General features: G+C 45.0%; 2 protein-coding genes across 5 annotated transcripts; both read left to right on the forward strand.

Moving 5' to 3' along the window:
- The first annotated feature begins 41,787 nt into the window (after nt 1–41,787).
- Nucleotides 41,788–189,657, forward strand: CHCHD3 (coiled-coil-helix-coiled-coil-helix domain containing 3). Of its 2 annotated transcripts, none has more exons than XM_065655404.1 (8): nt 41,788–41,937; nt 44,204–44,291; nt 67,212–67,293; nt 87,236–87,380; nt 130,824–130,907; nt 161,841–161,911; nt 183,551–183,686; nt 188,932–189,657. In XM_065655404.1, exons 1-8 carry the CDS (start codon nt 41,857–41,859, stop codon nt 188,956–188,958), a joined length of 714 nt encoding a protein of 237 aa, XP_065511476.1. In that variant the 5' UTR covers nt 41,788–41,856; the 3' UTR covers nt 188,959–189,657. The 2 variants fall into 2 exon arrangements, with proteins under 2 accessions (XP_065511476.1, XP_065511483.1); XM_065655411.1 differs by having other exon boundaries at nt 188,935–189,657.
- A 111,716-nt stretch (nt 189,658–301,373) lies between these two features.
- PLXNA4 (plexin A4) lies at nt 301,374–799,824 on the forward strand. Of its 3 annotated transcripts, none has more exons than XM_065626967.1 (32): nt 301,374–301,607; nt 331,377–332,640; nt 353,564–353,746; nt 552,263–552,394; nt 633,425–633,525; nt 678,503–678,626; nt 682,231–682,384; nt 685,150–685,249; nt 687,893–688,007; nt 706,448–706,648; nt 715,846–715,942; nt 719,519–719,709; nt 726,464–726,615; nt 727,262–727,379; nt 732,785–732,921; nt 734,598–734,765; nt 739,923–740,016; nt 742,723–742,962; nt 743,792–743,938; nt 747,672–747,906; nt 748,340–748,482; nt 751,415–751,683; nt 755,438–755,504; nt 757,864–758,010; nt 765,697–765,856; nt 773,043–773,146; nt 774,885–774,984; nt 776,944–777,134; nt 781,541–781,710; nt 784,272–784,484; nt 796,336–796,486; nt 797,223–799,824. In XM_065626967.1, the coding sequence occupies exons 2-32, from the start codon at nt 331,462–331,464 to the stop codon at nt 797,316–797,318; spliced, it is 5,679 nt and encodes a 1,892-aa protein (XP_065483039.1). In that variant the 5' UTR covers nt 301,374–301,607; nt 331,377–331,461; the 3' UTR covers nt 797,319–799,824. The 3 variants fall into 3 exon arrangements, with proteins under 3 accessions (XP_065483039.1, XP_065483042.1, XP_065483041.1); XM_065626969.1 differs by lacking the exon at nt 301,374–301,607 and adding an exon at nt 302,697–302,819; XM_065626970.1 differs by lacking the exons at nt 678,503–678,626; nt 682,231–682,384; nt 685,150–685,249; ... (22 more) ...; nt 796,336–796,486; nt 797,223–799,824 and adding an exon at nt 639,353–639,397.
- Nucleotides 799,825–1,148,653: the final 348,829 nt, after the last annotated feature.

A 1,148,653-nucleotide genomic window follows, 5' to 3' on the forward strand; every position in this document is an offset into this window, starting at 1 on the left:
AGTACCTTCTTCTTAACCAGGACAATTCCCTCCAGAGAGAGAAATCTTCCATGCTCTTTGCTGGGATGGGGTCCACCTGGACTATTTCTTCAACGGCTCTGCTTCAACCTCTGCGCCACCGCACAACCAGCAAAGTTCTCTGGAGCTCCAGGAAGATAAAATTGCATTCGAATTAATTGCCTGTGGTTCTAAATGCAGAGCTTCCCAGCATTTTCTGCGTCAGATAACTCATCTCTGCATTCACTTGTTAATCTCATTTGTTTTGATTAAAATTTGGTGGGGGATTCTAAGACCTTCTACTGACCCATTCTGGTATATGCTGGAAATTTATTCAGGTCAATTAGACATCTGCCAGTTTTATATTCAAAGGCCATGACATATGTTTGCTCAACAGGGTCCTGCGACACAGAGAAACTGAATTTGCATCCTGAGCAAGGTGGCACAACGGTGTATCAATATCGTTTTTTAATGAGATTTGTTGGCTTTCGCAGACTTGAAAAAGTGTAAATTTATGCTAAAATGTCAACAAATGCCAGTCAAAGAAAGTTCTGTATCATGCCTGAATGCAAAAGACACAGAAGGATGCAGTGAGTCACTTCCATCAGCAACTTAACTCCAAGAATTACATTGACTTGGATTTGGCTGCACTTGTCTAAGCTCAAAGCCACTTTCTGCTACTCTGCCAATACTTTTTGCCCACATCGGAGGAAACTGTTCAAGCTTTAGGAGACCCATTTCCCCCATATGGGGAGAAATAACCCCAGGCACCAGTACAGGTTGGGGTGGACCTCCTGGAAAGCAGCTCTGCAGAGAAGGACTTGGGAGTTCTGGTCGACAACAGGGTGACCGTGAGCCAACAAGGTGCCCTTGTGGCCAAGAGGCCAATGGTCCCTGGGGTGCATTAGGAAAAGTGTGACCAGCAGGTGAGGGAGGTTGTTCCTCCCCCTCTGCTCTGCCCTGGTGAGGCCGCATCTGGAGTTCGGTGTCCAGGTCTGGGCTCCCCAGTTTAAGAAGGACAAGGAATTACTGGAGGGAGTCCAGTGGAGGGACACAAAGATGATGTGGGGTCTGGAGCATCTTTGTGATGAGGAGACACTGAGAGAGCTGGGGCTGTTCAGCTGGAGAAGAGAAGCTGAGAGGAGATCTCATCAATGCTGATAAATATCTCCAGGGTGGGTGTCAGAGGATGGAGCAGACTCTGTTCAGTGGTGCCCAACGACAGGATGAGGGGCAACGGGCACAGACTGAAGCACAGGAGGTTCCATCTGAATATGAGGAGAAACTTCTCTCCTTTGAGGTGCCAGAGCCCGGACCAGGCTGCCCAGAGAGGCTGTGGAGTCTCTTTCTCTGGAGACATTCAAACCCGCCTGTATGGGACCCTGTGTGATCTGCTCTGGTGACCCTGCGTTAGCAGGTGGGTTGGACTGGATGGTCTCCAGAGGTCCCTCCCAACCCCAACCGTTCTGTGATTCTGTGATATTTTGTGATATACAGTCCACATTTTTTGAAGATACGAGCTTAAAGTGAACCACTCAAAATCTGTAGGACATCAGTGAAATATGTGGGTCCCCAGAATATACTATGGTTTGTGTAACTGCAGTGCATTCGGATAAGATATAGATATCATTGCTGCTGGGTAAGATGCAGCTCTCTAAATGACATTGTGCAGGCAGGTAAGCATCACTTCCCTTTGAATAACCTTTCTTTGCAGAGCTAATTAGGGTTAATTAAGACTAACAGGGACTGTCCCGTTTACTTACATGTATAAAGTTAGCGCAAATGTATAAGCAATCTCTAATATGTATCTTAAAAATGTAAAAATATATAGCATATTAATTCAGCTCCCTCAAAAACATATGGCCATTTATTCATCGGGGTATTAGACAGAGGCCACTGCCCAATTGATTTGAATGTTTCCAGTATTTCTAATTCATTTAGTCCAAAATTTTGTTTCTTCACCAGTTTAGGTGAGTAGCCTTTCTTTGCCAGTTGTCCCACATGTAGAGTGTTGTACACATTTTACATAATTAGCTAATTTAACCAGCTAATTTAACATTAATAGCAAATCTGTGAGTTGAACGCCAGCAAATGAACTCATTAAAGAGAAAAGAACTAGTACTTTCTCCTTTTTTTTCCCCTTTAGTTCTGCACTCTTAGCAAGGTGCTCTGGGGAAATCAGAATTTCAGGGAAATTCAGATGATCAAATAAAGAGGGGTTTATTGATAAATTTAAAAGGATGCATCAGAATGTCAAAAAGCTTCTATCGAAAGATGCAAACCTCATCTGTCCTATTTAAGAAGGACCCAAGGCTAGAGGCCCCCACATGGGCTTTCTTCAATTTGTTCTCGTTTGTGCTATGAGAGTCTCACATTCTTCTCAATGATGAACACCCAAAGTTACTTCTTCAGCACTGAAGCAGGCTGTGAACACATTATTTGACAGATATATTTGAGGACATCAGCATGACAGCACTATCAGCCCTTTTATCTCATGGCTTTGGCCCGGTTTGCCCCTTTTTTATCAGCTGAACAACGCTCGGTGCTCAGACAGAGTGTGATTGTTGCCAGGAGGGAGCTCTGCTCCACCATCCTTCTTTCCAGCTCCAAGAAAAAGACCTTTCAGACGGTACTACAAATCTCCCTTTCTCACACCCCCTTCTCTCATGTCCCAGCTCACATCTTCCCACCTCTGTGCTCCACACCTCCCACCGCTTGAATAGAGTAAGATAGGAAGGGGGCACATAGAATCATAGGATCACAGTATGGTTTGGGTTGAAGGGACCTTCCAAGCCCATCCAGTGCCCCCCCTGCCATGAGCAGGGACATCTGCACCAGCTCAGGTTGCTCAGAGCCCCGTCCAGCCTGGCCTGGGATGTCTCCAGGGATGGTTCATCCACCACCTCTCTGGCCAACCTGGGCCAGGCTCTCACCACCCTTAGGGCCAACAATTTCTTCTTTATATCCAGCCTGAATCTCCCCTCCTTTAGTTTAAAACCATCACCCCTTGTCCTATCGCAACAGGCCCTGCTCCAAAGTCTGTCCCTGTCTTTCTTCTCGGCCCGTTTTAAGTCCAGAAAGGCTGCAATCAGGTCTCCCCGCGGCTTCTGTTCTCCAGCTGAACACCCAACTCTCCCAGCCTGTCCTCCCAGCAGAGCTGTTCCAGCCTCGGGTCATTGCTGGGGCTCCTCTGGCCCCTCTCCAGCAGGTCCATGTGTGTCCTGTGCTGAGGACCCCGAGCTGGCCCAGCACTGCAGGGGGGAAGCTGTCTGATGCGAATCATGCTTAATAACAGTATTGCAGGGAGAAAAAGGATGGAGAGCAAGAGTTCAGGGGCATAGGAAAGTGGGGACACTCCTTGGAGAGCCATGGGATAGGATGATGTGAACAACCTCCATTTTGTTCTCATAATTCATCACTAAGAAGCCACCTGTAAAATTAAATGTCATGCAACCCTGTAGAGGCTTTCACATTAGTGTGACTAAGGACATGGGGATGCAATCATCTACTCAGCCAAAGACTTCCCATAATATTTAATTACTTCAGATATTGGGTTAGGATCAGATGACCTGCAGAGGTCCCTTCCAACCTCAACCATTCTGTGATTCTGTGATTTCTTCTGTTTTGCTGGTGTCTGGTTGTAAAATGGAGGTAATAATACAAGAGACTATAACTAGATGGGTTAAACATTGAGATACTCAAGTAGACCAGCCATGGGGTGTGAAAAACTCTATTTTCTCTAGATACAAGCTCTGCACCTGAACTGTGTCTCGATGGACACACTGCAGGTGTGTTGGCGTGAAGATGTGTTTCTTCTATGGGACTAAGGCACTCCTGAAGGTGCCTTGGGTGAGAAAACACGCGAAAGGTTTAGGAATCTCAGGAGGACACATACACGTGGAGGGTTGGAAGGAGGGCCAGCTCACCGGCTCGCTCTGTCACAGGGATAACGAAGCACAGTCAGCACGCTCAAACCAAAGGCTTCTCGGAAAGACAGTCATAGAATCATAGAATCATTTTGGTTGGAAGAGACCCTTAAGATCATTGAGTCCAACTATAACCTAAATCTAGCACTAAACCATGTCCCTAAGAGCCTCATCTATGGCTCATCCCGTGAGTAGTGGTATCTGGTAGACACCACGTTTTGCTTCTCTCAAAAGCTGCCCCGAATCATACATACCCTATTACTTCAGCTGGCAATTCCTCTCTTGTTTAGAATACCATTGGAACACCCCTGCCCAACTTTGACGCTAAATTAATCCTTGGTTCAGAGCGTGTATGTGTATGAATAATAAATTTTCTGTGCTAAAACTATCAAAGGCTCCGGCAGGCAGCTGCTCGGCTCCCTTGGGCAAATACCATAGAAAGGAGCCGCAGCACCAGCGCACATTTGCATGTTTGATGCATTGCTGTGTCTCTGTTTAAAAGGAGGCAATCTGTTGGGTCTTAGTTCACCGCACGCCTGTTGAAGCCTCGGCACTGGACTGCAGCACAGTAGCAAGGGCGGATTATTCTTTCTTTTTGAGACATGGAGAAATTTTTTTCTCCCAGGAGTGCAATTTATATCTTGATTAATCTAAAAGTTTGGGGGGTTTTATGCTGAGGGGTGCAGGGGGGAATTTTTAAGAAGAGGAAAGGAAGGCATCTGCTGGAATCACTTTCATATCAGAATATCAGCGATGCTGTAGGCAAATGCTGTGCCTCAGCGGAGCAGACAATTTCAGGTAATTAATGTTCTTCCTTTAGCAGCACTGGGAAAATCACGGACTTTAGCAGGAGATTTATACAACTTCATGTCAAAGCTTGAAGCAGCTGTGGAAAGGGGGTGATTCATTCTGGAAAGTTCAGAATGTGCACGCAGGAGTTAAGCCCTGCGTCAAGGATGCTGAGTTGTAGCTGATGAGGTTTAAGCCATTTTCTTCCACAGGTAGTGAGGTGTTCCAGCCATTTTTCTTATTCTGACTCAGCCATCCTCCTAACAAACCTGTGTTTGGCAAATAGATGCACTAAATCCCTCACGTACCCAAATAGTAGGGAAGCAAACCCCGCTTTTCAGCTCCAAAACACATGCCTCCTCTGGCTGGCAGCAGTAGAAATAATTCACTTTTTGCCATTTCTACAGACAGCTTGATCAGCCAAGAAAGTTTCATCGTGGACGGCAGAAAGAACTGCCAAAAGTCAAGCCAAGAAAGATCCACCCATGGAAATGAAACCAAATATTAAAAAGTCCCTATGAAGTGGATTTGCCGTAGCGCAAGGATGCAGATTTAAACTGAAGATAAACAAGATTTCCCCACCTGGTCCAAACACACAGACTAAAGAAATAGTCTAAGTAAAGCAATTTGTCTGAGAAACACAATTTTGATCACAAAATCCTCTTTCAGCCAGCCTGCCCGAGGGATACTGTTCTTCCTCCATCTCGCTGCCAAAACTCTGGGTGTTTTCATCTGCTTTAATTTCAGACCAGCCTACCCAGCCCCTCTCCCAGGCACAAAACCACCAATCGACGGTGATGATTTGCCTCTGCTCAGGTACCCGATCGACTGGTCCTTGTACCTTTGCTATTGTCCTTTGTGCTGTCTCTTAATGCAAAGTCCTTGGTCTTGCAAGTCGTGCTCAATGGGGCAGAGTCTGGTTGGAGGCCTGTATCTAGTGGAGTGCCTCAAGGGTCAGTTCTGGGACCAATACTATTCAATATATTCATCAACGACTTGGATGAGGGAATTGAGTGTACTATCAGCAAGTTTGCTGATGACACCAAGCTGGGAGGAGTGGCTGACACGCCAGAAGGCTGTGCTGCCATCCAGCGAGATCTGGACAGGCTGGAGAGTTGGGCAGAGAAAAATTTAATGAAATATAACAAGGGCAAGTGTAGAGTCTTACATCTGGGCAGGAACAACCCCAGGTTCCAGTACAGGTTGGGGAATGACCTGTTAGAGAGCAGTGTAGGGGAAAGGGACCTGGGGGTCCTGGTGGACAGCAGGATGACCATGAGCCAGCACTGGGCCCTTGTGGCCAAGAAGGCCAATGGGACCTGGGGTGTATTAGAAGGGGGGTGGTTAGTAGGTCAAGAGAGGTTCTCCTGCCCCTCTGCTCTGCCCTGGTGAGACCTCATCTGGAATATTGTGTCCAGTTCTGGGCCCCTCAGTTCCAGCAGGACAGGGAACTGCTGGAGAGAGTCCAGCGCAGGGCCACAAAGATGATTAAGGGAGTGGAGCATCTCCCTTATGAGGAAAGGCTGAGGGAGCTGGGGCTCTTTAGCTTGGAGAAGAGGAGACTGAGGGGTGACCTCATTAATGTTTATAAATATATAAAGGGTGGGTGTCACGAGGATGGAGCCAGGCTCTTCTCGGTGACAACCAACAGTAAGACAAGGGGTAATGGGTTCAAGCTGGAACACAAGAGGTTCCACTTAAATGTGAGAAGAAACTTCTTCTCAGTGAGGGTGACGGAACACTGGAACAGGCTGCCCAGGGAGGTTGTGGATTCTCCTTCTCTGGAGACATTCAAAACCCGCCTGGATGCCTTCCTGTGTAACCTCACCTAGGTGTTCCTGCCCTGGCAGGCGGATTGGACTAGATGATCTTTCGAGGTCCCTTCCAATCCCTAACATTCTGTGATTCTGTGGTTCTGTGATTGCAAAGGATGTTCCAGTGGCGTCCTGCTAGAAGCGCAGAAGAAGACAATAAAAGTTAATATTGTGGTTTCTACAGCTTCCTAGATTCTAGTATAACGTAATTCCTGTCCTCCACCCTCTACTGTGTTGTCTGTCCTACATTTGATCCCGTGGGATTAGAGTGAGAAGAACTTTTAGGCTCTTTGAAGATGAAAAGTACATTGATGTCTTGAGTACATTTAGTAGCATCTGTCAACAAATTGTTCATCTCTGCTGTTACCAGATGAAACAACTAAGGAGACTTTGGCAACACCATCCCATGAGACCATCACTATCTATTTGCCTTTAACAGGTTCTGGGGATTCTTTCCAAACTCAGCAAACAATTTTGTTTCTGCCATGAGAAGCTTTCAACCTGAGACAGATAAACAGACAGAGGATGTGGCATGTAGTAAAACCCACTAATAAAATGTTTGGAGGTAAATCGTACCACATTTAAGGAAAGATTCTCTCTTATCTCTCTTTTTCTGTTCCCAGTTTTTTGTTAATTCAATGTTAGTAGATCTCTCGGGTTCTTTGTCCTCAACTAAATCACATTTCCTCCAGTGACAGCTCCATACAGTTGCTTCTGGTAATGGTCTTGGAGCTCAGGATTACAGTTCACTGTGCACTAAGCTGACACTGCTCAGTACTGAAGAAGATTTCTAAGTAAGGTCTAAATGCTCCCGGAAGCTCCTTCTGCACAGGGCCATCTTTCTGCCATTGCCTCAAGAGGGGACAATTTGCTTGCCAGAGGTATAGGATGGTAAAAGGATAAGACTGATGGAGGTGAGGCTGACACAAAATGGCTAACTTAGGATTTGGTTTTAGGACTCTCAACTTTTGCTTATTGCAAGGTCCACAAAAGGTGCATAAGCGAAGGCAGAAGGTAAAGGTGAGCCTACATGAGTGGAGATGGAAAAGTGAATTTTGTTTTCATCTCTATTTGTGCAAATCCATTGTTCTTGACAAGAACGTCGAGTATTAGATGAGCATCTCCAGAGTTTGCTCTGAAAACAGAAATCATCCTTTTATGGATTTTTTATACTGAGGCAAGAGGGGTGGCTGAGGAAAAGGTAAATCATAGAATCATAGAATCATTTCAGTTGGAAGAGATCCTCAAGATCATTGAATCCAACCATAACGTAACTCTAGTACTAAACCATGTCCCCAAGAACCTCATCTCCACATCTGTTCAACCCCTCCAGGGATGGTGACTCCAGCACTGCCCTGGGCAGCCTGTTCCACTGCTTCACAACCCTCATAGTGAAGAATTTTTTCCTAATATCCAACCTCAACCTCCCCTGGCGCAACTTGAGGCTGTTTCCTCTGGTCCTGGCGCTTGTTCCTGGGGAGCAGAGCCCGACCCCCCTGGCTCCAAGCTCCTTTCAGGCAGGTCAGAGATCAGAAGGTCTCCCCTCAGCTCCTGTTCTCCAGCTGAACCCCCAGCTCCCTCAGCCGCTCCCATCACACTTGTGCTCCAGCCCCTTCCCCAGCTCCTTTGCCCTCCCCTGAACTCTCTCTAGTACCTCAATGTTTTTCTCTACCTATTCTAGGACTAACCTGACAGTGTCATTGGTTATGATTGACATGCCTTCTGTTTTTCCAGATGTAAAGTTTACAATCAATTTTGCAAAAATATATCTGTGTTCGTCCTTAACAAGAAGAGAAAAGCAAAATATTTACTTTTGCAGCTCATACGATACCATCAGCTGGAAACGCTGTGAATGCGCCCATTGATATTCACAGATTACTTCCTCTACTATCAAAAGCATCGCTATTCTGCATGTGAGAAACCTCTTTCTCTGGACTGTAGCTCTGCTTCCAGCTTGTCTGACCTTTACATCTGCAGTTTGATGAGCTAAATCGGTGTCACAGCCCGTGAAGTTGCGAGGTTACTTTGACAGAAGCACGGAGATGCTGTCAGTTCTGGTTTTCATGCTTGAGGATCTCACCACTCCAATAAGATGCAATTTGCACTCTCTTCACTTGCAACACCTGGGAGCAGTGGAGAGAGCACCAGGGCGATTTGGGTCTCCAAGGGACGCAGGGGTTTGCTTTGTAGGGGCTCCAATCCTACAGGTGGCAGAAAGATGAACCAAACGACCACTGAGAGATGAACTAAGTGACCCTCTACCCCCTGTGATTTATAAAGCGATTGCTGGGGGCAGCTATTGAAACCCAAACAAAAAGGCTAATTTAATTTAAAATCAATTTGCGCTCTTGGTACCAGACACTTGATTCTGTAACTTTCAGCAGTCGCATAAAAATAAAAAGAGCATCTAACACTGATTGCCATCTGAGTCATGGATTGCTGGGGTATGTTACGCCAGCTGAATTTAGCTATTCAACTGGCACGGGAACTCTTCTACAATATTAAACTTTCCTGGCGTAATTTACCGCTCCTTCATTCATTTGTGCATATGCTGGGCACATGGTCCCAAAGCTTGCCTGATGATTTTGCCGTATATAAAAGGCACGCTGACTTTTCATCAATAAGATGCGCATTGTTATGTGACAAGAACAATGTGCTCAAAGAACAGGCTCACAATAGCTTCTATCAATCAAGCACTCTGTGGAAAATCAAAAATGACAATGAAACCTATGGCATTAAATAACCCACGGTGCTGGAAATTAATCAGGAATCTGGTGTGCTTGAAAAACAAATGTGTTTTTAATAAATTGGATTTGAGTATCACTTACAAGCCACGGATTACCACCTGAGCAGAGATTGTTTTGATTTGCACTGATAAACTCCAGGGGAGCTTGTCCATGTGTATATTCAAGCCATTGATGTCACTGTAAGCCTGTTGGGCTTGGTGACATTTAAGCGATGTGGACACTATGTTTTTTATTACATACAGAATACATTCTTATTTTTTTAAAAAAAAGTCTCTGATCCTGTTCCAAACTATCCCCAAACAATCTAAGGGTTAATAATAACCCCTGAAAATAAAATGCTTCCCAAGACATAACAGTTCACCCCTCGAGGAAAAGATGAAAGAATGAAGGGCGTGTGACACAAATTAGCGGTGTCATCGGCTGTCTGAGTGGAAATAGGACCCAAGGTAAATGACTCCACTATTTTTGAATGCTCACTATAAAGCTACTACTAACTCACTCCTTCGAGTAAGAGGGGGTTAAGTAACGACTGGTTAAGTAGCTTTTCCTTCTTGCTTCAAAATTTCCAAAGCTCAAAATGAGAAAAAAATTGTCTGTTCTATTACTTTTCATGAATTTTGCCATCTACCTGCAGCAGACCCTCTCCCCCGCTTTCCTCCATCCTTCCATTCCAATAAAACCAGAGTATTTTGGAGAGTCCCTTGGTGACCAGAATAAGGACTGAACCCCCTCTCACCAAACTCTAGCTTGAAGAAAACACTCGCTGAGGTCAGGAAAACGCTGAATATCATTCCTGGGATTGGGCTTTTGAAAGTAGCACCTGTGAGAAGAACTTCAGCTACAGAGGACTGGAGTTTGAAGAGCACAAAACATAGCAAGTTAGCCTGGTATTTGGGGAAATCCTGAGCTTTTTAGCTATTCCACTGAGTGACATCCCCTCTTAAGTGACTGAAAATGCAGAAGAAGAGTGTACATCAGATTTACTATCTATGTAATGATTACAGAAATATGCAGAAAACCAAAAAGCCTATGGAGAGCAGAGGGAGACTTCCAGTTGTTTCCCCTCCCATGAGAGCAGGGGGACAAAACTGAGAGGCGATAAATTCAAACTTGAGGGAAAAAGGCATTTTATCAAAGATTTCTTAGCTAATCTGCAAATCTCACTGCCACAGGGTAGTGCTGAAGCCTGGAGATTTGAAGGGCTCAACCCACATGTGCGGATACTATTTTGTTAAATTAAAATAGGCAGTTGGAATAAATGTGCACTTCCAAAAGAGCTCAGAGAAGAAGACTATATATCTTCAGGACTCAAGGTATAAACCACATCCTGGTGCTCAGAGGCCACGAACAAACTCGCCCCAAGACATATAACACCCGCCTGAGTCAAGCGGCACTGGCTGCCCTCAAAGACACCATCAGGAATTACACAGCCCACTGGTCTGGTCATCTCTGAACATCCCCATGTGTCTGTCAAAGGCTTCTGATTTGAATAAGAAGCTCATTCTTTCTCAGGGTGATCTCCTCCAGCATCATTAGATACAAAAGTAGGTTCATTATATAAGTCATAGAATCATTTTGGTTGGAAGAGACCCTCAAGATCATCGAGTCCAACCGTTCACAGAATCACAGAATCACAGAATGTTAGGGATTAGAAGGGACCTCGAAAGATCATCCAGTCCAATCCCCCTGCCAGAGCAGGAACACCTAGGTGAGGTTACACAGGAAGGCGTCCAGGCGGGTTTTGAATGTCTGCAGAGAAGGAGAATCCAGAACCTCCCTGGGCAGCCTGTTCCAGTGTTCTGTCACCCTCACTGAGAAGAAGTTTCTTCTCAAATTTAAGTGGAACCTCTTGTGTTCCAGCTTGAACCCATTACCCCTTGTCTTACTGTTGGTTGTCACCGAGAAGAGCCTGGCTCCATCCTCGTGACACCCACCCTTTATATATTTATAAACATTGATGAGGTCACCCCTCAGTCTCCTCCTCTCCAAGCTAAAGAGCCCCAGCTCCTCAGCCTTTCCTCATAAGGGAGATGCTCCACTCCCTTCAGCATCTTTGTGGCCCTGCGCTGGACTCTCTCCAGCAGTTCCCTGTCCTTCTGGAACTGAGGGGCCCAGAACTGGACACAATATTCCAGATGAGGTCTCACCAGGGCAGAGTAGAGGGGAAGGAGAACCTCTCTGGACCTACTAACCACCCCCCTTCTAATACACCCCAGGATGCCATTGGCCTTCTTGGCCACAAGGGCCCAGTGCTGGCTCATGGTCATCCTGCTGTCCCCAGGACCCCCAGGTCCCTTTCCCCTACACTGCTCTCTAATAGGTCATTCCCCAACCTGTACTGGAACCTGGGGTTGTTCCTGCCCAGATGTAAGACTCTACATTTTCCCTTGTTATATTTCGTTAAATTTTTCCCCGCCCAACTCTCTAGCCTGTCCAGATCTCGCTGGATGGCAGCACAGCCCTCTGGCGTGTCAGCCACTCCTCCCAGCTTGGTGTCATCAGTTAACCCAACCCTGGCACTAACCCATGTCCCTAAGAACCTCATCTATGCATCTTCTAAACCCCAGTTATCTCATCTATAACCAAGCTCCCATTGACTTCAACGGGAAATTATCACTCTAGCTCACATAGGATTAGCAAACTTCAAAAAAATGCCCAAACTTGTGCGTTTAAATCCCCCTGATCTCAGCCAGAGCTGTGAGCATGTCAAAAAGGAAAGAGCAGGGTCCCCAGTTTCAGTGGTTTCTTGTGCAGTACAGCCAGTCTCATACATCCTAGGCTCTGCTCTTCTCTACAATTAGACTGATAATTAAGAAATCACAGCATAATAAAAATGGATAGTTGCTGGCTAGCACCGTTAACATCAGGGATAAATTGGGCAGTAATCTGCAAAGGATGTTATTGCTATTATAAAAATAAAGATCTGTCTCCCCAGCCAATCAATTCAGCAGATATATACCAACAATCGAATTGTTAAAAATGACTTCTATAAATTACATGGTCTTCCATCTAATGGAGCTAGAAACAGCTGTGAGACAATTTAGAGCTGATATAACCATACGTTGGGAGCGCTTTTTCATCCTGATGCCTTTCCATTCTCTTCAGAGCTGTTGTACTGTAGCAGGCGTCTTTGTTTAATGCACCCATGTGAAAACAGACTGTATTTCACACCGTGGGTTAGCAAAGTAATTTTGGCAGAAATGCTCGAGAATATATGCATTTAATATGGGTGGAATAATTCAATTTCCTCCCTATTATTTCAGCTATGTAGTTACAATCTTCTTAATTCTTCATTAAACCCTCTGGGCTTGGGGGATGTTGCCGTGTTTTATGATCTGCCATAGTTCTTTCAAATGATCACGGAAAGAGACACAGAGGAGCAGTTATAATCATGTATTTTTTAGTCAGATATACCAGTGATTTCAGCTAAATCAGAGCAATTTAGCACTTTGCTTTGGTTATGGCGGCACTACCTGCATGGCGCGTTCCCACTGCTGATTATTGGCACTTGGGCTTAATCACGGAGCCTATAATGAGATTTACAGGTGGCACGTTCTTCCTTTTGCATCTTCATCCTGGCCATGCCCAGCCCAGGCTGCTCCAGCAGAGGTGGCACCTCTTTGCCTACAACTTACTACCAGTGTGTAAGTTTTTGGAAGGGACAGGGTAAAATGAATATTGTCCATGCTGGCTGTTGTATTGAGTCCTTCCTGAAACAAATAAGGAAAATCTTGGCTGGGGAGGTTCAAGACTTTGTTGTTGTTCATTACAGGGTCAGGGCTCATTTCTTGGGCAATCTGCTCCCGTGGTTTGCAGAAGAAAAGATCTGGTGGCCACTCAGTTGGGTTTTCCTGGTCCTTGGAAAGCACCTTGACCACTGTTGGCCAAGAAGCTGTCATTAAACTCTGCTCTCCATCACACATTAAATCCATCCCCTGCTGCTCAAGCCCTGCTGACATCGCTTCTCCCTGGATGTAAAACCACTGCTGCTTTTTGATTCATGCAGAAGCGGAGAGCTAAAGTTTCTCTCTGGGCACAATGTGCACTAATCTAGGCTCTCTAAACGAAATTTGCACTCCAATTTAAGTATAGAGGGACTTGGAAAGACCCAAACCTTCCAGCAAGCAGACGCTGCCATGATCAGCTTACTGCAGACCGGACCTTGGATGGGAATCAAGCTGAAAACAGTTTGGTCTAAAATTTCACCTGTGTGCAAATGGGGCTTTTCCTCATTTTTCAAATAGGATGTGTGCAAATGAGACCTGTAACTTTGAGTGAACCTCACTTCCAAATCTTAAAATCAGCTCCAACTTCCCTGGCTCTCTATAGTCTGCTCTACAAACATTTTCGTCTCCCTTGCCTACTTTGAGTCCACTTTCAAAACCACTCTTGCCTCCACAAAAAACACTCTCCAAGATTCACCTACATTTCCAGGCATTATCCCATCTTCCTTTCATCCATGTACCACTCCTGAATTCATTTTTTCCCTCCCCATTTGCTGACTTCCATCCAGCATCCTCTGTCTCCGTGGAAACCCCTCTGGAATGATTTGTACCTGAGCGAGTGGCCAAAACTTTGCTTCATTTTCAGCCCCATCATGTTCTTTCCCTTTGAGTTTCTGCTTTGTCTTGGCTTCTGTGACTTGGTGTCACTGTCACCTCTCTGGGTCCTCTCTGAGTATTTCTCTCTTTGCAGCTACCATCTTCTTCGTCCCACTTTTTCCTATATTTTGGAATCCTTTTTAATTTCTCTTTTTACCCATCAACTGGTAGTTTTGGTCCAAGGCAGATTTGAAACTGTCCTGTACATCAATGACTTGCAGGGACTTCTGTTCTCCAGCCCAAATCCTCTGATTTGCATCTTCTACCATTTTCTGAGATCTCAATTTACATATTATTTCATCTGGGGAGCACAAATTAGGTGACTTATTTATCTGCTTTGGCAGACCTCATTTCATAGTCAGGGCCATGTTTATTCCATTGTTCATTTTCACCTTCCACTCACCTGCAGTTGTTTACAACTTTATTTGAATTTCCACTGGGGCACTTCTGAAACCGTAGAATTCAGATCGAGCTTCCCAAAGGACTCACTTTCCTCTAAACTCTTTCTATTACCTGTGTTAACAAATGCACTTAATAACACCATTCTTTTTCTTGCATTCTGGCTGATTAAACTGAAGATCATGTTTGGCTTCCCCTTTCTCCCTTATTCCACTTAATACTGAAAAAATCCACCCCTCCCTTATTTGTCCTGACAGCTAAATTACCTTCCCACCTTTCCTACATCAATATGGACTGTCTATCTTTGCTTCATCAATCCCTAAAATTTTGCTGTCGCGGCACAAGGCAAAGTCTGTTGAGATAAGCGACCGATGCTGAGCGACCGATCAGTCGTAACCACCCTGAGCTGTGTCCCGCATTGCCCAGACCCTCTAGATACGCCGAGATGCTTCGCTTGCTCCTCCTGACTTCTGAGGAGCTCAAAGGCTATAGAGCAGGTTAAGACGTACTTAGTTTTCTGGTTTTGCCTGGTATTTTCAGCCAGGGAAAAGCAATTCTGTAATGGATTGCTGATTTCATTGGAAGTGTCCCAGGTGCATCTATTTTGGGCAAGGTACATCTCTTTTCTGCGAAACGCTCAGTAACTTGTTTGATGACTAGGAGAGTGACAAATAGTAGTAATAATTTCAAATGTCAACAGGCAGAAAGCAGGAGCTCCTACACGCACTCAATCCACGCACAGTCAGTTATCGCCGAGCGTAGGAGGTGTTTCAGACTTAATTCCACCTGGACCACGTTGTTCCTAGAACTGTATTTGCTGCTTCCACAAGTGGGTAGTTAAAGTAATAATGATGTAACCCAGACAATCTGCCTCACGACCATTTTAGTCTGTGTTTCTGCCTTTGCGTCCAACTTTTCTGACATGTCTACCCATTAAAGGCGGCGTTCTCGGCGGCGCGCCAGGAGCAGCTGGAGTGGATCAGAAGTGTCAGCGATGTCCTGTTGCCACTAGGCTGGCACAGCAGGTGGGATCTACATGGACACGCTTGATATATTCAGCAAAACAGCAGGTGCACCGTGCAGGAACACAACTGAAACTCCCAGTGGCAACCAAGCAGTTCCGATACTTGTAATTACAGCGGTATAGTAAATTAGAGGAAATGAGGAGAGGGAGGAGGAAGATCTACATTATTCCTGTTTGTTGTGTTGATACTGAGCCAGGGTAATATTGGTTTAGAGATCATATTTAATATTGTTTTATAATTATTAATAATATTGTTCTGTAATGTATGTCCAAATACGAAAAAGCCCACGGAGGGGAGTATTTACATAATCTGACGTGTCTCTACGGGCAGCGGGGAGGGACTGACTTTTCCGAGCGCATTTCTGAGCAGAAGCATAAATTAAATGCTTTTGAGCCACGCACTAGAGAAACTTCCTCACAGTACAAACCAAAGATTGGCTTCCCAGCTTGTCTGGTTTAATGTGGAGATGCTCAGAAGGAGCACCTGTTGATAGCACAACCACCGTAAGCGTCCTCTGGTCTAAATAGAGACGTGTCTGTGTGCAAAGTTAAGCGTTCCAGTGTATAATGAAGTGCTCTGTGTCATAACGTGTCATGTTAGATACCATTATGACCCAGGCAGATGCGATCCAACTCAACAGACTGTGTTACCCTAATGTTACATGCTGGCAACATGCAGAAATATGTCAATACACTTAGTCAGGCAAGGTAGTAAAATAAATGAAATAAAATGGAGCTCTTCTCTTAGCAGCGATTTATTTTTTTCCTCTTTGCAGTTGCAATTGGGGAGTAACTAATTTAGTCAGAACAAAGTGGACATCCCCAGAATGGATGCACAGCTGCTAAATTTCATGTCATGCTACCACCATTTGCTTTCAAAAGCCCAAATGAAAACACCAAGTAAAATCACCTTTGGGAGGAAAAAACAAATGAAGCATTTCCTAGACGGAGCAACACATTACATCAAGAACCTGAGGTCTGCATCAAATCTGCTACGACAATCCCCATTCAGAATACATCCCAGTGGTCCTGTTACTCCAGTTTATGCTGTGAATTGTGACTTTTGCTTCGATATGAAATGTATCTCAGTTGCCGGGTGTCTGTTTTAAAACAGCCACATAAAAATGGGGAAAATTGGGTCATTTCACTGCATAAAAACGATTGGGCTTGACCTCTTGTTACTCATTTAAGGACCTGAATTTTGCATGTGTGTAGACAGGAACATAACAAATATCTCAACTCAAACTAACGGTGGATCTTGTTCAATATCCTGCCTCTGAGAGACTTCCTTGGTATGCTCTCCCAGGCTCTGGAAATTTGCAGAGAATGAATTGTGTGAGTCTTGCACTACTGCAGAAAGATTGGCCACCCACTCACCAGATTTTAATATACATTTAATTGTATATAGTTTTGAGTGAAAAAAAGACAATGCAAAAAACCCCAAACCAAAACACAACAGGATCAAAACCTAGTTATCTGTTTGAGAACAAGAAGCGTTTGTACCTCAGGAATGGTTATTCCAGGGAGATGTTTCCAGCGGAGTTTCAGAGACAACTTTCTAGACTTGTCACTGTTCGGTCTCTTTATCAGGAATTGGGCAGAAGAAACAAAACAACTGATCACACTTGTAGGTGACTCCAAAATCGGAGAGGCCAATCGTGTCTGAGCTGATGTGAGCTGGTGAGATGAGCTGAGTCGAGCCTGAATGGAGTCACCACGAGGTCGAGCATGCAGTTCTGAAGAGCGTAGGACACGTTGATGGGCTGGGAGACAGAATCTGTGATGCAGCAACAACAGAGACTCACAATGTGATGTCACAGCTTGACGAGAAGACGCGATCCTTGAGTACACAAGCAGGGAGCAGGAATGGAAGAAAGGCGATGGTTCCTCTGCGTAGGGCATTTCCAAGACCATTACTGAACATCTGCACCCAGTTCTGACATCCACACTTTGCGAAGGGTGTTAGAAGATGATAAAGGTAAATAAAAGAGCAAGAGTGACGCAAAAATTTGCCTTACAGGGAGACGTTTGAGAAGCATCTTCTAATTCATGTCTGCGAACTGTGTCCTTGCATTGGACTTCCTTTGTAAATGTTGCGTTATGTTCTGTCTTCAAGAGATGGGTCCTGGGAACACCGCAGACTCTCTCCCCATCCTTCCCATTTCTGTGCTCCTTTTTGAATATTGACATCAACTTGATCGCGAGCCTTGAAATGCTTTTAGGAGCCTGATGCGTTAAAATTTGGAGTATATCTCCATGGCTCAGGGAAGAGCTCACAATGGAGAGCACAATAAATACTTGTGAAGCACAGCTCTGAAAAGCCACACTTCTGGTGCTTGATCTGCAAAGCCCACAACTTCTCCAAGATGCTGCTGTTTTACTGTATTGACAATAATCTAAGTCTGGAAAGTAGCGACAGCAAAATTATTCTCCTGCTTGGTTCTTGGCTTCACACATTTGAAGTATGTCAGAGTAAGAGACTCCCCTGCTATGGCTGATTTTATTATTTTTATTTACTCACTTTTGTTCACAAAGGGTGAAATCAGAAAAACAGCTGCTTTGGGTAGGTGCAGAGAACACAGAATTTTTTTTCTAGATATAGAGCTGGAGTTACTTTCTCCTCAGTAGCAAATGTCATTGCAGAGCTCACCCCCAAGCAGTCAATGGTCTTCCCAAAGCTGAAGATGGCCTCACTATTCAAGTCCTCTCCCAAGCTTTATTATATTAATATAGAGTTAAAGCTGTTTTCACATCAACGTTGATCAAAAAAGATTCTCCTGTTTTATGAATTATGTAGTCTCGGGACAGAAAGCGACACTGCAGATTCATATCCAACACTCCCAAAGTTTGAGAATATTTGTTTCTTGGTTTGAACCCGTCACCAACCACGACGAAACACTTGGACCTTACAGCAACTTCCATTCCTAAAGCATAAACCATCTGCAGGCAGAAGCTTCTGAGATATATCTTAGGCGTGTTGAGTTGCTGCGGCTGTCTAAGGATGTCAAGGAGGTCAAGGGAGAGGGAATGGTGACAAATTTATGGGGCAAACTGACAAAGTTGGAAGAAACAGGCAAGGTCTGGGGATCCTCAGCTCTCCTGGAGATGATGCAAAGTCATAAAGAAGCACCAATGTGTCCAAAAGTTCGTTTCCTACAGATGAATCAGTTGTTCTGATTGAGAACATCACCTCACTTTGCCACATACAGCTATTTAGTGTAAATTAGGATGTTTCTGGTGATATCGGTAGCAGCTGAGCATCCGTCTCATTCATTTGCAAAATGTTCAGGGATTACTAGAGGTTAAGCATGCTTTATAAATGTCAGGCGTCACGAGCGTTACATTCAGCGATAATACACTTCAGGTAGAAGAAAGTTCCCTTAAAATATCAGCCTTTCACCCAGCAGCGCTCATTTAAGAGTCTAAAAGATGCTGCACATTACTGGCCCATAAATAATAGTAATGAAAAGGTCAAGCAACCTGTTAGGAAAATCTTAGTGTTGGGTGAATGAGCTTGTTGAATCACAGCTAGTATGAAACCCCAGTATTAGAGCTCTGGTTAATTTTTGTGTCCAGTCCTCTCCAGTTCACGCTGCTAAACCCCGTCCTTGCTGACATCTGAAATAATCTTGAAACTACGGTGATTACACAACGTGTCAGAGTCAGGTCAGGCAAAACTTTCAAACTGTTTTTCCAATGTCTTCAATAAGAATGTTTTACTCTTTAAAAAAGTGCCCCATCTTTTTCTCTTTGGGAGATTTCAAAAAAACTTTTGAAACAAATAATTTATTTGGGAAAAAAAAAAGCAAAGAAAGGAAAAAAGCTACAATAGAGATGAGAATACAGAACTGCCCCCTCCAAATAAAACAAAAACCTTTTGGAAAATGTTGGCTTAAAATTTAAACAGGAGAGAACAGATTTTATTAATTTTTTTTTTCCTCACTAAAAGTAGCATTTTAAGGGTAGGTCTTTACAAAAGACAGTTTAAAAAACGCAGAATTAGGAGCAAGGCTTATAGGAGCTAAGGGGGATCCCCGAAGGTCAGAGATTTGTCCAGGAGTTCTGTGGTTGTCACAGTTTGCCCGCAACACAACCACTTGTTCATTGTAGGTGTTCAAACCCACGTCTCATCAACATTTATCTCCTCATTCCTCTCTTAAATCTCACACTTTGCCATAGATATTGTGATAATTATGGCTCCAAGTCTTTACTACCAGTGCAGTTCACTGTTGGATGAGGTTCTTCGATGAACGATATTTATTAGATGTCGGAGGTGTCTTTTACGTTGTTTGGTTTGGAACTGCTTTAAATAAAATAAGAAAATCCTTAAAAAATCCTTACAAAATCTTTAAAAAATCCTTAAAAATCTTCCACTGTGTGTTTAAAAGCAGAACTATAGGCAAAACATCCAAAAGTTGCCCGTGCACTAAAACTGGGAAACTCCTCAGTTTTGTTGCACCAAGAATATTTTTTAAAATTATTTTTATTCTCATTTTCTTTTTTCCAAAACCACACAATTTGGAAAAAAAAAATCAAGCTATATGAAATATTTTCTGACAGAAATTCTAAATATTTTGGAAGACTCAACAATACATTTATTTGGGCTGTTTCATTGAAACTATGATTATAAGATGTGGGTCAGATCCACAAACCCATTAAGGCACTTGGCCTTAGTGTGTTCACAAAGCTTTAGGTACGCGACATCCAGTTTTGTGTTTGAGCACACCAATTTGAAATTGAGGAAGGCAGATGCAGCACCTTTTCTCTGCTCTAGATCCCATCTGTAAATCCTGTGTCTCCTAGAGCTGGGAACAGAACACAAGACTCACATCTAATCCTTTTCTAACCATCAAACCACATTAATAAAAATATATTAGTTCATACAGATGATCCAATATATTTTTTCCAATACTGCCAGAAAGTATCATATATTTTTTTTTTCTATCTTTCTGTTGTTTTCAAAAGCTGAATATCTATGGGACATAAAAAGTGAGTAAGAATTTACAGCAGGTTTTGTATTCTCCCTGTTATATTGCAACACAGATTAGGCAGGTCAGTGCTGTGCTGTTCAAAAGTTTATTTACTTCACGCTGTGATTTCTCCTTGAAAGAGTAAGGGCAGAGTAACCTTTGGATCTTCAAAAGCTCTGGCACTGCTGCAATTTCTCCGAGAGAAATTTGTATATTGTTAGGTTGGCAGCGAGCCGCTCAGTCCCACAAGAGAGTCAACTAATAGCTCAGGTGTGCTGAGGAGAGCTATGGTTACTTGGATGTTTCTGTACAGCGTATCATTAATTAATCTACTACAGCGAGCTCTTCCGAACCATTGTATATTCCCTGCTTATATGATCTTATCGACCCGACCCTGGGGAAAATCAATTCCTGTAATCTATCTTATTACATTTAAATATATGTACAGAACTTGATAAAGTACAACAGCAGTGGGGCTTGAAAGAGGCAAGGAAAAATGGCCGGGAATGAGGTAAAAAGGGAGGAAAAGCAGATAACACGTTGATACATCGGGGTAAGCCCTGCAGTTCTGCCCTAATTTAGTTTTTCCAAATCCACACCATTACAAACTAAGAAGGTCATATGTATCTCATGTACAATGTGGTGCAAGCACAACCTGGAGACGTATGTACCCAGAAATCCGTGGCATATCTGACCCTCTTACAGCCTCATCTCAGGATCTTTAAGTCTTACAAAAGTCCTTGCAGTTCATGCTTTTAACTCTTGATGTCCCTGCTGTGTTGGCCAAAATATGTCTTTAAAAGCAAATCCATATTTATCAGTCTAATAAAAACTGCATCGTTATCCTGCTTTTGTTATATTAAGATCTGTTCTAATATTGAGAAAGAACTTGATAAGTTGACTTGGATTTCCACAAGATTAGACTGACAAAAGATATAAAAGGCCAAAAGGATGACCTGGGGACACACGGGATGGCCAGATTCACTTTGGTCCCTGGGAAAATCAAGGTGTGATTCTTCTTGCAACATATTTCTGAGATCAGGAAGAAGAAGAAATCAGGAGGGGTTAACATGGATTTACCAAGAATAAATCATGCCTGACCAATTTAACGAGGCTCTTCATGGTGATGCACTGTAGGAGGACCCGAGACGGCGGACACTAAAGCAGGACAGGTTCAGACTGGAAATAAGGAAAAACTTTGTCATGATGGGACCAGTCAGGCATTGGAAGAGGTTTCCCAGCGAGGCTGGGCAGGCTCCATCCTTGAAGACTTCCAAGGTGCAGGCGGACAAACCCTTCAGCAACTGACGCGAGGGTATGGACTTCACAACACGATCAATATGATCATCATGGGAGCCATTTATTGTTAGCCACACAGAAATCTTTACACTTCTTGAACATACTATTTTTAGACTACAGCATTTATACTTCTACAGCATACTATTTTTAGATTACAGCATTACTCAATTATTATTATTATTGTTAATTGCAAGAAAACAGAACCTTATCTATTTAGCAAAAGCAAGCAGTAGAAGTCTTATCCATCTGGCAAAAGCAAATGGTTCAGGAAGCAACTTGCAGTTACATTATTGCGGTCACACAGACCTGGGTGCTTTCCTCCCTGCATCTGCGTGAGGGAGTTTCTCTCCTCCTGCTGTTTTTCTACATTCCTGGCTTACAGCACACAATTACTATTTATGAGACACTGGGTTGTTCACATTAGGATGACCAAAGTCCTGTAAAACTCAGCAACAAGCAACCTGGTCTGATCTCAATGGCGACCCTGCCTTGCGCAGGAGGATGGAGTACAGAACTTCCAGCCTGAATGGTTCTGTGAATGAGCAGATCTACAAGATCGTAGGAGTGTCTAAGACACAGTCGCTGCCATTGGGAGGATGGCAGGAGCTCCATTTCTGCTTGGTGGACACACCAGATGTGAGCATCACGCTGCTCTGACTTGAAGAATGGGATGATACTAAACCCCAAAGAAAACTTGGTTTCATCATTGCTGCTAAACTTGCTCCTGTACAAAGGAATCATGTGTAGACAACTGAAACTTGGAATTATATTACATCCAAAAGGGAGATAATTGAGTCTTTAGTCATTATTTTTACTTTCATTAAGTGTGAGGAGTAACGAAACAGACCCACCAAGAGATTAGAAGTTGCTGTGCAGGCATCACAAAAAAATCTCTGCAGACAGGAGGCGGGTACAGAGAGGCTGATTTGTGGAACAGATGGAGTTGTTGATATGAGCTGGTTTTTTGTTTAAAAGCAGCGAATTCCTTAAAAGTGGCCAATAAAAGCCCTGGAGAGAAGCCATCTAGGTAAAGGCAGCACAGAGCTCTCATGTCTGGTGTTATCTCATATTCAGCTATGCCTTTGATTGAGGTGGGAAACAGCAAGCTGAACCCAGAAAAGCCTTCCTGCAACCCAGAACCACCTCGGGGTAGATTAAAGTGGGTGCCATTCCCCAGGATTAGGACAGTGTCCACCCAAATGACGTGAAAACAATTTTATAATGGGAACCTGCGCAGGCAATGAAGATGTGTCAGACGAGAGGCGCCTTTCAGCCTTCTCCTCTAACAGCTTTGCTCCTCTCTTTTGTTTTCTCTTCATGAGCCAACTTTAGAGAAAAAGGGACGGGAAGATCTAAAAGTTTTCCTTTGGCTTCCTTCCCTCCGACAATAGAGGCAATGACAAATCTGAGACGCTGCCAGCCCTCCTTCAAGGGCTGGATTGATGTCCCTGCCTCGTGCTTAGACCCAGCTGGGCGACGGGGAATTAGGCCTTGTCTTTCAATTACCGCTGTTTTGCTCAGGGCCCCACATTGAAGCCTCCCAGCGGAGAAGTCCTTCTTACCGCTTATAATCTCTTGAATTGTATTTGAAAATAAAGCTTTTAATTAAAACTGGCGTTTCTCAGCTTCCCACTGGCAGCCGACATCTGCCTGCGAAGAAATATCCTTTGCGACACTCGCGGCACAGAAGCCCAGCGTTGAGGAGAGTAAACTAATTCCCCGCTCTCCCGCCATCAGATGAGATGTGAAAGACAAGCTCCTCAACACTTACGTCCATTAAAGATCCCGCGGCATTTTGCAACAGCAAGAGGGTTAACCCCAGTGACCTGGCCGGATTCCAGCTCAAGTAATCTCCGTCTCAAATCCCCGCTCCTGCGGTTCCTTACGTGACGTGATCTCCTTTGCTCCCCACGCCCCCTCGTTACTGGGAGCCGTTGATGCAAAGAGTTAAACAGCTGCTCGAAGGTGACAGCGTTTCATAGGTGGGTCCTTCCACACGCACCCGAAAATAATTGCGGTGGCATCTTTTTCAAACCCCGACGTGTTGCCCCTGATTTGAAGACAAACCTTGCGAAAAATTTCGTGCCCAAAGCAATATCGAGGAAGAGTCTTCAGCAGCTGACAGGGACCGTTTCAAATGTTATAACCTAACTATTTCCATAATGCTGTCTGTATTATCTCACCTAATTAACATTCAAGGATGTAGAGAGTCTTAACAGTATTGGCAAAGTTCTTTAAGGACTTCAATCGCACAGCGATACAATTGAATCCTCTTATGACACCTTTGAAATCTGATGGGAGCCTTTTTGTGTTTTAAGTGAGGATCTTGACATGTAAATTAATTTTATTATGACTATTTCCCCAGGGGTCCTGAGGGCAAGGGTTTTTTTAACTCTGCTCACAGGCGTGTATTCTGACGTGGGCTTATCGTGTCTCGTCCTCCTCCCTGCGGCAGCCTCCACTTCAGGCATTTTATGTACCAAATCTGTCATGTGCAGCATAATCCTGCAGAGGGACAACGGGGAGAAGGCAGATTGGAACGACAACAGCGCCAAGAGACACGTTAGAGGTCTATGCCGTGAGTTTTACAAGTTTCAAGAAGTCCTGGAATTCCACCAGCCAAAACCCCCCCACAAACAGGTAACGAATGGCGAGGATTCAGCACCAGACGATAAAAATCAAAATCACTTATCCCCAGCACTGGCAATCTCAAAGTGTCATGAAAGTCAAAGAAAAACAATAAGTAGAAAACAAATGTGGCCTCAGGAGCTTGTTCATAAATTTATAAGGCAATAGCACTTCATGTTCTCAAAAATGAAGCAGCCTCAATAAGATATTAAAAACTCCGAATCATCTCTGCTAATGTAACGTTTCTATCTCATACAATTGAGATTACCCTGTAGATATTTTATGATTTCAGCAGCTTTTTTCCTCCCATCATTAAATATTTAATAGTTCTAATTTATCACTTTAATATTGAGTTGTTTGGGCTTAGATGCTTGGGCCATGAACTGAGTTGCGCAGACGAGAGGAAATCCTGTGCATGTTTGTCAGAGTTGCGCACTGAGGAAGGACACGGTCTCCTTACATCTGCAATGCCTTGTACCACACGTGATCACTTGTATCAAGGGAAAATGCATTTAATACCCTTCCTGTGAACAAGTACCACTGCCCATTAGTACTATTTATATTCCCCAAATACTAAAAATTGCTGTAAGAGATTGAGGCTTCAGAGTGGCAGCTGCCTCACAGACACAAGGAACGGATAGACCATCTCAAAATCACAGAATCACAAAATCACAGACTGGCTGGGGTTGGAAGGGACCTCTGGAGATCACCCATCCAGTCCAACCCACCTGCTAACGCAGGGTCACCAGAGCAGATCACACAGGAATGTGTCCAGGCGGGTTTGAATGTCTCCAGAGAAGGAGACTCCACAGCCTCTCTGGGCAGCCTGGTCCAGGCTCTGGCACCTCAAAGGAAAGAAGTTTCTCCTCATATTCAGATGGACCCTCCTGTGCTTCAGTCTGTGCCCGTTGCCCCTCATCCTGTCGTTGGGCACCACTGAACAGAGTCTGCTCCATCCTCTGACACCCACCCTGGAGATATTTATCAGCATTGATGAGATCCCCTCTCAGCTTCTCTTCTCCAGCTGAACAGCCCCAGCTCTCTCAGTCTCCCAAGAGAGATGCTCCAGACCCTTCAGCATCTTTGTAGCTCTTGCTGGACTCCCTCCAGCAATTCCTTATCCTTCTTAAATCATGGAGCCCAGAAAGGACAAGGGGTGATGGTTTAAACTAAAAAAGGGGAGATTCGGGTTTGACATGAGGAAGAAATTTTTTACACTGAGGGAGGTGAGAGCCTGGCCCAAGTTGGCCAGAGAGGTTGTGGATGAACCATCCCTGGAGACATCCCAAGCCAGGCTGGACGGGGCTCTGAGCAACCGGAGTTGGTGCAGATGTCCCTGCTCATGGCAGGGGCTGGGCTGGATGAGCTTGAAAGGTCCCTTCCAACCCAAATTACTCTATGATTCTATAAAATATGAACAGGCAGATGATGAAAACAGAGAAAGTGCCCCAGCATCTCAGGCCCTGGTCAGTGCCCCATGTGTTGCTGTGTTTTGGTTTGGTGCTCACATATAATAAAGGCAGCCAATGTTGCCCTGTGGCAGGATTTATCTGCCCTGACTTAGGTACCCAAATATTAGAGGTCCACACGGAAGCTTGTCACCCCAGGTTCCTCTTCTCATCGGTGGAAAGCACTGGGCCCATCCACAGGACAGCGTATCACATCTTAAAAGCAGATGTGTACAAGGGGTCAGATGAGTTTCTCTGTGCAGGCGTCTGTTTCCTCTGTTGTCTTTGCGGCAAAGCACGAAGACCCAGCGCTCGATCCTCTTCTGCATGTCTTTTTTGTTATCTGAGCAAAGATAACCCATCTGTCTCCTGAATCAGAACAGAGCCTCTGCCAGCGGCCAAGCTCTGTCTCTGCTGCATGACTCTATAAGCCAGAGAAAATTGTTACGAGTCATTTCTGCCTTAGTTTTATTGGCCACATTTGTGTAGAAAGCCCCATCATCTTGCTCAGCCTTCTCCCTTAAAATTTCTCTTAAGACACTTCAGTAAAGTGACGTCTTGGTGATGGTGGCTGTTTGACTGTGACTGATCGATGGCATTTTTAAACCAGCCAACTTTGCTGTCCTCAAAGAAAGAAGCCAGTGTAGCAGATCCATTCTGGACCTCACAGCAGACTGAGGAGCAACACGTATCCCAGAGCTGGGGATGTTAACTCATATAATAGTTGTTAATGGTCAGTATTAGCAGTACCAAGGAAGAAATGAAAGAATATCATCATCACCCCAGGAATACCTAAACCCCTGAAATCAGAGGTACTACGCGACACATCGAAAGGAACCACTTTGTGATGCTGTTTAGCAAACTGACCGAGACTAATGCTACTTTTACCTTCATCCTCGGAGCAGGTCATCATGAAAACATAGGGACTTCACCTGGCCATGAGTGCTGCTACTAAAAATTTCCTTAGTTATGGTCCTGGTGGCTCTCAGGGATTCAAACGAGAATCATTAATTGTGAAGTCAACTTCTGGAAGGTCAGCTGTGGGTCTGATGTGCCTGTTCAGATCCCAAACCACCACCTCCAAGTAGACCTTTATACCCAACTGTACCAACATTTCAGGAGTGAAGCAGTATCACATCTTCTTGCTGTCCTTCTTGGGTCTCTGCACACCGATCAATGCATAGAGGTAAAAGCAGTATAAACTGATATTATCCATGCAGAGGATCAAATATATAAAGAAAATCAGGCAATCCTGGAAAAGACTCGACCACCTCTTATGTCACCTCCAACTGAGTGAAGATATCTGCAAAAAGAAAATGTTCCTCCATATTCAACTGTAGCAAAATGTGGCCTGTGGCCTATTCTGGGTTAAAAAAAAAAATTCTGATTTGTGCACTTCCCAAAAGTAGTGAGAGAAAGAAGAATGATATTCTCTGCAGGCTCTTTGGAAAAATCCTACCCTTGAAGTGTTTTGAGGTCTCTGAACAGCAAATGTGATCCAAGTGGACATTTCCCCGTGGGATCGATGCTGCAGGCCTTGGCTTTCTTTCAGTGAGGGTCATTTAATTAATTCAGCTTTGTCTGCTACTGTCAGGATGTTCTGCATTCAGAACAGGGCTCTGACATGGCCACTCAATGCATATGCTAGACAACCATTAAAAGATAAGAACTGTAATCCAAATTTGTATAAAGATATCTGAACAGACAGGATCCAAGTTGAATGCAAGAAATAAAAGTGCAATCAGCATTTGTTCTACCAACCAAAATACAGTCTTAGGGTCTGAATCTTTCCAGAAGCTCAGTCATCTGTGGCTGTAGCACTTTTCACTTCTGCTCTGTGATTGCCCGACAGTGAAAATCAGAAATAAGGAGTGTCCTCAGACTGCTTTGTGAGATAGAAAATGAATGTTCCAGTACAAGTTGTCAAACACCTTGGTTGCAAGGGAGCAGGAACAAATCAGTTTATATTTCTTCCCATTTATATGTAGAAAATGTCTGCATAACTCACTGCAGAAAAAATGTCCTTACAAGACTAGACTGAAAAGGGAACTGAGACCTTAAGTGGATCTTAAATCTTCCTCAGACTTTACATTTTATATTTTAAACCCGAGCCTTCAGATCCAAACCTCCCAGTGCTCTAGAGCCTGGGCTGAAACTGTGACCTGGTAAATATGATTTTGGTCATCACTAGCAGAAGGCTTTGTGCTCTGCCACCAGTGCTGGGGACCAGGGGGAATGGACGAGGTGATGGAGAAATGGGGGATGAAGATACCCCTGGGGGAACCCAAAAGTGAGGAGGAAGAAATCCCACCATGGACATCACACTCCCACCAGGGAAGAGCTCCAGGTGGAGCTGACTTGTCACCTTCTCTCTGACTGTGCTTGAAGGAGACTGGTCCTGTCAGCCCTGGGATGCAGAGGGACACTGGCAGGGTGAGCATCACCAGAGATAAGGGGTAGAGTCTAGGAAGGGGTTTTTGTATAAAAAATTAAATGGCACTATTGATTAGACTTTTAAAATGCTAACTAGGAATTTCGGAATATTAGACTTTAAATATATTAATAGGACTAACAAATTCTTGGCTTTCAAAATATAATTGGAGTAGCAAATTCTTGGCTCCATTTATATTGTATATTTCTTTCCCCCCTACCCCGCATAACAATAGTTTGGATGGAGAATAAGGTATTGCAAATTTTTGTTATCTTAGGGCTGAGACCTCATGAAGCTATTTCCATTCTGCCTTGGACTGTAACTCTGAGTTGGCTTGGAATTTAGCCAGGTACAGGTCCAAGGATATCTTAAAGCGTCTCCCTTTGACTTGACTTAGTCAGTAATACCAGCCCCTCATCTTTCTGAGCAAAATTTTCTACTACAAGCAACACCATTATTAAGAAAATATTCACCACCTGGTTTTCCAAAGGGAATTAAGCACCTCTCTCACCCCTCTTACATCTAAGCAGCACTCGAGGCTGAATAGATGCAGGAATTTTCCTGCCCCTGGGAACAATCTTTCCATGAGAACAAAACCCCACAAACTATAATTTGGCTGCCAATGTCATCTCCAGCATAATCAAGTATTGACTTAATTAGAAATCCTTTTAAGTGATGCATGGGGAGAAAAGCACATTTTTTTTCAAAGTATTCCTCATTTGTAATTATTATTTCACTTGTGAATCTTCCACACTCCATTGAAAATGCCATATGGAAAACAAATTAGTTTGCTACAGTGACTAATGTTTACTGCCACTTCTGCTCTGAAGTTTTGGGCCGAGTTTTTAAATCATCAGTCCTTTCTCTGGCAAAACTGCCAAGGAAATTGGTCTGCATGATCAAAGTCTGGCTAAAAGAAGCACTACTGTAGGAAATGGCAGTATGTCCCACCTGGTCACTAAGAGTAATCCAGGAATTTAATAGCAAGCCGTTATTTATTTAAGCAGTAGCCTAAAAATGTTGCATATGCTAAATATGATAGAATTGCAATTATTCTGCTTTCATCAAGAGAGGGACAATATTTCCCAGCTGCATCGCATGGCTGATTGTGGGGAGCTTCACGATCCGTTATGAGCTTCACGCCCTTGCGAGTCATTTGCACCTTTCTTTAGTTCAGTCTCTCCACTTGGAATAATATAATACTTAGTCCTGAAATATGATTTGCTTAATTACACTCTCGTACTGCACCTGTCACTCCAGTCTCTCATATTTCCCCTTCACTTGGCTGTTCCCTGATCCTGCAAGATAACACCGAGTGCATGTTTTCCTCGCAGTATTCCTCCCCTTAATTTCACCGAGTGTAGGCATTACTTCTACACAATAGTGACTTCCAGGGTTATCCTCCTTCCTTTTTGGAAAGACTGGCCTTAAGTTGGATTCTCTCCCACCTTCTGCTGCTTTCTCAGTGTACTGTGTTCTGCTTCCAGTCAGTGGTACGAGAAATTCATCTGTTGTGAGCGACTGGCCTTACGCCGCGCACATTTGCTCAGGTCGAAGTCATTGGCTCACCCTCCGGCCGTGTCCAGAAGGTTATCGCCATAACCGTAAAAGCTGGGATTTTACTTTTCCTTTCAAATGAACACTTGAATTCTGTGGAATCGGAAAGAACCATCTGGATACGAGTCTGTAAAGTTGTCAGGAGTTTTTTTTTGCTCCTCTGCTCTGGGAATTTAATGGAAGTTTTGACTGAAGTTTCTACAGCTGAGTCCTGCATAAGCAACTTCTGTTTCTAATGGCCAGATGGAATTCCCATTGGTGAGAGCTCATCTGGAGATGCCAATAGGATCTGTACTAAAAAAATAGTTATTGGTAATGCAGAGCATTAGCTCGGTGCAGTAAAACACTTAAGTCATCCAAAGATACGAACACGAAGTATTGAAGAGTGTGGGAGTTGCTTAGGACTAAAGACCTCAGGGTGTGGACTGTTTGTATCATTATTAGGTATTATTTATTAATAATAATATAACCAATTACTGCTTGGAGGACAGGACAGTTGGCAAGAGTAACTCTACTAGGCAAAATTACGAGTGTTTCAAAACACCATCTGCTGATGGTTACCTCGAAGCAATGAAAATAGAAACTCAATTTACATACTGGTTGTCTGTGAGGCACCTCCAGGACTCTGACCGAGGACACGCTGCTGGGCACGGACTTCATGACTGAAAAGACAACTGCTTCTCATGGTTACTTTTCACTTCTGTACGGACCTCCTGGCGTCTTCTGCAGTGTCAAATAGACTCCAATACTCTCATCAGCTACTGCAGCTCTGTAGTGTGTAATCATTTATTCACTAACCTTAAATGGGACAGAAATTCTCCCAGTTATCACAGGCAACCACATCATATGGAGTGGAAAGTTCCCTGCTACTACTACTTGAGCAGTCTTTGAAATCAAAGGAGATATATACATTTAAGCCTTTCAGCCAGGACTCAAACCCTGCATCAAAAATATAGGACACAACACAAATCTTTTTAACAGAAAGGACTGTTAATGTTGCAAAGTAAAGCACTTGAAAATTAGGGAATGCCAGATTGATTGTTGCCATGGAGAAGTCCTTGAGGGCATTAATCACTGCCTTGAGAACTGGGTTTGAATAGTGTGCAGAAAATAAAGCGTGGGGCCACACAGGGAACCACAAAGTGAAAACAAAACGTCGCATAACCACTCATTAAATGAATGCCATTATCCCATGCACTGAAGGTAGGTGCCCTGCCAAAGGAAACAGCTCGGGACCATGTAATTAACATTCTACCATCATGAACATGCACAGCAATTGATCTGGGAGCTCGCCAACGTGTCTGAACTTCTGAGTGCTTGACTATGTAACATCCTTCTTTTATGCAACTGTGTATGAATCCAAACTTTGCATTTGTTCCTCCTACAGAAGAAGCAAGTTGACCCAAGGTCCATCACAGATCGTTCTACTTCATTTCAGTCCCAGGGTCCTCATTTACGGGGGAAGCCTGGAGATTCATGTCCCTGCCAACTGGCTTTCATTCATTGGCTTTTCATGTAGAGAAACATTTATTTTAAGTTGGTTTATTATATCTTAATAAGAACCTGATTAAGAAAACATTTTAAGCATATTGCTTTGCTTTAAGCATGTGGCTAGATCTGCCGATCATAGAATCACAGAATGTCCTGAGTTCAAAGGGACCTCCAAGGCTCATCAAGTCCCACTTCTCCTGATGTAGGAAATGGCATGGCCAGCAAATGCAAGTGGTCCTTTCCAAGGTTATACCAAAGGAAGGGACTATCAAAGTTCTTTTCCACTTTAGTTCTCATAATCTTTTTTTTAAATGCTCTTTTCCTATTTAGAGATCATCATGGAAGGGTCAATATGTGACCACTGTTCCCCTCTCTGAGTCGAACTCGACAATGAACTGGAGATCCTGTACTGGCGGCCACTCACGCTGAATGCTCTGGCCTCTGGTGGAAGGAATAATATTTGAAAGAAATTGGTGTGACAGGTGGCTTTGAGGCATCTGAGGCTCAGCCACTTGCATTTCTGGAAATCACAGTTTCAGCATAGACTGGCTGAGGTGTTTAATGCAATGTTCCTCTAATTACCCCCTGTTCTTTCCACAGGATGCCAAAAATCATATTTGAGCAGATACTTGACTTTTCAAAGCAGTATCAGAGTCTGTTCCTCGCCCTTATCTTCCATGTGCCTGTGATATGCAGATGAGTTGATGATTATGAAGTCCCAGGTAGCCCCAGGTACAGTTTTTTAAGACCAAGAGATATCATTAGATAATCTACTTTGACCTCCTGCCATGAAGTTTCATTCACTCACCAATAACTTCTGCCTGTCTGAAGGAAACCACGTGTTGGCACTCAGGTGGGAGACAGAGTATTTACCTGTTCCTGATCTGTCTTGTAAATTCAATTTCTCTTAACACCCATCCTCTGTTGTTACACCTTCTATTAGATCGATAAGCTCCAATATTTTCTCTTTGTGAAAGTGCTTAAGCACTATAATCAAATAACCCATCACTTGTCTTTTTGTCAAGACAGAAGCACTGAACTTTCTGACTCACCCTCAAGCTTTATTTTAACCACTGAATTATTCCCTGGACTCTTATCTGCACTGCACCTACCTCTAGAATACGTTTATATTTTTGGGGCAGAATGTCATTACTGGTGTCACTTATGCTATATTCAGAGGTAAATTCACCTCCTTAAATTAGTTGCTATTCTCCTGAATTGTTTAATCTCCTGTTTAATCATTTTGGCACTTCAGCAACTCAGTTGACAGTCTATTTGAAACATTACTATTGGAAAAGCAAACAGTGCAAATGGAATTCCCTGGATGGCAAATAGAGGACCTTTCCCCATTGATTCCCACAAACTATGTCTTGTTTAAAGCTACTATAATGAGATCAAAGAAATAAGGGGCACATTTCAATTAAAGAACTATGATCTATTAATACTTGGGGAAAAGTCTTCAAGAAAGTCATGTGAAGAAACAATCTGACTGCTACTCCATTTTGGTTTTGGATACACGAAATCGAGTTCTCTTGAAAAAAATGACGTATTTCTTTCCTTAGGCAATTTGTAGAAAAGTGATGTTGATCCCTTAGCCTCCAATAAAGCTTAGGCCATTGGATTTAACCAAAAGTTTCTTTTCTCCCAAAGATCAACCATAAGATTGAGGCTAGTTCACTTGGCATGAATTTCCCTGTGGAAATGACCGTAAGAAGGGTTGCAACTAAGTTAATACCCAGGGCTGCTACATATTGCTTTTTGTTTTGAATAGCAAACTACCAATAATGACTTTCCAACTCTGAAGAGTTTTGCATGCATCTTACACAATTTTTAAGTTGTGTCCTACATAATTTTTAAGTTTCTTACTCAGCTTATGAGAAGGCCGTTTCACACTATGTTGGACAAGATGTTGGACAAGCTGTGTTATAGGAAGAAAAAAAGTCCATTTTAGTGACACTGGAGGTGATGTCCCAACACATGATGACTCCTCTTGTGTCTGCTGAAGGACTATGGATGGGATTTAGGACAATTAACAGCGTGAAAGTAGAAGGATCTCCCCCTGGTACTAACATGTGAAGAAGCAGGGCACAGTGAAACTTTCATTATGGACGAGTGATGACAGTTAGCATTGGTATCCAAGCATCCTGAATTTTTTTTGACCCTCTTTTCTATCCTGCTGGGAGACAGTAAATGACTGTTCCATCCTGCACGACCTCTTGAGTTTGACTCTACATGCTCCCTCAAGTTGATCCCAGCTCATGTAGTAGAAAAGTAGTTTCTGTTCCAATCTTTCCTCTCTCTCCTTCCTCTCTTGTGCCTTTTTTCATGCTGGTCAGACCATCTCCAGGCTGAGGCTGAGCTCTTCAGCAACAAACAGTTTACATGTCACTTCGGATGTAGCCTTACAGCTCTACAGAGACGCAGTTGCTAGGTCCCCGTGGACAGTCTATCCCTCCAAGTCGATACTTTTGGGTGTTTCTACGAAGCTCACCACAACCTTGCTGTTGTTTCCCATTTCCCCACTCTCACCGCTGTGCAGACCATGACTGGTCTTCCCAGGCGCTCAGGAAGTGCAAATAATAAACAGAAGTATCAGATAACGGTTTTCCAGAGAGGAATTGTACATTTGAGCCACGAAAAGCTGAGGGAAAGAGGGAGGTGTCTAATGATGCAGTGGAAGAAAAAGCGAATATTAACTGACGTTACTTTGAATCTCCCTCTCTGTCTCCAGATAGAGCAGAGAGGATAGAAAATGATCAAAAAAACCTCCTTCTGAAAATGCAGCTCCCAGCCCTTGTGACTCAGGCACCAGAGGAGCGAGGTCAGAGAGACTATCAATGCGAAGTCCCCAAGTCTTTGATGATCTCTGCAGGAGGCACTTGAATGTGTCCAAGATGATGCTACAGCCCAGCCAAGTTTTCTGATGAATAACTCCATAGGGGGCAGAGGCCTGTTGAAGGTCATGAAACGTTTCAGCTGACATTGATGTTAAATACTAAATCCTCTTGCTTTTGTACTGAATCAGCTGGAACCCAGCGATGTGCTACAGTCCCCGCCGCTCATGTATTTACGAAGGCAACTGCAATGAAGCCGGGCGGAGAAGACCACCTCTGACGGGCAAGCTGACTCCGTGGATCTCTTCATGGCATCCAGCACAATCTGACGCCCTGTTGTGAACCTTTACTAAGCAATTCATTCTGCAGTCGCTTAGACCTTTCTGGGTATTACAGAGACGAGTTCTAGAAGAAAAATCAATAAACAAAGCGGAAACGAAAAGCTTCCTTTTTGCCCTGTCTTACCAGAAGCATCTCAATTTATTAAAACCAGATAAAACTGGACTTTCATTCTTTGTTTTCTGTAGGCTTTTAGAAACTGAAGTGAGGTGAGGTTCTGCCCTGTGCTGTGCCACATTTGAAGATTGCTCTGTATGTCCAAACATGTTTGTTTCTCCCAAGTATTTTTGCAGGTCTAATTTTTCACCCTGTGACCTTGTCACATTTATACTATAGCCTAGTAAAGATGACTTTTGCCATCAAGACCCTGGGCACTGCACCGACCTGACACTAGGGAGTATCAGGACATCCCTGGGCTTGCTGTGCCCTGAGCTGGGTGTTCCTGTGACCGCCCGTGTCCCACGGCCAAGGGCCTCATGCCCGACTAACAATTCTGAGCTCTACTCATGAGGTGTGTTCTGCTATTGCCCATACCACGAATTGCAGTGTAACAGTGTCCTGAGTCTGTCATTACCACCGTCAAGTTTTCCCTCAAACTTGTCTTCACAGAAAATATCAGGAATGCCGACTTGCTGAGAGCATTGCTGCAAGAACCCGAGCTGTCAGGAGGGACTGCGCTTCATTTCTTCAGCATAGACATTTGTTTGACTAACTACATCCACATTGCAAGGATGTAACACCACTTAATTTTAGGCACGTATCTGAGATGTCTTATTTAGCAATGCAGACGCCCTGGGTTGCTTCTGTAATTAATGACGACTCATCTCGAAAGGTAGTTCAGGTTTTGGGTGCCTGAATTCTTGCCAATATTCAACAATAGTCTCTTATAGAATCATTTGGTTGGAAAAGATCCTTAAGATCATCGAGTCCAACTGTTACCGTGTCACTAAGCAACGTCCCCGAGAACGTCATCTATGCATCTTTTAAACCCCTCCAGGGACGGTGACTCCACCACTGCCCTGGGCAGCCTGTTCCAATGCCCCACAGCCCTTTCCGGGAAGAAATTCTCCCAATATGCAACCTCAACCTTCCCTGGCGCAACTTGAGGCCGTTTCCTCTGCTCCTGGTGCTTGTTCCTGGGGAGCAGAGCCCGACCCCCCTGGCTCCAAGCTCCTTTCAGGCAGGTCAGAGATCAGAAGGTCTCCCCTCAGCTCCTGTTCTCCAGCTGAACCCCCAGCTCCCTCAGCCGCTCCCATCACACTTGTGCTCCAGCCCCTTCCCCAGCTCCGTCCCCTTCTCTCAACTCGCTCCAGCACCTCAAGGCCTTTCTTGGTGTGAGGGGCCCAGAACTGCCCCCAGGATTGGAGGTTTGGCCTCCCCAGTGCCCAGCACAGGGGACGGTCACTGCCCTGGCCCTGCTGGCCACATCAGTGCTGGTACTATTTCTTCACATGCATAAATGTTTTCAAGATAGAATCTGTACTGGAACCACTATTCCTGGTGTGGCTTGAAGACAAACCCTTTCCCTGGTCCGCAGGAGACTGTGTCCCTCCTCATTTTGGGACTTGACCCTTTTCTTTAGCTCTATCAGCACTGAGCACCACGACACTTCTGGTTTTCAGCTTCATCAATCAGTGTATACAGAATGCCAAGAAAATATTTTTGCTGTGCCTTTGTGCTTGCAGGCCTTTATGCAGTGCTTGGGAATTTCAGAATTATTTACACAGTCATTGCTTGGAATTGATCAAATCAGGTGCTTCTTTCTTTTATTAATTCAGTCATTAGGGACAGCTGAGTTCATCACTTAAACAGGCCACCCAGACAAGACAGGCTTGGGAAAGGTTATTTATTGTTCTGAAGATTTAGTATTTAGACATTACAGACTTGAGTAAATTCTAATTGTGTTTCTAACTCTACATTTAATAAATGGACCATGGAGAAGGAAAAAATAAAAAAAAGGGGCTGTGAGCAGTGGGAGGAAAAACAGGAAATGAGACCATGAATCAAATCTGGTCTTGGAGATGACAGTGAGGCCGGCTACAAATTCTGCAGCTCGCTTGTTACTGATGTGAACCACACCAGTCAGATAAAAATATATCAGCATAAATAATCACATATTAATATGACATAATATTAATATATTACGCTTTGAAGTCCATAGGCAGATCTGAGGGTCCTGAGCTGCATGATACGCATTAACTAAATATGATTTGCAACGGTTTGTGCCGCAAGGCTTGGAATCCAGGCTGTTCTCCACGGAAAGTGGGGTGATGGATGTGGTCATAATCCAATATACAGTGCACAGCAGGCAATAGAGAAATAAAGACTAATAAACTATCCCAAGCACTCTAGAAATGATCTGGAGGAAGCGGTACGGACAGCACACATCACATGGAGCCATCTCGGGCACCAGTTAGAAATCCAGCCTCACTCCTGCAATGAATATGATGAGTTCAACTCACTTTTTTTTTTTTCTATTTCTTTCTCAGAAAAAGAGCAATAATTCATCATTATTCATTGGTCAGGTTGTTAACCTTGATGAGTCAGGAATACAAACCACGCAGATATGAGTCTCTGTGTGGTATCAGGTGGTGACTGCTGCTGCTGAGGTGCCGCTGAGCATGTGGCAAAATTGAAGTACGCACTTGTGTTGAGCTACCGAGAATAAACACAGACTGTGCAAAGCGAAGCAATGATTGAAACCTCGATTCTGAGATGAGCCACGAACCTTCAGCCTCTGCAGGAGCCGCACTGGGATCGAAAGGGACGGTCTCCTGCCCGTTGCATAACCAGGCCTTCAAATATGTTTGAAAACCTCATTTAGCAGAATTTGCTGGTTTAGCTTAATTTGCCCTGCAGTTGTAACAGGTACTGAAACTTGTGCCAATAACATCAGCAGCAGCACGATGTGGGACACCAGGATTGCGCTGAAGATACATTTTTTCCTCATGAAATCTCATCTTAAGGCAGAAAGCACCGTGGGCTGTTGCACCCAACGAGAAAGAGCAATTTTCAGATTTTGAGAACTTGCAGACTTTGCCATCACGGTCATTGCTGATAAGGAGGAACCTCGGTACTATCAAAGCCCTTCCATGCCGAACATTTCCACGGAACAGACGACTATCAAGGGATAACCAGGGAAAAGTCATCCAGTACAACATGCTCACCGTGGCGGTGACCGAGCACGATGATCCTCCACAGAATAAAAACTCACAGCAGGTGTTAAATGAGCCTTTATATGTCAGCTCACCCATCAAGCGTTTTCATGGCATTTTTTAAGTCTTGAGACAAGGGTCTGAAATTTAATAGTAACTTGTTCCTGGGTTCATTAGGATTTATTTGTTTGTGAGTGTCTGGCAATGATGTCCTTCACTACTCTTTGGCTGTACTTAATAGCAAACAGTTTGAGTATTAAGTGGCGCAAGAAATATTTCTGCTACAAAGGAATATGTGCAGGACAAACGAAGACTGGACAACAACATTCCTTTTTAACAAAGGATCAAGTATTTATAATGTGGCTGCAAAAATTTGCGTGGTATTTGGAAAAGCACATAGCACCACAAGAAGTAAACGTTTTTAACCTAATAAGAAACTGCTTGTTTTTCCACCACACAATGAAATACCTGAAGTTTACCAGTTTGTGATGGATTTTCCGCTTACACGATTCAGAAACAGGTTGAGATCAAACAAGAACCAGAGGTAGATAACAGGTTTGCATTGATTGCTACATTTTTACTTGTCATTCCGCTCTTGCATTATCTTTTGTTCTTGATAGAAATGTATTCCTTAGTAATCACTGCAGAGAACTGATACAGAAGACCAATGTCCTGCTGCTTTGGCGCTGAATGACCTTGGGCAGGTCACTTCATTATCTGTATATTTGGAGAGTTTTGCTCTGACTGGAGCGGGACGCAGGTATTTGAGGTAACACACATATCAGAAACGCCTGGCACAGAACTCCCGCAGACTGATTAACGCTACCAAGTAGGAACAAATTATTCTGTGCAGATCTCCGTTTCGATCTTTTGATTACTGCTGCTGCCCGCACTAGTTAGTTTAAGCTAGGTTGTGTTTTTCCGTGCCACACAGCAGTCAAATCTGTGCACCACATGGACGGACACAACTCTTAAAATAAGCATATTATTAATGGGAACACACAAATGGTTTGAAGTTGTCTGCAAAACAACTACTTCTTCTATTTGCAAATTGGTTGTGAGAGTAGTGAACTAGATATGAGTTTATTTGCCAGCCACTGACGAATGATTTTTGGACTGCAAATTTGTTGCAGCCTTTTCTAACATTCATTTCTAATACTTTTTTCTTATAGCAATGTCCTTGAAAGAGCTCTCAAATATGTCTGGCAGTCCACAGGGAAACACTTCTGACATATTGAGTGTACTATCAGCAAGTTTGCTGATGACACCAAGCTGGGAGGAGTGGCTGACACGCCAGAAGGCTGTGCTGCCATCCAGCGAGATCTGGACAGGCTAGAGAGTTGGGCGGGGAAAAATTTAATGAAATATAACAAGGGGAAATGTAGAGTCTTGCATCTGGGCAGGAACAACCCCAGGTTCCAGTACAGGTTGGGGAATGACCTATTAGAGAGCAGTGTAGGGGAAAGGGACCTGGGGGTCCTGGTGGACAGCAGGATGACCATGAGCCAGCACTGTGCCCTTGTGGCCAAGAAGGCCAATGGCATCCTGGGGTGTATTAGAAGGGGGGTGGTTAGTAGGTCCAGAGAGGTTCTCCTTCCCCTCTACTCTGCCCTGGTGAGACCTCATCTGGAATATTGTGTCCAGTTCTGGGCCCCTCAGTTCAAGAAGGACAGGGAACTTCTGGAGAGAGTCCAGCGCAGGGCCACAAAGATGATTAAGGGAGTGGAGCATCTCCCTTATGAGGAAAGGCTGAGGGAGCTGGGTCTCTTTAGCTTGGAGAAGAGGAGACTGAGGGGTGACCTCATTAATGTTTATAAATATATAAAGGGTGGGTGTCACGAGGATGGAGCTAGGCTCTTCTCGGTGACAACCAACAGTAAGACAAGGGGTAATGGGTTCAAGCTGGAACACAAGAGGTTCCACTTAAATGTGAGAAGAAACTTCTTCTCAGTGAGGGTGACAGAACACTGGAACAGGCTGCCCAGGGGGGTTGTGGATTCTCCTTCTCTGGAGACATTCAAAACCCGCCTGGACGCCTTCCTGTGTAACCTCACCTAAGTTTTCCTGCTCTGGCAGGGGGATTGGACTAGATGATCTTTTGAGGTCCCTTCCAATCCCTAACATTCTGTGATTCTGTGATTCTGTGATATAGATAACTCTGGCCTGCAGCACAGTCTTTCATTTCCACCTATTACAGGGGAGCCATAAATTCTGGGGTACCTCAGTCCTACTCTTCCTACAGTGACTGAACCTCCTGGACACATCAAAATGACCCAAAGCAACCTTGAGATGTATTTCTGAACATTTGTTCCTTAAGAATGTTCTTTTTCCCCCTCCTGAAATCTATGCATATGTCACAGTGTTCTGTAATTTCACGTCATACAAAACAATCATAAAAAACCCCTGGCAGAAAATAGCTGTTGTTAAAACCTTAATTCCTAAATATAAATCTTTCTGTTCAGCAAGACAAGAGTATTTTCTCAGAACTCTCCCAACAGAGGACAAATATATTAGAAGAGCTGCTTGGAGATGGCCATTTCCACATTGGCCCCGTCACTAACTGGATAAATACACTTTGACTCCCTAAAAACATTCCTGGTGCAGAAAAAAAGAAAATTCAATACCCTCAGTTTGTTGGTGCTTACACCGTATCAAGACAGATAGGCACACAGTCCATTTATTCCCTTAAAAACACGCAGCTGAATTCCTAATAGTGCCCCCTCATAGAAACTGGTTTAACATCTATAAAAACAGGCATAAACATCACGTCATATACCTCAAGAGAATGGCTCATATGTCCTTGATATATTTTCCAGCAATTTTTATTTGGTAGTAAAGTGGCTATCAGCCGATGCTTCAGCAATATCTTAAGCCCCAAGGAAGGCAGATACTGCTGAAATGTTGCCTGACAGACACTTTACATCCAAATAAAAATGGCTCGAAAATATATCAAGGACACGTGAGCAGTTCTGTTGATGCAGCCGGCACGATGCTTGCATCGATTCCGAGAAATGAAATGCGTCAGTTGACGCAGGCTGCAATAATCTGTTCTGATCGTTGTGTAAACACTTTGGGACAAATTCCTTGCAAGAATTGTGGTCATAATCCAATATACAGTGCACAGCAGGCAACGGAGAAATAAAGACTAATAAACTATCCCAAGTACTCTAGAAATGATCTGGAGGAAGCGGTACGGACAGCACACATCACATGGAGCCATCTCGGGCTCCATGTGGAAGGATTCGGTGTCACTTCAGCACAAATAGCTTATCTTTTCTCAAGCCAAAAAGATGAAGGGCTTGGAAGGGGGAGAAAGAAAAGATCAAGTTTCCCTAATATTGTGGTTATTATTATTTGCACACTGCCAGTGTCAAAATGTCTCAGCAGGAGTTTGGAGCTTCATTGGGTAAAGCAAGTGAAGAGGTCAGATGGTATGAGAGACAAAACAATATATATTTGTATAGTCTGGCTATGTAAAGGTACTTCTTGCCTCCTACTTAGGCTGGGGAAGTTCAAAGATGTGGCTGACGCCACTGGCATCCAGAATGCAATACTTTTTCTTATATTATACACTAAATAATACCTTTTCTCCTTTCAGATGTCTTCCCAGCACACATCTCTGTGATTCTGGCCATCCAGACAGGCCGCGGGATCTACAGGGGGGATTTTCCTCACAGAACAGGCAGAAACTGATGCGGTTTATATTGTAGCCTGAAACGAAAACGTATTATGTGTCACTAACATTATTCGTCGCTCGGAAAGGCAATGTCATACCCAGAGGGGCTGTGCTAATGGTAATTTTATGCCGTTATGATGTGGAAAATGGGATGAAGGAGCAGCTCAGGCCCAGCAGAATCTCGGGGCTCCCACCTCACAGTGGGCCGGGTGAGGCACCATTAGCGCGGCCTCGCTCATGGAGGGCGGGAACCCACCCCCCGTTAGCCCCAGCGGGACGAGCAGAACCGGGAGGGATCCCGAAAGGCCCCTCAGAGCGGGGCCGTGTCCGGGGAGAGCCGTGAGGGACGAACGACACCTCCCCGCCCGCAGAGCGGCCCGGGGACGGCGGGAACTACATTACCCAGAGGGCACCGCGCGGAGCCGGCAGCTCCCGCCCCCTCCTCCTGGCGCTAAGCATCCTGGGACTTGTAGTCCGCGCCCCCGCTGAAGTTTGAACCGAAAAAGTTTCCGCACCCTTTCCGGGTAGCGCGCCGCTCTTCAGCAGGTGTGCGCGGTTTCCATGGCTACGGCCTCGCAGCCAATAGGGAGCGGGGTTCTACGCGCGGGGGGCGGGGCGAGGCGAGCGGCGCGCCAATGACAGGAGGCATTGTTGCGAGGCGCCCTGGCAGCTGGGGCAGCGAGTCTCCTTGGGGCTGTCCCTGGGCCGCGGCCTGGAGGCGCCGGGCGGAGATGGGCGGCGGGAGCAGCACCCGGCGCGTCACCTTCGAGGCGGATGAGAATGAGAACATCACGGTGGTCAAGGGCGTGCGGGTGAGAGCGGGGATCCCCCCCAGGGACTCGCCCGGGCTTCCCGCTGGGGACACGCGGGGTCTGGTTCGGCCCAGGCTGCCCCCAGCTGGGCCTGGGCCCCTTCTCGGCTTTTTCTGCACCTCCTGCCCCCGCCGCTCCGTCCCCTCACGGTCGCTCTCCTCCGTTTCCATCCCCTCTCCCGCAGTGACTTATGCCCCTTTCCTGCTCTGCTCCCTCCGTCGGGTCTTCCAGGGCACCGGTGAGAGCCGGGGTGCTCAGGGTGGGTCTGGAGGCCTCTGTCCGTGCAGGAATCACGCCCTGGATGAGGGGGCTCTTAGGACAAGCGGTTGAGGGTCCTGGGGGGTTCAGCCTGGAGAACAGAAGGCTGAGGGGAGACCTTTCTGCTCTCTGCAACTGTCTGAAAGGAGAGCATAGTGTGGAGGGTGTTGGTCTCTTCTCCCAAGTAACAAGTGACAGGATGAGAAGAAACGGTTTCAAGTTGTGCCGGGGCAAGTTGGGGTTGGATATTAGGAAAAATTTATTCCTGGAAAGGGCTGTCGGGCATTGGAACGGGCTGCCCAGGGCAGTGGTGGAGTCAGCATTCCTGGAGGGGTTTAAAAGGTGTTTAGATGAGGTTTTTAGGGACATGGGTTAGTGCCAGAGTTGGGTTATGGTCGGACTGGATGATCCTGAGGGTCTCTTCCAACTGGAATGAATCTGTGGTTCTATCCCCTGCCTGGATACCAGGGGCAGGTGGTAAAACGCTTGCAGGATGGATGTGTAACCAGAAGATTGTGTCTTGTCTTTCCCTGACCTCTACATGTTAGAGCTCCTCCCTTTCCCATGTTCTCCTCTGGCTTCCTATGTACTTGCAGAAACATTCCCATATTTTCGCAATTTACAACATGCTGTGGCCTGTTATATACCGGAAGGTAGTTTGTGGCACAAAACACTTTGAGAAACCTGCCAGCTTATAAATGTTTCAATGGAAGACACCATAGTTCATATTGGGATGGATAATAACTTTTCTTTGATTTTTTTTTTTTTTTTTTTTTTTTTTTTTTTTAATTACTCATCATAGGGAGGAGTGTTGCAGAATGAACCTTGATACTGACTGCTGCTGATTTCAGCATACTGATATTTTTCAGTTCTGGCAAATAGGTGACAGTAATGTAAGTGTTCACAGCAGAGTTTATCTGCTCTGAACTATGCTGAGATACTGAGAAGTGCTATTGAAGTGTCTAAAGTATCCTGTATCTTGAAATAACGGGAATAAAAACTGAATGATATACAGCCACTGGAAGGTGTAACTTCACTGAATAAATAATGTTGGTCAATAGGACATCCAAAAGCGGGTCTGTTTACATATGTGAAACTACCTGTGAAGTTAAGCTGGGAGTTTTAGTACTGGCTTAAGAAGTCTTATGCTGAAGGAATTTCACACTTTAAGTTGTGTTTTGGGTTACAAATTCTAGTAAAATGTAGGTAACAGATTTCTGCCAGTGCAAGACATCGTGCTGTGGGTTTAGTAAAGAATTTTCTAATTAAATTAATTTTCATGGGCAGTCAAAACAGTATTTTGATAAGAGTTGGTGTTTGAGGAAACCAATAGAAAGTTATACATTGGAAAACAGAAGCTTCCATGTTATAACTTCTTTACCTTCTGTTGATTTTTTTTTTTCTTTATTTTTTTTTTCCCCTGAGGGCTACAACAGATCTGCAGCTGGACACTTCTGTAATTGTTTGATTCTGCATGATTTGTGACAGTATTTCTATGTGTGCAGGTGTCGAGATTAGAATGAACGCAGTGGCTGACTGCCCTTGCTGTGACCACTGGTGTTGCACAAGTGTTTTGAGGGCTTGGTCAGGATGAGATTCCTCCTGGGTTAAGTGCTGTGCACCTACACTGTGCGATATTTGACTGTCAGCCAAACAAGTGAGAAAGGCAAAAAGGCTGATTAATTACAGGTCTTGTCTCAAAAGATATTTTTAATTTTACTGTTCCCTGTATCCTTTACGCGGTCATATCAGTTTCTTGTGTTCTGAGAGAGCCCAAATAATCTTGTTCAGTCTAATTGTTTGCAGAGATGAGTGTTCATCACATAAATAAGGGGAAAGCAAAAGTTTGGTTTGTGTCGTGGTTAGAATTTTAACAGTTGTTATACCTTATTTTGGGGATCTCTGCTGTTTAGGTGAAGTTTTACTACTTTTTGAGGGGGAAGAGAGGGGTAATGGGGCTAAAGCAGGAGATGCAGTCTGACTCTGGGTTGGCGTTTATATTTTTCAGCTCTCTGACAGTGTCATCGATCGTATGAAGGAACCTTCTTCACCCGGTGGAAGATCGCAGTCTCAGCACCGATCAGGATCTGGTGCAGGTACGCCCATGGTTTTCTGGTTTTTAATGTGACGAAGGAAATCAAATGTACTTTTAAGGGCATTTTAATGAACTCATTGCCACTTTGTAGAGGTGATTTTCTCTTCGACATGAACTTTTTGCATGTCCTCTTTTGAATAAGTAGTTTGTAGGCTTTTAGAGGAGTTAAATGACTTCATTTTCTTCAGACATTAAAGTGTAAAACACAAGTGTTTATTAGACCTGGTTTTCTGAGGTGTTATCCATTGTTGAAGACTCTAAAAAATAATCCAACAGAGAAAGCAAATATCCATTCCAAATATTCTTCCCTTCAGAATTTACATACTTAACTGACACTGAATTTTAGTATGGTGAACTTCTGTTGAAATATACTTAGCATATTTTTCTTACAATGTTTGCTTATTTACCTATAATGGAATAGCGGAAATAAGTCACATACAGTTTATACAGATCAATGGCTCAAAATGATGGCTTTCTTAATATTTTATTTTTCCTTATTGAGGCTTGTTCAAATGCATCCAACAAGCTTTGTGCCAGGCAGCATGGAGTCTAATTTAAAATATTTCAGCACAGTGAGCATGATGTAATTACTGAAAGAGGGAAAATGAATAGCCAAGGTTGGAGGATGTGATTTGTATTTGTTGTCTGTGTGGAACCTGTGGGGTTCAAGTAAGGCTTCTTATCAGTGCTCTAGAAATATTAAAGATATCAGTGTTCCCTCAGGAATTCCCTTTTACCTTGAGCCTTATAAAATATGCCACCCAAACTCAGCACTGATTAAAAACCAGTCTTGTGGCTGTAGTGGGCCCTGCAGTAAGACTTGAATGATTAGAACGTAGCATCTTTATTTCATCTGAAGCTTAGAATGTTAGTTTTCTGTTGCTTAATTGAAGGTGGTGTAGGTGTCTATATCTGAGCTGGGCTTCCTCTGTGGTCAGAGAAAAGATAAAGACAATTTAGTGGACAAATATTCTGGTTTATTTGAAAATTCTACTCCAGGATGAGATGAATTGCCGTCCAGCAATACTGGCATGAAAAGGTGCAGTGTGAGCATCTAATGATGTCAAGTAAATCCAACAGAAGGTGATTTACAAATATTGGGGCTCCCAAATGATGCTATTTTACAAGTTTGTTTTTCGATTTTATGATTAGGAAGACTGTGGCATAGTGCACGCAAGGAAAAGATCAGTGCTAAAAGGGACTTAAACTGTCACCTGGCTTGTAAAATGTAGTTTGCCCGATAAAATTGCTTCTATTTTAACAAATGGAGTAGGGCTGTAGTTTCTTGCATGTGCTGCCAGATTGTTCATCTTGTTTTCTTTTTTAGCAGTGGCCTTCTCATTATGTGCATGTGTTTTACTCTAGTGAAGAAATGATGCTAGGTTGAGAATTTATATGAAATAATAATTGCACATCTGAGTTACTTTCATGGTAGGGCTTGTTGCTTTTTCATCCTTCAACCTGAGTTACGGAAATGGTCTTGCGAATAAGCATCTGTGATTTTTGGGGTATGGTGACTAGAGATCAAGGCTGCAATACCGTGGCGATTCTTTGCTAATTCATGGTATGTATGTATCTTGACGCGTAGTTTCGTTTCTCTTTGTGTGTTGGAAATAGTAATTTTTTTATTAATGAATTGCTTGGCCCTTCGCAAGCTTGGGAAACCTCATGCCTATTTGTGCTTTAAGAACTAGTGAATTAGGTCAAGTGCTTATATTTCCCCAGGAAAGTATAATTGGTGTCATATCGCAGTCACTAATATGATTTGTACTGAAGACAATTATATTATACAGAAGTATCTGTTTCCATACCATCCATTCCTCTTTCACTGAGGGTTTTTTTTGACGAAGAACTACAAACTACAGAATTTCTTTGATGCTGTGGGTCAACCGATTTGTTTATTTTGCAGCAAAACTGAATTTGTCAAAGTCCACATTTGTCTGATAAGGTGTCGTTACAGGAAGGGTGCTCACTTTGAAGCTCTGATCATGTAATATTGAATTAATCCATGTCGGTGGCTGTGAGGGCTGGATCCCAGCTCTGAGGATCTTCCTTCCGTGGTCCAGCAGTACTGGGACTTCGTTTCTTGGTGCAGCTCCCTGCACTGTTAACGAGAGCCCTATTTCCTTCTGTTTGATGAATCTGGTGTTAATGACTTTGTTTTTCTGACGGTGGATCACCCGCTGCTTCTGAAGAGAGTTTTCCAAGAGCTGGTAGTGTTTAGAAGCTGGTTCTGGCTTTTGGGTTACCAGCTGGGCAACTTGAAAACTCAGCAGTTTGTTAGCCTGCACTTATATCTTTATATATCCCAGACAAATAGAACTTATCTACAAAAATAAAGATGTTTAGAGGGAATAACACTGGAGCTACTAAAACCAGCCCTTGCTTTAAGTCAAGCCTTTGATGGCTTTTGGCGGAGGAATGATGTATTAGATTACATAAAGAATGTGTATCCTATTGCTTGCCAATACAGGATGAATTTATTGACTTCAGTTTGGGATCGGAAAATGAAATTTCATACACTTAGAATGAAATCTGACATCTAAATACTACATCTTAGAGCATCCTAGTTTGCCAGGATCATTTTTTGACTTCTGAGTAATATTAAATGCACTGAAATGTTTAACAAGTGTAGAATCTTAAAAGTATGTCTGTAATTCCTCAAGCAATATTGATGAAAAGTAATTTGGTCAGACAACGAGATGGTTTTTTTTTCCTGAGTGTGCATTATACCTAAAGCTTTACTCATAACAGACAATGGGAATAGTTTAATTCATTTTAGCTTAGTGGATATCTAAAAAGCTAATAGTCTATTATAGAAAAAAAAGAACAAATGCTATATTAAGAGTCTCTGCATTTCAGACAGAGATTTTTTTTCCCTTCGCAGAAACAGATAACACTGAGGAAATGGGATTTTTCTCGTTATTAATATATTTTTAACTGTGTTATTTGTAACTATACTGTCCTCATGAGAACAAATTGGTTAAGGACCCATGACATAAAGTACTATGTATTGTGTAGTTGTGTAACAAAGTGAGTTCTGCTGATACCACCTCAGAAATTGGGTTAGACCTTGCGTGTTTCTGGTGGAGAAAAATATCTCTTAGCCTTGTTCATTTGTATGGAATGATGAGGACTTCTAATTGTGTATCGTCGTCTTTTGGCGTCCCTGTATTTTGATGGAGTTTCAGTGGCCCAGGGTATGTTGACGTAATCAGAAATGTGTTATCAAGTATTGTTGAGGTGTACAGCAATGAGTATTTGAAGGATTCAGTTCTAGCTGGAGGTGTAACCGGGATTTAACTGAATTTAAGGAGAACAAACTTCAGCTTATGAAGAGGGTTTGTGGGATCGCATGATGGCAGCTCTGAGGGATAAGTTCAGGAAAGCTGTAAGGTTCTTAAGGATAACCTGTTCTTAGTGCAATAATGGCCCATTCCAGTACTAAAGAAAGTTAATAGAGATTTTTGGAGGTCTGGTCTGGTTAAACAGGGAGCTCATGATAGAGCTTCAGTGTAAAAAATGAGGTCAGCGGGAGTTGGAAGCATAGACAGACTACAAAACGAGTGCATTTGTGGATGAGAGGAGGACAGTAGGCGTCATTTACTTCAACTTCAGCAAAGTGTTTGACACCACCTCTCCCAGTATCCTTACATCCAAGTTATAATGTTGCAGTGCGGATGACTAGACAACAGGTTGGTGTTAAAAGAAAAAAAAAAAAAGGTTGGATGGTCAGGGTCTGTGTTAATGAGGCTAACGAGTCATAGTCTACCTGGAGACTGGTATCATGTGGAGCTCTGCAGGAATTTGTCATGTTAAACAGCTTTATCAGTGTCCTGGAGGAGGAGAAGTGCATGCTCCTCAGTGCACTGCATCCCAAATGGAAGAGCTGCAGTCAGTATGTTTGAGCACAGAGCTGCTACCCAGAGGGACCTGGAGGAACGAGCCAACAGGAGCCTCATGAAAATCAAGAAGGTGAAATGAAAATCCTGCGCGGAGGAAGGAGCAGCCCCTGGCCTCGGGGCACGCTGGGATAGGGATTTGCTCTTCTGAAAATGGGCTGAGCACCCCAGTGGGCAACATGGTGTGTGAGCCAGCTGCGTGCACGGGTGGCAAATACATCTAAGAGCATCCTGGGCTGTATGAACAGGAACACATCTTGTAGATAGAGGGATGCGTTTCTCCTTGTCTGTTCAGCGCTTTACTTCAGCTTCAGCTCATTAGTGAGGTGGACTGCAAACTGGCTGAAGGAGAGAAGCCAGAGAGTCGTGATCAATGGGGCAGAGTCTGGTTGGAGGCCTGTATCTAGTGGAGTGCCTCAAGAGTCAATTCTGGGACCAGTATTATTCAATATATTCATCAACGACATGGATGAGGGAATTGAGTGTACTATCAGCAAGTTTGCTGATGACACCAAGCTGGGAGGAGTGGCTGACACGCCAGAGGGCTGTGCTGCCATCCAGCGAGATCTGGACAGGCTAGAGAGTTGGGCGGGGAAAAATTTAATGAAATATAACAAGGGAAAATGTAGAGTCTTGCATCTGGGCAGGAACAACCCCAGGGTCCAGTACAGGTTGGGGAATGAGCTGTTGGAGAGCAGTGTAGGGGAAAGGGACCTGGGGGTCCTGGGGACAGCAGGATGACCATGAGCCAGCACTGGGCCCTTGTGGCCAAGAAGGCCAATGGCATCCTGGGGTGTATTAGAAGGGGGGTGGTTAGTAGGTCCAGAGAGGTTCTCCTTCCCCTCTACTCTGCCCTGGTGAGACCTCATCTGGAATATTGTGTCCAGTTCTGGGCCCCTCAGTTCCAGAAGGACAGGGAACTGCTGGAGAGAGTCCAGCGCAGGGCCACAAAGATGCTGAAGGGAGTGGAGCATCTCCCTTATGAGGAAAGGCTGAGGGAGCTGGGTCTCTTTAGCTTGGAGAAGAGGAGACTGAGGGGTGACCTCATCAATGTTTATAAATATATAAAGGGTGGGTGTCACGAGGATGGAGCCAGGCTCTTCTCGGTGACAACCAACAGTAAGACAAGGGGTAATGGCTTCAAGCTGGAACACAAGAGGTTCCACTTAAATGTGAGAAGAAACTTCTCAGTGAGGGTGACGGAACACTGGAACAGGCTGCCCAGGGAGGTTGTGGATTCTCCTTCTCTGGAGACATTCAAAAACCGCCTGGACACCTTCCTGTGTAACCTCACCTAGGTGTTCCTGCTCTGGCAGGGGGATTGGACTAGATGATCTTTCGAGGTCCCTTCCAATCCCTAACATTCTGTGATTCTGTGATTCTCAAATATTGCGTCCGGTTTTAGGTCCCCTCTGCCATTGATCAACTGGAACAAGTTCAGCCAAGGTCAGGGGCTGGATTTCCTTCCTGTGAGGAGACGCTGAGGAAACTTGGCTTGTTCAAGGTTGAACAGAGAAGGTTTTGAGGAGGCCTGATAGCAGCCTTCTCCAGCCTATGGGGCTTGTTGAGAAGCTGCTAACAGACCTTCATGGTGATAAATCAGAGATGAATCAGGAGTTCAGAGGAGGGTGATGAAGCTGATGGGGGAGCTGGAGGACAAGTCTGAGGACAAGTTGAGGGACCTGGGGGGTTCAGCCTGGAGAACAGGAGCTGAGGGGAGACCTGATCTCTGAACTGCCTGAAAGGAGGTTGGAGCCGGGGGGGTCGGGCTCTGCTCCCCAGGAACAAGCACCAGGACCAGAGGAAACGGCCTCAAGTTGTGCCAGGGGAGGTTCAGATTGGATAACAGGAAAAAATTCTTCCTGGAAAGGCTTGTGGGGCATTGGAACAGGCTGCCCAGGGCAGTGGTGGAGTCACCATCCCTGGAGGGGTTTTAAAAGATGAATAGATGAGGTTCTCAGGGACATGGGTTAGTGCTAGAGTTGTTACGATTGGACTCGGTGATCTTGAGGGTCTCTTCCAGCTGGAATGATTCCATGGTTCTGTATGAAGGGAAGAGACAGTGGACATGGAAGCAGGAGAGATTGGGAGTAACATTAAGGAAAAATATCCTTTGTCATGATGGGACCAGTCAGGTGCTGGAAGAGGTTTCCTAGTGAGGCTGGGCAGGCTCTGTCCATGGAGGTTTTCAAGGTGTGAGTGGATGAACCCTCAAGCAGTCTGGTCTGATCTCAAGGCTGATCCTGCTGGGAGCAGAGGGTTTGAAATGAATTCCTGGAGGCCTCTTCCAACCTGAATGATCCTGTGATTTGATGGTGAGGTGTGAAAATAAGTTTAGTGCAACAGAGCTTTGTTTTTTAATCCTTATAATGTGAGCAGAGACCGATGTGACCACCCCGAGTGGTCTCTTTGCCATGTGCAGCCCAAGAGAACTTGGCTGAGATCTTAGAGTCATTGCCCTTGTTGCTTGTCTGCCTTTCAGAAAGGTAGTTTTTAACTTTATTTGAAGAATCGCAGCATGTACTGGTCATACTAGTAATTATGGATAGTCAGATGCTGCGTGAAAAAAATAGAACTAGTCTACTTAATGATAAACGTTGTGGGAGTTTCTGCTTTATTGCTTGTAGATTTTAATTGTTTTTTATTTTTAGTTTTTGAGTAGGTGAAAGTTTAGAGAGTTTGGCTGAATTTATGCCAATTAAACAAGAATAGTCTGCAAACAAATCCTGTTAGTTCTGTACTCTTTAATGTATTTATTTTCATCTACTTTGTTGCAACTACTTTGTCTGCACATGCTGAATGATGAAGCAAGCTGACATTTCTGTGTGGGTTTTTTTTTTTAATTTTATAGAATCCCTCTTATTTTTAGTAAAGGGAAAAAACAAGAGTTTTAGCAATGCTTAGGCTGATTCTCTGCTGTTCAGTTTGCTGTGAGACACCTGTAAATATCTCAAGCATTTCCATTCAGCCACTGATGTTGGTTTTCAACCTTCCTTCCTGTAGCAGCAACCAGGAGAACTTGCTCTCTCCATTCAGTATTGTTTATTTGCGCTCTTCTAGGTACAGCTCTAGATACTCTTTAGAAGGAGGTTTTACACTTAACTGGTACTGAAAACCTCTGTGGAATAAATCAAGTAGGAATCCTCGGTCATACTGAGCTTGCCCATGGACCACTGGTAGCCTGGAAGGCCAAGATTTGCATTTTTTAGAATAATACTGGGTTTGTTATCAATGCTATACTTGTGGTTTTGGTTTGATTTGCTTCTGACCTCTGGGATGGGGAATAAAAAAAAAATTCAAAGGGGTACAGAGAAACTTGTGAGAAATACTGGTGATTTTTTTATAAGCTTTTGGTCTGAAAGTCTTGGAAGCCTCTAATGCAGCTGTTGTGGCAAGAGTAAATTCCAAAGAATATTTGGCAGTTTGGTTGGGTGAGGTTCATCCTACTCCTCTTAATGAAGGACGCAGATAATAGGGTGTAATACATGGACATGTATGAAGGGCAGTTCCATCAGAATTTCATTGCTTCTGACACCCAGGCAGTGGTCTGTTCAGGGTTTATATTTTTTGCTCAGATTTAAAACATGCATCGAACTGTCTTGGGTATTTTTGCCTGTGTGGTGCTGCAGCGCTCGCTCCTGCTCTCTGTGGCTTCTTATATTGCCACTTGGTTGTCACTGAATTTCTTGCAGGTAAGTTGATTTTCAGTGATGTGTATTGATATTCTTTGGGTTAAAGGTTGGCTATTGATGGAAGTATTTTATTATCAAAAGGTGAAACGTCTTGTAACTCGCTAGACTGCTAAAGATGCCCAACTTTAATGCTGTCACTGGAACAGCAAATCTTAAGTTGAGCCTGACACTCGTGTCACTGGATTGCAGGAGTGTAGGGAGGATGGAATTATGCATGGGAGATGAAGCAAGTATTGCATAAATTCCAGTTTTTACTGTCTATGTGACAGGCAAGGTGTTCTGTGAACGCTTTCAGGTGGATGGGTTTGTCCTTGTAAAATGCTATTGAAATTAGAAGGAAAAAATATCAGATAAAGCAACTTATAGATCTGTTTCTTTTAGTTCTTAGTATTTTGGAGTTGAGGGCTGTGGAAGGGTTTAGTTCACTGTGTCACTAAAATACAATAATAATGTCATTGAAAAGATGGTGTGTAATTAATGGAGGGTTGGGTAGATGTGATGAGAGTATTAGCACAGGCAAAAAGTCTTTATTTCATTGTTTAACAGACTTGGATTGTTGAATGTGGAAAAGGTACATAGTTAGGTAAGAGGCACGTCCTGAACCTTACAAATGCTCATCATATGAACAGAAATTTTTCCAGGTATGAATGGAAAAGCCTGGGTGTACCTGGGGTGCTCACTTGTGTTATGTTCCCAACATTTGTCCAATTCCAAAGTGGTTTTTTGGTCCCTCGCTGTTGAGGTGTCCTCAATACTGCGCCTCGCCTGCCGCTTCAATTGCATTTTGAGTGCTGATGTATCCTGTGGAACAACAGACCTTTTCCCCCTAATACTGATAGAATATTTTATGCTTTTCAAGGAAAGCAACTTTTTTTCCAAACAAAGAACCTTTTACAAGTAAATTAGTAGTAACAATTAAAAAAGCCAACCCATCCAGCCCCCTGAAATACCTTATTAATATCTCAGCGTGGCAGTGGACTGCATGACATGCACATACTTTAATATGCTTCAAAATGGCATTTGTAGAAATGTTATCCCAGGGTGTGGCACAATATAAATTTGGCTGAAGTTTGTGCAGTTGGAAGGACAGGACAAACATGAAGAGAATTCTGTCTCTCCCTTCCTCTCTCCTTCTGTTTCCTCCTTTTATTGTAATGAAATGATAATTTAAAACTTTGTATGAAAAAGTGGTTCATGCGTGGGAGGCATTTAAGGCTAGAATTGCAATAATAGGTTCCAATCCCCCCTCTCCCGTGCTATTGTTTTATTTGTTGTTATTCAGTGTTGTAAAGGGAACTAAAGAAACAAATTTTGAGGCTTCCAAGGGTTCTGCAAATGGAGAAATTAAGTTTTTTGAGAGCTTGTGGGATTGAGTTGTGTGTGTGGTTCTTCTATTATTTTCCTTGTCTCCCTACTCGAGGGTCAGGGTAAGGAAGCCATGAATATTGTCAAATCTTAAGTGGAGATTTGATTGATTTATTTAGGGATTATCACTTTACAGCTGATGGAGAACTTTTGATATTCCAAGTGAAAAGTCAAGAAAAATCACCCTGTGTCAAGTCCAGTCCTACTCGTATGCATAAGTAACCAGGTCTTTAGCTGAGGTAGATTTATTGCCATGATAATCTGCTTCCTTTATAGCTTTTTTTGTTTTACAAATGGTTTTCTGTGTGTGCGGCTTTTTGCACACAGGCAGAATTTATCTTTCAGTGGGCATCCGTTTACAAGTGTCACTTTTGTTTCTCTGTATTCTTAGGAACAGGTAATTCTTACGTACCGCATCCTGTGCGCTTTTCGGTCTCAAGTGGGTTTGTCGAAATTAAATTTCATGCTATTCTGCTTAAGGCTGCATGTGCTCTATTAGGGTTTACTGAGTGCAGACGTTTTCTCTCTAAAAAAAAAAAAAAAATCAGAGTAGTTGTGCAGTACACATATAAAGCCATTTTTGTCGTAGCTGGTATAACAAGTACATCCAAAGTATTTGCTTAGAAATGGCTTTGAGTTAGAGGTTTGAACCACCTGCTTTTTGATGTGGAAGCACACAATTTGTGCTTGCTAAACCAGTGTCTTCCAGTGGGTAGCGGAAAATCATGTTGGAAAACAACATTGATGGCTGGCATGTGATAGTTACATTAATTTCTAGTGCTGCACTAAGCTTAATTAAGAAAGCCACGGTAACTGTCTCTAAACGCAGAGACAAAAATTAACCTGGGAGAAAGAGGTTGTGCACAGTTCACGGAGCCTTTTGCAAACCAGCGTGTAATAATGAGTTTTAAGCACTAAATGGTGAGGCATTTACGCATGGACTTGGTGCCATTGCCTTTTACTAGTTCCGAGTACTGAAATATTTTGTGGTTAAATCCTGGCCAAGTTTTAGACCTTTAAGCATAGACAAAGCCCTGGCTTAGGCTGAACTTCTTGAAAACGCAGCCAGAGCTTATCTAACATTTGAGGCAGACTTGTGCAAAGATAATTTTTTGAGTTTTTGGGGTTTTTATGTTAGAATTAAATAAAAAGCTGTCTGACAAGATGCTATTTTTTTTTCCCCCCTCCCTCTCTGCCTCTTTTTAATTTTTTTCTTAATCTCAGTGACATTATCCCGTAGAAATCAGAATTTGACAGAAGATCCCTGTCTGGGACCCATTTGTTGCAACCCCTGTTTGCAATCTCCCATGTATGTTCTTGCAGAAATGGGAGTTCACATGTGCTCAAGTTTTTGGATCATATTGGGAACTGAATGTGCTGAACGTTACCTCTGAACTATTCAATATTTCCATTGGAATTTCAGCCTTTAACTTGTCTAGTCCATGCTGTGTCTGGGCAGCAGAATAAACCCCAGTTATTTCTCCTTTGTCCTCCTCAGACCTTTTTGGGATTATAGGTCAAAAAGACCAGATAGCTGGCTAAGATAGAAGGGTATGTAATTTAAAGGATCGTTAGAATAGAAGTCATTTGGAGCAGTTGGAATGATTTTGTGTTACCTCAAAGAATAAAATCAAAAATAACGATAATGAAATAAAACCAATGACTGAATTAGAACTGTTTGCTTTCACCAATATCAGTCTTAATAACACTGTGCAAGAAAATTGTCTTTCTACTATACATCATCTGCTCTGGTTTTATAGCAAAATATATTCTTATGCAGATTATCTATCCATTGACTACAATTCTCAATAAAATGAGAAGTGAGGGGCTGCTATAAGGGGAGAATATATCAAAATATTCTAAACCAAGTCTTCAGTGAACTACTAAGAGTTTGTGCAGGACAAGGAGACCTTCAGGTAATAAAAACCTTGTGGTTTTAGTAGTAAATGCTACTTTTCTATTGCAATTTATTTACCCTGTTGATAATCTTCAGTGTGATGTTAAAGAATCCTTTCAATGTATGGTTTATCACATTATGATGAAAAGAAAAACTTTGTTTTATTCTTTCATGTTCAGGCTGCAGTGATGTGTTACTAAAACTCTTAATCGCTTGTCAGATCAGGCAGGTTAAGTGTGTTCTGCTGCTTCTTGAAAGCTTTGTACTAAGTTGTTTTTTAGTTAAACAGGAGGTAAGAAGACTTATTTTCTTCTCCCTCAGGGGAACACTGTGCACTTTCAGCTACTGCTGCAATTTATTGTTTTCTCGGATGAGTTTGCATGTGTGCTGAACTGCCTTTTTTTTTTTTTTTTTCTTTGAATCATCTCATGTTGAGGTATATCACTAAAGTTTTGGGTAATGCCAGACTGAAAACTACAGTTCTCGGATATTACTACCTGGTTCTTGAAATCTAAGTATAAGAAATAGAGGAAGGACATAGAATCATAGAATAGTTTGGGTTGGAAGGGACCTTCCCAGGTCCCCCAGTGCCCCCCCTGCCATGGGCAGGGACATCTGCACCAGCTCGTGTTGCTCAGAGCCCCGTCCAGCCTGGCCTGGGATGTCTCCAGGGATGGTTCATCCACCACCTCTCTGGCCAACCTGGGCCAGGCTCTCACCACCCTCAGAGGCAACAATTTCTTCCTCATGTCCAGCCTGAATCTCCCTCCTTTAGTTTAAAACCATCACCCCTTCTCCTATTGCAACAGGCCCTGCTCAAGAGTCTGTCCCCATCTTTCTCATTTGCCCCTTTTAAGCACAGAAAAGCTGCACTAAGGTTTCCCCGGACCTTCTCTTCTCCAGCTGAACAGCCCAGCTCTCCCAGCCTGTCCTCCCAGCAGAGCTGTTCCAGGCTCGGATCATTGCTGGGGCTCCTCTGGCCCCTCTCCAGCAGATCCAGGTCTGTTCTTGGAGAATCAGCACTTGGACATCCCATCACTTTGTCAATTAAGTTTTGCCGGAGGACCACTCTGCTGTGGCAGTCTGTCTGTCGAAGGAATTGCTGAACATGGTGGCTTCTTTTAATCTGTGTCAGTTGTGGAAGAGAAGAGAGAAAATTTTACTCCAAGTGACCCTCAAATATTTCTGTGTTAGCTGGAAGCATCTTCGACAGTCGCAAAAATCCAAAGGAGAAAGAGTTATCTGTCTGACCTCTTGCCTGCCAGAACAGTCTCTTGCTTTTTCTGTGCACCTTTTATTCAATTCCTAAATTCAGTTTCTAGTATTTGAAGTGCTACTGGCTCTTGCATTTGCTTTTACATGCTTGCTAACGTACTACTTGGTGGAGACTCAAGGCAGTTTATTCCTAGAATAGAATCGGATCTGCTTAGTTTTGGCAGTACTATTACTCACTATATCCTTGTGTTGTATCCTGGTTTTAGTACTGGTAATGACTAATAACACTAAAAAGCTGTTGGTGGGGATGCTGTAAGTATTACATCAGTTTACAGACCAGCCATTTGAAAAGCGTTTGTTGTTAGCAGATCTCATTACCTGTTATTAAAAATGTCGCTGTTGGTTTATTGTTGCAAGTATTTAATGTTTCAGCATTTTTTCTATAATTTCTGAATAATGAAAATAGCTGTAAACATTGTAGTTTCATATTGTTTACAGTCAGTTTCCAGTTATTAGAAGCAGTAGTACATTGCTAAATATTGGGCTGAAAACAGTTACCACATGTCAAAATTGACAAAACTGTAGCTGTCCGACAACTAAATATAAAGCTGGGTTGAAGGAAGACGCATTACAAAGCTTTTAAAATCACCTCCACTTTCCTTGACAGCAACGTATCCTTGCAAGGAGTGCAGATGCCCTTGGTACTTGTGTGGTGCATATATTCAAAATGTCTAATGAGACTTCTAGTGTCCTACCATTAATATTACATGATATAAATGTTCTGTCACTTGGTTACTAAAGCTCGCCTTGGAGGTTATTCTCTAAAATCAACATGCTGCTGTATGGGATGTAGGAAACTGAAAACATTATCCTCAAGACATAAGAAACTACTTAGATTCATCTGCGCTTCCCTATTTAAGTTAGTGATTCTCATTTACAGGACCTTGTTACAAATGCTGTTTAAATTCTTTTCCTTGTATCCTTCTCGAGTCAGCAGTGATGGGACTCAATGTGCTCTAAGTTGCATCTCAGCTGAATAAACAAATTCTGGAATTAGTTTTCTTTGCGCTGATACAAACCACCCATGTATCAGCCTGTTGTTGTAACTTGAATGAATGAACAGGTGATGAGATTTGGATACACAACAGCTGGTTTGTCTACTTGTTTATCAGTGCAAGCTTCCTTGTACCTAATTTGAGGTGAAGTGATTGCTTTCTGATTTTTGTGCATGGTTTCAGTGCCCATGTAATGGATAAATAAAATAATGGCTTGATATGGTGATGGTTCCACTTTTTTCCGAACAGTCAGCTTCCGCTGGAAAATTTTTACTCCATGTAAAATTTAGTGATAAGTTTTTTTTAAGTTGCTTTAAGCATATGAAGTAGAATTTTGGCATCTTGATTTACCTCTCCATGCAACTCCAACCTCAGAGAAACCTGGTTAATGGGATAAGCAGATGTATTAGAGTGATATCTTTAGATGAAACACTTTCCTCTAACCTTTACCTGTGAAGACATTTTTTACTGCTTGTTTTTTCACAGTATTCTTCCATTATGGCTTCTTATATAATTTGTTTTTATGTTCCATCTTTCTCAGAGTAATGTTGAAAATTGTTAACCAGTTTTGCACTAACTAGTCAGAGCAGTAGGTTTCTCAAAGGTAATTAATTTACTTACATGTTCTTGGAATATTTGTAAGTGGATTTGTGACAGTGCTACTATTGCAGTATTTCCTGATATGATTAATGACCATTGGTCCATATTATTTTCTCATAATTTTTGTCTTTTCCTAGTTTAATGGTGGATTTGTCTCTCTGAATCCCATATCCTTCCTTTCTACCTAATCTTTCAAATTTCTATATTAATCTTTCCATCTCCTTACTGGATTTCTTCCAGTCCCTCCCCTTCTAAAGGTCTGATCTCTTTGGCCAGGAAAGGAATAGTACCTCTTGATGTGTCTGCCTGTGTGTAATCCCATCTGGAAAAAATTCGGAGCATTACTGGTGAGGCAGGAAAGATGCTTTGACGGGGTGAGCTTGGAGGAGATAATGATCATGGAATGATTTTGGTTGGAGGAGACCCTCAAGATCATAGAGTCCAACCATTAACCTGAGTCTGCCAAGTCTACCTCTAACCCATGTCCCTGAGAACCTCATCTATGTGTCTTTTAAACCCCTCCAGGGATGGTGACTCTACCACTGCCCTGGGCAGCCTGTTCCAGTGCTCAACAGCCCTTTCCATGAAGATGTGGAGACTTGGAGCAGGAACTTCTACAGCCAAACCTGATGCATCTAGAAGCACAGAATCATTTAGGTTGGAGAAGACCCTTAAGATTGAGTCTAGCTGTAGAGAGGCAGAGCCAGGTGAATCCTGGAGATATACAAGACTATGGAAAACCCTTCACAATGATTGAGCCTGAGGGATCTGGGAGATCTTGGGTCACGATGAAGAGGGGAGATGCTTTGGGGCAATGCATACAGGTGGGCCAGACCAGGTTTTGGAAGGCCCTGGGGCTGGTGGTTGTGCTGTGGTTCTTAGCACAATTTCTGAGGCTGGGCTGTCACACACATTTGAAATTCAGTAGCTGAAGAGAGGGAACAGGGTGAAGAAAGATGCTGTTGTTTGGGAGCAGCAGTGGGACAGGACAAACAAGCAGTTATTCCACTCTTCAGTATAATTCAGAAATGATGACTTTTTAACTTTCTGTGACGTGATAGCTTTAAGTACCAGAGTAGCTGCAAGTTAGTGGTAGATGCAGGTTTTGATGTGTAGTGATATTTGTAGAATCACAGAATGGTTTGGGTTGGAAGGGACCTTCAAAGCTCATCGAGTCCCACCCCTGCCATGAGCAGGGACGTCTGCACCAGCTCAGGTTGCTCAGAGCCCCGTCCAGCCTGGCCTGGGATGTCTCCAGGGATGGTTCATCCACCACCTCTCTGGCCAACCTGGGCCAGGCTCTCACCACCCTCAGGGCCAACAATTTCTTCCTCATGTCTGGCCTGAATCTCCCTCCTTTACTTTAAAATCATCACCCCTTGTCCTGTCGCAACAGGTCCTGCTCAAGAGTCTGTCCCCATCTTTCTTACTGGCCCCTTTTAAGTACATAAAGGCCGCAATCAGGACTCCCCAGAGCCTTCTCTTCTCCAGGCTGAACAACCCAACTCTCTAAGCCTGTCGCAGGCTATTAGTTCTGTTATTAGTACAGGATGGTGATTTGAAACCACAGTTTTCCAGCATTACCTATTCCATAACCCCTTCAGAGTCTGGAAGAGCTGCGAGTTGTGCTTTACTATGGACAGGTCGGCAAAACTCTCCTATAGTATGTTGTGCTTCTGATCAGTCAATCCAAGCACGTGCTGTTGGGCAGTCACTATGTGCGGAACTCTGGGACGCCCCAAAAATTCACATTCCTTGGTTAAATAGTACCATGATATGAAAGAAAGCAGAGTTATTTTGTATGTAGGAGGAATAGAGTAAGAAGTCAGGTTGTCATTAGTTTAGTTGCTCATGGGAAGGAAAATACTGTTGTGTTTTAATTTTACAAAGCAGAGAGAGAACTTGTTTTGGCATTTGGAGTTGGGAATATGTAGCTGGTTTGGAAAGGGTGTAACCCAGGGGTGTCCAACACATTTTCACTGGGGGCCACGGCAGCCTTGCAGTTGCCTTCAAAGGGCCGAATGTAATTTTAGGACTGTATAAATGTAACTACTCTTACATGTAAGTGATAGCGAAGGGCTTGAATGTCAGAAGGCTGCTGAAATATCTTTGTCACAAAGCTGTATCCTCCAGCAAATAGCAGTCTTTAGTTATCTTTCTTTATTTGCTTGCCCTCTTTCTACTGGTGATTGTTTAGATTGGTTTGCTACAAAAAGACAGGCATGATCGTAGAGCATGATAAAGTCTTTTGAAGTTAGAAGTGGGTGTGAATGGAACTCGAAATTTAAAATCAGATGGAAAAGCGAGGTGAATAAAAATAGATATTCTGCAGTGTTTTTTTTTTTGTAAAAAAGGAAAAGGTGTTGGGGGAATGTTCTGGTTGTTCGCTCTGTGTATATAGAATGCACAATATCAGAAAATAACATTGTTCTTCACCCCGTTACCTATTCATGTGAACTCATCCCATTCAGTCGCTCGTTACAAGTCTCCATTGATCTCTTTTTGGTAGCAAGGACTGTTCCCTATATTTTCGAACCCCATTTGTGTGAAAGCTGAGCCCCTTGCCCTGCAAACGCTTGGCACAGGGACATTTGACAAGAAAATTCAATAGCCAGAGCTACTCCGAGCTTATGTTCCCACCAATGGGAAGGAATGTGAAAATAACCACAACAGAGACCTTTGTGATGAGCAGGTTTGTGAATCTTCTTATTCCTGTCCAAGGCGACTGCAATCTGGGGCCGTAATTGGGGAAAATGGACTTTTCAGTGCCACTGATAATGTGCAATCACAGCTGGAGAATCATCTTTAAAGATGATGGTAGATGAACTGAACATCAAAATTGGCTGTTTATGTAACCTTGAGAGTTCGGAGTCCCACTTGGGAGTGCTGGCCTGTGCAATAGCAGTTAGTAATTCTTTGCAATAAGTGGTGACTTCAAAATGTAAAACTAAAGAGAGTGTTTTAGTTTATAAACCCTCCTACTTGGCTATTATGTGTAGAAATACATGATTATTGCACTGTCTTGTATAGCGGTAGAAGGCGTTCATTGAAATACACGTGGTGGAAGAATTTAGAAATGATTGTGTCCAAGGGAATTAAAGGTATACCAGTAAATTTACCCGTGTTGTCGGATAAAATAGCTTTACGGTAAACTTATGAATCAGAAACCAGGCAATTCGAGTTGCCCTCAAAGAACTGTGTGTGCTTAATCCTCTTGAAAGCAGAAGCGTCAAGTCCTTCTCATCATTCCTTATAATAAGATTATATTTTTTACATGTTGGATTGTGCAATCCTGATGCTTTTATCCATTGTGTTCAGCAAGAAAAGCCTTACAGTGTATGTGCAGAAGGAATTAATAGCACAGAAAGCTGAAATAGCAACTTAGTTTCTATCTAAGGGTATTCTGCCAGTGATAGTATTTTAAAGGTTTGTGATACTTCCATTTCGTTATTACCTCTTAATGTTTTTTTTTTTTTTAAATGAACAGGACAGCAAAGTGACTTATGGCTAAATAGCTGCTGAAATAAGTTACTTCATATATATATATACACATATATATAGTTATATTATCGAGGTGGGTGAGGAGGATGCGTTATTAATATGATTTGGTTGTAATGATTCAAAACTTAACGGCATTGAGAACAATTTTAAAAGTTACAGTAAACTTCCCATAGTCCTGTAGCTGGCACAACAGGAATTCCTGGAGAAAATAAAAATTGCGTATATTTTTGTCTGTAACTCGATCAACTTACTGGTGGTCATTACTTATTTTAGTAGCTGTCACGTGTTTCAAGATAAACTGACCATATTTCATGGTTCTTCTCTTGCCGGGCTTCCCTGTATCTGTCACACATTATATCAAATTTAAATCCTCTAAGATGGGGTGTTTCTTCTGTGGTAGTTGTGCTTATTTCCTGTAATTAAGTTTCTGGAAGAAAATTCTGGAGATATTTTTGAGGATTTGCTGCACTGCATCGAATACCTGTAATTTTTTTTGAGTAATTGTAAAGTCTGGCGGAAGAATTTTACAAATAACTTGTTATTATTGTAAAACGCAGCTGTTAAGCCCAGGCAGAACCAAATTCAATGAATCACAGGGAAGAACCTTGTTATCCTGTTCGCTCCTGTATTTTCCAGCCCCTCTCATAAGCTTGTTGTTGGGATTTACTGCTAAAGTTACTACTGTAAGGGGATACTGAAAAGAGGATTTTCTGAATATAATTTGAACTAACTTGTTTTGTTATTTCTAGATCACGTACCGTCTTGTTTTTAATTTAAATTAGTATTAATTGATATCCACATTTACTTTGTAAAGTAGATAATGTAATATATGCAAGAGCGCCTTCAGAAAATAAAATATTGAATATTTTTAAATTATGCACACTTAATTGCATTGTTTTCATATTTAATTATCCTATGAGCTTGTTTAAGTATTGCTTCACATTACCAATATTTAACAGTTAATACAAATTTCTGTCCTTGGAGGCGCACTTTATATTTGGACTGAATCCGTGATTATAGGCAGTGCCTGTATTGTGAATTTAAATGGAAGAGTTGCTGTATGTCTTGATAATTAAATTTGTATGAGTCTGCAAATAGACTGTATTCTTATGCTATTCTTCAGAAATAATGATTAAACTTAAAATGAAAAACAACCAGTTTAAATGCTGCCCGTGCCCTGTTGGTAAGTACGTAAGCTCTTCAGTACCCTGAGCTCCTCTGTCCTCATCAGCCGTCCCCGCAATTCTTTGAAGCCTTTTGGAGTCTAGAAAACATGTAAAGTGTTTGTATTCTTATTAGTCTCATTTTGAAGCATAAGTGGACAAATTGGTACTAAGGGTGAAGCAAATGGCTTTGCATGTTCTCTTTGTGTAATTATTTTTTTAATAGCAATTAGGCGAGTCTTTAAGTGGAGTACAGAAAGCTGTATTGCATCTCTACAAGTGGCTCCCGAAACCATTTTCATACATCTTGTGGCCTTTTAATAAGGTGGCAGATGAAGCCTCCTTGAGATTTTCCAGAGGGTGCTGGATGGGTAGGAATATCAGTGTCTTCCTTGTCTGGAAAAGGCTGAATGGAAGAGTGTTGGAAGCCCACAATGAGAAGGATGCTCTTATATTTCCCTAACTGTGTCCTTTTCTAAATAAAACCTTGTGCAAGATACTTTAAAACCCTTTCCCTCCTGTTGTCTGCGCACGTGTCTGAAGGTGTGAAACCACTGGCAATGATTTGATTGAGAAAGAGTAAATGTGCTTTAACTTTGATTTTTGGAAATTGCTCTTCTTCTGGTTGTTGGGCCTAGTCACAGATTTTGGCCAATGAATAAGTATTGGATGTAATTTATCGTTTCTTCAGATCTCATCTTCGGCTGTCTTTTTTTTTTTTTTCATGCTCTTAGAGCTTTGTTTTAAATGTGAAAGAAGCTGAATTTACCTCTGTATGTATGTGGAGGGGAAGTCAACTGAACCAGATATAGAATCATGGAATTGTTTTGGTTGGAAGAGACCCTCAGGATCATCGAGTCCAACCATAACTTAACTCTGGCACTAACCCATGTCTCTGAGAACCTCATCTAAATGCCTTTTAAGCCCCTCCAGGGATGGTGACTCCACCACTGCCCTGGGCAGCCTGTTCTGATGCCCGACAGCCCTTTCCAGGAAGAATTGTTCCCAATATCTAATCCAAACCTTCCCTGGTGCAACTTGAAGCCGTTTCCTCTTGTATTATCCTGTATTGTAGTACAGGAAAGTGGTGTAAATAAGTGATTAATTTATCCATACTTTTAAAAGTGTGTATGTATAATGTGATGCATAAATTACTATGTCTTTTGAACTTTTCCAGAAGAGTAGGTGGACAAATAAGAAAGGTCAGATACTGTGATGTAGAGGCCATCAAAATGTCCTTGTCCCTGGACAGTCACCACTTGGTCTCCCGAGATGCAGGGACGAGCTTTGTGGTTTTAATCCAATACCGATATTCGGTGGTGGTGTCACGTGCAATGGTTTGGTCGGTCTTTTAAGCGTTGGGCAACCTGCTGCTCTCTGTCAGTGTTAATGAGCCCATTGGCGATACAGCTGGGGGTTCTGCTTTGCCATTATCCCCAAGAGAATACCCCTTATCAGACACCACTCAGCCTCCACCCTTCACATGCGAAGAGGACAGAGAAAAGTTATTTCTGGCTGTAGCACTCCGGCTTTTTGAGAATAGGTTTCATTACTGACCATCTGCCTAAATTGTCTTTTGATGTGAGCTCTGCATTAGCGCTTTTGGGGTCGGGAAATGGAGCTGCATTCATTTGATGCTCCTGTAGGAGAACAAGAAGGCACTGGGATAAGTGTGACCTTTCTGAATGTACTTGCCTGAGAATATTCCACATTTGCTCTAGGATGAACTTACTATGAAGCCGACACTGATTTTAGAACTTGAAATACTAAGCTGGGAAGGTGGTAGGAACGACTGCAGATTTTTTGGCAACTGTTGTATACTTATCTCGCGATTGTATGTATTCTATCAGTCTTGCACCCACCAGTTTGTGATATTCTCCAATATTTTAATGGTCAGCTGTATGGTTTTCATGCCCTATAATCTGAGCAGAGATTGCCATTAGAGAGAGGTGTTACTGCTTGTATTTAGAAACGGCTCTTTTTTTTTTTTTCCAACATTGTTTATAATAATTTTCTTTTCCCTTTTTAAATGCTTCTCCCCTTAGAACAAATTCCTCCTCCTTGTAGAACTGCAATTTTTTTACTGAAACATCATAAAATTCCCATTTGGGAGCCACCCAATTACATCTTACAATAATTCTATTGAATGATCTATAGCTGCACTTTTATTCCCTATTAGTATTTGGCTGATCGATGGGTAACCTAATTGATTGTTAAGGTCAAATATCTTTATTGGCTGCTGCCTGAATCTTTTCTCATTATGACTTAAAAATAACATTCTACGGTCTGCTGGAGTTCTCGTACTCATTTTTGCACACCAGAACAATAAATTTCATGATATAGATGCTGGTGAACAATACGCTTAAATCACATTTTGTGTATTCTCAGGTCCGATATTAGAAGGACATAGAGAGGATCCTCGTGTAGCTTCGGAGGAGAAAACAGCGGAGCGGTGTCGATAGTCAGAGATAGTCTCAATAAAATGGGGTTCTGCTTTTTCATCCTGGGTTTGTGATGTTCATTTGTTACAAGATTCATATTAATATAATTAAATTCAGAAGTAAATACATTTTTAGGACGAGGTCTCACTTGCCATTCATGAGCGTCCCCCCACTTTTCCCCAACCCACCTCTGGTTCTGTCATCTCAGCATTTGCTGCGTCTGTGGGATGGAAATCGATTCGTTCCGCTCTTCTTAAGATGCTCATAACTGAATTAGTTGGCCAAGACTCCCATAAAGTTGATGAAGCTGCTTTGTTCATTCATAAAATTGGCTATTTTAAGTCTGCTATAGGATGAGAAGAATTGCGCACTGGACACAGTTAACTATAATGAGAATGTGGGCTGTTGTTGGATAATATTTGCAGATAAATCCAACTCCTGTAGATGAGGTCACTGAGATACATGGCTTTTTGTCACTGGCTTTTTTTAGTATCTCCCTTTATTTTTTTCAATCTGATTGCATTTATCTCACAATCACTTTGTCTTATATTGCCTGAAAATGTAGTTCTGTGGTTTTTTAGCTACCTAAGCAAGTGGTTTGGTTACCTGAGGGTAGACAAGGGGGTTGTATCACCTTCTGGAGTTGAATTTCTATTGTGATAAGAATTTTGGAGTGAGATTGTGTGTCTCTTAGCTCTGTGGTTGCATGGAGTGGAATTCGAGCCAGATAGTTCTTATAAATAAGGGAATTACCAGTATGTACTGGAACAATAGAGTATTACAGAGGTACAGCTTAGCTAGTGGAGGTATTTATACCTTCATTCCAGACAGGCAGGTCTAAATTAAGATTTATATTGAAATAACCCTGGATGTGATGATGTGATTTTTAATCTCTTTCTGCACCTGAACTTTATAGTTGTTTTCTTTTCTTCCTCTAGGAAAACGCGCACACTGACTGTTACAAGTCAACATTTAATGCAAAGTCAACAGCTGCTCCACTGAAGTCGTCATAACTTTTGGTTACCGAGCTCCGACGTTTTCCCAAGTGGAAAATGTTACTCTGGATATTTAATTTTTATTTGGATAGGGATAGAACATACAAAGCTACCTCCGTAGTTGGGTTGGTCTTTTTTCTGTGTGTTTTTTGGGTTGGAACAACCTTTTTTAGTATGCCTTCTTCTGGAAGTCTATTGAAAGACATCTTATTGGCATGACTTCTATTAAAGGCAGTAACAACCAACTCCTGAGCTCCCGGAGTTGTGTTTTCCAGAAGAACGTGGTCACTTATAGGTGTGGAGATAGTTCATATTGATCGGGATCAGTGGAGGAGCTTGGGAATGGACCGATTTTTTGTGTTTCCAAACCTCACCGAATGGATTTTGCTAATCTTGTAGGTGTCTCTCGAGCTTGTAGGATTAGTGGCTCCCACACTTTTCTACCTTTGTGTGGAACGTTTGTTCATAGACCTGAAGCTGCTTCCCTGATTTTTCAGTTGTTAGCCAGACTTACAACTACTTCATTTGACATAACCTAAATGAAGAAGATTTTGTTTCCACGTCTCCTTGTTTTAACAAAATTGGCAGAAGTTGAGGCAAAATCTTATTCTAGCAATAGCGACCAGAATTTTCTGACAAAAACAACTAGAAGTATGGATACATAGGATGTTGTAAATGCTTTTTTGGGTAAAATGTGTTTGGCAATACTTGATTCATTTCACAGGAAGATGTTTCCCTTGGTTCCATATGAATAAAACCCATCATTTTATGGCTTCGCTATTTAGGTCTCAGTCATGTTTCCTTCCCCACCTCCCTAATTTTACTCTATAAAGGCATTTTTCATAGGAAAAATGTATTTAACATATACTGTAAACTTTAAAATTTTCGTGATTGTACTAATTGAAAAGTTGGTAGATGAGTAATGTAAGAACAATTTTTAGCATTGTATACTAAAATTTGAAAGGTGGTTAAACCAGAAGAAAGCGCTCCAATTGCTTTATAGAAAAAAGAAAATGGAGCACTGTATTATGCAGGTGTTTCTGTAATGAGGAATGTGTTTTGTTAACATTTCGCTTAATTTTCTTTTAATTGTAGTTGATGAAGAACTGAAGAAAAGAATAGCTGAAGAACTGGCATTAGAACGGGCCAGGAGAGACTCTGAAGCGCAGAAGAGAAGGTTGGTTTGTCAATAAAAATATTTAAAACAAACATGCATCTAATGCTTTTATTACTGTGATTTGTCTGCTTTCTATAAACAGGTAAATTCTGTGCCTCCCAAGACAAATTGGTAGGTAAGAATTTTAGATGATATAGCAATTTCTGTTATTAAACACATGTTAAGACCAACAATTTAACTGCAGTTTTCTTCTAAGAGCTGATATAAAATGTTGATCTAAAACTCTTTTGACCTTATAAGCCTGACTTTTTTTTTTTTCAGTCTTCTAAGCTCCATCTTGAATTATTCCTGAGTCCAAATATTGACTTTGTGGTATAGAGACAGAAATAGCTGGCGAGCGATGCAGCCGGGGTTACTCATAACCCCTCTGTTTGACCAAAAGGTGAATTTTAACAGCAGTAGAAATGGTGACTCCTAATACTTCCATGAATTCTAGATATTCTATGAGCTGCTGTTACATTTTGAGCTGCTTTAATAGTACAGCGTTGTGCTTTGAAGATACTAAGTCCTGTATTAAAACAGTTTACTAGAAGAGAACCCTTTTGATATCCTTTCTGTATATGGAAATATTATTTATGCATGTGTTACCAGAGATAGTAGTTACAGTGGAAGCCAGGGTAGAATCCTACAGAATGCAGTGGAAGATTTGGACACAGCTTTTTAAAATACTCTGCAATGTTGAATACTATGAGATTATTAGCATTTAAAAATTCCTGTTGGAATTGGAAATAATTTGGCTGCATGGTGAACTTGGTGGATTTGAGTTAATTTGTGCTTTCTTTCGGTGATTTTTCTTAAATAGACAAAACTTATATTCCGTGTGTCCTATTAACCTACACCTTGTCCTCCTTTCTGAGAATGGGAAGAAAGGCTCATTATGATGGATTTAAAAAAATTACAATGTAATTAGTACTATTTAACTGTCTGCATATATATCAGTTGTTTCCTACACATCATTATATTATTATTTAATTGAATTAGGCTGATGGAGTATAAAATTAGATAGCACTACATAAATGGCCCAGAAAAAAAATCAGGCCTTTTTTTGAATCAGCACTAAAGGAAATCCATATGTTACAGTGAAATCTCTTCTTTTGAACTGCGCTTTGACAGGAAAACTTGGATTACATTGGAGCTTAATGTTGACTGCGCAAGAGTTGAGCTCAATGTGATTACAATATGGAAATGTTTGGTTTTTTAGGTTCGGTGTTTTGTAATTTGACATTTTTCAGTAACTTTCTGTAATTTGGTATTCCTTCATTCATTTTCCATGGGTTGTGCATTGGTCTGTGAAAGGTAGGGAGCAGCTCGGCTTGTCATATACCTGATTTTATATTTTGTAGGGAATAATGCTGGCAGCCTTCCCTTTCTTTGGCTAAGGATCGGTGGGCAAGATGATGCATATTAAAAGGATTGTGTAAAATCTCTGTCTGACAATTAGGTTGAAGAATCTGGTTCTGAAATGTTTAACTATCAAAACAAATTAAGATGAAAATATAAAAAATAAAATGACAAATATCAAGTCTTTTTAGCAATGTCAGTCCTTTTCTAGTTTTGATTTATTTTTTTTTTTAGCAGTAAGGAAGGATTTCTATTTGTGCTTTCTACACAGTATGAAAAATATATTTTAACTGTATTGTAGAAGCTCTTTTCATGTTGGATGAAATAACTTTAAAAGACGTGGATGTTTACTCAGCTGTCACTTGAGGTTTTTCTGGGCTGAATGCTGGTTGAGGTTTGTGTTTTAAAAACATCCAAGCACTGAGCAAATGCGGAACCGTTCTCCACATCATGTTCTGAGAACAAGGTGAACGCTGCTCTGTTGATCACTTTAAAACCAGGTTTATATTGCTCAGGTTCAGCACACCTGCCCTTCCTTTTTTATTAGAATTATAGAGTCATTTTTGGTTGGCACAGACCCTCAGGATCATCCGGTCCAACCCTAACCCAACTCTGGCACTAAACCACGTCCTTAAGCACCTCGTCTAAATTCCTTTTAAACCCCTCCAGGGTTGATGAGTCCACCACTGCCCTGGGCAGCCTGTTCCAATGCCTGAAAACTCTTTCCAAGGAGAATTTTTTTCCAATATCCCATATTTTTGTAATATCCCATCTAAACCTCCCCTAATACAACTTGAAGGCCATTTGCTCTTGTCCTATCACTTGCTACTTGGGAAAGGAGACCAGCTAGTTGAGAAAACAATCTCTCTACAATGCATGGGCATGAGAAATGTTTGTGCAATGTTCTCTTTCATGTCAGGTTCCATATTTTCAGCTGAAAAAAAAAAAGTCTTTTCTACAAGCTCCTGTGCCCATCTGCTGGACATTCCTGCACTGGCAGAGCTGCTTGAATTCTTCTTCATGACTGGAATTCTATTTTCAAGCAAGTATGGACTTCAGAGCTAGATGGACATTGGTCAGCTGAAATATTTTGTCTTGTGCATAATGTTCTAGGTAATATGAACATGAAAACATTACTGTCAGTTTTGTTTGTAATAAACACACAAACACATGGATGCAGTGTTGGAAAACAGGATAAAGCCTGAGTTAGCAGCTGTACTGTCATTAAAACCTATAATGGAAGGAAACTGTTAGTTTATAGTGTTCAGCCTGGATAAGAGAAGGCTCTGGGGAGACTTTCTTGAGGTCTTTCAATATATAAGGTCGGCTTATAAATAAGACAGTGAGAGACTTTTTACCGAAGTCTGTAGTGACAGAGGGACAACAGTTGTAAACAGGGAGAGAAGGCTTAGACTGCACGTGAGGAAGAAATGTTTTAGACTGAGGGTATTGAGAGCCTGGCCCAGGTTGGCCAGAGAGGTGGTGGATGAACCATCCCTGGAGACATCCCAGGCCAGGCTGGACGGGGCTCTGAGCAACCTGAGCTGGTGCAGATGTCCCTGCTCATGGCAGGGGGGGCACTGGGGGAGCTGGGAAGGGCCCTTCCATCACAAACCCTTCCAAGATTCTACAAAGCCAACCTCAACCACTTTAACTCAACCTCCCCACTCAACCTCTTCAACCTCCTTGACCCAACTTCAACCTCACCTCAACTTCCTCAACCTGAGCTGGTGAAGATGTCCCTGCTCGTCGCAGGGGTGGCACTGGGTGAAATTTGGAGGTCCCATCCACCTCTAACCATTCTGTAATACTCTGGCTTTTGGTAACTCTAAAATTTTATGTCTTGACTCTCTAGTCTATACTGTCTGTGGTAACTTTTGTCTTGAAAAATGCTTTTCTTGAGTAATACAGATAATAGATTTTTTCCAACATGCTCCGGTAATGAGTTGCTCAAGTCTGTTCTACTCAGCTTGCTGGGCTCCATATGGTGTAACACTTTATCTGTCATTAGCAGAATAACTTATTGCAACCTCTGTATTTCTGAACATTCTCATCTGTTAAAAAAAGATTTCTAAACTCTAAATTAGCTTTTAAAAATACGTACGCTAGGATGCACAAAGGTGGATCTCGGTGGTAGGTTATTAGATTGCAGCCGTTAGCTTTATGGGTTTTTTTCTTGTGTTTTTTGTGCTTGAGGGAGGGTCTCTAAGTGCAATTCACTTTATGGTTTAATTGATCCTCTGATGCATCCGAGTCCTTCCCCCAACCTTGTTTTGTCATGTCTCAGCAGTATGTTGTGCATATGACAAGCTCTTAGTAAACTTCTTGGCATAGACAGTTTTTGCAGCAGAGAACAACAAATTGACCAGTGAGAATGTAAAGTAAAGAAGAATGAAGAACAGTATTAGAGGAGAACCCTTTGGGAAACTACACACCAAATATGTTACTTTAAAATCAATACTGGGGCTTGACCTTTTTGTACTACTGTGTATTTTAAAGCTTGATATTGATTTGTGTTTTAATAACATGTTTGTTCTAGTTTACTGGCATAGGTCTGGAGAACATAAGGAAAATTTAAAATGATTGATTTATTTACAGTTTTATTCTATATTTTAGAGAGGTAAATTTATGAAGAGCATGTTAATGCATCTTCAGTCTATGTGGGTAATACACCAAATGTAGTGAAAACTTTTTTGAAGTAGGTTTATTATCTTCATAAATTTTTATATTTTCCCAGGTAATTAACCATGGTAAATTGGGAGACTGGATTTTTCCTTTTTCTTCCATTATTCTTCTCATGTGGGACAAAAAAGTACTGTTTCAAAAGAGTTGTAATATAGTGTTCTGCCACAGGGATCTCCTGAATAGTGTTAAGATTAAGTTTGGAAACAGTCAGGAAAACTATATCATGTCTACTAATGACAGTAGGATTGAAAGCTGGAAATATGTCCATGAAGCAGTAAAAGTTGTTATAATTTAAAAGTGATAGTAATTATTTTGACTTCTGATAGATGAAGAATAAGAGTTGAATATTGTGTGGGATGACTTTACCATACTGTTTAAAAAAACCCAAAAAAACCCAACCCCCCAAAAAAACCGAACTCAAAACCAGGTAAAGGTATTTCCCAATTGATAATCCCATTTAGGAATGTAAGAATTGATACAACGGGCTTGCACCAAAGCCTGTCTCCTCTTCTTGTCTTTTCTCTGACCAGTAAGTATTGCAGAGAGAGATCCAAGTGCTGTTAAAAAACGTAATTGAGAGAAAAAAACTTGGATAATCTAGTGTGAAAAGGTCTACGTTTGAAGTAAAGCTCTGTCAGTACTGTCACGTCTATGTAGCCTATGGATAATTCTCTTTGTTTCTACATGTTTCTACAGCGTGATTTGTCTTCTACGTCTGCTGGGAAGCTTAACCTTTTTCTAGTATGACATTCAGTGTATCAGGAAAAAAACGACCTGGCTATTGATTTGAGAGAGTAAAACTTGGATATTTTATAGTGATAAACAGGACTTGGGAAGATAAGTCATCCACTGGAAGCTAAGTGATAAGTTGCACGTGAAGTGGAAAGAAAGGCTAGTGTGGCATCTAATAAGGGCCTCCTGTCTCTGAATGTGACCCGTACGTGTGTGTGATTCTTGTTCCACATCTGAAGAGGTAGAGTTGGTGAAGAGAGATTTAAGAGTAATTGGGTAAGATTGCAGAGTCGGCTTTTTTGGAGTGTAAAATCAGATAATGCTGGGCGGTGGTGAGGGCTGTTTACCAAAACAAAACACTCAAGTTTGTGTACAAGTGACTTTATAAAAATAAGGTCAACCATATTTCCTTTGAGAGTCTAAAAGGTCACTTGAGCCTCAGGGCTGGGAAGATGCATGGAGAAAGTGGCAAGTTTTGGTGTTGCTTCCAGAGCTCGACTTTGTCCTATTCCCCTTTCTCAGTAAAACATTTTACTTTTTCCTCTCTTCACTCATCTGAGCTCACAACCAGCAGATGATTTAGAAGTGATTTTACTCTTTAACAGCCATGGTATTACTGAGGTCTGGCAGATGGTGGGATAATACAGGAAAAGAGGGAACGGGGAGGATGAGGCTGGGCCAGGACTGTGCCTTTGCAGGCGAGGGAAGAAGCCGAGATGAACTGTGAAGACATGGTGAGATTGAGCCGAGATTTGCCTATAAAACAAGTTGTGGGATCAGGTGAGCGGTTGTAACTGGTGCCTTTTTGGAGAGGCAGCTGTTGGCCAAGATAATCCTGTTAGGGAAGCGTAAGTCACCTTCTGAATTGCGTTGTACCCTTTTTAAAACCGTAAAACTTTAGCACATGAGCTTTCCTGCAAAATGCCAAGGAAACATTAATATATTTGCAGCTGTGCTGCTTGTGAGGTTGAGGGTTTGGAAATGTCGAGTTATTTTAGAAACCTGTTACACTTGCCTTATTGTTTTCTAAGAAGAAAAAACAGTATTTGGCAATGGTAGAGTTATTTTCCAAGACATCTGTTACTAGCCTGATTCTCCATTAATGCAATTATGTCTAGTTCTTGGTATATATGGAGATAAATCGTGGCGACAGGATGCGGAAATTGGAGAAAGCGGTGCTGTAATTCACTCCTGCCTTTATAAATGCCACTTTTCAAGGGATTATTTTTCACTTGGATTTTAAAGCTTGGCATCTCAACTGACAAGTTGTATACCAAGCTTCCTCTTGATAAGTTTATTTCTAGGAGAGATGGGAAAATGACTTGAAGCCATTGAGTTTATTTGGAGAGAGCATCAACAAAAATAATACTGCTTGGTAGGTTTGGATTTAAATAGAGAGGAAGGAAACTATTCCCTCCTGGCAATTTTAAACAAACCTTTGCTTTCAAACCACTGAGCTCTTTCATTTTGAAAAGTAGCAAATGAGTAGACATAGCAGAGAAACACAACATTTTTTTATTCCTATTATTTTTGACTGTCACTTCATTTTAAGAGATAATTAATGTTGTTGTAGTTTCAAGACTGCCTTTGCAGATCCCAAGAGGAGTGATATTAAATTTGAAAGTAATTTCAAGTGGAGTTGTGTGGATATTGGGGAGAAGTCTTAGCTAAATACATATATAAATTATGTAAACCAGTTTTACTATTCAGACTTGGGGTCTCTGCATGCCTCTGGCAGAAAGGTAGAAATTGGTTCTTCTGTCTTCGTAGAATACTGATCGATATACACATATTTATGAAGTACAATTACAAAGTCCTCTTAACCAACCTTCTCAAAAATACCCCACAATCCCCCCCTAAAATACCCTATAATTCAGGTATCTTCGAGTCAACACAACCGTTTTCCATACGGTATGAGCAGCCCTCGTACTGACAAGAGTCAGTGTCCATATTGCAATGTGTATTAATAAGTTCGCCGTGGACATATTGTTGATAAATTGAAGAGCTGTGTATAATGAAGAGTTTTGAAATTAGTGTATTTGTTCTGTTGATCAAGGACTGGCGTATGAAATAACGTGGCCATTAGTGAGGATATTCCAATTTAGGGATGTTACGCTGAGGCTGGGAGGCAGCTGGAAAATGGAAACGGATGAACATGTTGGAATGGAATTACTGGGCTAATCCTTATGGGTGATTTGGGCAATGTCACATTTGAAATAAGGGGTAACAGGGAGAATGGAAAGAAATGGTGAAGTGGGGCAAGGTGGATCATAATCTTAATGAAGATAATTTGTATTTAGTTCAGTGTTTTTATTGGGTTGGATAACAGCCCTCAGCCTAAAGAGAGTAAAGCAAAGCACCTTGATACTTTGCTCTCCTTGTTATTGCGAATGCGTCCAAAACTAATGGAATTTTGTTATAATGTGGGACTGACCAAAGACAAGTGTGTAACGGGACATGTTGGATGGAGGAGTTAACATATGGGAGAAGTCAACTTGCTTGCTTAGGCATCAATTTCAGAATCACTATCACTTTATTATAAATATTACTGAAAATAAACGAAGCACTAATTTAGACATGTGCATGGCCAGCATTAAGGAGAAACAGGTTACTATAAGGAGGAAGTGGATATGGTCTACAGCAGTGGAGTTCTTGTTAAAATTAATAATATGAATTGCAAGCATGAGAAAGTAACAGTAGTTATATATAATAGAAGACCATAGGAAAACCTCACTTGTGTATGCCGTCTGAGGTAGAAGGACCAAAAATCCTCACGATTTTTCAGCTGTTGTTCATATTTATTGTCATTATATTGATCTGCAAGTTCCAGAGATGCTGGAGCTCACTGTAGAGGACAAAAAGACCTTCCCAACCCATATTCTGAGTGTGTATCTTGACTACTCTCTCATCTTCTTCCTCCTTCTCATATGTTTCTTTATGTTAACTTCACTTTGAGCTGTTGGAGGGTTCCTGGCTTCTATATTGGAGCTGTGGCAAGTGAGCTGGGGTGATTTAGTGGTACTGGCAAGTGCCTGGTTGCACTTGGCTTTGGCAGTAAAGAGGGAAACCAGTCACTGGGTCTGGAGGCAGCAGGTTGGGTTTGGAGGGATCCCTTTTGCAGCCCGTTTGTGTGGGTCAAATTGCGTTACTCAGGAACATTTGATGGGACAGTGAGGGTGCCAGAGCCTGGCCCAGGCTGCCCAGGGAGGTTGTGGAGTCTCCTTCTCTGCAGACATTCCAACCCGCCTGGACACCTTCCTGTGTAACCTCATCCAGGTGTTCCTGCTCCGGCGGGGGGATTGCACTGGATGAGCTTTCGAGGTCCCTTCCAATCCCTGATGTTCTGTGGCGATTCTGTGGCTGCAAATCTTATTGGTATGTTTGATCGCTTCTTTCTTCCTGTGTGCACTGTCATCGTGAGACCTCTCGGTGATTTGTAGTGAATTTGTCAAAGAATTTTGGTTGTGCTCTATAATTTGGACCTGTGTAGTCACCTGTGAATGGTTTTTGACTAAACACTCATGAAACGATTGCAATTCTGGGTTTGACCTACATGTTCCTGTTTTGATATGCCCACATTTTTGAAGCTTTGCCATTTTTGATTTGGCTTGCTTGTTTTGTTTTTCTATTTCACCAGTCCTGGTTATGTTGTACTTAATGAGATGTTCAGTATGCAGATGTCTCAAAAAACACTTGAATAAAATATAAGTTCAGGCAAGTTATATTCCAGTCTTAAACTTATAGTAGTTTTCTGCATTTCTGTAGATGTTTTTTAATAACGTTTTTGGTGGTTCTTCCAGCCCTCACCCAGAGCAATGCACCAGGGGACAGACCTTTGAGCAGGGCCTGTTGCGACAGGACAAGGGGTGATGGTTTTAAAGTAGAGGAGGGGAAATTTAGGTTAAATATAAGAAATTGTTGCCCCTGAGGGTGGTGAGAGCCTGGCCCAGATTGGCCAGAGAGGTGGTGGCTGAACCATCCCTGGAGACATCCCAGGCCAGGCTGGACGGGGCTCTGAGCAACCCGAGCTGGTGCAGATGTCCCTGCTCATGGCAGGGGTTGGGCTGGATGAGCTTGGAAGGTCCCTTCAACCCAAACTGTTCTGCAATCTTTTAAAAAACAATTCATGTAAGACTTTTCCAAAAGAGCAAAGTAAATTAGAGGAAAAAAAAAAAAAAGCGGATGCGGGAAATGTGGGCATTATGGGTGTATGGGAATGCAGCGGAAGATTTGGCGAGGAGGTTAGTTAAATGTAAATACGCTCAAGTGACTCGCACCTGTCTGTAGAAAAAGCACATACATCACACTAATTGTCTTAGTGACCTTGTGTGCTTGATGAGTAGAACCTCTGTGTTAGATAACGTAGGCCTGTGAGAAACTCTAAATGCCTTATCACTATGTCGGAGATTCCTGCTTTGTTGTGAGAGAGAGCGGGAGGCTGCGCCTGCCTGAAGCCTTGAGATCCAGGCGAGCTCAGCAGAACCAGGGATCTTCCGGCAGCTCGTGTCACCTCTGCCTGGGAGCTCAGGTACCACTTCGGAGATCCCCCGGTAGAGAGGTAACTAAAATCAAACTTGCTCTTTGCAATGCCTTCGTGGCCTCTGGCTCTCCTTGCGACGTGCCTGCGTATGTGTGCGCAATGGGTATTAAAAAAAGCAAACAAAAAAAGAAACTTGAAGGCAAAATGTGTCCTTTTTGCACCGTGACTACTTCACCGTTTGGGAGAAGGGTATTTTCTCTTAATGTGTTCATGATCTGAAATGTAGGTCTTAGAAATGGAATTTTGGGACAGAAGTTTAAATGAAGTGGTTGCTACTCATGTTAGGAATAGCCTCCTTCACCTGTAGTATGCAAAGAATTATGTGAATAGAAAATAATTTTAATTTTTTAAAAATTTTTAGATTTTTTTTAAAAAAATAATTTTTTTTTTACATGTGTAAATGATGCTAAGAAATCACTTCAATGTAGAAAAAGTTTGTATTGTCATTCTGAGACTTTTGTGAAGAAAAAGACATTACCTTTCAGATAATTGGTATGTATATCTCGGTCCGTAACTATCTTTTGCACAGGCAGCTGAACTTCAGATGATTTATCTGACTTTGCAGCCAGGTGAATAAGCCGTTACTAGAAACTGAGTAGGAGAAATATCTATTTCACACTTCTCAGGCCTCGATTCAGGTTAAAGTTGTTTTCCTGATGTCTCTTGCATCTTTTTCAGTTGCCTTGTCATCTCATTAAATATTGAAACTCGGCACTCCGAAAACATTATTCATTCATTAATATTACATCGTGGCCTAAACTGCATTGTTCGAAACATTTTGGGATCTTATGTAAGTCTGTCAGAATCCATTAACAAACTTGCTGGTGTCAAACTAAGCAAAAAACCTGATGAACAGTTTCTACTGTGAACACATTGTGCTCTTCTTTTTAGTCAGCGTAAACCTTTTGAATTGAAGGGATGTCGTATACAAATATACTGGATAAAATTAACTAAACCCTAATTGTGAGAAAGCATACAGACTCTTTTTTTATACTGAAATGTTTATGTGTATATATATATACACTTTCATTTTACGTCACCTTATATGGAACTAATATTTAAGGATCATTTCCAACACTAAAGGTTACTACCTCTTAATTTTTTTTCTATGTTTTATAGAGAAGAGGAGGGGATGATTCTCCTGATAGTAGACTTTGAAACAGGAAATATTTCAAGTTTGATTGATCGGAGGTAGTGGAAAAATGAGACAGTTCATGCTTTGGAGTTGACTGAGTTTATCTTGGATCACCACTGATCCTTCAGGTTGTGCACCTTGGAGATTCTAATAAAGGTGGAACAACTGGCAAGTCGTCATTTCCTTGGAAAGTAACAAAAAGAAAAGGTATAATCTATAATAGCGTAACAGATTTTCAATATCAGTAATAAGGGCTGAAAATAATATTGCTCTTTTTGCTTTTAATGTACTATTATTTACAAATTTTAGATTTCCTATGGATTCTGATGAATTTAGAATAAGATGTGTTGTGGCTGTTGAAGCACAATACTATTTTTTTTAACACTTCACAGTGTGTTGCTGTTGTCTTTGAATTAAAAGGTGCTTTTTTCCTTCATGATAATCTTTAATATCTGCAGGTATTTTTTAAAGAATGACAGAAATGGATATTTGTAAGTGAACAATAGAGTGAATTCTTTTGGTTTGAGAATTAAATTCTTCACCTTGATAGTGTGGCTCATATGTTTGGTGCTGTGCAGGAATAAACTACCATGTCAGCAATTCATGTGGTAAAATTAACAACTTTCTTCTCTAGAACTCAGTTAAGAAAATGGATTGGAAAAAGATGTGAGTCTTTTTTTTTTTTCAGAATGCAGCAAAGTTTTACAATGTAATTTTTTGGAGGTATATTTGTATTTCTTAAGAGATACCTCTGATGGGACAAGTCCTCTGTTTTCTGTATTTTTTGCTTCTTAAATTTCTAATTCTGCTGTGCAGTAATTGGAGACATGACCTACTTGTGTGTTTTGACCTCACTTATTTTATTGGATGTTATAGTTGCCTATTATTTTTTTAAGTCATTACATAATTGAGGAATTACTTTTGTTGCTACTATCTTGTTTAGTATTTTTATCTTGTTATTTAATATTGGTTTCATTTGAATATAAATAATTATTTTAAATTGATGTATACAGAAAATATAAAGTTCTGAAGACCTGAAGAGCAACTTTCCATATAACTTCTTAAATATAGATGTCTTCAGTTTATTCCTTAGCTTACAATAAGTTAGGCAAATTTATTTTTCCTCTGCTGTTAACTGCGATAAGTGGCCAAGGTGAATTAAGCAATTGAGATCATTCTATATTTTTTTCATGGTATTTGTGATGGTCAACCATGGTCTATGAGATTGTGTGCTGGTCGGGTGCTCTCGCCCGGTTTTTGGGTGACAATATATGGTGCAATGTCACTGTTGTGAGGTTCCAGCTGTTCTTACTGGGGCTAAATCAGTACCACTAGTTTGGGGAAAAGCCATAATGTGAATTTTTTTGGGCTTTTCCGTAGCTGCAGAGAAGGAGGTTTTCCTCTTAGGGATGTGGGGTGAATATTCAGGCTGATAATGCTCTGAAATACGTGGTGTATTCACATGGAGATTCTCTTCTTACTTCAGTCTGCATCAAGTACGTTCACAGCTAGTTCAAAAACTGTATAATTTCAAATGCCACCTAGAATCGCAGATTCAGTGCTTTTGTGAGGGGGGGAAAAAATAATGTAAGAGAAGAATGCAGAAGCAAAAAGGTTGTTGTGCTGAAATCAGAGATTTCCCCATGGGTTTTAGTCTCAGGATCGACTTCAGGAGGTGGTTGGAACAGATATTTGGATCACTTGTATCACTTACTTTAATTTTGCTTCTGTCCCTCCTGCCCACCCCTTAAAAATGGAGATCTAAGAGCAAAAGGGCTTATATGAGAGACCATCTTTTGGAATTGTTTTCGTTGTTCTGCTGATGTGAGAATTACACCTTGGGAATGAATGTGTTAGATTTTGGTGTTCAGCCTCAGCAGCATCTGAGTTAGGTGGCGTCTACTGCAAACATTATTTTGATTAAAGTGGATTCAGGAATAAAATGGTCTGAAATTTGTCTCGTAGAGGAACCTAAACACGATAATAAAAATATCTAAATTCTTATGATGACTCTGTTTCTTCAGAGATGCATAAATCTGTGGTCTATCAGGATTTACTGAGCTTCTTACAGTTTTTTCCAGTTCTTTTTCTTTCCACCCCCCCGCACCTGGTGACAGAAGTGTTCAGTCATACCTCTGATTGTTGGGGTTTTTTTTGAGGAAAATACAAACTTTGTATATTTAGGTCTGCTTCTTGTGTTCGGTAATGTTACTGTACGCAGTGGTGCTCTGCTCGGAGCGATCCCACAGGGCCGCTGCCTCCAATGCGATGGGGATTACTTGAATTTAGGGGTGGTTTTTTGAGAGGAATCTGGAGTCAAGTTGTTCATTCTAATAGGTAAGCTTCCTAACTGTCACAGCATTCATTGACAAGCAAAGCTCTTCAGTCCAGTCTTGAAAGGCAATAAGAGCCTCAGGCAGAGCATCTTGTTTCTGTTTTGAGATGAGCAGGATGTTTGCAGTGCTGCGGAGGCCATGGGTACCGAGATGTGTCAAGATTTTCCCCATGGAACTTCTTGTCTGCCAAAAGCTGTTTTCCCCAATGTTTTAATGCCCAAATATTGTCTTTATTTATAATATGTGTATTCAGGTGATGAGCCAATTTTCTACTTGGAAAGCATGCTTTTATTAAAACATACCAAGCCAATCTTTGCATCTTAGCACCAAAAAAAACCCCAAAACCCAGGAAGTCTTCTAGGTATTCCATGACCTGTATTTCAATTTTAATATTCACGAGTTTGTACGGAAAACAAAATTTCCAAACGAGGATGGGAGCTGATGGGAGTACGATGTTTTGAAGTCATAGTTCCAAGTGTGTGCAGTAGATGAATGATGTCAGTCATTAACTGCAAGGATGTACGCTTGCTTCCAAGTAAAAACAGGTTGAAGTACCACTAAACAAACTAAAAATTGAACTTTGTGTCCTAGATTGTTCAAAGAAAAATTTTTGGCAAGGTGTGCACACATTTTCATGTCTTTGGTCTGTAAACTTCGTGTTCACATAAATAGCAAAATTAAGGTATTTGTTAATTGGCCGTTGCTTTACTTAATGTAAATACTGAATTAGGTTTAGTTATCTATCAGCAGATATATCTATGGATAGATGGAGTTGTCTATTTAGATGCAAATACCAGAATATAGTGCTAAAAGCAACAGGAAAAGGAAGACTTAGGGAAAGTGTGGAGCCACTGAATGGAGCGGGGTCCCTGGGGACGTCAAAGGAGAGAAAGAAGGTGGAGATGTTCTAATGCCACTTTGACCTTCTCTTCTGTCTTGGCTGTTAAGATTTGGATTGGATGTAAGGAAACCTTTCTTCCTGGAAAGGATTGTTGAGCATTGGAACAGGCTGCCCAGGGCAGTGGTGGAGTCACCATCCCTGGAGGGGTTTAGTAGATGCGTACATGACGTTCTCAGGGACATGTGTCAGTGCGAGGTTTAGGTTGTGGTTGGAGTTGCTCTTAAGGGTCACTTCCAACAGAAATGATTCTATGCTAAGGCCAGCTTTGGGAATCCCAGGACCCTGAGACCAGACGGTCAGTCTGAAGAACAGGAGGCTTAAGCCGTAGTGAAGGAGGATCAAATTAGGAGCACTTAAATAGGACAAAGTTCCATGGGGAACGAGTAGCTCCCATGAGTGCTGAGGTAGCTCATGTCATTGTGAGGCCACTCTTGATTGTCTTTAGAAGGCCGTGGTGTTCAGAAGAGGTTCATGGAGATGCTTAGAAAGCAAACGTCATTCCCATCTACAACAAGGGCAATCGGGGAGATCTGGCGATTAGGACAGGAAGCAATGGCCACAAACTGAAACGCATGAAATTACAGCTGAACACGAGAAAATACTGTGGAGGTGGCCACACACTGGATCAGGTTGCCCAAAGAGGTGGTGAAGTTTCCATTTGTGGAGATAGTCAAAACCCAACTGGACATGGTCCTGGGCAACCTGCTTTGAGGGACCTGCTTGAGTGGATCATCACACAAGGTCCCTTCCAGCCTAAAGAACTGTGGGAATCTCAGAGGCGTAGACTCTTTTGAACTTATAAAGTAAGACACAATCATCAAGCACTTAAAGGATGGGTGAAAGAAGTTATAATGTAGAATTCAAAGGTGCCAGAAGCTTTAGGGGCAATAGAAAGATAAGTGACTTAATCATTGGGTGTTCGTTTACTACATTGCAAAAAGTATCAGTTTCATGCAAGAATAAATTTTCTTTGTAGTGTTAACTGTTAAAGTCCTCAAAGACGGTGCTGTAGATAAGCAGGAGTTTTTGCTTTTTGTGCACGATTGTGCTAGAAAATTGTTGAGAGCATGAAGAACTGTGAAGCGTTAATCCAAACTTGAGTATGTAGAGATTCTTCTTAATGCTCTCTGTGTTTTCAAATAGCGCTATAGACAGCATTGCGTACTGTAGTTCTTTAAATCAGCTGCTGTAACTAAATGGCCGTACACTTCTTGAAACAGTAATGCGTAATTATTTAAAGTATTTTATTCAAACTATCAAGTGTGTAGAAAAATGTATAGCTGGCAGCTTTCGCTGCTGTTTCAGCAGCTTTTTTAAAAACACTTCCTATGTAACGGATCAGTGTAAGGCGTAATGTCTCTCATTTAAGCTTTGTGCTTAAATGTGGGAATCATTATATCGAGTCTTTATATTTGTTGTAATTAAAAATGTCATTTTAAGTGGTCTGTTGGAGTGGAATTCTTGGAGTAGTGGACGGTACTGACAAGCTGTGGTATTTAACTCCTTATAAAATGCACACGTGCATCTATTTTTTTTTTTACTTTTGGCAAGATAACATAATTTATTACTGTAGATTTAGCTGATGTTTGCCTTTATTCCGCAGCAGTACATGCTGAATGCCAGCGAAATGAATTTGTAATGTCAAGGAAGAAAACTAGTGTAAGTTGATGCAAGCAAATGTTTGAGATCAGCACGGATCTGCCTTGTGTTTGTTTCATTAAGCTCCTACAAGCCACCCAATTATGGAACTCAAATAAATGAAAATTACTTCAAAATCCGACTACTTTTGTTAAAACTCTGGTGAATTTAAATCAGTTGAGATGGGTAGTTAGGACTTTTTCGGAGAATAGAAGTTGCCGTAAGTGAGGAGGTCTAGTGGGTGCTTCAGGAATTTAACTGGTTATATTTTGTTCTATAGGTAGGATGTGATATATTCCTGATAATGCAAATGAGCATTAGAGTAGATAGGAAAGACTTCAAATCTTTTCTTTAAGGTGCTGCTATGAGTAAGGCAGTCTTGGATGTTTTTGAGGAACATAAACCAAGTACCTTTATGGCCTAAGTTGTTTAATGTTTGACATTCGGGCGCTTAGTTACGTGAATTGAAATGAAGAGCTGCTCAACTCTTCATGGAGAGGAGAGGAGGAGGAACGTAGAGGAGAACTGGAAACTGAAAGACAAATTCCAAGAGTTGACACGACAAAACTGTGAAAGCTCTCTGGTATTTCCAAGCCAAATAAAAAGACAGTTCCTGTAGGTAAGAGCTCTGAATGGTGCTGGTTGAACAGCTGTCTTGATCCAAAGGTCCACAAGACGGATGGACATGGAGACAGAGGGATCAACCAAGAAAGGTTCGTGCCAAAAGTCAAGGAAAGGAAGCCTGGAAGTCAAAATAAAAAATGCCAGAAGAGAAGGTTTTAATTTTCTTGTTTCCGGTATATTTTAAACTAAATACATGTCTGGGTTTTTTTTGTGGGGGTATTTTTTTTCCTCAAAGAAGGACGTTTTGGGGAAAGTACAAGGCAATACAGACGACTCTGGAACAGTGCAAGTAAAATTAGTGGCAAAAACGTAACAAATCTTGAAGATCTGTTACTAATAGAGAAGGGAATGGGAAATAAGAGACAAAGTACATGTTTACCTAAGGGAAATAGCAGCAGAGAATAAGTAATTCCATTCCCCCCAGCATAAGAATGTATCTATTTTGAACGATACACTAGGCCTAATCTTGTCAGTGGCTGCTAAAACACTTGGCATCTTCAGAAAATTACTGGTTAAACTGGAGAAGCTGGAGATGTGTCGTGAATGACAAATGCAGATGATTAGTCTAGAAGGTGGTTAGTAACGGGATTTCTCAGAAAGCAGCCTTGGAAGTAATCCTAATATTTTTAGTTCTGAAAGATGCGTATGGTACAAAATATACTATTGCAAGACAAAGGTTCAGGTGTTACATGTGAAGAAATAAATGATTGATCTCAGTAGCTGAGTGGTAGGAAAGTACAAGGTACTTCTTCTAACAAACTTAAATATGTTTTGGCATTGTAAATATTCTATCTAGAAAGAGCTGGGAATTAAGAAACTGGGAAGTATTGGTTAATCAAAGTGAAATCCTCTGGAAATGGAACATGCATTTCTGCAACAGGGGCAGGGAAGAGCCGATGGGTTGGTCAGGGAAACATTTCTTATAAAAGGCTGAAAGTGGATTTTGTGTGGAACATGAAGATGGAAAAGCAGATGAGACTTGTCTTGAAATGATCTTTGGTAAAACACGGTGAACATGTTTAAATGGGGAAAGTATAAATGAGCTTGGAGATGACAAGAACGTTCTTAAATCTCCAAAATGTGGATTTCTGTCGCAGACGTGCAAGTAAGGGGCAGGGGGCTGGTGATGAGCTTTGGGGGTTTTTTGGTTCTTGTTTTGGATGAAGTTTATCAATTTACGCAAAGTATTACTGTGTAGCTGCAACACTGGTAACTGCCCGATGACCCAGGACGTGCTTAATTTTGTTTGGATATTCATGCTGACTTTTACAGCATTATAAGTACATTTTTAAAGATATCAAGAAATCTGACTTGAAGGAAGAAAGGTGGTTTGTAACAAAGAAAATTGCATTTGGATGCACTGTTATGAGTGGTGTAGGTAAGATCTTTCCATTTATGATGTAGACGCTTCACATAATCATTGGTATCCATGAGCGAGCTAGTATTAAGTATTTGTCACCTTCATGTGTAGGGAAAGAACACATCAGGCTGTTTAGAAATATTGTTTTACACATGGAGTAGGGGGGAAAGGAGGTGGGCGGAGGCAAATTGGTTAAAAACATAGTTTATTACTGAAGGTTGGAGTTGGAAGTGAGGGCATCTCCTCCACTCCCTGTCGCGATGGAAGTTCTTTGGGGATTGGTCTGGCAATGCCAGCGAGGTGGGACTTCCAACAAAGGATGGCATAGAATCCTTTTTTTGGGATTGTCACATGGTTTGCTTTGGAGGTCGTAACTTACAGGGTCAGGCATGGGGTCCTACAACTTCGGCAGGGATTTTCTAGGTGCCAATTTTGGGTGTCTTGTCCCCATCCTGTGGTAGGACACAGCTCTTCATGGCCAAGAAGATACTCGAAACTGGAGTGGCTATAAAAGGTAGTATCAAGATACATGAACTGATTTTAAAGGAGCGGGTTAAGGTCAAAATAACAAGTCTTGCCCTGAGTTCTCCACTTGTGGAAAACCAGCGTTATAAAGCTGTCCCTGTCAGTGGTGTGGCCGTACCCACAGCTTTGTCACTAATTCCATGGGATGTCAGAGCTGCTGACGAAAAAGCTTTAGAAGGGCTCGCTGTGGCGTGCGGAGTCAGATGAGTGAGTCTCGTATGTAGATGAGGTTCTGGGTCATTGTCTCGGAGCAAGTTTGCAGCAAAGAACACGCGGAGTTTTGGCAAAAGTAGAAAAGAGCATCTTGTCCCTCTGTAGGCACTTAGCAGGGAAGCTGAACGTAACAGCGGTTGGGTTAAGCCATCAAAGGCTTTATCCTGACATTAGGAGCCCGTTATTCTTAAGTGTTAGGAAAACTGATTTTATTTTTTTTTTTTTTTTTTTTTTGCAAGAGAGGTAGAGAGGAGACCTTCTGAAGGTTCATAATTCCAGGGGCAAAACGACGAGTTGAGAAGGACTGAGCTTGTGTCAAATACAGAAGCAATTTGCCAAGAATTAGATGTAAACATCTAAGGTTTGGTGGTTGGTTGGTTGTTTTTTGGGTTTTTTTGTTTTAATTTTGGAGAGTTTGTAATGTGGAAACCGCTGGCAGCCTTTCCCAGATATCGTCTGATACTCTATATTTTCTTTGCTAGGTACGGCGTGCATAATGAGATGTTTTTAGGGGAAAAACCACTTGTGGGTAGTAAAATCCAGCAAGGAAGGAGCATCTCTCAGTCTCTGGCAATGCTCAACGCCTTCGCTGCTGTATCTCACCAGAAAAGGCTGCTGAGGCTTCTATTTTGACACGTTTTTTTGCTTTTTAGACAAAACACAATTTCTCCAATCGAAAAGACAACCAGCATGTTTTGACTGCGCCATCGATTGTGTGAAGGATTTGTTCTATCAATGCTGCCGCAATAATTTGGGGGACCTTGGGAAATCACTTAATGGAACTTGGTCCGTGTCTGCATAATCTGACTTTTTTTTTTTCCTGGAGTAATTGAAGATGCTGCTTAATAAACTTCTCATAAAGATTCCCAGTTGGTTGCTGCATTTCAGAGGGTTGTGTCTGAGCACACAAGTAATGCATCTTGTAATTGACTTTTTTTTTTTTCCTCCCCACCTCACTTAAATATTTTCCCTGGGGGAGAATCTAATGCACTGTAATGCTGGTACCTTTTACAAAGTGACCCTACTCATTATGATTTGTTTTCTGAAACTCCCTTGACAACATATAAATGCACTGAGAATACTTAAGCTTCGTCTCCATCACTCTTGAAAAAATCTATTTGAAAAACCGGTGTTTCGTAGTGTCATTTCTCTTCTGAGTTCCCTAATGCTGACTCTGTGTTCAGTGTCACAACATACACGCAACAGATAAGTTTTATTAGCCAAGCAGGTTATATCTACGTATTTTCATGGAAATTACATGTGCTGCGCTTCTATCAAGCGCTACAGTGAATATTTCAAATATATTGATGGTTTGTGACACTTTAATGTTGAAAATATTCTGGGAGTGGAGCTGCCTTTGTGAACTCGGCAACAAGTTTAATAGTTGTTTTCATCTCATCTTTTCAAATTGCTGGGAGAGGTTTATTATGGTTTTTTGGTCATTTTGCAGCTTGGTAAATAGATGCAGTATTTAGCTTTATGGTATGTCCAGGGTTAGGCGAACATGGTCCCATTGCAGTAAAGGAGGATTTAGCTGGAAATTAGGTGTCCATGGCTGGTGGGAGAAGGATTTTCCTGGAAAAAATGCTCCTTAAAACCAGATCAAACCCAACCAACAAACAACTAGAGCTTCATGCGTATTTTTCTTACTTAACGGTATATATTCGTAAAGTGCTTCAATTGGTTGCCGTTGTGTCATTTAACGAATAGCGGTGCTAAGGTTTATAGTTGTTGCGTATTCCGATTTTAACGCTTAAATCTCAGGCTTCTTGCATTGTTAGGAAATACTTTTATTTAGGCATCTTAAGAAGCTGATAATAACGTATTAGTGACTGCCTTTAAAGTGTCTGCGTCCTTTAAAATATATTTAGAAAGCAGACTTTTAATCTAAATTTCTCTCCGCCTCCTGCAGACTGAAACAAGAACAAGCGTATGCGCGAGATGAATTTGGGAAACTCCTGGAACAAGAGCGGATTTCTTCCAACGAACACTTGACTCGAGCCATTCTCCGGGAAAGAGCCGCCACGGAGGAGGAACGCCAGAAGGCCCAACGTTTTGTAAGTTCACAAACTCTTATACAACTCTCTGATTGTTCGACCGACCGGCTCTTCACACTTGCTTCAAACTACTGGTAGAAGAGGGAAGCAGATGTCTTTTTGTTACGACTTAATATTGTGGCATTTTTGAGAAAGGGCCTAACCTTCGAAGGTTGTAAATATGCGTCATCTTTTGTATGTGGAAAATATTAAAAGCAATTTTTTTTCTGGAGGGTGGAAGAGTGATAGTCTTGGTCTATTTGCTCTATGTGCTTATTTCATGTTAAGAAGTTACAGAATAGAAGAGAATTTTTCCAGAAATTAATCACTTTGGATGTAAAGGAAATCAACGATATTTCTGGTGAACAATAAGAATTCAAGGAGTAAGGTTTTTGAAGTCTTTTATATGCCATAAAACACCAACGAAGTTTAACTTCGATTGGAACGAGTTTTGTGAAAAATTTTGCGTCAAAGCATCATATTTTATTAGAGCTGATGTCTAAAAACTTTCTGACAGGGAAGTTGTAAAATACGGCTGTTTTCCTCTGAAAACTGACAGTATATATTTCAGTCCAGTTCAAATGTCTGGCAGATTTATAACTACTTATATATTGTGGTTTCTTGCTATATTGAGCTTATATTGACTCTTCTTTTTAACAATCATCATTATTCTCTGAGGTATGAATATGCTGGTGGTTTTTTTTTAAACTACTTGAATAGAAATAGTAAACAAAGTGCTATTTTCAAAAAAAAGAAATTTTAAAATACTTATGTGAGCATTCCTGTTAAAATAGATGGCATTACTTGGGTCAGCATGCCTATAAATTTTGTTTAGCCCTCTGTAACTGAAATAAAATCAAAGCTTTCAAAGATTTATTGGTTAGTAACATAGTAAACCAATCACTTCAATAAGCAATAGCTTTATCTTGACTGTGTAACTAAAAATCTATCACCTCTGTGGTTTTTTTTCCCAAAATTTAAAACCAAACAACTTTTAACCAAGTGCACCTGAGTATAAGTATCTTCTGCAGACATTTCCTGATGCTTTTTCAGCTCTATGGTAATGTTGGCATTGAAGAAAAATTACAATATGCTAAACAAATATTTACTATTTCGTTATTTTAAAATATGGGAACAAAGGAAAATGGAGAGGAATGATGACCACGGTACAGCCTATGTCTTTTGCTTTAAGCCCTTGGATTCTTCATATTGTGCAAGAGACATAAGGGGTTTGTGGCTTCAGCCTAATGAGGAGCTGCAGATTTATTATGGGGAATGTTAATTTGCATAATTACCGGGGGGTTTGCGTCTTTCACTTACTACTGTACTGAGAAACACACGGTGTCTTTCTCATCAGCCACACACTTCAGAGATTTCTTATTACGGATATTTATCTGGTTTATTTAGCCATTATGTCAATTTTATTGTTAACTTTTACTGACTGTAGGATATTTTAAGTTAGCGCTGCCTACGGGAAGCAATAGGGAATTGCTGTTAACTAATTTTGAACTTTATCAACGTGGGGAGCATTGGCGCAAGGTGAGTTCTGTTGCTGTGCATTGAGTTGGAAGAACATTAATATATCCCAGTGTATCATTTTTGATCATCTTACTGTTTTGATCTGTGAAAATTTAAAATATCTTTGAAAATCACTGCACACGTTTGCTATTCCTACTGCAAATTCGTCATTTCCACTATAGCTTGTTGGTTCTTTGAAGTGCATCACAAGATGACAAAGTAGCAAGTAGGCTTTGTGTGTTTGTTTCCTTAAAATGGGTCTAAACATGAAAACATTGAGTAATTCTGCCTTTCTTTGCAAGTCCTTCTCTAAATTGCCTCCCTTATTTTCTTGCAACTGGCTGGTTTTTACTTCCTCGGCTTCATTTTTTTTCTGCTGGCTGTTTGTTTCATGCATCCAAGCTGAATTTATAAAATGTGTAACACAGAGGGATATATCAGTGTGTACCATTGTCAGGTAGAATGAGTAATTCCGCGTTCTAGTAGACCGCTATGGTAGGTTTATATTTTATGTAGGCTGGATTTGATCTAGCCTGTGAAATTCTTCTTTTGAGAGAGAAAGTGTGTTTCTGATGTGTCAGTAGCATTACCTGCAAAAGGAATTCCTCTGCTACTGATTCATTTTAAGTAGTGCACAGGAAAAGAAATGCTGGTTAGAAAGGGAGAATTTGATTTTTCTTTCTAAAGTTTGCTTATTTTAATAGACGCAAAATTGTTAGATTGGAGTACTGTTTCCCAATCTTACACAATTTTAATATCAACTGTTGCTTATAGTTCCAGAAAGGAAAAACTTGAGTGTTAACACCCCAAAAGTTACCATGAGCTCTTGGTACAAATGCGACAAGTGGATAAAATGAAGCTAAAACGAACAGTTAAATGGGTGAAAGCTTTGCAGGTGGCAAGAACTACAGGAAAATGTTATTGGTGTCTTTAAGTTAATCTTCTCAAATCAGTAAAAAGCCCAGACAAACACAAACTCCAAAACCAAAAACGTAGAAGTAGTCGGCAGAGCTTGAACAGCAAGGTAAGGTGAAGAAGGAAGGAATACTTTAAAATTATTACTTCTTGTTTTAAGTAAGCAGAATGAGGAAAATTGTGACACTTGTTAAGGGTGTTCATAAAATCTCCGAAATAAATTCAGAGCTGATAAACGAGTTAATGATGGTTGAACTGCTGAGGTTTACAAACCAGTTATTCTGATATTTGTATCAACCAAGGGAGAAGTTACAGTTGGTCCTGGAATTTCCAGACCCTACCCAAATCCTGAGCAGTCCCTCCTGGAGTCAGTGTGAGGATTTGTTCAACTGCTGGTGCTCAAATTCAGTAGAAATCAATCCAGCTGCTCTTGATTCCTTTAGTAATACCTTCAGATGTCATTGACTTCGAGAAGTGTATTTTTTTCCCTGTCCTGTCTAGCAAGTGATGTGAACTATCTCATTCTGAAGGGTCAGACGTACATCGGTGTTGGGTGTTAACAACTGCTTTGCTCCTGAAGAGTTTCTCTACCTTTTTTTTTCTACCTATTTCCATCGCTGCTCTGCAGTTCTCCTCCTTTTCTGTTGTGTCAGTGCGGATCTGGACTGAAGGTAACGCAACACAAATCAGTCTTGGAGGCTTTTTCAAATGTAGACGTGCCCACAATCTGCTTTCTAGCTCGGCTACAAAAATAACAGAGCTGAGGAGGTGAACTGTGCGTGGAAGGCAAGTTGCTGGGGAAAGAAAACGAGAACTTTTTGGTGCCAAGGCCGGTTCATTTAGTGGTTTTGTACCTTTAGCTTTACTTACAGTCCATTTTCAGGCGTGGTGTTTGCAAACCACCAGTATTTTCACCAAAGCACGGAACACACCACGTGCTTCAAGTCGTACGTGATAACTGTTTGTAGCAAGGTGACAAAAAAATTTCCTCCATACTCTTAGCATGTATATGGTACTTTTTCTGCCCATCCTTCTTGAAGGAGGATGTCATAATAAGTTAAGTCTTTTATTTCAGTCCAGCCATAAAGAATTTTGGTACTGGCGTGATCCTCGTTAGCAAATATGGGTGCAGTGGAAGGCCCCAGACTTCTGACCACCCCAAGAATATTCCTGTTACGTGGGCAGCAGCCTAATCCTCCTTTGCCTTATTTATTATTGGAGATCTTTGCACATCTAAAAATTGCGTATAGTGGAGTTGGGCATCGTCTTGTTGAGTGGCTTTAAATGCGGGAGCTTTGCCATGAATAGCGTATTGATGTTCCATCACTTGAGTTATTATGTGAGTCAGGGTGAGATGTAGAGAATATGGAGGGAAAAAAAATCAATAGTTATCCAAAGTGCAGAGGACCCGTTGTGTTTCCATCTCCTTATAATGAGCTGGAGTTTCTGGTTAACTTATTTGCTTCTCTGTCGGGACTGAAATGAACTGTCATTAAGACCCTGTATGTTAGAAAATGGTTTTATTGAGCTGCCAATGACATTAAAGTCTCATTTCCCTTTGAAGCGGCACAGAAATATTGTTTTGTTCATTTGCTGTAACCATAACATTAAAATTTGATTATCGCTATCATTAGTAATTTGTATTCATACTAATAAAATTGTATCTATTTCCCTGTGTATTGTTTAGACTTTCATTGAAGCACCTGTTAGAGAATGAACTCTCTTGTTGCTGAGGTATTTTTTGCTTTGTAAATTTATTTTCTATGCAAGGAGGTCTATTGATAAATTGTGTTCAAAAATCCATTTGACAGGAGTAGCCTTAAAATAAAAGGCCCTTTTTGTTCCTTAGGTCAATGTGGTAATCAGATTATTGAATATTTTTTCCTAGCAAAATCATAGGAGATGTATAATTCTTCTTTTAACTTTTCTGAGCACGGAAATCGATAGACCAAATGCATTCCTTGATATATTAGAGCCGAAGCGCGTTGACTCGTTAGGAATGAATTTGCCCTGTTGTCATAATTGAATACATATTGTTAAAGTAGCGTTTCACCCCTCTGTGCCTCAACTGTTTGGATATTTTCCTTGTCATCCTTGGCTGGCTGGTCCTACTCGCTCCCTACGTGCGCTACCAATGACCTTTGCTTCAGTGTTACATTTATTTTTCCTGTCCTCCATTGATTAATTTTGTCAAGAGCAGGTCCCCTATTTTCCGTAAACAGATTATTTTCTGACCCTTCCTGCTCTTTCCAAACAGTCCCGTCCTAACCGTATTTTAAGGCTGACTTCACCAGCAAATACCAGGAGGAAGAATTACTAAATGAGTTAAGGCATTAGTTCTCCCGAGAAAAGCAGCCTGTTTACAAACCTACAGTATTTATTACATACCTCATTTAGCTCATTCATCATTCTAATAGAAAAAAATGCATCTTTCTAGATGAATCTGAAACAATTTGAGGTAAGCTACATAGCCCGAGGCAAAACGTGATTGCTGACTGTAGCTTTTCTGAAAAGTACAGTACGTTTGGTGACTGAACTGACAATTTGCACGAGTAAAAATACTAAAGGCTCCTATTGGAAAGTTAGACTTGAGGTTTGGAAACTGCATGGTACAAAACGAATGATAGTGACAGTTGGTTTGTCTCTTGTTCTTCAATTTTAGAGTTTAGAAAGTAGTTATTTCTCATCGAAAGGAGACATTTTTGGAGATGTTCTCGTAAGATTTTATTCAGATTCTTTTTTTTTTTTTGCCGTACACTGGTGCTGCTGCTGTCCAGAAACAGCAGGTTTGTTGCAGCAGATAGTCTTTTTGTATTAGTACTATTGTGATACAGACAGAAGCAATTTGCCGGGTTTTGTTTTTCCTGTTGTAGAAGATGGGATAAAAGACAAAAAAAAGCAGAAGAAACAGTTACTTTTGAATATTGAGGATGTGATCTGTTGTGTTTTGAGGGAAAGCGGTTTGGTTGTGTGGTTTTTTTTTTTGTTAGAGAAGGATACAATAAAGTCATTTACATTTTCAAAATAGTCAACTATTGCAGTGCACGTGTTCATCTTCAAATAATCAGAATATCATAGATGTGGCTTTTCTTGTCTCACTGACTCTCCCCACCTCTTCCTAGCATGTCTACTGCAGCGGTGAGATGGTTGGGACAGAAATGAGACTTTATATTTTCTGGGACGTTAAAGAGATGATGTGAAACTTTTGTGTATGAAAAAGCAGCTGTTGCTGTGCAAATAGAGATCAAGAACATTTTTTTCCAGCAATGCAGCGTTGGGATTTCCTACCAGATATTTGCAAATCGTGATTTTTTTATTTTTAATCTGGAGAAATAAGTGTCCCTTGAAGAAATGGTGAAGGCTTATTTGCATGGGTAGAATTACTTGATTAACAAGAGTGAACCATTTTCCCCTCCTCTTGGTATAGTTAAACAGTAAAAATAATTTAAAATAGCCTGTGAGTGATAGTATCTTTATGCCGTAGGTTGTAATCCCGGTACGATCTGTCATGTGAACTGTTCAGCAAATGTTTTATTTTATCTTTGAAACTGCCATTAAGTGCCTGTGAACTAGAAAAAGTTCCTTCCCTGTGTGTCTCTTCTGTCCCTTTACAATGTACATTCTGTTGTTTAAAGTATTTGTTTCAAGGGAACAATACAAATACTTTCGTCCATCAGCTTTTCGCTTGGAACATGTTATAGACGTGTGTGTAGTTTTTAAAAAATATTTTTATATATAATGGTTATTTTTTTCTGTGTCGAAGTTTGACAGACAGGAGAAACACAGTAAAACTAGAAAATTTTGAAGGCAAATAAGGTACATATGGGGAAGACTTATTCTCTTTCAAATTTCTTTTTGAGAGTGCTGAGAAGAATGTTTTGATAGTCAAAAAGCATTTAAAAGTGTTATTTTTTTTAATTCTTACATAGCAAAACCCAAGATATCTGACAAGCAAAATTAATCACTGTGTTATCTCAGCATCCAGATGAAGATCTAGTGTTTTCCAAAGCCTGCTGCTCCATCAATTTGTTCTTCTGCTTGAATTCAAATTGAGTTCATTTTTATAGATTCCCTGCATAATGCTCTGCGCTCTCCTCCCTCATTCATTAACCAATTTGTTCTTGCTACTCCCATTTTATTGAACAGCGAACGAAATTGCCGTGCTAACTTCTCAAATGAATATCATCATTCCTTGTCATGCATGGGCAAAAAGTAAGTGTATTAATCCTTTTTACATATATTTTCCCTTCTTCCAGAGAATACCAAAATGTCTTGAGGAGAATGTTTTAAAATAATGTTCTCTTGAAGCTTTTAGCGCAATATTTGTATATAAATATTCCAATCCCACCTGTTTTTGGTGATTTTTGGGCCTTGGGAGCATGTACACTCTTCCAGTTGTATTGCCCAACGAAAGTCCAATCTAAGGGTTGTCAAGATACGTCCTTGTATTTGACGTGGTACGAATACACGCGACGGATTAAAACGTGGTCATTCGCCAAGTCTTGGAACATGATACAGTCGCCTCCATTTCAACAGAAGTTTGCTGGGTCCTGAAACTCCCCATTCGAACTTGAATTTCGTTTTTATTTGCTCTCAGGTTAGGTTAATTTTGGCGAGGTAAATATCGTGTCTCTGTTACTCTAGTTATTGGTCTTTCTTTGCGTTGAATTAGAAGATGTACAAAAATAAAGGGTGTTTTTTGGGGTACAGAGGGAAAGGAAACTAAGAACGGTTTGTTTTACTAATGACCACCTCAATAATTAATGAAAAGCCGTACTTCATAGTATCTATAACTTACTGAGAACTCTTCACTGTCGAACATGGGTAACACCAGCTGCAAGAGGACCAAGCCATTGAAACAGGACAGTTTGGGAAGGATTCGGCCATCTATCCACAACAAGGTCACTATTTACTAAAAGGTCACTATTCTGAGTAGTGGTCTTGATGTCGCTGTTCTATGATATTCAGTCTTTGTGCTGTTGTTGTATTCGCTACCAAAAATTCAAGTGATGACAGAAGACTCATGGTGATGTTTTCATGTACCTGCTATTTTGGTGCAAGAGAAAAGTCTCTAGAACATCAGATCTTCTTTCAATGCTTCCGAAGGTCGGCAAGAGGGATGTTGGTTCTGCCGTAGTAATGGGAGACTTGAAAAGTACTCAATTGAGTAGGTTACTTGGGTTTTTTGTTTTACTTTCTAGTAACTTGTGCAATATTGCAATTTTTTTCTTGTATCTGCCTGTTTGAAGTGTGTGTGGGGGGGGGAAAAATCATAGTTACTGCTTTTGAAAGTAATGATGTTATAAGAAGATACTGAACCTGAGAAAACAATTCTTTGAATGTGCTACCTGCAAGTGAGTTATTGCACAGCTGAAAAATAGTGCCTGGTTTTTCTCCCCAAGCTCTGACAAAAAATGATTAAATTATTGAGACTGAGCAGTGGGGGGTGTGTTATGACTTTTTTTTTTTTTGTTAGTTTTAGAGGCTTATGGATGTTTAGTTTGATTTTCCTGGAGGCAGGAGGGTGTGCATTGAAATTGGTGTGATAGGCACCGCTCTCCTGGCGGGTATCGGATACCTTGGAAACTCCATGAATGCTCCAACTTCTCAGCAGAACAAAAAGAAATATTTTTATTGTTAATGGAGGGTTTTCTCTCTCCTCTCTTTTTTTTTTTTTTTTTTTTTTTTATTTTCCCCTCAAGTGAATGAAATGAACTTGGCTTAAACCCTCTGAAAAGGTGGAGGTGAACCATGTAACATCTTGAACTCTCTCACTTCAGACACTGTAGCCTGAGCTCTGTGGAGTGGAAAATGAATGGAAAGTCATTTTGTGTTGTGGAGATGATGAGATAAGGCTTTTGTATAGATGGTGGAGACAACTACTTATTTTCTTGGTAGCTTTCAATGTAAGTCTGATCAATAAATCGGTGGAAAAATACAGGGGTTCGTTCACAATTACTCACAAAAGAAGTTTTACTACCTGTTCAGTTTTACTTTCGCATGTGTTACAGTTAATTATACAGAGGATCAACCTAAATAGAGTTGTCTTCAATCTGTACTGCCTTAAAAGCTTAGTATTGAGTTGTGTTTGTGTGTGTGTGGTTGTACTGTCCACTTTGATCTGAAGTATAAGTGCCCAGTTCATTGGCAAGCAGAGGTTACTGGTTTCAGCTGGTTACTGGTCTGCTCGGCTGTTCCAGAACTGAGGATCTCTTCATAATTGAAGGGAAATAGGGGCTTTTAGGATGCGATTCTGACTTGTTTTGCATGTCAACTTTATGAAGTGTCTGTTTTTTGGTATCTGATTGTCTGAGCCTTATGGGCTCCAGCTCAAGTGTCAATGTCTTCTCGTGTAGACGGTGTATTTGATTAAGGTGATTTGCACCCAAAAAGGATAAATATCACAATGGTGCCCACATCCACATCACACAAAACATGCTGATAATAAATTAGACAATGACTCACAATGAGAACTATTCCCATGCTGCATTTTTTTGTTATGAAGCGTCTCCCTTGTCCTTAATTTATTTTTGGAAGGCTTTACCTAATGCAAACAAAGAGTTGCACAACTTCATCCCGGAGAAGAGAAGGCGCCAAGGAGACCTTCTTGGGGCCTTTAAATGTATAAAGGGGGCTTAGAATGAAGATGGAGAGAGAATTTTCACCAAGGCCTGTAGTGACAGGACAAGAGGCGATGGTTTTAAACAGAAACAGGCTAAGTTTAGATTGGACATAAGGAAGAAATGTTTTACAGGGAGGGTATTGAGAGCCTGGCCCAGGTTGGCCAGAGAGGTGGTGGCTGAACCATCCCTGGAGACATCCCAGGCCAGGCTGGACGGGGCTCTGAGCAACCGGAGCTGGTGCAGATGTCCCTGCTCATGGCAGGGGGGGCACTGGGGGAGCTGGGAAGGGCCTTTCCACCCAAAACCATCCTGTGATCCTAAATCAGAACATGGTTATTCTTTTGTGAAGAATGATTCTTGATCATTTGTGAGGAACCGGTGGGACTGAGTGTTTCCGTACCATGGCTTCCTTGTCCGTATGTGATATACAGTACACTCTGTAATTCTGACTTTCCAAGGTTTTAACTGTTTGGTATTTAAAATCCCCTTGGTCCCATGGGTAATCACACATTTCTGCTCAGTCACCAAGTCTCTTTTCCCAAGTTACAAGACAGAGGACAAGAAGAAATGGCCTCAAGTTGCACCAGGGGAGGTTGAGGTTGGATCTGGGGAACAATTTCTTCCCCAAAGGGCTGTGGGGCATTGGAACAGGCTGCCCAGGGCAGTGCTGGAGTCACCATCCATGCAGGGTTGAACAGACGGAGATGAGGTTCTCAGGGACATGGGGTAGTGCCAGGGGTGGGTTAATGGTTGAACTTCATGATCTTGGAGAGCTTTTCCTACCAGAACCATTATATGATGTTACGATTCTAATTTCCCAAGATTGAAGCGTATTCTGCACGATTATGGAGGGATAGTGGCCACAGAGGGAGATGAAAGTTGGGCTCAGTGCACCCTCCCATAGCGGTGGTTTTGATGATGGTCTCACGCCGTACGCAGGTTTTGATACAAGAATTTTCCTAAAATTCTGGAGCAGGTGACACCCGTCCTGTAATTTACTTGAATTTCATGCAGTTCAACAGTTCTCTGCTATGATAGCACTTGAAGAAAATGATAAATAGGTGGTATAAGTAATTCCTTTAACTTAGCGTGTATAGAACAATTTTTAAAATTGTTGCATCTGTCATAATTGTTGAAGAGTAGAGAACGTTGCTGCGTGTGGAGGTGACAACAAAAAAACCTCAGAACTTGTACTACTAGTGAGAAGAAAAAAAAGCTATTTTATACTCCATTAAACTGTTACACATCATAAATAATTTATGCCCAGCTTGCTCTGTTCTGTGGCAATGATGATAAACTAGTCATTTTAGGAGCATTTTAATGAATATAATAGTTTTCCTGACTTTGTCTGTAACACAAACCCCGTTCCTCCAGTATTCCCCTGCTCGTTATATGTATGTAACTGGGTTAAATTATAACAATACCTTGAAGTGAATTCTTGAGTCTTACTCTATGAATTCCACAAGTATCTAGGAATGGATTGAAAATAGATGTAGTTTTGTTCATTTTGTTTACTAGAGTAAGTGTATATTGTGGTTTTATGTGTGTATTTTTTGTCATTACCAAAAGTCTGTGAGCATGTCTTGGAATATTATGAAGGTGTCTGAGATAAAACTCAATTTTTCCGGTTTAGTATAATATTTTATATAATTTTTATGTATTTGCAGTCAAATGTACAGGGAGGCTTTAGGCCTAGTGAGTTTTTTGTGGCTTTAAATATGTCCTGTGATACTGAAATCTTCTTTCCTTTCATTAGTTAAAAAGGAATCCACCCGAAGCCCAACAAAATAGCATTGTAAAAACGGAAACTGATAATAAAATTGTGTCTTCTTTATTACAGCATTTCTTAAATATAGAATTTAAAGTTGAATTTGACTCAGATTTCCAGGATTATAAATAATTAGCTGTATATTATGACATTTGTTTATTGTGTGTAGTGTTTGGTGCTTCTGAGCGTGCTGCTTGTGTCTCGTACTGAAACGTGTTGTGTGTTCTGAAAATCTAAATAGCTGGAATTGTACTTAGTTGTCTCATTTGCTTTTTATAATGGAAGTATAAAATGTGATATTCCGAACAGGTAACAGTCTGTTCATGCGAATAATTCAGTAGAAGTCTTGGACTCATATTTCATTTTCAGTAATGCTACTGGATTTAAACCTGAGTCCAGAGAGTCCTGGTACCAGAAACTGCTGTTCAGGTTCAAGTTTTGATAGCGTGAGTTCATCCTTAAACTTGTAGCTGAAATACCGTTAACTTTTCTTTGTATATATATCTTTTTTTATTTGCAACGAACTGAAATATTTTTGGAATGAAACTCTGACAATTTTTCTTGTTAGTACTACTCCACAAAATAAAATGCTCAATATTCACTGATACACTAATACTTCTGGTAATAGCGTTTTAGTGTATTTAGGTTTTAATTTAAAATTATGTCATAGATACATTTTTTTGTTCCAAATATGTCTGAGTTGGGATTTGTGCTATCAGCTGTAACTTACGTAACGTTGAAAGAACAATCAAATGGTTTAAGTCTCTTTGGGAGAGAAAGGGTGTGTTATTATCTCTTACATTTCTTTTTGTTATTACCTGCTCCTTTCAAACCTTTTCAACTTTTGCAGGCTGGATAAAATATTGCAGAAAATAGCTTCTGGAGAATTAAATTCATGGTGCTGTGCCAGGAGATGACTGGGAACTGTCCTCTGACAAATTAGCGACCGTTCCCTCTCTGTCGTACTTTGCAGAAACAGCAACCGCCATATTAAATCTTAATCAATAACGATGTCTCCCTAATTACTGGAGCGAGTTTATATATTGGATAAATTGCTGTTTGTAAATGTTGTATTATATTAACTAAAACAGCTAATTACCAGCAGCAGAATAAACATAAGGTTTGCTAAAAGCTTCCATCCGTAGCTCGGAGCAGTCGCTGCTGCCTAATATTTCAGTCAATGTGGAAAATAAGGTAATGACATTATAAATACATTTATAATGCAGGACAATTTCTTCTAAAATGCATGTAAGTATTATTGCTGTGCTATGAAATATGATTTATTTAATGCATTTCAGCCCCCATAATATTAAGATCTAATTGAGATGGGGGAAAAAAAATGGCATGTAGTCGGAGTCTGCATGAAAGTGAATCATAGTCTAAATTGCTTGTAATTTTAAAGGCACTTAGGGGAATCATGAAATTTATATAATGCAGTCTTTTGGTTTAAAAAATGTGAAGAAAGCAATCGGCCAGTCTTTCAAGTTTTATTTGACTTGAAATATTTTTTTCGTATGCTAATGGGTCTGGCTCAGAGTGAATCAACAGAAATCCTCAAGCTTTACACCCGCATCACAATGAAGAAGTGGATCCAGGTCTGTTGAGAGGTGGATGTTTATAGTGAATATTCAGTAAAACAGCCGACAGCGGGGTGTAATTTGGGTAAAGCCACTAATCCAGCCATGTGAAGGGAACGAATGATCACGCAAATGATGCTGGGGATCCCAGACAGGAGTAATTTAAATGGTGCTGGGAATTCTGGTGGTTATTGCTTTTGAAAGACTGAAAATCACAGGTCTGCGGCTTTATGGTTTAATTACCTGCTAAGCAATTGCTGCTGATTTTCCTAAATCACAAAGCTCCCAAACAAGTAACAGCAGCAACTGCAGCTCTGCCTGAGCCATCCCAATTGTTTCGATAGTGGCCACCACACCATGTTTAGCCAAACACCAACTTTTTGAAAGAAACTGGTATCTCCAAGCATGTTTTTTGGTCTAAAGATGAAATACAGAATTCTTAGTAACTCATACTTTTGTGGCAAGGTTCACTGTATTTAGTATATGATAAAATGAGTGCCTGTAAAATGAAGCTTTTTTATTTTTTTATGCAGTGTCATAATTCAACTTGTCGTGAAAAAATTGCTTCACGCTTTTAAGACATCTGTTATTTCTTGTGTCAAATATATTAATAATCCTGTGGAACATAAATGGTATACCGTTGCAAGTAATTTCACTTGGCAGCCACAACATCACAGGGCTGAAATGGGAATTCAGGCGACGTCTCATCCCCATCATTTACTGCCTGGCCAGACTCTGGTCGCTTTGGCCAACATCATCTCCTAGATCCAGTGATATCAGTAGAGAAATTTCAAGGTTTCGGCAGCTCCTGATCGTTTCCCCTTCCTAGAGGTGAGCGTCCCTCACCAACCGGTTGAATAGCAATTCAAGCGAGCGCTTTTCTAATTTGCTTTGGGCAAAATCCCTTTGGAGTAGTTGAAATGAACGGTGGGAGCCGAACCGATGCCCTCGCTGCCGGATTCACACCGACAATTCCGTGAGCGCATCAGTGGGATCAGGAACATTTTCAGCGGGAGCAGCTGTATCAGGAAGATGGTGTCGAATCTCATTTGACCCAAATTAATTTAAATCTCTGTGAATGATTAGTTACTTTGTTAGTATGGACTAGAGAATTCTATAAAGCCTTTCTAATATTAACTCCAGATTACTGGATGTAATCACTTTTTTAATAAGGGAGGACTTTGAATCTGGCAAACCACATCGGTTTTATTTTGTTTGATTAATTAAAAAGCATGGTAAGGATGAATAATAAACATAAAGAATTGGTAGCTCGACTGAAACGCAATGGCTCCACTGCCTCTGTGTAGTTCCTGTACGCTGCTGCCAAGAGATTTTGTGAGGATTGATTAAAATAGTTTGAACTCAGGCATTGTCTGTAGAAGTTCAAAGTAATTGGTATAAGTACTTTTATTAATAAAGAGAGCTTCCATAGAATGAATTCTGTCTTGGGGCCTCTCAAAGGGCTTTTACAAGTTAAATATATAAGTATATTATCTCACAGTATTCACAGAATTCTTTTTTCTGTTCTGGGATAGAACACAGTAGCACCTTATGGTGTGAAGGTCTATGTGAGTTTTTGCTGTTAAATGAGGTAACTACAGTAGTAGTACTGTTGAAATTCAGTGTGCTCAGATGACTCAGTGCTAGACAGAACAGAACGAGGCAGACTAATATAAGCTGAGCCTAAAGTCAATCAGCAGCATGAGTTTAGACAGGCAAATATTGGTTTCAGAATAGAGGATGTTTAATTAACATCCATTGTGGTCTGCAATTTTGTGTGGAGCTTTAATGGCTTCTAGTCGGGAACTTAACTATATCTAGAAGTCGTAATTGCAGGGCTATTGCTTTTTAACATCGTGCTGTGCCGAGTAGCCATATTTCTGTGTTATGTCTCATCTGGTTTAGCAGTTGAGTTGGATTGGGGACCAGCGCTTGTGTAGAAACCCTGAACTGTGCAGAGTCCTGTGTTGCTACTAAATTCTTAAATTTGAGTTAGTGGAAGCAGCAGCAACATACGATGGAGGACGAAATGGAAGCCGGGGCGGCTTTAGGCAGTGAACTGAGGCTTCATCAGGGGAGCTGCCGAGTGAAGTCCCCCTAACTAAATGGCCTCAAGTTGCACTAGGGGAGATGTAGATTGGATATTAGGAGCAATTTATTCCTGAAAAGGGCTGTGGGGCATTGGAACAGGCTGCCCAGGGCAGTGGTGGAGTCACCACCCCTGGAGGGTTGAACAGATGCGGAGGTGAGGTTCTTATGGACATAGTTTAGTGGTGGACTTGGCAGTGTTGGCTTAATGCTTGGTCTCAATCTTGAGGGTCTCTTCCAACCAAAATGATTCTATGAATCTACAATAATAGGGTTTTGAATAGACTGATTTGGTTTGTTTTCTCTAGTCCCTCTTTGCCTCTTGTATCGGTGGCTTTTCCCTCTTTCGTCCACCCTGGAGTTGCCGGATTCTTTGGTAAAAACCAGAATTAATGGCCGCTGCCCATCTCCTGGCCTTACTGGGACCTGTCAGTCCTGCCTTCAAGTCTTGACCTTTGTGATACACTTGATGACGTCATGATGCCCACCCGTCTCCTGGCCAATGGGGCTGCTGTAACAGAAGTGACATCACAGCTGATGTCACCTTTAGGTGCTGCTTCTCCCTCTTCCTCCCCACACGCTGCTGTGATGCCGGATGGGGACAGTCCCAGGTAAGGCAGCAGGAGGTTGGTCTCTCTGTAAGGAACGAATCCTCCAAGAAAAATACAGTTGCCTGATGCTGAACCCATTTTTCTTGGAAACCTTGACGTAACAAGCAAAGGTCTATTGAAAACAAAATTGAAGACATGATGCTTTTCTACAATGAAACAATTCCCCTGGAAATTATTTTCAAACCAAAACAATTTCCCTGGGATTTACTTCTAATCCTAAAGCTGCTTTATTTTCTTGTAGCACCGAGATTTCTGTGCTCTTCAAACCTCCAGCTGGTGGTTGTCGTGACTCCACGCGTAGTAGAAATGGGTTTATTTCCTCACCACACCCACTCGCTCAGTGTGAATCTTGTTTTGAAACGTGTGAACGTGGTTTCACGTGATGGGCCTTAGTGCGTAAGTGTCTATATTGGAGTTTCTCACTTTGCCGTCTGATTCAATACCCAAGTGCACTATGGAATGGGGGGAAAATACAAATTTCCCTTTAATGGGTGAATTATATTGTGCTGGATTAAATCGATTTCTAAAAACGTGAGGTAGTTCTTATGCTGTGTACCGAAGTGTTAGGTTGTTACTACAGATAATTTATTGTATTATGCTGAGGCTCAGATCTAAAATCCTGTTTGAAATAACTTAGAGAAATGCGATTTTTTTTTTTTTTTTTTTAATCAATTAGTGGCTCTGTGATGTATGAAGAACTGGCTGGAGGGCCGGTCCCAAAGAGGTGTGGTGAATGGAGCCAAATCCAGTTGGCGACCGGTCACGAATGGTGTCCCCAGGGCTCAGTATTGGGGCCAGTTCTGTTTAATCTCTTTATCAATGATGTGGATGAGGGGATCGAGGGCACCCTCAGTGAGTTTGCAGATGACACCAAGCTGGGTGGGAGTGCTGATCTGCTGAGGGCAGGAGGCTCCACAGAGGGACCTGGATCGATGGGCTGAGGCCAATTGTCTGAGGTTCACCAAGGCCAAGTGCCGGGTCCTGCACTTGGGTCACAACAACCCCATGAACGCTGCAGGATCGGGGAAGAGCGGCTGGAAAGTGCCCACGGAAAAGGACCCGGGGGTGTTGGTGCCAGCGGCTGAAAATGAGCCAGCGTGTGCCCAGGTGGCCAAGAGGCCACCAGCACCCTGGCTGGTACCAGCACTGGTGTGGCCAGCAGGCCCAGGGCAGTGACCGGCCTGTGCTGGGCTCTGGGGAGGCCAAACCTCCAGTCCTGGGGGCAGTTTGGGGCCCCGCAGCTCAGGGCTCAAAATGGCGGCCCCAGGGGTGGCGGGATCACCTCACACACAAAATGGCGGCCCCAGGGGTGGCGGGATCACCTCACACACAAAATGGCGGCACCAGGGCCACCAAAATCACCTGAGGGCTCAAGAAAGGCCTTGAGGTGCTGGAGCGAGTTGAGAGAAGGGAACGGAGCTGGGGAAGGGGCTGGAGCACAAGTGTGATGGGGGCGGCTGAGGGAGCTGGGGGTTCAGCTGGAGAACAAGAGCTGAGGGGAGACCTTCTGATCTCTGACCTGCCTGAAAGGAGCTTGGAGCCAGGGGGGGTCGGGCTCTGCTCCCCAGGAACAAGCGCCAGGAGCAGAGGAAACGGCCTCAAGTTGCGCCAGGGGAGGCTGAGGTTGGATCTTGGGACCAATTTCTTCCCCAAAGGGCTGTGGGGCATTGGAACAGGCTGCCCAGGGCAGTGCTGGAGTCACCATCCCTGGAGGGTTGAACAGACGGACATGAGGTTCTCAGGACATGGGGCAGTGCCAGGGGTGGGTTATGTTATGGTTGGACTTTATGATCCTGTGGGTTTTTTCCAACTGAAATGATTCTGTGATTCTATGATTCTATTTTATGATTTCAGTAAAATCCACTTCCATACTGTTAATATGGTAAGATAAATGGCAATTGATACATAGAGATGAAAAAACAGTAGTTTTACTGGTCTTCTATCACCTTGTACAATAAATGTTTTTAATGTTACCGTTTCATTAATTAGATGGGGCGGGGGGGGGGCTGCGTTATGAGAAGCTGACACCTGTATGTTGAGCACTGCTAAGTTGTAATGGAAGTTAAAGGAATTGAGAGGGCAAAAAGTACAAATTAGTACCCAGCTTATTGGCAAATTATGGAAAAGAACCTGTTTTTCCTTCTGTTCCCACAGTCCCTAGCAGTGGAGTGATGCCAAATTTCCTTCGCTTAAAGTATCAGATTTGTCAAATATAACTTAGTTTAGACCTCAGACTTACTGCAAAGTGTGAATAAATGTGAGTTCTTGGAATAATATTGAAAATAGGAAGAGATATGGATTTGAAATCCGTGCTAACCTGCATGCATACATTTGTGGGGGAGTGTATTTACATGTATTTAAATTTTTCTGGTTGACATCTCTGCAAAAGAGAAAATATTCAAACCCTGCAAAGAGAAAATTATTGGTTTTTATCTTTTTTTACTGCTAGAAGCAATATACAAATGTTCAGTTTCAGGGGGAAAACCAGTTTACTTTTCCAAAGCAGTAAGTTAGTGAGAAATATTTAAGACATCTGTATAAATGCAGGTAGTTTCAACTGTCATTTTATAAATCAATTTTCACTTTTCACCTTCTCTGTGTCATGATCTTGTGGCTTTTTCCTCCCCTGGAACTTTTTCAGTAATTCCCTTTGATTTGCAATCCCCCATGTGGCAAATCCCTGCAGTGCAGCGACTCGACTGCTGGAATTTCCAGAATTCGGTATTAATGTATTTTGTCAGAAATGGCAGCGAGAAGGGATTGAGGGGATGTAAACTGACAGGCTTTACTCGGAGAGAAAAATATTTCAGAAAGCAAATAGAGAACATGTTGTCTTTTGTCTATTAGTCGTTGGTTTCTATTTTTTTTTTTCCTGCTTAGGGAAGAGTATATTTTAAAGCTAGATGGTGTGATAACATGCAAAATACAACCCCCTGTATCTATCTATAATAAATATTTACAAATAGAAGTATTTTAACTATTCTTTGTTGTTTAAAATATATTTTTTTTTCCTTCAGAATTTCATTTTGAGTGTAATAAAGAGAATGGAGACGACTTATACTCTTTTGAATCAGATTAGTCCTTTTTTAACACTTAAAAGTAATTTTGGCTGGCACTATGGAGAACTAAGACACGTGCGTGACATTTGGTTTAACAATTTTAATCTTGCGCTAATAGAATCACCAATTTCCCCAGCATAGCTATTTTATTCCCTTATTTTTCCTATGCCAGTGACGAACTCCACGTGCATGGAGGTTCATTTTGTGTGTCGAAGTTTTATTTCTAACAGTGTTTCTCGTGTGATGCTTTGCAGAAACGAGCAGAATTACCTCGAACCAACTTTTTTCAGGCTCGTCGACTCGGTTGTTGGGGATGATGTTTAGTATGTAGAACTTCCATAATTTAATTTTAAGGGTTTTGGTTTGATCAGCTGTTTTCATGTATTTTTTTTATTAGCTCAGCAAGATTAATATTGAGGGCTACACTTAATAATAAAAATGTCTTTGAGGAAAGTGGACTGTAACCTTAAACTGGTAAGTGCAGCTGATAAGTCAGCGAGTGATTTCAGAGACTGAGCTTCAGCAAATTGAGCTTTCCTTCCATAATCACGTCTCCTGTGTTTAATTTCCGTTGACATGACCTTCCATTATCATTTGGATGTAATCCGTAGAACAGTTGCCTGTGTGGTAGATAATTATCTAACACTAACTTGTGTGTTTTGGAATAAAAAAAGAAATAAAATACCTTTTTTTTTTTTCCCCCACTGGTTTCTGCAGTATTTTCATGTACAGAAATGGCAAATCTAGTGAAGAGCTAGGAAGGTTTCATCAGTATTTGTTTAAATTTGGAGAGGAATCCAACGGACATGAGGATTTTCCCCGTTATTCTCAAGTCAAAACTTCTCTGGGCTGAGCTGAGAAATTGCCTATTTAAATCTGAATATTGGTGGGGGGAGAAAAGAGAGTGAACTAGTTCAGATTTTACTAGTAACTTGTGAAACTTGAAGTGTTCAGAGGCTTTCATATGTGGGAAGATATCAGTTAGGCCTGTACTAATATGTATTTTGTTCTCCCGTTGGTTGTTTCAGGCTCTTGGTATCTAAACGTGAATTTTGATAGTGGAGCTAAAGGAAGAACGTATGTTAAGAAACTGATAATTTTGGACCGAATGCTCATGTTTTGTGGTCAGTTATAGTTTGACTGACTTTCTTCAATAGTTGAATTGATTTGTAAACTTGTGCTTGGGCGTATGAGCCCATTTGTGATGTTTTCTGGTGTAGAAATGTTCTACAATTAGGCAATAGTGGCAATTCCACACCAAGATTTAGGCTTCCATAAATATTTTAAAGCAAAGCTTAGACTTATAAAAGCAAAAGAAAACTTGAACTCCTCCTGAAGATACTAATTTTTCCCAGACGTGACTAGAGGTCACGTCTCATGGTGTTTTGAGTTGCACTTGGGATTTTGGGGTTTGTTCTACTTGCAGGACTCAACCCAAATGCTTATGTGGCATTTTGGTGATGGAGAAGCAGCTGGTGATTTCAGTGCTTCAGCTTCTTGGATGTTCAGGGTAGAATAACTTTTTGAAGTCTCATACTTTTCCAGGGATGGCTGCTGAAGCAGTGAACCCCCAATTGCCAATTATTTTGTTTCTCAATAAATGAGCCGTGAACTTGAGGTTCAGGCTGTTTAGCACAGCTTGGTGCATTCAGCCTCCTCCTAAATGTTACTGGAGCAAACAGAAAAATTGAGAATTCTGCAGAGACTTCCCAATAAAATTTAAACAGGCCTTTTTTTTTCCTACATGTGCAGATATTAAGAATGAAATTATTATCTGCAGTTTGTCATGCGAGTTCTAAAATGTTCTCCTGTTAAAGCAGCAGCTGATAAATTGCTTTTCTCGAGAAATGGGTAGTTTGGCAGCTGGTGGTACCCAAAGCTGTGCTGGTATTTCCAAGGGGTCAATAGTTAAGAAAGCAATAGATACACGTTCAAATCTGCCAGAAATCAATAGAAATTTGAGTGGTAAGACTGCCAGCTTTTAGGGGTTAATAGTTTTTCAGAAAGAAAAGAAAACGTTTTCGTAGAATTGCAGAATAGCTGAGGTTGGATGGGACTGTTGGTGGTGATCTAGTCCAGCCTCCCTGCTAAAACCAGGCTCAGCTAGACCAGGTTGCTTTTTCTCAAAATTTATTTTTAGCAATGCTTGTAGAAAGATTAAAACAGTCAAAATCTCAGTGCAGAAAAAAACCCACCATCTTTCGAATTACAATCTTTTAATTGGCTTATGATGGAGATATTAACACAATTATCACTACTTGGAGCATAAATGGATAAAAGTGGCTTCTGAAAACAAACTCTGTAAGGTATCCTGAGGTTGAATTATCAATGTATTTTGATTTTTATGTATGTAAGTATGATTTTGCTTGTATGTAAGAGTTGAGAGTTGCTTTGCATTCGTAGCATCCTTTTGTAGCAGCCTGTCAAATGCCCTGTTAAATAGTTACATGTAATTTTGTCTTTCTAGAAATAGAGACAAATACGGAGGAATTGAAGTTCACCCTGCAGTACTCGTGGGTGGAAAAATGAAACTCTTGTCCTTGCAGTTTTTAATTTTACGACATAAAAGTTAATGCTGCTGTCTCCAGTTTGATGTACTTGTTTAATCACGGTTGCATTTGAGTTGGCTACAGAGTGACACATTCAGTACAACCTGTATGTTAATGTATATTCTTCTTTTCACTATGGTTTTCATATACGTAGTGATTAGAAGTAATTTTTTGAAGCAAGAGTTTGCATTTGACAAAAGCATCTGAGATGTGGGAAGAGTGCTGTAGGAATTAGTAATTTTTATTTATTTTTCACCCTCTGACTCTCCTAAACACATTTAATCCATGGAGTGCTCAGCCCTACTTTCATCTATTATAAATGATTTTCATTTGAACATGTCATTTTGCTTTTTCTGTTACAATGCAGATCAAAGTGACGCGGGTTCACCAGGAGCATTGAGCAGCTCCTTGTGGTCCTGGACCTTGAAGTAATAGGATTAAGTTAATTTGTTCCTGCCTTAGATCTCTCTCAAGGCGTGTTGCACTGGGATGGTTGGTTATTATTGCATGCGGAGTGCTTGGCTTTTTTGTTGTTTATTTATAAATAAAAATATACTCTGTAGTTCCAAAGAAAATATTTGTAATCTTTTTTAAAGCGCTTAAAAGCTACACAACAAGAATCGCTCAATACTCTTAAATGAGGAGCATAAGTAACTCAATTCTTTGACATGGTTTCTTCCTTCATGAAGAGTTTAGGGAGTTTTGGGTCCGCCACCAAAAATTTCAGAAAGGAGGATCCTGTCGTGAATTTGTCTTATTAAGCCACAGGTCTCCTGTTTGCAAATGCAAGCAATGGTGGCACGCTAGGTTATTTTTTTGGTTATGAGTTTATACATAGATTGTTTGGGGGAGAAAGTAGGAGGGCAGAGTTTTATGAGTTTTATTGATTCACTGCTGTAAGTTTATTGCAAAGATTGCTTGAATCAAGCCATGAGTACTAGTAGTGAGAACAGTTTAAAAATAAATGGAGAGGTAGCTTCACTCTCCACTGTATTTCTGATATAATGTTGTTAATGAGCAGATCATTAATTTTTAAAAAATTTAATATTTAGGACAGTGGGTGAGATTGTAGACATAATTTCTTTTAAATCTAAATTTCCTTGCTACTATGGTTTTATGACTGTATAAACTTTCATGATAATACAAATTATTTATCTATTCCATTTAATTTAATCTCTTACATGTTTTTATTCCTTTTTATCCAGAGTTGTTTTTAACACCAAGGCAATATTTGAATTGCTTACAAGACTAATTATGAATTCCTGAAAACTTCATATATCTTTTTTTTTTTTCCAGCTCTGATAATATTAGAAATAATTTTCCCTCAGACGACATGAGGAAAACAGCAGCATGGTTGTGTCTTTTACTTCATGTTGTGGGTGTGTCTTAATTTCAGAAAATCCATCAATATCCTAAAAAAAAGCCCAAAACCAAACCCCACAGCCGGGAGGCCCCACTGAGTTGCAGTTCAGGATTGGGCTTTGACAAATTGGCTTCTCAAACTATATTTTGTTCCCCATGTCCTTTGATGGTGACCAGGCCTCATCCAGTGCTGCCAGCCACCCTCAGACCCTCAGCAGAAACTTTTTTTTGGCACCGTCATAATTTCTGATCGATTTGCTCTTTTTTGACAGTTTTGGCTGGTGGTTCGTCATAAATCTCATTTGTAGAGCTCGTGTAGACTGAAGTTGTTTTTCTTGTCCTCCTGCATGTGGTCCTTGAGGAGGTTAGTTACTGGTGAGAAGTGGAAGAGGTCTTCTGACCTGCCTCCTTAACTTGTCACTTCATGAGCTGCATTACCATCCGCTATTTATTTAATTTCATAAAATTACACCCTGCTTTTTTCCACTTCCTTGCTGCCCGTGTTCAAAGTTTAGAGGGGAAGCTGTATGAGGAGCGGCTGAAGTCCCTGGGTTTGTTCAGCCTGGAGGAGACTGAGGGCAGAGCTCATGGGGCTGCAGCTTCCTCACAAGGGCAGCAGGAGGGGCAGGGCTGAGCTCTTCTCTTTAGTGACCAACAACAGAACCCGAGGGAATGGCAGGAAGATGTGCCAGGGGAGGTTTAGGTTGGACATGAGGAAAAGGTTCTTCCCCCAGAGGGTGCTGGACACTGGAACAGGCTCCCCAGGGAGGTGTCACGGCCCCAACCTGACAGTGTTCAAGAAGAGACTGGACAACGGCCTCAGACACACGGTGTGACCTGTGGGGTTGTCTGTGCAGGGACAGGAGTTGGACTCGATGGTCGTTGTGGGTCCCTTCCAACTCAGGACGTTCTGTGATTCGAAGTTGAATATTTAGATGTGGAGAAGTCTCTCACTCCACTGTACCACGGAGCTGCACAGCTCTGTGCTTTAGCTTGCAGGGTGCTTGGTCTCCTGGGAAGGCCGGGCTTAGGTTTTGTCCCTACAGAAATAGAAAAACCATCTTTTCCAGCACAAGTTTTGGTTCTCCCGGCAGCATGGGCCTTGGTGCTTTCTCTCACTTGCTTTGGAAGGAATGTCTTCCACCTCCTCACCGTGTTCCCAGCCATATCATGAAACCTTCAGATGATTTGTAGCCTTCAGGGGGAGGATTATACCAGCCCTCAACATGTTCTGCAGGATCTCTTTTTGTTTTTCCCCATTTTGCCCTTAAATGCTTAAACATTTCTGTGTCTTCATAATTTATGACAGTTTTGATCTGAGAATAGCATCTGTGGAGGTTCAGGTAGCCCAGAGCAGGAGATGAGCTGTGACAGCACTTGTACCTGAACCATCTCTGGTATTCAGCCTCACAAATGGCTTTTTGCTTCTGATGAACCTGCAAATGTCTCTGAGCACTCAGAGGAATAAAATATTTGTCAGAATTTTTCTTCCATAAATATCGGACAGAAAAGCTAAGTTATATGCAGGGAATATGATGATAAAAGCTCTTGCTCCCTGAGTGTACCCGTGCTTACATTTCTGATCTCTTAGTTTGTACCGTTTCTGTGAGCATTATCCTTTTGAACCTGTCACTTCTAGGGTAGTTCTTCTGTCTTCTGATGGTGGTTTTTTATTGTGCGAAAAAAAAAAAAAAAGCGTTTAAAATAGACACTGTTCCCACTTTTGGAAATCGTGTTAATGCTTTGAAAAATTTTTGGTAGCTCAACAAAGATCAGTCAAATATTCAGTGTGTTTGATACTCCCTGTTATAATAAAAACAAACAGAAAAAGCCCTGCAGAAATATCTAGGCCCTAGTCTTAGTCCCAGTAAATTCACCGGTAGGTTTGTAGTTAAGTGTTTTCACAAAAAGGCTGATCCTTTGAAAATGTTGTTATTTACATGCACCGTTCCCTCCCTACCAGTGCTCTTGCTGTATTTTGATTCAGATATAGTCCAGGTATCGTTTGGAAGCATGGAACATAATGGAAAAAGATTTAGGCTTCAAAAAGAAAACGCTTTTTAAGAAAGCACCTATTAAAATTTTTCACATATTTTGTGTAAACATTTTACATTTCTCTTAATGCTTTATTTTTTGACAATGAACATGGATGGTCTTCACTGTATGTTGTGACTTTTGATCTCAAGGTATGAATAAGAAGGGGTTTTATATATATATAAAAATATGTAGATATGCACACATATGCAAATATGTGTCAAGTAATACACTTGAGGGGAAAAAAACCCCTGTGTGCCTAAAGCAGGTCTGTTTGATTTCCAGCTGTAGCTTTTTGTGCAATTAAGTGCAAATCCCTGCCTGCATTTATGTTATTTAGCCACAGCTACACCATGAGCTCTGCTTAATTTGGGCATTCTGAATGTTAAGTACTTCTAACAGTCCCTGAAAATGTACTTGCTTGCTACTAGAATATTGATTTCTGGAGTACAATTATACTGTTTAGAAGATTTGCCTAAGATGACAAGATGACATCCAGCATGTTCATCTCATGAGATGATGGTTGGGAATGGTGACCACAAGTGCAGAGGACAAGACTAGTGATAGAACGACCTGGTGTTAACACAGAACTGCAGCTGAAGTTAAGGGAAAAAAAAAAAATCTGTTCTGAGTTAAGAGTATCCAATCTGATAATTACTCTTTATTTTATTTCATTTTGGTTTTTTTTTTTTTTTAGTCTTGATTGATGAAGCAGCTCTGTTTACGTGCAGGGTGGACTGTGTGCCTTTTGGTCTTTTTGTTACAGATTTCAAAAAATAAAAATCCAGGTTTTTCTTAAAATTAGGTTGGTGGGTTTTTTTTTTTTCTACCATAGTAAACCCTCACAGCATAAATTTCAGGGGAAACTCCTTGGTAATTTTTTTCTTTTTTTGGTATTGATTCCTGTTAAGATATGATGCTGTTTCTACATCATTGAAAAAAATTCTGCTCGCTATGTGTTCTAGATTAAGGTTCCATAAAAGCAAACGAGACTGTCTTTAATTTTAGTTCATAGGAGCAGAACTTATGCATCTGTGGCGATATTCTGCGTAATATAGATTCATGTCTCCATCTCTCCTTTGGAGTGTGTGAGCTGGGACTATATGTCACGGGTGGTAATAACACTTGTGCTTCCACCGCAGTTACCTTGTCAGGATTTCAGCGTCCGAACACATTTTAACTTCTGCATGTAAATATATTGCTTCCTCCACCGATAAATTGAGGCCGTGAAAGCAGAAAGTGGCAGAGGTCTAATAGTGCTCGATGGCATAAAGAAAGAAGTGAAAAATAGTCCTTGCTGGAGACTGCCTGTTGAATTTGGAAAGGTGGATTACAGGTAATAAAGCTGAAATTCCCTTCAGGCAATGGGGGAATCTGATTTTTGCAGATGTCTCCAGACATTTTGTTGACACTTGGTTAGGACACTGGTATTAAGTTCTATTTGAAAACAGTCTTGCGTTTTTTTTAGCACCGTGTTGAGGTGCTGATTCTGTATCTTAAACGAAACCATCCCAGTTGCTAAAGTGGTGAATGTGGATTTTGCTCTCTCACTCGATAACTAAACTCATCTCCTTAAGTCACTGAAATTTAGCAGGATCACACTACATGGTGATGAATATACCAGATGTCTGTGAGTATTTTCTCACATGGAAATAATTTGTATGTAATTTTGAGTGGTCAGAGATTGCACGATGAGGTCTGTTCTAAGAAAAATCTGATTTCTGTTGGAAATTCAGCTCGTCAGCTTTTCCATCCCTTGGCATGTCTACTGGTGTTAAAGGCAGAATATCAGGTAAGCTGGCACAGCTGTGTTACCTTGCGGATAGAGGTGATATCTTGCAGATAGTAGCAATAGAATTAAATTTATTTATATATGCAAAATACATAATTTAAGGAATTTTTTTTTTTTTGGTGGTGCAATTATTTTTTCTTTGGAAATTTTTCTGGAATCTTTTAAGCTATATAGTATGTCTTATTCCTCCAGACCCAAAATTATCATAAAGGAGAATCTCTTTAGAGTGGCTTTAGATACTTCCGCTCATGAGTGAAGAATTGCAAAAATATTTTAAGAGCAGCACATAAAGTCTATTATATTTTTTTCTGCTGTTTGTTTCGGAAATCTGGCTTACCTTGCGATATATAATGCAGTATAAAGGGAGGAAAGTGGATAAAACAAGAGTTCTGCCCTTTTCTGACACTTTCAGTCATTCTTCCAGTCAATCCGCCTCGATTGTGTCCCTGTGACTTGTGTTTTAATCTGACACCAGACCAAGGCACTTGGAAGACAAGAAAAGCCCTTCAGTCCCTAGTCCAGCTTTTCTTATTTCATTGCAGAGCCTTCTCTTGCTTAATAACCCGAAACCCCAACAGGGTGTCGTGTACTTTGTATTATGAGCGATGAATAAACATTTCATTAGGTCCTTTTGCCTATTTATGATTGGTCATGTTTTGTTCTGCGGAATGACTTTTTTTTCTTTAAGGACAGAGCAAAGTTGCTACTCTTCTATCATTTCAGAATTAATCTAATTTGAACTATTCTTCGCTCTTCTCAATTTCATGCAAATACCGGGGCCGTTACTTCTGCAAGTCCTTGGTATGTCTCTCCACGTTTAGAAAATAAGCGCTAATTCTCACCGTGGGCTGCAACAGTCTGTATTGCATGACAAATAAGGCTTGAGCGTGTGGTTTAAAAAAAAAAAGAGGCACTTCACAAATTCAGAGAAGAGCTTCACTTTCTAGCACTCTAAATGTCGGGCAGTACACAAGATTGTGTAAAATTGATATGTTTTAGCAACTCCCAAAATGTAAAAGTGTGCTTTGTTTTTTTTTCTCTGTTCTTTTGCCATTATTCTAAAAGTACTTGGTAGCTCATATTTTCCTGAAGCCGTCTATTGCCTGGGATGAAACTTCTTCTCTCAAATGCATTTTTAAGTGCTTGCTTTCACTCGCGGGCTTTCTCTCAACGTGAAATGGTCATGTTAAAATACTAGTAGTTCTGTATAAAATGTATGGCTTGTGGGTTCTCCAGGCACTCCGTACAGACTCCTTCCAAACATCACCGACAGCCTGAAAAAGGTAAAAATAAGCAGGAAAACTGTTCTGAGATTGCACAAACAGCTGGACTTACGGTTTGGCTCCTGCTCCCCGGGACTGGTTCTATTCCATTTTAGAGGCACTTCTCTTGAGATGCAGAAAGGACCTTGTGTTGATGGGGAATGTCCTTGAGCCAGAAGCCTTTTTCAGCCCTAATTCTCTTCTGCTTCAAACTGTGAACAAAAAGTAATGAGTATCGGGATAGTCCTGATGACTGATCAAATTTACAACTCGCTAAGTTGGTAGCCCAAGTTTATAGTATTTGTTGTGATGCCTTTTGCCCCTCACGTTCTCGAAGAATGAAAAAAATGTCCTGAGATAATTCGAGGAATGGCTTATTGGATGTTAATTTTTCTCTGTGATCTTTTTCTTACCTTTGTATCTCTTGCATATATATTACTTTAACTCTTGCAGGTGTTCTTTGTTCCCCTAATTGTCCGTATTGTGTTCGTGCAGCACTGAACGCAGCTGAATCCTCATCGATGTCTGAGGCTGAGCTGCTCTATTTGTGATACAGCAATAAACAATGAGGAAAAACCAACACGGTAATTAATAGTTTCTCTAGTGGTGGATCGTAGTGGGAAATTCTCCTCGGTTTCTGCCCAGCCCTTACAGTGGTAATATTTGATTTTCGAATGATGGACTTGTTAATATTTAGATTGAAATTGCAGTCCTAATTTAGACTCACCCTTGATAGTAATTTAAGCAGCTGCAGTATCAAAGCAGAGTGCGAGTTAAAGCTGTGACAATTTTACTGGTTTTTGTGGTCGTGAAGATGAAGAACAGAAATGCGAACAAGAGGCCGGAGGAGCCATCGGGGTTGGTTTGCTCTGGTGAACCCAAAACACGGATTCACTGTCCTTGTCTTGGTACTTCTCAGCACTTTTTCTCTTCTTCAGGCTGGAAGACTGTGCTTTGTGCCGCATGGATTTCTCTGTTTTAAGAACAATGGTAGGAAATGTGCTGAGCAGAGAAACTCTGCAGTCTGTGTTTCTGCGCAAGTCATTTGAAGCGGTTTGGCATTCTGGTTTCTGTCTCAGCACTATTTAATTTTACTCGTTAGCTATTTTTTTTTCCCTGCTTATTAGATATTTTGTTTCGGTTTATACCTTGAGTTTCGTTTAACACCGGCTCCTTACACTGTTTAGCTGTTACCAAGACACAAATTAGAGGCAGTTCTGCAGGAGAACTTGAAGCTTTCTGTCTGGATCCGTGTGATATCTATATAAATTGTCATCTCGATTGTGAAAGAAGAAAGTTGGCAAGGCTTTTTTAGGTCTTTTTTTCTTTCTTGGGTATGTAAATACAGCAGCCGACTCAAAGTGGCTGAAATTTTTCACTCTAACATTACTTTTGTCATATGCCACAAGCAACAGTAGTTCTCTGGAGGCACTTTGTAACATACAGATGGTACAGAAAGGTTGGGGAGTTTCCTTTTAATCTGTTTTAATTCATGCATGACACACTGAAATATTTTCAGTTGTTGTCAGATTGATGAGGGTTACAGTTCTCAAAGGAATCCAGAGCCTCAGCCACCTTATAGGTGTAACTGTGGATATTTTCAGAGTTAATACAAACATCTAAACTTTTTTGGATTTTGTTAAGCGATTGGCTTCACTGATAACTTGTGGCAATGAGTTCTGCAGGTTAATTATGCATTTAATTGGTTTCAAATCTGTTGCTTTTCAATTTCACTCTTCGCTGAATATCTCCTTGGTCTCGTATTATGAGAAGGAGTAAATAAGAGCCCGACTCACGTTCTCTGAACATTTAATTATTTCTGTATACCTCTATCATGTATCCTATGTACAGAAAGAACTTCTCATGGTTTTGGTGTTCATGTATCTCCAGCTTCTTCCTTTGAAGCTTTTGGCTGTAGTGACCAGACCTCTATGTCAAATAATGTGGTCGGCAGCAGCTCAGTAAAGAGTTGAGAGAAGGGAATGGAGCCGGGGAAGGGGCTGGAGCACAAGTGTGATGGGAGCGGCTGAGGGAGCTGGGGGTTCAGCTGGAGAACAGGAGCTGAGGGGAGACCTTCTGATCTCTGACCTGCCTGAAAGGAGCTTGGAGCCAGGGGGGGTCGGGCTCTGCTCCCCAGGAACAAGCGCCAGGAGCAGTGGAAACGGCCTCAAGTTGCGCCAGGGGAGGTTGAGGTTGGATCTGGGGAACAGTTTCTTCCCCAAAGGGCTGTGGGGCATTGGAACAGGCTGCCCAGGGCAGTGATGGAGTCACCATCCCTGGAGGGGTTGGACAGACGCGGAGATGAGGTTCTTAAGGACATGGTTTAGTGCTAGATTTAGGTTATGGTTGGACTCGATCTTAAGGGTCTCTTCTGACCAAAACGATTCTGTGATTCTAATAGGAGTGAGCAAGCGAGGGCAAACCCCATCGTGGGGTGCATCAACCACCATAGAACCAACCGGTCAAGAGAGGGGTTCATCTCGCTGTATTCAGCGTTGGGTAGCCTCACCTTGGATCCTATGTGCAGTGCTGGGCTCTCAGTTTTAGAATGATGTGAAGGGCCTTGCATGTGTCCAGAGGAGGACCTTAAGATCAGTCTCTCAGATTCATTGTGCCGAGCTCTTTTGCTTGTGCCGACCCTGCTGGGGCAACAGTGTGCTCTGTGGTGATCGAGATGGAAGGAGTAGAAAAGTCTTTTTTTGTCTGCTGACAGCAGAGAAAGTGTGAGACGGGAGCACCAACCTCCATCTGTGCTGGTGAACTAACGCGGGCCAGGGCTCGGGCTCACGGCACCAATGTGTAAGCTGCGAGCATGACTTTTTGAGCTTGTGGTCCAAGCCCACTAGTACAGTCCTGAAATGATGCTTTGTCAGGGTTTAGGGTGCACCAAGTGTCTGTCCCATCACCCCAAGTTCTCTGAGTATGTGCTTGTGTCAAGGTTGTCTTCTAATTAATTCCTTTTTTGTTCTTTACGTTTGCTGGTGAAAGGTTTGGATGGAGTGTCCTCGGAGGTGTGGCTGAGGACTCTGTGCTTGTCTACTTTGGAGAGAAGGAGGCCGAGGGGTGACCTTCTGGCTCTCTACAGCTTCCTGAGGAGGGGACACATGGAGAGGGAGGTGCTGAGCTCTTCTCCCTGGGATCCCCCGACAGGACGTGTGGGAATGGCTCAAAACTGCATCTGTGGAGGTTTAGACTTAACATCAGGAAGCATTTCTTTACTGGGAGAGTGGTGAAACACTGGAACAGGCTTCCTAGAGAGGCGGTCGATGCCCCAAACCTGCCAGTGTTTGGGTGGCATTTGGGCAGAGCCCTTAACAACACGCTGCAACTCTTGATCAGCCCTGAAGTGGTCAGGCAGTTGGGCTACAGATGAGCATCGTAGGTCCCTTCCAGTTGAAATAGTCTGTTCTGGTCTAGTCTAAGTTCTTGTGATGCTTTACGTGGTCTTCATGAACCAAGATGATCTTCAGTTGCTGTCATCTCAACGTTTCCCTCTTTCTAGATGGCTGAAGTTATCTCAGCTGTGAACTACCTGAAACATGGGACACTGACCGTGTCATCTTCTCTGGTTTGATTTGGTTTTGTATTTGTTGGTTTTTTTTTTTCGTGTGTGCGCCATTTCTATCAACAAGTTTTATTAAGCCTTTGAGCATTTCATTGGATGTTGTGATTATTTGCCTTTCTTTGTGTAAAATATCGAGTTATTTTTGCATATCCCATTACACAACTGTTTTATTCTTTCCTATGGTGTGGAAAATGTTTAGTAAAACACAGACACTTGTTTTTCTAACAGCCGGTCTCTGCCCTGCCATGTTAGTAACTCTAAATGTTTTGTCGACAAATTTGCATGACAAGGATGTCAGAGTGAGGAATAGAAATGGTACCGTCTAACTCTCTCTTAAATATATTTCCTGCTTGCAATTAGTAACTGGTATTTATAAGTCTGGGCTTGATCCCAGATTACTAGCACAGTCAGCCATGCACCATCTGAACTATTCTTTTCATTTGTTTTTCCAGCATGATCTTTACAAAAATGAAGTGTTTGTCTCCCGTGCTGTCTTGTATTAAGTCTGCTTTTTCCACCAATTTGATATGTATTTTCTGTGCTTAGAATATTATTCATTTTTGTTAGAGTAATACAAATGCCGGCAGAGCTTGAAGTATAATTACGTTAAACACTGCACAGATGTGTAGCAGGTTCCAGGCTCTGCCCTGGAGACTTTGCAATCAAATGAGAAGAGAAATAAAAGTGCAATGAATGGAAGTTGGACACAGAAATTCAATGACACGTGTTCTAGAATTAAACAAAAGGAAGATGCTCACCAATAATCAATATGTGGATCAATCCGCACTCATTTCAGAGGTACTCTGTTCAAGGCAGTCGGTCTCTTGTGGGCTTATTTCAGAATAAGTTGGTGAAACTTTAAAGAAAATTCTGAAAGACCAGCATTGTAATTTGCTAATTAAAATACAAAGAGCATTAAATCTTGCTGGATCCCCACAGACGCTTCCAGCCGTTTCCCTCCGCTTTCCCAGGGCTTTGCTTTCCACCTTTGATTGATCGTAGTTTGAATTTAAGAATTTAAACAGGTATGGTAACTTCTCTTATAACGTGGGATTTTCACAATTAGTTAAATGCTTTAGGGATGTGATGACAAGGACTGTGTAACTGTCTTATTATTGGCTGAAACTGAGTTTTCAAAGTGCTGTAAAGAATGAAACAGAAGAGCTAAAAAGCAATGACTTTTCATTGGGATAAATTTTGTATAGCCTTGATGTATATGGCATACCAATTAGCTATAAATATTTTATTCACCATATAATTTTTTCTGTATCTTGATGAGAAAAAGTCTTCTGTGAAATCTGTAGCGTTCCTAAAACTGACCCAAATGATACTCTCCTGGCAATGCTGAGGTTAAATACCTGAATGTTTCACTGTTAAGTCATACGCCTCATTTAAAAGATCAGCTTGTTTCTGAGTTACAGCTTCTGTCTTAAATTATCTGCTATTTGCAATTCTTTTGGTAGCAAACTGTTTAGAAAAACCTCTGTTTTGCAATAATGGTGAACAGTATTGCTGCATTATTTGAGAGTCAATGAGTTTTGACGGTTGGTTTGTTAAGAAAGAGAAGAGTTCAATTTAACAAGATCTGATTTAAAAAAAAAAAAAATAGAAATAATCTATTGTCTTAAAGATATTTTCAAGTAGTCCCTTCTTGAACACACAATAATGAAGGTGCTGCTTATATTGTATCTTTCCAATTGAGAAACACCTGGTGTAGTTATAAGTGATTCAATTTTGTCTCCTAAGCAGAAATCAATAACGTGAACAGCTGAGAAGAAATAAATGTACTCTTATTTTGTATTCAAAAGTGGATTTACCTACTCAGGCATCATTATTTTTTGCCTTTAGTGGAAATTGGTTACCGGGATGACGGATCCAGCAGCCAATTCCAACGATGTGACTTCCGTTGGAAGGAAATCCTATAAATTCATGTATAATTTTGATCATTTGATACAAGAAGTAGGATATTCGTAGATGGAAAATAACACTGGAGAACGTGTGGTCCCTGATGCTGCTGGACCTCTGAAAAACAGAGATTAGAGTAAGTTTTGTGTGGGATTTCAGACAAGATTGACTTCGAAGTGGGTTTCAATGAGACATTGAGTTTTCATTGCCTATATTAGTGCAGTGTCTATAGGAGTCATTTATCTGTTTACTTTCAGTCTACTGACTCTTCGGGTAATAAGGCAAAAGAAATAAGTTGTGGCTTTTAAATATATAATAATAATATAAATTCCAAGTGTTGACAAAAAATACTGCATTCCTGAAGCAAGAAGTCCCTAGATGGAAAGCTTAGAGGATTTCAAAACTTTTTCTAATCTGAATATTTAGATATTAAGCAATCGAAGTGCAAATTTTTTCTTAGTGATTCGTTATTGGACGTCACTGGGGATCTGGAGTGGGAGTTCCTTCTGGAAGGGTGGTGGTTCCTTATGTTTTCCTTTGTTTTACATGATGTGTTGTTTTAAAGCACATCAAATATTGGCTCACAGTGCTTACTAACACCTTTTCTTTATCTTTCTGTTGTTCATTTCACCCAGGAATTTCCAAGTATTTCCGTAAAATTGTTGTTAGATCAATTCTGAACACAGTAAAAAGGACACAAATTTCTATCATTTACTGCAACAGCAGTATAGCAACAAAGCTGGAAGTGGAACATAGTCCTAAATCTCCTTAGTGGCAGGGTGTTTTTCCTGAATTTTACAGCATAATAGTTCTCTTGCTCCATTTTTATATAGAGAAATCCACATACAGAGCAGTGTATGGCTGCTTCTTTAAGATTAGTAGGAAACTGTATATATTTGACATATGACTGAAACATCAGAAGCTGTCAGAAATGGTTATAGACATTATTTGAGTTGCTACAAACACCTGGCAGCAGTACAGAAAGTCTTTAAAATGTTTGATCCTTTTGGACTGCTTTAGTGAAGTGAAAAGCATGTATACAGCTTCAGAAATAAGTCATGTCTTTCTCTTATTCCTGTTGACATGCATATATGTAATACAGGTCTGTTTGTCTCTTTTTTTTTTTTTTCTCTGAATTATGATTGGATGGAAACATGAGGCTTTTCTGCATATTATTGATGTATATAATAGTCATGAATATATTTCAGCTTTATTTTCAAGGAAATCTGTTGATTTCAAACTGATGAAACCAGATGGTTCCCCCAGTGAGGAGCAGAGTTGAAGAGAGCAGCTTTTCTTGAGTGCTCATATTGCTCATTTGGTGCTGGCATTTTGCAGGACTCATAGAATCATTTCAGTTGGAAAAAGACCCTTAAGATCATTGATCATTTGAGACCGCATCTGGAATATTGTGTCCAGTCCTGGGCCCCTCAGTCCCAGCAGGACACGGAACTGCTGGAGAGAGTCCAGCGCAGCCACCGAGATGCTGAAGGGAGTGGAGCATCTCCCGGGTGAGGAAAGGCTGAGGAGCTGGGGCTCTGAGCTGGAGAAGAGGAGACTGAGGGGTGACCTCATTCATGGTTATAAATGTATAAAAGGTGAGTGTCAGGAGGATGGAGCCAGGCTCTTCTCGGTGACAACCAGTGATAGGATGAGGGGCAGTGGGTACAAACTGGAACACAGGAGGTTCCACTTAAATATGAGAAGAAACTTCTTCTCAGTGAGGGTGATGGAGCCTGGAGCAGGCTGCCCAGGGAGGTTGTGGAGTCTCCTTCTCTGCTGACATTCCAACCCGCCTGGACACCTTCCTGTGTAACCTCATCTGGGTGTTCCTGCTCCGGCGGGGGGATTGGACTGGATGAGCTTTTGAGGTCCCTTCCAATCCCTGACATCCTGGGATTCTGTGAGTCCAACCATTAACCAAACACTGCCAAGTCCATCGTTAACCCATGTCCCTGAGAACCTCATCTCTATCTGTTCAACCCCTCCAGGGATGGTGACTCCACCACTGCCCTGGGCAGCCTGTTCCAATGCCCCACAGCCCTTTCCAGGAAGAAATTATTCCCCAGATCCAACCTCAACCTCCCCTGGCGCAACTTGAGGCCGTTTCCTCTGCTCCTGGCGCTTGTTCCTGGGGAGCAGAGCCCGACCCCCCCTGGCTCCAAGCTCCTTTCAGGCAGTTCAGAGATCAGAAGGTCTCCCCTCAGCTCCTGTTCTCCAGCTGAACCCCCAGCTCCCTCAGCCGTTCCCATCACACTTGTGCTCCAGCCCCTTCCCCAGCTTCTGGTGAAATAGTTCAGGCTGGAAGGAACATGGAGGCCTCTCAAGTGCTTAGTGACTAAGTACTCAACTACTGCTGCTACTACCTCTCCTTGAACCCTGTGTCTCTGCAGACAGTCTGGGAGACCTTCCTGATGAAGACAACGTAGTAGAGGTTGGTCAGTCTCACACTTGGAGGCTTTCAAAACCCAGCTGCATACGGCCTTGAGGTACCAGGTCTGGCTTCTTGACCCTATTGAAAACAGTTGATCATGTTTTCAGCAGGAGCTACATATCCCCTGAGGTCCCTTTGAGAACGTCAGCTCTATGTGCGCTGTGTGTTGACTTTCCTTAAATCATTCACCTTGTTCAGCAGGTGTCCCACATCCTAGATGGATTAGATGATCTTTTCAGGTCCCTTCCAATCCCTAACATTCGGTGATTCTGTGATCTTCCATGTTCAGCTTTTTGACTTCTGGTCTCGTAGAAGCTCTTCTTGTTGGGACACGAAGATTAACAAACTTCTGTGTTGATGAATAACAACATGCCTCTGGATTTCAGTTGCATGTTTCTGTGGCTTACATTAGAAATTGGAATCCACTACTCTTTTGACACAGTGTACATTTGTTTTTTCTCCATTGGTCTATAACTAGATTTAGTAAATGAAGCTTAATGTTACATGTTCTGTACAGACTGGATCTAACTTGTTCATAAATTTATTTTTTTAATTTTCTCCATTAGCCTCCTCTCAATGTGATCTTTTTTATCTGCACTACTCTTTCTTTTAGGACTTCATTATTTTTAGAAAATGTACTGTAGCACATTTACTGGTAATTACAGAAGCTTGTTTTAATTACAGTTGTTGAAGAATATGTTTTATGCTGCATTATTGTTGCTGCTGTTTCTAATGCATAACTATTCCCTACACTTAGAAGTGGAAATTAACATAGTTTTTTCTAAGTGATGTGTCTGGATATTTTTTTTGTGGTGAGGAATGATCTTGTGAATAGCAATAGCTTCAAAAAGAAATAATTTGGGGGGGAAAGGGGAAGCGTATGTTCCTAAGAATATCCATAAGATATTTCTATTGCCCATTCAATATGGTATGTGTATACGTTTTGAAATAGAATGTTAAAATTGAAAAGTGCTATAATCCAACATACATTAAATGCAGAAATTGAGAATCATGTTTATTTGGACACTATTTGAGTGAACGAAGATCATAGTTTGGCTGACCACAGTAATTTATGAACATTTTCTTGTTTGATTTTGTCAACATGCCAAAGTGAATGCACAGGGCTCTACGTGACAGGTGAGTGTAGCTCGTTGCGGAAGAGTTTCTGGGCAGAGCAATGTAGTGGACGTTGAAAACTGAATAATTGTTCTACAACAAGAGAGTCATGGTCTGTACATGAGTGACATTAGTGTCGATGAGCTCATGAATCCCCACCTTGCTTGAAGCTACAGATACGTTCATCCAGCAAACCTCAAACTGTAAAACAAACAGAAAATCTCCAGCAACGTAGTGGTGAAAGATCTTTTTGAGATGTGCTCTCTGGTGGTGGTTGGTGCATCACATCAGTCCTGACCTGCCGGCAGTTCTCCTGCGAGATGTTGGAGGCCAGCCCTCTGCCACAGCTTCGCGTCATTAATTTGTGAATCTTCTCTTCAAAGCACATAGAATCATTTTGGCTGGAAAAAACCCTTAAGACCATCAAGTCCAACCATAACATAAATCTAGCACTAAACCATGTCCCTAAGAACCTCATCCGCCTGTCTTTTCAACACCTTCAGGGGTGGTGACTGCACCACTGCCCTGGGCAGCCTGTTCTACTGCTTCACAACCTCTTCTGGGAAAAAATGCTTCCTAATATCCAACCTCAACCTCCCCTGGCGCAACTTGAGGCCGTTTCCTCTGGTCCTGGCGCTTGTTCCTGGGGAGCAGAGCCTGACCCCCCCGGCTCCAAGCTCCTTCCAGGCAGTTCAGAGATCAGAAGGTCTCCCCTCAGCTCCTGTTCTCCAGCTGAACCCCTGTCATGGTTTGATTGCAGGGTGACAATAAACCGTGGCAGATCTACTGTTAACCCTCTCTCCCCCCTCTTCCCCCTTTAGCCCCTTCCTCTCCCCACTTCCCACTAAGGACAGGTGACTGGGAGGGAAAGGAGGACAGAGAAAAGAAAGAGTTGGAAAAATTAAAAATGTTTTACTAATGCTACCAATAAAAATAGAGAAAATCATACAAAATATACAAAACCAATCTTGAAAGTCCCGGCAGCTGCTCTGGCAGATGTGGGGCCGGCACCCGAAGTCCTGGATCCAGGATCCTGGATCCGCAGCCAACCGGAGCTGGATCCAGTCTGGCACTGGGCCTCAGTTCGCAGGGACAACTCGCAAGGTCCTCTCCCGGTGTCGGCCATAAGGAAAAGGGAACGAGATCCTCGTGATCCCCCACTTTTATATGAAGTATCACGTGAATGGGATGGAATATTTAGTTGGTCAGTTTTCAGTTCACCTCCTGCTTGCACATCTCGCGGGATGCATCCTTATCAATGACCTTGCATTCCATTGCTATGTCTACCAAAACACGTATCTAGCTTTCAGGAAAACTGCAGTTATTTAGAAGGCTTTAGCTGACAGGGGAATTCACTAAAAGAGAAACTTGTTTTTAACAAAACCAGGACAACCCCCCAGGTCCCTCAGCCGCTCCCATCACACTTGTGTTCCAGCCCCTTCCCCAGCTTTGTCACCCTCCTCTGAATTCTCTCCAACACCTCAAGGTCTTTCTTATATTGAGGGGCCCAAAACTGAACACAGGCCTGCCTGAAGGCCTGGAGATACTTCATGTGACCTTTCCCAGGAGAAAAGCCCTCATTGCTGTGATTAGCATTTTGGTGGGCAAATCCCCCTTGGTCTTGTCACCCTGCTGTGACAGGCTGCTCATCCAGGCCTTGGACCTGACGCCCGGTCTTGCTTACAGCCTTGAGTGTGGCTTGGGAGACCTGGTCTCTTGGTTGCCCACTTACCCTGTCCTCTGATGTTCTTGGTGGGGTGATTAGCAAATGTCCATGAAGCAGCTTGGGAAGACCTAGGCAGAGTGCTTATAAATTTAGTGTAAGACTGGACTTTTATTTTGAGGCAGGTTCTTCTTCTCAGCAGGAAAAATGCCAACTGAAGCCACCTCAACAATGTTCATCTATGAACTCTGTGGATGTTAGTGAATCTGGAGCTTGCAGTCTGCACTGAGGGGCAACGGTAAACCTGGGACTGCCGAGTGCTTCAAGAGCTGATTCTGAATATCTGCAAACTTCTAAACTACCTGATGATGGTTTATCCCCTGCAACTCCTTAATTAATAGCAACAGCTGTATAATAGCAGGCTACCAAGATGCTGAGGGGTCTGGAGCATCATTTTTGTGAGGAGACACTGAGAGAGCTGGGGCTGTTCAGCTGGAGAAGAGAAGCTGAGAGGGGATCTCATCAATGGTTATAAATATCTCCAGGGTGGGTGTCAGAGGATGGACCAGACTCTGTTCAGTGGAGCCCAACGACAGGATGAGGGGCAACGGGCACAGACTGAAGCACAGGAGGGTCCGTCTGAATATGAGGAGAAACTTCTTTCCTTTGAGGTGCCAGAGCCTGGACCAGGCTGCCCAGAGAGGCTGTGGAGTCTCCTTCTCTGGAGACATTCAAACCCGCCTGGACACATTCCTGTGTGATCTGCTCTGGCGACCCTGCGTTAGCAGGTGGGTTGGACTGGGTGATCTCCAGAGGTCCCTTCCAACCCCAACCAGTCTGTGATGTGCCTGGAACCTTCCTGTATCCAGCTGACTGGGGTCCTTTGCTTTTTAAAGATAATTATTTCACAGACTTTTCCAGTTGGCTGCTTATTTGCCCTCTTCTGCCCTAGAAAAGACCGAAGCTAACGTGTCTGTTGTATCCTGTGTGAGAAGGGTTCGACATTCCTCTGGGAATGGAACCTCAGACAAGTGCTCCGTGAAATTCAGGCACTACTTCGGAAAATAAAACTCAAGTTTATCTTTAAATCTTGGTCCAACTTCTGAGGGATTCTGAACAACATGCATTTAATATTAGTAACCTATTTTTGGATTTTAATTTTGGGTAGTCTTGGGAAGACGGGCTTTCTCTCAAAGGTGACCTTCCGAAGCTGATTTCCAAATAACACCCCAGCAAATGCTTTGTTTCTCAGAGTTACTTTGTGAAGACGCAGTGAACCTGCTCCCATATCTCATTTACAACTGAAGTGCAGCATTCAGCTAATTGAATACATGGCTACTCTTAATTATTTTGTTACAGCTAATTGGTATTCCCTGGGATTATGTTGCTGTGGCCCCATAAATACTCTAGTAGGTTTTTTTTATTTCTGCAGCGAGTTCTCTTCTTTTGGCATATTTATATTGTCTCTTGTATGATATTTTTTCAACTTCGCTGTATCTGTGTTACTGTACAAATGCCAGGGGTTGTAGTTATATGGAAGAAACATTTTGGTTTTTTCTCAGTTTCTTACTGGCCTACCAAATCTCCCAGTTACTTTCGCAGTATAGAGAACTAAACCTTTGGATAAATGTGTCATTGTGTTTTTATAATCTATTATTTTTTACTTTCTCAGTGGTATGAAAGCTTTGATAGCATCGGGACAATAAGCAGTGTGAATATAATTTGCTGCTTGACCCCCATATCTTTAGCGCATTAAAATCCAGCTGTTTTGATCACTAATTATCTTAGAGGACAGGGAATTAAACCTCCCCCGAAACCCCCCCAAAATAACAAACTTTCCAGGGCAAAAACTTGCATTTGGATGGATATCCTTGGAACAAATATTGTTTGTGTTCCTCTGCTCATATTGTCTTTTATAAATTTATTAATTTCATCATTTGATCCTGTTAATCAAATCAATTTCTCTTTTTTTGAGTGGCATTTTATCAGCGAGTGTGATGCAGATGAAAATAATTTAACTCGGGCATGTTCAGGTCTTTTGGAAAGTTTTATCAACGCAGAAGTGTCTCAAGATTAATTGTATCTGTGTGAGGTACAATTGCAGGTGAATAGACGTGACTCTCAAAAGCAGTATTTTCTAACAGAATTCTAGTTTTTAACTGTCTGTGCTTGATTTTTTTGAATAAATATCGATATTTTGTGGCAGTAATTCCATTTAATCCAAGATGGTGGCATTTCTTGCTTTATTTAGGCTGATCCATGTAAGGATAATACCAGGCATACGACTTGCAGATGCAGCATCTTAAACATATTTAATTTGTCTGCAGTGCGAGACCTGAAGCAAACACGTGGTAATTTGGTAAAAATCAACATTCAAGAAGTTTCGAAGTTATCATTTTTTTTATATTAATCTTTTCTGTGTTATAGAGATATTCTGAGCAATGTAATGCGTGATCTGGAAGCTTGTAGTTCTATTTGTTTGTCGTCCACGCTATATATATTTCTGGTTTACGAAAAATTTGAGCACCTTGTGATGTCCTACTAAAGTTTGGGGGGGGCAGTTTTTTAGGAATATTATTTTCCTAGACATTAATCATTAAAAGTTTATCTTGATCCATCTGAAATTCCCTGAATTCTCAGAGCTCACGTCTGTGCCAGCTTGAATTCACTTGTAAAGAGTTTTCATTTTAAAAAACTCCAGATGTCCACGTGTTATTTGTTTTAATTTTATCTAGACTAGATGCGAATGTGTGCCGGTCAATTTTTGAAATGAAAACCGATAGTAGCAACATTGGAATGTTAAAGTATTTGAAGTATTTGAACCTTCAACTGTGGTTAATGTGGACGGAGCTGATGGGACGAAGGTTTTTATGATGAGTGGGTCTTAAAATCTCTCAGCTCTGTAATGCGCAGAATATTGGTAACTGAGTTGAAAATAGACCTGGATAAAATGTAATTTTGTGGTTTAAAAGATACAAAAAACTATACAGAAGAGGAGCAAGTTGTTCCGCGAACTGAGCTGCAGTGTGGTGTGGTCGTCAGCTCTGCACGTTAAACAAAATCAGTGTTTTCAGCATCGTTAGGTGAGAAGTTTGGCGAGGGATTTTTGGGTCGAGCCTCAGGAGATTTGTCATCTGGTTGGCGGCAGTTTTGTGGATTGAATCTCCTTTTACCCCTCGTTTTTATCCAAGAGAGGAGGGATCAGTTTGTCTCCTGCTACTGTTGATTTCTGGGAGATGGAGAGAATTGATGCAGGACCTGGAGCGGAGGGTGGGTTTCATCTCCTCCATCATTACTGTGCCCTTGACCTGTTGTGTTTTTACGCCCTAAAAATTCCTGCCCTCGTGAATTGTCAGAAATGGGACAAGTGAATTAAGCAGTGATGCTCTTGCATGGGTTTTACTCTTACTGGCGTTTTATTATATCTTATTGGCTTTTCAAAGTCAGTTTTGCTGCTTGTTCCAGGTCATCGGTAAAATTGTGTGAAATACTCTTGAATTACACAGAATCACAGAATGTTCTAAGAACTAAGACTTAACCGAATTCTCACGAGCATTATGGAACATTAATTTTACGTTTTCTTTGTCACTGGCCTATTTAACTCACACAAAAGCAATGTCCTCGAGTTTGCAAATATTTCACGGATCCTGAGGCGGTTATACAGAAAACATTTGTGTGTGAGTAACTCTGATAATGCATTGAAATATTGTTTTGGGTATTTGGAAGAAGGTGGTTTGGGGAGGCACAACCTGCAGGGAATTCTCTTGCTGCGGTTCCAGAAACAGCTGAAGTGATCCAGGGATTATCTAGAAAAAGCAAACCCACGATCGATACAAAGCACAATGGTTAGGCCGTAGGATATCTAGTGTAATCGGCTTTGGAAAAACCTATAATTAGTTTTTGTGTAGTAAATAAAGGCCGATTTAAATGGTGGCGGGCAGGGTTGTAGCGTCAGCTCCGCGGCACTGTGCTGGTGATGAGGTGGTTGGCAGAGGGCGAGGTTTGTTTTGTCCAAGTGGAATTAAGATTTGGCCGTGGATTTTTGGGGAGAACAGGGAAATTTTTGGTGAAGTTTCATTTAAAAATAACAACAACAAAAAAAACCAACACCAAAAACCAAACCACTGCGAAGTAGTTTTCTGCCTTGTTCTAAATTACAGCTGTGCCTGACATGTGTACACTTTTCTGCATTCTTTCTATTTGACATTATCTAATTTAATTCGACTTTGGGGTTTTTTTTACATGCTTCAGGATATAGAAAAAAAGGTAAGTAGTTAAGTAAGAAACAACCAAAATTCCCAAGTTATTTTCTTCTTCATCTGTCTGCAAAAAAGTGCAAATCTTGACCAAAAGAATTAAGTTCTATATCTATAGAACCAATATAGCACAATATCATCTAAGTTTTCTTACATCTGTGAGCATGACCTGGTAAAGTACAAGAGTTTATCATTTTATATGGTCCTGTAGAATAGAACTTTTTGCTGTTGGCTTTGTAGTATCACTACCTGGGTGAAAATAACACATTAGAGGTAAATGATGTTGAGTGGGCAATTGTGGTAATGACCACTGGTTGTTAATTATTAGTCACTAAAGATATTTTATTATTAAAAGATTATGAGCCCAGAATGAATCTGTGCTGATAATTCAGGCATTAAATCCTCCGCAGCTTGTTAAAAATCACTTGCCTGGTATTTCCTCTGGAGGACTTGTAGCTTTGTATGTGTTTTGTGTGCTCTTTTAATGCATTTTAGAATTCTTTGAATCCCTTTAATACTATGTATTGGAACGTATTACAGATGAAAAGCCAAAAATATGTCAGCTTGCTCAGAAGAGCTGGAAGCAGCATCTCTTAAATGAATACTCAAGTCATATTAGTACTGAAAAGATAGATATTCAAAACTTTTCTATATTTTTTTGTGGTACTGGACATGGGAGGGATCCTGCAGGGAAGGGTTTCAGCTTAGTTGGATACCACAACCAATTTAGGAGGTTCTAGAAGAATAATTACTAATTGAACAGCGGGTTTAGATGTACATTTTAGGTCTGCTTTTGCAAATAGATAAGCTTTGGCTTCTTTCTTATCATTCACTTGTTTAGAATTAAGCACATGCTAAATACGTTCTTGAAAAGGGTTTTTTTTGAGGGAAAAAAAGCTACTTAAAAAAAAATTCTTTGTACCGCTCCCTACAAATCCACGGATGCAAGTTCAGCTCTTTTCATGTCAAAACGTCCACTTAATTAAGAAATAAAGTGAAATATTCAGGCTGTGTGTGTACTCAGTAGCTTGAGAAAGTTTCCTTAAGTTCAGAAGTGATTTGCAAAGTTAATTAAAAGAAATAATAATCTCAGCAGGATACACTTGGTTCTGTCTTCCCAATGTTTCCAAATACATTTGGACAAACGGTGGCACAGCTGTTGAGGAACAAACCCCGTACAATAGACAATCTCTTTCCATTTTCAATACCGCAATCACCATCTTATTAATGTTCCATTTGGCAAAAGCTAATAGACCGCAGTTCTCAATCGCTGCGTATTCCTTATGGGTACGATTTAGAGGGGATGTTTTGCGTTGCGAGGGAGGCTCGCTCTTGATCCAGTTCTATTTTTCTATTTCTTTTTTTAGGCCAAGCAGCTGGAAGAGAAAGACCGAGAACTGAAGAAGCATGATGCTTATTACAAAGAGCAGCTGGCTCGGCTGGAGGAAAGGGTGAGCCCTTTTTTTCCCCTTTTAATGAAGAGTTCTCTGTTCCTTTTTGCTCCGGACTTTCTGGTTATGTTTTGCTGTTAAACAAGGTGACTCTTCCAAAGGTATGAAGATTAAAACTGTGACCAAAGGGGTGTGGTTTTGGTATTAACCGCTCTATCTTCTGGCTTAACGTTGACAAGATGGTGGGGTTAGTGTTGAGAATATTGTTTTCTTCACTAAGTTCTCACATTTGCAATGAGATTTCATGTCATCATAATTACATACAGAGAAATAATTCCCGTGAGGTCACTTTTATACCAGCACTGACACAGTCGGTGTAAGTGAACAAGTATCACCAAGTATCCTTAAAATTGCGTGTGAAGTGTGCAGATATATACTGAATATATATAATATACTCAATTCCTGCTTTTGTTGGGTGAAGTTGGTGATTCCTCCAAAAGCCACCAGTAATGTGGGGAGTTGAATGTTAATTGCAAGTTGTTTGTGCTGTGTTCAAAAAGCACTTCTGTGTCTTTTTGTCACAGTAGACTTGAAACTAAACCGCACAGAACAGCTTGGTGAGCTGTGTGACGTGCTTACAATGTTTTAACATATCGCTGTTAACAGTCTTGGTCTTTATAGGCTATTATTTTATAGGATGTTAATTTCAAATAGTTACTGCTGTCATCATTTTCTAGATCCCAGGTTGGTTGTAACCTTCAGTCCCCCTCTGCCTTCTTCGTGAGCCTGCCTTTTGTTGATTAATTTGGATTTTTTTTTTAGTTAGCTTTGAAAATGATATTAACAAGTTACATATTCATTTATGCAACTTAGCAGGATAGAAGAAAACCCCTTGTTTTTATGGATTCGGAAGAAGAGCATGTTGCATGAATTATCAGTGTATATAATTGGTCTTAATGAATATTTTAAATAGAGGGCATATCAGATACTGTCTCAGTGTTTTGTCCTCCCTTTTTGAAGAGGATGTTAATGAAGCCGTGTTATTGGCAATGAAAAATAGTTTGAAAGGATGAGTGTGAATTAGTTTAATGATGGTAAAACTGCATTATTTAAACACTTAAAAATTAAGATCCTTCAGAAAAAAACAAAACAAAAACAAAACCCAAACCTCACAGAATACATTTCTTGTTTGCAAACAATGTTAGAGGACAAATCATCTGGAGTGTCTTACCCAAGCTGGCTTCTTATGGGGCGGTTGTACCTCTGCTCTTAGTTATCGTGTTCCATTTTGTTATTACAATGCAAGTAGTGCTGGAGAAATTAATGGCAAAGGATGTGTTCTAAACCATGATTCTTTCCTTAAAAGCTTGTGCTTTACCTTTTTAAGGTGCTATGCAGCTGTTGCAGGGGAGTAATTTAAGGTTCTGCTTACTGCAGAGCAATCTTTAGATTTTTTTTAAAGAGAAGCGTGACTTAAAAGAGTCAGTGGTGGGTTTACTCTTATTTATTGCGTGGGGGAAATATGCCAAGCCAAATGCTGCTGACCTTCTCTCCAGGTGCCCGTATCTGTTCACAAAGCGAACTTTCGGGGGAGGCCTGATAACCCTATGCAGAGCAGACTTTCAGGAGACTAAGTTCTTAGGAAAAAACAATTTAATGGAGTAGAATAGCAGGAAGCCCAGCTCAAGCTGGGTACCTGCGTGGAGGTCCAACCGAGCATAGAAAACTGCCAACTTTTCTATCTTTACAGGCCATTCACACCGTGATTCGGTCCAATAGCAATATTTCACTTTGAGGTGGTCTTGCTTCTCATTGGGTCTTTTTCTCTGATTCCATGTGGGCCTTTTTGTTCAGCTGTAGACATTGGTTATGGTCCATAGCCTTGCAGATACTGTTTTGTCTGAATAAATCCCTTTTTCTCAGCGAAGTGCAAAATGGGCCCCGTTTTGCCGATGTCTGTAATGTCTCTGCGTTAGCCTTGAATCATTGTTTTTCCCAGTCATTTCTATTTTTCCCAGCAAAGTTCAAACTAGACCTTCTCTTACGAGTGTTCAGTGTAGTTTGTAGTTGCTTCTGGTAAATATGAGCAGAACTTCACAGCTTCAAATATTAGCAAATCCGGCTTACCAAGTAACGTGATGCAACGCGTGTATTTAAAATCACACAGCCTTATATCTCTAAATAATTCATTACATTTAGTATCCATCTACTTAAGCTAAATGATTAATATTGAACTTGAATTGGGCTCGTCCACTGACCTGTGAGTGGTGAAACCATCGCCACACAGCTCGCTTATTTAGCAGGGAGAGCTCAAAGTGGGCTCATCCAGGCTGGCGTTTTCATGGAACGAAGCGGTCGACTCGTAGTCAAATTGCGTACGGTAGGACAAGTCTGCACGAGACTCCTTGTGCCCACAACTTATCGGTGTTTAATTGCTGCTCTGCTTCCCTGTGGGTCTCCTGGAGGGAGTTCTTGGCCTGGCTGCAGCTCAGACCTTCACCTACTCGGAGCCCTGGACCAAACTGCTGCTGGTTTGGCCGGGGGGCGTCGAGCGCATCCGCCACAGCAACAAATGACATTAACTAAGAAGAAAAACTTAGGTTGCTGATACAACGCGCTCACTTACTACTGTCAACTGAAGACTTGCAACGTGGAGTCGTGTTTTAATAGGCACGTGGAGTTATAATTCTCGTGTACAAATGAACTATAAGCAAGTGCATTAGAGTATTCAAGCGTCGTGCCCTGAGTGATTTCAAATAGGTGATTTTTACCATCTCTTGCTGCTTCTTCTTGGGCTTAGATATCTCCAGGACTACAGCAGGCAGTTCTGAATTGAGTGTCCTGTGCCATGGACGATGTTTGCACTGTCTTCGGAGTGGACCTCTTGTGATATTAAGGCTTGTCTTTTCGTTCCGACTTCTTATTTGTAAGCGAAGGAACCTTTGCTTTGCCAAGTTGTCATCCAGGTTGTTTTCAAAGCACACGTGCGTATCTCTTCCACACAAAAAAGAGTTGTTGGAGCTCTGAAAGCAGGTGAACTGCGTGCTCCACATCTGGCTTTGAACTTTGTCAGAGCTGTGGAGATTACAGAATGAAAACCTGCAGAAGCAGAGGGGTCGCGTTTCCTGCAATCCCAGCTTCGCCGTTATTAAGGTCATTTGTGAGATTCTGTATTGGTGATTTTTGAGGCAGGAAATAGAGCTTTACGTAAAAAGGGAAGGTCTGGACAGGCTCAATGTTTTGGAAATTACAGAGCGCAATAATAAGCTGCTTGTTTGTTCCTGAGCTTGTCCTGATTTCAGTCAAAGGTACATGAAGTCAGAATATGGGCTGTTCAGCAGAGAAAAATAGCAGAAAAAGGGGGGTGTGGAGCCAGTGGAGCTCAGAGAAGTTATGTCAATATGAAGAAATGTGCAATATGAGTCTGTCACCTGTGACAAAGAATGCTAATTACATTCTCAGATCATTCGTACATCAAATAAGCACACTTTAAAAATACTTCAGTTATGTGTATGTGGTATTTCTGTCTGTTGCATCATGGAGTGTCAGAGCTCATCTGTATGATTAATTGGCTTTTTGATTACTTCGCTTTTTCAATTAGAAGCCTCGTATTTGTGTTCTTCAGTGCTGCTGAAAAAACAATGGAGACATTGATAATAAAGGGAGATGACAACAGAACAGATTAGTGTCGGCACAGTGTGCTCCTTATGGAGAAAATTACTCTACATATTCAGTGCCAGATGAAGTCTGTCAATTATAAAATATTTCAGTGACTGAGTGAAGATGCTCAACCTTTTCAGAGGATTAATACGGGACAAAATAACTGTGCACCAGTGGCAGCTGTGATACTAAACCATAAACAATTCTATTCTCCAGGGCAATATCTGTTCATAAATTTGGTTTATGTGCTAAAAACCTTTTGATACTTTCCAAAATCCCAGCAATTCCCCAAACAGCTGCCAGCGTTTCTAGGTCAAAGATGGCACATAAGCGATGAGTTATTACATGCTCCACAGCAGCAAAGCCAAATGAGATAATTTAACAAAGGAGTTAAAGAATAACCTTCTCGTACTGTATATCTGACTGCGATGTAAAGCTGTTATTTAAGAGTTTGCACTTTGAGAAAAATTTATTGGTGTCTTTCATAGTCTGCTGACAGGCTAACGGTCCTTCTTGACTACAGCAAAAAACCCCGGAGATGGCAGTATTCAAATTGTTGACATACATGTACCCTACGTTGTCTTAATTTACTGTAAAGGTGGCATTGATGGGACTTCAAACCGTTTGGGTTTTTTTATTTTAAAATAGCAGAGCGAGAGAAAGGAAAACTAACAGACTGAGCAGCTGGAAGAACAATCCTACGGCCTCTTTATCCGACACAGTCTCGTACGCTTCTGTCCTCTTGTATCCATCATCATTCTGTTCAGCTCCTCCATGTCCATCATCCTTTCGTTGCACCGCTGGTTTCACTGTTAATTCCAACCCAGACTCCATAACCATCCTCACATCTCTAATGTCACTGCGATCCGTAGGTTCCAGCCAACGTCACCAGTTGCATTAATTTTGTCTGAAGAGCAGCCGACTCGCCGTGATTTCTTCCCCCAGTTGCTTTAGCTTCAGAATCTTTTTGCTGTGTAGGAAACGTGACTGGATCCTCTCTTGCTTCTGCTTGTGGTTTTGGCGTCACGCAGACACGACGAGATGTGTCTCTACCTGATTATGTCCCTTTGAGAATGATGCAAATCCCCCCAGTTCAAATTTTCTTCAGCAAACCCAACTATTTTCACATTACGCTGCTTCATAATGCTATTAACGCATCATTACAAGAATCATGCCTCTAGTCATGGGAGCAGAAGGAGATTAATTTTAATACGCTTCTGTATGACACAACTACTTAGTTTATCAGTGTGAATGAGCGAGATATGTATCCCAATATTAATCAGGATATTTCTCACTTGAGCTCAGTTTCTATGCTTGTAAGTTTCTTAGAAATACTTTGTGTTGAGTAATATGTGTACAGAGTAAGGCAACACAATTATTCTATTAGTATTTAGAGGTTTCAGCTTTGTTAGATATGCTACAGGTTTAGCGGCCAACAAGTTGCTGCCCCGGTAGTTTTTCTTGCCTATTCTGTAATTTCTGTGCGTGTCCTTGCTGACTTGAGTGGCCTTTCTGCATCGGAGCCTGAGAATATAGACCGAAGTTCTGGAAATGTGATCCTCTTATCTGCAGCCATTTTTTTCCCCGGCTTAAATTCCGAGGAAGGATTTGCAAATCGTAGGTTCGACACTTAATTTGGGGATTCTACTTACCATGTAGGCTGTCAAGGAGCATTAACCTTAAGGTAAGATGAGCACACAGAGCACAAAGCTGCGAGCTGGTGGCTCACACTATACCAGGTGTTAAATAGTATTATCCATCCTGCTCGCTACGGTAAATAGGATTTCGCTATTATGATGTGTCAGGATTTTCAGAGAAATCAAATTTACTAGACACTAAACTGCCATCCTCAGTACTGAGCGGCTTTATTCTGGGATCTTGCGTTGCCACTAATCCTGTTGGTAGGAAATGCTTATACCAATTGTGTGGGGAAATTATAATTTAATGATCTCTTCCTTTTTTCTGTTCGAGGCTTAGAATGGACCGACACACTTTGCAGTGATAGCCCCAGCGCTCAGAAAAGATGATTTACAGTTCAGCTTCACAGCCAAGTATTGGCTTTTTGTAGGTGTTTATAATGAACATAAGTGCTGAGATGCAAACAAAGCGAGTTCCACATTTGTTCAGATGCTTCAGAGTCTTGTTTACCTTTTTACATTTCAACAACTAAATAATCAGAACCTGTTTGCTGTGGTTTTTTGTAAACTGCAGTTTGCAAGATGTAGATAAGAGGGCGACTGTTATAAGGCAATATAATAACCACATTTTTATTCCCTACAATGTATTTTAGCAGTTCAAACGTTTTTGCTTCTAGTTGTTTTATCAGTCTGTTTACCTCCTTTGATTTTGCATGACTGTATCAGCAAGAATTTCATAACCAGAGGATGATTTTGCTCTTACCTCTTGTGTTTAGAAGTTTCTATTCGCTAGAGCAAACATGTTGATGCTTCACACATTGGTACTGCATTCTCTTATGGTTTTCAAAATCAAATAGCGGTGATGCAGGTATAGAGGTTTAAGGTTTCAAGCCGGATCCAGCAAAATAAGGAAAGGTTTTGGTTGATGATACGATTTACTTTTGGTCGATGGTACTATTTACTTTTGGTAGCAGCTTTGATTTATATGGCCAACGTATTTTTGGAGAACATGTTCTGTAAAGGAATCTCTTAGGACTTCCCCAACTTTCAGAGTTTCTCCAGTTTGTGTCTATGGAGATGTTTTGTAGTCCTCTGTCTGGAGAGGTGCGTTTGGTAAATGTGGTACAACTAAAAATACTTGGGTGTTGGTTGTTTGGTTTTTTTTTTGCTGTTTAAACTGATGCTTTCAATAATACCTTTGTCTTTGACCCAAGCAAACTCCTGTACTTGAGAAAAGACTGAAAGGCAGTTTGTAGACCTTCATTTTCTACAAATTTTAATTAAGTGGCAATGCCTATGTTGTATTACTTCACCATAATTTCGAATTTTACCCAGTCAGTATAGCAGCAGTTTCTGAATATCAATGGTTTGAAAGAAAACAGTTCCATCATTCTTACCCCCCTTCTGTATTTGAGACTTTCTCAGTGTGTTGTTATTGTTCCTATTTGTCTGGCTATCTATTTCTCTCCTTCCCCGTACCAAATACGTGTCTGTATATATATCCTTCTACCCTTACATATATATATGTATATATACACCGTTATATCAATACATAACCCTATTTTCTAACACTTTTCAAATAGAAGCAATAAAATACATTATGGCTTCCATTTGACAAATTCTACTCTATATCATATTATTAATGAATTGTATTATTTCCGTGAAGTTATTGGTGTCTTTTCTTTTTTAATTGCACTTGGAGCTGCACCAGCGGATTCTTGCAGTCTTCCTCAAATTGTTGCAGCACGAGACCTGTGTATAAAATCAAGATATATTAATTTCTCATTTTGTACTCGGGCCAGGAGACTTTCCTGTGTCTGAGCTCATATGCTGCACCAACGCGATAAAAGTCGGAGTTCATCAGAGTTTCCCATTGCTTTGTATTTCCAGGCTGCTCATGAAAACCACCCTTTTTAATACTGACCAGAGCGTAATGTTTTTGTCAGTTTAGCATAATAAAGCTGTCAACTCAACCTGTGATCTCGCTTCATGTTGCCAATATTAGAAAATTTCTCTCTTCCAATTTCATTATATTTTGGGGACGGCGCTTTTGTTGAACGCTCCTTGCCTGGCAGGTTGAGATTAGGAAACTTGCTCCCAATTATAATATCTGAAACCTCAACCTGATTGACGAAGACGGAACCTTCAGACTGGCACGTTGCATTAATGCGCTACCTCCATATCTTGCAAGCCACAATCGTTATTCCGAACTATTGTTTTTAAACCTTAAATATATTTTTTCTGCTCATTATAATTTACTTACCATTTTCTGAATAAAAACCTAATCTACTAGTTATTAAATACACATGTCACCCATATATATTTTTTTTTTTCCTAAGCCCACCAAAAGTACATGGAGTTTTCTTGAGGCATTTTTTCCCATTAAAAAAATACCTGTTTCAGTCTCATCTCTCACTATCACGTATCCAATCAATAGCAATGCTGAAATGCTGCTTAATAACAAAATAAGGAGTTGTTCCACACTGCACAGGAGGTATTGATGTTTCTCTAAACGTTTGTTTATAGATTATTTTTCCATGCTGTATGTGTGTCTTTTATATAAATGGAGACAATGCAATAAGGAATATTCCAGTTTTTTTTCCATGTGCAGTCAGACACTTGATAACTTTTAACATGTAACCTGTAGCTTTGTACACGTTGTTTGCAGTCTTTTTTTTTTCTTACTGAATACATGCAAATACATGGGTGGTTTTTGATTTTTGGTCATTTTAGTTTGGGGCTCAAGATGGGTAAATTCCGTGTAAGAATTTGCAGAAGACTGAGGGATAATTGTCAATTGGATGCAAACTCATAACTTTGCGTTACAGCAGCGGGGAGGTATCTATGCAATTTCTCCCGATTTTTCAAATATGCTGTGCTTTTTGTAATGCATTTCTGTGGGTTTTTTCCTTTATTTTATCTCCTGTAGTACATATCTCTAATCCGTCGTCATTCTTACATCTTGTTTTCCGCAGTAGCTTCTGGTTTACAACGTTTTTCTTGCGTCACTGAGCAGAACCGACTCTCTTTTCCCTCCGCTCATCCTGCTGTATTTTATTATGTTTTTTAGCCTAAAATGCTGGTTTAGACTCATGCTGAAGTCTCTTTTTTAGCCTCTAGTGTTGTTTCCTACAGAATTCCAGCGCTGACATTTCCTCAGGTAGGGGGGCCGGTGGTTTTTTGAGGTTGCACTGTCTGTGTTACGCAGAGATGCCCTTGGACTTTGATAAGAAGGATGCTCAAAACCTCTGAAATTCAAACTCTTCGAGATTTTGGTAGTTAATAAGGGATTTACTGACCCAAGAAACAGGGAATCGTATTTCTCAGGAATTGGCTATTTATATAATGCTTTGTGTTTCTCCAGCTCCCAAGGAGCTTTGTGAAGACGAGTTCTTCCATAAACCCATTTCTGTTGCTGCAGCTTTTAAGTCCTCACTGCTTGAACTGCTTTTTTTTTTTTTTTGTCTTTTTCTCGGTTATACAATTATCGCTGCTCTGGATCTCAGCATTTCCTGAGATCCTACTCTACTTTAGGAATTTATTTACGGTCCCATGATAACTGGTCATCACTAATCGTTGTTTTTTTTTTTTCTCTGCAAGTGTTTCAGTTTGTGTTCAAGTCACTTCAATCCCGGTGCTTGTCAAGTCTGAATGCATAGATATGTTTTTCTAGGAATGAAAAAATACAGATGAGGATAAACTGTGACGGGAATGGGAACGATATGGACAATACTGAAAAACAAAGCAGCTGAAAAGCAGCATGTTGGGTGGCTCCTTCAGTCTCTTCTTTACCCAGCACCACTTTTATGAATACAAATTAGTGGATACATACAGTTAAACTTAAATATGGCCACATTGCATAAGTCACCCTTTGTGATTGTGTCTGCACCTATTTTCATTTATAGTTTCAGCTGCGCTTTTCCCCTTCTCAAGGAGCAAAGACAAGTACCATGAGAATTATTCTTTTTAGGAGGCAAAGTGGAACAAGCTGAAGAAAACTCTTATTTGAATGTGAAAAGGCAGTTTTTATCGCATTTCGTAGGATATGGCAAAATGTTTTAACATATGGGTAGTTAATGAATAAGCAGCTTTCATTTCACCCAGGTCTGTTTTCTCCTCCCACCCTCTTTCCTTCACAGAAGTTGAAATCTGGGAACAAATACTGGTCTAAGTTAACACTATATTAAGGCAACACTCAGTGAGATAGTTTGCTTGGATTTCTTTGTGGAGGTAACATATTTAGAAAATACTGCAACTCTACATTGAACCACCTGAACAAGTAAAATACTGAATTTTTAGGATACCTTCTTAGCGATGTTAGTGGTTATATGATATTTGGAATAATTCCACAGGAATAATCCTTTAGTCTCTTTCAATTCCCTGAGACTGATAGAAATATTTTCCCTTAAACATATTTATTTTTTTAATATATTCATACTTTTTAAATTGCCCAGTAGTTTTACTCTTTGGGCAAGCTGAGCATTGGATGTAAAAAAGTGGAGTACAGACCAGTCCCTGTTATCAGTTGTTTTCTGTTCTCTGTCCTTTGTGCAATTGCATTTGCAACCAAGAAGTGCCCAATTTTGGGTGTGCTGGGTTGACCCTGGCTGGTCATTAGGATCCCACCAAAGCTGCTCTGTCAGTCCCTCCTCAGCTGGACGGGGGAGAGAAAATCAAATTAAATGCTCGTGGGGTGAGATAAGGGCAGGGAGATCACTCAGTAGTTACGGTCACAGGCAAAACAGATGTGACTTGGGGAAAAACATTAATTTACTACCAATCAAATCAGAGTAAGGTAATGAGAAATAAAACCAAATCTTAAAAACAGCTTCTCCTCACCCACCTCTTCTTCCTTTCCAGGCTTAACTTCGCTCTGATTTTTCTCTCTCTCTTCCCCCTGAGTGGCTCAGGGAGACAGGAATGGGGGTTGTGGTCGGTTTGTCACACATTGTCTCCGTCCTCCTCACACTCTTCCCCTGCTCCACCATGGGGTTCCTCCCAAGGAACACAGTTCTCCATGGACTTGTCCAACGTCCGTCCTTCCTATGGGCTGCGGTTCTTCATGAACTGCTCCAGCCTGGGTCATCTATGGGGTCACAAGTCCTGCCAGCAAAACTGCTCCAGCCTGGGCTCCTCTCCATGGGGCCACAGGTCCTGCCAGCAGCTTGCTCCACTACGGGCTCTCCATGGGGTCACAACCTCCTTTGGGCATCCCCCTGCTGTAGTTTGGGGTCTTCCATGAGCTGCAGGTGGGTATCTGTTCCACCATGGACCTTCATGAACTGCAGGTGGTTATGTGTTCCACTGTGGACCTCCATGGGCTGCAGGTGATTGTGTCTCACCATGGACCTCCATGGGCTGCAGGTGGATATCTGCTCCACCGTGGACCTCCATGGGCTGCAGGTGGGTATCTGCTCCACCGTGGACATCCATGGGCTGCAGGTGGATATCTGCTCCACCGTGGACATCCATGGGCTGCAGGTGGATATCCGCTCCACTGTGGACTTCAATGAGCTGCAGGTGGTATCTGTTCCTCCATGGAGCTCCATGGGCTGCAGGTGGCCATTTGCTCCACCATGGACCTCCATGGGCTGCAGGTGGCCATCTGCTTCACCATGGACCTCCATGAGCTGCAAGGGGGTATCTACTCCACCGTGGACCTCCATGGGCTGCAGGTTGGTATCTGTTCCACCGTGGACCTCCATGGGCTGCAGGTTGGTATCTGTTCCACCGTGGGCCTCCATGGGCTGCAGGGGGCAGCCGGCCCCACCATGGTCTTTTTCACCATGGGCTGCAGTGGAATCTCCGTTCCGGTGCCTGGAGCACCTCCTGACCCTCCTTCACTGCCCTTGGTGTCTGCAGGGCTGTTTCTTTCACAAATTCTTCACGTATTCCCATATTTTTCCCCTTTTGTAACTACGTTATCCCAGAGGTGCTACCACCATCGCTGGTGGACTCGGCCTTGGCCAGCGGTGGATCATCTTGGAGCCAACTGACATTGGTTCTATGGGACATGGGGGGACCTTCTAGCAGGCTTTGACAGAAACCAGCCTTGTAGCCCCCCTGCTACCAAAACCTTGCACACAAACCCAACACACAAGTGTATTTTCCATTTAAACAAGTATCAGTGATGTGCTTTAAAACCTTCTCTGAACACACTTTCTCTTTAAAACCATGACGTATCTGCCTAAGCAGTAGTTACTAATTTTTCTTATTATAAAGCAATAATGTTTATGTGAAATGTTGCCGTGCTTTTTTTTTTTCTTTTTGGAAATGGTCTCGTAAACCCGAAGGCTGAAATAGCCTTCCCAAGCACATACCGGCTTAATTTTCACTGCTGTCAGTCTGAGTGATATTTTAATTTTTTTCTACCCCTAAAAATACTCCAGTCCCGCAACCGATAGATAAATGAGAGAATCCCTGGGAAACGCTGCGGAATGTTTCCATTTGCCAGCACAATAAATGCAGAAGCTAATAAATGTCCCCTTCCATCAGGAGGAGGCGTATAATGAGTAAATGATGGGAAAAGGAATTTGGGAAATAAATGATCAATCCAATCTAAGTCGACAAACAATTTCTTAACAACTTGGCCTTTGGTGGGAGCGAGGGCTCCGCGCAGCCCGGAATCGCCGCTGAATTCTGGAGACGGGGCCGTTTGCGTCTGGCAGCCGGTGGATTTTTGCGAGGCCGTTTTAGGTTCGCTGAGCAATAAGCTGTGATTTCGATACGGCTTTTTTTTCCCTTGGGAAGTTTTGGTGGTTCACCGTGTGCCTATAGGGAAAAGGGACAGCGGAGTGAATGCCTGTTTATTTCTATAGGGTAAGTAGAGAGGACGCTGGTTTTTCGGAAGGTTTTGCGTCAAGGACTCGGTTCACGCCATGCCTGAGTAAATCCAGCCTCTGTATTATGTCCTGGTATAGGCATATCGTCTTTTAAATCTCTTTTTATTGTGCTTTTCATGTCCAAGACCTCAAGCCCAGGCCAGGAACATTTGCATCAAGTGGTGATATTGTTAACGTCAGGGCGAGTCTGGCCATGGTAAGAGTTAAACAAAATCTTTGGATGCGACCACATTTTAAACCAACTGCAGAGAGGGTGAGACGGATCTGCAGCTTTTGTATCGTGTTAATTGCGGCCCAGATCTCAGCTTTGGCCAGGCTTTGCTGCAGGAGGAGTGGGAGGTTCACTAAAGTTATTTTCAATATTGAGAATTGAATACAGAAATCCCAAATCCCCTCTTCTTCTGTATTCTGTGAAACCGGCCAGAAACTAAACTACCAGCTTTAAAGGTGGCAGAAGGAACTCGGATTCAACATGACCAGGAGGGTTGAAGGAAGAAAACTGGAGGAAATGGGAGGGGAAAAAATCAGAATAATGAACCTCATGACAAGCCTGGTGACAGCTTCTCTTGAGCCAAGTTTTTGCTTTGAATAGAGCAAAGCCAATTTCTCCTGGGCATTACCCGGATTCCTTTAAAATCCAGGACTCCCCGTTCCTTCTAAAGGGATGAAATAAGTGGCATTGACTTTGTGGGTTTGCGAGATCTTTCCTGGAAAAATGATGTATCATTTTTACACTAATATTTCCAATTTTCTAATATTTCTTCTATTCTGTTCTAATTGTTTTCCAGGCTATTAACGGGTTCTGTATCTGATAGCTCGCTCCGTATGGAATTAGTTCAGCTGCAGGAGGGATTCGTTGTTGCTTTTCTGGTTTTTAATTGGGATGTCGACACAGCAGAAGTGGTTGTGAACCATCAGTAGCCGGGAGAGGGGACAGAAACGATCATTCCGGGCTGGTGGTGCGTTCAACTCTCTGTAAATGTGTCAGAATTGAAAGTTTCCCCATCTTACGCCTTTGCGACTGAAAAGCATTTTACCTGAAAGCTGGGACTTTTCGCTGTGTTTCTATTCACATGCAGATTTCTGTGTCTCAAAAGGCCTTTCCTTTTGAAATATGGAAAGATAATCATGCGTTTGAAATCAGTAGATACTCTCCTGCCACTTTGGAAATCTTTATTTTTTTTATTTTTTTTCCCCGTGTCAGAGTTTAACTGTTTGTGTTGCCGTTGGGCCATAATCATGTAGGAATATGTATTTATGCTGACTAAACCACAGAAACATAGCTGTAGTAATTAGGAAGCCAATTCAAATGAACCATAGCAGAGAAGTTCAAACATATGTCTCATTCCCAGAGAAGAATTACAGTTTTTTAAAAATGTCTTAATAACATTTCAGTGTTTTCCATATTTGCTACTGCTATAATCTAGTGAAGGATTTTTTTTTTTCCTGCAACAAATTTTATTGCTTGTTTGTCTATATATTTATCAAACATGAAGCCTAAAGAAGCTATTCCTTGTTCCCAATAGACTGCGAAAATAATACAGGCTATTTTTTGGTGGTTGATGCCATATGTATTTTTGAAAGCATTGCAGATAATGTTGTTCCATGGCAGCTCAAATGTTTGTTCGTGCCAAATTTGCTCCTGATTTCAGTGGTTAATCCTCACTAGCTTACAGTTTCAAAACTGGAAACATATTCCTGCTTGACAGTGGTTAATGTGATTTAAACTATAATTACTGCTTTCTACATGTACAAGTACTTGGTTTTTGACCTAGACTATAGAAAGTGCCTCTATTTTTTGAATAAATGACAATTTTGCCTTTGAGTAACAAGTAAATGTTTGAGCAGAAAATCTGTTTGATAATCTGGTTTCTGCTTCGTACCTTGGAAAAATTGCCTTTTTTCATTGCTTCAGTTCTTCCAAGCAGGGGAAGAACAATGTAATCATCAAAATATCATGTTGAGAGTGAATTCTCTGGTAAATTCTTTCAAAAGAGATATTGCACAATTTATTGTCTAGAGAAGTAAGTGAATTAAAATAAGCAATCTTCTCTATTAACCAGTTTATTCAGCAAATGTGTAGACGTGATTTTAAGTTACTGCTTACTTATTTCTTGTTTAACTTGCCTAACAGGCTTTTAAAGTGTGCGTGGTAGTTGCATTTTTTGAACAGATTCTGTTTTTAAAATGACAAATTGTTATTTTTCGTATCAGGTGGTCGTGATGTTGCACGTGTACTGGTGTTTAATGCATTGAAGCAGTGTAATACGAGTTAGAAAAGCAAATTTTGAACATGTTTCTAGATGATAGTGCATGATATCTCATGCATTATTTTTCAGCAAACGCTACTTGGTGGGATTTGCAGTGGAGTTCGGTGCTGGGTGTGTGTGCGGCTTTTGTGATTACAATAATAGTAATACGGAGATTTTCATTTCTTTTTTATCCCCACCTCCCCCTGAGTTTGTGGTGCGAGGTTTGTATTCAGGTCATGTTAGAAGCGAAGACAACATCCCCAAATGATCTTTTTTAGAACCTGTGTATATAGTAAAGCTTAAGGAGAAAATACAAGGTGTTTTGGGATACAACAAGAGCCGCAGCCTTAAATCGGGACTCCAGGAGCCCCGTTTTCCAGGGGTCCAGATGCTCAGGAGCTCTATCTCTCCTTACCCAAGACACCTGGATATATTACATATATTATAATAGCTTTCTGTAGTTGAAGCTGTTCAATTTGGTGTTTTTATAGGAAAACCTGTTGCTCTCTTCGCTGTCTTGTCCCCTTTAATACCAGTTAACAGGTACATGGGTTTTTTTGACTTAACACTGCCAAATAATTCATTGCCAGCGTAACACGCTCCTTGGAATGAACACAGACTGTGTTCCTTACACGTTTCAAACAGCTTTCATGATCTTTCTTCCATCTTAAGAATTTACTGCTGCTGCTGTCGCTTAATTATTTGAAACTTTCTTTAAAATAACATGCAGGATGCTGAAGACTTGAGAATCTCTTCCAGCTGAGCATGTGCTAGTATTTCAGTAGGCTTTCAACGGAGCAAAACAAAATATTGCTGTCTATAGGCGAGATGAATTATCGGATAATGGGGGGTTGCACTTCCTTTTGTTAGAAAATTCAGAGAAGTTTTTAAAAAATGCTGTTTCAAAAGCAGAAAATGACCCTTTTGAATTCAGAATTCTTCAATAAATTTATTTCTTTGAATTGTGGCATCGCCTGACAAGAGATGATTTCTGACAAGAGATGGTTTCAGATACTTGTAAAATTAAAAGAACTTCACAAAAGACTGAAAAGTCCTTACGAGACCTGTGTTTTTATATTGAAAAACCAAGAGTGAAATGCTTTGTGTGTTTGTACCATGCTATGCATGGAATATTTTTGAAGTGGGAGTTTTACAGGTAGTTAACAGAACAAAGATTTCTGGACAATATTTGAGGGAGTATATGTATTTTTGAGTAGTTGATGTAATTAAAACAAGTTTTCACACACAGTAACCTATTTTCATGTGTCTCCATGTTTACTGGGAGTATTTTACTTGTTCAGGCTTTAAGAAATAGTATGAAAGTGGAGACAGAGTGAATAGAAATCTTCAGTGTGGAGGTACCATGAATACAATACCTGCTGGTGTGATCCTTCGGATACAGATTTAATACACGTGAGCAATCATGATCCATAGGACGCAGATTTAATACACGTGAGCAATCATGATCCATAGGACGCAGATTTAATACACGTGAGCAATCGTGATCCATAGGACGCAGATTTAATACACGTGAGCAATCATGATCCATAGGACACCGATTTAATACACGTGAGCAATCATGATCCATAGGACGCCGATTTAGTACATGTGAGGAATCATCCTTGGAGTTGTTGAAGACTCAACTGGACAAGGTCTTGAGCAACTTGGTCTAGTTGGTCCTGATTTGAGCTCAGACCTTGGAATAGTGACTTCTGAAGGTCCCTCTGATTACTCGAGGAGTTGGCATTAGAAAATGAAACTTGCAGATTCAGAGACTTTACCTTGTCACATCTGGTGAATGAATAAATAATTACAATGATACATGCGGTATTGAAAGAGCTGCTGTAGTATTCCGTAAGCTTACAATGATGTAGATCCTACACGGTATTTCCAGATCTTTTAAGAGCAAAATGGATGTTTTTCCCATGGTGGATTTCAGCTGATCAAATCAAAGACATGGGGGCTTTGGTTGAGTAGCTTCGGTACTGTGGAAGGAAAAAGGGGAGGAAAAATATTGAATGCATTCTGAATTCTCCCATACGTTATATAGATACGATGTGTGACGTAGATAACTGCAAAAGTCAGAACTCACAAATACTTCATTATTTATCAGGCAAATGTGTTGATTGATACAGGTATAATTTATCTAGCTAGACTTGTCGCTATAAGGAATGAAGGAGAATTACGAATGATTGTGGTTGGGTTTCTGGCATTTTGAAAAGAACTACTACGTGGAACTTTTCCCTCAGTTATTATTTATTATTTTGCTGTTATATTGGCATAATACAAGTGGATAACAGAGCATAGTTGGTCTAAATTACGGTGTCTTTGCATGTCCTCCTTGATGAGGTTCTTATATACACTGATGGGTTTGCTCTAATGTAGGTTCAAGTGGAAACATCCAGTCTGTATTAAATACCTGGGTTCACTCAGTAGCTGCTGGTGAGAGGGAGATGCCGCTGGTCGTGGATCAAACCATCTCATCAATTTAGCGAGGAAATGTTTTGCTGCTCGTTATTGAGGAAGCGGAATTTAATCATTTATCTGTGGGTAGCTCAGATGAGGCTCGATGGATCCCATCCTACGAGATAAATGCCAACACAGGCTTCAGAGTAACAATGGTGACCTACACAGACAAATTCCGAGTTCCCAGCATTTGCTGGAATAAATGGATGTGGTGTGGGGGGAATCTGTATGTAACACAGACTTTATTCTCGAGAAGCAACTAAAAATCTGTTCAGACTAATGAATAAGTGTCCGTGAAAGGCTGTGCATGTCTGGAGAAATACAGGTGTGTAACGCAAGTGATCGCTTGGAATGGAAAGGAAAAATAAAGATACCAGTGGGAGAATATACAGATGTAGGACAGAACATACACTCAATACCTGTGGGATGGTTGGAAGGCAGAACAACAGCTCCGGCTTGGAAAGATGCACCGAGCGCTGTGGGAGGCAGAACTGAAATGGGTAGTAGGAATAAACAGAACCTGTGAAGAACGCAGGAAAAAAGACGCCCAGTAAATAGTGCGTATCATCTTAAGAGGTCGCAAAATGTAGTTATGAATTATGATTTATTTTTTTGAGCTCTGCATTTGAATTATTTGACCTAGTGTATCATTCAGCTGTAGGGATTTTGTGGCATGTTGCCTTATTACTTAAGAGCAATAGAACCACGTTTTTAACTTCCGAAGGAATCTGTTTGGTGCTAATGATTACGCTGTGGCGTGCTGAGACACTTAATCGGTTTCTTTTTCCTAGGTCCTGGGTTTTTTATTGAGCAGGTTTTTGAGTGCGGCCACCTGCCTTAGTTCTGGCTGCATTTCTTTCAGAAGGTTGTTCTGACCAGAATGGGTCTGCTGGGACATGCTGGTTTAAGAACATTGAAAAACTCTCACGTTAGTTTGATTTAAACATGTTCGGAGCTTGTTTCCTTTCTTGCTTCACTAAATATGAGCATAGCTCTCAATCCAGACTGAGTATAAAATGTGGTTTTCTTGGATATAAGTACTTATCAGTCATCCAAACAACTACATCCATTTTTCACTGAGCAGTTGTTTCATATCCTCAGTGTTCTTGTCATACCCGTCCTGATATTTCCTCGCTGCTCGCACATGGTGTTCAGAGCAGCTGCAAAGGGCCCAACTTGAAGTACTTTAGTCACTTCATAATGACCAAAACCTTTTATTGATACGTAGTTTTTTACAGTTTGGCTCAGCTCTTGTACAGCATCAGCTGTCAGTTGATATTTTGCGATGCAAAGACTTCCTCTTGTGATACCTTGGCAGTAGTTTGACATATATCGTGAACTTTGTGTAATGACAGGATGGTCTCTGTGTTCCCATTCTCTGTAGGGACCTGCTGATCCTGGTATCATCAAAATCCTTTCACTGCACGGTGATTTAACAACCAGATATCAACATTTAGAGTATTTGTGCCACCAATATCCAAAAGAAGTTTGTTGGTCTGACCAAATGCAAATATTAACATCGTCCTGAATAATAAGCCCGTCCTCCTTGGGTACTGCAGCTCGTTAATTCTGTGATATCGGGGCTTTGGTTGTATCGATCAAACTAGTTCTTGAGTCTCGGTGTAGGATTGAAGTTGGTCGTGCTGGAACAGTTACCTGAGCAAGTTACCACAACCTGATATCAGTTCAGAAGAACAGAGACCAAACTTTTTGCAGCTGTGATACAGGGCCAGGAACAAGCGTGTGAGATGACACCATTGCCGGGGCTGCTGGCTTGAGAGAGACGGAATATTTGAGAATTTCTTTCAAGAACTTGATTCTTGATCTCTTGAGGGTTGGTGCATAAGTGTTATTTGTGGCAGCATTGTGCTTTTCAAAAAATGGTAATCTTGCTCTCATTATGCCCTCAGGCAACGAATCTCGCTGAGCAGGGATAGTGGTAGATCTAATAAACAAAGCTTAACCCAGCTATTTTCCATTTATTTCAAAGAATATGTAGCTAATCTGTGATTCTTTACGCTGGGCTCCTGCTACAAGATGAATTTCACATCCAGCTGCAGAGCAGATTGCACATCTACAAACCAAAATAGATTTTCATTCTGATATCAGATATATCGTTGAGTGTAAGCATACATATTCACAGAATTGTTTGGATGGGAAGGAGCCTTGAGAGGTCCTACCTTCTGCTCAAAGCAGGATCAACACTGACACAAATGAGGATGTTCAGAGCTTGGTCCGGTTGGATCTTGGACAACTTCCAAGACTGGAGATACCGCAGCCTCTGTGGATCCTTGTCCTCCTGCTTAATTATCCTTGGGGGGAAATATCTTTCCTTATCTATTTGGAACATCTGTTTTGATTTGCAACCGTTGGCTCTTGTTCTTCCACTGCACATGAGTAAAGAGCCTGTTTCCATCTTAATAACAGCAGCTTTAAAAGTCCTAAGAGAAGGTTAAGTTCCCCTGGATCTTCCTTTTCTCCAGGCTAAACAAGCAAGATTCCCTTGGCTTCTCCTCGTAGGGCACGTGCCCCCAGTTTGTCACCTGCAAGCCTGGTGAGCATGGAGTCCACCTCCGGGTCACTGATGAGGATGTTCAACAGGGAAGGCTGCGGTGTAGACCCCTGAGGAGCTCTACGTGTAACTGACCTCCAAATAGAGCCTTGATGATCCAGCCAAATTTTCACCCGCAATTCAAAGAAGCGATTTTTCTCTTATTCTTTCGACCGCTTTAATGGGATATGTCTGCCTCTGAAAGCTGCCCAAAATGAGCTTGAAACAGGTGGTGTTTCAAGCCATTTGCCCAGACCATTCCTCTGACTGCAGAGGATGAGCAACGCAATCTTAAAATTAGGGCTACTTTAGTCCACAGAAGAGCTACCTGGGACTTGGAGATGTCTCTATTACAGTTTTGCAGCAGCAGCTTTGTGGGGAAGCTCAAGTTGTCTCCCCTTGAGTCTCCAACACCACTGGACTTTGTAAGAGTTATTCATGGAGCAGACGAGCTGCAGCCACATGTGAATGTCATGGAAGACTTAAGCTAAGTTGACTTCGTGCTGCTGTAGCAAAAATACAGATTTTTTTTTTTTTTTCCTACTAGCTGGATATATACAGCTACATAGGTTGAAATAAAATATTGGAGTATCGTTGTAACCCATGGACAAGCATCCAAGGCTCATCCTGATCCTCGTGAGCTGATGTAGCTCCCCGTGGTGTGGCTTTTGTCACGTAGAAGCGGCCCATCGGATCTGTATTTAAGAATTTCGTAAAGGCAACCGACAACGGGAATTTTCAGTCCTTTACGAATGTGCTGTTCCTAGGGCTGCAGTCTGTACCCGATGCCACTGGGAGAAAGGATTCTTCAACGTAATATTTTTGGGGCATCACCTCTCCGGCAGCAATCCCCATTCCTACGTGCCTCAAGGAGAACACTTGACAATTTGACGTGTTCATATATGATTTTTGGGGGGCAAAAGTCAGAGAAATAATACCCATTGGTACCTTAGGGAGAATGTGGTTTTTAATATATAACAGTGAAAGGGATGAGACTGAGAAGCTGTAAATAAGAACCATTTAAGGTGATGCATCTTGTCAACAGCGGGAGATGTAAATATAGTTGTGCATTTACACATGCATCTCTAAGATTGAGAACATTTGTATTAAAGACTCGGCTACAATTACATGCAGATTAGATGCTTGGCTGAATAGCTGTAAGAACTTGGAATAGATTTGTCCTTTTCACCAAGGTTTTCATTTTCTTTGGCAGCTCTGAGCGTTAACAAATTAGAGATCAATGTTCTGCTGGGGCAGAGAAGTGAAGTGAAGCATATCTGGGGAGAAACTTCAGAGATGTTAATAGTTGGAGTTAAAAGTATTTGTTAGCGGCGCCTGAAAAACAGGACTGGAAATTCAAAAGAAAAGGTCAAAGAATTGGCTATTTTCCCCATTTTCTGCTGATAACTGAGTTAGGTACTTTGCTCCACTTGCTGTACGCTGGATATATAGTCTTGGACAAACACACACATCATAAAATCAAACAAACGATGTTGGGAAGTGAATTGTTTTCTTGCAGAACATTTGCCAAAATACAGCCTGTGTTTCTGTATCTCTTTCTCTGGCATCTCCAGCACTGGTTTGAGTACCCGTTTGCCTTTTCATCCTCTGGAGAAAAGGTGTGTGGTGGCACTGGGTGTCCCAAGTCCTCCCTTCAGCCCATAATAGTTCAGACATCTGTTCTGTCAGGGGGACACTCTGGTCCAGAGCCAATTTCTTCCAGGACATAAGAGGGAGATGAGATTTTACGAAGGTTTGGGAGTAAAGGACAGAAGAGAGGGAGCTGTACTTGAATTTGAGCCAACACAGGCAATATGTCGCTTTAGGCAAACTCCACCAAAATCCTCAAAATTAGTCTTAGCCTAAACTTCCTTAGTTTTAACTTGCTTACCACCTGGATATCCTCTGTAGGCTTAGTCCAGGATCCCAGGTCATTACCTTAACTTTTTTTTTTTTCTTTCTGGAGCTTCTCTTTCAGTTTATCTTCTCTCTCCCTGCCTTATAGCTACTTTTCCCTCTTTTTGCATATAAAAAAATTCTCCTCTGCTATGAAAGCACATCCCCGGATCTGTCCGTTCGTCTTTTATCTCTGTTTCTGGATTGTCCCTCGTTACGTGGTCAAAGTCTTTCACTGAGGGATCTCTTGGATGCCTTTGTGTAGGTTACCTTTGTGCAGCAGTTCTGAACTGGAAAACTGGTTTGCTTTGGGCAGCAGCCTTTCCTTTATGGAAAGATGCTCCATTTGAATAGATTTTCATAAAAGCTAAATTATTAATTTTTCTTATTTCATAAAAGCTTATTATTTTCAGCCCTATGACAGGTACAGAGGACTTTCTGGTCCATCCAGTGAGTTTCTATCTTGGGATGAAGGCAAAACAATACCGAAGGCAATTATTCAAAAAGGAGCACATAATAGCATGTAAAAACCCTAAAAGGGGCAGAAGTCCTAAGCTATATGTAGGTTCTCTGCATGAGGAGTTGAACATCCTTTATTTCATCTTTGCAAAATAGAACAATTGCTTGAATAGTGCAGCTGGACCAGATGTTAGAAGTCATAACTTGTATGAAAAATAACTTATCTAAAAATGTGAGCAAAGGCCTGATTTGATGACTTTTCAGAAGAAATTACTTCATTCATAGATCACTTTAATAGCATTTGAGGTAGAATAAAGATGTAGTGTTACTTGGGAAACTGTGCGATGTTATACCCTCTGTTTTCTATAGCATATTAAAATCAATTCAGACACGAATAGAGGGTTTTAATTCAAATAAAGATGCCATAAAAATGGTCATATATTTATGAAGCTGTAATTTAATTTCGAACTGAGACGTATACACGCTCCAGTAGGTAATCTGTTCTCTTTTCGTCATTTCCCCTTCCCCAGTTCCTCCTCTTGCTCCATTGTTGCTTTTAGTGGCAGCCTCGCAGATGAAGCGTGACTGGATGTTTTAAAGCTATTTCTTCTAATAGTTAATATTTCCTTTTTTTGTTGTAATCCACATGGTCTCCTTTATAGTTTATATAACAGTGGGGCTTGATGATGTGTTGCTGTCTACAGCTGCCTGAAAGGAGGTTGGAGCATGGAGGGTGTTGGTCTCTTCTCCTAAGGGACAAGCGATAGGACGAGAGGAAACGGCCTCAAGTTGCACCAGGGTAGGTTTAGATTGGATATTAGGGAAAATTTCTTCCTGGAAAGGGCTGTGGGGCATTGGAACAGGCTGCCCAGGGCAGTGGTGGAGTCACCATCCCTGGAGGGGCTGGACAGACGTGAAGGTTCTCAGGGACATGGGGCAGTACCAGCGCTGGGTTAACGGTTGGACTCAATGACCTTGAGGGTCTCTTCCAACCAAAGTGATTCTATGATTCTACACCTTCCATGGTCCCCAAAACACACTCCTGGATGGGTTTCCTTTCCACAAATGCTGTAGTAGTAGGTCACTTGGAACAGTGGTGGTCAATCTAGACTTCTTGTCCCTACTTCTGGATTCCAGTCTGTGAAGCAACTCTACAGGTTTAAGGCTTATTTGTTCTTTCTTGCTTTGGAAATCTTCTCTGTTAATGCCATCTCGATCTTGGGCTACATGTCAACAGAAACAAAATGCTTTGTATTATCCACAAATGGGTTTGTAAAAGATACCGAGATGAAACGGCCAGTAGTTCAATTAAGGGATGAAAGAAAGCTTAACTTCAGCAGAAATGGATTTAAAAGAGGCAAAGAAAATTTTCCAATTTGCCGTTCAGGGAACATGATAATCTTTGCCTGCTGATGCTTTGAGTCCTTCCTTGGGGGAGGATGACAAGGAAAAAGAAGTCTTTAAATTAAAAATTCTCCCCTGATTCTCAAAGGTGCCAAACAGCCCAAGCTCTTGGTTCCTTTGGTGGGTGGAGCAGGTGCTGAGCTGCTCTCAAGTCAAGCTGGGCTCATTTTTGTCTTTCACAGCACTAACTTGAAGCAAAGGCCAGATTTATCTCTTTTGTATGGAAGTCACACATCTTTTTCTTTGTCAGATAAACTGTTAACTACATCACTATTAAATGTAAAAAAAAAAAAATAGGTTGCATGAATCTTTATCTCATATTGAACCTATTCAGGGCCAAGGGGCTTAAAAGAAAAAATTCAATGCCAAGAAGTGCAGTAAAAACAGTTTCAGCACATTTGTAATAAAATAGTGCATATAAGTGATGTATCTTTAGTGAAATTAAATGAGGGCGCTCAAGTTCTCCTGGTTCTTTTGATAACCTTTTATCAGCTTGGATGACACGAGATCATTCAGAACTTTATCTGGCTGAAAATCTGAAGATTTTCAGCAGAGACTAAAACATGCACTTGTGCTTTGAGGTCCCACATGCAGACAAAACAGCTGACCTTCTGAGGTTCAGCAGGAATTTATTTTCTTCAACAGACCTTTGAAATCAGAGCTGTCTAGCAAAGTAATTCTTCTCCTATTCCTCCACAACATGTTCTTTAAGAAACTTCTGCTCTTACTTTTGTTCGGGGAAGATTATTTTGGGTGCAAACATGATGAAAAGGCTTCTGCCCGTGGTCACATCTCATTTTTATCTACCTGAATTTATACTTTATTTTTACTTGCTATTACTCTGTATTTATCAGGGGAAATTAGATGGATTTAAAAGGAAAATTCATGTCCTCTTTTCTTTGGCTTCTTTTACACAATGCCAGCCTACACTTCTCTCTTTTCTCTTTTTTTTAAATATAACTCTTAAAAGAAAAATAATAATTCTTCCCCAAGAATGACAAATCCTGATCTTTCCAAAGAAGTGAAAGGCATAGAAAATACTACTTGATTCGGTTGCGTCCTATGTGTTATCTTTGGGCCATAAACACTTAAGTAACGTAACATGTGGTCGTCTTGAGTCAATTAGGTTCAAGTCACACCTCAAATTAGTCACTTGACTAAACACTATGAGCTTTGCTAAGTTGGTTTTTTTTAACAGAACTCTTCTGGCATACTGCCTGTATGGTAACTAACATGAGGTTACAATAATTGAAAAAAAAAAAAAAACTGAATAGATAATTTTGGAACTGCATTTTAAGAATTTTCTTTAAGGAAGCTAAAATTGGGCAGAATTTGGATGCTTTGTGATTTTTGCCATTCCTGGGAAAATGTGCCTGAGCTTGTTGATATCAATATAAATATCAATTCACACATTTATTCAAACAGAAGTCTCTCTCCTCTGGTTCAGATTTTGCTTATCTTACCAAAACATTCCGCCGTGCAGATCCAGGTGGGTAAGCAGAGAAAAAATAGTGTTTCCTACAGTGTATTTATCTGTTTGATGCTATTGCCCAAGTGCTAGTGAAGGTTGAGGATCACTCACTCCTTGAGAACTTCATTCTCTGGAGACATTCAAACCCGCCTGGACACGTTCCTGTGTGATCTGCTCTGGTGACCCTGCGTTAGCAGGTGGGTTGGACTGGATGATCTCCAGAGGTCCCTTCCAACCCCAACCAGTCTGCGATTCTCTAACTGTCACTCTTGGGCTCTCAAAACACACGATGGCCAGTGCAAAGTCCAGATGGTCAGAAGAACAGCCCGAGTACAACGTTATTGTGCCAACATCAAGAGACTGAGAGGGACAGAACACTTCAGCTGAGGACATCAGAGGAGGAACGGGTACAAATAGTTAAAGAGGCTTTGAGAAGGGAGGAGTTGCTTATCAGGAGAGTCTCCTGTTTTGGAGATACAGGGAAGAATCTGATGAAGTTCAGCAAGGGCAAACGTAGGGTCCTGCACCTGGGGAAGAATAACCCCAGGCACCAGTACAGGTTGGGGTGGACCTGCTGGAAAGCAGCTCTGCAGAGAAGGACCTAGGAGACCTGGTCAACAACAGGGTGACCGTGAGCCAACAAGGTGCCCTTGTGGCCAAGAGGCCAATGGTCCCTGGGGTGCGTTAGGAAAAGTGCGACCAGCAGGTGAGGGAGGTTGTTCCTCCCCCTCTGCTCTGCCCTGGTGAGGCCACATCTGGAGTTCGGTGTCCAGCTCTGGGCTCCCCAGTTTGAGAAGGAAAATGAATTACTGGAGGGAGTCCAGCGGTGGGATATGAAGATGATGGGGAGAGACTGAGAGAGCTGGGGCTGTTCAGCTGGAGAAGAGAAGCTGAGAGGGGATCTCATCAGTGGTTATAAATATCTCCAGGGTGGGTGTCAGAGGACGGACCAGACTCTTTTCAGTGGTGCCCAACGACAGGATGAGGGGCAACGGGCACAGACTGAAGCACAGGAGGGTCCATCTGAATGTGAGGAGAAACTTCTTTCCTTTGAGATGCCAGAGCCTGGACCAGGCTGCCCAGAGAGGCTGTGGAGTCTCCTTCTCTGGAGACATTCAAACCCGCCTGGACACATTCCTGTGTGATCTGCTCTGGTGACCCTGCGTTAGCAGGTGGGTTGGACTGGGTGATCTCCAGAGATCCCTTCCAACCCCAACCAGTCTGTGGTTCTGTAGGAGTAGACTAATGGAAGAATGCGCTGTCTGGATTGAGGGAACAGGGCAGAGAGCTTGATGGCTGTTGGCAACATCAGAACCTGTAAGACAGCTGGGCCAGCAGAAGTCAATTCTACCTACTGCTGTGTTATTTGAGTTAAAACAGGACTGTATTGAAGATATTAAGTGTCATAAATTTCCAGGTGATGCAAGCTCAGTGTTATGATGTTACATCACAGCCTTTCTAGCATTTGGTGGATTTCTTCTTTGTCTTCCCCCAGCCTGCTCTTCACCAATTTTTTGTTTGGTTGGTTGGGTTGGTTTGTTGTTTGTTGTTTTAAGGTCTCTCTGCTGAAAGAGTAGCCAAGTGCTAAAATCAAATACTTTCAAGCTGGAAGATGTCAGCACAGAAGGCAGTGGGCTCCTTCAGATGACACAGACCTCTAAAATATCGCCCTACCTGCTGGTGTAGTTGTTGACGTTCCTCCATATGACTCAACGTAGTACTTAGCGTGCACGACATCCATTATTTATTTCACAGCATTGAAACTTTGAAAAATTCCTAGTTGCTAACAGATCTTTCTGTGTTACCTTTCCTATAATAGTCAAGAAATGAAAATAAATTCCATAATTCCTGTGGGAGGTAATTAAGGCTGAAGTTCTTTATGCATGGAGAAGGCGTGGTGAGTAATGATCGCGAGTACCTTTTGTGCTCACTAAGAGGTCGGTAAGACACGACACCTTGGAATCCTTAGCTTTTTCTGGTATTTTGTGTGTTGGACTCTCACTTATTGGTTGTGATCGGCTGTTCGAATCCGACATGCCGGGGTCACCCCCGCTGACAGTCACGGTGCAGTTTGGCCCATCCTCGTAGGACTGGATTTTAGTCCTTGTATGTGCTGGAGGATCAGCCAGCAAGGCTGAGAGGGTTGGGGTTGTTCGGCCTGGAGAAGAGAAGGCTCCAGGGAGACTTTATTGCGGCATTTTGGTACCTGAAGTGGACCTACAGGAAAGCTGGAGAGGGACTTTTAGTAGGGCCTGTAGTGATAGGACAAGGGGTGACGACTTTAAACTGGAAGACGGTAGATGTAGATCAAATATAAGGAAGAAATTGCTCTCCATGAGGGTGGTGAGACCCTGGCACAGGCTGCCCAGAGAAGCTGTGGATGCCCCATCCCTGGAAGTGTTCAAGGCCAGGCTGGACGGGGCTCTGAGCAACCTGGTCTGGGTGAAGATGTCCCTGCTCATGGCAGGGGCTTGGACTAAATGACCTTTAAGATCCCTTCCAACCCAAACCACTCTATGATTCTATGATCACTGTGTGCCTTTTCTGCTCTTTATCCTACACATGTACTGTTAATGCTTGCCAGAGTCGTGAGCTCGGTGAGTATTTTGTTTGATCCAGTCCCTTAGTTTTTATTTTCAAGGTGGACAGTGTTTCTTCAGTCAAGCAGATGAGAAATGAAGAACAGGCACACAGGTGGGTTCGTTTCCCCCAACTTTAGCAGCCTTAAAGTTCATAATAGGATCATAATCACTTATTAATCACCTAATTTCAGTTAATTATTGAGATGCCCTTTGTGTTGGTAGAGACAGATCCCTGGAGACATCCCAGGCCGGGCTGGACGGGGCTCTGAGCAACCTGAGCTGGTGCAGATGTCCCTGCTCGTGGCAGGGAGGGCACTGGGGGAGCTGGGAAGGGCCCTTCAACCCAAACTTTTCTGTGTATCTACAATTCATGTCATTCTGAACACTCTGAGGTGGTGGGATCTGCTCGGCAGCAACCTCTGTGATTCTGCAGCACATCTGAGTGATGAGTTTAGACCGGATACTTTGAAGAAGCAAAGGCTTTAGTCATCAAGAGCCAAATTTGCAGCTTTATTTTCATACTGAAGTTGAACAACATGCCCACATCATGCAAGAGCTCCCTAACAAATGTAGAAATAGCGTCTTCTGTGTAATCTGGGATCGTGATTAATTGCCAGACCCCCGACACTTCTGTCTTGGAAGTTCATAGCGTCTTTCATAACATACTTCGTGCAACAAAGGAGACTGTAAAGTTCTGCACAAAAGCAGCTTTTTTGTTATATAGCCACAGAGAAAAAAATTAAAGAGGGGAAGATGCTGTGTAACTATGCAAATGGAGACTATTTTTATAATGCATATACCTGAGGGACCCAAATCAAAGATCCAAGGGAACTTGTTTGTAGTATTTGCCACCGTGTTAGTGACTTGCTCAGTTGAAAGAATCCTATGAGTACATATAGAGTGTGTGGAATGTGATAAAAATAGCCGAGGTTTGTATGTTCATGCACACGATGCTTGATGCAGAACGGTGGGTGGTATCGCATTTCTGTTGCCTTGCTTCTTTCCTCCCACCCATGCAGACTTTGGGGAAAAAACAGCTGTATTTGGAATATTTGCTGGGAATTGTGAAGATGCACAGGCCTGATTCAGAGGTGATGGATCTGCCACTGCTACAAACCTGAGATTTGGATCATAAGTTGTTTTTTTTTTCCTCTACTTCGAGTTGAACAGTATGTGAATATGCAGATTATATAGACAATGTAAATACATATATGTATTTATCAAGAGGAAATTATTCAACAGTGCTGTGCTATAGCACCTTTTTTCTTGTATTTAGGGAAATTACCACTGCACTGTTACCTTGAGGATTAGGAAGGACTTCTAAAATTAAACTTCATCTCTGGATTAAAGAGCATGTATCTCTAAAAAAGAACCTGAATGAATTTCAAAGTAAGATGTGATCCAAGAAACACAGCCCACTTTTTATTTGAGATAACAAATTATTTCTTGATGGCTTGAGTCTACTGTAGGATTTAAACTTCTTGGCATATATAGCAGCTCAGTTGATTACTTGAGCTGCAATTAAAAAGTAGAACAAGTACACCTAGAATATTGTTTTTGTGTCAGAAATGCTCCTTCATGCTTGAAAATGATAAAAAATTGCGATCGATCCTTACAACTGTTGTGTTCATCTTTATTGATTGGGCCAAAGAAAGATAAATCGCAGCCCAAATAAGATTATAGTAAATGTTAGCATCGTCGGGGACTGCGGGATGATAGAGAGCGATTCATCATCTCAAACGGTGACCTGTCCGCGCTCCCACCCGCGTCCGTCTGTCGTCTCACCGCGTCCCCATTGATTTCAGCTCCGGCCGAGGACCCTGGACGTGCCTGTCTTTGGGCAGCTGAGATTGCGGAACGCGAGGGGGGCCGCTGGTGTGAGGAGGGTTTAATTTTCATTCTCTTACGGGCCGACGATGATTTATGAAAAAATAAATGACTCCCCCCGCCAAGTCGCGCGCATGGAAACCTTGATTCCAGTACAAATGAATTATTAGGTGTGAGTCTCAGAAGCAAGAGCGCAGGAGCCCCCTGTGCTCTTTGTGCTCCCTGCCTGACCTTTGACCATGTTGGATGTTACGCAATTTATTATAATTTGTGGTAAAATATTAGACTTGCAATACAATTTTACCCTTGTCTGGATTTGGGTTTTTTTCAGTGATTTCTATACATTTCAAGGTTATAATTCAAAGGAAGAACCTCAGATGATAAGATCCTTAAATGGAAAAGTAAATTTTATTTTCTTTTATTTTTGTAGATACTAATATGTTTTCTCTTTTGGAGTTTCCAGGTGTTTTTGCCATAGTGGGCTGTATAACCTGTATTCCTCATAACATAATTTGGCACAGATAAATGTTGCTCAGGACGTGTTTACTAACCCAATGATCAAGGACACTATGTCATCTTTGCCTTTTACAAATAAGTGATCTCTCCTGTTACAGGGGGGTTTAATTTTTGTTTTCCTTAACAATGTTTTAGACACACATGTTTTTCCATACATCAGTGTCTTAAATGAACAAAATTGCTTTCTTTACCCAAAAATAAAATTAGAATGGTGCTTTCTACGGATTGCATTGTGCCATTTGTGTGTTAACTGTTTTAAAGACGCAAAATCACGTTGTAAAATGAATTGACCTTAAACCGTCGTATTAACAGGTAGATGGTTAAAATAAGGATTCAAAATGGGTTTGATATATAATTACGCGGTGTGTGTGATTGTAAGAGTTTTGTTGCCATGTTAACGTGACTCCCTGGGATGCCAAATGACTCGAGAGCTGCAAAACCACAGAAAAGTCCTTGCAAGTGCCAGCAAAACCTTTCTACATCTCCACGGCCTGTTGGTTTGTCCCACCCTTCAGAGAAAAATGCTCTTAGAGAACTTCTGAACTGCTTTAACTTTGCTTTATTCCTCCAACTGTGAAGCCAGGTGCCTTGGTTATTACATCTCAAGTCCAACTGTGCCAAGGCTATAAAAACCTCTTTAAAATACCACGTATATATTATCTAGACATGAAACATCACAACATTATAGTGATTTGTGTTTGAATATCCTGTGTCCCACTGAGAAACTTGGCCGTTTTTAAGTATAGGAAAGTCCTATTGCTTGATGATTCAATCTCGTCTTGCCTGCGTTTTGGAAATTAATGATTTGGTGGAACCGAGCGAAAGCCATTCCTGGGTTTAGGGGAGATGCAACTATGTTCTGATTTTCAAAATTAAAATTAGCAACTGCTTGAGGCGACCTGGAAGTCTGGAATATTAAAATAACTTTCTGTGATAGGCCTTAGCAAGGCAAAGAGCAGAGGGGAAGGTCAAGCCGTAGTTAATTTATTGTGCAAATTTGAAGTTTGACTCAAATACCATCTGCAAACTGAATGGGGATATGTGTGTGAGTAACACATACAGGGGCGTGCTAACAAGTAAGGGGTCAGTATTTTGATTTCTCTTCTTTTTTTCCTCTTGTAATGGAGAAGCTTCAAAGGCTCCAACAGCAGCTTGTACTAAATATGTGATTCTTACCCCGTGTCTCTTTACAGTTTCCTTCTTAAGAGGCAAATCTCTTGCATAACCTTCCAGAACCTGGAGGACAGACATTTAAAAAAAACTTCTCACCTCTGGAACTTTGTAGAATATCTGATTTGAGAGCTATCATTTGGCTTATTTTTTTGAGCAACTCAAATTGACAAAGTATCTAAATTAGCATTGCTAGATATTAGCATGAATATAATTGATATATGAAACCTGAATTATTATTATTTTTTTTAATTTTCCAGAGTGCCCAGTTCTACAAAGTTACCACAGAGCAATACCAAAAAGCTGCCGATGAAGTGTCAGCTCGGTTCAAGTAAGTCGTTTCTACTCTTATTTTTGAGCCTGACCACTGGATGAGTTCTTATCCGTGTTAAAATGCACAATAATTCCCCTTTCTCCCAGTCGTACATCCTATCGTTCTGTGCTAGTTACTGAAATGAGACAATTTTCAAGAATTTGGAAACCGGTTCACGGTAACTGTAAGCTGTGCAGAAACTGGACGCGCAGTTGGTAGCGTACTAATAATTTATGTTTGACAAGATGCATGAAATATTCTAAAAATATATTCCTTAACTTTCTTTTTCCTAATGGAGAACCAAAAATCGTAGTTGAACTTCACGTTACAATAGTGTTCATTGCTTGCATGATGTGGAAGGATTTAAATTAGCAACGTCGCTTTGCCCTTAATGGTGAGGGTCAAATTAAATAATTGTTATTGGTCCCGAGGATGGCTAAATGAAGATACAGTAATTGATGGATCAAATTGACTCTGACCCCTGGCCTTGGACTCTTCCCTTTCTGCTGGTTCATCCATTAGGTAGAAGGTGCCATTTGTCATTTTAGTAAGGAGGCACAGAGAACTTTTTACAACCTTTTAGTATCGGTAATAACCAAGTAATGCTGCACAAAGTGAATTATTCTATGACGATTTTTAGATTCGTGGAGGGGTTTTTCTTTCATTTTACATTTTGGTTTGTATTTCAATGAGCACGAAGAGAAAAGGCCTTTTTGAGCTGGTAATCATACAAATAAAATTCTTAACCGTAAGATAAAAATAGTTTCGTTTCTTAATACCGTGAATTGTTAAATATTCTCTAGCGTATATATAAAGTCTTTGTACTGGTCAATGGTGCGGAGTATGTTGAGGACTCAATTCATCTGTCAGGAGGGACAAAGAGCCCATTGACTCACAGGCTGATGGAAGCAAAATTTGGAGGGTTTCCCAGTACGTATGGGAAACCTGAGATGTTATTATTCGTTGTAATTTTTTTTCATCTGTAACAAGACTCCCATCAAGGGGGTATCTCTCCTTCCTCTGTTCTACCGGAGTATTTTCATGTTTTAAAACCTAATTATTGCCTAATCTGACTTGCTTCCAAAACAAGCTTTTGTTGTGATTTGAAGTACTAGTTGAGAGCTCTCGGTGGTTATTGTGGCCAGAGGTGGGAAGTGGCTCTGCCTTTGCCTTTTTACATGATTTCCTAAATAAATCAAATGCTTTTGGCTTCCTTTTTGCACAAGTGGAGCTGGGAGGTAGAGCAGGGGCCAGTCCTTATGATCAGACAATACCAAAAAATGTAAGAAAACAATTTTTTTCGAAGGATGTTTCGGTCCATCTGCATAAACCAGAGAGTATTTACTGAAGAGGGATTTGGAGAGGGAATCAGAGGTTCCAAACACTTGATGAGATTGGTCTTTCCTTAATTTTCTGCAGACTAAAGGTATAAATAGAAATCACCTATGCAATTAATCGTCGCTGAAATCTTATTAGTGAAATTGCAGTGCTGCTTTTGCACTTCAAGCCAAATTTCCTGAAAAATTATTTGCAACTTTTTGACCAGTGGATCCAGTATTAAAAAAAAAAAAGGAAAACATTAATGAAAAGAAAAAGTTATCTGAAGTATGTGCATGAATTGCAGTAGATTTGATACAGTGCATGAAATATCAACATTGCTTCATAATTTAAAAGTTTTCCTTTTCTAAGATCCTTTTAAATGCCGTGTCTCTTTATTGACGGCTTAAATTTGGCAGGTGTTATTTTATCGCTGCCTTTTGTATGTAGCTTGATGGATAAATGATGTATGATTTAGCGAAAGCTGAAGATGATGCTCTTTTGGTGTCACCAGCCGCTTCTCATGTGCAATTTAATTGCGTGTGAGCGTTGAGGACAGGGTTTCAAGCAACGGTTTTTAAAGAGCCTGTTTAATTGGCTGTAAAAGAAGAATTAAATAAGGTTGAACTGCTAAATTTTGTTAATGCAGAAACCAATGTGCTGCGTGTCAGTGTGATTTCGGCTTCTAAGTGCGAGATTAATAGATCTAATTGTGGTATTATTAGGAAGTAGTCTTGCTGTATTTTAAACATGTCTGGAATTAGTTACTAAGTTTTACGGAGAACTTGCATTTCTTCAACTTTTTAAGCTACATTTCCTTCCAGAGCAAAGAGAAGTGGATAATTACTTAAATATTTCCTGGATTTTCCTTTTCCTTCCTCCATTTAGTCCCTGAAATTATATCAACTGTGGCTTCATCAGTCTTCAGAGATAATTTGCCCCATTAGAAGGGGAAAAAAATAAATATGCCATATAGACTTGTCTCCGAGAACTGGCAGATATTCTGTATTTTCTCTGCCGTCCTTATTGATGCCTCTTTATTATCTTCTCCAGCGCTGCCTGGGTTACACTGATATTCCAAATGTTCATGATAAATGTTTTATCTCGGCGAGGTCCTGATTCCCATTGATCAAATTCTGAATTATCAAATGGTTCATCTGCTGCGGACGCTAATTCCCATTGATCATCTCCTAAATGACCAGGTTCAGTCGGTTCCTGCAGTACACAAATTACATTAAAACAACATTACTGGGGCATGCTGCCTTTCCTAATGCAGGAGTTATGTTACCCGCAGTTACATTATAACCAGAATTATTATATTATGAAGATGTCTCTGCTCTAATGAGAAGTTTACACAAGAAGAAAAGAATGCGCTATTACAGGAAGAGCCGGGCTTTGGGCAAAGATTTGAACTTTAACTAATCAAATTGTACTTTCGTATTGTGTGTTTTTTCCCCTTAATTTGTAGGGCTGGGAGTGGGAAATTTGGCAGCTGCGGTGGTGACATTTTATTCCCCCGTGGTGTCTAGAGCCAAGTAACATCTCGATTATTCATTTAGGAATAGAGTGAGCAGATAGGGCAAATTCTGCCGAAAATACGTCTTTGCTTTTCTCTTCTGTGGGTTTTGATTCCGTGTGGTAGATAAGAGACTTCATAGCTGTGCACTAGTGCCTTTTCCAAAATATTTTGCTGTTCCGCTCCTGTTTCGCCGCTCTCAGACAACTTGGAATTGCTCCTTGCCGCTGGTTTCTTGGCAAAGATGTATTTTCCAGCCGGCCGGACTGATAGAAAACCCAAGTCATCGATGGGGATCGGCCGTTCATTTTGGTTTCTACTGCCCAGGTAGCGTTTGTGCAAAGCAAAGCAAGGGTGAGGTTTTCCCCCGTAACTCAATGTGTCACTTCTAAACTCCCGTGTCTCCAAAAAAAGCCAAATTCTGGATCTTGTCCATCACAGTGCAGGGTTTCGATGTGTCTGTGTGTTTCCTGGATGGAATTATCCATCACTAACCACTTTAATCACAGAGGATTCTTTGCATCGTTTGGAAGCTTGGGTGTTTATTCGGAATTACAGATTTCGATGGCTTTTTATGCCTTACTATGAGATTTTTGATCACGAAGCTTGCCATCAGGAGGAGGAATGTCTCTCAGGAGCTGGAGGAGCTCGTTTGATGAAACGCAGAAAGGTTTGGAGTTTGCTCAGGCTGCTTCATGCCTTGCGATCTTCACACATTTTGTGACGTTTTAATAACAGTTTTACAAACCAAGTCAATATGTTTCACATGATCCTTGATCATTTCCATTGCTCTGATCACTGATGGGTGATAACCGGGCAACAGGCTATTACAGCCTTGAAAAATATGTTCAGCAGGGGGTTTGATTCAGTTTAGAGTGAGTGGGAATAACTGACAAAACATCAATTTTGTGTCTTCCTTCAACTGGTGACTTCTGTATCATGAAGCCTGGTTTATTAATGCTTACTGAAAATAAAATTTAAAGCACGGTTGTGTTTGCTGCTTATCTGAAAGACATAGAAACATGAAGAGCGCTTCCTATGTTGTGTTTTTACTTCATGTTCTTCTGAACTGGGAAGTGAAGCCACGTTAAATGAATACCAGAGACGCTTCCATCTTGAAAAGCAGTGATGCCTTTTTTCTGGACGTGGAAAAAAATGCAGATGCAACTTTAACATAGAAATCCATGTTGGAGATATCCAGGCAAATGGTTTCTGCTTTGTCTCTGCTTGTGCAGATCCACTGGGGAGAAACTTTCTATTTTCTGGCAGTTCCATTTGCTGTCTAGATTAGCATTAGTTGGTTTGAAAAACTAAAGTTAAACGTACAATTATTTGGGAAATTACTACATAGTATTTTTTTCAGTAACAGAAAATAGAAAGCTAATTAGAAATCCTTGGACAGAACCTGCAGTCTTGTCTCCTTCTAGTTGAGCTCCCTTTGCTCAGCCAAAGACAATGGGCTCTAAATAGAAACATCCTGATTTAAGCTTTCCTCTCACAAACATAGCACATATATATAGTGCTTTGTCACGAAACAGTCATTTCAGTGTTGTTTGAATGTATGATACTGTTGTTTTGTTCTTGAATTCTTCAAGTGTTACGGCTGAGGACGATGGACTAGTTATCCACAACATCCCATAGATGAGCGTAGGATTGGTATGTTTGTAAGTTATAGGATTATTTTGGTTGAAATAGACCCTCAGGATCATTGAGCCCAACCATAACCCAACTCTGGCACTAAACCGTGTCCCTGAAGACCTCATCTCCACATGTTTTCAACCCCGCCAGGGATGGTGACTCCAGCACTGCCCTGGGCAGCCTGTTCCTATGCCCAACAGCCCTTTGGGGAAGAAATTGTTCTTAATATCCAATCTTCACAGTAGGGAGGAGCTTGAAGGAGCGTGCGATGTTAAATACCATAAACTCAGCTTAAACCAGGGAGCTTTTCTTAGTGGCAGAAGGTCCTTGAAGAGTCTTATTTCTCTTTCTTTCTATTCTTCCACCCCATCCCCTTGTTCCCCAAGGTCGTGTAGCTGCACCAGGTCGTGCTGACACCGTGCACAGCGGTAAGAGTCACTTACATTGGTTTAACCAGTGCTGTTGTCCAATATCTAATTGCTTGACACTTAACGAGCGAAGCGTAAATGGTGTTTTGCAGGGTGGATGTGTTATTGTCACCTCTCTTAGGTTTAAACCGAGTGGGATTCAGCACACGTAGAGCTGCTTCAGGTAGGAAGGGAAATTGATGAAGAGACTCCAAATCTTTTGAGTCTCTATTTGTCTTGTACATTGCAAATCCTGTTCCTTTTGAATGCTAAAGGAATAAAACAGGATCTGTTTGCTTTGCTCACTCCTTTCAGCCAGTGCTTGGTCCTGATAGACTTAGCCAAGGGCTGGCAGAGCTTGTTCAAGCAACGTGTTTGACTTTCTACTGCTGCTTTGTATAAGCGATTTTGCTTTGACACAGCGTTCGCTCAGCTGGCAAAACCTTTTACACCGTGCGTGCCTTATGCGTGCCGTTGAATCGGAGTAAAGAAGCAGGAATTATGTATTTCAGCCTTTGGGATGGAGTTGCCTATTGCTTCATCACTTTGGCTCGATGAAGGGACTTGGCCAGTCAGTACTTACCCGTCTCAGCTGCTCTCCAGCCTATAAACATATATAAAGGGTGTCCTTTGAACAGTTTTAGAATATAAAAATTCTATAAAACCCTTATTCAGTACATTTACCTATGAAATATGACAACTTCAGTTTTCCCTACAGCAACATAGATGTTTAACTTTCTTCCTTTGATCAATACACTCCATTAGGAATGAGAGTACTCAACAGAGCTGGATGAAATATTAATTGTGCACTTTTGAGGTGGATGCAGATTCATTCTGAACGAAGTGGGAGCAGGGGATTCCGGCATAATATCTGTGTGGTTTTATGTTAAGCCCAGAATCATGAGTCCGTTTGCATGGGGACATGTGTATTCATTGAAATATTTGAGCTGTGATGTGAAATTTAAATGCTCTTATGTGGTCAGGAGATAGGTTTGAAGCATTGAATGTGCTTTTTTGAGAGTTATATTAACTTTTACGATCCATTATTCAAAATTTAGGCAGCACATTAATTAAGAGGGCTAAGCCAATTCTTTCCATGTTCGCCATAATCCTTTTTCTTTATTTCCCTTCTAGAAATCATTGGTATATTCATTAAAGCTCCCCTCGGGCTATCACCAATTTTTCACACACAGATACTTTACGGTCTGGAATGGAGAAAACCATCTTAAAATTAATTTTAGCAAAGCACAAAGTCATGACTAAGAGTGTTGTTTTTTTTTTTTCTTAATATACGAATTAGTATTTAAAATAACAAAATATTTTCTGGAGGGTAGGGTAGTTATAGTAGGATATAGGTGTAGTTATGGTTGGATAACCAGGTGGGCAAACATACCTCTCGATCTGAACGTCCCTTCCCTCTCCAGGTGAGTCTGGTTGATATGTTTGAAGGGGAAAACACACCACAGATTCTCTCTATTTGCTTACATATTAAATAATTTTATAGGCTTCCTTATGAAAGCGAGTGAGCGAAACCCTTCGTGCATCACTGGCCAAGGGTTAGATTGGCGCATTCCCTTGTTTTGCGTGCTGGTGATCAACCGAGCCCCCTGAAAATTGCTGGATGCCCTCGGTAGGGGCAGCTCCCACTCGGGACCGACTCCTTGCGGCGTCGCCGACAGGTCAATCTCTACCGCGGCACATCTGGCTCCACATTCCCTTTCAAGGACTAAAGCCTCTTGTTTTAATACGTTAAGCATCCTTTGTTGGGATTTTGTGGAAACACAGGTAAATAATGTCCAAATTACAGCATTAAACCAAGGAAGGTTAAACCCTACAGTTTCTTTATTATTAATTTGTTCTGTATTCTGTAATCTTCTGTTGCTGAGGTTTAAAAATACCTTTTCTAAGGATGTTTTCTGCGGGTCCAAGCCATCTGTAGGATCAAAGCCTACAAATCTCACAGCCCCCACTCTGCAGCACGCAGCAGCAAGCCTCGCTTTCTGGAAAGGAGCATGTTTTGCAAAGTCAATGGTATGTTTTTTTTCAAGCAGCATACACCTGTTTCCGGTTACAGGCTGAAGAACAAATCACCAATTACCTGTACACGTTAGAACACAACACTTCATATTGCGGGAGCTCGTGCGATCTGTTTAGCGAAGGCCCCCGGCTATGGAACCATCCGTTCCGAAATCACGGGCTGGAAGGATGGCGATTCCCGACCGACCGCTGATATTCGTGCGTGCTTGAGCTGCGGGGAGGGAGGTCAGCGCCACCGACCTTCGTTTTCCCATCGGAGCTCCGGAAGGTGATGAAGCGATCAGAGCGGGATGCCGGGACATCGACACCAACTCGGTGCTTCACAAGCTGCTTCACAGATGCTGCTGGCGCTGCATCGGGCATCCCTGATTTACATTCACAACACCTTCATTACGGCTCATTTGCTGCTACTTCTAATTAACCACTTCTTTCTTTTTTTTTTTTTTTTTCTTTTTTCCCTTCCAGTAGCATTGGGCTAAATTAGGGGCAAAAAAAATTAGAATGCAGTTGTTCTGCTTAAACTCCATCCAAGTGAATTCACAGTTGCAAAGCCAAAGTGTACGTTAAACATTTTGGGAAATAATACCAAATAATATGCTGTGTTGCAAAGTGCTGTCATACTCAGAAAATGAGGTTTGTAAAAGTAGCGTTAAGATGCCTTATGACGTGATTATTTTGTCTTTTGTTGCCTCCTAGTTCACATGAGATTATTTCAGAAGGAAAACTTCTCTCTTTAGGTGCTGGTAGTAAAAGTTATTCCTGCACTTGAAAATCGTGGCATCTGATGGGTACATTGCACCTACCTTAGTCTGTAGCTCTGAAAGCCTAAGTGGTATAAAAATATATTTTATTTATTTTTCTTTTCTACTGCGGGAAGTTGCGAAAACATCGAGCATGCGGCGAACAGGCGTGTTCTAGTAGCTCCTCTGTGCAGAGCTGCACTTTTAGTTGCAGTTTATCTTCCCATATTGCTTTTTATCTGCCTGTTTGCTTAGGTCAGTCCAAATGGAGATGAATCTCAATCAGATTTGGACTTTGCTTAGCCGTCGGGGTTTCATAATGTGTCCATCAGGACTGGAGTGTTCAACAAGCTCCTCTGTATCTTCTGACGCTCACCCAGCAACCTGATGCTGGTTCGTTTTAACTTTTAAAAATGCCGTCTTCCTTCTCAAAACAGCAGAAATGCTGTTGGTAGCGGAAGCGAATTGCATTTATTGTATCCTGGTCCTCGTATTTGTGTCTCAGCATGTTGCAGATGTTGGCGATGCAGAGCCGCAGCTGGCAACATTTGGAGACGGGGCTGCTGCAGATGTTGGCATCTGGGAGGTGACAACAGCATCATCAAGTCGTGGCTATCGCTCCTCTGTTGTGATAAAGGTGCAAGTTCATTCCTTCGCTGTCCCTGTGCTGCTACCAGGCCCAAACAAATCAAACTGTGCCCGGTTTCACTTGATTAACTGATTTTTTTGCTGAATAGAGCAAAATTGTGCAGCAGGCAGCTGGCAACACGGATGCTCCGTGGATGTTGGATCATGGAGAAGCCTTTATAGGTCTGCTTAGGATTTATGCTTTTTCATGTACTAGAATGCCTGACAGATTGGCTGCCTGATGTAAATTTACCTTTAATTAGTCCATCTAGGTACTACTGTAGTAAAAATAATGAAAGGACCTGTGTAGATGTGACATGAGTGCATACAGTTATCCCTTAAGGTTAGGGGACTTGACTGAGGCCATCTTTTACACAAACTTTATAGACTATTCCTCCTAATACAGTTTATAATTTTTCAGGGACCTAATTGGTTTGGGTCTCGTTTACAGGTATGAAGTTATAAGAGTCCCCAAACTTTTGTTTTCCCTCTTAATTAGAATCAAGCAGTGATATTTTGGCTTTCTTTGTCGATCCTGTCAGTAGCGCTTCCAGTATAAGATAATTTTGTTTTTTAAAAATATATGCTTGTTTCTTAAGCAGTACCGTTCTCTACAAGTTGACCAGGGCACCAGAATGTACATTTTCCTATAGCTTTGAACAGAGGAGCAGCAAGAATCCTGCTCTCATGAGCATTACGTCTTCTTTCTACCCTCAAACTTACATAGTTTATCAATTATTCCCTTTTGATCAGGGAAAATTTGACATTTTGGTAGCTGAATTTTAGACAGCAGTTGCCTCATGTGAATATGGCCATTTTGAAATTATTTCCTGGAAGAGACGTCTGGAAAAAAAAAAAAATTTCTCTTTTTAGCTTGAAATTTCCAGCAAGCTTTCCCTGTGGGCACCTCTAAACGCAACTGGAAGTCAATTAATTGATCAGAAATTAGCTCGGCAGCTACTCGCAGCCCAACTGATGTGACCGTACACACACTTTACACAGAGTGTTACACCTGCCCTGTTGTAGGAGACAGAAGCTCTGACCCATAGACCGCAAAATCCAAATTACAACGTGGCTCTATATCTAATGGCTCGTAGGAAATGAGCCTTTAGATATTTAATAAGGTGTTATTGTGCATTTAACCACAGAGCTAAGGGTGAGTTGGAAGTACTTGGGTCCAACAAGATAGTCCATCTCCCTAGCAGAAAATTCAAGTTTTATTTATTTCTCTCAAAACACTATGCTGCTATTTAGTGCATGTCCTTTACCGATTTTTTTTTTTTTTCCTTATATTCTAGCTGTATTTTCTGTAATTTTGCCCTGTTGTTCTCGGTACTCCTCAATGCAAAATGCTAAATTATTTTCTGAACGTGCTTTTTGATTCTTTCAGTGGTTATCACTGCATTTTTAAAGCATGCGTCCTGACATTTATAGGAGAAAATACTTATATCGATCATGAGATATCCTAACCAATTTTTTAAAGCCTTTTACAGTATCTGATAAATGCGTTTTTGAATTTTCTTGAACATGAGCTTCATTCTTAAGCAAATCAAAACTCTTTTCCTGCTGAATTTGAAGACGGGATTTCCGAAATATTTTCGGCTTGCTTTTGGCGTTTTAAAACATTTTGGCTTGTGTAAATATGGCCTGATATTTATGTTCCATGCTGCACACTTAAAAGCATAAAAAGCCCAGCACGTTCTAACCCTAAAAGCACGACATGAAGCTGGTCAGGAGGAGAAATTTTTCCCCGTTTAATGGAGCAGCTGAGTGTTAGTTTTGTCAATTCAAGTGCTGTGTGCTGCTATAGAGGATCTCTACCCGAAATTAGAAAACTTGTCAATATTTTAAAAATAATAATAAAGACGTGTGCTCTCTATCACCACCCTTTGCCTTTCCATCCATCTGCCCGCAATCTAAAATCAAAGTATAGCCCTGAAACATTTAAAACCCACGTTTAAGCCTGGGGGAAAGGAACTGAACCAAATAGATAAAACTAATACGTGTATCTTTAAAGAAACCACTCGAGTGCCGTGTGTGGGGCTATAAAGTTTATAATGATGGACTCCCCTGTCAAGGGTGCGTTAAGACGGATAATATTCCGTAGCAAATGCTCTACTGTGCTGTCTGCATTACTGGAAGCAGGAGAATATCGAGATCGAAAGGTTTTGCGAGACAGGCTTTATAGATCTGTGTGTAATAGACCATTTCTCTGTCTACCCTGCTTTACCGTTAGTGAAATCTTGCTCTTGCGTGGCCTGATGGAACACAGTCCTTTTTTCTTCCATCACGTATATTCTTCTCCCTTTGCCTTGACTAGACACAGTACTTTGGTCAAAAAATTGGTATAACCCTCTCGATAAAAAGTTGCAGTCGACGCGGTCAATGTAGATTTTGAAAACAAGTTATTTATAGATGAATTCAGTATCAAATGAATCCAGGTCACTGACACTTCTCTACTAAATATTTTGGCTCCTTTAGGTAGGGAAATTGCAGATATTCCTCTAGACAATCTACAAAAGGGGGTTTTTGTGGTTTTTTTCAGGAGGGTTGGTTAAGGATGAAGCTGAGTAATGGCTCTATCCCAAGTTCTTTTCATTTTAAACCTGGAGACTTGTTACTCCTCTCTGGTTGCTCTTTGGATCCTGACAATATGGATGTGTGAAGGTCAAACTGCAGGATCAGCCTCTTCTTCTGGATCTGCACCGTAAACTAATTGTTTTCAGATATTATAATATCCAAATTAATACAGATCGAGCATTACCCCTTCTCCTTAATAAGATGCGTGTACTACTGAAATAATTTTGCAATTTCTGTCAGGCTTTTTGCTCTTAGTGACAGACTTTTTAACCGGGCCTGTTGCGACAGGACATGGGGTAGTGGTTTTAAATTAAAAGAAGGGAGATTCAGGCTGGACATGAGGAAGAAATTGTTGCCCTTGAGGGAGGTGAGAGCCTGGCCCAGGTTGGCCGGAGAGGTGGTGGCTGAACCATCCCTGGAGACATCCCAGGCCAGGCTGGACGGGGCTCTGAGCAACCGGAGCTGGTGCCTTCAACCCAAACCATTCTGGGATTCTAGGAATATAAAACATCCTTGGTCACAGAGATCTCTGCTAAAAGGAGCTACTGAAATACCGATAACTTGCGCTTCTTACCATAGTTTCTTGAACATTATATCCATTTTCCTGAGGTCTCTGTGCGTGAAAATTCCTGTTGTAGTACAATATACATTTCTTCAGCTAGACCAGCTATAAAGCGCAATCATTTTATTGCATATCGAAAGAAATGAGAAAGGCAGTTATTCCTTTAAAACTTTCCTTACCACTTAACGCAGGTCCCAGTTTCAAGCCATTTAGGAGATCCATTAAGCCATTGGGTCGCTCCTGTGCATGCATTAGTAACAGAGTCGCCGTAATATGGAACGGGCTTTGCCATATCATGGACACATTTATGAAGATTGATAACACCAAGGGTTCAGTGTTAACTTTTATTATCAAACAGGCTGCAGGAGAAACTGCCTCGTATTGCTTTTGCTTTGATTTATGAAAAGGTTGCTGCGTGAAGAAGACATCACATAAAATAGCTCTGCTGGCAGTGGTGTTATAAAATAGGGCATAAGTAGACCAAACAATAACTATAATTATGTTCATTATTGTCTCAGCTCTCAGTGCCTTTGGTAGGGTGTTTGTACTTGATTCCACATTAGCTTTAAAGTGGACTCACCTTTCCCACTAGGTGGGATGAACGTGATAAGATCCTGCCGGTTTTTATAGGCGGTACCCCTAAAGGAGACCTTTCTTGTTTGTGCCATGAAATGAAAAAGGTCATTTAGGTTTTACCTACTTGCAGAAGTGCTACTAGGAGGAAGAGAAGGGAAAGGTCTTTAGAAAAAAAATTGCTTTTCTGTTACAGTTTCCATCACTGAGGTATTTTGTCCTGAATTATTACTGCTCTCCTGTAAGGGTTATTTTAGACTGTGTCGTATTTAAACCCTTAAAAACGAAACAAAAAACCCCAGCGTGATGGTGAAAGATCACCAGTTTTCATCTGCAGATGGCAAGAAGAATTATTTTCTTTCTCTTAGCCTAGTACCGTCCTTTCTAACGAGATGTGCCGCAGCGGGAGCAAGTTGAATTCTTCAGTTAGCAGCAATTAGCAGTAAAACTTCAGTGAGAACCAGCTGAAATCAAGGGCCGTGACCCAACTGGGAAAAATTTCAGTGGTTGATCTAAAGTTTGTCAAACTCGAGATGCTTTAACTAAAAAGGATTCCACTACCAAACTATTTGAAGACATTGGCAAGAAAACCCTTCAGAATCATATGTGATAAGGTTATAAACCAGAATCACTTTATTGGATAAGGCTGAAGTTCATCAAATAACCCATTGTCTAATTAATGCTGCCGGCACACAACAGATGTGTAAGGAGAGACCTTTGGAAGATCTTTTTGAGCTGCCAATGATGTTTCCCTGCAATACCCTCCACCTTCTGGTGTTAAACTGCTTTCCAGGTACCATCGTGTCTTATAACAGTCCCACAGAAATATCTACCGCTTGGCAGTGAAAAGTAATGTAAAATCATGAAAAAATGATGAAAAGAATAAAAAAGTATGCCGTGCTTTACAACTCATCCCTCAAATTTCAGTTTGTGATTTGTTCGTGGTGAGAGGTGAATTTTCCCTACCAGGATGCTAAAAGGGATGTTGGGGGCATTATGTTTTAATATTTCTGTAACACACTGTAAAAGCACATTAAAACTAAGATATGTTACAGCAAGATCCAGTACTCATTATCAGCATGTTCAGAACATGATGATTATTCTTCGTGCGTGTTTGCTAATGCATTGTTTTTGCAGCCCAGCTGATTGTATTTTCTGAAGAAGTTGGCTCAGCACAGCCCCGTTCAAGACCTGGGGAAGTGCACGTAGCCTTTGTAGCTTATCAGAGTGAATCCAAGCCTTTTTTCTTAAATAACTTCATGCCCGGATGAAAAATTGACATTTATTCTACTATCTCTTAAGATTACAACCTTCAGTTCCCTGAAGTCATCGGCACCCACAGGAGCGGTGGTGCTTGAAGTGTTTAACTGCCGATTGCTTTTTCTGTTATGCTACTTCTGCTCATAATATCTCTTATTTTTGTGGTCAGCAACAGGCTTTCAGGCCTCTTATGGCTGAAGAAAATAGTTAAACATATATTGCTCTAGAGAGTAATACTTGGACAATAATGTGCTGGATAATAATAGTATCTTGTGGTGCTTTGCATTGAGTGCAGTAGTTGACCTTTGCTATAGATGAGAAACGTCGTCTCCTTATTAAAACACATTAAATAGCACCTATATAAAGGGAAAACTCTTTCCTTTTTAGTATAGCAGTGTAAGGTGCTGTGAAGATTTTATTACCACGATTTTGGGATGAGCGTGTTACTCCTGAGTTTACAAAGCTTGAAGTGAGTTGTGCAGCTCTTGGGAAATAAGCGGCGATAATAAATCTACAATGTGCGACACCGTCGTGTGTTGGGTTTATGCTGCTCATTTGGGTTTTTGGTCTTCGTTTAGGTCTATTTTCTTTTGTATGTGTGTGTGCCTTACGTAGTGGTGGAACATTACTGTAGAAAATTTAACATAGGGACAGGAATAAAATTCAAAGGGCATAAGTATCCATTGGAGTGGATAAAATTACAATGGGTTTTTTTGGCCACCTTTGTATAGATACAGGTTTCAAACTGTTGCAAAATTAGTTTTTCCTTTTAAAAATAGGAATGTTTTTTGTGTTTTTACATGGTATATAATGCTAGTTAATACAACACGAGTGGAATCTTGCCAGTCTTAAATAATTTTTGGGGGTGGAGTAATGAGACAGAGTTCAAGTGATGCCACGTGCAACCTCTAAAAATAATTTGAGACCTGAATTTACATGATGAAATGCAAACGTCGATGTGCCGATCACATATGCATGAAGATGGAGGGGGTTTTGCTCAATTCAGACCAAGCAGATTTGACTCTTGCGGTGGGATTAGTTTGGTTCTGGTTCTACTGAGCGGTTGAATGGATTTATCTGTGTCTGAAATGATCCTTCTTCCTCTCTTAACTTGCCAAAGATAGGAGCCGATTTTCATCAGTGCAACACCAAAAAGTTCTTTTTACAGCATATATAGCATATAGGTGCATTACATGGGTACGATACGTTCCATGTAGGTAAAACTCCTTCTTCCAGACTTTCTGCTGATTAAAGATTGTAGTTTCTATTTTATTCTACACTATAAGGCATGCACGCCCCTGTTAGAAGTCTGAAATTTGTATCATTATCATCCATGTGCTTGTTGATTTTAGTATCCTGGAAGTCAACAAAAACTATTCTTTAAGCTAAAAAAAAAAATGTGCATCCTGATTTTGGGTAATTCCAACATGTGGCTCCCTTTGCAGCTGCAGGGACCAGCTGTGCGTAAGGTGCATTTCTAGAATAATATGTTGATGTACTTTGTATTTTAAGGGGTTTTTTGTTCTTCTTTTCAGGAGGGGAATTTTATAAACAAGTAATGGTTTCCAATAATAAAAGTCAATTAATATCAATTTAAATAAAAGTATTCAATCTGATTTTGTCTGTTGGGGTTGATGGGAGTCTTGTATTCATTTGATGCCTTGCTTATCAAGCTGTTTGGAGTATCAGCAGCCACAGCAGGTCAGATCAGACGTTTCTCTGGGTTGTTGGGCAATAGCTGCGATTGAGATATTTGGGGAACGCTGTAAAAATCAGGGAAGTGTGCAGTGATACCATTTTACCTCCTAACACGTAGTGGAGCGGGGCTTTCCTGAGCCAAACATCGTATTTTTGCTTGTAATCTCGTGATGGACATCTCTTATTTTACTATATAATTATCTTTTGAACCCAAATGTGCTTCTGATAACCCCAGTATCCCCTAGCAGTACCAGCTTTTCATTGTGCGCTGTTTGGAAAAGGCTTGAATTCTTTTTTTTCATTGTAAAACTACTGCTGGAAAGCCTCATTGATGCCTCTCTTCCCTATGGTGATTTCACAGATCCATCTCATGTTCACTTGCGATAGTCTTTCTCTAGGCTGAAGAAATCCAGTCCTAATGTAATGTCCTAAGAGCCTGAAGACATCCCTTGGCAACTAGTTCGTCAGTCTAATTAGGATTCACAACCAGGACATCTTCTCTGATCCTTATCCTAATTTCTTCCTGTTGTAAGTTCCAGCCCAACAAGGGGTTTAAGGATGTGCATAACTTTGCACATGCAAATGTGGGATTACTCACTTCTTGAAGTTCTGCTCGTCTTTCTGCGCTTTGCCAGATTTGAGATCATCGTAGATTCTCTCCGTTAGTCTTAGAGGTGCTTTTTCCTCCCCGGCTGCAATAAATAAGTTGTTGCTATACAAGGAATGGTTTCTACGTATGCTAAAAGCTGACCCAGGTGTTTAACCAGGTGGGAAACATTCACTAGGTGGAAAAAAAGGCATCTGAAAAGGTCAATAGTGCTATCAGCTGGTCTTTGTTGTTAAGCCAGGTCTTTGTCAACATTTTGAACTTGACTTAGGACTCTCTAGATGTAATTAAATGTGAATGTGGGGATACGCTGGGATGTGCCTTCCCTCCTCATCTCCATCCCTAAATCTCAAAGGCTAGAATGTTTGAAATGGGTTTTTGTTTGGCTGGGCGAGAGTTGGAAATAAATGAGAGGGTGACAAACGTTTGCCTGCGTTTGTCAGCGCGGGGATTTTAGGCGAAAGAATCTAAAGATACCATGGGCAATATTGACACTGGAGCTGATCACTGGTAGCACAAAAGCCACGTATATTAGCAGGTGGAGTAAGTTGGATTCCAACTTCCGCGTAAGTCATTTATTTCGTAATATTACACCCATTTAGCATTCTCAATTGTAGAGCAGAAACGACTGCGCTTCCCTTCCACCATTTTATCATCGATTCGTCAGGCAAATTCGTTCTTTTACAGATTTTGCAGAAGTCACACTGTGTAGTCAAGTGTAAATAAAAGCAAGAATCAGCTCTGCTGCGCTTGATCTTTTGCTGGCAGCGCTTCCCACACGGTAATTTGGAGGGCTCTGTGTGGGCACGCTTGGATTATGGACCGCTTCATAGCATCACTTGCAGATATTCAGAAATCAGATCCGCCGTATTCCTTCCCAAACGGTTTTTAGAAGAACAGAACCATTTGGTTTGTGCTGCACATGTTTCATAATGCGCTTTCAAGTCATCACCTACTGAATGTGCGAAGACAATTTTTAAAAATAATTTAATATAAGGAGTAAATTAATTTAAAAACTAAAAATAATGGTGCAGCAGTAAGGACCTTCATTACCATTTGCCCTTTTGTCTTTTTTCCACTGTTATCTGTTTAGCAACTGTTTTCGATACTGTAAACAAGTCCTGCAAATTCACTCAGCAGAGATGCTGTTGGAAGTGGCTCTTTTTGGAGGAGGTAATCTTAAAAAAAAAAAAAAAAAAAAAAAAAAAAAAAAAAAAAAAAAAAAGAGAGAATAATCCCCTCTCCGCCACCTTTTTGTGTCGTGGTGGAAAATACCACTGTCCTGCTGCTGCTTTAGATTAATCGCTTACACTTTGTCTTTGAGCTGACCCTTCCCTCTAGGTTTTCTCAGCTAGGCTTATGTTTTGTTCTTGCTCACCCTATGCAAAGTGTCTCAAACGTTTATTTCATGTCCATCTGCTCAGCTAAATCCATAGCTCAGGCTACTAGTTACTGCTTCTCCATCAATTTTATCCCGTGCAAGTCACACATCTTCACTTTTGAAGCCCTTTATGTCCCATTTCTGCTTCTCTGCTCTTTCAAACTCCCTATTTATTTCTCTCCAAAACGCTCCTGATGCCACTTTCCACCCCTCACTCATCCAGGTTTCAAACAAGCACCGAGTTTCTCTGTTCCTTGTTCTTAGAAGGAATTTCTGCTAAATGTAGACAACATGAATTTATTAACTTCCCACCAATCCCTCTAAAAATCCTCTTGGCTGCTCATAAAGCACTTGAAAACCATTAGGCTGCTGTTATACTTAGCAGGCTGCCCGTCACGAGAGCACAGATTTACTCAGTTTCCTTTTGCTTTACCGTCAATTGGTTGGTTTTTATCTTTGTGAGCATTATAAGTACATGGAGGAAAGAAACATCCTGCTTTATTATTCCTTTTTTCCGCATGTTGTGTGGCACAGTTGGGGTCCGGTCACAGCGCGGCTCCTCTCTGACACCAGCAGGAGAAAATAAAACAGATCAGGGCATCATCTCCAGCGCTGGTACATCGGGTCTAATTAGTACCACGTTCGTTTACAGGGGTTTGTTCTGGAGCTAACGCTTCCCTGGACACCACCGGGCATGGCCTGGGGAAGAAAAGGTGCTGGAGACCATCCCTGGTTTGCAAGTTGGACGTGGATTTGCTGTTTGGAGAGGAGGGCAAGATTTGACACCGAGAGATGCCGCTCGTGCCGCTTGGCTTCAGAGCCAGGGGGTCATCTCTGGGCTGGTTTATTTACTAGTACGGAGGTAGAAGGGTTGCACAAATGAAAACAGATGCTTTTTGGTAGCTGTCAGCATTTTAATGAGGAATAAAACCAAGCCCTGGATACTTCTGGCCACCTAATGGCAATATTATTTTGTAATGCTCGCTCAGGTTTTTTTGTTGTTGTTGTTGCCATTTTTTCCCCCCGTATTTTATGACAATCGCCTCAAGTCCTGATCTGATGGGATTACGCCAGATACCGGCACAGTGGGAAACTCATCAGCGATTCAGATTCCTTCAGTCAGAATGTCAGTTTTATCACAAAAACTTGTAAGGCTTACCATGGCGATTTCAAATTTCCTCTTTAGTCGACATTTTGTTTGAATGCCATGAAGGGGCTCCTTTCTCGGAGCCCCCAGGAGTACAATAAGCGATGCTCTTTGAGGGAGGCTCGATGAATACCAAGTTACCTTCATTAAATTTTCCCTTCGTGCTTTAGCATGGAATATTTCTTTTTAAAACGCTCTCTCATTTTCTTTTGTGTCTTCATCCTATTACCTTGATGAGATCGCGGCGCATCAGCTTGATGGAAAAGGTGGGTGCGCGGCTCCCTCCGAGGTTTATTCCGGCGCTCAGAAATATTCTGCTGGCGTCTGAGGTGCTTGAGGAGCAGCTGGGAAAGCGAAAGCAGATCAAGTAATTGTAAACTTAATAAAAACACGGCGTTTCTGGCGTGCCATGTGGCGCACGGCGCAGATCAGGCTCTTGCTCATATTGACTTTTGCGCAGAAAAGGCGTTTTAGATTTCGCGCGTGTGTTGGTTCTGTAAAGTAGTTATTGAGTTGCGCCGAATCTGTCAGGGTTCCCTGGCACTCCTGGTTCGCTATTACGTTGTGTATTTTTATTTTTCCTTCAGTTTAGTTGTGAAATTGCGAAGCGATTAAAAAATATATATATAATAATAATGGGATATTTTCCCTGCCACGTGTCCCAAAACACAGATCTTGGGACGTGGGATAGTTCAGGGAAGGGACCTCCAGCTCGAAGCAGGATGAGCTCTGGTACCAAACCAGGTTGCTTTAACCATTCAGGTATTTAAAACCTCCATGTTTTTACTACAGACTCCCCATAATTACTGGTTTTGCACTATCCTGCTTTCCTTACAAGCTTTTTTTTTAAACAGTCAAGCCCCACAGACCCTTAAATGCTCTGTAAAATTACCCTTATTTATAGGAACATTAGAGAGTTCTCTTTTAGGGAGATATTTCATTCCCTCTCAAGGAGTTTCCTTGCTGTTGGCTGTTTCTGACCATCCATCCGAGAGCCGTGTCATCCATCACCAACCAGAAATCAATCGCAAACCCTTCGCCGGGGTTACCATAATGCACATCGCATCTTCTTTCCTGAACGGGCGATCCTGCAGCACGTGGTTTACGGCCATCTCACGTTAGGCAATAATCTCATTTAGCGTTTTCCCAAAAGCGCAAATAGTGCATTAGGGGAGCGCAACAAGCCCAGCGGATCAATACGGAGACGACGCTGTCCTTCAACAGATTAATCCAAGAAAATGGGCTTTGCTGACTTGAAGGAAGTGGCCCCGTTGGCATTGACCTGCATTGGGTCTGCGATGCCTGGAAGGACGGGCAGCGTTTTGAAAAATCACCAGCCAAAAGTCATAGTATGAAAAGAAGTAAGTGGGGCAGGAGGTGACGAGTCTTACAGGGCTCTGATATCGTCATCAACATAAAGAGGCCATGGAAGCATTCAAGATATAATACGTGGACTTTGAATGGTCACGAATCATTTTGGTCGGAAGAGACCCTCGGGATCATCGAGTCCAACTATAATGTAACGTAACAGCATGGCTCAAGGAGAAGAAGTAATCTAAAAAGCTCCTTAATGTGGGTTACAGTACATAATTTATTTATTTTATTTATTTACAGAATGTATGTAGCAAATGTACAGCAGCCCATTTCCTTTGCTCTTGACTTAGAAACTCTGTGGAGTCACTTTACAATCAGTTATGGATAAAGGCACAACTAGGCTCACTGTGCGTATTTTTTTTGTTAGCTCATCATTTATTGTATTGGTTTATCAACCCAGACCAGCGTTTCAGGCATTTAAAACCAGCTCTAGTTTAGTTGGGCCTAAATCATCGCCACTGTGAGTCTTGGGTCTACAAAGAGCGTACGTGGAGCTTCCTCTCGTATTCCGTCCCGACACACACCTTGCCGTGATCAGGCGGTGTGCAGCGGTTTATGGACATACATTTTGATGCCTAACAGGCTTTTGAAGCGCTTGCTGATATCAGCAGAGGGGGAATTAAGGGAAAATCCTCATCCGTAAGAATCTACAGAAGTTGGAAGTTTCACATCATACCGTGTGTAAGCACCTGGGACCGCACTGAAATTCTGTTTTAGGCATTTCACAGGTGTATGGTAGTGAATGAAAAGAGTAAGAGGGGTGTTTTACGTAAAAGTGTATACTGTAACATCACGGTAACTTAATTTTTTAATTTATTTTTTTGGTACTGCGTCTTGAGTGATTGCCAAGAAGTCAGTTCCCTTAAGGAACAGAATTGTGCTTCGCATTTCACGTTTTTACTGTAATAAAATAGAGATTTGCCTTGGACAATTGGCAAAAAAAAAAAGCAAGGAACAGAATATTCGTCTGAGGATGCTGTGGCTGATGAGTCTCATTTTTTTTTTTTTTTTACAACCTTATTTGAACTAAAAATAACGTGGGCTGGAATGGATGTTAGAGCAGCTGCTATTGGGCTTTCCTAGTGGGGTAAATGGGAAGGTGCATTAAGTATTTAGTTCACACACATAAAGCGAATGGTTGTCTCTGAATTTTCATGTGTTTTTCTGTTTTTTCTAGCATTGAAATATTTGATCTTTAGGCTGAAAGGTGCTTAACTGTGATTTGATTGTCTATCGTAGAAATGAGTACCTTAAAAAGTATTATAAAGTATATGTCCCGTTACCTTAAAATTGCAATGGTTATTTCATCTCTGAAACACTTTGCCAGCCCCCTTACTTTTGAAATAACAAAGTATTTTATTCCCGTTTTAATTCTGTGGCGCTATCAGTGTGGATAATGTTTTATAGATTAATGCAAATGACAAGATTTTTGTCCAAAAGAAGTTGGATTTTACAGGACGGACTGAAGAATCTTCCATTCCTTTGGCTTCCATCGAAGGCAAAATGTGTATTGCATTGGGCAAAAAGATGGCAAGAGTAATGAAGCCATACAGGAAATAAAATTTAAAAAAAAAAAAACAAAGCCAAAACTAAATAATTTGCACATCTGGTGTTCAGATTAGAATTGAGGTGATAGGAAAGAGGATGCAGCAAAAATAGAAGCTGTTATCAGATCCGCAGAAGTCGGTTGTGTAATTTGCTGATGTGTTTTTATATTCTCGAGGTCAGCCCAATGGGCGATTTCACTTGTATGCAGGAGCAATATTTAATATTATACGTAGCAAGATGATATGGTCATAGGACTGTAGAGCATGGAAGCTTCGCTGTGGTTCTGTGACTGGTTTTCTAACGTGGGTGAGGTCCGATGAGCTTTGTCATTGCTGGGATTTTCAATTAAAGATGTGTGCTCATATTACATTGGATATTAATTTTCTTTGTCCACTGGAACCAAGGTACTGGATCAGGAGGACACTTGTTGTCCTAATAGCCAAACTTCTGCAGCTCACCTTGATGTTTGTGTCTGATGCTACCCACTTTATAACCCAAATAGCTCTACGAACAGCATTTCTTTATAACTTTAAAGTGTTTTTCCTCACTTCTATTAGTTCACTTCTTAATAAAAATAAAGCAGTTGTGTCTTTCCTGAATCCTTTTTGAGAAGGAAACCAAAAAGTCCTTTTTCTCTTTCCCCAGGCGATACGAATCTCATCCCATCTGCGCAGATCTGCAGGATAAAATTCTCCAATGTTACCGGCAACACGCTCAGGAGACGCTGAGCTGCTCTGCCCTGGCCAGCCAGTACCTGCGCTGCGTCAACCACGCCAAACAGGTGAGGTGGAAACATCGCCACCCAATTCACAACGGAATGAAGAACACACTTGCATTAGCCAATTAGTCCTCCTTACGGCACCGTTCCCACTCTGCGTGTTCTCCCAAGCTCTGCGGAGTCCACTTTTGATTTATTTAAACGCTGGGTTTTCCATCTCTTCCCTTGGGAAGCTCTTGTTTCGTGTATTAGTTGTCGCTGTTCGCAGATGTTTCCTGGTATCTGCAGTTTTAGCGGTAAAACAAGGATTAAACTACGTGGTGCTGTTTGTCATAACGAATGAATGGATGTCTCAAACTAGATTGCTCATCAGTTGGAAGTCTCAATTTCTTTTACATTACGTATTCTCGCAGTCCGATACTGCCATTTACCTGGTCTTGCCCTCTTCTTATCCACTTTCTTAGGGTATGGGTTCTTAGCGTAAATTGAAACCTTTATACTTTATTAATGCAGCATATAAAAAAATGATAGTAGGACCCTGTTTCTCCAAAAATAAGACAGGGTCTTATATTAATTTTTGCTCCAAAAGATGCTTACTTTTTTACATGTATAGCTGCCTGGACACTATTTAAAATGACTTTTTTAAAATGAACTGTAACTAGGGCTTATTTTTGGAGTAGAGCTTATATTTTAAGCATCCCGAAAAATCATGCTAGGGCTTATTTTCGGGGTAAGTCCTATTTTCGGGGAACCAGGGTGTGTATATCTTCCAGTTAAAAGAAGCTCAGATGTCTAAATATTATTCTTTTTCACCAGCTTACGTCTTTCAAATATAGAGAGATTCATATGTTGACCTCAGTTGTGTTCTTAAAGAAGCCAGTTGGCAATGTGCTTATAGCGTATGCAAAAAATTGCTTAAATAAGTCTGTTGATCTTTATTTCTGCTCTAATCTGTGAGTTAATATTTGAACATGTGAAGATGCACGCTCCAATGTGTTAGCAGAAACCCGGCAAGCACATCTACTATTTGGTAATGATAATAACTTTCACTCAAGTTAGTTCTGCCCATAGAAAAATGTAAAAGACTTTGTCTGTGATCATTCTTGGTGACTTTTTTGCAGTTACACTGGTGCAGTCTTGCTCTGATATTACTGAAGGCAGCTCTAAATTCACTTTGTGCCATTAAACATTGTTATAATCAGTGAAAACTTAAAAGAAGATCCATGTGATGAAAAATCAAAGCCAGTGAGATCACCCTGTCCCTTTCAAAATCGTCTCCTTCGATTTATCCTTTGTCAATATATTAGTTAAAGGTTGGACTTCGCGGTCTAGAAAATTTTGCTCATCCCCTTCATCCCTAAACTGTACAGTTCCCCATGGCCTTCTGACCTGAATTTTTTAAAATTTAAATTGAATTTCAATTTTTTTCATTAATTCCTACTATGACAAACAATAATGAATGCCTATATTTTTTCTAAGTTTTCCTTAAGTGTGATTTTTGTATTCCAAAACCCAATCTGAAGTTACTGGACCATGGGTGGGTTTGAGACATTTTAGAAAAAAGACCAGTGAATAATATTAGGTTGTTATGTAGTCAACTAGATTTTCACTGTGGCTTGCATCATCTGGAACGCTAATTTGCTCTATTTATAATTTTATATTATTTTTAAAACTAACTAAGAAATTTGGATTAATTTCCTATCCATGTTTAAGCAATAACTAAAGTTTGTATCCGATAGGAATTGCTTCAGAAGACTGTGATGAGGGTGAATTAATTCATGTTCAAAAGGTGCAGGAAAAGGAAATTGCATAAATATGAGCATTAGGTTTTTGAACCCTTTTAAACACCTTTTTCGTTGAAGATCTTCAACCAAGCCTGTCAAGTAGTTAAAAGTGTTTCCTAAATGCTGCTTATTCTCTTTCGCACATGCTTTAAGACGAGAATTCAGAGAGGTTTCTCTCTTATGATAACAGAGAAAGCGAAGCCTTTTATGATGGAAATATTTGCAAGCAGGAGCAATTGTTTTTCATAATGAACATCAGTCCTGTGTAGCTCATCCTCCATGTGTTGCAGCATAATTGTAATTATTTGTTTTTACTCGCTGATTGCCCAGAAGTCCAGGCAAACAGTTACTTTGAAATAATTGCTAAATGCTGCTATAAAATACTGCAGAATTACCCACTGCGTTGTGCTTGTTTGGAAGACAGAGGAGCGGGATAAATAGCGGAATCAGAAATGAAAAAGTTAACTGATGCCGGCTACAAGAACCCAAGAAAGAAGGAAATTTGCTGGAGGGAATAGACCAAGATATTGAAAACCAAATAAGTGAACTAATCCGATTTCCTGGCAGTGAGTCTGGGCACTTGTGCTCAGGCTGAGCACACTCTGTGCTTTTCATAAATTGAATTTATTGACTCCTCTTTCTTCCCTATCTTGCTTATAATTATCTCACCCTCTCTTCTGTGTGCTCCTTATTTCTCATCCTGTCTGTAATCTCATGTCTCTATCTGTCCTTTTCTCCCCTTGTTAGAAAGGCCCAGAGAGCTGTTAATTCAAAGGACTTTGACACATTGTTGTATCTCCACTTTAAATCTTTTCCCAAAGTCATGAGAAGCTGCTGAGATAAATTAAACTCCATTATTAATGTTTGCATTTTATTCTAATAGCAGCAGAGAGAAAAAACCTACTTAATGGAGCCATTAAGGGGAAGATATTGGGATTGCATGTGTATTTGTGCTCCCACTGCTGAAATAACTCCAGCCAGACCAGTCACTAATATGGACCATCCAGGGGCCTTTTTATCACTTATCTCAGTCCACCATCCACTGATATGGGCACGGTGGCTGTTAAAATACCCTATAAAAATTTTATTTTTTTTTTTTCTTTCCCTTGGGCTACAGGGAGTCCCAATTCCTATAGGGGAGCACAACCAGACTGTAGCTTAATGAAGTCTGCGCAATAGTTTCCCACTAGACCATTGAATTTCAGAGGGATTCAAGTCTCCGCAGGCAGGTGAGATTTGAATGTGCTTCAAAGAATGATACCAACAGCTGCCGGTGTCTGGCAGCCTGGTTATAAAATGTTCTCTAACCATTATTTTAATTTGTAGGATGGAATGGTCCTTAATCACACTTCCTAGTCAGAATAAAACCATTATTTTAGTCCCATGCTTCAGTATTGTTACCAGAGACCATCTTCCAATCTAATAGAAAAATATGTAAAATTAATCTAGCTGGAAACACTGAACTGAAACGCAATAAAAAGATATTGTCTTTTATGGCCACCATTTAGCATTACCTTGGCTGAAAGAAATTTATTATGGAAGAGTCAAACCAGGTTCCCTTCACACCTATATTGGCGTAGTGACAAAAACACACAGAAAATATTTGAAATACGTTCATTTCTTAGGTGATGTTAAATGGCAGGGTCAGTAAAGGACAGTAAAAAACCCCCAAAATGTAGAAAACCAATGCAAGGCCTGGAACCCTCCCAGTTCTCTGCAGATGAAATTTTGTGGGCACAAATACACGTGTGCTGGCCGAATACCTGCAATTTCTTTCCTTAGGACACTAAATAAAAGTAACACGATTTTTCTCAGATCTTTGGGGAGTTTCCTGCATTAACTTATGCAGTATTAAATTTATGTAAAGTTAATATTCAGCCCAGCGATGGCTTCAAGCAAGTTTTGTAATACCAGTGAAAAAAATGAGTCTCCCAGTTCAAGCACCCCCCATCAGTTTTACAGAAATCTCCGTGGGGACGCTGTCAAACCAAGACTGGAGATTTTGTTAACTAAAAAAATTTTCCCTTATTTTTTTTTTTGGTTATAGCATCTAGGGACTCCTTTTATTATGTCAGTGTGTACTTGATTCTGGAGAATATCTGAGATCACAAGGACGTTTACCATCTTCTCCCGTGCACACGGTCCCGCCCCTTGGTGCATCTCTTAATCCTCGCAGAAACGCTGCTCGATCTAGTTGAACAGTTTACTGAGTTATTTTTAGAAATACCGTGAGAATTCGTTTGAAGACAAACATGACGACACCTTTTTAATTCCCTTTATTTTGAATTTTCCCAGCCCCTGCGGCTCTGACAGTGCAGTCTGGACTCAGAAGACAATGTGCCCTGTCTGGCCAGATACTCCTCAGATACTCGAATCAGCTGTTTGTAGGTGTCCTGTAAGATTTCAAGGTTTACATCTGGCCTTGCTCCTGATAGAAACCCCCAAAATTATCAAATCCCTTCCTACCATTTCTTAGCAGGAGACTCTTAATTACTGTCTTCCCCATTGGCTGCATTTTGAAGGCAAGAAGTTGGTCAATGTCTTCGTCCTCCAGTGAACGTAGGTGGCCTCTGATGTGCTTTTACTTCCTAGCCTGTCACTGTCCTATTAGATCCCTCTTTTCTGTTCTCCTTACTGATCTAGACAACCAGTATCCACACGTGTGCCCATTTCTACAGACGATTGATTTCCAGACGATGGCGGTAGGAAGCTCTTGGTAGAGCCGTACATAGTGTCCTTGCAAGTCTCTACTGTTGTGGTAGAGGCCAGGACCTCTCTGGTGGCAGAGCTCTGTGGTGTGGCAGGAGAAATAACTCTTGGACTGCTTGACAAATCAATACTTCTAGCTCTTGGTGGCCTGATCGCACAGGAAGTGATTCACAGAATCATAGAATCACAGAACAATTTGGGTTGAAGGGACCTTCCCAGCTCCCCCAGTGCCCCCCCTGCCATGAGCAGGGACATCTGCACCAGCTCAGGTTGCTCAGAGCCCCGTCCAGCCTGGCCTGGGATGTCTCCAGGGATGGTTCATCCACCACCTCTCTGGCCAACCATGAAGCGCAAGGTCAGTGCAACATGTTCAGACTTCTGAGATTTCGATGATGACTCAGAAGACAGGATGGAGGTCGGCTGGGGAGACACTTAGTGTTGTACGACTTCAGGATATATTTCCTCGAGTACGTAATTGCTGGAAACACGATTTATCTCTTTGGAAGGTCAGACATTTTAATTTCTTTAATAGCCACATCATGACTAGACCTGTGGCAGCACAAGGATGGATGAAAAGGAATCATACCTGCCACTCTCCAGGATTCCAAATGGCTCAAATACCTTCATTCTGCCTCTGTGTCTTGTCTCTGTGATGATGTGCATATTGGCAATGTTTCTTGTTCTATATTTTACCTTAAAAAAATTCAATTCCTAGGAAGGAATTGTAGCCTTGACTTTACTGGAATAACTCTGAGTTACTGAAATATGTGTTTTTTCCTCTCTCTTCCCTCTCCCCGACTATATTTTTTTTTTAGCAGAGCATGCTTGGGAGAGGAGGATAAAGGCATCGTCCAAATCAAGCACAAGACCATCAACTCTAATTTCAGCAGAAGAGCATTTTTTCCCCCAAGAATGATATGACAGCCCATTTACAGGGCAGACCAATAAGGAGAAGAACTGGAAGAGCCATTTCAAGAGCAGCAGCCATCACGGCTCAATCAGTGTGACCATTTGAAAAGCCAAGACCTGTATCTTATTTCATCAGAAATCGCACATCGGAAGATACTGTTCAGTCTTAGTAAAATCCACTTATTGGTGATTGAAGGAAGGAAAAGAAAAGAACCTTTCACTGACCTTAGAAAGAGGAAATATCCTTCAAATGCTGCTATTTCACCGTAGAATCTCCTCAAAAACTTGTCGCTGTCAAAGGCGCAGGTTTGTAACGCTTGGTGTGCCGGGACGCGGCGGCACTTTGTGAGTCAGGCAGCTGCTGCTCCTCACTCTACAGCCCGCGTTCCTTGCTTGTATTCAAGTTTTCCTTACAACGTATAATGACATAAATCGTACTTTAACTTATTTCACAAATTATGGAACTTAATGAAGTCTCTCTCCGGGCCTTCTGCTGGAATGATGTTAATGATCCAACACTTAAGTTGTAACATGGCCTTTATTTACATGAAATGATTCTGTTGTGCTCCTCCTATCAAGTACTGACGAATATGCCTCTCTCTCTACCAACAATAAATATATTTTATGCACAAGATCGATGTTTCAGTCTCTCTTTCCACCTCTCAGAGGCGGGCGATGTTCCCTCTGCTGTGTCAATCATGTTTTTCCAGCTGATGTTGTTGCTGCAGCTTTTAAGGCACAGACTTTTATGCATAACCAAGCTCGATTTCAGGAACGGTACTTACACGTAACTGTTTTCCATCACAGCAACCTAAAAGGATCCCACGTGACAGTGCCGTGATTCATGCACCACGAGATTTTCCTTTCTTGGAAAGTGCTCATGAATGAAAGGGCAAACTGCCCAAAGCTGCAAACTGTCCTTGCGCAAGTACCCGCTTCCATTTAGTTGTTTTTGCTCAAATAGCGACTGCAGCGTTTAGCTTACCAAGCGATCTTAGAAAAAAGGTTTTTTTACACAATAGCAAGTGTCAGATGAGCAATGTGTCTCGAGCCTTCTGCTGTTTATTTACCTGTTCTGTTTCTCTAATTGGCTACGTTTGAACTGCATCCTACTGTACAACTGCGAGCGCACCTGTGGATCTCATTCATATTCAAAATATTGCCAGCGACTCTCCTATTCTAATTATCAAGATGCTTTGCAAGTACTTTTTCATTAAGGAATTATTTTTTTTAGTGCTGCAAAAAGAAGCTGAGCTGTGAAGCAACTGTAATATCAGTAGGAGGGGAAGATCCTGGAGTTCAACATCAGGTGCCAGGTAAACTGCTTGACAGAAATAACAGGGACATAAGCGACATGTTTACATGGTGACTTGCTGTAGTGTTTACAAATCAGCTAACTCGCAAATTCTCCTTTATAATGTTCTCTTTTGTAACCCAGAGCCAAGAAGTTGGCAGATCCACCCTTGCCAGACTTCGAATTGGCAGCAAGACGCAGCGTAGAGGAAAAGCAGACGTTTTTAAGGCCAGATGATTCTGTAAAATCAGGAGAAGAGCTGTGTCGGGAAGGAAGGTCTCTGTTATTGCCAAATGTTTATTGGTTTCCCATCCTGACAGCCTTGAGCAATGGGACTCAGTCGTGCTTGCTTTGTTCCAACCGTGTTTCAGGCTTCATTCGAGATGTTGTGTTCTTTAAACATCTTCTGTATCATCAGCAGCGGCATCTCGAGCACGTGTTGCTGGTGCCTGGGGGATGCCGATGGCAGCAAACAGGGTGTAGGTTTTAAGTTGTCCAAACTCTGGACACCTTTTGCCTTTAAAATGGAGCGGCATGTTTTTGGAATGAGCTTCAGTTTGTCACCTTTTCTGCCTTTGCCACCCCTCCTTCTGTGTTCCTGCGTCCTGGTCCTCTTGTCGGTCTGTTGATTCTTCCTTCTTCCCACTTGCTGGTGCGGACGTCAAGCAGGACACGCTTCTTTTGAAAACAGAGTTAGCAGGTGATGTTGGACATCAGCAGTAGGTCTGCATAAAATAGAGACATTTGCTGTCTTTTGTTTTGAAATTGGACTAATGATATTTTAAAAAAATATAGAAAAAGCAAGGTTCGTAGGATCGGAAGAGCACAAACAGGAGGAGTGTTTGCAGCTTATGGTACTGGGGTGAAGGAGGAAAAGTGCTGGATCTAGTCGGTTTTGGACAATGTTCTCCCAGTCAAAACCTACCTTATAGCTGCATTTCAATATTTTTCTCTCTTTTTTTAGATTGTAAAACCTGCGGGGAGGTCTCCATCCTTCTCAGAAATAACCAGATCTCTCTAAGATTACTCACTGCCAAACTGAGGATTTAAACTCAGCTTAATGGATCCTGATCTCAGAAGGGATGATAGAGATTATATTCTCTAGGGATGATATATATATAGGTATAGCATCCTTTAGGTTGGAAAGGACTTTTAACATCACCGAGTCCACCTGTTAGCATGACACTCTCTACCCACAGTAGAGAATAATTTCAAATGTTCCCGTTGGTCATTCACAAGCTCCGATCAGCTATAACCGAAGGGCAATTTTACATAGGGTTTTAAATGAAAAAGCAGTATTTTAACAGCTAAATCAAAGCTTTTCATTGTTCTTTGCTCGGTGTCGGTAGGACAAATCACAAGTCTTTCAACGGTGTCAAAATAATCACCGCTATCCTGCTCTCTTGTAATTTAGCAGCGTTAGACTCTTTCAAATACTAGACTTTTCCTCAGGAGTTGTGCATGTCTGAGACAGATCACATAACCTTGCAGTGCTGGGTTTTTTTTCACCTATTAGGATGTTTCTGCATTACAGTTTTAAGCAGATATTTGGAATTAGCTTTAATATGGAAATGGCCGTAGGTTGGGATAGATTTTACAGCTCAGATGGCCACTGCTTTGTTCTCTTTCAGATCCTGTGCCCTTTTTTGAGAGAATCTAAAGAAGGGAATGGAGTTTCAGGTGGATTCCGTCTGACAGAGTTCCACGTCATCTCTCAAGCCGAGGAAGCGATAGGAAGGGGAGCCTTTCCCTTTTCTATCCTTTTTTATTTTCCTTTCCAAAGTTTCAGAAGTTCTAGACAATATTCTTCTCTGCAAACTGTTACACAAGGTCTTCCCTCCAGCTCCAAATACTGAACAGGTTGGGGTAGGGCAAACAGATTATTTCTAGTGTTTTCTTTATATTCGTCTTTCTATTCTATGACAGTCTGGGAGATGCTTAAGCAAAACCAGCTATTCACTGCGGTAGATCCCGCAGGGACAGAGCAAGGCAGCCTTGCTTCCCAAGTAGCAGAGACAGAGAAAACCGAAGGGTGACAAGTCATTTGCCCACTGTGCTTAATGTCATTTACAGGACCCTGAAATCACCAGGCATTTGTCCCATGCCAGTTAATGACACACTGCAGCCCATAGCATTTCATCAAGTGGTGGGTGTAAGTTGGCTGAAGACACGAGAGGGGGGATCGTGGAGGGAGGGAGAGAGGGCATGTGCAAGGTGGGCTTCCATCCTACAGCCATGAGGATGGTCCTTTTGTGTTCACAGAATCATTGAATCATTTTGGTTGGAAGAGATCCTCAAGATCATCAAGTCCAACCCACCCCTGGCACTACCCCACGTCCCTGAGAACCTCATCTCCATCTGTTCAACCCCTCCAGGGATGGTGACTCCAGCACTGCCCTGGGCAGCCTGTTCCAATGCCCCACAGCCCTTTGCGGAAGAAATTGTTCCCCAGATCCAACCTCAACCTCCCCTGGCGCAACTTGAGGCCGTTTGCTCTGGTCCTGGCGCTTGTTCCTGGGGAGCAGAGCCTGACCCCCCCTGGCTCCAAGCTCCTTTCAGGCAGGTCAGAGATCAGAAGGTCTCCCCTCAGCTCCTGTTCTCCAGCTGAACCCCCAGCTCCCTCAGCCGCTCCCATCACACTTGTGCTCCAGCCCCTTCCCCAGCTCCGTTCCCTTCTCTCAACTCGCTCCAGCACCTCAAGGCCTTTCTTGGTGTGAGGGGCCCCAAACTGACCCCAGGATTCAAGGTTCAGGTTCTAACATCTCTTCACACTAAATCCTCTACAGGTCACGATCAGCATTAATGAAACCATTTGTCCTCCTGCTTTAAGAACAACGATTTTTCTTTAAAGAGCTGGAGGCTGTTTCAGGGCTGAGGATCCAGTCACATGGAAGTTCAGGAGGGCGATGAGTGACTACCAGACCCTGGCTCTTGAGAGCCCAAGGCAAGATTCAAGTAGAGGTCTGGAAATGAAGAGGGAGTACATTTGGAGTGGGGACTTGACCTTGATGTTCACGTTGGGTTTTGCTGGCTGACCACTCTGCTGTTTTCAGCTCTGTGTTGGGGGGGAACATCTGTCATCTCAAGTCACCTTCCCGTTTGCTCTCAGCTGCCATTCTCATCGGAGGGAGCAGCATCAAACAGAGCCTGGAGGCAAGTGCATCTCTAGTTTGATCATCAGCATGGTGAGGATCTTCTCACCAGAGAAACCTCCGCATAGCAAAGGTACTTTGGTCTGCCTGGCAGAAAACGGTCACTGCAATGCAAAATTGCGTTCACTAGCCAGGATCAGCATCTGCCCCTCCGTGAGGAAGAGGGAAACATCCTGAACCTGGTGTGAGGAGAACCGTGGTGTGAAGAGGACCATGGTGTGAAGAGGACCTGAATCTTCAGGTCATTACAAAAGAGCCAGGCAGGTTCCCAGAGACCATGGGGCACTGAGCCAGTCAGCTCCGTGTGAACAAAGGAGCTGGGTAATTAGAGAGGTAATTAGTTTGGTAATTACTAAGGTAATTAGTTTGATTCTCTCTCAAGCCAATAACTGCTGGGGAGAGAACACTCAGCCTTCGTGCTGGAGGGAGCACCTTGAATTGCGGTGCTGCAGCCACCCCCCCTGGGTTAACCCTTCGCCCTCCTGTATGCGAGGTAACACCTGATATATTGCTGAGAATGGGATGGTTTGGAGGAAAAATAACCTGGAAAGGTTGGATATCAAGAGGATTAAGGTGGATGTCAAGAGAGTGGAACCAGATGAGGGGCAATGGGCACAGACTGAAGGTTCCATCTGAATATGAGGAGAAACTTCTTTCCTTTGAGGTGCCAGAGCCCGGACCAGGCTGCCCAGAGCGGTTGTGGAGTCTCCTTCTCTGGAGACATTCAAACCCGCCTGGCCACATTCCTGTGTGATCTGCTCTGGTGAACCTGCTTTATCAGGTGGGTTGGACTGGGTGATCTCCAGAGGTCCCTTCCGAGGTCTTGTGCCCAAAAACTTTTGATCCACCTTCTGGTAACATCCAGAAGTTCTTGTGCTGTAGTCAGGAGAGGACCTAAGGCAGCGGGAAGCCCAGTGGTGATGTGGTATTTGTTACAAAGACTTTATATATTGTTAAGAGAGCTGGGGGCACTTTTTGGGTGACCATTTTGAGGTGTCCCCATGTCATTGTTGCTCCTGAGAGATGAGGGTTGTTCCACCGCTCCTTGTATCAGATCCTCCACATCCCCTCACCATGGGTTGTCTTGCTGGTTTGATGGAGGCGTTTCTACCAGCTTGGGGTGCAAGTCGACAGCTGGAGGTGAGGGGTTTTTTTCTGTTGAGATGTCATATGAAACCACAGTTATTTTCTGACCACCCTGCCCAGGAAAACCGTCCCTCCTTCCTTTGCAGATGCCATGGGGGGACGGGGACAGCAGCTGTCCCTGGTGTCCCCAAGCGAGGGGGACTGCACAGATCAAACGACAAGTGCTCATTTGGGAAATGGCACTGGAGCTGCAAGAAGCAGATCAAATTCCCAAGTGAACTGCAAGCTAAGCAAACTCTTCTTCGCATTCATCTGGTGCTTATATAGAAATAGCAGAGCTGGAGGGGAATTGGCAAAGGTTGGAATCCACTTCTCCACTCCTGCATAAAACCAAATACCAAGAAATTGTTCTCACGTTCCTTAAACCAGGTCTTCTCCTTGCAAAGGTGTTCGGAGGTTTGTTTGATCGTGGCAGGTTTTAGGTCTGCGAAGGGTTTAGTGGGAGAAGTATAACGATAGGCAAGGAGATGAGGTGCTGAAGACCCATTAATGGAGAAGAACATTTTTGGCTGGACTTCACACAAGAATTTACTGGATCTCTCTCATTTCTTCTGTCAGGTAGTGAGGGTTTTTTTTTTCCCCTCTGTTTTAATATTATTAACACTTGGGCTGTTTTGAAAAGGTCAAAGTCAGCTTGAATGTCTTCTAATCTGACTCTTCTTAAAAAGAAAGCAAACAAGAAATCTATATTCTACTGTAGCTGCCTTTAAATATCAGAGCCTGATGTTTTATAAAGGAGATACTTGCAGAGGTGGGTAAGGTCTGAGAGCAAGCGACTGTTTGTGGGTAGGGAAAGGTCTCATCTCTTTATTTTTGCTTAAGGTTCTTGATTCTTGAGGACCTTGAGGTCATTTCCATGAGGAAATGGCTTCAAGTTGCACCAGGGGAGGTTTAGATTGGATATTAGGAAAAGTTTCTTCCCAGAAACAGTTGTCGGGCGTTGGAACAGGCTGCCCAGGGCAGTGGTGGAGTCACCATCCCTGGAGGGGTTTAAAAGACACGTAGATGAGGTTCTTTGGGACATGGTTTAGTGCCAGTGTTGGGTTAATGGTTGGACTCCGTGATCTTGAGAGTCTCTTCCATCCAAATTGTTCCTACGATTCTATAATCCTGGAAACAGGCAGACAAATTAACATCTCTGCTTTTGCCTGGAAAAATTAGCTTTGCAGGGAGGAGTTTGTGAACAGGATCCAAATACAGCTCCAGGAGCACAGAAAAGGCAAACGGAACAGAGCACATCTCTATTTGTGGTTTTACTCCTTAGAAGCTGATCCTGTTGCTGTTATTAGGACTAATGTGAAATGCTGGAGAAATGCTGAGCATGGGACACACGAGCGGAGGCCGGAGCAGATAGATGGTAACGTGGTGACTTAGTCAGCAAATTCCTTCTTTCTTTAGCACCCAAGAGGAAGGAAATCTCCCAGCTCCTGTTCTTTGGTCTCGACTTACCATCTCGGAGGCGCAGCGAGGGGATGCCGCAGCAAACCTGTGCCTGTGTGATTTGTTCTTGCAGGTTTTGGGGGAAAGCCGCAGACGAGAGGAAGCGGCGGAGAGGCAGAGTGTCAACAGTGAGAGAATATTAAATAGCCTCCAGTAAAGCGGGAGGTGGTTGCAGATCCACTTCAGGCGCTCAGGACGGGCAATATGCAGCTGCCGATGATTTTACCGTAAGCCGCGTGTGTTCTGGGATCTGCCCATTGACCTGAGCGTGCTGTTTTGTGGCACGGAGCCTTGCAAAATCATTCACTCAATGCACCGTAGTACATTTTCCTTGAATGGAGAGTGCGCGCATTAGGGAGACGGTAAAACAGCGTCATTATGAATCACTATCAAGTCTTGCCTTGTTGTTGTCGTGGTGTGTTTGTTTTGTTTTGTTTTGTTTTCTTTAAATGGAAGCTTTTTAATCTGACGTTGTGGCACTTCTGGGGGTTTAGAATGAAGCTGATTGCTGCCACTGCAGCTTGGTTTGCTGTTACCAAGGAACCAGACAGCAGAATAAATCCATGTGTATCGAGTGCTGGTGACTCAGGGTTCCCCGAAGAGGCAGCGGTTTTTGCTGTATTGTGCCTTCTGCTACCTGGGATCAGACTTTCAGACCTCATGGTCTTTTATGTCGTCTTCCTTATGCTGTCCAGTTGGCTTTGAGGTTCCTACAGGTCTCAAGCCAAGGGGTCCAGAAGGTGGTCTCACTTTGCTTCTCCAGGAGGAGAACAAGCCAGTTGAACCATTTTGATCCACACAAAGGATGCTAAGTGCTCTATGGGGGTCACGGAGGCACAGAATCATAGAACGGTTTGGATTGGAAGGGACCTTCCCAGCTCCCCCAGTGCCCCCCCTGCCATGAGCAGGGACATCTGCACCAGCTCAGGTTGCTCAGAGCCCCGTCCAGCCTGGCCTGGGATGTCTCCTGGGATGGTTCATCCACCACCTCTCTGGCCAACCTGGGCCAGGCTCTCACCACCCTCAGGGCCAACAATTTCTTCCTCATGTCCAGCCCGAATCTCCCTTCTTTAGTTTAAAACCATCACCCCTTGTCCTATTGCAACAGGCCCTGCTCAAAAGTCTGTCCCCGTCTTTCTTCTCGGTCCCTTTTAAGCACTGAAAGGCCACACTAAGGTCCCCCCGGAGCTTCTCTTCTCCAGCTGAACCCCCAGCTCTCTCAGCCTGTCCTCCCAGCAGAGCTGTTCCAGCCTCGGATCATTGCTGGGGCTCCTCTGGCCCCTCTCCAGCAGGTCCATGTCTTTCAGGCATCAGGGTATTTGGTTTCTATTTTAAGTATTACTGAGTTTTTCATACCCCTAATTCTGCAGCCAGCTGGAAATGGAAGGTGGTAAAAGACTGGCCACTTTCCCCAGCTTGATTTAAAAATATAAAAACTATGAAAGTATGCCGTGTCATTGCTGTCCCCAATGCCCAATGGAAGGTGTTTAAAAGATGCACAGATGAGATTCTTAGGGACATGGTTTAGAGGTGAACTTGGCCGTGTTGAGTTAACGGTTGGACTTGATGATCTTCGGGGTCTTTTCCAACCTAAACGATTCCATGAATGTCTGTGCTACTTACTTTGTTTCCGTAGATCTCAGCCTGTAATAACGTGATGCACCTACTCAAGACTACGAGGTGCTGAGGGCAGGCAAGGGGGTCCTCCAAAAGTCACCCGTGGGAAGCTAAAATCCATCAAGTGGAGCCAACATTTTATATTTAACACATAATGTATAAAAATAACGTAACGTAGTTGGGTTGAGATTTTTTATTTTTGGTACATCGTGTACAATGTGGCAAGTTTTGATGTCCGACAATTTAAGAACAAACAGCAGAAATGCCAGACCGATATTCTGCCCCTCTGCCCCTGCCACTGGATCACATCAGAGCACTTGATCGCTTGCAGTAAGTTCCCCATGAGGGTCCAATGTGTGACTTGCTATGGTCAGACCCAGATGATCGTGGTGGCTGCGGAATTTCTCCTCATGGCGCAGGTTATACATTCGGACAGGACATTTCAGAAACCTTTAACCATGTTAATGGCCTTACGTTGGTTTCAAGAGCTCATCAGTTGGTAATGGAGGGGTACAACTGGTGCCATGATCGGAATGTAGTAACAATTTTCAGTGCTCCAAACTATTGCTACCGTTGTGGCAACCAGGCTGCAATTATGGAACTCGATGATACTCTAAAATATTCCTTTTTGCAGTCTGATCCAGCACCGCGTAGAGGTGAACCGCATGTTACTCGTCGCACCCCAGACTACTTCCTGTAAAGAGATTTTAGACCTGTACAGTATTGCCATGAACCATACATTGACCTAAAGAAAATGGGAAGAGCAACAGGAACTCCAAAGTGCCAAAAAATATTTAACATTCAAACTTGTTTACACATGGACCAAAAGACGTGCTCCTCGAGTCACCTTCAGCCCCTCCGTGCTCTTCTGAATTCAGCCCCTTGACTCTGCCTCCGGTTCTTAAGCTATCCCTTCCCCCAGACAGAAGTTACTCACCGGTTGAGTTACGGGATTTCAGAGACGTTCATTTTGCAGAGGTCCATCTCGGCTGTCTCTGGGGGGGCTCATTTCCTCCCTGCCGCAGGAGAGGAGGGGGAAGGAGAAGGCTCTGGACTGTGAGGCAGACTCTAAGTGGGCTCCTTCATTTTTAAATCAGGTTTCTGCTCAGAGGTTAATAATTTCATCTCTGATTCTCCTTAAAAGTGATGATTAATCCCCTGCACATAGAATAGGCACATGTACAAAAAAACATGGCACTGGGCATTTTTTTCCCCCAGTAATGAGAGCTATTCATAATCTAGCATCCTTTAAAGATTCCAGTTACCGTGCAGAAGACAGCATTGTTCATGAAAAACAATTCCGAGGTGTTCTGTTCCCCAGTTTCTGGTGGGGAAAAAGTCTTCGGAGAAAAGTAATTGTTGGCTTAAAACTTCAGGCTGCATTCAGCAGCAATCCATCACCTCCATGTGTGTTTTGAAGCTTCAGTTACCCAATATTCAGGCTGGGAATACTCAGTAGGAACGAACGGACTAGGAGCAGCATGAAATATTGCCAGCGAAATTCTCTCTAACCTGCTTTCATTTCATGCTCTTCTCTTTGCTGAGGGACTCTGTGGAGGGAAAAGGAACAAAATCAAGATTCTTTTTCGTGTTCCCATCCTAGAAAAAGTAGGAATGCGGTGATGTGTGGACCTGCAGTCTCCAGCTCCTTGATGCCTCTCTGGGATGCTGAAGTGTCCCCCATCCCTGCAGAGAGTTTGTGATTCTGCAAAAAAGACCAAAACGGCCTCGATGTTACGGCAGGAAGCATCAGATGAGCAGTTTTTGAGGGGAAGGAGTTCTTCATTCTCAGCCTTCTCAGAAAATACCATTTTTTGTGCTCTGCCTTTAGAGCCACAGCCAAGGGATAACTCCAACACACTCAGGAGATCGAAGCTCGTTAGCTAAGTATGTAATTACAAGCTCTGCTGGTCTCAGCTGCCCTGTCCAAGGGCTCTCCCAGCCCTGTGTCCTCATTGCCCAGGACCTTTTGGTTTGTACTAAGGTTTCTGACACTCCTGAAGGCGTTTGCAAAAGCAGAGGTGGTGCCTGCATGGGAAGAGGCGTGTGGACATGAGGAGAAGGTCACATCCTAGAAATGTGTCCCTAAGCTTGACTTTTTTATTTTTTGCTTCATATCTTAAAAAAACCCCACTCTAAACCGTGATGTTTTCCCACCTTGCAACGCGCCACGCTTTCACTATGTGAAAGAATATGTGTGCGGCGTCTGGTCTGATCCCTTATCCAAGATGGGGACTCATCTTGGCAGTGTTGGATATCTAAGACTCCCATATCTACAAGTTTCTAGTTCAATAGAGTGTGCCTCTCTCTCTTTCTTGTTGATGAAAAAGGGTGTTTTTTCCTGAGGGTGCTTCAGCTACTGGATTTATATGAACTGCTTCTGAATGTGCTCCCTCTTCCCATTGATCTTGGAGGGAGCCTGGATGATCTTCTCTCATTCAGGGACCTGAGGTTTGGTGAATCCCACCCGATGGCAAAAGCTATTCCAGAAGAAGCAGTAACACCATTCTTGGAGGGCCAGAAGGGACAAGAAGTGTCTTTCTTGTCATGAGGGGCCCAAAACTGAGCACAAGATTCAAGGTGCGGCTTCACCAGTGCCAAGTACAGGGGGAATATCTTACCATGGGGGTTACAGCAAATGGAGATGGAGTAAGTCTAGAAAACCAGGGTTGGAGTCCTTATGCTTTCTCTGTCCGCATGTCGTCCTTCTGATGGGTGTGTTGTTTTAGCAAGGCCAAAAAAAAAGGATGTTTAGGAACCAAAAAGCCCATCAGACCCCATCGGGGTCATGCCACACACTCCCAACAGGGACCATGGTCCCCAGGCTGGGAAGTCGGAGCAGAAAGATTTCCAACCCAAACCCTGAACGCGCTCACCTCTGTTAAGACCTGTAAAGTCTAAAAACCTAAAAAGTCTGTAGTTTCAGATGACCGTCAGCATCCTCGGCAAGTGTAAATAGAAACGTGACCGACAGTGTCTTTGTCCCCATATATAGGAAATCTCCCATTAAAATAGACTCGGAAAGAAGCCAACCGAAAGTAAAACGCTAAAGAAGGAAACACAAAACTCACTGGTACCTCGTATAAATTTACATCATAAAGGCTGTTTCAGGCTCCAGTGTCTCGGAGTTGTGCCTTCATTTGGGGCCGGCTTTAGTTTCATGTTAATTTGCTGTAGTTACAGCTACCTAAGTGGATGAGCAATGCCAAGCCTTTCATTTCTTTGTGGTAATTTTTAAAAGCTATTATTGATCCATTTAGTTTGAAAGCTTGCTGTAGCTTGAAGAAGCTGGGGAGATGTCTGCTCTGCAGCACAGACAGGATATAAGTGGTTTCTAAACCAATTTTGATCTCCTTGCCATGGTAGGCGTGAGGATAATGGGCAAATCTCATGCCATTTTGCATCTGGAGCTTCATGGTGTCTGAAGGTTGAGGATGGCTGGTTTGCTCCTGGAGTTCATCAAAGCAACACATATGCATGAGCATGCACATATGTACCCATCTCTCCTTAAACCCTACCTCTTTCTTGTTTGCCATTTTCCATCCCATGCGGAAAAACAAACCAGGTCCTCATGAAGGGAAAAGGTATATTTCTTTATTTTTATGCAGAGAAAGTCTGAAATCTGTTGCTGTGCATCCTTACTTCTTTTTTTTTTTTTTCTGAGCTCAGGGTCTGGAGACACGTGGAGATAAATGACTTGCTGGCTGGAAGAGGAGTATTCAAACTCCTTCAAAGTGTGTGTTTAGGATGGAGGAGGAGTTGGAGAAAGAAGCAACATTGACTCAAGGGCTCCAAGCTGTAGGTAATAAGAGGGGGCGGTAAAACCATAAAATAAAGTTCTCCTGATGTTTTCATTTCCTGGATATGTCTCTGTGTGTCTGACATCTCTCAAAAGCCTGATGTGACCACAGCAGCTGAGTGATGGTGACGCCTTGGCATTACTGAACAATCTTTCCTCAAAACAAACAGGTTTATAATAACCATTGCAAGGATAAGCACCAAATAAGAGGGTTTCTCCTGGATAAAGAATCCTTTGAGTCTTCTGCCACACTAGTAGGACCAGGTTCAATGTGTCTCAAAGCAGGAAAGTTTCCAACTGTGGGACGATGGAGCAGGAATGGTCAGTGGCTGGACAGTGACCTCTCTCAGTTCATCGCACGCTTTTTGGGGGAAAAAGAGGCAGGAGAAAGGGAGAATTTGGTGAGCTTGTGTGTATTTTTGCAGTGACAGCCTTGTATGGCCATCTCCAAAGAAGGTCTGGTCACAATTGCTAGGAAGGGAGTGGTGAGGACTGTAACCAGCTCTTTAGCTCGCTGGTCTGTCAAGGCGAATGGACCCTCAGTAGCTCCTGAGGCCAGGAGAAGATGCCCACTTGAGGGAGCTTTCCAAACTCTGCTGTGTGAAGTGCTACCTGCATTTTATTCAGCCAGGCTTTGAGAAAAACAAATCCCATCTCTCCACCCCATGCAACAGGCAGACTTCAAACATCTTCGTGTTCAGTGTGACAAGGGAAAGAAGGGGAGGTACAAGCCACACAAGCTGAAGGGTCATATTGCCACAAGAGGGGAGATTCAGGCTGGACATGAGGAAGAAATTGTTGGCCCTGAGGGTGGTGAGAGCCTGGCCCAGGTTGGCCAGAGAGGTGGTGGATGAACCATCCCTGGAGACATCCCAGGCCAGGCTGGACGGGGCTCTGAGCAACCTGAGCTGGTGCAGATGTCCCTGCTCATGGCAGGGGGGGCACTGGGGGAGCTGGGAAGGGCCCTTCCATCCCTAACTATTCCATGATTCTCTGCGAGCATCCCAGGGACCGAATCCACAGCTTCCCCATGAGAACCACCTCTGATCCGCAGCTGCTGGGACAGGCACAGACCAGCAGATACGGGCACTGTGACCCTCCCCAGAGGAAGCTGGAGCCATTCTCCTCTTTTTGTTTCAAATGCAAGAAATGGCAAGTTTGACACATTTAATATGACTTGAATCACCATTTTGGCCCCAGTGTCCTGTTATACAGGTGATTGAAATGCCAACGGAGCCAACTCTGTTGCTCTGCTTTGCTCCTTCTCCAGACAGCTTGGGCTCCTCACTCTTCTCTCTGCTGGTAGATGCTGATGGGACTCCAACACTGTGACCCCTGGGAATCGCATACACCCACATATGGATCCGCAGGCTGTTCTGGAGGAGTCTGCTGGCTTCCCTTTTCTTGCCGACCGAGCAGGAATTGGCATCACGGGCTGCTGCAACCCGTGCCAGATAATCGATTGCTAATCTGTGGCATAAAGCTGACCTGTAAATCTGAGTTATAGGCTGGATCACAGCACAGAGTGATTGAACGGGTTGTCACTTGGGGCATTATAACGGTTTATGTCTGGTGATATCTTGCAGAATAAAAATAAAATCTGACATAACATCCTGAATTATCATCTGATGGAGATCAGGATTCTTGGCTGGATGCAGTCTAGTATGCAGTGATGTCCACATCGTTACTGTTGGCCATAATTAGCTCCCTTGTTGGCAGACTGAGAAAAGAGGCTGAGCATTGAATTTGCCTTTGGATACTCGACTACTCTTTTGCCTTAAGCAACAAGATCAAGACACGCAGATGAGGATGTTTCCAATGCAGGCAGACAATTACCTTTTGGTGCTGTTAATTCAAAATCTCTCGCCAGGATTAAATAGCAACAACAAAAGTTTTGCTCAGCTCTTTGTAATGGAAAAGAAGGAACAAAGCAGCATTTCTTACACCCCCACAAATTGTTTATTGGATTAGATTGATGCTTCTGGGAACAACCTGTTTGCATATGAGCGAAACTCAAGTCTTGCTAAACATCTTCATTAATTAACTCCATCTGGCTTGCCTGCTTTTAGATATAAAAGATATATTGCTTTGATCATTTGCTGTTTACATATTTCTTGCAGTTTGTTAAAACACAGCAGCAAACACACAATAAATACTCTGCAGAACAAAACAAACAAAAAAACCTGAAACGTTGGAAAGACAAACACCTACAAAATGTGAATCCTGCTCAAGTGTGGGCTCAGTTTCCCCTGAGGACTGCTGAGTATCAACCTAAAAACCATATGTGTAGTTTAAGGTAGGTTTTACCACCTCCAAGCGTTTCTTCAGCCCCTCCAAGAGACAATGGTGTTGCCCCAAGAGTCCCGTCCCTGTAGACCCCATCCTGCAAGGACTTCTATCAGCCATTTGAGATGGTGGAGATGGGATCTGGACCACAGGTCCATCCTTCCCCACGTTCCTGGGAGACAGAAGAAGGGGAGTTTTACTGCTCCCTCTGAACAGCCTTGGGGTTTGGGATTTTTTTCAGTGCTCAGGTCAGTGTTGGCTCAAGTGTTGGGTGTGCAGAAGAGACCAACTGCCCTCAGGAGGGCACCATGGTGGGCAGATGTATGACGGCAGCTGATGCGGATGTGTACGATTCACTGCTAAGCACGATACTTTATCTGGATATTTTAACCGTACTACTCACCTTATCCTCACCCCTTCTCTGACTGACCCGAGCCAGCAGGTCTCCTGGTTGTCTGTCTCCAGGAGGACATGCCCCATGATGGGTAAATCCAGGGTAAGTGACCAAAGGGATTTTTCTTCTGACCTTTTATCTGTTGGCAGCATCCCAGCTGACACTTTTCCACCACTTACCTCCCAAAATGCCCTTGTAGGCTCTTCAGAGGCTGCCCAGCCTTCCTGCTCAGTGCCAGGGCTAAGCAGGGATTGACTCACAGATGCGCATGGCTGAGGTGTGCGAAGCCTCATCCTGGTCTTGTCCTGTCTACACAGCCCTGAGGGCCAGGGCCACCCTTTCTCTGCTGCTTCTGCCCCACGCCCTCCCCAGGGGCTGGTCCTCTCCTGGGGCTCTATGGCCACCCCATCATGTGCAGAGCCATCCCCCGGGGCAGCTGAGATGCTGGGGAAGGGGTTTCCATGGCGACAGGCAGCGCATTGAAAATCTCTCAGCGCGTTCTTTTCCCAAGTCTGGCCAGTTCGAATGCCAGGAGGAGATACGAGAGCCAGGATATCCCCCACAGAAATGCTCCACCATCACATCTGCCCCATCCACCGTATGATGAGGGCTGTCACCCAGCTCTCCTCCCCAGGGACGTCCCATGGTCTCCTATCACCCTGCTTTCCTGGAAAAGATTGCATGAAAATCCCCTGCATGCCTGCTTGCTGCTTTGCTTTCCTTGAGCCGTCTTTTGCCACCCCCGGGCCACCTTCGTGCCCTTGCTTTCTGTCATAGAATCACAGAATCATTTTGGTTGGAAGAGACGCTCAAGATCACTGAGTCCAACTGTTACCCCGCTCCTGGCACTGCCCCATGTCCTGAGAACCTCATGTCCGTCTGTCCAACCCCTCCAGGGATGGTGACTCCAGCACTGCCCTGGGCAGCCTGTTCCAATGCCCCACAGCCCTTTCCATGAAGAAATTTGTCCAAATGTGCTCTCCCCATTGCTCCTTCTTGTGCTTTTGCATGTCGTGCATGTCTCACAGGCAAACGCAGCTCACGGGGGGTTTCTCAGTTCTGCGCTTGACAAAGATGCAACGAGGTGACCGTCAGAGGCAGGTATGAGGCTGTGTGTTGTATCACCCTTTGGTTCAGCAGGGTGTTTGGTGACATGAAGGACAGTCACCGATCACAGACACGTGTCACACTAAACTCTTCACATTGTGTGTTTACCTTTCTCCAACCTTTGCGTGTCCACATCCCACGCAACCCATCACAGCGGCAATGCTCTCCGCTACTCCAGTCCATGAAGAGACCTTGTCTTTCTTCCTAACACTACAAAGAGACTGTAAATTGTAAGTAAAAACACATCAGGCACTGAAGACAGCAAAGTGTTGGCTTGGTGTGCACAGGGATAGGTGAGAGGGATTTGTTACAGCTCTTCCAAAACACCATTACAGAACGTCCTGAGTTGGAAGGGACCCACAAGGATCATCGAGTCCAACTCCTGTCCCTGCACAGGACAACCCCAAAATTCACACCATGTGTCTGAGGGTGTTGACCTATTGCTTCTTGAACACTGTCAGGCTTGGGGCCGTGACACCTGCCTGGGGAGCCTGTTCCAGTGTCCAGCACCCTCTGGGGGAAGAACCTTTTCCTCATGTCCTGATGGTGAGCACGGCTTTGCCCTCAGCCGGGAGCTGTGCAGCCACCAGCCCATCTCTGGTCGGAGCAGTAGGACGGTACTCGAGAGGCCACGCTCTTAGCTTGATAGAGCTCATGGTGCACAGCCTGGGTGTCTGCTTTCTATGAAGAAGGCAGAATTCCTCTTTCAAACCTCTCTTCCACCTTTTCTTTTTGTTATAAATGCGGTTACATGACTTCCACCCTTGAGGATTCCTTGGTCCAAGCAAGGAAGGCATTTTCAAAGGAGAGATTGCAGAAGAGCCCAGGGCTGTTTGGCTCTGAGACACAGCGTGGCATAGTTGTGCCCACATGCTTAAATTTTCTTTTTCTGCAAAACAGGGTGACCAAACCCCATCTGTGTTCTGGGAAATGTCGTTTGGCCTACGTAGACCTCCAAGGTCTGGCCACTGTCTGGGAGGCTGCTCATCGTGGTCTGACTGTGACAGATAGCCCGCCAGTAGCTTAAAAGTATGTGTAATTGTGTGCTGGAGTTGGATCCTGTGCCCTGACCTTGTCTAGTTTGCTATAATAGATGTAACTTTGTACATCTGCTCCTGTCAGGGCGGCGGTGGGTCGCGGTGGTGAGTGTCAATAGGGTTTGGATTGACCTAAGGACACATTCGTTCACAGCCGCTGGGCTCTCCCCAGCAGTGAATCCTCCTGTGTGCTCTTATTAAAAAGGCAAATGCTTATTCTAGTCGTTTCCTGAGCATTCTGGAGGGGGTGAAAAGGATTTCAGAATTTAGGATAAATATACAAAATGTGATATTGGGGTCTCTTATACTGAAGGTGCAGAGCAAAGGAAGGGTGAGGTTATTGTGATTGGGGGGTTGGGACTTAGATTTTGGGGTGGGTGTGCAGCGTGGGGTGCTTAGGGAGAGTTTTATAGAATCACAGGATAGTTTGGGTTGGAAGGGACCTTCAAAGCTCCCCCAGTGCCCCCCCTGCCATGAGCAGGGACATCTGCACCAGCTCCGGTTGCTCAGAGCCCCGTCCAGCCTGGCCTGGGATGTCTCCAGGGATGGTTCAGCCACGACCTCTCTGGCCAACCTGGCCCAGTGTTTCACCACACTCAGTGTAAAAAATTTCTTCCTCATATCCAGACTGAATCTCCCCTCCTTTAGTTTAAAACCATCACCCCTGTCCTATTGCAACAGGTCGTGCTAAAAAGTCTGTCCCCATCTTTCTTATTGGCCACTTTTAAGCACCGAAAGGCCACAATAAGGTCTCCCCGGAGCTTCTCTTCTCCAGGCTGAACAACCCAAACTCTCTCAGCCTGTCCTCGTAGGAAAGCTGTTCCATCCCTGTGATCATCTTGGTGGCCTCCTCTGGCCCCTCTCCAACAGGTCCGCGAGTTTTGAGGCAGCAGACCCTGGTAACTGGTGTGCACTGGTTTCCATCTCTTTCCTAATTGTCTCTGTGTTGATGGAAAAGGAATATTAGCTGATAAGGGTGGGAGAGATGCTGCTTTGGCCGCATGTTTGTGTGAGAATGACATGGAATTAAAGGACCATTTTACATATTTCAATGCTTCCTGCAATTTCAAACAGTCTGGTAAATAACAAAATAGCTGCTTCTTTGCATCCAGAGCTGTCAGGTGTTAATTTATAGTGTTTGGGGCATGGGTGGATTTTCTGCAGAGGAAGAAGCACTGTCAGTCCAGGCTGGACATGGAGGTCCCTTGATTTGGGAGGCTGGTAAGCAAAAGGTTGCAGAAGAGGCTTTGGACTCTTTGGACAAGACTCTGTGTGCTTCTGGATAGGTCCAGAGGGGGTGTCATACCTTTTCCCAAGCTGGGGCCAGATGAGCTCCACCTCACCCTTTCCTGACAGATGTTTGGCCACAGCACAAACTCAAATTTTGCCCATTAAAGGGGAATTATTTGTGATCATTGAAGCATCTCTGGTCACGCCTTTGTGGTTAGCACCACATGGACTGGCACCAAACATGCTCCCTGTGTCCAAGAGTTTACAGTCCTAGAAATGTCCCTGAAGAATTAATCTTCCAAACTTTCTGTTTTCACATCAGCATTAGTTAAAAAATCCTGCACTAAGCCCCTCAGGTCTTGCCATAAAATGGATATAAAGGGGAATTGCTTGAATTGGTCCCAGCACAGATGGATTACCTCCCATCAGGACATGGGTCTCTGTGGTCTTGGAGAAGAAATCCAGAAGAAGAGCTGCAATCCCTGATAGAGATTCTGTTTCTGTCCTTGGCCCTTTTTAAGAAAACAACACGATTTATTCCTTTTGCTTGCAGGGGAAGGGAAATGAATACAACTCCTCCATGGTCAAGAACAAGCATCATCAAGAAGAGACTCACAACTTGTCAATGTGATTTCAAACCGATTTGTCTTCTCCTTTCCCCAAGTGCTCCGAACATTTCCAGCCTGGAGATGGGGGAGATAAGTCTCTCCTTCCTCATAGGGATTAATTAGTTAATGTTTACACAACACTTTGAACCTCTACCCTGTTGCCAAAGTGCTAAGTATTAATCGGTGGGTCCCAAAGCACCCTGGATAGACAGGTAGATGAGCGAGACAACCCATCTTCCTATGTCTTTTTACAGATGCTCTCCCTGACACCCACCATCCTGCTAAAAGAAACAACTTATACGGTCATTGATGCCACTTGATTGCTGCTGATCCAGGTCCTTGCAGTTGCTTGGAGTCTGAGGTGAATCAATGATGGGTTCCCCACCAAGCAGCAGAGGAGAGGGAGAGGGAGGACTTGAAATAATCTGGTCTTGGTTGTGACATGTGCTGAGTTATGACTTCAAACAGCTCTGACGTGCACAAACTGTTGATGGTGGTAACAGGTAACCAGTGCTCCCCATAAGGTGTGTCCTGGTCTTCATGAAGAACACGGGAGTGCCCATGGAGCTAAGTTCAGGTTTTGTCCTTTCACTGGATCTCGCAGGCATTTGAAGGGCTCCTGCTCCAGCCCCTCTGTTCCTCGTGAGCTTGGGAATGACCTGAAAGGGCTGTGGGATTAGAAGTGAGTTTGTGGGTTTAAATCTGAATTCAACTCCAGGCTCCTCCTGGTCTCCTCATGTGACCTTGGTGAGCCTTGAGGATGCTCAGGAGCCAGTTTCTTACTGATTTCAGTGGATCTTTGCTTTAGTGTTTCTGACCAAGATTCAAAGCAGCTAGACTGGGAGGTGGAGGCTGGTCCAGATGCCTTTCTCCCCAGCATCACCCAAATCCAAATGTGCACTTCTGCATTATTCCAGGCAAAGACAGGTTGAAACCATGACAAAAATATGAGTGACTCAAAATTAGCCACCGCAGTGTGCAGACAGCCCAAAACAAGTGCTCTTCGAGGTGTCTGCAAGGTGGGGAAGTCTCACTAGTGGACTCATGCATCAGTGCACAGGGAGATGTTTTGCAGGGTTAAGTACCTCCTCAAATCTATTTCTTATAAATTTAGTCTTTGTACTTAAGCTCTTTAAATTTCTTAGAGCTGTCTGATAGCCGTGGTCTTAATAAGCTTAATAAACTGGTGCACCAGTCGTTTCTTAGGATGGATTATTTGTGAATTTGCAGCAAGGAGAGGATGGCTAAGTGTGGATGAACTGGCGGACTGTAAAACACCCTTGTGTTTCAGACAACTAGGCTGAGGACAAGACAAATACCTCCCTCAGTATTGCAGAAGTGTCCGGTGTCAGGTAAAACTGAACACCAGCCTCTGTCGAATCCAGCTAATGCTTAATTTGTATGCTCAAAAAGAAAAAAAACCAAACGATGCTAATCACTGAACAGAAGGACTAGAAAAAGAATCAATGTTAAACAGAGCTTAATAAACCTTAGACTGTTGCCTTAATAGTCACACATGCACTTCAGTGCAGTCCAGCTCCTTAATAAAGCAGTGACACAGAGAGATGGACAGAAGGTCCCTGAGAGTCTCTTCTGTACCCCATCAGAGCTACAATGAAAGCAAGGATGCCTGGTTGTCTGTGGGCAGGCGTGGTCCCTGCTCTCCATCCCCATCTCTAAGGGAATATTTGGAGGCTGGGGATGCCTGACTGATCACGGTCCCAGAAATGCCCCATTTTTTCTCCAGCGTGACCAGTTTTGCCGGAGCTGGATCCCAGGGAACACACTGGGACAAGAACCCACGTAGAAGCTGAGAGCAGAGCTCTTGTCAGGCAAATTTTGGTGTAAACTTCTGCTTTTCATCTTCTTCTGTAGCGTTGTTTCCATTTCATTTTCTAGTTTTCCTCTTCAAAGTTCAGCCATGGGGTAGTACTTATCCCTTCAGCGTCCTTTCCTTAAAGCGGGACTAAATCCTTTCATTTAAAGTTCATTGGGAGACTCTGTGTGAGACCCAGTGACGATGCTGGAGGCAGCTGGGAAGTGTTTGCCTCTTAGAGAAGGGAGAGGAACCTCGTGTCCTGTTACACATACATCCCGATTTGTATTAGAATCATAGAATCATTTTTATTGGAAAAGAACCTCAGGATCGAGTCCAACAATAATACAAACACTAGCAAGTCCACCTCCAAACCATGTCCCTAAGAACCTCATCTACGTGTCTTTTAACTCCTCCAGGGATGGTGACTCCAGCACTGCCCTGGGCAGCCTGTTCCAATGCCCCACAGCCCTTTGGGGAAGAAATTGGTCCCCAGATCCAACCTCAACCTCCCCTGGCGCAACTTGAGGCCGTTTCCTCTGGTCCTGGCGCTTGTTCCTGGGGAGCAGAGCCCGACCCCCCCTGGCTCCAAGCTCCTTTCAGGCAGGTCAGAGATCAGAAGGTCTCCCCTCAGCTCCTGTTCTCCAGCTGAACCCCCAGCTCCCTCAGCCGCTCCCATCACACTTGTGCTCCAGCCCCTTCCCCAGCTCCGTTCCCTTCTCTCAACTCGCTCCAGCACCTCAAGGCCTTTCTTGGTGTGAGCGGCCCCAAACTGAACCCAGGATTCGAGGTGCAACCTCACCAGTGCCCAGTACAGGGGCAAATCCAGCTGCTGCCATTATAAAAAGTGCTGCCAGGCTTGGGACTCAAATGGACGTGTGTCTGAGTGTGACAGATGTGTTGATTTTTTTCTTTCTTTCTGGAGTTCAAACACTTTGCATTGATTTGTGTCTTTGTATATTGTCTGAGCGGCTCAGACTAGAAGGCAGCTCCGCTTGTCATCCATCAAAACCTCCAAGTGCTTTGTCTTCATTTCGACTTGGCTGCTTCTTCACCGGCTTGTGGCCGGGCTTCTGCCAGACGGTGGTGGGTCTAAATCTGCTGCTGGGAACACTTCTCCGCAGGCTCACAAAACAGAGGCGAAAACATGACACTAAAACAAACCCTTTGCTCACTGTGCTGTCTGCTGCGCACAGCTCATCGTCTGGGGTCCAGGAGTGCTTGTCTCTCATGGAAGGTTGTGGGTAAGCTTCTTTGGGTGTATGGATGGAGCATCTGTGTTCACATGAGTCCTTTGCAACCTGAATATGGAGAGATTTATCCCTTCCCTCTAAAGTTCTGCTGTGTTGCTAGAGGCTTGTGCTCTCTGTTTGTCCCCATCTCCATTAAACATGGAACAACAGCAGGGTGAGCATTGGTGTTTGTACCAGTAGTAATAATAATAATAATAATAATAATAATAATGATAATAACAACAACAACAACAACAACAATAATAATAATAATAATGATGATGATGATGATGATGATGATGATGATGATGATGATGATGATGATGATGATGTCCTGGAAGTACCAGCTACTGGGGTGGGAACTTGTTTGGGCAAATAAGCCTGTCCTCATCTTCCTCGCTGATACTGGTTTTTGATGAATGCAGCAGTTTTCTTCCATGAGACTTGTTTTATTTTTTTTCTCTTTTCACAATGAAGCTGGACAGGGAGAGCCTGGAGCACTTGGTGCTCACTGGGTGCTGGTGGTTTTTTCTGTCCCGGTGACTTTCTTGGTTAGGTGGGTATTTTAACATAAAAAAGCCCCAACTTTATTGGTCCAGAAACTGAAATTACTATCAATTCTCCCTTTTGTTAGAACGTGCACAGTGTCCATCATGTGTCCCACAACCTCTTCAGACCCTGTGCCCAGCTTAGGACATCCCTGCCCAATGCTGTCCTTAAGTGGGCTAAGGCCACTGTTGCCTTCTGCAGCTGTTGCACATAAAGCAGATGTCATATTCGGCCCTGACACATTTCTCAACAGCCCCCAGCAGCTGTTGTCTCTGTAATACAAGAAAGAGGCACAAAAATGTCATAGGCCAAGGTCTCCTGGGTAGTCCTCATAGCACCCATGACTGCTCCCAACGCAGACTGGCAGGAGCAGGTTTCACCCCACCCCAGGCCAGGGATGCTGTGTTGAAAAAACATATCGAGAAACAACACTTGCTGTGGCCACACTGGAGGGTGTGCGTGTGCTTGTGCTTGGACATCTCTCCACCACACAGCACGAGTTCTCATCAAACTCAGTAAGTGCTGTTCAGATACCACCGCTCATCTGTGCACAAAAGCCCGCAGACCTCTTGCTGGTGCTATTCACTCTGGATTTAGCTGAAAGAGGTTTGTGAAGAGGCATTAATTGCTCCCAGCATTGGTGGCCATGGCAGAAGAGCCAGGACCTGTGTTACCCAGGGAAGATGGTTCTCCTTCCCCCATGGTGATGCACCAAGGCTCTGTGTGATCTCTGCTAATGTAGTGGTGTTGCTCTGGAGACAGAAAACACTTGCTGTAAAAGCCTGAAACATGAAAAGGATCTCCAATGAGAAATACCCCCAAAAATCCCCTGTTTGGAGGCACTAGGAGAAACCTTCCCCAGTCAGGCTAACACGACACCTCTTGGTCACAGGCCAGTCCAAGCCCTGATCTTGCAGGCCCCTACCTAGAGATGGTGTGGCTTTGTGTAACGTTACCACCACCAGTTTCCAGGAAAACAGATGGCATGGGGCACGGGGGTGATGTAGGACCATCGCAAGCTGAAGCTGGCAACATCTTGGGGCTGTCTGCCTTGGCTTATGCTATAGTGCTTGGAAGGTGTCTGCAGGATGGGTGCTATGACCTGGTGAGACACACGTGTCCACGCTGGCAAGGCCATAACCAGCCTGAGCTAAACAAAAGGTCAGATTTGTGACCTGAAGTCCGAGGCTCTCGGAGCTGAGTTAGTGGAGGAAGTCAATCCTCCCATTATAGTGATAATTTTGAGCTGTCTCTCTCTTTCCTACCATCTAGGAAGCTCTATCACGAGTATTGATTAAGCTTTATCCATTACGTAGCAGTGGTGGAAAACTAAAAAGTCAAGAAGCTTGCAGGTAAAGCACCAAGGGGTCTGCCCAACATCGATGGGCACCGAGCCACAGCCACTGAGGAGACACCGGGGAGGGTGCGAGGTGAAGGGGCTGTAGTGCACATTGGCTCTTTTCAGGCTGTGGCTTTTATGTGCTTCACTTGAAATACTGATTTTTTTGTTGTAGCAGCTGTTGTTTGTTTCTTGCTGTGGATTTTTTTGTGTGTGTTTGTTTGTTTGGGTGTTTTTTTGTGGTTATGGGGTTTTTTTTGTTTGGTTGAGGTTTTTTTAAGGTGAAACACTTTGATGTTTGAGACATTTTCCAGAATAAATACTTTCCTTCTTTCCTTTTTTTGTTTTCTTCTTTTTTTTTTTTTTTTTTAATTCAAGGATTGTGCCTTGTTTAGCTTTAGAAGGGTTGGGCATTACATAACAGCATTTGATTTTGTTTTTGCAGCAAGGGGCTAAGCTCTTTAAAGCCCTCCTCATCTTAAAAGACACATCCTCAAGCCTCCTCCCCTGCTTTCTCATGCTGCCCATCCCCAGAGTAACTCTGTCTTTTAAGCCCCAGCGGTGTGATGCAGCACCAGGCATTTGCAACCTTGACCGTGCTGCCGGCAGCCTGTCCTGGGGCACCCCTCTTTTCTTACCCCATGGATTAGGGACCCCCCTTTCCTCACCCCATGGATTAGGGACCTGTGTTTCCCCACCCACAGATTAGGGACTCAAGACTGCACAACCCTGCATTTGCTGTGATGAGTCCCATGTAGCTTAGCAACAGTCAAATCCTTGTTTGCCAACATTTACCCTCCACAGAGGAGACAGGGATAGAATCTTAGAATCACTTTGGTTGGAAGAGACTCTCAAGATCACTGAGTTCAACTGTTAACGCAACCCTGGCACTACCCCATGTCCCTGAGAACCTCATCTCCGTCTGTCCAAGCCCTCCAGGGATGGTGACTCCAGCACTGCCCTGGGCAGCCTGTTCCAATGCCCCACAGCCCTTTGGGGAAGAAATTGTTCCCCAGATCCAACCTCAACCTCCCCTGGCGCAACTTGAGGCCGTTTCCTCTGCTCCTGGTGCTTGTTCCTGGGGAGCAGAGCCCGACCCCCCCTGGCTCCAAGCTCCTTTCAGGCAGGTCAGAGATCAGAAGGTCTCCCCTCAGCTCCTGTTCTCCAGCTGAACCCCCAGGTCCCTCAGCCGCTCCCATCACACTTGTGCTCCAGCCCCTTCCCCAGCTCCGTTCCCTGCTCTCAACTCTGATGGCTCAGCATCCCACTGACTCCAGTGAAGCTCCAGTGAATACCTGGATGCTGAGCTGCCCTGCCCACGGCCAGCCCCCCTGGAAATGCTGGGGTTTTTCTGGGTGGACTTTAAGCTGGCAAAACAAATTCCAGCCTGTCCATGCTAAGTGTTACAATTCTGGGGACAAGCAGCCCAGGTAAGCTGGCAGCCACAGGCAGGCGTGCCAGTGGATGCTCGTCCTGCAGTACATGCAGGGAAATCCCAGGTTCAGCTTCCAGGGATACGATAGAGGCATTTTTCAGCACAAAGAGAAAAAAATTAAAAAAAATCCCAGAACCCCGGGGGGAAAAAAGATCTGACCTATATTTTATCTCATGAACTGGCCACAGATGAATCCTTGATTCCCTAGAGAAAAGCAAGTTTTCCAGGCCAAATGTGACATGTCACATGGGGAAGGATGTGGTTTTCCACCCTGAGGTGTAAAACTTGCATATCCCCCTCGAACTGCATGCAGCTGACTTGATGGCTGCAAAGATATGAAGATATTTATCTTTAAAATTCAGACTCAGGGCCAAACTGAGTGGACATGGACTGTCTTAGTCTGGCTTTAAATCGTCCTGCGCTGCCTAATGTGATGAATATCTGGGTGGGCAAGCTCAGTGCATGGTGCCTGTATGCAGCACTGCACAGTGAGCTAATGGCCATAAATGAATATAAAATGAGGTTGAATACTATCGTAATGTAACGCAGTGCTGGCACAGAATAAGAAAGTAGAAAACGACTGTTAAAAGCATGTAGGTCATCTGGAGTAACATCAGGGTAATCAATGCTCATGCATCAGGATCTCATCTAATCACAGCGGCCAGGAGGAAATTGTACTTTCAGGCCATGCATTTCAGCCTTGGTTGATTTTTTTTCTTAGCCTTTTGAAGCACAACCAGCCCCAACCTTATCTGGGAGAGTGCTGCAGATGGAGGGGTTGATGCTCAGCTCCCTGACTTGCCTTGGTGTTGATGCATGTCCATTGTGCCCTCAGTGAGGTCCCAATTGTGTCCATCCTCATCACTTTGTCCAGGATCCTGATAGGGAGCTGGAGGATCAGAGCAGATCTCTTGTTCTGGGAGCAAACTCATCCTCTTGCCAACTGGAATGAGATCTGCTCTTGATAAGCCTTGAACTTGCATCTTTCTAATCCCACTTTAGCCAACATTTCTTCTCTTGGCCCTGAGGACATTTTGGGTGATGGCAGGTGTCTTTATTCCCCAATGTGGGCTGTGAGTGGTGGGTGAGCGAGCACTACTGGTGCGATATTTCCCATTATCACATCAATACATTGCATTATAAATCATAATCACGATGCCGTGACAGTGGCCATGATCATTTCTCATAGCTCAGCCTGCATTCAGGCCAAGGCTTGAAAAAACAAAAGGCTGCCTTTGGCTTTGCAGGGACCTGACATGCTAAAATTTTTCCTGGGTTTCCTTTAAGGTTGGAAAAATCAGCAAAACCGGTGCAGAGGCTGGAGTTCATCCCACCGCTGCTCTGCAGCTCAGCCTCTCCTTCTCTCCCATGCACCTGTAAGTCCACCCCGATGTCTGCTGCATCTCTGCATCTACAATAATTCAGCACTTCTGGGCACTTTCAGCAACAAGGGCTTGAGTGACTGCCTCAATCAGAGCTTTCTCTAGCCATAGACTTATTTTTTTGTGGGCTGTTTCATCATTGCAAGGACTGCACTCTGACCTCTAATGATGTGGGAGAAAAGGAAGGATGACGAGCTGCTGGGGCGTAGTCCATATTTTAGAGTTTTGGGGATTCCTGAGGAATAAGAGGCTGAGCCATGAAGAATGTGGATTTTCTTTGTTTTCTACTTTGTCAATTATAAAGCCTTTTTTTCTTTAAAAGCAAAAGAACGAGAAGTACTAGCACACATCTCAAGTACTGAAGTGCTCTACACAGGAAACAGCTAAAGATATTTATTTCTTGCCTGGGTACCCAAGTTTTTTAACCACACAGAGACTTCCCGGGCACATATCAAAGCAGAATAATGGAAAGGAGTGGTAGGAAGGGCAAAGACAAAGAGAAAAAGCAGGGAGGTCCATATGGATTTCTTTCATGCCTTTCATCTGGGTCTCACAAGGGTTCTTTGGTCAACGAGAAATCACCCTGTGTGGCTTGAATGTTCACCTTTCTTTAAAAAAGAGGTCCCCTGGTCAAGTCGACATGCATTTTGGGAGGATTTTCTGACACAGCAAACCCCTTTTGCAACCCACAGCGCTCCATTTGACCATCCACTTTAATGCACCACTGTTCAATGGACGAAATAAAATCCAGCCTCCTGCAGACCCCTGAGATTGTGCAGAAGCTCAGAATAAAAGGGCACAGCCAAAAAACATACATACAAACACAGGTCTTTGGAGGTAGCTTTTGTAACCATCACTTGTGGTGGGGGGACCACAGGTTTAATTTCGTGGAGGTTTTTGGGGTGGTTGGTGTACCTTAATATTTTTTCTGTTGTTCCATAAGGCACAGCCGAAGGTCCAAGGCCATTTCTTTAATCACTTTATTCTACTATGGGTGATGTATTTGCTGTTAATTCTTTATCCCATTCATGCCTCATTACACTCAGATTAACTCTTTGGTGGGTCATCAGGAAATCGCACAGCAAAGCAAGTGATCTGGAATGGGAGGGATCCTGACTGTGAGCATTTCCTGGCTAAAGTCTGGAGTCAGGAGATGAAGGCTTTGAAAGCTCATTTCTTGGCAGCACTTCCTAATGTGTGTTGCAGTTTGGCAGATGTAAACTCTAGGATTTGTAATCACTGTATATACAAAAACTGTATCATATTTATTTTATTTCAGGTTGTGGCCCAGGATTCTCGTGAATCATAGAATCATAGAATGGTTCGGGTTGGAAGGGACCATAAAGATCATCGAGTTCCAAGCCCCTGCCATGGGCAGGGACACCTTCCACTAGACCAGGTTTCTCAGAGCCCCATCCAACCTGACCTTGAACATTTCCAGGGATGGGGCATCCACAGCTTCTCTGGGCAGCCTGTGCCAGGGTCTCACCACCTTCATGGTGAGGAATTTCTTCCTTATATCTAATTTAAATCTACAGTTTTTCAGTTTAAAGCCATCACCCCTTGTCTTATCACCACACACCCTCATAAAAAGCCCCGCTCCAGCTCTCTTCTAGGTCCCCTTTAGGTACTGGAAGGCCACAATAAGGTATCTCTGGAGCCTTCTCTTCCCCAGGCTGAACAACCCCAATTCCCTCAGCCTGTCTTCATCAGAGAGAGGTTTCAGCCCTCTGATTGTCTTTGTGGCCTCCTCTGAACTTGCTCAAACAGGTCCATGTCCTTCTTAGGCTGCGGCCCCAGAGCTGAACGCAGTACTGTAGGCAGGGTGGAGAAGGTGGCTGGAGTTCAGGCTGGCAAAATAAACAGGTCAAGATGAGACAGCCTAAGTAGGTGGCAGAGATTAATTCTTCTGGGAACCACCTGTAGCCTGCACTTAAAAATGTGTGTGGGTGAAAATATATTACCATTACAGGTGTTCCCTCTGTGTTTGCTGCCTGATGTTTTATATCCATCCAGTGGCTTCAGGCGCCATAATGCTTCTGTGCTTTTTCAGATTTGGAAATCTAAACTCCAGTAGCTCAACTGAGAACTGAAGTTGCTCAAGGAAGATACCTGGTGCTCTTTGTCTACCACTGCTTTCATTTAATCCGTTAATTTAGTAAACTAGATCTGAGTATCTTGGGGCATATCACAAACATTTACAAGTTCTTTTTCATTAGACCAAAACAAAAGTCTTTAATTGCCTACTTTTTTTTTTCTTTTCTTTTTATAAATGGAATATCAGACTGTGACCATGAGCAAGATGAAAAGAAGAGAGCAGGAAGACGGGACCGGAAATAACTAATTGCCCTCCAGCTAAAGTATTCAGCAGGAATGTGCCCAGAAATGGATAATTGGCTATTCTTCAGTGAATATAGCTTTGGATGCTGAACACAAATATAAGAAAGTTCCTGCTGAAAGTTTCAATAAAACCTTCCTCTGAAAACTATTTGTTTTGAAATATTGGCATCCTGCAATGAATAACAATGTCACTGAAAAAGTCCTTTTGGAATATTTGCAATGAAGTCCCCTGAGTCTGTGTATTAATCCAGGTAGCATGTTCATTTTTATCAGGTTGATTCTTCCCTAGAGGCTGAGCCAAAGAGCCTCCAATTTACCCAGGTCATTAGTGATTTATATGATAATTGGATCTAAGTTGATTTTAACTATTTGCTTTAAATCTCTGGAGATTTGTATTCTTAGACATTTTAATGCCATTGGAAATTTTACTGATTAAGCAAAGCCAAGTATATGTACTTAATTAGTCCTGAAACCAATTAGTCCTTTGTCAGTCAAATTAATCTTGTATCTGGACCTTTAAATGAGTTCTAATAACATAGGCATTGACCTTTTTGGGTTTGAGAATGGAGTCAGACCATTGCCTACATCCAGCCTGGGGGACAGCACATCCACCGCAGCTGGGAATCATAGAATCATTTTGGTTGGAAAAGACATTTAAGATCATCGAGTCCAACAATTAACCCAACACTGTCACTAAACCATGTCCTAAAGAACCTCACCTACATGTCTTTCAAATTCCTCCAGGGGTGGTGACTCCACCACTGCCCTGGACAGCCTCTCCCAATGCCCAACAACCCTTTCTGGGAAGAATTTTTTCCTAATACCCAATCTAAACCTCCCCTGGTCTTCCTGCCCTAATGCTCAAGAGGCTCTGTCTAGTGCTAGGAGAGACTAATAGATCCATAGGTCCCCTGTCATTGTCTGACTGAAGCTTGGATGTATTGAATGTGACCTTCTTTTCATGTATAATGCAAGTTAATACCTTTTTCCAGTCTTTTACAGTAGGATTGGGTGAATCATAGAATCACAGAATGGTTTGGGTTGGAAGGGACCTCTAAAAGTCCAACCCCTCCTTGAATGAGCAGGGACATCTTCAACAGGTGTGCAGGATCAAAAAATGGAGGGACATCAGTAAGACTGATGTCCCAGAGAGGAGGAGGAAGGTGCAGATGTGGGGTATGGATTTAACCTGTGAGGAAGCACAGGAGGCTATGCTGTGGAGAGCTGTGGTGTGGAGGCAGGGAAGGTACGGCAATAAAACTGCACAATTCCTCAATTTCCTCCCAGTCGCTGGCCATCTGAGATGCTGGAAAGTCCAGAGTTGGATATTAGGCTCAAGCGCATCAATATAGGCTCCAGCCAAATTGCATCCTCCACCCTTTGATCCTCCTACTGCTACGGGCACTTCCAACAGATGCCCACCACAGCAGGGTATGACCCTGTGCAACCCAGGAATCGACAGAAAAAGTCATTTTGTCGAGGGCTGGGGAGGAAGTGTGTGATGGTCCCAAGAATAGACCCCTGCTTGGCTCAGCTCCCAGTTGCATGCTGCCTCCCCACTCCTCTTCTTCCTCCCGGCAAGCTGCAAGACAAGTAGCCGGACACATCAAATCCTATGAGATCAGGAGTCGAGTCAAAGGTCAGTGGCTGGGCACAAAGATGCTTCTGTTCACAAGGCGCTAATCTGGGCTGCTGCTGAGCATAAAAGTTGGTTTCGCCATGTAGATGAGGTCCAGGGTGGGAGGTCATGGCAGCATGATGATTAGCTGCTTTGGGGAAAAGAAACTTGGAGAGACAGGAGCATGAATGGATGAACGGGTAGAGATGGGGCAAGTTACGGCTCTATGGACCAGGCAGCATATCCCACAATGAGCCTCTCAAACCTCCCTTCCAACCCTGTCTGTCAGTATAGCCTTGCACTCCCTGGGCAATGTGGACATCCCGCTGGCCACACATCTCCACAACCTGAGCTTTCATCCGTGTAGATCTCTACACCATGATTCCCATCATTTTCAGGAGAGGGCTTAGAGGGCTTTGCTGTGTTGCAACCTCATGGAGGAACTCTGTGGTTTAATTGTCCTTGCTGGTCCAGCACAACCATCCACCCTCGATCTTCCTTGGTAACTGGGGGTCTTTGTGGAGATGCTCAGGATTGTCCTTCTGACCAGGAAAAGGTTTTAGTATACATATAGCAATTAGTATAATTGTTTTTGGTATATGAAAGGGACAGCAGCTCAATGTAGATCCTCCAGAGGGAAAGGTAGGGAGGGCAGACAGGGGAAGAAAGCAGAATCAACTACATTGGCTTTGAGGTTTAACTCACGTTCTCTCTCCGTGGCATCTCTTTAGTTAGCCCATGCGCTAGTGAAGCACTGCTTGCTGGCCTTCACAATGCCTTTTTCACCTTCTTGCTGTGCTACCTCCATAAAGGGCTTTGTGAGGTTCCTTGGAGACCAGATTTACCAGCCTGTGCTGAGGGACTGCCTGCAGCAGCGTGGCTTTTTGAGCCCCTCATCACCATTTGGAGCCCTTTACTCAGCGCAGAGAATGACCTGGATCTCCAAATCATGCCCTCAGACTTCAACATTTGTTGCCTGCGTGGGCTTAACTAGCTTTTAACCACTAAAGGGCCTTAAACCACATGTGTATTAGTGAATGGCCCTTCTTACTCCTCCCCTGATAACCATTACCTCTGTGCAGGACAGGAGAACAGGGACTCTGCCTTCCTTTCACTCCTGAAGCCTCATCTCCTTCCCTTACCTAATCCTACATCCTTCTGAATCGGTCGTTGTCTCGTCCTGTATGAGGCTGTGAACTACATGTTAGAGGGCAGAATCTGGCAGATTACTTTCTGATCAGGGATTTCTGTAACTAAACAGTGACAGCCCCACCCTTAGGATAAGCCTTTTTGCAGGGTTGGCACCAGCAGAGAAACAGAGGGTGGTAAAATACTGGGCCAGGTTGCCCAGAGAGGTGGTGGATGCCCCATCCCTGGAGACATCCCAGGCCAGGCTGGACGGGGCTCTGAGCAACCTGAGCTGGTGCAGATGTCCCTGCTCATGGCAGGGGTGGGACTAGAAGAGCTTTGAATGTCCCTTCCAAGCCAAACTGCTCCATGATTCTACACCAGCTCAGCTTGTTCGTAGACGCAGTGATGGAGAAGTGTGGACCAACTGGCCAAAGAGCCAGCTACTCCATCTACAACAGCTACAGGTGGAAGTGCGTGGTGGATGGACACTTGCAGGCTGTGCCTGTCATCAGGCAGGGTGCAAGGAGCCAAATTATGAAACGCAGCCTGCGAATGCGCTACCCAGCACGCAGCTTGTCCTCCGTCCAGCTGGAGAGGAGCCGGCTGCAGAGAGCTCGAGTTTAATTCATTCCCGAGTCTGGATGTATCATCTGCTCCCGCATGCCAGTTGCCATTAGAAGCCCTCTTCTAGGATGTCTGAGAGCTGTCGTTTATTATACATAGGAAACTATAAGATGAAATCTATAGCTGCAGCTTCAGTGAAGGATAATTCACAAGGGCTTGCCTGGTGGAGATGAGAGCTAATGCTGTTAAAATGTGACTCTTCCTGAAAAAAAAACCAACCCTTTAATGACTCTCAAATGCAGCTTATACAACAAACACACCACTTACATCCTCTCCAAAGATCCGGACTCTGCTAAATGGATTAACTGCTTAGTGAACTCCCCCAACGTGGTGTCCGAGCTCCGACCTCATAATGGACCAATTAAAAGGTCATCATTACTTATGCTTGCAGCTTCCTTACACGAGAGCTTCCACACTCCCATCTGGCACTGCACGCCTCCAAAGGCAAATATTGACATTTTAATGTGTTAATAATAGAGCAACAAATTAATCTTTTAGATTCCTCTCTTTGCTTTCCGGAAGGTACTAAAGAGTTAATTTGAGAGATGCTTGCAAAGCTGGGAAACACAGGCAGCAATAAAACCTTGTTGTCAAGGCTTTATCATTAATGAAACTCTTTCCGTGCCGGGGAGGTTCTTTGTCACCTGGTCTGGAACTGAGCAGAGCCGGGCTGGATTCACACCAGGCAGCTGCTGCACCCACCAAGCTGGTTCTATTCTCTGGCTTTTCAGCTAGAAAAGACATTTCATGTGGTCCCCAAGCAGCCTGAAGCAAAGAAGCCACCATCAAGCCTTACCCACGGAGGCTGTTACGCCCTGGTCCTGACCTGTCTGTCAACAGGAAGGTTCCAAAGGCCTTGGGCGTGTGGTGCTCCTCGATCCACAGTTAGATCTTCATGTCTACTGGCAGGAGAGCCCAAAGCATTTCTGCTGTGTTACAGCTCTTCATACCAAGCCACCCAGATGGTTGATTTCTGGGATGCCTGTTTTCCTCCAGGCTGTTTAAAGAAACCCTGCTGAGGATGAGAGATGAAACTTTCCCATCTTTAGAGGACTCTCCCATTCCCTTTTTTTTTTTTTTTTTGGCGAGCAACGAGGGGGCTAATTCCTAGCAAAAACACTGCCATTCTTCTGCTGTCACCTGCCTGTCCAGTCCCTAACCTTGAATGATGCACCCTGGTATCCCAAGGGGCCTCTTGTGATTGATTGATCCCTATCTGAGTTGGCGGATGAGGGAGGATATTTACTACGCAGCGGAGAGCCCTTCAGAAAGATGTTTTATTAAGGCTGCTCACAAAACAGGAAATGCAATAAAGCACCAAGAGACAAACGAAGAGAGGTAAATATACCATCCTGCCCATCGGTCCAGCCTAACAGCTATAATATACCGGCCTGCACACTCACATAGGTCATTCTTTGGCCATCGCCTGAAGAAAGGAATAGCTTCTGTTTTCCAGCTGATGTATTGACCCAATAAAAGGTATTATTACATTGCCTATCACCGCTGACTACAGGAGAGCATTTTTAAGACAGTGATGGCTCCCTTTGGAGAGTCACAGAGCAGGAATAAGCGTGTATGGATGCGAACATGTCAGTGAGAGAGATATTCCTTCGTCTGGAAGGAGCAGGGCTCTCCAAAGACATTTGGCTGGGTTGCTTTTACTGCAGGATAACGGGAACAGCTTCTCTTTTCTGGGATGGATTTTGGAGAAAGTGGAACGAGGCCTTTTGCCTTTTTAATTGAGGTGTAATCTGTTAACGGCAGGGCCAGTTTAGATCCCAAGGATGGATGTTCACCACTCCTGAGTGATTGTTTCAGTGAGGAAGATCCCAGTCTGTTTTTATCAGCAAGTTTACTCCTGCAGATGATACAGGGTGACCCACTGGGTCAGAAAGGTGCTTTTTGCCAACCGCAGACATGTATTCATGCACATTCACATACACATGCTCCCATTCACCTTTCCCCACACATGCTGTGCTTCTTTCATAGCAATGAGGAAATAGGGGATTTAAGAGCTGCTGAGACTGCTCCCAGGTTTTGCTTGTTTCTTTAATCCAGTGACTCTGTATGAGAAATACATGAGCAGACCAGACCCTCGCACAGCTCCTCTCCCTCCCCTCAGATACTATGAGCACAAGGCTACAGCCTCAACCATCCTGTTTTTCCTTCCCCCTGGTCCTACAACTCGCACTTCAAATCCTGGGGGCAGTTTTGGGCCCCTCATGCTAAGAAAGCCCTTGAGGTGCTGGAGCGAGTTGAGAGAAGGGAACGGAGCTGGGGAAGGGGCTGGAGCACAAGGGTGATGGGAGCGGCTGAGGGAGCTGGGGGTTCAGCTGGAGAACAGGAGCTGAGGGGAGACCTTCTGATCTCTGACCTGCCTGAAAGGAGCTTGGAGCCAGGGGGGGTCGGGCTCTGCTCCCCAGGAACAAGCGCCAGGAGCAGAGGAAACGGCCTCAAGTTGCGCCAGGGGAGGTTGAGGTTGGATCTGGGGAACAAATTCTTCCCCAAAGGGCTGTGGGGCATTGGAACAGGCTGCCCAGGGCAGTGCTGGAGTCACCATCCCTGGAGGGGTTGGACAGACGGAGATGAGGTTCTCAGGGACATGGGGTAGTGCCAGTGCTGGCTTAACAGCTGGACTCAGTGATCTTGAGGGTCTCTTCCAACCAAAATTGTTCTATGATTCTATGATTCTTAGTCTAGCAGCCTGGTACTATTTATGGATTGGAAAGTGATTTCCCTTCTGTCATGTTTAAGACCTTTTCTCAAGTGATGGAGGAGACGGCAGTCTCATGGGTGAGCTGTACCACCGATGCTGTCCCATCTGCAGGGCGCAGGGCAGAGGGTGCTTTCCCATGTGGTTTCTGCATTGCTGGTCAATAGGGTCACTGCTATCCCGTCAGCAGAGAGACCCAAGTGTGCCAAATGGCTCTTTGCTCTATGTTCTCACCCCTGGAGTTCATTACCTGGAATTATGCATAACAAGGTCCTGGTTGATGTAAGAGCTGCTCTTGACAGCATAATCCTTCCCGCTTCCTCTCCTGCCATAGGGCACATATGACACACTTCAAGGCATGACCCAAGAGGATTAGCTGGACGTAGCTTTGTTCCCTCCACTGGAGGTGGATGGATTACACGGAGGGGCACAGGGCCGATTAGTCATCACTGATTATCTCATTCATAAAAATGTTCCTTTTGGAACTTCAAATGGTGTTTCCGAGCTTTGTGATGCAAGAAGGAGTCACAGGGAGACAGAGAGGGATTCTAAGCAATTCAATTCAGAGCTTTTGTGGCCAAATGCACTGGAAATGCTATGGTAATTATAAAGCTTGCTGCACATTTCCAGCACTTTGTGCCTGCAAGGCTTGCAAACACCCCTCCCCCTCCCCTTTTTATTATGTTTTATTTTTTTGTAAGGGCTTATATTGTATATATATTTTATACACATGCAGACACATGCACACTGAAAAGAGCTAATAGCAGCTTTAAATTCAAAATGGATTTTCCCTCCCTATAAATCATGGAGTAAATTTTCTATAACAGGCTGAAACAACCTCTCCCTTCCCACTCCGTCACACTGCTGGCTGGGAGGAGAAGCAGACCAGGCTTTATGGCTCATGCTGATCAGCCAGGGCTCCACCACGAGCCACCGTGCCCCAAAAACATCTGCAGCACAGGTCGGAGCTGGTTCAGCAGCGGCCTGAGGTAATTCCAGCTGAGATGCTGGAGGTAAAATAAAGAAGCAAAGGAGAGGAACTGGCAGGGAGGGAGCGGTAATGGAAGAGTTTCCACTGTTTGAGTCGTGGATGAAGGCTCCTGGTGGTCCTTAGTTACCTCTAACAAGTCCCTGTGTTGCTGGGTATAAAAGCAAGTGCCAAGATTGCGTTACTAATGCATGGCCTGTGCTCAGGTCCTGATGCCCTCCCAACGCACGCTGAGTGCTCTCTTTTCCTCCTTTCTCCCTTTATTGTTCACTCTCATCTGTTTTCACCCCACAGGGTCTCTCCAACTCTGTTTTTCCTTTCTCCGTGGGAGAAGTCCAGTGCTGGTCCAGTGCATGGTGGTACCAGAGCTGGGGCACGAGACAAGCCAGAGAAGCGCCATCTCCTGCCAACCTCTTCATGCAAAAGTCCTGCGGTGAAACCAACCTCTCATTTCTCATGTCTCCACCATAGGAGCCAAGCTCTGCTTTACCAGTCTCCATCCAGGCTCCACTCCACCTGGGAGTTGTCCAGCTGTTTCCCTCTTAGAAGGCAGCGTGCAATGATCAATTAGAGGTTTTTTGGGTTTTGCTGCATTGGAACTCTGCCTTTCTCCTCCATGCATGAAATGTGGAAGGGTGGAAACTGGCTGGAACATCAGGATGTTCATCTTGCTTTTTTCTGACCATATTAGGGTGGGTTATATACCTTCAGGACATGGCCACATGATGGATGATGATACATCAGAGTTCAGAGGACGGCAACAAGGCTGGTGAGGGGTTTTCGAGCACAAGCCTTATGAGAAGCGGCTGAGGGAACTGGGGGGTTTTAACCTGGAGAAAAGGAAGCTGAGGGGAGACCTTCTTGCTCTCTGCAACTATCTGAAAGGAGGTTGCAGCATGGAGGGCATTGGTCTCTTCTCCCAAGTAGCAAGTGATATGATGAGAGAAAATGGCCTCAAGTTGTGCCAGGGAGGTTCAGATTGGATACCGGGAAAATTTTTTTCCTGGAAAGTGTTGTGAAGCAGCAGAACAGGTTGCCCAGGGCAGTGGTGGAGTCACTATCCCTGGAGGTGTTTGAAGACATATAGACGAGGCTCTTAGGGAAATGGTTTAGTGCTGATTTTAGGTTATGGTTGGACTTGATAATCTTAAGGGTTTCCTACAACAAAAATGATTCTATGATTCTGTGATTTAAGCTAATTTTCCAGGGTCCTCGGAGGCACGGGTTCATGCTCCCTTGCCAGATGGGCTGAGGACTGCTGAGCAATACATGCATCACAGTTTTGACATGGTGGACCATCAGAATGGACTCTCCTTTCATTCAAGCAGTCAGTGACTTTCCACAAGAGCAAAAAGATCTGAGGTCTGTTTCCATGCCCACAGCTTCATGAGCATTCATGAGGGCAGCTGGGCTCTTCTGGATAGCTATGGATTATCAACTAAAAATGGAGGATTCACATCCTTACGCCCGGACCCTGGTACAGTTCAGGCCTGAAGGTTTTCTCTCTGTTTTGCTTTTCTCGTCTTCTCTTTGCTTCTGAGCAGGCTGACTGGTCTGACTTTCTTAAGTGTACACAAATTTGTCTGACCCTGGGCCAACTGGCACTGAGCCCACAGCCGCAGCAGCAAGAGGTTGGAGTGGCTGGATGACAAAATCTGCTGCCGTGTCACCCGGAGCTAGCACAGTTTGCAGATGTTGGAGAAACGTGGGCAGGGAGCACCGAGAGGAGCCTTGCACTCTGCTCAGCTCATCCCATACCACCTCTCCTCCCTGCAAAATCCTCCCTCATGCAAATTCTCCTGTAGACAGAGAAGGCAAAGATGATATGACAGACAGAGCTGTGAACTAGTAAACCTATGAGAATAGGCTGAAGTTAATTTGGCATTTCAAGGGGTACAGCTGAGAAGCAAGCGGGATATCTCAGAAATTGCTGCCAGCGACTCCATGGTTGTTCTACAGAAAGAGCAAGACATTGATCAGCCCTGTGCAGGCATCAGGACTGTCTGTAAGAAAGGTACTGATTTAGGTGGGTTTTCTCCCAGTGAGGACCCACAGTGGAAATGACAGGGAAGAGTTGGGGGGATGCACTTGGCTGGAAATGAGTCACAAGTCAGTTGTGCTTGGAAGGGAGAGTTTGCCAAGTACCCCATCAAAGGTCCCAACAAAGGGGTGGATGTTGGGTGTCAGGAATTCAGAGCTACCTCTGTCCACCTCTGGCTCATGTTGCCAGAAGTGAGAACCATAATCATAGAATCATAGAATTGTTTCAGTTGGAAGAGACCCTCAGGATCAAATTGACCTGCTAAATAGACTATTGGACTGGGAGGAACAAAAGGGACTTGCGGAACTGCAGGTCAACTTTTTTATGTCACTTTGAGCAAGGGCTGCAGAACCAGGGGCTAGAATTATCATGGAAAACTCTTAGTATTTTAATGGCTACATGGAGTAGCAATTGGTAGAAACCAAAACGAAACACATCACTGAGCTGCAAAATGCTGGAACACCTTCATGAAGGAATGGAATGAGCATGCCACTAGTTTCAGACTGTTTTGTGAGCACTGGGGTTTACTGAAGGGTGACCTACTATATCTTCTGGGGTGATGTATGATGAGCAGTGCTGGCCACAGAGGCTGTGTGGCAGTGTTGGGTGTTATAGGAACTTCCAAGGCTTTGCTGTCATCCTGTGATGGTCCTGTTAGCCACTCTCTGCTCTCAGACTGCACTGAGCCAGTGTGTCATCATGGCGATACTGGACCGTGTTCACTTCTGGTCCTGTCACGACAAGAAAGCCCTTGAGGTGCTGGAGCGAGTTGGGAGAAGGGAACGGAGCTGGGGAAGGGTCTGGAGCACAAGTGTGATGGGAGCGGCTGAGGGAGCTGGGGGTTCAGCTGGAGAACAGGAGCTGAGGGGAGACCTTCTGATCTCTGACCTGCCTGAAAGGAGCTTGGAGCCAGGGGGGGTCGGGCTCTGCTCCCCAGGAACAAGCGCCAGGAGCAGGGGAAATGGCCTCAAGTTGCGCCAGGGGAGGTTTAGATTGAATATTAGGGAAAACTTCTTCCTGGAAAGGGTTGTCAGTCTTCCCAGGGCCGTGGTGGAGTCACCATACCTAGAGGTGTTTAAAAGACGTGTAGATGAGGTTCTTAGGGACATGGCTTAGTGCCAGTATTGGATTAATGGTTGGACTCAATGATCTTGAGGGTGTCTTCCAACCACAACGATTTTATGATTCTATGATTCTGTCTTTTTGACAGTGCAAGTTCCCAACAGTACCTGGCTATTAAAGATCCCACGCTTCTTTCAAAATGTAACTTTAAGCTTTGATCTTGGATCACTTTCCTTTCCAGATTTTTTTTTTTTCTTAGAGGAAATCCCCCTGTCTCTTCTAAAGTACCACTTGGATGTGGCATTTGCTCTTAAAGTTCTGCTATATCGTACCTCCAAGGAAGCCATTTCAATAATGACTTATCAGTGCCCATAAGTACTCTAAAGTGTTTTAAAAACCATCCCTAAGTGTTTGATTTACCTTAAGGCACCCCATGCATGCCCCAACAGATTAGAGTTTCTTGTCTTTCCCTTCTAGTTCCCCAACAATTAAAATTGTCCTCTACTTTTTGTCCATAATCCCAGCATGACTAAAAAGCCTTTTTTTTTTTTTTTTTTGTAGTGGCTTGATGATTTATAGACAATGAGATTTTTATCAGTAGAGTGCCACATTAAGAAAATGCTTGTTAATTATCTGCTGGTTAATATGATAATTTAGCAAAAAAACAACACCTATTAAGAGCTTCTCATTAGGTGGAATGCTTCTCATTTTTAACACACAAAGTGTCCAAGTTAATGAAGTTCACCTTCGATTTGTAGCTTACTCAGAGCTTAAAAGCTCCCTCCATTTATAACTCTTCACATCGCTCCATTTGTAAAAGCTGACACAAGCCAAGCTTGAATACCTGACTGCTGCACTGTCTCTTCAAAGACGAGATGACAAAAACCCATCTTCCTTCATGAAAGCCTTTCCAGCCCAACGCACCTCTCTGTCAGTCCCTTGCTGTTTCTATTTTTGCAGAGCTGGTGCTACTGAGGTGGAAGTTAGAACCAGATGCCCACGGTGTTAGGGACGATTTGAGGACTACTCTATCAGATCCATGTCACCAAGACCAATCTCTGATCTCACTAACATCAGTGCAAATCTGACTAAGTTCCCTGAAACTGGTGGAGTTTGTCACTTCCAGAAAAATCAAATTTTAGCTACATGGATTGCAATTCCTTCTTTTTTATTCTCTATTTGAGGCAAAACTACTTTGGAGGTTATGTCTGATATATGCAACAGTTTGAGGCAGTTTTGCCGTAGGGACTGTGGTGAGGTGGGTCCTACATTCTGGAAAACTGACCCTTTAATGAGGCATACCCTGTGAGCATTGTGTTTGCAAATCTCAAGCCCTGCAGAATCACAGAATAGAATCATAGAATCATGTTGGCTGGAAGAGACCCTCAAGATCACTGAGTCCAACTGTTAAGCCAGCACTGGCACTACCCCATGTCCCTGAGAACCTCATCTCCGTCTGTCCAACCCCTCCAGGGATGGTGACTCCAGCACTGCCCTGGGCAGCCTGTTCCAATGCCCCACAGCACTTTGGGGAAGAAATTGTTCCCCAGATACAACCTCAACCTCCCCTGGCGCAACTTGAGGCCGTTTCCTCTGCTCCTGGCGCTTGTTCCTGGGGAGCAGAGCCCGACCCCCCCTGGCTCCAAGCTCCTTTCAGGCAGGTCAGAGATCAGAAGGTCTCCCCTCAGCTCCTGTTCTCCAGCTGAACCCCCAGCTCCCTCAGCCGCTCCCATCACACTTGTGCTCCAGACTCCTCATCAGCTTTGCATCTTCATCGAATGTATTCAGATGCAACTTCACCATTTTCTCCTGTTTCTGGGCACCTTCTCCTGGATAATGCCTTGTGGGTGTGCTGATGCTTTTTTTCCCTAGAGGACCACATAGTTTTCATGGAGAGCCTGACCTTTACAGGTGGGAGTAGGAGGCAGCTACTGCTCTTCAGGAGTCATTTTGCAATTCAGAGATACCTCTTATCCCCCCTTTTCAGCTGGAGAATGTTCTAAACCTCCAGTAAACACTCTTAATTTCCACCTCTTTCTTCCTTTCTGATTTTGGAGCAGATAGCAAATTCCATCTGCAGACTAAAAGCAAGTACCATCCAGTGCTTGCATGTGAACAAACATTAGAAAGGTTTAGGGAAAATATTTGCAATTAGACTCTTCTTCCTCAAATTAAGACTTCCTGTTGCTGTGGTTTTTTTTCCCCTCACCATTTCTTCCAAACTTTGCCCCTCACAATGAATATTCAGGCTGACTTTGTATAAACCAAGCAATCAAAAGAAATTCCTTCATCTTCCCCTTTTACATCCTTCCTTTTCATCCTTCAGCTATTCAACCCTCGCCTCTACCCGAACAGATCAGCCAGTTTAGTTTCATAGTGGCCCATGGATTAAAGATTGTATCAAGCCCGTGAAACGACTGTGATAATCTGATTGCGAGGGCCCATGTTTATCTCACTTGGCAAGTAGCAGCTTAGATAAGCTCCACGCTCAAGAGAAGGGCTCTTTTTGTTTTGTTCTTTTTTTCTTTTTTTCTATCAGTCTTACAAACTCATCCTGAAATCCAAAACGCAAGTTGGGTCCTCTCTGTCTTACAACACGTCACTAGTAATAAAGGCTCAGCAGCCCAAATGAAGAACTTCTTGACAGCTCTGTAAAATATACTGTCTTCAAATTATACCTTTGGGGACCCGTCTCCCACCTCGCTGCTGTCAAGAGGCTGGTGAAGGTGTAGCTGCCTGGAAATGACTCAACAATTTGAGCGGGCAGCTGGAAGGAGTAAAACGCAGCGCACGCTGTATTTGATTAATGCCAAGGCAATGAGAAGGAAAAGAAAGAAGAATTTCCTTTTTGTCACTGCAGTTAACAAATCTGTCTCTGAACACAGACAGCAGCTGCGGCGTGCAGGAAGAGGGCACTTTGCGCATTGCCCTTTTTTAGGACAGATCGCTTTAAACACTTTAGTCACGCTGTTTTAATCATCTTCTGCAAAGCCTGAGTAATCTCAGTCTTCTCACGCAACCCTTGTAAGCAAGCCCCTCTAGGCTGCACGGTCATGTAAATAAATAATTACATCAAAAATTCTACATTAAAAGGACATTAAGGCTACAAAGACAAGCTCTGAAAAGTTGAGAAAGGGCAGGATGTTGGTTGCTGGTGCCCACGTGGGTACATGCATTAGGATAAAGTCTCTAATTGCACAACGGTAGGGGACAGGAGGGTATCATTTAGACTGCCTCTCATGAGATGCTCCCATGGCCCGGCAGATCACCTTGCTCATACATCCGGCTGGTTACATGCTCAGTACTTGTTTCTCTGGCATTACATTATATTGAACATACTAATGAATGGAATCAAGCATTTGCGTTTTAGACAGCGTCTGTGAAGTTCTTCAGAGAGAGTAGGAAACGTGGTTTGCAGTTATTCCATCTGTAGAGTAAAGCAGGTTTAGTAAGAGTTCATGAAGCTCTTACAAAGAAGATGGAGACTCCCTTTTTACAAGGAGTCACATGGAAAAGATGAGGGATGGTGGGTACAAGTTACTCCTGGGGAGATTCAGATGGGACCTTTTTTCGCAATGAGAATAATCAGCCATTGGAATAATCTTCCCAGGGAAGTGGTGGGTTCCCCAACACTGGACACTTTTAAGATTCAGCTGGACTGGCTACTGGGCCATCTTGTCTAGACTGGGCTTTTGCCAAGAAAGGTTGGACCAGATGATCCTTGTGGTCCCTTCCAACCCAGTATTCTGTGATTCTCCACAATTTTTGAGATAGGGCAATGGATTAAGACGTGCATGCCTTACAGATGAGGTGTGGACAAGGCAGTTTATCTTTCTGTTGCAATAGGGCATCCTTGCAGTCAGGAACCTCCTGAGAAGAGGCAGCAGACTCCCTGGAGATGTGTGTGCCCGTGGCTGTTGAGCCTTTCCAGGGAAATCCCTGGATTACTTCTCTGCTAAAGCCACAATTCAAGGAGATAGCCTTAAGCAACCTCAACTAAATTCAAAACTGGATCTAACTTTGGAGTTGTCCTTGCTTTGAGTGAAAAGCTGACCAGGGAACTCCAGAGCTCCCTTCCAACACCTGGTATTCTGTGATTCTGCACTTTTTTCTGTTGACTGTGTTGTATTTTCACCTAAAGCTTTAGGGTTTACCAAACCTCTAGTTTCTTTGACTTAAGAGAAACAAAACTCTCACAAAATCTCCATTTTCTCAAACAGGTTCTGTCTTTTTAACTGCAGAGGGGATGTGAAGGATACAGTTTGCCATAGGGGTCCACTGCACAGCAGTGGCACCAGATGGGAGCAATGAAGTGGGTGAGATACTGAAGAGGAGAAAAGCTGATGGCGAGATTTAGACTAGGAAATGTAGAGCTGGTTTGAAATTTTGTCCCAAAATGTTTTTCTGATGGAAAAGCGTGACTGAGCAGGAAGGCTTATGATGATTAGGATAGGGTTTTAAGTGGCATATAGCTAAATTTGAACACTCATTTCAAGATGAGAAAATCGAGAAGCTCAAATATGTGTGATTGTACTATCAGTCTCCCTGTTACTTTGTGAATATTTCAGTTATTTAAATTTTGCTAAAGCTTGGAACAATTTCAGAAGACCTTGATTCTTCTTGACTCACAGCAGGGACTAAAGCTAGGCCTAAGCTCATTCTAGAAGGACAACTTAACCACAACTCTACTTCTTGTTGCCCCCTTGTCCATTGCAGAACATCTCAGATTCATTGAAACATTTTAAAAACGAAATCTTGGTTATTCATTTCTCCTCATTCAAATAAGAATTTTTCTTTTGTGGCCAGCCCTATTTCAGCCCTGACTCTACCACAAAAGTCCCTTCATCACTCACACACAGAAAGCAATTTAGACTTAAATGTTCTTTGTTGATCATTCACTGAAACGAAGCAGGCTACTTTGTAAAAATGTTGGATAGTTAAAATTGCAACTAAAACGAATGGCACCTTAGATATCTAACAAAGAAAGCTCTAAAAATGGCTAACCTTTTGGAAAAAAACAGGTCACAGCAAGCTCAAATCAAATAGTCATAATGGATATACATTTTTTATCTCTGTGTCTCAGCTCCTAGCACTTACTGTGGGGCTCATACTACAGCTTCATCTCAGGAGGGTGGTTTGAAAGCAAATTTGTTCATACTAGCAGAACTGCTGGCATGGGGGATCAGCAGAGAAAAGAATTTGAAATTTGTAATACTGCCTTTTGAACAAGGTTCATATACTGTGTGGAAAAGTAAGAGTTATCTGCTGCATGACGAGGAGAAACTTGATGCCTGACTCAATAAGCATGTTGGACCCTGTGAGCCAAGTTCTGGAGACAAAACTCATGTAAACAAGTAATTAAGATTGTAAAATTATGACTATATATAAAATAGGTTGTATTAAAGTATGTACACTGGCAATTTTGGCATTTCCTATATTTGATTTTAAAAGTCAATTTTTTAATTTTTTTTTTTCCCTCAGGGTTATAAATAACTTCTTTTTTCTTTTCTCCCTTCTTTTCAAGGAAACAGGCTACATTTCCCTGAATTCCTCCTTCTTTCCCATGTTGTTGGTTGTCACTAGGATTCATCTCTCAGATTCATCCTGCAGAGCTCCTTTGCTTGTGCTGACCCTGCTGGGATGACAGTGTGCTCTGTGCTGATCAGCATGCGAGGAGTAGAAAAGTCTCATTTACGTCTGCTGACAGCAGAGAAGGTGTGAGACGGGAGCACCAACCTCCATCTGCGCTGGTGAACTAACATGGACCAGGGCTCAGGCTGGCAGCACCAACACGTGGTCACCCAATCTGTGAGCATGGTTCTTGGTGAGCTTGTGGTCCAAGCCCTCTAGTACAGTCCCAAAATGATGCTTTGTCATGGTTAGGGGTGCAGCGAATGTCTGTCCCATCACCCCAGGTCCACTCAACCAATATTTGCCTGTGTCAAGGTCGTCTTCTAACTCATTCCTTTTTTGCTCTTTACTCTTGCCGGTGAAAGGGCTGGAAGGAATGTCCTATGAGGACTCTGGATTTGTCTGCTTTGGAGAGAAGGAGGCCAAGGGGTGACCTCCTGGCTCTCTACAGCTTCCTGAGGAGGGGATGTGGAGAAGGAGGTGCTGAGCTCTTCTCCCTGGGATCCAGCAGTAGGACACAGGGGAATGGTTCAGAGCTGCACAGGGGAAGGTTTAAACTGGACATTAGGAAGCCTTTCTTTACTGAGAGGATGGTCAAACACTGGAACAGGCTTCCTAGAGAGGTGATCAGTGCCTAAAACCTGTCAGTGTTTGGGTGGCATTAGGACAATGCCCTTTAACATGATTTAACACTTGGTTAGCCTTGAAGTGGTCAGGCAGTTGGACTAGATGATCTTTGTAGGTCACTTCCAGATGAAATCCCTTCTTCTCTTCTCCTTCCTCTTCTCTCTTCTCTTCTCTTCTCTTCACTTCTTTTCCTCTCCTCTCCTCTCCTCTCCTCCTCTCCTCATTGCACAGGAAACCAAAAGGGACCCCAATGAGTTTATGGAGAAAAGTTTCCTTGCTCCAAGTTGTTGTCCTAAATAAGAGGGGACTGTTGCAAGGAAAGTCCTGAGTTGCTCTCAGTGTGGAAGGCTGGCAAACCTTCAAGGGTCCTTGGTTTGGCCAGCTGCTTTGCTGGATGGGTGAGGGTGAGGAGCGTGCAAGCAAGTGGCTCAGGGCATGTAGTCACCATGTACTAACAAACCTTTCTTGAGCAATTGGAAAGCTGTAGTTTTCAGAGGTTTTTAACTTAGCAAATACACAACCCCCAGGGAGTGGGAAAAGCCATTCCCCAGGCATCGGGATGGCTTCATCTCTTCTCTCATATAAAATCCCTATTCCAAAGCAGGGAAGAGGCAATGCTTCTCCCGCCCGAAAGCTGTAAGAATATTTTTTAACGGTTCGGTCAATTCATTTTGACTTGGAATGAGCTGCACTCAGTTCTTATTGAAACCCCAGTTTCCTCCCCTCCTCCCTGCTTCCACCTCCTCTGGCAAGTAAGAACACAACTAACTAACCAGCCTGCAGCAGACACCCAGCTCAAGAAGCATCAGCTGGGCCAATTAAACTTTGGCAAAGTAATAAAGATCAGAAAACAGGGTGTGAGCAGCCCCAGTTGCCTGACAGCTTTAAGTGGCAGCTGAAAATGATGCTTGGCATCAGGAAAAGCTGAAGCAAATGAGTCTCCCTCTAACTACCATAATGGTCATTATCTGAGCCCACTGTTGCCCTCACCTGCTTCTCCTGTTGACCTCCTGGAGAAGCCTGACCCTGAAACATTATCTTACATCACTGTACAATGACGATAAATGTTGATTCCCTCAGTTAAGTCTAGATCTTATTCCTTTGTGTTACTAATTCAGCACCATTTAAAATGCTCTCAGCTCAGAGACTGCTCTTACCCCCATGCATCACTTCACACTTAGCCACATTAAATTTCATATTCTACTTCTCTACCTATTCACCTCCTCTGTTAAGATCAGCCTGCAAATTGGTTACATCCTTCTGATTCTTAACCACTGTCCTTATTTCATTATCTCCAGCAAATTCAATGATCTCCCATGTCTGAATCATTAATAAAAACCACCACAGCATACCAGCTCAAATACAGATCCTTGTGCGATTTTATTCCTTTCCAGCTCTGCAGAACATACATGGTTCCAAATCACATTTCTACAAGACCAGATGCAAAAATATAAAAAAAAAAAAAAATACAGTCATGCCTGCATTAGTTTCTGTCTATATACGTGGAAAACACTGCACAAAAGCCTCTTCCCTTTCTGGCCAGAAGGATGGTCTTCTCATCACAGCATGTTGCTGCTATGGAGGATTATTCCAACCATGAGTTTTTATCTAGCAATGACACATAGTACTGGCCACAACTGTTCGCGGTGTTGGACTGGTATCAGGTGTTATGGTTTCTGTTTACAGGTCCCAAATGATGACACCAAGCTGGGAGGAGTGGCTGACACGCCAGAGGGCTGTGCTGCCATCCAGCGAGATCTGGACAGGCTAGAGACTTGGGTGGGGAAAAATGTAATGAAATATAACAAGGGAAAATGTAGAGTCTTACATCTGGGCAGGAACAACCCCAGGTCCCAGTACAGGTTGGGGAATGACCTATTAGAGAGCAGTGTAGGGGAAGGGGACCTGGGGGTCCTGGTGGACAGCAGGATGACCATGAGCCAGCACTGGGCCCTTGTGGCCAAGAAGGCCAATGGGACCTGGGGGGGATTAGAAGGGGGGTGGTCAGTAGGTCAGAGAGGTTCTCCTGCCCCTCTACTCTGCCCTGGTGAGACCTCATCTGGAATATTGTGTCCAGTTCTGGGCCCCTCAGTTCCAGAAGGACAGGGAACTGCTGGAGAGAGTCCAGCGCAGGGCCACAGAGATGGTTAAGGGAGTGGAGCATCTCCCTTATGAGGAAAGGCTGAGGAGCTGGGGCTCTTGAGCTTGGAGAAGAGGAGACTGAGGGGTGACCTCATCAATGTTTATAAATATATAAAAGGTGAGTGTCAGGAGGATGGAGCCAGGCTCTTCTCGGTGACAACCAACAGTGAGACAAGGGGTAACGGGTTCAAGCTGGAACACAAGAGGTTCCACTTAAATTTGAGAAGAAACTTCTTCTCAGTGAGGGTGACAGAACACTGGAACAGGCTGCCCAGGGGGGTTGTGGATTCTCCTTCTCTGGAGACATTCAAAACCCGCCTGGACGCCTTCCTGTGTAACCTCACCTAGGTGTTCCTGCCCTGGCAGGGGGATTGGACTAGATGATCTTTCGAGGTCCCTTCCAATCCCTAACATTCTGTGATTCTGTGATTCTGTGATTCAGAGCTATTGTTTGAGCCCCTGTGAATCCAGACTGAGTGATCATCTGTATCCCAAAGACAGGCACTGCTGGTCCTGCTGTATTTGACGAGAAGAAGCTGTCAGGCCAGTGCCTTGCTTTAAATTGACCCAACTTTGCCAAGTCTTGAGCTAAATGTGTGAGACGCTGGTGCTGTCTTGTCATGTATCTGCAAAGTGTCTGCATTGCAGGTCAGTAACCTGGTGGCTCACACTCTGTGTGGAAAGTGTTATTCTCTGTAATGATCCTCAAATAAGAATGATTTTCTCTTGTGCAGCTGCCTCCCAAGGACCAAGATGCCAGTATTGGTAATTTGGCATGGTATTAATCTGTATGATTTGGACAAACCAGAGTGAATTCAGGAAAAGGCAGCAAGACGGTCAAGGAGCAGATGTGCAGTTTTTCTAGGCAAAGACAGGAGCATATCCTAAGAGACTGAAGTTCTCTGGAGTGTGTAAAAAACAGAAAGAGAACTATATTGTGCAGTAAACTGGATTGTGACTAGGAGAGAACCATACTTCAGGCTAAATATCAGCAATATCAGTTCCTGATGATTAGGGTGCAAGGCAGTCTCTAAAAAAATGACAGACACTCCAGCACTTGAAGTATTTAAACCTATTACTAAAGTGACAGTCTCTTTGTGCTGTAGCAATCCTGCTTCTGACTGGAGGCCACGGTGGTATTCTCAGCTCTGAAACAAATTTCCAATATGATCTTGAAAAGTCAGCTCACCTCCTTAGGTCTCTTGTTCCCTTCACCCATTGTCTTGACTATTTGAATTTTAAGCTCTACAGAGCAGAGATGGTTTACTTAATTGTGTTGTTTCTAGCATAAAAAAGGCCTTGATTTTTGGCACTACTGAAACAAAAATTGTGTTTTTAAAGGTGCTCTGTGGAGAAGACCTGCCAGAGGGAGGCAGACTGCCTGGGAGGAGAGTTGATTTTACGAATACAATATAAAGTTTGCCCTTGGGATCCTTCTGTCTGTTGTTACTAATGATCGGTTATTTTCCTGTTCATCCGGTATCAAAAGCAACACAGAAAAGCAGTGAACAGCCCAGCTGCATTACAAATGAGACAGACATGCAGCTGGGATTGAGATGGGTTGCCCTGTGTCATCCTCTCTGCTTACCCACCCCGGGAAGTCGGATCGGTCACTGCTCCGGCGGCAGCCGTCCCTTCTTAACTAATTGGCTCTGTAGATATCGTAGCTGTTTGCTGGCTTGAATGCTGAATGTACAGACCCTGGGTCCTCCTCTGATGGCAGACCTTCCGGGAGGGGTGGTGAAGCGGGGCTGGAAGAAAGGCTGCCCATCATCAGAAGAAGCAAAGGCAGCCTCAAGGCTTGGTTTGACTGCAGGAAAAAGTGTATTTGTAGGAGGTTTGAAGCTTCATTATTGATCAGCACCTAAAAGGATGTAAGAAACAAAGGCTTCCTCCTCTTTAAAGTTCACTTGCGGAGAATGGTATCACTCGTTACTTGGGAGTCTGCTTCCCAGGGTAAGGTTGATGTGCTGCGTGTTCCCGCTTTGCACAGGCCATATGAGGGTGGGAACAACACTTTGTAGAGTGGAGGAGGAAGCACTTGAAAAGGAGAAAGACTCCACTCTTCAGACCCTTTCTCTGCCTGAATCGAGAGGGAGGGCCAAAGCTGGGCTGAGAGCAAGAGATTGTTTCTGTTTAATCAACTCCACTGAGTATCTGCCACAGAAATCCTCCACGGTGGTGAAGGCTTCCTTCACAGAGACTCTCTATGGGTAAGTCACTTGGCCGACTTACATTTAGTTTCTTTGATGGTAAACCATCATTCTTTTGCTGGGTTGCTATCAAATACTGTATTTGATGTAGAGGTAAGGTTGCAAATGCAAATACTGCAACAGAAAGAGGACACCCGGATTTTCTCTCTATTATGATGTGGGTTATTGGAAGCCAAGCTAGCTCTCCTCTAAACAAAAGAAGGTGTCAGAGGTTCCCAAATCATGAGTGTTGCTACTCAAGGGGCAAGCAGGACTGTGGTTGGAATTGGATGGAAGGTGACAAGGCTGTGGAGATAGCAAATGAAGGAACAGGGAATGGGCAGAAGTTACATCATGTTTCCATGTCAGGAAAAGGGTCTTAGAAAACAGCAGGCACAACTGGATGAGGTTCAAGTGACTGGTCAGGGATGGAGAGTAAGGAGCTGAAAAGGGTTGGATCAGCGAGCGAGAGATATGGACTGGAGTGGGTATAGGACAAGGATTCAAAGCTGACCCCTACATCACAGAGATGCTTTTCACAAGCACCTGCTTGGTGGCTGGCTGCTGAATACAAATCTGGCAGGGTCTGTTTTGGATTTAGCTTCCCGCAAAAGGACTTGTCCCCACAATAGAGTTGCTCATATTATTTAAGCACCAACCAAGCAGCCAGCGTTATATGAGACACATCCTGCCCCAGAAAGCTTTCTCTGCAGTTGTTTCTCTGCCATGCACCATAGCTGCTCACAGCTTTACAAAGACAAAATTCCCAACCCTTCTACCCCAAAATCTCTGCAGTTTGAGCTATAGGAAGGCTTGTTTGCTGGTTGCTATACAGGCTGCGATAAAGCTGTGTTGTTACACAGTTTGGATTCCATCTCCTAGTGGGGTTTTAGTGTGTATTTTTCAGAGCTACTTTGTTACAGTGCTATAGTAATTTCATTTTTAGAAGCTGTTGATAATTTTTCATAATTCACTGTGCCTCTGCTGAACCGCTCCCTGAGATTTCTGTGTGGTTTAAGAGGGGATTTTTATCCATAACAAACCCTTGTCCCCTTCTGCTGCTGATCCTGGGGTTTCCCTCAATGGATTTAATAAAAATGCTCTTCAGGCTTTTTATCAACTGAGAAAAACGAGCCTGCCTGCCTTGCTGTGGCTCCGCAAACTTTCCAGCTGATTTTGTGACACTGCAACCAATTCTGTTCTAACGCCCTGTGATGTTGGAAGCTCAACTTTGAATTTGTTACATGCTGAGAGCAAACGGGCGATGGAGAGAAACTACCCATGTAGATCCTCGTAATTGCACCGAGGACACACAAATAAAATGCAAGCGTGGCATTGCAACAAGCTGGCTGGAGCAGATGGAGTCCCCACCGGCTTCTGCTGGACTGAGCTCAAACTGCTCCAATGTGCACTGCATGCCCTAAACCAATGACTTCTGATGGATTTTTCCTTTAGCCTGGATAATAGGTCCATAATTCTATGGCTGACAGCTCGAGGGAAGGGTTTTGCCCTAAATGGATCATGTTGCAGAATTTGCCCTTGGAGTGCATAGGTTTCCTGATAACAATATTTTCTGGTTTGACAGGTTTTAGAAGGGGATTTGGTGATGTGGCTCCATTGTCTGAAGCCCAGTTGATGGTTTGGTCCCAGAAAGGGTTCTGGAGAAGGCAGTTACCTCATTGACCTTGTCCATTGTCATGGGGAGGAGTTTCTTGGATGGACAGAGATGGTCAGTTCCATGACCACCAACAGTCATGGCCTTTTGGGTGAGGTGGCTGCCTGGAGAGGGGATGGTTGATGTGCCCACCGTACCCCCACCTAGACACTTCCGAAATGTCATTTCTCTGCCAGTGTCCTGCTACTCCTCAGCTAGAGTGGTTTTGCTGCAGCTCAAGCTGCAGCATCCAGTATGTTGTCTCTGCCATGGTGTGTCAGTCAGGGTGATGATGCTTGGAGTTTCCTTGCCCCATTGGCCACCAGGGCTCTGTGGGATCTCAGGTAAGGCAGCAATACTAACAAACCTGGTGGTCCTTGCATTGGAATCAGCATGAAGGGAAGGACTCAGGACCGATCTGAGGAACTTTCAGCTCTTGAGACATAACTATAGAATCATAGAATGTCCTGAGTTGGAAGGGACCCACAAGGATCATCGAGTCCAGCTCCTGTCCCTGCACAGGACAACCCCACAGGTCACACCGTGTGTCTGAGGACGTTGTCCAGTCTCTTCTTGAACACTGTCAGGTTGGGGCCGTGACACCTCCCTGGGGAGCCTGTTCCAGTGTCCAGCACCCTCTGGGTGAAGAACCTTTTCCTCATGTCCAACCTAAACCTCCCCTGGCACATCTTCCTGCCATTCCCTCGGGTTCTGTCACTGGTCACTAAAGAGAAGAGCTCAGCCCTGTCCCTCCTGCTCCCCTTGTGAGGAAGCTGCAGCCCCATGAGCTCTGCCCTCAGTCTCCTCTTCTCCAGCCTGAACAAACCCAGGGACTTCAGCTGCTCCTCATACGGCTTCCCCTCCAAACCCTTCGCCAACTTCGTAGCCTCCTCTGGACACTCTCCAGTATCTTCATCTCCTTTTTCTCCTGTGTCCCCAGCCCTGCACACAGTGGATGCTCCAGGTGAGGCCGCCCCAGCGCAGAGCAGAGCGGGACCATCCCCTCCCTGCCCGGCTGGCCGTGCTGTGCTGGGTGCACCAGGACACGGGGCCCTCTTGGCTCCAGGGACACTGTTGGCTCATGTTCAACTTGCCATCGACCAGAACCCCCAGATCCCTCTCTGCAGAGCTGCTCTCCAGCACCTTGTCCCCCGGTCTGTATGTACAGCCAGGGCTGTCACATCTCAGATTCCAGGGCCCTGTAACTGCAGCAGTCTTGCAGGGTAGTTGCCAGGGGAGGAACGTGAAACACCCACTGAACAGCAGGTTACACTGAGATGGGAATGGGAGTGCTGGTGGAGCAAGGACTGCAAGAACCAGCTCTCCAGGCCCGTGCAGCTCCAGCTGTGACACTGACATGCCGCCATGACCACCGAATCCTCTCCGCTGATGACAGTCGCTCGTCAGTGCATCTCACCCTGAGCTGAACTGAGTTAACAATCTGTTCCCAGTGAGCCAAGATGTGCCTGCTTATTTACCAGACTTCAAGCCTCTGGCAAGCTACCCACTCAACATGTAGATGGGAGATATATTAACTCCATCATTGCCATCAACGGGGTGCACAAGTTGTGCTAGGAACTGCCCTTGGTCCTCCTGTCACGCTCCATGGCTACGGCTCTTCCTAAATGCCTGAGGTTTGTTCCGGAGGGTTGAAAAGTACTTTATGGCTGCAGAGTGGGGCAGCGAATTTTATTAGTCCAGGATTTCCTCAAGTGAAGGCCATATCCACATGATGATTTCCAAGAAGGACTTAGGTACCATCTGCAGGTGTACAGCAGGCTTCCCTGTAGTGATGGGCAGCTCAGATCATGTGTTGCATAGGACCACCACATCCGGATTCCTCAGAGCTGAAGGAGGGAGGTAGGCTTCATGTCTGGAATATGTGCGATAAGCGGATTGCTCAGACAGCCTGCCCACATCTCTACATTGACAGAAGGACATGAAGGTCTGGCAGCCTTGGATAGCAGAAAGTCAGAATCACTCCTCTCTTGAACTAATACACCATGGCACAGCCCTAAATTAAACCCACACGCCAGTTTAAATATACTCTGGCATGTCTGTCACCTAGTTGCCTGTCTTGTGGCTGAGTGGTCTCCACAACCAGGGATTTCTCTTCAGATCTACCAAGACAATGAATGTCAGGACCTCTGCACCTCCCAGATTAGAGGAACAAATTTATTTCATATTTTGCTTGTTTGACCTTCCAAGGTGTACCAATCCCTCCTGATTCACAATTTCCACTCTCCAAACTAGTTCTTCTACAAGGCAAAGAGGTTTTATTATTGCATCTGCAATGGATATATCTCAATAAACTACAGTAGGTCTTAGGTCATGAAACCGGGTGGCTCAGCACAGCTCCATCCACATACCTAAGCTCTCTTCTCCTGTAAAACAGAATAGCTCCATCCAAACAGTCTGCTGAAGACATCCTTTGGCATGAACTTTCCTCCAAAGCGAGCCTGGGTTTTGTCCTCACAAAAGGACACATTTCCTTCACTTGAAACTTGAGTCAGGTACATAAGTTTGAGGTTTCTGGAAGTACTGGACCAGTGCTAAAGGGCAGAGTCTTGGATTTCAGTCTTGTGCTCTTTGTATGGGAAGATTAGCCAGGATTTGAATTGCCTGATCATGCTTTGCTCCTGGGAAAGTCACTCAGGAAAATGCTCACTGCTGTCCCTTTTTTTTCTACAGCAACAGTGAGCTGAACCGCTTGTGAACAGCAACTTCTCCTGCCTCTCTGAGCTGGGAACTCAGGAGCAGCAGCAGCAGGGTGTTAAACCGCTTGCAAATAGCAATTCCTCCCTGAGAGCCCAAGCACCGAGTGAAATTGTAATTAATGCAGTTCCACATCGCTTGACTCCATGCTCTGCAACAGCATGTTGCAAACACTGATTCTTCTCCCCAGCATGGAGTTTCTTATTTGAAGATTTTATATATATATGAAAATTTTATATATATATGATCTCTTCTGCTCTTTAAGGCTATGAACCAATGTATAAATGTCTATTTTGTGGTTTCTGGTCATATGAAGGTTGTGGTAGAAGCTTGTAAGATTTTATCTTTCTCTTTCAAGGCTATACAGACAATGTCTTTTGTATATACTTTAGCACTTCCCTGGTCGAAAGTGAATATAGCAATCCTAATGTAAAAGTAAAGCCAAACATGGATCTTCTTTGATGGCTCAACCCTGACAAATCAAAGGAAGTGTACCTGGCACTCCTATTCTGTGTAAATCTTTCCTCATTTTTCTGCCCGTTTCTAAGAAATAAATGTATTATTATGTAAAACCCACTTGAGACCAATGGCAGACCCTCCTATGGTCTGTCTGATTACTTTCCAGAGGGGAGCAGGATTTTGTATGTGTATATCCACCAGATGAAGCTGGCTACTGCCCTTCTTCATTACGGGATCAAACTTGCTCCTCTCTGGCATGAGCTTCTTATTCCTCTGAGCACATTGAATTTGTCTTTCATCTCATCTGTGCTTTCAAGAACTAAGAATAATGCTATTCTTAGGCTTACGAGGCTCTGTCCATACTAGCTAAAAGAGCACGGATTTACTGTATGACATACTGCTGATAACATTGCATATGACTAAGACAATGACTGAAGTGTATTCATCCACAGAGGCAGAGCTCAGGGCAGGAAATGAAGAAATGTTGAATTAAATCTGAAATATGTATTTGGATGGTAGAATATTTTTTACAACGAGGGTGGTGAGAGCCTGGCCCAGGTTGGCCAGAGAGGTGGTGGATGCCCCATCCCTGGAGACATCCCAGGCCAGGCTGGACGGGGCTCTGAGCAACCTGAGCTGGTGCAGATGTCCCTGCTCATGGCAGGGGGGGCACTGGATGAGCTTCAAATGTCCCTTCCAAGCCAAACTATTCTATGATACTATGATTCTATGATTCTACAAATATGTAACAAAAGCTTGGATAGGAGTCTGTCCAGCCTGGGACCCCTACTTTTGCCATCCCCTTTTGTGATCATGAGTGAGTGTTGTCCAGCTGAAGGATGACCCTGTAGCAAACGGTTGGGGCAATGCCTGAGATCATCTGGATGCAGGTCCTAGATGGACAAGCCCAGAGTTGAGTGTCAGCAGGACTGAGCAAGTCTGTGCTAGATGGATACGGGCCAGTTCCCACAAGCTGGTGGCTATTGGGGCATCACTGTGCTGAGCTGGTATGACCTACCTTCCTCATACAGCTCTTATGGTGGTGGAACCAGAAAGGGTTTGTGTCTGGGGAGAGAAGAACTGGATCTCAGGTCTGTCTGCCTCCATCTGTGCCCCTGGAGACTGAACACTACCTATGGAAAGGCAATGCAAAGAGAGGAGGATGCTTCTTCTAACGGAAGCTCTTCTCCCCTCCCACTAGAAGAGCAACTATTTCCAGTAAGTGAGCAGGAAGACTAGCCCCTGCCACCAGAGAGTATTTAGAAGTAATTGAATCACTGGATTAGCTAATGCAGCATCCATTAGGAGTCCATGCCATTCCCAGAGGACTCTGCAGCCATAAAGGAGTGCAAGGAAGCCCTGCGTATTTCATGAATGCACATAAACCTCTTGCTTCCAGGCTGTAAGTTGCTTCCCAGGTGACATCGTGAAGGTTGGCCCTCCTCCACCTCCCTTAGCACATGGTCTGAGGTTGTCCAGATGGGCCCGAAAGGTAAAGAGAAGCCAAAGCAGTTGCTCGCTCCTGCTACAGCTGATGTGGGGGCAGGGGAAATGACAGCAGAGCTCCCAACTTGGCTCCTGGCTGCGTTGAGAAGAGCAGTTGGAGTGTGCAGAAGCACTTGGACATATCTGGGGCTGGGGGAGCTTGTGTGGGGAGAAGCAGCCGGCACCAGACTTGGCCGGGGGCATGGCGCGCCTGGCAGATGGCAGGAAGGAGTGGGTGTGCGATGCAATGAAAAATTTAAACACAGAAGGCCAAGTGCTCAGCCAGGGGAAATGTGGCTTGTCGAGGATCCACTGAGAGCTATTTCCATTCGGTGGCCGAAGATTGTGTTAGCCACAGTGTTATTTCAGCTGGTTTCTGGCACTAAATCTGTGGTGGAGATTTTCTGTGTTTTTTTGAGCTGGTTTTGTTCCTTACGGAGCAGCACCAGCCTCCAGATGCTACAAACTTAGTCTGTGCTTTGAGTTCTGGTGGAGGAAAAAGGAGGAGCCGGCTTGGGCGATGGGGCAGAGTTTTGAGTGCCGTAGGTGGGTCTGCGGCTTCACTTGCTTCCAGGTGGCTCTGCTGGGTTCAGAATGGGTAAAAATGGTTTAAATAATGTAGTTTTCCTGCTGAGGCTATGCTTTCCAAAAAGATCAGTGCAAAACCAGCTACGCGAGAGGCTTAAATCTCAGCAAAACAATACATAGGAGTGCTAATCCTAATTCACTTACACGCGATGCTCTATCCTTTCTTCCACTCGTAAGTGTCCTTATTGAACAAGTGAAATAGCTAAAAGTTTGCATCATTGAGTCTTTTCCAAACTGAGAGCTGGTGAGCCATTTCTGTGTCTCCCTCTCTCCCATGGTGACCAGTTCACACACGCAACGATGGGTCGCCTTGTGTTGCTGTGGGAAGGGGAGGCCCTATGGCAATCTAAATATAGATGCACATAAGGAAACAAATGCTACCCTTGTAAATTTTGCGATCAGCAGCTGTGGTGGGACATACTATTGCTTGGCAGGAGATTAGTTTTGTGGGCTCTGTGTGTCTAAAGGGAGAATCATCTATTGTTTGCCATTTAAGATTTATTGCATCTCCATTTAGACTGAATAATTTATCCTGAATGAGCCCTGAAACCCTTTCACCAGTTAAAGGGAGATAAACAGTCCCCAGAAAAGAGCTTCACCCTAATAGGAAAAAATCAGCAGGCGACAGACAGTGCGGAGGGGGTAGGTGATGGGTGGCGGCTGGTTGCACTGTTGGAAACCTCAATGGTTATGTATCTTTTGTCATTACTTTATAATGATGAACTCCGTCATTAGCAGCCATTCATTACCACTTAGCCTGTGTGATCTGATGCTGATTTGATAGGATCCAATTTAGCAGTTCACTCTGGGCGCCATTCCATGGCCATTTGGGTTTGGATGTAAAAGGCAGTTTGATGCCGCCTAGATAGTGTTTTAAACTGCCGTAAAAAATGCTGGCGCGGCAGTTCAATAGTCTTCTAACTAGGGGCAACATCGTGGGCTTGCACTTTGAGACAGCTGCTTTTCTTTGTCCTAAAACTTAGACAAAAGTGGGCGGGGGGTAGCTCGTGCCTATTTTTGGATCATCTACATGGTGAAGTACTTGGGTAGGCAGTGCAAGTAAGTGAATGACCCTACAACTCTCTATAATACCTGAAAGGAGGTTGTAGCATGGAGGGTGTTGGTCTCTTCTTCCCAGTAACAAACAATAAGATGAGAGGAAATGGCCTAAAGTTGCACCGGGGGAGGTTTAGATTGGATATTAGGAAAGATTTCTTCAGGGAAAGGGTTGTCGGGCATTGGAACAGGCTGCCCAGGGCAGTGGTTGTGTCACCATCCCTGGAGGGGTTGAACAGATGTGAAGATGAGGTTCTTAGGCACATGGTTTAGTGGCAGTGTTGGGTCAACAGTTGGACTCAATGATCTTGAGGGTGTCTTCCAACCAAAATAATTCTATGATTCTATACACTTCACCCTGGGGCTCATCCAAATGGAGGAAACTTCAGAGGCAAACCAACAGGAGACCGTTCTCCACCACTGAGAGGTGTGCATGGGCATGGCTTGTAGTTTCATCCCAGTTTAAGACAGGAGAAGTGTTCTGAAATTTCATATGTTTTTTGGGAGGGAAAATTACAGGTTCAAGACCTGTCTCAATTGTTTCCCATTTCTTGGTAACTCTCGAGATCAAGCTGCCTCCACTGCTGAATCACTGGGGCTGGGTGTATGGATTATGAATAGGGCAAGACGCCCTAAACCACATCATCAAACTGTTGTTTTTGTTTTATTTTGATTTGGTTTGGTTTTTTTTTCTCCTCCTCCCCCCCCGCCCCGCCCCACTTTGATTTCTCGCTTTAATGCTGCTTTAGGACTTCCTGGTCCTTGAATCAAATGCAGCAAAGCACTTCTGTTTCCATCCAAGTGGAACTGAGGATAGGAAAGATTCTTCTTTGAACTCAGAGTCATCAGACACATGGACCCAAACATTTGAGGACAGCTTTTCTCTAGATTACCCCTTGAATCTCTTCTGGATTACCTTCATCCGAATGATGTGTCTACAGACTATTCAGCTTTCTAAATAATGGGTCCCACCCCAGATACTCATTTTGAATAATTTTCACTTCTTCCACAATGGGCACTTAATTTCATCAAGCCAATGCCATCAGTCTCTTCCATATTTTCTAGGCTGATGTGGACCAGAGTTAGAATAAGATATTTGAACATATGCCCACCTTGAAGCTACCTAACCACCACGTGTGCCGCCTCATTGAAGAGGAATCAGAAATGTTTTGTGTAGAGCTATGGGTAACGATATACTTTCCCATCTCCTGCCAAATGCAGCATGCAAGTCCCATGAAGGGCATGATGGGTTTGTCAGCATCATGTACTGCAGACTGCAGATGAAGCTACTAGTTTGCTCTCTTCTTTCATGGTAAACGTAGTAAGCATCTGCTCTATAATGAAAGACATAACCGATTGGTAAGAATGAAAACTAATGAGAGCATCCTTGTTCTGTAGATTAAAGATGTGAGTCCACCTCAGATGGTGAATTAAAGCAATTGCACCAAAGGAAACAGATGGACAAGGGACTAAGGACATGAAATGAGAGACAGAAAGACCTATTAGATCACCTCATGGCCAGTACAAGACTTCTGTACTTGCAGAGAGCAACCCAGTTTCAAATAATTCTAGTGACCAGCATATTTACCCATCCTTTGGGGAGAATGCTCAATGGCAGCTACCAAGAAATACATCAGTATAAAGCTCCTCTTTTCCTTTGCTTAGTTTCATCCAAACACATTATCTCTAGAGCTAATCTCAATAGATTTAGTGGCTCCTTGATGTTCAGGACTCAAAATACTTGTGAATGTGCCCTAATATCCACTAATATTTTCCCTGTAACCATGTCCTATAGGTTCCTTTGGCCTGACCATGATTAGTAAGGGAATACCAAAGGCTTTCACCTCCAGGTCACTGGCTCAAAAATCAATCCAGACTACACCAATGGTCAACTGAAGGATGTTACTATTTGACAGCTCTTGGATGGCTTACATGACAGGGAGTGCTGTCCAGGTCTGACGGTGACTTGTCCAAGGCAGATTTCGTCTCTTTGCATCTTTTTGAGCAGAGAGAAGCAGAAATGACAGAACAGAAGAGAAATTGCATCACTGGAATCATTCAGTATGTTTTTTGTCATTCAAAGATGGGATTCCAAGTTCCTTTCATAAGAATTAACTTCAAAGAAAATGTGAAAGCCAGTAAGAACAAGATTTGGGTTTTTTTCATTTGTTTTGTTTTGTTTTGTTTTTTAGGGGAATACCATTGCAGTTATAGCCAGATGAAGATGTTTCTACCTCTATCTCCTTAGATGTTTCTGGGAGGAGTTCAGTGTAAATATCAATATGGGGAGAGAAAGGATCTCTGGTGCTTGAAGAGATTTGCTGTGTTTTTTCTAGACTTTCTGTTAGTCTGCATCTTCCTCTATCATCACAGTATCTCCGGAAAAAGAGTAAGTGGTTCATTATTAGAGATTTTTTCCAGACGGGGAATCTCACACTGTGGGAGAATGGGGCTAAAGGCAAGTGAGCAAGACTCCCATCCAAACATTTCAGGCTTGGGCCACTGAGGTGTTGGCTTTGGTTTTGAAGGTATTGTTGGAAAAACACTGTAGTTTGGGGAAAAAATATTATTGCTTTGAGAAAGAATTTGTGATAGAAAATTTTCTTTGATTGACTTATAATATCACATTTCCAAAGAATTCATATTTTCAGAAGTGCCTGGCCCTCGAGAGCTCCCAGGTTTCCAGTCCAGCTCAGTACCCAGACTGTTGAGCTGTCCTGAATGTTTGGTTCTGGAAAATCTAGTGATTCTCTTCCCAGACAGTTTGATTTGCTCTTATGTCAACAGTTTACCTAGGAAATGTGGTAGCACAAATTTAATCCGTAGCCAAGCACAAGAGAGCACAGCGGGAGGAACATGGTCCATGTAGTATGATGCTCTGCAGGCACAAAGGGGATACTCCACAGACATGGGCATGATGTCAACTGGAAGTTGATTCAGGAGTGAGTTTTTGCTAGGTTTTTGTTCCCACTTGAGGGTAGGTTTTGAATGAAACAGTGAGGATGTGGTTATGACATGTAGGAAGGTCCTTTTAACAAGTACATTGTGGATGAGCTCATGGCCAAGAACTGCCAGCCTCCAGCCATATCCTGCCTTCAAAACTACGCATTATTTGTTTTCCCAAACATCGTCTGCTTTGTTTACTTTGCAAATGTTTTGGGCATGTATGGCACCATGCACTACAGAGTCTGCATCAAAGAAAAACCCGTGTGAAGGTACATCTCCAGCTGAGGATAACAGGGTGTTGTGCTGGGGATGGAAAGAACAGTTGTGGTCTCTCGGAGGCCACACCACAGCTGTTTCAGTGTCAGACTGGCAACTTGTTGGAGCTCTTCAGAGTTGTAATGTCACTGTTCTAACCTGGGGAAACAGAAAGCATTTTGAAGGGCTTTGTAAGATGGGTATTTGTGGACTGCAATGGCAGTGAAAGCATCAAAGGTGTTGGAGAATACTGAAGATGATTTGGGCTTTTACGTATCAATTTTACTGAGGGTTAGTTTAACCACTTGAGAAAACCCTTTTCCCTCACAGCCCAGACTATCTCCCAGCTTCCACAGGCTCTGAGTCCTTGGGAGCATCAATGGAGGCGTGAGCCAAACCAGTGCATCCACTGCCAGAATTTGCCGAGGAGAGATTTGTCCAGCAAAATAGTTCTTTTCCAGCCCAGGCATACAACTGTATGGACAAAAACGAGGAAGAAAAATATTCTTTTTGTTTGTTCGGCAGGGAATTTCTGTTTAATCAGCAGTTGTTTTCAAAACCAAACACTGGCTGCCACGAGCCAAGGTCCAGGAATATAAATATCTGGGCCTTCTTCCAGGGCCGTGGCTGAGTTCCAACCTGTTCGTGAGGAGGGAGGAGGTGGGAAAGTGGCTCCTGAAGCTCTGCAGTTGGCAGGACTGGTGTCTGCAGCAGTACGGCAACAATATTAATCTTCTCTGGCCCATGGCGTAGGATTGGGGTTGCTTTGTAAAGCTCTTCAGTTATTCCTGTGTGATGGAGCCCATATACTGACCACCCAAAATCAGACCACAAGATCTTACATCCCAAGGAGAGGACCAAGTGCAAAGACTCCAACAAATCTTGTTTGAGTCCCTACAAAAAACCAGGAATGGTTTCTGATGGCTGTAGCTTTCCTGGTACCAATGGGAGTTCCTGGAGGCTGGGCACTTTGGGAAATCTGAAAATCTGATCTCCTCACTTGGATGCTTAGTAAGGACCCCTAGAGATTTTTCCATATGAAGTTCTTGGATTTGTTCACTTAATTCCTGCTGCTATTAAACAAACAAACAAACAAACAAACAAACAAACAAACCAGAACCAAAAAAAAGGGGTTTCTCTGAAAGGCATGTTTTTGATCAAAAGTCATTTGGAACAAAAAGAAAAGGTGAGATTGTCTTCAAAACTGAGAAATACACCTTTTCTAAGTGTATGTTTTTCCAGTAAGACCTCAGCATGTTTTACAGGAGCAACAGATAAACAAATAAAATTGTTTTACAGCTTGCTCAGGAGCTGGGTTCTTTGGGAAATCTAGCTGTAAGAAAATGGTCAGATTAAAAAAAAAAAGAGAGAGAAAAGCCATGATTGACATCTGTACTTTCTGAGCTGCTGACGAGTGTTGTAACCGAAAGACTTTCTCACCACTCATAGTTTTTCAGCTTTTGTTGTGCTCTGCATGCTTGTGTAACAGCAGAAATGAAGTAACTCCACCAAGGTATTATAAAGGCTCTGTATCTGGATATCTTCAGGGACTTACTCCATTCCACATCAAATACTACACCTTTTTCCTATCTATGTCGAGTCCAATAATCCAGGCATCATCTTTCTCTCTCTTTCCATGCAAGCTTAGCACAAGTGACTTGAGCATCCATCAATTTTGGCAGTCTGGTGTACCGCTGTTTCCTTTTCTGGGTCTTTTCATCGTAAGAAGAATACTTTTTGCCCACTGCTTATGCTCTGTTGTTGATCTTCTTGCTGTCTGCTGTCTCATACAGTACTTTTGTGCCTTTGTTCTATGCAGATGTTTTTGTTCTTCATTATAATAGCAATTTGGTGCTGTAGTTGAAATTAAAGGCCGGTTGAGATGGGGATAGCTGGGGACCCCAGTGATAGACTTTGGAGTATGTAAAGACTAGAAGAGAAGTGAGTTGCTTGGGTTTATACATAAGAGCTGAATGAGGCTGTGAGAGAATTATCTCCCATAGTATAGGGTGTTTCAAAAAGATGGACCAAATTTGAAATCATGAGTAGCTTGAATTGGGTCCATCTTTTTGAAACACCCTATACCTCTGGAAGATACCTCTGGAAAATACATGGCACTGGAAGGTCCTACACATCTAAACTGGTACCATATTTTTGCCTTTGCAAAATTCAAGCTGTAAAAAGGTCTGTCACAGTCAAGCCGACAAAACAACAGCACAAACACTGCAGCGCGTAGAGCAGATAGGACAAAAATGAGACTTGCCATCAGCAGCAAGAAGACTGATGATCCAGGAGGTGGTTGGGTTTTTTCTCCCTTTTATTGTTGTTGTTGTTGTTGTATTTTCTCTGGAATGCTTGGAAAATGTCAAGTTTCCATCAGTTTACAAAGGAGGAGACTTGATGTGGCAGATTCAGACCTGGATGCCATGGTAGCCATTGTTGCAGCAGACTCAAAAACGTGACTGTAAGAGATATAGGTTGACAAGCACATTTTAAATCTTACTGTATCTTTTCCCTATGAATAAATAAAAAAATAATCTTGAGAGTAGCACTGATGAGAGAAGGTAGTTTAAGAATAAGAAGATGTAAGATTTTTCTTTGTAGCATAGAGGCAAGGCCACTGGGTAGCGAGTGAGGGCATCTCAAGCCTACCCCAACCACTGGCATTCTGGATGACTTTGGTGGAATCTCAGTCCTTTTCTTCCCTTTACCATTCAGACCACACATTCTCCAAACCTGGAGATGCATCTTTCTGTCTGGTGTGCATCTCAGCTGCAAATCTGCTTCACGTTGGAAGAAAGTCCAGATTTTCCTCAGTCCTTCTCCAGCACCTCACCCTGGTCCTGGTGAGAAGAAGGTCTGGCTTTCTTGGCCACCAGACAGCAGTGATGAGGCCTGAGAGGTCCTTTGGTATCAATCCTAAAGGTGCAGGACCAGGATGGCTTTTTATCCCAGCTGTAGAAAGGCAACTGAGGCATCAAGTGTGTTGGCCTGCCCCTTCCAGTCCAATTACCTGCAGATTTTAACATGGACAATAGCAATGCAGTGAGCAGGCACATGTTTTTGGGAAAAAATAATTCTGCTGGCTTACCCGAAGTCACAAAAGAAAAATCAGTAGCAGAGGCAGTGATGAAACTAAGGTTCAGATAAGATCTTTTATGCCATGCTCACCTTGACCACACTTTGGGGCTGAATTTGTTCAGCCAGTCTGAGATTGCAAACAGGTGAGGAAGAAGGCAGGGAACCACCATAGACAGTGCTAATAAGGGGCCAGCTGGGCAAACTGCTGTGATGAAAACAATTTGTAGGGCAAATGAAGGTGGGAGAGAGTAGAAAAGTTGCACGTGTGTATTCTCTGTTTTCCCCTCTTTCATTTCTTTTCATCTCAGCTAGAAGGAGAGGAAAAAAGCCAAATAAATTTGCTTTGGATCGACTGACACTTTATTTAAATTAAAATAAAAAATCTGTTCTGTTTTGTTTTTCCTCCAGCTGAATATTAAAAGGTGGCATAACTGACAATGCAGCCCACTGCAACTTCGCCTCCTGTTTGGAGCTAAAATGGAACAAATATAAGTCATTTTCTTACTGTGGGCATAAAAGGGACTGTGGGCCTCTAATCAGCGCCTGTGGGTTTGACTCAGCCATCCATAAACTGCAATATCCACTCATTTATTCCTTTTCATTCAATTGCCTCCAAATTGCTTCAAACAAGCTCCATGGCTGCTGGGGAAGTAGAAACTCTGCCTGGTTCTCATTAGAGTGGACAGGAGAGAAATGGGAGCTCTCTGCCGTCTGTTTGTGTCCTTCCTTCCTTCCATCCATCCATCCATCTGCTGAGCAAGGGTGATTGAAGACACTTCCACCGAGCATGCAAAGCTGGTGATAACCCACTGTTTGCTGCTCTGGGCCTTGCACCACACATTAAACACGTCGCTGAGCAAGTCTGAGTGTTGTGTGAGGTGTAAAGCTGCTTTGTGTGCCTTTGGACGAGGAGTAGAGCAGGAGTAGGCACTGCTGCTCTGGGACAAAACTCTCTAGGTATGGCTGGAAGATGTGAGTGGTTGCAATGTGAGGGGTGGAGGCAAGTTCCTACATAAACACAGGAAACCACAGCACAGTTTGTGCATTTTTGTAATTCTTATGCACACACAAAACACTGTAGGACTGGGTTCCTGCCAGAAGTAGTTGCAAGAGCAATTAATGAGTATCTGTCCAACGGTTACCCAAGAGTTTTGGGGTTGCAGCCTCTCCCTAGAAAGTCAAAGGGATGTGTCTACACTGTCAGCCTACCTCCCTGGGTAGCTCCTACAGGCTGGTCCCGACACTGCTCATGGTGCATGTCTATTAGCTCTTTTATTATTTCATATTTCTTGTGCGCAAATCCTCTTGTGCCTTTGAGACAAAACCTGAACACTTTTTTTGGGAGATAGATTTTACATCTCAGGCATTTTGGAGAATAAAATACAACAGGACATTATTATGTCTTAGCACCATGGACAAGCATGGGTCCAGTGCTCTGTGACATAGATATGGCCAATCCACACTAAAGGAGCTATCCATGAGGCAGTGAATACAGGCCTGTCCCTACTGCTGGCCAGGAAAAATCTGAATTTACCTGGCTGTTTTTTCTCCATCCTAGATGTGACAAGCTATGCACTACTAGTATCTCCTCTAATCCCTCTCCACATAAGTTGAAACAAGGAGAAGCATCCTCAGATATCATGGTTGAAGTCGATGATCTTGAGGGTCTCTTCCAACCAAAATGATTTTATGATTCTATTCTTCTATGATTCCATGTTTTCTGAGTTGCAGGCTGGTGCTCTGGACAAAAAAAATCCCAGAAACTGGGCTCCCACATTGGACATCTTCACTGGTTCTTTCCCAGCCTTCGCTTTGCTAAGAGCAGGCAGTAGAACTGGGCTAGAAAATATCTTCATGCTCCTGCTTGGTCACTGGGGTAAGCATGGACCCAACGAAGATGGGAATGGCAGCTGCATGCAGGAAGGATTTACAAAGCAAACCCCTCGTTTTCTCCAGCACTTGCAGGGCTCCAGCGAGCAAAGCAGCTAGAGCAGAAAATACTGCATTGCACCAAAGGCACCGAGACAGGGAGAGAGAGAGAGAGAAATCCAACAGTCTGACAGGCAAAGGCTGTGACTGTCCCACTCCTGACAGGCTGCTGTGCGGTGCGGTGGAGGAATATGCGCCATGCTCAGAAGAGCGTCGCTCCAGCCCTGCGAGAGTTTGTTGTGGTGCATTTCGTGATGAGCTGCCCCAAAAGCTTCTGTCTCGACTCAGGCACTGCTGGCATCCGCAGACAGGGAAGGAGACATTGCCAGCTTGCTGCCTGGAAATGAAAACTGATATTGGCTTAGCAGAGGGACAGGGTCAGCGGAGACAATGACAGCCCATTTTCTACAAGCAGTTTCTCTGCTGAGCTTTCCCATTTCTGTCCTTTTGTCTCTACCGCGGCCATGAGACCCCTTTGCTCCCTGCCCTTGGCACCCTGAAATGAGCTGGGTGAGTCACGTCCCCTCCATCCACCACCACAGAAAGTTTCTTTAGACAGAGATAAGAGTAGCTGACCCAAAGTAGAAGCACAGAGTTGGTGGCAAACACCAGCAGCTGAGGCTGCTCACCATCAGCCTTACCCTCAGCTCCCTCCTCCCCAGCATCCTCAGACTGACTTTGGTGCTACATTCACATCGTCCCTACTGAAATCAGGGTGAGCTTCTGGCACAGCGACAGCTGAACGCTGAAAAGGGAGGAGAGCAGGTTCAGACCCATCCTAATGGTCACAGAATCATAGAATGGTTGGGGTTGGAAGCGACCTCTGGAGATCATCTAGTCCAGCCCACCTGCTAAAGCAGGTTCACCCAAAGCAGGTTGCACGTGAACCCAATATCTACGTCTGACCCAAAGAAACCTGCAAAGCCATAGGAGGAGTGCTTCCTCACTGCAGGAAAAAAAAAAAAAAAGGAGGTATAAAAAAGTGTAATACTCTGATATTATCAGTGATCAAGCTGATAACTGAGAGCTACAGCTTAAGTGTTGTTTCAAAATAAGCCACGCAGCCAATGATTTGATCTCCCAGCCTGGTCTCCTGGCACCGTGTCCCTTGTGCTGGTGCATGAACATGCATGAGACTCCCACTTCTCACACCTGTCACTACTACACAGTGAGGTCTCAACTGTACCTAGGAAGCTTTATCTTTCTCCAGGAAAAGCTGCTGTGATCTTGCTCTTTCATAGTTGGCAGAGTGGGGCGATAAATCTGACTTCCATTTTACACATTTGGAAAAACAGTAAAGGCACATCGGTGCCCGTGGAAATGAAGTCATGTATGAAGTTACTGTCAGGTCTTCTGTCTAGTGTCCAGGGCAGCTGGATATTCCCTCTCTGCCAGAAGACCATCCTGGTCTTATTAAAATAAATTACCACTGTCACTGGGAGACAAGTCAGGTCGCATATTCAGACAGGTGATTCAAATTGCAAATCATTAAATTTCAGGCTGGATCTTTTTCTCCCCTTGACCCCATGGGTTATAATTGAGGTGAGTCACTGAATAGCCCTTGGCTGGTGATGCTCCTTTGTTGTGGTACCAAAGCAAGGCACCTAGAGTAGGCTATCTCAACACGACCCATTTTCTTGCATACATGCTTAAATACTTGCACACATGCTTAAATCCTTGCACACATACTTAAGATCTTTGCACACTAAGGATAAGCAATAAGGTTTGTCTCAAAAGTAGTTTGAACATCCAGGTGCTCTCTAACTGGATAATGGAGGCAAGAGGGAAGGTTGGAGATGGAAAAAAGACAAACAAACAGAAAAAAAAAATCATGAATTTAAGCTGTGAGAGGCAGTAATATCTCCTGCAGAGACAGTAAACACAGATGAGCTGTTTCCAACGAGTACTCGGTAACAGATTCTTGAATCAGTGAAAACTCAGTGTAAGGAGGAGGAGGGAGGCAGGAGTACAAAATGTATCTTATTAACAGTGAAAATTAAGTGGATCTTTTTCTTCTTCATTGTCATTGCTCATCTGAAAATCAAAATCGCACAATATTGTGTGTCTCAGGAAAGACAAATCACAGTACCAGCAGAAAATAGGATGGGAGAAGCATTCGAAACCTTGTGGATGGATTCCTGAGGGAAGCAGCAAGGGTTCAATCCTGCACACGTATGGGATGGCACCAAATCCATGGTACTCTGGATCGGTGCTGGGTGTGTGTACAGCTGGGGGGCCTTGCCCAAAGTGCTCAGAACCCTGAGAGAGGTAGGAGTAGAGACAGCACAGTGTAATAAGGTGATAAGGAATGGTCACAACATACCAGGAAACCAAATCGTCTGTTGACTTTGGAAAACGCTGGAGAAGCCCAGACAAAGAGCAGGAAAGCTTCCCAGTTAAACCTGTAAGGTTGTGATGCAGGAGACTATTCTTGCTCTGTGTGAACTCTTCTGAGATATTCTCAGTCATTCTTTCTGTTTTCCTCCTGCTTTCCCTATGAAAACCAGAGAGTAATTCTAGCCCAATTTGTGTAAAGATCAGAGGCTTTAATCTGTTCCAGAACTTCCAGTTGTAATACAGTGGACAAACCTTGAAAAGAGTCAGGCCTTATACATGATGGTACATATGGAAAAACCAAATGAAGACTAGAGTAGAGAGACTGAAAATCAACTTTTGAGGGAATTCGGAGGCGTTAATATTTAGGCGGCCTGTAGGAAACACCTCAGAGGGATCTGACATCCATAGAGATAGGCTTGTGCTTCCTGAAGCTCCATCCCCTTTAAGGCATTTGAAATTAACCTGGTGAAAAGAAACCATCCAAAAATCTCTAGTTATTTTTGATAATTGGAGAACTTTTTGTCAAGAAATGGTCAAAGGCAGAAGATAGGATTCATTATACTTTCAAGCCTACCAGAGTAATGAATTCCTGCAACTCCTCCATCTGGGCGGAGATGTCACATTTCTGTTGGTCGCGAGCTTGTCCTTCAGCCCTGCTGGTACCTCTCTGCTTTATTGATCTTCATCATCTTGCTACCTCTATTCTACATTGTTTCTACAGTGGGATTTTCTGAGGTGTCATGGCTTAGGACTATCTTTTCATGAGACCTGACTCCAATATCATTTTTTAGTGTCTTACGGAGAGATGATGCAGATATTGCATCTGAGCTAATCAGCCTTGTTCCCTTTCTAGTCAATGGAGGACAAGCTTTTTCAGGGCTCAGGTTGACTGATCTGTTTACCGACTGGCTTTTAAGATGAGTTACACTTGTGGTTATTTGTCTTGAGGGAGCATCAGGTGATCAGTTTGGATGTGGCTGGTGGGATAGAAACCCACCCTTAACATCTATAGATTGAAGAGGAGCAACAAACAAAAGGTTGTACCAACGGTGCCTTTAAACTTGCTCAGCTATTGCAGGGGCCGATGTTGTGCGGGGAAACTCTCATTTTCTCTCAGGCTCATCCAAGGGCAGACAATGATAATGGGTTAATACGGAGATGCTCTCGTGTGTGCTTGTTGTTAATTGTGAATGTCTGGCTGAAGACTCAAGGTTCAAACCCTGCCGTTAGCAGAAGGAATGGGTCAGCAGTACAACGATGTCCTCGATCTTTCACACAGACCCTGGAGATTTGTGCTTCCAGCGTAGGAAGTGTCAGGTTCAAATCTCTCTATCAGCCAAACAAGGGGCAATTATATTTGAAAGGCAAGTATCAGGTACCAGTAGCTTCCTTACATTTTCTGTCGCCTTCCCTTATGGCTCATAAATATCTGTGCCATGTTATCCATCTTCCACAAACTTCCCCAGGCTGAGATCTTGCTTGTCGGTGTCAGTGTCTCTGGATAAATCAGCCGGGGGTGTCCAACTTTTCCAGCCCAAGGGCTTAGTACACTTTTTCACAAAGGCCACAGGGTCGTCGCCAATGCTGTAACTAAGCCAGGCTCAGCCAGCTGAGCTCCAGCCCTTTTCTCCCTGAGGCCTATGAGCCCTGCTGGGGGAGGTGACAGCCAAAGCTGCCCCCATCCTCATCATGTCACGGCAGGCTACCTGCACAGGACTGCTCCCAGGACACGTGAGGACAGGCTCTCCTTTCCCCCATCCCTGTGTGGGATGTGAAGGTTCAAGTCTGGGCTCTGACACCTGCAGTGCCCACAAGTCAGATCAACACCGTTAACTATGTGAGCAGAGATGACTTAGGGCAATGAAACTGGGGAAGGGGCTGGAGCACAAGTGTGATGGGAGCGGCTGAGGGAGCTGGGGGTTCAGCTGGAGAACAGGAGCTGAGGGGAGACCTTCTGATCTCTGAACCGCCTGAAAGGAGCTTGGAGCCAGGGGGGGTCGGGCTCTGCTCCCCAGGAACAAGCGCCAGGAGCAGAGGAAACGGCCTCAAGTTGCGCCAGGGGAAGTTCAGATGGGATATTAGGAAAAAATTCTTCCCAGAAAGGGTTGCCAGGCATTGGAACAGGCTGCCCGGGGCGGTGGTGGAGTCACCATCCCCGGAGGGGTTTAAAAGACGCATAGATGAGGTTCTCAGGGACATGGTTGGGTTAATGGTTGGACTTGATGATATTGAGGGTTTTTTCCAACCAAAATGATTCTGTGATTCTATGATGTGCATGTCTCACTTTTTGTTGTCAGATCCTCCGAGGCCACCTCTCCTTCCCCAGTTGTTCAGAGCAGCTGAGCCGAGGGAGAGAGGGGGAGAAGCTTGGAGTCAGATGTGACAAGGAAAACACCTGCCAGCATCCACAGTGCTGTTTGCTGAAGCTGAGTGTCTGAGCATCCCTCAGCATCTGAGCAGCGTATCCAATTCCCTGTGCACCAGAAGGATGGACCCGGTGCTGCATATTCAGTGGGTTGGTCTGTGTGGTCCTGGTGATCGATGGTGAGAGGTTTCCAGATGCCAATAAGTTTTCTTTGTATCTGCTGAACTGCTCTGGACTTGGCCACCATACATCTACTAGCGTGGTGTTGCTGTGCTTGCGGCTGTTTACAACCGCTCTGTGTGAGTTCACTGTTTTCCTGCAGGAACTAGTTGCCTTGGTAGTGAGTAAGGAAACTCAAAATGTTTTACAGAAAGATGAATGTGAATGTGTGATACAGTTACCATAATCTAGCCTTTAACTGACTCCCACTCAAATACATTCATTGAACAGGCCCTTTTCTCAGCTCCTTTTTTGCATATTTCTCCCTACCCCCAATTCCCCAGCACCCCTTAAATCCCATGTCTGCAGTTTTCCATGCAGGCAGAAGACAGATGTGTTTATTTGCCTGGTGCCAGACTGTGATTCCTGACTCTATTGCCGACTTTTTGAAGCACTGGGCAAGTCATTTGCCTGACACCCTGTATATCCAGTCGCAGTCTTATAAAACAAGCAGGGGATGATGCTGGCAAAATAAACATGGCACTAGCTGGCTGTACATAAAGCAGCAGTGGTGGTGGTGAAATTCAAGCACCAAGCTATGTGCTTGTTTTGCTAAGGACTTGCAACGAATTGGGCTTATTTCATTCAGATTCTGTGAAGTTTTGTGAGAAATCATCCTGGGGCTATCATCATCCATCCTGGCCTTTAGAAAGGTGTCAAGTTACCCTGGTTCATACTAGCAGAAGAAAAAATATTTTCTCTCTTTCACAAGCTACCCAGAACTAGGACAACACAGTGTATCACAGTCCTACAGATTGAGACTACTGTTAGCTGAAGTCTTTGCACATCATTAGTTCAAGAGCTGTAATTGCAATCACAGGTCCCCTCTCATCATGCCCTGCAGAAGAAACCCAGCTTTCATGTTTCTCTCCCAGTACAGTGAAAAACGAAGGGAGAAGGGGTGGAAAGTGCAGGAAGGATTGGCTTTAGGAGCTGAAATAGCCTTGAAAGCTGGGCAAGAAAAAAATCAGAGGTAGGCCTGCGGGGAGAAGGAGGGAGATGGCTGCAGCTGCCTTATGTCACCCCAATGCCTCTTGACGTTATTTAGGAGGCAACTGAGGTAGAGCCTCAAATGCATATGAATGCTATTGCATATATATGTGCTCCCCCGGCCTTGCTTCTGACCACCACTATAAACCAGATTTTCTCCCCATTCCTCCCTCTGGTATGAGCCAGACCTAAATCAAGGCTCTCTTGGGGGGCTTTAAGGGGATGTGGGTGCTTTCTCAGCAGGATGGGGATGGAAGGGATGCTCACCTGAGGGTTCGTCCTGACCTTATCAGCAACACTGCAGGCATTGCTCATAGGTTTTGGAAAAGGATATCACATAGTCAGGGCAGATCTCTTTTTCTTGCTGTCACCGTTAATTTTTTTAATTTTGGGACTGCAGGGGCTGATCTGGGAGTAAAAGAATAAGGGAGAGCAGCTGCCTCCATCTTAGGATGGAATGGCAGATATTGCTCCATCAAAAGCTTGATTTTTGGAGTAGGGAGGATTTTGAAAATCTGCTAAATAACCTTGGTTGAAAATAACCCTTAAATACCCACTGCCCCTTCCAAAAACACACCCACAATCTCCAGAAGGTTGTCTTTCGCCCAGATGTCTCAGTGACAGGGTTTTTGGCATGGTCCCACGAGCAGCTCTCCTGTCCCACTTTGTGGATGTGGAAAGAAGGAGCTGGACAGTGAGGCAGGGGTTTCCTGAGCCAACGTTGCAGCAGGAGATGAGATTTTGTGAAATTGCCCTGTAAGCAAGATGCGCAAATCAAGAACTGCCATCTTGAGTACAGGAAAGCCTTAGGAAGCCCTGGAAAACGGTAGTCTTGAAACTTTTAATTGCAAGGAAATGCTTCGCATGAAATATATCTTTGCCTTGTGCTTCAAAAGTATCCTCAAGATTTGTGCATGCCCAATATTTCTTATCATAAAATCTCAGAATAGTTTGGTTTGGAAGGGACCTTCCAAGCTCATCCATTACACTCCCTACCATGAGCAGGGCCATCTGCACCAGCTCAGGTTGCTCAGAGCCCCGTCCAGCCTGGCCTGGGATGTCTCCAGGGATGGTTCATCCACCACCCCTCTGGGCAACCTGGGCCAGTGTTTTGCCACTCTTGTAAAAAATTTCTTCTTCATGTTTGACCTGAATCTCCCCTCTTTTAGTTTAAAACCATCGCCCCTTGGCCTAGTGCAATAGGCCCTGCTAAAAAGTCTGTCCCCATCTTTCTTATCGTCCCCTTTTAAGTCCAGAAAGGCCACAATAAGGTCTCCCCAGAGCCTTCTCTTCTCCAGGATGAACAACCCCAACTGTCTCTTCAAGAAACTTAAAAAAAAAAAACGAGCCTCGTCCCAAAGTAAGATGCTCCTCTAGGATGTCCACAGACAACTGCACATCTGTTGGGCACCAAATATTGAGAAGAGGTGGCTGGTGTTGCCAAAACACTGCACTCATGGGACAGTCCCCTTCAGGGAACTAGGCCCATCTGTGGAACAGACATCATTTGGGATGGTGTCATTAGAGATCATAAATAAAAAGGGACATGTGGACCTCTAGGGAAATAAGCCCTGGTTCCGAGTGCAGTGCAAAAAGGCATATGCTTTCCTTTTGTTTATAACAATGCTGTGTGCCCATATGACCCCTGCTCACATGTGTATACACACGCTGATACATGTACACTATTTCAGGGCAGATTTTTACCTCAAGCAATAGGAATATACAGCAAGTTCAAAGCAGCAAGAACCAAATACAATTTTTTTTTCTTGAGAAGCCACTGACCTCAAGCCATTTCAGACCTTATAAAGCATATAGGGAAGTGTGGAACCAACCCTTTGCTCCAAAACTGGAGGTATAGGTATTATATCCAGGTATTTTTTGTAAGCAAAGCAGAATAACCCCCCTGGTTTGGATATTTCCTATAAGCAGCTCCTTCAGAGAACGCAGGTAATCTAATCTTCAGTCTGCCAAAATCTGCAGGCAGTTCAAGAGCAAATTCATCTCTTCTTGTTTTCTCACAATGAAATTTAGACTTTCATTCCCAGCACTGCCGAGGGTAGTTGCAGCAGCATCACTGTCTGTCTGTCTGTCTCAATCATTGCAGCCCCATTATTTCATATCCTCCCTCTGCTCTGCTTGTTTTGTGCCTTTAACATTTCAGTATTGATATTTCCTTTCCACTATAGCTGAAAACTGCCACCTTAACTGAGCTTACAGTCAATAGCGATAGATCCAGCAGGCTCCAGCTGTCAGTCTCGCTGCTGTCTGCTCTATTTAATTTTCCATATTTTTCATCTGCCAAAGAAGATTTCATTCCTCCTCTCCCTTCCTCCCAAGCCTCAGCCCAAGCAGGATGGTCAGCATTTCGTTTTGCACTTCACTAAAGCAGTTCCTAGATGACGAGCAAAATGCTGGGATAAACCATTCCCTGGTGTCAACGTCCCATCGTTGCAAGAGGTGAGGTCCAAAGTAAGAGCCCAAGTGTGATGGGAGCGGCTGAGGGAGCTGGGGGTTCAGCTGGAGAACAGGAGCTGAGGGGAGACCTTCTGATCTCTGACCTGCCTGAAAGGAGCTTGGAGCCAGGGGGGGTCGGGCTCTGCTCCCCAGGAACAAGCGCCAGGAGGAGATGAAATGGCCTCAAGCTGCATCAGAGAAAGTTCATATTGGACATTAAGAAACATTTCTTCATGGAAAGGGTTGTGAAGCAGTAGAACAGGATGCCCAGGGAAATGATAGAGTCACCATCCCCGGAGGGGTTTAAAAGACATATAGATGAGGCTCTCAGGGACATGATTTGGTGCTAGAGTTAGGTTATGGTAGCACTTGATGATCTTAAGGGTCTCTTTCAACCAAAATGATTCTGAGATTCTAAGATTCATCTCACCACTACACTGAGCTTTTCTTTAGCAATCAATGACAGAACCCGAGGGAATGGCAGGAAGATGTGCCAGGGGAGGGTCAGTTGGACATGAGGAAAAGGTTCTTCCCCCAGAGGGTGCTGGACACTGGAACAGGCTCCCCAGGGAGGCCCCAACCTGACAGTGTTCAAGAAGAGACTGGACAATGTCCTCAGACACACGGTGTGACCTGTGGGGTTGTCCTGTGCAGGGACAGGAGTTGGACTCGATGATCCTTGTGGGTCTCTTCCAACTCAGGACATTCTATGATTCTAAGAGTGCCTACTTCTGTCCCTGGGATGTGAAGGTAGCCAGGGAGGATTTGGTCAGCTAGAAATGCTTCTGTGGTTGATCCTTGAGTATATGTGGGATATTGCTTTCAGTGCCAGGTGGGAATGCATCTTTCTGTTGGGAAACTGTCCTGAGTAAGCTATGGGCCACAAGAAACTGCTTACTGCTGATGTCTGCCGTAGTCACTAGCCCTAGGTCTTTACACTGCCTGGCTGTAGAACCAAGGTCAGAAAGCTGTCATGTAGACGCCAGGTCAGTTACAGCATCAAAATTAGGCATTTCTACAAAGAGGTTTGATTGCAACGCTGCAACTCCTCATGAGACCTTGCTGCATAGAAAAACAGTGGTATTGATAACCACATCTCCTCCCTGCCATTGCCAAGGCAGCTCCTCTTGGGAGGACAGGATGGAAACAGAAGAGCTGGAATATGGAGCTGCAAAGACCCATCTGACAGGTGTCCACCTGGTCATTGCAGGACATCCTGGTCTCACTTGTCCCTCAACTTCCTTGGAAGTTCTTCAGGAATGCATTTCTCATGATCCCACCCAGCCTGCCATTGGTGACAGCAGGTGTCATGGGGGTGCAGTGTCCAGGAGTTTGGGGGCCACATGGACAGGCAGAGCAGCTGAGTTGGGAGTCTGCCTGAGACCACATACAAAACAAGTTCAAGAAGAGACTTGGAAGGATTCGTTTGGTCAAAACACCCACTTAAGGAGACAGATCGCTAGTTTTGGATATAAAAGTGCTGCAACCCAAGGAGTCAAGAGCATAAATATTGCCTCCATCACCAAATCAATCAATCAGTCAATCAATCAATCAATCACCCTTCCCTTCTGTTTAAACTGGAGCTATTTGTGAGAAAGCAAAAGAAAAATAGAGCACAGACATGTAACTCATCTCATCAAATGTAAGCCACCTAAAGGTTGGCTGTCCAGGCTAAGCAAACCTTAGGTCTCACTCCAGAAGAGTTTAATTCCAGCCTAAGGTTAGCATGTAGGATGAAACATCCCCTGGAGATGTCTCTGTCTTTCCATCATCTATCTGAGAAATGAATAGGAGTTTTTATTCAAATAAAACTGGGAGTTTCTGAGTTTAAAACCCCTTCAGTCTTTTTCTGGGAGATACATGTGAAGGTTGTCTCAAAGCCATGGCTGATTCAGAGTCCTGTGATGACTTCCAGTGTCAGGCAATATAAACCAGCTTAGATATCAGCCTAACCCCTGGGGACCTACCCAGCACCCAAGGAGGGTTCCCTCAGGATGTTGAGACACGGAGAACCGTTCGATTAAAATTTGATATTCCTTCCGGCACAGTTATGCTGGTGGGGAAAAGCATCCAGGAGGCTGAGGAAGCAGCATGCAGAAAAGCTTGATGAAAGAAAGTCTCAGGGCTCCTCGCTGAGAGAGGGTTTGTGCTCAGAGCAAGGGTAGTTTGGTAGTTTGATTACTTTTGTAATTAGCAAAATAGGTCGAAGGAATTGTATTTCTTTAGTGAAGAGAAGGCAAGTGGAGATAGAATAATAGTCTTCCAGGAGACTAAAGATATTTGGAAAAGAGATGAGACCAATTCTTCTAGTCCACTGGGAAAAAATAAGAAGAAATGAGCTTAATTTTCAGCAAAGAAGTTTTAATTTGGATACTAGGGGAGACTAGCAGTCATGTTCACAACAAAATGCTAAAATGGCTTGAGAAGGGAGGCTGTAGAATCTCCTTGATTAGGGGTTTTCATAGATAGTATGGATAAACTTCTGCTGAACGAGATCTAGGTGTCCCTGATTCAGCTTTGGTCCAAAAGACTCAATAGTATTTCTGTGATTCTGTGGCTTGATACATTCCTTGCAAAGAAAGATGATTACTTTAAAAAATTTCTGATTCCACAGTTAATTTCTCTTCTTAGTAGGAGCCTTGGGGTTTTGGACTATCTTCTTGCAAGGGTAACAATAAAATGCTTCATTCTGCCTTAGTGTAATTTATTATCTCTGCATATTCAGATTTTAGACTGAAACCCCCCAATCTAGGGCTATACACCAATTCTGCCTATGTCTTTCTATATGTTACCTCCTATAGGCAAACTCAGGATTCTTCTCTGCTCTTCTTCTTACTAGAGCTCCCTGAGTTGCTCTCAAAGGCACTACCAGTACCTGGTGGGATTGTCAGATTTAGAAGCACCACCTTAACAAGCCCTTAAGTGCAAATAGTCTCCAAAGGGTAAAACTGGACTAGTCCTGCATGACCTGACTCGATGACAAAAGGTTTTGGAGTCTGCTACCAACCCTGTGGCTCCCACTTCCATAATCATGTGTCTTTTTAATGACTTGGCTAGAGATGCTGCCTGCACGGCAGCTTTGGGAATTCTTCCCTTTTTGAAAAGCCAGGTTAGGAAGATAAAGTTATTCAATGATCAGTATATGCTAATGCTAAGCTATCAAGTTACTGACAATTGTCAAGTTACTTCCCTTTAGACTGGTTGTATCTGGTGTTTCTGTACAGTGTATTATAGGCTAATTAATGCTGTTAATGATAATGGTTCTACTGCAAGAAGCCTGGAGTATTATCTCTATCTATCTTCTTGTCACCTTGCTTTTATCAAACCATTAAAGGAAAGCAGGCTATCTAATGGGACTATCAGCCCCCAGCACACTAATTCACTTACATCCATATGGAAATAGAAAGCACTCTACAAATGCAGGATGGATGCTCACACTAATTGCAGAGACTACACATTGGTCTTCTGGCTTTCATTGTGTGCTGTCCCCTCGCACTTTGAGCCACAATCCAACTCTTCTCAAAGTTGGAGGGCAATTTATCATCCGCAGTGCACATCTTCAGTGGTTCAGATTTCAATCTGTCATCTTTAATATCAGTTGGAGACACATATATTGTACGTTCTTCTAAACCACAAATCAGCAAAGCTGCTCCTTCTTTTTTTCAATCTACCGCGAAGCAATTATAGTGGTCGGAGACCATTCATGTTACTGGCATTGCAAAGAAGAGGGTAAGTGATATTTCATTTGGAGAAACTAATACTCAATTGAGATGTTCTTTCCAGGTCAGTCACTACCCCCAAGTGAGAGAGCAGGAAATTCTCGACATTGGCTCCTTGACAAAAGGAAAAGGGGTCTTTTGTGTTTCTGTGGTGGTGGAAAGAGTCACAGAGACCTTTCCCAGGGGAGGAATGATCACAGCAACAGAAATCCATCGGACAGATAAAAGCAAACTAACCTTATGCTCAAAAGCAGCATAAATAGAACCTGAGGAGGTCTGAGGCACATGTGGCATAAAGAGCCCCTTTCTGATGTGTCTCTTCTCTGAGAAAACAGCTTAATATTTTTCTCAAATGCAGGGTTGAAAGCTGCCTTTGTAAAGGAAATGTTTAAATAGAAAGAGCTTGAAGAAGATGTAGGGATAATCTTCAGGGATCAGACATTATCGCAAGAAACTTCGGGGAACACAGGTACAATCCAGCCATTAATCTCACCGTTGCCAATCCTGAGCGCAAAAAGGAAACAGTTCACGGTTTGAAAAGCAGTGACATCTGGGGTCCTCTGGTTTCACACCCTTGAGGGTTCTCATTTCCAAGTTTGCTCCTTAACGACCACCACACAGCATTTGCTTTTTAACGTACAATCCTTTCACTGGTTCAAGACACCACCGGACATCGTGAGGCTGGCAGTAAAATCGCAAGTTCTGGAAGAGCAGCACTAGCATCTTCCACCAGTTCTCTGCAATCTGCCACCCTGTTATTTTCTTTTTCTTTTTATTTTTTTCTTTTTTCTTTTTTTTTTTTTTTCTTTTCTTTTTTTTTTTCATGCTTTTACACCTGGGGAGCTGTGATTCCTGCAGATTTCCTTCTGGCTGCCATGCCGGTGAGAGCCAAGTCTCATCTATATGCAACAGAGAGGACTCGCTTCATGCGACAGCAGTGAAAGACAGATGCACAACCCCGGTTCTCATCAGCTGAGGACAGGGAGTCAGGAACAGCAAAGTGCTGTGAGATGTGAATCAACAGTATAAAATAAAATAAAATTTAAAAATCCAATTAAAGTTAGCCACTGGGAAGACATGCAGTGCATCGAGACACCCTCTTTGGATGTAGTTTCCTGAGTTATGCACTGAGGATAGTTCCAACCCATCATGTGGAGGAGATATAAAAGTCTCAAAGCTTTCCTATGGCGTTGTGGAGGGATTGCAAAGTTTGAGAAAATTAAGAAGATGCTTCTGCTTTGGCAGCATGACTTCTTGACTTGCCTTTTACCTGCATCACCAGACTCAGCAGCAAATGAAATAGCTTATGGATTTGGCCTGAGCCACCAAATTCATAGGAAAGTAACGAGGTGGGTTTTTTTCCCTCATCCAGCCATCAGCTTGTGCACCATGGGGAAAAAAAAAAGGAATAAAGGAATTTCTCAAAGAGTCGCTTAGACCTGATCAAGAAAAATAACATCAAAACTCATCCAGGGATGAATGAACCAAAGAAAGTTCGCAGTATGTTCCTGCTACCTCTGAAATACCCAGCTGACACGGTGACCCAATCTGAATCCTTACCCTGGCACAAAACCCCCAGCCACTGATTATTTTTGGAAAATTCCGAGCGGGACATAACTGTGGTGATGTCTATCAAATCCCAAACTGACGTTCCTCTTCAAGTAGCAAAGTCCCGTTGAAATGTTGTGTCTTACCTAAAGCCCTGATACCTGCTGTAACTCAGAGACAGAAGAAAAATATGCTAAAAAACTACAGGTAGCCTGAAAAACTTGAATTGAGAGCTCAAGTTTTTCAAAGCTTGGCTATGTTTAGGTATGATTCAAGTCTAGTGCAAACAGCCTGGATGCCAAAGAGGAGGACACTTTGCAAACCTGAAGTTGCGGGTCTGATTCAGACTCTGGTTGCTCCCTCATTTACTCTGGACACACACAGATGTAAACGTGCTCATATCTAGCCCCATGATGGAAGGACTGTGATGCTGGTGTCCTACATACGCCAAGGACGTGAGGAATTGCTCTCATTAGTGACTGGTTATAAGACTATAGAAATAAAAAATATAAATCTGCACGGAACTTCCTGCCCCTGAGGCTCTGAATGTGCCAGACAAATGGTTCAGCTTCCTTCTAGATCTAGTTTTGGATGGCTGTAAATTGTCTTGAGTAACGTTTAATCTTCATTTCAGTCACAACACCCCTGATCTGGCCGCGACGTTTGATGCAAGCTGATTGAAGTGTGCCTGTGAAATGATATGAAACATAAACACTAGAGATGGCAAAAATCATCTGAACATGCCTAGCCATCTATTTACATCTGAAAACATCCCTGGAGATAATGTCTGATTTTGTTCCACAAATGAGGAATAATGAGAAAGAGAACATTGGCCAATGACTGCCATTTTTGCAAACAACATCCACAGTCTCAACATTTTTCCCGATTTATTTCATAGAAGTATTATTTTTTTTTTTTACAGATCTCACACAGCAAATCACTCTGTTAACTCTCTCTCTGCTTTTTCTCTTGCTGGCATTCTTGTCACAGCTCTGAAATGCAACAGGTTTTCCTTGTGGGTGAAATAGCCTCATCCAAAGGCTGTTGAAAACAACAGAAGCCTCTGATTCGAACTCTCCAGCAGACTTAGAGGTCATGCTGGTAGGAAAGGGACTGATGTCGATACTCAACATTTAATTAATATTTATAATAATAATAAAAATAATAACAATAACAGTCATAATGTCAAGTTATGACTACAGCTCCTTGCTGGACTACTGCATATACCCAGATATGCTCCTAGATAATCCATGCAATCTTCTCTCAATGCCTGCTATGTGTTTGTTACCCTGATCTCTCCTCCAACTATCTGCTTATTTGTTTTCCCTGCTGAGCATATTGTACATTTTGGGATATACTTGCATTGCATGCAAGAGACGTTATTGCGACATATATGGGAACACCAGAGCTGGCTTTCCACTTTGTTTTCTTGGTGTAACGTCACTGTCCTGGGCCTGGATGCAAGGAACAGAAAAGGGTCCTGTGTTCTGTGAACCATCAGTGCTCGTCACTCCTTTTTTTCCCCATCTTTATAACCATTTTATCTGTTAGATCCTGTGCAATCTTATGTCTCTGCTAATAGCTGTGCTGTTGTAAATCAGTGCCAGTTTGCTCCTGGACAAGTTAGGTGGTGTTATGATGTCCAAGCAAGTACACAAAGAAACCTTGATAAGTGACTTATGGCATAACCCTTGCTCACACCACCATCCAACAGTAGGACAATGTAGTCTTTAGCTCTCTCTGAAAATGTCCATACATACCATATGGATAGGAAATGTCTAGCACAACGGTGTTGTAAACTTGATGATGTATCTACCAACAACCCCGCACACAGGCCATAAAAATAAATAATAATTGCATATTTGTCCAGTGTTCTAAAAAATGCATAGAAACATGGGTTCTGTATCAAAGATCTTTAAATCAAGCCCTTAAGGCTTCTCAGAGAAACATCTTTAGTCTTTAAGGGCTGGAGAAGTCGGGCAAATGCATGACGTAGGATCAGGGGGGAGCAGAGGGCATCACATAAATTACTCAGTGAAAGAGCAAGGAAGGATTTGAGCAGAGGTGGGCCCACAGGAAAGACAAAAAGCTTGAAGAATCCTTTTTACTAAAAAAAGTTAAGCAGTGTTTTAAACATATTTTGAATCACGTTTTCACGTGAAACAAAATTAAGGAAGTTTCTTTGATGGTCTTACTTGTTTGTCTCTATGGATATGCTAGGTCTGGTTCTCATTTCTACCAAGGTCTCATACTATTCACCCTGAACAAAGTGGTTTTAGTGTGTGTTCACCTTCCCTTAAAATACCCCCTAAAAGGCTTTTGTGTAAGAATTGACTCAATCTCTCCAGTTTACCCACATTTTTAATTTCCCCTTTCACTCTCAAAAACTCCCCAAGTTAAATCATTGCGAAGAAAAATAAGAAAAAGAACTGTTTTAATGGAACATTAAATTATGATTTAAACCCACAAGAGCCAGAAAATGCAGACTTAAACTTTCAAAGTCCAGTGTTATATTCTCAAATAATGGAAGGCCCTATGTCTAAGCATAATGATTTGGAGAAGGGGTCAAAATTACAGGGGTCCAGGGAGCTTAAACTTTGAACCACAACCTGATCTTTCTGCTAATGTTCTTCTCGCTCACTTTCCAACACATTTCAAGCATTGTAAAGAGAAAACGATCCCAATCTCTAATATTCTAAATATATTCCGTGTGCTAAATGCTACTCTCTTTAATACCACACAATTTGCTAATGTCATATATTAGGTTTAATGGTCCAATTTGTAAAAAAATATCCCAGAAACACACTTTCAGTGGGCCTTCTGCATTCATCCGGAACTGACATAAACAGGTATATGAAGAAAGGGAGAGGAAGACAGACTTTAATAGAGGAGGTGGAAGGTAATTCTTGAACCATGTCTGCTTCTTCTTCCAGAAAGTTAGAGACATTTTATTTTAGAAGGAAAAAGAGATGAGTGAGTAGACACAGGACATAAACTGGGAACAGGATGAACAGACCACCGGCCTGTGGGTATTTAACTCTGTAAGATGTTTAGGGTATCGTTTAGGGTGATATGAGGTCCTTCCTCCCATCATTTGATGCATATTTTTCCCTTTCTTCTTCCAAGATGAGTCTCCATCACATCAAACCCTCTTTAGGTTTTCACTTCTGCCATTTCCCAGGGTCCCATCACACCTCAGAAAGCTCCAGAGATGCCCCGCAGATGCTGGCGGATTCTGCGAACTGGTGCGGGAACCAGCAGCACTGGTTGGTCATCAGGGCTGAACAGTAGTTATATGAAGGATTTTCATGTAAATCATAGAAGGGTCGAGCTGCTGGATGGAATCCTTGCTCTAGAGAAGGCAGTGGAGGTTCTGCCTGTTACTTTAGTGGGACCAGTTCCACCCCAGCCCTGTGTGCACACACACACTCATATACACACCATCCTTTCCCAAGATCTGTTTCCCAAATCTGCACCTGGTTCCATGCAGCCTGAGATAACTTATGTCTCTGCTGCCCTCATCTTTCTCTCCATGCATAATACAAAGAAAACAGTATTCCTCTGTCCTCCCTGATGTTCACCCCAACACCAAACTTCTGATCCTGTTTTCAGAGAGGTTCTGGCTCATATGGACTCTGGAGGCTTCAAATGTTGGATCCCATTGAGCTGAGCTTCCAAAGAACCTCAAAATCATGAGGTTTCCCTTTAGCCCCAGTAAAGTATCATAGAATCATAGGACAGTTTGGGTTGGAAGGGACCTTCAAAGCTCATCCAGTCTACTCCCTGCTCAGATTGCTCAGAGCCCCGTCCAGCCTGGCCTGAGATGTCTCCAGGGATGGGGCATCCACCACCTCTCTGGGCAACTTACTCCTGTATTTTACCACCCTCCTTATCTCCTGTAACTAGGTCCCTGTTCATGCGCATTTCATTGCAAAGACAAACACAATGTGTAAATGATGGTTTCCTGCTGAGATTCCTGAACTGGTGACCTTATGTCATTGGTGGCATTGCAGTGTTACTTGGCACCTTCTGGTCCATAACTGCATTGGTTGATGGAATGAGCCACTTGTGACCCTGCTGCTTTAGGTGCTGGACTGACATGAGGGATGCCTAGCTGCTTTGTGGACATAGAGCTTGTACAAGATGGATGACATGTGTTGTACAAGAGGAAGTGCAGGACAAACCACATGGTGAGGAGCTGGAGGAAACATGTCTCATGTCTGTCAGATGAAGGCTGAAGGCAACGATGTCATTTCTGGGGACATTGCCGACTGTGGTGGGTCCTCCCAATACAGCAACAGTAGAACAACCCTTGTGAAGAAGACAAAACATGGGCTGGAGGGATGCTGGGTGTGGGGAAACCCACATTGCGTTTTCCACAAATCACAACTGTACTGGGCCTCAGTCTTCTCCTCCAAGTAAAGGAAGGTGAAAATGTCATTTATTTTCCTGGTTTTGGCAGTGATGCTGTTATTAAACAGCCCTACACAGGGGGAGTGAAGTTTTCTGGCTTTCGTTTTAATGGAAGGGACTCCTCCAGTGCAAGAATAGTGATATTAGGGACATGGTTCAACGGTGGACTTGGCAGTGTTGGGTTAACGGTTGAACTTGATGATCTTAAGGGTCTTCTTCAACCTAATTGATTCTATGATTTTACGATTCTATGATTCTACAATTCTATGATTCCATATCTTTTCTGGGAAGGCACTGGTGCTACCTGTTGAGGGATAAAGGGCTTTGGAGTGATGTTTCTGGTGGACACCAGAAAGACACAGCGACAACCTGCAGCTTTCCTAGGGCATGAAGGAAAAAAACACTGTACAAACGCAAAAAGTAGAAGGACGTGGGGTAGTACCACAGTGTAAGCAGACTGTTGCATCCCAAATATAAGCTTTTCTGCTCTATCTTGACCCACAAAGCAGATGTGATTTATTGATTTAGGCCATTCTACACCTATCCAGCAAAAAAATCCCAGAGTGGACATTACATATACACAGTCCTCAGAGTTCCTGGAAGCCTTTTGGCCTATCAATATCTATGAAATCAGAATTAACCTATCTGGACTGCTCATTTAAAACCTTTGACCAATCTCATGCTGCACTATAATAGGTGTATTGACCTTCGGCCAAGCACAATCTTACATGCTGCTTCCGCATCCCACTGTGACACTTGTTGACAGGCCCCATGATGTGAAAATATCCGTGTGCCTGCCTCTCTTCCCTGTAAGAAAAGAGCTTGAATTACAGTACTGAGAAGGCAATGATCTTCATGAATTAATCCACCAACACATCACAGAAATTTAGCTGTGTCCATAAAATTGGATTTCCTGATAGCTGGGGGGATTTGCACTGTGCTCAGCCCTGAGTCAGGTATTACAGGCATTCGGCTGTGCACACAGCAAACATGATGCCACGCAGCTGCGGGCAGAAAAAGCTCAAAAAAGCCTTAAGTAGCGTGTATGTTCGGCACTGCTTAGTGACGCCGACCAGACCTGCAGCAAGAGAAAGGGTCACGGGCCAAAAGCACAGCAAAAAAACACACTGCAAAGAAGTTTGCATCTTCCTGATTTGTTTTGACTCACAAAAGAACATTAACAGGGCTAGCACTCCTTTCCACTTCTTTATGATTAAAAAATAACCTGAGAAGGTCTTTTTTTTGCTGTTTGTGGGGTTTTTTCTTTTCTTTTCCTTTCTTTTTCTTTCTTTTTTTTTTTTTTCTTTTCTTTTCTTTCTCCTGTTTGCTTTTTACGTATCAGTACTTAAAAGGGCCTCTAAGAAAGATGGGGACAGACTTTTGAGCAGGGCCCATAGCGATAGGACAAGGGGCGATGGTTTTAAACTAAAAGAAGGGAGATTCAGGCCAGACATGAGGAAGAAATCTTTAACAGTGAAGGTGGCAAAACACTGTCCCAGGTTGGCCAGAGAGGTGGTGGCTGAACCATCCCTGGAGACATCCCAGGCCAGGCTGGACGGGGCTCTGAGCAACCTGAGCTGGTGCAGATGTCCCTGCTCATGGCAGGGGGGGCACTGGATGGGCTTTGAAGGTCCCTTCCAACCCAAACTATTTTGTGATTCTACCTTAGAAGTAGTAGAACCATGAAGGAGGAGCAGTGTGAACACAGAAGAGGTCTCAGCTGTGCACTGCTGGGTTTCTTGCCCTTCATCGGAGAGCTTAGTAAATTAGTAGCAAAACTCTTTCCTCCTACCTTGTTCCTGAGCATTCAAGCCAAAGTGGAGCTAAGAATGAAAACAAAAGCCAACTGGAAGATTAATCAAAATTCCAATCTCCTCCTCAGTTATTCACTGTCCATCTCTTTTGACATCCTGGCCCTTCTAGCCACAGATTTGTCAAGTAGCTTGCCTTTAAAAAAAATAATGTGGAAGTACTTCCTGAGAATGGTGTTTCTGCAGTGTTATCCATCTTACCAGCACTTTGCAGCCATTAACTAACTGAGCTTCGAAACAATGACATGAGGTGGGGAAGGTGCCTGTGTTTGTACAGATGGACAAACAGTGGCATGTGAAGAGGGGGCTGAGTTTCCCACCCCTAACCCTACGGGTGGGATTCAGCCAGCTGAGATGTAGGTACCTCTGCAACAGCTGGTGACTGAAGTCCCTTGACAGTCTACAGAAGGATTTATCTTCCCCTAAAGCAGGTATCTGGGTTTGGCTTGCAAAATGTCTCAAATTTAGACAGAGTCAGGAGAGGTGAATCCAGCTTCAAGTGGTCTGCGTAAAGCAAGTTGCTGTCAGAGGCAAGGGTGGGCTGTAGCAAGTCAGGAGCATTGGCATCGCAAAGACAGTTTTTCCTATTTCCTTGCAAATCTTACTCGGTTTGTGGCTTTTAGCCAGAAACCAGGTCTGGATAACGCAACATAACTACTTTAAAGAAGAGATGGCTGAGAGCAGATGCAGTAGATGTCTGTAAAACAATAAGTGCCATTGAGGAATGAAGAGATAAAGCTCATTTTCCATCTCTTCTGATAAAAGAACAAGGAGTCATCAGCTCTGCCAGGCAGATGGGACTTTGCAGAAAGCAAGCTAAAAACCAACACAAGGACATCCTTCAGATGGCAAGTTGTTCTGCCAACTGCCTTCTCGTGGCAGACACTTATGCAGGTTCAAAAAGCCATTGGAGAAATTCCTAAAAGAAAAACAAAAATTCTGAATGCCTTCTAAATATAGAGGTCCCTTTCCCAGGAATCTATAGTGGGGCCCTGCCCGGTGGGACATTGTCATGGTAATTCTGGGGTTTAGTTAATGGCAAATGCTGGGTAACATCTCCATCCATCCATCCATCCATCCATCCACCCCTCCATCCATCCATCCATCCATCCACCCATCCATCCACCCATCCATCCACCCACCCGTCCAGGACTTATGGTGCTTTCAGATCCCATCTGAGGCTAGTGACCAGTTCTTAAACTCACTGTGAGAGACGTCACAGGCACCAGAGGACACATCTGAGCTGCAGTGGATGCTCTACTTACTAGCAGAGGGGAAGAGGATTGATCTGCAGGGGTGGGTTAACCTCACAGCCAGGATGTGGGCGCGCACGTGTGAGGGAAGACTGCAAAAAACATTCCCCAAAATGCACCTGCTATGCGACTAAATAAAGCTGCAATGGTCTGGCAGCTTTTGCAGATGCTAAACTTGCTCGTTATGTAGGTTTAATAGCAGAGGCAGAGCTGGGTATCAAACCACAGAGAATGGGTTTGGGCTCAGTTCCATCCATGAACCACGAAGTGTGACGATCCGCTGGCGAGCCAAGCCGTTAGACTTAAATGTTCTGGCTGGAGAGACCTGTCGTGGAAGGAGAGCAGAGAGAGCAGTATGGGAGCCACATCTGCCATCCAGATGCAGACTAAGCACTCTTTAAAGTGCCTCATTGATGCAGAGACAGGAATATACCAGGGTTTCTCTCTTTTGAATACATTGGGTTTTCTCCCTTTTGACTATATCAGGTTTTATCTCTTTTGCTATTGTAGATACTACATTAGCAAATGCAAATCACACCCTGCCAAACTTCAATGAAACGCTGTCTTCGTTTCTCAATGCGCAGCTTTACGCAGTGTCAGGCATCGATTTGCCAAAAGGATTAAAGCTGCTTCAGCCTCTACCCTGCATTAACAGCTTCTCCTGTGTCCCTTATTTGGACTCCCCCATCATGATGCTGGCAGCTCTTGAGCTTCAGTTGCTGAATTTTGCTGTCACGTCCCTGCAGCTGCTGCAAAGCCACAGAGAGAAGCTGCAGTGCAACGCTGCACTTGGGCATGTGTGTTTGCTGCCTTTCCTCTCCTCTTGTCTTTGCAGTCTCTTGCCAGAGGGCAGCCTGCATCCCATGGCTGAGATGGGAGACGAGAGGAGAAGGATGCAGCCTCAAAGTGGTCCTGGCTTGTTTTTTGGGGATTTTGTTTTGTTCGTTGGGCTGTTTTTTATTGGAAGTATTTCTAAATACCCTATTCCTTGGGTAATTACTCTGCACACTGTTAATTCCTACTACAGATTCCCTTTACTCCTTCCTGGGCATCACAGGGGACTAGAGGATTCCAACAACCCTCTAAGGAGAAAAAATGGTGCCTTTTATGCTCCATTTCCATGGGAGCAAACCCCATATGGTTCTTTTTTTTAAGTTCACATCAGGCAGCGGCTTTTCTTTTGCAGGTGGTCTGAGTTGCACCCCTCAGCCCAACACCCCGCCTTCTGCTGTCATGGGACACATCCCGGGACAGAAGGAGGCAGTAGGAATAGCGGGCCATGATTGCAGCTCGTGATGACACCAGGAACGACTCTCAGAGCAGAGCAGAGAGCTGGTTTGCTCCAGGCTTCCCTTTGAAATTATATTTGGGGGGAAACTATGGGTTTTGCAAAACTGAAACTGTCAGAGGTAATTTTCACTTTTAGTCTCGCCCACATTTCACTTTGTACCATCACACTGGGCATTGCCAGGATGAGGGCTGGCTGCTGTCATGTCCCAGGGGAATGTCTCCTGGGGCTGCTGGGAGGGAAGGATGCTTCACACCTCCCTTAGAATCATAGAATCATAGAATCATTTCAGCTGGAAGAGACCCTCAGGATCATCGAGTACAACCATAACCTAACCTTACTCTAGCACTAAACCATGTCCCTAAGAACCTCGTCTAAATGCCTTTTAAACCCTTCCAGGGATGGTGACTCCACCACTGCCCTGGGCAGCCTGTTCCAATGCCTGACAGCCCTTTCCGTGAAGAATTTTTTCCTAATATCCAATCTAAACCTCCCCTGGTGCAACTTGAGGCCATTTCCTCTCATCCTATCACTTGCTACTTGGGAGCAGAGACCAATACCCTCCTTGCTCCAACCTCCTTTGAGGTAGCCGTAGACAGCAATAAGGTCTCCCCTCAGCCTCCTGTTCTCCAGACTAAACAGCCCCAGCTCCCTCGGCCGCTCCTCATCACACTTGTGCTCCAGGCCCCTCACCACCTTCGTCACCTCCTCTGCACTCTCTCTAGTACTTCAGTGTCCTTCTCTGGGCTGGATGCTTTGCTCCATGAAAAGTCCAGTGGCATGACCACCTCCCATCTGCCCAGGCTTCTTGGGTCACGGCAGGAGCTCTCTGACTGCACAGCGACGTCTCCCAGCAGAGCTGGAAATGGGGCTGCAGAATATGCTCTCAGCCATGCGTGCCTCCAGCTATTCCAGGTGCTGAAGGAAAATTCCGAAGCTCCGACCTGACTAAAGAGCTGGAGCATTACATGAAATAAATAATAATAACAATAGCAGAGTTGCTCCTGCATGACATGCGCCCTTTTGTATCTGATTAATGTTTATCCAGGATGCACAGCCTGGGGAAGCTGCGTGTGAGGTTCCACACCCCTCCCCACACTCTGAGAGCAGAAAATCCACTCCAGCATCGCTCTCACGGTTACCATGATACTGTTATTGTTCCATGCTTCTTCCCTCTCTGTCCCCATTGACTTTAGGCAGATGAGAGCAGAGAGATGATGGATGGCTGGATTAGATGCTGCACACGTACTTCAGTCTTATAAAGCAATATTTTTCTGTCCTATTTAGATGCATCTCTCCCATTGTGAGCACAAAACAGAGAATAACAGGGATCTATTGTTGCAGGGCAGTGACTCTGGTTTACACATACGTGCAGCATGAATCCATTAATGGCATTTAAAAAAAAAAAAAGAAAGCTGACAAATGTAATCAATTACAGCAAGCCAGCTGCAAGGTGAAATGGAATAACCATGTGTTTCACCATTCAAGGTTCAGTGAAGGTCCCAGGCAGGGAAAAAGGAAAGATTACTGTTGGTCTTTAAGGAGAGTTACCTCTTCTCTGCTCAAAGGCTGAGTCCCACATAATCCAATTTCACATCCTACCTTTAAAATGTTATTTGATCTCCCTGGAACTGACAAATGTTGAAACTCCCAGAGGCGGAACACCATGAACTAGCCAGAAGCTCAAGTCTCCAATCTGTACTTACAGGGCTGGAGTAACACAGGTGAGCCCCTGAGCAAAGCTTGCAATTAAAACTGTCCCCTCCAGGGCTGGATCTGACAATGAGGGTCTATATTGTGCCACTGAGTTTCAAACAGAGCTGTTGGTTTCAGTATGGAGGTCTTCAGGAACCACTTGCAAGCCTGGTGGTGACCTATATGCTCATGGGAGTGCGATGGACCTTGTGGCTGCATTTGGGTCTCTGTGGTTGTGTGTGGGGTAACTGAGATGCTTTCGCTGCAGCTGTAACTGCAGCACTGGCTAAGAGCAGCCAAGACCTGGGGTCCCGTTCGCATGGCCAGGTGGCTTCAACAGAGGTAGCAGCCATGTTCTCACTCCCTAGCACAGTTGCCCCATTGAACTTCTGCTTTTTCTTCCTTCTCCTTCTCCATTAAGTGCTGGAGGAGGCACGTCCTTGGGGCAAAAACAGTGTGCATGCTTAAGGGCACAAGGTGGTGGAGTCTTGATGTGGTGCCGATGGCTTGTTCCTAAATTGGGAGGTTTACCCAAACATCCAAGGGGCCGTGAGATGATTCTGGGTCTCCCTTTCTTCTGTAGGTCTTTATTTGACTTATGTGGAAGTGTTACGGTTTAGTGTTGGTAACAATGTCTATAAATGGCCTTCAGGGATCCTCATTCCACACTACTAAGACTTTTAGGGGGTCTCACATTGCGATTGGGGGCAATGTTACTTCCAGGGCATGACCTGGGTGATATACAGAAAGCTGGAAGATAATATATACAGTGCAAATAATTGAGGGCTATGTTTAAACACAGAGCAATGATTTCTAGCGTCCGTGCATGTAATGAGGATAACATTTCCAGAGAAGGAGGAGGACAACTGGGTGACACACCAGAGTCACTTCTTACCGCTGTCCTCTAGCTCCATGTAGGAGCAGAGCTGGTGATCACAATCCACGTTGGAGCTGGGTCTAACGTCATCCTGAGATATAGAACCCAGAGGGAAAACACAAAATAGAAAGTAGTCCTCAACTGGCTCATATGATTCTGTGTTCTAGGGGACCAGTTTTGCACAGGAGGCATCAGCCATGCTGGAGCTTTTGAAGACTCTTGGTCAGGGCTGAAGCTGCAGGGAAGCAGCTGTGCCTTGTGTCTGGCCGCACCGTGGCATGCTCATCTTTCGGTCCAGCATGAATTATGGCACTTATAAACCTCTCATTTTATTGCTGAGGCTAATGAGCTCTGGGTCCTCTAGGTAGTCTTGTAATTACACGGCTCCTTGGGATGCTGATTTAGGGACTGCACCAAGTCTCTCCTCTCACCAGCCACTGCCTTAGTGCTTTTGTTGCCAAAAGTCGACCAAAACACCCAGGTGGGCTCTCAGTACCATCAGATCTTACCAATCCCTCCCCTCCACCCAAAAATAAAATAGAATCATAGAATCATTTGGTTGGAAGAGACTCTCAAGATCGAGTCCAACCATTAACCCAACACTCGCAGTAAACCATGTCCCTAAGAACCTCATCTACAAATCTTTTAAGCACTCCAGGGATGGTGACTCCACCACTTCCTAAATATCACAAGCGACCAGAAAGATCTATCTGAATCATCAGAGATGCGCTAGGAACCTGTTGGAGTAGCTGGTCTTTCCAGCACTGTTGTCACAGCAAAGAGAGGAGAGGGGACAAATATTTCTGAATTTCTGGTTGTTGTAGCAGCAGGATTTTAGTGGGTATCACTTATTTGAAAATCCTACAGTGCCTTCTTTCACAAATATAGGCCCAGAATTTCCAGGGAAGGAGCTGTCTTAGGAAAGATCTGGCACGCCCTAAATAATAATCATTATTATTAGTATAATTATATTAATTACTGTAATTACAAGGAGGGCAAGACACTGTGGGAAACACAGATGAGTAGGGTGCTATACAGATGCCAAGTGTTACTGGGTTTTCCCTTCTTCTCTGCAGTCTAAAAGCAGCTGCATTGCTTGCAAAAGAGGAGGAAACAGTTCCAGAAATACACACACACACACTCTCGCTTCTTCTGTACGTGTGTGTCAAGATCAAGAGTGTCAGCTAGAAAATGCTGCCAGAGCCTGGTAGGCAAAAAAAAAATTGACAAGGGAATCCAGTGTTATCTGGAACTGCTCTCTCCAGAGAGGCTGAAAATCTTTGATAGCTTCACTCCAGGGGAAATAACTTCGGAGGATAAGAGGCATTGATGTGCGCCGAGCAAAAGGCAACCCGTGCACATGCCAGCGCGGCAGCGGGGTTGGAGCTGACATGCATTCTTCTCTTTCTCTCTCTCTTTTTTTCCTCTGCTCCTTTTCCCTGTATTTTTTTTTTTTTTTTTTTTTTTTTTTTTTTTTTAGTTTTCAAAGCAGCCCCCGGTCTCCCAGCGATGGTGAATGTTATAAAGAATCGAGTCATGCCAGTGCCTCCGCGGAGTGGGGGAAGCGAAGAGCAGGAGACAGGGAAGAAGGGAGGGGGTATGTCAATAGGCAAATCTGAAAAGTAAACCTGGGGAATGACTGTGTATCTAGTATGTGTGTGTGTACGTGCTGGTGGAGCCTCCAATGGAGCAGAGGAAATATTTTTTTCAGAAATTTTCCTGTGTTTGACAAGGAGGAGAAGGTGGAGCTTCTTTTGTTAGGAAAATCTGCAGCAATATTCTAGTCCTTTTGTAATTCTGTGGTCTGTGCTTGCATCTCTGGGAGTCAGATGCTGTTCCTGGCATAGAATCATAGAATGTCCTGAGTTGGAAGGGACCCACAAGGATCATCGAGTCCGACTCCTGTTCCTGCATATGACAATACCACCGTTCACACCATGTGTCTGAGGGTGTCGTCCAGTCTCTTCTTGAACACTGTCAGGCTTGGGGCCGTGACACCTCCCTGGGGAGCCTGTTCCCCTGTCCAGCACCCTCTGGGTGAAGAACCTTTTCCTCATGTCCAACCTGACCCTCCTCTGCACATCTTCCTGCCATTCCCTTGGGTTCTATTGTTGGTGTCCAGAGAGAAGAGCTCAGCCCTGCCCCTCTTCCCCCGCTTGTGATGAAGCTGCAGCCACCACGAGCTCTGCCCTCAGTCTCCTCTTCTTCACGCTGAACAAACCAAATAACTTTAGCTGCTCCTCATACGGCTTCCACTGTAAACCCTTCACCAACTTGAGGGTTGGCACAGCACAGCCCACAGCACCCTGGGTGGTTTTGCATCCTCTTTTACACTGTTCAACTTCCCCACTGCTGCAAAACCCAAACCCAAGCGAGCGCAGTTCCTCTGCCATACCACAGCCCCAAATTCTGGTCCCAAATTCTGGCACTGTGCACTAAATTCAGGGTTTGGAGCAGGTCTTTCCCCAGGTTAGATAAATTCAGGACAAGAGGATATGGCCTCAGGTTGTGCCAGGGAAGATTCAGATTGGATAGTAGGAAAAATTTCTTCACAGAAAGGGTTGTGAAGCAGTGAAGCAGGCTGCCCAGTGAAGTGGTTGAGTCACCATCCCTGGAGGGATTGAAAAGACATGTAGATGAGGTTCTTGGGGACATGGTTTAGTGCCATTGTTGGGTTAATGGTTGGACTCGATGATCTTGAGGGTCTCTTCTAATCAAAATGATTCTATGATTCTGTGATAACTCGAGCATGGCTGAGGACTTGTGTTGGTTTGAGGTTGGTAGAAAACATGCTGCTGAGATGAGGTTCTCCCCTGGATGTTTTAATTCTGTTCCACCACAAGAGCTGTTTAGGGAATCTGGCAGTTGTTTGTGGGTTATTTTGAGCAGGACTTTTCTCAGCTAACTGCAGCTTGCAGAGGGGTAGGCGGTTATGTCTGAGCTGCTTTATCGCCACAACTTTGTTTTATGGTTGGGAAAGAGAGATGATTCCTTCTAGAGCACAATTCATCTCTCCCAGCTGGGCTGAATTGCACCCGGGAAGTTCTTCTTTCCCTCCATCAACTATAAAAGGTGTCTAGACAACTCGCTCAGATTTACGCATCCAAACTGATGACACATAAAGTTAGATGGATGAAACCTGGCCAGGCATCATTCTCTCCCTTTCATACTGCGAGTGGTTTTGATCCTGCTCTGGCTTTTTCTGCTCCTGCTGGGCAGAAAGTGCTGGAGAAAATGGTGCCCTGGGGATGCAAACACCGTGGGGAAATGGCAAAGCCTTTGGATGGAGAGGTGGAAGGTACAGCATGGTCTCCAGAGAAGCTCCATGAAGTGCCTTCAGGCCTTTCCTTTTTGTATGACACCACAGAACTCTGAACCCACAAATGGACAAACAAATAAAACGGGGGAAAAACAAAGCAACACTTGAATGTTGCCTTTATTTTCAAACTCTTTTGTAACGCCATGCCATAAGCAACTCCAGGAGGGAGTTATTAATATCTTTTCTTGATCCTTGATTAAAAAAGGTTGAGAAACACCTGCGTAGTTCTCTCTGACAGCCTGTTGTGGGGCAGCTGTGGATGGAGAGATGTAATCGCTGTGTTAATCTCTGTATCGAAGCTGTTGCGAAATGTTGGGAACTGCTCTTTGTTTGGGGACTTTTAGGCAATAATGGTTCACCTCATGGGAGTGTGTCCCATTGCTGCCGGTAGGTCAGGGTTGGTGTACATGGATGCTGGGTCTTGGTGAGAAGCACCAAAGCCCTTTGGGGACACTGATAACCCCTACTCTAATGATGGGGTTGCTGCTTGGGGACTCTTCCCCAGGTTGTAACAAGGTGATGGCAGCTGTGCTCGTGTTTTTTTCAGGCTAAGCCAGGTCAGATTTGCTCTGTGAGCAGGTAGGAGATGCCAAACAGTATTTGGACAACTTCTGCAGGAAATAGCCCTCCTCTCTCTGCATCATTTCTCAACCACCGTTCAAATCCCTGCTTTTACTCCAATTAACATGGACCATGGATGCTCACATACGATCTTTTTCTAACATCAAGTTGTGTGGCCTTACCTACCTGGGCATGTATGAATGCAAGGAGAGAGAATCACCCTTTGTCAGCCTTTCCTTTTCTTAAAGATATTGAGCAATGAAAGGGAAGAGTTTGTCGTGATCAATGTACACCAAGCTGATTTCAGTTATTTGCAGTTCTTGGAGAGTCTGAAAAGAATAAGTATTGGTGAAATCCACCCTAATAATATTTCTTTGCCTTTTTTTGTGTGTGTGTTTGTGTGTTTGTTTCAGTTATGGAGCTTAAAAAGGTCTGTTTTTTTTTCCTGGGAATCAGTCCTGACAGTATATCTGCAAAACCATTTGGGGAGTATTCCAAAAGGCTGTGAATTATTCCTGTCAAAGAGGACTCTGCAGGTGGACACCACCATCATGGTTAATGTGGTCAGCCTCAGGAGAACCAGCCTCGAGACACAAAGGTTCAGTCAGAGCAGAAACCTATGACCTGTCTGAAATAATAAATAGGTTACGACTGTCAAAAATCTGAAACAAACTATGGGAGTGGGTGGACATGATAAGAGATGGCATGCAGTAACCTGTACCAAGGCAAAGCCTCCTTCTTGGAGACACTGGGAAGATCACAGTCTAAATAAAGGTAATCTGGGCTGGCTTTTTTTTTTTTTTTTAAAATGTGTTTGCATAGTGTCATTAACATTATCTGGCATTCATGAATATGCATGTTCACTACAACACTTCACTACACCACTAGCTTGGGCAATGGAAAAGAGGATGAGATGGAGGGACGTAAAGACTTACAGATGTACAGACTTCCCTTGGATGTGATCCCTTCAGATGAGAGACATCGGGGGAATCCTTCCTGGTCATCTTTACCTCCCAGGGGGAGCTGAGAGAGATTGAGCCAGGTAGGAGCAGATGCAATTGTCACGAGGAGTGTGGTGTAGTAGAAGACAGGTACTTTGGTTCACAAGAGGTTGAAATACAGGAAAAAACAATTTCCAGGTCCAAGGGGCTCTACTTTTTTAGTTCTCTGTTTTCTTGCAGGCTCAATTCCCAGGCAGACAAAAGGGGCTGGAGCTTCATCTCTCTCACCTGTTCTCAACTCTACACAGCATCCACAGCCACAGCCTGGCTAAAGTGGTCTCCTGTAGTTTTCATATGTAAAACACCAGTTCTGCCAGAGATTTCCTGGTTTCACCAACCTCAGAAGGCTGAAGAAAGAAAATAATTGTGATTATTCATCATATTGCAGTAAATTTTACATGTGCCAAGGAGAATTACCATTCCATCCTTCTGGGAAGTGTGCAAACATGACTGGCCTCCCTGTTCTCCATAATCCAAACTCACAAAACCCCCTGTAATTTGACGATCAGAGAGACTGCAATAGAAGAATTGCTCTTCCAGTTGATGTAAACCAGTGTTTTAACCACAAAACCGTCTATCTTTTTTGTGTCACTTCCAGACTCCTAGGATCTAGCATGGTTAGTCAGTGTGGCTGATTGATCGCTCTGCGGCTCTCAAAAGGATAATGACCGCTGTATTTAAAGCCAACGGAATGACCACCGAGAACCTCTGCTAAATGTCCCATTAACATCTTTCCATCCTGGTTAAGTACAGTGAACATCTTGACTGGCATTATAAAGTGAATTATGAGTATTAACAACTTGGATGGGTATCTAAAATAGCTGCACGTTGTTTGAAATTACCATCCACGTCAGTTCTAGTGTAGCCTTGACTTTACCAGAGCAGGATCCCCTGTTCCTCCAAGTTGCTCTGTTACCGTTCATGAGATTTCCAGAAGGCAGAAGCCTTATTGCACGAATCTGTTGATTTGGCCAATCTGTCAGCAGCATCTCTCCAGGGACGGTGGTCTCCTCATGTCAGAGCTCTCCAGCAAGAGATAAGGGACATTTGTTCCATGGGTGAGTGGTGATACCAGCCCTGCAGTGTGTGCAGATATGTCCCAATTTCCTCAGCATGGCTAAATCGGTGGGATGTGAGTCTTCTTCACTGGGGTATGAGGAGCTCAAGCAGACCTGTGGTTCACAGGTAATACAGCTTCTTTTGGCAAAGCGCTTGCAGCCTCAAAATTTCCAGTGAAGTCACCTGGAAGTGCATGAAGCATAATTAAGAGCTGGCTTGGAAGTCACAATCCTGTCCCAGGAGACATTTTCCAGATTCAGGAAGAAAGAATAAAAATAAAAAATCTTGCCTTGCCTTTGAAAAACTATCAAAACCCCCAAATATCTTCCTGCGTGGACTCTTAAAAGAGTGTGGGTTGAGTTATGTGAAACATTTCCTCCAAGCTATTGTGGAAGGAGGCAGGCTGGAGCTGGAAATGCCTTTCCCGGTGTCACCCAGCAAACCTGTAGCTTCTGGCTTCTTCCAGTACGAAGAATATTACCGGTCCTGGATTCTAGTTTCATGTTCAGGAGGCCACATTTCTTCTCCGGATGAGGGAAAGAAGGCTACATGCAGGCAAGCTTTTAGCCTGATACCAGTTGCCACCTGGAAGATGTGGGATTTGATCCAGAAAAATAGTTGGGCAAGAGTTATTTACAATAAAATGCTTCCCAGTGAGGGTTTGCACTGACCTTATAAACCACGCGAGTGAATTTTTGGGCTCCTTCCCTCCCTCAGTGGGATTAGCTCCACGCAATGCTTTGCAGTCCATTTCCTGTGGTCTGCATTTATACATATTTTAGTACATAAACATACATTTAATGTCCCCCTTTGAAATTGTTTCCCACCCATACTTAAAATTCTGCATCATCCTAGGGCAGCGAGTGGACGAAAAATAATTGAAAACATTAAGATCAGCCTTTCTTTCAAAGAAAAAGAAAAAAAAAAAGTCATTGCTGGAATGTTTCTTTTTCGAATTACACAGTCCCCGGGATGCCTCTGCCACTGGTGGGTTTTAATGCTGTAACGAAATTACAACCCATTGAGGTTTTCCAATGAGTTCTAATATTACATTTCTGACCATGCGGGGCCACGGAGACCTGACAACACCTGACTTGCTGGTGCCGGCTCCGAGCAGGGACTTACATCCACAGACTGCTTTTGGACATCAATTATGCTCCTACGTTTCCCTTAGAATTGCAATTGGATCTGGGATTCTTTCTCTCCAGTTTTCATCTTACCCAAGTGTAGCAATTATAACCTCTTGCTGTTCCTGATTTAAGGTTAAAAAAGTAGCTTCAAGTTGGCACTGAATAGAGTGAGGGCTGTGTACTGATACTGAATAAATTTTGGTTACCTTATATGATTTCCCTTTTTAAACAATTTTATGAATCACCTGCCCAAGACTGCATGAGGTTTAACATGTTTGTAATGATATTTTCATTGGATGGAACTGGTGTGATCGAAGATGGGATTTTAAAAATAAATCAATAGCCCAGGTTGATCTCAGATGTGCACACTCCCAAATGTCATACTGTAATTACTAATTTTCTCTGCTGGGGAGGTGAATTCACCTGTGCTGGCATAGAATACTTTTATACTGGTGTAAATATCACATTTTTACAGAGAGTTAATGGGTGCAAGCATAGCTTTTTGCTGCTTCCTCACTTTTCCCCTGAAAAATAGTGGTAAAATACAATTGGAAAACTAAAGATGCTGTGCTTGGTGCTGGCTAGCAGTTTGGTTAAGCACACACATGGGATACTGAAGAAATCCCGGCTGTGGTATCGGTAGCAACTCTGGGACCTCCCATCCAGACCCATCCCTTGGGCAACACTTTGGAAAGGAGCGTGTGTCCCCATTCATGTGTGTTTCTAGGACTCCTAATCAGATTTTTATCCACAGTGAGAGACCTGGTGGTCATTTCCTATTGAATCCCTGGCTTCCAGCCATGCCAAAAATTCCCAGACTCTTCCTTATAGATGACACCCGGCGCTGCAGTTCGGTTTAATTACAGATGCTTCTGCTCTTCATGAGCACGGATCCTGATTAGATGTAAGCGGCAAAGAAAGAAAGCTTAAGAGCTGATGTGAGCTGCTGCTTGAGAAATATAGCCTGGAATAAAAGAAATTGGGGTCGTCACCTGACTATATTTCTTTAATGGGGGTAGTTGATTAGCTTGTGTTTACCTGCATGGCTACAGCTCCAGCCTCCATGGGAAGTTTGCAGCTTCTCATCAATGACAGGCAGCAACAAGTGCTGGGCAATGAGCATCTCCTGATGTACTTATCAATTCACAGATTTTAATCGTTTGGAGGAGCTTCAGGACTCTTGGTATTGGGAGACATCTTGATGATTATAACATTATTATTATTATATGGAGGGGTCTGGAGCACAAGTGTGATGGGAGCGGCTGAGGGAGCTGGGGGTTCAGCTGGAGAACAGGAGCTGAGGGGAGACCTTCTGATCTCTGACCTGCCTGAAAGGAGCTTGGAGCCAGGGGGGGTCGGGCTCTGCTCCCCAGGAACAAGCGCCAGGACCAGAGGAAACGGCCTCAAGTTGCGCCAGGGGAGGTTGAGGTTGGATCTGGGGAACAATTTCTTCCCCAAAGGGCTGTGGGGCATTGGAACAGGCTGCCCAGGGCAGTGCTGGAGTCACCATCCCTGGAGGGGTTGGACAGATGTGGAGATGAGGTTCTCAGGACATGGGGCAGTGCCAGGGCTGGGTTGTGGTTGGACTCGATGATCTTGAGAGACTCTTCCAAGCAAAATGATTCTATATGTCCATATTACTACAACCTTATGGGGGAAACTGAGGCATGGTCAGCTTGAAGCAGTAATAAGAGCAGAGCATTAATCAAGCAAATGTGTACTTTGGGTATTGTGCATTGTCTCCAGAATGATGGAGAGATGATTTTGATGCTCAGCTCAGCCTAATTCTTTCATAGGATGAGGCACTGCAGAAATTGTTGCCCAGCTTGAGTCTCCCCTCTTTTAGTTAATGGTTTTAAGAGGGGAGATTCAGGCTGGACACGAGGAAGAAATTGTTGTCCCTGAGGGTGGTGAGAGCCTGGCCCAGGTTGGCCAGAGAGGTGGTGGATGAACCATCCCTGGAGACATCCCAGGCCAGGCTGGACGGGGCTCTGAGCAACCTGAGCTGGTGCAGATGTCCCTGCTCATGGCAGGGGGGGCACTGGGGGAGCTGGGAAGGTCTCTTCAACCCAAACTGTTCTATGATTCTATGAAAGTCACTATCCAATGGTTCCTGCTGAACCAAGGCCTGGAGAAAAGGGTTTCAGTGATCATGACTTTCACCTAAGTCAACAAGCGCTCAGGGAAAGAAGAGTCCGCCTGAGAAGAACAGCTTGCAAGGGGAAAGCTTTGATTAGCAGTAGAGAATGAGCCAAGCTAACAAAGAATTAATTGCTACTAGCACAAGAAAATAAACTAAACAAACTCAAAAAGCCTGTTGATTCCTGTAGCTGTTTGTGAACTGCCACAGCACAAGATACGAATCACGGTTGCATACAGAAATGGACGTTGTGTGGGTTTCTATCTATGCAATAGTCATAAGTTTAAAAATTTATTGATTTTATAATTAAAGAACTCTGCAATACATAAAGTTAAAAGACATGCAAACATATACACGGAGACCACATAAAGACAAACAAACATTTAGATTTAACACAGCATAAATGTAATAATCACCCATAAATGTAGTAATCACCAACTGTTTAATATAGATCAGTAGCAAACAAAAGAATAGATGGAATTGAAATTATTATTTATACTAGAGGAGCTGTAGAGGCCACAATCAAGATCACATCTTCGTTATGCCAGGCAGCACCCACATACATAATGAGAGGCAGCCCTTGATGCAAACAGCTCCAAAACTAAGTCCAAACTTGAGAAAAGAAGTAGCAGGAGTAGAGATACGCTCCCATCTCAAGGTTACCAGCCTGCCAGGGCAACGCTGACGCCCAGATCCATCTCCACCACGTGGCAAACAAATCAGATTAAACTGGCAGATGGTTTTATTTCAGGCATATAACAAAATGATCAGGAAAAATAACACGATTTCTTCCTGGGTTGTTTTGGCAATGGTAGGAATACTTTTCAGCCTGCGAATGTGGGATACCTGAGCTCATGGACTGCCCACCCGCAAGGACGCTGGGGTGTGGGAAGAGCCTCTCCATCTCTCCTTTAATGCTTTTCTGCTCTTTAGAAGTCACAAAATATTCACCGAGCAGGATCTGTGAACAGGCATCCCAGCAAGAAGCTCACAGGGTTGTTTTGCTTCTACTACATCAGTCACAGGGTAGGATTATTCTCATTTAACCAGAGATGTTTATATTTAAGATACTCACCTCAGCAGCTCATTTGATGCTCAGCAGAATAAAGAAATAAGTAAATAAGTAAATAGATAAATAGATAAATAGATAAATAGATAAATAGATAAATAGATAAATAGATAAATAGATAAATAGATAAATAGAATTAGTCCTTCTTAGCGTTTTGGGGAATATTCAGAGATTTTATCCAAAGTGCTATCCTGAGTGTTGGCTGAGGGATATCTGCAGCAGGGTATCAGGGATGATCATCTTGTAGGTGAACAGCCCAAACCCAAATCCTCTCTCTCTTGAGCCCCAGCAGGGATTTGGTGAGAGCTTTCCCACCTTCCAGGGGAGCATCAAGAGAGGCTGCAGGAGGGATGGGGCCTGGGACAGACTTGGCCTCGGTCGCCGTCTTCTCCATTTGACCCTTCTTTCTGTTGCATGGTACACTTTCTCTGCAAGATGCTGCCTGTTGCACCTTTAGCATTATGCTCTGATGAATCTTTCATGGTTTCTCAAGCTCCTTGAAAACAATGGAGGTTAATTTATCACTTTAAATTACTGCAGGATCTTAAAGCCATAAGAAAAAAAAAAAAGTATTTTATTTCTCCTGTTTCCCACCCTCTCTGCCTGTGCTCTAGAGAGGGCTGTGATCCCAGGACATGCAGAATATATCGAGTTTCATGTGTCTAATTCCCCCCAACCATAGATAGATTTTTCAGAAACAAAAGACAACTCCTATAGTTTTTTAATTAAATGTTAAAACCCCTTGATTAAAGAGCCATAAATCACTGAGGGGGCTTTAAATTTCTGTAATGTCTTACGGCCTGGCATGTACCATTTGCAATCTCATGTTCATTTGGCTGAAGTGGTAAGAGACAGGTACCTCCAAATATTGGCCATCAGCCATTGACGTCCTACAAGGTAAAGGGTAAACAGGAAGGAGTGAAAGCAGCACTTAAATCAGGTTAATAAAAATGCACTGGCAGGAAAACCCTTGACAATTAGGGCTTGTGTCCTGGAGAAAATGGTATTTCTTTTGCTGTCATGGTACAGCAAATGCAGCGTGGGGGAAGCTATATAAATTAATATCTGTTTTTAGCACTGTGGCTCTACCATGGTCCGTTCTATGACTCCTGCGGTGGGTGAAGGCAGGGCTGTGGTATCCGCAGGGTTGATGATGCTGCCCACAGTCCTGCATGGTCTAAACCTGCCACCCTAGAGAAGATTGTAATAAAATTTGTTCTGTGTTGGTACAGGAGTGAGCTCCTGTACCAAAGTGCCTCCAGTCTCAGCAAGCACAGCTGACCCTGGGCTGGAGTAGCCCATAGATGCAGAGCATCCAGGGTAGGTCCATATTCAATGAGGCTCCCCATGGCTGTGCCTCTTTCAGCTAAGGCCTATTTGATGCTCTTTAACTTCTCCTGATGATTTAGCCTGCCATGAGTCTATTCCTGATGTTCTGGGCTCCATGTGGGAGATGGGCATATATGCACTCATGCTCTCTGGGCATGAAGACTTATATATCATAGAATCATAGAATGGTTTGGGTGGGAAGGGGCCTTCCCAGCTCCCCCCCTGCCATGAGCAGGGACATCTGCACCAGCTCAGGTTGCTCAGAGCCCCGTCCAGCCTGGCCTGGGATGTCTCCAGGGATGGTTCAGCCACCACCTCTCTGGCCAACCTGGGCCAGGCTCTCACCACCCTCAGAGGCAACAATTTCTTCCCCGTTTCCAGCCTGAATCTCCTCTCCTTTAGTTTAAAACCCTCACCCCTTGTCCTATTGCAACAGGCCCTGCTCAAAAGTCTGTCCCCATCTTTCTTCTTGGCCCCTTTTAAGCACTGAAAGGCCACACTAAGGTCTCCCCGGAGCTTCTGTTCTCCAGCCGAACAGCCCAGCTCTCCCAGCCTGTCCTCCCAGCAGAGCTGTTCCAGCCTCGGATCATTGCTGGGGCTCCTCTGGCCCCTCTCCAGCAGGTCCATGTGTGTCCTGTGCTGAGGACCCAGAGCTGGCCCAGCACCGCAGGGGGGTCTCACAGAGCGCAGCATTCAGGATTCGGTCCTGCCCAGTGCATGCAGCCTGTCCATCCTGTACAAGAACACTGAGTCAGACACATGCCAGGAAAACACTTGCAAAATAGAACCATTTTGGAACCCCCCCTCAAACCTCATGCTTAGTCCGTCAGAGAATTCAACACGACTCACCAGTCAAATCCATGGAGCAAGGCTCACCTGCTCTGCTGATCCTCTGCCGCAGGTGAATTTAATACAATGTCTTAAAATGTGGTAAGGAATTTAATTATTTGGAAATTATATGAAGGAAGGGAGGGTCAAACCTACTGGATAATTTATTCATTACTAATATTTCCAGCGGCTATAATTGAGGTGCTCTTTTAATTGTCCAAGCCACTCCAAAAACCAGCTTTTCTAATAATGGCTTGGAAAGTAACTGTCATTCAGCTGTATAAACCTCTATCAAAGTTGGCTTTTGACGGGCTGATGGTATCGCTCATCGCCTTGGCTTTATTTTAGCTTATTAAAATTGATCCTAAATAAACCTGATATGCCCCAAATTATTTTCCTTAAATTAATTTGGATGCAATTTGTTCTCAGCTAGATTTGCTGCCATGTTGAATCTCGCAGTGCAAACACAAGTTTGTTGGGTCACTCTAATTAATTTAATTTTGTATATCTCAGCCCTCCTACCCATCACCAGCACTAAATGGAATTATTTAGAAATAACAGAGATAAAACTGGCAAGATAACATGCTGTGACAGGACGAAGGTTTTCTTCTTTGGGAGAAAAAAAAAATAATACGCAACATGTTGAGGTGGTTTATTTTTGATTAAATGCTTCTGCTTTGCCTTGACATTTATCTTTCAAAGACAGCTCCAGATCAGACAAAATACATCACTCCATTAACATTATCTCTCTGCACATTTGAGTGGGGCTCCCCAGATAATAAAGGGTTACATGTGTGGCTGGTTTACACCTCTAGTGGCTTTTATTTCTTCGGTGGGGATTTGCACAAAAGGTGTTCGGAGGTGGAGAGGGAGGGAGGGGGCAGGGATGCTGCTGCCAAGTGAGAAGTCGAATGGCTTCAAAGAGATGACGTGGAGCTATTTAATTCAAAGGTCCTAATGGAGACATTGGTGCCGGGAGCTGTACAAAATGACACCGATTTGAAGAGATAATGTTGAGTCATTTTGTTCAAAGGCCTTGAGTGAAGTGCTGAGCAACTTCACAACATGAGGTAGCCCCTCCATCCGGAGAGCTTCGTCTGGGTGGAAATAGAAATGGGAGAGAAGTAGATGTTGCCAATGTTCAGAAAAATGGGAGGAATTTGGGATGAACAGACTCCTGAGAGGAGCACGTGATGGTTTGGGAGAGTGGTGGAAGATAACTGAAAAAATCAGGGCTGCAAGAAAGATCAGTCCTGGCCCTTTTTGATGTACCTGAATGAAGGAGATATTCCCATGAAGTAGAGAAAGTGGAGAAGTGGAGATCGTGGTGTGATTCGGAAAGAAAATAAACAGAATAGAATCATCCAATCATAGAATCATAGTATCATAGAATCATTTTGATTGGAAGAGAGCCTCAAGTTCATCGAGTCCAACTGTTAACCCGGCCCTGGCACTGCCCCATGTCCTGAGAACCTCATGTCCGTCTGTCCAACCCCTCCAGGGATGGTGACTCCAGCACTGCCCTGGGCAGCCTGTTCCAATGCCCCACAGCCCTTTGGGGAAGAAATTGTTCCCCAGATCCAACCTCGACCTCCCCTGGCGCAACTTGAGGCCGTTTCCTCTGCTCCTGGCGCTTGTTCCTGGGGAGCAGAGCCCGACCCCCCCTGGCTCCAAGCTCCTTTCAGGCAGGTCAGAGATCAGAAGGTCTCCCCTCAGCTCCTGTTCTCCAGCTGAACCCCCAGCTCCCTCAGCCGCTCCCATCACACTTGTGCTCCAAAATACTGGTCATGGGAACATCCATAGGAGTAACATGGAAAGTACAAGGATATTCCCCTAGAGAAGGGAAGTCCATTGTCCCAGATTTTGCTTATTTGAGTGTGGGTGGTGGCTCCAAATTTCAGTCTTTATAGACTATTATCCTGATCTACTTGGCAATTTGTATACACTCAGAGGTGAAAGGAGGTCAAAAAACTTAGTTTTAGAAGAAAAAAAGTGAGAATTTGCACTCTCGAGATGTTGCACCGTCAGTTTACAGCACTGCAAAAAGGTCAGAGTTCTTTGGAATTGGTCTCCAGCAGAGTCTGTTTTCAACACAGACAAATCCACCCTGCACAGGATAAGAAGAAAGCAAACCAATATTGTTTTGTATAGGTCCTACCAGTAAACAAAGCAGAGAAGGCAGCAGTCCTGTTTTTATACACGCATATGTGGGGTTTGGGTTTTTTTTTTTTTGGAAGCTTTTAGGAGGAACAGGTTGAATAAGCCCCATTTCAGCATTGTGGAGAGGACATACTCTTGTGAATACGAGATCATTTTAAGGGATGCTTTATAAAGGGCCTGGCAGCATCATTCTGTCTGTAAACCCAGGGTACCAGAGTGACCACACTGCAATGATTTAACAAGTCATATTGTTCACTGGGGAAATGGCTTTTGCTTCCCCATCCTGTTTCTCTTTCTTTAGTCACCCTGCTCCACTCCCCCCTGTTTTCTGTCATTTCTCCTTCTGTTCTTCCTTTCTGATACCATGGTGATGGAGCTGACATATAAGAATAGCTATTCTTCACCGGGGTTCCCACAGCATCCCTAGATGAGCTTATGCTTCTCCGCCTCTCTGTCTCCCACGTTCTCTAAGTGGGTAACTCCACGTGTGCTGCCAACCCCACATGTTAAAAAACACGGGCTAGCCTTCCCCCTTCTCCCTCCCTCCTATTTCCATGCAAATGGCATAAAAATCATGAGTTGCAACCAAAAAAAAAATCATGAATGTTTGGCTTGGTTTGATTCTTTTTCTGTTGTTTTTGTTTGTTTGTTTGTTTGTTTTTCTTTTCTTTTCTTTCTTTTAGCCTGGTGTTTTAACAAACCAAACCTTTTGCCATCGTGCTATCTACCAGTGCCCATCACTGATTTGGGGCAGTTTCAGGCACATTTGGCAGGCAGCGAGATGATCTTGTTTCTAAAAGTTTTGCAGAAGTAGGTGGCTGAGTAGATGTTCTCCGAGTGAGGAAAATGCCAAAGCTACGTAAGAAAGTGGCTTTATAAATATCCCCAATGCAGAAGTAGCCACTATTGACATCTGTAATTAACTATGAGATTTGGTAGGCTGTAAAGCATACTTTGCATTTCCTTTCCTTGCTATCTGAGGGAGTCAGACTTCCCAAAAAACCCTTCCAAATTTATCAATTGTGCGGGCTGGGCAGTTGTGAGTCTTCCTGAGAAAATTCCTGCAGGTCCAGCCTGGCTCCTGTCCTCACTCCTGCATTTGTGGTACCCACGGGAGCATCACCCAGGAGCTGCATCACAGCAGCGAGTCTAACCTGGACACTCAAATCCCAAATTGAAGCCCTGATCTCTGGATTAGGCTGTCCTAGTTTCCTTTGGATATTTTTTTTTCTCCTGATTTGAGCTCTGCTTCTCCCTGGCTGAATCCAGCAGCCCCTTTTTGACCTCATGTGCCCTGAGTGTCAGCATCCAGCATCCCCCTCTCTCCTTCCAGACAGTCTCCAGCTTCCCCAGTGTGTCCCTGGCCCATTTTCCTCTGCCTCTCTACCCATTTCTCCATCTCAACCCTCCACCTCTGAAACCTCCCTTGCTCCTTATCTCCTCCCAGTGCTCTCCAGCCCTCCAGAGCAGGGACTGATTGCTCGTCCTGCTTGCATTGTCCTCCGAAATGAAAAAACAATGAATTTGTCTGACTTTCTCTGGTTGTATCTTATCGCTCCACCTGCCTGCTCCTGTATTATTCCCTTTTTGCTCATGAAGTAGCCCCTCTCAGGCGTCCCCTCATTTAATTCGGCAGTCCCAGCCTGTGTTTTATATTCTCCTTATCATTATGGCCTGACTGCTCCCCTGGCTCTCATTTCACCCTGCCTCCGTCCATCTGCCCCTCTCCTGTGGCCGTTCCCCTTCTGTTTTGTTTGGACAAATGACAGCCTGGGTGTGACCGGCGGCGATAATGGTTGACAAATATTTGAAGGGAGAAGGAGAAAAATTGTTCATTAGGGAGTTTCAAGGGGGAAGGCAGGGGGTGAGTTGGCAGGGGGAGGCTGGGACGGGGAGAGGGCGGCTGGGTTGGGAAGATGTGCAGATGATGCTGTCGGCCTGAGTACATCATAAATCCCCTCTGGGTGGACAGGGGATGTGGAATGAGCATCTCTCTCATCCCTGGGTCTGCTTGGCAGGACAGGCTCCACCTGGCAGTGGCACCTCGCTGGCAAGGTAGAGAGGGATGAATTGGAGCAAGGGGAGAGAGGGAATGGGAAGGGAGGCGAGGGTACCGAAAATACAACAAAGAGGGGAAATTCGGGCTGAATACCTCTGGAAATCTTCCTGTAACTCAACTGGGGTTGGTGACCTGGTGTTTGAATCCAGATGCTGACATGGACTGGACTGATCGGAAGGAGCCCTGTGGATAAAGTCAAGGGAGGGAACAGTCAGAACCCACAGATTTGTGGCTCCTGCTGCATGAAAGGGGATTTTGTTTCCCTCAGAAAACATCCAAACAAGCGGTAAATAAAATGAAGACAAGCTTTACCTCTGGTTGACACTACATTACAGCTGCTAAAGGGCTAGGAGAAGGGGAAGACTTTAGATAAAGGATGTAAATGTTATTTAATAAATGTGCTACTAAGAAATCTGCTGGAAAAAGTACACATGCAAGGACTGGCGGGGAAGTCAAAGTTGCCAGAAGCTGTGCAGCAAATCAGTGGCAGAGCAGAAAGGGCACCTTGCACATTTTTGCTCCATGCAGGGACATCCAGAGTTTCCCAGATAAACCAGCGTGCAAACCTTTGGGACTCCAAAGACATACTGGATAAAGCACAAACAGCAGATTGTTTGGATGGACCCTCTCAAGGGCTTTTTCGTCACCTGTCATTAGAAACTGGTTGCAGGGAGGCTCTGACCAAAGGGGAAGATAGTGGCTGGTGACCAAATGCTCTTCCCTGCTTTTCCCTGCAAACAACTTCTTCTCTTGCACATTTTTTTGTAGCACTTTCATCTCATTTTCTATCAACATGACCCTTCCTGAAGCTGATAAAACTGTCAAAAAGCTGATAGCATGACATCTCTGTCAGCCAGCACCCAAACCGAAAACTGTCCTTGCGGGCAGAACTTGTCCCGTCCCCCTCCGGGGTGTCAGGATTGACAATGCAAATCCCCAGACCAGCTTTAAAACAGCTCACAATGATTTTTTCCGCCCTCCAAAAGCATGATGAAGACATCCTTTGTCAGCGGCGGGGACGGTGACAGCTACCCAGGAGACACCAATTTTCTTCCAGGTCTCAGCAGAGCGGGGCAAATTGTTTAAACCTCTAACACCTGAAAGACTGGAGGGAAGAAAAGGATGAAAAAGACACCTGGAGGAGCAAACTCATAAGCTGGCAGCCCTCTCCTCGGGCTTTTATTTTTGAGATTTTCCCCAGTTTTCGGGGTTTCCAGAGCTGCCACCAAGCGCGGTCGCTGCAGGTGGCGCTGCGATGTTGGTTTTGAGCGGTGCCGGCGCTCGGCACAAGCCCGGAGCTGTTAACAAGCAGCTCTGCTTTTTTGAGCAACTTGAATACCAGGTTGGCTTAACAAACTTGTAAAATGGCGGGGAAAAGGAAAGAAAAAAAGCCCACCTAACTTCATGGAGTTTTTGTTTGTTTGCTTGTTTAATTGTCTCCCTTGTTCTGTCACTGGGGGCAGTTGAGTCTTAAAGCGCTCTTGAAAAAAATAGGTGTTTTCTGTTCTCTAGGTGTTGTTGGAAGTGATACCTGTGTGTAGCTCAGATAACAAGGCATGAAATGAAAGGATGCCTGTGCTGTCAGCATCCAGGACTTTATAAGCAACGGGGACCAAAGTGGGTGTTTTGGGGCAGAAATCAGGCGCTGGAGGTTGGTTGGATGTAACCAACATGATTTTGCCTCTTCCCAAATGACGCTGAGAGCAGCTTTGGTGCTGTTTGGTGCTGAGCCCCAGTGGGTTTTCCCCCCGGGGTGGAGCAGTGGGGATGCCCAGCACCTCTCCAGAGTGACCCGTGATCTCTGCTGTCACCGCAGCCGGGGGCAAAATATCCACTTGATGACAACAGGGTGAGCCAGGGCCCTCCTTGTCCTTGGGCCCTTTTACTGCAGCTATTCACAGGTCAGGGGAGGTCACTTGGGTTTTTCAGCCCTAACCCTTTTCCGCCCCCGCTGCCTAGTTCACGAAAAGGCCTATAAATAAAGTCTCATTTGTCACTGACTCCTTTATGAACCCAAACAGCGCAGGGATATATTGACTCATGCCATTGTCTCAAGAAGCAGAAGGAATTCGGATTAATTTCTTCCTCCCCGCCAGATAGAGGGAAGTAATCTCGGTGTATCCAGATTATCCCTTTTTAGCAGAACAGTCCAGTTTTAAATGCAAGACCAAATTTCCCAGAGATTTTCATATATTTTATTAAATGGAGCTGCAAGCCGGACTGGACATTAAATAATACAGTACTGCTCACAACAGCAGTGATCTTTAGAGGTTACTAACCTGCCATTGTATCTCTCAGATTTCCGTCTCGCTCTTCCGTTGTCATTTTGCTGTGTTATTACTCTTCAGGCTTCACATAGTATTCATTTCTCTGAATGAAAACAAATGACTCCTTGCAAGACGCAGGAGATAAAGAATAATAAATACATTTTATGCACCACCTTAAGAAAGGGCTCCGAATCCCCATCCATCCATCAGGAAATGTAAACCAGAGCTCAGGCAAAACACACACGTGCACACAGGCACGCGCCGGGGAGATAAAACTTGTTTTAAGGAAAACATGATATTGTTTAAAAATAAATATCTTGGAGGATGCAAATAGACAGCCCCCGGCCCCCGTGTCTTGTGGCATAAATTTAAGATAATTAAAAATACAAAGCTTGGGATTAAGCCTGTTTTTCCTGTGAATGGTAGAGGCTGTGGGGAGGAGGGGGAGTCCTGCTGTGCTCGGTGCTGTACAACATCCCTCCCGAGAGGCAATCCCTGCCTCCGACTGTGGCTATTGCTCATTTTGAGCGGTGGGACCCCCGTTACCAGCCCCCCCTCTGCAGCCCTGCTGGATGCCTTCATCTTGTGTGGGGTAGGGAGAAGCTGCAGGATTACCCTCAGGGTTTTCCCCTCTCTGCCCTGATGTGAGGATCCCCAACACCCCTGGAAGCAAAGGTGTCCCCAGTTGCTTCCCCAGATGTCTATGAGGTGCCCATCCTCGCGGCATCAGGGCTCCCGCATCTCTAGAGGGAAGCAGCCCTGTTGCTACGTGCCGCTATGGACACCCCGAGAGTGTAGCTTGTTCCTTCCCACGCTCTGCTGCCTGCTCTGCTCGCCGCTCGAGGAGAGCCCAGATATTATCTGCAGAGTTCAGGTCTCTGCACGGGGAGAACCAAGTTCCACAGCAGCGTCTGCGCCGTGGGGCAACCCGGCCAGCCAGGCTGGCAACCTGCTGGACACAAAACTCAGGCCGTAAGCACTAATAGCTTAAAAAAAAAGAAAAAAATATAATACTATTATTCCCGTGGCCGCCAGGAATCAAAAGAAGACCCGGAGAGCAGAGCAGCTTGCAGCCGCTCTCTAGGATTACTGCTCACCCAAGCTGAGAGATTGATCTTCCTCCGAGCCTCCCCATGCCCGCTCTGATCTGCTCCCCTCCTCGTTTTGTCCCAGCCGGAGGAGAGTGGTGGGGCACACGCTGGAAAAGGAAAAGGGAGGCAGATGCCAGCTAGAGCTGCGATGTCGAGAAGTGCTTTCCTGGGGAGGTGATGGAGGGAGCCGGCAAGATGCGTTCGATTTCTTGATATTTTTTTGTGTGTGTTTTTTTTTTTTGTTGTTTTTTGTTTTTTTTGGGGGGGGAGAGGAGGGCAGCGACATTTCCCAATTAGCCCAATCAGGCTGGAGATCCTAGGTGTCAGTAGTGAGTAGGAGCGAGGTGCTGTACAAGAGGAGAAATCAAGGCAGCAGCCGGAGTTGCAGCCGTGGGAGAGCGGCTGCGGCGGCGCTCGCAGCCCCGGGCGCGCTCGGAGGCGGCGGCTCCGTCCCCATCCCCATCCCCGTCCCCATCCTCATCCCCATCCCCTGCAAACTTTGAGACGACGAAAAGCGGCTTGCGGGGGGTCCCACTCCAGACACAGCCATCGCCCCTCTCCCAGAGGTGCGTGGGCTGGTGAAAGGAGGAGCAACTGGGCACTTTCTCTGGAAAAAAAAAAAAAAAAAGAAGAAGAAAGAAAGATAAAAAGAACAGAGAGGGATTTTTACTATCTTTTTTTTTATTAGTAGTAGTAGTAGTATTGTGCCTCCCTGGCGTGCAGTGCTCGCGTTGCCACCGCGCTTCCACACCTCTCCGGCTTTTTTTTTTTTTTTTTAATTATTTTTTGGGAAGGTGGAGGGGGCGGTGTGTGTGTCTGTGTGTGTATTTGCAAAAGAGCCTGGGTGTCAAAGCCCCGCTCCTCAGCCACCATTGGAGAGAGGAAGGGCTGGGGAGGAAGGGCTGGCGAGACAGCCGCAGTGCGAGCCCTCCCCGGCGGGCGGGCAGCGGCGCAGCGGCCGCGGAACCGGGCGCGGAACGGGGCGCGGAGCCGGGCATGGCCCCGTAGAGCATCCCCTGCCTGCACCCCGCCTGCCAGCTCGCCTGCCTGTATCTTCCCCCCCCTCTTTCTGATTTAGAGGCGGGGGGGGGGGGGAGGGGAAGGGCTGGGAGAGGGAGGGAAAGGGTGATTGGGGGGGGGAGTGAAAACTGGAGCTGCGTTTCCCCCCCCCCCCTCCGCCCCCCCCGCCTTTTCCCCCCCCGCCGCTCTGGGCGAGCCAGACACGGTTTGCCCAGTGCAGAGAGAGGGGCTCCGTGTTCCGCCTCCGTGGAGTATTTGGGATTGGAGAGAGAGACACACGCACACACACACACACACACACACACAGAGACCATCTGCAGTGTCAATGCGGCGCCTGCTCTGAAGACTGAAGTAGGGGGAAAGGAGAGGAGAAAAATACTATATATATATACATATATATATACCAAAACCCACTCAAAGCAAGCGAGGAGCCTTCCCAGGTAAGGACCCCCCCCCGCCCCGCCCGGGCAGCGGGGGCTGGCGGGAGGATGCCCCGGAGGATGCCCCGGAGGATGCCCCGGAGGATGTCCCGGGAGGGCCGGCGGGGCTGCAGCGGTACCTGCCCTGCACACCTGGCAGGAGTGCAGGGGAGGGGGGGGACGACACCCTGAGAGCTGCCCCCCCCCCCCCGCCGCTTCTCCCCACCCCCGGGTGGTGGGGCGGGGGTCGGGGCTGGCGGGCAGGGACCCCCGCGGGCAGCGGGCTGAGCGGGGGGTGGCCGGGCACGGCCCCGCCGCCCCTCCCGGGCTGCCTTGGGAGGATGCCGCGGGGGTTCGCAGCGGGGACCTCCGGCGTTCCCTCCCCTCCTCCACATGCCCAGCGCGGAGGGGACGCGGTGCCCGGTGTCCACCCCCCCGCCCTGGGTCCTCGGTGGCTTTTTCCCCATGCACACGGCTCAACTTTTCTCCCCGGAGGTGGCGGCTCCAGCGTCGCAGCCTGTTCTTAACCACCCCCTGCCATCCCCGGCTGCGGATTTTCCTCCCCTCGGGGAGTATTTCCCCCCGGCTCCCGTTGCCCCAGAGCCTTCCCCGGGTGAGGGGCTGGAGGCATTTGCAAACTTTTCCTGCTTCCCATGAGGTTGCAACTGGATGGGGCTGGAGGTAGAGCCCTTTTCCCGGGGAGGATCCGCGCCTCCCGGGTGACCGATGGATGGGGACAGGGGCCACCCCCGGCGGGGAACACCTAGGAGGGAAGGGGAGACCTCCGTGTCTTTTCCTTCCCTGCAAGGTGCTGGAGAGTTTGACTGCCCAAATCCTGGCTGCAGAGTCAGCTCTGATCAACCTCCCTCCTTCCGTGCATGTGTGCGCTGCAGCCGAAACCTGCGTATTGATGCTCTTCATCTATCAGACATATGCCCTTAAATTATGTAGACAGGGAGAAGTGATCTAAACACCGAGCCGCACATGATTTTGGTGGAAATATAATACTCCGGCAGCAGATGAGTTCCTCCCAGATAAACAAACCCACTTGCTCAGCCCCAGCAGGGCTAAGTGTTGCTTGGGTTTGTAGCGGCTCTGCGTGTGGCTGCTACATACCCAGCCCAGGGGAAACCCTCCTCCTGGGGCCCCATCTGCTCCCCGTACTGGGAAGGGATGAAGCATTTGCCACGCCGGATCAGGGTGTAGGACCTGCAGGACTCGCCTTCATGGAAGGTACCAGGTGGAAATCGTGTGGCTGCGCTCCTCTTCCGCAAAACTTCCATCCTGCGTCTGCTCCGCTTCGCTTTCCAGCCCTGCTGCCGAGCAGCCGTGCCTGAGCCCTCGCTGGAAACGCACCTGATTTCTCATGGCTTCCCTCTGTCACTGGGATGTGAGGTTTTGGGGAAAGCAAAAGGGGTTTGAAGCTTCCCAGGTCACGGGAGTGAGCAGTGCAGAGAGGGGAGGTTTGGACGGGGACCCCCGGACTGCCGGGGGATGCTCGTATTCCAGGGGAACAATGACGGTGTCAGAGGATTTTTACAGGAGATGCAACTGCTCGCAGCCTTCTAGGGACTTATCTTGAGTGTGCACCAGCCTCGCACAAATATTTTGGAAGGCATGAAGCGTGCTAACTTCTTTTCTTTATCTGTCCTCTGTTTCACCCGTGTCTTGTTTATAGAAGCCAGTTAAATCTGTGAGCAGGTAGGACCAGTGGAGCGTGGGGTTGCTTTGCCTTCGCCGTCTCTGTAATTTTAATTACAGCGTGTGCCTCCCAGTGTGCGATTAGGTGCTTCCTCCCCCTGGCTAAGCCACTGTCTTAAGGTCTTGGGGATGAAAGCAGCATTTTGTTTGTGGTTTAATTGCCTCGGGTAGTGCGTGTTTGTTTGTTTGTGTGTGGGACCCTTCACCAGAGCCGGGCTTCAAGCAGTGCAACAGATGTGTGTCTGCTTTCTGTGTGCAGCCAGGTTTAAATATGCAACCCCAGCCCCATCACGAAAGCGTGGGATTTTCTTCCCTCCTCTACCCAAACCCATCCTCCATGGGGGTGTCTTCCTTTCCTAAAGCACCGGTCCAAGGCTTTTTCCTTTCTGTCCCATCCTAAATACGCGGCGCTCGGCGATATCAGTCAGATGCAAAATAAATGACAGCCGCATGGTCTAAGTGTTGTTTATGTCCAAGACGGGTGTTTTAAAATACAGGCTGATGATCAATCACAGTGCTGTTGGGAAGCTTTTTGCTTGATGATTGTAACTGCCTTGTAGGCACTGAAGACTGGTGTTAAATCTGTTCAGCCTGCAATCCGGCACCTGGCTAGCGGAGGGATGAGCGCTGTTGCAAATCCTAAGAGAGATGCTGAACTTCTCCACAGGGAGAGGAAATATTCGAGCCTTTCCTTGTGCATTCACCTGCCAGCATCCCTTCTCTGCACCCGCAGCGGAGCTTGGTGCTAGACAGCTTGGAGATGTGGCAAAGCAAAAGGCTCAGCACAGGCGTGACAGTGGCTGAGATCCACCGCCGAGGAGGCAGAAACCCTCTTTGGCAGCAGATCCCGGGGGGCAGTGGGTTGCCGGAGCTGGTTTTGTGTTGAATCCTCTGTTTTTGCAGGATGGGGAAGGGGAGGAGTGATGCTGGAGCCCCTTTTGTGTTGCATCGTTTTCCTTTTACTGAATTGCTTTGTCTCTGCCTCCCTATTTCCTCGATGTTGAGCGGTTGCAATAAAACCTACGTCTTTCCCGGAGTGCCGGGGTTTGATTTGCGTACCCGCACGCCCAGGGTGAAAAGCCTTGCAAGGTCTTACGATACTCAGGTGTGCTGAGGGTTAATGCTGTGTGGGAATTAATTCATTATTTGGAAAGGAACTCTGAAAAGCTTCCTAAAAAGCTGAGAACGATGCTGGCATGGTAGGCTCGTGCTCCACGTTGGGATCCTATGTGGGGAGGGTGTTAGAGGTAGAGCTTTTGAGTTTTGGAGTTAGTGATGTCAAAGTTTGTGGCTTGGCGTTGCCTACAGGTGTTTTCAAGCAGAATGGCATGTTGTTCTGGGAGTCACTTGGCTCTTCTTGATTTATTATTCACAATACTCCCTTAAAGTGAGGTCCCACATCTCTGAGGCTGAGACCCAAAGTCACCCCTTTGCAGCTGCAGTGCTGGGACTTGGAAGTCTCATGTCCTGCCCATGAATTCCCCTCCCCAGCTAGAGGTGCAATTTGGATTATGACTATTTCCCATAGCAAAGCCCTCAAACTGCTTGATGCTCAAATAAAAAGCCCTTTCTGGTCCCTACCAGTGTGACGAAAAGATTCAGAGGGCTCTTTCTTACTCCTTCCTTCTCGCTTGGAAGACTCAGTTAATGGACACCGACCGCTCCAAGCGCCCAAGGCAACGAGACTTCCCGTCTGTGCAGAGAGTCTGGGCAACCCATTGACTTACTGCGGGATATCAGTGATGAGCGTGCTTCCCTGCAGGACTGTCTTTGGGTGAAAAGCACTTTATACCCCTTATGTTTGAGCTCTCAAGGAGGCTGCACCAAAAAAACCAAACAACAAAAACCCCCCAGATTCTGAAGTGTTTTAAAACAGTGATAAAGTATTCTCATTCATCTGGTGCAGCTTGGGAAACTGAGGCACGGAGAGGCAAAAGGCTCAGTCTGCATTTATTGATGGGAATCCTCACTCATGTCCCCGAAATACAAATTGAACCCCAAGTGGCACTTGGAAGTGAGAGCGGTGAGCGGTCCCTGCCCTTGAGCCTGTGCTTCAACAGCCAAGAGCAGCGCTCGGGCAGAACAGGACCCTTTCAAGATTGAATTTTTTTCCAGTTAAAATGACAGATGAGTGCTTTAAAATAAGAAAATATCATCTTAGGTTAGTGCATTGGCCAGGGGGCAGCTGTGCTTTCATGAACCTCGGTTCCCATGTCTTTAAAATCGGCTACAAGATGCTTTTAATCACCTTAGGGAACGGAGAGATCATTGCAAAAATCAGGTGTGTTGTGATACCGACAGTTTGCGTGGCGATTTTCTGGGATTGGCTTTTTTTTTTTTTTTCTTTACTTATCTCACTGGAACTGTTTGGTTTTATTTGTTCTTCACTCACGTGTGCTCTGCTAAGTTTGCCTCATCCCTGCTTAGGTGCATCTCCTAAGGTGCTGAGCAGCCACTCAGGTCAGAGGTCCCTGCCTCCCCTGCAATGGGAGCCAGGGTAGCGTGGCATCCGTCCTGGGATCCTTCCCTTTGCAAAGTAAAACCTTAGAGATGCTCTGAAGGCTTTGAACGGGCACCCTCTTGTTTGGAAAGCCAATGGTCATTTCATTTTAGACACCTCTAATCCGTGCAGCTCAGCGCTCGATTTAAGGCGAACCTTTCCTGGGGACATACGCTCTTCAAGTGTGATTCCTGGACCCACGGAGGAAGCCAACTCTTTGCTGGAATATAATGTTCCCAGCTGTTTCTGCCTCAAATACTCATGTTTGTAGAAGATACCAAGTTCTCAGGGATGGAGGAGGGCCTGAAGATCTGAGTGGGAGCAGTGACTGGGTTGAAACCCTCATCCCCACTATGCTGCCTATCAGCAGGTGGCTCTGACCTTCCCTGGGTGGGGATTTCACCAGAAAAAAGAGAGGTCATTTGCGGACTCTGTGCCTTGCTTTTACTCCAGGCTTTGCTGCCAAGAAGGCTTCCCAGTGCTTTTTAAATACTGCATGCCATGAAACAGAAATCCAGACCCAAAAGTGAAGAGGCTGAGATTCACAGGTTTCTTTTGCACCGGAATAAATAAAAAAAACTGCTCCTGAGCATGGCTGGATTTGTACTGGTGACCCAGAAGGGAGACCTTGCATCACCATCTCTCTCACCTTTCATGCCCGATCTTGGACTTTCCTTCCAGCTATATTATCCATACATGAGTGTTCTGCCAGGTCTTTCCCACCAAGCCATTGGCAATAAATTTATGGGACCTGAATGGCACTTGAATTTCCCTTGTCCTTCTGACAGGACGAATGTGTGGCTCTGATGCACATAATATGGGATAGGTTTCCATTACAGGCATTTGCATGATATATACTCACACACTTCTCCCTCCTATGAGCTCGTGCAAGGGCCAGAGGAATAAATCTTGATGCTTGGTGAACCTTCGCAGCCAACACTGCACCAAATGCATGTAAATATTTGCAAAATGAACCACCCTGACCTGCATGTTTTTTCTCCTCGAGCATAAAACACTACATGGAGGAGGAAAGGTGAGGGTGGTGGAGGTTTTTTTAACCCCAGTGTTGTTTTCCTTTGGAATTGTGAAGTGATGCTGGACTTGGGGACAGTATGTAGATGGTTAATATTTATATACTTGTTGTTTTTCTGAAGTGAGGAACGTGCACTCGCCACCAGCAGCCCCCTGACACTCATTCACGAGGAGTCTCGCTGCTGGGTGTCTCGGCGTTAAACTGTTTGGTGACTCGAGTTTAGAGTTATAGGAGTCGGAGAGACGAATTAGCAGTAAATCAAAGCCCGGATGGCTTCGTACTCAACTGCAGCGAGATTTAAATTAAAAATATCTTGCCGAGATGAAGTACTCATAAGTCAAGCACTGGCGTTGTGTCAGTCTGGGCTTCGGCGGCGAGAGCTCAGCCCCTTTGAAACAGAAACCGCGAGGAGCCCATGTATTGATCCCCAGCTGAACTGGGAAATTGCCACTTCATTTCTTCTGTTAAATGTTCTTTCCTTCCTTTTTGCCTTTTTTTCTCCCCTCCCCAAAGGGAAGATGGTTGTGCTGGGAAGTTAGGAAGAGGTTTGCAGATCTACTGCACATGCATGTGGCTCTGTTTGACTTGGTGAGAGCATATTTGATTCTGAGAAGGGATTTATTCGTGTTTTTTTGTGAGCGAGGATTTGTCTATAATGTAGTGCTGGAAAGAAAACTCATTTAGAGACTGAGGAGGTGTATCCTGTTACAATTGCCTATTGATGGCAAGTGCTTGGTGTGCAACACAGCTTTATTTTACTTTAGGGAAACTTATTCTGGGCTGCCAAAGGGAGATTTTGATTTTCTGGAGAGTTGCCCCATGGCCCTGAGCAAGTCCCTCGGCTTCTTGTTTTCCCATCTACAAAATGAGGATAGTCTTGTAGAAGCGACTGCCCCTTTAGCCATCATCTAGTAGTCGTTTTGCTCTAATGATCTTTAAAAACAACTTCACTTTTTGCAAGTGAGATGATAAAACCAGGGAGGATCTGGTTGGGAACTCACCAGCTTGAGGAATAGCACCATGTACGTGGCTGATGGTCACTAACGGCCACTGTCCCAACTCTGGGTGGTGTCTCCAGCTTTCAGAGGTGACAAGGGACAGGAGGCTGTTCTACTTTGGGGGAAAAGGCTCTGTCAGCACCAACACATCGAAGAGCAGAGCGAGGAGCTGAGCAGGGAATACGACCATGCCAGTTGTGGAGCTAATCAAAGGCTTTTGCTTGGATTTTAATGGGCAATTTAGGGGAAAAAAAAAAATACCCCAAACCTCACGCCCAAATTAGGATGGGCGTATCTGCTTGACTTGCTAGCTTAAAAGAAGTGAGCTTCTGGGCTGTTCTGGGAAAGCCCCTTTATTTATCAGGGTTTTGGTGCAAATTCCTGGAGGATTTCTGGAGCAATGTGGAGTGTTTGAAGGTGTTACCGTGAGATGTGTATGTGTTGAGGGGGAGGTATTTGCACGGCTAATTTTAGATATTTTCTCTTTTTGGTTGTGTGTCACCCTTTGTACTCTCCCCTTTGTGGTGTCCTCTGGGCTGGATGGGGGTGGGTTGTCCCCTGCCAGAGTGCCCTTTCCTTCCAGCCACCCTGGAGCCCCAGGACTCTTTCGGAGGGTTGCGATGACCTTGATGCCTGGTGCTTTTGGGGCTGCATGTCCCCATCACCCCTTGGACCCCAGGTTTCATCCCTTCGGACCATCCAGCCACCCCCACAGACACCTCCCCTGGGGTGCGCAGTGTTTGGGGACAACCTGGAAGGTGACTTGTTGATGGAAGTCCCAGCTCTGCCGCCGCCGAAGCCACCTCCAGGAGGGCAATTGCCTCCTCACCCTGAAGACGGCAGGATCAGCTCTGAGTTTTCCTCCTGCGCTTTAGCTGCTATGGTGATGAGTTGCTATAGAAACACATAGTTAGCATTATTATTTATTATTGAAAGGTGCTTCTTTTCATCTCTTAAACGCGGGGTCGCGCCAGGAAGAGCCCGATGCTGGGTGTGGGGTACTGCCCACCCTGTCCGCACAGGCTGGTGGGTTTTGCTTCCCGCTGAGCTGGGCTTTAGCCATGCTGGAGGCAGGAGACCGTGCTGTGCTGGCCCAGCGGGCTGATCTGGTTAAACAAATCCCCCCAGTATGTTCCCGTCACAGGTTCCTTCCTTCGTCAGATCCATCCTTTTGGAGGGGGATTTTGAGTGAAGCGTTTCGTTATAATGAGCTTAGTTATTTCCAAACTAGTAATCGCATGTCACCATTCGGTGCAAAGGGTTTGCATTAAGTTCTGTAATAATATGTCTATTCATCCATCACAAATACTATATTCACAGGACCTTGTAGTGATTGCCTGGTAAATACCTTCTCTTATCTCTTTGCATGCGCTGCTCCTTGTTGTTTGCTCAAGTCCCCCCCTCTCTGCAAACCCATCCCTCCGCGCTGGGAGGCAGGGAAGCTCCTCAGATGCTCCAGTCCTGGGCTCCTGCTTGGCCTGAGCCCCCCTGGAGCTGGGGACCCAGCCAGGGGGGTCTGGGGGGCCCCCAGGGCTGGCCGCAGCACACAAGATGCCGAGCAGAACAAGTGGTGCTAAGGATATCGCTCTGCCTGCCCCAACGATCCCTTTCCATCTGCTGTGGGTGGGATAAAGCCTGTTTTGGGGGCTCTTCTTGCCCTCCAGGAGTGGGTGCCAGGGGTAGGATCGGCTATTTTTTATAGAGTTATAGAATCATTTTGTTTGGAAGAGACCCTCAAGATCACTGAGTCCAACCATTAACCTGACTCTGGCACTAAACCATGTCTCTAATAATCTCATCTGTGCGTCTTTTAAACCCCTCCAGGGATGGTGACTCCAGCACTGCCCTGGGCAGCCTGTCCCAATGCCCCACAGCCCTTTGGGGAAGAAATTGTTCCCCAGATCCAACCTCAACCTCCCCTGGTGCAACTTGAGGCCGTTTCCTCTGGTCCTGGCGCTTGTTCCTGGGGAGCAGAGCCCGACCCCCCCTGGCTCCAAGCTCCTTTCAGGCAGTTCAGAGATCAGAAGGTCTCCCCTCAGCTCCTGTTCTCCAGCTGAACCCCCAGCTCCCTCAGCCGCTCCCATCACACTTGTGCTCCAGCCCCTTCCCCAGCTCCGTTCCCTTCTCTCAACTCGCTCCAGCACCTCAAGGACTTTCTTGGCATGAGGGGCCCAAAACTGACCCCGGTATAAGCTGGATGCTGAGCAACGCTATGGCTGGGTTGCCGTAGGGAGTCCTGCAAGGAGCCCCATGTATACAACTGTCCGGACACTCCCATTGGTTTTAGGAATGCACAGCTGGGAGGTACAGCAGGGATGCAACACCTGGGTCTCCTGCCTGCAGGTACCAGGGTCACAACTTCCCCCCGAAGCTGGCAGCACCACAGAGGTGGCTGTGCAGGGAAAACTCCATCCTGCTGCCCTTCACACCCCGGCAGCCCTGAGGATGCTGCAGCCCCTGTGGTAGGGGAGGGCTCAGTGGGGCCGGGAGGGGTGTCTGGAGGCACTGGGAGGAGCGGACCTGCTTTTCCTCTCTGCCTGGGACAGGTGCAATGTAGCCTGGAGGTGCAGGGCTTGGCTTTGCTTGCAGCAGGGATTAGCTGTGCTGTTCATCCTTCTTCCCCTCCCCTCTCTAAAGGACCCCCTGGATAATGTCTGGTGGGAAACAAAACCAAAAAAGCAAACAATACAGCTTTTCTTGATGCGGAATTAACAACTCGGAGGTGAGGTTTCAGGGATGGTGGGTGTAGCTGCAGGGGGGATGCTCAGCCACCCCTCGCACAGTTGCTGCAGTTGCAGGGCTGGGCTCTTCGTGCAGCTGCTGCAGATGCTCCCCTGGGGGGACGAGCCCCTGTGGGGTGAGGAGGGATGCAGGAATGGCTGGACCAATGCAGGATGCTGGGTGTGGAGGGACTCAGGTGTGGGGAAATCTCTGCTGTTGCTTGCGGAGTGTGGCCCTTGACGTTCCCTGAATTCCCCCTGGTCTCTACCTTCCTCAGCCTGTCAGGCTGAGACTGGGAAACATCTTTCCCAGCCTTTGAGGAAACAAAAGGAGGCTCTTTAAAGCTCCCCCTCGAGCAGGAATAAAACACCTTCCTCTGCAGAGCCTGTTTCATTGCTTGAAGTCAATCCCTTTGGGCTTTGTGTTTGCCTTCTTGGAAGCTGTGTTCCCTGTGGAGAAGAGAAAAAAATAACACCCAGGGTGCAAGAGCAAGGCTGGGGGGGACCTTCCTGGGAAGTGTAGGTTGGAGGTGGAGGGGAAGATGGGGGGGTCCACTGTGGGGGTCTGAAGGGCTGAATTCTCACCCCTTCCTCTGCCAGAAACCCCTGCAACCCATCCCGCAGGTGCAGCGTTCAGTCGTTAGCGCGGGGTCGCACCCAGTCCGTCTCTGTGGTATCGATGGTTGGGAGAACCCAGCTGGGGTGGGAGATGCTCCTGCATGTCCTGCATGAGCCAGCCCCTCCACTACTTCTGCTGCAACGAAGCACTAAATGGGAGGGAAGCTGGCTGTGGCAAATGCAAGCTTGCTACGTTTTGGTAGGGTCACTCATGTTGTTGTGGGCCTGGAGGGGTCATGTTTGGCTTCTGTGCACCCCTTTTTCTCCACCCTGAGCTGCAGCCAGCTCCTTGGGTACTGGGTTGTGATGCTGATGCATTTGGAGACAAGTCACCCAAGGGGTGGTATGGACTTGGCACCGGTGTGAGATGTCCCCTTGGATCCCACCAGCCGTGAGACCTCGAAGTCTCAGGTTTCTGCCCAAATTCCCACTGGGAACAAAGTCATTTTGGCTGCTGGACTCAGAGCATCTTTGTAACCTCTGGCTTTCTCTGCCTGTTTGGCTCCAAGTGGCCAGGAGCTTCTTGCCTTGGTCCACAGAAGGCAGGAGACATGGGACAGCCTTGGAGCTGCAACCCTCTGACTGATGGAGAAGGGAGGGGAGAGAGGTAACCCACATGTAGCAGGAGCTGGATGCTAAAACCAACGCCTGTCAGAGCCATTCAGGAGGGGTTTTCTTCCTCCCTTATAATGGAGTCGCTGCTCTTGCCCGCCTTAGCACAGCAAACAGCTCAACGGGATGCCTCTGAATGAAAATAACAACTTTTAGGACAAATTTCTCTCTGCATAATGTCTTAAAGAAAGCAGAAAAAGGAAAAGGCAAGCAGGCATAATTACATGAGTATTACCCATTAGGAAGGGGAAGGAGCTATCAAGTTGGTTTTCATTTCCTACTTATTTTACACGTCTGATTTTTCCGCCTTTCCAGGAGGAGGTGTGTGAAGTAAGTCTCTCCTTAGCTTGGAGAAGTAAATAATCAGCACATGGTGCGCTCTGAAGCTCTTCCCTAAGCTTTCCAAATCTGGACTAAGCTGAAGATTTTTAGCATCTTCACAAGTCTGAGCTTTCCAGCATCCGTGAGACCTGGTAGGGGCTTATTTCCCACCTTCACACTGGGGAGCCAAGGTGCAGGAGGACAGCGGGGCTTGTGTCTTCTCGTTGTGACCTGCTACTCCGCACGTATTTGTCTCTGTTTAAGCTGTTCTGCATGGAAGTAATGATAACTCCTTTTCTCCCGGTTACTTCTCAGTATAAATCTGGATGTTCACAGCGTGACCCCACAGAGGTACCTCGTGCTGTTCTGGGAAGCACGATAGGGATGAGTCCCCCCCCAAACCACCACCTGGTCCACCCCTTCCTGACCCCAGCATGTCCCCAGTGTCTTCCTGGTGATGGCACGTCCCCTTTACTCCCGCGTACGTAAAGTTGTTCTCCCAGCTGTGCCCTCTGTTACCTCTTAGAATAACACGTCACGGCGTGGGCTGCAATTACGGAGCCACCAGCGGGTGCCTCGAACGCATTTTGGCAAGGACGCGGGATGGTTTGCGCACCAGCCTGCAGGAGAAGCGCTCGTCTCCCCCCTCACCTGCCCCCCTACCGCTCCAGGGTCTAAAATTGCTGTTATTAAAGGCTGTTGGGAACCGCTGTCATTGGCACAGTAAATGGCTGACACAAGGCGGCCCTCAGACTTTGACTCATCTGCAGCTCACAAACACACACACGCACTCTCTGTTATGCACGCAGAGCCAGAGAAAAGACAGTTTCTCATATGCATCACCCTTTTTCCCAGCTGTTTTGGGCCCTTTTTTGCTCTCATTTCAGAGAAAAAGTCTTGATTGTCCTACAGCGTAAGAAAGATTTGGGTTGCATCATACTGCCAGCACATGCCCAGCTCTGCCATTCATCTGTAGTCTCCTTAAATACAACTGCATGCATGCGTCCATATATATATATATTCAATATTTTACACATATACATAAAAATACATGTTAATATACACATTTCCACACATGGATGCAAAATCCCCATGGTTAGAAAATGCCGATCTGGTCACCCTGCACTATTCGGAGCTTGTTGCCGATTTTGCCCACAGTTCAGGAAAGGTCTTGCAGGTCCAGGGTGAGATTTCTGGAGAAGGAAGAGCAGCCTTGCTGCACAGCCAGGGTTAGGAGGGATTTAGAACAAACCTAGTTCTATTTCCTCCAACATCCCTTGATTGAGAGGTGGTGGGAGCGGGATTGTTCTAGATTGTAGGGAGGAGAGGGAAAGGAAGAAAAAGTCTGATGTTTTACACCACTGCAGAACTGGGAATAAATGGTGCAATTTTGGAAAAACCTTTGTTTCTGGGAATGTGGCTTCTTATGAGCTCGGTTGCTTTAATGCTTTTCAGGAGGTGCTGGTCCAGGCGCTGATGATTGCAAGGGGGGGTCACTCGGGGGCTGTCAGGGGTAGAGATGAAGGTTGTGCATCACTCCTCATCCCTCTGAGTGGTTCTTCTGGAGCCTGGCCATGAGCACCCACGTGGGGCCGCACAAGGTGCCATGAGCCTGAACGACATCCCAAGCAGATTGTGACTCGGTGACGATCCGCTTTCTCGGTCCTTGGTTGTGCACAGACTCATCCTCATGCAGACATCCCCATGTGTCCCACTGGTCGATGTACGGGGTGTGTTGAGCCACGAAGCTGGTGAAGCGGCTGAAACGGCCTGAAGTTGTGCCAGGGGAGGTTCAGATTAGATATCACGAAAATTTCTTCCTGGAAAGGATTGTCAGGTGTTGGAACAGGCTGCCCAGGGAACTGGTGGAGTCATCATCCCTGGAGATGTTGAAAAGATCCATAGATGAGGTTCTTAAGGACACGGGGTAGTGCCAGGGTTGGGTTAATGGTTGGACTCGATCTCGATGGTCTCTTCCCACCAAAATGATCCCGTGAGTCTATGATTTGGCCCCCAGCAGCAGCCTAGGTGGCCATGCAGGCTGCTTTCCTGCTCTGCCTCCCCTCCTTCTGGGTATGTATGTATGCGTGTATAGGATTTCTTTGAGGCTTCTCCATACGTGCACATGGATACGCAAAAATTACCGTCTGATGTTTGAAGATTGTGCTTCTTAGACTTGCAATAGTGAGCTGGAAGAGAAAACCACGGCCCTTTCCATGCAGCAGTTTCACTTGGTGCTTGTCCTTTCTCCTTCCCCGGTAATGCAGACAGCAGAAACAGCTTTATTTTATAATAAGCAAAAAGGTCTCCAAGTGCAGGTTTGTGCTCGCCTGTCTCTTCTTCACTGCTCTCTGCCAGTGGGTGACTTACTTCGTCACCCATAATTAGTCTCTTCCAAGGTCTCGTTGTTGCTGGGCTGAGGCAGAAGCTTTTCCAGCAACTGCCTGTTCTCCAACACGGAAAAAAAAAAATAATCCCTTCCTCAGCTCAGTGTTAAGAGGGAGAGGTTTTTAAACAGGTTGATGTTGCTGCTGAAGCGGGGGGGTTGGCAGAAGGGACCTAAAGCAGCCCCTGGCGATGCTGTTACGTGGTGGGGAAGGTGGACGGAGGGATGGAGGATGCGTGTGTCAACCTTCCCACGCAGAGGAAGGAATCAAATATCTGCCCTGTATCAAATACCATGCTCGATTCCCGCGGGACTGAGTTATTGGTGAGTAGGAAGCTGACCTTCTCCTGTATTTATGAACTGAATCTCTAGTTTGCTTTGGTTTTGATTTCCCCCCGCCGCCTCCTGTTACAGAGTGCAATACTTCATTTCACAGGAAATAACATTTTCTTCATTTTCTCCTTTGGTGTGATTTTTTTTTTTTAAATCCTTTTCAATATGACTTTCTTCCCTTTAGCTTTTCTTGCTTTATAGTTGGCTTGGCAGGCTGGATGTTGCTGCCCATGTCTGTGTGGGACCATTAGCTGTGCCGGAGCCTGATGATATTCCCCTATTACAGCTGCTGAGAGTGAACAAGTTCTCCTGGTGCTGGACAAGCACATTATTATTTTAGTAGTCACACCCCAGCAAGTTCGAGAATTAAAAGTAGCCCGCGTTTTGTTTGCTGCCACACAAATCTATCCTTCTTCCTCCTGGCTGTCTTATCTCCAGCCTTCCCCCCGATACAGCTTTTTTTCTGCAAATCCTTTCCCGCAAGAGCTGATCTTGAGCATCTTCAGAGCAGCAAGTCCTCAGGAGCTCCCCGTTTCCTTTTCCGTCCTCTTCTGCCCATGGAGAGCAGATTTTTGGAAGCTCAAGAGCTCTGTGTTTCCTACACAGAGGTCCCTTGGAGATATCTGAAGCTACTTTGCTGAAATTCACAGGCGACTTTTGAAAACCTTGGCCATTGCATTAATATATATATATATACATATATATATATAAAAATCTGTTCTCTCTTCCCTCCTATTTTCTTCCTCTGTCAGGGATCCAGCTGTGCAACATGTGGCACTTGTAGGACTTGGAAGGCAGGAAGATCAAGCAAACACAGAGCTTTCAGCAAGAAGAGATAAATTTCCAGAATCAATTCAAGTCACGTAGGCCCAGTCTGTTTTAGTTTTAAAGCCCCGCTGGTAGTGATGTGTGGGAGCTGTAGATATAAAGCCAGGGAGAGAAGAAGAGTTTATTTGTATTATTTCTGGCATCCTGGTAGAAAACCCTCTGTTCTGAGTTCATGGTGCTTGGCACAATGTTAGTCTGCATGGACTGTACCAGAGAAACTGCCTGTTGAGCGCTACCTTCGTGCATGATTTGAAAGCAATATAAAAGAAGGGAATTATCTGCACTGAACGAGAGAGAGAGTGTTGTAGCTGGGAGAGGAAAGTGCCGGATTTGTGGGGGTGGATGGGATGCAGATGGCCGCAGAGGAGAAATATCTTGTTATTAATAACCCATTGAATTGTGATTGCATTTTTACACCTGTGTATGCTGCTTACAATTTTTATCCCGGCTCTCCGGCGTCTGGCAGGACCACAGCTGTGGGCTCCCTTCTGCAGGCAGCTGATGGGGATTTCCTATTTGCTGCAGAAACAGAGGACCACTTGGAGTTTGACGGGCTCCACTGTATCGAGCCGTGGAGTTTGTGGAGCTTGGTTTGGTCCTCATGACAAGTTCTATGATTTGCCCAGGGCAGTGGTGGAGCCACCATCCCTGGAGGGGTTTAAAAGACACATCGATGAGGTTCTTAGGGACATGGTGTAGTGCCAGTGTTGGGTTAATGGTTGGACTCGATGATCTTGAGGGTCTTTTCCGACCAAAATGATTCCATGGTTCTATGATTTCTGAGTGTGTTTGCTGACACTGACTTAGCAAGGGTCAGTCTGGCAAAGGGAGTTGCTAGATGGGCTTGCCGCCTTCTTGGAGAAGTCCGTGTCTCTATTTAGCATTATGCTTTTGTTTTACTAAGTAAAACAATAAATAAATAAATAAGCCCAGAAGTGACACTTGGATGTGCACCTCAGGTCTGTCCCAGCAAGCTCAGCAGCGCCCAGTTCAAACCAATGCTGCGTTCAGCCAAATGCCACGGCCAACAACCCCAACTTCATTTCCCTTCCTCTCCCCCCTGCCTTTTTCTCTAGTCAAAGCAAAAAAAGAGATTTACAGCCTCTAACATTTGAAGCGAGGGCAAATTTCAGCCCAACCTCCCATCTGAGTGGGTGCCTCATGTCGTTACCATCCATCTGCAGCCACCCAGGTGTCCCCAGCTGTCCCCAGGCTGCGTGTCCCAGCCATGCAGGAGCCAGGGCAGGACACTGTGTGCTCCAGTCCCTTACCTGAGGTCCTCAGCATCTGGAGCACAGGCGATGCTCTCCACAAGCAGTGGAGATGCTCCTGCATCATGTTGATGCCGTTGTGACTGCATCCCCAAAGCGCGGTGGTGCACAGCCACAGGCTTGCCTGCTTTTTTACAGTATTTGAGAGTCGTACAGCACGCAAAGTGCAGCTGTGGGATCTTGTGGGATGAGGGAAGAGGTCGACAAGTCTTGGTGTGGAAAGAGGAACGAGTGGAGAGGTGGAGGCAGTGGGAAAATGGGGGCAGGCTTGCCCTCTGCGGTGCAGCTCAGGGGGGCGGATGGCACGTGGAAAACACTCCCCTGTGGGTCTTACTCTTTCAGCACCTGTGCATCTGTTTTGTAGTGTTTCTTCAGCTCTTACAGCCTGTGTTAGTGAGGTCTCAGTTTCTAATGAGCCAGATTTCATGAACAGAGATGACCTTCCCACGCCCCCACGTTAAAAATGCCCCTTGACTCAGACACAGGTGCCTTTAGACTGTGCGAGCAGAGATGAACAAAGCAGATGGTGTTTGGATCTGGATTGAATTAGAGTTTGGGGTGAGATTTTGCTTGCAGCTGGCTCTAAGCAAACCAGTAACTTTCTTCTGGGTAGTACAACCCCAATCTGAAACCGCTGGTAATTGCAAACCTATAAACTATCTTTTGCAGGCTGAACGGCTCATATGCATGTTTCTGGTACGGGGTCTTCTCTGTAACACCTATCCTAGCACAGCTAATCCTTTGCGATGATGGATCTGCAATTATGAGGCTGTGCAAACAGCTAAAACAATTGCATCACCCTCCTTGTGGCTGCTCTAGAGTGATTTGTTGATTGGTTGCTAGCACTAGGCACTTGCTCGTGCAAATGAAGGGTTAGACCCTGCAAAAGCGTAGAACACCTGCAGCTTCCATCCGTGTCTGGGTGTCTGGCCCAGGGAAGATATTTATGGAAGGATTTTGCATTTCACAGGTGTGCTTTGCAGCAGCAGCGAGCTGTCTACAAAGTGCCGTTGCGGATGGCAGCCTGACAGTGTCTCCTCTCGAAGTTTGTCAGTATGCTGAAGAGCACGTACAAATCGCAGAGATTTAGCAGCAGCAGCAGCCACCTCTTCCCTTCCTCCCCTGGGTTCTGCAGGCTGGGTGCCAGGACCCTGTGCTGTATCATTTCAGGATGCCCTGGGTGCACCCGTGCAGACTCGCAGCTGAACATGATGACCACTGAACTATTTAAAGTAGCTGTAACGACGACACTCGAGTGTGTAATGCACCTATTCTGCTGAGGCTGGAAAAGTGCTGGTGGAGTGGACGGGTTTAAGACCAATGGGAATTTACTGCTCCCGAGCCATTAGGATGTGTGTGTATTTTCCTAAAACGTGCACCAAAGGAGGTGATAATAGAGAAAATCAGCTATAAAGGAGGTTCCTCTGGTGCTGCATGTGTGGCTCTGCAGAACAATTGTCATTGTGGCACTGAGCTGGGGTTTAAACACATGGGCTGTAGTTGTCTCAACCACACTGACAGACTTTTTAGCAGGGCCTGTTGTGATAGGACAAGGGGTAAGAGTTTTAAACTGAAGGAGAGGAGATTCAGGCCAGACATGTGCAAGAAATTGTTGGCCCTGAGGGTGGTGAGAGCCTGGCCCAGGTTGGCCAGAGAGGTGGTGGATGAACCATCCCTGGAGACATCCCAGGCCAGGCTGGACGGGGCTCTGAGCAACCGGAGCTGGTGCAGATGGCCCTGCTCATGGACTGGATGAGCTCTGAAGGTCCCTTCTGACCCAAACAGTTCTATGATTCTGTGTGACCTTGGCCAAGTCTTCGCCTCCCTGGACGTCTGTCTCCCTGGGGTGTTTCTAGACTGAAACATCTGGAGGTGAGGACCTGCTCTTAGTAGGAACACATTGATTAGAGCTGCTGGTTGCCCTTGCAAGCAGCAATGTGTTCTTTTACTGGGAGGAGCTGGAAGGGCCCTTCAGGACAAGGTGTGACGTGCTGGTGTGAGCTACAGTGGGATGGCGAAGTAACAGCAGCCTCATGTCATCAGGCTCTGTGCCACCCATCCTCCCATGTCATTCATGTGGCTTTAACATATATAGGAATAGCCTGTAAAGAAGGGCTGCTGCTCCTGGTTCTGTTAAGTCTTGTAATTTAGTGACTCAGTCCAGGCTTCACATTAAATATCAGTGTTGAGAAGGAATTGGAATGGGGTAGTGTTGTTCTTTGCTCAGGAGGACCTTCTGCACCCTCTTAATGCACACAGGTGGGTTAGGGAATATGCTGGATATGTCTGAAATAGTTTGCAATAGTTTAGCAACAACTTTTTTTTTTTTTTTTTTAAATTCTTTTCCTTTCTGCAATTGCCTTTTTTATTTTGATATGCATTTTCTAAGCCCTTGAGCAAGGCAAAAATGGAAATTTCTCCCCAGGACTTTAACCCTGTGAAACTGATTTGACCTCCAGATTTGTCAGCAGCTGGAGGAAACTCATCTTAGGGGAATCGGGAGACTCAGGAGCCACGGGATCAATGCCCCATTCATAAGGAGGGGATGTTTCAATGGTTACAGAACTTACAAATCTGCAATCTGCTCACATTTCCCAGTCTCTGCTCCTATCCCTTTTCCTAAACTATCCCTGCCCAGTTTTCTCCCCCTCCTCTGCTTTCCAGCCTTCCCTTCCTTGTGTCAGAGCATCCTCCCCTTTTGCTTTCCGATCAGGTTAATTAAGCTGAGCTGCTGCGTTAAGCCCATGAGGGAGCACAGAAGAGTTTTCCTCGGCAGCACCACGAGAGCCTCCAACTGACACAGCGAGTAAGCGTGGGGAAAACCCTGATGTTGAGCACGTTTTACTCCTCCTGTGCTGATGGCCCAAGCGCTCTCTGATCCAGTGGAAAAGGCAAAACTTTTGCTTGCAATGCATTTCTTATTAAATGCTGTAATTTGGTCAAACTTACATAGACTTTCAGGCACGGCCAGAAGACCCCGATGACAGTAGGGGAGGACCTTCCCAATTTTTACTCCGAGGCAAGAAAGCTTTTCAGTGAGACAGTGGAAAGAATATAAACAAGGTCGGATACAGAAAAAAAAATAATCAATAACTTGCAAAAACTTTTCTCCTAATTTAGTTCTCAGAATTGCCCAAACTATTCCGAATGCAACTTTCTCCGGCGATGTTAGCCCGAGGCAGACACCGAGCTGAGGAAATTGTCCCCTGAGCAGTTCAGGTCTGTCAAAGTAATGAGGACCTTAAACCCAAGTCTTAGTACAGAACCTGTCAGCCAACCTGAGCTATAGGTGTTGCTGCTAATGCTCGGTGTAATTATGCACGCACGCACGGCCCTGCACCGGGAGTACAGGAATTGCATAATTTTGTGCAAAAATAAATACATTTGTATGCTGTACAGGATAGATTTGTGTGCTTCCTTGCAAATGCAGCCTCTGCGTGTGTATACAACATCAGCTGTCTTCTAATCTTTCTGTTACAACAACCAGAGCAGGTGATTATCTTTTTACCCATACTGGCACAATTCTGACTCTTGTCTGTGTCTGATCCTGGCCGTAGGTGTCCTGTCTAGCTCAGCACTATCTCAAGACTGCCAGGCATGATTTGGAGCTGGTTATCCTGCAGCAACAGCCGGCCAGGGCTCTAAGAATAACTTCCCATTGGCCTTTGTATGTGTTGGCAGCAGCTGGGCTTGTCCTCTGCCTTGTGGGGGCAAAAGTCACTGGAAGAGAAAATCAATAGCAAATTAGTAAGTTTATTCAGGTATTGTTTTGTAAGGGGGGTTGAGTTTTGCGGGCGCTTCTGTACTGAAAGAACATATTGTGGTCTTCCTGCACCGTCTGTAAAATGAGGAATCGCAGGATTGTGGTGGGATAGACGTCAGACCGCGCTTTTTTTGCCTTTTTTTTTGTTTTACCCCGTGCTTATCAGGGCTGTGTCCACACTGTCTCATCACAGCTATTGGCGAAATGAGCAGAGCCAATCCCCCGTGTTGCTGCTGGGTCTGAAATTGCGTCTCGGCTGGATGTCTCTGCTGGTGCAAGTATGGGACTCTCCATCAGAGCCCTGTCCCTTCTTTTGCCTTTTAGATTGGGGGTGTCATCTTAATTGTCCTTCATGCTGGCTGTAAAAAAAAAAATCTAAGTCAAGTGAGGACAGAAGGTTTTAACCAAAGCGTTCTGAAGTGGAAGTCTTCTGAAGAGGACATTTCTCATTTGGATTGATTTTGGGTGTTTTTTTTTCCTCAGGGGGAATCTTGATCTGAACACAGAAGCTGCAATGAGCCCTGCTTCATTTTGAACTTGACAAAAAGTACTTTTATGCCAGAATGCTTAGAAGTTATAAACCATTTCAATGCAGTTTTTATTATGTTTGGAAGGGAAAGCATGCAGGATATGAGTATTGTTCAGAAAATGTATCTTCGATGCATTTCATTTGTAAAGACAAAGTTGTGCTCTGTAGCAACCTCATCTCTGCAGAAGATGCCTGGAATTTAGGGCTGGAGAACTTTGGGGCAGAAGTATGGACTAGTCAGCCTTCTGATATCTTTTAAAGATCTCTTTTCAAGCCTGTGGAGTCACCAGAAATAGATTACTTCAGCTAACCGTGTAAGTTATGAACTAACTGAATTGGGACCTAAATCCTCTAGGTGCTACAGAAACATGGAAAAAGACTGTCCCTCGTCCGACCTGCTCAAGGGCTGAAAGACAGAGGCCAGATGCTGGAAGAACTGTCATGTAAAAGGCCGAGTGTTAAAATAAATGTCATATGTCTGCCCAGGAGGTTCATGGGTGCATAAAGACCCACCCAGAAGCATTCAGAATTAGTAAGTGCAGAGAAAATTAAACAAGGCGATGTCTAATATTTTTTTTTCCTGTAATCTCTGGTATAGATGCCGCTATAAAAATATTGCTAATGGTTGCAGTAAACTGAAGTTTTCCTGTAGGTTTGGGAAAGCAAATGCCAGTCGGCGCTCCTCCTTCCCACTAGTGATAGTGTGTGTGTTGGACTCGAGATCTGGCTAAATCTTGACGTGGTCCAGCCATCCCTGTTTCGTGAGGCTGTACTTGCTCATCTCTTCTCTTCGGTCACTCACGTGGGAAGCCAAACATGAAGAATTTGCTGCGCCAGATCTTTTCAGTGGCCGCTTCTATAGCTAGTGGTTGCTACTCCAGAATGTGTTGGATACCTGCCACAAACGAAAGGAGGAAATTTTATGCTGAATAAAGCAGAAAGGGAGACTCCATTCTCGCCTCTGCTGCAAACCTTGTGTCAGTGAAGAGAAATCATCACAGCTCTGTCTGACTCCTTCCTCCCAGTGCTATGGTATTGTCAGCAGCATTTTCTTTATGTTCCTACTCCTGCTGTGTGTTCAGCCTATGTCCAGCTGTAAGGTTTGGTATAATTGCAGGATTGATGGTCCTTAATCTAGAGGATCCCAGAACTCTATCAGTACAGAGGTGTGCTCTGCATTAATTACATTGTGCTGGTCAGTTATACACTCTTAGTTTGAGAGAACTTCCCATAGTCTCTGAACCATCAAGTACTGGTCACCAGTAAGTGAAGCTCTTCTGGTTTGCAGATAACCTGGTCCTATGCAGCATATCCACTAGCTCTACACCCCTCTGAAGCTTTCTTTCCAAACCTTATTCCCCATCCTGGTATCACCTCTGATTTTCCCAGTCCTGTTGTTTTTGCCCCGTGTCTCTCAGGCTGCTCTGTCTCAGCTGCATTTTGAATATGTAGCGAAATTTCAGCTTTGAAGATTAGGGATTGTCTCCTTGCAAATTCTATGCAAGTTGTTTCCCTGCCTTCATATATAGACCTTGGTGCCCCAAGAACCAGTAGATCATAGAATCATAGAATAGTTTGGGTTGAAGGGACCTTCCCAGGTCCCCCAGTGCCCCCCCTGCCATGAGCAGGGACATCTGCACCAGCTCAGGTTGCTCAGAGCCCCGTCCAGCCTGGCCTGGGATGTCTCCAGGGATGGTTCAGCCACCACCTCTCTGGGCAACCTGGGCCAGGCTCTCACCACCCTTATTGTGAAAAATTTCTTCCTCGTGTTCAGCCTGAATCTCCCCTCTTTTAGTTTAAAACCATCACCCCTTATCCTATTGCAACAGGCCCTGCTATAACGTCTGTCCCCATCTTTCTTATCAGCCCCTTTTAAGTCCGGGAAGGCTGCAATAAGGTCTCCCCGGAGCTTCTGTCCTCCAGGCAGAACAACCCCAACTCTCTCAGCCTGAACATCTAAAGGTTTTGTTTTTTCCTTGAAACTCACATTTTACCCTTGCTGATGTCTCATGGAGATCTAGAGAGTGAAATAGCCAGTGATCACAAAGTCGCCATGAATACAGAATTATCTCTGTGTCAGGCTTTTGGGACACACCTGAAATAGGGTCGCTATCTTACGAGATTTGGCTCTCTGTGGAGTCCTAATTACAAGACTTCTGCCTGTGAGACAGGACTTGTGTCTCACAGATCTTCCTAAGTTTGCAAAGCAGAGAGAAACATCCACCCCCTGGCATTCGGTGCAACATAAACTGTTTTATACATCCTCAGCCAACAAAAAAATAGCTGCCTGCTGACTCACAGAGAAACCTGGGGTCAGAGCCCTTTCCTTGCTCTTTAAAGGTTCAAAGTGGTGTTTTAGGGCTCTCATCTTGACCAGGTCCAGAAAATTTAAAGACTCCCCGAAGCCCTGAAGGGAATTTGCGAGCACAAGCTTGACTTCTGAGGAAGGAAACGCAGTTTTCCTCAAGGCTGTCCTAAAACGCTGCAATTGTTATACAAGCTGGGGAGCCCTGCTGGGATGAAACCAGTTAATTTTCTTTTCAATATTCATCTTTCCTTTAGGGGCAGCTGTTAAACGTCTTTTAATTTCTTGGCCAACTCGGCACTGCCAACCCCATAAGAGTTACACCTCAGTGAAATAGAGAAACATTTTTAAGTGAGGAGAACAGAGGCCCAGGAGTGTACAATGGCTCGCAGGGGACAAGAACGAGACACTGAAACAGAAGTCAACCTGATACTCCGGCTTTTGGCAATTCTTCACTTTTCTCAGTGCTTTGGACCTTTACGGTCTCATACACACATTCCCTAAGGTAGGATCAACAAAGTTAGACACTGTCGTGACACGGTTTGCTTAAAATCAGTGACCTTGTGTGCTCTTGCTACGGTAGTTTGTTTGTCTGGGGGTTTACATTTCCCCAGTTACCGTGATAAGGAATAATTTTAATAGATTTAACCTCAAAATACTTTCAGGCGAGTCTGCTCCAGAAAAGAGTTTAACCACGGTCTCTGGATTTGTAGGTTATTTCCATGACCTCAAAACTTCATTCTTGTTTCTGTGGCACTGAATATTTGTGTGGTGTTTTTTGTTTTTTTGTTTTGTTTTTTTTTTTTTCATTCAAGTCTCTGTGTAGCAAATTCCTGGAGGAACTGAGAAACCGTTGCAAAAACTCTCTGCTCTCCCTGCCAAGCACAAAGGAGCGCAGCTCTGACCTGCTTTTGCTTCTAGGAAACCAAGTCTGAAATGCAGGCAGAGACACCATCCCCATGCAGTTTTATCACATGGGGGAATCGGGAAGAAAAGAAGAAAGTCCCACTCGTGGCAAGTGTTACTCCCATCACTCAATTTGCTTCTGGCAGGTGCACGGGTAACAAGGTGATGGCCACATCTGAGTGCTTGAATATAATAGAATAATCCGTGTGACGAGGAAAAGACAGGAGGTCCTGCCTTAGCTTAAGTGCCCTTGCAAACAAACCACTCCTGAAATTAATCTCTTTATTTGGGACAAGCAGCAGCTTGAGCTGGGATCTCTTCATTGCAGTGAGCTCTAAAGAAAAGATGCTCTGGCGTGGGGTGCCCTGCAAGAGAAACTTGCCTTTAGTTTCTGTCAGGTGTTGGACAGGTTGTAAGTTCAGGGAGAAAAGATTTAGCTGAAGCTAGAATCCGGTCTTTGTTGGGGGAGCTGTCAACGTCTCCGTATGAGTTTTCTTGCTATGTCTGCTCCCAAAGAAAAGCTTCTATCCGTGGTAATCAGGGTTTATTAAAGGAAAACAGGAAAAAAAAAAAAAATCTTCAGCTGAGATTAAAGGGATTGTGTAGCTGCACTTGCTGCTGAATCGCCGTGTGCTGGGCGTCTGCCTCGTCAGCATCTGTGCACGGTCTCCCGCATCCCGGGAAATGAATAGCAGCGCCTGAATGGAGCAAAAGTAAACAGAGGAGCGTGCCGCCTGATTAACGCCAGGCTTCATTAACCACCCAGCCCGTGCCGTTGGCATTGCCTGGTGCCCCGTGAGCTGCTGGGCTCCTCCTAACTAGGTGCTGCCTGGTGGAGGACTCGCCGACACCGTCCCACCAGGGTGTCAGACCCGCTTTTCAGGAGGAGGTGGTGGATCACTCTTGGTACTTGTTACTCTCCCAAGTAAAAAGTGATAGGATGAGAGGAAACGGCCTCAAGTTGCACCAGGGGATGTTTAGATGGGATATTAGGAAAAATTTCTTCATGGAAGGAGTTGTCAAGCATTGGAATAGGCTGCCCAGGGAAGTGGTGGAGTCACCATCCCTGGAGGGGTGTAAAAGACACATAGATGACATTCTTAGGGGCATGGTTTAGCGACGCTATTGGGTTAACGGTTGGACTTGATCTTAAAGGTCTTTTCCAACCAAAATGGTTCAATGATTTCATGATTCGTTCCCTCTGCCAGTGCTGTTTTTCAGCACATTTTGGTCCTGTTCTAGATTTTAACATGTACTTTTGCTCTGAGACCCTGGCTGGAGTTGGACCTGGGGTGGGTTTCCCTCCACGACTCTTTGCGGCCGAGCTTTCATGCATACTCCTTCTTGAAGCTGACATTGCAATGTCCCTGCTGCCAACATGTGGCTGTGGCAGTGGACCTGGTGATGTGAATTGTACCACCTTTGACGACAGGAGGGTTGTGTGTGTGCGAGCCAAACGGCGAGATGCTGTTGTCTCCCGTGTTCACCCAGTGACCTGTTCCTTTCAGGAGCTGTCATTGCAGTGACATGGATTTGTGCCAGTCTCTAGTACAGGGAGGTGACCATGGATTTTGTGAGGTTGTCAAACAAACCCGAACATCCCATCTCTCTCTTTCCCCTCTCCCTGTGCACTTCCCAGGTCCTTCCCTCCGTCTCAGTTGACAGACCAGTCCTCTCTGTCCTCTTTATTCCTGATTTATTCCTACTTGCACAGCCGTAGCGCGTAGTGCATTCAGCATTCCCTGGTTTTCCCATCTAATAGCAGCCACCAGCTCAGTTAAAAGAAGTTAAGAGAGTTTCTTCCTTTTATGTTTTTTGCATCCAGACTTTTCTTGCCCAGGACCCCACTTATTTACCATGGGGTTGCATGTTGTAGAGTCTTGGGATCTTGGCCTGGAGAGCCCTGAGCAGAGCCAAGCTGCATCCTCTAACTCAGTGGTCTCTAACCTTTGCTGGAAATGGTCAATAACAGTAAAAATGTAACCACACTGTAGAGTAGCATCATAACTTGCTGTCCTTCAGGAGGAAACCAGTCCTTAAGTCAGACTCTGTGAATTCAAATGGTCTTACGAGGAATGTGTGATTTGCAAGCCATAGAGTTGAGATGCTTGCTCCATAGGCAAGAGAGTAGTGTGAGACCTTGTGTGGGAGCTGCCTCTGAGACCTTCCTCTGACCATGGATGGAACCCTGCCTGAAACAGCTGGATTTGTGAGAAGGCTTCCTCTGCTTCGATTTCATGTCCAGATTAGGTTCAAATCTGGTGTAGCTCCAGTGCCAAAACATAGATTGGTATCTTGTTTTGGGTTTGCTGCATGTCATAAAGAAATTTTTTACACTGAGGGTGGTGAGAGCCTGGCCCGGGTTGGCCAGAGAGGTGGTGGATGAACCATCCCTGGAGACATCCCAGGCCAGGCTGGACGGGGCTCTGAGCAACCTGAGCTCATGAAAATGTCCCTGCTCATGGCAGGGGGGTTGGACTAGATGACCTTGAAACGTCCCTTCCAAGCCAAACTATTCTATAAATCTATGATTCTTTGAAGATTATGTAGCACCACAGCCTAACCATGGTCAGAGAAGGAATTAGGCAGTGTCTTGCCTTTTTTTATGGTGTGCGGCGATGAAGAGACTCACCCGGGAGATTCAGTCTTGAGGAAAAGCTTTGTATTGTTAGGACCTGTGGCCCAGGGACCTTCAATGTGCTGGTGAAGAGGCTGTTGTGGCAGAGGCCACGTAGAGGGGCAGTCTGGTGTCACACAGGAGCCCTACGTGGTGGGTCATGGCATCACTGCTGGCCATGTCTTGGGGAAAAGACAAGTGAGCCTGGTCATTGTGGGGAGGCAGTTTGGGTTTAGTTTGGAAACATCCAGCTCAGAGCCTAAGCCCAGACCTCACTGACTGCTCGTTGTGACCTTCTGTTTATTTGCTTTTTTCTTATAATATAATTACTCTCTTGTAGACCTAGCAGTCAAAGAGATTGGGTATGTCTTATTTATATTATTTATCTTCCCAGCTGCTACAATTTCTGCTATCCACACATAAGTAATAAAAAGATATGCATAACCCCCTTCTCCTTGGTGCATCATCTAAGGGGTAGTAAAAACCCTGCTCTATTCTGCAAGCTGAACAACCAGTGCTCCTTGCCTTTGCCCTCTGCTGTTATTTATTAATTAAGCCAAAATTATAAATTATAGCCCTTAGAGGCTCAAGTAATGATTGGGACTCCAGGACAGAGGGTGCAGGGCAAACAACATGAGCAGATGGGGGAGAAGGAATGAGTGCCAGCAGCATACAGAGAGAAAATCCTGCTCCTAGGGTCACTGCGGTGGCTGATGGAAGATGGCAAGATAGCCCCAGGCTCCAGCTCTCTCTGCTTTGTCCAAAAAGTCTCCTCCTGTGCTTGCTTGGTGGCCATCGATGCTGGCAGATTGTTGAGGTTCTTTCCTCTGCAGTTGAGCATCTTCCCCCATGAGGTTCACTATTTTCAAAGTGCCTTCTGCAAAAGGGAACCCTCCTCCAGCCTTCCTGGAGTTTCTCATTGGGGTTTCCAGACCATATTTGCCGTCTTTGCCTGGAGAAAGGTTCCCTTTGCCATTCCCTCTCTCTACAAGCGACAGTCTCACCTTAATCATGATTCCTTCCTGCTTGGGCCTCAAAGATGTCACGTCTGGAGCGTATCTCGTCTTATGCTGTATTGACCGCTTTTAATGGGCAGATTTCCTCCTGTTGTTGCAATTCTTCTCCTAGGAGTTGTGATGACCTTTGGGCAGATGGATGCTGTTGCAGAATAGAATCATAGAATCATAGAATCATTTTGGTTGGAAGAGACCCTCAGGATCATCATGTCCAACCATAACCTAACTCTAGCACTAAACCATGTCCCTAAGAACCTTGTCTAAAAGCCTTTTAAACCCCTCCAGGGATGGTGACTCCACCACTGCCCTGGGCAGCCTGTTCCAATGCCTGACAACCCTTTCCGGGAAGAAATTTTTCCTAATATCCAATCTAAACCTCCCCTGGTGTAACTTGAGGCCATTTCCTCTCATCCTATCACTTGTTACTTGGGAGGAGAGACCAATACCCTACATGCTACAACCTCCTTTCAGGAGGCAGCAATAAGGTCTCCCCTCAGCCTCCTTTTCTCAAGAAGAGGGGCTATTTGTCACCTCTTTGCTCTCTGGGTCGTGGTAGTTTCCATTTCCCTGCCTTGCAGCTGTGCTGACTCTGCAGGGCTAAGAAGACCATAAATACAGCAAAATATAGGGGTAAAATAGATATCTTTTTAGCACTCAAAAAGAATAATTCCTTCCTAGATCTGTCTAGTGTGTGATCAAACCAGTGTCTGGTAGAAATATGGATCATAACTCATAAGTGACGGGAGCTGGTGTTCAGGGTCGCCACGTGATGTTTCTGAGCACAGGACTCAAACAGGGAGAGGTTCCTTCTGCTGCTGCTCTCTCAAGGATGGTCTCTGAAAGAGGAATTGTTGTGGAGGGAGAGCTCATCCCATCGCCGCTCCATCTATCACAATAAAGGTTATTAAAAGCCTACGTGACCAGCCTGCATATCCCTACGGAGCGAAAGCTCTCCTGCTCGCAAGACAGTCTTGCAAACTCTGCACTATAAGCTTGGTTTTATTAAATATTTGCTTGACCAGAAAGGCAAAGCAGAACAGGGTAAACACACCTAAAGTAAATGTGAAATGACCTTTGGTCATCATCTATCCAATGACTGTGGCTGCCGCGGTAGGGAGGGCAGTGGGAGGTGAAGGTGGTTATATTATACAAGGGCTTTGAAATGATGGCTGCTGTGAGAATTTTGAAATATTTGGAGTGGCATAAAAGTGGTGGAAGCTCTGCAAGTCCAGACTTACCCTTCTCACTATCAGATCTAATCAGCCTGCAGGTCTAAAAAACCAGGATTTATTCTCCTTATTATTTCTTGAAGTAAATTTTTTTCAGTTCCACTGGTAGTTGCACAGATTTAAAAAAAGCTGCGAATCCAGACCTGTGTCACCACCGCATCTTCCTCCCTGCTGGGATCTGCAAACAGTGATTTTCTCTTGCCTCCTGCTTGCTGGCTGTCATCACCTTTGCTCAGCTAGTTACACCCCTGATTTCAGCAAAGTCACTCTGTGAGAGAGGTGATAGGACACTGGCCTACGGGAGTGGAGCTGGAGTTTGGCTTGTGTCCTTTTTAAAATCAAGAATAGTTTTGTGAAATCCTGATCTGGGTGTTAAAGAGGGATGGATGGTGGAAAGACCTGTGTGCTTCAGCCTGGTGACCAGTAGCAAGGGTTGTGCAGTCAACGCTCCTCAAGGAGCTTGGCTGGTGAGACCTGAGCTGGTAGGACTCCATCTCCCATATGGCCTGTGGGGCCGTAAAGGGCCAAAGCCATTCCTGGGACAGAAGCAGCCATAAAAAAAGTGAAGAACCAGGGAGCAGATGGATGTTGTGAGTAGGAAGGTGCATTTCAATGGCACAAGGGTGGGGCTTGGTGATGTGCTTACCCAGTTACAGAAGCTGTTTGTTATAGAATCACAGAATCATAGAATGTCCTGAGTTGGAAGGGACCCGCAAGGATCATCGAGTCCGACTCCTGTTCCTGCATATGACAATACCACAGTTCACACCATGTGTCTGAGGACGTTGTCCAGTCTCTTCTTGAACACTGTCAGGTTGGGGCCGTGACACCTCCCTGGGGAGCCTGTTCCAGTGTCCAGCACCTCTGGGGGAAGAACCTTTTCCTAATGTCCAACATAAACCTCCCTGGCACATCTTCCTGCCATTCCCTGGGGTTCTGTCACTGGTCACCAGAGAGAAGAGCTCAGCCCTGTCCCTCCTGCTCCCCTTGTGAGGAAGCTGCAGCCCCATGAGCTCTGCCCTCAGTCTCCTCTTCTCCAGGCTGAACAAACGCAGGGACTTCAGCTGCTCCTCATACGGCTTCCTCTCCAAACCACAAAATGGTCCCACCACCCTGGTTAAAACCCGGAGATTTTAAGAGGCTGCGTGGTGCAAGAAAACCTCCTTCCCTCACTTTGGAAAGTCACCAGGCTGGTCCCTGGGGTGTTGGTTTTTCTACTTCATGGTCCTTTAGACTGTACTACTGCTAATAGTCAGGTAACCCCTTTCTCCTCAGTCCTCTGAGATGTCCATGGGAACAGTATCTCCCTGTTAGACAATGTTTTCTTGGCTGTGCGTTGGGTGGAGAGCAGACTCATGGTGAAGAGCCCAGTCCAGAGGATACTTGGTGCTCAGTTTGCACCATACTTGTCTGCACACCCTCTGTAGATGTGACCGTGGAGTCTGGCACACCACAGCTCCTACATCTGTACTCCAAGCTGGACTGGCACGAGGCAGCTTTGATCTGGAAGCCACAAAGAACATGATCAAACAGGCCCGTTCTGAACGGAGGTCTCCCTGAAACGATGTTAATGTCAGATCAGAGCTGACTTCTTCCTGGAGAACTTCAAGGGCTGTGAAAGAGCTCAGCATCCATCTGGGCCTGTCCCTGTAGGCAGGTCTCTGACCTTCTCAAGGCTTCAGTCCCTCATCCAGAAGAACAGAATAATAATCCTTCTCCTGTTCAGTCTTATACAGCAAATACACAATTGGGCGAAAACTGGCAGTGCAAACAGCAATACTGCTTGATGTTTTTACCATTAGCCTCCTGCACCGCTCTGGCTTCCAGTGAATTTTTGTGCTGCACCATGGGGCATGTGTATGTGTGTAATGGAGAGTAAAAGGGTGTTGATTTATTATTCTGCCATGTGATTTCTGCTTTTTCTACCAGCGTCTTTTCTTTCAGGAGGTCTCCCTTTGTGCCGGTTTTAAGTAGAGAGCTCAGAGTCGAGAAAGGGAGGATTAGCAATTAAATACGCTCTGATGATGGCACGGTTGTGCGGGAGGGAGAAGGAAGGAATACTCCATAGTAATGTGCTTTTGTTTTCTTTCCTCTTTGCTTGTAGGACAAAATCTGCCAGGGAATTGGTGTTTTGAAGACACTTCCAGCTTTTAATCTTCGTTCCCTTGGGAATACAAACCTTTCTAACCATGTCACCAGCCATGTGGAAATGGACTTGCCTGGTTTCTCACCTCCTGCTCTCTACAACAGTGTCGCCTCTTGGTAGGCAGCAGCCACTCCATCCAAAGAGGCCCTTCATCACTTTTACTGGAGACCAAGCAGAGGGGAACTTCAACCACTTGGTGGTTGATGAAAGAACTGGGCACATTTACTTGGGAGCTGTCAACAGGATCTACAAACTCTCCAGTGACCTGAAGGTCCTGGTGACCCATCAGACTGGTCCAGATGAAGATAATCCCAAGTGTTATCCTCCCAGGATAGTCCAAACCTGCAATGAACCCTTGACGCCCACTAACAACATAAACAAAATGCTCCTCATAGACTACAAGGAAAATCGATTGATAGCCTGTGGGAGTCTTTACCAGGGTATCTGCAAGCTTTTGAGGCTGGATGACCTCTTCAAGCTGGGAGAGCCCTTCCACAAGAAGGAGCATTATCTCTCTGGGGTGAATGAGAGTGGCTCTGTTTTTGGAGTCATTGTTTCTTACAGCAACATGGATGACAAGTTGTTCATTGCCACTGCCGTGGATGGCAAACCTGAGTATTTCCCCACTATCTCCAGCAGAAAGCTCACCAAGAACTCCGAGGCAGATGGGATGTTTGCCTATGTCTTTCATGATGAGTTTGTGGCATCTATGATCAAGATCCCCTCAGACACATTTACCATCATCCCTGACTTCGATATCTACTACATCTATGGCTTTAGCAGCGGTAACTTTGTCTATTTTCTAACTCTGCAGCCTGAGATGATCTCACCACCTGGTTCCACCACGAAAGAGCAGGTTTATACCTCCAAGCTGGTCCGGCTTTGCAAGGAGGACACAGCCTTTAACTCCTATGTGGAGGTGCCCATTGGCTGTGAGAAGAACGGAGTGGAGTACCGGTTGCTCCAGGCAGCCTATTTGTCTAAGGCTGGAGCCATCTTAGCGAGGTCTTTGGATGTTGGCCCTGAGGATGATATTCTCTTCACGGTCTTCTCCAAGGGGCAGAAAAGGAAGATGAAGTCATTGGATGAGTCCGCTCTTTGCATCTTTGTCCTGAAAGAGATCAACGATCGCATCAAGGACAGACTGCAGTCCTGCTACAGGGGAGAGGGGACGTTAGATCTGGCCTGGCTCAAAGTCAAGGACATTCCCTGTAGCAGCGCGGTAAGTGAAGCCCATAAGCACCCAACCTGAACCCCCTCACGTGTTCACGAATCTTAGAGCGTGGCTTAACGATTGGAGCAGGGACCAAGGAACCGAGACTGCCTCGTCCCAGTCCTGGCCCTGTCTCCAGCTCACACTACGTAATTTAACCAGTTCATACCTCAGTTTGCTCATGGATGAGCTGAGGAGAGTATCACTTTCTGACCTCCCCAGGCACGCTGTTTGCTGACGAAATAAGCCAAGGGGACTTGGAATCTTTGTGAGGAATTTGCCTTTTGTAGTTACTACACTGTGTCATTCGTTAGGGGTGAAATCACATTTCCTGGTGCAATCTTGGCTCAAACCTAAACCAAGGCAGTACTTAGATAATGTCAACGGCTTGTGCTGCTGGTGTAGTTTTATTTCCCTGGGCTGGAGTCAGAGAATGTTTTGTTCAGGGAGCTTTGTGAAGCCAGAGATTCATTTCTTCTAGGGCTGAGAAGCACTGGTCATTAACCATCAAAGTCCCTCATCTTCCGGTTTCCAGCCGGCTCTGTGTTGCCTCTGTGTTGAAAAGTTAAGGCCTGGCTACAGATCAAGGAATAAATGCTGCAAGATTTAAGGGCAGGACTGGGGAAGAGGCCGGTCTACCTGACCTACAAATGGTCTTAAGAAATTGTCTTAGTTTATTCCCTCAGTTCACTGAAGTGTCATCGCAGAAATTCTGCGTCAGCCCCGCCAGCGTACGGCTGGCTTTGATACCATGCACAGAAATCAGAATTACAGTCGGCACTGCACCCAGCCTGCTGTAATAGCTGCCTCTCTGGGCTTTGATATCCTTCCTTAATTAGCTCTTTCAAGTGAGAGACAAGTTCGAGTTTGAGCAAAGGGAATACGGAGAAAAACCAGAGCGCTTTCCTGCCCCATCATCTCAAGGCAGAGTCAGGACTTGGGATACGGGATTGCTCTGGCTTTCCTTTGTACTCAAGCCCCCTTTGCTGGGGGATTCCTGTTGTTGTTCCTTTGCAGAAGAAGGACAAATCAAGAGGAACGCAGACAGAAATTTAATTACAGGGAGACTGATCCTGCCTTAACTTGCCCTAACTCCCTGTTACACCAGTGCCCTCAGCATCTTTTTGTGACCTTACACCACTCTCACAGTCCCACACCGAGCATACGGAGGTACAAGCCCTTCATTTTAGTTGGGATCTCTTCTGCCTAGACCTGCAAAGCTCCCTGTGGACTATTGCAGAAGGAGAAAGGCTGTGCCCAACCTGGCTTTGATTTTTTTTTCTTTAGCCTCAAGGCCCCTGCACATTTAAAGAGCTGCCTTTAGATTTAAGCTGGGAGCTTCCCACTGGAGTTACTTTCCTGCGCTATTAAGCCTCTCGGTGCATTTGCAGATCTGCGCTGCTCGTGCTCCACTTGCAATACTGGCCCTGTCAAACCAGGAGGTTTGCAACCTGTCAGTCTCCTGGCTTCTGTGGCTTTAGACAGGAGCAAAAAGGACAACAGCTTTCTTGTGTCCCTTGGGGTGAGCCCTGGACCAAGACGACTGATATATCAGACTGAATTTGGAGAGACAGGACTACAGAGGTTGGGGAGAGGACAAGGAGCCAGGGAGTGGGTGACACAGCGGGAAAAACAGAGCATATTTGTGACTGCATTTATTCGCTGTGAATCAGAGATGCTAATGCTTCTCAGCTGGAGAAAGAGCCTGGAGATCCTTAAAGAAAATAACAGGAGTCTGAAAACTGGAACTAAGTGGGCTATCCTCTCCCTAAATGAGCCTACTTAGAGCTGCTGGCAAGCCCTGCCCGAGATCAGCCGTGCTGCCCGAGGGAAGGGGTATTAGTGACTTGGCTGCTGTAAGGGCTGCACAGTCCAGCTGCTAAGCTTGGAAAATATTTGATGGTTGGTGAAGTATTTTGGAGCCTGGCTATATGTCTGTGAGAACCTCGTCTCCTTTGCTGATGTCCTTCTTGTCAGGCATCCACCAGAACTGCTGCTCTACCTTTTAGCAAATATATTTGAAGCAGCTCTAAAACCAATTACAAAGCTATGAATGAGACTTTCTCTGGTTTGGTGTGAATGGCAAATATTTCTCTGGAAGTAGAGGCTTAGCCTGAATGCAGTCAAGGCTGGACCTGAACTTCAGCAACTGTAGGACTATGAATTATGGTGCTGGGCTCACCACATTGTCCTTGCATCTTGGTGTGTGGTCAGGTCTGGGTTTTGGTATAACAATTTTTATTTTCCAATAGGGCAATAGCTGACTCAAAGGGGATCCACATGTTAAAATGCTTCTTTTCCTGCCTTGGTGTAATGCTTTCTCAAGGCCGCTTCAAGGCAAGAGAATTCTCTTGGGGACTTTTTGCAGCACAGGTCTCCTAACCTGCAATGTGCACACAAATAATTACAGGGATGCGGGGTATGTCTCCCGGTCTGGTTTGCAAACTCAATGTGAAGGCAAAGGACTGAGACACAACTGCGTCATGAGCCTGTGCTTCCATCGTGCCAACCACGTGTGCATGCTGCAGATTTCAGCAGCTTGATAGAAGAATTCCCAGAATAGGAAATAGAAAAGATGGGAGATAATGGGAGATCCTCAGAGTTCATTCTTCTTCTGTCCCTGTGCTATAGCTGTCCTGCTATTAATCTTAAGCATAAATCAGGAAAAAATGATGGATTTTTACGTGTGGGCAGCTGATTTGCAAATTGGCGATGTTCACTCAGGTGATGAACAGTTCCAGGTAATATCTCTCTGGTTTTCCTCTCTGCAAGTACAGAGTAATAGCTTATATTTAAAAGTGCACTTGACCCCAAATGCTTAGAAATTCATATAATCAGAAAAATGAGCCTGGGGAAAAAAAAAAAAAAAAGAGTCTTACAAGGTCATCTGATTTGCCCTTCTGCCTTACTTATAACATTTTGACAGATGTTTGTCTCACCTGTTCTTGACCTCCAGAAATGGAGATTCCCCTCTCGCCCTACATGATCTATCTTTGCTGTTAGGAAGCTTTCCATCATGTCTAATGTAAATCTCCTTTCCTGATACCAGAGCCATTCCTACGTATATAGCCACAGAGAGGAACTTCATCCCCTTTGGCTACCTAGCAAGGGCATTGCGTGTCACCAAAACGTGACCACTTCTGTGTTGCATCAATGTATGGAGCAGAGGAAGTGAGGCTGTATGGACGTTCAGGGTGTTGGCAGAAGAAAGAACTGATCTGGAGGGAAAACATAAGCTTCTTAAACTGAAAACAATCTTCATATTAGATAAAGAAGACTGAGGTTTAAATACACTTTGCAAACTTCGTAATTAACTGTTGATACAGCTGGGAAATGCTGGATTATATTTTATTTTTTATTCTACTCTTTTAAAAGCAGTTTTGGAGAAGGATGGAGATGTAAATGGGCCATTTTGGTACAGGCCTTGATCGCTGAGGGATTTGTTGATTTTCAGTAATAGGGAATAGGTTAATAATATGTGCATTTTGAAGGCCAGTGACAATTTCACTACCCTCAGTAGCAGAGGCAGAGGAGCCTTCCCGTCTGCCTTGGGTAGCAGGCAAGTGAACCACTGTGTGGGGCATAGAATCATTTTGGTTGGAAGAGACCCTCAAGATCACCAAGTCCACTGGTTAACTCAACCCTGGCACGACCCCATACCCCTGAGAACCTCATCTCTGTGTCTCCACCACTTCCCTGGGCAGCCTGTTCCAATGCCCAATAGCCCTTTCCAGGAAGAAATTTTTCCTAATATCCAATCAAACCCTCCTCTGGTACAACTTGAGGCTGTTTCCTCTCTTCCTGTCACTTATTACTTGGGAGAAGAGACCAACACATGCAAACATGGATGAAGAAGAGGAGGGTGTTGGAGACTGACCCCAAAGCAGTGTGAGGGTGCCATGGCCTGCTGGGATTATGCGATAGGAACAATGATCCTTATGGGAGCCTTGGCTTGCAATGACTTGGATGAGGGAATAGAGTGACTATCAGCAAGTTCGCTGATGACACCAAGCTGGGAGGAGTGGCTGACACGCCAGAAGGCTGTGCTGCCATCCAGAGACCTGGACAGGCTAGAGAGTTGGGCGGGGAAAAATTTAATGAAATATAACAAGGGCAAGTGTAGAGTCTTGCATCTGGGCAGGAACAACCCCAGGTTCCAGTATAGGTTGGGGAATGACCTGTTAGAGAGCAGTGTAGGGGAAAGGGACCTGGGGGTCCTGGGGACAGCAGGGTGACCATGAGCCAGCACTGTGCCCTTGTGGCCAGGAAGGGCAATGGGACCTGGGGGGATTAGAAGGGGGGTGGTTAGTAGGTCAAGAGAAGTTCTGCTTCCCCTCTACTCTGCCCTAGTGAGACCACATCTGGAATATTATGTCCAGTTCTGGGCCCCTCAGTTCCAGAAGGACAGGGAACTGCTGGAGAGAGTCCAGCGCAGCCACGAAGATGCTGAAGGGAGTGGAGCATCTCCCGTGTGAGGAAAGGCTGAGGGAGCTGGGGCTCTTGAGCTTGGAGAAGAGGAGACTGAGGGGTGACCTCATCAATGTTTATAAATATATAAAGGGTGGGTGTCATGAGGATGGAGCCAGGCTCTTCTCAGTGACAACCAATGATAGGACAAAGGGTAATGGGTTCAAGCTGGAAGACAAGAAGTTCCACTTAAATTTGAGAAGAAACTTTTTCTCAGTGAGGGTGCCAGAGCCTGGCCCAGGCTGCCCAGGGAGGTTGTGGAGTCTCCTTCTCTGCAGACATTCCAACCCGCCTGGACACCTTCCTGTGTAACCTCACCTGGGTGTTCCTGCTCCGGCGGGGGGGATTGGACTGGATGAGCTTTTGAGGTCCCTTCCGATCCCTGACATTCTGGGATTCTGTGAAGTCCCAAACACAGTGTGTTGTTGGCACACGATCTTGGCTGTCAGCTTAGGAGCTGGTTGCGACCCAGGGCTGTTATCCTGGGAGATCTTGGTCTCCTCATCAGCCAGATCTGCCTCACGGCACCACCTGCTGCTCTGCAGCCTGACAGACTCCAGTCCCTGACATGAAAAGGTGTCGCCTCCATCACTGTAGCTTTTGCCGGATACACGGCACAAATATCTATCCAAGATAATCAAAGTGTCTGTCCCCAGCTATTGCCTGGCTTCTGCCTTTTGCTGGTATTTTCCTTTCCTTTTGGCAGGAAATGGAGTTTGACTGTTTAAATTACTGTATTCAGTCTCTTCCTGTTTTTCATGGCTGCGCTGTCACTTGGGGAAGAAAAGAAATGTTTTTGAAGTAGACCAGCCAACAAAAGGCCTTGTGTAAAGAGCTGGGCAATATTTTTCCAACACTTTGCTAACAGAGGGCAGGCAAGGTGGGTGTTTGGGACCTGAGTCATTGATGAGTGATTTGACTGTAAAGGCTTCCTGTGCTTCCGATTCTTCAAGGCACGTCTAAGTCAGCAGCTCCCCCAAACACCTTTGTAGTTCGCAGGATCATAGAATAGTTTGGCTTGGAAGAGACCTTTAAATCTCACCCAGTGCCACCCCTGCCATGAACAGGGACATCTTCACCAGCTCAGAGCCCCGTCCACCCTGTCTCCAGGGATGGGGCATCCACCACCTCTCTGGGCAACCTGTTCCACTGTTAACAGTGCCTAGATCCCTGCGAGTCCTACATCTCCTCCATACATCTGTTCTTCAAGTGGACTCTGCTCTCCTACTCCCTCTGCTTTCTCTCCATCCCCCCTGACCATCCTAGATGTTTGATGCCCACCAGGCAAGCACTGCTCTACTCATGGGGTTTAGCTGAATGCAGGAGGTTGTGGAGGGCATATTGCTGTTCGGTCCTTCCATGGATGCCTGTCGGGCATGTCTGGATGCCAGCTGGGTGCACAGGCATTTTGTCTTGGCAACATGAGCACCTCACCCCAGGACGAATGCTGCTTGGCCCTGGGGATGGATCCAAGGGCTCTCTTCTGCTCCAGGATATCAAGTGAGGAAGGACCATTTCTAGCACAGGTGGAGAAGGGCTTTGTGTATGGCCTGGGACAGTCAATTTGCATCACTGCTGGTGATGGAGTGGCCATGATTTTCCTCCAAACAGCCTATTTAATGATTTTCCTCTTCCTCCCCAGGCTTGCACTTGTCATCACTGGTGTTAACAGCCCACAGGTCTGACAGAGAACCTCTGAGACACCAAGGTGAGGAGCAGCATTTCTCCTGTTGTACAGAAGGGTCTGCTAGGACACAGTTAAACACGTCTTTCAGTGCAGTTTTGGCTCAGGGACTCCTCAATCTTAGCGCTGTGCCCAATATTCCTAGCTGTTGCAGGAAGAGGGAATATCATCCTTGCTGTTGTGCTGCTCTCGAGCATGGGAGACAGCAAAACACAGTCATTTAGAAAGAAGGACATGGGCTGGAGCTGCTGGAAAGAAGGCGCACTTCAAGGAGAAAAAATCACTTTATCAACTAAAAAAAGCAGGAATTGCCATCTCTGTCCTTTCCTCCATCATTTTACCTTAAAAGGGAAAGGTTGGGAAGAAAGAGAGTGTTAACTTTTGCTTATCTCTTGGGAAGAGGAATGTGTGGAAGGAGGTCCAGGCGGTGCTGCTGCTTTGACATTTTGCACATGCAGCCCCTGCCCGTTTCTCCCGGCTGGGCTGGCGGGTACGTGAACCTGCCGCTTTCCCAGGGGAATGACTCACGGTCACAGGGACGAGCTATCGGTTTCATTAGACCTCGTAGTGTCACTGCTTGCCATTTGAGCCATCTAAGTAAATCTCTGGGGAGGTCAATGCCCCTCGTGCTTGCACAATAGGGCTTTTTGTTCATCACCACTGGACTGACCACGCACAAGAGGTTTGCGTGCATGTCTTTGCTCCAAATTATACAGGCTCATGTTTCTGATGCAAAGGGCTCATGGTCAGTTGAGGTCACTTCTTGGTCAACTTTTAATAGTGCTTTCCTCTTCTTTCTCTGAAGATACAAGCAAGATCAGGAATAAAAAAAAAATAAATAAAAAGACATGGTGCAGTCTGTGCAATGGCAGCCTCAGAAATACGGCGATGTCTCTCTGGGAATGTTCACTGGAGACTCGGAGACGGAGCAAACAGGCTTATTGCTGCCAGATCTGTATTTGTATAATTGGTCACATCAGTTTGTGTTGGATGGGAGCGTGTGTGTGCAGAGCGTGTTGTCAGAGGGACTTGCTGAGCCCAGCAACTTTGATAAGAGGCAACAAGCATCCTCTTGTCGATGCTGGGAGCTCGAGTGGCTTGACTGGGGAGGCAACACGGACAAGGGGTAGGGCACTGACTTAGGAGTTCTGCACCTTCCCACTCCTCATTTCTCCATCTCCAGCAGGTCTGACCATCATCTCCCCTGCAAAGCTGGCTGTGCTCTGGGGTGAAAGACGCTTCATCCGAGAAAAATGTCATATTATCCTGCTTCATGAGGCAGCTCAAATGGAAGTAGAGCAGGGAGCTCTCTCCAGCTACGTGGCTGGTGTTTCTCATGATTATTGTCGGTGGTGGAAGTGACCAGAGGTGTCTGGGGCCGTGCTCCTCAGGCTAATGGAGAGCGGCTGAGTTCAAATCTCCACTGCTCCGAGCAAGGTCCTGGCCCCTCTGTAACTGGAATGAGGAAAGTGTTCCCACCTCGTCCTCTGTGAGGTGACCAGGCAGGTTCACTAACTAATTAGCATTAATTTATTGATTAGCGTGCCCAGCATCCACGCCAGGGACATGATGGTTGGTGTCTAATGGAGTTGCAGGAATGAGACCCTCCTGGCTTTTCCATCGATGTACGTGCCTATGGCTGAGCATGACAGGACTTGTCCAGCATCTTCATGAGCCCTTAATTCAGCCTGGGTACAGCTGCTGGCAACATCCCCGTCCTCTGGACATCCTCAAAAACCCACCACGTATTCAGGTGGTATATGCTAACCTGGTGAGAGCTCATTTGTGGGGGCTTCTCAGGCACCACATGGGTTCATCTGCACGTTTTCCTTGGTGATGGCCCTTCCTCCCATGTGCTACCTCTCTGTTTCAGCCAGCAGGGGTGAGGACACTTCCCTGCCTCTGTAAAGTGCTCTGCACTCCTGGCAGGAAAATAAAAAGTGGCTTTGGATACCCTGAAGGAGAGAAAAACAAAAACTCTTAAGCACCTACATTGACGGAAGCTTGCATTTAAGGGCTGTAAACCAGGGCCTAATTGCACAGAGAGGATGATTGCATTTGAGGTATTAAGTATGTTCCTCAGTATTAAACACCTGTCCTTGAAAGGATACTTCCAGATCAGTGTGCATGCAGAAATAATACTGGCTGTAATTAATTGCCTCCTTAGCACACCCCCACCCTGCAACCTCTCCTTCCCAAATCCTCACTCTTTGTCCTGAGGAAATAAAAAAAAAAGGCAAAAAGCAAGCAAGCTTTGGAAACAGCCTCCTGAAAAACCTTTATTTACTTCCCAAGTGTAAAGCAAGAGGAAACCCTCTGCCTTTAAGTGGCTGAGTGCCAAACCCATGTGCGGTGCTGTTCTCTCCCGGCTCCTCCAATCTGGGTGACCCCGCTCACACAAAATGTTCACTGAGGATGGAGCAGAGCCCAAGGCTGCTGAGTCGCTGTTGTGTCTGAGATATTTCGGGCACAGCTCCCTCCCCCACTACCAGCCCCGTCTCTGGACCACGTTGGCTCTGCCTGAGCAGCTCAGCATCTCTCAGCATCAGCCCCACGTCCTGGTGGTCCCCCAGTAGCTGCTTCTGCAGGTGAGTGAAGTACCAGCTTCTCCACCGCTGCTCGTGCCGTTTGCCTGTGCTTCTCGCCACGTGGACACTTAGATTTCTTTCTGGGAACTGATCTTTGCTGCTTCCCCTGCCAGTGACCCAGGCTGTTTCCATCTGTGATTGAGCCCTGCGGTCGCCCGTGGCTCAGCCTTGCGTTTTCAGAGGGCTCCATATGATCTCTTCACATTCACTTCCACGCCAGGAGATCAGCAACTTTGCAAACCTGACCTCAGATTGCCTCTCCAAGAGGTTGCCTTGCAGGCCGAGGGGAATTTTTGTGCAACGGCTTTTTTTTTTCTTAAAAAAAACCCAAAAAAAACCCTAGCAAGCAAAAGCCAGCCATCCTGGAAGAGCCAGAAGCAAAGTGACTCCAGCTCCCTTTGCAAGCCTGGTGCTATTTAAAGCACCTCTGGACTGGGGGCAGCCGAGGGCTGAAGTTGGTACAATAACCGTTCTGTCGAGGTGGGGTTGAGGGTATGCTGGATTCAGCATTGCTTTCTGGGCCAAATCCTGCACAGACCCTTTCTTGCAAGTGTAGTCGTTGGGGTGAAAAACAGGGCAGGGTCTATCTTAGTACTTGGAGACTCAGCTAAGATGTTTAGCCTCTGGGAATGATCCGATGTTCACACATCTGTATTTATTTTATTTTCCGGCACACACATAACACAGGACTTTTAAATTTTTTTATTTTTTCCCTGAGTTAAGCCTGTGTCTCTATGTACTCTAATTGCCTGAAAACACGGATCACCATTGTACTGGGTGGGATTTATAAAGATGCTGGAAGTGTCCACCCCAAAGACTGACCAGTGTGAAGATGGAGATGAGAAAGGCTGTTGTCTCTACAGAGAGATGTCCAAGTCTTACCCGACCATATTTCTGCCCCACACACTCCCAGCCTGGCATCTGCATGACTGTGCTAGTGTGGAGTATGGTTTTTGCTGTAAGTTTGCATGAGAGGCTATTTATTTAGTGCTGGCCCATTCTTTGGGTAACGTGACAACAGCTTTGGGACAAAACGAGGTGTTTGCAGAGCCAGTGTAGACCTGACTGGGCTGATATCCCTGATTTTAGGATGGAGACAGAACCTGGGTGTCCTACACACATTTACCTCCAAATCATCCTTCTCTTCAGCTCTGTTCCATTCAGATAAATGTCAGTAAGTGGATGAATGCGGCTTGCTGAAATGCCCACTTTTGTTGCATCTTTCTCCTGCAGATAACTACACAATAGGTAGGACCCGACATCTCCCCTGTGTCACCAGCACCCAGTTGCTTAAATTTAAGAGCCAGTAAACATTTCAGCCCCCAATGTTTTCTGCTTTATGGTGCAGATTTTAATAATATTTAAAATATTTAAAGAAACGCAGGAATGGCAAGACACCCAGATATATATGCAGCTAATTTGTAGCACCGCAGAAAGACAGAGATCTCTCTTTTCTCCATGCAGTATTGGAGCTGGCATCGCTGATAGAGCATGTGGGTGACATTAGATCCGTAGGAACAACATCGCATTTTCCCTGTTTCAATGTCATTACCCCGCCGTTGTCAGTGTTCCAATATATAATAGGATTTGTTCAGCTGATTTATCCTGTAAACAAGCGATATTAGCCAGGCGCGTATTAAGACGCAGAGGGAGAGTGGGAGAGGCAGAGCGAGGGAACGTGCAGAAGGGAATAATAAAAATGTGCTCGTCCTAATGAGGGAGTGACCCAGGACTTATCAATGGGTTGGGGCTATTGGTTGGGATCCCACTCCAAGAAACGCAGGGCTGTAATTCTAATTTTGTCCCTGTTTCTGAGGGCCGGCTGCAGCCTTTGCCTTGCACACTCCCGCTTTCAGATGCAGAAGGAGTTTGAGCTTAATGGCTTGAGTGAATTTATACCCAGCTGACACAAGTGCTCTGAATTCCTCAAGTACCTAGATCCGCACAGATAGAGGCAGCACGTGGGAGATTTTTCTTTTCAGGCCTCGAGTGCTTTAGTTCATTGTTTAAGCCGATAACCAGGCTTCTTTAAATTCATTTTCTATGATTCAAATAGGATGTGGCACAACTCGGTTCTCGGTTATTTGGTGAGCAAGCCAGGGCCTCTCGTACCCAGCCGAGCTTTCTCAGTTTCCCGATATGGAAGAGCAACAGCACATACATGTCACTCATTATAACACTTAGCTTACCTTTGCAGGACTGCGGTGAGGCTTAATTAATGCTTTTAAGCGTCTCTGGGGTCTCCAGGCAAAGGTGTCGCCTGCATGCAAAGCAGCGTTGTTGTTTAATTTGTATAGCGCTGCTGGTGCGTGTGGCACTTTGCAGCCCAAATGATAATTTTTGCCCGTGTAACAAAATAATAATTATAGTAATTGTGATTCAGTGGAGAATCTCTGGTGGTGCCGGCACAGGGGAGGCAGCTGGACTCTATCCGGCAAGGTGCTGGTGTGCGTCACCGGAATAAGAACGAGGGGTGCCGGGCAGCTGCCAGAAATGCTCCCAAAATGCTGGTTTAACCATTCTGCTGCCAACAAATATTAAAATCATAGAATCATTTTGGTTGGAAGAGACCCTCAAGATCACTGAGTCCAACCGTTAGCCCAACCCTGGCACTACCCCATGTCCCTGAGAACCTCATGTCCGTCTGTCCAACCCCTCCAGGATGGTGACTCCACCACTGCCCTGGGCAGCCTGTTCCAATGCCCGACAACCCTTTCCATGAAGAAATTTTTCATAATATCCAACCAGCCCCCACCCTGGTGCAACTTGAGGCCATTTCCTCTCATCCTATCGCTTGTTACTTGGGAGCAGAAACCAACCCCCCTTACTGCAACCTTCTTTCAGGTAGTTGTAGATATTGGGAGATAACTGGGAGATAATGGGCCAGGCACATTGTCTGTGAACAGGAGGACTGGTCGGCAAGAGAAGGATCCTGCACCTTGCATGCAATAGAGAGCAGTGATATTGCTGTGGAGACCTTAGAAGGGCCCTGAGGTTTGACTGTCCACTTGGGGAAGATGGACAGAATGGTTTGTAGTTTGGAGAAGGGAACATCTCTTTGTGAGGTGTCTCTATTGGATGGAGATGTGTGAGAGAAAGCCGTGTTACGGCAAGGATGCTCAGGATTATGGGGCACAGCTGACAGAGGACGGAGCTCCAGTCTCTTCTTACACCTCTTCCATCACTGCAATTGATGTTTCCAGGAATTTTTCTATAGACAACCTTTTGCCGATCATGGTAATGCGACGTCCTTTAGGATAGAACACAGCAGCTGACAAGCACTTCTCCTTCTCTCAAACGGGTCATTCTGTCTACACAGAAAACCCTTTTCACCTAAGATTTTGTCTCTCTGGGACTCTTATTCCCCATCTCAGCTACAGCGGCACCAGGGGAAGCCAGTGCTGCTGTGTTTCAGGTGCGTTAACAGCTTTGCTGCTGGAATATGTTTTACAGAAAAGCTCTAGCTGCTTATTTGATCAATACTTCACTTTCGAAAAATCCCTAAATGCTTATTGACGCAATAGACCATGGCGGTGTCAAAGGCAGAGTCTCCACGCTCAATAATCTCTTTTCTTTTGGGGGGGGTATGAAAAATTTTAAGTCAATTTTTTAAAGCTCAGGGAAAGCACTGAGCTGAGAGTCGCAGAGATCATATTCCTCTGTTTATCCTTCAGTGCCTCATCGCTATGATCCTCCAGCCTCTGAGCCAGCAAGGGGAAGTTTATGGGACGGCGGAAGAACTCAGCTTCCTTTTACAGTCGCGTTTGCTGCTCTTTGGGTCCCATCCATCCTTCTTGTTTGTAGGTAGAGTTGCCACCTGTGAGGGGATGAACCTCAGAGACCACACACCTGCGGGATCTGATTTTCACTCCAGCAGCACAGCGTGGTGTGCTAATGCTGAGATTTGGAATCGAAATGTCAGAATTTTTTGAAGAGGTGGAAATGGCTTCTGATAAAGGGATGTTTGGCTGACACGGTGCTGTTTGGTATATTTGTTCTATTGTGGTCTGACGCTTTGTGTTGCAATAGAGATACTGTCCCCCTTCCCTGCCTGTATCAGACCCTTGGACTCTAACCAAAGCACTTGAAATATCACTTAAATTACAATATCCAAACACAGAGAGTGTAAGTATCCCACTGAAAAATTTTCCCAGGTGTCTGAGTCTGTTCTGCACCTTGCCTTCTTTATTTTGACATAGTATGACTGCTTCTCCTGGCAGACACTTGGAGGTGAAGTTGATGTAGGAGCTGAAGAACATGGTGAAGCTGGTATTGGTAACACGGATTCATCGACCTGCTGGTGTTCCAGTCTGGTTCCTTAATTGCATCTTCATTTGTAATGGTAGGAGTGTCTTCTATGCAAATGGCCAAGAATCAAATGTGTTTTGCTGAGGACAGACTTGCACAGTTAATATCTATGATGTGCTTCTCTGGATAGTCAGTCTTGGACTTGCTTCATGGGGGCATGAACTGTTTCTCTCTGATACCTCGATGCTGCTTCCAGAGCAGAAATGCCACTGCTGACCAGTCCTGTGTAAGGCAACGTGTGTAGCAAAATTGGGAACAAGAGTTTGAGAACAAGTCCTGAAAAGCATTTGCAGGTGCTGCTCACTAACTCTGTGGCTGTGACATGGGGTCAGCAGCGATCTGTGATCTGCATCTTCATGGTCTGCAGTAAGGAATAAGAAAAGCAAACTTCATGCCAGTATTGCATAAATTTTGCAGTCTTGGGGTCTGGAAAATTTTAGGGGCTAACTAATCAATGTGTATTGTGTGCATCTTACGGCACACTAGTAATTGACAAAGTCAGGACTTAGAGGATGCTAAATTTACAGCAACAATTACTTCTTGCTAATAATCAGCCAGCTCTGCTGAGCAAAAGGCCTGAAGACTAAAGAAACCTGTTGCTCTCTGTAAGAAAGGCAGCCTCCTCTTCAGGAAATTGCAAATTTTACGACGTGGAGGTACATGCTATATACTGTTGGGAAGCCTTATGCTCACAGTACAGCAGGAACATAAATACAGACATAAAAAGTCTGTACTACATTAAGATTCTGCAGCACTCTGGAAACTTGACACCAGTCCTTGAACTGATGCTTAAACTAAAGACCTAAAACCCAAACGCCTGTACCAATTCTAGTCAATTTGAGTAACTTTCCCCTCTGTTCTTGCGTTCCTGAATTATGTTTGAATAAAAACCTCTTAGCATAGTTGGTCCAATTTCCCTCTAATTGGTAAAGTTACTGTAACTGCACTGTCATTTGTATATGGTGACATGTAATTGCACGGTAACCATTGCTGTGGTTGCACAAGTGAAAAGCAGCGTGCAATTATAATGTATTTCCAAATGCCAGTTCTTTATTCAGCTTCCATTATATCACAGAGCACCCTGGGGAAACAGTACTGGATATTTCTGTGTGTCATTAGACTGTAGGTTAACCACTGAAGAGTGGGTTGGTTGGTGATCTGTGCTATCTTGGGTTGGTGGCCCAGGGTTCCCATCTTTTTGTCCACAAAATTTCCCTGTGGTTTTGAATTGCAGATGACAAAGGTCTACAGCCACGGATGCTCACTGGGCAAGCCCGCAGCCTTTTCCTGACCCACTGTCAGGAATGTATGTGGTGGGGAGGGCAGAAACAGGCATCAAATTATAGGAATGATGTGGCACGAGGTGAAAGTCAGAGGGACTGTCTTCATCTTGCACTAGGACCTCATGGCTGAATACAGTCAATGGGCTGAAATGTGATGGTTCTGCTGATGTTCACAGCACAGATTGTGGGGAGAAGGTCAGATGAACCAAATTCCACTGGTCTCAAAGGAGTTAGAAGAGAGACTCAGAGGCAGCATGGCCAGAAGTAGAGACACTGCAGGAATCATAGAATCATAGCATAGTTTGGGTTGGAAGGGACCTTCAAAGCTCATCTAGTCTAACCCCTGCCATAAGCAGCGACATCTTCAACCAGATCAGGTTGCTCATAGCCCCGTCCAGCCTGGTCTGGGATGTCTCCAGGGATGGGGCAACCTCTTCCAGTATTTTACCACCTTCATTTATCCCTCAGAATGTCAGAGACAGGAGCCAATCCAGCTTAAGGCAGGCAAGGTATTAATGCCAGGGGTGGGGCAAATGAGCATCTAACCAGAAGTTCACTGAGCACTGAAGCCCATCATCAAGAGGACATGCACAGGCAAACAGGAGAAGCACAAGCCTTGGGCACCATACTGCTGCAGTTGAGTTTGAAGACCTGTGTTTGGCAAGGAGATGGTTTCCATCATTTGCAACTCTGTTAGATAGGTATTTAAGGTTTACCCCTGCATCAGGTGCTCTAGACCTTAAATTCCCTAGATCGTATCTCTTCAGGTACTGTGAAGTTCCTAGGGCTCCTGCCTCTAGATTTTTAAACATCCTTCTGAATAGGATACATGTCCGTGCTCACCAGGAAGCTCAGTCCTTGCAGTCAGGAGGGAAAGAAGATCTTACAGTCAAGTGATGGAAATGACCTTGCAAAGAGTCAAATGCATATTACTCTTGGTTTCTTATTGCCGTTGGCTCCCCGAGCTGCTAGCAGCACAGACATCTGTAATGTATGCGTTCCTTCCTTTGGGTGGTGTAGCCAAGCCTGAGATAACAAGAGTGGGAAGCCAAGTACCTGCCACCGTATGAAGACAGGGCTGTTAGGTATTAGCTGTAAATCAAAGGCGAGACTTGGCCATTGGGACAGACTTGGTCCCTAGGGAGTCTGTGGAATTGCTTTGGAGCCTGCTGAGATTATCTGGAAAAAGGCCCCGGTGCTTCGATTGGGGAGGAAGATTTCACTGGGGTGAAAGCAAGAAGGAACGAGGGGTGGCTAATCCTTTATTGAAGCTTTTCCCAAAATATGGATTAGGGTCTATTTGATTATCAGGGGCTGTTTCAGAAGCAAATTGCTAAAGCAGATGTCTAAGGGAAAATTGCAGTTTATTGTGAGTACTGTTTGCACTGGCCCCCTAATATCTGGTGCTTCAGCCCTTTGCGCAATGCCAAAGTACTCGCTTCTGCTGGGGAATCAGATGAGGATGAAGGAGGTGGTGTAATCAGAGCTCTAGCCCTTCTGCTGAGTTTGGGGGTTTTTGGGGCTCAGCAAATCCCTAAGGGACTGAGCCAGCACCAGCCTTGTAAAACCATCCTCTCCAGGAGGGCCTGGATGTGTTAACTATTTATTTGTTAGGCTTAATCCTGGAGAAGGCAGATGGCTGCCAGAATCCTCCTGTAAATCAGGCCCATTCTTTTACACATCCTTCCTATTTCGCTGGTGAGTGTGACACTTGGCCACGGTGTCACGGCTGCAGATGAACCCGCTGGGTGCCAATGCAGGGAGCGGTGGCAGGAGCAGACCAGGTCTCTCGCCACCTGGCTTCCCCCTGCACATCAGCCCAAGATGGAGAGGCAGCTGGTGGGACTTGGGAGGGCATTTATGCCTTGGGAGCTGCCAATCATTCTCACATGAAGATATTTCGGATATGTAAAGCACCTTATAAACCTGTGTTTAGCAGCTTCCCTGCGGTAGAGGAGTGGTGAGTAATATTCCCTCTTTTGCAGGGTTGATGAACTGATTGACTCCAGTCCAATGTCTCAACTGCAACGTTCCCCTTCCCTTCTGAGTGACCCACAGATTGTGCTGTGAATTTCTGGGCTAGATTTTAACTGCTTGGGGTGCGAGAATTGCTAATCCCATTCCTGCCTCTTTAGATCTTCCCTTTGCCTCCCCCTGATATCCCAGCTGGTGTGGCAGCGGCGTTGCAAGCAGAGTGAATTCATGTCCTCACCTCCGCTTTCATTCTGGAAAGTCATTAACGTGAAATTGCCAAGCAGAGAAGCTCCAGAGAGTTTAACGTGGCTACTTTATATTGCTGCGAGGAGTGTCTGGAATTGAAAATAAACCTGTGCTTGCAACTCCTGACCCTTTCATCATAAATCCCAACTTCCTTACGTGTTTCTCTTTGCTGAAGAAGATGACTGTATTTCTGTCTTTACAAAGGCGTGTGTGCAGCTGAGAGCCACAGCTGCACAGAAGCCGGGTGATGTTTATTTGTAGGATTTTGCTTGCTGGCATTTTTTTGCAGATGATCCCCAGAGGAAATAACCCAAATATCTTAAATGTGGTGTGCGGCTTGCTGGCCTTGTTCCTATTCTTGCGGGCTTGGCTGTCCACATTGCAAACCACAAGTCTGCGATTGCTTCTCCATTACCCACACAACAGCATGTGAGTGGCCATCACGGCCTTATCTACTGTGTTTCAGAGGCCAGAGTGTGCTGTGATGGTCCTTGATCTCATGTGTCATGTAAGAGAAAATGCTGATTCCACTCTTCAACTTCACCCTGGTGCTTGGATCATAGAATTGTTTGGGTTGGAAAGTACCTTCAAAGCTCCCCCAGTGCCCCCCTGCCATGAGCAGGGACATCTGCACCAGCTCAGGTTGCTCAGAGCCCCGTCCAGCCTGGCCTGGGATGTCTCCAGGGATGGTTCAGCCACCACCTCTCTGGCCAACCTGGCCCAGTGTTTCACCGTCCTCAGTGCAAAAAAATTCTTCACTATATCTAGTCTGAATCTCCCCTCTTTAAGTTTAAAACCATTCCACCTTGTGTTATCACCACAGACCCTACTAAAAATCTGTCCCTATCTTTCTTATAAGCCCTTCTTATAAGGATGTGCCCTTCTGTAAATAATCTCAGGGAAATAAAAATCAATAAATGGGCTTAAATTTAGGGTTTTGTTTGTTTGTTTGTTTTTCTTTTTCTTTTCTGTATGGGGGAAAACCATGATATCAGCCTCATTAAGTTCAGCTGGAGCTGGGCCCAGTCTGCTGGAGGAGGACGTAACCTGTGACAACTGGATTAATTAAGTCTCAACAGGTTGCAGCTGTGCGGTGGATCAGCTGCAGGTTATTGTGCTTGATGCTGGGATCTCTGGCTCTATTTCTGTGCAGGGTCTCACAGGAAGAAGGGAGCTTGTTCTGGCTTTGTAAGGTTTGATATGTATACCTACAGCAATCATATACTCCAGCTAATGCAACCTTGCTGTTGATAGAGTGTGTTGCATGGGTCCTTTCTGCTCAAGTGTTTCAGCTGGAGCAGTTGGACCGTGCTGCAGGGAGGAGAGTGTGTTGGAGGCATTTCTTGTTGTTTGAGATGGAGCTTCATACACTGGAACTTAGGTAAGACATCTGTTGGCACTATTGAGTTTTTCATCCTCTTGGGGGTGAAGAAAGCTGTTTCTGATTTTTTGTTTCCCTTTAAAACTGCGACAAAGCAGGGCTTTCTTTTGTGACTCTTTTTGCTATTTGTGGAAGACTCGGGAATTTCTTGCTCTCAGTCTGAAACAACTCTTCTCTCTGCCAGGCTGTCAGTTTGAGTGAGGCACGTACACAGTTTTATTATAGCCTTGATACACAGATCATGTTAATTTGAAAGCTTAAGAGTTTCTAACCAAAGTGGGCCTGACTTCAATACCTGGATTTTTCTCAGATCCTCCATCTATAATGTGATTCAGGTTGGAAGGGACCTCAAAATATCATACAGTCCAGCCTCCTGTTCAAAGCATGATACATCTTAATGTTAGATGCTTAGGCTAAGCGAATCATCTGGAGTCCTTTTGCAACCAACTGGCTGTACCAGAAGGTGACCCACTGCATTACAAGGTTGATTGGTTGGCTTGTTCTCTGACATACCTCCTTTCCTCCATTGATTATGGAGGTAGTTTAGATGACCACTGTAGGCTATTTGATTAGATTTCACATGGCTAAAGCTAGGTGAGATGGATCCCGCACCAGGGGTCCATTCACCAGGGATTCATCCACAGTGTGTTGGGTAATGAATTGGTGAACAGAAGGCTTGTCGTGCTTCATCAGACCAACACACTGCTCTTCTTGTTAGCTCATCTCTGACAGTCAGTATCTCACGTCTTGCAGGAAGATCTGAGTAACATCGCTGCTTCAAACACCTTTGTACTTCCTGAGTAATCAAGCTGCAGTTTTTCCATCCTGACCTGTGTAATGAAGCTGTATGTGTTCTCATTATCAACAGAAACACTGAGTTTTTACAAGTCGTGCTGTCTGTGGGGGTGTCCTGCCTCTCTGAAGTGTGGCCATCAGCACGGTGGTCCTATATCTCAGATGAATTTGGCCTTTGGAGCTGGGATGAAGATTTATCTTAGACTTTGTGCTGGCATTGTAGGCAAGAAACATCCTGTCTGCTGCTCATGGAGGCTGTTGATCTGATCTATAATTGCTCTTTGAGCTGATGTTTTAGCTCTGAAAGGGCAGTTCACAAACACTAATGACTCTTGCAGGCCAGAGCTCAGGCTAGCTGCTCCTTACTAATGGCTGTTTGAATCCCTCATAGGTTTTATGTGTTTATAAATACATTTAGGGCACATTATTTTTCCATTCAGTAAAATCATCCGTAATTATTCCCTGTAATTGCTGGGTGAGGATAAAATGAATCAACTGTCAGGTTTTTACTGCTGATGAACTCAAGCAAGAAGCAGTATGTATTTTAGCCATGCTTGCAGGAAGATGTGAGCTCAGACAAAGAAAAGTGTCATGGTCCTTTATTACTGATATATAAAAACTAGGCAACCTTCCTGTACAACTAATTGTTGCCTTTTTAGGCCTTAGTCCAGCAACACATTTTAAGCAGCTGCTTAACTTGTAATTTGTGAGTGGTCTCACTGAAGCTAATCAAGTCTAACTGCTTTGGCAATTGTGTACAGTGATATTTGGAGCTTCAGCTTTATTTGACTTATTCTGTGGAGATCTTCATACTGGCAACCTGTATTAGCCTTATCTACTGTCCAGGTGGTTGCTTAAGGTAGAAGAGTTGTCCATACTGTGCTGCTGCTGCACTTCTGTGACTCCCTGAAGACCAAAGAAATGCCCTCGGAGACAACATGAATTCATACGCAAAGATCCCAGTGGAACATCTGTGTGATGACAAGCCTGTTGAGTTCAAATGCAATAGGTGTTAGAATCATAGAATCATTTCGGTTGGAAGAGACCCTCAAGATCATTGAGTCCAACTATAACCCCAGCACTAAACCATGTCCCTAAGAACCTTGTCTATACACCTTTTAAACACCTCCAGGGATGGTGACTCCACCACTTCCCTGGGCAGCCTGTTCCACTGCTTCACAACCTTCTCCATGAAGAATTTTTTCCTGATATCCAACCTGTTAGAGCTTAGGCAGCAGCATTAATGAACAGAAACTTTTGTCTGCTAGAAGTTCATGGGTATCATCTCCAACAAATGCTGGAAAAATCCCAAAATAGCTGTGAGGCCTTCAATTCTCTCCAAAGAACTCCAGTGAGTTACAGTATCCCAGTAAGATGGATAAATGTGGATAATCTCCATTTCATGAGGAAGAGATGGAGACCCAGCAGGATGAAGTGCTCAGGTCAAACAGTTTGAGAAAAGGACCCTGGACTATATGGTCAAACTAACCCCAGGAATGGAAGTGTGTGCAAGCATCATCTGTAGTGTTTAATCCTTAGCCTGGTCCTTACTGCAGATTTGGCCTGGTCTGAGCAGGCCTTGCCCAGACGATCCCTGGACAGGCCTTGGGGGACTGTGGTTTTCAAGGTGTAGTGTGGGTGATGCTACAGGATTTGGTGGTGGGAAGGGAGTGATTATTTTTGTGTTTCATAGATGTGAGCCTTACTATTGAGTCTCAGGGCCAGAGGGCAGGCCACGGTCTGTTTTATTTGTCAGTTCAGTGGCTGTTATTCTGAATCCCATGGGAATGATGTGCATACTTTTTTGTTTGTTTGTTTGTTTTGGACAGAACTAGATGTGTCTAAGACATTTTCAGCAGGCTTTGTCTTTGATTGCTAGGTCTTGACTGGTAAAACTGACTGGTGAAACAGTAGGAAAAAGACTTAACGTAATGTATCCTGCTGGGCTGTCATTCAAGAGAAGCAAGTTTCCCGTTCTCCTTCTTGTCTGTAACTCATCACACAACTTTGGACAAATATTTTCCACCTCTGTATTTCTCCACTTCTGCCTCTGTCGTTGATTTATCTGAAGTGAATTATAAGCTGCATGCATTATAAAATGAAAATGTCATACAATGACGTCCCTGCTTGGATGGATACTTTCTAAATGGCTAAGGAGTCAGTGGCTTTGTTTTTTCACTACTTTTTTTTTTTTTTTTTTTAATAGCTGTTAACAATTGATGACAATTTCTGTGGCCTGGATATGAATGCCCCCTTGGGAGTATCGTCCATGGTGCGAGGACTCCCCATTTTCACCGAGGATGGAGACAGAATGACATCGGTGATTGCCTACGTCTACAAGAACCACTCCCTGGCTTTTGTGGGCACCAAGAGTGGGAAACTCAAGAAGGTAAGACCTAATGTGGTCCTCTAACTCAGATTTTCACGTTCTTACGGAGATTTGCAATGTTGTGTTGAGTGTGAGTGCAGTCCTTATGCTAAGGTTCATCACTTATTTCAAGGATAGCAAATGTTATTTTGGTTGGCAAAAAAAATGGTTTTCAGCCTTGAGGGATAGCGTTGACGTGAGAAAGGATAAAATCCTTTTTCCAAATTGTTGTTCATCAGCAAATGAATTTTTCTGAAGTCAAGCCACAGATGGACTTGATGCCGTTTACATCCAACAGAGTATTCTTGTGTTCGGACCATCTCTAAATTAAGTAGTTGATCACAGGGTATCTGTGCATGCTGGAGAAAAGCTGCCTGTGGCTGAAGTTTGTTAAGAAAGGGGATTCATGCTCTGGGGATCTTTCTTCAGAGCAACGTGACTAGACTGTGATTTTACCATGAGCCCAGCACAGGATTAACGGTTGCTCTGTTTAGGTCAGGCTGGGTGCTTGTACTGGAGGAAGAGTGTTTTTATCAAAAGAAAGCTGTGTCTTGAACGATAATGAGCATTATGTTTATGGTGGATACCACAGAAACCTAAATGTAATAAGGAATGTATTTATATTCCTCACTGCGTTCTCACTAAAAATATGTCTGTTGGATGGCTGTGGCTCTGTAGTTTGCCATGTAAGGCAATAGTAGAGATTCTTGAGAAGTGGAAACAGAATTATCTACCTACGGTTTTCTCAAGGCTACAAGAGGTATTAGAAGTGACCTTCTCATGCTAATGATGGGCATCATCTCCATTTCAACCGCACTGTGTGCCAGTTTGTCTGAATGACCCGGGAGTGTTGAAAAATATTATATGTGTGAGGAGACTGTGGCTTTGTCATAATGATCGAGATGGGTGAGAAGCTGGGAAAGGATGTTGGGCAGAGCCTTGAGGGTTGGATGTTGATTCCTTTCGCAAAGAAGAAACTTCCAGGTTGGGGAGAGGAAGGAGCTATGGAAAAGTGACTCATTATGGCTTGTGTATGGGGCGGGCAGAGATGGGAAGAAAGGGAGTAATTCACTTACCGATGGTCTTAAGGAAGGTCTGAGTGCTCTGATTTTGTTCCTCTACCTATTTCTTCACTTAAAAGGAAAATCAGGGTTGCAAATTCAGATGGCAATGCCCCCGTGCAGAGAGAGGTCTGCAAGGGGAACAGGATCCTGCTCACTGGCAAATGTCTCTGGCTTTGTTCAGCAGAGGGAAGGCTGCTGATACTTTGGAAAAGAGATTTTATTTTCTTTTTTAACAGACTATTCAAGCATGTGGAAAAGGAGCCAAATTGTTTTTTTTAAACAGTTGTAGTAAAAATAATCTCCTCCCTTGACTAATTAGGTTTTGCTTCCCTGTCATCTGTGATATCATAATAAACTGTTTCGTTCTCCAGTCAGTCTCTCGTGGGGGGGGAAAAATGAGGTAGCTGAGATCTGAGTGGTAAATATCCAAGAGACCTAAATGGTTAAGAGTGACTGCTGCCTCCCTGCACTCACAAGCTTTTGCTTTTAAATTTTGGCTTCAGGAGATGAAAACTCAGACACAGCTCTGTCTTTGCCTTTGCAGGTCACGCTGCAGAATCCATGATCTGAGCCCTTTTAATAGGGGAAAATAGGAGAGAAAGCGTTTAGTGCTCTACGGAATGTGGTAGAGAGCGGGGACAGCCTTATAGGGTAAAGAATGAGAAAAGGGGAGCTGGGCTGGCTGATGTAATTTGAGAAAGCTTTGTTTTATTCCCTTTTTTTCCTAGTGTGCTGAATATTCTGCCTGAGATAGATAGTGTGTTGGGTCCATGTGTCGGAGAAGAGCTGGAGTCTCGGGCTGAGATCTTTCTCGGATGAATAAGTCTCCACCAGAGGGGTAGAAAGCAGAGCAGAACGGGGCTCCCCACAACACGTGTGGTTGTTTTGGACCAGTTGATCCAGGCTGTTGGAAACCTTTAGCTCCTGCAGGTTCAGTTCCATCCTTGCTATGACTTCTGCGATCACTGGCTGTCCTCCTGGGGGTATCTGAGCCCAGGACACCACCCTGTTTTCCCCTCAGAGTGACACACAGGGCTTGTTTGGCACCCAGGATTTTCACTTGACACTCCTTGGTCCCTGCTAAGGCTTCATGGGCCTTTTGAAGTTGTGGGGTTTTTTTGTTTTTCCATCTTGGCTCATCAATCAGGTGCTTTTGAACAGGAAGCAAGGGGAATACTGAATTTGTATTGTGACTCCAGCGAAATCCATTACATTAGCATGAAGCTTGATTGATGTTTTTTAAAAAAAATGCCCATGGGTAAATTGGAATAAGTTTTGTAGGAGTAGACAAAACTCTGTGTACCAGTGGACAAAGCCCAGAAATTGTCCTTTTTTTTTTTTTTTCTGCTTGCTTAGTGTTACCATGCATGGTACGTGCTGCTCTTTCTCCTGGTGCAGTGCAGCTACTTGGTGAAATATCTTGGATAGCATGAAGAGAAGAGTTACTAGATTATCTTCAAGATACCAGGATCCACTCAGTCATTGCAAGACTCAGTGCAAGTAATTACCGGATGGTTTTGGAGAAACTTTCCGTATTTTTCCTGCGGTTTCAGTCTTTTTCTTTGTGTGCATTTTTATATATGAAAGATGCAAACTGTATATCAGATTTTGATGCATGCAATCCGTGAATATGTTGCAAAATACCCACAGTCATAGAGCAATATCTGTTAGTTGATAAACAAATGTCACATATGTCAAAGAAATTTATCCAGTGGCACACACAACTGAAGTAAAATATTGTGCTTTACAGGAACATATCATTAAAATGAAAACTAGCAGCATATCAGGAATCTACCCATGTAACCAAGACAACAAAGAGAGAAAGAAAAGGAAAAACTGAGATAGAGATAGGGTAGGAAAAGTGTGAGTGAAACAGAATGACAAGGTTAGGCCGAGCTATTTCACTGCCCCAGGCAAAATACATTTTTGCAACCCTCGCTCATTCACATGGCTACATGTGCAGAGCAATGGGAAGGCACTGAATAATGTGCTGTAGAAATACGCCCTCCAATTCTCCTGGCTTGTCCAGAGCACAGCCTGGCCCTGCAGAATGAAGATATAAATAGGATAAAAATGCAGAGCTACGAAGAAGAAAAATTCCCCCTGTCTGTATCTCGTGTATAGAAACCTTGGATTAAAGGCCTGGTGGGTGCTGGTGGCATCTTGGGGATGGAGAAGGGTGGCCCACGGATTAAAGACCTGAGGGTTCTGCTGGTATCTTGGGGTTGAATAAAGGTGGCCTAGGGATGGGTGAGTTGGGAGATATCCAGGTTCAGTTCTTTGCTCTACTAGAAACTCCTGGTGTACCTCCATACCTCATTTTCCCTTCTGCAAAAGCTGGGAAATATTTAGTTTACTCAAGGAGTTGTTGGGGAAGATTAATGCTCTAAAGACTGAGGTGTGATCATATCAAACAGCTAAACTAGACAAATCAGATGAGATGGAAAACCAGCTCCTGACCACTTGTAGGCATTAAAGATCTTGCGGTATTTTTTATTGAGAAATATTTCGTCTTTAAGTGCTTTAATCAGATCTAGGTATCTTCTGTATCACGTTGGCAAGTGTCGCCACAGATTTAATATACCCCAGGGTGCCTGGTGGGCCTCACGGGCAGAGTGAGTCAATCGGCACACTTGTGATTTTTTAGTGTTTGTGTTTTTTTTTTTTTTTTTTTTTTTTCCAGGAGGGAAAAAACACCTTGCTTGAGTTTAATGAAGGTCTGTTCCATCTCTCTGTGAACAGCAGAGCAGCCAGCCCTCGGGAATAGGAGTTATTCCTGGGTCTGTGCTTCCTACAAACCACTTTTTGCTGTAAAACAGCCAGGTGCCGAAATCCACTGACTTTCTTTTCCTTTGCAGACTCTCTCATTACATGCTTAGCTCTTCACTCTGGTGGCAGGAGAAAGCTTGAGATGTACCCACAGAGATGCTTTGCATGGTTTCATACGCTTGTTCTGGATTTTTTTTTTTCTGGTGTGTCTGGCCAAATTACATGGCCACTAATACCTGTCATCACTAAGGGAGCGTAGCAGTGTTCAGTATTCCTTGTAGCCCTTCCCTAGGCATTTAATTTATGGGTCATTGCTTTTGTGCAGATAGTTTCCAGTCAAAGAAATACAACTTACCTGCAATTATTCTGTGTGTAGATGCAGGTGTAAAGGGGGATTTGAGTTTACAAGAACAGCCCTAGGAATTGCACTTCTAACAAAACAAAGCTCTTTGTCCATTTTGAAATGTTTATTCGAAGACAGAGTAGTAGTAATTTACACTTATTTGAAACTTCCTCATGAGTATTTTTTTTTCCATCAGAATATTTCACTCGAAGCCTTTTTTATGCTAAATTCCTTGCAGAGAAAGAAATTTGGCTTAAAAACCAATTCTTTCACTCTGTGGCCTGTTTTTCATTTTACGTAAAATCCCATCAGTTTGAGGTCTTTGAAGGGCTTTTTAGATTTGGACTGCCATTCGGGCCAGAAGTTTTCATTCAGATCAGACAGCTCTGAAATCTGGCCATAGAATCTACTAAATTCTATTTAGTAGAAAATTCTCACTACCAACCAATTTCGTGAACCACCCTCCGGATTACCCTGAACCCTCAAGACCGTGCTCGCTTTGGATCCACAGACAAAACGCCATAGGGAGATTTATTTTTATTTTTTTTTTTCCCGATCTGAGAGCTCGGGTTTGCAATTGTCATTTTGGCCTGTCTCACGGTTGTGTTGAGGAAGGTTGGCTTTCTCAGATGGATAATTGGATTGGAAAGTACATGCGAGTCTGAACTCCTGCCCGTTTTTGGCTGCATAGTTGTGGCTACCCCATCCCCTCGGACGGCCGACAGCTCTTCCAGTTGGATGCTATGGTCTTGTTCACAGCCCTTCTGCCTTGAACAGGGAATGGGAACCGCTGACAGCTATGGGAAGAGTCCACCTGTGACTTGGAGAAGATGCACCTTGGTTTATGGTAGTGTCAGGACTGCTTCAGGAAGGTAACCCTGAAGGACGCCCAAACCTACAGCTCTGTTATCACAGAGTCATAAAGTGTCTGAGTTGGAATGGACCCACAAGGATTATCAAGTCCAACTCCTGTCCCTGCATAGGACAACCCCAAAATTCACACCATGTGTCTGAGGGCGTTGAATAGCTGATTGTTATGATGACTCCTCTTGCCACAGTCATTGCCCCTCACATGTGGGGTGAAATCCCTCCCAGAGTAGAGTTCATCCCGTTGAGCAAGGGAGAGCAGCTGAATGCTGGTGGGACTGGCAGCGTGTGAAGTATTTCCACAAAGCTGGGTTGCTCCCAAGTGCCACGAGTGGGCAACAGAGGAATGAAAAGGAGTTTTTCTTGAAAAAAAACTGAGCAAGGTAAAAGGGTGCAAGAGATGGACAAAGACCCACAGATGATGGAGCTCTGGGTGGGTTAGTGATATCATGGTGTACCCACATGGAGAGGAGTATCATCCTTTTCTCTGATACCTCACCTCCCATCCAAGGGGTTGGAGCTAATGACAGTACCTGGGGTTTGCCCTGCACAGGTTTGCAGTCTTGTGATAACTGCAGGTAAAGACAGGGATCCTCACAGTTTCTCTAGGCAGGAGGGTTTCTGAATATGCACAAGTTGAGAAACCCTGCTCAGTTTTGATATTCCCTGGAGGATATTCTGTTGCTGACAGCTCTGTGTGAATATGTCAGCAGGGAAACTCTGCTTCCTTCTCCTTCCCTCTGTTGCTTTGAAAGTCAGGTGTGGAGTGGTTTTTTTTTTTTAATTTTATTTTTTTTCTCCCAACTCTTTGGCAAGTGGACTTGACTGCTCTGAAAACATGCTCTTGAGGCTCTGGCTCCTGCTGGGAAGCAGGTTTCTGCAAGGGGTTCTTGTTCACCCTGGTCTCTCCTTACAGCTTCCGAAATCAGCGGGAGTCCGAGCGCTTCACTCACTTGTGATGGAGCAATGCTGCTTTCCATCTGTATTTGACGTCTGTGAAGGCTGCAGTTGTCCGTGTCCTACATTGATATACCGTCCTGCTTTGAGAAGTCCTTGCCAGCTTAGATGCCTGAAGATTAGTTCAGTTTTCTGGCCGTAGCATTTGGAAAGCTGTGATTTTTTTAATTTTTTTTTATTTTTTATTTTTTTTTTTTTGGGTAACTGTGGTGTCCTCTGTGCTTGATGCTCATGTTGGGTGTGTGAGCAGCCAGCCCTGAAAGGGGCGATGATGCGAATTTCTGTGGACATTGGGTAGTGACACTCGTTTGTACTGGGTCATGTAAAAGCCGTTGGCTGGTGATACTGGAGTCCAACATGACCTAAAAGTATTGGGTGACTGGGTGATCTCCATGGGTGAAATCGAAGATGCAGGACTTGCGTGTCCAGTTGTAGGCTGCTGTGCTGTCACTCTTCCCCTGCTGCTCTGAAGCCTTGAGGGTGGATGGGCATCTTAGAATCATAGAATGTCCTGAGTTGGAAGGGACCTACAAGGATCATTGAGTCCAACTCCTGTCCCTGCACAGACAACCCCACAGGTCACACCGTGTGTCTGAGGACGTTGTCCAGTCTCTTCTTGAACACTGTCAGGTTGGGGCCGTGACACCTCCCCGGGGAGCCTGTTCCAGCGTCCAGCACCCTCTGGGTGAAGAACCTTTTCCTCATGTCCAACTGACCCTCCCCTGGCACATCTTCCTGCCATTCCCTCAGGTTCTGTCACTGGTCACTAAAGAGAAGAGCTCAGCCCTGTCCCTCCTGCTCCCCTTGTGATGAAGCTGGAGCTGCCACGAGGTCTCCCCCCAGTCTCTTCTTCTCCAGGCTGAACAAACCAAGTGACTTTAGCTGCTCCTCATACTGCTTATGCTCCAAACCCTTCACTAGAATTACAACTTGCCATTATAGCACACTGCAGTTTCCTCATTCCAGTATCTAACCGCAGTGGGAAAACTCCTTCTATTTCTCCTTTTTTTTTTTTTTTTTTTTTTTTTTTCCTACCAGGAAGGTTTCTGTTCCCAGCAAGAGTTAGAGCCTGCTTTTTGGTAGAGAGCAATTAATTTTCTGTGTCTCTCTCTCTCAAGTATCCCTCTCTGCTTTCTGACTGCTCAGCAATCTCTGCTGTGCAGGGTTTGGCTGAGCTGTGCTTTTGCAGGGTGCCTCACTTACGTGTATTGAGTGCTGCCCTTTTTTCAGAGGTTCTGGTTTAACAGTGCCTCAGAGTTTTGTCAGAGATAGGAGATTTTGACCGTGCAATAAGATTTGCAAATGATTGTCTAATCCCTCCATATTCTGCATTGGTGGTGCTGCACTGTGCGTTTTTATATCCGATGCCAGGAGAAATAGTGGGTTCCAGTGGGTCCATTGCAGCAGGGAAGGCAGCAGGTTGTACCGTCATCTCTTCAAACTCATCCTTTAAGAGGCTGAAGCTTGAATTTGACAGGCTTCCAGTCCCAAAGCAGCTGAGCTGGGTTTCCCTACAGCGGGCTGAGGATGCGTGCTGTGCAGGCAGGGGGATGTTGGTGACAAAAGCAGATACAAAGGGACAGATAACAGTGTCCTGCTGCGGGTTGCCTTGCTGAAATCCATGGGCCCTGCAGCCTCCCAGGGGACAGCTTGCAGTGACGCTGGTTGTCACTTGTCATGGCAGGTGATTTCTGCCTGGTGTCAGCAGCTCTGTGCAAGACGTGGAATGTTCAGGCTGCGACACCTGGCGTGGCTGCGCTGCTGGTGGAAACCATGCAGGGGTGGGATACAAGATAAAGCAGATATGGAATGATAGAATTGTTTTGGTTGGAAAAGACCCTTGAGATTGAGTGCAACCATTAACCCAACCCTGACACTAAACCATGTCCCTAAGAACCTCATTTATGCGTCTTTTAAACCCCTCCAAGGATGGTGACTCCACCATTGCCCTGGGCAGCCTGTTCCAGTGCCCAACAGCCCTTTCTGGAAAGAAATTTTTCCTAATATCTGATCTAAACCTCCTCTGGCACAACTTGAGGATGTTTCCTCTTTTTCTATCGTGTTATGTCCCTGTTTCCCCCTGGTTTATCAACTGTTCTTTGAGCTTGTCCCTCTGGTCTCTGACAAGTGCTCTGGATGGGAAATTAGGTGATCAGCTTTGGTCTTCACCTGCTACTTCTGCTCTCCAGGGTGACAAAGAGAGGCTATTTAACTCCCCATACACTCCGTCTAATGCCCGGATGGATGCCCAGCCAAAATGTCTCTCATAATTCCTTCCTGCTCTCTATCCCTTTCCCTTTTGACTGGGAAAATGACTTTTCAGGGAGCCCTTGAAGTGCCTCTTGCATCTGCCTTTGATTTGAATGCCTTTTTCCTGCTGACCCTTCTAAAGGAAAGTCGGCTTAAGTGCGTTTCTCCTAATTAGTTTTGCTTTAATTTAATCTTTTGAAATAATTTTATCAAAAAGAGGAAACCTTCTACCCACTCCCTCACTTCATCAGCTTGTTTTCATGCATGGTCTCTGGGTTTATTTCTCTGTATCCCTTGTCTCTAGATAGGACATCATTTGCATATTTGATTAAGCTCCATATGTTATCAGGGAGCCAGTTGAAAGAACAGCAAGTCTCTGATAAGGCACTGTGCATCCATCTCTTCCTTTCACCATCCTCCACTCTATCCCCCTCACCATCCTGCAGCCGTATCTGTGCCCAAAATCGGCTCTGCCGTCTGTCTCGCCGCCTTCTTCTCCCTTTGGCCAGATGACTGATCTCTGGTTCAGAGATGCAGACATCACAATTTACAGCTTGTGCCTTTCGGAAGGAAGCAGAAAGGGCACAGAGGATGGGGACCGAGCGCTGGTGAAGATGCTAACCATGACAACAAGGTCCAGGTTCAGCTCCTTGCTCTCTCCTAAGCCCTTCACGGCATCCTGTTGTGCTTATGGGGTTTGCGTTCCATGAATGCTGCTTGTTCCCACTGCTCAGTCATTACGTTGTCTACAGCTTTGTTGAGAGTCTCAGCTGGACAATTTTCTGCACGTATTTGTTGTGTGTCTCTGGACTGACACCTTTGGCTCATCTCCCAGGTGCTAGAAACGACACAGACACAACAGACTAGGACCAGAAGGGCCAAAAACATTATAACCATGGATGAAGATCCATACTTTTTCCCTGAAATTTGAAATGCACTTTATAATGTGCATATATATGTTTGTATATGCAACAAATATTGCTTAAAAGTTTAAACTCGTGCCTTTCAGGCTTTGTTTTCTGGCTATTGCTCTGTGAAAACTAGTTGCCTTAAACAGTTCCCCCAGCCCACCTCTAGGAACCGTTTAGTTTGAAATAAGTTGTGGATACCCCTGTGGAAACATAGGGAAAATGCTTAGATTAACAGTAATTTTTTCCTCCCTCCCACTGTTGTTTAAGATGGGGGAGACTTTGCTCAGTTTGTGACCCATAGCTGGGCATTTCTGGGGGTGATCAGAGGACCAGTTCCTGGCTGGGTGCTACTGCAGTTGAAGAAGAGATCACAGCTTGGGTAAGGAGGCCTTGGTTATTCAAAAAGAGCCTTTCCCTCAACTGACATCCAAAGTATAGGAACAAGAGGTTTGATTTATGGGCCAACTCTCAATTAAAAGGCAAAAAGGAATGTGCCTCCCTTTGTTAGGATGAGCTACTTTGGGCTAGATGTAATTTGAAGAGCCCATCTCCACCTCTTCCCTGCTCACACCCAGAGTCTTCGGTGTGGGGCAGCCCCTCGACATCAGCGTGGTGGTTCACAGAATCACAGAATGGTTTGGGTTGGCAGGGACCTTCACATCTTATCTAGTGCCACCCCTGCCGTGAGCAGGGACATCTTCACCAGCTCAGGTTGCTCAGAGCCCCGTCCAGCCTGGCCTGGGGTGTCTCCAGGGATGGGGCATCCACCACCTCTCTGGCCGACCTATTCCAATATTTTACCACCCATATATGGTTGTGAACCCCTGCTAGAGGGCTTTAATGTCATCTGCATATCCACCACTTGTGAATGCTGCTGGTGGTGTTTGTGAAGCCAAGAGAAGGAAAGCAGAAATAAAATCCCTCCCTGTTCTTTTCCAACTTGATCTCTTCCCCTCGTGCTTCTTTCATTTTGGTTTTACGACTTTGGCTTGCTTTGCTTCATCATCTCTCTCTCATTTTGTCTCGGTGGCAGCCTGGCTTGAGAGCAATCAAGCTTTGATGGATTGCTGGTTGTTGGATTCATGTGAAACTTGGGGGGAAGCATGAGAAAGTTGTGCTGGTTTTTGTAGACCCCAACCCATATGGTGTCTGCGGGAGTGAAGACGTGTGTTGCTGTGGAAGATTCAGGGATCTGTTCCTGCTTTGTCTGACACTTGTCTTCTCTTTTTTTTTTTTTTTTCTCTCTCTCCAAAACCGTGTCAGTAGCCTTTCACCTCTCCTAAATGAAACCATATGGAAGAGCTGCAGGTTCCTGGCCCTTTCTGAAGTTAGAAAAGCTATTATTGCTGGATGAGGGATAGGAACATGAACTGAAGGCTAGACCAGGAAAGTTAATCAAAGCTGTGGTTCTGGCAAAGCCCCCCTGGGATGCTGTGCCCAGGATGACCAGAAAGCATCTTGCTAGCAGCATCTAACACTATAGATTTGACCGTAACCTGATGGTGTCAAATCTACATTAATGTCAATAATGTCCTTTTCATGAACTTGACTCTGTTATTGCTTGGCTTCTTCATACTGACCAGGGTTATACCAGTTATGAACCCAAGGAGGATAATTCATCTCCTGAATTAAAAGGGGTTGAGATGAAGTGGAGTTTCAATGCAAAATCCCAAAAGGAAATAGATGTGCTAGCTGGGTTGGGTTGGTATCTGTACTTGACTAGAGACAGCAGGACTGTGTTCATGGAGATATTCCTTCCTTGGGACATGTCCCACAGAAGATCAGTCCTGGTAAAAGTTGTTCTTATATATCAACATCATTGCATCAAGTACTGGCCCAGGTTGCCCAGAGAGGTGGTGGATGCCCCATCCCTGGAGACATCCCAGGCCAGGCTGGACGGGGCTCTGAGCAACCTGAGCTGGGTGGAGATGTCCCTGTTCATGGCAGGGGTGGCACTGGGGGAGCTTTGAAGGTCCCTTCCAACCCAAACTATTCTATGATAAGTATGCACCAGTGCCTCCAAGCTGGATCCCCCTTGGTGCCATGAGCCTGGAAGTGTGTGTTGGAAACAAGTTGAGCACTCCCAGACTCTACTGGGACATGGGTTGGGACCTTGGGGATGCCAAGAGAAGCAAAGACTAGAGAGGAAAGTTGGGAGCCAGTCATCTGTGGGTTTCAGCTCTGGTTACGCTGTCGCGCTGAACGTGTTCTGCTGATGATTCACAGGGCTGGGACACTCTGGATAACAAAATAGGAACTCTTGCGGGACTTTGGTGGCTTTTGGAAGCTTCGCTGATGGTTGTTTTTCCAGCTGATGTGGTATGTTGGCAAAGGACCCCAGGACACTGCTGTATCTATGGCATCCTGGAAATGCAAACCGCTGTTTCTACTGCCAGCCCGGCTGGTATCCCACCCTGCTGGGATGTTCATGGCTGTGGTCTGGAGTCATCTTTCCATTTGACTTCTTGTAAAATTTTTTTTTTTTTTCCTTTTGAACTGTGACTGGCAATAAATTCCAGCGATGTCAGGGAAAAGGTTATCACTGAGACTGACAGAGACCTCGTCGTATGAATTTTTCAGAACCGTTCCGATGAAATCTAATTAAACACAGTGACCAGCACTGTGCAAATCTCCCCATGTTTGCCTCCTTTGTCATATGGTTGTTTAAGGATGGCTTATCGAGAGGGAGTTTATGACTTGTGATATGTGCTGGAGTGGATGTGGTTTCGCACACTACAGGCGCTTTGATCTTTTTCCCCACTGCTTACAAGTTTCTGTGGGTTTCTCTTGTATTTCGTGCGCAATCGATTTATCTCCTTGGGGTCCAAGGGGACATATTGAGGATAGAGCTGACCTGAGCACTAAGGACACGTCGGGCATGCTGATGCATTTCTCCTGCCCTTCAGACAGCATCTCTGTGTTGGTAAGTGATAGGACCTTGGCATCCTCTTAGGTTTGAGTATTTGGCTGTCTCTTATGATGAGAATAACTCATTTTGTTATTTTCTTACGGAATGGAGAAAATTTTACAAAAAGAGTAAATAATAATTAAAACCCCAGATCTGTGCCAAATCAAAACTGGTTGCTTCTCCCTCCTCGTTTTCAACAAACCAAACAAACCTCCAGAGCTCTGAAAATTATATGGTCTATGAAACAACTACTTATGGTTATTTGAGCTTCCCACCTCCCCTTTTCTCCTCTTTTTTTTTTTTTTTTTTTTGGTTTAGTTAGCTCTCTTCTTACAGGTATTTCTACTGCGAGATGGAAAAGTCAATCTTTTGATGCTTTCAAGCCCCTTTCCTCCCTTGTGACAATGTAAATTAATTCCCCAAATCCCACCTAAATTCTGAATTTTTAGCTAATTTACTGTTCATGGAGAAAAAGAAAATGTTTCCAAATTTGTACCTCTGTTTTCCTTGCACATCTGTCTTAGCATGGAGAGGTGCAAGATCTTATGAGATTGCTGCATGTAGGCTCTTTGTTAAAGTTCTTCTGCTGGGTTAGCATTTTTGTTTGCAAGCTGGAGAATTGAAATTCTCACCTGGGAGCCCGAGTAGTAAAATAAATTATCATAATATAGTGGGAAAATAAAAGATTTTAGGATGGTGAATAGTGGGAGGCTACCCTGGTGTATTACATCTGTTCTTTTAGAGATGTAATATAGCTTTGGTTTTGGACTGCATGACTGAGATATTCTTATTTCGAGGGAAAGGGGCTGTGTGGGCTGGTGAAATCCAGGTGAGTGTAACACCTAGATGCTCAAAGTCCCAAATGCATCCTGACACTAACTTTCAATAATTATAGTAGCAAGCTAAAGCTGGGTATTGATGGTTAATTCATGAATTTTTTTGAGCGAGTCTCTCAATTTTAGGGGAATCTGAGGTTTTTTTAGGGGACGAGCAGTGCTGCTAAGCAGTGGTGAAGGGCAAGAGATTGAAAGGTCTGTTGCATTTAGTATCCTGATGCCCTGCATTTAACAAATTGTCAGCATAATGCATTTACGTGCAGATGCAAGACCATTCACCAAGCTGTTGTATGCCTTACTGTGCTAAAAAAATTGGTCTTTACCTTGAACCAGGGAAGCCTGATTGGGGGATTTGAGCTCTACCCCTCTTGCAAAGCTCTGAGGAGTTCCAGGTTATCATGGAGCAATGGTCAACAGGACCTGAACAACCACGAATTCGTTATACTAATATCTGCCAGCACTTAATATACCAGCACAGATATTATTTTGGTTTTTTTTTTTTCCCCCCTGAGTTTTCATCCCGATCATGCTTTGCAGCCCCTACCCGTCTCCTGCTCCGTGATATAGCCCAGGCTATTGCTGTGCTGCTTTCTTCCCTGTTAAGGAAATTTCAGGAACTTTTCTCTCAAAGCTCCCGCTGACATTGCGATGGAAGTGCTGCCCTTCTCCTCGCTGCAGAACGCAAGCCCTGCTAGGAAAGATGATATCACTACCACTAAATATACACTAGCCATCAGGCCCCTCGGCCGTGCCAGGGATGCTCTGGCAGACTCTGATGTGACTTATTTTCCATGTTTTGTCAATTCTGTCAGTGGCAGGTGATTTCATTAACCCCTTTTTAATTGCTTGCAGGGAGCCTTGCTATTGTTTGTTTTTCTCTCTCCTGCTGGAAACAAATGCTGGTGTTCTCCTTGCAGTTCCCTCCTCCGAGGTGCACAGATCAGCCTTGTCACCTGGTTTCCAAACCGACTTCTGTATTTTTATTATTTTTCTTGGATAGAACTGCAAGATTTGGAATTGGAGTTGAATTCTCAGAAAGTTCAGTTTCAGGGTTTCGGCCTAGGGAGCTATGGTGGGATCTACTCTCAGTTATGTTCCCTGTGTGTTCTCTGGATGGTCTTGGACTCATCTGTCTGCTCTGCCTGTTTCTCCTGCAGTTACTGAAATGAAGAAGAGGGGAGTGCGAAAAAGGTGTTCGTGAAGGGATTGAGTTCCTCCTTGAACACTGTCTAGACTGGCAACGATGTCTTAACAAGGTTTTCCCCATATATGTTCACTGGGATAGTCAGTGTAGGTTGCTCCTGGATCCTCCTTGCATCTGCTGCACCTTATGGACAGCATATGGCCCCATGTCCTCTGCTGTCTTGTCATCTGGCCCTTTCTTCCAACAGCTGCGTGTCCGACTGTCCTTTTAACTTGTTCGTTAGGTTATTCCAGTTTTCCCTCCTCCATCCCCTTTGTTCCTTTACCAATAAGTAGCTTCCTTCAAGCCTCCACAATTTTGTTACTGCTGGATGGCTCTCTGGCCTTGTTCATCTTGGATGTCCATCTACGGTTTGATCTGACCATCAGACATTAGAAGCCTGAGTTCAGTTCCTCCTCTCCTACTGACTTTTATGGAGAGTGGAGATTCACCCCATTATATGTAGAAATCTCCATCCATAGGAAGTATTGTCAACTCCCTTTCCAGTCCAGCAAGAGAAATCAGACCTTTTAGGACACCACTTACACTACAGGAGACTGAAATCACCCTAAAATACAGCAGATGAATTGTGTCCTAAAAATGTCTCTTTCTCTCTGTTAAAGATAAATGGAGCTGAGGGCAACTTGTTCAAATGTAAACACCCCTTATATTTCTGTTCCCTGTCTGTAAGTGACAGTAATGGTGTTTCTCTGCTTTGTCAGGGGTCTCGTGAACAATTAGTGGTTGCGAGGTCCTCCAACATTATGATAATAGAAAAGCTCAGTGCAGGGTTATCTTATGCATGATTTTCCTGCTGGAATTTGATTAACATGCTCAGATGGGGCTGCTTTTTTTTTTTTTTGGTACTATCCTGTATTTTCTTCATTGTAATGCAGATGACTTATCCAACCCCTACTGTGAAGCTCAGATGCTTTTACCTGGCCAGGTGGTGGGCCATAGACCTAAAGGTTGCAAAAAATATACAGAAGATGGCTTGAGAGTGGGGACATTGGGCTGCAAAACCAACTTGTGTGCTTTAGGAGACGAGGGGTTGCCAACAGACCCAGCACGCGTGCACACCAGGTGATGGTTTCTCTTTAATGTTGTTACAAATGCTCCTTAAACCGCTAAAAGCTTAGGAGAAAAAACTTTAGGTTCCTTCAAAAGAGAAAGGGAGCCTGTGGAATTTATGGCATCTGCAGTGACCAGAGGCACTGCCAGCAAATGCGGAGAGTTGCGAGTGGGATGAGCAGGCTGGTCTAATTGGGATTCCATATCTGACAGCGACAACCATTCCGAGCCTGGCTCTGATGTTATCCCGGTGAATTCTGCAGTTGCACACGGGCAGGGCTTTGCTCTCACATGGCTGGGCACCAGCCCCACGTGATGCTCTGGGTGATGGGGCACACTTCGACAATGTATTTTCAGAATGCCCAATAAACTTCCATGCGATCTGGAGACTCGAGTTAGTAGGATGGGATGGATTAAAGAAGAGAGGAAGTATGTAGGCAGGTAAATGAAATAAAAATATTTTCAAAAGTACTTAAGTGTATGATGTCAGTTGAAGGAGGTCTTTATATCCAGGAATTTGGTATCAGAAGGGCACAAGTAGCTGGAACGGGCAGGCACCAAAAGGTGTCTACAACTACCTGAAAGGAGGTTGGAGCATGGAGGGTGTTGGTCTCTTGTCCCAAGTAGCAAGTGATAGGACGAGAGGAAATGGCCTCAAGTTGTGCCAGGGGAGGTTTAGACTGGATATCAGGAAAAAATTCCTCCTAGAAAAGGTTGTCAGGCATTGGAACAGGCTGCCCAGGGCAGTGGTGGAGTCACCATCCCTGGAGGAGTTTAAAAGGTGTTTAGACGAGGTTCTTAAGGACATGGTTTAGTGCCAGAGTTAGGTTATGGTTGGACTCAATGATCCTGAGGGTCTCTTCCAGCTGAAATGATTCCATGATTCTGTAAGAAAGTGTGGAAAGGAGCAAGTTCCTGAATGAAGTGGAGCAGGTGGTTGATGGGGAAAGACCAGCTCAGACTGGGGGTGATATGGAGAACACGAAGAGTAGTCAGAAAATACCCAGCAGGACATAATGGTAGAGCAGGAACCCTTGATCTATTCCTGGCTCTGTTGCTGATCTCAGTGTGACCTCAGGTAAAACGCTTTCCTCTCTCCAGGCCTCCCATGCTCTTCTCTCCATGTCCTGCAAGTTCTTCAGAGGATGGGCCGTCACTTGCAAGGAGCACATCCCGCGCCAAGCACAGCGGCCCTTTGATTGCATTTTGAGGCTTCACAAGCAGCTGAACCCTCAGTTCAAAACTGGATGTGGTTGGGGTTCATCTGCTGAATTTCCACCCGCTGGCTCTTTCCACATCTTTGCACAAGGGGTTTGGCCGAGCTCTTTCAACACGCAACTTTTCTTAGACCCTCGAGCATCTCCGATTTCCCCCGCCGTGTGGTATGCAAGAATGCTCTGCTTTGGCCTCCCTGCATCCCCCCGCCTCCCAACAGGTTGATCGTAAATTAGGTTCTGATGTGGGTATTGAATTTCACTCCAGCTGCTGGAGCCGTGGCACATCTGTGGTCCTCCTGTGGTTAATGGCTTCACAAAAAAATGTAGCAATAAAGGTTATGATGGCTGCGTTTTAACCTCATGGCCCTCATTCTGTCCAACAGGGAACAGTTAAAAACCCGCTGCCTGCATTTTAAATATCTCCTAGTGATGTGCCACCTTTGAGTGAAGTGACTTTATTTTTGAAATTTAACAAAGCTGAAGCATCTTTTTATATATATTTTTTTTCAAGAAAAATTGACTCTCTTTAATATAAACAAACTCATCTCTAAATTATGCCATCATTTAACATATACATATGACAGAGAAGCTGCTGCAAAACAAAAAGGGGAAAAAAAAAAAGCCATTTAGCTTGAAGTCTTCCAGTGTAAGTCTGTAATGTTCTTCTAAGGGATGCAGGCATGCACATGGAGGGGACAATTTGTCTGGAAAGAACAGTTCACAGCTCTGCTCACCAATAAGCCCTTCAAGGGAGAGCGATTCCACTCCCTCACAAACCTACTGACTGTTGTGAAAAGCCACGATCATGAAAACTGAGATGTGACTTTAGGCACTGAGCTTTTACTGCGTGTGAAATGCTGGCATTTTTAGCATGTGTGCATCCTTAGAAATCGACCCCTTTCCAGGTGTGTTTCCCCAGTTCTCTTTCCCTGATGAATACCCGTTTCTTAAAAATCTTGGCTGGTTTTTAAAGGGAAGCGAAGTCTTGGTGCTCCAACCAAGTCTGTGGTCATCTCTCCTGGGTGTTGTGGATACTACTTAATGTGCTACTCAGAAATTCTCCAGCTGTAGGATTTGGCTGCCCAGTAGATTGAATCTATAATGTATTTATCCTCCCAGCTCTGCTGACAGGTGTGGAAGTCACACTGTCCATGAGCTGCAGAGAAAGCAAAACTATTCAAGCTATGGACTTGGATGTCTAAAGTGGATTTACCTGGAAATGAAGTAGAAGTTTAATTTTAGGAAAGTGGTCCAGATCACCTTCTAGCCAGAATATCCTTGTGTATATAGTCAATGGAGTTCAAAGCATCACTTACAGCACTCCCAGGAGATAGCTACCTATCTATTTTCTATACAAATAACTCAAATGCTTAAGGGGAGAGTCATGAAAAGCAGACATGGTGCAGGGTTAAGCGATTCCATGTGAGACATCAAAGTTTGAACTTGCACAAGCTACACGAGTTGTGGCACAGAACAGGAGTGAACTTCAGGGTCCCTAGGATGACAGCAAAATTATTCCTTTAATAGGTTATCCTGCTGCATTTGGGAAAGAAGGGCTTTTCTCTGACCCCGTTTCCACCCTGAATTGTGTTTTATTCCTGGCACCGTTGTACACAGATCCCATCATCCTCAAAATCTGCTGCTAGTGCTTGACGTGCCAAATTCTTGCAGAAAGGTGAGTAAGGCATACGAGCCACCGACTCGGAGAAGAGAAACTCGCTTTACTATTTAACTCGCTTACTATTAATTGCAAAGGATGACCCTTCGCTCATCTGTTATGAAGCATATTGACTTCTTTTCTACAGGTCTTCCAAGAGACTTGCTGCTTAAGTATTGCTCAGAATAAATCCTGAGAGGTGCCCTGGAACAGTTTTTGAGGAACATGGGGTCTGATGTTGGAGCTAATGAGCTTGTTATGAGACATCCTCTAGCCTCTCTAGTGGCTCTGTCCTTTGCCACTATGTCCAGTCTGTCTGCAATTAGGAACAAGGTCTGTGACATTGTGCTTTACACTCAATCTGCAACGAGACAAAAATGTCTGATTATTTTTTTTTTTTCCACTGAACGGAGCAGAAACTCATGATCCACAGAGTAAGAAAACATTTTTCTTCTTTATGACTTGAATTCTTTGGAAGACCCCAGGCGCTTTCTTTTTAAAATCGGCCTTTTTTTTTTAGAAAAAAACCCTTATTTTTTAAAGAGAGCTGCTGCCCTTATTTTCTGGGGATTTAGAAGTCAGAATGGTGTTAGCCCAGGTGGTTGAAGCTATAATTCTGGACAGAGTGCTTATGAGAATGTGTTAGGTAATTGATAGTGATATGTTGCTAAGGGTAGAAGGCAAAAGAAGAGTATCTGGATGGCTCTGGTAGATGGGGACACACAGATCTGGGCCCGTGTTGCCTGCTTGTCCAAGATAACTCTTGCACTGTATCTGTAAGAGGTCATTAGGGATGCAGGGTGCAAATCCAATGTATTCATACAAGACCACCCCTGCAAATATTTCCCTCTTCTTTGCTCACAATCAGTTACATCAGAGAATACAGGTATGGAAGTGACCTCAAGAAGACTTTTGATCCTCCTCTACCTCAAAGAAAAGCCACTAGTAGCTAAACCATTCATCTGGGATGTTCAGGTTAACTTGGCCATTGTAGTATCTCAAGGAAGACCCCCAGAGTCCAGTGGTGCCTGACTTGGATCATTCTTGACTGCTGGTTTTGCAGGTTTTGCCCTTATTTTATTTTAATGAATGTCGAAAGCCTGCAAGCTCTATCTTCTGTCTGGAGACTTGCCCTTTTGGGGGATTGTCCAGCCATTGTCAGACAATTCATCTGAATTACCCCATTCATTTCAGTCCTATTCACTCCCTACGATCCATTATCATCACCTTTCTTCCCTACCATTAATATCACCCAAGCTGCTCTTTCTTTTTTTGCACTGGAAGCTTTAAATGAATAGATATGTTAATTGGTATCATTACAACAAACGGTCCTAGTTATACTGCAATTCCAGTGAACATGTCAGGTTGCCATATAAATGATGAGGGTTTTTTTTTTTAATGCCACTGACAGCTACTTGTGTTTAATTCATTTTGATTTTGTTAGGAGGGGGAAGTTATCAGGATTGCATCATTAAAAATGCATGCTTGGGTTATTCATGCGTGTTTCATATATCCCTGTGTATGATCCATCATAATTCAACTTTAGCCAATGGGGATACCAAGTGGAAAGAGTCTGCTGAGCATACATATAATTTAATTACACCCATGACGTCACATTGATTGGATTCTTAATGACATCTCCAAGCTGCGCTGTGAACAGGACTGGGCAAAATGAAGGTTTCCACTGAGGCTTCCCCTGCCTGGGAACACGAGGTTTGTGCTACCGCTCCAGATTTGCAAAAGTTTGGATCTGATAGGAACTGGGCAGCTGCTTTGGAGCTGAAAGTCAGATGTGATCCAGCTTGGGCAGCATGGCATGAACCTGGACTGTCATAAGAGTTGTGCTGCTTGGGCTATAATAAGGAAGTAAGATGTTTTCCCTGCTGTTTTCTGGTGTTATTAAAAGGCTTTTACCACTACAGCAGTTCTTGTGGCAGAGGCTCAATGTGTCATCCTCCTAATCCCGTGTGAATCTGCTCACATTGGAGCACCGGTCTGGTTAAAACCCCTTTCTCATTGATGGGTGATTGTGGGGCAGTGCGTTCCCTGCAGCTGGAAATGGAGATAGGAGATGCAACGGGCGGCACCTTTATCCTTTCCTCTTGTTGCAGATCCTGACTTAGGATAAGTCGATAACTCCACCTTCCTTCCCCCTCACCTTCACTACATTCACCCCTTTAATGAAATGAATCTCTCCTTTCCAGAGCCTGCCCATGATATACACAAAGAGAAAGTGCCGTTCCTGGGGCCCAGGTGGCACAGGGCAGAGGTTGAATAATGTAGCAAGGTCCATTATTTTGACAGCAGAGGTGAGCTCCCTCCCAATGGATGTTCCTGATGCTCTGAGCACTGCGGGTTATGTCTCTGATGGCCATTCATGCTCCTCCTCCCTTTCTAGACCTTCAAGGTCACGCAACAACAAGAGGGAGCAGGAAAAGGGTGGAGAGAACAAGCTAAGAGGTTGAGATTTTCTTCTTGTTGGGTCAGAAGATCATAGAATCATTTTGGTTGGAAGAGACCCTTAAGATCATGCAGTCCAACCATTAACCCAACACTGGCACTAAACCATGTCCCTAAGAACTCAATTGATGTGTCTTTTAAACCCCTCCAGGGATGGTGACTCCACCACTGCCCTGGGCAGCCTGTTCCAATGCCTGATAACCCTTTCCCTGAAGACATTTTTCTTAATATATAATCTAAACCTCCCCTGGTGCAACTTGAGGCTATTTCCTCTCATCCTATCACTTGTTCCTTGGGAGAAGAGACCAACACCCTCCATGTTCCAAGCTCCTTTCAGGCAGGTCAGAGATCAGAAGGTCTCCCCTCAGCTCCTGTTCTCCAGCTGAACCCCCAGCTCCCTCAGCCGCTCCCATCACACTTGTGCTCCAGCCCCTTCCCCAGCTCCGTTCCCTTCTCTCAACTCGCTCCAGCACCTCAAGGTCTTTCTTGTTGCGAGGGGCCCAAAACTGAACATGGTCTTCAGATCCATCTTACTTATTGTATCTGGAGAGGGTGGGATACAGGCTGGAGAGGGGAGTGCTCACAACCCCTTGCGGTTGTCAGCAACATCTCTTGGAGAGCCAGCCTTATCCCCATGGGAATCATAAACTCTTTGTCGGTTGTTTGGACCATGTGTCTTGCACACACTGGGGTGCTGATCTCGGTTTGGGTGTCCTGGTGCTGCTGCTCCATAGTATCGGTCAAGTGGAGCAAGGACCACTGATGCGGAGTTTTACTTGATGCTCCCTTTAAAAAAGAGGCGTCTCTCACTTCAGCATGCTGAATAATAACACGCTCTCCGTGAGTGTGTCCTCATCTACCTCAGCACTTTTTAAACTGTTGAATTACAACCCAACAGTGGATTATCTCCATTTTATTGGTGCTGGATCACAAGCCCAGAGAACTCAACCAAAAAAAAAAAAAAAAAAAAATCTCTGTTTCAGATCAGGACCAGGAGAAGAAATCACTCCTGCTTCTGACTCCTCCACTTCTGCTTTAAGCACATTCAAACTACCGATCCTATTGATTTTCAATTACGGCTCAAATGGAAGTGGTTGTAGCTTTGTGTTAACCCTCGAGATTTTTGCCCTGTCATCTTTAGCGAGGAGCAGCGGCAGAAATCCTGCTTCGCTTGTGCTGACGTGGATCTGGGGTCGTGTGGCTGAAACTCACTCCTGAGCAGAAATGGGTTTCACCGCAGCTGGTTAAAATAACAAGTTCACTTTTCATGGGGATGGGCATTCTTGGGTCTGCTACTGGGGGCAATACGTGGGTGTGTGGCACGAAGAAATTGTAGCTATAAATACAGAGTTATTGTGGTGTGGTAGAAAGTTATTGTTGGCATGAGTATGGGGTATTTTTAAATTGTGCGAGGAGGCTTTATTTTAAATGCCAGCTATGCTAAACCTTGCTGGCATGCTTGGGGTAATCCTAGCAGAGCTGGGTTAGCAGAGAGAAGGCAGATGAGAAGGTTGAGGCTGAAGAATTCACACCCTTCCTTCTCTGATTTTTAGGTTGACCACTGTTGCAGGCGGGTGGCTGTGAGTGTGCACTTCATGCACACAAATGCTTCGCATTTCAAGGGTGCTTTCTTTGTCAGATCTCTCAGCTCTTTGCTAAAGCCAGAAAATCACCTGCCCATTCTCCTGGATGGAAATGTGAAGGAATTAAATAATTTGTAGAGCCAGGTTAAGATTGTGGCACACTCCGTGAGGAAAAAAAAAAAAAATAAATTCAAGGATGAGGAAGAAATTTTTTACAGTGAGGATGGTGAGAGCCTGGCCCAGGTTGGCCAGAGAGGTGGTGGCTGAACCATCCCTGGAGACATCCCAGGCCAGGCTGGACGGGGCTCTGAGCAACCTGAGCTGGTGCAGATGTCCCTGCTCATGGCAGGGGGGGCACTGGGTGAGTTCTGAAGGTCCCTTCCAAGATAAACTATTCTGTCATTCTAGGATAATTCCCAGCAGCCTGGCCGAGAGCTAGAATGATTTTCATGAGATTTGGATTCATCTTGGATCTGCCCTGAACCATATCTCTGTCCATGCATCCATCCCCTTCTTCCAGACCAATGTATGTTTGTTCCATCGTTTTTACATGAGAGCCACTGATGATGTTATTTATAACAGCCTGTCTGCAGCCGGGCAGCTGGAGCCAGTGTTGAGTTACCGTCACCTGCTCCCTGCCCCGTTCCCCTTTGCTGCATCGGAGGGTGCAGCAGGGCTGGATTTCACACTGGTGACCCTGAACCACTGCTGCTCTGGTCCCTGGGACACTGTCCTCATCCTCACCTTCTCCTTGGGGCAGAGCCTGCAGGGAACAAAATGCAGCAGGGACCTGAACTATATCCTGTAGGATGCTCTCTGCAAGGACTAAAGGCAATACTCTCCAAGGCAATTTTGCACCTCTACTGCTTTTGTGTCTACCTTAGGCAAAAAGTATTTATTTTTAATAATATTAAAAATACACAGCATGTCTGGGGAGGAGCAGGGTCTCTTTGGAGTGGGCACTGTGTTGCATTCTTGTAGATTGAGTAAATCTTTGAGGTGCTGCAAATAAGTGTTAAGCATCCCCAAATGGTAGGAGGAGAGGATTTCAGCTACATGGAAACAGGGTCCTCATGGTGAAGGTAGCAGCCTGCTCTGTGCTAGCAGTTTTATCTCACTTATTCTCCCTTGTGGGGAGCAAGCAGTCCTACGTGCTGCTTTTCCATCCCTTATCAGCAGCATCTGGCATTATCACATTTGTTATATCTCCTCCTCACGGTGCTGACATGAGAGGACATCTCCCAGGGCTGTCGACAGGATAAAAAGTAGGAAATTAGCAGAGCCCCAAAATGTGATTCTCCCTGACTCTTTCCAGTCGGAACATCAGCTCTGCTGTGTCCTGGAGCAGTGAGGACAGCAAAGATGACCACACTCCTCCCTGTTTGAATATCTACTCATCTGGAGGATGCAAACTCTAATCATCTACATTAGCATTGCTGGCAATAACGAGTAGCCAGATTAGTATGGAAAAATAGATGATTTTTTTTTTCTTTACAAGAGAGGCTGCTGGGAGCACATCTCTTTCTTTTCGGCGTGAGTGTGCATGCAGAGGGGGATGTGCAGGGGTAGCGGAGGTGGAAGAGCTGCAGCCTGATTACAGGAACCCTTTCTGTGCTTATTGAGTATCAATTGCAAACAGCTTCCCGTGGTGGCTCTGCTTCAAACCCTTCTGCTTGTAGCTGATTCTGCATCCCAGTGGGAGTCCCTGACTTCCCAGAAGAGGCAGCTCCAAGTCGGCCTGAGTTCACAACCTTCCTTCTGTGCCCCTCGCAGCTCCTGGAGATGTATCGCTCACTGGAAAAGCAATGAACTCCCTCCTCCTCCCTCCACCACACTGGTGAAACGCCCTTTGTAACGCTCCGAGCTTTTGTTTTTTGCATGAGCTGAGTTGGGGTGAACTTGGCAAGCCTGCCAGAACATCATGAATAAGTTAGGAGGAAAGCTGTACGCGTTGCTCAGAGCATACGCAGGCAGAGAAAGCAGACTTGGTGCTCAAACAGCCATTTGAGTGCCTGGGTAGTGGCATTTTGTACCCTCTTTATGTGCCAAATTGGTTGAGAATTGGACCTGTCTCATCTTCATGAGTCTTCACCGGTCCTGTGTTCCTGTAATGATGGCTGGCTTCAGAAATGTGGTCTGCAAATCTCTCTGGCATCACCCATGATCTTTTTGGTGGCTCATCCTGACAGTCCGATGTCTAAGAGATCTCTTGCCTCAAACACAACATCCTCAACCCAGAGAATTCATGACACAGTTTTGTGTCTCTTCAACACATCTGCCATCACTGCATCCCAGTGCCCAAGGCTCCTCCTGGAGCTTTCAGTTCTCCCACTACAAGCCAAACATTTTTAAAGGCCAGAGTGGACCGTGTGGTCATCTCACCTCCTGAACCGCCCAATGTGCACGACCCTCTGACTATTTCTCTTTCTTAACAGCAGTGGTTTTCCCAGGAGATGCAAAATCTGCAGGGTTGAGATTAAATTTCCCTCTTTGCTCTTTGTAAAATCACCTTTGCAAAAGAATTGCTCAAATGAGGAGCCACCTTTCTCTTTCTGGGAACATCTCTGCTCTCCTCCTATTCACCTACTTGTGCTTTTTGACTTTTGAAAATCAAGATTTCTCCATCTCAGAGCTGTCTCTGTACTGATGGACAGGCTCATTTCTTTCTGCTGTCAGCCACTGTTGTGTCAGTGGGATTTTTTTCATCCTTTTTGCAGTTTATCGCTTCTCGTGACTCCCCATATCCCATTCTTCTTGTATGGCTTTCAGAGTCCCTTGTCATCGTGATTTCATCCATGCCATCCCTGGAGGGTCATTGCCAGTCATCTCTCTGTGGTTATTTCTGCACAGCTGAGGTTTTGTAATGAAAACCAAAACTCACTATCTGCTTCATTTCCAGAGCTGCTGGATTAGTTCGTAGTTACTTTCTCGGCTTCATTTCAAATCAGAGCAGGCCAGGGAAGAAGGTACATGAGTGTCCTCTACAAAATGTGCCCTGCTCCGCATCAGAATCATAGAATCATCAAATGGGTTGGGTTAGAAGGGACCATTAAGGCTCCCCCAGTGCCCCCCTGCTATGAGCAGGGACATCTGCACCAGCTCAGGTTGCTCAGAGCCCCGTCCAGCCTGGCCTGGGATGTCTCCAGGGATGGTTCAGCCACCACCTCTCTGGCCAACCTGGGCCGGTGTTTTACCTCCCTCATTGTAAAAAATGTCTTCCTTATATCTAGAATGACTTTCTGACCTCACACTGCTACATCAACTTGTTGAAGGGCTGGATTGCAGAGCTCTGCTATGCTGCAAAGAGTTGTAGGGCTGGAAGGGATATCTTAGGTCAAATCCAGGCCCCTGCCATTGCTGGCATCACCCTGTGTGATTATTTTTGCAAACTTTGCAGGCTCCATCCTCACCTTCATTTGCTTCTCCTACTTGCCCAGCCTGCGGGTTTCTCACCGCTGGTGGGTTGGGCAGGCTGGTGGTCCCACAGGGCTATAGGTGGTGATGGGAGAAATTGGGACTGAGCTGGATTTTAAACTGAGGACAGGGTTATCCCAGCAACAACCCAGCTGAGCTAAGGTGCACTCAAAAACATGTCCCCTCTTGCAGTGAGGACACACGCACAGAGGTGACATCCTAGAAGTTGGGCCAGAAGGAGTTTTCTACTCTCTGTAGGGACAGCAGATCATCCCAAACAAACAAGCGGATGATATTGCATCTGTTTGTGCAAAGCTGGTGAGACCAGGTACTGGTAAGGCTGCATCTCGAATCCTGGGGTCAGTTTTGGGCCCCTCTTGACAAGAGAGACCTTGAGGCGCTGGAGTGAGTTGAGAGAAGGGAACGGAGCTGGGGAAGGGGCTGGAGCACAAGTGTGATGGGAGCGGCTGAGGGAGCTGGGGGTTCAGCTGGAGAACAGGAGCTGAGGGGAGACCTTCTGATCTCTGACCTGCCTGAAAGGAGCTTGGAGCCAGGGGGGGTCGGGCTCTGCTCCCCAGGAACAAGCGCCAGGACCAGAGGAAACGGCCTCAAGTTGCGCCAGGGAAGGTTGAGGTTGGATCTGGGGAACAATTTCTTCCCCAAAGGGCTGTGGGGCATTGGAACAGGCTGCCCAGGGCAGTGCTGGAGTCACCATCCCTGGAGGGGTTGGACAGACAGAGATGAGGTTCTCAGGGACATGGGGTAGTGCCAGGGCTGGGTTAATGGTTGGACTCAATGATCTTAAGGGTCTCTTCCAACCAAAATGATTCTATGACCAAAGGCTGTTTTTTTCAAGGTGTCTGGGGGATCCAGCTGCCTGTTTAACAGTGATACAACCCCAGAGGGGCTGCAAATACCAGCCCCAAAGCCCCCAGGTTTCCTGCAATGGGATGTGACTCCAGCCTTGGAGTGACGTGTGATGACAAAGCGTTCACAAAGCTGCATGTTGCTAATGACACTTAAAAATTGCCTCTCCTGTGGCTGCTTCACAAAAAACAGTGAAAAACGGGCATTAAGCCTGTTTGACCAGGACTATTTGATAGACGTGTGCTCACCTCGCACACACGCACAAACCAGACAAATTTGATGAAGGGATTTCTTAGCAGAGATGCTATGGTCCGTGCTGCTGCATCCTCTGATTTCATTCTGAAGGCAAGGGTTGGTTTATTTTTGATTTTATTTTTTAAATGCTTTTCTTATAGCTGCTTTACATTTTGCTCTGCATTACAGAGGAGCTGATTCAGCAGCTTAGCACCCAGGCACTGTTCAGAGGAATTTGCACTGGTCTTGTTTATTATTTAGGGCACAGTCAGTTCTGCTTTGCTATTAATTGGCAAGCAGGAAATGTTTCTTGGACTTCTTAGTTGAGTCCATTGCTGGGACCCTGCTGTCGAGGAGGGGAAGCTCATAGGAGACTTCCATTTGAGTGATTAGCAAACAAAATGTGATTTCAGTGCAAATGTATCTCTTGATACTTGAGATGTCAGATACTCTCAGTAATGATCATGGTTTAAATATAGTTTATAACTCTCTTCTCATGCGTATACCGCCTACTATATCTGCATTGTGGAATATACACACAGTGTGGCTGTGTATAAATGATGTAGCTGTATAATTACACCTACTGAGGAAGAGATGTGTCTGTATTTATTTTTATATATTATATGTATGTGTATTTTTAAAAAGGGTACTACACAGATGGAATCTCTTCTAGATCACATTTCAATAATAATCATCACAATTTAATTATGTTGTGGCAATTTTATTTTATTTTATCTTATTTTATTTTAGCTACCTCTAATAACTGCTAATTTTCCAACTAGAAAGGTCATGGGACAGATGTGAATAAACACATCGTAAACTGCATGTAATAAATAAGCCCACTCTCAGTAGCAGTGGTATTAAGCATGATAATGGTGCAAGGACTGTGAAAATAGTCTTATCACTAACGGTCTGATGATATAGATTAATGGCAGTTGTGTAATAAGAGGCTGAACTGCAGTAGTGGTATCAAAGTGTCTTTGTGGGGTTAAATTCCTACAGGACCCTTTTTATAAGGCATAACCCACTGTTATTCACTGATACCACCTCGACCAGCTCTGCTGGTGCCTTTAGCTTTGATTTGTTAGGTTCTGTCATCTATTGCCATCCTTGTTACTGTTGTGTTTGGGTGTTATGTGCCTGCTGAGATTTTCCTGAGCTTATTGCCTGGACCTGGGATGCACTGGAGAAAAAAATCAATCTGCACTTACCCAGCTCCTTGTGCCATAAAAACCCAGCTCTGATTGCTTTTGGAGACAGGAGACAAGCCTTGGATGGACTTAATATCACCAAAATCTTGCCCTAAAACTTGCAACTGAGACAACTGTTTCAATTTTTATTTAGAAACTTGTTTGAAGAAAATTTCATTTGCCACAGAGGGCTGGAGCTGAGCGGCTGTTTGTTGTAAGGAAATTCTGGAGAAGTCTTTGACAAATACTGCCAGGGATGGAGCTTGTGCTTGGGGAGGAGGGTGAGTTGATGGTTATGCCAAGGATTAACTGGAGAGGGAAGATAATCCCAAGGCAACAGGTGGGATGGCCTGAATTTACAGGATGGGGATTCCATCTCCAAGCGAGGACTTTAGCTGCTGAGCTGCCAATACCTTCACAACGGAGCAGTTTATTTTGAATGTGTGCCCGGGCTGCACGTAGCAGTTCTGTTTGTGTTAACTGGACAGGTAAAATCCTGGTCCTGCTGAAACTGGGGTCAGAATGAACAGCACCGGGGATATCTGCCCGTGCTGGGGGAGAGGTGGCTTGCAGGTTGTGGTTGGAGGAGTAAAGCGTCTTTTCTTGGGAGACTGTTTGTGGGAGGACGTGTATGGATCTTTCTTGCTCACCTGCTTCCATCGTGCTTTCTGCACCACTGCTCACATCTCAGTTATCTCCACTACGGCGGTGGGGTTTTTTTAATTTTTTTTTTCTCTTCGAACTCCTCCCCACCAGCTGTGCAAACTCCGGAGGAAATAAAGCATGGCCTGACACATTTGCGTCTGCAGCTCTCCTCCTGCATGGCCGGGCTTCTCGCACCTACCTGCTGGGAAGAGCAGACATGGGAACAGCTTTGCTCGCTGCTTGGCTTCTTGTGCTCCTACAACACGATGCCACTCCGAGCCCTCCGAGGTGACATGTGGATGTGAGATGGGGAAGATCTTTTGTCTCGAGACAGGGCGATGGGAGAGGAAGAACCTTGACTTAGTGTTTCAGGGGTTTCTGGTTGAACTGGCTGCTTGAACACTGTTTTTAGCTGCTGGTCCATCAAAGATTAGTGTTTCTGTAGATCAGATATAGGATGGAGTCGGGGAAGCTCTGACCTTGTCTTGCTCCATGCCTCTGTGATCAAACTCTTGACCATGCTTGGTCCTTCATTATCCTGTCACCTGGTTGGGGTCATGGGATGGGTTGGGGTGGTCAGATATCTCTTTGGACAACAGCAGCATCTTTCTGACTCGCGCATGGCTGGTCTTATTTCAGCTTTATACAAGCGATACCTTAACACACAGTCTTAAGGGACTTTTTGAATCGAAACAACCTCCTGGACCTGTCCTGGATGGTGCTGGGGGCTTCGAGCAGGTGAGATACAGCATAGCAAGAGTTCCTGAAGATCCCATCAGGGAAGCACTTGGGTCCTGGTCCTTCTCTCCCTCCTTTCACATATCATTGTTTGAAAACTTTTGTGAGCAGAGAGCAAACCACTGTGGCTAGCAGTGCTACCCAAACACCCTGTTCTTGCAGTACTGCTTTACATTGATAGTTCATCCCAAGATCAGCATTTAGAATTAATTCAATTAATGGGGCCTCATCATTCACTTATGAGGAAGGAAGACTTACAAAGAGCTGTACACGGGGAACATCTCTGTGTGCGCTGTGCTAAGGATGGAGTTCATTTCTATCACAGAATCATTTCAGTTGGAAGAGACCCTTAGGATCATCGAGTCCAGCCATAACATAATTCTAGCACTAAACTATGTCCCTAAGAACCTCGTCTAAATGCCTTTTAAACCCCTCCAGGGATGGTGACTCCACCACTGCCCTGGGCAGCCTGTTCCAATGCCCGGCAACCCTTTCCGGGAAGAATTTTTTCCTATTTCTAACTGAGTAGTGTCCCTGTGGTGTCTCCTGATCCTTTGTGGGGACCTGGGCATCTCTGGGGTGGGGAGGGCATCAGACTGGGGTGCTTCTTTAGTGGCAATGTCTGCAGAAGAGCCTGACCAACCACTCAGCTGTGCTCTTAGCCTGAGATGTGATGTTTCTGTATCAAATCTAAACCACATTTTTAGGGCAGTGCCATGTAAGGGTCCTTCATGGGGGTGCACAGGTGTATTTGGAATCACCAGTTCAGCCCCTCTTCTCACTTTCATGTGCTGGGTGAAGATAGCCCTAATTGCTTGGTTTGTTTAGCTGGAAATGATATGTTTAGGGGACACATCAGGTAAAGGATGGGATCTGGTCATACTCTCCAACCAAAGCTGGAGATGATCATCACAAGAGTTCTTCTCTCTCTTCTTCCATGTCCACACTGAGTCTGTAGCAGTCCTGTCTGTTCTCATCATCAGGAAGAGCCTTTTCTACCTGAGGATTTGGGATCACACCATTCCACTAGCTGGAACATGGATCTTTACTTTTCCAGACGTATAGTGAGGATTCTGGCTCAGAATCTTACACTTGGGGTGACCTGGGTAGGGAAGGAATTGCTCTATTTTTGTACTTAGGTGAGGTTGAATTTTCTGGGCCTTGGGAAACTTGCTTGGCCATGCAAGGGTGAGACTTCACCCCAATGCCCTCGAGAGCCAGGTAAATGTACTTGGTAAGTAAAAGTCCACCAAATGTCAACAGAGGATCACATAACCTCACAGGCAAAGCTACTTATGAAAAAGATTTCTGGTCAATTTTGCCTCAAATTCCCTTCCCCTGTTCTTTAGTGGCTGGTTCAGATTCTCCATTAACCTTCCTAGCTCCATGCCGTCTCCAGGATAAAGAGTTTGAAGCACTTTGCTGAGCCCAGCTCACGGTGGCAACTGCTGGCATTCCATGTTTCCTAGAACGGACTTGACAGGGAGCTCTTCTTGGGCTCTGTCCTTTTCCTTCCTTATATCTGAGTAGAAACGTATTTTGACAGACCAGTGATGCAGAAAATAACTTGATGCTCTCCAACTGTTGCACCCCTTGACCCCAATTAGAATGTGGTGCATGTAGAACTGTCAGCTTCTTGCTTTCTCTCCGCTCTCCATCCCTCTGACCAAAATTCCCATTACAAAGATGACACCTGAGTGCTCCACAGGATGGAAATCATCACTGACCAAATAAAGAATCAGAGCAGATCTGAAGTCCAGCTCATCTGATGTTTTTCTGGCCTTCATTTCTAAAGAAGGTGCAGGAAAGCTGTCAGAAATGAGTTATGAGATATTCTAACCTGTGGGAATATTTGCCCTTGACCTGTCTACATAGAGTTGGACCTATTTATATGGGGTTGGCTTATGCCTTGAAACATGAAGCTGTATGTCCCTTGCAGACCTCCAGGTTGGTGTTAGAGTATTTATTCTCAACAGTTAATGTCCTTATAGCTGAAGCTGTGGAGGATGTGTAAAGGGGTGAGGTGGTCCATGGAATGTTTCTATGGAATTCAGGACCATCCAAGACTACATGTGTTCCTCCACTGCCCCACATTCCTGCCCTTCATGTAGAGGACCCATTGGTAGTTCCTGTCGCTGGGAATGGCTGGGTTGCAATGTCCTGTTATCTTACAAGTGTGATATAAAAACTCACGGGCTAAACTTGTGCCATAGAGAGATCCGAATTTTCCTCCCATTGCTTTGAATGTTGAGTTTAAGGTACTGGACATCAGGCATGTTTCAAATCACAGCTGCCTTGTGCTTTCTGATGCACAACCCCTCATCGAGTTATCTGTGTGTGATTCAATGGGATGAGAGGAAGACGAAGTTCCAGACTCTGACTCATTCAGTCTTTTCCCAGTGCTGCTGTAATTCAAGTGGAAATCTCTGAAGATGGTAAAACCTTCAGGCATGTTAAAGATGCTGGGCTTTAAGTACATATGAATGAATCCAGAGCTCATTCTGAACTTGGAAAAACAGGGTAGGCTTGAGATATTATTGCCTCTGCCTGTTGCAGATTATCGGTCCCCCTGAAAAAAGTGGCTGCACGGTGGTGGTGGTATCCATGTGTATTTCTAAATCCCTTATATTGAAGGGGCTATTGCATAGAGAGCAATAAGAAAAGCATCAGGCCTTCTCCTAAAGGTAACCTTACATCCAGCAATTAATTAGCCCAAACAAGAGTGTCTGAAGAATTTGTCAGGGTGCTTCTATCTTCATTTGTTGCCATGGGATTCTGTCACCTGAATTATTTTGTAATTGTTAAACTCAGGACTAGCACATGGAAACAGAGCTGAGCATACACAGGACAACAGTTTGTAAATGCACCTGCCCTTGATGGGGGGTTTCCCTCCCCTCTGGCTACCTGGGGACCTTGTGTGATCACCGAGGAAGACACTGGGCTGTGACTTTCTCTCCCCATCAGACCATTAGGATTCATGGGCTCTGCACTCTCTGGCTTCCTCTGTGCTCCCCCCGACATTCCCCTTGGTCTTATTAGGCAGAACCTAGAATCACAGAATAGTTTGGGTGGAAGGGACCTTCCCAGCTCCCCCAGTGCCCCCCCTGCCATGAGCAGGGACATCTGCACCAGCTCAGGTTGCTCAGAGCCCCGTCCAGCCTGGCCTGGGATGTCTCCAGGGATGAGGCATCCACCACCTCTCTGGCCAACCTGGGCCAGGCTCTCACCACCCTCAGGGGCAAAAATTTCTCCATCATGTCTGGCCAGAATCTCCCTCCTTAAGTTTAAAACCATCACCCCTTGTCCTATTGCAACAGGCCCTGCTAAAAAGTCTGTCCCCATCTTTCTTACAGGCCCCTTTTAAGCACTGAAAGGCCACAATAAGATCTCCCCGGAGCTTCTCTTCTCCAGCTGAACCCCCAACTCTCCCAGCCTGTCCTCCCAGCAGAGCCGTTCCAGCCTCAGGTCATTTCTGGGGCTCCTCTGGCCCCTCTCCAGCAGGTCCATGTGTGTCCTGTGCTGAGGACCCAGAGCTGGCCCAGCACTGCAGGGGGTCTCACCAGAGCGGGGCAGAGGGGCAGGATCCCCTCCCGGACCTGCTGCCCATGCTCTTTTGATGCAGCCCAAGATATGATTTGCCTTCTAGGCTGCAAGCACTCATTGCCGGGTCATGTCCAATCTTTCATCCACCAGCACCCCCACGTCCTTCTCCGCAGTGACTTTCCTTAGGGGGATTGGACTAGATGATCTTTTGAGGTTCCTTCCAATCCCTAGCATTCTATGATAAATTCTGACATTCTACTAAGGCTGCTCATCTTGACCTTGTCTGCAGCGTAGGGCACGCGGATGTCCCTTCATCCAAGGCTGGCTGGTGTCTGTCCTACACAGGCACTTGTTTAGAGACAAGGGCAGAATGTCAGAAACCCTCCAGTGCCTCAGAACAGGAGATCCCACTAGAAACTCAATGAAGGAATTCCAAGCTGTGATTAGAAAGCTGTTACATCAGTATTTTGATTTTAAATAAGTAGAGGTATGACTCACGCAAAACCAAACCAAAACAAACCCCAAAACAACAAAAAACTCAACCAACAAACAACAATTTTTTTTTTTTTTTTTTTTTTGGTCCTGTAACAGCAACAAATCTTCTATCCACGACACACAGGCAATGACCACTGCTGTCATATAAAGCTTGCAAAACAACCAAATGAAACACAGCCCTCTCTCTTTCTTTTGTTATTTTTGGATGAGAAGCATATGATGCCAAGATGTTGTACAGTCTCAGATCTGAGTAGGTCTTAAATATGAATGAAGTGGGTAATAGGTGAGTGACAGGCGGCAGCGTGACACTGATTGAGCTGTGGTGGCTTCACGCAGAAAAGATTTTTGTCTCTGCAGTTGGAATGAGTGGCAGCTAAAGATCTGCTTAATAATTTGTGCTGTGAAAGATGGAAAAATAGTGTGATAGGGCAGAGGAGAGCGCTCTGAACAGATCAGTCTCTTCCTTTGTTGTGTTTTTTTTTTTTCTGCGCTCTCTATTGGGATGCTAAAGATTCTTCCTCTTGGAGGGACCATGGATGGCCAGCTGAGGAAGGATGCTGAAGGTACACAAACTCCCCCTTTTTCTTACCATCTTCCTCAGAGATCATAACCTGAAATAGAGAGAGGAAAGCCATTCTTACAAATGGTACAAAACCTTGCCTTTGCTCTCTGGCTGGAGGGCTTGGAACAGGGTGAAAAATCATAGCAACGTTGATTTTACAGAAGACAAGCTTTAAGCTGAATATACATATTTTTTTTGGCTGACAGTAATCAGGGTTTTTTTTTGCTTAAATAAGAAAGTAACCGCTCAATCTCCAGCTTCATTTAAACCTGAAAAATGTTGGTTGCTTGACAATCGTTTGAAAAAGGATTTCTGGATAAAAAACTAACGAATGGCTCAAAAGTTGATTAAGAAGGAGGGGAGATGTTAAGTCAAAGTTTTCTAGCTGGAAATGGTGATTTATTATTCAGCTATCTTTGAAAATGACAAAATAACTAATTAGATACAATTCATCATCAGAACTTGAAGCCGCCACTGGAATAGGTTAGAAGATTTTTATGAACAATTCACAGTTTCAGATTCTGATCAAAATGTAGTATAGTGTGTATTGAGAGTTAGTTAAATGTGTTGAGAGGCTGGGAAAGGCTTAATAAGGCTCTGAAATTCTGCCCCCCTGTAGATTTTTTTTTTTTTTTTCTAATGAAGGATTTGAAAAGGGCATTTTAGAATGATGTTTTATACGGTAGCAGTCTTTTTCCCATAAAACATCAGCTATAATAATTATTTTTATGCAGATCCTGAGGCACAGAGAGATTAAATGACTTTCTCAAGGTCAGGCAGTGAGTCAGAGGCAGAACCAGTGAATGAACATGAATCTTGATTCAGGGGCTACGGTGTAGACAAGTAGCCCTCGCTTCTTAAATCTCCAAGGTGAGATGCACTGAATCTTTCTGGGTCTGATGTCCCAGCATTTCCCAACCCAGTTGTTTTTGCAGGAGAGATGCAGCCCTGGGAGTGGGTAATGTGCTCCCAACCATCTCTGGTTGATACTTGAAATCATCATGACCTGCATGAAGCTACTGACGGGTCCGTTGTCCTCGATGGGTCAACTCCCAATAGATATTTGTGATGAACGGTTTCTAATTGGTTGTGTTGTCACTCGATATCTCAGGTGAAAGTGGTGGGAAGGAGTCATGCAGAGGTTTTCCTGCATGGCTTTCTACTGATAAAGATTGGTGCTTAATTTTAAATACCCACTGGATGATACTTAGTGCCTTCCTGGGGTCACCTGGAAGTGATCTAGTTGACGATGTCCCTGCTCATGGAAGAGGTTGGACTGGCTGAGCTTTGAAGGTCCTTTCCAACCCAAACTATTCTGTGATTCTTTGATTCTATGATTACAAGTCCTGCAGCCCTAAGTGCTGCAGCTTTTCTACCTCTAAGACCTTGTGCAGTGGTGAATCTTGGATTGCTGCTCCTTCTGGTGAGTAGTGGGTAGGGATCTGCATTCTGGCTATTTTGCAAATCTTTCTCATCAACCTAATTCAGTGGCACCAGGTCCCAGGGGACATTTAAACTGCAGCAGTTATACACTTATTCAGTGAAGTCAAGTAATTCAGCCGCATTCCTCTTTGGACATTGTTTGTGCCTCCTGATTTCTCCTCATGAATTATTAGCTATGGAAAAGATGTATTGCTAAGATCCTGTAGCTTGTTTAGTCTCCTGGTTATTGCAGGTTTGCTTCCAAATTTCTTTTGTTCTAAGTGGCTTGAATGCTGGTCCTCCAGACATTTCCCCTGGGTCTCCCTCCTGCAGTCTGATAGATCTTTCTGCCAGGAAGATATTCCTCCTACTCAGGCTACTTCTTATCAGTCTGTCACTTTTTCAACTCATTGGGCTAATAGTTTTCCCATTACAAGAGCTGTCTCTCTGTATCCTTTTGCCCCAGTCTCCCCAAGGGAACATCTTCTTGCACTAAAAGAGGGTCAGACTAGATGACTTTACAGGTCTTTTTCTCCCCTTCTGCTCTAACTTCTTGGCGGCTGCGATATTTTGGATCTGACCTATAAAGAACTCTGGCAGAGCATATAAAAGGTTTGATAAAATAAGCAATTAAGACATCAGCGTTCATAAATTCTACAGGTTTAGACTTTCTCATAAATTTGAGAATCATAACCAAGAAGGGGTAAAACAGGATCTTTTCTGTCCTGGATGTACACAGGGAAACACTGAGTTATTCTGATGCTGAGAAATACTTTTTCAGATTTGTAGCAGGGTTTTCTAAGGATGAAAAGAGACAAGAAAGAGAAGGCAGGAAAAACAAGAAAAGAAAGATCACGTCTGATGCTTATCTGAGGAACCAAGAAAAGATTGAAGGCCCTTTCTCCATGTAGAGTAAGTCTAAGGCTGGGACACCACTGAAATCTTCCAGACACATCCATTTAAGCCTCATAAAGGCAGCTGTTATAAAGGCATCGAGGCTCCAGATGTGCACAGATGTTGAGTGGAGTCGTGCCCTGCTGTGCACCAGCATTTGGCATCATCAGCACTGTCCTGCATTCCCAGTTTGCTCTCTGGGGGACACCTCAGCAGCCAAGCAGCTGGACTGGAGAGGAGACCACTAACGTTTGCTGCCGATTAAGCAATAATGAAATTAATAGCCTCTTAACATTCTTATATTAACAAGAACGTCTGTATGTCAGTAAGTATTTACAATACAAGTTACACAAATGTCATTTTGGTACACTGAGCACTTCATGTTTGCAATTCTTCGCTGCAGCAATAAAATCAATCAGCCAGTCAGGAAAGGAAACACACCCAGGAGATATTGTTATTAATGGCATTGGGCCAGGCTTTCGAAGATCTGTGTGGGAGGCAGATGAGCAGAGAAGGGCTCACATTCCTGCTCTGAGGTGCCCTCAGGTCTCTGCACGAGACGGCTTTGAATCCAGCTGAATGAAGACTCGGTTATCCAGTCGACACTTGGAAGGGTTTGAAGACAAGTCCATCATCTCCTCTTCAAGACCTCATGGTAAGCACCAAATCAATCTGCTTTCCAGGGCTTTGCACAGTTTGATTTTAAAGATCCAAGATCATTTTACATGTCTTGAAGAGACCCCTTCCTGCACTAAAAGATCTTTTCTTGTGTTTTCTGCGTGACGTCCTGAATCTTGGACATCCCAAGGCCCTTTCCCCCACTGTGGTCCTTCATTCCGCACTGGTAGTGAGTGCAGATGGCCTGGATGCTCTGGTGCTTTGTTTTAACGTCTTGGATGAGTAGCTGGATTTGATCTTGGCATCCCTAACTGGTCATTTGCAAGGAGAGTTGATCTCTGATATTATAGTCCAGATACGTAGGTGTGTGAAGGCACTTAACGACTGAACGTGCCAAAATCTTATTATTTTACACCAGAATACACTGAAACGTCTCTCGAACCTTACAGCAGGATGCAGCTCCCACTGAAGGCAGTGCAAAAATTCCTGCTGATTTTCATGGGAGCTGCAGAGATCCCAAATGGGCTTTTTATCCCATTTTCTTCTCTGAGAAGATATTTGGACTTTTGAAAGCGCCACATTTACATGGATCATTTTATTGGCATTGATCTCTGCAATCAGAGAGAACCCGCTATGCAGCAGTGTGGGCAAATTTATTGCTGCTGCCCCTCTGTTTTCCTCTGCAAGATCCTAAACCTTGCTATGCAAACCAAATATGTCAGGATCCAGGAATATTTGTCAAAGTGTGTGAGACCCGTTAATATGGGTCTCTGTGAGAGGAAAGAATATGACAGCATTTGAAAGCATTTTGTTGTGGTTTCAGATCTAACAGCAGCCGTGGCAAATACACATTTGTCTATTAAAATGACAGAAACACACAGGAAAAAGAGAATCCCGGTGCTTGGAGGATTAAATAGCACATCGACTGCCTACAGCATCAAGAGCCCTTTGAAGGTCTGGATGTGATAAAAAAGCACATGCCCATCTGACACACGGCAAGCATTGAAGTCCATAGAATTACATCAGGGATAGATTTGAATTTGGCCCTGTGCTCCTCACTTTCCACTGTCACCTCATGATTTCAAGGCAAAGCATTATAAATCATATATACAATAGGGAAATGTAGGGCATGTGTAAACTAATACAGGTGCCTGAGCTCCTGCAGGCTCTTGAGTCTGGGCAGAAAAAGTGATGAGCAGGAGTGGTTTCAGCGAGAAATCTTAAAGGGTTCAAATCAACCAGAAATGTCAGTCAAGTAGCCCGACAATGCTGGGAAATCAATGCTGAATTCTCAAAGAAGAGCGCGCAGGGAAAATGATACCATTTGTTTGCAATTCTAATACAACGAATCAACAGATCGCTTGCAAAATGCTCCTAATGAAAATGCGCATAATAGATGCGCGGAACCAAGAGGGAGAGAGAAAAGGTACCGGTGCTAAGAAGGAGAGGGGGGATCTGAATGTGGGTTTTGCTGCTGAAATTTGAAAGTGTTCTGGTATAGCCAGGGTGGATCTGTCATTTATGAAGTCCTGGGAGATCCCAGCAGTGAAATATGTGTATTTTTGCCAGGAGACAAGAGGTTTTGATAAAAAAGTAGTCTTTGTTATGGGGGTGGGTTCAACTGTTTTGTAAAAATAGCAAGCATAATATAAAGCTTGAATGGATTAAAGATGGCCTAAAAACTGAGACTCCTAATAGACAGCACCAGCATTATTCCTCTATTTTCTTTTCCTGGTGAGAAATCCAGTTTCTAGCACTGTTTGATTATTTTGTTGCTTTTGGTGGGTTGTTTTTGGGGGTAGAGGGGAGTAATTTCCATGAGAAGGGGATAGAGATCGATTGTTCATTGTCTTTTCCAATGTAAAGAACCAGGGACTTTCTCAGGGAACCAGCAGATGTCAAGTTCAAAACAAATGGAAACTTGTTCTGGAGGGGAAAAAAACCCCATCTCGCTGGTCACAAGAAGTAATTGACTGGTAGAACTTCCTGCTGCAGGACATATTCTGGGTTCAAAAAAGCAGCCAGACAAATCTGTAGCAAGTCATCAATGGAGGTCCATTAGCTGTAAAGTTTCTACATTTGGCTTGGGACATCCTCCAGCCTAAAACTTTTGGAAAGAGTGTGTTGGGCACATATTGCTGTCTCTTTACCCTTTTCCTCTGTTCTTTCCTTGGTATCTGCTCTTGACCATCACCAGAAATTGCTGTTTTCTGGCTGGATCTTTGACTAGACCCAGTAAGGCCATTTTTTACCGTCTAAAAATCCAGGGTTGTCTTCTCTCTCCTCAGTAAAGGTTGGGTAAGTAGACAGCTTGCAACTTCTACTCAAACGCAATGGGACCCTCCAAGCTCTGTGACTGGAAGATGTCTTTTTTGGGTTCAGGATGTATCTGAGCATGACTTCAAGAGCAAGTAGGGGATGCTGCATTCCTGCAAAATTAATCACCCCTTTTCTATAAAGTTAAGACCTGAACCAAAGCTGATGAAGTTATTCTATTTGTTAATCATCATGAAGGGCTGAATCTTAATTTTTCAGTCCCAAAAGATGCGGGTGGGCGGTTTTCCTCAGGCTGTTGGCTGGAAAGGAGACAGATTGTCACCTCTGGATGCAGAAGGCAGAATGGCAGGTTTTAATTACTTTCAAACCATTCGTCAGTAAGACCAAGAAGACATAAAACCCAGATCCTCCTCCAAGTCAGAACAAAGCAATTAAGGTGCTATAGGAGAAGAGGTGATGTAGGTGATGACCTGCTGGGGATCTGGATAAAATTTATGAGCCAGGTGACCCCAAGGATTACCAGTGATTTGTGCTGTTTCTCAGAAAAATGCTGTGCATGAGGAACAAGTTGGTTCCGAGCACTAAGGCTGTTGGTGATCAAACTTCTGCCCCTTTTGGAGTCTTGTCTATCTAAACCATGATAGAAGTTGTCCAAAAACTGCTGCAATATGACATACATCCTCAAGGAGGGATGCTCACATCCACAGTGATAGTCAGATTGGAAGTAGCAGTGTAATAGGACAGAAGTCCTGCTATGCAGTGTATTTATCCCACAAAATGTATGTAAAAAAAAAAAAAAATCCAGAATACAGGTCTGAAATGCTGGAATGACCATCACATGCCTACTCATTTTGACTCCAGGTCCAGAAGGATGGCCATCGCTTTCTTCTTGAAAGGAGCATTGAGTAATAGAATGCCAAACTCCTTGTAGAATTAGCCCTGAATACATGTAGTCTTCTCTTTCCTCCAACATACAAAAATGTGGTTTCTGTTATTAAATATAGGTTGTGTTGATGGGAAAACTTTGTGGATAAGTTTTTATTCAGCACCAGAGAAGGTGGCTCTCTCCTCTTCCCATATGAAAGCCAGTTAGATTTTCTTTCCAAGCAACTTCCATGGATTCCTGAATTTCTCCCAAGACTTCCATGCCTGCTCAGATAAAGAGAAAGAAGAGCAATGCCAGTTGCACTAAGCAGTTTTACCCACTTTTCCCAGGCAATACCGAACATGTAAGGCAGAAGTCAGTATTTAGGCTTATGTGGGCATTGTGAATCTCCAGAATTTAACTTACAGTCTGCTCCCTTGGCACTGGAAACCTCCACTGAAGGAGGCCAGGAAATTGGGTTCCCTGGTGCTTCTTCTCTCCCTGCCTAGAAGAACAGGACTAATCTGTGTCAGGATAGCTTTTGCTGATTATATTGCTTTTTTTTCCTCACACACAGCTGTCATTTTTTTTCTCTTTCCTCTTTATTCATACTTTTTTTTCCCTCTATCTCCTTTTCCCAGTGCTGTCAGCTTCTTCCGTTCTCTCTTTTCCCTGTTGCTTCCCTAAAAGCATAAAACAAAATGTGTGTTTCTAGCCTAAATGTATTGAATATTAGGTTCAAGAAGACAATAAAGACAGACTCCATGACAAAGAACATCTATGGAAACAACACAGGGGAAAAATGAAACAACTCAGGAAGACAAACTCTTGCATATCAAGGGAATCCTGATCTCCCATTTCACTAGACACTTGAGCTACGCTTTCTGTCCTGGGGATTTCCTCTGCTTCCACTCACTGGAACCAAGAAACTTGAGGAACAAGCCCTTTTATAAGGCCGAAGTAAGCTGAAATTCTGGTAAACTCTTAAGATGAGTGTAACCCACTCTGCTATGCAAACAGTGAGCAGAAGCCTGGGGAGGAGTATGGAGGAGTTGGACTTGATGATCCCTGTGGGTCCCTTCCAACTCAGGACACTCTATGACCGTGGGCCAGCTTCATTTTCCCAACTTCCAGTAGTGCGTCTCGTAAGGAAAAGTTTTGAAGTATTTTTAAACTTTGCTCTTCAAGTTGGGGACTGGTCTTAGATCATTAATTTCCACAGTGAATTTTTTATGTGGTCCACAGCAAAGGATTTGTTCCCTCTTCTAAAATGCTTTGTATTGTTTGGGATGAATTCCACCATCATGGGACTAGTCCAGGGTGTTTCAGGGGAGCTTCAGGCTGGACGTGAGGAAGAAATTGTTTACACCGAGGGTGGTGAAACACTGGCCCAGGTTGCCTAGAGTGGTGATGGATGCCCCATCCCTGGAGACATCCCAGACCAGGCTGGACGAGGCTCTGAGCAACCTGATCTGGGTGAAGATGTCCCTTCTCATGGCAGGGGTGGGACTGGATGAGATTTGAAGGTCCCTTCCCACCTAAACTATTCTATGATTAGTGCAATAAGGATGAAACCCTTCTTTGTGCAAAGTGCAGTGGCAGCTCTGCTTTTGGCAAAGCATCTTCAAAGAGTCAGTGTCTTAATTATGGTTCTCACTCAATGCAGTCTTGGGGTTTTGCCTCATTTTTTCATGAGAGGCAGCTGTGCCTCTCTGCATCCTTAGGTGCATGGAGCGGGGCTGCTGTCTCCTGGGAAAATGGAAGAGGCAACCACCCTCTTCCTTTCTTTTTGCCATGCTTCCTTGTATCATCCTGGGGACCAGAAAGGAGACCTGCTAGCCCAGAGAGGAGGAAAGCAGGGTGAACAACTTTGATAGGACAAGAGGAAATGGCCTCAAGTTGTGCCAGGATAGATTGGATATTAGGAAAAGTTTCTTCACTGGAAGGGTTGTTGGGCATGAGAACAGACTGCCTAGGGCAGTGGTGGAGTCACCATCCCTGGAGGGATTTAAAGGATGCGTAGATGAGGTTCTGAGGCACATGGTTTAGTGGCGGACTTGGCAGTGTTGGGTTAACGGTTGGACTCTCTGATCTTGAGGGTCTCTTCCAACCAAAATGATTCTAGGATTCCATGACTTGAGTAGGACTGTCCGGAGGAAAAATGGGAAGGCAGGAATTTGCTGATGGCAGTGAATTGTTTCCATCACTCAGGTTTTGGAAAACACCAGCAAAATAGATGGGCTGAAGCTGGATTCATTGCTGACTCTTTTCAAGATTAAAAAGACCTTGACTATTTCATGGGTTTATATGAAGGGTAAATACTACACTAAGCTACTTGACAGCAGGACATGGGTGTTGTTATCACCTCTTGTCCCCCTTCTACTTTAAATTTCCATTTTTATTTAAAGCTATTTTCTCTTCTCCCAGTAGATGAAAAACCTGGAGTTATCTCCAAGGTTATCACTATCTGCCTCCAAGGTCTGTAACACAGGTAATTGGGGAAAGCCAAGTAACACTAAGAATGTGAAGGAAGCTCAGAGCAGAGAACAAACAGTCTTGGATCCAAGTGGGAGGAGAATTTTGAGGCCTCCAATAACCATGAGATGGACCCTTGGAGACTTACGTGCAGGAGCAATATAAACAAGGTTCCTTCTCAAGTCAAGTGTCTCTTTTGCTCTTTCAGCAAAAGCAAAAACATATTCATAGGAGAAAAGGGACTGTGCAGGCTGTGATGTGAAGAGGACACGAAGAGAAGGAAGAGCTGAAGAGACCTTCTTTCCTATCAACACTTGGTGAAAATTCATTACTGGTGTCTCTGCTTGAATCTGGACTTATAGGGGTAAAGGCTGGTGTATCACAAACCTGCTGTGAGCCATCAGCTCCTTTCTGTGTGGGTTACATGGCAGGTGAATAATCTCTTTCAAATGTGTGCTTTTATTCTTGGCGATTGAAGCTTCCTTTTAAAGCATCAAATCCAACGATAGAATTATGGGTGGTGTGCACGGGAGAAATCGTCCTTTCTGTCGCTGCTGAATCGCTCAGAAGGGTTAAAAAACCAGCTCCCAGTTCAACTTTTGTGGAGGTTTGATAAAACCATCCCTGCTTCTTGGTGGTTTTTGTTTTCTTTCAAGGCTATTTAGCTGCTTCTGTAATGAAGAGAGAGGATTTCCACGGGCTGTTGCAAACTGGAGTTCTGCTGGGGATGGCTTTGTGCTCTGGATGCTGTTTCCCCCTCCCCTCTAGCATCCCACATGTGGCTCTTGCCTTCAAGCCGTCAGATTTTTTTCTTTTTCTTTTTTTCTTTTTTTTATAGGAAGAGTGTTTTCATCTACAGAGATAAACAAGATGACTTTTTCATGAGTGTAGAAAAACCGATAACTCAGAAGTACTTTAGAAGCCCAGCTCTTGTTTGATAGTTCTTTGCGCAAACAAGGGACAGTTAATAACTGTCCATGTGGGAGATATTTGATTGATTCCATGCATTGAAGGGAGGTGTGGAGGGTTTTTGTAATTTTTTTTTTTTTTTTAAGCAGAAGTATATAGGGGAGAATTCTATACTGCATTCTCCTGGTACTGTTATCGTATAAAACTTGTTATCCACAGGTGTAACTGTTTTCTGATTCAGTTGACGATCTCTCTTCTTTAAGTGAAATTATTATCCTCTGCTATAGTATAAATTACATGTCAGACTCTTTTTAGGCAGTTTCAGGCTGGTTAGTTCAGAGACAGCACTGTACAAAGAAGGCCAATTGGGTTTTATTGGGGGGCAACTTTATTTTTTTCCGGAGTTAGCCGTTGTGTATCGTAATTTCCTACGTGGAATCAAACTTACATGGCTTGACAGGCCCATACAAATGTAATATCGCACCAGGATCCAAGGCAGCTTTTCTGTAGTGGAATTCATTCTTATTTACTTATTTATTCAATTTTGAAGTGAAGGTGGCTCTTACTTAATAAAAAAACATACCGAGATCTCTGTGCTGTGTGATAGTGGAGGATTTATTCCTGTTGGGTATAGAAAGGAACACCAGGTAATAGCAACACACCAGTCATTCACGTGCTGCAATATGCATTTTCAGAAATCTTTCCCCCTTTCACTCTTTTCAGTAATTTTTTCCTTTGTGTGGGACTGGAAATAGCCCTGGGTAGAGGGTTTACTCTGGATCTGACTGTGCTCCTGCATTGTACACGAAGACAAACATCTGCTTGCTCCAGATGGCATGAGGATCACACGAAATCTCAGACTTCCACTTGGATAACACAGAGATAAGATCAAGACCTAGGTCTTGGCCATCACGAGGTGTGAAGAGCAGATGATGTTCTGGAGCCCTCAGCACAGGACAGACATGGACCAGAAGAACAGGGAGAAGAACGGACACAAGGAGTTACATCTGCACTGTGAGGTGAAGCAGGTTTGAGAGCAGCATGAAGCAAGGCAAGCCATGCAGCTTGCATGCTGTCGTGCTACCCTGATGGTTTTAGCTCGAGTGTGCTGTATTTATGCACAGATACACCAGGAACTCCCCAACCCCTTGTGACAGCCATCGGGAAGCTCTTTCTTTAGGGAGGGGATCCTGCCCCTCTGCCCCGCTCTGGTGAGACCCCCCTGCAGTGCTGGGCCAGCTCTGGGTCCTCAGCACAGGACACACATGGACCTGCTGGAGAGGGGCCAGAGGAGCCCCAGCAATGACCCGAGGCTGGAACAGCTCTGCTGGGAGGACAGGCTGGGAGAGCTGGGCTGTTCAGCTGGAGAACAGAAGCTCTGGGGACACCTTATTGTGGCCTTTCCATACTTAAAATGGGCTGATAAGAAAGATGGGGACAGACTTTTGAGCAGGGCCTGTTGCAATAAGACAAAGGTGATGGTTTGAAACTAAAGGAGGGCAGATTCAGTCTGGATATGAGGAAGAAATTTTTTACACTGAGTGTGGTGAAACACTGGCCCAGGTTGGCCAGAGAGGTGGTGGATGAACCATCCCTGGAGACATCCCAGGCCAGGCTGGACGGGGCTCTGAGCGACCGGAGCTGGTGCAGATGTCCCTGCTCATGGCAGGGGGGGCACTGGATGGGCTTTGAATGTCCCTTCCCACCCAAACTATTCTGTGATTCTCTGATTCTACGATGGTAAGAGAAGATAGGAGGTGGCAGAGCTGTGCTCATTCATCTTTTGCCAGTAGAGATTCAAGGTTGAGAGAGCAGATAAGGACTCACTTTTGTCATGAATGAATCTCTAACAGCACTTGGGAACAAAAGGGCTTGTGCATGGACTGGTATAAATGAGGCGGGTCTTACAAAGGTAAATGGAATGAAGAAATTCAGAGCACACCCTCTTGAGCTTTCGGACTGGTTCTGGGTAGGATGCAGGGTCTCTGCTTCGGTGCAAGTCTTTGGAGAAAGGCTGTGAGCTGCTTCTGGGGTGGATTCATGGATTCAGACAGAGAATATTCCTCTGCTCATTTTCACCAGGTGGTTTCCCTGAGGGGAAAAGCAGGATCAATCCTGAAATGTGATCTACCACATCTTCAGGTATCCAGATCTCTTTCTGCCCAATCTGAGTCCAGCTGAGAGGCTGTCTGGTTGGCAGCTTGCTTTTATGTTTCATTTTAACACTTCCCAATGCTGACAGTAGAGGTGTTCACGAAGACTTCAAAAGTCTGTTAGTTCTGCAATAGTGCTGAAAAGTGGGATATGGGCAGAGACCTTGATACCGGAGTTTAGATTTCAGCCCTTGGGCACAGACCTGAGCAAAGCCTCCAAATCAGATATTTTGGCATCATAGAATCACAGAATGTTAGGGATTGGAAGGCACCTCAAAAGATCATCCAGTCCAATCCCCCCGCCGGAGCAGGAACACCCAGATGAGGTTACACAGGAAAGTGTCCAGGTGGGTTGGAATGTCTGCAGAGAAGGAGACTCCACAAGCTCCCTGGGCAGCCTGGGCCAGGGCTCTGTTACCCTCACTGAGAAGAAGTTTCTTCTCATATTTAAGTGGAACCTCCTGTGTTCCAGTTTGTATCCATTGCCCCTTGTCCTATCACTGGTTGTCACAGAGAAGAGCCTGGCTCCATCCTCATGACACCCACCCTTTATATATTTGTAAACATTGATGAGGTCACCCCTCAGTCTCCTCTTCTCCAAGATCAAGAGTCCCAGCTCCTCAGCCTTTCCTCACACGGGAGATGTTCCACTCCCTTCATCTTCGTTGCTCTGCGCTGGACTCTCTCCAGCAGTTCCTTGTCTTTGTGGAACTGAGGGGCCCAGAACTGGACACAATATTCCAGATGAGGCCTCACCAGGGCAGAGTAGAGGAGAAGGAGAACCTCTCTTGACCTACTGACCACTCCCCTTCTAATCCACCCCAGGTCCCATTGGCCTTCCTGGCCACAAGGGCATATATGGAGCTTTCAACTTGCAGGGAGCCACATCTTTTAAATCATAATTTGTGCCTGTGTTCCTGATCCTGTGTTTTTCATCCTTTTATTTGTTGTTTTGCTCGCTCTAAAACAGCAATGTCTAACTGGGGATGGAATGATACCTGAATTCAAAGAGAAGCAAATAACTGGAGATCGCGTATTACTCAGCGCTGTAGTGCAACTGAATGAATTTGGGAATTCATCTATGTGTTTGCAGGCCATGTAATATTTCCTCTACTCTACCTGAGCATCTGAATCTCCATTTCTCACAGTGGACAAAAGTCGAGCGAGGGCTGTAATCTCCACCTGGGAGCCCAGCAGACTTCCATGGTACAAGGAGCTGAAGGATGTTTCATCTTCAAGAAATGCGTGTGAGATCTAGGCAAAACCACACCGGACAAACTGCTATGACTTCAGGGTTTTATTTGTGCACTTGTCACCAAATTGCTCTGAAACCTCAGTGAAATCACTTGACCTGGTGTTCAGGTTTCTCTCTTCAGAATATAGAGCTGTTTGTTATATTAACATGCACATCACGAAGGGGAAAGTTTGAACTCTTCAGGATGGGACAAGTAACCTATACTGAAGGCATGGCTTTCTAATACTAACAAAATTAGGGGCTTTTTTGCTACTCCTTTCCTTCTCCGTTCCCTTCCCTTATTTTATTTATTTTTTTGTTTCCTCATGAATATGCTACTCTAGCCTTGCAGGTACAGTCTAGCCCACTGACCAAAAACCTTGTACTTATGCATGTACCCTCTGCAATGGTAGAACGATTATGCATGAAAGTTAAACCCCAGCTGGTGGACAGCATGATCCACCACGGATCAGGGTGTTGGGGGACAGAGTTATTCTCTTCTACTGCTTACCTTGTGCGTGATACTATAGAAAAAAAATCACAGTGCTTCGATTTTTGTACATTTTCTTCCTTTGTTCCCAGAAATGCCTATTTAGATGGAGGTTTTCTCAGTCAGGGACCACTTCCAACAGTGTACAGTGCCTGGCACAATGGGATCCTGCTCTTGGTTATGACCTCTAAATGTTGCCATAATAATAATAGTAGTATGTGGCTTTTGGCACATCACCTATTAATCACAGCAGCTGTCAGGCAAAGCATTAAATGGGAATAGCTCCCTGCAAGAAAAAACAAATACAACAACACCCTGTGGCTTGTGGAGCATGAATCTACACTCTGGAGGGTGCCAGAGAAGGAAGGAAGGAAGGGCTAAGCTGTGACATTTCACTCAAATTTGTTAACCTTGGCTGGTGTTCAGATGCAGAGCATTCAGTTGAGGAGGGGGTCTCCAGAGAGAGCGAGCTTTGTTAAATATTTACGGAGAGCAGAAGCTGAAGCGAAGGTGCACAGAGGCGTTGGGGACAGAGTTTGCCAGTGGGGGAGAGGAATTTGTGAGAAGCGACTGGGATGATTTATATGCTGCTACTGTATTTAATGCCTGTGGTGGATTTTTCTTCCCCAAATCTGCCTGCATGCTTTTTCAAGCCGTGCAGACCTTGAGCATCCAGGATGGCCTGAGGCAGGGAGCAGCATAGTTTGACAGCAAGTTGTGCAAAGAAATAGCTCCTATCGCTTTAAGCCCCCCACCCATCATCTCCTTTGGGTGATCCCTGTTGTACAAAGCAGAGATCTTTGGCAGGGGTTTCATTGCAAGCCCGTGAAATTTGGGCTGTGGTGGTCCATTATGACGGATCATTTGTTTATAGAACCATAGAATCAGCTTGGTTGGAAGAGACCCTCAAGATCATAGAGTGCAACCATTAGCCCAACTGTGGCACTAATCCATGTCCCTAAGAACCTCATCTATGTGCCTTTTAAACCCCTCCAGGGATGGTGACTCCAGCACTGCCCTGGGCAGCCTGTTCCAATGCCCCACAGCCCTTTGGGGAAGAAATTGGTCCCCAGATCCAACCTCAACCTCCCCTGGCGCAATGTGAGGCCATTTCCTCTGTTCCTGGCGCTTGTTCCTGGGGAGCAGAGCCCGACCCCCCCTGGCTCCAAGCTCCTTTCAGGCAGGTCAGAGATCAGAAGGTCTCCCCTCAGCTCCTGTTCTCCAGCTGAACCCCCAGCTCCCTCAGCCGCTCCCATCACCCTTGTGCTCCAGCCCCTTCCCCAGCTCCGTTCCCTTCTCTCAACTCGCTCCGGCACCTCAAGGCCTTTCTTGGCATGAAGGGCCTAAAACTGACCCCGGTATGTCATAGATACTTCCTAGAAGCCAGATGAGTAATTGTGTTAAAACTGCACTCTCCAGAGACAATCCCTGAAAAATGCTCCGTGTTTATGCTTGCGAAATTCTCCGGTGCTAAACTGGTCCACCTGCAGAAACCAAACTGGTCCATTAGAACATCTGCAGAAAGCAAAGCCAAACAAAGTGAGATTACTGTCAATTTCTGTTTATTTGACTTACTGGAGAAGTCCTAGTCATGGATCAGGGCTAAACATGTACAAATAATTGATTTAGGTTCACTGGCTGGAAGTAAAAACACATTGAAAAATCTTTTGTTTGACCTAAAACATTTTCTTCCAGTTTTCTGTTGAAATAAAGACATTAAAAAAAGCAGCAAAAGAATGTTCTGCGTTAGCACAGAGCCCAGATAAATATTTGAATCTCAGTGAAATATTTATTTCCTCCTTTTGATATTTTATAATTTTTGTAATTTTAAAAATCAATTAAAAATCTTTCAAAAGTAAAATAACATCTTTGATTTTGAATTTTTACCAAGAAACTTTTCAAACTTTTCAAAACTGTGGAGTTTTTTTGCTGTGGGTAATGCTTACCCTGTGCTGACTGATGACAACTGTCTACAAGTCAAAATCTCTGTCCAATTTTAATCCAGATCCCAATGTTATAGATGCTGTATGAATAGTGAGCATGAAGATTTTTAACAAAGGTTTGTGACACTTTCTGCTTGAGGAATTTTTTTTTGCAGAGCTGCTTCAGATCTGCGGCCAAGGACATTAGGCAGTTTTGATTGCTTGGGTTACGCTATTTAAATTTACACTGTGAAATCCCAAGGGAGTTGAGGTGAACTTGAACTGGAAGCTGATTTAAGCCACCTAAGCTGGAGTTGAACCAGAATGGAATTCACGCATTTACTACTTGGAATCCTTAGAAATAATAACATTACAAACAACACGAAAACTGCCATGGGCCATCACCTTGTAATTTGGCACTTTGCAGGCTCCAGGTAGCAAAGAACAAAAGTGCACTTGAACTAAACCGGTGGAAATAACCTTCTTTTTTTTTTTTTTTGAAAAACGAGATCCTGTGTGTCTGCTGTCGAGGACTGAGCTATTCACCCCCTCTGTGTGTCACCTTTGCGCAGCCCCGATGACACCGTATGGTACCAACCACAGCAGCTGCTTCTGGGCCTTCCCACTGCTCCGACCTCCACCATGGTTTGATCATTGGCAGGTGATGGGTTTTGGGGCAGCTTTGCAAGCCACCAAGGGCTAAGCTTGCTAATAACAGGTCAAGGAGGCTGTGAAGCTGCTTTGATTGAGATTTTCTAGAAGGGGAAGCGAGTGTGAGGATTTGCAGAGGTGTGTTTGCCCAGATCACGGCCCTGCACCCCCTCCATGCCGTGGGGTGGGTATCACAGCAGCTTGGCTCTACTGAAGCCACGTGGAAAAAATAGTCAGTGTAATTTCCCAAAGGTGTCCCCTGGCTCTGGGGATGCATGGCCCCATCCATCCTGGTGCAGATACACAGGAAGGAGTGTGGACCCCAGCAGACTTTATTGGAAATGCTGCCACTGATTAAAACTGGCTTGAGCTGCTGTAGGAATGAGAGGTTGCCATGGAAACAGTCTCTTGATGTGTCTATGTTTTGAAACCATTTTTCCCTCCTCTCCTCCCTTCAATGCTTTTTTTTTTTTTTTTTTTTTGCTCTTGTTTTGTTGGAGATTTGCTCTCATGGGGTGATGCGGTGCAGATGGGCGCTTGGGACCAGGTAGGCACCGAGAGGAACTGCTCAGCCCAGGGAGGGTTGTTCAAGTGGGAACCCCTCCTTGATGGTCCAGCAACAAGGCAGAGATGGTAGAGATTGCAGCAGAATGGGGTCTGGATTGATCCTTGAGTGTCACAGTGCTGGTCACCAAGGGGAGCAGTGGAGAATATCCCAGGGAAATCCTCCTCCCAAAGGCACCCAACTGGGATGCTCTTTGCATCTGGAGGGCTCTGCACCAGGGCGATCCTTCCTGAGGTGTTCATCTAATTTAATGACTCTGTTTCCATCACCTCGCTAGACTTGGGAATGGTGGCAATGGTGGAAGGCCATCTTCTGAATAATGGGAAATCAAGCGAGTGCCAGAAAGACTTACAGAATGACAGAATGGCTGGGGTTGGAAGGGACCACTGGAGATCATCTAGTCCTTCTGAGAGTTAAAAATGGACCCCATCCTCCTTCCCCCACCTGTCCCTGGGCTCCCTACCTTGGGACAGGGGCTTTCATTTTGTTCAGGTGCATGCAGAAGAACCCTGCCCACATAATATTTGTTTCTGTGCAGCCGTGTTGAAGAGCCATTGATGACAGGTGCAAAACTTTGAGGAGCATTTTCTTTATAGATCATTCAGCCCATGATTCATACATCAACTTTTTGATTTTTGCCATCCTCCCAGTTTGTTTTGGCCCGTGTTTTCTTTTCAGTCACAGAGACATATTCATAAAACACAAGAGCCTTCCCTGTGTGAATATTTAATCTGCTTTTTCTTTTGTCTCCTCCCTGCGGGGGGACTTTCCCAGATCCATCCCAAGTGCTTCAAATTCTGCATGTGAAACCCCTCCTGTAAGATGTGGAGGATGTTACCACATCTGGAGTGGGTCTGGGGATCCCTAACCACAAGATATCCATTCCATCCTGTTCTAAAGATCATCTTATCAGCATCTCCAAACCTGTGTGGCTACTTGAGTTTGGTTTTGGATGGGAACATATTGTAGCAAAAGAGGCTGGTTAAGCTCATCATTTCAAAGCAGAGTGTCCAAACTGAGTTGTTGTTTAGGTCCCATCTGAAATCCAGGCTTGCCCTTCATGAATTATCTAAAAATCATGAAGACATGGATAATTTTACTCACTGAGTAATGTACCTTGTGCCCCAGTCCAGACTTCCTTTAGCCTTGAGAAAAGGAGCCTGAGGGGAGACCTTATCGCTGTCTTCAACTACCTGAAAGGAGGTTGGAGCATGGAGGGTGTCAATCTCTTGTCCCAAGTAGCAAGTGATAGGACAAGAGGAAATGGCCTCAAGTTGCACCAGGGGAGGTTTAGATTTGATATTAGGAAAAATTTCTTCCTGGAAAGGGTTGTCAGGCATTGGAACAGAGTGCCCAGGGCAGTGGTGGAGTCACCATCCCTGGAGGGGTTTAAAAGGCGTTTAGACGAGGTTCTTAGGGACATGGTTTAGTGCTAGAATTAGGTTAGGTTATGGTTAGACTCTGATCCTGAGTGTCTCTTCCAAGTGAAATGATTCTATGATTCTAGGAGGACTGGTCCTCTCCCAGTTAAGCATCCCTTTATATCGTATATTGTTCACTGCAATGGTTGAGACATACATTTTCAAGAATCATAGTCCCATGTACTTTAGATACCTAAGTGAGCTGCCTGGTCACCCTTGGGTGTCCACTGGCAATACAGAACCATTGTTATGTCTAGAGGTGGTCTCTCTCTATAGTAGATCTAAATTGATCTCCAAATGTGCCATCTTCATCTCATTGCCTGAGGCAGCTGCATGGAGTGACTGGTTCCCTAAGTTACCTTAAATGTCTGTGATATGAATCTAGGTCTGCATACTCACTGAGACGATGAATCTCAGATGATTTAATTTGGAAATGCCTCTGTCACTTATCTGTGTAATTCTCCAAGCTTGGGTTGCACTGTCTGATTTCTATTAAATGATAGCCTGGGTATTTTTGTACAAGAATGTCTTAATGCTTCACTTGCCCAGAAACACCCGATAAGTGAGGAGTACAGGACACCATCAGCCAACTGGAGAGGGAACCTCCAAGAAGTTGCTGCTCCAGCCCTTTTGCTCCTTTCTAAGATTTTATGAATGTGTTGTGTGTTACTTCACATGCCCGATTTTCAAATTTCAAGCTCTCCTGCAAAGCTGGGACAGTTTCTCACTTTCATTGCATCTTAGAAGGGAATAGAGAAGCCTCAGAGTCCTTCTGCAGGAACGTCACAATCAAAGGTGTCATGAAAGGGGTTTAATTTCAAAAGCTCTGAATTACACCTAGATCAGGAAGGACGTGGTAATGGTGGATTTGCTGAGCTCAGGAGGTTAAAGAAGAGAGGGGAATTCACAGTTAACACGTGACACAGTGAGTCAGGATGAGAGAGCATTCATAGTCAGAGCAAACATCAAAGGTATTTCCCACATCACATGCTTTTGGGAGATTTTTAATTACTCTGATGTTTGTTAAGAGTCGCTTACGGCCAAATAAGTGGAATCCTAAATTTGAAGATGCTTCTCTGCTCCCAGGAATAGCGGCTGAGCAGCAAATCAACCCCAGCATGTACAGCAAGGAAGATGTAGTGAGTTTAGAGCTTCTCTGAAACCAGATCAAATATCAGTTCACATAGTGGTCCCTGCCTCCAGTTGCATGAGGACGATGATTGGAAGATTTCAAAGCAATTCTCCTGAGAGAAGCTTTCTAAACAGTGCTCTCCTGGGTAAATGTCTCTTTTCCTGGCATTATATTCCCTGGTAGCTCTAATGCAAGAGGTGGCAGGTGCTGAACCTGTTGCACAGGAGGGATGGGGGAATTGGATAGGTGAAATGATGCAAATGGTGGAGGAGCCGACTAGGAGAGGTGCGCTGCTGGATCTCGTCCTCGCTAACAAGGAGGGTCTGGTCGAAGCAGTAAAGGTGGGGGGCTGCCTTGGTTGCAGTGACCATGAGATGGTGGAGTTCAGAATCTCCTGTGGTGGGAGCAGAATACCGAGCAGAATTGCAACCCTGGACTTCAGCAGGGCCGACTTTGGCCTTTTCAAACAGTTGCTGGAGGAAATCCCGTGGGCAAGGCTGCTTGAGGGTAAAGGCGCCCAAGATAGTTGGTTAACATTCAGGGACTGCTTCTACCAGGCTCAAGATCAGTGCATCCCGACGCGCAGGAAGTCAAGGAAGGGAGCCAGGAGACCTGCGTGGTTAAACAGGGAACTGCTGGGCAAACTCAAGTGGAAGAGGAGGGTTTACAAATCATGGAAGGAGGGGCTGGCCACTTGGGAAGAATATAAGGCTGTTGTCAGAGGATGTAGGGAGGCAACTAGGAAAGCTAAGGCCTCCTTAGAGTTAAACCTGGCGAGAGGGGTCAAGGACAACAGGAAGAGCTTCTTCAAATACATGGCAGATAAAACTAACACCAGAGGCAATGTAGGCCCACTGATGAACGGGGTGGGTGCCCTGGTGACAGAAGATACAGAGAAGGCAGAATTACTGAATGCCTTCTTTGTCTCTGTCTACTCTGCCGGAGGCTGTCCTGAGGAGCCCCGTACCCCTGAGGCCCCAGAGGAAGGCAGGGCAATGGAGGAGTCTGCCTCAGTTGATGAGGACTGGGTTAGGGAGCAATTAAGCAATCTGGACATCCATAAATCCATGGGTCCAGATGGGATGCACCCGAGGGTGCTGAGGGAGCTGGCTGAAGTCATTGCTGGACCGCTCTCCATCATCTTTGCCAAGTCTTGGGAAACGGGAGAGGTGCCTGAGGACTGGAGGAAAGCAAATATCACTCCGGTCTTCAAGAAGGGCAAGAAGGAGGACCCGGGCAACTATAGACCGGTCAGCCTCACCTCCATCCCTGGGAAAGTGATGGAACACCTTATCCTTGGTGCCATCTTAAGACATATCAAGGATAAGAGGGTCATCAGGGACAGTCAACATGGCTTCACCAAGGGGAAGTCGTGTTTGACCAACCTCATAGCCTTTTATGAAGACGTAACAAGGTGGATTGACGATGGCAGAGCAGTGGATGTGGTCTACCTTGACTTCAGCAAAGCATTTGACACCGTCTCCCACAGCATCCTCACGGCAAAACTGAGGAAGAGTGGACTGGATGATCGGGTAGTGAGGTGGACTGCAAACTGGCTGAAGGAGAGAAGCCAGAGAGTTGTGATCAATGGGGCGGAGTCTGGTTGGAGGCCTGTATCTAGTGGAGTGCCTCAAGGGTCAGTTCTGGGACCAATACTGTTCAATATATTCATCAATGACTTGGATGAGGGAATTGAGTGTACTATCAGCAAGTTTGCTGATGACACCAAGCTGGGAGGAGTGGCTGACACGCCAGAGGGCTGTGCTGCCATCCAGCGAGACCTGGACAGGCTAGAGAGTTGGGCGGGGAAAAATTTAATGAAATATAACAAGGGGAAATGTAGAGTCTTGCATCTGGGCAGGAACAACCCCAGGTTCCAGTACAGGTTGGGGAATGACCTATTAGAGAGCAGTGTAGGAGAAAGAGACCTGGGGGTCCTGGTGGACAGCAGGATGACCATGAGCCAGCACTGTGCCCTTGTGGCCAAGAAGGCCAATGGCATCCTGGGGTGTATTAGAAGGGGGGTGGTTAGTAGGTCCAGAGAGGTTCTCCTTCCCCTCTACTCTGCCCTGGTGAGACCTCATCTGGAATATTGTGTCCAGTTCTGGGCCCCTCAGTTCAAGAAGGACAGGGAACTGCTGGAGAGAGTCCAGCGCAGGGCCACAAAGATGATTAAGGGAGTGGAGCATCTCCCTTATGAGGAAAGGCTGAGGGAGCTGGGTCTCTTTAGCTTGCAGAAGAGGAGACTGAGGGGTGACCTCATTAATGTTTATAAATATATAAAGGGTGGGTGTCACGAGGATGGAGCTAGGCTCTTCTCGGTGACAACCAACAGTAAGACAAGGGGTAATGGGTCCAAGCTGGAACACAAGAGGTTCCACTTAAATGTGAGAAGAAACTTCTTCTCAGTGAGGGTGACAGAACACTGGAACAGGCTGCCCAGGGGGGTTGTGGATTCTCCTTCTCTGGAGACATTCAAAACCCGCCTGGACGCCTTCCTGTGTAACCTCACCTAAGTTTTCCTGCTCTGGCAGGGGGATTGGACTAGATGATCTTTTGAGGTCCCTTCCAATCCCTAACATTCTGTGATTCTGTGATTCTGTGATTCTGTGAAATTAGGCAGGTGTTTAGCAATGCAAACAGCAGCCGTTCGGTGCTGGGTTTCCTGGCTTTGCCTCCAAGTCACCTGGAGAAACCTGGACTCCGGTGTCACAGCAGAGCTGTGCAGATAATTAGGAAAAATCATAGATCATGTCCTGAGTTGGAAGGGACCCACAAGGATCATTGAGTCCAACTCCTGTCCCTGCACAGGACACCCCACAGGTCACACCGTGTGTCTGAGGACATTGTCCAGTCTCCTCTTGAACACTGTCAGGTTGGGGCCGTGACACCTCCCTGGGGAGCCCGTTCCAGTGTCCAGCACCTCTGGGGGAAGAACCTTTTCCTCATGTCCAACCTCAACCTCCCCTGGCACATCTTCCTGCCGTTCCCTCAGGTTCTGTCGTTGGTGTCCAAAGAAAGAGCTCAGCCCTGCCCCTCCCTTTGTGAGGAAGCTGGAGCTGCCATGAGCTCTGCCCTCAGAAAAAAATATTGAAATAAGAGGTGGCCTGGGCCACACAGGTGAAATATCAAGCAGGACTTTGACAGGAGGGGTAGAGAAGAGCTCAGGTGTATAACCTGGTTTAGCTACAGGTGTGTGCGCACAACCAGAACTGCAGCTCCTTTCACCAAGGAGGTCTGGTTGGAGGGACAGGGATTTTTGGTAGAGGAGTTCATATATCATGGGCACAGGTTTGTTCCAGTGTGCGGAGCCGTTCTCGGTGTCTTCATTCAGTTGTGGTTCCGTGATATCTTCTTGCTGGCACATCGGAGCCTCGACTAGCCAGGGACTATTGCATAAGCCTCACTGGGGACCTCGAAAGCAGATTAATTCCTTGAGCATCTTCCTTCTTGCCGCTGGTGAAGTCTGCTGCTCAGATGTGATCCAGGGAGACAGCTGGGCAGGGCTGAGTCTGAAACCTCCCCCAGACAGAAACAAAGATATTCCTCTCTTTCAAGCTCAGGACAGCGATTTTTTGGGGGCAAAACCCTTTCTTGTGGCACCTTGCACGGACCAGCTGCAGAAGGGACCTCTCTCCAAGTACCTCATGATGATGATGGTAAGATAGTCAAGTTAAGGCAGAGTGTGATTAAGTCCCCCTCCTTCCCGCAGGCAGAGCTCAGCCTGCGAAAATGCTTTGGATTCGGTGGCCTGTAATTATGTAATTCTTCCTCGTTATCTTTTCTAATTGTTCTCAGCGCTGTTTCCTAAACTGATGGGAAACAATGGCAGACGGGGATGAAGTGGGAGGCAGACGTGAGCATGGCGGGCTGCCAGCGTAGTACAACGCTTTCCAGAAAGAGAGAAGGGAAGGAAAAAGAAAGAAAAAAAAGAAGAAAAAAAAAAAAGTAACCACAGTGGGGACTTGGATGCCAGGACCTGAATGGAGGGGACACCTGAACCACTGCCAGGCTGGGATGTGCTGGCAGGGTATGTCTCATTCAGGCTCAGGCATATATGATTTGTATTACATTCAAGACATTTCAAGCCTTCCCCTCTCCCCGGCACACGTCTCCTCCCTGAGAGCTTTGCTGTTTTCCTCTTTTCCAGTACTTGAATGACGCAGGTTGAACCCTCACGGAGGGGTTTCACCCATCGCCGGGAGACACTGTGGTCTTCTCCCCTTGGCATTGAGTTGTTTGCTTGAGGAGGGGGAGAAATGCAAGAAAAAAGGGGGAAGTTTGACTTGTTGCATTTGGGACTGACTGCGCAGGGCAGAAGGAGGGGTGAGATATTGCAATGAGATTTCTTCATATTTGGCAGCTGCTTTCAGGGAAACCGCGGGGTGCAGCTCTCCAGAAGCCAGTTGTTGTTATGTTGGCTCTCGTTTTCTCTGCAAATGTCTGCTGCTCTTCACCCACTATACTCTCCCTGCATGCGCGAGGGTTTTTTGCAGTAATGCGCATCACTGAGTATTTGGGGATCCAGCAGAGACCTGGTGTAATAACCCTTTGCTCTTCTTTCACTGACATCCCCTCTTTTGCCAGCACAGTGGGAAGCGGGGAGCAGAGGACTGCTGCTTTTATTTTTGTCTAGAAAAGGCCAAAACAAGCACTGATCTTCCGGGCATAAGTTCTGAGCATTGGTTTCTCACGGCACGGGGAGAGAACAGATGTCTGTGGGGTGACGTGGCATCCCACAGAGTGGGACCCCCAAACAGCAGCATCAAGACAAGCAGCGATGGCTTGCAGGACAATAGGCACCCCTATAGAAAGCAGATCTATGTGGGATCAGCACCAGGCACTGGAGGAGGCTTTGGGTCACCCCTGGATGCTGGGACTGACTTGTCCTCCTCATCCAAGTCTCTGGGTGCTTAATCTCTATCTGGAGCCCCGTGTCCTGACAGCGCTGTCATCTGGGAGCTTGGCGAGTCGCTGACTGAGCAGGGGCAGTCGGGGGGGGAGGAGGAATTTATCAGAACTGTCCTGTTCTCCTCCAAACCCAGTGCCGTTCTGCTGTTTTTCCATCACCGCTGGCTTCTCTGCATGCCTGCAGGCGGCCGCTGCCAGCACCGTCCCAGCTGGCCAACCTCTCTGGCTGCTGTGAGTGGCTCCCCAGGATGGAGAGCAGAAATGCTGCCTGAGGCTTGCCCGTGGTATTGGATCGGAGGTTTCCTTTCTGCTGTGGGCTGAGCCAGCGTGTCCCCAGGTGGCCAAGAGGCCACCAGCATCCTGGCTGGTACCAGCACTGGTGTGGCCAGCAGGCCCAGGGCAGTGACTGGCCTGTGCTGGGCACTGGGGAGGCCAAACCTCCAATCCTGGGGGCAGTTTGGGGACCCTCGCAACAAGAAAGGCCTTGAGGTGCTGGAGCGAGTTGAGAGAAGGGAACGGAGCTGGGGAAGGGGCTGGAGCACAAGTGTGATGGGGGCGGCTGAGGGAGCTGGGGGTTCAGCTGGAGAACAGGAGCTGAGGGGAGACCTTCTGATCTCTGACCTGCCTGAAAGGAGCTTGGAGCCAGGGGGGGTCGGGCTCTGCTCCCCAGGAACAAGCGCCAGGAGCAGAGGAAACGGCCTCAAGTTGCACCAGGGGAGGTTGAGGTTGGATCTGGGGAACAATTTCTTCCCCAAAGGGCTGTGGGGCATTGGAACAGGCTGCCCAGGGCAGTGCTGGAGTCACCATCCCTGGAGGGCTTGGACAGACATGGAGATGAGGTTCTCAGGGATGTGGGTTAGTGTCCGTATTAGCTAATGGTTGGACTCAATGATCTTAAGGGTCTTTTCCAACCAAAATGATTCTGTGATTCTATGACCGAATGAATGTTAGGAGCAAGAGCTGGAGGCTGCAGACAGGGTGGTTCATCCCTGGCTTGTGTAGGAGTTTGAGGGTTTGGAGCTGTGGCAATCTCCAGCCACCTCTGGGCATGTGTGGATGAGACACAGCCAGAAGGAGTAGCTGGAAATCAGTGGAAGTTGAGAGATGAAAGTCACCTGCCTTTGTCCTTGGTTCCCCCTGATTCCTGGGAGAAATCATCCAGTCCGTGCCTGGAGGTAAATAGGGGCTGAGAGCAAAGAGTGAATTCCCGTGTTGACACTTTACAGGAGAGACAGGTTTTTCCAGATGGCAAAAGCAACCTGCCAGGATGGAGCTGGAAGGAAATATCTTGGAGTGGTGGTTTGGAACTCAGGTGTTTTGGACCTGTTGGTGCTGTTATCTCTTCCAGATCTGCCTGCTCTTGTCCTTTTCTACCAAAGGAGGCTGTATCCAGTATAACTAGGGGGGGAAAAAAACCCAAAAAACCCAAAAAAACCCCAGCTGTCACTGCATCAACCAATGGATAGATTAATGACAGCTGACTCTTCACTTGGGGGTGCACTGATCTCCATCCAAGGTTGCGGACCTTACCTTGTTGTAACCCTTCTTTTGCAGCACTGTGCAATTCATTATGTGCTTTCTGGCCTGTAATACCAGAAATTGCCGTCCCCACTGGCTCACAGAGCGAGATGGGCTTTTTTCTGCTGTGCTGAGAACACACTGGGAGTCTGGAGAAAGTTTGGGAAATGTCACGTACAGACGGTGATTTGGTCCCAACTGAGAGCTCTACCATGCGTTAGAGGATGGTTTGATGGATGGGTGATTTGCAGGATGGATGTAGCCCCTGGCACAGTCCTCTCTACCCTGATCTCCTATAATCTCTGCAGCTTTGGTTGCACCAGGGGTGAGGGAATGGCAAACAGATGGATCACAGCTCCTCTCAAATGCCCCCTTGCGTGCCACCCTACCAGATGTTTAGCACCATGAGCTGCTGCTGTGGGTCTGGGGGGAGGATTTACTTTTGCTTGAACCTGAAGAGAGCGACTCGCTTTTGTCAAAGGCTGAAGCAGCACCCTTTGCTATGTCCTGAACGTATTCTGGATTTTCTCAGTGCTGACAGGCGCAAAACTAGATGGCTGGCAGATGTTTTCATGTGGGTTGGTCTACTGACTATCGCCCTAGCAGTGGCTGTTGGTGTAGGCTGCATAAATACATCATCTTCTTCCTTTGACTTACTAGGCTTTTGGCCACAGAAGTTCCCACGATGATGCAACATGGGGTAAAAAAGTTCCCTTATAATACCCCACTTTTAATTCAAATTTTTTCTTGTGGAATTGTCCTTTTTCTTGTGTTATGAGGCAGAAAGAACAAAAGATCCCTCTGTCATTTTCTAATAAACCTTTATCATCCCTTCACATTCATCTCTTCTCTGATATGTACTGTCTCAGGGCCCTGGCTAATTCTTCTTCACGAGCAAATTTTTTACCATGACCTTGATCAGTCTTGTCATAGTTCTCTGGACTATCTTTAGGCAGAACACAGCCTTTTGGGGTAGGTGGCAATTCTGTACACAGTGGCATATCCATGGTGCTTCAGACACTGTCAGAAGGTCCCCTCTCTCAAAGAAACAGGGAAGACCGCCTTGGGACAAGACTCTTTTCAGTGGTGCCCAACGACAGAATAAGGGGCAATGGGCACAGACTGAAGCACAGGAGGGTCCATCTGAATATGAGGAGAAACTTCTTTCCTTTGAGGTGCCAGAGCCTGGACCAGGCTGCCCAGAGAGGCTGTGGAGTCTCCTTCTCTGGAGACATTCAAACCCGCCTGGACACATTCCTGTGTGATCTGCTCTGGTGACCCTGCGTTAGCAGGTGGGTTGGACTGGGTGATCTCCAGAGGTCCCTTCCAACCCCAACCAGTCGGTGGTTCTGTAAAACTGCAGAAGACCCTCCTCAAAGAGGTCATTGGTGGATGTTCTACTAGAAAATGTGATGCTAGGGGAGACGTTTTCACCTACACCACCCACTAAGCCAAGATTAAGCTAGGGCTGAGGGGAGACCTTCTGTCTGTCTACAACTACCTGAAAGGAGGTTGTATCATGGAGGGTGTTGGTCTCTTCTCCCAGGTAGCAAGTGACAGGACAAGAGGAAATGGCCTCAAGCTGTGTCAGGGGAGGTTTGGATTGGATATTAGGAAAAAAATTATTCCCAGAAAGGGTTGTCAGGCATTGGAGCAGGCTGCCCAGGGCAGTGGTGGAGTCACCATCCCTGGAGTGGTTTAAAAGGTGTTTAGACGAGGTTCTTAGGGACATGGTTTAGTGCTAGAGTTAGCTTAAGTTATGGTTGGACTCAGTGATCCTGAGGGTCTCTTCCAACTGAAACGATTTTATGATTCTGTGACCTCAACAACACTGACACTGGAACGCAGAAGCTGGTGGCAACATGAGGACGCTGGAACAATCCTCACCAGCCACAGCAGTGGAGGGAGCTGCTGTGAATGGGGAGGAAATCTCAGCTCCATCCCAGACACAAACGCTACCTCCAGGCATGTGTACCTCATGCAGAGACAAATTATTCTTCCTCCATTTCCAGGAATAATTATTTATTTATGGGGGGGGTTGGGGTGGTGAGGTGCATATTTGCTTTGCCTTCATTACATATTTGCATTATGTTCCTCTCTCTTCTGCAAAACGCAGTCCAAGCACTAGCTGCCGGGAAATAGAATCAGAGCAACTCATGTTATTTCAGTGTGTTTCACACAGTTGTTTTTCTTCTGCTATTAGTATTTTTTTTTTCCCTTTCTCCTCCTTTCTTTCTCAGACTAGAACAAACACAGTGCGACTGGCAGAAAATTGGCAGGCTTCAACGATCCAGAGGCAGTGATTTTTCTTCTAAGTAGCTTAATGGAGTCTATATTTTTTTATTGTTTTTTCAGCCTGCAGGTTGATAGAGTATTTAAAAAGAGAGAAAGAGAATTCAACAAGCTCTTTCCCTTCCTCCTCTAACCAGCCTGTTTTAGAAAGTCCGTGGACCTACAAGGACACTTCTGGGCCATCCACATTTCAGAAGAGTGCTGAATTGGTCACAGATGTTAATGAAGGAGGTTGAATTACACGCCAGGCTCAGCCTTGAATAACAATATTTAAACAGAAACCAGTTCTCTTGCATCAGCACCCATCTTCAGGCATCCTTGCACCTCTCTGCTGGTCTGCTGTTCCTCCATCCCTCTCCTTTGCTTTTTGGCTGGGATATTCTACATCTTTCACAGTTAAAGCTCCTCCATGTCCCTTGTTCCCCTGGGCCACTGCTCCCTGCAGACCTTCTTCAGAAGGCAGCAGCACCAAAGCTGATGTCTCGTCCTGGTCTTCTTTGAGGACCATTTGATGTTGAATACAAATAAAGAGATGGACAAATTGAAGCCCGCAGCTGGAGCAATGTAAATGATGTTCCCAAATACCTGTTTGGAGATGATGGCGGAGTCGCCATCCCTGGAGGTGTTTAAAAGGTGTATAGACGAGGTTCTTAGGGACACGGATTAGTGCTAGAGTTAGGTTATGGTTGGACTCGATGATCTTGAGGGTCTCTTCCAACCAAAATGATTCTATGATTCTGTGATGGCAGAGCTGCTGGTTACACTGCTTGGGGACAGCCTGGAACTCCTTCTGCATCTCCCCTGGTTCTGCTGGGGACCTTGAGGCCAGGAGGAAAGGTGGTCTCACAAAACATCGTCCTGCTTTCTCTTCTGTCCCAGGGCATCTGCACGATGACTCCTCAAAGGTTTTTTGTGCTTCGCCTTGGAAGTTTCTGGGGTTAGCTCTGGGTTTGCTTTGCTGCTCTCAGAGATACCGTCACTCTTCTTTTTGTCTCGATTCATTATCTATGAGGGAGTATCACTCTTGCTCTGCTGCTCAGGTGATGGAGCAGTCTCTGACCTGCAGCCATACCCTCTCCTGTCACGATCTCTCCAGGTTTCCTAAGCTGAGCAGTCAAAGGAGAAGTCCCCAGGAACTCGTGGGTGTTGCAAAAAGAAGGTGTTAATGAGCTGATACTTGTTCCTTCTCTGCTTCAGTGCAGCAAACGGAGGCAGTGGAGGATATGGGGGGAATGAGTCCTCTGTCGTGAGAATGATCAGTGTCTTGACTTCTGCTCATAAAAAAAATCCAGAGTAATTTTCTTCAGAGTTGGGAAATTCCAGCTCCTGTCTTCCAGCCAGGTTCCTAAGTAGGACCTTGCTTTTGTTCTGTTTATTTGCATCCCCTAGCTGGGGATTTGCGACTCATTTTACACAGTACAAACCCAAAGGTTTTTAGTACTTTTTTTTCAGGAACAATGTTTTTATTTGTTTGCTTGTTTTAATGCCTTTCTCTTTGGGGAGTCTAAGTCAATCCACTATTATTTTCGTGATGAATAAGCTTTGCTGGCTCACTTTGTCCTCATGAAAGATTCTAACAACCTGCCAAATAGCTTGCGCTTGGCTTCTGTGCCTCCAGTCTGATTGCTAAAGGTCCTGTAACCCTCATAGGTTACTCTCAGCTGCATCCTGCACATCTATATGGTGACTCCTTAGCCAGTAGTCACCCCTTATTCTATGTCTCTCCTTACCACGTCATTGAAACTGCTGGAAAAAATAGGTTGCAACCTTTAAAATGAACATTGAGAGCTGTCTGTAGGTGTAAGTTAATGCAATGATAAATTCGCTGGGGTTTTTCCTGTAGTCCTGCTCCTCATTGGGGTAGAGTTAATTTTTGCATGTGCTGATAAGAATCCTTGAGCCAACCCTGTGCTCGCTCGGTGATGCCATCCTCTGCGTCTGAAGGACACCAGGAGAACTTTGAGGAGGGTTCCTAACTCTGGAGGTTCCCAGATGGGGATGTTCCTTTCCTTCAGAGTCAAAAAGGATTTCCGCTGACATCATATAATCCTTGGGGTGCACAGTCTCTTGGCTCCTGACAGTCCAAAATCCAGGGCAGTGTAAGAGGATCTTCTGCAAATGCTGGCCTGATGCTCAGCTCTTGTCTCACAGAAGTGCCTGAAGGAGTAAGGACTATTAGGAACAACACAAAGCTCAAAAGGGAAATCCTTAATGTGACAAAGATGTATTGAACGACTAATTCAATTTAAAATGAAGCCTCAGAACGTTCTTCCAAGAGACTCTGTACCAGTATTTCCAAGGAACCTGAATTTTGCTGGTTATATCTAGTCTGCACAGGTCAATACTACCATGAGCACTACCTGAGAGGAGCTGAGCTGTATTTGTCCTCTCAGATTCTAAGTGCTAGCACAAAATAATAGATTATTCAAGACTGGTGTCAAACTGTCTGTGGCTAAGTGCTGCCTGCCATGCAGGGGTGCAGGGTTTCCATCTTCTTGGGTCTTGCTGGGAAAACATTCACTCCTGAATCACACCACTCAGTTGAGTATCTCCTGTGTCGCAGAAACACATCTCAAATGGGATAAGCTGGTAGTCACATCTCCAGAAGATGCTACTGGTGCTAGTGCAAGTGTGGCCAAGATCCATCACAACGCCCGTTCTTTCACTCATCGCCCGTTCACTCATCTCTGGTTGCTTAGGAAGCATTTGCAAGGCAGAAATGATGCAGAGAGAATGCCAACGTAAGGTTAATTCCTAGGATTTATTTTCAAAGTTTGAAAGTGGCAACTTGTTGGCCTTGGAAGATTTTTCACAGTGCCGGAATAATCCGGAGGGAAAGATTTTCTTCTTTTTACTCAGACCATGGGATAATTAGCAGATTTTAATGACTGCTTGAGAAAGCTATCTAGTCAGCTATTAAAAATACCCTTCACCCCTTCCCTCTTACCCAGTCTCTAAATGAAAGCCACAAAATAGCCGGTCATCTCTCCAGCCAGATGCGTCTTAGAGATATTTTTCTCTTCAAGCTAATTGTGTGTGTCTGGTATTTGCTGGGGAAAACTCTGTTTGGGAATGCAGTAGGATGAAAAATGATCTGTTCTTCTTTTACAGAAGTGTTAGGCACAGCCACAGCCTGTTGCATGAATCATAGAATCATACAATCATTCAGGTTGGAAAAGACCCATAAGATCATTGAGTCCAACCATTAACCTAACACTAGTACTGACTTGCTCATGAGCAATCCATGGCTGTCCCTGCGGGCCAGTGTCACAAGAAGGGACCTTGGCTCAAGTCCCAACGTGCCCTATGAGTCTGATCCGTGCTACATAGATGCTGTGACTGCACTCTAGAGCCAGGAGCATTTGCTGCCATGACCACTGTTTTTTAGAGCCATAGAATGATAGAATCATGTAATCATTTCAGTTGGAAAAGACTCACAAGATCATCTAGTCCAACTGTTAACCCAACATGGACACTAAACCGTGTCCCTAAGAACCTCATCTATACAACTTTTAAACCCCTCCAGGGATGGTGACTCCAGCACTGCCCTGGGCAGCCTGTTCCAATGCCCCACAGCCCTTTGGGGAAGAAATTGTTCCCCAGATCCAGCCTCAACCTCCCCTGGCGCAACTTGAGGCCGTTTCCTCTGCTCCTGGCGCTTGTTCCTGGGGAGCAGAGCCCGACCCTCCCTGGCTCCAAGCTCCTTTCAGGCAGGTCAGAGATCAGAAGGTCTCCCCTCAGCTCCTGTTCTCCAGCTGAACCCCCAGCTCCCTCAGCCGCTCCCATCACACTTGTGCTCCAGCCCCTTCCCAGCTCCGTTCCCTTCTCTCAACTCGCTCCAGCCCCTCAAGGCCTTTCTTGCTGTGAGGGACCCAAAACTCACCCCAGGATTTGAGGTGCAGCCACAGCAGTACAGGGGACACTTGGTTTAGTGACACCTTGTCGGCCAGGCTGCTCAGCCCGACCTGTCTGTCCTCAGGGTGTCCACTTTCTGTCCATGTTCAGTATTAAGGTGAAAAGGAGACGTAACCAACATGGCCTGTTCTTCCTGCGTGTGTCCATCCTGCGTGACTGCAGAAAAGTCAGGACGCGGCCCTCGGCGTCTGTCATCTCTTTGCATGTAGAGCCAGTGACAAGTGTTTCTGCTCGCTCTAGCGGAGGTGGACAGCTTTTCAGAACAAAATATCTCCCCTCCCTCTGGCTACCAACTCTGATGCTTTGTGGTTCAGCTCTTGGTCTGTTATCCTCTGTTCATTAGTGCTCCTTGCCACTTCCAGGGGCTGGTGATTGCTCTTGCCAGTATGTCTTCTCCTCTCTTCCCTTCTCCCCCAGTGGCAACGTAAAGTGATTTCAAAGCCTTGAACAGAAAGGGACAAAATGATAGTGGGAGAGAACTGAGGCAGCTTTCACTTTACAAGGTGACATCCTTTCCTGTACTTACCATTCCTTTAAAGAACAATGATACTCTTGAACTAGGGTGGACATGTAGCTCCAGTGACATTTCATGGGGTAGTTTAGGTGTTTCTTCTCCTGAGAAGTCCCATCCATCACACAAGAAACAAAGAATGAGGTTAAGACCATCTACCTGGTTGATTTGCTTTTCCAGCCCAGCATCTGCACTTCTCTGATCTCACAGTCTGTTGTTATGGAAATAATACAATTACAGTCATTGTGAATAAAGGAAATACAGTCTGCCAGAGGGAAGAAAATGAGACCAGTTTTCTGAGGTTTTCTTAAGTATTTGGTGAGAGGAATAGGAGGACGTGGAGCCAGGCAAATGCCACAGAGCACCAACTATGTTGGTTTGCAGCTGTATCCCCCTTTTTCCTAAAACATATAAATATCAGTTTTTGTTCTTCTGTAGACAGTGGTCAAACTTTGGTCAGTATATTCACTTGTGCTCTCCACTTGGCTAATTAAAACCCTTTAATCAAGCCAGCGGAGGTGGACAGCTTTTCAAAATAAAATACGTCTCCAGCCTACAGCTGTGGGCTCTGATGCTCTTTTACTTTGGTTCTTGACATATTTCTTCTTCATTAATGCTCTCTTGATCTTCAGGGGGCTGCTGCTATCTCCTGCCAGCATCCTTCCTTTCCACACCGCTGCTTCCAGCTCTGTTCTCATGGAGACCTGTTCTGCAGTTGGCTCATGTCATGCACTTTCCAACTATCCATTCTTGCGAACCTCTGAAGATTCTTCTCTTTCAGAACAGGACACCAAACAAGATCAGGTGATGAGGACAAGCCTGAGCTGCCGTGGTGGAGGAGGATTGGTGGCAGAGACTCCTCTGAACCCAAAAAACTGCTTTATCTTTAGGAGGGGAGCATGACCCGTTGTTCATGATGGGACCACATACGCTGATTTTATCTGAGCAGCAGCTCTAAGATCTGGCCAGTCAGGTGGATCCATCCAGCTGGCCAGATGGGATCCATGGGATCCCAGAGCAAAAGGAATCTGCACCTGATGCTGCAAATGCAGGACATACTGGTGTCACAGAGGAGCAATAATCCATATTTTTATAGGCTGCAGCATGCCACGGATAGCTGGAGAAGACAGAGGTATGTGCGTTGTTACTGGTCACTGTGTTGAAGTTAAGATTTGCATCCTTGCTTTTAGCAGAGTTTTTTGCCTTTCCTCTTCAAGGACAAGTGTAAAGAATATGTGAGACATGAGATTTGGAGCCATTGACCTTGGCAGTGCCAACACATCAAATGTTTAGCGTGATGTCGCCTTTATAAAGACGGTGTAAAAAGAGATGTGAAACAATGAGGGATGAGGCAGAGGGTAGGAGATGAGGGTTCCGTTTGAGTGTTGGTTACCGAGCCTGTGTGATTTAGCAGAAAATATTTTTATTTTCTGTGCCACGGTTCAAATCATCTTCAAACAGGGATGATGAAACTTTAATTTTAACTGTCCTAGGGACAGGGAGGATTGCTGTCACGGGAAGCATCAGACTTGGAGTTATCACTGATTTCTCCGAAGATGCAAATGTTCTTTTCTTTAAGCTATTTGTTGTCAAGCAAGGACTTGAATGCCTCTGGTCACTCAGGCCTTGGGTAGTGACCCATTCCTGAGGCCAGTTTGCAAATGACTGTGTACTGTTCGATCTGACAGCATCCCCTCCTCTCTCCTCCTTCCACCCAAAAGATGCTTCAGGGAGAGAAAGAGATGGAGAAACAGAGAGCTCTGAAAGGCTTGTCTCAGTTCCCAGCAGTCACATTGCGCTCATCAAAGCCAGCCAAGTGGAACTGGTGACACTCACCAGAAAAGCCTGCTCTAAATTAAGCAAAACTGCAGAAACTTCGTAAACAAGCTCCAAACGCTCCAGACCACAGGAGGGAGAGGTGACAAGTCTGATTTATTCTGGGGAGGAGATCAGCATGGAGAGCAGCATCCTAAAACGGTTTTGCTGAGACCTGCTCTCATGTGGGCACACCAAGGAAAAATCCGTCTGTCTCCCAGTCGTCAGTCTGTCCTCTGGGATGGCAGATGTCCTCTGGGCCAGGGTGAGGAACAAGGACCTCACTGAGTTAGTTGAACAGGACACTGAGGAGATGTATAGATACAAAACAAGAGAGGGTGAGACTTTTGCTCAGGGCATTATTCTTGGTTTTGAGTGCCCTGTGTCAACCCATCCTTTATTGTGCTGAGGCCACCTTGCCCTGTCCTGGATAACAGGACAGAGATTGACTGGGGTGGATGCTCATCATATTTACATCTTTTTTATATCTGTTTTAGAGTGCCGGGCAGACTAAGGAGGACATTTTGTGAGTCAGAGTCACTGTTTTCCCTGTCTGGCCTCATAGCTGTCCAAAATCAGGAGGTTTTGATATCCGTCTGGCTATGTTCCTAAAAATCTCTAGAGGTAGCAAGAGGTTAAATTTGCCAGGCAGGGTCCATTGCCTTCTGGGCAGGGGTACATTATGTCTACTTATAATGATTTGTCGTTGACTCTTAACACATTTGCTCAAAATACTGTGGATCTACCTGGTGATTTGATCCGTAGGCACTGAGAGCAGGGAAGGATAAGCCCAACTACAGTCTCTTTCTGCTTGTCCTGTTCCCTGCTTCTCCTCTTTCCAGCTAGAAAATAATCTGGTTTATGTGTCAGGTTTATCATGAATTTGCTACGAGGAGAAAACCACACGCCACTTGTGACTTGGGGATCTCTCAAGATAAAAGAGCCCTGTAAGAAAATACTTCTACTGTATAGCATTTCATTATAATTACAATTTTTCTTGAATCGGGTCCTACACCAAGGGTTTAATCTTATTTTGATTATCCAGAGGTTTTAAACCTCTTCAGCTGCTGTTTCAGCTTGCATGAATAATACTCCTATCTGCTTTCACTCATATTCCCCAGCAAACACTTCTGGCAGAAAAAAGGCTTCTCCATTGCACTCAATTTCTAGAGCTATTGGCGAGAAGGTTTAATACAGAGTGTTAGAGACCGAACACAGAAGTATGGCTGACTTTTTCTGCAAAGAAAAATCTCTCCGTGCCTTTTTTTATTTGGGAGAAGCACTGGCATCTTGCTGATATACTGTATTATTTAGAGTACTACCTTTAACCCCTGCAGGTTGTTTAAAGGAGGATCCTAAACTATGTCCATTCTTCCCTTAAGGGGCTCTTGCCAAGTTCAGTATAGTCCTAAGTATGAAGAAGGAGGATGAAAAAAGAGCATCAGGAAGGACCTCAGCCAGTTGCTGTTTTCCTTATTAACAATTAAAAATTGAGGCAGCATCAAAGAGGGATGTGGTTGTCTCTGTCTGAGTAGCTTCTGATGCATCCTGCCAGGCTTGGCCAAGGACAGGGCTGCTGTGGCTTATTTAGAAAATCCACTGCAGGCAGCACGAACCTCAATTGCATGAATGTCTGAGATACATCCTGCACCCAGACATTGAACGTGGGGCTGAGGGGTGAAGTTACGTGGCTGTCTTGACCTTCAGGGTTTGACTGTCTCACCGATAACCCTTCTGCCACAAGTGTTTGTGTTTGGTTTATTGGAAAATAACCTTGCTTCACCTATATTGCTAAAGAAATCCCCTTCGGTGTCCATCAGTGGCAAGTACTGTAAAATACCAAATGTAATAATGACAATTATGTGTCCGATTTTTTTATTTAGCTGTGTCCGCTTCCACTGTATGTAAAACAACCCAAAGACAGAAGTGGTGGGTACAATAACGATATATCTATATATAGATTATATCTATACATGATATTCTAAACGACTAATTTGGATTTAGCCGTGGTACTCTGTCTGTATCCAGATTGATGGAAAGATATGAGTGTGTCAGGTGTGCAAGAGGTAGAACTTCTTCTATTGAATCAACAGATAGAATTGAAAAGAAATGGGCACCCAGTTTTGTATAGAAATCTCCTCATGAGTACTCAAAAGAAACAGCAAAATCCCAGTTAAATACTAGTTAGACACAATTATTGTTCTTCATTTAATCTAATTAAGCCTTCAATTTAGTGAGAAAAGCAATTAGAATCTGAAAAGCCGAGAAGGGTGGTAGAAATAGTGGAGGAGGCAGGTCTGCAGACTTCGTGGGAGAGAGAGAAAAAGTGTTTTTAGTACCAGTGCAGAAGGGAGATGCCATCTGCATAGCTGTAGATGGCCATAAAACCAATGGCTCTGTGTAGTTCACGGTCTTTAATTTAAGTGGAACCTGGGATTTTTGTTCCCCAAATTGGCTTTGAAGATATTTCATAAATTTACGGTAAGGGTCTGGGAGGGAAAAAAACAGAGGAGGATTATTTTCTGTGAACAGCGTTACTCCCATCCATTCGATTTGTGATCTGTTTTAGTTCATTTTGTGGCAGAGTTGTGGTTTTGTGCTGGCTGTGCAGTTTCCACGAGTACATTTGGTTCTTTGGATAAAATGCGCTGCATTTTGGAATGATCATGCATAGGATCCAGGGCTTTGTATGGATATCTCGTCGAGCAGTTACAGCAGATTTTGAGTCTCTTCCCAGAGAAACAAGGCAAAATGGAAAGTGCCAAGGTCTGGTTTCATTTGTCATTTCTGGGTGTGCAGAAACTTTGATGGAAGAAGTGGTCGCTTTGGCCAGACTACTGGGCTGCGTTGAAGCTGCGGGCACAGATTGTGGGAACGTTGCTTTCAAGGCAAAATCTTCACTCAACACAGCTTTTAATTTTTTAATAGTCTCTGCATAAGTTCCAGCATGAGAGAACATTTGGTAGCAAAACGCGTAGAGATTGTAGGAGATTGTTTTTTTTAGTACTGTAGTGTGGCTGTTCAGAGAAAATACAATTGCAGGCTCAGAAACCTGTAAAAAGAATAAGCTGAGGAAAGAAAAAAATATGGGAGGGAGGGGTTAAAAGGCAGAATAACCACACCTGGGAATATTATTGCAAAGGTTCTAAAACAAGGACATGAATATAGTGATTCCAAAGGCATTTAGAGAAGATATCAGTGCATATGGATGCTTTTGAGATCTCTGATCCAAACCTAATTGAGCTGCATCTGCAGAAAAAATACAGAGTTATTCCAACAATAAGCATGTCCATGGGATGGCACTAAGGGATGTGGTGACCGAGCAGCAAAGAACTGCTGTACAAACCACGGAGATGTGAGCCCAGCTCTGCGATAAGAGGATACCAGCCTGAAAAATGGGCTGGGGTGGGACTATATCGAGTGCTTTCCACATACAAATGTATTTCAGAAAGTGCCACAGAAGTAATTGAAAAACATCAATAACCATTGATAAAAACACATAACTGGACACGCCTGGCGGAACCTCTGTCTGCGGGAAGCAATGAATGAAGATCCATAAAGAATTGAAATGAATTGTTAATCTCTTGCTGCTTAAATGAGATTCACAAGAAAGTTGCTGATTTTTGCATGAAAAGATGACCTTGTCCTGAAACCAGATAAATCTCTGGAGCCTTTGTGCCCATTGGAATTGCTTTCCTGGAGTTGTGCAAGGGATTTATTTGGTCCTCAGTCAAGCCGTTTTGCTGGAAGCAGTGTTCTCAGCTGAAGTTAGGGATCCCAAAGCATTAATTTTGCTGTAACCTCTAAGCTAAGAGTGTTTGGACTAGGTTGGTATTTAGACAGGAGCCTTAAAACCCTGAAGTGGAAGAAGTTGGAGTTGTGCAAGAACTGGGTGGGTGGGTTTTGATTCTGACTCTGGAGCGCAATGATGTTTTGGCATCGTGTTAAGCAAGAGCCATTGAAATATCAGTCCTGACATCTTTATGGTGGTTTTAAATCAATAATGCCCCACAGCACAGGATTATGAACCTCAGCATCCTGGCCAAATCTGGCTTAGGTTTTTAAAAAAACTTAGGTGGTATTAACTGTTCTGTAGGCATTTTCAAAGTTCTTGGATTTATGGACCCTGACCATTTTCTCATTAGGAATGTCATACAGAAATGTTTCGCTACTGTATCTATGTATCAGTTTACTTTTCTTTGTCATCTTTTTTTTTCTGTGGTTATAGAAGTTGCCCATGGACCAGAGACTGAAAAACGCTGAGGTATAATATTCTCCAGAGAGCTGTTGTATATGAAGAAGTGTTAATTGGAGCATTTAGAAATAATTTGAAGGGTTTTAAGACCATGCGTGGAAACCTCTTTGGGAGAATTTGGGTTTGTCCTCCTGTGAACTAGGGCTGAGATTCACTATACTTTCAGGAGATTTAGACTAGGATCTTCACCGTGGCCCCTTTTTTTCTGTCCCTGCACTTTAATATCCATCCCTGTGAAGGGAAGAGTTAGGACAAAGCTGCGGGAAGGGGAAGGAGAGATGTAAAGGGTGGAAGCAAGAGTACCGTGCACAGGTGAGTATAGTCCAGGTGTTCACTGTTTCCCGATAATCAAAATCTACTCTGAATCTTATTCTGTGGAGACTTGCATGGACTTCCGCAGGGTCTAGATCAGCGTGGTGGGGAAACTTGTGGTAATTGTCACACACAGTCCTGGATGGATCTCACCACGGGTGGAAAGCAGTTGGCAGGTGGATTAGCAGCAGTTTTAGAACAGACATTTGCAATGGCTGCACATAAAAAGCAAAAAATCTGTGTGTAAAACTTGCCAAGACATGATAGATACTCTCAGAGTCAGTTGGCTCTTTTGGGGACAGGATTCTGTGAGTGGCTTTTGGGCTTTCATTTCTTGAGGATCTAGCCCAGTGGTTGGCATCTGGCATCATCATTGTGATGGGCATATTAATGCCAGTGGCTCAAGATGGGATTTTAATAATTTAAGAGGAGATGCAGAACGACCTCTCTTTCCCAGGTGATACTGGAGGTTGCATGGATAGGCTGAAGATTGGGAAGGTGGTAAGACTTAAGGAATTCTGGATGAACAGAGCAGCTTAGAGAGAAAAAAAGCTGTATGTTAGCATCAGGAAAATAGCTGCAGATGTGTTATGGGATGGGAAACAAGGATATGGCTGTTGTACACTGGCATGTTGGAGGCAGAGGGATGGAAATGAGGAATTAAATTTTGGACAAAGCAAGCAAGAAGGGGAGTCACTTAGATCCCATGGGAATATGAGGTTGCATCCCTGGGTCAGGAGCTCTGGTAGGACCGGGCTTCCTTGTTTTCCCATGTAACAAAATATTTCAGCTGTCTGTGTTACCGTACTGCTGATTTCTGCCTGTCTGAAATCCCTTTCTGATCACTGAGCAGCATTTTAAACTCATGTTCCTGCCCTCAAGCTTCTCCTCACTGGTTTTGGATTGATTTATTCAGCCTCTGTCCCAACATGTCTAAACAGCTTTGGTGCCTGAGCGTTGGTGGTGGTGGCTGCTGGTCCCTCCCAGGTTTCTGATCTTTTCTGCTTGACCATTTCCATTTCCCATCCCTGGAATGGGTCCGTTGGGAGAGACAGGAGAAACCATGACATGTGATGGGTATCCCAGGCCAGGTCTGTGCTCCCCAGCTCCTTGTGAGCAGTTTAAAACAATGACTGGATGGTGACCAGTTGAAGGCCAACTAAAATTGAAGGAGGACCTTCCTCTGACTTTCCATGCCTTGGATCAAGTCTGTAGCAAAGGATTTCTTGCAGGAGTCAGCCTGTCTTTCAGTCATTAAAAGAGGCTGATTAGAAAGATGGGGACAGACTCTTTAGCAGGGCCTGTTGCAGTAGGAGAAGGGGTGATGGTTTGAAACTAAAAGAGGGGAGATTCATGCCAGACATGAGGAAGAAAATTTTTACAACAAGGGTGATGAGAGCCTGGCCCAGGTTGGCCAGAGAGGTGGTGGATGAACCATCCCTGGAGACATCCCAGGCCAGGCTGGACGGGGCTCTGAGCAACCTGAGCTGGTGCAGATGTCCCTGCTCATGGCAGGGGGGGCACTGGGGGAGCTGGGAACGTCCCTTCCAACCCAAACTATTCTATTATTCCACAATTTTATTCTATCTTTGCCTATGAGACAGGAACTCTGTTTTCACTCAGATGTCCTGTAGATTGGCCAATGGGACAATTGAGTGCTGTTTGCATATAGCGCTTCCTGAGATAGCTATTTTTAAATGTTTCTGTTTATTCCACCCTAGTCTCCCCAAATATTTCTGTTTTCTCCCAGGTCTATTTGATTAGAGACTGTTGTGTAGCTCTTAAGGAAAGACTTCCCTCACCAAAGCACCTCTCTTCTCAAAAGACTTTTTGAGAGAATTTGATGCAGAAGATCCCTTCATTGTGGCAGAGTCCTGGTGGTCTTAGGAAGGACCCTGGTTCTGCTGAGCAGTCTGCTCTTGCTTTCCCCTTTCAATGCCACTGCTGTACCTGGGAAGCCAAGGTAAAGCATTTGCCGCATTTAGAACAAGGACTACAGCTCAGGTCTATGTCCTTTTCCATGCAGCAAAGCAGCTCCTCAACAGTGTCTCTTGGTGCACCTTTGGGAGGGAGGAGGGTGCAAAACCAGCTGGTGAAGTAGCAGCTCTTTAAAAGGATCTTCAGTGCCCCGAATAATATAAATCAGCTGCTTCCCTGGGTGCTGGCAGTGAAGATCTAAGCCCCAGTGCGCTAGGGACTTTGGAGAACCTTTCTCTGGGGAGTTGGAGGACCTTTCTGTGACCTTCACAGGCCTCAGAGCTCCCTGCAGGAGGTGCAGGACAGCTGAATCTGCTGCCCGCTGCCAACAGGCAGGTGACTGCAGTCCCTACACTTTCCTGAGGACCACTGTCATGGGTGGCATTTCCAAATCCAGCAGAAAATCCCAGACTATGGGAGCAAGGAGAGCTAGACATGGGCCTAAAGAGGAAAGTCAGGTCTCTATTCATCTTACTCCAAGGAAATCTGGATGTGGATGAGGGTATAACTGCAAATTCCCCACTTAGCTCAGTTTGGGTTGTGGGTGATGGTCCTGCAGTATCTTAGCACTCAGAAAATGAGAAATGCGGGTGGAATAGGAGCTGGATCCCTTTGGTTTGCAAAAGTCATACCTTTGAGATGAAAAGGCAGCACAGACGTGTAAATCCTCAGTAACACTGATGTGGGTATTGCCAAAGACAACCTGTCCGTCCCTGACCAGCGTACCGTGAGCCGGCCTCGCGGAGGTGTAATGAGATCAGACTTTACCATGACCTGATGCTTGAGACAAACCCAGTTTATTTCAAGTCTGCCAAAGCTGTTGCGTCTCCGCTTCAGCTCCCCGATGGCAGATTCCTGCTGGTGCCATACGGAGGAGTCTCGCAGAATTAAATGGCAAACTTTTCATTTTAACCATCTTCTGGCCTGAGGAGTTTCATACCTACAGTAGAGGTCTCAGGGGGTGTTGAAAACCAACTAAATCTAGCAACTCTATGCAGAGGGGCTCATCCTCAGCTATCTCATGTCAGTGGCACTCGGATGTACGCATATAACCACCTGATTTTGTCTTTGCAAAAGGCCATAGGACGTTTCTGTGTTGAGCACTCTCATTGCTGCTTCAAAATCTGCTTTTTTTATCCTCTGAAGTTCCAGTTTGTCAAGTTGGCTTTTTTTTTTTTTTTTTTTTTTTTTGACATTGCGAAGCAATTCCAGAAAGCTAGAGCGATAAGGGGGCTAAAGCTGGTGGCTTGGGACTTGATAAATATTTTCCCTCTGGAAGATTTAGTGTTTGCAGAAGGTATGTGATTGATTTCACTGGTCACTTAATTGAAGGAAAATGAAAAGCGAATTTCCAATAAACCAAACCATTATTCATCCGAGATCACAAACCTGTACCCAGGGAGCCCTCAGCAAATCTCTGTCCCTATGTGCACTGTCAGTGTAAGGGATGAGAAGATCCCTCTTTTTCATTTGTATGCACTGGAGGTGAATGCAAGTGTTGATGGTGCATCACAGCACATAAGAGCTGTTAAGGATTTTCATTCAGCTTTGGCGTGAATGGCGGGGTGCTGTAAACACTCGGATATTGTAGTGACAGAAGATCAAATAAATATCTCAGTAGATGGATGGCCGGAGGGGAAAGTGGAGTTGTAGTCTACTCACTCTTCCTTCTGTTCCTTGACATTTTGGGTGAAGTTTTGCTTGAGCCTGGTCAGAGTTTCACTATTAACCTCACCAGGGCTGAGGTTTAACTGCTGGGTTTCCAGCTTAGTGAAATGAGATGGAAAAAAAAAAAAAGAGAAGCATGCCGCTTAATTGCAGCTCCTCCTGGGCAAGAATGCATCAACCTTTAAACAGTGACATGAAACCGTACAACACAATACAGATGCAGCCGTGATGGGTGTTATGTGCAGGTAGAAGCTGGGTTGCTTTTTATTTCCATTTGTGGCGAGGCTGGAGCCAGGGAAGGCAGCATCTCTGCCAGGTACCCAGTGCCAAGTCTACCTGGCCAGCACCCAGCACCTCTCCTCCTGAATTATACCATCAGAGAGGAGCCGATGATGAGAAAAGGTGGCAAGAGCTCACCAGAAATGTGTCAGGAGGTTTGTGCAGCCAGGTAAAATGTCACTGAAAGGTTAGTGTTAATAGAGGGGTATTCTTTCGGTGGGGAAATTTCGGACAGGGAAGGATGGGTTGGCTGTCCTCTTTTTTGTTTCATGTCAAAGCCCGGTGTATTTCTTTCAGAAGTTCTGCTGTGTTGCATGAGTGCGGGGTGGTGACTTGTTAGGAAAATGATAGGAGTTTGGGGACGAAAGTCAAATACATAACTCCTATAAAAATATAATCAATAACACCTATAAAAATATAATCAGTGTTGCCTCCACATGTGCAAGCCAAGCCCGACACATGGTTTGAATTAGTGTTGGGAGTGGGTGTAATGACCATCTCGGAGGAGCAGAGCACCTTCAGCACTTAAATCATGTTGCCTGAGCTGAAGATATGACCCCAGCAGCCCTAAAAACCAGGATATTCTTCTTAATGCAGCACAAGCACAAGTAAGAGATATAATCCTAAGGCCTGATGCTGAGATCACTGATGCAAAAGGGAAATCTTTGCACTGAATTTGGATCCCACCATTAAAATATCAACCTGATTGCAGTGTATTAGTGATGGTCTCTCTTATTGCAGCACATGGATTGTATAAAGAAATCAAAGCAAATGTAGAGCCTGAGTCACTTGCTCATGGAATGAAATGGCCTCAAGTTGCACCAGGGGAGGTTTAGATTGGATATTAGGAAAAATTTCTTCATGGAAGGGCTGTCGGGCATTGGAACAGGCTGCCCAGGGCAGTGGTGGAGTCACCATCCCTGAAGGGGTTTAAAAAACACATAGATGAGGTTCTTAGGGACATGGTTTAGTGCTAGATTTAGGTTATGGTTGGACTCGATGATCTTGAGGGTCTCTTCCAACCAAAATGATTCTGTGATTCTCTGACATCCCACCCCAGATGAGCAGACTGCTTTGCCCAGACTTGCACCACACCAACACCTTCTAACCAGAAGTCAGAGGAGCCCAAGAAGCCAAAGTGCCTCATCTTGGGCATGAGAACTCTGCAGCTAAAATTCAGCTGTAACTAAGGGCTGCGTGGCAGCAGTAATGAACAATTCTGGCTAATCCAATTAACTTCACTCTTCAGTCATCATGCTCATCAACTCCCCTCTATTATTAATGTACAAACACAGAACGGCAGGAGAACGTTGTGGTGTTTTTTTTTTTTTTTTTTTTTTTGAGGGGTGGGGGTGTGTGTTTCATTAAAATAAGCAGGATCTGCAGTGAAATGATTTCTGCTCTGAGCTAGTTCTGGTTGCACGAGTTTATCTTGCCAGTTCATCAAACAAGTGACCTGCCCGAATACTTTGCCAGCGATGACACTGGGGTTCTGTTCTAAACAGCACAGGTTTCTCACCTTGCTTCAAAGAGATGCTCTTTTTTAGGGTGTTAGAAACTCAAGAGAGGAGCATATGGAGAGTGGACACACAGGCAGAGCATCTCTGCTCGGTGCAATCAGATGGTACAGGTTGCACTATGTTGGTGTGTATATTTATATAAATATATGTTTTGTGACAACTATGTCTGTGCAGTGGCACACAGGTGGTTGTTCGAGCTGATCTGGCTTTGGAGGGGATTAATCCTTGCTGATGTGTGTTGTGGCTTGGAGCACCGATGTCTTTGGCAGCTTGGTGGGTGTGCCCTTGGCTAAAGAGGAGCTCAGGTCCGCCAGCCCAACCCTAGGCTGCTCCTAGGACAGAGCCTGTCCGTTCACCTGGCTCTGCTCATTTTTATTTTGTCCAGCAAGCCCCGAGCCTGCTGAGGAAGGAGGGGAGTGAGTGATGGGAAAGGTAGTTATATTTTCCAGTGGCTTTCCCTCGGCGCCGCTACCATCGACCCCGGCTGAACCTGCTGCACTCACAAAAATGAGAACCATTTCTCATCGCAAGCCTGGACCCTGGGACCTGTCATTTTTTTCAAGAGCAATGTTTTAATGCTGCCCAGTCTCTATATCCTGGGAAGGGCTGGGGAGCAGGTCCAGCAAGGTCCAGCTCCTGGGGTCTCTAGAATGAAGCAAGAAAGGAGCTGCCGTATGGAGAGCTGCCACCCTCAGCATGGCTAAACACTTTGTCCGTGCCTTCAAGATTTGCTCCAGTAGCCCACTGGATTTTTTTGCCTTACCCCAGCCAGCACTACGTTATAGATAAGGAAATAAAAAGCATGTATGTTTTTAACCAGGGCTGCCCGAGAGTGTGTGCAAGCAATGACCCAGGGATTAGACAGTGCTAGCTACATGCTACGCCATGTAATGATGCTGCTGCTCAGCTGCTGCGGCCAGGAGGGAGCAGCTGTGGCATCCAGGGTGTCCTGAAACACCATCAGCTGAAAACCCAACAGCTTTTCTTCTTTCAGCCGTGTTGGGTCTGACAACGTGGCCCATGTCCTCCAAAATACATCCAAACAAGGGATACTTGCTATCAAAAGAGCCTCATTCTGCTCCTGGCATGGCTTGTTTTGTGATTAGAATAATAGAATAGTTTGGGTTGGAAGGGCCCTTCCCAGGTCCCCCAGTGCCCCCCCTGCCATGAGCAGGGCCATCTGCACCAGCTCGGGTTGCTCAGAGCCCCGTCCAGCCTGGCCTGGGATGTCTCCAGGGATGGGGCATCCACCACCTCTCTGGCCAACCTAGGCCAGTGTTTTACTACCCTAACTGTGGTTGTATAGAGAGGTTATAAAACCTGGGAGTGTTAGAGCAGCGTCTGGTTGTTGTCTTAGGGCAGGCTGGTATTAGAAGGGTGTAAAATCATGACAAAGCCAAGTTTGCATCTCCCTCATGACCCTGGTCCCTGCCTCTCACAGTGGCAGGGATCTCTGAACTCCACTTAGTCCCCAGAATTCTCATCACAGCAAGGCAAGGCTTGTAGGGAGTGGTAATATAAGTCAACGCCAGGTCATTTCTTCACTGCAAGGCTATTTTGTCCAACCTGACTGTTCCTGCTGCGGGTAATGGAGTTCCCCCTCTTTCCTCCCAACCTTGGAGAGTGTTTCGGGGTTTAATAGGTGCTATTCTCAGTATATTTTCTGTAGATACCACTCAAGTTTCTTCCAGACACCCCCCATGATAGTCAGTCAATATCCTTTTTCGGAATCATTTCATTCCCCTGTTTTCCACCTTTGCTGCTTATCTGAGCAGGGGCTGGTAGCTGAGCCCTATTGAACTCCACACGCTCTTTTTGCCAGTCTGTAGAAAACTGGATTAGCTTTTCCAGTAGCCTGGGTCGTCTTGGAAGAAAAAAGGTATGTTAGAGGGCAACCAATTTATTTGCTTAACATTCTGAGAGCAGCAGCCTTTTCATTCCCTAGTTGCATGTGCCTGCGTATAATAACTCTTCTGGGAAGCAGGGGTGGATAGATTGGGAAGTATCTTTAAAACAAGCATACACTCTGCGCAGTGGATAGAGTAATTTGATTTGCTGTACGTACAGACTGCAGAAAAGTGCATGGAAAATTGCTCTTGCAGATCAAGAGGTCCACGTTTTTTGGCAGCAAGCGCTGCGGAGGGCAGAAATTTGCCCTGTTCCCCGTGCTGCAGGTGGGAGGAATCCTTCAAGGACTTTGCTCATAATATTCGGTTTGGTATGATATAGGCATCTATGTTTGCTGCACAGTTTGGTGTCACATCTCGAGATTCAGGCTGGGACCTGGATGCACGGAGCATCTTTCATCTTCAGTTAACAGGCTGAATTCTGCCTTTCCCTATGACTGACATGACAGCATATGATCCACGGTGTTCTGATCCACAGTTTTCCTGAAACAGTGGACGCTTTTTTTGAGCCTAGCAGTCTCCACTGTCTGTAAAGTACACTGCAAGCTCTTTAGCTTAATACCCAAAAGGATGCAGCCACACACCCCTCCAGTGGCACTAATAACATAATGTAAAATGAAATTATTCCATCTGCTAAACCTCAACATGTCATCTGATAATTATCAGCAACATACAATCTTCTCCAAGGAAGATCTATTAAAGAGAAATTGGCCTACACTTCAGCTGCAAGAATGACAGTGTGCTCTTTATACGAGATTTCAAGTCTTGGAGTTACAGCATACAGTGATTTTTGAAAAACAGCTTTTTGGCTGGAAAACTCCAATGTTTATTTTTAAATAACGTGACTATAAATACTTTCAATAACGATGGTTTTGCAAACTTCCATCTAGGTTTTAGATAGGGTTTGGTCTTGCACTGCTAAGAGTCCTTTAGAGTTTAGGCCTTTCTCCTCAGCACAACTATCAGAACTCATGGACTAACCACAGGGATGAGTCTCTGGACTAAGTCTGTTATGTCCCTACAAGAGGTAATTTGCAAATCCCACGTGGTCTGAGTAAAAGGAACCATATCATAGTCTCAGGGCATATGGACCCAGAGGCTGCAGTGGGTTGGTAGGAAGGACATCACCACCTAATGAATGAACACTGTCCTAGGGCAGTCCCCTGGTTTGTTTGGAGATGTTGGAAGGATCCTCCTTCTCTTTCTTTCCCCACTTTTGGTGATGAGGATCATTGTACTGTCCCTGTCTCCCAAGCACCGTGAGAGTTGGTGAGATCAAGTACATAATATGAGGTTTACTGTATTTATTGGTGTGTCGTTCACCACCCCACTGTACTCCTGGCAGCCGGTACTATCCTGTACTCTTTGCCATGCAAATCAGCTTCAACTGTGTCACATAAATGAAATAAGCAGTCATTTTTACCATACTCTGTTGTGTTGTCATTTGAGATTTAGGGGAGGAATGAAGCTTTTCACATCCCTTCTCCAACCCTGACCTGCCTCTGTTAATTAGTATTTGTGCCCTTTGTGCTTTCATGCTGCAGAAATAAGCCCTAGAGCCTCGTCTTGCAGTGTTTGTGGTCTCAGAACATGTGGTGTTGGTACCAAAGGGTGGATTTGATTCCACCTGATTTGGCATCTGCTTTGGTGCAATCAGTGTATCATGGAGGGTGTTGGTCTCTTCTCCAAGTACCAAGTGATAGGATGGGAGGAAATGGCCTCAAGTTGCACCAAGGGAGGTTTAGATTGGATATCAGGAAAAATTTCTTCCCAGAAAGGGTTGTCAGGCATTGGAACAGGCTGCTCAGGGCAGTGGTGGAGTGACCACCCCTGGAGGGGTTTAAAAGATGCGGAGACGAGGTTCTTAGGGACATGGGTTAGTGCCAGTGTTGGGTCGTGGTTGGACTCGATGATCTTGAGGGTCTCTTCCAACCAAAACGATTCTATGATTCTAATGGAAGATTGTTTTTTATAGCTGATGTTAAAGTTGTCCTTTTTCCTGGTGCTGTCGAAGACGAGAGAGTTTGGCCACCAGCAGAAACTGCTTTTCAGGCCTCACACTGAGACCTGACTCAGGACCCTCATGGTCTGTCTTCTCCTTGGATGACAAGTCTTTCCAGCCTCATCTGAAAGGCAGCTGAAATCTCACCCTCTCTTCCCTGCACAGAACAGATTGATTGTCCAGGTGTGGCATGTTTTGGCTGAGCGGCGTTTACCTAAATCTTCAGCCATAAGTTCTGCCAGAGGCATGCTATTAATATCTGTCTGGAAGAAGTCTTGGTCCACCCTGGCTTCCAGCATCTCCCACCCCTCTGCCAGCAAAGTTTCCAGTGACTGCAGTTAATGGACCAGCGGCTGCTCTTTGCATGAAGACACACTAGGAAATAATTTCTGTTTCAGCCAGGTCCGACAGGAGGAACGGGGCTCCAAGATTTTCAGTTCATGTGAGTTTTATGGAAGCAGGTGGCTGAGTACAGGAGAGAGAGTCAAATCGGTGCTGACACTTAGGGCAGAGCTCAGCGTGAGCACAAAACCACATTACAGGACATCGGAGACATTGCACGACGTGGGGCTGGAAGGAAAATGTGTGCTGAGTGAGTGGCACAAGGAATCAGGCTTTATAAGCTCAGCTGCGCACCGAGGTATTTGTTTAATATATGTGTGGCCAGCTGTTCATGCCTGGGAAGGCAGGGACCGAGAAATTCCCCTTGCGTGTGCAGCAGGAGGAGATGAGGTCTGCAAAGCCCTTGAATTACTGTGAGAGTTTATGAGTCCTTCTCTGGACACTCAGGAGAACCAATTTTAAATAGTTTTGTGTATTTTTTTTTTTTTAATGAAACTTCTGAGTGTGGGCACCCCCTGTTCTGTCCCAGCCCATGGATTTTGGCCAGCTAGGGAAGCATTCACAATGTATGGACATCAACAGCAGCTGAATCTGCCTCTCCAAGGATGGGATCACAGAATCACAGAATGTCAGGGGTTGGAAGGGACCTCGAAAGCTCATCCAGCCCAATCCCCCCGCCGGAGCAGGAACACCCAGATGAGGTTACACAGGAAGGTGTCCAGGCGGGTTGCAATGTCTGCAGAGAAGGAGACTCCACAACCTCCCTGGGCAGCCTGGGCCAGGCTCTGGCACCCTCACTGGGAAGAAGTTTCTTCTCATATTTAAGTGGATGACATGGGATGTTGCTTTTTCCTTTCTTCCAGCTGGCAGGGGTGATTCCTCTGGGATACCTACAGTTCTCTTGTCCTGCTGGATACAGCAGCGTTTGGGCTGGTTTTATAGGCAGAAAGAGAGGGGACTTGGAGGGACTCACAGTTTAATGGGATGTGCCAAGCAATGGTAAGGGGAGCAGAGTGTGGGCTGCAATGCAAATCACTAGAGCTGTGCCTCAGTTTCCCTATGCTGCATTTGGCACTGATGCTGCCTGCTGTTCATGGCGGGGCTCCATCCGCTCATGATTCTGCTCCACTTTGGGAGCATTTGAACCGAGCAACACAGGGTGTTGAATTCCAGTCTCTGCAGAGCTTTTACTTTGAAACTGGAGCTCATGGGCAGCCAGAGCCCTCCTGTCATGAAGAGGAGCTCTGCCTGAGCTGACCTACATATCTCTTCCCATGGCTGTCATGGTCCCAGCGTGCTGATGCAGCCTTGCAATGGTTCTTGGGATGCCAAGGCTGAAGCCAGCTCTGTTTTCCTGGAACGGATGGTAGGGAAGGGGCTACGAAGATGGTTAGGGGCTTAGAGCACCTTTCCTGGAAGGGGTTGTCAGGCATTGGAACAGGCTGCCCAGGGCAGTGGTGGAGTCGCCATCCCTGAAGGAGTTTAAAAGGATGGCAGTTACAGTAAACTGCAGCACAAGTAGCTCAGCTGAAGGCATGAGATGTGTCAGGTCTGGGTTGTCCTGAAGTTTCTTATCAATGTTCATAAATATCTTGAGGGTGGGTGTCAAGAGGATGGACCAGACTCCTTTCAGTGGTGCCCAACGACAGAATAAGGGGCAATGGGCACAGACTGAAGCACAGGAGGGTCCATCTGAATATGAGGAGAAACTTCTTTCCTTTGAGGTGCCAGAGCCTGGACCAGGCTGCCCAGAGCGGTTGTGGAGTCTCCTTCTCTGGAGACATTCAAACCCGCCTGGACACATTCCTGTGTGATCTGCTCTGGTGACCCTGCGTTAGCAGGTGGGTTGGACTGGGTGATCTCCAGAGGTCCCTTCCAACCCCAGCCAGTCTGTGATTCTGTGATGCGGAGATCAGGTTCTTGGAGACATGGGTTAGTGCCGATGTTAGGTTAATAGTTGGACTGGATAATCTTGAGGGTCTCTTCCAACCAAGATGATTCTATGGTTCTGTGATTCAAAGCAGGCAGAGAAGGAGCACTAAATTTATTTGCGAAGATCTCAGCACAGCAGATCAGGCTCTGGCCAGCTGTGCGCTGCAGCTAATCCTGTTCTGCAGCACATCTCACCTCTCTGCTCTCCTCCTCCCCTCTGCCTTGCTGTTTGGTGACTGATTTCCACACTCCCTTCTCCTTTCCCCTCTGCAAATTTCACGTCTTCTTTTAAGTTTGCCTGGCAATTTCTTCCGCAATGGCAAATCTGCCCTGTAATTCTTCAGATTTGCAAGTGACTTGTGCTGGGGGGACGAATCTTTCTTGGCCACTTGTATAATACAACTGTGAATTGCACAAGCCATGATCAGTAACCAGCCGCTCCCGAACAGCAGTGTAGATGGGGACAGATGTAGATGGGGACCTTTTGCCAGTCCCTAGAATCATAGGATAGTTTGGGATCATAGGATAGTTTGGGTGGAAAGGTGGTCCAACCCCTGCCATGAGCAGGGACATCTGCACCAGCTCAGGTTGCTCAGAGCCCCGTCCAGCCTGGCCTGGGATGTCTCCAGGGATGGTTCATCCACCAACTCTCTGGGCAACCTGGGTCAGTGTTTTACCCCCCTCATTGTAAAAAAATTGCTGATGAGCATTTTGATGCTGTGAATTTTTAGAGGATGAGGATTTATGTTCATATACTGGGAGTTCTAGAAATCACAGAAGACATGAGGTTTGAGGGGTCTCCGGTAGACCTTCAGATCCAACCACACGGAGTTTCTCATCTGAAAGAATCGTGGGGGTTTTTGTGTGTTGTTTTTTTTTTTTTTTTTCCGTGTTAGGAAAACAATAACACCCAACAGAAATGAGCATCCTACTTTTTCCTCCTCTCCTCCAAATAAAAGCATCATCTAAGGAGAGGGAGACACAAGTCTCCTATACATTTGCTGGGTTTCCAACAGGACGATAATGCTGGAGCAGAGAGCATCTGCTCTGTGGCATTTTCAAAACCTCCTTCTCGCCTTAGGCACAAGCTGGCACCATGTTTTTGAGCAGATCCATAATTTTCCAGCGGATTCTTTTTCAAAACAAGGCAACATGTTTCCATGTCAAAACTTTCTGTGAGAGCTTATTGATTTTGATGCAAGGCTTTCGTGTTCAAGAAGAGAAAGGTAACGGCTGCTTTGTCTTCAATCGGGATCTCGTAGTTTGACTTTTTTAAATGAGTTTTTGCCTTGCAAGAAGGTGTTTTTGTTTTTTTTTTTTTCTGCCATGCTCATTTAAAAGAAAATCAAAGCAAAGCTTCCCTGCTGACACTAAACAAGCCTCTCAGTCTCACTGGCAGGAAATTTCCCAAATGTGACATTTTATCCAGTTCAGCAAACACAAGCAGAAGCTCGAATCTGTGGGATTTGCTGTGAATCGGGGTCCCACATAGCTTTGATTTCCAGCTGCAGAGCGCAGCAGCTCAGGGTTTCAGACCTAAACTTTCCTGCAACTCGGGCAGGAGCTGAGATTTCAGATCCAGTCCCTCCTTGACAGGAGGATCCCGAGTTCTCAGGCAGCAACAAATCCAGTCCTGCTGGAGCCAATTTTCCTTGAAACCTCAACCCCTGTCAGCGATATTTCTTCTTTTTGATTTTCCAGCCTCTCTGCTCATTTTAGGCTGAAAAAAAAAAAACCCAAACCCAGAGGCCAGGCTTGAAGGCATACTTCAGGGAAGGATGTGAGTGTCTAAAACTCACTAATACATGAATATGGCTTTTGGTGTCTGATCCAAAACATCTCGTCATGTTGATAGAAGTCTTCCTATCGCCTTCAGTGTGTTTCTGCTCATGTTTGATCAGGGCTCCGCTAATTATTCTCTTTTATTAACTACTGGGTAACATTGCTGTACATCGTGTTGGGTGCGGAATTGTTAATCCAAGGATAGAGCCAACCGGTGCATCCTCTTGCCCTCCGTGTTTCTCCCTTGCCCTGCTCGCACAGGCTGTGAAGGGACATGGCAATCTGCTTGGTGGAAATGACACCGCTGGCCCCAGGCCCTCTGATCGCCTCTGTAATTAAACCGTAACGAAGGCCAGTCCTGGCTGGGCAGAAGATCAAGGCAGGTGCAGCAACTGGAGTCATTTTGGATGGATGCTTAAGTGCCTTGACCTTCAAATTTGAGGTTGCTGATGGTTTACTGAGGTCTCCCACCCATGCTGATGGCCGGATAGATGTCCCAGCCACCAGCTTGGGTCAGCTTTCCAGGCTATGTCAGGTACAAAAAGTGCACCAGGCACAAGCTCTGGCCCATGACTGTCTCCAGAATTGAATTCCCAGCTCTAACCTGATGCCTAGACCAGGCTTGGGGTAGTTTGGACTGGAGTCCATCCCCAGTCAGCAGTTTAGATGCAGCCCTTGTGCTGGTAGGAGAGAGGATATGAACCGATATAGGAGGCAAGGGAATAAGCTCTAATCTGCTTTATTTGCTTATCTGCAGATGTAACCACCCAGTCCTCCTGAAAACAGAGTGGCAGAAGGGACTAGACCCGCCCTTTTCCATGCCAGCAACTGCTCTTCAAAAACCTGCTGGGATCAGATGTAAAAAACACAGATTTGTGCAGTTTCTTCATCATCTCATTAGTGAATCAAGTGCCCTCTCCCTACATCAGTGTCTGAGGCTTAACTTGGACTTGGCCAGAGGTCTGCTGCACGAACATTTAAAATAAAGCTTGCGCTACTGAGCCTCCCAATAAAGCTTCTGTAATTATTTACAAGAGCAATAAAGAAACCTCAGAAGCTTCAGGAAGCCTGCGAGGTCATTGTATTGTCCAGAAAATAGCAGTCGCTTTCTATGGAAATTTTTCTCCTTTTATCCAAAGACTTAAGATGGTTTGGGGTTTTTTTTTGTTTGTTCATTTTACTGTCAAAATCAGATATATGGCACAAATTGGGCTTTTTGCTAATGGTTCGTTGAAAATCCCTGTTCCCCATCCTAATAACGCTTGATGGGAAATTTTCAATTAGCCCCGATCATTATCCACGTTTTGCAAATTAGGGAAACTCAGGCACAGAAGCGTAATCATTTGTTTATGGGCCTTCTGCATGTCAGAAAGCAGATTATGGCTGTTCCCTGGGCAATTCCTGATGGGCCTGGCCGGTCGCACTGGGGCCTCTGGGTTTGCTGGAGCTCCTGAGCTCCACATAGAATTATTCTGCATGTGAAGTGGCTGTTTGTTCGAGACCAGTTTTATTTTCTTGTGTCTTTAAAGTGGCAACCCTAAAATAGATCTGTGAGTCCAAACTGTTCTTGGGTGAGGATTCTCCGGACATTGAAGGTCTGGAGGTTCCTCCAGGACTGGCTGGTCTGGTCCCAAATCCAGGCAAAGTGGGAAGTGTAGGGTTTTTGACTTTGGCCTCACAATTACACCTTCCTGCTATGATCTAGAACCTGAGTATGGTCTAATCTTCTAAATTAAGCTTTGAAATTGGAAGAAAATGTGTAGTTATCCTTGCCAGCTCACTCGACCAGACTGGACACAGCAGATCTCTGGCCACATTGCTGTGGTCCTCTCCAGTTCGAGTGGCACCAGCGTTTTAGCCACATCCTCACCGCTAAAAAAACGTACCTTCTGTCCCCACGTTGGCACATTTCTATTCATAAAGCTGTATTTTGGTTTGAGTTTTGGGACTGAAAGGCATCACTCTTATTGCTGCTAATATGTTTTTGGGGATAAGTGAGTGGAAGGGGAGGTTGCCATTCTTGTGGATAAAATAGTTTTTCCTTGGGATGTCACTGCTGCTGTTGTTCCCCCTCTCCTTTTTTTGGGGGGATCCCTTTGCCACAGGTGCCTCTCTTGGCCCTGCAATTGTGCAATTTGCTTGATGAGGAAGACACCATCTCCTTGCATTGCAGTTGTTGTCCCAGCTGTTGTGTGTGATGCAATGACGGGGACTCATCCCATTTACATGTCCACACCCAGCAGCTGATGCCGGTGAATGCCGCTGCACATTTCTGTCTGCTTCACATCACTGATATGTATAAATAAGCGCTGATTGCTTTGCACGTGCTAATCACCGTGGATCTCCAAGTCTGCAGAAGGGGAACTCCCTCCAGCCAAGGATTTAAGCCCCTCATTCTGTCAGACTCTCTCTTATTTATCCATCTCACTGTTGCTTCCTTGCCCACTATTTTTCTGGCCATTCACAGCATAATGTCTGAGCAAGTGACTGTTTCCAAAGTAGAGGAAAAAAACCCAAACCGTGTATCTCCTTTATGGCTCATGCACAACTCCAGGGCAGCTTTGATTTAAACTGTAACATTTGGCAGGCGATCAGTCCATAAAATATCCTAATCACTGATAGACTTTTAAATTAAACATGTAATGAGATTTTTTTTTCCTTTTTCATCCTTTTTTCTTTTTTTTTTTGAGTACAGTTGCAGAAGGGATTTTTTTTAAAGTGAGTTTGGTAGGAAAGGGAAAACAAAGTACAGACAACTGTGTTGCAGTTGTAGAGCTGGATTCAGCATTGTTTAGTGCCTGCTCATGCTTTATTAATTGTAAAGCACTGCTACCACTCATAGGTGTCGAGCTGGCTCTGAGTCCCTGGGGAACCTCATCTGTTTGTGGTTGGAAGGAAAGACATGGCAGGGTTGTTTGGACAGATCCTGAGATGCGCTAATTAGAAGTTAAAGATCCACTTTCCGGCACGAGACGAGAATGCATTAGAGTGGCGAGCGCTTCCTAATGCTTTGACTTTTTAAAAGCACACGCAGCATTAAAGCCCGTGGTGTTTCTTTGATCCATGCCACCAAAATAATTCCAGGGACAAACACAAATGAGAGATAATAACTAATTTAACTGGAATTATTGGAGAGCGACTCTGCAGAAGATTAGGATTTCCAGAGCAGACTAATTGCTGGAAGATTGGGGTCTGATGCCTGTTTATTTATTCTATTCATCTTTCTCTGCATCTGTCCTTCTACTCGATCAGCTGCCCATTAGCCATCATTTAGCTACTGTTCCTGTCTCTTCTGCCTTCAGTGTCTCACCCTTTCTATCTGCTCGTTAGCTAGAACAGATGTAAGAAAAATTGCATTCTGCGCAGAAGGTAAATGTGAGCTCTAATGGGCCGGGTTTTTGGTTTTGCATCTTCTGGTGTAACTTTGGGGAAGTAAGAGAAACTCTTCTGGATTCAGAGTAGCATTGTGGGCAGCAAGATTGGTCCCTTACCACTGATGTACTGTTCGTTACCTGTTTAAACCTTCTCTACAGGACGTTGGTAGGTGATTGAGATCCCAGGACTGGATTTTAAGACATCAGGATCATGATGGGGATAATGTCCATTTTTTGGGAAAGCACCTTCACTATTGTGTTTCTTTGCTTCTTCTCCAGCCTCCTCTTGTGATCCTGATCTGGAGTTCAAGTTCCCTTTGTAGGGAAATGCCAAGGGATTAAGAGCCAGGACAAGTCTAGGTTGCACATAGGGCAATTGCCGTCAATGTCAGTTTTCCATCTGATGACGCATCCATCAATCATCCACCTGTTGTGCCAAGCTCTACTTTGCCTCTTTCTATTACTACATCTCTGGGTGAACTCCCGTCCCTCTATGTGGTATCTATCTGCTCTTTTCATCTATTCTGGACTGTTCATTTAGACTTAATTTACCTACTCACTGTTGATTTTGCATATTAAAATCCCTGCCCGTCTTTGCTTAGCTAATGGGGATATTCTTTGGATGTCATTTTGTAATAGGACATTAATTAGACTTTTATAATAGGATCCCTTTGGAATTGCACATTGCATCCACAAGAGGCCTTAGTACTTACATTTTATTCCTATGGAAATCAAAGGAATTAGACATGTTTTTACTCTTATCTTGAAGACTGACCATCAAGCTCATAAAACACAAGGTACACCTAATGAGTGGGGCACTGTATCTTCCCATCTGTCATAAAAAAATCTCCCTCAAGTCAATCTAGGGGGAACACACATACTATACAGAAGGAATAATGAAATGAAATTAAGGAGATATATTGATGTGCCTGTGTAAATTGAAGAAAACACGGGCCCTGGGGACCTCTGGGAATCTTGTGCTTGAGTATTCTTTAAGCTTCCATGGATTTTTGTCTGTGCGTTGAAAGTATTGTTAACCCCTGAGGAAATTTAGTGCCCAGGATCAATGAACATAACGCACAGATGCCTAATAATAGAAAATGGGATTGATGTGTTGCTCTGGCAGAACCACCCCAGCAGTTAATTTTGCTGCCACAACAAGCGTGTCGATAAGGTTCCCTGCTGATTCACGGAAGGATTTGGGGATGGAGCGTGGCATCTGGGAAGATGGCAGAGTTGGGTTTGCCTCGGCTGCGTAGTCCCAGGAGTGTTGGGAAAAGGTGGAAGTTTAATCCAGCATGGAATGTTCTGGGGTACCGTGTCCAGTTCTGGGCTCCCCAGTTTAAGATGGACAAGGAATTACTGGAGGGAGTCCAGCGGAGGGCTACAAAGATGCTGAGGGGTCTGGAGCATCTTTCTGATGAGGAGACACTGAGAGAGCTGGGGCTGTTCAGCTGGAGAAGAGAAGCTGAGAGGGGATCTCATCAATGGTTATAAATATCTCCAGGGTGGGTGTCAGAGGATGGACCAGACTCTGTTCGGTGGTGCCCAACGACAGGATGAGGGGCAACGGGCACAGACTGAAGCACAGGAGGGTCCATCTGAATATGAGGAGAAACTTCTTTCATTTGAGGTGCCAGAGCCTGGACCAGGCTGCCCAGAGAGGCTGTGGAGTCTCCTTCTCTGGAGACATTCAAACCCGCCTGGACACATTCCTGTGTGATCTGCTCTGGTGACCCTGCGTTAGCAGGTGGGTTGGACTGGGTGATCTCCAGAGGTCCCTTCCAACCCAAACCAGTCTTTGATTCTATGATTCAGGATAGATCTGGCCACTGAATCAGGGACAGCACCTGGCAGCACATTGACATCCCACTTCTGTTGTTCCCCAAGCGTCCCGTAGACCCAACTTCTCTCCCCCCTCTCAGCTATTCCTGGCTGCTTGAGGGTACATTGATGGATTTTCTGTTTGTTTCTGAGTTGGTAGTCAAAAAGAAAGATTTCACCAGATTTCCATTCCCTCTGGATCTGATCTTGCGCTGATTTTGGAAGATGAGCAAAGCAATCCCAGAGTGACGGGCCCTGAGAAGGAATAAAAAGTGTTTTTCTTTGCCTGGCCCATGTGTGGTGGTACCGAGACCATGTGTGAAAGGAAGAGAGATTAATTTTGTGGGAGACAGCATTTGAGAGGCTCTCTGTTCTGCAGATAAACATCCCAAAGGATGGGACCCTTGGAAGGTGAGCTGGTGCCCCATCCAGTCTCAGCATATCATGGCCATCTTATTCTTGCTTAGAGTTGATCAAGTTACTTGTGGGTTTCTTTTCAGGTGATGAAGTATTTCATACAGGTATTTGCTGCAGCATTGCAGATCTCCCCTGCTTCCCTGCCAGGCTCCAGCTCGTCGGTCTGAGCTGGGATTTACTTCTGGCAGAGGGAACAGGAGAGACAGCAGAATTGCATCGGGCTGGTGTAGCCCCTCTTTGGGTCTTATACTCAAGGGTTCCTTCTTCTTCATGCCACATGAGCAGGCAGTGGGGTTGGGATTGTTTTTGGAGAGAAAACGTTTGGCAATCTTGACTTAAAGATGCTGGTCCTGATTGTCTCTCCATCAGTGAGACCCCTGGTCCTTCCAGTTGCCTTGACTGAACTCCATCCAGTCGGGCAGCATCATGCCCAGTGATACTGTGGCTTTCAGTGCAGGCAATCCCATTACCCAAGTGCTTGTGTAAAGCCACGTCATCACCTCCCTGATATTCAATGGGAAGTTTCTCTGAATGCTGAATGCTTGCAATGATTCCACTTGCTCTGGATTGTACTATGCATTTACACACAGAGAAAAGCTGGGCATTCTAATCTGGGTCCAGAGCAAGGAAGCTTTACTTTTAATCTTGGGCTGCCAACCCATGCAGGAGCCTCAGGGCTGGTAACTCAAACCCAGAGAAGAAAGAAGTGCTGGAGTTTTCCAGGCGCTGCTCCCCTGACCAGAGAGATTTTGCACTGCTACATAGCATAAAATCATAGAATGATTTAAGTTGGAAGGGACCTTTAAAGGTCAACTTGTTAAACGCACCTGCCATGAGCAGGGACATCTTCACCAGCTCAGGTTGCTCAGAGCCCCGTCCAGCCTGGCCTGGGATGTCTCCAGGGACGGGACATCCACCACCTCTCTGGGCAACCTGGCCCAGTGTCTCACCACTCTCGTCATAAAAAAATTTCTTCCTTATATCTAGGTTTCATGTGTCTGAACTCTTAGATATTTGTTCAGTGTTTGTCCTTGTTTTGAAGTTCATCTTTTTCTTCCTTAAGCTTCGAGTGCGCTGAGGCAGGCAGCTGTTAGTTGCTAGGCTGCAGCAAGCCCTTCGTATGGGCACACAACGTGCTGATGGAGCCGGGCTGCATCTGAGAAATTTGTGTCTGGATCCAAATTTCAGATGCTCACAGATTTCAGAATGGTCTGGATCTGACTCTTCAGTTCTTTCCCTTCATGGGAGGTGAATCTCTAATCTCCTCTCTTCCTCAGCCCTTTCCAGACACAGGGATTTTGGGGTTGTGGATCAGACCCGTGCCTGTGTCTCTAAATAACAATAAGGGGATTATCCTGCTTGGGGAGGCGGGGAATGGAGGGAGGAGTGGGCTCTGCAGAAGACTCTCTGGGACCCATATGTTGGGTAGAGGGTTAATTTTTGCAGTTGGACGAAGCCCAGCAATCTGCCTCGTGCCGGGGCTACTAGGGTGCCGTCTCACCGGGTGCCCCAGATCCCATCCTGACCTTAGTTTATTAAAGATCAGGAAAGAAATTGCTGGTGGTGCCTGAGGAGGGGGGAGAGACGAGGGGTGTCTGTGCAAGTCTATTACATCTGGGCTTCTTTCCAGCCTGAATAAAAATGTTCTGTATGTCTGGATTTATCAACTTTTTTTTTTTTTTTATTCCTGTCAATTAATCTAATCTGAATGAGATGCTGCTGTTCTCAGAATAATAGCCTTGAATGTAAGGTCTTATTTCTCATCTGCTTTGTGGACTAGACTCCAATGTTGTTGGCCAGGGAATCATGCTGTTGATTCACTCTGAGCTGGATCAATCCCTCTTTGACCAATGCACTGGCGGCCTCGGTGAAGTAGCTCACTCGTGAGAGCAGGCAGTGTTGTTCCAGGACTAGGAAAGAGCATCGAACCCCCATCCTGATTCAGACGCTGGTTCTCCTGCCCATGTCCCTGCCTCTAACCCCATCCTGCCCCTTGGCACCTCTTGCCCTTCTCCCCGTACTGTTTATTTTTCCTTCCTGCAGATGAAAGGCAGAGAAGCAAACCGCACCAATGCTATATTGTTCATGGCTTATTGAACAATTAGTTTCAGCTCAGGGTCTAATCTTCCGGCATTTCTTTTCTTTCCTTTGTGTGCCATGCGTGTCTTGGAAACTTGTTGGCTGCAGGAATTGTGCCGCGCTGACGCTCGGGATTTGGCTCAGAGGGATGCTGTGCCCAGAGCAAAGTGGGTGTGAACTGTTCTGGCTGCTCAGAGAGGAGGATAATTGGGGACCGTAAACAAAACTAAAGGAAAAAAAGGCTACAAAACTCCATTGCACAGTAACGCCTCCTGCTCAGGGTTGGATATGCCCCTCTGGCATTCCTCTTCCCGAGGTCTCTCCATCAGCTGGCTGAGGTTTTAAACCTTTTAAACCCTTTTCAAGGTCTTCCACGGTTCCTTCAGCTGGTGACTGTGGCAGGAGTGCAGGCGACGGGGCTGGCGGGGGCGGCTGCCCCAGCACTTGGCTCCCTGCAAAGCCGGGAGGGTACAGAGAACCCAAAGGGTGCCAGGACTTTGCAGAGCGGGATGGTGCCAGCACTCACATCCTGGCACCAGCGCAGGACTGCACGTGCGCCTGGCAGCCTCTTGAATGAGGTTTGCTACTGTGCGCCAGGACCTGACGTGTTTGTGTGTCTGGGGAAGGAAGCATACAATCATAGAATAGAATCAGAATCACTTGGTTGGAAGAGATGCTCAAGGTCATTTGGTCCAACCGTTAACCCAACCCTGGCTCTAAACTATGTCCCTAAGAACCTCATCTCCGTCTGTTCAACCCCTCCAGGGATGGTGACTCCACCACTGCCCTGGGCAGCCTGTTCCAATGCCCCACAGCCCTTGCCCCTAGATCCAACCTCAACCTCCCCTGGTGCAACTTGAGGCTGTTTCCTCTGCTCCTGGCGCTTGTTCCTGGGGAGCAGAGCCCGACCCCCCCTGGCTCCAAGCTCCTTCTAGGCAGTTCAGAGATCAGAAGGTCTCCCCTCAGCTCCTGTTCTCCAGCTGAACCCCCAGCTCCCTCAGCCGCTCCCATCACACTTGTGCTCCAGCCCCTTCCCCAGCTCCGTTCCCTTCTCTCAACTCGCTCCAGCACCTCAAGGCCTTTCTTGTTGCGAGGGGCCCCAAACTGCCCCCAGGACTGGAGGTTTGGCCTCCCCAGAGCCCAGCACAGGACGGTCACTGCCCTGGGCCTGCTGGCCACACTATTCCTGACACAAGCCAGAATGCTGGTGGCCTCTTGGCCACCTGGGCACATGCTGGCTCATGTTCAGCTGCTGTCACCAACATCCCCAGGTCCTTTTCTGCCGGGCACTTTCCAGCCGCCCTTCCCCGAGCTTGCAGCGTTCATGGGGTTGTTGTGACTTAAGTGCAGGACTCAGAACTTCGCCTTGTTGAACACTGGTGATGGAACACTGGACCAGGCTGCCCAGGGAGGTTGTGGAGTCTCCTTCTCTGGAGACATTCAAAACCCACCTGGACGCCTTCCTGTGTAACCTCATCTGGGTGTTCCTGCTCCGGCAGGGGGATTGGACTGGATGATCTTTCGAGGTCTCTTCCAATCCCTGACATTCTGTGATTCTGTAACCTCGGACGATTGGCCTCAGCCCATCAATCCAGCAGTTGCACGTCATCTCTGTGCTGCGGTCCCAGGACCTTTTCAGGATTTAAGAGTGGTGGAGCAGCCCGGCTTTGCATGGGGTGACCCACAGCCATGAACCCTTGCTCACAGGGGCCGGAAAGGAGAGCTGTGCCTCCTCTCTTGCTTGACGTCTTGGTCATTTGTTCTCTGCTCCTATCTAACTCCAACCTGCCACATCTTCCATCCCCAGAGCTTGGGACCCTGGTGTTTGTTTGGGATTTTGCCAAGGGTTGTAGCAATTCCTGACCCCTCCTGACTCAGGCTTGCACATGGGTATATCAGACCTTCTCACACTCATTCATCCAGAGGTTTCACAACCCTGTGATTCACAGCAGAGCATTTCACATGCATTTTTTTTTCTCCATATTTGCCCTCATGGCTTCAATCCTGCTATCTTGATACTGTTCGCTATTCCATACGGAGGGTTCAGTTCATGTGACCACCCCATTAGCTCCTGTAACTAAAGCCTCAGGCAAATAGTCATTGAGGATTTATTTTTATTAAAAAAAAAAAAAAGACGGATTATGTATTCTGATGAACAAGAATAATATTAGCAGCTGTGCCTGCTCAGCCGACATGATCCCATCCCTTATATCATAAGCTGATTGCCTGTATGGGTCAGTAAGTTGTCCCGGCAGCCCCTCTCTGATAACGCTTTGCACATTGTTTTCATAGTACTGTTAGTTTGTGAGGTGTCTGGGGAGGGCCGGAATACCTGGAGAGGCTTCATGAGAGGAGAAATCCCTTCTTCAGATGCCTTTGAGTGTCAAGTTGAACACACCTTAGAGCTGTGATTGCAGGAGATTGCATTGCCAAGTGTCCCATGTGTGGCCAGTTTGTCATCCCCGCAGCGCAGAAATGCAGAAAAGGGAAAGGAGGAAAAAAAAAAGTAGAAAATAAATGTGATAAAATTTTGTTCCAGTAAAATGGACACATAGCGTGGGTGGTAAAATACTGGAGCAGATTGCCCAGAGAGGTGGTGGATGTCCCGTCCCTGGAGACATCCCAGGCCAGGCTGGACGGGGCTCTGAGCAACCCGAGCTGGTGAAGATGTCCCTGCTCATGGCAGGGGTTGGACTGGTTGAGCTGTGAAGGTCCCTTCCAACCCAAGCTCTTCTATGATTCTATGATCCTCAGCCTTGGTTGAAGTGCCTGGGTGTGGTGATGGAGAGACTGGGGAACTTCAGCTCAAGCTACGCTCGGTGGGAAGAGATGACATGGAATCACAGAATCACAGAATGTCAGGGGTTGGAAGGGACCTTGAAAGCTCATCCAGTGCAATCACCCTGCCGGAGCAGGAACACCCAGATGAGGTTACACAGGAAGGTGTCCAGGCGGGTTTGAACATCTGCAGAGAAGGAGACTCCACAACCTCCCTGGGCAGCCTAGTCTAGTGTTCTGTCACCCTGTGAAGAAGTTTCTTCTCATATTTAAGTGGAACCTCGTGTGTTCCAGTTTGTACCCATTGCCCCTTCTCCTATCATTGGTCGTCACTGAGAAGAGCCTGGCTCCATCCTCCTGACACTCACCCTTTATATATTTATAGACATTAATGAGGTCACCCCTCAGTCTCCTCTTCTCCAGCTCAAAAGCCCCAGCTCCTCAGCCTTTCCTCACACAGGAGATGCTCCACTCCCTTCAGCATCTTCGTTGCTCTGCACTGGACTCTCTCCAGCAGTTCCCTGTCCTTCTGGAACTGAGGGGCCCAGAACAGGACACAATATTCCAGATGCGGTCTCATGACCTGGGGCTTTCTGCTTGTAGAACGTGAAGCTGTCACCTGGGTGAGAGCCGGGCTGCGCACTCTGATGGCTGAAAGGAAGGCGAGGGAATGGTCAGTGGAGGGAACAGGGGGCAACAAAGCTGCTGTCACATACTGCAAGCAGGGGACAGGTGACCTCTGCCACCATCTGACATGAAGCCAATCAGTTTGCTTGGGTTACTATCATTACAAGGTGCTTGGTTATTACCTAAAGTGGTGCCAGCCTGGAGAGCAAATCCCTTCCTCTGCCTCCAAAATACCCACAATTAGGGCTGCTCCTTGCACGGGTTTCTCTCCTCTGGTGAGCAGTCTCCGGGCCCACGCTCTCCCTGCTGGCTGGCAGCCGGTGTTTGTGTTCTAACGTTTGTATTAATGATACCAACAGTCACCTTAAATCCCGCTAATGCTAAGCCCTGAGCTGGCAGCAGGCTGGTGACTAGCTTCTGCTTCACAGGGGCTTGCCAAAAGCTGTGGGATGCCCTTTGAAGATGGGGAAGCAAGCGCCATAAAATTATGCAGCCTTATTATTGGTATTATTATTTGTTCTCCACAAACATCTGAGACTCTTCTTCATTCCCCCCACCCTCCTGACTCCAAGGCTCAAACCTGCAATCAGAGGCACCATTCAGTGGCTCAGAACCGCAGGTGAGCATCCCAGGGGATGCATTCTTGTCACCTTCCAAGATGCGTCTCTCCAGGAGAGTGATGTGTGTATCAGAAGCTGCTGTGCCACAAAGCTCTGCTGCCAAGAGATAAATCACAGCGTGGGCACACAGGCTGGCAAAGGGTAATGGAAACCCTTGGGAGCCCATCGCTGGAGACAGAGGAGAAAGCCCAGTTTTCCAGGCCAACTGGAAAGTGATCCATACTTTGCATGTCCTGTCCGGAAATGTGGGGAGTGAGGATTTGCTGGCTTGCTGTGGTCCTTTGCTCTTCTTATTTCTGTTATTTAAGGACTGGGTTTGCTGGGGAGGACACTTACCTGCTGGAAGCAAACACTGCTGAGCTGCGCTTTTCTGCAAGGGGCTGGTACAATGTCTGTGTTTGGTGTCCAAAAGACAATTCCCACATCAGCATCCATTGCTGGCTGAGAATATATTTTTTTTTTAAATTTTGATTTTGGAGGATTTTGTTAGCAATCACTTCCAGTGTATAAAAACATGACAGTGACTTCCGTCCATCTGTCCGTCTGGGCCTTTCTTTGTGGCTTACCCCCAGGATATCTTGCATTATTTTAGGACCTCTGTTTTAGTGCTGCAGACTAAAAAAGATATTTTTTCTCTCTGAAATGTCCCAACCATTTCTAGTTGATGCAGGGCTTTCAGCTGTTCCATTGCCATGGGGAGGACACTGTCACAGGGATGAAGAGAAGACTATGTATCTTCAGATAGTAATGGATGCAGCAGAAAGTGCTGCATGAAGATGTTGCTCCCATGGCTCTTCAGGCAGAACCCTCTTTCTTCTGAATGGAGAGGAGCAGCTGCTCTTTCCCAACAAAGCAGCACGTCTCTGGGGCTTCAGGGAGATCCACAAACATCTCTTGGTCACTTGTGAACAGAGCACATGTAAGTGTCATGATCTGTGAGCCTGGAGTTGACTAGACTTTAACAGGCAAACAGAGTAAAAAGAGGGTCTCCCAGCTTGAGGCAAGTATCCCATATCCAACATAGAATCATAGAAATCATAGAACAGTTTGGGTTGGAAGAGGCCTTCATAGCTCCCCCAGTGCCCCCCCTGCCATGAGCAGGGCCATCTGCACCAGCTCAGGTTGCTCAGAGCCCCGTCCAGCCTGGCCTGGGATGTCTCCAGGGATGGTTCATCCACCACCTCTCTGGCCAACCTGGGCCAGTGTCCCACCACCCTCAGTGTAAAAAATTTCTTCCTCATGTCCTGCCTGAATCTCCCTCCTTTAGTTTCAAACCATCACCCCTTGTCCTATCGCAACAGGCCCTACTATAAAGTCTGTCCCCATCTTTCTTCTTGGCCCCTTTTAAGTACGGAAAGGCCGCAATAAGGTCCCCCCAGAGCTTCTCTTGTCCAGCCGAACAGCCCAGTTCTCCCAGCCTGTCCTCCCAGCAGAGCTGTTCCAGCCTCGGGTCATTGCTGGGGCTCCTCTGGCCCCTCTCCAGCAGGTCCATGTGTGTCCTGTGCTGAAGACTCCACAGTTGGATGCAGAACTCCAGGTGGGGCCTTGTGGTCAGCAGAAGATGCTCATGAGAAAGGAATATGACCAAAGAGTGGACCTGGTGCCTAGACCCTCAGCTTCCATCAAGAAGAAGATCATGCAAGAAGTTGTGCTGGGACTGTCATGTTGAATTGCTATGGATGATCTCCCCCCCGTGAATGTGTTTAATCCCTTTCTGAATCCCTCCGTTTCCTTGGCCCCTCCAGATCTGTGATACCTGCGCCCAAGCTGCACCTGGGCAACACCTGTGCCATATTCTAGTGCAGGAGAAAACTAGAAGGAAAAAAAAAATGCAGAAAAGGGAGCAGAAGTCCCACTTCTGACATGGGAGATTAAATAATTAGTAAATGTGGCAGGAAAGACGATGAAAAACAAGTGCAATGATTCATGTTTTATGTCTCCTACTGTACAGAACACTTTAAAGTGTCAGACAGCACGACAGTCACTCTTTAAAACCAATTAAAGTTTTATAATAAATAGAAGCTTTTTTTTTTTTTTTAATCTCTCTCTCCATGTGGTGGTGATGTAGTTCACTGCAGAGAGCCAGACGATGCATCTTCTAGAAATCCACAAAGAAATGCGTGCAGATGCCTGTTTTTCAAAAGCCTCTTTTATGCCAATTGTTTACCTTCCTTAAATTCTGCTCCGGTGGGGAAAGTAGCTGTAATAATATTGTGGTTTTTTTCATTGTGCTTTTCATTCAAGGAAATTACAGCCAATAACATGGAGAGGACAGGGAGAGGTGCTCCCTTTTAATGGTCCAGCAAGGTGATTTGAGAGCTTGGAGATCTGGAGCTGGGAGCAGATTTTGGAACCCCCATTGCCATGGAATTCTTTTAGAGAAGGCAGGTTGCTCTAAGCTCTGCAGGTTAAGGTGGGCTTGGAGTTTGGGAAATGGTCCAATTAAGTGAAGCGGGGTTATTTTGGGGTCCAGGAGAGCAAAGGCTGCAGGACGCAAGAAAGAATGAGCTGGAATCTATTTCCTTTGTGCACCATCTGCTGCGGGGAGACTGATGGTTATTGACCTCTTGGACTGGCAATACTAGAAGATGCTGTAAATTGGAACAGCTCTGCTGGAGGCCATGCTGAGGGAGCAATGGGGACTATGGTTATTGTGGCCCTTTTTCCTTCACCTCTAAGTTTCCCCGTAGATAGTGTGGACATGAGAAACGGAGCTGCTTGCACAGGACTCATTTCACCAAACTCCTCTTTGGCTGCTTCACTGCTCATTGCTGTTTTGTCTTTGTAATAATGGTTCTTCTTGACAAAGAAGAGGGATTTCCCACCACTCCAGACCCTGGGGTAAGATCGGAGTCACAGCTCTGAATAAAGACATCTTGCTTTCCCCAAGCCCAGAGAGGAAGCCATGGATGTGACGGTTCTTTCAGCCACCCTGGCCTCATCATCCTCCTCTTTTTCCATCTACTCTCCCATCAATGGCACTCATATTTATTCATCTTTATCTCACACATGCCAAAATACACCTCCAACCAATTGAAATTTTAATCTAATTAACATTAAAGGAAAATGAAAGGGCACTGAAATTGGAGGTCCCCCTTGCTGTAGCCACGAGTCCCCCTTGACTAAAATATCTCTATGAACCACATCAGACTGTAGCCCGTGACTCCCTGAACGGCATCATTTTTATGTTTTGGAGTCGGCATCTCAGATGCAGAAAAAAACCAGCTTCTTTGTCAGATAGCTCCTCAGCTTTATTTGGGAGGGTAATAAAATTATTCCACAGCCTTCCTGCCAGAGGGGAGTTGGAGGAGCCGTGTTGCCGCTATTAGGCAAAGATCTCTTTAATTGGACGGGGTGAATATTCACTCTTGATTAGTGATGGGGAGGGGGGCGGGGGGGGCTCTAATCCTTCCTTATGTGGCTGCAGTCCCCCTCCCGAATGGTTTTTAATGACCTATTGTCTAGATCATTAATATCACAAGTGCTGACACCGGTAGGAATCACAACAATCAAAGGGAGACCCTGAGAGGTCTGGGAGCAACAAGGGTTCCCATCTCCCTTTTGTTGTGGAAAACCCAGACACGGGTGCCCTGCGAAACCAAATTGGCGGCGAGGTTTCGGCCTCCTGTGGTGGGCGAGGGGAGGGTTAACTCTGGCAAATTGCAGAAGCTCAATTAGTTCAATTAGGAGCTTGAAAATTAAAGCGGCTCTTCCTGAAGGCCATGTCTAGGTCTGTAGGCTCTGCCTGCAGGCTCTGAGCGCTCCCGCACGGCTCCGTTCTCTGGGGTTTGCAGCTTTTGCGGGCAGCCTACGTTAAAGAGAGAAGGTCGGATTCCCACCGTCTTTACTCCATCTAGGGCTGGAAATATTCTATAAAAATTCATGCCGTTACTCCAGCGTGTTCTTAGATGAAGAATCTGATCTGGAGAGTCCCAACCGGGAGAGATTTCATAAATGGATCAGAAGGAAGATATTAAAATACCTTTTTTTTTTTTTTTCTTTTTTCTTGATTTTTCAGCCTCCTTTTGAGTGCCTTCTGTACAGTGCACGAACAGTAAGCACCAGTCACATCCATCCATCCCCAACTATAATTGTTTTGCTGTGTGACAGCAACTGCCTTTTGATAATCTCAGAAGGAGATGGGGGTGTTAACACAACAAATCTGCGGCTGTCGAGAGGGTACCATGTTGCTGGCATGTTGCAGAATGCGAACATTGAGTACTACTAAGTTCCCATCGCTCTAAAACCACTCTACGTATTAAGACCTAATGAATTACTACATGACAAATTAGCCGGCTGTTGCAAGGAGCTGGTGTTGGCAATGTCCTTCTCTCCCTTCTCCTGTGACGTTTTGTATTTTGCAGCTTTTAGCCTCACACTGTAGATCTTGGGAAATGCTTTGCAGTGACCATGTGTCATGGTGCGTGTAGTAGATGCTCTGCAAACCCCTTATATTAAAGGTGCCTGTGGTGATGGGGAGCTGGATGTGACCAACATAATATTTTCTGATGTTTTTTAGGATTAAAATTGGATTTTTTGTTCGTGGCAGTCCCTGGCTCTGCTGAATCTATACCTGCAGCATCCCTGCACTGTCGTGCTCTGGTTTTCTCTGTGGTCCAAGCAGTGTGACCCACTACAGAAAATAAAACTGACCCTAAATTTCCGGCCACTTGTTCTCACGTCGCTGCATCCCCCTTCTGCTGCTTGTGCAACCAGATCACCGATGGGTTTGGAAAAATGCAGGGGCTGAAATAATACGCGTATTTTTCGCTATATCAGTTTCCAGCTGGATCAGGTTCGCTGCGTGGCACTGTGGACACAGATTTGTGCTGCATGAGGGAAAGGTGACATGGGGACAAGCAAGGCTGGGAAAGGGCACAGTGTAGGGCTCTGGTCTATCATACTTTGCTGCACCTATGAGTGAAAAGCAGCTTTCCCTACAATGTGGTAACAGCCCAGTAGTGCTCCTGGCAGCTGTGGATGGGAAGAAGAAGTGACTCATCTCTCTGGGTTACATTAGATGAGTGAAAAGTGTTTGCCTAAGCTAGAATTTAATGAGAAAATAGGGGTTAAAAAACTCCAAGTCTTGGCTACTCTGGGAGTATTAGCTTCAATTTTTCTTCTGCTTTGCATCTAGTTTATACCAGGGTGGGTACCACTCACCGAGGTGCCCCAGCCACAGTCTGTCCCTGATGCAGCACAGGATTGGGCTCAGAGCTGTCATCCTCTTCCAGCAAGATACAAGATGCCACTGTAGGGAAAAAATAGGTTTACTCCCAAGCTTTCATTTTCTTTCTAAGCTTCCTCCTGCCAAATGATTAACTTCTCAGTCCCCTTGCACTGCGGACAGTGTTTGTGAAGCTTTTATTACCTGAGCTGCTCTGGGAGAGGAAGTTCTGCACCATCGGTGAACCACACGTCTCTCCAGAACATCTCAAGTGTCCACCCGTCTCTCCTTTGCTGTCCTCCAGGTTTCCTCCTCGAGATGCTGCAGGAAGAGAGGCAGACTCCTCTTGCAAACCACAGAAAGATACTTTTCTCTCCCACTGCTATCAGTTCTTTTCAGATCCACATGGCTGGCACCACCATGGTGCACATTGACATAACCCCTTCTATTGTCTTGGTGTCCGATGCTGTTGGATTAGATGCCGTCTGGAGACAGCCTGCTCCAGCCTGACAGTTTGATGGATGGTGTCATAGGTGATGAGATATTGACACCTCCTTATCTTTGTATGCCCAGTTGCCCCAACCTCGACATATTCATTAGATTGGCATCTGTTTGCCACATCTTCTCGGCATCTGCTCTTGGTTACCATGGCATGCGCTGAGGTGTGCGGACTGGCAAGGGTGGGGAAGCTGGGTTGTTGGAGGAATTTGGGCTTATGAGGTCTAAACTTGATGCTGGGTTAATTTGTAATTACATCAGTCTCCTTCCACATCCCTTCTGGCCTCGGAGAAGCTACTTGTATTAGTGCATCTATTTTCCTAGAAGGTATGAACCTCTAGGCTGGGGTTTTCTTCTGTTTTGTAAAATCAGGAATGCTTCAAGGTGAAATATGTTCCAGATAGTGAGGCCATGACACTACCCAGGGATAGCTCAGTGCTCAGGTACGCCAGCTTTCTGAGGTGCAGAAAACAGGCTATGCTGGTTGGGCTATTATATGTTATCAGGCTGCATTTGTCCTTGCACACATTGTATGAACATTATATTATTGAAAACAAACACACGGGTATTCACATATACCCTATTGTGGAGCCCAGAACAGAAAAAGAGACCTTCTCTGTACCAAGTTCAATGGGCTGTTGAGCAGCAACCTCTAATGACCAACTCTTTCCCAGGGCAGAAATATGTTAAGGCATCTGCATATAACTTTCATATACAGGGAACCTATGAAGGCATAGAATCATAGAATCATTTCAGCTGGAAGAGACCCTCAGGATCATCACGTCCAACCATAACCTAATTCTAGCACTAAACCATGTCTCTAAGAACCTCGTCTAAATGCCTTTTAAGCCCCTCCAGGGATGGTGACTCCACCACTGCCCTGGGCACCCTGTTCCAATGCCCAACAACTCATTCCATGAAGAATTTTTTCCCAATATCCAATCAGTCCTGCATTTATCTGTGGTTCCTGGATTCTGGCAGGCTTCTCCACGATGAAAGGCTCCCGACTGTGTCTACTTTGCAGGTGCCATACACTAACTGTCTGCAAGCACAGACTTTTCCATCAAGGGCTGTTGTGTGGCCAAGAAACCCAGATGTCTGCAACGTATGCACGTGGTGGCTGCTCGTGGCAGGCACAGCGAGTCAGGTCTGTATCTGTGCACAGGTTGCATGCAATCACAGAATGGTTTGGGTTGGAAGGGACCTTTAAAGGTCATCTAGTCCAACCCCTGCCATGAGCAGGGACATCTGCACCCAGCTCACGTTGCTCAGAGCCCCGTCCAGCCTGGCCTGGGATGTCTCCAGGGATGGGGCATCCACCACCTCTCTTTCCATGCATAAATCATAGCCACACTGAGCATTGTGGGATGCTAAAGAGTGACCCAGGTCAGCCTAGAAAACATATATACACCTTGGGGTCAAAATGTGAATCTAGAAGTCCCATTGGCTTAACAAATACGTTAATGCTGGCGTGAGAGTTGGAAAACCTAAATGTCACTGTGACTTGCTGTAATATCACAGCCCTGTTTGACCCATCATCCAGAAGACCTCCTACCTGTGTAGCTGTGCCTAAATGCTCCTCCTCTCCCCAGCCCACAGGCACACAAGAGAAAACACAAGAAAGTTCACAAACACTATCGTGGTCCATCTGGGAACCTGGTCTCCCAGCCATTAATGGTGGGATCTCCTTGGTAAAGGTGTCTCTCACAAACAGCGCTTCTCTGGCATTAAGATGAAAGAAGAGAATGGGCCATGCCCTCTAAGAGCCTTTAGCAGAATATCTGATCTTTGGGAGCAGTTATTGTAACATTTTACAATACGTCAAGACTAATAAAAGACCCAACCACCTGAACAGGGGCAGCTTTATGGGCCAGCGGAGACTATTTCTTGACTTATTTGCTTGATCTCCTGCAAGCCAGCCTCTCTTTTCTGCCTTTGATGGCACTTTAATCTTCTCACCTTTTTTTTTTTTTTTTTTTTTTTGCCAGGCCATGTATAATCATAACCCACCAGTGGCAGCATTTGAAAAGCTTGTCCTCAGTCACTGATTCAGTGCGGAACATTGTGGATGCTGGCAGCAGTGTTCAAATATGCTGGATGAAAGGAGTTCTGGGTGGTACCTGCTGGGCAAGGGTTAAATTGTACTGATGGGAGGACATTAATAGACCAGCAAGGGCACGTCCTGCAACAGGAGCTGAGCACCTGGGCTGAAATGTCTCCTTTGAGATGCCAGTGCTGATGCTGTAGAGATGAGACTGATGAAGCCCTGAGCACTGTCCCTAATAATTACTATAAACTAAACTGAATTTTCCAATCTCGATGCACTGGCTTTCCCGTCTCAATGTGTGTGCTTTCTCCCCTGCTTAATCCACCTGATTATTTCTTTCTTGACCTTCCCCTCCCTACATACTGTGTCCCATCTTCCCCCATCCCCACCATCCTTCCTCTTTCCTTCACTTCCCTTTGCACTTGGACTCTGTAACGTGTGGCCATCCCTTCTCTGATGTTGATCCCTCTTTGTCTTCATTCATTCTTGTCTTCCCTCCCTCCCACATCCTTCCCTCAATCTGTTCAGGGCTCCATTCCCATTGCAGACACTATCTCAGCTCTGGAACAGCACATGACACTCCTGGCAGGCATTCTGAGCTTGGCTGCTGTCCTCAAGTTGTCTAAGGCTCTTCTGAGAGTGACGAGAAGCTGCTGTGTGCCTTCAAAGTCACAGCTAATTGCATTAGCTCTAGATCACGTAACTCCTGTAGATGACAGCTGCCAAATTTAGGAACACTAGTGAGGTCTTATAGAAGATGATGGGGATGGTGTGCTGGATACAGCATAAAGGAAATCCTGCGTGCCATCAGAGGCATTGGTGGTTGGTTCTTCTATTTTTTCTTATTTGGTCTCTAGGGGGGTCTGTCTATATTATCGGCCCATTCTTGAGCCTAGAATTGCCCACCATTCCCATCAAAAATGCAGGGTATGTAGGAGTATCACTCTAAACAAAGTTTGCCAGAGCAATGCACACTTAATACTTTTCTATGGATCCAAGCTCAGTCTCTCCTGTAGTGTGGCTGGACAAAGCGTGTGCCTCCATATACTCCCAGCGTGTCACAGTGCAGGCGGCTTGTGACCACTCCTAGAATCACAGAATAGTTTGGGTTGGAAGGGACCTTCAAAGCTCCCCCAGTGCCCCCCCTGCCATGAGCAGGGACATCTGCACCAGCTCAGGTTGCTCAGAGCCCCGTCCAGCCTGGCCTGGGATGTCTCCAGGGATGGTTCAGCCACCACCTTTCTGGGCAACTTGGAACAGAGTAACACCACCCTCAGTGTAAAAAATTTCTTCCTCATGTCCAGCCTGAATCTCCCCTCCTTTAGTTTCAAACCATCAGCCCTTGTCCTATTGTAACAGGCCCTGCTCAAAAGTCTGTCCCCATCTTTCTTATAGGCCCCTTTTAAGTATGGAAAGGCCACAATAAGGTCTCCCTGGAGCTTCTCTTCTCCAGCTGAACCCCCAACTCTCCCAGCAGAGCTGTTCCAGCCTCAGGTCATTTCTGGGGCTCCTCTGGCCCCTCTCCAGCAGGTCCATGTGTGTCCTGTGCTGAGGACCCAGAGCTGGCCCAGCACTGCAGGGGGGTCTCACCAGAGCGGGGCAGAATCACCTCCCTTAAGAAAGGGCTTCCCGATGGCTGTCACAAGGGGTTGGGGAGTTCCTGATGTGTCTGTGCATAAATACAGCACCCTTGAGCTAAAACCGTCAGGGTAGCACGACAGCATGCAAGCTGCATGGCTTGCCTTGCTTCATGCTGCTCTCAAACCTGCTTCACCTCACAGTGCAGATGTAACTCCTTGTGTCCGTTCTTCTCCCTGTTTTTCTTGTAGTCTCTGAAAACAAATTGCAGTTTCCCGAAACATTTGCGTCAGAGTCATCCTGGTGTTAAATGCTGACTCTGAGAGTTTGCGTCGCTCGTCTCTGTTCTAGTACTTTCACATTCCTGAATTTGTAGAACTTATGAGAAACAGGATGAATTTCATCCACCTCCACCAAAACCTTGAGGCGGTTTGGACTAGTACCATTTCCTTCTCCCTATTTCCTTGACACTGAAGCCGTAGCTGGGAGCTTTTTTTCTGTAGTCAGTCTCTCAGCTACTATGTTTTCCTCTGCCGATGGAGAATATTAACAATATCTGAACTTGAGAACATAGAATTCTCTGAGGAGGTCACACAGTAAGGTTCATGTAAGGTGATATTCTTTTTCTTCAAGATCATTGATGATTCTTCTGTCTGGAGCATTCCTCGAACATGAGAGCAAAACAAGCATCCACAATGCAACAGGAGATCTAAACTCAGTTCTTGCAGTGCTGAAATAAAGTCTGTGATCACCCAGTCCCTTTAGCTAGAGGGCAAAAATGTCAGAGCTGGAGTGATCAGGAATAAGACAGGATTTTATCTTTTGAGGTCTCACACAGCTCTGTTTCAGTTTATCTCTGCACTAGAAATGAATTCGCACCCAAGTATCGCAAAATCCTGTGGTTTAATTTGGGCACAGAAGAGACATGAATATTAAGAGACAAGAATTAAATATAGCTCTTGACCATCTGATTGCGTGGCTTCGGTTCTTCCTTGCACTCGTATCGCTCCCTTTGGAGGAGCCCAGAAGAGATCTTGTAGCTACTTTAGCTCTGGCTCCATTGGAGAATTTGGGAGAACTGGTAAATTGTGTCCACTTCCAGGTCATCTGAGGTCTCAGGGTCCTGCGAAGTAGAATGTTTGATGTGAATGCGTGTGAAGGGACACGCTGCTTGGGTGTTCCACCTCAATCCTATTTGCCCTGTTCGGAGCCTGTTACAAAAGACATTTTTCTGTAGGATGCAACACTCCTGCAGATGATTTTGTTTTCAGATACCACAGTTCATGTTCATTTTTACCATAAGACTGGGCTCTGAAAGGTCAGTAAATCTAGTCAGACAAAGGAAGTGGAAGATGGGGACCATGCACAAATTCAAAAGAGCTTGGAGTTCATTAATTATTGCTGCACGTGTAGCAGTTTCATCTGCTGGATGGTTGCATCTGCAACCCAAGAAGATTATGCTTGAGATATTTGAAGCTACCTAACAGATTTAAGATAAATGGAAAAAACAGACAAACAAACAAAACCCCAAACATAAGCAAACTCTCCCTGCTAGTTTGAAGGAAAATTATTTTAAATCCCCTAATCGGCTCTGAGATGAACCTCTAAGCAACATGTTCGAGGTCACATGGGGAGCCTGTCACAAGGTGGGTGCTAATCTAGATCTGTGAGGCTTCAACCAGATGACATCCTCTATTCACCTGGCTTAGGAAACAGGTAATCCCTCCTGGGACAACCACCTTCCTCCCAGCAGTCTGCAGGGCCACCCCATCCAGCGTTCCAGCTGAAGATTGAAAAAAAAACCAAACCCAATTATAAAGAGACCCTAAAGGACTAAATCTAAGGAAAGTTCATGCAAAAAAAAAGAAAATTCTTAGCTCTCCGTGTAGAAGGTGACTGCCCTGCTCGTTGCTGTGAATACCACTATCATGCCTCCCACGTTTTGCAGCCAGACGGCTCAAGCCTGTATTAATCTCCCTTCCATGCATAAGCCTTTTCAAATCCCTTGGTTCGCAGTCCCTGGGTGGTGAGCGATCGCCCGTGTTACTGAAGGAAGAGCTGAGGTGCAGATCTCACAGGGTGCAGATACAAACACTTGATGGTATTTCCCTATTTTTGCCGCTGAGAACTCACACCCAGGGCTCCCCGATAGATAATTGTAGGCACAGTTGCTGCTGCAAGGTATAAATTACTGATTTTTTTTTTAATGCAGAGAGGACTGGGGATATAAATAGCCCAGTAGATACAGTTGTGGAAACCACGTTCTGGCTGCAGACTGTGTTCACATTCAGGGCAGGGGATGCTTGGAGGGAAACGTTTCGAAGGTGACTCCCAGTTCTCCTCATGACTAATAGCTGCAAACTGATACAGCAGATTCTTTCCAGCATGAAGCAGACGGAGGGATGTCAGCGGTGCTCGGGGGTGATGTGAGGGCATTTCATGCCAGGGGGGTTTCAATCAGTGCCTACTGTACTGTCACATGGAGATAAAGCTGTTTAGCATCTCTATCAGGCACCGGGAGGTGAAGCTTGTACGCTAGATGCTGCCATCGTCTCTTAGTATGTGCATAAGGTCAGTTAATGTAGTTTGCTCTGCATTAATTCTCCAGAGACGTAAGGGAGTCTGTTTACTGTATCGCATTTTCTCAAGGGTGCGCATGAATGTTCGAAAAGTGCCATGAGATCCTTTTGTATGGACTGAAACCTCCCAAGCTGGCACTGCCAGATGAATTGTAAACAGAGAGAATGGAAAATGTAATCTATAAGGGAGAGATTTTTAACACAGATTTAAGGAGAGGAGCTGTGATGTGGTTTTGAGCCGTGATGGATAAATCTCAGAGGGTTCATTAAGTGCTCAAGACTCAGCTCTTCTCCAGCGACACACAAACCTTTGGGATATTTGCTGGTGAACCAAACACGCCCAGTTTGCCTCTGAGACTTTCAGGTCTCGCACTGAGCCAGCTTTCACATCTGAAAACTGTCATGTGCTTAGATGGCTCAACTTCTGGCTGAGATGGAGCTGTGAAGAAACTGTGAAAGGAAAAGCAAGGTAATGGATCAGTTTAGAGACAGTCTCACGAAGCAGAGGCAGTGTTGGGGGGAGAGAAAACACAGTTTGCTTTTCAGGTCAGCTCTGATTTTACTTGTCGTTGTCTGGGCTTGTGAGACCCCGGTAAAGGCATCGCTATCTTAGTCTGGATGCAACTTGTTGATGTCTCGTGTCTTCTAGTGCCATCCGGACCACGTTTAGCTGAAAACCTCCAGGAGTTTACTGCAAGCTAGAGATTGGTTGGGCAAAGCTTCAGAGAAATGACATCTTGGTCTTTGACGAGCTGTGCTCAGAAAGGAAATCCCTCAGCTTGCAAAACTCTGATACCTTTTCGGAGTGTCGCAGTCGTGTCATGTGGCAGAGCTGGCTAATATGCCTCGAATCTGCCCAGCCAACCTCTCCGGGTATGTGGAACATCTCACATTGAGAGAGGAGGAGGAACATTTTAAAAGAGATTAACCAAACAAATCTGAATGCTGCTGACTGGGAGGTATGAAGCCTGGAGCAGGAATGGATCAGGATTATTTGCCTTCTGTCGTGAGCTGAGCTCTGGTTTAGACTTGCACGAACTTTGGAGAAGTGCGAAGCAAAATATAGAGCCCTGCCTAAGCTCACAACCTGCCCTTTCTGTCTGTAGGAAGCTGCATCCAGGCTGGAGCAGATCTAATATTTATCTGACAGCCCTGAAGTCTAGGATTGACTCGATCATTAAATTAAGACTATACCTAATACAGATACAGGTTTATCCTTCCCATCTCTAATTCCTCAATGTAAAAAAGACTCAAGCTGTGGAGAGACAACAGTCTCTGAAACCCAAATTTCACTGTGCACCCTGTGTCCATTTTTTGAGGCTTTGCTTCTTTTTCCATCTGAGTTCCCCATCCTGCTTCACTCCAGACTGAGCCACAGAGATTTTGCTGGGCACAGTGGCTGTTTCACAGTGTAAAAAAAAAAAAAACAAAACAAACCTCTTTCTCACTTCACTGCTGTTGCAGAAATGGAGCTCAGGAGATGCTGGGTTAGACTGGGCTCACATCTGAAATAGGGGCCCGGCTGGAGGGGAACATCATCATTTTCTTGGTCCTACACGCTTCCTTGCTGACCTGGACCTGACTCTTCCCTCCCTCCTGGTGTTTTCCTAATTGCCCTTTTCTTTCGTACTATGATATATTTAAGGACAGATCTTTAACATGCAGCGTCACTGACTGTTGGCTTCTTTACAATCTGGGAAGGTGGTTGGGACAGTGAATCTTCCCTCATTTCTTGTGTACGTCCCTCGCACAGACCGGCCGTCTATTCCTGCAGGACCTGCCGTGTCTGCCGTCCCATCTTTGGCTTGCAGTCTGTATTGGCTGTTGTCCAAGAACCCACACCAGGTCCGGCATCACTGGGAGAAACTGCCAGAAACAATCCTCAGATCTCTCTGGTCTTAAGTTAATTCAGTGCTCTCCATGGATTAATTTCAGAGCTGCAGATAGATGCGGAGAAGCGTAATTACCTCTCTGCCACACGTATCTGTTCCTCGAGCCTGCACATGATTTTTTTGCTTTGCAGAAAGTTTCTCGGTGGCCAAAATCCTGCTGTGCTGCCTAATGAACTGAAAAAAAAAAAAAGGAAGAAAAAAGAAACAAAGGATAAAAATTAGAAAAAGGAAAAAAGGGAAAAGAAAAAGAGAAAGAAAGAGAGAAAGAGAAAGAGAGAAAGAAAGAAAGAGAGAAAGAAAGACAGAAAGAGAGAAAGAGAGAAAGAAAGAGAGAAAGAAGGAAAGAAAGAAGGAGAGAAGGACAAGAAGGAAAGAAAGAAAGAGAAAAAAGAAGAAGAAAGAAAGAGAAAAAGAAGAAGAAAGAAAGAAAGAGAAAGAAGGAAAGAGAAAGAAGGAAAGAGGGATAAATATTCAGTGCATCACTGTACAGACAAGAAATGCATCAAAATAGGGAGAGAACCTGCACCTAGAGAGTCACCTCCAGGTAGAAATCACACCATAAACCCCCATTCTACTGAGCTTATTTGTGTGCCTGGGCCCTCTGTAACAAGTGCTTTAGATGTTAATTTGGAGTATCCAGACACAGTCTGGGTGTCCCAGCGTTAGGCTTGAAGCCTGGAGAGCAACTCAAGGAGACTCGATGGTCTGAAGAGCTCCCAGGGTGGAGGTGACAAGGACATTGCCAGCTCAGCTGCTTCTTCCTTGCTTTACTAAATGCCCCATGGTCTGAATTCCTCTGCTTGGGTCTAATTGAGGAACCAACCTCCCTGCTCGCTATAAAATTGCGGCACATCCCTTGGTGCATGGCCAGGCGGCCTCGCCGGCTGGACTCCAGGCAGCTTGGAGACCGAGATGCTGTTGCAGCCGTCTCTCCTTCCAGGCACACATGCAAGCAGCTGTTTTTAGAAGCAAGCAGATGATGTGCTAATTAGAAACAGGGCACGAGCCGTCCGGGTTGGTTTCAAGTGTCACTCCTTTTATCAGGACTCAGTACGGGAGCTCCCTGGCTGGAGAACAGAGCGTCTCCCTTTGTCGGGAGGAACAAAAGTCCTGTAGATAGAGCTGGGAAAAGAGCACTGGATCTGGAGGCAACTAAATTCCATGGCAGTTTTATCAGCTCTGCAGGACAAGGAGGAGAAAGCTGGAGTTAAGACTTTGAGATTGCTGGTAGAATGTCATGGATCACAGGAGAACCAGGTTGCACTGTTGGACTTGGTCCTTTATATCAAGGCAGCAAATGTTTTTTCTGCCCTTGGACCAGACAGTTGAATGCTTTTCTTTCATAAGACAAGGTTTAGTGGTGTGCTTGGTAGTGTTAGGTTAATGGTTAGACTTGATGATCGGAAGGGTCTTTTCTAACCTACATGATTGTATAGAACCTTAGAATCATTTTGGTTGGAAGAGATGCCCAAGATCATTGGGTCCAACTGTTAACCCAACTCTGGCTCTAACCCATGTCCCCAAGAATCTCATCTACGCATCTTTCAAACCCCTCCATGGATGGTGACTCCACCACTGCCCTGGGCAGCCTGTTCCAATGCCCGACAGCCCTTTCCAGAAATAAATTTTTCCTAATATCCAATCTAAATCTCTCCTGGTGCAACTTGAGGCCATTTTTTCTCATCCTGTGATTCTATTTTACGATTCCGTGATTGACGGGACCCATTGCGGCTCACATCCGTATCTCGCATTAGTGGATGGTGCTGGGGTGTACGTGAATGTGAGGTTTGCCAAAGCTGTTTTTCCATCATCAGGAGGGAAAAGGCTTCCCGTGTCTGTTTTACATCTCGGTTTTGTCTGTTGAGTTTGACTCTGCCGTCCTGAATTGTTGATGTTACCCAAAGGCAAGCATAGATTAAGTCAGAGGAGGGAAGGGATCCAGACTTAACCCAAACCTTAAGCCTTGATCCTGTTAATGGCTCCAGACTCACCTCTACTTTGCTTTATGTGTTCTGTGGATGAACTTCAAGCTTCCTTTCAAAGCCGTTATCCCGGTGCCTCTCCTAAGGACTAAATCGTATCACGTAGAAACAGCCCATCCGGGGAATCCCTGCACAAAAGGAGAAAATATTTGCTTCAATTCCTGCAATTTTCAGTTGCCTGTCAGCACAGGGAAGTGAAAAACTCTTTGTGGGCTTTGTCTACAGCCCTTGGAAGTCTGTGGGAAACTCCTGTTACTTTGGGAGGCTCCAGGCAATACGCGAAAAAAAAAATTCTTGCAGCAACACTGGGTGAATTTTATTTTGATTCTGGAAAGCGCCCCCTCCACCTGTGAAGGTCAGAATCTACCTATTGCTCCCTCCATCTCCTGCAGTGTGTTTCGCTCTCTCTTTCATATTGGCCATGTGAGTCCTATTAAAGTCTTGAATTTCCCCCAGTGGTACCCGCAGGGAGGTTTCCAAACGTACAATTTGAAGCCTTGCGATTGATAAGAAATTTGTCGGCACACCTCACAGAGGAAAATAGCACGGAAGAAGTTCAGCCCTTACATTCAAGGCTTCTTGTTGAAGTGTTTGGCACCCGGATGAGGAGAGGATGGTGATTCCCAGCTCTGGCAAGAAGGGATGAGGAGTAGAAAGTCTCCGGGGGCTGAACAGGGGTTGCACCCCTTCACAGGGCAAATTCACGTTCCCGATTAAAAAGGCAATTACGTTTCCATGGTGGACTCACACATATGAATGATGAGTAGTTAAAGCAGTTTTCCCTTTGCAGCTCAGACCATCACGCAGCACCTTTCGCAAGCCCTCAGTTCACTTTGTCCTCAGCCATGGAGTGGCACAAAATCCATCTGGTCCCCTTCAGACAGGTCACTCGCTCCATCCCCTGCCCTCTCCCCAGTGAGCTGCGCAAAACCTCTTGCCTTCTTGCTTTAAATAGGTTTCTGTTGCTCTTTGGGGTAATTGCTTTTCCCTCACTCCTGCAGCGGTGAAGTTTCTTGATGGAGGGGATAATAAGTATGTCTGCACTTAAAAAAAACCAAAACCAAACACCAAACAAAAAATCCACACAAAAGAACCCCCTCCTCCCAACCAACCAACAACCAACCAACAAAACCACACACAGACAAACAAAACCCCCAAATCAAAACAAAACCAACCCAACCAAAAAAGAAAACGCCCAAAGGAGATTAAAAAAAGAAATCTGCATTGGAGAAAAGTGAATTAAAGTTGCCCATGCAGAGCAGCAAGCAGCTCTGTAAGCTTCTCTCTGCCCGTGTAATCAGAAAGGCATTTATTTTTTTTTGTAAGAGAGTGCATATCAGCATTTAAAAAGGGAAAATAAATTATGGGGAGTGGAGCTGGAGGCAGGAATCATCTTCTAGCAAAGGGGAATGAAGCCTGCAGCTCCATTTAGTTAATATGTTTTCATGAAGCGGGTGTGCTTGAGCTTTTTATATGAGCTCCTAAGCCTGCTGACACTGTTTGCAGGGAGTTTCTAGAGGTGGTACCACAGAGAGTAAGTCACTTGGAGAGCAGGTGTTATTTCTAAAACAAAGATTATGGTTTATGGAGTTGCAATTACAGAGTTCTTTCCAGCAATGTTATTGCTACTGCTGTTGGCTTCTGCATTCAGGCAATGTTTGGGTTTCATTTCGAAGGAGAAATTGATGATGCAGTTATTATCCCTTTGATGAAATCCCTCTCTCGTATAAAGGATGCATAAAGCTCTGTTTCACGAATGTATCCGGCGATCAAACGACGGGAATAAATTTGCTTGTGGTTCCTTTTTCTAGTTAGCACTTTGCCTAAAAAACTTTCCCTCCACCCTCCCAGCTGTCTGTGGGGACCCCAGCCGGGTTTCTTTACGTTTGTCTCGGGTGCTTCATCAAATCCCCAGCGTTTAAATCCATGTGCCTTGCAGTAGGGTTGTGCCCCTGGGGCTCCTGTTCCTGATTGACTCTGCACATGGACTTTATTTTGGGCATTGCCTTCTGTTGCTTCTCCTTTTTTCCTCCCCTACCTGTATCCAAAGCAGAGACCAGTCCTCAGGCTTGCCCAGTTTAATGAGGTTTCACTCAGCCCTCTGTGCATTATTATTTATAGAGGCTTCCAGGAGGCAAATTCATAACTGATGTTCACCAGACCAGATGTTCTTTAGAGATGGTCGTTGTATGCAGAGAGCGTTTAAAATATCTGTTACTTTGAGGGAGATTTTAGGGCAGATGTTGTTTTTCATGGACCCAATCCTGCTGTCTCCTCTTTTATCAGAGTAGCTCCTGTCAGATTGCGGTCTGGGGAAGGGAGGAAGATGCAATTGGGCTTCGGTGTTCCTAAACCGCAGCCATTTGAAGAAAACAGATCTGATTCTGGAGTTTTTGGCCCAGTTGTGTCCCGCTGGGCTTTGGCAATGCACAGCCCAGGGGCAACAGCCATGGAAGGACGGGAGACGGAGTTAATAACCCTGGCACCGCTGCTTGCTGAGAGCTTTGATGAAAGAGCATTTAGTTGGGTCCCAATCTAGTTTGCTTGAAAAATCAAGCTGGTAGAACAGGAGCTTAGAACATGCCGTGAATACTCTGAGGTGCATCAGGAAGAGTGTGAGCAGCAGGTGAGGGAGGTTGTTCCTCCCCCTCTGCTCTGCCCCAGTGAGGCCACATCTGGAGTTCGGTGTCCAGGTCTGGGCTCCCCAGTTCAAGGAGGACAAGGAATTACTGGAGGAGTCCAGTGGCAGCTACAAAGATGCTGAGGGGTCTGGAGCATATTTCTGATGAGGAGACACTGAGAGAGCTGGGGCTGTTCAGCTGGAGAAGAGAAGCTGAGAGGGGATCTCATCAATGGTTATAAATATCTCCAGAGTGGGTGTCAGAGGATGGACCAGACTCTGTTCAGTGGTGCCCAACGACAGGATGAGGGGCAACGGGCACAGACTGAAGCACAGGAGGGTCCATCTGAATATGAGGAGAAACTTCTTTCCTTTGAGGTGCCAGAGCCTGGACCAGGCTGCCCAGAGAGGCTGTGGAGTCTCCTTCTCTGGAGACATTCAAACCCGCCTGGACACGTTCCTGTGTGATCTGCTCTGGTGACCCTGCGTTAGCAGGTGGGTTGGACTGGGTGATCTCCAGAGGTCCCTCCCAACCCCAACCACCCTGTGATTCTGTGGAAGGACTGCTCTCGCCTGGCTGTGCTGGCATTTCAGGAGCTCTGCTGCCAGCAATCTGATCCCCACAGCTTCCAGGAGTTTTGCCAGTCATAGTCTGTTCTTGCTTAATAGAAACCTGAAGATGCCAGTGAAATCATAAATAAAGCCCGGTTCCTAATGGTTGATCATATTAGAAACATAATTCCAGTTCAGCGGCACCAAACCTTTTACGACTGATAATGGAGCTTCCCGATGCGTTCGACTGCAAAAGTGGAAACCAGATTGAAATAAAGATGCTACCTGCCTCTGCCAGGCTTGGTGAGTTGGTTCGCTGCATTATGCACAGGGGCACACAGCTTATCTTGAATATATCTGACCTCTGCTGATGTTGTTACTTCATCAGAGCATGTCTGGCCAGAGATTAAATAGCTGGATATTGGGTTGATGCATTATATTGCCTTCTAACTCCTTTACCTGCTGGTCTGTTTCTGAGTTCTAAGCAAGTCAAAAGGAAAGAAAAGTTAATTTTTTTTGCATTTGTTCTTTGCTCAAAGTTAAGAAGTTTGGCCACATCTATAACTAGCCTGACTACTTGGTTTGACCTCAGTGGAATCAAGTATGCAAGAAAAAGCTCTGAATGACCATTATGTGAACACAGTATCAAACTCTCGTCCTTCCTCGAGGTTTTGATAAGAGCTAGTCAAGGATTATCTGTCCAAAATAGCTTCATTCATTATTATTCTTTTTAGCACAAAGACAGTTTTTTTACTGAACTGTTTTTATTTTCAAAAGAATGTGAATTATGCAGAGATTACCAGTATTTCTATCAAAAGTAAGTAAGCAGAAAAGAGTACTGAAAAAGAAAATATGCTAGCTGAGCATGGTGATTGCTGTGGTTTGGTTTTGTGTCCTCCTCTACTCCAGGAACAACAAACCCCGAAAAACTCTTTCTCCATTTGCCAGAGAATGACATAATGCAGTTTTTTCTTCTACTCACTGTGGTGTATCATGAGGGACAGTTAATCTAGAGACCTTAGCATGCACAAGGGCATGGAAATGTAGGATATCTAAAATTATATCTTTAAATATGCAACCTTAATAAAATGCCTGGATAAAAGAGAAACATCGTGCCTGGGGGATTTCTCTGGACGTTTGTCTCCCTACCACTTCCTTAGCATCTTTCAGCTTGTCATAGGTGGAATCTGTTCTTGCTATGTGTTTTTCAGCAAATCCCTTTCCCTTCCTGTGCTTTCAGCAACCCCTTTGCAAAATCTGCAGCGCCCTGGGAGGGGTCCCATGAAGACTAGATTGTCTCTAAAAGCCTTGTGATGTCTCCATAAGGTACAGTCATCCCACACCTCTGCAGTCATAGAATCATGGATTGTCCTGAGTTGGAAGGGACCCACAAGGCTCATCAAGTCCAACTCCTGTCCCTGCACAGACAACCCCACAGGTCACACCGTGTGTCTGAGGACGTTGTCCAGTCTCTTCTTGAACACTGTCAGGTTGGGGCCGTGACACCTCCCTGGGGAGCCTGTTCCTGTGTCCAGCACCTCTGGGTGAAGAACCTTTTCCTCATGTCCAACTGGCCCTCCCCAGCACATTTTCCTGCCATTCCCTCAGGTTCTGTCACTGGTCACTAAAGAGAAGAGCTCAGCCCTGTCCCTCCTGCTCCCCTTGTGATGAAGCTGGAGCTGCCATGAGCTCTGCCCTCAGTCTCCTCTTCTCCACGCTGAACAAACCAAGAAATTGCCCATTTATCATATATTGCCTTTTGAGGGAGCTGAGAGTGACCAGTTCAGATGAAGAACTGCACAGTGGAGCCTGTGTTTTGTCTTGCTAGATATAAGTAAGTGCTCTGATGTGGTCACTGAGGGCTTTGGGACCAGCATACCTACTTTAACACCCACTTGCTCATAAGCAAAACACTGGGAAAAAATGAGAATGAACCACTGAGGCAGTTGGGGATGTTCAACCTGGAGAAGAGAAGGCTCGGGGGAGACCTTATTGCGGCCTTTCCATACTTAAAAGGGGCTGATAAGAAAGATGGGGACAGACTTTCTAGCAGGGCCTGTTGCGATAAGACAAGAGGTGATGGTTTGAAACTAAAGGAGGGGAGATTCAAGACAGACCTGAGGAAGAAATTTTTGACACTGAGGGTGGTGAGAGCCTGGCCCAGGTTGGCCAGAGAGGTGGTGGATGAACCATCCCTGGAGACATCCCAGGCCAGGCTGGACGGGGCTCTGAGCAACCTGAGCTGGTGCAGATGTCCCTGCTCATGGCAGGGGGGGCACTGGGGGAGTTTTGAAGGTCCCTTTCAACCCACACTATTCTATGATTCTTTGATTCCGTGATTCCTGCAGGTGACCCAAGGCCAGGGCACCATTTCCATTAACCCACCTCATGTACAGCTCCCCTTCCATTTTCTCTTCTGGCTTCGCAGTCCCAAGCTGAGTTACTATCCTAAATTTCAGAGCCCCTGAGACATGCACAGTCTTTGCACGCAGGAACAAGGCCAGACCCTGACGTTGTCAAGGATTTAGTGCTGGCGTTACCACTTGAGAATTTTTTCTCTGATTGCTTGCGGTCTGCATTCAGCCCTTCTGCCAGCCTAGAAATACTTATCTCCTCCGTGCCCCGGTGACCTGGCCTCAGCCCCTTTGCTGCAAAAAGCATCCCAAGTATTGATCGGGGACATGACGAGGACACTTTCCTGCCTGTCCGTCCGTGTGCACAACACGTACACGCACACACATTGACAAGCAAGATTTCCATTTCTGGCCTTAACCTAGGCATTTACAATTCCTCTCGCGCTCCTTGTGCTTTCTTCTTAAAGAAGGCAAATAAAAGTGTGAATAATCAATTTCCTAACTGGAATTAAAACCAGCTCCAGTTAAAATAAGAGAAAGCGTGAACCAGCATGTAAAGTAGGATAGAGAGGTTATCCAAGCTCCGATTAGTATCCTGCTCATGTAGGAGAACAATTAACGTCTGCATGAGAACGATTAAACAGAAGGTAAATTACATGGAATGAGCCCATTCAACAAAACAGACCGGCTTGTGGACAGGGCTGGTGTGAAAGCTTTTATGGCTCATTTGAAACAAGGCAGTGACTGCCAGAAAGGATGTGGTTCCTCAGATTTCTCAGAGCTACAGGCCAAAATAGGATGATAAAGATCCAGTCTCATCTTGGACTTTTATCAAAGGTCAAGCTGTTCAGTCCGAATAAAGGAAGAATTGGGAATGGGTTTAGTGAGCTCTTTCATAGAAGCGTTTGGGTTGGCAGGGACCTTCAAAGGTCACCCAGTCCAACCCCTGCCATGAGCAGGGACATCTTCACCCAGATCAGGTTGCTCAGAACCTCATCTGGCCTGACCTTGAACGTCTCCAAGGATGGGGCATCCACCACCTCTCTGGGCAACCTGGGCCAATGTTTTACCACCCTCATTGTAAAACATTTCTTCCTCATGTCTGGCCTGAATCTTTCCTCCTTTAGTTTAGAAATAAAACTCTTTAAAGGGAGGCTGCAAGTCCTTTTGCTTCACATGAGCTCACGTGGAGCATGATGTGGAACATTCCCAGGAGCTGAGAATGGGGTTTTGCGGGTTGTGTGACTAACTGATGGATGTTTCCTGGGGCAAATTTGATTTTGCCCTTTGATTCCTCTCCTGGGTAGAGCGATGAGAATAATGGATCCTTGTCAGCTTGGGATGCTCTTTGAAATATTCCTGCAAAAACTACTAGAAAAATGGGAAATACTATGACAGCGGTGGGCAACCAGCTTGTCTTGGGAACCTGAGGGATGCAGGAGGATGTGTGTCCCCAAACCCTCTGCTGCGGTGGTGGGGAGCAAATCCTGGGCTGATAAGACAGGTCTTGAGAGCTGTGGGCTGCAAAGTGGTCGGTTTAAAAGGAGGATAAGTGCAATGGTGAAATAGAAAACAGTGCAACAGGAGGTGTTTGGCCGTGTCTCCATGTGGAAGATTTCCAAGATCTCTCTAGTGAGACTAGGTAATGGATTTTGAAGGTGATCTCAAATATAAGAGTGACTCTGCTCATTAAAGTCTCCACAGCCAGTATAGCAAATCACAGCAGACACCTTCCAGGAGTTTTGACAACAGACATCAACCATCAACAAGGATAAAATAAGGACAAGTCAAAGGCTAGTATTGATTTCAGGAGCCTTCAAATTAAATCCTTGTTGGCCCACTCAGCCTGTGGAGCTCAGGCCAGTTTCAGAATACCTGTTCTCTGTGGCTGGAAGGCTCAGTGATATATATCCATTAAAAATAAATAAAAAAGGCAAAAGAAAAAAAGAAAAAATAGATTGACTCTCACTGTAATCAATAAACAAAGAAAGGACAATAGAAACAAAAGGTAATGGGAGAAGTGTGTGTGTAGGGAGAGCCACTTCACTGGCATTTGTCATAAAAGGCTTATAAACAAAGAATAAAAGAAGAGATCATTTTTAGTAAAGAAACATTAAGAAGAAATAATAAGCATGAGCCTAATTCTTAAGTGTAAAAGTTCTCCTATTAAGGGCTTTGTGTGCAGTAAAAATATTATCTCAGTGCTCTCAGGTAGTTTTAAGGTGAAAGCCTTTAGCATGGTTTAAAGAAAGTTGGTGATTTTATAAAATCTTCCAAGACTTAACCATATTTTTTTTTCTTATTTGGAATTAAAATGTTCCTCTGCAGGTTTGGAAAACTCTCACGATAGTACAGCTCAGATCTATCATAATAAGGCCCTGCAAACAGCTGAAATCTGTTCAGCCTCATCTTTACCATCCCTGCAGAACGAAGCGCAGAAAGTAACTCAATTCTAGCACCGTAGATAGGGTAAATTCAGATGCAAAACTTGCCATTTCACAGCCTGATTGTTTGCAAGTTTCCCATCACTTAAGGCTCAGCAGAGTCTGATTCAGAGAGTGACTTGTCCAGATGATGTCCTCACCCATGGGTTTAACATCAGCTGTGTGTTCTTAGTCTCTGGAAGCAAGATGTGGCTTTTTCTTCTCCCCAGCAATTAGTATATCTCCTTTTCTTTGCTGCGTTTGAGGTCTGTATGCAGACTCTGCTCATATTCTGTTGTGGGGGGTTGCTATATGATTGGTCTCACATTAAAGGCTTTTATAATAAATTTATATGGGGTCAAATGGCAATGAGGAAGGCTGTGGACCATCAAACTCACAGGCCTTATGTAGTGACCTCTGTAACAAAACTCTACCATTTCCCTTCCGAGAATCCCAGGGGAAGAGAAGGAAGAAATGAAGAAAGACGGAAAAAAAAAAAAAAATAGAAACCAGAAAGAGCTCTTTCAAAATTAATGAAAGAGGAAAGTGAGGTTTTGTTGACATTCATGTTTGATGAAGAGCAAGCGTGCAGGCGGGATGAGTTACTCCATAAGCAAACACTGCTCTAAGCTGTATTCCTCTTTTCCTGCTCAAATCAAGTGATATAATTAACTCCTGGATACTTCAAAGTGCGGGGTGCGATAGCAGGGGGACGAGAGGTGAGATTCCTATTTACCAGCTGGGCAGCATTTTGTTTTGGGGAGAAATCTTAGCTGGCAGTGGAAGAACAGTGTCTTGGGGTAGCACTTCGCTTTGTGGGTGAGAGAGGAGGCGGGTAATGTAAGGGCTGCACGTTGTGCTGCAGAATCAGAGCGTGGAAAGGAGTTGATTTCATCCTTTGCTATTCCTGTATGAAGAATGAAAGGGCAAGGGATGTTAAGTAGAGTCCATTGAATTAGATTAAGGGAGATTAGCTCTTATACTCTTGCTAGACTGGGAGATCATTTGACCGGTTCTTACTAATTTTCCCTCTTGGGGTTCAGCGTTATCTGAGATTGATCAGCACCCTTGGAGCATCATATCTGGAAGGGAACTGCCTCCCGGGCCTCAGATCTAACCGGTGCAATTCTGCGTCGTGATGAATTGCATCTTGCTCAACGCCCCTTCGGTTACAAAACCTGTGTTCACTTGACACGGCTTGAAAGGTGCTTATTCAAAAAGGTTTTCTTCCTTCCAGAGGCACTTTGAAACCAGAGCAAAGTCTGAATGAGTTGTTTCAGCAGGTTGATGGGTGATGCTGTGGGCTTGGGGTACCCCATTGTGTCTATTGATCTAGGAAATAGAAAAAGGGATTTTAAGGTTGTCTTTGTCTGATAAGATTTTTTTTTTTTTAATCAGAGGAATAGAAAAGTGTTATCTTTAATCATTTTGCTTAGCTGTTGACACATGAAAGTTCTTCCAAAGTATAACAGAGTGTGAATTTAAAGGGAGTGAGTTTTTCCAGAAGACAAGTCCTTAGGGAGGCAACATTTCCCGTGTTTTAATACAAAAGGATGAACTTGTGGTTAATGCTCTAGGCTGCAATTTAGGAGATCAAGGTGCAGTTCCCAGCTGTGATGTAAAATACCTGTAGCTTTTGGTATGTCCCTAAAAGTCTTACTTCTGGCTGACCAGGACCCTTCAGAAAATTGCATCATGGGTGTAAACTGGCTCAAAATAAAAGGTTGCTGGTTTGCAATAATTATTGCAGAACTGCCAGGAGCAAGATGAGTGCATTTAGGCTTTCACTCTTGAGACCCTTGTCCCCTATCTGTGACATCAGATAGTCTTTCCCTCTTTGCAGCTTTGCTCACCTGGTACCTTCAAAATACTAAGAGGTATATGGCAGCCATTGTTGCTTATTAAGGCTGTGTTTCTGCTTTTGGAAATTACTAAATAAGAGTGTTTAAGGCTGATGTTTTCTGCAGCATCTGTTTTCCCTTTCTTGCAGTTGTATGGAGCTACATGGCAATGGATGTGGTGGTTTCCTTAAGAGCAGGAGGAAGGCTTGGGAGCAAGCAACTGGAGCTGGGGAGCTTTCAAATTAGCCTTGTTACTGAGGGAGGCATCAGGAAAAAAACCAAACGTTTTAAGTACAGTAGAGATCTATTCTCTCCTGAAGCCTCCAGACCTTATTGCACAGTAACACTGAAAGCAGGAAAGAGCTTCTGAGCCCTCTGCCAAAGACTCTGCCGCTTAATCCTTCTTTACCTCAACTTCCTCACCTTCACACTCAGGACAGTCTGGTTGGCATTTCCTTTGTGCCCCTATTCATTGGATGGGAAACCTTTGCTATGAGGACAGGCTGAGAGAGTTGGGGTGTTTAGCCTGGAGAAGAGAAGGCTCCGGAGAGACCTTATTGTGGCCTTTCTATACTTAAAAGGGGCCTGTTAAGAAGGATGGAGACAGACTTTTTAGCAGGGCCTGGTGCAATAGGACAAGGGGTGATGGTTTTAAACTAAAGGAGGGAGATTCAGGCCGGACACGAGGAAGAAATTGTTGCCCCTGAGGGTGGTGAGAGCCTGGCCCAGGTTGGCCAGAGAGGTGGTGGCTGAACCATCCCTGGAGACATCCCAGGCCAGGCTGGACGGGGCTCTGAGCAACCTGAGCTGGTGCAGATGTCCCTGCTCATGGCAGGGGGGGCACTGGGGAAGCTGTGAAGGTCCTTTCAACCCAAACTATTCCGTGATTCCATGATGCTATGAATGATTGCACATTGACCTTCCCCAACACACAGTGTGGGATCTGAATGGGCTCCTTCCCCATGTAGCAACCTGTCCTGGTCTGGAAGCTGGGACGGGGACTGTTTTGCAATTGACTGGGATGACCAGTCAATACAGACCCAGGAAGTCCTGCCATTTAATCCTGGTCATCTCTGACTGTGAGATCCTATATTTGGACGCCTGCAGCCACAAACAGAAATTGCTAAATCGATGCTCAGCGGGGTGCCTTGGATCCATTATGTCTTATTTAACTGCCCCCTATGTTCTCCCTTCTGCAGCAACAACCTGACTATGCCTTCTGGAAACACATGGAGAAATAGCACAGGGCAGGAAACGTTGCAAATAACGTAACAAGTTGGCTGGCCTAAGCTTTACAACCAGAACAAAGAATTTGCTTTGGTGCTGCATCAGCTCTGGAAATGCCTCTTGATGAGCTGCTCTTAGGAACGTGCAATTTAATGGCGTATTTCTTTAATTGAAAAAAAAACAAAGCAAAATGCTCTCAAGTGAAGCTATTGCAGAGACTGTTTCTCTCTACTGAAGTACACCCCATTTCAGGGACATTTCTTTCTTAAACATCTGGTGACTGATACTGTGTGACAGAGGATCACCCTTGGAACTATAAGTGAAGTCCACTTATGGAATAGTATGTGACAACAAAAATGAATCCATCAGGACCAGTGATCCTAATGAACGTGATATCCCTATCCTAATGAAAACCTTAAGGAGTTCTGCAGGGAATAGAGCTGAAGTGGTTTACAAAAGCAGATACCTTTGCAAAATTAAAAAAAAGAAAATAGAAAAACCCAAGCAAAACACACAAATCAATCTTTTGCAAAATCTTGAAACATTTTTTAATTGGTATTGTGTTGTTACTTAGTACACAACAAAGAAAAGTGAGTGTTGATTATATTCTCCTCCTCACCCCCCACCCCTTCTCGGCTGCATGCATGTCGCTTTGATTTGGGCTGGCTGGCTGGATCATTAATTGAATACAGTAAGGTCTTTTCAGATCTTGGAAAAAGAAAAAAAAAAAAAAAGGAAGTGTTTTCTATTGCTGTTTATATTCCCCTATCCAGGGCTTGACAATCCACCCCATCTGTTCCAGAGGGCCCAGACCACCTGAGTCTAAGTTTAGATCATATCCTGCTACATTAAACTCCAAACATAATACGTTGGCCACATGGGAAAATTTAAGGAAAATGAGATTTTATTAAAACCAGGAGACCACCTGACTGCAATGGGATATAATAACAGTGTTATGAGGTTCTTATCTCACATGAAAGTTTCACATTTCCCTGGTTTCCTTTGCTTTATGCTACTGTGGCTTCCCCCTCCCTCCGTTCCATATGGGTGTGTAGTTATTTAATGCAACAGCACAATTAATAACAAAATAATAAAAAAGTATTTCATTGTTTAATGAAAGCCTCAAAGACTTTTAAAGCTAGTTCAATGGTGTTAGAGATTCCCGACAGCATCCTAAATGCCTGATGGGTCATTCAATCCACCTTCCAAGAGGGAAGAAGATGCCATGTGGGAGGTCAACATGGGTTTGTACGTCAAGAAGAATGGCCAAACCTTGTGTGTAGTGCTTGAATTCCTTCTGCTTTCATGCTTTCCTACCTTTGAAGGCGTTGCTTAGTAAGACTTTTGCAAGTTTTGAAGGAACCAGTGGGCTCTTGGGCTTCAGGGTCAACCAGACTTGCTGTGACCCTTGGCTGGTTTGCTCTGAAAACACAACAGGTATTTTGCTGGTGGGCTGAGCAAGGCTCTTTGGACAAGTCTGCTGGAGCTGAAGGGGTCGTGCTCTCCATGGTGAGAGCTTTAGATTTCTACTCTTTCATATCTCCACACAGTCAGGTGTTCATGTTCACAGCTGCACATCCCGTTCTGCACTGACCAAACCACCTGCGCACATCTTGAGATGACATTTCTTGCAGAAAGTTGCTGGGAGGTCAAGGGACCTCTGACGGCCTTGGCTCTACTCAAACAGTTGCTCTCATTGGACTCTATCAGATTTTCTTTAGCTGATAACGTGGTGGAACATACCAAAAAAGGGAACAAATCCAGTCTCACACTGACCCTGTCAAAAGTTGCAGGTGGAAATGAAAAACCTGCATAATTCATCTTCCCAACTTCATAATACAAACTTCCCTGGTGAACTTCCTTCCTGAAGCCTGAAGGTTTTTCTGTCTTTTATTTTTTTTCCCCCTACTTTTATCTCCTTCACTTGTATGATTACAGAAGACACCCCAATTCACTGAAAGCCATGTATTTGATCACGTCAGTCTTTGGAGAGCCTCCTCACCATTCCCCAGAGGACATCCTTCCAGCTCTGATCCATGTGTCACTGCCATGTTCCTTTAATTACACTCCTGAGAGCTGTGCAAAGACTCTCTGAAGACAGAGGCAGGGAAACCTCTGGCATTCCCAGATACTATTCCAGACAGGTGAAGGATTTGCTAATAAATACCATTCTCTATTTCTTCTAGCAAGGAAGGTTTTTGTAGCGTTACTGGGCTCCATCTATGCTTCTTCTTGGACCATTCCCAGGGCTTTACCATGGCCAGATTAGACACTAGATTTCGCATTCTGAAGAAATGATATGAAAGCGAAATGCTTTTGATGAGCGTTATGTTCAAAGCAATGCATTCAGGGCAGGGAACGTGCGTTGGCGATACACTTTGCACAGTTATTACTTTTTATCAGTCCAAGTCACTTATCGCTTAAACGTTTTCTTTTATCCTTTCTGGGTTACGCCACTGCTGGCATTTTGCACGGTCTGTTGAGATAATATCTCAGGGACAGAAATGCAACTGTTATGGCTTTGCTAGTCTCACCTTGAAGTTGAGGAAACTTTTTCTGGGTAGCCCACCTGGGGAGCCATGGATTGCCTTCTCTGGGGATGGCCTGTTTATGGAGCAAGCAAGGTATTTAATTATGTTTCTTGCACCCTAGTGGTTTGCTGGGAATTGTAATCAAAGAGGAGGCTTAGTGAAAAGCTTAATACAGCCTGTGCCAGTGATTTTTGCCTGAGGGGAAGATGAGAGTTGAAAGGAGCAGCAGTGGTCAGAAAAACAAACATACAACTGAAACTAATGAGACAGTTGCCTTTTCCTATGCTAGAGCTCCTGAGACCTCAGTGCTCCCTTGCAAGGTCCATAAGATTTGTTTGGTTGTAAGGTCATTTCCTTTTCCTTTCTAATGAACTTCCTAACAGACCAGAGGTGAAAAGGTGGGGAGAATATATTGTTGTGCTTTCAAGGAATCTGTGCTGTTCTGTGCACTCCTCCCTTGCCCTGGTCAGGTATCACTCTCCTGGGCTGTTATCTCATGGTCCTTCTGTCCCTAAGAAACACAAGTGGATGGTGACGACCTCCTAGTGTCAGAGATGGACGCTGTATTCTGGTGTGTTTTCTTATTTGTGTCCCTTTCCTTGTGGAGCTTGGGTAGGTCTTCTTCAAAATGTGAACCCCTTAGGACAAGATGGAAGAACCTGGGTTGCTCAGAAATGTCCAGGGATGAGACATCAGACCATCTCAGTGCACATCAGCAAGAGCTGCATGGAGGAAGGGAGTCATATGCTCTCTGTGGCAACTTTGGATGGGGTGAGAAATCAGATAACCAAATTGTGGCAAAAGTGTACTTCAAGCAGTGGGAAAAAAGCCTGGGGTGACAGCAGCGTATGGGTGATGAGCTGCAGAAAGGCTCGTGGAAAGGCAGGTGAAGAGTTTCTCATTATTTGACCCCATATGTCCTGCGCAATGGGAGCTTGGCTGGTTTTGGCCACCAGCACACTGAGCAGCTGCAAATGTCAGAGGGCTTTTTGCAATGCAAGGGCTCCCTGATGTGTCTTCTTTTTGTTCCACGTGCTCGTTTCAGAACATAAATATGTAACAACCAAAATGCTAATGAATTCCTCCCACTGACGTCCCTCCCTCCACATACGCACGTACAAACAATTCGCAACCCACACGCAGACATTATTGCCCAAGCGTTACGCGACCCCAGCGCCGTCTAGGAGGAAAAAATCACTGCATCATAATCTGAATTTTGATGGCTCCGGTCCTAGTTCCAAGCCTGACAAGTACATGGACCCAACTGACACAAAAGATTGCCATGTGCAAGCTGTGGGTGTGCTGTGAGCACTATGGGGAAGGCTTTGGGTAAGATAATCCATGTGCTGGATCACTAGCAGAAATAAAAACCCAAAGACACCTCTTCGCCTTGTACGCGGAAGTAGTGGCTGCTCTTTCAGACATTTGTTCATGTGTAGACAAACATGTCAACTGGAACACATTGTCAAAAGAGGTGGTGGATGCCCCATCTCTGGAGACATCCCAGGCCAGGCTGGACGGGGCTCTGAGCAACCTGAGCTGGTGCAGATGTCCCTGCTCATGGCAGGGGTTGGGCTGGGTGACCTTTGAAGGTCCCTTCCAACCCAAACTATTCTATGATTCTATGATTCTGTGTCAGAAGCTTGTGGTTCTGCTGCTGGGCATTGATAGATCATGAGGGGTTTGTATCACTGGAGGATACCACCTTGGGCAGGTGCTATGATGTGCTGCGAATAGTCTTCTGCATGGGCCCACTCTGTGTTCACTCTGTGTCCTGCAAGTGCCATGTTCACTGATAGAAGATGTGCTTGTCTGGGGAAATATGGACTCTTATTCTACTACTGTGGTGTTTAGCTTTGCATTTATGGTTGCTCATCTTGCTGAAATAGGAAACCCAAACTCAGGAAGGCATTAGCCCGCAGTGCACGTTCACACAGCTCCATGGGTAGGCAAGTACTTGGGTGTGTAGAAAGGTCCTACACTTTGGATTTTAGCCTTCAATTTGTCATTCAAAGTTCAGACAAAAGGTGGACGCACTTATGGACCGTGTGTTTGGAAGCAGGAGAGAGGAGACATGAAAGCGGCCGTGGGAGGATGTGGTTGGAGCGAAGGGTCACCTTCATCCTCCTGTATGTCTCACCAGTGACTCTTGGCCCAGCACAGCCTTTCTGCCAGGGCAGGGAGCTCTGCTCAAATGGCAAATGAGTTGCAGTGAGTTAATTAGTTAATGTGTTATTGGCTGGACATGTTGGTTTTGAGAAGCCAATCTCATGGGATCCTACTGTGCCACCCATCACCAGACACTACGGGGAGCGAAGAGGGAGCCTTTGAAAGCAGAAGTCTTCCCTGTTTTGTTTTATTTTTTGGGTTAGGGCTCAACACTTTCAAAATCCCCACCATTCTGCAGCATGTGCATTGGTTTCTGAAGGTTTAATAAAAGACAGCAGGTGTCACGGTCCCTACTTTGCAGGTAGAGAAGTACGTGGAGAAAGGTGCCATGACTTGTCCAACATGTATGGTAGCAGAGCTGGGAATGCAAGAGGACTCGTGCACCTATACTTTTTCCACACACACCAGGCAGTTTGTGATAGAAGCTTTATATTTATATATATAAATGGCTTCGGTCTCCCATAGCAGATGCTGTTCTCTCGCCAATAAATGCAGCTGCAGGGCTGCTTAGAGGCAGAGTATCCCTGTACCCTCTGTGAGCAGATAAAATTTGCACCGGTCACCACAACAGCCTGGCTGCGATGCGCTGGGGGAAGGGAGGAAAGTCAGCTCAGTAATTTCATGTTATTGGAAATATTGCTTTTGCAATCCAGCATTTGGTTTTCATTTGGTGGCTGCGCTCAGTTCATTTCTGCTGGCGCTTCACTTCTGATCCAATTGAGTTATCGATGCAGGCGAGGAGAAGGAAGCAAACAAGATTGGTGTAAATTTTTTTTTTTTTGTGGCTTTTTTTCTTTGCCTACCTCCCTCTTGCTTCTTTACTTTCAAAGATCAGAAGAGGACAAAATAAAACTTTATATATAATGAAACACAGACAGAGGGAAAAATGGCAGCGCACAAAATAGTTTTCAGACTTCTTTTAAGGTTGCTGTTGGTATCTTTGATTTCGCCACCACAGCTTTAATCAGGGTATTGGAGATGACACAAAAATTATTCATCTAACCAAGTTGCCTTCTCACTCTCTTTCTCTCTGTTTTTCTGTCTTTTTTTTTTTTTTTTTCTTATTAATGTGGGTTTAAAAAAGAGTCTCAAAATACAGTGCTGGCTCAATTTTGTTTTCCCAGCTAATAACCCAAAGCAGGATCAGCTATTTTGCAGCTGACAGATCTGTCTCCAAACTAGATTGTCTTTCTCGCTGAATTCATCCATCACGTATGGCAGAGAAAAAAAAAAAAAAGAAAAAGAATAAAAATATATTTCTTTTCCATGGGCTCATCACTCTCTACAGTAGCAATGACCCAGTCTCATCCATGCCATGACAAGCCCACAACCAGCAAGGCATAGATAGGACAACGCTGCAATAGAACACACTTTTTGGGGATGCTTTTGTGCCTGGCTGCTGCATCCAGGGCAGAGCAGGGACTCAATGGGACAATCTGCTTGCAGGGTATTTTCTAAGATGTCTCCATGGAGCAACCAGTCTTGCTTGTGCCTCTGAATGAGAACTAGAGCAAACTCGGGCAACAGTTTCAGTGTGTTCTCCCCGTGCGCCTTGTGCTATTGCTCTGTAGTTTTTTCAGCAATTACACCTTGTTCTGAAGAGACCAAAACATGTCGCTGCTGAGCAGCTGGTCTTATAATAACAGAATCATAGAATGTCCTGAGTTGGAAGGGACCCACAAGGATCATGGAGTCCAACTCCTGTCCCTGCACAGACAACCCCACAGGTCACACCGTGTGTCTGAGGACGTTGTCCAGTCTCTTCTTGAACACTGTCAGGTTGGGGCCGTGACACCTCCCTGGGGAGCCTGTTCAGTGTCCAGCACCTCTGGGTGAAGAACCTTTTCCTAATATCCAACATAAACCTCCCCTGGCACATCTTCCTGCCATTCCCTGGGGTTCTGTCACCGGTCACTAAAGAGAAGAGCTCAGCCCTGTCCCTCCTGCTCCCCTTGTGAGGAAGCTGCAGCCCCATGAGCTCTGCCCTCAGTCTCCTCCAGGCTGAACAAACCCAGGGACTTTAGCCGCTTCTCATACGGCTTCCCCTCCAAACCCTTCACCAACTTCGTAGCCTCCTCTGGACACTCTCCAGTATCTTTATCTCCTTTTTCTCCTGTGTCTCCAGCCCTGCACACAGTGGATGCTCCAGGTGAGGCCGCCCCAGCGCAGGGCAGAGCGGGACCATCCCCTCCCTGCCCGGCTGGCCGTGCTGTGCTGGGTGCACCAGGACACGGGCCCCTCTTGGCTCCAGGGACACTGTTGGCTCATGTTCAACTTGCCGTCAACCAGAACCCCCAGATCCTTCTCCACAGAGCTGCTCTCCAGCATCTTATCCCCCAGTCTCTATGCACAGCCAGAGTTGCTGTGTCCCACGTGCAAAATCCGGCACTTGTCCGTGTTGAACTTCATGATGTACATAAAATGAACCACATACCGTGGCCCCTGGATCAGTTTGTAGCTGGAGCTGGGAGATGCAAATGGAAAACAGCATGTTCTGAGTGATCCTTGTCCTGAACATCCTCCAAACTTCCAGCAGATAGCGGTGTAGGGACTATCCAAGGTGAAGGTTATATCCTGAATAGTGTTTAATAGCCCTTAATGGACTCATCCTCCTTCAAGTCATCTGATCTTTAATTTTTTTTTTACTTCATTCATATTTTTTTGGCCTGCTTGACATCCTGCCCCGACCAGTTCTCTAATTTAATTAAACACTGCATGAAAAAATACTTTCCTTCTTTTGTCTTCAATCTCCTGCCTGTTAATTCCACTGCCCGATCGCTCGCTCCTGTGTGCGGGGAAGGAAACAGCCATTTGCTCTCCCCCTTCTCCTATCTGTGATTTTATAGGCACCCCATCGCTTGTCTCTTCTCCAGGCTAAAAGCTACTGATCCATTTACTGTCTCCTTTTTTCTGAAGCTGTTTTGTGCTGCTGCTTATTTTATGCCCCTCTTCTGCATAAGTATGGGTTACATACCTGTTTGTGTGACACCTTCTCTCGTGCTGAGTGTTGCACATCGATTTTGCACGGTAGCAACCTGGAGCTATCTGATGCCTGTTTTCTCCTATAAGGGACATTCAGTTGGATATGAGTAGAAGGAAAGGGAGAAAATTAACAAAAAGGATTTTGAAGAATCATATCAAATATCCAGGCAGCAGGGTCTGTTCGAGCAGAACACTTCCTTCCTCATGGGATGGTAGGAGTCTGGTTACAGTCTTTAACCCAAATTTTTTCAGACACCTTGGCACTTGCTGTGCAGGTTGATGCCAAAGAAGCAGGGAGGTGAGCTGATTTCTTCTTCTCTCTTAGGACCTACTTTTTTTCCTGCCTTTTTCCTCTTTTTTCCTCCATCTCTTAGGCAACTCTTTCTTTCTTTCTTTCTTTCTTTCGTTCTTTCATTCTTTCGTTCTTTCTCTCTCTCTCTCTTTCTCTCTTTCTCTCTTTCTCTCTCTCTTTTACTTTCTTTCCTTCTTTCCTTCTTTCCTTCTTTCTTTCTTTCTTTCTTTCTTTCTTTCTTTCCTTCTTTCCTTCTTTCCTTCTTTCCTTCTTTCCTTCTTTCTTTTCTTCTTTCCTTCTTTCCTTCTTTCTTTCCTTCTTTCTTTCTCTTTCTTTCCTTCTTTCTTTCCTTCTTTCTTTCCTTCTTTCCTTCTTTCCTTCCTTCTTTCTTTCTTTCTTTCTTTCTTTCTCTCTTTCTTTCTTTCTTTCTTTTTCTTTTTCTTTCTTTCCTTCCTTCCTTCCTTCCTTCCTTCCTTCCTTCCTTCCTTCCTTCCTTCCTTCCTTCCTTCCTTCTTTCTTTCTTTCTTTCTTTCTTTCTTTCTTTCTTTCTTTCTTTCCTTCTTTCCTTCTTTCCTTCTCTCCTTCTTTCCTTCTTTCTTTTCTTCTTTCCTTCTTTCTTTCTCTTTCTTTCTTTCCTTCTTTCTTTCCTTCTTTCTTTCCTTCTTTCTTTCTTTCTTTCTTTCTTTCTTTCTTTCTCTCTTTCTTTCTTTCTTTTTCTTTTTCTTTCCTTCCTTCTTTCCTTCTTTCCTTCTTTCCTTCTTTCCTTCTTTCCTTCTTTCCTTCTTTCTTTCTTTCTTTCTTTCTTTCTTTCTTTCTTTCTTTCTTTCTTTCTTTCTTTCTTTCTTTCTTTCTTTCTTTCTTTCTTTCTTTCTTTCTTTCTTTCTTTCTTTCTTTCTTTCTTTCTTTCTTTCTTTCTTTCTTTCTTTCTTTCTTTCTTTCTTTCTTTCTTTCTTTCTTTCTTTCTTTCTTTCTTTCTTTCTTTCTTTCTTTCTTTCTTTCTTTCTTTCTTTCTTTCTTTCTTTCTTTCTTTCTTTCTTTCTTTCTTTCTTTCTTTCTTTCTTTCTTTCTTTCTTTCTTTCTTTCTTTCTTTCTTTCTTTCTTTCTTTCTTTCTTTCTTTCTTTCTTTCTTTCTTTCTTTCTTTCTTTCTTTTCCAATAATCTCTGCCTCTTGCCTTCCTAAAAGTCACTGTGGACAGGACAAGAGAAAACCATTTTTTGGAAAATCAATGAGAAACTGCATAAGGAAGAGGAAACCCTCATAATTTGGCAGTAGACGTGCATTAGGAGGGGAGACCGGGACATGATATCTTTAACTGCAGGTCTCCAAAGGGAATATATTTGTTAAACATTATAATTACCCTTCAGTGCTGAACTCTATAGCAATTGAATCCACGGTGATGCACATTATCATTTCTGAAATGATGCTTTCATTTAGATAAGGCATGCAATTATACATCTTGATTAGGTCAATGTTCCCAGGAGCTTTGGGTTATTTATGATGAGTTGCCCCTTCTTGTAAATTATGTGGTGAGGCTGTGGATAGAGACATATTCCCTCTCTCTCCTCCCTTACCCCTTCCTCCTCCTCCACAGACCCTTTGGCTCTTCTTGTTCTTCTCTCATTGCACACCTTTGTGCAGGCGAAATAAAAAATCCAGTAACCAGAGAGAGAAAAACGTCAGGTATATAGTGGAGGCATTGCCATGAGAAGCCAGACCTGGGAGGTCTACTCGTCCCTTGGTTTCTTTGCAGGCTTTCAGAGAGGTGGTATTAAGGCTGAGATTCTCATCCCCGAATTTTAAACCGCTAAAAACTGTCGTCTTTGGCACAGCAGTAACCTCGGCTTTATCTGTGATCAATGGCACTTCCTGAGGGTGATGTGCAATACCTCGTCGTGAACAGTGACCTGAGGACGTGGTTTCCAGCTAGGCCCATAAGCTGTTGGTTCCCCAGTGCTCTAATAACTACATTGGCACCAGACTTCATGTAGGACTCCCCTTCCCTCCTCACTCCTCCTGGGGGGCAATTTCATTGAACTACAGTTGAAACACTCCCAGTTTCTATAAGATGAGTGGAAGTGAGGTCTGCTTCTGTTGCTTAACTGGGAAGCATGAGAAGTATTGATTGAGGCAAGAAGAGCAGATGTGAAAGCTCCTGGGGAAGAGAAGTGATGGGAAAAGAACCAAAGCGACAGGAGGAAGGTGATCTTCTGGACTGCCTCTGGAGCGAGTACCTCCATGCTGGAAACTGGAGTTGTCTTTTGCTTTTGTAGGCAGTTCTAGTAAATCCAAGTTTAGGAAGAGATGACTGAGGAAGCTTAGTCAGGATGCAGCAAATCTGCTTCTGTTATAACCTTATGTAGAATAAGGATGTTATCATTGATTATAAAATCATAAAGTTATTTTGATTGGAAAAGACCCCCAAGATCAAGTCCAACCATTAACCTAACACTGCCAAGTCCACTTCTAAACCATATCCTGAAGTTCCACACGTACACATCTTCCAAACCCCTCCAGGGATGGTGACTCCACCACTGCCCTGGGCAGCCTGTTCCAATGCCCAACAACCCTTTCCAGGAAGAAATTTTTCCTAATATTCAATCTAAACCTCCCCTGGTGCAACTTGAGGCCGTTTCCTCTGGTCCTGGTGCTTGTTCCTGGGGAGCAGAGCCCGACCCCCCCTGGCTCCAAGCTCCTTTCAGGCAGGTCAGAGATCAGAAGGTCTCCCCTCAGCTCCTGTTCTCCAGCTGAACCCCCAGCTCCCTCAGCCGCTCCCGTCACACTTGTGCTCCAGGCCCCTCACCAGCTTCGTCGCCTCCTCTGCATTCTCTCTAGTATTTCAATGTCCTTCTTATGATGAGGGGCCCAAAACTGAACACAGGATTTGAGGTGGGGCCTCACCAGTGCTGAGTACAGTGGCGCAATCACTTCCCTAGTCCTGCTGGCCACACCAGTGCTGGTACCAGCCAGGATGCTGGTGGCCTCTTGGCCACCTGGGCACACGCTGGCTCATGTTCAGCCACTGGCACCAACACCCCTGGGTCCTTTTCCACCGGGCACTTTCCAGCCGCTCTTCCCCGATCCTGCAGCGTTCATGGGGTTGTTGTGACCCAAGTGCAGGACCCGGCACTTGGCCTTGTTGAACCTCAGACAATTGGCCTCAGCCCGTCGATCCAGCTGCTCTGGATCCCTCTGTAGAGCCTTCAAGCAGATCAACACTCCCACCCAACTTGGTGTCATCTCCAGGCTTACTGATGGTGCACTCAATTTTTTGTCCAGATCGTTGATAAAGATATTAAGATATTAAACAGAACTCTTATCCCAGAGATTTTAATTTCAATCGTTGCCAGTACGCAAACACAGGCCATCCAGAATGTGTTGTTCAACTAGGCACAGGAATGAGAAATGTGACAAATTTGCCAGGCTCAGAAAATATGGAGCAGGACCCGTGCAGTGCTGAGGGGCAAGATGCTGCCAAGGATAATCCTACATGTTAGGGGGAGAGATGGGGCTGCATTAGTGATAGGATTTTAAACAGCTCTCTGTTGTCGTAACTGTTTCCATCTGCCACCTTCAAAAGATGCCTTGGGGCCAAAGTGGAGGTCTTATGAAAGACCCATCCCATATGTCCCAAAGGGTCTTTGCTAACTCTGTCTTTTCTGCATCTACAGTTCCTCAAATAACACAGCACATCATAGGCAGGTTAATGTAACCTTGCCCTTCCTCTCTTGCAGATCTCTGGCCCTTTCTCTGCCTCTGTGCATCACAGCAGCTCATAATCACCTGTCTGGTGCATCAAAAAGGTGTTTTTCACCTGGCACAATTGGGCAATCCTCTCTGGCATCTCAATGTGTAGAAGCAAATGCAGGGAGAGGAGAGGTGCTGATACATCAAATGGGACTGTGTTACCCATCTGCAAATATTTATATGCAATAATTATCCCTTTTTGAGATTAAAAGAGCTATCCAGATGTGAAAAGCAAACCATCTTATCTCTCTTTTTAAACAAAATGTTTAGAAAGTTTGACTGAGCATGAAAGTTCATCTTTCAATATTGTTACTTGTAATCCAATAAGGAATATTTACTGTGTTATAATTAGTATCATTAAGCTTAGGTGACATTATTAATATTACTAATTAAACTGCTATAAACCTAGTTTACAGTTACATAAACACATCATCTCCTGAATTGACTGCCTACATGTTTTGGCATCGGGGGGGTGGGTAAAAGCAAATTCAAATGCAAATGATATGAACATACTTTAATCAGAGGATCAGAGAAGTCAGGCACGGCGAAGGCTTATTAGGTCTGTTCTGTTCCCCAGAGGCGGGGGCGAGATTGTCTCCCCGTAGAGACTCCCAGGAGCTTTGACCAGTCTAACTCTAAATGCCGCAAGCAATGGGACTTCTCCCATGTCGCAGGAGAGCCCGCAGACTAACAGAAATGTGTCTCAATACCCAGCCTATATTTTCTTTCTAAGGCAGAGGTCAGCTGCCGCAAAATAATCCTGAGAGAGGTCTTGCGATCATATCCAAGAGTAGAGGAAGAGAGAAAAGCATCTGTAAGGCATCTCTAAAGCTGTACATTAATGCAGCAGGACTGAAAAATCATCTCCCTCCTCTTGGTTTAGGTTTCTGGCAGGACCGGAGCAGCCCTGGCACAGTTGGCAAGAACTAGATGTAGGCAGCAGCAGAGCACTGGAGGTAGTTTAGTGCAGCCAAGCATCCCAAAGTTCAAATGTTTGACCTAGTTTCTCTACAGCTGGAAAATCCATCTTCTGTCTAGAATTTCCCTGACTTCGGCTACTTCAGAAATATCATGAGGACAGCATTTTCGCTGATCCATCAGTATTTGGGTCCCATCTGGAGCCAGAAAATGCAGAATCACGTGGAGCATTTAAAATAGGAACGCCCCGAGGAGCTAGCTCCTGCTTGCTTCAACTTTTGTGTACTCTCTTACTATTTTGATCACTTTTTTCTCACTGGGTTGAATGGGTGTGGGACCATCCGGGGCTGAGACCAGAGGCAGAGCAGCCCTTTCATGATGATGTGTTTCCAAAAGGACCCGTGTCAGAGTGCACTTATTGCAGAAACTTATTTAAAGCATTTCAGATCCATTCATTTGCCCATCTGTGGCTCACCTGCAGAGCTGCACTTGTCACTGAAAACTCCTAACCCTCCCAAACAAGCTTTTTTCAGTCCAAATTGAAGGAAAAAGATATTCCTACAGCCACTGAGAAATAATTCTCCAAAGCAAGGTCATGGTTTTCATTAAATCTGTATTACATAGACTGCTTTGTTGGTTGCAGGCAAGGTAAATGATTATGGGAGATTCACTCAGAGAGACCTTTAGGTCTTAGTTCACATTTGTGACTCTCAACCAGCCAAACCACCTTTACTCCTGATATTCAGCAGCACTTCGGTGTTCCCACCTTTGTTTTTTCTTTCCCCTGACCATGGTCCCTTGGGGGCTGCACAATTAAGTTATCTGGGCTTTTCTAATAGATATGGTTAAAACCAAGCACTGCAAATCCTGGGTTCAGTTTTGGGCCCCTCACGCCAAGAAAGCCCTTGAGGTGCTGGAGCGAGTTGAGAGAAGGGAACGGAGCTGGGGAAGGGGCTGGAGCACAAGTGTGATGGGAGCGGCTGAGGGAGCTGGGGGTTCAGCTGGAGAACAGGAGCTGAGGGGAGACCTTCTGATCTCTGACCTGCCTGAAAGGAGCTTGGAGCCAGGGGGGGTCGGGCTCTGCTCCCCAGGAACAAGCGCCAGGAGCAGAGGAAACGGCCTCAAGTTGCACCAGGGGAGGTTTAGATTGGATATTAGGAAAAATTTCTTCCTGGAAAGGGTTGTTGAGCATTGGAACAGGCTGCCCAGGGCAGTGGTGGAGTCACCATCCCTGGAGGGGTTTCAAAGACATGTAGATGAGGTTCTTAGGGACATGGTTTAGTTCCAATGTTGGGTTAATGGTTGGGTTCGATGGTCTAAGTGATGATTCTAAATGATTCTGTCTTAAAGGTCTCTTCCAACCAAAATTATTCTATGATTCTATGATTGAGAACTCAGTGCAATCAAAGTTGTTTTTTTTTTCTCCAGCTCCATCTACTCTCATGTAGCTTTTGCTGGCCACTGAGTCATCCCTGCAGGGCAGGTATATCCCACATTCTGCAAATTGGGCTGAGTGAGTGTCAGAAAGCCAGGACTGCATGGATACACCATGGCCATTGAGGTCACTTGCAAGGGACATGTCCGCAGAGCAACAGCAAAAGGTTTGTGGCTTCTTGGAAGCCGCAGAGCATTGCTGGGGTACGTTGCCACCCTGGATCCGTCAACCTCATTTGGCCTGTCTGAGCTTTCTAGATACATCTTGAAGTAATCCCAAAGGTATTAGGAAAGGAATAAATTTTGTTTCATCAGATGAAAAGTCTCCCCATCGTGGGCAGCTGAGTGTTTGTGCTAATGGGCTGCAGCTGCAGAGCTGTGACATGTCAGATCTCACCCCCCACAAACACTCATATCATGCACACACCCCACCCATACACACATGCACCTACATGTGGAAAGTGCCATACCAAAATTTCTGCTAAAATCTACTATTCAAAAATGTTAATCCCCACCTGGGAGCATTCTTTGAAATTTCTTCGAAGAGTAGCACTGAACTTCTTCCTTTTCTTAGTATTTTATTAATGATGACCCTGTGTGTGTGGTGACTACAGGTCCGGGCAAGTTCAGAAGGGAAGGTTTGATAGCATCCCCCAAAACTTAAGAAGCTATGAATTGAGAGAGAAAAGAATCTGAAGCTTAACTAGGAGCTCTGTGAGCTTGGAAGAATAGACCTTGAAGCATCTTCTCAGAAAAACCATAAGCTTGGCTCAACTTAAACTGTTGTCCACTTGCAAGAGTTAGACTATGAGACCTGTGTCCCTGACACAGCCAGTCATGAAGTGGTTGGTGTTCTAAGAAAAGGGTTGTATCTGTGTGAAAAAGTTTTCTCAAGATACTACAGGGTGTGGACAAGCCCACAATTTTAAGTACCAATGTACAAAGCAATCTTTTGCATGGTGGAAGGTTTCTCTGTGTCTCTGGGGCTTCACAAGGGTTCAGATGCTTTTTGGTAGAGCCTTATTACTGGAAGCCAGTCATGGCCCTTTAAATGCCAAATACGGGACATCTCTTAAGGTGCAAGGTGAATGATCACTCAGTTTCTGTCTTTATTAAACCTGAGGTGCAGTGATCCCGCTGAATATTTAGGTGGGTTCTGTTTTCTCCTTTTCAAGCTTCCGTATCTCATATGGGGTGGGCAGTACTGAAGAAATATACACACATGCAAAAAAGAAAAATTACCAGTTCCTGTAATAGCTCTGATTCTTTGGTGGAGAGTGACGTGGGGACTGATGAGTGTAAAAACCACCATGTTTCAGAGCATCTCATGACATGAGCGCAAGACCTGTCTGTGCACGTCTCAGGTCTCATTTTCTTGGGGGAAGGAGGGATTATGCATGGCCATGTAATGGAGAGAGCTGAGAGAGCCCTTGACCTCCAAGCTCCTGAGAACCTCCGGTGTCTAATCGGGGGACGCGTGAAAAAACCCAGGTCGTACAAATGCCTCCTGACTCCCATTTCCAGCACGGGAGGACCAGCGAGGTTATGTTTTCATTATTGCCTGTGGCTCTGATGCTCTCAGCTCTTTGGAGGTTAAGTCAAGGTCTTGGCTTGGAGATTTTGTTATTGTAACCTTTCACGGGCAAAATACTTCATATGAAGTCTAGCAGGCAGACTGTGTCCAACAAAATGCCATTTTTTTACCCAAGTTGCGAGTGAACCAGAGCTCTGGCCACGGCAGCGAGGCTTTGGCTAACAAGCGGCTGTGAGTGTGTTATATTTTGGCAGCCAGCTTGCTTATCAGATTGATATAGGAGGCTATAAGCAATTGCATCTGGATTTGAATGAGTTACCCAGCCTGCTCGACTGCTTGGGATTCACGCCAAGGGAAAGCAGAGGAGTTGTGAGGAGAATACCCGATTTCCCTCTGTGAGGACTGATTTTAGTTTAATGCAGCTTCCTCGCCCTTAAATCCAATTAAAGGCCTATATTATGTCAGTGGAAATTTATGCCAATCCTAATACAGTCTAATAAGCCTTAAAATAGCACTTTGCTAGTGAAAAGCCCTGTGGTTTAATTTGATTCTGAGCCTAATAACAGGCTTAATATGAGAGAACTGGCCCCGTTTTATTTTCTAACGGGGCTCCACATGCTTGCTCCCTTTTTAGGAAGGAAAAGGTTTTCTCCAAAGCAGGGACAGGAGACGGCTCACCTCAGCATGTTGCTTCTTTTCCGGTTGCTTCATTTATTGGCCGTGGGAAGTCTCTTCAAAGACATCCCAGGTTGGGATGTGTAATGCAAAGCAGCAAACACCAGCCTGCAAGGGCTCTGGTCTCTCTTTCAGGTTTTCTGTGCCTCATTTCCTCAGTCACTGTGGAAAAAAGCGTCAACCATCACTCGGTCCCAGTGCAGGATGGCTCTAGTTTTGTGTTTCCCATGGCTCCATCCTCTTTCAGGCTTTCCTAAAAACCTCACTTCGCCCTCCCTCTATTCCAGCGTTGCAATGTCAGTGAGCAGGCCACGCTGCCCTCTTCCATTGCTTGCTTGGAAGACTTTCGTTCTTTTCCTTAAATTTAGGATGTTTCAAAAAACATCTCTTAAACAGCCGCATTATTGTCCCACAAATAGATCTTTGAACTTCATCTAGTGGGATAACTATATAAATCCCTAAGTCCCTTAGGGTTGCTAGACCACAGTCTCCTGCTCCTCCAGCATTAACACTTCACAGAACCATAGAATGTCTCAAGTGGGAAGAGACCTTCAGGATCATCAAGTCCATAAAAGGCGTTTAGATGAGCTTCTTAGGGACATGGTTTAGAACTAGAGTTAGATTAGGTTATGGTTGGACTTGATGATCCTGAAGGTCTCTTCCAACTGAAATGATTCTACGATTCTATGATTCCTTGCAGGACTACCTGAAACTAAACTGTATGACTAATAGTATTTTCCAGATACTCCTTGAACTCTGACAGGTTTGGTGAGACTTCCCTTCCTCGCATGGTGTTGCCAGGACATAAAGACTGAAATGCTTAGACAATTGTCAGCCTGGGAATGCTCTGAAGGGGCTACTTTGGGTAGGGGTCTGATCTTCTCCAAGACATGAGGTGTTCAGACAGTGCATGGACACGTGGGAAGAATGTTCTGCTGCCTATGCCCATGAGCAAGGCTTGTGGTGGGCAGTAGCCAGGGTCTTCAGGACCAGCTGAGTAGGAGCATTCCTTCAAAGCTTAGTTATGTGTTCAGTTTTGGGCCCTTCACACCAAGAAAGCCCTTGGGGTGCTGGAGCAAGTTCAGAGAAGGGAACGGAGCTGGGGAAGGGGCTGGAGCACAAGTGTGATGGGAGCGGCTGAGGGAGCTGGGGGTTCAGCTGGAGAACAGGAGCTGAGGGGAGACCTTCTGATCTCTGACCTGCCTGAAAGGAGCTTGGAGCCAGGGGGGGTCGGGCTCTGCTCCCCAGGAACAAGCACCAGGACCAGAGGAAACGGCCTCAAGTTGCGCCAGGGGAGTTTTTGATTGGATATTAGGAAAAATGTTTTCCTGGAAAGGGTTGTTGGGCATTGGAACAGGCTGCCCAGAGCAGTGGTGGAGTCACCATCCCTGGAGGGGATTTAAAGACACATAGATGAGGTTCTTCAGGACATGGTTTAGTGACCGTGTTGGGTTAACTGTTGGAGGCTCTTCCAACCAAAATGATTCTATTCTATTCAATTCGATTCGATTCGATTCGATTCTATTCTATTCTATTCTATTCTATTCTATTCTATTCTATTCTATTCTATTCTATTCTATTCTATTCTATTCTGCTATGTTGTGCTATGCTATTCTATGCTATTCTATGCTATTCTATGCTATTCTATGCTATGCTATGCTATGCTACGCTATGCTACGCTATGCTATGCTATGCTATCCTATCCTATTCCATTCCATTCCATCCCATTCCATTCCATCCTGGAAGAACACAGGTTCAGCTTGTACTCGCAGGGACATTTTTCCAAGATGCTAAATGCTTGGGCATGCTCCTTGCTGCTAAACTATTTGCTCAACCCATCTGCTCTGAGGTAGCGGCTTGATTTGAAGGGGGGGGCTGTCAGCTTCAGCTACATACACTGCTCTCCTTCACCCCCTGTCCTGAACTGCTGCTCAGCTTTATCACACACTGTTCAACAGCTGCTGCTCTGCAGCCCAGAAATGACTGGATTTTGGTGGTGGGCGGAGTGATTTTGATATACCACTCACTAAAATGCATGGAGATAAAAGCCTCAGCAGAAGCATAAAAGGCCCTTTGTACTCGCAAGTTGTTACTGTTATTTTTTGATTAAGAACAACGGTAAACAGAGGTCCTCAAAGCTGACTTAAGGAAAAAAAAGAAAGACTGATTCGACCTTAAAATCATGGAAAGCATATTGTTTTGGAGTACCTAATAGATTTAGGTGCCTGAGTCCTTTTGAGTCACACAGTCTGACACCCCAGCTGGCCCAGCTCCGCTCTCCTGCCTGAACCAAAGGCAATAAACCCTCCCCACCAGGTCCAATTCATCCTTGGGTTACTTTCTTGGCATCGAACGGGATTTATGCTGGCAGGAAATTTGGCCCAGAGCCCTGACGAGCAACGCCGTGGCTCTACGGTCCCAGACGGCAGTTTGTGTCTCCAGGGCTTCTTATTTGTGCTGCTCTTTTGCGAGGGGGGGCACACGGCGACTTCATGCTGCTGCTTCTTTATCCCCCTTTGCTCCCCACTCCAACCCAGTCCCCTGTCTACCTAGGGGCAGGCTGATGGGTTAAGGGAGCTTCGTTAACGCCGTAATCCTCACGTGTGCTCAGCCTCACAAAGCTGCCACTTTCTCGCCCTGGCCGCGCTCACGGATCCATAATGTCCCGTGTCCAATCGATTGCTGCCGCTCGCTCTGGCTGCTGCCTTTGAGCAGTTTCTCCAGCGAGGACCAGACTGCTCATCCATCCTTTGGGGATGAGGGCAGAAGGCGAAGAGGTGGGGGATGGATGCCGGAGATTGGGAATTTGGGACTGGGGTTGTGGGGAGATGGCAGGCGGCAAGGAAAGAAAAGGCTGGGGTGGTACAAGAGCAGTTGTGAGCTGGTGAAGGGCACATTGTTGGCATCTTCTTCACCCCAAAGCCAAATGCTCTTCCCTGTCAATGGTAACGCCAAGCTAGGTCTCAAGGAGCACACGGTGTTTAATTGCACTGCCGTTCATGCCCATTGGATGCTCAGCTGACCCTTTCTTACTCATCCGTCCCCCTTGAATTCATTCTGACACCCCAAACTTTTTTGCATCCTCAGCAGTCAAGGGCATGGAAAAATGAAATTAATCTGTCAACAGTAGTGCTTCCCCTCTCTGTCCCAAGTTTGCAATTTCAATTTTCATGCTACTCCTTCCCATAGCTCAGAACAGGTATGTTTCCAAATTTTCTTGGTCCTAAAAATGTCTTTAGATCCAGGGAGATGGGGAAGTGGAAATTCTTAGATTCAAGGGCCTGGGTCTGCATTAGGATGTGTCATATTTACTTCTAAACTTGGAAGCTTCTAAATTATAGATATAGAATTGCGGCTTTTTATGCATAGTGAAGCTGTTCAGGGTTCTTTTCAAGCTTTTTATGGCTTCTTCTGTGCTTTGCACATTTAAACCCAGGGTGACTCAGTCATCTGGTTTCATAGAGGACAAGAATACTAGAATACTAGTTCCAATAAATTGCTTTACAAACTTCCTGACAGGTGTCTAAAGTTTCTTAAACGGCTCTGTCTTATAGAGGTACAGGAGAAGCAAAGGGCAAATGGATTTATTTCCAAAGCGCTGCACTGAGAGCCTCACGTGTTAGGAAATTGCCCTCTATTCCTCACGTAGTTACAACTTTGTGTAGCCCCACAACTCGTGTATCTGTGTGCTCCAGGTACGGGCTTTAGGGCATTCTTTGTTGGGGAAAGATGATATGTACTTGGGCATTTTTGGGGTCTTTCCCTTCCACTTTACTTCACCTTTCCCCAGTTTTGATGCTGGGTATCTCCTCCGTCCCTAATTCACCTGTTTTTCCCCAAGGCTCGTGGATGCAGCCCAGCATCAAAATAAAGCATTGCCTGGTGTAGCCAAATCTTTCGCTGATATAAATCAGAGAAAAACCCCCATATTTAAGTCAATGCTTTGATTTATACCAGCAAAAGGTCACGGTCTTCTAATTCGGGGAAACTAATCTCAGGAGGAAAGATCTCATTTGCTGCCTGTGGATAGCAATGCTTTCTAGAAATGAGTGCTCAAGTTGAGAGCCCAGGGCCAGTGGACACCTGAGGGGTCACTCATTGTGTCTCCAAATTGCCTTTAAAACTAAACACCACTTGATTGTCTCCTCCTCGTGGGGCATTTTGTAACAGACACCAGCTGGCAAGGCTGAGTCGGGGCTAAGGCTGAGACTTGGTGTGGATCTGATCACCTTAAGCAGCCTGGAAACACTGCCTGGACCATAATTCTGGGGCTGTGAATATTTAACAGTGATCTAAATGTAGAATTACTTATGCATTTGGGACACACACACACACACACACACACACTTTCAACCTAATTATGATTTGGATTTAATTAGGCGAATAACAAGTTCCCAACTTCATATGTATGGTGTGCCCCTTTAACCCCAACAAGATTTAAGTGTAAATGCTCTATGACAAAAATGGGTTTCCCCATAGACTTTGTATTTAGCTGACCTGTGGCATTTATAAAATGAGGGGAATTAGGTACGTAGCAGACAGCATTTGCCAGTAGAGTGATTATTTCTTTTAAAGAAAACCAGTGACTGTCTGGGACCATGTGCTGCGAAACCCCACAGGTTCTGAAATCATGAATCAGGTATCAAAAATCATCAGATTTTAAAAATGTTACAAATTTGGACTTTTTTGATTGTCTGATGGTTTCTCTGTGTTTGTGCCTGATTTCCGGCATCTTTCCTTTATCTTGGTTTCTCCTTGTATTCTGAAATCTCTGAACCAGTATTTTCTATGTCTATATAAATGTATATAAAACACGTGGCTGTTTCAGGACCATCCTCCTCCTTTTGAAGTACATGAAGTCACATTTTCAGGCTTTCTCTCACTCACCCAAGGACTCAGAACTTTCTTTTACACAAATAAGCGAACGTTGGGATTTCAAGTTAATGACATGAATCCAGAAGCTGGAGATTTCCGAATAAACTCTAAGCTACTGTGAAAATCTCCCTGAAATCGGGAGAGCGAACAGACAATAGCGCACGACACGTAGTGACTTGGACAAAGCCAAACTTGCTGGAAGGCTCCAGGTCAATCCTTGCCCTAGTGATGGTTTAGTTACCATAGAGACCAACAGGTCTCACTTCATCCTCCAGCACTTGGGCTATTCACCGCTGACCCCTCCGGATTAAAGTTTGAGGCTTTTTGGATCATTCACTTTATTTTTATCAGTGGTGTAGCATACTGTCTAATTTTAGTTGTACCTCTCAAGAAGGAAAAAAACACACACAAAAAAGGCAAAAAAGCCAGCCTCCTTCCCCCACATTTGTTGTGTAGGCCAAGTATCCGAATTGGTGACAAGTAGAAAAATAGATTAACCATACCTTTGTAATGTCAGCATTATTTATCTTGTATAAGCTTTGCCCAGCTCAGCTATGGATCAGCAAAGGAGTGTTTTTATTCTCTTCTCTCTTTGATGCTTCTACCTTTCTTTCTCTTTCTTTCTTTCTTTCTCTCTCTCTTTCTTTCTCTCTTTTTCTCTTTCTTTCTCTCTTTCTTTCTTTCTCCCCTTCCTTCCTTCCTTCCTTCCTTCCTTCCTTCCTTCCTTCCTTCCTTCCTTCCTTCCTTCCTTCCTTCCTTCCTTCCTTCCTTCCTTCCTTCCTTCTCTCCTTCCTTCCTTCCTTCCTTCTCTTTCTCTTTCTCTTTCTCTTTCTCTTTCTCTTTCTCTTTCTCTTTCTCTTTCTCTTTCTCTTTCTCTTTCTCTTTCTCTTTCTCTTTCTCTTTCTCTTTCTTTCTCTTCTCTCTTTCTCCCTTCCTCCCTTCTCTTCATATAGGTTCTTTACCTTGCCACACCATCATTACAAAATCTTTTTCTTCTGCTCTAAACCGGGAGGGTTTTCCAGACCAGACGGGGGTCTCCCACCTCTCATCTTCCCCATCCTTACCCTCTACCCCTGTGATAATAAAACCACTCTGTTGGGTTTATTTTCCCTGATCTTTAACTCACACAAAAAGTAGATTCTGAGACGGGAAGCAGCCCCTGTTACTTTTTTTTTTTTTTCTTCTTTCTCCCATGCATAGTTTGCTGAGTCTATTCCCTCTTTTGCCTGCTGCAGTAGAGATTTTCAAAAGAAAAAAATGGCATTTCTTGGCAGGAGGCAGGAAAGCAAGGGACTGTAAACTAGGATCCAGTCTGAAAGGACTGCGCTGGCAAGAAGCCCACAAACACTTCAGATTTGAAGCACCAAGTCACAGAGCAAAGAGGCAAAAAAATGCGTCCTTGTAAAGCAATAGTGAAGCTGCACCTGCTCAAAACTACTCTAGCCAGACCACTGTGACACTTTAAAGCTGCCAGGGAATCAGATACTGGAATAAGATACCCCTCACAGGGTGTAAAACTAACCAAATCTTGCACTGAGGTGGCTGGAGCGCTGACTGATGTGGGGAGCAAACCTGAAGGATAATATGTGTGTATCCTAATAGCAGACGATGGGAAAAGAAATAAATTATCCTGCAGTGTGTTTGTCCCCGTATGAGTGTTGCTGCCTTCCCTGGCTGGATTTTGAGACCATTTTCACTGTGTGGATTTTTCCTTCCAATGAGCGCACCCTATAGAGATACGAGTTCCTACAAATGCATTAATAAATAAACCAGGCTGTTGGTTCCAGAGGTGATAGTTGGGTTTAATGGTTCACCTGGGCTAGTTTTCTCTGTTGTAAATATAATTATTTTACCTCTCTGGAGGTATCACAGAATCACAGAATGGTTGGGGTTGGGAGGGACCTCTGGAGATCACCCAGTCCAACCCACCTGCTAACGCAGGGTCACCAGAGCAGATCACACAAGAATGTGTCCAGGGGGGTTTGAATGTCTCCAGAGAAGGAGACTCCACAACCTCTCTGGGCAGCCTGGTCCAGGCTCTGGCACCTCAAAGGAAAGAAGTTTCTCCTCATATTCAGATGGACCCTCCTGTGCTTCAGTCTGTGCCCGTTGCCCCTCATCCTGTCGTTGGGCACCACTGAACAGAGTCTGGTCCATCCTCTTGACACCCACTCTGGAGATATTTATAAACATTTATGAGATTCCTTCTCAACTTCTCTTCTCCAGGCTGAACAGCCCCAGCTCTCTCAGTCTCTCTTCATAAGAAAGATGCTCCAGACCCCTCAGCATCTTTGTAGCCCGCTGCTGGACTCTGACTAGTAATTCCTTGTCCTTCTTAAACTGGGGAGCCCAGAACTGGACACTGAACTCCAGATGTGGCCTCACCAGGGCAGAGCAGAGGGGGAGGAACAACCTCCCTCACCTGCTGGTCACACTTTTCCTAACGCACCCCAGGGACCATTGGCCTCTTGGCCACAAGGGCACATTGTTGGCTCACCGTCACCCTGTTGTTGACCAGAACTCCCAAGTCCTTCTCTGCAGAGCTGCTTTCCAGCAGGTCCACCCCAACCTGTACTGGTGCCTGGGGTTATTCCTCCCCAGGTGCAGGACCTTACACTCGCCCTTGGTGAACTTCATCAGGTTCTTCTCTGCCCAGCCCTCCAGCCTGTCCAGGTCTCACTGAATGGCAGCACAGACTTCTGGTGTGTCAGCTCTTCCTCCCAGTTTGGTATCACCAGCAAACTTGCTGAGGGTGCACTCAGTCTCTTCATCCAGGTCATTGATGAACAGGTTGAACAGGACTGGACCTAACGCTGACCCCTGGGGAACCCCACTAAGTACAGGCCTCCAACCAGACTTGGCGCCATTGATCACAACCCCTTAGTGGTGTAGACTGGTCCAGCTCAGCCAGCATGTGAGGAGTTCTCCTGGAGAAGCTGCCCCAGTGTGGCATGCAGCCTGTCAACCAGAAGTAAATCTGTTTTCAAGCTCTTTTGTTGTTCCAAGCAATTGCTGAATAACTTCTCTGAATTACTTCCAGTTGATATCACTTACATGAAAAGCCCACAAGAAGCTTTTTATATTCAAAATTCAGAAGATATGTATTCTCACATGCTAAAAATCTATTAGCAGCTGGATAAAGGCAACTCAGGATCGAATTTCTATAGGGGTAGCTTTCTGCAGACATGCAGGGGAATTTGCTTTGTGTGAATCATCTCTAAAGTATTCTTAAAAAAAGTGAAAATAAATTCTTGTTTAAAAGATCTGGTAGTTGACACCAGATATGAGATGAACATGATGGCAGACAAAGCAAAACCACTATTAATATTGTTAAATAATTTTGAAGAAGAGGTAAAAATTCATTATTTGTTGGTGATTTTTAGCTCCACACTTCTAGGGTTAATTTTGGAGAGATTACATATTTGAATGGTGAGAAGAATAGCTCTGTCCTCCCTGCCTTGACACGCTCTCCGTGCACTCCTTGCCATGAGATTGCTGAGTGGGCATTTCGGTGGATTTTTGTTTTAAATGTGACGCTATTGTTAATACGCTGGGGAAAATGTCGTGGCAGCACTTTCCAAGGTGATTAGCGTGGGGCGGCTGCTGAGTAACTGGTGATATTGGGGAGGCTCATAAATGACCTTCCTAAGTCTATTTACAACATGATCCATTCAAAAGCAGCATTGAACACCTGCCCAAAACCACTTTCTCACTTTAGAAGGAACAAGAGGCTCTACAGCTGGATCCCATGAAGGTGAAATTATTCACCTTTGCCCAACTGCTAGAAATGCCTTAAGAATAACGAGTTAAGTCAATGCACCAATTACTCTGTGGTTGTGACCTCCAGAAGGTAATTCAGATCTGAATTGCTCGGTGAAGATGCCTGTCTTTTTTCTGTTGACTAGATGGGAAGCCTGAGATCACTTAATTCCCATCTCAGCACTGTCTTAACCTCAGCGGGGTGAAAGCAAACCAATAACAATTCTGGTTTTATCCCCAAGATAGAAATGTGACTTTGTTTCTCTTTGTTAAGTTCATTTCTTGCTAAAGGGATGGTCAAATCTCAGAAAGAGCAAAATATGAAGGGTATAAAAGTGTAGAAAAGTAAAAATTTATAATTTATACAGTCTTTCAGAGTCTCTTATCAGAACCAGCTTGTGTCTGAAACAAAGATCTGTGTTGGTTTCGATATTAGCTGTGATGGATTCAAGCCAGAGCCCCAAAATCTCCAGTCTTTCAGTTTTGGGGAGATTTCAACCGTGAACTAGACTGTTTAGCCACTGCAGAGATGATGCCCTGCACTAAAATCCATCATCCAAACTGCCAACAATCTGCTTGTGTCTGTGATTTGAACTTCCAAGATTCAGTCCCTACTTTTATTGTTTTCTTTGAGTAGCCAGACCTTAAGATGGCTTCAGGCATATTCACATTTGGAGGTGTGATTGTTGCTATGGAAAGTTGAATTTAGCTGCAGTGAAGGAGGAGAGCAGCAGAGACCTTTGCCTGGACTGGAGGCTACAGGGGCATATAGAGGGACCCCACAGAGTCTATGCTCTAGAGATTCACCCCGGCTGGTTGACTTGTTGGTTGACTGTCACTGTTTTGACCTTATAGAATCATTTTGGTTGGAAAAGACACTCAAGATCACCAAGTCCAACCATTAATCCAACACTGGCACTAAACCATGTCCGAAGAACCTCATCTATGCATCTTTTAAACGCCTCCAGAGATGGTGACTCCACCACTTCCCTGGGCAGCCTGTTCCAAGGCCTGACAACCCTTTCCATGATGAAATTTTTCCCAATATCCAATTTAAACCTCCCCTGGTGCAACTTGAGGCTGTTTCCTCTTGTCCTATCGCTTGTTACTTGGGAGAAGAGACCAACACCCTTCTCCAGCTAGATGAAGGTTGCATGTTTGCCATCTATTGCAAACACCTCTTGTCTCGCTCTGTTCATGCTTCAGGTCAACTGGACATCAACCTGCTACAAATTGAAAGCCTCAGAGTGGTGGTGATTTCATTTTCATCACATATTCGTCACCATGAGACCAAAGCATGGATGGTGGTGGCAAACACCAAGAGTTCAATGGGGGCTGGGAAGGGATTTCACCCTTCTCTTTGAGGAGGCTGGTGTAATATCCTAAATCAGTTGTTGGGCCTCTGTGTGTGCTTATATGCCCATGTATTAATTCATCTGGGGTGATAAGATTAACTGAACTTACTTTAACACCTTGACCATCTGGGTAGAATCATAGAATCATTTTGGTTGGAAGAGCCCCTTAAGATTATTGAGTTCAACCATAACCTCACTCTGGCAGTAAATTATGTCCCTAAGAACCTAATCTACATGTCTTTTAGATACCTTCAGAGATGGTGACTCCACCACTGTCCTAGGCAGCCTGTTCCAATGCCTGAAAACGCTTTCCAGGAAGAAATTGTTCCTTATATCACATCTGTGTGCTCATGTGCTATCAATTTGGCTTCACTGGCAGAGAGATGCCAGTGGGAAGAGGCAGTGAAAGAACCAACAAGTAAAGGAATTATTGGTGATTCGGGCCAGAACTTTTGGTATCATCCAGGCTCTTTGCCAGGGGATTTACCCAGGGCTGATCTTACCTCTGCATTCAGCAGGTCAAGCAATTCAGCCAGCAAAATGTCCAAAATCTCAGCATCACCCAACGGACACGTTTTTTATCCATCTCACTTCCTGCTTCTTGTACTCTCTTGTCCTTTCATCCTCCTTGATGCTGCCTGAAGCGGGTGTGCAGGCTATGAGACGGGCAGCAATTTCATGTCCAGAGAAATAAAAGAGATTTCTGAATACAGGATGCTCCCTGGCGCGTGTAGCCTTGACTCCCCACTGTTCTGAGCCGGACAGTACCATACCTTGCAGGCAAAGGATCAAAAAACATTGTTGCCCTTGTCAGCGAGCTGTCACCAGGGTCCTGGCTGCAGCTGGGCATATGGGCAGGATGCTATTTATTTACTCGTTGCCGAGGGTTCATTATCTGCAGACCCCATTCAGATGGTAGTTTCCAGGTCCCAGGGGAAGCCGGTTGAGCACAGCAGATGACACGATGCCCTGGGCAGGAGGTGGATGGCAGCATCCCTGACTGCGCATCGCAGGGAACAGAGAGAGCGAAGGGACGGGGCTGGGGGTGCGCAGGGATGAAGGAGCCCAAAGCATCAGTGGTGGCAGGGCTGGGAAAGCAAATCGCTCCAGTTTTCCCAGAAAAAGTGCCAGTGAGGGTTGAAGTTCCTTCTCCAAAGTAAATGTCTGTATTTATCATGTATTTATACTGTATTTATTACCTCATCATGGTGTACAGCTTCCTCACAAGGGGAGCAGGAGGGACAGGGCTGAGCTCTTCTCTTTAGTGACCAGTGACAGAACCCGAGGGAATGGCAGGAAGATGTGCCAGGGGTTTAGATTGGACATGAGGAAAAGTTCTTCACCCAGAGGGTGCTGGACACTGGAACAGGCTCCCCAGGGAGGTGTCACGGCCCCAGCCTGACAGTGTTCAAGAAGAGACTGGACAACGTCCTCAGACACACGGTGTGACCTGTGGGGTTGTCTGTGCAGGGACAGGAGTTGGACTCCATGATCCTTGTGGGTCCCTTCCAACTCAGGACATTCTATGATTCCATGTATGATTCTATCATTGTCAGGACAATTTATTTTCCAGCCAGGTTATTTTGAGAGATGGGGGCTGTCCCATCCTTGCTTTTCAATTCCCAGCACCTCCAGGGAGCAGGGCTGCGCAAGCCCCATGGGGTGGGCCATGCTCCAGTGCTAATCAAATATCAGCTCTCCTGTTTTATCAGCTGCATGCCTCTGCCGGCCCTAAAAATGCCCTTTCTTGAGCCTTGCCAGTTTGCATCCTCATACTGGAGAAGGACCAAACATTTGGGACCTGCTCTAGTTCAGAAGAAAAGGATCTCACATCCATTATTTAGATCTTCTCCTCACTGGGCATGTGGGATTGTGTTTAACACGTGTTATTTACTTGATGCATGTTTAAATACACCTGTTCTTCTCGACCTGGACATATCTTTGATAGTGTTTCTGTGGTTGTAGTAGACTCACTGGGAAGACTTAGCTTTGTTTGCATATTTACTTTCACTGCGTTCATGGCTCATTTAGGCACCTTGGGAACACCTGTGAGAACTTCAGATGCTGAATAAACTTTCAATTGCCGTCACGTCTCGCCTCAGAATTAGGTGCATTTGTTCAGTGGATTAAGTGATCTTCCATAATGTCTAATTTGTAGCAGTCTTTATATTCTCAGATAGGTGTTTGTTTGTCCCCTCACATAACGATGCTATAAATTGGTCATGAATCTGATACACAAGACTAACTTGTCCCTGTGACCAGTGAACTTTTGTGTCTGCCTGTCTCTATATAGAACTGCAACAGGAGGAAAACAATCTGATGTTGCTGTTTAAAATGCTAATTAACCCATCTGAAGTATAAAGCTGGCATACTGGTGCATACTGGTTGCTTTCTAGCAATGTATGTATGTTGGTTGTAATTCCACTGGAGGCATGTGGGATGAAAGTTACTTCAACAAAAAATCTGTGCTATATTAAGTTTTGTGTGTAAGCAGGTGCAAAATGATTTGCTTTCTAGAAATAAACTCGGAGAGACAGCAATTTTGAGTGTGTTGTATATTAGGGCAGCACGGTGCAAAGGAAATGTAAGACTGGAGCCTCAAGGAGTTAAATGAATACTTTGGAGCTTAACAACCTCCTGATGCTTCATGGGAAATTGGGAAAATATTCTATTTAGAGACTGTACTGCTCACACATCAGATGTTTTCTCCAGTTCTCTCTCTCTGTAATTTTTTTTTTTTTTTTTAAATTATCATCGGGGGCAATTTGCATGAAAGGGATCTTTGTATCTGAAATGCCCATCTGCTGTGCAGCTCACCTCCCCCCTGACGACATAACCATCTGCTTTTGACATCACAACCGTCTTCCCCGCATCGCCACACGGGGCTGCGGCTGAAGGAGCCAGTGACACTCCATTAACACCTTACCTTGATGTCATCCCGCTATTTGAAAGGATTCCCTGGCGTTTTCCCACTGCGAGCGATTAGCTCACAGGATCCAGACGGGGATGAGCTGACTTGGGATAGCAACGTGACCACGTGGGACGTGGCGGTGACACAACGTCACCTGGTGTGAATTGTGGGGTTGTCCTTTGCAGGGACAGGAGTTGGACTCGATGATCCCTGTGGGTCCCTTCCAACTTGGGGCATTCTATGATTCTACGTGGCATGAAGCAGACTACCAGAGCTGCAAGCGGTTTTAAACAGGGACTGTGATTTTTTTTGTTTTGGCTTCCTATGACACCTCATCTGAAGGAGGAGCCCCGTTGTCTCTGCCGCCTGGGAACTGAATAATAATAATTATGAAGCTGATGATAACACTTAGGAAGCAGTGTTTGATTAGCTTCACTTGCATCTGCTCAAGATACTTCTAATTACGCAGCGGTGTCCCGGTGTCATTCATTCTCCAAACTAGACATGATTTGCCCTTCATAGCTCACCCCGCCCCAAGCAGATAACAGTGCCCAAAACAGAATTCAGGAAGGAGAATGTCCACTGGAGAGCTTGATTGATTTACCTGGTCAGGGCTGAGGTGCTACAACAGATCCAAAAAAGTGTTTCCGAGAGCCCAGATGGCGATGGTTCCGTGAAATTAGTGCCACCTCTCCTCCTGCTCTCCGCCAGCTCTCCTCCTGCCGTGTGTCAGCCGGTAGGTAACAGCACGAGCTGTCACAATTGCTGCACACGTCAATTTGCTGTCATGAATTATGAGAGATGCCTTCAGGTTAGGGCTATGGTGCATCTGGGTTTCTGGGCATATATTTTCACTTTTCTACCTGGAATATTATATTTGCGGGTTGGGGTTTTCATGCGTGGTTTCTTTTTTTTTTTTTTTTAATTTATTTTTTTATTTATTTCTCCATATAAATCTGCTGTGGGTTTCCTCTGAGAGTGAGCAAAACCACTGCAGGACATCTTTGGTCTGGCTGTCATCCACCTAGAAACCCTGGGGACCTCCGAGGCACGTGTACAGATCAACTGTGCAGCAATGCACCGTAAATCCAACTTGTCTGGGAAGGAATAGGTCGGGAGATCCTGCTTCATTTCATAGAAACGCTGGTGCAAGCTCTTTTGCTCGTTTTTTTGGGCACCAGAAAATGCAGGGTGATCCTAACTAGAAAAACTTGTATCGAATGCAGAGCAATTTTTTTTTTTTTCAGTGAAAGCAATTTGCAAGCAAGAGATGGATAGGAATTTGGAAAATGTTTCATTTTAGGGTTTGGAAATGAAGCTTCTGAGAAACCAAGCTTTCATTGAAATAAAACAACCAACTGTAATATTATTGAATAATATTGACACAGTAGAGACACTGGTTTTGATGATAATAATGAAAGGTCAATGCAAAGGAGGGAAAAAAAAAAGATTTTGTTTCAGGTCAAGCAAATTATTTTACTTTACCTGACCTGTTACCCTTGTGTAACCCACAAATCATAGAGTCATAGAATAGTTTGAGTTGGAAGGGACCTTCAAAAGTCTTCTAGTCCCACCCCTGCCATGAGCAGGGACATCTGCACCAGCTCAGGTTGCTCAGAGCCCCGTCCAGCCTGGCCTGGAATGTCTCCAGGGATGGGGCATCCAGAACCTCTCCGGTCAGCTTTCATTTCAGGAAGGAAACAAGTGATTTGGATTAACACCAACTGAAATTAAGAGCAATAAGAGACATTTTGCTTTGCTTGCAACCAGGACGTTTGAGCCTGGGAACAACGACGGCATTGACGTACACACGTACGCACAGACACACTCCTCATCACACTTGATCAAGGGAGGGAAGATAAATAATGGAGTTAAGTGCTTCTGAGCAGCTTCCCAGCCTTTCTGGCTTCTGCTTTACATGAGAAATACCGATGCACGGCCCTAAATTCCTCTTGAATTAAGACTTGTTCTTCCCCCTTTCATCGTAGTAGGGAGATTTGAATGAAGTAGCAGGACAAATTTTTCCCCAAAGTTTTCCTTACTGCTCAGCAGGTTCATTAATCTCATTGCAGAGCTGCTGCTGCACCAGGTGCACGGATTATTATAATATCAGGAGAGACAGCAGAGGGAGGCTCGTGTTGGTTGATAACACTCATATAATCCACTTACTGGAGGTAGTTTTTTGGTTTAGTTTGAATACAGTTTCTCCCTCTGATCATGTCTCCATCAGTGCAGGCACCAGTCCGAGTGACTGGAAACTCTTAATCTTTTGCAAGCATCTGTCAAATTGTTTTCCCATCTGGGACCCCTCTTTCCATAAGCCGGGATGCCTGCACTGAATTCAGTGGGAAATGAATGCAAGCAGCACCTTATGGGATCAAACATATTTATGAGCAGAGTAGGAGTTATGCGGATGCTTTGAAGGGTGCGGTGATCACTCTCCTTCATGGTCTGGGGGGAGAAGGAAGCAAATTTTTTTCTTCCAAAATCTGGCTTGGAGAGCATCACAATGGGTGAACAAATCCATGCAGAAGCATCCCCTCCCTTGCTCGCTTTGGGCAAGCGACACAACGAACTGGAGCGGTGGGCATGTCGGTACTGGTGCGAGCTGGCAGGATGCCGGGAGCTGTGCCCCAGGCTGGCGGGGCTGGTGCCATGTGGGAACTGGGCAGACTGGGAGCAGCTGTTGGGAAGTTTGTTTGCAAAGTGAGGTGGGAGGCTGAGGACACCACGTGGGGAAGCAGACAGCCTCCCATGTCCCCCCGCCCCAGGATGATGTTGTGTGAGGCTTTTCTTCTTAGCCTAATAGTTTTTTTTTTTCTCTGCCCCGTGAAATAGGGAAACGATGGAGTTATTCAAGTCTATTGAAAGCAGAGCACAAAAGCTTGTTCAGGCTGCAGACAAGCAACACAACTTGGCTTTGTGGTGCAGGACACTACCCAACAGGCTGGGGGGTTTGCAGGCATTTCTAGTTTTATGCTGGGATTTGTTCTGCCTGGAGAAGAGAAGGCACTGGGGAGACCTTATTGCAGCCTTTCCGTACTTAAAAGGGGCCTGTTAAGAAAGATGGAGACAGACTTTTTAGCAGGGCCTGGTGCAATAGGACAAGGGGTGATGGTTTTAAACTAAAGGAAGGAGATTCAGGCCGGACATGAGGAAGAAATTGTTGCCCCTGAGGGTGGTGAGAGCCTGGCCCAGGTTGGCTAGAGCGGTGGTGGATGAACCATCCCTGGAGACATCCCAGGCCAGGCTGGACGGGGCTCTGAGCAACCTGAGCTGGTGCAGATGTCCCTGCTCATGGCAGGGGGGACACTGGATAAGCTTTGAATGTCCCTTGCCACCCAAACTATTCCGTGATTCTGTGTTTTTTCTCTACCTGCCCTTGTTAGTGACCTGTCCTTTTCTATACAATGGTGTTCTTAGCATCCTTTCTTTAGTTGGTCATGTTAAATTTCATCTGATTTATAGCTCTCTTAAACAATCAGTTATTGAAGGCTTCTGGTTAGCCTTAATGCCTTGATCTATTACTGGGCTTGTAATGTTTAAAACAGAAAACATTTCAGTTATCCCTTTCTTCTCCTTGGGAAGTCCAAAGAAGTGAAGCTTCCCAGATTGTAGATGTCACAAAACATCATACATTTGTTTTCCCCTTTTCTAAGGATTTAACACATTTTGCTTTCGCAGAGGTTCAAAAGTTCGCTCAGCAACAGTTGGTTCTCCGAGCTTATTGCAAAGGCCTGTGGGTAAACTAAAAAAGAAAAACAACCAACACCATTATATGGCTGCAGGACATAACAGTTAACAAACCACATTCAATGCCCTTAATATTACTAAAATCTTGCAAGCATGCAAACATAAAATTCCATCATATACATATTTTCTGTTTCTTTACCGTACGTCAATATGTTCTGTGAGTAGTTAGAAGTAAAGCCTGACCTTTCCGTCGGTCGCTTTCTGGATTTCTTTTAATTTGACCCAGCAGCTGGGATCAAAGCACTGGTACATTCAGACAGGCTAAAAATGTGAAAAATCCTGTTCGTCCTTCAACAGACTTTATTATGCAGTTGGAAGAGCGCTTTGGAGAACGGCTGGGCGAAGGGCTGGATTAGCAGATGTTGCCCACATCATGTTGACAGCCCCGTGTTTATGATGAGTGCCACTTTCAGATCTGAAAGCCAAGTGTTGTGCACCGCTCTCTTAAATGCTTGCAGATTTTTTAAGCAGCGTCCTGACATATGGAAACCAAAATTGTGTGGAATGCGCTCAAAGTGACTGAGCAGAGATCACTGCTGGAGACAGATGTGGTCCGATGGATCGTGTCGGTGGTTCACAACTCAACTGGAGGTTGTAAAGAAAGGAGGGATCCTTTCCTGACTAAAGAGGTGGACAATGTAATGGGACCACATAGAACCATAGAATAGTTTGGGTTGGAGGGGACCTTCAAACGTCATCTAGTCCAACCTCCCTGCAATGAGCAGGGACCACCTCTACTGCTATGGGAAGATAACTCATTGCAAAACCTTAGCTGTTCAGTGGCTATGTCTTAATGAAAGACATAGAGCCACGGTTTCTCTTCAAGAGATACTTGAAGAAAGTCATGAACATACTGGGTTTTACCTCCTGAGATAAGTCAGGAGTGGGCAGAAGTGCACTGCCCGGCAGGGGCGCTGTGCTGAACTGGGTGCTCCCAGGGAGAGATTCTACCTTCTAGATTGGTTTTGGGAGAACATGGTGGGTTCCAGGCTCTTCTTGGGGCTCCTAGGGGTGATGGTAATGCCTTTAAAGCATAATAATTATGATGGATCTGATGAACAGCCCTGAGTTGATTGACATTGTCAAGAGCAGGGCTCAACCTGCTACCAGCATGCCCATGCATTTATCCACGGATTGTTGCACGCAGCAGTCCCTGGGTGCAGCAATCCATCATCTCTTGTCCCAGTGCCACGGAGCTTTCCCCATGGATCCCTTCTGTAGCTGCAGAGGAGGTCTCCGGAGCATCCCCGCCAGGCTGCTGACACAGAGGCCGAGCTGCTTGCTCGACGTGGAGTTCATGCTGTGCATCACCAGACCTGTCAGCAGCCTGCAGAAGCGTTTTGCGCATAATGAAGGGAGGTGGCAGACTGTCGAAGTTTCATCTGTGCTTTACTGACTCCTCAGCCAGCTTCCAGAGAGGGTCTGCAGCATCTTCTGGGCTGTCGGCCATACATGAGAGCTAGAAGTCTGGAGTACGTTTCTTGGCATTACCTCTGGCTGCCGTGTCTCCTCCGTCTCTGTTGCTGGAGCCAAGATGCTGTGTGCTGCTGCAGGCAGTTTGCAGGTTAGCTCTACGGTAGGATGCGAAATACCACCTCTGGCCCTCGAGTGACAGCGTTGTTTAATTTCCAAACGCATTTGCCAGCGTGTTTCTGGCCTGATCCAATTTGTGGTGTCTCAAGATTAAGCCCAAGCCTGCTTCAAGGATTAACATCCACCAAGAACCATCCTCAGTAAGCAGAGTTGAGGCAGTCAAACGGTTTGGTAGCAAGAGTATATAAGGACAAAACCAAGCCATGCCATGTCATTCAGTGACAGCAGAGGTGTCTGTGGCTTATTTTATACTGTAGTCGAGAGGTAACAGAGGAGCCAGGATTCGCAGTTTGACTTATCGCTCGACAGCATTGTGGTGCTCCTGTGCCCCCACACAGCACACATCTTACCGAGTGTCTGCCCTCAAACAAGAAAACCACCAAAAAACACCCCCCTGCAAGGAGATTTATGAGGCAGGAGGGCTGACAACGCAGCATTCGGTCCTGCAAGGCACAAACACGACCCCAGCCCTTATTTCTTGCACTGCGGAGGGTCCCTTAACGGTGATAAATGCCATGCGGCATCGAACTTCAAAGGCTGTCGGAGCAGACTTCTCCAGGCTGGGGTGACACGGTGCGTGAGACACACGTCTGGGACCACATGGCGAGGATGGACAGGGGCTTGTGTGACAGATGCACGGACAGATGCGCAGTCACAGGACAGACGTGCCCCTCGGCAAGGGGCAGGGCAGCAGGAGAGGAGATGCAGACCCCGACTCTTGCCTTTTTTCCCCTGCCTATAGGTTCACCCTATATTTCGCAAGAATTTTACTGTGACTGCAATCTAGTGGCCCTGAGTGAAGGGTGTTCCAATGCCTGCTGTTGATTAGAACCTATTCAGTGTGTTCCCATCTTCTGGTGGGGTTTTGCCTAATAATTTCGCTCATGCATGACATGGTGCAACCTGATATGCAGCCCATGGGGCCAACCGGGAGGGTACTGGTGTAGAGATACATCTTCAGGCCCCCAGCTTCGGTCCTCAGGATGGCATGGAAACAAAAGGATTAAGACGGTGTGAAATAAATGCCATTAATTTCCTCTTAAATGGAGATTTCTTTTGCTGCCTGAGCCCTCTCGCAGCGCTTTCTCTGTACACGCCGATGTGCCCACACACACTGTTCCCTCCTGGGGTCTGCTGTGACCTGCTGATACCTCCTTGGAGGTGTTAAACTGCATCTGCACTAGGTGCTAAAAGGTGTTTCATCATGTCAACTGCACAAAATAAAGGAAAACACCCAGACAAAAAGCACTTATTCCTCCTGTCTCGCCAAGGTCTGTGCACTATGCGTGGCTGGGCCATCTCCCTTGCTGCTCTTGGTGTTTTCAAGTCTTGTCATGCTGGAAAACACTGGAGCAGTTTAGCAATGTTCACTATAAACTTATATGGAATATGTAGTTGTAACATTTATAATTCCCCAATCGAAGCTGCGTTTGGGTTTAACTGTCATTTCAGTCAGTGCTTTCTCTTTTGGGAACTTAACAGTGCATTTATATTTGGTCAGTTGTTTTGGCTTCTCCTGATTAGGTCTGTGCATCGATAGTCACCTTGGCTCAGCTCTATCTGACCCCTGTGTCCAGGTCTCGCTAGCAGTGAAAAAACTTCCTTACTTTAAAACTTTTTTACTGTAAGGGTGATTAAACATTGGAATGGGTTGACTGGAGTGTTTGTGGATTCTCCATAGTTTGAGATATTTAAACCTGGCTGCTTAATGTCCTGAACAACGTACTCTAGTTGACCCTGCTATGGGCAAGGGGTTGGACTAGATGATCTCCAGAGGTCCTTCCAACCTCAACTACTCTGATTCTGTGGTATAGGAAGATCTCTAACTCACATAACATGCAGGCTCTGGATGGTGACTTTCAGGAAATGAATACTCACTGACTTGCTTGATTTGTTTTGAACTCCATCAGATCACATATCTGGATCAGATGAGGATGGCTTGAGAAGAAATTAGGTGTGAAAGGCACTTTCGCACTGGTACAAACCCACACAAAAAGGTTGCAATTAAGATGTGCTACTGTAGCATCAAGAGGCGGTGAAGGGAATTAAAGAATCACAGAATGACTTGGGTTGGAATGGACTTTAAAGATCATCTGCTTCCAAGCCCCCTGCCATGGGCAGGGACATCTTCCACTAGACAAGGTTGCTCAGAGCCCCGTCCAACCTGGCCTTGAACACCTCCAATGATGAGACATCCACAAGTTACGTGGGAAAAAGGCACAAAGAGGGAAAGGCATGGCCCCTTAGAGAAGCAGCTGAATTCACCCTGTACCACCAAGGTGATCTACTGCACGGCTAACCATGGCACAGGGGAAACCACTATGTGTGCAAAGACCTGGAGACTCAGATGGGAAATCAAGCACCTTTGGATATATTTTGGGCTGTTTCTGTGTATGTGTGCACTTGTGGACAAGCTGAAGTAGACATGGCCTGTGCTTTACTTGTGTGGGTAGCACTGCCTTGTGTTTCACTGGGCAAGGCAAGTAATACCCTTATCTATCTGCTGCAGTGAACAGGAGTGGCTATAGAGAGATAAAACTCGAGATTTTTTTACGTACCTGCCTCAAATTGGACGTGATTACTCATGCTAGTGTTTGTAAGGAGTCTATGAAAACACGTTATACTTGCACATATATGTGTGGAGTGCACGCTATGTCCTTCTTCGCATACTAGAGGTTAGAAGAAGCAGGATGCTAATTGTGGTTGTGCGTGCCTGTGTAGTTTATGCTGTTGCCATTCTTAAAGTGTGAGCATGCATGGACATGAGATGTAATTCTGTACCCTTGAGTGCAGAGGGCTGCATCCAGTCTTATGCATTTGTACTCAGGAGTTTGTATGCATGAGTAGGCACAAGCTGACTTGTGCTCCCTTCTATTGGGAACAGACTTTTTAGCAGGGCCTCTCGTGATAGGACAAGGAGTCATGGTTTTAAACTAAAGGAGGGGAGATTTAGGACAGACAGGAGGAAGAAATTTTTTACAGTGAGAGTGGTGAAACACTGGCCCAGGTTGCCCAGAGAGGTGGTGGATGCTCCATCCCTGGAGACATCCCAGGCCAGGCTGGACGGGGTTCTGAGCAACCTGAGCTGGTGCAGATGTCCCTGCTCATGGCAGGGGGGCACTGGGGGAGCTTTGAAGGTCCCTTCCAACCCAAACCATTCCATGATTCGATGATATGCAGCAGTGCACAGCAGCGAGTCTCTTGGTCCAGGCTGGGAATCAGCTTTATTTTCCCTGTAAAACCTCTTGTGTGTTTTTCTTATTTTGCCAATTTAACTGAAAATCCCAGTGGAGCTGCAGGGACCTGACAGGAACGCTGATGCCGTGTGCCCCACAGCCGCGCTGCTGCAGCTTTTCCATTTCATGTGACCCAGCATTGTGATACCGTGACTGCCCTGAACCCTTATTACAGTATAAAAGTGGAGAGCGAGAGGCAAATGCCCTGTGGTTTTCTCCCAGGTGTGGGTAAGCTGGTCACCGCAGCCGTGAGCAGGTATTCAGCACCTTCCCTAGCTGCAGATCGTCTCACTGTCCTCCTGGCTCGTCCTTGGACGTGGGGACCTGCTGTCTTTTCTCCTCGACCAGAGATCAGGATGCTCGAGGGAAATGCTTGGGGCGCTCCTGGGCAGAGCTTCTTCAGTTTTGGCAAATTTGAACAGGTCCAAAAGCAGCTGCTGTTGCTATACCCCAACCTGCAAACATCCAGGGAGGCAAATAACTACAGTTTGGAACAAAACAAAGTTATTAGTATTCTCCTTTGTACTGCTAATGAAGCTAATTAAGCTGCATGCAAAGAAACAGAGGCTGAACTGTTAGGAAGTCATGGAGAGCAGAAGGTGATTTTGCCAGAACATGATTTTCCTTGTTTCCTTCATTAGCCAGGGCCTTTGATCCTTACACAGGCTTCGGGGAAGGGTCTGACAGGGGAGAGCAGAGCACATCCAAGGTTCTGTGGGATGTACTATGGCTGCAACAGGTTGGAGAGGGAGCTTTTAGGGGAGGGTTTTCACTCAGGTTCCTCCTCTCTGGAAAGAGTTTTGTTCGGTATCACTGGAGCTGGGTTTTTGCTTGACGTCGGTGGCCTCCTGCCCTGACCCTGCTGACAGGGAGATCTTACCCATCCTTCCACTGGGACAGCAGCTTGCAGTTCCCACCACTCTTGGCTCTGCATCTGGAAGCCTAGGGAGAATCAGAGAACAGTTCAGGTTGGAAGGAACCTTCCAAGCTCCCCCAGTGCCCCCCCTGCCATGAGCAGGGACATCTGCACCAGCTCAGGTTGCTCAGAGCCCCGTCCAGCCTGGCCTGGGATGTCTCCAGGGATGGTTCAGCCACCACCTCTCTGGCCAACCTGGGCCAGGCTCTCACCACCCTCAGTGTAAAAACTTTCTTCCTCATGTCTAGCTCGAATGTCCCCTCTTTTAGTTTAAAACCATGACCCCTTGTCCTGTTACAACAGGCCCTGCTCAAAAGTCTGTCCCCATTTTTCTTATTGGCCCCTTTTAAGTCCGGAAAGGCCGCAATAAGATCTCCCCAGAGACCACGGCATCCTGTCCAGGTTCAATCTTGATCACCACTCTCCGGTCCCACTCAGGTTTTCCCCAAGCCTGGGGTGGTGTTGGAGTCCCTTGAGGGACAGCTGGAGTCTCCAACACTAGTTTTACTGGAATCTCAACCACATGACATCAAGGATTGATTTTCCCTTCACCACCCGCTCCAATACCTCCCAGTGCTCCAGCATTCCATAGGATCCTGGATCCCAAGGAGGTGTTTTGGGCTGTGCTGTGGTCTGAGGGCTAAGTTATATTCAGGTACAGGAAAGGTGGAGATACCTTTGCAAATAGGCACCCTTGTGAACCAAAAGCCCAGTCCCTCTCTCTATCCAGATGGTGGTGGATGCCCCGTCTCTGGAGACATCCCAGGCCAGGCTGGACGGGGCTCTGAGCAACCTGAGCTGGTGAGGATGTCCCTGCTCATGGCAGAGAGTTGGACTGGGTGAACTTTGAAGCTTCCTTCCTACCCAAACTATTCTATGATTCTATGATTCTATGATCCACACCCTTTGAAAGGTGCGTGGCACCCTTGGAACAGGTTCCTTGCACTTCTGTTACGTGTGGCAGCCAAACCACCCTTAGGCTGGCCTCCAGGTTTGCTCTGCCTGACGAATAGTTGTGATCTTCTGGACCCCTTGCAACTGCCCAGAAAAAGAGAGATGGGACTTATTTACCACAACGCAATCTCCCCTCCAACAAAACAAACCCAAACCACTAGCCAACCAGCCACCAAATAAATCAGCCTCCCATTGCGATGCTGGCTGAGGGCAATGACTTGCACGCTGTGCCTCTCCCTCTGTGCAGGAGGAGGATGCTCAGAGATTCCCTGCTTGGGAGGCGCTTCCCCTCCCACAAGGTCCTCAAAAGCTCCCCCAGAAGTCGTGGGAGGAGGAGGAGGCAATTTCTTTCAAGGCAAGTTGTGCCAGTAGATCCTAGTTAGCAGAGGCGTCTGGCGCCTGAAAACGATGTCTATGAATGAAGCAAATTGGTAAAGCTGCTGTCACACACTGCAGATGACAACGACAGCACTTGTATTAATACATATCACACTCAAACTTGAGGATTTCTGTCCCGAATACGCCGGGCTGTGAAAGCGGAGCCGCTGTGCGATGCAACTGCTGCGGTCTCACCTCATTGTGGATTCCCAGGGAGTGCAGGATTGGGAGGGGGAGCAGGTGCGTGTTCAGAGGAGGTGGGACCAGCCATTGTCAGCCTAAGCATTAGCTGTCAAATTAACATCACACTGTGTAACTCAAGTAAATAAGAGTCAGCAGTTTGGGTTTCTTGCAGAAACCTCTTATTCCAAGGGCTTTGTGGCTGCTCTGATCTCTCTTCCACCTCCCGTGTCGGAGCCTGGCAGGAGTGGCTGGTGATGTCTGAAACAGCATGGATGGTTTTTCCCTCTCTTGCATTGCTCCCACCATGCAAATCAGGAGACAGTGTGGGATGAACACGCAGAGCTGGCCTGGACATGGTTTCTGCAAAAGTGCTTATATTAACACAGCGCTTTATCCTGGCCACAAATTGGGTGGAAGTGGCTCGTCATCCTTTTGGCAATTTCTGTGGGTTTTCTGCTGGTTAAAGTTACTAGAAGGTGTTAAAAAATTTGCTATACATTCCACACTAAGAGGCAGCTGCATTTCAGGAGTGAAGTGATACTTACAGCCAAACCATCCTTTTCTCCAGGCATCATCTATGAAGTACCGCCGGTCCTTTGGGATGTTTATAAGGTATTTATAGTTGAAGAGATGGATGACTTAGCCCTAACCGTATGAATGATATCGCAGCGATGGCAGCCTTAAACACAGACAGCTAGAGGTCACATTTGATTACATAAAGACTGGATATGAGCTGAAGCAGCTGGGAGAGATGTTCCTCCCTCTTTGAGAAATGACGAGTGTAAAAACATCCTTCCTGACTTGGGTTCCTGCGGCAGCCAAGAGCTGAGTTGCCTCTTGCGTCTGAAATGGGGTAGGATGCCAGCGGCTCGGTTATCCTTGGCAGGGAGAAGGGACTTGTTAGCGGTGGCAGCACAGCCCAGCTGGCAGGGTTGAGAGGCCACCGCAAGCAGAGTGTCCCCAGCATTTGTCTTCCCGCTCCCTTCCAGCGAGCGCATTAGGACGTATCTCATTCTGTGCTGATTGCTCTCCTGCGCTGTTAATTTGTGGCCGTATAAACTCCCGCTGCTATTATATAGTTAGGTGATGCAGAACAGAGCTGGTTATTATTCACAAAGGCCAACAGCATCCTGGCTGGGATCAGCAATTGTGTGGCCAGCAGGCCCAGGGCAGCGACCATCCCCTGGACTGGGCACTGGGGAGGCCAAACCTCCAATCCTGGGGTCAGTTTTGGGGCCCTCATGACAAGAAAGGCCTTGAGGTGCTGGAGCGAGTTGAGAGAAGGGAACGGAGCTGGGGAAGGGGCTGGAGCACAAGTGTGATGGGAGCGGCTGAGGGAGCTGGGGGTTCAGCTGGAGAACAGGAGCTGAGGGGAGACCTTCTGATCTCTGAACTGCCTGAAAGCAGCTTGGAGCCGGGGGGGTTGGGGGCTGCTCCCCAGAAACAAGCGCCAGGAGCAGAGGAAACGGCCTCAAGTTGCGCCAGGGGAGGTTGAGGTTGGATCTGGGGAACAATTTCTTCCCAGAAAGGGCTGTGGGGCATTGGAACAGGCTGCCCAGGGAACTGGTGGAGTCACCATCCCTGGAGGGATTTAAAAGAATTGTAGATGAGGTTCTTAGGGACATGGTTTAGTGCCAGTGTTGGGTTAACAGTTAGAGCTGATGATCTTGAAGTTCTCTTCCAACCAAAATGATTCTATGATTCTGTGGTTCTATGTGCAGCTATCAGAACTGGCTGACAAAACAGTGACAAACACTTAGCCCAGAAGAAGCCAAGACCGGAGCTGGGAAAGACCAGCTCCTGATGGGACATGAGACCAGGAGCTGCATGGATTGCAGTTGCTGTGGTCCTCTGGCTTTGCTTTATGGTTGGAGGTAGAGGGAGGGCAATCAATGAGCAAAACATGAAGGAGGTGAGGCTGCATCCCATTAAAGAGAAGGGACGGAGATGCCTCCAACTAAGAGGGTGAAGGCGGAGGTGATGGTTTTTTAAGCGTCACCTTGTGGTTCTTTCCCCTGTCAGAGCCTTTCTCATCCTCACCACCTAAATCCTGCTGCCCCAGCCACATCTTAGCCTCTCCTCGTCTATAATCCACCTGCCATCAGTGTGATGCTCAGCCAGGCTTGGCTTTTCAAGGCAGCATCACAGAGCTGCCTTTCCAGACCCCTTCCATGTGAGCTGCAGCAGAATTTCCCACATTCTCAGCGTCCGTGAGCAAGCCCGAGATAAAAAGTAATTCCTGCTCTCATACCAGAGCCAAACAACAGTGGGGAAGGGATGTCAGACCTGGCTGTGCAGACAGAGCAAAAGGCAGGAGGAAACACGTCTGCAGAAGCTCTTTCATTTCTTGCTGCCCTTGAGCTGAAGGGGCAATGGCAGGCATGAAATTCCACTGCCTCTCCTGTCAGCCTGATGGACAGAGTAGCCCCTTCTCCCCCTCCTGAGGGTGTACGGAAGCCACACAGAATGGAAATGAGTTGTACCCAGAGGGGAGAAGCAGTTTTATATCTGGGGTCCCTTCTGCAGCTGGTGCTGGGTTTATCTTACAAAGTTATATCACCGGCGTTGGACACAACCTCAGTTCTTTGGGTTACAAGGTTCAATGAGTATAAGTGCTTGCATTTCTTATGTGCCCTATGGTTAGGGAGCCTAGAGCACAGCTACTCCAGGTTCATCATCATCGTGTTTCTGACAGTCACCACTGGTCTGTGAAGGCTGTACCTCTTTTTCTACATCATCAGCAAATCTATCTGAGTTCCAGTCATGAGCACAATGAAAGTCTCTGAGGTTTGGGAGAAAAAAGTAAAATGTGCTCAGAATGAGACCAGATGTGGTATGGTGGCCATATGCTGCACATATATGCAAACCTTGCTGTCACCTGTAATAATACTTGATATTGTGAAGCATGGGGTTTTAATCATAGTGATATTAGTGATCTGAGGCTTACTATCTGTACAATTATCCAGTCTTCAAGCAGTAGTATTTGACCCATCAGAGACAAGGAGACACGGAGATATTGTAGTCAGGGTGCAATGCATCCATGATTTCCAAGCTATCATTCAGTTCACTGTTATTTCACAGAGTCGGTCCTCCACATGTGCAAAAGTTTGTAGCACGTATCTTGATGGAGGCCCAGGTGGTCCTGAGCTGACCGCCTCCTACTTTATGCATTAAACCAGAAACCCTGGTGCATGAACGCAGGAGCCACCACATTCACAAGCTGATAGTCTCAGACTGACCACTTGACAGCGGGTATCTGCATCCCACTGGGAAAGCAGTGGCATATTCAAAGGTACTGAGAGTTGCCAGCTTAGAGAAGTGGATGTCAAACAAAGGAGTGGCCTCAGAGATAGAGTCCCATGTAAACTGGTAACCAGTAACGTCCCAAGAAAGGATCAAGAAATGGATGCCTATGATCAGGCACTTGGGATTTACTAAGAACACCTCCTTGCTAAGATAACTCATACCCATTTGTTCTTATACCTCTGACCTCATGCCAAATCTTTATTTCATGTCTTTGTAAGTGTATTCAAGAGCTGGTTCAGGACAGGCCTTGGTAGAAGAGCTCCCCCAAAGCCTGGACTACTGAGCCTATCAACTGGTAGCATCTCCCTGGGGTGAGTTTAGTGATCCTTCCAGCCGATCTTCTGCTCCTTCCCTGTTATCACTCAGAGGAGGATGTTAGGAAGAGGCATGGACATCAACCCAAACATTTTCCAGACCATCTTGACATCGGGAAGTGGCAAAGAAATGAGCAGATCTGTTTCTCTGGAGAACGCCCCGTGGGGAAGGGATTTGGCTCTCCATCATGTTCCAATGAGCCAAGCTAGCGGCAGGGGTTGGTGGTCGCTGGGAGCTGCAAGCTAAGAGAGGCTGATGTAATTACCGGTACTGCATCATGCTTGAAGCATTGAAACCTAAGAATACATTTTAATCATTGCAGCAGCCAGAGGCTGTATCCCACTGGCACCGCTGCTCTGGGTGGGTCTGTCTTCCCCCTTTGCTGATGGGACCAGTACAAGACATGGGAAAGCTGGGCCAGAAGCTCCTTCCAGCAATGTTCTCCTGTGGGAATGTGGGAGTTTTACTCTCAGTCTCACACTTCTCCAGGCTGAGGCTGTAATTATGCCCAGCAAGTAGCCAGTCAAGATGTTCTTTAGTCTACTTAAAGATATAGAATCATAGAATAGTTTGAGTTGGAAGGGAGCTTCCCAGCTCCCCCAGTGCCCCCCCTGCCATGAGCAGGGACATCTGCACCAGCTCAGGTTGCTCAGAGCCCCGTCCAGCCTGGCCTGGGATGTCTCCAGGGATGGGGCATCCACCACCTCTCTGGGCAACCTGGGCCAGGTTCTCACAACCCTCATTGTAAAAAATATCTTCCTCATGTCCAGCCTGAATCTCCACTCCTTTAGTTTAAAACTATTACATATAAGCACAATGTATCTCAGTAACTGGTGTCTTGACTCTTCAGGTGCTGAAAACATCCCAGACTGGTTGGGTCACTGGGATGCTACACATAGGTTTAAGTTGTATATCAGCCAGGTGATCTATATATGAGACTGTCATGTCCTAGCAGGTATCTGCACTGAATGGCGACACGTTTCAGTCCAGCCTGTTCCCCATAACCCCTGGTGAGATGCTCTTGGGTGTTTGGAGGAGGTTTGGGATCCTGCAGCAGAGATCTTCTCCAGGAATCAGGTGAGGGACAGTCACTGTGCTCCATCCCCTGCACAGGGGTACTGGGAAAGGAAATGGTGCCTCCCCGCTTTTAGGTTTTTCAGTAGCCTGTTGTTCTTCTCTGATGTCAGGGAAGTGGCTTTGCCAGGGAAATCACAAAGGCAGCCACAAGTGGGACTCAAAATAACTCTTCATGCAAGGGGGGAGCAGGGGGGAGAGGACTCCGTCTGCCACATTGACAACTTCCCGAGAGAGGCTGAACTCTTGCTTGTCAGTACTCTGCCTTTTCCCCAGCTGAAAATCCCAGAGGGGAAGAGGGATCCAGTGCCCCCTCAATGCTGCAAACCTTCCTGTCTGGAGGGAGATTTCCAGCTGGCTGGGAGAAGGGAACAAACTCAAAGCAGCGTCTTGGGGGAGGAATAGAGGCTAGACCCTCCTTGACTGGTGTCTGTGTTTGTGCAGGAGCCAAGTCCCCCTTCCCATGTTCTCCCTCCTCCTGAGGCATCCTGCACCATTGCCTGAGATGGCAAAGGCACTGGCTCCATGACTCTTGGCTGGCCCAGCCAAACTCCTGCAGACACCAAGGCTGGAAAATTTCAGACTAGACATGAGGAAGGATTTTTTTACAATGAGGGTGAAAAAACACTGGCCCAGGTTGCCCAGAGAGGTGGTGGATGAACCATCCCTGGAGACATCCCAGGCCAGGCTGGACGGGGCTCTGAGCAACCTGAGCTGGTGCAGATGGCCCTGCTCATGGCAGGGCTTGGACCCGATGAGCTTTGAAGGTCCCTTCCAACCCAAACTGTTCTATGATTCTATGAATATGGGGACATACGAAGTGGCTGTTCAAGCAGGGAAAGTGACCACCACACGGAAGACTCGGTGGCCGTGCAGTTGGGAAGCTTTGTGCTTCCACATGCTAGGAATTATCTGGAGGCAGCATGGGCTGTGTCTGTGATGGTTCTCCTGGGAGAGGCTGGACAAAGGAGTGAACTCATCATACCTGTGCAAGCCACATCCCACCCCAAATAAGTTAGAGGTAGGGTTTGAAGCCCTGCTCTGCCCTGGGGGTTGTCCCTAGTCACCCTCAAATCAGAATGGATCTCAGTTGTTTTCCTGGTAGGATGCAGCACTTCTCCATGGTGCTCTACGGGGCAATTTTCTAACTCAACAGGTCATCCAGTCATCTCTACCAGGGTGCTTCAAATCCAGTCCATTTTCTCCCTCCCACAGCAAACACCAGTGGTGATGAAGAGCTCTGGGTTGAGGCTGAGCTGGTTATCTGCTTTTTTAGTCATTGAATGGTTTACCCCATTCAAAAGTAGGTATGTAGAGTTGACGGGACAAAACACCTTCCAGAGCTGCCTCTATCTGTTGAACTGTTTAGAAGCCTAGAGGAGGCACTCTGTTAACACTAATTTTGAAATACGTGAAGTTAAAAACCAACACATCTCCCTTGTGTTTGAGTTGAGGAGACATCCTTTGGATAGTCGCCAGCCTGGGGCCCCTCCTAACGTGCACAGCTGTGGTAGCAGGAGCAGTTTATGGCTCATACATGTACCATTAACCACATGTCTTTTCAGGAAGAGCCAGCAGATAAATGTCCTTGCAGTTCTCTGGCTCTGATTGTCTCCTGCTTTCCGCAGGCTGACAACGCCAGGTTTGATGTTTTCCACCCCTTCCCCAACATTTTCTTTTTTCTTTTCTTTTGCCAAGTTGCAACCTGTGTCTTGTAGGTGTGCTGATCCTTGTCTTATGCTCATAAATATTCAGCGTCTGCTGTAGAAGCCTTTGGGCTGAAGCATGTCACATAGCAAGAATCCTGACTTTGCTGTGCACAAAGCGTTACAGGAGCTTCCTTGACCCACCCCCCAGAGGGATAATGCTCCAATACTGCACACTTGTGTCCTTAAAATCGAACACTTCAGCCAGACAAACCTTTGACAGATCAGGGCTGAGGTGGTTTGCATTGGTGGCTGGCTGCATGGGGAGGGCAGGCTTTAAAAAAACTTTTGACACAGAGACCTTATCTTTATCTGCTCTGTGATATGGCATCTACCCTCTACGTGACTCCATCAATACACTTTCTCCTCCCCTACCCCACGGTTGTCCCAGACCCAAAGATGCCCTTAGTCTGCGCCATCTGGTTCATATCTCTTGCACCGCCGGCGATGCCAAACTTGCCCTGGTTCTACTAACCTGCTCCAGCCTTGCTGCTGGATGTTCCTCTTTGGCAAAGTGGTTGAACACATGAGAGAACATGACTCATTGCGATGGGACATGTGTGCATGCTTAACTCAAACATGCTGTTCCAGCCTTTCGCCTATTTAGGGCCTTAATTTGGAGATTCCACAGGCATCTGTTATTACCCCACAACTCTAAGCTCGTGTTATGCTGCAGCCAACTTTCTGTTTTGGATTAAATTTACCAGGGGTTAAATAAGATCGCTGCTCTTCTCTGTCCTGTCATCCAAACTAGGATTTGGACATATAGGGCAGCATAACTCTTAGGCTGCCTTGTCCTACCAGGGCTGCTCCCTTGACCTCTTCCAGTCTAGTGACTATTTTGCCTGAATCACATTCACTCAAATTCTCTCTCAAGTTTCCCATAAAATAGCACATTTTAGGGAAAGAACTGGGAAAAAGCTTTTATAATATGTGTCTATTACGTGTGTGCTCAGATCTCACTCAAGGAGGGTGGCAGGTACTGCTGCAAATGCCTCTTGGCTCTTGTTCCACCTCTGGGTAGCGACAGTCTCTTGCTGATTTATCATGAATTAAGTATCCCTGCCCCTGTGCTCTTCTTCACCCTCCACTTGCCTTTCAGAGGAATGTACTGGCCTCGTGCCTCCGGGCTGCAATTTAATGGCAACTCTTACTGCATCTGCAGATAGATACTCGGCGCTGTGAAATACAGCATCGCTTTTTCTTCCCGGAATGGTCCTGGGCAGAGCAGCTGTAGTGCAACTCGCTGCCTCTGTGCAAGGTGTGTGTCCTCCAGCCCTGTGTCAGAGCAATGGATGGGGCTGACCCCTAGACATCGGGCTGTACGGGATTTGGAGGATACAGAAGAGCATAGATATCGATATGAGATAGCTTGTGCATGAGGTTTCATGGGGAATAATGCAGAAACTGTTTTGCTCCTGATGCTTCTGCGGTCTGCCATGGCTCAGTCTGGGCAAGAGCCTATTAAATTCTTCAGCATCTCTTGCAAAGTGCCATGTGCTCTCAACGACTGGCAGGAACAGCCTGTGTCCACACTCATGATGTTAATATTCAAGGTTAATAATACGGTCTTCTCCTTTTCTCAGGCAGGATTGCTAATGACCAATGAAGACTGGTCCTAATTTTCTATCAGGCCCTCATTGCTTTTTGCCTTGCCTATGCCAGGAGCACGTGGAACAGCGGTCTCGTTGCCAGCCCACAGACACAAACCATTTCTCTAGAAATGCTCTGGTGAGACCCCCCTGCAGTGCTGCGTCCAGTTCTAGAGTCCTCAGCACAGGACACACATGGAGCTGCTGGAGAGGGGCCAGAGGAGCCCCAGCAATGGTCCGAGGCTGGAACAGCTCTGCTGGGAGGACAGGCTGGGAGAGTTGGGGGTTCAGCTGGAGAAGAGAAGGCTCTGGGAAGACCTTATTGCGGCCTTTCCGTGCTTAAAAAAGTCTTGGAGCTCAGCCCTGCTCTCTAGGATTGGAATTCAGGGTAAACTACTCTTGTTTCTAGTTTTCTGGTTATCCAAAGGGGATAAGCTGAGAAGGTCTGCTCATTTCTGACATACATCGTCTGTGTCTGTAGCATTTCAAATGATTGGTGTTTATAACCCCTTCCACACCCCCTCCAGCTCAACTGAGAAAGGGATTTATTTATTCTGGCTAGTTTATCAGCCGTAAATCTCCTTGGTTTACTCCATTTTGCATTTTAACAAGAAACAAACACTTTATAATAATAACTGCAGAGATTAAACTCTAACGGACTCTCAAACCATTAACCTGAAGGAAATGTAACAATAAATTAAACATATTAATGAAGCTGTACTACAAGCTCTGAATTTGTTAGGTAAATTGTACTGTTATTAACAGTGAACCCAACTTAGAATAATCCATTATCAGGGAGGTCGGGAGGTTCAGGGTGGGATGGATTCCTACTGTCCTTCTCCATCCTTGTGTCAGGATGAAGGTATGTGTGGTTCTTGTATGGCTAACTGGGGTAGTCATCCTTAGATCAAGCATCTGAAGGAAAATTTCACCCAGATAGATTCACCCTGTCTTCAGTCTAACCAAAGAGGACGTTTGTATAGCTGTTGTATGTTGTTTGGGGACCAGGAGATGTTGAACTCTTTGCAGAGTGTTGTTGCACCTTGTCAAAGAAGCATGAGGTGGCAGGGTAGACATCTCAAAAAGGGTGTTTTTGTTAGTGGTGTTACGTTTTCCATGGATTGTGCTGTCCTGGTCCTTGCTGAGAAAAGGGCCTGGTGATGGTATTTGTGATGGACTCTATGAACTGGTTTCCATTGCCTCGTGTCCTCCACCTGATTCACATCCCCTGTCTCGTACAAAGATCCTCTGGTATGCAGGTGCTATTTAATCGGGCCAGGTAGGCTGCAGATGGACGAAGCTGAAGGAGAAACTTCTAACACCAAGCCCAAATGTGTGACAATGCAATATCACATCATCCCTCCAAAACCTTGCCACATGTGCATAGGGAAGTACAACCATCATTGCCCATGGTCTCTGAGGAAAGAGAGGTCTCTGGAGAACAGGAGGCTGAGGGGCGACCTTCTCGTTCTCTACAACTGTCTGAAAAGAGGTTGGAGTGAGGGGTGGCCGGTCTCATCTCCCAAGGAACAAGCGATAGGATGAGAGGAAACAGCCTCAGGTTGTGCCAGGGGAGGTTGAGGTTGGATATTAAGAAAAAAATTCTTCCTGGAAAAGCTTGTCAAGCATTGGAACAGGCTGCCCAGGGAACTGGTGGAGTCACCATCCCTAAAAGGGTTTAAAAGACATGTAGATGAGGCTCTTAGGGACATGGTTTAGTGCCAGTGTTGGGTTAACAGTTGGACTCGATGATCTTGAGGGTCTCTTCCCATCAAAACGGTTCTATGAAAGAAGCAGTTAGACCATGCTTTTTTTGCTGCAGCACTAAGAACAAAAAGGTTGCATGCCTGGAGCAATGGGACACAGCACCGTGTATCAGGGTGTGCAGCGCATGGGTAAATACATCCATGAGTGCTGTGTCTTCCTGACCATGCAGGTGGCTGCTAATTTAAACAGTATCTACTATTCAAATGAAGCCAGTAGGAGTGACGAACAGGGGTTTGTCATTTCCAGGAGGTGGCTTTGGGTTTCTGCCACCTCTATGGGATTGGGAGCAGCTCCTCTCTTCCAAAGCAGCAGCTGCAGAGCCAGTCCCAGCCAGAACCTCCTCTGTGCATGGGGATGCTCACAGTAAATTATGGAAAACAGGATTGGGAGGAACCTGGGAGCCCATTCCCCTGAAAGCAGGGTCAAGTCTACATGCACCCCCACTGACAGAAGTTTCTCCAGCCTGTTCATCAAACAGCCAGGCTCTCCAAGCAAGTTGTCCCATGGCTCCTTTACCCTTTCTCCAATATCTAAAGCCAGCCTCCCTACTGTTATCTACAGACTACCTACAGCAGGTACAGAGAAGGTTTATTCTCTTCCTTTTTTCTCCTCCACATTTGAAGATGATTATCCTGCTCCTCCTCTATCTTCTCTAAACAGTCCCAATTCCTCCCGCCTTTGCACATAAGTTCAGGCTCCCCAGGTCCCCCCTGGGTCTTGTCGTGGTCATTCAGGGAAATATAAACTAATGCTAGCCAAAGGGCTTACATGTGGCTTTCCCCAGCTCCCAGTAGCTTGATGCACCCTACAGAAGCTCAGGCTGCCTCATGTTTTCTGGAGTAACTCTGGACCTAATACTCTGAAAATTAGGCATTGAATTCCCAGGGGTAGCACATGGGTGATATGTCTTGGAGATTGCTCACCTATATATGCTTTCCCCTGCATCTATGTGAAAGACTCCACTCACTGCCAGCATCCTATGGCATCCTTATAGCATCCAGGACTCTGTCCTGAGCAGAATCAGTTCCCCATGAACAGGATCTGCCAGGCAGTGGATAAATGTGGCAAGATGGTTTTGAAACAGGCAAGCGGATCTGGGTCAGGAAATTCTCCTGTACGCTTAGTCCTGCAAAGCAATGGAGAGTTTTCCTCGGCAAGGTGCCAAACACCCTTTGAAATGTCAATCACGTCATTTGGTATCGATTTTTTCTTTTAAGGTCTGCTCCCCTCCTGGGGACCAGGTTTTCCCCTGACAGGCCGTCTTGCATGGGAATTTTGAGGCTGTGCAATGCAAAGTGCTGCAGAGTCCTGCATTGGCCTTGTGTTCCTGCAAATGCGGTGATCCCCGCTCCCTGTATAAGTGTGTTGCTGTACGCTGCTGCTGCACTGGCTGTTAAACGTGCAACATTTCAGCACAGGCTTGGCTGCATGGTACTGGGGGCATTTATTGGCGGGGGATGGAGTTTAGCAGGTGATTTTGCCACCAATGCTGTGGGATGGACCAAGCAAAGCTTTCCCTTAACACACAATGGAATTTTCCCCACATCCTTGGTTGGTTTTTGTTTCATCATTTTTTCTTTTTGCGTCTAAGGTTTTGCTGGACTTACCAGCAAGTGTTTATATCACTGTCCTCTCCAAGATATATTTAAACTGCTCACATCTCATATCAGGGATTCTACTTTTACTTAAGTGGTAGATGTCTCTGCATTTAAATAATGATTTTTTTTTTTTCTGGGACTGACAGCTGGGAACTGCTAGGTGGCTTCAGCTTTATAATTACCTCTGTCTGCCTTGTTTGTGTGTTCATGCACACACACACGTGCAGCTGTGCGCCAAGCTGAAGACGAAGCAGTGAATGCAAGCAACAGATGGGTCCAGTATGTGACAAGTCAGGAAGAATTGTTTTTTCATTAAACACCTTTTTATGTACGTCTCGGTGCAGCATCACAAGAGTGAATAGCCCGAGAATTCCTCAGCCTGTTTGGGAAAAATGGAGGTTTGCTAAATATTGACTCTGCCTGTATGAACTTGCCTCCTGCCTGAGGATCATGTATCATGGCAGAGCTCCCCAGGGGATGGCAAGATGAGACTTTGATGAAGAAGATGCCTTCAGGTTAATCTTTATGGCAGGCAAAGCAGAACAGTGTTGGAGGTGGCTGGGACTATGGGTTGAACCAGAAATCTGTTTGTTGCAGCAATCATCTGCTTGCCTCCATCCTTTGCAGCCCTGTATCCCCTGTGCTCCCTGCTCCATCCCAGCTGTACCTCCTGATTTTGAACTAAAAATGTCCAAGGAGCTTTCTACCAAAAAGATACTTCCGTTTTCCATCTTTAGGCACGTGTACAGCATAGAGATGTCTTCTGCTCAGAGAGACTGGGTCCCTGCATCCGTCAGGGCAGGGAGAAGAGGGGTGAGATCCTCTAAATGAGGGGTTTTGCCATCAACCTGTGATCCCAGGGAAGAGCGAGGTTTGGAGAGGCTTCAGCTCATCGTCTGTTTCCTTTTCCTTTTAATGTGTTTGCTCTCTAATGTGTGTTGACACAGTAAATACACATGTTTGTACAAACATCCCAGCAGAGGGTTGCTTTGAAAGCCCCTTGCAGGAGATGGGGAATGTGCGCGACAGATGTCGGGAAGCGACCCGCTGCCTGCTATGTGTTGCTTTTGCCAGGGATACTGGAAATGGTCCCCATCAGGAGGAACTCGATGGGACAGTGTGAGACAGAGGATGCTTTGCTTGCATTTTTTGGACTGCTGCAGAGGCGTAGGACAGCCCAGTGCTGGTCAGGTGCAGAAAGGTGCCCCGAACCCATTGCTAAATGTCGTACTGGAAATACAAACCGTTATTGAGTACATGCTGATGGTGAGTTGGGGTTGTTCAGCCTGGAGAAGAGAAGCTCCAGGGGGACCTTATTGCGGCCTTTCCATACTTAAAAGGGGCCAATAAGAAAGATGGGGACAGACTTTTTAGCAGGGCGTGTTGCGATAGGCCAAGGGGTGATGGTTTTAACCTCAAAGAGGGCATATTCAAGATAGAAATGAGGAAGAAATTTTTGACGCTGAGGGTGGTGAGAGCCTGGCCCAGGTTGGCCAGAGAGGTGGTGGCTGAACCATCCCTGGAGACATCCCAGGCCAGGCTGGACGGGGCTCTGAGCAACCTGAGCTGGTGCAGATGTCCCTGCTCATGGCAGGGGTTGGGCTGGATGAGCTTGGAAGGTCCCTTCCAACCCAAACCATTCTATGATTCTATGTTTCTATGAAAAAGCATTGACAAGGAAGAAATAGTGTGGGGATGGAGATCCCCAAGGGGAACCTAACAGAGCTTCCCTGAGCAAGGCACTTGCATATAGATGAAGCAGAAACTCAAACAGAATTGATGTATAGATCAAATGCTTTTTAAGAGGCACTGTCAAAATACCTTCTAACCAAGCACAGTACAGCAGTTGATGTTGAACGGCACAGCAAGGAACTTGTCTAGAACCAGGTTCTTCCAGGTTCCTTCATGGCTGATTAATGTGCTTTTGCACCTGAAGTTTTGCTTATAGTTGCCTGTGCTATCTTATTTCCAACCACAAAGTGCAGGAACCAGGGTCACGGGGGCCTGAAAATAGGTTTAAATATGTTAAAACTGACCCCATTTGGACTGAAATACTCATGAGCTACAGATGAGCCCTGATGGTTTCATAGACCAAATTCCAACACTACAAAGCTGGCTACACCCTTCATATATATGAATAAGATGTCTCAGCACTGGCCACAAGCTATTAATGGTTGAAGCTTAACACGATCAAGGTGTAGGTGATTTTAGAGAGTGCAGAGTATATGACACAACTTCGGTGGGTAAAGGTGTGCACTCGACATAGGTTCGTCTGAGCAGTCTGAGTACTCCTACCACTCCCAGTTGGTTAAAAGACTCTTTTTACTCTTGATATACTGCGAACTGGCCACCTTGCTATACTGCGACAGTGTGATGTAATTGGGAAATCATGAATTCATGGGAAGATCCAGCTCAGACAAGGCATATGTACCTGTAACAGAGGTGGTGGCTGCAAATCCTTTGTTTCCTACTGTCAGCTCTGTACTAGTGGCAAGCTCTATTAGCTCTTACCTAAAAGCTGCCCAGTGGCCCATTTTCTGCTCATCTAAAAGAAGAGACAGTAAAAGAAGAGACAGCTCTATACCTGCAGCTTTTCTAGCTCTGCAGAAGTTGGCTCATGATTGCGCAGCATAGCATCCCAAGATAGACAGTGATCAAGGTGCAGTTCTCCAACCCTCTTCTTGTGTTATGACATGTTAAGCAAACAAACACTGCCCGCAAAATCAAGCATTTCTGTAATAAACTATCCACACACCTTTTCCCACATTCACGGCCAGGAAAGGGTGGATGGCCCATCTGCGAGACATGTCAGACAGTCACTCAGGCTGAAATTTGTCTCACCTAATGCCAGTCATCAGCATTGAATCAAAATGAGTTGCCGTTTATAGATAATGGAGAGAGACTGGCATCTCCAGAAAGCAATTCACTCCATCTGCCTCAGACAGCTATTTAGGATGGCACAAATTGCCCCGTGGTGAAACCTGTCTCTTTCTATTGACTAGAGGGGAAGCCTGCCTGACTCATTAGGCGAGATGTCTAATTTTTGGGAGGACCATGTTAAACAAGATGAATCCCACGTTTAGTGCATGCCTGGAAGGCATGCAGGTGACCGGTAACAGCAAGACATCTCTGGAGCCAGACACAGCGGGGCTGCTCAGTCCTCATCCATTTGTTTTCAGGTGGGTTTAGTTTGCTCCTCCCAAGTCTTTGCATCCTGGAATATCCTGCTTTGAGCTGAGTTACTAGAAGTGTCACCTCGTTTTGTCATGGGCTGGGGAATAGATGGGAACAGTGTTGTGAGAAATGAGGGATCCGAAGGGCTATTCCCACATCACTCCATCCTCATAGAATCATAGAATAGTTTGGGTTGGAGAGACCTTCCCAGCTCCCCCAGTGCCCCCCCTGCCATGAGCAGGGACATCTGCACCAGCTCAGGTTGCTCAGAGCCCCGTCCAGCCTGGCCTGGGATGTCTCCAGGGATGGTTCATCCACCACCTCTCTGGCCAACCTGGGCCAGGCTCTCACCACCCTCAATGTAAAAAATGCCTTCCTCATGTCTAGCCTGAATCTCCCCTCCTTTAGTTTAAAACTATCACCCCTTTTCCTGTTACAACAGGCCCTGCTAAAAAAGTCTGTCCCCATCTTTCTTAACGGCCCTTTTTAAGCACTGAAAGGCCACAATGAGGTGTCCCCAGAGCCTTCTCTGGGCTGAAAACACAGCTCCTCAAACAGAGCTCCTTCTCCGTGCTGCTCAGATTTTGCAAGGGAGGGAGATTTCCCTGTTCCCATTTTACAGATGGGACACTTGAGGCACAAAATAGGATGAGTGACAGCAAAGGCCCCTCATGGCACCGGCACAGGACTTAACCCGTGCACCTCCTGATGCTCCTCTCGGACCCCAGGGGTTATGTCTGGCCGTGAACATGGACTTGGGGCTTCTCACTGCTGCTTTCCCTGGGGAAAGCTGGAAAGTTGAAGGGGAGCTTTTAACTCGTAGCTCGGACATGGCAAAGCTCTTTGTTGCTGCTCAGGAACACACAACTAATGCACTAATGAGGCCGTAATTTGAGGTCTGAATTGCCTGTCCCAAATCCCAGTGGAGTTCTCCCACTTACATTTCCCAGGAGTTGCCCTCAGACCTTCAGAGAGACAGGAATTTGGAAATTCAGCTCCTCTTGTTGTCACTCCTGTCACCTTTGGGTTTTTTTCCTCTCCCAGGCCCCCAGCTGCCCCTCAAACCTGTCTTGTGCCAAGACATGCCACCAGCTCATGGATCATTTGGGATAATTTATCCACCGGGGAAGAACTGACATCACCTGCCCTGAAATCCCAAAGTCCCGTTCCAGTGTGTTAGGGGCTTGGAGCAAATCCTTTGCTCACTGGAAACTCTGATGGGGAGACAAAGCAGGATGAGACCCACCCCAAAGCATCGCTCCGGAGCTGGGATGTCTCAGGGAGTTGGGATTCCTATGGGGAACCCACTCCATAAAGCTGCTGACACCCTGTGGCTGTCGAGAAGAAATGCAGGGACTTTCACCGAAGGGTTGGGCAAATTTGAGTTTAACAAAAAAAAGTGCTTCCAGGAAAAAGAAAAAAGCGACTGTTCTTGGAAGAAAAAAAAAAAAAAAAAAAAGGAAAAATAAATCCCCCAGATGCTTCCCAGCTGTGCTTTATAGTGCTACTGCAGGGACAAAGGTGGCAGCTGGCTGCTTGTGGCTGTCTCTGTTCTGCTCCCAAGGCCATGGGCCAAGGGCAAGCAGCTTTGAAGGGATCCCAGTTTAGGGGATGGGAGGGAGAAGGCAACTGCAAACAAAGATATAGGACACGGCCACCCCCTCGCCAAAAAAACCCAAGTTTAACTCTTTCTCCTTCCTATTCTTTGTCCTTCCTTTCAATGTTTGTTTGCCACCAGCTGCCAAGATTCTTCCATGCAGAATAATATTTTCCCCACTGTATTTTCTTTCCCAGCTGCCAAGAGATCTGGGTACAAACACAAGTTTCTCCCTTTTATAAGCAACCATTTAGTCCTCCAAGAGAGCATAACAAAAGCAGAAAAATTAAAAACAAAATAAGAGGAAGGAGAGGCATGACCATCTCTGCTCTGCTTCTCAACACGAAGGGGTAGGAGGGAAGTTGTTGGCCCAGGACAAAATTAGCAGTGTAATAAGCTTTAGTTTCAGCCTTTGAAGATCAGAGAAGAAGCAGTCGATTGTCATAAAGGGAGCAGACATGTCTCTTGAAACCACAAAGCCTGCAAAGATAGCCTGGAGTCCCAAAAATAAAGGCTTCACACTGCCTTCTTTTGTCACTCCCGGACAGAAATAGTAGTCCAGTGGGAAGCATTCCGGCCATGATGAGAAGCACCAGTCTGCTCCGATGGATGCAGCTGGGCCCAGAAGGGTGCAGGCGGTGGGAGGAGGTCGGCTCACGGCTCCTGGGGCAGCTGCTCGGGCTCTGGTCTCCATCACCAGCACTGGCATCGCCTGCGGAGGAGAGTCCTGCGCTGGGGACGTGGCTCTTCCCTCCTGGTATGGAAATGAAGCACCTGAGCCAACGTCGGATTGCTCCCTATGGCCCATTTTGTAGCCTGGCCTTTGTCTCACCCCGATTTAAACTTCCCAAGGAGGGCTGGAGGGCTCAGGCTGAGCTCAGGGCTGTGAATGATGCCAGTGACCCAGGAGGCACTGTTGTGGGGTTTTATGGCACATCCATCTCTGCGTGATGGAGTTTTACCTCCTGCATCCCTTAGGGATGTGTCCCCCCTCTTTGGGACAGCTGAGAGTCCTCTTTCCTTGCTGTAAACCTCTCTGAGAGTGCTAAAATCCAGTGCTGGGGGATGCACAGTGTAGGACCAAGCCAAAAAAGGGCAGGATGAGACCACCAGCTAGTGAGGGATGCCTTTTCAGATGGCCCTGGGGCTGGCATGGGGACAGTGGGTGGCACTGGGGACAGTGGGTGGCAGTGGGACAACTACTGCAGCTGCGCCATCTGCTGCACACGCAGAGAAGCTTCGGCCAAAAAACGAGCATTTGGGGCTAGAAGTGACCAAAAATAATAGGCAGCTGGTTCCCAACCCTTTCTCTTTCCCCCTTTGTTTGGGCTGGGTGTGCAGGCATAGCCGCTCACCTCTTCTGCCTTTTACACCATCTCCCATGGACCAAGGAAACTTTAAATGCAACTTGATAAGCGTTGTTTAAGTAACTATTAAAAAGCCTTTTTTTTCTCCCTTTCTGTCTTATGAGGGAGGTCTGTAGAGAGACAATAAAACAAGTGAGCTCCAGGCACTTGTAAATCTGTTTTCCCGAGGGCTCTGTGAAGCATCCTCAAGGGAGTGTGAAGAACTGCAAACGTGAGGTTACTGTGTTTTGTCATGGTTTCATGAAACTGATCTAATTTCACCACAACGAAACCTTGAAAACATGGAAAGCTTTCCCTCAAATGGAGATCAGGCTTTGGGAAAGACTGAGAAAACAGCAATTCCAGTAAGAGGTCTGTTTTCAAGCAAATCCTCAGTATTGCAGATGTTTCAAACTGTTGTTTCGATGAAGATCAGTGTGTACCTTGAAATGCATGGGGTTTTGCATATTGTATCTCCCTGACTTGGAATTTCACTAAATAACACCCCAAACTTTGAGAATATGAAACACCAGTACTAACCACTCTGGCAAGACTTCAAGGAAAAGCAGTTGCTCCTACTCTGGAGACTGAAGGTCCTGTTTCTTTTCTTGCGGTCACCGGTTCACTTTAGTTCCTCCAGAATCCCTGATGCTGTTAGTGTTTAAATCTGGAGTAACCTCATTGAATCACTCCGGCACAAAGCTGGGGGTGATCACAGAAATAACTGGTTGCTCTTAGGAGTGATTCTACTGAAGTCTGAGCCATTGCTTCTGTGAAAAGGGAGGTTCGGCTCTTACATCCCTCATCGTTCAACTACTCTACACCCACCTGTGTCTTGGGGTTTTTTGGGTAGGACCCTGCTAGGAGACAACCTGTGCAAGGACAAAGCCAGGAGACCCGTGTGAATGGAGAGGAAGAGCAGCACAGATGAAAGGAGGAGTAATTATCCATCTCAACACCCTCCCTCCCAAGCAACCCTTGGCAGGTATATCTGATCCCCGGGTCTTTTGTGTCATGACTGGCACTTGCTGTATTGACGCTGAACTCCTGACCTTGCTTTGTCTCATGCCACGACCTTCTGTCAAAATGGCTTTGGGTAGAATTTCATTGCCCGGGTTACCTCGAGGTCCCAGAGGAAAGTGATCCCTCCTCATTCTTCCCCAGGGCAGTGGTGGAGTCACCATCCCTGGAGGGGTTTAAAAGATGCGTAGATGAGGTTCTTAGGGACATGGTTTAGTGCCAGTGTTAGGTTATGGCTGGACTCGATGATCTTGAGGGTCTCTTCCAACCAAAATGATCCTATGATTCTCTATTTTCGTGATTCTATGATCTGCCATGAGTGACACGCTCTTCCTGTCTCTTCCTAACCCATGGGAGATAAATGATGTCTATGGAGATATGAGATCATGCCCAGGCTATTCTTCCATCACCTTTCCCTTCCCAAAGGTGCAGCTGAGCTTGCTGCATGCTCTCTGCTTTACTTGACATGTTCAAGACAGAGGGGAAAGATCCTGTTTGGAGACCCCAGGACCTGAAACACATCCATGCCATGAGCATCTCAGGGAAGCAGTCCTGGGCTTTTTCCCAAACTCTGCTATCCAAGCACGCAACTGCAGCAGTAGTGTCTGGGGTACGGTTTCTACTTTGCTAGCACTTGCACTTTGTCCCCAGTTTTCAGGCAGGATCTGTTTAGCAGTCTCCACTGATACATGGCCAGATACAAGCTGCTTGTACAGAGGTAACGAGCTGTGTAAGTAAACAGCAAGACACGTGCCTTGCAGACCTGGAATTTGGTCCTGTTGGAAGGACAGTGGCTCTTATTATCTCTGTTTGGACCTCCCTGCTGGGCTGTGGTCCTTGTGCATCACTTGTCTCGGCCAAAGCATCCCTAGAGATTGTCTGTCAGGGCCCCCTTTGTGCTCAACTTTTCGAGGCCCTCTGCTTTCTGAATTCCCCTGCATTTCATATTTCACCTGCAGTTCCGTAGGGTGGGAGGTTTTTAGGCCAGTTCAGTGCTACAGGATTGTGTTAAGACTCATGAAAGCCGCTCTAACCCCTTTGATGGGGCAACTGAAACTCCGCAACAGCTTGACCTAGGATCTGATTCCCAGCTCAGCAGCCAGGTCCCCACCTGTATAGCTCAGGCAGCATTTCCCCTATCCCAGGAGCCCCCTGCCTCTGTCTAAATGGAATAATATGTCAACACTCACCCACTAAATCCCTCTGGCTCTCTTAATTCTCTCTCCATCGTGCCTTGTGCCTTGCCCTCTGTGCCGAACAGCTCCATTAGGACAGTTGCCAGCAGACCCCCTAATCCATTTAAGTGTACACGGAGGGCTCTGTTTCCTCCGTGGGGTGGGCAGCTTTGCTCCCATAGGCCTGGGCTGACGCTTTGCAGACTCTGGGGTGTGCTTGGCTGGAAAAAATTCGCTCCCTTCCATCCTCCACCGCTGCATTTCCACCTTGTGTCTTCTCTGTACACAGAGACTTTACACCCATAGTCCTGGCTCGTGATTTACTCATGTTAAAAACGTGCCTACTACACCGTTATTTTTAAATTCATCTGAATTACTTTTGGATAATTCAATCAAGGTCTTTGAATACATATTTGGCTAATTCTGATTGATGTACAAGGAACCCCTGCGATTAAAGGTCTGGAGACACGTGCTATTTTTACGCTACTGGAGGTAATAATTACTTCCCTTCCACAACACTTTTCACTTGAAAATTTCCAATGCCAGTCAATTTGCCTTTCCCCAGCCCTCTCTGGAGGTACCCATGGTGATTATCTGAGTACCATGTGCATGTGATCACACAAAATGCTTTTTTCCCCTGTGTCACCCTCTGAGCTGGATGCTGCCATGGTGGTATTTTTTGTCTATACTTCATATCTCAAGAACCTCCATTCAACCTTTCCTGCAGCCACAGAAGTTGTCCCCTAAAAATCGTCCAGTTCACGGGTGTTTCAATGTAAAATGTGGCAACTGAAGCACTGGCATGTCTAAAGTCGTATGGCCTGTTCATAGCTCAGCTAAGGATTAAGATTCTGATTTTTCCAAGTCCCTTGCTCTAACTGTGGAGCCAAATAAGAGGATGAAGGAGAAGAGAGAGCACTTGGTGTTACTAGTACATACTAGAGTAAGAGGCTGTTCAAAGGGGGTTGTTGGGAAGGAGAACTGTTGACATCGACTGGTCCATGCCCGGAGATCTCTGATGTAATTCGCCATGCTGGACTTGGCCCCATGTTTTCACCCTGTTTTTACCATGGGTTAGCAGGGTTTTGTTCTTCGGGCTTGGAATCATTTTTCCTCTGTGTCATTGTGTGTCCCCTCTTATCTCCTAGAGCCCTTCATCCTCCTGCCTCAGAGCTGAGAGCTCCTGTGTCCTCTTTTCTTTACTCTTTTAGCTGAGGTGGAGCAAGGGCCATGGCTCCTAACAATTTCCTCCCACCATTCACATTTTCTCATGTGGCATCCTCAGAAGTGACTCTCAGCGCAGGTGGCTGGGCATTTTGGGGATCCTAGAGGGACAGACTTGATGAAACCAAGTGGCTGTGTAGAGTGCACAGGGCTGTTTGGAAGCTTCCACAAGTTGAGGTTGTTGTTCCTTCTTTCAGGAAGGACTGAGGAGTTGAAGAGTAAGGAACTGAGCAGAGATATGTTTCCTGTGGTCTTTTCTGCAGGAATTTTGAGGGATGTCTCTCTTTGCATTGGGTGGAGACTAGGAACATCTTGTAGCTCAGTGCTGGAGATGGGAAATGAATCCAGCCAAGTGATGTTGGAGAGGACCAACAAGTTGTATGAGTGATGGCTTTGGGTCACTAATGAAGGACCAGCTGATGGGAGATGAAAGGAGGCTTTGGGAAGGAGAAGGTCTCAATGAGACACAGCAGCAGAGATGGCTGCTCAGGGAGTTTTGGTCTTGCTAGATGTTGGGTGACGGGAGAGTTAGTCCTTGCTGAGGTTTAGCTTTGGGATCACTGCCACCCATTTGGGACTGGCAGGTGAGAGAAGCAGTCTGTGCTGAGTTTGCCCTGAGAAGAGACGTGTCCCTTGGTCAGACGTCAGAGATGAAAAGCAGAGGAACTGTTGGTGGCTTAGCAGATGAGAGAAGCCTTCAGTAGAGGATCAGTCCATGGGAGGTGAATGGAAGAGACCTGGTCCACTGTTTCAGCACTGGATCAGCTTTCCGGCTGCTTGCATGAGAGGGGAGAAAGGGCAAATGTGGAGCTTTGTCCCCAGATGGTACTTCCCTTTTATCTGAGGCAACACTGGAAGATAAGCATTCACTCTTTCACTTTTCTTTCCTTTCCTTTCCTTTCCTTTCCTTTCCTTTCCTTTCCTTTCCTTTCCTTTCCTTTCCTTTCCTTTCCTTTCCTTTCCTTTCCTTTCCTTTCCTTTCCTTTCCTTTCCTTTCCTTTCCTTTCCTTTCCTTTCCTTTCCTTTTTCTTTTCTTTTCTTTTCTTTTCTTTTCTTTTCTTTTCTTTTCTTTTCTTTTCTTTTCTTTTCTTTTCTTTTCTTTTCTTTTCTTTTCTTTTCTTTTCTTTTCTTTTCTTTTCTTTTCTTTTCTTTTCTTTTTAACTTGTGGATAAACATAGATTATGAAGGTTAGAAAGGCTTCAAGGGATGTTTTTTATCTGATATTGAGTTCCTAATAGGTCACCTTGGCATTGAGAAGCCTAGGAGCTGAAAGAGTCAGCAATTGACTTACAATAACCTTTGCGAAACCCAACCGTGTCAGTGGGGCTGGGACCCAGAGATACGTGGGACCTCATTATCTCGACCTTAGCCCCAGGGATGTCAACTGACAAAAAGGACTGGACAGAGGGTCTGGGCTGGCTGATTTCCTTGGAGAGCTTCTCTTTCATGTTCTCTTTTCCCCTGGACTTGGAGATAATGTGTCCCCACCTTGCTGACAGGAATTGTGCCCAAGCCCCTGCTCCATTCACCCGTCCAAACCCATAAGTCTGAGCACAGGAGTGAGCAAAGAGCTATTCCCCTGAGATTTCTCTGTTTTCAGTTATGGACTCACAGCCCATCACTCTCTGCCTCTCTCTGTAGTCATTTAGCAGCAGCACCTGACACAAATATCGGTACAAGAGCAGAAAATCTTACTTGACCAGCAATGTAATCTCTAGGGTAGGATTTTGGCTGTTTTGTTTAAAGGAAGTAGCAAAAGTACCCAAATCCTCAGCAAAGCACGAGCTTTGTTCCGCCTCTGATACACTGTAAAGGGAAATTGCAAATGCATCTGTATATCTCCAAGATTGAATGTGACAGGCTGTGATTGAGCTTGTTGCCCTTGCCGATGCCTGGAGCTGCACAGGGCACCCCACCACCTGAGATGGGTGTAAATGCTTGTGTTCAGATCAGTGTTGTCTGCTCCAAGGAGTAGGTTCTTTTGCAGAGATGCCTGTGCTGTCCACATGTGCCCCCACCCCAGACGCTGCTGGGTGTGAAAATACATTTAGTACGTGCATGTGTTGATCTTTCCATCACCCATGGCTTTTTGCTTGTGACCAGCCTGGAGAAGAGAAGCTCCAGGGAGACCTTATTGTGGCATTTCAGTACTTAAAAGGGGCCTGTAAGATGGGGACAGACTTTTGAGCAGGGCCTGTTGTGACAGGACAAGGGGTGATGGTTTGAAACTAAAGGAGGGGAGATTCAGGCTGGACATGAGGAAAAAAATTTTTACAATGAGGGCGATAAAATTGGCCCAGGTTGCCCATAGAAGTGGTGGATGCCTCATCCCTGGAGACATCCCTGGCCAGGCTGGAAGAGGCTCTGAGCAACCTGATCTGGGTGAAGATGGCCCTGCACATGGCAGGGGGATTGGACTGGATGAGCTTTGAAAGTCCCTTCCAACCCAAACTATTCCATGTTTCTCTGATTCTATGACCGAGACCCTGTGGCACGTTGGTGCATCCTCGGTCCAGGCTGATGGGCTGCAGTGGGTGCAGCGTGTCTACATCTCCTTGTGCGTGTCTCTGGTGCCTCCACACCGCCGCCTGTTTTGCCTGCTGGAATATTTCCCCCCTGTTGCATTCTGCTGTGTTGACATGTCCTCTGCTGTTCCTGCCCGTCCGTGTCCTGCTGTGTGTTCTCCTGCCCGTGTGTCCAGCCGGGTACCCGGATCTACACACATGTTGGTGCCTCTCGTTGCCAAAGGGCAGCTGGCTTCCTCTCAAGTGACACTGTGTCATGAGGATCCGTGGGTGTCTCAAAGCTCACCCCGTCTGGCCGCAGTCAAAGGACCCTTTGTGGTGCTGCTCTGCACCCCCCACCATGGGGCTTCCAGCCCTCTGGGTCACTGCGTTCCTGGCACAGTGGGATGAGCTCATCTCTGGGAGGAATCTGGTCCCATGAACAGACACTTATAAAGGACTTGTATTCACGATCCAGCCCATGTTGCAATCCATCTGGCCTCATACCATCCCATATTACTATGTGCCTCAGTTTCTGAGCAATCCCATGTAAGGATTTCTACTCCAGGCCAACTGTGTTGATATCTTTGTCTCTGGTCAGTCCCGTTCACACACACTCTGTACTTCTGTGTATTTCTGAACTAAAAACATGCAGGGCTTTGAGCCTTTCTGGTAGTGCTACTTGTCTGAATTGTTTTTATCTACAGTTTGACCACTGCTTAAGAGCTGACCAGAGTTAGGCAAGCATTTTAGGTTGTGCACTTCATGAACTGCCACCCATGCTTTTACACGTAAAAGTTTAATATTCATGCTTTTTTTTTTTTTTTTTACATTGTCCCCTTAATCTCAGTCAGAACCCACTCTGACTGAAAGCATCTATTTAGAATCATAGAATGGTCTGGGTTGGAAATGACCTTAAAGAACATCTAGTTCCAAACGCCCTGCCATGGGCAGGGACACCTTCCACCAGACCAGGTTCCTCAAAGCCCCGTCCAGCCTGGCCTTGAACACTTCCAGGGATGGGGCATCCACAGCTTCTCTGGGCAGCCTGTTCAGTGTTTCACCACTCTCATGATAAATAATTTCTTTTTATATCTAATCTAAATCTACCCTCTTTCTGTTTAAACTCATTACTCCTTCTCCTATCACTACATGCCCTTGGAAAAAGTACCTCTCCAGCTTTATTTATATTCTCTTTATTTACGTTCTCTTTATGAAGAACGAGGACTGGTGGCAGTAACACGGTAAACATTTAAAAACTTGCTGTCCCCCTCCCCAAAATGTTGGGCAAGTAAATGAAATTCCGCCAGTTTGGGAGAAATGAAAGTGCCTGGAGATCTGTACCCTTCCTGCCATGACCAGTGGCTTTACGTACATCTAAACTGCTGCACCCTGGTAAACTGGAACAACCCCATGATGTATCAGAAGACTTACAAACCTAATAGGTCCAGGGGATTCCCTTTCAGCTCATGCAGCAGGGTGCTGCGAGGAACGGGAGATGACTTTATTGCTGTAGGTTAATCATCGGTGTGCTGCAGGGAGGCAGGAGCAGCACCCAGAAGTCCCATCGTAGTGCACATGAACAGAGTGGCACTAGGATGACCTTTGAGATTATCCACTGGAATCATAAATATGAGCACCCAGCAACTGAACCTCACTGTCAGCACTGAACTTTACCTCTGGGAATGTCAAATAGAGAACCCTTACTCTCCATGGAGGACCTGGAGTTGCTCTGTAGAGCACCTGTGGTAGGATGTGTGCCTGATAAAGCAACTTATGGATGAAGAGACTCTGCTCTGTTGTCAGCAGGACTGAAATGCTGTAGAGCTCAGGAAGCAGACACAGAGGCTGTAGAGGCTTCTTTGAGCATGGAGCAGAGTTGTCCCATGTTCTTGCCCTCCCTTTGCTCTGGCAGAGAGGTCAAGGATGGTGGGACTTTCCTTGACATAGCTTCATTCTTCCAAAGCACCCACTCAGCTGGGCAACGCTTGTAAGACCCTGAAGCCAAAAGTTGGGATGTGGAGTGTTCAGATGGCCTCTTCATTTGACCAAACACATGCCTGATGCAGAATTTAGCTCTAAGAGATGCCACTGCTGTCAGCATGACGTTTTCTAGGACACATCTACAGGTCAATGCTTCGAGTGCTCTGCTTTGATTTCCACTGATAGAGGGCAAAGGACAATTTTTCAGTCTCAAATGACTTATTTTAGGTTGCAGAATTAGGGTAAGTGGAGAATAAGTGTTTGTGGGCAGCGAGAGCACGTGCACCCCAGATGTCTGGGACCAAGGTGGCCACTTTCAGTAGAGCCAGGGCAAGGACCGGCAGCTGTGATGCCTCATGATGAGAAAGGAGGAGAAATAGCAGGTTTGGGGCTCTGGCTTTTGCACTGAGTAGCACAATCCAATCCTTGGGGAGGACTGGACAGCAAAGGCCTCAGCCTCGTGCCATAGGTGAGTGCCAGCAGCCTGTTAATAGATCGCCTGGCAGGGCTTGTTGCTGAACACTGATCACTTGGCAGGCCATTACCTTGAAAAATGAGCTCTGCCGAGCTTGCCTCGTGTTGTTATAAACTAATGATTTGCATTGATTAGCACGTGGCTCATGAGTGTCTAATTTATCAATCAGGGAGCGCCAGGGGAGCCTGTGTAAACCATGCTTTCAAAAATGATGTCATCTGTCAATTGGCTCATGAATGTGAAAGCTGCACATACCTGACATGCTCTCCCTGGTGAGGGAGAGAAAGGAGCTGATTGTCTCCTTCCCTTTCCCCCCATGCCCAGCTCTGAAGCTGTTTTAATTTGAGGTGAACCCTGCAGTCCTGGTACAACCTGAATGGCCACACTTGAAGCCGTAGTCATTATTTTTATGAGACTGGGAGCAGTGGTCCTAAACCCAGTGTGTTATGAGCTGCGCAAGCCCAGAATAAAAGGCTGGGTTTTTATTTATGTCTAATTTAGGTCATAAATCCGTTACAGTGGGGACTATCTCTTGCTGTGAATGTTGTTGAAGAACCACAGTGGTCATGTGCCATGGGTTATGAAAGAAAGGGGACATCTGTCAGCTAGGAGTTTGTCTCCTGGTTTGCAAGACTCTCTGGCCCAAAGCAAAAAGTTCATTCCAGTGCATCACAGATCACTATGAGTTGTGAGACACTGACCCACCATGAAACCAGAGCACCTTGTAGCCATGTCAAGTCATGCTGACCCACATCTCTCCAGAACGGGAAAACAGACAACCATCAACATCCTGCCCCATGCTCTTTCCTGGATCTACTGAAATAAGGAATCTTTTTTCTGCCCCAGTGAGCTGTGCTTGACCTGCAAGGCAGATCTCCTATTCAGCAGTCAGGCACGTCTCTGTTTGACCTCATTTTGCAGCCTGGCTGGATTACACGAGAGGTCAGTGGGTGATTCCTCTGCAAGGATTAGACCCCGTGCTCCTGCCCTGTTGAGCCACCCATGATTCCTGCCAGAGCCCAGCTGAGAGAGGATTACAGTGCAATGATCATAGCTATTCGCCAGCAATATTCTAGGGAAGCTGTTTTCTTGAAAACCCTATGTTTGTTGTTTGGAAAAAGGGCCCTGGGAACTGTGTGGATGGAGAAGTGGGGAAGAACCGTTCTCCTAGGTTGTTACAGTTCTGCAGCAAATAAGTCTTCCTTGCTTGCTAATCATAAGATATAAATCTCCTTGATAAAAGGAATGTAAACCAGGAACCTGAAGGGATTGCCTTCTGCATGGGGTATTTTTGTGTGTACAACTTTGGGTCTGTGGATATAACTGAATGGGTAGTCACAGAGACACTGATGATCTTGGGACTGAGTTTTAGAGCTGAGCCTTACCAGGGTAAAAGCTGGGGGACACCTGCAACTTTAGGGTGTGGGTCTCCCTTGGAAGCGAAAAGCTGGGGTTGACTCTCCTCTCTGTATCAGCTAGCATCACCTCTGGTGACAGTGGCCATCATCACGACACATTGGGGTCTGGATAGCATTGAAAGCATGAGTGGTGAGAAGACTAAACACCTGTTTTTCCAGGATCTTGCTCTCCATATGGCTGAAGGTGCTCTGAGAACTGTATTTGGATGGGCTGGCATCGTCCCTGCAAGCAGCACCTTAAAACATCTGTACAAGAGACGAGGGAGGGCTGCTGACTATTAGGCACAAGAAAGAAATACCTCACCCCTTGCTTTTTCAATTAGTGTTTCTAAAAGCCTTTTGGATCAGTAGATAGACGTGGCTATTGAAATTCCATGTTTTATTAGAAATTGATCTCCTGTTAATAGGCTTTAGGTAAATTAGAATGGATAATTCGACTGGAAAACACATGCTGAAATGGAGGGAAATAGGAGGAGCATGGAGTGTCACCAGCCCCTTCCCTGTCTTTGCTGAGATCAATAGATCTACATCACGTAACCCAAATCAATGGAAAAGCAGAACCAGATGATCATCCTAACAGCCTGACATTAGATCATGTCTGTCTGCTGTGTCTTTGCCCCCTCGCCATGCTGGGAACAGCAGCCAGCAGTCCCAGCATCCGCTGGGGAACATTAGGTTCATAAACCAGGGAGGAACTGATATTGGAAAAGCAATGAAGTATTAGAGGCCCCTGTACAGTCATAAGGCTGTGGTTGGGCACTGCTCAGAGCAGCCTGGATTGATGTGCTGGGCTCCAGGGCTGCATGGATCTCCCAGAAATGAAGTTTGCAGATCCTTAATCTAATAGTAAGAAATGATGATGGTGATTTCAGTGAGAAACCCTGGGAGAAGGAGAGGAAAGGAGTACTGCGTCCAACTCTGGAGCCTTCAATACAGGACGGATATGGACCTGCTGGAGAGGGGCCAGCGGAGCCCCAGCAATGATCCGAGGCTGGAACAGCTCTGCTGGCAGGACAGGCTGGGAGAGCTGGGTGTTCAGCTGGAGAACAGAAGCTCCGGGGAGACCTTATTGCAGCCTTTCTGGACTTCAAAAGAGCCTGTAAGAAAGATGGGGACAGACTTTTTAGCAAGCCCTGTTGCAATAGGACAAGGGGTGATGGTTTTAAACTAAAGGAGGGGAGATTCAGGCTGGACATGAGGAGGAAATTTTTGAAACTGAGGGTGGTGAGAGCCTGGCCCAGGTTGGCCAGAGCGGTGGTGGATGAACCATCCCTGGAGACATCCCAGGCCAGGCTGGACAGGGCTCTGAGCAACCTGAGCTGGTGCAGATGTCCCTGCTCATGGCAGGGGTTGGACTAGATGAGCTTTGAAGGTCCATCCCAACCTAAACTATCCTGTGACAAAGGAGGGATGCCTCAGGATATGGGGAAGACAGAGATTGTCCTACCAGCTCTGGCTTTTCCTACCCAAAAAGATTTCTTCTCGATTCAGAGACAGTGCCACATCCGTGTTCCCCCCTTTGCACCCAGGAGGAGGCAGCGGGGATGGATTCTGAGGTCTGGGAGGCTTTGCCTTTGAAATCCACCCTTGCAATCTTCCTGACAGCTGCTTAATTGCCTCCCTTGGGAACTGGGGCAATTTCATGGCCAAAATAAACCACTGGCATGACTTGAGCAGGAGCTGCTGGGTCAGTGGCTGGAAGCGTTGGGGCTTGCGATGATGAATTCCCTTTACCTTCATCAGCTTGGGGGCTGCTGACGCTGCACAAAAGAGAAAGATAGGGAGGAACGGGTTGGCTGAGCGAGCCATGGTTCACCAGTCCCTTTTCCACTTAGTTATTCATTTAATTATTTGTAATGACAATCATCCCAACCAGCGTCTGCTCCTGCTGTCTGTCTGGCCAACCATCGTGATCCTGCTCCTGATCGTGCTCAGGAGCCCTGGATGTGTTTCAAGTGCTTTATACAAAGGAGCTAATGGAGAGGGTCTCGTTTTGACACTGGTGGGCCAGGAGTGATGCTCCGGGCAGGAGGTGATGGGTTTAGAGTAGGAAACAGCTGAGCTTAGTTGGCATACTGGAAAGGATGCACGCTTTTGCTGCCAGTGACCAGTTCAAGCTGTGGGGAGAATAAAATAGAGGTGAGGTGGTAACAGGAGTCCTAATTCAGGCATATGTTTCTGAAGTGAGTCTGAAGACAATTTTGAAGACAACAAGCTGTCTGTCCTTAATTTGCTGTGATTCACACAGCAGAGCAGTCTTAAAGTGTATGAACTGGATTTTTCTTGGATAAACCAAAACTGGCTGATGTTAATACACTCCAAACACCGATTTGGTCTACAGGGTCAGGCTATGTAGGGTCTAAAGTAAATCTCCTGCAGCACATCAACAATGCATACTGGATTTTAGCAGAAACAGTGTCCCTTTACAGATAACTCCTGTTACACTGTGCTATTTGCTGAGGTAGACACAGTTTGGGAGAGGCTTTCCCAGCTCTGCTGCTGGGTTTATCTTCCAGCAATGGCACTAAGTGCTTGCTAACACAAATTCCTTCTTTGTCCTCCACCCCCACTGCTTTTTCTTTGACCCTTTTGAGTCTATACCCAAGATTTGGAGGGGTTTCTTGTGTATCTTGCTTGGATAACTGTCCAATCCCGAACTCTCAAACTCATCTCCCTCTTAGAAGTGTGACTGAGGCATCTGCCACCAGCTTGCCTGGGAGACTGTGCTCAAGCATCAGCCTCCTGTGGACCCCACAGCATCTGGGGAGACCAGATAATGCAGAAAAGCACCGGTTGAGAGATGGAAGGTATCTTTTACCTTCTTTCATCTACCAGACCCATGGGCTGCTTGCCAGGATGCCTGTAGGGCTAGCCATGGCCAGGGTGAGAGCTCAGGGAAGGCCAGAGCCTGTGTCTTTAAAGATTAATAGTGTTGTTTGCTCATTAAGGAGATCATTTTGAAGCCAGCGCTAGCCAGAACATTCGAGTGCAAGCATCTGTTTGCTACTGGGAGAGGATATTTATTGTCTGATACTTCAATGGATGTAAATAAACAGCCAGACCTAGATAATGTTCAGACAAACAAACAAACAGCTGCCAGAATAGGTCCCCTGGTAGTTGACCTTCGGGAAGCATCATGCTGATGTTTTAATAGCAGCCGGCTTTGCAGAACGAAGCCCAGTGAGTGCAGCCTTCCAGGAAACAGGATTAATGTTCAGCCTGAGAACATTGGTCCCCGGGAGCTCTGCACATGTGTGTTGGGTTAAAAGAGGGCAGGGGAGCTTGGGGCGAGGAGCGGATCATCTTGTGGTCCAAGGAGCATGTGTCTGTCCAGGACAGATGTGTAGGCAGCTGGAGCAGGTATTGCTGTGGTGGAGGTGATGAGTGTGTTTGTGATGAGTGAGTTTGCACACCTCTTTTTGTGGGGGACTGAGAATTTTGAGATGTGTTTATGGTCCTGGAACCCTCTCCATCACTTCTTGCTCCCCTCCCTCTTGCCTTGCAGATGTGCCTGTGGTTCACAGGCAGTTTCAAGGAGAAATCCCCACCGGACTGTCAGTCAGGCTCTAATCCCACAGCTTGGTAAGAACATCTTGAATATAAGAATATCCATACTTCAGTCAGAAGAAAACTAGCCCAACTCTCAGCTCCACCTGGGGCTTGTGGCTGATGCTGGCAAAGAAGAGCAGGAACAGAGCAAACTGCTGGTGTGTGCTTCAAATTCCCTGAAACTGGCAACTTGGGCAGCTTTCTGAGCAGAGATTGTGTCTGTGTCCATGACTTTAGTGATGATCGCTTGCAGGTTTTGATGAGAATCTTCTCATTTTCTCTTCACAGGCTCTTCTTTTGATTTTTTTTTTTTTTTTTTTTTGCTAACCAAATTGTCCTGGTTCTAGTGGGTGTCTGGGAGCCAGGAATAAGTCTCTCTCCAAGAGATATTGCCGCTGTGTTATTTGATGCTCAGGACTGAAAAGAATGTGCAGGGAGGGTGGAGATCCGCTGGGCTCTGTGCCTGGGCTCGAACATAAGAAAGCCAGAGTTTAAGACAGGTAAAGGGATGGTTTAAGTTAAGGGCCAGACTTCTGGCTGCAAGCTACAATAATCACCTCCTTGCTGGCACAGGGCTTGCACAGTCTGTGCAGCAAGGGTTAATGTCTGCCAGACTTTCTGGCCTTCTGATTTTTCTTTTTCTTTACCTACTAGCTTTAACTAGAGAGATTTCTGCCCTTATTGTTGTTTTTGGGCTGGGTGTGCATGACTGCACGTGTGTGCGTTTGCAGAGGTACACTGGAATGAGCCCTATTCCTCCCTCCCCCTCTGCAAAATAGTGACTTTGCAGGCAATTAGGCTAGCAATGGCTGTTAAATCACTTCCAAGTATCTCTGTTTTCCTGGTGCGAAACCTCTGCAATCTTCTACCTGCACCGAATGCATAGGGGAGATCCCTGGAGGCTGTGCCTCCTGTCTATGTGGTTTGTTAACTCCAGCCGGCTATTTCTCCAGCCGGCCTCTTCCATGTCTGAGCTCTTTCTCCTCTAATGGGGCCTGGCAAAGGCTGAGGATGGTGACTGAGCCCTGGGGTGATAATTGGCTGCTTACATATCTAGTGGCCTGCAGATCTGACCCTGAAGATGCTGAAAAATCAAGGTCAAAGCAGTAAAGACATAAGGTTTGTTTAGCATAGTCATCAGCAGAGAGAGAGGAAAGGCTGAGAGAGTTGGGGTTGTTGACCCTGGAGAAGAGAAGGCTCTGGGGAGACCTTATCGCAGCCTTTCCCTACTTAAAAGGGACCTATAAGAAAGATGGAGACAGACTTTTAGCAGGGCCTGTTGCAATAGGACAAGGGGTGATGGCTTTAAACTAAAGGAGGGGAGATTCAGGCTGGACATGAGGAGGAAACTTTTTATGCTGAGGGTGGTGAGAGCCTGGCCCAGGTTGGCCAGAGAGGTGGTGGCTGAACCATCCCTGGAGACATCCCAGGCCAGGCTGGACGGGGCTCTGAGCAACCTGAGCTGGTGCAGATGTCCCTGCCCATGGCAGGGGTCACACTGGATGAGCTTTGAAGGTCTCTGCCAACCTAAACTCTTCTATAATTCTATGATTTCTCAACGTGCAGCACTTTCTGTCTCCTTCCTTTCTCCTGACTCTCATGGGTGGATCATATTAGTGTCCACTTCCAGGAAGAGAGACTTGGAGGAGCTGAATTCATCCATTACGGACCATGGACATGACTGACCCCTTTCCTCCCAGGCAGTCAGAGCCAGCATGAATGCTCAGTTGGGCTTCAGGCCCCGACCTCTTTGTGTGTCGACACTGTGGAGTATGTTGCTGTCATCACCAGATCCATCAAGATGACAAAATAACTGCAAATCTTCTAGTGTCCTTTGACTAGCCCCACAGCCAATACCTGCTCTTGCACACACTTCTGCATAGGCTGAGCATCCTGAGGGATAGCATATATGATCTGAGCACCCCTGAGTACCCTCCACACCTTTTGCTGTCAGATAGCTCCTCTAACTCCTCTCTGCCTCCTTTCTCCTATCCATCTATAGAGAATCTGCTCAGACAGACTTTCCAGACCCTTTGTCATTCCCTCTCTCCCTTTGTCATTCTAATGCAGAAGATGATTCAGGCTCAGTTTCTTGACTTGAAAGGTTGATACAGAAGGAATAAGCTCGTGGACTATGCCAGCGAACAGTGGGAATAGGTCTTGATACCATGAGTTCTCAATGTCTTGTTATTTGTTTTGGATGGGAAGAGTGCCTTTTGCTCAGCTATTAAACTGCACAAGTGCAAACCAGGGACTGGAAGACTTTGGTCTGTCTTTGGTCGGCAAGGTGTGGAGATCGTGATGTAGAGCGCGAAGCAGATCTACTGCAACTTTGTGTCTTATAGGGAAGGATACTGTAATACTTGTGTTGCTGCAGGATAGAAGATTTTCTGAAAGCAAAAGGCAACACATTGAAAACATAGCAAGGTAGATAGGCAATGTGGATGCATCTCTGAAATATGTGGCCATTAGGTTTGCTGAAGTACAGAGTCCCACAAGATCCAGAAGGACGCGACACTCTTGTGGAGAGAGAGATTATCCTGAATTGTGATTATACTATTGAAAATTATTACAAACCTTTTCTGAGACCAATCTCTAGAAATTGGGTTTAGACAGATAAAGAAAACTCTTGTGCTTTGTACATTTTCTTTTGTATCACGGGGTCACCATGAGAGATAGACTGGGACTGTGCGTCTGGCTCCTTCTCATAATTCCCGTTATTGATGTTCCCAAGTGACACCCTGTTATGAGATGTGGCTGGAATCATAAGGTGCCATATTTGTGCAGGACTGATTTCAAGATCTGATATGTGTAATCAACAAGAGAAATAGTCTGTGTTGTATTGTACACTCCACAATAATATATTGCCCCACGGAATATTAGCAATAAGAACAATAATACCGTCTGACTAGCATTGGAGTGAGTCAGCCCTCAGCCCTGCAGTCTCTAGAGTGTTTTTTTTTTTTTTATCTTTTGCTCATCATCACCACAAATTCTGCCCTTTGTACCATCATTTTCATCTGAGTAGATTTGTCCAGGCAATGACAGTAGCACAGTGATAGTGTCGGATAAAAGCGAGCAGGCTCTGTATTGTTCTTCTACAGTGCTCTTGGGTTGATGCGACCAGCAGAGCAGTTAAACCTGCTTTATCCTTGAAGTGAGGACTCAGGCAAAATGTTCCCTTTGTGATGACAGTGGTTGTTGTCCAAAAGACCTGGACCACAATGCATTTCCCCAGTGATTATTCTACAGTCTCCATGGGAGGAGAAAAAATACTCATGTTCTCTCCCTGCTTTTGTTGTTGTTCTGCAGATCCGTGTGGATGGCACCACCAAGAACACACTGGAGTATGAGATCGTGCAGGTGGTGGATACCGGCCCCATATTACGGGATATGGCCTTCTCAGTGGATCATGAACACCTCTACATCATGTCTGAGAAGCAGGTAAGAAACTCCATCAGTCCGTGGTGCTCTGAAAGCTTTCAGCTTGATCACGCTACGAGCATCAGAATTGCACATGAAGTTCTGACAGTGAACACAGGTACTACCAAGATGTGCTCCATTGTTAATCTCCTGATTTTTCACGCTTAGAAAACATTACATTTATATATCGATGCAATTTTTGAGGGGCCAGGGGCAGAGAAATAAGGTGGCAGAAACCACCCCCGGCATTGCTTAATGCAATAAACATCCTACTGGCTACATGGCAAGGAGTTGCTACTGCATCTGCGGCGTATCACATGGCCCTCCACCTCCATTCAAACCGTGACTGCATCTGCCACAGATACAGATAAATATGATGCTGAATCATTTGGCTCCAACTGGAGTATTTGGAGAAGCTGGAGCCTCTTTGAGACATGGGGAACAAGAGTGTAGGACGCTGTCTGACAGGATGTGGGTCAAGTTTAGCGTGACGTTCCTGTTGTGCCATTAGTATTATCATTGAAAATACAAATACCTTCCAGTGAAGGACCAATCTGGGTGTTCAGGCTGGAAGTCCAGCTGATTTCAGCAGAGCTCTTGGCCTTAGGAATTTGCTGCTTAGGGTGGGAAGAGGAAATAATTTTGCATGAAGGAATTCATTGTACATAATTAATCTTGTAGACATGCAGAGACTTGAAATACCATAACTGATTGATTCATGAGTGCTTGTGAGGAGCTTTAAATCCCCAAACAAAAGGGAACAATGAGAGATTTTGGTAGGGTGATGGCAGGTGCCCTACAGTGCAACCTCAGTGAAGGCCACTGGCCCAAGTGTGACGTGTTCACCCATACATCAGTGTTCAATGATTCATTGAGCAACTATTACCCACCTGGCCTTGGATCACGTAAGTGGCACCGAACATAAAGAATCCACCTGATATGCTTTTTATTGCCTTCGTGAATTGCCTGGAGGATGCCTACATGTTCCAGTAGCACTTTCAAAGCAGTGTGATCTCCTCCCAGTATTGCCCAGTTCCCTAACACCAAGATCCCCTTCCAGATGTCTTGTGTTGTGCTCTGACCCTCTGACAGCACAGTCAGCAGTCTCCAGGATGGCGAGTGGCCACAATGTCCCCTGTTCTCACCCACCCTCGTGGCAGTTTTACCACCCATTAATTCCTGCCTTAAAAAAAAAAGCAATAATCAATAATTGTTCCCAATTCACTTGCCATGATTTTACAGACCCTCCTCATATCCTCTTCAGGTGGCCCTTTTCCAGGCTGTGGCTAACATTGAAATTATTATCCTTTTTACCTAAGCTAGGAGATGTTTTCTCCCGGCACATAAGGCAGAGGATGCATGTGGTTTTTGGAGGGAGGTGTTTAGCTGCGTTGCTGTGGTCCAGGAACTCGGATCTGTCAGGCTGAATATCCTTCTCTCTATGCAAAGCCAGCGGGTTATAGTTTCCAATCTATGACTGCCATTTCTTCTGCTTGAATAATTTTATTTTAAATGTTTTTTGCCTGTGATGTCTCTGACCATCTCCCTGAGCTGTGGATATTTATACTTCAAATTTGGAGTGGGGAGGGGAGCAATTCTTTACTAAAAAAAACTGTGAGAGGTCGATAACTCAGGATAAAAGATGTGGTGACAAAGCTGGGATTTATTTCTCATCTGCTCCCTGCGGGGCAAGGATGGGATGTCACCTTTTGGGATGGGGTGGGAAGCGGAGGCAGGTGATGCTTGTGATCTCCTGCAAGACTTTGGTCAAGACACTGTTCCTCCTTCTCATCCTTTACTCTGCTGGTCTTTTCTTCTTTCTTTGAATAGAATGGGGCTCCACGCATGGTCAAAGCCCTTGAGCATGATGATACACCAATAATCAGTCCATGACTTCAGATTTTCCCAGAGTGTTCTTTTTGTGCAGACCCATTTGGCAAGAGGCCACCTCAGATACCATTACTGGTTCTGTGGAGACATTCAGATTTACAGAGACAAGATGTCTGGGTCTATTGAGCTGGTTGGTCTTGTTACACCAGGGAGTTGTCTTCATTCTCTCCAGGAGACGTCAATGGGACAACACTGTGCATTCACTCACTTCCTTAAAAAACTGAAATATGGAACAAAAGGAACAATTTGGTTTTCCTCCAGAAACTTCCAAGAACATTTTCTTGCTGCTATGTTGACTACCTGACCATTACAACATGAGTGGACTCATTTTGTGGTTGACTACACCAAAACACAAGCTTAGGCAGGTTTTTTTTAGGGCCACAAGTTGTTGGTGAAGCTCTGTGGAGAACCCAGGAGCTCTGAGTCCCCTGTCATTTATTCAATCATCCCTTCCCACCCATCTTTGAAGCCCAAGAGTGTCTGTATGACAGAGGTTAGCAAAAAGGCCATGGACTGCTATTATTTAAAATCTGATCCAATTTCGCGAAACACTCAACACTACAGAAGCCTTTGCCCGTCTCTGATTTTATCTACGATGTAGCAAGCAATGTGAATGACAACGCTGCCGTCACGGCAATGCAGTCGCTATCTGTGTGCTCATGATATAACACACTTCAAGTGCTCGAATGAATTAACATTTATAGGGCCTCGGTGGCTGAGGGTGGGTGCAAGGGTTTGCCTTTGCTGGAGGCAGGACTGTGAATGTCACAGAGGAGCGCAGGCTGACCTTGGGGAGGATAAATCTCATCCACTGCACAAGTCATGTACAGTTCTTTTCACAAACGGATGAAGCTCTGACTTATCAGCGGTTTTCACTGCCCACAGAAGTCCCTTGGTATTGTGAGGTCTGTGGAGATGAGGGACAGGAAGGTGATGGCTCGACCTGACCTTTCCAAAGGTAGGCAGGCAGCAGGACTGGGCCTGTCCCTGGGGAAGGAGCAGGTTTCTCCTCCCTCTGTCTCCTGGGCTCAACCCTGGCTGTACCCTGGAGATAAGACTGGTTTTGAGGGTGTGTAACTGCTCCATTAAAAGCAATTTTTCCAGGCTTAGCTCCAGCACTCACCAGTCCTCAACAGGAATGGAAGCCCCAATGATAAAGCCAATTTCTCCATCTTCTCCCAGTCCTATCATGGCTCTGGCAATCCCAGCAAGTATTGCTCTTGCCATGCACCAAAGTATTCTGCAATGAGGTTAGGACTCAGCTCAGCGAGGCATCCTTTAACTTGAAACACCTTCAAAGACCTGTTGCCATAAACCTGGCTACAAGAAGAGGCTTTCTCGTGCTGCCAAAAAAATACATCCCTTGGCCTTTTTAAGGTCAGCATCAGCATGGGAACCCTTTCCTCAGTGCGCTCGGGAGTCCTTGTGTTGCACATAGGATCATAGAATCATTTTGGTTGGAAGAGACCCTCAAGATCATTGAGTCCAACTGTTAACCCAACCCTAGCACTAACCCATGTCCCTGAGAACCTCATCTATGTGTCTCTTCAACCCCTCCAGGGATGGTGACTCCACCACTGCCGTGGGCAGCCTGTTCCAATGCCCACAGCCCTTTCCATGAAAGGAGGCTTTTCATCTGGAGCTGAGCTCTTTGGGCTCCAAGGGCAGCTGGGAATCCAGCCTAGCCCTGTGGTCTATGCTTGAAACACATCCTCCCTTGCAGCTCCTGTGAATGTCGAGAGGTGACAAGTGGCACTTGTTGACACCATCAGACTTGCCATGCTCTCAGGAGCAGGATGCAATAGCTTTGCACCGTCAGAGGGGATCCATTGTATACAAATACGTATTTTATAGGGAGATTGATTGAATGAGGGGAGGAAAAAGATTTGTCACCAAAACCCAAAGATACATTATACAAAGATCCCATTATTTCACAGTGGTGTGGGTGTATGCATGTTTCAAGTGAGGACATGTCCCTGTCAGCAGAGTGGGGAGGGATTGGTGCATGCATAGGATTGATCATGAGCAAAAGTGTGATGGGAGTTGCTGAGGGAGCTGGGGGGTTCAGCCTGGAGAACAGGAGCTGAGCGGAGACCTTCTGATCTCTGAACTGCCTGAAAGGAGCTTGGAGCCAGGGGGGGTCGGGCTCTGCTCCCCAGGAACAAGAGACAGGACCAGAGGAAACGGCCTCAAGTTGCACCAGGTGAGGTTTAGATTGGATATTAGGAAAAAATTCTTCCCGGAAAGAGTTGTCGGGCATTGGAGCAGGCTGCCCAGGGCAGTGGTGGAGTCACCATCCTTGGAGGGGTTTAAAAGATGCATAGATGAGGTTTTAGGGACATGGTTTAGTGTCAGTGGTGCGTTAATGGTTGGACTGGATGATCTTGAGGGTCTTTTCTAACCAAAATGATTCTGTGATTCTATGATTCTACAATTCTATGGTTTATCAGGAGATCTGCCATTTAGCCCCAGCATTCACAAAGGCTCCAACTGAGTTATAAGCCTGATGGTGTTTCCCACTGAACAGGGGTCTGTCTTGTGCAGCAGAGGCAGGGAGGTGTCATCTCCTCACTTATCTGTCTGAACGGCACTTGTGCCCCTATTGAAATGTTCCCTGTGGGTCACGGGATATGGATACATTGGAGGCTGTGGCTGTTTCTTTTTCCTTTTCTGTTTCTGGTGTGCAGACGCTGGAGAGCCCTCTGCCTCCCACGCTGATCTAAGGGGATGAGGAGCAGATGGGAAATGCTGCTGGAGGGGCAGGAGAAGGATGCAGTGTCTCTGCATCTCCTTGCTCCTCATGACACACGCACGTGCCTCCTCATATCCTTCTTCCTCTTCTAATCCTCTCTCTGACTCTTTCTTCTCCCAAATGAGAAGCCTGAGCCTACAAGCTCCCTGGAGCTCTCTGCAAGGGTTGAAATGCTTCTTTCACCCTTTCCTCACTATCCCTGCTTCTCTCTCTGATCCCATTCCTCTTTGTGGACCTTTTCTCTCATTCGCAGCCTGCACTTGCTTTTCTATCACTCCACTCCTGGCATCTCCATTCCTTTGGTTTCTCGTCTTCCAGCTGCTGACTGATCATGCCTCCTTGCCTCCTTAATGCCTAAGTGTTGACACGCACATACAGCCCAACTCTACGTGTCAGGAGGTGGAGGATGCTCATTTTCCTGTCGTGGCTTTGGACTAGTATTTGGAAGGCCACCTCCATCACCCCCTAAATATCTCTGTTTCAGCACGTTGGACTCCTCGATCTCTCCCAGTGCTGGGTGTGTTTTGCAAAGCTGATGCAGCACCTGGAAGCAACTCCAGGACGTGAGAATCTCAGCTCTTCCCTTTGATGTAGAAGGATCAAAAGAAAGCACTAGAGAAAATGAACTTAAAGGCTCAAAAACCAGCAGACAAAGAGCAAGAGGCCCCAACTTCATATTATTAAAATCCCAAGGCTTTGAGCTGCCTCATAGTTTTGGTTTACTAATGGCTGGGGAAGTCGCTGTTCTGCAGTTTATGAGTAACCCTATGTTTTACTCATAGAAAATTTGCTGTTCCTCTCTGTGCAGGCAGGTTTTTTTTTTTTTTTTTGTGGAGGTGAGTCAGCTTCATGCTCCAGCGGAAAGTTGTGCTTCTTCCTGGTAAACTATCAGAAAGTCATCCACGCTCTGAGAATAAATCACAGCTGTGCAGTGTGATCATTCCCTAAAACCATTACAGTATGTTGAAGGTGAGACTGGTAGGGTCAAGCGTAGCAGAAGCAGATGGGTATTTTGCAGAGTCTTTTAAACTTTGCCAATGAAACATCAAATAAATATGTACTTCAACTAAAGCATGGCAGAAACCGCATTTGGTTAAAATTAAGTAACAGTATCACAAATCATGTTGACAGGGTCTTTTTGGCCTTTCTGTGTCTGTTTCTCATTAAAATGGGGAAGGCTTATACCTATTTGTCTCCTGAGATTTATTCTTCTTCCCTTTGCTGCTGAGTCACTATCTGCAACAGAATTATTGTGTGGAAGTTAGCTGCAAAAGAAGAGGTGGTGACTGGCTAGTTTACTTCTGATTTCATGACCACTGATTAAAATCTTGTCTGCTGCCTATGTTATCATATCAATTAGTTAAAGCAATCATTAATAACTTTACTTAATTATAGATTGATTTCTTCAAATACGGTCTTTGCACAAGATTTCAATTAGCATTAAATCCTACGTTTGGAGTGGCTCTTTCCAGGGAATTGTCAGTTGGAGGCTGTCCCCAGAAACACTGGCTCAAGATCACAAGTTTTAAAAATAACTTAAGAGTTCTTCCTGTTAATTTGCATTTGCTTGTTTGTAAGCCATCAGGTTGCACGCAGATCATGTTTTTCATCATTGGTCCAGAAACAGAAAAGAATTGTTTGAATTTGAAAAGCTGAGATTGGTTAATAAGTGTGACTTTTTGTCCTGGGGATTTAAAAGTGGCAGAGACACCAATAAACTAATTTTTGGCACTGCTATTGCAGATTTCTATCATTTGACTCCGTAGTGTTGTAGGCTTTTTGAGAACTGACTGTCGTAGAAGGGGCTACTGTACACCGGGTGGAAGGTGACCACGCAGTGCATACCCAAGCCTTGGAGATGGTCAGGTCTTCTGCAGGACTCCACTGTTCCACTTCTGAAAGCCAGGAAGGAAGGGTGTTGACAGTAGAGTCTCTTCCTTGGAGTAGGCCCCTCCTAGACCAGAGTGACATTCTAGGTAAGATCTTAGAATCATAGAATCATAGAATAGTTTGGGTTGGCAGGGACCTTCAAAGGTCATCTGGTCCAACCCCTGCCATGAGCAGGGACATCTTCACCCAGATCAGGTTGCTCAGATTCCCATCCAGCCTGGTCTTGAATGTCTCCAGGGATGGGGGTACCTACCACCTCTCTGGGCAGCCTGTTCCAGTTCAGAACACCAGATTAGGGTCATCAGAGCTTCTAAGGTGCCCAAGTCAAGAGCTGCAATGCATGGTCTCTTTGCAAAGATGTGTCATGTCAAGCCCTTTCTAAATCCTCAAAAGAAGAGGAAGCCAAACCACCCGTTTCATTGCCCAGCTGCCCTGCTCTTGGGCAATCCTGCACAAACCAGGGAATAACAGTTCCAAGAGTTCAGTCAATCTCTAGCAAGCAATGACTGCAATCCCAGTTGGCAGCAAAGGCAAATTTTGTTCTCTTCGACTCTTCTTTCCTGCCCCTAAAATACCACTCATCACCCTCAGCAATATCAGAGGCTGAACTCCACTCTCCCTTGCATTTGCTTTCACCTAATTAAGGGACTGTTAAATAAGGTCAGATGCCTTCTGAGAAATGACTGCGTGGATGGAAAATCCTGCATGGGTGCTCAGCTAAGGATGGAAAAGACACTGTGTGAGTGCCTGTGTTTCTCAGCCAAGAATGATAAAAATGATTTGGCCCACCGGCAAAACTGCAGCACATTGTGCTGCTGACTCCTTTGAAATAATTCTTCATCAGCAAAAGGCATATTATAGCAAAAAGTTGTAGTCTGCCTTGATTTTAACTCATTTACTGCTAGCACATGGTTATCCTAGGAGTAAGCAGTTGTAAGATAATTAATGGAGTAGGGAGTCCTTTAACCTCCTCCTGGGTTGGTTGGTTGCTCCAGCAAGGATGTAAATAACTCAGAAAGCCGGGGTGAGCAGGTGAGGAACCAATTTAAGGTCTTGGAGATGATCCATTTATGGAAAGGGAAGAAATTCCCCTGGGAGCTGTCTCCATCCCATGAGGTGCACGGGCATCTGGAATTTCATCTCCCACTATCCCTCAGCCTTGGGCTTTTCACGCTTGAATTAATCTCTTTTTATGCTTTGGAAATGCTTTTGTAAGCTAGTTTCATCCTGTATTCAAGTGCCCCACTTTGTCCCAAAACAAGTGCTATGATAAGTGATAAGTGCACTGGAAAGGAGAAAAGCCTCGTGGATGAAAGACAGTCGAGGACTTGGGAGACCTAGACTCATGCTCTGCCTTGCTCACAGAGTCCTTGTACATCTGTGGGCAAACCACTGTTGACTCCATGTGCCCTGAAAATACAGAAGATTTTTCCAAGATCAGGACATCTTTTGGAGCTTTCTGCAACTCCCACCACTGGCTGTTGAACACTGAGGTCTCCTCCTGAAAGCTGAGGCTGGTGTGCATGCCCCAATGAGACCTGGAAAGCTTTACGGGATCCCAGGGTTCAGAGGGGCCTCAGGACCTTCATTCCTACACTCCCATGTGTGAAAGGTAATTATATCTGAATAAGCATTGGTTTCCTAGTTAATATTTGACTCTGTGAATCTGGCCTTTGGTTTCTGATGGGGAGTCATTTCTCCTCACTTTTGCTATGTAACCATCAGGTGTCTAGTTTGAGGTCTTCTGCAGGTATTGAAGATGGACATTCATCTTGAGGCAATAATTATTCTCCTCTTTGTAATCATTCTGTAGATGACACTAAGTTATAGCTTCCTTGATCCCACCTAGAGGAATGTAGGCAAGCCCATGCTCTGTGGAGGGGACTAGCTGGGAGCAATTTGACAGTCTTTCACTGGAGGGAAGGATTTAATACAAAATGCAGGTCAATATTCATTTGCTTCATTCTTGGCCTTGCTTATCCGTGCCAGAATCCCGTCTCTTCCAGACCTGCCCCATCCCAGAGAAATGACTTCTTTGCAAGCACGTTGCATTAATCACTGGGATCCAGCTGGGGGGGAGTGTATCAGTGCAACTGCTCAAGTACTTTGAACAGCAAAATTTTGAATAAATACTTAGCCATGGACAGAGTCTAAACCCTGCTTGCTGGCAAGACATGATTCTGTAGAACTGCCCTCTGTGTCAGAGCAGTGCTGGTGACATTTTATAGCTGAGCAGCAGAGAGGGCTGAGTGACACGTCCTTGGTCATGACACATGCCTATGACAGAGTATTGTGCCAGAGCTGAGTCTCCCAGTCACCCCTGGGCCAGTCTTTGGGGTGCACTTTATGTTCATACAGATAAACTAAAATGATTTAGCGTGTGATGCAGTTTTTCTCATTAAAAGATCGACGTTCCGTCACAGTTGTGGAATATTTCAGCCTGAACTCTACACTTATGCCCTCTTCTATGTGTCCAATGTTTGGAAGTAGAACGAGGGCTTTCACACTGCCATCTGTGGATCTGCATTTGGATGTCAACATTCATCTCCTCGCTTGCCAAAGCGTCATCCCCAGGCCACGATCCTTCCTCCACAGGCTGCTCAAAGAAGCAGCACGGAATCTGGAGGATGCACAGAGGCTTTCAAAAGTGCTGTGTTCCTATAGAAGATGGTTTAATTCATCTTCAGGACTCCTTGCCTTAAGCTATCCATGTGGTCGACACGATCGTAGGGAGTTCCCTGTGTTGTCATTACCACTTAAAAGAATGAATCCTCTCTGCAATTGCTAACATAAAGATATATAAATCTTTTCAGTTTTAGGACAGCTTGACAAATATAAGGGTGACTTGCAAAACACCTGATGAGAGAGACTGACCTTGCAGCTTTAGACATTTTGAAGCCCGCACAATTAGTTGAGTCTTCCTTTAACACATATATAGAGACTGTTCGATGAAGTGCCTTTAGCTGTTGTTCGTTATATGCTAAAAGGATTATGTAGTGCAATATGCAACCATGTAACCAAGTGGCTCTTTAGGACTGCCCTGAGTAGCGATAAGATTTTGTATATAATGGCCGTTACTTTTCTTTCTGATATGCTGGCTTCATTCCAGCAACCTGGCTTGCACAACTCTAATAAACAATATCTCATCTCCGTGTGCTACAATTCAGCTTTTTTGCACACTGGGTGATGGAATCGTGGTTTTGGGACATCTGGATTCATGGCATGAGGAATGAGATGGGTCGTTCAGTCTAACCAGGTCTCCTTCCTCCTGTCCCCTGTGTTTTTAAGTGGGAACACCGGTCCTTCTAATTCGTAGGGTTCTGCTTTCACAAAGCAATAACTGCCCCCTGCCTTGCACAGAGGACAAAAAAGTGAGTAAGACTGTAGGAAAGAGTGAGCAATGCCCATAAATGCAAAAAGCATTTGTAGAGTCATTCCCCGGGTGAGAAGCATCAGGGACTATTGATCCTCAGGAGCGGGTGACGGGTGGGAAGCCGTGCAGATGTGTCCCCTGGGGCACCGTGCTGCCCGGCACACGGCGTGCGGGTCATCTGGCACTATTGATTGCGGTGCTGTTCTTCGGCGGTGTGGCCTTTCTGAGTCAAACACAGACTGTTCAGCAGACCTACTGTGCTCTTTGGGGAAAAAGAAGTGGATGTGTGGAGTTAAATGCATGGCTTCTCTTGTTTTAAACAAAAAAAAAAATCCACTCCTGTCTCTCTGAGCCCCAGCAGAATGGTAGGTTGTGGTTTCAGCTGGGAATAGGTCAGAGTATTAAGGGCAGCTCAAGGAATTTAGCTGGAAATCTGAAAATCTGCATCCTCCCTTCCCCCAGCCCCTGACCCTGTAATAGACCCAGAGGAAGGGAAGAAGAAAGACGAAACCTAAGAAGCTGGTGATTACATGTGAAGCCTGGCAGCTCTGTAATCCTGGGCTCCATTAAACATCTGTCTCCTCCAATCTCCCTGACAGCCAGGTCTCCTCCTCACCACTGCCTCGCACAGATCTTACATTTGCACGTCGCTTGAAAGCACCACTTGTTAATCATCCCCCTGCTTTGGTATTCTGCTTCAGCCCAGCCTGGGCATCAGTGCTCCCAGGGAGGGAGGATTTGGGCAAGACAGAAACCCTGGCTCAGAGGTATAGGCAGATCTTGGGTGCTTAAGCATCTTGGGTTTAAGCTTTTAAGTCTTAACACATACTTGAGTGCTTTCCCTGGCTGGTGCCCGGTGGCTGTCAGGGACCGTTCTCTAATCATTGCATTTTAAATATGCTTCAAAAGTTGCTTCCATTGCAGGCTCATGTATCTTATTACATTCTTTGAAGCAAGTATTTTCTCTCTTGGGGCATTTCCTTACACCATAAGTGCACAGAGTTATCTTTTTCTAATGCCTTTTCTATTTTTCATGTGATACCTCTGAACTCCTAAGCATGCGCCTCGGTAGTGGGGATTAATAGGCAATTTGTTCTCACACTCAGGGAGAACATTTCTAAGTGCCCCAGAATTCGCTGTGTCTTCTGTGCTCTTGTCTTATTCTGTTAAATATTTCTTATCACTTTATATTACTTGATATAGTCATTATCATCATAGATGTGAGTAGTAGGAACAGGAAAATTAAATCCATTCCAGAACCTGCGCTCGAAAGGCAAACTGGCTTTTATGGTCATTTATAGTAAAAATAACTTTAACATCATATTGTGATTTTAAAGAGTTTTCCAGATTTTTCAGGTCCTTTTTTTTTTCTTTTTGTTTTTCATTTTCCAGTTTGTAGAAATTTCCCAGTTTGTGATTGGAGACAAGTGCACTCAAGTACCCTGCAAGTTATTTTCTTTTTTTATCTCCTAACTGGATGAGGAAGTTATGAGCACCCCTGAGACCTAATTTGGTTTGTCTCGCTTTATTTTTTTCCTTTAGAAAAAAAAAATTGAACCAGCGAACAGAGCACTTGGTCAATACGTTCTTGTATAGGGTGATTGGGAAGATCTGAGTAGACAGAAAAATCAATGCAGAAAGTTGTGTGGGTAGATCAGTGGGCGTTTGCCTGCCCATTCAGTGAATGTCATACATAGACAGGACAATTTCTCTGCCAAGTGCCCCATGTGTCATTGCCTGAATAGAAGTCAGGTTAAGACTGGGGATTTTTGGAATAATCATAGAATCATCGAATGTCTTGAATTGGAAGGGACCCACAAGGATCATCGAGTCTAACTCCTGAATAATGGTCCTCAAACTCTTAGTTCTGCTGTCTTACCCCAACACCAGCACTAGTCGCCTCCCATTCTTACTCCCTAGAAATCCTGTCTTTAATTGACCTGATGAATTCACTTATTTTCCTCTACTCCTGAACTCCTATGTAAAAACCTGCTCTTGTGTCCCTCCTCTGAGAGCTTGGATCCATGGATGCCTTTGTGACATACTTATGAACTTGTAAAGCCCTTTGGATTTCTTGAGGATGAAAGACGGTGTTTGTACAAGATACCTTCTCCCATGACATCACTTGGGAAGCTTCCTCTGGAAGGAACCTTCCAAGCAGTTTTGAGGTTCATGTGTCAGTAGTTTCTGCCCCAAAGAGCAAAGGTGTTGCCTCCAAGCATCACATCAGGAACTTGTTTTGATGGAGTATCAACTCCAGGGTAATCCACATAATTAATGTTGAACTCACAGAGCACTGGCACAAAGGAGACAGACGGACATTTGCACTGACCTAGCCTCCATCATGGCAAAGTATCTTTTTTTTTCCCAGCAGCTGTGCTAATAAATGCAATAAACCATGGAAAACTCCCTGGCACTGAGACCAAATGCTGCAGTGTGACCTATGCCTGTAGATCTCAGCTCTCCTATGTTCCCAAAAGAGGGTGGCTCCATCCAGACTGTGCAAGAAAGGAACCCAAGCTGTTCCTGGACATTGTTTAGGAGGCTGCAATTTGGGCAGACAAACCTATGCAAGACACCATGAAGAATTTGACAGTGGGGACTCCCATAGCTCTGCAGCGCCTATCCAGCTGTAGAATTATAGAATAGTTTCAGATGGAAGGGACCTTCAAAGCTCATCTAGTTCAACCCCCCTGTCATGAGCAGTGACATCTTCACCCAGATCATGTTGCTCAGAGCCCTGTCCAGCCTGGCCTGGGATGTCTCCAGGGATGGGGCACCTACCACCCCTATGGAGGATCCATGGAAGTTTATTTTGCCTCCTCACCACTGGTCATCCTGAAGACTTTAACCTTGGAAAGGAAAGCCTGTGTAGTGTTATCTTTGATAGAGAGTTTTCAGGGCCAGCAGTTAGAGGGATCCTCTTTTGGCATCTTTATGATATAAACTCATCTGCCAACCGTTGGATGGAGAAGAGATACGTAACTCCCTGATTGCTATTTTTGCATTCCCGATAATTGCTTCTGAAAACAGTGTTGACATTTAGGCAAGGCTCTTCTGGAAGCTGCTGCTGCAAACACTGAGCACTCTGAGCCTCCCTGTGTGCTCTGGCTGAGCTGAAGTGTTTCATACTTTGCTACAGCTGGCTCCAAGCAAATGCTGGTGAGGAACAGGACGTCTTTCACCCACAGGATGCAGTGCCAGAATGAGCCAAGAGAGATTTGAAAACCTTTTCATCTCCAGAACAGATGGGGTCTTGTTTTTATCTCCCTTCTGAAGGGAGCTGTGTGCTCTGTTTTGCAAGAACAGCCCTCCCAGGATCTCCTTTGCTTGCAGCCTGCTTACAACCACCGCATCGATTGCTAGGCAAGGAGGCGTGAAGAAGCAGGTAGCAAACCTCATGACACATTTTTTAGCAACTTGTGGGATATCACAGAATCACAGAATGTTAGGGATTGGAAGGGACCTCAAAAGCTCATCTAGTCCAATCCCCCCGCCGGAGCAGGAACACCCAGATGAGGTTACACAGGAAGGCGTCCAGGCGGGTTTTGAATGTCTCCAGAGAAGGAGAATCCACAACCTCCCTGGGCAGCCTGTTCTAGAGTTCTGTCACCCTCACTGAGAAGAAGTTTCTTCTCAAATTTATGTGGAACCTCTTGTGTTCCAGCTTGAACCCATTACCCCTTTTCCTATCATTGGTTGTCACTGAGAAGAGCCTGGCTCCAACCTCGTGACACCCACCCTTTATATATTTATAAACATTGATGAGGTCACCCCTCAGTCTCCTCTTCTCCAAGCTCAAGAGCCCCAGCTCCCTCAGCCTTTCCTCATAAGGGAGATGCTCCACTCCCTTCAGCATCTTTGTGGCCCTGCGCTGGACTCTCTCCAGCAGTTCCCTGTCCTTCTTGAACTGAGGGGCCCAGAACTGGACACAATATTCCAGATGAGGTCTCACCAGGGCAGAGCAGAGGGGCAGGAGAACCTCTCTGACCTACTGACCACCCCCCTACTAATTCCCCCCAGGTCCCATTGCCCTTCCTGGCCACAAGGGCCCAGTGCTGGCTCATGGCCATCCTGCTGTCCACCAGGACCCCCAGGTCCCTTTCCCCTACACTGCTCTCTAACAGGTCATTCCCCAACCTATACTGGAACCTGGGGTTGTTCCTGCCCAGATGCAAGACTCTACATTTCCCCTTGTTATATTTCATTAAATTTTTCCCCGCCCAACTCTCTAGCCTGTCCAGGTCTCTGGATGGCAGCACAGCCCTCTGGCGTGTCAGCCACTCCTCCCAGCTTGGTGCCATCAGCAAACTTGCTGATAGTGCACTCTGTTCCCTCATCCAAGTCGTTGATGAATATATTGAATAATACTGGTCCCAGTACTGACCTTTGAGGCACTCCACTAGATACAGGCCCCTATCGGTCCTTATCCTTGAACACCTTTGTTTGCATTGTGCCCTCAACTAACACCATTGAAAACAAAGAACATTTGGCAACTGAGTCAAACCCAGAAACTAGTGCAAAGGAAAACTCTTCTTGCTCTCTTTCAGCTGCTTGATGTGTCAAGGAAAATCGTCTCCTTGCACACTAAGACTTCCAAAAAGGGTTGTAGATTCACCCATCTGAGCTATAATCACCACCAAAGTGGCCTTTTTCTTTGCTGCTTCACAATTTTTTTCCTCTCTCTCCAGGAGCATTATCTATCCCCAAGACTTTCACCTCAGGCCATTAACTGGCAGGTTGGTCATTACAAACCACTTGGCAGTGACTGATTGTGGGCGTCTCTTTTGCTACAGAAAATGTGGAACTGATTGTCTGGGTGACCCCGTTTGACCTCGCGAATTCTGCGTTTAACCTGGCTTTAGACATAATAAACTCCAGTAATTAGCAGAGAAATTCAGTGGTGACATGTCTAATTGATTGGAAATGCCAGTCTCCAATGAGACGAGAAGCTGAGCTGGGGGGAGCCACCCGAAAAGCGGCAGTGGGGGCTCCGAGGGGGTCATTGAGATGCTGTCAGGAGGCAGGAAAATGCAGGGAAGGAATGTGAAGCATGTTGCAGGTTTGCTTTTCTTTCCAGCTGAGCATACTGCACGTTTGCTTTTCTTTCCAGCTAATGGACTTGGTGAACATGCTATCCATCACTAATTACTTAGCCCTTTACTCAGCACTTTCCCAAGGTTGAGTTCGCACCTTTGGGAAAACATACCTAATCTCTGCACGGTCCATCTTAACCGTGTGCTTGCAAAGAGAAGAACACTTTCTGTGATGCTCATCCCAAAATCCAGCAGTTTGTGCCCCACCAAGGAGGTAGGTGTGGGCCCTGTTTGGGAGAACACCATCTTTTTCAGGTTGTGGGTGGATGATACCTTATCCCCTGCCTCAATACAGATCTGTGATCCCCATTCCCAGGTCTTGCATTTGTGCTACTAGGCGATGACAGTTAAAAAAAAGAAAACATTTAAAATTAAGGTATTGGTTTGTATTTAAGCTGGCCAATTTACTGTCCTGGTTCATGGCACAGTCTCGGGACCACTTGTGTGCTCACCTTGGAGGATGGTGCTCTCAGACACGGGACCAAGAATGACCTGGGAGTAGAGGACGAATTACCTTCATCTGCTGTTGCTACTTTTATTTTTCTGGCTTTCCTGGCTCCTGCAAGCAGTGAACTGGTAGCCACGTGGTCTTTAGGTTACATCTGTATCAGTACTAGGGAGCATGACCAGGCATTGGAGGTGGATTGTCTCGTCCATTAAACTGGTGGGATAGAACTTGGCACGTCCTCACCATGGGGCCAGCGAGCTGTGTCCCAGACAGTCTTGGACATGGTTCAGGGATGACGATGGCCGGTGACAGTTTCTGAGAGGCAGTTTGGTCGCAGCTGCTCCATTTGCAGGCTAAGAGAGTTTAATGATGTGTACATCTGCTATTCTATACTCACTGGCCTTAGGATCAAAGAATAATGCAGGGCACATTAAATTTACCAGTGCCGACGCAACTTTATGGAGTAATACAGACACAGTGTTATGTGATTTGTGTAGGCAGGTTCAAAGTCTCTGTACTACTCCACAGGATGGGAGCTATTGCGAGCTGCCAGCTTGAGCATTTAGTGTTTTTAGCTTGAACTCCTAGTTAAACCTTTGAAACATTAAAAACCGAGGTCTATCCTATAGTTGAATATGTCCCTGCTCATTGCAGGGGGTTGGACTAGTTGACCTTCGAAGGTCCCTTCCAACCCAAACTATTCTATGGTTCTATGGTTCTATGACTCTGTGATTCCATAAGCAGGTCAGCAGAGGAGAAGGGTGGGTACATGTTTGGTTAGAACCCACACAGGCCACTGGAGCAGACCTGCTGTGTGCAATGGGGTCGCTGAGCTGGCAGCATCCTCTGGTTAAGGCTGCCTATGGATGCAGGGGCATCCCTGGAGGTGTCTGTGCCGCAGGGATAGCTGCTTGTTAGCCACCTCAAGCACTTGCTTAACCACAAGAACCTCATGTTTGCAGGATGCAAGAGAAATCTCTGTGTGGTACAAGGTCTTGGAGTGGCTGGGAAGGTTGGCTGTGATGTTTCACAATCTGTCAGCGGTGCTGCCCAAACGGGACACAGGAGGAGGCTGTCCTTCACTGGCCTTAATGTGCTCATCTCCTGGGTGATGCTGAAATCACCAGTTAAACCAGTTAAACAGGGCCAGCACAGGCTCAAACACTGAACACCATCAACAGCACAATGTTATTAGCATGGTTGTTACGGGGAGCAGCTGAGGGAGCTGGGGGTTCAGCTGGAGAACAGGAGCTGAGGGGAGACCTTCTGATCTCTGACCTGCCTGAAAGGAGCTTGGAGCCAGGGGGGGTCGGGCTCTGCTCCCCAGGAACAAGCGCCAGGACGAGAGGAAACGGCCTCAAGTTGCCCCAGAGAAAGTTTAGTTTGGATATTAGGAAAAATTTCTTCCCGGAAAGGGTAGTCAGGCATTGGAACAGGCTGCCCAGGACAGTGGTGGAGTCACCATCCCTGGAGGGGTTGAACAGATGCGTAGATGAGTTTTTTAGGGACATGGGGTAGTGTCAGTGTTGGGTTAATGGTTGAACTGGATGATCTTGAGGGTCTCTTCCAACCAAAATCATTCTACGATTCTCTGGTTCCTGCTGTGGGCTTACCCCCTGCCAGCCAGGACTCCTCCAGGCAGTGCCAATGCAAGGCTCAGGGCAATATCATGGGCAGGACTGGTAGGGCCATATCAGCCACGTCTTCGAGAAAAAAGGGAAGAAAATAAAATTTAGGGATGTAGACACTCTGCCATTTGGCAGCAACACTTTAGAAAGCTCCTTGGCCTGTTCTATTGAATATTGTGGGCACAGCTTCAGAGGATAACAACTTGTTGCAGCTATCATGCCATGAAGATTCTCTGTTTGCTAATGCAGTGAAAATCAACATGTCAGTGAGGTAACCCTGGTTTTCATGACCTGCTGGTGTCTCATTTTGTTGTTCAGGAGCCAGGAGTTCACCCACCTCTGTGCATCCAAGCTCCTTCAGGACAGGTTTGCTTGAGCTGCACCACCTCCTCCCATCAAAGGGAACCTCCAAAAACCAACCCAGGGCTTCAGGGAAAATTCTATATCATGGACCAATAAATTAGAAAGGAAAAAGAAATACAGTGACAACACCATATGCGCTGAAGCATCCTGCGGAAATTGCGGAGTCTCAAAACAAGCATTAGATGTGCAAACAGTGTATCAAGTTTCCTTTGTGGAGGTAGCTGCAGATCCATTTATTGCCTTCTGATCGTTTATTTTCATTAATTTTCATAGCTAAACAGATAAAAGTGCTTGTGGCAAATACAGTAGGCTCTCCCTGCTCCTACACATACCAAACGGGCCCCCCTTTCTCTTTTCTAGACTTTCTTTTTGAACTGACAATCAATCCAGCTACTACTAATTGTGGCACAAAGTTTACACAACCAACAATTTGCACTGACTCCTTGCCCCCGTCTTCAGTGCTCAGACACTTTGGGTGTTATTTTTCTACTTAAAGGAATAGCAGTAATAGCTGAGGTGGATAAAGATCTTTTAAAAATTGAAGTATTTGATGCATGTGTTTGAGTTTGTGTGAGTCTTTGTTTCCTCATGCAACTGTTTAGAAGGAAGGAGAATTCACGCATGATAACTGCATTTTTGAATAATTTTTTTCTTAAAACAGAGGGACTATTTCTCGGTTTTAGCATCAGCAGTTTTGCCCCAGGGTCCTAGAAAAACAGCAAGCTTCTTTACTGGGCAGATGAAATTTTCTTGCTCAGCTGGGTCAGGTCCCTGGAAATATCTTGTGCATTTCAATGAGACAATTTTATGCCTTTTTTTTTTCTTCCTTGCACTTTTTTTCTGCCATCCTTTCTCTCCAAGATATTAACTTTATTTTTTTTTTTTTATTTCTCCAAATGAAAAGTCACCCTGAATTTAGTTATCCATTTGCGGGAAAAGAAAAATTTAGTCTGGCTCTTTGATTTGCTCTTATCTTGGAATGCTGCTCTTTCTCCTGTTGTCCATGAGAGTGGTTATGTACAATGCAGAAGTGATGTAGTTATTTATTGGCTCCTTAGTGATTTCTTAAAAGATTTCACAGAAGGTTACAGCATTTTCATGAGCTAACTTTCCCCTGTTTTGGGTCAGACTGGGAACAGGCTGTGGCTGAATGAGTTGCTCTAGTGCCAGGATGCCGGTAGCATCTTTCCCCCATTATGTAAGAGATTTGTTGTGAGATGGTGTGGGTGACTGGGTGATACATGAGTTCATCATATATAGGACATACAGAAAACCTGGACATGCTGCACATCTGTAGATCTGCTGTAATGTTCATACCACGTCATAGAATCATTGAATCATAAAATAGTTTCGGTTGGAAGGGACCTTCAAAGCTCATCCAATCCAACCCCTGCCATGAGCAGGGACATCTGCACCAGCTCCGGTTGCTCAGAGCCCCGTCCAGCCTGGCCTGGGATGTCTCCAGGGATGGTTCATCCACCACCTCTCTGGCCAACCTGGGCCAGGCTCTCACCACCCTCATTATAAAAAATTTCCTCGTCATGTCTGACCTGAATCTCCCTCTTTTAATTTAAAACCTCCTTTAGTTTAAAACTTGTCCTATCGCAACATGCCCTGCTAAAAATTCTGTCCCCATCTTTCTTATCAGCCCCTTAAAAGCCACAATCAGGTCTCCCTGGAGCCGTCTTCTTCACCCCCAACTCTCTTAGCCTGTCCTCAAGAGGAAAGCCACGTCACACAGTTATTACCTGGCATTCCTCCAAGTTACATCTCTCCTCCTCCAGCTTAAAAGAAGAGGCAGCATTGCTGTAATGTAAGAAAGTCACCACCTGCATGGGTTAGACAGATTTCTGCAAACCTCAAAGTACAGAAGACAGAAAGCAGGGGACCAGGCTTATTTTTGTCTCACTGTAAACATTCAGAAATGATAAAATATATAGCCTAACTGTTATACGACAAACCAACATGCAGCGTTTTGTAAAAATATATCCATGTTTATGTAGGACCTCAAAGGGCGTTACAAAACACAAGCCCTGTTCTATAACCCCTCTGTGTACTCAAAATCTTCTGAAGTTGCTGACATCTTTGGGTGCTCCAGTACATATTTTTATAAATATATATATGTACAAAACCATAAGAATCATCTTTTCTGCCTGGAGAGCACATCTGGGGTGAGAGGCAGCATGTGTTTGGCAGCGCACAGCACCATTACACTAATGCATCTGCAAATGCACCGGGAGACTGGCGAGGGGTTATTTGGATAATGGAGTGGCTGGGCTAATAAAATTAACCTCATATTCCCAGCCTGAGTGAGGAGGAGGGGAACTGTCCCTTTCAGTCTTCCCAAGCATCTCCTGACATCTTATTCCCCCCATGACAGCACAGGAAGGGAAGCAGGGAAGCAGGAATCTTAAAGCAGAGTGAAAACGTGTTTCTTGCACTGACACAGTGCTGGTGTTTTCTGCCCCACTGAATAAGAAGGGGAAAACCAAACGGGTGGCGATGCCTTCGCTTGGGTGAGCACAGACTCCAGGAGTCCTGAGCCACCATCATGCTTCACAAACCACCTTTCGCTCAAAAAGGGGCAAGGTTGGAAATGCATTTGTCGCTTGAGCTCCAGACAGCAAATGATGCTGATTTAATTAACCCGGTGAGCCCTGCTGGCCTTGTCTGTGACAGCTCAGGACATCACGATGTGTAGATGAGTGGAGGTGGGGTATGGAGTGGGAAGGGAAAAAAGGCAAAGACATGTGGCCATTGGACCATTAGAAGCCATCTCAAAGCACTTTGCTTCTCACTACCAAAAGCCCTTTACAATTAGTCTTGATGTGATTTACATTTACTTTAAGGCATCTGCATAATGGCATATAATGTACGGGAAATGCAGTCACGAGCTTCTGAAAGCTTTTGGGGACTGACAATTCCCATAGAGCATGAAATCTCCTTTTTACTGGACCTCAAAGTGAGTCCAGCCTTTACAGTGCATGTGTTCATGGGCTAAAATGTCCAAAACCTACTCACCAATTTCTCTGACCTGTCAAATGTAATTATGAAGTGCCCATCGTCATGGTCTCTGGGATTATCCTTTGCTATAGATTTATTGAGACCTTGGACTTGTTACTTAGACACCTCCCCCAGGCAGGAGAATTTTCATCTCTAGTAGATCAAAAGGCAGAGGGATATTGCTTTGCTGTCAGCCAGGGGAAGACCAGGGGTTGCTGAAAATTGGGCAACCTCTGCCCACACGTGGCAGGGCTTGGTGGGCAGGTTTGCGGTGAGAGGCATCAGTCCTACTTATGGAAAGTGACCTTGGCCAAAGGCCTGTGAAATTTTAATGCTCTCTACCAAATATTGACTCTCTGAGGACGTCTGAGTAAGCCTTTTGTGGAGAAGTCGATATTTGTCTGACGTTTCAGTGGATAGTGTTGCTTTTCTCTGAATTTTCGGTGGACTCTGCTGGCCTCTCCCAAACTCATTGCACAGTATCAGAAGTAAGATAAAAAAAAGCAATTAGAAGGAAGTGTTCCCTTTGGAGGGTCGTTAAGTGTGGTCTACTTTTCTCTGACTTAAGGAGACTTTCTGCTGGATGCATCTGCCTCAACTCAGCAGCGCATCTGAGCCCTGTACCTGAGCCTGGGTGTAATAACTTGCAGCATAGAATAATATTTTTATATTTGACTTTCCGTAAGTCTGCTAAGGAATATTTATAGCCAAAATTTAGGTGCCCAGATACCACTGGTGACGAATGCAGCAGAAAGATTGCAATAAATGCAAATGCATCAGCAATTTTGCATGACAAGTGTTGTTCTTCTTCTCGCTAGAGACTGTGGCAGAACATGAGGCTGGACATGAGGAAGAGTTTTTTTATAACAAGGGTGATAAAACCCTGGCCCAGGTTGGCCAGAGAGGTGGTGGATGCCCCATCCCTGGAGACATCCCAGGCCAGGCTGGACGGGGCTCTGAGCAACCTGAGCTGGTGCAGATGTCCCTGCTCATGGCAGGGGGGGCACTGGATGAGTTTTGAAGGTCCCTTCCATCCCAAACCATTCTATGGTTCTATGTTTCTATGAATCTTTTCACTCCATTGCGAGCTGCCTTGAATGGGTCTGGTCTGTCCCACTAGGTAAAGAAGCTCCAGGTTAGATTTTAAATAGGACTGTAGCTATATAATGTTAATAAAAGGCACACATGTAGATGCCTTGCTGTGCTCAAGGTAACCAGTTAAATCCTGCAGCAAAAACTTTGTTCTGCCCCTGTGGTATGATAATTCTGCCATCTTGGGCAATGTAGCATCTATCCTGTAAAAGTCTGAGATGCAGAAGAATCCCAGTGGGGTGAAAGTAAATATATTACCTTTCACGTAGCAAAAACACTGCTGCAGGTTAGATTTTGCCAGTTTAACATCCATTTGAGAATCGGTCTAAGTTGCCTGTGCCTCCTGAAAAAGAATAATCCTGTAAACAGTGTAGTACTAATATACTGAACAATTAAGGCACTTGTTTCTGATTGAAGTTGGAATTCATTATATTTCCATTTACAAGGCAAGCAGGGCAGATTTCAAAATTAGTGATAGAAAGAGCTTATTTATGTTTATGTTTGTGCTTGTAGGAGTGAGAAAATAAATTTAGGTGCACAAGAAGAGGCAGAAGCCTTTAATTTCAAAGGCAGCTTGGGCGTCTGATAACTGTAGGCATCTGGATTTAAAATAAATACAAAGGAACTGTTTTCAGGAGTAAAAGAATAGGATTTGTGGGTACATATCACAATGGCTGAGACTGTATGATCCACGCTCCTTTTGAATGGATGAAACCAGCAGATATGCTCCAGGACCACAGCCAATGCTAATGTATGTTCAGTCCAGGGCACGAAGGTGGGTGTAGCTTGAAGTAACCCTACTGAAACATATGCGATGTATGCATTGGGAATATGTGCAATGTGCACGCTGGGTCCCCAGCTCCTTTATATCTACAGATCTGATCCACCTTGATACTTGCAAATGTGCATGTGGCTTTACACTCCTCACCTTCTCTTCTTAGTCTAGTGCTAATAAACGGTGGATACCATGGCCTGTTTGAGCTGTGATCTCTGGACACGTCTTAGAATCATAGAATCATTTTGGTTGGAAGAGACCTTCAAGATTATCGACTCCAACCATTAACCCAACACTGGCACTAAACCATGTCTTGAAGAACCTCATCTATGCATCTGTTCAACTCCTCCAGGGATGGTGACTCCACCACTGCCCTGGGCAGCCTGTTCCAATGCCCCACAGCCCTTTCTGGGAAGAAGTTTTCCCAACATCCAACCTCAACCTCCCCTGATGCAACTTGAGGCCGTTTCCTCTGCTCCTGGCGCTTGTTCCTGGGGAGCAGAGCCCGACCCCCCCTGGCTCCAAGCTCCTTTCAGGCAGGTCAGAGATCAGAAGGTCTCCCCTCAGCTCCTGTTCTCCAGCTGAACCCCCAGCTCCCTCAGCCGCTCCCATCACACTTGTGCTCCAGCCCCTTCCCCAGCTCCGTTCCCTTCTCTCAACTCACTCCAGCACCTCAAGGGCTTTCTAGTTGTGAGGGACCCAAAACTGCCCCCAGGATTCGAGGTTTGGCCTCACCAGTGCCGAGTGCCCATTTTGTGGATCTCTTGTGGAGCTTTACTCCTCAGTGCTGATGTTGTCCCACCCAGATGCTTTGATTGCTGGTTGATGCCTTCACAGATCTGTGGCATGCCTGAAAGACATCCATATCTGTGATTGAGTTTTTTTGTGGTGGTCATCTCAGCAGCGGGTATCCACCACCCAAGCAGGGCAGAACAGGACAGCCTGGTCTGGCAGCAGATCTGTTGCATATTTATCTGGCCAAGAAAGAGAGCGAGTGATGCTCGTATGAGCACTGTCATATTTAAGAGGTGTCTCCACTTAACTGGAGGTCATAGCATATACTTTCCTTGAGTGGTGGCATCATTTCATAAAAAAGCTTTTTCATTAATTAAAATCCCTTAACCTTGCATCGTGCTCAGAGTTTGTTATAGAAGCTTCATTTTTCTGATCAATATATATTACCATATTTCCTAGAAAGAAGCTTCCACCCCCTCAATTAGCAGATAAAAATAATTGTATGCATTTGAAAGCATTTTGTGCCTCTAATATCCATTAACTAGATCAGAGTTGCAATTTTTCCGTTCTTATGGACTTTTGTCCATATCAGTTACCCAAAGGAACATAAAGCATTGTTTGGTCTCATTCAAATGACATTTCAATAAATGTCAAGGGAAAATGGTAGTTCTGTACTGTCTTTTTTTTTTTTTTTAAGGCTGAGAGCAGGGGATAAACTAATGAGAAATGCCCCAGCCCATGAATCAAGAGTTTTGGCGTTGAGATTTCTACATGGTCTCTGTGTGATTCTACACAAGTCACTAACAGCTCCTTGCAGCAGGATCTGGCATTTATTTTTATGTAGCACTCTGGGCCACTGATTTTGATGAGGTTGCCAGGCAGGAACATGGTTATTAATTTATCCACAATACTAATGGCATTGGGCAGGAGGGGGGAATCGTTTTATCTGAAAAAAACTCCCCTCTCTTCCAACTTTCAACACTCTGGGAGGCCTTTAGGCATCGTGGGCACTCAGCATCTGGGGGCAAAACCCTGCAGGTGGACTCACACGCCAGCAAAACTTTCTTCTTTCCTCCCGCTGGGCAGGAATTAACATTCTTCTTTCAATCCCTTTGTACTGACAACCTAAAAATTAATTGCCTGCGCGCATGAGAGGTGAATGACCAGATGCCCAGAAAAGCACAACAGAATTATTGAGCGATTCTGCTTTAATTAAGTGCATCAGAGAGCTGGGATTGGTGGGGCCCTGTGCTTAATGCCAGTAGTATCATTGAGAGGATGCGAAGGGATGTCTGCTGCCAAGGGATGATGGAAAGTACTCAAGGAATATAGAAAGCTATTTTAATGCTGGCTTCCTTTCAGGAAGCTGGAGCAATAGCCAATAACCATAAAATTACTGGGGCAAAGCTGCAAACACACTGGGAGCATCGCTCAAGCACTTAGCTCTCTGAGGAGGTCTCTGAGAAGGCTGAACTTTTATCAATGAGAAGGGAGCACAACGGACCAGCCGCTGTGAATCCTCTGCCAAAAGGGTAGCAGGCAGCATTTTCAACCTCTGCCTAAAGTTGTCGCCTCCAGACTACTCAAGAGAGAGCAAGGTGGGGAGGTCTGCTCTTCTGAGTCCGACTCCCTGCTGAGGCACTCATGTTCCAAGACACGATGGGTAAAAGAGTTTCCCCTCCATGCCTTAGCTCCCATGATGTGAACTGACCTCTCGCAATTAAAAAACAGTGTTAAACAACATCCCTTGGTTCATGGACTGCAGTAGTGTCTACTGAAGGTTTCCTGCACAATCTTCTGCAAACCATGTCATGGTGGTTCCTGTCCTCACGCAGCAGAGCACGGGCCACCAAATTCATCTCTATTTGACAGATATATATAACAAAAGACCTGTTCGCTGTAAAATGCCCATTTAACACCCAATTTTCCAAGGTCCTCTTCGTTTCTCATTGTATCTCCCTTGGAAGAAGGGAAGTTCCATGGCCCAAGACGCTTAGAAGCTCAGAGCTTTTGTTTCTAAAGAGCTTCAAGTGACATTAATGGAAGATACTGTTCAAGAGGAAAGGTTTCCTCTTTCTCCTTGCTTGCTCTTCCCACAACTGGCTGGAAAGAGACTGAGTATGGTGCAGCCATCACTGCTGGTACCTGGTTGACACAGGAGCTGGGTCACCATGGCTTCCTGGTAGTGCATCCTTCCTTCTGGAATGGGGGACTCATGTGCTAATGACCTGTGGGTAGAGCAGACTCATTTAAGCAAAAGTGGTGGTGTTCATCTTGATGTACTGTAGGATGTTTGTCTGCATCTAGGTGAAGCATTCAGACACCTGCTGTTGGTGGGAGAGATAAATTGGCCCTTTGAGGGTGAAATACACTTGTCTTCCTGCAGGTTCAACCTTATTATAGCACGAACGACCCTCAGCCACAGCTACATCACTCCTGTGCTTATAAAAGAAGTCCAAGCAGCCCATTTGTAGAGTGGTATTTGCACTGTCTGTGAACAAAGATGATTCTTACTTTTGGTGTCCTCTATACCATAGCTAAGGGATCTCAGCTTGTGCCCAGTGTCCGTGGCCTTTTTTGCTCAAGATGTCCCTGTGATCCTTACAGAGATGCTTGGGACTTCGGCTGCTCTGCCACCAAGGAGCATCGTCAGATCTTTATCCAAGACTCCCATCCTAGGCAGAGATCAGGTTGTTGTCAATTGTTCCAGTCATTCTGGCATAGTGTCAGCATGTGGCTTGCCTCCACTGGGCAGTAAATACATTTTCCCCCAAGGAAGTAGTTCTCACCCGCTTGGGAGGGTGCAGCAGTTTATACTGCCCTTCATTTCTCTCTGTCCCCAGCCTTCTCGTCTAGGTCATTGCTCTGTGCATCTGAGGTTGGCTGAACAGATAATCTCAGAATATGAGATCACCCTCCTGGAGTTAGTAGCATGGCTCAGACATAAAGCAGTAGTAGGATGACTACTGTTAACCCTCCAGTAATTAAAGCTAGCTACAGTATTTTAGCCCTCGCTTCAGAGGCTCCAAAAAACCAAACCCACATCACTGCTGTAGAAAATGTGGCTGGGGATCCCAAAGGCAAAAGCACAGACAACTCCAGAGAAATCAGAAGAATCAGTGTTCCATAGCAAAGCCCTTCAAGGACATTTGCGGGGCTGTTTCTCAGAGTGCATCAAGCAGATAGAGATACGATGAACTTGTGGAAAAGGCTCCCTGGATGAGCTGAGGTGTGGAAGCTCCTCGGTTCGGTTCTTATGGAGAAGTTGTAGAAGAGATCAGGACATGTCTCCAAAAGTTTCATTCATCTCCTGTGCTATTTAAATTCTCCTCTGTCCTTCTGGGCAGTGTGACTGCACGTGAGCCAGTAGCTATTGTTCACTGGGACAGGTCTGTTTTCTCCACCATAGACATGTCTGTGTTATCATGACAAAAAATATATGGTGCAATATATCTAAGAGCCCAGTGACTATTTTTGTGCTTAATTTCAGAACACCTAGAAAAATGTCTGATATTAGGAAAGGGTTTGCAAGGAACTGACTGTTCTACCAAAGAACCTCTGCTAATCCTTAGATGTCAAAGGATGATCTGTTGAACCCTGGAGTTTTACTTCAACACATGAAGTTGTTCTTCTATGTGTAGCATGAAAATAATCTTAGTGCAGAGCCCCAGATAGAGTGCTAAAGATTTAAAAACAGTGGAGGGTAAACTTCAAGTTTGATTATTGGCTGAAGAAAAAAGAACATGCAGATTATTTACATGTATCATCATGACTGAAACCTCTAAAATGTTGTCAAGTCTTGCTAGAGGTACAAAGGAAAGGCTGAGCATAGCCTTGGAATAGAATAACAGTTGGACTCGGTGATCTTAAAGATCTTTTCCAGCCGAAATGATTCTATGATTCCAATAACAAAGATCTGCAGGAGAGCAGTAAAAGGTGAAAAACAACTGCAAGATGGTGCAATTTTGGCATATCCATTGTGGTGTTGCTACCAACCAGCATGAGATGACTGGAAGCCTTTGGGCAATATTGGGATTGTGGCCAGAAAGGCAAATGCAGTAAATAATGAAAAGCATCTATGGGTCTTCGTGGAAGCTGAGTGCATAGAGACATTGCAGGACAGCCCCAATCACAATGTATATGAATTTTCTGTGGCATTCTAGGGCAGCGGCTCAAGTCTAGAATGGTATCTAAGTGCCTGGAGGTATAGAAGTGATCCTCTGGCAGAGATCAGCTCCAGCCTAATGAAGCAGAAAGTGAACATCCATCGATAGTATCTAAAGCAAACGATACCTCTGGTTTTTTATCTGCCCACGGAGATATGAGATTTCTGCGCTGCTCCTTTAATTTTTACGGCATTCTGCTTATTTCTGTGGTGCGCATAAACGTGCAGTCTGTTCGTAAAAATATAAGATCACAGCATGGTCTGCTTTATATCCGTATATATACACAGACACATAATGTTTCTCCCAGCATGCAGAATGAATAAATTCTGGAGTAATTTTTCATTGTTGCCTTTATGAGCTTCAAGGAAAAAACCCTCAAAAACTAATAAATAATTTATTCCAATGAAATTGCTGTTTGTTATGCCATATTATGGACCTTAGCTAACCCAGTCAGCACATAGAATCATGGACACCTTCTCTATGTTGTTTCTCATTATTTCTGTATTTTTTTTCAGGGAATCCATTAAGTCTGTATGTATATGCATACATGTGAGAACATGTGTATGTGAAGGCAAGAAATGGGATAAAAGAGAGGTGGTTTCTTTCTGTCTGTACATGCTTTCTGCATGTCTGTAAAAAAGAGATCTCACCTACTGTTTTAGATGTGCAGGCTCCCTTTATAATGCAACACAAATGATGGATTCATGGCACGTCTCTTCAGAACAGGACTGGTCACTGATGGTCAGTAGAGTTCCTGGGGAGCTTTTCTTTTCATCCTGAAACAGCATTTAAAATACGCCAGATGAACTACGTCCTCTTTGTACATACATATGCATACAGTGTAAACACGTGTGGGTTTTATGTAGTGGACCGTAATAATGTGGTTTTATGTGTTTGTATAATTAGCACGTTATAGTTTGGCTTACTGTGCACATATAGGTGAGTATACAGGGTGGAGGGTGCTGTATGTTCATGTACATGTCTAACCACAAGACACATGAGTATACTGGGGTTGTGTTGCATAGACTAATAAGGCACTAGGAAAAAAATAGAAGGAAAAAAAAAAAAAAAGACGAATCTGTGTATCTCTCTTGAAAGTGTGTTGTGGAAGTACCAAAAAAGTGACTTTCAGAGTTATCTTCCCAGCTTGGAGTAACAGTTGAGTGGCTAAGGTTACCTATTTCCCAACATCTTGCTCCGTGTTATATGGTTTAAGCTGGAAGGCTCTGGTTGACATGAAGGTGTTTTTTTGCTCTCTTTGTGAAGCCCTGCCCACATCAGTGCCGATAAGGTTGTTGCAATAGCGATATTTGCATCGTGGCGAAGCTCCTGCCGGATGTTGGGACTTGCTCATGGAAATGGTCCCATGGTCCTCAGTGGGATGACTTGCAGGAGATGCAGCGCAAGTACAAATGCATCAGAAACCAGGGCGCTGGCCTAGGCTTTAAGAAACAGGGCTTTTCTGCTGACCCCCAAGGTAAATAATTTCTATTTTTTTCTCTTTATTATTCTGATCTCTGGGAGATCAATGATTTCATCTCTAATGCCTTGAAGCTCCTTTCTCCCTGCATTTTCTGCCACTCTTGTCCATTTAGCCTCGGACCAAAATGTCTTTTACTGCTTGTCTGCAGCAGGACACAGCACAGTGGGATTCTTGTCTCAGCAGGGGATTCTTGCCGTATAAATAAAATAGTACAGATAAATGATTACTTTGCCACTGGGCTCGTTCAATGGCTGATACTTAGAAATAACCCACAAATTCATGCAGAGACGCATATAAAGCAGTGAATTGGGAAGAGCAATGCCTGAGCTCTTCCTTTCCAAATGTCAGCAGCTGGTTTGCATTGGCAAAGACAGACTAAAACCTGAGAAAGGAGCTGGGGGTGTGACATCCCTGCAAGACCAGGTCTTAGGGAGATAGGACCACAGATAGGGGGAACAAAAAAAGAAGAGAGTAAACAGGGCTTTGGGTCACTGTTGCTCTAGATTATTGCTGACAGTTGCTCAGGCATATTCTGTATTATTACCATTTCCAAGTGAGCCCGGATCTGTATTTCCCTTAATGTGCCACGGCTGTTTCTCCTGACCTCTTTCCCGCTGCCTATTACCTCAGCTTCACTTCTCCTCCTTTCTGATCGAATTACTAAAGCACACAGTGGAGTCTCTTGGCTCAACAAAATTTAATGACACTGACAACAGAGGAGGATAATAAAGATAAATCAGCTGCTCCCAGGAAGGAAAGATGAAGTAACAACAGAGTGAGTTAAAAGGCTACACCATGAAGTGACCCTAGCAAGTGCATGGTCCTCGTCATCCCTTTCATCTCAACGTCTGCATTTCTTCTGCTTTTTGGGGAATTTGACAGGGAGGAGTAAAGAGGAGAGGGGACCAAGGCACTGGAGATTTCTGCCTTAGGTACACACTTGCTGGGGTTCTTGGGCACATCACTCCAACTCTTCAGTGTCTCCTCCCTGAGGCTGTGGGTTGAGAACAGACCAGGAGAAGTCTTTCATTAGACAGACTATAAAGAACACGTCACCTGTGGGGTTTTCATCTTATCTGTAGCCCCGTATATTAATGTGATCCACGCAGTTATTAAAGGGAAATGTTTTGAAAGGAGCTCCAGTAAGAGCACCTCCCTTCTCAATGCCTATAAATCCCTGGGCACACTAAATCATGTTAACCCAGCTTTTTCTGACAAACGGTTTTCAAGGGAGCCAATGGAAACAGGCTCATGTCTTTGGTTTGCAAGGAAACCATGCTTGGCAGGAGCTCTGTGAGAGGTTTGGGCTCATGTCTGACCTTGTCCACCAGCTAAGGTCAGATGGGGGATCTAGAGCTTCAGTGAATGACATTGGGTGTGATGGGCACAGAGATTGTCTCATCTCCCAGGTACAGTGGGAGAGAAGACGTAGAAATCAAACTGGATCTGAGCTTCACACATCACCCAGATCTCCTCAAATGGGAAATCAGCTTCTGGAACTGCAACAGCTGTACCTACCACCTAAAGACAAGTAGGGACAAAGCTTTGAGCGACTGGGCCTATTGCACTTGCTTTTCCAACATTCACCATGTTTCTAGTTGCAGAGTATTTGCTGTTTAATGATAACTCTTGAAAAAAGAACAAAACAAAATCCACCCTTCTAATTGCAATCACTTTCCTCGCCTCTTCCCTCTCACAAGGTTGTTAAACTGTTAAATGTTTGCTGCATTGATCTAAGCAGCTGAGCACGAAACAGTGAGCTGTAGTTGAGACCTCCTGTGAGCTCAATAAACTTAATGGGCATCCTCAAGAACTTTAACTGGGAAGATTTAGTTCCCGAAGAAGAAGGAAACAAACACCCGGAGCGGCTTTGTCTGCCTGTTGTCCCTCATTTTGCCAGAAACAGCTGTTCACGCTGGGATTAGCTCAGGGGTTTGTACTGAGCAGAGGCTGACTCACAAGAACAAAATCAGGAGATCATTACATCTCAGCGCGGGCTCCAACTGCTTCAGGCTGCACAGAGAGAGAGAAAATTAACTGGAGTTGGAGCCCAATCTGCAGAAGCACTGCACAAGTTCTGCGAGTGACAGATGAGTGGGAGAAGGGAGCTCCTCCGCTCTGCAGGACAAGTGCTGCAGGTCTTGGGATGGAGCTCCAACCTGGAGGGTGCAGGAGACGACTGCTGAGAAGTAATAGGTGCCTTGTCATACTGGTTGTCTTGCTCGTGTGCCTTCCCTTAATGGGGTCGGTTTGTTCGGGATTCATGTAAGAGAAAGGCTCAGAATGGGAAAAAGGAAATTGATTATTTTACAAAGGCCCTAATTATTCAGAAATTCCGTGTCCCTCCAGACACTGCGTTCAGCATTACTAGTGTGGGGAGCAACTATCTCTCCATTTTCTTATAGAATCATAGGATGGTTTGGATTGGAAGGGACTTTAAAGATCATTAGTTCCATGTCTTCTGCCATGGGCAGGGACACCTTCCACTGGACCAGGTTGCTCAAAGCCCTGTCCAACCTGACCTTGAACACTTCCAGGGATGGGGCATCCACAGCTTCTCTGGGCAGCCTGTTCCAGTGTCTCACCACCCTCATGGTGAAGAATTTATTCCTTATATCTAACCTAAATCTACCCTCTTTCAGTTTGAAGTCATTACTCCTTCTCCTATCACTACATGCCCTTGTAAAAAGTCCCTCTCCAGCTTTCTCGTAGATCCCTTTAGGTACTCGAAGGCTGCTATAAGGTCTCCCTGGAGCCTTTTCTTCCTCAGGCTGAACACCCCAACTCTCTCAGCGTGTCCTCATAGGAGAGGTGCTCCAGCCTTCTGGTCATCTTCATGGCCCTTCTCTGGACTCACTCCAACAGGCCCATGTCCTTCTTGTGTTGGGCACCCCAGAGCTGCACACAGCACTACAGGTGGAGTAGAGCTGCAGAATCACCTCCCCTGACCTGCTGGCCACATTTCTTTTGACGCAGCCCAGGTTATGGTTGGCTTTGTATGGAGGAAATTGGCAGTCTTCACTCTCACATGCATTTACCTTCTACGGGTAATATTTGGGTTGGTTTAGAGGCGTTGGCTTGGTGGTAAAATGGGTGTTCTGGCTTGGGAAGTTGTGCTGGACTAATTGTAAGAGCTGGTGAAATCCATGAGTGGAGAGAAACAAGACAGCGTCAGATGAGTGCTCTCTGTCCTTCATCTGATTTTTTCCATAAATAAGGAAGGAGCATCCTTCTACCCAACAGGACAATTTAATGCCATATGGATTATAGGAGGCATCCGAGCAAGAGAGCAGCTACTAGCTTAGCAACAGTATGCGGCTTTGTAATAACATATTTTTAACAATGAGGAAAGCTCTGGAGGGGAGAAGGAGGTTAAAAGGTTGCTTGGACAATCATCTTCCAAAGTAAAGCTGTGTTTGCAACTCAGGGGCTCCTCTCTACTCATCCTGGTCAGACTGGTTGGAAACAGCTCTGCAGGCTGCTCTTATCAGGCCTGAGAAGCCCACAGGGCTTCAGCAGACAGAGTCTCACTCCCAGTTTAATTCTGGCATGAACTCAGGGTCACCTTTCTCTGTGTTTCTGTCTTCCAGGCTAGGACTTCCTCCCCCCTACAGCCCTGTAACATAATAAACAATGACCTGAAATGATCAGTAAGCCCATTTCTCCATGGGTAAGTCGTCATTGCCTGGAAGAGAGCAGCCTGCACTTTCATCATCTACTGATGGCTGCTGCTAAATCTTTTTTTTCTTCTTTTTTCCTTCTTTCCTTCTCTTTTTTTCACTACTCATAAAATAACTCACTAGTGTCATTACTCAATAACCAAAGCACAGAGCACTAAAGTCCATAGGAAATCCCCAGTAATGACAAAACTTAGACTTGCTCCGTCAGAGTTTAGATAACTTGATCTGGAGATGGTATTTCTCATCCATCCACACTGAACTTGTGCCTTTGGCCAAAGCGTGACCACAACACACGTGATTGAGATTGCAGATGTGTTGAAATGCAATCACCTCTGGGGTGGCTCGTTGACAGCAGCAGCATGTGAGATACAGCCAGCTGAAGGACACTGGGCCCAGCTGAAATGACAGGAGCAGGTTCAGCAGGGTATAATTGACATTACATGCTGGTTTGCTCTAATTAATGCTCCTGAAGTCTGGTAAACCCTTCCGTATTGGCCAATGGCCCGGAGTTATGTCTTACTACTCAGCCACACCAGTTGTGCCTTGCAGGAATGGTATATCTGTACTGGTATATACCTACTGGCACCATCTCTTTCTTTTTCCAATGGGGAAACAGATGAAAGTTCATGTTTCCCCTGTGTTACGTCGCAAAGTGTTATTTTGGGCACCTTCCAGAACTAATTCTTCACTTGTCATCTTGCAGAGTGAGGACAACGTAAGGCTCTGCCACGTTCTTTATTGATCCTCTGACTTGATTAGTTGGTGTATTGAATACCCCTGCTTTTCTAATCTAATTAATGCAAGACAAATACTCCATGTTGGGGCCTGGAGTCACGTTCTAGGAGTAATCAGGGAGTAGGACTGATTAAAACCAGCAGGCTTCAGGGATAATTTGTGGACTACTTGACACTGCTGGCAGGTTGGGGTGTTTTGAAGGGCTCCACGTAGCCTCTGGCTTGAAATAGCCTTGTTGGCAGGCTCCTCATCCAAATTCCTCCTTATCCCTCAATATGATAGCTTTAGGTTTGAACAGGTCTAATCTCTTGGGTTAGACACAACCATGGGGGTCAGGACATCTGGTTTCACATTCCACCAGCAGCAGGACACTGTGCCAGAAATGCAGATAAGACACTTCATTTATGACCTTAAGAAAATCACCAAATGGCATGGTTTGATAAAATTACACAGTGTCAGACACATGAGGACTTTGCTCTTGTTTAGGAACCTCTAAGCAAATAGAAATAAATTATTGAGATGTATCTCAACTCCAGTTTGCCTCCGTTTCAGTCCAGACCTTGGTGTTTCAAGACAAGCGAATGAGCTGGATCGATAGGTGTAAGTGGACTAGGGAAGGTGATAATACTAATTCATGTCACGTGCATGAATTAACTCATCCCCACTATGAGGTAAGTAACAAAATCAGTGTCGTGATGAAGAGGGAAAAGAGGCGGGAGGGAGTCTTCATAGTCAATTAAGGGGAGTGTGTGCTGCAGATGTGGTGAGCTCCTGGGGATGAGCTTAGTCCCAGCCATCTCCTAAGGCAGATCCTTTCTTTTATGAGAGGAAGCTTGGCTGGGTGAATTGTCATCAGAGATTCATCTTCCCCCAGATTTATGTTGTCCTCTATCAGTGGGAGCTCTTGTGACAACCTGGTCAGATGATGTTCATCTCCCCACACCTTGATGAACATCCGGGTGTGGGATCACCTCTTGTAGTCCCTCTCTTAGCCTGGCAACACGTTGCAACTGAGGACAGGGTGTGGAGGAGAAGTGAGGAATGGAAGAGTGGAAATCCAGTGCAGTCTATGGAGAAACGAGTCTTGAATGTCTCTGGGGTCCACCAAAGGGTGGAAGAAGAGTCTTCTGTGAGATGAGGAAAGGTGTGATGGGCAGTGAGGGTTGGGTCAAAGTTCTTCTCCCCTGATTGCAATCACACCATTGCTTGAGATGGGATGAAAATTTTTCCAGGGAATGGGGAGCAGGGGCATAGGGTCACTGATGGCAACGGCAGGGCCATTTATTCCAATTTCTTTCTTTTGCATATGAGTTTTCCCAGGTGAGAGCACAGAATATACATCCAGGGGAAGGCAAGGGCAAGTTCAGCAGCCAGATGTAATTGCATTTTCCTCCACAATTGCCTCCGGGGCTGAACCAAGACCCTTCTGCGCCTGTCTCTCTCCTCACAATGCATCACAGAGAATTGGTGTAAAATCCAGTTAAAAAGCCACTCTTGGGTCTCAGCTGCTGCGACGTAAATTGCGGATGAATTTTTCCTCTCCTGTATACGCCTGACAGGTTTTGTTATCCGGCCCCATATGGCTGGGTTGCATTTCTTCTCTCGGCTTGGTCATCGGTCTCTCGTCAAAGCCCTGCTAGCTGCTTGTGAGCTCTTTCCAAACAAGGTTCTACTTCAGGCTCTGTGTTTTACAGCAGTGTTATTACAGAAAGATATCTCTTCCTACACCAGTAATAGGGAGCCCAAGATTGATGGGGTGTTAAAGTGGGTAATCACAAATCCAGTTGCCCCAAGGCAGCTGAGAACAGAGATGGTTCAGGGCAGGGGAGAAAGGGTAGTGGGGCCTGAGGGAACTTTGCAGGGTACATTTATCACACTCTTGGCAGAGAAATGCAATTTATATGGACGGAGCATAAATCCTGTTTGAGTTACACGAGGCTCCATATGGGCAGCTGAGCACCTGGGTCTGCTGCGATGCTGGGAGCTGGGGCCTGAGATGGTGCTGCTCTGGTTGTCCTGCCAGCTCTCTGGCTCTTCCCTTTGCCTTTTTTGCTTTGCCTTTTCATTTTTGGTATCTCCCATCCTCTGCCCACCTAAGAGCCAGCCCCTCTCCCAGGCTTTGCAGCAGTGCCGGATCTGTTGGGGTGGGTGCAGGTGAACGGGAAGGGTATTTCCCTGTGCTCTGCTCAGCGTGAGACATCTCTGCTGGAGTTACCGAGTCCCCTGAAAAACCTCTGCTTTCTGCTCATCAAGCTATTCACCTGGAGCAGGCTCTGCTCTATGGATTGTTCTCAAAAAGATTCATGGTTGCCAAGACCCATAGAAACATAGAGTAGTTTGGGTTAGAAGGGCTGTTAAAAGGTCATCCAGTCCAACCCCCCTGCCATGAGCAGGGACATCTTCACCCAGATCAGGTTGCTCAGTGCCCCGTCCAGCCTGGCCTGGCTGTGCCACAAGCACTTGGGGTCCCATGGGCTGGTGGTTGCACTCACATCTGCATGAGTTTCCACCGTGACCAACCTCATGTACCCTCAAAGGCACTTGTCTCTGTGTATCACTGTCACCACGCTGGTGTTTTTTGGGCACAACAACTGCTTTCAGGGATGCTTGGGTGCTTTCAGATTAGGACACGGCATGTAAAGCATGGTACTGCTCAGGGATGGATTTACTGGAAATAAGGATGCTTTCATATTGATTCATGCTGGGTTGTGTGCTGTACCTCCATACCCTTCCTGATAATCTACAGTGCATATCCCTCCTATATCTATTGATTCGCCTCATAGTATCTGATGGGAAGGCTTATCTGCTTTTTCATAATCCTGAAAAAACTCTTTTCCTTTTGGTCGTCTTATATTGTGGGACATGGAATAGCAAATTCTCTGTTATTTTGTGCCTGTCATTGCACAGTCACTCTTCTCTGGATTTAGACCATCCTTTGTGCACCCCAGTTTCTACATCCAATTTACAACTGCAGATTTGCTATTTGGCGAGGATCTGCAGACACACACATGGAGGGGTCCTAAGAACTTGAGATAAGCTTTGGAAATTAAATAATAAATAAATCCTCCATTCCCAACACATGCTACGTGTTGCTTCAGCAAACGCTGAATAAATCACCGAGCTATGCAGTAATAAATCTTTCATGAGATTAGGACCATCTGAACTTCAGCGATTGTGTGGGGAATGTATAGATTTCGCATGCAGATATATTGTAAAAAAAAAAATCTTTAGTTATTAACTTTGGAAACACTTGATGAGTTTTGATTCATTAAGTGTTTCATAGTCTTGTTAATTTAATAAGTACCGATGAGGCTGTAATGTAAGACAACAATCAGTAATTTGGAGGGGGAAAATAATAAAGTAGTCATTACACAGTGAAATGTTTAATCAAAGAATGTGGAAACTTACATTTTCACATTAATTTGAAAAGGTTGGAGATTTAAAATTAATATTAGCTCTGACACAGGGAGGCTTTCTCTACAAGCAGATAGGGCTTATATAATTGCTTAGAACAGAATTAAAATGCCTGTAATTTTAATGGCTTCACCTCTTTAACTGCATCCCCAGGCTCCGTAGGTAGAATAGAAATAGAGCTAAAACAGTTGTGGTCCTTCAAATCCCTGAGTGGAGCTCTACTGTGGAGATGTGGCTACCTGGAGCATTAGGGCGACAAATTACAATGCAATTAGGCTCCTGTTGAGGAGAACAGTTAAGCACCTGCTTGAATGTAAACAGGTCCTGAAGTACCACCCTGAATGGGAAAATCCATAGGGAGGAGGTTAAATACTTTACCGAATTTTTGACTTCCAAACATATTGACCATTTTCAGTCTCACCAGGACTAAATGAAGTTTTCAGGGGGAATTTGGGCATTGATTAATGCTCAATGCTCCTGAGTCTTGCCCTGGTTCTGGTTCCACCCAGCCTTATGTTGGGGTGACCTTGTGTCTCACACAGCATCACCGTTTTCCATCATCTGTCTCTTGCCTTCTCATTGGTCTATGCCTCATTTTGGGAAAGAGAAACTAAGAAAAAACTACAAAGTTTCTGTATTACTCTTCTGGCTGATCCCTCAGTAATTTTGGGACTCAGTCCCAAATTTTAATAAAATAAGGCACAGCCAAAGATATGTGTGTTGCAATGACTGATGGTGGACAGTGTTCTCTGCTTGGGAAAAGATTAAAAAATCTCAGTCTAGGAGGAATATGGGGAATACACACAGACAAGGTACATTAGAAACTCACCTGTAGAATAATTTGCAAATGGTATGTTTGCTCAGCGTACGGTAAAGCCCCAATACCCAACAGAAATTGTCAAATATTTGTTCCATAACCGGGTGGAAGAAAGGCCATGTGCAGAGGAAGCTGTCAAGAAATAGATGGGAAGAGCTAAAATATCAGTCTCTATAGATTTGCTCATCAATGATCTCAGTCCTTGAATTTTGTAGGATTAACATGGTGTTGCAGAAGCCATGATGACACCCTCAGTGGTCAAGCGTGGGCTGATAAATGTTTTGATGGAGTTTCATAAACCACAGGGATGTGTGAATGTCAAGCGTTGCTTTGACAGCATGTTGTTTGGATATCTAGGTGATGTTCTGGGATATCTCCTCCAGAGTCCTATTCAAGGATTAACTATAGACAAATAAATGAACAGTCACTCATTAATCCATCCCACATTTTGCTCAGAGCCTGCAGGTATGTAAGAAATTCAGGAATTTTGGCAGTGCTCAGCAAATCTCAGACTTTGATGTTCTTCTGGTGTCCTGTGCTTGAATGGAAAGACCTCCCAGGAAACTGAGACATACTAAGCAGGACTCAACTAACCGATGTCTATCATGGAGACATCTCCATCTGACTTCTTACCTGATACTCCACTGTCAGTTGATGGAGAGATACAGTTACTTTTTTATGCTGTGACCCATCTCACTTACTCATGTGTCTATGCTAAGATTGGGCTAATCCTTCCCCAGAAGTTCCCGTTTCTCTCTGCTGTCCAAGGAGGCAACATAGACAGCTTGCTTATATGTAGCCATCAGTGTTTCACTCCTTTAAATTTATCCACAACTGCATGGCTGTGTTTGTGTCTCTCTGTGCCTGTAAGTGTGTGTTTGTAACATGGAGAAGAAAAGGTCCAGGTGGACTTTGCTGCTGAGAGTCCAGCTCCAAGGTAACAAAACAAAGCCATTGCATAAGTATTTCTGAAGCAAGGACAGATGGATGTATTCTTCTTAGACCTGCTGGTGCTTCGTGTTTCCTGGGCAAACCCCATTATTCTGTGACTGATTATTTTCACATTTATCCTTAGCTCAAAGGGTTACAGTCACAGAATCATACAATAGTTTGGGTGGGAAGGGGCCTTCCAAGCTCCCCCAGTGCCCCCCCTACCATGAGCAGGGACATCTGCACCAGCTCAGGTTGCTCAGAGCCCCGTCCAGCCTGGCCTGGGATGTCTCCAGGGATGGTTCAGCCACCACCTCTCTGGCCAACCTGGGCCAGGCTCTCACCACCCTCAACGCCAACAATTTCTTCCTCATGTCTGGCCTGAATCACTCCTTGTGCTACCACCGTCACCCCTTGTGCTATCACAACAGGCCCTGCTAAAAAGTCTGGCCCCATCTTTCTTATCGGTCCCTTTTAAGCACAGAAAGGCCGCACTAAGGTCTCCCCGGAGCTTCTCTTCTCCAGGTGAACAGCCCAACTCTCTCAGCCTGTCCTCAATCTGCCCATAACTCTTCATTTGGTGTGGTTATGTGGAGGACAGTGTAACACTCTTCCACTAAGGAGAGTGGGAATGATGGTCTGACAAGCAGCAGGAACAGATAAATGTGATCAAATTTGTTCTCTGTCTGGATTCAACTCAGGTAACCAGGAGAAATCTGTCCAGCAGCAGTTTGTCACTTCTTTAAGTGGGTTGTCCAGACCTTCTCCCAACCAAGGACAGCGAGCGCAGCAGCCTCAGAAAACCTAATTTCTGAGAAAGGTAGCTTGTGATTCAGCTTGGAGAGCATCATTAGCAGGCTGAAAAGGTGGACTGATTAGATGGATTTCAGGCCTGTATTGGCTCACTGTTTGCTTTGCTGCTGCTGCACATGTCCCTTGGGACCCTTGAATATGGAAAAGAGCCAACTTTGACAAAGCAAGAGTAGAAAACCTGTCTAGTTTGCAACAGTCTTTCATTCTGCTTCCAGAATTCAAATTGTCAGCCCTAGTCTTGCGGTGAAAAGGGATTTTTTCCCTCTGTGGAAACTCTACCTTTTTCTGCTCTCCCTGGGAAGCAGTGAAAAAGACCTTCGTTGTATTCTGGAAAGAGAAAATCCTAGGAAAAAAAAAAAAAAGGTCAGTCAGTTTGGAAGAGTACATATTTTTGTGGATTTCAACCACTTTGGAGAGTAACCACCCTCTATAGGCATTTTTTGCATCTTGGGTGCATATTTTATTTTGCAAGTTATTGGTTAAAGGGATGCTATCTTTCCCCTCTCTAATATATTGCTGTTCATTTATTTCCCTTCCTTGAAGGAGACTAAAATAAAATGATTTTTTTTTCTTTACAGATCAGTTGAACTGTGTTCATTGTTTATTTTAATATCATTCTGGTAAGAGGAGGGAAAAACCATCAGAAATATCTGAATTCCAGTTTGATCCCAGTCGACAGATTTATTCCTTCGTTGAGGACTGAGAGACATAACAAGGGAAAAATTGTTTACTATCAGCTTTTCTTTTAACTTCTACTCCTGCACAGCTGCAACCTTCTCCCAGTTTTTGGGATTATTTTCTGTCCCCACTGAACACTTCTGCTGTGTATTTTTGACCCAGTTTTCATTGGTTGCACTCTTGGATTAACAGGTCATACTTTTAAATGATCCACATTCTTCCAAATAAAGTTCTCACTAAGGCTTTTTAATGGTTATTTTTATCATGTACTTTCATGGCACCAGGAGGTGAATAATAAGGAAGAAAAGGCACCTAATATTTATAAGATTTCTGTGAAGCACCATGTGTCTTCAGGTGGTTATATGCTCAGCAAAGCAACTTATTTGAGGCTGAATAGTAGTTTCCTAATATATCTATGTGGATCATTTGTAAGTTCTACTGATTTTCTCACCAAAAAAAGTGGAGTTTCCAACAAGAACTGAATGTCTGATTTTTACAATGTTCCCTTGATGTAGCGATGCACTTTGTTCTTCCTATGACAACTGTTTTAATTTCATGCCATATTCAGGAAAAGTGGAGGGCGGGCAGCGTTCAGTGCTGACCTGCAGCATCACATATTGCTCTGCCAGGTTGGATAGGGAGGAAAAGCGAGGTCATGTTGGAGAGGGATGAGATGAATTGTGATAAAATTTATCTCTTTTCTTTGGCAAAAGTCATGAGATCTTCTACAACAATGGAGTGGGAATGAAAAGACTGGCTTTGAAGAGGAAACTAGAGGTAGTGAAAAGTTACAAAAGCCTGTAATGATCCTGTAATGATCATGGAAACAGGGAAAAAAGGTGGATGTAGATGAGGAAAGATGAAACTGGTGATGGCTGAAGTGTGTTTGATCAGAAAAGAAAGAGACCTGGAGGTAAAAGGAGTTTGGGTATCTGTGCGAATGCACATGTTTGGCTGTTGGCATGTGTCTAGAGACACCTGGTTAAGCAGTAAATTGTTACAATGGTCATTTTGAGGTAGGAATTGATAATTTAATTTCTTATGCTTTATTATTTTATTTTGGGGAAAAAAAAGAAATAAAGGAAAAAGAAGCACACCCTGCAAATGAAACTCTAACCACAGTTTTCTCTGATCTGAAACTGAATTATTAGAGCCTTATTATTAGCCAAATAGTCAGATCTAGGCAGGGAAATCCTCAGATCTGAGAAAATGAGTTAAATTAAAGGAATGTAGGGAAGAAGAGTCTTGCAGTATTGAGCAATGCTACATTGGCCACCTGCAAGCTTGGAGCACTATTTTCATTTTTTCTTTGAACCTTTTTTAAAAAATTATGAAAGTTCCTATTTAAACAGAAACTATAAGAATAGCTTAAAAATTATTACAGTAGTGCTGGCCCATTTACCTCTCTCCATAAATTCATCAGTGCAAACTCCTTAGTAAAAACGAATTATGGTGTGCTACAGATGTTTTCAGTAGCAGATATCAGATTATATCAGAGGGTGAAGCAAGGACTTCCTGGCTGTTTTTGAAAACTTGAGTGCCAAGTTCAGAGCCTACTTTAACATCTTTGGTTCTCCTGTGTCATGGTGGGGTGAGTACTGTCCTCACTCTAAGACTATTTCTAGGTGAAATCTCATTTCCTCTAGCCAAATTATTTAGGCCCCTGACTAGTTTTTGTCATCAGCTGTGGTTGTTCAGCCTGGAGAACAGGAGGCTGAGGGGAGACCTTCTCACTCTCTGCAACTACCTGGAAGAAGGTTGGAGCCAGGGGGTTTGGTCTCTTCTCCCAAGTAACAAGGAACAGGGGAGAGGAAATGGCCTCAAGTTGTGCCAGGGGAGGTTTAGATTGGATACTGGCAACAATTTCTTCATGGAAAGGGTTGTCAGGCATTGGAACAGGCTGCCCAGGGCAGTGGTGGAGTCACCATCCATGGAGGGGTGCGAAAGATGCGTAGATCAGGTTCTTAGAGACATGGTTTAGTGCCAGCTTTGGGTTAATGGTTGGACTCAATGATTTTAAGGGTCTTTTCCAACCAAAATGATTCCATGATCATCATGAACATCCAGTTTCCAGCTAACAGTCTGCCTTGTTGTGATCAGAAAGGGATGGGCAGAGATGAAGTTGTCTAGAGCTATATCTTACATTTATAGAAAACACTTCAGAAAGGAGAAGCTCTGATCTTCTCAGTGATGAAGTGGAAGAAGGAGTTCTCAGATAAGAGCAGATAACTTCCAGAGATGAAAAGTTTCCCAGGGCATGTTTTCATTGACTGTCATGGTTGCTTAGTCCATGTCGTGGTTCAAGGATTCCTCGCATTACAGTTATTGTAAGGGGTGCAAGGATGGAAGGAGAGGGCTGGAAGCACTTGTAAGTGGCTGGGTGATAGATCTCCAGGGAAGTCTTGCATCTTCTTTAGAAGGATACTCTGGCCTCAGAGTGCTGAGGGATTCATGCAGCACATGAAATACCAAACAAAGCCAAGCTATTAACGGCCAGGAGCTTTGAAATCCAAAATTTCCCTACCACCTTCCCAGGAGTGGTGGCCCAGACCGTTTTAGGTCTTGGGCAGTCTGAGTGAAGCAGCTGGGCTGCATTAGTCTCACACACTGCATGGACTCGGCTCTTTGACCCTTGGGGTGAGTTAGTAGAGATGGGGGACAAGGACATTCTCGGCCCACTGTGCTTGGCCATGCCATGGAGTTATCAGATGCTGCAATGAGTCAGTGCGAGGCAGCAGCGTTACTGATCTGGGAGGCTGTTCCTGAGAGTATTTGCAAAGCAGACGCTGGCCCGGAATTAGCTCCATCTGTTTCAGAAGCAGGGAGTGTGCCGCCTGTGCTGGATAATGCCAGAGATTTCACACCGAGCTGAGCAGTCCTGGTTCACTTTCCAACAAACTCTGCCTTCCACAAGTCATTGTAGGACAGCTGTCCCAGAGAGAGCAGTTTGCTGTGTGCTGGACTGACGGATGGACCTATGCAGGCTGGCAGACGGTTTTCTTGAACAAACCCAGCAGGAATTTCTGAAATCCCTCTGTAGGCCCAAACAGTATTCGACATACCAACTATGATAACATTAAGGGGACAGTAAACCATCCAGCCTGCTCCTCTTCTGCATTGCCAGACCCTGGCTGTCTCTCCAACCAGCAGAGAAAAGTAAGAATTGTCTTCAAAACACGTACTATATACATGTGCTGAATACGTGTTTCAGAGAATCATGGAATCATTTTGGTTGGAAGAGACCCTTAAGATCATTGAGTCCAACCACACCCTAAATCTGGCACTAAACCATGTCCCTGTGAACCTCATTTGTGCATCTTTTAAATATCTCCAGGGATGGTGACTCCACCACTTTCCTGGGCAACCTGTTCCACCGCTTCACAGCCCTTTTAGTGAAGATATTTTTCCTAATATTCAATCTAAATCTCTATTGGAGCAACTTGGGGCTGTTTCCTCTTGTCCTGTCACTTGCTAGGCAGAAGAAGAGACCAACACCCTCCATGCTCCAACCTCCTTTCAGGCAGTTGCAGAGAGCGAGAAGGTCTCCCCTCAGCCTCCCGTTCTCCAGGCTGAGCAATGCCAGGTCCCTCAGGTGTTCCTCATAAGACTTGTGCTCCAGACCCCTCACCAGCCTTGTTGCCCTCCTCTGCACTTCTCTCCATTCACTGGGCAGGGAACCCAAGTCTGGAATTCCTGGGCAACAGGCCATCAGAACGGGTCATATCTCTCATCAAGCTGGATGTTAGGAGTCTAAATGTGGCTCAAACACTACGGTTGTTGGGCTGATATCTTAGAGTTGCCGCATGACCCTCTAACATGGCACAGAGATGCCATAGACCATAAGATGGACTCACATCATGGACCGTAAGATGCCATAATACCAAAAGATGATCTTATTTTAGTGAATGAAGTACCACCCATGGCATACCTGGTGATATCCATGACCTAACTTTGCTGGTTGCCTTGTAGCCATTTACCAAACAAGGCGTATGAAACAATCCTCAGTTCTTGGTCACCATTTTCCACATTTCTCTATTTTTTCCCTCTCCTGGGAATCTTGCTGAAACACAGGGGTGTGCAGTGACAGACCCTACAGAAGAGATCGCTGCTCTTGCCCAGTACCTTTTAAATATTCTGGACATCATCTTCTAACAAGCTTCAGCATTTTCCTATGGGTTACCACAGCCCTCCATGATGCGTCTTTCAAGTGGAGAAGCTCTGCGCTGTTGTGGGACAACTGTGGGTCATCTTGTATAGGTTCAAAGCCATAGGTTCTGAGCCACAGCTCTATACTAGCCTAAAGCAAAGTCCACAAACATTGTAACCAGTGTGTTCCCATAAAGGCTACTTTCTTTCTGATTTTTCTTTATTTTTGGTACCGGTATGTTGCCTGCAGTCACAGCCTTTACCTCGAATACCACCATGATGGGCTGCAGAAAGGGGTACGGCAGGATTCTGTATGGCACAAGGCTGAAGTGTTGGTAGTTGGTGTCATCGGCAGAGGAAAAGAAACATGTTCCACATGCCCTGGCTAGATCTTATCAGACTTAAAGAGTGGCAGTGGAACTGCTCAATCTGCCCCAACACAGCGGTCTTAAGTCTGTTGATGCTGCATCTATGGAAGAGTTTTAACTCTGCTGTAGCTGGACAAGCCCATCCTAGTAGCACATAAGATGCAGCACAGCATGTGTTTACAGCTCGTAATAATTAAGAAAAACAGAAAAAAAGGATGTATACCACAGGAAAGTGTGTGGGAAATTTTCTATATCTGCAAGTCAGCTAATGTGTTTAGAGAAAATGAGTTAAATAGAAGTATCACCCAGTAGTAGATCTAATAATCAGCTAATATGTTTGGGAAAGACAGGCATGTATTTAGAGATAGAAACATTCTGGATATTCAAGTCTGACCCAAAACTGTGCCTGATTTATTCAATTTTGAGTTGATTTAATAACAGGTGACAATTCGATCCATCTTGTTCTATTCTGTTAACATTTTATACACAAAGACACAGACACAGAAGAGCAAGAAACGGATTTGAACTGATTGTAGAGCTCGTCATTCAGATGGGAGCTGGAGCTACATAGTCTAAGTTCCTGTGAGGGTTCCTGTAGTCTGTTCTAAAAAAGTTAGTACCTGTTTCTAACAGTAGAGCATCAATCCTTCAGTCACTCAAGGAAAAGAAGACACTCAGTAGGTGAGAGGTGAGATGGAAGTAAGGCAACCTACATTGCCAGGGTAGGGTGACCACCCAGCTGCTCTGATCACATTCACAGCTGTATCTTTTGTTAAAAAGAGACTTTAAAAAAAAAAACAAACAAAAACCTCACATAAAAATATTCCTCTTTCACCCATGTTTTTCTTTTCCCTGTCTTCCTTCACGCCTACATTTCTCATAAGATTTTTTGGAAGCAGCGAGACAGCGAGTTAAGGCTCAGTGTGTTTCATGCATGCAGAGCTTTCCAGACTGTTGCTTTTGCCTTCCACATCCTGGAGATTAGATGCAAGATGAATCTTCTTTTCTCTGACTTGTTTGAGAAACTTAATGTGCAGCCACATAAATTATTTTCCCTCCAGCTGGTGAAAATATCTCACTACGTCTCTGCTGGTGATGTGGGCATCTTTGCACAAGGTATTTCTTATCAGACAGTGTTTTGTTGGGACTCTCTTGTATCAAGCACCCCTAGAATCATAGAATAGTTTGGTTTGGAAGCGACATTAAAAGGTCATCCAGTGCCCCCCCTGCCATGAGCAGGGACATCTGCACCAGCTCAGGTTGCTCAGAGCCCCGTCCAGCCTGGCCTGGGATGTCTCCAGGGATGGTTCATCCACCACCATCTCTCTGGCCAACCTGGGCCAGGCTCTCATCACCCTCATTGTAAAAAATTTCTTCCTCGTGTCTAGTCTGAATCTCTCCTCTTTAATTTTAAAAACGTCACGCCTTGTCCTATTGCAACAGGCCCTGCTCAAAAGTCTGTCCTCATCTTTCTTATCGGCCTCTTTTAAGTCCGGAAAGGCCACACTAAGGTCTCCTGGAGCTTCTCTTCTCCAGCTGAACAGCCCAACTCTCCCAGCCTGTCCTCCCAGCAGAGCTGTTCCAGCCTCGGATCATTGCTGGGGCTCCTCTGGCCCCTCTCCAGCAGGTCCATGTGTGTCCTGTGCTGAGGACCCAGAGCTGCACTCAGTTCTCCAGGAGGGGTCTCACCAGAAAAGAGTAGAGGGGCACCCCTGTGTCCTCCCACAGTGGACACTTCATGGCATCTGGAGCACACTGCACACACATGTATGGAACAGGGCATAGTACACAGTAGTACCTGTAGTGTGCATAATGAAGATTATTATTAAAAAAATCATATGATCTGGAGCGCACGCTTTGATCTAGATTACAAATAGGTGAGTGCACAGCACAGGGCACATGCTCAGAAAATACACAGTACATAAGCTCCACAAAACATGCAGCCCACTCAGGATTGCGTAATACTGGAGATGCGCTACAAGCACAGTGTTAATAGAGCTATGTCACACCAGGCATCACTGGGATGATGTGCACCTCATTTCTGCATCTCGTGATCAGTGTGTGAACGCCTACATAGATGGCCCACAGATGCACACCAACATCTCGGCTTCAAACACATCCCTGCACAAGCGACTGAACAGAAATGCGGCTTGTCATAAATATGACACTTGTTTGTATACACACAAACGTACCATGTGCTTCGTTATGTGCTGGGAAAGACACATCACACGTGTACATCGAAAGCCCATAATGCATGTCTCACGCAATCGTACGGCATGTACATTTAGAAAGCTATACCCATAACATATTTTTACGGCAGGCGCACGAACAGATGCCCGGTACATATGGATATATATCACAAGTGCAGCACACATACAGAATGGGCACGTTAAGCTGGGCATAAGGAAAACGCTGGCTCTTTTCCCCTATCTGCAGTGGAAGTGCCTTCTCGGCATCAGCTTGGTTCTCTTTTATTAGTTTTCTGGGAAAGGCCGTGCATTACAGATGTCATCTTATGTTGTATGGCATGTTCCTTGTCTTTTTTTAAACCACTGCCCCTAAAAAGTAATTTGTCTTGGAGGTGTTTTTATGCAGAACTGGAGATCATAACCCTGAAGGAGAACCCATAAAAATAAATAATAGGGCAAATGGTGAATCATGCATTAAAATATGCTGGGAGTTGGGGTTTTCATTTTAATAGCATGGGACAACATGCACATGCCAGTGCTCCCAGTATGGCCAGAGTTGCCTGACTTGTCTAAAGAGTCATGTTGCTTTACTTGTTTATTCTGATACCCAGTTCTTTCCTTCAAGCATGAGAGATCTTCCTCTGTTGATGCCCAATATGCATTTGACTATACGTTTTGAAAATACTTTATCATGTACATAGTGGTGAATTTGGGCTCCCAGCACCTTCTCTCCATTGCCTGCATAGGGAACCACTGCCAGGCAGCTCTGGCTGCAAGTTGACTTCAGTCTTCCTTCATTTCTCAGGAGAAAGTAGAATAAGAGATGTTCAAATCGCTCCTGGGTGCCACACTGAAATCTAGAGATCCCCAGACACTTGTACTGATTTTTTCCAGGGTGCATTTGATGTGTTTAAATTGGCCCAGCGTTTTATGTGGATGCTGTTATATCTATATAATCATAGCTTCTCTATCTGCTTAGTTGCTCTTGGATGATCCAGAGCACGAGTTTAGCTAAAAAAAAAAAAAAAAAATTAAACTGAAATAAAAGTCAACAAAAAATTCTCTGATTTAACTATGCAAGTTTAATTCAAGTTCGTATAACTCTTGTGTGTAGACAAGTCCCAAGCCTTACAACTTAGTTTCTTCTGCGAACACATAATGTGGGTTCATCGGTGCTTTTGCATTAGCATTACATCACTGAGCTCGAAAAAATAACTTACAGTGCTCCATATTGTGTAAACTCTAGTGATGAAAGTCACATTTCTACCACATTGTAAGAGGACAAACCAATAAAAATCGAGGTCTGAGATTTAGTGCGTAGAATAATACAGTTTTTCTTCGTTTTTACTAGTTTATTAAATTTTTATTCAACAACATGAATAAATGGAAACTAAAGGAAAGAACTGCAGACAGTGTTTGTCCTAGGATAGAGGTTGGCATCACTTCTGCAAACAGCATTTGCAAAAGCCATCCTTCATGCTTTATATCTTGTCACCAACACCTAGAGTATATTAGCATTTTGGAGTTAGCTCTAACACATGCCTTGGGGAATAAACACAAGGATATAGCTAAACAGGGGATCTATATATAACTCCAATGAAGGAACACACGAGCTGCAACTTGTCAGGAGTTTTCTCTAATGAAGGTTGATCTAGACATGAGGAAGAAATTTTTCACAATGAGGGTGGTGAGAGCCTGGCCCAGGTTGGCCAGAGAGGTGGTGGATGAACCATCCCTGGAGACATCCCAGGCCAGGCTGGACGGGGCTCTGAGCAACCTGAGCTGGTGCAGATGTCCCTGCTCATGGCAGGGGTGGCACTGGATGAGCTTTGAAGTCCCTTCCAACCCAAACTGTTCTATGATTCTATAATTCTGTGATCTCTGAGAAGTTAGCTCCAGGGAGATCTGCAGACCAGATGCTCCGGCACATAGTCCAGGACTAGGAATTTTAACTCCACCCAGTCTCAGCTCTGCGCATCCCTTTTTGGCACAGACGTGTCAGGTGAAGTTCTCCACAGCCTCTCACCACTGTGGATGTGCAGTTTGTCCCACTCCAGGACTTGACTGCACTTGACTATAGATTTGCTGTAGTAGGTCTGGCCACTTCTCTGCATCCGATCTTCATTCTGGTTTTGTGGTCAGCTTAGGTTCAGGTCAAATCAATTGTATTGGAAACTGGTTCCCATGAGAAAGATTAGTTTCGTTTCTCCTAGAGATCATTAAGGGATAACTTTTTATGGGGGAAGTGCTGTTTAATAATCAGCGAGCTCTGGAAATCAGCAATAGTTAGAAGACAGCGAAAAACTCTGTCTCCCATGGGAGAAGAAGGTCTTCAGCTTCACTTAGCACAGAAAGAAAAATGCCTACAAAATCAAAAATACAAAGGAAACCTGTCAGTTAAACAGACATGACCCAAATTCCCAATGTACTGATTAACCTTGGTGGAAATGCAGAAAATCAAGTCAATAATTAATTTGCATCCTTGAACCTCATTGCCTTTGACCTCCACGTTGACTTCCTGGTCTTCAGGCCTCGTTGTTGCTGCCTTGAGCTGTTTGCCCTCATCTGATGCTCATGTTTCTTCTTTCTCCTCTGCCTGCAGTGTCCCTTCGTCCCTTCCTCATTGTGCCACTGTTCCTGGCTCTGGTACCTGAAGGTTATCTGTATAACCCACCCATGGCTTGGCATGGGCAATCTGCTAAGTTGGGTCCTCTCGAGTTCAGGGATGGGATCATCTTCACAGAAATGGGTCGAGGAGAAGCTGGTATCCAGATGTCTTTTCTAAGTAGCGTGTTGTAAGGGCCCATTCCTCATCTCTTCAGCTGCCTTTGAGCAATTCCTTTCATTTGTGCACTCTAAGTTAGGCTCTTTCTTGCTGGTCTGATGGCAGATTATTTCCTCCTGGTCTTTGTGGTTTTAGATTATTTTCTTTTTCAAACAGACAAGACATTTTTTGGCTAAATACTGGAGCACTCATTGCTTGGTATTTAGTGTAACTGTCTTTATAACCTAGGCAGTTACCCTTTACAGTATTAGCAACCTATAAAAATAATCAATGATGAATAACTGATATGCAGCTAATAGGGAATCAGTCAATCATGTAATAAACTGACTAATGCCTGGGACTCTTGGAGCTCTTGCTGAGTTTGCCTCTGTGTTGAGACCGGCCAATTCATTTTAAACAATGGGATCCCTACCTGGTATGAAACTGTATAGCATAGCAGGACCAGGATTAAGAACCATAAAGTGCTCTCCATTTCGTTGATTTTCTCTTTTGTTCCTTAGCGCACCCATATTTGTCTTCCAGACTTTGCTATTTAACCAGCAGACCGGTTGGATGGTGGGTTAAGGTCTAGGTACCAAAATGAACAAAACCATATCAATTAATTAAAAGAAGACCTAGGACTTTCTTTGGCAAGTCATTCTCCTTCACTTAGCTGAATTTGAACCGAAATCTCTGCCAGCTTATTTATGCAAAGTTGTGTGAATAGCTGGGCAGCATTTGCCCTCCTTGGAAAATCACATTTGTTCGTATTTGCTATACTTTTCCAGAAGTCCTCCAAAGGTTTGTTGGGGGATATAAGCTGAATCCAGATGAACATGCTGAATAGATAAGATTATATCAGCCAGCTGGGGTCCAGGAGTTTCACTCATTGTCCTCTGTTTCTGACCCCAATGTCACCACCTAGTACATGGAAATTGTGGTGATTTTCTGTTCAGTAACAACTGGGCGAGTGTTCAGGAGGATATTCATCTACAAAACATGCAGGCTCCTGTGTTATGTTGCCTGCCCACAGTCTCCATTCTCCATCTGCTGCACAGCCTCCCATTATGTAAATGAAGGAAGCTTGCTTAAAGTTTATTTCTTAATTTAATAAATGTAATTTAATAAATCTTAATGTAATATATTTCTGGTGAATAAAAGGATAGCTCACTGCATAAAAGAGCATCAGCTGTCAGACAACCCGCTCACTCACGAGGATCTCAGACTGCTGGAGGGATTGTTTTTTAAGAAGACAGGCATTGCTTTGCCAAATCAGATCTGCAGCCCAGCCATGCCTGGGTCTTGCTTCTGATCACGGCCAGAAGCAAAAATTAACTGACCTGTCACTAAAATGGAGCCAGGATAAGGACCAGATGGCCGTAGTGCCGCGCGAGCAAGAGGGAGTTACGTGCAATGCGACACTATGTGTGGTTTTCCGGTCAGGACCGCGGTGTCACATCTCGTCGATCTCCCCTCTCTGCCCCTACACAACAGATTTCATCTCCGTTATTTTCCTCCTGTTTGTCAGCAAAAGCAGAAGCAAGTGGGCATTACGTTTACCCACTTCTGCAGAATTAATTTCCTGGTGCATCCCGCCAACATTTGAATGTGCGACACATGAGAAAAAAAAGTGTTTGAAAGGACCTCATTTTTTGGACGTGAGCTGAAACAGCTTAGCCTGGTGATCTCTGTTTCCCAGGAAGATTCACGTTATCTGATGAGATTTCATAGTGCAAGGTGAGAGCGGACTGTTGCAATCACCTAATCACTTTATCTGATCTCCTGGAAAAAAAAAAAAAAAAAGCACAAATTAAACCAGCAGCTTTCCTGAATTAACTCCTCTTTAAAACAGAGCAAAGGACTAAGAGACTCTCAGAGCTTTTTCATGAGAGTAAAGTGTGTTTCCACTGAGGTGGCACATTAAGCTGTCCATTTTGGGCTAAAAAACACCTACCTGAGCACTGAAGACCGTGGCATCTTGCATCAAGGAATCCTAAAGGTGTTGTAAGGTTTCTGCAGAAATGGCTTTATTGTACGGCATGTCTGTGCATAGTAAAATATAATCCCCATGCTGATAATTAGAAAAAAGTCCAAAACCAGCAAGATATACCATCCATAAGTAAAGTTTCCCTAATAAATAACTAGGCTATATCCTTCAAATGAAGCAGGACATCAAAATGGGAATTGAACTGTGGAAACTTTGGCAAAAGCAAAGGGGGAAAAGCAATTAATTGGACTCTCATTATCTGGACTCCATTCTGACAAGGGTGACTATTCTGACCTGCCTGCAGCAGCAATGATGATAACCTCACTCAAAAGGATGGAAGTACTGACTTTTGAGTCATTTTTTTTTTTCCAGTTCTTGTTTCTTTTTCTTTTTTCTTTTTGCATCATCAAGAAAAAAAAAAAAAAAAGAAACACAAAAAAAACCCAACAACCAACCTGCCCTCATAATGAATCTTGGGGTCAAATGTTCAGCCACTTAAAGAATAGGTACAAGAAAGCACATGTATATACTGAGAAGGCAGTTGCTGGGTGATGAGATACATATGCAAGGAACCAGCATACATATGCAGAAGGCGATCTCAATGAGGCCCCAACAAAAGCACATATTTTTGGTCACAGACACGATTGTGCTTTTTTTACATCATTCAAACCTTTTAATGAATATATTCATCTTCCTATTAATATCAACATTTTATTTATACACAAAAATTAACTGTCATTGTTTGGGGAAGACGAGACTGATTTTATGTCAGTTTTTACTCTTTTACTTAATTTTTCCAGTAAGAAAAAGCATGGATCTCTGTGTGTAGATTTATTAAAGTGGAAAAAAAAAAGGAAATAAGATTTTGTTTCTGTCTACCAAGAGAAACAAAATCCATATTTTTCTTTTTAAAAGTCAATCGAAGGTGCTTTTTTTTTCCAATAAAGCCCACCCTCTGTGTATAAAAACTATTTTTCCACTTAAAAACATGACAAAAGTATCACCATTTGTCCCTGGCACTTACACACGAGCATCATTATTCATCCTGCTGGAGCAAAAGTTTTGTCTCTGAGAGCCAAGAGTAAAAGTCAACTGGTTTTGCCAGTAGATGTAGCACACGTAGGATGTATGAAATGCAGAGATGTCCTGCACCCCAAGGAGGTACCTTGAGTCCATATTCTGAAGGAGATGGTCAAGAAGGGAACGGAGCTGGGGAAGGGGCTGGAGCACAAGTGTGATGGGAGCGGCTGAGGGAGCTGGGGGTTCAGCTGGAGAACAGGAGCTGAGGGGAGACCTTCTGATCTCTGACCTGCCTGAAAGGAGCTTGGAGCCAGGGGGGTCGGGCTCTGCTCCCCAGGAACAAGCGCCAGGAGCAGAGGAAACGGCCTCAAGTCGCATGGGGTTAGTTTAAATTGGATCTTGGGAACAATTTCTTCCTGGAAAGGATTGTCGGGCATTGGAACAGGCTGCCCAGGGCAGTGGTGGAGTCACCATCCCTGGAGGAGTTTAAAAGATGTGTAGGTGAGGTTCTTCAAGACATGGTTTAGTGATGGACTTGGCAGTGTTGGGTTAACGATTGGACTCAATGATCCTGAAGTTCTTTTCCAGCCAGAATTATTCTGTTATTCTATGATTCCACCTTGGTACACAACCACCGCCTTGTATCTGCCACAAAGGAAACTCTTTGATGAAACAGGTTTGTAAAAATGTTTACCATTTAACACCAAGTATGGGCACATGTTGGCACCTACCCCTGCTCGTGCTGTGGGTATTGTCTCACTAGTGCCACTGCAACCCCATCTAACCATAAGTAGGATTTTCTCCACATGTTTTATTAGAATCACAAAATCATAGAATCATAGAACGGTTTGGGTTGGAAGAGACCTTCAAAGCTCATCCAGTCCCACCCCGTGCTTCCTTTCCTCAAGCACAGAGCAAAAGGCCCATTATTCTGCCTGCTGTTCCCTTGCTAGGTATTAGGGATATTAGAAAGATAAAAGAGAAAATTGCTCTCACTCCAGAATTTGAGTGTGTGGGAGGAGTGTTTGAGAGCTCAGATTTCTGGTCCAAAGCTCATTTCAACAATCTAGCAAACCCTGTACCTATTTCTTGCAGATATCTGCAATAAAACTTTCAAGGCAAGCATGGGAAATAAGTGCCCAGCTAATGTTGGCATCTTGGAAGGGTACTGAGCACAGAGATCCACTCTGCTCCTCTCGAAACCAGACCATGGCATTAGGGACCATCTGTGAAAGAGCAGCCTTGACCTCCTTTGCAATCACTTGAATGCTGTAAATTCTTAGAGAAATCCTCCTTGTGTATCAGGCTGCAGTGTTAGCATCATAGAATAGTTTGGGTGGGAAGGGACCTTCAAAGCTCTTCCAGTGCCCCCCCTGCCATGAGCAGGGACATCTGCACCAGCTCAGGTTGCTCAGAGCCCCGTCCAGCCTGGCCTGGGATGTCTCCAGGGATGGGGCATCCACCACCTCTCTGGCCAACCTGGGCCAGTGTTTCACCATCCTCATTGTAGAAAATGTCTTCCTCATGTCTGGCCTGAATCTCTCCTCTTTAATTTTAAAACCATCAGCCCTTGCCCTGCCTCAACAGGCCTTGATAGAATCATATAATAGTTCGGGTTCATGGTTGGGTTTCTAGTTGTTTTAAGAGGACACGGTGGGGCTATGGGTGCGTGTAATGCACAGAGACTTCCAACAGCTGGCAGTCCTGTTCCCAGCCACACCAGAGAACAGGCAGATTAGTAGTGTTTGAAAAAACACTGGTCCCGCCAGAGTTTGCATCACACCAGGAAGGCACCTTGGTCCTGAGGTCCGGCTTGTCTCCAGTGGGGTCTTATTGAGAAAGGATTGAGTCTTCCCTGTCCTCTTGGGTCCTGATTCACTCATAGGTTCCTGCTCCAAATGGAGACATGGCTGGCCAAACACCTTGTGTGCCTTATAGCAGCAGAGAGCTAAATTTGCCTTCTGAGGTTACAGTAAAAATGATACAGGTTCTGGAAACTGCATCCGCCAAGGGATCAGCTCTGTGTCAGAGCTGCAGAATGAATAGGGGAAGACACAGCATGAATACATGGACTGTGAGGGGGATCACTTCTAATAACTCCTGAGGATTTAGCACTAGAAGAAACTGCCAGAGCTCCAGCAAGGAGTTGTTATCACCTCCAGCGGGAAAGGCTGGCTTGTCCCTTGCTGACCTTGTGTCTCTGGCGGCATCTCCTTATATCCATCTGGGTTCTCATAATGTATCAGGGAGATAAAAGAAGTACCTTTGCAAGAAATAGCTCTGTCGACTGCTAAGGAAGCTCTTTTTCTTCGCTGGCAATGGACAGTGCTTTGTTTTCTCTATCTGAGTCTGACTTTGGCTGACTCCCTCACGTTTGGATGCGGCTTCTGGGTCTGGGATGGAGGGTGGATGGAAGAAGTCTCTGGTCTGTATCATCTTCCCAAAGTCACCATCTCTCATCTCTCTCACTTTGGAAATGCTCTATACATTTCTCCTAGATCTTCCCCTGATAAGCAGTCGAAGGTGGGGGTTAACATTTACTTGCAAAGGCTGCTCGTTGACACTGTACCTACATGTATTAACCAGAGAGGAATGAGAGCAAGAGAGAACGACTTAGATGTATAAGACTGTGTGCGTCTATTCCTAGGTGCTTTTGGGTAGCTTGCTGAAGACAATTTTTTACCTGTCTCAACAATTTTTTACCTGGCTCTCACATTTGGCCTTGCGAGACTTGGTCTAGGTTTGCAACGGAAGATGCAGAAAGTCCCTAGGACAAGCCCTTGGCAGTTATACATCAGAAAAAGAGACAAAACCCAAACTTTTATTTGAATTAGACTTTTCTCATGAGGGGCGAATCTACATGAATCCCCAGGGTCTGGCTCAGTAGTAACAGATTTAGATTCTCAGCCCCGTGTCCCCATGGTGGTGTAGAACAGTGCCCAAGGAAAGGTTTTGGGGCTGACAAGAGCAGAGTATAATGCTTGTTTCTAGCTCAGTTTGTTTGATCATGGCTTCTGCTGTGGGCTGAATCTCTGATCATTTAAGCTTTTGCTTCCCTCTGATGTCAGCGGTAGCAACCCTTTCTGTCCCATTGTGGATCTGGACATGAAGGTGCTTGAATACCTGTCAGACTGGGCTTGATCTGACTGTGTTGGCTTCTCCAAGAGTGCCTGAAGTTTGGCATTTGGCAGGGCTTGGATTCCTTCTGAAAAAAAAAAATAGGTTTATCCATCATGATATGGAAGCCAAGTACCTTTTGGATCTGGCACCTGTGCTCGGTGGTGACCATGAGTACCCAGCTGTACCTGAGGATATGTCTTGCTGTTGGTTCTTTGTCCCTAAACTGGGATATCCATGTATCTCAGTCCTCTGTCTGGGGGAGTGAGTTATGACTCTGCAGCCAATAGCATTGGGCACAGTGGAGCTGCTTGGCTGTTCTGCAGTGGAAGATGTCTATTTAGACCTGCTATGACTTTTCCCCTGCTTTTATCTTGGTCAGATCCCTGTGGCCGGTGTGAGGGAAGCAGAGAATGCAAGGACTTACCCAGCCCAGCAGCAATTTTGATGGTCCGAAACCTAAGAAATCCCATTTTTGGCATAAATGCCAGCTACAGCAGAGGGATGTCTTCTCTCTGCCTTTGAGAGCTTGAAGATGCTTTATAGAGCAGGGACCTGCTCGAACCTTGTCTTGCATGCCACCACCATCTGGGTTGATGCCTCTTCCCTCTTTTGACTTTGAGCCTGCCTTGAAAAATGTCGGGGTTCGTGGCAAGTCCTCTGACCCAAGGATGGAAAGAATCATAGACTCACAGAATCATTTTGGTTGGAAAAGACCTTCAAGATCATTGAGTCCAACTGTTGACCTAACACTGCCACTAAACCATGTCCCTAAGAAGAAACGGAGCCCTGTGCTGTTACTGTAGCTCTTCCCAGACCCAAGCCATTGAGGTCTCTGAAGTAGCACACATCCTAATAAGAATGACTCTAATGATAATGGTGATGAATAATCATATATTTAGGCAGGCTTGTTGCGATAGGAAGAATGACGCTCTTTGTAGTCTCCTTTCATCCCAGTTGTGAAGGATTAGTTAGCTTTCCAGGATGACGTTGGATCAATCGTTTACCTTGACAAAGGGGACACCATGAAAGGTTTTCCAGCCTCTTTCCTCACCACTATCCTAAACATAAAAAAATAGAGCTCTTGTCAAGACGTCACTGGTAAATCAAGTTTTGAACAACATTATTTGTTTAAAACTGACTCCGGTGTCATTCATCTCCCTTTTACGCCCTCAATAATACAAAAGATAACGATGTTGATGAATATTGTCCGGTGAATGCAGGGAGGGACCCAATAGGAAAATGAGTCATTATCTCTCCCTCCCTCCACTTCCAGGTGCAACCTTCTGTCTGTGTCTCCAAGAGGTCCCCTGTGATTTATTGATATGACAATCTGATTTTGGTAATTAAAATTGATTTTCAGCTTAAGCTTTGTAAATACACTGATCCATAACAAATTCGGGTCGTGTTCTTGGGGCGGGGGGGTGGGGGTGGGAAGGAGGAATAAGGGAATGGGGATGCCAGGAGGAGTGATGTGGATGACAGCCAAAGCACTGGTGGAAGAGAGAGGCAGGATGAGATTGTAGGGAGACGTCGGTCTGCGAGCTGGAGCGGGGTCTGCAGGGCATCCAACAGAAGCCTTGCACGGTTCTTGGGAACGCTGCTGGTCCCTGATCCAGTCGCTGTTGTTGTTGGACAGCAGCGGGACCACATTGAGCTCAGATTCCAGCGTTATCGGCTCTGGCGACTCCAAGGGCAGCCAAGAAAAGCAGCTGGAGCTGGGAGCAAAATGCTGCTTGCTGCTGAGACATGATGTGTAAAAGAAACAGAAGGAGCAACAGGCTTCTGGGGAGAGCTTTGGGGACTGTCATACAAATCTGTCCACTCAGGTCTTCTCCTTAGCCTGCTTTTGATGTAAATCTGCAGAAATTAGGCTGCTGGCTGCAGATCAGGGGCTGAAAGCACAGCATCGACCTGCTGGAGGGCTCTGTGCCCACTGCCAGCACCCCATCTGCACACTCTTTGGTGCACCCATCTCCCCAGAAACCTCTCCTCTTTCACTGTAAGGGTGAGCTATCCCCTTAAGTATTATAGAATCATTTTGGTTGGAAGAGATCCTCAAGAACGTCAAGTCCAACTGTTAACCCAACACTGGCACTAAACCACATCCCTAAGAACCTCATCTACACATCTTTTAAACCCCTCCAGGGATGGTGACTCCACCACTGCCCTGGGCAGCCAACAACCCTTTCCATGAAGAAATTGTTCCTTATATCCAATGTAAACCTACCCTGGCACAACCTGGGGCCGTCTCCTTTTGTCCTATCGCTTGCTACTTTGTGGGGCTGAGGCTGGCTGTGCTCACCCTACATAGGCACACAATGTCCTCTGCTTTGAACATGCTCCGTGGCACCATGAGCCAGAGGGTAAAGCCCAGCCCTGGGGAATCTGTGTTCTTTTTGTCACTAATTTGTCTGAGATCAAGCACATTTTCCTTCCTGCTTGTGCCTCAGTTTCCTCGCTTGTTCAGTGGAAGCAAAGTTTGGTTTTCCTTCTGCGAGCAGCCTTGAGGATGACGGATCAGACTTCGAATTGCGCCTCTTTCTGGAGGAGGAATGATCTCCCCGGGCTGTTCTCATCCTCGGGCTAATAAGCTGAGCTCTTCAGGGAGTTTTGCACATCATGAAAGCCTGAGAGCTCCCTGAAATCCAAGTAGAAGAGATCTCCAAGCCTGAATCCCTCCACCTCCTTCTTCCCTAGGCCAAGCACTTAAAGAACTCATTTTTGAGATTGAGAATGAACATGGCAGGCCAGCCCACGCACTGGCTGTTTTCTACTTTTGAGCCATTTTTCTAAGCCAGCCTGCTCTCATAGCACGACTTCTTCCATTAGCCGATAATCTCACTGTACAACCTCACCAATTGCTTTTGGGAAATCTAAGTGCATAACATCTATTACATTTCCCTTGCCTACCTTGGCAGTAGTACTGTAGCTTCAAAGAACTCCAGCAAGTTAGTTAAGCAAAAGACCTCCTGCTTGTAAATCCATGCTGGCTGTCTCCTCTAATCCAATTATGCTTTACAAGGTGCTCCCTCACTAAATTCTGCAAAATTGTTTCTGATATTTTTACCCACAATTTATGTTAAGCTACTCAGTGTATAATTGCTTGTCTAATCGCATGCTCCTATTTTTGAATAATGGTGTTAGGTTTGACATTTTTGCAGTGCTCCTGTGTCATCTGAGAACTGCTAAAATATTATTACTTAAGACTTCACTCAGCTGAGTGCTCATTGCCTCCAAAGCTGATGGAGTTCAGCAAACTGCACCAAGTCTGCCTCGATGCCGTGGAAGGGTTTTACTGCCAGTAACGTCCACTTGTCAGGTGAACCCTCTTTTTGATTAAGAGTGGGCGAGAAATGGAGATTAAGTAATGCAAGCCCTACTCACAGTAGTAGTTCTGCTTCTAGTAGGTGTATGAGCACAGGGAGAAATAGGATTTAATTAAGATATTAGGAGCTTTGAACAAAGGTCATGGGCATTTGTGCTAAGGACCTTACTGTCAGTAAGGGACAAAGAATTGGGTCTCTCACCCCCCAAAATGTGAAGGTCTTGCCACCAAAGTCTATGATTTTTTCAGATTCAGCAGGTCCAAGACATAATACACCTGACCTGGGTGCAAATTTAGAGGACACTAGTAGGCAATAGGCAATATCAGAGGAGGGAGCAGTGTTGGCAGAGGTTTATTTGCTTGCCCTTTTTTTCCGTTTTCAAAGACAGTAGCAATTTGACATGCAAATGGCTCTGTCTCTGCTGGTGGGATCAATTGAGAGTATTTTCACACAGTACTGTCAGGGAGTTCTGTTGAGATGTCACATCGTCACATAACCAAGATTTAGTGAATAATCCGTGATGTGCAATCTAGCAACACGATGGTTTTGAGCCAGATGAAGAAAAGTGGCATCCTCTCGCTTGCAGCCAGGCAACAAAAGGGATGGAATTTAAGCGGGGAGCAACATATGCTTTTGAACCTTAAATAGACTGGTCTTTTAAAACTAAGAGGAAGAGCGGTGATTCCTCATGCTGGAATCCTTCCTAGCTAAATATCACATTTGCAATCTTCAGCCTTTCCTTAAAATTTAACTGGAAAAAAAAAAAAATGAAAAGAGCAGAGCAGCATCTCTAGCAAATACCTCCTCTTGAAGCCTCGGTTTTTAAACTCTAGAAGATATTAAACCAAACCTCCCCAAACCAGCGTTCGTGTTGGAGAAACTAGTTTAGGATATTTGGAGCCATTGTTGGGTTTTTTTTGTTTGTTTGGTTGGTTGGTTTTGTTTTGGGGGGAGGAGCTTTTTTCGTGTGTGTGTCTTTCCCAGCTACACGTGGTGTAAAATATTTGAATTATGGCCTCCTGAAAATCAGGTTTGTAATAGAAACCAAGTAACCCTTAACTATGACACAGAGAAGCTCATCTGTAGTGTTACTGGGGAAAAAGCAAGCATTGGTGATGGAAATCTACTCTTGCTGGTTCCCCAGGCACACATCTTCCATAGACAAATTTCTTCATGCCATTGCTTTCCCTTAACACATAACATCGAATCATAGACTATCCTGAGTTGGAAGTGACCCACAAGGAGCATCGAGTCCAACTCCTGCCCCTGCACAGAACAACCCCACTGAGGTGGGACCATCTCTGCTTGAGGTGTCTGATCCTGCCTATCAAGGAGATTCTGTCATTCAAAGTTCCCTGGCAAATCAACAGTTTTCTCTAACACCTCTAACCCATCTTCAATGCCGACTTTGTCTTCCCTCTCCTCATCTCTCATCCCTCATCGCGTCATTCTTCAGATTCACATCTCCAGGTAGGGATGCTGCTGTTGGTCTGTTCCTTGTTCAGTGGCACAGAGGTGGACTGGGTACAGATTGCCTGGCCTGGCTGCACTGGTCGGACTGAGATGTCTCCAGCCCAGAAAACTTTTTCTACTAAGGGTCGGTGATGAACATGTAGCAGAGAGCTTCAAACCAGACAGAAAGCAGTGATACACTCTCCTTTTCCAGTAACCTGTTGCTCTGTTCTTCAGGAGGCAGAGATGGACTCCTTACATTTCCTAGAAGCCACCCACCTCTGCTGCTTCATTTTCCTTGCGGTCTATTTATTCCCTTGACCAACCACCTATGTAGAAATTGGTTTATTCTCTTCTTGATGCTGACAATATACTTGGAAACCCCCAGGGAAACTAGGGAGAGGTGAGCACAGAGATTTTTTTTTAGCCTCTCGAAGTTGTCAGAAGATAAAATCAGAGCTATTAAGTTGCATGGTGCCTTCAGAGCACCCGTTTGATAGACCCATCTCTTTCATAAAATCAGATCTATTCTTCCCAGCTCCTTCTTGCAGCTGAGCTATTAAACCCTGCCCCTGGAATAGCCAGGCATTTTTGGTGGAAATGAATAGGTCACTTGCTTCAGTGGCAACTGTGCCTTATAATCACAGAATCATAGAATGCTTCGGGTTGGAAGGGACCTTCAAAGCTCATCCATTCCCACCCCTGCCATGAGCAGGGACATCTGCACCAGCTCAGGTTGCTCAGAGCCCCGTCCAGCCTGGCCTGGGATGTCTCCAGGGATGGTTCATCCACCACCTCTCTGGCCAACCTGGGCCAGGCTCTCACCACCCTCAGCGTAAAAAATTTCTTCCTCATGTCTGGCCTTATTAGCTTTTCTGCTACATGGCTGCACTTTTAGTTTCCTGCTGTACTCTGTCCTCACTTTAGAGCAATAGGACGTGCCTGGTGGTGTTTTGCAAGCAGGACCAGTTTGCAGGGTGAATGTGGTTAACGTGTCCCCAAGCCCGAGCTCCCACAGATGAACTGAGCTCCTCCAATACAAGCCCCACCGCGGAGATTTGCATTTCCAGTCCTGCCAGCCAAATAAATAGTGATTGAAGGGACCTGGGAAAGGCAGAGTGGAAAAGGTACAAATGAAAAACAGTTTGTTAAAGGTGGGATTGCACTCCGACCCTGTTGCTTTCCCAGTAGACTGTCTGTGGGTTTTGTCCTGAGCTTATCACCAGCCAGCAGGTAGAGCAGCTAGAGGATGCTCTGGGAATTCAGCTCCGTTTACCACGCTTGGGCCTGTTTCTCTAACTACCAGTAGATGTTGTTTTAATTTCCTTCCCTTTGGTGAACGGTTTGAAGAGCATCTCTCAATCTCACCTGTTGTTCTCCTTGGCTTCTGAATTCATGAAGAGTGAAAATTAATTGTCCTCATTCACCATTTTTGCAACTGAAAATGTGAATCTCTTTTGGCTTTTAGTGGTCTGTTATAATAGAGGCAATGATTTCCCAAGCAGGAACAGAATAGCTGGTGCTGCAGATAGATCTCTCAGATTTCTGCTCGTTAGTCTGTTATCAATGTTTGTCAACAATATATATTTATCCAAATGATGATCTATTTGAGACTATTCTGTGCCAGACCCTTCATCTTCAGTGCTCTGGGTCTGAGGTCTTGCTCACCTCCTACCCCCGCAACTCTCCCAAATAAACTACTGCCACAGGTATTTTCAGCATAACACCTGATCCTATAATTCATTTCTAAGTTCAGTTGCATAACTTGCAAATTATTGGAAGTTTTCTACTCCCTCTCTGACATGCTGAGCTTAGTAACAGCTCGTTGCAATCTGTCGGTGCTCGATGAATTATATTCAGTGAACCAGCATCCTCCCATTTCTTCTGCTGGTAATTTCCCAGACAACCCCAACCACATGGCAATGACTCTGCAGGTTAATCGTGGGAAGCAATTTCCCCAGGACAATGGATAAGGTGGTTATTTATTTTTTTCCTCTCAAACTTTCATTCTGAATATCATCCGTCCACGGAGATGCATTTGCAAGCAAAGGTAGAGAAACAAACAAACAAACACAACAAAAAAAACCCTACCACGTTTTGGAGCTTAGTGCTTTAACATGATTTTTAGTTAAAAAAGTAAATTAATCTAGAAGTTTAGAAGAATTCTTAAATGCAGTTCTTCAGATTATAAATGAGTTTACAGGTATATAAGGGGCCTGTAAGAAAGATGGGGACAGACTTTCGAGCTGGGCCTCTTGCAATAGGACGAGGGGTGATGGGTTTAATCTAAGGGAGGAGAGATTCAGGCCAGACATGAGGAAGGCATTTTTTATAATGAGAATGGTGAAACGTTGGCCCAGGTTGGCCAGAGAGGTGGTGGATGAACCATCCCTGGAGACATCCCAGTCCAGGCTGGACGGGGCTCTGAGCAACCTGAGCTGGTGCAGATGTCCCTGCTCATGGCAGGGGGGGCACTGCGGGAGCTTTGAAGGTCCCTTCCAGCTCAAAATATTCTGTCATTCTATGGTTCTATGTATTAGAGAATAGAGAGATAATACTGGGTCTTGCCTTTTGTAGGATGCTTGAATTTTATGAAACATCTGGCTCACCTTGACAGCAGAAACAGGAAACAGAGAGGGGTGGATATTAGGTTTTATTAAGTCTGTCAATTCCTAAGTAATTAAGGAAGCTTTTTATACAAACCAAACTTCAAACTCATGCTTTAATCTCAGTTATCTTGCCAAAATGGTTTTTTAGTGAGTCCTCATGCTTAAAAGCACCCTTGGGCATTTGCTGCCCATCTGTGTGATGATGGGGTGGCTGGTGGCCTTTAGCTCTGCTTTTTGCTACATCCATCTCGTCATTCAAAGAATAAACCTTCTGATAAATGGCAGTGTCAACAAAAAGGTTAATATTTTTAAAAGCTAGATAGATCTTTATTTAGCTGCCATTTTGTGGCAGCCGTGCAGTCATATTAGGAGGAGTTTGCCAGTTTGTAGGTTGACTAATTGGTCTCCACGCTATCATTTTCAAGAAGAGCCATGCATCAACTTCTCCTTGACAAATTGTACGAAAAATAAAAAAGAAAATCACAAACAAAGCCAAGAAACGGAGAAGATGATACTAAACTATGACTAAATACTCTGTTGAAATGGAATTTTACTGAGATCAGAGCAGTAAACCAGACCTCTTACGAGACATAAGAAAATTAAGTATTTAGATTCTTTTATGGAAGGATGAAGATTTCTGCAGAAAACTGACATGGTTTTGGGCATAACTGTTGAGCCAATTTAAGTTTTATTTTAAAAAACTATTTTGATGAATTTTAATAGGATACTCTGAAGTAAAATTTAGGAATTCAGAAGAGGTCAAGTAGTAGAGACTACCAGTGATAATCTCCCTGATACTACAGGGCATTTAAATACAAAAGCTATTTCCATAATTTCCTATATAAGAAAGTTTAGGATTCTTGTTAGCTGAGGAATTAGTAATGGAAAATTGCAAAATTTGCAATAGTGGAAAACAAACAAACAAACAAAAAAACACCCCAAAAACCAGGCAGTAGAAAAAAAATGGAGAGGGAACGACATTTAAAATGGCAAGGAGATCGTGAATTCTTTGGCTTTTGTTATCTTCCAGATTTCTTAGTGTAGTAGGTGGAAACAGAGGTGAAATTCCCCCTTGTACTGTTCTCATTAACACACTGCACTTGGGCAGAGCAGGCACTGGAGGATGCGATTTGGTTTTGGTTGTATAGAATTCCTCTGTGGATGGCAATCAGACCTGGGCTTTTGGAAGACCTGTTTGAAGCCTTGTCAACATGTTCCTTTTTTGCATTCACCTTGGTTTCTTTTATTTATAAACATCACTGTTTTCCAAGGCATCTCTCTAATATCTTGGAGCAAATCAGTAGGGGAGGATCGGGGGGTTTTTTCAAGCTTAATCAGATGGGAATTCAATTAGTTAATCTCGACTTGCTAAATACCTCTTACACCACCAATCAACATTGTCCTCTTTCCCAATGTTTCCAGTATCTTAGATGCTTTAAATCTGTAATGCACTGCAAAACAACAGAAAATTCAGATTCATGCACTAACATTTGAGGATGCTGTGATGGTCATTTCACCATGAGTTGTCTTAAAAATCTATACTGTCAACAGCTCACAAAAGGTCCAATATAAAACCACAGGAAATATATGTGTAAAAGGGGAGCCTAACACAGCAAATGAATTGCTGGAACATTCACGCATCAGCAGAAAACAAACCCACATTTAGGGCAATGATAAACTTCATCTCCACTGTCTGTATGGCTAATCTAGAAGTAGCGATTCGTACTTGTCTTGCAAATATAGCAATTACTGTAGCAGTCCCATTATAGGCCTGGTCGCTGGGTCAGTCAACTTGTCTTCTGAAATCTATATCCTGATTGAGAAAATGTAGTTTAAAGCTGAGCAAGATGAAACCCATCTGCAATAATAATAATAATAAAAAGTTTTCACTTCACATAAGGTCTGTATGCCTAGCTAAGCTCTTTTCAGCGTGGACTGACAATTATGGCTGAAACTACTTGGCGACTACTTATAAATTCATAGAATTGAAAGCCAAAAGAGACTGGTGTGATCGTCTAATGTGATCTGCATAACTCAGGTCACAGAACTCCTCAGGGAGATGTCTGTTCTGAGCCTCCAGCTCAGCAACACTGTGTATCTTTTAGGAAAACAAACCAGCTAAGCTGAATTTTTCCAGGGATTCAGTACGTGACTTTTCAAACATCCACCATTAGCACCAGGCAATCCCTCAAGTCCCAGAGCTTCACGGCATCCTTGTGAGCTGCAGATATGCTCTAACTCGTGCTGTGCACACAGAAAAAAATGTGCACCGGATTCATCCCACCTCCCATGTAGACTCCCTTCATACGAAAGGAAGAGAAATAATCCTGGATGGTGTTTATATCCCTTTCAGAGATGCTTTGGGTAGGTGAAGTGAACTGGAGATTAAATAACTTGTGCTGATCACAGAATCATAGAATAGTTTGGGTTGGAAGGGACCAACCCAAAGGTCATCTAATCCAACCAACGTCTCTCGCCATGGGGGGACTTCAGCTGGGCTCCTACCCAGCTGGACTTCCCTCCTTCATGGATTATTTCTGTATCCAAAGGTATAAATAAGATCTCCAAACAGGGAAGGTTGTTTGGAGATACTGATTCAGGAGCAATGGCTGAAACAAGAAACAAAATAAGTACAAACCATCACTTTTCCTTCAAAGCCCTTGAGACAGATACATATCAAATCTGTGTGTCCTTTGGAGAAGATGAAGGAACAAGGGCAGGAGCTTTTGCGTTTTTCTAAACCATGAGCCAAAAGGGGGATATTATAACTCACAGTGTTAAAGCAGGAGATATACAGCTCACCTCAGGTAAAACCCCAGGCAACTGGAAGGAAAATCTCCTCCCCATCTATTATTTTGGTCAGATTTGAAACGGATCCTCAGCTGCCCTCTGGTTTTATTATATGTTCCTAATTTCTTGCTCTTCATAAGGGCTGAGAAAGCCACTCTCCTGATTGTGCAGGTGAGGGTTTTTCTCAATGCCTGCTGTTCGGTTAATAAACCAGAGGCAGGGATTGCTGTTTCTGGAAGAGGCAGGCTGTAATCCTCGCAAAGCAGAGATAATATTGTTCCTTCAGGACGTACATTATTGCTGCCACATTACGTGTGTGCAGATAGGCAAGAGACAGACAGACAGATATCACAGATCGGTAAAAGACGGAGAAAAGCTGTAGTTATAATTTTACGGTTCACCGGTGTGAAATGGAGTCCGGTAAATAAAAAAAATGCCCCTTTCTGTACGGTGTAAAGCTGCCAGCGCTTGCAAATGCCATTTGCTGGCTGCCAAGGTTGCATGTAAGTGTGCATGGGAGTGTGCACACACGTCTGCACGTGTGAGAGGGAGCATGGTGCTGGGTCATCAATACGTCCTGTCTCCTCTGCTGATCATATGGGTGTTGTGAGCATGTCGTGGCTACAAGGAGACCAAACCCAACACATAGACCTCAGGGGAAGGGATTTCAGCTGCCTCAGCTTTGTTCCACTTATAGAATCATAGAATGGTTTGGGTTGGAAGGGCCCTTCCCAGCTCCCCCAGTGCCCCCCCTGCCATGAGCAGGGACATCTGCACAGCTCAGGTTGCTCAGAGCCCCGTCCAGCCTGGCCTGGGATGTCTCCAGGGACGGTTCATCCACCACCTCTCTGGCCAACCTGGGCCGGGCTCTCACCACCCTCAGGGGCAACAATTTCTTCCTTGTGTCCAGCCTGAATCTCCCCTCCTCTAGTTTAAAACCATCACCCCTTGCCCTGTTGTAACGCACCCTTCTAAAAAGTCTGTCTCCATCTTTCTTTTCAGTCCCTTTTAAGTACTGAAATGTCTCCTTGGTCTCCCCAGAGCTTCTCTTCTCCAGCTGAACACCCCAATTCTCTCAGCCTGTCCTCCCAGCAGAGCTGTTCCAGCCCTCTGATCATTTTTGCGACCTGATCTGGACCCTCTCCAACAGGCCCATTTGACCACTTTGACCTGTCTATGCATCAGAGGTTTAACCTTTTCTTCAATCAAGATATGCATGGCCATAGCAGTATTTAGATAGTGGCTAGATTTCTTTAATAAAACTGGTGTCAGTTCTCACGCCAGTAAAGGCATACGTTTATCTGACCTTGGGACAGACAGCTCAGTGCTGTGCCCGACTTTCTTCAATCCCTGATACTTTTTGTTCCCCATCCCCTTCATGAATGTCTCTGAGGACTGCAGGTGAAGAGCGCTGGCTCTTTTGTGCATGTGTTTGCATTAGCTGGACAAAAGGAAGAGCAAAGAGAAGCAATGAGGAGGTCACTGCTACTGCTGCGAGACAGGGAAGTCAGATCACTGAGCTCTGCAAGGAGGTTCCAAACTCTTTGAAGCCACTGGCTTCTTTTTGGGATGTGGATGAGACCTAGATAAAAGGGTCCAGGAGGGTCAGCGGGGTCCTGCCAAGAGGCACAAGTGTTGGTTGAAATGCTGGTTGTGTTCTTCCTGCCGGGAGGTGCAGAGGCTGCCCTGGCACTGAGGAAGCTTCTCTGTCCCAGCTGCTGAAGGCAAACAGGAATCATAGATTCATCGAATCATTTTGGTTGGAAGAGACCCTCAAGATCATCAAGTCCAGCCATTAACCTAAGACTGTCACTAAACCACGTCCCTAAGAACCCATCTATGCAACTTTCAAACCCCTCCAGGGATGGTGACTCCAGCACTGCCCTGGGCAGCCTGTTCCAATGCCTCACAGCCCTTTCCGGGAAGAAATTTTTTCCTAATATCCAACCTAAACCTCGCCTGGTGCAACTTGAGGCTGTTTCCTCTGGTCCTGGCGCTTGTTCCCTGGGAGCAGAGCCCGACCTCCCCTGGCTCCAAGCTCCTTTCAGGCAGGTCAGAGATCAGAAGGTCTCCCCTCAGCTCCTGTTCTCCAGCTGAACCCCCAGCTCCCTCAGCCGCTCCCATCACACTTGTGCTCTAAGGAGCAGGAGCGAGTCCTCTGAGCTGCACGGCATGGCTTGTGATTCAGAGAAGCTCTCCAAAGGCTTGGCCTTACTCCTTGCTTTAATTTCTTTCCCCTTGCATCATGTGCCAAAAGAGCCTCCCTTCTTCTTTGTGTTTGTGGTCAAGGACAAAAAGGTATTTTTAGGTTGGTATTTTTTTTTTTTTTTTTGCATGGAGTGATGTGCACTGTGAAATGCACCTGAGCAAATTCCCTGGTCCAAATCAGATTGTGGGCTTTTGTAAGGGATGCCCACAAGGGAGGCAGGTGTAAGAAGAGACATGGAGCCGGCGCGGCTTTGATCTTCGAGGTGGAGGGCTCGTTTAAGGTGCTTCAACGGGTTAATCCTGCTCCCTTTCAAGATGCCAGTTTGAGAAACCACCTGGATGGAGTCGGCAAAGGCTTTGTGGGGTCCTTTGGGTCTCTGCGCTTTATGCACGGGCCAGCTGGCTGCGTTCATCTCACAGCCATCCAACACCGTCACCCTCCCCACATCTCGTCGTTGCCCCCCCAGACAACACTCCTGCTCAGCAGCGGCTTTTGTGAGTTCAATACCTGGCAGCAAGGAGCTGAAATGAGATCTCTCTCTTTCACATGGTACCAAAGAAATACTGGGGAGTGTTGGAGCCCTTAAATCAGGTTTGAATCAGTTATCTACAGGGACAAAAGTTCTGTTTCTCTACAGATCCTCATGCCAGCTATTTTTTTTCCCAAGAAATCTGGGCGCTGTGTATGATTTTCCATAAAAAGAAAGGTGTAGTGGGAGTCTCAGCCTTCTGCTTTGGCTGGAGAAAAATATGAAAAAGTTACAGGAGAGCAAAGGAAGGAGAAACTGATGGAGAAATGAAGAACCTTGTGTGCTCCTGCATAAGTGTAGTGATCCACGCAAAGACCTGAATTCAGAGTTATAAGCAGCAGTCAGGAGTAAGGAGGACCCATTCATGCCTATTCGTGTCATTATTCATAGATCTTATCTAACTTGAGGCTATTTTAGAGAGGTGTAAAGCTTTAATACACAGGTACTGGATAGTGCAATGCCCCTCTGAGGGTGACTTCACACACCTGAGACTTGAAATGCTCTTTATTAAATATCCTAGGGTATATATTTATAATTTAGGTGCATCAGTGAGATCCCTGCTTTAGTGATTCATGATGGTTAGAAGGGATAATGTTAAGTAATAACGTCCTTGCATAAGTCTGAAGCTTCTGCTTCCTCCTGAATTGGACCAAATGGCAGTTGGGCAGCATGTTTTTATAAAAAATAAGATTTTTTTCATTCTTTGAGGAAACAGATGATTCTTTAAGGAAACAGTGAAGTTTTATTGTGTAGATGCCCTGTCTTTACCTTTCCATACAGCCCTTGAGTCAACACCACAGCCTATTCCCATTAAAAAAATAAAACAGCTAAAAATAACAAAAAGACATCTCTGAAATGTCTTAATAGTTGGCAGGTCTCAAAGAGCCTGAGGATTTCCCTAGTGGTATTCTCCAGGGATCAATATTGGGCCCAAAGCTATTGAAAATTTTCATGAATGAGCGGAAAGTTGATATTAAATGCTGCGGATAAAATATTCAGTGGTGCAATGATTAGCTCAGCATTAACGATGATTAGGACAGAGTGTGACTTTGGCTCCCTCGAACAAAACAAACGCAAACTTCTCTGTCTCACAAGAAGGAATGTAGGTCAGGCTGGAAAGTGGGAGACGTCCTAGAAAGCAATGACTGAAACGGATGAGCAGAGTATTTCTTTACATCCTTGCAAAGGGTTTTTCATAGCCCAGCCCATAACAGAAATGGGCTGCCATCATCCTGCATCCTCAGAGGGGTGCAAGAGAGTACGCGAGTAGTAGTCATGCTCTGCACTCAGCTCTGGAATCTCCTTTTGTAAAAGAGAGATAGGAAAAAGAGCACTAAAAACCCACAAAAATTATTTGTGGGGAGCAGGAAGACATGCTTTCCTCAAAGGGATTCAAAAAAGCTCAGTTTTTTAATTTGTCAGAAGGAATATTGAGGAATGACATGATTCGCATGTCTGGGCATCTTCATGAGGTGAAAGCAGGAGGCTTAAAGGGCTCTTCAACCTAAAGAAGCAAAACAGAATAAGAATCAGTGGTTGGAAGCCCAAGCCCAATAAATTCATATTAAAAGTAAGGCATGTACAAGCTTTCTATGGTGTGATTAACCACTGGAACATACTGCCCATGAAATGGAGGAGTCTCCATTTCTTCGTATCTTCACATTGAAATGGGAAGTCTTTCTGGGCAACATGCTTCACCTAATAACAGATTATTTGGTTCAATATAAGGGTAGATGGGAGAAATTCAGTGGCCTGTGACATACAGGAGGTGAGAACAGACGATCTAATGGTCCCTTCTGACCTAAATGCTATGTGCTTATATGATGCCTGAATTAAATGTCCTTGAACTTTCATTTTAAGGCAAGACAAATGTCTGAGAAAGCTGGGAAAACATGTAGTGCTTGCCAAACTTGGTTATGCACTCAATCCATTGAAATACAGGCACCAGGGGCTGAAGTGGAGCAACCCTCATTGCACTCAGTAGGAATTCTGCATTTCAAGCCCTCCATTAATTAAAGTATTGCAGAGAGGGAGCTGGGCTTTGCCAGGAACAACTTCTCACTTATTCCACACCGCAACAAACAGCAGAGATATCTAAAGGCAGAAAATATATGCACCAAAATAGTTGCCTTCGTCTCTGCCTGGTTGTTGTCTTTTTGGCAGCACTAATTACCACCCAAACCTTGAGAACACACCGAGCCCTCACAGGCATCAGCTGCGTCTGGTTTTCTCTCTCATTTAATAAACAGAGGCATCTATTAAACGGCTCAGGAAGAGCTCACTTCACATTTTCTCCCTGGATTTTGGTTGACTCCTGACTGAAAAACTCGGTAATGTTGGTGGTGGTGAGTGCTCTGGAGAGGCACATATATTATAATAACCCTGGGAAGTCCCAATTATGTGTCTCTAGGGTGGGCTGATGTATGTTTTCTGCAGACCAGAGTGAACTGCAAATGAAGGTTATCATGGCTTTCCTTGCCTCAGATCTTAAGTTTTTGATTTGCAGATTAACCAGCGTGACCTCAACACTCTTGGGCTGATGCTATCACTCCAATTGATGCCACATGTGGCAGGCTGCAGACCTCGTGTCAGCTGAGATTTGGTGGCACTGCATGGAGAATGACTTATAAAAGGAGAGAGAGGAGAAAGGTTGAAGAGAGGAGTATGTGTGGGGGTGTCTGGGAACAAAACAAATGCCCCTTTTTGTGGCGAGGAGCTGCGTGAAGCTCAGCATATGCTCACGTTGCTAAAAGCAATCGAGTTCACACAGCTTTATGAGTTATCTGCCATTCGCTGAGCCTGTCATAAAGCAGTCTTAATCGTGGCTTAAGCCGATGTGTTTTCTTTCACAGCTGAGATGAGCCTGAAGGATATGCATGGTCAGGTGCCTCAAGCTGAGCTGGACTCTGTTAAATGCAGTAGCTTAATAGCGTTTGATGGTGTGATCAAGAGCCTGGGCATTCAGGGAGGAGAGAGGTGAAGAAAGCTACAAAGAGAGGACCAGGTAGTCTTTGCTTTTGCCCAACATTCGGCTAACAAGGGTAAGTAAATGGTCAAAGGAGAAAGGGAAGCATGATGGCCAGCAGGACCAGGGTGGTGACTGTCCCCCCAGGACTGGGCACTGGGGAGGCCAAACCTTGAATCCTGGGGTCAGTGTTGGGCCCCTCACAACAAGAAAGGCCTTGAGGTGCTGGAGCGAGTTGAGAGAAGGGAACGGAGCTGGGGAAGGGGCTGGAGCACAAGTGTGATGGGAGCGGCTGAGGAAGCTGGGGGTTCAGCTGGAGAACAGGAGCTGAGGGGAGACCTTCTGATCTCTGACCTGCCTGAAAGGAGCTTGGAGCCAGGGGGGGTCGGGCTCTGCTCCCCAGGAACAAGCGCCAGGACCAGAGGAAACAGCCTCAAGTTTCTTCCTAGAAAGGGTTGTCGGGCATTGAAACAGGCTGCCCAGGGAAGTGGTGGAGTCACCATCACTAAAGGTATTCAAAAGATGCATAGACGAGGTTTGTAGGGACATGGTTTAGTGCCAGAGTTAGGTTATGGTTGGACTTGGTAATCTTGAGGGTCTCTTCCAACTAAAATGATTCTGTGTTTCTATGATGAGAGGTATGAAGTGGTTTCATGTGGGATGCGACTGAAGAAGCTGGAACTCCTCAGCATGGGAAGAGGTGAGCTGGAGTGTATGGTTCAGAATGGTGAAATTATGACTGGCGGAATGAGATGGATAGGAAGTGACTGTTCACCACCTCTGCAAATACAAGAATTTCAGGGCATGAAATTAAACTGTTGAAAATCAAGTCCTGAGCAAAGCATACAAGATGATTCCTTCGAGCAGTGGGCTTTGGAACTGTGAAACTTGCTGCCAAAGCAGCTGTGGATGCAAAAAGTCAATGTGATTTCAAGGATAAACCAGAAAATTAAAGAAAGATCTGTTCACATTATGCAATAGAGACACTTAAGAAGTGTGGGACAGAAGTTCCTCTCAATGAAAATAGCCTACTACGGTCATTTCATATATGCTTACCCTGTCTTTATGCTCTCCTTAGTGCCATGAGGCCATGGCTAAAGACAAGAACTGGGATGTGTGGAGTGTTGATCCCAACCAGCGTAGCTGTTTTTACGTGCTGTTACAGGGAATTTTAAGTCTGATCACAACTGAAGAAAAAGTCATTTTTCAAACTGTCCGCCACAATTTCTGCATCTTGGTAGTGCTTGTAGGGGTTGTATAATCCTCCATGAGGGAATTAGATCAACGTGATCAATCCTTCATGAACCGCATGGCTCATCAAGTGGTGGAGCTAGAAATCCAAGAGGGAGTGTGGGTGGCTGGGGACAGAGCTGAGGCCAAGATCCTCCAGGCAACGAGATGAAGACATCTTCACCCAGGGAGAAGATGAGGGTACAAAGGTGGTGTTTGGAGTGGTGAGAGGATTAAATCAATGGGAATTGACAACAAGGAGACACGATAAACTACCCAAGAGGGCTGCTGAGGTGAATGAATCTGCAGGAAGATGCTCCTTGATAACTGAGAGTGAAGATGGGAACATCTGGAAAGATGGTGGAACAAGGTGACCTGGAAAGCAGCCAACATCATTAGAAACAACTATTAACTTCTCCCTCTGTGTTTTAATTGTTCACGCCTCCACCAGGAGCCTTCAAGTGATGCTGGACTTTAAGAAAGCCCATTGCAGTGACATAAATTCCATTACAGGTCCCAATTAAATCTATATATAAACTTTATCGAGCCTGGGTAACAACCTATCCCTTGCTCAGCAGGCATGCTTCAGTAACCACACAGGCACCGGCTCTCATTAAGCCTGGGCTGGCCCTGCATTAATTATAACATGAGGATCTCTATTTTGAAGGCTTTGAACACAAACATTTAGCCAAACCTCACTTGTTTTACAGTTCATAAACTGAAACATTTGACTGCAGGGAAAACAAGATATAGCAGCAAACAAGGCAGGGAGGATCTGAAGCTACCTGGACCTGGCAGGGAGAAACACAGATTGAATATTACGGGCAGAGAAAGTTGGTTTGCTGGGTAAGTAAGAAGGTGGCTGGTTTCATCAGGCTTGGGTAAAATCACTTAACACTCCTTCCACACCTCTGAGGTGGCAAAGCGTGATTTTTTTACAAGGGACAAGGCTTCCTAATAAATTTCTTGCCTCATGTAGAGAGCGCATCGGCATGCCAATGGGACGCGCTGCTGCTATTCCAGCTGAGGAAGCGTTTAACATTCTTGGTAAGGAAAAAAGAAAGTGAGTTCAGAGGAAAGTTTGAATGATATTCAATGCTGAAACATCTCGGCACGTGCTGCTCAATCTCCAGGTCTCCAGCCGTGCTTGTAGCAGGGTGGTATGTCCCTATCTTCTCCTCAAGCATTGATGCTGTTGGGAGAAAAGTCATTATGGCATGGTAGACTTCTTTGAATAAGGGACAGGGTGTAGGCTGAGCAGTTGTAAAGAGGGAACCTGGGAAGTCGCCAAGCCTTTGAGAAAAGAACTGAGATAATCTTTGTTATCCGAGTGATTGTTCCTTTGTAAATAAAGCCAGAACAGGGGGCAGGAATGAGCTTGGATGCAGCAAAGCACGAGGGCTGTGTTTACAGAGCAGATGGTGAAAAGCACTTGTTCAAATACAGTTCGTGTCATCACACAAGGTCGTCTGAGTTCGTGGAACAGGTTTTTAGCTATGCAACATAGTGGGTTTCCTCTACCACCTCCTAGTGACTAAAGATGACGCATTTTGTATTGTGACTGATTATTCTGGTGCTACATTTAGGAAGAGGGGAGAACTTAGCATGTTTAGGGATTGTTTGCAGTGGCAAGATTAAAGGAATAACAGAAAATTCAGTATGGCATTGATGTGGGATTTCCCTCACCCGGTGTTCACTGAGTGTGTTGTGAATGTCTCCATCTGACCTGGCTGTCTAGACTTCTTTATCTTCAGTGGATACACATAGGAACATCCAGGGTGCGATTTATCTCATCTCTGGGTGGACATTTAAAACAGAGATCAGATAAATCTTGCCCTGCAAAAGGTCTGTCCTCCAGTAGAGCCTGGGTTTCCAGCTTAGACTCTGGTGATGTAGAGAGACTTTGGTGAGAGGGCAAAACCTTTGCTTTGCACTTCTCCCATGACAGAGCTGTTCCCCACAAGCTGCAAGATTTACAGTCTTTGTGGATCAGAAATGACGCCTTCCCAAAGTCCCCAACCTGGCTTTTCTGAGCCAGCAGTAAAACAGGCTTCTGCCAAGAGAGGCATAGAGAAGAGAATTGGACCACAAGAGGTACAAAGAATCATGAGAGCATCTGATGGGAACTGACACCTCTTATCCTTGCCTTAAATGATTTTGGGCATAGAGGCTGTGGGCATCAAATCCTTCTGTATCTCTCATTGCTTTGCCTTTGTTCGTGTGAGTGGTGTGTGATTGTCACTGAGATTTGCTCTGGCAACCCCGTAGTGAAGACTTCTCTCGCCAAAGATGCGCAGGACAGCTCAAGGCAGCAAAGAGGAGAGGAGGGGAAGCAGCACACATACAGCTGTAGGTAGGAAGCCCTTTGTGAACGAGTCTATTTGAACAGGTAATTTACCCTGCCACGCAGTGGGACGTTGACCCCCCGCTTAATTATTGTGTCATTTGTCCTTGACAGCTACTGCTGCTTCCAATTAACTCTCCTTAATTAAAACCTCCAGTTTCCCAAGTATGTAAGCATGGATTTACTGGGGGAAGTGCTACAATGAAGAGGAAGAGCTTGGGGGTGTCTGATGAGAAATGACATTCCCTGTCCCAGTGGGACCAGCAAGTTATTTACTTATCATACTGGAGTGGCAGGCTGGAATCAAACCCAAATCCTCATCTATATTCCCACGGGAGCATCTCCTCTCCCAGTGGTTTTACAGCATCTACATGCAAGTCCTGCTTCTTACCAGTATAACTAACATGCGGTTCAGCTCTCTGGGCTTTTATTTTCTGTGTTGCTGCTTTTTGGTGAGTTTGCAGGTCAGGTGGATGAAGCACAGGGGCTCAAACAAGACAAGAGGAATTCAAGGTCTCTCTGTCCATAATTCGGGCCAAATTAAAATTGATATCCTGGGATGCCAGGCAGGTGACCAAACATCCTCACTGAGCCTGTTTAGTGTGCAGAACCTGGTTCCACCAGTGGCCTCTTAGGTGTTTTTTGCCTTGCACTGTTCAATAAACTGTATTATCATGAACACTCTAGTCAAGGCTTTGAAATCAAATAAGCTACTCTCTTAATCTTTCTGCAGTTTTTTGAGGCTGGCCGAATCTTGAAAGATAGCAGCATTCACAGAACCCACATGGCTTGACAGAGTCACTGTTCAGTGTTTTGGAAATGTATCTTTTGACTGTTGGGAAGGAAATTGGCTACTTAAGATGCCTTTTTGTACATTTAAATTAACTTAGTCCATCAGACTGAATAAACCCTGCTGCTGTATTAACATCCAATTATAACAGCAGAGATTGAGCAATGATTCACTTTTCAACCAGAATGTTGGCAGTTTAAGGGGAAAAAAAAAGTAATGTATATTGAAATAAAAAAGTCAAAAATGGGAGCCAGAAAATTTTGACTGAGCATATAGCAGGAGCTTTTGTGAATATATAATGGCAGAAGCAGGAGCCAAATTTCTAACAGGATTAGCCGTTACTGTCTATCAGATCCAAAAACCTCAATCATTTTGTTTTAAATGACTTTCTGTAAGTCATTCATACTAGAAACAGAGGATGGAAGTGAGGCTGGGAGCTGGAGAAACTGCAGTTTGGGATTTAGGCTGGGTCAGAGGTGAGGACAAAATTTAGGCTGGATCAGAGGTGAGGACAGCCCCAGTGTTGTGTGAAAAGCCCTGAAGTCGTATGTAGCAGGTGAACTCTGAACTGCACAGCAGTTTGCACATTTTGCCAGATTTTTCAGGATGTCCTTGTGAGCCAGAAACTCATGAATGATTTCTTTGGGGACCTGTGAATTAATGTGATGATGAAGCAAAATATCTCTTCATCTCCTGCTGCAGCCATGACAGCTGGACCTGCTCATTGCTTTCTTGCTGCCCTTGAGAAGGACACCAGATTCACTTACCACTTGGCCATCTCACCCTGGATAGCTGTGGGTAGGAGACAGTCTAGACCAGGGGTGTCAAACTCATTTTCACCGGAGGCCATATCAGCCTTGCGGTTGCCTTCAAAGGCCTGAATGTAATTTTAGGAGTGTATAAATGTCGGAGTAGTTGCATTTATGCAGTCCTAAAATTACATTCAGCCCTTTGAAGAACAACCGCGAGGCTGATGTGGCCCCCGGTGAAAATGAGCTTGACACTTCTGGTCCAGATGGTGAAGCTGCCTGAGGGATACAGGTCCTGACCGTTTGGTCTCTCCCGTTCAAGAAAGGTGCTGGTGGTCAGGCTTCTGGGTCTTTCATGGCACCCACTGCACAGTAGTCATCTGGGAAATCCCACGGTGGGCTGGCTGCTCTGGAAATGCTGCCTACCTCGGAGACGGTCAGAGATCATCTGTCCCTCTGGTCTGCTTTGACAGAGCCTTGGAAGCACAGCAGCTCCTAGGTGTCCAATAATCAGCTCTTCTGTGGACTTCTTACATGAACTTGCTCAGATGCCTTAAGCCCACATCTTCAAAGAGATTTTTTCTGGGGGGGTTCAGCCTGGAGAACAGGATGCTGAGGGGAGACCTCCTCACTCTCAACAACTGCCTGAAAGGAGGTTGGAGCATGGAGGGGGTTGATCTCTTTTCCCAAGTAGTAAGTGATAGGACGAGAGGAAATGGCCTCAAGTTGCACCAGGGAAGTTTAGATTGGATATTAGGAAAAATTTCTTCCCAGAAAGGGTTGTCAGGCATTGGAACAGGCTGCCCAGGGCAGTGGTGGAGTCACCATCCCGGCAGGTGTTCAAAAGATGTATAGATGAGGTTCTCAGGGACATAGTTTAGTGCCAGTGTTGGGTTAACACTTGGACTCGATGGTCTTGATGGTCTCTTCCAACCAAAATGATTCTGTGATTTAGATAGCACTCACTTCAGCTGTATGAAACCTCACTTTCAGCCTCAGCTTTCATTGATGAACTGGGGATATGTGCTTCCTCACATATGAGATATAAGCCCCTAAAACAACAGGAGTCTCTTCTTACATCCATACATTGCTCTAGCACAGTGAGGCCAAAATATCGGTTAACCCATGACCACTGCAGGAATATGAATGACTCCAACCTGGCTCATAGTGCCCCAAAATGAAGGGCATCTTGCTTTTGGTAATCCTCTGTCTGCTGAAACTCTAGTGATATTTGCTGCAAAATGTTGACTCCGAGTTCCACCCCGATGAAAGATCAGTGGTAGGGAGCTTCAGCAAGGCTGAGAAATGACCTTGAAAAGTTTGTTAGACTTTCCAAGGATGTAGAAGGGGTGGAAGAAATAATGACGGTTTGGTTTACAATGGAGATTTCAACCTTCAGTGCTGTCTAGTCCCGTCATTGCTGTGAATAATGGCAAGGCACCATAATTGGGAGGTTGCATGGACTTTTCTTTTTCACATATTTTAGGGGCAGCATAAAAAGCCGACTGCTCTCAGGGGGCACGGCCAGTTCTCAAAACTTTCAACTTGGAAAGCTGAGCTGAATTAATTACGGTTTATGTTCCAAAGGAAAATAAGACCTCTAATGTGCCTTATTTGCTTGACGTTCTTTTTCTTTTCGGCTGATGACCCCAAGGTGGCTTTCCTTTCAGTCGCAGCTCCTTTGGTTTTTGTAGTTTCTTTCTTTATTAATTAGAAGGTCTGACACTTAACAGCCCGAGACGTTTATCAGCGTGGTACAATTTTAATTAATCTCACAATAAAGCTACTTGAGGTGAACTCGTAAAAGGTCTCATATAGCAGGAATAACACGTAGCAAAGCAAATGGTGACACAGGACACCTACTACTCTGGTATGCTTGACGTGATGTGGGATGCAGCTTGGTGCAAGCTCATACTGTGTAGTAGTGGTCTCTGGGATAGAAACGCAAGCAAGGTGTGCTCCTACACAACATACGAGCTATACCCTATAGAGACTGAGTACTCTAAACACACTAAAAAGGAAGCATTTCTGCAAAGATGAAGATCTGGATCCCCAGGAGGTTCCTCCTGCCTTTGAAAGGAGCTTGGATATCCTTTGACAGCTAATTGAATAATAATAATAAAACCTACAGAGAACACATTTTATCTACTCCTTTTGTAGCAATTTATGAAGCAATAGCAAATTTCTGTCCTCTAGGACTTCTTCCTTGTCCATATATCATAGTCACAAGTGGATTTTGACTCAGAACATTCAAACCCAACATCAATAGATGTTGGTAAATTGCATGTTCTGACATAAACTTCTTAACCAAGCTCACTTCTATAAGACAGATGTAAAGTAGCTCAGAAACCGAGGTTCAGAAAAACTGTCTGTGGCTAATGAGGATAAATAGAGCAGCAACATATGTTAAACTGAGGGTAGTTTGGGTAAGAACTGCATCCCTAATCCCAACTGTGTTTACAAATTTTTAATTACAAGGTGGAGATTACACAATTGATTGCATCTGGATGGGGAACAGATTTACATTCTTTCAAAACTGAATTATCTGCCTCTTCTGCAAATACTCTGATGTTCACAGTGAAGATATGGTCAAGCTAGATGGGATCAAGGGAAAATTACTCACAAGACATTTTTATCAGGTGGAAACAACAGGTGGAAATGACCAATGTAAGAAACACTAAGGTCTCCACCCCTTGATATCTTCTCGTAAAAAATTATGTGTCTTTTTAGAACTTGGATGCAACAGAGACTATTGGGTTCAATATAATTCTAATTGAGTGAAATCCTGGGGCAGACAATTTAGATTTCATGAACAGTCGATACCTTCTTGACCTGAAACTTAAGAAAGGTAGAACAATCACATCCATGGCCAAGCCGTCTTACCTTTGAAACTTCTTGGTACCTACAGAAGTTGGAACCACTCGTTCCCTCTTCCAGTCTTCCCATTTTTATTCCTTTGTGGTCTGTTCTGACAATATCCTTACACTCATGGCAATAGATTAAATTTGAGAAAGAAGTTTTTATGGTGTTTTGTTTTGTTCGTTTGTGGGTTTTGTTGTTGGTTGGTAGGGTTTTTTTTGGATTCTCCTTTTACATTAAAAGCTTTCAGTAGCGGCAGTTGGTTTCTTTGGGTGACTTGACGCAGGCAATGGTGCAATGGTAAATAAATAAATTCATATTTCTATTTGAAGTTTTCTAAAGCTACTACCACCTGCCAGAGGTAAAAATACAGATTTTCAGTTTTTGCTCATAGACTATCTACTACCATGTGGGGTGTCTGTATAGGGGTTAGAAAAACAATTTCTGATACAAACAGAGAAGGTCTTCATAAATAGCTGGATTTTTGCCTGACAAATTTATATATAAAAGCCAGTTCTTGATTCATTTACAGATGCAATCAGAATGAATCTCAGTCTATCACTTCACAGCTCGAACTCTCTTGAATGTTGCACCAAATAAAAAATTGTCACCAGGACCCAGGTGTATTCTCTTGTCATTTGTCACAAGTAACTGTTCTGCAGTTTATCGCTGGCAGTTCTCAGTGGTGTTTCATCAGGATAATACCACACTATATCATCTGAAGGAATAAACTCTCCCTGCTGACATGAGCTGAGGTGAAGGCACTGGCAATTCACTGTATATTATAAGAGATCTCTGAGGCTCATTCAATGGAAAAGAGACTATCAGGTCCAAATTGTATGTTTGGCTTCAAAAGAAGTAAAGGGCTTACAAAACCTAATAGGAATCAAAAGGCTCTGGTCCATTAGACGGGAGGTCAGGTTCACCAGTTCCTTCTGTCTTTGAAATCTCTGACTGAAATGCTTTAATTAAAAAGGAAGAAAGAAAAAAATAATGTAGTGTTTTGGTGATAGATGGGTGTTTCAGGTCCATCTCTAATGCCTTCTGAGTTGCAAAGTCAGGGTGACAGCAAGCTCATTCAAAGCTGGTGGCCTCTGTGCTTTTCGTGCTGGGAGCAACGTCTCCAAGGATGGGACAAATGATGGCTGGAAAGACGCAGGGGCAATGGGGAGGGGAGCTAATGCTCCCCCGGGACTGGTGGTGGTTCAGGCGGTTGTGGGAGGGAGACTAAGACATCACGAGACCTCAGTTCTCACAGAGGGCCAGAAAGCAACAGGGTCTACAACCAGAGTGGAGGAGAGCATCGAGATCCATCAAGTTTCATTTGCTGCAGAAGATCACATGGTGTTTAATTGCCTCAAGGTACCAGGTCCCCACATGTTGCACACAGCCTGCCTGATTTGCTTATTCTCTGTGAAACTGTGCAAGTGAGGTCATCTATTCAAAGCCAGGCTGAACAGGGCTCTGAGCAATCTGATCGGGGTGAAGATGTCTCTGCTCATGGCAGAGGGGTTGGACTAGATGAGCTTCGAAGGTTCCTTCTGACCCAAACTATTCTATGATGCTAAGATCTATAGCAATGAAGTGTGAGAGGCCATGGGGAAGCCAGGGAGGCCACAAGAGAGGTTCTGCTCTGAACAGAGGTTGCACAAGGTTGAACTCTGGAGTAATTTGCAGCCATGTGCCATCATCCGCCCTACGCCTGTGGAGCTCTGGAGGGTTGTCCCTCTAGGAGGACAGGCTCCAAGGGAAGAAGACAGGGAAGGTGGCCTCTCCACCAAGTCGTTATGGGCATCGCAAAGCCCTGTGAAAAGCCTGACAGGTTGTCCCCTTTCCTCCTGCAGCTCACCCGGGTGCCCGTGGAGTCGTGTAGCCAGTACGAGACCTGCAGCGAGTGCTTGGGCTCAGGAGACCCTCACTGTGGATGGTGTGTTCTTCACAACACGTAAGTACCTGCTGGTGTTTGCCACCGTCCCAGCCCTGCTTTTTCTGCAGCCATCTTCCCCAATGGCTGAGATAACACACGTCAGAGCTGCAAGATGCTGTTTCAGTCCCTGGCTGAGGCAGCTGAGCAAATGAGACATGCAGGAAGCTCCAGCAAGGTCTCTGGGACTTGCTGGGGGAGACTTTGTTTAACCAAGAAGCATTTTTTGGAAGATGAGGGAAGAGAAGGGTGGTAGAGACTGATCAGATCTCCTCAGCCACCTGATGCACAGTCTGCTGACTGCACCAGGAAAGCACCTGTCTACCCTGATGTGCTTTGAATCAAACCCTCCAGCAGCTCTTCTCTAGGTGACAATGACTTTCTGGTTTCCATTGCTTAAGGCAGTTTGGCTCTGACTTTCAGCCCAGCTCAGACACTCATCTCTGCATCTCCAGCTTTCCACTGCTGACCTGAATCTCTCCTCTTTCAGACTTATCATGATCTCAGTCACCCTTAGAGAGAAATCAGGTCCCTTTAAATATCATGGGGTTCACTACACCTTAGATTTCAAGGGGACATTATGGTTTGTATGCTTACTGTGGGAAAACATTGACCCTGAAGTTGAGTGTTCATCCTCTGTGGGTCAACTCAACTGTGCCAGATGAGCACAAATGAGCTAAACTGCTCATTTGGCTTATCTGGCCAGGATGCCGAGAAAATTTGTCTGAATCCACATCCTTGGGCTTCTGTATAACAGGCCAAGAAGGCACTTCAGTTCACCATTTCATTATTCAACAGTGCAACGCAAGGAGCACTGGATCCAGGTGTCCTCAGGACTGGGAGATTAGTTCATTGTCTTTGTTTTCTGTAGGCTTTTTAATGATGCTGTTGATCTTGAAGTTTCCCCTCTGCAGCCTTCACTGCCAGTAATCTCCTCCTGCAGAGAGACCTCTGCCAAAGCCGTGGAGAAGGAGGTGTCAGGTTGGCTGAGCTCCTGGCTCTGAGTGGCAGGGTGGTCTCATTTGCCAAGAACCTCTCAGCAGAGACCATGGCTGGAAAGTGCGTTGGATCTGTCTAACCAAACGTCTCCAGCTGAGCGTGGCTCTGCAGGATGCTGTCACTCCAAGGCTCACAGTGTCCTTGGCAGCGATGGGAGGTTTTTCTGATGGACCTTGCTCTCGCAGTGTGTCTGTCTTCTCCTGCTGAGGTCACCTCTGAATTCTTCCTCTTGCATGGCAAACTCTCATGGTGAAGACAGTGATCCAGTTGAAGCGATCCTCTTTGCTACCTCTTCTTTTCGGAAAAGAGGAAAAGGGAACAAACCTCTGCCATACTCCAACCTTCTTTGGATGCTCTTTAGCTTGTGTGACTCTCATCCAAAGCCACGACAGCATGCCTAATTTCCGATCAGATCTAGGTGACCCAACCCAAAACCTGTGCAAAAACTTGACTCAGGCTCTGGAATTGTTCGAGGGATCCTTGGAAAACCAGTCCTGAGTTGTGGTCTGGTAGACATGAACCCATGAAACTTTCACCTGCTGACCTGAGGAGATTTCCAATTGATATACAGCTCTACAGTATGTTTCCATCTCATCCTCCATCTATCCTACAGAGCATTATGTTTTGCTGTCAATGGAGGGTCAGCACAGACTATCTGCAAGCAGTGTAGGAAAGCATGAACTTGGTTGTTGATTGTACCACAGCAATACCAGATATTTCATCTCCTGCCATCCAGGCTCAGTGGCAACAAGCAATCAATATACCCAGCAATAAATCTCCGAAAGGAGAGAAAAGGGGCAGAGACAACGGCAGGTTACCCAGCAGCTCATTGTGAAGGAGTGTCAGAAATGCGACAGCTGGCGGCGAGTGAGGGTGGCAACATTGACTCGACTAGAACAAGAAAACCCTATACAAACTTGGTCCTTCGAGGGGAAATTTGGCCTCACAGTCCGGGCCTGGTTGATGACACAGTCCCTACACCTCCTCTCTCTGGTCACTTAACCTCTGGTTCCTTATCTGAAAAAGAGGCACCTCTTATTTGTGTACCTTGCAGCAAATTCACTGAGATTAATTCTCCATGAATTTTTTTGAAGCAGTTGGAAGGCAAATGTGACCAAATCCCACTTCAGTCTTTCCCTTTCCCCTTGTTTCCATTGCAGTCAAGAAATCTGATTTCCAGTCCTAGTTTGGAAGGTGTTTTCAGTGCAGCCTTGGGTGTACTGCTATGAGTCTCAGTTTCCTCATCTTTCTAGGCAGCTCTGAAAGCAAAGGAGGCACTTATATCCCATTCAACAAGGTTTGGCTGTTCAGCATATTCTGGGTAAAAGTGCCATAATACTGAGTCCCTTATTAGAAATTTTTGCAAATAAAATCTCTTAAGATTCATTAACAGACTTCTCCTCAGGTGAGATGTATCGTTAATGGCTCCTGCACAGGGATTTCTGGGGAAATGTGCCAACAGCATTTCCCCTCGTGAGTGCTAACCCTTCGCTCTTCCCTCCCAGTCAGGAATCCCAGTGCCTTTCCAGTGATGTGGAACTGATGTGGGAGCTGTTTTGTGGAAGGGATGGAGGAGGGATGGAGGAGGCAGTCAGGCTGTGCAAGACCAGGGGTAGAATGGTACTGGAAACCAGTCTGCAGGTAAAGCCATGCCTTTCGCGCTTCTTTCTCCTCCAGTATAAACCATCCAGAAGAACACTGGTAGACTGGTGAAAACTGCCAGATGGGGTGCAGCATCTTTTTCTTTCTCTCTCATGCGCGTCTCTGTTATTTTGGGATTTGCGGTTCAAGGGCTGATGCAGACCCTTTTTCCCAGACCTCCCCCCATTTCCAAGCTATCCTGCCGTGTGAGAGATCCGGGGATGCTTGGGGACAGCTCTCCACCCATCGTCTCACGGCGGGGCTGGGCTGTCTGCGCGGAGGGCGGCGTGCCAGGGCTCAGGAATCGATTTCCACGGCTCTGCTGTCCTAACCTTACACTGAGAAACTCGAGTCCGCTGAGAGAGAAAGAGGCAGACAGACCCACAGACAGCTGCAGGAGAAAGGAGAGGGGGAGGATTGATTGGCTTCTACCCCAAGAAGAGAAGAGACGATATAGAGCAGGTCACCGGAGCTTTTCATCGCTGTATCTTTAGCACTGATCTTGTCCCCCGCCTCTCTTTCCCTGCTATAGCTGAGCTCCTCTCCTGGGCTCTGTTCAGATCTCTTTAGGCAGCGATGAATCATTTAGTTGGTGTAAATTGAAAATGTGGCGCTCGGTTGCCGCATGGGTCTCCAGGGGACTGTGAGGGGCCAGGGTGGAAGCGGGGGGGAGGAACCAGGCTGAAAAGCTAATAGCTGGCACGGAGGGACTTGGTGCCTGGTCGCAAGGTCGAAGCAATGTCACCAGCCTGAACGGGGGGCTGTACAGAGGGCTGAGAGCAGAATAAAGTCTCCTTGAAGCCTGAAATGAATTGCAGCTTCCTTCTGTGTCCAAAGATGCAATTCATTGTCTGACCACCCCTCTCAACTCTTCCGGCAAGTTTCTTGTGTCTTCATCTATATCCAGACTATTAGCCTCCTCTACCTCCTTACCCCTCATGTAGAAGCATAGAATCATGGAATAGTTTGGGTTGAAGGGACCTTCCCAGCTCCCCCAGTGCCCCCCCTGCCATGAGCAGGGACATCTGCACCAGCTCAGGTTGCTCAGAGCCCCGTCCAGCCTGGCCTGGGATGTCTCCAGGGATGGTTCAGCCACCACCTCTCTGGCCAACCTGGGCCAGGCTCTCACCACCCTTATTGTGAAAAATTTCTTCCTCATGTCCAGCCTGAATCTCTGTTCTTTTAGTTTAAAACCATCACCCCTTGCCCTATCGCAACAGGCCCTGCTCAAAAGTCTGTCCCCATCTTTCTTATCAGCCCCTTCTAAGTACTGAAAGGCCACAATAAGGTCTCCCCAGAGTCTTCTCTTCTCCAGCTGAACACCTCAACTCTCTCAGCCTGTCCTCCCAGCAGAGCTGTTCCATTCCTCTGGTCATCTTGGTGGCCCTGCCAAGGAGCAGAAGCTCTTTGTCCTCCAACAATGGACAAACCCTTCTGTAGCCCTCGCTCTTCCTGCCTGCCCAGCACCAGCTCCAGAGCAGATATTGACAAGGTCCTGCCCCATATGCACATACTGACCGTGCAAATTTTTAGCCCTGCGCAGTGTTTCTGGGTTGTGTTTAACACCCCAGCCACCGGCAGAATTAATATTTGGGGAGGAAGAGCAGCAGCATCCTTACAAGGAGAGGCAACACTTTTTAAAGGAGAAATATGCTGATCTTGCTGGGAGCAGGAGGGACCTGTCCCAGGTTCTGCTTCTCCTAGATTTTGACTGTGCTGCCCCATTTCACAGAATCACAGAATGTCAGGGGTTAGAAGGCACCTCAAAAAATCATCTAGTCCGATCCCCCCGCTGGAGCAGGAACACCTAAATGAGGTTACACATTTCATCCTCATGTAGCCTCTGTCTAATTCTGGGATGAACAGTCAAACAATCATCCCCCCAGGCACCAGCCTCCTTCTGGTCTGGTATCTGCCCTTACTGTTATGGGGACTCCTTGACCAGCAGGTCATAAGATGCAATCAGAGAGGAAAATAGTCCCATTTTCCGGGAGGACTTGTGATATTTCAAAACTTTTTTTTTTTCCCCAGCTTGTAGTGGGCCAATTATTTTTTTAATAAGAGATGTTCTTGAAAGCCGTTTTAGAAGGGGCTGATACCATTTAGTAATTGGAGAATGATTCATTTAGACCTCAGCAGTTATTATTTTGGGACTTCATTTCAGGTTTTAGGAAACAGCTTAAAATTTCAAAATAAAAAGTCACTCTGCAGTGAAGCGTTACTTTTATTATTTTTTTTTTATTAAAAAGAAATATTTTGGCATCTGTGATTTCTTTCTCTCCCAGAAGTCTTAACCAGCTCTAGAGACTCAGCAAAGCAAGACCATCAACAAACACTGTTGGTTTGGAGGAACTGACATTTACTGCAGAGGGAAGAGGGTTTGTTTAAGCATCTCCGGTCTGTTCCACTGTGGATGTAGCAGAGCCAGGAGTTGGCTCTGCTCTCTGCACTCCTCTGTTCATCTGTGGGGAGCTGCGTGTGTCCTTTGTGTGTCCTTCTGGCACCCAAGAACCTCACCAAGGGACCCAAGTTGGCTTCACGGGCTTTGCACTCCACTTGCACCCCAGTTGCAGAGCACATGCCAGGAGAGGCCCCCCTGCTCCTGAAACATGGGAACAGGATGCAGTGGCCTTCTGTAGACATCCTCACCCCATGAATGAAGCAATGACAGAGGGATTTTAGATATGGGCCACATCAGCCGCCTTCCTGGATCCCTTCGATGGGTTCCGGGCTGGTCAAGGGTTGAAAAAAATCTGGTATGTGCAATTACTCAGGATGAGCTGACCATGGATTAACTGCATAGCTGCAACAGAGGAGATGGTGTTTATGAGATGCCTGAGAAGCCATATGAGGGTTTTTGGGTTCCTCTGCAAAAGCAAAGCCTTGTTCAGAAGGGTTTTACACTGTCCTCTGTTAGCAAACACCTACTCCAGTATCTGAGAAGTTGCCCTCCACATCCTCCTGCCCTCCAGCTCTTCCTGTCTGCCTCATAGCTGCAGGATGCTTATGTACCCAGAAACTACAATTCTCATTTCTAACATGTCATGTAAGGAAAAAGGCACTTGAGTTGTTTTCTAGGGAGCAAGGGATTAGTGTAGAGGGGGAGGGAGGTTTGTTTTCCATCCTCAGACTCATTGCCAGACCAGAGGAAAAAAAAAAAAAAAAAAAGAAAAAGTTACAAAGTGCAGCTCCCGCTGTCTCGTCTCAGCAGGTAACCCGATGCGATGCTGCTTGCAGAGGCTCATTGATCGTCCCTGGCTTTAACTTTCTTGGTCAAAGTCTTCTGAATCACTAGAGAGTCTCAGGTAACCTAAGCTGCCTACCGATGCTGCAATAAGACCTTTTTTGAAGAGTCTTTTGCTTGCTTGACTTTCTGCCACCTGAAAGACTGTGACTGACTTTCAGGCTGAGCTGTTGTTTTGGTTTTTTTCTTTCTTTTCCCTTTCATTGCCTCTCTTTTCCTTCCCAGTCTTTTCCTCTACATGCACAGGGGTGGGAGAATACACCAAGTGCTGAGTGGGGAAGTGGCACTGAGAAAGGCTTTATGGCTCAGGCTGCATGGACCCAGCAGGCAGGAGGGTGGAATATCACACCCAGAGCTGTGCCACTCTGAGCTCTAACAGACAGTGAGAAAAGAGGGGTTTACTGATTCCTGCAAGGGCTTGTGATCCTATAGAGCCTCAACTTCCATTACAAGAAAACAGGGCCTCAGTCATCCCTGTTTTATACTCCTTATGCTGGTTTGTCCTAAGATGCAAACTGAAGACCTTTCAGTAAAGTAGCAATTTACAGGTGTTTTGCATTTGCCTGGCATAGAATCATAGAATAATTTGGTTGGAAGAGACCCTCAAGATCATCGAGTCCAACTATTAACCCAACACTGGCACTAAACCATGTCCCTAAGAACCTCATCTATGTGTCTTTTAAACATCTCCAGGGATGGTGACTCCATCACTGCCCTGGGCAGCCTGTTCCAATGCCCCACAGCCCTTGCCAGGAAGAAATTTTTCCTGATATCCAACCTCAACCTCCCCTGGTGCAACTCGAGGCCATTCCCTCTGGTCCCGTCGCTTGTTCCTGGGGAGCAGAGCCCGACCCCCCCTGGCTCCAAGCTCCTTTCAGGCAGGTCAGAGATCAGAAGGTCTCCCCTCAGCTCCTGTTCTCCAGCTGAACCCCCAGCTCCCTCAGCCGCTCCCATCACACTTGTGCTCCAGCCCCTTCCCCAGCTCCGTTCCCTTCTCCCAACTCGCTCCAGCACCTCAAGGGCTTTCTTGGCTTGAGGGGCCCAAATCTGACCCTAGGATTCTAGTTCCAACTTCACCAGTGCCAAGCACAGAGGGAATGATAAATCTTTGCAATAGTGGTTGGAACATTTTTTTATACAAAAATTTTTCTGTATGCTTTCCCATCTTAGCATCATCTTGCCATGGGTCAGCTCTTGGTGTCTTGAGATACTTGGAAGACCCTCTACATATCAAAGGTACATGGCAATTGTCCTAATTTTCCTTTAAGGTGGGTCAGCAACTCAAAGAACACATGATTTTGAGCTCGAATCCTGCACTGGCTTGGAAACTTCTAGCCATCTGGGCTGATCATCCCCATCAGAGGGGTAGCTCAGAGCTATTGCAGTTGCTATGTTCAATAGCCCTGTATGTCTGAGGTATCTGTGGGCATTTATAATTTCAACAGGAGGTTGCCAGATACACGCTAGTGGTACACAATGGGGAGAAAAACATAAATGATGAGGGGCAAAATAATTGCAGGTAATCTGAAATCTTTCATTTGGTTTGAAAGTCTCCAATCAGTTGATTGGCAGTGTTAACACTGCCAGTCAATGGTGGCAAAGGTAGGAGCGAACCAGCTGTCAAGATGCTTTGTCTCCAAACAGTGCTTGGTTTGACTCCTTTCTGATCACAGCTGGTGCTCAGACAGCCATGCACATGGCTTGTGAACCTCTCCATCTGATAGTAAGGGAAAGTGGAGTCATCTTCCCACAATTGGCCTTGGCACAGAGTGATTCCCACTTCTTCTCAGGTAGTTATCGAAACTGGAGATGGCATTTCAGCCTTTGCACAGAGGGAAGCGCACAGCAGGGGGGCTCGGTAGAGTGACATCGGCCCATTAAGCATTTTGCATTGAGCCTGGATAATCTTTAATCTGTCTGCTGAGGTATAGCTAAAGTACCCATCATTTCACACCTAGGCATTGCCTCTCCTTTGGAGCAAAGGAAATAGCCCCAAATGTGACAGTTCTCCAATGGCCTTTTGAAATGAGATCGGGGCTCTTAGTCCAGAGAGCAAGAGGAAATTCTTGGGACAGGGAGCATGCCTATTGATGGTGACAAATCCCTGAGTGAAACAGAGGCTCCTGGGAATCCCATCTCACTACAGATGGGTGATGACATTGCATAAATCAGTCTGAACCAGCCTTGTCCCTTTGAGCAGAACAGCCGATCACTAGCCCTGGAGAGCAGACCCATCGCTGTACCTGCACATTGTGCTTCCAGCACTGTTGATGTCCTCCCATTCCCTTTGGGGAGCTCTTTTGCTGCTTTGGTCTACCTAGCAGTACAAGGCAGAGCTGTGCCCTTCACAAGTTGATTATCTCGGTGGCCGTGCCTGCCTGAGGCAACTCAGGGACAGCACTGGGCACTGTGGACCATAAATGCAGGCGTGTGGTAAATGTGTTTTAATAACAACCTTCTTCCTTGATTAGCCTGTTTTGCTAGAGGGCAGTGGGGGGGGGTGGGAAGATAATTAGTTTCTGCAGTGGATTCCAGCAGAAGCTTTCTCCTGATGCAGTCCCATGAGTTAGGTGTCCTACTTGGGATTTGTCTCCAGCACAGAAACACTGGCAGCTCAAATTTAGGGTTGCAGAAAGTTCAGCCTTTGCAGAAAAAGGTCTCTGGGGTTTCTTCTTCTCTGATGTGAAACACGGCCGCACAGTCTGATATGAGCTGGGACATGTGTCTCATGTGCTAGGACATACAATGAGAAAGGTATAATGGTGCTCAGTGGTACCTGACGAACTTCTAGGGGTCTTGCTATGTGCTGAGTCCCTGATTGGACACGCCTTGATCATCTCAGCATCACCCGTTCTCTGGGACACTGCACAGTCATGGGTGGCATATCTAGATATCCCACAGTACATATCTAGAGTAAGAGCTAAGGGGTAACAGGACACAGGAAAGCCGTATGACCACCCTGATCAACTTAGAAAGCTTGTCAGATGTGCATAGATGCTGAGATGGGCTGCCAAAGAGCGTACCGTGACTTGGATTATAAAGTTGAGGTTGATAGAGCCAGCAAGGAGACCTAGATATGGAGTGGCAACATAAGGACTTAATTCAGGTGCCTGAACACAACTGTATGGAGAACATACAAGGAGACTTTGAAATACAGGTGCTTTTACTTAAGTGAGAAACTCAATTCAGTTGTCCATCCATGCTGTCTGCTGCAACTGGAGTGCCTGGGGTATCTGAGATGTTCATCTGGGGATGGCATATGTGACACAGATTCTACTGGCATACGTGACACAGATTCTACTGGAGGCCTATTGCCTCTGGAGGATAAGATGGGGACCAGCTGGGGCCTGAGAACATCTCAAGTGACTTTAGACCCCTGTGTCTGGGCAACAAAATAACTTCCAACTCCATCTTGGGATGTCCTCTCCCAACATATTCTTGGAGTGGGGAAAACCCAGGTTTGGGTTTTGCAACTTGACCAATGTCACTCTTTCCGTGACCTCCAAGGTCCTAATTTGCAATAAAGCAGAGGTAGGTTTTCCTACAAGCTTGTGTCATGCTTTGGAGTAGACACAGTGAGTATCATGATGTACGGATGGTTTGGGAACCTCAGTTTCAGTCACTGGGTTGTTTGTAGGGAATTGCTCTGCTGTCTTGCTGTCGGATGCTCCCTGGTGCCTCTGCAGCCCATGATCTGCCAATGAGGGAAAATGGCATTCCAAAAGAGCCCTCTCCAGAGTGGCTGTACGTCTGCCTTCCACTGTTTCTTCTGTGACATTTCATCATCCTCAAACTGTGAGAGATCTCAGAAGGGAATGGGGAGGGGGAATCGAGGGAGCTCTTCCTCCTAAGGAAAAGCACAGCGAACCTTTAAGGCATGTCTTTATCCAGACTGACCTTCTCCATGGATCTGCACACACACACTCTTACCCATAAATACACGCCATCATCTTCTGTTGCACACTTCCACATTCAGAGACCTGCCACCACATATTCCCGTGTGCCACCAGCATGTGTGTCTCTGGCCCCTAATTCTCCCTGTTGCTCCCTCGCTCATCTGCATTCATTCCCCCAAGTAGAAGTAGAAGCTTTCCCAGTTGGCTTCTGTACCAGGGAGACTTTACCTCCATTCCCTGAAGTCTTGTGGTCCTGGAGGTGGGTTGTGTGAGTTCACAGGAGCTTCTGAAGTTGAAGCTGATGATCTCCTCCTACTGTGGGGCCATTTTTTTGGTTTCTATTGTCCTCTTTGCTTTGCTATAGGCATAGTCTCTCTTCCTATCCCCAGCAACATACATATTTCTTTTGTTTCATGAGTGGATCTGAGCAACTCATCGTTCTGCATTCTTGAACATCTTGTCTTTCTTAGTTTTCCACTTCAGATATGTCCTTCAGCAGCTTTTGAATAGCATATTATCAATAGCAGAAACCATCTACCAAGGCAGACACAGATGTTTTATCTCTGTGAATTACAGGAATCAGACAACAGCCCGATCTCTGGTCTTGTGGGCAGATATAGAAGTCCCTCCTTCATGTACAATGCAACGAGACCCTCCAGGCTACAACCACCCTTCAGGGGGTTGTAAAGAGTGAGAAGGTCTCCCCTCAGCTCCTGTTCTCCAGCTGAACCCCCAGCTCCCTCAGCCGCTCCCATCACACTTGTGCTCCATCCCCTTCCCCAGCTCCGTTCCCTTCTCTCAACTCGCTCCAGCACCTCAAGGCCTTTCTTGTCCTGAGAGGCCCAAAGGTCTCTTCTACCAAGTAGCAAGTGATAGAACAAGAGGAAACGGCCTCAAGTTGAGCCAGGGGAGATTTAGATTGGAACTTGGGAACAATTTCTTCCCAGAAAGGGTTGTCAGGCATTGGAACAGCCTGCTCAGGGAAGTGGTGGAGTCACCATCCCTGGAGGGGTTGAACAGGCACATAGATGAGGTTCTCAGGGACATGGTTTAGTGCCAGTGTTGGGTTAACAGTTGGACTCAATGATCTTGAGCGTCTTTTCCAACCAAAATGATTCTATTGTTCAAGTAAAACATCTTGCAAATGAACCCCACCAACTGCCCCAGCAGCGAGGAGTGAGGCTGGGTGTCAGTGGGCTGCAGGTCTCCTCTGGGCTCCCCAACACGGGTCAGTCTCAGAGGAGAGCAGGGAAAAACAGCACATTGCCAGAACTGTGGTTAGTTTGGAGAGGAGTGGCAGATCTGGAAATGGAACATTTCTTGCCTCCTGTTCCAATGCCCGGTATATTGGACCAAATTAATTTCTGCCAGGGGTAATGGGTAACAGGTGCATTTTTAATAGAGTCTTATCCCTGGAGCCAGAGCTAGACTGGTGTGGCTAACACAGCTGGCTGCAAGAAACCAGGATATTCAAAGAAAACATGTTTTCTTGCCATCCTCCTACAGGGGAGGCCAAATTCACAGTGAAGAACAGACGTGTTGGCTGTGAATTTCTTCTGCCACTGGCTATGAGCTTCTATGGCTGTATCTTGTAATACAGCATGCCCGATCCCCTGCTAATGGAAGAAAGGGTAGATTTCTGATTATTTTCCTCCACTATTCACTTCCCTGCCTAGAAAGTTGCACTAGCTATTAGCGTGTCTGTAGGTTATTTTGTGGCAAGGACTAAGGAGAAATTTGAGGGCAGAGAAATATGTTGAGGAGGAGTAGAAATGCTGAAGGATCTGCTGGGACAGAGTGGAGGAGCTGGAAATGATTCTGCCTAACCTGGCTAAAGGGGTTTGAGAGGTTGTGAATAACATGAGGAAGTGGGAATTCATGTGGACTGAAGGTCTGAGGTGCTGTTGTAAGACAAGATTCAGGGGAGTTTCTGACTGGGAAAAATAAGTTTTGGACCCCTTGTTACATTTAGGAAGGGATGTGAGTATGATCCACCAGTTACAGAGTTTTCCTCAGGCAAGAGAGAGCAGTATTAATTTCCCTGCTCTGCTGTAGATACCTTGCATGATTTTGGACACGTTACTTAGGATGGGATTTATATCATCTACTACTTTCTTGTCTCAGCAGCCAGTCGAGAAAGAGTTTTTCTAAACTCATTCATTGTAAGCCTAAGGTGCTTAAGGCAATAGGGTGAACTGTCCTCTGGAAGTGCCAGTTTCTTTTCGTAGCTGTTGGGGAAACCTAAATAACTATGTTGAACAATGTCCAATTTATAATGATTCCAATCCTTAATTTCCCTATGTTTTAGCCCCTTGTTTGTAGGAGAGGAGTAACAGTTCCTCACCTCCCAGACAGCTGTGAGGTCCAAAGCCTTAAAGAACTTTGGATGATGAGTGACCTGTAGGGCTGAACTTGCTGACTGGAGGTTCCCAGACAGTACTGGCTGTAAAGCATATTGGTAATAATTGTAATTATAAAACTCATAATTATAAAACTGGTAATAACCAGTGCCTGAGTAAGTTTTGGGTTTGTTTAATTAAAGCAGAAGGAGCCTTAGCAGACATGGCAAGGTGCAAACACGTGTAGATCCTTGCTTAACCCAATGAACGTATTCAAATGACCCTGTGCCGTTGTCTGGCGGTTAGAGCAGAGGTGGCACCAGAAGGGTTAAGGCAGGCAGGACAGCGGGGAATGAAGCAAACACCCCTGTGTCTTGCTTCTCCCTCCCATATCTCATTCCGAAAGCCTCCTGCCCCTCTGGCCGCAGGCAGTAAAGGAGATCTACATTTTAATTGAGACATGTTTAGAAAATAATCTCAATCTGGCTCACCCATGCCTGGAAGGCTTCTCCCTTGTTAGCCTGATGCACATGCTAAGTGCACATTTTGGGGGGATGGAGTGTTTGTTATATGTCTGTTTCTCTCCTTTTCATAGAATCATAGAATAGTTTAGGTCAGAAGGGACCTTCGAAGCTCATCTAATCCAAACCCTCTGCCATGAGCAGGAACATCTTCACCCAGATCTGGTTGCTCAGAGCCCCGTCGAGCCTGGCCTGAGATGTCTCCAGGGATGGGGCATCCACCACCTCTCTGGGCAACTTGTTCCAGTGTTTTACCACTTTTTCCATCCCTGCTTGATTCATAGGTCTGGGGAGGAGGGCAGAAGGCTGGAGCTGTCAGGAAAACATAGGGCAGAAAATGGTAGGGCCTCATTTAGATCTTCTCCCTCTCTTGCAAATAGGACTGGCATGCAAAACCCAACCACGATATGGGCCAAACCATGCAGAGGTGCTGCAGTGCCTGACAGTGCTGGGCACTGGCCCTTGAGGACCTTGGAACTGTGTCTTTGCAAGAGGCTGTCCCCCAGTTGCAGTTGCGTCCTCTCTCCCCTCCCTCTGATCCTCAGTAGCAGGAGTAGAAAAGAGGCCGAGATGCTTCAGATGTTTGAAACACAGCCCTGCCTGCAGCTGGATGGAGAAGGAAAGGGGAAGAAGTGAGGCCTTTAGTCTCTGACTTGTATTAACAGGGCCCCACTCTCATAGATCAGAAACAAGGTGAGGAGATGACCACAAGAAAACCAGACTCATTTTATTTTGTTGCAGACCGAAACCTTCAGTGCAAAGAGGTGCAAGTTTTGTCCGCAGACTTTTTCCGCTGCAGCAGAGGGACAGGAGCCCCCATGAGATATCCTTTCCCTTGGCATCCCAGGAGCTGGAAACAGGTGGCCAGACACGTCCTGTCTCCCAACACCTGCTTGGAAGGTTCATATTTGCCAGCCAGCCCTGTCAAATGAACACTGGATTATTTTGTGTAGGGCAAGGGGGCAGGATTTCAGTTCAGCTAATACTTTCCTATTTTTGTCTGTTCCTTGTCCCCTAGAACTTGCCTGGCTGGATAAGGTGTTATCAGAGCAGAGCATTTCTGTCAGTTCCACCACTGAGATGTGGTTGGGCCAGAGGTGGCATTTCTTGACTTCTAGCAGGCTTCCTTGGCTGTCTTCTACCCGGTGCCTCTAAAGAGCCGGTCAGTTAATAACAGTAGGAATATGAGGTTGCGATGCTTGCCAAGAGCTTTAGCTCTGTGCTTTTCTCAGGGAGAAGAGAAACTGCAAATGGGGATGAGAGAGAATCAGCCTGATCCCTTCCGCATTTTGACCCAGTCCCAATCCTGCAAACAAGCTTGCAAGTAACTTTTGAGTGTATGAGTAACCCAGAAAGTGGAATTATTTTTCCATCTTAAGCCTATTGTCTCATAAAATTTATTTCCAGGTATGGATCTGAATTCTACAGTCTCACTGGGTAGGTTCTCAGTATATGTAGATATGAATGTTATTTTCTGCATGGTAGGGACTTTTCTAGAACTGTCAGGGCAACAGGGGGTCTCTGCTCCCTGTTCTTCTCTCTGCTCGCAAGGGCCAAAGGCAAAAATCTGACCTTGAGGATTCCCTCACGACTTTAACTGATGGAGAATCTGGAGGGGCTGGTGAGAAAGGATGGAGAGCAGATCCATAGGAAAAGCTCATCTGGCCAATTGGCAAAATATTATTCGGCTGCCTCTTGAGCTGCTCAGGAACACATCCGTCTGGTTATACTTAATCTGCTATCAACTAGGGTGAGTTGGAGAGGACAACCTTCCCACTACCTCCATTCCCAAATTAAAAACTCAGAGGAGAAGTAAATGTTTTGAATTTTCACTCTGCCTGGATGTTTAGGGAATTTGCCATTAATAAAAAACCCCTAAACCTTAAGGGTGAAAACGTGTAGAATGAATTATAGCAAAATCAATTAATACTAACAGTATCTATTAAATATTGCACTCTGGAGCTTTACAGGAGTACGCTGCTACTCCGATATGATCATTACATCATTAACATAATCTAAAGAATCAAAAAATCGATAGCTTGCTGAAGCCCGAAATAAGACCAAGCAGTGTTATACCATACCTTTAAATATCTGAAATAGCAACTTGTCTCTGTCATGTCAGAACTACTTGCAGATGAAACATTTCTCAGAAAGAAGATGGGAAGTTGTTGTCCCGCCTGTCACTCCTGCAGCCACCCCCTTGGGATACTTGGCACGAAGGTTAGCTCACTTTTTCCAACAGTGTGAACACAAACAGAGCAGAAAATTTGATCAGGGTTATATTGGCATAACTCTGGAGAGACTCCAGAGCAGGCAGAGGGTCACCAGCAGACAGACAAACGTATCTCTGTAGTATGGAAACACGGATGAGGTGTCTTCCCCCGTTGACCTGATTCATATTTTATGATGTTAATGTTATGGAGTTTCTTTTGCCTAAGATACCAGACTAAGACACTGCAGCTCTTCTGCCTGCATTGGAAAAAAACAAGTGTATAAAACAAAGGTGGTCAGAAGTAGGTCTGCTGTTTGTATAGATTTAAGGATTAAACGCTTAAGAAAAAGGTTATTGAAGATGTGGATGACATTGGCCCAAGAGGGAATGGGTATGAACTGAGCATGTATTCTGTAAGTTAGAAGATGGTTTCTAGCTGGGAGGAGGATGATTGTATGAAGTAATCTTCCACTAGGATTAGTGAGTGCTAAAAATATAGCTGCTTTTACGATAAATCTTGATAAAATTTCTGTATAAACTGCTACTGGAGGGGTTGCCTGCAGAAGCACTGAGTGAATCAGTCTTTTGCACCTCCGTGCTTTGTGTGTGGGAGAGCAAATGTCCCTTTTCAGCTCTGCTTAGGATTCTGATGCGTTTCCACGTGAGCTGGGTGCTGAGACCCTTTGGCAGCCCAAGGAGATCCTACTCCCCATCAGAACAGTAGTAGAGTGTGAAGAGAGACACAGTTCGCCCTGAGGTAGATATGAGGTTCCATTCAGTTGCCAAAACGTAGGCATATGGTGGCCTTTTTTTTGCTTAGACCAAGTCACAGTTGCCAACCCTAGATGGCTGTCTTGGATACTCTACAAGTAGTCTACAGAACAGAGCCCTTGTGTTAGCACAGGTAAATCCGTTCTCTGGGCTCTGCTGAGTGTATTGAATAACGCCCTTGTCTAGGGAGCTCAGATGTTAGCTCAGACACCTAAAGACTGACACATAAATTTAAGAGCCTCGAACTACCATCTCAATCCCACCCCTGCTACCTCTGGACCTCAGATATTCCAGCTAATATCACAATCCTAATGCTCCTTTGGTTTGCCAAGTCTGCAGGAAGAAAGTGGAGCTTTAGGCCATGGCACAGAACATCAGAGTTTGCCCCATGGGTAGATGTTACGTAGGTGCAAATGGCAGTGGCAGCTCATGGTCCTTAGGGAGAAGTGTTGGTTTTTGGGATCAAGGTGGTCAGATTGGAAGGACTTGAGGTGGCAGCGAAATTCACTGGTGAAACTTATAGCAACATGACAGAGCAATCCCTCCATCAGGTCAGAGGGAGGCGTGCTCTGTTATTGCAAATTTAAGAGGCAGAAACATCTTGTAACCTGATTAACTGTTGGAGAAAGGATGAAGAACCAGACAGATAAGGTCTCTCCCTAGATGAAGGGTGGTGAAGGGTCTGGAGCACAAGTGTGATGGGAGTGGTTGAGGGACCTGGGGGGTTCAGCCTGGAGAACAGGAGCTGAGGGGAGACCTTCTGATCTCTGACCTGCCTGAAAGGAGCTTGGAGCCAGGGGGGGTCGGGCTCTGCTCCCCAGGAACAAGCGCCAGGACCAGAGGAAACGGCCTCGAGTTGCGCCAGGGGAGGTTGAGGTTGGATATCAGGAAAAATTTCTTCCTGGAAAGGGTTGCGGGGCATTGGAACAGGCTGCCCAGGGCAGTGCTGGAGTCACCATCCCTGGAGGGGTTGAACAGACACGTACGTGAGGTTCTCAGGGACATGGGTTAGTGCCAGTGTTGGGTTAATAGTTGGACTCGATGATCCTGAGCATCTTTCCCAACAAAAACAATTCGATGATATCCGTGAGGTCCCTCACGCCAAGGACATGTCTTCAGGGGCAGAGATCACAGGTGACAGAGAGAAACAAGCTGATTTTTTTTTTTTTTTTCTAGTAGGTAAATATGATGCTATTTTTCTGAGGGCAACAAGGAATGAACAGAGAGTTGCCTGCAGGGTAGAGACAGATCCAATAAGACATCCAGACTCCAACAAGAGGGGACGTGACTTATGTAATGTGTATTTATAGTAGTAAATTAAACAACTCCAGGGAATGTTATTAGGCACTGGAAGACAACTATTACACCTATGCTGCAAAGTTATTAGTTTGGCTTGGGCTATTGCTCCTTCAAACAATTCCTGGACATGTTTGGGAATTAAATAGGTCAGGGAGGATTTCCACTGGGTATTTTGTAAGTTAATAGAGTTTAATAGCATGAATGTGGTCCGACTATGTCATTTGACCCCAGAAGAAGAGAATGTTTCCTACTATTGTTTAATATATACTAATGAGATGTAGCCACAGCTCCCAATTGCAAGGAGACAGTAGGAGGAAAATCCTGGAGGAAAGACACAAGCTGCTAAGATAACAGGCTAAAAATCAAGACTTTTATAGAAGCATTTTCTCAAATGAAAACCAGGCACTGAGACAGTGTTTCAATGCACAGTTAAGAAAATAGAGTAGGAAAAGTTATAAGGAATAAGGAAACCTTTTCTAAGAACAGTAGCTGAGACAGGAAGGAACCTGGCTGTTGCCAGTTACATAAAAATTAGGCAAGAAAGAGGTTCTGAAGGTTGAAGCTCATTGTCTAAAGGTGAAGACATAATATGTCTTTATCCTGAAAAGTGGTTGGATTGGAACTTGATAAAATTCTGATAAGAAACAGCAAAAATCAGTCACAGCAAATGCCTCCTTTAATGAGGGCACATGAAAATAGGCAATGGGACAAATTGAATATACATTTGATAATGTGCGTATGCTACTAGTCTGCTTTAAATGAAGTTGCTAATAGGGTACACAGCCCAAAACCTTGGCAGAAGAAAGTTCATCTGTGGCATAAATGACACCGGAGCAATAAAGAAGGACAAAATAGTAAAGAAAGAGCTTTTACATTCAAGGAAATGTAAAATCAAAGAAAGATAATAGGGTCAATCTGTGCACAAGTGACAAGATATCTCTAGGGAAGGGACCGGTGTTAAAGCTGGTTTATTGACCGCTTAAAGATGGTGAAAGTGACTGTGACATGCCGAGAGAAATCCAAAAGGTTGGGAAGGCAGAAAATGTGTTAATGAGAGACTTCAAGTGGCTTCATATGTACTGAGTAAATGTCACAACATTTGGAGCTCATACCCATAAACCCACTAAAAGAGAAACAAGTCTGGATTTACTCTTAGGATTTATTCGCAGGACGTGCTGCAGGTCCCAGCTACCAATGCGTTGCTCTGTAAGGGTGACCACATGGTGCTCAAATTCAGTGTCCTGTAGAAGCGAAAGAAAATAAATAAATAAAAATTGCAGTGAAGTTCAACTTCAAAGCAGAAACAACGTAAAAATGAGGAAGCTTGTTAAAAGGAGCTGCCGTAAGGGCAAAGTGCTTCATGGTATCCTGGAGACTGCATAAAACCATCATATAAGGGGCTTATTGTGAAGTTATACGACCTATGAAAAAAGACCTGAAAGATGGTAAAAGCAAGTGAAAAAAATTTAAAATGCCTACTTAAACAACAAGGTAAAGAGACACTATTCAGAAATGGAACTTGTACTCAAAGGAAAAAAAACCAATAAAAAGATCACTAACTCTACTGTGTTAATTGCAAAACAATTGTAAGGCAGCCCACATAGGAAACACATTGCTAACCTCATAGAAATGAATGATTAAAATTTAATAAAGTTGCCGCAGAAGTTTACTTTCTGAAGGGCATGAGCTGTCCGAAGTGTCTGCCGCTAAAGGCTTAGTAAAAAATGCTTTTAGAGCATAGAAGTGATATCCACGGAAAGATCTTAAGAAACTACGGCATGAAATTGCCACGTTATTAAATCTGTTGTACAACTCATTGCTTATACCAGCCTTGATGCTGGAGGAATGAAAGTCTGGAAATGTATTGACTTGTTTATTTGTTTGTTTGGTTTTTAAGTTAGACTCATGAAGTGTCCAAGAACTAGAATCCAGAAATCTGACTTATTTTACCTGTCAATTTGGTTGAACCATGATTAAGAATAGACTGGAAAAAAAATCATATGACATGCTGGGGGAGAGGGGTGGGCGTCACGAGTCATTTATTGTCCTTTAAATAAATCAAAGTCCATGCGATGTGGTTAATACAGAGGAATTTATACTTTTCTCATAGCAAAGAATTTAAACTATGCTGTCATGGGACAGGAAGAAGAGTCTTCTGAGGGATTAGTAACCAGTTCAAAGATAGGAAATAAAGATCAGGAATAAAGGGTTATGATGGAGGGAAAGAATACCAAGGGTGTTATTATACAAGGAGAGATTGTATGACTTGGCGATTTTTGTCTTAAAAGAGAGATGACTGAGAGGGCTATAATACATCCAGACAATCATGAGTGTAATGAAGAGACTGAATAGGGGATGATTATTCACCATTTCTCATAACACAAGATCTAGGGAACTTTATATGAGATTATCAACTGGAATATTAAAACAAACAGAAGAAAGGACATTTTCATATAATGTGTCATTCATCTGTGCAACATTGTGGAGCTCATTACAGAGGCCAGAAATACAACTGTCTGGAAAGCAATTAGACAAATTAATGAAAGAAAGATCTGTTGAGTGCTGTTCAATACAATGACATCATTACAGGCTCCAGGTCAGACAGTGCCCATGTCATTGCATGCTGAAAGCTTGGAGTTTAAACCACGAGTTTCACTCTATAATCTCTGTTTTATTGGTTTTTTCCACCAAAGTACCTGCTACTAGATTCAGGGACAGAATGAATAGCTATATGAATATTTGGGCTGAGTTGTTGCAGCCATTTCTATGTTTCTGCATTTTCAAGTGCCTCTCAAACATCAGTTTGCACATCTCTTAAATAAAGTCCCCCTAATCTGTGGCCTCACCAGCGCAACACCAAGTAATCACAGTCCAGTTGTTGTAGAGTGTGATGAGTATCTTTGTTATGTCCATCCAGCCAGGATGTGTCTGGAAGCTCTTAGAATCTTAGAATCATAGAATCACAGACCAGTTTGGGTTGGAAGGGACTTTTCAAGGTGATCTAGTGATCAACTAGCTGACCTTTGAAGGTCCCTTCCAACCCAAACTATTCTATGATTCTATAATTCTATGATTCTAGTCCAAGCCCTGCCATGAGCAGGGACATCTTCACCCAGCTCAGGTTGCTCAGAGCCCCGTCCAGCCTGGCCTGGGATGTCTCCAGAGATGGGGCATCCACCACCACCTCTCTGGCCAACCTGGGCCAGGCTCTCACCACCCTCAGCGGAAACAATTTCTTCCTCATGTCCAGCCTGAATCTCTGTTCTTTTAGTTTAAAACCATCACCCCTTGTCCTATCACAACCAGCCCTGCTCAAAAGTCTGTCCCCATCTTTCTTATTGGCCCCTTTTAAGTCTGGAAAGGCCGCAATAAGGTCCCCCCGGAGCTTCTCTTCTCCAGCTGAACACCCCAGCTCTCCCAGCCTGTCCTCCCAGCAGAGCTGTTCCAGCCTCGGATCATTTCTGGGGCTCCTCTGGCCCCTCTCCAGCCCGTCCATGTGTGTCCTGTGCTGAGGACTCAGAGCTGGACGCAGAACTCCAGTAGTCTTTGCAGACATGTGGTCTCTAAACTGCTCTTCACTCTGCCCAGCGTGCCTTGCAGTTGGCTTTGGCTCTGATGGTTGGCTGGTTTAGCTCTTTGGCATTGTAATTGGAGGAAGACAATGTTTAGCAATTGCCCCACGCTGCCTGGAGCGGGGGCTTCTCTTCTGTTCAGCCACCCCATGGTCCTGCTCAGAGACTCTATCTCCCTCTTACCAGTGGCAGCTTTTGTTGGACAAGCAGTCCAGCGCTGGGCTGAATTGTGTTTGATTAGCTCAATAACTACATGAAGGGGAAGCCAAGATCGTTGCAGAATCCTTTCAGCAGCAGCAGCGGGGAGTCCGAATACCCATTAAAATGTGTGCTCAGCTCATCTCGAGTCAATCATTTTTGCTGTCTCCCTTCATCTCATCCTTTGTTTTCTTGCCTTTGATTACAGTTGATGAAGTTTGTAGCAGTGTTGTCATGGTGAGTCTATTATGAAGTGGCCTTTTGCCTGGGGACCAGGCATTACGATTCTTGGTTTGTGTTTAAAACTCTGCCACAGAGGGACGATGAGCAAGTGATGTTTCTTCTGTAGACTCCAAGTTCGCCATTCCGAAAAATAGTGACTCAAAATTTACATGTCCTCTAGGCATACAGGGAGGACACGTATTGATTTCCTTTGGATGTGTGATGGGTGACGCTTTAAGGATGGATTTTGAATGACAAATTTATCTGCTTATCTAAACAATTCCAGCGTGAGGTGTGTCAATGTCACAGCCACAAGCTGGTCTAAAATCCAACCTGCCAGTCATCGTTACAAGGTCATGAGAGATGGGAGGGTGGAAAAATCCCTGAGCTATACACAGTCTTCAGGGAATTGCTGAATGGATCCTTCTGGAGCTGAAACTTAATTCCTCCTAGACTGAGAAATATCTAACTACAGATATTACCGCATCTCACCTTGTCATGTGAGAGGTGTACCTGTTGTGATCCCTGGGATGGGTTGACTGGTTGGGTTGGTGGGCGTTTGTTCTGATGAGACTGGGAATAGAGGAAGAGTTATTTTAATAAGTTTCTTATGCCAAAGAGGGATATGACTTGCTGCTGCTGCTGGCTCCTCTTTCACAACTGCCTCCAGGCATCGACTCCTTGGTGCTGAGGATCCCCTTTCTTTGCATGTGATAATTGCTAATGATTTGAGTGTGAAAATAAGGAAAGAAATCTATAAAATAAACATAAACTGAGATTGAGCTGTGTCTGAAAGGATGGAGGAAAGCTGGAAGAAAAAAAACAGCCTGGTAGCAGAACAGAAATAGGCACTGACTGCATCACTCAGCACCCTAGCATCCCTGTAACTGGTAGCACAGACTTTGATCCCATGTTACAAGAAAAGCTCCCTGGCTGGAGCATGTTTCTCAAGATGCACCACATTTATTGCTCCATAGGAGTTAAGTTTTTAAATAAATTGGTGGCTCTACCTCTGTCTCCCCCCACCTCCACCTGAGTCCATATATGTGTCATTGCAAACTGGAACTATCACTCAGCTGGTATACTGATTTCTACTTTGAATCTTGCAGAGTATGTGTCTTGTGTCTAGGGAAGGAACTAGGGCTGTCTGTGTCTGGCTAATCTTCTGAGTTCATCCTTTTCTTCCTCTGCAAGGCCACAGACAGAAATCCCTAATTCTTTCCTCTAAACATCAGTGTATCCATGAAATCAGAGGGAAGAGTTCAAGGTTATTACAGAAACACAAGAGAAACATTTTTATTTCAGGGGCTGTTTGCAGATTAGGACATTGCTGGGTGGGAACAGGGATTTGCTCTCTCATAAAGAGCTGGTCCAACTGATGATTCTTCAGAGCGACGCCAACAAATCACTACATGGGTGCTGCGCATAATTTAATTAGATATTGAATCATTGACTAGAAATGAGGCCTCCACGTACATCTGAGGTCAGCATTCCCCACCCGGCATGCCTGAACCGGCTGCTTCAGTGAAGGCAGAAGGTCTGTACCTGCCCATGACCTTCTTCTAATTATTTGGAATCCATATTATGAACCTTACTGCACAGGACAGAAAATGCCAGGTGTTCAAATTAATAAGCTGAACCAGTTTTTCCAATCAGTGCTCTGGGCTGTTTGCCATTCCTCTTTCTCTTGGACATCTGATAAAATAACCTAGGGCTTTGGTCAAAGGTATTTTGCATGCATGCTATGGATAGCATTTTGGAAGTGTTTGGTATTTTTTTTTCTACTGAGAAAGAAAAAAATACGGGGAAAACTTATAAAGTCAGAGAGAAAAGTAATCAGAAAGTTGGTGTTGGGGGAAGACAGTTTCAAGAGGCAATTACAAGCCTCCACTGGATATTGAGGTCTAGTTTACAGTAATACTGGTAATTTGTAGTTCTCGTGACCTCAAAATACAAGAAGATACAGTGCTACCGAGATTTTAACCCATGCTGGAACACATTCGGCCATGGGATGAGCAAGAACAACTCCCCAGCTACCAGCTGTCTGCCCATAAGTCTGAATAAAGTCCTATTGAATAGCAAGTTGTGCATGCAGGAATGTTTCATCATTATGGCCAAAGTAGATAAAGCCACATACTGCAGGTTAAGCAATTAACAGGTGAGTGGGGGCAGGACCAGTGTGGGACAAGGATTCTGTGGTGTGGCTCATCGGAAGTAAACTGGCAATGACCTGTCACCCAAGACTGCCGTCAGGGAAATCCCTGACACAGGGATTCATTTGCTTGTGCAGTGCTCTTCCTAACAGAAGAGGCAGAAACACATCAATAAGGCGTGTAAGAGAGGGCTGGAAAATAGCCTGTAGAAGATGCTTGAAGAACATACACAGAGAGGAGTGAGTGACTTGGGACACATGTCCTAATTTCAGATTTTCTGGTTGAATAATCAGTAGATACCCGTGTTGGTGGAACTGGCACATACAGCCAAAACATTTAGGCTGGACCTACTGTGTCATTAATTCGCTGGTTTCGTGGAGAGAGGTTGTGTTTGCTGGGGTTGGAAAGTCTCTAATGTCTTCAGCAGTGGTTGTTGGAATGGCTCGGCCATCTCCTCCGTCCCAAGGAAGGTCCTACTTGCCCTCGCCCTGCAGAATCTCCCATGGGTACTTGGCTTCCTCGCCCTCTTCAGCGGGGTCTCGTTTCACTTCTGGGGCTTGAGGACTTATTCTCTTCTGTCTAGATAGATAACTGTATATACATTGTGTGTGTACACACACACACACCTCACACGTTAACTGTATTCAAGTGCTCCACAAACTCATATCCATATGTTTTTATGCCAACAGGAGCTCTGTGGATGATTTCTGCTCCATACTGATCTCTCTTTCACACACTTGTCATGTATCTGTGGCCACAGCCTCTTTATGGCTGTTCCTAGTTCAGTTTTTCTTGCTGCTTCTGGCTCACATCATCCTCCTCGTGCATCCTTATTTTCTGCTGCACAGTGATTTTTTGCATCATGGCTAAGAAGAAGGGCAAAAATAATTTTCCTCCGCTTCTGCAGGAGGTAATAGTTGGTTAATGCCTCTAAATTTCATGGATACCTCTGTGTTTCTTACATTCAACAGCCTTCTTTTTTGATCACTGTGCCTACTGCAAACATTTTAAGAAAAGCAACCACGAAGATGACAGCCTTTCTGCTCGAGTTGAGAAAGGAAAATTTCCCAGTCCCAGACAAAAGGCAGGCAGAGAATGAAGGAGATCATTTGTCTCTCTGTCCATGTCTGTCTGTCTGTCTATCTACCCAGACATCCATCACGTTAGTATCATGCATTCATAACAATCCTGGCTGTAGAAGGCATATTTCTCAAGGTATCTCTTTGGCCTTCTCCATCAGATTAGAAATTTATTCTGAACACAGGGAGAGTTATTGGTGAGCTTGCTGTTCTGTGGATGCTCTAATAGATTTTTTATTGCACTTTCCATAGAGAAATTGCAAACCCCAGCCATCCTAACGCTGCATTTACTTCATCAATTCTTGTGACTGCTAATGCTGACGCTGTCCTGTTTGGCAGCCTCCATTAAGAATGGTTTGCCCCATGATATTAACAGGCAGCGAAGCTTTGTGCTGATGGATAAAGCGTGGTGTAAAGCCTGATTGGAATCAATCAGAGTAATTGTCTGGATGTGTGGTGGTTAATAGGAAATGTCCTGCATATTATTGGCTGTTTTATACAGCAAACGGATTAGCTTTCTGCTGCCTTTCATGGCTCACATCCTCTCCTGAGCCATCAGGGGAGGTGATGGATCTGCTGGGAGGCTCAGGAGACACCGTGCTGGCGTTGCATCCCGCATCAGTCTTGGAGACTCGGAGTTTAGAGAAGAGCCCTGTATTTTATATTTGTCTCAGTGACTGTTCTGCCTTTATGTCCATGGCTAACAGCTGGGCAAAGGGCAACCGTCAGGCAGTTTCGTGATTGATGCTAAACCCAGGCCAGGGCTTTGGGACCAGCGTGCAGCAGAGACCAGGAGCAAGACCGAAGCAGAAGGCCTCTGGGTCTTGTGTGTGTTGGAATCATAGAATCATTTTGGTTGGAAAAGACCCTCAAGTTCATCGAGTCCAACTGTGTTGCAAACTCGCACAGTCGCATTAAAACACAAGCTTGAATTCACTCAGGTCAGCATGATGTCCCTGCAGCTGACCTACCAGTCCATGTTTAGAAGAGAGTCTGAAGAGAGATACACCAAGAGCTCGTCATCCCTCAGCATCCGAGTGTCAGTCCCAGTTCATAGAATTATAGAATCACAGAATCATAGAGTAGTTTGGGTTGGAAGGGCCCTTCAGAGGTCATCTAGTCCAACCCCCTGCCATGAGCAGGGGCAGACTGGATGTGAGCAAGCCCATGCACAGCACACTGTGATCCAGCCAGGGACCAGAACAACCCATCCTCAAACAGGTTACACAGACAATAGCAAGACGCTGTGAGATGCTTCTCACACCCCAGGAGGACCCAAGCAGTGTCTGTCTGACCAGACATTCTCTGATGAGGAAGGTCTAGAGCTGAGCTAAAGCCACTGTGGTTGCAGAAAGCAAGTGGATCACAGCCCCTGGCATATTTACAAATAAACTAGGAGCAGCCTTGTTTTCCAGCATCCTCTTCTTCTGGGAGAGGCTTAAAGCACATGAAGGTCATGGCTTCCTCGTCAAAGCCTGGCAACTGTGGGTGCATCCTCCCCTCTGCAGCAGGAGGGCACCATACCCCAAAATGTTACTGAGCTGGGGTGTGCTTGGAGAGGGTCAGTGACCCAGTGATATGGGGGCTTGTTCAGGGCAGTTTTTCCTGGGAACTCTCTGGTTGCAGAGGACTCTCAGCTTTACCTCCTGCTACAAGGATTGGGCTTATTTTTTCCCCTCTCTTTTGGTGCATTTATTGTTAGCAATGTCAAGAAACTCCTCCAAAACCCAGTGAAACATCACTTGCATTTCATAAGTAAGGGTCTCTCTCTTGCCCGAGGTCATGGGTATTGCCTTTAATTTAAATTCAGTGCTAGAAACTTCTGAACCTCTGGAAAGAGATCTTTCTTGCAAACAGAGCCGCTGATGCTGGCTTTGCAGGCAGGAGGAGAGGGAGAGCAGACTTGGGCTGGAAGAGTCCAGCTCCCCGTGGTGGTCAGAGCCCTGGGTACCATCTGAAGTGCAGCGGGCTGGGATCCTAATGAAAGAGCTTTTCAAGCACTCGTTTCTTTCCTCAGTGAGCAGAATACTATTAACCTTTAAGGCAAAATTATATTTCGTGCCTCTGGGAAGCACTAACATTTTACCGAAGTGCACTGGGGAATCAGGTAAACAATTGTTAACTCTCTCCAGCCGCGTTTCAAGGCCGTTTAGGGGCGGTTGTTTGTGCACGTGTGTGCAAACCCTGCCAAGCAGCTGAGTGGAGCTCTGTGCCCGGGAACCCATCACTGCTGGAGATCCACTGTCCCCTGCTGCAATTCAGCCTGCATGTCCCAGCCTCTTTGTTCATTAACTGGTATCCAGTTATGCCCCATCTTGGGGCCAAAAGTTCTGCTTTGTTCTTTTGCCATTTCCCAGGTCCATGCAGTGCTTGGGCAACAGGTCTGGCAGTGGAGGCCGTGATTTGTTGGGAGTCAGGCCAGAGGACGCCATTTATGAGCCTACAGTGGGATATCTCACACAATTGTAGACAAAGCTGCTATATATGATGCTGCTATTAAATAATAATAATAATAATAATAATAATAATAATAATAATAATAATAATAATAATAATAATAATTATTATTATTATTATTATTATTATTATTATTATTATTATTATTATTAAATTATCAGAGAGATGGAACACTTCTCCTATGAGGACAGACAGGGAGAGTTGGGGCGTTCAGCCTGGAGAAGAAAAGGCTCCTGGGAGACCTTAGTGTGGCCTTTCCAGACTTAAAAGGGGCCGATAAGAAAGATGGGGACAGACTTTTGAGCAGGGCCTGCTGCGATAGGATAAGGGGTGATGGCTTTAAACTAAAGGAGGAGAGATTCAGGCTGGACATGAGGAAGAAATTATTTATGCTGGGGGTGATAAAATTGGCCGATGTTGGCCAGAGAGGTGGTGGATGCCCCATCCCTGGAGACATCCCAGGCCAGGCTGGACGGGGCTCTGAGCAACCTGAGCTGGTGCAGATGTCCCTGCTCATGGCAGGGGTTGGACTGGATGAGCCTGGAAGGTCCCTTCCCACCCAAACTATTCTATGATTCTGTGATGCCCTGGAGGTGAGCCCTGCTGTCTCTGAACTGAATATGCAACTATGTTTAGAAGCTGTTTCACCCAACAAAATCCTTGTTGCAGATTTGACAGTCTAGAGGCTTTGACCAAATCCTGTCTTGCCCTTGGACAGTGTGTGGGATCACAATATACCAAGGACAGATTTAGAGACACGCACCTTTTGATGTCAGGGTGTAGGAGGCTGGTGCTGCCTGTGAGGTCCATCAAGCCAGCATGTATGCTTTACACAAGAGCTTCTAAACCTGTTGAGTGCTGGGATCACTTTCTGGGGAATAAAAAAAAAAAAAAAAAAAAAAGAGGACTAAAAAATGACATCCTTCCTTTCATACTTTTTTTTTCCCCTTTTTCTTCAGTCTCTTCCCCAGTGCATTACTGCAGCTCTACCCTCACTTCCATCTGGTGGTGTCCATTGGACCTGCCCAACGCTGGGTGCTGTGGGTTGGGCAGCCAGGGATATCGAGGGAGCTCTGAAAGCAGGAGCCACAATCTGAGGACAAAGTCAACACCTTGGGTGGAAAATTAAATCAATGAAGCAGCGTGAGCTAGAAAGCAAACGATGCAACAGCAGCAAAGCTGGCTTCCAAATTGATATGTGTTTGCTGGGGATCGTCCTTTGGCTTGGGGAGTTATTATTTCCATTTCCCTAGTTATGAATTAATTTCTAGAGAACTTAATCATCCCCTCCATTCTCCCTTCCACAACCCCCTCTTCCCCTCTCCTTCTAATTTTCCACTTGACTGGGGATTCTCTGACAGTGAAAATTCAGGCTTAGAGGAGGTCCATGCAAGCTGCTCCATTAGACTGGATAATCTCATTGGAACCAGTGGCTTGAATAATAACACCTTCACCTCATGTGCTGCACCAGATTCAAATGATGCTTAACACCCTGCGCTGCAGGGATGTAGAAGGCAGGGGAAGGGGTGGGTTGGAGCCTGCACCAAGCACCTTTGTCTCCTGGCTCTGCCAGCCTACCCACGCTCCTGAGGATACATCTGTAGTCTGAGATAAACACTGGTCCAAGCCTCCTCCAACACCGAGATGTCTGCATGATCAGGAGCAGAGACATCCTGAGCTCAGCAGCTCTTTGCACAAGTGGAGCCCAGACCCACATTGTGTCTGAGTGGTGAAGGTTTTTGCTGTCTCATAGAATCGCAGAATGTCCTGAGTTGGAAGGGACCCACAAGGATCATTGAGTGCAACTCCTGTCCCTGCACAAGACAACCGCAAAATTCACACCATGTGTCCGAGGACATTGTCCAGTCTCTTCTTGAGCACTGTCGGGCTTGGGGTCGTGACACCTCCCTGCGGAGCCTGTTCCAGTGTCCAGCACTCTCTGAGTGAAGAACGTCTTCCTAATGTCCAACCCAAAGCTCTCCTGGCACATCTTCCTGCCATTCCCTTGGGTCGTATCATTGGTCATCAGAGAGATCAGCACCTGCCTCTCCTCCTCTCCTTGTGAGAAAGCTGTAGACTGTGATAAGGTCTCCCCTCAGTCTCATCTTCTTTAGGCTGAACAAACCAAGTGATTTTAGCCACTCCTCCTATGGCTTCCCCTCAGAGAAAACCCTTCACCAATTTCTTGGCCCTCCTCTGAACACTCTCTGGTGGGTTAAGGGTAAGTGAGGATGAGCATGCTACAGCCTGTCCCACCAGCTGATGTCCCGACTTCAGATTTCCCTCAGCAAATTGTGCAATTTGGAGCAGGATCATTTAAGTGGGGCTTAATGCACTTCAGCCTATTGCCAAGTCTACCCTTTATGTAACCTAGACCTTTTTATGTCACCATCTGTCTACATGCAGAGCATAAGCCTGAGTCTGGATCCAACCAGGCTGTCTCAAAGCATCCTTACTCTGTTTTAGAACCCATCTAAGAGCACAAACACACCATAATCTCCATTTCTGCTGCCTTTTTCTGCAGTGCACAGTGCCAGACTATTGTTTCCCTTCCAGATGTAACTAAAACCCTGAGTCCTGCAACCAGCCCATAAGATGGATTGTTTATATCCAGGATTTTGGCTTGGACATTATAGGGTTGATTCTGAAGGACTTCAAGTCTAGCGGGACTCTCCTACCCTTTGCAGATATAGTTGGGTTCCTGTCCATCACATACTAACATGGTGGGAGAAAAAGTGTCTCATATGTGTGGATCATGCATGAGAGGTAACACCATGAAACTACACCTGAATTCCTACCTTCTTCAGCATCCCCAGCCCTTTCCCATCGCCCACCCACACAGGATCCACACTATCACAACAACCCCAGGTTCCAATATAAGTTGGGGAATGACCTGACCTGTTAGAGAGCAGTGTAGGGGAAAGGGACCTGGGGGTCCTGGTGGACAGCAGGGTGACCATGAGCCAGCACTGGGCCCTTGTGGCCAGGAAGGCCAGTGGGACCTGGGGGGATTAGAAGGGGGGTGGTTAGTAGGTCAAGAGAGGTTCTCCTTCCCCTCTATTCTGCCCTAGTGAGACCACATCTGGAATATTGTGTCCAGTTCTGGGCCCCTCAGTTCCAGAAGGACAGGGAACTGCTGGAGAGAGTCCAGTGCAGAGCAATGAAGATGATGACGGGAGTGGAGCATCTCCTGTGTGAGGAAAGGCTGAGGGAGCTGTGTCCCTTTAGCTTGGAGAAGAGGAGACTGAGGGGTGACCTCATTAATGTTTATAAATATGTAAAGGATGAGTGTCAGGAGGATGGAGCCAGGCTCTTCTCGGTGACAACCAATGGTAAGACAAGGGGAAATGGATGCAAACTGGAACACAAGAAGTTCCACTTGAATATGAGAAGAAACTTCTTCTCAGTGAGGGTGACAGAACCAGGGAGGTTGTGGAGTCTCCTTCTCTGGAGACATTCAAAACCCGCCTGGACACCTTCTGGTGTAGCCTCATCTGGGTGTTCCTGCTCTGGAAGGGCGATTAGACTAGATGATCTTTTGAGGTCCCTTCCAATCCCCAACATTCTGTGATTCTGTGTGATTCTGTGATTCTGTGATCACAGCTTCACAGCCTGTGTCAGAGCATTGCTCTACACTGTCACAGCCAGAAGAAATAATACCTTCTCTTGGTGACTCCCATCACAGCCACCAGCACAACCTGGCCATCCTGCACACCCAGTAGTCTCAGAATGGCCCAGAGAGAATCGCCATGTGAGTTTTCTCCAGAAACGACACTCTTTTAAAGGGAAGGAAACTAGGAAAGCCTGCGTGGGAGATGGACACCTGGAATGTATAATAAATGACTCTGTTGCAGTGCGTCTGACAGCCTGGCCTGCCGGAGGTCATTCATAGCACCATGGCAATTTTTCAGCATTTAACTCATCCCTTCCAGCCATGCATGGATGAGGGAAAATTCATACATCACGTGCTGACAGCCTTTTGCTTGCAGCTGGAGGATTAACTGAGATCCCCAGCAAAGTTGCAGGTCAGGGAGTGTTTTCCTGTGCCTCACAGTGTGAGGGACAGGCTTGGTGGCATGAGCCAGACCAGGCTTGGAGCAACTTGTATGTTTTAGGAGAATAATAGCCGAGGACCTCTTTTTGCTTAAAGCAGCAGAGGGATGAGGTAGGGATCATTTCTAAGGCGGTCTGAAGTCCTGGGCCTCTTACTTCTTATGGGTTGGCTCTGGGTGTACCTTTGCTCAACTCCAATCTTCTCTCCAGAGCCAGCTTGCTGTCCTTGCTGGGAGGACAACCACTATAGAGGGAGACCTGGCTGCCTGATTGTGGCCCTTAATGTTCATCAGGGAGAAGAGGCTTAGGGAGATGGGAACTGAGCTTGTTCGCTGACTTTTTGACTGGAGCAGGCTTGGGCAAACTGAGATTAAAATCCGTTTTGCTCTCTTCTTCCTCTTGTTCCACTGCCCTGCATATTCCTTTTTCTACTGCATGATGTGAAGGGGCTATGAAAGTCAGGATGAGGCATACTTTGAGTAGGGGTTTTACTGCTATTTGGGTCAGTGTTGGGGTGAAATGCTGACTTAGGTAGCTGGGAAGCTCTAGCTCTGATAGCCTGTGCATCAGTCATATGAGAGCCTTAAAACTACTATGTAGGCATTTTTTATCCTTTATTTATGACCTATGAGACAGTTCACCTGTTGAAGGCCGGGCATCCAGCTCAACCTGTGTTTTTTCTTTGCTCCGAAGAGACAAATGCCCTAGAGATGGATTGGGAACTTCATAGTCCAAGTGGGGCTGGCGAGATTGCATCGGTACCTGTCTTCTTCAGGAAGCAAATCCCATCACAGTGATTTCATAGAATCATAGAATGTCCTGAGCTGGAAGGGACCAACAACGATCATTGAGTGCAATTCCTGTCCCTGTATAGGACAACTCCGAAATTCACACCATGTGTGTGAATACACTGCCCAGTCTCTTCATGAACTGTGTCAGGCTTGGGGCTGTGACACCTCCCTGGGGAGCCTGTTCCAGTGTCCAGCACCCTCTGGGTGAAGAACCTTTTCCTCATGTCCAACTGACCCTCCCCTGGCACATCTTCCTGCCATTCCCTCAGGTTCTGTCGTTGGTCACTAAAGAGAAGAGCTCAGCCCTGTCCCTCCTGCTCCCCTTGTGAGGAAGCTGCAGCCCCATGAGCTCTGCCCTCAGTCTCCTCTTCTCCAGGCCGAACAAGCCAAGTGACTTTAGCCGCTCCTCATATGGCTTCTCCTGAGAGAAAGCCAAGCATTGGCTAAGACATTCCTCACCTTATTTTTCCTCAGTGAGGCTTAACTCTCTGTGTAGAGTGTCTCTCTTCTCCAACAGGAGCCACAGGGCAGCCAGAGACCTTCCTTTTGAGGACTGTGCAGTATTGAGGACTCGATGCAAATCTCTTTGTGCTGTCCCTTGGGTTTTTTTCAGGCTTCTATAATAATTGTACTGCTGCAAAGCATGGGGAAAGTTTTGGCCTGAAGGGTAGAAGAGTCTCTGCCAGCAGCAAACACCAGAGCTCCAGCACACGTCATTGTCTGGTGGCTCTGCTGCCGGGGGACATGGGCAGATGGATGGATGCACATGGGCAGGAGGAGGGAAGGGGAAAAGCTGAAGAGTGACGTGACAAAGGAGATACTGATGAAGGTCGAAAGGAGCAGTGGGGAGAGAGAGCCTGGTTTGAGAAACTCGGTGGGGTCCCTGCACATTCCTGGGTAAAAGTATTTGGGGTAAGAGGTTTCTAGAGGTGGGGGATTTCAATAAACAGTGTTCAAGCCCCATGAGTCTATCCTGTGAAAATATTTTCTCTTCTTGCTATGCTTCTCCAAGTCAGAACAGCAGATGCTAACAGCAAAAGAGCAATTAAATTACATGCTGGCTGAGCCTGGCAGTGGTTCAGTATCTGTATAAATGGGGGACCCCTTACAGTGTACTTCTCACAGCTCCCCAAACCTCCCTGCAATATTTGAACACAGATGCTGTGCTCCTTGTTTGCCCTTTGTCCTTTAAGAGGTGAGGCTGAAGTGGCACCAAAGCCTCCCACCAATCTTTTAGGACTCCTGGGTCTCACTGCAGTCTTGGCAGCGATTCATGGGCAAACCTCAGGACTGTTGATTTGGATTAGCTCTGATTTCTGAGCAACATACCCCAAATTTTACCTTTCTGGGAGCATGGGCGCCTCTTATCATCTTCACCAACAGATACTTGGCATTTGCGTTGTGATGATAGGGAAAAGACCGAATATATTTCCCTGGAGTTACTCGAGAGAAGATCCCATGAAGACTTCATAGATGATGTTCCCAGGCACCTGAATCAGGCCATGGACAAAGAGCTTTATCCTCTTTGAACAAATTATTTGCATCAGCCCATGGAGAGGAGAGCATGTAGGAGCGTGAGAAAGCGTAGGTGTTATCTGCCCAGGTTCTGGGGAAGACACTCACAAATATTATTAGCATGAATAAGAAGCGCCATGATAGGATACTCTCTGGAAAAAGTAATTTTGTTCATTAATTACTTGCCTTTTCTAGGAACCTTGTTCTCTTTCTCTTGCTTTCTTCTTTTTAAATTTTCTTTAAAATGACTGTAAGTGAATTCAGTGCTGGGAAAATTATTTTACTGCCTCCTCAGAAACAAAAACTTGTATTACTCAGGTAGCCTTCAGCTGAAACCTCAGGGGTTTTTCCACCTTCATTTCAAACTCAGTCTTTTATGAGCAGGTGGCAAAAGTCAGTTCAAGGCAGATTCCTGTGATTTCTTTCTCGCAGACCACCTCAGTGCCTTGGACTGAGTAGAGCTCATATATGTGCCTTTGGCTTGAGTTCTGCCTGCTGCTTGTGATTTTGTGCTCTGAGATTCTCCTTCTGCCTTTGCCTTCCAGGCTTGTGTTGTGCCTGGTTAGTTCAGCAACAAAAGGAGTGAGAGGGCTGTGATTTAAGGGACAGCATAGCAGAGACCCTGCATCTTCAGAGATGTCGTTTCCTCGTGTCTTTGACCCTTACAGGAGGTTAGAAAGGGTCAGTGGATGAAGGCAGGATTAAACCGTCCTCCCATATGCCAAACACATGTGTTGGCTGTTTTTCAGACTGCTTCTACAGCGGGGAATTGGTTTCTTCCAGAGACCTGTGGGTTTCCAGCACAATTGCTGCTGGTCATTGCTTCAGGTGCTCAGTGTCGTATGGGAATTAGCAAATGCCACTGTTTGTCAGGGCAGCTGAGCTTCATGGCATGGGTCTCGATGGAAGCTGAAGACAATGAAAGTAGAGTTCCCCAGGCTGAAATCACAGAATAGTTTCGGTTGGAAGGACCTTCAAAGCTCCCCCAGTGCCCCCCCTGCCATGAGCAGGGACATCTGCACCAGCTCAGGTTGCTCAGAGCCCCGTCCAGCCTGGCCTGGGATGTCTCCAGGGATGGTTCAGCCACCACCGCTCTGGGCAACCTGGGCCAGTGTTTCACCACCCTCACTGTAAAAATTTCTTCCTCATGTCCAGCCTGAATCTCCCCTCCTTTAGTTTAAGTGCCACATGCACCTGCAGCCGGAGGCTGGGACCCACCTGGAGCTAAGTCCTCACCCCAAAATTGTTCAGGCCTGGAGGCTGACTGATGCTGCAGAGCTTGTTGGGGCTTTTTGAGGTCTCTCTGAACACAATGGCTGCCATGGGAGGAACCGAGCCTTTCTGTAACGCTGAGCAGGACCGGCTGAATTTCCACACCACCTTCCACAGACCCCTTCCTTCATTTCCACACTCTCCTCCCCCTGTGCCAGCAAACAATTTCCAATTCTTCATCAGACAAAGGCTCCAAGTTTCCAGGGATTTGCATGTAAAATGGTCCCGTTCATCTCAGGCTTGAATGAGCCATCAAAATGCTCATCAGGGATCTGCCTACAGCGGCACACACATGTGTACACACAAATCACTTCTCCTTGGCTGCACCCCAGCGGTGTGTGAGCTGGTGTGGTCCTTGGGCCACCTCCGAACCTTTGTTCACAGCTGGGGGAGCTGGTTGCATTTGATGGGTCAAACTAGGACCCCTCCAGGCAAGATTAACATAGACAATCTGCAGCTCTGGAAACTTGGGGAGGGGGATAACGGGATGGGGCATGAAATCCCTCAAAGGAGTGGGGAGGGATGCTGCTTATGGAGTGCCTGGCTTTGTAGGGTGGGAGACAGAGGAGTAAATCCCTGGCACCCACACCCCGCGGGGCTCCAGGGGTGGGCTCATTCAAATGCTGCGATAGAGGGAGGATCCCACCTGGGGACAGAGATAACGGGCAGGCGGTGGGTTTGCCGTTCTGCAGTATAAGCCGAGAGAGTTATCAGGGCAGAAACTCGGCTTCTATTACCATGCATTAGAATAGATTAGCAGGCAGAGCAATTAGCATCCTCAGTCTATTTGGTGAAGTGACAGGGTTGGTGGTGGCAGGCAGGATTGCGGGGAAGAAGCAGCTTTGGCAGGGTGGCATTTCCCTCCCCAAACTGCAGCCCAAGGATGGGGGAAACTTCTGGTCTTTCACCCCAGGGTTGTTCCTGCTGGGACACAGAAAAGGGCAGGGGTTGGAACGAGCTTTGGTTAGTGCTCTGAAACTTTTAGTGGCTTGTGGTCCCTGAAAAATTGCCCTGGGAAGATGCAAAGCTCCAAAGAGTGAATTTCAGCTTTCCCGAATTGCCAAACACCACCACTTAAAAAAAACCCCACACTGCTTTGACTTCCCCCGGTCACTCCAGTGGCCTTTTCCCATCTTTGCCCAATGTACATCTTTGATGCCCAAAGAGCAGATTTCTTGGGGAGGTGGGCCTGTTTCTGGTTAGAGCCAAAGATGAAAACAAGGGTTCAACTCCTTCCTCTGGTGCGTATAAATTTGCTGAGAAAGCTTCCCCTCTTTTCATCTCCAGGACAGTTTTCCCGGGAATGATCCTGCGCATGATCTCAGCTTGGATTTGTCCTTCTTTCCCTGCCGCATCTCCTGCCTTTCTGTCCTGAATGGAGTATCCCAGGCAGTGGATAATATTTAACTCCTCGATGCCAGGGAGAGCTAAATTTCAGCAACCTGGAGGCCAGGAAGAAGAGACAGGGACGGATGGCTATTTGCCACATCACCACATAAAGTTTAAGGTCAATTATGTCTACGTCTCGACATTTATGGCATTCCTATTCCTAGGACCCCAAGGGAACCTGGAAATGTCAAAACATTGCTAAAACTGACCTTAAACTTTACGTGCGAGTGGGACTGAATCTCCTTCCTCTTCCTGACTCCAGCCAGAAAATTGCTTTGGTTCGGGCAGAGGGAAAGGCAAATTTCACCTGCTCCCTCCTTCCCCAGCCTTCTTCCCCCCTTGCGATAAAACCGTCTCAGAAGACATAAAGCTGGCTCTACACTTTGGTCAGACTTTGGCTAAAATAAACCTCTTATTATGTCCCCAGATCCCTTTAATTGCTCTTTTCTTGTCTCGTCCTTCTTTCCAACTGGGAAACCAAAAACTTTTCCCTAATAAAAAATGAAGCTGTCATATTGCATCCCGTCCTGAAAGAGGGACCAGACTAATGAGGCTGATTCAGGCCATCACAGCCAGATAGCTTGAATCTCCAGAGCCTCCTGGAAATGAATGACTCTCTGTGTCCTGCAGTCCCTTTCCCAGGCTCCTGTCTCCAGCCCTGGCTGAAAATGCCATTAGGAGGGTTTACACTTGGCTTCCACTGAGCTCCCTCTGCTGACCACCTTGCAAAAGGCATCGCTGACCAACCTGGCTGGTGTTCGAGTACAAAATCATATAGAATAGTTTGGGTTGGAAGAGAACTTCCAAGCTCATCCAGTCCCACCCCTGCCATGAGCAGGGACATCTTCACCCAGCTCAGGTTGCTCAGAGCCCCGTCCAGCCTGGCCTGGGATGTCTCCAGGGATGGTTCATCCACCACCTCTCTAGGGAAGCTGGGCCAGTGTTTTACCACTCTCAGTGTAAAAAATTTCTTCCTCATGTCCAGCCTGAATCTCTCCTCCTTTAGTTTAATACCATCCCCCCTTGTCCTATCTCAACAGGCCCTGCGATGAGTAGACATCTCCTCTGGCCTCTGAGCAAGGACCTCAGGCAGAGCAGGGACAGGAAGTCTTGGGCAATCCCCTGTGCAATGTTTGTGCTAGTAAGGCAGGCTGGGGACATGAGTGGGACATCAGCTGACCCTCTTCCAGAAGGTGCCTGGCTTTGTGTAGGGAACAGAAAACCCAAATGTTGCCAAATCATCACCTCCCAGGCCCTGTAGGCTGACCCAGCTTTGCCTGGGACACAAATGCTGGTAGTGGTACAAGACCAAAGACTTCGAGGAAGAGCCATCCTTTCTGTTATTTCATTTCTGAGAAAGTGTGCCTTCCCCTAGGAGTCCAGGAGGGCTGCTAGTGGGCCATGCCTGTATCTCCCTAGATTTCAGATTCCTAATTTGTTGGTCTGTGCTGAGCTGGGGACCGGAGAACCTCTTCAGTTTGACCCTTTCCACCGACTTGCAAGTGCAGCCTGCCTCGCCATGAGCTCTTGCTGGGCTGGGATATCTCAGATTTTCCCTTGGAGATGAAGGGATGGAATAAATTGGAAAATCATTGCCTCTTGCCCTGTCTTGCTCCAGGGTGGCTGGGACCATCTGGGTCTTCAAATTGAGATGCGAATAAGATTTCCTTGAAAGTTTCCCTTCATTCCCTCTACCCTTCTCCTGAACTTTCTCCTCGGATGTATTTGTCTAACATGCTTGGGCAAGCAGACCACTGGAAGTGGCAGAAAGATCAGACCGTGAATCATGGGAAGAGGTGTTGGTCCTTGTGGCTCTGACCATGTGGGTGTGCACACCAGCCCTGCACATCTCTGTCCTCATAGAGAGTTTGGGACGCGCAAGCTGGCCACTGGTCCCTTTGTCCCCATCCTCCTCCTCAATCCCCATGTCCCCATCCTTTCTCCATACAACCCCATGTTCTCTTGCCCCATATCTTATTTTCTCTTGATGGGTCATGAGGAGATTAGGAGACACATGACAACCCTGGTGATAAGAATCAAGGAGACAGACAGACAACCTGAGAAGGCGGCAAGACCAAAAAACAGGATGAATTTAAGGGGAAGAGCTGAAGAGACATGAGAAAAACACGGGAAACTGTGCCTAAGCAAAAAACCACAGAACTGGGAAAGGATGAGGAACGAGATGGGGCAACATCTCCATCTTGCGCAAGCTGAGGACCTTGGTGTGAGTGACCCCACACCACAACAAAATGCCTCGCGTTGAACAGGTTGGAGAGGCAAATGGAGATCCCAACACGGAGCCTGTGTCCCATCAAAATATCCTATCTGGCCCTGGTGGCCTGTCCTTGCTCGTGTCAATGGGGTCTGCACTGGTTGCCATCTGCCACCTGGAGTTCACCAGCACTGGTGGGAAGGTGTAAGGAAAGGATGGCTGTGATTATTCTGTCAAAGGGTGAGTGAATTTGTCCCCTGCAGGAAATGTCACCTTTTGGAATCAGAAAGGAAATCTGAAATGTCAAAACCTTTCGCAAAACAGCCATGCCCACAAATTACCTGTTTGGAGATGGCAGAAAGGTGTAATTTCACTTTGCTGAGCTGACCCAAACTATTGAGCTGTCTCTCACGTCACTCCCTCCCTACCTTTGGCATCAAATACAGCTACTTCATGTCCCTCTTCTTCCCTGCAAACCCACATCACCGGCCAGATTGTGAGTCTTGCAATGCAAAAGCAGTCAAAAGAAAACTGCTGTGCATCAAATGGTGAGGTTTCTCCAGAAAAAAAAAGATTAATTTGTTTGGATTTTATTTCTGGGAATTTTTTCCTAATGGTAAGATTTTTTTTTTTTTTAATCCTGAATAAAATATCATATAATGTGCTAATTGCCATTTTTTTAAAAAAAAAAATAAAGGCCCTCTGTTCTGAGCAGCAATTTCTGATCAGATCAAATCACCACTCTTTTGTCTTGAAAATTGTTTTTAATTGACAAAATTGCAGATAAAGACCTTTTCCATTGCCAGAAAACTGGCTTTTTTTGTGTGTCATAAAATTTGCTTCTGGGAAAATGAAGAAGAACAACAACAAGAAAAGAAAACAGAGAAACAAAATCTTGCTTTTCAACAGTTGTGGATGTAAACAAGGAAAGATTTAGTCAGGAGTATATGCTGGTTTTCTGACTGTACTGTTTCCAACTCCTTAAAAAAAAAAAAAAAAGGGAAAAAAAAAAAAGGAAAAAGGATTTGCAGAAACTTTCTGTTTGGCTTTCTCCTCCCAGGACTATTTGTCTCTGTCTACTTAGTCCACCCAGGGTGTCAGTTAGTTTGATCTCCAGCAGAGACCACCAGATCTGGCTAATGGTGTGAATTAGCAGAACAACTTTCCACCTTTTCCCAAAGCCTTGTGGCCCCAGGGCCACCGCCTGGGTCTGTGGAGCAGCTGAGCACCTCCCACCCTGCAAGTCCAAATTATAAGAGAAAACCCGCTGGATGATCTTATCAGTGTTTTGCATGTCTTAGAAAATAATTACAACTAGAAAGGCCAGGCACAAGTGCCATTGTGCCTTTTAAATGCATTTAATTTCTCTCCACAAGTGATACTCAGGGCTGCCTTGCTGGCAGGTATGACTAAGGGAAAAGCCTGTAGCTCACGGGACCGTGAAGCAGTTTGTCCCTAATGACTAACCAGGCAGAGGGATGAAGACTTTAGTCTGTAGAACTCTCTGTGCAGTGCGTGTCTCCATCCTGGTGCAAGAAATGGGAGCTGCAGACCTGCAGGGATGCTCTGGCTCAGGTCCTAAGAGCATCTGCAGCTCTGCCAACCTCTGAGCACCTCTGAGTTATTTTTTCTACAACATGATGGTAGAGATGTGTCTTCACTGAGAGGCAAAGGCAAGCGAAAGCATGCACGTGGCACACATGCCTTCTGTTAGGATGGCAACCCTGCAGTAGCATGATATTTTTTCCACACTGTGTGCAGCGAAAACAAAGAGCTTGCAGGTAGAGCACTACTGGTGGATGAAAGATTGGACAAGACCCAGCAATGTGTGCTTGCAGCCCAGAGGCCAATTGTATCTTGGGCTGCATCACAAGGAGCGTGGGCAGCAGGTGGAGGGAGGGGATTCTGCCCCTCTGCCCGCTCTGGTGAGACCCCCCTGCAGTGCTGGGCCAGCTCTGGGTCCTCAGCACAGGGCACACATGGACCTGCTGGAGAGGGGCCAGAGGAGCCCCAGCAATGACCCGAGGCTGGAACAGCTCTGCTGGGAGGACAGGCTGGGAGAGTTGGGCTGTTCAGCTGGAGAAGAGAAGGCTGCAGGGAGACCTTAGTGCAGCCTTTCTGTACGTAAAAGGAGCTGGTAAGAAAGATGGGGACAAACTTTTGAGCAGGGCCTGTTGTGATAGGACAAGGGGTGATGGTTTTAAACTAAAGGAGGGGAGATTCAGGCCAGACATGACGAGAAAATTTTTTATAATGAGGGTGGTGAGAGCCTGGCCCAGGTTGGCCAGAGAGGTGGTGGATGAACCATCCCTGGAGACATCCCAGGCCAGGCTGGACGGGGCTCTGAGCAACCTGAGCTGGTGCAGATGTCCCTGCTCATGGCAGGGGTGTTGAACTAGATGAGCTTTGAAGGTCCCTTCCCACCAAAACTATTCTATGATTCTGTAGCTGCCCCACTTGACCCTTCTTGTACCTGGTTTGTCCAGGTCCATGGACCTCTTGGTCTGTGCTCAGCCTCTCCAAAATTTTCTGGGCTCGAGATTAACCCTCCTAACCTTGGACATTTAGGGACAAACACTGGAGGTGGTCGAGTGAGTCTGGGCTTGGTTCGACCATGCCCTAGCAAGGCAGAAGAGCCCTCAGCATCTTGCTGCAGAGGTGGAATAGCACATTACCCGGCTGCAGATGGTCTTTACAGAACGTGGCCTGAGCAGGTTGCTTTACATCCAGGATAGCAGACCTGGGATTTAGCCACGATCTTTTGGGTTCCAAACCAGGGTCTTCATCTCACCCTCAGGAGACCTGGGCTTTGCTCTGCTCTCTGACAGGCATGTGTCTAAGCCTCACTTTTGTTTCTGCAAGGTAATGTCTCAGCCTCACAAAGGTGTTGTGAAGTTTAATTAGCTCCAGGCAAAGCCCTTTGAGATCCTCAGATGAGAGATGCTGTAGAAGCGCAAAGTATTAATTTAACACTATTAAAATAATTGGTTAGTGGATGGTGAACAGAGGGTTGGTGTTAGCGGTATTTATTCTTAATGGGAGATGAGGAGGAAATAACATTCCTCATGGTTCAGTGGTAGGACCAGTTTCTTAGTGTTTGTGCTAATGGTTTGGACAGAAGCAGGATGCTTGCGATTCTTAGAGATGCAGCTGATAATGAAATAGCAGGTGTTATTAAGATGTACAGAGAAGCGTCGTGTCTGCACCATAATCTTATGCAAATAAGTTCAGGAGTGTAATATGCTCTTTTAGGTGTCTTAAGTGTAACGCGATGCCACTGGGTAGGAGTTACGCACCAGCTAATTATAGCATGAATAGCACTGAATTAGGTTATATGGCAGTGGAAAGTGATCTCCGCATATTGACAGACCCAGCATGTTAGAGTTACTGATATTTTATTAAAGCGAGACAGTTATTGGCAGTACAAGGTTGTTTTTTTTTTCTGCATAAGCTGTAATAGACGCACCAGATGCGAGCGCGGCAGAGTCACAGCGATCTTCCCAGGGCCTAAAGTACACGCTGACTCTCGACAGAGACAACACAAATAATTAGCTGGGGCTGGGATATTTCATTATCCCTTTCACGGTCCAGCTGCCGTTGCAGGCAGCTGCCTTCCAGGTGACCACTTTTCTAAGGCAGGCACTTGTGTCTGGAAGTACTTATTAAAAGTCCCATTTGCCTGTATTTAAAATTTGCTGAACTTACTTTTTGGGTTGCGATGTCCCCTCTGGGCAGCTGCCTTCATCGACTGGGTGCTTTGCCATGTTTGTTCCTGCGTTTCAGCCAACACCATTCAGGGATTTGAGAGGCCGATGCTGGAGGCCAATACTTTGCTCTGCACATGCTGAAACAATTTTCTTTGCTGCTTCCCCCCACTTTTGGGGGAGGGCAGAACATTTTTGGCAGTGCAGAGAAAGACTGGAAGGAGAAGGTCTGCAGCTTTTTTTCAGCCTCCCTGAAAATCCACCACGTTTTGCATCTGAAGAACCTCAGTTGCAGGTGCTGGGCAGACCCGTAGGATGCTCCACGTGCTCCAGCTCTGGATAGATAAGGTGGTCAAGACAGAGGAGATGGGGGAAACCAAAAGGCCTTGGAGAAAAGCCCCCATCACTCCTTTCTGCATGGACAAAACTGTAAAACCCACTGGCAGGCGACTCCATTCCTTTAGTCTTGACTTATGCAGCAGCTGGGATCAGTTACCTGGGATGAATTATGCTGCCAACTCAAGGACGGGGTCTGTGATGTTGACTCCAGAGCCTGAACCCTGCTGGGTTTGGTTCACCTCGGCAGAGCTCCCTCATCATCTAACTCGAGCACCAGGCACAGTTGGGTGTTTGGGGGATTTTCCTCCTTTTGTTTTAAATTGAGAAATTGCATTGAAAAAGTCAGACAGTCAAAATCAAAACTTAGGAAGTGACAGATCTGAGGTCACCCATGGAAAAAAAAAGAATAATAACCTGCGATCCTTTAATTAAAGTCTGGCTTGCAGTACAGGGAGCAGAATGCAGAAGCGAGTGCAGAAGCTACTTTCCATCTGGCAGTACCTAATTCTTGAGAGCTTGACATTGCAAACTTAACATTATATTAAAACCAGGCTTAGTTTGGTTTGGTTTTTCATCCTTTCATTGTTTGGGTAGCAACGCACCTTTCAATAGATATCAAGGCTGTAAGACACATCAGTCTAATATAGAGTGAGTTTTTGGTCTGAAGAGTTACATATCTTAAATGTGCATGACCAGCAAACAGAAAGATAATATGTTGATTATTATATTCCTGCTCAGTGGTGAGATTTGGAATACAAACTAAGTTCTTAGGTGCTTAACCTATACCCACGTGTTGCCCTCCTGTGCTGGATGTGTTTTCAACCTGCTGTGTTATTACACTTAGAGTCATAGAATCGTAGAGTAGTTTGGGTTGGAAAAGACCTTCAAAGCTCATCTAGTCCAACCCCCTGCCATGAGCAGGGACATCTGCACCCAGCTCAGGTTGCTCAGAGCCCCATCCAGCCTGGCCTGGGATGTCTCCAGGGATGGGGCATCTACCACCTCCACCACTTCCATCACTGCTGTCACTTGAACTGAGGCTAAGTATCTGCCTATTTAATTTTTGAAAATCCAGATATTTCTGTCATGCTACAGCTGGAGGAAATAAATGGGAGGTAGCAGGACATCTTGAAGAATTCAGGCATTTGTATTTTAACACTGAGCTCAAAGGGGTTTCCTTCCAAGCTGTTCTCAGGAGAGGAGTTCTCACGCCCTGCAGATCTTTGATGGGTTTGCTGTGCCTATTTGTTTTGTAGAGGTGCTTAGAAAAATCTCAGGTCAGCATTTTGCCATGGCTTTTATTCCATGATAGGGGACTTAACAGTTTTGGGAGTAGTTAACCGGCTATTCGTCCAACCCTCTGGAGACTGCGCGTTTAAAATTCCTGATCCAGCATGTGGCAGCGCTAGAGGAGACTTAATAGGATTAAGGCTCCAAGGGAACTGAGAGTGGGAGCTGCAGTGCTGCTCTTGCTCTCTCAAATCTGCAAAGCAAACCGAGAGCATACTGAGAATGGCAGAGATCTCCCTTTATGATTCCTGCACTGGAAATACAAATCTTTCCTCTACGAAAAAAATATGAAGCAATTAGAGTTTGAAATTGGGGCGCCCATTTTATCTAGTCTCAGCACTAGAGAGAAACCAAGTCCTAAAGTTTTAGGCTAGCCCCTAAGATTTATAACATTCAGGATCAGGCATATACTGGGTTGCTTTTGCATGGGTTGCCTTAGATCCCTGTCTGCAAATCCCCGTGAATACAGGCACAATCTCTGCTCCGGGGAGCAAGGGCATTGAGGGGTGATCTTGGAGCGAACCCTCCAGCAACCCCCGTGTTCTCTCACAACCAAGACTCCGAAGTCTGGGAGTGGGTGAATAATTTAACATCCGCACTTAGTCTTTATAGCTGATTTTAATGGGGGGTAATTGCACTGCTAATAACAAAATCCATTGAAGACACCCTGTGCGAGTCCATAACATTAGTTTAATGGCAAAAGGTAATTGGCATGCAGTTGGAGCTGTCCTTTTGTATTAACCCTCTGGATTTCTCGGCAGACGTCTTCCTTGAAGCGATGGCCTTGGCAGTGTATGTGGAGTAAAATACAGATGTGTTTTATGCGAAGCAAATGCAAATCTGGATTGAAACAGGGTGCACTGCTACTAATTCATATTACTGGGTTGTGTTTACACTGGACAGATGAGACCAGAGATGGTGACAGCGTTGAAAGCACAAAGAATAACTAGTGCGTGGTGTAAAAGCTTCACAGGCTTGTGCAGCCCAGGTGCTGTGTACCCACCAATTTCACTGATCTCTCACTAATTGGGAGCACTACAGTTTTTAAGATTTCAAACTTCGGCACCTCTAGTCAGGCTGTTTCAAACCAGATGCCAAAAAAACCTCAACCTGCCTGGGACTAATTAGCAGCTGATGGGCAATGAGCGGGAAGTCTGCCTTCCTCCAGCAGCTCAGATGCACCAGCAGCTCAGAAGTACCAGAACTACTCTAAAAGGACATCTCTGTGCAAGACGTCCCACTGCCCTTGGACAGGACCGTTTTCAGGGCTGCCAGGGAAGGTTACGCTATACCAGCTATGGGGGTAGAGAGACAAAGCATCTCTAGAGCTGTATATCCTACCCAAGAGATGTGGCTTTCACCCAACGCCCTTCCTCCTTCCATGGTGTCCTTGCAATTCTCCAGCCTGCTGAGCAATCCCATGGCTGCTAGTACTGGTCAGAGTACTCCAGGGCACGAGCAGGATTTTGTGGTGAGTGCAGTCCCAAAGGGTACAATGTTGACCTGCCATCCAAAATGATGGTTCCACTCATGAGGAGAAGCTTCTTCCCTTTGAGGTGCCAGAGCCTGGACCAGGCTGCCCAGAGAGGTTGTGGAGTCTCCTTCTCTGGAGACATTCAAACCCGTCTGGACACCTTCCTGTGTGATCTGCTCTGGTGACCCTGCGTTAGCAGGTGGGTTGGACTGGGTGATCTCCAGAGGTCCCTTCCAACCCCAAACATTTTGTGATTCTGTGGAAAGGTGATGGAACCACTCATGTCCCAGGGTTCTCCTCATCATCACAGCATAGTTTTGTGCTAACTCTGTCCCTCTCTGTTCCCATTTGCCCAGGTGCACGAGGAAGGAGCGGTGTGAACGCTCCAGCGAGCCTCGGAGATTCGCCTCGGAGATGAAGCAGTGCGTCCGGCTTACTGTGCATCCCAACAACATCTCCGTCTCCCAGTACAATGTATTGGTGAGGAATATAAATCCTTGCCCCTCCCCTCCTCAGGTTTAATCTGCCCATGCAATTTGACAGACCCAGGTATGTGCAACCTGGATTGGGAAGGACTGGCAGCCTGATGCAAGACATTCTCCAGAGTCCACTAACTTCCCCAGCTACCTTCCTGGTACAGAGGAAAGATTTGCCATGGGAGGACATTTTGGCCTTGGTTATCACCTATTTAAAAGTGTGGAAAGAGGCTTCCCTGTTTGCTGTGACTAACCAAGGGCAGGTCTGAAGGGACTCTGTGCCCTGCAAGTGTTTCATGCAGACAGCGTAGTTGTTTACTTCCCTGGGAGAGGGATTTGTTTCTGGCTGGGCATGGACTTCAGGCAAGGGACATTACCATGGTTAGAAATTATCTTTTAGAAGGACTAGTGAGGGATACCATGAGTTATTTCAGTAGGCTCCAAGTTCTCATCATCTTGGGTTGAAATGTCTCCCTTTTAAGCCACCAAGAACTCCACCCCACTCCAGCTACAGCACTAAGTATGCAGAGCAGAGATGCAGGATGCTATGCAGAGGAACCTAAGGCTGCTGTTGTTCACGCTATCTCTTGTGACGTTCCTCAGCACAAGGTTTAATCTTTGTTGCCTCAAGCTACTCGAGTCAGCAGCCAAGGATGACAGCAGTACCTTATGTGGTGAGATCCCAACATGTTGCAAGAAAGCTGCAGAGACTGATTTTGTTCAGGCTCCTAGGGATCCATCATTTTGGCCCTAGTAGTTTGGGCTGGAATTAAGCTGATCACCCAGGCTCCGAAAGCTCCATATCTAGATGAGCTGGCCACTAGCCCCACACCTTGAAAGGTCTTAAATGGTGTTGTGCAAGGTGTAGCTGCCAGACATCTTCCAGGTGACAGGTTTTGGAGTGATAGAGTTTCTTCAGCGATAATGAAATCAGCCTTTCAAGGCCTGCATGTCCAATCACTGCTGCTTTGTTTCAGCCTCTTAACTTTGCTGTGACTTTACTTTCCTAGGCTTCAAACAAAACTGATCTGAGACATCTTGAGTCCTTTGTTCTTCTGGGAGTTCAAGGTTTCTTTTTCTTATTCTCTCAGTAGTGGTTGAATCCTTTCATGTTGGAATAAATCCTGGGGGACTAGCTGGCTCAAGGCGATTTAAATTGATAACAGAATAAAAGACCTTTACCTCTAGGTTACTCAGGCAGGGCAAGACAACCCAGAGCTGCTGGGATCAGAAGTTGCCATTGCCTGATTGTTTCTCAATAATCTGCACGAACATTTCCATGTGAGTCTCAGCCCAGTCCCACATAGACTGGTGTCCCAGCTCATCCAGAGCCACCACAGGTAGTCTCTTGGGAAATTAGGAGGGGAGCACTAATGAATGAATGGCTGGTGGTGTCCTTACTGCATCCCACTCGGGTTCTAGCAAAGGGTCAATGATATTAAGTTCTTGCCCACAGAGACAGAGAAGGTATCTGTGTGGCCAGACAATCTTTTAGACTTTGGGCACCAACAGGGACTTGAAAAATTTTGTCTGAATCTGTTTCAGTTTGGGAACTTGGAAAATTGAGTTTCTTTCAGTCTAGGGCTGCTGCTTTGGGATCTCTGAGAAGAGATACTTGCTGGGGGAAGGCTCCATTCTTCCTTCGTCGCAGTAGCTCCAGAGCAGGCGTGTGGGATGTAGGACGTCTTGTCTGTTCAGAGTGTGCACTGGCTCATGATGTTCATTGCCAAGAACTACTGGTCTATCCATAGGTGTCATCTTCTGCATGACACACCTTCGTTCTGCATTGCCCATGCTCAGAAACAAATGTTTGTTAAGCAGAATAGTTTTCCCTTCTCCATTGCTAGCAGCATATTAATGAGCTGGGAGGATGGATTTAGCCTGAGTGCTAAATCCATCCAAATAACCAAAGCTTTACCTACTCCGCATTCAAGACAAAAAAAATCACCTTTCCCATTGCCATTCTCATCGCCTGAAAATGAGCATACTCTCACGAAGGCTTTATGTCAGCCAGGGCTCAGGCCTGTCTGCTCAGCCTTTCTGCCTGGTGGTGCCTAGTGTGATGAAATAGCTCCAAGTCTTCTCTAGGCGAGGAAAACATAGTGTGGGGGGAGCAGTAAGCATTATGTTTTGTTATCATCCTCTCCTGCTTTGTTACCTGGACTGACCTCCTCTGTTCTTTGTGCTGGTAGAAACAACGCTTCAGCATGCATTTGTGTGTCCTTTCAGCAGCTGTCACCTCTGATGGGGCTTCAGTTAGCTCATGGAGGAGGCAAGTGTGGGGACCATCTGCATTTGTGCCTGCGTCAAGTGTTTGGTCACAAAACTACTAAACTTAGACTAACTACTAGGTCATCAGCAGGTGCTAGAAGTGGCCAGAGATGCCTGTCTGTGTTCAGATATGGTCTGGTGGGTTGGGCAGGACCCTCGGTGATGGAGAGCAGCAGTGTAGGACCTTCTCTGGTCTGGGAAGTTAGCAGCAGAGCAGCATATAAGAAAGACGGGGACGGACTTTTTAGCAGGGCCTGTTACAACAGGACAAGGGGTGATGGTTTTAAACTAAAGGAGGGGAGATTCAGGTTAGACATGAGGAAGAAATTTTTTACAATGAGGGTGGTGAAAGCCTGGCCCAGGTTGCTCAGAGAGGTGGTGGATGAACCATCCCTGGAGACATCCCAGGCCAGGCTGGACGGGGCTCTGAGCAACCTGAGCTGGGTAAAGATGTACCTCCTCATGGCAGAGGAGTGGACTAGATGCACTTAGAAGGTCCCTTACAACCCGAAGTATCCTATGATTCTATGAGGGTCCTTCTGCCAAGAATTAACTTGGTGGAAACCAGCCATGAGATTCCTTTCCTTCATGACCATGGGCAATGACGTAGCAATGCCAGCGGGTGTTATGAACAATAAAAATATGGGAAATTCCTTCTTCACAGCTTTTTATTTATGTATGGAGCCTCAATATAGCATGCCCCCAGGGCCAACTGCATCTTTGGTGGGATGGGCAGCAGAGGTTTGCTGTGCCTCTAGAGACAGCTTTTTTTTTTTCTTTTGTGCTGGACTGAAGGCTGTAACTAGACTCTCCTTACACAGGAACTTGGTGACAGAGCGCTCCCCCATCTGCTGATGCTAGGAGAGCAGGCCGTAGAGAGTTAGACTGGAGCGCTACAGTTTCTCTGTAGTCTGCAGAGTGCCTCTTGTGAGTAGTAGTCACCTTCCTCAGAAACCGCGTGCCTTGGGGCCACCAAAGCCTTGGTCTTCACAGCTGGCTCCAAAGTCTCCCTGCTTAACCTGACACTTGCATGAGAGATAGCGAGCACTCCCTCCTCTCCACTGACCCAGCCAGCACTGGGATGCAGTTGTCCCTGCATAGTCACCTACCACTTGTGTTGGCATCAGCATCTCATCCCCTACCCCCTCCGCACACACATCCCTCTCCTGAATCGCTGCTTTCTGTTGAAGGAGGATGCTCTCTCTAGCAAGAGGCTCTTTGTCCGACCTCTCCAGTGTAATTCTCTCCTGCTGGTCCAACTCTGCAGTTCGGCTTAGTATTGTCTTTTTGTTTTTTTTCTTCTATCTCTTCTTCCCTCCCTCCATCTTTGCTTGCAGCTGGTCTTGGAGACCTACAATGTCCCTGAGCTGTCGGCAGGAGTCAACTGCACCTTTGAAGACCTTTCGGAGATGGATGGCTTGGTGGTGGGCAGTCAGATCCAATGCATCTCGCCAGCTGCCAAAGAGGTGCCCCAGATCATCACAGAGAACGGTGAGTATTCCCCAGCTCCTCCGTCTCCACAACTTCTCCCTCCTTTCCTCACCTCACACCCCTGTGTCTCTCCTTCTGCTTTGTCCCAAAGCAGAGTTTGGCTCATGGGGGCCTGAGGACAAGGTATCCAAAGCACAGAGAGATGGTGGGATGCTGTGCTGGTGCTCACCGATGGAGCTGCATGACAGCACGCCGTAGCATGAGTTGTCTGAATGTATGTGTGTTTATGTGTGCACACATGTACAGCTGCAATACCAGGACCTACGTTGAGGTGCTTATATATGTGACTGTGTTTTCAGACTGCCACCGAGTGGCAGTTGCATATATCTAGCAAAGACAAGAGGTGGATGTGGGATATTTGCTCACCTTTTTATGAGGCTGGCGTTATACAACCCAGGGAAGGAGGCTGTACGTGCTCTTAACACATCCCATCCCGTGCAGCAGGCGGAAAGTCCTGCAGACCTGAATGATCCTCTCTGTAATTTCATCCTGCTCCTCACAGATTTGGATCTGTGTGCTTAGTTCCTTGTCCTTATCCCTGGCCTTTAGCTGTTCCAGGTTTGTTACTGGCTCTCTCTCCCAAAGTGACTCAGCACAGAAAAATACCTTGTCCCCAAGGACGGTCCCCTCACCCACAACTTCCTGCCCGTTTCTTTTTCCCCTTTCCTAACAACTTTTCCAGGCACTTTGAAGAGCACCTGCGGCGCTTTGCAGGGACTTAATTTAAAACTGTCAACCCTGCTGATCACCCCAAGAGGTACAGAGAGGATGCTGCCATTTTTTATTCTTGGCTTCCTGTGAAATTTTACTGTAAAGTTTGTCTCTGAGGATCCTCAGGCCACAGAAAATGAAGTGACATAAACCATCCCCATCATCTCCTCCCTGCCCTCCCCAAGCTGCACACAGCTGCACGTCCTCTCCAAAACAAGCCCCCAAAGGGCTGTTACCATTTTCAGGTAGTTATCAGTCATGTTTGCCTACCAAGATAGACGCCAGAATGTATTTCCTTGCTATGGACATCTGTCCCAGGCCAGGCTCTAATCAACCAGCAAACAAAAATAACAGTGGAAGCTGGAGGCAGGACAAGAGAGGGAGATTTATGTGAAGTGTGGTTTCCAGAGAATCTGGGCACCTGCGTCTTGTATCAACTTCAGCAGCTGGTGCTCTGCACCTCTGCAAAGCCCAAGTCCTCCATGTATAGTGCCAGAAGCTGGATTTGAGCCAAAGGGATGTGTGGCTCTGTAGCACATCTGATCCCTAGAGCCACCCAGTCCTCACATCCTGTTTTAAAATATATGCAAGACGCTGGCAAAGTTGTTAAATACGACACGGTTAACAGAGCTGTCAAAGCCGGCGGCAGCAGATGGGCAGCAGAGTTGAGCACTGGCAGCAAAATGTGTTTAGTGAAGTGCGTGGGGTGTGTGTGTGCGCGCGCTTGTAAGTGGGTGAGTGTGTATGTCGGCACACGCTGCAATGACTTGTCAAGTTTGCTTTGGCCTGATTGATTAATGAATCTTTCAGGTGAGGAGGAAAATAATAGAGGGGAAAAGGCCAGCCAGGTTGAAATCTTGAATTAAATGTGGGTCCCTTCCCTGCCCAAATTACTGCAATTACTGCACCCACTCATTACCCACAGCTGATGGGCTCTGAATAGGGCTTTTGGTGTTGTGGGAAGAGATAGCAGTTGACTGCTCAGCATGGGAGCAGTGGGAGAGGGAAGGAGGAGATGGTGTGCAGGAGCTGAGGTGCAGGTTTTGCTGTGGATGGGTCTGCTATGGAAATGAATTGGTCCAGGTTTTGCTGTGGATGGGTCTGCTATGGAAATGAATTGGCCCAGGTTTTGCTGTGGATGGGTCTGCTATGGAAATGAATTGGTCCTTCTGCAAGTGCAAATGGCTCATGGATGTCCCTCACACTGAATTGGGTTCTTTGTAGCCAAAGGCTTGGCTGAATGGGGCTTGGGATGAATCAAGTGAACCTGGAGGAACTGTTCACTTGGGAATCTCCCTGTTTCTCAGCATTTCCTAGGCTGCAGATAGGGAGCACCTACCCTGTCCTCACTGGTATGGTATATTCTCTTTGCTCATTCCTCCATCATGCTTTGTCAAGGTATAACCTCTCTTTGGGGGCAGGATCTGGAGGTGGCCTTCTTCAGGCATGGCTGTCCTGGATATTGGGTCCTACTCAGAGATGTTAAATAATGGAGGGAGGAGAAAGTAGATGTTTCTTTATTCCCTCAGGAAAGCAAGTTTGCTTATCCTTCAGGCAGCACATGCACAGGCCACCAATGTTTGGGTCCAGCAATCAAACCTTCCGCAGGCCCCTTCCTTCTGAGAACATTAATTGAACCAGCAGCGAGGAAGCATTTTAAGGACAGTACTCCACTTGAATTGTCTCCTAAGTCCAGACATCTGCATCCTCTCTTTGAGCTTAGCTTTTCTACTTGACGACTTCTGTCACCGTATTTTTGTAATTAGCGAGGTATGGTCTAAACTTGTCATCATCCAGCCCAAACTCTGCTCCCAGGTACGATAACTTCTAGTGGTAAAGACATACTCCATCATGCCAGTACCATAAGAGGGGGCAGATGTATCTATTGGAGATCCAGGCTCTAGAAGGATTTTATTGCACTTCTTACAGCTATTGAGGATAGAGTAGCCAAGGTACTGTGGGACAACTCCAGGTTCAGACTGGTGGGATGGCCAACAGGGCTTAACCAGACTAACAAAGCAGTCACACGCTGATCTGTCTATTTTTTTCCCCAGGAGACCATCACATTGTCCAGCTACAGCTCAAGTCCAAGGAAACGGGTATGACCTTTGCCAGCACCAGTTTCGTCTTCTACAACTGCAGCGTCCACAACTCGTATGTTCATTTCCTTTGATATCTGGTTTTCACCTCACCCCTGGATCTGCCACAAAACCCACTGCTGACTGGGGCATGTGTCCCTCAGGAAACTGGTTAGGTGTGGAGATGACCAGGGCTCAGGGTCACCTGGGCAATGGTCAGCATGGTGGGGGTCCCTCCTGGGAAGACCCAGAGTAGTATAGTGGCCGTTTGTTCAGCTGATGACCCTCCTTTACAGGAAGGCAATTTCATGAAGAGTGGTACATCCTCATGCGTCCCTCATGTAGGGGAACATCCCATCAGTGGGAGTTTGCCAGGGAATTGAGTCAAAAGCAAGACATGACCTCAGCATATGGCCCTCTCGTCTTCCTATTAAGCACTTCCTTGTGGATGGCTGGATCCTACCCACACACACGCACCTTCAACCCTCATCCATGCTGTCAGCCCCACCGGCTGGAGCCTGCCCCAAGTGCTTAGGATGGTCTTGGGCCCTCAGATCCGGAGACAGGTGTTGCTTGTTCTGGCGTGATGTGAACTGAGCAGGCAGCACACAGCTGATTCCTTCAAGGCCATCTTTTCCATCCTGCCAGCTCCTTTCCTGCCCTGCACCCCATTCTTGTGGGGTTTGGCTGGCACTTGGGGCTGCTCAGGGGCTGCCCCACCAGAGCAGGTCTGCAGCTTTCCCGCAGAAAGATGCTCTTCCAGCAGGTTGATCCACCCCTGGGGAAAGCTGGGTGGCTCTGTCCCCACCACTGAGCCATCAGAAGTGCCAAAAGCAGATAATTACTGCGGCTCAGCAATTCACAAGGAAAGGCAAATCCTATTTCTGTGTTTCTGCTGCTTTGACAAACAGTGTCAGAAAGCAAATGTTGGGGGGGAGAGCAGGAGAGATGATGGTGTTAAATATTTATGGCATGTTTTGGTTTCTTACTTGACAAACTATAATACACTATCCATTTTTAATTCGATGTATCAGAGCAAGCACTTCTTACCAATTTGAAGAACAGCTCACTGTACCAGAGCTGAAAGTGGATTGGAGTTGAGCAAGATTTCACAGAGACAGGGGAGTGTGTATCCATGTCTGTTGGGCTCAGCCGAGCTCTACTGAGGGCAATTTTTTTCACTCCTGTCCATTAAAAACCCAGTGGCACATGGCCAGGAAAATTTCCCCCCTCCACCAAGTCCCCTCCAGGTACTTCAGAGCCTGCAGCTGCATGAAGATCTCCAACAGTGTGAGCGATCAGGAGTTGCTACCATTGACTGCTTTTTTTTTTTTTTTTTGTGCAGAGAGCTTGTTATGGCTCAGTTTGGTTGCTGGTGAGCAGACATCATATTAAAATAAAAAAAAAAAATTATTGTGATGCAAAACCTTGTAAGAAGGCTCTTTACTACACTCTGAGGAGGTGACTTCCTAAATATGCCCACTGCTTCTCAGGCACCTGTTACAATTGTCTTTACATCTCTGCTGAGATAAAGAAAAGAACAATAGATTTAAGATATTTGCAGGAGCTCTGTCACCCCGGGCAGAACTCACACTAATAAGCCTACAGGACACAGGGAGACAAAATTCCCTGCTTCATCCTTGTTTTTCTGACCTTTGTGCATCCCAGCTTGTGTTTGGCCTCTGTATCATGTGTGAGAGTGGGAGGATTAGCCAGATGGGTTTGCTAGTGCACAGGGACTGCCCTCCATGGGCATCACTTCACCCTCCAACCCCTCCCTTTGCCACCTTCTTATGGTGTAGGAAAGACCTCGAGGTGCTGGAGCGAGTTGAGAGAAGGGAACGGAGCTGGGGAAGGGGCTGGAGCACAAGTGTGATGGGAGCGGCTGAGGGAGCTGGGGGTTCAGCTGGAGAACAGGAGCTGAGGGGAGACCTTCTGATCTCTGACCTGCCTGAAAGGAGCTTGGAGCCAGGGGGGGTCGGGCTCTGCTCCCCAGGAACAAGCGCCAGGAGCAGAGGAAATGGCCTCAAGTTGCGCCAGGGGAGGTTGAGGTTGGATCTGGGGAACAATTTCTTCCCCAAAGGGCTGTGGGGCATTGGAACAGGCTGCCCAGGGCAGTGACGGAGTCACCATCCCTGGAGGTGTTTAAAAGACACATAGATGAGGTATGGTTTAGTGCCAGTGTTGGGTTAATGGTTGGACCTGATGACCTTGAGTGTCTTTTCCAACCAAAATGATTCTATGTGTTCGCACCTCCCAGGGCACTGGTGCAGTTCAGCATGGAAGCAGTGAGGATGCAGCAGTTTCCAGACAACCCCTTATCTTGTATTTTTTGTTACACTCAGGATTTTGTTATGGGCAAAAAGAGGAATGCCTCTTATATGTGAAACTGAGAACTTGTTGATAGTCTGTTTAAAAGTTATAACGGGGCAATGGAAATAGAATAATAATTCTTATTACTCTAGTTACAATTATATGAATGCAATCTAAATTGTCTAGATCACAGTGACAACCAGGTCTGGCCATGGCATTCCCAGTACCATCCTGAGACCTGATGCTGTTGGGTCAGTGCAAACCCCATGCCCTTCTGTTAGTGATGGCGAAATCAATGTTCGCTGGGCTATATTTACCTCTGGGAAACACCGTCAGCCTCAAGGTCTGTCCCGTTGGCTGACAGAGCCCGGCTGGCCAAGTGACTACTTTTTCTCTCCATCTCCAGGTGTCTGTCATGTGTGGAGAGCCCTTACCGGTGTCACTGGTGCAAGTACCGCCACGTCTGCACTCACGACCCCAGCTCCTGCTCCTTCCAGGAGGGACGAGTCAAGCTGCCCGAGGTAGGCAGGGGGGACATGGGACATGCACAGCATATGTGAACTGCTGATGTCACCTTTTGGCCTATGTTAGTACATTACCTTGGAAATCCAGTGCAAGCTCCCAGTACCAAGGGATTGTGATTTTGCGCCTGGGACACAGCAACCCTGGCTGTACAGACAGACTGGGAAACAAGGGGCTGGAGAGCAGCTCTGCAAAGAGGGATCTGGGGTTTCTGGTCGACGGCAAGTTGAACATGAGCCAACAGTGTCCCTGGAGCCAAGAGGGCCCCGTGTCCTGGTGCACCCAGCACAGCACGGCCAGCCGGGCAGGGAGGGGATGGTCCCGCTCTGCTCTGCGCTGGGGCGGCCTCACCTGGAGCATCCACTGTGTGCAGGGCTGGGGACACAGGAGAAAAAGGAGATAAAGATACTGGAGAGTGTCCAGAAGAGGCTACGAAGTTGGCGAAGGCTTTGGAGGGGAAGCCGTATGAGGAGCGGCTGAAGTCACTGGGTTTGTTCAGCCTGGAGAAGAGGAGACTGAGGGCAGAGCAGAAGAGGAGACTGGGGCTGCAGCTTCCTCACAAGGGGAGCAGGAGGGACAGGGCTGAGCTCTTCTCTTTAGTGACCAGTGACAGAACCTGAGGGAATGGCAGGAAGATGTGCCAGGGGAGGTTTAGGTTGGACATGAGGAAAAGGTTCTTCCCCCAGAGGTGCTGGACACTGGAACAGGCTCCCCAGGGAGGTGTCACGGCCCCAACCTGACAGTGTTCAAGAAGAGACTGGACAACGTCCCCAGAAACACGGTGTGAACTGTGGGGTTGTCTGTGCAGGGACAGGAGTTGGACTCGATGATCTCTACGAGTCCCTTCCAACTCAGGACATTCTATGAGTGGAATGATGGGGAAACACTGGACATGCCATTAGGTGGCCTCTAAAAAGATATCACATTCTGTGATTCTGTGTGATTCTGTGATCCCAGGCTGCTGAGATCTGGGGAGGATTTAGGGTTATATCCACAGTGTCAGTGAGTTTCAGACGTGCTTCGAACACTTCTGTGGCTTTGTGGGTTTGGTATCTAATGGCCAGTGTATCAAATTGCCTCCAGATGAGGCCAGGGAATGCCTCATTGCCAGTCGCTGAGCTGAACTGGGCCTTAGGGCTTAAGAGAGCTGGCTGCTCCGCTGCAAACGCTGTCTGGCTCGTATTGTAACTAATGAGCACTTGCAGACAAGTGGAGCTCAGGAGAATACAAATAGGAAGCCGCTTAATTACTTCCTGGTCAGGAACAGTCTGAAAGCATCCTGACCTGTCTGGTAAATGACCTGAGATGGTTCCTTGTTTGCCTGGCCCAAGGGACTTGTGCCCATTAAGAGATCTGATATCTGCTGCACCGCTCGGCACAGAAGCAGCTGCTGGACTCTCTGGCAATGTGCATTGCATTTGGAGGATGAAATCCCCACTGTTCCCTGCATTGCCTGCTGGGTCTGGTGTCTGTAATGTGTCCCTTCATGTACCCCCACTCCATGACCCAGGCAAGCCAGTTTACTGGACCGAGTGACACAAAGGAGCTGGTGAAGGGTCCAGAGCAGAAATCTGGTGGGGAGTGGCTGAGGGACCTGGAGGGTTCAGCCTGGAGAACAGGAGGCTGAGGGGAGACCTTCTGATCTCTGCAACTGCCTGAAAGGAGCTTGGAGCCGAGGGGGTCAGTCTTCTAAATAACAAGTGACAGAATGAGAGGAAATGGCCTCAAATTGCACCAGAGGAGGTTTAGATTGGATAGTAGGAAAAAAATTTATTCCTGGAAAGGGTTGTCAGTCATTGGAACAGGCTGCCCAGTGAAGTGGTGGAGTCACCATCCCTGGAGGTGTTTAAAAGACATGTAGATGAGGTTCTTAAGGACATGGTTTAGTGCCAGTGTTGAGTTAACAGGCCAACTTGATGATCCTGAGGATCTCTTCCAACCAAAATGATTCTATGATTCTGTCACAAATGTGTAGTGTCTTCACACTCCTATGGCATCCTCCGTTCCCTCCCACCCCTTCGTTACGTGCTGGTTGAGATGTCACATATATGATGGTTGAGATGTCCTGGAGCAGACATCCTGAACTGCTGTGGCATTGAGACAGGCCATAAATATTCATGAGCAGGGAGGCTTGCCAGTTTTTCATCTACCAGGATTCAGCACTTGCTGTAATTCTGCTGTAAAGCTTACTGAGGACCTGTATAGTCTTGACACCCTCTACTCTGTGGTGAAGTGGTACAGGAAGACAGCCCAGGGTTCAGCTCTTCTGGTTGGCTCTCCCAACCAGACAGGACCTATTCCTTCACATGAAGCCTTGGCAGAGTTTGGCCAGTCCTACTGGCCACAGTTCTCTGTGCCTTCCACTTCAGGAACTAGAGCGACCTCAGCCTCTGCTCAGGTGGCATTTCCTGGGACACTCTGTCTCAGCTTCCTGCTGTGCAATGCCACCACCATTTATCTCCTCTTGTAGACTCCTCTGGTGTGTCTCATGTACCAAGCACAGGACTCACCTTCTCAGTTCTCAGCAGCCCCCTCCACAAAGTGAAGGGCCTACAAATCACAGTGTAACTCTTCCCTCAAGCTCTATCACATCCCTGGTATTTCTGACACTTGATCCCATAAGAAAGGAGATCATGAGAAGTTCTGTGTCATCCCAGTTCCTTATGGGAGAGACAGGCGATTGGCACAGCCCCTGGTCTTTCTCTCTGCCACAGTCCTGGTTTGAAGAACTGGGAAGGAGGCAGTGGACTCATTGTCACCTCTCATTGGATTTCTTTCTTTCTGAAAGGTATAATCCTCAGACTAGGAGGCAGCTCCAGTCTGGGGGGACTTTGCCTGTCAGTTGAGATTCCTCTTTCTCTCTTCTATCCCCTTCAACAGAGGATTTCCTACTGAGTTTCAAATACTGCCCCTCTGATCTTGCAAAGCTGCTCTGTGTGATTTGCAAGGCAGCAGGGAGAGACACAAACCCGACCTCAGAGGACAACTATTGATCTACAAGGCAATGATAGCATCGTGCGTCACATCGGCCACTGCTAATGAGGGTGGCAGCCCTCTTGGCTTCTGCAGCAAAACCATCCCTGGGCACCAACCTCTTTCCCATGGGAGACAACATTTGGCACTCAGCTGCTCAGCTCAGGAGCTGGTTTTGCCATCTGCTGCACAGAAGAAACTTTTCTCAGCACTGGAATGACTGGACAATATCTGCAAGAATAATGGTCTTGCAAAACTCAAAACTTTCAGAGGTGATTTCTGCCTAGCAATGTGAGAAATTCCCTGTAACTTCAGGGTCCTTCTCATTGCTGTCCGTGTGTTTGTGGCCCTCAAGGACACTAGGGATGGGGACGGATGGCATCTCAAGTGTATTCTGACGAACACAGATTTACATTTCTTCTGTGACTGTAAAGGTTTTTTCAAATGGCACTTTGAACAAATGCTACATATATCTCCCACACTTCTCTTGAGAAGCCATCTTCCCAGTGACTCATCTCACTGAAATTTCCACTGTCTATTTTTTTTACTTTCACCTTTAATTCTTTCCTTTTCTGTCCTGTACCACTGCCTATTCATCGAGTGGGTTCTTTGAGCAAAAGAAACTATTTGGTGTCCCGAAGCCAAGCCTGGCTCTTCATTGCCCACCCAGACTTCCACCCAGTTCCCAATGACATAACACGACTCAAAAGGTCAAGAGGACCGAGAGCCATCTCCAGCCTTCCAAATGAATCTTTAGTAGTGCTCAAAACATACCATCACCTTGAGTGGTCCTATTTTTACTGGCCTTCCATCTCCTTCGGCAATGCTCCTTTCCATCCTTTCCTCTACAAGCACTTGGTCCCCAGGAGGATGAGGAGGGGAGATGTTTGCTACCATCCAGGCATGAGGACCTGTTAAACCAGTAGGTCTCGAGCAGGTACTGGTGGGAAATTGTACAACCAGCATGGGGTGGTTGGACCATCCCATTTGCAGTCCTTCCGTGAGTCTGCTGAGCAGACTAGTGTGGCCAGCTTCCAGGATCATATGGTCTGATTGCACCAAGAGACTCTTTGCCAAGCAAACAAATATTGGTGTTACTCTGTCATACAGACTGGTGCCAGAAACTCCTTCCTTCTGTAATCATCATTGCTGGCATGCCAAGCCCGCTCCCTTCCCCCATACCGTGACCTTCACCATCTCTTGCTGATACACCCACCTTCAGGTGATGTTTTTCTCTCTTTGCCTGTTCAGCCTCTTGCTATCGTGCTGGCTGAGGCTCCCCCCTCTCCATCTGGCCTGGGCTGCAAATGGATCAATTGAGTTGGTACTCATCACCTCTTGACCAGCCTGGAGCACTTTGAAAAGAGGCTTGTGCCCTCGTCTACTTCCAACTCCACCATTTTCTTAACACATCTCACAAGTTTTGGAGTTCCCATGGGCTTACCCGACTTTCTTTCAGGTCTTTTTCATGTGGTCTGAGAAGTTCCTGGATTTTTCTTTTTACATTTTTATTTCTTGTAGTATAAGTTGCTGATTACTGCAGAGTGCAGGATTTGAGACAGGTCCAGTGGGACAACAGAAAGGCTTTGGCCATGACCCACACTATCCAGAAGATAAAATTCTGTTTCTATCTGTACAGCCTGTGATCCACCATTCAGGGAGGCCTTTGAATTGCATGGTGGATAGTTGTGATCAGCCAGCCCCAAACTGGGACAGGGCAGCTGTCCTACCAACACTTGGCAAAATTAAACCAGAAATGGAGAAGGGACAGAAAAAGCACATCCCTTGCTGTCAACAAGGACCCACGACTTTCTTATTTGTCACTTCTCAAGTGCTCAGTGAATCAGCTCGGCCCATATTAGACCTGAATCAACTAGTTTGAGAGCCTTGGGAAAGCCCTTGTTTGCTCCTGGTGAAGAACTCCAGTGTGGTCATAAAGCAAGAGTATTTATGATTATGGCACTGGACTCAGTCAAATAGGGTTGATGATGTCTAGGGATGATTTGCGACTGAAATACTTCACCTTGGTGTATAACTTCCCTTTACAGCAGGTTTTCGAAAGCCAGGTCCACTAGCTTGAAATATACTGAGCGACTTCTTGCTTTATAAAGGGCAGTTGATATTATTGCTATTGAGGGTGGGAAGGGAAAGAATGAGGAAAAAAATATATATTTTAATATCGAAATGGATGGTTGCTGTTGTTATTTTTCCAAAGAGAGCTGGCCAAAAGCAGAGGGAGTTATTCTCAAAGGTGGAGGGGAACAGGCCAAGCTTCTGGTCTTTTTTCTTAGCCATCCTGTCTCTGCCTTTGACATTTGTTTTTGACCGTAGCTAAAGTCATAGTGCAGACTTAGTGTTGCACCTCAAAGCATCGCATTACAGACTTATACACCATGACTTTAACCCTTACTTACTTGACACAATCGCCAAGTAAGAGAGTTCGGCCGTTTTCTTCTTTAAATGGGCAAGACAGTCAACAAGTAGTGGAGGGAAACTGAGGCACAGAGGAATGAAAAATATTGATCTGAGGGTCTCCAGTGTGATAGAAGCTGCAGAAGCAGCACCTCTCTCTCCTGATATCTATTACCCAATACATTTGATTGCATCGTCCATCTTATCTTTGTACAAACCTGCTCTGATCCAGCAGGGTAGTTTTCATGACAGTGTTTCGCAGGCATCGGTACAAGGCTGGGTAAGCTGGGGTAGCCTGCCTGAGTTGATGGGATAAAGAATTAAGTCTTCTTTTGTGCCGCCTTCGTCTCTAAGATGAACACTATCTTGTTCTGGGCCTTGCAAGGATTTTAGCTTTGTGTGGGGAAAAAAAAGAGGGAAAAAACGGCAAAAGCCAAAAGCAAGCCTAGATAACAAATTTGTTATCCGCTGGGTTCAAAAGATACATAATAATTTAATTACCTTGAAGAAGGTTTTCGTCTTTCCCTGCTCAGCCCATTTGCATGTACGTGTGGTTTTTTTTTTCCTCTCCCAAACAAGCTTTTTATTAAAAGGATTTTCATCTGCTGCCTAAAATGAGAACAGAAGAGAAGATCTTGCACCAGAGTGTTTTATGTCGACTTGTACGTGCTAATGACAGTAAAGCCCACATAAAAGAAACAACTGCTTCAAATATTAATTTGTCAAAAGCGATGGAAAGCCGTGTGAGCTGCACAGTGGTGAGCAGCTGCTGAGGAGCAGAGCGTCGGTTCACTCAGCCCTTGCTTGTGCCTCGTGCTGAACGCAGAGCTGTACCGGCAGCCTCTGCAGTGGAGAGCACTGATTTAGCTCTGACCGGCCTCTTGTCCTTCTTGGGGAGAGAGTTTGTGGGGAAACAGGGAAGAAGGAAGGGTAAAAAAGAAGGCAGGGAGTGGTAATGACAGCTCAACCTGAACTTGCAGACATCTAGGAGGCATTTGGACAATGTCCTTAATAACACCCTGTAACTTCTGGTCAGCCCTGAAGTGATCAGGCAATTGGACTAGATGATCACTGTAGGTTCCTTCCAACTGGAATATTCTGTTCTGCTCTGCTCTGCTCCTCTATGTGAGTCTCTTCTCCCAAGCAACAACTGATAGGAGGAGAGGAAATGGCTTCAAGTTTCTCCAGGGGAGGTTTAGATTGGATTTCAGGAAAAATGTCTTCCCAGAAAGGGTTATCAGGCATTGGAACAGGCTGCCCAGGGCGGTGGTGGAGTTACCATCCCTGGAGGCATTTAAAAGACACGTAGATGAGGTTCTTAGGGACATGGTTTAGTGTCAGCATTGGGTTAACGGTTGGACTCAATGATCTTGAGGGTCTTTTCCAATAAAAATGATTCTATGATTCTATAATACCTACCCCTTCTCATCATGGACTTTGTAGTAAACTCAGGCGGCCTTCCCTGCCCTGCTGGTGCATCTCAGTCTGGCTCAGGGAGGGCTTTGCCCCAGGGTCTCAAAAAGCAGGCAGGTTTTTGAGGCCCCAAAGTTTCCTGCTTTATCCTCTTTGCAAAGTGCAGAAGAAAGCATCGTGCCCGCCTCCTCCCAAAATGCATCCTGGTGTAAATGCCTGGGTGGCTGCACTGGGGAGGGGGTAGAGGACCTGCTGGGCTATGAGGTCATGGTCATGGCATGGTCAACTCCCTGCTCCCTTGCATGGACAAACCTTCTGGCAATGCAACTTCAGCTGTTGCTGTGGCAACCGCTCGGTTTCCCTCCCGCTCCTGTTTCCAGCCTCCCTCAACCCGGCCAGAGAGGCAGCTGCTGGAAGCATCAGAATGGGGAGGAGACAAAACCCATCTCTGCTCAAATTAATGTATCTCTCATTTCTCAGGGACTCTAATAACAGTTACAGCGAGGCCAACACCGGAGTGCCGAATCCTTCCCTGCTCGTCGATTATCCGCTCACTTATCCTGGCACCTGTCTATCATTAAGGGGAGGGGGCGAGGTGTAGTTTCTATGGTAACTGCAGGCAACCTGCTGCCTTCAAGTGCTCCGAGCAGGCAGGGGGACCGGCAGAAGAGGCGAGGGGATCAGAGGCAGCTCTACACAGGCAGCTGCTGCGGGCAGCAGCAGCCACCCCATGCAGATGGGATCTGGCGTAGCCATGCATGCATTTCATGGCACTTGCTTTTAAGCAGCATGGGGCGTTTTTTCGGTGTTTATCATCTATTTAGCTCTTAGAAGTGTTTCCAAGCAGGTGTGATGGAGTTCAGTCTTGTCGGCATCCTGTCCAGGCAGAGGCAGGGGTAATCTGGGAGGAGGCTATAGCTGATGGTTTGGATCCAGCTGTGGCTCAGGGCATCTGGTGATTTGACTTTTCGGGCTGTGGCATTTCAGCCCCCATCCACTGTTACAGCCTTTGGCAAAAAATGGATAAATATTGTGTAGTGGGTAGATCCTCTTCAGAGGGGGTGCTTCACATAATGATAAGAGGAGATTAAACACAAAGTAGAGGTCAGGCAGAAAGCTTTCCCCTTGTTCATGGAGTCCTGCTAGAGCATGGAAATATTGCTCAGAAGCAATATGAGGTAATGTATGAGGCCACGGGTTATATATTCAATAGATGAGAGTTTTATTCTTGTCTCTGAGTTGGCTTGGACATGTTCACCTTTCTGTGCCCCTGTTTCTCTCACACCCTCTTCTGATTTGGGTGAGCACTTTCTGTTAATATGTTCTTGTACAGTACTTAGTACCTGGAGCTGTGATCTTGCAATGGGGGCAGTTCATAAAAAGCCTTTGAGCATGTACAAACAAATTAGATAATTTGAAGTTGTTTGCAAGTCATGCTGACTTGCACTGGGGTGAAGAAAAAGATGTAAAGCCTGTGTGAAAGTGGCTTCTTCTGTTATTTTTGGGTACCTTTTGTCATCTCCAAGCCTTCCTGCTCTGCAGTCATCCAGCTGGCAGGGGAAATGGCTGGTAACTTGTTCAATTTCCTCATTCACTTTTAGCAGGATTTCTGATTATTATGTTGGTGGATCTACAGGAAATCTGTCCCTGGTGCAAGACAGATCATGGAATCATTTTGATTGGAAAAGACCTTTAAGATAGGAGGTTAACTACTACTGCCAAGTCTACCTCTAACCCATGTTCCTCAGATCTACGTATCTATTAAACCCCTCCAGGGATGGTGACTCCACCACTTCCCTGGGCAGCCTGTTCCAACGCCTGACAACCCTTTCCCTGAATAAGTTTTTCCTAGTATTAAACCTAAACCTCCCCTGGTGCAACTTGAGGCTGTTTGCTCTCATCCTATCACTTCTTACTTGGGAGAAGAAACTGACCCCCACCTTGCTACAGCCTCCTTTCAGATAGTTGTAGATGAGGTTATTCAGACAAATTTCCACATCCATCATGTCTCTCTTTGTTGAGACCTCCAACCAAATCATGACAGGAACTGAGAATTCATGGAAAAAGGCCTCTCTGTGCGAGGTTCATCCTCAATACACATTTTGTTTTCCTTGAGTTTAGCTTCTCCAACCATCATATGAGTGACTAATCAAGGACCTGTTCATGTAATTTCTAGGAGCAACTCAGGGAAGTTAGTTTGAATGGAAATACAAGAGGCATCTGACGCTCAGTACCATGTCGCTGCTAAAAATTACTCATAACAGTTGGGCTGCTCATCTTTGTAATGAAAGATTATTTATCCCACAGGCCAAAGTGCATCCCAGAATGCAACAGGGTAATATTCATCTGTCTCTGCCAACACAGCACCCTTGAAATAACATCGGGAAAGGCTTATGTTGTTTTGATAGCCTGGCTCAGTGTGATGCCATTGCAATACCTCGAGTGGCTACAGGATTTTTTCACTATCTGGACATCTGTTAGGACTGCTAGGATCTGTGTGGCGCCCTGCAATTTGAGGTGAAGGTAGTTGCTCAAGACAAAAGACAATCCCTCATTCAGACTTAGTGTGGGGTGGTGGCCTGTCTCTGAAGCAGAAAGATTTTGCTGTTCTCCATCAGCTGCATCCACTGCTTTGGGACATGCGAACTTTTGGGACCTGGCCAAGGAAAAACATTCTGAGGATGTTGAAGCTACAGATAAGAGGTAACGCTGGAATGTGTCTCCTGTCCTGCTTGGGGCATCTCCAGGAGGCTGAGCCCAGACCCTCCTCCGCCGCCTTGTCTTTGCACATGAGTCCATTTGCTTTGGCTTGGACGTTATCTCATGCTGTCATGGATCTCGGTGAGAGGGAGGATGACAGGAGCCATGATATCATTGTCCTGACCTTCCCACTGTGGAAGCCAAAGTATTATGTCTCTCTGGGCTTCTGTCCCGGTTTCCAAAGGAAGCGGGATTGCGTCAACATGGCCTGTGTGTGTACCTCTGTTCCATCTGTTACTCTGTCTCCTCTGTTGACTTCTGAACCCGTTGACCATTCTGGGCCATTCTTAGTTGGGCCAAAGTCTGGAGCTCCCAAAGATGCCAAGTTCCTGCTAACTTTGTAAAAATGGGCAGCTTTACAGGAGAAACAGACTTTCATCCATCTCTTAGGAAGGAAGCACTACAGCTTGGGCTCAGTCCTTGTTAAACGCAGAAATCCTTATGTGAGAGTGTTGTCATGACAGTCCCTGTTGCTTCTGAGGGAGCCTTGGTTGGAGAATGTCGTTTACGTGTGTGATACCCATTTGTGGGCACAAATGTCTAGGAAACGTAGTAATAGCTTTGTTGGGGAGCAATGTGCCGGTGTCATTGGTACCTACATGAAGGAGCAGTAAAGGGTACTATTGCAATATTCAAAATTTGCAGCCTCACTGGGGTGCTGGGGTGCCATGCATGGATGTGCAGTGCTTTGATATACATGGAAAGTCATCTGAACTTCAGATGGAAGTCCTTACAGAAGGACAGAAGGACGGCTAGGCAGGAGGATGCCAATTTTTGTAGTAATAATTAGAGAAGAAATTAATTACTGCTTTATAGGCTGCTTGTGCTTTGCTTAGTGCTCTCCATAGCTTTGCACAATCCAGCTTAACTATGTTTTATTCTGAAGGGCTGTTTTACCTAGCCAGGGTTTTTCTTTAGCAAATGACAGACTTAATATCCGTAAATACATGGTTACCTTATCTCTTGCACATACTCCACCTTCCTCCATGCGCACGTTCATATTTCTAGTGATTTCAAAACCAGGCAGTTACTCAGGAAAAACAAGAACTGAGAATTCTTGCGTGTCTCCAGTAGCCCCACTCCTTTGAGCAGATGTACCTAATGATACAATCATCTACTATTTTTGTCACTAGTCCACTACCTTCATCCAGCGACCAGAAGGCTCCTGCTCTCTGGATCATTACTTTTCCTTCTGAGAGTGTGTCAGAGCTGCAAAGGGCTGAAAGAAAGCTAACTTTGTGTCTCTATTTAAAAAAGATAAATTGTGGCGCTTGGATAATTATGGCAGCCTGACCTTGATCCTCGTGAAATAATGGACCAGCCGAGAAAAGCTCTATTAATAAAGAATTAAAGGAGGGTAAGATCATTAATGTTGATCAGCAGAGATGTGTGGACTGACTTCAGAGGTAGAATAGTCCTAGGTCAGGGATCCAGCTCTCAGCAGACCAGGGTCAATTCTCAGTGTTGCCTACATGGCCTTGGGGGAGTCACTTTGCTCCCGATCAACGGGATTCAGCAGGGAGCCATGTGAGAGGAGGTTGGTTTTTACATCTTAATCTAGCTTCTGCTTTTTGAATAGATGCTCTCTGGTCATCAGCATCGTTCATTGCTCTCCACCCTTTGCAACACTGATGCCAGGGACCCAAGAGGCTGTGGCAGCCAAGCTAATGATCTGCTATTGATCTGTTGGTCTCCCTCCATCAGTGGGACCTGTATGCTGATTGGGGTATGTAGCTATGAAAGTGGCCGGAGCCTCAATAGGGCCCAATTTCTTCTACAGACTGATCACCAGCATCCAGGGCAAACACCTTTTCCCAGGCACCAGCATCACTTGCAATATTGGATAAAAGAGGGATGGTATTTGCTCCTGAGGGCATGGAAGACTTTAAACTAGAAAGGAGCCACCAGAAGTAACAGCAATGCAAGGACTCAATTACTCCTTTGTTGTCTCTGCAGATGTTTACACTTCCCATAAATTCTGTTGCTTTCTCCTCATCAGCTGCCTTTAAAGTTCTGAGCATTTTCTTCTTGTATTATTACTTTTGCTGTGCCAATAAATAAGCACACCGTCAATCAAACTAACAACATTGTAAACTTAGGAAGTGCAGATAAAATATATGGTGCATTAAAAAATTCTTTGACCGGGTGAGCTTTTTTGTAGCTGGTTTGATTGCTGCTGGTGCCGATGTAAATTTGGGGGAAGTATATCCAGAAATTTATGGAGCTTGGAATCCTGCCTACAAAGCATTGACCTGATTCCACTTTATAACCTAATAACGTTCCCCGGCACTGTTCGTGTAAATTTTAAATATAATTTTATGATGCTAAGAATTAGTGGTGTAATAATGTAAACACAACATGGACTGTAACTCACCCCTTCCCCTCCTGCACTGGGAATGCCAAACTCCTTCTCCGGATTATCCTGGGGCTGGGAAGTTGTGCAAGAGTTTAAAAGTGATTCATCGAAGGAACCACCTTGTCATCCCTGGAGCCCAAAGGCCTCTATTTGCAGCAGTACAGAGCGGCTGCTAAACACTCATCTGAAAAAAAAAAAAATTGTTGTTTATTTGCCTGTTTTTCCTCTTTTTTCCTCTTCCTTCCCTTCCTTTTCTTTCTCTTCCTCTGTTTCATTTTGATTTTTAATGTTCTTTAATCTAATCTAACAGCATCCAGATGCTGTGGTCTGGATATCTTTATAAAGACTCAATCCCTTTCTCTCAAATCTTACCCTCTTGACTTGATTACAGCACAGAGTGGGAGGGTGATAAAACCACAGGGGACACAGGGAAAATGGTACACTGCATCTCAGCAGAGCAGACGAAAAAGGGACATGTTGTATTTGCATAACATGTGAGTAAATAATCTGAGTATCATTTCTTGTGCAGTCACAAAGAGCTTGAGTAAGTTATGGTCCTGCGCTGCTTTTGGCTGGGATAATTTTCTTCATAGTAGCTCGTGTGGGGCTATGTTTTGGATTTGTCCTGGAAACAGTGTTTGTGATACAGAGATGTTTTAGTTATCTCTGAGCAGTGTTTACACAGAGTCAAGGCTTTTTCTGCTTCTCACACCACCCCACCAGTGAGTAGGTTGGGGGTGCACAAGAAGCTGGGAGGCGACACAGCCAGGACAGCTGACCCCAACTGACCAAAGGGGTATTCCATATGATATGACAATATTCTCAATATGTAAAGCTAAGGGAAGAAGAAAGAAGAGGCGATGTTCAGAGTTATGGTGTTTGTCTTCCCAAATAACTATTGCACATGATGGAGCCATGTTTTCCTGGAGATGGCTGAACACCTGCCTGCCGATGGGAGGTAGTGAATTAATCCCTTGTTTTGCTTTGCTTGTGTGTGAAGCTTTTGTTTTACTTGTTAAACTGTCTTTATCTCAATCCACATGCTTTCTCATTTGTACTCTTCCGATTTTCTTCTCCAACGCACCAGAAGGGAGTGAGCGAGTGGCTGTGTGGTGATTAGTTGCCATCTGGGGTTAAACCACGATAGTTCCCATTTAAGTTCACTTTGCGATCATGTTCCTTCCTGACAAGATGGCTTGGATAAGGCACAAAGATGGTGGCAGAATGAAGCATATTTAAAAGAAAGTCTTAAAAAAAAAAGAGAAAACTGAAGTTGAGGATGAATAAATTTATTTTGATGGCAGGAGAAAGGGGAGTGGGATGGTTTGAGATGAGTAGTGGTGGAACTGGTGATGGCAGCTATGCCTTGTCTTGAATAGAGGTGACTTCTACTCTTCTGGGAAAGGAAGGGTGTGAATCCATTGCCAAGAGTTGAGTTTATCTTACTAAACATGCCTACAATGCAGTCAGCAATAGGTGAGCTCTAGGTTCCTTCTGTAGAAAGTGGAGATCCAGTCAATGCTACCAGGGATTGTGAGGGAGCAGTATGAAGGAAAAGCGGGAAAGAGTCCCTCACCTGAATGCTCTGGATGACAAGAGATGCATCAGGGAAGACAAGTGAACTGGGACACCAATATAAGGTGGAGACTGTTGATAGGTAGGTGTGTCATTGTATTAAACCCTCAGGGATGTTCTACCTGTTACCATGTGGGATGTCTAACAGTTGGAATAGATGAGACCCGTTTTCCTTTGGAAAGTGGAAAACACTTTGATGAAACTTGGGTTCATGATACTTGCCATAAACAGAGGCAGAGTGTGAAACTGTACAAAATAAGGTTAGGAAAAACACCGTTTCACAAGACTGCAAAAGGCCCCTGCAAGCTTCATCCCTAGGAGAGGATGATAACTCAGAGTCTCTGGTTGGTCTCCAGTTTTGACTCGAAAATAGCATGGCGGAATCCCCGAGAAACCCTAACTATATATGTATGAAACACCATAAAGGAACCAAACTAATTAGCTCAGGGCTAAGACCACATAGCCTCGGAGAGGTTTCATCGCCTCTTCAGCAGAACTCTTGTGGTGGCTCTCACTGGGGGTTCACTCAGCTATTGCTGTGATGAGGGCCATAACACATACGTGAGAGAAAAGGAGAGAAAGGCTTCTCATATTTCTGCGACTTCATTATTTCTGCAAGCTACAGCAAAACACATTTGCAGGCATTCTACGAGGAGTTATAAATAAGGAAAATTAAACTACCATCGACCCAATGAGTACAGCTCATTTCATGTGGTGTTTTCGCTGCAAAGCTCTCTGACTTGATAACTGGCAAAATTTGGTGATTTGAGGTGTGCATCGCTGCTGATACGAGTAATTGGCAAGGGTGGAGGATATTATTTTAAAAAGACTGACTCATTTGAAAGCATTTAAGGAACAGAATGAAGCTAGACATGCAAAACGAATCAACAAGAGCCCACTTTCAGATGTGTTGTCCTGGTACAGATTAAACTGCATTTTTGCTCTGGAATCTGAACCAACTCCCCTTAGAGTCAGGGGAAAGGCTTAATTTATTATATACCAAATACAGAAAGGGTGGGATTGTGCCCTTCATTGGTACGGTTGTTGGCTGTGGATGTTTTTAGTTCCCCTACATCATGTGAAAACTGTCCTTTTCCAACCAAGGTGACGTCCATTGCAAAGGAAGGGTGAAAAGAAACTGCCTCCGCTGGAAAATTCCCATGATAACTCTTTTTTAAGGATTTTTCTGCTTTGGTTCTGCTGCAAGGTCTACTCTGAGCAGCTTGATGGTTTACCCTCAAAAATAAAAACCTGACCAGGCACCCAAAACTTGACAAAGGCTGTAAAATGAGTACTATGTTTGAATTCGAACCTAGAGCCTAGTCCAAGCTCTGAGGTTTTATGCAGCACATCACCCAATGAAATTACTGTTTCAATTAGAAAGAACATTAGGTCAATCAGATAAAGCCACATTGGGAGGATTTCCTCTTTATGGCGCTTGCCTCTTCAATTATCTATAATGAACTTCCTCACAGCACTGCAAAGCTTTTTATATGCAAACGAATCCTGTTTTGGGGCTGCCGCAATCACTGCTTGTTAATGAACTTGAAACAAGTGTTATCGGAAAGGTTACAGCACCAGTGGTGGGAGGGGGGACGGGATAAAGCTAGACAAGAAAGACCAGCCTTGCAGAGCTGGGATTGGCCTGCAGGTAAGACAGTGGACTATCTCCAAGCCCCATCCTCCAGCCCCCTTCAGAAGATATTCTGTTTGACAGACATCAAGCAAAATGCCCACTCCTGGGAGATGGCTGCTCAGCGACAGATACGGCTTTCCCATCCTCCCGTCCCACTGATTCCTTCTGCCAGTGTTTCTCTCTCTTAACTCCTATAGCTGAGGAGGAAAAAAAATGATGAAGTTATTGCCAAGGTCTTTTCTTATGCCAGAAGAGAGAGAGAAAGAGCTGATTCAGAGGCCTCAGGACATGTTGGGCAGGTGAAGGGGTAGATTCAGGGGGTGTTGAAGCTGTGTGGCCCCAAATGATATTCACACATGGTATCTGCTGGTGTGATCAGAACTGGAAACTCTCACTTGTATTTTAATATAGGCTAGATCTCCTTCTTCCCCCGTCCTTTGTTTTTTTATAGGTCTAAATAACCCAGGGTTAGATTATGCCTCAGTTTCCCATGCTGAGGAGCTACTTAACCCTGCAGCTTGCCTTAATACTGGTGTGCCTTTACAGGGTGGGCTCATTGGACTCAAGGTTGGAAAGACTTTCTAGACTGTCCAACCTTGCCCTTTTGTCGAGACAAACACTCATATGACACTTTAACAATTGTGTTTCAGCATTAGTAGTTCCCTGGGGACATTTAATCATGGAGCAGGACAACAGCAAGAGCAGAGAGTCTTGGAAAAGGGTGTAGCTCCTTAAGCACTCCTGGGAGTCAGAGACAGCATCTTTCCACACTGGCTGTGTCTTGTGTATGATGAGGTATAAGGCAACTTTTACTGCTTATGTACTCAGCTTCCTGGAGCAAACTCACACGTGTCTTCTTGTTGAAATGCTGCTCAGCACCAGAATCATAGGATCATAGAATCATTTTGGTTGGAAGAGACCCTCAAGATCATCAAGTCCAATCATTAACCCAACACTGGCACTAAACTGTGTCCCTAAGAACCTCATCTATGTGTCTTTTAAACCCCTCCAGGGATGGTGAGTCCACCACTGCCCTGGGCAGCCTGTTCCAATGCCTGACAAAAAAATCTCCAAGGCTGCAGAGAATCACAGTGTTAAAGCTCATCACTGCAATGCAGTACCACATGGGCTTGGCACCTGCAATCCTTACAACATCCAGACAACTTAACATGATGGCCTATTTAGCCTCAGTCCTTGGTGGCACTTATTAAGCTAGGCCTTGTGCTAGAATAGCTCAGACAAATGGCCACCAGCCCCAAGATGGTTTACTTCTATCCAGCTCCAGTGACCATGTGCTTGGCTGTCCTGGTTCTGGTGTTAGCCTGGGCAAAGCCAACTGAAGTCCATCTACAGCCGTCAAGTCCTTACGCCATTAACGTCACCCTGTAAGTGCAGATGAGAAATCAGGTTGCTCCAAAAGTCTCTTCAGTTTGACATCGCCGCTAGGATAGACATACCCTATTTGGGGACTGATGGGGACTTCACTGCAGAAACGCATTGGGTGGTTACTGGATTTTCTTCCTGCCCCTGGCCATAGATCGTCTCACACCCACAGTGCGATGATTGATGGCTCTTGTAATTCTATTCCTGGTTGGTGTAACTGCAGATGTTACATGTCTAATCCATTTCTTTATCTTCCTAAGCTATTTGCTTCAGTAAAATGCTTCCGCCATCTGCTCTAACAAGCTCCCAGGATCTCATAAGCCATAAATTCCATTTTTGAGCCTTTCAATCGCTTTCCCTACTTTCCAGTCCTGGATCAGTCATTTTCCTCCTGCTGTCCCTTGCCCACACCTACAGATTAAACTCATACCCCTTTATGTAAGTTCCCTGTCTCTGCTTGCACCAACTGGACCTGTCTTTAACATTGGGTGGGACAGGCTGAAATGATGTTAAGTCTCTGGACTGGACAGAGTGGCTGCACCATCATGATGTCGTGGTGCTCTACAGAGAGTAGACGATGTGCCAATTGCAGTGTAGAGAAGAAAAAGAGGGACCAGGCTTTCTCTTGGCATCTAGAAGTTGAAAAGATTTAAAAGAGGGGACAGCCAGGCACTCACAAGAGATGAAGACAGCATGATCTCTGCATACGGCATGCTTATGTTTTGTAGCCTGTTACAGGGTTGTCTTTAAGGGGACCCATTTTATATCAAATTGCCTTGGATTAGCCAAACAAATGCTGCAGTAATTTCCTAAAGAGTTGATAGCTTCCTAGAATACATGAATTTGACAGCCTGCAGTTGTTGGATCATACTATGGAGAAGCAATGCATTGCTGCTATAACTAAAGCTGTGCAAATTAATGCGATTTCGAATACAGCCTTCTGCATTGCGGCTTTGGGTGCCCAGACCTCTAGCTGTGCAAGGGACCCACCAAGAGGCACTGGATTAGCAACAGCCACTTCACATTGTTCCTTTCGTGAAATGATGGCAAGCCTTTCCTAGGGATCTGCACACATTGTGTAACAGTTGTTTCTTGGGAGCTGCATCGATCTGTAATCAATATTCTGTCCCCTTCTAAGCCAAAACAAACTCTCTTTTTAACAGCCCAGACTCTGTAGCTTACAACAGGCCTTGCTGGAGCTGTCTGGATCTGTGCCTTTTTGTACAATGGTGTGTTGGCTGTTGGGGATGCAAGGAATTATGCTCAGTTTTTGGCTTCTTTCACTTCTTATGACATGGCATTGCAACTGGACTAAGTCCCTGGAGAGAACACAATTGCTAGGATCCGAGGGAACGTCAGGAACATGTGCCAGGGGAGGTTTATGTTGGATATTAGGAAAAGGTTCTTCACCCAGAGGGTGCTGGACACTGGAACAGGCTCCCCAGGGAGGTGTCACAGCCCCAACCTGACAGTGTTCAAGAAGAGACTGGACAATGTCCTCAGACACATGGTGTGAATTTTGGGGTTGTTATGTGCAGGGACAGGAATTGGACTTGATGATCCTTGTGGGTCCCTTCCAATGCAGGACTTTCTATGATTCTGTGCTTTCCCACTACCTGATGAATGGAGCAGGTGCTAAAAAGCACCAGAGGTGGCTTCCTTGGGTCCTGAACATTGAAAGTCTGTAGTGAGAACAAGGGAGATAGGAAAGGATGGTTGGTAAAAGGACTCCTTCCTCACATGTTTATCTGAGCCTTCCTGGTAATGCCCCTTGAATAGCCTTGTACTATGCTAAGGCCCAGGGAGGTGCAAAGGCTTCGTGATCGATTGAAGCGAAGCATGAAGAGAGAAGGTTGAGAAGCATCAGAGGACTCCACCTGGGGCTGGGAAACCCATGTGCTGACTTTGGCACTTTGTCTTCTTTTCCCTAGGACTGTCCCCAGCTGCTGCAGGCAGAGAAGATCCTGGTGCCAGTGGAGGTGATCAAACCAATAACGCTGAAGGCCAAGAACCTGCCCCAGCCGCAGTCGGGTCAACGAGGCTACGAGTGCATCTTGAACATCCAGGGCAATGAGCAGAGGGTGCCCGCCTTGAGATTCAACAGCTCCAGCGTGCAATGCCAGAACACTTCGGTGAGCAGGTCCTGCATGCCTGGGAGAGGTGCAGGGGTCAAGGAGGACCAGGAGTGCCTACAGCACTGTCCAAATGGGATCTGGGGTTGTGCTGTAGCCCTTTTTACTTTATTTCCTACCTGATTCCAGACACAGCCAAGGAAAGGATGGTTGGTAGCTTGCAAACTGCCCTTTTTGGTCTTTAAGATGAATGGTGTCACCACACAGTAGTTGCTTCTGCCCTTGGATCCTAACACTTAGTCATGCCGGAGCACCTTAACCATGATCCATAGCCGTTATTATCAGCTTAACCTGTCCATATCCTCACAGTACCACATCCTCATGTGCATTCAAAAGGGTTTACAAAGGGATAAGTGTTCATGTCAACACTGAGAATTAAGGTTATTATGTGGGGTTTTGGTGATGGGACATATAAAACCCCATACAAACAGTCGGAAGGATGCCAACATGTAATGGTTCCAAAGAAGGGTGAGATGCTGAAGGCTTGAGTCCAACCCTCCTCCAGCCTTTGACTCACAGCATGACCTTTGGTTAGTTCTTTTGCCTCTGCCCACCTTCAATTCCCCATCTTCAGTGCAGGACCAGCAACCCACCTACCAGGGAACCTGCATGAGTCACGGTGGTGTTGTCACCACACCAATGTCAATGTTGAGGTCAAACACTGGCATCTGCCACAAGCTGTGCATGTGTGCAATGGTGGTCTCCCAGCACTGCTTCTCCAGAGGTTTCTCCATGAGATTCATGTCTCTCAGACATGGGCATTTGAGGCATTCTCATTGCTGCTACTACGAGGTGATTTATTAGTCAAAGAGCTAATTGCAGGCTTTAGCCACTTCACTGCAGCTCTGCCACTCCATGACGGGCAGCGCTTGTTAAAATCCGTCACAACATATTCTGTTGCATTAAGCAGCGTGCTGAAGGTCACAGGGAGTTCACACATTTTACGATCTGTTGCAAATGTGCAACTTCCCAGTGACGCTCTTGTATTTATTCCTTTGTCCCCCTTCCTCCCTCTGATTTTGAACACTGGTTACTGGCCTGTGGCCACCTGGCTTTGAGGTTTCACATAAGAAGGCATTGCATTTAAAAAAAAATATATATATTTTTAATTTTACTGTAGTGAATGTCTGGGGCTAAAGGGTGTTGTATGGACCCAGACAGAGTCAATATATCTGTCCAAATAAGTCTTAGCAGGGAAAGCAGCAGCCACCCTTCGGTGGCAGGGCTGAGTTTAAGGCCAATGGCAAGGCACTCCATGACCTTACTGCTGTGTGGTGTCTGCAGGTTGCCTGTCCCATGTTTGATGGTGGCCCAGGTGGATCCCTCCCTTCTCCAGGGAGAGAAACTTATTTTGGAATAAACTCAACCCTTTTCTATCCTATTTTCTGACTCCTCTCTCCTTTTCCCTCTCCCTCTCCTTCTGCCTCTGCCTCTCGCTCTCCATCTCCTTCTCTCTTTCTCTCTCCTCTTTCCTTCTCTTCTCTTTTCTTCCCTTTTCTTCCCTTTTCTTTTGAAGGCACATTGACTCTCTGATTTGAGTTATTATTTCTCTTTTTTTTTTTTTCCTGAGAAATGTTATTGCATTGTTGCTCTGAATTTGCCAGACACTGGGAGAAAGAGATGTAGAAGGGAGAGCCAGACAGAAGAAAGAAACATTCGCACAGATACAAAAAGGGAACAGAGAAGCCCTGGCTCTGTTTGAGCAGGTGGCAGAGGACACAGACAATAGGGAAGGAATGCTGTAGATATGTCTCCATCATGATTATTTCCTTTCCTGCCAGAATTATCATTCAGTCTGGAGCCACTGCAATACAATGAGACTCTGCTTTGAGGGTCACCTGGCTTTAGCAACAGCCGTATGAGCTTGTTTGCAAATTCCATCAGTCCCTTTCGACAGAACTTTTTACTCAGCAGAGTTGCTGGATGAGGCGCTGAATGTAGCACCTGCATTGCAGCCTTGGAGAAGGTCCAAAGGAGGGTGGGAGGATGTGTTGTGATGGTGTGTCCCTGAAGGGATGCTATCCTGCCAGCACATCTTTCTGTTGATGATGCATGCTAGACTAAGCAATCATTTTTGGCTTGTTTTCCTTCATAAGCCTCAAGTTCTACCCCCTTCCCAGCAAACACCAGGCACCGACGAGCTCAAATTCAGCTCTGGCAGAATAACTTCTGCAAAATGCGGGAGTTTTCCTGCTTTCACAAAGGACAGAATGAGGAAAAGGCTGTAACTCTTGCTCTCCACTGCCTGGTGCCTCAGGATTTATTACCAGGGTAGCTGAGATCAGACTCATCTCAGGCAGGTGCTTTCCTAAGTGGCTCCAACTCCAGTTAAGAGATGTTATAAGGACACCCAGGTGGGACCAGCCTATCTGACGGTTTGTCAGTAGTGTCATATCCAGCACTGATGGTGCTCGGTCCAGTCAATAGCCAGCTCTGTCTCTCCCCCTATCTTTCCTTGGAGATATTTCACTTGATAACAGCAATAAGTCACTGCAACCAGCACGCTTCGGGACAATTATTGTTCTTGTCAAGTGGTTTGAGACTCCCAGCTCTAGGCTTTGTCCTCTATCACACCACCCAAGGCATGCAATTATCACTCAGAGAGACCCTGCCTGCCATTCCTTATTGCACTTATGATAGCTCTGCCGACAGTCTGGGCACAAGAGTGATGGGAGGAAATGAAAAGGAGGAGAGCTAAGGAGGCATATAAATAAGTAAGTAAAAATGTCAACAGGAATGACTGAAATTGCTAGATCTATTAGGGCAGAGAGCAATCTCCCCAGTGGGAAGCGGTGGGATCACCAGCACTTGAATGATGGGGACAGACTTTTTAGCAGGGCCTGTTGTGACAGGACAAAGGGTGATGGTTTTAAACTGAAAGAAGAGATATTCAGGTCAGACATGAGGAATAAATTTTTAACAATGAGGGTGGTAAAACACTGGCCCAGGTTGCCTGGAGAGGTGGTGGATGAACCATCCCTGGAGACATCCCAGGCCAGGCTGGACGGGGCTCTGAGCAACCTGAGCTGGTGCAGATGTCCCTGCTCATGGCAGGGGGGGCACTGGGTGAGCTTTTAACATCCCTTCCAACCCAAACTATTCTGTGATTCTATGAAATTAGCCCAATATTTGCAGCCTTTGGCATGAGTAATAGGGAGGTGAGAGATGACCCACCTGACCATGTCATGATCATTGCCACTCTCTGCTTTAATGACTAAGCCCAAAGTCTTGCTTGGTGTGAGCCTGCCCACTGCCTGGCCTTGATATACACAGGCAACACACAGATTTCTAGCAGCAAAATCCCTGCTGATAATTCTCTTCAAGGCCTTCACAGGTCTGTGCGTCGTGAGACCTGAGGTGGTACAGCTCAAAGTGCTGTTTAACTTAGGGACAGGAGAAGCAAATATGTTATATTCATCACATCATGGTACTTGAGCAAAAGATTTCAGTGGCATTTGACTCTGTGGTGTGGCTCACACAGTGGAGGGAGCGATTTAAAAAAAATAAAAAGGAGGGCAAAAAAAAACCTGAGCTGGGAGAAATGAGGAGCTATTCACAGAAATTGTGGGAAAACCCCGTTGTGAAAGGAAGGCAAGGACAGGGCTGTGAGATGTATATTCACATCTTGATTATTATGATGCATTATTATTACTATCATTATTATTAACGTACATACAAATATCACAGAGATACCCCAGTCATGACTTGGGCTCTTTTGTCCTGGGTGATACCCAGACATAAAAATTCAATCCCAGCTCTGGGAAGCAAGGAGTCCAAGGAGACAAGATGACTGCGGGCAAGAAGTTTTCTGCTTATGATTTATGGCTGGAAAATTGATGCAAAGAGGAATGAAATTATTTGCACAGGATCACGTAAGGAGCTGGTGGCAGAGCCAGATACACGAATCAATCCCCAGACCTGAGCTCTAATCACAAGCGTTGTTTTTTGTGCTGTCAGAGAAAACAGACTAACTCCAAAATACTACTAAAATGCTGTTCGTCTGCAGATGTTTCCCTGCTATTGGACATACTCGAGGTACAAGGGGGAAATAGTGTGTTGGTTTATCATCCTACATGTGCCCAAGCCAAACTACCAAAGGGCTTTACCTGGTGATACAACATCCCAGCAGGATGCAGCAAGAGCTCAAGCGCGGCTGTGGATTTGCACGAACCACATAGCTCAGGTCTGGGAAGCTGAGTTTCTCTAACTCAGGGTGCCTGTAGAATGGGATGCCCAGAGGAGCCGCGAATTTGTAGATCTCTGAAATGCAAAGTATCTTTCCACGAAGGCAGCTAATGTTTGCATAGCTATTGCAGAGCTGATAGCTGTGATTTTGCAGCCATCCTCTTGGCCCGAGGACGGTGAACTTCCAGTAGACAAACAGTCAATGTGTTTATAGTAGCTTGCGTACAATATATTAAACTGATAACAACATGGCAAAATGGCCAAGTTTTGTGAGGGGTTCAGCCCATGTTGCAGGAGTATCTGATAAAAAAGAAGAGTTTAAGAGACAAAGAACTGGTATCTTGGAGCTGAAAACACACTGTTCTGTTCCTATGAATTGCAACAGCTCCTGCCAGCAGCTTTTTGGCATTTCCTGGTGAGAGCCAGTCTGCCTTTCTGGAAGGGCAGCCTCTCTTTCTCAGATTGGACCTTTAAATTGCCCATAATTTTCTGCTTTGATTTGATTTGCATGGTGGGAGCCCAGATTTTGCAGACTTAGGGGTCAGATTTACATCTTTTCAGCAATTTTGCCTGTGCTGGAGAAAGTTGTGCAAGCCAGTATACACCTACAAGCCCTAATGCTATGAATCCTCTTAGCAGGAGTATCTGGGAAGCTTTGCTGTTAGTCCTGGAGATGGATACACCATCCCTTTTTTTTTTTTTTATCTGAAGCATATTTCCATGTTATTGTTACAACTGAGCGAATCCTTTTCAAAGACTCCTGTTGAGTTCGGTGGACTTTGAACAGGGGTCTCAATGACTGAGCATCTCCTGTGGTCTGAAGAGGATGGAGCATTTACTCGCCGTAACTTTGCAAATCACTCCGTTTTTCTGCCGTTCAACCCGCGAGCTGTCTGAGTGGTCCAGACATGCAGAGCATCCTCATTCCAGCCCCAGGTGTCTTCATCCTTGACGCTCTTCCATGGGGATCCTGTTGTTTATTCCCTTGCATCCATTTCCAGTTTTGGATCAAGTCTGTTGAGTTAACCAGTCTAATATGTGTTTGCCCCCCAGTGCCGCAGACAGATAAGATCTAAAATCCCAGCTGGGCTCCTGCTGCTGGCACTGGGGTCCTCGGTGGGATGAAAGGCCCTGGGGGACTCCAGCTGCCTGTCCCTTGGCAGCCCTGCTAACAGCTAAATCCCAACACACACGAGGCTCTGCTGAGGCAGATAGTAGTGCTTTCTCGGGCACCTGCAGACTCAACTTCTGACTCAAGGGTGACCACTGCTTCTGTATATATTCTCTTTCCAACTCCCAATAAGCATTTATGAAGTGATGTGCAAAGCAGGCGTTTGCAAAGATCCTGAATGGCAGAAGATTAATTATTCTCTACTTTTCAGGCACTTTCTTTCCCACTGCTGTCTCCCCATCCTTGCTCCGAGCTCCAAAAAGCTGTGAAAAGCCAGTGTTGTGAGTCCAAGCGGTTCCGCATCATCTTGCACCTTGCTGGCAGTGACACTGAGAAGTGTCATAAAAATGCTAATACTGAAAGGGACTGGTGGGTACAGCCCTGTTGCGAAGGACTCTGCTAAACTGCGGCTGCTCTTTACTTCCATGGTAACCACAAAGCTTATACCCATAAATACCCTACAACTAGACTGTAATCACAGGGTCTTGCAGATTAGTGGCTGATTGCATTTAGTTTGTCCAAAGAGAAATTACCGTGCAACTAGCACTCACTCTGCTGTAATGGACAGAAATCACCGTATACGATTTAGTCCGCAATTATATGGCAATTAACGGATACAGTAAAACCTGCCTCTAAAGGCTCAGAGCTTTGGCATCTCTGTGGAAAACCACACTGAGACTTTAAGTGATGGGGAACTCTTTAGTGGTGTCTAAGATGTAACAGAATCACACAGAATCGCAGAATCAGAGAATGTCAGGGATTGGAAGGGACCTCGAAAGCTCATCCAGTCCAATCCCCCTGCCGGAGTAGGAACACCCAGATGAGGTTACACAGGAAGGTGTCCAGGCGGGTTGGAATGTCTGCAGAGAAGGAGACTCCACAACCTCCCTGGGCAGCCTGGTCCAGTGGTCTGGCACCCTCACTGAGAAGAAGTTTCTTCTCAAATTTAAATGGAACCTCCTGTGTTCCAGTTTATACCTTTAGCCCCTTGTCCTATCATTGGTTGTCACCGAGAAGGGCCTGGCTCCATCCTCCTGACACTCACCCTTCATATATTGATAAACAAATGAGGTCACCCCTCAGTCTCCTCTTCTCCAAGCTAAAGAGACCCAGCTCCCTCAGCCTTTCCCCACACGGGAGATGCTCCACTCCCTTCATCATCTTCGTTGCTCTGCGCTGGACTCTCTCCAGCAGTTCCCTGTCCTTCTGGAACTGAGGGGCCCAGAACTGGACACAATATTCCAGATGAGGTCTCACCAGGGCAGAGTAGAGGGGGAGGAGAACCTCTCTGACCTACTGACCACCCCCCTTCTAATCCCCCCCAGGTCCCATTGACCTTCCTGGCCACAAGGGCCCAGTGCTGGCTCATGGTCATCCTGCTGTCCACCAGGACCCCCAGGTCCCTTTCCCCTACACTGCTCTCTAATAGGTCATTCCCCAACCTGTACTGGAACCTGGGGTTGTTCCTGCCCAGATGCAAGACTCTACACTTGCCCTTGTTATATTTCATTAAATTTTTCCCCGCCCAACTCTCCAGCCTGTCCAGGTCTCTGGATGGCAGCACAGCCCTCTGGCGTGTCAGCCACTCCTCCCAGCTTGGTGTCATCAGCAAACTTGCTGATAGTGCACTCAATTCCCTCATCCAAGTCATTGATGAATGTATTGAACAGTACTGGCCCCAGTACTGACCCTTGAGGCACTCCGCTAGATACAGACTTCCAACTAGACTCTGCCCCATAGCTTATTGAATTGCGTTTAATCTTGTAGTGGGGAAAACACCTTTGTTTCTTAAATGAGGGAGTTTGTCCCACTGTAGGTCCCACTGGAGTGAGAGATTCCTGCTTTCAGGAGGGTAAATGCTTACATGCATTGTGATCAGTAATAGCAGCAGACATAAAATCATAGAATCACAGAATATTTGGGGTTGGAAGGGACCTTCAAAGCTCACCCAGTGCCACCCCTGCCATGAGCAGGGACATCTGCACCAGCTCAGGTTGCTCAGAGCCCCGTCCAGCCTGGCCGGGGATGTCTCCAGGGATGGGGCATCCACCACCTCTCTGGCCAACCTGGGCCAGTGTTTTACCACCCTCAGTAATAAACTTCTTCCTCATGTCTCTCCTTTTCTTGCCTTGTTTCCATTCTGTCCTTTAAGCAGTCATCTCCTCTCCCATTATGAGGCTTTTTGGTTAAATGTTGGATGGAAGCTCTTGATGGATGTGGGCAGTGGGATCTGATAGGCCACTGGATGAACCCTGTGTGAACCAGCTTATGATAAACCAAAATCTAGCTGAAAAAATACACTAAACACCATGTGTCGGAGAGACTCCAGAGAATGGCTTCCATTTCCTTCACTAAGGCCAGATCTGTGTGCTCTGACTGTGCCTGACAAGTGTTTGTTTAAGTCTGTCCAACTCTCTCAGAAGATTTCTATGGCTTTCTTAATATTTTTGGACACATGATACCACTTACTCCAGCTGAAGCCTTTCTTGTTCTGAGTAGGGAAAAATAATTGCCTCCTGGGGCTTACGTATGTAACAAACACTATCTAGCACATCCTCAAATGAGATTTAATGCTTTTTTGGCAGCAATATGGCATTGTTGATTCACAATCTGTTTGCGATCTTCAGTAGTCCCCAGACCCTTTCCTGCAGCACTGGCCAGTCACTCCAATTTTGTATTTGTTCGCATCGATTCCTCCTACTGAAGAATACTCAGTACTTGCCTGTATTGAATTTCACTTTGTTGATTTTGGCCCTGTTCCGCAATTTGTCAAGTTTGTTTTGAATTCATAACCCCATTTTTGGATATTCTCGCACCCTTTCCCAGAGCAGTGTCATTCACAAAATCTGTAGTCTGTCATCCAAGTCAGTAGTAAAATACTGAATAACGCCAGACCCAGGACAATACTCCATTTGAAACACCCTCCCAGCCTGACATTGAATTACTTAACTTCTTTTAACTGCTTTTTGGCAGCTTTTGCATATACCTTATGGTGGCTTCTTTTAGATCATATTTCCCTAGTTTGTTTATGGGAATGTCCTGTAGGACAGTAGCAAATACTCTACTGGAATCAAGATAAATCACATCTGCTGCCTCCCCTTTATGCACAAAGCCATTAAGCCTGTCAAAAAAGGAAATTAGATTGGGTTGACACAATTTGTTCTTGACAAATCTATGCTGGCTGATTTTTATCACCTTATCATCTTGCAGGTGCTTATAAATTGATTGTTTAATAATTTGATATACTTTCTTTCTGGGAAGCCAAGTTAAGATGACAGGTTTGTAATTACACAGAACTTCAATTTTCCCCCTTTTTAAGGTGTTTCCATGGTATACCTGTTCCCTGCTTTCTGAGACCTCACTCAGCTGCCAAGATTTCTTCAAAATATCACTAGCGCAGATAACCTTACATATACCCTCAGCATCTATAGAGTACACAGCAGAGGTATATTTGGATTTAGACCCATAATGCATAATATGCACCTTAGAGATTCACCCAGGAGTTGGCAAAATATTCTTCAGGGCTGTGCTCAACTACTGGAAGGTAGATTTCCAAGATAAGTGCCGTCACATGCAATGATGCTCAAATCGTGGAATATTCACCCAATGGCTAAGTAGGTTATTGAAAGGGGCACGGCTTACTCCATTGAGAATCACAACTTTGAGAGCATCCTGTGGCTTTCTGGCAGGTAATGGCTGGTAAGGAGGTAGGTGACAGCTCCATTTACCTTGTTCACAACTTGCGGCACCACCTCTTGCCTCATGTCATCCCATCCCCTCCCCACATCTGGGCACCATATAAGTCTGGGTTTGTTTGTTTGTTTTTCTCTCCCACTTCTAGTATTCATACGAAGGGATGGAGATTAACAGCCTGCCGGTGGAGCTGACGGTTGTGTGGAACGGGAATTTCAACATTGACAACCCAGCACAGAACAAAGGTAAAGAGTTATTTCAACTTGTCCTTGGAAGCGGTAACCTTAGCAACGGGCCACATCTCTCCCTACACTTAACAAAGCCGTCACCATCTCCCTGTGCTGTCTGGTGCACCCTTGTTCTCTGCACTCTGCAAATTACCAATTTTTTTTGTGTGCTTTGTGTTTTCCACCCTACACTTCTCTCTTTGCACCTGAGAAATACGACTCTCCCTCTCATTTGTGTCGCTTTCTCTCTTCCTTCATCATCTTTGCCTCCTGCTTCTCCCCGCATTTTCATGTCTTGCTTTTATGCTTCTCCTGCTCTAGCTTTTCCTCTCTCTTTATTTCTCCTGCAGTGATGCTCTTCAAGTTAGCATGCCAGGAGATTGGATGCTCTCTGCTCAGAGGCAATGTAGTAATGAACAGGGAAAGGGAGAGGGGGAGGAGAAAGGCTGCAGCTTGCCAGTGGGAAAAGGTTGAACAGAATACAATGATAATGGCCAAAGACTGAAAACCACCTCCTGCCCAGAGTCTGTCTCTGTTTAACTACCACCAATGACACAGGATTGATGTGTCCTTCACAGAGGGATGTTGCATGCCCAGCCATGACCCTAGGGCATTTTTGATGGAGATGGGTAATCCATTCACATCTTGTTCCTTCTTGTCCACCACCCTCAGCCACACTGAGGCAACCTCTTCTCTCAGCTACTCTGCTTTTCTGGATTCTCTCTTTCTCACATCACCACCTCCCAGAAGTTTCTCCCTCCCTTGCTTTACCTTCTCTTTTCTTGGACACTTTCCACATCTCCCACTCCATCTCTGCCCATCAGGTACTCTCTTGATCCTCTCACACCATTCCACACCCATGCTCATGCTGAGGGGTGGTGGGTGAGGTTTTCACCAAAACTACATTGAAGCTGGAGAGCAATACAGAAAGCAACTCTTCTCCCCACAACATGACCCCTTCTTGTCCTTCTCTCCCTGTACCCACTGCTGTGATGTCTTTCTCTGCTGATTTAAATAGCCAGTGGGTTTTAACACCCAGTCTGAATGCAAAAGGTCCTGCAATATCCTCCCCAAAACTGTGGCTTTTGGAGGTAAAATCCACCAAGTAAACACAACAGGGTGGAGACCATTGTCTAGCTCTGACATCCAGCAACATGGCACAGCCCATGTTCACACTGCCAACATCTCTCTATAGGCATTTCTGTGCTGGTAATGTAAACCAGACCAGGGGATGAATTCAAGATGTATCTGTGGTGCTTAGTCTTTAGCTCAGTCTGTTAAAAGTTATTGGGTTATTATAGAATAATAGAATGATTTAGGTTGGAAAAGACCTTTAAGATCATCAAATCCAACCATTATCCTCGCACTGCCAAGTCTACCACTAAACCATGTCCCTAAGAACCTCATCTATGCATCTTTTAAACCCCTCCAGGGATGGTGACTCCACCACTGCCCTGGGCAGCCTGCTCCAATGCCCAACAACCCTTTCCAGGAAGAAACTGTTCCTAACATCGAACCTAAACCTCCCCTAGCACAACCTGAGGCCATTTCTTCTGGTCCTGGCGCTTGTTCCTGGGGAGCAGAGCCCGACCCCCCCTGGCTCCAAGCTCCTTTCAGGCAGTTCAGAGATCAGAAGGTCTCCCCTCAGCTCCTGTTCTCCAGCTGAACCCCCAGCTCCCTCAGCCGCTCCCATCGCACTTGTGCTCCAGCCCCTCATCAGCTCCGTTCCCTTCTCTCAACTTGCTCCAGCACCTCAGGAGCTTTCTCGTCATGAAGGGCCCAAAACTGACCCCAGGATGTGAGGTTGGGCCTCCCCAGTGCCTAGTCCAGGGAGATGATTCAAACCCAAAAGTTTATAAGTAACAACTGGGAAAAATTTGGGAAGTGGCACTGGCTGGCAGCTACCCCAAATGAGTACTTTGGGTGAATCCATCATGTTTTGGGTCAGGAGGAGAGCTAAGGCACGTGCACATGGATGTACCACATCGAGGTGTATCACATGCTCTTGAGGACATGGAGCTTTATTTACTAGCGTAAAGGTAGTGGCTACAAGAAACACAAAATCCTGGCAGGGCTTTTGAGAGTGCTGCAAACAAGCAGACCTTCTTCTCTGGAAACCTGAGAGGGAGAGGTGGAGGCAGGATTAGGCCCAGTGCCTTTCTAAGTGTGGTCGTGCTGGGGTACACCACCTTCAAGCGACCAAGAGGCCATTACTGTCATAGCCAGCGTCACCTGGACCGGGCTAGTAGACTGAAAGACTGAACTAAACCAGGCCTGCAGAGGTACTCACTGATATCATTGCAAGCTGAGCAACTCAGCAAATTTGAGGAAATCTAACAGAAAATTAAGAAAAACGCTGTATCCCAGGGAGCCTGTAGCACACTGTGATTGACAGCTGCTTGGCAATTTTTTCTTGCACCCAGCCTGGAGAAAATAAAAAGTTCCCAAGATTTTCCTTGCATTGGTCAATATTTGCTGACTTCTAGGGTGCAGGTATGAAGAGGCAGCCAGAGCTTTTCAGCACACATATCCAAAGCCTTTGAGCTTTGAGATTGTGTATAGCAATAACCACAGACAAGACTTTAGTCACCTACTGACACAGCAAAACAGAAGCACAAAAGGAAAATCCCCAGTCTTACGAAGAAATCCACCAACACCCCCACAAATTCAGAAAAAAAAAGCAAGTCTGAAGGCCTAAATTCTGCCATCTTCATCTTCAGGGAGGAGACTTGGACTATCAGCCCCCTGTGCAACCCAAGCCTCAATTTACACATCTGTAAAATCAGAATAAATAGCATAATCTTATTTTGTAGGAGGACTGCAATGTTTTCAGGCTTTATTTGGGAAAAAAAAAAAAAAAAAAAAGCTTTGATTGCTTCTAATCGCTTAGCCCAAGAAGGAGCTAAGCATTAATCATTGCTGTCTGTATTACAGGAGGATCAACTTAGTATTTCAAACCGTAACACAGACTGAATTTCTGAAGCAGGAGAAGGGGGAAAGGCTGCTTATGAATCCCTGGATTCAGCCTCATAGGGAATCATTGTCGATTTTCTATTTTTTCTTAGGATTTCGGTTAAGGAGAAAACGTGAGCAGCATCACCTTAGCACCCAGTTCTCCGTAGTTTCACACCAGACAAATCCCCAAGTTTAAGCTGTGGGTAGACAAGGTCTAGAAATTCATTCTAGGATGAAGATCCGAGGCTGAGACTGGTTATAGGTGTCAATATATGACATTCAGACTGTCTCTGAAAAAGGAAGGGACTGAGGCTGAGTCACTTCTTAAGCCCTTTTCCTCCAAACCTCCTGCTTGCAGCCCATCACCTTACTGAGGGCAGCAACCTTTCTTCTGCCCTCAGCTTCCAAAATACCTTGCATGAGGGATAAACTCTGACAAGTGTAGTTTATTTAAAGAAGGATGTAAACATTTTCTTCCTCCCCATTATTTAACCCTCTGGAGAGGTCCCATCCATCCTCTGGGATGAGCAGCCCAGGACACCTTCCCCTCTCTCGCTTCTCATTCTGCCCTCTGACATCCCACCGCTCTCCCGTTCTGTCTGCGTCTCTCAGGTCCTCTCTGTTTTCCTGTCCCTCCAGTTCACCTGTACAAGTGCGGGGCCATGCGGGACAGCTGTGGACTCTGCCTGAAAGCCGACCCGGACTTCGAGTGTGGCTGGTGCGAGGGACAGAACCAGTGCACACTGAAGCAGCACTGCCCAGTCCAGGACAGCCAGTGGTTGGAGTTGTCCAGCACCAAGGGCAAATGCACCAACCCCAAGATCACGGATGTAAGTCATGGATTTGCAAGAAGCTGGACTATTCCATCTCGTACCCTTTCCTTGGTTTATTTTTGTGATTTGTCTTTGAGTTGGTGAGGGGAAAGTCAGGGCTGGGTTCTGCTGGGTCAGGCAAAGCCTCAGGGAACTTGGGGATGGGAGGCCATGGTGGGCTTCAAAGGTAGGCACACGACTTCAGGTGTCTACAACAAAGGGAAGAGCAGCATGTCAGAGTTTCCACCATAGTCAATGTGGACATGAATCAGTTGCACAAACACGATTTACTAGTGCAGTCTGAGGAACTGCAGAACATCTGACCTGCCCACATAGGGCTGGCAAATGTGACATGAAGCCTTTAGGAGCAGCTGAAGGTGAGACAAGATGCTCTGGGGCATCCCAAATGGATGGTGTGAGGGTAATCAAATGAGCCCAAGTGTCTCTTGAAACTAACCTGGTTGAGAAGATGTCGAGTGATCCCGGAGTGTTTTGAGCTTTGCTGACAGAAAGTCAAGGAAGAGGTCAGGTTGTAGTTCATGCATGCTGATACCTGACATGGACAAAGTCAATGTGCAGAAAGAAACAAGACTCCACTGACTCCAGGAGAATAATGCTTTTCTGTTTGCCTGGCTGACTTTGCGTGCTGAAAGAAGTCCCCATAGAGCAAACAGAGCCCTGCAGAGTTGTCGCTTTTCCCCTCTGAAGGCTCAAGGAAGAGACAGAATCAAGCCTGGACTAAATGAAGGTTGGAACAGTCCCATTATGAGAGAATGAGGGCAAGGTTGAGGGGAAGGACCTGCAGCATATGTGTTCTTTAGAAGGTTTCCTATTGAAGGTGTTGACTGGGTCAAAGGAAGAGCTGGGGCAACAGCACGAAGGGGAGATAAGAGAATAGAAAAACCATAGAGAGAGGGAGCAGAGGAAGAGAAAGAAGGCAAGGGAGAGAAATTAAGGCTCATCTAAAGTGATTTTTGTCTGCTGTCTTAGGATGCCCTTGCCATAATGACGGTCACCATTTTCAGGGTCACAGGGCAGGCAGCAGGACAGATCTGAGCCTTGAAAATGAGGGCTCCATCCCTACCAACTACGTCCTGCTTTAAGCATTTCTCAGTCACCATGCCTTAGTTAACAGGAGCACCCTTTCAGGGTGGCTAGAGGCTTATTTTGCAAATGAGAAAAGCAAGGAGGAAAATGAGACAGAAAAGATACAGGGAAATGCAAAGGAAGAAAATCCAGCCTCCACAGTTGTGGTTTAATTTGAATAATTAGGTGGGTTATTTTACGAGAAAGAAAGGCTTTGTATTCACTTAAGAATCAAAAAGTGTGGGTGTTACGGACAAGCCCTAAACTAATGTCCATGCACCAAAGTTTTGTGAAAGCAAAGGCTGGGTAAAATCTCTTTTTCCTAGATGCCACTGAAAGGAACTCCTCTCACTGTGTTTTCATTTGTGTTCCTGTTATTCATTAGTCCCCAAACTACTCACTCATGTGGGTGCTGGAGCACCAGGCTCATTCTGACGTTTCCATCATGGAGATCTCCACCACACTTGGATTTATCCGGGGCTGGTAATTTTGAACCCACCTGAACCTCCGAAACCAAACTCTGACAGCAACTACATCTGACAGTTCAGATTTGAGGCGCTGAAAATTATTAGGAGCTGAGGGAAACTTTTTTAATCTTTTCAGATTCTCAAATCTTAGGAAAGATTCAGAAATTTTGCATAGATTCATAGAATTTGGTATTGGGAAGCTAATAGATGACCAACTAAAGCAGAAGTCCAAAATACAAAGACCTGACCATGCAGTAGCATGACGTTCTGAAAGCCCATCCACATTTTTCTGGCAGGCCTTGACCCCAACCCTTCATCTACAGTCTCTTTATAAAATGAAAAGCACTCACTCTCCACCCTACAGCTCCAGAAGAGACGTGCTTTTAATTCTTCTGCTATTTGCTCCAACAGCTCCCAAAGCTCAAACAGATCATTGCAATATTCGCTCATGAAATATTCCAACTGTCTGGTGCAATCATAAGTAGCTCTTGGAAAGTCTGTTTTCTGAGCCATTAACATGGAAGTAATCTCAAGTGACTGGATCTATACTGCAGCTAATGGTAGGTCTGGAGTGGTTGGTAAGAGCGTGTATATCCTGGCGAGGAGCCAGGGTAATATCTGTGCAGGCGAAGGGGGAGAAACAACATGTGTACTCACACTTGCACAGGCACACACAGGCACCCAGCACAGAGCTTCCCATAACCTGTATTTACTTACTAGCTCCTGCATTTATACTGCCACTCAGTGAAATTAAAGGATTTAATCAATGTGCTCTTGCAGCCCAGAAGGCAAATGGTATCCTGGGCTTCGTCAAAAGGAGCGTGGGCAGCAGGTCCGGGAGGGGATCCTGCCCTTCTGCCCCGCTCTGTGAGACCCCCCTGCAGTGCTGGGCCAGCTCTGGGTCCTCAGCACAGGACACACATGGACCTGCTGGAGAGGGGCCAGAGGAGCCCCAGCAATGACCCGAGGCTGGAACAGCTCTGCTGGGAGGACAGGCTGGGACAGCTGGGCTGTTCAGCTGGAGAACAGAAGCTCCGGGAGACCTTATTGCGGCCTTTCAGTGCTTAAAAGGGGCCTGTAAGAAAGATGGGGACAGACTTTTGAGCAGGGCCTGTTGTGATAGGACAAGGGGTGATGGTTTTAAACTGAAAGAGGGGAGATTCAGACTAGACATGACAAGGATATTTTTTATAATGAGGGTGGTGAGAGCCTGGCCCAGGTTGGCCAGAGAGGTGGTGGATGAACCATCCCTGGAGACATCCCAGGCCAGGCTGGACGGGGCTCTGAGCAACCTGAGCTGGTGCAGATGTCCCTGCTCATGGCAGGGCGGTGGACTGGATGAGCTTGGAAGGTCCCTTCCTACCCAAACTGTCCTATGATTTTATCACTTAAAGACCCACTGAGCCACAAACCCTCCTTTCAGAGTGACAAGCCGCAGCATTAGGCTGATATGAGCAGACGGCATAAATTCTGATGTAGTGTCACAGCTCTGAGTCTGCAAGAGAAAGCTGAGATTTCCTGGAAGCTTTTGTCTCCTTGCTTGGGTTTTCTTCTGCAAAACTGACAGGTCTTGTTCCACATTTTTGCACCTGGAATAGAAACAGGGTCCTTCTCTTTCACTGTGAAAACAGCACAGTAACATTTAAACATCTGTGGGAATGCCATGGGTTGGGGTTAAAGAATCTCCCACATTCTCCTGGAAGAATTCCAGACCTTCCTGTTTTAAGGAAATAAATGGTTTTGAAGCTGGGCTTTACAAATTAAAATGGCACAGGATGGGGTTCAGGGATGCTATGCTGGTTTCAATCTGGGAAGTTTCCCGGTGATGCTTTTTTGCGTCACAGCAAGAATTTTTAAAAATCTGGTGCCTTAGACAGAGACGGAAGGAGAATGAGAATGTTTTTAGCGACTTCTGCAGTAAAACTTTTGTCTCAAATTCACCCCTAGTTCTAAGGAAAAGGACTTTTCTAGGAAGATGTTCCTTTTCACCACTACACCTTCTTTTATTCAGGGTAATGACATTAGTCATACGAGAAAAAAAAATCCTCTTTTGACCTGCTGTGAGATGTATTTCCCATGCTGGCAAGCTCTTTCAAGCATAGATGAGCCCTAATTAACCAGAGACTTGGCTTACTAGACACCTACCTTACTAGAACAAGTGAAAACCATTTCATAGCAAGTTTAATACCATGAAACAGAACCAAAATATTCCTTGGAGAACTCAGTTCTCTTATAAAACGTGTCTAATACATAAGGAAATAAACTGAAATATGGTAATTTTAGTTTATCTTTCTTTTGTCATTTTGAGTACATATTAGATTGCATTCATATAAAGTGTTTTATCAGCAGAGAATTAACTGACATCAGCAAAATATTTCAAACAGAAAACTTTACTTGGACAGATATTTATTAATGATTCAGAATAAACATATTTTGGAATTGCTATTTTTAGAAAATAGTTCAAATTTTCAATGTTGAGTCCTCAACTGAGACAATCAGCATTAGTTTCTCCTCGAATAGAAATTCCATTTTCATTCTCATTTTTAAGATACTTTCCTCATTTCCTGGAAGGTAACCACAAATGCCTCTCTCTTTCTTTCGCTTTTTATCCATTTTCTACTTGTCTATCAATCTCATCACCACAGACCATCCAAAGGTGAAATCTCCAGACAACAGAAATAATCATCTCACCTGTCAGATTTATGAATTTTGTGCTATTTTCTCTGTAGGATGTAAGCATCTTATTGGCTTTTGGAATAGGAATAAGCCTTCCACAGTTCTGATTTTGTTGGTTCAAGTGGCATTTGTCTGTTTTTTGGACCAGACACCGGGCCATCGCAAGGGGTCTTGGTGCTGCAGAGGTTTTATCTATGCTACACAACCTTACAGGTCAAAGCACTTGTCTGTGATAATTTAATACTATTAAAATTTTAACCCCTGCATGCTCCCTGTATAGTCAGAGCAAAGACATATTTTTCCAGAAGGTGGTTCACAGCACCTAAAATTAAATCATAGAATCATAGAATCATTGAATCATTTTGGTTGGAAAAGACCCTCAAGACCATCAAGTCCAAGTGTTAACCCAACACTGTCACTAAATCATGTCCCTAAGAACCTCATCTATGCATTTTATCCTAAAATAAAATATTCCCTGGAGGTGTCAGGGTCACATTCTGTGATTTTGTGATTCTTTCCTTTTACTAAAGATAGACTTTATAAAAATTGGCCTCTGGGTGGAAATTAGGGAAACCTTGGTGCCAGACTCCATGCTGGGAAGTGGTCAAGAGCAGCCCTGCTTGTGCCAGTGCCTTGACGTTCCCTGCCAGTCTGACTGCTAAGCAAGGGTCTAGCTGCCAGCCCTAGATTCCCAGTTGGCAGAGATATCATCCAGTGGGTAGGGACCTCAGACAGGGAATTCCCCCTTCTTCGCAGCCAACACTGGCAGATGGCAACCATGGCATCCTGACTGGGCAGCAGGGAACACCCTTTGAAAGCAACGTTTGAAACCCCTTTCGACTAGTCAGTTCTATGGCAAAGCATTTGGGCATGCTGACTGATTGGAAGGGCAGAACTGGGATAATTAAGGGCCAACCCCATGATTTCAGCGTTGTTTCAATGCTGAGGAGACAACCCCAGTGCTAATTTCCACCTGGCTCTGAACAAGGGTGATGGATACGATGTAGAATGCTTTTCCATGGACACGGCCCTTTTGCATGGGCCAGAAATATTGCAGAGGGTTGGACAACTCTGGGTTCACAGTAGGCTCTGCAATGGGATGGAGAAGTGAGCTCTGGAGTCCTGGTGGTGCTTTGGCTCTTCTGCCCAGTACAACCACTGCTGGGCAAGACGTAGCAATCCTACTGCTCTGCAGTGGTGCAGCCTCATCTGGAGCACTGTATGCAGTTTTGGGTGCCACAGTGTAAAAAGGATATAAAGGGGATATAAAGCCACTGGAGGGTGTCCAGAAGAGGCTACAAAATTGGTGAGGCATTTGGAGGGGAAGCCGTATGAGGAGTGGCTAAAGTCACTTGGTTTGTTCAGCCTGGAGAAGAGGAGACTGAGGGCAGAGCTCATGGGGCTGCAGCTTCCTCACAAGGGGAGCAGGAGGGACAGGGCTGAGCTCTTCTCTCTGGTGACCAATGACAGAACCCAAGGGAATGGCAGGAAGATGTGCAGAGGAGGTTTAGGTTGGACATGAGGAAAAGGTTCTTCACCCAGAGGTGCTGGACACTGGAACAGGCTCCCCAGGGAGGTGTCACGGCCCCAACCTGACAGTGTTCAAGAAGAGACTGGACAACATCCTCAGACACATGGTGTGAACTGTGGGGTTGTCTGTGCAGGGACAGGAGTTGGACTCGATGATCCTTGTGGGTCCCTTCCAACTCAGGACATTCTATGATTCTACCCCTGGTAGGGTCTGGTGAAGGTCCAGACTGGGATGCAAACATCATGCCACTGGCCACCAGACCTGTTGGGATAGCCACCCATCTCAAGCTGAGGCTCAGGGATTTCCTGGTCAAGAGTTCCCCATCCCAAATCTAAGCCATTCATGCTCCCATGTCTGCCCTCCCCCTAGCCCCAGCTTCTCCCACGAGGGTAGCTGGAGCTCTTTCAGAAATATGTGTTGGCGCACAGCGACTGCTGCTGCTGTACCTAATCTGACATGTTGTTTCTGTTGTTTCTTGACTATTTTTTTTTTTTAGGTGGACATTTTCAGCTGAGTTTGTGATGCATGACCAATATCTACCTCCAGAACAGATCAAAAACTCCTTGTGCTTTGGGCTGGGAATTTAGGATTTAAAGTGACTGGCTGAAGCCATTTGTGTCCTTTTCTTTTTCTTTCTCCCATTTATTTCCACTGTGTCCCACTCCTGCCTTTCCATGGCAAATGTCTTTAAAGTGCAGAGCTCAGCTGCACTACCAGAAACCATCTCCTACTCATCTCCAGATATTTTGCAAATAGTCAAAATAGAGTAAAGGAGATCTGGGGCAGAATTTTGAATACTCTGAGGTTGATGTGTGTGTGATATATATTTGCAGGGGGCTAGTCCTGAGTGGTGTATCTGGAGTAGGTTTGCTCCCTCAGTTGTTTAACATAATTATGAGTGTCTCTAAGTGGTCACAGAGACCTGATATGCCTCTTCTTTCACCTGAGAGAATGCTGATGTATTTACATAGGTGGTTTGACTGTCTTCTGTTTTCTTGTCTCATTTCTGCAGATCAACCCAGTGACAGGCCCTCGTGAAGGAGGGACCAAAGTGACCATACGTGGGGAGAATCTGGGGCTGGAGTTCAGAGATATTGCGTCTCACGTCAAAGTGGCTGGAGTGGAATGCAAGCCGCTGGTGGAAGGGTATATCCCAGCAGAGCAGTAAGTTGGATGTGTGGCAGACAGTGGGCCACAGCACACTTGATAACAGTCCTTGCGACCTGTAGGGTCTTCTGAGAAGTCCATTCCACCCAACCTTGGAAGTGAGGAATGGAAGATGCCACTCCTCACCTGCAGCTCAGGAGCTAATAATCCATTTATTACTGAATTTGGATTGCATATTTAGGTTGTCCTCATGGCATATACCCTAAAATTATCTTTCTTCTTTCACATAACAGCCACCAGAAGGGTGTTCAATTCCAGTTTGTGGGGCAGCAGTCCTGAGGAACAGCTTATCCCACACAGGAGCGATCATTAAGCTTTACAGCTGTAAATCTGTCCACCATGCAAGGCTGGAGGACAGAGAGACCCCTGGGGTCAGACCTCAGCCTAGTATTTGTCTGTATATTGAAGTGAAGCTATGTTGATTTACACCAGCTGAGCATTTGTGCCACCAAGTGCCAACAGCCAAAAGCCATCAGTCTTTAAAAGAATTAGTCCACAATGTGGATCCTGGATTGGAAAGATGAGGATGGATTGAGCCTGCAGTCCATTTCCCAGCAGTGTGGGCTGTTTGCTCCAATTCCATCTTACCCGCACCACCAAACCATCCCTCAAACCTTCCTTCTGGTTCATATTTTCTCCACAGGATAGTATGTGAGATGGGGGAGGCCAAGCCCAGCCAGCATGCTGGATTTGTGGAAATCTGCGTGGCCGAGTGCAAACCAGAGTTCATGGCCAGGTCTTCACAGCTCTACTACTTTATGGTAAGCTCCTGTGGGAAGTTCTCTTGGGCCTGAAGGTCCTCAGGCCCTAGTTCCCTTTGATGCATCTGTCCATTGTCCTTGATCATACTCAGCTTCTTATCTCTTCACTGCTGCCCTGAGTACACCAAGTTGTTCCTTCCATTTCCTTTCAAAATCTTGTTATGAGCAAAAATAGCTTGCCTTATTAATGTTTTAACAATCTAATAATAGTCCAAATTATTAGTCCATTTTCAGTTACATACAGCCATGCTCCAAATTAGTACAGAAAATCCTCATGAATAGTTAAAAGTGCTATGCAGGAAAGAAAAAAAGAATTTAGAAAAAGAAAAAGAAAAAAAGCTTTCCTACTATCTTACTTTTCCTGGGTGGGATACTCACCCTGCTAGCATCCCTCCAGTTGAAGGCAGCAGTGTCCTACAGCAGAAACATGGCAGTTGCCACAAGTCATTACCACTCTGAGGTCTTCAGCAGGAGGCATGTGATGTCCATGGTGGGGTTTCCTCCTCCTCACTCTTGGATCTCCCCAGGGTATCATAATCTCCTGTCTCCCCATCACCTTCTCCCTGGTCCCCAGCACTGATGGCAGAGCTGCCCAGCTCCAGCCTGGGCACACAAAAGATGCTGCCTCATCAGAGCCCAGTAGAGGGGGACAATCACTGTCCTGGTCCAAAGAAGAAAAGGAAAGGGATTATTCCTATTGCAGGTGACTACCCTTAGCAGGTGGTCTGGAGTCAGCAATGTGCCACACTCCTCTTTTTAGAGAGACCGCTGAAGGTGGCAAATTGGCTTTTTACACCCTCTGTCTGGGACATCAGGAGTCAGAGGGGCTCTGGGACAGATTCTGCACTGGTGCTGGTGCAAGTTCAGCCTAAGACTCTTACTTTCCCAATGAAGAGTTGTGCAGAGCCCAACACATTGCACACTTGACTTGGTTATTTGCTTCACTCTCCCCATTTCTACTGATGCTTCTTGTCCAAGAGACCTGCTTATTCCTCTAAGGCCCCTTGCTGGGGACATGCAAGTGTTGCTTCGCCTTGATCTATGCAGATTTGAGATGAGGTCTCTTTGTTCCCATCAAAAGCTCTCGACTCCTGCAAGGGAATGAGTCTTTTCTGAAATTATTCACATGCCCGAGCATTTTTTTATGGTAAAAGGCAACCAGTAATGAATGCGAATATCTCAGATTTTCCCTTTGAGCTACAGAAATTTCTCTGTTCTCTGTATTTTCTGATGTCACTCAGGTGCTATGGTGGTGGGGGCAAAGAAACACCTTGAGGGACAGCCCCCGCCAGGCAGACAGAAGGGCTCTTTCCAGGACATTACACTCCAGCGTGTCACCTTTGCTACTCTTGGAATTACTGTCTGATTCCCATCATCTGTGTCCGTCTGTGACAACTTTTCCCTCCGCTTGCTGGCTTTCCAGCTGCCAGCTATCCCAGCTGTGCATGAGCGTGAAGTCAACAGGGCTTTCTCTGCTGAATACCTTGATACCTTTGCGCTAGACAGAAAAAAATACAGATGGTCCCCTGTCTGCCCATCATATGCCCTCTCCTGTGTCCATTGCTTTCATAGCGGGAGCTGTTTTTCTTGGAGCAGCTTGGCTTCCTCCGATGCTTCTGCCAGGAGGGTAGAGATGTTATTGCAGGCATCATAACATGCTTTGGCATCCTGCAGTGGTGGGAGTCGACTTTAAGGGAAGGAAGATGTTCGAAAACTAAGGAAGGGCATCGCATGGGAGATAAACGTCACTTTCTGACACACAGTAAATCCTCTGGAAAATGGCTTTTCAAAAGGTTTGAAGCGAAACAGGGTCAAATTTGGCCAGAAGTTCAGCCTTCCTCTCTCACGCAAGAATTGGAAGAGGTGATATTTTGAATTCAACAGAGTATTTAATTTCAGTGTTTAAAAAAAAAAGGTAGCTCAGTTTAGAGATGCTAGAACAGTTCTAATCCACATTTCTAACCAGAACTTTTAAATTCAAAATGCTGTTAGTTTAAGCTCATCTGTGATCAAAAATGCATATTGCATTAGAGAGTTAAATAAGCCGAAAGGGAAACAAAGCATTTGGCTGCAGATTAAAATGAAATTTATGATGATCTAAATTAAAAATATTTTTTTAAAGTTATTCAGTTGGTTGTGATGATTATTGCCATGGTCTTGCAATCAAAAAAAAAATTCCCTTCACATTTCAATTCAGATGCTGGAGCAAGTTTGCTTTTATTCTGTCTTTGGATATTTATGGCTCAGTGCAGGTGATATGGGTTACTCTGACTGCATCTCTTCTGGGTCTGCTCCTAAAATCCTGGTCCCAGGAGAGCATTTGTGACAGATTTCCCTTCTATCTTTCCCCTCCTGCTGATGCTGTTGAACATATAGAAAGGAAACACAGCTGCACAAGCTGTGTCTGAGTTACATCTTGCTCTGCCCTTGTCCCCAGAAGGAATGAAGTGGGAACGGAGGTCTTCACATGCACCATGAGGTCAGTTTAGCCAAAGCTCTGGTGGCAGCTTCTCTGTGGACAGCCTGTCTGGAGGAGGTCCTGGAGAAAAGTAAAGGGTTGGGGAGCAGAGGAAAGTAGGCAAGGCTCTAGAAAGGTATAGAATTCCTGGCCTCTTTCCTTCATTGTCACTGTCCACTTCAGCCTATTACAAATCCAGTAGACCCCCTTTGCATTTTCCATCATCTTTCACCAGCAAGGAAATGGTAAACAGTCTGGAGGCTGAGTTTTACTGCAAACATGCCATGCAATATTTATGAAGACCATTGTGAATAATTAATGGCTTATCTCAACTTTGAAAGCTTAGACACAAACCCTTTTGTAAGATTGGCACAAGACACAGCAACACATTGCCTAGGAACATCGCTGGTGCAGTTCTGGTCTGCCAGGATCCTCAAAAGGGCATGGCCAGTTTATCTGCTTCTGGGGAGAGGGCAGGAAACCCATCCAGGAGTGGAACAAGGGCTTTGGGTTTTTAACTCATATTATAGGATAGTTTGGGTTGAAAGGGACCTTCAAAGCTCACTCAGTCCAACCCCTGCCATGAGCAGGGACATCTTCACCAGCTCAGGTTGCTCAGAGCCCCGTCCAGCCTGGCCTGGGATGTCTCCAGGGATGGGGCATCCACCACCTCTCTGGCCAACCGGGGCCAGTGTTTCACCACCCTCAGTGTAAAAAATTTCTTCTTCGTGTCTCACCTGAGTCTCCCCTCCTTTAGTTTCAAACCATCACCCCTTGTCCTGTGACAACAGCCCCTGCTAAAAAGTTTGTCCCTATCTTTCTTATTGGCCCCTTTTAAGCACTGAAAGGCCACAATAAGGTCTCCCCGGAGCCTTCTCTTCTCCAGCTGAACAGCCCAACTCTCCCAGCCTGTCCTCCCAGCAGAGCTGTTCCAGCCTCGCATCATTTCTGGGGCTCCTCTGGCCCCTCTCCAGCAGGTCCATGTGTGTCCTGTGCTGAGGAACCCAGATCTGTCCCTCTCTGGTTTGTAAAGCAGCTGCTATTGTGGTGCTGTGGTGGAGGTTACGTACACTAAGTTGGCCATTCTCAACCTGTTTTCTCCCAGCTGGGAAGTCACCACTGCGCAGCAGTCATCATGGTCAGCAGTAATTTGCACTGGTGTGAGTGGTCGTCAACAAGGGATTAACGAGGTGTTGTCATCACGTCGTGAGGCAGTACCCTAAAAATAGAGGAGCACTACATAGTGAAGTGCGTCTTTTGCATCTGCATGCTCTTCTTGCGTCTTTTATCCCAATAATGTCTGTTAGAGAACATTCCCAGAAAAGTATAAAGAAACAGGGCATTTGTTGTTTCTTAATTTCTTCTTTCTTCTCATATATCCTCCCAATCTTCAGCAATTAATAGGGTAGGGACTCCTTGAGGCAAAACAATTACCAAACCATGGTGTCGAAACCATTCAAGTTTAAACACAAGAATTTTCCAGCTCTGACTATAGATTTTTCTGCTGAGCTGTATGTCAGATTTTCATGTTCAGCTCTTTCTCCAAGCAGTAGCTTTGTTTTGAACAAAAGCAAAGTGGAAACCTTGCTGCTGATTTTCAAAATGATTAACCAGAGGGGGACAGGGACACCTTGTGCGTGTGAAAGTGGGAGCTGTGGTGTGTGTCGGGTGGTTTTATAAACATGGATTAATGGTCTCCAAAGCTCAATAAGGTAACTGCATGATGTACCTGCTGGTTCAGAGGGGCTGAGGAGAACTCCAAGCATTTGTGTCATTCTTAAAGAGAGGGGAAAAAAAATAATCTTCATTTAAATGCATATAGTAGCTTTTCACTTGGGACTGAGTGGAAAGTTTTTCTATTAAAATGCAAATGAAAGAATAAACTGTAACTCCAAATTTCTCCCTGAAAAATGAATGTCTCCTTTCTCCATTGTGGTAACAGGGTGATGTGTGCCTTCAGAGTGCAAGTATTTTACCTCAGTTTTGGGAAGAAGGGAGAGCAGGAGGGTAAGAAAAAAGGGTTTGAGACTTGAGACCCCTCAAGGAGTTGTGCCCCTTTTTGATATATTAACACAGCACTGTTTTATGTTTGGAAAAGAGGCTTAGAAAATCAGCAGAAGCAGAAAAAATATGGTTTGTCTGGACAATGCTCCTTTTGTGGTTGCAGTATTTCAGAGTACACCTCAAAACAAGCACCCCTGTGCTGTACCAGTGCAGGACACTCATGATGTACTAGGCTGTCTCAGCATCCAAGTTCAATAAGAGAAAAATAAATATTTGGAGTTATGTGGTGGGAATGTGGGAGAGGCAAAACATGAGCTCAGCTGCTCTGCTGAACATCTCTGCTCCCTCCCAGGCAAAAAGCCCATGACCACAAGGGGAGTTTTCAGGCATTTCTCTGGACTTTTACAGCTGGTTTTGTTCCCTTGTCAGATCAGTAAGGTTTAGAGTAATCTTTTCAGGACTTGATCATTTTCATTCCACAGTTTGGACGTGGAGGGTCCTCATTAAGATCTAATCGACCCGTTCAAGACCTGGTTTATCTTGCGGAAGTGTTGTTGCACGATGGCAAAAAGACACCTAAGCTGTGTCAAACAAGCAGTGGAGATGGGACGTAATGCCTCCAGCTGCTCCAGCTGTGGAACTGAGTTTGCAAGCACAGAGTATTACTAAGCAGGTACAAGGGAAGGCTTGATTGTGCAGAGGTGAGGAGAACAGATGGGTTAGGTCTGAACTCATCCCAACAAACTTGTCATTCAAACAGGCTTTCTATGTTAGGACTGGTGTCATCCTCCTCTATTGGCCAGAAGAGATGGTCATCTTCTGAAGTCCAGCTAAGATGTTACTAAACCCTGGAGCTGCCTACCTCTCTCCATCACTAAAAGGAGAGAGGGAAGGTACCTCTGCTCCTCTGCTGTGTTTTCAACATGACCCTTTGCCTTCACAGACTCTGACACTCTCTGATCTCAAGCCAAAGCGGGGACCAGTGTCAGGTGGCACCCAGGTGACAATTACAGGCAACAACCTCAATGCTGGCAGCAATGTCATCGTGACCTTTGGGCGACAACCCTGCCTCTTCTACAGGTACAGATGAGTCCTCCCTACTGTACATGCCTGAGTCTGAAAGATGTGAGCGATTATCGTCAGGAGACTTCTTCTGCAGCCCAGACACCCTGTCCCTCAAGTGCCCCTTTTGCCTGTGGCCATGTTTATTCAGCAATAGGACTTTTGTGTTCTGCACTGTGTGCAACCTTACTGTGCATGTTTTGCAGTGGGGGAACAGGATTTATTTCATTTTTTTGATTGGTATTTGATGTGCTTTTTTCCATGGCTCCTTGTCACATTTCACTACAATTCTTCACGGTCCCATGTTTTGCTACTTGCTCCGGGAGTACGTTGTTTTAAAGATTCATTTTCATGTCCCTGCTTTAACAGAGGTGACAAAGGAAATCTGACAACATCAGTTCTAAGTATTAAAACACCTCCCGTTTATCCCAGAACAGTCCTGCAGTGCTAAGAAACGGATGGTTTGCGACATTTCAGCTCTGGGCTGGCTCCTGTTCAATTGCAGTTCAGAGAGTCTTAATGTCAGTGTTACCTGCTGAATGTCCCCTGATCCCTGTGAGAATGAGCCTGAATCCCATTCCCAGGGACTCCCACAGCTCAAAACTACCCAGCACAACACATTCTGCTGCCAATATTGGTGGAGGCTGAAGATGAAGTTGGCACATTTCTCCCAGTACGTCCTTGGCAGAAGAAAGGCTCATTCACAGGAGACCTGGGACCACTGTCTTGGGGCAATGCCCTTCCCTCTCCTGGCTGTGGGGATCCTGTTTAGCCGCCCGCTATGACTGTGGTGTGATTCAGCATCTATAATTCAGGAGGATGAAGTCACAGTTTGTGATTTAAAAGGCCAAGTGGGAACCACAGCTGCTTGGAGATACTTACTGAAGAGACTGGGGAGTTTTAGGAGGGATTGAGTGTGGTTTTTCAGGGGAATTTGGAGAGCACCTGGAGGGTGCAGTCCGTGAAGGTGAGTGCCATGTTGCAAGGGAAGAATGTGCCCTGATTTATCCTTTCTAGGGGTATCAGATGAGGCTGCATCGCAAATCACAAGACTGGGGAGATTGAGAGTATTTGGAGCCTGTATTTTTGGCTTTTTATGGAATGTAATGGCCAAGGCCAAATTCAGACCTGGAGTTAGTTTTGAGCCCTGCCCAAAAGGGAAGATTTATGCAGAATACTCCTTGAGTATAATTATAAAATGCTTCCCACTACATTAGCACCTCCCATGCAAAGGTCCCAGGCATGCTTCAAACTGCACTTAAAGAAGGTTCACAGTCCTAATGCAAAGTAATCTTTATTATCCCAGACTGGAAAGCTGAGGTGCAAATACCCCTTTTTTATGAGCTGCTGATGCATATGTCTGCAGGCAGGAAGGAAACATCCATCAAGTATTTAATCATACAGAAATACTTCTGGAGAGAGACCTGGTTTGGACTTTGGGGTTCAGTTTTCACTCTGAGACCTGAGAAATGTTGGCTCTTTCAGATTTATTTAAAATACTGAAAACAGAATGTCGGTTCCTCAGATAAATGCATCACCTGATTCACAGCATATTCCTGTAGCAGTGAGTTTCGCCACTTCATGGTGCATAGGTTAAGGTCACAGGATGTAAGAGTGAGTGTCTGGTCTCTTTGTGGCATCATTAGTTTGTTCCTGGTAGTGTCTGGTTTATATTTACTTGTTTCTACTCACAGGAGATCCACCAAGCACATTGTCTGTAACACCACTGCCTCAGACGAAGGCTTTGAGAAGGTGAAGGTGTCCGTGAGAGTGGACAAGGCCAAGATACATCAAGAGTTGCAGTATGAATATGTGGAGGATCCAACCATCCTGAGGATTGAGCCTGAGTGGAGCATCTTCAGGTGAGCATCCCATGGACCCTCTACCTCCTCCCATAGTTTTCTAATGCAACCCTAGTGTGTTCATCTTCATCCCTGATACAGAAAAGTGCTTTCCAAGCATTGCGTTCATTGGGAAATAAATTTGTGCAGAACTCCTTCCGAGAGCCCAAGACCACGAGGGCTGATGGGCATCCTTCTGGGAAGACTAAAAGTCCAGCAGTGCATTGTGCATTCGTTGTAACACATTGGATGCTCAGTGTGTATCTGTGCCCATTTGTACCCCATGACAAAATTTCCACAGAGTCTAGTGAGGGATGGGCAGGAGCAGTGTCCTTTTTTCAAACAAACTCTGTGTAGTCCAAACCTCAGTGATCCTGCATCCCGTCTTCACCAGGAAAACAAAACTCCTTGGCTTAATGCAGCAAAATGCAGCAGAAAATGCTCACCAGAATCTTGCCTTGGAGGCTTCATGCTTTAATTACAAAGGCAGGTGCAGCAAGTCTCCATCTTAACTGTTGAAGCTTTCTCCCTCTTTATTGCAGCTCAGGGTTTATCTCCAGCCACAGGATGCTCTGTCTGAGTAGCATTACAGATCACTGGGGCTGGTTAAACTACTCAAATGTATTCCCAAAAGCTGCTATTCCTAGTGGTTCTCATCATGACTGTGTCTCAGGCCCCATTGGGCTGGGTCTGCAACTTTGTGTGGCAGCAGTGATCTCTTAAACCCAGGCATAAATGTCATTACTGTGTTTAGAGAAGTGAAACTCCCTTGGGTTTGAAAGCAGCAATTCCCACGTTTTCCACAGCTGCTATGTGTTTGCTGGCTTAGGACTAAGCATTTCTTGTTTGGTCATCATACCGGAAAGCCCCAGGGCTATCTCCTGAGATGAAACACAAAAGGAACCCTGGTCCCCACCCTGTCAAACACCTTCCTCCTGGTTAGACTTCCCTTTTTCTCTTCACCCCATTGATGCTGCTTGGGTGAATTCAGAGGGTTGATGAGGAGCATTTGCCCTGGTTGTGGAAAACATCAAACCAATACCCAAATGCTCTCAGAAGCCTGCAGAAATGGCCTCAGGAAGAGAGAAATCAGTCATTAAATGCACTGGTATTTCCTTGAAAAGACACAAAATAAGAAATCGTAGTCATCTCTCATTCATCCGCAGCAGCTATTTGCTCCCTGTCAAACCGGACTGATTGGAGTATCTGGGGATTAGGAGCAAGGCTTGTAAATCCCCCCAGTTCAGCTCCCATCCAGAAGATGTTTTCACAAATCAATTAGTGCATTTAATTACCATGAGGGAATTTACTGATTTAGCCGGATTGAATCTTTACACATTCGGCTTGGAGCTTTAGTGTCTGGATTTTCCATTCGGGGGTTTTATTTTCAGTCAGAGTTCAGGTTATCAGTGAAATGAGAAATCGCTTTACTCTGTTCCTTATTAAAGTGAGTTCAGTGCCAGTGAAAAGGTACAAGACCGACAGGAGAGTAAATTTGGAAAGGGCTATTGGGCATTGGAACAGGCTGCCCAGGGCAGTGGTGGAGTCACCATCCCTGGAGGGGTTGAACAGACACATAGACGAGGTTCTTAGGGACGTGGTTTAGTGCCAGTGTTGGGTTAATGGTTGGACTCGATCTTGAGGGTCTCTTCCAACCAAAATGATTCCATGGTTCTATGATCTCCAGGAAAGTTGCAGTACAGGGACCTTCCTCTGTCTGGCCTCAGGTCTGGCTGGGAGGTGAGAGGAGAAGTTCTCCAGATCCCATTTGCTCCTTGGTTTCTCTGCTGCCAGCAAGAGACAAAGAAGCAGCCAGAGAGATGCTTCAGGCATATTGTCAAAACTTCGCCCAACCTGGGGATGCAGAGACTCTGCATCCCATTGCTTGCTACTTTGGATCTCATGTCCCACCTCCCAGCATAAAGGAAATTAAGAAGTGATACTTGTTCAGTGGATGCCAACTTATTTGCAGGGTGTGCAGCTACCAGAATGGATGACTGGGACTCTGCCTGTCTCATCATTCAGGTACAACCATTAAACTTTGTTCCCTGTTGTGTCCGTGAAATCTAAAAGCATCTGAGTGGCAGCAGGTGCCGAATTTTAACCAGACCTACCCACCTTCACCTTCATCCTCTTTCTTTTGCACTTTTGAGTGACTCCAAAGGGGCATAACCTTGGAGGAGAGTGCAGAGATACAATAGCCAGGGTCACCACTGTGGTTCAGGGTGTCAGGGACAGTTTTAAGCACTATAACTATAGCAGTGGAGCTCCATCCAGCTGGTCATAATGGAGACAAATATTAGAGTAAAGTCCCCACACAGAGCCGGATGAAAGTGCAGCCAACTCCAGTCCTAGGAACCAAGCAAGAAATAAGCTAGTCAAGACATGTGGATCTGAAAATAGACAGAGGAGGCTGTTTCTCGGTGTATTTGTTATGTGATATGATTCATTACAGCAAATCCACTGTGCTGCTCTGATTCATCACTCCTGGCTGTGGGGCTAAGCCATTTTGAGGGATAGATGATTGCTACTAAACCAGCTTTGCAAAATCAGTGAATGAATGTATGGAGCCTGGCTTAAAACCTTCTCAAGTGCCGTTTTCCAAGACAATAAAGAAAAGATTACTGCTAATTTACTCCCATAGCCAAAAAAAGAAAAAAGCCAAAAATGGAGTTGCACTGGGCTGGCAGGTAACTAGAATTTTATGAGGCTCTATTAACACTTTTGATCTGGGTTTGGTTTATGTCCAGCAATTATCTGAATCTGCAGACAGAAAATTATGCTCAGACCTTTTGGGACAATATAAGGACCATAAGGAGTTAAATTAAGAAAGCTCATAACCTTGGTACCTCTGTTATTTTGCTGGGCAGCAGCATCTATTCACTCTCTGATCTGACCTGGGCGATAAATAGCTGTGACTGGGCATTCACCTGCAGGCACAGAAGAAAATGGCTAATGGTTTTCATGCAAAGGCAAGCAACAGTTGTATTTGCTTGATTTGCAAGCCAGAGAGGGTTCAGTGCTCATTTCATGTTTTCAGCAAACAAAACTACTCTGGCTTTTTTTTTTCAGAGAAAAAGCCCCTCTCTGATCCGGTGCTGTGGCTGTGCTTAGTAACTGTGGTCTGAGCCTGCAAGCTCAGTTTCCAAACTAAATACAGAATTTTTAACACCTGGGTTTAAAACTGTGTGCACAGACTTGGTTGATTAAATAAAAGGATTTATGTATATATGCATACACTCGTATATCTGTACATATGCGCACACATTTCATATGTCTGGAACATGTTAACATCTCAGCTGAGTAAAGATACAAAGTCTCTTCTAGTTTGAACAGCAGAGATTCACAATAATTAATAAATTAAAAAAAAGAAAAAATAAAAAAGAATAGAGGGGAGATTCAGGCTAGATATGAAAAAGAGTTTTTTTACAATGAGGGTGGTGAAACACTGGGCCAGGTTGCCCAGAGAGGTGGTGGATGAACCATCCCTGGAGACATCCCAGGCCAGGCTGGACGGGGCTCTGAGCGACCTGAGCTGGTGCAGATGTCCCTGCTCATGGCAGGGGGGCACTGGATGAGCTTTGAAGGTCCCTTCCCACCCGAACTGTCCCATGATTCTATGATTAATAAAGGAAGAGAAATGAGGAACATTGAAAGCAACGGTCAGAGCTGGGGGAGATTCGTTGGCCAACACATGCTGCTTCTTCACAGTGCATTTATTCTCTGTTTCTTTCATTTATAATGCACTTGTTTCGCTTTTCCTGTATGTGTATCTTTACCTGGAGGCAGGAAAGGGATTCTGAGCTTTCTTTTCCCAAACCCACCAATTTCCACGTGGCCTCTCCTCCCTTTCTCAGCAGAGCACTCCAGGAAATAAAACTGCAGCCTGGACAGTTTCCAAGGGGAGTTAAGGAGGCAAGTGCCGAAACCAAGAGCACTCCTCAGCCTGGGAAACCCTCAGAGATGGGGCTGGCTGCTAATGACATTTCCTCATCCTACCCTGGCTGTGTGAGCCCTGACAGCTGAAGGTTTTGCTTCCTTGGAGAACTCTTACCCCTTCAGACCTTGCATCAGAGGTCACCCTGGTAGAGCAACGCTGTTTTGGTTTGGGATGGCCAAAGGTGTCCATGGTGAACCCTTCCTCTCAACACGGGGTTCAAAGCCAACCCACACATCAGCTCCTCTGCAGTTTCTTTCCTCCCTCCCCTCCGCTCCCCAAAGTCCCACAAATAGCTCTGATGGCTGCAGCTGGAAGGGGCAAGAGAAAGGAAAGAATGGTGTTTCTGAAAGCTGTTTCCTTCTGCTGACGCTTATTGCACGGAACGAGAAGGGCTCCATGTACGTCTCCCATCTTAGGCTGGGTTGAGAGATGATATAAAAGCAAGAAAATCTGCCAAATGCAGGGTCAGGGCTTGTAGGATTCATTTTTCTCAGGAATTAAGTCCTTGTCTGAGCAAAGGGACACAGTGACTGGAAATCTCTGTTGGAAATTTGTTCGAAATTCAACGAATATGTTGGTTCTAAAACACATGCAAGAGCTTATCTGCCTGGGTCACCAAATGAAAACAAGCTCATGCCTTGAGCATACCAAGGCTGAAGACTTTGACACTGTTTCTTCTAGATGCTGCAGGACCGGGTTCCTGCCAGCACTGAAGTGGGTTTACTGAGGAGACATTATCTTTTTTGAGGTGATATTTTTATAACAGGTTTAATAAGCAAGATGGGACTACAGCCACCAAGGTAGCACTGAATCCTCAAGAGTTGCTTGCACAGACAGTATCTATGAGGGTTTTTTCGGCTCCCTTCTTTAAGTGATATAGGAGATACAGTCTATGGATCATTCTGATGAGCTTGTGTTAGATTTCCCATTCTTCTTCTCATTACTGAAGCTTGTGATTTCTGAGTCAAACAATGAAAAACACCCAGATGCTGCTCGATGCGACAGTTTTAGCAAGCATGTGGTTTTACTTCTTTCTCCCCTTATGAATGAACGAAAAATTATTTGCTTTGTTTTGCCTTTCCTTTTTTTTTATTTTGTTTTTTTTCCGATGGGACTGTTGGATGTGGTCAGACACTTTGCAATCAACGTTTAGGACTACAGATCACCCACTGCTTGTGCAATCAGTCCTGATATCTATTAGCTAGATTCATGCTTTTCTTCCATTTCTTCTTCCCTAGTGGCAACACACCCATTGCAGTGTGGGGAACTCATCTAGACCTGATCCAAAACCCTCAGATCCGGGCAAAACACGGTGGAAAGGAACATGTCAATGTGAGTATGACTGCTGAGCTGGCCATCAGTCACAGGAGGGGACATGTCCAAGGTGGCGACAGAGGCTGTCTAACAGCTCTGGAAGTTGAAATATCCTATTGCGTCCAGAAAAGAGGGCATGACTTGCTTTCAGAAAGATTACCCCATCCTCTCTTCATGAAGGAGCATTGGACCTAAGCAAGAAAGGAGAGAGGTGTCATGAAGAGTTGTTCAGATTCTGGTCTCTGCTGAGCCTGTTTCTTCTGCTGGCTCAAGGATCCTTGTTCTGTTTACTGGCCAATGTACAACCTATGGTATTTATCAGCCATATCTATGCATGAGTAGACTCAGATTCAGGTTATTAGCTGGGCATGCTAGGATTGGGTGGGACTGTGAATAACACTCTTTGGTACTACTGTGTCCACTTCCTGGACTATTTGGGATCCTGCAAGGGTGTATCCAGGTTTAACCAGCTAGATTTGCAGCCTAATTCACCTGAGGAATCAGAATCAGCTCAGGTCAGCAGAGCTTCACCAAGGTCTGGGAGAACAATTCACTCAGAAGGAGCCAGGTACCAGTAGCTGCTGAGCAGCTCCAGATAGAGTTTTAAAATGTCTAAGTTTAGCATCTCTAATTAGTAAACTCAGGAGCAATCAGCATTTACTAGTACCCACAGTACGTTGGAGGATGAAGCCATGCAACACCATCTGAAAAGGTGTTGGCTGTGTATGGGCACTTTCTGGGACCAAGTGTCAAATGATATCCCAGAAGAAGAGGCTCCAAAAATAAAAAATATAGAGGGGTTATGGTAGGAAGTGCAGCTCCCCTGCACTTCTCAGGTTTTAGGATCCATCCTTGGATTTTCCACCCAAGGTACTCAAAGCACTTTGTGGACATTAAAATCATCTGCTGCCACATTAGCAATGGTGAAACTGTGGTAGATCCAAAAAGAAAATGCAGGAATATGGGGTAGATTCATTTATATCTACCATTCATTGAGAGACTTAGATCTTGATCTTATCCCAGTTCTGCCATGATCTAATATCTCCCTGCATAAAGCCAAACCCAAAGCAATTTTGTCACCTCTCACACCTCACCAGATTCAGGAAATATCTGTTGAGACTGGTTTCTGGGTCTGATGTGAATCTTGACTGACAATCTTCCAGTCCCTCATGAACCCTGGGAAAACCCTGATCCAACTTATTGTGCGTATTCATAGATATGTTTTGGTAATACATTGTATTTCTTGGTACAGCATAGCCAAACACTTCCTTAGCTTTCTTGCAGAATTAGCCGCTTTCCTGACTTCATCTCATTCTTCCAGCAGACTCCAGGTTTTGCATGACACAGTCGGCTCAAACAATCATGCCATTGTGCAGTCGATGAAGCCTATTCATCATCTTACACATGCTCACGTAGAACTGCCCATCAGTTTTACGCTGGGAAACACTCCGATGCCTTTTCTTCCTTCTAAGAGCTATTACAGCAAAGAACATCTGACTTGCTTTACAATATGAAACTGGCTGGCCCAAGTCACTGATTTGAGCCAAAGTAATATTAACACTTGAGCTGTGCTAGCTGTGATAATGAGTGTGCTCTCAGTGCTGGAGGTATCAGACTAGTTTGGAAAAGATTCTCGTATCAAGCACAACTGGGATCCCATTGAGCTGGTGCTGTTTCCCCATAGAGCCTGTTGGTTCCTGGTGAGACCAGGTACATTGTGGTAGCAACCGCAATGTAGAAAGATGAAGGCTCATATCCTGAAGCACAACCAGACATATAATTCCTAGTTGTTTAAAATGGCAGTCAAGATAAAACACCTTGCACAATCTATTACCCACTTCTTAAATACACAAAAAACCCAAGTCTTTGGCAGGGCTAGAAACAGACTTTGGGGTCTCCTAAGACCTGCCCCACTGTCTTCAGCACTCCAGCTTCCTTTGTTTCAGATAATCTGATGTTTAAACACAAATCTTGGACACAACTGAGCACGCACTGGACATACATTTTTGGAGTAATCCCCAAAGTGTGAGAGCTAATTACAGAGTGGCTTTGATTAGTCTCTGCTGTACTAAAAAAAACCCCAAAAAAACCCACAAAACTCTCTGTTTCCAGGTGGAAATGAGGTTATGGGAAGATGCCGACACTGGCAACCCCAGAGGCTGAGCTCCTTCAGGAAAGCTCCACACGCCTGTCTCAGCAAAACTTGCCTAATCCCTTCCCAACCTCATTTGCCTGATGGGTACGGGGCATGTTTTGAAGCAGGGGAGCACCAGCCTGTCTCACAATAACCAAGGAGCTCTGCTTCTCCTGTCCTCCAGCAGTAGGTAGGCTAGCATTTCACTGCGAGGTATCGGCCCACCAGGATGGTGGTCCCAAGAGGATGGACCAGACTCCTTTCAGTGGTGCCCAACAACAGGATGAGGGGCAACGGGCACAGAATGAAGCACAGGAGGTTCCATCTGAATATGAGGAGAAACTTCTTTCCTTTGAGGTGCCAGAGCCTGGACCAGGCTGCCCAGAGAGGTTGTGGAGTCTCCTTCTCTGGAGACATTCAAACCCGCCTGGACACATTCCTGTGTGATCTGCTCTGGTGAACCTGCTTTAGCAGGTGGGTTGGACTGGGTGATCTCCAGAGGTTCCTTCCAACCCCAACCATCCTGTGATCTGAAACAGGGCTGGGGGCATTTTCCATAAACTCTCCTTGTGTTGGGTGTCTTCCTCCAGGACTGCGAGGTGCAGAACAGCACAGAGATGACCTGCCAGGCTCCAGCGCTGGCTGTTGACCCCAATCACCAGTCTGAGCTCGCTGAGCGTCCAGAGGAGTTTGGCTTCATTCTTGACAACGTGCAGTCCCTGCTGATTCTCAACAAAACCAACTTCACCTACTACCCAAACCCAATCTTCGAGGTTTTCAATCCCTCAGGGATCCTGGAGCTGAAGCCGGGAAGTCCCATTATACTGAAGGTGAGATGGAGACCAAGGTCTGGATAAGGAAGGGCAAAAACTTGCTGCCTATTGCCTCTCTGTGTCTGTCAGTGCCCCACAAATCACAGTGGTATCCAGAATCCAACCCAGAGATTTTCTCTACTCATTGCACCTGTCGCATCACATCATATCAGAGTCAGAATCTGCAAACACTGATCACTGCTCAGCATCTGCCAATACCCATAACTAGAAAATATAAACTCCTGCTGCAGCTACCTGTGTACTGCCTAAACTCGTACCACCAGAGAAGAACATTTTCTACCGCTGCAACAGGGCTGGCAATTAAATACCCAAGTCTTTTTTCTTTCTTGGGTTTTCGAGACCTTCCTCTCACTCCTGGTTAAATCCTACACTAGTCTTTTGTCATTTCTGTAATCTGGGCAGCAATGCAGAGAAGGAATTTTATGATTGAACATTTCCATATCAGCACTTGTATGTGGTGCATATGCAAATAAATGACTGTGCCTGCAAAATACCTTCTTGCATGTTTGGAAAGGAGTCTGTCTTACTTGCCCAAATAGGTTTTGTGAGGGGTTTGTTCAAGATTTGTGTGCAAAGTTTCCCATTTGGTTCCAGAGAGAGAGTAGCAGGACAGGCTGTTTTGACTGATTGCAGTCTGTAGCAATCCATGCTGTCCTTAGCGTGACTTTCTAAATCGCCTTCTCCTCTGTGCTAACAAATGGTGAACCACAAATGTAAAGTGCAATTTTAACCCTTGTGTCACAGGAACAAACTAAAGGTGGAAGACAAACTCTTTCCTGATTTTTTTTTTTGTGGCGGGGATGTGGTGATATTCCTTTCCATCCAGGGCAAGAACCTGATCCCACCAGTGTCGGGAGGGAATGCCAAGCTGAACTACACCGTTTTGGTTGGTGAGAAGCCCTGTGTGGTGACCGTATCAGACGTGCAGCTACTGTGCGAGTCCCCAAACCTCATTGGACGGCACAAGGTGATGGTAAGTGGTGCTTGAAGCTCATCAGCCTTTCCTGCTTGGGTGGGTTGGGAGGTCACACCAATGATGAAGAGCTGGCAGAGATCTACCAGGAGTTCACCTCACCATTTTCCGTAGATATCATAAACATCAGGGACCATTCTTGATGTAATATCCCCATCCAAAGTAGCTTGGAGAAGTAGAAGAATAACCTGAAGATCTTCATGGACAGTGAGAAACCTTTCATAATCAAAACCTTTTAGGAAAGTTTGTCTCAGTTTTGTACAGACCGTGTGAACCCAGGGTGCTCATGTGGGTTCATATGTGTAACACGTTCCCTACATGACATACTTCATTAAATTCAGCAATTACTAATATGCTGGTGGCTAAAATTCACCTTTATGTAGGAGAAAAATAAATGCAAGATATAGACTCTAGTGTGACTGGAGTTTAAGGTTTTGACATCAATACAACTTAGTATACTCCTGCCTATCCTTCCTGGAACTTGTGAAAAATTGACTTAGTGATTATATCTGAGAGAGTTTTCCTCCTCTCACCATGGATTTATGCACTCCTTCCTTACTTTCCTCTCAGTAATTTGCATACTTCAACGTTATTTCTTGATAAACAGCACATCAGCAAACTTGTTTGAGTTGTGCCGAGCTGTGAGTGGAAACCCAGCAAAAGCTAACAACTGACATCAGACATACAGATGATCAATGTTCCTCATTCCCTGTGATCTGCTTTTTTCCACCTCTCTGTTGCCCTCTCAAAGCTGTATCTGTCACACATTTATTTCTTTCAGTGCAGTGAGATCATAGACATTGATGGAATCACACTGCATGTATCTTTAAAAAGAGAGTTTTCTGAGGACTTTTAGAAAACAGGGAGCTTATGGTGACCATTTTGGGTCTTGTTTATGACTGCTTCTGGGAGAACTCATACTGGCTACTTAACTTCTCTGTGCCGAAGTTTGTCACCTGGAAAATAGAGGTAATAATCTTTTTCAGCCATGCAAATATACTGTGGCTCTCGCTTCATTGTAAAGCACATTAAGACACTCCAAAAGGAGCAATAATGAAGTGAGAGATTTTCTCTGCGTGAATACCAAAGCTTTTGAACAAGGCAATATATGTTCCCTGTCATTTTCATGAATGTAATTAAACATATGGTTAGTCAGAAATGGAAAAAGCCAATCCTGGAGAGAGAAAAATCAAAGCCAGGTGAGCAATAATCAACCCCTGGGGAGCAGGGAGGATGAACATCTGGTCAGGTCTTACTAATTGGGAAGACTCCTCTGCTCCTGCAGCTTGGGACAGCTTAAGAAAAGCCGTAGAGACCAAAATAATCCCTCTTTGAGGACACTGATCAAACAAGAGATGCTGCTGGAAACATGGCAAGATGATCGCATTGAAGCCTGTTAATGAGCATCAATATTAGGGGCAAATTACAGATTTCTCCTTCAACTGCCAGCACTGAGGCAACCCTTTGACAGCATCTGGGCTGGGAACCAACTACAGAAGGTCACCTGTGATGGAGGCCAGTGCTCAAGGTTGGACTTTGCATCTGGAACTTACCAGGGGGACAGCTGGACTGGGAAATGTCTCCTCCAGCATGGCACAGCAGCTCTGTTGCATGGGTTCGTACAAAATGTATTCCCATGTTTCACATGCATGTCACTTTGATGGTCAGGATAATTGACAGGTGGCTCTCCCAAGTCCTTCTCCTGTTTCTGCAAATGATTTACTGCGTGACCTTGAGTAAAACGCTGAACAAACCCTTTCTTGCAAAGTGAGGTGGCCTAAGTCTGAAAGGAGACCATGGGACTGAATCAACCATTGCAACACTGGGATTATTTCTGAGGGAAGGAAAAATGACAATGACATACATTGAAGTCAAGAAATTTTTGATCTAGTTCAGCTATCTTTTATACAATGGCAGAGTTAAATATTTGAAAAATAAAATAGAAAAGAACTAAAAGGTCTGAGTAATGATTAAGGAAGATTAACTAAAACTCAAAGGCAAGCTCTTTTTGAAGGAAGAGACATGAGGAGGATCCATGAGTAATTGTGTTGGAGAAAGTCTACAATGGAGTGGAGTACGTTTGAAGGGTTGCTGGTATCTAATGTAGGCACTTACATATGGAAAGTCATACTGGACTCTTTGTATAGTGAATGGAGAGATGGTCCAATATAGTGATTGAAGTTCAGGGAAAAATTCATCTCATCCTAAGGTAGACACTTGCCTTTGGCCAGGGCAAACTTGCACTAGGAAAGATGCTACTACAGTTAAGTTTTGCACAACAAGAACTACTGAAGTGCTACACATGCCCCTAAGACTTTGCTGGAGAAAATTTGACTCTGCCATAGCACCATTTAGAAAAAAATCATGATTAATAGGTTTAACGAGTGGCCAAACTGTTGTTTTGTGAAATGGAAGACCTAGGTTGGGTTGTAAGGGATAATTCCACTATTTGCTGTGGGAGCTGGGAAGGTGAGAAAGACCCCATAAAAGAGAAAATTTCACTTGCATGCTGCAATAATGGTCCTTGTTGCAGTGGGAGGGGAAGCACATAATCCTGGGGTCTTGGCTGCATTTCTGCCTGGCAGCAAAATTTCACACTTTGCGCAGGGCCTGCTGTGCCTCTCTGTGACAAAGCTCAGCTGAGGTGAAGTGAAGGGGCTCATCATCATGTCACGATCCTGCAAGCTCTTTGCCTGGCATTTTCCTAGCTTTATGTTGATCTATAACCAGTGTTCCCCTACAATAGCACAATTCTAGAAGCCTTATGTTTGTACCTCATGTTAGTCAGCAATGCTTTTTCCCGTGCCACTCAAACTTATCCTACTCTACAAATAGCCTTGAACAAAGTTGTAGTAGCCTTGAGCAAGCAGTACCTCATGGGATTACTGTTGGGAGTGGTGTTCGTGTTGTAAAAATGAGCTCCTAGCAGTCCTGCTTCAGTGGAGTGTTTTGTCGGGCTTGCAGCATTGCCGCCTGCAGGGTTTGTTTCTGGCTGGTAGAAGAAATGTCCTCATACAGCATCTTGTCCCAGAGCCTGGCAGCAGCCCTGGGAACCTCCAGGAGTGCATGGACAGAAGAAAGTTTTGTTCAGCTCCTCTTCCACTGATCTGCAGTCACCCTGCCAATGTGTGGCTAGAAGAGGAAGCGTAAAGAGCATTGACCAGGCTCCGTGGATTTTTTTTTAATTTTTTTTTTCCTATACCAGTGACTTCCGGATACCGTTTTCTCTGTTTGAAGAGTCAAAAGCAAATTGTGACTCTGATTTCTGTGTTCCCACTCTCCTGACGGCTGCTGTGTCAGCTGTCTTGGTCAGATGTCTCTTGTCCCATATGAGTTTACGACCAGTCAGACAATAACCATGAGCTCTGTGTCCCATGTGCATTTTGGGACTAAGTGTCATCAGGGCAGTCCAGAACAGCATAGATGTTTGGGACAGGGAACGGAAAACCCCTAATGAACCCCAAACTTCTGTGTAGCCAGGACATTGAGACTGGTGAGATTTGTCTCACCAGGAGTCCTTTGTTGATTGGGTTCATGGTCACTCTACCAACAGAGTTGCTGCTACAATGACGTTTCAGGTGTTTTTTAGCCACTCTCTATCCAAGTACTTCTTGCTCTGTTTATCTTGGGAGAGGAGGGAAGGTTGTAATTCAACCTTAGTCAGGGAGATAGTTTCTCTGTGTTCTTGTTTGTTCATCAGTTTCAATGTGACTTTTTCCTGCTTTCCCTCTAGGCTCGTGTAGGAGGGATGGAGTTCTCCCCAGGGATGGTCTACATCTCCCCAGACAGCCCTCTCAGCTTGCCGGCTATAGTCAGCATTGCGGTGGCTGGTGGCCTGCTCATCATCTTCATCGTGGCTGTGTTGATTGCGTACAAGCGCAAATCCAGAGAAAGCGACCTCACCCTCAAGCGTCTGCAGATGCAGATGGACAACCTGGAGTCAAGGGTGGCACTGGAGTGCAAAGAAGGTAGGATAGTACAAAGAAGGTTGGATGAGGAAGGAGGATTGGCACCGTGTCAGTGTTGGTAGAAGGGAGATATCCAGCTACTAAACTCTGAGCCAAAGTATCACCGAGGAACAGGAATGTTGAACCCTGCAGGTCTGGCTTAAACCTGGCTCTAATCTGACTTTGCCTATTTTCTCTAAGTCCAGTGTCCCTCCACTCTGTCCAAGCTGTATTTGCTAACTCACAGTCCAGGGAGAGCCTTGGCATGTGTCCCTGGGGATACTGTGTTGTAGGAAAGGTGAGACTGCTCTAGTCCACCTTCTTCTTCCTCTCCAAATGTTGCTTCTCCACTTGTACTTCAGACTCATGCACATGAGCCTGAGGGATTTTCCCATCACAGTGAGGGAGATGTGGACTGTCATTGCTACATGAGTCCTTCTTTTTTTTGTGTCAGCCTTTGCAGAGCTACAGACGGATATTCATGAGCTGACAAGCGATCTGGATGGAGCCGGGATCCCCTTCCTCGATTACCGAACCTATACCATGAGGGTGCTTTTCCCTGGTATTGAAGATCATCCAGTCCTGAGGGATCTAGAGGTAAGAAATCGACATCTCCTGCTTCTGTCTCCTCTCATGCCTCCCTGTTCTGTCCTGAATGCAAGAGATATTGCGTCAGTGGTGGGGACATGATAGCTTACAATACCATGCCCTACCAATGATATTACCTCATTAAAAATCCAGGTTGAAAGGGGAAGGTGATTGCTGATATCTTAGATGTTAAATTCTGTTTGATCACTCATCTATTTGGAAGATTCTCATAGACCTGTGTGCATTAGGTCTACTGTATTTAGCTCCTCCTTGGTCTTCATCCTGCTGGGGTTTGGTTCTTAGACTGGATTTATTAGTTACAGATGTGCAGGGGCCAGGAAAAAAAGTTGTATGGCAGAGCAACGTAGCTGCCAGTGTCACTCCAGCTTTGCACAGTCCTGACACTACAGAGACTTTTTTCCTGGTAACACCTATAGAAATAACCTGCATTCACCAAAGGAGGTTTATCTTTGATGTGCTCTGTGGTTTGCAGGGAAGTCAGAAAACCACAGCATCAGTCTGCCCATGCCCTGCCCGCATCTACCTCCTTTACCCCAGCTCTCCAGACTAAAGCGATGGGAGGGCAATGAAATGTTGCCCAGCACTGTTGGGTTCTGATACAACCTGCATTACCTCACTGCCAACAATGAGTTTGATGGGACCCTGGTTGAGGTCTGTCCATGCTCCAAAACTCCTTCAGGCTTTGGCAGATGGACAGGCTCTGCTCTAGGGGTACCTGGGCCAGAGAAGCAGGGCATACACCATGGCCAAGGCCATGGAGGTCGTTGGCTGAGCTCTTTGCAAAGTTTTTGGCAAGTGCTCAGCCTCAGAGAAGCTCTGGCATGGGCTGGTGAGACTGCTGGAGGCCAAGACCGGGGTTAGTTGGCAAAGAGGAGGAACAGGAGTTGGCACATGCAATACCATGCTTGGCTGGCTGTGTAATCAGACGTACCTGCTTGTCTTTGCTCCTTCCCATCAGGAGAGCCAAAATTCATCAACTGATATGGAGAGAGCCATTAAAAAACCTGGTCTGTCAGCAGCGAGGTCTTGTGTGATTGGGTAGGAGGCTGAGTTACACACTGACTACTGTAGATATTTGCCTTTGGGGAGCAGGTAGGACGCCCTCGAGCTGCTTTCTCTCAGGAAAAGTAACTCAGCAGCATCAACAAATGAGCACAAGAGACAAAGGGTGATGAATCTTTCTCATATATGTATATACACACACACACAAACACTTTCATCATACCCACAGCCAGTTACAATCCCTATATTCATTAACCCCAGCCAGCTGACCACAGAAGAGCATCTGACCCCTATAGAGGCTTTAGCATGGATGCTCCCATATGCAGATACATATAGAGACACACTGAGCTAATGTTTCAATCTGTCACCTTTGATCTCTTCTTCCTTTCATTTCATTCATCTTTTTTTTCCTATTAATCCTCTGTAAAGCTTCAAAAGCTCTTTCAGTGTCAAGATCTTTGGCTACCAACATATCAAGGAAGGCAGTTCCTGTTCTGCTCCCTTCTCTGCAGCAGCCAGAAAAGGACCCAGCATAGATCCCATAGTGAGCTGGTCTTACTTATTTCCAATTCATTTGCTAATTAACTGCTTCCAGATGCAGTAGAAAATACTTTCCTTGTTATTTTTTTAATTCTCTGTAATAACCCGGGGATAGACAATATTAAATGTTCAAGCAAGTGAGTTAAAAATAATTATTGACAGAATGGATGGTAGTGGTTGGTTGGTTGTCTCAAGCTATTTGCTAAGTGATTTATTTGTTGTATGCAAAAAGAGTTAAGAGCTCTAATTTTCAGAATGAAAAAGCAATGACATTTTAAGGGGCCTTGCATTACTTGGTTGTTTAAGCATGCCAATTCGTTTTGGATTAAAGTGCCAAATCTGTTTGGTTATTAATACATACATGTCCCAGTGACATGTGTTGCTCTGTGTTGAGACCCACCAGCTTCCAGGGAAGATATTTTAAGGACTGGAACAGCTTCAGCCACATGGAGAAATTAGTTTCGGGTTCTCTGTTTCGACTGCATTTTCATCTAGGAACAGAAAGGCTGGAAAGTGTAAAGCCCACTGTAGACTCTGAAGCCCAGAGTCCAGTGTTTAGGTCCTAAATTGTTCCTTATAAAAACTAGTTCACCAGCCTCTCATAGCAGAGAAATACATTGGAGACTTATGAACCTGTCTCCAAACCATCCCACCTCCCAAGACAAGGGGTCCTACTGCAGTGGGACCTCTAAGACAGGTCCTCTCACACCTTCATCTACCTAGTTCTTCAAACGAAGGCCCAGCTGCGTGCCCACCATCTCACCCACTGCCTCGCTGCATCTCTTCATTTTCTCAAAACCTGACCCTGTGCTCTCTTCCCCATTCACTTTCTTGCTGCTTGTCCCAGTTTCTTAAAGCTGAACCCCAAATCTTTGTAAGCAGGTTTCTTGCAAGAATTAAAAAGAGGTGTTTGGTGAAGATAGAGTGAAGCCTTAGCCTAACTACAATCAAAATACAATCTAGTACGTTACCGCATCCAGGCATTAGCAGTCTCGTTTTGATGTACTGTTCAGGAAGGGAAACATAGAGTTGGGAAGTAATCATCTGGCCGTGTCTAGGAGGTCTCTCAGACTTCCTAACCATCAGACGACATATGAACTCTCTTCCTTTTTACGGGACAATCTTGTGATACAGAAAGAAGGACTCACCTACCTGCTAGATCCAAGACTTTATTATTATTACTATTATTATTATTATTATTATTGTTTCTTCTGTTTGAAGCAGCTTTTCCCTGTCTCTTCTGTTTGATGTCAAACTGTATAGTTGGAGGAGCTGGAGGGATGACGCCAGAAAGGTAGCAAAGGGTGTGTGACCATTTGGGAGAGATCTCACAGCAGGCAGTGACTGAAAAGTATAAATTCCCTTTCTTCTCATGCAGGTCCCTGGCTACAGGCAGGAACGGGTGGAGAAAGGCCTGAAGCTCTTTGCCCAGCTCATCAACAACAAGGTTTTCCTGTTGTCCTTCATCCGCACGCTGGAGTCCCAGCGCAGCTTCTCCATGCGGGACCGTGGTAACGTGGCCTCGCTGATCATGACGGTGCTGCAGAGCAAGTTGGAGTATGCCACTGATGTCCTCAAACAGCTCTTGGCTGACCTCATAGACAAAAATCTGGAGAGCAAGAACCACCCCAAGCTGCTGCTCCGGAGGTGAGGATTCCTGGGGCTGGAGTAAGCTGGGCTGGGCAGCTTATGCCCCACTGTCTAATTGAAGCATCCTAGTCATCTTTGGAGGAAAAGGGCAAATTTGCTTGATTTTTTTTTTTGTGTAGCAGGGTCTGAATTCAGGATGGTATACAGCACCAGTTCATGTTACCCCATAGGGCTGGTATGAAGCTGTTTGCAGAGAGGGGTGAGTAAGGCAAGTAGGGCTGAATGAAGACTGAATTTCTCTCCCTTTCTGGTTTCCTGCTCATTTAAGACTTCCCCAACAGAGCATTCTTTTCAGCAACTGTGTCTGTAGATCTTGCTTCATCTCCACCCCAACCAAAAAGTAGTCAATGATTAAAAGTTACAGAACTGAACTACCTCTGGATTTTAATGTGGATCTTCCAGAAAGCTTCATAAAGGCAGCAATAGCCCATGGCTCCTAATTCTTACTTTGTGTACTTAAGACATTCATTCATACTTCTGTTTCCTTTTAACCTGAAAATTCCAATTGCGTGGTGTAGGACCTATATCACATAGAAGATGCTGTTTTATATCCCTGGTAAGTCAACTGCTGCCTTCTTCTGCCTGAGACGTGGACTGCCATGCTGTGTTTCTTGTTTATGAGATAAATACAGACACATGGAGAGTCTCCCTCAGCTGGTTTGGGGATCTTTTGTCTCTCCCTGAGCATTGGTGCAGGGAGCTTGTTGAAGCCAGTAGCAGAGCTGAGCAGGACAGCAGAGGTGGTTTCATATCAGGCACAAGCTTGGGTTAGTGCTTCTTGGTCAGGTCTAAGGTTTAACCACCAGGGTTATAAGGGAACACTTGAATTAGAAATCTACTGCTTTGTAATTAATGTGCTTTCCCTGCCTAGGGAAATGCTGCCTCTTCTCCCTTTAGGGTCATATTCATCCTCTTTTCATGGTCTGAACCAATCCCTCTGAATCAAGCCAGGATCCTAAGTAAAATCAGGAGGAAGTCTACTGGAGATGGATGCCCTTTGCCACTGCTCAGAGCCAACTTTGAGGAGCCCTCAGCTGATGGCGTTGGACAACTTGGGCAGGGAAGAGATCTGTGTTGCCTGCTGGGAGGGTTTCTATCTGGCACACAGCCCACTATGGAGAACCAACTAAAAAAGGAGGAGAAGACACTCCCTGGCATTCAGGGTAGCAAAGCTAAGGGCAGAGACTGGGCTTTGCTTTGGTATCTGTTGACTCTCTGATGTGATTCAAGCCCTACAGACTGGCTGGTGACCTCCCTCCAGCTGTCTCCAGGCTTCTTCTCTGTGTTTCTCCTCTGATGCTGGATGGCACTGCCTCCTTCAGACTGTCTCCTCCCTTCTTTTTCTCCATTTTCTTCCCCTTTCCCCATTTCTTTATCTTCTCTGGTTGTTCATTCCTGACTTGTCCTGAGCATCCCATCTTCCCCCCTTCTCCTTCCTCCAGCTCTTTTCTAATTCCAGTCCTCTTTGTTGGAAATGACATGTGGCTATTGGAAGGAGAGCCAGTGAACAAAGAAGGCACATCCACTGTTCCAAGCTCTGAAAACACAAGGAGAAGTCAGAGATGTGGTTTTGACTCTGAGATGAATGAGTGGCACCAGAACAGAGTCTACGGATGAACATGTGAATAGCTCAGTGCCTTGGGATTCAAATGTGTGTGAGGTTCCCCGATAATTATTTGGAGCAGCTGGATTCAACTTAATGCTTCCCCTACCTCCTTGTGACTCTGTGGATGGAAGAGAATCATCCAACACCTTTCTGCAGTGTTGGTTTTGGGGGTATTTGACAGAAGGAAGGAGCTGGCTGGAATGATTTTCCCACCTCACCTGTGACCAGTGTTCATCCCACATGACATCTACAGCCTCAAAGAGACCAAAGTCATCATGGCAGAGAGCAACAACACAATGGGATTTTGTTTCTTTTTCTCATGGAAATGCTAAGTTTGCACCATGTTGTGGATCCCAGGTGTGACACCTGGGAGCATCAGAAAGAGCCCTTCTCTGTATGACATGCCGTGTGAGGATCTCAGACCATGATAAGCATGGGGATTGCTGGAACTGAATACCATACAATGACCAATGGAGGACAGCAGCTCATTGACATTGGCCAAGGGGAATAAAGGGCAAATTGCCTGGTTTTGACAGAGGTAGTCTCTAGGGAGAGACACAGCAATGATCACTATAGACAAAGAAAATACAGCTTTAATCTGGTAGTAAACTGGGACTGTATCATCACTTCCTCTGGATGCAGGCAAGAGAAGATAAGCGACAACAAACACCTCTGTTATCACTCCCTCCTTCACCATCACAGAATCACAGAATCATTTTGGTTGGAAGAAAACCTCAAGATCATTGAGTCCAACCATTAACCCACCCCTGGCACTAACCCATGTCCCTAAGAACCTCATCTCCGCTTCTGTTTAACCCCTCCAGGGATGGCAACTTCACCACGGCCCTGGGCAGCCTGTTCCAATACCTGACAAACCTTTTTGGGAAGAAATTTTTCCTAATATGAAATCTAACCCTCTCCTGGCACAACTTGAGGCCATTTCCTCTTGTCCTATCACTTGCTACTTGGGAGAAGAGACCAACACCCTCCATGCTCCAAGCTCCTTTCAGGCAGGTCAGAGATCAGAAGGTCTCCCCTCAGCTCCTGTTCTCCAGCTGAACCCCCAGCTCCCTCAGCCGCTCCCATCACACTTGTGCTCCAGCCCCTCACCAGCTCTGTTCCCTTCTCTGAACTCACTCCAGCACCCTTCCCCATCGTCTAAGTGAGATATGCCTGTGAGAATAGAGAAACCCCTATGGACACCAGGCTAAAGATCAGCTGTGTTTAACTAGACTGTCATCTATTCTGTGTTGGTGTAACAGGACACTATTTTCAGACAAGGTTGCTGGCTGGTTCAAAGCACACAGCTCCGGTGATGCAAACCCTTCCCCTTGCAAGTCCCATGCTCCAGAGGAAGCAAGATCAACTTCAGGCTGAAGGACCAGGGAACTTAAAAAGGAAGATGCAGCCCTAAGTGAAAACCCTTGGGTGGCTTTGGTGATAGCTAGGACAAGGAAGACCCACTTCAGTTCATCCAGACAGAGACTTTGCTTTCTTGTTGAGCAACATCAGCGCATGTACTGGAGCCAACACAGATTTATCCTGTGCTGCTGGTGTCTACAGTTCTGAGTCATTCCTTCTGTAGGAAAAGTTCATCCTGAAGACTCAAGATGGATTTTTGTTTGGACAAGGACAGAGTGTTCAAGAGCAACAGGATAAGCTCTGTGAATGCTCCACATTGAGGAGTATAATCGCTCCCAAATGCCAGGGAGATAATCAGTGCCAGATAACTATTCTCTGGTGATTTAGTTCTAAGTATTTATCTAGCCTACTTGTCATATGGCCTAACTCCGAGCTCCTCATTTTTGATGGATCTATCCTTCCTGACCTCCTCTGAGAAGGTTCTCTCAAATGTTGTTATCTCTATTTCATTGATGGAGAAACTGAGACACAGACATACAGGGACTTCTCTAGTCACAGGAGAATCAGAAGGATAGTAAGGATTTGCCTGAAAGTTTACTAAATCCAAAGCTAAAACAGAGAGCCTAAGACATGCTTAATTCTGATGTTGTTATGCCAAACTTGCCATGGGTCTCAGAAATCTGGACAGTAACATGGACAAAGCCAATCTTTCGACTAGTCCTTTTATATGACCAGCATGACTAAATCATTTCCAAATTGCTTTTTCTCCTGGGCTTGTTTTAGGACAGAGTCTGTGGCTGAGAAGATGCTCACCAACTGGTTCACCTTCCTTCTGTACAAGTTCCTCAAGGTAAGAGGAGCATCATTTCTTCTTGGTAAGGTTCAACTGGGGCAAAAACTTCCCAGGTATAAAGGAAAAGGCTTTTATTTTCAGGAGAGAACTCACTGCCTAATGGGAGAAGGACTGTTTTCTGATCCAGTGAGAACAAAGAAAGACAGTTTGTTAGAGAGGCAGCCTGTTGGTCTAATTCCTGGACAGCAGTGAGATTTAAGAGTCAGTGCTGAAACATGAAGGATTTCAGAGCCTGGGGAAGACATATATTGAAAATGCTCTAATTTTACTAGCAGACTCAGTTCTCCATCACATGGTGATCCATATTTTCAGTGTATAGTGGCTGGACATCTCCTACCACCCCTGTTCAGGGCCAGTACTGATGCCCAGAGCCTCCACCATACTCGGTGCCTCCACCGTACTTAACCTGCTTTATCCATACCATAACCAGATCCCTGCTTAGTTTAATTTAGGGCCAAGCCCAAGCTCTTCTTGGCCTAAAGGCTGCCTTGAGCCTGCCCTGGGCATGGCCATGTACCCTCTGAGTACAAAAGGCTGGATGCAATATGCCATGTGAATCTGACTGCTGCATCAGAGGCTGAGGCTGCTGCTGCTTTGTATCTCCGCAGGAGATAGCATTGGCTTTGCAGGATGCTCATCAGCAAAACAGTTAAAAGACTTGAGACACCCCCTGAGTCCTCCCATTCCTCCTGGAGTGCCTCCTTGGAGAGGTGTGTAGTTAAAAAAAAGAGTCTTTCAGCCTTTGAAACCTGTCACTGACTGTTGGGTGATGGCAATTTCTTCTTGGAGACACACGCTGAACCTAAAGCAAGCTAATTGCCAAGGCACCACACTCAGAGCAAGCCTTTTTGGAAGAAGCTGGTTTCTGCAACTCTCCTCTGTTCCTCGGGCTAGACATGAGGAATAAATTTTTTACACTGAGAGTGGTGAGAGCCTGGCCCAGGTTGGCCAGAGAGGTGGTGGATGAACCATCCCTGGAGACATCCCAGGCCAGGCTGGACGGGGCTCTGAGCAACCTGAGCTGGTGCAGATGTCCCTGCTCATGGCACGGGGGGCACTGGGGGAGCTTTGAAGGTCCCTTCCAACCCAAACTATTCTATGATTCTGTGATTCCTAATGCAGTTGCTAGATATTCTTACACCTTACAGCCCCATTTGGACACTATAGCCACCCTCTGCCTGGCAATTCAAGGCTTTACAAATCAATCCGATTGCCCTGAACCTTCCCCAGACACAACCCGTCCAAGGATGAACACATGGGATAGTTTTGAAGGTCCCCGGAAGGTAATTTCAGTGACTTCAGTATCAGATTCCTGCCCCCAGCTGAAAGGAAAGGATATAAAGAGGTGACTCTCTAAAGCACCGCTTTTATAATAGGCTTTTTTCTCCCACTCAGCCAGTTGTCTTCTTGCCTTAGTCTGAACAGAAGCTTGATAAGGCCAAGAGACAGGCACACAGAAGCAATATGCTGCTGGTAGATAAGCTAATTAAGTGGGAGACAGGTGTAGGAACTGAGAAAGGGGCCACTTTGCTTCAGATTATGAACTTGTTTTTGCTGGGATTTACACCAGAGGAAAATGACCTCTCTCGTTGAGTTGGGACACATTGCAAGAGGAGAGGGCAAGGTAGGGAGGAGGGGAGGAAGGATGGAGAGACGAAGGAGGAGGGAGGCAATAGAAGAAAACACAAGGAGGGGTGCAGGGCAGCGAATGTGCAGAGCATGGGCAGCAAGGGAGGAAAGGCCAGGAAAAGTGTAGGAAAAGGAGTGCAATGGGTGCGAATGATGGGAAGGAGAAATTCGGGAGAGGTGTGCTTTGCTGGCCCTGCCTGTGGGCTGCTTGTTGCTGTCCTGTGCTGGGTCACATACATCTGAGATCACCAATGCGACCATGCAGATCCAGGGGCAGATTTCTCCTGGGTTGTGGAGCTGCTTCTGCCTGACCATCCCTATTTGCCTCCAGCATGAGAGTGCTCAGGGAGACTGTGGACTCTGCCCAGACACACAAGATGTGGGGAACCAGAAGTCCATCTCCCTTACAGATCTGTCTCCAAGTCCTCTGGGACCCATCCCACCACCTGCTCCACTGCAAACCTCTGGCCTGGTGGCAATCACTTGAGCAGCTCCTACAAGGCTCTGCTACCCCAAACATTTCTGGGAGCACTGACAACTTTGTCCCATGACAGGACACTCGAGAGGGCTGGTTGCACCCTGGGTGGTATGGAATAAATAGACTGATTCCCCCTGATGCATCTGTCTTGAGTGGTTGGGTGTGGCAAACCGCGGCAGTCACTGAGATGCTATGCAGGTTGAATTCTCACCTTCTGTTTCACTTCATGGTTGTCTCTCACCCCTGCAGGAGTGTGCTGGTGAACCTCTGTTCTCCCTCTTCTGTGCCATCAAGCAGCAAATGGAAAAGGGTCCCATTGACTCGATCACCGGGGAGGCCCGATACTCGCTGAGTGAGGACAAGCTTATCCGACAGCAGATTGATTACAAGACACTGGTGAGTGCTCTGAGCACACCTTCCTGTGGGCTTGTCCAACCTCTTTTAGCAAAAAGGGATTTAAAGAAAAGAAGTCAGTGAAGGGGCATGCTTACCGTCTGGGACAATTTATTCTTGCAATCCAGCAGGGCAACCCTGCTGAAGACTGACATCCCCTAACACAGCAAGGTTTGTGGCTCAAACATCTGCTTGCAAAGCAGGTTTGCAAAGACGCTGCTTCCAAGTTACTTCCATTGTGCCCTGTCCCATGCCCTGAGCATCCTCAGCCCCTCAAAGGCATTTTCTGTCCTCTGAAAGCATCTGCAGTCATTGAAAGGTAGGATGACACTGCCAATCCTTTACCATTGCTTGGGTTAGGTGAGGTCTGGGACCACTGGAAGACAAGCATGGGTCTTGTGTCATGAATATCCCTGTGAATGTGGAGACAATAGATATGGGCAATTTACTTTGTTCTATTAGACAAAATAATTCCTGTTGTCTACTCCTTTTTCCCTGGAGTGATGTCCACCCTTCCAACATCCCTCCGAGTTGTAAGACAAATGTAACAGTCTTCCTACAGCAGAAAGGCGAGGATGTCACTGCAAGATGTCACCACCCTGAACTTTTCCCTGTGAGGAGTGTGATGTCCATCGTGGGATTCCTTCCTCCTCACTCTTGGGCTCCCCCAGGGGTATCTTCATCCCCTGTCTCCCCATCACCTCCTCCCTTCTCCCTGGTCCCCAGCACTGGTGGCAGAGCTGCCCAGTCAAGCCTGGGCACAAAAGACCCTTGGCCATGTGGGGTGTCCCCAGCACTGAGCTCAGGCAGGTCGAAGATGAGGCCCTTGGCCATGGGACACTTGTGGTCACAGGGACACCCAGATCAGGGCACAGCAAGTCCAGAGACTTCCTGAGACCTTGTGGTGTTGTGTCAGTGCAAAGTCCATGGCCTCCTGCAAGTGACAGCTAAAATAGTTTTTATGAGGCTATATTTCAAGGATCTTGTCTAGAATAATCCTCAACAGAAAAACTAAAAAAAAAAAAAATCTGCTTCTCCGATGAAGATTTTGGCATCATGGAATATGCTAGAGGTACACGGTGGAGGGATCTATTAAGTCTTCTCTAGAGCTAATGCAGCCATTTCTCCTGAGCAAGAAGGCAGCAAAGAAAAATGAACTTGATTTAAAGATTTCAAGGGAAAGAAAATTAATCCCTCTTACTGAGTCATTTGCTTCAAAATGTAATTGTCTGCATGGTGGAAGATACACATTGCATATGCCCAGCTTTAGCTTCTAATCTGAGATTACACCCTTTTCCCATTTTATTAAAGAGCATCAATTAAAGAGCATTAGAAATCTCTTCTTAGTGTCCTTGTGGGCCTTCACTTTTTCTTGGATACACTAAATCCACTGAGCTTCTAAGCCTCTGTGGGATGAAGAGCATGTTCCAAGTCTTCAATGATCCCTGTAATTTCTTTATTTCCCATGTCTTTGATCTCAGAAAACCCTAAGTTCACATTTTAGGATGATCAGAAGGTGCTCTGAACTTACCAGATTATTTTATTTGCACCTTCAGTTGAGGGATATTCATCTCACTTCACCTTAGCTAGCTATGATAGCTGTGTCCAGCCAATATTAGTCCCTTGACCTCTCTTAGATCTTGGCTCAGGTGGGCTGACACTAGGAATGCCTGCTTTTCTTCAGAAAATACAGATAGTCCAGAGCTGAGCTTTGGTTAAATCCAAGTCTGATGAGGTGGTGAGACTTTATTCTTAAATAAGAGCACAATTTCATTTTGCATATTAAAACATGAATTTTCTATTAAATCACGTAATTTACAATTACATGTAATTGTCTAGTAATTTGGAGACCTGATTTCACATGGAGAGAGTGAGCAAAAGGAAGGAAAATGCAGACACAGAGTGATCACTTTCACCAAAGGAAATCCCCCCAATCCTTTTAGACTTGATATAAAGCAGCCAGCAAAGGGTAGTAATTATACAACAGCCTGAACAAAGCTCTCCTCCATTCGCTTTGTGTCATTTGATGTTAATCAGCTCTCCCTTTCACATCTCAAGAGCAGACAAATATATCCCGATAGGAATCTCAGCAGATTTACAGAGATCAGCTTCGGTGAAGGAGATTAAGAAGAAGGAGAATATGAATAGGATTATTCTTCCTTTCTGTTTCTCTTTATTTGTTTTATTTTGTCCTTCCTCTACCTGCCTTGAGGAGTCTGTCATCTTTCATTAAAAATATATAGCAATGAAATAAAGCAAGAACTGATTCAGGATTTGTAATATAGGAATTCCCTCAATGTCTCCTGCTCTCTATCACTGTGAGTTTGCAGTGTGTGTGGCTAAAATTCATTGGGTTCATGTTTTGTGAATGCTAGGTGGCTGCTTGACTGAGTTAAATCACAATTCCAGCAGTGTGGCACATTGAAACAGGCCGTTTATTGCCATTATTCCAGGAAGACAAGGCCGGGGCTTCCTTTGGAAGGCATTTATTCTTTAACCTTCATTAATCATGACCCAATACTTTAAGTCATGGTTTTGAATACGGTTTGAGTGTAAAGCAGATCCAAATAAATTGATTTATCTAGGGAGAAAAAAGAAAACAGAACACTTTCAGACATCTGGAATTACTAATTTCACAATACACACCTCATTCGCTAAATTTTTTTTTTTCAGTCTTTTTTCTTTCCAAACCAGATAACTCTGATTTGCTGTCTGCCAGGTCCTACAGTTCTCCAAGGAAGCAACTTCAATGTCCTCGGGTCATTGCAGTCTATAACAATTTCTCTACTTACAAAGGATTTTTCAGTACAGTAGATACTAAGGCAGTTGCAGATGTGATTTGCTAGAATAATGTGTTGCAACAAAACAGCAGGTCTTTTCCCAAGCCGTATACCTCAGAGAAACACCCTCTTGTGTTAATGTCTTTGCAAGCAGCCAGTGCTCAACATCTCTGGTCTGCGGTGTTATTAAAAACACAGCTAGATTATGCCATCTAAAAAAGATGGGGAGATCTCTTCCCTGCTGACTGCCATCTGCCTTTGCCAGAATCCATGATTTTTTAGCCATTCTCCAAACCAGAGTCCAGATGCAAAACCTATCGCCACTGCTCTGCTGTTGCTGGGAGATGAAAGAACATCTGTCTCCTGTGTCAACTTCATTTCGGTTAATACAGGTAATGCAGGGGAGCAAAGACCTCGATGTGTGTCAGGAGCTGTCGAGAGTATTGGCTAATTAGTGCTTGGAGGTGGTAGGTGGGAGCTGCCCAGTACATCTTGCTCTGCGTGGTCCCTGCACAGCTCGGTGGCTCCAGCACTGAGAGCCTAGTCAGATCGTCTCTCCTGACAACATATTCCGGATGGATAAAGACGCTTTGAGCTTTCTTTAGTTAAGGCTTTTCAGGGAATTTTGATGGCAGGGAGGAAGCTACTGCTAAGATATAAAGGCTCTTCCATGCTTGGCCTCTTTAGAGGTCTTTCTTGTCCTCGTGCATTACCAAGTCTTACCGTGTGCTGGCCAACTTGAATCTCCCTTAGCCCAATCTAGAACGGAAAGATGTCTGTCTCCAGGACAGAAACCATAGTGATGACCTTGTCTCGGGGCAGAACACTCAAAACACTGCAGAGAACTCCGAGCCAGGGTCCCCATATGAAGTAATCACAAACCATGGCTTTATTATTTAAATGCCAGTAATCCACAGTGGAGATCAGGGCTTAGCTGAGCTAAGCAATGCATCTGTATATACACTTAGAGACAGCTTGTGGCTGGAAGGGCTGGCAAACAAAAAGACCCCAAGGATGTAGAAGAAGGTCAATAAACACAAATCCAGTGAGATGACATGCCCCAAGGTCGCACACAGTCAGTGGGAGAGCAGGGCTCAGAGTTTACTACTCCGCTTGCTCCCAGTTCCACATCTTTCTATGTTGACCCCACAAGTGGCATTGTCCTTATGCTGTTCTGACACAGACATGACAGAACGGTGGTGCCAAGGGTGGGTGTACCCTCAGTGGCAAAACGTTCAGCATCTCCTTGAGTGACACTGAAGTCTCCTCTCCCCTTCATCCACATTGCCCCCAAAAAGGCTCAAAGGCTCGTGATGGAGCAGGAACAGTGAATGCATTCAGGAGATCAGCATCACAAAGCTTCTCTCAAAATGACTAGTCATGCAGGAATACAAGACAGGCCATCTCAGAGGTCTCTTCCCACCAGCTGATGTCAAAGATTGTGTTGACATAGCTGAGGAGAACTGCAGGAGCAACAGGTGTAGTTCTTTCTCTTACCTTGGCTGTTATGAGGACAGCCCTGGGTGAAGCACAGGGCAAACCTTACTCTTCCAGTGAGACTGCAGTGCCTGAACTCTGCTAAATGGATAAAGCCAATGCTTAGATTTCTTCTCTTGGCCATACCCTAGCAGGGACAATCTACAGAAAGCTGGAGAGAGAACAGAGGAAAACCTTGGGAGGATTCCCACAAAAGTGGTAGGAATCTTCACTCTCCATTGTAAACACCTTATTATGGTTAGGAACTTCAGCCTGTTGGATGAGGAGCAGAGATTTTCAATCTGTAGGGTAAGGATGACTCCAATAAGGCCCATGTCAATCTCCAAAGAAGAGCCATTTAGTGTGTGCAATACACAGGTGTACCCTGCAAAATTCCTGAAGTCTTCGTACTGAGAAAAGTTTAGTGCTCCACAAGAGAACAGCTGGAAAACACCAGCTGAAAGTTGATGTGAAGCCTGGGACACATATGTCAAAACAACTGTGCTTTGGAGAGGGTGTTGGTTTCTATAAGAAATGCTTGAATTCCCTAAAATAATGAAAGGAGCCTCTTGACTGTTGTTGAAATGAGCACACTGGAGTTCTGCAGTTTACAGGTAGCACCAGCAGTCCCCATCTATGCTAGAGACCACTAAGAGCAAACAATCTCTGCACAGCCCTTTGAGATATTGCCTTCCCCACTCCTTCTTCTTCCAGCTGGGCCAGAAAAGAGAGGAAAGACTACTCAAGTCAGGACATGAATGATTCTGGCTCACCCAGGCAGAGCTTTTTGGCCATCTTCTGAAGTTGGCACCCAATGAAATTCAAGGGCAACGAAGTTATAAGAGCAAATCACCTTTGATCAGCTTCCAGTTGGGTGGTGGTCCACATTGCATAGAATCATTTTGGTTGGAAAAGACCCTCAAGATCACTGACTCCAACCATTAACCCAACACTGCCAAGTCCACCACTAAACCATGTCCCTAAGAACCTCATCTACGTGTCTTTTAAACCTCTCCAGGAATGGTGACTCCACCACTTCCCTGGGCAGCCTGTTCCAATGCCTGACAACCGTTTACATAAGTTTTTCCTAGTATCCAATCTAAACCTCCCCTGGCACAACTTGAGGCTGTTTCCTCATCCTGTCACTTGTTAGTTGAGAGAAGCAACTGACTCCCACCTCGCTACAACCTCCTTTCAGGCAGTTGCCAAGAGTGAGGAGGTCTCCCCTCAGCCTCCTGTTCTCCAGGCTGAACCGCCCCAGGTCCCTCAACCTCTTCTCATAAGACTTGTGCTCCAGACCCTTCACCAGCTTTGTTGCCCTTCTCTGAACTTGCTCCAGCACCTCAATGTCCTTTGAAGGTCCCTTCCAACCCAAACTATTCTGACTGTGATTTTATGATTCTATGTCTTTCTTGTACTGAGGAGCCCAGAACTGCATGGTGGGTAGTGTTGTGGTGGGCACTGGTCAGCACCTACAAGAGATATTGGCCATCCTGGACCAGCAGCTAGATGTCTGGCAGGGTAGCCCAGATTATTTTAAAGAGCATTAAGTGTCTTCATGTGGGGAACTGAACAGAAGCCCAGGTGTTTGCATCAGAGATAAGTCACACCACACAGCTTGGTCTGACTGGCATCAGCTTGGGTCACTGAGAGATAAACCTAAAGAGTAACTGGGTCTCCAGAGCCATATGTGACCCCCATAGCATTCTCAAAAGAACTGTCCTAATCTGTCATCACTGCTTCATTTCCCTACAGATGGGCAATGGGAGGAGGACAACTAATAACCTCAACACTGGACGCATTTCAACAGTGCTTTTTATGTTTAGTTCTGTGATCCTGTGAGATGAAAGATGCCACAGAACTGTAAATCTGTGCTGTTATTATTATCTAAATTGATGCTTCTTCAATACTCCTGGAAGTGACATATAAATAATAGCATTATGATCTAATCAATATCTCATATTTACATCTCCCCTTTCATCCAGAAAGATCACAGAGCTCTTTGTAAGCAATATCTTCACAAGTCCCTCTTAGTTGAGCATGACAGCACCAAAGGGAGCCTGGAGAGCCAATATATAATTATACTGATATGATTTCACCCAGTTTCAAGCCACTTTGAGATCCCACTACATCTTAGTAGCTTAAGAAGGAAAGCGATGGAGAGTCCAGTGCCTGTTGTGCACCAGAGAAGAGAATTTACAGTCAAGGTAGAATTTGTCTAAGGCATCAAAACTAACATGTCTGCACTTGTAAAAGTAGCACAGGAACATTTAATGACCATATATAGCCAGAAGCATCGCTGAACACTCCTTCCAAGTGCAAAGGTGTGTTAAGTTTATAAAAGTTTATAGACATCACACTCCTGTAACCAGGAAAGAGCAGAATGTTCAACATAGAAATGGCCAAGAAATAGTGGACAGACGGCTGTTAAAAACCGTGTGTATGTGTTTAAGGCATCTCTCTCCCTCACCACCCCATATGCTTTGCATTTGCTCTTGGATAGAATCTTTGGATAAAATTATATTCACTTTCCAAGAAATAGGAGGCCTCTCTAGTTGGTTCAATTTTCTTGTTCTAATGTGAAAGGTTTTGTTGTTGTTGTTTTGTGTTTCCTTTTTGGTTTTTTTTAAGAAGTCTTGTATTTCAAATTTATAACATACTTCTGAGAAGAGTCTTGGTCTTCTGTGCAGAAGATGGGCAAACTTAACTTTGAGCGATTGAAGAACAATTTTACCTGAATTGTGGAAGTCAGGTAGTAATGTCAGGAGGCCACTACTGAATTAGGTCACCTTACCAGCTCTCTAGGGAGTGGGGAATGAATCAGAGGCCAAGAAAAGTTTTGGAGAACCCTTTGGATATCAGTTCAGCTCCAAACAGAGTTAGGTCTGATCGCATTTTTAATTGTTTCTATGAAAAGAGTGTGTCAATGACCATTGTCTGGTCAACATTTTTACTGAAAATGCCAGAACCTGAGCTGATACTCATGGGCTTTCTTTTATTAATATAGCAAAGATACCAAGGAGGTGAGACTCAAATAAAGGGGCTGTTCCCACAAGTATAGAAGTTTCACTTCACAGAGATAAGTGGCATGAGACACAAACTCAGAAAAACCTTCACTCTCACTGGCTGCAACATCTGGGAGCCCACATCACTCAGCTGAGGGCCAAATCCTGAGTTACCTTCGATTCGCTGGGCACAGGGGTTGAGAGGAGCACAGGCATGGATGGATGCAACCCCCCTGTGTGAAACCAGATCTCCATACCCTCTCAAAGAAGGGAATACCCTCGGTACACATTTTCCACCTTGTTACATTCTAGATCCCTCTGGCTTGTAGGAGGCAGGGACCTGTGAGAAGGTGACTGCGTATGGGTGGCCACTCGGTCTCTGTGGCTGCTGTAAAATGCACAGTGGGTCTCAAATGCATTTCTCTCAGGTCCTGAGCTGCGTGAACCCTGACAACGTGAACAGCCCCGAGATCCCGGTGAAGATCCTGAACTGTGACACCATCACACAGGTCAAGGAGAAGATCCTCGATGCCATCTTCAAGAACGTGCCCTGTTCCCATCGGCCCAAAGCTGCTGATATGGATTTGGGTATGTGAGTGCACAAGGGGCCCTGATTGTCCCTGGACAGGGGGGAGAGGGGAGATGGGAGACAACCAAACATGATCTACACACCATTTCTTGAAGCAAGTGCCATGTATCCAGACTGGCTGTACCCTCGGTGCTTGTGCAAGGCAGAGCAGCAGTGATGGTGAGAGGGAAGAAGTGAATGATTAAATTGATACATATTCTCCTGCCTTATGAAATCTTTGTCCTTGAGGACTTAAAAAGACCGGTAGCCACCCTGCTTTATCTGTTCACAGAATTCAGCTTGGACAAGGATATGGAAAAGGCATGATGGGGGCTATTCTCACTGTCCTGCCAAAGACCCCTGGAAAAAGAGGACAAAATGCCCAAGGTGGTATTGTCAGCCGTGTTCAGGATGCAGAGATTTATTGCCAGCCCTTCTCTGAATATTAAGGGTTTGGATTATATATACCTTCTTGATGAGATAGTCACAGCCCAAGCAGTATTAATTACTCATTGTATGGGCACGTGAAAGGGGATGAAACATCCTCTGTTCAGTGGGCTGCATCCATCACACCCCTGACTGCTTCCCTCTCCTGCCAGCAACAACAGCAGGTCTGGGAGCTGCTGCTCTGAGGTTTCCTTTCTGCAGAGGTCTAGGAGGTCTTAAGGAACGATTAGTCCCTCTGTTAATGTATTAATGTTTTTTTTTTCTCTGTGGTTTGCTCCTTCCTGCATTGCTCTGTTTGGAGGGTGGAAAGATCTACACCAGCTTCACTTGCATTTCTACGCAGTTGTGGTTTTGATCTATGGGGCATGCAGGGAGCTGTACAACCTGATGTCTCTGAGGCCAAAATCTGTCTCTGCCCAAAATCAGGAGGAAGGATGTGGGAAAGAGTGAGATGTCTGAAGTTGGGGTCCAGAGGCAGATGTGACACAGCAGCTGGAGGCTACTGTGAAAGAATGTAGAAAAATCTGCTCAGGGCATTGCTGATGTCTGTGATAGGCAGCTGGGGACTGTATTGTAGCCGTACCTGCCAGGATTTCCCCCCAGTGACCTTCAGTGAGAAAGACTTGAATGGAAAATGATGGAGTCTATAAAACCCAGCAACGCAGAAGAGGAACGAAGAGGAGAAGGAACGGACTGACACCGAGAAACAATTCACAGCAGTAATAGAGGCAGGAATGAGAGGTCAGGGTTTAAAGTTAAGAGTCTATATGCGTGTGTGTATGTGTAGAGGAGGAGGGGATTCCTGACAGAAACTGCAGCAAGATTCCTGCTCGTGAAAGGCAGTTAGAATAGCAAAACAAGCTGCCAAAACCAGCAGCAATAAAGAGCAGATCATATACATCATCAAGAAAGGACCCAAGATGATTTTGGAGCTGCCGTGAATCGGCGGGGGAGTGATGAGTGACAGGGTGAGCATGGGGCTGGCAGGGCAGGATGCCAGGGCACGGTAGACTGGAGGAGCAGAGTTTCCTGATTCTGTGATCTTTTTACTTATTTGATGCTGGATGGCGGCCACAGAGTCCATTACGTTTGGATCTCAGACTAGGTATGAGCACAATGTAGTTTTTTCTCCTATGGGGTTGAGCGATGCATCTGTACTGGGAGGCAGGAATTTTACCTGAATGTTGCAAATATGAGGGATAAACTGGACTCCACAGATTTTACCATGGCTCTGACAACCGACAGATACAGAAACGTGTGTGCAGGGTCCCAGCTGGAGCCTGCCAATTTTGCATCCAGCTCTACTGCTGTTTTAAGAAATATTGACCTGCCGAGTGATGCTGAGGACCAACAAGTCCCAGAAAGCATTTATGAGTGTGTGCACCCCTCAGAATACAGCCTTGTCCATGCTGACAGGAGGCTGCTTAATGAGCAGATGTTTGGTTAATAGCACTGATGATGCAGTTGGGCAAAAAACCCCACAAAATAAATAATAATAATAAAAAAAGAAACACTCATCTAGGAGAAGAGTCTTGCCAGCAGCAATATAGTTGCAGGCTTCTTTAGCACAGCAGCTAATAAGGTGGGAGGAGCAGGACTGCTATGGGTGAAGCAGGAACAAGAGGATATTCACAGCTCCAGCCCAACCCCTTTGCAGGAAAAGATGTTTGTTGGCACCTGGCATCCTTCGGTGACAGCAAAGGCAGCAAGGAGAGAGCAGAAAGCACTGCTGGCCTTTAAAAAGCAGCACAGAGCTCTCAGGATCAACCTGCCCCAGGCTGAACGCTCGGAACCGCAAAGGCAGCTGGATCAGCGCCGCCAGTACATGCCAAACTCTAGGTCAGAGCAGATGACTGTAATCTGGCCTTGAAATGGATGGTCTTCTAAGCAGCAACACCATTTTCTATTACCATCACAATTTTCTGGGCTTTCTGTCCATACTAAGGCCAGATTGCTCGCATGGAAGAAAGGAAACAAGCTAATGAGTTATTTGGAGTTGTTAAACGCAGGGTAGCTGCAGGCAGAGTGACTTGTATGTGTCGCAAATGTCATAATGTTTTGCAGTTACCCAGACAACTCATGGAGGGGGTTGTCAGCTGAAAGCACTTATTTTGGACACCCTGAGGTTACGTTCTAGTCCAAAACCTGAATTGCAGCCCTCTGAGTAAAGGCTTCTTTCTTCAGCGGCTATTTTTGTTATTATTATTTTTTACAGCCCCCACCATAAATAAAATGCTCCATCTTTGGGAAAGCATTAGGATGTGAGGATCACAAAACAGGGATTTGGCTTCGTGCTAAGGCATTCACTCTTCCCTGTGTTTCGTCTGCTTTTCGAAATGGACTGCTGAGGTGACAAGAGCTGCTCGGTTAATTGCCTTGCACCCAGGGATGCTCTCTCAGAACCATTGTGGACCACGTCAGGGCAACAATCTGCTGCCTCACCCATGGTGAAGATCCGGGGTAGGGGGTTCAAGCTTTAGAAGCCATTTAAACTGGGTCTAACTCTACTATATGTACAGTAAGGCAGACAACTTGCATATTCAGGATTAAATATTTCCCGGTCATCTTCCTTTTACGCGTTCTGATATTATTTTTTTTTCCCCAACCACGACAGTCCTTTCTCCATCTCAGAAGCAGAGCTGAGTTTCTTCTGTCTTCCTAGAGGTCATTACATACTAGACATTTACCCATTTTTGCTTCCTACCCATCTGGTTATACCAGTGCCCTGCAACATACAGACAAAAGGTTTATTCTCCTGTTTTCTGTGCCAATCTGTCTCTCACGTGGAAATTATTGGGAAGCGAAAAAATACTCATAGGACTAAAAATAGCCCTCCAGCTCTTCAGACTAATCCTTCATGAGCACAAATGATCATGAAATAGGTGGCGGACCTGCGTAAGCCACATGCATTTGTTCCACATGCAGAGTCAATCACAAACCATTTCCCAGCCCTTCATGGGACAGTTGGGTCTTGAGGAGAAGGGTGGGCAGCACAGTGTATGGCATAAAGAGTTGACTGAAAAGGGTCGTAGGCATCATGACCTAGAAGTGCCTGTACAGGATGGGGTTACTGATGATGAGTATCTCAGATGGAGGCACCTAGAGTGAGCTGTCAGGTCTTCCACCCAGCTGGCTATTTCCCTTGCCCCTAAAAATGTTCCCTGTGCTGCACTTTTCTCCGTTGTTTAATGGGTATTTTCAGGGTGACCCAGATCATGGAGAAGGCACGAGAGAGGTGTAATGTTTTCTGTAGGTTTTGAGATGCAGGAGGACATCTCCCCATCTCCCAGTTCCCTATAGAGTCATTCCCTAGCCAGGTATGGCTGCAACTCAAAGCAGCACCTCTTTGTCAAAGGCCCCTGGAATTTCCTTTTCCCCAGTCAAGTTGAACAGAAAGGTTGTTTCTTAAAAAAAAAAAGAGAGAGAGAGAAAAAGAAAAAAAGAAGTAATTCCTGCATGCAATAAAAAGATACACTATCTACTGAATGAAATATAAAGGCTTCACAGCAGCTGTCTCCTGAGTTTGCATTTACCACTGCTCCTGATTGGAAGGCTTGATAAAGATAATGGGATTTTTTACCTCACTCCCCCTCTCTCTGGAAGGTGGAAGTGTAACAAATTGGATTGGAGTATGTCTCTCCTTTGTGCCAGCTCGCAGAGGAGTGCACAGATCTTATGAGAGAGGGGACAAGGTGCTGCCAGCGAGGACAAAGCTAAGAGTCTTCACTTAATGCTGTGAAATGGATGTCAGGGTCACCTTCTCCTCCTCTGCACCCTCCCTTCCCATTCCCTTGCTCACAGACATTGCATTTCCTTGCAGATCGATGTGTGACCACCTCAGCTGGCACCCATGGAGAAGGGGACCGTGCAGTGCTCCTCCGAGACTAGGAAGAGTTGGGGGTGCACAACGGGGGGTCCTTTCCCTGTCATTGCTCAGATGAAGTGATTTGTGTTTGGTCAGGGCAAATGGGCTGCAAAACCAAAGCCAGATGCTCTGAACCTGCCCTGGAGGTTGTTTTTCCCTTTGTCTTGCTCAGGATCGGGTCTTGTGCAGAGTCAGACTGGCCCTTCCTCTTCCTTGCATGGCCCCTTTCTGCAGGAAGGCCAAGAGGTGGTGGATGTCCCATCCCTGGAAATATCCCAGGTCAGGCTGGACGGGGCTCTGAGCAACCTGAGCTGAGTGAAGATGTCCCTGCTCATGGCAGGGGGGATGGACTAGATGAGTTTTGAAGGTCCCTTCCAATCAAAACTATTCTATGATTCTAAGAGGAAGGGCTTGGTAATCCCTTGTGCCTATGCAGAAGCACAAAGGGCTTGAGGGGACATCCCACAATGTCCCCTGCTCCCCAGGAGCAGAGCAAAAGCTTGTGCTGCTCTGAGGACCTTGTCCAGCCCTTGAATACAAATAAAGCAGAAAATGAGGAAAGCTCTGCCTACTCCTCATATCAGAGCCAAGTGCAACACTGAGAACCTGTGCATGCCTCCCAAAACACCATGTGAGTGTGTGTATCTCCTCAAAGATAAGTCAGGACAGAGAAAGACCACAAGAACACCTAGAGCCCTGAAGGAAAGAGGTCAAAGAGACACTGTCCCCAAGAGACCATGAGGAATGCACATAAAATACACACTCTGTGGCAGCAGAAGTGGCTTGGGCACTCTGTGGGGCACATTGTAAGAACACCATTTTCCAGCCTAGCCTGAACTTCAGCATTTTGTGCTTTTCCAAGCAGTATCTGTGACCAGTTAGCTTCTGGGAATCTGGTCCAAGTGGGAATGAGCAGAGCATCACCCTTGGATATCACAAAGATAATGTAGGTGAGGATCTGGTGAGCTGGAGTAATGATGAGCAGTTCAGGATCAGTGCTTAGCCAAGATAACCTTTGCTTACTCTCCGAGTATCTCCAGCCAAGGTAACATCCAGCAATAAACACAGCAGCTGACCTCTTCCTGCTGATTTAAATGAATAATAAAGGCAAGGGCGGCTTTCCCAATACATTTTAATTATGTGATAAGAAAACTGCTGAAACCGAAAGAAATTTGCAATGGTCCTTGCATTTTTATATTAGGAGAAATAAGCAGGGGTGGCAGGTGATGCCTCCATATCCAAGAGTTCATTTTAATTAACTCCCTCAAATGAACAGACTTTCTGCTATGGCTCTGGCTAAACTGTATGTGATTGAGACACGACAACCAAAAGGGAATCTTTGGATGGTCCAGGTTGTCTGTGGTTAAGCGACAGTTTTCTCTGGTGTCACCAAGTGATACTACATTTCTCTCCTTTCAGTCTTGTTCTTGTGTTCCTCACCTATAGGCAAGTCTGTGAGTTCTCTGTGGGGAAAGCACTCTTCAAGATTTGAGGAAAAGGTGGTACCCTGGGAAGTGATGGGGTGCTCTGGTTCTGCAGAAGGAGAGGAGCATTCATCATTTCAGGATGGAGGCTGGAGAACTGGATGTGGTCCAAAAATAAAGCCCTTCTGCACATAGACACGTTGCAGAAGGCTAGTACATTATGTGCTCCATGGAGCAAGGTGTTGCTTCTGGATCTGGATCTCCTCCCTGGTGTGCCTCTGCTGTGCCCAAAGCTAAGGGCTTCCTGATTTGGGATCCACTTTGGAATTTGAGTGTCAAGAAGTGTTGAGTGAGCAGCAATGGAGACAACCTGAGCCCAGGACAGGGTCTGGTGCAGTGCTGAAGAAGACACTGGTCTGCCCAGGAGAGCCCTGTCTGTGTCTACATCTTGGCAGTTAGACAAATCTCAGGTATTGATAAAGGCTATGTCCATGCTGCTAAAGAAAAGAGGACTGGGCACTAATTTATATCGCTGATGTGAGTGCCATTCAATTACCCCTGACCCATGGTGGTGGCTAACACATACAAGGACAGGTTGGTCTTGGAAACAGTCATGTTGAAGCAAGAACAGAGCCAGGGAGTCAGCCAAGAGTTAAGCACTGTGAATAGCCAGAGTGCTAAAGCACCAGGTCTTGTTCTGCTCAGCTCTGCCAATGGATCAAGAGCTCTCTGGTAATTGCTAGACACGAGGAAGAAATTTTTTACAATGAGGGTGGTGAAACACTGGCCCAGGTTGCCCAGAGAGGTGGTGGATGAACTATCCCTGGAGACATCCCAGGCCAGGCTGGACGGGGCTCTGAGCAACCTGAGCTGGTGCAGATGTCCCCGCTCATGGCAGGGGTTGGACTGAGTGAGCTTTGAAGGTCCCTTCCAGCCCAAACTATTCTGTGATTCTATGATTCTGTGATTCTGTGCATTATTTCTCTGTATAGAGCTCACCATTGTGTGCTGCTGTGCACCAGCCTTGGACTTCTCATCTCTATAGGCAACTTCTCTGTGTTCTGATCTCTTGTTTTAAAGGGGTGGGTGTTTCCTGTTGAAAAGTTATTTTGTGACAGCAAAATCATTTTATCAAGGGTGAAGAAACCAGTGTGGATAACCAAGGACTCATCTCTGCACTTTACCATATGTCTCCGATTTTTGCTTTCCTGAACCACCTCCTTGAACCTTTCATGATTCATCTGTCCTCTCTTTCCATCTTTCATGGGCTCTGGACATTTGTGCTTCCATATGTTGTATGTGGTTGGAGGCATCTGACAGAGGGTTGTGGCAATGGCTGACGTGCTGCTACATGGATGCAGCCTGCACATGTGTGACCACATGGGTCATGGGCACAGGGACTACCAGGGCTCTGTCCCCTATCTCAGAGGCTTTGCATAGCAGAGTTCAATGTCCCTCTTCTCCTTGCAGAGTGGCGGCAAGCAAGTGGGGCAAGGATGATCCTTCAGGATGAAGACATCACAACCAAGATAGAGAATGACTGGAAGAGACTCAACACCCTGGCACACTACCAGGTAACTGTGGGAGAGGATGGGTAGGTAGAAGGTAGATCAGCTAAGAAAGTGAAAAGAAGAAGGGCAAAGTGTTACTCTCTAAGATGCAGAAGTAAACAACAGTTGAGTGGGCAATAACTGGGCAGATCCCTTGTTTTGAGCGTATCCATCCTGTTGACATCCATCTCAGCATGACCTTGAGATTCATAAGAGAGGGCTAAAGAAGTCCAAAAATATCTTACACAAGTGATAGATGCCATAAAAAATGGAGTTTGGGTCAAAAGCTTCCCCCAGTCCTCTCCCTCCTTGCCAAAAAAAACCCCAAACCAAACCTCATTAAGTTTAATCCAATGCTGACAATTTTGTCATTTCCTCAATCACACCTTTTCAATCTATGTTTCATAACAAGGTTTTCTTTTCATTTAAGAGCTGACCTGAGGAGGCAGCAAGCAATAATTTGAAAAGGAAACTAAACTTTTCACTTCAGATCGACTGAAGTGTTGTTGGCTGACTCCAGAACATGTTTTTCAGGGGGAGCGGGGATGTTTTCTATTTTATTTCACAAAAAAAAGGACATCGTTTTCTTTCCCTTCTGTGGTTTTTCTAGCTGTTTGCCTCAGGCAATGATCTCCCAGCTATATAGATGAGCTGGGGCAGAGCAGGTTTCAGCTGCCAGGGTGCTGAACTCTACATCATTTACCTTGGCTATCCCGGGGGCAGACACAGAACACACTGGGACAGACACTGATATTCCTGTTGCCTCAGTTTCCCCATCTCTAGTGTGGGGTTAAAACTACAAAGAGCCAATTATTGCCTTCCATGATTGCTGAGGGCCTATTTAATTAGCCTCTGCAGTGCTTTGAAGATGAAAAACTCTATGCAAGCGCTAATTATTATCATTACGCAGACAAGAGTTAGGCGTTCTTAGCAGGTTTTTTTTCACCTATCTCCTTTTTATGATGTCTTATTTGTCACAGATATTCCTGATATGGCTCCTCTGAGCCACTGGCTTCTTAACATTTCTGATACAGGACCTATATGAATCGCCTAACCGTAGAAATGGCAAGTCTGGCTTGTTTCAGAAAACTCTGTTTTCTGTTGAAACGCTATCCCATGACATCCTGGAGCACAGGCACTCCAAATCTGACACAGTTGTGGTAGTCACTTCAGTCCAGTAGCTCATTTGTCACGTGGAAGAAGGAGAATGTGTATGGAGAATTTAACAGGACCCATCAAGGTGGAAAATGTAGATAACCATATCTGAGCTAGGCACCTAGATATCAGTTGCAGTTGAGGTGGAAGGAATAGAAAATTTCACATCAGTTTTATCATCCTTATGGGACATGCCATCTTCGCTATTTGGAATGGCTCAGGTCATTTTATTCTTCTCATGCTCCTGTTCTGCATAAGAACTTCCTTGCGAAGAGCTTCCTGGCAGCTTTACTGAGATTAATACAAAGACTCGCATAGTTGTCACTGGATTTTGAATCAGGACCTGGATGGAGCAGAGTCTGCTTTGTCATCAGTTGTCCTATTGCCCAGGGCCAGGCTTCTAGCAGTATAACAAGACTTTTTGCGCTTTTTTTATTAATAGACCCCCTCAAGAAAGCATTTGAAACTTTGGACCAAAACTACTGTCCCGCCTACAGTGACACTGGTTTACAGTTCAGTTTCTGCTGTTCGAATCTCTGTCCTCCTTGGTGTGCTCCTCAGCCAGTTCTCAGAAGATTATTGACAAAGTCCCTTTTTTTCTCTACAGGTGCCAGATGGATCTGTGGTAGCTTTAGTCTCCAAGCAAGTCACTGCCTACAATGCAGTCAACAACTCCACGGTCTCCCGGACCTCAGCCAGCAAGTACGGTAAGGGCTCGTCTGCTGATGTGGATTGAGAAGGAGACATCCAAAACTTCACGGTGGCTACAAGACACTGAGCACCAGCAGAGGCAATGACAGGGAGCTGACTAGTTGATATGATTGCTTGAGGAATGGCAGGAGGAGAGGATTTAGCCATCTAAAACCTTGGCGTCTGGTCCAAGCTGCTGATCTGAGTGGTTGAATTGCTCTTAGGAAGTACTTCTCCTCTCTCATTAACAAAAGGAGGAGCCTATATAATTAGCTGCCTACATTTTAGATCACTGAATCTCTTAGAGGCCGCTTAGAGGCAAGGGAGAAGCACAGGACACTGCATGGGCTTAGTCATTCTGGTGGGCAAAGTCTTTGGAGCATGGTCTATCGTGAAGATTAATCCATGGCACAGATAAGATGCCTCTGGGGCTCCAAGCAACCACAATCTATATAGGGCATAGCCTGTCTACAGTTGTGTCTCAGTGTGGGTCTTGTGTGTCCCACCCAGCTATCTTATTATCCCAAAGGAATTTGCACCTGGCATAATAATAAAAATGTCTTACTGAGGTCTTATATCAGTATATCTCAGGGTAGCGGATTGTTGTTCCCACTTTACCCATGAGACGAGTGAGAATGAGATAGCTGGGAAATAGATATCAGGTGGAAATTCTTGTGTAGAACCAAACAGAGACCTCGTGAGCCTCTCTCGCACCATCACACACCTTTCTCCCCTGCTCTAGAATTGCAGCACAGGATGTGTCTCACCATGGCGATACTGGAAGGCAAAGCAAGACCTCTCTGATGTGCAACCAGAGTGCTTCAAAACCGCCCTCCAACCTGGATGCAACTCTCATATCAGTTTATTATTATTTTTTAACTTATGCAAGCATTTCTGATCCTTCTTACTCCCTTTAGCTTGAGGCAAAATACAGTTGCTCAATGTCCAGAGGAGCCCCCTTCCTCTTTCTCCAAGGACATAAGCATTCCAACAGACCTTATTAATATTCATCCTCTTTGCCATGTTGTTGCAAATACTGAAAGATATGGTGACCTTTGAAAAGGAAGACTTGAGGGGGGTTAATTTCTGTTGGATTTCTTTAATTCTTTTGCCATTTGATTTTTCAGGAGGAGGGAGTAGGGAAGAATGCAGGGGGAGGAGAAGATGCTGTGGGTCAGAAGTGACTGTTAATTGCAATTAAGAAAACAGCATCCAGAGAGAAAAAGGATATTCCATCTGATAATTAATATGTAGAGATTGGTAATGCATTAATGAGGCTGATTCAGATCGTGCTACAGAAAGGTGCAACACTCTTCAGTTAATTATGGTTGGAAAAGACTCCATATCTGCAGCATTGCTGGAAGGTCAGGGAGGGGAATGCCTCATGCTGTCACTCAGGGGCAAAGAGAGGTGAAATTCTGAGGCTAAAGGTGTCTTTAGAGAGGAAATTTTGACATCATGTCTGGCTTGGTTGACATTCCTTTTCTTTGCTAAGCAAATCCCTCAGTCATAAGATGATGCTTTGACAATAAGGCCTGGTCCATACAGATGCTCTGGGGTCTTCTCTGTCTCACACTGTAATTTGACCTGGAAATATGCCATTGCTGCCTATTGTTACATATTGATTGATGGAAATTTATTTAATATTAATATGGAAATGCAGAGCTTGTGAGAGCAGGGACATCACAGCATTGCTACAGCTTTCTTGCTTTGGAGACCCAAACTAACCTCATCCTAGGGTGGACTCACTACCTGTGATTGTCTCAGCCTCACACCCAGATCTGTATGAGCATCCACTCCATACACTGAATGGGACAGGTGCCTGCTACCAAACCCAGACAGGGGAGGTCTTCTTCTTGCCTGTCTCATGAAAAACTTCTGTTAGGTGGCCTGTCATTAGCATATTTCCTTGGCAAAACCCGTTAATGCCAACATGAGTGCTACTAGAGTTGAGACATATGTGTCTCTCTTTGCAGAAAATATGATCCGTTACACGGGCAGCCCGGACAGCCTCCGTTCCCGCGCTCCCATGATCACTCCTGACCTCGAGAGTGGAGTCAAGATGTGGCATTTGGTGAAGAACCATGAGCATGGTGACCAAAAAGAGGGTGACCGAGGCAGCAAGATGGTTTCTGAGATCTACCTGACGAGGCTACTTGCCACCAAGGTATTTGGTTGGAGTGGGGAAGAGGGTGAGAAATGGGTTTTTAAGGGCTGCAGTGGAACTTCTTTCCTACAAGAAATAAGAGACTGCTCAAAGGATGCCAAAGGGTGATAAAGAAAGAAGGAAAACAGAGCAAGAGGAGTGCTCCAAGCATGGAGGGAAGAAGCTTGAATTCAGAAAGTAGAGTCAGAAAAGGGACATTTGTGAACAATTAATTAAATTTCCCTCAGATACATGGTGTGAACTGAGGAGTTGTCACATGCAGGGACAGGAGTTGGACTCGATAAACCTTGTGGGTCCCTTCCAACTCAGGACATTCTATGGTTCTAGAAGAACTTAGCAATGAGGAGTGAAAAACACAGGGTCACAAGACTAGTGGAGAAAGTCAGCACAGGGGTAGGTGTGTGTTGGAGTTGTCGATTATACTGGTTTTGTAGCTTGTACAAAAATTGAGTAAATTAAGAGCCAGGGAGTAAAAGTGTCCAGGTTAGATTCCAAGGATGTGTCACACCCCACACTCTGAAATGGGCTTCTATGCCACAGAACCCTGGGGTTTGTGGTACAAGTCCTTCTTCTCTGCCTTTCCCCTGGGCCCATGAAGACTCTTGTGCTGATGACTTAGCAGGGGGCTAATATGTGGCCAGCTCCAAGGAGAGCAAACAGAGTTAGTTGCCCATCCCCAGTGAGATATGGAAAGCCCAGGGTCTCCAAAGAAATAATACAGATTAAGCCAGGCAGGGACGGAGCAGGGACATCCTGAACTGACACATCTCACACATCACAGCTGGCCCTTGGGAAGTCTCTGCATAGAGGGCAAAGACTATATTGGGAAGCTGGTAAGATCACATTTTCTTAACCCAAATTCCCCCAAAATGCTGGAAACAAGACTCCTACGTGGGTGCCTGCCAAAGCCTGCAAAACTTTTGTGGTGGGGCAGTTTGTGTTTAGTGAATTGGGGATGCAGCATTGTGGGGAGGACACCAGCATTAATGGAGATCACCCAAGCTGGCAGGTCTAAAACTTACTGCAGTGGACTTTGGCTCTGGGGCAGCCACAGAAATTGGCTGAATTGCCACTGTCTGCACAGAAAGAACTTGCTGTCACTCACCATCACGCCATCCCTTCCCTGTGAAAGGGAAGGCTGGTTCTTGCTGCAACTGGCTCGCTCTGGAGTTGACAAAAGGTCACAGAATAATTTTAGTTGGAGAGACTCTTAAGATCATCGAGTCCAACTGTTAACCCACCCCTGGCACTACCCCATGTCCCTAAGAACCTCATCTCCATGTCTGTTCAACCCCTCCAGGGATGGTGACTCCACCACTGCCCTGGGCAGCCTGTTCCAATGCCTGCCAACCCTTTCTGGGAAGTAATTTTTCCCAAGATTCAACCTCAACCTCCCCTGGTGCAACCTGAGGCCATTTCCTCTCATTCTATTGCTTGCTATTTGGGAGAAGAGACCAACACCCGCTATACTACAACCTCCTTTCAGGCAGTTCAGAGATCAGAAGGTCTCCCCTCAGCTCCTGTTCTCCAGGCTGAACCTCCCAGGTCCCTCAGCCACTTCTCTCAAGCCTTTTACTTTCTTTCATCTCTGACCAAGACCTGTCCTCCAACTAACTCTCTTCTAAAGGCTCTACAGGAGCATGGGCAAAAGCAGTTGTCTGAGTTTACATTTATTTGCTCTTCTACCCTGTGGATGGTTGTCTCCTTGGAAAAGTCTGCATTAATGATGAGGCTGAAATGGTCTTTTGCACGCCAGCAGAGAGGAGGACAGGTGGGGAGGAAGACAATATAATCAGAGACAGGCTCTCTGTGCAGTTCTTCTGTCCCATTACAGCGCAGAGCATCTCTATGTCCAGATCTCTCTAACATGAGAGTTACCTCAATACATTCCAGAAGTGGAAACCACAGGGCAGCTGTGGCTCAGGTGTGGCTGATCATGTTGCTATCTCACCCTGCTCTGAGCAGGTTTAAACCAAGTGGTGATCAAACAGCCCAATCTTCCTCCCTTCTCTGAAGTCTGGACTATTATCGTTTCTTGTCAAGGTGTTAATAGGCACAAATATAATTCAATGTGTTTATGCAAAAGTCATCTGAGTTTGCCCATCAGACAGGTCTCCATCACATGCTGAAGTCCTACCAGGATTTACCTGCACATTTGTTCCTCAGCTCATTTTCCCTCTGATGTCTGACTCTCCCTGCAGCCTCACTCTACGTTGCAGTGGGATTTGAAGATAAAGTGGCTTTGTCTTCAGGCCCTGGTACACGTCCAGCTCCTTGGAATGACGATGCTTTCATAGATCACACAACGTAAAAAGAAAATGATGCTCCCCAGGGCTTGGGCCCCAGCTGGTGTAAACCAGCAAGCATTGGTCCAGTGCTGATTTACACTATCTGGGGATACATCCCCTACCCCACCAATGAATCATTTTTGCTTTCTGTTCTGGATCACAAACTCAACACTCGTGGCTTGGGGTTTTTTGTTTGTGTTTTGTTTTGTTTGTTTTGTTTTTCATGGAGATGTCAGGAAAGCAGCTGCGAAACTTGCACAGCAATAGAGAGAGCAGAAAGGTTGGGGGTTTATTGTTTCCTCTCTCGGGGTGAGCAATTTTCGTTTCTCATCATGATCGTTTGAGGGAGGGAAAGAGGAGCAATTGCTGGTAATACAATCCCAGGGAATACTTTGTTAAACTGACAGTGATTTTTATTCTAGTAAATCCCTGACCTCTGAGACCTACAGTCTCTTGCCTAAAAGCCTCCAAGGTTTTCTTTGTGTTTGCGTGGGTGAGCATGTAGAGAACTAATTCCCTCCAAAAACTGAACCTTAGGGCAGCTCTTCCTTTTCAGAACAACAAGATTTCCCCTCTGGGGCCATTTCTGAGCCAGACATGTGCTGCAGGGCTTTATTCACCCTGTAGGAGTTCACACAAGCCAAAGGTGCCTCTGTTTGTTTCCCAAAGAATAAATCAAGTGGTGAATCAGCAAGAGACACCAGCTTTCTAATTAAGTATTTGTTAGCGCTGTGTAAACTTGAGCCACCCTGGTGGAACCTGGTGCTTCGTTTCTAGTAAGGAGAATTGCTTTCCTGGGTCTGCAGAGAAACAGCAGAGATTTCTTTTTCAACTGAGGAAATTTTGCATATCAGGAAATGTTTGTTGGAGATTTCATTGCTTTTTGGTTGTTTTAGTAGCTGCATGGTTTGTTCAAGTATGAACACCTATGAAACTTTGGTGGCAGAACAGAGGTTCAAGGTGGACTGAAGCTCTACATTCAGCAGAGTCTTGCCTGGTTCATCCCCGAACCCAGCCTGCAGCTCATCTGGTTATCACAGCTCCTCAACTGCCCTCTTCTCCAAGTCTGGTCACACTCTGATATTCCAGCTCTTCACCTTCTTGCTAAACGTCAACTGTCCTCACGGGCTTGTCCAGGGTGGTTCCATCTGAATATGAGGAGAAACTTCTTTCCTTTGAGGTGCCAGAGCCTGGACCAGGCTGTCCAGGGAGGTTGTGGAGTCTCCTTCTCTGGAGACATTCAAACCCACCTGGACACATTCCTGTGTGATCTGCTCTGGTGACCCTGCTTTAGCAGGTGGGTTGGACGGGATGACCTCCAGAGGTCCCTTCCAACCCCAACCATCCTGTGATTCTGTGGTTCTCCAAGTGCAAGATCTGGGATTCTCCTGCCAGAGGAGCATAAGAAGGCCTCTGTGGTCTCTGCAGTGGACATTACTGAGGTCTGCAGAGCAGTACCTGACACATCCATGCATGGCTTCTAGGATTTTCCTCAGTCCCATACCAATGGGCAGTAAAAATGAGGAGGCCTCTAAGGGATAAAGATGAAGTTTGTGTTATTTATTATACTACTCACACATATAAACCAGCAATCTCTCTGCAGGCACTCCTGTCCCATTTGTCTCAATGACACTTTCTGCTCTGCTCTACACCCATCTATCTTCTATAGCTTAAGAATTGGCCCTGGATGAAAGCCAGCATAGAAAACGGCTAGTTTTTTGTCTCATACATGCACTAAAGCAGTTGAGGATAGGACTCACAGGAGAGAAATTGTAGTTGTAATGTATCTGGGCCTCTCCAGGACCTGAGATGGAGCATGGTATCCCACCACAGGTGGGACTGCCAGTAGCAGAGAGGACAGGTAGTATCTTGACCAATTCCATCTGGCTGCTACCCAGATGTAGTGGATATTGTAAAGATGCATGTGCCTGTTTAAGGACGTCGGTATTTAATTTCTAACTCATATCACATTTAACAGATATTAGTTGGTTCCCACTTTTCAATCACACTTTCTGGGCCTGATTCACAGACAGGCTCTGTTTTTTGTGGGGTACCAAAAATCAATATCCTCTTGCTAGCTGACATCTCACATGCTTCTCTCCTTCGTTCTCCCAACAGGGCACTCTCCAGAAATTTGTAGATGACCTCTTTGAGACCATCTTCAGCACTGCTCACCGTGGCAGTGCCCTTCCCCTGGCTATCAAGTACATGTTCGACTTCTTGGATGAGCAGGCTGACAAACACAACATCCATGACCCCCATGTGCGGCACACTTGGAAGAGCAATTGGTGAGTGAAACACTCCAGTAAATTCTGGCACCAGGTTCTGGGCTGGAAGGAGAGGAGAGGAGAGGAGAGGAAAGGAGAGGAGAGGAGAGGAGAGGAGAGGAGAGGAGAGGAGAGGAGAGGAGAGGGACATGTGGGTTGGGATTTGGTTGCTGGGGGAGCTGAGGAGCCTGGTGTGGGGTTCAGAAGTGCCCAGAATGTAAAGGATGCTCTCAAGGACAGGGTCCTTTGGCTAAACAAGCCCTTGTTTTCCCTGTATTACACTGGGATGGCAATATTGCTAAGGGAGCTTATGAGGATATAGGAGGAGAAATTATAAATTGTTTAGTTGCTGTAGTGCCCAGGCCCTAGGAGTGTCTGGGGAGGCATGGGAGAGGATTCAGCACCACTGTCTTCATCTAGATTGGGTATTTGAACTCACATTATAGTCAGAGAGGGGCTAGAGCTCCATTCATTTGCCCACACATAGGCATCTAGTTCCATCTGAGATATTTTAAGGTATCCCAGACATCTACAGGAGATGTGCAGCGCCCACAGGAGACTTGTACCCTCCTGGGCTGGCAGCTGGCTGCCAGGGAAGCATCCTAAATGGTATTTAGCACTTAAAGAGTCTGGAGCTGGATGTGACACCCCTTTGGAGTGAGTGACAAAGTTTTACATCAGCCCCCTGCTTCAGCTACCAGGGAGCAGCCTCTCTTCATACATGTAACGGGACAGCAGGGAAAAGCCAGGATTGATGGAGAGAAAAGATCTTTGTGGCTCTTCTCCGCTGAGTCTCCCTGTTGGAAAGAGTTCCCTGGGGAATCGCTCCCTCCCCTTCTCCTGTGCAAACACAGGGACTATGAAAGGAACAGCAGAGGAGAGCCATGGGGCTCCCAGCTCATGCATTTTTTTTTCCTTTTACCAGCCATGCTGATGGCAGATCGTCACAGTGCAGTGACATAAAAAAAGAAACCCCATGCACCAAAGAGGCTTTCAACTAATGAAACATTAGCATATTATTAACATTATCTGCGGCACTAATCTAAGGCTGATTGCAGCCACTCAGACTAAATGAACAGGAGGTTTATTTAAGGGGGGAGGGGGGAAGGCACAGTGTTTGTATGTGGGAAAAGGGGCAGTGTGAAGAAATCTGTTCAATCAGGTTAAATTAACTCAAAGTCACATCATGGGCTTCATTATTCCCTGCTAGGGACCTCGTCCGCTCAGCCCCTCCCCACATCCTTATGCACACTCAGGCACGCATACATCCACGTTCTGCTTGTCCTCACTGTGGCTGTATTTGGCATCCAAACACACGCAGAAGAAGTTCTGCGCGGTTTACTCATCCACTTCATGCCCCAAGGGCCTGTTATGATAGAACACAAGGGTAACGATTTTAAACTAAAAGAGGAGAGATTCAGGCTAGACACGAGGAAGAAATTTTTTACAATGAGGGTGGTGAGAGCCTGGCCCAGGTTGGCCAGAGAGGTGGTGGATGAACCATCCCTGGAGACATCCCAGGCCAGGCTGGACGGGGCTCTGAGCAACCTGAGCTGTGCAGATGTCCCTGCTCATGGCAGGGGGTTTGAACTAGATGAGCTTTGAAGGTCCCTTCCAACCTAAACTATTCTATTATTCTGTGATACTGTGATAATGAGCAAATGGAAGGAACTTAGGAACAGGGGAGTTTGTCCTGAACATTAGGTGAATTTGTGAGGCTGAAGAAAAACCTCCTCTTGAGAAGGTGCAGGCAGTGAAGGCAGATTTAACAGTCTACCTGGCAGAGAGACAAGAGTCTGACTCTGTGATCGGTGACACATATCCGCTCCTAGGCCACGATCATATGAATGCATTTGCCCTGACACAAAAAGGCTTGAGGCAAAGGCTGGAGGTAGATACCTCAGGGCATCTCACAAATGAGCAGCTCTATTGAGAAAATGCAAGGGGAAAAATTACTTTGGATTGCAATTGAAATAACATTTCCTTGGTTAGAGCAGATAAATTTTCATTTCAAAGACTGCAAAATTTGCTCGCCAGTCCTTTTCTTTCCTTGAGGCAACAGAGTTTTCTCTGTTACAGGTTCATGCCCGGTGTGCTGGGATCATACATGTCCTTGGGCGTAAGCTGTGTGATGTGACAGTATATGTCAAGTCCCTCAGTAACAAGTGTTCACCTCAAGTTTTGCAGATGTGGTGCCTATTCTCATCTGATGAAGTAGCCAACAGGCACAACTTTACATTACACCCTAACATAGGGAAGCTAGGAGTCATTTTCATCACCTCAATTATACTCTGATTAATTTATGTGCAACTTCAATAAGATGGCATTGACCTTAAGAGTGACAAAATCTGGCTTGTAAAGATAACAGAGACAAAAGCTACTCCCGAGGTGACTCCACTGCCATCCCTGGAGTCCTGTAGGGGAGGAATTTATTGTATGTCAAAGCTTATCCCAGAATCCTTGTCTCCTCACCATGATCTTTGATTCTCATCTACCAGTTATCATTGTAACCTCACACAATAAAGCCTGTGAACCGTGCACTGACTGTCCCACCTCTTCTACCCCTCCCACCCCTCTTGCAGCCTGCCCTTACGGTTCTGGGTTAACATGATCAAGAACCCACAGTTCGTCTTCGACATCCACAAGAATAGCATCACAGACGCCTGCCTTTCCGTAGTGGCCCAGACTTTCATGGACTCCTGTTCAACCTCAGAGCATCGTCTGGGCAAAGACTCACCCTCCAACAAGCTTCTCTATGCCAAGGACATCCCCAGCTACAAGAACTGGGTGGAAAGGTGAGTTTTAGTTCTAGAAATAGGAATGACATTATCAAGTGATACAATGAGGCCCTGCTTCATAGATGGAGGCAGGTGGCATCATCAGTATTGCTTTCAGTAGATTCTTTTCTTTAGTTATTGCCTAAGTAGAAAGCTCTGTGTTTGCCTCTTGTTCGCACGTGCCTTGCAGCAGAGATGGGAATTTAATTAGAGGTGTGAACTCAAAGTGTTGCCATCACTGTTTCTCTGGAGGAGAAACTGTTGAGAAGGGATAGAGGGAGGAAAGAAGGGGAGGTGATGTCTTTGAACCCTGTGAAGTACACAGGCTTCAAAATCTTTCCACACAGACCAGAAGTGGTTTGCTGTTTTCAGCATCATTGCGACAGTCCCCACACATGCAATTTTCTCCCGTTATTCTGAGTTCAGTAGTTTTCCTTGGAGGCTCTTCTGTGCTTTGAATGAGACACCGTAAGATTGACAGGCTGGTGACTGAAGCTCTGCAGGTATCTTCTGAAAGGTCAGATGTGTTTCCAAGCGTTTTATCCACACCTGCAAGACCACAGTTGGTCGGTGTCTGCCAAACCTGCTCTGCAGGGAACACAATGAAGACAACTATTCATGTAGTACCAAGGGACTTCGTTTTCTCTAAGATTTTCTGCGGGACAAGCAAGTAGCACATCTTGCACTCCATGCAGCAGGATCCCGTCTGCTGGCGCAAGCCTTGCAGAAGTTGATCTGTGCTTTGTTTTCCAATATGCCACGCTTGCTAGGCTTTATTGACAGGTTTGGGAACTGCACAGATGGAGAATGATTGCTACTCTGTAAATACAAAGATGGGTTTATCTTACAGATCATTCCTGTGCGATGCTACCCAGTTTTAAGCAGTGATTTGTCTGGATGACTTCATAGGCACTGTCTAAAATTGATACCATGTCAAGCAGGTTATACGAGACTTCTGTTATCGTAGGCACACTGCGCTGTAAATCTTTGGTGGGGATGGTTTTCTCTCATTTTGTGAAAGGAGAGCATGTCTGGTCAAAGAGCTCTGTCCCCTCATCAGCATGAGGTGACATTTTTTACAATAATGCTCCCATTGGTCTCTGATTTGTCTGGACAATTATTTTTAGATGTGGTTAAACACTTCTGCAAATGTTGTTTCTAGGCAACCTGTAAGGCTCTTATGAGCTACCTTGCTTAATTATGACCTACTTATGGTACTGTGTCCAAATTTCTTAGTGAGTATGGAGGCTGATCACAGGACTGACCTGGACAGGGAGAAAGAGGTGTTTGAGATTCATTTAGAAATCAAGTTTCCATCAACAGTGACCCAAAGGTGTGATACTCTACCGACGCTTTAACAATCTTTCATGTAGTGGGTGGTTGGTTTCTGTGGACAAATATATTGGTTTACATATGACCTTTGTTGTTTTTTTTTAATCTTTGAAGATACATTTGATTGACAAACAGAAGTACGTAGGTGGAGAACAGGGTATTTCCTCGTGCATCACTTTTTTTTTCTGTATAAACAGAAGGCTGTAGTTTCCCTTTTTTTTGGTTTTGTTTTCATGTTTTTGTTTGTTTTGGGGTTTTTTGGTTTTTTTGTTGTGGAGGTTTTTTTGTTTGTTTGTTTTTTGGGTTTTTTTGTTTTCCCACAGATTGATTTCATTTTACGACTTTTTGGAGCTAAATCCTATTGCCCAGTGATCCTCGGCAATAGGTACTGCATTTCCCTGGAAGTTTTCCTGAACAATTCGGTTTGCAAACGAGGTACATAACACCTCCTGCAGCTAGTAAACAGCACTGGATTTCTGTGCCCAGCATGTGCTGGGTTGTTATCTGCACTGATGTCTGACAACTTGAACAGGTGCCCAAGGGGAAGCTGCAGGTTTTGGAATACGGTTAGAGCCTCTGCCCTGCTCATATTTTTGTGTGTCAGTTCCACTGACTCAAGGCAATGGCACCTGAATGCTGTGGTAGATCAAAGGAAAACATATCAAGGATGAATAGAATATAATCTCAAATCTACTCTGAGTAAATTAATTCCTTTGTTTTTTTCATTCTGCAACTGTACTTTAAGAGAGCTATTCCAACTCCAATGGCTTCCAGTATTGGTTGGAGCTATTTCTGCAGTCAGCATCAGCTGGAGACACCATTCTTCAAGACCACTAAACTTCTTCAAAGAGAAAATGATAAGATAAAAAGATTTTCAGTCAGGGAGTTGAAGAAGTGGTTGAGGAAATCAGAAGAACCTGAAATCAAATGAACTTCTTTGAAGAACAAGAATTTATAAGAGGGCTATTATGCAGTGGTAGATTGTAACACTATTTGAAGGCACTCTGGAGGAATGACAGGCTCCTGCCTTTTAATAGGTCTGTTGAAATGGCAGCTGAGCTGGGTTACGCCAAGTCTTCCCTTTGTAACTCCTCAGTGTGGATCGTGCCTTTAGGACTCGCAAAACTCAAAGCAGGGAATGACCTGGGCAGAAGAGGCAGGCATGGGTGAAAGAACATACATCCAATCCTTTCAAGATTAGTTTTCCACCTCTTTCAAGTGTGAATGGACATTGGGAAGGGAATAGCTACAGATTCTGTCCTGATCCATGGTCTACCTCCACATGGTAGTCAACTGGGAGTTTGATTTCAACAGTCCTTTATTTTAACCCTGTTGGAAGCAGAAGTGAACTCTGCCTGCTGAAACAAACCCACTGAGAAATCCTGGCTTTTGGGAAAACCAGGTTCAGCATCCAGGGTTCTTTCACCATGACAATGCATGTCGAGAAAGTATCTAGGTGCAGTCACAACTTGGGTTTCCTGTGGCAGAAGATGAGGCAGAAGAATTAGCCCAGGAAATGGGGACAGGCTATTTGGCTTTTGTTGAAGAGTCAGACTGTAGTTCTAAAACAAGGTGGAGGCTTTTCAATTAGCATTATCTGACTCTACTGAAAAAAAGAGAAAAAGAACAGGAATGGTAGACCAGATTCTCATCTGACTTAGGTTAGTAAAACTCCATAGGCTTTGCTGAATTTACATTAGAGCAGCTTCAGATCTGCATCTTTTCAAGTTTACTTCAAATGTCTCCTTTGAGCCCAGAAATCTGGAGAACTTGGGAGCATTTGATGCAATCCCCAAGCAATACAAAGGGGAGCCTGTTCTAATTGGGACTGTCTCATTAGCATTCAGCACCACACTGAAAAGATGACAAAGGGCTGTGGCTGACCTTTCATTTCTCTCTGTGCTGCCAAGCTTATGATAACACTTGTTTGAACTTCATTAACACCGTTTAATTGCCTGCATCACAATCAATACGATGTTTCCCTACTGAAGCCTGGCATGGAGGCAGAGATGAGGGAGACTGAAAAAGGGGCAGAGCACAAAAAGCAGAAGGCAAAGAGTTTTTCCGTTGCACGCTGGTGCCTAAAATACCTACAGTGCTGCAAGGAGAGGAAATGGTGCTTTTTTCTTATCCCTGCAGGGACTTGGTCTCCTTTTGACTGCTTATTGTGCATTAAAAATAGTCCCTCAAAGAAAAGCTGAAAGTCAATGGAGACAATGCAAATATTCTTAACACCTTGAGAATCTCCCAATGAAGACCATTCAACTGTTTTGAATTTGAGCTTGCCAAGTTCAGGTCTAAAAGAGGTTTAAGGTGACCTGATTTGTGGAATTCAGAATTACAACATCTGCAGTTAATTATGTTAACCTGGGTACAAACACTACCTGACCTACCTCTTGGTGCGCAGGTCCTGGGTCCATCATCTCATCTATTTCCTTTTCCTGAAGCAACTACGATTTGTATGACATAAGACTTTAGATATTGAGGTCTTAAGCTTAATAGAAAATGCTGTGGGAGTATGTTTGGAGGGTGCAGAATGGATAGTCTGCACCCATTCGGGATCTAACCTGCATCACTTGGCAGCCTGTGGTTTCAGGACTCTGTAGTCAATAGATTGTCTCTTCCAGTGCAGTCCTTGTGATGTCTGTTGGCCACTTTCCAGCTAACTTCAGAAAGAAAGACAAATTGGACTAGTTTAGTACAATAAAGATTATAAGCTGTGTACACCATAACATTGTAAGTTGTTGAGGTTTTAAACTGAAACATTGGGGTGACTCTGAGGGCTTTAAAATAGAGCATCAAATGACACGTGCAAACCTTGGCTCTACTTTAAAAAATTCAGTCTTTTGTGTCTCCTTTCCCTGCCAGAAAGGAGGCTCAAGATATAGCATACCAAGGGTCAAGGTAGGGGAGTACTGTCAGTAGAGATAATAAAAACTGGTGCTGGAAGGGGCCTCAGGAGGTCAATGCAACCAGCTCCTGCCTCAGGGCAGGATCAGCTCTGTCTAAAGCCTTCCTGACAGATGCTTGTCTACCCCTTTCTTAAAGGCCTCCAACGACAGAGCCTCTGCTCTCCTCCAGCAATCTGTCCCTGTGCTTCTCTGTCCTTCCCATCAGAGTGTTTTTCCTCATGGCCAGCCAAAATCTCCCTGGCTGTAATTAAAGCCCATGCTGTCCTATCGCAACCCCAGGGACATGGGCTACAGCTCATTCCCTGCTTCTCTGCTGCACTTCTTGGTGTATCTGAAGACTGTTCACTTGTCTTTCTTCACTTTTATTCTCCAAAAACATCCTGATATTTTCTCATCTAAGTAACATGTTGCTCTTACATAGCACAGTTTTCAGCAGACAAGATGGAAAAGTGTCTGTATTCAGAGGGTACATCCTCAGACCAACACCTCTGTACGGGGCACTAGGGAGGCCAAACCTCGAATCCTGGGGTCGGTTTTGGGCCCCTCACGCCAAGAAAGGCCTTGAGGTGCTGGAGCGAGTTGAGAGAAGGGAACGGAGCTGGGGAAGGGGCTGGAGCACAAGTGTGATGGGAGCGGCTGAGGGAGCTGGGGGTTCAGCTGGAGAACAGGAGCTGAGGGGAGACCTTCTGATCTCTGAACTGCCTGAAAGGAGCTTGGAGCCAGGGGGGGTCGGGCTCTGCTCCCCAGGAACAAGCAACAGGATGACAGGAAATGGCCTCAAGTTGCACCAGGGGAGGTTGAGGTTGGATCTTGGGAAAAATTTCTTCCCAGAAAGGGTTGTCAGGCCTTGGAACAGGCTGCCCAGGGCAGTGATGGAGTCACCATCCCTGGAGGGCTTCAAAAGACTCATAGATGAGGTTCTTAGGGACATGGGTTACGTTAATGGTTGGACTAGATGTTCTTGAGGGTCTTTTCCTACCAAAATGATTTCATGATTCTATGATCTTCTGCACCAAGACAATCCTGGGCAGTTTCTTCTCACAGAGAAACTACCTGTGCACTGATTCACCCTTCAGCCATTGCCTCAGTGCTGCCCATACATCTACCATTTATTCTGAGAGGAAAAGCGGCAGAAAAAGTCATGCACATTCAAAATAAAATCAGTGCCCTAGCTAGCAGGTGCAGTCAGAATCATCCCCTAGAGCTCTTCAAGGCAAACCTCTGGAAGAACTGACAGGTCTTCACCTAACCTTGGGGACAGTAGCTTTTGTTTAGCTGTCGTGCTATTACTGCCAAAGTCCAATCAGTGTCCAACAACCTGGCCTTGAACTTGTCTCCACAATAAGATCAGTCCAGGTGAACAGACTCTTACCACTGCTGTAGCTGAATCAGCAGAATTGCAAACTTTGCAGCTCAGATGCCTGCCAGCAAACTAAAACTACCACGCTGTGTCAACAGAAGAACTGACAGCATGTCCTTGCGTTGCTTCACTTCATCCCATAAAAGAGCTGGCTGCTAGGTTGTTCCCAAGCTTTCTTTCAGCCCTTGTGTGCTACAGCAGTCCCCCATATCTCTTTCATACATCTCTTCCTCCTTCAGTGGTCTGGATACAGACGGTTATTGCATAACCCTAATTATGTTATTGCTGTAATTGCGTCTGCCGTCTGCAGCACATGGATTCGTTACAAGCTTTTCATATGCTAAAATGATTATTAATGAGTGCAGTCCCAACCCAGCGATGGCACAACAGCCATGACAAAAAAACAAAAAAAATCTTTTGGAAGGCAATTAGCTCCATGCTAAGCAGCCTATACCCGGACCGTGCTGGAAAATTTCAGACTGGAGAGGAGGCACTGGCAACGTGGCTTTTCTCTTCTCCTTTGATGAGTTAATGAGTTACCGAGTGGCAGCAGACGCTGTCATTCTTGTGTAACAGCCCCACTGAGGAGCCTTTCCTGGTTGGTACCAAAGGCAAGAGCATTTATCCCTGGCTAAATGGAAAGACTATTCCCAAATCATGGTTATATTGCTTTCTTTAGGATAACAAAACAAAATAAAACAAAACCAAAGACAACTCAGAAAAAGAGGAGAATGTGAAAGCAACAAGAATAGTTATTTTTGAGAGTAAGAGGTAGCACTACTATACAGTGGTGCATCCAAAATCCTTCCCTATACAGTTGTGGCAGTGGATGGTCCTATGGGCTCTCCTGTTCAAGCCAGGCTGGGACGAGTTGCTGTGCTACTGACACCTGTGGAGTCACATCCTACCATTTGGTAGTCCTCACATCCTGCATTTGAGCTGTTCTTGTGCCCGAGTGAAGGATTTCCCCAAATTTCTTGATGGCTTCTGATGTCTAAGGAACAAGTTTCCTGCCATATCAGAGAAAGAAGTTTTGAGGTCAGAGCACGGTGTCCTCCTGTGATTTAGGGGAAGCTCAAGCACATAAGAAAGGATCTTTTGATGTGCATCTAAGGATCTCCAGGAAACAGCTGAGAAAGGATCCACTGGAGATAGCTAAAACTGGACTACTAAAGAAGAAGGGACAAATCTGCAGCACCAGGTCAGTGAGTGGGGCACATCTGACCAAGCACTCACTGTCTTCTACTTTTACTCTCAGTCTTGAGTCTTTGGAGGCAGGCTGGCTAGATTTGCTGCTTTGCTACTTTTCTATCTCATTCAGAAGGAATCTGGCTCAGTGGCCCAGGTTGCCCAGAGAGGTGGTAGATGCCCCGTCCCTGGAGACATCCCAGGCCAGGCTGGACGGGGCTCTGAGCAACCTGAGCTGGGTGAAGATGTCCCAGCTCATGGCAGGGGGTTGGACTAGGTGAGCTTTGAATGTTCCTTCCAACCCAAACTATTCTATGATATTATTCTTCTATGATTCAGTCTTATATTCCCAACCTCCTGCTGGCTAATGCAGCCTCTGGGGCTATGGAAATATGAGTCAATGATCTACCCATGTCTCAGATGAGATCTGGTGGTCCTCAGCTTTGGGGTGCTCACAGGAGTAATGTGGTGAAAGAGCATCTCGCTCCCCATTCATTGCCTCACAGTTCAGCATTGGTGTGAGAGCTGTCAGCTGCAAGGGTAGCAAGTGATGAGAGGGAATGGCCTCAAGTTGTGCCAGGAGAGGTTTATATTGGATATTAGGAAAAAATTCTTCATTGAAAGGGTTGTCAGGCATTAGAACAGGCTGCCCAGGGCAGTGGTGGAGTCACCATCGCTGGAGGTGTTTAAAGAATGTGTAGATGAGTTTCTTATGGACATGGTTTAATGCCAGTGTTAGGTTAATGGTTGGATTCAATGATCCTGAGGGTCTGTTCCAACCAAAATGATTCTATGATTCTAAGGGCAAAGGGAAGCGGCACACAGAAATGCCAGCAGAGAAAAGGGAAATGCCAGCAGAGAAAAAGGGCAGGAACAACCCCAGGTTCCAGTACAGGTTGGGGAATGACCTATTAGAGAGCACTGTAGGGGAAAGGGACCTGGGGGTCCTGGTGGACAACAGGATGACCATGAGCCAGCACTGGGCCCTTGTGGCCAAGAAGGCCAATGGGACCTGGGGTGTATTAGAAGGGGGGTGGTTAGCAGGTCGAGAGAGGTTCTCCTTCCCCTCTACTCTGCCCTGGTGAGACCTCATCTGGAATATTGTGTCCAGTTCTGGGCCCCTCAGTTCAAGAAGGACAGGGAACTGCTGGAGAGAGTCCAGCGCAGGGCCACAAAGATGATTAAGGGAGTGGAGCATCTCCCTTATGAGGAAAGGCTGAGGGAGCTGGGTCTCTTTAGCTTGGAGAAGAGGAGACTGAGGGATGACCTCATAAATGTTTATAAATATATAAAGGGTGGGTGTCACGAGGATGGAGCCAGGCTCTTCTCCATGACAACCAACAGTAAGACAAGGGGTAATGGGTTCAAGCTGGAACACAAGAGGTTCCACTTAAGTTTGAGAAGAAACTTCTTTTCAGTGAGGGTGACAGAACACTGGACCAGGCTGCCCAGGGAGGTTGTGGAGTCTCCTTCTCTGGAGACATTCAAAACCCACCTGGACGCCTTCCTGTGTAACCTCACCTAGGTGTTCCTGCCCTGGCAGGGGGATTGGACTAGATGATCTTTCGAGGTCCCTTCCAATCCCTAACATTCTGTGATTCTGTGATTCTGTGATTCTGTGAAAAAATGTAAGGACCTCTGGGGTGTGGTGACAGCTTCACTGTAGTTTTGATGACATTAGGGGTATGCAAATGGCAGAGAGACCCTACGTACTTCTGAAAATCTGAGTTAAAATAGAAGGTAAATAAAGACTCAGCAGGGATGTTGTCATCTCCCTGCCAGGATGCTTTAATATACACATTCATAATTATGGCTTCATTAGAAACACTTCTGTATATAAGTCATTTGGCCATGCCAGAGTTTTGATGAAAGGATATAATATATCTTGCCCCTGTACTAAGAGCGAAGTTTGATTATTGGTACATGATTTTTTTTTTCCTCCTTTCTCTTTTATTTTTCCCGCAAAACAGATTTCCACAATATCTTGGTTTGCAGTCTTAATGGGAAATGACTGCTCAGGTGTGCGACAGCCAGGAAATTGAGTCCAGGGGAGACCAGGACACTTCAGTGTGGTGATGGGTAATGGTCCGTGAACCCAGAACACTAAGATCACAGCTTGAGAGTCTGTCATGGATGGAGAGACCTCCAGCCCCTGAAAATCAGATTTTTGCATCCTGTCTTTTGCTCCAGGGAGCATTGCATGTTGCTGTTTGTTGTTCAGATAAGTCACGGGAGTGTTATGCTGCTGGGAAAGTATCTCTGCAAGGGCTGGCAAGAGACTGGGGAGTTTTCAGACCCTTGTGAGTCACAGATCCATGAGAGCGTTGCTACCAGGCAAAAGGGAGACAGGAGAAACTTGGAGAAGCAGACGGCACCTGTGTCTGCGTTTCACTTTTTAGACACACCCCATCCCTGCAGACACCATCCTGCCACCATTTGATGATTAGCCAAACCAAGGAGGAAAAGGAACATTTCAACTGCCTGTCGGAGCCAGACTGACAAATATAACACAGTAACTCTGCTTTCCTCCACTGGCCTCATTTATTTTTGCTGTGATGTAATCCCCTTCACTTTTCATTTCACCCTGCAGGAAGGTGCCTATGCAATATTCATGAGGAGCTGAGCTCTCCTCCATGGGCTCTTCTTAGGCACCATAAATCAATGCATTTCACTGCATTGCAGGCTGGTTTTCCCCACAAGTTCATGAACTGTGCTGGTTGCATATGGATGTAGTTTTCTTTGAGTGCCAAGATGCACCTTGTGTTTTGGCCATGGGACTTGTTTCTCAACAACGTGCTTTGGCTCCAATGAGCCTGCAATAGCATTGTCATGGATGCCACCAGTCCCCAGTGCTTTCTCTTGCCTGGAAGTGCATGCAGCACAGGTCTGATTTTGTTTATCTGCTGATGCTGAGACTTGTTTGAGTTAGTTGGGAGCGGAAAAGGTCTAGAAATATTTACCATCATGCTCATCATCTTCTTCTGGAGGTAGTTCTACAGGACAGGTCCTCATGAGGTTTCCAGGTGGCTCCTTGACTCATAGACAACTGTTCAGGTCTGCTTGGGGATTAGGGGTTAGGTAAAGTGAAAATCAAAATTAAGCCCAGATGAGTCGTCACTGGAGTACTGGGAATGGGCAACATTTAGACCACAGGACTGAGTTTGACCAGGATTTTTGGCTGGACCTGTGCCCAGAAGACAAGATGCTAAGACTCAAAGGAGAGTAATGTTGTGCATACTGGAAGGTGCAGTAAAGTTAATGAGGTTTGCTTGAGATCTTCTGATGAGGCAGAGTCTAGCTCTGGAAGCAGTCAAGCTGGAAGACCACGTAGAGAGCTGGGAAAAGGATGTCTGCCTTCTTTCCCATGGGTTACATCAACCCTGCTCTGCAAAAAGAAGGTAGAAACTGAGACCAACCCATTGCAATAAAACAGGATGGGAGTGTCTGTGTCTGCGTTTCACTTTTTAGACACACCCCATCCCTGCACCCACCATCCTGCCACCGTGTGATGACTAGCCAAACCAGGGAGGAAAAGGAACATTTCAACTGTCTGTCAGAGCCAGACTGGGGCACAAAACCAGACAGCAAAACTGGAGCTTTCTGGCTTGAAGGGGTTTCCTGCCAGTGTTCGTGCACTGTGTTGTCTTTCATAGGAGACTTTGGCATCTGCTTGTCCCACCTTGTCATAGGGAGTATTTTCCCACTTGTCTGTCTGAAGGATCCTTATCATACAGCACTTCAGTGTCCAATTTCTCTGCAGTGGAAAACAGCCTCCATCTCAGCAGGTGTCTTAACACTGTTTACAGGACACCTGTCAGCTCTTTTGGCTCCCAGTCCCCTCTGCCTCCTAATTATAAAATTGTGGATTGCTGCAGCTATAGGCTTTTTTTCTTTTTTTTTTTTCCTTGTGCACAAAATGTCAAATTGCAGAAATTAAAAATGTAAATGATGGCGTCTAATTAACCAGTTGACAGCAGAACACAGCTGCGAGTGACAGTGACTGATTACCTTCCGCAAACCTTGTCCTCCAAGACCTGCCTTACCCAAGGGATGAAGGACATCAAAAACAGCAACTCCCTTAAAGAGACATTGCTCTGCTGATGAAGCCTGGTTGGCAGTGGGTGTGGGACCTCCATATCCTTTGGATAAAACCTCAGTCTTCTTGAACTCAAAAGGAATGTTGTTGACTCCTAAGGGACACAGATTTTCCCCAGTCAGAGTGGGAATGGGGACGTTTTGAAGCTTGTTGCCTTAAAATGTGACATCGAGCCAGCTTAAAATTTGAGGCAAAAGGGAGATGTTGAGCATCAGAGGAATTGCTGGGATAGGCTGGATTCAGTGTGGGAGTGAACGATGTAAGCAATGGATTCAGATGTACTAGTGTGAATGGTGCATGCAAAGATTTTTGTCTATGGGAGATAAATCCTGAGCTCTCAGTGAACAGAGAGATCAGTAGGACTTCTCTGTGGGACTGGAGGTAGTGCTCAGAGCCTTTGAAGTCCCGAGAAAGGAATCCAGCCTCAATAGGTACTGCCTGCTTCTTTGATGGCATGGAGAAAGTTTACAGGATGATTTTTGGGATTTCAGTCTCAGAATTCAGGCCTCAAGGTGTGCCAGGGGAGGTTTAAATTGGATATTAGGACAACATTTTTCACAGAAAGGGTTGCCGGGCATTGGAACAGGCTGTCCAAGGCAGTGGTGGAGTCACCATCCCTAGAGGGGTTGAAAAGACATGTAGATGAGGTTCTTAGGGACATGGTTTAGTGCCAGTGTTGGTTTAATAGTTGGACTTGAGGGTCTTTTCCAACCACAATGATTCTATGGTTCTATGATTCTATGATAATAGGGTTGAGTTAATACAACGCGTCTGGCATCCAGGAATAGTGCTTCAGTAATTTGCACTTTTGGCTAAGTCATCTCCTTTGCTGTAAAAGAAGAGAATGACCAGGTATACCATTGTCATTGATGCACCAGAAGAGCCTGAGAGTGCTAAGTCTTTTCTCCTTACTGTTGATGGCTTTCATCTCTTGACTCCCTACTCCTCCCCTCAAGAAACACCTGTATTTCTCTCTCTCAGGTACTACTCAGACATTGCCAAAATGCCAGCAATCAGTGACCAGGACATGAACGCCTACTTGGCTGAGCAGTCTCGCATGCATATGAATGAGTTCAACACTATGAGTGCTCTCTCAGAGATATACTCCTATGTTGGCAAGTACAGCGAGGAGGTAAGAGCCTTGGAGGGGGAAGAGCAGTTCTGCAGGACTGTGGGACAACACACCCATTCCCAGGGCCCAGCATGTGTTGCAGATAACTATCTTCATCCTGGCTAGGGGGATGATGCATTTAAAGAATGAAAAGTGAGGCCTGGGATCTGGAAAGGGAAGATCTGGGATGACTGGTCTTCCCCATATTCTCCATCTGGATCCCTGTTAGTTTTGCCTCCGATTATTGCTCAATCAGATTTAGCTGGCTTGCAGTAGTTGATGGTCAGATTGTTACAGAGGAGCCCTACATGAGCTCTGCATCACATGTGGCCAAAAGTTGTTTAATCACATGCGCCCAGTGCTATTTCAGACACCCTAAGGCATCCACAAATGGTCCAGCAAGCATGACACAGGGACTTAAAGGTGACCAGCATAGTTCTATGTGTTGAAGATCAGGTGAGACCCTTTAGGGCATCTCAAGTGGCATGGCGAGGCGATGAATAAAGCTACTAAATAATTGATCTCCAAGATAAGAATCCATTTGATTGGCTGCAATCTAGAGGTCTACATTTAGTCAGATCAACCTCAAACTGCCTGCCTAGTTCCCTGCTGGCTGACTGACCTGCTTTGTATGACCTAAGCTAAGTCGGGGACCTACCTTAGAGAAAGATAACCCTCATCTTCTGCTGTAAGATGCTGGAATCAGTCCTTTTGGGAGAAAAAAGAAAAATCCCTATAATTTCTTTCTCTTTTCCAGATTCTCGGAGCCCTTGATCAAGATGACCAGGCTGGGAAACAGAAACTTGCCTACAAACTTGAACAAGTCATAACCCTCATGAGCATAGACAGCTGAGAACTGTCCTGCCAGGGACACCCTGGGAGGGATAAACCAAGTCGTGCCTCACTCAAGATCATCATCTTTACCAAGTGCAAGTTTTGATCGGCTGTAAGCAGAGTCACCTGAACAGCAGTCCTCTCTCTCTCTCTCTCATTTCTTTCTCTCTCAAAATCTATGGACAAAGTGACAAAGTCCCAGGGGTTAAAAGAAAAGACTGCAGAGGAATCTTGGCTCTGGGGATATTGAGTCATTCAGGTGGAGCTCTCCTTTTCACAACTTCACCTCTGCCTTTTCCCTAGAGAAAAACTCTTACACGCAAAAAAACCCCTATAAACCCTCTTCTAACATCACATCATCACTCTGCAGATGGGCAATTGGGAGGTCACCTCTGTCATGCTGCTTTAACTGCCCTCCAAGGGCCGTAGGCTCTGGTGAGGACATGGGAATGAACTCAGTATTTCTAAAAGTCTCCCCAAGGGGAAGGCGACCTGCCTGCAGGATCCCGGAGGGCAGGAGCAAATCGAGATCCTCTCTTGCAGAGCCACTGCAACTCTATCTCTTGAGAGTGACCCACTGGGAGAGGAACCCCAGGGCTCCCTGAAAAATGCCACAGCTCCATCCAGAGTGGGACCATTGTGGCTCTTATCTGCCTGGGCAAACAGCGGTGTAGCTGCTCTTTTGGGGCAGGGGAAGGGTCAAGAGGGGAGGAGGAGACCAATACTCCCCTGCCAATGTGTTTCATATGGTTATTCTTATTTTTCGAAGAGACCTGTGTCCCCCTCTGTCTTTCCCATTGTGTCCTGTTGGTTGTAGCACTGCGGCAAAAATGCTCTGTCTGCTCAGTGGCATCCTGTCGGTGCTGGTTCTGTTCCTTCTGGCAATGGACATTGCAGCATCTCCCTCGTTCCCACCTCGGATTGGAAAGCCAGAGCCACAAGTCTCATTTTGTGCCAGGCAAGGAGCTCGGCCTCAAACACCAACCAGAGGGATTTTTTTTTTAAAGCTGTTAGTTCTTTCCATTTTGTTTCCTCAACTGGAACAAAGCTATTGTTTTCTCATGGTGGAATAGCAGAATGACACTGAAGGGCTTGCCATGAAGCATGGTGGTGCATAGAACTGATGGTAGAAGCTTCCTTCAAAGCCATTCCTAAGAGGAAATGTCACCACACACTTTGGAAAGAAATCTTGGAGGAAATCCAAATGAAACACTGCAAAATGCTCTTCTATCTAGATACCCCCAGCTGAACTGCATGTCTTCTGGAGGTCTCTGAACCGCTGTAAGCTTATCTGCCTTTTTGGTGCCAATTCCTGGCTTTTCCTCTTCTCCATTTCTGGAACCAACAGGCCTTGCTGAAGGCACAGTTGCTGCCTGGGAAGGAGTTGCCCTCTCTTTGCACTTACTATCCCTTCTGAGATAACTGTCACCACAGGACTCTTGTGGGTGATTGCCCTGTCCTATCCTCTGCTCGGCTTCTCCAGAACAACATCTCAATCTGTTTCATGGCCAACCAAAGAGGAGTGAGCTCCTGCATTTCTTCTGCCTTTGGCTCTTTTTTTCATACAGTTGCCAGTCTGGATAACACCATGGTTCAGCATAGTGGGAGACCCTCAGGGTCTGGAGAACCTTGCATCTTGTAGACCACAGAGGCAAGAGCTGGATCAGCATTCATCTCACCAGAAAGGAACAGTGCTCACTACCAGGTGGAAGAGTGGCTTGATGCCATGGAGCATCAGCCCACCCACATCCATCTCACACCATCCTCAGAGCTACAGCCTGGATCTACTTTGCACCTGGAGGGAGGAAGGGGTAAAGACAGGGTGTGTAAATTGATTACAGAACGAGTACTTTTGGTTTTATTCATGCTTCTTGCTAGCAAATTAGAACCTCTTCAGAGCGACAGATCGTGAGTGCGTGTAATAGGGGATGTGGTGCGAACAGGAGTCAGTCAGCAAGTGGGTTTTGTTCAGCCAAGCAGATACACGTGTAGACAAGTCTTTCTAAAACCATTTAAAGAACAGCAGTCCAAAACTGGATGTGTGCGTGGGCAGAATATCACAAGGTTCACATTGAAACAGCAAACTTAGGGACACGTCTTGGTTTCAAAACCCCAGACATTTCTCTCTTGATTATAATTATTATTATTTTGTGCGTGTGCGTGTGTGTGTATCTGTGTGTGCGTGTGCATTATTTCCTTTTTAATTTTGCTTGCTTTCTGTTTGATTGCTGAGCCGATGGACTCATCATGCACCTTATGGACATCTCAGCATTGTTAAGAGGCCTGCGCGTTGGGGGTGATTCGGTTTGGTTGGTTTTGTCACGATTTTGTCAATTCATTTAGTAATGTCAGCGCATGTTCCAGATCCATTGATTATGGCTGTGAAAGTGGGGTGGAAGTCCCACCAGAGCCAGTGGTAAGAAAACTACAACAACAACACAAAACACAATATTTTTTATAACTACATTTTAAAAAAAGGAAAAAAAAAAAAAGGAAGAAACCAAAGGTTTTGACAAACAAAGTGCCACGAAAAATAAATATGGACCCTATTGTCATGCCTTGTACTCACAGCTGGATGGTAGGAGCCTAAGGACAAATAGTTGGCTTAGAGGAAAGTGGTTATGAGTGATGGGCTATACTGCCTGGACATGCGCACATGAAAGGAAGAAGAAGCTGTTTAAAAAAAAAAAAAAAGAGGTAAAGGTATCAAAGTGAACTGGTGTAATCCTGCACTGGCACTGAAGTCAGAGGAACACCACAGGGGAAATTTGAGACTCACCCTGTTTCTTTTTGATGTTTTCAGGGCTGTGTTTTTTGTTTTATTGTGGTTGTTTTCCATTGTTGTTATTTTATTTCTTCTTGCTGGTACGGAGTTTTTCATCTGTGATAGACATATATGTATTTCAAGAAAAACTTGAACACCTCAGAGACACTGAGAATGAAGCTCTTAGAGGAAATGGGAAGCACCGTGAGATTGGTATCTTAACCCTTCCCAAGCTCCCATTTAGGCATTTCCATTTTCTCTCCACCTTCTTTCCCCCATCCCCAGGATTTGAAAGAAAATCTGTATTTTGCTTCTCTTTCATTTCCTCCTTATTTTTATTTTTATTTTTGTTTTTCTTTATTCGGTGTTTGAGCTCATTTTGCTTTTCGCTTGGAAAATGTGCCAGAATTGTGATGTAAATGCGTGGGCTTCCTCCCTTGTCCCCTTCAGTGCCCTCCCCATTTCCAACCACTGTCCCAGCATCCCCCAGTCTATGAGAGGTCTTGGCATCTTTCTTCCCAGCCTCACCTTTTGAGCTAACTATTTTTTAAGTGCATGTAAAAATACAACTAAAAACAAAGACACAAGCAGAAGAATGAGCCCTACTGCAACTTGGATACGTTCTTTTCCTGTTCCTTTGATTTGTTTCCCCTGCCTCCCTTTCCTCACTTGACCAAAAATGCCCCATAGGTGTTTTTCCACACTGTTTTTCAAGCCACATGGAAAGAACTGGAGCCAAAGTCCCTCAAAGTTAATGGACAAGCTCCTAATATCCAAAATATGCCAGATGATAGGCTGATCTTTATGGGTATTTCTCGAACACTGCAATCAAGACAATGAATGCAGACACTTGCAGCACCATCAGAAATGGGGAAAGCAGACTCATGAAGACTCTTTGTGGTCCTACTGAGAGTTAAGATTAGTTCTTCACTGCAGAGTTTGCTCTGGGACTTTGTGCCTGGATTAGAGGAAAAAAAAGATGAACAGTCCCTCCGCAAATACATCGTGTCCTCCTTGTGAGTGTACTCACCTATCAATGACACAGTGATCTGAGACGTAATCCATCATGTCATGTGCTTTTGCAAACCGAGCCTTCTGGTGAACACTGTTGTGGGAAAAGTTGCATGTTATTTGGAAGAAGGTATTAGAAATTATTAGAATTTGGACAGCACAGGGGAACTACTGAAAAGGAGAAATGCAGCCACCCAAGGGCAGGTTTCTCTCCCAACATGCCCAAGTCCTTCTCTTCTGCCCTGAACATATCTGAAGGTTGAGTCCAATCCAGCATACACCAGTTTTGCTCCATTAGGTAATTTTCTCCTCTGTAGTTGCACCACTGTAGTTGTCTTCTGATAACTCTTTGATGCTGGAGACCATAACAAATGTTACAACATGAGAAAGATTTACTGGCAGGATTTTGATTGGTATTTGCTTTAACTGAAAAGTGACACCAAAGTTTCCAGATCTTGTGCATTAGCCCACAGGGAGGTGTTTACCATGAAAGGAGAAAGACCAAGCAAATCACGATTGTCATCATTATTTTTAATAATGTTAGTGAAAACTGATAAATATAGATTGTTAAGCGTCCAGTGGCTACTCTCACTGTTGAGTCAGCCAACACAAAGATTACACATCCATTCCACATCTCCTAAAAGCCGGGATTTCTATGGTGTAACAACTCAAGCATAAACCAGATAATTTCAAGAGGAAAACTGTTTAAAATTAAGCCAAAACACAACAAGTAGATCTGTCCTCCCCCAAGACTTTAATAAAGTGCTTTGGAAAGAGACATTATTATGTGGAAGACTTCCAAAGGAAGATTGGAAACTTCTTAGGGAAAGGAGTATTGGCAAAGCCTCGGTGATACCAGGACAATTTGCTGTGTGCATCTGATGAGTAGAAAAAGAGTTGTCTTCTGGGGCAGGTGGAGGTCTTGGGATGTCCTAGTTCTTACCATTCAAACTTGGAATGTTCTGGAACAGGTAACTCATGAAGTGAGTGAACCTCAATGGCATGGTGTAAACCTAAGCCTCCTGGCCATCTACAGCCTGAGTTTTCCTGCTTTGTACCCAACACTGTTCACATTTCAGAGTTTTGTTGGGTCCATGGAGTCTTGCAGTTTTCCCTTACCTCTGCCGCTGTGCAGTACCCCTTCCTCAAAAAAAAGTTGTGTTGTCTTACAAGGGATAATCATTTTGCAGAGAATACTTTGAAAACAGAGCTTGTCAATCATGTTTTGTTTGGGATGGCTCAGTTCATGAAACTGTTGGAGAAGCACCCAAGGGGACACAGGCTTACAGCAATGAATTAATTTGTGGAAGGATGTCAAAAAAAAAAGAAAAAAAAAAGAAAAAAAAAAGAAATTATTTACACTTGGAAAAAAAAATTAAAAACACCAAAAAACCCAGTGAGGATATAAAGCTGCTTAATCAACCTGTCATGTATGTGATTTCTGTTGTTGTCGTTGTTGTTGTTTGTTCATTGGCGCTTTTTTTTGGTGTTAATTTTGTGTTCTAAAAATGGAGAGTTTACCTCAAGAAATTCTTTCTGCTTGGAAACAGATCACCTCAAAGACACTTGCAGCAGAGAACAGTGTTCAGGGAAGCTCAGTAAAGTGAACCTGGGTGTAGAAAATCAGGAGAAACCAGGACATTTAGGTTATTTCAGCATCCCTTTCTCTTGCTGGTGTGGTCTGGTGTGGCTCCTTGACTCCAAGGGCAGCATTTTCCAGTAAGAGAAGCTGCTGTTGACTTTCAGACAGGCTGAGACACGAGAGCCATTTGTAGAAACCAAGGCACATGTCCAAGCTTGCCGTTCTTTCTGAAGTATCTTAAGAGAAACTCGGTGTTATTTAAAATTTTTATGCTGCTCTTTCTCCAGTCCCTGGAGAAAACCCACTTTCCAGCCCAGAATGGGGTAAGGAAGCAGAGAGATTAGGTGCTAGCTAAATGCTCCCAGTGTTTTCCCCAAGGAATCAAGACGAGAGGCAACTGGATTGTTTAATGTCACAAGACAGGCCCTTCCTAGTGTCTGACCCTGTGTCTTGGACATACACACGAGCCCAGAAGTCTCATTCTCTGTTTTGCTAAAGCTTTCACCTGAAATGCAAAATCAATGTAAAGACATATCCTTTCACTACAGTGTTACTAACAGCCTCAAAGAGATGTCAAGACAGCATTAGAAAGGAGGTTGGGATCCTTTTTATTAGGTTGTTGTTGTTGTTGGTTTGATTTTCTTTTGAATTGATCCTAGTTAAAGATAAATAAAATCTATACTATTTAAATTGGAATCCCGTTGTTACTTGGTAAAGGCAAAGCTTCTGTACCTTTGTTATAATTAATTGTATACCTGTGTATGTAAATATAAGGCATTCCTATTTTGCAGTCCAGAACAAAAAAAAAAAAGAAAAAAAAACAAACTATTTGTAATATAGAATAAAGTTTATTAAAAAAAAAATAAAGAAATAAAAATGCCCCAGGCTATGATTGCTGCTTTCTGTGGCTGAACAGAGCCAGAGAGAGGGAATTCAAGTGAAGGGGAAGCATGAGACCGGAGACCATGTAAGTGCTCAAAGCAAATCAACTTCACATATACACCATAGAAATCAGAGAATTGTAGAATCATTTTGGTTGGAAAAGACCCTCAAGATCGTTAACTCCAACCACCAGCCCAGCACTGGCACTAAACCATATCCCTAAGAACCTCATCTACACATCTTTCAAACACCTCCAGGAATGGTGACTCAACCACTGCCCTGGGCAGCCTGTTCCAGCAGCCAGCAACCCTTTCTGGGAAGAAATTTTTCCCAATATCCAATCTAAACCTCCCCTGGCACAACTTGAGTCTAGTTCCTCTTGTGCTATTGAGCCCAGCTGTACAAACTCCAGCTATGTGTTCAGAGAGGTCAAAGGCTCAGGGATCAGCATACTTATGCCAGCAAACAACTATGAAAATCTTTCTTCCACCAGTCCACCCCTTCCTCTCTTTCTCTTCCCTTCCTTCCTTATTTTCTTCAATGCATGGTCTTTCCTATATCACTCCTCTCTCTCTCTCTCTCTCTCATTTTTCTTTCTTAATTTCTCTCTCGCACAAGCACTCATTTATTAGGTTGTTTGAAATGTTTTTTGAGAGGTGGGATCCAGGCAGATTATTCCTTTCCATCTGCCTTTGGGGTGTCATCAGCTGTGCATTTTGAAGATGAGTGACCAGCTCAAGAATGCAGGGATGCTATTAAAGGAACCATATCCTATGACTCTTGAAAGTCTTCAGTTGGAGCCAGCCTCTGACTCCTTGGCCATTTCAGGAGAGTAGCAATAGTCACACTGAGTTTCAAACCTGGAAGAGTCATAGGTAGTCTTGGGTGGACAAACAAACACCCCAGCCCACTTAATTCTCTGTCCCAGGATGTCATGAGGCTGCTGCTGGGGCAAGCCCTGTGTGCAGCACTCATGGCTGGCCATGGAAATAGGGAGAAATCCTGTCTTTAGCACCTATATCCTTGGCTGGAGGTGATTAGAATCACAGAATCATTTTGGTTGGAAGAAACCCTCAAGATCATTGAGTCCAACCATTAACCCAACACTGGCACTAACCCATGTCCCTAAGAACCTCATGATGGATGCCTCTCCAAGGCAGAGGGAAGGATCAACAGCCTATGGGCAGATCTGCAGCTGTGTCGCTGCCAGGCGTGGTGTCTCTTCTCTGCATGTATGTTCTAAGTTGTGGGTGTTCCCGAGGCAGTGAGAAATGCAGCCTACATCCTTCTCCTGCCTCCTACTCCTGTTCTCTCAAGTTCAGCAAGAAGGAACAGCTGTTGGATGCTCCAGTTTCTAGATAGCTTAGCTTAAATCAAGAGGGGAAAATCCATTTTCCCTTTCCCATGTCCACTCCCCAATCCTTTTGCTCCCCTTGTCCTACAATTATTATCTTATGATACTGTATTTTGAGCCGCCTGTTGCAAAGAGCAGATCTTTAATAAAGGAGATCAGAATCGCTGTGACTAATGATGGCTTGGCCAAGCCTGGGCTGGGTTAGTAGCGTCATGATACAGGTCTGCATGGTTTAAAATGTCAGCCTCTTCATAGAATCATAGAATAGTTTGGGTTGGAAGGGACCTTCAAAGATCATCCAGTCCAACCCCCTGCAATGAGCAGGGACATCTTCACCTGGACCAGGTTGCTCAGAGCCCCGTCCAACTTCACCTTGAGAGTTTCCATAATTTCTATTTTCATGCACCCCAAAAGACGGGAAATTTTACCTGAGACACCTCAGCTGAAGTCAAATGAGATAAAAGATTCACAGGTGCTTTTCACTGACCCTGCTCTTGAAAAGCCAAACTTATATAAGCAGAGCCGGGTCCCTTTGGAGGTGGAAAGGGGATGAGATGGTGGGGACTACTGAAACTACCATCTTTTATAATTCACCAATCTCATAGCAATGAAACTTGTCAGAGCAGGTCAGAGCTGTGTCCCTGCTCCATCCTTACATCCTGCACCCCCCAGCAGATCCACAGCCAGTGCTGCTCATAGCCACCAGCCTCCCTCTCCCCACAAAGCAGGGACAAAACTTTTCTCCCCACTGTCATCTCAAGAGCTGGGCAGTGGCATCGGCATCCTTACCATCTTCCTCTGCCCGTGTATGATCCAAGTGTTTCCCATTGCTCCCCTTAGTCCGGATTGCACACTCAGAGCTGGTGCAACTCCTGCCACTCTCCAAAAGGCCTCTGTGACCCACTGAGGAATGAGAGAGCTGGTGAGTTTTATGGGATTTGCAGACCAAGGTGCCAACATAAAGTTTGTGGAAAGCAAACACTTTTGCGCTGAACTTAGATCTGCAAGTTTCAGCTCAATAGAGAACATGGAAAGGAAGCAAGAAAGTGGGCTTCAAAAAGGAAAGCGGTAAAATGGAGCTTGGACAGCCTTTGCAATAGGCTTCAATAAGCGTGTGGGTACTTACAGATGAGCAGCATACATATGCCAACAGACTGACCACATCTTGCCATGGAAATCATAGAATCATAGAATAATTTTGGTTGGAAAAGACCTTTAAGATCATTGAGTCCAACCATTAACCCAACACTGCCAAGTCCACCTCTAAACCATGTCCCTAAGAACCTCATCTATGTGTCTTTTAAACATCTCTAGGGATGGTGACTCCACCACTGCCCTGGGCAGCCTGTTCCAATGCCTGACAACACTTTCTGGCAAGAAATTTTTCTTAATATCCAATCTAAATCTCCCCTGGCACAACTTGAGGCCATTTCCTCTCATCCTGGCCTGCTGCTTGGAAGAAATGAGACATGTCTGTCCAGTTGCTTCTTGGGACACAGCAAAGGAAGAGTCCTTGTCACCCAAAAGGTTTCTCATCAGTCTTCCAGCACATCCCAGCAGCAGGTCAGTCAGTCACAGCAGTGTGATGCCTGTATAGTTATCGCCCAAAAACCAAACCAAACCAAACAAGAAAAACCAAACCAAACCAACCAACCAACCAAAAACATACACCAAAAAAACCCAACCCAGCCTAACCCAAACAAACAAACAAACGACAAAACCCCCCCCACAAAACCAAACCAAACCAAACCAAACAAACAAAACAGAACAAACCAAAACCAAAAACAATGACCAAAAAAATCAAACACAAAACACCTCTAAAGAAAAGAGTTATGAAGGCTTTTGTTTTTCGGGAATTTCTTAAAGCCAAAACTAAAATATTTCACAAAGCTTCCTTCCAGACTAAGTGGTTGTGCTTAACATTTACACAAGAAATGTTTTTGGCTGAGTCCCTGCCAGACATCGAGTAAACACAGAGAGAGTGTTCTCATAGAAATAACGGCTTCCATGTCCATGAGACTGGACAGGAAAAGGAAGAGGTGGGGAGGAAACTGAGGCACAAAGAGGTGAAATGAATTGCCTGCAATCGCACAGAAGCTCAGAGGCAAAGCTGGGGTCTCTGCAGCATATTTTTTCCTGGTATCAATCAAGCCAGCCACTATTTTTGCAATTAGACACAGCAGCGTATTGCATATTTGTGAGAATCCATAGGGCAGGGCATGGTCAGGACCTACACAAGGATCCTGTAGCTAAACCTCACGTGTGATACATACAGGACCACAGTTTTCTCTTCAGAGCCAAGATCAGAAAACAACACAACACCAACCATTCCCACAAAAACACCCTTTCAAGCATTAAATGGGGCTGCAATTACTTAGCACAGCCAAACAAACAAATTTCAGGCTTGTGGTAACTCCCAGTTGTCAGCTGTAAGCTCAGAATGTTTGCTTTCAAGAGGATTACATGTGTGGGCTTGCTGCTACTTAGCGGAGAGTTTACCTGTTGATTCAGCAAGAGCTGCAAGAGTAAGAGTGAGGAGAAAAAATCTCTGACATGGATATATCTGTAACAGGACAAGACATCAGCCTGATGCCTGCTGGGACACTCTGGAGATCCTGAGACATCTCAACTCCAGGTCCTGTTGGCTGTGTTTGCAAGTGCACGACAGAGATAACACAACCGTGCTGGAAGCACCAACCGCTTCTCCCAGTTTCAGCTCCTGAAACCACTCTGTTCAGCTCCCATATGGGCTAAGCTGGCTATTCAAGGCCAACCAGTTATCTACAAAGAAAACAGGAACCATCTTGCCATTGCTTCACTAAGATCATTAATATTTCTGGCTGGATTTCGCCACCCCCACGCTGCAGAAAGAGGCATTTCAAAGCTTTCGTGCTTTTACCGTACACGAGAGATGAAGTCCATTACCTACAACACAATCTATCTCTCCTTCAACTTTCTCCACTGAGGAAATGGTGAACATTTGCCTCAGCTCTGTGATGTCCCTGGTGTAAATACCATCCTCCAAGTGCCCCTCAAAAACCCGGCAGGGGACAGCTTGGAGCCAGTTTCAGCTCTCAGAGGAAAGCTGGGAGCCTGTCTGCAGCTCGACTTCCTAAAGCAATCCCAGATGTCAGCTGAGAAGGACTATTTCCAGCATCCTGGAGAGCATTCAATTTGCCTTTATTATTTCCTGGTTCCCTCACTTGCTTTCTGACACTTCACAGGTTCGACTGCCTGTATCGGATTAAGCTGTTCCCCCCACCAGTCCCCTTCCTGGAGGTTTTTCTGGTTCAGCAGAGTATAACTCCAGCATCAGCTCTCTCATGCCCACTCGATACCACTTGAATGAGAGAACTGACAGACTCTCCCTCGTTTGTGTTCAGCCTCAGGTTCATTATCCTTACCGAGGTGGTGAGAATGATGAGGACCATAAATCTGAGTCTCTGGCCCTGGAGACACCTGCTGCCTTCAGTACCAAGGTGTGCCAGCACACTGTTCGGCAAGAAAATAATTCTGGGATCAATGAGGTTTTATTCACAGCCATCATTAAGGGGCCTATAAGATGGGGACAGACTTTTTAGCAGGGCCTGTTGCGACATGACAAGGGATGATGGTTTTAAACTAAAGGAGAGGAGATTCAGGCTGAACATGAGGAAGAAGTTTTTACAATGAGGGTGATAAAACACTGTCCCAGGTTGGCCAGAGCGGTGGTGGATGAACCATCCCTGGAGACATCCCAGGCCAGGCTGGACGGGGCTCTGAGCAACCTGAGCTGGTGCAGATGTCCCTGCTCATGGCAGGGGGGGCACTGGATGAGCTTGGAAGCTCCCTTCAACCCAAACTATTGTATGATTCTATGACTCTATGATCATAGGAAGATGTCTGCAAAATCACCTCTCCTCTTGCTGAGGAATTACCTGAGTGGCTGTGGGTGTTTCCTTCTGTGCTAGCTGTCCTGTCTCCCTTCACAGTCACCAGAGAAAAATGGATCCTTCTGGGATACGATTCCTCTCATTGCAACTTTGATGGCTAAAATAGGTCAGTGAATGACAAAGGAAAAATCTTGTTTCCTCTTGCTGACCCTAGGGAAGATGGGGGGAACTAGCTAGATAAATCCTACTGGCGGTTCTTCTTTAACCTTTCTTGCTGTAATTGTTTTAGGAAAGAGAATGTCTCTTGCTGCAAATACAGCAGACCCCTGAACTCTGTGGTGTGTCGCATGTTCCCACAACCCAGCAAGCATTTGGGAGGAATGCAGGAATCAGTTTGGTCTTTTGCCTTCAGCTAAGATGTTCAAAGAAAAAAAAAAGAAAAGATAATAACTGGTTTATTTTTATTATTATTATTACTGGCTGCTTTGAATTTCCTGCCTTCTCACAAATTCTAATGGGAAATGTACTCACTGACCTTATAATTCCCAACACCAAACATGATGCCAAGACATTTCCACAGGCCAGTTTTCTTTCAGTATGCCATATGGGATGCAGCCCTTGTTCCTACAACACAGGCAAGCAGATCATCAGTTAGTCACAATTCATGACACACAAACATTTTATGGGTAGGAACATGACAAGCAGATAACACCACCAGGCATTATGTTTTTCCTGGCTACATCTGTGCTAGTAAATAAAAGAAGGCCAAGGTGGAGTATCAAGCGCTATGTTGAAATTATCTGTGATGCTTGGCTGTTAGCATGGTCCCCAGCACAATTTTGGACAGTGCCAGCTAATCCTCTCCCAGCAAATGCACAGTTTTGAAGAGCATATATGAGTGATTTTTTTACCTTCATGGATAGAACTATGTCCAGTCTGTCTCTGTCTGCCCCATATGCTCGTAGACACAGTTGCTTCACTGGGCCAAATATACAGAGGTAGAGCACGTAAAGACACATTAGGAAAAAAGTCTACTGGGTCAGGAGATGTTTGTTGTAAGATCTTGGAAAAGGAGGTCAGACACTACTGTCCCTCAGACACTACTGACTTGTCAAGTTGGTCCTATAAGGTTTGCCCTCTCTAGATTGATTAACCCTTTTCTGGAGGAGTACCAGAGTGCCAGAGTACAGACCCTGAGGTACCGTCAGGACTTTTTTTTTTTATCGTGTTATGGGGCAGGTATACAGCATGGACATGAGCTAGATCTCATGTCCTCAGGTCTCATGGCCCCGAGATAGGTCTCACACACCAGCTGCAGTACAGGGCAGACCTGTAGACATCAGAAGGAGCAGGACCAGGGCGGTGACCATCCCCCTCTACTGAGCACTGGTGAGGCCAAACCTTGAATCCTGAGGTCAGTTTTGGGCCCCTCACGCCAAGAAAGCCCTTGAGGTGCTGGAGCGAGTTGAGAGAAGGGAGTGGAGCTGGGGAAGGGGCTGGAGTACAAGTGTGATGGGAGCGGCTGAGGGAGCTGGGGGTTCAGCTGGAGAACAGGAGCTCAGGGGAGACCTGATCTCTGAACTGCCTGAAAGGAGCTTGGAGCCAGGGGGGGTCGGGCTCTGCTCCCCAGGAACAAGCACCAGAACAAGAGGAAACAGCCTCAAGTTGCACCAGAGGAGGTTGAGGTTGGATCTTGGGAACAATTGCTTCCCGTAAAGGGCTGTCGGACACTGGAACAGGCTGCCCAGGGTAGTGGTGGAGTCACCATCCCTGGAGGGATCTAAAAGATGAGTTTCTTAGGACATGGTTTAGTGACAATGTTGGCTTAACAGTTGGACTGGATGATCTTGAGGGTCCTTTCCAACCAAAATTATTCTATGACTCTATGATTTTAAAGCCCCTTGATGAGGGTAAAACCTCCAGGGTTCAAGATACCAGGGTCACCTCAATGGCCATGCCATGGCTCTGGTCCTTTTTTCTTTCTTTCTGATGGATGACTATGGAAGAAAGAAGGCTGCAGACACTGATCCAGTTACGTTAACAGTACCTCTCTGCTTTCGCAGTACCCAAGCCAAACCAGAATGCACTCGCCAGGGAAACTGTCTTATAAAACTGCCCTGCTTTGGATTAGCAACGCCAATTTGATTAAATCCCTGGCAGGGGCAAGACACAACATCGAACTTGCTCTCAACTACCACATCAGAGACCTCCGGTGAATTAGATCCAGAAGAGGCAGCTGTGAGTAATGGGGCTGGAATTCCATCAAGGGCTTCTGGGGAGGTCATAAACCACCAAACAGTTCTTGCAACCTCCCCTTTCTTCCCGTTCACCATCCACAAATAGAATTATAGCCCCATAATTCAAGTGGGGTCTGCTTGTCTGCAAAAGGACAAAAACAAGGAGCCATCTGTGGGGGTGTCAGGCTGTAAATCCATTCTTTTTCCTGCCATTTGTCCATCTCCTACTTCACAGGCTGATGCTTCCAGCCTGCACCCAGGTCTCCTCACTTTCCCCACCCATCCTATCTTCTTCCTTTTATCTCCTTCCTCCTTCCTTTCCTGCTTAATAGAGACATAAAAGCAGCCACTGTCTTACAGACCAGTCCACCAGCCAGCCACTCACATCCAACGCCCTTCCCTTCATCCCGAAGAGTAAAAGCACAACTCAGTCTGCTTCTCACTTATTTTTATCCACAAACCATTCTTTAGCACAAGCCATATTGTAAACATCTAACCCACATTAAACCTTCTGAATGAAAGGTCTATCCTGGTTCTTTTCAAGTTGGGCCAAACTAGGTAGTTCCCCTTAATTGCATTCTTTGATGGTTTAGGGGATAAGAGGGCACCCCACCTCTTTATATTTTTGCTGGCATTTTCATGCAGATGTTCAGTCTGAAAAGCAGAAAGCCAGTCTGGACCATTTCAGCATTACAAGTTAGACAAGTCTAAGTGATTCCAACCTGGGTCTGTTTGTGGGCCATTTTGGGCAGCCTGAACTTCAGAGGTGGTCCATGCTTCCAAAAGCTCTTCAATGGCTGATAAACAGCCAGACTGCAAATTCCTAGTAAGTTAAAGCTGGCAGGCATCATAAAATATCCTCAGCACAAGTTCAGAAAGAGGAAAATAAATCTGAGTCAAAGGCTGGATCTTCTAAAATGGAAGCGATTTGCTAGAGTCAGACACAAAGTCAGGACTAGAACCTGCTGGTCTGAAGCTCAGGTGATGTGTTAGACCACACCACCTCTCCTAGCAAACCAGCTGGTCAGTATGCCTAGATAAGAAAAAACTGGGCTTGAGCACTTTACTCTATGTTAATATGCCTTGTTCTCTTTCTCTCAGAACTTTTACAACTTACTGAATTTAGGAATTTCATGTGATAATTGCCCTAATCAAGAAGCAGATCCTGGAAGTGCTGAACACCCGTACATGACAAATGGCAGGGCACTGTTTCTCACTGGCTCAGAGGTTTCTGTGCCTTATCTGTCTATTTCATTACACATCATATATTTTATGGTATAAATGATCACAAACTCACTTTAAGTCAGGAGGGAGTTGTACCGATGTCAAACCACAGAGAAATCGGTAGCATATTTGTCATGTTTATTTAAGACGAGGTGACTTACATGCTTATGTGAATTTGACTTAGGCAGCAGCTCCACAACCTTTGGAAAGGCTTTTCCTGGCAAGCAATATAAATTTTGAAGGTATCTTGTGTTACTCACTCTGATAACACAGTTTTAGCACACTGGGAAGAATCTTTCACTACACAAAAATACTCCAATGTGTAAATACGTATAGGATCATACGTTGGCTTCAAGTCAGGGATGAAGTTCTAAGGTTCAGAGACTTCTCATAGGAAAACAGGTTGTTGGTCAGTACCCATGGGAATGATGCTTCTCCTGGGCTCCATGAGAAGGGGGATTTTCAACTGCAGGTAAAGACAGGTTCTGATGCCTTATTTTTAAATACCCTCCGACAGATTTTTTTCTTCTAGCTTAGCCAACCAGGATGGCAAGGTTTGTCATCTGAACTTCTGCTTTCTTAATCAGATAGAAACCTTGAGGGTTGGGTTTTGTTGGGTTTTTTGGTTGGTTGGTTGTTTTCTGTGCATCTCTGAAAGTTGCTTCGTGTGACTAATGTCTTCCTGCTCCTCACTTGAGGCTTCTTCAATGTTCCTCCAAGGTGTCTCATGGAGATGACTGTAGTAGTAGTCTACTGTGCAGGGCTCTACTGCAGTCACATTCCAAAAATCACATATCAAAATTTAGGGAAAAAAGAGTGAGGCAGGGGGTGGGGAATAGAGAAATAAATTCATTTGGCAAGCCAATGAGACCCATATAGTAAAACATGAATTGTTATGAGGCAAAACATCTGGATAAAATAGGTTAAAAGCACTCCAATCTTTTAAAAAAATCCAACTCATAGTAAACCAGCAAGTATCTTGCTGAATCCCAGCAGAAGAATACTTTGCAAACTGGATTGTACCCTGTGATCAGCGTTGTGGTGTTTCATATACATGTATAAATTCTTTAATTGCTAAGAGTACTCCATGTAATGTTTGATAATTCTGCCCCTTTGGGAGGATGTTTGTAAGACAAAGTCACAAAACATTGTTCCACATTTCTAGCTTGGGGAATTGCCTCAGAGGCTTGCTTAGGTTTTTTTTGTTTTGTTTTTTGGGGTTTTTTTGACTTGTTATTTTTTACCCCCTTTGGAAATCTTTCTGTTTTCTTCCTTATGACAGAATTTCAATTAGCAGAAGGATAATGCTATCAGAAGACACTGAATATCCTTGGAGATAAATCTAGCTGGGACTTGTCAATGGAATATCTGAAAGTGCCTGACAGTAGAAGTCCTGTAAAGCTTAGATTACTCTTTAAAAAAAATAATAATAATCAGTTTGCCTTTCAGAGGGAATGAAAGGGGTGGAAAGGAGGTTGCTTATTGAATTGCTACGTTCGACTGCAAAAGAGGATAATAAAAGAAGATAGTATATTAGGGACATCCAAACTGCTGGTTCTGACTGAGAAAATGTCTAGATAAACTTCTAGTTGTGGTCTATAGCCACCTTTAAGCCTGGTGGACATTTTCATCAGATGACTGAAAGAGTTTCTTGTTGAACCTTTACACATGAGGGGGATGAAAGAGACCCATAAAAGCTACAGGAACACGCATGCAGTAGAGGACACTGAGATGTGCTCCAAGCAGCCATATGTAGATATAGGAAGACAGTTTTCAAAATATGTATGGGATTTCAGAACGCATCTAATGCATCTAAACCTTTTGATGTGTTGGACTGCTCTTCATTCAAGTCTTCAATGAAATTCCCTTCCACTGAAAGGATAAGCATTGTCTTGCTGGTTAATCAGAAGCGTGCTGCATTGGTGGTACTGGTGTTGATATTACCTGTATGAGAGGTTGAGGAAAAGACCACCATTTCCCCGAAATTTCTCTATCTGCAGTGTATGGAGTTTAAGATCTGTTCATGGTCTTGTGTGTGGAAATTTCGTAAGGAAAGGTGTCAGGAATAATAAAAACAATTTGGGGGAACTGATGTGATGGGGTAATTTCTCATGAGCTCTGTTTCTCCTCCTTCGCACCTCCAGGTGAAGGGACAATTTGTTTAGCTCCAACCTATCTGTGTTGGTGTCACCCTCCAGCAGGGAGGAATGAAAACAAGGATGACAGAAGGTCTATCTGGAACTACTCAACACTATCTTGCAGTGCCATATCTATTCCCAGCCTCCATACTAGATGCAACCAGAACATGCAACCATCAGCCAAGACAGCTGCGATGATCCTCATCTCAGGCCCTTGTGGTCTGTGTCATGAGTGGCTTGATACCTTCAGAGGTATGAGCAGAAGCAGATGTCCTGTGATCAGAATAAACTGACAGCACACAACTCTGCCTTCGCCTTCAAACTGCTGACCTTTCTCATTCACCTGGCAAGTCGAGAGGGCTCAGAACACCAGAAATGATGCCTAATAAAGATCCTGGCATGAGGCACCGCAGGCCTGTGACTGCTGTTTGAACTCAGGCCTGGAGAGCTATTGAAGGCTTTCAGACATAAGACACACATGGCCCAAATTCCATCGGCCCCTTTATCTGTTCACATCTGGTTATCTTCAACGCAATATGTTTGCTGCAGCACAATCGCTGCCTGATTGCATAGTGGCCTCAGTGGCGTTGGGGTTAGGGGCATGCTGAGGAGGCCCCTGATAATCTATTCCAGAGGCTCAAAGGAGCCATGAAGGCTCCTTGGTGACGATTTCAGATTAGCCTGAGCCATGCAAAGTAAAAGACATTAATACCATCACCTGACCAAAATGGTCTGGTGGCAGGAAGCAAATATTCTAGGAGAAAGGTCTGATGCTACTGGTGAAACCTCTGCAGACCTCGACTCCAATGAAAAAGGCTATATATGGGCATGTTTTGTAACATATTCTTAGAATTCATCTGGAGGTAGAACTTGAGATCTGGAGTCCATCTCTTCAGGACACTATGCATAGTCAATTCTCTACCAAGGTTTTTCCTTTCAATATTCACAATCTAAATCTAGATAAAAGTGATGAAGAATATAAAATATCTATTTTTAAGGCATGGGCTGATAGTAAAACATCATACATGGTCAGTTTATGACAGATTTGGATTTTAAAATCATATTTACTCAATCACTGTTGTAACTGAATGGGCATTCTCACACTGGAAATATTGTTCTGCTATTTAACCCCCTCTATTTTATTAGTCACTTTGCTTGAGAGTGGGCCTGCTTTAACTTGAACGTTTGTACTATTGCCAATATCTACTTTGTTAAATACCTTCAGGATAGATATCTGCAACAGAAAAGGATGTACAGCTCCAGCCAGTACAGTATCTTTCAGTATTCATGACCAGCGAAGAGAAAAAAAAAAACGAAAAAAGTCTGCCCAGTTGGGAGGCGGAAAAAACAATCATAATTAAAACATGAAGAACAAACAGTCATCACTTTTCCCAGCAATTCAGAGCCTAAGAATCTTGTTCACAGAAGCACTGGAAAGCATGTGACTAACAAATAGTTGGTTAGGAATATGACATAATTCACATGAAGAATGACAAATTCTCAGTCTGTGGGATGAATTAAACTTCCAAATTAATCTGCCTAGTCACAAAATTCAAGCCTGCATGGGGCTGGCTGCAGTTATCGAAGGATGAACTCTTTCCTGAAACTTTTCTCAAGGTTAGATTCTGGGTTGTTTGAGAACAGCAGGTATTGCCTGGTGATGGGGTGGGAATCCCCCTACATCTTCATCTCAGAAGAGAGGAGACACTGTGAAACTAAAAATAGTGTCATCAAAGGAAAGGAAACCACTGTCTTCTAGCACACAGAGAGAGTGTACTAATCTGGAGAGATGCTGACAGCAGGAAAAGATTGAGGATTTTGGAGTTACCCATAGGCCTACTGAGCAGGTTATTGGGATCCATGGGTTGCCTTAAGCCCAACATTAACCCTTCAAGCACTACAAAGAGATCTAAGCTCAACCATCATTGTTCCCTGCTCCTTCTGGAGACTCCCTCTTGCTGAGAAAAAAGTTCCATTCTGCCCTTTCTCAGTGACTTGAAAGGAGGTGAAAAATCCTCAGAGTCTTTCTAAAACTGGGAATCCAATAAGTGTTAGTGGAGCAATATTTCTTTTTCCAATCACAGCATGATCCCAGGAAAGAGTTGCTGCTATCTGGCTCTATCCATCTGTACTAATGCTTGCTACAGTTCGCTCCAGAAAAGTCTTAGGGAAATTGCTGAGAGTTATCTGCAGTATGAACCTTGCAGAACTGAAATACCTCAGCTCTGCTCCTTTCCATACTGCTATGAGCTCAGCAATGCATGGAAACACCTTCCAAACACGATTCGTTTTAAGCCCAAATAACTTCGATGGATTACTTTGTTCTAAGACAGCAGCAGAAACTTTGTGGTATATGAAAAAGAAGCTGAGACAGGACCTTAAACCTCAGATACCATGTCTGCACTGACTTGACCATGTCCAAACTTTTCAGCCATCAACATCATAAAGACACAGCATTGCACATGGCCTCTGTAGTGAAAAGGATGCCTACCTTTTAACAGGCACTTAGGAACACACAAGTTACAGGGTGGACACACTGTGCTTGTCGTGACCAGTCCTCTGAGGCCAACTTCACTCATTCACCCTAGAAAAACCCAGAACAGAGGAGATCTGATGATGGAAGACAGATCTATTTCACAGGTACCTAAATTCAGAAAACTGTGGTTTATGTCTTAAGGAAGGAAAGAGAAGTTTTGCAACTGTTCCACTTACCCAAGGGTGAAATTATGCAAGTCTCAGAGGCAGCTAATCAAGATCAAAGGGAGGAAAATTAGTAAAAGAGAAAAGAATGGAGAAGTGGGAATAGTTTATGCCAGGCCAGTGCTCCAGGGTTTACTCTTCCTTGTGCTAAAGCTCTCAAGCCCACAGCATCCTGGGGCACGACACTTTTTTCCTCTTCCCTGTCTTGCAAACTGTTCCCTTTTCTCTCCCCTGGCCCCTACACATGAGGGGCTGGAAGAAAATTAAAAATATACCTCCAGCAGTCCAGGGAAAGGGATAATCCCTTGGCTGGGTTGGTGCTAGCTGCACCCAGCACCTTGAAGTCAGGTAGGATGGATGATCTGCCTTCTCCTTGTTCCCAGATGTACCTAAGCCACACCAGTTTCAGACACATGGCCAGCAAGAAAGTAGAGGGAAAGTCTTTCTTCTTATTGCACATCCCATTGCTCCACTGCTTTTTAAATACTTTGTTGGGTTCAAAGGAACATGCACACCTGATTACACAGTCTCCACCTGCAGCTAATTTCAATGATCCTCCAAAATGCCCTGAGATCACAGGTGAGCCTGTCCTAACTGTGATGTAGCTCTGACTGCCTGCATTCCCTCAGCTGCCCATAGCACACATGTACAAGCTATTTATCCTGGAATGGTAGAAACCCACCCTTTCTCCATCCAATAATGCATCCTGAAGGCCACCTTCACCTTCCCAGAGACCATCTCAAGCCAGCAGAAAAGGGTTATGGTGCAAAATGGTACCCAGACTATCCTGCATTCTTTGGTGGATTTCTCTGCTTCACACATCCTCCTGTTTGCTTGCCCTTCCTCCCAGGTGATGCCCCATCTCCTCAGCTCTCTGGCCTCCTTACAACCTTTTTGAGTGAAATGCAGTCTCCCTTTGCACTTGTACTGGATCCGAAAAATTAGAGGGTCAGTTATTGCATGTCCCATGCTGCACAAGTGCTTGGTACACTGTGACAATCCTGGAAATATCTGCTCTTGCCCACAGTTTTGGATAAAGGTCACTATTTCCAACTCCCTTGCAAATCAACAAGGAGATCTCAGGTTGTTTTGACACCTGAATCACTGCCTCCTGAGCACAAGAAGCAATGATGTTCAGTTCATCAGCAAAGCTGATCCTTCAGCTGCATTCAGTGGTGATATTTTAATGCCAACATGCCCACATAGGGTTGATGAAGGTGTCATGGGATATACATGAAGCAGAAACCTGTGATTCTCTGCAGCCACACCCGGAGGCCAGGCAGATTATCCAGGCTGTTAAAAATGGTTTAACAAATGAATTTGAAACAACAAAAACCAGAAAAAGCAGAAGGCAAATTCAGTTTACAATATTCAGCACTATATACAGTGAGAAACAGACAGGGGATGAACAGCACCTTTTGGAAGCAGAACAAAACCAAAAATTTATGGGACCCAGAAGGCCGTAGGACATAAAATTTTGTGGAAAAAAAGTTCTGCTTCAAATTTTGCCAGGTCCTCCCTTCAGTTTCCCAAACAGCTTTTCTCTCTGCTCAGGGAATGTGCACTGCAGCACAGCTCTTACTTTTTGCACTGCAGCGTTTTGTATATTGGAAACACTGCATGCACTTGTACCAAGGGATCTGTCCTAACTCAGTGCTCACAGTTCAGAAAAATTGCTAGGGATGGGTGATGGCTGAGAGAAGCCCCATGGGGACAAAGAATATGACAGCAGTAGTACTGCAGAGCGTATACTTAGCTTCCCAGGTTAACCTTAAGAAGTAAGGACTGCTTTCCCCTCACAAAGAGAAAAATCTGTTTATTTCCCAGATGGCAAAAGGAGAGGAAGCAATTTAGACCAACACAGAAATGTTTCAGTATTTGCTAAGAAATCACCTAGGAAGTTTGCCTCCAGAATGACTGTACACTTTTAAGGTAGATCCACAATATTAGCAAGGTCACATAGTACTTGTGCACTCTGTGGCAATCAGATGAGAAAGTTTCCCCAAGGACCTCAGACTCAGTTGTAGCACAAGTGGAAGCAAACAGGCTCATAATGACTGATTGCTTGAAACATGTTCATTAGCTCTTGGGAACATCAGCTTACAGAAGCAGAGCTCTTGGGCTTTGAGTCCTCCAATCATAGAATCATAGTTTGGGTTGGAAGGGACCTCAAAGCTCATCCAGTGCCCCCCCTGCCATGAGCAGGGACATCTGCACCAGCTCAGGTTGCTCAGAGCCCCGTCCAGCCTGGCCTGGGATGTCTCCAGGAATGGTTCATCCACCACCTCTCTGGCCAACCTGGGCCAGTGTTTCACCACCGTCAGTGTAAAAAATTTCTTCCTCATGTCCAGCCTGAATCTCCCCTCCTTTAGTTTAAAACCATCACCCCTTGTTCTATCACAACAGGCCCTGCTAAAAAGTCTGTCCCCATCTTTCTTACAGGCCCCTTTTAAGCACTGAAAGGCCGCAATAAGGTCGCCCTGCAGCCTTCTCTTCTCCAGCCGAACACCCCAGGTCTCTCAGCCTGTCCTCCCAGCAGAGCTGTTCCAGCCTCGGGTCATTGCTGGGGCTCCTCTGGCCCCTCTCCAGCAGGTCCATGTGTGTCCTGTGCTGAGGACCCAGGGCTGGACAATGTAGCAGAGCAAGACCAGGCTGGGTGCGAGGTGGGTGAAACCATAGCTCAGGTGATGGGATAACACATGGTTTTCACTAACTGGGCAGATGATAGTTTCTCGGGTCTTTTGGATATCAGTATCAGAATCAAACCAACTGGAAGACATTTCATGTTCAGTGCACTTCTAGCAGTGGATCCAGAGAGCTGTCCTTTTGCTGGTCACCTGGGAGCATCTTTCACACAACTACATTAGGTTTTCTAGTTATCTCTCAACAGGGAAGCTGTAAAAGGCTTCGCTGATTCATGGCCATTAACTTGTTCATTCTCTGCCTCAATCAGCCTATGAAGCTCATCCCTGCAACATTTGATGCCTGGAGATGCTGAATTATACAGTATTTTCAGTAGCCAAGAGGACTCTGACAGTCAAATTTCATAATTTGATGTTCTCACATAGCTTCTAACAGTTCTGCAAGGCACTTACTTACCTCTCAAACATGTCTCCCCATACACATGCAGAATTATAATGGATATATAGTTTATCCATTTACAGTTTCCGTCACTGAATGTATTTTGCACAGCTTTCATGACTAGTACTCATGTGTAGCAAACTGTTTTGATCTTTTATTGTGCTCTTAAATTGGGCACAAATGTTTCATGTGCTTTCAAATTTATGGCACATCACAGGCATTTGGTTTTATAACTCACAGGACTTAAACTAGAATAAAATTGATAGGATTATACAACACAAGTTGGGGCTGAAATATTGGGTAGCAATCTATAAAAGTTGACAAAAACAAAATTTCAGGTGTCAGAATAGCATAAGTAATATTTCAAGGAACTAACAGCTTTTTGGTCTCTAGAGAAATGCACGGTATGCAGAAAATTAAGGGCAAATCTCACACACTGTTTGGAAAAGGAAAAATTTGGAAAAGTAACAAGAAGCAGATTTCTCATTGATGTCAGATTAATTACACCTTCCTATAGTTTCACAAAAGAATGGGGAGGTATAAGAGTTGTATATACCGCTTGCATGGTGTTTCAGCCAGGAACCATCCTGTGTACAGCATCTAGTGCTAGTCCTGATTGGGACCTGTAAGTGCTGTTATTATCATTAATAACAATCAGGATCACTGAAACGGAGGCGTAACAAGACTGCTGTTGCTTGTACAGGGTGCCTCATAGGAAAGCAAAGGAAAAATGATTCACACAATGCTAAAAGCACATCTCACCACGAGGACTTTGTCATTCTCTATTTAATAAGCAATTGAAGAAGCACAGGATTTTCCTGGGCAGCTTTAGGCAAGCTAGCTCGACATCAAGAAATTTCAGAATTTTGTGTTTCTGTGCTTGCTAAGACCATTTCCAGGTCGTGGTTCCCCAAACTCTCCCCAGTGTGTATGTGTTAGACCAGTCCCAATTTCTTCATAAATGAATAATCCAAGGGCTGTTCACTCAGGAGAGCTCTTATACACAGAATTTCCCCAGGTTTTGTTGCCTCCACCACACAGTGCTGACCTATCCCCACAGCTCTTGATACCACAAAAGGTTCACGCACACTTACACGTGGTGTGTCAGGCACTTTAAACTGGAAAAAGCATAATAAAAATAATAATTACATCTTAAGACCACAGTGTGCCATAGCTAAGTGCAATACTAGGTGATGACTTGGAAAGGACTGCCCCAGGCAATGTGGACATGCGTTTTCAGCACTGTGGTCACTACTCCCTGGGGCAAATATCTTCAGCACTGCAAATGCAGCTGCATTTATTTGGGATTCTTGCTTAGCAAGATATTAGCAGCTTGCAGCAATTGACTTTTCTCAGCCTGTAATACTCACCTGCCTGTCTCTCCTTCCTTTGAAGCTGAGATGGGTACAGACCTACCAGTTTAGCTCTACCTCGATATCACTTTTCTTCTCGCCTTGTGCTATACCTGACATTGACCTGGTTGCTCTGTGTCATCCCAGCACCTCCAGCAGCTTTCCCCCATGCCACACTCACATGTCCTATACCTGTAGCAGCTGACCGTATCTCCAGCCTCCAGTAAACGGTTCTCCTCCTGGCTATCATCTCAAGCTATCTTTCGCTGAGCATATAACATAGAATCACAGAACAGTTTGGGTTGGAAGGGAACTTTAAAGCTCACCCACTGCCCCCCCTGCCATGAGCAGGGACATCTTCACCCAGCTCAGGTTGCTCAGAGCCCCGTCCAGCCTGGCCTGGGATGTCTCCAGGGATGGTTCAGCCACCACCTCTCTGGGCAACCTGGGCCAGTGTTTCGCTACTCTCAGTGTAAAAAATTCCTTCCTCGTGTCTAGCTTGAATGTCCCCTCCTTTAGCTGAAAACCATGACCCCTTGTCCTACTGCAATAGGCCCTGCTAAAAAGTCTGTCCCCATCTTTCTTGTAGGCCCCTTTTAAGCATGGAGAAGCCACAATAAGGTCTCCTCAGAGCCTTCTCCAGGCTGAACAACCCCAGCTCTCTCAGCCTGTCCTCACAGGAGAGGTGGTAGGTGGTGTCCAGGAGTGGTGAGGAAGGGACATTACACATCCGTGCAATGGTGGAGTTTCCTCTGAGAATTATCTCCTTCCCTCACAGATGCTTCATGCACCATTTATTCCTCCTCTACCCTCAGCCCCCAGAAAAAGTTACCGTAAGTCATCGGCTGGGAACAAGCTGAGCTCTGAAATGTGCCACCATCCATCATGGTGGCAGACACGCTGTGGAGGGTCTTCATGGCACAGTTCCAGGGCTAATGGCCTGAGACGCCGCTCGCTCTCCCTCTGAGCTGCTTTAGGGAGCGTGCACAGCTGCTAATTGCAGTTCACTCTACCTTCGTGAAGGAAGGAGAGAGGCTGTTCAAGGGAGTGAGGAGATTTTTAATAGTGGAGCTTGGCTGCAAAACTGCCGACAGCTCTTCAGTTCTTTTGCAACCAAGAGCCGATGACTTTGAAATCTCTCCTGTATGTTCCATGGTTTGGGGTTACACTCCCACCCAGATCCCAAGGCTTTTCACTGGATGACCACGTCCCCTCAGATCCTTCTCCAGTGATGGGATGCCCAAGCAACTGGACAGTCTCCTTGCTCTGGTTCATCACAGGAGTTGGGGTAAGCATGGCATATAGGTCTGGAATAAAACCACCTAGATCTTACTCTAGATCTGGAAATAACTGTTCTCCCTGAGGTCTGACTTCACTGGTCTAACTTCTACTGAACACTCCATAAAATTTTGCACTGGTTCTGGATGCCTATTCACTTCTGAAGGCCCCTGAAGGCAGTAGGGAACACCAACAGGACTAAGTAGACACCAGATGGCTGAAGGGCCAGGCAGAAAGAGGGCCAGGCAGAAATAGGGCCAGACAGAAAGAGTTTCTTTTCTTTCCCATTTTATTTCCTTCTTCCGCAGCCTTCAGATAAATACTGTTATACAGCATTTATTTCTTGCACAGGGAGAAATGATCTTGTCAAAACTGAATAAAAACCCGTTTTCACCACGAATCTGTGAGGTAACAAAAATGTGAGGGAACTGTGGAATGCCGTGGTACAAAAATGTACTTGCCTTCACAATCTACTCCTGCACTCAGCTCGACAGCTCTGCCTTCCATCATCTCAGCACTTGGGAGTTTATCTAATCATCATTACTGGCACTTACTCTGATGTGTTCATAGATGTATTTGCTGCTCCTCACTTTCATGGACAGATTGGTTATTCCTAACCTGAGGCTGGGATTGATCCCTTGCAATTTTACCCTCTTCAGATTGCTTGGAAAGGAGAAGTCTTTAAGGGATGCCAAGAACTGAGTGCATCTTACGTCTGTGAGGTCAAACCGTGGAGATTACCTTCACTTTCCAGGCAGCACATGTCTACTGAAAAACAGTTGTTTTGATACAGTACAAAAATTATCTGAATGGGACTGGATCTGTAGGATATCTTCTGTGTCATGGAGCCACTACTGCCAGTGTCCAACAGTCGTTCAATAGAAAGGTCCATAAAATAACCATCCATTTAACTTATGATGAGCCTCATAAGACTCCCCAGTACCTTCAGGTGACATTAAAAGCCTGTAAAAGGGGAACAGGAGAGACCTATGAACCATAAAGAAAATTTAGCTGTAGGCAGTTAACCTTTCTATGAAGACAGCTCATCAGGTTCTCAGTCTGGTAGCATAGTGGTGATGTTTACCTACACACAGCATGCAGAAGAAAGCCAGTTGGACCTAGTTCATTTTCCTACATTTTCCTTTCCTGATGTATGAGCAACAGCCATGACCTGAAGAAGCAGCAGACATGTAGCAGCTGAATTTGCTGTGGGCAGAAGCCCTTTGCATCACCAAACACACGGGCAGCCTCTTTCCCCTAAATGATAGCCCCTGAAGGCGTGGCGAAAGCATGTTAGAAATGTTTCCCCCGAATACTCAGTGGCTGGTCCAACCATATGAGAGTTTGTATTTGCTGTAACTGTTTTCTATTTTCACATTTTTCCAAACATTGGTTTTTTATATGTGCAAGAACCACACCTGCGTCCCCCTTTTCTGTTCCCAAAAGCTACAGTAACCCCACAGACTGTGACGATTGCTTTGTTCAGATGAAGCCAGCCTTCATCCCAGCTCCAAATTCCATTTGCATACACTTGAAGGCTCAGTCCTCCCTCATGAAGCTGAGATTGAGGGGCAAAAAAATAAGGGGGAATTTAGCAACATTTAAAAGCAATCTAACCAGTGAGCAACTTTTAAATGAAGCCATTTAGGGCCAGAGCTTCCCAGCTGTCTGGGTGTCCCTGCTGAGCCTGCTGCAAAACACGGTTCAGGACACTCCTGTCACTGACTGCAAGCTGGCAGGGAAGATGCATTAGCCAGTAACGTCCAGAGCATGATTAATCTTTTCCTTCTCATTCGGATGCTGTTGCAGTTGCAACAGATGTTCAAGAGCCTTCTGGCAGTGACAGATCCCCGCATGGTCCTGACTCCTTACCAGGCAAGTAATGATAACAGTCACAGATTCCCAAGGCTGTGTCAGCTGGATTTTTTTTTTTTCCCCCTCTGGAAAGTTCTGCATATTTTCTGGCAAGTTTCTTTATGAGATATGATGTGTTCGAATCACACATTGACTCTGTCCCAGAGTTCACATGGCTGGGGCAGAGAGTTTTGGAAAACATCGTCTTATATTAGCATCCCAAACTCGATCTTCCCAGTGGAGGAGCAGCAGAAAAGTTTTATCAGAGCAACAGGAACTGTGGCTGGTACATAAAATGGATCAGTGAAGCAGGGCTCACATCATGTGACAGATACATTGGGATGGCTGCACCTCGAATCCTGGGGTCAGTTTTGGGCCCCTCATGCCAAGAAAGCCCTTGAGGTGCTGGAGCGAGTTGAGAGAAGGGAACGGAGCTGGGGAAGGGGCTGGAGCACAAGTGTGATGGGGAGTAGCTGAGGGACCTGCGGGGGATTAGATATTAGAAAAATTTCTCCTTGGAAAGGGTTGTCAGGCATTGGAACAGGCTGCCCAGGGCAGTGGTGGAGTCACCATCCTTGGAAGTGTTTAAAAGATGCGTAGATGACGTTCTTAGGGACATGGTTTAGAGGTAGACTTGGCAGTGCGAGGTTAATGGTTGGATTTCATTATCTTAAAGGTTCTTTTCAGCCTAAGTGGTTTTATGATTCTTCGGGATCAAAGGACCTATGTTCTACCTCCAACCATAATTTTATTTTGCAGCAGAACATTGAGCTCACAGTCAATCCTGCCACTGACAGGCAAGCAGTGATCTTTCCTTGTGTTGCCCCTACTGACACTGAAGCACAGTTGAACACTTGCAGTGGGACTGAACGTGCACCTGCTGGGATGCTATGAGCACCATGCAGCAAGCAAGTGGTGAGAGAAGCCATTCCCTAGACAGGGGTAGTGACCAGCGCTGCACGTTCAGTAAATTCTCAGTATGCCACCTACTACTCCTCTATCTTGCTTTCCGTGTTTATAAACATGGACGTGAATTCTGTCCTGCGAGGCTAGATGCCTTGGCATTAAGACCAGAAGGACCATTCTGATTCTGTCTGAGCTCCAGAGAAATCTCACAGCTCACTCTTAGCTCAGGAGCTAGTACCTGAGGCAGGGTAAAGTTCTTAGATCACTCTGCCTATAAAGATCTCAGGTGCAGAAGCTACCCAATCCAAGATGATTCGTTTTGCTGACGATCCATCTCACCAAAAAAAAAAAAAAAATCAAACCCAAGTTTGATTCTTGTTTTCATTTTAAATCCTTCTACCTTCCCTTTCCTACCATGGGATCTCATTTTGCCTTTGTCTGCCAGCTGCATTCGGACAGAGTCTGTCAAGGGCCTTCAGTGGAAAATCCTGCAGCTCCTCCTCCTCAAACACACTCTGTTTACAAATCAGCGATGAATCTATTTATGTAGCATTACAGAACTGAAAACCCCACTCAGCAGACAAAAAGTCACTCAAAATTCTTCCTGCTTCTTATATGATATCCAGCAAGGTGTATCCCACTGTCAGAGCTGAAATCTTAGCAGCAATGATGAGAAAAATTACTCCCCACGCTGTACTAGGCATGCAAGCCTGAGAGATGTGAGAAATATCACGTGCATATACAATATTTCTGGTGCCTATGGATAACACACAGATGTGGAGAAAGGCAGCTGTGAAGCACAGGAGTTCCAGCAGGTCCTGTTTGCTGAGACTCTGAAAGACAGTGCTTTTCTGTGGATGCTGCTGCCTTTCATTTAACTCTTATCTCTCATTCAAAGATGAAAATAACAACAGGGCTCAGCCAACCTGTCTTTAGCCAAATCCAAGGTACACGACTGCATCTCATCCTTGGCACTCTTTATAGTAAACAGTAAGTAGTTTTGGGTCGTAACTCAGGCACTCTACTTTAAATGTGCATATAGAGAAGATGCTAAGGAAAGGCAGCTGAAGGTGACTAACCCAAAGAGAGATGCCCACCCCATAGATGCCCATATCCCACCAGAGAAATTTCAGACAGGTACTGGGGTTTGCAGAGAAGTTCTGCAATTGTGAAACAGATGAAAACAGAGACAACAGCATCTGCAGAGGGCATGAATACACATCTCCGAGGCACAGCTGTCTTCACTCATCTCAAGGGGTTGTTAACTCCAAGCTATGTTACATGTCATGATTGCCAGTTGTTTCAATGCTGATTAAAAAATGCATAAAAGGAACTTCTGCAAACTAAAGTTGTGCTTCGTTATGGTATGAGAAGTGACGGATCCTGTCTTCTGCATGATTTTGGGAATAATACCCAACCTCTCCCATCTGTTTTCCACTCCCATATACACCCTGATAACTGCCTTTTCCCCTGTAACTGATGTGAAATTGAGTTTCTTTGCAGGGCAGCACAATCTTGTGTCGGTAGGGAGGCAAATCTAATATGTAATTTGGGACATCCGTGTTCTGTAAATTAACTTATCCTGGAACAAGCACAACTAAGGGCTGATCACATGATTGAGGAGCAACAAAGCCTATTTTAGAAGAGGAGACTCACTACATTTAATTTCCTGAAGTGAATTATCACTCAGAAAAGATTTCACTGGACTCCATAGAAACTAGGGAAGGTGGAAAAACCTCTTCAACTGGCTGACAGTAAGGGCAGGACTGTAGAGACCATGAACACATAATGAGAAAGATCAGAGAGCCTGTGAATATATTTAGGCTGAAAATTAGGGAAAAAAAAGATTAAAACCATCAGAACAAGAAAGTTTAGACTATATTATCAAAGGAGGAGATGGCACAAGGATCCAAACTGGATGGAGCTTGATGCCTTTGTTTGAGACATGATATAACATAGCTCTTATACTAGGAGCAGATCAAGGCATCTCACTTGGTCTTGTATTCCTAAAACCAGCTCGCTTCTCTCTGCTTCATCATCTGCTTCCATGTAAATAAGCACAAATAAAGGAGGCAGAAAACCTACAGCAGCAAAACTTAGCCTGAGTGAAGTCAGCCTAATGCAAAGGTAAGATTTAGTACTGAGACTCAGGAGGGAGAAACAGGTAGAAGTGTCTCACATCCCAGACAATTATCTGATTAATGCTTGGAGTCAGAGGGAGTCAAAGGGAGGATTTTGTCATTCTTAGGCCACTAATCTAACAATCATTTCACATATATGAGAGAAAGAATCCTTCTTTTTCTGCGAGGGGCTGTGGCTGAAAAATGTAAGTGACAAAGCAACCAGCTATCAATTAACTTTATGAGTCAGCTTCTCTCTTGCTGTGCCATCAAATTCACCGTCCAGTTCAGCCCACGGCACCATTTCTACTGCCCTTTTCTGCTTGAAGAGCAAGTGAGCTTTCACACCTCCCTGTCAAGTCTTTTCTCAGCACCCTAACATTTTAGGGGTGTTCCTGTCTACCTTGCAACACAACAGAGGGCTTTCCTGCTTACTGCTGATTATTAGAAGACATTTATCCTTCTTCTGACCTCTGTGGTATCAGCTCATTCATGCAGAGAAAGTAGATGCACATCCTATTATCCCTTGAAGTATTTTATAACCTGTGTTAAGGCTTTGGGCTTTTCATAGTTTGTTCCAAATTTTAAAATCACAATGCCTCTCAGGAGAGAGTGATGGGACATTATCTTAAAATTACATTTACCTCCAGAAAAAAGAGAAGTAAAAATATTTATTTATGAAATCTAAACTAGATGATATAGCTAGCAAAAAATGAACAAGAAAAAACCCACAAACAGACAATAAAAAGTTACCTAGAAGTTACATGATGTGAAAAGTGTTTTTCTCTAAATGGCTCAACTACCAAGAGGACAGACATTTCCCTGGCTTTGCACAGAATCTTTACTTCTTGGAGGTACCTTGACAGAAGATAGTGTAGCACTGAAGCCCATATCCATCATTGATGGTATTCAAATTTTCCTATAAACTAGCACCTCTTTCATCCATCAGCTGAAGCAATGAATCTACTCACTTTTGCTTCACTCAGGTACTGAGGCATTATATCTTCAATGTTTTTTGGAAACACATTACTGCACAAGCAGAAGAAATCTTGTTACAGAAATATGAGCTTGATCCTTGTGAGATCCTCAAATAATATTCATATGAAGAAATGAATGAAGAAACTGATGCCCTGGCCATGTGAGCAGCAGAAGTCACAATTTGCACTTATTTAACATCCCCTCCTAAGTATGAGGGAGGCATCCTGAGTGGATGTCCTAATATCTGACCAAGGATCAACTTGGCAGACTTGTTACAAAATAAACCACTATGAAACACCAATCCATAGGAGAGCTGCTTTGATCAGTAATGCCATTCAAAGAGGTGCTTGTTGAGATGCAATAAGCAAGATAAGGGTTAAAAACTCTTCCACATTCCCAAATGGTGATGTGTTCTCATCCTAGCAGGGGTGATTTTGGTGGCTGGTGGCTGTTCTTACAGTACTTGTGTTGATCATTCACTGCAGAAAATTAATTCCAATACTTTTTGCTACTCATTTGATTGTCCATGTCTGGACTTGGAGTCCATTTCTTTAACCCATTAGGCAAGAAAAGTTTATTTCCCTGGCCTGGTGGGTCTTCACCGTAGATTTGACTTGGGTCTCTCCTGCCCAGGATTGTTACTCCTGTTTTGGGCTAAGCAAAGGTTCTGCATCAAGGCAGCTGCTAAGCAGGTCAGCTGTCTCTGCCATGGTGCTACTGGAACAAAAGCAAGTTGTCCATCCTCCTGGCACCGCCAACAAGAACCAGCCACAGCCAAGCGTGGCCTGTCAGCTTGCACGCCCATTGTTAGGATGTTGAGCTCCAGCTCCTTCTCTGTCCCTAAAAAAATGTGTACAGGAGGGCCCCATGGCTTGGCACTGTTGGCACCAGGATGCTGGCAGGCTGCCCTGTACCGTGCAAACATCTATGACACGGTTAATTCACATCAGCACAAGTTCTCATCCAGCCATAGAATCATAGAATCATAGAATCGTCTTGGTTAGAAGACACCGTTAATATTATTGAGTCCAACCATAACCTAAATCTAGCACTAAACCATGTCCCTAAGAACCTCATCTACGTGTCCTTTAAACCCTCCAGGAATGGTGACTCCAATGCTTCCCTGGGCAGCCTGTTCCACAACTTTGCAACCCTTTCTGTAAAGAAATGTTTCCTAATACCAAATCTGAACCTTACGTGGTGCAACTTGAGGCCATTTCCTCTTGTCCTATCACTTGCTACTCAGGAGAAGGGACCAACACCCTCCATGCTACAACCTCCTTTCAGATATTTGTAAGGAATGATAAGGTCTTCCCTCAGCCTCTTTTTCTCCAGGCTAAAAATCTCCAGATCCCTCAACTGCTCCCCATTACACTTGTGCTCCAGCCCCTTCATCAGCTTCATTTATCTTCTCTGAACTCGCTCCAGCACCTCAAGGTCTTTCCTATAGTGAGCAGCCCAAAACTGAACACAGTAGCCAAGTTGGGGCCTCACCAATGCCGAGTACAAGGGCACAATCCCTTCCCTAGTACTACAGGCCTACTGGCCACACTATTTCTGATATGAGCCATGTACTCAACAGCTGAGTGCTGGTCACCATTTATCTTAATTCCCATGCACTGAGGTGGGTTTCACACACAAGATACACTAACAACAAAATAGAGGAGAAAAACATGCTGGAAGACAAATGTATAGACTTCAATGCACCCATGAACTTATCCAGAGACCTTCTAAATCTATGCTCATAAATGAAAGACAAAAACATATCAATTCCCACGTCTATACAAGTGTCACCAACTGGTTTGGACCACATTGCCCATAGGGCAGAGATAGCAAAGAAAGAGCAAGACAGAGTGGTCCAGAGCAGAGTCAGGGATTGCTGTGCTCAAGGTCTCATCTTGGGCAGAAAGGACACACAATATATCTGGAGCCAAGGGCCTACAGTTAGTCCAGCTAGAGTTTTACACTCTAATCAAAAGGAAACAGCTATTCTTAGTCCAGTTACAATGACACTAGCATAGTCCAAGGTGGTACAGAAAAGTCTTAATAACACCCTTAAGAAGGTTATACAAGAAAATGCCCCATTATTTCCCCTTTACTCTGATGTGATATTCACTCTGCCACCACCCCTCAAGGTGCTGGAGAGATGGTGACTCTGTTGATCGCCTCCAGAAGAATCTCCAGTTGTCACCATCCAGAGTTCTTCCCTGGCAGGAGTGTGATGTCCATGGCAGGGTCCTCTTTTGTGTTTCCTCGAGGGTATCTTCATCCCCCCTCTCTCCATCACCTGTTCCCTTCTGCCTGGTCCCCAGCAGTGGTGGCAGAGCTGCCCAATTCCAGCCTGGGCACACAAAGGGCCCTTGGCCATGTGGGCTGTCCCCAGCGCTGAGCTCAGACAGGTTGGACATGAGACCTTTGGCCACAGGACACTTGTGACCACAGGGACACCCAGCTCAGGGCACGACAAGCCCAGAACAGGGTTTTTTGCACTCAGAAAATACTCTTTCCATGCTGCATTTGAGATGTAACTGAACAGCATAATTTCCATTAGTTTTTAAGAAACTGAGAGTACTGAGATTTGAAAAATAGCTCCAGACTAATGTGATTTAAAGGTAGATTCAAGATTAATGTGATTTTACTTGGCAAAATCAAATTGTGAAGTCAGGCATTAGAGAGGTAAAATCCTTTTCTGTATTTTCTACTTTGGCATAGTTTGTTTTCTGATAGGAGTTACTAGAGTGACCAAAAGATTTACTATTTTTGTTTTAACTTTACTCTTCGGTGAACTTATCATAAGTTTTTTCTCATAGAAAATCAGACCGTTTTATGACTGTGCCATTAAAGAAAAAAAAAATAACACACACACAAAACTTCTGGCATTTTGAAAAATGAAGTAAAACCAGTTAGTTTTCAGTTCCTGAAAATATCATCCCCATCTTCATCATCCTTCAGGAATCTGAAAATTATACCTGAGTAATCTTCTGCTGTAATAGTTAATTTCTAATATCTGGAAAACATCTTAAGACCCACTCAGATTATACAGCTATCCATTTAATGGTGACATTCCTCAGTGTTTTCATATATTCTACAGTGAGAGCTATTAACTATCTTCTGTCATTCTGAAACCCTTTGCCAGATGAAGAAAAGTGATTTAAAACCTAGTTACATAACCTGCAGAACCACATGGCAACTTATATATAGCACAGTTTGCTGTGTGAAGTAGTACATGAACTTAGCAATTAGCCTGAAGCTAATATTCCTCTTATTTGTCATTAATTTGTAGACAAAAATGGTTTCTCCCAAGGTTAACATTTTCATTATCATCTGCAAATGACAGTACATTGCCAAAGTTCAAACCATTTGAATGTAGTGCAGTTTTTACATTTTTAAATATGCCTAATACAGTTTTTATTGCTCTCTTGAAAATAATTAGACAGAAAATGGATTATTCCCCTTTCAATGAACAGCTATTGGAAACATTTTGAAATTTCATGCTTTCAGGCACCAGTGGCCACAGAAAGAAATATGCCCTTTTCAACCAAGCCCTTAATTATTTTATCAATTGAAAGAGGAACTAATATATTGTTGGCAATACAGAAAGCGTTGTCCAATAAATCTGTATGATTTTATCTATGGGCTAATGTTGAAAAATAATTAACTGCCCTAATCCTGTGATCTGTGTGAATAGCTATGAATAATACTGCAGTGCACTTCTGTTGCTCCTCCAGAACAAAAAAAGTTTCAAGAGTTTTGTTTTCAGAAACTGCAATAGAACTACTTTTGTTATCTTTTATATTTCCAGGTTTTTCTGTATTTGTTAGCCCACAACAAGTAACTGGGAAACAATATCTGTGAAAGCAAAGTCAGCCTTTTGCTTTCTTTATCGTTCCATTTCCATTCATTTGTAAAGAGCTGAGGGTACTGGCTGAGTGTATTTTGCTGATTGATGGAGATTAATGCAGTCATGGTCATGATTCACGTGGAGACATAATTCAATTAACTAATGAAAAACATATATGTAGCACTCAAATTCAAGGTGAGGTCATTATTATTTTGCTTGTTTCATACCATGCATGTGTTGGTCCAATGATTTCTAGAAAATATGCTACATCTGGATAAGATTAAGTGCACGATAAACATGTGAGATAAAGTTTTCTTTGGAGACCAAAGGGTTGAATGTCTAAAGTTACCCCCACTGCATTTCTTTCAGCAGACCAGCCTCTGTTCTGGAAAGCACATATTTTTGCATTTTGGTGGAAGAAATCATCCATGTGCAACATTTTAAAAAGAGAGTTAGACACTTGCCTAAGAAAAAAGATCGGAAACAACAAATTAGACTTTATTTAAGAGATGGACAGTCACATACTGAGGACTCCGGTGATCAGCCAGACCAAGTGTACTCCTACGTTTTTAGTTACCATGGAGACAGGCACGTTTTATGAACCTCTTCCCCAAAAAATCACCCCAATTAGATCTGCCTTCATGCGTCCCATGTGTTTGAACTAATCCCTGAGGTTCCTTAAGTAATTGTAACTTCTACTTACCGAAAAGAAACAACCTTTACGTCCTGTTTCCTGGTCCAAATTTAATCCTAGTCTCATCTATCCATAGTTTTACCACAGCCGAAAATGGATCATTTTTGCTGCTGTGCTCTGTAGTATCTTTAGTTAAAAAAGCTCCAACTCGAAATTCCCATTAGTGATCACCCAAGGAGAAACGTCAGTCAGACAGCATGGAAAGGAACAAAGTTTAGAGGGAGGATTTTGAGAAGGAGTTGCAGGCATCAAGATGTCTGATTCATGCTGCTTGACAGCTACAGAGATTGGTCTGGTGTTTCACAGCATGATCTGGCACAGCATGACAGAGGGAGCATCAAGCAGTTTTGTCTGGATGAGGGACTGGGACAGGTTAGCTTTTTGCTTCCCTTTTTATTCTGAGTTCTTCAGTGCAGCTCAGACAGCATGAAGGTCACATATTTATCATCAAAATGGCATTACTATGTTGCTCAAAAACTATCTACCAGGCTGCCCATCATCTTCACCTTGTGTGCCCAGGTGGCCAAGAGGCCACCAGCATCCTAGTTTGTACCAGCACTGGTGTGGCCAGCAGGACCATGGCAGTGACCGTCTCCCTGTACTGGGCACTGGGGAGGCCAAACCTTGAACCCTGGGGTCAGTTTTGGGGGCCTCATGACAAGAAAGGTGCTTGAGGTGCTGGAGCGAGTTGAGAGAAGGGAACGGAGCTGGGGAAGGGGCTGGAGCACAAGTGTGATGGGAGCGGCTGAGGGAGCTGGGGGTTCAGCTGGAGAACAGGAGCTGAGGGGAGACCTTCTGATCTCTGACCTGCCTGAAAGGAGCTTGGAGCCAGGGGGGGTCGGGCTCTGCTCTCAAAGAACAAGAGACAGGATGAGAGGAAACGGCCTCAAGTTGCACCAGGGACATTTAGATTGGATATTAGGAACAATTTCTTCCTGGAAAGGGTTGTCAGGCCCTGGAGTAGGCTGCCCAGGGCAGTGGTGAAGTCACCGTCCCTGGAAGGGTTTAAAAGAAGCAGACATGAGGTTCTTACGGACACGGTTTAGTGCTAGAGTTGGGTTAAAGGTTGGACTCGATGATCTTTATGGTCTTTTCCAACCAAAATGATTCTGCGATTCTATGATTCAGCCAAAATCATGCAAGACTGATAGGTCCTCTAATGATTTCAGATAGAGTAAATTAAGGACCAAAATGAGGACAAACCCTTGGAAGACCTGAGTGGGATTCATTTGGTTGAATGTAGACATCTGTACTACAGATTTTCCCATGTGAGTGGGTTGTCTAAACTTCCATTGTAGTCTTTGGAGAGATCCTGGCCCTTCCAAGGCATGATTCATCCCACCCAAATGCAGAGCTAAGATTAAGGCAGGTGCTTATTTTACTCCGCTGCCTGTAAGAGAAAAGTTAAGCTCAGCTGGAGTTAGTGACATTAAGGGCTTGACTCAAGTTACCCTCAGGTAAGCATGAACATATAAATTGAGCCCCATGGTGGGATTCAGCTCAAGATTCACCAGTTCATATTGACTGCTAATGGTAGTGCTTGGGAAGTTGTAGTGACACTAGTGTATTTAGTTTTAAATAGAAGTGCTACTTTTAGTGATTAATCTTTGGTGAATTGTTCCAAAATTCAGGGGGGTGGATGAAATTTACATTTTGGAAGGCAGAAAGTGCATTACGTTAATTAACTGCAATCATAAAGGAAGGAGAATGCTTCTCCAAAAGCTGCACTGTTCTGATTTACAAGCATTTCAGCTGATTTTGCTGAAGTTTTAAGGATGAAATTACTATTAAAAGCTTGCATTAAAATATAAGGCGATTGCATAACTGTATTATAACTGGTTATGAAGAGAATAATGTGAACTCTTCTGGTGGCTAAAGCATTTTTTTTCCCATGGATTTTATGATGATTTTGAAGCTGAATGCCACAGGATTACAACATTGGCCTCTACAAGCTATTACACAAGCAACTCCTTTTGACTATTCAACCTTGAGTGTCTGCAATCTCATTAAGAATTTCCAAATGCGACACAAAGATTCAAAGAACCTGGAGGATTTTTTTTTTTTTTTTACCTCTCTGTCTGGAATGATACTGCTTTTAATGCTTTACTAAGCATCAGAACAAAAATTCAGACTTTGTAATGGCGATTTTGAAATCAGATGAGATTATATTCTTCACAGGAATCTCTTTACAGGGATATATATTCACCCCTTGTATTAAGCCAAGGCCAGAGAACATCTTTTGCATTGTTTAAGCCACTCAAGCCCTAAGGAAGACGCTTATCTTTGAATTTATGAGCCCCATTAACTTCTCCAGGAAAAGTCCTCTCTTTCATTAAATCATTCCCCGGGAATGGGACAAATGCACAGAGCATCCTTGGAGGAGTGAGAATACAGCCTTACTTTATAGGGTTTCTGATAAAAATTAATTAGCAAAACTTGCTATGTAAATTCAAGAATATGCAAATTGAAGTAAATCTGAACGCATGTGTGCAGACTGAGTTGATGCTGAATTAATGTTATATTATGCATAAAAAGTATAAATAGTTTACCTGTTTAATGAAATATTAAAAGATTTGTGAGGTAATTGAGTATAATAATGCTTCCATTAAATATGCATACATAAAGACAAAATATTTTGTATAATTTATAGCATCTATGGATTCTACTCTTAGAGTTTTATAGATTTCAGAGAAAAATGTTTTTTTTTTCCATTTTAATTAAGGTTTAACAGGTTTTGTGCTCCTGTGTTTCTTAATATTCTCAATAATGCTGAAGTATATGGCTTGAAAGCGAGTGAATTTGGGGGGTTGACCTTTATTGAACATTGTTTCATGCTGTAGAACAAGAACTACCTACATGTGGGTCACAGGCAGTATTTTCCCACAGTATGCTCAGATACAGACACTTTTACATAGCTGGCAGCTGTTGATTTGTAGATACCCCAGCGACAACAGTTACAAGGCGTGTGTATATTTACTCTTGTTAAGCCGAGATGTGATTTGTTGCTCGTAACATGGACCTTCATTTGTGTGCAAATGTGTTATGCTTAAGACAACAACTTTACCTATTGCCAGGCAAAGGGAAAAGAGCAGCAAAATTATTGAAAAGAGTCCTGGACAATTATTTACAACCTGTCTGGCAAGGCGGAGCAGCAGCTCTGGTGTTGAGTGCAGCTGAGGCTGGATGTAGCCCAGTGTGGTTATTACAGCTGGAATTCATTTTGCCCAACCTTGGACATCATCTGACCACAAAGTAGAGCCTGTGCCTGAACCAGTCACCTCTTCCCAGTATATAAGGCACAATTCGTCACTTCTCCTTGAGGCAGTCGCTGCAGGATGAGGTAAAGAGTATCTGGAAGTGTTCACAAGGGTAGTCCAAGCAAGGGTTGGCTTTGCAAGAGTCACTTAAACTGGGACTGATGGGTAAATGGAAGCTCCCCAAGAAGCTCAGCAGCAGCCACATTCAAGGTTTGCTTTCTCTTGGTGCTGAGCTATAGTCCCATTGACTGTTGCTGGTGTTTGGGTGCTCAGCACCTTTTCAAGCCAAGTATTTTGGGGAATCTACCCAGGGTTGGGTAGATTGGGATGGATAAGGAGTGAGCTACGAGGGCTACAAAGTACATTGGCAAGGTGGTTTCATCAGTTGTGGCTGTTAGTGAGCACTCAGGTCTGTGCTCTTACCCTCTAGCATGTGTGGCTGTCATGCAATTAGGCTGTAATTCTGTTGACAGAAGTTATTTCTTTCCAGGTTCATCAAATGAGCCCTAGTTTCCATCTCTACCCAGAGCAGCCTCCTTGCACTGTAGCGGGAATGGCTATCTGCTATCCATAACAACACTCGAGGGCAGTTTTCACTCTCTGTGGTTGTCTGGGTCTCACTTTGTGCCAGCACCACTTCAACCAACCCTGCATCAGTTTAACTGCCTCTCAGAGATGAGTTCTCCTTCTGGCCCTGGGATCCTGCATCATGTCAAGAGGACTCCAGCTCCAGATGGCCCGGAGACATCAAGCTACAATTCATCAGGCTCCATACTCATTACTGTCTCCCATCTGCACCGTGAACCTCACTCACTCTCTTTCAACCCTTGCTGCTAATGGGAAGAATGTCATCCTGCCCCAGCTATTTCATGCTTTGGCTATGGATTTTCACCACTCTTTGTAAATGAGATCAAAAGAGACAAGGAGAGAAGAAACACTGCAGTGATGTAGGGAGACTTTAGCCAAGCAGAGCTGCTTCGTTCAACATTTTTAAGACAGTTAAGAGAGAAGCAGCACTTATCTCACCAGCGATGAAGCCTCTAGTTGTTGTAATGCTTGAAGGCTTTAAATGTCAGTGTTGGCCCAGGGTCCAGCCAGGATGATAATGCACTATGCTGCAGATGAACCATAAATCCAGTGTAATGGTTATCCACAAACTTGACGTTTTGGTTATATCTCAGTATGAATTTCATAGCTACAGCCTACGGGGTTGGCTGTTTTAAACTCAGTGTGGCTGCTCACACAAACCTACCCTTGAAATGTTTCTCTGTTTGGACCTGTACTGTTACCTGTTCATTTTTGGCTTTCTGCTGCTCCCATGGTAGAGTAGGCATCAGCAAATTGGGACCTCATGTAAGGCCAGGACCTGGGTGTATCTCACTGGTCTTGAAGTAGGAACACCGCACCAGTGATGCAGATTAGTTACTACATTATGAGCTGCCATAACTTAGACTCTGCTTCCACTCCAGCAGTTCATGTGCTGGACACAGATAAAGCCATTGCACCACAACTAAAGGCAAGAGGATAATAAGGTGTCATTGCCTCTTAGCCATGGAAATGGTCCCAATGATTTTCCAGTTCTTTATGTTTTTGTCTGTGTTCCTATTATGAGCTGTGCAGCAATAGTTTTGCATAAATTTCACATATTTGAGTTGTGGATACTTCCAGTAGACATCTGAAATGGAGGAAGATGAATCCCATCACTATTTCACTTGGCTAAGTGAGTAATTCCCTTTTTTTTCCTCCCTTTCAACGCTTGAGCTATCAATTTATGTGGTTAAAAGGGTAAAGAAACAGTGCTTTATTATGGACTATTTAGCCCAAAGTATTACTATCTGCCTTTCCATTATTTGACTCGTAACATGGATCTAATTCACAATATGTGCCATGTATCATGTATCACAATATGTACCATCCTTCACATGGGGACAGGGGATGAGAAAGCAAAGTCTGGGCTTACATTGCAGCACAGGACACTTATCCCATGAGGAAGGACTAGTTAAGGACAAGGAAATCAGGGCTCTGGAACAGGGTAAGGACCCTTAATCACCAAAGATCTAGGAAGAAGTTGGACAAATAATGGTTAAGAGCATGGCTTGAGTCAAGAGGGGTCTAGATGACCTTGTGGGTGCCTGCCCAACCCTATTCTCAATGATTCCTTGGATTTTGCGTATGTTGCTGATGTCTGGCTTTGTTTCACGAGCAAGGCGCTACCTGTCAAAACTCAAGAGCTGTTGACTGTCTCTGATCCACTGTCACTGGGACCAGGATGGATTTTCCTACCTGCCTGTCCATGCACTGTTCTGGGCAGTGGTTATGCTCTCTGTCAAAGCAGTGACCAGGATTGCTGCAAGGATCAGAACAACCCTCTTCGTTTCTCCTTATGCTTAACAAATGTTTCCTAATATTAAAGCTAATCAATCTGCTGCAATTTAACACCATGACTTTCCTGTCATGCCTCCAGTGGCCATGCAGATTTTTACCTTTAATGCATACAAACGGACTGCAAGGTGGACATCACTGTCAGAGAAAGACACCTAAATTTGAGGTTATATCCACCCCAAAGGGATGTAATATTGCTGTTGCCAGAGCAATAGGTAGGAACCATCACAGGTACACATGAAGAGCAGTGGAACAGAAAGAAAAACAGGTATCTTGTTTATTTTCCCTTTTCAGATGGGAAAAAACAGAAATTTGTAAAAGTTGCATGAGTTGGATCACACAGGAATTCTGCAACAGAACCAAAAGCTGCATTCAAATCTTCAGGGAGCCTAGAGGAGATGTAATAGCTTAGCTGTAAAAACTTTCTTCCCCTCCAGCAGCCACATATGACAATCGCACATGCAAACAAACAAAACCCTTGCAAAAATACAAAACTGCAAAAAATTATCTTCCTTGCTCATAGAGGATCGCCATCTGAAGCCTGCACAAAACCAAAGGACAGCAAATACAGATGTACAGGCAGAAAGATCTAGGACTGAAACATGTCAGAAACATGCTAGAAATCTTGCATAGAGGGTGGTTATCTGACCAGTTTACATGAGTCACTTTAGTGGTGTGTTCCCTGGGTGTCGTCTCAGAGCTGGGGTTGATTGACAATTTCAGACTTGTCTTGCCTGATGCTGGAAAATGAAGGATATTGTGGATTTTCCTCACTTGTTGCCCACCATCACCCAAGACGTTGCTTATATCATCTCACTCCTGTCCAAGACCAGAGACCAACACTGCTGCATTTTCAACAGACTCCACTAAATGGGGCTAGGTCTTGAGAGAGAGTACAAGTCTGGAAGAACCAAGGCATGAGTTTTACTGGGGCAGGAACACTTGTAAAACAACCAGCTTCTCCTCTGGAAGTCAAGCCCAAGGAAGAACCAAGCTTTCATTACAACATTGCAGTCTGCAACCTCTTGCAGTCAGATATTGCCTTCGAGCAACCCTGTCTGTGTTCACATCTACGTTCACATATCCTTACAGGAAAAACACACACAGTGGGTCCCAGAAGTGGATAACTTACATCAGGTCCTCTAATTTCAGATAGACAGCAAGAAAAAGCAAAAGTTAATTTTACCGTCTCATGTTATTTTATCAAACAAAGGGGGATTAGCAAGTAGGAGATAAAAAGTCTCCACTGCATGAGCCATCTGGCAATTCTAGTTAATGTAAACATAATCATGAAGCACTTCCTGATCTGCCAGCTTGTGGGTTAGTGGGCTGGGAGATAAGATCATCTCGGATGGGTCTCGTAACCCTGAGCCCTACAAAGATCTCCCCAAACCCTCTGTGCCTTGTCAAGCCACTCTCTCAAGAATAGAAACAGAGAAAAACAAAAACAAACAACCCAAGCACCCCCCCTAGAGACCGATTCATTCTAAACTGTCAGGAAAAAGAGGAGACAATGTGAAGTAGAGACAACAAATGCAATTAAAAGGAGAGGAGAGAGAGGTCTTCCTTGTAATCACTGTTTCCGGAAGGCAATATGCTGCGGATTATAACGTCTCAGGCCCAGAGTGGTACCATATGGTGATACTCTGATCATTCGACATTAAATCCTGGCATTTTGCAGCTGTCAAGATAAAGCTGTTTATATGAGTAACATTGTAGTTTGTTTATAGGGAAATAATATGTAGCGAGTTATGATTAATCAAGGTACCCAAAACCTGCTGCAGGCACCTGAAATAGATTTGGTTTCATGGCAGAAGCTTTGTCTCTTAAATTACTGACTTTTTCTTTTTTCTTTTCTTCTTTTCTTTTCTTTTCTTGTCTTTTCTTTTCTTTTCTTTTCTTTTCTTTTCTTTTCTTCTCTTTTCTCTTCTCTTCTCTTTTCTCTTTTCTTTTCTCTTCTTTTCTTCTCTTTTCTTTTCTTCTCTTTTCTTTTTTCTTTACCTTTCCTTTCCTTTTCTTTCCTTGCTTTTCCTTTCCTTGCTTTTCCTTGCTTTGCTTTGCTTTTCTCTTCCCTTCCCTTCTCTTTGCTTTGCTTTGCTTTGCTTTTTTCTTTTTTTTCTTTTCTTCCTTTCCCTTTCCTTCTCCTTTCTTCTTCTATGTGTCTGTGTGTCTGTGTGTCGGTGTGTGCTGCTGTTTCTTCCTCCTCCTCAGGGCACACATGGAGTTGGGTAGCGGCAGATCTCATCCCCAGGCATCTCCCTGGTCCTCTCTCTGCATCCAGGAGGAAGCCAAGGAAGAAGATTGTCCCCATCCTTCAACTGAGAGATGATGATTCCTTTGCTGCACTGACCTGAGTGGTCACAAAGCTGTTCCTTCCAGAGCAGGATATGCCCCTTTTTTGCCCCAGAAAAGTGCTTTTGAAGGTCTGGAGGTATTGTTTCATGATATTTTCGTTGGTAGAGAAGCTGGCCATACTGTAATTATCAAGGTGGCGTGTATGCTAAGCCAAAATCTCTTGCTTTCAGAAAGGCAGCTGAACTATTTCGTGGGATTCTGGAATAGGAGAGAAGCCCAAATGCCATCTTCTCCTAATTTTATTGGTCTGCCTCTGCCGTACAACTTGATGCTGCACCTCATTGTCACAACATCCCTCTCTGCTAACACTAACAGCTCTCTCTTGCCCAGCAGCTCCATGCCATGAACAAACTGTGCAATGCAGGTGAGTGAAGAGTTGGCATGGCAAAAATGTAAGCTAAATTTGTATTGCAAGACCCCAAAACTTCAGTCACCCTGCTAGCTGGTGAGCATTTATGAGCAAACTCTGGAAATGTGGGTTGCACCACAGAAAGCCAGGTTGTTGGTATCCCCATGTAACTGTGACTGTCACAGTCCTTTGGACAGGTGTCTGTGTGCCCTACATGCTCAATTCTCATCTTGGTTGGATGCTCTTGCCATGTTGGGGACAAGCCTTCGCACATTTCTGTCTAAATCTTGTTCTTTGGAATGTACGTAACAGAAGGCAGCTAGCAGTTAACAATGGAAAGACAAAGACCAAGCTCTGTTCCTCGCTCTCTCTCTTCACAGGAGGGCTATAAAACTTGATTATTTAAGGGCAGGAACCCAGTGATTTATAGCAGAATTACACTACAGAAATCAATGTGAAGTTACACTAAATGTTGAGTATCATTCTGAGATCCTCGAGGGAAATGTTTTACAACCAGCCTGCCCTCCCTCTGCGAGTTTTCTCTGCTTCAGCATCCCATTTGGACAGTTCAATGACTGACCATTTCAACAGGGCACCCAAATCTCATTCTGTTACTTTGAACAAGCTTTTTTTCCACCCTTGTACACAAACACACAGGACAAGCTTTGGATCTGGCCTAATACACACATGTTATACCCTTCCTCAATGCAACAGCCTTTTAATCTGCAGATTCATCACTGTTATCCTTCCCCCACAAGCCCCCAAGATGATTTATATGTCCTTCTCTGCCCCTATCAACACTTGTTGCTGATTAGTCGATATTTTCAGGTTGATCCTTTGGAATAAGATGTCTTAGCAAATGCAGCCACCCAATCTTGCTGGATGAGACACTTATAGGAAACAATTCTATTCATAGGAGGCTGTTAATAGGGGCTGCAGAGAGAGTTATAGATAATCAATCCAGAAATCACATTTGTAAATGGCCCCTGTAGCTGCTTAATTAAGCACAGCATTCTGGCATTAGACATTAAGGCCCTTTAAGGTCTATTTGTCTTCACAGAAAATATCCCAAAAACATATTTGCAATTCTGTGCTAACCCATCCTGATCTGACCCACCTTTGGTGGATTAGGAGGATAAAGTGATTTAAACGATGGTAAGTAACTTCTGGAGAAGATGCAGAATCAATGAGAGAGGCGAAGGAATATTTGCCTTTGATGCTCTGCTGAGCAAATTGTTTCTCTCTTTCAACTTTCCTGTTGCATCTGTCACCCTCGCTCTGCTCTGCAAAACCTTTGAGTCACCAGGAATCTTTTCCTTCCTTACAGAGAGCTTAGGATGTGATGAGGAGCAGAGCATCAGCCAATTTATTCCTGCCAAAGCGGCAAGGGTGAAAAGGAGGGATTCAGAGCCAGGTAGGAGATGGTAGGAGAGTCTTTCCCATTACCTGCAGCAAGCAGGAGTTGTGGGAATGGTGATGCTTGCACTGCTCCCAGTGCCTGCATCAACATTAATAATAATAGTAGTAATAATAATAATAATAACAACAACAACAACAAGAACAACTTTTTCCGCATTCCCTCGTAATAGATGTGCAAATTGGAAATGTCTTTGATGATTATTTTTGTTCCTCCTTCTCCACATCTAATTTCTCTTGCAATTCTTCATTCTTCAGTCCCTATACTGATTCCATCTCTAGTGAGAATTCAGTCTTGGAGTCTGTGATCAGCTGCTCCTGGAACACCGGGCTGGGTCTCAGGAGCACCTCAGTTCACCTCAATGGCCTTTCCAAAATCCACCTGTTCTCCAGGTGCAAGACATCCACATTCCTTCTTAGGTTTCCAAACAGCCAACAGCTGGGACAGAGATAATGAATTGCAGATTTCCAAGTGAACATCAAACATGCATCATTTTACCCAAACAAATCCCCAAATGTCAAGATTTTCTCTCCTTTCTTTCCACTTTTCCATTAAGTCACAATACAGATGGAGTGGAGTCTAAAAATGCTGCGAAGAAGTGTAAACAATTACACAAAACTGAGATTAAGGAACCTGAACAAGTATGGCCACTTCATTCTAGAATATTACATTGATTTTCATGTCAGTAAGGACCTTAGTTATTTGGAATAACTTCTTGCTCCCTGACATTTTTATATCCCCACTGCTCAAAAAGCTTGATGAGACACGGTGGTGGCACTCTTCCTGTGAAGAAAACTTTTGTGACTTTTGGAGCTGACTTCAGATCTCCCTCCTGAAAAGCACTGTGAAATATGAAGAAATATTGTGTAAATCAAATGGTGGGAGAGTATCCAGTACACAGAAGAATTTGCATGGCCTCTGCTGAACATGGAAGCAACCAGGACCATGGGTTGTCTACAAATAGGTGCTAGGTACCAGTTTAGACATCCCATTTCTTACCTAGTCCCAGCACCATTTCTGAAGGGTCTGGGAGCCTCATAGGCTATGTCACATCTGCTGGCGTAGAGCATCTCAAATGGTACAAGAAGTGCTGGAGCAAGTTCAGAGAAGGGCAACAAAGCTGGTGAAGATTCTGGAGCACAAGTGTGATGGGGAACAGCTGAGGGACCTGGGGGGTTCAGCTTGGAGAAAAGAAGACTGAGGGGAAACCTTCTCACTCTCTGCAACTGCCTGAAAGGAGGTCAGAGCATGGAGGGTGTTGGTCTCTTCTCCCAAGTAGCAAGAGATAGGATAAGAGAAAATGGCCTCAAGTTGCACAGGGAAGGTTTAGATTGGATATTGAGAAAAATTTCTTCCCCAAAGGGGTTGTCAGGCATTGGAACAGGCTGCCCAGGGCAGTGGTGGAGTCACCATCCCTGGAGGGGTTTAAAAAGCATTTAGATGAGGTTCTTAGGGAAATGGTTTAGTGCTAGAGTTAGGTTAATGGTTGGACTCGATGATCTTGAGGGTCTCTTCCAACCAATATGATTCTACGATTCTGTGATTCTGTGACAAGATCCCTGTGGCAAGTAAATGTATATACGTCCTGCTAGAACTGAAGATGTATTTTGTAAGTCTATGTCCAAGGGAGCTGCAAAATAAAGCCAGGCCATGCAGGCCTAAACAATTAGATACAGAAAGCTCAAATCATACCTAGCCTTCTCATCACCACAACCACATCATGGGGAAAAACACAGGGAGATGAGTCCATCTTATGGATGCAGACTATTATAGCCCTTTGTTAAGTGAAAAGGGTCATTTTTATCACCAGTCCCCCCCATTTGTTGTGCATCTTGGCAGGGTGAGAGATTGAGCCAGAAATCATTGCTGTGTCAGAGGGGTGGGTGGCAGTGGGATTTGGTCACGGTTCAGCATGCTGTGACCCCCTTCTGTCCTCCCAGCTTTCATTAATCTGCTGGTGACAAGGGCAAATAAAGCACTCGGTCCTGTTCCCACTAGGGAAGGAGGCAGCAGTGGTGCGGGAAGCTGTGCTGGAGACAGACAGGCTCCGTGGTAGATAAATCCTTTGGTGAGATCAAGGCTACTGTGCCCTGCTGATTGTCAACACGTTCCCTGGCAGAGTACATTTCATGGGACAGGTAGGAAGGTTAGGGAAAAGAGGCCACAAGAGACAGAAAAATGTTAGATGAAACATAAGATAATAAAAAGAAAGAAAAATGAAGGAGAGGAGGAGGGAAAGGAAAGGAAAGGAAAGGAAAGGAAAGGAAAGGAAAGGAAAGGAAAGGAAAGGAAAGGAAAGGAAAGGAAAGGAAAGGAAAGGAAAGGAAAGGAAAGGAAAGGAAAGGAAAGGAAAGGAAAGGAATAAATCTCCCAGTGCAATGGTTTTGGCTTTTTACAGTTCTGGATGACTGTAGAAGGAAATGCTTCTATTGTAAAGCTGTCTCCTTGTATAAATTGAATTATAGCTGCTGGATGTGTGGCAGAAATATGGAAAAGCCCCTCCAGTCTCCCTGGGACCCCAGGCTGTTCTCACCGCCTTTGTTCCTCATCTGAGGGTAAGGTCATCCCATGTGGGACACATGCCTCCTCCTCATGCCCTCCTGAGCTTGCCTTCGGGATGTGGAAACCAGAAAACAACACAGTGTTGGATCAGAACCATGTCATCACTCTCACCACTCTCCTCTGCCAGCCTTTTGCTTACACCAGGCCTGGCCTGAGATACCTGAAGTTTTTGTGCCCTCAGCAGGGACCCATCCACTGTGGAGCACAACTGGTCCCTGGAGGGATGGGAGCAGATGGGCACCACAGAGGGACATCTCAATCTCATCCTCACCTCCTTCCTGCTTGATTCCTGCTCTACAGGAGACCCAAGCAGCCTCCAGCACTCCAGGGAAGTCTGGCACCAGAACTGCTCTTCCTCAGGCTGGAGTGTCTGTCCCACAGACTCTGTGGGTTTATATTTCTCCAAAAAGAACGAATGTTCCTCTTTTCCAGAATTTCTTGGAAAGCAAAGTAAGACTGACTTACAAAAACCTCATTAAGTAGTATTTTATCATATTTTCCTCTGGGAATATCTAGACTGTCTTTCTTCCTCTTTCTGCATTCTCCACCATCGCCTTCTTTTCTTCCTGGTCCCCACCTCTGTTTTTAATTGTTACTTGTTTCTGAAATTCTCCCTGCAGCAATTACTAAAAATGACTGTTCTTAATGAGTAAGATAAGATAAAATAAATTAGAAAACAAGAAGAAGTAAAATAAATTAGAAAACAAGAAGAAGTAAAAAGTACTCTCCCCATATGCAGATGTCTAACTGGAACAAGAGGAGAAAAAAGGACATTATGCATTTTGAACCGAAAAACAGCGTCAGATTCTTGGGAATCCTGTGCTCAAGTGGCTCTTTTGTGACTGGCTGCCGAGACTGCAGCAGGGACTTATCCTGCCATAGCCAGGCCTTCTGTGGCCCAACCCAGTCCGATGTGTGTCACATTCCTCTCTAGTGCTTGGGCTGCCCAAAATGATAAATGCAACTACAAAAACATCCTTTCTGCTCCAGTAGAGGAGATCTGAATCATAGAAGCAGGCACCAAACCAAGTGAAGATCTTTTCTTTGCCATGCTGTCTGGTCAGGCTTCTTCCCCCATCTAGAGCTATAGCACAGAAGGTCCCACCTGGACAGAGCAAAACCTCTGCAGATCTTCCCAAGCACCTGCTTCTCTATAAGCTGCAAAAGAGGAACTCCAAGGAGGTGCCCCTAAGCAACCATAATGGTCCAGCCCAGACAGGCTCCATTTCATGAGAGAACATGGGCTGATGATATGGCTTCAGAGCTACACAGGCAAAGCTGATGATGAGGGAAGCTGCACTGAAGGTTCATGAAGCACTGGGAAGCAGTTCTGGTTTTATGAGTCCAACTTTGGAGAGGACTACTCCAAAAACATGTGCCTGTGCAAATAAAATGAGGCACTACTACCTGCCTTTAGTCCTTCAGTTCTTCCATGTCCCTGAACCATTCAAGACCAAATGCGGCAAGGCCAAAACCACATTATTGAGGCTCCTGACCAGGAGCAAGAACCACTCTGTGGTCTTAGAGAAGGCACAAGGGCATGGTCATCCCAGCGCTGGCCTAAACAATGGACAGCAGATGACGCTACACAGCTTAATGCGGTGGCATGTAGCCATGGCTTAGCCATGTCAAGAACCAGGGCAAAAGCAGTGGTTGATGCTCCTTCTTACCCCCTAGAGCAGCCCAGGAATTTAACCTTCTGAGGTGTCATTTACCCTTTCTGGTGTTGGACAGCAGTACCAGATGATGCTTAGGGACTTCTTTAGGCTTTTGTGCCAGAAGATGGAGCAAGTGAAAGCATGGTGATGACATTTCTGGGTGATATTCACAGCCAGTAGTTCATGTGTCTACTGTTCCATCTCTCCTCTTACAGCCTCAGGGTCTTCCCCAATAGAACCAGGAAAGTTCCTTTCCAGTTGCTAAACTTTGGGGGTAACAAAGGGTTTACAATGAGGAGGGATTTGGTTTCTTCTCTGTATTTTAGGCAATGTTTTTTGTCCACAAAGCAACAAATGAACACAGCTGTTTCCTGCTGAGATCCATTATGGGTCCCTAGCTGTGCTATACCATATTTTTAGGACAGCCAATGGAAAAGTTTACCATATCCACTGCAGAGGAGCAGGGAGAATGAGTAAGGTGGACAGTCAGTAACCAAATTAACCTCTCAACAACTGCAAAATTCCCTGCAGTATCATTGATGGTGAGAGCAAGCCAGATTTAGATCTCACTTATTTTCCTCTTTTATTCCTTCAAGATTTAGCATTGTACATGCCAAGGCTCATTTGCTCTGGGAAAGGTTTTCTGCCATTTGGTAAAAACAGCTGTTAAACTTGCAGTAAGGTTCCAATCCAGATGCTAAATGTCTCCCCCTGCTAATGCCTCTGCTTCCTTGAAAACCCTGTCTCCTTCCCCAGTGCCATGTAGAGGACCCTGAATAAAACAATCAGCTCCTCTTTGCTCTCCTGTATTTTAGGTTGAATAGGCAAATCTTTAAATTTGTTCCCATCACATACTCTGTGACCCTGCTTCTTGAACTAATTATTAGTCTACCAGGCAACAGTGGACTCCTAAGCTCATAATAAGTCTTAAGAGTTTAAGGTTGAGATTTTAAAAACTATCCAAACATTAAGTGGCCATCTTCACTCTTAACTACTGAAATATGTTTAAAAATAGGACTGAAAACACTTTGGAAAGTGACTTTGGCAGTTTGTAACTTTTGCCTTTTCCACATCTCATCTAAAAATGTGCTATCCAACAATCCCAAGTCAGGATACAGAGTTTGACTTGATGGTAGAAGACCACACTATTTCTCTGTGTGGTCCTTATTCCAGTGTCAGAATTATCCTGCTTTATTAATGGGGGAATAGAGGATCCCCACGAGTATTCACAAGCCAAGAGCTAGTCTGCTTCTGCAACCTGACATGCTAAATACTGGGCTCATCAGATGGCCCAAGGGATGGGAGGGCATAAAAATAATTCCCACTGCTGGCCTTTCATCTCTGGGCCTCAGTTGCTTTGTCAGGAGAAATAAATTCATGTTACTTCTGTTTTAAAAGGCCTATGAGACCCACCATCCCTCTAGGATGGAAAATGTTTCTTTTTCAGCAGTTATGTCGAAGACTGCCCATTGCTCAGACACAGGTTTATCGTTTCTTCCAGACCTAACACTGCAGAGACCCAAGTTGCGGAGTTAATCCCAGGGCTGATTTTCTCCCAGGTTTGCATAAGTTCAGCATAACCCACACCACAGTTATTCTGAGGCTGCCAAGGCATTGATTAACAGCGCAGTTTGATTATTTTTAAACAATTTCTTTAAAATCACTGAAAAATCAATTGAATGTATTTTGGCAGTATAATTAAATCCTTTTGGAGTCCTCAGAATAAGGGCTGTGAGGTCTGTGAACTTCCTGCAGAGGTTGTTTCTCAGTTTCTTAGCTGAGAATTCATCAGAAGGGTCAGTTACCTCAGGATGTTTAGGATTCCAGGACACATTGGATGCTCACATATCTCTGTGAATTGATTTCCTAAACCATCATATTCCTACAACAAATGTTTAAACAACCTGGGGTCTGCAGTTCACCGGACCCTCCACTGTGCTCTGTCTTGCATGTTGAGTTCTGGGCTAATCGCAGATGACTATTTCTGTATACAACTTAGGCATCTCCTATGGGTGGGCTTTGTCTCACTTAACTTTAAGAGTGGGAGTCAACTTTAGGCACAAAGAGGAGGTCTCCACATGATCTGAGTGTCCATTTTCCTGCCAAATCCAACAAAAATCTAACCCCACTAAAAAGCGCTTTATGTCACCCCAATCTCTTGGTTTCATTGACTTTAGTGATGAGAGCATCACGAACATACATGTGGGCCTGTTTGTGTACCCATCCTATCTACAAAATCACAAATGCCATTGAATGTCTGTATTTATGCAGCTAAATTCCTTTCCTCTCCTTGGGTATTTTGAGTGCACAAGTCTGCACCTGAGCTGGGCATCCTGGGTCCATCATTCAACTGATGAAAAGTGGATGTCATCTCTGGAAAAAATGAATCACACTAAATTTCATTGCCCACACTCACTGTATCTTCTGATAAAGCGAGCTGATGATGACATGCTCAGAGACAGATTCTGCATTGTAATTGTTGGATATCACCCCGATATAATTGTCTAGACTCTCTCCACAATCACTGATGAGATTGGCATCTATAGGTGGTGAGTCCATGCCGCCATCTTCAGTGTCTCATATGATGATGACGCCCATCTTCTACTGACTGCAGAGGGGACATAGACACTGCTCTTGCACTTCTCACATAGACAACCTGTTAATTTTCTGCAAGCCACAGGACACCACCATCACCATGGTCATTTAAAGTTGGTCATTCACAGAAATGGCCTTTGAAAATGGCTCCTGTAAGAGTGTGAGGAACCCTGGAGATGCCATTTGTGGGTTAAGAAGTACCTGTCTGTGGAGGGAAAATTCACTTGTTCTGTTTGGTTTTATTCAGACACATTAGAGCCCAACTCTTGCTGCAGTCTACAGGGGTCAATGAAGGTGTTGAGATGGGCATGATGCAGCTGCAACCTCTGCTATGTATCTCAGCACCCTTCCACCAACACAACCTCCACCCTGCAGGGTGGGAAGTACAGGCCAATTATGAATGATCTTCAACCTCACCACAGGAGAAAAAATTAAGAAATATATATTGAGGGAATAATTATTTTGATCCATGCCAGCTGCAGATTGGCCCCACCCCAGGCCTGCACATGCCAATAGAAGCAGAAAATGAGGCAACTATTGCAAAAGATTCAATAAAAGAATATAAATGCCCATTTGTTTATTAAGAGTTCCCTTTGGCTTTGCCACCGAATCCCTCTGCAAAAATACGCCTGTTGTTCTCCTTAGAGGGATTTTTTTTATCCCTTTCTCCACTGAAAATTGAGAAGTAAGTTGTGTGAAATATCAAGACTAATTAGACCAAATGGTGCTCAGATCTGCTGCTAGTTTTCTGGAGGACTGATGACAGCTTAGGAGACTTTATTTTTCTTTCTTTTTAACTAATTACAAACAATTCTTCACATAGTTGCAAATTCCTATGGAGACCTTAATAAATAAGGGATGACTGTGGGAACGGAGAAAGTGTGAGAGTGTGTGTTTATGTTGTGTGTGGAAGGGTCTGGGTTTGAGAAAGTGGCATGTCTTCTTGGTGGGGATGCACAGCACATGTGGGGAAGAAAGCACACTTGGAAGTAAAGGGCATGCTGCCCACAACTGCACTGTGGTCAGACAAGAGGGGAGGAGTTCCTGCTTTTTAAAGGGTTTGCCTATGTCATATTTGTGGTTTTCTGAAGTGAGCAATGGTTAGGGCAGAGTTTTTGAGGTTGGGGAGATGGATCTACTTGAGGGTAGGAAGGCTCTGCAGATGGATTGGACTGGCTGGATCGATGTGCTGAGGCCAATTCTATGAGGTTCAACAAGGCCAAAGTGTCAGGTCCTGCATTTGGGTCACGACAACCCCTTGAATGCTACAGGCTTGGGGAAGAGTGGCTGGAAAGCTGTCTGGCGGGAAAGGACCTGGGGGTGTTGGTGACAGTGGCTGAATATGAGCTAGCATGTGCCCAGGTGGCCAAAAAGACCACCAGCATCCTGGCTTGTATCAGCAATAGTGCAAGCAGCAGGACCAGGGCAGCGACCATCAGCCTGTACTGGGAAGGCCAAACCTTGAATCCTGGGGTCAGTTTTGGGCCCCTCAGGACAAGAAAGACCTTGAGGTGCTGGAGCAAGTTGAGAGAAGGGAACGGAGCTGGGGAAGGGGCTGGAGCACAAGTGTGGTGGGAGCGGCTGAGGGAGCTGGGGGTTCAGCTGGAGAACAGGAGCTGAGGGGAGACCTTCTGATCTCTGACCTGCCTGAAAGGAGCTTGGAGCCAGGGGGGTCAGGTCTTTGTGTCTTGTGAGTAAATCTCTAACCTCTCAGGCATCAGATGTTGTAGAAATAAATTATTTAATGGAGTACTACAGCAGCAGGGTTGGCTCGAGCTGAGTGCCTGCGCAGAGGTCCCAGCCAAGCATAGAAAACCATATATTTTTATATCTTTACAAACCATTCATACCATGATTCGGTCCAATAGCAATATTTGAGTATGGGGTCTTTTTGCTTCTCATTGGATCTTTTTCAAGGATCTCAGATGGGCTTTCGTTTTAACTGTAGATATTGTTTGTCCATAGACTTGAAGGTGCTGTTGAGTCTGAACGAATGCTTTTTGTCTCAGCAAAACACAAAACAGTCCCTATTTTGCAGATGTCTGTAATGTCTTTGTGTTAGCCTTGAAGCTGCTATTTTCTCCCCAGTCAATTCTGTCCTTGCCAGCAAAGTGCCAACTAGACCTTATCTCGGAGGTATTCAGTGTAATCTGTACCTGCTTTTGGTAAATATGAGCAGAACTTTACAGCTTAAGATTTCAGCAAATTCAGCTTACTAAGCAACATGAAGCAGAGAGTATATTAAAAATCACACAACCTTATAATTCCAGATGATTCATTCTATTTAGTATGTGTCTACTTAAACTAAATGATTGATATAAAACTTAAATTGGGACCATCCACTGATCCGTGAGTAGCAAAAGATCATCATCATACAGCCACGTCTGTTGAGTCAAGAGAAATCAAATTAAGCTCACCCAGGCTGTCATATTCTTAGAATAAAGTGGTTGACTCCTAGTCAAATTGCACACAGTGGGAAAAGTATGCACAAGACTCCTTGCACACACAACTTATCGGTGTTCAGTGAGTCATTCTGCTTCCTCGTGGGTTTCCTAAAAGGAGTTCTCGGCCTGGCTGCAGCTCAGGCCTTCACCTCCTTTGGAGTCTGGACCCAACTGCAGCTGGTTTGGCTGGAGGAGTTGAGTGCATCTGCCACACATATAAAGAGACCATTCCTGCAGGCACGTGATATGGGTTTGGGAGATGGCCTCTGAATGCAGCTTGTGAGAAGAGAGGCTACATGATAGGGCAGTCAGCACGATCACAAGAAGGATCTTGAGTGTTGGAATGAGTTTAGAGAACGGCAATGAAGCTGGTGAGGGGTCTGGAGCACAAGTGTGATGGGAGCGGCTGAGGGAGCTGGGGGTTCAGCTGGAGAACAGGAGCTGAGGGGAGACCTTCTGATCTCTGACCTGCCTGAAAGGAGCTTGGAGCCAGGGGGGGTCGGGCTCTGCTCCCCAGGAACAAACGGCCTCAAGTTGCACCAGGGGAAGTTTAGATTGGATATTAGGAAAAATTTCTTCCTGGAAAGGGTTGTCAGGCATTGTTAAATTAAGGAAGAGAGTAGGAGCAGTCCATCATCACATGTCAAACTCTGGTGTGTTATGTGCTACTCTGCGCCTCCTTTCTTTAGGATGTCACAGGACCCAAACCGCAGGAAAATATTTTCTTTGAAGACAGGCTTTTGTGCTCATCATTAAAAAGGGCTGTGGGAAGTCGTGGCAAAGGGGATGAGCCCAAACACAAAATGAAGTGAAAAACAACCTGACTTTCAATTATATTCTCATGAAACCAAGACAAACAGGCCTCTGATCCCAGCATTTGATAAGAAACAGTCTTCTTTAATTTCTGACTTTGGAACAGTTTGGAGTCCACAGCCTCAGCAGAGTTCAGACATCTCCTCTGGTACCTGCCTATATTTAGAAAAGCAGCAGATGTCAGACCCAGCCTTAAGGTCAGAGGAGTCGTAAAGCCCTTTTCTAAAATGTATCACCAAGTGCCATCTGAGATGCTCTGGGGTGCCTGAGCCTGCCAGATATGGCACAGGACCAACTGGAGAGTTGTGCCCTTCTGGGTTGGCGTAGAGGCCAGTCAGGGCACCCTAGGGCATCTCAAATGGCACTCAACCTCTGTGGGCAACTGGATCCCACCATTACAGTCACGCTTAAGTGCAGCTGGTTGTCTCAGTGGATGCCTTCATCTATCTCCATGTATTTTCTGCTTTCTTCAATCCCATTGATAGGATAGCTGAACTTGCCTCTAGCATGACGTGGGGCATGGAAGGAATGGTGATGCAGAAGAACTTGAGGTCCTGCTGCAGACAAGAGTGGACTATGTGCAACATGGCTGTGCTCTCCTTCATCATTGCAACCAAGCACATTGATTAGAATCTTGGGCATAGCCGTAAGGATGAAAAAGCCCATATCTCATTTGTAGACTTGCTGTTCTGATAGCTGCAGGAGCCTGGATTTCCCATCTTGAGCCCTCGCTGTCCTCATGAGATTGGCTTAAGTGGAGCTGCTTCATTCTGGGCAGCTGGTTGTGGACCTTGCCTGTCATGCTGAGGTGTCAGCAAAGCCTTGCAATCATGCTGGAGATGTGTGTACCTGTTTGTTTCTAGATCCACTGCTCTTCCCCGTCATACCTGCATGTTGGAGGCCAGACACTGGCACTGGCTCCTACAGAGTTGACTGTTTTCCGTGCACTCCTAATATGTGTATGCTGCTTTCTAGATAATAGCATCATACGTATAATAAGGCTTCTTTCATAGAATAATAAAATAATTTAGGTGGGAAGTGACTTCCAGAGGTCATGTAGTCCAACCTTCTGCTCAAAGAGGGAGAGGATTTTTCCGGACAGAGATACATTGTTTATAAGACCCTTCTGTGTTCAACTTTAGTACCGTGACTGGACCAGCACAGACTCTTGCTTAGAGGTAGGGTAGAGTCTACTCTGTCCTGCTGGCAGAAATGGGATCAATATTGGGTAGCAATGCATCCTTATGACACCAGCAGCTATTGGAGAGTCTCCTTTAACCAAGTCTTTTAATCTGACTTGCTGCACAGTACAACGCAGGTCCTAATTCCACTTCCTCCCAGAAGCCATGAATGAGTTGCAGCCCACTCAATGTGATTTTGGCCACCACTGGCAGAAAATCATGGATTTTGCACTGACCCAATACTGCAAGGTCTCAGGACGTCTCTGGACTTGCTGTGCTGTGAACTGGGTGTACCTGTGACCACAAGTGTCCTGCAGCCAAGCGCCTCATGCCCAACCTTCCTGAGCTCAGTGCTGGGGACACCCCACATGGCCAAGAGCTGCCACCCCAGGCAGACACTGCCCAGCAAACACCAGCCCTTTGTGTACCTGGGATGGAGCTGGGCAGCTCTGCCACCAGTGCTGGGGACCAGGGAGAAAGAAGAAGGTGACAGGAAGAGGGGGGGATGAAGATACCTCTGGAGACATCCAAAAGAGGAGGAAGAAACCCCACCACGGACATCACACTCATGCCAGGAAAGAGCTCAGGGTGGTGAAGACTGCAGTGACAGCCCTCAAGTTTCTGCTATAGGGCGCTGGTGCTTCCAACTGTAGGGCCTGGAGAGGTGCTAATGGGGTGAGCATCGCATCAGAGAAAATGGAGGTTGTTTTGCATAATGATTTTGCCATTATTATTAACGACGTTCTTCTGTGCTACTCTGGACTGTGAGTCTTAGTTTAACTGCACTAATAATAAGTATTATGTTGTGATCCAACTGTTAAGACTGCAATTAGACTAACAATAAGACTTTTATTTTTTTTTCTACAGATACAGTATGTTCTTTTTGTTGGTAACAAGATTTTGAGGGTCATGAAATGGAGGGGCACTGAGCCTGCAGAGACTCTTCTCTGTGATCAGTCACTTTCTGTTTTTCCAAATGACATGAAAATACAGATCACAGGCCCGGTCTTGTTGCCAGTTACTCTTTGCAATCCTCTCCAAAACTGGCATAATATTTTCTACAAGGCTCAAGCAGAGCTGGGTACAATGTTTGCAGGTTTGTGTCCTTCACAATAAAAATCCTGCGACTGGGGGACAAAAATGCAATGAAAAAGATTGGATCAAGATACTCTGCTCATTAAAGACAGGAAATAGTGCTATCTGAAAGGTCTTAGCTCTCAATCCAAACCCAAAATGTGCCTTTTCTTCTCCCTTTTTTTTTTTTTTCACAAGCCATTACATCAGTGCTTACTGCAGCAGGAGTGATCTTGACAAACCTTAAAAATATTGCAGATACTCTAACTTTAAAATACTGCAGATACCCTAACTTTATCGGAATTCCCTGCTACAAAAATATCTTAGCTGAGGACTCAGAGTGCTGGGCATTGAAACCACTCAGCTGTGTGCTGTAGCTCTCAAACAGGCAGCACAGATCTGCTTTCAGATCTCAGGTTTTGGAAATAGAAGGACTTTTTTATGGAAGAACGTTGCCAGCTGGTTGATCCTTCCCCTCTGCCCAGGCCTGGTGAGGCCACATCTGGAGGGCTGTCTCCAGTCTGGGCTGTCCAGTACGAGAAAGACATGGAGATACTGGACAGTGTCCAGCAAAGGACCACAAAGATGATGAATGGATTGGAGCATCTGGTATACGAGAAGAAGCCGAAAGAGCTGGGACTGCATCCTGGAGAAGAGAAGGTTCATCTTAAGAAGGGGATATTGTTCAATTCGTATAAATACCTGACAGGAGGGTTTAAAGAAGACAGAGACAGACTTTCCTCAGTGGTGCCTGGTGAACAGACATGAGGAAATGGGCTCAAACTGAAATACAAAAAACTATGTTTATAAAAATTTTAAAAGGCATTTTTTCTTGTGAGAGGGGTTGAATGCTGGAGCAGGTTAGTCCGAAAAGCTGTGGGGTGTCCATCTCAGGAGATACTCAAAACCCAACCAGCCCAAGGCCTGATCAATTGCTGTAGCTGACCCTGCTTTGAGTGGAATGGTTGGACAAGACGATCTCCAGAGATCCCTCCAACATCAGTAGTTGTGTGGCTCTGTCCTCCACTGATTCTGGAAGGCTCTGTGTGCCCCATGATCTGGTGTGGAAGAGTAGTGCTCACACTTTGCTTAACCCAGAGCTCATAATCACCTGTGCAGACAGTGCAGTTTGTCTGCAAATCTCAGTTTATTCATTTGAGGCAATCATCGAGAAAAGGCCCATCAGGTGGTTGTGTTTGATTTCCCATCACCCTTGGAGACAGTGGCACAAAGTCACTGAAAACTATATGTAAGCATGGAAATCACCAGCATTTGGGGTTAGATTATTTGCCTTGTAAGGAAATTCCATCGTCGGGGAATGATTGAGTTGAAAAACTAAAGTTCTGTCCTAAACCATGGCCTAAAGGCTGAATCATCCATGAGTGACAGCAGGAAAGTAGCCATGCATGTCTAGCAGAAGTTATTAGACTGTTGAAACTCTTGCGATTCTAGAAATAAGAGATACCGTACAGAATCTAACAAAGTACTGTTTGGAAGAAGGAGAGATCTCTCTGTGAGGGAGTTGCTTTGATGTTAACTAGTTCTTTGATACATTTCTATATTCCTACCACCTGAGACCTGCACAGCCATGCTTCAAACACCTACCCAGCTGGAAATAAGCCAAAAACCAACAGATCTTTTCTGTCTATAAAAGCACTTGTCTAAATACACCTGGGGTAAGCACCAATGGGGATGAAGAGGTATTTAAGAAAAATGACAATATTAATTTGAGTAAAAATGAGGATAAATAGACCAGGAATTGCTTTAGGTTGGGAATTAGAAGAAAAACCCTCACTGTCTCCTGTAGATCAGCCTCCCTGTAGGACCAGTACAGGCAAGAAACAGAAGTATTGAGATGTCTCCTAATCACTTGATATGATGGACTGAATGTGACAAGAGAGAGAATGACCTGATAATACAGTCTATCGTAGTCCAGACTACAAGGTTTATCTTTGAGAAGGACTACAGAAATGAGTTCATATCTGCAAGAGAAACTCCAACTCTCCAGTTTAACAAAACCTGACTTGGACTCCAAGTATACCTGAAGCTGTAGATAGATTTGTTTTAGGAGGAGGTTACTTCACCTTGAAGAAGAAAGGCAGAATTGCTTTTACCACAGCCATACAGCCAAATTTCTGCGGACTGCCCTCCCTGCTTGTTGTCCATGGGAAGGCTGACATGGTAGCTCAGACTTCGTGTTCTTGGAACTATGATTTGCCTTTTACAAAATTCTATAACATCAGGAATTTAACACTCTCAAGAGCAAACAGATGGGAGGAACCTCCCTAAAATGCCATCTGCAGCAACATTATAATTTCATAACTCTTCCTGTCATGAAAGATCATCCCTTTTCAAGTCAAAAGAAGCCTGATCTGGGGGAGAAAAAAGGAAACGTGAGCTTGCATCCCTAGTTTCTCTATATTGACACACAATGAGGAGCTAGATACTTTGAATCCAATTTTAGAACACTGGTGGGTGCCCTAAATAGGTACAGATATTTATGATGGCGTGTAGGAGCACAATTGCTGGTGAGTGACTTGGGTTCTTTCCTTCATACCTCCTGTGACCACTTCATACTACCTGATTTGCACACTTAGTTCAAGAAGGGGCAATTTTCTCCTTGGAAATTCCTCTCTCTCTCCATTGACAATAGAGACCCCCTAGAAGACCAGCTTAGACCAGATGCCTGTTTCTTGGCTAAGGCTATACATTGAATCCAAGCCTAAGCAGCCCACCCAAGGCCACACAGAGTTGGAGAACTGAGCTGTATCCCAGGTGGCTGCTCTTATCTCAGACCACACAGCCACTGGGCTCGGCTTCCTCAGTGAGGCCCATAGCTTGTCAGTCACCACAAATGAGAATGCATGGGTTCATAGTTGACTCTTGAGGATAAACCCTAATATTTTCAGGAAGTTCAAGGCAGTTCTAACAGGGAGGTGCTCAAGCAGTGCTGTCTTATAGCACAGTGTGAATCTCTTTATCCTAGAATCAGACTGATAAAATAGTTTGGGTTGGAAGGGACATTCCAAGCTCATCCAGTGCCCCCCCTGCCATGAGCAGGGACATCTGCACCAGCTCAGGTTGCTCAGAGCCCCGTCCAGCCTGGCCTGGGATGTCTCCAGGGATGGGGCATCCCCCACCTCTCTGGGCAACCTGGGCCAATGTTTCACCACCCTCATTGTAAAAAATTTCTTCCTCATGTCCAGCCTGAATCTCCCCTCTTTTAGTTCAAAAACATCACCCCTCGTCCTATCGCTACAGGCCCTGCTCAAAAGTCTGTCCCCATCTTTCTTATAGGGCGCTTTCAAGTCTGGAAAGGCCACAATAAGGTCTCCCCGGAGCTTCTCTTCTCCAGCTGAACAGCCCAACTCTCCCAGCCTGTCCTCCCAGCAGAGCTGTTCCAGCCTCGGGTCATTTCTGGGGCTCCTCTGGCCCCTCTCCAGCTGGTCCATGTGTGTCCTCTGCTGAAGACCCAGAGCTGGACCAGCACTGCAGGGGGGTCTCACCAGAGTAGAGCAGGGGGGCAGAATCCTCTCCATCAACCTGCTGGTCATGTTTCTGGTGATGAAGCCCAAGATACGATTGGTCTTCTGGGCTGCAAGCACACATTGCCAGCTCACGTTCAATCTTTCATCCACCAGCATCTTTCACTCCATCTTGTAGCTTCCTCCTGTACCTGGCAGTAGCAATATGGCTGAGATCATTTTGTCATCCCCAAAGCTTGATGTTTGATAATCTGCTAGGAGACCCCACTCTGGCTTTAGCATCCAACTGGTTCCTACTCAGTGTGAGGGGAACCAACCACGCTGCTGTTACCACCTCACTGATTTACTGGAGCAGATGGCTTGGCCTCTGCGATAGCTATGGAAATGACAGATCCTAAATAGCTCCTGTTGGGAGATTCAGACAGAAAACCTACAACCCTCCACCACTGGGAGACAAATGTTCATCACCCAAGGCACTGCAAGATCGTTGAGTCTATTAATCTTGGCTCACTGGGAAATGCACACCAGAAATATTGCCACAACTGGAGACTGCTGGTCCCTGCAGAGTTCACAATTACAGACTATTTATTTTAGAAGAAAAATAGTATGAAGGGAAGCTGTGTGGGGGGTGAACCTGTATCTAAATTTCAAACTCCTTCATCTAATATAAAGAAAACAAATTTTAGTGCAAGGTGGAAGGGAGGAGGTGGGGAGGGGAAAGGTGTCAGTAGACCAGTTTCTCAAGTGAGAGTAGACTTCTCTGCTTCTGCTTAATTGATTAATTCCTTCTTAGCAGAGTCATCTGTTTGATGTGCTTTTCCATAAAAGCAGTTCAGAAAGTTCATGGGAGTTAATCTGTGAAGATGGCTGGAGCTGCAAAGCCAAGCATCTGATTAAAGGACAAGGCGATCACTTACAGCTTAGCTGCTTTCAAAGTTGTTCCCAAAGTCTCTGCTAACCTTCGTATATTAAAGTTCATTTATTGGCATTGGGGAATTTAAAGGAGAAGGTTTCTTTTTAACACTAGTATTATTATCGCAATCAAAAAGCAAGTAAAATAAATTCAGAGGAAGGCCACACACAAAGTCACATGCATACCAGTAAAAAGAAGCAGATGAAAAGATACACAGGCAAGCGCACACACATGGAGGCTCCCTTTTCACAGCCTATTCAAAACAGCTTGTTCTGAATTCAGGACATGCACTCACCACTCACAGATAAAGGCAAAGCCATTACTTGTGTCAGTGCTACTTGCCTGTACCCAAGAACTTAGAGAAGCAAATAGCAGAGGTTTGTTTTCCCTGTAGGGGGTTGCATTTCTGCTACTTACAACAGAGCTTGGCCATCAAGATGGAAAGGTGGGCAAATACCCCTAAGGGAGACGTAACTCAGGTGTGTTGGTGCTGAGTGATGTAATGAGGTGACTTAAATCCTCCGATGATGCTATACAAGGTAGTAATGATGAGGGATGATGTGGGAGAATTGCAGAGGGACATCGCACTGCTGAGTGATTTTATGATAAAATAGCAACTGAAATTCAGTGGAAATAAGTACAGGGTGGTACACATGGGGAAAAAAAAGCAATCCTAACTTTACATACAGTGATGAGCTTTGAATGGACTATTACTTACTCAGGAATGAGTTGGTGTTCATAATAGGCAGTTCTATGAATATGTCACCTCAGTGCTCAATGGTAGTGACAAAAAGCAAATTGAATGTTAAGAATTAATAGAAAAGGAATAGAGATCAAAATAAAATGCCTCATTATGTCCCTAGGTAAATTCAATGTGTGCCTGCTTCTTGAGTGTTTTTAGTAGCTCTGGTGTCCTCCATCCCAGAAAGGATGCAACAGAACTGGAAAAGATACGTAGAAGGGCAATAGACTGATCAAAAGTATAGAACAATGAAGTGCTTTAGGAATATTTGATCTGAATAAGAAATGACAGAAGCAGAGTATGATAATGTTCTATCAGATTATGAGTGGCATGAAGAAGATGAAAGAGAGTAACTATTTTTTGCTTCTTTGAAAAGACAAAAAAAAAGTGCTTGAGATGATAGCAGGTCAGAATAAAGAACCTGCTTCACACAATGTGCAGTTAATCTTCAGCTAATCCCCCCTTGCCAAGGGATACTGCAAGTGCTAAATGTTTATTTGATCTAAAAATTTTAACCAACTTCATGGGAAAAAGGTTCATGGGATTCCTAGTAAATACAAAGATACCTTAGGAACATTTATGATTCTGTTTTCTAGAGGCTGTAAAAATACGCGCATTAGTCTCTGCTTAATCTTATACTCTTCCCTGTACTGGGCTAGGTAGATCTATAGTGTGATTAGTCATTAGAGTCATTAGAATTAACCTCCAGGGATGTCCATCCTCCTTCCAGCACAAATATCTTGGGATGCTCCATCACCTCCTCTACTAGACTGTTAGACAGGACAGCTTGCCTAGTGCCTGGTGACCATGTCTCTTAGATGGCACCTCACTGCTTCTGTTTAAGGGCTTCAGAATTCGTAGTGGCTCTTCAAGAAGGCAGGACTCTGACATCTTTTCTGGATCAGCTTCAAGTCTCTTGGAAAGATTTTCATACACTAATGCCTCACATTTGCCATGTGATTTTATGCAGAATTTGAACCCCTAGAAATTTGCTCAAGGTCTTGGAGGTATGACCATGAATCAAACCTCACTGCTTTGCAGTTGTGTGATGCGGTTGACATTGCCTTTCGGTATTATGGTCAGACCAGTAAAGGAAAATGATTTAACAGTGCAAAAGAATATTGACCATGCCAGAATTCAGCTCTACAAGGGAGCATGTAAGGCTCCAGGAGACGCAGAGTCACAGTACAAAGAGCATGAGATCTGCACTGCTGCTTTTTCTGTATGACCTTGCCCATGGCACAACTCCTCCCTGTACTTCACCTTCCCCAAAAGTAGTAAAGCTTCTCTATTTATGGTGAAGCTAACTCTCTTTCAGGAGAACTGAGTTAAAAGATAGCTAAAACTGATAATGTCACGACCATTTTTCCTTGAGTAAGGCTCATGTCCACATATGTCAAATGCAATATTAATAATATCCACGAGGACAGTCATTATAGGCTCCCAGTTTCAGTCCATATTAGTTCAAAGAACTTAGCAGCCCGGTCCTACCAGAACATCAGTGAAGATCAAAGTTTTTTGACAATTCACAGCACCAGCATCTGGTTGATGATTGGTCTGAAGAGGGAATTATTTGGTCTCTGGGGGATAGGGTCATAAAGGATGTGATCTGGATTACAGGAGGAGAAACCCAGAGGCACACAGCAGAGCAGAACACATTGTCAGTGGCACTGGGTGGATGTATGAAGTCTGGCTATGCAGCAGGAGGAAGCATCTGCTGACAGATCTTCAGCTTCTGGAGCAGACATCCATGTGAAAGTGAATGCTCAAGAGTTGACCTTGTGCATGACTCGAGGCTCTATTATTAAAGTTTGTATGCTATGGAGTGACATGCCAGAGCTCTGATCTCCAAATCCAGATGGATATTCTTGGAGGGCTGGAAACAGTTGGAGACTGTTTTGTGTGCTAGTGTAAAGGGTATTAGGATCTCTTCTGAAATCTGGCAGTAGATGAAGCTGTCTGTGCAGATGCAGATCAGGTTTTCTGAGAATTTTTAGCTCCTCTAGAGTAAACAAAATATTATGGAAGAGAGGTTTCAAAAGCAAAAAATGCTTGTTGGAATGGCAATGGTCAAGGAACCTATAAATTCTTAATTTATCCCAGCTAGCATTTCTCACTTAATCGAAGTATCTAATTAAGGAGTACAGTCACCACTCCATCCAACAACAGCTCATACCTCTAAAGAGTGAATGAGTTATTGAGTAGGAGCAAACAGGCTCATCTCTGTTGGGACTGGGACATCTCACCGAAGTCTGATCACCTTCAAGGGAGTTGTCAACATGTAAGCTCATTACTTTGCACTCCCCTCATGGTCAGAATGGAATAAAAGTGCATAGTACATCTGGTCTAAGGCATCTATTTCAGGAGAAAGTACCCAAAATAAATGTCCTAAAAGTATTAACTTTTCTCTATTGGCTTTAAATGTGGCCGGGAATGATCACTTCACATGGGTGCTCTCACAAATAACATAAGCAGGGGGAAAGCATCTAAAATCATGAATACAGCAGCTGTTGATCATGGAGGCTTACAAAGTAAATGAACTATGGGAGGTAGCTGGGCTTATATGTGCTCCTATCTGGCTTTTCACATGGCCACTGAGGTAGGCAGGCTAGCTAAACCATCAGTCTGACCTCTCACTGCATTTCTTATGTTCTTGCTCAGATCATTCCCCTGAAAGATAAAAAGATTCCAGGGGATGACTTTTTGTCAACCACTTGTTCCTACTCACTGAAAATGTCTTTAAAATGCCTGCTGAACCAGAAGAGTTGACTTAGCCTGAAGTTACTCTGCTCTGCCTGGGTTTTGGAAGATGCCAGCCCATTTTTTTTCTATACTGTAGTCCATAAAGAGAATCGTGGTTGATTTGGGGTTTGTTGGTTTGTTGGTTTGTTGTTTTTTGTTTGTTTGTTTTCCCTTTTAATCTAGAAAAATAAACACTCCGTTGTGGGATACTAGTGACCTAGTCTAAGGAAATGTGGGCAGGCAAAAGATCCAGAAGTCTTTCACCAGCAGCCAGCAGCAAAATGAAACAGCAGGAAGCCTGTCTGCTAAAGAAAGAGCTGGACATTTTCACTGATAAAGCAGAAGATAGTTTGAGGAAAGCAGTGCGTTTTAGAATGACCAGAAATGCAAGAGCTCAAGTCTCATAGTCCTACTCATGGCACGACTGTAGAGAGGTCTTTGTCTTACAGTCTTACAAACTCCCTGGATCATTCCATTTGTGCCCATATCATATGAAGCATTGGCTGAGGTGGAGGCCTGTTGTTATGATGGATTTACGGTGTCCATTTGCGAGCCATGATGCTGTCATCATCACAATGGAAGCACTCAATCTTCAGCCCTGCAGTGGTGATGAGGGACCATGTGGACTAGAGAGCCTGCATCACCCAGACTTCTGTCAAAAGCATCTTAGAAACATGTCGGTTGGATGTGAAGGCAGAACAGATGGTTCTCAATGTTGTGTTTTGACACATGGGCCATGGAGGTGCAGGTTGATTCAATAACTTCAAGGTCACTCATCCAGTGGAAATTCAATCCATGTATCCTGCATGACAGTCCATCAGACCTGCCTTTCCTTCTTATAGCATCCTCCAGCCTTTGGCTGGAGGACAGCACAAGCAACACTCTGCTGTGTTGGACATAGAAATTTGGAAGAGATAAGCTGTGGTTAATGTAGTGGAGAAGTGGACTCGTCAACTAGAGTTATCCTCTGTGGGGAAAACATCTCTGCCCAAAGGGTTCAGGACGAGTCAGGCTAAAGATACTGTAACTCTGAATAGAAATACCTGTGCTTTCTTTCAGTTCAGCTAATCCACATAACAGTTCTGTTGGATTTACTTTTCTACAACAACAAGCACACAGACGCCTGGAGTTTTAAGACAAAAAGGCAGCAGGTACACTTTTAACAAAAGAAATTTGTTGACCACCATTCTCCTTTCTTCCACTCACACTGACCTTCACACAGTTCAGCTTTAGAGAAGAGTTTACTTAGGGAGTGAATATGCATAAGGTTGCTCTTCTCTGAACTGATACCTGTCCCCAAGCACACAGCATGTAGACTAAGGTCAGCAGAGGTAGCTGAGTTTTCATTAGGAACAGATACTTCTACCGTGGTTTACAATTCTGGACACAGAACTCAGGAGGTATATCAGACTGCCTGCTTTTACCTTTATCATGTCTTTCTTTCAGTATGTGACATCATCCTATTGATGAAGGTCAGGTTGGTCTTAGCTCCTTTCTGACTCATTGAATATTAGCAATGGCTGGAGGCAGGAGAAGCCAATGATTTGATCTGACAGGCCAGGAGGTATCACACCAGTGGTACAGCAGGACACAGGATGCAGATATGGGTGATGCCATGATCCATTGTGACAAGAGGAGAGTTTCGGTTGGATGGACCAATGGCCTGAAATGACCCAACAAGGGCAGGATAAATAGACCCATGGCCTCTTTCAGCAGTAAAAACCTTTGGTCTCTGTCCGTTCCCATTTCAAGGGGACAAATCTGAACTAACCTTCGTTAGCTCATGATGTGATCACAGATTTATTGTGTAAGATCTCATGACATCATGAAACAAGCTGCTCCCTTTCACAAGTCCATAGATCATGTGACCAGAAGATGGTGCTTAATTGACGGACTAATGTCTCTCCTCGTCTTTGGTGCAAATCAGACAACTCCTTCCAGTTACCTTGATCTCTTCTCCAACAATGCACATTTATCACAGATTGACCTCAGGCCTCCTGAATAACCCTGTCCCTGGTGCAGGGTAATGGAGCACAGCTGGTGAGGTGACTGGGTCTGTGGGTGAGCCAAGCTTTGTGATGGGAAGGAAACTCCCCAGCATTCACCATCTCTCCCATACCTCTCTGCTGCCCTCCTGTTGCTCCATAATTCTCTGTCTAAAGATACAGGCCACTTGTGGCCTGCAGACCAGGCTGGATCTAGCATGTGGCCACTAGAGCAGGAGGGAAGCAGCAGCAAGGACTCTGCTCAGCAGGTCTGTGGCCACGGAAAATAGAAACATGAAGCAGGAGCCTGTAGTATCTGCAGCTGGACGTGTGCTGCTTGGTCAGCCTGTAACTTGCATTTGGCAAAAATAAAGAATGCACTTGAAAGCACCAGGTTTGTTCCCAGGCAATTTTTCTTGGCCCTTCTTCCAAAGAAGTATTTTTCATGTGTTCAGGATCTGAGTATTTTGAGAAAACGTGTCTCTATTCCTCCAGGCTCCTGAAGGCTGGTAGCTATTTCATTACAGCCCTCTTGCCTTTTCATCCGGTGAATTTTCATGCCAGTTGTGGTCACCTGTTTGATTTCTCTTTGAGTGGCTGCCTTCCTCTATAAATTAATTTTGATTATTTAAGCTTGTCTGGCTAGGAGGGGATCACGTAATGGTGTGAGTTTGAAGCACTTTCTCTCTTTTTATCTTTCTCTTTTTCCCCAGCACTGAGTCTAATTTTGTGGTTCTCTGCCTTGCCCAAAAATAACCTTCAGACCCAGTTCTGAACTGTCATATTCATTACATCACAGCTGTCTGCAGACAGGGCTTATCACTTGCAATCCACTCAGTTACACTTGTGATTAAAACTGATTGCAAATGTGATCCTGGCTGCTCAGCCTGGAAATTGGGAACGTCTTTATAATTTCTGACAGCAGATCATGAGGTCTTAGATGAGCCTGACAAGGCTGGAGAGATAGGACAAGATCTTTGCAAGTCGGTGGGGGTGGAAGAAGAATATGCATCTGTGAGAAAGAGAGAGAAGCTGGTGAATTGGTAGAAAAAAATTATAGGAGGGCCCAGGTTCAAACCCCCCAAGTCAAAATTGGGGGAAGGTAGGAAGTGAAAACTAAGCTCTGCTCTTGACTATCAAGGCCAACACTAGGAACAGGTGAAGGATGCAGTTATGTAGCAGAGAAAACCACACCACCGCCTGCACTATCCAAGCCAGGGCTCCTGGAAGTCATGTCATAGAATAATATAATCTTAGAATCATAGAACAGTTTGGGTTGGAAGGGAGCTTCAAAGCTCATCCAGTCCAACCCCTGCCATGAGCAGGGACATCTTCACCCAGCTCAGGTTGCTCAGAGCCCCGTCCAGCCTGGCCTTGAGTATCTCCAGGAACAGGACACCTACCACCTCTCTGGGCAACCTGGGCCAGTGTCTCACCACCCTCACTGTAAAAAATTTCTTCTTCATGTCCAGCCTGAAGGTCCTTCTCTCTCTCAGGTCTGAGCACTGATAACTCCTGGTGTCACTGTAGTTGTTCCTGGGAAGACAACTGTTGTGCATCTTCCTGATAGCAGACTAAGCACAGCTTAGTCTCCAGGACTCTCCTCCACTTCTGCATCTGCTACTGCTCCACCCTATTCACTTTGCATGCCTGGAGCCATTTATCCTCTGTTTTAATAGAGAAGGGCTGCAAAATCAAACTTTGGATGGAAACTTGAATGTGCTCAGATAGTTTGTATCTCACTCCAAAATCTGTCAAGGGTTACACCATCAGTCTATTGGCCTGAACCTTAGCTTCATTTCACAGATTTATCTACTTAAAAGCAACTAGTAACTTTAAATTTATTTAATCTTTGTATCATAACCCACTTATTTTTCCCCACCTGCTCTCATCTAAGGTCCAGCCCCTTGTGTTGAACTAAAGCCTGATTTCCAGAGTTCATTCTGAAGAGACTGAAAATCCACCAGTTTCCTTGGGAGCTTTTTTCAGCACATTTAATCTACTCCTTGTCTCACCTTATTCTTGATTTCCACCAGCCTTTCCTGAGTTATGCTTTTCTTCATCCGATCACCTCTGAAACTCTCCTGTCTCCACATGGAAGCAGCCTCTCAGACTTCCTTCTTATAAAACTAAACAGGGTAAGTGTTTGAAATGTCTCCTGGTCAGAGATTTCTCTCCAGAATTTTGAATAATTTTTGTGTCTCTCTTCTGATGTATCTCCAAGCATTGGATGTTGCCAGGTATGGCCATCAGAACTGGATCTCCCCATTTCCTCCATACCCAGAGAAAAAAATGACTTACCTCATCTAATTAAGAAAAAGTTCTTCACCCAGAGGGTGCTGGACACTGGAACAGGCTCCCCAGGGAGGTGTCACAGCCCCAAGCCTGACAGTGTTCAAGAAGAGACTGGACAACGTCCTCAGACACACGGTGTGACCTGTGGGGTTGTCCTGTGCAGGGACAGGAGTTGGACTCGATGATCCTTGTGGGTCCCTTCCAACTCAGGACATGCTATCATTCTATGAACTCAACATGCCCCATCTTATGCGTCTCAGGACTGCATTAGCAATTCTGGAGAATTTAGGACAGTGCTCTAAGACCTGGCTTTAGAATATTGGACCTGCTTGGCTGTCTTGGAGTTGCTGTTTTCCAACACAGACCATCCCCCTCTTGCCCATGCTCCAGGTTTTTTTTTTATTTTTTCAGAAAAACAAACCTTTGCAGAGAGCTCTCTAAACCCTGGCGTCATCTGTCTAACTCAAGGCATGGAGCTGAAGTGCCTCTGGTAGGAGCCCAATCACTAGGATTGTCCTATAGCCAACAGAGACGTCCAGAATGGTCTGATTTTCTGTTGGAGGTTCCCTCTTCCTCTGTATCTGCACTAGCCTCTCAGTATCTTTGTTAGAAATCAGAGCTTAGCTGAAATCAGCCTGTGTCTGCCTCTGTGTTGCCATTCATCTGTTGTACTGCATTTTTCTAATGTTTGGTGTAGAGCTTCTTTTCCCTTATTACATCTGTCTGTTCTCATCTTCAAAAAAGACCCTGTTGCCAAGGGAAAGAAATAGCTCCTCCTAGAGGGACATACATTCTTAATTATAGGTAGGATTTGCCAAGTTAAGGTCATATATTTGCAAGAGTCATCTATATCGTGAATGAGATATTTCCACTGTTTGGGACAATTTTTACCATAATTATTTTTGAAGGTTAGAAAAGGAAAACTTGATACCATTCACACCCCTCCCCTTCAAGAAACTGGTTTCCTGCCTTTATTTTTTTGCCTTCCTTCATTTCCTGCCTTCATTTCCTCTGCTTTTCAAAGAAGTTAAGTTTTCTGTTTGTGCAAGTGAGACCCAGGGCAGTAAGTTTTCACTTCAAGAAAAAAAAAAACAACTAAACAACTCTGTCTCTGGGTGAAGTATGGCATCTGTCTAACAGCACAGGGAAATGTTATTATTTGCTCAGAATAGCCCAGAGTCAGCCCCTGCTTCAGAGCAGGCTGCATTGATTGGGACGCTAAGCAGAGAACTGTATTTATTTGGAATAATAAAGAAACAGAGGGAAATGTCCCAAATGGGACATGTCCAGGGCACACTGTAGAACCTGCCACAGGATGCCTGGCTTGCGAGGTCCTGGCTTGACGTGTGTGGTTGCCAACAAATCATTGCTGTCATCTTGGCAGCGATACAAATACCACAGACATCTGATATTTTCCTTTGGCTCCTGCCCTGGAAGTCCCTCCTTTCATCATGCCACTATGAGTACAGTCACTCTGTAGATCATTCTCCACAGACACAATTTGGATGCATTTATGGTTGTCATTGCGGTGACCTTGCTGCTCTGGAGACTATAAACTCACCTTAAAGACCTGCGTGGCCTTCCTTGATATGTGGAAAAGGATGAAAGAAAGATGTTTGGATTTACAGACTGCTAAAAATGAAAATAAATTCTGTTGCATTGACTCTGTGGGAGATGGATGGTTGCTCCCTGCAAAGATAGTGTTTGGAGGAAAAGAACATTTCCACATCTGCTGTGGGACCTGCAAACAATCCCTCTGTGGCAAGCAGCCACACCATCCCTTATACGAGTGGGCCGAGGTGGAATAAAAATGAGGAGAGTTTGCATCATCAGGTCCACATGTTCCCTACAGCCTTTTATTATTTAAGCCTACAAATCCAGCCTGGCTACCCAAAGCAGACCCTTGCTTTTAAATAGCAGAGAAAATGAGAGGGACAGGTTCCATCGCAGTACGCCTGAGACATTCGGTTTCAGTGTCTAAGTCAAAATTAACATGCAACTTGCAACTAAGGGACAAGCAGCAGCTTTGAAGGTCACCTCGCCTCCAAGTAAATAAATAAACAGTAAATAAGGAAGCAGGCAGCAATGAATAAACCAGGCAAAGCAAGAGATATTCCTCTGGCTTGGACTTGATATTTTTTTTATTTCTTCTCTGCTCTCTTTCATTTCCCCAAAGGTCGGTGCTAATAGGAGACCCCTCTTATTGCTCATGCACACTGCAACATCCTCACCAGCCTGCCTATTTCAGAGACCCTGATACCAATTCAGAGCCTAAGCTGAGAATGCAAATAAGTGTCATCTCCACAGCTGATTACTTTAATGAGACCTTCTATCAATAACAGGGCATGACAGGTGGGAGGATGCTGCAAATGCTGTGTTTGCCTCTAGACCAGAATCTATGCCCTTCTTGCTAAAGAGAAATCATGGTGCCAGGTATTTGTTTTCCATGCTTCTCTCTGCCATCTCTAATGAGATCCTGGCTCTGCAGGCTGAGAGTTGACTTTTTCCAACACTTCTTCCAGTTTGACCACATGGACAGAGGAGGCACAATCTGAAATTGCTCTGGGAGCTGTGCCAAAACTGTTTCTGATTGTTTTTGCACCATGTTGGATCCATCTGCCGGATCTGAAGAGATGCTCACAGGAGGAGTTACTGGAGATAGGGATGTGCTTCAGCTCTTTCTTCTTGAGCAGAACATGCACATAGCCAAAGGGGGACTCCGCCTCACTTCTCAAAGTGCCTGGGCATCCATCCTACATTTGTGCTCCCGGGCTCTCTTCCAGAGTGAACCAGTAGCTCACTGCAGGCAGAAACCTGGGCAAGCTAACAGTACAATTTCACTGGGATGCTCTCCAGAGAGACATAATGCTCATGTTGCACTAACTGGATCCAATGCTGTCCCAACAGGCCTTGCTCACCCAGAGAAGTTTCTGTCACACTCCAGGTCATAAAACACACAACCTGGCATCAGACTTTGAAAATAACACATTGAGGGGCATGGCATAACATGCTGCCAAACAGCACAGATTCGCTGGGACCAAATATTTTGTCAGTGTCACTGGCTACTCCCAAGCATGGCCCAGCAGAAGCAAGAGCTGCATCAGACAGAAGTTTTTTCTCTCCCAAAGGCATGTGCCCTCTGAATATACTCATATCCTCTGAACATACAAATCTTGTACTCCTTGGTCTGCCTGTCACTGTTACTTTTGAGATGGGACCCACCAATCCATCTACAGTAGAAAAAGCTGAGGACACTCAGCATCTCACCCTGCTGCTATCCACTTTACCCATTGGTGCTGGATAGATTATATATTTATATAATATATATGTATATTAATATGGGATCCCATATATTCTGTGATTGCAGAAGACGTAGAAGAGTTTTGTTTCTGTGGTGGTGGATAGTGGGATACATGTCAGTGCCATGTTCAGGCCTTCCTAACACAGAATGGGTGTTGTATGGTCATGCTATGGCAGGGCTGGAATCAGCAACGCAGAGAGGAGCTCTCATACAACTCCATGTGTCGCAAACCTGAGGTTCCTCTTGCAGTGTAGACAAAACCAAGATGCATGCTTTGGGAAAACTGGGATAACCCTGAACCCTGTCGTGAAACCCTGTAACTTCAAGAAGAAATTAATCCTCCGAACAAACTATCCCTAAGGGAATGAGGGACAGTGGGGACAGGCAACAGAACTTGTAGTTACTCTAAGAATGATCAAAACAGGGCTTTGGTATTAAAGAAATAAAATCTGATGGTGTTTTCTTCTTCCTATTACAGGCCAATGCCGCAGGTCCTTCATGTCATGACCAAACATAGTAAACACTTTCCCCATGACTTAATATGCGTGATGTCAAATATTGCGAGAAAGCAAGCTGAAACGCTTGTTAAAATCTCACCTCTTGGATCCAGATTGATCCAGCACTCCGGCTCCTTTCAAGCCTTGAAGAAAGGTGTTTCAACGAGGAGCATTGTCACCTCCACCTTCACTGACAGCCCAGGAAGGACAAGGTGGGCCCCAACATAAAGCACAACCCACTGAAGCTTTCCATTCCCTCACCTGCAAGTCTGATGGGGTGGCTCTAGTCCTAACCCTCCCTACATGGCTGGCATGTGGCTCTGTCACCACAACTGGCTAAAGTCATCTCCACAGAAGGTGGAAACTGGCTGGCAGGAGACCAGGCTATCTTCTCCTTGTTTCCTCACTGTTGAATCTTCCCCCATTAACATGATGATAATGGTTACCCTGTGGGCCAGACATGATTAATCAGCATTTTTCTTCTTCCTTCCTTCCTTTCTTCCTTCTATTTATTTATTTATTTATTTAAGAACAGCTGGGAAAAGTCATTGTCTCCTTCAGTAGAGTTTGAAAGCTCCTCCATCTGGACAATCTAATTCCCAATGTAAATACAGAGAAAAGAGAGAAGAGAAGAGAAGAGGAGAGGAGAGGAGAGGAGAGGAGAGGAGAGGAGAGGAGAGGAGAGGAGAGGAGAGGAGAGAAGAGAAGAGAAGAGAAGAGAAGAGAAGAGAAGAGAAGAGAAGAGAAGAGAAGAGAAGAGAAGAGAAGAGAAGAGAAGAGAAGAGAAGAGAAGAGAAGAGGAGAGAAGAGAAGAGAAGAGAAGAATGGTGTCCCAAGGGAGCCCCTCATGTCCACCCCTCTCTGCCTGAGGTGACTTCCTGCCTTTTCCCTCATTGTCTTGGCCTTTAGGAACAGAGCCAGCCACTCTGCTGAAGGGGAACTGAATAGGTGACGGTAAATTAAAATTCACATCTAGCAGCAAGGAATACAAAGCAGTGATTAATGGCTTTTTAATGCTCTACTGTTTTACACTCAGAGCACTTTGTTTTAATGGTGTATGCAGGGGATGGAGAATAAAAGTATGTGTATGGAGGAATACAGCTTTGTGCACACATATCTTTCTCACTTTCTCTGTAATTTTCACTGTTAAGCAGAGACAATCCAGCATTCTTTAGTTTAGAGTTACATGGGAAAGCCTTATGTCTAGCTCGTCTCATCTAGTGCATTGCAACTAAAAATGGAACAGAACAAAGTCATTAAAAGAAATGTCCTCTAACTAGCAGTTACCCAGATAATTGTTTTTCTGCTTTTGGTTTAATTATAATGTGTATGTCTTGATTAATTAAATAACTTTATTTAGCTTCCCCCACCCTTGCCCTAAGGCTGGCTCGGGTTAAGCTTGCTGGATGATAATTACTTGTCTTTCAGCCTCTTGAAGAGATGATCTTCTTCAGGACCATCTCCATGGGTAACAATTTCAGCTGTTCATCATTTCATGTGTTGACATATGCCAATAGTTATCTGCGTCACTTGGCCAGATGAACACTTATAAGAGCCATGCATTCATCAGTCATTCTTAAGCAATGTGCTTGGTGTTGTGGTTTTCTTTCTTTGGTTTTTTTTTGGTCTGTTTTGTTTGTTTGTTTGTTTGGGGGTTTTTGGTTTGTTTTTGTTTTGTTTCATTTTGGGTTTTTTGTGTGTGTGGTTTTGGTTTTGTGTTTGGTTTTTTTTTTTTAATTAAAGAAATTACCTCCTGTAAGCATTTTCAGATTTCTATCCAACAACACAATCATACCAGATAGGAGCTGAATTTGAAATAGTGTGACTGGAGCCAATGTCTAATCAAATGTGATTTGTGACAGAGTTGATCAAGGTCAAAATGGATGAAACTGTGATCAAGTGAGATATTTATTAATAAGGGAGATAGTTATTAGTGATCTTCTCTACTCTTAGAATATCTGTTCATTTCACCTGCTGTTGGATGTCTACAGACTAGACCTTTCCTCATGATCAGATGGTCTAGATTATAGTCCGTGAAAAGAAAGAAATTCTTCAAGCATGACCTTGTCTTCTAAAGCAGATACTTAGAATAAGTCAGATGAATGTTTCCCTTAAAGTAGCTTTTCCACCCTGGGAGAAAAACAGTTGGATTACAAGTTAAGAAGATGATGTCCACCTGTAGATACCTGTAGTTAGTTGATATGAACTCCACCCTACCATTCAGGTTGATCACACAATATTTGTTTTCAGGATCCTGGTTAAAAACATTTCTGCTTAATAGTGCAGTGCAAAACATCTCTAGTAGACTAGATTCCTACCTTTCCTTAGGAATAAATTCCTACCAGAGGAGCCATCTGCATCAAACAACAGGCTGTTAGAAAGAAAGCAATACAATGGCATCAAACTTAGCAAGCGGTTCCTCCAGGAAACCAAAGCATTTTGTACTTTATAACTCAATACCACATTGACCCAACTGAGGTTTCCTTTTCATTCTTCAGGAGCAATTGCAGGGAGATTTACACCTGGGAATATCACTTGACAAAAATCAAATAGTGGGTATAATTATGTATAAAAGCTCCCCTCATATAGAAAAAAAAATACTTTAATAATCTGGTTTGTGGGTTAAAAAAGGAAAACAAAGACAGTATACTCTTTAGTCAGACAGAGATGTTTGTTAGAATTGGTATTGATTAGTAACTATGGCAAAGCCCTAAGAAGCACAAATATGCCTTTGATACAAGGAGTAACTGAATGATCACATTGCAGCATGCATGATCTACAGCAGGATTCATGCTGCTGATGCTCAAGTCTTTGATCCCGTTTGCTGTCTTTATAAACAACTCCTGGCAAAAACCCTTTCCCAGACCCTTGCTACATCTGGTAACCTTGAAGTCACAGCTAGCTACCTTGGAGCAGTGCAGAGGTCCAGATGGGCTTTCTGGAAGTGAGGTTCTTCTCGAGCATCCCATGTTGTTCCGGATGGCAGAATATACACAACGCTGCCTCAATGTCAGCTGGGAAATCTGACAACACTGGGAACTCTACCAAGCATGAGAATAACAAACATGATGCTGTGATGGCTAACAAATGCAAGTGAAAAGTCCAAAGGAGGTAAATCACCAGCCTATGTGTCCCACAACACTGATGCTACCAGAATTTTTGAATCAACGCATCACTACCATAGACTATTCTATTTCCATGAAAGCGCAGAGGATATTTTGGATCTCTCTGTTGCCTTTTCAGGGCTTAATACCCCAACAAATATTTTAAGATATCTTGAGCTTCTCCTTGGGAAGACTTTGGCAGTAAGACACATTTAATGAGTGATGTTATTTTCATGGCTATGATGATGATGATACCAAAAATGGTTTGCAAACAACAGGAAAAGTTGTTGCAAGATAAGAGGCTTATAATTGGTTTGATGAAGCTTGAAAACATGTCCCATGTCCCAACACATCATGCTGTTCTGCCTGAGTTTGAGCTCAGGAATCATTGGCAACCACTAAAGACAGTTTATCTCTGCCTGTGTTATTACCATAGTTTTGGGTCTTCAGAATAAGAATATATCTCTCTCATTTTCTAACTGGCAGGAAAGATGGGGAAGGCATGTATGTCAGCTCACTGGTGCTTTCTCTCTGCCTCATCCCATATATACAGATATCACTCATCTGCACACACATATATAGACGATCCTCACAACAGGGGAAGATATAGTGTGGCCAGCAGGACCAGGGCAGTGACCTGCATCTTGACTGCACCTTGGCTGTGCCTTGAATCCTGCAGTCATTTTTGGGCCCCTCACGACAAGAAAGCCCTTGAGGTGCTGGAGCAAGTTGAGAGAAGGGAACAGAGTTGGGGAAGGGGCTGGAGCACAAGTGTGATGGGAGCGGCTGAGGGAGCTGGGGGTTCAGCTGGAGAACAGGAGCTGAGGGGAGACCTTCTGATCTCTGAACTGCCTGAAAGGAGCTTGGAGCCAGGGGGGAATCGGGCTCTGCTCCCAAGGAACAAGTGATAGGATGAGAGGAAACGGCCTTAAGTTGCACCAGGGGAGGTTTAGATTGGATATTAGGAAAAATTTATTCCCAGAAAGGGTCATAAAGCACTGGAACAGGCTGCTCAGAGCAGTGGTGAAGTCACATTCCCTGGAGGTGTTCTAAAGTTGTGTAGATGAGGTTTTTAGGGACATGGTTTAGTGCCAGTGTTGGGTTAGTGGTTGGACTCAATGATCTTGAGGGTCTTTCCAACCAAAATGATTCTATGATCCTGTGATTCTATATTCCCATGTGACAATGGAAAGTACTCCAAAGATGACCTGGGAGGCACAGGTTAGATTACAAGTCTACCACATCAGATCCTGATGCCAGCAAAATACAGAAGACTCACAAATTTCAGACTTCTCATCCCTGAATCTCTTTCCCTGCTATATTGCTACAGACTTCTGGATGTTTTGGAACAGGCACCGCTTGTTAAGGTGGGATAGTTTGCGTTGCCTTGTCAGGTGAATTCATACTGAACGCTGTTCTTATTCTGATTTTCCTGTAAATGAAAACTGTACTACCCACACCTTTTATACTCAGAAGTGATGGCCATGACAGCATATGAGCATAGAGAGATGGCAAGTGCTCAGATACCCACCTGACCTCTATCTCTCTGTCTCTCTGTAGGATGCACACAGTCCAACATAACATAAAACTTCATTCTGCTGCTCAGAGACTGTTCGTTTATCATCCTTTGCTTCAACTTGCCTTTCTTCTCAAGTCCTCCTTTGCTAACAAGGGGTCTTTGTGGCTGTCACTTGCAAAGGGACCCGCTCTTCCAGATACCATGTACGGCATACTCAATTTACTATGTCCAATGAGCAGATCTGCAAATTGCACGACCAGATCTGCAAACAGCGTGACAAACTGCCCTTCGGTGCAAGCTCCTTCCCTTCAGTATTAATCATCTCCCCTTCAGTCCCCTGACTCTTCCCATTAGCTCTATGGCTGTTACAATCCTCAAGTCCACTTTCACCTCCCCACCGCTCTCGTTTTTTTCCCTTTTCTGTGGCTCTGGCATCAGATTTGCTCAGATGACAATCTGAGATTCATGGCTGGCTTTCCTCCCTCTTAGCACAGGGATTAAGGACCTAACAGCCACAGGCAAATAGATCATGTCCTAATGAAGGAAACGTTTCTCTTAACCACTCAAGACCAATGACAGTTCTTTATCCAGGCAGTACTGGGCATAGGCACACATCCCATTAAAGATATTACAGTAAAGGATTATTTGAACATAAGTGGTAGCAACGATCAGTCTCTCATACCAAAAATAATGCTAATATTACTACTACTAACAAAACAAATCTGTTCACGTGATTGGCTGGTGAGTGGGCTGAGTTCCCATGGCAACTGTCGGCAGTGAAGCTTGTAGGAAGAAAGTAAGTATTCTGTTTGAAATGGTTCAGATTTCTGCCACAAAGTTCATACAGCATAGAAACACGCGTCAGATTCCTTCATTAACTACACAAAGTTCCCCCCATCTCCCCAGCAGCCCCCTAAAAAGAAATTATCCATTTTTGGTCTGCATTTACCTTTGAGGTCAGAAATTTGTACAAGAGATGGTAGATGAAGGGAATCCCAGGTGCTGGGTGCTTTTACTCAAGCTATCTTTCTTCATCCGCCTTTCAGTTCTCATTGCTGTTGGTGCTTTGCTTCCACCTGAGGTTTAAGCAAGAGCTGACCTCAGGGGATGGAACAGCTCTGCTATGAGGATAGACTGAGACAGTTCGGATTGTTCAGCCTGGAGAAGAGAAGGCTCCGGGGAGACCTTATTGAAGCCTTTTAGTGCTTAAAAGGGTCCTATAAGAAAGATGGGGACAGACTTTTTAGCAGGACCTGTTGCGAGAGGACAAGGGGTGATGGAATTAAAATTAAAAGAGGGGAGATTCAGGCCAGACACGAGGAAGAAATTTTTTACAATGAGGGTGGTGAAACATTGGCCCAGGTTGCCCAGAGAGGTGGTGGATGCCCCATCCCTGGAGACATCCCAGGCCAGGCTGGACGGGGCTCTGAGCAACCTGAGCTGGGTGAAGATGTCCCTGCTCATGGCAAGGGTGGGACTGGATGAGCTGGGAAGGACCCTTCCAGCCCAATCTAATATATGATTCTATGATCTCATCTGAGAACTGACCTCAGGATATCTGCTCGATTAGGATGTGGCACAGACAGCCCTGACCCTGCCTGACCATCCCTGCTCAGCCTGAGAAGCCCTAAGTGTAGGCAGACCAGTGCTGCACCTATCTAGACCTCAGACGGGCTTGGACTTAAGTTTGGCCAATGGTGGAGTGAGATGGTTTGTGCCTAATGTTAGGGAGAAACTTCCCTTTCCACCAGCTCTGCTCCTTCATGAAAAATTCCGGACATCATATTGTTAACCACGAGTACAGGCTGTAAAAGTGAAAGGGCATCGAAGCATGCACTGTTCACCACCAGCTGAGATGCTGCAGCAGGAAAGCCAGGAGAGATCTATTTGCTTATGCAGCTGAGAAAAATCCTTACTTGGAGTCTTGAAGAAAAGCCTGACCCAAATGTGAGGTGGATTAATGTTGTTTCATAACACATCTGAACTGACAAGTCACCCAAAGTAAGGGTGCAGGTATCAAAACCTGGCTGTGTCCCTTCTCCCTTTCACACAGTCCCTTCAAGGAGACAGAGGAGTTTGGGGGATGTTGGTGTAACTAAGTGAGAAAGAAACTCAAAGCACTGCAGTGCAAAGGACTGACTCACACAGAAACATGCACTCAGTAAACACTGCAAGGACACACAAAAAGACTGCTGTGGGATTGCCTTCCAGCTGGAGCTAATGGTGCTTATCCCCAAAAGAAAATGAAACTGCAGCCTATAGATGCACTTGCCTCTCTGCAGATCCACCTAAGCTCTTCTGAGGTACTGGGAGATTCTGGTGATGGCAGCTCATGGGTTGGGACAAAGCCAGCTGCCTCCAGCAATTTTGATGGAAAAAATAATAAAACAACCTTTCTGTAGTTCCTCCTTCCAACGTAACTCTCCCTCCCCAATCCACCTCCCTCTCTCTCCTGCTTTGATACCATTTTCCACAAGGCTGGTTCTGAAATAATCCTTGACACTCAGAATAAGCATTCATACATTGGATTATTAGGTGATCTACATATGAATGGCAGCACCCACCACAACCCAAGAAACAGCCGCTGAAGTGAAATATTAATGTGCTTGGGTCTGGCAGAAGGGAGGGTGGGAAGATCCTTCTCTTGCTCTCCACAACATGTAGGGTCAATGACACGTCCAAATTATATGGCCCCTTTGTGATTAGGGGGAGACAGGTGGAAAGGAGTCTGACTCATTAGGGTGTCGTGGTGATGAAAACTGGTCACAGCTCTCCTAGACCCACCAGGTAGATCCATCATGGAAAGGGAGCTAAAGGTTGTTTTGGAGAATATAGCCACCCACAAGTCTACCCAATCGTATCTACAGGAGGGAGGGTGTGTTCACATGCAAAGTACACAAAGAGGTGGAAGATATCAGACAGTTTCCTTAGGCAGTGCTTGGAAGTGTGACTAGATCCCTGTGTCTGTGTATGAAAGTCTCTGGGCATATAAACGGGTTTGGCTTCACACTTGTCTTGCAAGGTCAAGACACCTAGTCCATCTCTGTCTGTGCCGTGACTCTTGCTGTTTTGAGAAAAAAGATAGATGCTTCATTTTTGTGCTGAGGAAAAGACATAGTGACTGTACAGGGTAACCAAGGAAAAGGAAGATTCACTCACTTCTTTAAAAGCTGATGCCTACAACTACTTCTGTGTTGTACATCCTACACTTTTCTGAAAAATCTCCATCTCTAGGGAGAGCTTCTCTCAGAAGAGGTCAGATTAATCAGACTCTTAACAGTGCCTGCCTCTTCCTTTACCATGAATAGAGCTACAGATGCCTAGCTCTGAGACAGACAGATAAAGCTAGATTAACCTCAGACAGTATTTCAGATTTGGACCTGAACTTGTATCCACCAAACACAACCTGAGTGCTGTGCATCACCCTGCAGCTACCTTTACATGGAAAATTGCTAGTGCAGGAATGTTCCCGGGCACAAGAACATAAGTGCTTCCCGTATTTTGATGTTAGGATGGCTCCTGAAATAGTTTTAGTCCATGACAACTTGCATGCACCCAAGAAATTCCCAGGCGTGACCTGAAGGTAAGCATTGGCCATGTATATTCACAACAGGCAGCTGGTATGCAGCCATCTCAGGCAGCGTCTTAGCCAACAGTCCAAAGAACTGGGTTTTGTTTGTTGAGGTTTTTTTAACTAATTCGTATGGATGTAAACTGTGGAGAAATCTGAACTAGATATGGCACTGGAACAGGCTGCCCAGGGAGGTTGTGGAGTCTCCTTCTCTGCAGACATTCAAAACCTGCTTGGATGCTTTCCTGTGTGACCTTATCTAGGTGTTCCTGCTCTGGCAAGGGGATTGGACTAGATGATTTTCGAGGTCCCTTCCAATCCCTAACATTCTGTGATTCTGTGAAATATTGAAGAAACAGTTTTTCTTGAGCCCAAATGCTTCAGAGTCTAAGAGAACAGACAACAAGAAGATGGTGAGGGCAAGAAGAGAGGCAATGGGTGGGCCAATGGGTTAGGTGATGTCTTAGCACACCTGCAGGCCAAATTCTGAGTCTTCTGAAGATGCAAATTTTATCTGAAACAACAGACAGGCAAGACTCACACAAATGAAACCTCTTTCCCTCTGATGAGAAAGAAACGTGTCCAGGCAGTGAGGTGTAGAGAAAAAGAGGCAGATGATATCCTGGGCTCATGCTGTTGCCAACATTTCCCTGTAAACCCTAGGTAAGGTGACATCAGTCCCTTATTCTCACACTGGCCTCATGGGAGCCACGCTGCCAGATTTCATGTCCCTCCAGCTCACTCCTGACAGGTGTCAGTGGGGCATTTACAAGCCATATGGAGGACATCAGATGATCTCTTGCTTCGCAAACAAGAAGACTGCAGGCTATTGACTTCAAAACCATATCTGCTGACACCTGGACTGCAGAATATTGGGGAAAAGAGGCTTCAAAAAGGACTCTTTTTTTTTTTCTTTCCTTCTTAAAAATGTGGACAGGGCTTGATTTGTGTTTGAACATGATATCTCTGACTATTTCATCTGATGTCCAGGTGAAAGAAAAACGTGTTGGCTACTATGTGATGTTAGGGAGGAAATCAGGCCAGATAATGGGCAAAAAGGCAACCTGATGATGTCTGGCAGCAGGGGCAACCTGGAGGCAATAGTATGAATATGGGTGTCAGCAGAGATGAACAGGAGTGAGAAACACTTCAGTCTGAAGATATCATAGTTCCCACTTAGTTCCTCCAAATTGACTGAGGGCGATTAAAAGCAACATTAATATGTATGCAGTAGAATGCTGCTCCTCCAGGATCTCCTGTCTCCAATATTTTGTCCCATCTTCTAAAATCATGTCAGGATGAGAGGGAAGGGAGGACAGTGACCATTATGGAGAAAAACTGGAGGAGTAAGCATTGATCTGTGTGGGAGCAAGGGCTACTTCCTTCTGGCAGGGGTTCTCAGCCCAGCCCTTGACCTATATGTTTTTATCTCCTTGGCAGGAGTAAGAAGTCTCAGGGAGGTCTAAGCCAGACTAAAGCAGTTTAAAAGCTGTGGAGACCACCACTTAGAGTGTATGTGATGAGGCTGGTCTTAAGGGAGAGAGGGTGTTGAATGAATTCAGCTAATGCTTGCTGGGTCCATTCTGTCAGCACTGAAGGGCTCCAGCCTTGGTCGGCAGACAAGTTAAGCTTAGACATAGAGAGGAGTGTCAGCATTATTTTGGTTCCTAAGTACTCAGGAGTCTCTCCCTCATCCATTTTGGGACAAGGGCTAAAGGCAGAGGGCTCACCTTTGCTCCAGCCACTGCTCATGCATTTTGCATGAGTGAGTCATTGGACAAAACCAGAAGCACAGTTTGGAAAAGGAGCCAGGACTGATTTTTTTTTTTTTTTTTTTGGCTTCTATGTTACAAAGCCAGATCATTCTAGCTGATTTTGGGTCCCATGTCCCTCTCTGTGGAAAAGGGTCCCACATCAGCCTCCAGCCTGGTGTCATATTGGGAAAAAGGAGCAGTGGGTCCTCTAGCCACCTTAGACCAGGGAAGTACCATGTACCTGGAGGTACTCTGCAAACCATCTTTGGCAAGGAGTTCGGGGCAGTACGAACCCTGTCCTGACAGACATGTGTCTGTGTCAGTAGTTAGTCATGGTCCAGTTTTAGGTTTGGTTCCAGCTGCCTTTGAGGCTTTGCAGGGCACCACGAAACAATATGCCCAACAGAGAGGATGAGTAATTAGCAGGTCATGAATCACCAGGGAGCCTGGAGTGGCCAGAAAGTCATATAGAAGAAAATCCTCTTGCCCTTTGCCCAGCTGCTGATATGTACCGAATTAAGAGGACACTAGAATGCATAGGAAGGCTGAATGACTTGCATGGAGAAGACAGAAGGTCTAACTAAACCTTTAGAAAAATCCCTCTAAGACCTTAGCAGGGTCTTTCTAAGCCATGGGCTGAACAGCGGTGGACAGCAGATCATCTTTTCTGCCACACAAATGGATTTCCTCAAGCAAGGTGCTAGATGAAGAGAAGTCTGCAGGTCTCCTATGATGACTGAGATGAAGAGGCAGCTAACTGAAGTTCATCTCCACGGTCTTCTGCAGAGGAGGTCACATGCCCTGTCTCTCGCTCCAAATATTTCTCTCTTTCTCCCTTTCTTCCTCACTTTGCTTGCAAACACCTACAGCTAGCACAACAAGAACACTCTGAATGTGCCTTGAACATCCAAATGTGATGCAGACAAGAAACCATTATCAGTGTGGAGCCATGCATCTGCTTGCCTTACCCTGGGGAAGTCGCTGGATTTCCTTCGGTTTGGTTGAGACCAGAATCTTTCACAGAGTATTTGCCCTGCTCCACCATCCAGGTTTTCTCTAATTAATAAATTGTTGGAGGTGATGTAATCATCATTTTGAGGAAGCATAACGTGTATTACTTACTTTGATAGGGTTCAAATGCCAGGTCTGATTTTTGCCTCTCTTTATTACACTTTTTTTAAGTGCGCAGTGGAAATGTGTCCCCGCTTGTGACTATACTAAGAAAAAAATATTACAGAAGTGACACAAATTACTAATTACTTTATTATGAAGTGATTAAAAAAAAAAGGAAAAGAAAAGAATTAAAAGCTAGAAGTTGCTTCAGCAAATTCTATTTTTAAAGGAATAATTACTGGGTTTCAAATGTACTAATTTAAGTAATTCTCTGCCAGATTTCTTCTCCCCTTTTAATCTTCATTCTTGGCTGCGTGGCTGGCTTTGCAGTCAATGCTCTGCTAGTGTCCTGGACTTGGCCCTATATTATCATTAATTGTTAGCAGTATGGTAACATTCCCCATCAAACGCAGAGCAGTGCTGCCTGTGCTAGGTACTACACGGGCACTGGGTGATATGTGAGGCCAAGAGAGCTTTTGGGCTAAATAAACAAGGCAGCTGATGCTCATACATTTTGCAGATGCCTCATGGCTTGTCTCAACTGATACATGCTGGAAACCCTACACATGGTCAGGGGACAATAGAGGAGAGTGGGGGCAGGTCACATCACAGAGAAAAATAAATTTTACAGCTGGGATGTGTGTTTCTGAAGGGTCTACAGAAAGGTGGCAGGAGATGCCCTGATGTGTGACCACCATGGTGCTTATCTCATAGAATCACAGAATCATAGAATGTCCTGAGTTGGAAGGGACCCACAAGAGGATCATTGAGTCCAACTCCTGCTTTAGCTCTGGGGGCTGTGGCTTTTGAAGGTGACAGAATTCCCCTGGGAAGCTGTTATTCCCCCAGCCTCACAATGGTTGTAGTATCCTTCCTCCTACAGGGATGTGGGAAAGCAAAATGGGATGTTCTCACCCTCCCTAAGGGAGATGCTGAAGGATCAGAGAAGCCAGCAGGGACAGCAAGGGTGTTGGTACGACAAGATTGTGTCCATGCAGGAGCTCCTGGGCCACCTCCGTGACTCCAAAGAGCTCTAGGACATGGTGAATACCCCAGGAGACATCTAAATGAAGTCTCCCCCACACAGCAGTGAGTCCTGCGCTGGGATAGCGTTTGTGATGAACACATGGAGATGGAGGAAGGATGGATGAGGTGGCAGGCACAGGGTCTTGGTACTGCTGAGGGAAAGGGACAGCTTAAAAATCAATCAGAGAGACACTGTTTTGTGGTAGGGTGAGAAGGTCAAAGTGTGAAGTCTACTTGGAGATGCCACTCTCCAAGCCAGGTCCCTCTAGGATGTTGCAGGGAATATACCCCTGAGCCAGGACCCAGGCATGGTCTGAATCATGGTCTGAAGTGAAAGAGACTCAGATTTCTTCTTTTTGATGAGGTCTCAAGTTCAGGGGGGACTGGCCACTTGGCAATACCCGTGTCTGAAGATAATCCCAGTAACTTTAAGCAACACAACGGGTGGGAAATCTCTGATTTCTAAGAATCTGCTCAGTACTTCAAATACTCCTTTCCCTTGAATCTCAGGCTGTGAGGAAATGTTTTATATCATCCTGGATCACAGAAATGCATGCTGACAGTTTAACAGCCTGCTTCTTTACAATGTTTAGGCACACTCTGTGCCAGGATAACTATTGCCCAACTTCATGCCAAGTTCAGTACATCCTGTTTCTCCTTTTCTTTCCTGTCATACAGATTTTGGTAAGCCTGTGTGCCCTAAACTCTCCCAGGACCTCTCCTCTCCCCCTCCCTTATAATTAAACAAGAACTGTTGAAAGCCGCTGTTGAAGCCAGTTCCAGCTCTCCAGAAATTTTCAGCAAATAACACAAGAAGCTCTGAAATAAGAAGTCAGATTAATTTAATAGAATACAGGCAAACTCTCAGCAAACCTAAGGGACTTTAGTTCAGAGAAGAGCCACTGCCATTGCACAAGAGAAAGGAAAAGTAATACCTAATTCTTTTTTTTGCTGTCTGGTGAGACACCAGAACCAGCCCACAGAGAAAAAGAGAGTTTTTCAAGGCTTTTTTTCACTTTTTACCTTCAGAGCTATGTTACTTGCCTTGCACAGCATGTCTGAGCTGTAGTATCAACTCTAACTCAAGGGATCCCATTATGAGAAGGTGCATCCACCATCGCCCTTTGCGAGGCGTGGGCAAAGTCACTGGGGAGAAAAATGGGGCTGGCTGAATTATGGAAAATGATAACATTTGGAGTGAACTTCCTGATATCCTTTTCCTTGGTGAGAGTTTGAAACAGTATCGTGTCAGAAAGGATTTGCAGTGGACGTTTCTTTAAGAAAGGAATTTGACAGATATTCTCGCTCTGCTGAACTTGCTTTGCTGCCTGCTTGGTAAGTCCCTTAAACAATGGTATTGTGATAAAAAATGTCACACGACTAAAAACATCGTAATTGCTAAAAACATTCTCATTAACAAAAAAGTTGTCCTTTCAAATTCCCTTTTTCAAGCAGCTCTATAAGCTTTTAAGCCTTCAAACAGCAGTAAATGACATCTTTGCTAAGAATGGCTAGTTTATGTCAGCAAAGAGATTGGAGAGGGAATCTGGGTTTACTGCAGACAGAGGGGGAAGTGTTTGATGTCAGCACAAGTTGAGGTTCTCAACTTCCAAAAGGAGCTCTTCTTTGCTTATTCAAACTCAAAGGTAAAAGCTGAGAGGCTCAAAAGCTCAAAGCTGAGATGCTGTGATGATGTTAAGAGGAACTGACCTTTTTCAGGAGGACGTGACTTTTCACTTGTGCAAATGCATGAAGAGGTCATATCCAGGGCTCAGAGTGAATTAGTTGAGTAGGTCAGGAGGAGACATGAAAAATAAAGGGTTTCTGTCTTGGGGAGCATTTGCCAATGAGAACCAGCTATAAGCTCAACCAAAATTAATCTATATTCAGCCCAAATTCTCCCAAATCAAGGTCCACTTGGTACATAAATTCCAGATCAGCCTACATGTTGTCATCTGTACACATTCAGTAGACAGCTTGACCTTTTTTCCAAATCCAGAAGTCAATATAACAGCCTCCCCAAGATCCAGTAACATATCTGGAACCATCAGCTTAAGGTTAGGTGGGATAGTCAAACCATGCCCACAATACCATATCCTGTCTATATAGATGTGGCATTAGCAGAGTTATCTAAGGCTCGAGAAGGATGTTCTGCCATCAGTGTGGCGTTGATCAGGCAGCTGTTATGGCCCTGAGCCTTTCCTGCTAATAAGGACGCTGCTTTCAGTCTCTATATGGCACTCCATGCTTAATTCATGCCTATTTTCAAAACATCTTCACCTGCAGGCTTCAAAATTAGTTCCATATAACAAGCAAGGACATGCGCTGCTGTGTCAGTCTGGATTTAAACTGCCTGGAGGACACCTCTAGATTTCTTCTCCTCTATCCAAAAATACTTATTGAAGAAAAAAACCTCTTCGTGTCCCCTTTTTCTTTGCTGTGGTGCACACACTGCCAGTGTCCTCCGATGCCCTACAACTGAAGGTAGCAATCATCTCCAACAGAAAAGCTGTGACATTGTGAGTTGTCATCACCTTGATGTCTTTGCAAGAAGGAGTGTGAAGTTCATGATGGGGTTTCCTCCTCCTCACTCTTGGGTCCCTCCAAAGGGGTATCTTCACCCCCCTCTCCCCATCACCTCCTCCATTCCCCCTGGTCCCCAGCACTGGTGGCAGAGCTGCCCTGTCCAGGCTGGGCACACAAAGGGCCCTTTACCGTATGAGGTGTCCCCAGTGCTGAGCTCAGGTAGGTTGAGCACAAGGCTCTTGTCCATGGAACACTTGTGACCACGGGGACATCCAGCTCAGGGCATGGCAAGCCCAGAGACATCATGAGACCCTGCAGTGTCAGGTCTACACAAAGCCTGTGCATTAGCCATAGGCTAGTGATGGCCAAAATCATACTGAGTGGGCTATAGGGCTGTATACACACCAGCACATGGGTCAGACTGAAGAGAGAAGGGCTTACAGCCACAGATGCATGCTGCTGTAGATAGACCCAAAGAGCAAGGGAACAGTCAGGAAATGATGAGGAAAAAAAATGAGGCAATAAAATATCTCTGTTGATGACTCTGGATGTGCACAGGAAACAGATTTACTTTACATCAAAGCAGAAAAAGAACCCAAAAATGAGAAGGTAAGCTGGCTGCTTCTGACACAAAATAATTATTTTAAAAGGGAAATAAACATAGAAAATACGGAGAAATCATGTGTGTGACTCACTGACCTGAAACTAAGTAGTTTTGTTTGCATTTTGAATTTTAAAAGTAAAACATTTCATTCGACATGGAATAAATAATTTTCTTCCATTTTCATGTTTGCAGTTTTGGTCCTCATCCTTTTAGAAATTTGGGACATTTTTTAAAATGAAAATACTACTTTGAAACAACTGAAACATTCTTCTTGAAATTGATGAAGTGCAAGATTTTTATTTTTCTGAAATTTCCTTTTTGTCTCTTCTTTCCTAGCCTAAATTACTCATTAAATTAAATGTGAATTTCCAAACAATTTCAGAATTCTTCCCAAACTATGAGGTTTTTTTTCTTTTTTAAGGCTATTTAGTGCTCTCTGTATACACACGTATGTGAGTGTGTATACATATCTATATATGGATTGTGATTAAATTCTCAGTTGTGCAGAAAGATTCGTAGAAGGACAGAAGCATAAGAGATTGTGTGTTCAGGAAGAGGTAGGGTAGGCTCATGATAACTTATATCTTTGCAACTACAAGGACATTTAAGCTCGAGCAAGGAGAAGGCATTTCAGATGTCTTGCTGCCAGACTCTGGCTCCCTAGAGAGATGCGGCAGAGCATCCCAAATAGCAAGTTTCTGAATATGTCCCTCCGTCCTCTCCGCAATCACTGCATCCCGCTTGTCCCAGATGGCACAGGGGAATAGCCGTTTCTTTTCTGACTCAACCAAGCCTACGCGAGAGCTACACATTTCCCACTCCCCCGCTGATGAAAAGCAAACAATCCATTAGGGCTTCACTGACTGGATCTGACATTTCCCAGGTGCAGATTAACACCCCCTCAGGGCCTCAACACCGTGAAAATCAACTCATCGTTTGCGCATTGCTTCCCATCATCGCTCTCAGTAACGAGGAGACCCAGCACCTGCCAGCCCAGTGCTCAGTGCCCACCAGCATGGTTTTCCAAGGTTTTTGACTTGGCATGGAAGAGATGAACAGGGGCATGGTGTCATGTCATTTATGGCATGAAGTGTTCAGGACACTGGAGAGTGTCCACAAGAGGGCTACGAAGTTGGTGAAGGGTTTAGAGGGGAAGCTGTATGAGTAGCTGCTGAAGTCACTTGGTTTGTTCCGCCTGGAGAAGAGGAGACTGAGGAGAGAGCTCATGGTGGCTCCAGCTTCCTCACAAGGGGAGCAGGAGGGGCAGGGCTGAGCTCTTCTCTTTAGTGACCAACGACAGAACCCAAGAGAATGGCAGGAAGATGTGCCAGGGGAGGGTCAGGTTGGACATCAGGAAAAGGTTCTTCACCCGGAGGGTGCTGGAGCACTAGAACAGGCTCCCCAGAGAGGTTTCACAGCCCCAAGCCTGGCAGTGTTCAAGAAGAGACTGGAAAACGGCCTCAGACACATGGTGTGAATTTTGGGCTTGTCCTGTGCAGGGACAGGAATTGAACTTGGTGATCCTTGTGGGTTCCTTCCAACTCAGGATATTCTGTCATTCTATAAAAACACTGGATTAGGGTATTCCCACTTTCCTCTGGTTATTCCCACTTTCCTCTGGTTATTCCTTTAGGTTGTACATAGTCTTTGGAGATGGAAGCAGCATTAGCTATCCCTTCCTCTTGCTGGCTGTTCCTGCCTGGACCTATACTCTTAGCTGGACTGATTCAAAGGTGTACGGCCCACACTGTGAAGTGGGCAACTGACCCACCTCTAAAATATGTGCCTTTTTCTGAAGACTTTCTGGGTGTCTCTTTCCAAAACCAGTCCCTTCCCTGCTCTTGTCGACCTTGCGGGTCCTACCAGTTGTGCCAACACAACTGCAAGATGGGAAGGCATGGCAGCAGAAGGGTGTAAGAGCCAGAATACCCTGATCTCGCATCACTAAACCATATGTCATTGTAGACCAGACAGGCTCAACAACTTGTGAGCTTGGATGTATGCCAGCAAACTTTATCCTTACCCATGAAGTGTTGGGTGAATGCTACTCAGACCATTTCAGTCCAAACAAGCTTGGCCAGTAAGGTCATACCATTTAAATTGTTGTAGCTAATCTATGAAGAAGGTTGTTGAGAAACCTGGGGAGAGGCTAGGGGGGATACCTAAACTGGCACAGCTAGACTGAGACAAGGACGTTCTCACATCTTGACTAAACATCCACAGGGACTTGTTAAGCACTGTTCCTTGGGAAGCAGCACATCTGTGGTTGGAATTACGCTGTTAATGTCACAGTTACTCCAGAATGAGTCCATCTTTTCACAGTTTCATTTCACTCACCACTTCATCCAGATAAAACATGAAGTTTGGGTGGCTACAGTGAGCCAGCAATGTGTCTGAATGTAAGAGTATTTGCAGCCATACCTGGCATATTAGGAATAAACACTTTTGCCCTCTGAATATGGAACGAGAAGTTCTCCCATGGATGGAATGAAGGTCCAAAACCCAGGGGACTGGGTGCTGGATGGACAGAGGACCCTTAATTCACCTGCACCTCCCTTTCCCATTTCAAAAATGGCTCAATTTTGCAGCCTTACACAGGGCAAATTAACAGACAATGCCTGAATGAACATCCACCATGAAGGATCGAATAAATGCTGCAGCTGCTGTTTAAAATACGAAACTTTCTCCAGCCTGCAAAAATATTTTCACTCTTTCCTTGGACAAGTCCTTCACTCAAAGCAGAAGAGCACAGTCCCTCAGGCTGAGGTGAGCCATGCAGGTCAGCTTTGTATCTATGGAGTATTCATGGTTCTCTTTGGATTCTGGGCTGTCCTAAATCATGAAAGTCTTTCTCATCCTGTAATCCAGCATGTCCATAGCATGGACGAGCTTATACTGGAAAAAAATGGGATGCTCATAGACCTGTAGCCCCCAGCATTGCACGATGATGGATGAGCATTTCTTGCTCCCTGGCACCCTCTACCCAGCCCTTCCAGGTATTCCCACCAGGGCTACTCACCCTCTTCATGCCCCTTGTTTTGTGAAAGGGCAGAGCAAATTGCTTTCTCTTACAACTCACCAGCATGGCAATCAGGTCCTGGGTTATTTTCTTCCACCTCCATCGCCTGTAAAGCTGAGCATCCCCACGATGGTTGTCCTCTGGACTCTCATTCTTGGTACCTCCACCTTTTCTCAACCAGGCACACAATGCTCCACACAAGCTTCACAAATACATAGCCATTCAAAATCTCTCCCATTGCTGTTAGAGATGGGTACTGATCACAGGCCCTCACACAATCCCATGGGCAGGTGGAGAAGCTTGCAGGTCCTACTTTGCTATGTGAATGGGAGATGTGTGTAGAAGGAAATTGTCAGAAAAGCCATTGCTTATATCAATGAGGGAGCAATTACAGACATGATGGGAGTTAAAGAATAAGGACAGCCATAGCAGATCAAATAGAAGATCCTCCCAGCTCAGTGTGCTTTGCCAAAAGTGGTCAGCAGTAAGTGTCAAGAAATTATCTAAAAAAAATGTAATCGTGGAGTGATTCTTTTCAAAACACTCTTTCAGCCCCCAGTGAGCTACAACTTATGGACTTCTTGAGAAAGAGCTTTTATATTTAACAGTGCTGGATGCATTTTTCTGCCCATAAATTTGCCCAGTCATTTAACTATGCAACCCTTAATAGAAACACTGATGCAGGTTCAGGAGATGTATGTTCTTTGACGTGCCATGTTGCAGGTGATCTCAGGCACAATGTTCTGGGCTCCATCCAGCTTCTGAAACATTGGTGTTTAGTGCCACTGCAGACACCTAAATTATCCAAGACGCCTGCAAGGGAATGGTAAATGTATCATCAGCCCTCATGGTCTGTAAATGTATCTGCATGCAGCTGGGCAGACATGGTGGGACTAGGTCAGAGAGGGGCATGCTTGGTGTCTCAGTCTCCTGTCTTACTCTCCTATTTCATAGAATCATAGAATAGAATCACAGAATAGTTTGAGTTGGGAGGAACCTTTAAAGTTCACCTAGTCCAGTCCCTCTGCCATGAGCAGGGACATCTGCACCAGCTCAGGTTGCTCAGAGCCCCGTGCAGCCTGGCCTGGGATGTCTCCAGGGACGAGGCATCCACCACCTCTCTGGGCAACCTGGGCCAGGGTCTCCACCACTCTCATTGTAAAAAATTTCTTCCTCATGTCCAGCCTGAATCTCCCCTCTTTTACTTTAAAACCATCACCCCTTGTCCTATCACAACGGACCCTGCTAAAAAGCCTGTCTCCATCTTTCTTACAGGCCCCTTTTAAGTATTTATTCTCTTCCACCTCTGAACTTGTTGTTTGCCACTCAAAGTGTCTTCTCCTCCTTTGCAGCTTGATCCCATCCCTCCATGTAGGTGCAAAACCTACACTAGGGTCTGTCACACAAAGGGGCTTTAACACCCCCAGCCTTCACTGGAGACAAACTCAGGCTGGAAGATGTGGTTGTTGGATCTCAAACCATGGCCAGGGGCTAGCTGACAGAGGTGAAAGCTCTTTGGATGCCACATTCTTCTGCATTAGCACAGATAAAGGTCTAATCCTGCCCTCCTTTCCTTACACTGATATGCTGTGCGGATTATCTCACCGTTTCCAAACAGGCTGAACCTTTCTGTGAGGCTGACAGGCATTCAACACCACTGGAAATTAGCTGCTGTAGTCTGCAGAAGATGCATTCATTACCTCATGTCCCTTGAGGTCCTCTGTGCTGGAAGCAAGAAACAAGGCTGGCATGACAGCTCCATGGGCTGACAAAAAGGGCTCTGCACCAAGCTCGATGAATGTCTGCAGGAAGTGGCACATCCCCGTCTCTTCCTCATCCTCATGAGGGTGGTGAAACAGTGGCCCAGGTTGCCCAAAGAGGTGGTGGATGCCACACCCCTGGAAACATTCAAGGCCAGGCTGGACGGGGCTCTGGGCAATCTGATCTGGGTGAAGATGTCCCTGCTCATGGCAGGGGTTGGACTAGATGAGCTTTGAAGGTCCTTTCCAACTCAAACTATTCTATGATTCTATGCTTCTATGATTCTATGATTTTATGATTCTATGATATGAGATAGGTAGGCTGAGCTCATGTGTTTCCTGGGCACTTGAGAAAAATTACTGACTCCAGTACTGTAAAGTGAGGGCTTTGGGCAGGAAGAGCAGGACAGTGGTCTTTTTTTTTCTTGGGTACACATAAACAGAGAGGCAAGATCAAGCTGGACCATCCAGCTGCAATCCCAGCATTTTAATAATTCATGCTTATTTGCTGATCCCAGTTCCCTCAAAGGCCATCCCAGCCAACCTGCTGCCTCACCCCACTAGTGACCAACACAGGCCACTGCTCTCAAAGTCTAGATGTCACCCAGGTTTGGTGGCACTGCAATCTGTGGTGTTTGCCAATGCAGCCCGGGCATCAGGAGTGATTTCCTTCCTTAGCACACCTGCCCTTTCTCCAGCTCCCATCATCCTGGCTTATCCTGGCCCTCTTCACCCCAGAGGGTGTCCAAGTGTTTGGCTGAGCCTGGCACATGCTGGAGCATCCTGAGTGCAACACTGTGCAGAAGTAGAAGAGAGGCAGCGTCTTGTTGCAAGGTGATGCATCTCCAGTTTACATTTCATTCCCATCTTTAAAGGGACAGAGAGGGCTTTGTTCTGAGATAGTGCACCGTTTGAGCAGATCAGAGCAATTTTTGATGCCTAGAAACCTATTGCCAAGCAACCTGATGCCGAAGCCCTCCTTCCCAGCCTGTAAGGGAGTCTCTGCCTCCTGCCTGCTGCCAAACTTTCCCCTCTGCAAATCCCCTCCTCCTCTCCCACAGCTGAGGACGAGTGCCCAAAATCCTCCTGCTATGTGCCAAAGACTTGGGCTCCCTCCCACCCAAAGCATCTGTTGCTACAGAGCCCAGGTCCTACTTGTTCTCATGCTTGGGGACAAACACGCCTTGGTGCCAGCTTGTAACAAATCTCTGGCCAGCCAGGACATCTCTGGTGTTGTCACGTTGCCACAAGCCACCAGTCCAAAGAGTTTAGCAACAGTTCATGGGGCTGAGGACTTCTTTCCACCTCATGACCCTGCTTAAAGAGGGTCTTCACCTGCAGTCAAAGTTGCTCCCCTGGGCAATGCTTGGGCCCTGTTCTAGCAAGAACAAGATTTTACTCCTGGCCATTTCCATTAGGCAGGGTGTTCACAGCCAACCTAATCTGGAGTCCAAGCAAGTTTGGTAGCTGGCACTCCATGACAGCTGACCTAAGACACAGGAGCAGCCCCCACAGTGTTTCATATACTGGAATAAAGGTAATTACATCTTGATGACATTGTCACAGCAGCTCTGAGCTTGGTATCCAGAGTAGTCTACCCCGTGCAAGTTGTACTTCAGCCTAACACATGAGCCCTGCCAGCACCATTGGTCAGAGGATGGGACAGCAAGGCTGGTGAGAGGAGTCATGGTCCCTCAACAGGAACTGATCCCACCTTCCAACCAACCTGAGGAGCTGTAGGAGAGAATGTAATGACACATAGGGCTGGTATGAAAAGAAAGATTGTACAAGAAAGGGTACAAAAGAGAGTAGATACTGTGGGGAGAGGAAAGGGAGAAGTTAGGCATCAATGCTTTCCTTGAAGGTTACTGAGATATCCTTTGCACACAGAGTCAGCTGGCTTGGAAACCTGTTAAGAGTAAGCATGAGGAGACCATGAGTTGGCGGTAGATGTTGTAGTCATTATTTTGTAGCTCAGGCTAGGGCCATCTGTCATTCAAACCACAGCCACTGCAGACTGAGCACCAGCAAGGTCCTATTTCCCTGGGGGCAAAGCAAAGAAAGAAGATGGTCTGTGTAACACCTACATGCCAGTGATTACACTGACACTTCCTAGCCCTGAGAGCACAGCTCCACTTGGCACAGCAGCCCTTGGAAACACTCTTTCTCTACTGGGTAGAACCTGTCCCCTAATGCTAGGGTCCTGTGTGAGCCCCTTAGAAAGGGGGTAAAATACTGGCACAGGTTGCCCAGATAGACGGTAGATGCCCCATCCCTGGAGACATCCCAGGCCAGGCTGGACGGGGCTCTGAGCAACCTGAGCTGGGTGAAGATGTCCCTGCTCATGGCAGGAGTTGGACTGGATGAGCTGGGAAGGACCCTTCCAATCCAAACTATTCTATGATTCTTCGATTCCAAATCCCATCCCCAAATTCCAGTCCTGCAAGCTAGGCTCACTGCGTCCTGCATACAGCTGAGACGAATGCTCCTGGTGGTCAATCCATCCCAACACGTCTTTCCTACTCTCTTCATGCCTCTAGACCCCCACTGACAGACTCTTGCCATTAGATATGACAGAGAGGGCTGTTGCCCATACACAGGCACACTCACATGCTCTGGGAGTAATAACAGCAATGAAATAAATCACCAAAAGAGCATGTGGTTGTGATGAATTAGTAGGTGTTACATGAACAAAGCAGGCGAGCTGGCCAAGGCGCTGCCACTATTTTTCCTTCGCAAAGACATGAAGGCAACGGGCAGTGGGGCTTGCAGTGCCTCTAATTCCCCTTTCATACTTTGCCAGGAGTGTTTTCAGAGTCACTTTGTCGATTGAATTTGTCAGCCACCATTCTGGAGATAGCAAAGCTGCTTTAGCTGTCTCTATTGTGATGCTCACAGAAGGCAATTCCAAAGCATCTGTATTCATTCCAAGCAGCATTAGGTAGCTGATGATTCAGCCAGCTGCCGGCAGATAGCTGCTCTCTCCTTGAGATGACTGAGTAATACAGGAATAACCTAGGGATTTTGCTCCCCTTTGGTGTGCCTCTGAGTTTATTTATTTATTTTGGGCGGATCCCATTTATCACATGCGTGCAGGAGCTGAGTTTTAAGCGTGGCATTCCCTTGGGCGTGGAGTGCAGGACAAGTCTGCTTCTCATTTACTTTGGACAGCTTTTCCTTACCAGTTTAAGATGAAACCTCTCTGTAGCTAGGGAGCAGGACTAGAGGACTGGAAAATGTGTGTTAGAAAAGCAAAATCGAGGGTTTCTGGATGTGGGGATGAGTAGATGTGCAAGAAAGGGTGAGGCTGGAGAAGTCAGGTGGTAAGGAGAGAAAGGGAGATCTGTTTCTTCCTCAGCAGGCTGGAGGGGTAGATATTGTGGATCTCCAAGTCCATCCCTGCTGGTGTGAAGTCTTCTGGGGGCAGATAAAGGTGAATTGTAGCAGCCAGCAGCAAACATTGCAGCCCTCAGGGGTGCAAATTGGGGATATCGGTGGTACTCGATAAGCCAGGCTTAGATTTGTGTAGCTGCTTGGAAATCAGTGGGTCACAAAGTAACTGAGTCTGCTCTCGAGCCTGCAGAAGTCTTGAACAGAAGTCCCAGGATTGGACGCATTTCTGCTAACTCTTCCTGCTTGCAAATTCAGTTTATTTTCTGAGCTGTTGGCCTCACCCCCATCTCCACACTGTGGAAGGAGATAGGGACATTTCAGCCCTCCTGAGAGAGGTGTCTGAGATAAGTGGACTTGAATCACCCTAAAGCAGCTCTGATTTCTCTCCGCTGATTACAGAGGGAATTTGATGACAGCCTTAGACCAGACACTAACTACAAAGCATCCATAAGTCCAGACTGCAGTCACAGTTCTTCTGCCCCCACTCTGAGCACTTGGTACTTGTCCTACGTTTTCTCTGGAAGCCATAAACCACTTTCTCAAAGTCCGTTTGACAGTTCCATGTGCTCCCCCAGTGACTTCATGCACAAGACAAGCCTGCTCTGAACGTGGGCCATTTTTCCACTGGAGGACATACATATTTTCTATGTTCTCCTTGCTCCCTGAGTAGGAAGCTGGTGGCTTTCCAAACACATCTGCATGAGTGCACAGGAAGGAAAGACACCTTTCTCTCAGAGCATCAGCAAGTCCAGCCTTGCTCTGACAATTTTGGAGAGTTAACCAACCTGCCAAGACTTGGACAGGGGCACAGAGCAGCAGGGAAAGGATCATCCTATCATAGTGACCAGCACATTTTGCCAGAGGGGGTGAGATACCATATCCCAGGTCCAGGATCTGTTAAGAGTGTTGTTCCTTCCATGCCTGTCCTAGGGGTGAAGTCCATTCCTGCCTCTCCAAATGGTCAGTGCTCATAGCTCGCAGATGAAAAGTAGAAACACAAGACAGAAAACAATGCTCATCCAAAACTGGCTGTTATCCCGTGAAGCAGAGAGGACTCACCTCTAAAAGCACTTGTTCCACCTCGGAGGATGCTGCCTGTTGCCTCACGGCCCCACAACTCACCACAGCAATTTTTGCTTCGTGGAGCTTTGGGAGAGCAGATCCTTGTCTTCATCCTCACTTCAAGACAGAAAAACTTAGTGTCCTACCCTAAACTTTGTTTAACACCAGAGGTGCTTCTGCATGGAGCACAAGGTCTAGCAGCTTTCTCCTGAGATGACCTGCAGGTGAGCAGATAAGCATCTCCTTCCATGTCCTTGACCTGACTCTGGTCCTGACCTTTCCCCATCAACATACGTTTAATCTCCTTCCAGATGCACTTCAGAGGAGAGAAGTGAAGTTTTCCTTCGGGGTTGGGCAGTGATGCTAACTTATCCCTGGACATGGGTCATGGCACAGCTCTTCTGCCCATCTCTGGCTTCACTGGCAGGAAAGCTCCTTCTTTCTGCAAGGCAGGGAACAGAAGGGAGAAGATGAAAGGGGGAGAGAGAGGGAGCATTTCAGGCTTGTAATGCATTTACAGCGCAGCAAATCGATTTGCTACGGCTCAGAGGCCTGTTTGTTTTCGCAGGAACAGAGGAATGAGTCCGACGATGGTGTGATGGGGCTCAGGCCTGCTGTTCAACGCCAAATACAGCCTGGGCTGGGAGGGGAAGGTGCCACACATGCAGTTTGCCAGGTGCTGACTCAAATCCAGCCTGTTGCATTCTGCACACAGGTGAGGTTGGGTCAAGGAGGGATGAGCACAGCAGCTTTATTGCAGCCTTTCAGTACTTAAAAGAGGCCTATAAGAATGATGGGGACAGACTTTTTAGAAGGGCGTGTTATGACAGGACAAGAGGTGATAGTTTAAAACTAAAAAAGGGGAGATTCAGGCTAGACATCAGGAAGAAATTTTTTACAATGAGGGTAGTGAGACACTGGCCCAGGTTGCCCATAGAGGTGGTGGATGAACCATCCCTGGAGACATCCCAGGCCAGGCTGGACGGGGCTCTGAGCAACCTGAGCTGGTGCAGATGTCCCTGCTCATGGCAGGGGGGTGGACTAGGTGACTAGGTGATCTTTGAAGGTCTCTTCCAACCCAAACTACTCTGTGATTCTATGATTCTATAAAATCTTCATTTTGAACATGCTTTTGAAAACAATATAGTCATAATGCCAGAAGAGTGCTAGAAGAGAAAGCAGAAATTATCTTTGGCCAATCACTTTTTTCTTTTCTTTTGCAGCCTTTATTTTATTTCCAAAATTACAGTTAAGAATGGGAGACTTTGATTTGCAGGGGCATGCTGATGACCACCCTGCTGTTTTAAGTTTAATCTTGTCTTATATTTAACACAGCCCTGAGGGTACTGGAGCAACGCACTGACACAAGTGTTCAAGATGGAAAAATGCAGAGGTACCCTACGTAGCTCTTAGAAACCAAGGATACAAGAGAGTGAGTTGTGTTTGCTGCCCATCAGATTCAGTCTGCAGCCTGATTTCACCCGGTCCCAGACAAAAAAAAGGAGAATTGTCTCCTGAAAGGCATTACACAACACCTCTCTGACACAAGGTGAATGGAGCTAAAGCAGCCTGCCTCTCCAGGGCTGTCCCTTATTGTCACAGATGGCAATCAGAAGGCAGGGCCTCTGGGACTTTGGCTGGAGACAGTGGGGAAAGGTTTCCCAGAACAGGGCATTTTGGGAGGCTGAAGGTGAAAAATAAAGCTCTACCAAGCTCTTTCAGAGATGCCTCCTTCCCCTTGAGTGTAACAGGTGGCCTTTGCTTGGGTAACAGTCTTGATGAAACTTCTGAGACCTTCTTGGAGTGACCTGGTGTTGCTTGGCCAAACGCTGTCCTGTGTCTCAGACAATGGACATGAGGCTGGAGAAGCACACAGTGAAGGAGGAAAGACTAATGTCCACACCAGCCTCTTGGAAAGTATCTGACATGGTCATGCTGGATGTCACCTGCGGCATGCTGCTGTCCCTACAAGCAGACATGAGTCTCTGCCACTTACTTCCAGTGAGAGTCATTGCCAGAGGGTCAGGGTTAAGGAAAGAGCTTTGGCTGCCTGGTTTCTGCTGCTGATGGCCTTCAGGATGGTCTTCACCTCTCTCTGACCCAAATCTTCCCTCCAGTGCAAGGAGGCTGTCAGTCATCTTGCTGATCAGGCAAGGGTCGACCACTGCACCATTGCTCTCTAGCATTACCAAAGGGGACATGATGCTACGACAGGAACATCATGCTAGGAACATGATGTTACGGAAGGGCTTGTTGCAATGGGACAAGGGGTGATGGTTTTAAAATAAAAGAGGGGAGATTCAGGCCAGACAAGAGGAAGAAATTTTTTACACTGAGGGTGGTGAGAGCCTGGCCCAGGTTGGCCAGAGAGGTGGTGGATGAACCATCCCTGGAGACATCCCAGGCCAGGCTGGACGGGGCTCTGAGCAACCTGATCTGGGTGAAGATGACCCTGCTCATGGCAGGGGTGGGTCTGGATGGGCTTTGAATGTCCCTTCCCACCCAAACTACTCTGTGATTTTATGATTCTATGTGTAGAAGGCATTTAAGAGATCTGTGGAGCTGCTACCATCTACTGGCTGGGATTGCTTCGATCTGGTATTGACAGATTGTAGGGAAAGAGGAGGATCAAACACTTTTCTCTGACACCCTGCAAGGAGGGATCTGCCTGCAGGCCCCCCCAGTGCCCCCAGCCTGCTGTCTTTGCTCCCTGCAGCGGCGGGGATTGGGATAACTGCGGTGGAGGGTTCCCTCTGCTGGCCTGAAAACCCACGGAGAGGATTTCAGTGCAGAGAAATGTCTGTTTATGAGACTGAAAGGGAAGAGATGATTTCGGAGGTCCACCGACCTCCACCGCATCAGCATCCCAACTCCTGCCTCTGTGCGGCTTCTCATGCCCCCAGCACTGAATCTCACCATCCGTTTTCCCAGAGCTGCCCGTTACCAATAATTCATGCATACTTCTTTCTGATTTAAGGGTGCTGCTCTCCTCCGCAACCAGGACAAATCCCACATATGCCAGGAGGACTCAGATAACTAGTAACAAAAACATAACCCTCCCTCTGTGTGGCTACAATTCAGGTTCAGACCAGAGCCCTGGTGTCAGTTATGGGGCCAGACACGATGTCCAGGAGACCCACAGACCATGACTACCCAGGACCTGAGCATCCTCCCTTGCAGGAGGGACACATCCTTGCAGCCCTTCATGCTGTGATTGCTGGGTGGATGTTTTAGGAAAGGAAAATACGACACAAAGGGGACCTGTCTCTGTCTCCAGAAAGCGCTAATAAAGGAGAGGAGAAGAGAAAAAGAGATAAAAGTAGGTGTTCAGCTTTGCTAAGGGGCATTTAACCAGCCCTAGCAGAAGCATCAGGTCTACAGGTCGGAGTATACAACAACAAACAGAAATAAAAGGGAAACTCCTCCCCTGAGATTGCTCCCCACTGTCTCTGCTCCATCCTTCCTCCCCCACACCAACACCTATCTCTTTCATTCCCTTCTCTCTCTCCTTGCCTCTTCCCACCTCTGTCTCTGTTACTATCAAAGTGAAATTTATGAAGAGCTCGAGGCATTGGCGATTTCCTGGATTTCAATATAACTTCTTGCAATCTTAAGTGAACAGCTTGGTTGCTTCTGCCTGTCAGAGAATTTAAATTGCAAATTGAATAGTGAAATGCAGCAGCCGAGGGTCTGTATCACTGACTTTGGAGAGCAGAGATATCTCTTAGCAACTGGAGGGAGGGAGGGAAGGAGGACACAGTAAACACAGCAATGAAGTATCTGGATTTTGGAACACCCGTTGCCCCTCAGTGACAGAGGGGTGGTAGCTCTGGGACTCTGGGAAGGATGCCTGCTTGGAGGCTGATGCTGGTATTTTGCCTCTGATGGTGGCACTGGTAGAAGAATAGGAACCATCTCCACCCATCTGTACATAGTGGTGCATCACATCTCCTTCCTGACCCCAGGCGAAGCTCAGCCTGGTAAAGTCTGAGGACTGGGAGTTACAGCATTGTCACTTCATCACCAGCTTTGCTCTTACCAGATCTCACCTTGACACTTGAGAAGTCGGGTGCTGGAGAAGGTTGGTGGCTTGAAAGGGATGTGTTTACTTTCTAACCAGGACCTACAGCAGGTGACAGAAAAGGCAGAGCTGGATTGCCCCTGGAGATGCAGAGCAAAATGGCAAGAGGTTGCAGTCACAGGTTGTAATGATGGAAGTTCCTGCTGGAAATAAGGGCAAAATCTTCACAATTTGGCTAAGCACGAGGACTGGGGCCCACACATATCCACATGGAAAATCTGCCCTTGGCAGGTTCAGAGATATTCAAATTCATACTGTCACCCATTTGCTGGGGCTTTTCTTGCAGCCTTTCAAGGAGGGAGACTCCACATCCCCCACAGACAGTCACTTCCAGCACTTTCTAATCTTGCCTAAACGAGCTTCGGTAAACTTTAAATCTGCAATACTAACAGTTGGCTTGCACTTACTCTTTAATAACACAAGCCTTCAATGCAACTACCACGTAAAGGCACAGTAAATTCTACTATCCTGCAGCAGCAAGTTCCACCAGCCTGTTGTCCTCTGCTTTAAAAATAGTAATAGAATCAAAAAGGCCAAGAAGGAAGCAATTCTCCCTGTGTGCTCTTTCTGATTACAACCTCTAAAACCTGCATGAAAAAGTTATTACTTAAGTCTGTCTCATACTAGATATCTCTAATGTGCAGAAATAGAGCTCTGTGACTCAGCAAACCTTGTTTAATGCCCTGTGATGATGTACATCTTTCCCATGTAGAAACATAGAATCATAGAATCATTTTGGTTGGAAGAGACTCTCAAGATCAAGTCCAACCATTAACCCAACACTGGCACTAAACCATGTCCCTAAGAGCATCATCTATGTGTCTTTTAAACACCTCCAGGGATGGTGACTCCACCACTGCCCTGGGCAGCCTGTTCCAATGCCCAACAACCCTTTCCCTGAATATATTTTTCTTAATATCCAATCTGAACCTCCCCTGGTGCAACTTGAGGTCATTTCCTCTTGTCCTATCACTTGTTACATGGGAAAAGAGTCCAATGCCCTCCATGCTACAACCTCCTTTCAGATATTATAGTTGTAGAGAGCAATAAGGTCTCCCCTTATATAGATGCTTATATAGATGCTAGGTGCAACAGATGAAATTTATCAGACCTATTTCCTCAAAGGATCTATTAAAGGAGAGAAATAGGCATTGTCCAGGAGCTGTTCATCTCATCTGTTTCCTGTATCTATTTCCAGATGAGATGGATTGCTCCATAATAAAGCCTTTTCCTCCCTAACATGGCATAAAGAAGGCTGTCTTGGAGGAAGGTGCCTGCAGTGTTATATTTTCAAGCTTTAGCAAAATGAACCCCAGCCCACATATTCCATTTAGGTGGCAAATAGGTGGTAAGAGAGGAGTGACCACAGCACTGTGGGCTGTGGGCCTGGAAACTCTAGGAGCTCAGAAGAAAAGGCCTGGTGAAGTACTTGAAGCCAATAGAAAATATTTAGTTTTGAGAAATACTGCAATCACTAGGGAGGATTTGTTCCCACTGAGACTGTGCTGAAGCAATTCTTCAGTGTGTTGTTCAGGAGACAACCCTTAATGCAAGTACAGGACAATCTGTTTCTGAGGGCAACTGGCCAAGGAAACCTTTGCAAGGAAATTTTGGGTAGGGGTCTAAGGCCAGCAGACACTAAATGTATCATCCAAGGCTACGCAGGGAGCCTGTGACAGTCGGAGTGTGAAATGCATTTCCCTAGTGTTCCAGAATAGAGCACTAACCCCAAATTATTTCCCCCATCATTAAAAAACCTCATAGGTTACGACTTAGAAGGAGCAGGGTCGTTTATATATCCATCCCTTATCTCCATGGGTACAGTGGCATTTGCTGCCTGGCCTAAAATGCTGGCATTAGTTCAGCTGTTAGGAACAAGTGAGTCTCAACCCAGAATCAACTGCAATTTCCTAGTCAGTGCACAATTCACTTAAATCCCACACTTCCTTGAGAAAGGTGTTGACATTTACTCAGCTGCTTGTCAAATGTCTGGAGATGTTAACGTCTCAGACAGGAGCTGTTGTCATTAAAGGAACGCAGACTATTGCAAAGGTAGGTAGTTAGAGTGACTTTGGGAGAGGTGTCTGATGAGAGGATATTTTATGTGTGCCTGCATTTCCTTCCAGCCCACAAGAAAATGGTGCCAAAGTAGCATGTTGCGCATCAGATGGCAGAGGAGTTTTGTGGGATAAGCAGAGAACATTCAGATGGGGAAGATGTGGAAAAAGCTCTGTCTCTGTGATCCAAGACATGCTCTTTTTCCAAAAGAAATATCAATTACACTCAGATTTGCCTCACCTAGTCAGCGTTCAGGTGCCTAAGCAGAGTTCCTAAAATGGGAGAGAAACAGATTTTTCCAGCACCTAAGCATCTTTGCTACTTCAGGATGGGCTGAGTTGCCACCTTGTGGTATAACCCTTAGAATCTAATTAGTCTTTGCACTCCTCAGCCCCCCTCATGTGAGAACACTGTTACTGTGATTTTTCTATTGACCCTGGGCCTTGGGCTATTTTTTATCACCTAGGAGCATCTCCAGTTCAGCGAGCTCTTGACACCATCCTTCACAAACTGCCTCCACGTAAATTATATCCCTGTCCCCAGGTAGCCCAGTCCCAAAGCCTGACCTTTCGAGTCCCACAGTGGCCCAAGGGCAGTGGAGCAACATCTGGGGGAGCTGCAGACACCCTGGCATGGACCCCGCCACTGCAGAGGTTTTGACAGTCAAACCAGATGCTGAATATACAGCCCCATCTCCAGGGCTGTGGCACCACCATGGAGGTTTGCGTAAGCGTGGGCAGCACTATATGCTGGAGTTTCAGAGCCCTGTGATTTTAAATCCCCTATGTCTCATTTTCCAAGACCCAGCCGCTAACAGGGGAGCTCTTCCCCTGCAGGCTGAGGTTAATTGGCTTGTGCTTTTAAGAGGATAAAGCTGTGGAGACTCGGAGTCAGGGCTGTTCTCCAGATTTCCATTATAATCTACATTGCAGGAAAATAGCTTTCCTGATCAAATCATCTATCCTCTCAGTACAGAGGATAAAGAGCTGGTGATGTGGGAAAGTTGCAGAGTGGGAAATCTGCAATGTCTATGCACGACCTTGCTGGGCAGAGGAGGAAGAAGAGGCAAAGACTTTTTTCTTTGCTGTAAGGAAGCACGAGTGAGGTGTGTGAAGGGACCCTGCCCTTGTCCTGAGAGGGAGCAGAGAACATGTTTGGAGTGGCTCATCCACAGCAGCAGCAAACAGTATTATCATAGTGTTAAAGAATCATTTTGGTTGGAAGAGACCCTCAAGGTCATTGAGTCCAACTGTTAACACTGGCACTGAACCATGTCCCTAAGAACCTCATTTACATGTCTTTTAAACCTCTCCAGGGATGGAGACTCCACCACTGCCCTGAGCAGCCCGTTCCAAGGCCTGACAACCCTTTCCAGGAAGAAATTTTTCCCAAGATCCAACCTCAACCTCGCTGGTGCAACTTCAGGCCATTTCCTCTTTTTCTGTCACTTGTTCCTTGGGAGCAGAGCCCGACCCCCCCTGGCTCCAAGCTCCTTTCAGGCAGGTCAGAGATCAGAAGGTCTCCCCTCAGCTCCTGTTCTCCAGCTGAACCCCCCAGGTCCCTCAGCCGCTCCCATCACACTTGTGCTCCAGCTCTGTTCCTTTCTCTGAACTCACTCCAGTACAATTAGGACCATTTCTGAGCCTGGTGTTATGCATCTCTTGACAATCAAATTGGGGAACAAGATGGTACATGAGACTGGGAACTCACTGGGAAATGGTGGGACCAAGCCCGAGAAACATGAGTAGGACTTCTTGGACTCCTGGCCCTTGAGAACTGGCGGAGCCTTGTCGAAGTCAAAGGCAAGTTTCAAACATCTGAGGGAAGAAGGGAGGGAGAGAAGGAGGGAGGAGAGGCAAGTAAGAGGTGGTGGTGCTGCATTCCCAGAGCCAGGGCTCCAACTGCTTGTCTCAAGGCTTGTAGCTCGTTCTCCAGAAAGCCTGGAGGATCACCATTGCTTTCAGGACTGATAGCTATTTTGTGTAAAGAAGCAGCTACCTGAAAACAAAGCAAGCATGAGAAGAAGGACCAGGAAGAAGCTAGACTGGGACTCAGAGAAGGCTTCACCTCTTCATTCCCCACTTACAAAAAAAGGAACCGTGAGATTTATTTTCCAGATTTGTCTGTTTCAAACTCTATTTTGCTCCGGGTCAGCACCTAGCTCACTGGCCAGCCCTCATCCCTGCAGAAACTGCAAGGAAACTTTTTTTTTTTGTGCTACCCACAACTCTCCTGCTCCTTTCAGCTCCCATCTCTAGGAGATTCTCACTAGTGTACTTGACCTTGCACCATTAGCTCCTGGACATCCATGTGGACTCCCATCTCAAACCCAGCTCTCAGAAGCACACAACTGGTCAGCTGTACCTTCTTTACAATAAGCTCTTATGGCACAGAAAGTAAGCATGGGTAATACTCGAAGTATTTCACCTGATGATTTTGGCTGTCCCAAAAATTCCTTCTTTAGGGCAGTTTTAAAAATGAGACCAAAAAAAAGCTCTTCATAAAACAGACAGAACCAAAACACCCTACAATTCAAAGCTGGTGGTGAAGTTGTTCAACCGCTCGGTTTTTTTCCAGTATCAGTTGTGATGGTTGCCACCTGTTTTCTACAGAAGAATATGTGTGACTTGCAATTTTCAGGTCCCGGGCAACAAAAAATTCATGGCCTCGTCACCTGGTTGAGATGGCCCTAGAAAACGGGAGTCCTGGAAGAATTTTCATTGTGCTGAGGCCAGGAGCAGGAAGGAGATGACTTTCAGCTGCAAGACTGAGTCAAGTCTGCCTGGAGAATCTTCCCCTGAAGTTTCCTTCCTGCAGCCACTAGTTCAGACTCTCTAGAAAAGGGCCTCAGCTTCTCTTTTGTCCTTCAGCTGACACGCTTCAAAAAAGAAGTGAAAATCAGCACCAAGACTGACATAGCTTTTGCCATGTATTATAGATATAAATGCACAGAAGAGCTTCTCTTTTTACGTGTCCCACTGTCATCTGTTGACACTCAAATCAGTCACTCGACTTACCTCTGCAGCTCAGCACTTCAGCTTCAGGGAACTGAAATCCAAAGACCAGCTCTATCTCTGTCCCCATCCATCCTAAAACAGCACTTAGGATTGGGAGGAAAAACAAATGCTGAGATTTCTCGCTCTCACGCAGCCGTATATTCTCGCCGCTAGGCTTCTACCCATAAAGATTACAAGATGTGTGTCACAGGGGTGATTTGTAAGAGGAGAGAGCATGTTTACCCACGGTAAATTACAGTCTGCTTTTTGTGTTCTCCTGAAATTTCAATTACTGAGGTATTCTTTTATTTCCAGCTTTCCTATAGGTTTTTCTCATTTAGAAAATGAGCACCACAGTTCAAGTTGTTTCTTGTGTGTCTTAAGGTTTTATACTACCCTCATTTTACCTCAATGCTTTGTACTCTGCATGTGTGTGTTTCTCTCTCTGTATTCGGATTTTCTGCTTTAAGCTATTCTATAGCATCTCGCTCTTGATTAAGTTGCTGCTGCAGCTACAGAGTAGACTGGCTTCAGGAACAGGACTCAGGTTTTCTGAAATGTTGCAGCTCTTCACCGCAATGTTGCATCACTTTCTGACCTGAACTGCCAACACCTTTGCTGGGAAAATTGGTCAGCGGCTGAAAAGGAGGATTTCGAAGGAGGATGTTGACATGTAAGTTTAAGGATGGTGTTTATTGCACAGGCAATGAGGAATGGTATAGTAGGAACTCAGACCCTATTCCTAGCAGGGAAAACTCTTTGCCTGGTCACTAAGACTGAGGTAGAATCCATAGCAAATAGAACAGTCCTTTTATCAGCTTCCCAGCCTGTAAAATTGTCTCTTTCTTCTGGCTGAGCAAGCTTAATAATAATTTCTGGACCTTAAGTCAACTATAAGATCATAAGATTCTAATATGCTTGACATGTCCAAGCCCAACCTGGTAGGCATTTAAGTGCAGTTTTACCTTCCTTAGACCTTTTACCATTTCTCAAGAGATTAGGTCATCAGGGCTTTCCACTGTCATACCCAGTTTTGCATGGTTTCCGTGCAGATTTTGCAAAAAAGAATGCATAATTTTGGCGGAGAAATGGGCTTGTTCTCATTATTGTGGTGCTTAAAAACACGTACTCTGTGTTGGTGCATAACTCTGACCATACCACATCTTGGATGCTTTCCTAGTGTTATTGTTGTTTGAGATAATGTTTATGATTGAGTTCAGCAAGTTGTGCATTTCCTTATCTTTCCACACATCTATGAATGCCAGTATTTGGAGTTAATCCAGCAGAATCCCAGGATGATTTGTCAGAGGCAGGCCAACAAGAAAATATGAAAACAGAAAAGGTGATGTCAACGGCGACAATATGTAATTTCTTCCACAGTGCATCCAGCACAGATGCACCATGTTCAATAATTTCCAGGCATTGCAAGCTCTGAATTGTGGACTCCAGCAAGAAACTAAACAGATAACATAAAGAAATGACCTGTGTACACTGGACCACAGTTGGAAATCTCTTTGTACTTCTGTGTTACTCTTAATAGGACCCGTAGAAGCATAGAAAACTAGAATTGATCTCAGTAAAAGACACTTAATATTCATGAAACAAATTTTTCTAATACAATGGTGTTTGTCCTTATTTATAGACTACTGAAATCATTTTGGAGGAAGGAACACCAGTGCTGAAATATGAACTTATCTAGGACCTTCGTCATGATCATCTGTTATCAGGAGTGGTGACCTGGTGTTCAGTCATAGCAAGATCGGGATTTCAGTGCATGCAGTACAGTCATGATGGAAGGACTAGACAGCGGTTAAGAGTAGAAGGCTCTCTGAAATGTTATGCAAACTTTAGGATGTTGGTAAATGATGTTCCCTATTCTCCCTAACAGGAAAGTGAGAATAGCAGTACAGACTGGTCAGAAATATTGGCAATATATTTGCAAAGTGCTTTGAGATTCTAGGGTGAAAGAAATGAGAGATGAGCAAAGCATCTTCCTCACTAAAGTCCTTAGCCATGGTAATTCTACACGGTCATCATTCACAGGAAGAATGTTTTATTTAGGATGGAATAATCGCATCTTGCTGCCAAAACATGAAATCCAATTATGCTGTGAACTAAAGGATGTTTTAAAGGGTTTATAATTTCTCAGCTTTATCCTCATCAACTGCAAAAGAGGGTTTTCTTCCCTTCTTTCCTTCACTTTTGAAAGTGCTTAGTCTCATTTCCCCTTTCCATCTTCCCCAAGTGCCAAATTTCCCTTCTCTATGATAGACTTAACAGTTAGACTTTGCTTTAGACATTGCCTCACACCTTCAATATTTCCCTACAAAAATCAAGGCAACCTTGTTATCCCTGCTCTGGTTTTGTTGTTTTCTGTTGACTATGAAATGCAAAACCATGAGAGTGTTGAAAATGGGGTTTTCTGCCTCTTGAACAGACTTTGTGGCTAGACTTTGGGTCTAGTCCTTGTAAATTATCCATCTATGGGGAGATACTTTATTAAAGCAATCATTTAAAGATGTAGTGCTTCCTTTTCTTTCTTCTACTTCATTTCTCCTTTCCTTTCCCTTCCTTTTTTTTTCTTCTCTCTTGAACAATAAATAGCATAGCTACCTAAGTACGGAAATAGAAAGAGTGTTTATGGTGTCTCAAGCACCTCTCTTGCCATGACATTAAAATGTAAGGACAAAATAAGGGCTCAGCAAGATTGAGAATTTAAAGGCAGAAGAACTGGGTTTCTTCCCATTGCTGCCACAGATTTTTAATGTGAGTGGGGGCTTGGGAAACATGTAATTAAGAGAGGCACTCCTGAAAATGAGACAAGAAGGGAGATGAGATGAGGGTGGGATCAGGTAAAAGTCTGCTGGTCCTGAGAAGCCGGTTTCAGATTTGAAGGGAAAAATCTCTCTCCCATATCAGCAGTGGATAAGGCAAGACACAGTTGTTTTAAAGAACAGCAAGGATGGTTCAGAATAAAAAAACTGTCTTCTGGGGCATCAGTGTGTTTACAGAGATTGGCTGGGAGGTGATGGCAGTGGGAAGAGCTGCCACCATTGAAAGATTAATGACATGCACCCGTGAGGAACTAATTAGGTGGAAATGACCCTGCCTTGCTATCTCTCAACCTCTTGGCAGCCCTGATTTTCAACGACTGAGGAAGTCCCCTGTTGAGTTAGGTCTCTCTGGATCAGCCCTTGTCTGTCCAGATTGTAAATCCTCCTATGCAAGTCCTACCCCACCTACCCCCTACCCCACCCTATCCCTACCCCATCTTCCCATCTCTGTCCTGGAACTATAGGGTCTTTTTTTTACTGGTTGGAGACCAAGTCATTGCCAAATACATAACCGTTGAGTCTGTGTTGCCTCAGTGATCCTTCTTCTTTCTTTTTATGATTTCATCAACAGTGACACCCTCAATGAAGCTGAGACTCAGGTCAGGAGTGCAAATTAATGTCATAACAGCATCCAGTTACAGGCAGCAGTAGGAGACCCTGAGAAAGAGATGTACAGACATGCACTAGACTGGACATTCGACAGCTTTCACATGAACATTGACTCTTGTGGAGTTGGTCTTTCTTTTCCCACAGAAGAAAATGGAGAGCTCCTGAAACACAAACCGGTTCAGGCTTCAGTGTTCAAAGATCCCAGAACATCTGAAGAGTCTCTTCTGTCTTCAGCAATAGAGATCTCTGAGTTCTGCTCCTGTAGTTGCAGTAGCCCTAGTCTGAATCTCATGACAGTTGGAAAGCTCAAGATTAATGAGCTCCAAGTCTTTCCTCCCTGAATCATTGATTCATTAGTTAACGTCTGCAAAGCACTTTGGAGCTCAAAAGTGCTAAGTGCTATTATTATTAGAGACTTTTTATATGAATGTTGATTGAAAAAGATAATTGTTACCTTTCACTCCTTTTTTTTTTTTTTTATTAGGGAGAATGGCAACTGACTTCTCCCAGAAATAGAAAGGAAGATCTGGATGTCATACTGACACAGGAATTTGATGGTGTAGTCCTGATCGATAACACTAAGAATGGAATAAAGAGGGAAAATAAGATGAGGTCCTCCATCTGCCAACTTCACAAGGATGCAACAGAATTTATGGAACAAGGATTCTACTGTATGCATCTCTGGGCCATTTCAGTTCCTCTTACATGAAAGAGAATAATTTATTTGCTCATGTTTTGGAAGTGTATTCATCTGCTCTCACAGGGCTAGAGTCACTGGGTTATCCTGTCTGACCCTCAGAAGGGCATGGATGTCTTCTATGTCTTGTTGCCTACCCAACAGCCCTGCATGGATGTTTCTCATGCTGCAAGTCACCTCACATGGCACTGGATACCTATGTGCAGACAAGTCTATCAATCCCAGGATGCTTAGACAGCAGGGATGGGATTCAGCTGGGTAAATGCAGAAGTCTGTTGTCATTTTAGATACTGAGGCATATCCCACCTGGCCTCCAGCTGCCATTGCAGAAGAATAAAGACCTTAAAGTCCTACTTTATATTTTCCAGCTCCGTATTAGTGTGTTGAAGGACACATCAAATGGTCAGAGGAGTTCAGGGAACTATCCACCTTACTCTAGAGTAGATGTCTATTTTGGTCGGTGAACCTTCGACTGACTGTGTTGGCTGATTTAGCCAACTGGCTATGAGGACAGCTCAGACACTCAGCTCACATGGAGACATATGAACCACAGACGCTCTTGGCATCTGAATATGAACTGGATCTCTTCTCCATAGCACAGGCATTTCCATCAAATCAAGTCAGCAAAGGCTGATGTTACAACTACTTCAAAATCAGCTTTAGGCACAGTTCCTTTTGTCTTGAGGCTGACAGCTAAAATCAGGGCAGGGGTCCAAAAACCCTGCAGGTTCCATGGGATGCGAGATCTTAGGGAACCAGACCTAATTGGCACTGCATTTCTGGAGGTGGACAAGGGTGGAGTAGACACCTCTCAAGGTCTTTTACATCCATAATTATTCTGCAATTCTTAGATAGTGAAGACAAATTGGACTTCTCGCTATCTGTCTCTTTCCATTGACTGTAAAGGGAGACAAGGGAGAGGCTAATTCAGACAGAGGCGCCTACACCAGAGACATATGAAGTTAAGTGGGTTCATTACCATGCCCATAGCTTGAATGTCCTTCACAGCTATAAATCAAGGCAGGCTTGTAGCCAGGGGGGAAAGCAAGGCTTTCTACTGGTGATGGATGAATCACCTTTGGGAGGTCTTTCTGTCTCTCCACTAAGAGTAGATAGAGTTTGAATAGCTAGAACAAGCTCATGTTTTGCATGGAGAAAGAGAGGGGAAAGTATCTATCCATATTTTGCCTCTAGGAAGTTTTCTCACAATGGATTTGGAGGATTTTTTGTCCTTGTGGCAGCTGAGATGCAACCTGAACCTCTAGGCAGAAAATCCTGAACTTGCTCAAATTGTATGCTCAGTGCTCTCCTGACCTCCCTGTATGCACAATAGTTGTTCTTAGCCACCTGAATCCACAGAAAGGTGAGCTCTAAGACCTGGAACACACTCAGACCTGGAAGATAAGCAGATACCTACTAGAGAGCTGCAGGCCAGATGTCAGCTGGGACTCAGCTAGTTGGAGATTGCTAGCCCATAAAAAGCAAAGATGAAGGTTCCTACGGGGCACCATCCAATTCCCATTTGGCACATCAGGGAACAAGTCTGACTGCTGAGGTTAAGTTCATGTGGGTGTCATCTGGTTCCACATCATGGTCTTCTATATCCCATACAGGATTTCGAAGGAAAGGAAGAAAAGCAAAGTGACCTTAACAGGAGACACAATGCTTTTTGCACTGATTTCAGTTCAGTGGGGACCAAGACTCTTGGCAATCCAGCCTCCTGAAAGGTACATGTTACTTGTTCTGAGACCATGGAAATAGCAATGCCTTAGCTAGCCCTAAGACATAGTGAATCAAACAGCCAGGCACAGTGCAAAATTAGTGTTTAAACACAGAGGGAAATACAGGGGTTCTTCCCCTGGAGCCTGATAGTTGCTCTTGCCCTGTATTCCCAACAAAAGTATTGCTTTGCCTCTCTCCAGCTTCATTTCACCTCTGCTGGTTACACCAGGTTGGCACCCAACTTTTAACCTTCCCCATAGAAGCAAGAAACAAAGTCAAAAACGTTCTTCATTTCCCGTTGATCATTCCTGCCTGGATCCCCTCATTTTGGGTTAATGGGGCCCAGAGATGCTCATTTTGCACAGCTGTCCTCTCAGAATGAATATCCTTTACACAGACCCAAGATATTACTCTCACAAAATAAATTTGCTAAACTGCTATTTCCCTATCTTCCCATTTTTATCAAGCTGGAGTTGCATTAACATTAATGAGATGTTAAAGGAGAAGGGGGAAAAAAAAAGAAAGAAAGAAAAAAGGTCTTTCTGAGCAAATAATAACTATTCAGTCACAACTCAGAGAAAAATTATGGCTCTTTTACATGTTTGAATATTTCCACTGGATATTGCTCTTGGTTTTGCTAAATTATGTGCAAATGATGGAAGTCCATACATATATATGAATGCACGTTGCAAAATTGAAACGTTTTCTTAACCTGAAAAATATTTCCTCTTTCAGTGAGTTTGTATCTTGGTTCTTTCTCTTCTTCTCTTTCTCTTTGTGCAAGGCCAGTGAGGAGAAATTCCTCTTTATTCCAGGGACCAGGCTTGGTTTTCTGGGACAAAGGAAAAATGTCATGATTCAGTGAACTGTCTGCAGGGACAACACAAAAATTCCTGGTCTAGAAGACCATTTTTTGGGTACATTCTTCATTCCTAGAAGAATGCAGCAGAAAATTTCGTGTCCTGATGCTTTGGGATTTTTATTGAGATTGGAAAATGGTAGCACCAGTGATGATCTACTTTATCAGACTGTGCAAAAATAACCTAGTTTCACACTTCAGGATTTAAACAAAAGGCAAATTAGGGAAGCTGAAGGAAGAAAAGAAACACAGACAACAGTCAAAGAACAACTGCTTTAACAGGCTCAAGACATCCTCAGGGTTCCTTCAATCATGTAGAGTCTGGTGGCGCATGGGTCTTTCCAGCAGTCTCCTTCCAGGGACACTTAAGACACTGGTAGCAGAAGGGTCCCCAGCCTTAAATATAATATTAAGCATCCACAGACCTACAGCTTGCACATGAGGTTTCACACCTTAACAGCCTCAGCCCCCTTTGCCACCATCGACACAGGTTTGGTCCCACTAAGAGGAAATACTTCCAGCCCTTGGAGTACTTCATCGCCCTCCTGTGATACAGATGATATTGCGCAGAAGTCCCGGCTCCTTGGAGATAACAATACACAGGGGAGCTCTTCCACCTTTCAGTTGAACCCCATCAATTTTTGCTATCCTCATCCATGGGGCTGCACAGGGCAGCTGCCTACCTGTGCCCATGCCAACTGCTGGCCTTGCTTTGTTAGTCAGTGTGCAGCCTGCCATTCTGGTCTAGAAAAACTTTATTTTATTTTCAGTCTATACAACTATTTCCCTGCTGTCTCCCTCTCCTATTCCTCCAGGTTCGCAATCAACTGCAAAATACACAACTCATGTGGAGTGGCAAAAAGTGGCGGTGTAAAGAGAAAATTGTGAGTTGCTTGGACTTTCTTGATAAACAATCTTCAGGGGAGTGATTCCTATGTTACGGATGGGCTCAGCTTGTGCATATCACACTGGGGACCTGACAAGGTGTTGTGAGAGTGGGCAGCCAAAACTGTAATGCTCACCCTTCCCACTTCAGAAAAACAGGCTGACAGCACTTGATCTAAAGCAGAACTCTGTTGAGACAGACACCTCAATGATATGTCTGTGCTTGTTTCTGAAAAACACTGGTATACACTGGGTTGCTCAAAAATAAACAACATTTTGTAGAAATAAAATAAGGAAGTCCAAGTGGGATTTCACCTTCTCTCAGGAAAAAAAAAAACAAAACAAAACCAAAACAAACCCTCCAAAATTTCATGGCAAAGGCTTTCCTAGGGAAATCAGCTCACTCTTACCCTCTTGAAACAAGAAAGCGTTTCCGTCAACACAACATCTCACTTTACTCTAGTTTGTTGTCTTTGGTTACCTCTTTCTGCCATAGTTTCCGTATGTTTTTAGAGGCTGGATGATGTGGCAATACCTGAGGAGCACACGTTGGCTGCTGATAGAAAAACAGAACAGTCCAGTACAGGAGACATGCATTGTATTTATCACCAGGAACTGAAGAAATGCTGTCTCTTCTTCCCAGACTCACTGTCAGCCCATATGATCTTCCAAAGGCCCCCTCACTGTCCACTGCTCACCAGGAGGCAGACACCCAGCTTTTTTAGGGAAAGTCACACAGTGATCACGTTCCACAGTAATAGTTCTCTTATTTAGCCTTCTGCAAACTACAGGACCAATCTCTAAACATGAATACCACTGACTTGGTGCATTACAGGGAACACGTGATGCTCTGGACATGTTTGAAAACCTGGCCAAGGCCTGAGAAAGCAATCTTGGGTTCCTCATCAAAGTTGGGCTGCTTTGAACTTTCATGACCACAGATCTGATCTGCTCAGGACTCCTCAGAAAGTCTGGGATTTGACCCCATTCCTGCTGCAAATGAATTCTACTGAAAACACTGTCATTTTCTACCTAGGTTTATAGCAACTAGCTTTTCTTTCCACTGTATCCAAAGTCCCCACTTGAAATACTTGGCTAGATCGGCTCCAGACCAGAAGTCATGGGTTCATTCTAAACTTCATAATTTTTTAATAAAGTTCTCAGTAAGTCTCACCTCTGTTTCAAAGCTACATCATCCCTGCACCCTGGAGATTTCGCATAGCTTTGGGTTTCCAAATGAAAGCCTAGTGCTGGTTCATTGTTTCACGATCCACTTTGAGTCTGACCTAAGCCCCAAAGCCTAGGATGCAAGGCAGTGTCAGGATTACTCCTGCATTTGGCAGGAAAAATACATCTGAAAAGAACAATTAACACTTTGTTAATGTGCCAATGAACAGACTGATCTGCCTGTTGGCCAAAGGCAACCAGTAACTGCTGTTTACCTTGATGTGTATGTGCTAATGTGGAGCAGTTCTGATAGCAGAGCATATTCTTAGCCTTAAAGTGCAACGACAGATGAGAGGTCCTCCTCTAATTTCCCATCCTCTCCATTAGCAGGAAAAGCAGATAAAGCCAGCAGCAAAACCATGCAGTCCAACTCCTACCTGGCACAGAATAATGCGAATTGCAGCAACGAAAGCGGTAAAAATTCATGGCAGGAAAATAAATGAATAGGGTTGATCTCAGCTCCATGGGACAGCACCAAATGCCACCCCCAAGGGAGACTTGGGTCCTGTTCAGATCTCTGCTGCTTTTACCAGTCATTAACATGCATGCCCATCTGGGGTTGCAGACTGCCAGCGGTGCCCTGTGATGTTGCTGTCACCAAATGTGATGCAATACCTTGCCAAAGAATAAAAGAGTTTTTGCAAGTCTCTCAAAACTGTTTCTGGCTGCAAGTTCTGCATCCTGCATCCATCTGGGAAAGTTCAAAGAAGTCAGACACTTAGGGTGGATCCCAAACTACTGTCCCCAGGTGTCTCTACACCAGCATCATGCTTCCCACTCCCCTCCACCAAAGCCTAGTTTCATATAGACCCTTCAATACCAAACAATGTTAGTGGATATTGAACACGGATCAGCCCAATTCTCCTGCTACCTTCCTCTTTCCTCAGGCTAGGTTGTTGCTCCCATCGCGCTTTGTGATTGTTCCCTCCAACGGATGTACCCATCATGCCCCTGGCTAATTCAGCAATGCATAGAGAGAGAGGGGATGGTCGTCTCTTGGTGCCTCCATGGTGGGATTGTACTGTCCACAGCAGAAGATGCTGGCCTGCCTCATCTGTGTTTTCACTTAGTCTCAGGCCTCCCTGCAAAACCTCAGGGTTAAAGAAAGGCAGTGAGCTATGAGTAAAATTTCACCAGCAAAGGTGCAGTTCTACAACATCCATTCAAGATGGAATAAAAGTCACTTCAATAAAAAAGATGAATAGGTGGATAGACAGACAGACAGATATGTAGATAGACAGATAGATAGATTGTAGGCTGTATCCTGTATATTAAAGCTGTAGACAATCTATCATCCAGTCTCTCTCCCTTTTTTTTATCCCTCCCCTTTTTAAAATTATGTCTATTGCTCCAGTGAAATTTATTACAATGTAAGAAATAATGACTTTTTAAAGATATTTTTTACTTTTTAAGCAGAGGTGTGAGGGCTCTGTGAAAACAAATGGATGAAGATGTGAAAGCTTATTGGATTGTCACGTTGGATACATTATCCCCAGGGCTCTGAATGAAGAATTAGACCATGGAGATCTTATTTGACATTAGATGTTTCAATTTCTCCAAGAACATTAGGCATGTTGGATTCAGCACTGAATTCAATAATAAACAACAGTGCTGACCCTCCCCCCTTCCCCTTTTACCCTTTAGCATTTTAAGTCAGAGACATGTTATTAAGATTTATTTTACATTTTTATTATTGCACTCACAGGAAAAGAGAGATCATATTTGCATAATTCATTTTTATACAAAACTTTATGTATTACTTACAGCTGCCGATTCGCCCTCCTTTAATATATGTGTTTATATGGCAGTAAAACAATGACATTCGAACAATACACAGAAAATGATTTACTTCAACCCTGCAGGTATTGCTATATATTTATTAACCCCTGGGAATTATTTTGATAGAAATCCCGTTGGATAATGCTCATCAAGAGACTGAGGCTATGTACTTGCTAGCAGCTTGCCAGACAGAATGCAAGAGTTCAGCACGACACCCTCTTGGGGTGATCTTGGGGTGACCATTTGGCCATGGTGGCAGTTGGGTAACCTTCTCCACCTCACCTCACCTCTCAAAAGCTGCTCAGAACTGGCTGTAGCAGAATACTTTGTTCACTGGTAGCTCTCCTGGTCCTTTTCTGAGGTAGACATCCCCAGATACACACAGGGCCATGCACCCTAAACTGCTCGTTTTCTCTTTTCTCCACGTTTTCACATACTGCAGTCTGTGGTGGTGATGCTGGTGGTGGTAATGAAGGTGGTTGTCATGGTAACTCCCTTTTCCCCTTCTGCTAATTCTGCAGGATTTCTTTCTACAAAATCGATTTGTGAGTGTGCTTTCTCTTCTTGCTCACCCTTTAAAATAACAGCTATCAGGAATATTTCAGGAATGTAAAATTTGACAGGCTAAGGGCTTCTCCGAGTGGTTGATACTGAAACAATACCTACTTATGATTGCTACACCTTCCACGTACTTTCAAAGGCAGCACAGAAAGTCTCAAGGCAGAAGAATTTCCCAACCAAAGAAGTTCCTCTCTCATCCCCAGTTCCAATTGTGATGGGTTCTGTCTCTTACACTTGTCCAACCTAAAGAAACTCCCACCCTTCTTCTCCTTCACAGTCTAGTCCTCCTTTATGGTCTTCTTCACATACTGGGGCAGCCTGTTCCCCAAGTTCGTTATGGATTAACCAAGCTCAGCATTTAGCTTCTGGTTTTGCCATTGCTGCTCTTGCTTGGAAAGAGGATTAGATTTCTTTACATTACTCAGTATAAGAAATATGCCCATTCTCTTTATTATCTGTTATTTTAGATAGGCTCACAGAATCACAGAATGACTGGGGTTGGAAGGGACTTTTGGAGATCATCTAGTCCAACCCACCTGCTAAAGAAGGTTCACCTAGAGTAGATCACACAGGAGCCTAGAGTAGATCAGACAGGATAGATACCTTTTTAGATACCTTCTTTTTATCTCTAAAAACATATTTCCTGATAGTTTCTAGGGTCTTTGGTTGTTTCAACACAGACTGTCTGCTGCGTTGCTCTAGTGATGTCATTACAAACCAGCACGCTCTTTTATCAATCACTCCTACACCAGTCATCTGTGGTATAACACTCCTGGAAATATTCTCTAGAAGTCCAGGGCTGAGATGCAGTGGGGCATTCATCCAGCTATCTAAAAATAAGGTATCAGAAAGTCATCAAAATCCCAGCTGAAGTAGATGTAGATAAAGAGACACCCTGTCCTCAAGGCAATTCACCGCCTTCTGTTGGGGACTTCTTTTAGGATGGAAGAATGGCTTATCTCTGTCTCCATTTGCTAGGGGAAGGGCTTTCAAGTGCAGAGGTTTGCCCCATGTCACACAACAGCACAGTAAAGAAGCCAGAAAAAGTGTCCCACCTTCTGGCCCCAAGCCACAGGCATCCTCTAAAAAAAAAAAAACCACCAAAACCCAAAAAAACCAACCCCAAAGCAGCTACTCCCTTAGTAAAAGCATCCTTACATGCACTTCCTCTGCATGGTCTGGCGTTGTATCAAAAACCATGTTTGCCATCAGCTGAGCATGATGGCGTGGTGTATCTGGTGAGGAAGGCAGGCTTTTTTGACAAAAGAGATAATAATTTCACAGAAATGTCCCAGAAAACTGAAATAAAAAAGAGAGAAAAAAAGTTTTAGACCTTTCTCACTTAAAGAATCACAGATGAGGAATTCCCAAAGAAGCAGGCAAATGGTCTTATTAAACTATTCCATAAGAAATGCGGCAGATGGATCTGGGTTTACTTCTTGACTCCAAGAAATTTAATCTCCAAATGTCTCTCTAGATTGTTTCTCTTTGCTAGAAACCTTTCTGGCCATTTTACTGCCACCAGCAGGGGCTCCTAAGATGGACATAGATCTTCTCTATGATACTTAAGGCCAAAAGAACAGTGAAGGATGGACTATCTACACTCCAACATGTTGGATTTAATGACACTTCCCTCAGAAAACATTCCTCAGAGTGTTCTTCGCATCTCTACTGAAGTCAAAGTGAAAATTCATTCACCCAGTTAGGGATTTGTCTCATGTAACCTCTCCCATCTGAGTGCAAACACCACCCGCTGAGCAAGCTGTCTTGATGCTCTTTATAATCACGGGAGAGAAATAGGGACTTCTGGAGTGAGATTTGTCTGCCCTGTTTTACACATCTCTTTCTTAAAATGAGCTGCACTGCACACCAGCAAGGCACATTTCCCTCCAATACTGATAAAAGGGTTTAGTAATACTGTCAAAATCCTGTTACAGGACAAAGGAAATAACATTTATACGAGCTAAAAAATTATTCTTAGACCAATAAGTTTTTTAACAGTCTAATAGTCGAAATGATCCAGTTAGTATAATAGAGTTTCATTAATGATACAGTTAAAACTGCTATTCAGAGACATTCCCATCTTCCCAGTAACCACTCTCTCTCTCTGATATGTTGCTCAACCTGCCAGTGTTCCTCTGCATCCCAGGGCTGGCAGCTCCAGTGTCCCCCCAGCAAGATGGAAGTGGAAGGGTGAGGATTGAAAGTCGTCATCACTCTGAGGTCTTCCATGGCAGGAGTGTGATGTTCATGGTGGGGTTTCTTCCTCCTCACTCTTTGGGACCCTCAGGAGTCTTTTCATTCCCCCTCTCCTCATCACGACCTCCATTCCCCTGGTCCCCAGCACTGGTGGCGGAGCTGCCCAGCTCTAGCCTGGGCACACAAAGGGCCCTTGGCCATGTGGGGTGTCCCCAGCGCTGAGCTCAGGCAGGTCGGGCAGGAGGTTCTTGTCCATGGGACACTTGTGACCACAGGAACACCCATCTCAGGGCCTGGCAAGCCCAGGGCTGTCCTGATGCTTCAGAGTGTCAGCTCAAAGCTTGTGGTCTTTCACTATCAATAGCTAAAATCATATTAGTTGGGCTGCAAACGCCAGCACAGATAGATGTCCCCAGGGTGTGTATGCAATGCTATTTCCAGTGACATTAACCACAGGGCACTGACCCCTTCTTGTTCACCCTCCTCATTCCAGGGGTGGCTGCTGTTTCATTCTCTCCATGGCATATTCTGACCTCCAGCCTCAAAGGTGCCTCTCAGTCATTCCCTTTCATTTTTTTTCACTGTCGCATGGAATAATTCAGGTTGCAAGTGACCTATGACACTTTTTGCTCCCACCCACTATCAGAGTAAACAAAAAAACTTCTCATGTCAAAGTAAGATGAAGTTGCTCTGGAAGAGAAACATTTTTCTTGAAAAGTCTCTGGCTGATACTAAGGCTGAAATAAGAGAATATTCACTCCGTTTCTTAAGTTGTTTCTCACCTCTCTAAGCTCAGCACCTCTTACTAGCAGAAATTTCAGATGCCATGAGCATTTTTCTCCTGATACAAAAGAGAGGTCAGAATCCAGTGTTAGCTTCACTTAACTGTCATGAAAGTTGATGGGAAGCCTTTTATTCCCCCAGCACACAGAATTGCATTTCATGGACAAGGTATTTTCGAAAGTATTACACTAGAATTTGATCCTGCCTTGTTTCAGGCCATGTAGAGATGTGTCTTCAGCTTCGAAGGGAAAAGCAGAAGTCACTTAATCAATAGCCCTCTGAGTGATAAGCACATAAAATAGATGAGGTTGACCAGCTTGTATAATCATCAGTAAGACCATATGGGTAATGTATTATTCAGGAAGAAAGATGGCCACGATGGGGATGGCTTTTATGAGGGTCAAGACTGCTTAAGGAGTCTCCCCTTGTAGTTAGTTATTTCATGTAGCCTCTTACCTGGAGCATTCACAGTAAGTTATTAGGACAGGGGTGTCAAACTCATTTTTACCGGGGGCCACATCAGCCTCGCCATTGCCTTCAAAGGGCCGAATGTAATTTTAGGACTGTATAAATGTAGGAGTAGTTACATTTAGGCAACCACGAGGCTGATGTGGTCCCCGCTGAAAATGAGTTTGACATCCCTGTATTAGGATGAGTGGGGAAATAACAGTCAACATTTTTGGCTGTCCCCTGAAGAAATCAGAAACAAGATACTTTGACTTCCAAAACCTCCTGTCCAGACCATACACACATGCAAAATGCCTAACGATTCTGCAGTAAGACCTTTTTCTTTTTTATTTTTTTTTCCACAATGAATACTTCTAGACTAAAGTAATATTATTGCTGTAGAACTTGGATAAAATGGGCTGGAATCTATGGCCAGAACCAACTCTCAAACAACTTCTGCTTCAGCAACCACCACCACCAAACCCAACAAATCCTTGTCAGGCTTAAGCCTTCCTGATTTTAGCGTTGTTATTACAGCTGTGCAATGCTGAATGGAGATGAATGCTCAGGATACACTTCTGGTTCCAGCTGTGCTTCTTGAAGTGCTCCCGAATGCACCTGCAACTATTTATCACCTTTCTTGTGCTTCCTCCTCCCATCCATCAGCTGAAGTGCTCATGCAAGTGCCTCCTAACTCATTGCATTTTGTATGAGCTGGATTGGCAGAAATGTACTTTTGAAACTGTTTAGAGTAACCTGGCTTTCTTGGGCTGTAGCACATTAGGGGACAAGTTTGTGAGCAGCTTAATGAGGCATATTCCGCTAGTTTATGTAAAAGGTGATGACAACCTCCAGCAGAGACCATGACTGAGGCAGTACTCTTTTTGGACAACTCAGAGAGAGGTTTGTTTCTACAGAGAGGATTAAATACTGCAGATCTATTTAACTAACTCCTACCAGCAGCAAATCCACACTGTCCTTTGTAACTATTGGTGTTTAAACAAATTTCAGTATGTAATCATCCCAGTAATCATAGGAAGAGGCAAGGAGACTGATTTTCCTTCGGCATTTATTGAGTGCGATGACTGTGATCTTACAAGGCGACTGTGATCTTACGAAACAACAGTGATCTTCTAGCATGTGCATCATAGTTGGTATATCACAATAAAAGATGATGTTCCACAACTTAATCTAGACCAGCCTGAGCAAATCAGCCTGTTTCAGACTATGGGTTTTATGTCCTGGAATGGACAAAGGCTGTCAGATAAAGTCATCAAAGTGCCTCTTCAAATCTAGGATGTTGTGCACCAGATGCCATTCAAGGCCCAGAAAAGCCAAATAGAAACTGCCACTTGAATTGCCATTCTCATGGTTACTCTGTCCCTGTGCTGGAGTTTGCGGCGACAGAATTAATGTGGTTCTAAAAGTAATTTGAAAACATCAAGACAGGCAAATTATCACATGAAAATGCAAATGGTGCTTTATCTGGGCTGTTCCACAGCTGCTATGATTCATCATCATTTCTTCATTTGGTGGTGTTTTTTTTTTTTTCTTTTCCAGGTGAGATCTCAATAAAAAGGCAGGGGTGACAGTGGTAGAGCAGAGCTTCATTTACCAGAAGAGATTTATGGCTCCTTTCATCCGAACGTAAAACACCCTTCAACAGGGAAGGAATATTAAACATTTAAAATCACCATCTATCATTCAGCCCTTATCTGATGGTGACCGCAAATTCCTCACACATACAGCACAGGTAGCTCTGCCTTGTCTCTCACATTATCCCCTGGTTCAGGGGACCAGCATCCTACATCCAGCTTTCCACAACCATCCTTCTATTCCAGACATGCCAAGATACTTTCTACCTCAGGGACAACTTCAGTGATGTAGAGCAATATTATGCTTCCAGCTTCACTTGGAGGCACACAAACTCATCCCAGCAGAAGACCTCCGATGCTGTTCTCCATATTTCTCCTATGTAAGTTGCTTCATTGGTGGAAGTCATGGTCTCTTGGGTTTACACCATTCCATCAACCACACTTTTCTGTGTGGTGGAGAATGTGATCTAAGACCCACTCACCTTTGCATTGGTTGCACAGTTGCTGATGAGTGTGGAGTACAGGGGAAAGGAAACAAAGTCTGATTGCTCAGTCTTCCAAAATAAGGAACCATAAGCTGAGTGTAGCAGGTGACAGATGCAGAATAATTAGATGGAGGTACTCCTTCAAACAGTGGAGTTCAACCGTGAAACTTCTTGTCTTAGGATACCATTGTTGATGAATATCTGTGTGATTCAAAACCAAGCTTAAGAAACTTATGAAATAAAAATCTAGCAGGTGTTGTTAAACATGAAAATACCATTTCTAGTTCATTAAGTCCCAACTTTTGCTCTTCCAGAAGATAAGAAGATGTACAAAATGACACTACATATCAACCTTACTTCTGTTCCATTGGCCACTAGTCATTTTTGGAAACAGGACGCAACTCTATGGATTTCTTCTCTAACTGAGAACACCCTATTTTCTATGTACATTCTTGGATGCTCTGTGGTGCCTTCCCACTCCTGCATGTCTGTGACTGGGAATTAAGGCTGTGTCATTTCTGAATGATGTTCTGAGGAAACAACCGGAAAACATAAAATCAGATTCCACTGCTTGGGACATGCATACAGCATAAACTTCATAGCCTTGTGGGGAACCTAACACTCATACAAGAGTAAGCAAGACCCTAGGATGTGTCATTGTACCTGAAGCAGATTATTTTGGAGGAAAGTTGGGAACCACAGAGAGGTGGAGTCCACCAGGTGAGAAGATGATGGAGCTTGTGTCTGCACAAAATCAACTGTAATGGCGTGTACTGGGAATCACTTGCTTTGAAAGCATCAAGAAATGTACCAAGAGTTACCTGCTAGCAGCAGGAAAGGTGGCCTGTTGCACACCCTGAGCCAAACTGGCCAAAAAAAATAATTTCAGATTTCCTCCATCTCATCAGTCCTGACCAGGCATTGTCCAGGCAGAAGACGAACCTTGCAGGTGCTGCGACATCTCTCCCTAAGTAATTTTGACACATTTTTACATGCATTTTCCAAGAGATGAAGACGGCACATCAGACTCCAGTGCTCCCAGCATTGCCCCTCTGGTCAGACACTGTGTTGACCCAGGAGCAAAGACACTTTGGGGAACAACCTCCCAGGAACTGTGTCTCGGGGAGTCATGAAAGTGCAAATGGTTCTCACAGCAGACTGAGTTCTAGATTTCACCCCAAACAGACAACAAATGGAGTTTATGCCATGTCTGCACTAGAATTGTGAGTTTGGGTTGTTCAAGTACAGTGAAGAATGGATTTTTAAGTGCTTCATTTATTCCCCTCGAGATGCTATCCACTAAGCTTGTGAGAACATCAGGTTTTTTGGAGTCTGAAGTTTGAGTGTGGGCAACACCCTCCACACCGGTTCTTCCCCTAAACACGAGTGCGACACTATTTAGAGTATGCAACCTTCCTCAAGTGGTACCGAATTTTACTTTTGTTACCTTTATGGTCAAATATTATTCACAGAAAGGGTTGTCAGGCATTGGAATGGGCTGCCAAGGGCAGTGGTGGAGTCGCCATCCCTGGAGGTGTTTAAAAGATGTTTAGTTGAGGTTCTTAGGGAAATGGTTTAGTGCTAGAGTTAGGTTATGGTTGGACTTGACCAACTGAAATGGTTCTTTGATTCTATGAAATAAGGGAAACTGGGATAAAAGAAAAAGAGCGAATCTCTCACAGACTTCTGATGAGTTTTCACTTAATAATACTGCAAAGCATATTGGGATCAGAAGACATTGTGCAGCATAAATGTTTTCAGTTGGAAGTGAAATGACGTAACAGAGTCCAACTGGAGTAGTTACAGTTTCTGAGGACAATGGTTAGTTAGGCTGAGCCTCCAAGTGTAAGGTCTGCTACTTGTAAGAAACAAAAAAACTGTTTACTATAGATCATGCAAAGAAAAAAATGATAATTTCTAAAATGATATACCATAGTTCTATAAAATCATCTTCTGTGTTTGTGTAGGCACATGTTTGTGTGACTTTAATGGCTATTGCATATCAAGCACCAATAGAAAAATACAGATATACTACAATATATCATATAAGTGCATAGCGTCAGCGAATAAATAACTTATAGGGAGTTTATCTAGCCATTGACATTGCAGATTATCTATGACATGCACAGATAAAATAGCAATTATGCATCAATATCTTCAGATCAGAGCGCTGGCCAACTCCTGCACGGGGAATCATTCCAGAAGAGCATCAGGAGCATGACCAGAATGGAAAGCTTTGCCATTATCTCTGTCCTGCACTGTGTGCGTATCCATATCCAGCACCACTTAGGAACCACTCCAACAAGTGATCATCTTAACAGGGTCAGCACCTTTCCTCCCCAGGACCCTGTAACAAACTTAGCATCAGCTCCTAACTAATTGAATTGGAGCACAATCAACAGTCTAATTGAAGACTCTCTCGCATCCATTTCAAGATCATATTATTTCCCAATTTGCTTTCTGAGCTTCTGTTCACAGATTTAGGAAAAAGGCAAAGGAAAAAGAAAAAAAAAAAAAACAAAAGAAAAAAAAAAAAAAGGGGGAAAAAGCGGCTTTACTTAACAGTTGCTATTTCGGTATCAAAAGGAGTCTGCATTGTTGATTAGAGCAAGAGATCATTATCCCTCTTAGGAGCCCAATGAAGGTCGTTGTGTTAACCTTCAAATCACTCTGTAACTGGAGGCTGCTTTTTTCTCTCGCTGAGCCACACTAGGAGAAAAAAAACAACACAAACCCAAAGGAAACAAGTTCAGCTCAGCTCCTGTAGACTGGAAAAGCAGAGGAGCGGCAGGGTGCGATTAACTTTGGGTGTTGGTGTCTTTGGTTAATCAAAGAAGGGAGGCAGGATGCAGGGAGATACAAGTAAACAGGTTTAAATGTTTTATCCATTGAGTGTCTTTTCATGACTGGACAGCAACAGGCAGGCACCCTGGGTAAACCTATAGACAGTTAAAAAATGATGTGACAGATACTAATAGCTCATCAAACACTAATGTATGGAGAAGCGTTTGCGTATTTACTCAAACAGGAAGACAGTTTACACTCAACAAACTGCCCATAACAAGATAATTCAGGCCAATAAACAGGTAGATTCTTGTCTGCAGCACAGTGGATGATAATATTGCTCCTTTTTTGTACAGGAGGTCCCAGATGTAAGTGTAGAAAACACTCCAGGGATCTCTAGAGTGTTATCAGTGATCAAAGCTCTGGGCAGCTGGTTAAAAGTTAGACACAGTTGCCTCTTCAGATACACAGTGTGTGATGTCCTTCCCACAGTTGTGTTTCTTTGCCCCACAAACCATGATCCTGATCATGTCCCAGGGAGAGACATTACAAGCCAGAAAGGTCTCTTGGTTGTGAAGAAGGTAGATATAATACCTCTTCCTCGGACTCCATGGTCAGCAGAGGTGAGATCCACTGTGGGAGAGACATCCTGGCTTCGACATTGCTCAGTCCAGCCTAGAAAAGAACCAGTCTTAGCAAGAAGGATTGAAATGGCCTATTTCTGTGTAAAGGTGAAGCTTCTTTTCAAGACATTGGATCCACCTGTTGCCATCCACTTTCCTTTCCTGTGGTACCGGTGCCCTTGCATTGTTAATCCTCCTCGGACAACTTCTCTTCTAAGTCAATCAATGTGTCAATTTAGCATTCACCTTTTATTGCATCTTAAATCCTTATAATCCCCGTCCTTGCTTCTACATGTTAAATAAATAAAGCTCACATTTTCTCCTGTCTCTCCCTGCTCCCTGTGCCTGGTGAGAATCAAGCCCTGAGGTGACATCTCCCAGGAAAGACATACAGATGCAAATCACTGGGGTAGGTAATGTTTGCATGGGAATGACATCAAACTGAAGACAAGGTGAAAAAAATTCCCTGCAAACAAGGAGAAGAGGTTGCTCTTGTCTCTACCCCTCATCTCCTATGGCCATCCCAACTAAAAGCTGAAACTTTGCAGTGAGAGAGAGTTTTTTCAGAGACATCACTACATTTGCTGCTGTATCAGGTAAAAGCATTTGGAAAGGTCTGAAATCAGTGGAGCAAATTCAAGTACATCCTGCTAGGTTTTAATAAAAGAAGGTCTATTTCCAGTTTTACGTGAGTCCCACTTTTCTCTACAGACAATTCCTTTCACTGTGGTACTCTTAATCTGCAGGCTGTAAGGATGTCACACCAAAGAGGAATTAATCCTTTTTTTTTTTTTTTTAATACAAGACATCCTAATACAAGACATCTTCCCCAGGCAGAGGTGTAGACAAGGATAAATACAGGGAATTACACTGGCTCACCATGAGTATGGCCAAGAAAAAGTTCATTCACAGGTGGGTAAGAAAGCCACTCATTTATCTGTTACATGACTGCTGCTTTCTTGGCAATAGCAGCTGAAGATGTCAACACACTTTTGGCATAACTCAATAATTTGCATTTTGCCACCATAACACCACATGAGAAAAATTTCTCCTTTCTGATGTTGTTAGGGACTGAGTATAACTGAGGGGGGCATACATATTTTTACACGTCCATTGGTATCTGTTAGGACCAGCCACTTTAGATTATAGAATCATTTTGGTTGGAAGAGACCCTCAAGATCGAGTCCATATATGAAAATATATGAAAATATCTGCCACATTAAAGAGAAGATGAGGCTGTGGAGAAGATGACAGCTCAGCATGCTCAGGTGACACCTTGGACCACCTCACTTAAGTGTTGGCCTTTTTTCCTGCACACTCTGCATTTCTATCATGTATAAGAGCTTGATGGTCCCTGAATGGCATTTGTCCCCTACCAAACATCCCATTGGGAAACTATTTCCCTCAACTGCCCATGGTGATGTCTACACTGGACAGTCTCATTACCAGAACTTCTGCCCCCAACTCTGTGTCCCTGCTGCACAAAACCACCGTTGATGTGTGTTTTAGCCAAGGCCTTCACTTTAAGTTCTCATTCATGTTGATGCTCTATAATATTCAAAGGTTTTCAGAAAAGCCCTGAAATGAGAAGAATTAAAAGAGGAAAATAATATTAAGTGGTCCAAATGAAACAAATTGACACTGCTCCTTCACCACTGATGCCTGAGATTTATTTCAGCCATGTGGGGAACATGACACACATCTCCACTGGCTCTTGGATCTTGGAAATACAAACGAATGTCTGTGTCTCCAGCCAGGGGTTGATACTGGTGCATATACATCCTGGTCATTCATCAGAGGGTTCCAAGGCTTGAGGTTTACAGTAGAATATAGCAGGATGTTCTGGCCTAATAGAGGAGCATTAAAATAATATTAAAATTAAAAATTAAAAATTAATAAAATAAATGGCAAAACGATGTTCTAGAAAATTGAAAATAACTCCATAGAAAGGATTGGTTCTTCCATCAGATGTTACATGCAGATGATGATAGAACTGGGCCAGGGATTATTCTATTTATATTGACAGAACATCCAGCATCATGGGAGTCCTGTTTTCTGACTTCAAATATTCAGCGTTATTGCGACACAAGTAGTTGGGTGCCTGCCTGTGCGAACTGGAGGAATTGAGTTAGCATACCTGAAGAAAGTTCTTGTAACTTCACCTCTTAAAACACCTTAGTGTGCTTGTCTGAGATCCTTAGCCATGTTCTCAGTACTCCGGTGTCTGCAGTGCCTCTGTGTGTGTGTGTCTACCATCTCCCATATGCCTTCAGCTCCTGCACAAATCTGCTAGAAATCCCCAGAGATACTCTTGCTCCGCATCCTCGGTTTTCTGCTGAACTCCACGAATGTGGGCCTCAGTGACATTTCAGCCAGCATCAAAAATTATATAAACCTTGAACCAACAGCTAAGTGGCAGAGGAGGAGGAATTGTCTTCCTTGTGTGGATCAGGTCTTCCCAAGATTGTGGAAAAGGAATAGAAGAACTTCATCCTCCCTCTGGAAAGGACAATTAGAACTGCTAAGATCTAAAACTCTGATTTTGGGCTGAGTTGCCACTCTCCTCACACTGTTCAACATCCATCCCTCACCCCAGACACTTCAAGCAGCCTTGCTTCTCACACTGACTCAGGAACATGGGCTTTTCCAATTAACCTGTCAGGAAGAGCAATGTATTATTTTCCAGCACTCAAGTCATTTAAAAATCAGCAGATCTCAGCGACCTGCTTGGCATGTTAAACTCTCAGTCAGTGTCAAGGAGAAACATGATGTTGACTTCACCACAGCTTGCAGAGCAGCTGAGATGGTGGAAGGACCTGAGGCTGGAAGAAGATGCTGCATCTGTGAAAGAGGAGGAGGAAAATCACACAGACATGATGCTACAGCCTCGTTAGGGAACTTTGCTATGTTATTATAAATCCATGCCAAGTCTATCACCAGCAGAGATCCAGTTTGAACATCCGTGCCCTGATTCACGTGGCCAAGGGCATTCTAAATACTGAATGGTGCTGACTATAACGGGGGCTACACCCCCTTGATAACTCAGAGAAATCCATCAATTGATGAATGCTGCTGAACAAAACGGATGCTCTCCTGTCTCGTCCTGCTACCTTTTGACCACGTCCCAGTACAGTGAGGACCTGGGCTGGAAGTTTTGCATGCATCCAAAATGTTCATCACCTGCACCACTGCCAGTCTGATACCCTGGTCACATTGATGGAGATAAGTCTTCCACTTCAATGCATCTCTATTTTTCTTCCAGCACCTTTTCATCCACAACCCAGGCCCCAGTATCAACCATCCTCTGGCCACTATGTTCGCCCTAGCTAAGTATTTCTAGGCAGAAAACACACACCTGCTCTTTTCTAGGCAGAAAACACACACCTGCTCTTTAAAGCACATGTGAATGTCTGGGGACTTGAGGTGGGGTAAATGGGTTTCTTTGCAGGCTCCTCCTGTGCTCCTGGGGAGATGATGTGGTTTTTTTGCCTGTCTTCAATCACAGAACAAGAGCTAAGTGTTATTGATCTGAGACCTAGAGGGAATATTTCTGAGCAGTTCACCCTGGCATTAGTCCATCACTTAGCTAGTATTTATTATTCAAGGCTGGCAAGGGATTCCTGGCAGCATGCCCTGGCCAGACAGCAAACTGGTGACGGAGGAGCCGAGTGAGTCAAGGGCAAATGAAGAAGGGAATGAAGTGAAGAAGGGGAAGAAATTGCAAAGTAGATTTTCCCTTCTCAAATTAACTTAGGTGGTTCCCAAAGTCTCTCTCTGCACAGTTGCCCCTGCATGCACTAAAAACCCAAAGCAGGAAGCACACATGGAGCTTGGCACATGATCAGCTTGAGCTAGTTTTTGACTAAAAGTTAAAGTAAAAATGCAGAAAAACAGGACAAGAACAGGACAAGGCTTCATCCATTGAGAAAGCATGAAGGGTGCATGTGATGGAACAGAGTGGCAGCTGTGTGGACACTTGCAGGATGGAAAGGGGCTCTTCCTCAAAGCTGGAAGATCTAGGATGATCATGACAGTATCTGTCCCTCTCAGTGAACACTGTCATTTAGTTTGTTCCCATCAGTTCAGATAGGTTTGTCTCACTTTATGATTAATAGGAAGATGTGCAACCATACTGATTGATCTACCCAGTCCCTTCTGAAGTCTCCTGTCAAAATCATCCTTTAGTCCTTGCTAAGCAGGACCAAGCTAATTTGACATGACCTGATGCAGCAACTCCTCTTGGAAGCTCACCAGAACAACAGCGCAGCAAATGCAAAGCAGGTATTTCACTTTGCGTAAAGGACTAGGGAATAACTGAGTCTCAAGCAAGTCAGGAAGCCTGAGTGATCATCACTGGTGTCCTGGCCGAGCCAAAAAAAGAAGGAAAACAGGTCCTCAATGGCCCATTTCTGTGACAATTCCCCATTCCTGTCTAATAGCCATCAAAGGGCATGGTGGTGATTCGGAACAATATCAAGGCTCATTCTCTGACGGTTTGGGGATAGAAGCTCCAAACTTTCAAAGACAGATCAGATTGAAAAAACAAGGTCTACAGTGTCAGTTCCCCACCTACCATCCCTAAGCCAGTTTTACAGGGTACTTTGCACAATTCCTGGCTTTGAGGAGTGGCTGAAAGCAGCACAACATGCAACACGGAGCAGACTCAATGAGGGTATCCTAAGGGGCTTGTAGGAAGGGTCAGAGGATCTCCTGGGAGGAAGGAGTTAAGTCTTTGCTTAACCTAGCCCCAAATGTTACAGCAAGGTTATGGCAAAGCAGGGACAGATCAAACTCTCTGTGAGGTTGTGAGAAAATCCATAAAAAGCAGCTTCTGGAGAGACAGCAGTCTGGGCAGAGTGTTTGAGAAATTGAGCACATGGCACCTCTTTTTTCTGGACTAGGCTGTAAACTTGTCTGTGTCTTTCCAGGCAATATTCTGCCAGTTCAAAAGCTCTTGTAACCTTCGCACTAAGATAATATTGGTACGAAGTGGTGGAAAAACACTTTTAGACTAGAGAGGGACTTTTTACAAGAGCATGTAGTGACAGGACAAGGGGTAATGGCTTTAAACTGAAAGAGGGCAGATTCATATTAGATATAAGGAAGAAATTCTTCGCCATGAGGGTGATGAGACACTGGAACAGGCTGCCCAGAGAAGCTGTGGATGCCCCGTCCTGGGAAGTGTTCAAGGCCAGGCTGGACGGGGCTTTGAGCAGCCTGGTCCAGTGGAAAGTGTCCCTGCCCATGTCAAGTTTCCTTCCAACTCAAACCATTCCATGATTCTATGGTAGGATTAAACAGCTCTGTCTGCTAGGCTACAATGAATTCTCCTGTTATTGATCTCTAGGTTCGTCATTGACACAGTGGACTGGAATGTTTGCGTGGTTTTCCTCTAGCTAAAAATTACATTAAGTTAAAGTGGGAGAATAAGAATAATAACAATAATAATCATAATAATATAAAAAATAAAAAATAAGACATCATTCCAGCTCTCTCAGGCAAACAGTTACAAGGCTAGTCCAGCTCTCACTGATTTTTATAAGAGCACTGAGTTTTCACTTCTGAGTCTTTGTGTTCCTTCCTTCTAAATGTTTCAGTACTCCTCCAAAATGTTCATAGCAAAACTTGGGCAAAAAAATCTCCCTGTTTTGCTTCCACCTTAGAAACAGTATTTGATTTCTTCAGCTCACTGGTCTGATATCTCAAATCTGAAAATGGGCTCATTACAAATGTTGGTCTGAAAATGCCGTATAAGAAACTCTCCAGTAGCTGCTGAAACAAAACAAAATTGAGTAAACAGACAAAAAACAATGACAACAGCAACAAAAATAAGAAGTTCTATCCAGGCTCCTAAGCTGTTAATCTGTTAGATAAAGGTTATACCAGCAGAAGATCCAGCTGCTCTTCTCTTTGAGGTACAGCAAAGGCCTCCCTGATCTTTCACATCAGTTATTCTGTGGATACAAGGTGTAGAGAACAAGGCTGGAAAAGTCAGAGAGAAAATCCAGTGATAGATGCCTGTTTCCGTGAGCTGCAAAGGCATCTTTTCTCAAGAATTGTACAACGTTGCTATATTCCACATCATCACTGCTGCCTTTCATGAAGCAGGGACCACGGAAATGAAGCGATCGTCATGGCTTGATAATTAAGATGGCAGCTAATGTGAGCATGGTAGGTCTGGGCTAAAAGGTATATTTTAATTATTAGTGCCCAATTAAATATTGAATAAGTTCCATTATTGTAGGAGGATTTTCTGTCTCTCAGGGAGTCTCAAAAGAGTTAATTAGAGAGCTTGCACACTTGTAGACATGATGCGTATGTGCCTTCATACTTTTCAGTGCTGCTATAGGTCCCAGTGCAAGAATGCAGGTATTTTCCACCTTGTGAGCCAGAAACAGGATTTTTCTGTGTTCTTTAAACTATTAAGTCTCAGTCTGTCTTCAACAACGTGGAACTTGACATACATCGCAAAACAGATAGCTGATCTCATGCTGCTGTGGCTGGAGTAACTAGTTAATTTAAATCAAGTATGTACAAGTCCCTGCCAGCCTGTAGCCAGAGCAGTGACCACATCCTGACATTGATAAGAACATGTCCATCAGTGGCTCTTCCCTGGCTGGACATGGCTCTTGTTGTCAATCTCAGTTGCCTTATTGTGAGTTCAACTCCCAGGATGCCATTAATGAGCTTTTCAACATCTATGGCAATGTGTCTGGCTGTATTTATCTAGGAAAGGACCACAGCCCTATCCCTTGGTTGTCCATGCAGTTTAATTGTTGGCCTGCTCCCTGACTCTTGGCTCATGCAAAATTTCCCACTCCTAGACATCAAACAAGTAGAAATTCAAGGGACAGTACAGTTGGGGACCATTCTCGGTAAGATATTTTGATGCAGCGTAGCCTTGTTATTAGGGATAAGAGTTCAACACCATTGGTGCAAGCCATGCCATACCAGTAGAAAGGGTGTAGGAGGACAGTGCCTGGACATCGCATCTGCTAAAATAGATGTAGCTTGTTTTTTTAAGTCAGCTTTTAGTAGTATGTTGCAGATGTGCATAACTAGCCAAATAGAGGTACTCAGGACCTAGCACACCAGTCCAGACCCATGACCTGCCAGCATTTAAGAGTGGACTACATGTTTAACATCAGAGGGAAGAAAAGCGACCTAGCATGTCATCTGGAAAATGGTGCAATCCTCTCATTTGGTGGGGAAGAGGATGACGCGACCCCAGCTGGCAATCAATTCGCACGTGGCATCCATCAGGCTGATGTGAAAGCGAGCTACAAATGGAGTGCTTGTCATTAAGAGAAGACACATGGAAGAGAGAGACATGGGGAAATAGTCCATGGGGGACTATTCCTGAGGCAGCCCCATCTAGCAAATAGGATTACTGGTAATGATGAGATAATTCACTAAGAAGTCATGTCAGATTTAAGTAACCCTCGTAGATGACAAGGGAATGCTGGGGAAAAGGGGGGTGAGAGGTCCCAGCATAATCTCTGCAATGGGAAACTGGGTGGGCTGGGGGTGGTGATTACAATTATGGTGAAATTATTTCTTTTATCTTCTGGGATCCACAAGGTTTTACAAACAACATTTCAGGATGAAACTGAATTTACCTCCAACAGATATTTTGTCTGTATTTTTAAGCCTTCTGTCATGCCACAGCCCATCTGTAATACATTCATCCTCAGAGAAAAATCCATCCCAGGGGAACCAACACAAAATGCAGCCAAGTCCCACAGACAGCATTGGTAGGAAAAGGATCTAAATCCAAATCTCTGGCTATGACAGTCACTATGTGACCAGACGGCCTCTCCAATATTCAGGAACCCTCACATAGAGATGAGCCAGCAAAATCTGCCCTGTTTAAATCCACATCAGAAAAGCTGTGCTTATAGCGAGGCTGGCCTAAAATTAGGGTCACTCCAGTTTCTTCAGCAGTGTGTAAAGGACTTATATTGTGAGTCCTTTAAAACTCCTACAAGACTGGATAAATGTATTTCTAACTTCTCCCATAAATGTATTGGCAAATAAAAAGTGTCCTTTGACCTTAGTGCTTTGTGAAGGAAATTAATCCTTGTTTTAGTGAGAAACAAAGCTAAAAACAGTCTGAACCATGAAGTTATTACTGTAGTTCCTGACATTTAGGGCTGTTCTCATTACATAGATGCACAACTCCCAATGACAAAGCATTTATCTCTTGATTCACACCAGCACAAACCAAAACACATTTTTGATGACAGCCTTTTCAAATGTTTTGGGAGCCCTCTGAAAGAAAGATGATAATAATTAGATTAATCACACTAATTATTAATGACGGCTATTGCAGTGTGTTTTATCTCAAACAGAAAAATGAAGTGACATATAAACCTACTGCAATGCAGTCTAATTCTGTTCTTAGCTCTGTCCTTTGTTAGGGGAATCCACCACAAGTAAAACGGTGATGGTCAGAGACAGCTGATGTGAATCAGACTACCATCACCTTGTAAAGAAGTGTCTTAATTAAGCTCACTGTTTTCTCTGTATTTTGCAGACAAAGCCATTTCTTGGTCTTCCATTATACTACATTATACTGTACAGGCATAATACAAAAAAGATTGTCCATACCCCATAATAAAATAAAAAGATGCAAAAACAAGCACCTGAAACTAAATTCCTGAGCTCATCTCTTCCTTAATATCTTATCAATAGGGAGAGTTCGTATACTGATATTTTTTTTTCTTTATCAGAGAAGTTGTTCTCGGAACAGAGACTGTCTTTCAGACGAAGAGAACAAATTGATACTATTTAAAATTATTATTCATCTATGACCAACCCAATTTAAAGTGCTATCAATCTGAATGGTGGCTTCCCCAGCAGAAAAGATGCAAACTAAAAATTTGGCTTTTTTTGTTTGTTTGTGTTTGATTTCTTCACTGATGCTGCTTTTGTTTTCTTTTGTTTTTAATAATACACAGACATTATTGCATCTTCTGGGTGAAGGCAGCTCACCAGCTGCCTCTGTTTATTGATTTGTTTATCTTCATTTACCTTTACAGAAAAAACCAGGGAGCACATTTTTTGTCCTTTCTGTGACCAGAAACAAGCAGAAGGAATTCCAGACATGTGCATCTTGATGGAGAAAAAGACCTTGAATAACATGAGAAGGACAGCTTTTGAACACCTGGTGACCATACCATTTCAGTTGCAAAACTGCAACCAGAATAGAAATCCTGTGGCTGCATCACTGTGGTACAACCAACAGAGAAGCGGGAGAGGTCAACTCATTGTCATCACAAAGTATGATGGTTTTTACCTTCACCCTGGTCCTACAGAGGAGTGACAGCACTGCTCCTGTAATGCATGTGCTGGTTCAGAGTGGATAAGGGACCCAATACACATGCTTTTTAAGAGAAAAAAAGGCTGTTGTTAACCTTCAGTGCAAAACCTGAGAAGAATGCCTGTAAGGAGAAAAAGTTAAGTTTCATGAACCATAATGAGATACTGGCTCATAAACCACTTCAGATGAGGGGCTAAACTTGGAGAATGCTCACTCTCATGTGCCCTGTTCTTATATTTACCTCTGCTGATCATAATGGGAGACACGACACTGGGGTAAACTGTTCATCATTTTGAGCTAATGTGGCCATTCTTATTTTATTCTGGAGAGAATTCATATTACTTAATAACAGCCACCTTTGAATGACAGTGGATCTTCCCATTCTCTAAAGGAGGTATAGGACTCACCACGCGGATCAAGGCACCTGGATTAAGGTGTCTACTTACAAGTGTCTCTATGTGAGTCAAACGTCTTTGCCATTTGAGATGCCAAAAAATATCTCACTTGCCTTCAGCTTTTGTTTCTGAAGGGCTCAGATTGCTAGTGGATCCAGTGTCATATCTGCTGGTCCTGTGGGAACGAACTAGGTACTGCTGGGAGTCTCAAATGGCATTAAGTGTTAATGCTTGCGGTAGCCACTGGAATTTGCAAGCGCTCCCCTTGCTAAAGCAAGAAACACTTCAACATGAGCTGATGCCAGTGACACACAAGACATTTCTGGCCTTAAGCATGGGTAAAGTTGTTCACCAAGAACCTCCCTGAAGCTGGCATCACCTTCCCTGCCATGGGAGGGGAGTTTTCCACCTGCTATGCCCTTGCTGAGGAGGCTATAAACCCATATATCATTCCCTTCCCCAGAAATTTCCCTCTCCTCCTTTCCATAGTGAGCTAGAAGTCTCCTGTTTTTTGCCACTGGGACCATCATACATGTCTACACCAGCTGTTATTCTCCAGCCCTGTGGCCTACTGGGGTAATACCAGTAAGATTTGTGCAACAAAATGCCATTACCTCCAGGAAAGGTTAGTTACATCTCCAGGGACACATCTTGACCCATGCTCACCCTAAAACCAGGCTTGGGTGCTGGCTGGCATAACTCAAAATGATAGCAAGACCATGCTGGAGGCTGATTCAGGCCTGGTTTGTTCTCTGACCGAGGACCTAACTAAGACCACTTCTCTCTGCTCCTTTTCAAAGAATCATAGAATCATTTGAGTTAGAAAGGACCTTCAAAGCTCATCCAGTGCCACCCCTGCCATGAGCAGGGACATCTGCACCAGCTCAGGTTGCTCAGAGCCCCGTCCAGCCTGGCCTGGGATGTCTCCAGGGATGGTTCATCCACCACCTCTCTGGCCAACCTGAGCCAGGCTCTTACCAACCTCAGTGTAAAAAGTTTCTTCCTCATGTCCAGCCTGAATCTCCCCTCCTTTAGTTTGAAGCTGTTACCCCTTTTCCTATCACAACAAGTCACTCTAAAAAGTCTGTCCCTTCTTTCTTATGGGTCCCTTTTGAGAACAGACGGGCTGCAATAAGGTCTCCCTGGAGCCTTCTCTTCCCCAGGCTGAACAACCCCAACTCTCTCAGCCTCTCCTCCCAGCAGAGCTGTTCCATCCCTCTGGTCATTTTTGTGGCCTCCTCTGGCCCCTCTTCAACAGGTCCACGTCTTTCATGCACTGAGGGCTCCAGAGCTGCACGCTGTTCTCCAGGCGGGGTCTCACCAGAGCAGAGCTTACGTGTATCCCTGTCTCCAGACACAAATACAAAATCACCTGGACTTCTCCAAGGCTTTGCAATACTGGGGAAGCAGGCTCTAAACAGAGAAAATCCTGCCCAAAGCTGAGCAGCACTTTGCTTTGGAGGTCCATGGTTAGACTCTCAGATGAATTGTCAAAGGGAAATGCACTCAAATTGTAATGGGAAAACAAGAACCTGCATGTTTATTACAAGACTTATGAAACCTCTCTGTATATTTATTTCTATGTCTACTTGTATGCTCTCCCTTAACCCTGAACAATTTCTTCTTTGATTCCGACCAGTTCCTGCCATATATGATGCAGAGTTAATGACATCAGGAGGGTGGAGTTCTGACAAGTTTTGAGGTGACTGGCAGCTGAGTAAAGGACACAAGTCTACCTTTGCTCTGAGGAAAAGGTTGCAAAATGAGTTTACTCCTTACAAGCCACCTGAGAATCCACATGAGAGCGAGCACATCCCAGTGGTCACACCACCAGAAAAGATTTGGCTGGAGATTTTACCTCCTTGAGACCCCGGTGTTGCTTGAACTGAGGATGCAGGTCCCTGGGGAAATGATGCTTCCTGAACACAGAACTGTGGTGGAACGATTTGTTTCATTAAAAAAGGACAATTTTCCCTCTGCCCTCCAGATTCTGATGTCTGTCTGGATGTTCTCCTGCCCTCCTGAAAAAGACATACCTCTGATATGGTGTCATAGGAAGCAACATGCAGGGGTACACAGTCGATCAGAATCATCAAGAAACTGCTGTGCAGGGGGAATGGTCCATCTTCCAGAGAGTCGTGGTCAATGGGGCAGAGTCTGGTTGGAGGCCTGTATCTAGTGGAGTGCCTCAGGGGTCAGTTCTGGGACCAATACTGTTCAATATATTCATCAATGACTTGGATGAGGGAATTGAGTGTACTATCAGCAAGTTTGCTGATGACACCAAGCTGGGAGGAGTGGCTGACACGCCAGAGGGCTGTGCTGCCATCCAGCGAGATCTGGACAGGCTGGAGAGTTGGGCGGGGAAAAATTTAGTGAAATATAACAAGGGAAAATATAGAGTCTTGCATCTGGGCAGGAACAACCCCAGGTTCCAGTACAGGTTGGGGAATGACCTATTAGAGAGCAGTGTAGGGGAAAGGGACCTGGGGGTCCTGGTGGACAGCAGGATGACCATGAGCCAGCACTGTGCCCTTGTGGCCAAGAAGGCCAATGGCATCCTGGGGTGTATTAGAAGGGGGGTGGTTAGTAGGTCGAGAGAGGTTCTCCTTCCCCTCTACTCTACCCTGGTGAGACCTCATCTGGAATATTGTGTCCAGTTCTGGGCCCCTCAGTTCCAGAAGGACAGGGAACTGCTGGAGAGAGTCCAGCGCAGGGCCACAAAGATGATGAAGGGAGTGGAGCATCTCCCTTATGAGGAAAGGCTGAGGGAGCTGGGTCTCTTTAGCTTGGAGAAGAGGAGACTGAGGGGTGACCTCATCAATGTTTATAAATATATAAAGGGTGGGTGCCACGAGGATGGAGCCAGGCTCTTCTCGGTGACAACCAACAGTAAGACAAGGGGTAATGGGTTCAAGCTGGAACACAAGAGGTTCCACTTAAATTTGAGAAGAAACTTCTTCTCAGTGAGGGTGACGGAACACTGGAACAGGCTGCCCAGGGAGGTTGTGGATTCTCCTTCTCTGGAGACATTCAAAACCCGCCTGGACACCTTCCTGTGTAACCTCACCTAGGTGTTCCTGCTCTGGCAGGGGGATTGGACTAGATGATCTTTCGAGGTCCCTTCCAGTCCCTAACATTCTGTGATTCTGTGATTCTGTGATTCCTGCTCATGTTTTAAGATTTCTTTTCTATAATGCTACACAAAGCAGTGCTGCTATCTAACCTTTTCCAGGTAATCTGCTTTCTCTTTGCAGTTTCATACTGATCATGCTGACCAGAAGAACAAGCTGGGGCAGCCAACTGCCTTCCTGGGCTGGGTTTCTCATGCCACTCTGTCCTCCAAACTGAGTGCAATGAAAACATCAGTGCAACCCTTGAAGACCTAAAATCTGAGGGCTGAAATGCTTCTGATGGCTTCAACCATGAGTTTTTGTTGAAACTGCAACAAGAGAACTCTGCTGAAAGGAGAAAATCCCTTGGAAGTGAAGAGGAAGCTTGTCGATATTAGGAAACCACAGCCATTAGCGTCAATCATAATGATGGATACTGTCAAGGAAGAGAGGGAAGTAGCAGTCAGCGATGGCTTGGGGACCTGGAACAAATCAGCATGTCACTGGGATGGTGGTTGTTCCCGCACTTTAACACTGGCTGGAACAAAGCTAGGAGCCATTAATTGACTTTTAGCTCCAACTGTAATCCTGATGTCTTTTAGATGTCAATTAACTGCCAGTAATAAGTGGCTAATTGTGTAAGATGGTCTTTCAAATGAGATGTAAGACAGAGACCCAACCACTCTGTGGTCATTAAGGGTCCTTCTGCATTTTGCTCAAGAACACAGAATGCAGAGGGAAGGTTTTTCTGACCCTTTTCCAGTGTCCATCATTACGTTACACCCTATGTCTGCATTAAACAATTTTTTAATGTGGCTATACCTTCATTATAGCTTTTATATTGTGCTTTTATCTGTCCAGGGTGTACAGAGTCATTTTATTGTAACTACATTTAAAAGTCAAGGCAGAGATATCTCATGGGTGCATATTATGACGTCTAACACAAGAGCTGTCTTTCAGTATAGGATAAAGTGAGAAACAAAGCTGACAGCTCCTTCCATAAACTGCAGAGTCACTGAAATCAGCTTTTGCAGAGAACAGCTTCTCCTGCTTGAATGATCCAAGATCTAAACAAGTCCAGGTATCCAACCTGGGCTGGAGCTTTCCCCCAGAGAAGGGCATGGTTGCATCTACATTGTCAATGTCAATTGTCAAGCATTAATGACACATTTGCACCCGCTCTTTTGGGGCTACAGGAACCCCTACGTGAGCTATCTGCTGTCTAACAGTAACTAAGGTCGTACAGCTGCCTTTCCATTAGGAAGACGCTGAAAGGTGTATCTGTCCCCCATCTGGCTCTTTCATGCCATTAAATTTGTAAGAAAGTTATACCTTTGAGATATCTTCATCCTTTTGAACATAGCTGACAGAAATGGGGACAGAAACAAATCAGTAATACGTACCCTTGGACTGCATGGCCTTTTTTATTTTTTTTCACTAGGCAATGAAAAACAGGCTACAAAGAAGCCTAAGAGCCTCAGAAGGATCATGCTGCTTCAGAGTCTCAGAAATCATGTCCTGTCCCTTGCAAAACTATAAATAGCTATTACTTTTCCAGAAGCCACTTGAGATCGCTGACCATCCTTGTTTACTCTACATAGACCTAGTTCCCATTCAGTTGTCTCCATTTGGGATGAGACCAGAACTGTAAACAGTACCCAGAACCTGGAGATATCCTGAGACAAAGATCTTACATCTTTCCTTGTCTGTTCCTGCCATCATTTGACTTGCTTGATTCAACCCACATGAACATTGAGCAGATGTTTGGATGGGATGCAATGAAAGGAAACCATCACCATCCCTGGCTGCCTGGGGTGCACGTGGGGGATCACCAAGGCAGGTACTCCTCAGCAGCCCTTGCATCCCACAGTGGTCATCTCATAAATGACAATGGTGATTCCAGAATCTGTTTCTCTACGAATTCCTCTTACTTTCTCCTCTTCCATCTGCTGTATGAATTAACCCCCTGTGCAGTGTCATTTCTCAGACTTGCAAACTGAATGTCACAGACCACACTGTATCTTTTAGAGGTCTGTGGAAAATCAAAATATCGTCTGAAATTGTCATCCGTTGCCAACAATATTTTTCTGAAGACTCTCCCTCTGCTGCCTTCTCTGACAACCAGTGCACTTATTGGAGAAAAACCCGTGTACAGTTCCCTCTTGCCACCCTCAAGGAGTTATACTGCCAAGGAGATCAGGTGGTGGGATGCTGGGATCAGAGTTTTCTGTGTTCTTACAGCTCCTCAGACAGGCAGAGCAAGGGCAGACACAGGATAAAACACCAGCTCCTATCCCAGAAGAGTGGGAAAGAGAAGATAAATCCTGCCATGCTGACCTAATAAATGAGGGAGTCATTAATGGGAACTAGTTGCTGGAGAAGGATATCAGGGTCTGAGCTTCTGTTTGCCTGCACACCTGGCAAATAAAAACCACAAACTCAACAAGAGGGTTCTTGGGTATTAGGAAAAAATTCTTCATGGAAAGGCTTGTCAGGCATCGGAACAGGCTGCCCAGGGCAGTGGTGGAGTCGCCATACCTGGAAGGGCTTAAAAGACATATAGATGACATTCTTAGGGACATGGTTTAGTGGCAGTGTTGGGTTAATGCTTGGACTTGATGATCTTGAGAATCTCTTCCAACCAAAATGATTCTGTGATTCTAACTGCTGGACACCTGTGGAGTCCTGCTGACAAATCCAGTGGGCAGGCTGGCTTGAAGCTCGAGATAGAGGCATCCTGAAGATAGGAAAGAGCAAGAGAGATTGTCTGGTTTGGGATTGTCCCTGGTCATCTTGCCACAGAGCTTTAACAAACGTCTTTGCTTGTTTCTGGAAAGTCAAAGGAGGAGCCGTGGTCTCAGCATCCATTATTTTTTGCACAAATAGATTAACAGGTACTTGCTGTCCCTACGGGTGAGTAGGGTATCCTGAAGAATGGAGGTGAGCTACCAGTCTTCACCTCGCCCAAACCACACACACTACCCATTAGTTTCCTCCACACTCTGCCTGTGAGGGGCTGAGATATTCAGCATCATCATTTACCTCTGGAATAATATTTTTGTAAGTGTTGACAGAAACATTTCCCATGAACAAAGTCAATGATCTGTTTTAGACTATGTGTTCCCCCAAAGCCTCTGAAAGCCAACCAGTCCAGCTAATTTTTGTCACTAGAGCTTTGAAGACTCTGATCTATGCCCAAGTAGAGCATAAACTTTTCTCTTTTGCTACTGTTGTAAATTGGAATGGATGAAAATTTCCTCCCCAAAAGCAGATGAATTTCAAAGGTTGGGATTGTTCGTGAAGCCACTGCAGAAGGAACAATGTGTTATCTTTGCCTAGTTGGATTTCTATGGTTGCGAGATGCAACTCTGGTGTAGTCATTAGAAAGGAGCAATGTTGCAGCTCACAGTATCACCCAGCTGCATCAAGAGTGAAGATGTGCTCATAAAACCTCCAGACATCGCATCTACCACAGCAGGCAGATTGAAAACCCATCATTGTAGCTTTTAATGTATTTTTGAAGTGCAAGAAGATAACCACAAAGTAAGGTTACAGCCATGATGGAGGTTTATTATTGCATGGCATCCGACTGTTCACCTCACAATTACAGCAATCCAGAGTCTTGCATCTTCTGCTTCAGTGCCTCCCTGTGTTTTGATAGCAGATTGGAGGCAAAGCAGCACATATCAGGACAAGTGACACCAACATTCAAGTGCTCAACTGATAAGAAAATCACTCAGGATGTCACCACAGGAAAAATGACTTGCGTGTTTAAGAAGCACTTCCCCATTGTGGGAGGTGTATTGCTCTGCAGAAGGGGAAAGGAGAAAGTGAAAATGTCCCCCTGAGTAGAAATTATTGTCTCAGTGATTTCCATTCTTCACAGTTACCCAAAACTTTGCACCTGCAGGGCATTGGTCCCAACAGTCTTGAACATATGGGAGTTTCTGCTAAATCCTTCTTTGAGGTCATCCAGAGGGCTTATTTTACCATATTCAAAGGTAGAGATGAAGCAGAAGCAGCCTGTATTTTCATCTGGTCTTTGACAGGGCCTTGCTGTGATGCCTTAAGCAAAGCACATGATTGCACAATGCCTCAGCTTCCTTTCTGCAGAACAGAAATAAGAGATTAGATTTGGATTCACAGGAATATAGCAGTGTGTTCACAAAGAATCATGGATAACAAGTTCCCTTCTTGTATGGCTTTCATCTCAGCAGTCTAAAGCTACAACATGCTGCTTCAGACATCACAGCACCATTCCCTCCCTTTTTATCTAGGAGACTGGATTCAGGATCATCTTTTAGTCCAACCTGCAGGTTACACCCAGAGGCATTATTGAAAGAAGGAACCACTGCTGGGAGACATTTCTGCTTGAGTAGAGTCCCTTAATGCAATTTTTTGCTTGACTTAAAAAAAAAAAAAAAAATCAAGATGTTTTTCTGAGAGTATACTGGAAAAAGAAGATAGACCCAATAAGCCCAGCATATTCTTCACTGCAGTTGATAGAAGACCAGCCTGAGGTGGTTGGATTGCAAAGCTAACGTTGCGGGTGCTGGTCCCTGGTGCTCCAATGTACGTGACTCCTTAGAAGGCAACACCTTGTTGAAATTGATATGATCATGTCTCCCTCTAGAGACTATCCCTACAACCTCCAGCAGTCAGGATTTGTGTTCTCCTAATGCTCAAAACAGTTCAAAGAGCAGGGACTGGGCTTTGCATACAGCAGGCAGGAGGTCATGTCCCTGCAAATATACTCCTGTGAACCATGTTAGCACTGCTCTTCCTGGTGCTGCAGCAATGACAGGCACCACTGGAGGCATATCACAAGCACATAAATAGCATGCGCGTCCCACTGGCAGGCAGAAGACTAGCAATTTGGAGCTCTCCAGAGGAAGGAGAAGCAAACATTGTCAGGAGAACAAGTAGGAGGCTGAATCACATGGCTAGTTCACCCAGCTATACTTACTAGACTGGTTTCAATGTGAACAGAGAAATATGTATCTGTACTTATAATTACAGTGAATTTGGAGCTGAATCTAGCTTGCAGGATTTGATTTCCCCTTGCTCAAGTGACTGAACACTCTGTTGGAAGGTTTTCACATCTGGGGGAAGCTCAGAGCCTGAGCAAGTGAGGCAGACAAAGGGGGACAGCTGGAAGCACAAAGGTTCATTAAGCAGAAACTGAGGTACCAGTGGGAACCAAGACCAAGTGTGCAAAGCTTTGTGGGATCTAATGCCACTTCACTGCCCTGAGTTATACAAATGGGATGAGTCTATGACACTAGAACTAGTGGAAATCCATGCTTTTCCAGAGAGGCATCTGAGGATGTTCTAGGACAACTCAAGTAGATGTCTGTGACCAATTAAACTGCACCCTCTCCATCTGCTGATTTACAGGACACTGGGTAGAAGCAGCCAGACTGATCAGGAGTAAGAGGTGACTCAGATTGTCCTTCATGCCTTGAATGGAGCAGCTGTACTATCATGTGATGCTTACATCCATACCCAGAATGTAACTAATTTCCCTTAGTTTTAGAGGTGCAAAATCTGTATCCAGTCTTAGAGGCCATCCCCTGTATTAGAATCATAGAATGGTTTGGGTTGGAAGGGACTTTCAAAGGTCATCTAGTGCAACCCCCCTGCAATGAGCAGGGACATCTTCAACCAGACCAGGTTGCTCAGGGTCTCATCCTTGGACAGAGGGGTTGGCCTCACTCCATTGATTAGTTTAGATACTTCGTCCTTCAGTCAGTCAGAGATTCCCTGAAGAGTTGAGGCTGATAGAGGAGTACCAACATGTTCACTGCTCATAGATGCTCAGTCAAAGATGAAGATGATATACTATTGGAAGTTGTCAATGCATTTTCCCACAGTGTGGTTTTCCACCAGCAAACACCAGTTCACAGGAACTGAAAGTTCACCTGACATTAGAGGGCTTCTAATGACCCTGATATTAAAATGATTCCTCATGTCCTGTCTGGATCAGAGGGGAATCAGACATTAGATTAATTTGTAGATTAAGACGTTTGTATTTAGATGTTGACATCCACAGATGCTACAGGATGATTCAGTTGCCTAAACAGGTGGTTTGTGCCATTTGAGATTCTCTGGGATATTTGACATGGACCCAGCAGATGCATGAAGGCCATGGAGAGATGTCTCCTTCTAGAGTAGCATTTGGAGACAAGCTGAAGGTCTTAGGTCATCTACAATGTTGTTAGACACATTTAGCCAACGGAGTTCTGTTTAAGACATTTGCATCTGGAGTTAAGTCCATCCAGAAGGTCAGGAGACCTGATCCCACTGTGAGATCCTATTGATGCCACTATGGTTGTGACGGGTCTGACTTACAGGCTGGGACCTGGTGGTGAGTCTTCTGTTCCATGGATGATGACTTGTCCTTTCCTCTGAGTGAGCATTTGCTTATTTGCACAAAACAATACTTCTCCAAACCAAGAGGAGGTGACAATTGGAGGTAACAGGCTGTTCTGATGCTGTGAAGGATCCACATTCAGGTCCTTCCCGGGCCAAGACATCCTTGACTACAGCTGTCTCACATCCCAGGTGATTTCTTTGATGTCTAAGATAGAAAACATTTCCTTTCTCTTGCACAATTCTCTAGGGAGCATTTCAAAGGCTTTGCTTTCATTCTGATGCAGAATAAAAATGTGGTTTATGTTTGAATTATTTTCTTGCACAGATGATTTCTTGACTTCTGTCCTAACTCATGTTCAAGATCTTTCCTAGCACCTGTGTTTGTAGCAACACAATTAATCCTTCATGGGACAGGAGGACTAAAGGATAATAAGCTGTATCAGAGCATTTAGAAACTGAGAAGAAAATTAGAAGACAGTCTTACTTTTAAAAGGGACAAGTGAGATCCCAGGCTGGAAGGATATGCTAAAAGTATCGAGTCCAACCGTTACCCCAACACTGTCATTAACCATGTCCCTAAAAACCTCATCTATGTGTCTTTTAAACCCCTCCAGAGATGGTGACTCCACCACTGCCCTGGGCAGCCTGTTCCAATGCCCGACAACCCTTTCCGGGAAGAAATTGTTCCTAATATCCCATCTAAACCTCCCCTGGCACAAATTGAGGGCATTTCCTCTTGTCCTATCACTTGTTCCTGGGGAGCAGAGCCCGACCCCCCCTGGCTCCAAGCTCCTTTCAGGCAGGTCAGAGATCAGAAGGTCTCCCCTCAGCTCCTGTTCTCCAGGCTGAACCCCCAGCTCCCTCAGCCGCTCCCATCACACTTGTGCTCCAGGCCCCTCACCAGCTCCGTTCCCTTCTCTCAACTCGCTCCAGCACCTCAAGGCCTTTCTTGGCATGAGGGGCCCAAAACTGACCCCAGGATTCAAGGTTTGGCCTCCCCAGTGCCCAGTACAGGGGGATGGTCACTGCCCTGGGCCTGCTGGCTGCACTATTCCTGATACAAGCCAGGATGCTGGTGGTCTTTTTAGCCATCCTGAGCCAAAGATGAAGGTCTCTCTGGGATGCCCCGAGCTCCACATAGTTCATAGTTTAATCAGAAAATTAAACTCAGCAGCAGGGTAATGTCGAACTCCCCACATCCTGTGCAACACACATCTGCAAATGAGCACAGGAACATTAAAACAGGCATTTTACCTACTCCTTCCCTTTCTTCATTGAGATCAGCAGTGTCGGGTACATGAACCTGCAGCTATGGGAAAACTCTGCCGCTGACTCCATGAAAGATCTTAGGCTGGCTGTTCCCCGATTGCAGACCGCAGCCGAACTGTCCTTGTCATTTAGGGCTGGCTATGCTTTATCACTTCAAGATAAAGACACTTCCAGTATTCAAAGTAACATTCCCAGCATGATGCAGACAGAGAGGGAGATGGTGAAGGCAGCGCAGGTCAGAAAGGGCATGTTGCTTTGCACCTTCGAGACCTCTAAAGGATCTCTGCCCCAAGAACAGGACCAGCCACGGCTACAGATGAAACCAGAGAGGGAGGTTTCACAGAGAGGTGTTCCAGCTTTAAACACTTCTGAAGTTTCTCCCCAAACAAGGATTAAAACAATAAAAATAATAACAATGCAGACAGAAAGTAGAGGGGGGAAAGAACTGCAGAAAGTACAGAAAAAACACTATAAAGAAGCAAACAGCAGCATTGCCCGGGTATAGCTGTCTGAGCTGGTGTTAGCGCTTTGGGGTGCTTGGAATATCTTCCTCGCGCACCACATACCAGCACGCACATATATAAACACACATCCCTATAAGCAGTGATAGTGTTTTGTAATTAAAGGTGCCCCACAGCAAGTCTGTGCTCACCAGAATAATACTATAATCTTTACAAATCCCTTTGCTTCCTTGAAAAGATGCAGCTAAGTCAAAGACAGAGGCATAGGAAAAAATAATAGCACCAAAGGCACTCAGGATGCAATAAAACAGAGGATTAGATCTACATTACTTTCATTACATTATATTGTATTTTTATTATTAGGTCCACAGTTATCATTTAATCTTATAGCTGCTGTGTCTGATAGAGTGGAACAAAAACAAATGGAATTCATCCCACACACACACACCAAGGAAATGGAGATTAAGGGAAGATTAACATCACGTGTAAATGAATGAAAAATGTAAATTAAAAAAAAAAAAAGGAAAGAAAAGGAGGTGTGTTGGGGCTGGGGAACACTGGGAAAGCCACCCTGACATGAGGCTAACTCTCCTTTATCTCTGTCTGTTTTCACATTGTAGTAAGGGAGAACCAGGGACATTGTCTTCATCTTCCCGGTGTATTTAGAACCAATGTTCTAAGACGAAGGTATTAATCTCTTTTGCACTGTGGATCCACTTGTAATGGAAACAGTTTGCTGTCCAGAGCAGTAATTAAAAGAGGCCTATAAGAAAGATGGGGACATACTTTTTAGAATGGCTTGTTGTCATAGGACAAAGGGCGATGGTTTTAAACTAAAACACAGGAGATTCAGGCTGGACATGAGGAAGAAATTTTTTACACTGAAGGTGGTGAAACACTGGCCGAGGTTGGCCAGAGAGGTGGTGGATGAACCATCCCTGGAGACATCCCAGGCCAGGCTGGACGGGGTCTGAGCAACCTGAGCTGGTGAAGATGTCTCTGTTCATGGCAGGGGTTGGACTGGATGAGCTTTGAAGGTCCCTTCCAGCCAAAACCATTCTATGATTCTATGATTCTATGATTCCCAGGATGTACAAATCAGGACTCAAAGTGCCACACGGCTCTCAACACTGATGTTAGATGCTGAAACTTGTGGTGGGAGAAAAACAGGGTTCATCTCTCTTCTCCCTTGTCCAGCTTACAGTGGGAGGAATCAACCCTCTTTTTTAGCTTGGAAGGCTTAAATCTCTTATTTTCCTACCTTGCCCTTGCCCTTGTGTAAGAGAGGCACAGACACAGCAGCCAACAAGACCTTTGGAAGAACAATGACCAGGCAGCAATTCAGCTGGTCCATCATCCTGCTCCGAGAGCACAAAGTGCGCGAGATTCGGCACCCACAGACTGGTCAATATTTGTGCCTTTACAGGATTAATTTCTGGAGGAGAGAAACGGCTGACACAAGCCAGGTATTTCTTGGCTGCAATCCTATTTACCGAGAGCATTCAGAAGGATTTATGAACCTAAAAGGGGATTTATAGGGAATTTAGGCACCTAACTCTAAAACGGCAATCCTGAAAATCCCCACTCATCTGTCACCTAATCCCAGAGGCTTCTGAGCTACACGGGTACAATTTTTTTTTCCCCTTAAAGCTTTGCCTATAGGCATGTACAGAAGATCCTCAGTCATTGCAAAGCTGAGCAGCTCCTACCCAGAAGTCCCCATACTCTTTCCATTACCTACCCTGAGCATCTCTTTATCTATCAGCAGTCCTGAGGGACCCTGAGGCACCCTGCATTCACACAGGCAGAGCTGCTGCTTCTTAATTTTAAAATACAGCAGCTCCTTCTTTCCTCCACCTATACAACAGCTCCAGAGAGTCTTTTGGGCTGAGGGCAGCCAAAGCATGGTTCCTTCTTCACCTGAATCAAACCCTTGTCTCCAGGTGCACACAGAGAGTATAAAGGAAGGTGACTGGCTGGAGTGGAGGATTTTTTGCATTAGCTCCATGGCAATGAGAAGCAGCCTCCTCCCCCATTCTGAGTACCCTCGAGCTGATGTTTGTGGTGGTTTAAGGTCTCATTTTAGGGCATGACAGAGGAGGACATGAATGCCTTCAGGCAAAAGTAGAACATGAACTCTGTCTTTGAGTATCGCAGGAAAATTACCTGAGTATTAAAGGAGAGAGAGAGAGGAGTCCTACAGCCCATCCTAGGCTCAGTGCTGGGTAGCTCTGCCACTAGTGCTGGAGACCAGAGAGAAGGTGGTGGGGAGAGAAGGGATGAAGATATCCCTGGGGGGACCCAAGAGTGAGAAGGAAGAAAACCCACCATGGACATCACGATCCTACCAGGGAAGACCTCAGGGTGGTGACAATTCATCGTAACCCTCTCCCTGATTGTGCCTGGGGAGACCAAAGCTGTCAACCCTGGTATGCAGAACACTGGCAGTGTGAACAGCACAACAGAGGAAGCGAGATATATCATGCATGTTTTGTTATTATTTGTTATTTTCTTTATAAATTAGATAATTTGGATGATTAGAGTGTTCAAGTATTAATTAGGCTAACAATAAACACTACTTTTTTCTCAATTTATGTAGTTTTTTCCCTTCCACCCATAACAAGATTATTATTGTAATTGTAATTGTACCTGTACTTGTGCTGATGCTATGACCTTTGTTCAAGTATTCTGTTGACTTCTTTTCAAGTTCAACACTCAGGAAGAAGATCTGATCTGCAGTGACCCAGGGCATCTGAGCTCTAGATGGATGGATTTTTAGGGCGACCTCTGTCCTCAGCTGTTCCTCTTGATAAGTACCTGTGGATGGCCTTTCAAGGTGCTCACCTTCCTATCTGTTCAAGAGCTATGGCTGGGATTCATCTAAGTCAATATATACTTTTGCGAATGAGACATCTCCATCTCAGCCAGTCACCTTCAGATACCATCACAGTCTTGGAGAAAAAAACCCATAGTTTTCAGGATGAAGATTGTCTGACTCAAAGGTATATGTACCAAATAAATGTGTCCTCCTCTTCTTGTGCTATAGCAGAACCAAGGCTGACTCACTCAGATGCAGACCTACAGGGCAAGTGTCTGAATTCAAGTGCTTCTCTCCCTTCTGTATTCCACTCCTGCATCCTACCAGCAAGGCCACGCAAGCGTCGGCACCTCTGGCTCTGGAGTCCTCAGCATACCGAGCAGGTAGAAGCACCAAGAACTTTTTGCTCAGACCATTCCACATCTTGCACTTGCTACATGTCCAGTGGCCAGCGATCTCTGTCCATCTGTTCACTCCCAAGTCAGGATCCCATCTTCTTCATCTGCTCACTGCTAGATTTCACCTGCTCTCCCTGGCTTGTGCCACATGGGCCTCTGACAATGGGACTTATATTCCGTTATCCAAAAGTTAATATAAACTAACCTTACAGGAAAAGGTTGAGGGAGAACAAAACTTCCAGATTCAGGATGTGAGGAGTAAACTACTGTATGTATCTGCTTTGACTGCAGAAGAAGATGAGAAAAAATAGATATTTGATTCCTATATAGCTAAATTGAGAAGATGACGTGTTCCCTGCTGGGGTCTCAGTCCACACAGCCTACCTGCTGGCTGGGCCATTACTTTGGGTAGTGGATTCTGTTGCTTCCAGTTATTGCACTATAAAATGGTTTAATTGCTCTTTTCACCTCATTAGAAATTAGGGTGATGATCATTCCTTATGTGTGCCTACAAATGTCTGCTTGGTGTTGGCCAATGATTCCTTTCAGAGTAGCAGTGGTGCAGCAGACTCTGGCTGTTCATGCCTGGAAGCACAGCTTGATTGAGGTTTTTAATTTTATTAAGGTTTCTCTGTACGTGGTTTCTCCATAGCCAAAGGGTTCCCCTCCACCCTTTTCACCTTAGGTTGCCTTTCAGACCATACTTCCCAGAGAAATACACTTGCTGCATGCTTCTGATTTCTCTCTAGTTAATGTATCTGAACTACATCTGGAGTCACCTTGACAGCAAGATCCTGATTTATCTTTAAATGGAAACTTCTCTTTTCCCCATTCATTAGTTGTGCAATGCTTTATATTACCCACACACACGTGGCAGCTGTCCTGTGCATGGTGTTATAATCAGCAAGGACTGAACAAGAAAAATTAATTTTCAAAGAAATAGGGGGTTAATGCCACTGCTATTTCTGCAGCTGAATTATTCTGGTGGGTCGTAGGATTATCACAGGGTAAGGGGGAGACTGTCAGAAGATCTTAAATGTTCACACCAGGCATGGATCTGTTCCTTCCTTGTGATCTATCATTTTTCTATTAAATAGAAAAACCCCAGCCCTCGAGCCTTCATACATTCAGTGAGGAAACCAAAACCAATTTCAGGCAGTCAGTTTGGCCAGCCACATTTCATGAATAGGAGAAAGCTTTAAGTGACCAGACAGAGAGCAGCTTACAACTGGAAAATCAGTCATGTCTCCTATTTTGTGCTGTGATTATTTATTGTCTTTCAGAAATGCCCAAGGTTGCATGCGGGGTCAGAATCCCATCGGGCTCATTGGAGCACACTCAAACACTAAGATGTGTTCACTAACATGGCAAATATTGTCATCTAACTTATAAAATAACTAGCAGGGAGCTAAAAGCATGAGAGAAGGACAACATTCAGTCAGACAAGGTGACATGGTTTCAGTTCTTCAGCAAGCTAAGAACTAGAAAACTTTGGGGCAATCAGCCACTGTAAAGAGGGATATGTGAAGTTTTAGCTCTCTTAAAGTAATTTGAAAGTTCACTGAGGGTCTGAAAGCCCACTGAAATCAGAAAGAGCCTTTTGACAGGTGTTTTTTTTTTTTCTTTTCCTGAACAATAGTAGTGCAGAGACTGCAAGTTTCAACTACAGAGAGCTGCAAATCAGAGGGCATCAAAGTTTGAAAACGCTCTGAACATACCTCCCTCCCCTGCTTGCTTTTGTGCTGGAGGGAAGTATTAGTTATCTGAAGGTCTGTTTGCAAACACATTTCTCTGTGTGACATTACAGAGGCACGCATGAATATAAAAGCATCAGCTCAGAACTGCAATGGTGGGCATTGCTTACTGGTGAATGCAAATACCTGCAGAGCAGGAGGACATCTACAGTGCTTCCTCAAGGTCAGAAGGAGCTGTGAGTGTGGTAGGATGGGGCGACATGTTGTTACTGAAGTAGGCAGCCACGATCCAGTTTCTCCAGATTCCCTCTCCTCCACCTCATCGTCCCAACCTTGCAGTCCCAGTTCACATCCTTCAACTGACCCTTGCTTTTTCCCAGGATGAGCTGATGCAGCTCACTAAGCCAGACAGAAGTGATTTGTGTGTGAAGCTCTGTGGGCTTTGGTTAGACTTTCGCCACTGTGAGGAACTACACCAGCATGGCAAGAGTCAGATGAGGTCAAGATTCAGCAGTAGTATTTCACAGAATCATGGAAACATAAATTAATTTGTGTTGGAAGGGACTTCCAAAGCTCATCCAGTCCCACCCCTGCCATGAGCAGGGACATCTTCACCAGCTCAGGTTGCTCAGAGCCCCGTCCAGCCTGGCCTGGGATGTCTCCAGGGATGGTTCATCCACCACCTTTCTGGGCAACCTGGGCCAGTGTCCCACCACACTCAGTGTAAAAAGTTTCTTCTTCATGTTTAGCCTGAATCTCCTGTGTTTTAGTTTTAAACCATCACTGCCTGTCCCATCACAACAGACCCTGCTAAGAAGTCTGTCCCCATCTTTCTTACAGGCCCCTTTTAAGCACTGAAAGGCCACAATAGGATTTCCTTGGAGCTTTCTCTTGTCCAGGCTGAGCACCTCCAAATCTCTCAGCCTTTCTCATCCAGCTGCACTAACCACTATTTTGGGATGCTGGTACGTCACTCTCAATGAGTGCAGTTCAGCAGATATGATTTTTCTGCTGTCAGTAGCAGAAGGCCCCCAACCTTGCACCCTGAGCTGGGTGTCCCTGTGGTCACAAGTGTCCCACAGCCAAGGGCTTCATGTCTGACCTGCCTGAACTCAATGCTGGAGACACCCCACATGACCAAGGGCCCTTTGTGTGCCTGGGCTGGAGCTGGGCAGCTCTGCCACCAGTGCTGGGGACCAGGGAGAAGGGAGGAGGTGATGGGGAGACAGGGGACAGCCAAAACATGAGGAAGAAACCCCACCATGGACATCACACTTCTGCTAGGGAATACTTCAGGGTGGTGACAACTCATCGTAACCCTCTCTTTATGCTCAAGGGAGACAGAATCCGTCAGTCCTGGGATGGCAGAGAGGCATTGGCAGGGTAAGCATCACACCAGAGAAAATGGTTAGATGCTAGTAATTGTTGTTGTATAACAAATCTAATATTATTGGGTTTGAGTCTTGTCTGTATCGGTTTGAATTATGAGTGTTAGTTAACGAACTCTCGCTTTGTAGTTTGATTGGCTAATAATCATTTATTATTTCCTTCACACATGGTCTGTTCCATTTTGCACACCACAAAATTCTGAGTGTGACATGAGGGCCATTTCAGACCACTTTTTAAGGAGTATGGTGGCAAGGGAGCTAAAAAATAACAGCAACTGAATCCCACAGTGTAGTTTTGGTGTAGAGGAAAGAGTGAGCCATGCTCTCTGGGCAGCTGAAGGAAGCATCCAGAGAACAAGACCAAGGAAGACCCAGAGGATTTGAATGTCTTGAATATTTAGTGGAGAATGAATGCCACAGCATGTAACCTAGTGATGATAGCCAAATTTTTCAAGCATTTTTTATTTCAGAAGGGGGAGAAAAGCTATACGAGAAAAAATTCTGAAAATATAAAGGTGAAAGGTAACTTCTCCCGGGGTATTTCAGTGGCAATAACTGTCATTTTTTTAAAGAAGTAAAGGAGTAAGAACAGCAAAATAGAAACAGACTTGACAAAGCGGGCAACAAATGTGAAATAATACTGCTTTCTTGGTAGACAGTCTCAGTAGCAATGAAATAAATATAGGCTCTTGCTGAAAGAGTCTATCAAATACATATCAGCAAACCCCAGTGTCAAAGGTAAAAAAACAAGGGAAGAGACGAAGTCGTTTGTAGCAGGAATGCTTTAAGAACCTGAATATTTGGGCAAGAAAAAAAAAATTACACATAGAGTAGAAAGAAGGCTGGAAGTTTAATATAAAAATAAACAGACAGCCCAAATGTGGAGGAATAAAACAAAGAAGATTAATATACAGAATGAATAAAAATTAGTTAACTACAACAACAAAAGAAAGGTTTGGAAATCACTCAAAATAAGGGGAAGACAAAGGAAAGAACAAGCCCATTGTTTCATTGGGAAGGAAAACATATAACCTGAGATGCAGAGACAGTGAAAAGTTGACTCTGTTTTCAGAAAGATAGTAGGAAATTTCTGTCTTCTTGTTAAAAAGAAAAGGTTAATCGTGATGAGATAGATAATACAATGAATTATGAAACTGATGTAGAAGAAAGAGCCCCAAGAGATAAGACCAGATTGAGCAGCGTGGAGGTGACACAGATGCATCTGACCCATCAGGACCTCACAAAATCAACTCAAATGCTTAAGGAAGTGACTCTGAGCAGGAAAGTCATTTCATTCAATAATTCAGGGATGGCAGGTGAGGTCTCAGAGGACAGGAGAGCAGTGAGCATGACAATTGTCTTAGAAAGAAGGAAGAAAACAAAAAAAACACTCAGCCTAATTTAAATGACTAGTAAAAGTTACAAAGAAACTATGTCCCTCACATCTATGTGATTTATACTGTGATATAAATCATATTTACCACGTAACCACATGGATGTGCCATGGATGATGCAGATGATGCACTTTCCTGTTTTATAGCATAGCTCTCCCTTGGATCAGGGAAAGTAAAAGGAGTGATAAACAACACTTTGGATCCCATCCTGTAGGACTTTCTGGCACCTTCACTAGAGTGAGGTGTAGATGAAATCGCAGTACAACAGGTAATTAATGACTCAAATACCAGGCTCAGTGATGAAACAATCGTTCATTATATATAAGAAGGTGATCATACAAGAAGTGGGATCCTACCAGGCCCTGTGTGGGACCTGTCTCTTTTATATTTCCTGATTACTTCCACAAGATGTTGACATCTCAGAAAACATTCAGAGCAGAGCAATGAAAATTATAAAAGCTCAAAAAAACAGGACCTAGGAGGAAAGGAAGGAAGAACTTAGTTTTCTTCACCTAGAAAGAAAATAAGGGGAACACAAAAGTCCTCCAACCTGTAAAGGACAGTTGGGAAGAGAATAATGGTTGCCTATTTTCCCTCTTTGTCAGGGAAGAGTAAAAAGTGTCAGCTTAGTTTGTAGCAATGAATAATTAGATTTGATTTTTAGAAATCTCCCTTATTGTAAGGATGGATAGTGAAGCTCTCAAATGAGTCACCTATGGAGCCTGTAAAGACTCTTTGAAGGGTTCTTGCAAAATTTGATCTTTTCCCTTCAGAATGTTTTCCTATCTCACAAATATGCAGCAGCACCCACACATTATGATACTTCGAACTTCCACACATTATGATGCTTCAACCTTCCGCACTACAAGAAGTAAATCGGATTGTATTTGAGGGGGAGTAATGAATTCCAAGAGACACATGCACATTTTGTCTGAGAGCCTATAACGGAGGTCACTCATGGTGTTACCAGGTGTAGGCTTCCATTTTTACAGCAACACAGGTTGCCACAGCCATTGGTTTCCCCTGCTCTCATGTCCCAGAAGAGATCTCAAGAGGAACAGCGGGGTGGAGAGAAGAGAGAGGTTTGGAATTATAACGTAAGAAGTCATGTGGTCCCATTTTTTAGGTCATCCTGTCAAGTGGATAGATTTATCTTGTCTCTAAGGCCTGTTATCAGGATTAGAGAAGGCACAGAATACCTCCCCTCTCGTTTCAGCAGAGATGCAACCTGCCTCCTCCTTTCCCTTTTCCCCTTTACACCAGGAGCTCCCAGCAGCAAGAATTAATTTCAACAGATCAACGCAAAGCATCTTTTAACAGATCAAGTTCTGGGAGCTGTCTTTGCTTTATTGATTTAACACATTCCTGTTACAGCTTTAACCCCGGGTATAGTTACCACATAAAGAATAACGTGATTTCCCACTGCAGCATCACAGCAAAGAAAGCATCTTGTTTCTCTGTGGCCAATTCCAAGAGATACAGCTGTTTTATGACATGGCTGCTCGCAGGAATTTGGGACTGGTGTGGTGACCACACAGGTCTCTTCTGGTTCTTAGTCCTCTCTTCCCTTGTCATGAGTCCAGAAAGGAGGAGGATAGATTTGCCACCCAATACTTACCTCCATGGATATAGAGCAGTTTTGATTCTGAGACTAGGAGGAAAAAAAATCAAGCTAGGGCTCTTCCTTGCTGGATCTTTTCTCTCAAATATTCCAAGGACTTTTTTTTTAAAACGGCAAACAAGCAACTGAGAAAACTTCTTGACTTAATCCTGGACCACCACTGGTTTACAGAATGAAAATAGGCAATTTGTGAGGTGAAGATCTACCTGCCTCACTGAGGCTACAGTGGTCAACAGCCAACAAGTTCAGCCTGCCCACAAAACCCTTCAAGGGACATCAGACCTTCTTGCAAATCCACCACAAAGGCAGATGGGATTGATGTCACCTGTTAGGCCAAACATGGACTGCTATGGGTATCCTAAGTGCTGGAAGCACCCTGGATTCCCAAACAGGTCTCCCTGGGGTGACTCCAGCATGTAAATCATGTCAACAAGGAGAAAAATCAGCGTTATAGCCACCCTCGAGCAGCTTCTGTACAGCCATATCAACACATAAAGTGAGAATAGAAGTAATAGAAATGGTGGTGATAACTCCAAGGACACATGTTTGACCCCTCAGTATGGGAAAGAGATGGACCTGTTGGAAAGGGGCCAGAGGAGGCCACAAAAATGATCAGAGAGATGGGACACCTCTGCTATGAGGACAGGCTGAGACAGTTGGGGGTGTTCAGTCTGGAGAAGAGAAGTTCCAGGGAGACCTTATTGTGGCCTTTCAGTACTTAAAAGGGGCCCATAAGAAAGATGGGGACAGAATTTTTAGCAGGGCCTGTTACAATAGGACAAGGGGTGATAGTTTTAAACTAAAGGAGGGGAGATTCAGGCTGGATATGAGAAAGAAATTTTTTACATGGAGGGAGGTGAGACCCTGTCCCAGGTTGCCCAGAGAGGTGGTGGGTGGATGCCCCATCCCTGGAGACATCCCAGGCAGGGTTGGACGGGGCTCTGAGCAACCTGATCTGGGTGAAGATGTTCCTGCTCACGGCAGGAGTGGCACTGGATGAGCTTTGAATGTCTCTTCCTTTCCAAACTATTCTATGATTTTAATCTCTTTTTGCTTGACATGTCCCCAGCAAAGCTAAGCTCCCCTGCTTAGTCACCAGAAAGACAGTCCTCCTGTCATCCTACAGTAGACACTTGCCCAAAAGAACCAGGATTTACAGTAGTCCCCCCTGTCTATAAAAGGATCCAAGGGCAACCAGCTCAGGTGCCTCTGCCTACACTTAATCATCCAGTCCCATCTGAAGTGACAGTATGATTCTGCTTCCCTCACATTTTAAAAGGTCCCTGTAATCTCCAGGAATACTAGCAATAGTTGTTAGCATTTGCTGATAACCCAACATGTATTATTTTCTCTGAACACCAATAAAGTTTGTTTGTTTTCCCTTGTACAGGACTGTTTTTAATCTTTATTTTGACCTTAAAAGACCTGCCAGTGTTAGTCCATGAAATCAGCTTAACAACTTTCCCATCCTTTCACTTCTGCGTTATTAAAATAATTTCCCTATTGGTTCCGCTTTCCTCCTTCATCCCCACAATTTTGTATTTGTTGTTGTTGTTATTGGTTATTTCTGTCTCTCACCCTGGTCCCTTGCAGTTCTGGTTCCCTGCAGAGAAATTAAAGATTGAGGTAATAATTAGTTTGTAGTATTATCTGCTTCTGTCCCTCTAATAGCTATCAGAATAAAGCTGTCACCCAGCACTGACCGTCTCATGTAATCAGAATAATACAAAAATAACTTTCCCAAGTGCTGGCAGTGTTTTCCTTGCTTTGTTTCCTTAATTGTGTTTGTTAATCAGAAAACACAATTAATTTTCCAGTTTCCACTTCTGCAGTTACATTTGTTTCCCTCCAAGATGAGTTTAAGATTGTGTTCTTATTTATTTGGCTATTTCCTACCACCTTACTGCTAGAAACTGGCATCGATCCCGGGGGGAGGGAGCATCAAATTTTCATTTGAGTTTGTTTGCTTGTTTTTTACAAGGTTATCCTGGTTTCATTCTGACTGTGATTTTAAATCATTTTGAATATAAGGTTCCACTGTTTTTAAAATCATTGACTTTTGAGCATCAGTCCTCCAAGGAGAGGCTACCTGAGAGCCCCCACAAAATGGCTCATGTGCATGTGGTTTTCTGATCATAGAATCATAGAATCATTTCAGTTAGAAGAGACCCTCAGGATCATGGAGTCCAGCCATAACCTAACCTAACTCTAGCACTAAGTCATGTCCCTAAGATTGAAGGACTGGCTACTGGAGAAGTGCTGCCTTCCCTTGGAGGTGGTTCTGCTGGTCTCCAACTCCCTCAGGATAAACTTAGGTAGGATTAAAAGCCTCTTTTGGTCTCCAAATGAGGCACTAGAAGTCACACATGAAAGAAGACATTTGGATTTGCCATTACATTAAGAAATATTTCCTTTTTTTTTTTTTCCCTACATATAATGGTAATTAACATACTGAGGTTTCCCTTGCCATAGAATCAGGGGCATCAATTGCTCTTCAAGTCCATCCCCTGAAAGAACTTCCACAAACAGTGTCATCACCGATTGTACAGGGAAGACTTGTGCACAAGCCAGGATTCGCCCTCTGTTATCACAGAGGTCTAAAATAAGAGTATGGTTTCCTTTCACTCTTAGTCAGAGGAGAAACGTTTGCATTTTCACAGAAGATTTCAGCCCACTGAATTTCAGCACAATGCACACGATACATGAATGTTAACCACGGGACTCCCTCAGTTTGCAGCAGTGTAGGTAGTGGCACTTCAAGGCAACACTGTCCCAATGAAACCAATGTTCAGACTCATCTCTACTTGGAGGAACACGAGATCAAGTATTGGAAACATAAGGGCAAAACTCCTATTGCGAAGCATAGAATCACAGAATCATTTTGATTGGAAAAGACCCTCAATATCACCAAGTCAAACCGTTAACCTAACACTGGCACTAAACCATGTCCCTAAGAACCTCATCTACATGTCTTTTAAATACCTCCAGAGATGGTGACTCCACCACTGCCCTGGACAGCCGGTCCCAATGCCCAACAACCCTTTCCAGGATGAAATTGTTCCCAATATCCAATCTAGACCTCCCCTGGTGCAACTTGAGGCCATTTCCTCTCATCCCATCATTTGTTCCTTGGGAGCAGAGCCCCAGTTCAGGCAGTTAGAGAGAGCAAGGTGGTCTCTCCTCAGCCTCCTGTTCTCCAGCTGAACCCCTCAGGTCCCTCAGCCACTCCCATCACACTTGTGCTCCAGCCCCTTCCCCAGCTCCGTTCCCTTCTCTCAACTCACTCCAGCACCTCAAGGGCTTTCTTGTTGTGAGGAGTCCAAAACTGACCCCAGGATTCAAGGTTTGGCCTCCCCTGTGCCCAGTACAGGGTCACTGCCCTGGGCCTTCTGGTTGCACTATTGCTGATACAAGCCAGGATGCTGGTGGCCTTTTTGGCCACCTGGGCACACTGCTGGCTCATATTCAGCTGGCTTTTGTACCAACACACCCAAGTCTTTTTTGTGCCCAGCAGCTTTCCAGCCACTCTTCCCCAAGCCTGTAGCATTGCAATCTGTAAGCAAATGAAATCTCCCAGTTCACAACCTTAGAAGAGATGTGGGGAAGGTTCATGGACACTCCAGCAACAAAAGAGCCAAATTTCCTCTTCTACAAGACACACTGCAGAGGAAGCAACTCACAGAAACTGCCCAGTAGTCCCTCATCAAAGTCAAAGAGGTGGGAGCATGTTTCAGGGCTGTCCACAAAATCCTTGCTTAAACTTCATACAAGTAGAAACTGATGTTTCGGGCCATTCTGGGAAGAGGACCATGGGAATTTCTTACTTCAAAACAGCTAGATTGCACAGCTCAGCTGTCAAATGTGAAACGTACTTCAGGAAAACACTTATGATCAATCCACTGAGTGAAACATCAGGAGGGATTGCTTCAAATTCAAAGTAGTTGCAATCAACTGATAGATGAATTATTATTCTATGCCACAATTATCCACTTGGTTGCTGTTACAACCCCTGCCAGCTTTAAAAGTCAACATCACTCTGTCCTGGTGCTAAATCTGAGGGCAAAGAGAAAGATAAGGGAGCAAAGAATAATGGACTTAAAAAGAAAGTAGGAAAAATATCAACAGGGACAGGACATCTGTTGGGGCAGTATGTTGCAGAAGGGTAGTAAAATAGCAGCTCAGATTGCCCAGAGAAGTGGTAGATGCCCCATCCCTGGAGACATCCCAGACCAGGCTGGGTGCAGATGTCCCTGCTCATGGCAGGGGTTGGACTAGATGAGGTTTGAAGGTCCCTTCCAACCCAAACTATTCTATGATTCTATGTTTGCATGTATATAGGGCAGGGCAGAAGTGCTTTTGAAGGATCCTTGAATGCTGTCACAGATCACAGGATGAGTGTCTGCAAGACATGGGATGAAATCTTTGGGATGAAATTGTGCTTCTCGAGTCAGTGTGAGGAAGGCTTCAGCTAGAGCTGTACTCCTCCCAGACATGAGGGGTAATTTGAGCATCTGGAAAAGGACCACAAAAGGACCAGAAAATAGATCCTGCTGGAAAATCCAGTGATGCTTAGTGTAAAGGAGACAAGACTGAGAAGTGGTTTGGTAGTGGTCTTCAAACAGTCAAAAAGATCCTTTGTGATCAAAGGCAACAGAGTGCTCCCCACACCTACCGTTGGCAGAGGATCTCCATGGATGACACAATAATGAGTTTAATTGGCAAAGAAAGAAGGGCAGGGCTGATATTAGGAGAATGTCTAATGCTCAAGAAAATGCCAGGTGTAGAGGTCTCCTCACTGAAGATTAATGAAAATAGGTTATAGGGACATTTATGAGAAAACCCTGGATATGATGGGTTCTGTCCTGGGTCAGAAGAACAGAAAAATGGAAGACCTCTCCTTTTCCTGGTTGTCTTTAGGCTTCTACTGGCTGTCATAAGGATGCCCGTAACTTGCATCAGATGATGCGGCTTTCAAGATCGACTTGTAGTAGTCATCAGCTAGCAAGGCACAAAGATGTCAATAGTCATGAGACGGTCTGTTGTGGTTTAACCTCAGGCAGCCATTAAGCACCACACAACTGCTCACTCACTCCCCACACAGCAAGACGGCGGAAGATAATTGGAAGTGTAAAAGTGAGAAAACTCATGGTTTGAGGTAAAAGCAATTTAAAGGTTGAAATAAAAATAATAATTATAATAATTTGTAGTGAAATGACAAGAAATGACAAAGAGAGATTAATAACCCCCAAAAAAGACAAGTGGTGGAAATGAAAACAATTTCCCACCTCTAACTGACCAATGCCCAGCCAGTTCCCAAGCAGTGCCCCCCTCTAGACTTCCCCGCCTTGTTTTATTGCTGAACATGCTGTCATATAGCATGGAATATCGCTTTGGTCAGCTGGGGTCAGCTGTCCCAGCTGTGTCCCCTCCCATCTTCTTGTGCACCCCCAGCCCACTCACTGGTGGAGTGGTGTGAGAAGCAGAAAAGGCCTTACATTGTATAAGCACTGCTCAGTGATAATGAAAATATCCCTGTATTATCAACACTGTTATCAGTACAAATCAAAAGCATAGCCCCATATTAGCTACTATGAAGAAAACTAACTCTGTCCCAGTCAAAACCAGTCAAAAGGACTGGAGCCATTGAACTAATGGAGCAGTAACAACTGAGTACTGGATGTATAAAGCTCCTGTGTCTTGCTGAGAATTTTGCAAGATATTTTCTCAGATCAACAGCAGACTTACCCAGAGTCCCTGCCTGTTCAACAAGAGGGCAACTGAATACACTAGTTTAAGAGAATATTTGCTTTTCAGCGCACTCCATGCAAATTGTATAATTTGCAATAAACACACCAAGGCCTCACACCGAGGCCATGGCTAGCTATGAAATTTGGAATGCTTGCAGTCTGAAAATATATTTGGGAGCAACTGCACAAGCCCAAAGGAAGCAATGTGCTAAAAACCTACTATTCTTTTATTATATGAAAGGGGAAACTTAGGCACAAAGAGGCTGTCTGAAACTTTCTGGCAGAAAAACTAAGTTGCAGAAGAACCAGGAACACACTCTTTCAATACTGCCTCCCACCTTGGTGCTTTCATGCCAAAGCATTTTGACCAGGAGGCTACAAATGGATGCTTCTTCCCTTCCTTCTGCAGTGCCCCATTTTTCCCAAATAGCACAAGTGTTTGTCTAGAGAAGGAAAGGAAGGCAACACAGCCCAGGAAACCCACCTTTCACATGAAGATGTCTTCCTATATGCTTTTCCTCTTGGCCAGCTGAATGTTGCCACCCTGTGCCAATCCTCTGGGTTTCTATTGGAAGCCATCCTAACTCAGCTTCTCTGCTCATTATTTTCCAGCATCGCAGTCTGAGGGCAAAGATAACATCCCGGAAATAAGCTTCAGGTTGTAATTACAATATATATTGGTTTATAAATTCGATTGTTTAGCAGGGCAGTCTGCAGTCAACATTTATGGAAAAATGAGGAAAAGAATCAGATTAGAAATCAGGTGGAACAAAGGAGGCTTGGAATGAAAACAAAGCAAACAGATGATGAACACAGAAATAGAAAGATACGACACATGATTATTTTAATACTAAGGTAAATTCAGTCTGGACTATACTCTTCTGGTTGTGAAAAGTTAATTTTAAAAAAATTGGTTTGGTATTGGCACAAAATCAAAAAGTTCACAGGATTTAGAGACACATTTTTCCCCAAAACCATTATGGGACAGGGCTTTTTTTTCCTATCAGCTTTAATCTGGATACCAGAGCAGCATAGGGTACTAGAGAAAGGAGACAGTCCTAAACTCGAGAAAAGCAGCCAAGGTCGGGGTTGGGTTTTTTTAATGGTTGTCTTTTTGTTTGTTTGTTTGTTTGTTTGTAAGGGGCTTTTTTGGGGGGGCTTGTTCTTTGGTTTTATGGTTTTTGGTTTTTTTGGGAACTGCAATGAGATCACCTAAGCTGAATGGACATCTGTCTTCTCTCCTTGTCTGGGAAGTCAGTAGCTCAGTGGGACGAGTCAAGTGGAGGTAGATGCCATGGCTGGTTGACCAGCTTTAGTCCCCTGATGAGGAAGCACGGATTCATATTAAACAGGCTTGCAATCTGTTTGTGTCTGTGATGGCTGGATCTTGGCAATTGTCTTGATAAGTTGCTGCAAATGTGCAGGGAAAAGTGTTAGTGAGCAGCTGTGTCCACTGGAAGATGCCATGTAAACCTGCAGGAAGCATTGGTAAACAGATAAAACATGCCAAATTTTCCATTTGGTGTCTGGTTGGAGGATGAGGCGGTTCATACTAGTTTTGTCCTTCCTCTCAGCGGTCAGTTTGACAGACTTAGAAAACGACATCTTCAAGCTTATCACTTCCATCTTCTTCCTGCGTCACAGCATTCATTAAGGACAAGTGTAGAGTCTTGCATCGAGGCAGGAACAACCCCAGGTTCCAGTATGAGTTGGGGAATGACCTGTTAGAGAGCAGTGTAGGGGAAAGGGACCTGGGGGTCCTGGGGGACAGCAGGATGACCATGAGCCAGAACTGGGCCCTTGTGGCCAGGAAGGCCAGTGGGACCTGGGAGGATTAGAAGGGGGGTGGTTAGTAGGTCGAGAGAGGTTCTCCTGCCCCTCTACTCTGCCCTGGTGAGACCTCATCTGGAATATGGTGTCCAGTTCTGGGCCCCTCAGTTCCAGAAGGACAGGGAACTGCTGGAGAGAGTCCAGCGCAGGGCCACAAAGATGCTGAAGGGAGTGGAGCATCTCCCGTGTGAGGAAAGGCTGAGGGAGCTGGGGCTCTTGAGTTTGGAGAAGAGGAGACTGAGGGGTGACCTCATCAATGTTTATAAATATGTAAAGGGTGAGTGTCAGGAGGATGGAGCCAGGCTCTTCTCGGTGACAACCAATGATAGGACAAGGGGTAATGGGTAAAAACTGGAACACAGGAGGTTCCACTTAAATATGAGAAGAAACTTCTTCTCAGTGAGGGTGACAGAACACTGGAACAGGCTGCCCAGGGAGGTTGTGGAGTCTCCTCTGGAGACATTCGAAGCCTGCCTGGATGCCTTCCTGTGTGACTTCATCTGGGTGTTCCTGCTCTGGTGTGCGGATTGGACTGGATGATCTTTTGAGGTCCCTTCCAATCCCTAACATTCTGTGACTCTGTGATTCTGTGATTATTTCTTATGGTCGTGCCACAGAATAGTCTTGAGAACCGGGGTGCTAATGTTCACATTATGTCAACGTATCGAGCAAAGACGAAATGCTTCTCTGCTTAGGAGCCTATGAAAGAATCTTTTGTCAGGATAGTTAAACTTTGCTATTTGCAAACTGGCAGAGGTTGGAGGCACCTCTGAAGAACATCTAGTCAAACCCTGCTGAAGCAGGGTCAGCTAGACCAAGTTGCACGGGGCTGTGTCCAGTTGGGTTTTTAAAGTCTTCGTGGATGGACACTCCACAATCTCCCTAGACAACCCATACCAGTGTTTGATCACCCTCCCCATAAAAAAAGGTTTGGTTTTGGTTTGGGGTTTTTTTTATGTTCAAATGGAATTTCCTGTGTTTTAGTATTTGTGCATTGCATCTTATTCTGTCACTGGGCACCACTCAGAAGAGTCTGGCCCTCTCTTCTTTGCTCCCTTCCAGCAGGTACTTGCATACATGGAGAAGATCCCCCTGAGTCTCCTCTTCTTCAGGCTGCACAGTCCCAGCTCTTTTGGTCTCTCCTCATATGAGAAGTGCTCCAAGCCCTCAGCCATCATCTTGGCTACTTGCTGGGCTTGCTCCAGTATGCTCCGTCTTGTACTGGGGAGCCCAGAACTGGATTCAGCACTCCAGGTGTGTCCCATCAGTGCTGAGAAGAGGGGAAGGATCTAAAAAAAAAAGTTAAAAAAGCCAAATCATCCAACCAAACAAGCAAAAACCTTCTTAATTTGCTTTTACTTGTAACAACGTGTTCTGTCCAGCTATTTACTGAAATATTCACAAGAGACACTGCCATTTGGACTCACTGGAAAGTGATTTTGTGTTTCTCCATCTCTGCACCATGTGAAGAGCAAAGGCATGCTGGAGCTGCCATAGGCAACACAATCTATGCAGTAAAACAGACTCCCCATTCTTACTGGAATGGCAGATTGCACAGTACCTTGTTCTCAAACCTGTGTGTCCACAGATGAAAGAGACTGTAAAACTTCTGAGGCTGAGCTGCAGAAACTTTTTTTATTTCAGCTCAGAAGGACCAGATTTGCAGCCCAAGTACCGGCCAGGATTGCAGCTCCCATACTGATATGAAACTTTTCTTTCCTGCGTGCATTGCTGCAAAAGACAAACTATTTTGTCCAGGGACATTATAAAAAAGCTAGCTAATAGGCTGCAAACGTGGAGGTTTCTGATCACTTCAAGCATTTTAGGAGACATTACTGCTACAGCTCCAGCTATCCTGCCTTAAATATTGCATTTAAGTCTCCTCTATAAATGACCTTTGTCAAGGGAGAGTCTAAAAGAGATGGCATGGAACTGATTTTAAATTTTCTCTTCAATGTTTATAACCCAAACATAGCAACAGTAGGAGGCACATGAAAATGTGCCTGAATTTTAATTTGCCAGACTTGGAAAAGCCTCATGCTTATGTTCAAAACATTAATCCTATACTAATTTGCATGCAGGCCTTCTCTCCATCTTTCTGTGAATTTTGTGTGTGCACAATTCTGCAGTGGTGACCCAGCCAGCAGGCATGGATACCTTTACTCTTTGGCAGATGGCTCTAAAACCTCTCAGTCCCACGGCAGAAGCCAGGATCTTGGAATCAACAGTAGGTCTTTCCCGAGGGACTGTAGAATCATACTTCTCTTCCTTCTCCAAATCTCACAGATCTAAAGCCAAAGTGGAGCAATTCTCACTTCTAATCTTGTCCCTCACACTTCAGCAAACCTTTGGATTTTGCCCAGATTCTTTGATGTGGAAACCTTCAAGTGACCCAGATACAAGGTGCTTTAAAACCCCGTGCAGTGGTTGAGAGAATATACTCACCCAGTTCATCTGCAGCACAAAGGAAGGGAGAAATCATCTGTTACATCAACACATGCACCTGGAAGAAATGCACCAGCTTCAGGGCACACAAACCCTCCATGTGTTTTTTTTCCAAGCAATTAAAACCACGAGACAGAGACAAGATCTCCAGTCCTCTCCATTAAACCACTGGGAGATTCTGCTCCTTCCCTCTCCACCATCTGAGAGAGGAGGACAAAGTGACAGAGGAGCCATGGGAAAAAAAAGCTCTGTTGTCTTGTATAACAACACTCCCACAGAAGCGGAAGAGACAGTAGGATGCGTAGATGACAGTGGCTGCTGAGCATCCTATTAAATGATTATTATTTCTCAGATCTGTTTTCAATATTCCTCTGACCATCTTCTAACATCATAGCAGCACCTGGCAATCATGGATACTCTTCCAGGAAGTCTTGGGAAAGACCAAGAACCAAGAAGTCTTTAGATGATAAGCTGGGCAGCCTGCTTGTGCCACTATTACTGCAGGCTGTGAACCAGAACCTCTGGGTACAAACGAGAACCTCTGGGTATGAACCAGAACCTCCTTCTCCAGAAACACTGAGCTAGCATCTTTCACCAGCCCCAAATGATTTACCAAACAGTTCTGCTTGAGAAACCTGCAAACCTGAGTAAGTCATATGCATTCTTTATAGCAATCGTCTTGAATTCCAGATGCTCATCACAATTCATTTGCATCTTATTCAGCTCAACTCAAGGTAGCCAAAGGCTGCACAAGGGCTTGAATTTCAACCATATGCCGGGCCACCATGACCAGTATGACTCTGTAAGCACCTGGAAAGGTCACCAACTGCTCTTACCGCACATTCCTGTACTTCTTGCAAGCCTTCTCTGACATCATTTGTACAAACGTATGCTAGAAAAATGCTGATGACTTTGGGAGACCTGTGCCCCAGCAGGGAGAAGAGAAGAAGCAGAGTCACAGCATCTCATCCATGCTGTGGCTTCTCTACTGCTTTCAGGTGCTGCATCACAACTTTTCAGAAATGTCTCTCAATGACATAGATGACTCTTCTTCCAGGTCTATTGCAACTACATGGGCTTTAGCCTGGGTTCAACTCACTTCAAATCATGCTACAGCTGAGTCCTGCAACAGGTGAAGATAGCTCAGCTCCCAGAAGCTCAAGGCACAGGCTTTGAGACTTAGATACAGTCTGTAAACAACCAAAATAGGGAGAGAGCTTGTTTTGTGAACATCATGTCACTCTGGGTGTCCAATGCAGTCTGTGAGTTGCTCTGTGCCTCAGTTTCCCCATCTCTTAAATGAAGCTGATGTAATTTCTTGTCTCCAAACCGATGCCTGTAGGGCTTAACTGTTGTCTCAGGTGCTCAGCCCTAGCCCAGCTATGGAGCAAAGAGCCAAGCAGGACTCTCAGTCTTGTTGGAAGCAAGGTAAACCAGAGTTATTTTCCTAATCCTCACTGGATTTTCCCAATCCTCGCTGGATTTTCCCTTCCCTTTCCTTATAAAAAACAAACAATGTCCTTTTTTTTTTGTGTTGGTGCATCTCCCAAATGAGTGAGCCACACAGCTCGGAAGGTCTAGACATCCCCAGCATTGGTAGCCAGCATCTGCCCATGACAAAGCCCTTCGGACGATTTATTCCTCTCCCAGATCATATTGTTATCTCACAGATTTACACAGCCAAACCAAGGCCATGGGTTGAGTCTGTTGCTTGTGCTCAGAAGTGATGGTTTCTAATAGCTCCAGGGTACCACCTCATGTACGCACCTTTTCTCCAATGTCCGCTTATGTGCCTCCCCTAAAAAAGCAAACACTGAATCACTGTTAACTGAAAGTAAATTGAGTTTGAAAAAGAAGGAAGACATCTGCATATGATGTTGGTTTATTATTACAATTAGGCAAATGAGGTTTTCAAGCAAACTTGAAATAAATTTGGGAGAATTTATGCCATCATTAGGACAAACATAATAAAAAGCCATTAGCAGGTTAATGCAGAAAAGCAAATCCATTTAATGCTTTACTGGGATGGGAATGATAGAGTCAGGTCCTGTTGTCTTCAGGCATTCACAGGGCTAAAAGCCCCTTTACAAAGCTGGGTTTGGTTGGGGATGGTGATGAGATTTTTTTCTGTGTTTGTGGTGTTTTAGGAAAGAAAACCAAGATGCAGGCAGCTTAAATTCCCAGCTTAAATTCCCTGTTCATTAGACACTAGGTGATGGTGAGCTCAGCCTAAGGAAAGCTCTGTGGAGGGAGCTATCGAGAGCCAGCCCATAAGGAGCACTGGGTGTAAGGACTTGTTGTGAAATGATTCAGGCTGAACGAGGGCTTCAGATGTTTACAGAAAACTGGTGTTATTCAGTGAAATTTTCCCTGAAGGGCTGGAGACTTGCAAACACTGGTTAGATTTTAAAGCAACAGCATCTCCCAGACAAAACTTGTGCTGGCACACATACACAAGCACACAGTGAGAAACTCTGAATTAAAACCAGAGATGAGCTCCAGATATTTGACGGATCTCTGCATAAATGACTGTAAAACTCTCTTAAATTTTATTATAAATTATCTTCCTGGGGTAACATTTGTACTTTCCCTTTTTTCTGACACCATCCTTCATTACAGCCAGCCAGGGCTGCCCACAGCTCCAGGGTGGCACTGAAAACCCTGGAAAGCTGCTGAGTTTCCCAGGACAGATCAGGACTGTTCTCCATCTAGAAACCACGAAGAATACTCAGTAAGAAGTTGTCAGGAGTTAACAGGAGCCAGAAACATTGCCCGTGTCTGCTTGATGTCAGCAAGGCTGTCTTTGCTTTGTCAAAGCCTGGATCTTTATTCATGTTGATATCTGGAATGAGCCTGCACACCAAGACACTTGGAGAAGGAGGGGAAATACTGGGAGTGTAGGTATCCCGCTTGATCCGAAAGCTCTGCACATCTCTTCATTGCCAAAGCTGAGCTCAACCTCATTTCATCGGGCTGTATTCAGACCATGCTGAGGCGGTGGGTTGAAGGGAGCGATGCAGAATGCTTCCCAAAGCTGCCCATCCACAGCTTTCCCCACAGCCGGTGCAAAGTCATTGGCAATGCACCAAACACGATACCTCCTTGCTTTACCTTGCATGCAAAATAGGCTGACTTTTGCTGCTCTTTTACCACAGCGCTATAAAAGGTTTCTAAATGCAGCCACCTTTTTGGATAGGTTTATACAATAAGCTCTCTAGTCTGGAATTTGTCACGCTTTGGTTTTATCTTGTATTATATAACATCAAGCATCATGGGACTGAGGTTTTACTTTAGTGCTGCAACATTAATTTTCTGAGTCCTAATACTGTTTTCCTCCTCTGTATCATTGCATGTAGCATGTTCTCCGACTCTACCACCAATATTACTGGTAGACACCCCACTGTGGCTCTGGAGGAAGGTGGTGGAAAGCTCCTGCTGTGTGGGAAGATGGATCTGCATAGGACTTTTGACAGGAACCAGGCCTAAATTTGTTGCCAAACTTGGGTGGACTTTTACATTAACAAAGCCTACAGTATAGATCCAGACCAGCATTCCACATTTCAGGGAATGCTTTGGGTTCAGGAAGTGGGAGCCATGAGAGTCACAAAGTTATCTACAGAGGAACTTCATAAAAATGTTTAAAAATTAAAGAAACATGGAAACATTATAAGAGTGAACAAGGTGACTACTAGCATCCACAGTTGTACTTACCAGGCTGCCTTTTTCCAGCTCACTTACACCTGTCCTTTCTGCTAAAATTTACAGGGCAAGCAGTCTAAAGATGCAGAGCAGAAAGTACAGTCCAGGATGCTCTGCTAGCACTGTCTCTACCAACATCTGCACTTTTTGATGTGGCCACAGATACCTGCCAGGCTGTGTTTCATGCCACCTAACACAGTTTACTTGGTCCATTTTACGTGTAGACTTGGACTGAATTATGTCCGGGGAGTGCTTGTTTTCCCTTCAGCGACAGTAAAAGGGTCGAGGCTTCAATATGGGCAGGTAAAGATGTCTCCTTCAAGCCAGATGGATCCAAATGGAAAATCTGAGCTACCCTCAGGGTATGACAGTGGCCTGTATCTCATGTCTTGATCTCCCTGTCATTTGTCAGGTGAACTTCAGGGTGTCACTTTATTTCTGCCTCTTTCTCCTCCAACTCTTAGAGTAGCTCTTCTTCAGCAGAAATTCCCCAGAGCTGACTAGAAAAAATGTGTGAATACTCAAGAACAAAAAAAAAACCAAACAAAACAAAAAAAAACCAAAAAAAACCCCACTAAAACCAACCAACCAAACAAAAAAAGACCAAAAAGAACAAAAAAACCCCCCACAAACCAAAATGAAACAGATAGCACAAAGAGAGACAGAAAAAATAAATGGGAAGAAGAAGTGAGAGGGAATGTTTTGTCATGGTAGAAGAAAGGAAGATAAATAGTCAGAATGGCACTGCAGAGAAACAGCATCAAAGTAAGAGAGGTTTAAGCCTAGCTCTGCTGAAATCATGAAACCTTGAGCCATGCTGGAAGGAAGGTGTTTGAGAAGCCTGTAGTTCATGAACAGCAAGTTCTGGAGTTTTCTATCCATTATTCCCATTAAGCTTTGTCCTGTATCACATATGTGTCTCTGAATGCATAAGATGTTTATTTTGTAACTAAGGCATGATGCTCATCATTAACATTATCCCTACTGTCCACAATGCAGAAGTAGATGGGAACAGTTTTACATCTAAGACAAACATCACAGTTCAATTCTTGCTGGCCTAACTAAGCTCTGTCTATAGCAGTAGCTTAACCAGAGTCACAACACAGAATCATAGAACAGTTTGGGTTGGAAGGGACCTTCAAAGCTCATCCAGTGCCCCCCCTGCCATGAGCAGGGACATCTGCACCAGTTCAGGTTGCTCAGAGCCCCGTCCAGCCTGGCCTGGGATGTCTCCAGGGATGAGGCATCCACCACCTCCCTGGCCAACCTGGGCCAATGTTTCACCACCCTCATTGTAAAAAATTTCTTCCTCATGTCTACCCTGAACATAGGGCCATACTGCTAAACCCTTGGTGTGGGTCCTGCAAAGGCTTTGGTTATGTCCAGACAACACGTCCCTGAACCACACGTAAGCACAGCTCAGGGACTATCCCAGGCCAGGGCCAGTCCCAATAGAAAGCATGGGCCAAGTCACTGTGATGTGGGGACAAGAGAGAGTTCAGCAATACAGGTGCAAGCCGTGCTGTGCCAGCTGGCCTCAGCATCAGAGAACTGGTCCTGGCTTGTTTTGTTTCTAGCAGCATGCTTGACAGACCCAGAGCTACTCATTAGCCACCTTCGTTCAGAGTGCCGTGTTTTTCTCCTTAGGAAAGTGCTCGCAGGAGGATGCAGCTCCTCTGTTTGCACCGCAGCCTGGTATTTACAGAGGTTTTCTGAGAGGCAGATGTAATCTCTCTTCTGGCTTCCCAGGAGAGCTCCCAGCTCGCAGATCTATGGCAAGGCCACAACACAGATCTTTTGCTACCTCCGTCTACCCAAACAGAATTTGTGAGCGGAGAAAAAAGTCAGAGAGCACCTTGTTCTTTAGCCTAAGGATACGGGAGTCCTAGTTTCCCGCAGCTTGGTCATATGAGAGTGAAACTATGGCCTGAGGAACAGCAGCAGCTTCACGGCTAACAGAGTTTTGCTGCAGCCTTTAAAAAAAGAAAAAGAAAAAAAAAAAAAAAAAAAGAGCTGGATTGTTTATTGTTTAGAGGGAAAAAAAAGTAACTTTCTCTCATTTTGACAAGGTCACATGACAGAGGCCCCTGAAAAATATTCTCAAAGTTGCAGCTAGCAAGCCTTCCGAGTGACAAAGCCATAGCAACCCGTGCCAGAGACCAAAGGGTATGATCAAAGTTTGCAATTAAAATCTCTTTTGTTTTGTGCTATTCACATACAGCGACCCTTGGATTTTGGTCAACGGAGCGTACTCCATGAAATGTTCAGCTCAGGCTTTGTTCTGTGCCATGTTCATTCTCTTTAGGCAGGAAACAAAAGCCATCCCAGGCAGCATATTGTCTGAACCCTGCTCGCTATTGTTTGCATCAACAACAGTGAACACAAGGTGCCCCTGCCTTAATTTTTTAATTCCCTGCAATACACCCTTCAAGACAAAATTAGCGATGTATACTCTGTGTTTTCTGAGTCATGACAAAGCGAGCACATGGAGGGAACAATGCACCGACCCATGATTAAAGAAAAATATAATTAAAATATCAACAGAAATGACACTTGGGTCAGATTTAAAAAAAAAGAAAAAGAAAAAAAAAGAGTTTATGTTCACTTTATTTCCCAGTTAGCCTTTTGTAACAGCTTTTCCCAATAACAGGTTGGTTTGATTTAAACACAAATGAAAAAGTAGTATGTTTTCCAGCACTATATCTGCAAAAACCTCAGCAAAACTACACCAAGAAGAGCCCCTCAGTTTGTAGCAGACTTGCCCCAGTTAGTTTTACGATGTGAAACTACAATCACTATATCTTTATATGGTGATCTGCCCTTCCTCTCCCACATCCCATGGGGAAGGAAGGACCTTCAGCACTGCAGAGCAACCCTCTTGTCATTTGAACCGTACAATCTGGTAGCAACGCAAAGCTATTATCACCTAGCAAATACATCATCCTCTTGAAAAAGAGTAAAAAGAAAGGAGAGTCTGGGGAATTAGGGACAAATCAGCTTGACTTCAATGTTCAGAAAAATCTTCGAACAAACATTCAAGCAATCTGTCTCTTAGCACCTAGAAAATAGCAAGGGGATAAGTAGCATCCGGCCTCAATTTCCCAGGAAAGAATCACATCCAGCCAACCTAATTTCCTACTATGACAGTGTAATGATCCTTGTGGGTCAGGAGAGCAGCAGCAGATGTAAGACAGCTTAACCTCAGTAAAGCTCTTGACATGCTTATGCAACATCGTCTCCATCAATAAATACCTTAGCTACTTCATCACCCTAACCTGTCAGTTGATCTGATGAAAAATCAGCCAAATAATGTGGTTTAGTTGGCAACGGTCCATTTGGGGGGTTCCTCTCCACAACATTTCATATCGTGTGCCAAATACTTCATGGAGCTGCCAAAGGAGAACAGAAAGAGAAAGAAAGAGTGAGCTCGAGCCACTGAAGGAGTTGGAGACCTGGCTGGGCTCTGGAGCAGAGCCAGTGCTAGGAAGGTCATGAGGAGCATCACCTCAAACCAGACATCAGAAGCTCTGACCATAGAAAGCTCATTTCCCCAGAGTGCTGGTGTTGAGATGCAGATGTTCCAAAGCATCAAAAACGCTCCCCAAACTGTGTTAATGTCTCTGACACCTGCAGTTCTTCCTGTTGAAGCTACAGGATGGAGATGAAGACACTGGTTAGGTCAAGGATAACAGGTAACAGACAAGTGCTCAGGAGCCTGAAGCTGCATGCTGCTGGATATAGTTCCTTGGTGGAAAGCCAAACTGATCCTGGCTTGCTTCTTAAGTGGAAAAAGCAGGATTAGAAGTGCAATGCAATGCAGACTTCTGCAATCTTCTCCAACCCCACACATTGGCCTTGGGACTGATGGAGAAAAATCACTGCTGGATTGGAAAAAAAAAAAAAAGAAAAAAAACCTTTCACATCTGGCTTCAAGACAGATTTAAAAATAAAATTTGAGCCCTCAGACAGTAAGACTGAAGTAAAATACCAACTCTCTTCCCTCCTGCACTCAAATTGGGAGCTATTGATGGCTTAAAGACCTTGTCTTAATTTTCTCCATGACTAATCTATTCAGTTTTCACTTAAGGAACCCTCAATGGTATAATGAGACAGCTGTTGCCTTCTATCCCTCCCCCAATTTCCCCATCTAGGAAATTAAATTTAAAACCACTGCTTTAAATAGGCCTGGCACTATCTCACCTCCTCTTGACTTGCTCTGGGAGCATCTTACTCGTAAGCGCAGGTGTCAGGTCAATCAGAATTCACCTAGCTCTTCGGGTCTGCCTGAGTTGGTGGTTTTAAGGAAAGACATGTAAAACTTCCAGATCCTACCACGGTGTGCTGTGGGTTGAGTTGGGTTTTTTTGTGTTTGTTTGTTTGTTTGTTTGTTTATAAGTGGTAGATGGTCTTGTGTTGGGATTTTAACATAGATTATGGGATACTGAAACATAAATCTGCCATGGGCTTCCTGGGGCCAGGTAATTTATAATCCAGCATGTTAAATAGGTAGAAGTGCAAGGCATTAACCGGGATTCATGAAATTGCCTCTCCTCAGTCACTGCAGGCTGCTGTGGACTAAAGGCTTGTGCTTTGCTGTTGTTTTACAGGGCCTCCACAGTCGGTTCTGCTGGCTGAGAGTGGAGACCTGCTCTCCCATGGCCATCAGAGAGGGTGCAAAAGTTGTCCTTGCCCTGCAGTTTTTGAGAGCTGGCCTCAGAAAAGCAATTCAGTCAAATGTGCCTTCACAATTGCTCCCCTAATGATTCTGAAATTAGTAGCTTCAGACAGAAAATGATAGGCATTTTAATGCAACTTGGGGAAAATACTCCTCTGCTTCTTGCTTCTACACTCTGATTAGGACAAAATCACATGAGCAATAACAGAGTTTCTGCAGACTTTGCCTTTTACATGAGAAATGTGTTTTACATTCTCACCCTGGTTACCCCTTCCATGATGCTCCCCTCTCTTCCCCATGAATTTCCCTTCTTTCACTTATTTTTAACTCCCTTTGATCTCTCTGCACAGTGTCCTGTAGCCTGTTTAGCTCACTTTTCAGCTTAAGCGAAATCAGCTCCATTAAAATAAATCTTGCTTAAAGGAAAGACATAGAGAGCATGGGGGAGTTACACTATCACATTCAGTCCCCAGTTTTCTGAGGGGCTGACCGGAGAATTTCTGGACCAGACTGCCAGGCAAAAGAGCAATCACAACTAATTGCCATGGCTGGGTTTGCAAAGGGTGTGAAACTGAGCATTGATGAGCCCCATGATCATGAAAGATCATCACCTTTGGATGAGTAACAAGGGAGTTTCCCTTCAGGGTTAAGCCAACTGAAATACCCCTGAGATGGTCTTACTCCTTCATCCCTTTTCTGCACATACTTCATACCCATTCACATCCCATATTGACCTATCTTTACCCCAAGAAGTTCAGAGATTCTCCTGTAGAAGAGGCAAACAAGCATTTATTACCACTTTCTTATGAGGACTGCATTCCCATTCATTCTTCTGCCTGCATGATCCTTTAGCTAAAGAAATTCCTCACCCTTATTCCTTTGTAGTGCACCATCAGCACAAATTCACATCCCTACTCAGCAGCTCAAGCATTCCCCAGATCCTCCCAAAAACTCTAGCAACACTAGGGGCTGCTTCAGAGGCCCCAGGCAGCTGAGTAGTCGTCTGTCCCAAAACAAGACATCAAGGAAAAAAAATAAAGATATAGACTTCTCGCTGTCTTTATTGGCCTCCCAATTAAGTATGTTCTATCAAGAAGGGACACAGAGGGTCAGCTCAGCAGATGCCACGGGTCCATGGACAGCTGTACTCCAAAGGTAAAACAGACATCACGTTGTATATTTTATGCCATATCCTTACTGACCAACACCTTCCTTATTCCACACCTTTATGACCCATTCTTATGGCATACAGAAGGAGTTGGTGGATGTGACAGAACATCATACATTGCAGTCATATAAATCACTTCAGCCACGATTTACCTGGAAGGTCACCATGTCTACATGAGGACACAGGAGAGGTTTTGGGGAAGAGTAAGAAGGATTAACTTCCTGAGAAATATCTCCTGTAAATAAAGCAAATGAAATGGGAGGAATGGAGGAATGAAATGGGAGGAAAGGGCACAGACAAGAGGATGTACGTAAAATGAGGGAGGCAGGCTAAGAACAGCTCTCTGTCTCATATGACAAGAATGAGACAGAGATATTCAATGCGAAGGAAATCTCTTGTCATCCAAAGTGTAATTAGACTGAAAGATTCATTTCCATAAGACGTCAGTGAGGCCAGGAACTCAGCCAGACCCAAAGATGGCTTGGACATTTATAAGGATAACCTGAACATCTGAAGTTGTAAGAGAAATGTTAAAAAAATTCTCAAGAGGGATCTAACATCCTATGTCTCAGACTTTAAATTAATCTCTTAGGTATTAGGAGGATACCTCATTATGGGGGAACAAATTATTCTCCCCCTCTGTCTTGGAGATACTGACACTTTAATTTGAAACCTCTGCCAATGTCCACAGCCAGAAATAGTGTCCAGCGTTAGACAGTCCAGTGCATTGGGTACTGGGAGAATCCCTGTGTAACAGGGCAGAAGATATCCCTAAGCTATAAACATTCAATGGTCTAGCTCAGATGCAAAAGGGAGCAGGAGGGAAACCCTGCACAGGACAGTAAAATCATGCCAATCCCAACTCATGTTTTTCCTATTATGGGGGTTGTTCACACCTGATTTCACCACATGATGAACCCTTATAGCTTGACCAGAACAGCAAGCATGTGTCTGTGCACCTCAGCGCATAAGGAACCCATCAGCTCACCTTGGTGCTCCTGTGGTCTATCCCAGTTTCGGTGCTCAGGAGCCCTCACTAACTAGGTCCTTCCAGCCACAGGGAAAGATGAACCTTCTTTGCCATTATTCTGCTTCTGCACTACCAGCCTCAGTGCTCTCATTCCCATTTTAGAGGTTTATGGCTTGAGACGGAGCATTACCTGGTGTGGGCTCTGTAGGTAAATCAGCCAGCATGTCATTACACTAAACAGAGGGATTTTACAGTTCAGGAATTTGAAGGCCAACTGTTCTCATTGTGAAAATCCGCACCATTGTATGGAAATCAGCTTCATCATTTCAACACGTTAATCAGTTACCTACTCAAAGCCTGGCATGGCTCTCTGATCTTGTGACCTCTTTCTATGGCATCCCTTCCTCGGCAGGAGGAAACAGGGTGGGAACTGGTCATAGGCTGAGGTTTGCTGGTGTTCCTTGGGTGATTTTGAACAGCATAATATTCCCTGCAATGAGAACAAGTCCCTGGTGAGACTGCTCTGGGCTCAAGCATCCCTAGATGCCCCATCCCTGGAGACATCCCAGGCCAGGCTGGACAGAGCTCTGAGCAACCTGATCTGGGTGAAGATGTCCCTGCTCATGGCAGGGGTTGGACTGGATGAGCTTTGAAGGTTCCTTCCAATCCGAACTGTCCTATGATTCTACATCCATCCAGCAAGCCTTGGGACTTCATCTCACATTTTTCTTCTCAGCAGTCAGCTGTACAAGCACCACCTCCTCTTCACAATGCCTAAAGAATCCCTGAGTGCTTTACAGCACCAAGGAACAGTTTTTAATGAGCTGCCCATTTCCTGGTGGAAAAGGCCAGAAGCCCACAGCTTTGGTTAGATGATGGGAATCTTTAGATGTATTCCAGTTGCAGAAAAATAAAAATGTCCTTTATATCAGGGTAACTAATCCTGCTTAGGCTGTAAAGCTCTGGATGAACAGTCGATTCTACTTTCTTGTCAGATCCTAATCTGACATGCTGATAATGAAGAAAGGGAGGAGAAATCACAGGAAGGAAATCAGGAAGAAAGCTTTGTCATCGGGAGGGGACATTTGCAGGGGTGGGAGAGAAAGGAAAGGGGTGAAAAGGGAAGGAGCATGGACAGGCTTTACAATGAAATTGAATATTAGGAGGTGGAAAATAAAATGGAGACAGGCTGCACTGAAAGCGATACAGGCTGGAGATGGAGAGAGACAAAGAATGACAGTGGATCAGTTTAAGCGTGAAAGAACAGAAAGGAAAAGAATAATAATGTTGGCTTGTAAGCTGAAATCAGATTATAGTTTCCTCCAGTGAATTAACTCTCCTGTAAATGTAGTGCAGGGGGCTTTACAGAACTGGTGTGATTTCCCCATTGGATGGCACTGGGACATTAAACCGAGATGTGTGTGTGTTTCATTATAAACCTGCATATGTGTACATTAAATGTCTCAGAGAGCCCCCATGCATGAGACATGCTCTATATATTTTTGTGTGGAGCAAGATGTTAAATGCGTTTGGAGTTTGGAGGAAGAGACGTAGTGAAATGAGTGCACATGTGTCTGTGAGGATGTGACATTAAATTTCAATGTTTGTTCATGTCAGGTAGTAAATCACAGCATGCAGAGCCCCCGCAAAGACCCAGGGCTTCTCCCCAGGATGGGGCTGATGGAGATCCACATGCAGCTGGAGGTCTCAAAGACTCAAGAAGCTGCTGACCCACTCCCCAGCAGGTGGGATGTCCCAGCGCCAGGATGGGGGAGTCAGCTGGGGATCAGGTGGATGGAGAGGGAGCTTGCAGCTTCTCCTGTGTCCCCCACCCAACAGACTGAACAAGGATGGAGATGTGGTGGGGGCACCGGGGAATCCAGCTTACAGCCAGAACTTCCCTTCCCTCATGGAGGTTTGGCTGGCAAAGAGGAGCCTGGATGGGAGCAAAAATCCCCAAATCCTTCCCTTCTCAACCATACTCATAAGTCTCAGAGTCAAATAAGTCCGGCCTTTTGGTTCTGTGTTCTCTGGCTCTCTGGGATCTCAGAGCACGCTGAGAGTGGGATGAAGCCCAGCAGCCCTGACAGATCTGTTCCCCTTCCCCTACCTCCCTCCTGCCAAATCTTCTCACTTGCTCCCTCATGGCCAAAGATGTAGCCTGTTAATCCTGCCCAAGCAGGCTGCAGGTGCCTATCTTGAGATGATCAGTGAAAATATCTGAGCTCTCCCGGTGGCTATCTGTCACAAGGGGACATGTAGAAAGCTTCACCTTAATGAAACCTGCTATACTCCGTCTCTAAATGAGAAGCTGTAAGTATCTGAGAGGAGAAGGCGAGAGGGAGTCCTGGAACTAAGGATCAAATGAAGCCAAGGGTGCTCAGACAGCTAGAATGATGTCTCCATGAGGAATGAGAGTATAATCTAGGATGCTACAGAGATGACTGGGAAGACATGTGGTGAAGGCTATAAAATCATGAGTGTCAAGGAAAGGATGAGTGGATAATGATTGCCCATGGTCTTTTCCGGCACAAGACCTTGGCAGTCCCAGAGAAGATGTAATCAAGCTGTGGAATTTCTTGCCATTGGATATATAGTTGGTTCTTAAAGTTAATAAAGGTCCAGGGAAGAACAGAGAAGTTCAAAGAAAAATCCAATCAGTATTATTAAATCCATAGAGAACACATCTAGCCCTGAAAGTCCCCGAGTCTCAAATGGTTGGAGGCAAGGAAAGTACCAGGGAGGAAAAACCACAAACCCTTGCCTTGTCATTATGCATAATGCATATGCCCACAGTCACTTTTGGAGACAGTGAGTTAGGATGAGCAACTTGTGCAGCTGTTTGGTATTATCTCTGCCCCTTTACTCTGTGCAATGTCATCTCCTGAGCATCGTGTACCTTGGAAACTGAGTCACACAGGTTATGACTGCCTGGCATGTCTAGGCAGGGCTATCTCCAGATCTAGTATGTTCCCCTCCTGCTTTGAGCAGACAGGACCTCACCTGCCCAAACATACCTGAGGAGGTGTCTACAAGCTACCCTGGAAGCACAATATGGTCAGAGAGCAGGAAAGGCTTGCAAAAAAGTAAATATAACTCGAGAGGTTGAGGCTTCTGCTTAAGTGCTGCGTAACCATGGGAGGTCTGAGAAGGATTAGAGTCATAGCTTTTGTTTGTTAGAGCAAGACTGTGTAAGTGAAAATGGAGTTACATCAGTTGAAATCAGAGCAAGACTTGAGTCTCCCCCACAGAAACACACTTTGTGGACAGCAAAGATTTCACTCTTGCAGCATTTTGTGAGTGCCTTTTGTGTAGCTCCCATCTCTTCTGTATTCAGGGCACGAAACAATCCCCAGTGTGCTTTAGATAAGGGCAGGCCCATCCATAACTTTTCAACACTGTTGTGATACGACATGCTCAATCCAACTTTCCTCGACAACTCCGCAGGACAGAGTGCCTGAGAAATGTATTGTTCTCTGCAGCAGCTGTGGGATAATTAACCCTGTCATTTGTGGTTATATGGAGTGCTTTGTTCTACCAGCCTGAGGCTCTGGGCTTGGGTATTGCTTCTTTTTGGTCATTTCCTCCCAGATTCCTCTATCTGCTAGGAAACAAGGTGATGAATTACTCTCTGCTAACCACTCTGTGCATTTCTGCAACACCTTGCGAAAAAGTTATCACTAGAGGAGCTGCAGATGATGCTGAACTTCAATTAGGCCTCAAATTAGTTGTACGGGGTGACATTTTCCAATCATGCAACATTAGCATCCTCCCTAATTAGGAAAATGTAAAGCTAACTTCTGTTTCATAATAAATTAGGCTTGTTCTCTTGGTATCTAAAACACACAAGCACGCACACACTTTGCTGATGCTCAGGAACTGTCACAACCACAGTAACGTCCTTTTCCTCTAAAGGTCAGACATGGTGGGTGCCTGGGATCATGTCTGATAGCACTGCGCAGGAAAAGGGAAATCGGCAAGAAGACGCAAAAAGACATTGAGGGAATAGAGCTTTATTGACCCATTTGGGCTGGTGGGCACAGACTTAGGTATTCTCACACGAGCCAGCATCATTCTCCAAGGAGGAGGGAGAAGGAGCAGGCGGAAATATCCCCTCCTCTTATCCCTCCATGGAGTTTTTCTACCTCTGGTTTACTCAGCCCAGCCCCAAGAGAGGTACAGGAGCCTCCTTTGTATCATAGTGTTGGCATACCCTTAATGATGATTGCAGATGTACTATGTCATACCTGAGCGTATATATTCCCAAAATATACAGGCAGCAGAGCATACAGGTAGAAGGATATAAGCTAAAAACAGAGGACAGGAAGATCAAGCTTTCCTATCAGAGAACAGTTTCTGTAAACATCTAAATTACTGAAGAAAAGAAAAATGTCACATGTCATTTGTACACTCAGAATAAGGGTCTAGAAGACCCTGATGAAGGGCCTAGAGAACAAGTCTCATGAGGAGTGGCTGAGGGAGCTGGGGGTTCAGCTGGAGAACAGGAGCTGAGGGGAGACCTTCTGATCTCTGAACTGCCTGAAAGGAGCTTGGAGCCAGGGGGGGTCGGGCTCTGCTCCCCAGGAACAAGCGACAGGACAAGAGGAAACAGCCTCGAGTTGTACGTGGGGAGGTTGAGGTTGGACATTGGGAAAAATTTCTTCCTGGAAAGGGCTGTGGGGCATTGGAACAGGCTGCCCAGGGCAGTGGTGGAGTCACCATCCCTGAAGGGGTTTAAAAGATGCGGAGATGAGGTTCTTACAGACATGGTTAAGTGCCATTGTTGTGTTAATGATTGGACTCAATGATCTTGAGGGTCTCTTCCAATGAAAATAATTCTATTATACTATTCTACGAATAAGAAGAAAGGTCCTTTCTGGAGCCTTTCCACAATGCTCGGGGAATGTCTCTATTAAAGAGACACCACTTAGAGGTGCCACATTATAGTTAACTGCTGCAAAAGGGATCAGGTACTACCTGGCTCTTGCCAGATAAGTTTTGCAACTCTGCTGTGTGGTTCATGGAGACCAACACACATTGTATGTTAATGGCAAGTGACATGTCTCCTTTGTGCCTGCCTTAAAGCAGGGTCTGAGCCACAGATCCACCTCTTCAACCCTTCACTGCTCCCAAGCTATTCCGTGTCACTGAAAATGGGCCCTCCACCAACAGCCTGGAAACAGATGGGTTTTCACCCTGGCTGAGCCTGTGTTATTGAATCAGTAGGTTCAAGCAATGCTAAAGGTGCCTGAAAAACAAGGCATCTAATTATTGCATCTCTGCATCAGAAGTAATGGGGAGTTGCAGAGAGTAGCTGACAAGCAGCTAAATAATAGACTAACAAGCAGGATGGCTGGAATCTGTCACAGTGCTAATGAAGGTCAGGGTAAGACACCTGCATATTTTAAAGAGTGAGATGTGTGCATCTGCAAATGCCCAGACATGACATTTAAAAACAGAGACCATAAACTGAGCGCAATCACTGCTAGGAACTGGCGCCTGAGAGTCCACAGGATATATGGGTAAAAGAATTAAAAGCAATTAAAGAACTGAAAGTAAAGAAGGCTTGGGGTCACTGGAGAAGTTGCAGAACTAGTAGCCTCTGGAGTGCCAAGAGTAGTCCAAGCGAGAAGCCAATTCTGCTGTGCAGTAGCTCCCACAATGTGGTTGACATTTTCCAAAAACTGGGAAAAGACAGACCACACTCAGCTTGTCATCTCTGGGAAGGGGGAACAGCTGACGTGAGAGAAGGGGATTTGCAGTATGCTTTTCTACAGAGTAACCTAATTCAGCAAGAGCACGCTGCAGAGGCATTTAAATAGGGCAAGGGAAAAGCACTGTGTAAGCAAGCTCACTGCAAAGCCCAGGGAACAAAATGGTGCAAAGCACAGGCAGAGCTGTACAGAGAGCAGGCTGCAAACAGCGGCTCCCCTGCTTTCAGCTGCAGTTTGCATTTGAAGGCTCATTTATTGCTGAAAAAGAAAAAAAAAAATCAAGCTAGTTTGGTTCAGCAATCAATTGAAAGCTAGGCCTTTACTTTAGGAACTCATGCTGTTAAAAGGGTAATGTCTCTCCCAAAAATACCTGCATAAGTACTAGAAAGGGTATTGGGCAAACCCCATGGTCCTTCCAGTTTTGCTGGCAATGAAAGTCCAAGTTGTGGGCTGTTCTCAGCACAGCTCTCACTGCTCCTTCTCAATCCCGTGTGCTATGTATATGTAAAAACCTAACAATAACACAGTAATGCAATAATAAAGCAATAAATGGTAGCAGGAGGAGGAGGACATTTTTCCCCTCAGACAGCAGGATGTTTCCTCTGCCTGTTCTTTTCCCATGCTCTGAAATAATCCGATTTTATCTGCCACTGTTGCTTTTTGGTTTTTTTTGCCAATCAATTGAATTGCAGCAGCAAGCCGACAAGCATTTTGAATAATGAGTTTGTTTTCGGGGTCGAAGGGTTTTGCTTGCTCATCCTGGCTTTGGAAAGAGCTGCCTTTGTGTTTGCAATGCCAAAAGGGAGGCAGAGCTGCAAAGCACACTAGGAAGGATCAATACTTTAAATGCATTAACACTGGTGAGTTGCAAATGAAGTTAGCAGCTGCTGAGCATCACTGATTTCACAGTAAGTCTCAGTTCAGTTGGTTAATTCCTCTGAAGGATCAATGCCACAGCTGATGGTTACTGAAGTTTCTTCCTTCATCAAGCACAAGGGGGTTTTGAAATGAACTCTACAGGGGATCACAAACCAACTCGTCCGTGTAAATAAGAGGAGAATGGGTGTGTAATTCTCTTAATCTGTCAAGACTAGCACAGCAAAGACATGAATCATAAAAGCTGAACTAAACCGGCTTCAAATTTTGGATCCAAATTTCACAGTTCCTCTCATTATATGGTGTCAATCAAAACTGCCAGATCCAACCTTCTTCCTAACTTTCAAGAAAATTGGACTTGAAAGCAATGACTTTTACCCAAGCAGAATGCAAGTTTTGTATAAATTGGGCAACTCTTGCAATATTGGCTCTTTAAGGATGTAAAAATTTTTAAGTGAACATATGGAGATCCTGTAAACTGCTGTCTTTACACACATTGCCCCTTTTTTCTTTTTTTTTTCAATGGGGTTGAAGTCAAGTCACCCCTACAGAAGCAGGCTGTCTATAAGCAGAGTGTATAACTTGTATAACAAGCAAGACATAAAGGGGATTGATACATGGGTGGGAGAAAGCAGGCGATGGTCTAAGAGGAGATGTAGGAATGTATGTTGGGAGAAGGAGAAAGAAACCCAAGTATTGGAGGGAAGAATGAGGCAATGATGCTGTTGCTAGACAGGCCAAAAGACCTGACCATGAGGCCTAGTAGAAAGTTAATATTAGACTAATTACAGATGTCTAGCAGTAATTAACTTCCAATTGTAGAACAAAATCTATCCCGGGATTGTGAAGTCAACCACGGACAGCTGATTGAGTACCAAGTGATAATTGCCAAATTTTGTGGACGTGCTTAGCCTAAGGTAAACTTTGCTCATCATAATATCTTTTTAACCCAAAAGCACACCTCCTTGTTGAAGGCTACCCACCTCCAGGAGAAGACCCCTACTCACTGATCATGCATAGTAAGAATAATGTTATAAATCTTATATGCAAATATTGTAACCAATCAGCGTTACAGGACTGCCCTAGGGGTGTATGTATAGTAATAAGGCTTTTTTATAAATGATTGAGACTTTTGTATTGCTGGTATGCTAGTTTGTTCTAGCATCCAGACTTGTGTAACTCTGTAATAAAACAAATATCTCATCTCTGTGTGCAGAATTTGGCTCATTCACATGCACACCAGGTAAAGAACCCTGTTTTAGGGACAACTTTGCAACCAAAGTGGAGAAACTCTGTCTGGAAAGACATCAGTTTGGGGAAGCATCAGCAGGGAAAATGGAGAACAGAATAATTCAACCCGTGCTGAGGGCTTTCTATGGATATTAGCAAAATAAGCTCACCAGTCCAGGCTCAAGGAACACAGGAACTCAGTTTGATGAATTGCATTTTGAGCTATGTGATGACTAAGCTAGTCTCAACTTTCTGAAGGAGAGTCTAACTCCTGTACTCCCAGTTTAGCCATGAAGGCTCCATCGTAGCTCTGTATTTACCACGGATATGGGACTCAGTCATTTAAAGGACAGGAATGCTTAGCACAGGATTCCAGCTCAATTTAGGGCCCTAAAAACACAAGTCTGTAACTCCCTTACTTCCCCTTTTAGGTACCTGAAGAACTTTTCATCTTAGCTTTCCGGGGTAAACAGAAGCACATCTACCTAGGAGCAAAGCAACGGAGTTGTTCATCCAAAACAGATATAGATACGAGGCTTTCTCATTGTTTTCATTTTGTTTTTTATTTTTTTTTCTAATTGTCCCAACTTCAAAAGGACAAAATTCCCAGCTTTGCCTGGAGGCAATTACTATCTTGCAGCAACTTTCATATCATTATTCTGTCACAAGAAATACCTTTACTTCTTTCTCGTTGATTTTTTCCAACTCCAAAGGATACAAAAGTTATGGAGCAGACTCCTGAAAAAACCACAAATTTAAATAATAACATAGCTTTCCAGCTTTTGGCCTGCTGGAAATGGTATTTCAAAGCCTTTTTGTCGCCACCCCCTGAAGGTTTGAAATGCGCTTGCTTCCTTTTTCAAACAGAAGACAAGAATCACAAGAAATCTTGTGATCCCTGTAAAGGTGGTGGATCTTTAAATAGAGTTGCTTGATGTACTTGAAATTTCTTGACTAAGACAAAGAGAAAAAAACTAGACACTTTCTCATGCATATTTTCACAAAAAATAATTGGGATAGGTGGTCTTAGTTTAAAAAAGTATACTGAGACTTATGATAAAATTGGAGATCTGTCAACACTGTGCGTTCTTGCTATACATTAAAAATCACTGAGAAAGGAAAAGAGACTAGGGCTGTCTTCATATATGAAGAGAACAGGTGGGAAATTTGCAAATTGCTGACATTTTCAAATTTTTACAAAAAAAAAAAAAGAAGACGAAAGCAACAGAAAACTTTTGTCCCCCCAAAAGTTTGCATTTGCCCTCCCTTTCTTTTTATCTCCAAAAACTGGAGATTATGTACTATGTTATTGTTCACTCACACTTATATTAGAAGATTTTCAGTCTAAAAGGGAAAATGCATTGTAATTACCGTCAGTGCCAGTGGTACTAAAGACTTCATCTCAAATTTTATTTAGCTGCCCGCATAAGGAGTCCTGTACACTTCACATGGGATCACTCGTAGATCAGATACACCTCCATGTGTACAGGAGAACAGGGAGGGAACGCTTCAGGGAAAGGTGTCTTTTGGGGAAACATGATGCAGAATTTTTAGAAAAATAGAAATAAGACTTCCTGGTCAATGGGAAGTCATAGAATCATAAGATCATCTTGGCTGGAAAAGACCTTTAGGATTATCAGGTCCGACCGTTAACCCAAAACTGTCAAGTCCACCTCTAAACGATGTTCCTAAGAACCTCAACTACGTGTCTGTTAAACCCCTCCAGGGATGGTGACTGCACCACTTCCATGGGCAGCCTGTTCCAATGCCTGACAACCCTTTCCAGGCAGATTTTTTTCCTAATATCCAATCTAAACCTCCCCTGGCACAAATTGAGGCAATTTCCTCTCGTCCTGATGATTGTTACTCAGGAGAAGACACTGACCCCTTCTGGCTCCAAGCTCCTTTCAGGCAGTTGCAGAGAGCAAGGTGTACCCTCAGCTCCTGTTCTCCAGGCTGAACCCCCAGCTCCCTCAGCCGCTCCCATCACACTTGTGCCCCAGCCTCCTCACAAGCTTCATTCAAATCAAGAGATTAAATTATAGAAGAGCTATAAGAACTGCCAAGCCCCTGGTCTATCGTTTACCCTGGGTTGTTTTGCTAATCATGTCTCCCTGAAAGACATTGTCAGCTAGACATTTCCATCTACGTGACAGAAAGACTTTGGAGTTGATGAGTATGAAACAGTTTCCCCAAAGAATAAAATTCTTCCTAAATCTCATTAGCTGGAAGTTGGCTGGCACTCTGAGGATGGAGACACTGTCAGGTTTTCTAATCTCTTTTCTGGATGACCTCATTCCCCACAGAGAGGCATAAGGCTTTGGAAAAACCCACAGAGGTTCAGGTCTTGATGCTGATACCTCTAGGAAAAAACAGCCACAGGCTAATGGTGTGGGGACAGGTTTCCTTTCATCAGTTTGGAGTTTAACACCTGGACCCCTCACTGAGTATCTCTGTATGACTCTTACATTCTTTCTGTAATTGATGCAGGGGAATTAAAAGAAACAGGTTTGCACTAGCAACAATGGGAAGAAGAAAGTATGCAGGTGGTTAGAAGGTAAGTGCTGCAGGTTTTGAAAGGCTTTTGGGTAGCTTAACACTTGCTTAACCAGTTGTTAATTAAACAAAGCATGCATATTTTTTACAAAAGTACCTCCAGTGCCCCCTAATGCTCTTCCTAACTATTGGTACAAGTCTGAATCAAGGAACAGGTTATTTTTGAAGTCCACAGCATCAACATCTTGATCCTCTGAGGTGTATCAGTCAAGTTCTCAACCTTGTCTGACCCTTCTTAATTAATGGCATCCAACAATATCACTGGGAAAGTTGGTTGGGGTATTTTTCTTCAAGAAAAGATCCATCAGTTATTTTTTGAAAGGAAACCAGGTAGTCTTAATTTCTCTGGGGTAATTATCACAGACAGTCTGAGGCAAAGAAGTTGAAGTACATTTATTTCATCACAAGAGCAATGCTAATTCAAAAGCCTATTAAAAATGACAGAGACAGCAGTAGTTCAGCCTCCTTCATCCTTCACAGCTTTACACTTTCTTAAATTCTTTCCCGTGGGTGTTCTATCTTCCTTCTGAACTCGGTAGCGTTCTGTATCAACCTCATCTGACCGAAGCTGAAAAGTCATCCTTCACTCCTTATTTTCCAGGCCATCAGCAAGTGAATAGATGACCATCTATTTTCTGCCACGACACCTTCCATGCTTCCACCAGAGCCTCCTTATGACTTGGTTTAAAGAAAAAACCTGCTGAAATGAAGAAGTTCCACGAAGTTAAGAAATGTAACTATTACAGATTTTAATTTTTTGAATGTTCAGTACATATTGAGTGGCCCTTTCTCAACTTCCCTATCAAGAACAGCACTCCTACTCCTGGGTTAAGTGTCCTCAACATGCAATATATTAATGTTGGTAAGTAAAACTAACTAATGCTACCTAGAATCAGTGTCTGACAGAGAAACTAAATAGACCTCTTTAGCAACTGGATGGCCTTATATTTCAGTGGTATTGATCTAGTGAAGCTGAAATGTTATTTTGGCCATATTTCTGCTTGCAAAAATCTTTGATGCCATGCAAAATTACGCAGCAGACAGGCTGTGAATTACAGTCTATAACCATTAGCAGACTGCAGTGTTTAAAAAGATTTGTTTTAACCCTCTAAAAATGGCACATGTGGTCTTGGTTCTATTAATATTAATCTAAATCAGGACAAATTATGCTCTTTGTAGAATTTGTTTCTTCCAAAGTAAGAAGGACTTGAATCAGGCCTCCAAGAGTAACTGCACATCATCAAGAATGGGCTTATAAATATCAGTTCAATGCACTGGGACATGCAATCTGCACCCATGTGTAGAGAGTTTTGGCTTACTGTTAGACCAAATACAGGACAATTGTTAGAATGCACAGTTTGGACAGAAGAAATACAGATTATTTTTTTCCTACCCTGCTCTGGCCGTTGAAAAAAAGCCTGATACCATACAGCTGATGTTCAGTCTTATATGAAATGAATGATTTACAAATTGACTTCTTTGATTCCCATTACCAATGGATGTGAACACCTCGTGTCCTCACATAGCTCCAAAGCCAGGAAGTTCTTTGACTTCTACAATCCTTCAGCATGTTGTTTAATATGGATCCTCCTAAACTCACTGTCATCCTTCACATCATGGCTATAAACTCTAATATTCGTAGTAGCTCTCATCCCTATGATGATGTCATCATATCAGACCATCTTTAGAAAAAATATGTTATGTTCAAAAGCTTGTTTGTGGGTGATGAGGAACGACATCTTGTATATATAAGTAAAGCCAAGAATTTATTGTTAGTGTAACTGAAATGTTAAAAGAATATAATCATTATTAGCCCAGAACTAATTGTTACGGGGTGGGGGGTGGCCCAAATAAAGGCAGTTAAAATCATTGTTCAACCACTTCTAGGTTTCTCCCATTTTTGTAGTGTTTTGCTCACCCTTCCATGGGCCCTCTGGCTTGGTGGTTTCAGTCTGCTGGTGGTGGGGTGTTAGAGCATCTAGAGTCCTTCACCAGAAGAAATACGGTGTTCATGTTGATGGTTTCTTCTTCTTCCCTCTAGAATCTGTTTGAAATAATTTTTATATATTTGCTAACAGACTTTTACAACTCTGCATTTTCTCCACTGGTCCTGTGTCTCTGCATTTGAGTGTCTCTGCTATTGTGCAAAGCCTGTATTTCTCTACACTTCATTATTGTTTCAGACTTGTAAACATCTCATTCTACATAGAGCAACTGCCTGTTCTTGCTATTATATAAAGCTATGACTGCGCCACGCAAAGATAAACAGAAGTAAAACAAATTAGCCATAGGCATCTGGTCAATTAGAGAAATTTCTGTTGCAGCTAAACCAGGTAAAACAAAGCTATTGACAGGTCAAGAGAAGTTCAGAGAGCATCTGCTTGTGAATCCTCAGTCCTGAGGATTTGCAAACTCAGGACAGTTTACGGTCTTCTGTGAGCAATGGCAATAACATGTTACAGAGCTGCATGTTCTTTGGTACATCCACCTCCTGTTAATGCTATTATTTGGGGAAAGGGGGTGAGGTGTTCCATTTCTGGTTTTATATTGGGAGCCTTTTCCTCTAGGCTCTCAGCACAGTCAACGGAGAGAAGCAGCAGCCAAGTGAGACCTAGGCAGTCAGAGCACCCAGAGATGTAATGCTGGATCTGGCTGATGCCTGGAGAAAAGCACTGGGAATGCCATCTTCTGTGTGTGGGAGACACATAGGGCAATTCCCAGCTCTACATCTGATTACTTCTTCAACCAACACAATCACCTGCTCTCCACCCTGGCATGCTGCTCTACCCATTTTACAGATGAAGACCATCAGTACAGCAAGAGGATGTGAGAAAACCTGTCTGAGAGTGGAAGCCTCAGTCATCTCATTGCCAGAGTCTCTACTTATTATCTTCCCGTGCTACTGGCCATCTCTCATCTAAACACTTCTTATCACAGAATAGTAGAATCACAGAATAGTCATCATTGGAAGGGACCTTCAAAGCTCCCCCAGTGCCCCCCCTGCCATGAGCAGGGACATCTGCACCAGCTCAGGTTGCTCAGAGCCCCGTCCAGCCTGGCCTGGGATGTCTCCAGGGATGGGACATCCGCCACCTCTCTGGCCAACCTGGGTTGGTGTTTCACTACCCTCATTGTAAAAAAATTTTTCTTCATGTCTAGCTTGAATCTCTCCTCCTTTAGTTTAAAACCATCACCCCTTGTCCTATCGCAACAGGCCCTGCTAAATAGTCTGTCCCCATCTTTCTTATACACTTCTTTTAAGTACAGAAAGTTCTTCTTCCCCTCCCCTCCTACCACACTTGTCAGTGCTGGCCTGTATCTATGTGTATTGGAAGGTCCTACCTGGCTGAGAGAGAGAAAGCCTGTTCAATGCTTTGATGCATAGAGGATCGCATGTTCTGTAGGCTTGGAAACATGGGAGGAAAGTGGTTGTGGTTCAGAAATGAGAGGGCTTGAGAGCAATGTGGGTGCATGGCAACCTCCTAGTATCTTCCAGACAGCAACCTGGCAGAAGGAAGGGAATTCATCTGAACATGGGCAGAGCAAGAACCTGTAACCTGGAGCAAGGGATGGACAAACTGAGGCTGCAAAGGAAGAGAAATCCAGAGAAAGAGAAGATGTAGACAGAGCGGGAGGATGAAAACAGGCATCTCCAAAAGAAACAAGGGAGCACTGTGAGGAGGAGACAACTCAGAAGTGAAGATGGGGGGTTTAGCTCCATTGTCTCTTCATTGCTTGGACTCACATGCTGCCAGATAAGAGATGAGCAGTTTTGTTTAGACGCAGTCCCAAAGAGGGGTCGAGGGAGACCAAAAGCTTAATCTCATGAAACCTCAACTTCTTCTGGTCTTTGCTCCATTCTTACTATAGCGAAGTCCTGCGGGAGTTTGGTTGGATGAAGAAAAGGAAATCCAGCAAATGTCAGACAAATCTGGCCTCCGGGATGGGGTGACACCCTGCTGCTCTCTTCAAAGAAGGGAGGACAAGAAGAAGGCATAAAGGCGGAAAGCCCCACAGAAACCTTCAAGACTAGTTTAGCCCCTGGAAAAGAAGTGAGTCCGGTGGCCTCATTAAACAGGGACATGCTGTGGGGTGGCAACACCTTTATAAAAAGCAGCAGCTCCTTTCCCCCTCCTGTGAACAGGGGCAATGGTTTTGACCTTCCTTTGGAAAAGCACACAGGGATTTAAGGACAGAAAGTGCTGCTTCAGCACTGTTATTTTTATTCAGAGGGAGTGCTTCAGAGGAAGAAGGTTTTTTTAGTACTTTTTTTTTTTTTTTTTTTTTTAATGGCTATTCGTCCAAGTCTTCTAAGGGCGTTCGGCTCTCATCCTCTCTGGGCTGTTTGGCTGTAAAACAGCACATGCCACACCTGTACCTCTGCGTCTCATCGAACAGTCCTTTTTGATTTGTGTGAGAGGGGACAGGGACCAAAGCGGAGGGACTTAAACATCACAGGAGAGGCTGCTCCCCTCAGTTTTCCTCACTCCATTGTACTGATTCAAAAGTACGGATATTTCATTTGGATAATTAGCTGTAACTTTTATCTGAAATGAGCCTCGGGCACTGCTGAGTTTTTCCCATTGCTGGCTTCTATGCTCCTACTATGGAGTCATAGGATTTATTTATTTCTCTTGTGTCCTATTAGAAATTCAGATATGATAAAATTTTTTTGCCAAACTGACCTGAGTGAAGTGCTATTTTGCCTCCTCCTTAGACCCAGGTGGATCAGGAAAGCATCACAGGTAGAGACCGCCCAGGGTAAATATTCGAGGTCCATTCTGCAGAGACCAGGAAAGCAATCCACTCCTTTAGCCTACAACTGCTTTCTCTTCCCCACCTTATGTGATATCCAAAGTCTGTATTGCTCTTTAAAACATTTAACTGGGGGGAACCATTTGTTTCCTCCCGATCTGTTTACAGACAGAAGAGAATATTTTTAAAACTAGAGAAAGCAGCACATTTTGCCCTGCAGCAACTGTGGCATGCTTTACATTAGACAGAGATTGATAACTTTATAGCACAGCACTCCCAGCCCATCTCTTAAACACTAAACACCCACTCACTCCAGAGTCAGTCCCTCTGCATGTTCTCTACATAACAAGGGAAGTTTTACAAGGCTGAGGATGGCAAAGCAAGACTTTTGGCTATAGCCAGTGCAGGGTTTGCCTTCTTTCACTTGTAGGACTGGGGAAGTGTTGGGTCATGAAAGTTGACTGGGGGATTTGTAAAAGGCCATCAGGTTTGGGGGAGATTCTGGTAACAGTGAGAATGACCTTTGGGAAAATACCTTAATCCATCCAAACCGTACAGAAATCTCAGGTCCTACTGGAGCACGTGGTCCTTCCAGCTAGAATCAAGAGTGCTCCTCCAGTTTCAGCAAAATGCAAAAGGCTGTGTGCCCAGCCCTGTAGACAGGGAAGGAGCAGCTTAGGGACAGGATTGGGGCTGCCAGGCAGTTTTATCCTCCTCCGGCATTAGGGTGATGGTTCATCAACAGACTTAAATGCACTAAGGGCGTTGCTGGGAGTATGAATCCAAGGGGAAGGTGAGGACAGGGTGAACTGGTGACTGTTGAGCTCCTGTTGGTCTGACTAGGAGCTAAACTAAATGGTTTAAACTAAAGGAGGGAAGATTCAAACTACACATGACAAGGAAATTTTTTACAATGAGGGTGGTGAGAGCCTGGCCCAGGTTGGCCAGAGAGGTGGTGGATAAACCATCCCTGGAGACATCCCAGGCCAGGCTGGACGGGGCTCTGAGCAACCTGAGCTGGTGCAGATGTCCCTGCTCATGGCAGGGGGGGCACTGGATGAGCTTTGAAGGTCCCTTCAACCTAAACTATTCTATGATTCTAAAATTCTTTGCGAAACATGCAGATTTTGTGGATCACTGAAAAAAGGGAGGGGATGCAATTCTAGGCTGGAGGCCTCTCAGCAGGGGAACGTCCAACATTTAGGACTGTCCACATACACGTACAGAAAAAAATGGGTGGCCAAGAAGAAAACTGGAGGGATGTCCATGTGCAGAGCCAGTAATTCCAAGTCATTCTGTGGCATATGGGTTCAGAGTATTTCTACGGGGGTTTCTGTACCACACCTCCAATACTGCAGTGTTACCGAGGGGTGGGGAAGAGAGAGAAAATGGAGCGAGAAACACTGTTACCAGAGCTGGCATTTTAATATTGAAAGGTTGTGAAATCTAATAAGAGCTACAAGGGAGGTTGATGTATTTTTTCCTCATGCTACAATGAAATTGGGATTCAATAAGTAAATGTGACAGAATATGCAATTTCCCATAGATTTCATGCAGCAGGGCGCTTTCTGCGTAATAACCTTAAACCAGTATTTTTTTCCTTTACCCCGGCTAAGATCTCTTGCCTCCATCTTATCTGAATAATAGTTCATCCCCATGAAGTGCAGCCTGCTACTTTAACTGTACCTTATCACTGCCTGGTGGTACAAGGCGAACAAAAGTAAATATTTTTTCCCCGTAAATGCTTCTTCCTGTAACAAATAAGCCTGATCTGTGAATGCATGGAGGAAGAGTAATTCTTAGTTGTTTTAGGTCTCTTATAGTGCTCGGGTGTAAAGGGCCTTTGAAATTGTGTTTCATTAAGACCTCTTAGAGATACCTCTTGCTTTTGAGGCCATATTGACCATTGTAGAGATGATCAGAAAACTGCAGCAAACTGGCTCCCATCCCCTGGGGAGAACCCCTCACCTAGTTGTATTTTTCTAAGTGGCGTCACAACTTGAACATAAGGTTATGACCTTGATCCACATGGTCTAACTTTGGAGTTGGATCTAATTTTGAGATCGAGTTTGCTTTGGATGGGGAAGCTGGACCAGATGACCTTCAGAGTTCACTTGCCAGCTTCATTATTTTATGGCTTTGTGCATAGTTATGCTTTGAAATCGCTGGTTTTAAAGGTGAACTGGATGTGTGCACTGATAAAGGGCACAGGGACATAATCACAAGTGCTCAAATGCTTGCATTTTCACCCATTATTGCCTGTCAGCTGTAACGCTCTGTCCTTGTAACCCTCCCCTTCCCCAGTTTTGCAGAGTGAGCTTCTCCCACGAGCTGTTCATTCGCCTTTAACTCCCTCTTCACTGGAAAAAAAAAAAAACAAAATGCTCTTGCTTAACCTGCTAACTGCACTTTATTTCTACGTGTGCCCCTGCCAGGACCTGAAACATGTTATTTCAGATTGCTTCTCACTCCTAATCATCTAAAGCAGTGAGGTTAAAAATGATTATTAATCAATAAACCATCTCACTTTAAACAAACACGTTTTACTTCGCAGCTGAGGGGGGGCAGGAGCGCACAAGCAGGTGGTTCCAGCAGCCCAGGGTAACTTCTCAAGCTGCCCAACACTCTGATGGCTTGGCATGGTGAGGGTATGATGTCCCATTCGCTGTCACCCTTTCTCCTGCCAGCCCCAGGAGGCCCCAATTGTCAACTTACGCAGCACATCCAGCATCAAGGGATACCCAGGATAACTAAAATCTACCTCCTTCCCTCTATGCTCCAGGTACATCACCAGTGTAGCAGAGAATCAAATTTCCATCACTACCAGGCTTGAAAACTGCAGTAATAAAATGTGCATAATGATGCCACCCCTCCTTCCTCCCCATCAAAAGACTCCGTCTTTGTTATTGCAGGCAGTTTGATTTTGTCTTATCGCTTTCAAGCTGAGTGTATAGTGATTTTATTGGTGCACAGTGTTATTCTGCCTGCCCTTGGGAGGCAGAGGTTTAGATGACAGCACTGGTGAGATGGGGCGAATAGTGGTTTTCGGCTGTCCTCCAGCCATGTTCAATTAAAAAAGAAAAACAAACAAAACAAACTAGGTAATATGCAGCACAAAAGGAAATCCCATGTAATTAAAACAACTGACAACATTCACTCCAACCTGAGAAGGGTCAGACTTGGACCTGGCACCACAAGCCACATAGTCTCTCTCCTACTAACGCTTGGCTTGAATTTCAGCTCGGGATTTGAGCGTCTAAATTTAATGGCCCATCTGATTCAATGGAACTTATTGTCATTGCCAGTTAACTTGAGCTGATATCAAGATAACAGCTTATGAGCAGTTTCTGTGTGGTCCTGATCACTGGTATCGATTTCAATAAGGTATGGACTGGATCCTTGACACTCTAATTCTGAAATCAATGGAGCTGGGACGATTCACTCCTCCTGAATGCCAGGGAAATGAGGTACATGCCTTTAACAATAAACCAGCTATTTAAATTATATGTGGAGTTCTTTAAGGAACCCTGGCGGGCAAAGCAGAGATCCTGCAGATGTAGATAATGTGCTAGCCAAGTGAAAATTCAGATATCTCAAGCAGAAGGATGGAAGAAGGGGAATTTACTGATTCTCACCCAAAGCACTGACTGGTGCGTTTATTGCAGGGGAGTGAAAACGAGTCGGGAAATCCCAGCCAGGGGGATGTGAGCAGGTAGGACAGCACTCACATTAATTTGGGATGGAGGTATCAGGTGTAGAGGCAGAGACAAATTGGCTTTGACGCGTGAGTCCCATGTGATTATTCCCAGAATATTGGACCTGATATTGGTAATGGCTCCTGTTCCTGGGACCCCATCCCTAGGCCTAAATTGCCCCACAGTGCAGCAAATAAAGCAAAGCAGAGCAGAAGACATTAAGGAGAGGGCAGAGTGGGTAAGGAAGGAGATGGAGATGCACCTGACATTCCTGGTGGAGCACACCGCAGCTGTGATGAAAATACATGACTCCTAGTCAAAGCTGAGCCCTCGATGGATGACACCAACAAAGGGTTCTCTCCATAAAGGCTAAAAATGTTCTTTTTCCCTTTCATCTGATTCAGAAGAAAGCATGATACCTCTAAATGTGAGTCTGAGAGCCTGTTCCATGGACAAGGTGAAAGTAAACCTAGTTGTGGAGTGGTCCCTGGCTTAGGGCTGGCACTTGGTACCAGAGCAAAGGCACTTCTGGAGGACACCTGGCCAGCGTTCCCCAGAAAATGGCCCTTTAGTGAGGGTGGAAGTACAATAAAGAGAAAAAACTCCTGCACTGAGGCTTCTGAGATGTTTCTTTTCTGACACCCCAGCAGACTGTGGTGGTCACACGCTGAGGAGATACCTTGCTGCAGTCAAAACTACTCTCCTATACCCTCTAAAGAGGTAAGTGTTAGCTCAGAGGTCACTCTTAATACTTTTTCACACATTTTTAAGAGGATAGACAGAAGACTGATACACTGATTGTTGCAAGTCTTGGATTCACTAAAGAAACTCAGCCTCCAGCAACCCCAATGGCCTCAAGAAACACCTCCAACCTCATTCCTCCTTGCATTTAAGCACTGTCTGTTTTTTGCAAGCAGGGCAGCCCCACGTAGATCCTATAGGCAGTGACTCTCCTTGATGCTTTCCAATTCCTCCTGGACTTGCTGCGTACCAGATGTGAACCATACCAGTACAGAGTTCCTCAAAGTGGATGTTGTAAGTGTTGTCACCTACTGGTACCCCACCACAGCTCTCTTTATCATGATTCATTTTACTCTGCCACTCTTCTTCAATGTCAAGATCTGCATTAGATTAATTTGGGAGCTGAATTCCAAAATAAAGGATGCCAGACTTCTCACAGGTTCGGCAGGTACTCCAGTAGTCACAAGGCTTCCTCAAAGTCTGGTCCATCACTCTGAGCTCTGGACATGGGTTTCCTCAGATGGAGATCTCACTGCCATGCCTGTGACAATGTGGTAGCCTAACAAATAAAGCGGGATTTCTTCAATGTTTTCCTCTTTTGTCCCTCTCTCTAGGAAATGTGAAAAAACTCAGATGATGTGGCCCCTGCTGCTGCTGAGGCCATTATTGATTTATGAAGGTTGGAGATAATTGTTTTTAAGGTAATTGCAGTCGTCCAATAGCAGTGAGCATGTGGGAATGAAAGACCGTCATTCTCCATATTTATTCTCTCTCAGTGGCTTCCAGATCAGCTCAGCTCCATTTGGAAAGCAAAAGAAGGAGTTGCTTTTCCTTTACTGTCCATGCTGGGAATGGCAACTGGCATGTGAATAGTCCATCTGTCCATCATGTAGCATCCACTAACAGGAGAGATTCTGCAGCAGAGACGTCAGCTGCAGTTTGGAGGATAAAGTAGAGGTGACATCATGGGTTGTGGTTCACTCCTGCCTTCCCAGATGCATTGCAGACTTGGCAACGCAAGTGAGGAAGAGGGCTTGGAGGGTGAAGGAAGAATAAATTCATGATCACCTGAGTGTGCCCATATCACTGGATCATCTTTCCCCTGAGTATGTACTGAAGAAAGGTTTACTGAGCTTTCTGATTGTGGTTTATGGCTAGTCACAACTATAGTCCTGCAATGTCTCTCTTTCTCTCAATGATTGAACGTGGCTCCTTTACAAACTTCCAGTTTGTTTCTCTGTGCCTGTGCTTGCTCTGATAAATCTTCTCCTTTGCCAAGGAACCTGAAATATTCAGCCCATTCTATTCCCTTCCCCCTTGAAGCTTTGCATGTTGTTTGCAAACAAATTTTCCCCCACGACCGCCACAGTGGTGTCTTTTTCCCAAAGCATCAAACAAGGTGATGCACAGGGAGCGGTGTAGTGACACAGTTAACCACCCTGCCCATTTCCATCTGTTCCCAATGGACATGGAAAGTGACACATTTCCACTAGGTAATTACATGTTGTCATTTCACTCTGTGCCATGAGATGCTTTCTGAGAAACTCTGGAGTCCCTTGAAACATCTTTGAGAGAACTAAGCTGAGGTGATAGCTGTGAAGGCAGATTATTCCCCTGTAACCTGGGGGTGGCCCTCAGAAGTGTCAATTGGTCAATCCATGGAGTTTTCTTTAAGGTCCCTCAAAAGACGCAATTTAGGAAAGCAAAGGAGCAAAGGAGCAAAACCTCTTTTTATTTAAAATTAAACATGATGCAACAGTTAGACCTTAAACTCTGTATTTCATGGGACACAATGTAAATCCAGATGTTGTCCATGATTTCCAAATCGTCCAGGCCGTGTCTGGGCTGAACGATGGGTCCAGATGTTCATCCTCACACCCAAGGCTGAGGTTTGTTACCAGCTCCCCACAACCCTCTCCAAATCCCCCAATGACAGAAAACAAAAGAGCAGAGGTGAATGACTGCTCTTTGGAGAAGGAGCAGGAGATGAGCAGCAGGAAAGCTGAAGCATTTGTGATGAGACTTCCATGCTCCTCTGAATCCCATGCAGGGGTCTGGGGTGACAGTGTCCATGTCTTTTGTCATTTACTGTTCCAGAGCATTCTCACAAAAGGATGCTTGTTCACACCAACATTCAAGGAATGTTCATTTTTCCAGCAAACAACCATGCATGCTTAAGAACGAGGGTAGCAGTATGAAAAAAAATTGTAATTCCCTGTTTTTCCTTTGCTTCCCATCTTTCATCTTCCCCCTCTGAACTTTCAGCCACCCATTTGGTAGCAAAAGCACTTGTCACCACCAGCCCTGGGGCAGGGAACAGCAAGGAACCATTTGGAAACAGCCTGCTGGTTTGAAGCTGTTTATCCAAACTAACAGGAGAATAGTTATGAATAACAATAAGCATTCACTGAGATCAGGCTATGTTCAGGGACAGATGAAAAGAGCTACGTTCTTCCCTCTGCAATGAATAATTCAGCCCTCCTGAACTTGGAAAATAAGCCATTTAGTGTGCTTTACAGAGGAGGATGGAGATCAGGGCAACTGAGAAGTTTTAGATGCCACTACAATGGTTTAGGTAGCCAAGCTAAAGGCAACTGGGAGACGGTTTGTAGGGGTATTAAATGCACAACCTTAATTTTCTCAGGAAGCAGTGGGCCCATTCCAGCGCGAAAAAGTATCGCAAAGTAGAAAGCCCCAGCTAAAGTAATCTGAACTGGCTTGCACATGGTGGATCAGTGGGAAAAGATTTTAGAGCTGGAGTTATTGCACAACAATCAGCCCAATAAAGATTGTGCCAGAGAAGACAAGGGAAATTTTTTTCTTGCTTTTAAGTTAAGGGGAAAGCACAGATATACAAAAGACACATTAAACAGGTTTTTGAAGACAGAAAAGCAGTATGTTTTCAGTAGCTTTGTTGCTCACATCTTTAAGCATAGAATTTCAGCAGTCCCTTTTTTCATTAAATGGACGAGCATTATTTCCAGTGGTGACACCTTCAGATTCCTTAATTTTCTTTAGGACCTGTAATTCCCCTCTCTGCCCGAGCTCGATGCTGTTTCACAATGCCAGACTCATCACTTCAATTCTCCTGAGCTTTGACAGATGGAATTAGGATACAGCAGTACTGCAGCAAGACTGCAGATGGTGGGTATCAAACCACTGACTTCAGCACCAAGATGCTTGTAATTCCCATTTTAAATGGAGCTGGCTTCCCCGGGGAAAGTGCCAGGCTCTGCTAGGTGTTGCAATGAGCTGCTAGAGGGAGACACAGTCTAACAGCCCAGCACAATGATAATAAAGGGCATTAGGAGCAACTTGCCCTTTATTGTTGGAGTAAAGCCACAATTGGGGACAAAACAGCACAAGATTTCTTCATCTACAAATTTCACTGAACCGCGCCCAGACTGTTGGCTGTTCCCAGAGGCAGATATATCCTTATATGTGGGCTTGTTTGTTTGTTTGTTTGTTTTTTTCCCAGAAAATAGAGCTGTCATAAATTTCCTCACTGAAAGCCAGGTAGGAATAGTAGCAATAATAACACTAATAGCAAAATAAAAGTAGCAATCGTTGCAGCAATAACAATACCATAGGTTGGCCTCAAACTAGAGCCTTTGTTCAGAGAACTGATCCAGATTACAGGGGGAAAAGATATGACTCTTTTTTTTTCTGGATTTATTATTGATCAAAGTCACTGCAGCTGCATGAATGCTTATCCTGACACAAGAAAGGGGCCAGGGAATTAGTAGGAGCATTCTGAGAGGAAGGTGAGAACTGTGTCATCGAGCAGCAGTGTATTGTAAACTGAATTGAAACCTATTGTAATAATGCGTTTTTAAAAAAGACATAAAGATACATAAATTAAATATAACAAGGAAACAAGGACAATAAGGAAAATCCCAAAATGTTTCCCCCCAAAATGACAGCACAAACCATAACAATCAGCTAATGGCTTCAAGGATCAGAAAACTTATTTAAAGAAACCTTTTTTTTTTTGTGATTCTGTCCTAAGTTTCACAGGCAGTTAAGGGGAGTGGTGAGGAGCTCCCTTTGCTCGTGGCTGTGGGGAGCTTCCAGATGCCTGTAGGACCACGGTGAGGTACAAGCTTGGGCTCTGTGTGTTTGATTATCCTTACACAAATATCCTTGTAGAAGGTTGGTGCCTGCTGTGACGTGGCCATGGCATCACCAGGGCTGGTGCATTTCTGTGAGATGATTCTCTTCTACCATTCAAGCAAGAAGAAATAAATAAAAATAATAATTATAAACAAAAACCTGATAATTCCAGGGAGGGAAATTAAGTGTCTGTAGCAGCAGTTTAAAGAACAGCAGCTCAGCAAAGGTTAAAAGAGAATTAAAAGCAGCAGTTCCTATACATTGCCCAATTTGAAAGATTTGCGATTCTGCTTGCTGCTGAGATTTGTGGGTTTCAAGTCTAAATTCTGGAAAAAAAAAAAAAAGCTTGTCAAATTGACCCAAAGTGATTTTTAATATATTTGGAATTAAAGACATGTCCAGTGCCAAATGCTGCATCCGCGAGCAGCTGACAGTGCTGAGGATGTTTCAGCATGAACTGCAAGACTCACATCTTTCTTTCCCTGAAATGACACAGGCTGCCCAGAGAGGTTGTAGAGCCTTCATTCCTGGAGATGATCAAATTTGTCTGGACTTGGTCCTGGGCAACCAGCTCTGGGTGTCCCTGTATGAGCAGGGGGTTGGATCAGATGACCTTCAGAAGTCCCTTCCAACTTCAACCAGTCTGTGAGTTGGCAAATCTGGGTAGGAAATGATTTTATATCCTGCAAGAATTCAAAAGCAGTTCTGTGGTATGTGGGGATGAATTCAAACTCTTTAAGCTTTGTTCCTGAAATGCATGTGAGAGAAAGAGAAAAACTCTCTCTTCCCTCTGTTGGTGCTCAGGTGTTCTCCTGGCATTTGCAGTGCCAAATGTCATGTTCCTGCTGTGCCAGATAGAGAGCAAGGAAATTTTCCCATCCTAGGCATGGCCTGGGGGTTGATATCTCCAGCTGGAGCTGTTCACTTTTGTAGAAATTAGCAACGGTATCTGCTGGTTCATGACCTCAATCTCCATCATCACAGGTGAGTGGGTTTATGAGGGTGGTTGCTTTCCTGGAGCATGGGAAATGCCATCTCTGTGAGCAGAAACTCCCTGTTGGTGCAATGGTAAGTCCTTCCCTGAAAGTGAGAGCTGAGATAAACCAGATGCTTTTAAAGAAAAATAATTTATCCAAAACATCCTTGTGCAGCTCCTGTGCTCTGTGGAGGCTGGAGCAGAGCAGGAGGAGGTGCCCAGAGAGGAAAGGAGAGGGGTCTTAGCCTGTGTGGGAACAGCATTGCAAGACTCCGTGAAAGGAAATGCATCCCTGGGCAACAAACTGAGCGAAACATGCAGAGTAAAGACTTGAAGAAAAGTCCACTGCTGCTCAAGGGGTTTGGGTCATGCTGATAATTCCTGATGCATCCTGGTACTGTCACCCTGCCACCCTTCACTGTTCCTTCCCACACCACAAATCCACAGCTGGCTCTGTGTGTCCTGCTATCAGTGTTGTTATCAGACCACAGAGATGATTTTATAGGTAAAATCTACACAGGCACCCCTTCCCAGGACATGAGATACCTACCACTGATGGAAGATGCTGCCTTGGCAGCAAATAACTTGGGCACATGGAGGCTGGGGAATAACCCTCAGACATAATCATAGAATCCTAGAATGTTTTGGGTTGGAAGAGACCGTCCAGGCTCCCCCAGTGCCCCCCCTGCCATGAGCAGGGACATTCACCCCCCCTGCCATGAGCAGGGACATCTGCACCAGCTCAGGTTGCTCAGAGCCCCGTCCAGCCTGGCCTGGGATGTCTCCAGGGATGGTTCATCCACCACCTCTCTGGCCAACCTGGGCCAGTGTTTCACCACCGTCAGTGTAAAAAATTTCTTCTTCATGTCTGGCCTGAATCTCCCCTCCTTTAGTTTAAAACCATCACCCCTTGTCCTATTGTAACAGGCCCTGCTAAAAAGTCTGTCCCTGTCTTTTTTATATGCCCCTTTCAAGTACTTTTAAGTACTGAAAGGCCTCTCTTGACCTCTCCTGGAGGGTGAGGGGGTGTAACTTGCAGCAGCAGCTTGAAGCAGTGGAAAACTCCAGCGTCCGGAGCAGATGCTGTGCAAAGATACCAAAGCTATTGAGGCCACACGACAGAGCAATAAATCACAGTGCCATACGGGGATGATTTTGTTATCTTTATGACGTAAAATCCCTCCCCCTTCGTCCTCCTCCTGTCCACATGACTTGCAGCAGAAGCAGCCCACTGCATTTTTGCAAATGAAATCATCAGGGACAGCAGCAATTCAGATCTCAAAGCAGATGGAGGGGAGAATCGGGTATCTAGAGCATATGGGCACACTCCTGGTTTGCTTTTGCAGGCACAAGGTGTTGCGATGTGCCCTTCTCTTCCTCTCCTGGCATTCAGCTCATGCAAAAGAAAAAGCTTTAATTCTGATTCAGTTAGCCTTTTTTCCTGCCGAGAACTCTCCCTCATGTGTCTGAAATGGATGTAAGTGATGCTTGCAAAGATTGGGTGCTCCCCAAAACAGCTTCTGTCCTGCAAACTGCTTCCTAGAGTACTTTGAAGAGTCAGCACTTGCTCCAAAGTTCATTAAGACCCACAGAAATCTTCCCATTGTTTTCACCGAGTTTTTGATCGGAGTTGAAAATAAATAATCACTGGGGAAGAAGTTTATCAGGGGAAGGCAAGTCATCCTTGAGGGTGGTTTGGCATAGCAGATGCTGCAGACGGGACCACAGGCGAGTTGGTGAGCAAAAGGGAAAACACGGGAATTGCATTTGCTATTGCTGAATGAAATTTGGGCAATAAAAGTAAATATTCCTGAAATGTGAAGTTCGCTTTAATTTTTTCCCACAGTCTGTGGTGAGACTGCCTTATGTTTGCAAATGTTTTTCAGAGGAAAGAAGCTGTTTTCAGCGAGGTAGGAGGGATTCAACAGCAACAGAGCAAAATCTGAAAGGGAATAGAGACAAGAACAGGACCACCAGGAGGCTCCTCCCCGCTTACTTACACATTTGCAGCAGGAACAGGTGAAAATATGAACACTTTTCCCAGGCAAAATAATTCCTTTCCACAAAATATTATTGCATCACAAGCCATTAGTTCTCCAAAACTGAACTGATGAAACTTCCGTGTAGTCAGAAGTTCTCATAAATGCACCTATTACTTCATAAAAATATGGTCAGGTTCTTTAACAGGACCCCTCTCTTCATTCCTTCTACAGTGAACAAGAACAATGTTAGCTTTTGGTGACAACTAGAGTTGACTTTATTTAAACAGTTCAGTATTATATTTCCATTTTTCATCACGTTTTGGCTGAAATTCTCCAGACCTGGCCAGCTCAAAGTAAATAGTCTGAGGAAATGAGAACAAAAAAAAAAATCCCAACCTACTAAATTTTTAGAATTATATGATTACAAAATTAAATAGAGGTCTACATTTTATCTTCCAAATAAATGATTATGATTTAAACAAACAAACTGGGAGGGGAAAACCTGCAGTTTCGAAAAGAGCTTAGGTGGGGAATTACATTTTTTCTGAGGAAAATGGGACTGACCTGGCTGATGCTTCCAGCGAAAAGGTCATTCCACAAGGTCACAACAGTTGTGCCCATTTCCAAAAAGCGATGAGGGGTAATAATAAAGATATATTAAAGAATAATAAAGATAAAGATTTGTCCCAATGGAGTGTGGCCAAATAATTACTCAGAAATGAGAAAGTGAAGGAGATAAAGTCTCCCATATCACTTTTACTCTGCCTTATTATAGGAGTCTACCTCATACTGGAGATATAGACATCAGATGTGGATACAGCTTATGGAAACATGGCCAGCAGGTCATGTTACAGATGGGTTGAGAAAGACGTCAGTAAACCCTGCTCCTGCTTTTATGAGCATCTGAGATGCTCATTCACCGTCTAAGTTTATTTACTAGCTGGTGCTTGTAGCTTATGAGCTCAGCCGTGGAAGTTCAAGCACCTGCCTCCAGCCCAACCTGTTTCCAGTCAGGTTCTACCAGTGGCCAGCTTCAGCCTCTTGATCTTGCCGTTAGTTATGGAATTATATCCTATTAAAAGGTCACAGTGACTTGTAGGAGCAACCGCGCCCTGCAAATTGTTCAAAATGACATTAAAAGTCAGTTGAGATGTTCAACGTGTGTAAACATGCTCTGAAACCCACCTGAAGCATCCACCTTTCCTAGCAATCAGCCACTCGCATTTTATTAGTATCATAAATGTTCACAGAGTAAAATGTTGAATTAAAATGTTCTCTGCTGAAGGAGTAAAGGCAAAGGACGGCAGGACAAAAGTAATTGGGGGATGTCCTAATTTTTGAAGTGTGCCACTTGTAAGGCTCAGGAGTTGAGTTCTTGTAGGTACATGTATATTGTTGTGCTGCATTTTGTACTTTAAGTGCTGTGCCCCTCGCAAGCAGGACAGCACAGCTGAGCAAAATTTGTGGTCATTAACCTCTCCAGCTGCCACAACCACCACTCTCTGCTTCCTCTAAGAAGAGGCACAGCTCTTCAGGGAGATATCTTCCAGTTTCTTCAGGCCCCAGCTGGAGGCACAGATGGGACAAAGCAACGCAAGATGCTAAATCTGCATTCAGATCCCACGTGAGAGCACTGTGCTCAAGGCTGTGCTGGTTCCCAGTCCCCTCAGCCTTCATCAGCAGATCGTTCCCTGCCTGCCAGAGCGGAGCATCAGCATCCCAGAGTAGGAACCGGAGATGCCAGGAGGTGAAGTGGCTTTGCCAAAGCAGCCTGGCAAACCATTGGCAGCTCCAGGAACGAATTCTGGGGGTTTTTTTTGGCTTTTGAGGCAGGACAGCCCATTGAAAATGCGGTGTGCTCTACTCTCACCAACAGATTTGTCTCCCAAAATAGAGGTACAACATTTAGACCTTCTCACACAAAGCCCCTGGGTCAAAAAGTCAATGATTTAGCTCTCAGCTGAACCAGAGGCTTGCAGAACATGTAACAACAGGAACGCAAGAAAAGCCCTGTTGTACTAACCTTCCTTTGTGGGAAGAAATAAATTTCTGTAATAAATGGGCTGAGGAGCACTTTTTGGGGCATGAACAGGACTGTCAGAAGGAAACCATTTCCCTTGCGAATCCTGGGCAGGAGGTTTCAAACTTGCTTCAGGGCAAGGGCTCTGATGAAAAGGGTTTTTCACAGGTGCCAAAGCATTTTTACTGTGCCCCTAGTTTAGTTCCCAAAATTAAAAAAAAAAAAAAAAAAAAAAAGGAGGTTCCCCGGGGGGAATGTGCATGTGTTTTATATTGGTCCAGATAAATGCCAAAGAGTCCAGCTAACCTTGGAGCTACCACTGTGGGAGAATGAATCTGTCAGCTGTACGTATCGCACACTTACCCCCCCTGCACATGCGCGCACACACGGCACTTGATGGATGAGATGATTTGAAGTTTTTGACAACAGCATTTTGTTGTGGGGAAAAAATGTTTTTTTAGCAAGTTGCAGATAAATGAGCAGAGTTTACCAGGGTGCAGGGAATGCAGAAGGCAACAGAAAGTCAATGATTTGTGAGGTGAATGGCAAATGCAAGTGGCCATTTTTAAAATTAAACCACAGAACCACAGAGCAAATCTGATCTTCGCCTCCTTTACCATTAATCAGAACTAAAAGGATGAGATGGATAGGATAGGATAGGATAGGATAGGATAGGATAGGATAGGATAGGATAGGATGGCAAGGCAAGGCAAGGCAAGGCAAGGCAAGGCAAGAGGATTGAAGAAAGAGTGAGCTTGTTGGCATACGATGTCATCAAAAAATATTGTTTCTTTCCCAAGTCTCAACATCTTCTGTAGGAGCTTTTCTCCTGTTTGGTCTCATACTTTCCTTCTTGCTGTGTCACACTGGCAGGGATGTTTTTGGGCTTGTGGAGATGCTGAGCAGGGCAGTAAGTGACTGTGTGGAAGAAGACTGAGCCAGAGGCAGGACCTCATAGTGGGGGTGACAGAAGATCACGTCTTGACCTCTTTACCTTGGGGCATTTTATCCAAGCCATAACTGGAAAAGGCTCAGCTGCCTTTTGTCCGAAGACAATGGCTGTGCAGTAGTCGCATCTCCAGGCCATCATACAGCACTGCACGGCATTTTATTGGTAATATTTGTTATGTTTGCAGACACTGGAGTCTTTGTGTTCTACAGATGCAGAGCAAATCTGTACAAGCTAGACCTTACAAGTTAGCAGGACAGGCTAAACCCGTCCTTTTTCTGACAGAGGAGCTGAAGACACACAGGCTCTGTCTGCACTAGCAAATAAAACAGATTTTGGCCTCCCTGTGTATCAGCAGCATGCTGCTTGCTGATAGTTCAGAAGAAAGTCCCTGAGATGCTTCATTAAGACAATTTGACTTGACAAAGACATGTAGGTGTGTTATGTGGGCATCGTTAAGTGCTCTGCAGAGCGGTTTGTGTTGGAGGGGGTGGTGGAGACATCGTAATCTTTGAATGACCCCTAGAATAAAGAGGACTCCAATAACTGTAGCACTGCCCACATTTACAGCCATCGGACAATCCCACAGCAGCATATGTTCCCTCAGCAAGAATCTCCTGCTCCCCTTGTCACCAGTCCCATGTGATGCTGTGTGTGGGTGCTGAGGGTGGCACCATTCTGCCTGCTCCACCAGCACTGGAACAAGGCATGGTCCTACCAGCCCAAAATCCTGCCAGGCAAAGCTTTATCCTCTCACTCAGATGGACTTTATCTACCTTCGGCAGTGAAATTAAGCTGGTTTTAAGTGAACTGTAAAGCACTGGTTGTGTGGTTGTGTGGGTCCTGACCAGCCAATTTTCATCTGTCAGGCCAGAAAAGTCAACAAGAGAAACCAGGATCTTCATGCAGGGTGAGGTGGAGCCAGGAGTTTCTCTTGGAGGCAGTAGGGTTTCTCATCTAGAGATGTCACCTCCAGGGTATGTCCAAGAGTGGCATTTAAGGTAGAAGAAGTGCATTACTGAAACCCCTAGTGCAAGAATTGCTATGCATAAGAGGACGAAGATGAAGAAAGGACACAAGACATAGCTGAAAAAGGAATGGAAAGGAGAATGATAATAGATTGGCTTCAGATAAGTATTCCAGGGGTGATACAAAGAAGGTATCAATGTCATTGTAATATTGACACTGGGCTGAAAATCTAAAAACGTAAGACATTTTATGGTCTGTTAAATCACATGATGAAAAGTATGTTGCACAGAAATGATTTTATATGAATGATCTTTGTTCTCCCAGAAAACAGACCAATACCAAATGGAATTAATACAACAGAATGGAAAATTGCTAATAATAATAAAATAATGATAATAATAATAATAATAAATCCTGCAGTTAGATTTTCACAGGTTAATTATTCAGAGTGTTAGTCACTAATGGCCTGAGACATCCCCATCACAGATAATGTAAGTAGTCAGTAGAAATGTGATTGGAGATAAGTGGCCTGAATTAATCGCAAGTAGAACTAATGATAAACAAGAAATATATTATACAGCTCTTTCATACCCCCGGTCTGTGAGTCTCAAAGAACTTAATGAATCCATGTAACCCTTTGGTGGCAGAAGATTTTGGTAACCTTAAAGTGCTGCATTTGTGAATGAATTAGGCAGAATGTCCAATGATCACTCAATTTCTGTCTATTAAGCACTTTGCCCTGCATAACCTCTAGATGAAAATGCCTCTATTCTCTGACCTTGGACTTGAAACTTCTTGAAGAATGTGACAAATCTTTAGGTTCTAGTGGGTTTTCAGGGCAACGATTCAAACATTTTCTGTACGACATGTAGATGTGATGCTTAGGGTTGCAGTTTAGTGGTGGACTTGGAAGTGTTTGGTTAATGGTTGGACTCAATGATCTCAAATGTCTTTTACAACCTAAATGATTCTGTAATTCTGTAGTGTTGACCGTGGTTCAGCAAAATGACCCATGGTTTCCATTCTTCCCATTCCTACATACACAAAGACATCTCTTGATCTATCTGTGAGCCTCTCTTTACCAGTTCTCATCAAGGAGACCATCTCCCCACTAGTTTGCATTGCTCTCCTCTTGTTGTTTCTACTCTGATTATGCAATGCCTTTCACAGTCCTGTGTGGTTCCTACAAAGGAGTAGAAACCACATAGGACTGTGTGGTCACTTCACTTATTTTAGCCAACAACAGACAATGAAGTGAAATGAGCTTCAGGTCTCCAGAAGTTAGCCCAAGTTCTTTCTACCATCAACTGATAGAGGTAAGTTTCTCCAGAGAGTGATTAACTATTTAAGACATTTAAGTGTATAGACATCCCTTGCACTATCACCTACATGATTCATAGCTGATTTTGCTGCCAACAAGCAACGGGGAGAAAGAAGATAACCCTGCTCCATGCATCCAGACTCTTCTCCAGGAGTGCTGCTGCTAGCGCTGCTCAGAGTGTTCCTTGAGGACATCCTCTGTTGTATATTCACAGCAACCGGGTCCCCTACATGTGGATAGAGTGGTAACAGATGGCACAGCAGCTAAGTCCAGTGTTGGATCTATTGCACTCTGACTCAGGAGCTCTTCTTAGACTGGGGCACAACTCCATCTCTCAGGTCTTCTCCTCTTTCAATAGTAATCCTTCCAGGGTACTGCTGTAGAAATTTCACTAGCCTACATAAGCACAGGTAATCTGTGGGGAGCTTCAGGATTTTCCTCTTTTATTGTTAATTGCATGTTGGTACTAAATTACATATGTTGGAATCCATTAAAATTATTGTCTCTCTGTCACTGTGCAAAGGGACACTGGCATCTCAGTGGAACACAGCCCTTGTCCCAAGTTGCCCCATGTGAATTTCACTCTAAAAGCTCCCTAAACTTAAGTAAATCTGTGAAGTTTTTTAGTATATGAGTACTCAGACTGGTAGGGAGTTGTCTTCTGCTGTACTGACAGAAGAAGATAATGAGAAGTTTGTCACCATCCTGGGGGGGCGTCCAGGTTCGGATCCCGAGACCTGGCACAAGCCTAAACACTAATTCTATACTTTCTTTTTTTGGAAGCTGAATAATTGTCTTCTTTACTATTTCACGTTTTGCAGTATTTATTCTTCTCTTGTTGTGGAGAGTCTCAGAAACAGCTGAAGTCAACCATCAGTGTGTTGATTGATTTGAGTTATTAACTTACTTGATAACTAAGGTATTTGCCATGAGAAGGTAAAAAATGATCTCTGACCTACAGTAATAAGCTAATAGAGCTTGTATTCCAACTTTAGAGAAGGGGGATGAGGGGGGAAGAGTCAAGAAATTCATAAATATATTCATGCCTTCAATCCACTCCAAATGATTAAACACCCCCAGGTTTGTAAAAAGAGAACGCAAAGGAATTCTTGGAGTTCCTGGTAAGCAAATCATTCATTAATAAAGAACACTTCATCGTGGATAGAAATACCTTCTGTTTGATTCTTTACAACACAGAAGCATCATCAACTGCCTGGCATGGAACTTCTGAAAGGTCAAGATTAGCATTAATCATATTTTGGAATGCTCATAAAGGGTATTTTTGCTGCTAGCCAAAAAAAAAAAAAAAAATCCAGATTTCATTTTACGTATTCCCAGCACATCATTCAAGGCAAGAGAAAAACAATTTCCAACTGATTTAGAAACAGAAAACTTGATTCTCTGCTGATTGGCAACCAGTTATTATTGCTCTTTATTATTTGTATGCCAGTAGCCTGAGGATGCACTGACGTGATAAACACTGTGTGCACATATTGGAATGGAAAGTTTCTTGCCTAAACAGTCAAAGCAAATGCTGGGAGGAGAGAGAAGGAGCAAAGGAGTGCAGTGATTTGCTCAAGGTTACTCCACAGGTCAGCAGTAGATGTGACAGCACAGTCCCAGTCTGTACAATACATATCCAACAGTTGCATTCTTAGATTGCAGGTGAAGGTGTCGACCTCTGCCACGGGATCACATCACCCCCTTGTTTGATACTGTATTATATTATTTGTATATTTATCTCTATACTATATCATCCTGCCTTGTTGCTGACAAAAAGACCACAGAGGGCCAGCAGAAGGAGCAGCTAGAGCTTTCTCACAGCCACCCCCATGCAAATCAGATGTTAATGAAGATAGGGATGTTTTGGGACCTAAACACTTGGCTTTCTACAGGGCTTGAGTTCCTATTTTCTCAGTATCACTCACCAGAGAGCTTGTCTTGCTCAGGACAGAATCAAAATGTCTCTGCAGTACATAGTGATAGAGAAGTTTGAACTTGGAACCTCATTCACAGAGTGAACACAAGATTTGTGATTAGATGAGTGCTTACCTGGGATATGCAAAAAAGTGTGAGAGCTCTCAAGGAAGAGGAGAACAGCAGTGAAAGTGGGAATAGAGCACCAGGAAAGACAGGTGGAGCACCAGGGAAGCTTAGGAGATGGTTGATGGTGGTCCCAGGAATCCCACTGTCCATGTAGCCATTCCCAGCACAGCAACCATCAAATCCAGGGGTACCTTGGAGGTCAGTAGCGAACATCAACCATAGCACCTGATCATCACCCATGTATGTCATCCCTAAATCTCTGTCTTTCCTCTTGGATGCCTGGTGGGAATGGCTGTTGCATCCATAATGAAAATAATTCCTGGGTGACCCAAGCATATTTGTATCTACTGCACCATTGGCAATAAGTACAGTAGGTTTGCAGCAAAGCTCACAGTTTCTGTATGAGTGATAAACAAGGCAGCATAGAAAATTTCTACATGGCAAGATACCTTACTGAGGGGAGATTAAGGTTTCTAGACTGTACTTCAGTGACTGAAGGAAGGTCATACATTCACCAGAGCTCTTCTTATCCCTCTGTCTAGTCTGCCAAGTCATGGCTCTTCCACTATGTCCTCCTTGCTATTCTGCAACTGTGATAACAATTGTGCAAAAGCATGGAAAGAGTAGTTCATCACCTGTAAAGGAAGACTGGTGAAAAAGCAACTGCTGACACTGGGAAGTGGTTTTTCCTTCTGTCCCGACTGACTAAAGCTGGAAAGTCATCAGGAGGGGACAATGGAGTGGTGATGGATTGTTCTGTGTCTAAGTTTCTGACAAAAGGGTAGCAACGGGATCTGGGGAGACTTGGAAAAGGAATTTAACTGGAAAACCCATACCCCATCAGCATCTTGGCATTATGCAAGGCCACTTTCTCCAGATACTCTGTCTACACAGCTGAACTACAGAAATAAAGTCTGTGGGTAAATAGACAGATACACTGGTGGGTTCATAACACGGACATTGTTCTTTCTGTACACCAGGACCGAACTAAGCAGAAGCAAGGTGCAAGACAAAATTAGCAATTTCCCCTCCCACGTTTAACCCCAGCAAGCTGCATGTGTCCCCTGCCTCCTCTCCAAAAACCTGGCCACTCTGCACAGCCCACGCAGCCGTCTGTTGGGGACAGCTTTCACCTTGTGACTCCATGGAGCCACGGGGCATGTTCCCTGTCTCACATGATGGAGACAGCCAGGCAGTGTGTTTTCCTCTTATTTTAATGCTAACTTACCCGGGGAGCATGATAACCAGATGTTTTAATTCTGGATAAATTACTTCTTCCTGCAAGAACTGCTGTAAAAAAAAGCCTGGAGGGGGAAAAACATAGCACAGCTTGTTCAGAGCTACTTGAAGGAAAGCTGGCATTCTGGGTAATGACTTCCAGAGGAGGAGTGCAGGCATGGGGGACCTGGGGGCAACCCTAAACGACCTATCCGCTCTGATGAACAGAAGGAGAATCGGAGAAAGCAGCAACTGAGATGCCAAAGAGATGGTAGTATAACATATACAACCACTCTGCAAGAGGCAAGGCCTGTGGCTCATGTAGTGCACACACTCTGTGTGTGCCTGTGTTGCCTGTGGGGTCTTTTACAAAGGAAATTAGACAGTTCTGTGGCTGAAATCATGATCGTTGTGGGAAGGTGTCCAGTTCTGATGTATTGACAGGTCATTTGGGAGGATGCAGAGGTTGCTCAGTTTCGCTCCCCATTTGCATTTTTCAGAGAGGAGAGTGTTACCTGGGTTATCATGACCAGATCTGGTCAGGCAGTGAGACTATTGCTGCTCTTGAAGCAGCTGACGTATGTGAAAACCATTGAGTGGCTCTGGTTGCTGCTCCACGAATATGTTAATTAACACCCGGCTGTGCCTGACCTACGAGGGATGAGGGTTTTGCTGTTGCTCTCAAGATAAGCACAGAGATGTTTAGTTTGGAATAGCAGGAACTAATGCTTTTGCTCCTGGAAGTCTGGGGTTCACTTACCAGCAAATGGAAGGATGGTAATGTTTGCAAAGTGAAAAATATCCTTAGGACTCAAACAGTGGGATTCATCAGCCCTCAGGCAAAGCCCTACTTTTGGCATGTGACTGGAGAGCCTGAATTAGGAGCACTGATGTACTGTTACTCTTAATATTCAACGAAGAGGAGAGGACTTTCAGCAATGAGTTGAAACATCTTCTTATAGAATGTCCTAAGTTGGAAGGGACCCACAAGGATCATCAAGTCCAACTCTTGATCCTGCATATGACAATGCCAAAATTCACACCATGTGTCTGAGGACGTTGTCCAGTCTCTTCTTGAACACTGTCAGGTTGGGGCTGTGACACCTCCCTGGGGAGCCTGTTCCAGTGTCCAGCACCCTCTGGGTGAAGAACCTTTTCCTCATGTCCAACATAAACCTCCCCTGGCACATCTTCCTGCCATTCCCTCGGGTTCTGTCGTTGGTCACTAAAGAGAAGAGCTCAGCCCTGCTCCTCCTGCTCCCCTTGTGAGGAAGCTGCAGCCCCATGAGCTCTGCCCTCAGTCTCCTCCAGGCTGAACAAACCAAGTGACTTCAGCCGCTCCTCATACGGCTTCCCCTCCAAACCCTTCACGGATGCCATGGCCCTCTTCCGGACATTCTCCTAGCACTTTGGTCTCTTCAGTGTCACTGGAGGAATCCCAGGGCAGGGTTCCTGCTAAGGTCAATGTGAAAATCTCGGCCTTAGAGCAGTTCAGAATATGTTTCATGACCTCCATCCCAGATCCCTGGGAAACAAGGCTGTTAGGCTGTCCGTACCAGCATCACTCTTTGGAAAGAATTTAATTTGCTGCAGAGCAGTAATGGGAAACAGATGAGCTATATAACCCAATAGGCCATTTATCCTACAATTCTGCAAATGCAGGCTTCAACATACGGTTATATTTATGTTTTGCATGTGCAGAAAAAAAAAAAAAAACCAGCAAACCATAAACCCCTGTTCTTTATCATTTGATTGGCCTGGACACTTGGAGTAAAAACATTACACTGCAGAGAAAAGAGGGCAAAATTTGTTAATGTCCTGTAGTGTCTAGACCAAAAGCAATAAATACTCATGTTGTCCAGTGCACCTCATTGTAATGACATTATTCAGGGGAGAACCTATCAGATGGGCTGAAAAATTGAAGTTTCACCTTTTTAAAACTAATTTGGTAACTGCATTATCCCATGAGACAGGGAAGTTACTGGAGCCAAGGCATACACTAATTTCTTGTTGAACGCTCTTTGATTTTTTTTCTTTTTTTTTTTACAGCCACTGGAATCAGTCAGGAGTTCTGTATTATCTCATTGTAATTGTCCCGGGAGGGGCACTTAGGTAATTTTTATTACCATGTGGAATGAAAATCTATGTTTTATTTGGTAATTTCATAGTAATGGCTCCAACTATGTAACAAACTCTCAATGACGAACAATGGCCCATCATTATGCACTCTCTTTGAAAACATGGGATGCACAGCATGCAGGAATCTGTCAACAAATGCACTTACACTGGGAACAGGAGCTGGGAAGTCCCTTGCAATGCATTTTAAACAGCAGCCAGGGCAAAAAAGGTTGAGAGGAATAACCGCGGCAGCAGCAGTTGGCTATTATTCAGCAGTGAAGTCAGGTCCAGCTTCCAAGACCTCTTCTAGCCTGACGTTCCCTAATTTATTCTCCATGGGGGGATGGTATCTAAACAACAGGAGGGCTGATGTTGGCTCAAAATTTAGCACCTCTTGACAGTTCACTTTCACTTGCTCCCTATGTGATTTGAAATTTATCTCAACCCCCAGGCTGTGTTATGACTAGAAATGGTGTTGAGATGATCTCCTACCCTCCTGGTTCTGCTCACAAGTAAACCTCAGATGAACCTTCATGAACCTTTCTGCCCTTTCTGTTGCTGCATCTGTGGTAGCTCCTCATAGCTTCTCTGGTGTCTCTGTCTTCTGAACAGCCCAACAGCCAAACGCAGTTGCCTCCAAGTACTCTTTCCAAATGTCCCTTGGGGCAACACTAGCACCAGGTAGATATCAACTCTAGAGAGCACAGGAACCAAAGAGAATAAAAAGAAGGAAAAATAAGTGTTAGTATTTATGAGGGAGGAAATAATCACTCTAAATAAAGCGCTGGAACAAACCCAGTCTGGTCGGTGCCACAATGGATAAGCTGAGGAAGACATGATGTAAAGCTCTGGGAGGTCTGTAAGAACCACTAAATAAGGCACCTGGAGTGTTGTAGACAGAGCAGATTAAACATAGGATGAAAACAAGCAGTTCCTGAGCACCAGAGAAGCAGGAGGCTGGAACAGACCTTCCACCAGAGATAATGTGGAGCTACTCGAGAAGGAGATGATACAGCGGCAGAACTGTCATCCTGACCGACCTCAAGGGATAAATTTTGGAGTGTCCTGCATTCTTTCATCGGTCCCAGAATGCTTTGGCTGTTCATATCTAGCTTTTGGTTATATATCTCCAGTTTAGTACTGGTACCAGGATCAAACTCCAGTCAATAAAATCTCCTGAGTATTGCTGGACCAGCAGAAAGATGATTAAGATAAGTCAACGGTTCATGAGCTCTCATAATACCAAACCCAAGGAGTTTCCAGTGACATTATTGGGCTGACCAGAAGCAAAAGCATCCACATAGCATGTAGCTAAACTGAGGTAATCCTAGGAACTGCAAAAAACAACTCACAGAAGAAAAGTCAATCAAGGGCTTCTAAACACAAAAATAAAAGCTATTGCTCAATCCCCTTATTTTCCAGTGGGAAGCTGGGAGAACATATTGGAGAAGTATCAGTGTATGCTGCCACATGCTTACACAATTTCCCTGGCATCTGCTGTTAGCCCCTTTTGGAGGCAGAAACCTTTGTCTGACCCTCCACAGCCCATCTTATGCTCATATCTTTCATGGAGCAACACAGTTTTAAATATGATAGCTAAATGTCTTTCTGCTTCTTCTGCAATGTGAGGCTGTTGTGAGCTTTGAGACCTTGCTTAAAGCCTGGGAGTCATGTACTCAAAATCTCTCTGCCTTCAGTCACTGCCTTTATTACCATTCTGTGTGTTTTCTGTGCCAGAAACGATATGGTATGGTTGCCCCCAAAGCAATTTGTATGCTATGACTCAAAAAGAGCCCCAGGCACTAGCTGGCCAGATTTAAGAGAGTGAGAAAAAATTAAATACTTGAGTCTGTTGAGAATAGTTGTCGTCTAGATCCAGAGATCACCTCCCCCAGATTTTCTTCATTCACGCTCTGCTGGAGGTTACCACCTCACAGGAAAAAAAATCCATTTTCTCCTTTCTTTACTTGTTGCAGTCAAAAATACACTTTATTACTAAAGATCTACTGGTTAGACCATATAAACTAAGTCCATTTAATTTCACTGATACGAGTTAGGATAACCTCACCGGAGAGCTCCATCAGCTGATAAAAAGAAATGTCTGTCTTTATGAGAGGACAGTCTGGTTTGTAGAATAATAGAACATAACAACAGGTTGAAAAAGAGCCCACGCTCAAGCAGGGCCAAATAGATCAGGTTGCTCAGAGCCTGACTACTCAAGTTCTTAGTATCTCCAAGGGTGGATAGTCCACAACCTCTCTGCGCAGCCCTTGCTGATATTTGAACTGTCACACGGTGATTTTGTTTTGCTGTTATATCTAATAAGAATTTCCCATGTTCTAATACGTGTGCATTGCCTCTGGTCCTTCCACTGTGCAATTCTGAGAAGACAGGCTCCACCTTCTCTAGGTATTTGCAAATGTCAATAAGATGCCTCCAAGCCTTCTCTTCTGCAGGCTGAGCAGACCCAGCTCTCAGCCTCTCCTCCTATGTCATGTGCTCTAGGATCTTGAACATCTCAGTGACCCTCACAGGACTCGCTCCCGTATGCTCATGTCTTTTTTGTCCTGGGAAGCTAAAAACTGGACATGATACTCTAGAAGAGGTTTCACAAGTGCTGGTCAGAGAAGAAGAACCATTTCCCTTGATCTACTGGCTAATAGCACCCTGTATGCAATTTGCCATAAGAATTCATGTGCAACCTGCTGTCTGCCAAAACCCCCAGCTCCTTTTCCATAAAGCTGCTTCCCATCCTGTTGGCACAAACCTGCACCATTGCACGGGGTTATTGAATCCTAGATGCAGGATTTTAATCATGGCTTGAGTGGTAAGAGCAGTTAAGAGCCCTTACAATTCTTTAAGTTCTCTTAATTAAGAGCTAATTTAACTTTCAAAGTTTTGCATCGTCTCCTGAGATTACCTAGTGAGCAGTGTGTCTCAGAGCACAGTGGTGCCACCAGACCCTACTTCAGACCCACAGTGCCCACATTAAGTGCTGAAGAAGCTGAAAATGCTCTTCACTGGGAGGCTTCTCCACCGAACTGCAAGAGGATTCACCAGGGTGTACATTCAGGTAATGAGGTCTCTTAGGCAGAACACAATTTTCCTTCAGCACAATAAACCCCATTCCAACTCATTAACAGGTGCAGACGTTCTTCCACATCATCCTTCAACAAGTGGCAAATTTTTCACACAGATCCCATCAAGCAGACTGGTTTCTAGCACACAGATGTATCACTTGCTCAAACAGCCATAAGTGTCAAGGCTAGAGTTAATTGCAAACTGATTGAATGGGGGTTACATTAAAAAAGATGCCAGAAGTTGCAAATTCATTATCTGGGTTGAGAAAATGTTCTGTGCTTATTCAGCCCCTCCCATCCAATTTCCCTGTAAATATTCACAAACAAACAACTGATGCTGTCTGTGTGTTGAGGCACACCACATTCCTCTTCTTGACCAAAGGAAAAAGCTAAGCCACAGGAAAATGTAAAACCATAATATTTCCCCAAAAATGTTAAGATATAGTATTTTGCTCCTTCTTGAATACTTACCCGCATAAAGATGTCCTCTGGTATTACTCACAGAACTGCCTTTCTGCAACAACATACTAATGCAACTATGTGAAGAATCAAGATCAGTGTTTGTGGATTTTGCTGGGTAACAGATCAACTAGAAAATCTACAGCACTCTTATCGCTAGCATGTTCAAGCTCTTGAGTCAACCGGTAACTCAGCACTTATATCTTCTCCCGTTTGGCTGATGTGCACATCTCCCAAATAATCTCAATTTTAAATTGTGTCCCGCGTTTATCAATCTTGACATCAGAGTGAAAACTATCCACTGTTGTCCCTTTCCTTCCTAAGGCTGAAGGTTTCTGCCAAGTCATCTCAAACTCTCTTATTTTCTATTAACAATAAACTCAACTGCATTAACTCTACTCCATTAACCTGTCCCCTTGGTTAGAGGTTTCTAAGCCACTCCAGGAGATGCCATTTCCTCTTGTTTCATCCTGCATTTATTGTGGAGTGCGAAACTGAAACAAGTGCTCAGGACAGGGATTGGCAGGTTTTTCGAAGTTTATCAGGAAATGAAAACATTTACAACCTCTCATGCAAGTTCTCAGAACTAGACCATGAGTTTTCCCTTATCAGGATTAGGAGTTGAACCGGTGCAAGAAGAATGCAATAAATGGAAATGAAGGTAGCCAGCCATCACCTAGGCCATCACAGCACTGCAGATCAACAAGGGTCAACCCCAGATGCTCACTGTGGGCTTAGCTTCAGCTCCATCAAGTGATGTTCATGCTAGTCTCATACATCTTCTATAACTCCATTCCAGCACAAGCCTTTTCTCCGTTGAATGGTAAAATCTGGTCTTTGGACAATGGACCTTTAATGCTGTGTCTGTCTTCAGGGATGTTTTTAGTGCATGATGTTGAAACTGCAGCTGTTTTTCCCCAGATGTATTCAACGCGTTAACGAGCCATTAATTACAGAGCATGCCATTTTCAGCCTAGATCTGTCCTGACCAATGTACCTGGAAAAAGAATAGATTCTAAGAAAGGCTTCCTCCTTTGGTTTATGGACAGAAGTAAAAGGATTTACAAGATTTGATGCTGTGCAAATACCACTGTCCTTGGACAAATCACTTGAAGGAAAATTTTACAAATAACTCCATATTTATGACTGAGAAGGTTTGGCTCAAATTGTGGTGTGGATTGAGCTGCTTTGAGAATCCAGCCTCAGGTTTCACTAAGAGCTTTGAAAGCCGGACTGCAGCTCTCCATCAGTAAAAAGAAGAAAGTTATATTCCCTTCCTTTTCATCCATAAACTTTTTTTTTGTCTGACCAATTTAACTCATTCTTAGAGGAGCACTCCTGTTTTGCTCTGTGTCCGAAGAGCAGCAACCACAGTCTCAGACAAGACTTTTCTCACACACGTTTGGCCCAGTAGGTTTGTTCACAGCTGTGTGACACATGGGAACTTGTCAGAACATCTCATACATGTTACATCTGAGGTATCTCCCATGATTTCCTAGCAGGATATCCACTTTCAGTTTTGACCAAAAAGCACAAAAGAAGCTCATAGAATCACAGAATAGTTTAGGTTGGAAGGGACCTTCCAAGCTCATCCAGTCCAACCCCGCTGCCATGAGCAGGGCATCTTCACCCAGATCAGGTTGCTGAGAACCCCATCCAGCCTGGCCTTGAATGTTTCCAGGGATGGATTTCATCTCCCTTTGCACAAAACAGAAAGAGAAACCCTTAATTTCTTATCTGATGTGTGAGAAGTGCTGTCACACACAAATAGTCTGCATTGGTTTATAGTGTTGCAGCAGGGCTCAAAGTAATTTCCATGCAACGTCTTGCTGCATCACTAATAGGTGCTCACTGTGAGACTGTCTGTACCAACCCAGGAGACAAATATCCCCACGCTGCATTGCTCCTGGTGGCTCTTTGAATCTCTTCTTGGTGATTAAGTCATTCCCCATCTCTCTAGAGCTGCAGCCCTGCTGATAGAGCTTCACGACAAAAACTCATCTTGGAAACATTATTGAGGTTTAAGATCAAGACCCAGCAGTTTGCTGTCCAAAGCCGTTGAGAGACTTCATTTGATTTAATGGTAATTTGTAATATTCATTTCAACAGCACAGGCTCCCTACAGTGGTGACCTGTGTTTTGCCAACAAAAAGGAAGACGTCAATAGACACTTGGGTCAAAAGCTATCCTTAGACTCAAAGAAAGTTCAGCTGGAAGGTTAATCTTATTTTCATTTATTTGGAAAATGAAAGTAACGTGCTTTGACTTGCAGTGTGATTGATTTTTTTTTTTTTTTTTTTTTTTTTACTCATTAGTTCCAGATCTGTTTGTTAAGTGCTGGGATTCTTCTGTGACAACTCTTGCAGAAAGCAATGGCTTCTGGGTTTGGATTGTGGAGTCCTTCTCTCTTGATTCTGATTTTGTGGCTTGAGAGCATCTCTCCCTGGTAATGATTGGAAGATTTCTTTAGTTTCAGAGATCCTCTAGTCCAGGGGTGTCAAATTCATTTTCACTGGGGGCCACATCAGCTTCACGGTTGCCTTTGAAGGGTGAAGATAATGTTAGGACTGTATAAATGTACGAGTAGTTACATTTATACAGTCCTAAAATTATGTTCGTCCCTTTGAAGGCAACCGAGAGGCTGATATAACCCCTGGTGAAAATGAGTTTGACACCCTTGCTCTAGACAATGAAACAGCAACTAGGATGGGTGGGAATTTGTAGGAATAAAAGGTATCAACAGAGACAGCTCTTCAACTGGCACAGCAGAAAGTCTGACAGCCCATGGTCCACAATAGTTAAAATTTCTTCTCTCCATTCTGAATGAGGAGGCGCATCAGGAGAAAGGGTGCAGTGTCTGGGAAGCTTCTTTTACCCCCTTAAGTTCTAGGGAGAAATATTTTGGCTCCATTGAATCCAGTGACCAAATCCCTCCCAACTAGCCTGAAGCAATATATTTCACCTCTTCATTCAGTGCTTTTTGCCTGTGTTACCTTTTCCATTAAAGAAATTAACAGCTGGGAAACAAAAAATCTTTCCAGTTTATTAGTAGAAGACTGACCTAAATATACATTTGGGTATAGAGCAGCTCATCCTCATCCAAGAGCCCTTCAGATAAGTGGCTGGGACATACACTACCAGGCAGAACATGCAGCATCCTCATTTCACTGGGAAAAGTGTCACCTACAGACACTTCCTATCATCACTGTTGAAAACCATTAGTCCATGCCATGACATTTATGTTATTGCCAGTGATTAGTTAAAGTTGCAAGTTCCTCAGCAAGGCATCCATTTTTAGGGTCAGCTGCTGTGAAGATGACTTGTGCCTTTAGTAGAAACATTAAGGATAGTGTTCTCAGACAAGGCTTATAAAGCTCATCCTCCTGTGTTTGGTTTCCAGTCCATCACTCACCAGAATGGTATCTCTCAGGTCAGTGTAAAAAGTCAACGATCCTACAAATTTAGATGGCTCAATTTTATGCAGTTGCCCAGGTAGCATTAAAGCAATTCAATTACCTGGAAACATGATTGATGGGGATAATGTACCCTGGTCACAAACCTATGCCTGCTTCCCATACAGTTTGAAGGGTGGACATCTAAAGCTGGGGGGACCAAGCTGCTTTTCTATTCAGAAAATAGGAAGATCAAAGGTTGAATGTTATGTCCTGGGCTTTCCATGCTCCCCCGAACTCCAAACCAACTGCATAGAATCATAGAATCATTTTGGTTGGAAAAGACCCTCAGGATAATCAAGTCCAACCATCAGCCTAACTCTGGCACTAAACTGCGTCCTAAGAACTTAATCTGCACATCTTTTAAACCCCTCCAGGGATGGTGACTCCACCACTGCCCTGGGCAGCCTGTTCCAATGCCTGACAACCCTTTCCGTGAAGCAATTTTTCCTAAAATCCAATCTAAACCTCCCCTGGAGCAACTTGAGGCCATTTTCTCTCGTCCTATCGCTTGTTACTTGGGAGAAGAAACCAACACCCTCCATGCTACAACCTCCTTTCAGGTAGTTGTAGAAGGAGAAATTCTGCCCTCAGCTTCCTTTTCTCCCCCAGGTCTCTCAGATACTCCTCGTAAAACTTGTGTAGTGGTCAGCTGCTGCTGAAGATGCTCGACACTCCCTACCTCTGACCATTTATCCCTGACCCACCTTGCTCTTTGACACGAACAGCTTCATCACTGAAGGAGGCAAAAGTTTGCATCTTGAGACTGAATGTGCAAGTAAAAGATTTGAAACTTTTGTTGCCTTTTTGGAAAGAAAAGATTTCAAGCATATTCTCAAACATTCTGACATACACTGGAGGGACAACTTGCTCACAGCTGTGGAGCACTGGTGATCTATATTTCATGCCTCTGATACCCTCTTCAAAGCACTGACACTCTCGTTTTCTATCTCCAGCAAATAATTATTTCAGTTTGGATTCAGCCATTTTCTTTCCCTCTAGCTTACATCAACATTTCTGGAATTATGTCAAATGCACAAAATTCTGTAAATTATAAATTGCGGTGTGGTAACAGTACACACATCTGTCAATGCCTATGGTGCCTTTTTCTTTTTTTTACTTTGCTTTCTTAGTTTTTCTTAGAGATTGCTTACCACCTTTGCAGGCACATTCACAAGAGTATTGGGAAATACAAGGATGAAGATCTTACCCAGGTGAAAGTAACCAGCCTCCACACTCACCATCAGTCTTTGCAGTATCTGGCTCACAAGCTTTCCCTTCTCAGCTTAAAGATTCTTATCCCTTTCTTCTCTCAAAACTTGTAAAAAAGCAAGAGAAAGAACAAATATTGCATGTCTACCTATCACAGTCTCTTCAGATGTGTATCCAGAATGTTTTGGTTATTTGGACCACTTGCTTGAGTATCATGTTTCCCTCTGTGGACCAGATATTGGAAGGAGGTCCTAGAATATTTATTCAGTGCCCCACATTGGAGATGAGACTGCAATTATCAGAAGAAAAGTTCAGACCTTTTTCTATTGTTTTCAGAGTTGACAGCAGAAATATGGTATTTGTAAAAATACTTCACTTACAGCATCTTGTTTGGTTGGGGTCTTTTTGTTTAATTTTTCTTCATGTTCTCTTTCTAATTTTATCTTTTGTAACACCTTCTAAAAATTTTAAATATCCTCATCTTTGGAAAAGTTCTAGATCAGCAGACTAACAACTTCACTTTTTGTTTGTTTGTTCGTATGTTTTTTTAGCTATTTCCAACATTAGAAACAGTTTGGGGAAAAGCATGGAAAAGAAAAACCTAATACAATAAAAATTTCAAAAAGGATGAGGAAAGTCAAGACATCATTACTTTTTGGGCTAAGCAGTAGGTAGAAAATTGAGAAAGGAGAAAAGTCTTTATAATGAAGCTGAAAAAATTTTGAAATATGAAGGCTTTCTGTAAAAGGCTTCATAAGTGTTTGATTTGAAAGGTCATTTTTGCTTCATCAAAAACAGTGGAAAAGAAAGATGTTATAGATGATACATGGATAGATATACACAAAAGTTGATATGGGCTTTATATATACAGTATCATACTAATTTTGTTGAGGCAAGTCATTCTCTGGCCCTGAGGGAACCAGAATTCACATTATAAGATAGGAAAAAAACAGGCAATCACAATTAACCAAACTCTTCTATTGGGTTTCCTTAGTGATTTATTTTTCAATTAGCTGCCTTCTGACTCCAGTATTTTATTAGATGAAAAAAATAGGTCAGCACCAACTTTCTTGAACCTGAAATCCCAGATTGTATCAGACAGATATTCTAGCATGTCACTTTGGCCAGTCCTGTAAGATTTATAGGAGAATCAGCCTTCCTTCTTCTCTAAAGACCATCCTTACAAGGCCAAGCAAAATACAACCAAGAAACACCCCCCCCATCCCCGCTACTGCTGCAAACACACTTATTCTGGGTTTGAGAGCTCCGAAAGTGTGAATAAAAAAACTGTTCTTGTTCTCTGTTCTGCAACATCTCTGAAAATCAGATCATATAGATAACACAGTCACAGAATCATAGAATCATTTTGTTGGAAAAGACCTCCAAGATCACCGAGTCCAAACATTAACCCAACACTGCCAAGTCCACCTCTAAACCATGTCCTTAACAACCTCATCTCTGTGTCTGTTCAACTCCTCCAGGGATGGTGACTCCACCACTGCCCTGGGCAGCCTGTTCCAATGCCCAACAAACCTTTCCAGGAATAATTTTTTCCTAATATCCCATCTAAAACTCCCCTGGTGCAGCTCAAGGCCATTTCCTCTCATCCTATCACTTGCTGCTTGGGAGAAGAGACCAACTCCCCTGGCTCCAAGCTCCTTTCAGGCAGGTCAGAGATCAGAAGGTCTCCCCTCAGCTCCTGTTCTCCAGCTGAACCCCCAGCTCCCTCAGCCGCTCCCATCACACTTGTGCTCCAGCCCCTTCCCCAGCTCCGTTCCCTTCTCTCAACTCGCTCCAGCACCTCAAGGGCTTTCTTGTCATGAGGGGCCCAGAACAGAACACAGGATTTGTCCTGCAGAACTGAATGTCCAACACAGGATGATGTCAGAATTCCAGAGGAAACAGTGAAGTGCTTATTGCTTTACAGTTTTGCCTGGTTTTCATCCTTCTTGGTAGGCAATCAGTCAGTGTTCCTGGGTACAGGACAATAGGCAGAGCATCATACAAGAGTACGAGAGCAGGCATATGGAGTCAGACCCAAAGGCCATCTTGCCGTCTTGCTTACTCTTTGATGTCTCAGAAAGCATGTTAAGGACACAATCCCACAATAGTCATCTTAAAAGCAGAGCTTCAATACCGTATTCATGAAAAAAAAAATGTGCTTTGCTCCTAGGAGGTCAGTGTTATGGGGAAAAAAAAGGGAGGGGGGTGAAGAAGAGTCTGCCTCTATTCTCTGATTTCTTGAGGAAGAAGAGTTCAGTTGTATCCTTCAAATAGCTATGAAACCCTCTGACTGATTTTAACCAAATATCACCAAGACACAAAGCACCTCAATGACAAGTTTTAAGAAGAAGGAGCAATCGGTGAGAGAAGAGACTGATAAAAACTGTTTCCTTCACCCCAAATGAAGTCATGCAGTTCGGCTGGAAACCAAATTCCTTTAGCTCTGGTGTCATGGGACTACTTGTTTTTGATGAGAAAAGTGTGATTCATCCACTTGGTACGGCTCACACTTTTGTATTAGCCAAATGCCCACCCCTCCTCCCACCTCACTTTTGTTTTGCAAGCTCTTCTGTTCAGTATAAGTATCATGGCAGATCTCTGGGTGAATATTATTGCAATACACTGCTGCTGCTTCTTATCTGTTCGTTATCCCTTTTCTGAGACTTATCTGGGGATTTAAAGTCTCCTTGATTGTAATGATCTTCAGGAATTAAGGGTATAAAGGAGATCTTAAAGTCCCCTATGCCTTCTAGGCATTTTTGTATCTCAGACTAAAAAAGGAGTAAACATCAATTATGCCAAAGAAAAATATACCATTAACTCTTCAAATATCCACTCAGACTTTGTTAACATGGAGTAGAAATCATTTTCAATACTAGGAGCTTGGAGGAGATTTTAGTGGCACGTGTTTCAGATAATCAAGGATAAAAAGGGGACAGTTTGAACCTTTGCCAAAGGTCTTACTTTGACATAAACCCCGGCCAAAATCATGCAATGACTTGAAGATGTTTAGCCACTCATCTGTGGACGGCGTCTCCTGGAAGCAAGTGCCCAGACGTGAATGCTGGCTGAACCTTTCTGTGCCGATAACCATGACTGCAGCTCTGCACATCCCCAACAGCTGCAACATGCCCTGATTTCTAGATTTCAGACAACCACTTTTATCACCATCATCTAAGCATCAGGCTGGGAGAGGATGATCATGTCCTGTGGTTACTGTCCTGACAAAAATGCATTGAGGAAAAGTGATCTTCTTGATCTACTGGTTTATGGCGAACTATATGGGGATCCCAGCTAAGGAGCAAGGATCAGTGATCATTCACATTCCTCCCCGGCTTCTTGGCTGCCCCAAATGGGGTTTCACCCACCTTTTTAGAGTTTACTGCTCCATCTCTGGGTGGGATTTGGTAAAACAGAAACTGCCAGTGATTCCTGCTCCTCTGAGTCCTTCAGCCCATAACTCAGACCTGCAAAGGTGCCCCTTACCCTACGTGTGTGACAGGATCTCAGCATCCAAGACAACTGAATCCCATTGGCATTTTTCCTCCCTCACTCCAGCACAGAGCAAGAGCACATCTGAAATGCACTTCTAGAAAAGGAAGCAAGCAGACCCACAACCACATGGAGCTGGTTTTGGAGATGGGAGTGGAAGGGACTGTTTCTCTGATTAAATCAGTGGGGAAGCTCCATCTGAGAAAAGCCAGAGCTGAAATGGAAATGCCAAACCTCTGGTTATTGCTGCTTTTAGAGATATCCTTGTTCCTTTCTTCCCCCTAGGGAAAAACAAATAATAACAAAACAAAAACAACCAATAACCTCAGGTTTAACACTAGAAGATAGAGAGTTCACAATTCATGCCAGACGCTTTGGTGACAGGGTTGGAGATGAGCAGACTTGCTCTCAGCCTAGACGGAGTGAAAAGATTTGCTTTCTGAGCTGACAGGGCCTGCAGTCCCATAAAAGACCATATGCTCAGACAGCCAAAGTACAGACACATGACTGTTGTCTGGGAGGGTCTCTAAATCCTCTCTCTCTCCTTTTTTCCTATGCTTAATCCATAAAAATAGCGTCACCAAAGATTTTTTCCCTATTAGCAGACTGAGCCATGGCATGGTGAGTCAGTCAGTTTACATTAAGATAATAATTAGTAAACACTGTGCATTAGTAATGCATGTCTAGGTGTGCTAAGAGGGCTTTCTCTTGAAGAACTCTCAAAAAATACTGGGTATACAAGCACTTTAATGCAAAGAAGAGGTCTCTTGACAGACCCATATGCAAAAGGAAGGTTTTATGGAAGAGTATGGGTTGATGGCTTTCCAAAGAGGGCTGGTTAGAGGTGGAGACTCATGGGGATGTTAATTATTCTACATGTGTTAGAGCAATGGGCAGGTTTGGCATATACCGAGATGACTGACTGCCACAGAGGAACCCAGCTCCCAGTCCTAATTCGATGAGAGGTGCCAGTCTGGGATATCAATGTTTGGGAGGGTAAAGTTATGTCCTCTCATGCTTTCTAGTCCTTACAAAATCAAATGTGAAGAGGACATGAGCCACAGTGCAGCTTTCTCAGAAATAAACCATCACAATTTAAATAAGCATTTTCACATGCCTTTCCCTCCAGTCCTCCAGAACTGTGAAGAAGCCCACAACTCCCTCAAAAGCCTGAAGACATGGTCCATTAGTTTGAGCTCCAGGTTATGAAGGACCAGGCACCCGCCAGGAAAGCCTCTTCATCTCCCAGTCCTGAACCCTCATACGATGCAACGACCAGCGTCAGATTGGACTGTGAAGGTGTAGGAGATCTGTGGTCACTTCCTCACATGGCCCAAATTTCTCAGTGTAACCTTGGTCAGGCTGGGAAAAAAAAATAAATATATATCTATAAGTCCCCCTGTACCTACTTTAATTATTTAGGCAGTTCTCTCCAGCTATTTGTTCCCACAGGGACAAACAACACCTATCACACCATGCACCCAAACCCATCCAAGGTCTCAATCCACCACCATAACACAGTAGACAGGAGTGAATGATGAAGCCAACGCCAGAGTGGACTGCAATACTCCAGCTCATCATACCTAATTCTTAATACTCCTTAATAAAAGCTTCCAGGTTTCCCTTTAGGGTGAATTTTTCTTCCTCCTCAGGGGAATCTCCTTACGTTATTTATTTTTCCCTCCCCACACTGCAAGGGTTTCTTTACAACAAGGTCAGGAGAGGGGAGGATTTGTAGCTATTGTTTACTTTACAGACCATTTCTCATTCTTCCTAGTGCTCCCAGTAATACTTACTGAAAGACAAAGCTATTCATCTTAGCACATTCCCAGGCAAGTGTGGTTTGAAGCAGTTCACTAGCACTGTCAGAAGAGATATTATTCGCTATAAAAAGCTGCCTTATTCCCTCAAGTTGCCGTACTCCACGCGTGACCCTTTATTGCTGAAAGATTGGCACAACGATTGCTTACTTCTAGTCACCTGGAACTTTTCTGGCTTGGAGACATTTTATTGAAAATCACATTGTACCAGTCAATCACTGTCCCACCACCATATGTTGTTATAGCAGGAGGGAGCCCAGCAAGTCTGTTCATTGTGCTTGTTAAACTGCAGGCTGGATGACCTTACAAGAAACATCACCACCACTCTCTGCAGAGGGGTGGTGGGAGCAGCGGGGACAACTTGTGTTTGTCTTGAATGCTTTTGCTCGCAAACTTCAGGCTTGTTCCTCTTCACCCTGTCCCCAGGCAGATCTCTTCTATCTCATTCTATCTGACAGTAATGAAAGCTTTTGTGGCCATTTCCAATGGGGTGGCACTTGGGACATAGTGGGACAGCAGAGAACACAGCCTGGAGGTATTGGTCCTGAAGCTAGGTGAGCACTCACTTTGGAGTCAGCAAACAGAAAAGATTAAGCAGGAGAAGATCAGCCCGGTGATCACTTCAACTCACTTTGGAGCAGCAAAGAGAAATGCAAAAGGCGGGATGTTCGCAAGCTGCCAACTTGGCTGCACCTTGAATCCTGGATTCATTTTTGGGCCCCTCACAACACGAAAGACCTTCAGGTGCTGGAGGGAGTTCAAAAAAGGGAACGGAGCTGGGGAAGGGGCTGGAGCACAAGTGTGATGGGAGCGGCTGAGGGAGCTGGGGGTTCAGCTGGAGAACAGGAGCTGAGGGGAGACCTTCTGATCTCTGACCTGCCTGAAAGGAGCTTGGAGCCGGGGGGGTCGGGCTCTGCTCCCCAGGAACAAGCGCCAGGACCAGAGGAAACGGCCTCAAGTTGCGCCAGGGGAGGGTGAGGTTGGATATTGGTAAAAATTTATTCCTGGAATGGGTTGTCAGGCATCGGAACAGGCTGCCCAGGGCAGTGGTGGAGTCATCATCCCTGGAGGTGTTAAAAAGTCGTATAGATAAGGTTCCTAGGGACATGTTTTAGTGCCAATGTTGAGTTAGCAGTTGGACTTGATGATCTTGAATGTCTCTTCCGACCTAAACGATGCTATGCTTCTATGATTCTGTCTTCCACTTGCAGGATAAGTGGGAGCACTGAGAAGACTTGTGGCAGCCTTAAGGTCCTGTAGAGAAGAGCTGCCACAACAAGTTACGTGTCTCTGTTCTTTAGAGAGTAGAGGCACTTTCTGCAACACTTCTGTCACACAGGAGTTTTATAATAAACCCACTCAGTTTATCTCTAAGACAGCTTGAATATGACAGCAATTTTCCTTGCCTTGATACAGACTGCAAAGACGTTGGTGGGGCCTTCTTGCTTCAGATAAGTGATCTTTAGCTTAGAAACCAAGGTAGCTTCCCCATGCACACCCTGCAGGGATGGGGATCCCGCAGGGCTGTCTGCAGTGAAAGCTCTTGGTTTGCAGTAGTTACTACAATTTGTAAGGTCCACCATGGTCTTTATAAGTGAAGTAGCAGTCATAATTTTCTGTATATGGCAACATCTCGGCATATAGTCCGGGTAAATCCACACACTTTTGTTTATTTCCATTTAGTCTAACTTAGATCTAAGGAAGATTCAGGGAAGAAACTGCACATTTCCACTAACAGGGGTCCTAGATAAGGCTATATGTGAGAATTCTGCCTGAATCCCATCAGAGCCTCTGCTGAATGAGTCTTGATGTTATCTGTGCTTCATCCCTGTCTTTCTTTGCCCTGTCTCTCCTCACCTTTATCCTCTGAGATCCGCCCTCCCATTTAAGTTCCTGCAGATGTTTCGGGGATCACCAGCTCAGTTCTACTCTCTTGCATTCGGCACCTCTTGCCCTGAGGTTGCTCCTGAGGCCTTGAGAGAGCAGCTGCCTCTGGAGAAGTAGGAAACCAGCCTGGGAACAGCCACAGTCCATCTGTCCTTGCTGGTTTTATGTGCACAGTCACAGAGAATAATGGCAGCCTTTGCAACATGCAAATCGCATATACACATGCATGTACAAGGAGTCTGAGCAGGCAAGTGATTACCTGAAGAAGGGAATGGGGATGGATTTCTGTGTCTGTAGAAGATGGAACTGAACACCCATGGGATTTGGAAGGATTTAATAACTTCTCTTAGATATAGGAATACGCTCCCTGTAATGCCAGCAGTCATCTGAGCTGAGCAGTCACCCAGGGAGTGTGACTTGATTACTGTACACCCTGACTTCCCAGGGGTTGTGCACAGACATTATCGGACTATGCCTGTGCTGCTAAATAAAGCAGCCCAAGGATCATGTCCTGCTCTTTTCCATACAACTAAACCTTTTTCCTCACACCAAAACCAGGCAGCCTTGCCCATCCTGACTGTTGGGATGGCCCTGACCTGTGTTATCCCTTGAACCATGCTCGGACATTAACTGTGACAGTGCTTAGTTGATCTTGGTCAAAAACAATGTCAACAAGCACACTTGCAAAGCCTGTGGATGACTGCAAACACTTGGACCAATGCTATGGCCCTGTTTAGTTGGCTGGTACAGAAATAGCTTCAGTGTAGCTCTGCACTGTTCTCCTGCCCATCCCCATCTGGCTGCCCTCATCCTTTTTACACCACAATTGGGCTTTCCTCAGCTACAGAGCTCCAGTTTTTCCCCCAGATGCACCTGGACACGCATCTGCACCTCCCAGTACAGAACTGCTGTCTATGTGAGAGTGATCACACTTGAAGGGACCAGCTCTGGATCTGAGCAACCCTTATTTTTTCTCGGACCTTCAGACAGGTCAGATCTCTAAAATGTCTTCATGCAACAGGGATTCGTCAGCCATCAAGTCCTATTCTACTGCAGTTAAAAGAATTGACCCTTTCCTGCTTTCCAAGAGCAACAGGCTCCACGAAAAACCTTTCCCTGATCAATTTGGGATTTAGTAACACCAGCGTCTTTACCAGAGGAAAGAATCCATGTCCTTCCCTTTGAATTCCACTGAACCTGTTGCTTGGAAGGTCCAAAAAGTTAAGTCACCTGTCACCACTCCCTCCTGCTCCCCAGGGATATGAGCCTTGCATACCGCTGCCAGCAGGAAGCGCTGCTCACATCTCAGTTCGGCTATTGACTTTCTGACAAAGCTTGAGGAAACAAATCCTTTCGCCAGGCTTTGCCTAGCTTAATTGATAAGATAACCCTTTCCCTGATGCACTCATAGTCTTTGGTTACTCTTCAAATAGCACCTAGGACCCAGGTTTGGTTCTTAGAGACTCCTCCACCAGGTTTTGTGCCTAAGAGTTCTCTACCTTTCTGCTATCAGAACAAATAATATTTTCTTGACTGACACTGTTTGGGAATTGGTTAGTTTCTGCTTGTTCTTGGGTTTGGCTTTGTGTTTGGTTTGGGGTTTTTTCTTTTTCTTTTTTTGTTTATTTTGGTTTTTTTCTTGTTTTGTTTTGGTTTTTTTTAATTTAATTTGTTTGGTTTTCTTTGTTTTGTTTTCCTTTTTTTCATATCTTTGCAGTGAACTCTATTTTCTGGTTCTAAAACCCACATAGCAACTTCAGTTCTTATTCTCCAGCACCTCATGCTTGTATCCCTCTCATTCCAGTTTTGTTCATATTTCCAGTCTTTTCAAAGGGAAATAAGAAAAGGATTTGCATGGTGCTAAAAGCAACTACATCATCCTCACATTTGTTGGTAGGAAAGTCCAAACAGATCTAAGCAGCGATGCTTAGAGGCAGGTCTGGGTCTGGAGTCCCTCAGGGATAGGAGAAGCTGTCTTAGGTGTCTTCACTCACTTCTGTTGCATGGAAACTGAGCCAAAGCGTAAGCCTGACCATCAGCTTCATTAACTGCTCCAACACTGGGTGATGTAAATGGACAAACGGATTCATCATGTGGCTTTTGTACTTGGAACCTGAGCCTATGCTATTTGGGAGAGTCCCTTTAGCAAGTTACAGGTCAGCTTTGAGGCTGGACCAATAAAGGTCAATGAAGGGAGAGGGTGACATTATCTGAACACGACAGTAAAAGGGTTTCTAAACAACGGGCGTGAATCCAGCCCATTGCACTGACCTTCCTGTCCAAGAGAGACAGGGAGCTTGGCCCCGAGCAAAGCAGGAACTGTGGAGGCACATTTATTATTTTATTGCTTTCACAAGAAATGAAAATATTATTAATGAGTGTAATTTATAAGCAGGGGAGCAGACAAAACTGTGCTTTTCATGAGCTGCTGTGCACTGCCTGGGGAGGGCAAGGGAGGAAGCGATGGGTAGATACCGGCTATTGTGTCTGGTTTGCAAGGTTACTTGTTCTGATAGAGCTTCATTTCACATCTATCTTAGAAAACAAATTCCCTTTCAGGCTTTTTCATAATGAAGAATAAAGAGGCTATTGTTACAGAAAGCTAATTGTGCTTTTAAGCCATTTTCTGTAGCCAAGCTCTGTGTCGCTTTGGAGAAGCCGCTGAGCTCAGGTTGCTGCAGAAGAGGCAATGCAAGCCTCCCGCATTCACCTGTGACTATCAGAAGAGAGATCTATTTGCCCAGGACTGAAAAATCACCGTCTGTGACAACTCTTAATTTTGTTTCAGGAAGCTGCCTTGATTTTTTCCATGGAAGTGTTGGTGGAGTTTCTATTATTGTGACAGGGCAGAGGTTCACACTATCTATGGAGATATAGTCTACAGGGAAACCATGAACTCCTGCAAACAGGTGAACTTCCACCCCAGCTAATATGCCAGTTTTGTCTCCCTTGTTTACCCAAATTCATGCACCATTTGGCCTGCTCTGAATGACATGTAATAGTTAAAAAAAAAAAAACAACTTGCAGTGCTTGATTTTCTTCCCTGAAATTCCATCATATTCTTTAATGTTAGTTGAGCTGAATTATATTTAAAAATGTTTCAACCATGTTAGAGTGGTTTTAAGACAATTTAGAGTCAGGAAATGTTACCCAGAGGGAATACAGGAAGAGCAATCATTAAGGATGCTTGTCATTAGACTTTTAACCTTCATGCTTTCCCTGTCTCTTCCTACCAGGCAGCTCCAGTGAGGATCATTCTTTCTACAGCTTATTCATTTATCTCTATCTTTCTGGTCTGACTAAAGTCAAACACCAATTAATGCTATTAAATCAGAGCTGTTATGTAGGTATCTTCAAGAGAAGCAGCTTCTCCCTGCTGTCTCTATCCTTTTTGTCTGTCTCTTAAAATCCCACTGGTGCTCTCCAAACAAACTGTATTTTTTCGAACTACATCATGCAGCCTTGGCTGTGTTTTGCTCTTCCTGGTGACCCAGTGTGACAGGTCAGTCTGCTGCCAACTGAGCAAACAGGCCAACTGCCAACTCCTCCACCTTCAGCAGCCTGGCCAGCGTCCTAAACTAAGGGTCAGATTCCTCAACATCAAAAGACTGGCTTAAAATTGACTAAACAAAGATTCGAAGTGATAACATGGGCTTGTTTTATTGGCATCCTGAGATTTCACAATTAGGCTACACTAGGATAAATATTTTCTGGCTTCTAGAAACCAGGCAGGGCAGACCCTGAGTCATGGAGATATCCTTAAAATCTCTGTCAATTTGAATATTTTTTGATCGTTGCCTTTTTTTTCCTTCTTATGCAAGGATTATCCTTGAACCACAGGGACCTTCAGAATAAAGAGCACATGTTGCAATACTCATCAGAATGTTAGTGACAACAGCAAGCATGTATTAATACACACATAGGATTGAGCTTGCTTCAGTTTTCTCTCCCACACCATTGCCATCAGCAAGCTGTCAGGCAGATATGAGCACTCCCCATATCATCCACTGGCAGCACTGTGCAAGATTCTTCTCCCTGGGGAGAAGAACCAGCATCTCAGGTGCTCCATGCACCCCTGCGAACCAGGACTTACCCCACCGTCCCCATTGGAGGGCATTTGCACACCCTCCATGGTAGAAGAGTAGCCTTCCACTAGAAGTGTTCCCTGATTACAAGAGACAGGATAAAGACAGGGCTGGTATTATTGCCCTGGGTATTTCTTCAAGGATTTCTACCACACTGTGGTCCCTATTCTTCTTCCTTTTCATGTATAATCCAAAAGATGCTTCAGCTGCTTAGATGTGTGTTTCAAGACTGGCGTGGTCAGGTCAAATGGGTGCAAATCCATCTGGTGACAAAGCTGAGGTTCTCCCTGAGTTTTGGAAAAGTCCATCTGACTCTTTCAAGACTTTCCAATCCCTGATGGTCTCCCTCAGTAGTGTCCAAGCCAATAAACATGAATCTGCTGGAGACATCTCTATCTCACCTCAAAACTGGAATCTTACAAACCTCCAGGGTTTATCCCATCAAGAACCTAGGGCAACACCATTTGACCAAGATGTGTACTAGCACCAAAGGTGCTACTTGGTACCTCACTCAGAACTGGATCCAGCCTGGACTCAGATACAGCATCATTCTTTAATTGCACTGCTGCCAGGGCAGGTCCTGATTTCCCCAGCTTGACTAAAGCTATAGCAGGTTGCTTGTTCCACTGCAACATAAGCACTCCATAAAAGTACAGTTAGTATTGTCTCCCTCTGCTAAGGGACTGTGTGGCACAGTGACAGTCAAAGGTTTGTAACCAAAAAAGATGTGTAAATGAGGTCTCAAAGTAAGTGTGTGCTAAAAGTTTCTGTGGCAAAAAAAAGCTTTAGGGAGAAAACCAGTTACTCTCACATCACAATCCACCTCCATAATCCATTTAATGCTCAAAGGGTTTGTTTTGTTATTTTTTTTCCTGTGCTCTGGTTGCTCTCTCATGTCCAGACAACATCAAGTCCCAGGAGCTATGCTGTTGTCTCTGAAGGCTGGTGCTGTCTCACATCTACTCTAGACTGCAGCCAGTCATATCTTCCAGCTGGGGCCATGCTTCAGAGGAGCTGCAAAATGTAGCAGTGGGAAAAATAATGGACTGGGAAGAAGTTTCTTAGAGAAAGACTTTAATCCTGTGACTGTCTCTAAAAGAGCCGCTGTAGTCAGGGTAGGATGGCAAAAGAGCCTTTCAGGATGGAGGACTAACCAGATCAGAGAAGTTGAGACCTCTGTGGACAATAGTGTTGACATTGCTGGAGAAGGGAGCACACCAGCGATGAAAGGATTTCAGGGAACCATATCTACAGCCCAAGCCTCAGGCCAAAGGGAGACCTGACATCAGTTGTAGCAGGACAAATTCTATGTCTCAAAACCCAACACGGCTGTGCTGGCTTTCCACTTAGTTTGTTTCTCTGTTATAGGGCACCTTCATAAGCGTCGAGTCCGTTGAAGTGAATGTGGCTCAGACGAATGTATCCAAATGAGACACAATAACTGACTGTGGACAGGTGGTCCTCCTTGACATGGCTTTAACCACCATCACAAATGGACAAGGAATCTCTAACAGCTGCAGTGACCCTTTTTTATTTCTCATTGCTGCAGACTGAGGCCAAATTCATGGTTTCACCTCGCCTGAGAGGCAGCTACTTCCAACCACCAGATGCTGTGTCTTCTCAAACCACTCTAGCTTGGGCATCTGTGGTCAGATCAACTCTGCCTTAGGCTCATCAAAGCCAAGAGAACTGTCTTCACTTTGCTGGAGATGAACCATTCTGCATGAGCCACCACACAAGCATAAGAGGCGGTGACACAGGAATCAGGGTGAGCTGGAACCTTCCCTGCTCCAGGTAATACAATCACCAAGCATCTCCCTCAAGCCATAAATTCCAAGACATTTTTGTGCTAGGCTTTTCTTCCAAACAGATATTTAGCCCCACCAAGCCCTTGCCCCAACAGCTTTCCACTCCTCTTCCCAAATCCCATTTGCAGAGAGGTGAAAAGCAAGTCTGCTTTTCACGTGCTTTCCAGAGCATGTCTGCTCTAACATATGAGAAGCACATGTCAAGATTTTTATTTAATTTGGACCTGCAGCAGCAACCACAGGAAGAGAAACAGGAATGGACAAACTTTTCCCAGCTGAGGTTTGGTTTGAAATTTAAATAGCTCTGCTAGAGGAAAGTCTCCATTATATGAGGGGATGGATCTGTCTCCAGATGAGAGAAAAACTGATGCTACAAATTATGTTTATCCCCTGGCATTCTGCAGGTGGATGATGTTGGGGCTAAGGCAGGGGCCTTGTGCTGTTCCCATCTTTTCTTTCAATACGGACAAATCCTTTATGGCTTTTCCCAGCTACCAGAGACATCAAAACAGAGATTTTCAGGGATTTCAAGGGTCATCAGAAACATTGCTGAACCTCCTTGGGACTTTATTTCTTCATTAATGGTGCTTACCTCACAGATGATCATCCTTCCTTATTCCAAGCAAGCAATATTATATCATCAGAGAGATGGCATGAGCAAAGGCCAAAGTCATCATGCTCATACAGGTGCCATTAACAAGCACAGATACTAAAATCAATGCAATGCACTTCATGCCTTTAAGCTCCAGATCCACACTGACGCCCTGTTATCTGGCACACCTTTACAACCCACTCAAAAAGAAAAGAAATCAAGTTTGTAAACACCAATATGTCTGTAAAATGAGAAGAAAAGAGACAGAGGCTTATTTAAATTAATGCCAGCCCCAAAAGGTGGCTCTCCTGCTTCTATAGTTCAGATTTATTGTGGCGATGCTGTAGTTCCTATAGCCTCTTGGAATCAAAGGGGACAGAACTACTAAGAGAACTTTATTGTCTTCCCATGGCTGAACATAAGGGCTGTAATTATAGCACCTACTGATGCTAATCTGACTGCAAAGGCTGTTCAAGCTGCCAGATGATCTCCATCTCGAGTGATGCCACAGCTTGGTACGTGAGATTTGCAGCCGAGATGGAAGATGAAGAATACACAAAAAACAGGGATTTCAATATTTCCTTTGCCATTATTGTGGATGGACAGGTTTTCGTTTTTGATGATAGCCTAGTTCCAGCCACTGGACCACTGTAACTCCCCTTGTGGCCTGAGTGACCTCTGTGGTATGACAGCCCACAGGAATTAGGTGAATTCCAGGATTAGTGTGTTGCCAACTCCACTGTTGGTCACGGAAACCAGCAGGTGAAAAGACATAATCCGACTGGCACCAGTGGCTGAGGCAGCCTATTACCTGCAAGAAAGTGATGAGTTCTGGGCTTGTCAAACCTCACAAGCAAAGGTGGGTTGGAGATGGTCATCAGTCGTCCTTCCATACATAGAATCATAGCCTGACTCAGGCTAGATCCTCCCTCATACCATGAGTGGGGCTTATACTAAGGTATGGTGACCTGGGTCTCATGCACCTCCCTTTGGGATTCATGTGACTCAGCCTGTGTGTCTGAGATCTAGCAGACAAAAGAGTACATTGACAGGTGGGCACATGGATGAGGCTATTTGGTTGAGGTCTTCGGAGTGCCTCCACACCTTCATAGAATAGTAGAATAGTTTGGGTTGGAAGAGACCTTCAAAGGTCATCTAGACCAACCACCTGCCATAAGCAGGGACATCTTCAGCCAGATCAAGTTGCTCAGCCTGGCCTGGGATGTCTCCAGGGATGGGGTACCCACCACCTCTCTGGGCAACCTGTTTCAGTGTTTTACCACCCTCATTCTAAAAAGTTTCTTCCTCATGTGTAACCTGAGACGTAGACCTGTTGTTCCAACAACCCACCATCCACCTCATTCATGCTGAGTATGGGCAGTCAAAACAATACCTCTAAAAACAGGACTTTAAACCCCATGCCCCAGCTGAAGAAGCAGGAGGGATTTGGGAACCTCCATAACATTTCGTCAGGGAAAAGTTGGTACAGTCTAGAGGAGACTCTGAGAAGCCCCTCAAATGAGATGGTGGCACAGGCAAACAGAAGTTACACAGTGGTGGGTCAGAGCATAGGGTAGCTTTCAAATCATGACTTCAGTCAAGCCACTGGGATCACAATTACCACTAGAGCCTTGGTAGCAAAAAGGCTGAAGGCAGAAGTAGTCACTGCTCACCCATGAAGACAAACCTCCTCCAGTAACTTCCTCAGGTCAAAACAATTAATAACCAGAACCATGAGCATCACATTGGGCATGCAGACCAGTTTCATGCCAACACCTAGCAACTTCTTGAAAAGCTAAGTCAAATCACAGCTCCACCCAAAAGAAATAAAGTCAAAATTTCCATCCATTTCACCTCAACCTGAAGCTGTGAATAAGCACGTGATCGTCAGCAAGTCTGGGACACAAGTACAGGAGAACGACCCATCAGGAGATCTGCTGTCATTCACTACATAAGGTCCCCAGCCTGCTGCCTTTACACCTCTCTGCTTCCCAAACCCATCTTTTGTAATGCAAAATTATAACAAGCCTTGTCCCCTGCCTTGCCTGCTTTTCATCTAAATTAAAACTCAGCTACTCTCATTAAGGAGCTCACCCTGATGCCACTGTGGTCTTTAGATGCCCCCTAATGTCATTAGGATCAAAAGCGCATTACTTTATGCAGGGAATGAAGAATTAGTACAGAGGTGGGGTGTGCTTTGCAGTTGTCCCCATAATCACTTGTTTGTGTGCAATTAGTGGCTTTAATATCCACCTCATTGCCACTGCAGCAGTGTGCAAGTGTGGGCATGGGTGTCTGCATAGACACAGAGATGTGCAGGAGACAGCACACAGGTCAGAAGTACACCGGAGGAAGTGAAGTGTCTTCAGATGACAGAAGACTGGAGTGAAGAGGTCTCAGAATGGGTACAAAAGTTTTAGGCATATAATAGAATCATGGAGCAGTTTGTGTTGGAAGGGAACTTCAAAGGTCATCTAGTCCAACCTCTGCCATGAACAGAGACATCTTCACCCAGCTCAGGTTGCTCAGAGCCCCGTCCAGCCTGGCCTGGGATGTCTCCAGGGATGGTTCAGCCACCACCTCTCTGGCCAACTTGGGCCAGGTTCTCACCACCCTCAGTGTAAAAATTTTCTTCCTCATGTCTGGCCTGAATCTCCCTTCGTTTAGTTTAAAACCATCACCCCTTGTCCTATTGCAACAGGCCCTGCTAAAAAGTCTGTCCCCATCTTTCTTATAGGCCCATTTTAAGTACGGAAAGGCCGCAATAGGGTCTTGTCAGAGACTGTTAAACTCGTCAGTTGGAATGTCAGTCAGCGACAGGCCACAGCTGACAAGGAGGTTGCTGGTGTAGAGAGACACCAAACATCCTCTTTGGAAGGGACAACAGAGCTTCATCCTCCCAAGATACATTCCTGTGTACAGGTGTGCAGGGCCATGTGGCATTGAAAGACAGGAGATGGTATTTATTTACGCTCCCAACCTCTCAATACAAAAGCAAGGGGATATTGAATACCAAGGAAAAAGTGGAAAAATAGAGCCAAAGGAGGAAATTTTTTTTTATATCACTTTTCCAAATTTACCTGGGTAAATAACTATCCTGATATGTCATTGATATTCCAATCTCAATGCAGCTTGTCAAGCACTTCTGTGAGCAGAAGTCATAACATTTGGTTTCCTACAGAGCTTAGTCCCATGGCTGAATTATCTCTTATCTAACAGTGTCTGAATGATACTTTTCCTGTAGCCACCAGTACCACTGTATACATCACTACCACCTTTAATTCCTTTCTAGCTACCAATTTTGCCAGGAGGAAAATCCCTGCACAAGGCTGCCTGATGGTCACCCATTGCAAAGTCCAACATCTTCAAGATTATCATGGGAGATCAGGATGGTCATTCACCTGTGGACTGTGGAGGTTTCCTACAGGAATGAGAGGGAGGGTGTTGGGATATAAATGACTGGACCAGAGGACAGCACCTCTGAGAGTTTGGGAGAAAAATATTTGGGGCTAGGGCCACCCTGTGTGACATCCAGAATACCTATCAAGGAAAAAGGCAACATAATTTGATCAATCTGATGGGTGAAAAGGAAAGCATGTCCAAAGTCATTTAATCAAACACTGTTTTCCAGATGCCCATCCAACCCCACCATTCCCATCTAATTCTGTGACAGAGCTTCCAGTCAGCTATTTCTACCACTGAGGACTCTGCAAGGAAAAAAATGCTCTTTTTCTCTCTTTTATCTGGAGATTGTTTGTTCCCTCTTATTCTTTCAGATAATTTGAGAAAGGAGCTTTCTTCATATCTCACCAGATTTGGAACAATGCAGAGGAAAATATTTTTCTCTTTCAGGCTCTCCTCCTGAGAGACAAACCAGTACAGTCATTCATCTCCAAGTTTCTGGTTGTGTGTCCTTGAGGCGAAGATGAGACAAGAGGTCATGTTTTTCGCTGTTGAGATAAAGCCTGTAGAAGTGAGGCATGCAAGCACGGATCCATTACAACCCAACTTGTTGTTTCAAGTCTGATCCTCCCAGCACCCCACATATTGGATTTTTATTATTATTTTTAGGGCCTGCTCCCAGGACACAAGCGTACTTGTAACTCGGTGGGGCTGCCAGCATCAAGCACTTCAGTATCAATGTTGCTTCATCTGGGAAGTGCCGCTACGCAGGAGTGGAGTGTGTTTCTTATTGAATTTCTGGGTTTGATCTCACAGGCCTTTGTGATGAGGGGAGCGCATGTGGCTTTGACTGAGATCAGAACGGTGGCAGCAGCACTTTGTGTATTGATTAGCCAAGGGAATTGCTCTGGCTTGGCTTTGTGGCCCATTGTGGAAGAGTTTCTACACAGCTGCCACATGCAGGTCTGCAATTTTAGGGGACCAGGGATAGAGGTAAGCTCAGTTTAGCCAGAATGTAAAATAGGAGATCCCCAAAACCTTAAAATAAAATGTTTAGCTTCATCGTTTGCAGATGTCTTAATCCCTGGGACTGATTTCTCTGGAGTTCTTGATGCCATAAGAAACTTTCAGAGTTTTTAAGTGTAGTGGTTTGTGTATGTGCATCTTGCAATAGTTCGTTAGTCGATGTTCAATTCTTCATGTGGTTTCATTTCTTTTCTAAAATGATACGAAGGTGTAAACTTGTCATGAGTTCAGTATCAGCTTTACTCTAGTAAAATTCTAGTTTGAGAGGTTTTCTTTCTGAGAGTTCGTGGTTTTCCTATCTTCTAAACTAGCTTGTGTGGCTCCTCTGCATAGTAAAAGTTTTATTTGAAGTCTGGTGTTCATTGTCTTTGAGGAACAGCAGGGATAATCCAGGGATGAAGAGTAACCTAAGTGCCACCAACTTGGTCAAGTCATTTGGAACAAGAACTAGGAGAAACAACATCCATTTCTGTACTGTGTAAGGTCTCAATGATAGAAGTGGAGGCTTGAAATCATCAGGGTCATTCCTGACACAAGGGTAAGCGGCTTGGCTCTGTAGGGCAGTTGTGTTGCTCTGTGTATATCTGCTCATATATGTGCTGTACATGTGTCATGCACAATCGTCACCGGGAACACTTGGGTGGAGAGACATTGAAACATTGACAAATATGGAGACAGAAAAAAAATGTGTTTCAAGAGCTAGTGTGTGTATGTGTTTTTACACCTATATGTATGGAGGGAGAGAAGACTCAAAAGAGGACTGAGTATGCATGGAGGACATTCCTGCAGGAGACCTCTGCAGTCCGCAGGGGCATGTTATGACAGGAAAAGGGGTAATGGTTTTAGACTAGAAGAGGGAAGATTCAGGTTACACATGAGGAAGAAATTTTTTACACTGAGGGTGGTGAGACACTGGCCCAGGTTGCCCAGAAAGGTGGTGGATTCCTCATCCTTTGAGACATCCCAGGCCAGGCTGGATGGGGCTGTGAACAACCTGAGCTGGTGAAGATGTCCCTGCTCATGGCAGGGATTGGACTGGATGAAATTTTAAGGTCCCTTCCAACCCAAACTATTCTATGATTCTACGCGTGTTGATCAAGAGATATTTAGCAGGGGTAGCTAATGCTGCCTTGTGAACCCAACGGAGAACAGATTTGAAAAAATAATAAAACCCCTAAAATCACCACATTCTTTCTCAGTTTTCCACTCATGCAGGCAGCTTCACACACGGTCAGTCCAGAATTAGGCACAAAAGGGTGGGCAGGGATTTTGGAAGGGAAAAAGCAAGAGGGAAGAGAGGAGAGACAGAAAGAAAGACAGGTCTGTCTGCAGTGAGGAAGGACGGGTACAAGCAGTGTTGGAGCAAACAGTGACTAGTCAAGACATCTAAATAAAGCTGTAAGTTGGAGGAAGGTCAATGTCAAACCGCTTCCATGCAGAGAGGTGTGACGTGTACCCAGGAGATTATGAAGTGCAAGGGACCACTTTAAGACGCGTTTACAAGGTTGGGGATCAGTAGGTTGTGTGCCCCTCCAAGGGTGTGTGAATATGGCTATATGAAGAGAACACAGCTCAGACACTGTGTACATGGAAATATAGACAAGCTGAAGAATACACTTTTTTTTTCAGCAGGCTATGATTATGCTGCTCCTTTCCAGTTCCTCTACAAGTGCCACCTCCTCTCAGAGACAATGCATTAAGGCAAGGGAAAAGTGATACTTAACATTGAAATTCGTCATTAATTCCTCCATCTTTTATCATTGTAACATTAGCCATAATGAACTCTTCTTGCATTGATGTCAATTTGGTGTGTCACTTTCCCTAGAAGTGCTTCATAACTTAGCATTAATTAATGGTGACTTATTGCAAATTGTGCTACAGAGCTGATAGCACTTCTGGGTAACTGTGTGTCACCAACTGCAGCCATCAAACTTGCTGCAGCAGCCAGACATTGCACAGGATTAACTGCTGCATCACACAAAGATATCACCTTTGGATCTGCATAGGAAAGCAAGGAAAGTCCATGGCTTGGGATTTTAACTTGGGTCAATTCTCAGCTCTGCAATCAACCTCCAGTTTAGAATCATAGAATCATTTTGGTTGGAAGAGACTCTCAAGGACACCAAGGCCAACCTTTAACCTAACACTGGCACTAAACCATGTCCTAAGAACCTCATCTACACATCTTTTAAACCCCTCCAGGGATGATGACTCCACCACTTCCCTGGGCAGCCTCTTCCAATGCCCGGCAACCCTTCCCGGGAAGAAATTTTCCCAGTATCCAATCTCAACCTCCCCTGGCACAACTTGAGCCCATTTCCTCTTGTCCTTTTGCTTGTTAATAGGGAGAAAAGACCAACTACCACCTCACTACAACCTCCTTTCAGGCAGTTTCAGAGAGCGAGAAGGTCTCCCCTCAGCCTCCTGTTCTCCAGGCTGAACCCCCCAGGTCCCTCAGCCACTCCTCATAAGACTTCTGCTCCAAGCCTTGAGCAAATCAATTCAGGTGTTTGTACCTTTCCGCACTTCCCCAATGACAGCTTTATGAGGACTGCGACAGGTTGAAGCCCCAGGTATTAGTTGATTTAACCTTGCTCTAGAGCCACCCTGCTCTTACCCAGACCTGGCTGCACTTCCATGAGGTCTGCAAGGTTCCTCTCAATTTCAAAGATGCTGTAGACATGAAAGTGTCTTCACTTCATGGAGCTTTGACTTCCAAAGGATCTGCCTACCTTTGCTCACCCAGACTTTGATATGTCAACTTATTGCTTATTGTCAAACTCCAGTTGGGTGCAAACCCTCCAGTGGCATCTTGGTCCACAGGGAAGTTTGGCCTGAAGTTACACACGTGTACAGATCCTGAGGGGCAGACTGTGGCCAAATTGATGCTGACCACCCTGTTAACAGTACCTGCTAGCTCTGACCTGCCCTCGCAGACCTCTGTGACTGCCGTGATAACAAATACATAGTTTCATGCTAACTGAACACTTGCGGAGGTATGTAAACTACTCTACTATATTCCAAAACAGGGTGTCCCCATCCAAACTGGTTATCACAAATAGTGTTTGGCCCATGCCAACAGTTTAAATTTCCTAGTGCTGAGACCCACGGCCCAGAGCTATTCAGTTCACTAGAACAGAGGGACTGTGTGTCACAGCTGTCCGTCTATAACAGACAGAAGAAGCTTTTACCTACTTGAAAGAACATCTAAGATGTTAAATACCTTGGGAGATGATCAGATTCATCAACGAAAGGAGCACTAAAACAGCTGGGCAAAGACAGAAATGGGAAGACAGCAAGACACTAAGTCAAGCAAAAGGAGACAGGATAAACTGGGAGATAATCACAGAAAGGTAGAAAAATGGGTGAATGGGCAGATATCCACCAAATAACTGCCAAATATCCTCTCTCTTGACAACCTGGGGATGGGACGAGTCATAGAGGAGAATTTAACACAAGTTGTGTCCAAGAGAAAATGGACCACCAGGATAATAAACTAGACCAAACATTTGGTCTGGAGTGAAATGCTTCTGTGGCTCGCTGGCAACTATTTGAGTGCACCACTCCCGGAGCTGAAAGCATGCAGAAAACCAGAAGCATTAGCACAAACAATCCAGCTTCCTGGATATGGCATAAAAATCCTTCCCATGTCAGGCCTTGGTGCTTTCCTGAGATGTCTGCATCACCAACAAGGGAGCCACAAGAGCCTAGCTCCATAGATCTGCTTCCTTCAGACCTCTTTATCACCAACAAGGTTCAGATCATCCAAGAAAAACCAACAGGAATTTACTTCAAAAGGCAGAAAGTCACATCTGATTGGTTATTAAAGGAGCCTGAGGGGAAAGCTCATTTGTAAACATCTGCAGTATGGATATCTAGTGCTGAGACTTGGCTTACAGATGGAGACACCCACATTTAAGTGTGTCTCAGTAGGTGTCTCTGTGTGAGATGCCCGTTTGAGCTTTGGGGTAGCCACTGGAGATCTGGTTGATGTAATCAGTAGAGTCTTACTGTGATGGCATTAATTGTAGCAGGAGTTCCAACCCCATCTTCCAGGGAAAGACCCCTGTGTAGACATTCAGATGTCTTCATCTGAATGTTGAATTGAAGGCTCACAGCTGTTCAGATGACTTGTCCTCCCCTATGAATTCAACAATTTTAGAAGATAGCCTGAGACTCAATAACTTCTCACATAAAATAACTTGCCTGAGACTAAAAGATAAAATAAGAGAGAGCAACTTTCACCAACAATAAGACAGAACCAAAGAGAAAAGAGTCTAGTTCATTATAAGAGACAGCATCACTTAGCAGACCGAAATGTGCCTTTTGGCTTAACAGGTCTGGGGCTCCAGTCCTAATTTTAGCACTGCTGTGTGCTTTAAATATAATACAATGATAAACAGATCTGCTCTCCTTGGAGAAGAGACTCAACCACCTTCTTCACAGATATTAAAAATACAGGCAGAGGCTGGCGTTTAATGAGTTGACTTGCAAGGTACTGTAGCCGGCTACCACCTGTCAGTGCCTTCAGATGTGCTCCTAGGCCTTAATTAAGAGATGCCCTTTGTTTAATTTTGTTCCTTCTCTCCCCAGCCCCACCTACCTCCTTCCTCCCTTTTTGGTATGAGTTGTTTCAGAAGACAGAAACCAGCCCCAGGGAGATGCCTTTCAAAGTCAATCAGAAATTCATTTCAGGAGGGAGCCTAGTCACAACTTCTCATTTATTCATCAACGGCTAGTGACTTCTAAACTAATCAGTGGGACAAAAGCAGCCAGCCAAGCATGCAAATCAGATTAACGATTTGCACCTTTGTGAAAAGGATTAGCCGCTCTGCCTGGTGTGGATGCTCTAAGAAATCAATCTGCATCTGTCAAAAATTGTAACCTTACTTGTGTCCCTGACTCCATACTTGAGTTGGTTAAGATAATAATAATTAATTAACAGCCTGCTTTAGATTGCATCTTCTCCCATATGGGATTAATCTTGTATTTCCTTAGGGAGCTGATTTTCCAGGCTGGCTGTGAATTTATTCTTTGCTGCTGTAACACATGATGGTGTTTGCATGCTTTCAGGTCACAGCTACAGCGGGGAAGGCATAGTGGTTATAGCAGTGTAGCTGGTTTAGGATTGTGTCCAAATCCCATAAATGCCACATGTGACTTCAGATAAGTCACTTAATCACCCTTTCTCACACCCTATATTTACCAGCTCAGTCAAGGCAAGCGGATTTACAAGGATGATTCATCCCAAAAAGGGCCAAGGGACATCGCTTCTATTCCTGACTCCACTCTGAAACTTGGGTAAAGTCACTTTACTTGCACATCCCGGCTTCCCAGCTGCAGAGGGAGGGCAACATCTGCTCATTTCTAAAACCTGAGTGGCAGCCCTCCACCGATGCCCTCTCGCAGGCATCCTTAGGGGAGGAGGTGAGTTTTGTGGATGGATGGTTTTCAGCAGGTTCTCACGCTTCTGTGTTCAAATGGGGAGGTGTCACCTGCAGGTGACAGCTCTAAATTACAGTTCCTCAGAGTGACGTTTATGCAGCAACCAGGTATGAGTTAAGCCCTAAGTACTAAAAGTAGGGATAAGCCTGAACTTCTCCTACAAACTGGAAATCAGCTCTTCTCTGAGAAATTGTTCCCCATACATGTGGGGAAGGAAGGGGTGAAGATACCTAGTAAAACTCACAGTAATACTTGTAATGCACCAGCTGGTGATGGTGCAGAAAGTAGCTTCTCCAAGCCCTGTTTCCAAATTAAACAAGACAATGACCTTGTCAATCATTAAGTCTTTGGGCAAAGCAACCATATTTTTAGTAGCAATAAGCTTTCCCCACTTCTGCTTCCCTGTTCACCTTCTCAGACTAATTGCCCAGAAAGGAGATCTTGCAAGCTGCCGAAGAGAGCAGCCCTGCTAAGAAGGTGCAGGGTCTTCTCTTTCATGCCTTGCTGGTGTGACAACCTGTTTAAGGCCAGCAAACGTAATTTTCCACGGCATGACATCCCATACCTTGCAAAGCTTTTCCCTATGGAAAGAAAGGGAAAGGGGAGAGGAGGGGGAGAGGCAGGGAAGCAGCTATCAGAAGAAGTGTGTGATGCTCAGGGTGTCCTTTCAGGTGTGAAAGGGAACATCTCCACTCTCCTCCTCCACCCATTGCCAGTGTGCAGCCAGGCAGAACCAGGCAGCTGCTGGGTGTTATCAGCATGGAGACCTGTCAGAAGCACTCAAGACTCAGGACCACATCTTAATAAAGGAGATGCTGAAGGTACTTGCATCTCCCGCCAGAGCAGCTCAGTGGCCACTGTAGCTAAGGCTGTTGTGAGACAGTCTGAAAGTAACACATCCTACATCTTGTAGAAGGGAGTCAAATATCCCTGTCTCCTCCCATTTTTCCTTCTGTTTCCTTCCTGACTGCCCCAACGTGGTTCACTTCTCCTTCTCCTTCCCCTCTACTCTGCCCTGGTGAGACCTCATCTGGAATATTGTGTCCAGTTCTGGGCCCCTCAGTTCAAGAAGGACAGGGAACTGCTGGAGAGAGTCCAGCGCAGGGCCACAAAGATGATTAAGGGAGTGGAGCATCTCCTGTGTGAGGAAAGGCTGAGGAGCTGGGGCTCTTGAGCTGGAGAAGAGGAGACTGAGGGGTGACCTCTTTAATGTTTATAAATATGTAACAGGTGGGTGTCAGGAGGATGGAGCCAGGCTCTTCTCAGTGACAACCAATGATAAGACAAGGAGTGATGGGTTCAAGCTGGAACACACGAGGTTCCACTTAAATTTGAAAAGAAACTTCTTCTCAGTGAGGGTGACAGAGCCTGAAACAAGCTGCCCAGGGAGGTTGTGGAGTCTCCTTCTCTGCAGACATTCCAACCCGCCTGGACACCTTCCTGTGTAACCTCATCTGGGTGTTCCTGCTCCAGCGGGGGGATTGGACTGGATGAGCTTTTGAGGTCCCTTCCAATCCCTGACATTCTGTGGTTCTGTGATTCTTCCCAGTATAGCCAGTCCCAGTAACACTCGCGATATGAATTATGGTTCTTGCATACTATAGTAAACAGACATCCCAAAGGCCTTGGTCCTTGTCCTACTAAAGACCCCCAGGGTCTGATTCTTCCTCAGCAGAAATCCCTTATAACATTGCAATAGCAGAGTCTGTGTGCACAGAGATTTCACAGAAAGCTCCAGTGTTTCAAACCTTTCCCCTGCGATGGCAGAATCTGGCTTTTGTGGGCTCAACATAATCCCCAGACCTCCAATTGTCTTTTTGGTCTGACATGCTCAGACATCCTTCCTTTTACACAGCGCCTGGATAAATATCTGGCAGTGTCTGTGCAGGGCATGGACTGGACTCCTCAACAGGGTTCTCACAAATTCTGGAAGCAGCAGTTTTTTGGGTCCTTTCTGCCTGTTGTTATGCAGTCCAGATGCTGCAGATCAGAGTTGGGGAGATCCCTCTCGGCCACAAAACTTTCACCTCAACCTCACTTCTCTACTAAGCTCTCTCTGGTCCTGTAGCTGCTCAGTGCGAAATCTGCAAGATCTCCTGCACTCACCATGGTGGCCAAAACATGGTCGCACAGGGCGGTGAGCTACACCAGCCTTTGAGATTTCTGCCCTAGTACTTCTAGGGCACATACCACACAGGTTTCCAGGTAAGACCTTCTGCATTGCCATTCCACCCAGTGCAGAGTGGGGTGGCAGAGGGATGCTGAGCAGCCTATTTGGAGATTTTGGTTATCCTCCCCCTCTACTCTGCCCTGGTGAGGCCCCATCAGGAGTACTGTGTCCAGTTCTAGACTCCCCAGTTTAAGAAGGACAAGGAATTACTGGAGGGAGTCCAGCTGCAGACCACAAATATGATGAGGGGTCAGGAGTTTCTTTCTTCTGAGAAACTGAGAGAGCTGCATCTCTTCAGCCTGGAGAAGAGAAGCCTGAGAGGGGATCTTATTTACGCTGATAAATGTCTCAAGGGTGGGTGTCAAGAGGGTGGACCAGACCCTTTTCAGTGGTGCCCAATGATAGGATGAGGGGCAATGGGCACAGACTGAAGCACAGGAGGTTCCCTCTCAACATGAGGAGAAACTTTTTGATTTTGAGGGTGCCAGAGCCCTGGAACAGGCTGCCCAGAGAGGCTGTGGAGTCTCCTTCTCTGGAGACATTCAAACCCGCCTGGACACATTCCTGTGCGATCTGCTCTGGTGACCCTGCGTTGGCAGGTGGGTTGGACTGGATGATCTCCAGCGGTCCCTTTCCAACCCAAACCATTCTGTGATTCTGTGAGATACTCTGGGCATAAAGCGTGGTCTTGTCAGGGGAATGGAACTCATCTCCATCAAATGTACCCTATAGCTCCTTTGGAGCCACTTAAGATGCATGAACTCTGCATCTCACTGCAGCACACATGGTGGGTACATCCGTTGCCACAGCATCAAGTTTTCCTTTGCAATTTGTACATAATGCTTCAACTAGAAGTTAATTTTCTCTGTATTTAACCTTTCAACCTCTCCAGGCAAAGTCTCACCTTCAGTGCTGAACTCTTAAAATTACTTGAATGCTCCCAAATCCCTAGTTTCCTCCTTTTCCTTGACAGCCTCTCCCAGAGGTAGAGGTGTTCCCAGCATTCCTCACACCAGGGAGGGCAGACAGAGAAGTTTAACTCCATGCTGCTGCTTTGCCATGCAAGCAACACCCACCACCTTGTGTTTGCGTCAGACTATTAGTGGTTTTTTGTCCTGTATTTTCCCTCAGCAGAAGGATCCAGGCAGTGCTGCAATTCAAGCAATACCCTGTCACAACAAGCCTGACTTGTCTGGCCTTGGACCTCTCTGCGTAACAAGGACAAGAACATCTTCTTCCTCGTACCACGGGCTGGTCACGTCAGCCTGGGATCAGCAAGTGTCTCCTACTCGCACACACTGGCAATGTCTGGCATTCAGGTTCATCTTCATCTGCAGATGTAGAGGGAATTTCCAAGAAAGAGCAGCAAGACAGCATTGGGATGGGGTGGAAGTTTTGGAGGAAAAGGACCAGAACAGGATTTGTGATGAACATGTCAGACAAAAGGCGTAACTTGGGTCAGATGTCAGGAAAGAGCAGACAAAGGCCTGATGGAAGTCCTGGGCATACTTCCACATCAGGACCAGCCAGCCCATGTGACTGCTTACATCTCATCAAGCCAGGAATGACATCTCCCTTTGAGCCAAGATCTTTCTCTCTCTGGAGCTCCAGCAATGGTCCGTCAGCGTAAATCTATTAAGCAGTTTGTTATTGTGACAGCTGACACAGTGATTGCTAGGTATGAATTGCAATCACTGCCCAAATACAATGCATTTAAATTTATCAAATAGGTGGCTTTAACTAGCCAACAATTCTGCTCAGAGATCCAGGCCTCCTCCTGGGAGAAAGAGTCTCCGAGAATCTAATAGCTCCTCTTTCAAAAGGGACATGTGCCCAGACAACAGCAGGGCTGGGCTTTTGTGGGGAAGGATGCTCAGGTGTTAAACAGAGAGGATATTTTACTTGGTTGTTTGCCAGGCACTAAGAGGAACAGGAGGACTCCTGAATCAGAGCCATCCCACTCAATAAAACCCCAAGCTAACAGGGAAGGTCTCCCCCCATATCCTTTCTCCATACTGAGGGAATCAGATGCTAAAATCTAATGGGAGCTGTAAGGAAATTGAATGGGAAAAAAAAAGGTGTATGAAATCTGATTTTGGTGGTGCATATTTTGGGCTTTAATCCTACAAGTTCTCCAGTCTTAAGTATACACAAGGGTTTCCCCTCAGCCCCCCTTCCTTTGAGCTTTTACTGCGGGCCACAGGATGGAAGCCAAGAGTCCAAGGATGTCCCCCAGAGACACCCCAGAAGGTTCCCATATGGCTGAATAAGCTGCTAGAGCTGATTTCCTGGCAGTGGCCATGGAATGCAGTTGGAACAAACCTGGCCCAAAACATCTCGTATGCTGAGCACAGCTGAGCCATGGTCCTGCTGCAGAGCATCCCAGGATGAGATGCTGCCCGCACTGGAGCTCGTTGGTATAACTGGAGGTAAAAAACGAGTTAGTTTGGTTGCACACAGGTCAATTCTCCAGCAGATAGGAAGGCTTCTCATGTGGAGAAGACTCTCAGGAGCACAGAACATTTTAAGTCCTTTTCGTGGCCTCCCTTCCTCCAGCAAGGCTATGAAAAGGAGATGCATCCAAGCTACCAAATGCACTTGGTCCTGTGCACTTGAAGAGACAACTGGCATGGGCAGTTATTTTTTTCTGTGTCAGACTTCAAGTCCTAAGCGGTGAGTCTACTCATTAAACAACTAGGAAAGCTAAGGCTTCCTTAGAGTTAAACCTGGCGAGAGGGGTCAAGGACAACAGGAAGAGCTTCTTCAAATACATGGCAGATAAAACTAACACCAGAGGCAATGTAGGCCCACTGATGAATGGGGTGGGTGCCCTGGTGACAGAAGATACAGAGAAGGCAGAATTACTGAATGCCTTCTTTGTCTCTGTCTACTCTGCCGGAGGCTGTACTGAGGAGCCCCGTACCCCTGAGGCCCCAGAGGAAGGCAGGGCAATGGAGGAGTTTGCCTCAGTTGATGAGGACTGGGTTAGGGACCAGTTAAGCAATCTGGACATCCATAAATCCATGGGTCCAGATGGGATGCACCCGCGGGTGCTGAGGGAGCTGGCTGAAGTCATTGCTGGACCGCTCTCCATCATCTTTGCCAAGTCTTGGGAAACGGGAGAGGTGCCTGAGGACTGGAGGAAAGCAAATGTCACTCCGGTCTTCAAAAAGGGCAAGAAGGAGGACCCGGGCAACTATAGACCGGTCAGCCTCACCTCCATCCCTGGGAAAGTGATGGAACACCTTATCCTTGGTGCCATCTTAAGACATATCAAGGATAAGAGGGTCACCAGGGACAGTCAACATGGCTTCACCAAGGGGAAGTCATGTTTGACCAACCTCATAGCCTTTTATGAAGACGTAACAAGGTGGATTGACGATGGCAGAGCAGTGGATGTGGTCTACCTTGACTTCAGCAAAGCATTTGACACCATCTCCCACAGCATCCTCACGGCAAAACTGAGGAAGTGTGGACTGGATGATCGGGTAGTGAGGTGGACTGCAAACTGGCTGAAGGAGAGAAGCCAGAGAGTCGTGGTCAATGGGGCAGAGTCTGGTTGGAGGCCTGTATCTAGTGGAGTGCCTCAAGGGTCAGTACTGGGACCAATACTGTTCAATATATTCATCAATGACTTGGATGAGGGAATTGAGTGTACTATCAGCAAGTTTGCTGATGGCACCAAGCTGGGAGGAGTGGCTGACACGCCAGAGGGCTGTGCTGCCATCCAGCGAGATCTGGACAGGCTAGAGAGTTGGGCGGGGAAAAATTTAATGAAATATAACAAGGGAAAATGTAGAGTCTTGCATCTGGGCAGGAACAACCCCAGGTTCCAGTACAGGTTGGGGAATGACCTATTAGAGAGCAGTGTAGGGGAAAGGGACCTGGGGGTCCTGGTGGACAGCAGGATGACCATGAGCCAGCACTGAGCCCTTGTGGCCAAGAAGGCCAATGGCATCCTGGGGTGTATTAGAAGGGGGGTGGTTAGTAGGTCGAGAGAGGTTCTCCTTCCCCTCTACTCTGCCCTGGTGAGACCTCATCTGGAATATTGTGTCCAGTTCTGGGCCCCTCAGTTCAAGAAGGACAGGGAACTGCTGCAGAGAGTCCAGCGCAGGGCCACAAAGATGCTGAAGGGAGTGGAGCATCTCCCTTATGAGGAAAGGCTGAGGGAGCTGGGTCTCTTTAGCTTGGAGAAGAGGAGACTGAGGGGTGACCTCATTAATGTTTATAAATATATAAAGGGTGGGTGTCACGAGGATGGAGCCAGGCTCTTCTCGGTGACAACCAACAGTAAGACAAGGGGTAATGGGTTCAAGCTGGAACACAAGAGGTTCCACTTAAATTTGAGAAGAAACTTCTTCTCAGTGAGGGTGATGGAACACTGGAACAGGCTGCCCAGGGATGTTGTGGAGTCTCCTTCTCTGGAGACATTCAAAACCTGCCTGGACGCCTTCCTGTGTAACCTCACCTAGGTGTTCCTGCTCTGGCAGGGGGATTGGACTAGATGATCTTTCGAGGTCCCTTCCAATCCCTAACATTCTGTGATTCTGTGATTCTGTAAATAGGACAAGAATTTCAGTCATTATCCCAGCTTTCTTTCATCCTGGTATAGCCCTATATCACCTGTATTCTGGAACTGAAGGACAGCAGAAATACTGAGCATAGAGAAAGAGGCTGGATTTGCAACCTCTGAGTAGTTTCATCCTGCTTATCCCTCACCTCACCTTGCCAGGCTACAGCCCTTAGTCTATCTGTGTCTTGTCAAAGGGCCATCTGCAGTTCAGTCCCCACCATCGTATGTCTTTGGTCGTCACAGTGGAGAAGGAAAGCACCTGACCTCTTTACAGCCATCTGCACAGACTCCAGCATGGCTGACTCTGCTTCACCTTCTTCCTCAGTTTTTTTTTCCTTCCTTCCTTCCTTCCTTCCTTCCTTCCTTCCTTCCTTCCTTCCTTCCTCCCTTCCTTCCTTCCTCCCTTCCTTCTTTCTTTCCTCCCTTCCTCCCTTCCTTCTTTCTTTCTCTGCTGCAAATGCAATTCCTGGGACAATAATTGCCAGGCAATATACACACAACAAGATTTTGTTCTTTGGCCCAATACCACAGGTCTTTAAATTCACCTTCCTCAACAACTCTTTTCAGTGGCTTTGACTGGCCAGACAATTTTAACCTCTTTCTTCTAGTGTGCAAAGTCCACTGCTTTGATTTGTCTCGCAGGATGGGATTCGTCTTACCTAATGTTAGATGTCTACCACGTTGATTGTCCGCAGCTAAGCTACTCACCTTCGGCTCCCTTTGTAGTCTGCAGAGAGAAATAAGCACTGCCAGGACATGAGTCATCTGACCTATTTGGGATGTCTACTTCAGAATGAGATTAATCATGCTCTGGAAGCACATGTTTTTCTCCAACTAAAGCAGGAGTCTAGACAACCAGCTCAGATGAATTCAACCTCTGTCTTTTTAGGTGCTCGTCTGCCCGGGATCATGGGCTGTAATGAACCCTCTAGCAATTTTTTCAGGCCTGCTGTAGCTGATCTATACTTTGGTCCATGCTGTGTTCCAGACAGATAATGATGATTACTATGACCTAATGAGAGCAAGGGCTGCTGTTGTCTCTTGCAAAAGCAAATCTCATTTCTGCCCTTCAGAGGTGGTGGGAGAAGGAGTGTAAAGGTACCAGGGTTGGCAGCTAGGCTTGGATGGGTAGCTTTGGGGGTATTTTTATACTGCCCAGAAGGTGAGGATCCTGCTCAAACAGTGCACAAGAGACTCAGAGAGCACAGGTAATTTAAACATATGTCTGAAATACAAAATGCTGAGGATTTGAGTTGTGCCCTGTCTGCTTTGCCTGACAGTGCTGGCTCTCAGCCTTGCCAAAGTCAGGGCTCAAACTGGGAAGCAGGAGGAAATCCAAGGTCACAGAGATGAGTGCATGCTGGAGAACATCTCCTTGGAGCATGTAGTGTCCTGGCCATGCAGTGTTGTGCTGACTATAAACACTGCATGGACACTCTTTGGAAGGAGCTCTAGGTATGCAAGGGGCTCAAGTGTTGGAAGCAAATTGCCATGTGCTCTGGTCAGGTCCCTGGTCTGGACGGTGCAGAGAACAGGACACCGCAGCATGCACCTGCTGGGCTTTCCAGACCTACAGTTGAAGAGCTGCAGCCAACACATGTGCTGATGAACTGGACTGAGAGCTGCCCACCATGCCCACACCTAATACACCCAGGGCACAAGACAGAGAGCTTGGATCCACACAAATGCTTGCACATTCTTGCATGCACTCATTCCTTCACGCGTTTCAAGAGATCAAGCAGCATTTGTGTCTAAATGCGTGCTAGTCCATAACAGTACTGAGCCTAAGCTTGCAAAAGGGCTCTGACCTGTAGTTAATTAATAGAGAAGACGTATTCTTGATGTATTCCTTGCTGTTAGCATTCCAGGTTTGATACAAACGAATTTAAAGGGAAAGTGAACCACAGCAGGATCTGTGCTGCAATCAGGATCATGGGATTTGGTTCTCGGGGCAATTCTGGGTTTCATTATGCCACTGGTTAATGACTATCATGGCCTTCCCCAGTTTAAAACCACAGAGAATGTCTGAGCCCAGCTGAGTCTGTACTTGGTGGTTCTCACCTGCAGCTATTGAAATCTGCTCTGCTCTCTGCCTGTCACACTCACACACTTCCACTTTCCAGGTGCATTTGTCACAAGGATGAGTTTGTTATCCCATCAGTGAAGAAGAGGATTGGAAAGAAGTCTGTCTTTTCCCCATCTCCAGGAGCAATGCATAGGCAAACCATTAATTAGTAGCGTTCAACCCTTTCTTGCTCCTGGTCAGAGATGCCCTTGCCGAATGAGCATTCTCTGTGCTAAATATATAATACGTCATTTATTATTCTTGCAACCAGCCATGAATAAGTTGATGCAGGAAACATGGCTGGAATACCCACACATGAACAGAGGAGTGCACTGCTTCTCACCTGGCACTCATGGCTGTTGCTTTCTGGAGAGGAAAGGAATTTCCCCGAAATGCCTCACAGATGCTTATTCTCCCCTTGGAAAAGCAAAGCAGCATTTAACATCAGTTGAAATCAGTGAATAGGAGCATAGGAGTGTGGCCAAGGGTGAGATGATAGTTCGTGATATAGTTAAGCCTTGCAGAAATCCCAGAGTTTCAGGAGCAGATAGCATGAAGAAGGAGGTCTCATGTACTTTTTTTTTTTTTTTTTAAGCATCACTGTTCTTATAGGAGTCACTCATCCATTTGGACAAAAAAAATTATTTACACAGCAGGAGCTGAAGAAAGGCTTGAGTCCCTTTGTCCAAGAAGTTGGCTGAGGTTTCAAGACAGCCGTCAATAAAAGCAAACAGATGGCGGTGACCGAAGCTTTCTCAGGTGCTATAAAATCCTAGCTAAATCAGCCAACTTGAAGCTATGATCATCCCCTATTTTATTTTGCATCTCTTGTTTCAGGCAGAAAGAGAGACACAAATGCGAAGTGGCAGAGAAAATTTGGAAGGAAAGGAGAAGGACAATTCAGATTCCAGGAAAGATGGAAAACATGGTGGTTCAAGGGAAGGTCTGGATCAGGAAATTCTGTACTGTGCAGGAGGGACCACACTGTCTGGCCAAGGGCTTCAATGGTTTCATCCACTCCTGAGGCAGCTGCTACCCAGAGGGCAGCAAGGAGGAAAGGATGTTTACTCTCTTTATCACAAAAGCACAATCCAGGACAGACTGACAGTATTTCCGAGGGATTCCCCCTTTATTCAGCCCAGAAAGGCATGCAGTACATCTACTCTGTGCTCTATTTTCCCCACTTTTATCAGAGGACTCCAAGCAAAGGAGTCAGGGAAACATGACAGAGCAGAAGTATACAAAGGAGGAAGCATTTAAAGCCATTTTCCCCCTGGGAATATCTCTTAATGTTAAAAATATCCATTGGCCATGACCCCATCCTCTTGGGACTCCTTCATCCTCACATACATTTGCACCTGAAGGTGTAAATTCCCTCTGTTTGTGCTGGCACAGAGGATGCTATCTAGCACCAGCTTGTATAGGCAGTTGCCCATTAAACTGACTTGCTTAAACCCTGGCGAAATCGGGCAGTGAGGCCACTTCACTTTTACCAGCACCCTTGGATTCACCCCTATGTTTCTGTACCTATTGTGACAGTTGAGGTGTTGTCCCTGCGTCAGGAATTTCTGGGAAGTTTCTTTGACTTCTTCCCAGGTCAGACTGCAGATACTGTTTGCCAGCTCTGAATCTCTGCAGGACAAAATCTGTGAATCCGTGGCTGTGGCCAGCAGCATCCAGGTGCATGAAAATGTGCTTTCCAGCATCATCCTCCTCCTCAACAGCCACCCTAGGCAGTAACTTTAACTGCATTAATTAGTCACTGTTTACTCTCTCCAGGTCTCACGTTATCACTGGAATACTCATCTAAATCTGGTGGCCAAACAAATTAAAACTAATGAGGCCATTAGGGTCATATTAACATACAAGGAAAATGGGAGAGCTTCTGGAGGAGGATTTAATGCCAGGCTGGGCACGTGCCGTGCTGTGTGCTGCTGACAGAGCCTGATTTCCAAACAGCATCAGAGAGAACAGGAAGAGATAAACTAGATCCAGGGATGAAACAGCATCGAATCTGGGTTCCCTGCTGCCTCCTGGGGCATTTAATAATGGCAAACATGGTGGGAGCAGCAGGTCTGGATGAAGGGCCAGTGGCAGAGATTTGAGCGGATGGGTAGGATTTGGCACACCACACCAAGGCAGGATTCACGTCTCAGCTCCCTACATGAGTCACTTGACCTCTGCTAGTAAACAGATCTGATGCTTCAAAAGAGGCTTCATACAGGTCATCAGATTAATTCCTATGCAGGTGGACGCCTAGCCATGAAGCCAAAGAAGCAGTGGGAATGGGATCCAAATGCATCTTCTCTCTCATGTACCTTTGACTCCAGACATGCTTCCATAGCATTTCTGCTATGGAGTCCACCTGCGTGGAAGAGAGGTCTTACATGTAAGGAGGAAGGCGTCTTGGTTTTCACAAATTCTCCGAGATGCTGGAAGGGCTGTTGAGAGGGCAAAATGTAATGGGAAGATCAGCAGTTATAGAAGAAATACAACTGATACAAAAATGAAGTTGGTTCCTCTAAAGAAATAACAGGGTAGGATAGAAAGATTATCCATGCTGAGATCAATCCTGTCCTGCAGGCAAGGTCCTGCACCTGGGTCGGGGCAACCGATGGTATCAATACACGCTGGGGGATGAAGGGACTGAGAGCAGCTCTGCTGAGAAGGACTTGGGGATACTAGTGGATGAAAGATTGGACATAAGCCTGCAATGTGCACTTGCAGCCCAGAGGGTCAATTGTATCTTGGGCTGCATCGCCAGCAGCATGGGCAGCAGGTCAGGGAGGTGATCCTGCCCCTCTGCCCTGCTCTGGTGAGACTCCGGTGCAGCGCTGGTCCAGCTCTGGGATCCTCAGCACAGGACACACATGGACCTGTTGGAGACGGGCCAGAGGAGCCACAGAAATGACCCGAGGCTGGAACAGCTCTGCTGAGAGGACAGGCTGAGAGAGCTGGGGTGTTCAGCCTGGAGAAGAGAAGCTCTGGGGAGACCTTATTGTGGCCTTTCAGTGCTTAAAAGGGGCCGACAAGAAAGATGGGGAGAGACTTTTGAGCAGGGCCTGTTGCAATAGGACAAGAGATGATGGTTTTAAACTAAAGGAGGGGAGATTCAGGCCAGACATGAGGAAGACATTTTTTACACTGAGGGTGGTGAGAGCCTGTCCCAGATTGCCCAGAGAGGTGGTGGATGAACCATCCCTGGAGACATCCCAGGCCAGGCTGGACGGGGCTCTGAGCAACCTGATCTAGTTGAAGATGTCCCTGCTCATTGTTGGACTAGATGGGCTTTGAATGTCCCTTCCAACCCAAACTATTCTATGATTCTATGAGTATGTGGGAGTGCCAGTCCCTATGTCTGCTTGCAAATAGGGGAGAAAATCCCATGCTATCTCTCTGAGACAAGAACCAGATCCTTCCTGCTCCTCTTTTGCCTTTGAAACACAGACGATGCGTAATGATCCATAACAGCTCTTCCACCCCACCCACCCATCTCATCAACTGCGATGCAGGATGGTGTTGTGCAGAAGACTTAAAACTTCAGCTGGGGAAAGCAATTTGTAATTGAGTTTGCAGAACACCTCATCCCTGCTGCCTGCAATGTACAGGCTCTCTCCTGCTCCATGGCTGTGAGTACTTGACATTCAGCTCACACACAGCAGGAACTTTTCACAGGGTCTGCAGCAGCTGGAGGAGAGAGGAAAGCACTCACTGCCCTCTGCGGGTCGATGCCTCTGCCGCAGCACTGACAGCCGAAAATTCCTAGTTCTTCCCCTGCGCTGGAAGGACAGCCCCTCCACAAACCAGGCGTCCTCTCAGGCAGCAGTCTTATGGCTTTCCATGCCATGCTCACTCTCTCCCAAAAGGCTTTGTGATCTTCTTTCCCCCCACCTTATGGTGATGCAATTCCTGCAAGTGAGGTGTGACCATCCATTCTTCCTTGACACACACATTTAAAAGGAATAGAAAAATTAAGAAAAAAAAAAGTCGTGTAGGTTGTTTTTGCAAAAATAATTTGATTCCAGCCTGCTATCAGCCATATCTAAAAGCCTGCCAGCTCTTTAGGAGCACAGCCCTGGCTAAACGGGCAATGGTAATAGAGCCAATGGCCGACACAGAAAAACAAGAGAGTTTTCCTTAGAACAAATTGCTAAAAATAAGGACTGCAGAGGGCTTAGGGACAAATACAGCTGTCAGATCCTGATGCTCCTACTCCCCCCAGGTCAACCCTTATGGCTTTTCTGGCTGCTTCCAAATGCCCCTTAGCTTCAGCCGAAGCAGTGGTTGGAGGACATGGGAGGTGGTGAGGAGCTCAGAGCCATCACACTCACTTGTCTCCTTCAGCCTCTTTCCTTGGAGCCTTGTGTTGCTGCTCCCTGGGGATGGTGGCTTGAAGTGGAGGAGAAGGCTGCAAGGCGCAGGGCATAACAGGGACCAAACAATGTTAGCTGTCTCCAGGCTATCTCCCCACACTTTACCACGTCTTTCTGCTTGTCATGCAGCTCCTGGAGCCCAAGAGAAGCAGAGGCAGACCTACATGCCTTGAAGGTGCTGCAAAAGAACCAAGGAGGTCCTCTCTGCTTGTGCCCATCCCCAACTTTCCCAGGCTTCACCAGCCACTGTGAGTCTTGTCTGCTCCCTGAATTACCTGGTCAGCAGCAGCAACACCCAGAGGAGGTTGTAGGAAGAAGGAAGAGAGAGAAGGCAACCAGGGGCACACCTTGGTGCCAAACCATTCATGGCCACCACGGCCAGTATGACACAGCCATGAGATCATGTGTCACATGCCTGGCAGAGAAATATGGATCTTGCACTAAGAGCAAGTGGGGAAGGCAAAGTCTTGTTTTGGCCAAGAGATCAACCCAAATGGCTAAGAAGAGCACAAAGGAATCTTACATGGAAAAGGATTTGTCCTGCTCTCAAGAACTTGTGTGCTCACTCATGAATACAATTAGTATCATAGAATAATTTTTGTTGGAAGAGACCCTCAAGATCATTGAGTCCAACCTTTAACCCAACACTGGCACTAACCTATGTCCCTGAGAACCTCATCTGTGCATCTTTTAAACACCTCCAAGGATGGTGACTCCGCCACTGCCCTGGGCAGCCTGTTCCAATGCCCGACAACCCTTTCCAGGAAGAAATTGTTCCTAATATCCAATCTAAACATCTCCTGGTGCAACTTGAGGCCATTTCCTCTTGTCCTTAAACTGTTTCTGCCTAAGTGTAGCCTTTTCGTCTGTGCTAGCACTTCCCCACTGGAGTCCAGCACAAAATAAAAACCAGTCTGTTGGGGAATGGGATCTATTGTGCACAAGCACATCAGCAGAGACACTAGTTGCATGGTGACAACTTCGACTGGACAGACATAGTTAAGAAAAGAAGGGTTGTTTGCCAGATTTTGTGAAAGAGGAAGTTTTGCTAAGTATCATAAAAAAGTTCTGTTGGGTTAATGCTGGGAAAAACGAGGCTTTAGAACCCTAAATACACCCTTCCACCTTGGATGGGGGACGTAATATTTGTTGTTGGCAGGCACACAAAGCAGGTTTTATTAATTGTTTGTCACCCTTTTTCTGGAGGAAGGAGCAAGGACTGATGTCTCTTGAAGCTCTATAGGCTCCATGCACCACCACTGACCCATCCTCAAACAAGACATATGCAGACTGCTGATAGCACTTGGAATATAAATTCAAGATGATGAATAAGATAGAATATAGGGCACCAACTTGCAGAGCATTGCAGACAACATCTCTGACCTTTGAGTAAGTGCTGAGAAAACAAGCTGGTTCCTCAGTCTAAACCAGGTTGGAGGCATGCTGCAAACGCTCAGCCCCTCTCCATCTAGTTGATGAGTAACATGACTTGGTAGAGGTAATGCCAGCCACAGGGAATGCTTTTAGATTCCCTGAAGGAAATATAAAAAGATTTAGCGGGGGAGAAGTGGGAGGCAGCAGCTCTAGGAAAAGTGATTTCTGCTTAAGCAGCATGGGGTAGTCTCTCAGAGGAAGGGTTACAGGGATGATGATAATTTAAAAGACCATAAACCAAGGTTGTCTGAGTAGAGGGGAGCTGCTCACATACTGTAGAGCCTTGTTAAGAACTTCGAACCATCTCATCAGGTGGGTACTCTGACCACCTCTGCTCCACCTTCTGCAGGAACCAAAGGAGCAACTAACTGAGAAAGGCAGGAGAAAGTTTTTTAGAAGTTCGGCTCTTCAGCTAGGCTTAGAGAACAAGCGAAATATCTTGATTAATATAAGTAAATTTGGTACCCATGCTACAGACTTGCTGATGGTCCCTGACAGACAAATGCCTGAATGTAGCTGGGATCTGGATGCTCACTCTAGTGGCTTGTGTCTTGCTCACCAGCAGCAATTGGAGCTTGGTGGATTGTTCACTCCAGAACAACTTATTTATTGGATGCTGCCATATTTCCCCCTTGTTGAATATCTAGCAGGATATTGTTGTTTTCTGAGATTTATTTATTTTATCATTTTATTTTGCAATTAATTTCTTTCCTGCTGTGGAGGTAGTATAACAACTTCTATGCCATCATTTCTGTTTTCATGGATGGATGAGGGTCACTTTTAGGACCTCTTTTTGTAAGAATGAACACTTAGATAAGAAGTTTTAAAATGTATTTCCCACAAGCTTTTATGCTAATGAAGACAGCATTTACAGAAATCTCAAAAAAAAGAGCACTGGATCATCCCTCCTTGTCTTTTTTTCTGGAGATCATCCAAGACTGAGCTAATGCTTATGTTTCTTTGCAGTGCTAGAAGGCCTTAGAAGCATCTCCAGCGGTCCTTATGCTTTCATAATAACACTTGAAATGTACGTATCAGAAAACAAAGAGCACTGATATTTTTTTATAATAAAATCACATATAACCTAGGTTAGGTGCCTGGATGGCTCAGGTGACTGTGGTTAGGTCACTAAGCTTTTCATCTATGTGCTACCAGCCCAAACTTGGTCTCAGGTGACATCAACAGGAAGCCATTGCTATCTCATGATACAACAGTGACATTTTATGAGACACTAACCAGCTCGTAGGTTCTCGATGAAGAAATTATTGATATAATAGCCAACTGGGAATGTTATCTTACCACCAGAGGAAGTTTGTGGCTTTAAGTCAACATCAAGGCTTGAAGATGAGCTGATACTAAGGGATGAATTTGCAGTGGTGATGTTTTTTTCCAGAGATATAGCAGGGAATATGGGACCTACACAGAAAAAATATGGGTCCTTGAGAGGAACAAAGTCAGCTTTCCCCAGCTATCAGCATGAAGCACCTTTCCAGGACGTTGGTAGAAAAGCAACACAGAGTTCAGAGAATCTGTGAATGACAACAAACCCTCCATCAGCTGCACAGTTGCAGAACAATCTCCAGATACCCTTCATCTGGTGCATGGGAGATCTGTGAAGAGACTCTTATCTGCCTAATCACCTTGTCCCAGCTCCCTAGCAACTTTAAGCAAAAAGGACGAAGATAAAAGAAATGCCATGATGGGAGAGTTAACTTTTAGGGTTGTGTAAGGAATAAGCGAGCTGGATGTCATTGTGCTGCAGAAGTGACCTACTTTTGCTTTATCTGGCTTATCTCTGTTTGCATTGGTTTATTGATGGCAGGAGATACTGCTAAGCGAGTGATGCTTTTGGAATATAAATGAAGGTTGAATGCAGACCTTCTGCCCAGGCAAACTGGCAGAGACCAGGAGCAGCATCCTCCACTCAGCTCCTGGCAATTAGAACTAATGCAAGGAGGCGATGGGCTCTGAGGCAGTGACCACAGCAGCATTACTGCTGTGCTTTCTAATAAGGAGGCAAAAATTAGGCAATGAGCCCTCCAGGCAGATTGTGAGAGGCAAAAATGGTGGTTTAGTCCCACAGAAAGTCTGGCCCAGCTGGGGTGGAGTTTTCCTCAGTCATTAATTTAATCAGGCTGGGAAAGCAGGAAGAGGAAAGAGTTGCTGGAAAACAACATCTCTGAGTGAAATACTGTATTCTCCTTTTTAGATGGATAGTTGGCTGGAAAGCATGTACATGTTTCTGTATCTCATTGCCTGACCACAGCTATGTGTTAGCCCACTGCTGACATGATTCTCCATGTAAGCAGGAGGCTGTGCTCTTCAACCCTCCACAAAACCATCCACCTCTGAGGTTAAGCTTGTAAAAGGACATGAATCAGGGCCAGGGCCACAGTCACTAGCACAGTTCTTGGCAGAACTTTGGCCAATGCCACCAGTAACCTCACAGGGCATGGTTGAGGGGTTAACATGTACACTGCCTGAGCCCATTAGGCCATGTGATAGAGGAGAGGAAAAGGAGATATATGGACATAAATAACCACTTGCCCTCATCCTCAAAGCATATGCCCTTTTTAGTTTTGATATAGACACCATCATGCCTGTGAAAAGTTTCTTTAGCCCACATGGAAAATACATGGACTACAACACACTCGGTGCAACAACTCCCGTCCAGATGCTCAGCATCCTCTTACCTTCCCACAGGGGCTGAATCTCTCCTCCCATACTGGCTGGCAATCACTGAGATGGGGTGGAGAACCCCATGCTCCTGCCCCTTCTAGTGCTTTCTTCGTCTTTATCAAGCACCAAATAAGCACCAGGCTGGCTCCAAAACTCATTTTCAGGTTCCTGCTTCCCACTCACACAGGGATGGTGTCAGACTTGGCAATAAAGCTCCTCATCCTCTCTTTTCCTTCTCCCTTTTCACTTGCAAGAGAGAGTGCCTGCCACACCTGTATTTCCTAATCAGCTCACAGCATGCTCGGTAATTCCCCATAAGAAAACCTGGGTGCAGATGTGGTGGGGAGATGGGGCACATGCACAAAATGAGATTCTTGTTTTCCAAACAGAAACCAAGATTTAATTACAGCCTCAATGAACGGTTATTAAAACCCTCTTCGCTTTGTTGTTTTTCTTCCCTCCATTGTCTCCCAGCCCTGCGCATTATTGAATCATCAGCTCCTGATGTCTTGTTTGGATGCTTTCATTAAAAGAGATGATGCAGAAAACTGTAAACACAGTTTGGACCCAAACAGTGTTTTCCCCCCCTCTCTCCTCCTTTTTCTTTCACTGTACATTTTCCCTCCTCTTCTGATTAAAAAAAAAAAAAAAAGGGTAGCAGAGAGCCAACACCCATATTTTCTCTCTGTTTTGATCCCAAATTAAGCAGGAATTCCCGATCCTCTACACAGGGAATGGAGACAAGGAAGGAAAGGGGAATTTTCTGCTGTCTATAGGGAAGGAGGCACTGTGAGCTGTGTTGGAGCCCAACAAGGGGCATTACCCGCTCTCCATGATGACTTCATCTCCTCAGACAAGCTGCTGAACTCATCCCCTGCCAAGACTGCAGCTCCCCAGGTGTTTTCATCCTAAGGGAATGTCTTCTTGCCCGAAGACAAGGAAGCATCTCCCTGCTCTATGATTGTGCAGTCCCTCGTCCCACAGGGTTCCGTTCTTTTAGGTGACCGTAATAACCACATCAACCATGGCAGATACCCTGTGGAGAGGTTTGGATGCCCCTTTTCCTACCAGCCCTGCTAACCCTGCGGTAGTTCAAGGGCAACCTGGTTACTTGCAGGAACAGCTTGCAGCTGCCCTGGGGACTTGCCCTTGCTTCACCCACAGAGCATGAGAAATGACCGACATCCACATTGTGCTTCTCAAGGGGATGAGGGAGATAAAAGTTTGTCCCAAGGCTGGAAGCTGGTGAGTGGTGTTGATCTCTGGAAGGACTCTTTGCTACCTCCACCATCTCAACCTCCCAAGGACATGGAGAGGTTGTAGGTTGTGTCTCCCCAAAGTCCCTGCATTGTGTTCCACCCCAAATATCCAATTTAGGGTGTTGACTGCTCTCCTTACCTCATCACAACAATGCGTGGGAGAAAAACAAGAGAATGAGAGTTTTCCTTCCTCCATCCTCTTGCAACATTCCTGCCCCAGCAAAACCACCCCTCCTTCCAACCTGCACTCCAAAGGGTCCACCCTAACTGTATTTAAAATATGGGAGTTAATCCTGTCCATGTCTATCTTTACTGTGAGGGTCTCTGTGGCAGAGGGCACCAATAAAGCTTTGCTACTGCACCAACATTCAGAGACATTAGATATCTGCAAAGCAGGGCCCATTTTGCAGTTCGCTGAGAAGAAAGGATTTATCCAGGCAAAACAGCACCTTCAAGGATATGGACCAAAAACAATGCCTACAGCTGAACAAAACAAAGATGCACGTGGAGTCAGAGAAAAAGGGTCCAATGAGGAGCAAAGGACCTGGTGGTGAAATTTTGCTATTGGACTGGATCTTGGTGTGAATGGCCTGTAAAGATATAAAAGTTTGTAGTTTTCTATGCTTGGGCAGACCTCTGCGCAGGTACCCAGCTTGAGCCAGCCGTTCTACTCTTCTACTCCGTTAAATTTTTTATTTTCTGAGAATTTTGTTTCCTGAAAGTCTGTTTTGCATAGGGTTAAGGGCCTCGCCTGAAAGTTTGCCACTGAAGCTTTAAAAATAGGCTCCAGAGTGAACAGTTGTCAGGAAGAGAAGAATCCTGAACATTTGCACCACGACGGACATAGGCCTTGCCTGAGAGTTTGCCTCCGGAGCTCCAAGACACAGCGCCCGGAACAAACGGTTATCAGGGAGGGAAGACGCCTGAAATTTTGCTTTGTGAATGGATACAGGCACCTGGAAAGAAGGCAAGCAGCGTTTGGCTTGGCATATATCCCCCATGTAGTAAATAATAGAATGAACCTGCCACCAAACTCTTTTACGTCGTGCTTCTCTCTAAGAAATCTAAACATTGTTCTGCAGCAAGCAGAACCCTAAAATCACTCCCCCGCGACACCTGGACATGCATCAAAAACATTAATCAGATGTTTCCCCCCTTCCTCTCCCCTCAGTTATAATCCCTTGATCAGGATCCCCATAGGTTTGACATATGCACCCCAAGCCTGCTCACATATCTTGGTACTATCTCTGCCTTCACTGGCGAGGAATCAGCTGGTGCATAAGCTCCCCTGCTGTCTACTGGGTTTCCACAGTTGATTCCATCTACTTCCTGCATAATCCCTGCTTGTAATTACAAATATCAGGCGTGGGGGGGGCCACAAGGGCCATCTGTGGAGATAACAACTGCCTTGTTTGCTGACCAGAGCAACCAGAGGTAGCTCCAGCTGTTTGCCAGCTTCATTGTATAAATCCAAAGGGACTTAAAATTGTGTATTTACATGGCATCTTAACTCGTTTCTTGTCATGGGCAGCCTCCCTGCCTTGGCCTGAAACAAAGATCTGCCTCTTTGCACGAGCCCTGAAGCCTGTTTTGCCAGTCCCCTGGGGTGGCAGCTTTGTCTAAATCCCTTGAAGCCAACAAAAACCACATGTATTGATTGGGAGTTGAGATAAATCCTGAGGGTGGGCAAGGAGACCTGAATTCAGGTACAAGCACCCTCCAGAAAGCAGTTCCCATATGGAAATACACACAGGTAGTGCTGGAGATTATTTAGTCTGGGTGGGTAAAACCAGCTGAGAAAATCTTGACTGAGTGGGAGGGAAAGGGCTTGGTGGGGTAAGAGGATGGCCCCTGAAAGCCTCAATGTGGCGTGCAACCAGACCACCTTAATGGGATGTTCCAGCTCCCCAAAACCTTGGGTTGAACTCACTCCCAGAAGGAGATGTCTTCTCCTCTCATTGGCCATTTAATCCACAGCAGACTTTTGGCCCCAGAGGGTCTGTCAGTTACAAATGCACCAGGTAAATGGTTCCCCATCTCAGTTACTCCACAGATCATGATGGGCCCATTTCTGTACCATGTTGCATGGAGATACACCAGAACCCATTCCTTCATCACCCAGCTCCCATCCTTCCACCACATACATCCAGATGTTTCCTAGTGCTACCCACAGGCTCACACTGGGACCCCAATCGCATGCTGGTGCCTTGTTTCTCCACCTTGATAAAAGATACTCCCTAAGGTTATTCTCTGATGGACCACAGCACCTTCCCGGCCCTGTTTTCCCAGATGTGCCTTAATTTATCTCTGCTTTGGCACCCAGACAGGATGCATAACTCCCAACTGTACTATGGATTTGCTACCAGAAAAGCAAATTACCATCCATCAACTGCTTGGCAACAACCACTGGCTACCAGGTCTTGCTGTGGGACACTGGCCATCTAAGCCACACAGCTTTACCAGGCTGAGATGCTGCCAGGATGGCAAAACGATGCCCTTCTGTAACAAATCATTTCACAGAAAGGCAAAGATTCATCCAAGTGTCTTCAATGTAGACAGCAGTGTTTGGGAAGTTGTTTGTCTGTCCTAGGAACCAAACTGGAACTGAGCATGGTAGCGAGCACTAGCCCACAGTGTCTACACCATTTCTTTGTTAAAGCATCCTGACACAGACGAAGGGACCTGCGAACACTCTGGCGGAAAATACCAAGTGTGAATCAGACTGGTCCACTTGCCCTCAAGGCTGAAGAGCAATCTCTGGACCATTTTATTTACCAGCACAAATGTAGCCTTTGATCCCTTATAGTCACTGGAGACGTTGCCTGTGCAGCCTGCAGAATTTACAGTGCAAGCTGTCTCATCCTAAAATAAACACCTACGCATGGCCCAATGACTCAAACCCTAAATCCTGCTGACGGTATTAATTAGATCTTTGTTGTCTACAGTGGGAACATAGATGCCAGCTCATAACACACCCCATTGTAGACACTTGAAAAGATGAATTCCACCTTAGGTCTCAATTCAAAGAGGCAGAACAAGAGCAGGGTCTTCTTGACACATTGCACATCATATCTGGGCCCTGGCTCTTGGGAGACACTACAATAAAGACACCTAACCATAGAACCATAGAGTCATTTTGGTTGGAAGAGACTCTCGAGATCATTGAGTCCAACTGCTAACCTAACACTGACACTAAACCATGTCCCAAAGAACCTAATCTACACGTCTTTTAAACACCTCCAGGGATAGTGACTCCACCACTGCCCTGGGCAGCCTGTTCCAATGCCCAACAACCCTTTCCAGGAAGAAATTTTTCCTAATATCCAATCTAAACCTCCCCTGGCACAACTTGAGGCCATTTCCTCTCACCCTATTGCTTGTTACTTGGGAGAAAAGACCGACACTCCAGCTGTTCACTCCAACAGTTCCAGAGGCAGTGAGTGAACTGCTCGGAACTCCTATACATGGCTTTCAGAGAGGACCCTATATCAGAGTTTCTTCTCTTTGCAAGGATCTTCAGTTTCTGACCTTCCTCATGACCCTCCCTCCCAGTGTCCTCCTTCACCTCTCAAATATTTTTTCATGCCTATGCTGAAGGAAAATTCCCCTAGCTTTTGAATCAGTTGCTGTGTGAGATGACAGAGCAGAGAGATGACAGCAGCACTCTAAGCAGTCACCAGAGATGTTTCCCAAGCACCCACATCCCCTTTCCCCCTCCCTTGCTCCAGAAGTTCCAGCCCTTTATCACACACATTTCCATCCAACTATTTATTGTGCAATAACTCATTACCATTCCTCCTAGGACATCTTTAATAAAAGCCTATGCTTGCATATTAAATATTAAATTTATAAGATGTATAATCCTTCTAATTAAGTTGAATTTAATCTAGAGCTCTAAATTAGAAGGAAAGGAGTGGAAAAATATAAGAAAGGGAAGACAAAAAATTAGAAAACCAAGCATGGCACAGCCTATCTGTGTGCGCCAACCACCTTGCGGTTTCATTGTCTGCAAGCAAAGACTGGGCTGGCCACCATAGGGATGAAAGAGGGCAGGGGATCCACACAGCCCTTTGAAGATTCATTTCATGCCACTCACAGGCAGCACAGCCAGGGGTGAGATGTCCAGTGATCACAGACTCACCCTGGAATTTGACAGACCTGGTTTCCTTTCCTTCTCTACCACAGACTCCCTGTCTGAGCCTGGGCATGGCAGAAAGGTCCAGATGCATAAAGGAACTTAGGAGATGTATCTTAGTTGAGACAGAGTTTAGCTGCCAGCAAAATGATTCAGAAAGCTCCTGACTTTGGGGAGTTTAGGTCCATGTGACTTTCCATCCTTCGGATTTCATATAGAATTTGGCTTCCCCATAAGAATCAGAAAAGCCAATCCAAAAGAATTTGTGTTTTGCCTTGGTCCCAGGCTACAGTGCTTGCACGCAGGGCTAATTCCTCCTGCAGCCCTTTCTCAGTGACACCATGGAAGCATCCAAGTTCCATGGTGCTAGGTGATGGCTGAAAAAATGGTGGACTCTCTTACCATTCATGAAAAATAACAAAGATCATTTTTTCAAGTGTGTAGGCTGCAGAGGTCCTGGCTATCTGCTAAGGGCCTATGACTTGAAAAGTACCAGGATCATGCCTGGATTCTTCAGGAATGGAAACTCCAACTTTTGCTTCTTGGCGTCGGTATGTTCTTCTGATGCCCAGAAGGAAGAGCAGTTCTGTGGATAAATGACCTTTTTACGTGGTGGGTATCTTGTTTTGTTCTAAAAACAGCTGAATTTCCTACCTTACCTACCCCATCCAACCACCTTTGGTAAACACAGTCCTCATGGGTTTAACACAGTTGTTGAACACAGTTCCCAAAGTAAATGAGGTTTTAAAAAAGTGGTGACCAGCTAAGAGCAGGAGAAGGGAATTATCTGGCAACTTGGACACTGCAGTGGCTTGGCTGGATTGTAGATGTTCAACATCACAGTTGAAGGAATAATCTCCTGACTTATCTCTACATCATCTGGAAGAAAATCCCCCAGGGATGTTCCCAGCACAGCTGGAAGAATACTCCCTTGGGCTATCTCCAGCACATCTGGAGAGAGCTTCCAAGGGAAGACCCCAACACAGCTGGAGGTCACCAAAATGCTTTCAGCACATTGGAAAGAAAAGGTGGTCATGATGTTCCCAGCACCATCTGGCAGTGTTTAAAGAAAATTCCATGAAGACACGGTGGCACATCTGGAGATATGTTCTACTGAGATGCTCTGAGCCCACTTGGCAGTACTGGAGGAGTAAAGGAGCGCAATAACTGGAGTGCTGAGAAAGGGTAAAATGAATTAGCTCTCTCAACAGCTTAATGTTCCTTCCTCCCCACTGGGCAAACAAAACCCACACCCTGCAAGGAGTCAGAGAAACCTCTCTTCTTGCTGACTATATTCCAATCAAGTTGTGCTCTTGCCTTTTTTTCTGTTGGTAGTAGGCCCTTGCAGGGACAAAAAGAAAATAACACACTTACTAGCATTTTCTTCAAAGTCCATATTGTATGCATTGCTTTTCACAGGGAATTGGATTTTCAAATGCACAGGCTCTAAAGGTCAAGGATAACAGGCTATCAGCATTTAATATGCATTCCAGGGAAAAGAAAAAACTATAAAATTGGAAATAAAGTCTGCATGAAAATTCATTTCCAAAACCCCAGATCAAAACATCTTTCTTCCCTCCCTATGAATTGGCATCTGTTCTTTGTATCTGAAACGTATTAAAAGTCTCCTGCTAGCATCGTGGCTAAGTCAACATCTGTAGCATTGATTCCTGACACACAATCCTGAAGGTGGTACAGCAAGGAAGGGGGTAGGAGCCAGGTCTTTTGTTCAGCATCAAAACAACAGCAACAGCAACAAAAATCATTGTAGCCTTTTGTGTGTATGTGCACGTGCCTTTTAGAGCTGCTGAGGTGGGTTAGGGTGCTGGAAGAGAAAGGAGTTTTTCAGCACAGATTTCAAACAACTGTCTCCTGCAAGAGGGACTTAGAGGAGCAAGAAGAATACGAAACCCTAAAGCTGACTATATTCTCATTTCAATCACATTAGCCATTCTTAACTGGCTACCCTGAGTTTTGCTGTATACCAGGATATGAATAAGATTGAAAAAGAAAGAGGAAGGAAATTTGCTCATGATCTCATGTTCTGACCAACTGGATGACTGCCTTCTCCCATTAGTAGGTTTCAGAGTCAACACCCAAAAAATTTCTCCATTGTCTTTTGGGTCTCCAGCACTGAAGTGACCCCTGTCCTCACTGGAGGCATGCCTATTCTCCTAAGGTCCATAATGTCACCTAATGTTAGCATTTAGTGAGGCAGTTGTCCAAACTGAACAGTCATCTGGGATCCATTTATAGCAAATGGACAGAGACAGACACCCCCATAAAGTTCTTAGCCCAGCTGGAGAGAGGTAAGACAAAATCTTGTCCAAAAATGCATTTGTCTGTCCTCTACCTTTTCCAGGGAGCCCACAAAACTTGCTCAAACTAGAAATTCTGCTTTTCAACTGCTGAGAATGCCCTCTCCCTTCAAGAGCTGCTCAAGTCCCGTACTCCAAATTCTTCTTGCTTTCATCAGAAAAATCAGCCACTGCCTCTCCATCAAAACCCACCCTGTGACAGACCCCAACAACAGTTTCCACTCAGATCACCTCACCCCCTTCATCACAACCACAGAGACACAGGGACTCACACACCTGAACACAGACTTGATATCAGGAATGAAACAGGGCCAGAGCCCAAGCCCTCGTCACAGCTATCATCATGACTACTGGGATGCCACAGGTGCTAAGTCATCTTGAACTAAGGGAGAAACAGGGGTACAAGAAAAAGGATCCCAAAGACTCCCAGTTCTCCGTTCACAGCCTTATCTGCTGTGCCACATGTCCCATAGAGCATTCAACTGGAGGGAAACCCGTTGAAAATATGCTGACTGATGTAAACACCACAGCTACCTGTACTGCTAAATGACTCACAATGACTCAATACTTGGTAGAGAGAAGGGGAGGAGGAAAAGTTGATGGAAAAGATTTCGCAGGCACTCTTCACAGTCAGGTGCAGGGTGGCATCAGTCCGTCCATAATCCCTTCATCTGAGCAAAGATGTGCATGTCTACCACCAGCTCTGCTCCAACACAGGAGCTGCTGGCATGGCTGTCTTTGGGTCCTGGAACAGGTGCATCATATTCCTCAGAGGATTTATTTTTAGGTCTCTTAGAATTTCCTCTCCATTAGGTTTCATCAAGGCCTTCAGTACCACTCCAGCATGTGTCCTGATAGCTGCCCATCTGACGGGGTGCGGCTCTGAAGCAGGGCTGTGCAGGGCATGAGGACAAGATCTCCTGCCATCCATAACACTTGCCTGCAGGAGTTTCACTGGGGACATCCCTGGGGACATCCAGCTTCCAGGGGGAAGACAGCTGGATCTAGATTTCAAAGGAATTTTGAGTCCATGGAGCTTCACTTGGTCCCCTCCATTTGAGGCTTGGCAGAGAGCCCCCCTCCAACCAATCTTTCAGTGATATCATACGGTCTACAGGGAAGACAGCCCCAGGTCCTTCTTAGGGGACATCCCAGATGTTGTTTGCGTAAGAAACATAGGGGTCAGAGTGGTCTGATTCCAGCTTGCTTCTTGGAACACACCAGTATCAGGAGCTTCAGCAAGGAATCCATCATTCATGTCCAGGCTAGATGTAAGCAGTGTGCATAAGCATCTCCTGTTGTTAGTCTAGGGTAGCTGGTTGCCAGGCCCCATGGCCCAGGACATCATGGCTGACTTGGGCACAATGGGCACCTTCTGCTCCAGTTTTCTTCCTGTCCGCTTGGATCCTCAGGAGGAGGTCAGGAGACTCCTCAGTCTTGTTATCCACAGCTGCAATCCAGGCTGGCTTGGCTGACACAAGCCTTCACCAACCTGTCATCTCCAGCAGCCAATACATTCTTCCCATGGAGAACAGCCCTTCTCCGTTCCAATGCTTCCCACAAGTACACACGGCAGGGTGCTTTGAGGTCTCCACAGAGATGAGGTTAACATGCCCCTTTCCAAGACAGAGCCAGACACTCAAAATCAATCTCTCAGCGGCTGATATAGAATCATAGAATCATTTTGGTTTGAACAGACTCTCAAGATGATTGAGTCCAACCGTCAACCCAACACTGGCACTAAACCCTGTCCCTAAAAACTTCATCTCCACATCTTTTAAACCCCTCCAGGGATGGTGACTCCACCACTGCCCTGGGCAGCTTGTTCCAGTGTCTAACAACTCTTTCCAGGAAGAATTTTTCCTAATATCCAATCTAAACCTCTCCTGGTGCAAGTTGAGGCCATTTCATGTCATCCTATCATTTACTATGAATTAAGCAAATTTCTGCAGTAAAGAGTAGGAGAAGCTGGCTGCTCTTAAGAGAGAAATTACGACGGTGTTTGGAGGAGCAATTAGATTGCAAAATGTTCTGTTTCCCCACGATCAAGGACTTGGGTGGACAGCAAGTCTACAGCCAAACACTACTTTATTGTGAGGTAAGGAGGTTGAGACTAAACCACTAGAAATAGTTTAGAAATCATCCACAGCCCCACAGAGGGAAGATTTGTAGAGTGCACTGAATTAGGTTGTGTAGCACAGGGCTCTTCAGTGTAGGAAAGAAAGATGTGAAGATTCCTAAAGATTTGTCTGGTGGGGCAGATTGAAATAAAGGTTGACCCCGCCATGCAAAAACCAAGAGGTTTCCATTGAAGCAATCAGACCATGAGCTTAACTGAAGCCAAGGGAGTCCCACATTCACCAGAGGAACATTTTGTCTCAGGATATAAAGTATTACTAAGTCTGCAAAAGTGGTAGCTATTTTTCGTCTGTAATTCCAAAACACACATGGGCTGCTGCTCCATCTCCAGTTAGGCCCTCCCTTGAAAGCGTGCCAAGTCTGGCTGGAGTCAGAGACAACATTTCCAGACACTTGGGGATGTTCGGTTTAGGAAAACACAGTTTTTCAGGAAAAGGCATTTTCCTCCCTCGCTGCTTCTACTTGCTTTGAATTCTGCTTAGTGAGATAATTACTGATTGCTCCTGTAGCTGTAGTCAAGAGGCACAAAAGCAGCAGTGAAGGAATGGCACCGAGCACCAATAAATACCCAACACAGCACTTCTGTGTGCAGTGCCAGGCCAGTCCAGGGGCACTGACCTTTTCTTTTATGTTTCAGTCATTGCCCACTGGAAACGTGCTCAGGCCTTACAAAGTGGAGTAGAGCCTCTCTGAAATGCTAAAGGAAGTGTTTTAATTCACCTCTTGACAATTCATCTGTTGTAAAGGTTCCGCTCCTTTTGGCTATAGGAATTTCATAGGAAACTTTCTTGAAAGGCAAGGTCTGGTTCCAGACCAACACCATCTTTGCTGCCTTAATGCACTTTGTTAAACTTCACCTGGAATAGGAATGAGAGGAAATCCATTACAACTCACTTGCTTTATCTCCAAACTTTCTCTAAGCCTTTCACCTGAAAGTGGGTCTGCCCACGCTCCTTTACATGCATTTTCTCTGTTTAGCTCCACACCCTTCACAGAATCACAGAACAGTTGGGGCTGGAAAAGACCTCTGGAGATCATCCAGTCCAACCCACCTGCTAACGCAGGGTCACCAGAGCAGATCACACAGGAATGTGTCCAGGCGGGTTTGAATGTCTCCAGATAAGGGGACTCCACAACCTCTCTGGGCAGCCTGTTCCAGGGCTCTGGCACCTCAAAGGAAACAAATTTCTCCTCATATTCTGATGGAACCTCTTGTGTTTCAGTCTGTGCCCGTTGCCCCTCATCCTGTCGTTGGGCATCACTGAACAGAGTCTGATCCCATCCTTTTGACACCCACCCACCACTGATGAGATCCCCTCTCAGCTTCTCTTCTCCAGACTGAACAGCCCCAGCTCTCTCAATCTCTCTTCATAAGAAAGGTGATCCAGACCCCTCATCATATTTGTAGCTCGCCACTGGACTCCCTCCAGTAATTCCTTGTCCTTCTTAAACTGGAGAGCCCAGAACTGGATGCTTCTGGAACTTCTCTGTGCTCTGCTTGCATACACTGTCCTCCAAACAGATGCAGCACATCTTTTATCAGGTATCACAGTGTGTCTTTTCCAGCCCAACAGCTCACTGACATTTTTACTACCTCATTGCTAGTGCAAGTGGCTAATTTTATGAAAGAGAATTGCAAATCTGAAAATGGGAAAGGGCAACACAGAAAGAAATTTGGAAAAGAGAATTACGGGCATGAATGAAGAGCATTAAAAGGTTAAAGCTCAGTAATGTAAAAGAAAAAATGTTTTGGGAGATTTAAAGGAGAATATCTCAGTATTTCTTGGCAAGTGTACTTGGTGCAGCCAAAAGGAGGACAATCCATTTGTCCCTGAAGGTCCCCAAGAAAGTTAAGTTGCTTAGTTAGTTTAATTTCCAGCAAGGGTTACTGACATTAGGAAAATTGACCTCACATCCAGGCTGTGAAACACTGGAGGAGGCTCTTGGGAAAACAGTAGCATCTTTTGTACTGGGGTGGGTTAGCGTATCTGCTAACATCTGAACGTGGACCAATGTTAATTCAATTCAATCTCAAGTGCACTGGCAATCACATGGAGTCACTGTGACATTTGTTCGGATTTCTGGATATTGGCCACATTCTGCTCTTACTGGGCTGGTGGATGGCAAGAAAACTGGAGGGCTATTCAAAATGGCAAAGCATTCCAAGTAGCAGTATTTTTACCACAGCAACAGAGGTGGTAGGTTATTTGAGGAGAGCTCTAGTGAATGCATAGAATCTCAGATGTAGGATGGAGGACACCAAGATGGTATCGTGTCTGCATTGCACAACTGGCCGTAAACATGCAAACTTAGAATATTTCACTGGCATCAGATCTCACCACAACCTTTGCTTTTGAAGGAAGCACAGATCCTGCCACCCTGATCCACTGTTGCTCTTCAGTCTCCTCCATTGCAGAAGACAAGGGGTAGAGCCGTTTCTGTGCAGCCATCAGCAAATAGCATTGCCATATTTTGGGGCCAAACAATGCCTGGTGATCCTTTCACAGCCACCTTTCCCCCTTGGCAGCCAGAAGAAGAGCCTCTGTGCAGAGGTTTGATTTTCTTGGGGAAGCAGAGAATTAAGTGGTTAAAAGGTTGGGGTTTTTTTCTTGCTTGGGCAAATGGGCTTTCTTCAGTTTCTTTTTTTTTTTTTTCCTGAGCAATAACACAGCCACTGCCTGCATACTAAGCACCCTGCAGCACTCTAATTATCCTAGCAGCACACGGGGAGCCCCTGCTTTGCTGATGACTGGAGGGAACTGCTGGGAAGGCAGACAGAGATTAAAGAGAGACTGCGGGCAACGGGAAGGGGATGCATCAGCCAGCCCACCAGGTCAAGCCTGACATCCCTCAGCAGCACTGGGTGGGGGGCTGCGAGTGAATAACCATGCTGGAAACAGAAGGATCTTGCCCTAGGTCTGCCTCGACCTGCCTGGAGGTCTTGGTTGCTCACTGAGGGGTTATGAGTTTCTCCCGTCATGTGGCCGATGAGGCTGTGATGGTCACAGCAGGCAGTGGAGTCTCTTCTGCAGGGTTATGGGTCAGCCACACATCCCACCAGTCATACACCAGTAAAAAAAGGCTCTTAAAAGCTGAGGAGTGGGACATGAGGGACCAGGAGGACTGAGCTGAGCTATGGACCACCACTTGTTGATAGTGTTGTGTGCATGCAGTCCTATGGCAATGAAGTGTCCATTTTCAGGCTCAACATGGACCTCATGCCATCCATGGACAACATGCCACTCAAAGGTATTTGTATTGTGGAGGTCTGGGAGAAAGAGCCAGGAGCCTCTAGTAGAGAATTGTCTTATCAGGTTGCCAGGTGAAAAATAAGTAAAATTGGGTCATTCTTCTCCCTCTTACCTGTCACTTAGCAAAGATAAACTGGATTTCTGCCATGCTTCTTTCTCATTTAATCTGTCCCGGTTCCTACAGTTTTAATTAATGCCCTACTGGGGTGTCAGAGGATGCTCACAGAAAGTCACCTCAGAAAAGTCCTAATGGATTTCCACCCTCAGACAAAGAAAATGCTGAAATGAGGGAACTCAGAGCTGAAATCCCATCAGGTTTCAGCCAAAGAACTAGACAAGGGAATCCTTCTTCATAACAGACTCTGATTGTTATGGGTGTCTGCCAGAGAAAGACAAGTCCTGTCAGCAAAAGAGCATGGCCAGAGTCCAGTTCTGTGTGATGGATGTCTTCAAAATGAAGAGAGCCCCTGGATAAGCCAGACTCAGACACAAGAAATGATGGATTCTGTGGAAAAGGGGAATAATTCAAGGCTCGAAAGGACCTTTTATATCAACCTAATCTAAGCACCTACATTGCCCACAGCAAGACATCATAGTCAGTGATACTATGTTGACCTCTCCAGAACTGCCTTCTACATCCATTTTTGACTAGGGGACAATCCACTGTTCCTTTGGGGTGAGGAATCCAGTGACTCCTTTTGCAGTTTATTCCAATAGTTAGTCTCAAAATGAGTCTTTAAAATTATCTGCCTTTATTTCTCGTTTGCATTTGTCTGTGTCCACTTTCCAGGAACCAGCAACTTTGCTTTAGTGACTAGATGTAAGAGGGACATGCTGCAGTGTGGTACCCTACCCATTTGTCCATTTGAAAGTACGATTCCCCAAATTTTCTGGCATCTTCAGCTTTGGTTATGATAATTAAGTCTTGGAGGGACTTTGAGATGTGCTACCATGCAGTGCTCAGCCTCAACCCTGCCTGGAAAGTTCCAGATCGATGTGCATCTAATCTACTGTGAGATTCCTCTAGTCCTTCGTAGACCATCTAGCCTAATGTCACATTAAGAAATGTCTCCAAGTTCTTCATTTGAACCTCCTTCAATTTTATTGTAGAGCATGATGTCTTACCCCATGGAGAAAAGCATATTCCTTTCCCCTCTGCGCTAGACTTCCGCAGATTGAAAGGTAGTGTCTTGCCCCCTCCTTGATGGACAAAATGCTTCTAATTCTTCCACCTTTCCTTGTGGAATGGGAGACCTGGGATCACTCTCCTTTCAATTCTTTCTCATGGGTCTATCTAAATGTTATAACTAAGCTGAGGTCCTCCCATTGCTCCATTGAGTAGAAGAATTGCATTGAGATCAAACAGCCACTAACAAGGCTGTTGCAGTCAATCTACCCTTCATGGAGGCATGAGGAGGTTGTGCTGTCTTCTAAAATGCCTCTAAGCATTTCAAAACCCAAAGAGATACTATCTTCATCTTCATAACCAGCCTCGCCTGATGCATCCAATCTACTGTTTATTACCCTGGCAAGAACAATCTACTACAGTCCCGACAAATGTAAAACAGACCGTCTTTCCTTTTCTTTCTTCTTTTTTCTTTTTTGTTTTCACTTTTTTCCTTTTCTCTTTTTCTTTTCATAAAAGCAATAAGCCCTGAATAATCTCAACATCACCATTGGCTTTATTGGTTAATCAAAAGCCTTTTTTTTCCTTCTGAACCTAAGCCAAGCTCTTAACTCTGTATTTAATGGGCAGATATTTTCTCCAAATGCTCTTTTTTCATTCTCATAAGCTAACTGTGCTAAGGATAATGGCTTCTTTTTCCTGTTGAAGTGGGCTCTTTATCTACCTATAGGTTCCAGCTGATTTAAATCCCTCTTTTTCAAGATGTGTAGACAGCCAATATCCCTAAGTGGGAAACAGCCTGTGTCTGTTCTCGAGACCTCTCCCCTGCCTCTCACTGGGGTTTTTTACCCCAGTGCATCTGAGAATATCGGCGTTGTTGCCTGTGTATAATCATATACATATATATATGTATATATGTCTATATTTTCTGCTCAAGTCCTGGTCAATATCCAGAGCCCTCACACTCCCAAACTCCATCCTTCTTGGTAAGGAGTAGACACCTAAGGTGACCCATCTTCCACTTCATCATGGGCACCAACATCACAATGCGGGGGTTTGCAGTGGGTGCCAACACCACAGGATTGGTTTCCCAGTGCAGGATTTTAGAACAGAGCAGGGTAAAACAGAAGTGTCAGGGAACAGCTCCTCTAGACAGACCTTCCCAGCAGGCAAGCTGTTACCTCAGTCTGTGCTGGGCATGGAGTTATGAGGAGGAAGAGAATGGTTAAGGGCCTTTCATGCAACTCCAAGTGCTTGGTCCTCATCCACCTCCTTGCACTAGTTCCTTTTACTGTCTTCTCCCACTGCCCAGCCAAAGCCACCCATCCATCTACCAACCCACATCAGAAAAATCACTGGGACCTTCTCAGCAAAAGAATCCTCACCATCCTGGAGACCAGTGTGACTGCTCTGATTATCAGCCCTCAAACCTTCTTCCAGCTTGTTCTGGCTGAACCACATCTTGGGTAGTCTAGGCTCCAAACTGTCTGTCTGACTCAGGCTTTCACAAGTGAGCAAGCAGCAAGAATATCAGCTCTTTAGGCGGCTTCAGAAGCACTTGCCTTCTGCAAAAAAGAGCTTCATAAATGAATGTTTTTCACCCTCAGCTTAGATAATTTTTTTCATCTCTCATGCTTATGTTTTTCTGAGCTCATTACTGGCTTGGCCATTAATCCCTTCCACGACTCTATCCCTCATCTTCAGGGGCAGTTTAACAGTCCTGCTGCCTGTGAAAGGGCCTTCAGATCTGGGATCACAAGGCATTAATTATGGATCTGCAGTATCAACTCTGAGCCACTTGCCACATTCGCAAGCTGCAAGAAATCAATGGGCGGTTTGTGACAACTGCTGGCTGTGATTTAAGGCTCCTTCAGAAGGAGCAGTTGGGAAACCTCTGCAAGTCTCTTGGGCAAGAGGTCTGATGCATGGGAGGTCACCAATGGTTTGTGACACCATTATTTGGAGGGGAAGGGCTGACTTTCCACTTAGGAGCTCGGCTCATGTGTGATGCGGTTGTGGGGTTGCCTTTACACTTGAGCATCCAGAGGCAACTAAAACCCTTCCAGCTGAGCCCAGGCAGCAGCATCCTGGCCCTGTGAAAGTGTGGTTTCACAAAATCAGCAGAACTGGTCTAAAAACTTCTTGACCTTGCCCCTTCACACTGTTGTCATGTCCTTGGTGTCAGTCTGGCTTTTGCACAACACCTCAGTGTGCCAGTTCAGCTCTCTAAAGAGGAATAAAATAAACACAGCCACAAAAACAAAACAAAACAAAACAAAACAAAAACACAAAAACCCCACAAACAAACAAACAAAACCCCATCTTTGTAGCAGTTTAATGTCTTGAACTGGTTCGGTACAGGGCCAGGCAAACATCTACACCAGATCAGCAGGAAGTAAATCTGTAGACTTTTTTTTTAATTGATTTAATGTAGTTCTGTGTTCCAGTCCTGTCCCCAGGCAGCCTCTCCTGCTTTGTGCTAAATGCTGCCCAAACCCTTCCCAAACTCCAGCCCCAGCTCTCCAAGGGAGCTCATGACCTTCACATATAACACTGGGAAAGGTTCTACAGCATGTTCACAGTCAGGTAAAAAGCTAATGGTAAAGGCAGCACCAGAAACAAAGTCTCTTGTGTCTCCAGGGTCCTTGTCCTTCTCGCAGGGCAGGCTGACATCGGGTCCCATGGCTGTGCTGGCCAACAGGTGCGTGCAGTAGAATGGTGGAAGAAGATGGTCTGTGGGGTCTGGCCCAATGCTGCTACCCAAAAGTGCACTGCTCCCCATGAACGCTGCAGAGAACATAAACATTCAGGAGCCTGTGTTCAACTGTGAGTACATATTGAAGTTAGACCAGAGACAGAGGGCGTTGCTGCCCTCTCCTGCTGCAAGCAAGCACCTACCTTTCTCCCTGACAAAGCAGAGGTGCAGGTGGAACAGGGTCTTGGTCCCAGACATCCACTTCCCTTGGTTGTGGAGCTTCCAAATGCGACACTTCTCCATGCCCTGCTGTACAGAAAGCCACCCACTGCCTTCTGCTTAGCAGCTGGCAAAAAGCTGGAGCCAAGTGACAGGAACCCCTTGGGTACATCCTGAAAGAGGTGGGAAGCCCTCTGCAAAAAGCTCCATTTGATGGAGCCTTTGCTTGAAGCAAGGAAGCAGGGTCCCATCTTCTGTCCAGTGCTGGCCTTCTCCTCACCTCAGCTTTGTAGTGCAATCCCTGGGACTGGTCGAGTTGCCTCCTGAGCGTTGCCAGATGATGTGCCCCAGGGAAGGGTCGGGATCTCTGAGGAAGAGACTGAATTTCTGGGTGGGAGAAGCCACCACCTTGTGCGTCTCTGTGCTTTGCTGCAGCACGTTGCTGCCATCATGAGTTGAGAGGCAGAGAATGTGTGCAGGGAACAGAGATGCCAAGACACCTGTGCAAAGGTCCTAAATGACTCCCGGGGGCAGGGATAGTGTCACCACTTCATTCAGGGCGTCTTACAGAAGCAGGTGAGAGGCTGCAAGAAGAACCTTACTCTAAATCCAAGGGACTGCAGAGAGAAATGTCTGCCAATCAGTTTTGCCTGTGTCCTCTCTTATGCAGGCTCTGAGCCACCCTGGCTTGTTTAAAATGTCCTAAGAAGCAGCGGATGCTGTTCCACAGCCCAGTAGAAACCTCTAGGTAGACAGTCCCCTGGTAACCCACTGTTTCTCCAAACAGTCTTGCCCTGTCCTTGGGGAGGGGAAAATCCCTGTGAGGAAGAGCCTTCTCAGACCTTCCTCTGTCTTTACTCTGCCCTGCTTATCTCTCTCTGATCTCAGGTCATAAACCAGTTGCTCCAGACCACTCATGTTTTGTTGCCTTCGTCCCTGTCCTCTCCTACTCATCAACATCCCTCCCTCTGAGGACAATGCCTGTGATGGATCACGATGGTCCAGCTACCATGGTGCAATGCAGAGTCCCTGAAATAGCAATACATTGTGAAGTCCCCTGATTTAAAAGACCTTTGGACCAGGCACAACAGTGCTGTGTCTGTAACAGTGAGTTGGAAAGGAAATTAAAATAGCCTGGAGTGTTTGTTTCTCCTTTTAACAGCATTATATTCATACCTGTGATTGGGTTTTTTTCCTTGCTTTTTTAATCCTGAGGAAGAGCAAGATGGCATGAAGCTCTTCCCTCTTTGGGGAAGTGTTCCCTTAGGAGGCCAAAGACAGAAACTCCTGAAGCCTGCACAGCCCATAACTCAAAGACCCAGTGTGCTGGGTTTGTAGCAAAAGTGCTTCTCCTCCCAACCTTTCAACAGGCATTTCAGTTACATGCAGGTAAATGAAGAGTGCAAATTAAACCAGGGCTAAGAAAAAATTATCCATCCCTAAATATTAGTCTCTTTACACTTCTTGGTATTCAGTGTCATAGTCTCATCAGTTTTCCAGTCACCCGTGGTATCTTTCAGGAATATAAGACTCATACAAACAGGACAGGAGAGGTCAAAATTATTTCTAATGCAAAAGGTAAATGGGGAAAAAATCATAACCTTTCACATCAGCCTCAGACATAAGAAAGCTGCAAAAAGGGTTTAGTTCAGCTCTGCTTTTCCTTCAGAAACAGCCCTTAAAAACAAGCACTACCTGTGCTGACTTACCTGGGAACATCAATTAAGCATACTGATTTGCTGTTTACCTATTAATCCAATTACTTCATTAGACAGAAGGATTTTAGTGAGGGAGCCTTGGGAGGTTCAATACAGATAAGTCTGGAAAAATTGAAATGCAATAACAACATGCAACCCCTGTTCAGGAGACAGCTGTTGAACAAAAGCCTCCAACCGAAGAGCAGATCCTGACATCAGCACAGAAATGGGTCTGGTACCATCCTGTGGCTCTGCAGGGAAGTGAACGTTTCTGGTTGGGCTACAAAACATTTCATGGAGTCTTCCTTGAATATTCACTATTTCCTTATGGAGACCTCCAAGTAAAACCCCACTCCTGTTCCTACCAGACCATCGTCTCCAAGGTCCACATTTCCTGGAACACTTGAGCTTAAAGGCAATGCTATCAGCTCTGATGGTTGATGACTCTTGTGGCTTTCTGAAAGTTTCTGCTTCTGGAGTCATGCGAATATTATCAGACTTTCAGCTTTTCTGTATTTATTTCAAAATCTCTGGTTCTGGTGAAAGGCTGGATATTTCAAAACTTAGGCACTATGGGTTGGTTATTAACTACTGATAGCTTTTTTGAGTTCTGAAGGGGAGGATGCTGAGTGCTTCCCCTCCTTTAGCCACAAATCTTACACCAAAATCACTTGGTTCACTCAGTTCCTTCCTTCCAACACATGAGATCACAGGTCCACTCCCATGAAGGGGTTCCTGGTGTAAATTTTGGGGTTGTCCTATGCAGGGACAGGAGTTGGACTTGATGATCCTTGTGGGTCCCTTCCAACCCAGGACATTTCTATGATTCTATGATTAGGGATTCTTTGATCATAGCAGACCAGCATCCTTCTCCCATCCTAGGCAAAACACCTGGCAAAATATTGCTGCTGCTACAACATGGATCTTGTCCCCCCGTTGTGTCCAACATGGGGTCCCAGATCAGGAAAGAGGCTCCAAATGTAGGTGGGAAGGGCGAGCCACCGGACACGGTTGTATGTGTGTGTCCCATTCAGGGCATGAGACTAAACAGTCTTTGAAAGTCAACCTGAGCAGCTGTTTAGCTCAAGCAGCCAATTTTTCACTGTTGCTTGCACTTTCATAGAGTGTTTGGTCTGTCTCGGCAGAGAGCTTTTATTGCTGAGATAGTTACTTCAGCCTTGTCTCAATTTGCTTTTAGACTAACAAGCAATGTAGCTGCAAATTAAAAAGATGGAAAACAACAATAACCCAAGCTCTGCCTTTCTCCCCATCCCTCCCCCCCTCTAAGAGAACACTGAAAGATTGAGAAATGAGTCATTGAAAGATCATTCTAGGTCACAAAGACCTTTTCCTAATGCACTGCAAATAGAAGAAGGAAGGTTTTGTGATTGCAACACTGGGCTGGGATGTGGGTTCAGATCCTCGCTTGGCTACAGGCTCACAGCATGTTTTGTGTCTATTAATTACAGGACTCCAGGTGATTAATTTTTGCAAAACAGGTAAATGATTCCCCTATTTCCTGGTTGGCTGTTCTAATATTTAGATGGTCATTTCTTTGAGGCACAGATTGCCTTTCTGGGGAGAGTACAACACTGAGGACCCATGCTACTCCCAGCAGCAGGCTGTAAATCACAGCCACAGTGAACAGCATCAACTGAACTACAAGAGGATAACACACCACCTCCTGACCCACAACCACCATCATTTCAGCCAAAAGAAATTTTGCTTTTTGGCATTAGTCATTTGTGATTGCGATCACACTGTTTGTAACTGGGATGGTTGAACTATTTGCAGGAAGGACTCCATTCTGAAGGAGCACAATCTTGGTATCTAAGAGAGGAACACGTTTTGAGCACAGAATCTGTTCTTCAGGTTGGAAACAGAAATTATGAGCTCAAGCGAAGACTCAGTTGAGATCTCAAACAAAGACTCAGTTGGGATCAATTTTAGTAAAGAGGGGAGAATTTTAAGCTACAAATCTTGAGTTGAAGCCAGCTTTGCATTCCTGCTGAACCAAGCAATGTGCTTTGACCAAATGGAGATGACCAAGGGAACATCATGACGGCAGCTGAGCGTGAGATGGGTGTGAACTGGAAGGAGGAAGTGGGATTACTGGGCAAAACATGAAAGGGGTTAACAGGTTAACGGACAACAGTGTGGAGTGAAAATATTAGGTGGCTGGGAAAAGCTCCCTAAACAGTGTCTTGGATACATGACTGTTTTCAAAGGGAAATGCTGGAAGCAGCTGTTCCTGGAGATATTTTCAATTTTGGGGAGGCCAAATGCTATGGGACGTGCTGAAGGGAACATTTGCGTTAGTGGGGAGGGACAGCTCTTTCCTGTCTGTTACTTATCTGCTTTGCTCCTCTCCCACTAATGTTTTCTCCCCTTCTTGGCCTTGAATGTCTTAAGACAGCAGATAAACCACTGTGTAGAAAAATCTCCCCAAGGGGGTGTGTTTCACAACCCTCTACATCCCTCAGAAATTATGTTTCCAGAGCTGAGGCAGTATACTAAGCCTCAGGACAATCTAATTCTTGGGCTGGGCCACGAAGGTTGCTGATGGTTCTACAACCTCAGAAGTTATCCATACCCTAGAACAGGCCAGAGAAGCTGAAGAAATAGCTTCCTGTGAATGGGATCCTGAAAATAATGTAGGAGAGCTCCTGGGTCCCCCAAAAAAGGGCAAGCTACAAGAACAGAAAACATCTTCTATGCATCTTTTGCCTTTTCTTGTGTACACTGACCGTACGACCAATGCTGTGCATCAAACGCACCCTTTTCAGCATCTCCTCTTGGAAAGAGGTGATGGGTTTTTGAACCCTAATTAACTCCTTGTGTCACAAAAAAAGAGGATTTTCACTTTTCTGGTGGGTAAACTGAAACACAGAGCACTTAACTCATGGTCTGAGACAGATTCATACTCTGTCCAAATCTCAGCAACAAATAGGATAAGCAAATAACAGAGCTTAAAGGGACTTGGCAAGATCACCTAAACCATTCCCTCTACTCGAAACTGAGACTCTCTAAACCCTTGTCATTCAGAGCTAATATCAGTTGTTTATTTTTTAAAAAGCCCCAGTGTTAAAAGCCCCCAATTCTTCCATATTTTGTTCTTTAATCAACTTAGATGAGTAGCAGGTACATTTCCTCTCATCTTTGGTTTTCTCTATTCTTCTTGAGCACAGAAAAAACAGAGATAGATGCAGAGTTTTTTAATCGTCCAAAGATGCCGCTGACAAATTGTTTAGTTGTTACTGACTCTCAGTTTCACTGCTGTTGTTTTTTCCTATAGAAGAAAAGGCCATGCTGGAGGAATACTTATGAGCCTGCATAACGGGGAAATGGCTTGCAAAAGTATCTACAGCAAAGCACACCACAGACATGTCTATTTGCTAAGGAGCAGGACCAAGTTACTGAATCTCGGGAGTCACTGATGTATGCAGTAATAGCGTGAAATCAAGCTCCAGAATAAAATGTGCAGTCAGGCAGAGACCCGAATGAAATGTCATTGCGGGATACAAATGAAAAATTATCAAAGGATAAAATGAAACCCATCAAAACACAATGTCCTTCAGTTTGTTGTTTTTATTCTAATTCAGAAACATTTGAGTTTCATCTCCAGCCAAGCCCTAAACAGAGGGAGACTTGTATGTTGTATTTCAGGCATTCTTTCCTCGCTCTTTTGTTCTGATTTTTCTTTTTAACTCAATTTTTTAAAGCAAATCCAAAAAAAAAAAAAGAAAAAAAAATCCTCCTTTGTTTCTAATCTGAGCAGTTTTCTCTTTGCCTGCAGGGTCAGCCCTCAAACCCTTACCCATATTCAGACCATGCTCTTTGACCTCCCACATTACATGTCCCAATAGCTTCGCCCTGAGCATCCTTGTGTTAAGCCTAGAGTTGGGGTTGGGACAAGAGGATCTGTGTAAGAAAGATATCCAGGCTTTCCTGGATTCCACCTGGCCCCTATTCTTTCCTTTCTCCTCTGCCTTCCATTGGTAAATTGTTTGAAAGAGTAATTGCCCCAGTTTTAAACATTTACACGTGTTTCTGCTTTTGCTGTGGATGCCAGCTGCGTGGATCTTATTACACTTTTGCTTGCTGAATGACCGAGCTCTCTGCCCTGAGAAATCACTTCCCTTAACCCATTCTGCAGTGATTAGACTGAATTATTTATTGAAGCACAGGATTTCCAGGACTGGGGACCAGTCTTGTATCACTAACAGACGCTGCCAGCTGAATCCCTGGGGCAAGGAGGAGAGACTCTCTACTAACAGAGAAGGCGAATTATTTGCTAGAGGTGATTTAACTAATCAAGCACATTCACATTATGCAAATGTCCTTCTCCCTGCCCGTACACCACTTGGGATGCAGGCTTGGTGCAAGCCACGCTTGAAATGGTGGCAAGCAGCTCTGGAGACATGATTTGGTTGCTTTTTGTAGGTGTTTGGGTCCATGTTAAAATTTCTATCTGTTGCACTGGGTTGCACATGCACATGTTGTTCCTGTGGATGGACAGCCCTGGGTGCTGGCTGGCAGAAGGGTTTTGAGAAGATGGCTCTGGACACAGCTCTGCCAACCTGCTGGGTCACCAGGAGGCAGCCACCACTTGAGTTTTGCAGGGTCATTTTAGGTGGGAAGTTCTGGCGACAGGTTTGTCCATTGGACATCGTAAGATGGGGAGGGGACTGAGATCACTTGGGTAGAGCACTGTGACATCTCAAGGCTGCCAGAACTTTGGTGGGATGTACCTTGAAGCACTGGGTCTTGGTGCAGGCAAAGACAAAGAGATTTGGGGGGAAAAAAAAATGTCTCTGTTGCAGAATGTGGTGAGATTTCTGAGCATGACTGATGAGGAAATCTCAGAAGTACTCCAGTAGTCAGCAGCTTGGTCTTGGGTGGGACATTGTCCATCAGACACAGATCAGCACATCTTGTTCCAGCTGTCACTTGGGCCAGTCACACTACAATTTATCACAGAAAACCGTGGAATTGCCTCTGTTGAAGTCAAGGATTAGAATATGTGGAGGGTTTTTTCCATTGAGGTTTTATGTTCAGGGCACTTCACTTTTTTTTTGTCATAGTCATTTCTTAGCTCTGCTGGACAAGACAATCAGATATTCTCCTCTTCTTGACCGCACAGATCATTTCAAGCACATATTATTACGTTGCTATGGTTGTATTAGTATTGCAGATTGCCTTTGTATTTGATTCAAACTCAAAACCAATTTTTTATATGCAACCAAGTGTTCTAACATAAAGATATCACGATTGTTTTTTCTAGCCAATAACGAACATCACTTCAACCTTGCTAGGGAATAGGAGAGTTAATGTGTAGTAATCTACTCCAAAATTCAATTTCCTCCTCTGAAGAAAATTTGTAGTCAGTTAAAATTTAGCTGCTTAACTTTTAGCTGGGTAGAATTAAGAAGAATAATGTTGGCTGAAGCACTCAAAATATGATACTTTCAAGAGAACATGCTTTTGCAAAAGTGCATAAGATGAATGGTGCACAATTGTTGAAGAAAGGACTTTGGGGTCAAACTATATAAACCCCTTTCATGTGAGTTGATTTCTTAATTAACACAAGTCCCAGCATAGGATTTGGGAGAAATAACATTTTTTTGTCAAAGGTTCAAAATGCTGTTCCTTCCTGCTAAGGTAAAAATAACCACAAAAAGTAGCTATAAGACTCTTGCAAACATACTCTAACAAAAATCAGGGAAAATGAGATTTAGCAAACCCATTTTGAATGTCAAAAATTAGTCCAAGAGAAAGATACTGATAAAAAGGAAAAAAAAAAAAGGGGGGGGGGGCACTTTAGTAGTCATGGTTAAAATTAAGGGCACAAGAGCAAATTTTAAGCACCTTTCTTGTACATCATATTGAAAAGCGAAAGGAATACAGGAGCCTCACCACTTCTCTGATTTGTTTCTGTCCACTTATGAATTAGCTGTGTCCATCAATCCAACCTGAAGAGACAAGCGAAAGGTTTGCAAAGGCCATATGAATCATGTGAATGGCCTGGGGAGAGAAAAATGCTTTCCAGTCATCCCAAGGTACTTTGATTTTCTTACACAACCATTAATACTTATTTTTCAGCAAGAAAACCAGCTGGAATGAAGCAATATTAAGTACTCTGGAGGGAAAGCACAGTAGCTGTATCTCTGAGAACATCATGTCTGTGCTTAGGGGTACATTAAACAGAAAATGGGAGCCATGAAGCCCCCTGCCTAATGTCCATACAAGGCATAATGATAATAAAAGATATGGAGAAGTGAGCAAAAGGAAGGGTATAGTGGAAATAGGAGTCTGTCTAGCTGATGGGACTGTCTGGACCGTGAGATATCACAGGTACTGAAGGAAAGGGTTCAGATAGACACACTATGAGCAGGTGCATCAGAGGTTAGTTCAGAAGTGTGCAAAGCTAGGATGATCTGGGTAAGACCAGTGATCACTAGAGTGTGAGCAGCCTGCCTGAGATGCACTTGAGTTATCCTGCTCTCTTCAGAATTACCTCTTTCCATGGATATGTTTTTTCCTTCTAGCTCTACATGCTCACCAGAGTGTGAAGGTCTGAAGACGTTGTTGGAAAAAATGTCTCAGCATGGCACTGTCCCTTGTCACCCTATGGAGACCATGTCCTGGCTTGACTAAGGAGAAATTGAGGGATTTGCAGTTGTGACGACCCAAGGGGTGGCCATGGTAGAGTTTTGTTAGGTATATATCTTCAAATCTCCACATCTTCAAATGATGAAAGTCATGAAGAGCTCTGGGTGAGCAGGAGGGACTCTGAGAGCAGATCTCAGGCTGGAGTAGACAAGCTCACCAGGAGACCTATTAAGCATCAAGGCAGGGCTGGATTTCTCTCTGGGTCCCAAAGCAAACTGGTACTGTAGGGTTCAACAGCCCCACTGGACTCAGTCCTGCTGCAAAGGGGATTTGGATGACCCAGTATAGCCTGGGAGTCAGATGAAGGGAGTCAGATAAAAAATTCTGGTATACATGGTGAGTGGTCATAGACACTGTCAGCAGGAACAGCTCAATGACAGCTGTTGCTCATCCGAAAAACCTTCCCAGTTGCCTGGACAGAACTCTTCTATCAGAAACAGGAAATTCGAGGACATCATCTCCCATCTGCCTGCCTGAAGGGAGCTCATTATCCACCAGTTGCTGGGGTATGGTGGTCCCACCACCAGCCTGAGTCCATGAGCAGGGCTATTCCATCCCAACATCTTTGGAGAGTGACTCTTGAGGCTCGTGGGGACTCCTATTCATGTTTGGGACGGGTGCAACGCAAAATCCCAGCAACTCTTCTATCATTCCAACCCTGATGTGTTCAACACCACCACCTCCCACCCCAGCCTCCCTCGAGTTCCCTCTTTTGGGACCAGTCTCAGTCGTGGAGCTTTAAAACAGAGGGAATTTCTGCAGCACGTATCCTCAGGCAACGCTGCTTTCTTCCTTTTCCCACCTCCCCCTCCTTCTTCACAGTCACAAATACATGCACACAAATTCGCCTAATTCACGGGCTTCTCCTGCCCTCAGCTGGCTGCACATCGCAATGCAAAGTGCCCAGTTTGCAAAATCAGAGCAAATCACAAAGTCAGCTTGGTTTGAATGGAACAGGAACCTTCATCTCAGCTACTGTATAAATAGTCCTAAAATTACATTCAGCCCTTTGAAGGCAACCACGAGGCCAATGTGACCCCCAGTGAAAATGAGTTTGACACCCCTGCATTACAGCCTCTGAAAATCAATGAGTCAGCAGGGTGAAGAGAGACTCAGCTGATCAAATGTCAGTGTTAATGGTGAGCTCAGTTCTCACCATTCCCACCACCTGCATTGACTGGACCTCCCCTGGCAGTAATGGGAGATCAGACAGAGATTACACAGAGAGACCCTGATGGTGAGCATGGAGACCCCATGAGCATCTTCACCTGTGAGCTGAATTGCAACCACAGGCTCTAAAAATTCTTTAGGCAACTGAATCAACTCTCTGGTATCCCTTCAGATGCCCTAGCATATCCAAAACATTTCCTCGGGTCTAGTGGACATAACACAGGACCCACAGGAGCCTTGCATGCTTCTGAAAGCTGGAAGTTAAAAAAAAAGGCTATGCCGTCTCAAAAGCACCAATGTAAGGGCAACTGTGTTGCACTTCGGGCTTCCTTTGTAGTCCGGGGGTTGTGGCTGTAGGGTTCAACTGTCCTTGTCCCAAAGAAGGTCTCTCAGAAAGGTCTGTTCTTGAATGTCTGTCATTTCTAAGGACCCTGAAAACTTCACCTTCTCCAGATGTGCAATGGATACAGGCTCATGCCCATGCTGCTTCCCCATTTCTACAGACGAAACTGATGCTTTCTCTTCCTGCACAGAGCTCGAGCTACTTCAGCTACAGAAGAAGTCCTGCTACTGAGCTGGTAACTGTAGCCCAGTCAGTGCAGCCAAGTCTGAGGGGGTCGAGGTCTTTATCTGTGTTACTCGTTGATCCAGTCTGCCCCCCACCAGGCATCTCTACAAAGGAAAGCAGGGATGTTGCTGCATAAGAAGTAGCTGAGATCCCTTCTTACAGCTTCTCAATCTGGGACTGTCACCATGGACAAGGCCACGAAGTTGGTGAAGGGTTTGGAGGGGAAGCCGCATGAGGAGCAGCTGAAGTCCCTTGGTTTGTTCAGCCTGGAGAAGAGGAGACTGAGGGTAGAGCTCATGGGGCTCCAGCTTCCTCACAAGAGGAGCAGAAGGGGCAGGCATCGAACTTTTCTCTTTAGTTACCAAGGACAGAACCCAAGGGAATGGCAGGAAGATGTGCCAGGGGAAGTTTAGGTTGGACATGAGGAAAAGGTTCCTCACCCAGAGGGTGCTGGACACTGGAACAGGCTCCCCAGGGAGGTGTCACGGCCCCAAGCCTGATAGTGTTCAAGAAGAGACTGGACAATGTCCTCAGACACACGGTGTGAACTGTGGGGTTGTCCTGTGCAGGGACAGGAGTTGGACTCTATGATCCTTGTGGGTCCCTTCCAATCAGGATATTGTACAATTCCATGATTCTATCAGTATGCAAGGAGCTATGGGTTGTAGGCAGGAATGGCTGCCATCAGTTTGCCTGCAACCATGTTCCTGGTGCCAACAGCTCCTCTGACAAGACCACCTGTGGTAATCAGCTGCTGTTGTGGAGATCTCACAGCTGGGGGTCAAGGGAGAAAATTTAAAGTTAATGTTCCTGGAAAAAGTGTGGTGGGAGGAGCTTTTGAGGAGGTGAACAAAAGCTGCTCCACCCTGATAAGCAAGCTGTCAAAGTGTTGCTTGGGGATGCTATGAGCATCTTCATGGTGGGGAGAGAGAGCTTCTCAATCACACCATCAGCAGTACCTGCAGTGGTCAGATGGCTGTCTCTGGAGGTGAGTGGGGAGAGCGTCACTGTGGGTGTGGAAAGGGAATCTGGCCTGGCTTCTCTGCTGTCCAGACAGTTTGGCCATGCTCCTAGGAGGTAATATCAGACAATGAGGGTGGTGAAACACTGGCCCAGGTTGCCCAGAGAGGTGGTAGATTCCCCATCCCTGGAGACATCCCAGACCAGGCTGAATGGGGCTCTGAGCAAGCTGAGCTGGTGCAGATGTCCCTGCTCATGGCAGGGGTGGCACTGGATGAGCTTTGAAGGTCCGTTCCAACCCAAACTATTCTAACATTCTATGAATCTATGTAGGCAGCTGAAGATGCCTGAGATCCAACACTGCAGCCACCTGGACAGTCCACCTGGACCAACCCTGGTCTCTGTTCACTCTCTGGGCTCCTGCACAGGAGGAGGATTCACAGCTGAGATTTCTCCAAACCAGGGCTCTATAAGAGTATTTTTGGATGTTTTTCCCATGTCTGTTTTCAAGACAGCAGTCTGCCCTCAGCAATGCAGTCAGGGGGAAGCTGACACCAGCAACCTCCACCAGCACCATGGGGAGTCCTCCCTCACCGCCCACCCAGATGAGATCAAATGCAGAGAGCACAAGCACTGACAGCCAGAATTAGATGGCAGAAGAAGGCAATGCCTTCGCACAACCCTGCTCCATGTTACACCTGCTATTGGGATGGGTGGAAATGCAATTTAACAGTTCTTAGGGGATGCAGGGAAAAAGAATAACTCCCGAAAGTAAGTCCTGCAGCTGGAGAGTCAATCTAGGGACAGAGGGTAAATGGTACCGAAGCTTTGACAGTTCCTACGATGGCCTGATGACAAACCTGAGCCAGGCTGGACACCTGGAACACCAGAACATAACAAGATAACAGCAAAGGCGGAGGTTGCACAGAAGGTTCAGTGCTTCTGGGAACACAAAGTGGTACCCGTGACCTAAACAGTTTCCCTATCACAGGCAATTAATGACGTGATTTTGCTTTGCTTTGTGAAACTCTTCTAATGTTTTGTTGTGTGGTTCGTTTGGGTTTTATTTTATTTTATTTATTTGACTAACACTAACTTACAGATGTGTTTCTTTCCTAGAGAGCAGGATATCCCTTCACTGATTTATTCAATCCTCAGTGCCCCGGTCTGAATGCAAACTGTTACCCAGGGAACCCCCTCCTCCAGAGTTTATCTTTCCCTGGGAATCCCCTAAATTTGGGAAAGCCAGATGCTAGAAAGGGCTATTTCGTTAAAACTACCACGCGAGGGCAGCCTCTTCCACCTTCCAATGCTAAAAATTCCCCTTCAACCTCCAAAATCCAGCCTAAAAGGCTCTTCAGTTCATTCAAAGTCCCTTGGTGATAATATTGCTCTAGTGACACTGACTGCTGGCTGATTTCCAGCAAGAGATGTACAAATATGGCCCCATTATAAAAAATGTCATCACGGGTCTTCCAGAAAGGATGCCTGAAGCTATAGGAATGTTGTTTAAAGAGGATGTTAACAATATTCCCACATCTCAAATTGTGAAAGTGTCTGGCTAAAACAAACATAATTAATATTAGGGCTGCTGGGTAGTGGTGTGTGTAATGCTGTGTTCCTGAGCAAGCCATCTCCAGAAGGCACAAACCAGCGTCTTTTGTCTCTTACGCCAAGACCCACTACCTCCAGCAGATAAATAAAAGCTGATTTTGCTATGCAGAGTTTGCAGCAGATTTATCAGCTGCTGTTTGAGGGAGTCACCGCTGGAGGGGGAGAGAATATCTCACTGAATTACACACATGGGTTAAATATTTGTCCTGGCTAGTGTCCTTTTCTGATGTTCCCTGGACCCCCGATTGGTGCACTCGCATCCCAGTGGAGGCAAAAGACCTGTCTTCATGGAGCAGAGATCAGCAGAAAAAGGTCCAGAGTGGCTTATTTCCCTGGTCGTAGCACTGCTACGAACCTGATGTGTCCAAGCTGGCAGCCCTGAGCGAGGCCCTGCAATCAAAATCTCTGGAGGGAGAAGGAATAGCAGTGAATATCATTAAGTAAACTTGTTTCTGTGAACACTCCTTAAAGACTGGTCCCATCTTTCTCCCTGGAGTGCCTTTAAAGAATTTGATGAAGTGGTATGCTTAAGCTCTGTGTATACGATTAGCCTCTAGAAGAAATATTCCTTCACCTCTCCAGAGAGAAAGCATTTTTTTCCCATGAATTGAGGCTACATCTACCAAAATGTGTAGCATCCTCCCACGCTTGCTGTGACCCATGCACAGCAGATTTGCCAAAAAGGCCAGAGCCCAACCTGATGAACTATCACAGTCCCAGCTGTGTCATTTGGCACTGTGTAGGAGCTGAATTTGTGCAGAAAATCAAATCTTGAGCTTGATTCCCCAGTGCCTCCAGTTTGAAGGGTGTCCCAGCAGGTTAATCAGGAAGATTATCAATTTACACCCACTTTGCTAGAGCATGAGCAATTGGCTGAGTATCAGAGCAGTAGTGTGTCTGGCACCAGCCTTAACATGTTAAGCAAATTAAGAGCTGGAATAAAAATCATTATATCTGACAGACCAATTTGTGGCTCAGGAGATGGTATGATTTTAATTTGTTGGCAAGAAGGAGGGGGGTGCATCCAGTCGCTGCAAACCCAAAGACAACTGCTGTGTGGTTTATTGTGGTTCCGATCCATCCAAATAAGAAAGGAATCATCAAGCATCTGCCACAGGTAGATAAACATGCAGAAGAAGAATTGGCAGTTTATTGCAGAGAGATTCATCGTCTCATCCCGGCACCAAGCTGAGGGAAAATGAAGCACGGGCTGAAAGCAGATTAGCGTCAGGCCACCCCAGGAATGGTTTTGTAGACTGAAAGAAGAGTTTGTGAACATCTCTCCTACCTGCCATCTTTGGGGCTCAACGAGATTAAAACCAGAGGAGTCCACAACATGGAGAGATCTCCAGGGTAAGAGTGAAGGCTGAGTGATGGAGAATTGATTATCGGCGTTTCATTTGATCCAGCCTGTGCCCTAAAATGAGCCAAAAGACACCCTGGCTCTCATCTTACCTACCCATGATCTGGGTGGGAGGACATTTGTCAGCCCCAGAGGTAAGATCCGCACCTTTGTTTCAGCGTTGTGGAAGAAAACTTCTCCCTAAGGGTGCCTCCTTTTAGACTGGGAAATGGCCAGTAATTTATGTGAGCCCTCTTGCAAACAAACAGCAGGTGTATATTAGCTGTTGTGTAGAAGCACTGCTATTGATCCTATAGAAAATCAGTCTGATAATATGACCATAATGATTTTTCCTTGAGGAGAAAAAAAATTTCAGTGAAATACAAAACTAGACTGTGTGCAGAGGAAATACCTGTAGGGTTTCTCTACACAGCCAACGTTTCAAAATTTTCTCTGTTCCGAAGCTCGCTTAAAATCTAGCTGTGTTCACAGAATCTGTGCCATGTTGATTAGGTTATACAAGTTGGGATAGATCTACCACTTGAGTGAGCAGGTAAATTTAGTCACAGAAAGAAAAAAAAAAAGCAGAGTTGTAGGTTACTGTATTGCCAGTATGGAAGATGTAGAGGACAATTCATCAACTTGCCCAACAGAGCAGCTTCTAGATGTCTTCTTTAATCTTCTGCCCCTTTTTTTATGCTGTCCCTTCAAGTCTGAGACACCACTGAGGACTTGTCTCAGCTTACATTGTCAGGAAATTTCTCATGGTGCTCTGAAAATTGATATAGAAGTGTCCTCTGACAAAGAGGATGCAGGACTCCTCCTTAGCAGCTGCTCTTTTGATTTAGGGGACAAAATAACAGAAAGTTTGCTCAAAGGTTAATGTTCTTTATGGTGGGATGTCAAGCAGTGTGAGGGCCTTGATGAAAGGTGTCTCAGAGCCTCTGCAGTACCAGGTGCTTTGAAGGAGCACAGCTGAGTTGGACAAGACACCAGCAAGTTCAAACCAAGCTGCCCTGTGCATTACACCTTCCTCTCAACTCATGGTGATCTGAAAGGTCTGAGCTGCTCCTACTTCTCCAGGGGTTTTCTCCTGCATTCAGTGCTTGTAAGATATATATAAGGGGGAGGCAGGGACAGCAACTGCTGAGATGTGATGCCTTGGAAAGCAGAGGGCATGACCAGAGAGGATTTGCGACCAGCAGTTTTCTTTTTTTCAGCTCTGAACAATCATCTTGAGCAAGATCAGTCCATCTTTTTCCAGCTGCTTCCCTTCCTGCATGCTTTATCTGACACGACCATTTAATTGAAAGGTTTGGGGTCACTGTGTGTACCATATATACACATGTAGCACCTTGAAGGTGCTCTCACAAGAGCAATAAATCCCTTGCACAAGAGGATGGCATTGGCTGATGCTGTTCAAAAGCTCTCCTCCATGCAAAGGAGGATACCTCGCAGCAGTGAGCACAGAGCATCCCCTTGGAAAGACTATTTATTTGGTGATGAAAAGCTCACCTAAGGCACATCTTATGGTGCCTGCTGGCACGAGTGAGATGCATTCAGCCTCTTGTTCTTCCAGTGAGAAGTTCCCAGCAGCCGAGATCAGCTCAGTTCACATTTCTGACTAGCACAATGAATCACAGTGTTACTCTCACCAGGGTGAAGCACTACTTCACTCAAAAGTGAAGAATAACTAAATAAATATGCACGTTCAGAGAAACATTGGCTAAGGCAGAGCAAAAGCTTAGCATTTGGTCAACAAACAGCCAGGACAAACCTGTTTTGTTACAGGGGACATAATCTGAAGCATTTTAAGCTTTCAGGCCTTCAATCCCTAAACGTTCAAGCACTGAAGCAATAAGGAGTCTGTAAAACATCCATAAAGTTTTATTTATAGGCCATGTGTCAAAAGCTGAGATACAGAGGAAAAAGAAAGAGTTCGTCTTGCAAGATATCAGGGCGGTGAGGGAACAGCAGTGAGGGCAAACAGGGTCTCGTGTCATGTTCTCCACACCTCTGGTGTCTGGGGAACTGCTGTCAGGGATGAGTTAACTTACAGTCAAACTCCACCATGAAAGTGGGGAGATACCTGCGAGGAGGCAGTTTCACCAGAAAGCCACAGGACATGGTTGGCATGGACATTCCCCAGACACCTCCCACCACCTGGGAAGGGATTGCTGGAGGATGCTGCTCATGTTAGCTTGGTAGGACAGGGTTGAGAAGGACTCGTTTCCATTTTCTGGTGGACTGGAGCCATTCCCAGCTCTGCCTTCTCATGCCTGTGCATGCTAAAGGATGGAGACTCAAACACTTCCATGGTTTTATTTCAAGCAAGTCAAGGTTTTCCTTGTCCATCTTCTCCTGACACTGAAAGAGATGAGTTGTTAATGTTTCTTCTTCTATAACCAACATCCTTCTCTTCCCCATACTGGCACCTTGGTGAGAAGCAGGATGGAAGGAGAAGGCCCCTGGAGCTGTACTGCTTTAGGAAGCATCTAAAGAACCTCTATATTATTTTGACAGACCTAAAGACATCTTGAAGGTACACAGACCTCAAGAGACATATCTTCCTTTTAGGAGAAGCTGACTCACACTCCATGCCAAAGGAGGTGGCAAATGAAGAAAGAAAAAAGCTGTAACTCTGTGAACTCGTAAATCACCAAAGTCCTGAAAGAGGAAGAATAAAATGAAAAAACAACCCAACATGGCCTTTTTGGTTTGCAGATAAGCACAAAGTTTGGCAGGAAAGAGATTAGGGCTTTTTCCAGTCCACCTCTCCGTCGATAATCCCCACAGCAACAGAGCTCTGGGTTACAAACAACCACATGTGTTGCCCCTGTAGAAAATGGAAAAAGAATAGTGGGGCAGTGGGATGGGGCAGAGTACGCTTCGTGTTTAACTCTGTTTACTTGTTATTTCTTCAGGAGATAAATCCTTTGCTACTGGAGAGATAATCGTGGTCATCACTACAGGAAAGTCCTGATTGATCCCATCCACACACCTTCTTCTGCAAGCAGGACTGTCCTCTAGAGAAGCATTTTTGGTGTCTTTGCTAATTCAAAGCTTTTGGGACCCCTGTGATGCTTCTTGGGAAACTCCAGCCTCCCTCTATCAGCTCTTACCAACAGCGGAGAGTCGTTATTATTAACAACAGAAGAAAACTGCCAATTCTAGACGTGAAGAATTAAGCTGTCACCAATATTTAGAAATCAACATCAGACCATGGGAGGGACAGGGGTGAAAGATGACAGTTGTACAATATCTGCATCTGCAGCTTTTGATACTCTCCACGGTTCCTCCTGGGGTGGCCTTCATCCATCCTGAAAATAAATGAAAATAATAGTAATTATTATTATATCAAAATAAATTTAGAAAGAAATTAAATAATTAAGTTTCTTAGAAAGATATGCATAGTGTTACTGGAGATGCCCAGGATCCTGCCAGGCACCCAACTGCTACTCCAAAGGATGCAGGTCCTCTCATGGGTCTTGTGTCACATCTGCCAGCCCTGTGTGGACATTGCAGATACCCTGAAATATCTCCAGTGGCACCAGATAACTGTGTTCAGGTCACTTGATCAAGTCCTTATAGTTCTTCCTGGGGCACAGAAACCAGAGAAGCAAGAGGGAGAGCAAATGAAAAGGACCAGGGATAATGGATAAACAGAGCAATAAATTCAAGCTAAGGAAAGAAGATAAAGAGCCAAGTGTCCTCCCACACCCTGAAGCATCTTCCTGCTGTCCATCAGGGCTGAATTTGGGGATACAAGAGGCCAAAGGAGAGCCCTGGAGGTAACAAAAATCTTCTAAAATCAAGCATCTTTCTCCAGGGTGCATGTTCAGGGGTGGGGAATGGCAATGAAAAGACTTTATGACTCCAGGGAACATCTCATAGAGACAGTGTAAATAAAAGGTGAGACGTGCAGCTGAAACTGCAGCAGGAGCTTCTGGAGAAGATGCTTCTCCCACTTCTGCAACTCTGTGGGGTTGTCATATGCAGGGGCAGGAGATGGACTTGGTGGTCCTTGTGGGTCCCTTCTGACTCAGGACATTCTATGATTCCATGATTCCCACTCTCACTGTGATCAAGGGAGGATGGAGCCTCCCAAAGCCCCTCCTGTCCATCTCCAAATGCCTTGGCCATGGTGAAGTTCCCACCCCTACAGCCCAGTGGTCTGAGGAAGACAGATCTTCATCCCATCATTCCTGACATCCCTGACTTCCACAGGGAAAGTAAGTTAAAGCAGAGACAGGGAGGGGGGACAGGGGACAGGACCTCCCCTTTCACAGCAGGGGGGTGTTTTCCTATCTGAAGCTGATTAGATTTGGGCAGAGTTCTTCTTTCCAGAGCTCTACTTGCAGCCGCGGTGGGGATGGGGTTGCTGGAGGTTGCAGTGGTACATGATGCAGTGACAAGGAAGCAGTGGCCTCGGTGACAGCACCAGGCTGCGGGATGTCGGGTCACACTCTATCCCCGGAGTGATCCCAGCCCACTGCAATGCACAGATGGCTCCTTTCCATCATCTGACCTCATTGTTTAATCTGACCTGATCCGGTGCTGTAATCTAACAGCCATTTTAATCACCACTATGAAGCTGAGATTGTTTCCCTGGGCTCCACCTCGAATTCCTTCTCCGTGAGGGCACACGCACAGCCCGGATGCCATCCATCCAAGGGGACATCCTCAGCTAACTCCTGTGTGGGAGCTGCTCCCAGCTCTTGTGGAGCAAACACTGCTGCTCACAGCCATCACTGTTGTCTGCAATAAAAGTAAATTTTCCATTGCATGAAATCAGCAGAAGTTTCTCCTGTAGTTGCTACAGGTGCTCCTGAAGATGTAAGACACCCCAGACACCTGTTCTAAAGGATTCTAAGACCCCTGGTGATTTTTGATCAACACTTCAGTAGCATTTGGGAGGCAGTTTAGAAATATCTGGTGGTTGGGGAAATGCCCTTGGTCACAAAACACTTGGATTCATATTGTGACCCTACCAAAGCAACCTTGTGCATGACCTTGGTCAAGTAACTTGTTCTTGATGACAGCATGTAAATTGTAGGAAGGTTTTCCCAGTTTCCTTCTCTGCATTTAGCTCTGGTCCTTCTCGGGCACTGTGTTCAGACTAAGGCAGCCAGAAGTGATCCTCAGCCCATCATGGGAAGGTAGCAGAGAGCACAGTCCCCAGGGAAGATGCAGTGGTCTCCAGTTCCCTGTTTGCAGATTAAGACCTCCTTGCCTCAGTTCTCCTGTAAAGGGCTAGCCTGGCCTCTCCAGAGGCTTGGGGAAAAGTGGCTGGAAAAATGCCTGGAGGAAAAGGACCTGGGGGTGTTGGTCGACAGTGGCTGAATATGAGCCAGTATGTGCCCAGGTGGCCTAAAAGGCCAACAGCATCCCTGGCTTGTATCAAGAATAGTGTGGCCAGCAGGCCCAGGGCAGTGACCGTCCCCTGTGCTGCGCACTGGGGAGGCCAAAGCTCGAATCCTGGGGGCAGTTTTGGGCCCTTCATGACAAGAAAGGCCTTGAGGTGCTGGAGCAAGTTGAGAGAAGGGAACGGAGCTGGGGAAGGGGCTGGAGCACAAGTGTGATGGGAGCGGCTGAGGGAGCTGGGGGTTCAGCTGGAGAACAGGAGCTGAGGGGAGACCTTCTGATCTCTGAACTGCCTGAAAGGAGCTTGGAGCCAGGGGGGGTCGGGCTCTGCTCCCCAGGAACGAGCGCCAGGACCAGAGGAAATGGCCTTGGGTTGTGCCAGGGGATGTTTAGTCGGGATATTAGGAGCAATTTCTTCCTGGAACGGGTTGTCAGGCATTGGAACAGGCTGCTTAGGGCAGTGGTGGAGTCACCATCACTGGAGGTGGTTAAAAGGTGCATAGATGAGGTTTTCAGGGACATGGTTTAGTGCTAGTGTTAGATTAATGGTTGGACTTGATGATCTTGAGGGTCTCTTCCCACCAAAATGATTCTATGATTCTATATCCATGGTTAATGCAGCAAAGAAGAGATAGGCAGACACACAAGGTAGCTGAGCGGGGCTGTAGGCACTGATGAGTCCCAAAGAACTGCATCTAAATCAGGTTTCAGCCCACACTACAGCGTCCGTGACAGTGCTGCCTGTACCCAGGCGAGTACAGCCGTATGCACACACACATATCCCTCCATATAGCCAGGAAAGATTTTTTTCCACCACCACCCCCTCTGCCCACAGCCTCAGAGGGTGGGAAGGGACCTGAAAAGGTCACGTAGTCCATTATATCCCTGCAAGGCAGGATCAGCTCTCCTATGGCCCTCCCTGACAGATGTTTGTGTAACCTGCCCTCAAAGACCTCCGGTAAAGGAAAGCCCACATCCTCCCCCCAGCTATCTATCTGTTCCTCCCTTCTCTGGGGTAACTCAGAGGATTTTCCCACGCTGTTCAAATTACATTGCATTACCCCAAGCTACAGGGAACTGCTTTGCTCTCATGGAGAGCAGTTGCTGCAGCTCTTTTCCCAGACTGAGCAAGTAAAAACTATTTGCTAATACTTTTGCAGCAAGGAAAAAAAAATCTATTCTAGGCTGGTTTTGCCTGACATTAACACTGAGCCCCTAATTCACAGCCCTGACAGCATCTAGGAGAGGACATGGCTCCGTCAGGATCTGTCTGGCAGCAGAAGTGGTCCCAGCTCTTGCTCTCTCAAGGAGCAGAACCACGTTGCCTGAAATCTCATGGTGAGAAGCAAGAACGAAATGTTATTTCCTTTCTGTCCCTACCCCAGTCTAATCTGGGATGCCCCTTATTAAATTGCCTTGTTCCACACACTCTACCCTACTATGGTCTCCCCAAATCTTCTGTTTCAATAAACTTTGCCTCCACCTCTCTCTGCATGCCTTGCTGAAAGGATGCTAATAATGCTGCTTCATGCTCCTACAAGAAATATCCCTCAGGTGAAGGTGGATGCTGCACAGAGAAGGTCCAGCTTCCCAAACACCTTGGAGTTCTCCATCTTTTGTCCTTCCACCATGGATAATTTACTCCGATTTCCCTCTAAAATTAAAGAGGTTGGCGGCTGGCAAGTAAATTTTTATGCCCAGGCTGATGGCTGGTGGAAAACTCTCTGGCCAGTGTTTGAGATGACACTTTGTTATCTGGGCGTCGATCCCCATCCGCAGTGTTTCCCACTTCAGGGTCAGCATCTCCTCTACCCCCAGTTTAATTTTTGCCACCACCTATTTTAAGGAGACTGCTGAGACTATACTCAAGACTTTTTTTTTTCTTTTTTTCCCAGTGGTGAAGCTGTCATATTTTGCTGTTTTTCTCTGCAATCAAGTTTGCTACAAATGCAGTGTAATTCTAGGAATCCCACGACACACCGTTATTGCAGCAGCTGTGACTTTATCTCGAAAACGCATACTCATGATCAAATTGAAAGACTTAGCAATACCTATTCTTCTGTTTCCTAAGGTATTACATTGACTTTCTTGATGAAACAATTTTCACTGCAATATTCTACTAGTGAAACTGCTACCAGACGCTTAAGCTTAAACTACAGATTCGACTGTGAAGCCAGTTTTCATAGATTGTCTCAGGTGATTTTCTTTAGAGCCTGGAAATCCTGGGGGTTTTTTTCTATGTCAAGTTCATTTTATTTGATTTGGTAGGCTGAAAAGCAAAAACTGGATCTCTCTGTGGCCTAATTTTAACCATGTTATACAAATGTTCTGTCGCATTGGCCTCAGTATTGCTTGAGAAATATACACCTGCCCCCTTGGAAAGATGTGGCTTTCAGGGACTGCAGAAAGGAGCATGATTTCTTGGTGTAATGCATCAAAGGGTTTAAATAAATGTGCTCTTTTAGTTCTGAGGCACCTCTTAATTAAGAATAGATTATAGTTTGAGGGTTGTTTTGTGACATAACCACTGTTTTGTAGGGACTGGTGCTCTGCCAGGGCTGGCTGCACTGGTCACACCCTGGGCATTCAGAGGCCTCAGGAATCTGGGACCAGGTTCTTTTAAACATACATATATTTCAATTGCAGAAGAGCTTTCATACCCCATCTTCATCTCTCAGCCCCATGGCACAGTTTGCCTCTCAGGTGCAATAGGCAAGGTGCAAGCTGTGTTTGCAGAGGGGTTAAATCATAGAATCATAGAATAGTTTGGGTGGGAAGGGACCTTCAAAGCTCCCCCAGTGCCCCCCCTGCCATGAGCAGGGACATCTGCACCAGCTCAGGTTGCTCAGAGCCCCGTCCAGCCTGGCCTGGGATGTCTCCAGGGATGGGGCATCCACCACCTCTCTGGCCAACCTGGGACAGTGTTTTACCCCCCTCACTGTAAAAAGTTTCTTCCTTATATCCAGTCTGAATCTACCCTCTCATAGTTTAAAATCATTACCCTTTCTCCTATCTCAACAGACCCTGCTAAAAAGTCTGTCCCCATCTTTCTTATAGGCCCCTTTTAAGTATGGAAAGGCCACAATAAGGTCTCCCGGAGCTTCTCTTCTCCAGCTGAACACCCCAGCTCTCCCAGCCTGTCCTCCCAGCAGAGCTGTTCCAGCCTCGGATCATTGCTGGGGCTCCTCTGGCCCCTCTCCAGCAGGTCCATGTGTGTCCTGTGCTGAGGACCCCGAGCTGGCCCAGCACTGCAGGGGGGTCTCACCAGAGCAGAGCAGAGGGGCAGAATCACCTCCCTCCACCTGCTGCCCATGCTTCTTCTGGTGCAGCCCAAGACACGTAGGTATAACAGGCAAATCAAGTCCTGCTCTTAGAAACCACACGAAAACCAGAGGAACAACCCCTTCATTTCACTGACTTCTCCCATCTGATTTCAGGTCAGCCAGCCACTGCCACACCATCCAGGCATGTTCCCTATGCATGGGCTTCTCTATGTTAAATGGACAACAGCCACAGGACTCCTGCTCCTCCCTCTGAATCATTCATAACCTCCACAGTGGCCTCAAATCATCTCCTAACCCTCAGTAAATGTTTTTCTCTGCCTGGCCTCATCCATCTCATTGCCCTGTATCTGCTCTTACATTGTGGTGTTTACGTTCTTCAAAGAACCGAAAGCCGTTATCCTATCTTCGCCTTAGTCACAGTTTGGCCAGAACATATATATTTCTTTCTCCTTTTATTTTCTAATCTGCCCTCTCAAGTCTCTCCCTTCAGGAGACTGGTCTCACAGGCTGCTCGGGTTTCTCTGTTTACCTTGGACCAGGAACAACTTTTTGAAATCCTGATAACATACATTTTGCAAAGCTAGCTGTGAAGCAAGAGACTTTCGCACTCAACAAGCTCATGGGTGGCAAAGTGCCACGGGACAGCTGTTGAACCGAAAAGGGATCAGAAGAGCCAAGTGGATGCCTTTGAGCTATAAACCCCTGGTCCCTTGGGCATCTCTTCTCCAGAGGAGTGAATGATGTGGGTTAAGCTGTCCCACCCTGATCCAAATTACCCAGCAGGATCATAGCACAGATCACCCTGATCCAAATTACCCGGCAGGATCATAGCACAGACCTTGTCAAGAAGCTCCTGTGAAAGCTGCTTGTCACAGGGCTGAGAAATGGGGCAGGGTAATGTCTGGTCTCTAGACCCCACGTTGCAGGACCCACTTTTGCCTGAGAAATGTGTCTTTTCCTGGGACTACAGGAGACTGGGATTTAGTTAGATGGCATACCAGCTGATGGAGTAATGTAGAGATTGTCCCCTTTTACTGGGCACTGGTGAGGCTGCACCTCAAATCCTGTGTTCAGTTTTGGGGCCCTCATGACAAGAAAGCCCTTGAGGTGCTGGAGTGAGTTGAGAGAAGGGAACGGAGCTGGGGAAGGGGCTGGAGCACAAGTGTGATGGGAGCGGCTGAGGGAGCTGGGGGTTCAGCTGGAGAACAGGAGCTGAGGGGAGACCTTCTGATCTCTGAACTGCCTGAAAGGAGCTTGGAGCCAGGGGGGGTCGGGCTCTGCTCCCCAGGAACAAGCGCCAGGACCAGAGGAAATGGCCTTGGGTTGTGCCAGGGGATGTTTAGATGGGATATTAGGAGCAATTTCTTCCTGGAACGGGTTGTCAGGCATTGGAACAGGCTGCTTAGGGCAGTGGTGGAGTCACCATCCCTGGAGGTGGTTAAAAGATGCGTAGATGAGGTTCTCAGGGACACAGGTTAGTGCCAGTGTTGGGTTAACAGTTGGACTTGATGATCTTGAGGGTCTTTTCCAACCAAAACAATTCTATGATTCTATAGTCTTGCCCCTTCTAGGTAGCATGCAAATGAGCTGGAAATCAAGGCTCCCCCTGGCTGGTGGGCTGCCAAAGGGAAAGACACCCAATAACAGCAGGAGAGGAGGAGGAGTGATGCAAGTCCATCAATGCATGTGTGAAAGACGGCACATCTGATCACTGACTGATGGAATTAACATGGGAAAAAGGCTCTTCCCCTCACTTTGGGATAAGGCTAGATGGAGTGGAGTTAATGAAATCAAGCTGCTACCAGAATGCACTGAATCACTACGGGCCTTGGGGCTTGGACTATAGTTATAGGCTGCCTGTGAGGTGATCAGTACTTTCTGTCCATGCAAACTGAAACCTCTTGGTATTCACTGCAACTTCTATCAAGTTTTGAATGGATGAGAAGCTGACATGACAGTGAATAGTACCTGGAGGTCTCCTCTCTTACCCTGCAGAACAACGTCTTTTGGTGGCATTAGCACTGGGAAGAGGTTGTGCAATCTTTGCCTCGCTGTGCCATTCAGTCAAGCCACCAAGAGCAAGTACATGCTTTCTGTGCAAGCTTACTCTCACTGAGAAGAGAGAAAAAAAATAACATTCCTGTAAACATTATTTGTTTCCTAAGATTTGTAAAAATAAAAGCAGGTGGGTGGTAATGCCATCCCAAGGGTACAAGGTCATGGGACACCAGGAATCCTGCTCTTGGCTCATCACAGACTTGTGTTGAGACTTTAGCCAACTCCACCTGTCTTCTCCATTGTTCCTGCTGCCTTTTGTGTCATTGCATTGCAAGTACACAGGAGAGTTTCTCTGTGGGTCTGCGTGGGTGCCCACATGTGCATGCAACACACTGAGGTCTCAGTACAATGGCAATATAAATTATACTGTGTCAAGTTCTTGGAGTAGCAGTATTGGATGAGTTTCCTCCCTCAGAGACTTTGCAAAATAGCTACCTGTGAAATTAAATTAAACATTGCTTCTCTTGGGGTTTAAACAATACAATCCCTCTAGCTTGGGCTAAGGGTTTCTTTTTACTATATTACTTTAGATATTAATACAGCACAGGAAATTAATTACCTTTTTTTTCAGTGAGACTTTTTTTTTTTCTTGTAGATTTTATATTTTCAATTTACAAAGAAACTTAGGTGGGACCACAGGAAATCCTACGTATGCAAAGAATTTAACCTTAAGATCTGGTTCCTGGTACCTGGTCTGCTCTGCTCCTTGGATCAGCTCTGACTCCCCCAGTTGATAAGAGCACTGATGGCTCTGCCTGCCACACTCATTCAATTACTCTTGACACTGTCTTTTGTCTCTGGTGGGCCCTGGACAGGCGCAAATCAAAGCTGTCACGTCCTGCAGAGCCCTGGTTTGGCCTGGAGTGCAGAGATCTCTGAACTCTGCCTTGTTGCAACCATTTGTTATGCACAGGAGATGTGTGGGGTAGAAATTTGGATGCCTCTTTTGCCTCGTCCCCCAGCATCAAACATCAATCTTGAAGGATGAGGTTTTGCAGCCCTGCATTGGCCAGAGCTCTTTCTGGTGGTCCAGGGAGCGCAGCTGGGAAGGTAAGAGCAAAGCATGACTAAGATCTGATCATAGCAGGGATTTGAAGGGCAAGAAAATCTTGATTAATATACTTGATGCTTTCCAGATCATCAATGCTCAGGTAGAGACACCAAAAGACTGTGTATATGCGCACACACATATGCACAAATACCCAAAATAAATCCCTTCAGCAAAAAATAAAAATCGCTCTGTCTCACTTTGCCAGGACCATTTTTCTTTTCTTCCTCTTGCTGCTCTCAGCCAAGGCTTGAAATCCTTTTGAGAGCTCGGTGTCTACCTCTGCTGCCCCCACAACACCTCTCTCCATCACCCTACAACCAACGGAGATGAAAGAGCAGCCCAGATAGAAAGCTGGTCAAGGTTGGATTTGGCCAACAATTGTCAGGCAGGTACCACCATGTCCCAGAGGTCGCTAAGCTGTTGCCAATATTTTCCGTGCAGGACTGGCTCAGGGAGGACCTTTCTGAAGTGCAGAGAGCAGCAGTTTTATCTGTTGCAGCTGGCTATCTTTAGACGATTTTAATAAATCAATGGGATTAAAAACATTCCTCCCTTCATCCTCCTCAGAGGTGTTTAACCCTGTCAGGCTGTGTGATGAGGAGGAGAGCTTTCGAAAACCAATTGCATTAAAAAGGGAGATCTGGAGGAGTTCGCAGTCCTCTCCTCTTGAGCAAGTCCTATGTTAAAAGGCTGATCTCAGCTTCCAAACCATCTTTTGTGGGTAATCATACTTGTACCAGCCTTAAAGAAAATAAAGGTGCCAGAAGCCATGCACAGAAGAAAAATGATGTATCTGTCCTGGCCTATCTCCACTGGACATTATTGCATAGCATCAGAGATCTCCCTGTCATTTATTAAGTGGTGTGAATCGTTCCCACATTTCTCCCTTAGCGTACATGGCACATACATTTGTTCCTTGATTTTGGCAGTTTGGGTAGTTTGGTTGGGGATCTGGAGAGGAATGAGGCCATTAACTTCTAGTGAGCAAAGAGGCAATAACTGTTCTAGAGGTGGCCTCTGTCCCCTATCCAAAGAGGTTCCTCTTAGGTGGTCATCTAGCTCCTGTCATTCTGCACACCTGACATATCAGGTGTAACAACCCCACAGGACCCATAGTGCCCTGCACAGCAGGTCTGGTTCCTGCAAAATGGCCTACAAGGAAAAATCCCCATTAATTGTCATTGCAGGGACAGCCAGCAAGTCTCTCAAGTCCAAGACTTAGCACCTAGTAGACCATGACAGAGGTCCTGAGCTTGACACTCCATGTTGTTACCCAGCAAATACTGGTGTTTGAGTGAATTTCTTCCATGACTCCCTGCCATCAGGGTATTTGCAGTCTGAATCCACGTCAAGGACCTCCACAAACCATGACCCTGAGCTTGCCTGCCTGCCTGTTGGCATTATCTAATCATTGTTTGAGGTTGTTCCCTAAGGACATGTGCCTCCCTTCCCAGCAAAGCCTTTTCTACTGACAGAGGTGGAGCACTGGTGAACTGAGAGGTGAAGAGCTGGCTGCAGAGAACTATCACCTTCCCGATAGAGTCTTTACGGAGAAAAGCTGCTCAGTGCAGCACTTTGTTTGCTTGTGTGGAAATCCAGACCTTCACAGTCAGTTTTCTGCTTCAAAGCACAGCTCCCACTGACCACTTTTCAAAAGTGGTCAAGTGCTTCTTCATGCAATGAGAATGATGGGCTCCACGTTCCTAAAACTAACCTGTTTTTTTCAGGATGGGAACAATTTTCAGAAGCACAGTCATTGAAAGTACAGCTAAAGTGAACCAACAAGACCTTTGTTGTCCAAGTGCACACGGGAAAGAAAGAGCACAGGAACAAGAACTGGGGTCGTGGCTGTGTCACACGGCTGGGAATACATCTCCTGGACTTGCTACTGCTGCTGGGGACCATGATTCCAGGGTAAATATGCACCCCAGCAACAAATGCCCTGAAGGACAGTGAAGCCCCAGATGAACAGGAGCATCAGGAATGCAAGTATGTCCAGAAGAAAGACGGGGTGTGCGCCATGCCAAAAAAGCTAAGTAAACACAGGTTTTTCTCCTCTTTTCCCACATGTGTACCATCTCTGTTCTTAGTACAGATGGGAGACAAGGGGGAAAAGTACTAGGTGGTTCTAAAGCCACTGAATGCTGAAAAGTCACCAGTGTTTCCTGCTCAGGATAGTCAGGATTTAAAATGACTAAAGCTTTGTCTTCATTGGTTTTGGAATCTAATGATGCATTTGTCTCAATGCTTTTTTCCTATAAATTCTCATCGGTTTACAAACAAAACCCAAGAATCTCACACAACAGTCCCAATGGCTGAGGATGAGCAGTAAACACTAACAAAGTGTATCAGGTTTTGCTGGAAACATCACACATGGGATTTCTACCTCAGTCCCCCTTTTCTCAGCTTTCATGGTGCATTGTCTAAAGTTTCTGGCCTGTGATTATCTGGTGATGTGGAGCATGTTCTGCTCCCATTTGCCTCGATGAGCAACACAAGATGAATTTCTCCTTAAGCTCAGGATACATTTTGAGTTTAACATATGGTCCAGACATTGCCTTTGTATCAGTCCTACGCTTGTATTTTTTTCATCTGACTGTGAAACAGGATACAGCCTTGAAGGAGTAGTTTTCCTTGTTGCTGCTGTCACTGTTCTTTTACAAAGGGGATCCTAAGGGGTCCAGCAAGCTCTGAGGAGCTGCAATATCATAGGCACTAATGCAGAAGACAGTAGGAAGAGTGTACATTATTTTAAAAAGGAGGAAGAATCTCACCTCATAGCTTTATTTGTCTGTTTTGATTGTCCATTTTATGCCTTAGGTTCATGCTCAGGTATCAACCACATCTCCACAGGAATGATTAGTTAGATCCAGCTCTTGTTTAGGGTGCTTACCTCCAAGAATGGTAAGTGCCCAAGCCAATGTCACAGTCACTGCTGCAACCACAGATAAACTGGCAAATAACACATCTCTGTACGTAATAAACTGCCACGAGATCCAACAAATGCTACCTGGCTGCACAATGCAAACCCTGACTGACCATCGAGCCGGATCTGAGCATCACTTGTTTTCACTGTAGACCTCTAATTCAGATGACTCCTTAACATGGAGAGCCCGACATGACTTCTGATGTCTTTTGTAGTGGAAGCTCACATCCTAATTAAGTGAAAGAATGAGAAAAACCAGCTGCCTTCCTGAAAAGAGACCCTCCTTACCAATCTCATGTTAACAGGAGGAGCAGAAAGATGCTAACAGCTGCATGAAATCACTATAATTAAAAAAAAAAAAAAAAACAACACCACCACCAAAACTTTCCAGTAAGCAAATAGCTGTAGTGTCCTGCAGTGGGGAAAGGTTAATTCCAGCCTCATCTCCCAGCTGGGTCCATGAGGACAGAGGTTAAAGATGAAGCTGTAAGATACACGTGTCAACACAGCTCAGATTTCTGCCTAACAGTCATACTCTTGGAGTCTGGCCTGATTAAACCTCTTCCCCCCCTGTTTGGTAAAGAGAATCCACCTTCCAGTATGCTTTAATGGAGTTAAATAGAAGTGTTATTAAATATGGAAGCTTAAGAGATTGTGTCTCTGCTTGAGACGTCTGGTATCATACCTTAGAAGACAAGTATTGAAAGTGAGATCCCTCAGGGGCTACTAGCTAGACAAACCACTGAAAATAGCTGGAAGCTGGAGAATATCTGGAGGGGGCTATTACATGTGCTTACCCTGCTTGAACCCCTCCTTTGAAATCTGCTTGCAGCCACTTTTCTGTTGGCTTTCCTCTTACAGACAGGGTCAGGCTGCCCTGTCAAAGCCAAATAGACCTCTTTGAGAAGGCGAAAATCTAGAGGAAGAGAGAAAAATGTGAAAAGAATAAATGTTTAAAGCCCAGATGCCACTGAGTGTGTTCAAGGAGCTGGTAGGCTGCCAAATGGTGTGCTGAGTGGAGTCCTGGTAGGACAAGGGAACAGAAACCATCCCTGTCATCCCTCGGATCTCCAACCCCTCTTTGCTCCCTTGCCAAGGCTGAGGTTGACAAGCTCAAATCACAGATCCTGTGATTTGCTGAGGCCTTGGAGGAGGAAGGTATAAATAAAAAGGTGAAGGAAAAGAGCAACCAGGATCTCAACAAAAAGCTCTGGAAGACTGGTTGCAGTCTGGCTCATTTGATGCACTGCAGAAAGCACATGGGTGAGAGGATGCTGCAAACTATCTTACAAAGGTGCCCATATACACTGGAGGAGATTTTTTCCCAAAATAAGCACCTTCCAGGGTTGCTTCTGGTTGGCCGTGGTCTAATATACCTAGGTGATTAAATGTAGAATCATAGAAGCATTTTGGCTGGAAGACGCCCTCAGGATCATCAAGTCCAACCGTTACCCCAGCTCTAGCACTAAACCATGTCCCTAAGAACCTCATCTAAACGCCTTTTAAACCCCTCCAGGGATGGTGACTCCACCACTGCCCTGGGCAGCCTGTTCCAATGCCTGACAACCCTTTCCATGAAGAATTTTTTCTTAATATCTAATCTAAACCTACCCTGGCACAGTAGATTTGAGTCCACTCAGCTCAGTGATAGCTAAAACATATCTGGCTGTGAGTGAGGCAGGACATCCTCCAAAGTGTTTTAGAAAGATGCAGCACTCTCCTCTATTTTACTGGTAATTCCTTCTCCCAACCCCTATCCTGAATTTCTTTGCTCCCCACAAACTTTGTGTCTCATCAGGACAGCAGGATCTACCCCCAAACATACTTTCCTCCATTCAGCCCTTACTGAACTTGGCCTTCTGCCACACTTCGCCATGCCAAAAGGCCACTGTGTTAGAACAGTGATATATCAAAGCAGCATTGCTCATTCTGAGGTGCCAGAAGACCACTGCTGCTGTGCTGGAGATCAGACAGCTGTCCTTGAAAAGACTGCAAGGACTCCAGCTCTGGAGTACAGGAAAGACATGGATCCATTGGAGAGGGTCCAGAGGAGGCCACCAAGATGATCAGAGGGATGGAACAGCTCTGCTGTGAGGACAGGCTGAGAGAGTTGGGATGTTTGGCCTGGAGAAGAGAAGGCTCCATGGATGCCTTATTACAGCCTTTCTGTACTTAAAAGGGGCCTATAAGAAAGATGGGGACAGACTTTTTAGCAGGGCCTGTTGTGATAGAACAAGGGGTGATGGTTTTAAACTAAATGGGGGGAGATTCAGGCCAAACATGAGGAAGAATTTCTGTTATGATGAGGGTGGCGAGAGCCTGGCCCACGTTTTCCAGAGAGGTGGTGGATGCCCCATCCCTGGAGACATCCCAGGCCAGGCTGGACGGGGCTCTGAGCAACCTGAGCTGGTGCAGATGTCCCTGCTCATGGCAGGGGCTGGACTAGATGAGCTTTGAAGGTCCCTTCCAACACAAACTATTCTATGATTCTATGAAAGCAAATAAACCAGCCCTTAGACATGTATTTCCACAAGGTCAGCAGGTATGAGTTGGTGCTGGTTCATAGCCTGCTGACATGCCCATGAGCAGATCCTGTGCTCATCCTCTGCAGAGTTTTTTTTCAAAAAAAATTGAATGGTTCCTTCATTACCAATCTCAAGAATCATAATTTAAGTTGTGAGTTTGGAAATTGCATGGGAATGCACAGTATAAAAACTTGGGTAGTCCACAAAGTACAGTGTAAGCTATGGAGCAGACTGTGAAAGACATTTACTAAATACTTGCAAGACTGCAAAGCAGCATAAATCTTATACCTACTTGAAATTTGATTCTCTTTGTGGGGGGTCTGAGTGACCTTTATCTCTGAAGGTTTTCTGTGGGCTTTCCACCTCTTATATTTTGAGCTTTGGACTGCACTAGTCAAGGAGTTGATTTTTTCTTCTTCCTGAAATTTTGTCAAAAATAAAACAGTGTTTTAAGTGATATTTTCCTTGGAATATGCATAGATGCTTTTTCAAATGACCAAATTTATTTTGTTGTTTTTATGCTTTGTTGTTGGAAGTGTTTTGTTATGGTGGTTTCAGTGGGGGTGGAAAAAAAACACTATTAAAAAATGGAAATCTCTGGCTATGATGAAGTGTTTGCATGCAAAGATGGGGAAAAAAACAATTTAGCAGGGTTTGTTATGATAGGACAAGTGGTGATGGTTTTAAACTAAAATGCGGGAGATTCAGCCTAGACATGAGGAAGGAATTTTTGACACTGAAAAGCAGTTGTTTCATCAAAGGTTTTTCTAGGACCTCCCTCTTAATTCCCTGCTCTCTTCTCTCTCTTTACTCCTTCATTATTCCTATTTGTCTGGTTTGTTGCCTTACTTATTATTCAGCTCTTTTAATGTCTAGACAGCTTGATCTGGTAGACAGGTCTTGCTGTGCAGAGACTCACACCAATATCTTGGTGTCCTACCAGTGTCTCCTAGAGGACAAGCCCAGCCTCCAACACCTGCTTTCTTCAGGACTTGCTTCTCTGCCATGAGGCAGTGGAGAGACATGTACCAACACCTACCAGATGCATTTGTCCTTTCCTATGTAAACCCCCTTTAGTTAGTCCAGCAGGGAGATCTGGCCTCCAACCCCTCAGTCTTCCCCTGGATGCAACTGGTCCTTGGGTCAGAAGGGACATGTCAGTGACTGAACCTCTTCCCCAAGACTTGCCAAGAAGTGTGTGCTGTTAACAGAGGACAGGAGGGTTGTGGTTATCTGCTCTTTCCTTCCTTCTCCTAGAAACACCGATCCTGCCAATCCTTAACCCACCCTTGGTGACCCCCTCCAAAGAAAAGCTGTAGCACCAAGAAAGGGATTGGAGGCACCAAGAAAGGGACTGGAGACACCAAGTTAGAGATATCTCCACTGACGCTCTGAGGTGCAGATTTCGGATAGTAGGATGTGCACAGTGTCATCCTCCACCAGTCTCACCCTCCCCTCTCTGCAAGTACAATGAGCCAACTGATTTGAATTGAAGGCGGACATAACTTAAGGGTTGCAGAGGGGGACACACAATATTCCTGCAACCCCTCCTTTGCAATATAACACAGGCATGAGTCATGATATACAACTCCCTTCCTCCATCACCCCTTCAGGTAAACCCTACTCTGTTACCACCCTGTTACTGTGGACCTGTTGGAGAGGGGCCAGAGGAGGCCACAAAAATGTTCAAAGGGATGGAACAGCTCTGCTGGGAGGACAGGCTGAGAGAGTTGGGGTTGTTCAGCCTGGAGAAGAGAAGGCTCCAGAGAGACCTTATTGTGGCTTTTCAGTACCTAGAAGGGGCCTGTAAGAAAGATGGGGACAGACTTTTGAGCAGGGCCCATTGTGACAGGAAAAGGAGTGATGTTCTTAAACTAAAATGTGAGAGATTCAGCCTAGACAGGAGGAAGGAATTTTTTACACTGAGGGTGGTGAGACCCTGACCCAGGTTGCCCAGAGAGGTGGTGGATGAACCATCCCTGGAGACATCCCAGGCCAGGCTGGACGGGGCTCTGAGCAACCTGAGCTGGTGCAGATGTCCCTGCTCATGGCAGGGGTAGCACTGGATGAGCTTTGAAGGCCCCTTCAACCCAAACTACTCTGTGATTCTATGATTATATACTATATCACAATGATTCTCAGTTTTGCCCTCTGTTCCGAGTCAGTGCTGTTGCTTTTCTTCAATATAGGAAATACAAGGGGTGGGTTTGCCTTTTTTTCTTCTTTCAATTGAGCACTCATTTGCAGCAAAGTGAGCAATGAGAACTTGCATCAGAGAAGCGCACTAATGCAAAACAATAGAAAAGATCAATAAACAATTCAATCCTTTCTGAGAAAACAAGTCTGAGGCAACCTCCGGGAATCAAATAAAGTGCACATACACATGAACAGCAAAAATCAAATGTGCTGCATATTAATTTAAGCCAACTGATTTCCAGAGTAGAACTCGAAAAACATAAACAAGTTACTACAAAAACAGAGGAAATTGGCTGGCATTTCCAAGTCTTCCTTTCACAGCTTTTGAACATATTTGATAAGAGATCCTCTCAGGCTTTTGAAGTCCAGAACAGTTCATTTCCAATGCCTATTGAAAGGCAGAGTCATAATTTTCAAAGGAAATAATGGATTCCATCCTTGCTGCATGAAGACCAAACTCCGTCTTATGAATCAGAGCTCCTCCTCCAGTGGGACAAAGCAAGTCAGGAGATGCCTGAGAGCTCCCAGGCAGAGTCTTTCTGATCAAGGGGACAGGTTTGAGAACAAATACCCAGAGGAAATGAAGTCAGGCTCTGAGAAAGTGGCCCCTTCTGAAGACGGACATTTTATCATGAGCATGACACATTCAGTACTTAAAAGCCTTTTTCAGCCTCAAGTCCCAATGGCAAAAACCCATTTCAAGCAGAAGTCTGGCTCCACCACTTGGCTATTTCCATTGATTTTCCTTTACAGCTGCATGGGTATTCCAGGGACTGGGGCCACTGTAAGGGCTTAGCTCAGCAGTTCCCAAGTTGTAGAAAACCTTAAAGTCATTCAGAGTTGTCTACATAGACACACACATACATATGCAAGCTGAACCCTTGGGTGCAAATCCATAGATATTTAAACCGTCTTGGCATCTTTTTCCTGGGGCAAGCAGGCAGCTGTGTGAACAGCAAACGCAGCCTGAATATCTCAGCTTCTTCTGTCCCTGCTCACAACTCAGTGCTAACCCAAGTGTCATTGCCAGGATGCCATATTTTTCTCCTCCTGGAGGATGATACCCCAGGAAAACAGTTTAGCTGGCAGATGAAATTACTTCTGGGTTGGGTCGATACCCTCCTAAATACCTCTCTGTATCTCGTAGCAGTATAAAAGAGCTCAGCAGAGATATTACCACTTGCTGTAATAAGCACATCATTCTGCTCAGGGTTTCTTTTCTGACCTCCACTGCTCCACTCTGTTCCTAAGACAACACTTGAATTTGAGCTGCCACCAGGCCAACATAGCTGTTGCAAATGGAAAGCAAAGAAACCATGTATATTCATTTGTTTAAGCCTTTTTCCATGGTTGTGTAGACAAAGTCTACTCTTTCAAGTGTAAGCAAAGCCATCAGCATCTACTCTTGAAAAGCATCTTTGCTAGGCTAACCAGCCAGTAGCTCCTGAGGAAATCCAGAAAGAAAACTCATAGAAATTTCCCAAACTCTTCCCAGGGACATCAGGCTCTTAGTTCCCATTGGCTACAGTAACAATACACCTCAGAAAGTGCTAAATAAAACATGTGAGCGGACTTCCACTTTGTATTCTTAGTAGGTGATGTGTTGTCCTTTGTTCTGAAGTCATTAGCTCCTGGTGGTGTGAGACTTGCTCCTGTTGGCCACTGGTAAGCATCAAGATCACCTTCAAAAAAGTGGTGACCTTACATACCAGTCTTTGCTGTCTTTGTACTTAATATTCAATAATTCAAGATGACCCTTCTTCATAAAGGTCAGCCCATTGACATGTCTTCTGTTTTCTAAGCAACGACTAGAGTTAATCGTGCCACAAGGACAGAGTCCACGAGGTCCCTCTCAACCGTTAATGTGTGATCCTGAGCTGACTCTTACCAAAGCTCAAGCCAAGAGCAAACTGTCTTGTATCTCACAGATCCTCTTCTCCCAATACTGTCCCTAAAACTGTTTATAACCTAAACTGAGATTTTAGCTGGCCGAAAAGGCAGTCATAAGGGAGTCTAGGGATCCCTGCACAGAGCAAAATGGGCAACTCCAGAATGCAAATTGTGTCATACTAAAACAAATAGCCAAACCTGTGCGGGTGAACTAATCTCTAAAAGTGTCTGTTCCTCTCCTTTAAATATTAATGCAGCAGAGGTGACCAGATCAGATGGAGAAGTCTGAAGTTAGTGGAAGAAAACCCCTTGCCATTATCCCGCTAAGACAAAAAGCTCATTTGTCTCCAAAGAAGAACTTGGAAGTTTCTTCTAGTGCAACCCTTGGAGATACCTGTCATGGAGAAAAAAGCAGAACATTTCTTTAGTTTTAAATATTTTCCATTAAAAAAACCAAAAAGTTTATCCCAGTTGGTGTTATAAATGTGCTTGTTCAGCAGATTGGGTGGGGAGGTCAAGCCACAAGCGCATTGGCATAAATCACTCTCACTCTCAGCTGGTGTCTTGTCAGGAGCTGGTTAAAAGCACTCAAGGCTAAGAGAGATCTATGTGGAGGACAAAGAGCTTTCACCAGGGTGAATCATCATCTGCTTTAATAGCGACACATCCTTTCCAGGGCTACTGGGATGACCTGTGTTCAGGAACACTTTATTCTTGGAGGACGTCATTTCCAAAAAAAAATACTGGGAAGGGTGGGGTCACTGTTGCAAGCTCTGATGTTATAAATGAGTAAAACATTTTTCATTAACCCATCACGTGATCTGCAGCAACTAACTTAGCCATATTTGTGGTCTTAACACATATGGAATGCCAAAGTGCATCATCCTGTACTACATCTGTGGCAGGGATGGCTCAGGCCACTCATACGAGCAGTTACCAGGGATTCAGCTGATGGATCATAGATTTCTAAGCCAGGGTCACTCAGTCACTTTAGACCCTGTGTGCACCTGTCAATCTAAGAGATCTGGAGAATTCATTTAAGCGAGAAAACTCATCTGGGATGGGTAGTTGTATGTATCACCCACACCTGATCAGTAGGATACACAGCACTAGGCATAAAGGCATTCTCAGTTTTAACTGCAATCTGCACTGTTTGGGTTAACACCATTACGAATACACACAGAGGAATGCTCTGGGTTAAAACATCACAACAGACTTCTGAGAGCTTGGCAACTTGAGATACAACCAGTGCCAAAACAGCTGCACATACAAAACAATAACTGCTGATCTTGATCAATAATGTCTCAGCACCGTGGGTATATGGCACAGAAGAAACTGAAACAGTGAAGGGTACAAGACTAGTGTGCCTTCTGTCACTGCTGCATTGATAAAAGGCTGTTGAGCTCCGACTTACAGAAACTGATGATCCCCTGTGTGACCCACATGCATGGGAGGTGAAAGAGATGCTCTGGGAAAAGAAGATTTAGGTTTAAGGCTGAGCAAGTCTCAGTAAGGAAGCTCTGGGAGCCGTTTGAATTGGACTTTGCTACTTTATTGTGCATTTCTCATCTAACTAATACTATTCATAATGCTGGAGTGTGTAGTAGCCCAAGAGAGAGCATATTTTCATTGTATGTGAAAGCATAATAAAAGCAAAGCTCCCATAAAGATTTAGAGACTTAGAAAAAATATTGTTCATTTTTGAGAAGACGGATGAAGGATTAAAAAGAAAGCAAGAACAGACCCAGACATAGACAGTAAGTCACTAGCAGAGGTAGGAGATGAACCCAGGTGTTCTGGCAGCCTATTGGTTTATTCTCCTGCCTGCTCTGGCTGAAAGAATCAAAAGCTGGAGAAAGGGAAAGACTAGCACATGAAAAAAATAGGCAGATGTGATTTTTAGGAGGGACACCTGTTTGCACAAGTACCAGGTTTCCTTATCTCATCGACGCTTCTGTTCTATGAGCATAATTATTCACCTTCCTTTCTACTACCAATATGAAAAGCAGCAGAAAACCACTGACCATGTTCTTCTACGTTTTCCATCTCCATCTGTTTTCTCATGACATTTGCCATGAGTACAGAGTGTGCACTCCAGTCAGAAGACCAATGGCCCTCTGTGATATACAGCATTTCATTCTATTACAAGTATGTGTTTGCTCTGCCAGAGATACAGCCCTGAATTGGGCAAAGAGCAACAAAGAGCCCATAAAGGAGATAATTTATCCTTTTCCCAGACACATCCATGAAAGCAACTTATCTTCCCCTTCATCCACCCAGAGTCAGGATGCGGCTCTTATCTGCCTTGTAAAGCAAACAAGAATGGAGCGTGTTGCCCTTTAAGGTCAACCTACTGAAAAAAAAAAAAAAAAAGAGAGAGAGAAGCAACAGCATTTTTAAGCTTTGGTTTTTTTCCTAGCAGCTTGGGGGTGCTGGACATTCCTCTCATCATGGCAGTCGCAGGGAATGGGACCCCTGCCTGCCTTTTATCCTCCTCTCAGAGCACCTATCCCAAGTGTTTCAGCTCCATTTGCAGGCAAACCCCACTCAGCTGTTGTGTCCATACAATACTTGCTCAGCTGTCTAAAGGCTGATTTCCATGAGTCTACAACTGAACTAGCCACAATAGGGTCCTTTTGTCCCCTGGAGAGAAGGACTTGAGGGTACTGGTGGAAGAAAACTTCAACATGAGCCAGCAATGTGCACTGGCAGCCCAGAAAGCCAACCATCTATTTTTACAATGAAGCTGGTGAGACAACGGAACAAGTTGCCCAGAGAAGTTGTCGATGTCCCATCCCCAGAAGTATCCAAGGTCAGGTTGGATGGGGCTCTGAACAACCTGACCTAGTGAAAGATGTCCTTGCCTGTGGGGTGGATTAGATGACCTTTAAAGGTCCCTTCTAACCCAAATCATTGTATGATTCCACGGGTCTATGTACACACCAGGGAGCTGGCCAATACAGTCAGTGGACAGCCAGGTAAGATACATCCTCTGCTAACACAAATGTCTGTAATGGGTGAGATGAATCACATGCCTACAGCTCCTATCTGTTGACTATAACTGGAGTCTCAGTCCCCAGCTGAGAAATGGCCTCCAGCACAAAAGATGCTCAGGGATGAATCCGCTCTTAAAGTGGGATGAATCCACTCTTAAAGCTAGGTCAGATGAATCCCACCCTAGTGACTCAGAGAGAAGGAATTGCATTAATATGGGCATGTGTGACGAAGTATTTCCTTTCATTTGTCTTCCAGTCTGACTCCTCGTCATTGTACTTGATGCCTCCTAGTTCCTGTGTTATGAGCAATAGTGTGTAACCATTTCCTACTCACCTTCTCCATTCTTCACCCACTGTTCATTGTTCTAAAATGTGGTTTTAGAAAAGAAACTAGAATGATGCTGTACAAAAGATATGGATACACTGCATGTTTAAGCAGCTCCATGCTATTACTTTCTGTTTTGTTCATTATTCCCTTCCAGTAATTCCTCACATTCAGTTCCCCTGAGCTCTTTTCTCAGTGGAAATAGCTACTCTAGAAAGCATCACTGTGTATAAATGTTTAGGGCTGCCTTTCCCACAGGTGCATTACTTTGCATTTACTAACACTCAGTTTCACCTGTCTCTTTGTTGCCTGATGTCTCAAGAGTTTGAGATGCTCCTACAGCTCCTGATGGGAATATTAGTTTCAATTACCATGAACAATTCTGTGTCATCAGCAAATTTTATCACTCTTTTATTGTCAGTCGTTTCCAAATCTTTTACAAGTTTTTTCAAGAACACAGCTCCCAGTGGAAAACCCTGCAGGTCTTCCTGGCAATGCTTTCCCTTGTCAAATCCAAGTAATTCTTCATTTTTTACCTTTTAATTAATTAGAGATCCACAAAAGTAGTCCATCCCACAACGATTTTATTTTTTGAATCCTCTGTTGAAAGACCTTCTTGAGAACTCTTCCACTTATACTGCAACAGATGGATCATTCTACCACATGTTCACAAGGTCCTTCTAAGCAGTTTGATTTGTGGGGAATAATTTACCTCTAAAAGCAGTGCTGCCTCTTCCTCAATATGTTGCATTTATCCTGAGACTATGGATGCTGTTCCTCCTTGTAGACCCCACCGGTGAGTTTGATATGGATGTCAGCATTACTGAACCCCAGTTTCCCAGATCCTTCATGGTGCCCTTCTCAAAAATTCACAACACAGTTGGTATTTTATATTCCCCTGCAGCTAAGTCTGATTGAAGTGACAAGTTACATACCACGATTAATAATACAGTAGTTTCATATCTCCGTTCCCCCAGAACTCTTGAATCATGTTTCCTTTCTTTTCGTTGATTTTTAAAAATTTTTTTTACTAACTCTTCTGTTAGGAATTATTCCTTTGATTGACCTGCTCCCTCTTCCTCCCCAAGAAAAATGCTGATGTAGGAACCATTTTAAACCACTCCTTAATTAACACAGTTGGAAGAATTCATCAAGCCTTTCTGCTGTACTTGGTGATCGTGTCTTTCTTGCATATCTCTTTTACTCTTTACAGTTATGTCTAAGTTTCACAGATTGCCTTGCAGATTCATGCACCAATAAGTTTGAGGAAGTTTTTGTTACTATTTCATTCCTTTAGTAAAAAGGTTCTCAAAATCTTTTCAGCATGCTTTATTGATGCTTTAGGTTAAACTCTCTTCTATTCTTCATTTCTCATTTAAATATTTCTAAGGATTGTCTTTTTGCTTCAATCACTTTTTTACTCTTTTACTAACCACTTATTTATCTAGGTCTAGGGTTTTTTTTAATATTTTTAATACATTATACATGTTTATCCTCAGAATCTCCAGTTTGTTGCCTTCAAAGTATTTGCTGTGCCATTTTACACTGTTTGCCATTTCTCATAGTTTTCTTCTTAAAAGATTCCCCCTTTTGACTAAGTTAGATCCCTTTGGGACAGAAACTTTCATTAGTGGGCTCTTTTATCTTTTTCTCTCTTGCAAGTATTTTAGCTTATGTACATTATATTCACTATCACAGTACAGCATATGCTGCCTTTGGAAGCTGCTGGAATTCATAGACTTCGGGAACAAATAAATAAAATCCTGTAATTCCTCCTATATCATGCCATTCTTTGCATATCTTTTTTTAACCATTTTATACCTCTGGTAGGGAGCAAAAAAAGCACTGGACTCTGACAGTCATTGATAAGAGTACATTGAGGCATATCTATGGACCATCGATAAATCAATTCTGCAGCTGTTGCAACAGTCACTCATGCTCATGGTGAAGAATTGCACCTTAAATGCAGATGGAATTTCATTTTTCTGCAACTTTTCAGTTGTCTCTTGCCATGTCACTGTTCACCTTTGAGGAGTGTTTTCTCTGGGCAAAGTCCATCTCCATCCTCTGCATAAGCCTCGTAGTCTGCCCATCCAGTCCACATCTCTCCAGTTTGTATATAAAGACACTATGTGGGACCGTGCCAAAAGTCTTGTTTAAGTAAAGGTAAATGACACCAGCTGCTCTTGCCTATCTGTAGAGCCAACCAGCTCATCACAGAAGTTGTCCAAGCACAGTCTGTTCTCAGTAAAGCATGCTGAATGTTCACAGTCACCTTCTTGTTCTTCACGTGTGTGGAAATCCTTTGCAGGGGGAATTGCTCCATTATTCGACCCAGGAGTGAGGATGACTGTATTTAAGTTCCCTGGACCTTTTTACTGGTGTCGTTGAAGCTGAGCGTGATGTTTGTCTTCTTCCCCTAGGACACTCCTGGATCTGCCACAGTCAATCAAAAAACCTCACAATAACATTGACCAAGTCCTTCATTCTCCTTGAACATGTTCTCTCCTGTCTCATGAACTTGTACATACCTACCTTACCTTCATAGTCCCTAACTTAATCCTCCTCTGTTCTGGGAAGTATTTCTCTTCCCTTACTACAAGACAGGTAGATCTGGGAATTTTGAGAGAAGAACTTGCCAGTAAACACAGAGGCAAAGAAAGCACTGCGTAACTCAGTTATTCCCATATAAATAGTTCTACACAGTTTTGTGGCAATGGAGAAAGCAGGTGCTTCTATGATCTTTTCCTGGAGCAGTTTCAATCAGAGACACTCACTTTTAAGGAATACCTGATGACGATATCAGCTGCTTGTTTTGGAGCTAAAGCTGTTTTTCTCAACATGTTTCGCAAGGCTGCATACTCAGTAAATACTAACCTTTCCCACACACAGGTACATTTTTAATTTGTTCCTCTTGCCACAGTGCTGAGCTCCTTCCTTTCCCCCAACCTCAGTGCTCCTGCCTTAAATTCAGCCCTCTCCTACTGGGGCTCTGATGTGAATTCAAAGTGAAATCTGCCTTTCATTTCTCTGCCTTCCATTTCTCTGCCTTTCAACATGCCAGTCTCCCTCCCCTCCTTCCATAATTTACATTCTCCTGCTTCACACAGATGGGATTTCACATTTAAACAATGTTCCACCATGTACCAGTTACCTCTGATAAGTAAACTCAGTCCCAGAATGACTCAGCTCCCTGGCATGCAGGTAATTTCTCCATCTCCCTCCCATGGCATTCCTCCCTGGTGCCTGCATCTGAGAGGTTCCCACCACGAACAATCGGATGTCTATGTGTGCCTTAGGTGGCTGGAGAGTCTATTTGCAGCACAGTTAACCTACAAAGATGTAATGTACAGATTTAACAGAGGCCTTCACAGCAAATCTTTCTTGAAATACCTCAAGTGCTGTGTTCAGTTTTGGGCTCCTCACAACAAGAAAGCCCTTGAGGTGCTGGAGGAAGTTCAAAAAAGGGAACGGAGCTGGGGAAGGGGCTGGAGCACAAGTGTGATGAGAGCAGCTGAGAGACCTGGGGGGTTCAGCTGGAGAACAGGAGCTGAGGGGAGACCTTCTGATCTCTGACCTGCCTGAAAGGAGCTTGGAGCCAGGGGGTGGTCAGGCTCTGCTCCCCAGGAACAAGTAATAGGATGAGAGGGAATGGCCTCATGTTGCACCAGGGGAGGTTTAGATTGGATATTAGGAAAAAATTATTCCTGGAAAGGGTTGTCAGGCATTGGAACTGGCTGCCCAGGGCGGTGGTGGAGTCACCATCCCTGGAGGGGTTTAAAAGACATGAAGATGAGGTTCTTAGGACGTGGTTTAGTGGTGGACTTGGCCATGTTAGTTTAATGGTTGGACTTAGTGATCTTAAAGGTTTTTTCCAATCTAAATAATTCTATAGTTCTATGAAAATCTCTTCTTGCCTTCATTGAGAGACTCAGTGTTCACAAAAGCATTGCCCAAAAGGGGCCAGACGCCTGCCAGCAGCTCCGTATTGGTGCTGCTCTGAAAGTTCACGGTGTGAACCATCTCCATCCCCAGCTGCCTCTCAGACTCCTCTTTGGCCGTACCAGGAGACTGGCTACCAACATGGATCCCTGGAGCTTGAGTGGTAGCCGAGGCTGAGCTGGATGCTCAACAAGTGCTATAGACCTATCTGCTGGCTTCTCCTAGAAGAGACCTAACTCCTGGCTGTTTCTTCATCCCTGACCCATAACTACACGTCCACCTACGCTAATTAATTTTGAAGATGTACCTGTGGCTGTTTTTGAGCTGTCTCAGCCCTCAAACGAGTGGTCAAGATGGGTTGGAATAACACTGTGAAGGACACTGCCAACACAGATAGACATCACTACAGAGAGAACTGTAGCTTTTTTTCCCCCAAACATGTGTTACTCTTGTTCCTGTAACTGGAGTCAGCTTGTGGAAGGAAAGCCAAGCAGAGTGTCCCAGCTGAAGTAATAATTCACTCCACAGATCTGATGGGTTTGCGTCAGGATTACGAAGGCAAATCCAAGGCAGTTACGAATCTACAGGGTAATAGTGTGCTGATAAAAAGAAAGAAGGAGGAGGATCACATTCCTCACTGCTAGGTAGGCTGACTCTGCAAAATAAATAAGTACACAGTGCTCTGTTCAGATGCGTACACTGAGTATTCTGCCTGGAAAAGTATGCGAGCCTTATGAACTGAACAGAGTCTTCATACCTCCTTGAGAACTTCACAGAGTCAGGTCACACTTTGGAGGTGTGATCCTCATCCCAGGTTTGTTTCTGCTTTGCAGCAGAATGGTGCACCCCCTGGGAAACCATCCCTCCACCTCCTCTTGCTCTCACCGGCCATAAGGGTCGGCATTTCCCAGGTGGTCTCTTCCCCATCCCAAAAAGAAAAATTAGATGGGCTAAATTAGCCTTTTTGCTTCCAAAGAGAATACTTTGGGGTTCACCCACAAGTGATAGGAGATCTAATTATCCATTTTCCTTTTTTATCTTTTACCACAATGTCCAAAAATGTGAGGTTTTTTCCTTTTTTCCTTCTTTTTTTTTTTTTTTTAAATTGGAAATGGCAATGACAACTTATTAACTTATTAGCATGTCTCCTGTAGTCTGGGCTTTGAACACTGGCAGATTCCCTTTTCCCAGTTGCCTAAGTCACCCTGTATGTGGAGAGGAGTCAAAAATGTGCTCTTGTTATAGGTTTATCTGGAGGCTGGCAGATCTATTATAGATGGTCCAACCTAACCATAGAGAGACTTCCTCCTCCAGACTGAGTTATACTGGTGAGGGTATTACTGCAGGGTACCACAGATCTGCCTGTGAACTGCTCAGAGAAATGCTCTTTAAAAATATAATAATAATACAGTTGGATGTGTTTAAAAAATATATCTTTTTTGATTCATTTCCAAATTGAAAGTTTGAAGTGTTGAATTGCCCAACTGGCTGTGATTTAATTTGACCTTTCTTAAGAGATTGCAGCGATAAGCAAAAAAGCCACTTGATTCTAATATGAAGGGTTTAATTTTAAGACAAAACCAAAGTGATAACTCAACCTGACATGATTTTTGCTTGCTTCCTTGCTTCTGTGAAAGACAAAAAAAAAAAAAAATTCAACCAATATGAGTGTTTTGATTTTGACTGGCTATATTTTCTGAGTATAGCTTCTCCCCCAATGAAGAAAGATGTAACACCTGTTTTGACACTATGGTTTTCCACCATTCAGTGCAGACTGCCAGCTGATAACCATTGGACCCTGTTTCTCTGTTCTTATGGAGATCATCTATGCTTAGGTAGGTATTTTTGGCAAATACCTATGAAAATGGGAGACCTCATTTCCCTGCATTAGCAGCACAATCAGAAATTCCTCTTAAGTTCCTGGGACATACCCCTGTGCTCAGTTTGCTGTAGATGACCCCCTCTGGACACATCTGCACATAGGGTACCTCCAAGGTCTTCCAGAGAAGGACCTTGAAAATGAAGATGAGCCTTTGATCCAACTAGACAGACTGAGTGAACTCCCAAGCAGCAGATATCTTACATTCTTTCAAATATATTTCCCATTTGACTCTACTTACCAACTTTATTTCTAAACGGCAAACCCCTGAGACTGACTCCCTGCATGCACTTAAGATACACTGAAAATTGTACAAGTGCTTAAAAGCTGTTGTCCACATTTGCTCTGTATTCCAAGAGGGACCTTAGACTTGTTCTCACATCCCAACTGAGGTCCAGCTGCAAAGATGAAGTGATTTTCAGGTGATACTTCAGGAAGAAAACTAGGTGCACCAAAACGAGTCTGTGCCTGGCCTGGTTACCTCCACACACACTTTTAAGAAACTAAACCTGAGCTCTGGGATCAAATTCGCAAATTTGTGTTCAAATTTTACATCACGAGTCCATCTGGAGAGCAGGAATGTCATGTTGGTGTCACCAATCCATGTCCCCAGTGCTTGAATCGCTGCAATAAATCACTGGCAGGTCTTCCTTGGTGTCTTTTGAAAACAGAACAGTCTGAATACGTGCTTGGTGTTGGAACTACTTTAAAATATTAATCCCTTGTGGTGGAAAAACTGATTCTGCAGCACTACTGGAGAAGACATGTCCACCTATTTGGCTAAAGGTGGTGTCTGTTATCACTTTCAGTACCTGCCTAGACTGATGCAGGACTCTGTGGGAGAGACATGGTATTTGCCCAGAAGGGACATAACATCAGTGACTATTTGCTTTACCTTTGTGCAAACAAAGTGTAGATTCTTGATCTGAACCTGACTCCTGGTCACTTTTAACATCCACCTTGCTCTCAGCATAGACCCAGCCCCTGTCTCATGCATTAGCAAAGACATAATAAGGTGGGACATGCTTCACAGCTAGTCACAAAGAAATATCAAGGCCCTTGGGTGCAGCTTTCCCCATCTGATGGTTCACAGCCCGTTCCAGCAAACAGGCAGGTCACTGCAGTGCTTGGTGACAATGCTTGGCAGAGCAACGAGATGTTGGATCACACCCTCTTGGCTTCCTGCAGCCACTGGCACAAAGTGAGCTCCCCCACGCCAGGGCTGCACAGCAGCTCTGTTAACCAGGCTTGAAAATTTGCCCTAAAATCCTCCATTTCTCCCACTCCTCTGGAAGCCCTTAGGTGTGAAGCAGCAGAAGGTTTTGCCTGCTGGCCTCCCAGTATGGGGCATTCCTTTGGGAACAGGCAAGAGAAGATACATTTATGTTGGATGTTGTCTGGAGGAGGGCTACAAAGTTGGTGAAGGGTTTAGAGTGGGAGCCATACGTGGAGCGGCTGAAGTCACTGGGTTTGTTCAGCCTGGAGGAGACTGAGGGCAGAGCTCATGGGGCTGCAGCTTCCTCACAAGGGGAGCAGGAGGGACAGGGCTGAGCTCTTCTCTTTAGTGACCAACAACAGAACCAGAGGGAATGGCAGGAAGATGTACCAGGGGTTTAGGTTGGACATGAGGAAAAGGTTCTTCCCCCAGAGGGTGCTGGACACTGGAACAGGCTCCCCAGGGAGGTGTCACGGCCCCAACCTGACAGTGTTCAAGAAGAGACTGGACAACGTCCTCAGACACACGGTGTGACCTGTGGGGTTGTCTGTGCAGGGACAGGAGTTGGACTCGATGGTCCCTGTGGGTCCCTTCCAACTCAGGACATTCTATGATTCTAAGATTCTGTGATTCTTTGGTGAGTTGGCTGTACAATGTCCGCTCCCTTGATTAATGCTTTGCTCTTCTGGTTACCCAGGCTTTGTCCCATTCCCCAGAACCCATCCATCCAACAGGTCTATCAGATCCCACACGTCTTAAAAGGGCAGTTTGAGAGACATGGGCATCTCCCATTTCCTGCGCTGTTCCAATGAAGACTTTTCAGTCATCTGATGAACAAGGAGAGATAACAACCACATGTGGCAGGTCTGCTGTGCTTCTCCAGGTCGGCAAACTGGGTAGCATTCTAGTCACCTTAAGACTAAACATCACTGTTCCAAATTTACAGGCAAGGGAAGGCCTGGGTGGACATGGGCCTCAACCAGATCCCACAACAGGACGATAGCTTAGCTAATCCATCTCCTTGGCTCCATTTCAAAACACAGCTGTCCCTTGCAAGACCCTCACCACTAGATATTCTAAATATACACCCATGTCTTGGGCACAGCCTGATCACGGTATTTTTAACTCCCATGCCATTTATATGATGTCCACACAGACGTTTACACACTGCTTCCCAGAGAAGGATCTTTTCAACAGTCACCTTTTTGTCACCCTCCTTGGTTGTGTGGCCAACATGAGAAAAGAGAACCCATGCAGAAAGCCCTCAGCTCTCTGGTAGCATGAAGAGCTCTTTGTGGTTCCTTCTGGATATTTTCCTCAACCATTTATGCAGGGTGTTGAATCATGGGGGCATATATGTGTGTGGAAAATGTTATGCCTTGATTCCTCTGAACATTGAAGTCACTTGGCTTTATTTGCTGTGCTGCTGTGATTATAATTTCATCAGCCTACACCAGAACTCCTCTCCTGAGCCCACCTTTCAGCCTTATTGACTATGTAAAGTTCATTCCAGTTTTGTGTCCTTGTCTCTGAGTTTCTCAAGAGGTTCCCATTGCAAAGAAGGCATGTATAATTGAGTATAAAACATTTCCTCCTCATGAAGCAAATTTTCTTTGATTTCTTTAATAATTATTTGTGAAAGTGTAGACCCAGTCTCAGTGATCAATGTGTTCCTTTTATTTTTACATACTCTTATACTAGGAAGAGCATTTTTAAATTTATCTAGAAATAGAACTCTACTGACTAACTTTCAGTTTGGAACTTCTTTCAAGTAGCTTTTAACCACTGATTTCCACTAAAACAAAGGTTTCATTTAACAATGCATTTCATTATGTTCTTCAACTCTCAAGAGGATGTGAGTGTATAATGAAAACTCTGACTAAACAAAAGTTTATTTTTAATGGAAATATCTATGGAAATCATCAAGAAGGATGTTCCTTCAAACGTCACTGCTCTTGCCAAAAATATATCTCAACTGGCATTGTATGGTGGTCTCAAGCCCACAGAAAGCTCTGCCTTTGAGGACAAACAATACATTTCACTGTGTTTCCGTACTGCAGGACAGATGGTAACACAGGAACTGTTAGATATGGCTGAAGGGAAAAATCAAAGTTCCTGAGAATTCATGTGACATGTAAGACATGTTGGAACTTATTATATAAAATAAAATATCTGAATTGCAATGCTTTACCAGAATTATGCATGAGCATACTCACCATTTCAGGCTCAGTAGGCTGCCTGCTGTAATATTTTGTCAGTCAACTACTGTACATCCAGCAAGACTTTTCGAGGAAGAACCCTCCATAAGATGTCTCCAGTGTGTCTCGTGATCTCAGCAGTCCCATTTGGAGACTAGTGCAGCCTTAGCTCTAAACTGAGCAATTCCTTCTAGGCAGAGCAAGGGAATTTGCTACCCAAACCCTTCGGTTTGTAATTCGCTAGTGCTATTGCATGAGTTTTGTTGGGTTTTAAATTTTCAGGGTAGTAGTTTTGCTTGCAAACAGCTCAGTATTCAAAATTTGGTGCTGCAGATGTTTTGTTTTGTCATGAAAACCACATGGTGTTACTTAGGTACTCAAATGGAGGAACACGACCCTCAAAACAAGTGTCCAGTGCAATTGCATAGGTACATGGATACATGTGATAGTATGTAGTATTGTTGCAAATGTGGCTGGAATTTTCTTTTTCTCAATAAATAGACACACACAGGCATCACATCACCACTGCACCAAACACATGCTGTATAAGTTTTAAAGCACATTGCAGTTCTGACTGACCTAACCAATAGTGTCAAATTTCCTGACCCAAAAGTCTTTTCTTTTAGGACTCACTACACCGTCCCAGGTTGGCCAGAGAGGTGGTGGGTGCCCCATCTCTGGAGACATCCTAGGCCAGGCTGGACGGGGCTCTGGGCAACCTGAGCTGGTGCAGATGTCCCTGCTCATGGCAGGGGTGGGAATGGATGAGCTTTGAAGGTGCCTTCCAACCCAAAGTATTCTATGATTCTGTGACAGAAGTCACTGTAACTGTAAGGCATTAACTTACCTCCAGTAGAAGGATTTGAAAAATAATCTTATTTGCAGTAATTCATCTCCATCACTCAAGATGACTTCCAGTGCCACAAATACTCTGGGAATATCAAGAGTTCCTTGTATGATGTCCATTAATTTCAATGATGTTTCTAATTTAAGCCTATGGAGAGATTCCTAAATGACAGTGAGTTACCCAACCACAATAGGATGATTTAAGAGGAGATGCAAGGATCTGCTTTTCAGAGGTTTCCTCTCTGTCCTGCCTGGCTGGTAAGCTCAAGATATCCTACAGGATGCTGGTAGATCAAGTGCTTCCTGTGGCCAGAATCAAAACATTCCCTAGAACGTTTACAAAGACGACTCAGTCTAATCGGGCCTAAATTTTGGCAAAACAGTAGGGTTTTTTTTTTTCACAACTGATGGGAATTCAGCTGCTCAGACTTCTTCATGGAGCAGGCACGGGTTGGATCAAAACTTTTCACAGATAACTCAAGATTTTTCAGCAGCGTGGTCAGAACAGAAGAGTTTCCCCAACGTTACTTCCACAGCTGGCTCAGAGCATAGCCCAGCCCCAAGAATGGACACTTGCCCTTCTTGTCTTTTCTCTCCTCTGCCCATTACCATCTTCCCTCTCTGTCCCAGTGGTAGTCCAGCTGTGACAAAATGATGCTGCAGCAATAGCTGGTGGGAGAATGAGTAGCAATTTCTCTGGAAGCAGTTCTCCAGAAATCATGAGAACACCTGGCTGCTGAATGCCTCCAACCACATGCACACTGGAGCTCTGCACTGCCTTGCAACCAGAAGTCTCCAGGAGCACGGATGAAGTCAGATGCACAGCGTGGATGAGATAAAGTGGGTAGGGACCTCAGCAGTCTGCAGGACAAGGCAGGGCACAGCCAGAGACTTGTGCAGATAAGGAGTGTGCAGCTGATAAGCCAAAGGAGCAATGACCATTCAGGAACAGGACATGCCAGGACCTCAAGGACACTCTGGAGAAGTTCAAGATCCTTCTGGACCATTCATGACTCACTCCTGAATTATAGTCCTTCCAGTCTGATATACTTGTTCCAGCCCTCACTTTCACTGTGAAAACCATCTGAGTCTGTCCCACTACCTCTAGAAACTCCTTGTGACTTATTCCCTTTTTTCTCTCCCCTCTTCCCACTTCTGACCCTTCCTTCTAGAACCTAGGTTTCCTGCTTACTCTTCATCAGTTTTATCCCACTTGACATGATAGCACCCACAGGCAGTGTTGGCTAGACCTTTGCATTTCCATTGTCCTAAATGATTTCCACTTCAATTGAGTTTTTAAAAAAATAAATAAAAATTAAAACAAACAAACACATTGCCCTTGGTCTAGGAAGGATATGACAAGGGGTTTGTGCACAGCATGGGGACACATGGCCCAAAATTTCCAGGAATCAGCAACTGCAGTAAGAATGATCTTATGATGTCAACCAGAATCTAGGGTGTGCACATCAGCCTCTTCCCGCATCACCTCTGGGGATGTGCAGGTAGTGCCACCCAGGAATAAAGCCATCAGCAACCTGAAACACAGGTGCCATTTCAGAAGAAGGTATAGAGCATGCTGCATGCCTGCCTAGGGTATCTCCTGACCTTACCCAAAACAAATGGGTAAGCATGTGGTAGATTCTTGTGGCACAGGAGCAGCATCTTGTGTAAAAACAAAAACAAAACAAAAACCCCACAAACAAACAAACAAAAAAACACACAAAAGACCCCCAACAGAATTAGCAGAACTGTGTCTTAGAATAGACTTTTTGGGGAAATATCAAGGTCTCAGAAGGCAGGTACTAAGTGACTTTTTGAGTACTATAACCAGTCTTCTGCTGCATGTCCAAAAAGGCATGGCTTTTCTCTAAGTCCCATGTCATACTGGTGAGCCCCGTGTAGACTGTAGATCTTGTACAACACAAGGTGGATCTCATGGCCCTGGACAACTCTGGGAAACAGAATCCCACATTTCACATCAAACACCTGCATTTGGATGTCTTCTTGTGAGCTGGGTATCTAAACCCTCATGATAGTCAACAGAGACTTAGGGCTCAACTCAATTGAGCTCTAGTACCAGATGAGATGCTCTGGGATATGTGAGATACAGATAGCTTACAAGTGTATCAGATACCTTACAGAGACAACTCAGATGGCCCAAATAATCTATGATCAGCCAGCTGAATCCCACCTACTCTAGGTGGCATGGGCAGGAGTTAAAAGTAAAGATCAGCTTTGAAGAAAAAGCAGCATGGAAGACGATTACCTGCACTGGCTAAGAGCTTCTTCACAAAGGGAGCAGAGACAGGTCAGAAATACCAGACATTATAGGGGATTAGTTTGCATAGCCAGAGACAGCTCCCAAAACAAAGCTGGTCTGGATCTTGTAGCTTTGGGGGGCGAGGCTAGTCTGAAGAAGTTGTTAATGGCATGATGAGATGTATGCTGAGAGGACATCCTTGCCCCTCCTTGTCCCCATCCTGTCATTGTCCCCATCGTAGAATCATAGAATAATTTGGGTAAGAAAGTACCTTCAAAGCTCATCTAGTCCAACCCCTGCCATAAACAGGGATGACTTCACCCAGCTCAGGTTGCTCAGAGCCCCATCCAGCCTGGCCTGTGATGTCTCCAGGGATGGAGCATCCACCACCTCTCTGGGCAACCTGGCCCAGTGTTTTATCACCCTCAGTGTAATTTTTTTTTCCTCATGTCTGTCCTGAATCTCCTCTCCTTTAGTTTAAAACCATCACCCCTTGTCCTATCCCATCTCTCATACCCCACCTCCTCCGACCACATAGGCAGCTCTGAAATCTTAGGGTCTGAGCACCCACCAGTGATGTTTTGCTGCTGTTTGTTATGCACCAACAGACTCCTGCTAGCAATGATGGAAACTAAATATAAACTGTCTCAGGCTCACGGATTTCATTATTGAGCTCAGAAAAGGAAACACCTGGAGGGAGGGGAGGAGGGGCTGAGCATGGCCAGCTCTGGTGCTTGCAGGGAATACCCGCCCCAGAGGCACTGGCGTTCCCATTACAGAATCATAACAAATAACAGATAGTGTTTTCCATTCCAGTAGCACATCCCTTTGGAGTCACTGTCCAGCCTCAAATTGTAATTACCCCAGCAAGAGTCATCCCATCCACCAGCACCAGGCTGCCTGCAGACTCCTTACACCGCTCATCATACCAGGCTCTGCAGATGACCTCTCTCATGGGGGGACTTGGAAAGAGTGAGCAAAAAAGATGCTGTCTACCTGCCAGCCCTTCGTCTTCCACTGGCCAAGACTACTCTTGCAGGGGACAGTGATGGTTTGCAAAGGATGGTTCCCCATCCCACTGTCCTCACCACCACCCAACAAGTAGTGGTTGCCTCTTCTCCTTTCCCAGCCTCCAGCTCAAGCCATCTCCTCCATCCACAGCCTTGTCTCATCAAAGGGTTCTGTGTTGTGTCTCCGGCTCCTATTGAGGTCGGAGCTACAAATTATCCTTTCATTCCTGCTGTCATCCCCTCGGCACAACACAGCAGTCCCTATCCCCTCTACACACTCCCAAGTTCAACACTGAAAAATATAATGTTTTTCCCCGAGAAAAATAGTCCACCTGCTCTGACTTTCATCTGCATCCCCTTTTCTGCCCTTTCTTGGTGTTTTGCCTGTTCTTACAGGAAAACATTCACAATGAAAGAGATCAGTGGTGGTGGGGAGGATAACACAGGAACCAGCATCCCTCCAGACAGCTGCTGCTGCTCCACAAGTGACCAATAAACATTTTGTTTTTCCCTCTCCCTTCACATGCTAATCACCCAGCAGTGATTGAAGTTGCGGCTTGATTCCAAGGGAAAGAAACAGAGGCGAGGGGTCGAGAGGAATTTTTTCAGTGCCGAGTGACAAGGCAGGGGGAGAAATTGGGGAAGGAAAAAAACAAGCAAACAAACAAACGAACAAAAAAACGCAAACAAAACAAAGCAGCAAAAACAAGAAACACAAGGATTTGAAGCCTCATTCCTTATGGTTGGTCACGTCCATCCCTTTCAGCCTTCAATCTCAAAGTGACCAGGCAAGGGGCCTATTAAAAAACCCTGTTTTCTTATTAGTATTCCTCCTTCCCAGCAGGAGGAGGTGGCGAAGGAAGGGAAAGTGAGATTGGAGCGGGTTTGGGGAGGGCGCTGGGAAATTCCTGGCATTTTTCTGCCTTTGTGTCTGGGGGCTGAACTGAAAGGGAGGGATGCAGATCTGCATTAAGCCTCCTGCCCCCTCCAGCAGCAAAGGGATTGCGCTGGCAGAACTGAGAGCCTTTTTATACCCTTCCCTAGTCAGCTTCCAAGAACAGAAAAAAAGAAAAAATCACTAGACATTTGGTGGTTTTTTGAGGGAGATGCAGCTGCCAAGGGAACTCTGAGGTCTCCCTGCCATCTCCCTTGATAACACTGATTCCTCTTGATTCCCAAGGGAAAGCCCTGTTCACATCTTCTCCTTACATACCTGGGGGCTCAATATCTTCAGGTTTTAGTCTGGTTTCGTTGTATAATTGCCTTCTGATGGGGCTCCACTGGCTCCTCTTTTGACGTGATGCTACGCTGCTTCATTTCACTGTCAGATGCCAGCTACTGTCACATTCCTCAGGGCATGACAACAACCACATTGAGTCTGAGCAAAGTCTGGCCTAAGCCATCACCATGTACCCAAAATAACTAGAGGTGGATAAAGAGGGAGAGCAGGCAGGGAGGAATATTCCTAGGGAGAGGTATGAGAATTGCAGCAACAAGTGACCTCCACAGGAGCTCTGGCATGAGAATCTGTCCATTCATATCCACTGGTAGACCTGTCCTTCACAAATTTTTCTAATCATTTTTAACTATATTATAGAATCACGGAATAGCTTGGGTTGAAAGGGACATTCAAAGCTCATCTAGTCCAACCCCCCTGCAATGAGCAGGGACAACTTCAACTAAATCATGTTGCTCGGAGCCCCATCCAGCCTGGCTTTGAATGCTTCCAAGAATGGGGCTTATCCAAGCTTCTGGTCTCCAAAACATCCTGAGGCAGCAAGAGCCACAACTGAGTTCTGCCCATTTTTTTTTTTGGTTGAGGGATGCCACCCAGCTGCCAGAGTTATGGGAAAGAGCAAAAGCTCCTACCTCCTCCCCCTCACCACCGTATCACTGCAGATGTTGTGACCCAGGGGTTGTTCCCCTGCTCAGCTTTCTCTTCTGCAGACAATGGAGTCCCAGTCTATTCCCTCGGTAGTGCTTACACAGAAGTCGTTCAGGTCCTACAATTGTTCCTGGTGCTTTTACCTTTTCCACTCCTATTGTACTGCATTAAGGTGGGGGGATCAGCATTGTATACATCATGCAAGAGGTCAATGCCCCAGAGATTTACTCAATGCCATGGGTGGGGTTTTTTTAAACATTATTCCTTTCTTAAAAACTCTCAACTTCTATTTGACCTTTTTGACTCTGACTGAGTGAAGTGATGACATTTCACTCAGCTCTTTCCAGGGGCACAAAAGTGTCACCCTGGGAATGGCTAATTTGGGGCCCATGTATGGTTAGGCTGCTTTTTTTTCCATGTGCAGTCTTTTACACTTTTCAACATCAAATGTGGACTGTCTCTTTTCCAGCTCACTTCCTGCAGACTAGAAAATCCTTCTGCATTTTTTCATGCTGAGCTTTCAGTTGCATAAATATCTATTGGTTTTGTTATTCACCCTCCTTTGCCAGATCACCCCTGAAAAGACCAAGCAGAACAAGACCAGAAGAGGCTGGAATCTACTAGCATCACTGGGAAAATCAACCATAAATTGCTGCTCTTTGTTCCCCTGCTTTAAACATTTAATCTACTGCAGCTTGTGAATAACGACAATAGGATAGTCTTCCCAAGAATTGTATCAGTACAACCAGATTGGATCTGACTCATGTAGTATCTCACGCATATTTTTGAAAGATCCCAGTAAAAGAGGTCAGAAAGCCCACAATGGCAGGATGGCCTCATTCTTGATATTCATCCTCCATCTTTCTGGTGTCCGTGAGGAATCATTCCCACAAGAGGCCTTCCTGTAAGCCACATGATCCCATGAGAAGATGAATGTGCCTAACAGCATACAATCCGAACACTGAGGTTGTAGAATCATGGAATCATGGAACGTCCTGAGTTGGAAGGGACCCACAAGGATCATCAAGTCCAACTCCAGTCCCTGCATGGGACAACCCCAAAATTCATACACAGAATCACAGAATGTCGGGGATTGGAAGGGACCTCAAAAGATCATCCAGTCAAATCCCCCTGCCAGAACAGGAACACCCAGATGAGGTTACACAGGAAGGCCATATGTCTGAGGGTGTTGTCCAATCAATTCTTCAATACTGTCAGGCTTGAGGCCGTGACACCTCCCTGGGACGCCTATTCCAGTGCTTCAGCACCCTCTGAGTGAAGAACGTTTTCCTAATGTCCAACCTAAACCTCCCTGCATTTTCCTGCCATTCCCTTGAATTCTGTCTATCATTGGTCATTAGAGAGAAGAAATCAGTGCTCTGAGCTCTCCCCACACTAACTCTCCTTGACGGAGTCATCTCACCTTATCCCACTCAACCTACATGAAGGACACAGCTCCCAGTCCTTCTCCCCTCCTTCATCCACCTGGCACCAAGAGGGAAAAATACGCAGCATTTTGCATCATGGAGAGCTATAAACTGTTTCCAAATCTGTCATATGGAAAGAATAATGATAAGCCACCACTTCCACATGCCATCTAAAAATAGGGAGCATCCATCTGAAATCACCAAGCCCCACCTCGGCACACCCATGAAGCGCCTGGCAGGACATGAGTTTCCAGCAACACAATGGAAAAAGGTGAATGCTAAATATGGGGAAAGCTGCTCTTAAGCACGGGTAGGTAGGGTGGGATATGTGCTGTGCCAGTAGCTCGGCTTTTGGCTAGTAAATAAGTGATGAGAACAGCCAAGGATCTGAGGCAGGAAGAACTTCATTTATCCCTGAATATTTGTCATCTTGTGCTTTTGTCTCCTGCCAAGAGTATTCTCAAGGAAATAGGGAGCTCCTCACCACCTCCTGCACCTCTCCTGCCCTAATCTTCTTTTTGCTTCTGACTGGTTTGCAAGGGCCAGCTTGCTTTTCTGTTGTCCATGCTGAGAAGTTACACAAGCACTGTGAGATCCACAGAAAATGTCTCTCATTCACTGGCAAATTAACGTCTCATATCAAAATCAGAGCTTAGTGGAGAGGAAAAATTCTCTGAGGCTAATGCACCAGCAGAGGTTTCAGGCTTCCATTTTCTTTCTCAGTATTTCCTGTGATTATTCCCTGTGCAATTTGATGTGGAATGGTTGGTCCTACCCTGCCTGGTGCTGTAGAAGCCATAGAAGCAGATGATTTGGACCCAGCGATGTCACATTGAAACAGGTAAAGAGAGATCTCTGCTTGGTCTAGTCATCATGGTGGCTTGGTTCTCTGGTTCTCACTCATCTGAGGTTAATCACTCAGAAAAGAAAACTAAGTTGGGAACCCACTCATCTAAGTTTGAGGGTGAGTTTAGGCCTCTCATATTTTGTTTTGCCATCTGTAGAAAACAGTTAATAATGTTTCCTAGTCTGTTTTCCTCACTTGCCTTCCAGGACTATACGCAGTCTGGGCACTCTGCAGGACTAAATGCTGTTCTGTAATGCCATCACATGCAGACACGTCAAAGACAAAGAAAGCAGAGTTTGAAGAGGACAAACAGATTCTTTTCTACCACAACAGAGAAAGCAGCTTTCTTTGATGCAGCATGAGGACTATAAAGATACAACATCAACCTCTTTTTTCATCTGGCATCTTAAAACGTGAGATTAAGAATCAACCTTGAGCTTCATCATCTACCCTGTGACTGTAGTTTCTGTGAAGGAACTGAGGCTCTTCCTCCAGGGAAGATCCTTGCGAGACAGCCGTTGTTTTCACATTGCTGGTTTCAGAGAAGTATTTTCCCATTATATAGCAGGCAGCTTGCGTTGATCCAAATTAAGCTTTGTATCAGGGGTGTCAAACTCATTTTCACCGGGGGCCACATCAGCCTCATGGTTGCCTTCAAAGGCCCAAATGTAATTTTAGGGCTGTATAAATATGACTACTCCTACATTTATACAGTCCTAAAATTACAGTGGGGACTCTGAAGGCAACCGCAAGGCTGATGTGGCCCCTGGTGAAAATGAGTTTGACACCCCTGCTTTACATATTAACTTAAGAGGTTCCTGGAGTCTGGGTAGGAATTCATTTTATTCTCAGGACCTTTAAGCCAAAAGGGCTGCAAGTTCTTGCAACATTACCTGAGTCTTCCCAGTTCTACAGCGCACTTCCCACCCTTGTGAACCCATCCTGCTCTTCCCACCCTTCCTACCAGGTGCTCGAGAGTATCAATATCATCAGCATGACCACTATACATGGATGGACAGCTCTGCCTACACCAAAGTGATTATCTGATTCTTTTCATGCTTAAGTCCATTGCCCAAGGGCTTAGAAATACAGAAATAGAGCAAACTTATATTTTCTTTGTTGACTTAGGATCCCAAATATCTCCAAATACCAAGAGAGTTAGTATGCCAGTACCTTCTGGAGCATAAGAGGAGAACTATGTCTCATGTAACATCAGCCACAGAAAATAATAAACATCCATGCTAATATCTCTCTGTTCATTCTACTCAGGGCAATGTAGACTTTTAAGACTGGTGGTGTGAGTCATTTACAGAGGAACCTCTTCACCTCCACTATCTGGAGAGACCCTGAATGGGGATTGGACTACATGACCTTTGAAGGTCCCTTCCAACCCAAACTGTTCTGTGATTCTATGAATGGAGAAAGCCATCTGAAAAAGGTCAGCTGCTGGTGAACTAAGACCTATAGGGACTTTCCAGTGGGACACACAGCACTTACAAGTTGGATGTTGACCCAACTTGTCTTTCTTTTGATTGAGGCCAAAAGAGTGCAATAGAGCTTGCAGCTTCACCCTGCTTTTGGCAAGATTGGGTTATAGCTCAAATCATGGAGCAGGTCAATCAGCCAAAGCACAAAAAGCATCCCCTCTTTCTACTCTGCTGCCTGATTTGCCAAACCCATAAACCTGAGCAATCATCAGAGCCATGGGATCTCTCCAGCATAGCCACTGCTGGTGGTGAGTTTAGCTCTGGTTGTTTGCAAGACTGTCAGGAAGGAATTGCAGGTTTTCTTTGAGTGGATTTGTCATTTGTTAGCAGGGGAATCAATCATGCTCAACCGGTTAAAGAGTGGCCAAGGTCTTGCATGTCCTCTTGCACCTTTTGCAGATGTTCTCTTAAGTGGACTGTAGCTCACTGACATACAGGATGTAGCAACATAATGAGAATTTCCTTTGCTCCCAGAAATTTCAGCAAAGTGCTCCCCACAACAGGGGCATTCCCACCATGTTCGTTACAGAGCTAGCGAGCATGCTGGAGCAGGTCCAGCCCAGCCCCCTGTTCTTCACGGAATTTCCTTTTATTGTTAACCTCAACAGTGTGAAACATATAGACCTCAGCTGGAGTGTTCTTTTGGACATTCAACTTTCTAGCCAACAACCGTTTTTCCTGATGTTTATCCCATTCTCTGAAAGGAAAGATTCAAAATGCCTCCTTGGTTAACTGTTATTTTATTATAACTGACTCAGGGAGAATAACTCTGCTTTGCTGTGCCCTACTTGCACTTGGCACAAAGCTGAATCCTGCAAAACCTTCTGTGTCTCTTTTCAGTGCCCTCAGATCTTCTGCCCTTCTCCGTGCATGCACCATTGCACAGGTTGCTCTGTATAAATATATCTCTCAAAAGCAGAAACACCAAAAAAGCAGCCACATCTTTCATCTCCAGGAGAATGGGATGTCTCTCTGGTCCCTTCAAGAAACAGAGTGCCCGTTTGAGATGTCCTAGAGAATCCCCCATGGCTTCCAGCTGCTGCTGCAAAAGGACACATGCCTTCTCTGTTTACTGGGAGACATCTGCCACTGTGGGCGAATGTCCAGAAAAACTAGTGACTTGAATCACACTCTACCTGTAAATTCTGCCCCAGAAGCAGTTGAATTTGAAGAGGACAAAGGGCAGGTGGTGTTGGATGTGATGTGCCCCTTTCCAGGTTACTGGATCCAGCCTGTAATCCTTACGCAACTGCAAGGACTATGCTGCAAGTGGAAAACACGTTCTCTCCCAGAGAGGAGATTGGGCCACATGTCACAAATTATTGGACATTTGTTGCCTTATTTGTTCATTTTCTTCTTTTTCTCTCCACCCTGGCTGTTAACTCTCCTCATTTTATTACCTTACCACAGCTGTGGTCCATTGCACTGCAGAGCAGTTGTACGCAGTTGGTGCAAGTGTACGGATGCCTTTGCAGAGCTCCCTCCTTCATGCTTCTCAGCCTCAAAGGGAAAACTGACATTTTTAGGACAAAGCAACTCCCACGACACCTCAGCCTGCATCTGTGAGCTCAGTCCTTCCTCTTGCAGGTAGCAGAGAGCTTAGAGGTACCTGCTGTAAAAAGCAGGATTGTATCTGATGTAAAATACTGAGGTGAAGTACTGTGAATGCTGCTAGTTCTCATTTGCAGGGCCTGAGAACAACCACAAAATGCCAGCTCCCCAGGTACCTAATTAGAATCCTTAACCCAGCCAAGAGGATGTGGCTTTATCCTGTACTACGACAGCGATGCTCTCCAATCCTTGTTTGCATAGCATCTAGCAAAAGGCATCTTTGAATTCGTTTGAGCTCTCTTAGATCAATCCAAACCACAAGAATGAATGGCAATACCCCTTAGCTCTAATATGTCCCATTTCATTGCCAATGTCCCAGGCTAAACAAAGAATTTATTTTTACCAGTACAAGGTTGTAGGCGGACTCCCTTCGGGCTGGCTTGATTCTTAAGCAGGTGAAATGTTTGCACAAGGTTTTGTGGCAATAGTTTCCCAGTGTCTGGGTGGTAGATTTGGAAGTGGCTTAAGATGAATCCTGCCTAATCTGTCCTAGACCTGAGCACCAGAGAGAAAGTTAAGCCCAACACAGATTTCCAGCACCCATCTGCAGCAGAGAAACATATCATAAACCTTTGCCAGGGTGCACCCAGGTCAGCCCTTCGCTGGGTGTCCAGCCACTCTGCAGAGGAGACATGATGATAGGATCTCACATCCTCAAGTTCTTTTCTTTCCCGGCTGCTTGGAAGGCTCTGAGATATCTTTCATTTGGAAACACCATGCAAAAGTGTCACCCTGGGATTGGCCTGATGTTGCTGGTACATTCTGTGCTGGAGGTGGCCACCTGCACAGAGCCGGATGGTGAGGGACTGGCTGGACTGAGATTTCCCCTGTTGTCCTCATCTCGATTTTCCTTTTCCCCACCACACACCTTCTTGCAAATGCACTTGGCAAAGTACGTAGCTGCTCGGCTCTGTTCAGGGCAACCGTCAGAAGCGAGGGTAGGGGAGTGAGGCTGTGCTGCTTGTAGTTCCACTCTGCCCCTATTTGTCACCAGCAAAGGGACAGGGACACAGAGAGGTACAGAATCATTGAATCCTAGAATAGTTTGGGCTGGAAGGGACCTTCCAAGCTCATCCAGTCCAACCCCTGCCATGAGCAGGGACATCTTCACCCAGATCAGGTTGCTCAGAGCCCCGTCCAGCCTGGTCTGGGATGTCTCCAGGAATGGGGCATCCACCACCTCTCTGGGCAACCTGGGCCAGTGTTTCACCATCCTCATTGTAAAAAATGTCATCTTTGTCTACAGAGTTACATTGAGTTGTACTGCAATGCAGGAGTGAAGGGAAGGAGAATAGGACAAAAACTCACTGTTAACTTTGTTAGTCTTCCTTGGCAGCCCCTGGTGGTGCTGGGCACCTGGATGGTCAGTGGTGGCATGGGTATGGGTATGGACAGTACACCTGAAGAAGATACTCCCAGAGGGTGATGCCTGGGTGTGAGTAGTCTTTGAAGGATTTGCATGTCACACAGTCTGGTCTCAGCAGAAGGAATCCTGATTATACCAGGATCAAGGTATAATTAGTCCCTATTTTCTACATTTCATAGAATCATAGAATGTCCTGAGTTGGAAGGGACTCACAAGGATCATCGAGTCCAGCTCCTGTCCATGCATAGGACAACCCCAAAATGCACACCATGTGTCTGAGGGCTTTGCATAAGCAACCTCTATTCAATGAACCTCTGGCTGTTTATTGTAGTGGCTTCTGTTGCAACCAGTACACATGCTAGAGAGCATCAGCACTCTTCTACCATGGAGCTAAGTGTTGTGGCCTTATGTTGTAGTGCAAGCAGGAGTTTTCCTGTCTCCTCTGCACTTGTCCAGCAGGAAAATACAGGACTTGTATCTCCAATATTATCAACATTTTGGTGATACTGTTTTCATCTAAGATAGACTTAATTTCTTCTCCTGTCTCAGAAAGACTCTGCCCCAGCCAGGAGTCACTATCTACTGTTAAGATCCATGCCAAGGAGTGAGCCAGCATGTCTGACTGATGCAGTTCAGCTTTGTTGTCCATTAAATATGCCAAATAAGCTGAAACATGCTATGATTTGTACTTTTCTTTCTTAGGCTGCAGGGATTTAAGGGGGTTCTTTGTGCAACTGATGTCCTTCTGTAATTCCCATTACTGCTGATGAGAATGACGCATTTCCACTAACTGGATGAGTGTCCCTTAAATTAATCTTCACTATAACATGAGAGTAGGGAAATAAAAGTGAGGCAGTGTATCAATTAGTTTCCAGTTTGTTTTTTTTCTTGTTCCCAAATACAGGAAAGCTCCATATAAAATATATTAAAAGAAAAAAAGAACAAACACTATTAAGCAAGCAGAAGAGCAAATGAGATTATCTGTAAAAAACTTTAGTTCCTGGAAATAATATTTATTGTAATTATTGCATGTTCTTTCTGTAAATCTCAAAACCTTTCAAAGAGCAAATCCACTATTGTCTTGTTAATGTTAAGGATGCAATTTTCAGCTTGCGTTAGGAAAGTGAGGCAATGGAAGAGAAAAATACATGTTAAAAACTGAACTGACATCAGTATTAGAAATGAGACTTGGGGCTCACCTTGTCTGGCTGCAATAAGTGACTCATCTGGCCTAGCTTGGGTTGCCACCAAAGAAGTTAATTCCTCTTACAAAAACATGTTTCTTCCCTTAGTCTGCTGCAAGGAAAGGCCAGTGTAAAGATGGGATGTTCTGGGGGATGAAGGATTTACACCAGCTCTGCTATGTTTTTGTCCCAGAGAGGAGGTTTTGGGGAGAAAGGAAGTCAGCTGTGGCCATTCATATCTCAGCCACCTGCAGTTTACACCTGGCATAAGGGGAACTGCTCAGAAGATGGGCTGGGGACATCATCCCCATAGTCAACATTGGAGCATGAGATTTTCGATAACACTGAAAAGAGGTAGAGGGGTTAAAAATTATTCTGGGACATGAGGTTTCCATTTGACCCCCTCTTTACTCTTTATTTTTCCATCACATCTAAAAAAGCGCAACAGAAGCAGGTGGACATGCCCTAAAATGCTTAGAATCCAGGACAGAACCAGAGAGGTGAGCAAATAGGACTTGCCCAAGGCTACCTGACTCAACCCAACCATTAACCCTCCCATCCTGAGTCCCAGCTCGCTGCAACACTCAGCATCCCTCACTGTCCACCATGCATGCCCACAAAACCCTAACCACGTCCTAAATCATAGAACCATAGAATCATTTTGGTTGGAAAAAACCCTCAAGATCATGGAGTCCAACAGTTAACCCGACACTGGCACTAAACCATGTCCCTAACAATCTCATCTCCGTGTCTTTTAAACCCCTCCAGGGATGGTGACTCCACCACCTCCCTGGGCAGCCTGTTCCAATGCCTGACAACCCTTTCTGTGAATAAATTTTTCCTAATATCCACCACGCTGCAAATGGGTGCTTCATGGAGGGGAGCCCACGAAGAAAAATCACATACAACAAGGTCTCCCCCATCCCTTTCCTCTCTCCAGGCTTCAAACCATTTGCCTCATCTCTAATAATTCAATGAGCTTTGTTATGACAGGATGATGCAGTTAATGGACAGTGAAACTGAAGAAGAATGTGTGGAAGTTGCAGCTTTTATCTCTAAAATAAATAGTGAATTCCTCGGGTCTGCTGCAGCCCCAAACAATGATCCAAGCTGCTGGACCTTTGCAGGTTGCCCTGGTAACTTCCAGGCTGTTTTGGGGCAAATCCTTGTCAAAGAGGGAAGAGAGGGAGGCAAAGCCTATGGGAAGAGATGTGGAACTGGTGTTTGGAGAAGAGCATGCACCCAAGCGGGAGACCTGGAAAATATTTGGGTTGGAGGAGCATGCTGCATCCAACACCAAGGCCCAAAGGATCATCTTGGGAAATTCTCACCAAATCCAGGAGACTGGGACCCCAAAGACTTCCCTTGCTTCATCTGGAAGGAAATAATGCTGGTTCATTATCCAGCAAAAGGGAGAAATCCACCCCAAATCCAGTTTAGAGGTCTCCTACTGGTCCTTTAAATCCCACAAACCTCTGCAGGAGTTTGTGGGGAGGATGAACAGAAGGGAGTTTGGGACAGGAGTGATATCACTCTGGGCTTGAAAAAAGAGATGTCTATTTATCTGGAGACATGTAGAATGACAAGTTTCCACCAGTGCCTATTTCTAGCAGCAGAAATTGCATCTAGCCGCTTTCCCATGACTCATAGGGGGCTCTTTGTTTTCCTTTCTTGCATCCTTCCCCCTTCCCTTTAAATACAAACCATTAGGTGAGCTCTGTGTGAAGGACAATGCAAGACAGAAGCAATATGAAACTTCCAGATGTATCTATGAATGCTCCTTAGCCCCAGTGAGGAGAGTTTTCCCTCTCCACATTGTCCTTTCCAATGCCCCTGCCGTACAACGGCCATTAGTATTCAATATTGCAGCTCCACATCTCCTCTCTGGGAACATGCTTCATGCCATGAAGACATCTCCACTTGCCATGAAGACATCTCCAGTGCCTGAGATGCCTCTAGGCACCTTTGTCTAATCCATCCCAAGCCCACCACCTCAATAGCTGAACCAGGGCTGAAGTGTTTGGAAAGGATTCAAGGAGGAGGCACTAAGCCAATGCTATTACATGATCTGGTGTGCAACATGGGCTTCTACTGAGATTACGTTGGTTGTTGAGCAATCTAAAAGCAGTGCTTCTCCATATACTGTATGTGGGGCTCCGTCCCAAATTCAGGTGCCTGATAAAGCCTTCTGCAGCCACCTGAGGTGCCCTAGGTGGTCCGCGACATCCTCCCAGGTCTGGTGGATGTGACATGGGACATGTGAGATAACTATGCATCCCTGGACTGGCAGGTGAAGGCTGGGTAGGACCCTCTACCAAGCAGAATATCTCTGTTTATGCAATTGAATTGAACCTCAAGTGAAGGCAATGAGTAGGGTTTAGATAGTGATTCAGACCACCTGATATCTTTGTGTCCTTCAGGCTGGTAATTTCTCTCCAGGCTCTTCAGAGCAGCGACAGGATTCAGTCGCTTAAGCAGAGGCTGTGTGATGTGATTTTGCTCACTGTGGTGTGATGCCAGCTGAACTAAAACTGCTGCCCCATAGGGCTTGGGATGCACGGAAGCCTTGTGCATCTCCATGAAGACATCTCCAACACCTCAGATGCCTCCGGGCACTGATGTTTAAGCAATGGCACTGTGTTGTCCTTTTCCAGTGATGATAATGGCAGCTCCAACACCACCTCAAATGGAGACGGAATCATAGAGTACCAGGTTGAAAGGGACCACAAGGATCATCTGGTCCAACCTGGACTCAATGATCCTTGTAGGTCCCTTCCAACTCAGGACATTCTATGAACCTTTCTTGGCAAAAGCACAGTGTAGACAAAATGGCCCAACATCCTGTCCAGCTGAATCTTAAAAGTCTACAATTTTGGGAAGATTATTCCAATGGGTGGTTGTTCTCATGGTGAAAAACTTCCCTCTTGTGTCCAAGATACCTACAACAGCCCTGGACACATGGACACCCTAATGTAGGTGCCTTGATCCGCACCTGAATCCACTCACAGATGGGTACGTGTGTGCATCTGTGTGTGGTTGAGATGGTGAGCAACCTCCTGGAGCATGTGTGTTGCAGGTGGGTTGGCGACCTGCCAAAAATGAGGTTTCTCACTTCTCCTCTTAAAAAATTAAACCCAAGAGAATCAGCAATTATACCTGCCTGAGCGGCCAAGTCTAAAGCAAAGTGGAGGAACAGATGTGCTTCAAAACAGGATCATAGTTGAGATCAGGAGCTTATTTCAGAGCTGAGGGCTGAACCCAGATTTTAGAAGTCTTTGTTTGATACATCAATTCCAAAAGGATTTTTGCCTCTTCACTGGCAGGAGTTTGGGAAACTGCAGCTGCATTGTGAGCCGTACCCCAGACTGTTCTTAGCTTTCTCGAGACTATTCCCGCCCCTGGGGCAAGCTGCATTTCAATTCCTCCTGCTGGGTCAGGTGCAAGGCTAAGAAATAGACCCCCACATGACATTTTGGATGCCCCATCTTCTGAAATACATGGAAATTGCCTCCATTTCCCATCCCATGCACACCACAGACTTTCTCCCTATTCTTTTCTCGTGAGCAGTCTCTTCACTTCGCATCTAACTGCAAGTTTCTCTCCATCAGTGGTCCCATTTCCTTGAGGCTATCTGTCAGGCAGACGTCAGACCATAGGTATTTTTGTCTCTTGCTGAAGGAAGGGTAGTTTGTGGTTGCTTTTTGGTTTTGGTTGGTTTGTTTGTTTGTTTAGGGTTTTTTTCTAATTTTCTTACTGAAACAGCCACTTATGATCATGACCCCAGGAGCCCACGTGCTGTTGTTCACGCTGGAGGTATCAGCCCTGTGAGCTGTCGTTCATCTTCCCATCTTAACCCCTAATCTGAATTCCAAACACTATGACTTTGTGACCCATTGCACAAGAAAGGTAGGTGACGACTTTCAATAAAATCGGATTACTGGAAAGTTAAATGATTCCAAGCTGGATCTCAGCCCAAGGATTTTCATACTGCATAGGCTTTTCTCGGTCATTTTTCTGTGAAAAGAGGTAAATATTGCAACGATACCTGGAGACGTCAGTCAAGTGTTAGGACGGATCTGAACACAACTAAGAAGGTATTACATAGTATAGAAAATAAAAAGTTTTCTTTGGGAATTTATCCCAGCACTGTGAAGTACAAGAGCATCTTCTACTTTATGTTTGCTTCTCCTTCATCCACTTTACTTTTAAATTGCAGAATAAATGGGGATTCCATAGCCTTTGGGGCAACCATGAAAGCATCTTAGTATTTCCCCAACAAAGAACTCTTGTTTCATGTGAATTCTTCCTCCTTCTGAGACAGTTTCATCCCAGCTGACTTACATACCTTAAAACCACAGGCTCCCTGTCCTGCTCTTTCACAATCTTAAGTAAATATTCAGCTGAGACATAAGAAACCAGGTGTATGTGAACCTGTGTGTATTATCACACCAATATCAAGATTTAAAAAGTCGTCTGACTGACTAAAGCCCATGAGATTTTTAATAATAATAATGTTAATAATAAATTTTACTGTAAATTCTTATATTTTTGTTTCTGTTTCTTTTTCTCAGGCAGATGTGCAGATCATTCTCCAAAGGGTTTCTCTACACCTCTAAGTCATTGTTTTTCATGTTTGGAGTTAAAAGCTAAAGTCTTTACATAATTTCCTGACCCCAAGGTGCTGGTATTTAGGAAAACCTGCAGAGCTGGGACACTTGTGATATAGCTTCCAGTTACAAATGCTGAATGTTTTGGGGCGTAAAGACTGTTTACCAGTTTCTATGAAATGCCGATGCCTTTTTGACAGCCTGAGAAGCGTATGGTTTCCCAAGTTTGGGCTTTTTCTGACCTTTTCCCCCAACTGATGGTTAGGCATCAGAGCAGGATATGCTTTACAGGCATCCAGTTTTTTAAGCAGTCATGCTAAACGTCCCTTTCTTTTTAGTTTCAGCTGCTCATGATTCATAGCCTCGATCTGACACCCTCTTAGTAATGATCCCCTTTGTGGCAGACATGCGAGGCAGATTTGGAGTCGATGCCAGTGGGCAGGAGCCTGCGCCCTGCAAAGCAGCAGAAATAGCGTGAGTCCTTTCTGCTACCCCCTTGGAAAATGAGGTTTAACAGCATGTTTCCAGATGAATCGGTTTTCCCAATAAGTGGAGGCTGTGCTGTTATTTTAGCCACCATGGCAATCAGCAGCACCCTGGATTGCATCAATGGAGGAGCTGCATGGCCATACCGCGGGAAAGGAAGTTGGACACCCTCTGGAGATATCCCTGCCGAGTGAGAAGCAATAACCAGCACAGATGGCAGAGCTGTTCTCATTTGAGTATCCACTGGTAAACACAAAAAACCCCAAAGAAAGATTTCTGCACAGCATTCATCCTCCCCTTGAGGTAGCTGCACTCTTCTCCTTGTCTCTTAAGGCAGAAGGAGGTTCACCAGGCACACAAAGAGCTGACAAAACTTCCTGTAAGTGGCAGCGTGCCTGTTCTGATAATTTAAAAAAAAATCCTACAGCCCAGATCAGCAATCTAAACAGACCTGGGTATCAAGTGCCCATGGGATGAGGTTTCCTCCTCCTTGCACAAGGCCAAAGGAGCAGCACAGCCTAGATCTCTTGATGAGACCAGCCAGATGCATTTGTTCTCCTCCTAAATCTCAGTACAATAATTGCAGAGTAAAGCCAATGGCTGTTGAAGCCTGTCTGATTTTTAAGTGCGTTTCAAGCCATTCTGTTTTCCTTAGGTCTATTTTTTGCCCTCAGCACAGGACACACATGGACCTGCTGGAGAGGCGCCAGAGGAGCCACAGAAATGATCCGAGGCTGGAACAGCTCTGCTGGGAGGACAGGCTGGGAGAGTTGGGCTGTTCAGCCTGGAGAAGAGAAGCTCCAGGGAGACCTTATTGCAGCCTTTCTGGACTTAAAAGGGACCTGTAAGAAAGATGGGGACAGACTTTTGAGCAGGGTTTGTTGTGATAGGACAAGGGGTGATGGTGTTGAACTAAAGGAGGAGAGATTCAGGCTAAACACAAGGAAGAAATTTTTTTATAATGAGGGTGGACACACTGGCCCAGGTTGTCCAGAGAGGTGGCGGATGCCCCATCTCTGGAGACACCCCAAGCCAGGCTGGACGGGGCTCTGAGCAACCTGAGCTGGGTGCAGATGTCCCTGCTCATGGCAGGGGGGGCACTGGATGAGCTGTGAAGGTCTCTTGCAACACAAAATATTCTGTGCTTCTATGATTCTATGATTTTAGTTGCTGCCAAGGGAGCTCTGCTCTTGTCTATTCTTCCCACAGCCCTCGCCCAGCATGGAGAATCAACACACTTTGGGGGAGCCCCAGTCTCCCAGGCACTGTTACCCCATGTGCTGCGGGATATTTTTGCAGTGTATTACAGTTGCTGGTACGGTAAACAGAGAGTTCAAGGAGCTCAGCACCACTCCCCTCCTTTCCATCCCAGGGACACTGTTATACTGATGCAGTTTAGGTTTTTCCCTAAGCTATCTTGACTTGGCAGTTAACACCAAAATATGCTGATTGGGAGAGCTGGGGGGAAAAACATGATCTGTTATTAAAAATATTCTTCAGAGAGACAAGTAGCTACCTCTATAATACTGGCACAATTAATAATGTGCATCAACACATACAATCATTTATTACAACTCAAGTTTCAATGGCTTTTAGGTAGAGTGTAATGCAGAGTTGCGGCAAGAGGAGGTGAGGCTGGGCTGAGGGACATGGAAAGTCTTGCTGTGCTGACTGAGAAGCTAAAATCAGGACAAGAAGCCTTTTCTGGGGACAACATGCAAAGCAGGGAGGGAGGACTGAACAAGCTAACCCAAGCGTCTCAAGTCTTCTCAAGGTGACCTTGCAACAAGAAGAAAGTCCACTTTTAACTGCAGGCATCAAGAAAACCAACTTTGAAGAGTCATTTTTGGAGCGAAGGTTATTTTTACCACCTCTGGGTCCAGGCTGGGAAGGTTCATGGATCAGCTGGATCTGCCAGTGCAAGGGGGAGGATTCGGTGCAAAGCTCTGAGCTTATTTTTAGTCTCCTCCTAGCTGCAGTGAATGCTCCTTGCCTGAACGCTCGATAAAAAACTTTCAGCACCCTTCCTGCTCGCCACCAAAAATGCTGAGATTTGACAAAAATTTTGTCCTCAGTACTTTGGGCATGTTGCTTCCTTCGAGATATTCTCAAACTGGTGCAAACCTTTCTTAGCAAATGTTTTATTTAAATGTACATTATTTTATTTAATTACTATTTGAAAGCACAGCTTAGTTTTGGAGAGGGTGCTGGGGTAACGTGTGGGTCCGAAGCTTGGATGTAAGCATCAAGCCCAGTCTCTAGATCTAGGAGTGACCACAGCTGTCCTCCCAGCAAACCCTCCCATTTTGCATCCCCTGGGCCTTCACCATCTCCTGCTCCAGGGATTTCTCATGTCACTAAGGAGGAAGAGGAAGGATCTGGGGAATTTTGTACCATCAGAGTATAGCCAGTGGAGGGGGTGTATCTGCAGAGAGAAATCTCAGATTAGACCCACCTGCAGATAAGAACAGCAAATCAACCTCCAACCATGGTGAGAATCCCAAATAAAACCCTATCTAGATTAAAATCTCCAAGTAACTCCCACCCAGATGGGAGTCCAAAACAATACCCCAAACACCCATCCAGATGAAAATCCCAAATCCACAACTGATAAA

The sequence above is a fragment of the Caloenas nicobarica genome, chromosome 1, assembly GCF_036013445.1.
Source record: "Caloenas nicobarica isolate bCalNic1 chromosome 1, bCalNic1.hap1, whole genome shotgun sequence".
NCBI lineage: Eukaryota > Metazoa > Chordata > Aves > Columbiformes > Columbidae > Caloenas > Caloenas nicobarica.

What these genes read in the sequence shown, in the direction of transcription:
- PLXNA4 (XM_065626967.1), top strand. Translation starts at nt 331,462, where the DNA reads ATGTCACCAGCCATGTGGAAATGGACTTGCCTGGTTTCTCACCTCCTG. An exon ending in GAAGTCCCATTATACTGAAG is followed by an intron (nt 742,963 to 743,791) that starts GTGAGATGGAGA and finishes CTTTCCATCCAG; the next exon opens with GGCAAGAACCTGATCCCACC. An exon ending in CGAGGCTACTTGCCACCAAG is followed by an intron (nt 777,135 to 781,540) that starts GTATTTGGTTGG and finishes TTCTCCCAACAG; the next exon opens with GGCACTCTCCAGAAATTTGT.
- CHCHD3 (XM_065655404.1), top strand. Translation starts at nt 41,857, where the DNA reads ATGGGCGGCGGGAGCAGCACCCGGCGCGTCACCTTCGAGGCGGATGAG. An exon ending in CCGATCAGGATCTGGTGCAG is followed by an intron (nt 44,292 to 67,211) that starts GTACGCCCATGG and finishes TTTTAATTGTAG; the next exon opens with TTGATGAAGAACTGAAGAAA. An exon ending in TCTGAAGCGCAGAAGAGAAG is followed by an intron (nt 67,294 to 87,235) that starts GTTGGTTTGTCA and finishes CGCCTCCTGCAG; the next exon opens with ACTGAAACAAGAACAAGCGT.